Below are 1153433 nucleotides of genomic sequence, written 5' to 3'. Positions count from 1 at the left end.
TGAATTTAAATATTAAAGATAGTGTTCAAATTCAGGAAAATATTTCATATATGAACCAAAATTTGTACTTACCCCCCCCCCCCCAAAAAAATTATAGCTTATGATCATGTGGACTTTCATATCTGGCTTCTTTCACTTAGCAAATTGTTTTCAAGGTTCACCATGTCACAGCATGTATCCGTATGCCATTCCTTTTATTCCCAAATATTATTCCCTTCTATAAGTACCCCACATTTTGTTTATCTGTTTATCAGTCGATGGACATTTGGGTTGTTTCCACTTTTTGGCTATTATGAATAATGCTATGAACACTTATGTACAAGTTATTGTGTTGACATATGTTTTCATTTATCTTGGGTAGATACCTAAGAGTGGAATTGCTGGGTCATATGGTAGTTCCATGTTTAACATTTTGAGGAACTATCAAATTCTTTTCCAAAGCAGCTGTACCATTTTGCATTCCCACCAACAGTGTGTGAGGCTTCCAATTTCTCCATTTCTTTGCCAGCACTTGTTACTGTCTGTCTTTTTTAGTACAGCCATTCTAATGGGTGTGAAGTGGTATCTCATTGTGGTTTTGATTTGCATTTCCTTAATGACTAATGATGTTGAGCACCTTTTTATGTGTTTGTATACCTTCTTTGGAGAAATGTCTATTCAAATCATTTACCCATTTAAAAAGTGGGGCTGTCTTTTTATTATTGATTTGTAAGAGTTCTTTATATATTCTGATCCAAGTCCTTTATCAGATTTATGATTTGTAAATATTTTCTCCTATTCTGTGGGTTGTCATTTCACTTTCCTGATGGTATTGTTTGCAGCACAAAAATTTTAATTTTGATGTAGTCCAATTTATTTTTTTCTTTTGTTATTTGTGTATTTCATGAAATATCTAAGAAATCATCGACTAACCCAAGATCACAAATATTTACTTCCATGTTTTCTTCTAACAGTGTCATACTTTTAGCTCTTACATTTAGGTCTGTGATCCATTTTGATGTAATATTTGTATATGGTGTGAGGTAGGGGTTCAAATTTATTCTCTTTCACCTGGATATCTTTTTGTCCCAACACCATAATTAAAAAGACAATTCTTTCCTCATTGAATTGTCTTGACTCCTTTTGTCAAAAATCAATTGACTATAAATTAGGGTTTATTTTTGGACTCTCAATTTTATTTCATTATCCATATGTCTATCCTTATGCTAGAACCACCACTTCTTGGTTATAGTAGCTTTGTGGTAAGTTTTGAAACTGGGAGGTGTGAGTTTTTCTACTTTGTTTTTCATTTTCAAGAATATTGAAATATTCTTGGATACCCTGGGCCCCTTGGATTTCCATGCGAGTTTTAGGGTCAGCTTGTCAATTTCTGCAAAAAAAAGGAGGAGATTTTGTTAGGAATTGTGTTGAATCTATACATCAGTTTAAGAAGTGAGAACATGGGATGTCTTTCCATTTATTTAGATCTTGTTTAATTTCTTTCAATGATGTTTTTATAGTGTTCAGTGTATAAGTTTTCACTTTTTTGTTAAATTTATCCTTAAGTATTTTATTCCTGTTGATGCTATTGTAAATGAATTGTTTTCTTAATTTTGTTTTCAAATTGTTTATTGCTAGTGCATAAAATTATAATTGGTTTTTATATTGATCCTGTATCTCTCAAACTTGCTGAACTTGATTATTACTTCTAATGTTTTTTTAGTGGATTCCTTGGGATTTTCTATGTACGAGAGCATGTCATCTGCGAATAGAGATAGGTTTACTCTTTTTTTTCCCAATCTGGATGCCTTTCATTTCTTTATTTCTATTTCTTTTTCTTTTTGCCTAATTGCCTTGGCTAGTCCCTCTGATAGAAGTACCCAAGACAAATATCCTTGTCTTGTTCCACAGGAACTTACTTTTAAAATGAGCATGTTGTGTAGCTGGGTTGGTGTGTATTGGGGGCAGACTGAAGAACGAAATTAACTCCCTAGGAGAGTACAATATTTGTTAAAGTTCAAGTAATAAAAATGTGCTAATCTGAAGCTCACATATATATTATTAAAACCCAACATGGGAATGTAAATTGGTGCAGCCAATTTAAGGAGTTTCCTTAAAAAACTAAAAATAGAGCTACCATATGATCCAGCAATCCCACTCCTGGGCATATATCCAGAGAAACCCATAATTCAAAAAGGTACATGCAATCCAATGTTCATTGTAGCACCATTTACAACAGCCAAGACATGGACGCAACCTAAATGTCTATTGACAGATGAATGGACAGAAATACTACTCAGCCCTAAAAAAGAATGAAATAATGCCATTTGCAGCAACATGGTTGGACCTAGAGATTATCATACTAAGTGAAATAAGTCAGATAAAGACAGACAAATATCATATGATATTGCTTATACGTGGGATCTAAAAAAAATGAAAACAAAAACACACAAATGAACTTATTTCTAAAATAGAAAGAGGCTCACAGATGCAGAAAACAAACTTATGGTTACCAAAGGGGAAAGAGGGGTGGAGGGATAACTTAGGAGGCTGGAATTAACATACACACTACTATGTATAAAATAGATAACCAAAAAGGACCTACCGTATAGCACAGGGAACTATACTCAATATTATATAATAACCTATAAGGGAAAAGAATCTGTGCTGTACACCTGAAACTTACATGATATTGTAAATCAATTATACTTCAATAAAAATATCAAAAAAAACCCCAAACACCAACAGTAACCACAGTCATTGTTTAGAACTCAGACCAACCAAAGATACTTTTCGGGGGAGAGCAGTTTATCACTGGTATTGTGTAGAATTATACACAATATAATTGTGGCATTATATTGTGCTGGTGGCACCTTGATAATAGAAACAGACCGACTTTCAGTTGGTTTTCTGTTACTTTACAATTCTCCGCGGAGAACATGCCCCCTACCGCCTGCACCCAGGGCGGACGGCTCCCACTGCCCCACCACTGGCGCACCAGTGCCCGCCCCCCTTAGCGGCAGTCTCTGAACCCTGCTTTGACACAGTTCTGTCTCTGATGTGCCCGGCAGATCACACAGAGGCACGGCTGTGTCTTATCCATTTGTGTCTCCCTCCCCTCCCTGTGCACAGAAGACCCTTCACACTTGCCTGCTGAGTCGACTGAGATGGGCTGGGGACCGGCTGAGTGGCAGTCTCTGTGCTCTCTCAACGCTGCTCTCGGGGGCCTGTGGGCAGAGGGCACGAGATGACAGAGCTGTAGGGGCTGTGTCCGCACCCCCTTGGGGGGAGCAAGGGCACGTGGGAACGACGTGGTTCCGCTGTTACTCACCGTGTGACCCTGGGCCCACAGCTGCAGCTCTTTTGGTTTTTCTTCTGTGAAATGGGGATCAAAGTGCAATCTTGACCTGCTGCCACCACCTTGGCCCCCTCCCCCTTTCGCTGCCCACCTTGGAAGGGAAAGACTGTCAGTGTGGCTAGGTTACTGAGCCTTTTGAAGGAATGAGGCCTTGTGAATAAAAAGGGGGAGAAACAACCTGCTTTTATCATTCCTGCCCTCTAGGCGCTCACAGCCTTGAGCTTGTCAAAATATATTTTAAAACGTGTTTCATTTTTTTGCACAGATTAGGGGGAAATGAGGAGGGTATCGTATCCTTACAGGAACGCACTATTTCTAGGGAGAAAAAGAATTCTTCTGCAAAGAAAGTGCGTGCTCCTGAAGATGCCGTAAAGGAGAGGATGCTAGCAGGGCCCCACTCAAGTCCCCTGGTACTTCGCCACTCCAGGCACAAAGCCCTGCCGTTGTCAGCTGCAAATGCTGCGGAGTCTCACTGACTTACAGGAGCAGCCCCTGGAGCAGCGCTCAGCTAATAACTGGTGGGGCTGGAGGATAGTTACCCCGAGGCACTCCCTGGCTAGTAGGGTAACTCCAAGGTGTGTTCTGTCTCCGGAGGTCCCAGCAGGACCAGCTCCAGCCGCCCACCGTGCTTACCGGATCAATGGCAGACCGTGTACTCCTTGCCTTCCCTTTCCCGTATCATTTCCTCACTGCCCTACTGGGGAGTTTGGGGACCACCTCCCATATAAATGACCTGCCCTCGAATCTTTGTTTCAGGGTCCCATTTTGGGGTCCCCAACCCAAGACAGAATGAAAGGCAAAATGAAGAGGGCTGATGAGGGGCTCTCGGGAACCAGGAGAGGCCAGAGTCACTTCCATTTTTTTTCTTGATAATTCATCATCTGCCAGAGTAGGGGGTCAGCAAACACCAGCCCATGGACCAAATCTGCCCTGCAGTCTGTTTTTGTAAAATCTGTGAACTAAGAGTTGTCTTTACTTGCTTTGTTATGATCTCATGATAGAAGGATGTTTACTCTTAGAGAATCTCACTTAAGTTCTTTTCCCTCGAGTTTTATTGAGATATAATTGACCTATAACATGGTATTAGTTTCAGGTGTACAATGTACTGATTTGATATGTGAATATATAGCAAAGGGTCACCACAATAAGTTTAGTTAACATTCATCACCTCACATAGTTAGAAAAAAATTTTTTTCTTGTGATGAGAACTCTAATTGCGCTTCTTCCAAGTTGATTAGGAGATTTATTTTAAAAAGACATTGATTCGTTCTGCAGGGTGGTGTGTGGGTTGATTTACAGATGAATGAAGAATGTTGTCTTCTTTCTAACATGTCGGTGGACTTCATCTGGGATCTCACAGGTCTGTGTGAGAGGCCCTTTGGGAATGTGTGGTCTCGGTCACGTGTCCTTACACTGAGAAGCCAGTAAATTCGCTTTTGGGAAGCTCTTTTCTGTATCTGTGGAAAGGGGATCATAACTCCTGCCTCACTGGTCTGTTGTGAGAAGTCGGTGGGGATGGTGAGTAAGCCTGTGATGCGTTTCCTTCCCCACCCCAATGCTGGCCTTTGACATCAGGGTGGAGTCAAGCCCAGCTTTGTGTGGCTTCTTTAAAGTTTCAGAGCCTTTGGTGAGTGTCAGACAAGTGTCAGATGAAAGGCGGTTTATAAATATAACATGCTGCTCTGAGGCTAATTAAGCTTTATGCCCAAAGTGATATAAATAACAATAATTATTTAAAAAAAAGAAAAAAGTGTAGTCTAGGTGAAGGAGTCCACCTTTCCTACCTGAACCGTGGACGTGGGGACAATGATAGAGCCACCTTTCCACCGGAAGGACAGAGCTACACAGAACCTGGGGAGCAGGGGCACAGACTCCGAGAAATTAAGTTCATTCCTGCTGAGAATGAGAACTGGAGGAGTATAAAGCTCTCTGTTCCGGGGCGGGTGATGTTGGCCAACCCTTCTACTCTTCTGGTGCCTCTTTCTCCTACCCCTAGGTGGCGCTCTTTCTCCTGCCTCGGCACCACCCTTTGGTGACTTTGTCCACCACCTCCTTTCCACCTGGACCACCTCCAGTGCTCTCCATGGCCGATCTCCCCTCCAAATCCCACCCATCCAAATGTTACGCTTGCACCTGATATTTACTGCACCTTCCTACCTGCCAGCACTGTGCGAGCTCTTTATATAGAAGCTCAGTTAATCCTCATGATAACTTTGCCTCTTGGTTTGGGCTTCCCCAGAAGCTGACACTGAGATGAGGATTTCTGTGTAAGTGGTTTACTGGGGAGGTGATCCCAGGAAACACTGGTAGGGGTGAGGGAAAATGAGGCCAGGAAGGAAAGGCAGTGAACACAGGGTATCTAATGAGCAAGTCACCACTGGGAACAAGAGGACCTTGACCCCATGGGGGATGACTTACAATGGCATCAGGATAATCTCACCTGGGGACAAAGGAGCTGTTCTTGATATTTTTATTTTTATTTTTTGTTATTTTTGGCTGCACCACATGGCTTGTGGAATCTCAGTTCCCCAACCAGGGATTGAACCCGCGCTGTTGGCAATGAAAGCGCAGTCTTAACCACTGGACCGCTGGGGAATTCCCACTGTTCTCTGTATAACAGCTCTTGGAGTGCCTGGAAGACATCCCTTGGGCACAGAGATGGAGGTATAGCTAAGGGGAGCCTGTAGGTGCTCACTAAAATAGTCAGGTCCCAGGGGAGGATGCTGGCTGTGTCTACCTGGTTCTCAGAGTGAGTCAGTCCCCATCTGGCAGATCAGGAAGTCAGCGCTGACTGAAAGAAGCTCAGTCATTAGCCCGTGGCCGCTGACGCGTAGTAGAACTGGACGTTCCCACTGTCCCTCCCACTCCGTGCCCCGTGCCCAGCACCAGGAGGAACCGAGTCATCTAGGAAAAAGCACAGATAACATCCATGACCAAACTGCCGGCTCCTAGGCCCAGGGCCTTGTCTTTTCATCTTTGGGCTCCCACTGCGCCTAGCTCACACCTTTCCTGCCTGTACTTGAAGGTCAAAGCACAGGCCGAATTTGAACTGGCTCCATTTGTGAGGATGGCATGTGAAAGAGGAAAAGTTCACCATCAGAAGGAGAAGATCTATACATGCATAAAATCATGATTCATCCCAGGGGGATGAGCCTCGCAGCTCAATCTTTGCAGAGAGAAGACATTTAAAAGCACGGGTCCACAGTCAAAAGAAATCCAAATGAATTTCATTCCTATGTCATGTTTCTCCAAACATATTACAGGGAGTCCAACCTAAAACCATCACGAGCACTCCTTAAAGCCCCTCCCACTGCCCCCAATCCCCAGCTGCTACCACCATCCACTGATCCTCCCCCCAACAACGTTTCCCCAAGCCCTGGCTCTTGGCCCCCTTTCCCACCCTTCCCAGGCTGTCCTGTAGATCAGATTCTAGCAGGCAAGAATCCCTTCTCTTTAGCTGATGGAAAATGGACCCAGTGACAACAGATTTTTATCAGCTCTAGAGGAGAGAGAATACTTTCTTAATTTGGGCCCCACCAATTGTACTGCGTTGTATAAGAACAAGTTTGGTTGTCTCCAGTTCCTGGGAGGGGGCTTCTAAACCCTTGGAATCTCCCAAGTGACAGGAGTGTCTGTTGTTCATGGTGGGCCCCTCAGATGACCACCAGGAGCTAGGGTAGAGGGGCATGGAGTGGATTCTCCCTCAGAGCCTCCAGAAGGAACCAGCCTTGCCAATGCCTTGATCTCAGACTTCTGGTCTCCAGAACTGGGAGACAGTATTCTTCTGCTGTTTTAAGCCCCCCAGTTTGTGGTAATTTGTTACAGCAGCCTTAGGAAACTGACCTAGTACTCTGTACAGAATTATGGCACAGTAAGTGGAAAGATGGACACAAGTGTTTGATCAAGGCAAACACTCAACCAGCGCTAGTTCTTCTTGCTATTCCAGGCTGTTTTAATAGGTAACATTGGAGCTGTGGGTTGGTATTCAACTTCATCTATCAGCATCCCAATGTATTCACTGAAAAAGGTCTTAGTGCATGTCCAACACTGTGCCCTCGCTTGGGCTTTCACTTTTGAGCTTTTTGTTTATTTTCGTACATGTAGTAGACATTGTCGGTGCCTTACCCACATGTCCCTGACAGTCCTCATTTCTACGCACACTGACGCACCACTGGCTTGTAACTGCAGCAGCTATAGCTCTTTCTGAGAGCTCTCTCTGGCTGCTGGCACCTGCTTGGTTTGCACGTGGGACAGAGAGTGGAGCCTCCCAGGAATGCCTTTTAACCAATGACTGATGAGACTGAATCAGTTACCCAGTTCCTCATCCGCCAGCTGGGATGGCTCTGAGGTGGGATCCACAGTGTCCCGCTGGCCCCGCAGGACTGAGCCCCAGTTGCCCGCAGAAGTAAGCTGCTTGGTGACATGCACAGTATTGGTTTTCTTCCTATATTGGTTTCCTGTGGTTTCCATAACAGATGGCCTCAGACTTGATGACTTAAAAACAACAGACACTGTTTTCTCACAGTTCTGGGGGCCAGACGACTGAAATCAGTATCTTTGTTTTGAAGCCAAGTGTTGGGGGGGGGCTCTGCTGCCTCCAGGGTCTCTAGGAGACGCTCAGTTCCTTGCCTCTTCCAGTTTCTGGTGGCTGTCAGCATCCTCGGCGTTCCCTGACTTATGGCCACATCACTCCAGTCTCTGCCTCTGTCTCCACAAGGCCTTCTCTTCCGTAGTCAGATCTCTGCCTCCCTCCTGTAAGTGTAATAGAGCGCTGCAGTGCGCGGTCCTTAGCCCTCGGCCATTGCTGTGCACCCTTACCACCGCCCCCCACCTCACCCCGTTACCAGGCAACGGTTACCCGGAGACCATTAATGCCTGACGCTTAGAGGATGTTAAAGGTCCTGCTCAGCCGACCCACACGGTCAGAGATGAGGTCCTCACCCTGAGATGAGGAGGTGAGACTCGTTTCCTGGGACGCTGGGACCAGGACCAATGGGTCGGCGCTGCAGTGGGCCCCGCCCCCTAGTGAGCAACTGTCAAGGAGCCACTGTCACAGGGGCACTGAGCCAAAGGTCGGTGGAGTGGTGGTCGTCAGCTGGGGAGTAGAGGTAAGAGGCAGATCCTGGTCTTCTACCCGGGGCCCTCCAGCTCCCCGGCCTCGGGCTGGCAGGTGAGATGGGGGGCCCAGGGAACAGGCTGGGGGTGTGTCCTGCAGAGCTCCAGAGCCCTGGCCAGGACCACCCACTGGCCCGGCCCAGGCCCTGAGGCAGCGGTGACCCTCTCCCCCATCCCTGCCTCTGTGACCTAATGGCAGAGGCAGTCTGCATGGGACACAGTCTGGGGGACCTGGCCCCCACCGTTTAGGCGGCCTGAGGAGCCTGAGGGCCAGCTGGGTCCTGGGCGCCTGGCTCCCTCCGCGAGGACGGCTGGGCAGGGTCTGGGGACCTGGCCCTGAAGGGAGCCGCCAACTGAGATCTGCCTCTTCAGCCAGGCCTGGGCACTGGTGGGAGGAGCCAGCCTGGGTGCCGGACGAGCGCTCTGGGGCAGGGTAACCCTCCCCCCTGCCCCCCACCCACTGCAGGGACCACCTTCTCTCAACCAGGCCTGGACCTCAAAGGGTGAAAGTTGTGCCTTGGGACCTACCCTTTTCTTGTCAGAACAGGGAGTAACATTTATTTTGGTGGAGGGTTACAGGAACATGGTGACCTGACCTCAAGAACAGAGGACCCGACACCAAGAAGTTGGCACCAACGAACCACGCCCCTCCCTCACCGTTCCTATAAAAGGGCTTTGCTGAAAGCTTTCAGGGAGTTTGGGGTTTTTAAGGCATGAGCCACCCATCTCCTTCATGGCCCTGCAATAAACCTTTCTGTGCTCCAAACTCTGGCGTTTTGGTGGTGTTTGGCCTCGCTGTGCGTCCGGTACCATAAGGACACATGTGGTTGTATAAGGGCCCACCCACATGACCCAGGACAATCTCCTTGCCTCAAGAGCCTTAACCACATCTTCAAAGTCCCCTTTTGCTGTACCGGTCGCAGGGGTTAGGACTTGGGTGTCTTGTCGGGGCCGTGGACCACACCTCCCTTCCGCAATGCTTCCTGGAATCAGCATCCCAGGAAACGGGTCTCACCTCCTCATCTCAGGGTGAGGACCTCATCTCTGACCGTGTCATTTACCAGGGAACGAGATTCACTCTTTCAGGGAACCATTTACCGATATTGTTCTCACATTTCACTAACAATTACACTTGCTTGAGTCTGAACAAAGTTGTTACGTTCTTTGACGGTTGTTTGTTAACTCACAACCATCATTCCAAGGTGGAAGGAGTGATTGGCTTGAATAGGTTTTTGGATAGTAATAATCCAAGAAAAAGAAATCAGGGAGAAGTCTAATGGGGACTCTCACTGCCACTTGAAACACTTCTCAGCTTCACTCTCTGCGGTTTAAATTTATAATTTGATATTTCCAGTGGGACAGAAGTTTGGGTGGGAGGGTCATGGGCCAGAGAGAGCCCAAACTCTCATAGCTGTGGATTTTCACTTGCCGTGGGCTGTGGGGATAAGAAGTGAGAGAGGTGAGTGCTTCCTGGCAGGCCCCTCTGGGCGGGCAAGGGTGAGAACACCCCTAGTTCCCTGTGGGTGTTTCCTCGGCACCAAGGCTGAGATCATGAACCCGTGGTTGACACTGCAACTTTCATTGGAGGGGTTGGAGTTACCATACTGTGTTTGGATATGTTTGTTTGTTCCCTTACTTGCTCATTCATTCTTTTTTTTTCAAATTGAAAGATTCTTTAACTTCTATAGAGCTTCACAGTTTTCAAAAGTTTCACACATTATTTCACATAATCCCATAATAACCCTTTTTTCCCCTACCCCCTTCCCTCTTCCCCAGTAACCCCTATTTTGTTCTCTATGTCTGTGAATCTGCTTCTTTTTTGTTTTATTCACTAGTTTTGCATTTTTTAGATTCCACATATAAGCGATATCATACAGTATTTGTCTTTCTCTGTCTGACTTATTTCACTTAGCATAATGCCCTCCAAGTCCACCCCTGTTGCTGTAAATGGCAAAATTTCATTCTTTTTTATGGCTGAGTAGTATTCCATTGTATATATGTACCACATCTTCTTTATCCATTCATCTGTCGATAGACATTTAGGTTGCCTCCATGTCTTGGCTATTGTAAACAGTTCTGCTATGAACATTGGGGGTGCATGTATCTTTTCAAATTAGAGTGTTTGTTTTTTTCGGACATATGCCCAGGAGTGGAATTGCTGGGTCATATGTTAGTTATTCATTTTCTCTTCTGTTGAGCAATCTCTATGTAGTGCCTGTCCCATGCCAGGCAGTGGAAGGGCTTCTTTCAATCAGGAGGAGGGAGGTTCGGAGGGCTTTCCTGCAGAAGTGGTATTTAAATGGAGACTCCAAGGGTGAGTAGGAGTGAGCTCATTAGATGACAAGCAGAGACAAGTGTCTCCTGGCAGAAGGAACAGTACACGCAAATCCCTGAGGCAAAGAAGAAAAGGCCCAGGAGCTCAAGGGGAAGGCACAGAGTACAGGTGTCCTGAGTACAGTGACTGGAGATCAGAGCTGGAGAATGAGGCAGGGGCTGCTCTGGGACCCTGCTGGAGAGCCTGTATTTATTCAAAACACAATGGGAAGCCACCAAAGTCCTGGGGGAATGTCATGATCTGATAGATGTTTTAAGAACATCTCTCACTCTGGCTACTGTGTGCAGAAAGCACTAGGAATGGGGGAGGGTGGGAGCAGGGAGGCCAGGTTCAGCTCTTGGGCATCTGGTGAGACAAGCTGGTGGCTGGCTGGAGGGTCACTGGGGCTTTACACTCCATTATGGTCTGAACTGTGTCCCCCATGAATTCATGTGTTGAAGATCTGACCCCAGGACCTTGGAACATGACTGTGTTTGGAGAATGGGGTCTCTAAAGAGGTAATTAAGGTAAAATGAGATTGTAAGGATGGACCCTAATCTAATCTGACTGTGTCCTTATAGGAAGAGGAGATTAGGACCTAGATGCACACGGCGGGCCAACCACATAAAGATGCGGGGGTTGGGGGGTGGGGAGACAGTTGTCTATAAGCCAAGGAATGGTGCTTCAGGAGAAACCAACCTGGCAGACAGTGCAGTCTTGGACTTCCAGCCTCCAGAATTGTGAGAAAATGAATTTCTGTTGTTTAAGCTGCTCAGACTGTGGTACTTTGTTAAGGTAGCCCCGCCCCGCCGCTCCCTGCAAACTAATACACACGGGGTGTTAGCTAAAACCAGGCCAGGCCAGCCCACGTGGTCCAGGCCCCACCCCTTCCTCTTCTGCTTCCTCCACAGCCTTGCCTTCTCTCTGTCCACAGCTGATTCTCGGGTAGAAGGGTTATATTTCCCATGGACTTGCCTGCTCGCCAGCCGACAAATGCCATCCTCTGGAAAGCCAGGTGGCCTCCTGTCCTCTGCAGCCTGTATCCCAGAATTCTTTTGCACAGTCTATTTCCAGAGAACTCACTCAAAAATTCTGAGCTGCCCCATCCATTGCCCCAAGTCTCCTATACACTTACAGCCTTTCCCCAACAAATGAATGTCACTTCTACATTATAGCGACAGACCAGATTAGCATTTAGCACAGAAAGGGGCTGCTTCTTCCTATTTTTTTTTTTTTTTTCAAATCATATAACTCTAAATTACCTTCAATTTCCTAAATGGAATTTGGCTGGAGATTCACTCTGGTATGGAGTAGTCTGTAGTGAGATATATTATGTTTGGGGAAAACATTCAAATGACCAAGATAATTAATTTTGCATAACAACCAACATATAGCAAGATCCAAAGCCCTAACTCAAAGCCTGCAACCTGCCAGGCCCCCTGGGGCTGATAATGTTTCTTTCAAAATACAGCAACAAAGACATTTCCAGTGACCCGTGAAATGCACAGGTTTTAAAGCTGGAAATGTTGGGTTCTTTCTGTTCCTGCGACAATGGTCATCTTTTCTCAGTAGCTGTCATTTACCGTAGGATCTCTCCTGGGTTTGGGAAGATGAAAGAAATGCCAGACCCAGAGGAGCATCCTGAATGGGTTTTGCTGGGAGGAAGCTTCTGAGAATCAATTCCAAGTATTTAAAATATTTGGTGCTGTTTCAAGAGCTCAGCTTATGATAGGACGGAGCGTGTGTGTGTGAGATTGTGTGTGCGTGTGTGCTCGCGCGCATGTGCTTATCTTTTAAAGGAAAGAATAAGATCAAACCCTCTTTGGTTCTTTGAATCCTCTTCTCCAGGTGGCTTGATCTGTATGATATTAGACTCGTCTGAACATCTGGGAAGGGTCCGACTCGGCAGCAATTTTCTGGTTCTGATTCATTGTTAAAATCACCTCGGAAATAGCCAGAACCTGGCTGCCTGCCCACCTTCATCCTTGTATCTCTTGGCCGTGTCTAAGTCTAACACAGTCCAAGAATATACGTTAGGTTGGGAGCCAGGGAACCTACATGTTTTAAGATCTGCTTCTCTCTGCCTGCATGGCCTCAAAACTAAACTCCTGTACTTAGACACTTGTTTGTGAATGTTCACGGCAGCGCTGTTCACAAGAGCCAAGAAATGGGAACAACCCAAATGTCCGTCAGTGGATGAGTGGATAAGAAAATTGTGGTATATCTATACAACGGAATACTACTCATACTTCCATAAAAAGGAAGGAGGTATTGAAAACATGATGTGAAGTGAGAGAAGCCAGACAAAAGTAGTCACAGGTTTTATGATTCCTTTTATATGAAATGTTCAGGGTAGGCAAATCCATGGAGACAGAAAGCAGATTGGTGGGTGCCAGGGGCTAGGGAGAGAAAGGAATGGGGAGTGACAGCGTAATGGGTACAGGGTTCCTTTTGAGGTGATGGAAATGTTTCGGAACTAGACAGAGGTGATGGTTGCACAACATTGTGAATGTATTAAATGCCAATGAACTGTTCACTTTAAAATGATTAATCTTATGAGAATTTCACCTCAATTTTAAAAAAGTTCCTCCCATCCCTATCCCCCACCAGATCTTGGGGTCTTCCTCTGGGAAAATTAGGTGTTGGACCAGAGATTTCAAACTTGCAGGCTATAGACCCAATCTGGCCAGCTGATGATTAATTGGGCCTTGATAATGGTTTGAAAAATTCTAAATCTGAGTTTTCCATAGTTGAGCCTCCCTCCTCCCTGCAGTGAGCCATGCCTCCTGGTCTTCATGTCCTGTGTAGAGCCTCTCACACTGAATCTGGGCCGACCTGTGATTGGCTCTGACCAACAGGTGCAGCAGAAGGGACACTACGTAACTCCAAGGCTGGACCTTGAACCATCTGCAGTTCCCATATATGGAACGCTCCCTCTCAGAACCCAGATGCCACGTTGTGAGGAAGCCCAAGCTGCATGAGGAGACACAAGGAGGAGCCCCAGGCAGCGGTCAGCAGCGACTGCCAGCCGGTGAGTGAACGATCTTGATGTTCCATCCCAGTCAAGCCTTTAGGTGACACAGCTCTAGCTAACCTCCCCCATGGAGATTGTGTGTAGATGTGGCTCCAGCTACAGCTATAGATACACTGTTTATATACATACCTATATGTGTCTATATCTGAATCTGTATCTATCTAGATATAGATACATGTAGATATAGTCATATACATCTGTCTATCTATCTATCATCTATCTATCTATCAATCTATCTATCTATAATTGGCTCACACAATTATGGAGGCTGACAAGTCCAAAATCTGCAGGGCATGTCATCAGGCTTGAGTCTCAGGAAGAGCTGACGTTGTCCTGAGGCAGTTGACTGGCAGAGTTTCTTCCTCCTTTGGGGATGTCAGTCTTTTTTTGTTTTTTTCTTATAGCCTTCTACTGACTGGATGAGGCCCACCCACGTTATGGAGGATAATCTGCTTTATTTAAAGTCTACTAAGTATTTTTTTAAAAGATTTTTTTTTGATGTGGACCATTTTTTAAAGTCTTTATTGAATTTGTTACAATATTGCTTCTGTTTTATGTTCTGGTTTCTCTGGCCACGAGGCATGTGGGATCTTTGCTCCCCTACCAGGGATCGAACCCACAGCCCCTGCATTGGAAGGCAAAGTCTTTTTTTTTTTTTAATTGGAGTATAATTGCTTTAAAATGTTGGGTGAGTTTCTGCTGTACAACAAAGTGAATCAGCTATATGCATATATATATATCCCCTCCCTCTTAAGCCTCCGTCCCACCCGCCCCATCCCACCCCTCTAGGTCATCACAGAGCACCAAACTGAGTTCCCTGTGCTATGAGGCTGCTTCCCACCAGCTATCGGAAGGCGAAGGCTTAACCACTAGACCACCAGGGAAGTCCCCTGATTTAAGTATTAATCTTGTCTAAAAAATACCTTCACTGTCAACGTCTGGACTGGTGTTTGACCACATATCTGGGTAATGTGGCCCAGCCAAGTTGACACAGAAATTTAACCCTCACAGGGGGGCAGTGAGCCGACTGTGAGGGACCCCCACCCAGCGTGCAGTCGCCCAGATGACACTTCTGTCCGTGAGCCACCCAGACCCCCTTGGGTCCCTTTCCTGTTTCCGGGCAGCTGTCTCCCAGCTCCGATGTGCTGCTGCAGAGGCTGCCCTCGGAGAGAGGGCTGGAGCACCTGGGGGTTTCTGCTGCCGAGCGTGGCCCTTAACCCACGGCTGACCCAAGAGGGGAAGAGTGGGAAGCCCAGCCCCTCGCCTCCAGCCGAGACAACTCGGAGACCCGATCTCTCTCCCGCGTTCCTCGTGGGGTCGGGCAGAAGCCACGCTCCACGGTGCTTCCCCGCGACCCCTCAGCCTCGCTGGGTTCCTTCGCCTTTTCCCTGCCTGCTCCCCACTCAGCCCGCTCACTCCCTCACCAGTTTCTCCTGCGAGCACAAAGGTCCTCATCTCAGGATCTGCTCCGGGGAAACCCAACCTAAGACAGACCCCGTGTGAAGAGAGGAGCAGGGCGTGGTGCGGTCACATGCATTCTGAGAACAAACTTTCCCCGAGCGCCTGCTGGCTGCTAAGCCTTATTTCTAGGCACTGGAGACGGAGCAGTGACGCAAAGAGGCAGAACGCCTCCGCTTGTGGGGATGACATCTTTCCCTCTGGCCTCACTAGGAGGCTTTCCTAGGCTGGGGTGGAATTTATGCATCTGTTCCCGTCGTGCTGGTCCCTGCTTTGTTACCGTCAGTCCAGCCTTATCCCCACGAGGTCTTGGTAGAGACTGGAGAAGGCGACCCTCAGTTTTGATGTGCTTTGTGCCTGGTGTATCTCCCCGTTGCCTCTGGTTTCTTGCTCTTACAGGCAGAAATCAAGCGCACGTTGCACGCAGCTGCCAGCGCGAGGCGGGTCTCAACCTTTACGTAGTGTAGCCAAGCCACAGATGCCATGCTCCTGGTGCCACTGCGGAGGGCCCCAGTCTCGCCTCCCCGCTTGCCCACGGCTCTCCTCTCCTCCTCACACCTTCCTCCTACTGTCCCCACCCCAATCGCGCTCATCAGACCGAGAATACACTCCCCGACGTGAGCCAGAACATTCCTCCCCAGGATCAGAGGTCCCGCGCATCCCAGAGCACCTGGCTGGGGTGATCGCCGACTTTATAGAAGCACGTGAAGGCACGCTGGCGTTTGGTGACAGATATGGAAATTCAATAAAAGGCAAGTTAATTAAAACAGAACAAGCTGTTGCCTGGGGCAGAAAAATGTAACCGCTTATTATGTGACTGAACGTGAGGATACACGGGGCGTATAACGTTTTCTCTCTCTCCCGCTGTGTTTCTTGGAGTCTGTTTCGCAAAGGCAGAGCATGAGTCTGCCGGCCGGGGATGGATGGTTCCAGACTGGGATGTGTGTATGGACGTGTATGTGGTTGGCCCTGGGCACGAGGCTGCAGACGAAGAAAACCCACAGACTGTGAGTTGCTGGGCAGGGCACGAATCCTGTCTTGTGCTTACATATAACCCCAGTGCAAATGCAGGGCCTGGTCCTTACCGAGGGCACCTGTTATGAATTGCTGTAAAAATGCTGTGAAACAAAACATCGTGTAATGGACTGAATTATGTTCCCCCAAATGTATAGGTTGGAGTCCTAGCCTCTAGGACCTCAGAATGCATTTGGTGATGGGGTCTTTAAAGAGGTGGTTAAGGGACTTCCCTGGCGGTCTAGTGGTTAATACTTCGCCTTCCAATGCAGGGGATACAGGTTTGATCCCTGGTCGGGGAGCTAAGATCCCACATGCCTCGCCAAAAAAACCAAAACATAAAACAGAAGCAATATTGTAACAAATTCAATAAAGACTTTAAAAATGGTCCACATCAAAAAAAAACTCAAAAAAAAAATAAAGAGGTGGTTAAGGTAACATGAGGTCAGACGTGGGACCCTAATTCAACATGACCAGTGTCTTTATAGGAAGATGAGATTAGGACACGACGCACACACAGGAAAGACCATGTGAGGACACAGGGAGAAGACAGCTGCCTGCCATCCAAGGAGAGAGGCCTCAGAAGAAACCAACCCTGCCGACAGCTTGATCTTGGACTCCCAGCCTCTGGAATTGTGAGAAGACAAATTTCTGTTATCTAAGCCACCCAGTCTGACCACTTATGGTCGCAGGTGGGCTGGGTGGTTCTCCTGATCCCAGCTGAGCTCACCTGCATCAGGGGTTGGCTGTCGGTGGGTCCTCAGTGGCCCCATCTGGGAGAGCAGCTATGTGGCTGTGCTGCCCTGTGGTCTCTGATGCTGCAGCAGGGGGCCCGGACTTGTAGTCATGGCGACAGCAGGGGAGAGGGAGAGAGAAAGAGATGACAAGTGCACAGGGCCCTTGAGGCCTGGGCTCGCGACAAGCACTCCATCACTTCTGCTACATCCCACTGGCCAAAGCAAATCACGTGACCAGCCCTGCTTCAGGGGGTGGGGAACTAGACCCCTGGGAGATGCTGCAGAGCTGAGAGGCAAAGGGGGTGGGTTTGGGGAGGGGTGGAGAAATGGGGTCATTTTTGCCATCAACTGAGAGGATTACTGAACATTTTATTTTGAGTGTAAAACCTGAACTTCAAGTCTGAGTAATTTGGAGGTGGTTAAGGGGGACAGAAATACTTAGAAATAAAGGGTTGGGGTCCCCACCATGCAGCTATCAATCAGAGATGAAGACGAGCTTCCCTGACATTAAGTCCAATGGAAAAATCAGAATCTATCCACAAAATTTCTAGGGACACCGTTTTCAAGTTTATGCTGCACCCCAGGAAATCTACACATGTTAAATGCCAAAGCTGGCGGGAATCCCTGGTCTGAGTCCAACAGAAAAACTCCAATCTTGGCTGCAAGAGTCAGGATTTTTGGCCTTCGCTGAAATGTCACGTCCTCAGAAAGCCCTCGTCTGGGTCCCCAGCCTGAAGGGGTGTCGCCGCTCTGGTTCCCTAGAGGCTCCTGGCTTCTCCCCACAGCGCTGGCTGCCACGTGCGGCCCTGTGGGTTTCCTCATTTGCCAGGTTGCAAACAGCACGGGGGCAGGGACCTGCCTGGCTTGCTTTCCCAGCGCGCCGCAAGCCCAGCGAAAAGACTGGCTGGTTGACTTCCTGCCCCCGACCCCGGGCGCAGAGCTCTCCTGCTTTCCGGGAAGAAACAGAGAATCACCTTGTTGAGAAAGTACAAAGTCCTTCCGTGGCACCCCCATTCCTTTTGGGTGGCTTTGGAAATAAGCAGAGATTTATTTACAAGGAAATAAAAAGGTTTGCATTTCTAATGGGCTAGGAACCATTAAGTCGATGCCATCCCCAGCCTGCCTGCCAGGGACAGGAGTGAGACAGATGGTAAAACTGTGACCAGCTTTTGCAACTAAAAGAAACGGCACCGCCGGCAGGCCTGTCGTGGCACCAACGGTCCCACTCTCCGGGGTGTCCTAAAGCTAACCATGGTTTGGTTTATGGCTGCGTTTGAACCCAGCTTAGTCCAGCAAGATGTTTCTCAACAGCTCAGAAATACGTGAGCACGTTCTTTGAACACGTGCAATTTAGTTCCAATCGCCACTTGCTGGTGGAACACTGCAAATGAAAATAAACAAGATGCATACTTATTTTCAAGCACGTTGTAATATGAGCGAAATTAACTTTGGTAAATAAGACCCTTCTGAAAAAGGATGGAGTTGGTAGAAACTGCTCTGTCCCCTGAAAACTAATTCTGAGGCTGGAAAGACCCAGCAGTCAAGACAGGAATAGCAAGGCACGGGGCGGCTATGCAGCGGGAAACGGGCTGGTGCCGGGCACGCGGGGGCTGGCTCAGGAGTGACGCACAATATGATGCAACTTATTTCTCTCTAGTATCTTTCAAGTGGAAGTTTAACAAAACGCTCCACAGCTAATTACCGACTTTCTATGCAAATATGGGCAGAGTACATAGTGCACAATTAATCAAACGGATGGAATCAGAAGACATTGTAGGACAATTACAGACACGGGAAGCCCCCCTGGCCAAGCTTCGTTTGGGCCAAGGAGAGGCCCGATGGCACCATTAACTAGGAGCTGAAAGGCCACCAGTGGGGAAGATGTCAGGGCCGGAGGGGTCTGGGTACTCCTGGGAGGCTGGCACAGACAGCCATGATGCCCTGGGAAGGACCAGGCACATAGGGGATTGATCAGGAGGGAGGAAGCAATGCCAGTCCTGTTTGGGGATGTGTGGGACACAGGGGCAATTCAGGGGGCAGGGGTGATGTTTTGATTGAAATTCTGAGGTGGACGAGGAGCCATAAAGGTTTGTGGTGACAGTAGATGGAACACCCATGTGTCCAGCTGAAGATGGAGAGGTGGATGGGCTGGGATGGGGGGCCAGCAGTGGAGACATTCCAGGGAGAGATGACCAAGGCAGGGCTGCACCAAAGAGGCCCCCTGGAAGTGGTAGAGGGTCAGGGTTAGGGGACCCAGCTTTGTGGGAGGCAAGAAAGTCACACCCAAACCTACTCTTCCTATTCTGGGGGTCAGAAGGAGAGGAAGATCGAGGTGGGGGAGTCTTAGTTGACAATATTTGAAGGACACATAAGGGGTGACATTGACTGGATCCTGAAGTCGCCAAGTGCTAGGTGAGGACGGCAAATGGAGCTTCACCGTGTAGGAAGGATTTTGAGTCCCTGGGAAGCAGACACATTGGGGCTCAGGATGGGGGAGACTTGTTGCAAAGACAATTACAAAGCTGCCCTGGGAATCCAGGTCCCCGATTCTAAATCCAGGGTTCTCAAGCTGAAAACTACTTCCAGCATAAGCCTGGTACATGGGTCTGAAATGAGCTCCCTGAAAGCAAAAATAGAAATTAACTTATAAAGCCTCAGTGCATCCAGAACATCCTGGAAATAACAGAGGACATCAGGCAAAATCAGCTGTCAGCATCATAGAGAACAAAAATTAAAAAAAAAAAAAAAAAAAGAAAGAGAACAAACCAAATCAGAAGCCCAATGAGATGAATTTTTTTTTTTTTTTGCGCCTTATATTTTGGTGTTATTTTGTTTTAGATTCTGTCATCCGGCCCACATAGTTTGGACTCCTGTAAGTTTAGCCTGTTTTCATTTCAGAAAATGTGAAGAGGCTCAGAGATTCACAGATGCAAGCCCAGGGGTACCGTCTGCTGACCCGCAGGCTAGCAGAGGGAAGATGCAGGTTTGCAACGGCTGGAAGGCCGGCAGAACCAAAAACACTCCAGACTCCAGGTCAGACTTGGATAATGTCCTCGGGGTGACGCTTCTCACCTTCATAAAGAGAAGAATTACGACGCTGTTTCCCCCCCTTCCCCCCCCCCCCCCCCCGCGTCCTCAGCTGATGGCCAGAGAAGAGAGGTCATATTTACTATTTTGTCCTTACAGGAACACAGATAGGGATGCCGGCTGTATATTTGAAAAGCAGGGACTTAATACTTTGAGATGGGGTGTCAGGCCAGGAAAAGTGGATGATGTCATCTTATTTATTTATTTAACGGTGACAGTGGAATCTTCTCCCAAGGAACTCACTGCCACACCTGCAAGATGCCCAGGCAGGAAACAAGCCATCGTTAACTCCGGAGGGGGTGGGGTGTGTGTGGGGGATTACTTTGGATGTGTTAACAAGGCAAAATCAGGAGAGCTGGGAGCCAATGATAAGCCATCAGCATTAGCTCCTCCTAGGCTGAGTTTAGTCCAAAATGACAGCTTTGCCTGGAGGCTACAAAGCAAGCATTCAGAGAAATTCAGGAGTGCTCTTTCTTTTCTATTTCGCTGAGCCGAAGATTGCCATTTTTCACTCGGTGTTTCGGACGCTCTCCAGTGCACTTTCTCATTAGCTGTGGCAGCTGCCTCTCATCTAAGATGAGGCGTCTTAGATTCCGGGCAGAAGAACCGCTTTCCAAACCCGGGGGGAGGTGGCCATCCGGCTCCTGGGGTGGTACCCAACGGGGCTGCAGGAGATGTTGGTTCCACTCGGTGACCCACGTACCCCCCAAGTAAGCGGCTTTTCCTTATCACAGAGAGCTTGACCTTAAGCCTAATAAGATGGCATCAAAGTCCCCAAAGAACCAGGAGCCATGTCCAGCTCTCGCCACTGCAGGTCACCCCCCCCACCGGGGTACTAAAGACCCTTCTCTTTTCACCTGGAGGAGGAGCGGCTTGGACTCGGAGCTCTCCTCCGTGGAATTCTCTCCACGATGCTGTCATTCTCCTGCCCTGGCAGACCCACCCTGAAACAGGTGTGTGCTTTTAGCTGCAGCGCCTTGCCAGGAGCTCAGGATCCTGCATCCCACTTCCTGGCACTGATGGATGATCCTGTCCGTTGGGGGGGAAAATGCTCCGGTCATGCACTGCTGATGTGTTAGGAAAGAATTTACTGCATAACATTTACTTTCCAGCCCAGGGCTGGGAACAGAAGGCCATGGGAGGCTAGGGGCGCTGCTTCTCCTTGTCAGGTAGCCCCTTGGTTGATCTGCCATTTAGGGTTTGGATGCCAGGAAGACACTCCGGGGTCCAGAGGCATTTCTCTGGGTCCGCAGCTATGCCGGGGCCAAGAACAGCAGCGAGGCGGTTGTCTGGGGTTGGTTTCACGGTTTCCCAGGCCCCAGGGTGGGGCCCACTTCCTCCAAAGGGCTAGTGCGGCAACAACAAAGAATGAAAACAAGGGGATTAGGGGGTGCAGTTGAACTGCCAGAGGTTTCTGGCAGAGGCAGCGAGCCTCGGGCCGGATCACCAAGGACTCAGCGTCTCACGTCTTAGGGCCTTTCCATCCTCCGGGCCCTGCAGAAAGACAAGCATCCCTTCGCCCCAGTCGCAGGCCTGGGAAAGCACGATGGTTGCCGAGGGCAGACGTTGACCACCAATGACCCACCTGTCTCTGCTGTTCTTTAGACCCCCTCCCGGGACCCTCTCCTTCCCGCCAGCTCCCTGCACTCGGCACTTTCCTGTGGACCTTGCAAGGAGCCCGTGGGCTGGGGTAGATCTCAACCTCTGGCAGATGGCTTAACCTCAGCTTCCCCTTCTGTACAATGGGAACCTCACCAGGTTGCTGCCAACAAGCTGATGCATTCGGGAGCTCAGTGCCGGCGCGCCGGGGGCTGCTGGTTTAGAGGAAGATGTGGGGAGGACCCCAGGAAGCAGGAACAATGGGATGTGACAGAAAGGGAAGGATGCTGATGAAAGGGGGTCAAACTGAAACAGAGCAGGACCCTATGGTCCTTCCCACCGCCCCCCCCCATGTCCTCAGCCTGCCTTTTGTCTGTGGAAAAAATTTAGCCAAAGAATAAGTTTAATCAGAGAAGTGAGAAAATGCAGAAACAGAGGAAAACAGTCAAAGGAGACCAAATAATAATAGTTTAGTCATTAAGCAACGTCAAGGACCTTTAGTTCTTCCTTAGGGGCTGTAGGTAATATTCTGAGCCGTATCCTGTGAGCTGTCTTACAGATACTGAAACCCCACCAGGTGGAAGAAGTTAACTACATGATGACCAGGCTGTAGCCATGACATAAGCTGCCACAATTCCGAGAACTGGCCCCAAAGAAATGGAAACAAACCGACCCTGGAACTGAAGATTAACTGTACCTAGAATAATCGAGATGACGCTGGTCAGACCACTGATGGCCAATTTCAGGATGACCGTCAGAGCTGACTGCGCTGTTCCTGCATGCAGTCCCCTCCCTCTGTCTGTAAAAGCTCTTGCCCCCTGATTGTCGGGGGGGTAGAGTCGGCCTTTGGACAGGCGTCCACCCTCCCCCGCCCCCGTTGCTAGCCTCTGAAATAAAGCAACGTTCCCTTTCCTACCAACACTTGTCTCTCGAGAAACTGGCTTTCGAGCGGCGAGCAGCTGGACCTGGGTTCGGTGACAAAACCAGAGGGCAGCTTCTGGACCGCTTGACCGGGTCGTGTCCAACTCCAGTCGCGATACACAAATGGGACTCCGTGTGGATCATTCAAGGTGCAAATATTCCAAGGCCTGTGTGCCACCCTAGTTCCTGTCCTCGCTCCCTCTGGCTCTTGATATATAATCCTAGCCCAGGACCTACATGGCTAGGATTGTAAACCTGTTGGAAAAGAATTCTAGGCAGACAGCCACAGACACCCTCCCCGCCTCCATCAGGGGACCCGCGGAGGGGGTGGGTCAGGCCCAACTTGGGCAAGCGAGTACATGTTCAGTCCACCAGGGGGCCATTTACTAAATCCCCACAGCAGATGAATCGTGCCCTTGTCTGAAAAAACGGCTCCCTTGTGTCTTCCGGGGCCCACTGCTGTTTATTAACCTGTTGGAGAGCCAATCTTTCACCGCCTTCAGGGACCCAAACACGGCCGGTTCTTGCTTTTCTTTGTTTTTGCTTTTTGACAGTGAACATGAATGCCTCCCAGGTTTCCTGTGAAATCCTCCATTGTGGGGAGTTAGGCATTGATGAGTGGACATATATAGTCCTTAATTCATTTATGAATGTTATGAGTACCTACTATGTGCCAGGTTCATGCTAGGCTCTGGGAAAACAATGGTGAAAAAAAAAAACCAGACTTGGTCCCTATCCTCAAGGCACTTACAATCCAGTCCAAAGCAAGATGGTAACCAAATAATCACATAAATGAATGTAAAATTGCAAATTGTGTTCTAGGGAAGTTGCACGGTGCTCTAACAGCCTATAGTAAGAGGATTTGACTTGGTCATGGAGCTGGTGGAGGGCTTTTTGAAGAAGCAACCCTTGAAGGATGAGATGGAGTCAGTTAGGTAGGTGGAAAAGGGAAGAGTGATCGGGTCGAGGGGATAGCCTTTGCAAAGGCCCTGTGGCAGGAGGGCATATGGCAGCAATGAGGTCAGGGTTGAGAGGGATGGGTACACAGTGCTGGATAAGGCTGTGGAGGTGGGCAAGAGCCAAGCTGAGCAGTTCTGATCTTTATCCCAAGAGCAGGGGACCCACTGAAGGATATAAAGAGGAAACATGGGCTTCCCTGGTGGTGCAGTGGTTGAGAATCTGCCTGCCAATGCAGGGCACACGGGTTCAAGCCCTGGTCTGGGAAGATCCCACATGCCGCGGAGCAGCTGGGCCCGTGAGCCACAATTACTGAGCCTGCGCGTCTGGAGCCTGTGCTCCGCAACAAGAGAGGCTGCGATAGTGAGAGGCCCGTGCACCGCGATGAAGAGTGGCCCACGCTCGCCACAACTAGAGAAAGCCCTCGCACAGAAACGAAGACCCAACACAGCCAAAAATAAATAAATAAATAATAAAAATAAAGGAACTCCTTTAAAAAAAAAAAAAGCGTATGTCACTTTATAAAAAAAAAAGAGGAAACATGGTCAAATTTGCTCGTAAGAAGATCACTCGGGCTCCCTGAGGTGGGCTCTGCAATGAGCCATCAGATAGCTCTGCAGAAATAAAGGCCTGTCCCGCAGATGCCAGGAGGGCTGCTGGCAGAAAACCCTCGGCATCTGACCCCTTCAGGATGGCTTCTGCTGGAGAGGGTGCTGGCCCAAGTCACACCCCTTTGCAGGAGAGCCAGCATCTGGTACGTGATCAACCCCAGGACAGCCCAAGGGGTCATCCCATCTCCAGAATTCCCTGTGGGGTCGTTGGAGGCCTTCCTTGAGGCTGGATTGAAGTTGGATAATGTCCTCTGCCTACGCCTGCATCCCACCCTCCCCTTGCACAGGGGATATTCCTAAGACCACTCCCTGACAAATCTCCTGCACATTCATCTCCCTGAGTCTGCTTCCTGGGACACCCAGCCTGAGGCCCTACAGTAGGAGAAGGGGTCAGAGAGGGTGCAGGGTGAGGAGATGAGTTCCCTGCGTCAGGCCAGGGGAGCCGGTGGTCTGCACTGGGGTGGGGAGGGCAGGGAGGTGGGGACTAGTTATGGGTTGAGTCGTGTCCCCCATAAAAGATGTTGCAATCCTAACCCCAGTAACCGTGAAGTTGCCCTTATTTGGAAATAGGGTCTTTGCAGAGGATCCAGTTAAGACGAGGTCACTAGGGTGGGCCCTAATCCAATAGGACTGGGGTCCTTACATAAAGGGGGAATTTGGACACAGAGACTCACACACAGGGAAAACATCATGTGAAGATGAAGGCAGACTTTGGGGTGATGCCCGTACAAGCTGAGGATGCCAGCAAACCCCAGAAGCTCGGGGAGGGTCCTGGGATAGATCCTCCCTCACAGCCTCAGAAGGACCCAACCCTGCCCACACCTTGACCTCAGACTTCTGGCCTCCAGAAGTGGGAGACAGTACATTTCCGCTGTGCGTGGTGATTTGTCACGGTGATTGGGTAAACTGTGTGCCTCTCACCATTACTCAGCTCAAATGACGAACTCACGTGTTCACAGAGAAGCCCCAAACTTTAAACACTGGTAAGTATGAAAAAAACGTGATGCTTAAAAAATAAAAATCTGTTGCTGTGAAAGGAAGAAGGGTAGGCTCCCCACCTCCCCCACGCTGAAGGAGTGAGGCCCCGGGATGCGGCTGCAGGGCTGACTTCCTGCACCGCCTGGGGGTTCTGGGCGTACCTTCCGTGCACACAGCTCAGGAGTCGGCTCACCCGCGGGAGGCCAGCCGGCGAGCAGGGGCTGCGGCAGCGCCCGCCCTTCTGCTGCTCACCTTTGCTCCCCGACTCTGCCTCAGACCCACATCCAGGAGGCAGAGCCCCCAGAAGAGGGGCGGAGGGGGCGGCCGGACTCTGTGTGCTGCTCTCCTTTCCCAGGCACGCCTCAAGCCACATGCAGAGGAGGGAGATGATCGCAAATGAAACATGAAAAGAGAAAAGCTTTTTTAAGCTGGGTGTTGAAGCAGATTTTTCAGTCCCCCCAACTCCAGGATGGATTCTTGTGTGTGTTGTTTGTAACCGTTACTAAAGGTACAAGATCTACCTGTTGGAAGTATTCAGAATGCCACCAGAACATTCTGAAGATAAAGGCCAAAAAAAAACCCCAAAACCTTCAACCCCAAAACAACCCACAACCAACTCTTATGTTTGGAACAGAAGAAGATTAAAAAAAGATGAAAATAATCACAAAGGTATGATTTAATCCTTACAAGGTTATAAATATTAATATGAAACCTCTTTACACTGGGAAACGTTACCATACAGCATAATGTTAATTTTATGAAAATCGATTCATTTAGCGCTCATACATTTTTTACTTCTCTCTCTGGCTTTTGCTGATGATTTAAGAATTGCAGTCTGGGTGAATGTTTCTTACTTCGACAGCTACTGTCTGGCACCAGGGCATAGCACAGGGTTCTGACAACACAATTATTTCTCTGATAATGCGCTGTGATTTCCCCGCAGGTGAGAGCCGGGTGCAGCTAAGGCGGGTTGAGCAGCTGAGCTGCAAGCTGGATGTTTTTCATTATAACTGATTTGACTGACATCACAGCCTTCGGATTCACAAAGACCTCAGACACCAGACCAAAGGGGAAAATACCGAAAGTGTGAAGGGCCGGGAGGTTAGCAGGGATGGAAGCTTGTTGGTGCCCACCCTGCAGGCACAGTGTTTTCATCTCCTTTAAGCCCCCCAACAGCCCTGGAAGGGACGTTTGTGATTATCCCCATTTTACAGATGAAGAGACTGAAGCTCGAGATAGCTAGAAACTCACCTGAGGGCGTGTCACTAGAAAATGACTGGCGTGAGCTGGAAACCCAGGTCCACTCAGCTCCATGGCCCAGCTCCATGTGGACCAAGACATCGTTACTACCTCGGACTGAAACTAGAAATTTCAGGGTGTTCCCCGCCGGGTCCCCTCACTGCATCAGGATCGAGCCCAGCGATGCCCTTCAGTGAAGAGTCACAAATCCTGACCAAAGTGAATTAGATGCATAATCTCGGTGGCCAGAGATGTGTTTAGACGGAATCCAGAGGATTAATGTTTTGAAAGCTCCATTCACTATACAAGATGTCAACACCCTATTGCAATTTCCATGAGATGGGTAACCAGGTGAAGTTCTAATAAAAAAAAAACAACAACAACAAAAAAATGGAGCACCGTGACAGCACTGATGGAAAGGGGGGAAAATATCCAACATGAAGTTACACTTGGAACCAATTTCAGCTCATGCAGAAAGATCCGGAAGCCTGGCGGTGGGACCGTTACAGCAATCAGTGAGAGAGAACGGGGACCGAGCTGCTGGGACCACTGCCCTTCTTCTAATTTGGGAACTAAACGCCGATCATGCAATATTGTTAAGGAGTGAATAGGGGATGAAAACGGGACATGCCGGCATCAAGAGTGACACGCCAGCTCCTTAGCGAAGGTCTAAAGATCAAGCTGAATTAAGTTCTAAGAGACCCTGTGACAGATTCTTGATTATGATCCCCAATTAGGGAAACCTCGGTTTCGTTTTTGTTTAATGTCAGGAAGTTAAGAGGCTGCAGGCCGACGGCTAAGAAAGACGAGGAGGTGGAAGCCTCGCCTCCTTTGAAACGTAAGCAGCCGCGCTGCAGATCCTTTCATGCTCCCTCCGCCGAGGAAGCCGTGAAATCCGTGCGTCTCAATCGATGCCCAACGAGGGAAATGCGGTCATGACAAGAATAAGGGCTTCTCCTCATCTCTGGAGCCCACGGAGGCTAAAAACATCAGACAAGCTTGTTCTGTGAAAAAAGGGAAATGAAAGATTCCGTCTTGGACTAGAGAAACATCCCCGGGTGAAAATGGGCCGCAGAACCAGAAACTCCAGAGAGAAATCTTCTGTTGGGCTTTTCCCAAATCGACAGATGTCTCTGGTTGATGGGACCTAGGATGGCGCTACCTGGAGGGAAGAGGAGGCCTGCTTAGTTATCCTATAGGTTGAAGGAAAGGGGACGAGATGGAAGGGGAGGGCTGGGACCTGGAGGGATGCCCACGTGCTTGGGGACAGGGGACAAATCCAGCCGCAGGTGCAGGTGCTGGGGAGACAGAACCCAGGTTCCAAAAGGTAGAAGCACAAGGACGGGATGGATTAGGGAGACTGACACGGAGCAAGGAGGGCAGGAAATGGGTGAGGAAGCCCAACTCGGGGTGTGCAGGCCGGCAGCACACGGCACACCGTCTAATGGGGGGTGGGGGCAGTGTCCCAGCCAGCATGCCAAGGCTTGGGGACCTGAGGCCTGGGAAGGGACAAGGGGGTTCCTAACCCTGGAAACTTGGGGGTCTTTGAAGTCAGGGCATAGTCAACAAGACTCTCCTCACTTCTGACACCAAGACCACTCTCAGTTTTGATAATTAGCCGCAGAATTCACTGAGAGCTGTCATACTGACAGCTATAGTTTATTACAGTGAAGGATACAGATTAAAATCAGCCAAGGGCACAGAGTCCAGGAGGGTTCCCCATATGGCACTCCCAGTTGTCCCCCCCCTGCCCCGCAGTGGAGGTGTGCACAGAGCTGACCCCTCCCAGCAGTGCTGTGTGACAACGTGCATGGAACGTCGGCCATCGGGGAGGTCCCTGAGCCTTGGTGTCCAGAGTCTGCACTGGGCTCCATCGCATGGTCACAGCTGACTCCCCATGGGGCTGACCTCAGGCTCCAGCCCTTCCTGAGGCTGAGCTGATAAATCACATGGTTAGTCTACCTGGCACGGCCGAAAGGATCCCAGTCCACAAATGTTCTATCAGTCAGGACATTCCAAAGGCCCAGAGATCACCTCCCAGGAGGTTACTGGGACAGAGATGCAGCCTCAGAGCAAAGGATGGAGACTTGGAGCTTTTACACAGGGCGCAGTGAGGAGACCGTGTCCCCCAATAAGGCTACGGCTGGGGATCAGAGCTGCGGTGCCAGGTCCGACCTCGAACCGGCTCCAGGGTACCAGGCAAAGGCACCTGAATCCTCCCCTTTCAGGTGAGGACGGGAGCGCAGGAGTGAATGGGTGGGAAGGGGGAAGGGGGTCCCGAAGCAGACACCCGAAAGCAAGGCAGATTGATCTGGGTCACCGTGCAGGCTGGGGGTGCAGAGCGGGGCGTCACAGGCCCCCAGGGAATGGAAAACCCCGTCCTCAGAGAGGAAGGACTGTTTCCCAGAGAAGGGATAAAATGTGAGCCGGGGAGAGCCACATAAGCCTCTGTACTATCAAAGTAATTTGAGGTAAGTATTAAAAATTCAGACTGCTTATAGCCCCACCCCGGGCCCAGGAAATGAGAGTCTTTGGGGCTGGACCCAGGAATCTGCGTTTTTAAAAACATCTAGCATTAGGCTTAGCAGCGGGGTTTCAGGAGTGTGGGCTGGAACAATCCCGGCCACCTGGGCCGGAGAATCAGCCTCTTAGGCAGTTGTGTCTCAGCTTCTTCAGCTGTAAAGTGGGATTTTAAAAAAATTTTATTGACGTATAATTGATTTACGATGTTGTGTTAATTTCTGCTGTACAGCAAAGTGACTCAGTTATACATATACGTATTCTTTTTCATATTCCTTTCCATTATGGTTTATCACAGGATATTGAATAGAGTTCCCTGTGCTAGACAGTAGGACCTTGCTCTTTATCCAGTCCATAGTAAAGTGGGAATTTTAATACACACCTGAAGGGCTGTTGGGGGGATGAAATGAGACATCCAGTGGGCACTCAACACATATTGCTTTAAAATCCAAGGTGCAGGTATCCTTTTGGGATGAGAAAAAACTTTTGAAACTAGAGAGAGCTGGTGGTTACCAACATTGCGATTGTACTAAATGCCACCGAATTATACACTTTGAAGTGGTGAATTGTATGCTATGTGATTTTCACTTCGATAATTAATAATAATAATAATAATAGTAAATCCAGGGCGCAGAAGGGTCCTCCAGTATACAGCTACCTTTCCAGATAAAGATCCAGGATCTCTTGCGTGTTTTGTACTAAGACATCCTGGCTTCCTCACCTGCCTCCTAGGTCTGCACCTCCCCTCACCCTAATGTCTCAAGTTTGTAGGACTTCCCCGAACTCCAAAGCCTGCCATGTAAGAGTCCTTTTTCCCTTTGGGAAGAAAGATATTTATAAATGTGTGATATTGTTCCCAAGCAAGGTATGCCAAAAGGTTACCTCATTCTCTTCTGTAAAACTTGCAAAGGAGGCAGAGCCCAGGCCTTTGTACAGTAGCCGTCCTGGATGCCCTCACCCGACCCCGACTTAGCATGTTTAGAGGACTTTCGTTGAGGTCTGTTAAGGCTGCCTGGGCACAGAACTGTGCCCGGCGAGGTCTAATGGGATTGCACCACAGAAAGGCGTAAGGGACTCTTACCAGGAAGATAGCACCTCTTCCCACCCAAGTTAGAAACCAGGGTCATGGATCAGAAAGGCCTGAATGGTCCCAGCAGAGGCTGGGCTGTAGGTGCGGGGTGGTGACCCTAGACCGGGGCCTGGGACCCTTGAACACGAGACGCTCCCCAGCCCACCTCCAAACAGGGGCAGGCGGAGGCGCGGTACAACCAGCTTTTTGGGGGCGTTGCATCCCAAGGCGATCAAAAAATAGTGGGGAAGAGATTTTAACCATTTTCAGTCTCTTGGTGTGTCACTGCAATGAAATAAAGTATAGCCGGGTCTAGACAGGGCATCACCTCACTTTGGGGCAGATCACAAAATAAAGTCCAAAACGTGGGCGTCCCTGTGAAAGTCCTGGTTGCGTGAGCAGATCTCCTTGTCAGGGCACAACCCCGCGACAGTGCAAAGTCACATCACTGTGAAACGCCGATCCTTGAAAGATCTGCCCTCCTCGCTCCCCGCCAAACAGATGCTGCCTGGAAAAGAGTCTTCAAGTGTGTGGCGAAAAAAGAACAAATTATCTTCTCATCAAGGTGTTAAAGTTTTACAGAAGAGAAAAGTGAATTACTCTCTACCCAGGAGAAAGGCTTCTCACCACGGAGCAGCGGCGCTTGCAAATGCCACAAGGCTGGTCTCTGCTTTCCTGAATCCCAGACAATCTCCTCACCAGAAGCAGTCTCTCCTGATTATTTTCAAGTCTCTCACCTGAAGCTTCCTCCCTGCTCCACGCCCAGTTTGGGGGTACCCTCCAGGATGGGGTTACAGCCTGGAAAGAGCTGGGAAACCGCCTGAGTTCCCCCCAAGAGTAGCCTATTACCTAGGGGGTCTTGGTTGCTGAGAACCTCAATCTGTCTTTTGTCTCAAAAGATCTCAACAAGGAAGGAGCAGGAATACGATTATTTCCGTTCAGCAACAGGACACATGAGGAACTCTGGAAAACTCATGGATGGTTTAAACCCAGGATTCTCAGGCCCAAGTTCCAGCCAAAAGGACCTTCAGAACTTGGAATCCATAAACACCTTCCAGCAGACTTTGTGACAACTATATTTGCAAATGTTTCTGATGTGAAATGATTTGCCTATAAATTAATACACATCTGAACATCGCTTTTTGTGTGTTATTACAACCAAAACATTTTTCTAGATGAACACGAAAATGACAGAGAATGGAGTGGGGGGGCTGTGAAGTCCTTCGACAACAAAAAGGTCCCCTAAAGAAGTCTGAGAACCACTGCCCCGGACCAGCGTTTCTCAGAGCAAGTGCTGAGTCCGAGCTCTGTCTGTGGAGAAGCTTGCAGGCAGGTTAGTTTCGGAGAGCCATGCTCTTGACCTTGGAATTTCCCATCACTGCCCAGGTCACAACTGTAACTGAATACATAGGTCGTCTCCCCTGATAAATGCAAGATCTCTGAGGGTAAGGACTGTGTCCATTTCATTCATTTTCGTGATCCCAGCATCCATCGTGATGGCTGGCATGAAGTAGGTCATACAGGCAATGCCTATGGCTTGAAAGCTGGAGGTCGGTTTGGGACTGGATAATGAGCTTTCCTCTTTGAGATTCACGAAGCAGCACTGATGAGACACGGATAAAGAAGCACAATGTTTTGACTTTTTATGTTCACCGCACTTTTTATGTTTATCTCAGAACCTTTAATAGGCTGGTGTTCTTTGTGAACCTCCAAGGCGGGGCTCCGGTGTGCTGTGCTTCTCAATATACCATGTCCTCCAAAGTCACCTGATTGTCTAACCACTTTCTGAGATGCCTGTTAACATTCTGATGGACCAACATTCTAGCAGATGCACGTTGCACTGGGCAATAGATGGTAATCAGAAGGACGGCAACTCGATTCTGAGAAGGGGGACTTAGAGGAGCTGGTAGCAATGCCTGGAGAAAGCTGTCCGAGTGACCACTGACTTACAAGTGATGGCTGAGTCAGCCCCAGACAGGGCAGGCTGCTTGGGGGGCGGACACCAGACCCAGGGAATCCCCACTGGCAGCCCAGGAAAGCGACCAGCCCTTCACGCAATCAACAGATGTTTCTATTTCTTTTTAAACAGACTCAGTTCGTTTCCCGATCACAAAAATAACAAGTGTACATGGAAGTTCCAGAGAAGGAGAGACCCACGCCTGTCTTGTTAGGCTTCGTACCCTCAGTTCAACAAATACTTGCTGAGTGAATGAGTATGTAGTAATTGAAATGATAAAGTCGTTTTACAAAGACATTACGTTTCACTGCTAAATCACCTCTGAGAGCTCTCTTCTGAGACTCGGTATGAATAAAAATCCCTTGGGGGAAACGTGTTAAAAATACATATAGGTTCTAGATTCCCAGGCCTCGCTGGAGAGCTACAGAATCGGTACCTGCCTTTTAGCAGCCTCCCCAGGTGATGGAGCTGCAGGAGTCCCTGGTCTGAGAGCCACAGAGATCTGAGTTCAAAACTGAGCTCTTGCATTTATTAGGGGCTGGGGTTGGAGTAGGGAGGTATTGGACGGGCTGGTTATCAGGAGAGGCTTCCTGGAGGGCACAGCTGAGCTGACATCTGCAGGGGAGGAAGCAGTCAGCCAGGGGACAGCTGGGGGCACCCTAGTAAGAGTCCCCTAGAAGCAGACAACGAGACAGAGATTAAAGTACAAGAAGTTTATTTTTGGAGGTGATTCCGGGAAAGACCGTAGAGGGTTGGGGAAGTGAGACGGGGGAGAGAAGCAGCCAATACAGGGAGCGTGTAGAAAGTGCATCCAGACTTATCCCATTCAAGGGCCAGGGAGTTGGGCTGCTGACCCACCAACCCCTGCTCATCTTTGTTAAGAGTAGGGTTGGGGATGGTGCCTCAATTCCTGGCGCTCTGCGGTCTACACTGCCAGCCCGTGGTGGCCAGAGCACGTCGTTGGGATCAACGTGTCCTGGAAGTTTGAAGTTGGGAGGCTCGTGCACTGATGGGGGAAGGGAAGGCGGTACAAGTACGGAAGCCATGGCATCTGCCACAAGGGGCAAGAGCTTTCGATGCCAGGGGGGCTGAAGATGCAAAAGCTCTGAAGGAAAGAGCGCGAGGTTTTCCAGAAGGTTAGTGCGGTCAGAACACTGTGAAGGACGCAGAGAATGGGAGGAGGGAAGGCAGTGGTGGGCTGGTCAATATTTTCAGCCGGCTCTTAAAAAAAAACCCAACCCTCCCCCGCAAAACCCCCAGAGCCCCAATTTTTAGTGTTTGTCAATTTCCACGGTGCAAATATTCACATCCTAGCTGATGTCATCTACCAAGGAGAACCCTGAATGCAGAATTGGAAAGAGATGCGAGTTTGGCTCTCGAGAGTGGGTACCAGCCGGCTCTAGCACACGTAATAAGGAGCAGTGGTAAGGAGTTCGGAAAAGAAGATGAAAACCATTAGAAGGGTTTCAGGCAGAGGACAGAAGAAGAGATGATCTAATTTATGTCTGTCAATGAGCCCTGAGGCTAGAAAAAAATGGGATGAACTGCAGCGTTTAGAAGTAGACCTAGGACCTACCCACTTTAGAACCTTGGCGGGGGGCACCCACACACAGCCTGGTTCTGACACGCACAGTTTCAGAGACAAGAGAGAAAACTCCATCGTTGGACCTTCCCATGCTGTGCCGAGACCCCCTCTTCCATTGAGAAAGCCTTAAACCTCTTTCATAAATTAACAAACATGAGGGGTCGCAAATAAAAACAGCTGCACCCCATCGTTATGGGCAGTGTGCACTTTTCCCCGTGGTTCCCCTTTGCCTGAGTAAGTTAAAGCCTCAACACAAGCTTTGGTGACTTTTGGCAGTTTAAGTTAGACCTTTAATACTCCTTAAACATATTTTCCTGTAAGTGATAGAATCATGGAGGAGAAATGAAGCTATCTGTCATGTAAACACCAACGTGGAAGAAGCAGGAGTGTAACAATGGGGTGGGAGGGTGCCAGGTGACCAGAATACCTGTGCAAATGAAAATTGATTTTCTGGAGAATTCCTCGCCTGGTGAAATAAATTAAATCTACATTTACTTCTATTTGTTTAAAAACCTCTTTGTTAAAATAAGTACAGCAGTATATAGACATAATCTAATAAATTAGCAGAGGATAAATTATACCTAATAACATTCTGCACGGAGAATATACACAGAGGGAACCCACAGGAGGTACGCTCGTGGAAGCCACTTAAAGGTTTGAACTAATTCTATTTGTAATGGTAAAACTGACAGACAGATATGTTTAGGCCTCTTCAATCTTGTTTAATTTTATCTTTTTCCAAATCAGTTTTATTATTATTTTAATTGGGAAAAAATAATCTACCGAGTTTCCACTTAGCCTGAAGAAATACAAGTTTAACTAGATCTTAAAATTTAACGCAGCTTGAATGGTGCACTGCTAGGAAAAAACCATCTTTAATGAGAGGAAACTGCATTACCAGCCTTACATGAAAATGTGTTAAATGAAGTCTCATCTTCCACCCTGAGCATATCCTGCCTCTCAGATTTTCCCTCCCAACAAAAGGGAAATTTAAAAAGCAGCGAGTGTTTATTGAGTGTCTAGGAAGCACCTAGCATCTGCTATTGAGTGCATCCCGAGGTGGTGCTGGGGTGGGTGAGGCAGGGGTTATTACTTACTGGCTGCATTTAGGAATGCACTAGTGTCCCACGACAGGGTTATTGGTTGGTCTGCAGAAAAATGAAGTTGTTGTCACTGTAGCTGCTCTAAGCCCATTGGGGAAAAAGAACACATGGCATGGGGAACTGTATTCAATATCCTGTGATAAACCATAATGGAAAAAAATATTAAAAAAGAATGTATATAGGTGTATAACTGAGTCACTTTGCTGTACAGCAGAGACTGGCACAACATTGTAAATCAACTATAGTTCAAACATAAACACATGAAAGGCGGCTAATTCCACATTCAATTTTTTTTTCTTAATGTAGGTGTTTATGGCTATGAACTTCCCTCTTAGAACTGCTTTTGCTGCATCTCGTATGTTTTGGTAAGTTGTATTTCCATTTTCATTTGTGTCAAGACATTTTTTGATTTCTCTTTTGATTTCTTCTTTGACCCATTAGTTATTCAGGAGCATGTTGTTTAATCTCCACATATTGGTGAATTTTCCAATTTTCTTCTTGTGATTGATTTCTAGTTTAATACCACTGTGGTCAGAAAAGATGTTTATGTTTGGGGTGGTTTTTATACAACAATAGATAACTGGAACAATTGGCTACCAAAACCCATTGCCTGTTCCCTCTCCCTTGGTAAAAGAATTCTGGTTTTGTTTGGATTGGCTATGTGCCTAACTACATACTGGCTCTTCCAGCCCACCTTGGAGCTGGGGTGGTCATGTGGTACAGTTGAGGACCCTGAGAAAGCTTTTGCTTTCCTGTTAAAAGGGAACAGTGAAGTTTGCACTCCCACTGTCTCCCTTTTCTGCTTAGAATGAGAACATGATGGCTGGAGCTGCAGCAGTCATGTTGTGATCCTGAGGGAAAGGCCAATAAACTTGCCAAGATGTGGACTTTGACACTGTTGAGTGGCTGAACCAACACCTACAGCCACCTACCTGGACCTTCTTGTTATGTGGAAAAAATACCTCCTTTTGGTTTGAGCCTCTCTAGCTAGGATTTTGCTCTTTGCAGTGGATGCATTGCTGACTGGTCCCCGTGCTCCTCATCTGTGTTAAGTCGCTTCTACCCTTGGAGCTTGTCTTCCCATCAGACACAAGCTCTGTAAGGGCGGGGACCCCATCTGTCTCTTTCACCATCATATCACTGACTCTGGCATGTTGGAGGTACTCAAATATTTGTTAAATGTTGTTGAATAAGTGAAAGACATTGACGGATTTCCAAGAGGTTAGAGCAGGGTCTCAGAAACATTTCCAGCCTGATGATTTCATGGGCTGGGCAGGGTCTCTGACTAGCATTCCAGCACCCCCCATTCCCAAGGTCGCAGGGAGCCGCACTCCTCTTTGTAGCTGGGGTGGGGTGAGATGGAGGAAACGTCCCGCACCACAGACCTGTGTTGGAAGCTTCCTCTGCTGTGTTTCTTTCCTCTGGTGTTAACAAATGTTAATTTGCCACAATGATCATTGGCCTTTTGAGTGCCCTTTATACTACTATAATTTTGTGACTTCACTAAAAAAAAACAGCCTTGTAATTTTACTTGCCCTTACAGAAAAATCCTTGGAGGATTGTGTTCTAGGGCAGGGAAAAGTCCAGGTAAATTTTTCAATGGTGGGGTTCATTCTGCTTTGCATACAGATTTAGGCCATGCATGTGAAAACATGAACTTATTTTAATGTGAAATAGACGTGCCACCGGTTTTTACAGCTGTCTCGCTCCACTGCATTTCTTTCTGAAGCTCTTTAATCACAAACGGCCAGATACGTATTTGGCCACACACTTTCAGACTAGGTGCCCTTTAGTTTTGATATCAAAACACCCAGTAAAAATCTGCTTTAAAATTTTCCTTTGAGTCATAGAGAAATTCTTTGACAATGTGGCCAAGCTGATGGGACATGTGTATCCCTCAGGTACAGGCTTTCTCCAGCTCTGGGTGCTGATTCATGCCCCCAGGTGTGTGTCACCGGTGCCTCTTTCCCAGGGGGACGAATCATTACCAGATGGCATCATCTATCGTGTCAGATGAAACAGACTCCAGCATGGTCTTTGGTGCTCCCCTGCCTGGATTTGGATTCCAGCTTTGCCTCTCACTAGCTTTGTGACCCTGGGCAATTTCTCGAACCTTTCCGGTGCCTCATCTCCCCCTTCTGAAACATGGGCATATACGTTGCAGTGAGGATTAATTTTGCTAGAACGTGAAAGGCACTGAGAGCAGAGCCTGACACACTACCCGAAAACAGTAGGTGGCAGATAACGTCCTGATCCATCGGAGCCGAGGGACAGGTCTGGAGCAAGCCCTGGAGGTAGGAGCAGTCAGGGACATGAAATGTCACACGTGTCTTGGGGCCTCAGTTTCTCTCCTTGGAAGGGACGTGATAGAGTAGCTTGTGAAACCCTTTGCAACTGTAGATGAAACATGGGACGGGGATGCAGAGTGTTATTGTAACTACGTGATTGCAATCTCTGCAGAGTGGGAAGGTGGAGGCTGGCAGGGCACCCGCTGCCTTAGATTCACACCTAAGGAGTGTGTGTGTGTGTTTGTGTGTGTGTGGTTTCTATTGAAAACAGGCTTCACAAAGGCAAAATAACCGCCAGTCCTGGCCTCGCATAAAAGATAACAAGAAGAAGATAGAGCACGGAATACAAGAGAGGCAATGCAAATAAAGTCGGTTAATAAATCCATCCGAAGCCCTTCCCCAAACACTGAAGTTAAATTTCATCTCCAAATGCTTTACATAACAAACACTTTAAGGTAAGGCGGCCCCTGAGAGCTATAGAACTCTTCAAGGACAGGCAAATATTTCTGTTTGGTTGTTAGGAGGGGTGACTCTTTGAACTCCATTCTCAGAGCCGACAACTTGGAGGAGCTATAAACAGATAAGAACTAATTATTTGCTTTTGCAAGGCTTCCACTGCGTTTTCCTGTGGTTACCGAGTGGCAGGAGATAGCTCTGCGTGATAAAGGGCTAGAAAAGTGGGAGCTGACGGATGCATGCGCAGGACCTGAGCTGCTGTGGAGACTATTGGCTCTGATGAGAGAGCCCTTGTAAGGCCGTGATCCCTATCTGGAGAGGAACGCTGGCACCGGGAATGAACCGTGGGCCGGCATGAATAGAAGACTGCAGTTTTAATATAAAAAACCCGGACTTGAAGTGGTTTGTGTAATCTGGGGAAACCCACAAGAGTTGAAAACCACACCCGTTCTGAGTCAGCTTCTTTGGTCCTCGAGAGGCCCGGAGGAGACCCTCTCCTCCAGTTCTCAGCCTGGACACCAGGACCTGGGAAGCGGGGGCCACACAGCCTCTTTCCAGAGGGACAGAAGGAGGTGCTTTTTGCCAGGAACTCGGGCTGTATCCTTAAGTCTCGCAATCAGCCACATAATTCAAACGATCATTTAAAGAAATCTGTTTGAATGAAACTTGACCTCTGTCTCGCTCCAAACACAAAACTTCATTCAAGATGGATCATAGACCCAAACACAAAACCCAGAACCACAGAAGCTTCTAGAACAGGGGTGGGCAAACTTTTTCTATAAGGAGCTAGATATGAACTATTTTAGGTTTTGAGGACCATCCAATCTCTGTCGCAGTTACTCAGCTGTGCCTCCGTGGTGTAAAAGCAGCCACACACAGCACGTAAAAATGCATGAGGTCGTATTCCAGTAAAACCTTACGCATGTTGAAATTTGAATCGCATGTAGAGTTTTTGCATGTAACAAAATGTTATTCTTCTTTTGATTTTTTTTCTCAGCTATTTCAAAAATGTAAAATCATTCTTAGTTCATAAGCCACACAAGCACAGGTGGCAGGCTGGATCTGGCCTGAGAGCTATCGAAGCATAGGAGAAAATCTGATGACCTTGACAAAGATTTTCTTGTTGGAACACAAAAAGCGCTAACCACAAAATTAAAAATTGGATAACTTAGACATCATTAAAATGAAAAGTTTCTGCTCATCACAAGACAGTGGTAAGAAAATGCTCATCAAAAGACATCATTAAGATAGGCACAGACTGGATAAAATACTGACAGCAAATATATCTGACAAACAATTTGTATCCAGAACATGCAGAGAACTCCTACAAATTAACAATAAAGGGATAACAACCCAATTTTATAAATGAACAAAAGACTTGATCAGGCCCCTTACAAAAGATCTAAGAATGGTCAATACATATATCAAAGGTTCTCAACATCTTAGTCACCAAGGAAATGCAAAGTATAACCACAGGAGATACGAGAGCTAAAATAAAAAGATTAACAGTAGCAAATGTTGGCAAAGATGTGGAGAAAATGTAACTCTCAAATGTTGCTGATGGAAATGTGAAATGGTACAATCCCTTTGGAAAACTTTGTATTATAAAGTTAAATATGTACCTACCATATGACTCGGCAGTTCCTCTTTGGTGTTTATCCAAGAGAAGTGAAAACATATGTTCGTGTAATGACTCATATGAGAATGTGTATGGCAACCTTATCATAATCGTCCCAAACTGAAAACAGCCAAAATGTGCATCAGTAGAAGAATAAATAGTGGTATATTTAGGCAATGGAATGCTACTCAGCAATAAAAAAGAACAAATTACAGGCATCCCTCATTTTATTGCACTTCACATTATTGTAATTTGCAGATGCTGCGTTTTTTACAAATTGAAGGTTTGTGGCAACCCTGCATCGAGCACGTTTACGGGCGCCACATTTCCAACAGCATTTGCTCAGCTCATGTCTCTCTGTCACATTTTGGTAATTCTCACAATATTTCAAACTTCTTCATTATTATGATATTGTTATGATGATCTGTGATCAGTGATCTTTGATGTTACTACTGCAAAAAGATTGTGGCTCGCTGAAGGCACAGACGATGGTTAGAATTTTTTAGGAAGAAAGTATTTTTTTTTTTTTTTTAAAACACTTTTATTATTTATTTATTTATTTATTTATTGGCTGTGTTGGGTCTTCGTTTCTGTGCGAGGGCTTTCCCTAGCCGTGGCAAGCGGGGGCCACTCTCTTCATCGCGGTGCGCGGGTCTCCCACCACCGCGGCCCCTCTTGCTGCGGAGCACAGACTCCAGTCACGCAGGCTCAGCAGTTGTGGCTCACGGGCCCAGCCGCTCTGCGGCATGTGGGATCCTCCCAGATCAGGGCTCGAACCCGTGTGCCCTGCACTGGCAGGCAGACTCTCAACCACTGCGCCACCAGGGAAGCCCAGGAAGAAAGTATTTTTAATTAAGGTATGTATATTGATTTTTAAACATCATGCTATTGCATTATGTAGACTTTATAGACTCCAGTAAGGTGTAAATGTAACTTTTATGTGCACTGGGAAACTGAAAAATTCATGTGACGCACTTCATTGCAATATCTGTTTATCATGGTGACCTGGAACCCAACTCACACTGATTCTGAGGTATACCTGTTCTGATACATGCAACGAAATGGATGATTATTATTTTTTATTAAAGACTAATTTTTTAGAGGAGTTTTAGGTTTACGGTAAAAATAAGAGGAAGGTATAGAGATTTCCTATATACTCTCTACACCTATGTAAGCTTAGCTTCCCCATTATCAACATCACTCACCAGAATGGTGCATTTTTTTTTTTTTTTACTAAGGATGAACCTACATCAAAATCACTTAAGTCTGTAGTTTATATTAGGGTTCCCTCTTGGTGGCGTATATTCTATGGGTTTGGACAAATGTATGATGACCTGCGTCCATTATCATAGTATCAGACAGAGTGTTTTCTACCCTAAGAATCCTCTGTGCTCTGCCTATTCTCCTCTTGCCTCTTCCCGCCTGCCTGACCCCTGTCAACCACTGATCTCTTTACTGTCCCCATAGTTTTGCCTTTTCTAGACTGTCATACAGTAGAGATCATATAGTATCTGGCCTTCTCAGACTGGCTTCTTTCACTTCATATACTCCACTGTCTGAATGGATCACAGTGTATTTATTCATTCACCTACTGAAGGACAACTTGTCTGCTTCTAAGTTTTGGCAACGATGAATAGAGCTGCTGTAAACGTTAGTGTGCAGGTTTTTGTGAGGATGTAAGTTTTCAACTCTTTTGGGTAAATACCAAGGAGTGCAATTGCTGGATCATATGGCAAGAGTGTGTTTAGTTTTGTAAGAAACGCCAAACAGTCTTCCAAAGTGGCTGCATCATTTTGCAACCCCGCCAGGAATGTATGAGAGTTCCTGTTGCTCCACATCCTCACAACATTTGATGTTGTCAGTGGTCCGGATTTTGGCCACTCTAATAGGTGTGTAGTGGTATCTCATTGTTTTAATTTGGATGATTCTTAAAAACAATTACAATGAGCAGAATAACAGGACATAAAACAGTACATACTGTATAATGCCGTTTATATGAAACCCAAGAACAAGTGAAGTAATTTATGATGATAGAAATCAGAAAGTGTTTGCCTGGGTGTGGAGGAAGGAAGTTGACTGACAAGGGAGAAGAGAGAATGTTCTGGGGTGATGGAAATATTCTAATCTTCACTGTCCAGGACAGAGGCCACGAGCCACACGAAATGTGACTTGAATTGTGGCTAGTGCAAGTGAGGAAATGAAGTTTAAATTTTATTTAACTTTAATTTAAAATTTAAAACTGAAGCAGTGCAAAATATTATAACTCTTGTTTTGGTAGGATGTCATTTCACATTAACGGTTAAAAAGTTAGCATCTGAATTGAGATGTGTCATAAGTATAAAATATACACTAAGTTACACAGACTTGTTGCCAAAAAAGGTAAAATTTCTTATTATAATTTTAATCTTCATTATGTGTTGACATGATAATGTTTTTAATGCACTGATCTAAAAATATGGTATTACAATTAATTTCACTTGTTTCCCTTTACTTTTCCTAATGTGGCTACTAGAAAATTTTAAGTGACATGTGCGGCTCTCATTACACTGCTACTGAGCGGCGCTGGGCTGTATCTTGTTCTGGGTGGTGGTGCCTGCGTGTACGCAATTGTCAAAACTCATCAAACCAAACGCCTAAGATCCGTGCATTTTATTGAGTGTTAATTATAGTTCAATTAAAAAATGACACTCCCATGACCTCTGCTTGACTAATTTATGGTATTAGAAATCAGGCGAGGGGAGAGCCAGTGACTCAGGGGAAAGAGAGGAGATTTCTGGGGAGCTGGGATGTTCCTGATCTTGGCGTGGATGCCGATTATACAAGTGAGTTCAGTTGGTGAACAGTCACTGAACTTCGTGTTTGAAGTTCAACATATATTGATATAGGTAAGATATATAGATGATATGTATATACATATATGCATATCATCTATATGTAAATCTTTAATCTCTATAAGATATATAAAATATGATATATGATGTGTATCTTTAATATATACGTATATATACCTATGTATGTCTTTAATATACACGTATATATACATGTGTATATCTTTAATGTATACGTATGTATACCTATGTATATCTTTCTTTAATACAAAGTTAAAAAAAACCTGTTTGATACTCTCTATGCGTCCTTCTTTAAAATTAAACTTTTCTTTACGGTATGTCCAAGGAGTTTGATCTTTTGAATTTAAAAGGTAAATTTATGCTAATTAGTTAGGCGCTGCCCCCAGAGCCCTTGTGTTTTACAAGCAAGACATTGCCACAGCCCAGGACAGGTCTCCCTAAACCGCAGTCTATCCAGCGGGGAGGACTTGCCTTATTTGCAAGAGCCACGATCATGTCCCCCCCCCCGCTCCCTCAGCCTACTTCCTCCCAAAGGAGCCACTGCAACGCCTTCTGCCCAGTCTCCCGTCAGTCCTTGTCCTCGAAGAAACCCCAGCACCAATGTGCTTAGGCTCCAGCACAATTTTCAGGCGAGGCAAAATCTTTTGACCGAGAAGAAGCCATTTCACTTGCTGCGGCCAAGCCTGTGCCTGGTGACACGAGGGACATACACTCTCTGAACCGAAGGTAGTGGGGCTGAGGGGGTGATGGGGCATGGGGGAGGGTTCATCACTCAGATCTGTGTCCTGATCAGAGCGACCACAGCTCTGGGCTGGTTCAGGCGCGAAGGCCAGACGCGTGCTGCGGCTTTCCACCGTGGTGTGGAGGGACGGGAAGTCAGCACTGGGCCAGCGGGGGGGGGGACCCAGACTACGTGACGGGGTGGCCAGCAGCCCGAGGTGACGTGGTCAGCCTCAGCTCCATCCCCATCTTTGGGAGGGTCAGACCTGCAGAACTGTCATGACAGCAGGTGGAGAGAGTGATGGAAGCACAGCCATGATGGAGGTGGACGTGAGTTTCACTCTCTGTGGACGTGGGCTGAGCACGGTCTGTGAGGCGCGCAATGCAAACTTGCTCAAGTTACTTTTTTAACCTAAATCTCTTTTCCTCTCCTGGAAAAGGAGGCAATAATAGCAGATTGTTTGAGACTTACATTAAATGGGTTGCTGTATGCCAAGTGCTTGGTTAACGGTATTGCTGGTTCTAGGGGGCAGTTCCATCAGCGGGACCCCAGCCAGTGACCGGACGAAAGACAAAGGAGAGAATCAAGCCTCCTAAGAGCTGGTCAAGGCCACAGTCAAGGAGAGCGTGGCTCACAGAAGGACTTCGATGCCAGCAGAGAGCCAGGGGCTGGTCAGAAAATGGAGCAGAGCTGGCCGTTGACGGTGCGTGTCTTAGGCTGGGTTCTCTAGAAGCTGAACCTTGGGGAAGATTCACGTGAAAGTGAAAACCCTCTGATACTAAGTATTCCCAGGAAAAATGGATGGGAAAGTGGGGAAGTGGGACCAGGAAGGGAGGAGGCCAAGCGAGGGTGCGAAGACAAACACGGTATCAGGGTGGCACTGCGGTAGCCAAGGATCCACCCCTCCTGGTATTTATGCCCTTGTGTGGCCCCCTCCCACTTTGAATAGGGCAGACCTGTTTAACAATAGGATATTGTGGAAAAGACCCGATGTGACTCCTGAGGTTGGGTCATAAGAGACGCTGCAGCTACCCCCTTGCTCTCCTGGATCACTGGCTCTGGGGGAGGCCATTCAAGCCGCCAGCCAGCACCGACTTGCCAGCTGTGAGGGGAGCCGTCTTAGAAGCAGGGCCTCCAGCTACAGTGCGGCCCTGGCCGATACCTTTACTGCGAACTCACCCGGAGCCCCGAGCACTCAGCCAAGCCACACCCAAATTCCTCACTCACTGAACCTGGGAGATGATAAATGTGTGTTATTATTTAAGCTACAAACTTTGGGGTTCATTTGTCTACTTCATGGCAATAGAGAACTGATAAAGGCATTTTGACTGAATTGCACAAGGGGGTGGGGTCGTCTCTGGTGACATCTCACAGTGTCCCAACCAGTGGGCGCTGGAGAATGTATATCCGCAGACCCATCGGTTCTTGCGTTAGGAGCTTCTGGGGACGGGGTGGGGACAAAACCCTAGGCGCTGCTGGCTCTCCACGCAGACAGGGAAGTGAGCTCCAGCAGCTGGAAGACAGCAGCCCGCAAAGAGACCCAGAGTCTGGCTCCTGGGATCCACAGCACGATGGGGGCTGCGTGCACCTCCCGGCAAAGGGATCTGCGGGAGCGGGATGGGGGCGGAGCCTCAACAACTGCTGCCACGGGGCGAACGTGGCAGCTCCGTGGGCGTGGGGAGGTGGGGAGGGCGCCCACCGTGAGGACTCAGATCTCCCTCACCTGTGGGGACGTGGCCGCAAAGCACGGTGGTTAGGAGCACGAAGGTGGCTTCAGGAAGGCTGGATGTGGATCCAAGCCTGTTGGTCTCTCTGAGTCTCAAGTGCCTCATCTATAAAATGGGGCAGTAACGGGTCCTAGTTCACAGGGCTGCTGTGAAAAGTCAGTGAGATCTCTCGGGCTGGTTGTTAGCCCACGGTAAGCACTGGGGATGTTAGCTGTTATTTGGTATTGTTACCGCTACTGTGAATGGGAACGGGTGGGCCAGCATGAGGTATGGGTGGCACCACTGGGCCAACAATTTGGAGCAGAGCCGGGACAGCTGTACCTTTAGAAAGCAACACCTTCATCCAGTTCTCTGACGCGTGGGCATGAGACGCAGCTTTGCCTGCCTCTCTGTTCATCAGCCACAAGGAAGGACCTACTCCCCCAACTCCCCTGGGAATAAGGCAGGGCTGTGACAGCAAATGAGGAAGGGAAAACGGAGGTGAGCCTGCCCAGCTGGTGTTTAGTTACCCTGCCAGGTACCTGGGAAGCCTGCTTGGAAAGCCCCCTGCCCTTAGACCCTCAGATGTGCCACAGCCCCTGCTTTTTCCTGCATTTTGGGGTCCAAAGAGTCACTCCCAGCCCGCTGGTTCAGAGGGGGTGTGCGGGACTGTGTGATGGGCACCGCTCAACAGTCTGGAGATGAGGATTCATGCAGACATCTGCCCGCTGGGGACCCAGAACCAGGGCTGCCCACGTGCTCCACTCCGGGGGCACCACTGACACTGCGTCCCGCCCTGGTTGCCCTCTTAGCAGCACTAACTTCCAATGTCTATGCATACATTTCCAGGGTCCAGCATGGCCTCACAGAGCTGGTGCTCGGGAACTGGACCGGACTTGGGAGTTGAGAGGTAACACGTCGCCGCATATCACAGACCTGCAGCTTCCTTCATGGGACGTGCTCTATTGATTCCTATTTAATAATGACTGATGGAGCTCTTGGGCCCTTTCTCTGATGAATCCAAGCTGTCTGTCAAATGGGAGAGATGGGGCAGCAGAGAAGCATTATTATTCCAAAGCACAGTCATTAGATTAATAGAAGCTCCAGCAACACCATTAACGTGGAGAGAATCAATGAAGTAACAGAGGTGAGGCTGTCTCTAGATGAGATAGCTGTCTCTCAAGCATGTGTCCTATTTATCGATCATATGTGTTCATTCTACCCACGTAGCCTTCTTCCCTTGAGCTCTCCCAGGCCAGCTGATTTTCATCTTTAAGACTATGTGTCAAGAACATAAACCACCATCCCCATCACTCTTTATCTGAGCCCCATCTTCTTCACCGTGCCCACCAGGAAAATTAGACAAAACTCTGTTGCTTCGTGTCGGAGCAAAGACATTTTTCACGACTTTGCCAAAAGAAATTTTTATCTCACCACGATTGACCTTTTCCTGTAACTTGAGAAAATAAAAACTTTAAGGCCATAAGTAGACAGCAAACTTTAGAAATAATTTCCCCAAATGGATTTCCCCTGTGCCCTTCTATCCTTAAACATTTAGTTTTCCCAAGTCATAGCTTGCCAGCAAGTGAATTTATTTTGATGGCTTTAATTTTTATCTTCTAGATTTATTATTCAGAATGGATAGAGGTGGAAAGGAAGGGAGCATTTCTCAAGAGGATAGTCCTTTCTTTTTTTTTAAATTAATTTTTATTGGAGTATAGTTGATTTACAATGTTGTGTCTGTACAACAAAGTGAATCAGTTATACATATACATATATCTGCTCTTTTTTAGGTCATTACAGAGTATTGAGTATTGAGACCTAGAGGGTATTCCTTTCTAAATGTAAGGAAAAGATTCTCTAGTTCTATATCAGAGAGAGTTGAGGGAGGCTTAAGGTGGTGGTGTTAGGAATGTGAGCAGGGCAGTAGCTGACAGCTGTTTGAGAATGTAAGTGTGGTATGAAATTGGGAATGGACAAAGAAAGGAAATTGATGGATGAAATGTCCATAATCAAAGTGCAATATGACAGGTGGCCAGCCTTGCAGATTCCTTTCAGCCATCACACTCGCCCCTGCATCTTGGACAACACCCTCTCCATTGAAAAGGAACTTCAGCTTTCTCTCCGTGTTCACGGACGACTTGTTCTGAACCACATGCTTCGCCCAGCTCTGCGTCCTGCCCGCCATCTTGTTTTGAATTCTCCCAGCCTCTGAGCTCATTGAGCATCCATGGATTGTGTTTCTGCTTCTAGCCTCACCTTGCCCTTTGGACCTGATGCTTTGATAGAACTCCAGTTTTTGTCTTGGGCTGTTATTGACTCAGATCAACTTCCCTCCTGGAAGCCACAGCATACTCCCTCCCTCCTCAGTGCCACCCACCCTCCCAGCCAGGTGGGATTCTCTTGCCTTTCCATATATCATGAAAGGGACTTAGATGGAGGAACCCTGGGCAGAGTCAGAATAGATTACTGCCACTTTGGCCCAGCAGGCATCTCTTTTCCTAGGACGTGATCGCTCTGTGGTTGTCCCTTGATAACTTCACGTTTGCAAATGTAGTGCTTACTAGTTTTCTCCCACACCCCGATTTTGTATTGGCAACGGTTCCTGTTCAGATGGGATCTGCCCTGCCCCGCCATGTTTTTAAAGTTCCAGATTAGAACTCTGGACTTGCCGTTAATAGCTTATTAAAGTGTATCTTTTCGTGTAAACTGGGCAGTTCATCACCAAACACGCCAAGTCAGGATGTTGCATAAGACGTGGGTACAGAGCTCATAAATTCATAGCTATTAAGACTCCATTCTTCCTTCTCTTTAAGACTTTAAGATGAAAGCCCTTATAAAATTGGACACAATCTAAATGCTCAACCATAGGGGATGGGTAAAGATATGCCCCAGTCCTACTAGACAACAATTGCATTTGCAAAGACTATTTTGTGACTCATGGAAATGACTCCGAATGAAACAGGTGGGGTGAAGACACATCTTCTGTGTGAACCCAATCCCAGCGTGCCCTGCAGCCTCGGCTGGGACACTGGCTCACAAGGCTGGGAACCATCTCTATCCTCCTTCAAGTCCTGCTGGGCAGAGTATCTAAAGCTAGTTGTGGGAGCACAGCCCTGGGTGGATGGGCTCATGGGCCAGGCTGGTTAGCAGGAAATCAGCTGAGTGATAGAGATCAGCTGAGAAAGAGCTGCTGCTTCAAGCCAGGGGCTTAAGATGGAAAAAAGCGTGTGTGTGCAGGGGTTGGGGAGGGGCTTGGAGGACAGAGCAGTGGTGGGGGGCGGGAGTCTACTCGCTGTAATGTGCTCCAACAGTGGTCAGTTTCTTTAGGTGATGGTGTCCCAGGCTTATCTTTATTCTTTGGTACCTGTCTTGATTTTTTTAAAATGTGATTTATACGGAGGCACAGAGTAAACAGAATCATGCCACGCTTACAATTTACAAGGCCGATTTCACGCACTGTTCAGTTTCACATTCTATCATGTTGCAAGTTCATGCTCGTGCACACGCGCGCACACACACACCCACACCCACACACACAGTTACCAATATAGAGATTTGAGAGCTAACACTGGAACTTGAGGGGGTGTGTTGGTGCTGTCATGAAGAAGATGGGGGCAGGCTATGGTCTCGAGAACTGAGGGTCACCAGATTAAATCTGGATTTCAGACAAACAAATTCTTCCTTAGTATAAATATTTTTATTTGCCCTATCTGGCAACCCTTCCTGGACCCCGAAGTATGAGAAGAAAAGCTTAGATGAGAATTTACTGCTTCCCTGGAAAAAGAGAGAGAGAGAGAGATAACGATTGTTTCCTTATGCATCTCTCCCCTGAGCACAAAGCCCTGTTGGGACCGACTTTCTCCAATCAAAGTTTCTCTGCCAATTTGCTTTCCCATCTCTCCCGAAATTTTCCCTTTTTGAGAGAACTCACTCTCACTGTCTCTTACATGCCTGGAATTTACATATAATGAACCTCCTCGCCGTCTCCATAGCAACGGGGGCCTCGCCAGCAACTTTCTCAGCCCCAGACAGAAACCGTGCAGAACACTCTATTCCAGAAGCGGCTGGCATCATTTCCCGCCGAACGTTTTTTAAACGATATTTAAACAAGATTTGGAAACTAGTTCATCACATATTAACTTCTTCCTTTTCATTTTTGGGGAAAAGGCCCACAGACGTTTTTCTTGTACAGAATAGGAGCTAATTTTCAGCTCCGCGTCTCGGGGTGACCTGGTGTGGAGAGAAGTTTCCAGATCTTGTTGAATAGTCACACAAGCCTGGTGCTAAGGACGCAGGGATCTGGGAGTGACAATGTCCACACTGAGGAACAGGGAGACAATGGCCCCCTTTGTCGTGTGCCTCATACACCTTGTACTTCGAATGATTTTGTTTACTAAGTTGCATTTATTAAGAAATAATGAATTCATTAAAAAATTATTATTATTAATCAAAGACATACAACAGGCAATCAGCACTTGTACTGATCCTGAGCTAAGCAGTGTTTCCCATGGAGTGGATATGATTCTATACAAAGGTAAAGATTCTCTGTATTTTAACCAGCCTGAATTCTGTCATGCTCTGAACACATACAGGGTCTTTCCATTAAGCTTTTGGAAATCCAGGAGCAAGATGAAGACGCCCTTACTGCCTGTGTGAACGCTGACCTTGGGATGGACGAAGTCAGTCATCGGGGCGGTGCGGTGGGGGGGCGCTCAGGAAGAAAGATGGAAATGCCACGGTTATTTGTGGAGTGGGGCGGGGGGCGGATTGAAACCTCCACCAATAAGCATTCTATGCAGGTACAACAGAGTGATTATGTTCTAAGGTTTGACATCCAGCCACCTGGGTTCAGATCTCAGCTCTGCCACTTAGTTGTGTAGCGCTGACCTTGCTGAGCCTCAGTGTTCCCATCAGTAAAATGGGGCTGAAAATGGTAACAACTTGCAACAACTTGCAGTGGTAACAACCGAGATGGTACCTTGTTTATTTCCATTTCTGGGCAGTGTCAGCTTCATCATAATTGTAATATGATTGCCAACCCATCCTGGAGCAAGAAATGTGCCCATGGAAAGAGGGCAAGTGTCACAGGAGACTGAAAAAGCTTCTTTCATGGAGCCCTCATTAAAACTCTCCCCGGGGTTCATGGAATTATTTGGATGGTGTGACCATATCTGAACTAATCAGGGTCCTGGGCACGAGATTACATTGGTCAGATCAGGCCTGAGGTCCCTACCCCTTCTCTAGAGCAGAAGTGGAGTAATCCCCAAAGAACACCCCTGCCTGAAGATCAGGATGCTCGTGGGAGACTCGTGAGGATTCAGGAGGATAATACCGTCAAAGTGCCAGGTACACAGTGAGTGCTCAATAATTGTTAACTGTTTACTGGATGCTATTGTTTTCCCAATGAAATCCACTTAACCAGCAGTCTTACGAAAAAGTTTATTCCACTGAAAATGTTTCTGCCCACATCTAGTCACCATCACCACCATCATCATTTTCATCACCATCATCATCACTGACACCAACGCCATCATCATCGTCGTCATCATCACCATCATCATCACCATCACCACCGTCAACACCACCATTACCACCACCATCATCATCATCACCATCATCATCACCACCATCATAACCATCACCATCATTGTCACCATCACCACCATCAACACCACCATTACCACCACCATCATCATCATCACCATCATCATAACCATCACCACCATCAACACCATCACCACCATCATAACCATCACCATCATCACCACCATCACCACCATCATAACCATCACCATCATCATCACCATCACCACCATCATAACCATCACCATCATCATAACCATCACCACCATCAACACCACCATCACCACCACCATCATCATCATCACCACCATCACCACTGCCATCACCACCATCATAACCATCACCATCATCATCACCATCACCACCATCATAACCATCACCATCATCACCACCATCACCACCATCATAACCATCACCATCATTGTCACCATCACCACCATCAACACCACCATTACCACCACCATCATCATCATCACCATCATCATAACCATCACCACCATCAACACCATCACCACCATCATAACCATCACCATCATCACCACCATCACCACCATCATAACCATCACCATCATTGTCACCATCACCACCATCAACACCACCATTACCACCACCATCATCATCATCACCATCATCATAACCATCACCACCATCACCACCATCATAACCATCACCATCATCACCACCATCACCACCATCATAACCATCACCATCATCATCACCATCACCACCATCATAACCATCACCATCATCATAACCATCACCACCATCAACACCATCACCACCATCATAACCATCACCATCATCACCACCATCACCACCATCATAACCATCACCATCATCATCACCATCACCACCATCATAACCATCACCATCATCACCACCATCACCACCATCATAACCATCACCATCATCATCACCATCACCACCATCATAACCATCACCATCATCATCACCATCACCACCATCATAACCATCACCATCATCACCACCATCACCATCATCATAACCATCACCACCATCATAACCATCACCATCATCACCACCATCACCACCATCATAACCATCACCATCATCATCACCATCACCACCATCATAACCATCACCATCATCACCACCATCACCACCATCACCATCACCACCACCATCATCATCACCACCATCATAACCATCACCACCATCATCACCATCACCACCATCATAACCATCACCATCACCACCATCACCACCATCACCACCACCATCACCACCATCATAACCATCACCATCATCATCACCATCACCACCATCATAACCATCACCACCATCATCACCATCACCACCATCATAACCATCGCCATCATCATCACCATCACCACCATCAACACCACCATCACCACCACCATCATCATCATCACCACCATCACCACTGCCATCACCACCATCATCATCACCACCACCATCATCATCGTCACTGACACCATCATTGGCTGAGTGCCTCCTGTGTGCCGGCACTATTTCAGATGCTCCCTACATCAATATCTAATCCCCAGAACAACTTGTGAAGTGGTGTAGCACTAATAATCTGCCTCAAATGCATTCTCCATGCGCCCCCCCCACTTCCTTACTATGCAGAACCGTGATTTTGTTTAGTGTGGCAAGCTACTCAAATTTTAAAAACCTGCATTAATAAAAACAAACAAAATCCACTTTTCCTTCTAGGTGTGATAATCTAAAACAGTGAGACTGTTGGAAAAAGAAGTAAAATGTCCTATGAAATGAGATGCGGTGCTACCTAGTTCATTGTTTGTATGAGACAGACAAACAATGGAATAGGTAGCTCCCCTTACCTGCCCAACCTCCTTTGCAGCTAGACGTGGTCATGTGACACATCTGGCCAATGAGATGTGAGAGGAAGTCTTGGGCAGGCTTTTGGGAAAATTTTGCACTCTTGATACAGGCACCACCCATTCCTCTCCATCGCTGGGTTCCCCTTCTTCCTGCCCATAACATGGACAGGGGGCTGTGGAAGAGTGACCCTCCCATGATTACAAAGATGAAAGTCACGCACTAAGAATGACGGAGCAAAAAGAAGGCATTTAGGACGTCGAGGATATCGTAGAACAAGTTACCTTGGGTGGCCTCCTCCCGATATCTTGTTACATGTTGAGGTGGAGAGAAAGGCACCTTGTTTGCTGGAGCCACTGAAGTGGGGTTTCTGCGACATACAAGTGAACACAACCCCTCACTGGCTGTTGCTACACATTACGACCCACTTTACAGATGAGGAAACTGAGGCCTAGAGAGGTGAGCATTTACCTCAAGTCTAGGATTCAAACAGGCTCCAAAACAATGCTCTCATCTTAAAAAGGAAGGAGATTCTGACACAGGCAACAACATGGATGGACCTTGAACACATTATGCTCAGTGAGATACACCAGAAACGAAAGGACAAACACTGTGTGATTCCAATTCTATGAGGTCCCTGAAGGAGTCAAATTCATACAGACAGAAAGTAGAGGGTGGGTACCAGAGGCTGGGGGAGGGGGAAGGGGTGTCAGTAATGGGGGACAGGGTCTCAGTTTGAGAAGGTGAGAAGGTTCTGCAGATGACAGAGGTGATAGCTGCACAACAGTGTGAATGTGTATAGTGCCACTGAGCTGGACACTTAGAAATGGTTAAAATGGTACAGTTTATGCCAAGTCTATTTTACCACAATGGAAAAAAATTCAATGTGGGAGAATTTTACTAAAAAATAAAAAATAAACAACAATTTTTAAAATGCTCCCTCCAATACCTGCCTCCTAAAAGACATGAATGTTTTGTGCTGCTTGTTGAAGGGATTCCTACATCTCATTTCTGTCCCTGCCCTCTCTCCTAGTTTTTCCAGGTTCTGGTCGACATGGGGGTGATGGCTGAGTGTAGCTGAAGTGGCTTCTGCCCTCGGGGCTGATGCCTCTCTGCCTTCGGCAAGGACCAGGAATGGGCTTGTCCTTCTCCTCACAGCTCTGAAGACAGAAGCTGAATTTCTAGTGTCTCGAGAGATAGAGCGACAGGCCCAAGTTGGAACCTCAGAAGCGGAGACAAAGGGGCAACTCTAAACCAAGAGGGCCAGGGATAACATTTCTCCAGGAACGAGACATTTCCAGCATGCATACATTAACATTCAAGCCTCCCTGAAAAGATTCAGGGTGTCACTGAGGTCCTGATTTGGGGAGGTGCTCTCCTTTTCCCTAAGTGAAATGTCACTGCCCTGCTTCCTGAATGGAGCTCACGGCCCACACCTCCCCTGTCCCAGGACCACCGAGGCATCTTAATTAGGTTAAAGGGTTTACACAGCTTTCCTTCTCGACTTGCATTTGTCACCTCTGTTGATATTTCAGTGTGTGAGGGTTCAAGCTGTGAGTCACTTATTTCCTTTCTCTGTGTGTGTGTGTGTGGGTACTTCTAGAAGGGTCAAAAAAAAAAAAGTCAATTTCACCCTCTGGTGTTTAAAGCAAATCTTTCTTGGATGTGTAGGGAAAGAGACCAGGGTTCTTTTAGGACAGTGGATCCCATGCCCCTTGTCCCTGAGGACACCTTGACAAATGCAGGTGCCCCAGCCACACCCCAGACCAACTAAAGAGACCCTCTCGCGGTGGAACCAGACATCAGCAGTTTTTTAAGTTCCCCAGGTGATTCCAACGAGCAGCCAGATATGAAAACCAGGGCTTTGGAATCCTTGCTACTCAATGCGTGGTCTGTGGCCCAGCAGCACCACCTGGGAACCGGCTAGAAAAACCACCTCAGGTCCCACTCAGGGACCACCCAACCTCAGGCCACGCCTCCCAAACCACCAGGACCACCTGAGTCATGTTGCAGTTTGGGGAGCATTAGGTGTGATCGCCGTTGAGAGGAATCTTGATTATTGCTGACAACTCCAAGCCTCTTTGCCCTCAACTCTAGCTAATTGCTCTCCACCTTCTCCCGCCTTTAGGGAGACATGGACCCGTGATACTGGCCACCCCAGGGGGACCCAAGAGTCAACTCAGACATCTTCACCAGGGCATGACACAGAAGGGTTGGTCGTATACCGAGTTCTACAACCATCCTAGTACCAAATATGACCTCTTGGGCCACTAATGCCAAGATAATAATGATTAGTAACAATAGTTACATTTATTGAAAACCTACTATGTGACAGGTACTCAGCATCCAGTGCCTCATTTCATCCTTCTGGCAAACATGTAAGTCAATGTCATTGTTCCCGATTTATAGACAGGGTAACAGAGGCTCAGAGAAGCAAGTCACTTGTCCAACAAGTTTACCGTAGCTGATAAGCAGTGGGTAGTAAGTGGCTGGTTCCCCTTCACCTGGCTGTACTTAGAAGCCTAATGGTAGGAGGTGAGAATGAACGAGGGAGGGGAAATGGAAAGGACGTGAGGGAAGATGAAGCAGGAGGGAGAGTGCAGAATAGTGAGCCCGGATGAAGTAGAGTTAGGACCGTGTGTGACAAGTGACAGAAACCTTACAGACTCGGATGGAATCACAAAGAGGAATTTGATGACTCAGCTGAAATGTCTAAGAGTGGCTGGACCTCAAGACATAGTGTCTTTTTCTCCTTTCCTCCATCTCGCAGCTCTGCTTTCCTCTGTGATGACCTCTTTGATGGTGGGAAAATTGTCTTCCAGCAGCGGCAATCTTTTACGTTATCTGCTTAGCAACCAGCAGCAATAGCTTCCCAGTAACTCTGCTAAAACCCTTAGGACTGGCATTGGTTGGCTGGGCCCTGGTCACCTGCTTCTCCCTGCAGGCAGGCGTGAGAAATCACACACCCTGGCAGAGCTGGAGGAGCAGTTCTCCCAGGGAAGACTGTAGTGCCGTTACTAAAAGTGGGGGAAAGATGCAGGGCATGTAGAAATCATTTGTGGACTGCGTATTCTACGTTTGCCTCTCCAGATCTGTGCTCCACCCTCTCCGCCAACCCCTCCGCTCCAAGACTGATTTCTAGGAACTGCATCACCAGCCTCCCTTCTCCTCTGGCTCTTCTTTTCTCTTCTTCTTCTTTTTTTTTTTTTTTACAACTTTATTAAGGCATATTTTGCATACCATAAAGTTCATTCTAAGTGTACAATTCAGTGATTCTTAGTAATCTGATCACCACAATCCTGTTCAGTACATTTCCTTTACCCCCTATAATTCACTCCAGTCTGTTTGCTGTAGCTCTATGCAATATTCAGAATTTGCCTTCTCTGGACATTTCGTATAAATGGAATCATACAATGTATAGCCCTCTATGTCCATCATCTTTCACTCAGCATAACGTTTTTGAGGTGCATCCATGTTGTAGCGTGTGCCAGTATTTTGTTCCTTTTTATTCTGCATGGTGTTTCATGGTACAGATACACCACATGTGGTTTATCTATTCACCCGTTGATGGACATTTGTGTTGTTTACAGGTTTGGGCTATTATTAATAAAGCTGTGTTTTCATTTCTCTTGGGTAGATTCTGAGGTGTGGAATTTGCTGGATCACATGGTAAGTCTATGTTTAACTTTTAAAGAAACTGTCAAACTATTTTCCAAAGCTACTATATCATTTTACATTTTTACCAGCAATGAATGAGGGTTCCAATTTCTGCACATTCTCACCTATACTTGGTATTGTTTGATTTTTAACAATTATAGCCATTTATCAGTATTAGGTGTGTCATGGTATCTTATGGTTTAAATTTGCCTTTCCCTAGTAACTAATAATGTTGAGTGACTTTTCATGTGCTTAGTAGGCATTTGTAATGTCATCTTTAGTAAAATGTCCATCAAGTCTTTTGCTCACTTTTAGTTTGGTTAGATCATCTTCTTATTGAGTTGCAGGAGCTCTTTGTATATTCTGGACACAAGTTCTTATCAGATATGTGATTGGCAAATATTTTCTCTCAGACTGTGGCTTGTGTTTTCATTTTCTTAATGGTGTCTTTCAAAGTGCAAAAGTTTTAAATTTTAATGATGTCCAGTTTAACAATTGGCTCATGCTTTTGGTATCATATCTAAGAAATCTTTTGCCTAACCCAAAGTCTGGAAGATTTTGTCCTGTGGTTTCTCCTGGAAGTTTTATAATTGCAGTTCTTACATTTAGGTCTATAATTCACCTTGAGTTCATTTTTATATATGGTATGAGGTAAGGGCCTAAATTAATTTTTTGATATATGAATATCCAACTGTTATAACACCAGCTTTGTAAAGACCACCCTTTCCCCTATTGAATTGCCTTGGAATCTTTGGCAAAAATTAATTGACCTCATCTCAGCTTAGCATTGACATATATACACTACCAAATGTAAAATAGATAGCTAGTGGGAAGCAGCTGCATAGAACAGGGAGATCAGCTCAGGGCTTTGTGACCACCTAGAGGGGTGGGAGGGAGACGCAAGAGGGAGGGGATATGGGGATATATGTATACATATAGCTGATTCACTTTGTTATACAGCTGAAACTAACACAATATTATAAAGCAAATATACTCCAATAAAGATGTCAAAAAAATTAATTGACCATAAATATAAAGGTTTATTTCTGGAGTCTCACTTCTGTTCCATTGGTCAGTATCCTGATCCTGACTGCAAAATCACATAGCCTTGATTACTGTAGCTTTATAATAAGTTTTGAAATTGGGTAGTATAAGTATTCCAACTTTGTTTTTCCTTTTCAAAATTGTTTTGGCAATTCTAGGACTTTTGCATTTTCACATACATCATTTTAGGACCACCGTGTCAGTTTCTTCAGAAAATCCTGCTGGAATTTGAATTGGTGTTGCATGGAATCTATAGATCAATTTGAGGAGATTAACATCTTAACAATATTAAATCTTCCAATCCATGATCTTGGAATATGTCTCCATTTAGTTACATCTTCTTTAGTTTTTCTCAGTAATGTTTTATAGTTTTCAGTGTATAGATCTTACACATTTTTTTGTTAAATTCAAAGTGTTTTATTCTTTTTGATACTATTGCAAATGAACTTTTAAAAAATTTAATGCTCAAATTGTTCGTTACTAATATAGAAAAATACAATTTATTTTTGTATATTGATCTTTTATCCTGAAAACTTGCTAAATTTACTAGTTTTAGGAGGTGTGTGTGTATGTGTGTGTGTATTCATTAGGATTTTCTACATATAGAATGATGCCATCTGTGAATAAAAAGTTTTACTTCTTTCTTTGTAATCTGGATGCCTTTAATTTTGGGGGGCCTTATTTCACTGTTTAGAATCTTCGGCACAATACTGAATACAAGTGGTGAGAAGGGACATCTTTGCCTCACTTCCAATCTTTGGGGAAAGCACTCAGTCTTTCACCATTAAGTATGATGTTATCTGTGGACTTTTTGTAGATGTACTTCATCAGGTAGAGGAAATTCCCTTACATTCCTAGTTTGTTGATGGTTTTTTTTTTCATGAATGGGTGCTGTATTTTGTCAATTGCTTTTTCTGTGTCTTTGAGATGTTTCGCTATCTGAGTGTGCCATCTGTTTCCTGTTAGGATTCTGATTAAAAAATGCTCACTGCAAAATAAAATGGGTATGATGGAGTTGGGTTCCCTATTCCCTGCTCATTGAATAAGTAAACTTATTTGATGCCTCTTCTCTAGCTTTTTGACTTAAAGAGACTTGGTTCTAACATATGTCCACAAATTATTTGATACTCCTCCCTTCAAAGATGAAGCCTAATGCTCCTACCTTTGAGTGTGGACTCGACTTACTGACTCACTTCTGATGAACAGAATATGGCAGAAATGGTGGTGTGTGATTTCTGAGACTAGGTCAGAAAAGGCATTGTGACTTCTGCCTGGCTCTCTCCCTTGGACCACCCACTCTGCAGGAAGCCAGCTGCCATGTTAGGAGGTCACTCAAGCAGCCCTGCAGAGTGAGTCCCCTGTGCGTGAGCCATTTTGGAAGGGGAGCCTCAAGCCTTCAGATCACCAGAGCCCCAGCCAACATCTGATTTGCAAACCCATGAGACACCCTGTGCCAAAACCATCCAGCTAAGCCGCTCCCGAATTCCTTACCCCCAGAAACTGCAAGGTAATAAATGATTATTGTTTTAAGCCATGATGTATTGGAGTGGTTAGCTATGCACCAATTGAAAATACAAGAGACATTGCCACTTTTTCTCGGGATATGTTAAACTCTAAAAATGGTGAAGGTGGGTCTGATGGAACAAGGATTTCTGAACCCCGGAGGTTTGTTTAGAAGTTAGGTCCCGTAAAGATTGGGAATTGCTCTAAGAAGAAGGCTTGGTGAGCAATCTATGTGAAAACATTTTGTAGGTGATAAATACCTCGTAGATGATTATTCCTAGGAGTGTTATTGTGGGATCCAAAATTACACTCAGGGCCGTATTGTCTAGTACCCTTCTTTCCGTTCCAATGTGTCAGGTCTTTGGTAATTTGTGTTCTTCTAAGAAAGCAATCCAGTGTCATGACCTCCCAGGACTGACCTGCTGACCAGGTACCTGGTGCTGACACATGAGGCCGCCCCATTTGGCTTCCATCAGTTGCTCTTTCCAGAACCAGTTGCCAGGAGGGACCCACACACTCTGAATTCTGATCACCTGTGGGAGGGTGACCTTCTTTCTAATTAGACTTCTCTGCCCAGGCACTTCTGCTGAAAGTTTCACCCAGGAGGAAAGATCTGAAATGACTGTGTCAAAGGTTATAGAAGCATTTACATGGCAAGTGAAGTCTTGCTTAATAATCAGCAACAAAAAAAAAAAAAAAAGAGGGAGAAGAAGAAGAAGGAAATATTTGCCTCAGGCTGCCATCCTGCAATGTACCATTTGTATAAAGTGGAAAGTTTCTGTTTTCTAAAAAGAGGGCGAGTTGCTGCTGATGAGCAAGAGGTCACCACCATCCATCTCCATCTGCATACAAATTAAGAACTTTTTCTTTCTTTTTTTTTTTTTTTTTTTGCAAGTGGGAAGAAAAGTTGGTTTACTGTTCTAAGAAGCAGGGAATCTCTTCTCAAGTAGCCGTGTGTGTTTGTCAGAACGTTTTGAATGCAAGTGACAGAAACCCAACCGAAACCTAAGTAGCTTAAGGAAAACAGTAGCTTTGTCTAATGGAACCATAAAAGCAGATAACAATTTAGCTAGAAAAAAAGGGATTCAAATGCCATCTTCTATCTTATTTCCTCTTTTCTCTAAATTAATATCTTTCTTTCCCTACAAGGCTAAACCCATGGCCAGATAGGTATCCCCAAACCTGAACTCCTGCTTCATATACTCAGCCCTCTGCTTGATCTCACCGTTTGGATGTCTGGCAGGGCTGTCAAGCTAAGCACGTTAAAACTCAGTTCCTGGTCCTGCTCCTGGAACCTGTTCCTCCTGCAGCGTTTCCCTCTCGGAGTAGAGTCGACGGCACCACCACCACCTCCGCAGTCAGCTGCACGAGCCAGAAACCTCAGCATCGTCTCTGAAGTCTCCCTCTCGTCCCCTCAGAGTCTATCAGTAAATACCTTTCCACCCCAGGCCCACCCCGGCCGAGCCCTCATCCCTGCGGTGTGGGTTATGGTAATTATCTAATAATGGGTCCATCTCTCATCATTCCTGACTCCGTCTGACTCAGTCTTCACTTGGTCACCATCAAGATCCTTAAAAATAACAGATGGGTCCTGTCAGTACTCTGATGCACACCCTTCTCTTACTATTAGGATAAAACCCCACATCCTTACGAGGGCATGAGCCGCCCCTTCCTCAGCTGGAGCCGTTTTCCTCTTTGCTCTCCAACCACTCTGCTCCTTCCACCCCATGGCCTTTGCACACGTTTTTTCCCTCTGCCCGGAACGTTCCTTCCTCTTTCTTTCCCTAATTAGTTCCCATTCTCACTTCAGAGTTGGTGTGTGGGTTCTAGAATAAGTCTATAAGTCCTCTGATGTTCTTCCCTCCAAAACGGAGCCTCATTCCCTCCCTTTGAGAGTGGACTGGACTTAGCGACTCACTTCTGATGAACAGAATATGGCACAAGTGGTGACGTGTGACTTCTGAGACCAGGTCATAAAAGGCACTGTGGCTTCCTCCTGGTTTCCTCTCTTGGGTGACCTGCTCTGGGAGAAGCCAGCCTCCACAGCGTGAGGACACTCCAGCAGCCCTCCGCGTGGGTCTACACGATAAGGGAGAGCCAGTGAGTGAGTTGGGAAGTGGATCCTGACGCCCGAGTCGAGCCTTCAGATGATGCAGTGCCAGCCAATGTCTTGTCTGCAACCTCATGCAAGACTCAGCCAGACCCACCCAGCTGAGCCACAGAAACGGAGATAACAAATGCTCATTCATTTGAGGCACAAAGTTTTGTGGAAACTTGTTACACAGCAATAGACAATCGATATGGTCATTTCCAACATTATCCTCTTTCATAGCACTTGTGACTTTTATACTTAATGAACTATGGAATTCACGGTTTAGAAATGTCTATTGAGGTCTCTGCTATAGCACCCAGGGTACGTGCTTATAGGACCCAACTTGACAGCACACACCCCACTGGTGGTGGTTCAAGTGTGCTGGGGACAGTAGTATGTGGCGCACGGGCTTAGTTGCTCCGCAGCATGTGGGATGTTCCCGGACCAGGGCTCGAACCTGTATCCCCTGCATCGGCAGGCGGGTTCTTAACCACTGCGCCACCAGGGAAGCCCCTATTGTTTATTTTGAATCAACTGTTTAAACACAGGAACAGGTAGCATCACGGGGGTCGGGGACCTGAACTGCACCCCAAACGAGTCCCCAAAATTCCAAACCCTGGCAAACTTCCTCTTAAAATGGGCACATGCAGCCGAGTTCCTGAGTGTTGGGGGCAAACTGTATAACCCTCCGTGTCGAATATAAAGTTTATCAGAGGATGAGTCAGACAGCTGTGCCGATCTGAAGCTATACCGTTGAAACCCAATGGTAATTGTGTAGAAGTGAAACCAACGAAAGGACTTTGGGGAGGAAGCATGTGTTATCACAGTTCTATCTATTGTGTAGAACTGTCAGTGTCTGGCGATAATAAAAAGCAGATTGACTCTGAATTGGTTTTATTATTGTTTCAAAATTCTCTACAGGTGAGGCGCCCCTTATTGCGGCCCCTGGGGAGGATGGGTCCCTCACCCCTGTACCACTCCCTGGACGACCAAGGAATGATTCATCCAGTTATGAGCTGTGAGCAGGACACCGTGGGGTCACATTTTTTGAATGAGCAGGGCTGGCGTCAGCCGTCTAGCGATTTGCAGGCATTTGTGCACGCCAGTCTTTGGGGATCCTTGCTGTTCCTGCTCCAAGGACGGTGCTCTGGGTGGCGGTCCCCCAGGATAACTCTGGGTGCCCCAGGGACACCCCAGTCGTGGGTGTTGGTCCATCCGTGTCTTCAGCTGCAGGTTCTTATGCAGCTCACACACAGCACTGATGGGGCTTGGGCACTGTCCACAAAGACCCTCCCAGAGAGAGCACGGGCTTGTGAAAGGCACTCTGGATGTTGTCATGTTATAGCTCCATTTCCGAAGCAGAGTCTTTAAAACACTTTTACATATTTCAAATCGTCTCTAAATTTTTTAGAATTCATAAATTTGGAACAGTAACAAGATCATAAAAGAAAAAGCCTGTTCCCGACCACCAGGAGACACAACTGACTTATTTATAGGTTTATCGTTTATTTCCACTTCCCACCTGGATAGTCCCTGGAGATTTGATTTCTCATTTCCTGGAGAATCTAAAGACAGAAAGCAGAAGCTGGGGTTCAATAATCTTTACACCTGTTCAAACTACCTGCAAGACGCTGGTCATTTGTCCTTATGCACAAACATCAATCCAGGGAACATGAAATTTTAACTGTCAATAAATATTCCAACATCTGCACACACGGAGTATCTAACTCCAGCATCAAAATGCAGATAGGCGTGAATAGATATTTGGATTTATGACAAAAGGAATCTCATCGGGAAGCTCCTCCCAGGAAGGTCTGGGGGCTGGGTGTCAAATATTTGGGATGATGCCTGCTTCCCTCAGCCTGTTTCTACCAAGTGGGTCCTGTAATCCTGCTTAATTAATAATAAACATTGCAGGGTTTTTTTTCCTGCATTTAAATTATGTTTGAAATGAGACGGCTGGATGCTTCTTATAAAAATGCCTTGAAAAATAAACCATGTCAGAAATGAGTGATTTATTATCACTCAGAGTGCTGGCAGGGGACATCTCGGAAGAGAAGAGAATTGATATTGCTTCCTGCTGTCATTTCCACTAGCCGGCAGGTCCGATGTGCTTTCCTCCTGGGCCCGTGCGTGAGGCAGCTCTCCCACGAGGGACTCCCCCTTGTCACCTGATGCTTTCTCTCTTCCCTCCACCCAAAACCTGACCAGGCCTTTGGAGGCCAGACCTGCTGTTATGCCACAGAACCAGGCAGGGGTGGAAGGACCACTGGGTCCCTGGGGTGCTTTCCAATGGGCACACCGGCTCTCATCCTGTTGCCAAAGTCAATGGGAAGGAAAACAGAGCTCTCGTAGCCTGGAAGACATTGAATGAGCTGCATGGCACTGTGAAATCTTCATAGTCTGGTGACCTTCCAGGCCAAGGTTCCTGAACAGATTCCGCCCAAATCACAGGGTAGTTCCACTTTTGATAATCTGCTCTGTTAGGAATAGGAGTAATGATTTATTGAGCACTTACTATGGACCATGCACTAAGTCTTTTACGTGAATGATCTCTCTTGATCTTCACAATTGGTATGAATAGCATCCCCAGTCTACAGGTGAGAAAACCAAGGCACACAGCAAGCGAGCAGCCAAGCCAGGAAAGAAACCCAGACAGTGAGTGCCTCCAGAGTCCAGACCCAACCCTTTCAATATACTATTGATTATTAACAATAATAGCTGGCCTTTTCTGGACACCAGAGGCCAAGTGATGTGTTAAGTCCTCTGCAAATATTGTCTCTTTTTGTCCTTGCAGGACCTACGGGATAAGAATTATTGTCCACTTTTGACCATTGATGAAACTGAGGTTCAGAGAGTGAAGTCAGTTGTCTAAAGAAAGTCTTAAGGACCTACTGTAGAGCACAGGTGACTCTGCTCAATATTCTGTAATAACCTAAACAGGAAAAGAATTTGAAAAAGAATAGGTACATATATAGGTATAACTGAATCACTTTGCTGTACACCTGAAACTAACACACAACATTGTTAATCAACTGTACTCCAATATAAAATAAAATTAAAAATAAATAAATAACAAAGGAAAGTCTTAGAGCCAACAGGTGGACCCAGATCTTGCCAATGCCATCCCTCATTCTCAAAATACTTAGATTGTGTTACTCTGCTTTACTGAAATGGCAGATGGGATGGTGGGGACGGCAGTGCTGGTGGTGAGGTCTCTGGAGAGCTGGAACCAGGGAGACCCTCCAGCTTCAGGTCTCTTAAATCTGGTTCCTGCCCTGGTTTTTGTTCCCTGTGCTGCATTTTCATACCTCCAACAGAGACGGCCAAAGAATGACACTATGAAAGCAATCTTGAGGGTCCTCTCCCCTCCCCACCTGTCAGAGTGTTTAAAATAAGGAAGTTGGACACTATTAAACGTCGGAGAGAATGTGTGGGAAAAGCAACTCTCGTGCCCTGTTGATTGAGTGGAAATCCATCCAGCCTTTCTAGAGAGCAGCTTGGCCACACCCAGTAAAGCTGAATACGCATGTGGTCAGGAGTCAGAAATCTCACGTGTGCGTGTACACCGGGGACATGAAAAGAGAAACTCTATCAAAGAGAAACAGCTTAAACGTCCATCCACAGGGGAAAGATGAATAAACCAGGGTGTATTCATACCATAGACTTCTATACGCAACGGTCATCAATAAACAAGACGTAACAGATCAACATGGGTAATTATCACAAACGTAATGTCGAGTGACAGAAAGCAAGTTCTAGGAAACTGAAAACAGCCCAAACGGCAATATTACAGATTGTTCAGGGATACACGGAGAGGAGGGCAGAAGCCCTCACGACGGCCTGGAGACCCCCGTCCCAGTCGAGAGGCGAGAGGGAAGGCCCCGCCAGCGGGGTTGAAAGGGACGGAGCCGGAGCTGTAATCTTTTGTTCATTTCATATTTTGAAAACGCCCCAAAGACAGAAAATGGCATTTGTTATCAATAATTTGGGGTGGTGGGGACCTGGAAGTTTGTTCTATGATCTCTGCACTCTTCTACGTTTTAAACATTTCAAAAAAAATTTAAACCAATGAGAAACTACATACTGAATTTATCTGACCCTCTTCTTCAATTCATAGTGAGTTGTTTTGTAGCAGGTCTGATGGCAGAAGGAGAAGGGACACTCCTAAAATGAGAGCATTTCTCGCTGACACGCCCTCCCTGGCAGCAGTGAGGGGCTGGCTGTCTTTATAGTTGCATCCAGAAGACCTTTAAAAAAAAAATCTGGACGTTGTAGGCAATATTGATCCACATATACCCAGAGACACAGATGCGGATGAGAGGGTACAAAGCAAATCAATAAATAAATGCATTTCTTCTGTTCCTGACCTTAGGTCATGTGTGCTGATTGAGGGCCCTGCCATTTATTCTTAAAAGCCGTGTTAAATATTAATTATTAGTCATATGGCTTGGCCCCAAGTGAGGGCCACCCTCCCCCATCCTCAGGGTTCTCCAGGGGCTCCCATGGGGTCCCCAGCCCCCCTCAGCCACCTGGAAACACGGGCAGCTTTAGATTAGAAATCACCACGACTCTTGCTCTCTCCACCAGCATAACCGTGGACAGGACAATTACGGAAACAAAATTCATTGTTCAAACAGGCTGAGCTCGTAATATTAGTGTGGATTTAAAACAAGCATTTCTTGGCCAGGAGTTAAAAATAGCTCGTTCTCTCCGCTCCCAACCCCCCACCTCTCTCTTTCTCTCTCTTGCCAGATTTAGAATCTGAGAAACCTTGATCGGTCACCCCCTAGTTAGTATTCCTGTAGCACCTCCTATTTGCAACATGCTTGAGAATCGTTTCCTTTAAATACCAGTTCTTTGCAATATTCCTGCGCGGGAGTTCCAAGTTATTAGCTTAGTTTGAAAAGCAAGGAGATGGAAGCAGAGACGCAAGGGACCTACCCAGAGGTCCTAAGGGACTGACTTGGCGATTCCACTGAAACTCGGGACTTTGCCCCCAAATTTGAGAGGAATTTCAGCTCCTTCTCCTCGTTGGTCCCCTTGCAACTGTCCTTGGTGGGTTCTCTGCCACCATAGAATTAAAGAAAGGAATTCTATCCAGGGCTTGATGGCACCTTTTTTTATAGACGTGGAAACCCAGGCCCAGGGAGGGTGCCCAGCCAGGAGAACTCAGGCGCCCAATGCCCATCTGGGGCTCTTGCCCCACTGTCTATCAGCTGCCTTCCTTTCTGTATGGGTTGAAAAGTGTCCCCCCCCAGGGCTTCCCTGGTGGCGCAGTGGTTGAGAATCTGCCTGCCAATGCAGGGGACACGGGTTCGAGCCCTGGTCTGGGAAGATCCCACATGCCGCGGAGCAACTAGGCCCATGAGCCACAACTACTGAGCCTGCGCGTCTGGAGCCCGTGCTCCGCAACAAGAGAGGCCGCGATAGTGAGAGGCCCGCGCACCGCGATGAAGAGTGGCCCCCACTTGCCGCAACTAGAGAAAGCCCTCGCACAGAAACGAAGACCCAACACAGCCAAAAATAAATAAATAAAAAATAAAAATAAAAATAATAAAGGAATTCCTTTAAAAAAAAAAAGTGTCCCCCCCCGAAGTTCATGTCCACCCAGAACCTCGGAAATAACGTCTTTGCAGATGTAATTGTTTAAGTTGGGATGAGGTCACACCGGATTAGTGTGGGCCCTAAATCTAATATCGGGTATCTGACAGGAAAGTCACACGAACAAAGAAGGAAGGTCTTGTGAAGATGAAGGCAGAGATTGGATGGACAAAGACGCCAAGGATTCCCGGGAGCCACCAGATGCTGGAAGAGGCAGGAAGGATCCTCCCCTCGAGCCTTCAGAGGGAGACTCGCCCTGCTGACACCTTGATTTCAGACTCCTAGCCTCCGGAACCGTGAGAGAGTACATTTCTGTTGGTTTGTGGTATTTTGTTACAGGAGCCACAGGACACCAATGCACCCTGGGATCTGACTGTCATCTTCCATAAGCACTTTCATCTCCCAGGTGACACCTGTTCTTGGCTTCTAGCGTAGGCACAGGTCCAGAGCAATGATGGGGAGCAAGCCGACATCCTTCTTCCCAGTTAGAAAAGCAGATTTACAAAGTCCACGACTTGGGACTACCTGCCACTAAATCAGTATTTTAAAAAATAAAAATTCTTGTAAACAAATTATGCTTTCCAACCAGAGACCAGGGTTGGAATGCTTCCCCAAAATAAAAAGCAATTCTTACTTCGATTTTTTTCTTTCTACCTTCCTTCCTTCCTCTTCCTTCCTTTTCTTCTTTCTTTCCTTCTTTCTTGCTTTTTTCTCCCCCTCCCCCTCCTTTCACTACCTCTAATACCAAATTGTGTGAGTAGGCGTTGCATGATTTGGAAATCTAAGCTGACCGGATGTGAGACAGAGAAAGCCACCTGGGCACTTCTTTCAGGTTCATATACACTGCCTGAAAAAATAATTGCTGAAATCCTACTGATTCAAAACCACTGAGTAACACAATTACAGGCAGACCTCAGAGATATCTGGTTTGGTTCCAGACCACCACAAAAAAGCGAACGTGGAAATAAAGCAAGTCACGCAAACTTTTGGTTTCCCTGTGCCTAGAAAAGTGATGTTTACATTTCACTGTAGTCTCTGAAGTGTGCAATAGCAGTATAACTAAAAAAACAACAAACGTACCTTAATTAAAAAATATATTCTTGCTGAAAACTGCTAACCACCATCTGAGCCCTCAGTAAGTCATAGTAACTCAAATAGCACTGATCACCGTAACGAATATAGTAACAATGAAAAAGTTTGAAACATGGTGAGAATTATCAGAACGTGGCACAGAGACATGAAGTGAACAAATGCTGTTGGAAAAATAGCGCCGATAAGACCTGCTGGACGCAGGGTTGCCACAAACCTTGAGTTTGTGGGAAATGCAATGTCTGCAAAATGCAATGAACGAGGTGTGCCTGTATACTTAACTGAAATGTTCCTGAATGTTCAGGGGAGCCCCTGACCTCCTCCTGGGGCCTTGCTGCTTTGACACCCTGAAAACTAGCCAGGACCTAATGGCCCCGGGTCTCCATTTGCACAAGAGCTCCTGCATCTCTCTGGGCTTTACTTTCAAGAAACTTCCCTAAACCAGTGCTTCTCAAGCTTCAGCATCCCTACGGGTCCCCTGTGAGAGTCTTGGTAAATCGCCGCAGGTGTGGTTTCTGACACCTGGCTGGTGGTCTCGGGACCACACTTTGAGTGGTCAGGGTCGCTGTCACCTGTCATCTCTGGCCCATGAATGACTTCCTGGCTCCCCGGCTCACCTCTCTAAAGCCCAGGTTACTGACACCACCTTATGGATGGCCTGGGAGCAAACTACATATTGATGGCATGTGAGGGAGGAAACAAGGCTTGGACAGAGAGGCAGAGCATTTGATCGTTACGCCTTTTGATTCCCTCTGACTTTGGGAGCTGTGGAACTGCATCAGTGACGCGGAGGAAAGTGTGTGCCAGAAGAACTCTTTGGTGCCCCCTCAGACCTTTTGATAAACAAGCATTTTGACGTAATCATAAGGGTACCACCGTAAAGAATCATATTATGATTAGAGGTGATGTGAGCTGCCCCGAACCTTGACAATCACCTGCCTTTGGAAGCTTTTGCTACATGAATAGGTTGGCATCTTTCTTCCAGGGCAGTGCTCACCCTGATTAGACAATGAGTGCTGTTGCTTTATTCCTATAAGATATTTATATAAGTCTGTGCGATTTCACCACTGTCATTCTTTCCTCATTCAGCATGGCTATTGGGGTGTGATGGAAATCTTTACGTTCAAGGGCTGGGGCCACAACATTAGAAGCAATCATAAATTCAGAAATTAAAAGAGGAAATAATAATTACAATAGGGCAGAAATGTCACACTCGTCTATGTTAATGCACTTAACCGTCAAACAAAGATCTTTAAGATGCTTGAGCACGCACCGCATGGGAGAAAAGGCAAAATGCCCCTGTGATTTATTCTGAGTGATCTCTCTCATAGAAGGGGGCACATTCTGCTTCATAATCATTTACTAAGAAAGTCGTTGCAAATTGCGGAGGAAGGATTCAGGTTACGGAAATCAGCGTGAGGCCCGGGGGGCGCGGGGCGGGGGTGGATTTCGGGAGCCCTAGGTCACATCCACTGCGGGGGCAGAGAGTCAGGGGACAAGGAAGACAGAGGCAACAGGGAGGTGCCCCGCTCCGGCGAGGGCTGGCTATTTCATACCTCCAAGGTCAAAAATAAGAGCTGCTTCGAGAAGGAAAAGAATGATTACGCTCACAGGGCGATTTCACTGGGGCCTTGCTGCATGCTATGGGGTAGCTTCTGCTGTATTTTAGAGCCCAGGAAACAGAACCGGGGAGGGTAGATGATCTTCAGAGGCCATTCAGCTCATATCGGCAGACTTGTATGTGTTCTCTACTCACCATCTCACCCTAGTTTCGGATTAAGTGGGTACAGCTTTCTGAATAATTAAGGCAAAACGAGGTATTGCTAATGAGTTTGATGTCACATAGAATCATTGCCAGGTTTCCCTTAATGCCATGTGTAGGCTGCCCAATACCCAGATGCTAAACATGTATTTCAGGGAGGAGGGAAGGGAGACAGAAAAGGAGGAGGCGAGGATAGAGGACTGGAGGGAGGAGGGGCAGTCAGCTGTGAGGCCGACCCGCATTGATGAGCAGCTGAGGAAATGATTTCAGATTTTCACCACTGAGTATGATGTTAGCTGTGGGATTGTCATACATGGCCTTTATTATGTTGAGGTATGTTTCCTCTTATGTCCACCTTCTGGGGAGTTTTTATCATAAATGGATGTTGAATTTTATCAAAAGCTTTTTCTGTATCTATTGAGATGATCATATGGCTTTTATTCTTCAGTTTGTTAATGTGGTGTATCACATTGATTGACTCACGTATATTGAAGAATCCTTGCATCCCTAGGATAAATCCCACTTGATCGTGGTGTCTGATCCTTTTAATGTATTGGATTTGTTTGCTAGTATTTTGTTGAGGAGTTTTGCATCTATGTTCATCAGCGTTATTGGCCTATAGCTCCCAGCAAACAGAAGTCCAGGACCAGATGGCTTCACAGGTGAATTCTACTACACATTTAGAGAAGAGTTAACACCTATCCTTCTGAAACTATTCCCAAAAATTGCAGGGGAAGGAACACTTCCAAACTCATTCTCTGAAGCCAGCATCACCCTGATACCAAGATCAGACAAAGATATCACAAAAAAAGAAAATTACAGTGCAGTGCTTTGGAACAAATGTCTCCTCGACTCCGTTCAGGATGTCTTTCTCGTACGTGTTGGTAACTACTCCCCAGCTCAATGCTGTGCTTGAGTTCTATTCCAGTTAAATACCCGACACTCACCCAGCTGCAAGGGAAACCAGGGAGCTCCCTGCTGGCCTCCCTCTGCCCACTGCTCACCCAACATGCGTGCATTTCCATCAGTTGCCAAGTCCTCGTGCCGCGTCCCAAATATCTCCAGACTGTCCGCTTCCCCTTGCCCCATCCTGCAACGACTCCAGACTGCACCCATCAATTCGGTCACAAAAACTGAGTCAGGCATGGGTGCCCCACAATCCACCCTGGACGGCAGATCAGGTTCACCCGAAACTGGCACCAGCTCTGCTGAATCCTCTTCAGCAGCTCCCTTTGCCCAGCGGGCATCATTCAAACTGCCCAGCACGTCCCAAGAGGACCTGCACACCAAGGCCCAGCTGATCCTAATGGCCCTTCGCCTCTAACTCCCCAGCCCCGCACGTGCCCTGGCCTTCCAGCCTCCAGCCTCCCTCTGAGTCCTGGTCTTCCTCTGCATGTGCCCCCCGCCCCAGCAAGATGCCTCCTCTGCAAGGCCCTCACCTCTCTGTGACCTGCAGCTGTCAGGGCTCCTGATGCAGCCGCAGAGGCCCGGCTGGCACAGCCACGCTGGCCGCGGATGAGGCCGCATCCCGGCTATTTCCCCCGTGCCCACTCCCGCTCCCTCCCCTCCCCTCCCCTCCCCTCCATAGTGTGAGCCCCCTCCTCGGTAAATGTCCTGTGTGCAGCCGGGTCTATCAGGGAATCCTACCTGGCCAGAGGCTGAGGTCACGGGCGCAGCTGGGTGCTGGGGGAGGGGCAGCAGGTGTGAACCAGAAGCGAGGCCGTAGTCCAGTCACGCTGGGACACCAGCGCGCAGGATTCCCTGCCCTGCGCAGAGAAGAGGCCGCGAGCCTTCCTCAGAGGCTGTAGGCGGAGCAATGGGCGGGGAAATTAAGATGTGCACCTGTCTTCCTGTGATTACGCAGCTCCTGCCCACAGGACGCCCTGTCCTCACCTTTGCTCGTTCACCTTACAGGTGTATTCACTTATCTTGTATTGTCTGTGTTCTGAGGTTTTCACATCCGGGGCCTGGCTGACCCCGCTGGGACTGCCCCCCCCCCCCCCAGGGCAGCCGGGTCCTAGAGATAGTAAACAACTCACCTGTGAGCACACCTTTCCAGTGCAAACCAACCAACGCAGAGCCCAGCCCCCGCCGGTTCCTCCATGGGGCTCCCTCACTCCGGGCCACTGTCTCCCTGCCCCCATCACCCAGGGCAGGTACCAGACAACCAGGGACGGACCCTGTGCTCCAGAGCCTGCTGGAATGATCCAGACCAGCCTATCCTAAGCCTGCTTGCCCTGGTCAACCTTGAGGGGCAAGCAGATGTCTGACTGTGCCGGTTAGACCAGCAAGCCAAGGACCCACATGCGGCAGCTGTCCCAGAGAGGGACGTGGCCTTGGGAGACACAGTTCCTGAAGGGCTCACAGCTAAAGGCTATCTGCCCGCAGCACTGCCGGCGGCTGGAGAGACAAGTTCCTCCCTGAAGGGGCGTCTGGGTGGCCCACAGCGCCCGTCACGGCCCCATTCCCCCTCCTCTCAGATGACTCGTCCATCAGTAACCCTCCATTGTTAAAACGTCCCCTTGTTCATTTTATTTTGCTAAATCTTATCTGCATTCACTGCGTACCTTTAACATATTATTTTGCCATTTGCTGATATCGCAGGGTACGTTCATTGCAATAAAGGAGAACAGTACGGTTGAGTGTGCACACACGGCCCCTTGAGTAAGTGCACGGAGTTAAATAATTAGGCTACTGATGGTTTTTTTTTCCGTGTTCACCTTTTATTTATTTTTTTAACATCTTTATTGGAGTATAATTGCTTTACAATGGTCTGTTAGTTTCTGCTGTATAACAAAGTGAATCAGCTGTATGAATACATATATCCCCATATCCCCTCCCTCTTGCGTCTCCCTCCCTATCCCACCCCTCTAGGTGGTCACAAAGCATCAAGCTGATCTCCCTGTGCTATGCGGCTGCTTCCCACTAGCTATTTTACATTTGGTAGTGTATGTATGTCAATGCTACTCTCTCACTTCGTCCCAGCTTACCCTTCCTCCTCCCCGTGTCCTCAAGTCCATTCTCTACATCTGTGTCTTTATTCCTGTCCTGCCCTTAGGTTCATCAGAACCTTTTTTTTTTTTTTAAGATTCCAAATATATGTGTTAGCGTACGGTATTTGTTCTTCTCTTTCTGACTTACTTCACTCTGTACGACAGACTCTAGGTCCATCCACCTCACTACAAATAACTCAATTTCGTTTCTTTTTATGGCTAAGTAATATTCCATTGTGTATATGTGCCACATCTTCCTTATATTGATGGTTTAAATGCCTGATATTATAAATACTCAGTGGATTATTTCATGATTGTTGGAGAGAGTTTTAGTAATTTGGGGGACCTTGGGCTTTTCGAATGGGCTGGGGATGCATTATGATATTACACCACTTAAAATAATGGAATATAGTTTCCTATTAGCTAAAATGTTGCTCTCTGACCCATTTTAAGGAGCAGCTTAGGTTTGTTTCTCACTCAGCAATCCAGCATGTAGAGCTGTAATTTGTTCTTTAAACTGTTGCATGATATTCTGTAATAAGGATTATAAAATTTATTCAGCTCCTCTCTATTGATGAAAATTTAGTTTGTTTCCATTTCCCCCCATTAAAAACAATCCTTTAACATCCTTGAATTGTTTTCCTTTTTTCTCCGTTACAATGTTGTCGGAATCCTTCATTTTCCCTGCCTTGAACAATGCTGCCACAAACAGCCTTGGACACAACTTTCATGCACTGCTGATCTGACTTGTGTAGGCTAGATTCCCCAAAGTGAGGTTGCTTGTTCAAAGGACAAGCATTTTAAATTTTAATAGCTATTGTAAGGTTAATTCCTGTAAAGGTTGCAGCAATTGAACTGTTTCACATGGTACGTAAACACCTGCTTTCCCACAGTCCGCCAGCATTGGAGGTTATTGCCCTCTTAATCACCTGTTAATCTAATTGATGAAGAACGGTATCTCATGATCAATTTAATTTGCCTTTCTTTGGCGGCTTGTGAGTCTGAGCAGCTTTTCCTAAGCTCGATCAGCAATTTTGATTTCCTCCTCTGTGAATTGTCTGTTTCTGTGTTTTTGGACTACTTTTCCCTAAAGTCTCGGTTTCCTCATCCATAAAATGGGGGAGTGATAGTACCTACCTCTTGGGAGCCGAGGAGATTTACTGAGTCAATGCACATGAGGAGCTTGGTGAGGCCCCTTGCAACAGAGGAAGTGCTCTTATTATCACTGCATGGTGGGCACCAAGCCTGGGTGGCTGTTCCATCACTGTTCTGCTCTCCACCTGGTGGGTGGGGCCAGGTTAGGACGAAAGTACATTCGTGGACCGGTGGAAGGCAGGAGCCCGCAGCTCTGGGACCTAGAATAGGAGCCCAGCCTGGAGAACTGGAATGGGGAGCAACATTGGAGGGAAGTTTTGGGGTCAAGAAAAATGGGGGGCTGATCCTGAGCAGTAGCCACGGGGAAGAGTGTGCATGGAGCACCTACCGCAGTCCAAGGACTTTGCCTCAACAGCATCCCAGTGAGATGGGACCAACTGTTTATCCCCATCCTGAGGCTCAGAGGCGCTAAGTGATTTGCCCAAGGTCACACAGCATATGAACGGCAGGGCAGCAACCTGAACCCAAGATTGTCTGGCCCCTGACCCCTGAACTCTCCGGTGTCCCGGCTTAAGAGATTGAGCTGACTGGTTTCCAAGCGACCCTGCTCTTAGGGGAGGGACCCCGACCACCTGGGTCTGGCCATAACACCCCTATGGTTGCCTTTTCTTGCTTTCTTGGCTAGAATTTTAGGAAGAAAATCGAAAGCTCCCAAAATCGTTGTGCAGCTTCTGCATTTCTATATCAAGCAGGCGATGCATTTGTTACCACACTAATTGGAGCAGAAATTAACCGAAGTGCTGAGTTTTAGTAGAGAGTGATTCTGCTGCAGGTGTCAGTAATTAGCGAAGAATGAGTCATTTGATGTTTGTAGACACAGGCTTCTCAACTTTCTGTTCAAAAATAAACTTTGTGGGCATATTGTTCTGAACGGCTCCTGCTAATGCCTGTGTCTATCTGATGCTGTAATTCAGTATAAATATTTTAAATAAATCAATAATGTTGTTCTCCAGTGGCAGTACACAAATGAAAATTTCAGAAATGAAGGTAGAATGAAATATTTTTCAGTGAGAAAAGCAACACCTGCAAGACAGCAGTACAGAAATTACAGTTTTCTTGCTCTTTCTTATTTTCTCTCTCTCTTTCTTTTGGTTTCTTGGGGGTATAAATAATTCATCTCCAATATCCTGTCCTGAGCGGGGGCTGAGCAAATAAAATAAAGAGAATGCCAGTGGAGATCTGCAGACTTTGGAAATGGCAGAAGAAATTCCACTTAGACTAGACATTCACTGGGAAGTCCAGGATGTCACTGATTGGCACAGCCCGAGTTCTGAGATGGGAGGAGAAGAAAAGGAAACTTACATAGACATTGAGGTGCCTTAAAAAGAGAATCTGCCCCTTTATCAAACCAAGTGAGTTGGCCAACTCTGAGATATGAGAGCATCTGTGTTTTCAGCAGGTGGAAACGGAGCCTGGAAAGGATTTTCCCTCATGAGCAGTAGTCCTGTGCATATGCTAGGGTGATGTGTATGCATGTGTATGTGCAGGTGTGGTGTGTGCATTTGCAGGCTTAGAATCAGTGTCTTCATCAAACATAACCCAACCAGGCACACCCCTCACCATGGGCATCTGGGTCCAGGTTTCTCACTCTTGACCATGAATGGTGCCTGGCCCTTCCTACCACCTGGCTGGGTTCTAGAACATTCTCTGCATATAGCTGCTCTGTGAACCATGCATCTGCACATGGGCAGACCGCGGATTGACCAGGTGGGATGCTACAGCCTGTGGCAAGATGAGGGAATCCCATCCTTCCCCAACCCTGTCAACTCTGATGGCTCTTGTGCTAGAAGCTGCCAAAAGCGTAGGGGGAGTTGGTCCAACGGATCCCCTTCAACAATTCAGCATCCTTAAGGATAACTAGCACAATGGATCAAAACACATGGAATATGTTTAAATCCATGAATCCATGATTCCTAAAGAAAAAAATCCCCCACTGACCACCTTTGGAGGATGTTAGTGTACCAACTCATTATTTTTAAAATTGACCCATGAAGCGGGAAAAAAATCAAGCATTTATCCTGCCTTTCCTTAGCAACTATACCTCAGGCCAGGTGGCCAAATGGCGGATGAGAGGAGGGTCCTCACTACAGAAGTATTCCAGCAAATTAATGAAGAAGAAGGTAGAATTCAGATATGACCATTTTGCAGTCTCGAATGAATTAATGGATCTAAGCAATGACCATTAAAGTCCATGAACACTCCCCCACGCCCCCAAAAGAGACACAAACCAAGGATTCTGTGCCCCAGTGGAAGAGCATGGCACTACATAATGAAATATTCTTGCCCCAAACCAAAACCCAAATCTCATTAACCCTCTAGACCCAGCTACCAATTTACATAAAAAACAGAGGACAGAGGAACTCCTTAAATGACACCACGGAGATGCAGTCATCAAAATCTAGACTATGGCAAAGTCTATAGGACAGATGACTCATTTTCATTAAATAAATTAAATAATTATTTAACTAAATAATTGCATGGAAAAGGAGAGGCATATATTGGAAGAGACATAGCAGAAAGATCAACCAATCACAATGGATGGGCCTTATTTAGATACTAATTTACATTTAAAAACAATAAAAGAAAAAGTATCTCAGACAATTAGAGGACTTTGATGATTGGCGGGATTTTTGAGGATATTAAGGAATTATTGTGAGTATTTTTAGCTGTGATAATAGTATTGTGTTTACATTTTTTAAAGATGCATACTGAAATATTTACCAATTAAATGACAGAATGCCTGGGACTGGCCTCAAAAGAATTCAGGGCCCACCGGAAATGGGTTGAAGAGTGGGTGGAACAGGATAAACCGTGAGCTGGAAATTGTTGAAACTGGGTGAGGGGGTCACAGGGCTTCAGCGAGTGTTCTCTGTACCTTTGTGGATGTTTCACATTTTCTATAGTGAAAAGTCTGTCTCTCTGGAAGGTAGTCATTGCTATCATCCAGGACTTCCCCAGGAGGCAGTAATGCACAGTGGTTGGAACATAAGTCTTGGCTTCAGAAAGACTGAAGTGTACCCATCTATAAAATGGGTTGGTAACAGACCCTCTCTCACATAACCGTCGGGAAGATTCTGCAAGATAATGTCGGTCTGTGCTTGGCATAGGGATCAATACATGATTGCTGTATGATCTCTGGATTATTTCACTCCAAAGAGTCCTGTGAAGTTGATCAATTAGGACAGATGTGATGTCTTCCAGCAGCTAGAACAGGCGAGGGGGTGGGTGGAGACAGAGCAGGAAGAAAGCTGCTAAGACGGAACAGAAGGAAGAAGAAAACCATCCTGTTAGTAAAAGAACTACACTTCTTTTCTGGAAACACACACAGGCAGGTATGTTCAATGGATCCCACTAACTGGGAGAAGAGAGAGGAGGGATTTCTGTGGTTTGAGATCATTCTGGGCCTCTGGATGACACTGAGCAGCCCTGAGTGGAACTAGAGATTCAGTGTCTTCTAGCGCAGGGATAGGCAAAGTTTTCTGGTAAAGGACCAGATATTTAAGGATTTGTGAGCCATAACGTCTCCGTGACAACTACTCGACGCTATGCTTGGGGCATGAAAGCAGCCCTAGGCCATGAATAAAGGAATGGGTGTGGCCGTGTTCTGACAAAACACTGTTCACAGAAAACAGTCAGGGACTGCATTTGATTTGAGGGCTGTGGATTGACCAGCCCTGTTCTCCTGTCCTATTGCTGTCCAGCAGGACTTTGTGACCATGAAGTGTTCTTTCTGTTCTGTCCAATATGGTAACCACTCCTTGGAGATGGAGATCCGGACTCTGGTCCTAACCACACTTCCCAGGCTGTGGGACTTTGGGAAAGCCACTGGATCTTATTTGTGTCTTGTTTCTCTATTGGTACAGTGGGGCCCTTCACCTTAAGCTCCTGTTACCAGCCTCTCCCATTCGCCCCTAGGGTTGCCCAGAAGTTCGCAGGAGACAAGGTAAGTAAAGGTCCTTTGAAAACTTCAAAGCGCCCAGGAATCTAAGGATGTTTTGCTTCCATTTATCTCACCCAAGGTAGAAAAGGGAAACGTTGGATATGAAAGGCTGGAGAGGAGCTGGGTGATTCATCACCTCATTGAAACTCTCCCAGGTTAAATCTCTTTTTCAGAGAATTTCCTGGGGAGAATTCAGGGCTGTGTTCCAGCTAACAAATTCATTCCTTTGCTTTGACTCTGAACCAAAGTCTGGGACAGCATCAAAGCCAGCCTCCCAGGAGCCAGCCTGGGAACCATCTGGGCCCCTTGCTCTCCAAGCTGTCCCCAACTTCAGCTCTGCAGATGGTGCAGTTTCCCCCCTCCCCCCGGCAGACCCCCCCTGTACCCTGCTGTGCTCCCCGCAGCTGAGCCTGGCTCGGCTAGGGTGGAAGTCTTGCTCATTAAATCAGGGAAGGGAAGCAAGTCCCTTGCCTCACTCTTTAGCCTGGAGGAGGGTGTAGGGGATGGGGGGTGGAGGGGGCAGAGCAGAGAGGCTGTACCTCCTGTCCTGAATTGGGTCCCCTTTAGAAAGAAGAGAGTCAGAGGGAGGAGGAGATGAACTGGGAGTGGTGAAAACATCCCTAAACTAAACAGGACAGTAAAACCTCAGCAAGCCCCTCAGGCTGACTCTCCCAGTCAATGGTCAGGCCTGAGGAGTATTCTTAAGAAGCAGGCTTTTATTTCCATTTCTCTAGGAGGTGGGTCGAGAAGGATCTTGCTGTGATTTATGTCATAGAGTGTTCTGCCTGTGTTTTCCTCTAAGAGTTCGATAATGTCTGGGCTTACATTTAGGTCTTTAAACCATTTTGAGTTTATTTTTGTGTATGGTGTTAGGGAGTGTTCTAATTTCATTCTTTTACATGTAGCTGTCCAGTTTTCCCAGCACTACTTATTGAAGAGGCTGTCTTTTCTCCATTGTATATTCTTGCCTCCTTTATCAAAGATAAGGTGACCATATGTGCATGGGTTTATCTCTGGGCTTCCTATCCTGTTCCATTGATCTATATTTCTCTTTTTGTGCCAGTACCATATTGTCTTGATTACTGTAGCTTTGTAGTATAGTCTGAAGTGCAGGAGCCTGATTCCTCCAGCTCTGTTTTTCTTTCTCAAGATTGCTTTGGCTATTCGGGGTCTTTTGTATTTCCATGGAAGCAACCTAAGTGTCCATTGACAGATGAATGGATAAAGAAGATGTGGCACATAATACAATGGAATATTACTCAGCCATAAAAAGGAATGAAATTGAGTTATTTGTAATGAGGTGGATGGACCTAGAGTCTGTCATACAGAGAGAAGTAAGTCAGAAAGAGAAAAACAAATACTGTATGCTAACACATATATATGGAATCTAAAAAAAAAAAAGGTCATGAAGAACCTAGGGGCAAGATGGGAATAAAGACGCAGACCTACTAGAGAATGGACTTGAGGACACGGGGAGGGGGAAGGGTAAGCTGGGACAAAGTGAGAGAGTGGTAGTGTATATATGGACATATATACACTACCAAATGTAAAATAGATAGCTAGTGGGAAGCAGTCACATAGCACAGGGAGATCAGCTCAGTGCTTTGTGACCAGCTAGAAGGGTGGGATAGGGAGGGTGGGAGGGAGGGAGATGCAAGAGGGAAGACATATGGGGATATATGTATATGTATAACTAATTCACTTTGTTATAAAGCAGAAACTAACACACCATTGTAAAGCAATTATACTCCAATAAAAACGTTAAAAAAAAAAGAAGCAGGTTGCTTCCCACTAGCTTTCTATTTTACATTTGCTAGTGGGAAGCTGCTGCATAGCACAGGGAGATCAACTCAGTGCTTTGTGACCACCTAGAGGGGTGGGATAGGGAGGGAGGGAGGGAGACGAAAGAGGGAGGGGATATGGAAATATATGTATACATATAGCTGATTCACTTTGTTATACAGCAGAAACTAACACAACATTGTAAAGCAATGATACTCCAATAAAGATGTTAAAAAAAAAAGAAGAAGCAGGCTATGATTCTTCTTTCGAGATGAAGCTGGTTCTGAGGGGAAAGGGGACTTGTTAAATGGAAGTAGCTAACCCCATGGGGACCAACCTGTGCCGTTTATACTCGGTCAAGTTCAGTGCTGGGGATATTTCATTTTTTAGAAGGAAGGAAGCTCTGCGTTCCACCAGGCTGCTCCGCTCCCTGATGTCATTAAATGAGAAAGAATTGGGACTCTTAAAGGGGCCGAATGAGGGCCGTGGTCACAGATGCTGGTCTGGAAATGCTTGGCTAGAAGCCAAGAACCTAATTCAGGTCTAGGCTAGCTTCTAGAGATGATTTGATTAACAAGAGGGGATTAAACTCACCCTGTGGGCAAAGGAATTCTGTCGGATCCCCTGCAGGGAGAGGACTTGGAAATAATGTTGGAGGGATGGGGGGAGCCTCCCGCAAGGGTTTGGGGCTTCTGCGCGAGGACCTTTCTGGATTTTTCCTTCCCTCCTTGCCAACAGGAAGCGGGGATCACCCAGGGGACGGGTCCAGCTCTGACCTCCTTCTTGGGAGCTGCCATTTCGGGGGGTCGCTGGTGGGCATCCATGAGACTGGTCCCATCTCCATAGCCGGCTGCCTGGCTTCCTGCCTCAGAAGCCGAACCCGCCACCTTTGGCTCCAAGACATAGCTGTGGCCAGCGGGCTGTAACAACAGCTCAGACAGGAGAGCAGCTCGGCTTAGAAACGCACCGTGAGCGGGCCACCTGCCACCCGGAGAGGCAGTGGGTGGCCACGGGGCTTCCCGGGTCAGGTGCCAGCGGGAACGGCTCCACGTCCCACCTTCTAGAACTCTCCTGAAGCAACTGGGGCGGCTGCTGTTATTGCCACCAGCCTCTTTTTCATTTGAGGTTCATTTATTTCCAGAAGAGTAAGAATGCTTGTGGGTCACGTTTCTCATTTCACAAAGGTTTTTGGTTTTGGTTTTGGTTTTTTGTGGCCACACTGTGCAGCTTGCAGGATTAGTTCTCCGACCAGGGATGGAACCCGGGCCCTTGGGAGTGAAAAGGTGGGGTCCTAACCACTGGACCGCCAGGGAATTCCCCACAAAGTTTATTTTTTTAAATTATTTTTAGATATCACAATAAACTGCATTTATACTTCGCCATGTCTATTTCCTTGAAGTAAAACACTAAAGGATTTTAGTTTAGTTTATTTTTTTAATTAAAAAAAATTTTTTTTATTCAAGTGTAGTTGATTTACGATGCTGTGCCAGTCTCTGCTGCAAAGTGACTCAGTTACACACCTAGAGATGTTTTTTTCAGATTCTTTTCCATTAGGGTTTATCCCAGGATATTGAATATAGTTCCCTGTGCTCTACAGTTAGTTTAATTTAAATTGGCTAATTACAAAAAGAAAAATACTTAACCCACTGCCTGACGTCCCTAGAGTAGTGAAAGTCATGGCCACAGAAAGTAGAAAATACATCCCCAGGGGCTGGAGGAGGGGGTGGGGAGTTTGCGTTAAATGGGTGCAGAGTTTCGGCTTGGGAAGATGACAAAGCTCCGAAGATGATGTTGGTGATGGTTGTACAACAACGTGTATTAATGCCACTGAACTGTACCCTCAAAATGGTTAAAATGGTAAAGTCTATGCCCCGTGTTTTGAGTTTTACTGCAAGGAAATAGGCACGGTGAACCACAAATGCACGTATTACAATCTTTAAGAGATAATAAAAGTCTCACGGGGGGTTGTGAGAATTAAATGAGTTAGTATATAAAGACCCTAGAATAGTGCCCAGGACTGAGCTGTCCTCAGGAAATGTTGGCTATCATTATCCTGTCTTTGTTATTGAAATAATTAAGGGGTCTGATGGTTGTCCTAATACAGCTCCCAGTTGCACTTCTCATAGAGCCCAGCAGAGGGCGAGAGCTCAAGCTCGTCACAGGCTGGGGCAGGGGGAGTGGTATCCGTACGTGATCAAGGGAGCGTTTGGTTTCGTCTTGTGTTCTCAGGGCTCTCGGTTTCTCTGCTGGGGTCACCATCTCCTCCCAGAGCTGTGGGGTACACCCTGCAAGAAGCCCAGCTCAAAACACAGCTCTTTCTTTTCCATGTGCAAGGGAGGCTGTCTTAGTCCGTTCAAGCTGCTGTAACAAAACACCTTGGACTGGGAGCTTAGAAAGAGCAGACATTTACTTCTCACAGTTCTGGAGGCTGGGAAGCCTGAGATCAAGGGGCCAGCGGATTCAGTGTCTGGTGAGGGCCCTCGTCCTGGTTCATCTTCTCTCTGTGTCCTCACGTGGTGGAAGGGGCGAGGGAGCGCTCCGAAGTCCCTTTTAAAAGGGCACGGATCCCATTATGGGGCTCCACCCTCCCGACCTAATCCCCTCCCCAAAGGCTCCACCTCCCAACACCATCGCACATGAATTGCGGGGGAATACAGACATATTTGATCCATACAGAGGCCATGTCCATGATCGGGTCCTTGTTTTCTGGACTGTTCCTTCAGACTCCATAGACCTGGAGATTTCTTCCCTCCTGCCATCCTGCAGGGGGGCCACGGGTGCCGTCCAGGTTGGAGCGCCTCAGAGAAGTGCTTCTCAAGCTGTGCCCACAGGGCGGCTGAAGACCTGGGTGAAATGACTGACTCAGTGGGCGTGGGTTTCTGCTGGTCCTTGGAACACCCCTCGAAGTAGCAAGTTCAAGACTCTGAGAACGCCATTGGCAACGGCCCCAGGGAATCGAGTGGCCTGGTGGGGAAAAGACTAAAGTGGGGTCTCCCTCCAGACACTATCTGGTCAGTGGAGAGACCTCACTGGCCATGGCAGCCGCATGGCTCTTTTTATGGAGAGAGCGGAGCTGGTGACCAAGGAGGATGGGGTTTAGCTGTCAGTAGTTGGGGAGCAATTAGGAGCTCGCCTCAGATCCCACTGGACTTCACTGCCTGGGGCATCAATAAAGCCCCAGGGAGCACCCGGGGCAGTAGAAAGTTCCAGATGCACCTCCCAAAGACCCTTCTGCATCTCCTTCCGTGGAATGTTTTCCCTCCTAACAAGGAAGAAATAACGACTTGCCCTGTCTCTGCCCAGCCCAAGAATCTAACCAGAACTTTCTTAGGCACACTCCCAAGGGGAGCTGGGCGAGTTCTTATTTTCTGTGGGGAGGGGGAGGTCTGTGTGCTCAAGCCGAGCTCTGTGTGGGCCACACCCCCAGTCCTGTCTCTCAGCCTGTCCCTCCCTGGCCAGAGCGAAATGGTGGATTCACTATGGCAGGTGATCACCACGATGGAGGGTTTGTCTCCCTACCCTTCCTGCACCTCTCAGCGTACTCTCCCTTGGCTCTTCTAAGAAATCTCTGGAATTCACTGGGACCAGAGTCTGGTCACCGGCTCTGTCTGCCCCAGAGCAGAAATCCTGATTCCCTAACATGCAGGGGAGCTGGCTGGAAAGCTGCCGTGGTGCCGTCAGATATTCCACCCCTGCCCAGAGTGAAGGGTTAAACTCCCCAGGTAGTGAGCGAAATCAAAGACCTGCACGCTCTCATTATCTCCTAAGGCACAGAGCAGGGTCACAGCTGTCACCGCCGCTTTACATGCCGTCCTGTATCATTGTGTTTCCCGAACGCTGGCATTGGTGTGCTTTTCTTCCCCCGTATCTGTAACTTGACAGTATAATAGCCGTTTGGTACCAGAAGTTTCTTTAAATGTTTTGCATACTCTCTCCGGTGTGCTGCCTCAAAGGATTTTAATAATTACTGTGTTTAATGGGAAATCATTCCCCTCTTTTAATCCCCTCCTGCAGAAAACTTGGTGGAGGCGCCAGCATGCCTGGGGCTTGTCTGCATCTTGGCAAGGCAGCCCCTTGACTCGTTTATTTACAACAGGAATGAGCGTGGAGCCACCCGAAGAGAGAATCCACGTGACCTGAGTGGGCAGGACACATGGGTGGGTTCCTGGCTCTCCGAGACCACCCCTGCCTCTGCCTTCTCCGGCCTCCTCTCTCTGGTTGGCACCGGGAGCTCCACCCTGCACAGGATGGGCTGCGGTGACAGAGAAAGCCATGGGAGGGTAGGGACTGACCATGGGGGCCCCAAGAAGGCACGTCAGGCCCCCTCTTCTGGACAAACCCTGAGTGATGCCAGGGCGCCTGGGCTGGCGCTCCCGGGCTCAGGACACCGGGAGGGTCTGAGAAAGCCTCTGATCCCGACGTCCTCAGGACACGGCCAGGGGAGAATCCCTTTGGCCTCACTTTGTTCTGCTGGCTGCCGCGGGGCCAGGGGTGAGCAGGGCAGCTGGGGGATCTGGAGGGAGGGGCTGCCGTGCCAGGAAGAATAGCCCTTAAAACCTGCCCCTGGAGATTTGTTCAAACGTGCAGTGAGCCCTGAAATCCCACAAAACACCAGTGACACACGGAGACGGCAGCCTCCAGGAGAGAAGCGCTGAGGCTTGCTGTAGGCTCCGGCTATGCGTGGCCGGCCCCGCCTGCCCCGCCCCGGCTGGCCCCAGGACTGGGACTCTCCTGGAGTCAGAAGCCCCCACATGTAAGACCTAGAATCTCCCCAAACAGCACCGCAGTTAGCCGCCTGGCGCCGAGGTCGGGTCTGGGTTGTAAATCCAGCTGTCACACTTAGCAGCTGTGTGACCTTGCATAAGCTTCCAAATCTCTCCCAGGCCTGGTGATGGTTCAACTCGTGTCCCCAACAAGAGATGCTGAGGTCCTCATCCCGGTCCCTGTGTCTGTGACCTTACTGGAAGGTGAGGTCTTCGCAGAGGTCGTCAAGTCGAGATGAGGTTATTGGGGCAGGCCCTGATCCAGTAGGACGGGTGTCCTTATAAGAGGGGAAATCTGGACTCAGAGACACACAAAGAGGGAAGAGGATGTGAAGACGGATGTGGGGGACACAGTGTGAAGATTGGCCTGAGGCCACCACAAACCAAAGGACATCTGGGGCTTCCTGAAGCCGGGAGAGGCAAGGAAGGGGTTCTCTGCAGGTTTCAGGGCGAGCAGGGCCCTGCAGACCCCTGGACTTCGGCCTTCTGGTCTCCAGAGCTGTGAGGACATCAGCGTTGTTCTAAGCCACCGAGACTGCGGTACCTTGTGACGGCGGCCAGAGGACTGGATCCGTCACGGCTAAGGAGGTGATGATAGCGACTCCGGGGTTGTGGTGGGATCGTGTGAGACTCTGGAAGACACTTGGCAAGCTGCTGGCCAGTGGGGAGGGCTCAGAACTGGCAGCGTCTGTTCCCTGGGGACCCAGGGGTCTTCTTCCCAACCTGCTGAATATGAGCTTGACCTTGGAGTTGCACTACTTCAATTTTATTTCATGATATTTTATTTTGCTGGCTGGGAGTGAGGGAAGGGCAGGCAACTCAGAGACCCTGAATATAAATGTACGTAAACTTCCAAACGCAGTTTAGGCTGTTGAGCCAAGAGCCCTGGACCTCTCGCTCCATCTTGTTCTCAATCTGTCTCCGCCCCTCTCTCTGCCTCCGTCTGTCTGTCTGTCTCTACATGTGCACACACACAGGCATGCACACACACAGGGATGTCTCTCTGGGTGAGAATCTGGCTGCCCGCCAGAGCTCCTAAGAAAAGGCAGAGGGACAGGACCGGGCACGTGGATCTGGCTCCTTTTCTGCCTCTTACCAGGGCAGGAGAGGCTTGCAGATGCCTTTGTAAATGAACGGTCCACTCTCTTTCTGTCGCTTTCCCCGCGTCCCTCTTCCTTCCCTCACCCCATCCACCTTCCCTTCCTAACAGTCCGGACTCCTGTGTACCTCTTGCAGCCTACTAGTTAAATGTTTCAAAGGTTCTTATCCATAGTTAAGTGAAGATAAAATTTTAATGATTTAATTAGCAAGCTCAAGGAAAAAAAAATCATAATGAAGAAAGGCGTTTGCAACAGTCCTGGGCTTTGAGCGTTTCTTACGATGCTGCATTTGAGTTGCAGGAGGCTGGGGCCTGAAACGTTCCCGGCCACCCTGCCCTGACGCAGAGACCCCCGCTCGTCCCCCTGCCAAGGAGGGCTGTTGGGAGCAGGGCTGGCTCTCATCTGTGTCAAAGGGGCCGCCCCCAGGAGAGCTGGGGAGAGGGCGCCCTGGAGAGGAGAGACAGGCAGCCTTGTTGGGCCCGTTAACGTGGAAACCACTGGAAGCACCTGATGCTGTTTTCCAAAGGACACTCTGGAAAACAGTGCATTTTCTCGTGCCCTTATGACTTTTTTCCATTTTCCTTTCGGTGTACTGCTCTGTTATTTTCACCGAGGGACTGATTGACTTCCAGCCACGTTAATGTTCCCAGTTTGCTAAAAGACACCTCTCGTAGTTTGGGGATGGGGGTTGAACAGGAAAACTGATTGCCTTGTCTGAAAATGTTTGATTTCCCTCTCCGGAGGCTCCCATATTTTAATGTGGAATATTATTTTTAATGCAAAGAAGCCGGCAACGAGAGCCCACCTCCTAGAAAGATCTTCCTCCAGGAGGTGCTACCCTGTCCCGCCCACCCCGATGTCCCCCAGGGCACCCTTTATGCCCGCTTTCCCACCTCCCATGCAGACTCCACCGATTCCCCGAATGGCCTTGTAGTGGCCGTTCAGCAGAAAACATCGTGTCCTGAAAAGCCAGCGGATGTGTCTCCCTGGCCTCCTCTGGCAGAGGGAACGGCGGTGTGTGTGCTCAGCCGCTTTGAGAAATGGCTCTGGAAGTGGACCCCCGGTGCCCACTCCCGGCACTGACTAGCTATAGGACCACAGGCGCCCTCCCTGGAGCGGACAATGCCTACACGCACGGGGACTCACGTTCCACCTGCTCTGAGCTGACGTCCCCGTGTCCGCATCATACGCGTGATGGTGGCAGGTACCCAGTGCTTCCTGGAATTCTTCTGCGTTTAGCACAGGTCTTTATACACTGGAGGTTCTCCTAAAAAGTCACTGTCAGTACCTCCTCCCCTTCTGAACCTCTGTTCTTCTTCTCTGGTCTCACCATTTATATTAATCATTTCTTTTATTTTCTGTTCTGATGCTTTGACATCTTGGGGTCTTGCTGACTCCGGAGGGACTGTCCCTCCAGGGCTGGCTAATTCCTAAAGATAACAAACAACTCACCCATGAGCACAACCTTCCAATGCAAACCAGCCAACCCAGAGCCCACACCCCACCCCCTCCTCCATGGGGCTCCCACACTCTGGGCCACTGTCGACCTGCCCTCATCACCCAGGGCAGGTACCAGACAACCAGGGATGGGCCTTGTGGCCCGGAGCCCACTGGAATGATCCAGACCAGCCAGCCCTCAGCCTGCCCACCTGCCTTGTCCACTCCTTCCGCAGAAACCACAGTGAAGTCTCTGGTCCACACTGCCCCTCCCTCTGGCTCCTGGACGACCCTGGTGCTTCCCTGTGTGGCCCTGCCTGGCATAAGCCTCCTCTTTCTGGGGATATGTGAGTATAAAATCTTCCCCTTTCATGACTGTCACTTCCATGTCTGCATGTTTCAAGTGCCTTTGAATCCTTCTCAGGATCCTTTGTACATAAGTACAAAGGATTAAGGATTCCATTGTACATAAGTACCACAACTTCTTTATCCATTTTTCTCTTTCCTGGGATATTTAAGGTGTAACCAAGTCGAGGTTATTGTAAACAGAGCAGCGCTAAACTTTGGGGTGCCTGTGTCCTGTCGATTTTTGGTTTTCCCAAGATATACGCCCATGAGTGAAAGTGCCGTATGCTCTGTAGCTCTGTTTTTTAGATGTTTTAGGAAACACCATACACTTCTCCATACTTTGTGGAGAAATCCTTCCCATACTTTGTGGAGCCCAGCCCTGACTAGCGGTCCTGGGGTTTGCAGAAGAGCTATGAGTACCCAGATCCACCCTCCACTCTTCTTCCCGTCACTCTCAGCCCAGGAGGCTGATCTGTGCAGATGATGTCAACGGACTAACCTGTCCTTGGCTTCCCGTTGGGAGTTCCGAGGGACAGAAGAAGGTAAGGCTGGTGTGTCAATCTCCCCAGTTCCCTCCTGTGTGGTTGCCTTGGGCCCGTTGGGCTCCTCAACCGAAGTTATAAGTCACCTCGAGGTGGCTCTGTAGGTGGCTGTCGCCTCCTTGGTCCCTGTCGTCAGCTCCTCTCTGCCCCTTTGGGCCTGGACGTGGTGGCAACTCCAGTGTTACTAGCCCTGGGATGCTTCATTTCCCCTGTGGTTTCCCAGGAGACTTCTCATCTCTTTCCTCAAGCCTGCCTTGAGTCATCTTAATTGAGTGTGCCGTCTTTGCTGTGAGGGTCCTGTTGGAGTCATTCCTTTTCCTTGAGTTACCCTGTGTGAGCCCCTGTTCCTTGCACCCAAATTGTGTGACTTTGGGGTTCAACAGACAGATGTGTGTCTGCCTCTGAGACCTCACACTCTGAAACAACATTGGTGAAATCCAGGATCTTTCCAGGGGGCATTGGTTCTGTCGTGTCTACTTCACCTCCTCACACAGCCCCATTCCTTCCTTTCAGAGAGGAGGACCCAGGGAGGAGCTCTTTCTGCCAAAAGCCTTTTCCCGTCATTAATATGTTAACAAATGCTGTCAAATAACAGTTGCAGGCGACGGAATTTGCTGTTGGCAGAGATTGCCTGCTGCCAGACAAGGCTGCGTCTGTTCCACAAGAGCCCGGCTTCTTCTGCCAGGAGATCTGGCACCGGAGGTCACCGAGCCTGCTGTGGGGCTTACCTACCCCAATAGCGGCGAAAATATCTCGTGTATGAATAATGCCTGCACAGAGTGTTTCTAAACGCCTTCCTGCAAAGAGGGCAGCAGAGATTCCAGGGAGAAGGTGAGCACCTGCCCAGTGCTAGGAGGCCGGGAGAGATGGGGAGAGCAAGAGGGAAGGGCAGGAATGGAAACCAAGTGCAGGGAGAGGAGGGGACCAGGGCAGGACTAGCCAGCTCCATGTGCCAAAGGTGCTGCAGACCTGAGAAAGATTCAAACATGGAAACATCAATACACGGGAAACAGGTAGACTGGAAAATCAATGGTGGTGCCAAAGGGTCTTAGGGAGTCGATATTAGCACACAAGGTGCAGGGCAGCAACTGGTGTGGGAGGCGTGAAGCCGCAGACAGGCTAAAATGTGCGGAATGGGGAGAACCGAGCAGTTCACGGAAGGGAGTGGGTCAATTAGCTGTTGATATAAAATCGTGGCATAACAAAAACGCCCCCAAGCTCAGTGGCCTAAAACCATCATTATTCCTGCTCACGGGGCTGAGGGTCAGCCGAGGATTGGATGACCCAGACTGGGCTTGGCCAGGTTGGCTGTAACCCACAGGTCTCTCATTCTCCTCTGGAGACAGCAGGCTAGCTAGGCCCGTGCTCTCATGACGCTGGCACAAGGATAAAAGGACAAACGCAAACGTGCAAACACTCGAGCCCCAGGCTGGGAGCTGGCTGGGAAGGAAGCCTCATACACTCCTCGTTCTATTGGGCAAAGCAGGTGCCACGGGTGAACCCATGGACAGGATGTGGGGGAATAGTCTCCCCCGCTTTGATGCCAGGAACTTCAGAGTCCCACAGTGAGGGGCAGGGACACAGTGAGGGGCAGGGACACAGAGAGGGGCAGGGATACAGTGAGGGGCAGGGACACAGTGAGGGGCCGGTGGTGGGTGAGTGGCAGAGAGGCAGGCACGAAATAGGACTTGGGGGCTCCCCACCAGAGCGTGGGTCTGCCTGGTCAGCTCCGTCCCTTCCTTCCTCACCCTCTCTTTCTTTTTCCAGTCACCGGATTGCCAGTTCTCTGAGAGCAGGACTCAGTGATTTCCTCCATCTGGCCGGTTCTGCACTGGGCCACCACCAGCCAGCGGTTCAGGGGGTCTGCAGATATTTACTATGAACCTTCTAGTGTCAGGTCCTGTGGAATGAGAAGACAATTCCTCATTCCTTTATTCACTCAAACATTTGGAATTCCATAAGTTTATAACTGGTCGAAGGAAGAGATGCCTGGAAGACAATTTTTAAATTATTTTAAAATTTGAACAGCAATTTTTAGCTAATCTGATGATGATCTTTCCTCAGTGTCTGAAAAGGACTCTGATTTTAAAAACAAAACAAAAAACTCTCAGTGTCTTTGGACATTAGGAGGTGGAGGATGTGAATCCAATTTCAAATTTAAACCTTCAGAGTTTCCCAGAAGAGGTTTTTAAAGCTTCTGCAATTTCAGTGAGCTCACCTATTACTCTCAGACTCTCCACGTGAAATATCTTGCCCCCAATGTGCATTTTCCCAGAAAGCATGGTTTCTTTTTTAGGGTCCTCTCTGTAATGCCTCTCTGAATTTGCAGTTGTCTTCCAAGAACCAGAATGGCTCGAATCAGATGGGCCTTTAATTCCAGACCTCACAAGTCCAGAAGCCAGGAGGTGAAAACACTCTCTTTGCCCAGGTCCACACTGAGTACGACACATTTTTACCAGAATCCCTATGTGACCCACAAAATGTAACTCAAGTAACCCGCCCCACAAGGCTCTGTTCAGTATAGGGTCATGTTGGCAGAAACAAGCCATCAAATAACACTAATTACAAATAATTCCAATATTGGATCACGTTTCTCTTGAAATATTAAAGGAAATAAAATTGTAAGCAGTAATAGCCTTCTTTAAAAAAAAAAAAAACCCCTTACGAAAATCAATAAACAACTTCCCTATGGGAAACTCTGGCAAATCAAATTCCTCACCTTGGTACATTTATCAGGCACTGGTTGTGAGCCTTGATTGCGTTTGGTGTTTGGGAGGAACCTTGAACCCGCAGCGATACATTCTGCGGTGGGAGGACTTTTCTCTTTGGTCGTCTCTCTGGAGCAGGCAACGTGTTCGGGGGATGACCCCCTGTTTTCTGAGCAGCGTTTGGAAGATTTTCACACGGCTTCCAGCCCCGTGCCGTTCCGGGTGGGAGACTGTCTGGGAGAAGTAAGTCAATAAATCAAGAAATGTGCACAACGTTTGCATTTGCTCCATGTAAGCTGACGTGCGCTGGGGAGGCCACCCCGCTCCTCCATCACAAAGGCGCGTCTTTAAATATCATTTAAATGGAGTCACACACTTAGGATTCTCGTTTGGAGACAGGATAATCGGATGGAGAGGACGGGGGATTTTCCCAAAGCAAATTCCCTCAGTCCATTACCTATTTCTTCCATCAGACGCGGGGTTCTCTACACCTCTGTCAGAGCCCCGGGGAGGCTCTCATTTTTCCTGCCTTTATACTCCCCAAGTCACAGCCATCTTCCTGGATTAGCAAGCAGAGTGGGATGGGGCAGGATTCCCACAACCCTGGCCCTCACTTTCCCTTGACGTGAAGGTGCCGGCAAGGCTGAGGGACCCAGGCTAATCACCAGGGCGCTGGCCCCAGAGAAAATCTTTGTCCCATTGACAGAAAGTGGAAAGAGGGCAGCAGGACTGCCGAGAGGGTCAGAGGCACCCTCTGTGCCCCTGGGGGTCACCAGTCCTCTTCCGGAACATTCATCTTGCTGACAGACTGCAGATGGGGATCCCCTGTTGGCTAAGCCTGTGCTCCAGGCACTAAGCGCTTTTAGATTTTTTCCCTTCAAAGCTCAGCCGAAGGGAAGAGGGAGTCTGTATAGTGCACTTCCTCTCCGGAGGCAGAGTTCAAGGCCTTCCCTGGACGGGAGCATCCTTCCCTGAGGACAGAGAAGAAGCATCCCATCACCCCGTCACGCATAAGGGGGTGACACAAGAGGGGCTCCCAGCTAGACCTTGGCCTCTGTGGACCATTCTGCATTGCCAAACGCAAAGCCAAGCAAAAGTTGGGTAGTGGCTTTTGAACATCTAAGGGGCCTTTCCAAGCATAACTTTGACTACATGTCATTTTTACTTTGCAGAACTTTAGAATTTAAGCTCCAATTAAATGTGACTCCACTGGATCAGGCATCAGTATTGGCGAACCTCCCCAAGCGGTCCCAGGTTTGGGAGATGTGTGGGAACATCGTAGGACAGCACTCCCCATCCCCCCACCCCTCCCACCTCTCTACCCCACCCCACCCATGAACGCGCTTCAGGAGGCCTCTGCTAAAGGCAGACAGAGGACTTCAGGTGTCAATGGCGCTGAAGAGGCAGCCAGTAGGGTTAGGCGGAGCTGCTGACTTGTTGGGATTTCCACCACTGACTTGACTCTTTGCTGTAAAACTTGCTGGGGGTCTCTCGCAGTGTCCAAGATGGAAACATTCCATCATAACTCTGTTGCAGATTGTCCTCCCAAAAGGTACGTTGAAGTCTTAACCCCTGGTACCTGTGGATGAGACCTTATTTGGAAATAGGGCCTTTGCAGATGTAATCAGTTTATGACACGGTCATCCTGGATTAGAGTGGGCTCTAATCCATCAGTTGGTGTTCGTAGAAGACAAGGGAAATTTGGACACGTGACCCGTAGGAGAGAGAGGTCATGTGAAGACAGAAGCAGAGATTGGGGTGATGCATCTACAAGCTACGGCATGTTAGAAATGCCAGCAGCCACCAGAAACTAGGAAAGAGATATGGAACAATTCTCCCTGGGCTTCCAGAAGGAACCAATCCTGCAGACACCTTGAATCTGGACTTCTGGCCCCCAGAACTGTGAGAGAATGCATTTCTATGGTTTTAAGCCACAGCTTACAGTCATTTTTTTTCAGCAGCTCCAGGGAACGGATACAACTTCCATTTGGGGAATGATGGCTCTCATACCCTCGGAGTCGTGGCATAGATACAAACTCTTAGGAAGGCGATTTGGGGAGACCTATCCAAATGCCTAAAGCCCTTACTTCCTGACCCAGCTTTTCCTCTCCTAGGAATTTATCCCACAGATGTATTCACATAGGTACCAGAGCATTTGTACAGCATATTCTTTCCAACATTGTAGAAATTAACCAAAAATGGAAAACAACCCAAGTCAATAGGAGTCCGCTTGACTAAATTATGGTACTTTCACTCTATGAAAAAGAATGTACAAAACGAAACGAGAAAGAATGAGGAAGTTCTTTTTTTTTTTAATAAATTAATTAATTTATTTATTCATTTTTGGCTGCACTGGGTCTTCGTTGCTGCGCACAGGCTTTCTCTAGTTGCGGCGAGCAGGGGCTACTCTTCGTTGCAGTGCGTGGACTTCTCATTGCGGTGGCTTCTCTTGTTGTGGAGCATGGGCTCTAGGTGCATGGGCTTCAGTAGTTGTGGCATGCAGGCTTCAGCAGTTGTGGCTTGCGGGCTCTAGAGCGCAGGCTCAGTAGTTGTGGCACATCGCCTTAGTTGCTCTGCGGCATGTGAGATCTTCCTGGACCAGGGCTTGAACCTGTGTCCCCTGCGTTGGCAGGCCGATTCTTAACCACTGCGCCATCAGGGAAGCCCATGAATGAGGAAGTTCTTTAAGTGCCGAACTGAAACAGTATCCAAGTCGTACTGTTAAGTGAAAAAAATCAAGGTGCCAAAGGAAGTATGATTCACTGTCGATTTTGGAATTAAAGGGATTACATATATGCATGTGCATATAAAAAGCATTTCAAGGCAGAGTTACAGGTATGGCTCTCTCTTGTGGAAGGACACGTGAGCATTGGTAACAGCCTCTGCCTCTGGGGAGGAGGAATGGGTATCAGGAAGGGTGATGACTGACCTCTCCCTGAACCGCGCCCCCCTGCCTTGTACTGATGAAATCTTTCCTTTCTGTGAGTAGTACCTAATTTTTTTAAACTAACTTTTTTGTTTTTAAGTTCTTGCACTCTCTGGTTGGTAATATTATTCTTGGTTCATGAGCTGATTTTCAATTTGCACAATTTGAAGATGAATTTGGTGATTGTTAAGTGAAAAAGAAAAAACTATTTCTTGCAAGTTGCTAGCCACAGGGGTTGGGGGGAGGGTTTAGGGTGCTTTAGGGGGACAGTCCACAGAGAGAACACCACGCAAGCCATCCTACTTGTGAGACCTTCCCTGTTTAGCTTGACAACTCTCCTTGCAGCTCAACTCATGTTCCAGACACAGCCTCATGCGGGGTTACTTCAGATGCTCTGACACCACACCCTGTCTTGGCTCAAGCAAGGAAACATAAGGGCAAGGAGTGTTGGTTTCACTCCTGCCCCCCCCCGCCCCCCCCCCCACCAAGAGCTGAAGAGCATCTTTACTTTCACAGGTTTGCATGTCTGCATTTCTGTAATCTCAGCTCATGCTGGTTACTAGTGAGGTGGGGAGGGCTGCCAGACTGTCCCCATTTGACAGATGGGGAAACTGAGGTAGAGCAATTTAAGTGGCGTGTCCACATCACAGAGTGAGGGCTTCTACCCGGGTCCCCTGACTATGACTTTGTGCTTTCTCTACGGGGTCCAAAATGAAATCGGAAAGTCAAAGACTGATTTTCCAGCAAGAACTCTTTGAGTTCAAAATTTTCTTTTTAAATGTTGCTTTACCCTGTTACAGAATATTCTCCACACGGCAGGCACCGAGGAGGTCAGGTCATGTTGCTGCTTTGCTCTGAACCCCCTCCCCCAAAGGTCCCTCGTCGCCAGGACTGAAAGCCAAGTCCTCCCAGGCTCTGCAGGCACACACGACCTGTCCCCCATAGTTGGTCTGACCTCATCTGTCTTCTCTGAACTTGACTTGCCCGTGTGTCCACCTCTCCTGCCAACTGGCCTCCCTGCCGCTCCTTGACATGCACCTGTGCTCTGCACCTGCGCTCCTGGTCTCTGCAAGGCTGTGTGGCTTGTTCCATTTAGGTGTCGCTTCTCAGCCAGGCCCATATGACCACTTTCATTAAATTTGCAAACACACCCTGCCCTCCCCGCTCCCCTCCCCTGCTTCCTTTTTCTTCATGGCAGTTTCCTTCTAATATTCGATGTAATGGACTTACTCTTTTGTGTGTTTCTCTTCCCCTATTATGGACTAGGTTGTGTCCCCCCTAAAATTTATGTTGAAGCCCTAACCCCCAATGTGACTGTATCTGGAGATGGGGCCTTTCAGGGGGTAATTAAGGTTAAATGAGGTCGTAAGGGTGGGGCCCTGATCCAATAGGACTGGTGGCCTTATAAGAAGAGGAAGAGATGCCAAATCTCTCTCTCTTTCCTTGCCCAGAGGAAAGGGCACCCAGAGGACACAGCAAGAAGGTAGCCGTCTGCAAGCCAGGAAGAGAGGCTTCATCAGAAACCAACCCTGATGCCACCTTGATCTTGCACTCCAAGCCGTGAGAACTGTGAGAAATAAATGTTTGTTGTTTAAGCCGCCAGTCTGTGGTCTCTTGTTATGGCAGCCAGAGCCGACGAATACGTCACTAATAATGCCCATCACCCCATAAGAATGTCAGCTCCGTGAAGACAGGAGTTTGGATCTCCTGTCTCTTTTGTATGAATGACTCCTGCATGGGTGCTTAATAAATATTTCTCTTTGAGGGCACAAGTGAGTTTGTTTCTGGCTCTTACGGGGAAAGTAGGAACGGGTCTTGGGGCTTCTGAGTGTGTCTAGGCACCATGGGGACAGTGAGTCCACACCTGGTTGGTGACAATCACTGCTTTTCCCAATTCCTTCCTGAGCAGTGTTCGAGGTCTGGCCTGTGACCCCACATCTGTCGCCATGAATCTGTCTCCCTGCTTCCACCCGTGGGCAGTGGCTGAGTCTCTGGCTAATTCAGATACTCTAGGTCTGTGTCACCAGATGTACCAGTTACCTTTTTAGCCTTTAGTCACCTTTAGTTTCGACGGTGAAAACTGCCGAGAGCTGCCAGTTACGGAACTGCTGGGTGCCCATTCCCCGGTCTGATTCCAGTGGCCCCACTGTGGGCTCCAGTACGTTCAGATGCAAACCCTGGGGACGCCCCCTCTGAGCTGGGAACCCGCCACATCATGTGAAGTTGAGACAGCAAAGATGCGCAGGTCACCCCCTGCCTGACCCAGGACTGCACACACCGTTTATTTTCTTTGTCTGGGGCCAAAACCTGAGACACACGCCATACGTCCACTAATTTCCGAAGACTCTAGGATTCTAGACACCTGGGCGTGGGGAGGTGTGATCATCGCCAACACACGGAGCCTGTGTGCCAGGAAGCTCCACGATCCTTCGCGGCCACATCAAACAGACACATGTGGTGTTGGAGGTGTCATCATTCTAGACACATAGCATATGTCCTTGGAGCAGACAAGGCGCTGAATTAATTCTAAACACCTCTTGTAAGTTTCTGGCTGAAACGCTCCCTCACTGTATAAATAGCTTTCGCCTTCCACATTTCCTACCGCGGGCTCTCCGGAAGCCCAGATATGCACTTCTGGCTTTATTTTTATAGCGCTGAGCAGTCTTCAAAATAGCCCCATCTCCGTAAAGGGAAATTGGAAAAAAAGAGATTAAACGCTAAGCAAAGGGGCATTTGCTGTATCCAACTTGGAGTCCTTGCCTCCTGCTTCAGCACCTCGGCCCCTGAAGGATGCTCTTCCAAACCTTCTAAGGAGGGACATCTATGTCCTGATTCTTTCCTTCTCTTCTCCAGGAGAGGCTGCGTCCTCACTGAAGCCTGGAGTCTGGCCCAAGTCCTGCCTCCTGCTTCTCTTCTGAGTTGAAGGTTTGCTCCATGTTCATGTTGACCCATTGGTGACATCAGGACCTCCTCCGTGAACTTGAGGTGCACCGGATTTGGGACCAGAACAAAACTAGAATCCTGGCCAGAGGATGCCAAAATAAGATGGAAAATGACTTTCTGGGTGTGTGTGTTTGGGGAAGGGTCGGGGGATGATGGCAGAGGAGCACGGCCCCTGGTCTCAGCCTGGGTCTCTCCTCACCCCTTATTCCAGCCTCTCGTTCTCCTGCTCACCTTCCCCAGGACCCCGGCCGGTCCATATGGTTATCTTATGGGTATTAAGAAAGTGTACCCCTCTGGGTGCACACAACCCGGTGGGTGCTCACCTTAGCAAGTGGACAATGCCCTTGGAAAAGGAAAAGTCTGCCCTTCCTCTGAGCAGATGCAGCTTTGTGCATGAACACAGAGCTCATTGAATGGAGGACCGCGTGGATGTCAGCTCCCACTTGCCCTCTCAGTTGGGCGCCTTTGTGCAGTGCACAACCTGCACGACAGTCCCAGTTGACCCAGGAAACATGTTCCTGGAAACATGTTCCCTTCCCCTTAGTCTAGAGGATACACTTCCTGTTTGCTCTGGCCTTTGTGACAGATTCTATTCCCCCCCAAAATGGCAGCAACGATATCTCCCATTTCACATGATCTTACAATGACACTTCTTTCATCAAGAGGTGGAGTCTATGTTCCATGCCCTTGAATCTGGGAGAGTGTATGACCACGGCAGAGGTGACCATACGTGACTTCTGGGGCTAGGTTGACAAAGGTGATAAAGCTCCCTCTTGGTTCTCTTGGGAGGCTCTCTCTTGGGACCCGGCTGCCGTGCTATGGGGAAGCCCAACTAGCCCATGTAGAGAGACCACAGAGAGGTCCTGGGTCAGTGTTCCAGCTGACAGGACAGCAAGGTCCCAGCCGACAGCCAGCACCGACTGCCAGGCATGTGAGTGAAGACACCTCCAGATGATCCCGATCCCAGCCGTAGAGCCCAGCCTTCACGTATCCCCAGGTGAGGTCCCAGACACTGCGGAGCGGAGATGGCCCACAGATCTGTGAACACAATGAAATGATTCTTTTCTGCCACTAAGTTGGGGTGTTTTTTAAATTACACAGCAGTGGTAACTGGACAGCCTTCAAAACTCAACTCTCTGCTCCCTCCTTCAAGAAGCCCTCCAGGATGCCTAGGCTGGGTCAGATCATCCTTCTTCTGTGCCCCCTCCCCCTTGCCCCAGGCTCCTTGATCACAGTCCTTACACTGTGCATTAATCCTCACAGCGACTCCTCACAGCCAGGTCTCACTAGCCCCATTTTACAGATGAGGAAGCTGAAGCTTGGAAGGTTATGGGACATTATCCAGGTCCACAGCTGCTAAACGGCAGGGCCGGGTCTTACAGCTGGAGGGGCTGTGAAAAATGTGGAAATACGTAAAATAAAATACAGGAGATTACCCGGTACCAGGTTCTGGACCTTCTGACTTGTACCTGTGGAACTCTTGGTTAAGGACCCCGGACAGAGGTGAATGAAGCCCACAGCACCCCCTGAATTCAGCACCCCTCCCACAAGGTAAGATGCCCCCCAGAGCTGTCAGGGGCCTCCAAAAGCAAACCTGACAGTGAGAAGGTGGATTTCCAGCCACGAGGCAGCCAACCAGGAACGTGGCTCAGACACGTGGCTCAGACACGTGGCTGAGGTGGCTGCAGCCTTTGGATCTGGGGCAGCTGGCTCCAGGCTGAGGCCAGAGCTCCATGGGAGACACCAGGTAGGAAGAAATGGGGGGTGGGGGAGTGACTGACGTTTGCTCAGGTGGAGGCCTGGGGGCTGCAGACAATAACTCTGTTTTCAGGCTCCTTCGGGGCCCAGGCTGAGAAATTGGAGGCACTGGCTTTGCTTTGGTGGCCTCGGAGCTGCTGCAGTTTCCTCACTGGCAAGGAAACGCCTGCATCTGTGAAATGGGGTCAAGCATCAGAGGAGTAGGGGGCAGGCAGAACCACCCCTCTTACAATGAAACCCTTTCTTTCCATAACACAACCCTTTTATATATTGATTTTGAACATCATGAGTGTCTTGCATTTTAAAGAAATCACACAATGCAGCAATACACTGTAAAAAATGTTTTTCAAACAGAACATAGAATGAGAAGTTAAAGTTTCTTCTCATTCCCAGCTCTCCACGTTCTCTCTACAGAGGAACCTTTGTTAACCCTGTAGTCTATTCCTTTATGGCCTTTTCTCTATGAATTTGTGTATGTATACACACACATACGTATACACGTTCAGCTACAAGGTTTGACCTAAATGCAACTATATTATTTGCATTATTCTGTGACTTGATTTTCACTGGACTTTTAAAATTGATTGTCTTGGAGGTTTTTCCATGCTTGCACAGTTCGTGGCGAAACTCATTCTTTCTACAGCTGCATAGTTTTCCACAGTGTGACTGTGTCATTATTTATTTAACCAAGTTCTTGGAAGCCATCGGACGGTTTCCTGTTTTTTCTCCTATTACCATTGCTCCAGACCATCTGCTTGTTTCTCCTTACTTCTTTGTGCATTTGTGCTAGCGTTCCTATAAAACAGGTTGGCTTGGCATCATGAGATTAAAGCACAGGTGCATTTAAATTTTTAGTGATACTGCGCACAAGGAACTCTTCTCAATACTCTGTAATGACCTATATGGGAAAAGAATCTAAAAAAAAGAGTGGATATACGTTTATATATAACTGATTGACTTTGCTGTACACCTGAAACTAACACAACGTTGTAAATCAATTATAGTCCAATAAAATTTTTTTAACATCTTTATTGGAGTATAATTGCTTTACAATGGTGTGTTAGTTTCTGCTGTATGACAAAGTGAATCAGCTATACGTATACATATGTCCCCATATCTCCTCCCTCTTGCGTCTCCCTCCCACCCTCCCTATCCCACCCCTCTAGGTGGACACAAAGCACCGAGCTGATCTCCCTGTGCTATGCGGCTGCTTCCCACTAGCTATCTATTCAATAAAATTTTTTAAAAAGATTTTAGTGACACTGAATTGCCCTCCCCAAACGCGGTTCTAGGGGCCACTTCCTCCACTCGTGTATAAGAGCGCCTACACTACAGCATCACCGACGTTACCAAGTATCAATCTTTTTACTCTTTACCAATCTGAAGGGCACAAACTATCGATATATCAGTTATTGCAATTTGCATTTCCTGATGCAACTACTTAGGCCGAGCATATTTTCGTATGTTTATTGGCCAATCATACCTCATCTATAAAAGTACCTGTTTCTATCTGTAGCAATCAGGGTGCTTTGGGGAGCAAGGAACCGAAAACCATGACTCAACTGGCTTGGATGATAAGGAATTTATCTTCTCATATTAAAAGAGCTGGAGATGAGAGAATGTAAAATGGTGCAGCTGCTTTAGAAAACAGTATGTCTGTTCCTCAAAAAAATAAACAGAGAATCACTATATGACGCAGCAACTCCATTTCTGGGTTTATACCCAGAGGAACTGAAGCAAGGATTCAAAGAGATCTTCGTTCACCCACGTTCATAGCAGCATTATTCCCCGCGGCCAAAAGGTGGAAACAACTCACGTGTCCATCGATGGATGAATGGGGAAACACAATGGGGTCCATCCATACAATGGGATGTTATTCAACCTTAAAAAGGAAAGGAGGGACTTCCCTGGTGGTCCAGTGGTAAAGAATCCACCTTGCAATGCAGGGGACGTGGGTTCGATCCCTGGTCAGGGAACTAAGATCCTGCATGCTGTGGGGCAACTAAGCCCGTGCGCCACAACTACAGAACCCACGCACCCTGGAGCCTGTGCACCACAACTAGAGAAGAGAAAACCCGCATGCCACAACTAGAGAGAAGCCGGCGCGCCACAACAAAAGATCCCACTCGCTGCAACTAAGACCTGAAGCAGCCAAATAAATAAATAAATAAGTACATAAAACAAATAATTAAAAAAAAAAAGGAAGGGAATTCTGACACGTGATACAACATGGATGAACCTGGAAGGCATTGTGTTAAGTGACATATGCCAGTTGTAAAGGGACGAATACTGTATGATGTCACTTACACGAGGTCCTTGGAGGGGTCAGATTCATGGAGACAGGAAGTTGGGGAGGGGGAGGGGGTGGGTTGGAGGGGAGTTAGTGTGTGATGGGGGCAGAGTATCCGTTTGGGAAGATGAACAAGTGCTGGAGATGATGGTGAGTGATGATTGCACAACAATGTGAATGTGCTTATCGCCACTGAACTAAACATGTAAAAATGATACACTTAATTACTACAGTACATTTTATGTTACATGCATTTACCACAGTTAAAAATAATTTTTTAAGTAAAAAAAAGTGCAGACTAAAAGTAGCTCCCAGATTGGTGAACTCAGCAGTCCAGTGATATCAGGGTTCTTTCCCTTTTTCTGCTCTGACATCCTCAGAGAAATCCTCGCCTTTAGCCATTTCCTCTCCGAGTCCAAGACCTCTGCAGCCTCTTCAGGATTTACATCTTCACAACAGTGACTGCAAGCGGGAAAGGGGGCTACTCTTTCAGCATCTCTTTTTAAGGTTGAGGAAGACCTTTCCTGGAAGCCCCCTTCCCGTCCTCCCCACGGCGCCCAGCAGATGGGACAGGTGACATCAACTGCCCTTTGCTCCTGTCTGTGGGTCGCAGGCAAGGAGCCTAGCCCAATGCGACTGGCCATGATGAACCCAAATTCCAGGGCACAGGGGATGGGCCCTGCCCCAAGCACATGTCCACGTGCAGGTGGTGACCTGAGCAGACCTGGGGCCCTGGGACGGGGACACAGGGGTGGCTGTCCCAGCAGGCGACCAGCACCGCTTGCAACAATGCTGTCCATTTTTCTACTGGGTCATTTGTCTTTTTTGTTTTTGATTGGTAGGAGCTCTTTATATATTATCAAAAGTAATCCTTTTTGTGTGATGGGTGTTAACAATATTTTTCCTAGTCTGTTGCTTTTCTTTGAGTGGATTGTATATATGTAAGGCCAGAACTCAGCTGGAAGTATTATATGTTTTTTTTCTCCCCAAATCTTGACTTCATTAATGATACAGATGCTTTTCTCTTGCTGAAAATCAAAGTTGGAGGTAGCTGAGGTCGTGAGGTCCTCGTTATTGGCTTTCAGGCTTTAGATGTTTCCCACCAGAGCTGGGCTGAGTCATTTGGGGGCTGCAGGTAGCCTGGCACTCCTGCGTCACCTGCTGATGCGGGAGGACAGTGTGGTGACAGAGCCATTGCAGCCACACGAGGGGGGCAACACTGGAGAGGAAACGGCCCTGTCGGCCACTGTCTTCATCCCAGGGGTTCTCCTAGAAGTGAGGGGCCTTTTCCTTGCATCCTGGGGGCACAGGAGGCTGAACCCTGTCCTGCACCTGCCCCGGGGCAGTGTCTCCTGCCTGAGCCCAAACACAGGACCTGGTGGGGGAGTACGCCCTTGGCCCCTCCTTGTGTTGCCAGTTTATTGATCACAAACAAACCAATTAAATGGAGACCATTAAAGAAATTTAATTGAAAAAGAGAAAAACCAGGTGCAGCTGAGATTGTGTTGCTATATGGGGTCCACGTGGAAGGTTCCGCTGATGAGGTTCACTAGAGGGCAAAGCCAACTCCCAGGGGGTTGGTCACAAATATGCAGACACATCTCAGACCACGGGCGCGACCAGGAGCCACGCAGACCTGTGGCTGGCACAATGGCGCGGAGAGCAGTGCCTGACCATGGCCGAGAGAACTGCCCTTCCCCCATCCCAGCCTCCTGGCCTCCGCACGCCCCGGGGAGGTGGAGGGGCGCACTTTAAGTGCATGAAGAATGAAGGGGATGCTTTTCTCTCTCACTGGTCTCACTCGACTTGTTTAGAGCCCAGGGGAAGGAGGGGCTGTTATTTAACAGGTATTCCCTTGCAACCCCAGGACCCTGTCACCTGATCTCTGTGGACACAGGGGCTGGAGTGACAACAACTCCCGGGTATGTTGTGAGTTCTGTGCTCCAGGTGCTGTTCTCCATGCTTTGCAGGTTAATGACCCTCTGAGGGTAGAATTACCATTGCCCCCATTTTACAGATGGGGAAACCGAGGCACGGGAGGCCAAGTAACCACAAGCAATGCCGCTGCTTTCTCCCCAAGCCCCAGCTCTCTCCTCCTGTTAGTGGAAGGCAGAAGGCCTTTTGCCGAAACCCAAGTGGGGTCTTCCACGTCCTGGCCCCTCTGCAGCTGGTGGCTCATCTTCCTTACCAGTTTTCTGACTCAAGGATGTCGACAACCAAGTTGTAGAATGGAAGGTCATGAGAGAGGGTCTGTGGGAAGAGAAGAGAAGCGGTCGTGTGATACCGAAGAGGAAAGGTACTCTCCCGAGGCTGGGGGGTGACACACAGCCTCGGCCCACAGGGGTTCACCGAGCAAAGGTGAGGCCAGGTCTAACATGGGGTGGGGAGGGGGCACACCTGGAGGTGGGGGAGCAAGCACATGAAACAAACACGTGACTCTCCGATTCCTTGTCCGGGGTCCCCTGTCCTTTGGTCACACTGCTTCCTCTCACAGTGGTCTACCAGCTCTCGAACCACAGGTGTGTCAACATATTACCTTGAAGGTGTTTGCAGTATACCAGGCTGGGGAGAAAGTGCTTCACCTGCAGCCCACAAGCTATACTTCCATCCGGGACACACACAAACACCCTGAAATTGTGGGCGGAACCACGGCATGTGCCTGCCTGCGGGTATGTGCATTTTTCTGCAGAAAGAATGTGCAGCTTTCACCAGCCTCCGGAATGCATCCGCCATGAGGTTAAAGCCATTGTTCTTCGTTAATGGTCATCTCGAAAGTGGGCGATGGGTCTGGAGTGAGATGCCTTAATCTCAAGATCCCAGAGCTGCAGGCTGGGCCTGTCTGTGTAGGACTGCGGCAGGAGAAGGGGCCCTGGCTCAAAATCACCCACCCAAATCCTTTGTGATTCCAGGCTGGTTTCCTACCCCTTCTGAATCTTGCATCCTCATTTGTAAAGATGAGAACCTCCTTCCATTTGTGAAGACTAAATACAAGTATGTACTTAGAGCCTCTGCCCGGGTCTGAACTGCACGTCCGGTTCCTCTCCTGCCTCCAGAAAGTCTCTCTCTTCTCGTCGGCCTCCTCCTCCACCCGGTGTATCACCTCTGTGTCTCCCAGGGCAGGAGAAGGGAGGGGTGAAACCTTCATCATTTTACAACCTCTGGGCAGCTGTAGTTAATATTTGGGAGAGAAAGAAGCTGGAATTATCATCTCGTGCAGATCTGTGCTTTCAAGTATTCCCAATGCGTCTCTCCTCTGCTGACCCCTCCCCGGTCATGAATGTTCGAGAGCCTGACCATGGTCAAGTTGCTTAATGCAACCACTTAAAGCAAACATCTGGGGGAAACTAGCTTATGGGTCCCAGAGACACCACATCCGGAGGATGTCAACAAGACAGGGTGGTAACAGACACACATTTCCTCTTTGCCACATCCCAGCCTAAGCCAGCCGTCCCCAAACGGCCCCCATCTGCTTCTGGCCCACGGAGGTGAGAGCGGGTGAGCTCTCGGGGCCTCGGCCCGTTAATCTCACTCACGGCCCTAATGCCGGAGCACATTTATGGCCCAATCAGTCCTTTGCCCCATCTCCTTGCAGTCTCTGCTTTTTTAACGTTCAGCTTCCATATTTTCTGGTGACAAACTAGGTCATATCCATGGCAAAGGGTACTCTACAATCACATCATGTCATCGTCATTAAATGAAATACATACTGACCTCAGATTGCTGATTCATTCTTAATTTGGAGGGGAAGAGCAAGACCAGAAGTGCAGAGAGTAACACCCCCCCCACCCCCAGGTTTCCCAGCCACACCCCCTGTGCCCAAGTGGCACCATGTGTGTGACTGGCTCTGGCCAATGGGTGGTGAGCAGAGGTGGCCTGTGCCACTTCCGGCAGGAGTAGTTAAGAGCTGGCGTGCAATGTTCCTGCTCTCTTTTCCTTGCCACAGAACGTGGGGGCCGTGTGACGTGGTGAAGTGGTGGAGCTGTATTGGGAGCACCCCAGAAGGCTGGGTCACTGGATGGAAGGCTGTTCTAAAATGTCGCACACTGATAGAAAATTCGAGGTACAGGAAGGTCAGCAGATCAGGAGATGACTGCCTTGGAAAGATCGTTTGTTACTCACAGATCCCAGGAGGAGGGAGTACGTGATGCCGGACAGGGCCACATGGGGAAGCACCAGGGTGGGTCAGGTGTCAGAGGGAGGGGCGGTGTGGACCAGAGACCTCACTGTGGTTTCTGTGGAAGGAGTGGACAAGGCAGGTGGGCAGGCTGAGGACTGGCTAGTCTGGATCATTCCAGCAGGCTCTGGGGCACAGGGGCTGTCCCTGGTTTTCTGGTACCTTCCCTGGGTGATGAGGGCAGGTGGACAGTGGCCCGGAGTGTGGGAGCCCCATGGAGGAGCCGGGGGCGGGGGTGGGCTCTGGGATGGCTGGTTTGCATTGGAAAGGTGTGCTCACGGGTGAGTTGTTTACTATTTCCAGGGACTAGGTAACCGTGGGAGGGACAGTCCCTCGAGAGTCAGCAAGGCCCCAGATGTGACAGCATCAGAACAGAAAATAAAGGACACGGTTAATACAAAGACAACTCACCTTGGGCTTTGTGGGAGGGAATTAACCTGCATTATGTTAAGCCATGGAGATCTGAGGTTGACTTACCACGTCAGCGCACTGTTGTAGGAACGCAAGGAGAAGCACGGGAACGTGGTTGTGGAGCTGAGTCTCAGCGCCAGTGTGACATCTGTGAGGTTTGTTCATTCACTCACTGACTCATTCATATATTTAACCAATGGTCATTGCACACCAGCTGTGTGTCAGGCCCAGTGCTGGGTCTGGACTGACAGAAGTCAAACTGTAGCCCTGCCCTCAGTGGAACTCTCAGCCTTATGAGAAAGTGAGACACATTGAAGGATAGGGTGATAGAGGGTGAAGACTGCCAGGCAGAGGCTGGGTCCGCAGTGAGGAAACAGAGGAGGGAGTGATGATGACTCAGGTGGAGGAATCAGGGAGGGCTTCTCAGAGGAAGTGACGTTTGCGTCTTGATGGAGTTACGTAAGAGTTCCCCTGCGGAGACAATGGGCAAGGATGTTCTAAGTGGTCTAGGAAAAGCATAGATAAAGGCACATCCAGGCTTTGCGAAGAGTTCAGTGGTGCAAAAAAAAAAAACCCCAGTTTAAAGATGGGCAAAGAACCTGAATAGATATTTTTCCAAAGAGACCTACACATGGCCAAGAGGTATGTGAAAAGATGCTCAGCATCACTGATCATTAGGGAAATGCAAATCAAAACCACAATGAGATATCACTTCACACCTGTTAGGATGACTATTATCAAAAAGACAAGAAATAACAGGGTTGGCAAGGATGTGGCAAAAAGGGAACCCTTGTATTCTGTTGATAAGAATGTAAATTGGTACAGTCAATATGGAAAACAGTATGGAGGCTCCTCAAAAAATTCAAAATAGAACTACCATATGATCCAGCAATCCCACTTCTGGGTATACACACCAAAAGGAAATGAAACTAGTATCTTGAAGAGATATCTGCACTCCCATGTTCGTTGCAGCGTTATTCACACCATGGCCAAGATATGGAAATACCCTAAGTGTCCACTGACAGATAAATGTATAAAGAAAGTGTGGACTACCATTTAGCCTTTAAAAAGAAGGAAATCCTGCCATTTGCAACAACATGGAGGAAACTGGAGGACACCGTGCTGAGCGAAATAAGCCAGACAGAGAAAGACAATTACTGTAGGGTCTCACTTACTTATATATAGAATCTGAAAAAGTCAAACTCACAGAACCAGGGGGTAGAACAGTGGTTACCACGGGAAATGGGAGAAGTTGGTCAAAGGGTACAAACTTCTAGTTATAAGATGAGTAGTTTCTGGGGCTCTAATGTACAGCATGGTGAGTATAGTTAATAATACTTGAAAGTTGCTAAGAGAATAGATTTTAAGTGTTCTCACCACCCCACACACAAAATGGTAACTATGTAAGGTGATGGATGCATTAACTTGATTGTGGTAATCAATTCACATTGTATATACATATCAAATCATTGCATTATACACCTTTTAACAATCACATTGTACAGCCTAAATATTTAACAGTTTTGGGTGTGTGTGTCATAATACGTTGAAAAGCTCGGAAAAAAAGAGTTCCATGAGGTTGGAACAGAAAAGCACCAGGAGTATGGTCAAACACATGGCAGGAAGATCAGGTGGGTTGACATCTGAGACAGCTCTGAGAGCAGGGACAGGGCTTTGGGCTTCCAGCTGCAGGTTCTAAGAGCCTGGGGCCATGGACAGACCAGGAGGTGACATGATGAGATTAGCAGTCTCAGCCCTTTCTTCTTACATCCCTCCTCCAGGGACCCCCCCCCCCCATCAGATTTTCAGTGTTTGTCCAGCCCCTCCTGTTACAGCAGGGGAAAAAAATCCCTTAAGCTCCTCTGCCCTAAGGCAGGGAAAGTAAATACTCTCCTCCCTTCTTGCACCCATGGCAGACATAACTAATCAATCGACATTCTTTGCATCAGAGGCCAGATAGAGCCTCAGAGGCTTTCTCAACACAATGCTTCAGGCAACTACTACCCATGGGTGGTAGATTGGCCTGACAGATTGGCATGCATGTCAAATTATGTGTCATTTAAGAGATTAAGGCCATGGTATCCTCTTTCTGCAAGTATTTTCATTTGGGAAAAAAAGAAGAACTGGCCTAGGGAGGGCAACGTTTAATCAGAGGAATAAATCTCTAATGGTAGAATTTTAGTCAGCAGAAGTTTGGGGAAGAGAAGGGATGTCTACACGATACCATCAAATCAGACTTGCCTCTCCCACTCAGAACTTTGTCCTGTGTGGAAACCGAGGATGTCCTTTTTGTTTTCTCACTTTCCTGCCTCCATTGTCACCAAAAAGATTCCTTTTGTTTGTTTTCCTGGCCATGGTGAACACCACAGAGCAGACAGGACACGTTTCCATGGTAAGCTCCTCTCACATTGTCTCCCTTTGTGTCTCCACAATGCCCACGATCTGCAAGCAAACAATAGACTCTCAACAAACATTTATTGATTGGATCTAAATTGCAATTTTGTCTACTGCCCTCAGGGAAGCCGAGTGGAAACAAAATTCACCCCCATACCATGCTGAGATGCATTGATTACCAAGAAACCAACATATGACAGCCCAGACTGCAAGATCGTAGTTTTCAAAAGCCACACGACTCAGGACTCATGAGGCCCCTTGGTCACTCGGGGATTCACACACTTGTTCATCTGTTCCCCAGCGTGAGCCCCGAGAGCAGTAACGGGTCATTTTCCCTGCTCATCGTCCCGTGACCTGACCCAACACAGAGAACGCTCTCAATCAACACTTGTGAATGAATGAGTTAGACAGTTACCAGCACAGCAAGGAATGAGGTGGGGTGCCCACCTCCCACCCTCCTTCCCAGTCAGCAGGCGAGGCAGGGACAGTGCAGCAGGGAGTGGGGGGCGGGGGGGGGCACCTGGAAGGGCAGGGGGGAGGGGTGGGAGGAAGAGGGGGACATGATGAGTTCAGATCTGAGCTCCGTGAACTTGAGTCGTGGGGCCTACTTGGGGAGCTCAGGGTTTGTGGGAACAGACATCGCTATCCTGGGAGCAATAGGGGACCCCCAGGGGTGGAGACTAGCCGGGGAAAGAGCGTAAGGAGAGAGAAGGGAGGTAGCCCCGTCTGTTTCTGCGGCAGAGGAGGAAGCAAAGCTGGGGGGAGAGTCGGGGACGGGACCGCTGGAGGGGAGGAGAACTGGGAGAGGAAAGCAAGGCTTCCAAGGGTACCTTCATCACAGAGCAGCGAGGAGGAGAGATGCCCACAGGGTGTGGACGCCAAGTGTGGACGGCGTGGCCTCTTCACCTGGAGCCCCGTCCAGCCGGTCCTCTCAGGCCAGCCTTCGCAGAGCTGGGCTTCGCACAGTTAAAGTTGCTGAATTTCCACAGAGAGCAAGCGCCTGGAGAACCGAAGACTTTCTTCCACTGACGACCTCTTTCTTGGGGTTGTCCAAGGACCACCCCCTTCCACGTCCCACCCCCCAGCCCTGGGTCAAACCCTCGTGGTGTAATTTTATCAGAGGCTCTGGCGCCATCACAAACCCAGGCCAGCATGTGTGATTTCGGCTCATGCCTTCTCTCCACCCTGCAAGACCAGGTCAGAGGCCCCGCGTGTTTTCACCGACCCAGGGTGGGGAGGTGAATCCTGGACATATTAACTCACAGGCACGGGCCGAGCTGTAGCTGATCCGACAGGCTGGGTGGCGGGGCCTCCGGGCGATGGGACTGGGGTCAGAGAAGGAGCCCCGGACTCTTCAGCGTGTAGAGACGCGGCTGAGGGCGCGGGAGCCTTGACACTGGACATCTTGGGCCAAAAGCTGCTTAATGTTTCCACCCTTTGTGCTGAGAGCGGGCAAGCAGCCTTCCGCTGGGGGCCTGCTTCTCATGCTATCAACGTGGACGGGAACCCGCTCATGGGGGGTTCTGTCCTCCCAGCCCTGCAGGGAGATCTGGGAAATGACGCACAGCACCTGCCTCAGATGGTCCTGGGCATGGAGTGAGGGGCTGGGGTACTTGTACCCCGACGTGGACGTAAAGGCTGCCCCTGGGGGGATATTGATTCCCAGGTAATCCTGGGAATTCGCTGCCATTTTCCAACCACTATCCAACAGCGGTGAGGTTCTGGCCTTTGGAAATCAGGCTGCTGTGCTTGGGACAGATGAGGGTGGTCCAGGGGCTGCTGGAGGTCAGAGAGCGACCCCAAAGCATTGCAAGGGGTCCAGGACAGCTGGGGGTTGAGAGTGGGAAGATGCTGGTAGGAGGCGAGAGAGGCTGGCAAGGGCCGGACCGTGGTGTTGGTGGCAGGCTGGATGCAGAGCTTTGTCCTGTCTGCCTGGGGAGCCGCGGAGGGTGCAAAGGTGGCCTATTTGAAAGCTCATTTCAGGCCGTGGTGGGGAAGGTATGAAGGGAGTGTGGAGAGTTTGCAGTTTCCTGGCGGAACTCTGTAGCCCGTTCCCACCCACCCCACCTGCTGGACTCTGGGCTCCAGTTCTGAGCCTGCTGTTACGTTGTGTGACATCCACCTTCTGACCCCAGGGGTGGGGTGGGTTTGATTGTTTGCAAAACTGTATACACCCTTCTTTGCAATGTGACTTCCAGGCTCTTCCCACCACGGGGGGAATCCATTTCCCCACCCCCTGAATCCTCCGGGACTTGCGTTGGCCAATAGAATTTGGTGGAAGTGACACGTGCTGACTCTAAACCTGGGCCCGTGAGGTCTTGCATGCTTCTGCCCTCAGGGCTCTGCAGCCTCCGTGTGAACAGGCCAGGGCTAGCCCGCTGGATGATAGACATCACCACCTGTATTCGTTATCGCGTGCTGCATGACAAATGGCCCCCAAACTAAGCAAGACGACACACATTTATGATTTCGCAGTTTCTGTGGATGGGGGATCAAGGCTCGGCTGAGCTGGGTCCTTTGGCTTGGAGTCTTGTACAGCTGCACTCAAGGAGTCAGGGAAGCGAAAGTCATCATGAAGTTCACCTGGGGCAGTAGCCGCTGCCAGCTCAGTTAACAGTTAATGGTAGATTCAGTTCCTCTCGGGCTGTTGGCCAGAGCCAGGCCCCAGGTTCTGGCCACGTAACTTTGCCATAGGGTGGTTTCACAGCATGGCAGCTGGCTTTGTCAGAAGGAGAAAGTGAGAGAAAGTGAGAAAAAAGAGAGAGAGGTCAAGATGGCAGTCAGACTTTTGTAACCTCATCTCAGAAGTGACATCCATCACTTTTGCTGTAATCTAGTCATTACAAGTGAGTCAGTGGGTCAAGCCCATTCTTACACTTGTTGAGAACTGCCTCTTCCATGAAGCTTCCTTGGACCTCCTGCCTTGGGGACCTCCCTTTGTCTGACCCCATCGCATCTGGAGCCTGTGCTACCACGTGGCATTTCTCACGTCCCTCCAGGAAGAGCTGATCTTGTGTTTGGCATGGCCCGGTCTCGGTGGCTCCCTCTGCTTCTCGTGAGATCTTCCTCACCGACCAGGCCAGCTCCTCCTTCCCCGTGAAAGACGCTGGAACACAAGTTCTGGGCGTTGTTCCAACTCTGTGTCCGCTGGCTCACCCAGAATCATATCTTCCATTTCGCAAGAACATCAGGAATGACGTAACTTTGGGTTCCCTCTGTGTATTACGCAGGTGTGACCTTATAAAAAAACTTTATTTTGAGGTCATAGTAAATATGCAGATCATTGTAAGAAACAAGCAGAAGGATCCTGTATACCCTTCACTTACTTTCCCCTAATGATACCAACTTGTGTGACTATATTACAATAGCCCAACAGGAAATTGACGTTGGTACGATCCACCAACATTGTTCAGCTTTGCCAGTTTCACAGGCTCTCATTTGGGTGTGTATATGTGTGTATTCAGCTCCATGTGATTTTATAACGTGTGGATTGTGTGACCACTACCAGCCACAGTAGACACAGTTCCATCAAAAGGATCTCTCATGGGACTTCCCTGGCGGTCCAGTGGTTAGGACTCTGCGTTCTCACTCCTGAGGGCCCAGGTTCAATCCCTGGTCAGGGAACTTAAGACGTCACAAGCCACACAGTACAGCCAAAAAAAAAAAAACCTCTGGTGCTGCCTTTTTACAGCCAGAGCTACCTCTCCTTCCCCCCTCCCCTGGAAGTCCCTGGCAACCACTAATCTGTTCTCCACCTCTAATTTTATCATTTCAGGCGGGTTATAAAAATGGAATCGTAAACTATGTAATCTCTTGAGATTTGGCTTTTCTCACTCAGCACAATTCTCTTGAGATCCATCCAAGTTATCGTATGTATCAATAGATTGTTCTTTTTTTTTAATTGCTGAGTCGTATTTCATGGTATAGAGGTATTGCCATTTGTTTAATCATCCACCCTTTGAAGGACACTGGGGTTTTTTCCAATTTGGGACTATTATGAATAAGCCGCTATGACCATTCCTGGATAGATTTTAGTGTGAACATAAGTTTTAATTTCTCTGGGATAAATGCCCAGGAGTACAATAGCTGGGTCGAATGATAAGCACGTGTTTAGTTTTATAAGAAACTGCCATACTCTTTTCCGGAATGGTTGTACTGTTTTACGTTCCCACTGGCATCGTATGAGTGCTTCATCGTCTCCACATCCTCACCAGCACTTCATCTTATCACTACTTTTCGTTCGAGCCATCTGATAGGCATGTAGTGATAGGTCATTGTGGCTTTAACTGCATTTCCCTACTGGCTAATCATGGTGAGCAATTTTTCTGTTCTTATCTGCCTTCTGTGTATCGTCTTTGGTGAAATGTTTGTCCATGCCTTTTGCCAATTTTCTGATTGGATTGTTTATTTCCTGTGAAGTTTGAGAGATGTTTTTATACTCTAGATATGAGTCCTTTGTCAGATACGTGATTTGTAAATATCTGCCCCCCCCCCCCATCCAGAGCTTACCTTTTCACCCTCTTAACAGGGTCTTTCACAGAGCAAAGTTTTTAATTTTGATGAACTCCAATGAACCAATTTTTCCTTCTATTAAATGTGTTTCCGGGGCTTCCCTGGTGGCGCAGTGGTTAAGAATCCGCCTGCCAATGCAGGGGACACGGGTTCGATCCCTGGTCTGGGAAGATCCCACATGCCGTGGAGCAACTAAGCCCGCATGCCACAACTACTGAGCCCACGTGCCACAACTGCCGAGCCCATGCGCCTAGAGCCCGTGCTCCACAACAAGAGAAGCCACCACAATGAGAAGCCCACGCACTGCAACGAAGAGTAGCCCCCCTGGCCGCAACTAGAGAAAGCCTGCACACAGCAACAAAGACCCAATGCAGCCAAAAATAAATAAAAATTACACACAAAAAAGAAGTTTTAAAAAAAACGTGTTTCCAATAAACTCTTTATCTAGCCCTGTATCGCAAAGATTTTCTCCTATTTCTTTTCCTAAGAATTGTATACAGTTGACACTTGGATAACACAGGTTTGAACTGCGTGGGTTCACTTACAAGCAGATTTTTTGAATGGTAAAAACTACAGGACTACGCATCCTCAGTTGGTTGACTCCTCGGATGACAAAACCACAGATGGGGAGGAAACTCCTATACAAAGGGCTGTCTGTAGGTGGATATTCTATACATGGATTTTTAAATACATGGAGGGCTGGTGCCCCTAACTGTCCTCATTGTTCAAGGGTCAACTGTAATTGTAATTTTACATTTAAGTCTGTGGCCCATTATGAGTTAATTTTTGTATAAAGTGTGAGGCTTAGATAGAGGTTCATTTTGTTGTTTTTATTTATGGGTGTCCAGTTGCTCCAGTACTGTTTGCTGAATGAACTGTCTTTTCTTCCATTGGATTGCTTTTCCTCTTTTTTCTAAAATCAGTTGGGCATTTGTGTGAGTCTATTTCTGGGTTCTCTATTCTGTTCCACTGACATATGAGTCTAATCCCTCTGGCAAAACTACACTGTTTTGATGACTGTAACTATATAGTAAGCCTCAATATTAGAGAAATTTCTCCCAATTTAATCTTTTTCAAGAATATTTTTGGCTATTGATATTTGAAGTCCTGTGCTTTTCCATAGAAAGTTTAGAATAAGCTTATCTATAAAAGAAAATCTTGCTGGGACATTAATAGTACTTGCATTAAACCTTTAGATCATTTTGGGAAGAATTGGCATCTTTACTATGTGGAATCTTCCAATACATGGATGTGGTATATTTCTCCATTCATTTAGGTCTTTTTCTATTTATTTTATTAGTATTTTGTAACGGTCAAGATACAGATCCTGTACATGTTTTGTTAGTTTATACCTAAGTATTTCATTTTCTTTGAAGCAATTGTAAATGTTTTCAGTTTCACTTTTCGCAGGTTCATTGTTAGTACATTGAAATGTGATCGATTTTTGTGAATTGATCTTTCATTGTGCGACATTGCTGAACTTCCTTATTAGTTCTGTGAGTTTTTTGATAGACTCCTTAGAATTTTCTATAAAGGCAATCATGCCTTTTGTAAATGGTGACAGTTTTATTTCTTCTCTTCCAAGCTATATATGTTTCCTTTTCTTGCCTTATTGTACTGGCTAGAACTTCCAGTACTAAGCTGAATAAGTGGTGAGAGAAGATATCCTTCTTTTGTTTCCAACCTCAGGGGGAAAGCGTTGAGTATTTCAGCATTGAACATGATGTTAGTTGAAAGCTTTTGGTGGATGCTGTTTATCAAGTTGCGGAAGTTCCCTCTAGTCCTAGTTTTCCAAGAGCTTTTATAATGAATGAGTGTTGGATTTTGCCAAATGTGGTGGGGGTTTTTTGCATAAATTGTTAAGATCATATGATCTTTCTTCCTTAGCTTGTCAATATGGTAGATTACATTGATTTTTGAATATATTGAACCAGCCTTGCATCCCTAGAGTAAAATTCCATTTCATTATGGTGTAAAATTCTTTTTTCTATATTACTGAATTCAATTTGCTAAAATTTTTGTTGAGGAGTTTTGAATCTAAATTCATGAGAGATACAGGCTTGTGTTTTTCTTTCTTTTAACTATCTTTATCTGGTTTTGGTGTCAGGGTACTATTAGCCTCATAAAATGAGCTGAAAGCGTTACTTTCTCTTCTATTTTCTGGGAGAGATTGTGTAAAATTATTGGTTGCTGTAGGGATTACACTATATATAAACAACTTTTTGCAGTCTAGTAGTATTGATGCTTTACCACTAGAGTAAAATGTAACCTTACTTCCACTTAGGTCCCTTTAACCTCCTCATTAAAAAAAAAAAAAAATATATATATATATATATGTATAATATGTGTATATACACATACTCATATATATATTTAATTGCCTTAAGTATATTCTCTGCATACGTGAATATCCCTTTAGATGTTATAATTATGCTTCAATTGTCAAATACAATTTAAGATACTCATGAGAAGTATAGTCATTATATTTATCCCTATTTCTATACATTCCATAGTTCTTTTTTTTAATCCTTTCTGAAGTTCCAAGCTTTCTTGAAACAAATGAAAAAAATAGAAATTCTCAGTAAAGAAACAGAAGTTATATTTTAAAAAGCTTCTGTTTAGACCACTTCTTTTACCCAATCTTTAAGGATATGTTTGCCAACAATAAATTCTCTTGGTTTGCCTTCATTTGAGAATGTCTCTCCCTTCATTTCTGAAGGATATTTTTATCAAATATAGAATTTGCAGTTGATAGTTCTTTTCACAGCACTTGGAAAATGTTGAACCACTTCTTTTTGGCCTCCATAGTTTCAGATGAGAAATCTGCTATCATACCCATATGATGTTTCCCAAATAAGTAGTGTGTTGTTTCTGAATGCTTTCAATATTTTTGCTTTGTCTTAATTGGGACCCAGAAGATATAAACGTTAATTCTTTTCTTTCTGTCTCTGAAAATATTTTCTTTTTTCTTTTTTTTCCAGCTTATTTTTCTGTCTGTTATTGAGATTGGGAAATTCTATTGCTCTATCCTCAAGTTTGCTAATTCTATCCTTTGTCATTGCCACTCTACTGAGCCCATCCTGTGAGGTTTTGGGTTTTTTTCCTGGTTATTGTATTTTTCAGTTTTTAAATTTCCATTTGGTTCTTTTTAATAACTTCTATTTCTTTACTGAGAGTTTCTATTTTATTTGTTACAAAAGAATTCATAATTGCTTGTTGAAGCATTTTTACCACGGCTGCTTTTAAATTCTTGACCATTCCAAGCTCTGATTCATCTCTGTATGATGCCTGTCGACTGTCTTTTTTCATCCAAGTTGTGATTTTCCTGGTTCTTGATATGAGGGGTGATTTTTCCATCCTATCCTGGACATTGGGAGTGTTATATTACGAGACCCTGGATCCTATTCCAGTTTTCTTTTTGAGCAGGCAGTCTCCTTGTTGAGGTGTACTGGGTTGGCCAAAAAGTTCATTTGGGTTTTTCCATAAGATGTTATGGATGAGGGCTGGACGGGTTGCATGATCACTTCCCACTGAGCCCCTGACACCATCCTAGCAGAAGTGAGTGCTGACTCTTCCTCATTGCAGCTGCGTAGGCAGCAGTTAGCTTTCCCCTCGGCTCTGCTGACACCTTTCCAGTGAAAGTGGAGAACCACCTTGCACCATCTTATTGTCTCTGAGCCCCCCTGCTAGGCTCCCCTGACACAGGGACGGGAGAGGTGGAGCTCTGAATCCCACTGCTTTGTTGTTGCAGGGTAGGGGGCAGAAGCCCTGCTGACACCAGGGAAGGGGAGAGGGGAACTCTGTCTTCTGCTTCTTTGTTCTGTCATGTCTAGGGATTTTCAGTTGTAAGGAGGAGGACCTGGGAGGAATGGGCATATGCCATCTCGTCCAGAGCTGGAAGTTCAGGTGTGACATGACCCTTCTATTCTGTTTCTTTATGTGTAAAATGGGTGTAATAATACCTACTCTACCTGCACTGTGGAACTGTTTTGAGAATTAACGAAGATGTACAAGTGTATGAAAGTACACTGGTGAATCTGATGCTAGCAGAGAATGTTATTATAATGATTGTTATTTCTGACTCTAGGTTCTGGTAAAATGTAGCTTGAGAAGAGACAGGATACACAGTAGGGCTTCCTCCATCTCCATCTTTCAATTTAATGTTGGTGAGAGCAAACTTGACAGCCAGAAGTCAGCCTTCTCTTGCCCATTTCCCTGTTTCTTTTGAGTCTGCGACGACCTTTGTCTTGACGATCAATAACCCTGGAGGAAGCTAGAGGAAAAGTGAAGATTAGGGGTGTGGCAAGGAGAGAGCAGCAAAGTAGCTTAAAGAGCCTAATAAACCAGGGTAGCTGCATGTAGTAAGGACCGTGGCTGGGACAAGGGCCATGTCTGCAGCACCGTTACCAGAAAAACAGTCACAAAAGGGAAATAACGCCGGACCTGGGAGGGAAGAAACAAGTCATAAAGGGGACCCAGAGTGGGTAGGGATAGCCATTCAGGATGGCCAGGAATGGCCCTGCCTCACTTAGGGGCATGGGACAGGGGTGGGAGTGGCCGCAATATTATCAACCAGGGTGACCTGGGTCTCGTGTGTCCTTGGTCCCCGTCCCAGGCAGGCGAAGAGCTGTGGACCTCCTGTGTTTGAGTCTCAGCTCTGCCACCTTGTGTCTGTGTGATTTGGGGTAAGTTCCTTAACCTCTCTGAGCCTCAGTTTCTCCTTCCATCAGTGCAAGTTGGCAAAGGTGCCAACTCCACCAGGTTGTGTGAGGGTCAAATGTGAGGGAACGTATGAGTCATCCAACCTGCCCGTAGTAGGGAACCGCCGTATAAGGTAGTTCCCTTCCTGGCTCCAGGCCCAGGAGTTTTGGCCTCAGTCTAGGCTGGGCTCTAGCTCTTGGAGGCACCTCTTCAAGAGCTTACTTGCTCTGCCATTGTTTCTTCCATGGGTGGCCCAGATTTCGGAATGGCAAGCCAAGGTCATCCTTCCCTAATCTCCTCTCCAAAATTCTCTTTGTTCCAGCCTCCTGGTTCCTCTTCCTCCCCTCTCCTGGTGGGTCTCCACTGACCTCACTCTGTGGGGGGCTCTGGAGGCCCGGTCCCTGGGGCTGCACCTGGGGAAGGGGCTTTCCTAGGCCAGAGTGGGCACCAGAGCAAACCAAGGGCCAATTTCATTTCCCACCCTCTGCCTTTAGTCTAAGGGAAGCTGGGTTTAATGAAGCTCAAGATCCCTCACTAAACTGTACGCTCAGAAGATGGGGCCACGTCTGCCCTGTGCGTGGTTAAAACCCCTACCCAGTGCTGCATTGGAACCAACTCCTACCAGCTTGGGAGAGCCAACTGTTACGTTTTAAGGAATATTGTAGGCTGACATTATTAAAAATTAGATTACAAAAACAAATTATGCTGCAAAGATAATGAATACTCAAAACTCATCGCTTTCTAATGATTGTACTATTACCTCTGCTCTTGAGGTCGTTCGCGTCTATTTATCTGTAGAGGGGACACACCGTGTAGTGGTGTGCTGTGTGACATCGTGTTGGCATGGTGGCCACGGTGGGGGTATTTACACTGCAGGAATCAGCAAACACCACAAATCAGAGCTTGATTTACTGTTTGGTTGATTGCCTAGATTAAGACAGGTGGACAACAGGTTAATAATGTAGATTAAATTATGAATGTATGTATGTCATGTTAAGTTGTAAATAGCACAAAGAATTAAAGAGATGTTCTTCCAGTATTTGGTAACTGTTATCGGACTCAGCAAAGAAGTCGCTCAGGTCATTGGTGAAGAAGTAAAGTTTTAGTATGTGCCTTTGTTGTCTTACTTTCATCTTAACACAAATGAAGATACTAGCACCAATCATGATGGAATTCCTCCCCTAGAGCAAGTTGTTAAACATTAACCAGCACACCACTGTGCCCCATGCCTACAATAGTACCTCACTGAAAGGGCACACTCAATAAATACTTTTTGGGTGACTGGAATCAATGAACACCAGCCGCGAAGGACGTGGGGGGCCGTCTCACCCATTCTGCAGTGGTGGCCCTGAATGTTTGGGATGCTGTGTCCCTCCCCATCCTTATTCTCTGCCTCCTTCGCTCGCGTTCAACTGTACTCTGTCCCAGGTTTCTCCAGCTGTAATGTGCGCACAAATCACCCAGGGGTCTTGTGAACGTGCAGGTTCTGACCCAATGGGCCTTTGGCAGGGACCAAGCTCTGCTTTTCAGACAAGCTCACAGGTGATGCCAATGCTGGTCACGACCTCTGCACCTTAAAAACTTCCCCGGCAACACTGCATTTATTAAGTCGTAATCCATCTGTTTTCCTATGTTTTATTTATCAAAGACCTCAGTAACTGTCAAGCAGAACTTCTTATCAGCAGGAACTGACAAATGGGCAAGTGTTACCTCCCGGGCTGATTATAAATCGTGGCGAGCCGGGGAGCCCTGGAGTTTTAATTAGCTGGGACGTTCTTATCAGCAGTCAATCCTGAACGTGGCATTTCCCATTGTTTGTGAACCCCTAATTGGGAATCTCTGATTTGGTCCCTCCAGGGCCACTCCTTCACATGGGCTCCTCCGCGTTATTTCACTCTGGCGGCTGCCTTTATATTATTCAACAGACGTACCGCCGACACCATCAGAGTGAATGGGACCTCCTCCACATCTGTGCATGGTGTAGCATCCTGAGCTGCTGAAGCTAAAAAAAGAAAAAAAGGGGCTTCTGTGTGCTGCTGCAGCACCAGCGAAAAAGAAAAACAGAATTTTTTTTTTTTTTTTTTACGTGAAACAAATAATTACTCCAGACCAAGCAAGCCAGTGGAGAGATTTCCTCTTGTTTGGGCTCATGGTGAAACTGTGGAATTTTGTAGGGGGGGGTCTGTTCCGCGAGAAGTCACTTTCAGTTACTCTTAATGCACCATGTAAAAGAGAAAAGAATGAAACAAGTGATATCCTGCAAAAGTGGAGACATAAACAAATTAAGCAACTGGGGGTTGAGTTCATGCTTGCTTCCAAAGAATAGTCGGTTTTCAGTTGATAAGAGGCCTGTTGGCTTTCTTGAAGCCTCCTTGCGGAGCTGGAGTGGAAATATCCATCATCGCTGGCCCCGCCTGGGCCCCTTTGAAGAGAAACGCCTCCTGCTGCCTGGGGCACGGCTGTCTGAGCATCTGTGGTTTTCATCAGGTGACCTCACCTGGCTTAGCAGGTGGGACCAGAGGTGAGGACTTGACTGCAGGCAGCCAATCCAGAGGGTGACCAGCCATCTGCCAGGTCGTGTAAGTTGATGACAGACCAGAGGGAAGCTGACAGCTGACGAGGGCTCCGCGCTGCAAGGCCGTGGGGCGTGTAGGCGGCCTGGCCATCAGGTTCTGGCTGAAGTTCTGGAGCTGCTGGAGCAGAAAGAGGCAGAGTCGGCGCGAGGCGGGAGGAGAGGATGGAGGAGCCATGCGGGAGAGAGAGACGGGAAGAGCAGCTGCTCACGTCTCAGAAGCCTCCTCCGTGGGGACCTCCCTGGTGGCACAGTGGTTAAGAATCCGCCTGCCAATGCAGGGGACACGGGTTCGAGCCATGGTCCGGGAAGATCCCACATGCCGCGGAGCAACTAAGCTCATGCACCACAACTACTGAGCCTGCACTCTAGAGCCCACGAGCCACAACTACTGAGCCCACGTGCCACAACTACTGAAGCCCGTGCGCCTAGAGCCCGTGCTCCGCAACTAGATAAGCCACCGCAATGAGAAGCCCACACATCGCAAGGAAGAGTAGCCCCCACTCGCTGCAACTAGAGAAAGCCCGCGCACAGCAACAAAGACCCAACACAGCCAAAAATAAATAAATAAATTTATTAAAAAAAAAAAAAAAAGAAGGCTCCTTCGTGGAGACTAGGGGGCGGGAGGGATCCTCTGTTTCTTAAAGATTGAGAAAGCCGCCGGGAGCAGAGAAAGACCTAAGCCTTCTAGAAAACCACGGCTCGGGAGGTCCCACGCAGAGGTTTTCCCCTCTGTCCAATAAGAAACAAATCCAGATTTTGTAAGGCGAGGCTTTATTTGGCAGGATTATTGTGAGCAGGAAGGTGGGGCTCAGGGACCCTTGCAGTTTGCTGAACGCTCTGACCATAGATCTGTGAGTGTTGAAAGGTTAGGCGCAGGGTTCTTCTTTTATGGAAAAGAGTAAACAAGGCTAGGAAGAGTGGGTGTGGGGAAGTCGTCTGAATGGGAGTAGGAGGGAGAGGGTCGGGCAGCAGATCAGAGAACGTCTTACCCCAAGGCCAGCCTGTTCTCAGGAGGCGCTGTCTGCCCGCTCACCTGCGGGTGGGCCAGGGTTCAGGGACCTGAGGAAGGAGAGACGCTTAACCCGAGTTCTGTTAACAGGGGTTCGTTCTGGTTGATCAGTGGGGCGAGCAATCCAGCAAATCATTTATGAAGCAAAAGATGGGAATTTGTGGGGGGAGGGCCTGAGTCTGGCCTTGTGTTCGGCAAATAAGGCAGCGGCATCCTTGAGTCTAATCCAGGTCATATTGGGGGAGGGTGTTTCTTTTCAGTAAGCTGTTTCCGGAACACAAGAGGGTGGGGAATTTCTTAATCATGCTGTTTTCCCAGAACACAGGGCTCAGATAAAATTCAACATTTCCACCCCCAGGGGTTACCTCAAACACTTCATGGCTTATGGATACTTTAGAATACTGTCACCTTTGCCTAAAGCCACATGATGGTCCCCTGGGCCTACCCCTTCTAGAACCTTCCCTTCTACCCCGTCCCACCAAACAAACTGGTCCCTCAAATTGTGGAAGAGTTTGGCAGTAGGAAGCAAGGGCTGAGCAGAGGGGCTGCCCTGGAGTTTGAGGGAGGGTCCTCCTGAAGTCCGTCCATCCCTAACCCCATCTCAGGCCCTGTTGTAAGGAGGGGACCCTCGGTCTCTACCCCTCTCCTAACCTCTTTCATCCTAACCTCCCACCAGCTCTTTCCCCAACAGCAGACTCTGACCCTCCCTGCCAGGTTCTGTTGCAAATCTGAAAGCTTCTTGATTGTGCAGTTCTGCCTGTAAAAATATTGCCAGGAGCTGGGTGGCCACAGAATGGTGGAGAGTTCAATAAAACTAATATTCATTGTTATCATTATTATGACAAATAATATAACTCCTGAAAGTCCCATGGGCGTGACTACGTGCTAGGCGCTGCTGGAAGCACATTACACATGTGAATTGATTCATCAGATCCAAGCAACAGCCCTGCAGAGGTAGGGAGTCTTGTTATTCCCATTTTACAGAGCAGGAGACTGAGGCACAGGGAGGTTGTTACTGAGCTAGGGTTTCAACCCAGGCAGCCTGACCCCACGGTGGGCCTTTCACCACCACCCTCCACCACGCTCAGGGCTCCAAGGCAGCACCATCTGGTTTCCCATAAATGATTATTTTCCACTTCTTGGCAGCTGGAGCGAAAGGATTACCTGCTGTGAAGTTAGGGCCGGTGTTTGCTGCCGAGGCAAGTGGGCGGGTCTGTTCCCTAGAGCTGGCTGATGACAGAAGTGCTTGGTTACCCAATGCACTCTTTCTAGACCAGAGTCGGGAACCTGGGTGCTTTTCCTTTCAAGAGGCTCTCGGATAGAGTTAAAGGAACTTGAGATTTCATTAAGATAGCTATTGTGTAAGGAAACCGGGCAGTCTGGCTGAACAGGTTTTGGTTTTGTTTTGTTTTGTTTAAAAGAAGTACCTATTTTATTTTTTATTTTTTTAAACATCTTTATTGGAGTATAATTGCTTTACAATGGTGTGTTAGTTTCTGCTGTATGACAAAGTGAATCAGCTAGACGTATACATATATCCCCATATCTCTTCCCTCTTGCGTCTCCCTCCCTCCCACCCTCCCCATCCCACCCCTCTAGGTGGTCACAAAGCACTGAGCTGATCTCCCTGTGCTATGCGGCTGCTTCCCACTAGCTATCTATTTTACATTTGGTAGTGTATATATGTCAATGCTACTCTCTCACTTTGTCCCAGCTCGCCCTTCCCCACCCCGCCCGTGTCCTCAAGTTCATTCTCTACGTCTGCGTCTTTATTCCCGTCCTGCCCCTAGGTTCTTCAGAACCATTTTTTTTTAGATTCCATATATATGTGTTAGCGTACTATTTTAAAATAAGATGAGTATCAGTCGGGTGACCCTCTCTCTGCAGGCGATTCACTTCTCCCCTAAACCTGGCTAGGAGGGGGTGTCACTGTGGCTGTTGCCTGCAGTGCCATGATTTGGGGTTCGCCCTGGAGATGAGCAGGACCAGCACGAGGACAGTAATCATAATGGCAGTGTCTACATATTGATGATTGAGTCCTACTATGTGCTGGGCACTGGGTTGAGCCTTCAACATACATTGCATCTAATTTTTACAATAACCCTGGAGATGTATTATGATTAAAAGCCTTGCATTGGAGTTACCCCGAAATTGGTTTAAATCTCTGCTCTGCCACTTAATAAGCTGTGGCCTTTGTAGGTTACAATACCCTCTGTAAATTTCAGTTTCCTCATCTAAAGGTGGGCATCCTGATAGAATCTGCCTAACAGGGCTCTTGTGAGAATTAATGGAATCATGCATATAAAGTCATGACTAAATATATAAACATTATTTTTTAAGTGGGCAGAGCTACCCTCACTGTGCACAGAGGACACCAAAGTTCAGAGAAGGGACATGACATGTCCCCACATTGCAAAGCTAGTCGGTTGTGGAGATGAAATGGGCAGATCTGGATCCGAATCTGGCCGCAGTAAGCAATTCACAAGTGGGAGAGTATTGGTGGTAATGGTGAGTATTATTATTATGACAAGCTGGTGGCTTGGGGTCCCTGGAACCTGAGCTGACACCCCACTGTGACTAATGACCTGGGAGAGTGAGGCTTATGGCTGATGGTAACAACCACCATTGATGCGATGATGCGGATGGGGCTTGCAAGGTGATTATTAAAAACAATTTCCCCTCACGCCTTGCTTTGTTCTCTTTATGTGCCAGTGAACCAGAGGGTAGGCTAAAGCTCACTTGACCCCTCAGAGGTGACGATGCCCTCCCGGCCTGAAATTTAAAAACCCAGCACACGTACTCAGGGATACACGTCAGGAATCCATTAGATCTTCCAGAGATGTTGTGGGACCACTTGTCTTGATAATAATAATAATAATACTAATAACAACAATGACAGAGAGGCAGTGTGTGCACTGGTTACAAGTATAGACTGGGAGAGTCAGCTCCAGTCCTGGGTTCAAAACCTGGCTCCATCATTGGCTAGCTGTGCAACTTTGAGCAAGTTCCTTAACCTCTCTGAGCCTCAGTTTCCCCATCCATAAATGGGGACAATAAAAAGTAACTACCACTCAGAGTTGGGGTGAGGATGGAATGACTTACTGCTTGTTAAGTGTCCAGTACATAACAAAGCCCACGATAAAGTTTAGCCATTATTTGGAAAGACAGGTCCTTCTCGGCTCCCAGGGAGGCTGAGGTCATATTTGTGTGGGGGGGTGGGCTGATTCTGAGGCACTGTGTTCGTGTTGTCTTATCTTCGAGCACAGCATGGTGGCAACTTTGGCCTCACGCCCGATCTCTCAGGAGGAAGTAAATAAACGAAGACCTGGCAGGTCCCACAGACAACCAGCCAAATCCACCACCCCTGCCCTTGCTCTCCCCTGCTTACCTGCCCCCAACACACATTTGACCCCTCTCTTCGGTGTGTCTGAATTCTACTGCATCCCGGGGAGAAAGCCAAGTTCTTAGTTGTGACATTGGCCTCTTTTCCCTTTTGTTTAAAAAAAAATGGTGAGAAATCTTCCCTTCTTGCATTCCTGCACCGTCTCCTCTTTCTCGCCCTCAATTTCTTAGGAATGAAATCACCCAAGATATAAATAAAATGTTCTAAATACATCTCTGCTCTACTGCAGCATAAGACATATCTGCGTATGTATGTGACTGTCAGCCAAGATAAATTAACCTCCAATAAAAGTCATTTTCACGTAATTAATTATTCCTATATCAGCTGAAAGAGACAGGTGCACCACTGGCCTGCTTTGCCTGGACTTCTCAATGAACTTTTAAAGAAGGTTACACTTAAACATGTTAAATGACTGGTATGCAGCTATGGCTTTTGTTCTGATACTGTTTCTTGACTTGGAACCTTCACTTCTCAAATACTGCAAACGAAAAACAGAAGAACTGACATCAGAGGCATTTTTTAAAAAATAAATTTATTTATTTTATTTATTTATTTTTGGCTGCGTTGGGTCTTCGTTGCCGCGCGCGTGCTTTCTCTAGTTGCGGTGAGCGGGGGCTACTCTTCGTTGTGGCACGCAGGCTTCTCATTGTGGTGGCTTCTCTTGTTGCAGAGCATGGGCTCCAGGCGTGCGGGCTTCAGTAGTTGTGGCACGTGGGCTCAGTAGTTGTGGCTCGCGGGCTCTAGAGCACAGGCTCAGTAGTTGTGGTGCATGGGCTTAGTTGCTCCGCAGCATGTGGGATCTTCCCGGGCCAGGGCTTGAACCTGTGTCCCCTGCATTGGCAGGCGGAGTCTCAACCACTGTACCACCAGGGAAGCCCAAGAGACATTTTTGAAGTACAGGATGTGCTAAATTAAGCAGCAGGAATGCAGTATCCTCCATCAGCTGATGTTTTCCTTCTCCACCTTAAGAAAGGGGTTTGAGTTGTTTGGGGTTTTACAGCAAAACAGCTTGTGATGTGGTTAAGTCTGTTATTAGCGAAAGTTTTCTCAGTGTCTTGGTGGTCAAAGCCCTGGCATATTAAGATATCTGGATAAGCTGGGGAAATAGCAGGATGAATGAGAAGATGACCAGGTGACTTTGCAACTTCTAGAATGAAAGTGTCCAAATAAGGACTATTAGGGAGTTGGTATCTCTAGTGGAGTGCCTTAGGGCTTTTTTCTTAGCCTTTTTCTGAAACCATTCAAGGCTGATCAAAGAGGGACATGTTATGAAGCAGGACAGAATCGAACCAATCAACCCCAACAGACTGGAATGATAGGCCTATTGAACAAACTGTTGTTTTCCAAAATAAAATTCTGTGCTGGGGGTAAGAAAAATAAAAGCAACTACAGGGTACAAAGAATTAACTTAACAGCCACCTTATGATCTTAACCTTTCTGAGTCATTTGGTTTTAAGTGTGCCTCTTGTTTACAAGCAGCATATAACCCTATTTTAAATCCAATTTGATATTTAATATGTGAGTTTAACCCAATCACATTTATTGTGATTACTGATACATCAGGATTTAATTCTGTAATCTTATTTTGTATCTTTTCTATTTGCCTTGTTTCTGCCCCTTCCTTTCCTTTCTGCTATGGATTGATAAGTTTTCTTTATTTTCTTTCGTTTCTTTCACTGTGATGGAAATGATAGCTTATATTTCTGTTCTTTCTAAGTTACTCACAAAAATTTCTAACACAGATACTTTGTGTATTTTTCTCAAAAGCCTAAAGGTATACAGTGTCTCTGTTCTTCCCTCAAGCAAGAAAAGGGCTTTAGCAAATTCAACCTCTTCCCTCCCATTTTCCATGTTACTGCTCTATAGAAGTTCATATCTATCTTTTGTAAACACAAAAATATCTTTTCTTAGAGTCAATAGTTAACAAGACTTATCAAATTACTTAATGATGTTTTTGTTTGCTCTTGTTTCCTGTGTCCCACTCCTTCATCAGAATGTCATTTTCTTTCTTCTGAAGTACATCCTTCAGTAGCTTTCTTATGGGAGGGTGGGGCCATCTGTGGAAATAAACTCTTTTAATCATTTTGGTGTGTGAAAATATCTTTGTTTTGCCCTCAGGCTTGAATGATAGCTTATCAGGGTATATTATTCTAAATTGACATGTTTTTCCCTCAGCAGTTTTATGTTTCTTGGTATCTGATGTTGCTGATGAGATGTCTTCCTAACTGTGTTTGCTTTGTGGGCAATAAATATCTTCTCCCTGGCAGCTATGAATCTTTTTCTGTTTATCCTTAATACTCTGCAGTTTCACTAAAATTGTCTGTGTGAATTCGTTTGTATTTATCCTACTCAGCGCAAGATGTGAAATTTCTAATTAAGGATCCAATATCTTTCTGCAAAAATAAACTTGAGCAAATGGAAAGACATTTCTTATTCTTGTACAGGATGGCTCAACATTATGAAGATGTCAATTCTTCATAAAAACACCAAGTATTGTTTTGTTTTCTGCAGCTAGACAAGTTGATTTGAATATTCAAATAGAAAGATAAACATGCAAAAAATAGGAAAACCACAAAAAGGGCAGTAAAGGCTAACTACTCTTCCAGATATTAAAACATTATACAGCCTCTATAACTAAGAATGTAGTGTTGGTGCGTAAACAGGAAGAAAGATCAGTGGGAAATCTGGAAATAGACCCAAGAACATATGAATATTTATTATGTGATAAAAGTGGTATCTCAGATCACTGGGGATAGGAAAGACTTCTTTTTTTTTTTTTTTTTTTTGAAGTATAGTTGCTGTACAATATTTTATAAGTTACAGGTGTACAATATGGTGATTCATAATTTTTAAAGGTTATACTCCACTTATAGTTATTATAAAATATTGGATATATTCCCTGTGTTACACAATATATCCTTGAAGCTTATTTTATACTTAAGCTTTATAGTTTGTACTTTTTATTCCCCTACCTTAATATTATCCCTTCCCCTTTCCCTCTTCCCACTGGTAACCACTAATTTATTCTCTAGATCTATGAGTCTGATTGTTTTTTGTTATATTCACTAGTTTGTTGTATTTTTTAGATTTCACATATAAGTGATATCATACAGTATTTGTCTTTCTCAAGACAGACTTCTAATAATTTTTTTTTAAATTTTTATTTATTATTTATTTATCTATTCATGGCTGTGTTGGGTCTTCGTTTCTGTGCGAGGGCTTTCTCTAGTAGCGGCAAGCAGGGGCAACTCTTCATCACGGTGCATGGGCCTCTCACTATTGCGGCCTCTCTTATTGCGGAGCACAGGCTCCAGACCCGCAGGCTCAGCAATTGTGGCTCACGGGCCCAGCCGCTCCGTGGCATGTGGGATCTTCCCAGACCAGGGCTCAAACCCGCGTCAAGACAGACTTTTTTAAATAAACAGTTTTGTGATAGGTATTTGGACATAGAATCAAAATTCAATCCATTCCTCATACCATAAACTAGAATAAATTCAAAATGGATTAGAAGTCTAATGTAAATAATGAAACCACACAAGTGTTTTTTTTTAAATTATGGATGAATTCCTTTACAACCTGGCTGTGGAGAAACCCTTTCTAACTATGATGTAAAAATCTAGATGTAATAAATAAAAAGACTGGTACATTTGATTGCATGAAAAATATACTTTTTATGGTTAAAAAATCAATGTAAGCCAAGTAAAAAACAAACAACAAAGAGAAACCAGGGAACAGGAGTATAACCTGTATAACAGATGAAGGACTAATATTCCTAATATATAAAAAAGCTTTTTTAAAGGGAGGGGTGAAAGACCACAAACTTGACTGAAAAATGAGCAAAAGTCATAACCACATACTTCATAAAAATCAATACACAACTAGCCCTTTTAGACATATGAAAAGGTATTCAACTTTACCCTCAATAAGAGAAACAGAAATTAAAACTACACTGAGAAATGGTACTGAGGTACCATTTCTTACCTTTCATTTTAACAAAAAGTCAGGAACAACTTAACAACACTCTATGGGAAGATGCAGTGGGGTGCAAAATAACTAAACCCTCCAGAAAGGAATTGGACTATATTCAACCAAATACCAAGCATCTACTCTTTGACCCACCAATCCTACTTCTAGGAATTCACCCTGAAGACACATCTCCACAAATATGAAATGACATATGATTTAAAGCCAGTTATTGCAGCCTTGTTTCTAATATTGGGGACAACCTAATTACCCATCCATAGGAGACTGATTGAATAAATTAGGATACATCCATGCAATAGATTATTAGGCAGCTGGAAAAAACAATGAGGAAAATCCCCAAGAACTGATAGAGTGATTTCCAGAATATGTTGTTATGTAAAAAAAAGCAAAGTGTGAAAGAGTGTTACAATATGCTTAGTTTTGTATGTATGTACGTATTTGATTTTTTTTTCCTGTAAAACAACACAGGAAATATAAACCAGAAATTCATGAAAGCAATTACCTAAAGGGTTTAGGGGACTGGGATAGGAACTGAGACTTCTCTGAGTATAACTTTTTACATTTGGGTTATGTAGCTACCATATTTATAATTTGTCTTCTTTTCACAGCCCTTCTTCATTCCCTCTTTCTTTTTTTTTCTTTTTCTTTTCTTCTTCTTCTTCTTTTTTTTTTGGTCTTTGTTTCTTTTTCTGCCTTCGCTGACTTGAATTAAGCATTTTATGTGATTCAATTTACTCTCCTCTATTAGTATGTCAATGATATTTCTTTTAAGAAATGTTTTAGTGGTTTCAATATATACTTACAATTAGTCCAAGTCCACTTTCAAATAACAGTACGTTGCTTCCTTATAACAAAGTATTCCCAATTTCTGTTATAACGTTGGTGACATGCATGTCACTTATCTATTAGATATAATCACCCAGTACATTTGTTGCTATTATTATCTTGAACAGTTACCTATCAGATCAATTAAAAAAATAATATTTTCAAATTTTATCTTCATTTATTCCTTCTCTACTGTTCTTCCCTTCTTTATGCAGATCTGAGTTTCTGCTCTACATCATTTCCTTTCTCTCTGAAGAATTTCTTTTTAGCATTTTTTTACAAGGCAGGTCTACTGGCAACATGTTCCTCACTTCTTGTTTGTTTGAGAAAGTATTTCTTCTTAACCTTTGAAGGATAACTTTGCTAGATACAATTTCTAGGCTGGAAGTCTTTTTTATTTTTTCCTTTCAACACATTAAACATTCCACTCCACTCTCTTTTTGCTTGCATGGTTTGTGAAGAGAACTCTGATGTAAATTCTCATTCTTGCTCCTCTGTAGGTAAGGTGCTTTCTTCCTCTGTCATCTTTCAAGATTTTTCTCTTTGTCTTTGATTTTCTGCAATTTGAATGTGATTTGCTTAGGTGTAGATGTTTTCGTATTTATCCTCCTTGGTGTTCTCCTAATTGTAGTTTGGTGTATATCATTAATTTTGAAAAATTCTCAGTCATTATTACTTTAAATATTCCTTCTTTTTTTTTCTGTTTCTTTTTCTGTTATTCGCATTACACAAATGCGGTACCTTTTGTAATTGCTCCACAGCTCTTGGGTATTCTGTTCCTCATTTCCCCTCATTCTTCTTTCTCTTTGCATTTCAGTTTGGGAAGTGTCTATTGACATTTTTCAAGCTCAATGGTTCTTTCCTCAACCATGTTCAGTCTACTGATTTGCCCATCAAAAGCATCCTTCATTTCTGTTACAGTTTTTTTTTTATAGCATTTCCTTTTGATTCATTATTAGCATTTTCATCTCTCTGCTTACATTACCCATCTTTTATTACATGTTATTCACTTTTCCCATTAGATCCCTTAGCATATTAATCATAGTTATTTTAAATCGCCAGCCTGATAATTTCAACATCTGTGTCATACCTGAGTTTGATTCTGGCTCTTGTTTTGTCTCTTCAGACTGTGTTTTTTCCTTGCCTTTTTTCATGCCTATAACTTTTTGTTGAAAGTCAGACATGGTGTATCAGGCCATAAGAACAGAAGTGAGTAGGCTTTTATTATGAGTTTTCTGTTTACTGGCTGGAGGTTAGGCTGTGTTAATGCTTGCTGCAGCTTCAGTGTCAGAGGCTTCAATGTCCTCTAGTGTCCTTGTTTTTTTCTCCCTGTTGTCTCTGGGTTTCCCTGGAAACTTCTTTTTAAATAGAGTCTGTGTCTTGCAGATTTCTCAGTTGTAATTCCCTATGATGATGCTGGAGCCCTACTGATGTGGTGGTGAGGTACGGGGGAGGAGAGACATTCTATCATCTTATATTAAATCTCAGGGCTTTTTCAGTTTGGGTTTTGGTTGTTTTTGTTTTTTAGTGGACCTGAGTCCCTGAGCTATGACCTTCTCAGAGTTTCTCAGCCTTTTTTCCCTCAACTTCTGTGAGATAGGGAGGCTAGAATGGGATCCAGTTGTCTAACTGCCTTTCCCCTAGATTGGAGAAGGTTCTGGAAGTTTCTGTTGAGAGCAGGCCTGTGCTGCTGAGAACTGAATGTTCTCGGTGTATTTCAAAGTGGTTACTTTCTGCTTCCTCCTGAAGCATGGGGGCATTTTTCTCCTTTCTTCACTGGGAGAACCTGGTGAGTCTCTTGGAGATAAAACTGTGAAATTGGGGGCCTCCCAAAACTGGGCCCCCAGGAGTTTAAATTCTCCAGTGACTTCTGTTCTCCACAAGCCGTGATTCTCTGTATTCACCCATCTCTCCAAATTTCAAGGCAGAGGTTTGCCCTATGACCTCAGTTCTACGAGGGATCTAAGAAGAGTTGTTGATTTTCAGTTTGTTCAGCTTTTTTTCTTCTTGGGAGGATGGGAGCTGAAAGTTGGAAATCAGATTCCTATTTTCTTTCTCTTGCTTTCTTTTCACCATTTTTTTCTAATGCCATTTCTATTTATTTCCAGTGCCTTTGATGAATACATCTCTTTTATAGATTTGTTAGTTGTTGCTCTAGGTATTACATTAGGGTCTTTGCGAAACATTTAACAGTCTACTGGTGTCCATATTTTAGCAGATTGAGCAAAATGTAAAAACCCTACTTCTTTTTAATGTCCCTTTACCCTCCCCTATTTATAATATAATTACCACTGAGAATCACATCAGACGGTGTTATAATTTGTGCTTTAACCATCAAACATAATTTACAGATTTCAAGAGGAAGAGTCTATTGTGTTCTTTCTTCTTTCCTTGTGTTCCAAGAGTCCTTCTTTTATCATTTCCTTTCTGTTTATAAAACTTCGGTTAGCTATTCTTTTAGCATATTTCTACTGGTGACAAATTCACTGAGCTTCTATTCTTTACAAAAAGTCTTGATTTTTCCTCCATTCCTGAAGGAATTTTCACTGTATATAGAATTCTGGACTGGCAGCTCTTTTAGTTCGGCACTTGAAAAATGTTGTGTCACCTCCTTCAGGCCCCTGTGGTTTCTGATGGGAAACCCACTGTTGTATGAATTGTTTTTCCCCTTTAAATAAGGTCTCATTTCTGTCTGCTTTCAAGATTTTTTTCTTTTTCTATTTTCTTTTTCAACCAAAGGGTTTTCATAAATTTGATTGTGATATGGATTTCTTTTAGTGTATCCTGTTTAGGGTTTACTCAGCTTCTTGAACCTGTAAATTTGGGTCTTTTGCCAAACTTAGGAACTTTTTAGCCATTATTTCTTTGAAGACTTTTTCAGTCCCACCCATTTCCTCCTCTTCTTCTGGAACTCAGATAACATGAATATTAGATATTTTGTTATAGTGCTGCAGATTCCTGAGGCTCTGTTCTTTTTTTTGGGGGGGGGTGTATTTTCTCTCTGTTGTTCAGACGGGGTCATCTTTATTATTCTTTCTTCACATTCACTATTGTTCTTTTCTCTCCATTCTGCTGTTAAGCCCATCCATTGAGATTTTTATTTTGGTTGTTGTATTTTTCAGTTTTTAAATTTTTATTTTATTTTAAAAAATATTTTCTATTTCTGTGCTGAGACTTTCTATACTTTCATTTGTTTCAGGTGTGTTCATAATTGTTCCCTGAAGCATTTTATGTTGAGTGCTTTAAAATCTTTGTCAGATAATTCTAACATCTGTGTCATCTCTGTGTTGGCATCTGTCTTAGCTTTCTAGGACTGCCATAACAAATTACCTTAAACTGGGTGACTTAAAGCAACAATACTTATTCTCTCCCAGTTCTGATGGCTAGAAGGCTCAGATCAAGATGTCAGCAGGGTTGGTTCCTTCTGGAGGTTTGAGGGAGAGTCTGCTCCAGGCCCCCCTCCCAGCTCCTGGGGGCTGCCAGCATGCTTGTCATTCCCTGGCTTGTCTGTGCACCACTCCAATCTCAGCCTCTGGCTTTCTTTTGGTCTATCTATCTGTGTCATTGTTCCTATAAGAATAGGAGAGGAATCACCTAAATCCATGGTGATTTCATCTTGACCTCCTTAACTGATGACACCTGCAAAGACCCTATTTCCAGAAAAGGTCACATTCTGAGGTTCCAGGTGGGCATGGACTTTAGGGGGATGCCCTTCAACACAGTACAGCATCTGCTGATTCACCTTCCTCATTCAAGCTGAGTTTTGTTGGTTCTTCATATGATTAGTAATATTTGATTGAAATGACGTTTTGAGTATTTGTTATGAGATTCTGGATTTTATTTAAACCTTCTGTTTTAACGTTTTTTTCTACACTTCCTCAGCTGAAGGAGGCGATCCTCCCCTTGTTGCTTCCAGGTGTCGGGGTTGGGGGAGGGGATGCAGGTTCCCCACTTGGTCTCCAGGGACATCAGAGAGAGCCATGTTCCTCGTTAGTGCTGAGTGGAGGGGTGGCTTCAGGCTCCCTACCAGCCACCACTGATACCACCCTGGCTGGTGGGCACATGGGTACTTCCTTACTCCTTTCTACATGGTGTCCACTGTCATCATGTGAAGGTTACCTTGTTTCCACTGAACAATGCTGCATGGTCTGATTCTCCACTTGGCTCTTCGGACACACTCCAGCAAGGAGGTGGATGGGCATGTTATCCTACCAGGCATGGGTGGAAGTCTAGCCCCCCCCCCCCTTACCGTGGTCTCCACTGACATCGTCGGGTGGGGCCTCATACCCACTCAGTGGGGATGAAAGTTCTGACTTTCACTCAGCCTTTGCTGGTGGGAGTGTAGGTGGGGTCACAGTATTTTCTGTGATGTTTGCCTGCAGCAGAGCGGCTATTGTCTAAAAGTTTCGTCTTTCTAGGCTGGCGTTTTCTTGGTTCATTAGTTAGAGAAAGCAGGCTTTCCTTGAGACTTTCTTTTTTGTCTGTGCCCCTTGGTGTTTCCAAATTGCTAGCTTTTCTGATGGGATGTATGAGGAATAAATGAGGCAAAAGGAAACTAAAGAACTCAGTTCTGTCTCATTTCTTCTTTCCTAGGAACACTGCCATCTTCTCTGCACCTCTCAACATCTTTTTGAGTTTGTTTTATGTATGATCTCCAGAGTTTTTAGGAAAAAGTACATGAATTCCATCTTTCTGTGAGTGGAATTTCTTATTTCCAGGATTTTTAATTTTTTAAAGTCTTGCTTTTTTGTTCATTCTTATCTGCTTTGTTTTTGTTTGTTATCTTGGTCTTGTTCAAGGGGTATTTTTCCTCCTTTTATCTTTGAGAATTGTAATCATACTTATTTCAAAACTATTTCGCATTACCCTAATGCTTTCATTTCCTTGGGATTGATGAATTTGTTGGTCATCTCATATAACAGCGGTCCCCAACTTTTTGGCACCAGGGACCTGTTTCGTGGAAGAAAATTTTTCCATGGACTTGGGGTGGGGATGGTTTTGGGATGATTCAAGGGCATTACATTTATTGTGCACTTTATTTCTATTATTATTACATTGCAATATATAGTGAAATAATTATACAATTCACAATAATGCCGACAGGAGGCAGAGCTCAGGCGGTAATGCGAGCGATGGGGAGCAGCTGTAGATACAGACGATGCTTCGTTCTCTCACCGCTCACCTCCTGCTGTGTAGCCCGGTTCCTAACAGGCCACGGACTGGTACCTGTCCAGACCCCAGGGTCGGGGAACCCTGTTGTAAAAGATGTGCTTTGGAATTTTAGTTTGAAAACTCATCTTGAATAGAAGTTCTGTGTGTATATGGGTACATTTCCCCTCCCTGGGATCACCCCACTGTGACCAGCAGTTTTGCAGGGGCCTCCACCAAGCCCACTGGGTTTCTGGGTAACAAGAGGGCTTATATTGGGGGCTTGGGGTTTTTGTCCCACAGGGACATTGACAAGGTGTGATTTGACATAAGTTCTGCAGGTGCCTCTGCTGATTCCTGCCACCTCAGGCAATCGCCCTGGGCTACGGTTGCAATGTTTTAGCCTCCATTCATGGGTGGAAGAGTCCTCCCCAGACTGGACCCCATCCTGGGATAGGTGGAGACAATTTGCTGTTTTCTTTACCTTGCAGGATTTAGCTCCCAAAGAATCTATGTGTTTTTCAAAGGACGTTAAGTCTTAAAACATATGTTTACACTTTATTCATTATTTCTGTCATTTTGGAGATGGAAGGGGGAAGCGTTGTGTGAACGCATGTTGCCATTTTTATGGGAGGTAACCTCCTCTCCCCACCTACAGCTTCGAAAAAGCAGCTTGGCTTCATGGAGCATGGATTGTCATGATGTTTCAGTTGCTGTCTTAATTAGCTTGGAGTCAGGCGTTGGCTTGATAACTATATTAAGCCTGAATAATGATAACAATCCTTTCAAAAGATTATTGACTGATACTTTAGCTTTTTCAATCAAAAACCTTAAATTGCAAGATGACATATTTCAGGCATGTATTAACTTGGGTAACAGAAGTAAAGAGGCTACATGGAATCTTTGAACACCACTGAAGTTCCTGCTCTGGTGCACAGTTATAGTATTTTTGTAAAATTACAAAGAAAGTAAGAGGATGTGATATTTCTCTCTGACAGGCACCTTCTTTTTCCGGCACATCCTCAGGCCTGTAATCCCCAAAGCCGGGCAGGGTTTCTGCTCCCTGGTCATCCTGTCTGTTCACCTTCAGTCAAGGTGATCAGCCAAAATGCGTTTGAACAAAAATAGCAATTTTGCCCACCCCCAATCCACTTTCTTTTCTGTCCCCCATCGCCACTCCAATTTGGCCATAATTGTACTGTTCCCATAACAACAGCCAAATAACTGGAGCTTTGTGGAGGGCTTATAACAGGGTTGTACACAAAGCTGCTGGCAATACTGTGCAGACCCTGCGTATCAGCAACTCACAAAAGAGACGGCTATCGGGGCGAACGCTTCTTGGCAGCTCCAAAGCCAACTTGCAGCTGATACTGCTGCTGCATTTCTGAACGGAGGCCCAGCACCCCATCTTTCTCCTACATTCCTCACATGCACAAAGCCTTCAGATCGCCATTCCCTTGTGGCCTGCCTGGGACAGTTAAAAATGCACACACAGAGAGAAACACACAACAAAAACTCCTCTGTATATATTTCACCAAACTGCAGCAAAAATCAAAGAATCACATTCTCCATGAGGTCTCAGGGGTGTGCTTCAGATAATGTGGTAGCACGACACCAGTGCCCAGAATCAAAACACCTTTATGTGCCTCTCTCTACAGATAGATGGAAACACACACACACACGCACACGCGCACACACACACACACACACACAGAGGGAGCTTTCCTTTTTGTTGAGCCACTGTGTGATTTCAGGGAGCAAATTTGTCAATCAAGGTAGAAGAGCTGGCTGAATAGGAACTTTCTTGTCATGGCCTGCAGGTACATAAAGCTAGGTGAGATGTGTCTCTACCATCAGCTATCTCACTCTCTCAGTAATAAACGAGACGACCACTGCTGGTAAACTGGGAGCAGAATCCCACGTTGTCTGAACTTAGGGCTGGGACTTTGCAAATTGACAGCTCCCGTACCCTTGCTGGTGTGTTGCTGACACGGGAATTGGCTCCATCAAAATCTGGGGTGCAGGGGAGCAGCGAGAAGTTGTGAGTCCTGTTCATTTCAACTGCAGACTCTCAGGGTTTGGTTATAATGACGATGGCACACCAGGAGCTGCAGGGGTAAAAGCCATTGGAGGGAAATTAAACAGACCCCGGCGTCTCCCTCCTACAGAACAAGATTGTGGCTGATGGCCTCTGGTGTCCCTGGGAGCTGGGGTGGGCAGGGCCGGGACAGAACCTGACACCTGGCAGCAAGGTGGGCTCTGCGAGCTTCAGGTCTCAGGTTGGACCCTTCAGAGGAGGGTTTCAAATGCGTCACTTTAGATGAAAATGAAGTTTGTAACCTGACCAGGGGCAATGCCAATATTTTCCCTTGGCAGGAACTATCTAACTTTCTAAGCAAGTTCTTGTGTTTTGTTAATGATCCAGTTGATCCCATGTGCATCGAAATATGCTCGGATGTTTGATCACAGATCAGCCGCGTTGGCATCACCTGGAGCTTGTGAGAAATGCAGACGCCCTGGTCCCACCCCAGCTGTCCTGACTCAGCACCTGCATTTTGACAAGGTGCCCAGGTGGTTCACTGCACATTAGGGTTTGGGAAGCACTATTCTGGGTTCATCCTTGGCAAGTCCTTTCCGATGCTCTTGTATTTGCATTTCCTTGGGAGGCATAAATTTGTTCATTGTCTTTTATAAAATGTATTTTGGAATTGCAGTTGAAAGCTTATCTTGAATAAGTGTGTGCACACACACGTGTGTGTATGTGCATGTGTGAGCATCCTATGTGCATGCATATGTGTGTGTTTCTTTTTCTCTTGAGGTCCTGGTGACCTCAGCTGAGAAGAACACAGGGTTCACAATCCACTCTGCTTGAGTGTGGCCCCTGAATGCAGAACTGAGAAGGTATGTGGCCCTGGACAAATGGCCTTATCTCTTTGAGCCTCAGTTTGCTTAGCTGTTCAGTGGGGAGGATGGTACCAAACTCACCCATTTGTTGTGAGGATGAAAATAATGTCTGTGAGGTCCCTATCCTAGTGCCTTACATGGTGAGTGTTTAATCAATGGTCATTCATTGTTACTGTCTTCAGTTTTTACTGAGGTGGAGTGTGAGATAGTAAAGTGGACAAAGCTTCAGAGCAGAGCCCTGTGAATGTTTACACATGTTCACACCTATGTAACCACCGCCCTGATCAAGTGTTGAATGTTGCCAGCCCACCAGAAAGCTCTCTTATGTCATTGTTATTTAAGAGAAATGAAAGATGCAGTCTTTGTCCTCAGGAGGCTTTAAAATTCCTCTGGGACAAGAAATCTGAAATACCTGAAATTGTTAGTGAGCAATCATTAGTGAATGTCTATGCAATACTGTTTTGGGCTGGTGTCTTAGTCCATTCGGGCTGCTAAAACAAAGTTACCGTAGACTGGGCAACTTAAATAACAAATGTTTATTTCTGTTGTGGAGACTGCAAAGTCCAAGGTCAAGGTGCCGGCAGATTCAGGGTCTGGTGAGGACCCAATTCCTGGTTTACAGATGGCTGTCTTCTCCCTGTGTCCTCACATGGTGGAAGGGGTGAGGGAGCTCTGGGGTCTTTTTTATAAGGGCACTGATCCCATTCATGTGGGCTCCACCCTCACGACCTCATCACCTCTCAAATTCTCCACCTTTTCACACCATTGCCTTGGGAGGTGGGATTTCAACATATGAACTTTGGAATGACATAAACATTCAGTTCATTGCAGCTGGGGTTTTTCAATGATGGAAATGGGGGTTATGAGAAGCTAGAATTCAGGAAACTTCGAGGAAGGCTGTACGGGGTGAGAAGCTGAATTCTCTCACTGTCAAGGTGAGGCAGGAATTCTTCCCCTTCTCAGATGAAGGCCCTGAGTGTTAAGTTAGGAAAAGAGGTGAGATTAGATTTTTTCATCTTTCAGTCCTTGTGCATCCTTCTCTGATTTAGGACTAGATAGTCATTAAGCATGGAGGATGGCTCAGAATTTCATGCTTGCTTGTCAGAAGTCCTTTGTAGGATCATCATGAATTTGAGAGGTAGGTAGTTTCACAAATGAGTTCAGGGAAGGCTTCCTGGAGGGGGTGACACTGACTTGCTTCTTGAAGGATGAGGTAGCAAAAGGAGACATGGGAACAGAAACAGTCTTGGTTCCTACAGAGCAGATCCATCATGCCCAACCCTGGTGAAAACCTTGATTTTGATCTCTATGTGTTTACGAGCTATGGGATGCAATACATTTAAACAGTCTGAAACCCTGGATCGCCCTTAGATGGGCATTGAGTATTGTGGGTTTGGTAAGCCCTCAGCGCTGTGTGCTGAGAAGACAACATGCCAGCCCGCTCCGCATTGCCAACTCCTGACAAAGAGATGATGGCTCTGCTGATGGAACAGTTAGTCCAACTCACTCATGCCTCTGGCAGTGTCACTGCTACTGAGTTGGACCAGCCAGACGTACACACTAAGAACAGGGACATCTGTTTGAAGGCAACAGAGGAACTGCCTCTTCCCTCAAGCTTCTCCAAGCCAACCAAGACTGCTGGTTTACTGACAGGGCGCAGACTGAGGAAATGGAGGTCCATTATTTAACGAATGAAATGCCACCAATGCAGACCTGTTCGATTCCATTCCCCAAATACTTGGTGAGGGTCTACCTTGTGGTGGGCGATGTGTCAGGCGGGAATGTCAAAGAGAAGATCTCTGCCCTCACGGACCCTACAGATTTTTCCAATGTTCTTGCTGTAAGAGGCTATCTTGCCAGTGGTTCATTCACCCTCTGGCTTGTAACACCAGTATTTATTGAGCACCAGCTGTGTTCCAGGCATTGCACTGGAGTGTACTGCCAAAGCAAAGAGAGGCTGGGTGACTTATTTAAAGGAGCGTGAGATGCGAAGCCCAGATCTCTCAGAACTTAAAAAAAATTAATTAATTAATTAATTAATTTTTGGCTGCGTTGTGTCTTCGTTGCTGCGCGCAGGCTCTCTCTAGTTGCGGCGAGCAGGGGCTACTCTTCATTGAAGTGTGTGGCTTCTCATTGCGGTGGCTTCTTTTGTTGTGGAGCATGGGCTCTAGGCACGTGGGCTTCAGTAGTTGTGGCACGTGGGCTCAGTATTTGTGGCACACGGGCTTCAGTATTTGTGGCACGTGGGCTCAGTAGTTGTGGCTTGCGGACTCTAGAGCGGAGGCTCAGTAATTGTGGCACACGGGCTTAGTTGCCCCACGGCATGTGGAATCTTCCTGGACCAGCGCTCGAACCCATGTCCCCTACGTTGGCAGGTGGATTCTTAACCACTGTGCCACCCAGGAAGTCCACCCCAGAACTTTTTTCAAGGGCAAAGATAGTAAATGTTGCGGATTTGGGGACTACTCAACTGGGTTGTTTTGGCATGAAAGCCGCCACACACAGTATATAAATGAATGAGCATGGCTGTGTTCCAGTGAAACATTATTTACAAAAACAGGCATCAGGCTGCATTTTGCCTTCTGGCTATAGTTTGCCAACACCTGATTCAAAAAGATCATACCTGCAATACCTAGAACATACAGAATCAGAAGGAACCAGATAAGTCTTCAACTCCCTATAGTAATTGTCTCTAAGTTGCCATATGATCCAACAATCCCACTCCTGGGCATATATCTGGACAAAACTATAATTCAAAAAGATACATGCACCCCTATGTTCATAGCAGCACTGTTTACAATAGCCAAGACATGGAGACAATCTAAATGTCCATCAACAGATGAATGGATAAAGAAGATGTGGTGTATATGTATATGCAATGGAATACTACTCGGCCATAAAAAAGAATGAAATATGCCATTTGCAGCAACATGGATGGACCTAGAGATTATCATACTATGTGAAGTATGTTAGAAAGAGAAAGACAAATATCATATGATATCACTTACGTGTGGAATCTAAAATGTAACACAAATGAACTTATCTACAAAATAGAAACAGACTCATGGACGTAGAGAACAGACTTATGGTTGCCAAGGGGGAAGGGGGTGGGGGAGGGAGGGCTTGGGAGTTTGGGATTAGCAGATGCAAACTATTATATATAGGATGGATAAACAACAAGGTCCTACTGTATAGCACAAGGAACTATATTCAATATCCTGTAATAAACCATAATGTATTCAGTTATATATATATATAGCAGAAATTAGCACAACATGGCAAATCAACTATACTTCAAAAAAATAAATTTTTAAAAATTGTCTCTAAGACATCTCTAAGTAGTAATTGGCCAGCTTCTGCTCAGGCATGGGGTGTGTAGAGTGTATTCCATGTGAAGCAGCCCATCTCATGTCTGGACAGTTCTAGTCATTAGAAAGTCTCTACTGAGTATAATTTGTACCTGAATATAGAGAAACTCTAGTATCTCTGTTCCATGTCTATCCCAACAGAGTTTGCTTAATGAAAACTTGGAAGTAATCTAAATGACCATCAGTACAAGAATAGATAAATAAATTGCAGAATATGCATATAATGGAATATCATAAGCAGTTAATAAATAGATCCATGCTTATCAGAATGATTAGATCTCATAAAACAAATATTTCAGAATGATGTGAAATATATGATGCCATTTGAACAAAATTGTAAGATACACAAAGCAATACCTATATTATTTATGATTGCACATATTTGTAGAAAAATATAAAATCAAGAATTTAATGTATTTATACCAACTTTTTGATGGTGGCTGTCTCCAGAGAGGGGAGGGAAATAATGGAACCAGTAAAGGAGGTAAAGCTAACTTTATTTTCACTTGTAATGCTTTCTTTCTTTATTAAAATTTTGAAGAAAATATAAAAATACAGCTAAGAATGGATTGCTGCTTAATCTCTGTGATCAGCTAAGTACACAGGGATTATAAAAATATTCAGATTCTCCTATTTAGTTGATAAAAATATTCTTTCTTCAAGGGTTGTTTTTAGGAGTGCATCACAATTTAAAGTAATTTTTTACATGCTTTAAGTAGTTGAGTGTTAATATATATAACAAGTCTTTCAGTGGAGATATGAATACAGCAAGGGGACTGAGATATGAGTCTATGACTATTTCGAGCCTGAAATGCAGTATATCATAGCCATTACTTTGTTCCAATTTTAAACCCTCCAACCAACTTCACAACCTGAAAGAGGTAAATGGGACAGTTCCTGGTGAACATAAGGTTCATTCCTTCCTTCCTTCAAGAAATGTTTATTGAGCGGCTCCTCTGGGCTGCCGCTCCCCAGGCTCGGGGGCCCATGTTGGTGACACTCCTGTTACCAATGTGGAGCTTACCTTTTAGGGTGGTGGATGCTTGCTGACCAAACAGTCCCACCAGCAAATGTGAAAGTACACGCACGGCAAACAAAGTAAAGGAGCTGCTCTATGATTCTACAGTGGGAGCATTGAGCTTACCTAGAGCAACATGAACTGAGAGTTACCTGTTCAAAGAGAGGAGGAAACAGCTTTTTGGCTGGAGGCCAGCATGTGGGTCAAGGAAAGATGGCAAGAACAAAAAACTGAAAAGATTGGTTTGGAGCAAAAAGAGAAGCTGATGAGAGATGAAGCTAGAGAGGTAGGCTGGGCCTTGTGTGCTGGGATAAATAACTTGGTTCTCATCTTGAGAGTGGCAGGAAGCCACTGGAGAGTTATAAGTGGGCTCTGGGACATGATCAGATTTTGAAATGATCACTCTGCAGTGGAACAGCTGAACTGGAAGGAGTCAGGGTGGGTGTGGCTAGAACAGTCAGAGGCTACTGTGGGTAACATGAGGGTAGGTTGGACAAATGCAGTGGAGGTGATGGTGGTGATGGAGGTGGTGGTGGTGGAGGTGGTGGTGGTGATGGAGGAGGTGGAGGTGATGGAGGTGATGGTGGTGGAGGTGGTGGTGGTGATGGAGGTGATGGTCGTGGTGGTGATGGAGGTGATGGTGGTGGATGGAGGTGGTGGTGGTGATGGTGGTGTAGGAGATAGAGCTGATGGTGGTGGAGGTGATGGTGGTGGAGCTGGTGGAGGTGATGGTGGTGGTGGTGATGATGGAGATGGTGGTGGTGATGATGGTGGAGGTGACAGTGGTGGTGGAGGTGATGGTGGTGGAGGTGGTGGTGGTGATGGTGATGGTGGTGGAGCTGGGGGAGGTGATGGTGGTGGTGGAGGTGGTGGAGGTGGTGGAGGTGATGGTGGTGGTGATGGTGGTGGTGGAGGTGATGGTGGTGGTGGTGGTGGAGGTGGTGGTGGAGGTGATGGTGGTGGTGGAGGTGATGGTGGTGGAGGTGATGGTGGTGATGGTGGTGGAGGTGATGGTGGTGGTGGTGATGATGGAGATGGTGGTGGTGATGATGGTGGAGGTGACGGTGGTGGAGGTGATGGTGGTGGAGGTGGTGGTGGAGGTGATGGTGGTGGTGGAGGTGATGGTGGTGGAAGTGGTGGTGGTGATGGTGGTGGAGGTGATGGTGGTGGTGGTGGTGATGGAGACGGTGGTGGTGATGATGGTGGAGGTGATGGAGGTGATGGTGGTGATGGTGGTGGAGGTGATGGTGGTGGTGGTGGTGATGGAGACGGTGGTGGTGATGATGGTGGAGGTGATGGAGGTGATGGTGGTGGAGGTGATGGTGGTGGTGGTGGAGGTGATGGTAGTGGAGGTGATGGTGGTGGTGGAGGTGGTGGAGGTGATGGTGGTGGTGATGGTTGTGATGGAGGTGATGGTGGTGGAGGTGGTGGAGGTGATGGTGATGGAGGTGATGGTGGTGGAGCTGGGGGAGGTGATGGTGGTGGTGGTGATGGAGGTGATGGTGGTGGATGGAGATGGTGGTGGTGATGGTGGTGTAGGAGATAGAGCTGATGGTGGTGGAGGTGATGGTGGTGGAGCTGGTGGAGGTGATGGTGGTGGTGGTGATGATGGAGATGGTGGTGGTGATGATGGTGGAGGTGACGGTGGTGGAGGTGATGGTGGAGGTGATGGTGGTGGTGGAGGTGATGGTGGTGGAGGTGGTGGTGGTGATGGTGATGGTGGTGGAGCTGGGGGAGGTGATGGTGGTGGTGGAGGTGGTGGAGGTGATGGTGGTGGTGATGGAGGTGATGGTGATGGAGGTGATGGTAGTGGTGGTGGTGGTGGAGGTGATGGTGGTGGAGGTGGTGGCAGTGATGGTGGTGGAGGTGATGGAGGTGATGATGGTGGTGGTGGAGGTGATGGAGGTGATGGTGATGGAGGTGATGGTGGTGATGGTGGTGGTGGAGGTGGTGGCGGTGATGGTGGTGGTGATGCTGGTGGTGGAGGTGGTGGTTTTGATGGTGATGGTGGTGGTGGTGACAGTGTTTGTGCTGGTGGCGATGGAGAGAAATGGACATGTGCACAATATTTAGAAGGTAAAATGAACAAGATTTAGTGATTCTTGGAAATCACTTAGAAATGGAGAATGAGAAACACGAACAAATCAAATGTATTTTGTAAAAAGTCTGGTAATGACCTTAAGTTGCTCTTGGTTTAGTTGAACATGCGTCTTTTTGTTAACCTGCTTTTCATAGTGCAGTGTGACAATGTGCCTCAAACAGTAACATTCAGTCTCCAAAACAGCCACCACCTTGCATGTGTTCTTGATTGCCATGGGTGGTTAAAGATGGCTGCACATTCTTTGACAATCTTTTCATCGAGAGATGGGGTCTCTTTCCCTTCCCCTGAGATCCAGGCTGGCCTTTGACTGTTCTGACGAACAATTTACGGGAGAAGTGATGTGCATAACTTCCTCCTGCAGCATCTTGCCCCTGAAAAGGAGTCAAGACTCCGGTGATCGATGTTCCATCCGATGGCCTGGTCCCTGAGGGTGCCATGATGCCTTGTCTAGTCACTGAGCTTATTTAAATTACTCAACTTGAACAGTCCTCCCCATGGAAGAGATTAAATCCCAACGAACAGAAAGATACATGAGAAGCAAGGGGCAAGCATCTGTCAACAGTGCTGTTCCTCATCAACCCTCAGCTCATGAGAACAATGCCTCTTAAGTGACTGTTCAGATTGTGAAAGCATGTGCAATTTTAGAACTGCACAAAATGGGTAAAATAAGTTGATGATTTCACGTGGTAGCTCTTAAAAAGTCTGAAGAGTCCAGTTATGTTATTAACATTTTCATTGTAAAATGGCGTTTCTTCCCAGGATAAAAGCCCGTTGAAATGATCCCTTCCTAGGAGCATATGTGCAAAGTTTACACTCTGCTAATTTTATATCCGATTAAAACTTAAATGCATGAAGACATCCTTTGGAATAATTAAAGACACTTCAGTAGAGGCATAGAAATGGGTCCGACTACATCCGAAATCAGCGGAGATGGAGCCAGGGAAATCAATATGGCATTATGTCATTTTGCAGTAATTTAGAAGAAAGCAGAATTTGGCTTTCAAAGGATATACTTTTTCATTTGAGGTAAAATAAGGTGCACTCTCCATTCAGAGTAAGTGCCCTATTTGCGTATAGTTAATGTATGAAGTAAAATTCATCTCCAGGTTGTTGAGAGAAAGCAATCATTTAAGGGGCACTGCTGTTCCCTGGGAAGGGAGACTCCAAGACAGTTTTGATCCATTGATGAGCGCTGTCTAACACGCTCCCCGAGGTACAGTTTCCCTAAATCTATTAGACTTTTACAGTCTTCCAGGATGTGCAGTCTGGAGATGTTCCATCACGCTGTATTAACTTGACAAGGTAATGTACTGCTCTCTTTTTATTTTCATAGGAAGTACTAGGTTTGACCTTGAAACTCTTAACCACACTTTATAATCCTCAGCTCACCCTGGCATAGAGGGCCCCCTAAGAAAGATGCCCTGGCAAGATTTGAGTCTGTAAAACTTTGGATTTGAAGGACTGAAATAGGGGAGGTATGGGAAAGCAGGGGTCCTGGTAGCTTTGTCTGGACGGACAGGGGCACATGAAGTGGGGAATCGAGTCACAGGTAATCTAACAGCTACGGTTGACTGAGCTCTCACCTTGTGCCAGACACTCACTTCCCAGGATTATCCTATTTACTCCTCATGAAGTTGATGTTATTTTTGTTATATGGATGAGGAAACTGAGGCTCAGTTAAGTAACTTACCCAAGGACACCCAGCTGCTAACTGGCAGAGTCTGGATTCAAACTCAGGTCTTTTTTTTTTTTTTTTTTTTCTCATGGAAAGACATTTTATTTTAAATATAGCAGTGTGTACATGTCAATCCCAAACTCCCAATCTATTCCTCCCCCCAACTCTTTCCCCCGGTTAAGCTCATTCTCTAAATCTGTGAAACTCAGGTCTTTTTGACTCAACAGCTGGAGATCGTAAGCATGATGTTGTAAAGGCTCATGCTGGAATAAAATCTCTGCTTTTGAGGAAAGTAAGGTGGCTTGGGCTGTGCTTGTCCACTGAGCGCCTTTGTATATCATCCCTTAATCTTTCCTTCACTTGTCCAAAGCCAATGGCTGAGCATTTCCTTCCCGGGTTCTTCCCTAGGAAGACACAGTCCTTCCCTGGGGGCTGAGGACAGTCTGCCAGGATTTATTTCCTGCGCTGGAGATACCTATATGTCTCCAGAGCAAGAAATTAAAAGGGGCTGAAATGGTACCTCCATGCAAACCTCCAGGATGCTGAGCCCATTCAGGGCCATTGTTTTGCTTCCCTGGACCAATCGGTCCAACTCAAACCCCAGGGGACACCTGAAAGTGCCTGAATGCAGAGAGCAGTGCCTTTGGATGGCTGAACTGAGATCCCAGAGACCACGTCACAGGTGAACCGTCAGCAGCCCGTGGTGGATGTAGTGTTCGGCTGGCAGGAGTATTGCCCAGGCTCGTGGTTGGTGCTCCCGAATTTGCTTCCTTCTGCAAGCCATAAAGGCTTTTAATTATTGAAGAATGATTCCTGCGTCTGGCCAATTTATCAGCCTCTGGCAAGAATAAAGAGTCAAGCAGCTATGAATCCTACCTGATGACTAATAAGAACTACCTAAATGACCCCAGTGCTGAGGAATGTTCTTGGTTGGGCACCAGCCAATGCAGTTGTGGGTTGGATGACCCCAGGTGAAGACAGCTACTGCTTTCCCCGGTGGCGGCCCTAAGTGGGCATGGAAGGCAGAGGCTCCCCAAAGGCGGATGTTCACAGGGCCACGCAGGGCTGGGAAGCAGACAAAGATGGTTTCCAGTGGGTCCCCAAGTGGCCCCTCCCCATCTCAGGAGCAAGCTCACTCCCTCCAGGCAACAAGGGTAACCCTGAAGCCCTTATTCACCCCAAGGACCAAGCCCTGGCATTCTACAGGGGTCCACGGCAGGGACTTGGAGCCAGGACGCCTGGGCTCAAATCACATGATAAATAACCCAAATGCCCAGCAACGGATGAATGGACAAACTAATTGTGGTATATCCACACAACAGAACATTATTCATCACAAAAAGGAATGAAGTTCTGGTACATGCTACTGCGTGGGTGAACCTCAAAAACTTTATGCTAGGTGAAAGATGCAAGATGCAAAAAGTCATGTATTGTGTATGTCCATTTATATGAAATGTGTAGAATAGGGAAATCCATAGAGACAGAAAGCAGACTGGTGTTACCAGGGGCAGGGGGTGGGGCAATGAGGAATGACTGCTTGGTGGGTACGGGGTTTCCTTTTGGGGTGACGAAAATGCTTTGGAACTAGATAGAAGTGAGGGTTGCACAACAGCGGTAATGTACTAAAGGCCACTGAATTTCTCACTTTAAAATGGTTATTTTGTGTTATATGACTTTTAGTCCAAAAAAGAAAAAAGCAAAACAAATCAGATCATAACAATCCATTAAACAAGCTGGGGAAACGTTTTGTCTCCCAGCAATGGCCAGTAAGACACCTTGGTTCAGGTTCAAGACCGGGGCTGGGTTCTAGGGAAGCCATTGCATCCCCGGTCAAAGTTCAGACAGCTGACCTTACATCTGCTCCCTATTTCTTCCTGCCTTGAACATGGCTGCACTGTCTAGAGTCACAGGAGCCATTATACGGTGATGGGGCTCCAGCATGAGGGGAAGCCCAATAGGACCTCGGGGAGGCTGGCCCTGGCTTTGTGCTGCTGAATCAATGCTAGTAAGGACAACTCTTGTCTTTTTGTTGTTGAGAAGAATCAATTCTTATTTGTTTAAGGCACTCTTAAAAAACAACAGAAGCAATCATCTGGAGAGAGCTTGCTGTTGGGCCCTCAAGAAACTCACAATATGGCAGGAGATGGATCTATAAATGAAAACTGACTGAGGTCCCCCCCTTATCCAAGGGGGATATGTTCCAAGACCCCCAGTGATGCCTGAAACTGTGGATAGTACTGAACATTATATAGACTATGTTTTTTCCTATACATACATACCTATGATAAAGTTTAATTTATAAATTAAGCACAGTAAGAGAATATCCAAATTGCCAGCATTGCTACTCTTGCGTTTTGGGGCGATTATTAAATAAAATAAGGGTGACTTGAACACAAGCACCGTGATGCTGTGACGGTAGCTCTGATAACAGAGACGGCTGCTAAGTGACTAACAGCAGGATACGCTGGACAAAGAGATGATTCACGTCCCAGGAGGAACTGAGCAGGACGGCGAGAGATTTCATCACACTACAGAGAACAGGACGCGAATGAAAACTTAGGAATCGTTTATTTCTGGAATTTTCCATTTGGTGTTTTTGTGTTTTTTTCTTTTGTTTTGTTTTTGTTTTTATTTATTTATTTTTGGCTGTGTTGGGTCTTCATTTCTGTGCGAGGGCTTTTTCTAGTTGTGGCGAGCGGGGGCCACTCTTCATCGCGGTGCGTGGGCCTCTCACTATCGCGGCCTCTCTTGTTGCGGAGCACGGGCTCCAGACGCGCAGGCTCAGTAGTTGTGGCTCACGGGCCCAGTTGCTCCGCGGCGTGTGGGATCTTCCCAGACCAGGGCTCGAACCCGTGTCCCCTGCATTGGCAGGCAGATTCTCAACCACTGCGCCACCAGGGAAGCCCCCATTTGGTATTTTTGGATCGTAGTTGACCATGCAGTTGAAGCCAAGGAAAGCGAAACCAAGGAGAAGAAGGGACAGCTGGGTGGCAGTATCGCGTGGTAACCACTATACGTGAGTTATGGTCGGGAATGCTCAGGAGCCCAGAGAAGAGGCCCCTGAGCCTCTCGCCCAGGTGAAAGGGTGGGTCAATAAGGGAAGGCCTCCTCCCTGGGCCTGAGTGGGCAGTAGGGCTTGAGGAGGAGAGTCATGGGAGAAGGAGGCTGTTTGGGGCAGAGAGGACTGCGTGAGAAAAGACCTTAAGTGGCGTGGCCTCTGCAGGGAAGTTATCAGCAGTTCGGCTTTGCTGGAAATGCAGTGTGAATGGGATAAAGAAAAAAACTGTCATCATCCGTGTTTGCAATCTTCAGACCTCCCTCCCCACTGGGCTTTGCCGTGCTAACCCGGCAAGGAGTAGAGAGGACAGGGTAGGACGCCAGGGCTGGCCACACTCTTCCCTGGAGAAAGGAGAGCAGGTGCATTGTAGGGAGAGGAGAATAAGGGGGTGACATTTGAGAATTAATGAGGGAGAAAAGGAAATGAGATGAGCAGCTCCCATAAGGATGAGGGCTTGTGGTGAGAGGAAGGGAAAGTGGGTTTTTAGGACATTCCTCCGTGTGTTAAGACCGTCCATAAGATATTGCCAGTAAAGACTGTCATTAGAGTTCTGTGCTTTTGGGAGGTTGGATTTTCTGTTGGTTGTGCTGCTGGCTGTTGGAGCTTAGGCTCCCTTAAGGCAGGAAAAAGAAGGCTGGATTTGCCTTGGGTTACAGTGAGGTACAAGGTAGGGGATGGAGATGAGGTGGATGGATAGAGGGTCACACCATGACCCTCTTGGGTCATCTTTTGGGTCTTTATCCCGGTGGCAGAGGGGGACTTTTGGGTCTTGGACCAATTGTTTATTTCCCCTAAAGACATTACTTCTTCTGTAAAATGGAGATCATAATGATACCTGTCCTAGAGTTTTGTTTTGGGTACTATACAAAACCACACATAAGAATAGACCTAACAAATTTCCTGGCACATAGTAGGCTCTCTATTAATGCTTATTGAATCTGGACCTTTATCTGCCCTACGTCCTATTCATCTAAGACCAACTCTCTCTCTAGAACTGTTCCAAATCTTAGATCACGGTATCCACATGGTGTGAGTAACGTGGTAATATCGTGTTTCATAGCAGCCTTTGCTCCTTGATCCAAAGGAGGGAGCAAACTGGACATTTTCGCGGGCAGAAGATAAATACACACACGGCCTACTTCATTCCAAGGCTCTGATCCTTGAGCTGGCTCTTTATGAGATCAAGGGCCTGAAACGAGGAACAAAAGGCCCAAGGGACAGAGATTAAATAAAAGAATAGCAAACATGTACTGCATGTTTACGTGTCTCTGCGCAGTATCTCCCTTAATTTTTGCCATAGCCCTATGATGTAGATACTTGTTTCAGCTCCTCTTTACTGATAAAGAAGCAGCCCAGAGAGGTAAAGTAATTTGCCCAAGGTCACACAGCCAAGGAAGCAGCAGGTCCAAGACTTGCTGAGTCCAGACTGTTTGCCATCAGTCTGAGCTCTTGAATCATCTCTCTCAGGAAAGCCAGGAAGGCTCTTTGCAAATCCTGGTGGAGGAGTGAATATCCAAAAGTACCTAAAGCACAGTCATAAACTGACCTTGAAGGGCCCGATGATGAGATTCTATAGCGTCACCATTAAAAAAAAAAAAAGAGGTATTTATATGTTCATCCTCACCCTCATAAGCCATTCTGTTCAGATGAATTAACTGTGCTCAGCAATGCAGAGAGGCAGGGAACAGCCCCAAATCGGACGGCTCTGCGCACGCGCCATTTCTCTTGCGGGATCAGTCTTGGAGGGGCTTCCTGCAGCCAAATAACTTCGAGTGTGACCACTGCAAAGTGCAAACAGGATTAAAAGGAAAACATCTGTGTTTTGCAAGGCTGCTCTAACTCAAGACAAACAAGCTGTGTATATACCCAAATGCTCAGTGACTTTTGCTGAGGAGAGGGTTGATGACCGTCTGGGCTGGGTGTTGATTAGAAGAGATGCAGATAATACTCTGGCATCCTCATGCCTGAGTCTTTTGGGTGGCCCAGGGCATGAAGACATATGTTCAATTCCGTAATGTCAGAGGAACTTGGAGACCATCTTTTTTTTTTTTTTTTTTTTTGGTTAAAGTCAGTGAGTCCTTATTACATTTCCCTCCTGGGATGAAGTCTTTGGGGTTGTAGAAATACTCCAAATATGTACTACTATTTTATTAACGAGCCTAGGATCCCATACAGGGCTCTGAACTTCAAACAAAACTAGCCAGGATTTGATCTTCAAAAGAGGAGAGAGGTCCCTATTAAGAGGCTTAACATGCTTCAAGCTATGTGTTGGGTCCAAAAAAGCCTAATTTTTGTGGGGGAAAAGAAAACTTAATTACCAGTGAATGAAGCAACTCTCAGAACATATGGTTTTCCGTTTTGCCAAGATTCAAAGCCAATTTGTCACTTTATTATTATCATTGTTGTTAACCTTTACTTGAAAGATGTGTTAAGCCACTCAGTAAGTCCCTTTCTCGAGGACGCAGAAGCTGGAGAGTCTCTGCAAGGCAAGGCCTAATGGCGGGCTGCAGATCAAAACAACATTTTTGTCATATATCAACATTAAAGGGTGACTGTCAAGTATGTCCCAGGATGGCTTTTTTCCCTCCTAACAAAGAAATAGCCACTCTCCTTTGTTTGGAAAACCTACTTTGATGCCTCAAAAACCAATTCGCTTTTCTGATTCTGATTTTGTTCTTTTCCTTTGGCAGCTGTGTCCTGCCTGCATCTGCACCACTATTTGGAAGGGGTGTTTTCCTCTGTTTATACTCCCATGTTTCAGAGAAGACGTCATGGCTGAAGGAGACGCAGTTTGAGAAAAGGCCTGTTCGGCGAGCCAAGGAAAACAAGTCTTTAAAATCTCGCTAACACATTAGCTTTGGCGTCTTTAAAACTCATTTTTCTCCTCTTTTTGTCTTTCTCCATGGCTGTCCGTGAACTGTGTGGTCTTAAGAGTGACCGGGGCAGAGATGTGCACTGGAGTCCTGCCACCCGCTGCTAGAGGGTGTCTTTTACAAGATTACTGCCCTCCCATCTAAAGGGGGTGGTTTGAGTGGGACGGGGTGCCGCCTGTGTCTATAGAAACCTCCTGCAGTTGGGACTCTACGTGTGTGAGACCGGACGTTTGAGAATTGTTAGACTTGACCAGAGCGTGGCGAAACACAGCAGCCTACTTGGGTGTGGTGAGCAGGGTTTTAGGGCCGATGAACAGACTAAAGGCTTTATGAATGACCCTCTTACACTGTTGACACACAGGTGACCCCTGCGTCCTCAAATGGTGCAGACCAGGCGTCTTTTCCGAGTCCTAATAGTTCCTTCTATTTTATAAATGGCCAAATCGAAGCGCATTAGGGCTCTCAGGGGGCTAAGTCTTTAAATGCCTCCTGTACCATGGCCTCAAAGGCCCCTACCTCCTTCCTAAATGGGCCTTTCTGCAGAATCCTAGTGCACTGTCCTCACTGACACCACAGCAGCAGCTGCTGAATATTTTATTAGTTGCTGTGCTAGTCCGTGCAGTCTGCATCTGGATGTCATCTTTCCTGGTGTGACACCCTTTTCCTTTAAAGGAGCCACCAGTGATGATGCATTGAAGTCCATTTAGAAAAGAGGACTCAGCCGGACTCCCAGCTAAGCTGGAGAACATTCTCCTTTCTGTGAATAGATCTTTGAAAGTTTGTGCAGATTTGGTAAAAGGGAACACTCCCTTTTGGAGGAGGGCTTCGCTTTCCTGTCTACTCCCAGTTCCCTTGCAGCTAATCCCAGAGAAGAAATTTCAAAAAGAAAATGTGAACCCAGGGGATACCAAAGATTGCCTTTCAAAAGGCACTGATTTCTAAGACTACTGTCCTTAGGCTCTTGTTTTAGAACTAGGGTGAATTCATTTATTCCTTCAACAAATGTTTATTTAGTTACTACTGTGTCAGGCACTAAGCAAGGCACTGGGACTCAGCCCTGAAGAAGAAGACACCCACCTTGCTGTCAGAGAACAGAGGGCCCAGTGAAGGATTCATTCATTCACTCATTCACTCATTGCACACTGTTTATTGAGTGCCTACTATGTGCCTGGCGTTGCTCTAGAGACTAGGATACACGGTGGTGGACAAAACAAACAAAAATCATTCCGGTGGGAGACAGACATTTTTCAAATAATCACACAATGTGTATAATTATAAAATGTAATGAACACAATAAAGAAAGTTTCTTTAAAATGCCTTCCTTGGGATTCTATACCCAGCTAAACTACTATCCAGCAGTCAAGGCTAAACAGAGACATTTTCAGACATACAACAAATAAGAGAGTTTATTATCAGCAGATTCTCAATACCAGAGGAAGCAAACAAAGAAGAAAGGCATGAAAAATGAGAAACAGCATAAAAATTCATGAAATACATTGGAAAATGCAATGAACTACTGCTTTTTTAAAAATGCTATTTTTTTGTTTTAACAGAGAAAAATTAATAAATGTTTTAATGAAAATAAGTGAAATAGAAAACTGGGATCAAGGAGAAAGTATTTTTTTTAAACTGCCTTTATAATCAAACAAAATAGACAAGCCTCTAGCAAGATTTAAAAGTGGATCAAAAAGGCATAAATAAACAGTAGGTATAGAAAGGGTAAACACAGATACAGTTGAGATTTTTTTTTAATCAGGAGGATACAATGAATAACTTATGCCAACAAATTTGAAAACTGAAATGAAGTGAATCATTTTCTAGAAAAATATAGACTACCAAAATTGATTCAAGAAGGTTTAAATACACCAAAACTATTAAAGACATGGAATCGACAATCAAGAATACTCCCACAAACCATACCCCAGGCACCGTACACACAGGCAAAAGGCCTGGATTCTGTTTTACAGGTGAGTTCTAACAAAACTTCAAAGAAGAGAGAGCCCTCATCTCATAAAAGCTATTACAGAGACTAGGAAAAGAAGGTTAGCTGCTGAAACAATTTTATAAACTTAGAGTAATCATGATAGGCAAACAAGATCCTCATGATGCCACAAGCAAAGAAGGTTCAAGCACTTTCGTTCTACCAGCCAGTGCCCTGTTTGTTATCCTATAAAGGGAGGTGTCAGTTACCTGGCATGTAAAAAGAGTCAGGAAAAAAAAGGTGGGTTATCACTGGTTGTCGCTCACGCTAAACCATGTGTTAAAGTGAGAATTGTGTTTACTGCAGAAAGACCGGGATTTCTCAGACGAGATGTAGGCAAGACCATTGCAGAAGCTGGAATTACAAAGATGAGGTCTACCATGTCCATTCTGGTTCATGTAAATGCAATTGCTAATAATATCACATTAAAAATGAGAGACCTGGGACTAATGCTAAACCCAATGGGATCCCAGGACAACAGGTGTAAACCAGAAAACTTAAATCCCATACTAATAAGAGATCAGTAATGTTTGGGATATAAAATCAAAATGCAAAATCAATAGCATTTTTCTATAACAATAGAAACCAGTTAGAAAATGTCATAGAAGGAAAAGACACACAAAATGTAATAGAAGGGACTTCCCTGGTGGCGCAGTGCTTAAGAGTCTGCCTGCCACGGGACACGGGTTTGAGCCCTGGTCCAGGAAAATCCCACATGCCCTGGAGCAACTAAGCCTGTGCACCACAACTACTGAGCCTGTGCTCTAGAGCCCGCGAGCCACAACTACTGAGCCCGTGAGCCACAACTACTGAAGCCCGTGCGCCTAGAGCCCATGCTCTGTAACAAGAGAAGCCACCGCAGTAAGAAGCCCGGGCACCACAACTAAGAGTAGCCTCCGTGCCGCAATTAGAGAAAGCCCACGTGCAGCAACGAAGACCCAAGGCAGCCAAAAATAAATTAATTAATTAAAAAGAAAAGTAATAGAAGGAAAATACAACAGCAAACAAATGACTTACACCAACTGTGAATAGATAAATTTTACAAAAACTTTATGAAGGAAGTACAAAACATGACCAGAGGAAAATTTTTTTTAAAAGCATGGATAAATCATATAAAAGGTTGGGAATATTTAATGTAATAAAGACATTAATTCTCCTCCAATTTAATTTATAAATTGAATTCAATCCAAACAGGAATTCTCAAAGAACTTTCCCAAACTTATTCAAAATGTCATGTGAAGGAGAAAAGGCCAAGAATAGTCTACAAATTTGTTGATGAAAGGAAACAAATAACATGGAACTTGCCCTACTAGGTATCAAACAGAGCTTTGGGGTTTAAAATAGTGCAACAGTAACACAAAAATAAACTGATAGGGCAACAGAATAGAAAGGAAGAATAGAGACAAACCAACATATGTGGAAACTAACTAATGTTCACATCAGTGGGGAAAGAATGCAGGCCAATTGATAATCCACATAAAAATTAGTTGCCTCTCCACAATGTATACAAAAATAAAATCCTGATGGACTAAAGACTGATGTGTAAAAAACAATATTAGAAAACTCTTAATAGAAAATATAGAAAAATATTTTTATGGCCTCCATGTAGGAAAGGATTTCTTAAGCAAGACACAGAAAAGTATAAACTGTAAGGGAAAATATGGATGGATAAATTTGACTACAATAAAACAAAATCTCTGGACAACAAGAGACAAAGTGAAAATATAAGACACGGATGAGGAGAAGTGATAACTGATTAAGATGAGGTTTCCAGAATACATGAAAAATTCCTACAAGAAAACAAAAAACTCAATAGAAGGATGGACAAAGAAAATGAACAGATAATTCACTGACAAGGAAAACTGAATAGCAAATAAATATATGGGGAAGGAAAAGGTCAGTCTCACTAGGAATCAGTGAAATGCAAATTAAACAAGATACTAAAAAATATATATATAAGACAATGTTTCACACCCATTAGATAGGCAAAAATTTTAAAGTTTGACAATACTCAGAGTGTCAAGAATGGAGAGAGACACAAACTCTCATACATGCTGTGCAAATACAACTTGGCACAAGCTTTGAAAGAACATTTGGCGGTGTCTTGTAAAACTGGATACGGGCATGCCCTCCCTCCCTCCAGGTCTGTTTCCAGGTGTGTGCCTGAAATGTTTTCACCAAATGTGTGGTTTTTTCCCTCACACCAATCAGTTCTCCAATTCTCTGATACCAACTGGGTGTCCTACAATTCAATTCAGTTCTGACACCAACTACCCAGCGTTAGTGCAGAACCCCACCGGTAAAGGGCTGAGTCCCTCAGGACGGCCCCCATCCATTTCAGATGCCAGTCACAAGTTCCAGGTTACCACCTGTACTTCTGACCCACTGTCTATAAACCAGGGGTTCCCATGATCCCCTCCAGGTTCAATAATTCACCAGAATGACTCACAGAACTCAGATAACAGCTTTACTTACTGTAACTGTTTGTTATAAAGGATACAACTGAGAACAGCCAGATGGAAGAGATGTACAAGGCAGGGTATGGGGGAAGGGGAGCAGAGCTTCCATGTCCCCTCTCTCTCGGTGCACTACCCTCTTCAATGTGTTCTCCGAAGCTCTCTGAACCCCATCATTTAGGAGTTTTATGGAGGTTTCATTACATAGTCATGACTGATTAAATCATGGCTATTGGTGATTTGACTCAATCTCTAGCCCCTCTTCCCTTCCGGGAGGTCCGTACGTAGGCGTGAGAACTCCAACCCTCTAATTACCTGATTGGTCCCTCTGGCAACCAGCCCCCATCCTGGAGTTATCGAGGGACCCACCCTGAGTCCCCTTATTAGCGTAAACTCAGGTATGGTTGAAAGGGGCTTGTTAGATGCTCCTATCATCCCTGTCACTCAGGAAACTCTAAGGATTTTAGAAGTTCTGCATCAAGAACCTGGAATGAAGACCAAATATGTATTTTTTACTGTATCACAATACCTTACTGAAACTCTCACACAAGAGCACAGTAAGACAGGTCCAAGATCATTCATTGCATTATTGCTTATAATAACCCCCCAAATTCTACCAGTTAGTAACGACAATGAAATGTTCAGCTGGTAGCAATAGAGACCTATCTATGTAAGGGTTTATTTTCTCAGATTGAAAGAAAAGCTCAGGGTTGGGGTGAAGGCTACACAAAGTCACCAGCGACCCAGTTCTCTTGTGTCTTCCTGCTTTGTCAGACTTAGCAAGTGGTTTCAATCCTCACCATCACCACATGGTTTAAGGTGGCTGCTGGAGCTCCGGCTATTAAGTTCACATTCCAAGCAACAAGAAAAGGGAAGAGGAGGAAGAGCAAAAGGGCATGCCCCAGCTTGTCCTTCTTTAAAGGAGTCTTCTCTAAAGTACCACCCAGGAACCTCTGCTTATATTCTAGTAGCCAGACCTGGGAGCAAGAAACGTGGGAAAATCTATCCTTTTAACTGGGCACATTGCTACTCTGAATAAATGTGGGGTCTGTTACTAAGAAAGGAAGAAAGGGTGTTGGGAAGCAACCATCAGCCTTTGTCACTCAAATGTCTATCTTTAGGAGAATGGACAAATACATCGCAGTATATTTTCACAATGGAGTACTATATAGTGGTTAAAATGAAGGAATTAGAGCTACATGAATCCATACGGATAATCCCCCAAACAAAACCTCTTGCCTGAAAAAAAAAAGATTGCAAAATGATTCAAACTATGTGATAACATTTATGTAAAGTTTAAAAGCCTACAGAACAATACAATGCATCTTTTATGGCTATACAAAATACTTATGTTGGGAAGATATAATGAATAACACTACAGGCAGGATGGTGCTTACCTCTGGAGAGGGAGGGAGACAGGGGGATTAGAAACAGACATATCAGGGACTTCAGTTCTACCTGTATTGCTTTATTTCTTCAAAAAGAAAAGAAAAAGATTTGGAGGAAACAACAGAATATTAAGCCTTGTTAAAGTTAAATTGTGAATACACAGCATTTGAGCTATCGTTCCCCATACAATTCTGTATGTGTGACGTTTTTCATTGTATATGAACTAGAAGGAGAGAGAAATTATATAAAGGCATAACTAATGAGGTGTAACTAACATACAGTGAATTAACCCGTCTCAAGTTTACAGCTTAATACATCTTTACAAGGTAAATACATCCAGAGCACAGTATAGAATCCAGCACTGCAGAAGGTCCTCCCAATGATAGACCACCTCAAAGAATAACCACTGTTGTCATTTCCATCACCTTCAGTAAATCGTGTTTGATTTTTTACGTTTGTATCAAGGAATCATGCCGAATCCTACAGGATATTCTCTTTAACGGCTGACTTCATTTTCTCAGCGTTATCTGTGAGGTTCATCCTGAGGCGTTGTTTTCTAAAATTCCTCGGTGCTGATCCAATCAGAAGGCAGGGGCTCCGTGTTAACGTGAGGAAGAACGCCATTGTTCACTTCCTGGGCCCTGCAAAGCAGCTGGAGGTAGATCTAAGTTTGGGGTGGTTTTCAGAATCCTTCTGTACCTGTGGTGTTTAGGGAGCTGGTGTCCCGCCAAAGGCTGTAGGTGGATTTGACCATGCTCCCAAACCCACTCCCGGCCCTCCGTTTCCTGTTCCCCTTGCCTGATGTCTGCTTTAAAGTAACAACCAAGTGTCAAGGACTGAGGGAGAGGCTTGGGAGAGCTTCCCATCTCAGCCTTCAGACAGCTCACCAGGGATGTAAAAATAAATAAAGCTGCAAAGGGAGATGTAGATGTTATTTTTAGACATATGTCCAAGGTTTGCCTCTCTTCAGTGCCCCAATCAGATCCCTCACTCGCAGCCAGAGTTTTTAAACGTTAACCCTTCGCGTCATTTTTGTCAAAAATGTTAACTTACACCACAGAACTCGGAGGTATGTTATTTTAAAAGGGAGAGGCTTCAGATGCATGCTGGTGGGGTCTCACAGCTGGCCTGGAGGGAGGCAGCACTTTGAAGTTTCCTGACACGTGATCTGTTTCCTGGTGTTGCACGTTGGCGGGCTGTGCTCCATCTACCTGCTTCCAGGTGTGCGAGGACCTGGAAGCTCCCACTGACTGTTCAGTTCACTGGAATCTGTCATGGAAATTAATGGACTGATGGAAGTCTCCGCTTAAAACTAGAAAAATAATGGAGGTTGGTGTGAAACACACGTACACACACACACGCGCGCGCGCATGCACGCACTACACAGAGCCCAGCAGAGTTCTACTTCTATTTTAAAGGAGTCATTTTTCACTTCCATATCATCACTTTGCTTTGTCTGCAGCAGGGAGGTTAATCAGAGTTACGTACACTCTGTGTGGTTTCCCTGGGAAGATGGATCGCCACGATGACAGTCTGAATTTGATCACCAGACCTGTTACCTACATGTTTAGACCCCATTCCTAACTCACCTAAAGAATCTATACCATAATGGTTTTGTTTTTGCACCAAACAAGAGCATGGCACTGATTATCTAGGTAAAACAGGGCATCTTCAAGCTCAGAAAACTCTCCCGGTGAGGACAGAATTAAGAGTCTCATCTGTGAGTGGGAAATGCCGAACTGTGATGTGGACCAGGAGAAAAAGGGCAACATTTGCTGCCTTGGTGAAGCCGATTTGCTATCTGTACAGGGGCGATATTGAGCTTATTTCAACAAAGCAAAAATGTGGTAGAGTTCATTCCCCATTCGGTTTAACCCAAACTGGATGGTGTCTATTGGCTTGTTATTCCTCTTCGACTCGAGGGACAGGAAAGAACCAGGACTCTGGAGGAAGGAAGGATGGAGGATCAGCGAGGCGCTGATGAGATGCCAGCTGAATTACGGAGAGTCTGTCCAGAAAAGCGGGGAGTTGGCGTGCTTGAGGATTCAGCCAAGGAGAACAGTGGAAACCAATAAATTATTTTGGCTGCTGAGAATAAAAATCTGTTGGTGGAAAAAGCACAAAACCGAGTGACTGGGAAGGAAGGAAAAGAGTGTCGAGTTAGATTTCACTTTGGTGCCAGCACCTCTAAAGTTGTAGGAGATAGCTGGCGCAGAGGCTGTGCACGAATCCTCGTTGGCAGTTCCCTGGGGCCACCCGATGCAGTCCAGCTTTTGTCTTTGCCACCTGGAGTTCAGAGAGAAAAGCTCCTTGTTAAAACTTGAGCCACTTGTACATTTATCACATCTCGGATCTTCTGGTTTGTGCCCAGACCACGGATTAACAAACAACAAAATGCCATTACAAGCTAAAAAAAAATATTTCTTTTTAAACCCTCGGAGGGATGCAGGCACCTTTGCAGAGTTCCCTCTGAAGGAAGTCCATGGACTTCCAATCTTGTCAAAACCACTACTAATTAATACCGTCTCACTTCCAGCTGAAAGCAAAACAATTCACAATTAAGTCAGGCGGCCTAGGCATAATCACTCTAACACCTTCTATGTATGTTTTGAAACGTGCTCTCACATTTCATGATCCATTTATTTTACAATATGGGTAAACAGCAGACAATTATGGCGATAATATGGCTGAGGTGTTTGGTTTTTATCTCTTTGCAGTAAATTGTGGTTGTTCAAGCCTTCACAGTAACGGTTTCCAGGTCTCTCTCAATTTCTTCCTATCATCTGACAATAAATATGCATTTTTTTTTAAAAAAAAAAGAATGTTAGTTTATTATAATCACATCACCTATTCAAATAGCAATACAATTAAAAAAATTTCTTGGTAGGCACGACTGAATTAAATTAATTATACTAACAAAGATATTCTATGGTATAGGCCTCTGAAAATAGAATATTAAGCATATTAACTCTGTTGTGTATCCTGTTGCTCTGCATAGGCAGAAAGTGCTATCTGAACAACTGTGCAGGCAATTTTGTTTTTGAAAGATGCTATCAAAGGACACAAGGATTTAATTTCAGATATTTTATTAGAAGGCAGTGGTTCCACATGTGATTCTCGGCACAGGATCGGGACCGACAGGCTTCAGAGATTCCCAAGCAGTTGGAATGAACATTAAAAATCAAAGCCAGGGCAATGGGAAGAATTGAACCCACGAAGAGCTTCCGAGCATCTTAGACCTGTTCTCTTTATTGCTCCTTCCCTCTGAAATGTCCTTAGTCTACCTTTGCCAGAGGCATTCTCAGACTTCAGAAAAAGGAGCCTGGTAGGGCTGTTTGCAGAGGTCCAAAAAGGATTAAGATTTGAAGGTGAAAGCCCTGTTAGGATAACCTCCCTCAAAACTCTCTAAACAGTTGACAGTAATATCCTCAAACCTTTTGCCCGTCGGCTCTCTCCTGGGAGTGGTCTCAAAACTTTCTTGAAAAAAAGTGTTTCAAGAAAATAAGCAATCTGTTAGTGTGATTTGGAGATTACTTCCCAAATTCTCCCCTCCGTACAGGGCATAGGGAAACTATGGTGATGTCACAGTGAGCCTTCCTCCACTGTGACACGAGTGGTCTCCCATTAATTAGGTTACAGAAATGCAGAACCAAACTGCCATTTGGGGAGAATAAAACGAAATACTCCATTTTTTCCTACATCCTGTATTTTGAATGCATTGAACATGGCCACAGCCAAAGCCATCCTTTAAGACACTCTGACATTTGAAAGTAAGAAATCTGGGGTTTAACTTTATTCTAAAGCCTGTCTCCCCTGTCCACCAATAGTACTCTAAATTTTACAAAGTGTCTTTGTAAATATTAGCTCATTTGTTTGTGACCAAGATCCTTAGCAGTTGGCAGTGGTGGTGGAGGGTGGGTGGGAGACATGCTGGGCTTGACTTATTTTCCACTGTAACAGAAATTGAAGCAAAGGGAGATCTAATCATTTCACTTTGTAGAACTGTCTCTGCCCATCTCTCACCCTCTCCATGAACTTCAGATCTGTGTCCAGCTTTTCAGACCCTCATCATATTTTATTTGGGTGTTAGTCTTTACGGCTAATGAACTTTCCATAGCAGTTCTGAGAGCCCCCTCAGAATGCCAGGAGTTGACCCCTTCTGCGGCTCCGGGGATCGCCCGTTCTGAAATGTGATCTCCAATCGTTAGCACTGATAGGGGAGCAGATTCACGCTGCAGAGCTAGCACAGCTGTTTTGTGACTCATGGGAATATCATATTTAGCATGTTGTCCCCAGTGAAATGTATTTATTTAGATGACACATAATACTGTTGAAAAGCCCAGCCTGCTTTGCTCTTACACTCAGCCTTATGGAAGAGAACGGAGGAGTGAAAAAGGCAGAAAGAGCTCATTTGGGAGAGCCAGCTGGCTGGAGAGTCCTCTCGGGCCATTCATGCAATGAGCTCACACTGGAGATCTAAACAACAGGAAACTCGACACTGGGTACTGAACTCCAGGGCACAAGCTAGAGGAAGTGGCTTTGTAGCCAGCTTATCCAAAGCATTTGCGGCTCACAAATATTGCCACCGGGCCTGGGAGATCGCTGATCGCACACAAGCATCCTGGAGAGAAAAACACCGTCATCTACCACTTGAGTTGGTAGGGCATTTTGAGGAGTGATCGCAGCATTACGGCCTTTTCCTCTCTGTAGGTCATCCTCTGGAAGGTAACAAGGCTGTTAGCACTTGAACAAGCCAGATGGCCCACTCAGCAGATAGTGGACTCCCCCCTTGACCCAGTCCCCCAGTTCAGCTGTTCCCAGCCTTGGCATTGTTGTGCTGGAGCTCAGAACATCCCCCAAGCATAGGGAATGTGGAGGAAACGTGGATATGAAATTAACGTGTAAGTGACGGGCAACCTTCCCATGCTGTTTGTAAGGTTCCTCTTGGTGATGTCTGAAGCATGGTGACTTTTCCAGAGCAGTCCAAGACCTCCCATTTTATTAAGAGTATCACCTTGAATGTGCTCACGTTCCATCTCACCTCCTTCCTTCCTGCTCACCTGCACAGAGTCTTGAGATCTTCCTGTTTTCCTGCCATCAATTTCCAGCCCTTGTCCTTTTATCTGCTAACCCTGAGCTTTCTCTGCCGTAAACCCTACCCACTTCCTGCAGGCCTTGCAAAAGAATATTAAACACAACTGGGGCTGGGGCTGATCTTTCAGGAGTCTTGCTGCTTACACCTCCCTGTGGAGAAAAGCCTCTGTCCCTTTATTATTGGCATATGTTCCCTACTCTCTATCATTCCCTGACTGTGTCAATATAGCCCCCATCTCAACTGGTCAGTGGCTCAATTATTTCAAAAGGTCTTTAGTGAATAAAATTCCTTGAAGTCTTGAAAGTTTATGTAGGTGTTTTTCGAACCTTTGTAGCAGCAAAATCCTTAATTACCCTACTGTTGTGCCACCACTGGACATCTAGAAGGGTGTGAGTGTATTGATCAAGACCAGAAAAGGCACTCAGTCAATGGGTAGCTGATTATGAATAGTAACAAGGAGCCCAGGGAACGGTGCAACACAGAAAACAGCCCTTTCCTGCCTGGGTCACCTTTCAGTCTTTGCAGAATTGGCCTCAGATATAGGCTATAGGGGAGCCTATCTTTTTCATAGGTTACCCTCCATCTTCCCTTTTCAACCCACTCCCCTGTCCAGAGTCCTGATCTCCAGCTTCTGGCTCCCTGCACAGTCAAAGTCAGGGAATATCTGTGCTATCCTGTAGGGCAAAAGAGAGCATCACAGTTTTCTGTGGGTGTAGTGATGATGGTGGTGATAATGAGGAAGATGAAGGTGATAATGAAGATCAGGATGAAGATGGTGGTGATGGTGATGATGGTGGTGGGGACAGTGATGATGGAGATGCTGGTGCTTGTGATAATGAAGATAACGATGGTGGTGACGATGATGATAATGACGGTGGTGGTGGTGGTGGAGATGATGTTGATGCTGCTGATGATGTGATGATGGCATCAGTAGCTAAGAACGCAAGGCACTGTTCTTAGCAGTTTGCATTTATTAACTCGTTCAATCCTCAGGACACCCGTATGAGCCAAGTATTTTTTATGATTGATCCCATTTTACAGGTGAGGAAATTGAGGCACAGTGTTGTTAAGTAACTTGCTTAAGGTGACAACAGCCAGTAAAGGCAGAGCTAGGATTTAGACCTAGGCAGTCTGCTCCAGAGCTCCTGCTTTCAGCCACTGCACAAAAGGTATAGACGCTTCAGCCTTTGGGGTGGTAAATCTAGAAGCAAATGAACTTGTATTAGTATTATGTTGAGCTATCATTAATTATGTTAAATGACCCCACAAGCAGCGAGGATGGGATGTGAGGAGAGGGAACGAGAATCCCACTATGCCACACATTTTCTCAGAAAGAACCTTAGGTAGAAAATAAATACAAGCAGAGCTGTTTGGGAAGAACAGGAAAGGAGGCCTGGAGTCTTGTTAAAGACCTTCCCAAAGACCCTCCAAAGTGGCTCTGAAGTCTTTGCCCCCAGATATACTACGTGCTGTAGAACTCAGATGAAAAATCCCTTGGTTCCAGGTGTAGTCAATATACTGGCCACTGCTTATTACCTACCTGCTACCTGCCAGGTACTTTTTAAAAAATGCAACGTGTCTTGTAGCACAAATTCAATTCTACGGAAGTTGCAGTAAATTTTCTTTGGATGTTAAAGAAATCAATTTAAATCCTCAACGCCGCTTTTGGAGTGAGGTGTGATTATCCTCATGTTATAGGTAAGGAAACTGAGGCTCAGTGCAACCAGCCCAAGTTCACCTGGTCTAAATTGGTGGCAGAGCTGGGGTTGGAGCCAGGACGACGTGACTCAGAAAACGTACTCTCCCCCCGCTAAGTGGGCTGCTGGCTGTGCATCACCGAATGGAAATGAGAGCCTTCGGCTCTTTTTGCGCATGCGCCAACTCGCCCCCTCGGCCCCGGAGGTCTGCAGCAAAGCCCTCAGGTGTGATTTCTCTGGGCAACACCTGGTTGGCTGCCCTTTCTCCCACACCCCGTTCATTCTTTCCCCTGTGGGTTTCCGAGTCCACAGGCTTCTCTTCTTTATTCCAGTCGCCACCAGCTTGGTCCAGATGGAGGCTGAGGGCTGACTCCTCTGTGCTGTAATTCCCCGGGCCCTGCCGTGCCGCTCGTACGGCCGGGGTCACATCTGTGAGCTGCCATCCTCTCCAGCTCAGCGGTCCCACACTCCTGCCAACCAACCACCCCAATTTCATCCATGAGCTCCCGCAGCTCTCTCAGGTGGATGGCATCTGCTTGCAGTCATTCATCTGCCCTTACTTCCCTCCAATCTGGCTTAGAACTCCTGGTTCAATCCTGGTATTGACCACGGTTTGATCTAGTACCTGTCTGCTGTAGAAGCCATTCTAATAGCCTCTGTCGACCAAGGCTGGAAGTCCATTCAACCCGTTAGTTATTTTCTTTTCATCCTTTCCCCTGTCGAGAACATCCATTAGTCATTCCATCATTTTCAGAAACGAAGCGAGCAACGGGGTTGGTGGTTTGCACCGCCCTCCTAGCAGGGTGCTGTCCTTATCTGTGATCAGGAAGTTGTGTTGCCTAGTGACTGAGAGTATCAACTACGGAGTCATACTGACCGGGGCTGAAGCCCTGGTCCCATCACTTCCCATGTGGGGAGCTTGCCTGGCTAGTACCACTTCTCTCCCTTTAGGGAGATACTCCTCCAGACTCCATCGCGGTGGCTGTGCTGGGGTCGCCAATCACAATACACAGTCTCCTTGGCTGCAGTGATTGGTCCAGGGATGGGTCAACCAGAATCCTTCCCTGAGGTTTTCCAAGTAGAGCCTGCTGGGGAGGCCATTTCTACACATATAATCCAGAGCTGCTAAGGTCCTTCTCTCATTTTCTCCTGTAGGGGTCTGTTTGAAGCAGGTAAGTGTGCTGCCGACAAGCTCAGAGAATGAGAATCAAGAGATGGGGAGGAATTGGGAAACAGGGAGTGAGTAGGAGAGTCTGGCCCCCCTAGAGCTCAGTTTCTGAGGTCTCCAGAGGCAGCAGCATCACCTACCTTTCAGTTACATGAGTCAATGGGTCCTTCTTCCCCTCTTGAGCTGGTATGTGTTGGGGTCCTGCTGATTGCAGCCAATGTGTCCAGACTAATCCAGCCCCCAAATGAGTTTCCTACTGAGTCTCTAGAAGTCTTTCCTCTTTAATATCATTAAAAGGCCACTTTTCATGGGACTGGTATGAGAGTCTATTGCAAACTACACAACAAAATCCTGGAGGCCCAACTGTGCCTGGCTATGCCTCAGGGGATTCTCTACTTCCACCTGGGCAAGCTTTTCTTTCTCTTTCTTCTTTTTCTTTCAGTGATCCAAACTACTTACAAAGCACTTTTGTACCTTATGCCTCCTTAAAGGCTGTCAGCCACTTTTTGAGATAGAAATCTACTCATTAGGTCAACAAACCTACTACGTTCAGTCATTGTTCTTGGCACTGGGAATACACAGGTGGATAAGACAAAGCTCTCACCTTCATGAACTTCCATTCCAGTGGGAGAGACAAACAAGTGAATAAATACACAATATGATTTCAGGTGGCAGTAAGTCCTATGAAGACAAAATAGATCAAGTCAGGGAGCGACTGGGCGCTTGGATGCCATTTTAGACAAGGTGTTCCTGGGTGATTGTAGAAGGCCTTTCTGAAGAGTTGACATTAAACCAAAGACACGAATGAACTCAGGGAGCAAGCCACTGGGAAGAGGATTCCAGGGCAGTGTACAGCATGTCCACCGACCCTGAAGCAGGAATGAGATTCCTAATAATCTAAGAAAGCAAGGCCAATGGTGTGGAAGTGGGGGGCAAGTCTGGGCGTTTATTAGCCCATATAGTACCTTCATGTTAATTAGAAAAATGCATCCTCTTCTGGGTAACCTAACACCAGCCGTCATTGTGTAGGACACAACCTGGACAACTGTACCTGGCAGTCATGAAGAAAGTCTTAGGAGATAAGGTCACAGAGAAACAGGAACCAGATCATGTAGGATATCTCAGTACATTGAATTTTACTCCAAATCGGCACTACTCAAGAGAAATAAAACATGAGCCAGCCACATATGTAATTCAAAACTTTCCCATAACCACATTAAAAAAACAAAAAAGAAACAGGTGAAATCACTTTAATAACATTTTATTTAACCAATCATACAGAATATTAACCTTTCAACATGCAATCAATATAAAAAAATAATGAGCTATTTGAAGTTCTTTTTTCATACTATTTTTAAAAATCCAGTATACGTTTTACACTTATACTTGCACGTCTCAACTCAGGTGCTGAATTTTGATCATAAATACTTGATCAGTGTTCAGATTTCATATGCGTACAGTGAGAAAGTAGATGCACATACCCAGGTTGTCCCAAACACGCTGAAAAGGTCTTCTAATAACTGAATTGGGCATCAGTTTTTAAGCTTAAATTAATTAGATTAAATTAAAAGTTGACTTTCTCAGTTGCATGAACCACACTTCATGTGCTCAACAGCCGCCTGTGGCTAGTGGCTGCCATACTGGACAAGGTAGGTCTAAGTGCTCTGGAAACCACTGTAGGCTGGACAACAGGCAGGGACATGAACTTCCTGACCTTTAAGAAGGATCTTTCTGGAAGCTATGTGAAGAACAGCCTTGTAAAGGGCCTAGAATGGAAACTGGGAGACCAGCTGTAACCGTCCAGGTGGCGGATGAGGGAGCCTTGCTCGAAGGTGGAAAGGTGGTGGTGAGAATGGGCAGGTTTGGAATACATTCCGAAGGTTGGGCTCATAGACATCACAGGGAGAGATGAAGAATGACGGCAGGGCAGACATTCTGGGATATTGATGAAGCTCAGCCTTCAGGAGCCCTCACTTGTGTGGGCTTCTCTCCAAGGTTCAGGTTTTGTGCTGTGTGTGGTATTTGTCAACTTTTTCAAATGTGCTAATTTGTGATGATTTTTTTTTTCTCATTCTAAATAAATATTCACCTTTGTTCCTGATTTTATTAATAATCTTTTTTTTTTTTCTTATTCCAGATTGAATAAGCTTCAAATCCATTAAGACCTGGATCAGCCTCCGCTCTAGGATGTACTAGCCCATTTTGAAGATGAGCAAACTGAGCCTTGAAGAGGTAAAAGTGACTTGACTAAAGCAAATTGATCAGCTCTGATCGCATGTTTTCCTGTAATGAGGCACTTTTCCTCCAGTAAGTTGACTTAAGACAATGCTCTGGATTTATAGAGTTATTCATTCTTTTTAATGTTCCCTTCATGTTTTCTGAAAGCCCACTTTTGACCGTATGATCTGTTATCATCTTTCTGAAAGGAGCAGGTAAGTAGGCAAGCTAATTCTTGGGTATGTGCTCCCCCCACTTTCCCTCAGACAATGAATTTGTTCTATGATTAGGAAGTGGTCTAACCTGATGGCTAAAATGGGATTTGCAGTCAGGTGCCAGGTGTTTGAACCCTGACTCTACTGCTACCTCACTGTGTGACCCTGGGCAAATCACTGTCCCTCTCTGAGCCTCATGATGGTAAAACATGGATGGTGGCACCTACTGTACGGGGTAGTTATGAGGGTTAAATGAGATGCTCCATGTAAAACAGTAGCCATTTGCCTTACAGGCAGTGTACTCAGTAGTTAGTTGCTGCTATTATTATTACTGTTTTTATTAGTCTATTTTTTGGTGCCTTTCCTCCATGGCTTCCTGGTCCAGTCACTGTAATCAAGGCCAGGGTCCTAACCCACCTGTACCAGAAAAGAGCCAGTCAGCCCGTCATCCCTTATAAAAACTTGATCTTTGCACCACCTTAACCAAGTGGTCAAACTTTGCATCACCAGCGGTGGGAGAGCTTGATGTTGTGTGTGCCCTGATGAGATGCACTGAGACACCTATATCATCTGTGTTCTTGTCAGAGTGTTTAACCTGAATGTCATCATGAGGAAACAATCAGCAAACCCAGAAAGTTCTAAAGGACAACCGGCCTGAACTTTTCCAAACAGTTTATGTCATGAGAAACAAACAAAAAGAGGTGGGGGGACTATTCTAAATTGAAAAAGTCTGGAGACACAGAAGAACCACGTACCATAGGCTAACCCTGATTGGTCTAGGTTCAGGTGAAACAAAACAGCTACAAGAAAACATTCAGGGAACAAATGGGGAAATGTACTAGGTAACTGAATTAATGTTAGTTCTTATAGGTGTGAATTGGGATCAGGGCTATTACCAGTAAAACATGGACAGGAATACCTCCTGTACAGGGTGGTGGAGAGGATTAAATGAGATACTCCATGTAAAAAAAAATAGGAGAATGTCTTTATTTTTAAGAGACGCATGATGAAGTAACTGGTGGGGGGCAGGGTGATAGGAATGGTTGCTCAAGGAGAGAGACAGAGATGAGATGGGGAGGGAGAGAGAGAGTGAGAGAAGGAGGGAGGGCAAGGGAGAGAGAGTTAACACAGATAAATCTAGCAGAAAGCTACATGTGTGTGTTCATTGTACTAGTTTTTCAACTTTGCTGTAAATTTGAATTTTTTTCCAAAAAAGTAAAGCCGCTGACCTTCAAAGCCATTGACCTTTACTTTCTGTTCAATAAGATATTTGGCCTACCTATGCAGGACAATGGAAGGTTTCCATCAATACCAGGTCTAAATTGGCTTCTTTGCTAATACTGTTAATGTTGCTCTCTAATCGTGGTCGTCCCCATCCAGGGCATGGCTGTGTGTGGGTGGTGAGTGTCCCAAAGTGTTATCACGTGAGATGGAGTTTCCACTCACTGGGATTCCCTAGCACACCCTTTTCCAGGTGAGTCAAGGGGCCCCGCTGCTATCTGCGTCATCCTTCTCCAAGCAGCTTTTCTCCTCCCCTCTGCTGTCTCTCTCCTTCTTGTATCATTTTTGTCCTGGAAGCCCATCTCATCAATTGTTTCCCTGCCACTGGGTCTCCGAGATGCCAGCTACATTAAGATCTCCATTTTCTGCCAAGGATCCATATGAGCTGTCTTGTTATGTAGGCTCCTGGCATTGGGATATATAATCTGGCTTTGTTTATTTGGCTGCCTTCTGCCTATATAATGTCTCATTCGATGGGTCAGCTTCTGTCTCTTCCATTTATTCTTTTTAAGAAGGTTACAAGGCTTTGCTCCTGGCCTCTATAACAGAAGCCTCGTCAATCTTTATCACTTTCTGGCTTCCTCCCATTTTATTTTCAGTTTGGAAAATCCAGTAAAGGAAATGGTGGACCTTTTAAAACTCCTGAAATAGAACCTGTATTAGTTGAGCTGTGATAGCAGGAGAATCATTTGTATTATAATTAATTGTTTCTCTGTACGTATCCTACTCTAAGCTATAAGTTCCTTGAGGGCAGGGGCTGTGTCTTATTCCCTAACCCCAACCCTCAAATTGTGTCTGGTACATAGTAGGAACTCAACAAATGTCTATTCAATAAAAGAAACATTCCTATAGCTGTAATCATAACCCCTTGTTAACTGGACAGTCATTCAGAAGGAACAAGCCATTTTCCCTTAGGCATCAAAAGGCTAACAATTCAGAAAGACCTCTCTGCCTTTTGAGTCTTCAACGCCATCGTTAAGCAAAGGGAGTGTTTGCAGGGGATTTTTCTGGGCTCAGGGCTTGGGAAAGAAGAGTGAAGGATTCAATACAACGGATATTTATTGACCTGCTACTGCCCAAGGCCTCTGCTTTCATTCAATAAACCCTATTGGGAGCCAGTGTTCCAGGAACTCATGAGGACCAATGAAAAAAAGATGAAGAGCCATTGACTGCTCTTAAGGAGCTCCCAGTATCTTAGGGAAGGAGGACCGAAGTACACAAATGCTAATCAGACAAGACAAAGAGAAATAAGTGCCACGAGAAGAAAGATGAAAACATGACCCAGAGTCCCGCTTCTGAAATGATTTCAAAAGCTCTCGGGATAAGAAATCGGCAAAACAGTAAGGACAACAATATTGGTGGTGGTTGTAATTACAGAGCATTATGACAAGATGTAGATTCTCATCTACCGTGAAGCATGAAACAATTCCTCATTTCGTAGAGGAGGAAACCAAGGCTCACGGAGGGACAGTGACCTGGCCCAGATCTCCCAGCCAGGGGGTGGCCAAGCTTGGACCTCTGCCACTGCTTTTCCTCATTTATCTCTGAGGAACTGGTGTGAGGTGCTGGTTCACAGTAGACTCACCTCTTTCTCCCAAAGTCTGACTCAGTTGGCCTGGGGTCACTGTGTTTCAAAAGCTCCCTGAGTGATACTAATGAGAACCATTGTGTATTAATCACATATTTTATTCTGTCTTTTTGATGCTTTGCTATCTTGGGAGCTTGCAGACCCTGGAGGGACTGCTCTCCCAAGGTTAACCAATTCCTAGCGATGGTAAACAACTCCCCTGTGAGCGTGCCTTTCATGTGCAAACCAGCCAACCCAGAGCCCACACCCCACCCCCTCCTCCATGGGGCTCCCCCACTCTGGACCACCGTCCCCCTGCCCTCATCACCCAGGGCAGGTACCAGACAACCAGGGATGGGCCCTGTGCCCCAGAGCCTGCTGGAATGATCCAGACCAGCCGATCCTAAGCCTGCCCACCCTGCCTCACCTGTTTCTTTCCTAGATAATAACGATAAAGCCCTTTGCTACGTTTTCCCCTTCTCCCTCTGCCTCCTGAGCGGCTCTGGTGCTTCCCTGGGCTCCCCCATCCCCCCTTGGCGTTGGTGTACCCCTTCTCTTGGGAACTGTGAGTATAAAAAACTGTCTCTCCAATAGCAGTTGTCTCTGGATCTGTTAGCCTTGCCATACCTAAATAATAGAAACATCTCCTATATTTTAAGAACGGTGATATAAGGAATGGAACCAATAAGGGCTTTGCAGATCCCCGGGAGCTGGGGATCACCCCATTGAGAGGTCTCTTCTTCCTCTTCCCCCCAGACAGAGTGGCTTCCCTATTATCTAGTTTACAGAGTAACCTTTTCAAACATCATTCAGGTCATGGCTCTCTCTGGGTCAAAACACTGCCACAACTCCCCAGAGCCACAGCTGTTATGGCCCCCTCGCCCTGTGGACCAGCTGACCTCGCCCTGGCTCACTCTCTTCCTCCCTCTTTATAGCAGTTCCCTCTGCCTGGAACACTTTTCCCCAGATAATCCCCACAGCTAAGCCCTCCCTCCCTGTGGTCTTTGCTGAAATGCCATCTTCAGGGGGGATACCCTGTCTTCTCTCTTCTACCTTTTTTCCCCCATCACACTTATTACCCTTGAATATGCGATGTAATTTATTATGCTTCCTGCTTTGTCTCTCCTCTCCTCCCCTCCCTACCCTTCTGCGTGTCAGCCCCGCAGACCAGAACTCTGCTGGCTTCCTTGATATATACCAAGGACTCAGGAAAGGGCATGGCACAGAGAAGGCACTAAAATGATTATTTGTTGAATGAATGCATTTCCACCTAAGATTTTGTTGCACAAACTTCCTTAATTAAAAGAGTTGGCAAATGACTTGCCTAGATCTCTTTGACCATCTCCAGACTGAGAACCCCCTGGATCTGCAGGGCAGGGGTAAAGGGTATTTGTTAAAATGTCAGGGTAGGGGGTGGTCTTCTAGCCAGGACTTTGAGGACGGCCAAGAGAATGTCACTTCTGCTCTGGGCAAGATGGTGTCTCAGTTATAAATAGTAATAATCTTCGAACACCAACCGAAGGAAATGAAAGATCCTGGGGGAAAAGCGTCATTATTTTGATGTAGGAAATCGAGCTGTTGACATCTCGGTTAGGGAGTAAATGAGTCGAAGAGGGTACACGTGGAAATAATATTTTAGATTTTCAAAGAGCCCTTGACAAGTTTCAGCACCAACATCTATTCTTAAATCTTTAGTTAGCGTAGGATGGGGTAGGCAGTGTGGGATGAGAAAGTGACTTAGAGACAGGGAGGAAAGAACAGTAATGAAGAGGCAGCTCTGGCAGGAACAGTGTCACCTGCTGGGACCCCAGCGAGGAGCCCTGGAAATGGTCCCTTGTGGTGTTTTTGCAAACGATCTGGAAGAAGACGTGCCCAGTGAAGTCAGCTCTCGGCACGTGACCCTGGACCTTCCTGGGTGGTAGAATGTCAGGCCAATGGAGTTGAACGGCGGGAGGTCTTCAGGGCTGAGTGCGTGGGCAGGGAAGTGGCAAATGAGCTTCAGCGGGGCAAACCCTGGTCATGCATTCAGGGAAAAGTAACGTGGAGCTGTCAGCCAGGGCCCAGGGAAAGGTCCAGGCAGGCACTGTGCACTATTTCTGCAACACATCAAGCAAGACACAAACAGAATACTGGATCTTCCCAGGAAGGGCATCAGGTCGTTGAAGGACATAGTTCATTATCCCACTGCTTCATGAAACCCCTCATTTCCCGCCGTTCTCCCCCCCGTGCCCTACCCACCTTTGCTGGGGGTTCCTTTTAACTTTCCTTGCTCCTCTTTCATAACTCCATTCTTTGGAACATTGTGTTGCCCTCCGCAGAGAGGGTAACACCATCTTGTGAGTTCCTAGTACCCCTGTAATCCTGACGCAGATGCCTTGAGACCTCCCCCGACTATGGGTCCCCCTGTCACTGCTCAGAGTTAATCTTGCCTTCTCTGTGTTCATTCCATTCTCTGCTCAGACCCCTGTTGAAAGTGTGTAAAGATGATCTGCTGAACGTTGGCCTCTTGCAAGGTGAGCTCCTTACAAGTGAGAAATGTTTTATATAGTAGGTGCTCAGTGACTATTTATGGGGTGCACAAAAGGAGAGCAGACCTATGCTGTGTATCTCAAGACAGACACATGGAGATGGGAGACGTCCCAAGTCAGCCACTCTGACCCTCGGCAGGGAGGGGCCGCGGTAGGGAGGCAGGTGTCTTCAGCCTGGAAAGATGACGGCAAAAGTGGACACCAGTAACACGTCGAAATCCTTGAAAAGTATACAGAAGATCAACAGGGCCCTGCTCACCAGATCACAGAATATTGGAAAGGGGAGGCAACCCTTGATGTTTAAGAAAATCTTAAAAAATTTTTTTCACATAAAAGAAAGCTGCCTTAAATCTTTCTGGCTAACGAAGCAACCTATTTTTAAAAAATCAACTTTGTTTTGGTAAAATTTGCATACAATTAAATACACCCATTGTGATGGCACAGTTCAGTGAGTTTTGACAAATGTATACAACCATGTAACCTATCTGCTTTCTATCACTGTAGACTAGCTTGCCTGTTCTAGAACCTCATATGTATATTTTAGTGTCTAGCTTCTTTCCCCCAGCTGTGTGTTTTTGGGATTCATCCCTGCTGTTGCCTGTATCAGTAGTTGCACATTTTCCATCGCTGTATAGTATTTCATTGTGGGGCTACGGTACAGTTTGTTTATCCATTTAGGTATTGAGGACATTTGAGTTGCTTCTAGTTTGGGTCTATTTTGCACAAAACTGCCGTAAACATTTGTGTCCAAGTCTTTTTGTGGATAAGACACAGCATTCATAAGTAAAATAAAAGAGACAGAATCCCACAGTTGGGAGGGAAACTTGATAGGAATCTTAACTCTTGCTGGATCCAACCCTCTGCCTGCCGCTTTTCCTTCTCTCTCACATTCCTGAAATCCAGCTGCTTGGTCTTCACTTGCTCCATTGACAGGGAACTCACTACCTCTCAAGGCAGCTTATTCAGTGTGGGGAGAGCTCCAATTGCTAGAAAGTCCTCCCTTAACTGAATTTCGACTCACCATTGGATAGGCCCCCCACAACGGGTGCTGAAATTAAGTCCAATAATTTGTCCACACAGTCGGATATTTAAAAACAGCCACCAGATCCACGTCAAGTCCTCCCCATTTTAGTCTACATGTCCTTTGTTCTGCCAACATTTTCACTTGAGATTTATGGCTCCAGCTTGCGGCCATCCCTCTTCAGCTGCATCACCAAGAAATGAACACATTGCTGCAGCCGTGGCCAGGCTGACCCAGCTCTGGCCAGCTCGTCCTGCTCTCTGCACACCACACTGACCCCACGCTAGCCCAGGACCACCACCACATGTTGCACACCTCCCCCATAGTGCTCACAGGCACCCAGAGAGCAGCCTGCAGCCTTGTCTCACACGTGTTGCTGTTAAATCCTTCCTCCCCATCCTCTCCAGTGGGGAGCAGGTTTATGGAAACATACACTTGAAACTACAAATAGCTTTGAAAATGATTCGGACAACTTCATGGCTGAGAGACTCATAATGGCTTATTATGGCAAACTGGGATGTTCTGTTGCACATTTCATGCTTTTCCAGCTGACAACAGGATAAATAACTGTGTTGAACTAGATGGTTTCTGAGGCCACTTCCAGCTCTCAAATTCTGTGATTCTTGGTCCTCCCACCAAACGTTCTTCGGTGCCACTGTTGGCCCCAGAATGAAGCCAACTGGGCCAGGAAGCTGACTCAGTTGTAATGGTTTTTGAACGGAAAAGAAGGGAGAGGAAAGAGAAAAGATGCAGAGGTAGGAAAAAGCAGCATTACTAAAAATTCCAAACATCTCCCAGTGTGAGTTGGACAAATGCTCTCCGCCCCTCATGTGGGAGGAGAGAGCTGCGGGTACCATCTCCACATTAAAACACAACTTATTTTCATTTACTTATTATTTATTATAAAGAGAAATGTATTCAGTCTAGAATTCCTAGCATTTTTAATGAAAAAGTCACCTATAATCCTCTACAGGAATGACCACCATTAATATTTTGGGGCATTTTCTTCCAATCGTTTTTTAGTATTTATCTGTCTTTACAGCCAGCCAGCCATCCGTCCAAAGTATACCCGTGTTTTCCACATTTAAAAAAAAAAAAAAGAAAAAGAAAAATGACATAAAAAATTTCCCCCACTTATCCTGACCATTTTCCCATGTCATTAAATATTCTTTGAAAATATAGATCTAACAATTTCACAGTATCCCACGAAGTAGATAAGCCATAATGTATAATAATTTCTACTTTCAGACATTTAGGGTGCTTCTGATTTTTTTCCCTATTACAAACAATGCCAAGATAAGCATTCTTTGTGCATGAATCTTAGCATTTTCAATTATTTTAAAGATATATTTACTGGAATGTAATCTTGGGCCAAAGAATATGAACTCTCTCAAGGATTTTCATATACATGTATCACCAAAGTACTTTCTGTAATCTCTATGTGATGCTGCAGTCATGCACCTCCTTCATTTAATAACTTTTCAGAATGATGGAGTTGATCAACTCTGAGCTTCACTTCCTAATTGAATAGAACACAGGAGAGTGAAAGGTAAAAACACATAATAAATATCCCATTTGGGGCTGAGATGTCGAGGAGCACAGGTGGTCAATGATGTCCCTGAAGCAAGACTGTGCCCGTAACCATGATACCTAGTCATCCATTGTATCAGTTTGCTAGGACTGCCATAACAAAATACCAGGTTGGGTGGCTTAGACAACAGAATTTAATCTTCTCACAGTTCTGGAGGCCAGAAGTCCAAGATCATGGTGTTGGCATGCTCCTTCTGAAGTCTCTCTCCTTGGCTTGCAAACGGCTGCCCACTTGCTACCTCTTCACGTGGTCTTCCTTCTGTGTGCGCATCCCAGGTTTCTCTTTGTGTGTCCAAATTTCTCCATCTTATAAGGACACCAGTCAGATTGGAATAGGGCCTGCCCTAATGACCTCATTTTAACTTAATTACCTCTTTAAAAGCCTTATTCTCAAGTATGGTCACATTCTAAGGTACTGGATGTTAGGGCTTCACGTATGAATTCTGGGGGGACACATAATGCCTAGTAGTAGAAGGAATGCTTGATGTGGAGGGCTGTGTATTTCTATTCTGAAGCACGGCTTTCTAAGGCAGGACTTCCGGCCCTGCAAAGTACCTGTTTTCCAGGTATCTCCCAGAGTCCTCAGGGATTATCTCTGGCAGACTGTATTGTCCAAAATTGCTACAACAGTATTTCCCATCTTGCCTGCTCTTCTGCAATGTGACTTTGCCCCCTGCCACCGCCATCAAGAGGTAGCATCTAATTCCCCCTCCTCTTGAACCTGGACCGGGCTTAGTGAATCTCAACCAACAGACTGCAAGGAAGTGACGCTGCATGCCTTCCAAGGCTAGGTCATAAGAGGTCATGCAGCTTCCAGACACGTGTTCTCAGATGCTCCCTCTTGGAACCCAGCTGCCATGTTGTGAGGAAGCCCAAGTCCTACGGAGGAGCCACATGTACGCAGTCTGGTTAACAGTCCCAACCGAGCGCAGCCTGCATGTAATCCCGACTCAGGTACCAGACACTGAGTGAAGAAGTTCCAGTCCCCAGCCATTTCCCGGCTGTACCCTGATTAACTTCCTGACCCTCAGAACCTGTGAGCAAAGTGATTTTTTTATACCACATTTTGGGACAATGACACTGAAGCCAAAAGAGGGGCTGTGACATATTCGAAGTTATTCCACTGGTAAATGATGGAACTCGACTAAAATCCAGGCTTCACAATTTTCAGTCCAGAGCTCCTTCCACGATTTACTCTTTAACAAATGTTTATTGTTTACGTGAACCACACACATCTTGGGGCACCAGGGAGAGAAAACAGTGACACTTGCATATAGCTCCTGGGTGCAGAACAAGGACCAGCAGATGGACATCACAGAAAGGCTGATTACAATTCAGTGCAAGTGAGACTAGTAACCAGAGCTTTCTCCAAATGGAATGATCTCGTGGGTTGACAGAGAGGCACTGAGTCCCTTGGGCAGACGACTGGACTTAATATGTGTTAAGGTCAGTTACAACTCTCCCATTCAGCTCTGAGATTCCATCACTTCCATGCCTTGTTCCCAGAGGGATTTAAGAGCTTTCTTTTATTTGACTTAAAACTACCTCTTTTAAACAAGATGCCCTTTAAGGTCCCCTCTAATCAGTTTTCATGATGCTGTCTGTACAGTATTTGTCCTGCCTGCCCCCAAAGCAGGAGACAGCATCAGGACATAGGTTCAAATCCCAGATCTACCACTCATGGCTGGGTACCCCGGGCAAATGATTTAGGTTTACTTGGCCTCAGTAAAGTGCAGAAACACATTTCCTATCACACAGGGATTGTTGTGAGGATTAAATATAGTGCTTATGTGAAAACCAGGTGGAAAGATGTCTATTGAAACTGTTGCTAAAGTCTCTCCCTTTCTCCAAAGTAAATATCTCAAAATTCCTACACTCTATACTCTCAAAGTCGGCCAATTCCCCTCCTCTTTCCATCCCTAAAATAACTAGGTCCCCTGTTGAAGAGAGTGATGAGAGAGAGAGAGAGAGAGAGAGAGAAAATATCAACTGTATCTTCCTTAACTTTCTCCAACTGCTCACCAAGTAGGCTGTGCCCACTGCCCCTGTCCCCAGCCTCCCTTTACAGAGGACTGGATGTCCCTTTCCTGTATAAGATCAAGCCTTCACTTGCCAGGACATTCCCAGGGGTCTTCAGGACCCTGAGCTATTGATTACCACTCTCTCCTCCTGGGTCTCCCTTTCTACAGAAAAGAAACTTCCCCCAAGCCCAAATCTTCTTGCCATCTTCTGCCCGCACCTTCACACTAAACCCGTTGAAAATGTCACCTCCATCTCCCACTCACTCCTCTACCACCTGGGGCTGGCATGGGCTCCCAATGAAACTGCTGTCACAGGTCTGGGAGAACATCCTTGTCAGTAAATCCAGGGATCACTTTTCAGTCCTGAGCTTCTGGACACTCTGTCGTCTTTGCCATTGTTGATTCTGTGAAGTCACACGCCTCCCCATCAGTCGGACACCACCATCTTCTCCTACCTTTCCCTTACCTCTGTTCCCTCCTTCTCAGTTTTACCCCCCAAATCCACATGTCTAGTGATCATATCTGTGTGAAGATGTCCCACAGACATCTCATATCTAACAGATTCAAAACTGAATCAGGTGTTCCTCCCACCTTCATCCCTGCAATTCTGTTCCTCTACCTGTGTTCGTCACTCTCTTAAGAAGCAAAAGGCTGTTTTTCTAGCTGCCAAAGCCAGAAAACAGGTGTCACCTTTGACACCTCCCTTTCTCAAGTACGGATCCTACCTTCTAAATAGCTCCTTAATCTGCCTCTTCTCTCCCATCCCAACTGTCACCGTCACTTCCTATTTCAATTGCTGCAACTGTCTCCTTGCAGGTCTCCTGGCTTCCAATCTTGCCCCACTCCAATCCAACCCGCCACCTGAATGATGTTTCTAAAAATGTGTCTGATTATGTAGTTGCCTGTTAAAAACCTTCAGTAGATGTTCGTTGTTCTCATGCTAAAGTTCACACTCTGGGCTTCTGCATGTGGTACTCCCTCTGCTTGGAACGCCCTTCCTTCTTCTCCTGGTTGTTGATTCAATTCCCACTTATCCTTCAGGTCTACATTTATTTGTTTTGTTTTGTTTTGTCATTTTTTTTTCTTTATCTTTTTTTTCTTCAGGTCTACATTTAGACTTGACTTCCCCTGGAAAATTTTCCCTGATTCTCCAAGGTGGTGAGCTCTTCTTTTCTCAGCTGTTCCCTTAAGTGCTTTCGCTTATCATATCATTACTGTAATTGTTTGTTTCTCTCTTGCCTAGCACTGGGGCTGGCACAAATCAGGAATTTAATAAATACTTGTTGAGAAGTAATAATGGATGGAATTACTTTCCAATGGGTCTCCAACTTGAGCATGCACCAGAATCACCTGGAGAGCTTGTGAAAACACAGCCTGCTAGGCTCACCCCCAGAGATTCTGATTGGAGTTTGATCTTGTAGTCTGGGGTGATGCCCCAGAATTTGCATTTCCAACCAGGTGATGATAATGATGCTGGTTTAGGACCACACATTAAGAACTTCTGCTTCATACAATTTAAAGCAGTCTGAAAGGTGAAGGACAATTACTCTTAAAGAAGGCTGGTAGAAGTTTTTGGAGGCTTGGTCAATTCCCGGTACCTCTCTTCTTTGCTGCTTTCTTAATAGGAGCATTTCATGAGAGAGTTTAGTCTCTGAACAGATTCTCAGGAAACTGGGTAGGCTCTAAGGTAACCAAAGCACACGCCCTGTAGGGATCAAAGGCAGCACCTGGTGGTTTGTTAATGGGTTGCTAGGCAACGGAACAAAGGTGAGGGTGAGGGTAGGATAAGCAGGTGGTGGAGATTTTCCAGTGATACTAAGACATTCAGAGGGTGTCTATCGGAAGACCATGGAAACCAGATGTAAGGAATCCCCTTGATCTTTGCCTTGATTTGCATGTGGATGGGCCCGGTATCCCCGTGCGGAGAAGTTCTTGCTGTATGTTACAGCCTCTAATAGGATCGGGGAATATTTTTCTCAGAAGAGCCACTGAGAACCCATGAGGGACATTTCTTAATGAATGATAGGAAAGAAATGACTTGGGCTCATCACCATCTGCTTTTTAAAAATAAGCTCTTTATTTATTATGAAATATATATTCACATTTGAAATTTTTTTAAGTAGAGAAAATCATATAATTCCATAACCCCTAAAGGAACCTTATTAAAGTTTAGCATTCATCCTTTCAGAAAAAAAATAAAATGAACATAAAAGGGATTATTCTATTTATAGTTGTTTTATAACTTTATAAGAGAACACTTAACTGAATATCGTGGACATTTCTGTACTGATACTTTTCTTTTTTTTAACAGTCACGTGGGATTTTATAGTGTGGATGCACCACATTGTACTTAACCTTCCTGGATGGGGATTAGGTTGCTTTCCAGTTTTGCTATTATTAGCAATGCTGCAATGGACAACCTTAAACACACATTTGTGCATTTGTGAGCTGGAATGTCTAGACTAAAGACAATTCTTATTTAAAGTTTAGCTACAGATTGCAGGTTTCTCTCCAGAAAGACTGTTTAATTTATATTTCCACCCATAACATGAGTACCCATTTTCACATACCTTCACCAACACTTGCCGTTATCAGTCCTTTAACATTTTTATAAGCCCTATTACTTTAATTTTTCATTTCTTTGGGAACTCTTCAAACATTGATTTTCACTTTGTATTTTTTCCCAGACTTGCCTGTTCAAGTGCTTTGCCCGTCTTTATATTAGGAATTGTTCATCAATTTTTCATACTGACTTATAAAAGCCATTTGTATAGAGTTTGTTGCTTGTTTCCCTTGACTTTTTTTTTCACGGTGCCATGAGTGTTTTTTGGTTTTTAATTTGTATACAGTTGAGGCTATTAATGTTCTAGGAAGATGCATATTTTCCTTTTAAAATAAAAAGTAAAATTATAATCCCATCTTTAGAAAAGCCTCCCTTTTATTTCATGGCCCATTATAGGCAAGAGAAGAAGGAAGAGAAAGGACAGAGGAAGCAAAGAAGGAATATAGGGAGGAAGATAAAGAAAAGAGAGCTGTATTCATCATGTTTATTAAATTCCCAAGAGACAGGGAGTGATTCTCAAACTTTAATTTACATGTGAATCACTTGGAGATCTTGTAAAACTGTAGATTCTGATGCAGTAGGTCCAGGAAGGGACTGAGATTCTGCATTTCTCACCAGCTCCCAGGTGAGGCTGATGGACCATGGACCACACCTGGAGGAGCTTTTATTTATGACGAGTGGAAAACATCGGCCATCTCAGTGAACAGTCCTAACTCCACTTAAATTATCATTTGTTTTGAAAACCCCTTCTCTAAGCAAGCAGGGAAAACCCTAACTTCTTGTTCTGGAAAATAGTAAACCACCATAGCTCTTTTTTGAAAGAAAAATAACTCTTTCATGGTGTAACATGCCTCCACTTCATGGTCCTTTAAAATACGTATACGGCTCAAAATTTTTAAACACGTATAAAATGTTCACTTCTTGAGAACTTCTCGTTGGGCTGGATAAAATTAAACTGAGAAATTAATTGGCCCTTTTGGGCAGAAATATTCCAGCTCTGCGCTGGCTACCTCCTCTCCCCAGCATTATAAAGGGGTTTCTCTGTATTATTTTTTTGAGAAAGAATACCTACAGTCTACACATACTCCCTAAGACAGTAACCTAATGGGTCATGTAAGAGGCAACACCATCTGGTGTGGAAGAAGTCTTAGAATTGGACTCAGGAGAGCCGGATTCCTGCTCTGGCTTTTATCACAGCTACTTTGCATCTATTAAACTTCCCTGGCTTGGTTCCTTCAACTGTAAAATGAGACACCATTAGAGCCTCACTTACCCAGGATGATATTGGAATAAAAAATTTCCCAGAGGTGTCTCCAGACCTTTTGGAGTAACGGTGATGTCAATGCTTCTGTGACAACCTACAGCATACCGGCTTGGCTTTCCAATTTCCAAGCAAGTTTCCATAAAGGTTTCTCTGAACTGCAAAATCAATCCCAGCAAAAGAGGCTCTGGGCATTTTTTGAGTGTCCTGATGTCAAGAAGTTGCCTGAGCCATATCCATGCCTATGCTGTAAGGGTATGTGGGCATGGGTTGCCATTTCCAAGGAAAGTAATGGGCATATGTTTCTAGATGAAAGGAAAAGGTTAAATGTGGACTGGACTCAACTGGTGGGCATAGCAAAGGTGGTTTGCTTCATAACAAGGATGGTATGAGGAAAGGGAAACTAGCATCTACTGAGTGTGAATTACCTCACTCCTTTGCAACTACCCTGTGAGATGGGAATTATTCCTAACTTTTTACAGGAACACAGAGCCAGCAATTTGCCCAGATTTCACTACTAGAAAGAGTGGAGCTAAGACGTCAAAACCCTCACCCGCTCCACTGGTGCCTCACCCCCGTCTCTGACAAAAGCAGAGGTGCTCAGCAGTGAAGCCACTTCACCTCTTTTGTCCTGTTTCCCCCACTGCACCTGGGACAGCCCCTTTCACACAGCAGGGGTGGGGTGGGGATGAGTGTGAGGCTACCACACAGGGCTGGCCCACAGGAGGGTTCAACACACCGTAGGCATGGCTCATCTCCTCCTCTAGACTCTCATATAACCCTGCGAGTTAGAAGAGGCCAAGGGCTGCTGCCGTGGAAACTGCAAGAAGACCCCTCCCCCCACCCCCCTCGTCCACATGTCCTTAGGACACCACTGGCCCACAGGGCTCTGCTGTGTTGTTGGAGTTGGTGCAGTACGGTCCCAGAAAACACGCTGGCTTTGGGTTGCATGTCACTTCCCGCCCTCCTGGCATGGTGTGGGAAGCAGGCAGAGGGCAGGCCCTGGGGTCAGATCCAGTTCAGAATCCACCTCCTCCAACTGGCTGCTGTCCTCGGTGCTCAGTTTCCCCATCTTTCCTCATCTTTCCTTCACAGGGTCATTGTTCAGACTTAGCAGAGGTTGGGTAGCGCAGAGTAGGTGCTCTGGAAGCGGGAGCTGGCTCCCACTCAGGAACCTCGGGCCACAGTGACCCGCTGTCCACTCTCCCGCCTGGGGCAATAAACGGAGTAACAGCAAACCGGCACCCAGTGCTTCCTGGGAAGCCAGCACCGAGCGAGGCGCACGCCCTGACCCGCTGCCATCACCACTTAGTGATCTCACTCAATTATCACACGCCCCAGGGTCAGACTGTGTGTCACCTTCCAGGCCCTCCTCCTACAAAAATGCTGCTCCCAGCCTCCAGAGCGCTTAGTTCACCCCATAAACTCCGCTAATGCTTACCACATGCTGCTGAGCTCCGGGGACCGCGCCCACTGCCCTTTGCGGGGGCCCCAGGCCCTGCGCCAGGAGACTCTTCCCACCGGGAGATCCACCCCCTGGAAGACCCTCCCCCAGGGGACCCTCCCCCTTAGGGGGACCCTTCCTCTAGAAGACCCTCCCCCTAGGGGACGCTTCCCCTAGTGGACCCATCCCCTAGGGGACCGGCCCACCCCACGGTATGAAGCGGTCGGCGCTGTGCTCCCCGCAGGCCATCCATGACCTTGGACGCCCCTACAAAGCCTGCGTCCACTCCTCTCAACAGGCTGCGGGTCTGCACCCACAGGTGCCTTTTGTTGTTGGGAATTGAGAACCCGATCAGGCGTGTTTCTCGTTTGCAATCCCCGCAACTTGGCGCGTAAGCACGCGAACACGGAGCCTGCCGGTGGGAGGGGCGGCTCCCGCGGGCGGCGGGGAGGGCGGGCCCGGGCGCCGGGAGGGGCTCGCCCAGTGGTCCCGGCCCGCAGCCTGCCTTCCGCCGGGCCCTCGGCCGCACGTGCGAGCCCACCTGCGCGCAGGCACTGCTGGGCGGGGCGACGCCGGAGCCGCCCCAGCGGGAGCAGCTAGGGGCTCGCGTGCCGAGCCGGCGCCGGCCTGCAGTGCCCTCCGTGCGTCCCTAGGGGGCGCAGCCGGCGCGGGAAGCCGCCCGAGTCGAGGCCGGGGCCCGGCGCGAAATTCCAGGCGGGCGGGCGCGGCGAGTTTGAAAACAGTCGAGGGAGTGGGGGCGGGACGTGGGCCCCGCCGGCCGCCTCCCCTCGGCCAATCAGCGGCGGCGGCGGCGGCGGCGGCGGGCGCGGGCGGGCGGCGCGTGCGGCCGGGCTGTGAATGGGGCGCGGCGGCGGCGGGCGAGCGGCGGCGCGCGGGCGGGAGGGCGCACTTTCTCCTCCGCGCGCGGCGGGGGCGGCGGCGTCTCCTCAGCGCCCGCCCGACCCTTCTTGAGAGGCGGCGCGGCCAGGGCGCTCTGGCCGCGGGGGCGGCGTGACAGGTTGTCATATCCCCGCTGACAACTTCTCCCCCGCCGCTCCCCTCAGCGCCCGGCGCCCCTCGTACCTGGCCGCCCGGCCAGGAGGCCACCGCCCGCCGTCCCGCTCACGGGGCCCGAGGCCGGGGGCGGCGGCTCCTCAGCATGGCCGGGGGCGTGCGGCTGGCGGCCGGCGGCGGCGCGGCGGGCCCGGGGCGGCCGCGGGGGTCCCTGCCTGGCCCCGAGCGGCGGCGGCGGCGGCCCCGGGGAGCCCGCGCGGCGCCCGGGAGCCTCGGCGAGGACGAGGGGGAGCGCGCCGGGAGGCCAGCGACAAAGTTGAGCGCGGGCCGGCGGCGCGGATGGTGGGCGCTCGCGGCGCTGCAGCTGCACTTGCTCCGGGCGCTGGCTCAAGGTAGGCGCGGGCCGGGGAGCGGGGCGGACCGGGGCCGGGAGCTGGGCGGACGCGGGCCGGGGAGCGGGGCGGGGGGCGGACCGGGGCCGGGAGCTGGGCGGACGCGGGCCGGGGAGCGGGGCGGACGGGGCCCGGGAGCTGGGCGAACGCGGGGAGGCGCGCCCGAGTGCCGCTCGCTGGACCTGAGCGGAGCCGGGCGCCGAGCCTCCGAGTTGGGAGCCCGCCGCTCCTCTGCGGGCTCAGTGGCTGACTCTCGTCGGGTTCCAGGTGCCGGGCACCTGGAGCCGCTGTCCCAGACCCCGCATCTCTCCGGTCCGGTGCCTGACCCCAGGGGGAGCCCGGCAGTTGCTAGAGCAGAACTTTGGGTGCCCGCGGCCTCTCCCCTCGGCTTTGCCCCCCCCGCACCCCCCGTGGTTTTTGTTGCGTCGGTGCTGGTCTCTGAGTAGATGCTGTCCGTCTACCGGTGCCAAATGGCCGTTTGAAAAGGGAGGTGGCATCTCTCCCGAGCCGAGCTGTCCCCGAAATCTGGGTTCTTTTAACGACCCGGCACGTACCCCCTGCCTCTGAGCATACCTCCTCGCTGAAGTTTGCTTGTCTGGAAAGAATAAAGGTGAAAGCAAGCAGCGAAAGGTGGAAGTAGCTAGCTCCACGCGTCCTTTTGGTGCGGTCTTTTAAGATCCGTGTACCTGCGTGGACAGCTTCAGGGGAATTGGCTTTGGTGGTCCTTAGCGTCGTGGGATATGGAAGGAGCCAGGTGGACGGCAGATGGGAGCCCTAAACTTAAATTAGCCGTGTTCATTGTCCAGGGAAGGTGATGTGTGTGTAGCGACGGATAATGATTTAAATGGAATCACATCTTAAAGGTCTGAGCTCAGAACTGTCATCGATAGTTTAACAGATAACTCATCCTTCTTTTGTTAGTGTTAACCTAATCGATGTGCACTGAGGTCCTCCCCGCCCTCTCCCAAAGGCTTTCCTAAGTGCCCGCTTTCATGTTTTGCTACATGGAAGCAAATTGCCATATTTCTGGTTAATTTAACTCTCCTCCATTACTTGGAAAATTTTCGTTTCGCTTGTTTGTGCTTTTTTGCTTAATGACAGACTTTGGTAGAAAAGCATTAAGTCGTTTTGTAAAATGGGATCTGTAGATTGCCAGAGAAGCCAGGTTCAAATGAAGAACTCTAAATCACTTAGGGATGACCTTTAAGATAGAAAAGGGTGTTTATTAAGTTTTCCTTTTTTGTTTTTTTCTAAAACAGTGACTTGCACTTTGCAATAAGCCCTGTACATTTATACATCTAAAGATTAGTGCACAAATTAAAATGGTGGGGAAAAAATCTGGCTTTGTTTTGAAGTATATTATGCAGATTTCAACTTTTTATCAGTTTGAAGGCTGTCTGGCGTGTTGCTTTTTACAATTGTGTTAATGAAAATTAATTTTAAAAAGTACTAAGGCAACAAACTTTGTTAGGCAGGAGTATTTTATTCCTCGTTACCAGTATAAAACATGGGTACCTATTTTACATTTACATGGTTTATAGAGTGAACAGATCTTTTAGTGTAAAATTTCAAATAGGTTGCAACAAATTCTAAATTCATTGACAGGTTTCTGTTCTCTGTGCTCTGTGAAATGTGTAATATATCCATCATTTTTTATATTATATTGAAAATTCATATTACAGGGGAGATGTCACCATTTCACAAAAGCTCATGTAACTTGAAAATGAAAATTCTGGTGCTGCTATAGAGATTTCTGATGGGATGATGAGTTGGTCATATGCATGGGGAAGTATTCTCTTGAATCTTATCAGATAAAATGTAACATTCTAAATGGAATACCTACCACTTGGTTGGAACTGGTCATAAGTACTATATTACTATGTAGCTAGGTGAAGCAATTCCTAATTTCTCTTTGTTTCCTTCTAATGGCGTTTCATGTGGCTAGGCTTGGTCATGATATCTTGGGAGAAAATAAGTGCAATATTAACCAGTAAAAGTTACATAGAGTTACATAGCCCAAGTTATAAGCAGAGTGAGTAATTGACCATTATGTGAAACAGGTTCACATCTTCCCAATGTAACTTTAATAGTCCTGGGTTTCTTTCTACATGGTAATGGGAGTTTGAATTATATACTCTGCTTATTAGTGTGTTTGTAACTTTTCTAGATTGTTTTCTAATTGTGAAAGGCAGGTGGCAATGCATGCTTTCGGTATGTTGTCCACTAGGAGCCAGACGTTGAGTGTTGTAGAAGGGTGCCTTTTGAGGCGGAGGATGGCGGGATTGCGAGTGTCATGTGTGTGAGACCTGTGGTGCCTTAGCTTTACTGCTGGACCTTTACAGGTGTATTGATTCTGGTAGTGTTCAGTACAGCCTCATGTTAAGTTGTATTCATCAGGTGCAGAGGGGTAGGAAAGCTCTCAGTTACTGCTTGGGGTGGTTCATAGTTCTTAGTTTCTCCTTTGGAGTTATTTCTAGCCACTTGGAACCATGGTTCTCCAACTTGGGTGTGTATCAGAATTACCTGGGGAATTGGGGGAACCTGTAGAGGGCCAGCTCCTTCTGTTCTTCAGTGAGCCACATGGAAGAAATGAGCTTGCTTCCAGGTGATTCTGATACACACCAGAGTTTGAGAACCACCAACTTGGATTGCCTGGATTTTCCTCATTCCCTTCACCTGATGATTTCCTGGACCCTCTCTTTCCCAGTGTTTCTCAAACATATTTGCACATTCGAATCACCTGGGAGCAATACCGAAGCTTGGATCTCATTCCCAGAATTTGTTTTAATTGACTTGAGGTTTGACCTGGGCATCAGGAGATTTAAAAACTCCTCAGGTGGTTCCAGTGTTCAGCCAAGTTTGAGAACCATTGCTGTAATCCTTTTTACATAAGATCACATGACTTGATTTTTCTTTTAACCTTGTTTCTGGCTGGTCTTGTGGTTCTATAGTGTGTGTACCTCCCCCCCTCCCCCCAATTCCAGTGAGCTTTCTGCACTTTGAGCTGATTTTCACTTGTTCCATGTTCATGATCTCAAACTTTGAAATTTCTTCCAGACTTAATTAGCTTTTCAGTCGCTCATTCTGTTTATTCCTACTGACATTGTTGAGCTCCTGCTTCGTGCTAGTCTGGGGTTTGCATCAGCATCACCAGTGCAATTTAAAAATACACTCATCTGGGCTCTACCTCCAACCTGGAGGTCTTTGGAGGGAGAATTTGTGCATTTAAAAACTCCACATGTGATTCTTGTATCTTTGTGTTACAGTTTTATCCTTGTTGGCCAATCCCATAATCTCACCCAATTCTCTGTCATCCTTAGCCTGACTTGCTGTGACCTGGACTCCTACCTGGATCCTTCTTCTTGGGCCGATCTCAGCCTTGAGTAAGGTCTACTAATCAGGCTTCTCTGCCACTGGTTTGCTGGAGAAATCTCAAAACAGTGCTAATTGGGTTCAGTACAAATCTAGCTTCCTTTTGGGCCCTGGTTGCTTCCCATTCTCCCTGCAGTGGTTTGTTTCCCCTGTTCCTCTTACCCCTGGTCAGACCCCCTTCTCCTCACATCTTTGCAATTTGAGTTTCAAGTGGAACTTGAGTTCCAGGCTGGCAGCTTCACTAGAGAGTCTTCATAGAGAGTACTACACTTAGTAAGTGTTCAGGTACTTACTGATTAAATTTTATTAGACCAGTGCATGTTTAACAGGTGGCAACTGGCCGCTTGGTTGGTAACCGTCTTGTAAATCTGACAATAAGCGATTATCACCCTCTCTGCAGTCTTATGTATGGCCACCTGTACCTCACCTTTACTGAGCCCTTATTACGTGCCACGCACTAAGTGCGTTACAGGTAGGCTCATTTACTCATCACAACAACCCCTGAGAGGCAAGTAGCATTTTGTACTCACTTTACCTGTGAGGAAACTGAGGTACTGAACTGTTAACTAATTTGCTTAAGGCCTCAGGACTAGTGGTGGAAGCAGACTGGAAAGCAGGCTGCCGAATCCACAGTTTATGCTCATAACCGGTGGGCTGGAGTGTCTCCTGTGCTGCAGCCTGTGGCGTCATGTGGGGAGGGAGAGCAGCCTGGTCAATACCAGAGGGAAGATGGCAGCCGATGTTTTCCAAACGCTGTATTGAGTTACATGACCTCAAGGTTCGGGTTACCTAATTTACTGTTACCGTAAAACAATAAAAATTACGTTAAACGATTTGGAAAATACAGAAGAATATGCATAGCCCCCTGTATATAACTATCCCTCCCCCATAAGAAAATGACTTGCCATTTTGGTTTTTCTTTTTGAAGAATTTTTTTTTTCTCATAATGTAAATGTCAAATTCCAATTGAGAATGGGGTTGTGGCAGTCAGTTGGCAGATTTGAACTCCCCAGAATTGACCACTAGGAGCATACTAACCATTTCTTTGAAGAACACTTGGAAAATTCTTTTATTCTCACTCAAGTACATGCATAAGTCCTTTAAATGGAAATAGAGAGGTGGGGTTTATAAGGTACTGATCTTTTGTTAACATGCATTTTATCTAAGGAGAGTTAAGTTTAGCTATATGTTGGGATTATATCTAGCCAGGAAGTTTCCTTTGTCGTCAAATATTGGAGTAAAACAAAGTCATTCTGAAAAGTTAAGTGGGTGATGGAGTGGAATCAAACAAGACATTGTAGTTAAATTCTATCTCCCAGTTGCCTTTATGTTCTATCCTTTCTTAAGAGTCCTTGTATTGTTTTTGTTGGGAGACTCGGGACCTTCCTCCAGGTGTCCCTGAGGTCAGAGACCATAATGTCTGCTGACTAAATCTAGAGGATAGAACAGACAAAGAGTGAAAACTCAGAAGCTGGATTTTGCCTAGGTCATGACTTAAATTTCTGTAAGAAGTAAGAAAAGCAGCAGTTTTAAGAGTACACCGTTTAAGTCCAAATCAATGGAAGTTGAGTAAAACTGAGGGTGGGGAATGAAAATCAGGTTGAAAGGTATAGTATAAAGAGGAGTTAAAGTAGAATTATCTTTAAAAAAAAAAAAAAAAGTAAAGGTGTCGATGTAAGTTTTATGATCTGGTTAATACAGTAAGCGATGGTACATATTTACCTAATGTAACTGATCATTTTAATACGTGTAGTCTCTTTCATTCTAATTAGTAATTTGACTTCATCAGTTCTATAAGGCATTTTCTTAAAATTTCTCCTCAATTTGGAAATCTCTTTTAATAAAACAGATTATAAATATTTGTACCTATGATCCCAAGAGAGAATATATTTTGTCAGTTGGGACTACAGTGATGGCACCTCGTGTCATCCTTTTGTAGTAATGCATAGAAATTAGTCTTTTGTAGTTCAGGGAATCATTAAAAAACATAAGTCTGTCATAGTTTGATAGATACCTACCTGCCAGTTATTGATCCCATACCTGAGACCTGTTCTGGAGAAATACATTATTATTAGTCTTACAGCTTCATTATTTAACACTATTCTTACCATATCCAAATACAAAAATTAAAAATGTAGGGGAGCACTGCTTCAGAAAACTCTTGTTTCTGTTTGCTCTTCTAGTATTCAGGTGGTATGACTTCTGGCAAGCAGCTTCTAAAGCCAGAGATTCACCGCCTTAGCCTGGCTCCAGGCGTCCCATCCCCAGGGTCTCCTGTAGGTGTTGTGGGAATGAGAATGTTTACAAAGCTTTTCTAGAAACAGGGATGAGGTGAATGGAAGAAGCATTGGGATAAGTGTTACTAGACCTGGTTTCGATTTTATTCTGTAACTAACTTGCAATATAAGCAGGTCTGTTAGCTTCTGAGTTGATTTTTCTCACCTGTAAAAGTTGGGGGTTAGCCTAGATCTTCAAAATCGTTCTGCTCTGATTCTTTGATCTGTATTTTGTCATATCCTTTCTGCCCTTCACCAAACTCTCTGTGTCTTCTATTTGGTGATTCTATAACTCCATATGTCTTGGCTCTTAGAACCTGATTCTCTTCATTTTACTTTTACCGTGGTATTTACAATGTCGAAAACAACGAAGATGCAGTATAACATTTCTCCTTAGGGGCTGCCATCTTACACACGATATATTTACTCTAGCCTGAAAGTGGTTCATGCTCAAAATGTTAGGTTCTGTAAAATGAATTAGTGCCGTAATTTAGCAGTGTAAGCCTGAAGTTTGGGGGAATAAATTTCTTTAAAATGCGAGATGCTTATTTATTTAAACGGCTGGAAGGGAAAGGGCAAGGCTAATTGAAATCTAGGAGGTACTTAATGCAGTGAGAAATTTTAGAAGATATGAAATAGTGATATGAGAATGTTTATGTTTACCGGACAGTGACCATCAGCAATCGAAGAGATTAGTAGGTGGTGTTCTCTTGATGTTTCTGGAGGCAACCTAATGTTATGTTGGTTAATTGTCTTCATTAGGGACTTTCAGTAAATCAGAAGGTCCTCAAAATTAACAAAGTAATTACTTTTCACTTTAACAGGCTTAGCTGGCACTCTGTTGATATACAGACAATGTCTAGTGAAGGTAACAACTATCAATTAAATGATCCAATTTCTTGATAACAAATATGTCAGCCAGGTAAATCTATTAACTTACTAATCTTTGGAGATTAGCTTGTTGAACATGAGCTAAGACTGTAGTTTCTGCAGTGTTTTTGGGTTTGGTGTGTGTGTGCGCATGTGTGTGTTTAACTTTGGAGATGTGGACTTTAGAGAATTGGACTTCTGGGCCCATATTATTACATAGATAAATTCAGCCTTTGGTGCAATGTTTTGTTGCTTTTTCTCCCTTTCAGAACTCTACTCTGTATTCTAGACATGATTCTTTATTGTGAGAGTTTTGGAAGCTCTCAAATATGTAAGCTTGATTTTTATGAAGATGAATGATCTCTCCAAGAAAAAGAATACAGGGAGGTAACTAAAGAATGACTATGGCAACTGGAAGAGGAGTATGGCTACTCAGAGTGCCGTTAGTTGCCTTTATTAAGAATTTTACCAAACCAAGCAGGCTAGTAAGGAAGAAGTTAGATTTGGGGTAAGGAGGGATATCATAGCTTATATCACATAGGTATAACCTATTCATATGTAGATAAGGATGATTATATCCACAGGTGTCTGTGGGTTTTTCTCTTTAGTGTGATCCTTAATTTTGTGTGTGTATTTATGGTTTCGTGAAAGAGGGACTATTTTCAAAGCGAAGGTCAGTTCTTTCTTGCCTTCCCCCTAGGTGTTAAACGTGATGCAAAAAGAATAGGAGGTTTTGATTTTGTGGACTGAGCCCTTCTGTACAATGAGTGTCAGTGTTGATATAATACATGAACCACCAGATGGCAACAGAAAAAGTATTTATATAGGATGTAATCTCTAGTTTCCATAGCTATTTTTTCCCCCCTTCCATGGTACACTGCTTTTTGGCACTTCATGCAATGTATAAAATTCTTGTCTATGAGCAAGGTGAGTTTGTAATACCTTACAATGGAAATCACAACCAGGAAATAAAGTAGTGGTAAAGTATTACTAGAAAAAGACATTTTATTTACATCAGTGCATATATAAACTGTTCCCAGAGGGAGTGGGTTTCCAAGGATGCAACTTTATGATTTATATTATCGTACAGTCATGCTTTTACTACTAATTTTTAATTCAGTATTTAGCTCTACAGTAAGCTGTGATGATTTGCAGAACATAAAAGAAAACATGGCTCTTACCCTCCAGCATTTTATGTAACACCTTTAAAAGGAGGAGATACATGAGATTACAAACATTGAACATATTTATATATTTTCTGGCCAAAGGTATTTTTACTTTATGTGGAATTTGTTTTATTTTTGCCGTGTAGGTATGTCCCCTTTTTCTAAGTGTGTCGTCTTGGCTCTTCTAAGGTTTTTTGGTTTTTTTTTTTTTCCCCTTTGCTAAGACTCTCTTGGTTGCAAACTAGAAACTTAGTCTGAATGACGTTTAAAAAAAAAAAAGACTTTATTGGAGGCATCTTGGGGTATCAGTGTAACAAGAAGAATACTTTGAAACTTGGCAGGTGTAGGATTCAGCTCCATCTCAGGGATAACTAGAGCCAAGTATTTGAAACCTCTCAGGTGCTGTCCTCTTTGTCATCATCTCTGCTTCTGTTTCTGTGTTGGGGTCCTTCCTGACTCTCACTGAAATTGCCTTTCTCTTTGTGACTATAATGGGCCTATTGCCAGTCTTTACATTCCTGTTGCTTCAGATCCTGAAATAAAGATTGACTTAAAGCTTTGGTTGTGAAATTTGTGAAATGGTCAGGTTTGCATTTTAAAAGCATTATCTTGAGAAGAAAAGAGCACTTTGGTTGCAAAATCGAGAAGGGGTTGGGAGAAGCCAGAATGACTATAGACAAGTTAAACTGTGTCATCTGTTGAGAGAAAGTAGTAGCTTGAGCCAGGGTGGTAGGGTTGGAGGTGGAGAGAGGAGGGCGGATGGGTAGGGAGAGAGGGGAAAAGATGGACAGGACTTGGCAGTAGGTTGGATATGGAGGGTGAGTGAGAATATGTCACGGGTGGTATCCAGGCTTCTGACCTGCATGACTGGTTGATTAGGGGAGTCATTCACTGAGGTTAGACCACCTCAGTTTGGGCAGCAAGGTCATGATTTTGGTTTTGAATGTATTAATGTGAGGTACCTTTGAGGCATCCAGAGAGACCTGTCAAGAAGATGTTTGGATATATGCATTTTGCAATCTGGGCTTTTGGTATAAATACTTGTGGAGATAGTATAGCATGTTTAAGAGGATGGGCTTGGCATAAAATAAAACTGAGTCATAAAAGCTAGCTGTGCTTCCTTGGGTGGGCTACTTAATCTTCTTTAGGCATTATTTCTCATCCCTGAAGTATAATTGTCCAATTTTACCTTCTTAATAATTGTACCTATTTCATATAGCTATTCTGAGCATCAGTTGATACGATCACAGATAAGGTATGTAGCACCTTGCCACGTACATAGTATGTATCTAGTAAGTGTTAGGTGGTGGTATCGTTGTTTACACTTTTGTGAACAGGAATCATGCCTCATTCATTTCGTCTTTTCTCGTAGTACTAGGTATTAATAAGCCACTAGGACAGAATGGGGAGTGTGAACAGTTGATGTGTAGTCATGTTAATGTGGCAGTGACTTACTGGATAAATTGAAGGAGGAAGAGATTGGATTGATGAGAGTGAATTTGATATGAGGACCAAGGAAAGGCCATTGGATTTGTTGATAAGGTGGTAAATGTTGATCCTTTTTAGTATAATTTCACTAGAGTTGTAGGACTATAAAGCAGATTGAAGTTGATTAGAGAATGAATGGGCAGTGAGAAAATGGAGTCAACAGGCGTTTTTCTCATACTGTTAAATTTCTCAAGAAAAGAACTATGAAGGCATTTGAAGTGTGTAGTGACAAAGTGATCTTGAAATACCTTGGGAATATTTATTTTTTCCAATTTAAAAACTGTTCTCGAGGCTGAAAAAAAATATGGGCTGTTGTCATCTGGCAAAATTGTGAGTAATCATCACGATTCTCTGAAGTGATCATTTCACAGTTTCCTATTCTGCAACTCCTGGAGCATTCTGGTGACACTGCTGCCAGAACTGTTAGAGAGGACTCCCACCCCCTCCCTGCTGCAGACGCATCGAAACTGCGGACAAAACAGAACAAGGAAAAGCAAAAGCATTCCTGAGCCCGGTAAACCAGGAAATCCCCGGTGCCACAGGTGAAAAGAGAATTCAAAGCGAGGCTGTAATTGGGAACTCAAGGCCTGTGGTGGTTTCAGATCTGAGTATAGGCCCCAAGGGCATGGACCTGAGGGTCTCATGGAGAAACAGGAAACATGGTCTTAGGTCTGTGTAAAGAAGGAAGGTGGAGTTGGTGTCCTCCTGTACAAAATCTTGAAGCTGTCCCATCTGTGAAAAGAAGACTAGAAAAGCCTTGCCCACTGGTCTGAGGGAGTGCAAAGAAACGTGCTATCCTCCTGGGGCTGTGCATAATTAGGAATAAGAAAAGAGAAAAGCTGTACCTCACACTGGCGGTAGGTTAAAATTGAACACTTCTTGCAGTGCAACTAACCCTCAAGCTAAGAAGTTAGCACAAAATCTGGTCCAGAACTATGGGAGCTAGTGGAGCCCTCAGACGTAAGTGTACAGCTGTCCTGCAGAGCAGATGAGTCTGGGGGCTCTGATAGAAGAAACAGCTCATGCTGAGGGTGAACTTGCAATAAAACATCGCAACCACACGAGGACATGAATCACTATGGAGGAGCTTTGGCAGATGTTGTAAATAGGAGAAAGGTGCTCCTGGGACATAGGACAGAAATCACTTGGTTAAAATTACTAGAGATAAAAGGGGTAAGACTTCAATGAAAAAACATCACAGGTTGTAAAAAGAACACATGGATTTGGAAAGGAACCAAATAGAATTTCTAGAAACCTCAAGTAACCTCAATGGACAGGTTAAACAGCTGAGTGGATATAAATGAAGAGAAAACTATTGATCTTTGAGGAGTTCCAAGGAAATTGCTTGTAATTCAGTACTGAGAGATAGAGGTGGAAAATGAGTGGATAAGACCCATGAACTTTAGTATGAGAAAGTTCACCATTACCGATTTCTGTGAGCTTCCTGAAAGAGGAAATAGAGTGGGAGAGAAACTCTCCAAAGATATAATGGTTGACAGTTTTCCATAATAAATGCAAGGCTTGAGTTCTTAGGTCCACGAAGCATAGTGAACCCAAGCAGGATAAATAAAAACAAATCCACACCTAGACACATTGTACATGAAACATTAGAAACAAGACAGAAGCAACCCGAAGAAAGTCATTGTCTAAATATCTGGAAGACATTTTGTTGGTAGCAGAAGATGATAGAATAATATCTTCAAAATGCTTTGGGGGAGAAACAAACATCAGCCTGGCATTCTGTATCCATATGAAGTAATATTCAAGAGTAAAAGTGAAATGAAAGCTTTGTAGATAAAGACAAAGTTGATCACTTGTAGACTTTTGCTGATGGAACTACTAAAAGATGTATTTCAAGACGAAAGAAATTGAAAGTCGAAGGAAGGAGTGGAATACAAATAGTGAAGTGCTGACAGAGGGTTCAGAACCTAGGAGATCAGCTTAAACAGAATCCTAGTAGGGCTGCAAGTAGGCAGGCCACGTTAGAGTCTGGGCATTCAGCTTAGCACTTGGGAACACAAAGATGAAGGATTCAGGTAAAAGAAACTAAGCAATAGGAGTGAGGAATTCATTGTCTGGATAATAGCAAGATTCTTGCCAGATAGAACCAAATATCAAGACCTTCATGTTTAGCCAACACATTCCAAAATGACCTCCTTTACATTCCGAATTGGGGTCTTAGCTGTGGAAAAATAGGACTTGGATCTTAGCTATCAGAGATTCAGTGCACAAGGGTAAACTACGTTTAACAACATTTGAGGGAAAGCATACATATTGAGGGAGGACAATGGTTAAGACACGAAAAAGCTCAACGGATGAGGATAAATGGCAGATGAGAATGTAGACGTTTGCCGTTTTGTGTCAAGTTGATATGATTGGCTACTTGTTTTTGACCAACTCCTGGACTTTGAAAATTACTTAAATCTAGTATCACAGTAGTATAGTTAGACAACAGTCATCTGCATCTCTAACTTTGCTGTTCTCTGTGGGATCAAAAGTGTGAAATGTAAGTTGTGGTATGCTTCTATTTAGATGGATACTTTGTAGCAATTTAAAATCTACAGTTTAGCATTTTATTATCTGAAAATACAGCTTAAGAGGGTTTTTTAAAACTACAGTTCTTTGCGTTAAAACTTGCTCTTTCTTGGGTAAATAAACGGAATTTCATCATAGATACTATTGACGATAAAAAACATTAAAAAAACCCACAAACAGCCAAACCCCATTTGCCCTGTGACTTCTCCCAAATCAGCTATTGAGGAAACATTGGGAGTCTTAACCTGCTGTGACTCCCATTCCCCCCTTTTAGGGGGCAAGCTGGTTTGGTTGGAGTCCTCTGCCCTGTGTGTGAGTTAGCGGCAGGTGACGCTGACCAAAATGGTGAGGGTCTGAATTTTTCTGACATCTTTTCTAGTGGCTGATGTAGCACGTGAGAAAACTACCGTACTATGCTGGTGTTAAAAAGATGTTGTAGATAGAAGTGGATCTAATTGACATGGAAGGCTGTTCAGAATATATTAGGTGAGAAATGAGGTTATAGCATGGTTTGTACAGTGTAATAGTGTGTCTTTATTGAGTGCTTCTCATGCGTCAGGCAATGTGCTGGGGTCTTGCTATGCAGCATCTTACAATCTTGTGACAACCCTACTTGATAGATGAGGAAATTGTGGTACAGAGAGTTTAAGGTCACCTACTTAGTCGGTGGTGCAGCTGGGCTCTCAGTGCAGCGCTGGCTGACTCCAGAGCCCCTGCGCTTGGTCCTTACACTGTGCTGCCCATTGTGTGTGACATGAGCACGTGTGGTGGGAAGTTGCTGACATAGGGTCATCCATATATAGGTCAATAGGAAAGGGTCTGGGAGGCAGTGCACCAGGATATTGATAGCAGCCGTTTCTTGGTGACTTTTTTTCCTTTTCCTTTTCTCTAATTTCTGATTTTCTGTAATGGGCTTAGATTGCTTTTGAAAAGTGTAATAGACGAAAAAAGTAATGGGGATATAATTTTAAGTCAGAAATGGATAAGAAATTACTGTTTTATAATATATGCAGCAAGTATGGTTGAAGGAATAGACGAGCCTGCTTAAAGTGCTTATCTCTGTTACGGGAAATTTTTCTTTTTTTCTGGAAGTTCTAAGTTTCAAACAACAAGCATTTATAACTTTAAAAAAATTGTGAAAGCAATTGTTATTTACCATAATGTGATATTAGTGGATTTTAGGAGGAATATGGTATTAAAGTAGTTTAGTGGTTCATGCTGAGATTGCAGTAATGGGGACTTGAGATTTTGGTGGTTTTTTTCTGTTTGAGGAAACTTAAGTTACTGTTTTGGGCCTTATTTTGTTCATCTACTTGGAAAACGGCATGCAGTATCTAAAATACAGGCTGATTGTAAGCACAAAAACTCCTTTGAAAGATGGGTTGATAAACACATTTGTACCATCGATTTTTAGTTAGTGCTGTTTAATCTTTGTTTTATGATTCTGGTGTCACATTCTCCCAATAACAACTCTGATATCAAATAAATTTAATAAGTTCAAGTTTTAATGATATTATGTACAAAAACTTTGAAGCATGTAGTTTATAAATGAAAATTAGTGATTTTAAATTTGTGTTTTACATAAATTATGAATTATTAATAAATTTATATTAAGTATAATGTAAATGCAAATTAGGAGAGTATTATGTATGAATGAATGCAGTAGTGTACAAAAGGTGCCATTTTCTGAGAATGACCCTGGAACACAGCAGGGGCCCCCATTGGCCATTTCTCTGCTGTGTCATCTCTTGACTTGTTTTCGTGGAATTCTACAAATCCTGCAGCCTCAGCGCTTCTCTGGTTCTCGCCGATCCCGAAGTGTGGATGTGCAGCTTTCCTCACGTCTGTTTTCCAGTATGTCTCCCTTTTGCTTAAGCTAGCCAGACTAGCTTTTTCTTTGAGCAAACGATATCCAAACCTTTTAAAATGGGAGGGCTTAATAAGCACTGCCAATAATTTTGAATTGTATTATAAATAAAAAGAAATTGTAGAAGTTCCAAAAGTAAATATTTCAAGACAAGCAAAGAAACATATATTGATTCTGAATGGGAGTATTATTCTTTGAATTAACAACGAAGGGGATTGGTCTCTGCGTGTTTTGATTTTGTTTTCATCTTACCGCTTTCCAGACTGATTGGGAAGTGAGAATGCCTTTCCCTTACCTTGCTTAAGGTGCTTATGTGCCTTTATCTTCTTTGCCCATTTCTGTGGCTTGGCTTCGTTCTCTGGCGGTGCTTCCTTGGGCCCGTCAGGAGTGGGCTTGCCTCTGCCTATTCCTGTCTCTCTTGGCTTACTGTTTTTGAGTGGCCGTTGTTCTTCCCTTCCTCACCAAGGTTTCCTACCTGCAGTCTCTCCTCCCATGTTCACCAGCATTTCTTTCTATGGGTGGCAACATGTGTGGTCCACATTTAGGATGTGAGCAGTGTTAATAGGTACCCTTTGCTTGTGGAAACATCTAGAAAAGATGCTTTATTAAAATCGATGTGCCTTTGTGGTTCTTAAGCCTTTTTATTTTATTTAGCTTTGGTAAACAGGAAGGCTTAAGGTATCCTTTCATGACAGGATTTTAGTCTACAGTTATATTTTATTATGTAGCACTTATTCTCTATGAAAAAATACATGAGTGGGTTAAAAAGTTGTATCATACCAAAGTATATGTATGAAAAGGATCTGCTTTCCTGATCCTCATTCCCCTGGTCCTTTCTACTTGAGGTCATCACTGTTCGCTGTTTGGAGTATTCTTTCAGTGATAAGTGTAATGCAACCATATACGTATATCCTTTAGCTTTATATAGATGGTAGCATACTGTTACATACTTTGGAGACTGGCCTCAGCATAGTTCTTTTTTCACTTAACAATGTATCTTAGATATCATTTTGTATTGGCAAATACAGATATATCTCGTTTTTAAATACGTACATAGAAAATGCGCTTTTAAGCCATTGGCTGTGGTGTATTGGCATTATAACATGATGGTGTCTTGAGTCTTAGAGCTGGATTCAAATCCTGGCTCTGCCATTTATAAGCTGTGTGACCTTGGGCAAGTTACAGAACCTGTCTGTTTCAGTTGCTCATTTATAAAATGAAAAGTTAATATCTCTTCACAAGGTTTTTGTAAGGATTAGAAGAGATAACGTATGTAAAACATTTAGCACAGTGTCTTGCTTAATAAATCATAGCTGCGATTAGGTTCATGAATTTATCAGATCAAATGAACCCCTGATGTGTTTCTCCTTCTTCAGCTAAAATAAAATACACAGAAGGCATTACATGTTTCTTGACCTCATAACTTACGTTGGTTGTCCTTTTCTTCCAGTCTATTGTTTATAGGCTCTCCTCCTTTCCTCCTCACCCTCTCCCCAATAAATAATATTCTTTTACTTTTGAGGTTTCTTGGCTTGTTGATGACTTTACTGACCGATGATATCCTCCTGTCATTGCATTGGGTACCATCAGTTGTGGTTTAGTATAAACCTCAACAGAGAAGGAATATTTCTGTTGATGATACTCTGGAATGAATTGAATATTGGCAATCAAATTTAGTCAAGTCACTAGACAGGATGATTCTTTTTGTGGTTGGGATTTCATCTGGGATAGAAATGAGATCTGGATACAGATGGCAATTGTCAGAGAGTATTAAGTGTGGGCCCAAGATGCCACAGGAGCACTTCAACTGTGGGCCTGTCTGGAAGCGGCCCTAGGAGGCTGGTCCACGGGGCTAATTATGAGGGGGCGTGTGGGTGCATGGGTGGGGGGTGTGCATTGACACATTGTTCATTAAAAACTGTCAGGATAAGTCAGAGGCGGTGGGTCTTCATGGGGAATAGTACGCGGGGTGTGGTGTGTTTAAAAAAAAAATTAAAAAATTTGGTGTGCATAAACTAGATGAGCTCTCTTACTGAGTGGTTTTAATGTTCTGCTTCAGGGTACAAGCAGTCTAGCTGTGGGAAGCCCCACACTTTCCCACAGGGGAGGCGTGAGTCTCACTTGACGCGGTCTGCCAAGCTGTGATGCTTGGAGGACTCAGGGTTGGGGCACCCGGGAATTCTGGTGTAGGGCCTTTCCAGGGGGCTGAGCGTCTGGAAGAGCATCTGGGGGCTTAGCTGGCTACTTGAAGGTTCATGTCAGTGTGATTTCATCTATACCTACTGGCTGGTGTGGCCTAAGCAAGCTGGCTTACATTTGAGAGGTTTCTTTTATCCTCTCTTCAAGATTGTGTTTTCTGGCTTCTTGGCCTTGATAGGTTTTCACTACTTGGATGATACATATGTGTACTGTTTGATCACCTGAATGTTTTCGTCCCTACTGAGTTTCTATCACATGCTGTGGTGATGAGTGAGGATCTGTTACCTTCTCCCAAGGTATCTGGTGATGGTCTGCATGTCCTTGGTCTGTGTATTGCCAACTCAGCCTTTCTGCCATAGAACTGTAATCACTGAAGGAAATATATAGAAATGTGGCACATGAGAATACGTTTGAGATGTTCTGTTCAAGGAGTTCGTTTTTGTTACTGTTTCTTTATATTGAAAATCTGATTTCCTCCATTTGTCTAGATATCTCGCGTTCTTAGAAGTTCTTTTTTTTCTTTTCATTTAATTTTCTGAAAATTTGAACGTTTAGAGAGATGACGGCTCAACTCCGCACCAATGTTTCCTGAGAAAGTGAGGAAATGAATCCCACCTCAGACTCGCTCAGAAGTGGTGGAGGGTGTGATGTGGCAGAGCCACAACTCTTCTGCCTTTTGAGGCAGTTCCTCCGGGTTCATTTTCCCTAACGCCCCATTCTGTTCTGAGATGTGGGCTTAAGAAGCGCCAGAAGGTTCTGTTTCATACACAGTTTCCCCTCTCTCCCTCCTCACCCCTCACCCCTCATAGTTGCACGTGTACACTGGAAGAGGTAGGCGTTCTAGCTCCGGACATCTTTGCCCTCCTTTGCAGTTGGAAGTTTTCTCCTATCCCACCTTCTTACTTTACACACAGTACCTTGGATTCTATATAGAGAAAGCTACAAGTAAAATTGAAAATAGGTATTTTTGGTACACAGAATAAGAACTCATGTTCCTGTAGGTTGCTGCTTAGCATTCAGCGTCAGAGTTCCTTCTTTAAAAAAACTGGCCTTGTTTTTCTGGCCACGTGGTGCGGCATGAGGGATCTTAGCTCCCCGACCGGGGATCGACCCTATGCCCCCTGCATTGGGAGCATGGAGTCTTAACCACTGGACCACCAGGGAAATCCCAAACTGGCCTTGTTTAATATTGATTTTTTTGGGGGGGGGGGGTCTCGGTTGGTGTATGAACACCCTAAAGATAGAGGAAGCCTTTTGACTAATTTTTGTTCTTTACAAGTAAGTCATCAGAAATCTAACCGAATCTGTGGTGCCAGTCTATGGTTTTTGTAGATTTTTGTCAAATATTTTACATATTTTAAGCAATTTCTGTTTAAATAATAATTACAACCATCCCAGAATAAGTCCTTCTTGAGGTACAGAATTTCTTCAACTACTTATCTTTGTTAAGAGAGGAAATAAGACCTTTCATATATCTTTTGCTGCTTATAGAATAAGACCAAACTTTATATATGGTATTGAGCTTGACAAAATATGTTTAAAATAATTTTGATCTCAGGAATTAGAAAAATGAGTACCTTGGTACTGAAGGAACAGTGTGGCTTACAAATATCAGCCAAGGCTAAGCAATCTTACTTTAAACCTTGTACTTGATAAAAATTGAATGTAGCCTATAGACTTTGACAGAGAAGATCACAAAGTTCTTGAAGTTTCTGTATTTTTCTTCTGAAATGTAACTTTTGCTAATGTAACATAGGGTATAGGGATATCTTGCTGTGCTAAAATTTTCAGGTATATCAGAGCATGTCTACTGAAGGCTCTTGAAAACTATTAACTATGGTATAGGGATATCTTGCTGTGCTAAAATTTTCAGGTATATCAGAGCATGTCTACTGAAGGCTCTTGAAAACTATTAAGTATTGTACATAAAAAATCTTTTATAAAACTCAAAAATCTTAAAAAAAAATCCAGAAGAAAGATGATACTACAGAATTTTTTGACAGATTGCTTAGAAGCCTCAAAATCAAAGTCAAAATGAATTAGAAAATCATCTTTGATTTTCCTGGGTCATTTAATTTGTGTTGATTTCTTTGTCACATGTAAGCTTTCTTAGAGTGCAGTTCTAATGATGGGGTCCTGGGTGGTTAGGCTGCAGGCAGGGAGCTTTGGCCTGTTCTGCTACCCCTGGCTCTGGAGGCTCAGCCCAGGAATGTGAACCGATCGGGTGAGGATATCAGAACCTGTTGTTAAGAAGAACTCAAAAAAGCCATTTTTTAAAAAGGTATTATAAAGATCTATGGTATCTGAAGAAGTTTATGCAAAGAAATACTCTTCATGTTGTGACAAAGGTTATTTTTTAAACCTTAGATTTAATACAACGAATGTGGAGTTGTTTTTGACTACTTTGTGAGCATATTTACAGGATTCAAAGGTCAAACCCTGTAGAAGTGTATATAGAGAGGTCTTGCTTATACTCTTGCCCTCCAGCCTGTTTGCCCCCTCCCCCTGTCACAGGAAACCATATTAGCTTCTTTCTTTTAAAGATAATTTTAAAAATTGAGGTAAAATTTACATAACATAAAATTAACCATTTAAAAGTGAACAATTCAGTGGCATTTAGTGCATTCACAGTGTTGGGCAGTCACCAGCTCTACCTAGTTCCGAAACATTTTCATCACCCCCAAAGGAAACCCATACCCGTTAGCAGTAGCAAACCCCCGGGCCCCTCAGCTGTCCCCTCCCCATTAATCCGCATTCTATCTGTATGCATTTATCTATTCTGCGTGTTTCATGTAAATGGAGTCATACAATATGAGAACTTTTACATATGGCTTATTTCTCTTAACAGTGTTTTCAGGGTACTCCATTTCTTTTTATGGCTAAATAGTAATCTGTGGTATGTATGTGCCATAATTTGTTTATCCATTCTTCCATTGATGGATATTTGCATTGTTTCCACCTTTTGGCTATTGTGAATAATGTAGCTATGAAAATGCATGTACATGTGTTTGAGTACTTAACTTTCATTTCTTTTGGGTATATTCCCAGGAGTGGAATTGTTGGATCATGTGATAATCCTATGTTTAACTTTCTGAATATTTGCCAAATTGTTTTCCAGAGTGGCTGAACCATTTTACATTCTCACCAGCAATGTATGAGTTTTCCCACATCCTTGCCAATCCTTATTCTTTCTTTTCTTTGTTCCTTTCCATCTTTGAAGGGTCAACTAAGATGCATTCTCCTTGATGAAATCTTCCCTAATTTACCCAATTTAGAATAGTACCCCAACTTTCATAGCATTTTTGGCAACTTCCCTATAGTACCCATAAGTTCCATCCATCTAGTATTGTAGTTATTGTACACATAAATTCGTATTGTATTATGTAGACTCCTTGAGACTGGAGAGTGTATCTTTCAGAACTTTGAACTTACATCATGCTGAATCAATTGTAACTGAGCATTTTGAGTGAATTAATGTGTAAGGTTTTATGCTGTTTCCTCTCCTTCCTTCTTAACTGCATAAGTGTAGATGTCCCCAGGGTTTCATCTTTGGCTTTTTCTTCCTTTTCATCTTATCTACTCTTTGTCAGCTGTCATTCCTAAACAAATGACTTCATCTGTATCTCCCCATTCCAGCCTCTGATCTGAGCTTTGGGTCTGATTCATCCCACCAGAACCTCAAATACAGTAATCCTTCAAGCCAGAGTTGACATCGCATTATCTAGCACCATATCTGACCTGTATATAGTAAGCATTTGTAGTTTTGGAATAAATGCATAAATGAACACATTTTTTTCATCTTTTCCTGACTTCCTTTTTAAAAATGTTACCCAGACCTTGCTTTGCCTATCTATAAACAAAATAAAAGTGAAAGAGAAATAACAACTGATACCACAGAGATACAAAAAATCATAAGAGAATACTATGAGCAGTTGTATGCCAACAAATTGGACAACCTAGAAATAGACAAATTTCTGGACACATACAACCTTACAAGACTGAATCAGGAAGAAAGACAGTCTGAGCAGACTGATTACTAGCAGTATTAATGAATTTGTAGTTAAAAAAACTCCCAGCAAACAGAAGTCCAGGATTGGATAGCTTCACAAGGGAATTCTACCAGACATATGAAGAAGAGCTAATATCTGCCCTTCTCAAACTATTCCAAAAAATTGAAGAGGCTGGAACACTCGCAAATTCATCCTATGAGGCCACCATACCATGATACCAAAACCAGACAAAGACACTATGAAAAAGAAAATTATAGGCCAATATCTCTGAATATAGATACAAAAATCCTCAAAATGTTAGCAAACAGAATTCAACAATATAGAAAAAGGATCATACACCATGATCAAGTGGGATTTATTCCACAGTTGGAAGGATGGTTCAGTATTCACAAATCAATCAATGTGATACATCACATTAACAAAAGGAAGGATAAAAATCACATGATCATCTTGATAGATTCAGAAAAGCATTTGACAAAACTCAACATCCATTTAAGTTTAAAAACTCTCATTGAATTTGGTATTGAGGGAGCATATCTCAGCATAATAAAGGCCAGTTATGACAAAACCACAGCTAACATCATTCACATTTTCAGTGCTGAAAAGCTGAAAATTTTTCCTCTAAAATCAGGAATAAGGCAAGGATGCCTACTCTTACCACTTCTGTATAACATAATATTGGAATTCATAGCCACAGCAATCAGACAAGAAGAAGAAAGAAAAGGCATCCAAATTGGAAGGGAAGAGTGAAAATTGTCACTCTTTGCAGGTGACATACTATATGTAAAAAACCCTAAAGTTTCCACCAAAAAGCTATTAGAACTAATTAGGTAAAGTTGCAGTATACAAAACTAATATACAGAAATCTGTTGCTTTTTTTTTAAAAAAAAAAAATTTATTTATTTATTTATTTATTTATGGCTGTGTTGGGTCTTTGTTTCTGTGCGAGGGCTTTCTCCAGTTGTGGCAAGCGGGGGCCACTCTTCATCGCGGTGGGCGGGCCTCTCACTGTCGCGGCCTCTCCTGTTGCGGGGCACAGGCTCCAGATGCGCAGGCTCAGTAATTGTGGCTCACGGGCCCAGTTGCTCCGCGGCATGTAGGATCCTCCCAGACCAGGGCTCGAACCCGTGTCTCCCGCATTGGCAGGCAGATTCTCAACCACCGTGCCACCAGGGAAGCCCCTGTTGCTTTTTATATACACTAATAATGAACTATCAGAGGAAACAAAACAATCCCATTTAAGATTGCATTAAAAAAGAATAAAATACCTAGGGATAAACTTAACCAAGGAGGTGAAAGACCTATATTCTGAAAACTGTAAAACATTGAAGGAAATTAAAGATGATAAAAAGAAATGGAAAGATGTTCTTGGATTGGAAGAATTAATATCTACACTACGCAAAGCAATCTACAGATTTAATGCAATCCCTATAAAATATCTATGACATTTTTCACAGAGCTAGAACAAATAATCCTAAAATTTATGTGGACCCATAGAAGACCCCAAATAGCCAAAGCAGTCTTGAGAAAAACAACAAAGCTGGAGGTATGATGCTTCCTGACATCAAACTATACTGCAAAGCTACAGTAATCAAAACAGCATGGTACTGGCACAAAAACATGTAGATCAATGGAACAGAATAGAGAACCCAGAAATAAATCCACGCACTTATGGTCAACTAATCTATGACAGAGGAGGCAAGATTATACAATGGAGAAAAGACAGTCTCTTCAGTAAGTGGTGCTGGGAAAACTATATAACTACATGTAAAAGAGATCGGAATGTTTCCTCACACCATATACAAAAATAATACCACTGTTTCTACATGGAAATATTTCATATACATCCCCTGTTTTTCTACTGCCTCAGCCTGAATGTGGACTCCACCTACTGTCTGGGCTATTATAATGACTAAGAATTTTTTCAGTGAATACCTTGGGGATTACTTTTTAGTCTTCGAAACTTTATTCGGCTCTCCAAAGCTGACCAAGTTGAGCCTAGCATTAAAAGCTCCTCACCTGCCTCTAGATGTCACTAAACACCTTTCCAGCCTGTTCTCTTATTCTTCTGTAACCTAGTCTATGTTTCAGCCAGTATCTTCTGTGTCTTGGTGTCACCATCATCCACTGAGTCACCTCAGCTAGAAACCTGAGACTCATCTTGAGTCTACCTCTAACTTCCTGACCCTTCCCTTGCTATATCCAGTTAGTCAGTTTAGAAATCCTGAGGGTTTTACTTCTCTAATATTTCTAAAATCTTTCATTGTTCTTACTGAATTTTCTGCCCAATTCTTTGTCAAATCCATCCTCCACATAGCTTCCAAAACATGAATCTCACCATGAGTCTCTGCTTACAGTGGCTCTTATTGAGGCATTTGGAGATCATAATCTGAGCCTTGTTTTCCTCTGCTGTGTAATCTCTTCCTGGGTTTCATTTGGCACTCTCAGAGTAGTGAATTGCCAGTAGTTCCACTCCTTTGCTCCCTTCTCCCCAACACACTGTGTTGTTTTTACCTCCTTGCCTTTATTTTGCAAGTCCCTTTAGCCCTGAATGCTGTCCCCTAAGCCCCCTCTCTCATCCCACCTTTGGCCAGGCAAACTTCAGCTTATTCCTTGAGTCTCAGCTCAGGTATCACGGCCTCCTTGTAGCCTTTTGGATTTCTGTGTCCTCCACACAAAGAATCATCTTGATTTCCACAGTATCCTGTGCATCTCCCTATCTTTGTATCTTCCTCATTATAGTTTATTATGTCAGTCTCTTTCACCAGTCTGAGAACCTCAGAAGATATGATTGTTTTATTTTATTCATTGTTATATTCCTTGCACCTGGCACAGTGCCCAATGTATAATAGGAACCTGATAGATACCTGTTGAATGAATGAATACATTGTGTAATTTTTCCTTTATCACCATTTATGCCTGTGCTTATTGAATTTCCAGAGCTTGCTATAAAAGATAAGAAGAAAAAATATGGTTAACATGGGCCAGCATTTGGGTGGCTTATAATATAGTTGGAGATTCTAGAGGAAAACCCACTTCCAAGTTCATTCATCTGTTGATCAGGTTCATGTCCTTGCATTTGTAGGACTGAGGTCCCTTTTCCATGTTGGCTGGGGCCACTCTGCTTCTAGAGGCCTGCCTTCTCACAGAGCCCCTCCATCTTCAAACCAGTAACAGCACCCCACATCCTTCTAATGCTCTGAAAATCTTTGACTACTGTTTTTAGCCAGAGAAACCTCTGTTTTTAAGGGCTCATGTGCCCAGATCACTGCCTCCTTGCAGGGATAGTCTCCCTGTCTGAAGGTTTAAATGTGCCATATGTCACAGTACTCACAGGTTCCAGAGATTGGGGTGGGACATTTTTGGAATTCTGCCTCCTGCAATGCTCAAAGTTTTGTGATGTTTTGACAGATTGGGTAAAGGTTCTGCTTTAGCCAGTAAAATACGTCTTTCCCTGCCTTTTAACTTAAGGGTTTATATGACCTGTTTCCATTTCTTCAAGCCCTTGGTCTCATATTGCTGCATAAGGATTTTAATCATGTGATGTATCTCATAATGTGGAAATAAGCTCGAGAGAAGTGAATTTAAATGGACTGTTGGTCCCCATAATGAAATCTAGTATGTATTGTTCTGGGGAAATGTGATTCATGTTTCTCTCCTTTCTCCAATTGCAGTTTTAGGTTCAGATTGTTTTTCTTGCCTTTCTTCTCCTCTTTTACCTTAGCATTTGAAATCATTGAGGAGATTGTTTTGATTATACGCATAATATTGACTATAAGCATAACACGGTTTTTCTAAAGTAAGCTTCTTATTGAAATAGACATACAGAAATGTACACAGATAATAAATATATCACTTGATAAATTTTCACAAATGGAACACATGTAATTAATACCCATATCAAAGCATTAGAACATGTATCAGTATTCCAATAAGCCTGACTATCCTATGGCCCCTTTGAAAGCAGTGTTTTATTTGCCTATTAGATGAGCTTTTTGTCTATTTAATCCTTTAAAAAAACTTATTAAAGAAGCAGGTATAAAAGATAATACTTAAACTGTTTGGAGCGTGGAATATGAGTAGTTAGGAAGTAGCTCTTGTAAGTTTGTTTGCTACAGAGGATGGGACTTAGTGACCAAAGGTGATGTGGGGCTAGGTTCCTTATCTTCTCAGTAATAGGAAATAAACTCTCATTGTATAACTAACTTTTAGTTATAGAAATGGATTTTGCACTCAAAGCAGTAGTAGGCTATTTTGCTGTTAAAATAGAAACTGGAAAACTGTTCTTTAGGAAAGTCAACATAATGGGGTCAATTTGAAGTGGTGGTTGGTTTTATATTTTATTTTTAAGACCAGAGATTTTAGTTTTTCCCTTCTATAATTTTGTTAAACCTGTGCCCAGAAAATAGTAAAGGGCAAGATTACAGAATTTATACATTTGAAAGTTCTTAGGGGCCAGCGTTCAAAAGGAAGTCCTTTTTCCATTCTTAATTTTTCTATTTTAATATACAGCAAGTTTTCCATGTTGAACTTTTCTTTTTTAAGAGAACAGGCTTTAGGAAGCTGTATTTAAGCCCCATATGATGTGGTAGACTTTGCTAATGGGATACCTATTCGTTTGTGTCCCTAGACACCATTACCAAAAGAATTATCATCACCATTACCAAAAGAATCCTACACCCTTTGGGAAGGACAGCTTCTTAAACTTCTCTACCTATTCACAGTTGGGTGATGCTTGAGTCTTACGGGTCCGTCTTAAAACACAGATTCTGATGTATTCTTATGTAGAAATTTGACAACTTAAAGCAGTAGACCATATCATAAATACTGATACTCGAGGGTTCATGATCTGAGCATCAATAGCCTATTTTTCTAATTACATATATTATAGCACTCCTAATCTTATGTATAATATCCTAACCTTTGTATGTATCATCTTAACCTATTACTCTGTATTTCTCTAACCTCATGAATTATTGCATATATCTATACATAAGTAACTTTACTTATTTTCATTAATATTCAAAGAATACTAACTTTAAAAGAAGAATATGGATACATTTTAAAATGTGAATTTCAACATTACACTTAAAACTCTATATTAATATCATACGAAGAAGCTCTTTTTATGTAATCCTGGTTCCCAGGGACCAAAATGATTTTTATTGTAGATGATAGAATGTGAAAGTAACTATTTCCATCACAAAACCGTCTTAAGAGATTAAAGTGCATGTCAACAAAATAAACCAGCTTCTCGTAAAATTATTAATTTTGCTAAATAATATAGTTTTATATATCTTTGAAAGTGTACTAGAACCATTGCTGAGTAAAGTCTTACACATTTTTTAAAAAAACTACACGAATAGTCTTCAGACTGCTTGAATTTCTCATGTTTTGTTCAACTAATTTTTCGTGAGCAGGAAGATCTTAGAGATTGGTGGTTATAAAAAAAAGTGGCAGGCTTTTAGAAATCATGACTAGATTGCATGAGTCAAGTATATCCCCTTTGAGAGACCTAGGAAAGGCCACCTCACTTGGTTGTATCCGTACACATTCTCATCGTGAGAGAGAGCCAACCAAAGAAAAAGTTACATACTTAGGCATTTATATATGTTGTTAAATGTCTCTTAATATAATTCCAATAAGGTGATTAGTTTTTCCCTCCCGGTGGCTTAGGATTTGTGAAAATGTTACTCGTTCATTAAAAAATGTAGAGTGTAGAAAACTATAAAGAAAGTAAAAACTAAACTGGGAAAGAAATGGGTGGTGATTGGTTCAAGATGGCGTAGAAGAAGGACATGCACTCACTCCCTCTTGCGAGAGCACCGGAATCACAATTAAGTGCTGAACAATCATCGACAGGAAGACACTGGAACTCACCAAAAAAGATACCCCACATCCAAAGACAAAGGAGAAGCCACAATGAGATGGTAGGAGGGGCACAATCACAATAAAATCAATTCCCATAACTGCTGGGTGGGTGACTCACAATCTGGAGAACACTTATACCACAGAAGTCCACCCACTGGAGTGAAGGTTCCGAGCCCCACGTCAGGCTTCCCAACCTGGGGGTCCGGCAATGGGAGGAGGAATTCCTAGAGAATCAGACTTTGAAGGCTAGCGGGATTTGATTGCAGGACTTCGACAGGACTGAGGGAAACAGAGTCTCCACTCTTGGAGGGCACACACAAAGTAGTGTGCACATTTGGACCTAGGGGAAGGAGCAGTGACCCCATAGGAGTCTGAACCAGACCTACCTGCTAGTGTGGGAGGGTCTCCTGCAGAGGCGGGGGATGGCTGTGGCTCACTGTGAGGACAAGGACACTGGCAGCAGAAGTTCTGGGAAGTACTCCTTGGCATGAGCCCTCCCAGAGTCCACCATTAGCCCCACCAAAGAGCCGGGTAGGCTCCAGTGTTGGGTCGCCTCAGGCCAAACAACCAACAGAGAGGGACCCCAGCCCCACCCATCAGCAGTCAAGCGGATTAAAGTTTTACTGAGCTCTGCCCACCAGAGCAACAACCAGCTCTACCCACCACCAGTCCCTCCCATCAGGAAACTTGCACAAGCCTCTTAGATAGCCTTATCCACCAGAGGGCAGACAGCAGAATCAAGAAGAACTACAATCCTGCAGCCTGTTGTGGGGGCGGGGGTGTGGAAACCCCACACATTCACAGAAAGATAGACAAGATGAAAAGGCAGAGGGCTATGTACCAGATGAAGGAGCAAGATAAAACCCAAGAAAAACAACTAAATGAAGTGGAGATAGGAAACCTTCCAGAAAAAGAATTCAGAATGATGATAGTGAAGATGATCCAGGACCTCAGAAAAAGAATGGAGGCAAAGATCAAGAAGATGCAAGAAATGTTTAACAAAGACCTAGAAGAATTAAAGAACAAACAGAGATGAACAATACAATAACTGAAATGAAAACTACACTAGAAGGAATCAATAGCAGAATAACTGAGGCAGAAGAACGGATAAGTGACCTGGAAGACAGAATTGTGGAATTGACTGCTGTGGAACAGAATAAAGAAAAAAGAATGAAAAGAAATGAAGACAGCCTAAGAGACCTCTGGGACAACATTAAACGCAACAATGTTCACATTATAGGGGTCCCAGAAGGAGAAGAGAGAGAGAAAGGACCAGAGAAAATATTTGAAGAGATTATAGTCAAAAACTTCCCTAACATGGGAAAGGAAATAGCCACCCAAGTCCAGGAAGCGCAGAGAGTCCCAGGCTAGAGAAACCCAAGGAGAAACACACCGAGACACATAGTAATCAAATTGGCAGAAATTAAAGACAAAGAAATATTATTGAAAGCAGGAAGGGAAAAACGACAAATAACATATAAGGGAACTCCCATAAGGTTAACAGCTGATTTCTCAGCAGAAACTCTACAAGCCAGAAGGGAGGGCATGACATATTTAAAGTGATGAAAGGGAAGAACCTACAACCAAGATTACTCTACCCAGCAGGGATATCATTCACATTTGACAGAGAAATCAAAAGCTTTACAGACAAGCAAAAGCTAAGGGAATTCAGCACCACCAAACCAGCTCTACAGCAAATACTAAAGGAACTTCTCTAAGTGGGAAACACAAGAGAAGAAAAGGACCTACAAAAACAAACACATAACAATTAAGAAAATGGTAATAGGAACATACATATCGATAATTACCTTAAACATGAATGGATTAAATGCTCCAACCAAAAGACACAGGCTCGCTGAATGGATACAAAAACAAGACCCATATATAAGCTGTCTACAAGAGACCCACTTCAGACCTAGGGACACATATAGGCTGAAAGTGAGGGGATGGAAAAAGATATTCCATGCAAATGGAAATCAAAAGAAAGCTGGAGTAGCAATACTCATGTCAGATAAACTAGACTTTAAAATAAAGAATGTTGCAAGAGACAAGGAAGGACACTACATAATGATCAAGGGATCAATCCAAGAAGAAGATATAATAATTATAAATATATATGTAGGCAACAAAGGAGCACTGCAATACATAAGGCAACTGCTAACAGCTATAAAAGAGGAAATTGACAGTAACACAATAATAGTGGGGGACTTTAACCCCTCACTCACACCAATGGACAGATCATCCAGACAAAATTAATAAGGAAACAATTTTTAAATGACAGAATAGACCAGCTAGATTTAATTGATATTTATAGGACATTCCATCCAAAAACAGCAGATTACACTTTCTTCTCAAGTGCACATGGAACATTCTCCAGGATAGATCACATCTTGGGTAACAAATCACGCCTCAGTAAATTTAATAAAATTGAAATCATATCAAGCATCTTTTCTGACCACAATGCTATGAGATTAGAAATCGATTACAGGGGGAAAAAATGTAAAAAACACAAACACATGGAGGCTAAACAGTATGTTACTAAATAACCAAGAGATGACTGAAGAAATCAAAGAGGAAATCAAAAAATATCTACAGACAAATTACAATGAAAACAAAATGATCCAAAACCTATGGGATGCAGCAAAAGCAGTTCTAAGAGGGAAGTTTATAGCAATACAAGCCTACCTCAAGAAACAAGAAAAATCTCAAACAATCTAACTTTACACCTAAAGGAACTAGAGAAAGAAGAACAAACAAAACCCAAAGTTAGCAGAAGGAAAGAAATCATAAAGGTCAGAGCGGAAATAAATGACATAGAAACAAAGAAAACAATAGCAAAGATGAATAAAACTAAAAGCTGGTTCTTTGAGAAGATAAACAAATTGATAAACCATTAGCCAGACTCATCAAGAAAAAGAGGGAGAGCAGTCAAATCAATAAAATGAAAAAGGAAAAGTTACAGCAGACACTGCAGAAATACAAAGCATTCTACTACAAGCAACTCTATGCCAATAAAATGGACAACCTGGAAGAAATGGACAAATTCTTAGAAAGGTATAACTTTCCAAGACTGAACCAGGAAGAAATAGAAAATATGAACAGACCAATCACAAGTAATGAAATTGAAACTGTGATTAAAAATCTTCCAACAAACAAAAGTCCAGGACCAGATGGCTTCACAGGTGAATTCTATCAAACATTTAGAGAAGAGCTAACACCCATCCTTCTCAAAGTCTTCCAAAAAATTGCACATGAAGGACCACTCCCAAACTCATTCTATGAGGCCACCATCACCCTGATACCAAAACCAGACAAAGATACTACAAAAAAAGAAAATTACAGATCAATATCACTGATGAACATAGATGTAAAAATCCTCAACAAATTACTAGCAAACAGAATCCAACAACACATGAAAAGGATCATACACCACGATCAATTGGCATTTATCCCAGGGATGCAAGGATTCTTCAATATATGCAAATCAATCACTGTGATACACCATATTAACAAATGGAAGAAGAAAAACCATGTGATCATCTCAATAGATGCAGAAAAAGCTTTTGAGAAAATTCAACACCCATTTATGATAAAAACTCTCCAGAAAGTGGGCATAGAGGGAACCTACCTCAACATAATAAAGGCCATATATGACAAACCCACAGCAAACATCATTCTCAATGGTGAAAAACTGAAAGCATTTCCTCTAAGATCAGGAACAGGACAAGGAAGTCCACTCTCGCCACTATTATTCAACATAGTTTGGGAAGTCCTAGCCATGGCAATCAGAGAAGAAAAAGAAATAAAAGGAATACAAATTGGAAAAGAAGAAATAAAATTATCACTGTTTGCAGATGACATGATGGTATACATAGAGAATCCTAAAGATGCCACCAGAAAACCGCTAGAGCTAATCAATGAATTTGGTAAAGTTGCAGGATACAAAATTAATGCACAGAAATCCGTTGCATTCCTATACACTAATGATGGAAAATCTGAAAGAGAAATTAAGGAAAACACTCCCATTTACCATTGCAACAACAAGAATAAAATACCTAGGAATAAACCTACCTAGGGAGACAAAAGACCTGTATGCAAAAAACTATAAGACACTGATGAAAGAAATTAAAGATGATACCAGCAGATGGAGAGATATACCATGTTCTTGGATTGGAATAGTCAATATTGTGAAAATGACTGTACTACCCAAAGCAATCTACAGATTCAATGCAATCCCTATCAAACTACCACTGGAATTTTTTACAGAACTAGAACAAAAAGTCTTAAAATTTGTGTGGAAACACAAAAGACCCCAAATAGCCAAAGTGGTCTTGAGGGAAAACAGTGGAACTGGAGGAATCAGACTCCCTGACTTCAGATTATACTGCAAAGCTACGGTAATCAAGACAATAAGGTACTGGCACAAAAACAGAAATATAGATCAATGGAACAGGATAGAAAGCCCAGAGATAAACCCACGCACCTATGGTCAACTAATCTATGACAAAGGAGGCAAGGATATACAATGGAGAAAAGACAGTCTTTTCAATAAGTGGTGGTGGGAAAACTGGACAGCTACATGTAAAAGAATGAAATTAGAACACTCCCTAACTCCAAACACAAAAATAGATTAGAGACCTAAATGTAAGACCGGACACTATAAAACTCTTAGAGGAAAACATAGGAAGAACACTCTTTGATATAAATCACAGCAAGATCTTTTTTGATCCACCTCCTAGAGTAATGGAAATAAAAACAAAAATAAACAAATGGGACCTAATGAAACTTAAAAGCTTTTGCACAGCAAAGGAAACCATAAACGAGACGAAAAGACAACCCTCAGAATGGGAGAAAATATTTGCAAATGAATCAACAGTCAAAGGATTAATCTCCAAAATATATAAACAGCTCATGCAGCTCAAGGTTAAAAAAACAAACAACCCAATCAAAAAATGGGTAGAAGACCTGAATAGACATTTCTCCAAAGAAGACATACAGATGGCGAAGAAGCACATGAAAAGCTGCTCAACATCACTAATTATTAGAGAAATGCAAATCAAAACTACAGTGAGGTATCACCTCACACCAGTTAGAATGGGCATCATCAGAAAATCTACAAACAACAAATGCTGGAGAGGGTGTGGAGAAAAGGGAACCCTCCTGTACTGTTGGTGGGAATGTAAATTGATGCAGCCAGTATGGAGAGCAGTATGGAGGTTCCTTAAAAAACTAAAAATAGAATTACCATATGACCCAGCAATCCCACTACTGGGCATATACCCAGAGAAAACCATAATTCAAAAAGACACATGCACCCCAATGTTCATTGCAGCACTATTTACAATAGCCAGGTCATGGAAACAACCTAAATGCCCATTGACAGATGAATGGGTAAAGAAGGCGTGGTACATATATACTATGGAATATTGCTCAGCCATAAAAAGGAACGAAATTGGTTCATTTGTAGAGATGTGGATGGATCTAGAGACTGTCATATAGAGTGAAGTAAGTCAGAAAGAGAAAAACAAATATTGTATATTAACGCATATATGTGGAACCTAGAAAATGGTACAGGTGAACCGGTTTGCAGGGCAGAAATAGAGACACAGATGTAGAGAACAAATGTATGGACACCAAGGGGGGAAGTGGCGAGGGGGTGGTGGGATGAACTGGGAGATTGGGATTGACATGTATACACTAATATGTATAAAATGGATAACTAATAAGAACCTGCTGTATAAACAAATAAAATTCTAACATTCAAAAAAAAATAAACTGGGAAAGAAATGAATGTAGACATCAACAGAAATATTCCTCCGCACAGATAATCGTTGTTAACGTTTTGATGAACTGGTTTCTAGAAATCTCTCTGTACTTCCATTCATATGTAAAAGTATACATATCCCCAATGAAGTGGGATCAAGTTGTGTCCTCTTTTGTTACCTTTCACCCATCAATCTATTTTCAAATCTGTAAATATAGATATGCAACCGTTATTTTCAGTGGATGGATGCATACTCTTCCAGTGTGAGTCAGATTTTCCTTAACTCTCTGATTAATAGACATTGAAGTTGTTATAGTTCTTCATTTTAAATCATGATGTGATGAATATGGTTAGGTATACATCTCTTCCTACTCGTCTGGTAATCACCTTACTTAGGGTAAATACCTTGGAGTAGGTTTGCTGCGCCCCAGAATATTTCCATTTTTTTCCCTATCACCTGGTTGCTCTTGAAAAAGGTAGTGTTAATTTATACATCACTAAGTGAAGTCCTCATTTCCACATCTTCTCACCAACACTGCTTTGTGGTCTTTTTTAATTACAAATCAGAAATAGGCAAACTGACGGCTTCTTCTTTTACACGTTTTCTTTCTTTTTTTATTGCTTTAACTTATAATGAAAAATGTAAACATGTGCAACATTAGAATATGCACCCATCACCCGGTTTTTTCACCTAGTGATTTCAGCTCATGGCTAATCTTGTTTCGTCTACATCCCACCTGTTTCCCTTCTGTCCATTCATTTGAAGCAAGTTCCAGACATTATCATTTAATCTGTATCAAATTATTATATAGTACCTCATTTTTATTTACATCTCTCTATTACTGAGAATGAGTATCCTTTTATATACATATTGGGTACAAAGTGTTTATACATTTTAATTTAGTAGTGAATTAGTTGATCTTCTCTCTGATTTTATACCAATTGCATTAGTGTGATTTAGCACTTACGCTTAATAATCTTAAGATGTTAGATGTGACGATAATACTCAGTTCCAGGAAAGTAACTAGATTTTGTGCTGGTCAGATAACACCAGCATTTGGTCCTGGGCGTGACATTTTCAGAAGGATATTGACAAATGAGTATATCCACAGGAGAGTGATCAGTGTGGGAAAATTAAGGAGTAGTGTCACACAGAGGATGGTTGAAGGAGCCTGGTGGGGATCTTTAGTTTGGAGAAGGCAAAACTGAAGAAAGAAGGTGATGAATGGGGGGGCAAGATGTGTCATGTGGAAGGATTTCAGGGAGATAAAGAGGAAGAAGCTGCTAACTAAGTAGCAATAAATTATATCTCCTCTCTGGCTCTCATACTTGGATTTTACTGATTTTGTTTATATACAGCTGATGAAAGCAAGTGATTAGTTATGTGGCGCAAATGATGCTTTTGTGTTTCCCGGAAAACCTGAGATGATCTTTGTCAGGTTTTACTCCACACACCAATCTCTCCAAAAAAGGATTTAACTTTGAGATTTAAAGTGATTTTGCCATACAAGAAAATACACTTGAGTAGAAAAAAATAATTTTCCAGCTAGAAAACTGCCCAGTATAGGCCCAGAATTTAATATCTTATCACTTCAGAATAAAAGTTCTAAAATGTTTTTTATAACTCATTGGAGGCAAAACTTGACCTGCACAGATGTGTCTTTACCCCGCTTGGTGTGAATATTCATACATTTCTTTGCAGAAATAGTAATGTGTTAGAGTATATTGTGCTTTGCCATACCCTAGGGGGTGTTATGTAGTGCTGTAGTATTACTGTTCTAAAACCCAAAGAAGTCTGAATTCTCAAACACTTTTGGCCCAAAGAGTTTTTGTACCTATAATATAATGGTTGTTTTTTTCATATATTGAATGATATACTGTGTATTTTGATACCTGATCACTATGCATATATAAGAAGAGGATAATAGTGTCCCCCATTTATCCCTTTGGAGGCTGTGAAAATAAGGTTAAGATGTAGATAGAACATTCAGAATAGCATTACCTAAAAATAACATGTTATAAATATAGTATTATTATTCTGTATATGTTTAACATTCCTTCTGAAAATGAGAAGAATAAAGTTGAAATGTATAGTTGAAATATTACAGGTGTTGAGCAAAGAGATGTCTTCTAGAGGCAAATGACATATTTCAAAATGTTTTCACTTCGTCTTATTTGATGAGTGCATTATAATGTTATTTTGAATTGTTTGAAGTGAAGTAATGTATCATAAAACAGAATCAGGCCTATTTTAAGGTCTACATTTATGAGCTCTTTGAATTTGCTTTTAGGCATATATATTGAAGTTACTTGTAAATGATGATGATGATTTCATTTTAGATCGTGCTAACATCGTAGTTCAAGTAATCTAGCTTGCTTGTATTGTAAGCCACACCCCAAATGTCACACAGCAAGGCAGTATGGTTTAAAAATTTATTTATAAAAACAACAGCTCACTTGGTAAAAAAAAAATCAAACAGCCAAAAATCGTATTACGTAAAAAAATATCTCCTTACCCTAATCTTTCTACCCAAAGGTAACTGCTACTAAAATATTTTGTGTATTTTTAGCCCCCAAAATCTTTATTCATGTTAGTATATATGTGTATTTTTAAAAAAATGATACAAATAGGATTATATATTCTCTATACTGACCATCGCTTTTTCACATGTGTCTTTTAAGATCTTTCTATAAGTGCACACACTGATCTTGTAGTCACTGTGTAGTGTTCCGTGTATATCATAACTTCCATGACCAGTCCTTGAGGGACCTTTAGGTTGTTTCTTTTTTGTTATTAGACGTGATCATGCACTGGCTATATGTGTAGTTCAACATTTTTTTTTGGCAAGAAAATCCAAAAAGTTGACTCCTACCATGGAAATGCTAGATATGTACATTTAAACATACTGATAGTGTTGAATTACCCAAACAAAATGTTTCACTGATGTATCTTCTTACTGTGTTCATGAATGCTATTTATCCCCTCTCTTGCTGCTGCTAGGTATTTTTTTTTTTTAAGAAAGTACTTGAACTGTGTTTTTTCTTTTTTTTAAAAAATTAATTAATTAATTAATTTATTTTTGGCTGTGTTGGGTCTTCGTTTCTGTGCGAGGGCTTTCTCTAGTTGTGGCAAGTGGGGGCCACTCTTCATCGTGGTGTGCGGGCCTCTCACTATTGTGGCCTCTCTTCTTGCGGAGCACAGGCTCAGTAGTTGTGGCTCACGGGCCTAGTTGCTCCGTGGCATGTGGGATCTTCCCAGACCAGGGCTCGAACCCGTGTCCCCTGCATTAGCAGGCAGACTCTCAACCACTGCGCCACCAGGGAAGCCCCAACTGCTAGGTATTATTTATGTAGGTATGTTTTACTTTTTTCATTTAAATTAATTCATATTAATGCCAATTTGAAAAAATTTACATTAATGAGCCATGTTGCAGACAATGGTTGGTACTCATGTAGGTTCTCAGCTCCCATGCCTTTGGACTACCTTCTTGAGGCACTCTTATGACATTGGGGAGAAACAGATTCTTTGTCCTCTCTTCATTTTGAGCTCCTTGTTCATATACTTCTAAAATTAAACAGCTTTATTGAGATATAATTCACATACCACATAATTCACTCATTTAAAGTGTAAAATTCAACAGCTTTTAGTATATTCAGAGTTGTGCAACCAATCAACAGTCAATCTTAGAACATTTTCATCACCCTTAAAATAAACCTCACACTACTTAGCTATAATCCCTTCATCCTTTGAGTCCTGGGGTGGGGGTGGGGTTAATTATTTTAACCCCAGTCTCATCTAATTAGCAGTTAGATTAGCCACTAATCTACTTTCTGTCTCTAGATTTGCCTATTCTGGACATTTAATATAAAAGGAGTCATGCAGTATGTGTTTGGCCGTTTGTGTTTGGCTTCTTTCATTTAGCATCATATTTTCAAGGTTCACGTACCTTGTAGCCTGTATCAGTACTTTATTCTTTTTTTATAGCTGAATAGTATTCCATTGTATGGATATGTCACATTTTATTTATCCATTCATCAGTTGATGGACAAATATTTGGATTGTTTTTGCCTTTTGGTGGTTATGAATAATGCTGCCATACAACTTTTTGTATGGCTATGTTTTTGTTTCTCTTGGGTGTATACCTAGAAGTGGAATTGCTGGGTCATATGACTCTGAGGAACTGTCAGACTGTTTCCAAAGTGGCTGCATCATTTTATACTCCCGCCAACAGTGTATGAGGGTACTAACTTCTCCAAATCTTTGCTAATACTTGTTATTTTCCATTTTTAAAAAATTAAATTATAGCCATCCTAGTAAGTGGGAAGTGTCTCATTGTGGTTTTGACGTGTGTTTCCTTGATTGCTAATAAGGTTGAGCATCTTTTCATGTGCTTATTGGCCATTTACATATCTTTCGAGGAATGTGTATTCAGATTCTTTGCACATTTTAAAGTTATTTAGTTTTGAATTGTAATGTTTCTTAACTAGTATATGATTTCAAAATATTTTTTCTCATTCTTTGGGTTTGTTTTCACCTTCTTTTTTTAAAAATAAATTTATTTATTTTTGGCTGTGTTGGGTCTTTGTTGCTGTGCACGGGCTTTCTTTAGTTGCAGAGAGTGGGGGCTACTCTTCGTTGTGGTGCGCGGGCTTCTCATTGCGGTGGCTTCTCTTGTTGCGGAGCACAGGCTCTAGGCGTGCGGGCTTCAGTAGTTGTGTCACGTGGGCTCAGTAGTTGTGGTTTGCGGGCTCTAGAGTGCAGGCTCAGTAGCTGTGGCGCATGGGCTTAGTTGCTCTGCGCCATGTGGGATCTTCCTGGACCAGAGCTTGAACCCGAGTCCCCTGCATTGGCAGGTGGATTCTTAACCACTGTGCTGCCACCAGGGAAGTCCTCTTTTCACTTTCTTGATGGTGTTCTTTGAGGCACAAAAGTTTTGCATTTTGATGTCCAATTTCTTTTTCTTTTGTTGCATGTGCTTTTGGTGTCATATCTCAACATACATTTTTAGATGATGAATTTGCTTGATGAAACACCTTTCCTTTGGATACTGGTGCAACGTGTTATCTCAAACATTCCTTGAACATCTCAGGTGCAGGCTATTTTAAGGTGGCATCAACTAAGTTGACTTAGATATTTTACTTGGCAGTATTTTAAAGGCATTTTCGTAAGAAAATTAATCTAGGTTTTATAATATGTGACCTTGCAATGTAGTTCTGCATATTTATGGTAAAACACTTGTTGTTACTTACTTTTATAGGTACTAAAAAAATCTATTTTCAGCTTAAGAATGTGGCTTTCTCACACCTTGTTTTGATTAGCAGTAAGCCTCTTTTTTAAGCTAAGAAGATGGTGATTAATTTATTGCAGATTAAAAACCACTTTATCCAAACTATTATGTTTAAAGTTAATATCTAACTTTTTTGAGTAACACTAATTGATATTGAAATTGTTTGAGATTTTAAGTTGTTATTTTTGGTCATCCACAGAAAGTTAAAAAATTTTTTTCTTTATTGTAGTTTTAAATCTCTTTCTTCTGGATAATTAACGTACAGGGCATGGCTTACTGATAAGTATGACTAAAGTTGTACAAGTTAATGCTAGCAGGGTTCCATCCTTTAATGTCAGTGCTGTAAATTGTTCTCACATTCTTCCTGTTATTCTGGCGTTATATCTTATGTAGATATAAATTCTTATTTTGTGGGTGTAAAGGGATATGGGTCAATAGGATTCAAGAAATTAAAAATTGCCCTCCTTCACATTTCTAATAAGTAATAACTCTTTTAAAGTGAAGTTAGAGTAATTATAAAGGAATGATAATGGCATCTGTTACCTACTTGGAGAAACAAATTTTATAATAAATGTAAATGGCTTACCATTTATTTTAGAAATAATATATTTCTAGGCCCTAGAAAGACTCTGCATTTCATAATTAAAGTTAGTAGAAGCTGAAACAGTTTCTGGGAATGTCATAATATGCTGTAGAGACAGTAATACTTTTAAAGATTCTGACATTTAGCCAATAAGTTGTTTGTATTTCCAAATAACTCCCGCTCCCCTAAATAGGTAAGAAGTATTTTTGGTAAATCTGTGAAGCTTTTTTGTGGTACTCATTATATCATTGAAGGTGCCTAGATAATAATAACATTTTAAGTTAAACAGTTAATTCAGCTTACCACTTTGACATTACCACTGATTAGAACTGAAGGCTAAATTGAGGCTGGGGACTGGGTTTCATTGTCCAGAAAAGGCTCTTATATTTCTCCTTGTCAGTATGTCATAATCTTTTATAAGAAGAAAAGAAGAGGCTGCTACTTCAGGCAGTGTATTTGACTGTGTCATTCTCAGGGGTGGGCTCTCTGTGAATGAGTTCAGATTTCTTGCTTAAGAAATTGGGAGCCTTGGTTCTGTTGCTCTGAGGGTGGCTGATTCCTAATGAAGGTCAAAATGCACTGAGCCGATGGGGCCAGTTACTGGCAGAATCATGATGCTCAGAAACTACTTGTGGGATGTCTGGAATTTCTTACTTTTTAAATCTCTCCTGTCATGCAAATCCCTAACCCAACATAAACTCACGTTATCCGCTCTTCTGGCCACAGTGCTCAGCACTTTGGGGTGAATTAGAACAACTTTGAAGACTGTGTTGGTCAGGGTTCAGTTGTAGAAAATAGAATCTAATTCTTTCTACTTTAAACAGAAAGGGATTTATTACAGGGAATTAAATGTCTTTCTGAATTGTTAGTAAGAAGACTGGAGTAGCTTTGAGTGAGTCAATCTACAGTATTCTCCGTAGGTGTTTGGTTTCTAACCATAGCTGGTTCTTCAAAATTGCTGTACTGTCCTCTCACTTGTCCTTGATTGGGTGATTCTTCTGTTCCTTAAAGTGGCAATTCCTACTCTACTTCACTCTGGTCCCTTTTAATCTTAGCAGATACTACAGCCCAGGCATGAAAGAAAAAGAAGCTGTGGTGTGAACTCTACTTAATCATTCTTATACCTTCTTTTCCTGTCCCTTTCAAATTACTGTGAGTAGCTTGCAGTACTTAAGCAATGTAGGAAAAAGGAAGCAAGAGTCAGCAAAGTTCCTAGGGACACAGAGACTCTTGGAATTGGGGTCCAGGAAGTGAGAAGAGTAAGTATGAGGAGGAAAATAAAAACATTCTAGAGACTCCAAAAACAGCCTCTCAGGAGCATTTGATACCATCAGATTACTCTTTGCTTCTTGAAAACCTGTCTTCAGAGTCTAGGACATTCCATTCTCCTGTCTCACTGACTGAAACCATTTCTCTTCCCTTTGTTGAATCCTCTCCTTGCCTCAGGGCTCAGTCCTTTCTTTCTTTTCTTCTCTCTTTGTGGGTAATCACCTGCCTAATTTGTCTCTAGCCTCAATCTTCCCCAGAGGTCTAGGTTTATAATTTCAGTGGCCTACACCGATCTCCTCTTAGACATTTAATAGGCTTCTCAAATCGGTCTAAGACCAAACTTTTTTTCCTTCTCCAGCTCTGCCCTATACCCAGTGTCCTCTATCTTAGTAAATGACATTATAATTTACCCAGTAACTCAGGCCCAGAACCTTGGCATTATCCTTTGTCTTCTCTTTCACATTCAGTCCATTAACAAATTCTGTTGGCTCTACCTTCAAACTAAATCCTGAAACTGACCACTTGTTTTTTTTTTAAAATTAATTAATTAATTAATTAATTTTTGCTTGCATTGGGTCTTTGTTGCTGCACACGGGCTTTCTCTAGTTGTGGCGAGCGGGGGCTACTCTTTGTTGTGGTGCACAGGCTTCTCATTGTGGTGGCTTCTCTTGTTGCGGAGCATGGGCTCTAGGTGCATGGGCTTCAGTAGCTGTGACACGTGGGCTCAGTAGTTGTGGCTCACGGGCTCTAGAACACAGGCTCAGTAGTTGTGGCGCATGGGCTTAGTTGCTCTGTAGCATGTGGGATCTTCCCAGACCAGGGATCGAACCTGTGTCCCGTGCATTGGCAGGCGGATTCTTAACCACTGTGCCACCAGGGAAGTCCCTGGCCACTTGTAATTGACCCTACTATTGAAACTTTCAAATATGCAATACAGTATCATTAAATATAGTCACCATGCCATACATTACAACTCCAGGACTTTTGACTGGCATTTTGTATCTTTTGACCTCCCTCATGCCTTTCATCTACTCCTTATTCTCATAAATGTGTTTTTTTGGTGTGTGTGTGAGATTCCATATACTGTATTTGTCCTTCTCTGACTTACTTCACTTGGACGTAATGCCCTCAAGGTCCATCCATGCTGTTGCGAACGGCAGGATTTCCTTTTTTTAATGGCTGAGTAGTATTGTATATATACCACATTTTCTTTATCCATTCATCCATTGATGAACACTTAGATTGTTTCCATGTCTTGCCTATTGTAAGTAATGCTGCAGTGAACGTGGGTGTGCAGATATCTTTTTGAGTTAGTGTTTTCATTTCCTTCAGGTAAATATCCAGAAGTGGAATTTGTGGATCATATGATGGTTCTATTTTTAATTTATTGAGGAACCTCTATACTTTTTTCCATAGTGGCTGCACCAATTTACATTCTTGCCAGTAGTGCACAGGGATTCCCCTTTTTCCACATCCCTACCAACATTTATTTTTTATCTTTTTATAATAGCTATTCTAATAGGTGTGAGGTTATATCTCATTGTGGTTTTATTTGCATTTCCCTAATGATAAGTGATGTTGAGCACCTTTTTCATGTACCTGTTGGCTGTCTGGTTGTTTTCTTTGGATATGTCTATTCAAGACTTCTGCCTGTTTTTCAATCTAATTGGTGTTTTTGTTGAGTTAAATGAGTTCTTTATATATTTTGGATATTAATCCCTTGTCAGATACATGATTTGCAGATATTTTCTACCATTCCATAGGTGGCCTTTTCATTTTGTTGATGGTTTCCTTTGCTGTGCAAAAGCTTTTTGGTTTGATGATATCCCACTTACTCATTTTTGCTTTTGTTGCCTTTGCTTTTGGTGTCAAATTTAAAAAGCCATCATTAAGACCAATGTCAAGGAGCTTACCACCTATGTTTTCTAGGAGATTTACAATTTTAGGTCTCATGTTTAAGTCTTTAATCCATTTTGAGTTGATTTTTGTGTATGATGTAAGATAGTGGTCCAGTTTTATTCTTTTGCATATGGCTGTCTAGTTTTCCCAATATCATTTATTGAAGAGACTGTCCTTTCCCCATTGTGTATTCTTGGCTCCTCTGTCGTAAATTAATTGTCCAGATATGTGCAGGTTTACATCTGGGCTTTCTATTCTGTTCCATAGATCTATGTGTCTGTTTTTATGCCAGTACCATACTGTTGTGATTACTGTAGCTTTGTAATATAGTTTGAAATCAGGATTCATGATGCCTCCAGCTTTGTTGTTCTTTCTCAAGATTGCTTTGGTTATTTGGGTTCTTTTGTAGTTCTGTACAACTTTTAGGATTATTCTATTTCAGTGAAAAATGCCACTGGAATTTGGGTAGGGGTTGTGTTGAATCTGTAGATTGCTTTGGGTATTATGGACAGTTTAACAACATCCTTCCAGTCCATAAGCATGGAATACCTTTCCGTTTATTTGTGTCTTCAGTTTCTTTCATCGATATCTTAGAATTGTCAGCATACGTGGCTTTTACCTCCTTGGTTAAATGTATTCATAGGTATTTTATTTTTTTGATGCAATTGTAGATGGGATTGTTTTTTAATTTCTCTTTGTGATACTGTAGTTGATTAGTATATAGAAATGGGACAGAATTTTAATATTTTTGTACCCTGTGACTTTACTGAATTTATTAGTTCTAACAGTTTTTGGTGGAATCTTTAGGATTTTCTGTATATAATGTCATCTGCAAATAGAGACAGTTTTATTTCTCCCTTTCTGATTTGGATGCTTTTTATTTTCCTTGCCTCATTGCTCCATCTGGGACTTCCATTACTATAGTGAATGAAGGAGGTGAGAGTAGGCACTTGTCTCATTCTCCATCTCAGAGGAAAAATCTTTCAGCTTTTCACTGTTGAGTATATTGTTAGCTGTGGGCATGTAATATATGGCTTTTATTATGTTTCCTATATACCCAGTTTGAGAGTTTTTATCATAAGTGGATGCTAAATTTTGTCATATGCTTTTTCTGCATCTATTAGATGATCATGTGATTTTTATCCTTGATTTTGTTAATGTGATGAATCACATTGATTTGCAGATGTTGAACTGTCTTTGCATCCCTGGAATAAACTCCACTTGATCGTTCTTTTAACGTATTGTCGAATTTGGTTTGATAATATTTTGTTGAGTATTTTTACATCTATGCTCATTAGGGATATTGTATAATTTTCTTGTAGTGTCCTTGTCTGATTTTGGTACTGTATTAGGGTAATGCTGGCCTCATGAAATGAATTTGGAAGTGTTCCCGCTTCTTCTGTTTTTTGGAAGAGTTTGAGAAGGATTGGTGTTCTCCTTCAAATGGTAGAAATCTCCAGTGAAGCCATCTGGTCCTGGACTTTTGTTTGTTGGGAGATTTTTTGATTACTGACCCAATTAGCTTTTGAAACCTCAATCAGAATTTAAAAATTAATAATATTAAAATTTGTGGAAGTTCTGCATTTCTAGAGATGGAGCCCGAGGTCACCTTTGAGGACAAAATGCTGCTTTGGGAAATTCACTTAAGTAGGTCTTCTGGTTACGTAGAAGAACACAAGATCTCATACTGGAATGTGGAGCCAAACTGTTTCGCATAGTAAAAGCCAAGGGCTTTCCTCCCAATTCCCCCACTGGAAGAAGTGTTGCCCTTCTAGATTGTTTTCTGTAGGTCTTTAGGGATGTCAGAGTACTGGATTTCTGGAAGATAAACATTCTTAGAGGTTTGGTAAGACTGGGCTTCCCATAACACGTGGAATGTGGACTCTGAGCAATTGCTTGTCCATGGCAGCATTCTGGTCTTTCAATGGGAGTAGAAGAACTAAAAACATGCATTATAGAAGAGCAGTAATATTATTGAAGTAAGAGACTGTCTTCAGAGAAAGAAACCTAAGAATAGTGAGTACTGGTAAAGAACAACCAAGCCATACTAAGTAAGGCTAGTTATATCTTTGTTAGAGATTAGATATGACAAAAATATTAACAGAGAACATTGATAAGAACATCAGAATCAGTAAAAAGAAGAAAGCTGGTGAGACCATACATGGAAAGAATTAGGGGTGAAGCTGAGAGAAATCTTTGTTCTTCTTTACTGAAGAAACTGGAGAAAGTTTCACTTTAGATACCAAAGTCTACAGTTAAATTTTTTACTTGCTACTCCCTGAAAGACTGTCTTCTCATTCTGTTCATTTGCTTGTGCCATTGCTTCAGCTCTCTTTTTGTTATCTCCATCATCTAGATGTTAGCCTGTTTTTTTTTAAGTTTTACTTGTCCTTATAGACCCACTGCCTCCAAGAATTCCTCTCCAGTTGCACAAAACAAAACTGATTTTTTATGTTCTTGCTTTTCTTATAGCTGTTTTGTACTACTCTGATAACATATGAAGTAAGTAGTCTGATGTTCTATATAGTATGTGGAGCAATCACTTTGTAGGTTAAAGAGTGTATTTAATGTGACATTAGTAGTGTTTATTTTGTCTTGAGTATACAGTATATACAGTGAGATTTAAATTGCTGGAGACTTAATGCTGATGTGCTGTTACCATGAGACAGTGACAAGGAGAACTATTGCTGGAAGAGAGACTGTGATAGGTTAGAACCTCCGAATGAGGAAGCTGTGAGAGAGAATGGGAAGATAGTGGTACCAGTTGGAGACCTGGCGATTCTTCCTAAAGCCACTGCTCTCACTCTGTCTCTCCCAAAAGTACCTGATGAAACAGGAGCAAGATAACTTTTTCTGTCATCTGCTCTCTGGTGACTATAGTCAAGTCTAGCCATTGGGCCCAGATACTGTGTCCAAGGTGGTTTCCTATCCAAAAGACATAGATATTTCCAACCTCCCTTTAGTTTCATTTCTGCCAAATTCTTGAGGGCCAGGGGTCAATTCACTAGAACAGTATTTCCCTGTAGCTTGTTTTTTAAATTGTATTCTAAATTTAGCTTATATTTCTAAATGGCTTTACAGGTTTTTTTCTCCCCATACCCTCAGAGGAAGTTATGTTTTTCTGAACCTCTTGGGTACCATTTTAGTAAATTAAGAATTCAGTTCACTGAATGATATGACCTGAAAGAGTTAATACAAGTTTCTTAAGTACTGTATTAATTCCTAGGGAACAATTTATGCATTAGAGTGTAGCTTAGTATCTAGCCAGTTACACACACACTATGGAATTTTTTTCCCGTTTTGGAAAGTAGATTTAAGTCCTTGAAAACAAATGGAGATTGAGTTTAAATCTAGGAATCCTGCTTCATAAGTAGCTAAACATGTGTAATGTTTCAGTGAGAGAAGGGGTATATTATAATAATAAAGATGAAGCAAGTTCATATTCTAGCTCAGCACTGTACTTCTGTGAGACTTTGGTAGATTAACCTGTCTACTTTTTTCTCACCTTTAAAGTGGGGGATGATGCTGGGTCAGGGACAGCATAGGGCAGTTGTTAAGCACTTAGGTTTTAGTGTATAACCCAGGTGCACTGAGTTCAGTTCCTGGCTTTACTACTTGATAACTGTGTGACCTTAGGCAAATTAATCTCCAACTCAGCCTTTTTCACTTATAAACTGGAATAATACTAGTATCTAACTCATAGAGTTGTTATGAAGATTAACAACTCGGTAAATGTGATCTGCTATTTTTATTACTCATCATCATGACTTGGTAAGTGATAAAAAGCGCCGAGTCCTGTGCCTGGGACATGGTAGCAAACACTGAATAGAGGATAGCTTTTGCTGTTAGTATTATTGATTGCAGAAGGTTCATCTGCAGAGAGTTCCAGTTTTAAGGTACAGATGGAGTAAGCCACTCACAGAACAGAACATTTTGATGCTCTGCCCCTTGTTTCTCATGTTGTTAGCCTCTGTCCTATCTCTGGAATGCACTTCTCACAGTTTTGTACACATCACTGTAGAGTTTGTGGCTGGCTTGCTCTTCCACCTCCTTTTTGCCCCCTAGGCAGAAGTAACTTGAAAGTGAACTTTAGTTCTGGCATTTTCTTCATTTCCCTTCTGTATCCTTGTGCCTCCACTACTTCTGCTGCCTCTTTCCTCAGTCTTCAGCTGCCCTGTGATTGCAGTTAAAAAAAAAGAAGATCCCATATGTACGTGTATGACTTTGACTTCATGAGGGCTGTGGTTCTGTGATAAGGGTGTGGGCTCACCCTTATTAGACTGTGGCTCATTATCACTTAAGGGGAAAGTCATTCTTGGAGTTGCTCATCTGAAAAAGAGGCTAGCTTCCCAGACGGGAGAGTGGCACAGGGGCTGGAGAGCAGGGCGGTAGGAAGAACTCTGGGTTTCTGTAGGTTGAAACTCTGCTTGACTCTTGGACCTGAGTGTGACTGACCAAGATGTCCAGGAGGGAGCTGCCCTGGTGTGTGTCTGGAAGGGACCAGCTACGTGGAGGCAGATAGAGGACTAAGAAGTGAGGAATATGGGTACACAGCCTGTGAAGGTTTACCTGCCCTTTGGGATCTTAGAGAGCACCCTGTTGGTAGAGCTCAGGAATTTAATTCTTGAGCATTGCCAGGCTGCTGATAAAGCAGCAGGAAGAGGATGAAGTTCGACTTTTTGTCCTTTATGCCTCGTGTTTATGCCATTTTTTAATGTAGCACAGCAACGTAAGTTCATGATGTTGGTGCTATATGGGTGAGGTGCCCCAATAACAATAAGTTTGGTTTGTGAGGAGTGAACTATTTGAGTCAACCAGTATATAACGGATCAAAGGGGAGCGTGAGAGACCCCCCAGCCTGGCAAATAGCATGATCTAAAAGTAGTAACAGGATGAGTGCACCGTAAAGGGAAGAATGGGCGTTCAGCAGTGGACGCTGAGCCTAGAGACTAAAAGTTGTCAGCATCTGTGCGTAGTTTTCTTAATGTCCAAATTTTTGATAATCCTGTATTCCAGAGATCTCCAGTATTTTTGAAAAATTTCCTTTCCCTAGAGGCTAGTGATCTTCTAAATGGGATTAGGAAGTAAGTCTCTGAGCTAAAGGGGGAAAAGATCATTCCTGCTGGTGGCAGGAGAGTGTACCTTGACCAAGAAATCTGTGGATTTACCAGAAACAGGGTATTTACATGAAGGTTTTAGTTCACAGGCCGTGGTCCCTGTTTTCATTTACTTAGAGCTCTGGAGACCAGCTGAGCCTATAGTGTGACTGTGGGCTGGACATTGAAGGAAATTTGAGGCTCAGACAGGCTGAAGTAGATTATTTCTAGTTCCATATTTAAACGATGGTAGCAGAGGCACCTGTAGGCCTTCACAGATGCACGAGTTTGGGATTTAACCATCCCTTCCCATGTCCATTTCTGAGGATAAGAGAGAAGAGGCATTTCAGATTATTACTGATTGTTGGTGATCTGGAGAAACTCCCCCATCCCTCCTTTTCTTTTTAAAAAGAAAAAGAGTAGCATGAAAAGATTCAGGCATTCACTACTTCTTAAAAGGAAATGAGTTCTGGCCTATGTTTTGAGAGAGTAAGGATCTGAAGTAGGACAGACACCAGGCTGAAGAACTAATTTGTCATGTCATGGATGCAGGAGCACACTATATATGGAAATAGCTTGTTGAAATAGGATTTGCCTTGAAGAACAAGGCATAGAAGGGTAGGTTAAGTGTCAGGTGGATACATGTGTTTTTCCGGTGATCATATCCCATTGGCTCATTAGTTTTTTGTTTTTTAAAAAATTTCCACATTATCCCAATTTACAGTTTCTTTTCCTGAGGCAGTTTCTCTAATTTGGATCCTGTTATTGTTACCTTTTTTGAGTAGAGACTGGATATCTAAGAGATGCAGATGATGGCATGGAAAAATTCAAGACCATGAAGTAGATTACAGTTGATCCTTGAACAACACTGGTTTGAACAGTGCGGGTCCACTTATATGCAGATATTTTTCACTAAATACATACTACAGTACTACACAACCTGTGGTTGGTTGAATCACAGATGCAGAACCACATAGAGGGCCAACTAGACTGTAAAGTTAAATGCAAATTTTCAACTGTTTGGGGTTGGTACCCCTAATCCCTGCATTGTTTAAGGGTCAGCTGTATATCCTCTTTTACTCTTCTTAAGGTGCCTGGCTTAACCTCGGATTGGTGCTTACACATTTTAGTGAATATCTTTCATTTGGGGGTTGTTTTGAAAATTGCTGGCATTTAGAATAAAAACTGATATAAACTTAGACCACATTTGGATTTATAAAATGTACTGACCATGACTCCCAATTTTTGAAATAACCATAATTTAAAAAAAACACAAATTGAGAGAAGTTAAATTTTACTACTACTTGGAATTAACAGCTTAACCCATATTCTGTTTCTACTCCATAAAATTCAAAAAGTATGTAGCTCTAATTAGTTGTGCCCTTTGTGTAGTTTCCTTAATGGTTCACACAAGAATTGGCTATAGTCCATTTCTGAATGCCCAGTGGGGCTGCCCACCACTCCCAGACCTATTGGAGATATTATCACTCTGTCATGAGTAGAAACCACAATAACTAGGTTAGCATACACAGACCATGTGATTTGTAGTTACGGGGGCCATGTTTGTCATTGTTGGGTGAAGGACCATTCACAGTGGACTCCATACAAATGATGAATGGAAGCATCAGTCTAATGTGCTTGAGCAGATCCTGTGTCAGCCTCTGTGCAGAGTGCTTTCCGTAGGGTGGAAAGGGCATAGGGTGCCTTGTGTAGTCCTCACATTGATCCCATGAGGTTGAAGATAGGGAACCAGCCCACAGCGAGGTTGACCAGTTGCCCAAGTAACACATTTTGTGGTGGAATTGGGTTCTGAATCAACATTTTAGACCACCGTCCATTTCACCAAGGTTCAGATTATTTTTTTAAGACAAAAAACCAGAGCTGTGAACAAATCGGGACAGTATGACTTCATTTTAGGTCTTATGTTTATGCCTGCATAAATGAATATAAGGAAGAGATCTTTTAAAACAATGTTTTTCATTGGTAATTATCATTTTAGAAATTAATTTTCTGGGGAAAATGTTGGTAAAAGCAACATCAGAAAAGTTAAATTTAACAGTCCTCACATTTCATTTGCAGGAACATTTTTTGTATCATTTAATGCTTTAAAAGCTCCTGAAAAGAATTAACTCAAATGATCAATCTGTATTTTTTCATGCATATCAAAACCACACATTTATTAAATCACATACAGTTAATTACATTTCATTGGCTTTCATATTGGCTTTGTAAGGCTGGCGTAGACTGTTTAGCTCTGCTAGCTAAGGCATTAACCCTTGCTCTTATGAAAAACATATCCTGAAGGATAAGGGCAAAATATTATTGATTATATTGTGCTTAAATATCTCAGAATGAAATAGAATGAAGCAAAGTTAAATGAAGAAACTGTTGAACTTAACTATATTTAGTTGACTACGTTAAGGAATTCTCTCTGCTATGTAACTATAGATGCTTAAAATAATTAATCAAGCAACACTTAATGTATGTGGTAGTGGTTTACTATCTTGTATCTATTGGGAAGTTCTAATTATATGATTATAACTAAGTTTCAGTTCGTTTATTTCCTCATTTTCTCTGATTTAAATTGGAAGGGACCTATCTGGCCAAATCTAGTCCTTTATCAGTCATGTTATGTGATAAATCCATTGATGCATTTTATTAAGATATAAGGTTTTTAAAAATACTAAGGTAACTGAAGATTTCAGAATATCTCATATCTAAAATTTGATTTTGAATATTCTCTGAAATTAGGGCTAAAAATCTTTGTTAAAATATAAATGAGTCATTCATATCAATAATGGAGTTATTTTTTAATTTTTAATTTAATTTTATTCTTAATTTTCATTGGGGTATAGTTGGTTTACAATGTTGTGTTAGTTTCAGGTGTACAGTAAAGTGAATCTGTTATACATATACATTACTATATATAAAATAGATAACTGATAAGGACCTACTGTATAGCACAGGGAACTCCACTCAATACTCTGTCCTATATGGGAAAAGAATCTCAAAAAAGAGTGGATTTGGAGTTATTTTTAAAATATAGACATCCATTGGTGAAAATGTACTCTTTGCCATTTGCAAATTTAAATCTTAAAATTTCCACTATGTTTCCAGTCAGCTTTCTCTTCCATTCTCTGCGTCAACTTTACCCCATCCTTCTCAGTCCCCTGGTGTCTCCCTCCTCACAGGTGTCCTTCATAGAAGAAATAGAAGCCATTCGTGGAAACACCCTCGACTTCCTACCCATCTCTCCACATGTTTATACTTTTAGGCATGCATCCTTACCATCTGTATTTTAAGGGCTTCTGGTCCTAATTTCAGAAACCATCCCCTGAATTCATCTATCATTCATCTATCATGCCCAAATTCATTATCCGTGAAATCTGCTGTTGTATGCCTTCCATATTCTTACCTACACGTCTTGAGAGGACAGGACATAGACCTTTGCAGCACATCCCAGAGTCCTCCCTCTAGAGTGAATTTGATCCGGTAATTAATTCCCTTTATGTCTGGTTCTTCAAAGTTAGGAAATTACTCAACAGTTCTAACATTCAGGGCACTTCTCCATCTTACCTTCCCCCACTCCCTTACCATGAGGGCTGCACTGTGTGAGTAGGACACCTCGTAGCTCTTACAAGCTATAGTTGCTGACAAGTAACACTGTTGAAAAAGGAGGGTTTCATGGCCTTGTAGTGTATGAATTCCCATGACATCTTCATTAGCTTTTACAAACTATTCTCTTAGTTTGTAAGACTCTTGGTAGGGATTCATATTAATTATATCTAGCTATAGTTCTTGAAACATTTGCCCTTCCCCAGCCATCTGGTACCTCTTAAATTTTTTAACCTTTATTTTGTGTGGAATACAGCACAGAAAATAGTGCATAAAGCTGATGTGTACAGTTCATCCAACTGTAAAATAAACACCTGTGTAGTCACCACTGAGATCGAGAAGTAGGACATTGCCCGCTCCTAGAAGCACTCACATTTGTTACCTCTCTTGAAAGATTAAGGCAGGTATTCCATGAGCTCATCCATAAGTTCCTACGTTGTTAATTCGTGCAAGTTAGGAGGCTGCAGTTTATTTAGAGTATCTAAGATTCACTAATTCACTGTCTTCACCAATCTTTGGATTTTAGTTTACCTTTTTCCAATGTTTAGTTTTCTGTATGTATTCTGAAGATTATTTTCTTTGACCAAGAAAGTATTTGTAGAGTTATGTTTTCTGTAATTGTTAACAGTGTAGTATAACTAAATGGAACTTCATTTTTTACAAACCTCATTTTATTCTGAGATTGTTTCTTGATAATAATTCTAGAGATTCATGCTATTCTTTTATACACGACTTGTCTTTGTCTTTTGAACATTTCTGAGCTTATCAGAAAAATACCTGCTTGATCATGTTAATCTCTTTAAGTATCTCTTCCATTTCTTTCTCCTTGAAATCATGTGTTTGTAGTCAGAATGTAGTCTCTCTTTGAGAGACTCGGGGCACTCTTGTAGTTGATGTATATGTGGATACTCGTGGTCTTAGAAAATGTGATGTTTTTAAGTTTTTTTCTCTTGCTTCACCTCTTTCTCGGGCTCTTTCCTCTTTCTGTTTTTTCCCTGCCTCCATGTCTGTCCACTTTTCTCTCCTACCTCTTTCTTCCTCTTACTTCAACATGATACAGAAACCAGAAAACACAGAACCAATTTTTAAAACATAGTGGCACAGGTGCTCAGATGACATAGGTGTCACATAGCTATGACCTGAGGGACTGAAGAGAAAGCAAACAGATATTAATGAGTTAAGTGTTAGCACATTGAGGATGGTCTGAGAGGTGCACATACTATTATCTGACCCCTGGGCATATCTTCTGTGATGACAGTACCTTCTTAAAAACAAAAAAGATGAGCTGAACTTTCTCTGCTGCTGTATTTATGATTTGTAATTAAGTGTTATCTTTTTTCCTCTTTCACACTCTGTTGTAGTTATGGACAGATGTACTTCTCAATTATATTTGTTTTAAAAAAAACTATATTTAGTAACACAGAATGTAGCTTAATAAAACTTTAACTCATTAGTGATGTTCATAGATTGATGTGTAAGCTGTACCTATTCATTTCTGGTGCTAGAAATGATGATTTTTGACAATGTGTTTCATTAGTAAGTTATTTTAATGAGGGAGGACATTTGGAGCAATTAGCTAATCTGATCATTAAAATGTTCTTTCAGGCTTATGGCATAAGCTAAGGTATGACTCATAAAAAATTTTTCTATAAAAGCAATCTCAAAATGTTGTCTGGAAATACTATGCAGCTAGAATTTTCTGTAGGTTTGAAGGTTTTAGTAACTCTGAGCATTGATATTGATCTTGACAATTAAACCAATTGGCAGTCATCCCTGGAGGACTTGATTTCTGAGACCTTTATATGTGCTTGCACTACAGTAAATAAGAATGCATCCTAGATGGAGCCAAAATGTGGTGGGTTTTCAGCATTTAATAAAATCATTAAACATTTTAACTATTTAATTTCTCTTTGCAATTGCAAATAAGGATTAAATAATGATCGTTATAGAAAGGAATATGGTGCAACATTTCTAAGGCATGGTTTGGGACATTAGTGCAGCTTTTCCCCAAAAACATCTAAATTAGAGCCCTGGTTTTAAGACTGCTCCTCAGAACTCCAGGAGTTACGGGAGTTCCCTCAGGCATCAATTTGGGGGTAAGGGAGGTAGGTAGCGGTGGGGGGAAGACACTGTTCCTCCCCACTTTCCATCCAGCTCTGCTTTTCTCTCTTTGTTTGCCCTCTGTACAAAAATAAAATGTAAGATTTAACTTAAAGGCTTACTTTTGTAAAGATGAAAAGTTGAAAAATTTGGTACAGTGGGCTATGGCAACTCTAGTTTGCTATCTGGAATGGTTTTCCTTGTGTGTAGTTTTTTTGCAAGCCCCCCTTTTTTCCACACTGTGTGCACATGCCGGAACACAGTTCTTCGGGGGAAGCTGTTAGTTGCTGTCCCCTCACCCCGGCCCCCTCTTCCTCCCACAGAACTCTACAGCATCATCTTGGAGAACAGCGTTAGTTCAGGGGATGGGCATGGGATCAACTAGGCCGATTGGCATCCCGTTTGGTACTTTTCTGCAGGACTAGCAAGGCAAGACTGCCTTTTCTTTCTGGGTTGCTGCTTGTGTGTGGGCTGCCTTCTTGGCTCTGTGGGGGAGCTCCTCTGAGGAATGCAGCACTTGGAGGGAGCAGAGCCCAGGGACTCAAGCCCTGATGACACTCTAGGGACCTGGGTCCCTTACAGGTAAAAGCCTTCCACTCCAGGGCTACTTACTTGCATTGTGGGTACATTCTCTTTTTTGTTTAAGCTGTGGGATTTTTTTCCACTTAGAATTGAGAACTATGAGCAGTACTACCTTAAGGAAGATGGCAAATTAGGAATGATACTGTCAGGCCGCTGTTGTTGTCGTTGTTGTTTTCTTGAAGTGTGGTTGATTTTCAAGGTTGTGTTAGTTTTAGGTGCACAGCAAAGTGATTCAGTTATACATATATCTATTTTTTCATGTTCTTTTCCCTTATGGATTATTACAAAATATTGAGTATAGTTCCCTGTGCTATATAGTAGGTCCTTGTTGGTTATCTACTTTATATTTAGTAGTGTGTATATGTTAATCCCAAACTCCTAATTTATCCCACTCCCCCCTTCCCCTTTGGTAACCAGAAGTTTGTTTTCTATATCTGTGAGTCTATTTCTGTTTTGTATATAAGTTCATTTGTATCTTTTTTTTTAGATTCCACATATAAGCGATATCATATGACATTTGTCTTTCTCTGTAGGGCTTACTTCACTTAGTATGATAATCTCTAGATCCATCCGTGTTGCTGCAGATGGCATTATTTCATTGTTTTTTTTTTTTTTACAGGCCATTGTTATTAAAAGAATCATAGTCTAGGCTTTTAGGTTTTAATTTTTAAGTTTATCATTATATTTTTCTTGCTCGTAATGAGTGACTTTACATCTGGCTAGGAATGCATTTAAATAAAACATTTTGGATACCTTCTCAACACAAGATTACTATGTGGTCCCTTAGTGCTGACATTCTACTCCAGAGGATTTGGGGGCTCCCTGTTTGGAATACTGTGAGAACCATAGAGAAGAGACACCAGTTCCACAGCAGTTCCTGCTGTCACTCTTCAGTTTAGGAACCTCACTTTCAGGAGTTTAGCAATTTCAAGACAGTATCTTTAGGCTTCATGGAACTCTTTGGGGGATGCTACTATTCAGGGCATTCTGGAGGTTACTGTAAAAAGGAATAATACTCAGTAATTAAGCCCTGGAGGTAGGAATTTTTACTGCAGCCCTGATTCTTTGGGTCTTAGGGCAAATCGAGGAAGGCTCTTTGGCTGAATGAACTTTGAGGCTCCCACTTTGCCTCTGGAGTTATTGCCCTCATTTAGAGCAATAGATACTTTCATAAAGAAATTTTATAAGCAAGATATTACCACACTTTCTCCGTTTTACTTCTGGCTCTGCCATTCTGCTGTCATCTTTGCAGGCCACATAACATCAGGGGCTGGAGGAGAGGTGTTCCTTCCTCTTTCATGGCCTTCTTAGAACGAAGCACCCTTTAACATTCCCACCACTTGTTAGTTTGTTTCTTCAGTGTTAGAATGTAAACTTCAAGAGGACAGGGGGCCAGTTAGTTTTGTTCCGGATAACATTCTTCACTAGACCCAGTGGAGTGCCCGGCACAGCAGGTGCTCATTATACAATCTGTTGAATAAATGAATGAAGCTCCTCAGTTACCTAAATTTCAGGGGCTGGTGGGGCTGATTCTCATCAGACCAGTGCAGAAAACAGCAGGTACTTCAAAGCAGTTAGACCTTAGAGGAACACTGTCATGCAAGTGTGTAGCTCGGGTAGCCTGCTCAGACGCCGGGCCCGTAATGTTAGGGAATGAAGGCGGGGTGTGTTCCGGGGGCAAAACAGATTTTACTCTCGATTCTTTATCAGTATTAGGTCTCGTTAGGGTTACTGACATTCTTCAGTGGGAATAACTGCTGAAGATTCCTGTTGAAACATAAGCTTGTCTTTGCTATGTCTTTTAGAACATGTCAAGAGTATGTGACAAGTTAGTGTTGGCTTGATTGTCCCAAGTTTTGTAACGCTGGCCCAGTGCTCCCTCCGCAGCCCCAGTCACCTAGGCTGCTCTTCCTGGAGCAGTGGGAGGAGAAGCTGCCAGGTTAGCTACATGAGAAGCCCCCGAGGAAGGGAAGTCTGTCCTCTGCTGTCAAGTTGTGAGCCCACTGGGAGGAGGGGTGAGTTTTACTTTGGGGAATTTCCATACTGGAAATGGTTCTGCCTATGTGTTACTCCATGTACTTACACGGAGTAGCAATTCAGCACATTCGAATAGTAAGGCCTGCAGTTGCCATTTATAGCATGTGTACTGAAGAAACAAAATGATGGGTTGGCAATCATATCTGCCATCTTCTCGCTCTGGTTGAATTTTTTTTTTGTTTTTTTTAAATTATTAGCACCTTTAATTATTATTTATTTATTTGGCTGTGTTGGGTCTTCGTTTCTGTGCGAGGGCTTTCTCTAGCTGCGGCAAGCGGGGGCCACTCTTCATCGCGGTGCGCGGGCCTCTCACTATCGTGGCCTCTCTTGTTGCGGAGCACAGGCTCCAGACACGCAGGCTCAGTAGTTGTGGCTCACGGGCCTAGTTGCTCCGCGGCATGTGGGATCTTCCCAGACCAGGGCTCGAACCCGTGTCCCCTGCATTAGCAGGCAGATTCTCAACCACTGCGCCACCAGGGAAGCCCGCTCTGGTTGAATTTTAAAGTGACAAATGTTAAGAAATTTAATAGGATCAAAAGATAATCTTAAACATATACCAAAGTCTTAGAAAAAATATGTGGTCAGGTATCTCTGATACCGTCGTTATTTCCATAATTACTTAATTAAAAAAACCTTTATTGAAACTAGTACTAATTTTCTGGATGTTTGTGGTAAGAATATTTGTATTTCTCTTGTTGTACCTCTGTGTTACTTATTCTTTGAGTCCATTTTATGTCCCACCTACTAGTAGGTTCTCTTCTCTTTTTTTCTACTTCAATGTCCAGGTCTGGTCTTTTCTCCATTTCCATGTATCTCTTCCTTCCTCAGGTTACTTCTCTCACATCTTCATTTCCTCATCTTCTCTGTTTATCTTTTGCTTTTGATTCACTCCATTTAAATATACAGTTTGACTATCTCTCATTTATTTATTTTTTAAGTTATTCATGAGTGTCAGTAGGAGGTTTCAAATAGGCCAAGAGCTAGCTATGCTTCCTGACCACCTACCCTGTGGTTGCTTCCTTCTTAGAATTAACTGTTGGCTAGAATTCTCCTTTGGTCATGAAAAGTATTTAGGCCTTTACTTAATATTTATTAGAGGAAAGATATGTAGCTGGGCAGGTTTCTAATCTCAATCAATTAAAAATAACTAGTGAATTTTTCAGGGTGATTATTTAAAGTGCTAATACTGATAATAGATACTGAAACTAAGCCATATGCACAACCTGGCATTTTAAAAAATCTGTTTTACGTATTCTAGATCTATCCCTTGGAGCAGATTAATTTTTCAATGGCAGGCCTCATTTTCTCTACATTGAGTTATGACTTGGCACCACGCTTTATTGCAAAACTCTCAGACCTAAAGGATTTAAAGTTTATTATTGTAATTTTAGAGCAGGATAGAAAGGAAAGAAAAATAATTTTCCTGAGTGAAAGGACCTAGTTCTCACAGTAGCATTTTGATCTGAGGACTATACTGTGATAAATAACTCTCACTGTAGAACCTGGATGAAGTTAACCTTGAGAGAACTTATATACCCCTGAGGCATTAGGTGGCTGATTATGACTTTGTATAATCTGTTTTCACACAGCTTAGTACATAAATACGTGTGTGAGCTGAGTGTAAATGCAACCTTCCTTTACCTTTTTTTTTTTTTGACTCTATGGTGACTCCTTTTAGAGAGGATTTATCTAACACTGCTTGAATCTTCTCTTTTTGTCATTGTGGTAATCTTATTTGAGTAGGATTTTGATGACTGTGTTTGAACATAAATATACAGCAGTAGAAAATTTATACACCACCAAATTCAAAATCATTCTTGGATTTATTATATCTAAAGAAATGCCCTTTTTAATATTTTCTGGTATCTTTACAAACTCCATTAGAATACTAAGGTTTAAAAAATTAAGTATAATTACTTTTTTCTTTTCAGACTATTGAAGGAATACACAAGATTTAAAATTCATTAATTTTTAGAAAATAAAAAATTTGCATTTATTTTTTAAACTAACACTCTGCAGTGTAAATTATAGTGTTGAAATATATAATTAAGAAAAACAGTACTTATTAACAATTATATGCATACGCTGGTTTTTCTCCCTGGGAGACTTTTTTTTTTTTTTAACTTTTCATTTTGTATTGGAGTACAGTTGATTAACAATGTTGTGTTAGTTTCAGGTGTACAGCACAGTGATTCAGTTATACATATAAATGTATCTATTCTTTTTCAAATTCTTTTCCCATTTAGGTTGTTACAGAATATTGAACAGAGTTCCCTGTGCTATACTGTAGGTCCTTGTTGGTTATCCATTTTAAATATAGCAGTTTTAAATATAGCAATATGTACATGTCAATCCCAAACTACCTAACTATCCCTCCCCCAACCTCCCACCCTTTCCCACTGGTAAGCATAAGTTCGTTCTCTAAGTCTGTGAGTATTTTTCTGTTTTGTAAATAAGTTCATTTGTATCATTTTTTTTTTAGATTCCGCATAAAAGCAATATCATGATATTTGTCTTTGTCTGACTTACTTCACTCAGTATGGCAGTCTCTAGGTCCATCCATGTTGCTGCAAATGACATTATTTCATTCTTTTTTATGGCTGAATAATATTCCATTGTCTATATATATGCCACATCTTTATCCATTCCTCTGTCAACAGACAAATTTAGTTTGCTTCCATGTCTTGGCTAGTGTAAACAGTGCTGCAATGAACATTAGGGTACATGTATCCTTTCAGACCATGTTTTTCTTCAGATATATGCCCAGGAGTGGGATTGCTGGGTCATATGGTAGCTCTATTTTTAGTTTTTTAAGGAACCTCTGTACTGTTCTCCACAGTGGCTGCACCAATTTACATTCCCATCAACAGTGTAGGAGGGTTCCCTTCCCTCCATGCCTCTCCAGCATGGAAGACATTTTCATGTACTGTCTAAAAGGTACTTTAGGGGATTGTTTATAGTTTATACTTTTCTTTTACAGTTTTCTATGCTTGTTTTACTAGACTTCTGAGAAAAACTTGGGTAATTTTAGGAAATAAACATTTGTGTCTCATTTATTTATTTAATTTTTTATTTTGAGATAATTATAGATTCCTGTGTTGTTCTAAGATATTGTATAAGGGAGATCCTCTGCCCCTTTTACCAGGTTTCCCTCAATTGTAGCATCTTGACAACTATAGAACAATATCATATCCAGGATATTGACATTGATACAGTCAAGATACAGAACATTTTCATCACAAGGATCCCTCTTGTTACCCTTTTATAGCCACACCCATTTTCCTCCTGCTGACCTCAATACTACCCCTGGCAACCACTAATTTGTTCATTTCCATAATTTTATTTCAAGAACTATAGAAATGGAATAATACACTATGTAACTTTCGGGATTGCCTTTTTTCATTCAGCATAATTCTCTGGCTATTCATCCAGATATCACCAATTCATTTTAGAAATGAGTAGATTGTTTGCTAGAGAATGGTGGTAGTAGAAATGCCTCTTGATTTTAAGGACCTTTGAAGACTTTAAATATTTCATTTATTTTCAGTTTGGATATATTCTGTTTTCATCTTGTTCTTTTCCAACACCTAGAGCCAGCCTTCTCTCCAAGAAGCCCTGGTTTCTTTTAGGGGAGAATGATATTTAGAAACCAAGATCTGGGCTCTATTGTGACAGGTGGCCATTGCTTCAAAATAGCTAGAAAAAACAGTGGTCAGAGCTAGGAAATGAAAATAATTATGAGTTCACATTGATATTTCAAAGTCAAATTTAACAGCAGATGGTTTTTAACTTTTTAGCTCCTTTCACTTTAATATTTCTGTCCTTTTTCTCTTACATTGAAAATAATTGTTCCTTAATAATAAGTTATTTGCTTTATCCTACAATATACATAAAACATTTTAAAATTACAGTACCAATATTATTAAGAATAAAACTACTGAATAAAGTTCAAGATTTTTTGCAGGTGTTTTTTTAAGGTTGGAGTCCTTTCAATGTATACTACCAAGGATGTACAGAGAGAGTACTGAGTTGAAAATTTTCTTCAAACAATTCTGTGTGTAGATATTTTACCAATTTGATATAAATGTTGGTTTATTTAATTCCATTTCTTTACATATTATGTGTTTTGATTTAATTCTGTATATATATATCTATATGTATACATATATACCCAAGTACATAGATGTATATGTATTTGTATATATGTATGTATAGATATATACACACGTATATATCAGTACATTAAGTTCAAAAGTCAAAATTAAATAAAAAGCTATCTTTAGAGATGGCTCACTTCCATCTCTAACCCCTTCACCCATTCCCAGTGTCTCCTCCATTTTTATTAATTTTTGTCATAAAAATAAGTACATATTTTCTTATACAAAAGGTAGTATTGTATACTCTCTGTTCTCCATCTTTTTTTAATTTCACAGTATATCCTGCAGATTACTCCATAATAGTACATAAAGATATTCCTTACTCCTTTTTATGGCAGCATAAGTACTGGATAATTTTGCATGTGTAATTTTATTAGATATTGTAGGATTCCCCTTTATAGGGATTTTATTTTGTACTTTTATCAGCAGTGTTTGCCATTTTCAGTTACTTCTCAACCTTGCCAGGAGAGAAGGTTTTTGCCAGGTAGGTGAGAAGTAGTGTTTCAGTGTAGTTTTACTTTACATTTCTCTTATGAGTATAATTGAGCATTTTAAAAATATTTAAGAGCTTTCTTTTCTGTAAACTGTTGGTTCATCTGTTTTGCCTATTTGTCTATGAGATTTTTGGTACTTATTGCTTCTATTTTTGAAGAAAAAGAAAGATTCTCTCTTTGGGAGATGAATTGTGACTATTGTATTCTGGTTTTCCATTTGTTTTAGGATGATTTTTTTTGGATGTATAAGTTTTTTTTAAGGCTTTTTATTTATTTATTTTATTTATTTCGGCTGCGTCGGGTCTTAGTTGCGGCATGTGGGATCTTTGAGGCATGTGGGATCTTTTGTTGTGGTGCGCGGCGTTGCGGTGCATGGGCTTTTCTCTAGTTGTGGCGTGTGGGATTTCTCTTCTTTAGTTGTGGCACGTAGGCTCCAGGGCACGTGGGCTCTGTAGTTGTGGCGCGTGGGTTCCAGAGCACGTGGGCTCTGTAGTTTGTGGCATGCAGCCTCTCTAGTTGAGGCCCGCAAGCTCAGTAGTTGTGGCACGCGGACTTAGTTGCCATACGGCACGTGGGATCTTAGTTCCCTGACCAGGGATCGAACCCATGTCCCCTGCATTGCAAGGCGGATTCTTTACTACTGGACCACCAGGGAAGTCCCATGTGTAAGTTTTGAAAAATATCTTTTTTAAAGTTGTAATTTCATGTGCTCTAGATCTTTATGCATATGTTCTACATAGATGGGATAGAGAAGTTAGAAATTTCATGTCTGCATTCTCTAGCTGCTCACCTTTTGGGGGTATATTTCAAACCACCTTGTCAATAACAATGCATTATTCCAACTCCTTTGTTGATTAATCTTCTCACCATATACCAGAAAACCACAGAAAGCCTCTACTGGCTTTTTTCTATCATAAACTTGTCATTTGTGAAACATTTGCCTAGTGATGTTAATTCTTTTTGTGGAATGACATTCATGCCCTTTTCCCCCTTTATATTTGTTATACATTTCCATAGTGTTGTTCCTTACATCTCTTGCCTAAAACAGGGGTTTACAATACCTTTCTGCAAAGGGCCAGAAGTAAGTGTTTTAGGCTTTGCAGACTATATAGTTTTGGTCACAATTACTCAAATTTGTTTTTGTTATGTAAAGGCAACCTTAGACAATATGTAAATGAATGTCATGGCTGTGTTCTAGCAAATTTTTATTTGCAAAAACAGGTGATGGGGCTTCCCTGGTGGCGCAGTGGTTGAGAATCTGCCTGCTAATGCAGGGGACACGGGTTCGAGCCCTGGTCTGGGAAAATACCACATGCCACGGAGCGACTAGGCCCGTGAGCCACAATTACTGAGCCTGCGCGTCTGGAGCCTGCGCTCCGCAACGGGAGAGGCCGCGATAATGAGAGGCCCGCGCGCCGCGCTGAAGAGTGGCCCCCGCTTGCCACAACTAGAGAAAGCCCTCACACAGAAATGAAGACCCAACACAGCCATAAAAAAAAAAAAAAAAAAAAGGTTTAATAGAATATGTACAAATAGTTACAGCATATAGAATGGTCCAGAATTATATATATAAAAAAAAAAAAAAAAAAAAAGCAGGTGATGGTGGAGGGAGAGGGAGAAGAGTGGGCAGATTTGGCCCATGGATTACATTCTGCTGACCCCTGCTCTAGGCCATTATAATTAAACTCCCCTTCAACGTGTTTAACTGCTCACTTCCTTGCCATCATTTTGAGTAAGTGAAAAGCTATTAAAAAAACTTAACTATAAAATCAGATAGTAGAGTCATCAACCTCCAGGGAATTTGGTATAGTGTTTGGATGATGATGGTGATAAAATTTTATTTATTTTTGATACACTATTATTACAGGACAAATATGCAGAAAAATTTTTAAAGAAAATCAGAATAACTAGAACATGCTTTAATTCCTATTTATTGGACGCTAATGTTGCTGACAGTACTCCCTTTGAGGATGAACTTTGTAGAAAGACAAACAGTGATACCATCACACTGTCAGATCTCTCTGTAGAAGTGATAATTCTAAGAGGAAATGATCTGCGTCGGGAAGGAGTCCTGTCACATTATTGCCAGTGTTATTGTCCTCAACTAAAAGTAAACTTAATAATAATGGCTTCTATGAGTAAAAAAAAAAATCTGAAACAGATAAAATACATAAAAGTTAGTTAACTGTTGAGTCAGTTGTGTAAGTCCTGATCATTTCTAGGTATTACAAAGAAGAAAGTGTTCCCAAGCCTCTCCTTTCCTGAAAGAGTGTCTTGTGTACCTGCTCTTGACAAAGATATTTGTCCTCTTGTTAGGCTAGTGAACATTTAAAATCACCTATTTCCCAACTCACTTTTGTGGGAAACATTTATTCAGTTCCAAGTCTTATCAGAGGGATTGCAAATCCGGTGTCTCTTACTACCATGTTTCCATCCAATTTTCATGGTGTTGCAGAAGCACGGTCAGTAATAGGGTATTAGGGGATTGAGAGAAATTGATAATTTGAGAATTAAAAGCAGTATGTAAGGGTTTGGATCATGGGATGGTAGAGTTGAAGGGATAAAGCAGTAAGGACAGCAGGAGAGAAGACCCACTGGAAACTCTCTAGGACTTTGACAGTCTGTTATTTGAACCCAAAGCATGTGGCATTTGGACCTTGCCATCCCAATCTTCCCTTCCATTCATTTCCACTCCTAGAAGTGAAAAGGAGCCTGGTATGACCTGGCATCTCCTCTATATCATAACACCCTGATTCAAACGTCTTCGTGTTTTTATGAGAACCAAATGAGACAGTTAATGCAAAGCACTTAGAACAGTACTTGACACGTAGTAAGAGCTGAATAAAAGTTAGCTATTACACGTAAAATTTGAATAAATAATAAATAATATAAATATTGCCCCTTGTTTTCTCTATTTTGTATATAAAAGTCAAGAAGTCTGTAATTCTTTGAAATCGTGTTGTCCCACATTTTTATACGTCATTGCACTACCTCCTGCCTCCTTTAATAATGTAAATAGTTTGATTGAAGCACACTGATGCTCATTTATTTATGTATTGTCTACATCTGCTTTCACTGTACAGTGGCAGAGTTGAATAGATGAGACAGAGGTTATGGGTTTGCAAAACAAAAATTATTTACTCTCTGTGCGTTACAGGAAAAGCTTGCCAACACCTGATACATAGGGTATTCTGATCCAAAGTAAGAGTAAATATAAAGAACTCAATTATAGAACAGCTTTCTGAAACCAGCATTTAGTCTTCATTTCTCTTAATCTCATATTGAAACAAATGATGTTGTATAAAAGAGGGTAGCACAAAGTAAGATGTTTATTCAGGTTTTCATTTATGTTGCTATCAAAGAGCTGGTCTTGAATTACTGTAAATTATTGAAACATTACCAATTGCAGTAAACTATGTGAATTAATTTAAATGCTTGAAGTTCCTTTTTTTTCCATAATAGATGAAAACCTGAACCTATAAAATTTGTGGTACATTTCTTTCCACTTACTAAGAATAAATACTTATATTTATGCTGTGTAATAGTTTGCTTTCATAAGAATTAGTATTTCAAGGCAGCACTGAGCCTCATCAGCTCACAGTACCAACTCAAAACATTACTCTAAACATGGGGAGTCAGTGGTATCACCTTCATCCACAGGAGACAGCATGTTGCTACCCATTGAGAAGAACTTTTAAAACCAACCTTTGTTTTAAAATGTGTCATTACTATTACCTGAATCACTTAGATTCAAGCCATAATAAAGAGTATGAACATAGGCCTAAGACAAAATTTGAATTTAGATCTGACTTTAAATTGAAATGTGTATATGACTTTAGAGAGTATGTTTTTGATAGTGTGATCATTAATTTCTCAAAAGTGAATCTGCTTCTTGAGTATGTGGGTTTTCAGAGCAGTCTCCTTACTGGCAGGGGAATATCAGACAAGTGGTGTTTTTCAGACAGCAAGGCAGATGGCTCTTTTTCTTCAGTACAGGGTGTGCCAACCAAAGGAGACAGCTACACGAGTGTTAACCCCTGAGGGAGTGAGAAAACAGTTGCTGTCAGTTGTTCTTTATAAGTCTGTAGCTTGACTTCAGAATGATGTGGGAAAAGAAACCTTTTAAGCAAAGTAGGCATTAGATGCACAAGTGCAGCCTGTAATCTCAGTTCTCACTAAAACAGTGGAAGATGATGTAATTTAAAAAGGAAACAAACTCTTAGGTCTGACGTTTCTGAGATAATGTGGTGGCACACTACTTGGGCCTGATGGATCGCTTCCCAATTCCTGTTAAAACATCCATGCAGATGGCAAACACGGGCAGTGGCACTATAAAGCAAATGCCATATACTAAGATCTGGGTAGAAGCTTCCTAAATGTGGTTGGTGGGATGGATTGAGACTAGTTAGGGATTATATAGCACGTGTTCTGCTTCTGAAGTAGAATAGGGCATATGGCCCCACCCAACGTAGGACACAGTGTAAAGGCTGATTTGCACAGCATGCCTAACTTCAGGAAGCATGTGGGTTACGCTGAGTGGCAAAAGTTTGCCATTGGTAGACTTTTTTTTTTTTTTTTTTTGGACTTAAAAAAGAGAAATTTATTTTCTCACAACTCTGGAGCCTAGAAGTTTAAGATCAAGGTGTTGGCAGGGCAGGTGGCTGTTTTCTCCCTATGCCTTCACACGATCTTCCCTCTGTATGTCTGTGTCCTCATTTCCTTTTCTTACAGGGACACCAATCATACTGGATTAAGGTCCATCTGAATGACCTTATTTAACCTTAGTCTCTTCTTTTTTTTTGTTTGTTTAACGTCTTTATTGGAGTATAATTGCTTTACAATGGTGTTAGTTTCTGCTTTATAACAAAGTGAATCAGCTATACATATACATATGTCCCCATATCTCTTCCCTCTTGCGTCTCCCTCCCTCCCACCCTCCTTATCCCACCCCTCTAGGTGGTCACAAAGCACAGAGCTAATCTCCCTGTGCTATGCAGCTGCTTCCCACTAGCTATCTGTTTTACGTTTGGTAGTGTATATATGTCCATGCCACTCTCTCACTTTGTCCCAGCTTACCCTTCCCCCTCCCCGTGTCCTCAAGTCCATTCTCTAGTAGGTCTGTGTCTTTATTCCCGTCTTGCCCCTAGGTTCTTCATGACCATTTTTTTTTTTTTTTTAGATTCCATATATATGTGTTAGCATATGGTATTTGTTTTTCTCTTTCTGACTTACTTTACTCTGTATGACAGACTCTAGGTCCATCCACCTCACTACAAATAACTCAATTTTGTTTCTTTTTTATGACTGAGTAATATTCCATTGTATATATGTGCCACATCTTCTTTATCCGTTCATCTGTTGATGGACACTTAGGTTGCTTCCATGTCCTGGCTATTGTAAATAGAGCTGCAATGAACATTGTGGTACATGACTCTTTTTGAATTATGGTTTTCTCGGGGTATATGCCCAGTAGTGGGATTGCTGGGTCATATGGTAGTTCTATTTTTAGTTTTTTAAGGAACCTCCATACTGTTCTCCATAGTGGCTGTATCAATTTACATTCCCACCAACAGTGCAAGAGGGTTCCCTTTTCTCCACACCCTCTCCAGCATTTATTGTTTGTAGATTTTTTGAGGATGGCCATTCTGACTGGTGTGAGATGATATCTCATTGTAGTTTTGATTTGCATTTCTCTAATGATTAATGATGTTGAGCATTCTTTCATGTGTCTGTTGGCAGTCTGTATATCTTCTTTGGAGAAATGTCTATTTAGGTCTTCTGCCCATTTTTGGATTGGGTTGTTCGTTTTTTAATATTGAGCTGCATGAGCTGCTTGTAGATTTTGGAGATTAATCCTTTGTCAGTTGCTTCATTTGCAACTATTTTCTCCCATTCTGAGGGTTGTCTTTTCATCTTGTTTATGGTTTCCTTTGCTGTGCAAAAGCTTTTAAGTTTCATTAGGTTCCATTTGTTTATTTTTGTTTTTATTTCCATTTCTCTAGGAGGTGGGTCAAAAAGGATCTTGCTGTGATGTATGTCATAGAGTGTTCTTCCTATGTTTTCCTCGAAGAGTTTGATAGTGTCTGGCCTTACATGTAGGTCTTTAATCCATTTTGAGTTTATTTTTGTGTATGGTGTTAGGGAGTGTTCTCATTTCATTCTTTTACATGTAGCTGTCCAGTTTTCCCAGCACCACTTATTGAAGAGGCTGTCTTTTCTCCACTGTATATGCTTGCCTCCTTTATCAAAGATAAGGTGACCATATGTGCGTGGGTTTATCTCTGGGCTTTCTATCCTGTTCCATTGATCTATATTTCTGTTTTTGTGCCAGTACCATATGGTCTTGATTACTGTAGCTTTGTAATATAGTCTGAAGTCCAGGAGCCTGACTCCTCCAGCTCCGTTTTTCTTTCTCAAGATTGCTTTGGCTATTCGGGGTCTTTTGTGTTTCCATACAAATTGTGAAATTTTTTGTTCTAGTTCTGTGAGAAATGCCAGTGGTAGTTTGATAGGGATTGTATTGAATCTGTAGATTGCTTTGGGTAGTAGAGTCATTTTCACAATATTGATTCTTCCAATCCAAGAACATGGTATATCTCTCCATCTGTTTGTATCATCTTTAATTTCTTTCATCAGTGTCTTATAATTTTCTGCATACAGGTCTTTTGTCTCCTTCAGTATGTTTATTCCTAGGTATTTTATTCTTTTTGTTGCAGTGGTAAATGGGAGTGTTTTCTTAATGTCACTTTCAGATTTTTCATCATTAGTGTATAGGAATGCAAGAGATTTCTGTGCATTAATTTTGTATCCTGCTACTTCATTGGTAGACTTATGAGCCAGTCAATCAGTGTCCTTAACCTGCCCCGTTCTCCATCTCCACTGGTTCATTTCCGTTCGTTGTCCTCTGAAAGCTAACTCGCAATGTGCCACCCAGTAGCAGGAGCTAGAGGGAGATGGCTGAGGGTGCCCTACACCCTTGAATGCATGTCACTTAAAGAAAAGCTTTTTAAGTAGGAAAAGCCGTGGGTGCCCATGTGTTTCATGTATTATGTATGGTGCGTGTGACAGCTGACAGGAGTACCTATCAGAGCAGGCAGAGTTTCTCCACATGCTCACATTAGAAGGAATGTCTGTCACACATCAGCAGTTGAGCTGAGAGTAGAACGCATCTCATTTCAATCTGAGTTTCATTCTGAGAGGGAGAACCTGCCAACATTTAGTGGACATTGAGCAGACTAAAGACAAGTTACCTTGTCTGCAAAAACGTTAGATTTAAATAGCCCTCTCCTCTACAAAACTACGTATAGGGAAGATGTCTATCATGTAGCTTTGAAAAGATTCTCGAAAATAAGGGAAACGAAATAATGACTTTGAAGACACAGTGTGTCTCTCCAAAAATGATTGCATTTAAGAAACACATTTAGTATAAATTTGCAACAAATTTAGTGTAAGTCTCCTGGGATCTTAAAAGATCATGGCCTCGGGCAAAAAGGAAACCAGAGAGCCCTAAGGGGGAACAGGATGAGATGAAAGCAGAAGTGTCAAAGCTGGTTGAAATAAAAGAATGCAAGAAAACCAGAATTGGAATAAAATTTAAAATTAAGGCAATCAAAAGAATACTTGGTATGCCAAAACAAGGAAGTGTATCATGGATGACAGGCTTGAGAACAGAATGCAGAGAAGAAAAGGATAAAGGTATGTAAGTATGAAAAGTAGGTATGGAGGACAGATAACACCTCTTCAACCCAAGAGGTGTTCCATAGCAGGAAACTGAAGCAGTCGGCAGGGAAATCATGAGTGGACTTTCCCATGCGTGTGAGTAGAGATCAGAAGGGTGTCCTGAGAACCAGCCAACAGTAATGACTAAAGGTTCTTACTTAGGCCTATTCTGGCAAACTATTTGAACTTTAAGGATAAAGCAAACCCAGGAAATAAAGCCGGTACCTACAAAGGAACATACTAAGTCTGTGGCTCAGTAATTGTGCTCAGCTGAGTTTATATGTATATAAAATCTTGTTTGTAAATGACTGTTTTCAGATGTAAAACAACAGCATTCATGTTCCATCCCTTAAAGAGCTGCTTAGATACATATTTCATCCATGGAGGAGACCGCTCTTGGGTTTTAGCTTATTTCTCTGACTTTGAAAGGAGAGCATGGAGTTGTATAGCTTCCTGACCTTTTGGGAAGTTGGAATATATTTATGTGTCATGTCCTTTGATTGGAGGTTAGCAGTGCAGGCCGTCAGACTAGTCTAGCTCAACTGGAAACCCACCAACCAAACACAAAACCAAAAACAATTCAGCTGTATTTCCTTTGTAAAAGCTATGTGTCAAAGGCTTTGAGTCATAGCCTATGTGTCAAAGGCTATGACTAAAAGGCTTTAAGGAAAGAACTTGGTAAATGCGAACAAAGAGAATAGAAGTTCTGTTACCCTAAGACAAAGCATTAAAATGGGACAAAAGTAATCATGAAGATGAAAAGTACAAGCCACAATAAAGTAATGACATTAATTTTTATGGGATAAATTACATCACAATAAACATTAATCACTGGGAATGCAAAGGAAAGCAAAGAGTAATGAGACACTAATGTTTCTTTTTGACAGATCGTTAGACAAGAAGTCAGGATGATAGAGGGCATGAATATTCTAAGGGTGATCTAAGATGCATGTTGAGAGCTTTACCCTGAAAATAGAGATGATTCCTTCTTTTCCCAGGGCCCCAGGGAATTTTTTTTTTTTTTAGATCATAAAACCTAAACTTCCAACAAACTGAATATAATAGAAAATGCATTCCCTAACCACAATGAAATTTCAAAAATGTTGTACATGAAAATTTAAAACAAAAAGTGCTGATTTCCCCTCACCCCACTTCAAGCCATCTCGTAAATAACTCTTGATTGGGTCAAAGAGAAAAGCAAAACTAAGATTAAAAAATATCTAGAAAAAAGTATAATGGAAAGTGCATATTAACACTGAGATATGGTCAAAGCAGTACATAGAGGAAAATTAGTGTCCTTAAATAGTGACATTTCTTAGCAAGAGGGAATAAAAAGCATTTCAGCACAGACATAAAAGAAAAAGAAGTTATTAAAAAATATGCGCTAGAAAACAGACAATCGATAAATTTATGTTAGTTCTTTGGGAAAAATGCTCCAGTATACAGGTAAGTCTTTAGGTAACCTAATTGAGACAGAACAAAATATGAAAAAGGGGAAAGATATATATATATATTATGACTATATTCATAAATTTGAAGCCCAAATGAAATGGATGCTTTTCTAGTAAAGTGTAAATTGCCCAAATTGACTAAAGTAGAGGAGAAGAACCATAAGGATAACAATATTAATAGCAGTAAGTGAGGGTTGTTGGAGAGCTAGCCCCATGTGCTCCCAACACAGAAATCTATACTCAAATAGTTCCACTGGTGAATTCTTCCAAACAAATCATACCTATGGTACATAAATTGTTCCTAAACATAAAAAGATGGGAAACTTTTTTTAAACCTCTTTACTGCCCTATTGGTTGCCTTTTCAGCATCTACTTGTCCTTGCTGCCTTTCTAAAAAGTTTTCTGATTTTTGTCAGGGATCCATTCCATCTTCAGCTCCATGGGGTGGTCTGTGATTAGTGTTAGAGCCAATTGATGGGAAAGTAATTGTCCCAGTGCCATTTGTTATAAAGATTGTTCAGTGGGAAAGAAATAGGCTTTTCAACAAGAGGGACGATTGGATATCCACATGCAAAAAGATGAATCCAGAGCTGTGCCTTACACCATACACAAAAGTTAACTCAAAATGTATCACAGACCTAAATGTAAGAGCTCAAATGACAAAACTCTTAGAAGAATACATAGCTAAGAAAGCATTTGCCTAATCCTATGTCATGAAAAGCACAAGAGATAAAAAAAAAAATGATAAATTGAACTCCATAGAAATTGAAAACTTTCATGCTTTGAAACACACCCAGTTGCGTCTTAGTACCATTTTGCAACTGAGTTTTTTTTTTTTTCTGCTGGAAATTTTTTAAAATTTAAAAATTTTATATAATTTTTAAAGATTACTTTCCATTTACAGTTATTACAAAATATTGACTATATTTCCTGTGTTATACAATACATTCTTGAGCCTCTTACACCCTGTGGTTTGTACCTCCCACTCCCCCACCCCTGTATTGCCCCTCCCCCTTCTAACTGGTAACCACTAGTTTGTTTTCTGTATCTGTGAGTGAATCTGTTTTGTTATATTCACTAGTTTTATGTTTTTTAGATTCCACATATAAGTGATATCATACAGTATTTGTCTTTCTCTGTCTGCCTTACTTCACTTAGCATAATGCCCTCCAAGTCCATCCATGTTTCTGCAAATGGCAAAATTTCATTCTTTTTTATGGCTGAGTAGTATTCCATTGTGTGTGTGTGTGTGTGTGTGTGTGTGTGTGTGTGTGTGTGTATGTGTATAATCACATCTTTATCCATTCATATATTGATGCAAACTTAGGTTGTGTGCATATCTTGGCAATTGTAAATAATGCTGCTGTGAACATTGGGGTGCATGTATCTTTTTGAATTATACACCCATATACCCAGGAGTGGAATTGCTGGGTCATATGGTAGTTCTATTTTTAGTTTTCTGAGAAATCTCCATACTGTTTTCCAAGAATCTGAGTTCTTGAGAACGTCATTTGGCTCCTGAACAAAAGAACCCTAAAACTAGCTCTGCCTCTGTAGTGATCATTATAGGAGATGGTCAGTTTACTTTTTGTGAAAGTTTGAGTTGGAGTTTTTGTTACTTGCAGCTGAATACATCCTAAGTGATAAACACTGAAATGAAATAAACTAACCTCCAAAGATAGCACATGATGTAGGATAGTATACGTTGTAGGCTGTATTGGCAGAATTGCAAATGTATTAAGGTGATGGATTTTATTTCAAAATACAGAATTACCTAAATTCTAACATTCTGGAAATGTCCTTTTATGTTTTGGTTACATTCCCAATTTAAAAATACTATAATAAGGAAACACATGAAAAATAAAATTGCAGGATTTTGATGATGAAAATTAAATTTTAGAAACTAGAATTCAGCAGTTAATTTAAAAAATATCAAGTGGAATTTATTGGTATTAAGAATATAATTGAAGTTATGAATAAATCAATGGAGGAAAACCATATGGTCTAAATAGATGTTGTGAAGTTATTTGATAGTTTCACATTTATTCCTTATTTTAAAAAGGAAAATCTTTAGTAATAGGAAAAGAAGGATTGAAGGGTGCTTTCTGATCTTAACTTAGTTAAAGATGTCTCAAAGTAATAGTTTAACATCATTTATTATAGTGGAAATTCTAGAAACACTTATTTAAAAAACCCAGTTAAGGGTGTTATCAATTCCATTAAAAAATGTTTCCTTTTGGAAGTGTGACATAATGTTATTTGACACTGAAAAATAAGTGGTAAATGACAGGAGGAAGCAAAATTATTGTAATTTTGAAGATATGATTAGGAAAAAAAAGGTAAACTGACAAACTATTAGAAGCACTTTACTAAGGTGCTTATTTACAAATTAAGTGTGTAAATTTCAGTAACTTTCTTTTACACCAACAATAACCATTTAGAATAAATAACAGAGAAAACCCCATTCACAGTCACAAACCCCAAAACTTGAAATACACTTGATAAGAATTGTATATGATTTATGTGAAGGAAACCATAAAACTTTTTAAAGGGACAAAAAGACTTGGAAAAAAAAGTCACACCTTGTTTTCACATGAGAATAGCCAACTTTGTAAAATGTCAGTTTTCCCTTGGTCTGTAAATTCAGTGTAACCCCAATTCAAATTGTAGTAGAATTTTTTTTTTAAAACTTGATGTTATGATACCCATGGAAATTGGAATGATGGAAGTCTTTAGATTCATGTCCACTTATTATCGATAACTAGAGGCTGGATGATTGGGGGAGATTATCTGAGTCTGGTATCAAGAATCCACTATTGCCTTAAGTGGTTCACTCTTTAGGAGCAAGGCCACCTATTAACTGGTCTTAAGTTCTCTACTTGGGACTTGTTAACTCTCTGGAAGGTGTATGACCTTTTCCCCCCTAGTTGTGTACAGGACAGATTGTCATCAGCTACTGTGGCTACCCAAAAGATTTTTTTCCACAATTGACTTTCTACCTTCATCCTACTCTCTTTGGGGAGTTTAGCTGCCTTACTTTAATGTCTTAGCCAATCATAGCCCTGGCACCAATACAGTCTAACTCTTTGTCTGAAAGTTGAGGCAGTATGCCTCAACATATTACCTGAGGCAATATATGATCTTCCTCTCGCCTACTTCCTTGGCCACTGTACTTCTCAGGTCACCCCACTCTCCCTACACTATAGCTTTACTGGCCTTTATTTTCAGTGCTTGGAACAAGTCAAGTTCTCTCCTCATCCCAGGCCCTTTACTTACGGTGTTCCCTCTGTCTGGACCAATTCCTGACCATACTCCTCTCACTGTCTCCCCACTCCCCCCACACACATCTGGTCAACTGTAATTCACCCTTCAGGTCTCTGATTAACTCTGCAGAGAGACTTCTCCTGACCTTTTAAAATTGATTAGATCCTGTTGTTATGCTCCCTGTTTCGGCCCCTGAGCTTTTCTTTCATAGCACTTAACACTTAATCATGTGTTTATTTTGTTTATAGTCTGTCACGCTCATCAGAGGACAGAGACTATGTCTGCTTAGTTCACCATTGTAGGTCCAGCACCTAGATGGTACGTGCCATGTAGTAGACATTCAGTACATATTTGGTGAATGAATAAGTGTACAATAACTTAAAACGTGTTTTCTGAGTAGCATAACATGTTTAATGATGCTGTATAGGCATTTTTCTTACACAGCTTCTACAACAACTCTTAACACTATTTATCACAGAGGCCAATCTGTCTCTCATGTCTAATAAAGTAAATTGGAAGTTCATTTTCAAGAATAGATATTTGTGAGTTGTTGAAAAAAATTTTAGAAAATGAACAGTAATGAGGGCAGACTTGCCTTTACATGTAATAAAATTATGATAAGGCTGTGATTATTAAATCACTGCAATATTGGCCCAGGAATAGACAGAAAAATGAAATAAAGTCTAGAAGTAAACCCAAGTATATATGGGGTTTTAGTATAGGTCCAACATATTTCATTTTAAATTAGTGGAAAACTGAAAGGTGGTAACCAGCTTATAAGATGGCCCCCAGTGATCCTTGTCTCCTAGTATTGTCATCCTTCTTAGACCCTCTGACATTGGATAGGGCTGACCTACATAACCTAAAGAACATTATGAAAGTGACAGTGTGTGACTTCCAAGGTTAGGTCATAAAAGACATTGCAACTTCTGTCTTGTGTTCCCTTGGATCATTTGCTCTGGGGGAAGCCAACTACCATGTCATGAGAACACTCAAGCAGTGCTATGGGAGGATCATGTGGAGAGGAGCTGTGACCTTGGTCAACAGCCACCATCAACTTGCCAGCCATATGAGTGGGCTCTCTTGGAAGTGGATCCCACCGCCCCAGTCAAGCCTTTAGATGACTGCAGATCTGGGTGACATCTTGCCCGCAACCTCATGAGGATCACCAAACCAGAACCACAGAGCTAAGCTGCTCCTGAATGCGTGATCTAAAGAAGCCGTGTGAGATAATGTTTATTGTTGTTTTAAGCCACTAAGTATTGGGGTAATTTGTTATACAGCAATAGGTAACTGATCAGATGGATTCTTAAATAAATGGTGTTGGGATAACCAGTCAGCCAGCCAGTATTTGGGGAAAAAGATAAGCTGGATTCTTACTATATTTTTTTTATCAAGAAAATTCCAAGTGGATCAAAGATTTCATTGTAAAAAATGGAACTATTAATGTATTTAGGAGAAAATAAAGCTGAATATTTTTATACTTCTGGGGCAGAAAAGCATTTCCTAATTATGAATATGAAGTTTCCAAACCATAAGATAAAATTCAGAACTTTTTTTTATGACAAAGAAACCTTATAAGCAAGGGTAAAAGGTAAACCATGAATTAGGGAAACATGTTAGCAACCTGTATTATGAAAGTTTTTATCTCTTAAATATTGACAGCTCTTGAAAATCAGCAGTAAGAAGATTCTCTCTGTAGATGGGTTGGCCAATAACATGAATGAGCAATTCACAAAGTAGAAATACTAATTAATGCATGAGCAGTAGTTATCTGAGAAATATAATTAAGAACAATGAACAATCACATTTTACCTATCAGATTGGTAGAGATTAAAAAGATTGAGATTGAAAAGATTCCTTTATCTGCAGGAAGGTTAGAAAATGTGGGTCGGAATATAGATTTGTCTGACTTTTTTGGAGGGCAGCCTGACGTGTCTCAAAATGGAAATACAAAACTTTTCTACTTACATGAGTTTATCCTCAGGTACAGAAGGATGTATATATTATGAAATCCCCAAGCCTGATTCTTGGCCTAGTCAAATTTCCTTCTGCCTTTGTCTCTGTCTTCCACCTCTATGAATTCTGTTTCCTGTTCAGAAATTCCTGTTGAGCCCTCCTGTATCTACTCTCTGTTTCTCAACATTATGCTCTTATTTCTCAAATGTTTCTTCTCTATATTAGTAATTTCCTTAACTTTTAACTTCCATGTTGCCAACTCCTTCTTCTTCCATGTCTATTGTAACTTTCAACCCTGCTTTGAAAATTTTATTTTGGCAATTAGTTTTAACTTCCAAAAATACTTTATTGTGCTTGATAAATTCTTTTTTCTAGGAATCTATTCTATGATGGGTACAATAGTTCTTGAATGTCTCTGAGGATGCCAATTAGAAACTTTTTAAAGTTCTCTTCAGATTTCTTGATTATGGCTGTTTGTTCCAGAGTTAATTGTGTGTATTCATCTTGCTCCTTTCTTCCCATGCTATTAGACTATCTCCAAGTCCTGGTGCTTCTTGGCTAGCTACTTGTACTTATGAGTAAAGGACTAGGTGAATTGGTGCTGGAGCTGCTCCAGGTTTCCTCTTGAGGTGAACAGGTCTGTTTTCCTTTTGAGTGGGAGGGTTTACTGCAGCCGCCACGTGGAGTGGGCACGGTGCTGCTTGGCATGCTTCCCTGTTGGGTGCTGTGTGGGTGGGGAACCAGGCAGCAAGCTGGGTCCCCTCCAAGTTGTCACTGTAGGAAGGGCTTCACTGTGTCATGGGGTGTGTCGGTGTTTATGTTATGAGGCGGAGCTGCTGCTCTCCCTCCCCACTTTTCCTCACCGCCAGTCCCTGTCTTTTCCAGAGGTTCGGAGTTTTCTTTTTCTGTTCTTCTCTCTTACATTGTAACATCCACACTTGGATCTCTCCCCAGGTAAACCATCTACTTTGAGTTTCTCTTTCACTGCCACACGGAGGGCAGGGAGTTATGGGTGGGGTGCTTACGAGTCCAGCTATTCTCAAGTCTCCTTTTTAATCAACTTATTTGTCGAGCTACTCTTGCTTTTCTGTACTTGTTGACTCTGAGCTGGAAACTTCTCCTGGATACTTTGGGAATCCTCTAGTCTTCTGTTTGGGGCCACAATGAACACTGCTCTGTCTTCCGGGAGTCCCTCATATTTTTGGTCCTGCAATTTTTCTGATTTCCAGGCATCCTATAAAATATTTAATCTGATGGCACCATTTTTTGTGTCCAGGATTCTTTAATTTTAAAAACAAAAGTCTTTTCTGTCAGTGCATGAGGCCTTGGGTGGGAGGGGAAGTAGACACTTTTGCTCAGATGCCCTGGTTTTTGGTTTTTTTTATGGGTGTGTTATCTCCTTGAAGTTGTCTGAGTGTGATTATTTAAAAACTTTTTCTGCTTACTGTATTAACAGTTTAGTGAGGGGTTAGGAGTGTGCACGTATCCCTCTTACACATGAGGAGACACTGAAGTCACGGTTAGGATTCAGACCAGGCTGGCTGACTTCAAGGCCCATCCTTGTAACTGCTTCACTGTCTTTTCTGGGTGTTAGTTAGGTGCCTCTTTTTCATGCTATTTGATTACCTCAAACATCCAGTGTTTCTTGTATTTCTGTTCACATCTGTAGGTAAGGATCTATGATGGAGTGTATTTCTTCAGCTCAAGTGAGAATTCCCCCCTCACCACTGGCCAATGTAGGTTTAGTATAGGAGCTTGACTTCAGATGACTTTTCAGGGGCAGGTAGGGTCATGTTTTGGGGCAGGGTATTCACTTAGCTGTCCTGCTGGGTGAGGCGGCTCTGCTCCATTTTGTTTGTCCCTTTGTGCACCTGGCTGTCTTCCCTGTTAGAAAGCTGTGCTCACGCCCACCCACTCCTTCCCTGGAGCAGACGTCAGAGTTCAGCAGTTGAAGTAGGGGGACTAACTCAGCACTCCCACCCTCTAGTTAATTATTTGGCCAATTGTCTGTGGCCAGCTCCCTCTCCTAGCCTGTGCTGTACTGATAATGGGATTATTCTGAGCTTCTGCTGGGGAAACTTGTCAACTGTCACAGGTTCCTTGTATTTCCTTGGATTTGCCACTGTGCTACCATCAATCTTAGTTTTTCCAGAAGTTCACTCATCTATTCCGCAAATGTTTATTGTGGAGGGCAGTGTGCTGAGCGTTAGAAAATAAAGGTGAACAAAAAGAGAAACAGAGCGCATCATGATGGAGTTTATACATAGTCATGTGGGGAACATAGGCATTAAACAACTGCCTCACAGAAAAGGTCGTGTTCTGTGAGGAAAAGTTGCATTGTGCTTTGGGAACATATGGAAGGGCTACTTAGTGGAAGAGGGATTGTCATGGAATTCTACCTGGAGTAAGTGACAGTTGACCTGAGCAATGGGAAGAGAAGGAAGGATAGGAGATGAGATTGAGGACATGTGGAGGGAACAGGAGGGGAGGAGGCCTTACAGATGAAGGGGAACATGGTCTGCTGGGTGTTTACTATTGCTACAGGTTTGTTTTCATTATATATTTATTCTCCTATTTCATGGAGTTTGGGAGGGAGAAGAAGTTAGATCAGCTGTCTTGATTGAACCAAGAAGCCTCAAAGAATAATAACCGGGGAAAAATGTATGATATAAGCAATAAATGAAAAAGCATAAAAAACTTACATATTATATGTGTTATGCCATATATATATAAGTATGAAGGCACTATACCAGTACCAAAAATGTTATCCTTGGGAGGTGGGATGGTATGATTTGATGACCTTTTTTATACTTCTATTTGATGTTCAAATTTTCTATGAGTGTGGGTTGCTTTTATAATCAGAAAAAAATTTTCTTAAAAGAAACCAATGTTTAACTTACGGTTTGGCTTATAATGATATGTAAAAAAAAAAGTGCTGTTTGTGAATAGGTCAAGGGAACATCAACTGCAGTGTCATGAAGATGTTAAGAAGGGATGACTGAGAGTGATCACCTGGTGGGTGTGGTGTTTTCTGAGCCTGAGGAGCGGCAGGAAGACAGTTTATATTGCCCTGTGTGCCGGTGAGTCCAGAATGCCAGGAACTGAGGCAGGGACTTGAGGTGTGGCAAAAGGAAGCCATCGGTGGCCTTGGAGAAAGCAGTTTCAGTGGTGGCCGTGGGCTGTGGAGTGAAGAGGGATTAAGTAGTGACAGTGAAAGTAAATGACACTCAAACAGTTCTAAGTGAAATGGAGGGGCAGGGAAGGGAGAGGAGTGATTGGAGGGAGATGTGCATTCGAGAAGTGATGTGATCCTCGAGCATGGTTAAAGGTCGAAGATATTTAGAAATATTTTCCATGGAAGAATTATATTTCTCAAGGGACATGGAAGGTGTTGAGATCCAGAGCCCAGGGGAAAGGGTAAGCTTTGAAGGAAGGAAAGGTATATGGACACAGAGGGACTTTCATAGTTTGGGGGCAGGGATATGCGAGAGAACCTTCTGATGGCTTCTGTCTTCTCTGGGAAATGAGAAAATACATTATCCTCTGAGTTAGGAGAGAGATGGCAGACGTGGAGACTGAGGAGGAGGGACAAGACCATTGATAAATGTTGTAGAGAATTTGGGAGAGTGAAATGCGGGTAGGTGGGTTGCATTAGGAGCCCAGTCGTGGTTCGGGAACCTGAATTAAATTGAGTTCAGCAGTACCGACCTGTGCAGTGCCGTTATCTTACAGGGAAAGTATTTTTAAAAATCTAGCTGACGTTTCTGACTGATAACCTACAAGCACTTTAGAGGTATAGAACCATAGATTTGTACAAAAAGCTGTTAGAACATGTTTAATAGTTTTCTTTGTCTCTAAGACAAGTAATTTTTAATAATAATAACTAACATTTATTGAGGGCTCCACTCTGTCCCACATGAAAAGGTAAGCACGTTACCTGCATGATTTATGCAAACTTCACAAGAAAAACCTAGGAAGCCGGTATATTATTGTCGCCATTTAAAAGATGACAAAACCTAGACTCAGATAACATGTCCTAGATCACAAGGCTAGTTAGTAGTAACAACAGGGTTTGACCTGCGTCTCATTGACTGCAGAGTGGTGTTATTAACTACTATTGTGTGGATTGAACCACATAAAATTGCCTGTTTTGTAGGTTAAAAAATGACAGAAGACTGGCAATTTTATGGTTCAACCCAGTACTCAGTACTTACCCAAATAATTGCCAAGGTCACTGGACTGCTTTGTTCCAGGCATTGCCCTAAGTATTTTAATTGTCATAGTCTGTAACATTCTGAACTATTTATAATCTTAATTATCCTGATTTTTAAAATCATCACATTAGTGCTAATTTTTGAATAACATCCTTAGTTTTACTTTTTTTTTTTTTTTGGCCATGGCACACGGCTTGTGGGATCTCAGTTACCAGACCAGGGATTGAACCTGGGCCACGGCAGTGAAAACACCAAATCCTGACCACTGGACCACCAGGGAACTCCCGGGACAGTTTGTTTTACTTTAAATGAGTACATTTTGATAGTGATGTTACATAAATGGTATTTGGTGGTGTTGGGGATCTGCTGGGAATATTGGCAAAAATATAGAAGAAAACAAACATTACAAGTTTACTTTCTCACAACATAAAAATTGACTAAATTGGAATAGGTGTAAGCCTGCTTATTTAGTATTCATTTCTATTTATTATCTATATCCATAATTTATATATTGTATATGAATGCATATAAAATCATTATAAGCCAAACCACAGGATAAATATCAGTTTAAGAGTTTTTAATTATAAAAGCAATCCATACTCATATAAAAGTTAAAAATCAAATATAAAAATTATATATAATAAAATACATATAAATTATATATAATCAGGTATTATATATATATAAAATCAAATAATTATATATTTGTGTTCTCCACAACATCTGATTCAGTGAGTGGCAGTCACTCAAGAAATGTGGATTAGTTTTTAATTCAGTAGGTTTCCGACTTACTATGTATTTGTTGACTGATCAACCTGATTCTTTATGAAGCTTGTTTTGGGTAAAGGGAAGGAATTCCTTCCTAACTTCTCGCTTCATCTCCAATTTGCAAACACCCACAGGTACCAATGATACTAATTAAAAGTAAATCACCCACTCTCTCATACTAATAAAATATTATTTCTTAAATTGTATTGTTATACTTCAGTTAAAAATTCCAATTTAAAATTATGAGCTTAGAAATTGGATGATTACTTTTTTCAAATTAAAGTCTTAGTTAAAAGGATAAAAAGTTATGCTTGTGGCAGTGTTTGGTTTACCAAGCCTAGTGGAGGATATTCGACCTCTTTTATCCGCTTCCATACATAATCAGATTGCATGCATATCGAAGCACTTTAAGGTACTATTTGTACTCCATGTTGGAGACCTGATCTTAAACTGTATAGTCTTAGTATTTTCATATAACTTTTAGTTCAGGTACAAGAATTTTTAAAAGATGGCATGGGAATTAATTATGTGACTGAGAAAAATAATTTCCCCCAAGTTAATTGCACAAATTACTGTAGCCATAAAAGGTTAATGATTGTCAAATATCTTTGATGCATGGAACCTATTAAATGCCAGTATCATTTGAATAAGTAGCTAGACTAGTCCTTCTTGGGCAAATGGTCTTAGTCAAAAGGACAACAGTACATAGTGCTTTTTTTTATGTTTTAGAGAAACATTTTTTAAACTCTTCAGGTAGAGAACTTAAGTCAATCTTATGAGCCACAATAGACTTATATTTCAAATTAAAACAGTTTACATATCAAAAGGTAATTATGATCATTTATTATCCACACTGTACTTCATAGAACTACTGAGTTATTACTTGATGTTTATAAATAAATTTATTTTATGCAGACTCAGCATAGGCCTTAAAGAATTAGATAGAATTAATGCACAGTTATTACGGTGGATATCTGAAATGAAACTTCTTTTACAGCTATTTATAGAAGAAAACTTTAATATTATATGGTTAATATTTTAATTTTATTTTAAAATGCCAAACTTCATTATGTGTTTCTTAATCTTTGCCTGTTAATCTTTCCTTTTAACGTATACTTTTTAGTGTTTTGCAGTCATTAGCCAGTTCCAAAGGAGTTAACTGGAATGTATTTTTATTTTCAATAGCAATATATCCTAAAGGACAGTCTGAAGAATACTAATTCCTTTAAGAGATGCTTTTCCGGAAATGATTCCATGCTTTAGTAACTTTGGGAAAGACTGCATACTATATCCTCTCCTTAGAAAGGTCACAGGGTACATTAACATACTGAAAGATCTGAGAAAATCTAGAGTAAATAAATAAATAAATTTAGCACTGTTGAATTAAATGTTTCCTAAACTTGATGACAGAAACTTCTCTTTTGTACAAAAAAAAAAAAAAAAAAAATTTATTGAAGTATAGTTGATTTACAATGTTGTTAGCTTCAGGTGTACAGTAAAGTGATTCAGTTATACATATATATATATATTCTTTTTCAGATTCTTTTCCCTTATAAGTTTGTTTTCTGTGTCTGCGGGTCTATTTCTGTTTTGTATATAAGTTCATTTGTATCATTTTTTTTAGATTCCGCATATAAGTGATGTCATGTGATATTTGTCTTACTACACTTAGTATAATCTCCAAGTCCACCCATGTTGCTGCAAATGGCATTATTTCATTTTTTATGGCGCAGTAATCTTCCATTGTATATATGTACCACATCTTTATCCATCATCTCTCGATGGATACTTAGGTTTATAAATATAGAATTTTTAATAGTATGCATGCTACACATATATTTGTATATCATATAAATATAATGTAATATTTATGGAATATAAATACATAATTAAAGGGAATTCTATTATATATTCATTCAACAAATATTATTGAATACATACTATGTGTCAGGCACCATGCTGGATGCTGGAGTAGAGAATGATAAAGAGAAGGTAACTTGCCCAAATGGAGTTTATGTTCCAGTGGAGAAAGCAGACAATCAACAAGTAAACCAATGAGTAAATAAAATCAGTAGAAGGTGTGATACCTCCTGGGAGACCAATAGCAGCATGCTGTGATAGAGAATCACTGCTGTGGTAGAGATGGGTCAGCTTTTAGATCGAGCAGTGTGGAAAGGCCTCTCAGAGGAAGTGGCATTTCAGCGAAAAGCTAACAGAGGGACGGGGGGAGCCAGCTCTAGGAGAAATGAGGGCAGAGGGAGCGGATCGGGGGAGAAGAGCTAGGTGAGTGCGGAAGGCTGAATAATGGCTCCCAGAGGTATCCCGGTCCTAACCCCTGGAACGTGTGAATATGTGATTAAGTTGAGGATCTTGAAATGGGGAGATCATCCTGGATTATCTGGGTGGGCCCCAAGTATAGTGTCCTTATAAGAGGCAGATTTGACTTCAAAAGAGAAAAAGGCCACGTGACAGAAGCAGAGGGAAGTAGAATCAGAGAGAGAAGATGGTACACCCCTAGCTCTGAAGATGAGTAAGGGGGCGGGGAGCCAAAGAATGCAGATCTAGAAGCTGGAAAAGGCAGGGAAATGGATCCTCCCCAAGAGGCTCCAGAGAGAGTGAGGCTCTGGCTGACTTTTGCCCTTTTTAAAAAAATTTATTTTATTATTTTATTTTATTTTTTATTTTTTGGCTGTGTTGGGTCTTCGTTGCAGTGCACAGGCTTCTCGTTGCGGTGGCTTCTCTTGTTGCGGAGCACAGGCTATAGGCGCCAGGGCTTCAGTAGTTGTGGCACGCAGGCTCAGTAGTTGTGGCACGTGGGCTCAGTAGTTGTGGCTCGCGGGCTCTAGAGCGCAGGCTCATTAGTTGTGGCGCATGGGCTTAGTTGCTCCGTGGCATGTGGGATCTTCCTGGACCAGGGCTCGAACCCGTGTCCCCTGCATTGGCAGGCGGATTCTTAACCACTGTGCCACCAGGGAAGCCCGACTTTTGCCCTTTTATACTCATATTTTGGACTTCTGGCCTCCAGGACTGTTAAGAGAATAAATTGCTGTTGTTTTAAGCCATCAGTTTGTGATAGTATTCCACTGCTGCTATAACAAATTAATACAGATTTGGGTACCTGAAAGAGGGGTGCTGCTGTAACATATACTTAAAAATGTAAACGTGACTTTGGAAATGGTCAGTGGCTAGAGGATTGAATTTTGATGTGCATGATTGAAGAAACCTAGGTTGCCTTGAACAGGCTGTTGGTAGAAATACGGATGTTCAAGGCTCTGCTGCTGAGTGCACAGAAGGAAGTGAGAAGCTTGTTCTTGGAAACTGGGGGAGGCAGATTCTGGTTATACAGTGGCAGAAAGCTCAGCTGAATTAAGTCCTGCAGTTTTATGGAAAGCAGAACTTGTGATGAACTTGAATATCTAGCTGAGGACATTTCCAAGCGAAGTGTTGGAAGTGCTGTTTGGTTTTTTCTTGCTGCTTATGGTAAAAATACGAGAAGAAATTCTGCCTGTGGACTGCAGCTTCAGTGCATGCCCTAGAGTTCCAGCCTGCCCTTTCTGACAGCCTGCCCTAACGACCACACTTTGAATAGCAAGGTTGTGGAGAACCATGTTTGTTTATTTAGAGTGTCAAACGTGTCATATGTACAAGAGTTTGAATTTGCTCATCAGTTTTCAAAATGTTTACCACTGACAGTAACTTAACTGATCTAATTGCAGTGATCTAAGCCAGTATATAAAAACTATGCCTTCTCTTATTTTGAGAAGCTTTTTGGCGTCTCTCCTGTACTAGGTTGAATAGCGCTCTTCCCCCCACCCCCCAATTCATGTTTACCCTGGAACCTGTGAATGTGACCTTATTTGGAAATAGGGTCTTTGCAAATATAATGAGGTTGAGATGAGGTCATACAGGATTAGGTGGGCCCCAATCTAGTGACATTCCCTTATACAATGAGGGGAATTTGGACCCCAGGGACACACAGGGAGAATACCACATGAAGACAGAAGCAGAGATAGAAGTTATGCTGTCACAAGCCAAGGAACACCAAGGATTGTTGGCAACCACCAGGAGCTAGGAGAGAGGCATGGAGCAGATTCTTCTTCTGAGTCCCCAAGAAGGAACTGACCCTGCCAACAGTCTTGAGCTTGGACTTCTGGTGTCCAGAATTGTGAGAGAATAAATTTCTGTTGTTTTAAGCCATCCAGTTTGTGGTATTTTGTTATGGCAGCTCTAGGGAACAAACTCATCATCTAACAAATAAAAATTAGATAAGGGACTCTAGCAAATTAATTTAAAAACCCAATAGAAAATGTTACTCTTCCACAGAGCCAGTGCCTACGATGGCTGTTTTCCAAATTTGGAATTCTGGAGGTTTAAGTTAGCTATGATAGCTCCTTGGGTACTTCTTAAACCTTTTGTACCAGGTGAGATTTAGAATGGAGTGAAAAGACCTTGAACACAAAATCAAACTTAATATCAAACTGAGAAAGGGACAAGAAAGAACTAGAAGGAAGGTTGCATAAAGTGGCACCATGTCTTTTGCAATTTGTTTCTTGTAATTTTTGCCCTGGGCTGGCCAGGGAAATAACAGGCTCTACGGAAGTCAGCTCTTAAAATGTCTTTCCTGTCATTCTTTTCCTCTGTCCTGTCAACTCCCGCATGACCTTTATTCCTTGTGCAGGACTTAGAAATGCACTTTGAATATAAGCAGTTTGCTTATAGCAATGTTGGAACTAAAAGGATGCCTCATTTTGTGGAATAGAGTTGTCCCTTGAAATTCTGCTTTAAAGTACATTCTATGAAGTGAAGCTATGTTTTCTTCTTTTTAGTTTTTCTATTGTAGAGTAAAAGATTTCTTCCCACAAGGAAATAATTGCACCCAATATGTATTAAAAAAATATTTAAAAGCAGATATGTCTCCAATAAACAAACAATAGAAATATTTTGTAAAGAATATTCTATATTCAAGATAACATAATATATGTATTACCTAAGGCTAAATTAAAAAGAAAAACTTGCAAAGCCTTCACAAAGATATAAAAGGAGACATCAGTAAGTGCACTGATGTACCATATTCACCATGGAAAGTATCAATATTACAAAGATGGTAGTTGTCCCCACATTAACCCCTAAATTCAGTTCTAATCGATAACTGAGCAGTTACAACATTTTTCATAGCAGACATTTTCAAACTTCACAGAAGAGAACAGTATAGTGAACCCCCATGTACCTATCATCCAGCCTTGATAGTTACCAGCATTTTGGCAATATTGTTATAATTGCAGGAATTTGAGGGTAAGAGTGTGTTTTATTTTCCTGGAGAATTTTAAAGCAGGACTAGAAATCATCATGCCATTTTGCCTGTAATTACTTCAGTTTTCATCACTAAGTACTTATTTTTTAAAAAACATAACTACTATTCCATTATCATACCAAAAGAAATGAATAGTAACTCCTTAATATCATCTAATTTTCCATCCACATTCAGACGTCTCAGGTTGTATCCAAAGATGGCTTTTCCCACTTGGCTTATTTGAATTAGCATGTAAACAAAAGTCCTTACATTGTATTCGATTATGTCCTTTAAGCCTCTTTGGTTGTATAATGGCTTCCCACTTTTTATTTCCTGCAGTTTATCTGTTGTGTGTGCTTTTGTGTGTGGGGTCGTGGGGATGTGTTTGGCGGGTGTGCGTGTTCTGGTGGTATGTGCCTAATCCTTCTCTTAAAAACCTTCCACCTGAGGTTTTATAGTCCGATTATTGCCTAGAACCATGATTTCCTCAGGGGTTGAAAAACAGTGCATTTCTAATGATATCATTCTTTATGCTTTCATTAGCTAGAATTCTTCCCTCATCAGCTATATAGTTACCCTGAAATAGTTATACTAGAAGGGCAGGTAAATGCTTGATTTTTTTCCTTTATCAATTTTCAGAGTAATAAGCTGATACCTCCTTGGTTATCTGCTGCTGCATAACAAATTACCCCAAAACTCAAGGGGCATAAAACAACAACTGTTTTATTAAACATCGCTATTTGATAGGTCAGGTATTTTGGAGGGCTTGGCTGGCAGTACTGTTATATGTGGAAGAAGGTGGATGGGCTGATCTGGAGGGTCCAAGACCGATTCACTCACATGTCTGGCACCTTGGAGGGGATAGTTAGAGGGGTAGGCTCACCTGGGACTACTTATCAGAGAGCCTAAACATGTCCCCTTAGGCATGATGGTCCCAGGGTAGTGTTGGGCTTTTTCCATGGTAGCTCAGAGTTCCCAGAGGGAATGTTCCAAGAGTCCCCTGTGTAAGCTGCAAAGCTTCTTATGTTTTAACCTTGAAGTCTCAGAGTTTTACTTCTATTGCATTCTGTCAGTCAAGTAAGTCACTAAGGCCAGTCTGGATTTAAGGGTAGGAGCAGGAAAGAATTTGCAGCCATCTTAATCTACCACAATACCCTAGCAAATTCTACTGGTGACCAATGATTTTAAAAAATCTAATAAGATTATTGATTCATGAATTTTTATGTACTTGGTGTTTAGTCCATGGTCACTCATTAGTTTTTACTGACACTCAAATTGTCACATTTTTGGCTAGTTGGGCCCCTTTAAGTTGGATCTTGTGATCCAACTTTTGGCAAGACTCAATTAGTTTTTTAAAAAATTATCTTATGGTTTAAAGAACATATATAAAATATAAAATTTGACATCTTAACCATTTTTAAGTGTGTAATTCAGTGGCATTAATTTATATTCACAATGTTGTGCAACCATCACCACTATTTCCAAAACTTTTTCATCACTCCAAACAGAAACTCTATAGCCAGTAAGCACTAACTCACCATTCCCTCCTTCTTCAACTTCTGGCAATCTCTTATCTATTTCCTGTCTCTGTAAATTTGCCTATTCTAGATATTTCATGTAAGTGGAATCATACAGTATTTGTCCTTTTGTGATTGGACATAGCATAATGTTTTCAAGGTTCATCCATATTGTAGCATATGTCAAAATTTTGTTCCTTCTTTGGCTGAATAATATTCCATTGAATGGATATACCACATTTTGTGTATTCATTCATCTGTTGATGGATAATTGGGTTGTTATCGCCTTTTGACTATTGTGAATAATTCTGTGAATGAATATTGGTGTACAAATATGAGTCTGTTTTCAGTTCTTTTGAGTATACACCTAGAATTGAAATTGCTCAGTCATATTTTAATTTTATGTTTAGTTTTATGAAGAACTGCCAAAACTGTTCTCCACAGTGGCTGCACCATGGTAGTACACTCCTACTAGCAATTTTTCCACATCCTCTCCGCTTGTTAATTTTCTTTCTTTTGTTTTAAACTATAGCCATTCTAGTAGGTGAAGTGATATCTCATTGTGGTTTTTGACTTGCAGTTCCCTAATGACTAATGATATTGAGTATCATTTCATGTGCTTATCAGCCATTTGCATATCTTCTTTGGAGAAAAGTCTATTCAAGTCCTTTGCCCACTTTTAGATTAGGTTGTTTGTCATTTTGTTTAGGAGTTGTTTAGATATTGTGGATATTAAACCCTAATCAGATAGTGTATTTGCAAATATTTTTTCCCATTCTGTAGGCGGTTTTTTCGCTTTCTTGATAATATCTTTTGAAGCACAAATTTAAAAATTTTTGATCAAGTCCAGTTTTTTCTTTTGTTGTTTGTGCTTTTGGTGTCGTGTTTAAGAATCCATTGTCAAATCTAAGGTCATGAGGATTTACCCTTATGTTTTCTTCTAAGAGTTTTATGGTTTTAGCTCCTATACAGTATTTAGGTTGTTGATCCATTTGAGTTAATTTTTGTATGTTATGAGAGAGAGAGGTCTAACTTCATTCTTTTGCATGTGGACATCCATTTGTGCCAGCACCATTCTTTGGAGAGACAGTTCTTTTCCCATTGAACAGGATGTGGAAACCTTGTCAAAACTAACTTGGCTGTGGAGGTATGGATTTATTTCTGGACTCTCAATTCTATCCCATTGGTCTATATGTCTGTTCTCATGCCATTACCACACTGTTTTAATTGTTGTTGTGTTGTAGTAAGTTTTAAAATTAGGAGTGTGAGTCCTCCAACTTAGTTCTTCTTTTTCAAGATTGTTTTGCTATTTTGGGCCCCTTGCAATTCCTTATGAATTTGAGGATTGACTTTTCCATTTCTATAAAAGACTCCTGGCATTTAATAGAGATTGCATTGACTCTCCAGATCACTTCAGGTAGTCTTGATATCTTAACAATATTAAACTTTTTGATCCATGAATATGAGATGTCTTTCCTGTTATTTAAGCCTACTTTAATTTATTTCAGCAATATTTTATAGTTTTTAGTGTACAATTCTTGCACTTTCTAGATGAAACTTATTCCTAGGTATTTTATTCTTTTAGATGCTATTGTAAATGGAATTGGTTTCTTAATTTCCTTTTCAGATAGGTTATTGCAGATGTATAGGAATGTAACTGATTTTTCCATGTTGATTTTGTACTCTACAACTTTCCCAAATTAATTTATTAAGTTCCAGTAACTTTCTTATGTATTCTTTGGGATTTTCTGTATACAGGATCATGTCATCTTTGAATAGAGAGAGTTTACTTCTTCCTTTCCAATTTGGATCCCTTTTTTCTTGTCTAAGTGCCCTGGCTAGAACTTCCAGTAGAATGTTGAATAACTGTGGTGAGAGTGGGTATCCTTTTCTTATTCCTGATCTTACGGGGAAAGCTTTCAGTCTTTCACCATCGGGAATGATGTTAGCTGTGGGTTTTTTGTAAATGCCCTTCATTATTTTGAGGACGTTTCCTTCTATTCCTACCTTTTAAAGTGTTTTTTATCATGAAAGGATATTGAATTTTGTCAAATGCCTTTTCTTGTCAATTGTGATGATCATGTGGTTTTATTCCTTTGTTCTATTAATGTGGTGTTACATTGATTTTCTTGCGTTGAAGCACCCTTGCATTCCTGGATAAATCCAATTTGATGATGGTGTGTAATCTTAATATGCTGTTGGGTTCGGTTTGCTAGTGTTCATTTTGAGACTCCCATTAGTTTTTGGTAGTTTTGTGGATCGCTGGAATAACAAGTGTCTTAGTCTCATGTACATTTCGTCACCTCACTGTGGAATCAATCATTTTGGAAAGTAGCCCTTGTTCTCTTTAGTGGAAACAATATTTAGAAACCACAGTTTGGGTTATTGCTTTTTGGTGTTTACAGTGGTTAGAGCTAGGAAATACACACAGATATACACATACCTATCTCTGAGGTCATATATACACACATACATATTTGTAGTAATATGATAAGCATATATTTATTTTAAAGTGAAAAACTTATGCTTCTAAATCAAACGCAAGAGTACTAGCTCTTCTTTGATTTTATATTGGAAAGTCTGATACTACTCATTTGATTTATCCTATGATATAACTATGATAGTTAAAAAACGATGATACCACAGTATTTCTATTTACAAAAAGACTATAGAATGCTATTTGATATTTCTTTGCAGTTCTCTTCTTCCCCACACCCGCTCCTTCTCCTCCATCCACCCCCCACCCCGCCACCCCCCACCCCACCACTGCCTTAGGCTGTATCCCTCTGGAGAAATGTGTAGTCAACATTCAGCAATTTTTTTGGCTGCATCACACTGCTTGCAATCGCGTGGCTTGCAGGATCTCAGTTCCCTGACCAGGGATTGAAACTGGGCCACGGCACTAAAAGTGCCGCATCCTAGGCACTAGACCACAAGGGAACTCCCCAAATTCAGCATTTTAAAGTAACTTGAAGGAATTATTTTCTCTGTGTGGTTATGCCACCAACCTGTTGTGCAGTTTAGTTCATTTTCTATTCGGTGACTGCCTTTTGCTTGTTTTTGTTTAATTTTGTTTTTAAATTACATAATAGGATTACATGGTTTCAGTGTCAACATTGTAAAACAAGACATATCCAAAGAGATCAGCCCATGTTCTCTTCCTGTTTGTATTATTTTTACTTTCTCATCTAAGTTGTTGCATTTGTTGGCATAAAGTTGTTCATAGTATTTCTTCATAATTCTTTTAATTTCTGAAGGGTCAGAGGTAATCTTTCATTCCTGAATTTTGTGGTCTGTATTTTCTCTCCTTTTTCTTGCTAAGGGTTTGTATACTTAAGGGTTTGTCAATTTTGTTGATATTTTTAAAGAACTTACTTTTGGTTCTTTAAATTTCTTAGAAAATTTATTTTTCTCTTTTATAGTTCTTTAATTTCCACTCTCATCTTTATTATTTCCTTCTTTATGATTGCCTTCAATGTGTTTTCCTTTTTTTCCCTACATTTTTTTTTTTAAACATCTTTATTGGAGTATAATTGCTTTATCCCCTACATTTTTAAGGGGAGTGCTTAGATTATTGATTTGAGGTCATCTTCTTTACTAATATAGGCATTTAACACTATATAAAGTTTCCCTTAAATCTTGCATTAGCTGTGTCCCATGCATTTTGACCTGATGTGTTTTTATTTCTGCTGATATCAAAATCCTTGCTAATTACCATTGTAATTTTTTTCTTTGACCTATTGTTATTTAGAAATGTGTTGTTTAATTTCCAAATATTTGTGGAGTTTTCTAAATTTTCTTTTATTGTTTATATCTAATTTAACTCCATTATGGTTGGTGAATATACTTTGTATAATTTCAATCCTTTTAAATTTATTAATGCTTTTTTTTTTAATTGGCCTAGCATGTGGCTTATCTTGGATAATGTTCTATGTGTACTTGAGAAGAATGTCTCTTTTTTTGTTGTTGAGTGGAGTGTGCTATAGATGTTTGTTAAAGTTAAGTTGGTTGGTAGTGTTTTTCAAGTCTTCCATTTCCTTGTTGATCTTTCTGCTTGTTTCTATCCACTGTTGAAAGTGGAGTATTGACATGTTCCACTATTATTGTTGAATTGTCTATTTCTCTCTTTAGTTTTAGTTTCGTGTATTTTGGGGCTCTGTCATTAGGTTCATAAACATTTATAATTGTTATCTTTCCTTCTGAATTGACCCTTTTATCACAAAATTTCCCTCTTTTTTTCTAGTAACATTTTTGCCTTGAAGTCTATTTTGTCTGATATTAGTATAGCTCTACTTTGCTTACTGTTAGCGTGATTCATTGTTATCCTTTTGTTTTCGACTTACTTGTGTCTTTCAATCTAATCTGAGTCTCTTTTGATAGCATATAGTTGAGTCATTTTTTAAAAAAATCCATACTGTTAATCTGTTTTTTGATTTTAGTATTTAATCCATTTACATTTATTATAATTACTGATAAGGTAAGATAAATGTCTGCCATTTTATTTGTTTTCTACATGTCATCTTGTTGGTTCATCCATTGCTCTCTCATGCCTTTTGTGTTAGATTTTTTTTTCTCCCATATATATGTTATTTTCTTAGTTGTTATCTTGGGGATTACAATTAACATCTTAATTTAAAACAATCCAGTTCATATTAATCCTCACATAATTTCAGTAGTACAGAATCTTGCTCTAGTGTAGCTCTAACCCTTTCTCCCAACTTTATGCTATTTTTATTTTACAAATTACATCTTTATACATTGTAAGCCCATTAAAGTCTTTATAATTGTTGTTTTATACAGTTGCCTTTCAAATCAAATAGAAGAAAGTCATTACACCTTCTATCCCCCAAAATATAATTATCACCTTTTATATTTACCTTTGTAGTTTCCTTTACTGGTTGTTCTTTGCTTGGATTTGAGTTTTCATTTAGTTTCATCAATGAAACTGCCATTCCTCCCCCACCTGCCATATGGGTGAATTTTAATAGCAAGTGAAACAATAAGTCCATGAATATTACATATATCATGTACCCATTTTATAAACTTAGAAACAACTAAAAGAACATAAATGCACATAATATACGTAATACACACACACACACACACACATATATATATATATTTATATATATATATATATATATATATATATATATGTATATATATAAAATATTTGCATCACCCAGAAATACATGAGTAGTTCCAGATAGTGGTCTCCTAAGGTGGAGGCAGGCCTAGGAATGGGATGGGGGTACATAAGAATATGTATGTTATAAATAAGGGCCAGTTTTATTTTGGAGTAATGGGTTCATGGGGTTTTATTACATTATTAAAAACATGTACACAAACAAAAAATTTTATGGTTGTGGTTACTTTCACACTAACACATGAGATGGGGAATCTATCAATATTATGTAATAGAGTTTTATGAAAGAGTTTGACCTCAGCTTTCAAAGCCATTTTTATGACCAGAGGAATTACTTAGGGAGGATATCTCTGCCCAGTCCCACATGGGGCTGCCTCAGCTTGCCCAGACTCCATTATCAGGACAAGATGGGGTAATGATGAAAGAATTGATGACCATACTGCTGCTTTGAGACAAATGGTTGTCTCACACTGCCCCTCCCTATGTCCCTGCCACCATCTGCAATCTCACAGCCCTCATCTCCATAATGTGCTCTTAGGGGTTTAATAAATATACAGGAGCTGTCAGCAAGAGTCCGATAAATATACAGGAAATTCTGCCCTCACTAAATCCATATTTAAAGCATGATGTTCTCCAGTTGCTCAAGCATTCAAGAGATTTTTTAGAATAATCAAGTGGAGACTTTGGGAGAATACCCAAAACTGCCATCAAGATGACTTGAGCATAATAATATCATGCAGACAGGATCAGAAGGGAAAGGAAACTAAGAAAATGAAAATTTAAGCAGTTGTAGTTTTTCTATTTTAAAGAATGACTTTTTAAAATAGAAGTGTCAGCACAAAGTGTTGATAATGGGAGTACCACCGCTGGGTAATTTATATTACTGGAAAACTTTTTTGAGAGGCAGTATAGGTAGAGTCAGATGGTACTCCCAAACCTTTTCATGTGGGATGCATAGAAAATGGCAATTTTATGGTTTGTTGGGAAAAATAGCAAGGCTGCTCATGGCCACAATAGCTTGAACCAGCCACAGTTCACTGGTTGTGAAGACCCAACTTTGATTTCTGGATTTACTTCTTATACTTTGGACAGTTACATTACTCCTCTGAGCCTTAGTTTACCTGTCTGAACTATGGGAATAGTTCTGCCAATTTGTAATGATTTTGTATCTACTAGTTTTAGAATATAAAAATTACCCCTTAGTTTCTCAGATACTTAAAATGTAAAATAACATTTGAATATTGACCAAAGTCAGAGCAAATGGCATTTGTACAAATGCATAGCCATTCAATTTTTATTTAACTATCTGGATTTGAAAACCAGTACATGGTATTTGCTAGGAATTGTTATTGATGCTCTCATATATTTGTGTGGCTGTCTTTACCGCTTTTGTCAATTAGGAGGTATGAACACCTGCTGTACGTGTACCTTGTACCAGCTATTGTGGGAGATATAAAGAAACAGAAAACTGGGTCCTACCCTCATGGACCTCAGTCTGGCTCATGATCTATTGCTTTTATGTGAATCATAAATGACAAAGTTGTGTCATTTACAGAAAATAATATTCAGAAAATAAATGTAAAAAGACCTTAAAGAAGGGAAAGCTCCATGTGGCTTAGTGTCTTGCACTCAGTAGGATATGCAAGGGATATGTGTAAGGTCTAACTGAGATTCTTAGGAAAGGATTTAATGAGGACTGAAGAACTGAATGATCAGACATAAAGGATGGTGAAGTCTGCCTATGCAGAGAGTTTTTATTGTGTCTTCCCAAGAAATTTACTTGGAAGCACAATATTCATTTCTGAAGAGACAAAGACTAAGTTTTAGAAAAGAAATTTCTCCTAGATACTATTATAAAGTTTGAGTATTTCTATTATGATTTTATTACTTCCCATCTGTGGTAGATGTTTTATGGAAATTATTTGGATGTTATCAAGCTGTGACAATGATGCTTTAAAGGTCATACATGAAACACAATTAAATTTTCCAAGTGAAATAAGAATATGCATTGTGAAAGGCAAACAATTTGAAGTAGTTTTTTTTTTTTTATATGGGCCATTTTATGATGACATTTTGAGGTGTTTAAATAGATCACTATGTTGTTTTCTTCTTGATTGCAATTTTCCCTTCACTATTTGTGTAGCTTAAAAATAGAAACCAATGTGTTTAAGTTTCAACATTATTGAGTCTTATAGTTAATATAAACTTTATTCTAAATTCAATACTAGATTTTATTATAACTCTGTGTGGAAACTTACTAAAATTATTTTGTTCTTATGTAAATGTGATGGCTTCTGATTGATAGAGATTTAATTATGTACACTTCGGTTTATTATAAATTAGGTAAACCAACATTTCTGTATCTCTGTCATTAACTTACTCATTAGGAGATCCCTAAGATTCCCTCTGTCTAAAATTTTGTGATTTTATTTTATTTTACTTTTTTCCCCATAATAGTAATGAATGATTGTTTCTTTCAAATGTTTGGAAATTAATACTGGAAAATTTTTAGTTATTATTGCCTACTGTAGGTTATTTTAATATTATGACTATTTGACAGTGTTTTCTGTTTGATTTGTGGTGCTGACTCATAAATGCCACTGGAAAAAAGGTATTTTGGTTCTAATATAAGGAGGAATTATTTAGGTAACAGCAAAATGACTTAGGTAAACAAAAATTTCTTTGTACTTATGAGCAAAATGACAGATGACACCTAACTCTCTGAGTAAAGTGTGAAAAGAGCACAGGTATATTAAAAAAGGGAGACTCAATATTATATCAGTTTTTTGATGTAAAATAGCCCAGTGGTTACTATCTGTTAAAATAGTCTGATACTGTTGTGTGTTTCCATGTGGAATGCTCCCTGGTGTGCTCTTTCTGAGAGAGCAGGAGTACTGCACATCTGTGTGGGTTCTGGAGGAGTATATTTCAGCTTGAATTAAGGCGATATATATATGTGTGTGTGTGTGTGTGTGTGTGTGTGTGTATCTAAATCTACCTGTTTATCTCAGGTAATAGAGAATTGATAGCATTACTGTTAACAGAGTCTGTTGACTTTTCTTTGTTTATCTAAACAACTGATTAGGCTGCTCTTAGGCTTGGCATTATTACAGGGATACAGTAATATTCAGTGGAAAAGGAGTTTGAAATGATTAAAATTATTAAATACTTCTGAACTGGTTTTGAAAGCTTCTCTGGGCTGAAAGCCAGTTGATTCTTGTCAGCGTTTTTACATGACTGAGTTCAGTTACTTCAGAGCTAGAACAATTGCAGCCTTGGTAAATGGTTTAATTCTGCCTGGTGGTACAATATAGGATCCTTTTAAATGCTGCTGTAATTGGTGTTTAAATAATGTGTTTTGACTGGACAAGAATGGAAGAGCTATTTTGGAGTATTTTCAAAGGTAGAAATTTAAAATAAAGTAACTTGTTAATTTAGTGTTCCGTAATGTATATAATAAGATTGAGGTTTCAATGTTTGTCTTAAGTAAATGAAAATATTCAAATGAGCCTTTTATATAAGAGGAATTGCCTGTATGTGAAAGATTCTGAGCAAAAACAGTTGGATTTAAAAAATTGAACTAGTTGATAAAAAAGGCTTGGGTTCTGGTCATGGCCTACCTATAAGCAACCTTTATGACTTTGGGAAGTTTTAATATCCTCACTGTTAAAGAGGATCTGTTCCAACTCTCTCATTTGTAAAACTTTCCTTAGTCCTGGAATTTCTTTTTGAAAGAAATAAGTGTGGTATTAGTGGCTGTATGAGTATTCTGCTATCACGGGAGCTTGAAGTTTGAGGGAGAGGGTAGAGTAATTGGGAATAAAACTTGGACATGCCACATCCAGAGGACCCAGAGCCTTATTGCTAGACAAGGCTGTACAGATTTTATACCATAAGTGCACAAATTAGAAACAAGTAGCCAGTTTTAATGCTTATCCTGAACATTGTGTATCAAAACACCCTTGCAGGTGTATACCCTCTCCATTCCCCACGACTTCTACCTTTTCTTAGTCTCATACTAGACTGTCGTACCTGCCTTTTGCCTTTGAAATATTTTGAGTTTATCCCATGTTGGGGTAATATGTAGACATAGAAGGGTTTTGAGAGGAGAATGACATCATCAGATATGCTTATAGGAAAGCTTACTTTAGCGGAACAGTGCAGGGTTGGTAGAGCAGACTCAAGGGTAGTGGCTGGGTAGCCAACCCTGTAAGAAAGTTAATGGCAGTATTTTTGATTTTGTTTCATTACTGTTTTCCTCAGAATAGTTTTGAATGTTAAAAATTTTAAACAAACTATAGAACAACTTAATCCAAAATTTTTTTGCTCTCATTTAAAAGCTGATGCATTGAAATACGAACTCAGTCAATTACCATCTCACTTTGCTTATCTTGGCATAGAACTTGGATGTGTGTATTACACTGGACTCTTGGCTTAAATCTCTATTAGATATAGATATATGTATAGATATATCTATATAGATATATCTGTGGGAAAGCTTTTCAGATAGCCCAGACAATATAAATAACACTAGATTTGTACTTAAGTAGCAAACGTGTTTCTCTCTCTCTGTACTGCTTGTCTCTGAGGAGAACTTGCTAGGTTATTTTTTCCTCTCCTACTGCACTGCCTTGGTGTATTATTGTCAAGTCAAGATCAGATACTCTGGAGTCAGACAGACCTTGTTCAAATCTTACCTCTCTTTCTTCTTTGGGCCAGTTCATTAACGTACCTAAGTTTTGGTTTCTTACTTGATTTGGTTTCTTACTTGATAGATCGTTTTGTGGACGTCGTACTAAAAACATTCAGCTTTACCATCCGGCCTAGGGTACTAAACAAGGATATAAGCCAATCTCCTAGTGTATGCATGTGTTTCATAAGGAGGAATATTTAAGGGAAAGTCATCAAAGACTTTTTGAATGATTGAGAAACCACACACAACATCCACATATAAACACACACACAGAAACATAAGGAGATTTATGTGTGCATGAATACAAACATTGATATAAACACAAAAAGAATTTAGAAAGTTAATGAATGGAGGAGTTTCCATTTTGTAGAATAAGAGCAAACAGTATATTTGTAATGTTAATACTAACACAGAAAAGCAGAAAATACCCTCTTCTAATTTTACCTCTTTGTGGGCAAGATTGAGTAAACTGCAGAGTTGGTGAGGCACAGAGAATTGGTTGCCAACAGGATCAAGAATCCTAGAGGAAAGGGCAGAGATTATCCTTTCACCTGAAATTGCTCTCTCTCTCTCCATATGGGTAGAAAAAAACAAAAACAAAACACACAATGAACAGAGACAGGGATACTGTCTGCACTAATGACACTCAGGGTGAAAGAAGTCCTTACAAGTTGGCTTTTGTTTCTCCCTTAGTTTTTGACCTACTCAGAATTCACTGGGCTTCCCGGAACTTCATATTAAAATTTTCGTAGATCACAGAAGGAATTTTCAAACAGCATAATCTTTGCTGATAGCCATTACCAAACACTTGTTCTTTCAATGACTGATTGAAAACAAAGCTTCTTTGAGCCCTCTTGCACGGTGCCAGTCTTCACAGATTTTTGCATCCTGCTAAGTGGTATTTTTTGTGACCAGTGCCATGGTTGATTGGCTTCAGCAACCTGCTTAAGTATCTGTGATTAAAAGATGCGAATGAAAGAACAGATAAATGGAAGAAAAAATAAACATAGCAACAGTATGATTACATACAGAAATAAGTTTATCCCAGTGTGTGACATTGGTCAGTCAGTCTCCTTTAATAAAGGAGATTTATTTTCAGGAAACCAGCTTTATGTGAGTGATGTATATCATAATAATTTATTTACCTATATTATAAAATTTCAAGCTGGATATAAATTGAAAATGAAGATTCTTCATTTAGCAAACATTTCTTGGGTGTTTATATGTCAGGCACTGTTCTAGCATTGGGTATACAGGGATCTGTAAGAATTGGTTCTTCCCTTCAAGGAGCTCCTACTTTTGTGGCATAATTGTAACAAATCCTACAACTAGTCCTTATTGAGTGACTACCATGGGCCAAGCATGGTACCAGGCTCTGGAGAAAGAGGCAGACATAGTCGTGCTCTCAGCCAACACTATCAATGTTCTGAGAAAGGTAGAGGCAAGGGGATGGGAAGCACAGACAGAACCTACAAAGAATCAGCTAAAGGCCAGTGTACTGTGATGACTTGGAGAATGCAGTAGTTCATGTTTTGGCTCAAATAAATTCACTTTATGACTAAAATGTTACTTTTCCTCTATTTAATATTATTACTTATCAATCCTCAGTCTTTAATTATGAGCATTGGCTTTATTGATTTTTTAAAAATATTTACACTCTGGTTATTATTTCTAAAGGAATTTATGAACAAATTCCATACAGCATGCCATTTGACAAATTACTGAAAAAATAATATTTAAATAATATATTTGAGTATCTCATTAATCTTGGTATTCAAGGAGGTTTTAGCCAATTACTGTTTCCTATATGTTGAATTGATCATTCTTTTTAATCACCTGTTTGTATAAGCTTATTAATTTGACCTGTACTTGAATTAACTGCTTACATTTAATATGTTGGACAGACAGTACTATGGATTGCTCTATTTATGAATTGTAAGTTGTTTTATTTTAATATGCATTTCTAAATTCTGCTTTTAGAACTTTATTTGCTTTTGCATACTCAACTATATTCACTAACATTTGATAATAGTAATGCATTATAAAACGGCAGTGCCATTTATTTACGAAGGCTTTACAATATTTATTTTGCAGTTTCGAGTTTTGAAATAATTAAGCAGTGCTGATGTACAGTTCCCATTGCATTTCCAAGACCTAGCTAGTTAATTAGCTTAAGTGATTCTGTCAGCCCTAGTGGCAGTTGGAGGCACATAGTGCTGGCTTGTCAGGCTGCTAAAATGGAACCTGTAAGAATGGAATTACCGTGGTTAGCTCCGTTCCCTCCCTACCCTGGAGAGATGAGTTGGCTTTCCTTTTCACGACATAAAAACAGAACCAGATAATGTAAACTGACACTTTTGCTCATGATTAACATGGGCCTTTTCATTCAATGTGGGTTGGTAGTTTTCCAGTTCTTTGCCTGGCTGAGGTTTCACCAAACCTCATGTCCTTCATCCCACCTTTCCCATATGATGGTCTCTTTTAAGATTTTATTATGTGTTTGTTTTGGATGCATTCAAGGCCATTTGAATAATACTCATGGTTACTCCGAGAGCATGAGTGTTATAATAATATTCAAGGTTGTAGTCTGATCACATATTTGCCCTGCGTGTGCCGTCTGGTCGCCTGTACAGTCGGGTGGGTGGTCTCGTTCTGCTCCTTCTCCTGCCGTTGCCTTTCAGGCATCCTTTGTGGGTGGGATTTGAGGTGTTGCTGCGTCCTGTTTTCATCAAACTTTGTATAAATTATGGAATTCCACAGCATACATTTAGTGCAGTTTGATTGGCTTCAGAATCTAGCACTTTGGCAGGATAGAGGTGAAGGAAGTAGGAATGGAGGGGAGAGGAGGAGTACAAGTAGGGAGAAACCCAGACTGGCGCTGGACTGAGACAGAGCAGGACAGCAGAGCGTCAGGGTGACTGTGAGTTGAGCCCCGGCAGCTGCCGACGTGACAGGAGAAGCAGGCTTTATGTGGGGCTGGGCCGGGAGGAGGGGAGTGGAATGTGGAGTTTGATTCTTGATATTCTTAGGTATATGTTGGTGAGACACCGTGTGGAAGTCCCCTAGCAGAGTTTAAGTGAATGAAGGTATATATTTGGTGGGACGTGTGTTAGAGAGTCACAGCCTAAAGGTAATCATAATAGCAGCCCCTGTTTATTGAATGCTTGTTAGCTACTGTGATAAGGGCTATGTGAACATGCTCTCTGAGCCTAAATTTTCTCATCTGTAAAAGGGGTACAATAGCATTCTTGTGAGGTTTAAATGAGTTAATATGTGTAAAGTGCTTAACAGTGTCCAGCACATAATGACTCATATTTAAATGCTAGTTATCATCGTCATCACAAGTTAATCCATCATTTGTTTGGAAAGGTATTTTTATCTAGTTGACGCTTGAACAATGCAGAGGTTAGGGGAACTGAACCCCTGCTCAGTCAAAAATCTGCGTATAACTTTTGACACCTCCCCCAAATTAACTACTGATAGGCCACTACTGACCGGAAGGCTTACCGATAACATAAACAGTCGATTAACATATATTTTGTGTATGTATTAAATATTGTATTCTTACAATAAAGTGAGCTAGAGAAAAGAAAATGTTTTAAGAAAATCATAAGAGGAAATACATTTACAGTACATATATGTACTTACCGAAAAAGAAATCTGTGTATAAGTGTACCCATGCAGCTCAATCCCATGTTTAAGGGTCAGCTGTACATATTGTATAGAAGAGGGATCTGTGGCTCAAGCAACTTAACTACTTAACTGCTCTGCTAGAGGTCACATAATTGGTAAGTGGTAGAAGAATTTGAACCCAGGTCAAACCGTATTCCTAACTTCGCTTGTCTCTCTCCTTCCTTTGTGAAAATAAACTCTTCAACAGAGGCTGTATGGTGTAGAGAAAAGATAGAGGACAAAATACCTAATGCACAGAAAGTTGTTTTGAGTATTAAATGGGCAATGCCCTTCCAAAACACTATAAGGAGAGCTTTTTAATAACAGTTATTGTAAGGGAGAAAATCTTACAGAAAGATGCAAATGAAGCTTGGCATTTGAGAACTGCTGGGGAAGAATGAAAGGGGAAAAGGGAGAAGATCGTGTAGGACAAAGCAAAGTCAGAGAGAACGAGAGAGTAGAGAAAGTTCATGTAGTTTCTGCATTTAGGGACAAGAGAGCTTAAAAAGTACCTGTTGGTTGACATTGTCAAGTGCTGCATGGAGGTCAAGGAGAATGAGACCTGAGAAAAGGCAGTCTGAATCACTCTTTGGTGTTAACAGATTAAATTTATTTCCCTTTGAGCTATAAACAATTGACTAAAAATACAGTGATAAGAAACAGAAATATAGGATCCAATGATGTAGATGAATCAGCTAAAATTGGGAGTTAGATTTATTCTTTTGACCCCCCCGTTTCCAGTTCATAAGTTTTATCAATAAAATATTCTAGTAGCATGCATTGTCTGACATGTATCAGCTTAATTAGAGTTCTAGTTGGAAAACTCAGCTATCTCATGCATCTGTGATGCTTCTCCACAAATCTGAAATGCAATAGATACACTGCCATGAAATGATGAACATTGTGCTAATGGTAACCTGGAGAAGCTCCCTTTTAATGCAGTGATTACTCTTATTCATACTAATTCTTCCCATTTTTTCTTAATTCTTTGTGTCTGCTTTCTCCACAATCAAAAAATTGTGAGATGACTTGACCATGTTTTGAGAGCAACAAGCTATGAACTCTGCAGTTTGACTTGTCTAACATCTGTGAGGGATGGATGGGGCTGGAGCTTTGCTCACCGTGTATGAACCCATTGCCTAGAATAGTGCCCGGAGCATAGTAGGTCCTTAATCAATGTAATTTAAATAAGGAATAAATGAACTCTCCTTGGAGCTTCATAGTCACAAAATTTACAAAAAATTTATGACACAATATAATGATGTACATAATTGGTGTGCTTCAAAATTAACCAAAAATAGAAAACAGACTATGTAATTTGCCAGTAAGTATAATTTCTTTTAATATAATAAAATCAGGCTTTTCTACAGTTGAGATCGTGCGTGTGCATGGGTGGTATGTGGGAGGGTCATGGAGCCAAGCCCAGGACCCTGGGCAGGGCAGGGATTGTAGACCCCCAGCCTGACTGAGCTCCCTGAGATCCGTTCTTTGCAGATTTTTCAGACACTGTTCCTCAAGTATTATAATTTGGCACACTGTGACCATTCACTTGACTTATGATAGCATGGCCTCCACCCTCTTTAATAAGAACTACATGTCATCTTACTGAAAGGCAAAGATTAGATAAGAATTGGTATAGTCTAGGGATGAAGTTTCCAATGAACTTCGAGTGATGAGTGCCTGTAATATTCCTGTTGCCCATAATATTGATGTAGCAAATATAACTTGAGAAACTACTGTATACAAAATATTTTGGGGAATGCAGAGATGTGTAATGCACATTATGTATCCTGGGGAAGTTTATAGCTTTGAACTTTTTTTGAGATATAATTAAAATACCGTAAAATTCACCATTTTAAAGTACACAGTTCAGTAATTTTTAACATATTCACAAGGTTATGCCAACACCACCGCTATCTAATTCCATAAGATTTGCATTACCTCAGAAAGAAATCCCATACTGATTAGAAATTACTCTCCATTTTCCCTCCACCCCCCTCACCCAGTCCCTGGGAATTACAAGTGTTCTTCCTGTCTTTATGAATTTGCCTATTCTGGATATTTCATATAAATGGAATCATACAATGTGTGGCATTTTGTGACTGGCTTTTTTCACTTAACATAATATTTTCAAGTTTCATCAATGTTGCAACATCTTTTGCTACTTTCTCTCATTTTCATTGCTGAATAATATTCCATTGTATGGATATACCATTCCACATTTTATTTATTCATTAGTTGATGGACATTTGGGTTGTTCCTACTTTTTGGACATTATCAATTATACTGCTGTGAATATTCGTGTACCTGTTTTTGTGTGAACGTGTTTTCACTTCTCTTCGTTATGTATCTAGGAGCGGAATTGCTGGGTCATATGGTAACCTGTGTTAACTTTTTGAGGTTATGTAGAACTTTACAAAGTGCTTTGTATCCTTTATTTATCACAGTGACTGAGAAAGGAAACTGAAGATCTGAAAGATTAGGTGGGCTAGAGAAAAGCTTGCATGTGTCACAAAAATATATTTAAAATGAGGTTCATCGATGTATTGGCTACTTTAGGGTGGAACTGAAACCTAAATATTGGTCAGGAAGGGTAAATAAAATGTGTGCTATTCACATAGTAGCAGACGGTTGCAGCTAGGTTTGTGTGTACAGCATTTATGTACATAGCAGAAGAAGAACATATGCACACATAACGGCTCAACAGGAATAGATTTAAAACCATAGAAGAACATAATGCCCAGTGAAAAAATGAGTTGCAGAGTAATAGATACAGTATAACATCATTTACTAAGGTAAGGAAACCATAGAGAAATACTATACATTGTTACCCACATGCAAAAGTATAAAAATGGGTATGGAGGACATTCATCAGTCTATGTAGTGGTTGCTTTGTGTCCCTACTTCTGAGCTTTAAAATTCCTGCCATTACTCCTTCCTATATATTTAACAAATTATTTCCATTGCAAGACTGTCGATTTCTTTAGAATAGGGGCCATATTTTCTTCACTTTTTTATTTCCATTGTCTAGCACAATGTGCCTAGCACATGGGTGTAAAAACAATTTTGAATGGCTAAGCAAATGAATATGAAGCCACTTAAATTATTTTGGGAAGAAGGTAGGGCAAGACAAATTAAATTCGTCCTTCTCCCTTTCTGCTTATTGTCTCTTCTTTACCTTCATATTCCCCTAGTGTTATAAAATGAGGCCTGCAATTACAAGAGTAGTTCTTTGTAACATGACATGCTAATAAAGCAGATGGTGTGTGCAAATAAGCAGGATAAAAGATATCTTTGTTGCAAAAGTCATTGCTGTCTCCTTTAAAGTATGGAGTATTTTATGATATCTCAGTAGATTTTATCTTCCTTGTCAAGGTAGTGATTATGTATCCTGTAAATCTTGATGGCTTTGTTGTATCAAGTATCAGGTTACACAGCTTAGTCAGGTAGTTGTAGAAAGAAAGATGTCTATGATCAGACTTGGATGTGGTATTACTAATATTTTTGCCTTTCAGGAATATGTTGGTTTCACGTCTTTGTGTTTATATGGAGGAAGAGAACTCCGCTTCCACTTAGGGTCTGTACCTCCTTCTCTTTATTATCTTCTCCCCACGGGAAAAAGAAGGACAAACTGTAAAGTTGGGAGCTTGACAACAATATGGGTGAAGTTTGTGGTCTCCATGTCTCTGTTCTGACTCTCTTTCACCGAGTGCTTCATGGTGGTAAAGATGTTCTCTTCTCCCTGCCTGCTTCACAGTACTGAAAGCAGAACAAGGGGTCGGCCCTGTGAGGCCTAGCCTGATCTGCACATGTCCGGTCCTGTCTCAGCCTTCCCTGGGTGAGTAAACCCATTAAGGCTCTCTCTGTGAATCAGGTCAGGAGCAAGGACAATAGGGAGCCTCGTTTTGACCTTAGGCTCAAGCTACGTTCTCCAGCACGGTTCACCCGAAGCGGTGAGGGTACTGGAGGTAGCTGTCGCTGACGCTCATGCTTTGATCCCCATCTGTCTATCTGTGGTTATGCTCAGTTGTTTAGAACCAGGAAAGGTGGTAGAAGTGAGCCACATGTTTCCTATGTATACCCCCTCCCCCTACCCCCGTAATGATGGTAGTCTTGATTTTCTCCATTCTTTACAATTGTTGAAACTTTTTTCTTTATGTCTCACAGAACCTTCAGCCAGCATCTTGGCATTATAGGAATTTACTCAGCTTTTTAGAAGCAATTTGACTTTTCCGAACCCATAAAAGCAGTTAAAATCCTAAGGGATCCTGACAGAGCACATTGTTGATAGTTGCTTTTATAGGTGGTGAAACCTTTTATTTTTACTTGTGAAAGTACCAAAACAGTCTATCTTCCTTCAGACAAATACCTACTTAGCACAGGAATATTTTGCTTAAAAAATGTAGCTTTTATGTTTAATTAAATCTAAGATGCCAATGATTAAAAAAATGCACTGTTTTATGTCTCACTAAAAAAGATGCAGACAATTAACGGTATGACGCCGCTGGGTGTAAGATGCTCCCCCCACTCCACAGTTACTACACTACGAAAGAAAAAAGGGGTATGGGATAAATGATTTAAAAATGAGTGACTCTTCATTTGCAGAATAGTTCCGTAGGGGCAGGTTGGTGTGAAGAAACATTGAATGGTGAGCTGAATGTTTGGAGACCGAGATTCTAGTTTTGGCTACAGGAGAAAATGTGTATAATTTTACTTTTAAAAGGATAGAGCTCACAGAGTTTGGAACAAGTCTGGCCTCTCCCTGCCTCCCCAGCGTCTTCTCGTGACACTTAGTTTGACCTTCTTTTAGTTTCTCAGGCTCACCAACCTTCTTTCAGCCTGTATCCTTCGCATATGCTGTTTTCTCTGCCTAAACCCTTTCTTGCTCCTTCCTCTGGTCAAGTCCTACTAACTCTTCAAGCTTACCCTTAAATATTACCTTTTCTGACCCTCCAGGCTAGGTTTTCCTGCTTTAATATACAAAGGCAAATATACTGAGTATAGGTACTAACTGCCCCTTGTATTTCTTGTTAGTCACATTTGTCACGTTTGTAATAAAATATCTATGCAGTTATTTTCTTGTTGCCTTTCTGCCTTTCAGGATAGTCTTGCTCATGCTGTATCCCCCATGTGTTTTCAATGCCTGGCACATATTCCCGTGCCTAACAGAGATACCTGGAGTGAATAAAATGGCAGCGTCCAACAGTGACATATACTGCTGAGGATGGCAAGTCAAAGTCTGAAAGGTGTCCATTGGGTTTGGCAAGTAGAGGTCACTAGATATTTTAGAAGGCATAGTTTTAGTAGAATGTGGGGGGGGGGGTGGACAGAAGCAAGATTGCAGAATATGTTAAAAAGAAAAGCAAGACTATTCACTATAAAACATTGGAACACTTGCAAATAATTTCTCTACTGATAGCACCTTTTCTTGAGTTTTTCTATTTCAGTAAACACTGTCAGAATCCTCCAAATTATAATAAGATAAAAAATAAATCCCAAGACATCCTACTATGATTTCCTTTCTCAGTGGATAATGGATAGGATGGAATATTCACTTCAGTGCAGATCATCACAGGCGGGCAGTTCAGAGCATTCTGCTCCAGAGAGCAAGGAGTAACCCAGATGTTTCTCATCCCCTCTGCTTTATCACTGAGCCAAAAGTACAGTCTTTTTTTTTTTTTTTTTTTTTCCAGTACCACTGGCATTAAAAAATATGTACTCTTTCATTGCTGTGCTCAATAGAACTTGAAACAGAACCTTAGAAGACCAACTCTTCACATAAGCATGAAGTAATTTGAAAATCCTTGTATGATGGAAGTGGCCTTGTGAAGACATTTGTTGTGAAGGTCTTGCAGACTGTACTGTGCAGGGTGCTGTGGACAGACCCGTGGGCAGTGCTGTGCACAGTCCTGGTGTGTTCTACTTTGAAAAGTAATAAGAGTAACAAATACATGCAACACTTTGGGCAGGTCACCTGTTCTAAGCACTTAACATATATTTACTCATTTAATCTTCACAACAAATCCTATGAGGAAGCTGCCCTTATTCCTTTTTTTTTCTTTTATCCGTCAGGAAACTGAAGCTCAGAGAGCTTCAGTAGCTTGCCCAGGAGGTCAGAATTGGCATTTGAACCCAGGCATTCTGGCTTCCGAATCCACGTTCTCCCCTATTGTAATGTGCCTCTGAGGGCACTAATTATGAAGTCAGGACCTAGAGTTGACTGCCCTTCCCTTTTCTGCCTCCGTCCTGCCCTCTTGCTGAGCACATGTTCCTTCTTCACTTCTAGTGTGAGTGTCTAGAGAAACAGCAATGCCATGCTCTCCCACCAGGGCAGTCGCTGTTTTGGAACGTATCAGGCTCCCTGGACACCGTCACTGACTCTGTATGATTCTTTTGCAGTAGGAGCTTCATTGTGGATTCAGTTGATTTTTGAATGCTGGTCACGAATCCTAGTCAACCTTCACAATGTTGATCATATGGGAAAGTATATTCCTAGTTCTGTTTCTAGTTTTACATGTACACTTTTGGAACATAATCTGTTTTGAAGTTGATAACTACCTGTGTATCCATTAAGTACTGAAGTTCCCAGTGTTCAAGAAATGTACTACGCTATTAAAAAAGAATTAACAGCTTTCTCTAAAGAACAGAACTAAGCTCAGTGTGGTCTGGTATTAATCCCTGCCTAGAAGTTCCACAGTCAAAAGGGCAAAATGTGCAAAAGCAAAGATAAATAAATAAAATTGGAAAATATGCAAAGCTGTTAGAGATGTGCCAGTGACTCAGAAGTAGATAATACAGAGAAATGCATCCAACCCCTGGGCTGTGAACGTGCCACCAAAGCATTGGGTGTTTGAAGTATTTCTGTGACATTCAGACCTCTTTGTCAGTGGCAAACTGTAGAGCCTTCCAGAGGCTCTATTATTGCAAAGAAAAACAATGCCCTAGAGTGAAAACAAAACAGAATGCTATTTAATATTCAATTTGGTGTTCTTTACATTTAAAAGTGTTAGTAGTAATATTATAGCTGGATTAACAGTATTGTCATATTAGTGTTAAAATTTTCCCATTTTTTTTTGGCTTGGTGAATTTGAAAGTATTGTTTAACCTAAGAGGTTTTTAAAGGTTAGATGAAACAGCATTTACTTTGCACAGTTTGATGGATTGCCAGCAGCAGGGAAGGCTTTACAGCTCAGATGTTTTCAACACCCTTTGGATCCTCTTTTTGCGTTCTTCCTTTCTCATTAATTTTTCTTTCAGAGCAGTGACCATATTTTACTTTATGTAGAAGAGATGCTTAAGTAGTTAGGTGTTAATGAACTTCTGTGCATTTTTGCTTTATCATAGCTCTTAATAGCCTTGCTAATGTTTTGAGGAGGGATGGGGGAGGTTTTGCTTAATTTTGTGATACACTTTGCCTTTTACATAGAGTTTGGTATATGGCTCAACAATAAGTAGGATTATAATAAATTACTGTTTTAGAGAATCTGCATGTTATCTCATTGTATTTGTTTTAATATAAAGAGAATCTTTATGGAAGAATTTACCACATCTCAGGAACAATTATTTTTTAAGCATAATACTTGGATTGCTTTACTGCATTGTTGCTTAAGTGGTAGTCCAAAGGAGAAAGAGTAAAACCTTTTACCAATGATTTTTTTTTTTTTTTGCAACAAATTTCCTTCTCTGTACTCCCACCTTTAGTTGTTACAATGTTAAATTTACTGTTTGTCACTAAATAATTGTGATGTTCACAATTACTAAAGCTCTTAAAATTGCATTTTCATATTTGCTACTTTATGATAGAAAACCTTTTGACCTAAATATTTTACGAATACTTAAAAATTTCATATTATTGATTTTAGTTTAGATGTGTAAAGTTTTAATTTTTAGTATTGAGCTACCATATGTAAATTGATTATATTGTGAAATGAAATCAATGGTGAATTAACATCTTCTGCTTTACGTGAATGTCCAAAGCTAAAGAACACCTCTAGGCAATGAGGTGTAGCTTTCCATGTCTACACCTCATTTAAATGTCACCTTGAAATTAGGGGAAGGGAGTTGTCTTTTGGTATAACATCCATTGTCAAGTTGTGAGAACCTGCTCTCAACCTTAAATAATAGAACTGCTCCAGGAGCTGCATCTTTCCTTTCTGATTTCTGGGTACTTGAGACTATTTTGGAAAGTGAGCAAAGTTTTTCTTAAGGTAAGTTGACTGAATTGATAAGTTAAGATCCCTAGGGTAGTGGAGCTTCTCCTGTAGAATCTAAGTACTACTTACTTGCCTCCATAGAGCTTCCCTAGTTTTTTTATGACTCGCCTGAAATAAAAACTAGATAGCTTAGGTCTTAGTATACAATGTAGATCTAAACTACAGGAATAACATTTAAGCTGAAACCTGATAACTAAGTTTTTAATGAAATTTTCAATGTGCTAAATCTACAAGAGACTGATATGAAAAATCATCTGAGCATGGAAGAGAATTCTTGGAGATGTAAAGCGTGGTTGCTGATTAGAGGAATTAAATAGACTGCATGGTGCTCAAAATCAAATAGCAAATCAGAAGACATAATGCCTGATTAACAATGGTAACAGGGATATAATGAGATATATGTATATATCTATATTGAGATTTCTGAATTTCAAAACAGAAAATTCTACAAGTATCTAATCAGTATAAAACATGTTAACTTCAAGTGGAAGACAGTCAGACAGACCCAAGGATTCTATACCCAGGCAAACTACTATTATTTAAGTGGTTAAAGGATCAATATTGGCAGACATGCTGTTGTTTTAACTATGAATCCTTTCAGAAAAAATTAAGAAAATATTGAAGGCAGTGGCAAAATCAAGGGTGAAAACTGCACACACCATTGTAGAAAAGAAACAGTGGCTTGTATGCAAAGAATTGAACTTGATTTGAATCTAAATAATTGTTAATAGGTTGTGAAGCTAAGTGGATTCATTGCATGGAAAATACTGTAGAACATAGCCAGTTTTATTTTCTTAATAACACTGGAGTTCTTTTACAAAAGTCAAATTATTCCTTTCTATAGCTCTGAGTTCACATGCATTTCTAATTAATTGACTGAAAAATCTACTCTGGCAAAACCTGGGACCAAGGGGTTGAAAGATGGGGGTAAAATGGGGATATTTAGAATGTGGGAGAGGAAATGATACAAATATGATAGACTGTCAATTCCAGGGAAAAATACCAGAAACGATCTGATTTTCAAAAGTAATCATAAAAATAGATAGCATTTATTAAGTGTTGCAGGGTCTTGTTTTAAGTACTTCATTTTGTTATCTCATTTTACCCTGCATATTATCAGGGTTATTAATGGACAGGCCAATCTTATATACCTGCTAAAGTGTAAAAAACATTCATTAATATTATAGACACCTTAATTTTAAAGTCTTTTTTTTTTTTTTTTTTTTACTATTTCCCCTTTACTTTTTTTCAATTAATTCTTTTTATTGGAAAAAATACATAAAATATACCATCTTAATCATTTTTAAGTACACAGTTCAGCAGTGTTAGCTATATTTACATTGTTGTGAAACAGATCTCCAGAATTTTTTCACCTTGGCGGAACTAAAATTCTGTACCCATTAAACAACAGTTCTTTTGCTCCCTCCCCCCAGCCCCTGGTAAGCACATTTTAATTTTATTTCTATGAATTTGACTACTTTAGATACCACATATAAGTGCAATCATGGAATCATACAGTATTTGTCCTTTTGTGACTCAATTCTTTCTCTTTTTTTAAACTGTCAAGAGCTAATCATAATCAATGAGGAATTGAAGGAAACTATTGTAGGTGCAGCATGTAAAGAGAAAATAAATTGGTTGGTGAGAGCTGCCATCCTTTCCGTGAGAAAATTTAAGCACAGACGATGCCAGTAATTTACATTTTTTATTATGGCACTATGGTTGGCTTGGTTTACATCAGATGGCAGAGAAGAGTAAACTTTTTATTGAGGAACCAAGACCCGAGTTTTCTGCCTTAGGAAAAAAAGAATATGTAGTTAATCTTCGTGATCCCTATCAAAAGAACAATGAACTTTTGAACAGAATGGCTGAGCAAAGGGAGTACAGAGCAAGGCTAATTGAATCTTCAACAGGGAGAATTTCTGGAGATAAGTAGGTTTCTGTGATTTCATATGATGGGTTTTTTTGGGCAATGAGAACATAAAAACAGTAAATTCCGGAATGAAAAGTCAATCGATAAAGACCCTGAATTGTGTTTTAATCATGGAGTCAATTGCTTTCTATACTTTTTTGCTTTTATTTTCCATACAGAGAATCCCAAATACAAAGGAAATATATTTCTAGGTGGTATTGTATTATAGAACTCAGTAACTTGAATTGAATTTACTTTTGCTTTTGATATCTGAATGGATTAGGAAAATTCATTTCGAGCAACCAGGGACCAGATGATCAGACACCATATCGTCTTCTTCGCTATGAAAATTATAATTCAACCTTGTGAAATTTTTCTAATGTTATATTTTCTGTAAGTAATATAGAGAGTAAAAGTAAGTAAAACCATCACTCTGTTTTTCTCCCTACACATTCTGAACAATAAGCAACTGGTTCTTGGCAAATACATATTAATTTAATTTTAAGGATGTTATTTTATAGTTCATTTTGATCAAAGGTGTAAAAAGATTCATTATTTTACGCTCAAACGTGTGCTAACCGAGGTTTCATTTATGCATCAAAATTTAATTTTTCTTTTTGCTGATAGTCTGACTGATAAGCAGTTTAGTTAACCTTTCTAAGAATTTCCCTTCAAAATTAATCAAACCTAAAATATTTAAGATGAACAGCCAAATATTTTTCACTGTTTGAAATGGCCATGGCTGATTAAAACTATTTCTAGCTAAATCAACTGTATATTAATTAATATAGTTATTACATCCTCTATATGGAAAAAGTATCAAAACCTTGAGGTCTTTGATTTTCCATTCTTGTCAGTTGTAAAATTGTCAGCTTTTTGCAAGTGGTAGAAGAGTTGTAGGAACTACGGAACTAAGAATTACCTTTTCTTTTTACACATAAGCTGCTGCTCAACAGCCGAGTGACCTTAGGGAGGCTGGCCTGTGTTATCTTCGCATGGCAATGATGTACACTTTCATAGAGAGCAAATTTATGGCCTTTTTCTGTGGAAGACTTTTATGAATGACTGGTGTAAATCAAGAATTGAATGACTATTTTTCTCTTTGAGCATAAATCTATGATTTGGAGATTGATTTCTGAGTAACTTTTTTGTAACCCATTTGAATTACCATTTTCGACCAATTTTCTATATTTTGGCATAAACTGAAAATCTAAAATATAACTTAATACCAGTGACAGGTCTGTTTTTTTTGTTTGTTTTTTTTTTTCTGTTAGGTATGTGTTTTCTCATATAACTCAATAAATAATCTCAGCTAATAGAGTGGAAAACAAATTTATAATATGAAGTGGGAACCCCATGCATGGGATTGACCAAAGCAACCATATCCACCGTTTAGGTGGGAGAGGGAAAATGAAATGTATGTTTAATTTTAAAGGTACTTATGATAAAATGTGCCATTAATTAGGGAAAATAAGTAGAAAGAAAAAGTCATTTCTGGGACATTTGCAGAGTAAATAACTTCTATTGAAAGTCCTAGAAAAGTGTAAAAATATGTTAGCCCACCATCTTTTGAACACACTTTCCCAAGCGGCTTTCCTTCAGGAAGATGAGTCTTTCTAAAAACAAGCTGGGAGACGTAGGAGCTCACATGGAAGGGAAAGCTAGAAATCAGGTGGATTAAAAAACGGTTTCATGAACACTATTGTCCTCACAAAAAATTTTGATCTGTAGATGGTAACCTGTAGATGGAGGGATTACAAACTTTGTGAAATTATATTATTTTCTTCTCAGATAAATGGCCCTTTCTTTATCTTCCTCTTGTTCCATGCAGTTGTATGACTTAAACAGTTAACAACATGGAAGAAATGGTTGGTCAGGAGATAAGCAGTTGATCTTGGCTGTTTTAAAGGGAACTTTCGCTACAGTAAGAAGAGAAGGGCAGTGCTAGTCACACAGTGGGTGCTTAATAAGTATTTGATGAAGGACAGAAGGAAGAGAAGCAGCCTGGTGGGAGGGATGACACCAAGAGAGGGCTCTAAGTGCAGTGACAGCGCCCTGGATGAAAAGATGACCCACGGGGTGAGTGGGTTGAGGATATGTTCAGATTGGCTCTGGAGTTGGACAGCCTGGCCCCAGATCCAGCCACATCACTTATTACCTGTGTGATCCTAGGCAAGTTACCTTCTCCATACCTCATCTTCCTTTCTCTAAATAATGGTAATAAGAGAACTTACCTCCTGAATTTGTTAGGAGGATTGACTGAGTTAATATGTAGTTGTAAAGCCCCTGGGATAGTACCTGGCACATGGCATTCAACAAATGGCAGCAAGTATTACCTTGCTTAGACCTGTGCAGCCATCCTCAATTCCTGTCTCTAGTTAGTCATCACCTTTGGTCAGGTCTACATTTAAATATTTCTTAAAGATGGGTTCTCCATCCAAGGGCCATAGTCTTAGAGACTCTTAATCTCTCATATTAATTCAGTTACTTTTTTTAGTGAAAATTTCCTAAAATCCATCCTGCTCAACATGGCCAGTTAAATGCAGATCTTGCCCTAACAATTCCCTCAACCCTTTCAGTGGTCCCTTGTCATACTTAAGGAATTTATAATTAATCTTTAGCATGCAAGATTCTTCAGAATTTGCTTTGTTTGCCTTTCCAACCTCATCTCCCAGCAGATACTTTATGAATGCCATATGATTTAATTTTACTACAACCTCCCAAAGGTTGTGCAGGCATCGTCACTTTGCAGGGCAGTGCAGGGCTGTAACAACAGCAGTGCAAGCTGGACCCATGCAAAGCAATCTTAATAACCAATGGGAGTGTATATATGTCCATTATACACTGCCAAATGTAAAATAGATGGCTAGTGGGAAGCAGCTGCATAGCACAGGGAGATCAGCTCGGTGCTTTGTGACCATCTAGAGGGGTGGGATAGGGAGGGTGGGAGGGAGACGCAAGAGGGAGGGGATATGGGGATATATGTATACGTATAGCTGATTCACTTTGTTATACAGCAGAAACTAACACAACATTGTAAAGCAATTATACTCCAATAAAGATGTTAAAAAAAAAACCAATGGGAAAACTTACAGTGGTTTCAGGACCTTTAAAACTTTTTGTTAAAGCACTGAAAACTCTTACTCTCTGTTATAAATGTGTAGGGAACGTTAGAAACATTGAGAAATAAAAACTTATCAAGAGCAGTGTGAACAGTTTCTCCCTCCTTCATCTTGTTGTGTGACATATGGAGTACCTTTTCTGTGCCTTGGTGAATTGTCATACTCCTTTCTAAGTTTGGATCAGCTTCCAATATTTTATCCTTTGTGCTTTCGTGGTTGTGAAGTATCTCCTGGAGTTCCTTCAACCTGAAGTTTTTCACTGGTATTACTTCCTCTTGGGCATCTTCATCCTTTTGCTTGTTTACCTTGATAAGTTGCCTCCCCAACTCCCTGTGGCTGCACATCCAGAATCTTTCAAACAGCAGTGGTGCCAGTACTTCCATGGTCAGCAGCCTATCTATAACCCCCATTTATGCTAGATTTAAATTTCACTTCCAGCTTTACCACAGTTTGTTTCTTTGCTGCACTTTCATCTTTGTTTTGACCAATACCCTCGTTGGGTTACCAATTTTTGTAAGATGTCCAGCGCATTTATCATTGGGAGACAAGGAGGCAAAACAGCGACACACTTTGCTGTCTGTGTGTGAACGAACAGATGCACAGTGACCAATCACTGACAGGCTTTGAAGGAAGCGACCTAATTGGTCATGGACCATGATACCCATCTGTTACTTACTTGACGATTTGTGGACTGAAGAGCTAGTGCAGAAGTTTGTGCTGTATGTAATTATTCATGGTTAACATGGTATGGTAACTGACATTTGAACCCTGTTATTAAGGAAATGGTGTTATTTAACTAAAATGTGGTAACTGAAATGTATGCATCTTAGAACCGTGCAAAGCAAGGGCTGTCTGTATGTTATAATCATTCTGCAAGCAAAGAAACTGAGTTTTGGAAAGATTAGGTAACTGCCTAAGGTCACATAGCTAAGAAGTGTCAGAAACCCATTAACAAAACTCTTTAATGTCTCTGGATTTTAATGCTATAAGGATGCACAGCCTGTCTATTGATGTTTCTGTCGACATACTGATGGAGCTTGTATTACTAATGGATTGTCTTCAAAAACTCATCTGCACATCTAATCAGGCCTGCAGCCCTCTAGGGCCTCTGTCCCTGCTTAGCTGGGCTGACCATGTAATATTGCCAGGGCTCGCCTGAAAAATGAAGTATTATACAGTGATTGTGCAAAGCTTCTGCAAGCTAGTGACACACTTGACCCTACATGAGATTGTTTCTTGGAATGAATCAAGAGTCCTTAGTCTTAGAATGAAGGAGAGACCAGCCTAGAACAAATGAAAAATCCCTGAGAAGGAAAGGAACATCCCAGTAACTGAGTGGAGAAAAGTGGGCTAAATAGTTAGCAGTTGAGATCCCTGGTTAGGTTGGGAGATAAGCAGGGTGGGTAGGGATGTTAAGTGACCGACCTCACCTTCAGCTCCTGGGATTCAGGGATGGCTTCAGCATAGTCTCTGCTTCATTCATCGGCCCAGCTGGTAGTAGGAGTTCACACTGAGTAGTTAAATCTGAGTGAGTCTGATTCTGAGATACAGTCCAGCTTCTAAAACTGAGGAGGTCCCGTTTGGAGCATTTAAAATTTTTCAGGGTAGAGGAGAACTATGATACAGAGATGGACTAAAAGGATTAATACTAGGCCTGGAAAGATGAAGGCTGAGAAAAAATTTGATTAAAGAAAAAAAGTGACATTATTTAGTGCCTCTAAAATGCCAGGTCTTGTGCATGGCTTTTACTTATTAATTACATAATTATAAAAATCCTGTTAGCAGGCATTGCAGAGATAAGGAAGCTGAGACTCAAAAAAGTTAAGTAACTTAAGTACTAGAGCTAGTAAGTGGTAAAGCTGAGGTTTCCTTTTTAAACCCAGACCCATTTTAATATATCACATAGTTCTTAAGTAAAAGATACCAGACTAAAACATTATTAAAAGTAAGTAAGACATTTAGGGAGTATATGTCTCATCTTTGATCTTTTTTTTTCTAACATCTTTATTAGAATATAATTGCTTTACAATGTTGTGTTTCTGCTGTATAACGAAGTGAGTCAGCTATATATATACATATATCCCCATGTCCCGTCCCTCTTGCGTCTCCCTCCCACCCTCCCTATCCCACCCTTCTAGGTGGTCACAAAGCACCGAGCTGATCTCCCCATGAGATGCAGCTGCTTCCCACTAGCCATCTATTTTGCATTTGGTAGTGTATATATGTCAATGCTACTCTCTCACTTCGTCCCAGCTTACCCTTTCCCCTTGCCGTGTCGTCACGTCCCTTCTCTATGTCTGCATCTTTATTCCTGTCCTGCCCCTAGGTTCATCAGAACCAATTTTTTTTTTTAAGATTCCATATATATGTGTTTCATCTTTGATCTTGAATGAAGCCTGTTGTAGGGACCTCAGAATTCATGTTTCTGTAGAAATAATGTTTTAAATTGTGATTTGTTACGTGGGCCATACTGCAAAAAATTATTTTATATGCATATCTCTATGTTTCTGTGTCTCAGTATGTATATTTCTTTAAATATAGCTTTCTGTACTATTTAAAATACATGTAATTATTATATAAAACAGTACATTTTTGAGGTACAACTTAGGAACCCTGGGAACTCGGCCCCTCGCCCGGAGGGCAGCCCTGCCTGTCAGCAGCACTGTTGAGGCACAGGAGCACTGGTGACTTGTCAGGTGTTCACACCTGTGCAGGAGCGGCAGCTGTCTTCAGTGCTGTGTTCATAAGAGAAGCAGCATTTCCAGGGAATCACTTCTCAGGTGTTCTGAACTTGAGAATAAACGGCACTTGATACATTCTATGTTCCCTTTTCTTATCATGGGCATGTTCTTAATAAATTGTTTTTGTGTATTGGGACTTGTCTTAATTAGTAATTAAAGTTCTTTTGATAGCAAGTAACAAAAACAGACTCTAGCCTACTAAGAAAGACACTAATTCTAAGGCTGCAGTGGGTATTTTCACATTTGGAATCACAGGGTCCCCAAGGACCAGCGACTGGAACTCAGTCACGGAGGAGCTTCTCCCCTTCGTCTGGCTCTGCTCTGTCTCTGCCTTCGCCTCTCTGGCTTTAACGTCACTTGAAGCAGCCTTTCCTTTGCGTGTTGACTTCCTTCTCTCTCCGTTCACTGGCTTGCTGAAGGCCTCTGAGCACACGGTCCTACGTGATTGCCTCCCTGCTCATGGTCTTATATCTCCTCAGTTTCAGTGATGAGTAGATTCTAACCAGTCTCTGAGACCTGATTCCAGAATCCCAAAGACAGAGTGACTTTGATTGGCCCACCCTAAGTTAGGTATCCATCACTAGATAGGTGATGTCCATGTGATGTCCACGGTCTGGGGGGCCGAGTCCTGCCCTCCCCAAGTGCTGCTGTGGCTCGGGCCTCTACTGGACACGAGCAGAGGGCGATTGGGAGGTGCCTCATATGGTGCGTGACTCATTAATTGTATTTGGCTTTTTTGCTTCTGGCTTTCTGTAGTTTACTACTTTGAAACTAAGGAAACAGTTATCACCACACATTCTGTATTTTCAAATTAAAATTCACATCCAAAGTATGCCCAGTAATAAAGGCCTCCCAAAGAACTGTGATAGAAGAAGGACCAGGAGCAGACTTATTCCGAAAACTAGGGAAGATACTTTAAAGCAAACTTGTCTGTTTTACTTCATCAGAAACCTACTAGCCTGCTGATTGTTTAGATGAGTAATCTGAAGACACATTCAGTGGTTTGGTCTGTGAGTAAGACTATGCCTTTTAGTCACATTCTTTACTGCTTCATTGCAATGAAAAATACCAAAGGTGAATGCCAAATCACCTTTTCAGTATTGTACTTGCAAAGGCAGTCCATGAAGTGGTCAACGGAAGAATCAAACTTTTATGGTAATCTTTTATTGTAATCTATTTTCAGTTCAGTCAGAGAAGCAGCATGGCCCAGTGGACAAAGGGGAGGCTGGGGAATTTGGAGCTCTGAGATATAATCTGTTTTGCAACTGACTAGCTTTGTGACCTTGAAAAAAAAGCACATTAACCTCTGTCTATTTCCTCATATGTAAAATGGGATCTACCTGATAGAATAGATCAGAATATAGGTACATTCTGATTTGAGCAAACTGAATAATAAGAAAGATTTTATAAAAATCAGGAGTGATTTTTTCATATCAGAAGACTGTGTTTTTTAAAAAGATTCTCCCTAGAATTCATTTAAGATCCAGCCTTTTCTCAGTCTTTTAAATTGTGATTAACTGACAAAAGTTAAGTTTATATATATGAGTTTAAAAAAAAACACCGATTGGATAGAGTGAGAAAAAAAATTCTGGTAGGGTTATGATAAAAACTCAGTAAATCTATGTGAAATACTTCAAAAAAAATGTTTTGCAGGCAGCAGTAAACAAAGAATATTCTCATAGCTTAGATTTCAGGGTGATTTTTTTTCAGTATGAGAATGACATTAGTGCCAGTTCTGCCATGTTTTTGCTAACTGGTTGACATGGGCATCATCGTGTTGGTCTTGGCATTATGATGCCGGTGCTGAGTCGACATTCACACTGGCACCATGTCATCTTGCTCTAGTTGGGAATGGCTGTAGGCAGTTTCAGTTTATCTGCTGCTACGAGAATTTTGTTGTAGCAGGGCTGGAGGTTTGATTTGTACTGTGGCAGTCTTATGCCTGCTTGTGAATTTATTCTCCAGAGGGCAAAGTATCCTAAAAGGTAACATGTAAAACAAGCTCAAAGGATTAAAGTAGTAGGAAGAAATAAATAACAGATTTTTATATATTTACGTGAATTTACATAACAGTCTTAGTTATTTAGAAGTATATTTTGTAAACACTTAGTTTGTAGTATCACAAAAGCTTGTATATACTTATCTAAAAGTATATTTTGCCGGGTTTCACATAGAGAAACTCCTGAAGTTGAGAGATTCAGTGGCTAGAGACACAGTATCCGAATCTTATTAAGAACCCAGGTTTGTTACCTTTCCAGTCCAGACTGCACCCTGAACTGTCTGTCACAGAAGGGTGCTGGTGGATTGGTGTGTGAAACAGAATGATGTTTGCATTTGAGTTGCTTTGGAAGGGGTCGCCTCCCCATAGGGTAACAAAATTTGCTTATAACTCCCAAATAAAATTGTTTCCTCCAGCTAAAAGAGACTCTCCCAAACCAGCCTGAAGATGAATACTGTGCTGCCACCTTTTCCAGAAAGAATTTCATGGCTGAGCCTCACTGTTGTATGGATTCATAGCATGTTATCGCCAAGGTGTAAATATTCATTTACAGGAAATAGTGACTAGAATCTTGGAGTTCTTTTATACTGTTGTTGAGATTTCTGAGTTAAAACTAGTTTTCCATTCATTTTAGAGGAAGGTTTTCCGCAAAGTTTCATCTTGTTGCAAAACATATCCCCAGAGATTCCAGTCGACATAACTCATGCTGACTGGTTGATTCCAAGTGTGACAGCACAGTATTCAGCAAGTCCAAGTGAAACCAGGTGGAGGCCAGAGAATATGTCTGCTTTTGCCTAAATTATCTGGTTAGCTGCTTTGATTCTCAATTTCAGCTGGTCTCAGATGAATGGTAAACCAGAGATAAATTTTGTAGCCTTTTGTGATACTACAAATGTTTTGCCATTGCAGTTATTGGTTCATAGTCCCACTTCAAAAGGTGCGTGCCAGTTGATGTTTGGTTTAGTCTTTTTAATACATGGGAGAAAGGGTTAGTTGGATTAGATTTCTGTTATTTATTTTCTCTTGAGAAAGGTGAGGTAGGTTCTCAGATTATTGTATTCGATTAATAAACTCCCCTCTCCCAAGAATCCCATCACCATCTCTGTCTCTGTTTCCATCTCTGCCTTCATTTTTATTTTTTTAATTTATTTTTATTTTATTTAATTTTTAAATTTTTGGCTGCATTGGTTCTTCAGTGTTGCATGCGGCCTTTCTCTAGCTGTGGCAAGCAGGGGCTACTCTTTGTTGTGGTGCGTGGACTTCTCATTGCAGTGGCTTCTCTTGTTGCAGAGCACGGGCTCTAGGTGCGTGGGCTTCAGTAGTTGTGGCATGCGGGCTCAGTAGTTGTGGCTCACGGGCTCTAGAGTGCAGGCTCAGTAGTTGTGGTGCACGGGCTTAGTTGCTCCGCGGCATGTGGGATCTTCTTGGACCAGGGCTCTAACCCGTGTCCCCTGCATTAACAGGCGTATTCTTAACCACTGCGCCAGCAGGGAAGTCCCAAATATGGAAAGACTTTGAATTGCATCCAAAAAATAAGACAGATAGATGAAAGGATAGAAGAATGTGTAGATGAATAGAGATGTGTTAAAGCAAATATAGTAAAATGTCAGCTGTAGAATTTTAGGTAGGGAAGCCCTCTGTCTTCATTTTTATCTTCATTGCTTCTTTTTATCTCTTCTTCCCTATTTCTTCTCCCTTTTCTTTAGGTGTATATTAAACAGAAAAAAAAATTTCCGGCACAATGACTGAGCGAATTGCAACATTAAAGATGGCTTGGCCAAGAAACTATTACTCTTTGTATGAAAGCCTTTAGGGACCAACATCAAATACAAACATACTAGAAATCTTTTGCCATTCCAGCTCAACTGACCCAGAAAAATTTTAAGAGCAATAGTCAGTGCTTAGCAGAAAAAAAGAGATACTATTGTAAATTTGAAAAACTCTCATCTTTAACACGGCTTTTAGGTATCACAAGCTTGATAACCTTATAGATTACATGCATGCTCCAGTTGACTTCAAAAATTTATGTTTTAAACACAATTTTACATCAAAGTTTTCTGTGTACTTAGTGATTTATTACTAAGTTTAACTTTTGCTAAATAGGTTACTTTATATATAAATACTACAATGCATTAAGGAAGAGTTAAGAATTGTTACTCCACATATCTGACAATTTAAAGCAGTGTTCCTTTTAAGCAGTCAATTGAAGGAAGTTTAATAAAGGAATAATAACAGAAAAGAAGCAAAAACCATAGATGTGGGTCCATCTTATAATTTGTTTTTGCTGGTAATTTTGGCCTATTTCGTGATGGACTGTTTTTTTCACTTTGAAGACCTAGAGTTAGAAACTATGCATGCTGTGCTACTCAGCTTACCAGGAGAGAAACAGCATAATGGAGAGAAGATTAGGAAATCACGTTTTCAAAGACTCATTTAATGAAGATTAGTATGTTAATTTGATTTTTCTTTTATCAAGGATCTGTAAGAGAATTTGCACTTTGTTCCCCTTGATTTTGGTGTATGAGGTGGAATTTTTACTCAAGTCCTCTTTTTGTTAATTTTCTTGAGGGATGAGTGGCCTGGCTGTGCCACCTTGCACTTACCTTGAGGAAGTTTGCTTAGCCATGAGTGCCACCCAGTTCTCTTGGAGAGGATGGTGTGCTGTAACTAGAGCTACCGTTTATTGAAGATCACGTTTCCCCATTTTAATTCTTAAAACAACAAAAGTATTTCCATTTCATAGATGGTGAGTAGCTTATCCAAGGTCATTTTTCCAGTCAAGTGACCAAGCTGGGATTCCATCCTGAGTCAGCTGACCCAACACAGATGGTCCTCCCCATGAGGACCATCACCAACCCAAACTGACTGCTTTGGGGTTCTGAATTGCAACTCCTTCTGGGTGGTAGTGCTGGCAGCAGAGTAGATGGGAATCAAGCACATCCTGGTGGAGCCTCCCATTGCTTCCATGTTGACCCTCAGCAAACTCAGATACAGGTTAGAATTGACCCATTTCATAGCACTGATTATTTTATGTTCTCTTGTTTCATAGCTGATTTTTCTGTAAAGATGATGGGCTAAAATTCTAGATCAGTTTTTGAAGACTTTTCCTAATTGTTAAGTCTCCACCTAGATCCCACTAATAAGATACAAAGTTATATCCCAAAGAATAAAATACCAAATTATATAATTCTTACTCTGATCAGTTAATTGCAATCTATTTGGCTTCACGTGAATTAAAGATTTCTAACTTATAATCAGTTTATTTTTGTGATTCTTAATATTTTTACAAAAGCTTCTGTATTATTATTGACATAAATATTTTGTTTTTCTCACTATTTTATGGAAGACAATCACTGGGAGAAAACCAAAGCATTACATTAAGAATCTTTTCCAGTTTGAGTTCCAATTCCACATACTTTGACACTTACTAAGGGGGATACTGTTCAAAGAGGGACTAAAGGGTAACTGATCTCTGTGCTATTCTACATGCTCCCCACCCTCATACTTGTCTCTTCTGTAGGTGTTTTCTGACTAGTTCTCTGTTTCTCTGTTTGTTCCCTCCCCTCCCTTAACCTCCCCTCTCTCTCTATTCATTCTCTGGGGACCTCATCCTTTCTCATGCATTTATGGTGATTACTCCCAAACTTAGATTTCTAGGCTGTCTCCCCTCTATTTACTTGTTAGCCACAAGATTGTATAGTGAAATTGACAGAGTTTTCTCTCCACTAGAAATATGAAAACTGGACTGTTGCTCTTGACTAAATGTTAGCTTTGGAAATTAGGTCTGAATTTTGTTTCAGGTCGTAAATGAGGTTAGCATCATGTGGCTTGCACGCTAAGTTATTTTAAAGAGTTAGTCCCGAAGGAATTATAGATGGTGGAGTAGAAGGACGTGCTCTCACTCCCTCTGGTGAGAGCACCGGAATCACAACTAACTGCTGAACAGTCATCGACAGGAAGACACTGGAACTCACCAAAAAAGATACCCCACATCCAAAGACAAAGGAAAAGCCACAATGAGACGGTAGGAAGGGTGCAATCACAATAAAATCAAATCCCATAACTGCTGGGTGGGTGACCCACAAACTGGAGAAGACTTATACCATAGAAGTCCACCCACTGGAGTGAAGGTTCTGAGCCCCACATCAGGCTTCCCAACCTGGGGGTCCGGCAATGGGAGGAGGAATTCCTAGAGAATCAGACTTTGAAGGCTAGTGGGGTTTGATTATAGGACTTCGACAGGACTAGGGGAAACAGAGACTCCACTCTTGGAGGGCACACACAAAGTAGTGTGTGCATCAGGAGCCAGGGGAAGGAGCAGTGACCCCATAGGAGACTAAACCAGATCTACCTGCTAGTGTTGGAGGATCTCCTGCAGAGGCGGGGGGTGGCTGTGGCTCACCATGGGGACAAGGACACTGGCAGCAGAAGTTCTGGGAAGTACTCCTTGGCTTGAGCCCTCCCAGAGTCCGCCATTAGCCCCACCAAAGAGCTTGGGTAGGCTCCAGTGTTGGGTCTCAGGCCAAACAACCAACAGGGAGGGAACCCAGCCCCACCCATCAGCAGTCAAGCGGATTAAAGTTTTACTGAGCTCTGCCCACCAGAGCAACAGCCAGTTCAGCCCACCACCAGTCCCTCCCATCAGGAAACTTGCATAAGCCTCTTAGATAGCCTCATCCACCATAGAGCAGACAGCAGAAGCAAGAAGAACAACAATCCTGCAGCCTGTGGAACAAAAAGCACATTCACAGAAAGACAAGATGAAAAGGGAGAGGGCTATGTACCAGATGAAGGAACAAGATAAAACCCCAGAAAAACAACTAAATGAAGTGGAGATAGGAAACCTTCCAGAAAATGAATTCAGAATAATGATAGTGAAGATAATCCAGGACCTCAGAAAAAGAATGGAGGCAAAGATTGAGAAGATGCCAGAAATGTTTAACAAAGACCTAGAAGAATTAAAGAACAAACAAACAGAGATGAACAATACAATAACTGAAATGAAAACTACACTAGAAGGAATCAATAGCAGAATAACTGAGGCAGAAGAACGGATAAGTGACCTGGAAGACAGAATGGTGGAATTCACTGCTGTGGAACAGAATAAAGAAAAAAGAATGAAAAGAAATGAAGACAACCTAAGAGACCTCTGGGACAACATTAAACGCAACAACATTCGCATTATAGGGGCCCCAGAAGGAGAAGAGAGAGAGAAAGGACCAGAGAAAATATTTGAAGAGATTATAGTCAAAAACTTCCCTAACATGGGAAAGGAAATAGCCACCCAAGTCCAGGAAGCGCAGAGAGCCCCATACAGGATAAACCCAAGGAGAAACACGCCGAGACACATAGTAATCAAATTGGCAAAAATTAAAGACAAAGAAATATTATTGAAAGCAGGAAGGGAAGAACGACAAATAACATATAAGGGAACTCCCATAAGGTTAACAGCTGAATTCTCAGCACAAACTCTACAAGCCAGAAGGGAGGGCATGACATATTTAAAGTGATGAAAGGGTAAAATAGATAGCTACTGGGAAGCAGCCGCATAGCACAGGGAGATCAGCTTGGTGCTTTGTGACCACCTAGAGGGGTGGGATAGGGAGGGTGGGAGGGAGGGAGACGCAACAGGGAAGAGATGTGGGAACATATGTATATGTATAACTGATTCACTTTGTTATAAAGCAGAAACGAACACACTATTGGAAAGCAATTATACTCCAATAAAGATGTTTAAAAATAAATAAATAAATAAAGTGATGAAAGGGAAGAACCTACAACCAAGATTACTCTACCCAGCAAGGATCTCATTCAGATTCGATGGAGAAATCAAAAGCTTTACAGACAAGCAAAAGCTAAGAGAATTCAGCACCACCAAACCAGCTCTACAACAAATGCTACAGGAACTTCTCTAAGTGGGAAACACAAAAGAAGAAAAGGACCTACAAAAACAAACCCATAACAATTAAGAAAATGGTCATAGGAACATACATATCAATAATTACCTTAAATGTGAATGGATTAAATGCTCCAACCAAAATACACAGGCTTGCTGAAAGGATACAAAAACAAGACCCATATATATGCTGTCTACGAGAGACCCACTTCAGACCTAGGGACACATTCAGACTGAAAGTGAGGAGATGGAAAAATACTCCATGCAAATGGAAATCAAAAGAAAGCTGGAGTAGCAATATTCATATCAGATAAAATAGACTGTAAAATAATGTTACAAGAGACAAGGAAGGACACTACATAATGATCAAGTGCTCAATCCAAGAAGAAGATATAACAATTATAAATATATATGCACCCAACATAGGAGCACCCCAATACATAAGGCAACTGCTAACAGCTATAAAAGAGGAAATCTACAGTAACACAGTAATAGTGGGGGACTTTAACACCTCACTTACACCGATGGACAGATCATCCAGACAGAAAGTTAATAAGGAAACACAAGCTTTAAATGACACAATAGAGCAGATAGATTTAATTGATATTTATAGGACATTGCATCCCAAAACAGATTACACTTTCTTCTCAAGTGCACATGGCACATTCTCCAGGATAGATCACATCCTGGGTCACAAATCATGCCTCAGTAAATTTAATAAACTTGAAATCATATCAAGCATCTTTTCTGACCACAATGCTATGAGATTAGAAATCAATTACAGGGAAAAAAAACATAAAAAACACAAATACATGGAGGCTAAACAATACGTTACTAAATAACCAAGAGATCACTGAAGAAATCAAAGAGGAAGTCAAAAATACCTAGAGACAAATTACAATGAAAACACGATGATCCAAAACCTATGGGATGCAGCAAAAGCAGTTCTAAGAGGGAAGTTTATAGCAATACAAGCCTACCTCAAGAAACAAGAAAAATCTCAAACAATCTAACCTTATACCTAAAGGAACTAGAGAAAGAAGAACAAACAAAACCCAAAGTTAGCAGAAGGAAAGAAATCATAAAGATCAGAGCATAAATAGATGAAATAGAAACAAAGAAAACAATACCAAAGATCAATAAAACTAATAGCTGGTTCTTTGAGAAGATAAACAAAATAGATAAAGCATTAGCTAAACACATCAAGAAAAAGAGGGAGGGACTCAAATCAACAAAATTAGAAATGAAAAAGGAGAAGTTATAACAGACACTGCAGAAATACAAAGCATCCTAAGAGACTACTACAAGCAACTCTATGCCAATAAAATGGACAACCTGGAAGAAATGGACAAATTCTTAGAAAGGTATAACCTTCCAAGACTGAACCAGGAAGAAATAGAAAATATGAACAGACCAATCACGGTAATGAAATTGAAACTGTGATTAAAAATCTTCCAACAAACAAAAGTCCAGGACCCGATGGCTTCACAGGTGAATTCTATCAAACATTTAGAGAAGAGCTAACACCCATCCTTCTCAAAGTCTTCCAAAAAATTGCACATGAAGGAACACTCCCAAACTCATTCTATGAGGCCACCATCACCCTGATACCAAAACCAGACAAAGATAGTATAAAAAAAGAAAATTACAGACCAATATCACTGATGAATATAGATGTAAAAATCCTCAACCAAATACTAGCAAACAGAATCCAACAACACGTTAAAAGGATCATACACTATGATCAAGTGGGATTTATCCCAGGGATGCAAGGATTCTTCAATATATGCAAATCAATCAGTGTGATACATCATATTAACAAATTGAAGAATAAAAACCATAGGATCATCTCAGTAGATGCAGAAAAAGCTTTTGACAAAATTCAACACTGATTTATGATAAAAACTCTCCAGAAAGTGGGCATAGAGGGAACCTACCTGAACATAATAAAGGCCATAGAGGACAAACCCACAGCAAACATCATTCTCAATGGTGAAAAACTGAAAGCATTTCCTCTAATATCAGGAATAAGACAAGGATGTCCACTCTCACCACTGTTATTCAGCATAGTTTTGGAAGTCCTAGCCACGGCAATCAGAGAAGAAAAAGAAAGAAAAGGAATACAAATTGGAAAAGAAGAAATAAAACTGTCACTGTTTGCAGATGACATGATAGTATACATAGAGAATCCTAAAGATGCCACCTGAAAACCACTAGAGCTAATCAATGAATTTGGTAAAGTTTCAGGATACATAATTAATGCACAGAAATCTCTTGCGTTCCTATACACTAATGATGAAAAATCTGAAAGAGAAATTCAGGAAACACTCCCATTTACCATTGCAACACAAAGAATAAAATGCCTAGGAATAAACCTACCTAGGGAGACAAAAGACCTGTGTGCAGAAAACTATAAGACACTGATGAAAGAAATTAAAGATGGTACAAACAGATGGAGAGATATACCATGTTCTTAGATTGGAAGAATCAATATTGTGAAAATGACTATACTACCCAAAGCAATCTACAGATTCAATGCAATCCCTATCAAATTACCAATGGCAGTTTTTACAGAACTAGAACAAAAAGTCTTAAAATCTTTATGGAGACACAAAAGACCCCAAATAGCCAAAGCAGTCTTGAGGGAAAACAATGGAGCTGGAGGAATCAGACTCCCTGCCTTCAGACTCTACTACAGAGCTACAGTAATCAAGACAATATATTACTGGCACAAAAACAGAAATATAGTTCAGTGGAACAGGATAGAAAGCCCAGAGATAAACCCACACACCTATGGTCAACTAATGTATGACAGAGGAGGCAAGGATATACAATGGAGAAAAGACAGTCTCTTCAATAAGTGGTGCTGGGAAAACTGGACAGCTATATGTAAAAGAATGAAATTAGAACACTCCCTAACTCCATACACAAAAATAAACTTAAAATGAATTAGAGACCTAAATGTAAGACTGGACACTATAAAACTCTTAGAGGAAAACATAGGAAGAACACTCTTTGACATAAATCACAGCAAGATCTTTTTTGATCCACCTCCTAGAGTAATGGAAATAAAAACAAAAATAAACAAATGGGACCTAATGAAACTTAAAAGCTTTTGCAAAGTAAAGGAAACTACAAAGAAGACGAAAAGACAACCCTCAGATTGGGAGTAAATATTTGCAAATGAATCAACGGACAAAGGATTAATCTCCAAAATATATAAACAGCTCATGCAGCTCAATGTTAGAAGAACAAACAACCCAATCAAAAAATGAGCAGAAGACCTGAATAGACATTTCTCCAAAGAAGACATACAGATAGATGGCCAAGAAGCACATGAAAAGCTGCTGAACATCACTAATTATTAGAGAAATGCAAATCAAAACTACAGTGATGTATCACCTCACACCAGTCAGAATGGGCATCATCAGAAAATCTACGAACAACAAATGCTGGAGAGGGTGTGGAGAAAAGGGAACCCTCCTGTACTGTTGGTGGGAATGTAAATTGATGCAGCCACTATGGAGAGCAGTATGGAGGTTCCTTAAAAAACTAAAAATAGAATTACCATATGACCCAGCAATCCCACTACTGGGCATACACCCAGAGAAAACCATAATTCAAAAAGACACATGCACCCCAATGTGCATTGCAGCACTATTTACAATAGCCAGGTCATGGAAACAACCTAAATGCTCATTGACAGATGAATGGGTAAAGAAGGCGTGGTACATATATACAATGGAATATTACTCAGCCATAAAAAGGAACGAAATTGGGTCAGTTGTAGAGGCGTGGATGAATCTAGAGACTGTCATATAGAGTGAAGGAAGTCAGAAAGAGAAAAATATTGTACATTAACGCATATATGTGGAACCTAGAAAAATGGTACAGATGAACCAGTTTGCAGGGCAGAAACTGAGACACAGATGTAGAGTACAAACGTATGGACACCAAGGGGGGAAAGCGGCAGGGGGCGTGGTGGTGTGATGAATTGGGAGATTGGGATTGACATATATACACTAATATGTATAAAATGGATAACTAATAAGAACCTGCTGTATAAAAATAAAAATTCAGAAAATAAAAATAAATTAAATATAGAGTTAGTCCCATAATGGTTCCAAGTGATTACATCATTTTATTTTCTGTATTATATGGATTTTAATTGTAACACTATTGAGCACTGAGGACACTTAGCATTCACTCACGTAAAGTGATCTGATGAGTTGAAGTGAGGTGACATTTGATGGATTCATTGGAAGTTTAGATCAATTTGCATGTCAGTTGTATTTTATGGCTGACTTTAGAAAACTTTTTTAGATAGGATTTCTTGGTAAGTTAAAGGATTTAGGGGGATGATTATGAAGTAATTGATTAAAAAGTATGCATTATTAGTTTTCACTGAACTTAAGATTGTATGAGTTCAATTTTAAACCTAATTCAGTACTTTTAAGGTTTTATATTTCCCTGAACTTCTTTTGAAGTATTAATTTTGTCATGCTTGTCATTCTAACCTAATGATGATTTAATGTTTGCAAACCTGAATTAATTTGTATGCAAGGAGTTCTGTGGTTTTAATCAATGAAGATTAAAATTTGGCAACTGAGATGATAAAAAATGAAAAATTTTAAATAGAAAATGAAAATAATGATTTTACCTTAGAAATTATTTTATTAATATTCTTGTCTATGACCCACATAATACCTTTCTCTTCTTTTAATTGAGTAACATTTAGAAGGTGATTGAACCTTAAAAGAAGTAATTACTTCTAAATTGCGAAGAATATTTAAATTAGAACAGAATCTTTGTGCTCACATTCTTCCCCCTTTCCCTGAAACCTATAATCTAGAGTTGCAAATAAAAACCAGGAAAATGCTAGACTACTTTTAAAAAGTCATCTACCCCCCCCCCCCAAGGAACCTGCACAGACAATAGAATGTTCTCTAAGGAAAGTATATCTTTACTTCATTATTACTTATTGATAAAAAATGTAGAGCTTAGAATGTCTATTAGATCAGTTACATGAAAAAGTCCTGGGTTAGATATCCAAGGGGCAGCAGCCCCTCTTCCAGGAGAATCCAGGAAGAGAATCCCCTCTTCCGCAGCAATCCAGGAGAGCCCAGTCTGGTTTAACATTGCTTTTCTTTCTCAAAGATCTCATGACACTAAAAGACAATTAATACAATCCTTAAAAATGCATATAAGACATTTTATTGTAGTCCTTCACCTTTATTGCTCAGTGCCCTTCGGGGGTGAAAATAGATATTCCAATGCAAAAAACAGATCTAAAAACCTAACTGAATAATAAGTAATAAATGATTCTTTAAAAAAAAAAACTTCTAACATTGTTATTTCTCAGAATTGAGAGGTGGCTTTTGAGGTGGAATAAAAGATGAATGTGATATTTTCAAGGCTAAAATTTGACTTTTTAAAAAGGATGATTTAGCATAAAAACACAAATGTTTAATAGTATATGAAAAGTAAAACTTAAAAAAATATGGAAATCTATGAAACCTGAAGTTCCCTATCAGATGTCAGCAGTTAAAATTACATATGATTAATTCAAAAAGAGACGTGTACCACAGTGTTCATTGCAGCACTATTTACAATAGCCAGGGCATGGAAGCAACCTAAATGTCTATCAATAGAAGAAGATGGAATATTACTCAGATGGACTATTACAATGGAATATTACTCAGCCATAAAAAGAAATGAAATTGAGTTATTTGTAGTGAGGTGGATGGACCTAGAATCTGTTATACAGAGTGAAGTAAGTCAGAAAGAGAAAAACAAATATCGTATGCTAACACATATATATGGAATCTAAAAAAAAAAAAAAAAGATACTGATGAACCTAGTGGCAGGGCAGGCATAAAGACGTAGACATAGAGAATGGACTTGAGGACCCAGGTGGGGAGGGGGAAGCTGGGGTAAAGTAAGAGTAGCATCGACATATATACACTACCGAATGTAAAATAGATAGCTAGTGGGAAGCAGCAGCATAGTACAGGGAGATCAGCTCCATGCTTTGCGATGACCTAGAGACGTGTGATAGGGAGAGTGGAAGGGAGGCTTAAGAGGGAGGGGATATGGGGACATATGTATGCATATGACTGATCCACTTTGTTGTACAACAGAAATTAACAGTATTTTGAAGCAATTATACTCCAATAAAGATCTATTTTTTAAAAAAAGTAAAAATTGGATATGATTAAGCAGAACCAAAAGTTATTCACATAGGTTTGAGAAGCTTTGGCTGAATAGAAGCTTCATCTTTTGTAGTACTGGAAGTTACTAGTGAAGAAACCACATAGTTGACACCCCTGAAAGAGGTAATGTGTTGACAGTTGAGAATACCCCCTTACAAATGTGTGAGAGACTTGACAGTTTTCTTTATCATCTCATTTGATCTTCTCAATCCTGAGATATTGTTAGGGCAGGTGGAATTATTCTACATTTTACAGATGAAGAAATAGACTTAGAATAATTGTTATCCAAAGCTACATGGTCAACATTTGCAACTAACCTTCCCTCCAGATCTTTTGAAACCCTCCTTTTCCCCACAGTGCTTTTAAGGTGCTGCATTGTATAGTCTTTTGATTCCTTTGATTTATGCATCATTAACACGAAGCCAAAAATTTGCTACTGAGATCTATATGGCATTGTTATTTCATTTTCTCAATGAATAATGACTTCTGCCTAAAACATGTAACGAGGGTTATCATTTTATAGTTATCTGTCTTCCAGCTAAATTGGACGCCTTCATTAAAAGACAGAAGATAGAATGTGCCACGTATTCTGAATAATTTCTTTCTTTAGTCATAGCATATTCTAGACCCTCAGGTTTCTATATGAAAGAAGCCTCGTAAATGTGTGTGTTTCCTATTGTTGCTGAGTGTGTCCTTGCTGCCTGTGCCATCTGTACAATGTGGTCAGCTACAGAGACAGCGCCAGCCTCATGAAATGTCTGTTGGGAAGGCTGCTAGCCCATATGTTGGTTTAGTGTCGTGATCAAGAGTCTGGCTCTGGAGCAGGCTGTGTCTAGGTTCCACTCCTAGCCTGTCATTTGGTTGGTGTGGGGCCTCTCATCTTCACTGCCAACACTCATCTTTGATTCTTTATTTCCCCCCTCAAATTCTTAATCTTCCTCTCCAAAGAATCTTCTCCTCTCCCCTCAGACAACCATCATATCCCCGTTCTGAAAAGTTTATTCTTCACTGATTCCCGCATCGGCAGCAGTCCTGTTTCCCCTTTGCAGTAATTGTTGAGCCTTTTGAATGTGTAGTTTTCAGTTGAGCCTCAACTGGTTACATACAATATAGTGAACCCATTTTTTCAAAAGATAAATAACGTTAAATTTCCCCTGAGTAAACATTCCATCCAAAACATATGCCACTTTCTTGCTTAAAAAACGGTAAAACCAATGTTTCTGCAGCCATGATTATACGTGAGGAACATGCAAGCTCCGGATGCAGCTTTACGCTAGAGACCACTATTACACTCCTTACAAACCTGTGGAGAAAGTCATGAATAATACCAGATTGTTTGGGGGTGTAGTCAGTCTTTCCCAGGACTGACTCCGTGGACAGAAATCAGTTATGTGCCAAGATATGTAAGCGAAATCCAAAATTCCACATGTCAGTACTCATACTGAATCTGTACAGGAATGCTACTGTGAGTCAGTGTGGCCAGGAATGTCCTGTATTGGCTTAGTTAATACTTTCCAGTGGGGTAAAAAAAAATAGTTTATCCTACTTTTTAATTTGTTTCTTAATGATCTGATACACTTTTGGATGAGTTATCACAGTTTGCTTTATAGAACAGAAAAAAAAATTTCATTCATACATTATTTTTATTATCATGACTTAAACCTGTCAGTTTCTTGAGAAGAAGACTGTCAGAATGGCCAGCACAGCTCTAACTACACACATGAAGACCTCCTTCCCCACCAGACGGCCCTTTTCTTGTGCCAGAAGCATCTGAGGTGGATCAGAATGGGACATGAATTAAAATAACTCCCAAACCTATAGTGTACATTTTTTTAAGTTACAGCTCTATTGAGGTGTAATTGGCATACAGCAAGCTGAAAGTATTTAAAGTATACAATTTGGTAAGTTTTGATGTGTATGCATCATGAAATCATCACCACAATCAAGGTGGTGAACATATATATCCCTCCCTTCAAGTTTCATTGAGCTGAGTTGTAATCCCTCGAGCAGGTTCTTTGCACATTCCCCCATCATCAGACAATCACTGATCTGCTTTTAGTCACTATAGTTTGCATTTTGTAGAGTTTTATTTAAAATGAAAGCATGTGATATGTCTTCCTTTTGTCTAGCCTGATTATTTTTAGATTCATCTCTCTTGTGTGTATCAACTGTTCATTGTTCATTTTTATTGCCGTGTAAATATTACACTGTGTGGGTATACCACAGTTTATTGGTTCATCTGTTGATGGATATTTGGAGTATTTCCAGGTCTGGGCTATTATAAATAAAGCTGGTATGAACATTTTTGTATAAGTGTTTATTTGGACTTAGGTTTACATTTTTCTTGGGCAAAACATAGGAATGGGTGGTGGGATCATATGATAAGTATACTTTTTAAGGACACTGTTTCCGAAGTCTAGTTTCTTCACATCCATGCCAACACTTCATATGGGCAGTCTTTTTAATTTTAGCAATTATAATAAATGTGTAGAGGTATCTCGTTATGGTCTTAATTTGAATTTCCCTAATGACTAGTGATTTTGAGCATCTTTTCATGTGCTTGTTTGCCATACATATATCTTCTTTGGTGAAGTATCTGTTCAAATCCTTTGTCCAGTTGAAATTGGGTTGTTTTCTTTGTTGAATTTTGGAAGTTATTTATTTTGAAAGCAAGTATATCAGGTATGTACTTTGCAGAAATTTTTTTCCAGCCTGCACCTTTTCATGTTCTTATATTGTCTTTTGAGGAGTAGAAGTTTTTAATTTTGATGTGGTCCAGTTTTCCAGTTTGTCCTTTATAGATTGTGCATTTGGTATCATATCTAAGAAACCTTTGTCTAACCCAAGATCACAGATATTTTCCCCTAAGTTTTATTTTAGGATTTTTTTAGTTTTCGGCTTATGATCCGTTTTGAATTAATTTTTGTATACGGTGTGAGGGCTAGATCTCCTTCCTTCCTCCCTCCCTTCCTCCCTTCCTCCCTTCTTTCCGTCCTTCCATGGCTATCTTCTCGTTCCAGCACCATTTGTTGAAAAGGCTCTCTTTTTCTCCACTGAATTGCCTTTGTACTTTCTGAAAACCATTTGTCCATGTGTGTATGGGTTTATTTTGGGACTCTCTATTTTGTTCCATTGATCTATTTGTCTCTCTGTATACCAGTACTACAGTGTTTTGATGACAGTAGTTTTACAATAATTCTTGAAGTTAGGTAGCGTTAGCCTTCTGGCTTTGTTCTTCTTTTGTACTCCTTTTCCAGAGTTGTTTTGGCTATTCCATATGAATTTTAGAACCAGCTTGTCATTTTCTACCTAAAGTTCTGCTAAGATTTTGATTGAGATTACACTGAATTTATAAATCAGTTTGGGGAGGATTGACATCTTAACAAATATTGAGTCTTTCAAACGATGAACAGGGTCTCTGGATCTCTGAAATTTAAAACAGGTATCTGAGTTTAAAATGTAAAACACTCAGGATCACTGATCAGGAGACAAAGCAAAGGGATACCTCGGGTGCCTCATAGTTAGCTTAAACAGGACATTGGGAATTGGTCTTTTTTCACCTTAGTTTTGTTCAGATATAATTGACATATAGCACTGTATAAGTTTAAGGTGCATAGTATAATGACTTGACTTACATCATGAAATGATTACCACAATAAATTTAGTGAACATCTATCATTGCATATAGATACAAAATTTAAATAATAGAAAAATATATTTTTTTCCTTTTGATGAGAACTCTTAGTATTTACTCTTAACAACTTTCATATGTAACATATAGTAGTGTTACTTATATTTATCATGTTGTACATTATATCCCTGGTACTTATTTATCTTATAACTGGAAGTTCATACCTTTTGACCACCTTCATCCAATTCCTCCTCCCCACCAGCTTCTGGTAACCACAGATCTGATCTCTTTTTCTATGAATTTGTTTGTTTGTTTTTTGAAGTATAATTGACCTACCTCACTATGTTAGTTCCTGGTACATAACACAGTGATTTGACATTTCTGTACATTTCAAAATGATCACCATGATTAGTCTAGTTACCACCTGTCACTATACAGAGATATTACATAATTGACTGTGTTCCCCGCACTGTGTATTTCATACCCATGACTCATTTATTTTATAACTGGAAGTTTGTACTTTTTAATCTCCCTCTCCTCTGGCAACCACCTGTTTGTTCTCTGTATCTGTGACTCCTTCTGTTATGTTATGTTTGTTCATTTGTTTTATTTTTTTAGATTTCACATGTAAAGACATGTAAAGTGAAATCATATAGTATTAGTCTTTCTCTGATTTATTTCACTTAGCATAATGACCTCTAGGTCCATCCGTGTTGTCACAAATGACAAAATTTTGTTCTTTTTTATGGCTGAGTAATATTCCATTCTTTATCCTTTCATCTATTGATGGGCACTTAGGTTGCTTCCATATCTTGGCTATTGTAAATAATGCTGCAGTGAACATGAGGGTGCAGATATCTTTTCAAATTAGTGTTTTCATTTTCTTTGGATAAATGCCAGGAATGCAATTGCTGGATCACATGGTAGTTCTGTTTTTAATTTTTTGAGGAATCGACATACTGTTTTCCTTAGTGGCTGCACCAATTTACGTTCATTTATATTTACATTCCCATCAACAGTGCATGAGGGTTCCCTTTTTCCACATCTTCACCAACACTTGTTATTTGTTGTCTTTTTGATAATAGCTGCTCTGACAGGTGTGAGGTGATATCTCATTTTGGTTTTGATTTATATGGGAATTGGTCTTTTTGCTTGATTTGCTTGACCAATTCTCCACAGAATTTTCATTTAATATGAAATGTCTAAATATTCGATGTCTTACTCAATAGAAATCTCAAGCCCTTCACAAGCATCCTTGTCCCATAGATGCCAGTCGACCATAAATAGGTATACTCAACTAGCCTGCTGATACCACACCAGATGGTGAGCATTTTGGGTGAGATTAAGAGGGATTTAAGCCAGAGATCCAAGAATATTCAAATCCTCCCTTGATCAACTACCTCTCTTGGGAATTTCCTGCAGGAAAGGCAAAGGAATACATGCAACAAAGATTAAGCCATTATTAATAACAGCAACATAATTCTGGTTATGAAAGAAAGAGGTCAGATACCACAAGTATTTAGATAACCGTGCCTTTTATAGAATATAGCTTTTCATATTGGGGCTTCACATTTTTCTGAAGGAGTGTTGATTATAGTATGAGGCTAAGGTGTGACTCAGGTAGTGGGATTGTTTATCACCACCATAACTGGTACCCACAATCCTGCTTAGTCAGTTATATAAAGATAACAAATGGAATGGTGACTGGTCATTGCAGATTAACCACAAGTTCTTCAAGGACAAGTCAGAACCTATTTGTCGTTGAATATGTGCCTATGCTGTCCTCTTACATGTAGAATACATCTTTTCGAACTAAGGTAGTGTTGTGGTTGAGGGCATGAAGTTAGCTTGCCTGGGTTCAAATTACCATTCTGCCTTTGCGCATTTGGGGAGTCAGTTTCTCTATGCCTCTTTTCTTTAAAGGATACAGAAAATTGTAATCATAGAGTGGAGAGTTTAAAAGTGAATATTTGGGTTTAGTGTGCTTGGTACATTTTGTGTTTTTAGCAAAATATATTTTTTCAACTTTTTATCTTTCATTTTGTATGTTCTTGTTGCCACTGACTACCTGTGAAAATGTGAACTGCGTGTTCCGTGAACGGCTTTTACTTTCTGTAAATTATTTGTTCTACTCACCCTGTCTCACCTCTTATATTCCCTCTTACTTTTTTGATCTTTTCTTTTCACCTCAGTCAGCCTTCTCTTTCACTTCAAAACTAATTTCTTCCAGGAAGCCTGCCCTCCCGCACCACAAATGACTTATAGATTAGAGTCTATGCTGTTACTTACATAGCCACACGAACAACCTATCCATATCTAACCTGTAAAAATAAAAAGCCAAATGCTTTTTTCTACTGCAAAGCAAAGAGAAAAGTTTTAGGGTTCTATCCTTAACATGTAACTTAGAGTTCAAAATATTTTTTGTCCTATATAGTAATGCTGAGAGTATTTAATAAACATTGACAAAAAATTAGCCATGTGGTAGATAGCTTTCTGCCAATTAATAATTTATTTAGCTGCAGAATGAACTGTCAGTTTAAGAGCTAACAGTACTTATTTCTGACAATTTTAAAATAGGAATAAGACAAAATACTAAACAGAGATAAGAGTAGCTTGAAAACCCTTGATGTCAAATATGTTAAATTTGAAATAGTTGAAGGCTAGAATCCAAATTCAGAAGTAATTAACCAAAATAGTTGACAGATAATCAGCCATACTAATAAAATTTGTATACCTTAAATATTTTCCAGCTTGTAATTAACTGTACAGATGATGTGATCTGATTTTGTCACTAACTGCTTATTAATGAAGGAGATAGTGACTAGTTACAAAATCCATAGTGCTAAGATGAATACCAAGTTTAAATATTTCCCATACAGCTGGCATAAATAAGAGCCTTGATACTAGTTTGATTTGTGCTTACTTTCTTCCTCTGTGATTGTCAAGGGGAAAACTGAATTTGTTAAATTCAGCTTTGAGTGACCCTGAAGATAGTAAATCTACTTCTGTTTTTTGCTCAGCAAGCATAATGACTTTTATTTTTAGATTCTTTGTTATAAATTTAATGTCATCAGGCTAGGGATATCACCATTGGGAGTTTAAAAGAAAGTGCAAACAGATAACATCAAGTTCAATTAAAGCTAAGCAGAACATGATCTGCCAATATGACTTGAAGACCTGAATGTAGAATGCTATTAGCATAAATAGTTTAATAACAAAAGAGCATTATTCATTATCTTCATATAATGTGGCATTTACTTTTAACACAGAAGAGAAATACTATTCAGATGGTGAGTGAAATTCTAAGCATAAACAAAAGGCTGTATTAGGTGTTTCACTTCAGGGCATGTACTCGCTAGCCATCATGAGCCCTTGCTTTGGGTGTCATTCATCTCTTCTATCAACCAGTGCTTATTGAGAGCTCACTGTATGCCAGGCACAAAACTAAGTGCTGGGGATACAGTAGTGAGCCAGAGGGTTCCGTATCTCTAAGCAGCTAATACTCTAGAGGGAGGTAGGGAAATAGTCACTCCAGAGATGCTAACTGTGGGGGGTGTTGTGAAGGGCTGGAACATTTTATCGTCATTGCTGCTGGAGATCAAGAAAGGGTTTCTTGAGGATGAACTGCTTAAATTGCAATCTGAAGTGGACCAGGTGAAAAGGGAGGGAAGAGTGTGCAGGAGAGGGAACAGCTCACGTGGAGTCCTGTGGTGGGAGAGAACAGCCAGTGCACTTAGTATCCGAGGCACTTCTTTGAGGCCCTTAGAGAAGACCCGTGAAGCTCGGAGCAGAGAGCAGGTCAGGTGCAGATGGTTCTGGGGGGTTCGGTAAGACCCTCAGCCTGCAGGGCCCAGGTAAGACCCTCAGCCTGCAGGGCCCAGAAGGCCAGTTTCAGGAGATGTGTCTTTATGCTCTAAGAAGAGCAAAGGGAATCCATTGGAAGGGTTAAGCAAAGGAGGGAACATGATCAAACTTCAGTTTTGATAAAGATCTCTATGGCTGCAATTGGAAAGTGGATTGAAATGAGCTAAAGTAGATGTGGACCAGAGCAGTCAGGAAGCAATTACAGTTGTTTTGGCAACAAGCATGGAAGCCTGGCAAGAAGCAAAAAGGTTCAGGAGATACCCTGGTGCAGCCTTCCCATCCGTGTCCTCTGTCTCTCTCATAGGCTGCTATAGCGCTCTCACCTCTGCAGAAATCTGTACCCTGCACTGCTATTCTCCTACGTACTTTTTCCCCCTGGAAAGGACAACTTAGTCTAGTTCTGTCCTGATGTATAAGATGGAGATGATTGATATCTCCTGGGCCCAGGCCCCAGCTCTTTGCTTTTTCCCTTGGGTGGGCTCTCTCTGTCTCTGCAATAGAGTAGTCCCTCCAGTAGTTATGCTTGTCTGCCAGCGAGTTTTGCCTGTTTGACATCTCCACGTGGAGGTCTCCCTGACCTCTCCAACTTCACATGTGCTTAGTGCCCCTTTGATTTTCCTTTTTCCAAACTGGTTTCTCTACCTCCTCCTCACCTTTTCTCTCTTACTCATTTTTGTATCCCTGTGTTTAGGGTAATACATATTTGTTGAATGAGTGGCTGAATTCAACATATAATTTCAGTAGTAGGTAGTTCTAAGAAGAGGGAAGGCTCTTTCCTTACTCCATCCAAGAATTAGAAAACCCCATTCATTTTATAAGAAAACTGTAGTTTTTCAAAGTTCTTTAAAAAGTGTGCCACTCCGAACTGGGCACACTCTTATTGTCCCCTGCTAGTTCTCCACTGCCATGCTCCTCTCCGTAGCTGTGTATATTTCTATTCTACAGTCAGTTGTTAGATTGCTATCCTTGATTGATATTCCATTTTTTGATAGGCCAGTATCCAGCTTGATTGGGGGGAGGTGCCTTATGTAAAGCAATGATCCCCATTTGCACAGATGACTCATTGAGGGGAGGCTGGAACTTGTTACTGCTGAATGGTGATGAAAGTCTTTTGTCTTCTCTGAGATCACCCCAGAGGGATGGGAGGAATGGTACCATGGTACAGGGCAAGGGTGGCAATCTAGGCAGCCCACTTGGCTTCTGCTTACAGGAATGTGGTTTGTGAGGGTTTTTTTTCCTGAGGTATTTTGCTAGAGTAGAGTGGTTATTGTCTAAATGTTTTCTGTATTATTAGGTTGTGTCCTTCCTTGTGCTTTGGTTATTAGAGATAAGATTTTCTTGGAGACTTTTTTGTCTACTCCCATTGGTTTTTCTAGGTTACCATCTTCAGCGTCTGATCTGGGATGAGGAGAAAAGAAAACCAAAAGAATATACTGCTGTGTCATTCTTTGGGTCCTGGAGTCCCGAGCCAATCTTACTTGTTCTTTCCACCTTTCTGAGGCTTTTATGATTGTTTTCTATATAAGGTTCAGAGTTTTTAGCTGCACTTAGCAGGAGGAATAGGGAAAAGTATGTGTACTCCATCTTGGTTTGGAGCTGGAAGTCAGGAAGCTTTCCTTGATGATTGTATTCCTTTTAAGTAAAGTTTGCACATTAAATCAGAATATACTCTTAGGGTAAAGGAATGTTCAGCCAGTTTAACTTCTATATGTTTTATGCATATTTGTGTGTATTTTGTTTTGTTTTTGGAATTTTTAATAGCCTTGGTATAAATCTGAAATTTTGCTAATAATCACAGTATCAGTTACTATAATTCATGGTGCACCTGCTATGTGCTTGACATGCTGTGTGCTATCTCTAATCTTCTCTAGACCTCCATGCATTAGGTTGTATTATCTTTGTTTTGTGCATGAAGAGCTGAGGCTCATGGAAGTAGATTAACTTAGCCGAGGTCACAAAATGAAGAAATGGTTGCATTAGGTATGGACCAAAGTTTGTCTAATTCTAAAATATTTGCCCATTGCCTTTATCATACAGTTGCAGAAAATTGGATTAAAATCTTAGAGTTAGCAAAATTTCCACTAGCCTTCCTCCCCCTCGAAATTAAAATTACTTTCTCAGTGCTTTGTTTGACTTACAATAAAGTAGGATTTAAAAAGGAGTAAAAAAGAGAGTATGAGTGAGAACAACCAACTTTCAGAAACTTTATCAAGTTAAATATTTTGGATCCATTCAACTCTATCAAGTCTCTGCTTTTAATTTTCTCTAGTAGATTCCTGACATTGTATTGTAAAATAGCATTTGTAGAACAAGTTAACACTGACTTTAAGCAATACCTGTTTTCAAACAAGATTAAACTGTATTTGAATTCAATCCTTGAGGAATAAATAATATTAAGTCAGTGGCACTGTGTAGGATTAGGTTAATATCCCAGGGTATTGTTTTAGCTACAAGTACAATATTTTTGGATGTTAAACTCTACCGTCAAGTGCATTTGCTTATGAGATTATTGCTTTACCATGAATTTATTCTCTTCAAATTCTTTTTCAGACTTTCAGAAAGTCTTTATGTGGCTCATCTTTTTAGAGACCATGTAATCAATAGAACAGCTTTCAAGAAGAAAGTTGAGAAAAAGATGAATTTCTTGAAGGGACAGTTAATGAAGTGATGTGAAATATGAATAAATCTGGTGTGCTGGGTTTTAGGTCCCTTTTTTGTGCAAGTGACAGGTTACAGAGCTCTGAACTTGAAATCTTATTTAAATCTTAGAGGATGGAGATAGACTCAATCTCATTTTAAAAGTGTTCTCAGCAGGTTTGTAATTCACTATTAGTTATATCTGTTTTAATATATTAAATATTATACATAAAACTACATTAGAGGAAACAATTTTTATACTTAATATTTTCTTTAATTGCAAGAGTAAAATAATTGTAACATTTGAAGCGATTAACATATAATGAAGGAAAAGTTACTTTTCCCCAGCAGCCTCCTCTTCATCCTCTCTCCCTCTCCCCAGCTAATGTTAACATTGGAGGGTTTATCTTTCCATATCTTTCTCCACGTTCAAGTACACACACACACATACTTACCTTCATATACCCATATACATTTCAAATGTACTAGACTTCATTAATAGTAATATGTGATCCATAAATGGGATCGTTCTCTATACATGAGTCTTTAAATTGCCTTTTTCCTCTCCTTCTTCCAGGACAATAGCTATTCATCAAAGTTATTTAAAATTAACTACAGTATGTAGTGTCTGTGGTATGGATGGCCAGTTTATGCAGGCATTCCCTATCGTTGGGCATTTCAGTAGTTTCCTGTGAGATTTTCATTTTTGCTTTAAGTGACATTTTCTGACTGTTGGTCATGTTGAACATCTTCATTTTTTATTGGCCACTTTAGTTTGGTCTTCTGTGAATTTCCTCTTTATGTTATTTGCCTATTTTTACATTGAGTTGTCTTTTTCTTTTCAGTTTGTGGGAGTGCTTTCTGTATCAGGTATTAACTCTTTGATCATTTATTTTGGAAGTATTTTTTACCAGTCTGTAAATTTTTGAAGTGGTTTGTTATTATTTTGCTATAGAATAAATACAAAAAATATGTTATCACAGTTATCTATCTGTATTGTGGAGAGTTTCCTATCTTCCCTAGTTCTACAGATATGCTCCTAAATTCTCCTAGTCTGAACGTTACTGTCTTATTTTTTTGGTATGGAAATCTTTAAGTCATCTGGAATTTACTTTTTTAAAAAAAATTAATGTATTTTTGGCTGTGTTGGGCCTTTGCTGCTGCGTGCAGGCTTTCTCTAGTTGTGGCGAGTGGGGGCTACTCTTGTAGAGGTGCATGGGCTTCTCATTGCAGTGGCTTCTCTTGTTGTAGAACACAGGCTCTAGGCACACAAGCTTCAGTAGTTGTGGCACGCAGGCTTCAGTAGTTGTGGCTCATGGGCTCTAGAGCACAGGCTCAGTAGCTGTGGTGCACGGGCTTAGTTGCTCCACGGCATGTGGGGTCTTCCCGGGCCAGGGCTCGAACCCATGTGCCCTGCATTGGCAGGCGGATTCTTAACCACTGTGCCACCAGGGAAGTCCTGGAATTTACTTCTATGTATGGTGAGATACAAGGGCCAAGCTTTGCCTTTTTCTTGATAGCTAGCCATTTATTATGCTAATGGCTTTTAGTAAATAAACCATCCTTTCCCCCTCTAAATTTAAATGCCATCAGTATTCTTTTAAAATACTTAAATGATTACATTTCTTCTCTAGCTTAACCCATTTTCAGAAAGGTAATGACTTTTTAAAAGCAGGATTTAGTAAATTGGAAAGGTTATTTCTCTGTGCTCAAATGTCAAATGCTACCTGATAACTCTTTATTGTTGCTGACTAAAATTGCAAGCACAAGAAGGATTACTGCTGTGAACAAATCCACCAATCAGGATGTAACTTAACAATTTTAGGACCCTGGATAACAAAGGGAAAATTTGAGATACTCATTCAGTGCCTCTACAAAAGCAGTAACATATAAGCACTGTAAAGAAAATAATTTATTAATTATAAGAATGAAATCTCTTTTTTTCTTTTCACACATACACAGAGAAGTTAGGTTCACAGAAGCCTTTCTCTTCCTTCATGGCGTAAGCTACGTAGGGATGGCTCTCCAAGAAAGACGGTTGTGGTTTGGGCTCGGGGCACCTCAAAGCTGCTCCTCCAGAGGGTTCTGAAGGCAAACCCTCTACCCCCAGTTCTATTTGGGCTCATCTTTTAAGTGTGCGCTGCACAGAGAGGTCAGATCCGGGCATCTGTTACATTTATTCATTGTGGAAATAAGTCCTTGGGCTTGGTGCTACAACATCATGCTTTCTAAAATCTTCCTGCTGAGGAATGCTGATTGGATTTATCCACCATCATACAAGGAATGAAAGAGAGGCGAAGGTGACTTCAGTATCTCTAATCAGGAGGCAGCAGCAAGAATCATATCAATTACAGATTTGAGAAGATTTGGTCATATATTACATTGTTGTGATGATAGATCATCTTTAATTAGATATAGGCTATTGAAGTCTGTTCAGAACACTTTACTGAACAGCTTAACTATCTGACAGGACCTAAGTAAATAGAATACGCTATATTCCTAGGATGGAACAGTATGTAAGTATTAAATATTATATTTTTGATGAATATTTATAGTCGATAAATATTCTCACATTATGTTTTATGATAAATTAGTATCTACAGTAGATATCCAGCATTTAAACTCAAAAGATACCAAGTAGCAAAGAGACTTGTGTGACTAATTTGTTCATTTTCATTTACTAAATAAAACTGACTGAAATGGAATAGTCAGAAAGGTAAGAAAACAGGAGGAGAGCAGTTTTGTGGAAGCCAAAGGAGGAGAAAGTTTTCTAAGGGAAGCAGTAGTTAGTGTGGTCAGTTGGCACAGGAGTTCACGTCAGCTCAGTCCTTAAAGCTGTCTGTTGGATTTGGCAACAAAGAGGTTATCAGTGGTGTAGGCCAGACCAGGTTCCTGAAGTGGCACTGAAAGATGGTAGCTTAAAGGGACTGAATAGAGGATGGGAGACGAAGTGGAGACAAATACACTGGTATTTTATTTCAGTAGGTTGGCTATAAGAAAAGTAGACAATACAATAGCTAGAAGGAGATGATGTAGGGCTGAGGGAGGGGTGTGTGTGTATGTGTGTGTGTGTGTGTGTGTGTGTGTGTGTGTGTGTGAGAAAGATGAACAAGACTTGAGCAATGTCCTAAGTTTCGGGAATAGAGAGTGAAAATAAAGGAGATGACGGAGGTAACTGACACAAGGTCCCTAAAGACATGAGGGAGCATGGAGCTCTATTAAAAAATAGGGGCCCCTTTCCCACTGTGTCTGGAGAGACGGATGAAAAGATGAGCACGTAAGGTGCAGGCAAGTTTGAGTCAGAGGCGAAGTAGGCAGGAGGAAGAATGAGGACAGCTGCATTTTCTGTTGTGAATTAAGAGATGCCATCTGAGGACAGAGAGCGGAGAGATGGAGGGCTTGGGGACTCTGGGGCAGCGAGGGGAGCTGCCTGGCAAACGCGCCTCAGCACAAGATCGGTCTCCTCGCTCCTGTTGCTGTATTGACCTGGAATCGGAATTAAGTAGATCTAATTTAATTTCCATTATCTTTCACTGCATAAGATGTTTGATACTGAGAATTTATGTTTAATGTAGGACTGAGTAATTTACTGAAATTTAAGCTAAAGTAAATATTTGATGAACAAAACACATAAAATTAAATAGTTCCATCAGAGTTCAGGAACTCTGCTCTACCTGATTACTTTCCGTTTTCCAATATTAACAGTTTTTCTCTCTAACTATGAACCAACTGTATATGGCCAGTCAGACCAGTGCAGTAGGGAAGAGACTTGGGGCAGTATATGAAGGCATTGCTTTGGGCAGTTGCCAAGAAAATGGGCCCCAAGTAGGGGTGTTAACACAGTGTATAGGTGTCTCTGCTTATGAGCTGTGAATAATATTGATTTTTTCGTATATAGTAAAAATAATTTGTTCAAAACTCATTAACATTAGTAAACTGGTGTCTTAGAACCAGGAACAGAGGACTAAACTTTTTATTGAGTTAAATTGTGTAAATTTGTCAAGGGTCATTGAAACAGACTCACATGATTAAAATTAATTAAGTTACAGACATTTTTGTATCTTATCTGTTTAACATATTTGGGGCCTTTGTCATGTCAGCTTTCTTTAGAACAGGTAGAATGTCATCTAAGCTCTTCAGAATAAGTAGTTACTTTCCTAAGGATTCTAGAATGATGTTGCCATCTCAAATTCTTAGATGCTGGCTGTACATTGCCTTTGCTAGGCATCTGGTTTCTTTCTGCCACTCTCTAGAAGCAGGTGATTGATACTACAAACTGGCAGGTTGGGAGTTATGTACCTACGTATCAATGGATTTACGTAACATGGATTTATTAATTCATTGTGAATCATAGGGAAATTCTTACAATAAACATTCCTGGAATAAAGTTAACCTTGTGATTGTTGTATCAAAAGTAAAAAGCAAGAAAGTTATTTGGAAAAGGCATAAATAACAAAATAAAACATTTACTGCTAAAATGTCACATTACGAAAACTCTTAATTTTGTGTATATTTGCTTCAATACTTAGAGCTCATAATGCTGTCTTGCAAATATTAAAATAATGAAAATATTTGCCAGCCTGCTGTGTTATATTAGAGAAACACTTCCTACAGTATTGTCCTATTTATGGTGACATTTAGAATTCAAAGGAATACATGTAGTTATGTGAATTATCCTTCTTGTGGGAATTTCCCTTTCTTCATCCATCACCCTGTTAGAACTTCCCATTGTTTACTTTTTCCAAAAGTCTTGTAAGCTTTTTGATGAATCAGATTTCTGTTGCTATTCCTGCTGAGATATCCCTTTCTTCTCTCCCTGTTTTTGTTTTCTGGCTCTTTCTGTTTTTGTTTTTTCCCAGCACAGAGCACGTTCCATTGTGAAGCCCTTATTGATGTCAGTTGCCCCATTCCACCTCATTCAACCATGAGAAAACTACACGCGACTGTTATTTTTAATGCCACCACTCCCTTTGTCGCAGCATTGCTTCCTCAGCTCCATCCTGACCCCATGATACAACTGACCCTGCATCACTGCCCCTCTGTCCACATCCTACTACTGGTGTCTGGACCTGTGGCAGAGCTTAGACCCAGTGTACTCTGCCCACTTCTTCCAAACTTGCTGAAGCCCCTGTACCAGCGCCTGAGTAGGGTGAGTGCCTTGGCGCTGTGGGAGTCCCCTTTCCTAGTACTTAGGACAGTGGCTCTGAAACTTGACTATGCATGAGATTTGCTGGCATGTAAAGAATGCAGACCCCTGTTCCCCACAGCCAGAGATCCTGATTCAGTAGCTGTGATAGGCTGAAAAATGTCCCCCCCCCAAGATATCCCACATCAAATCCCCAGAATCTGTGAATTTTACCTTATTTGGAAAAAGGGTTTTTGCAAATGTGAATAAATTCAGGATCTAGAGATGAGGAGATCACTCTGGATTATGTAGGTGGGCCCTAAATGCCATCACAAGGTACTAATAAGAGAGACATACAGAGAAGACAGAAGAGGGGGGTAGTGTGACCAGGCAAAGGTTAGAATGATGCTACCACGTGTAAAGGGCTGAGAGCCTCCAGAAGCTGGAAAGGGCAAGGAGCAAAATTTCCCTTAGAGCCTCCAGACGGAGGGCAGCCCAGCCAACACTGTGATTTCAGACTTCTGGCCTCCAGAAATCTAAAAGGGTGCATTTCTGTTGTCTTAAGTACCCAGTTTGCGGTCTTTGTTACGGTAGCCACAGGAACTGATATGATAGCTCTGGGTAGAGCCCAGGAATATGCATTTTTAAGCAAACACCTGGGTAATTTCAGTGCAGGTGTTCATCTCACTACACTTGACACATGTTGGCTTAGGAAGGGCTATCAGCTTGTGTTCTTTGACCTTCAGCCAGTGTAAGATGATGCCTCGCATCTCAGGTGGACATTGGGACTGTGGTATTTCTTAATAGAGCTGAGAGACAGTGGTATACTCTACAGTTCTAGAACTGTAATTCAGGTACATTTGGATTAACTTATTTTGGATTAATCTAGATCTATAAAGTAATTTCATTCATTATTCAATTTTGCTACAAAGCATGGCTGTGAGATAGAGGAAGAAAGGGAAAATTTAAGAATTTTAGGTTATGTGGCTTTTTTATGTTGAGAACTTCATCATTTTCATTAAAATGCTAACTTTTTCATTGTAATTTACTTCCTATTTGTAGTAATTAACAACTGCTTTCTTTTTTCTTATATAAACCTGGAGCCAAGGTTGGTTGGTTGTCAATTTATTTATACATGTTTTTCTGCAAAACTTTGAGGCAGTGTGCAATAAGAATGTGTAAATACAATATGCATAAGAGAAAACCAAGTCCCAAGATAAAATTGATATAGCCAGATCATAAAAATCAACTCACTTTCTGGAGTTTCATCTTTACCATGCTTTTTAATGTTACATTTTATTTTTTCTTTTAATTTTCCCTTTAAAAATGAACTTTTATTGGTATTAATAAATGTATTTAGATTTTTTCAAGTTACCCCAGATTTACTTGTCATTTGTGCTGTGTGTGTGTGTGTGTGTGTGTGCACACACATGCGCACGTTCTATGCAGTTTTATCACAGATGTAGGTTTGTGTTTCTGTAGTCAAGATACAGAGTAGTTCTACTACTACAAGGGTCCCTTGTTGTGCTTTCATAACCATCCCCTCCCCAATCCCTAATCCACGGCAATGATGAATTTGTTTTCCATTTCTCTAAGTTGTCATTTCAAAAATGTTATAGTATGTAACCTTTTAGGATTTTCTTTTTCAGTCAGCATAATTTTCTTGGAAGTCATCTAAGTTGTTGTGTTTATCAATAGTTCATTCCTTTTTATTGCTGAGGAGTATCCCGTGATATTGATCTGCTATGGTATGTTTAACCATTTGCCTGTTGGAGGACATCTGGGTTATTTCTAGTTTTTGGCTATTGCCAGTAAAGCTACTGTGAACATTTATGTGCAGGTTTTTGTGTGGACGTAATTTTTCATTTCTCTGGGGCAATGCCCAAATGTGCAGTTGCTGTGTTGTATAGTAATTGCATATTTAGTTTTATAAGACACTATCAAACTATTTTCCAGAGTGGCTGTGCCACTTTAGTATTCCACCAGCAATGTATGAATGGCACAGTTTCTCTGCATTCTTGCCAGTACTTGGTATAATCATTTTTTAAATTTAGACATTCTGATAAGTATGTAGTAATATCTTATTGTGATTTCACAGTGCTCTAATGGTTATTGATGTTGAACATCTTTTGATGTCTGTTCATGTTGTTTGCCCATTTTATGATCGGGTTGGCTTTTTTTCCTTTTTATTGTTGAGGTTTTTTTTGATTTTTTGGTTTTTTTGGCCCCACCGTTCAGCTTGCAGGATCTTAGTTTCCTGACCAGGGATTGAACCTGAGCCCTCGGCAGTGAAAGCGCAGAGCCCTAACCACTGTGCTGCCAGGGAATTCCCTACTGTTGAGTTTTGATAGTTCTTTATATATTCAGACACTTGTTCTTTATTGGATATGTGGGTTTGCAAATATTTTCTCCCAGTCTGTAGTTTTTTTCATCCTCTTAACAGGGTCTTTACAGAGCAAAAGTTTTAAATTTTGATGAAGTCCAATTTACCGGTTTTTCCTGTATGGATTTATGTGTTTAATTTAGAGTCAAGTCTAAGAATTATTTTCTTACCATTAGTTCCGGAAGATTTTTCCCCTAAACTTACAGAGTTTTAAGCTTTATACTTACATCTGTGATCCATTTTGAGTTAATTTTAGCATAAGAGGTGACACTTTAGGTTGAGGTTCTTTTTTTTTTTTTTTTAAACCCATGGTTGCCCAGTTGTTCCAGCTCTATGTGTTGAAAAGACTGTTCGTTCTTTCATTGAGTTGTTTTTGCATCTTTGTCAAAAGTAAGTTGGGCATAGTTATGTGTATATATTTCTGGGTTCTCTATTTTGTTCCATTGATCTGTGTATCTGTCCTGCTGCCAATATCACACAGTTTTGATTAATGTAGTATTATAGTAGGGCTTAATATTGGGTAATGTGATTCCTTTCATTTTGTTCTTCTCTGTCAAGATTGTTGTAGTTATTCGCCTTTTCATGTAACTTTTTGAATAATCTTGTCTATGTCTGCAATGTCTGTTTGTACTGGGATTGTGATAGAAGTCATGTCAGACCAATAGATCAATTTGGGGGAATGATTGACATTCTTCAAGAAAAGGTTTATTAGTCATGAATTCTTTCAGTTTTCCTTTGTCTCGGAATGTTTTTATTTTTTCTTCATTTCTCAAGGATAATTTTGTTGATATAGAAGTTATGGTTGACAGTTTTTTTCTTTCAGCACTTGAAAAATGTGTCACTTCCTTCTGGCCTTCATGGTTTCTGCTGAGAAATTTGTCATTTGAGTTGTTATCCCTCTGTAAGTAAGGTGTTGTTTCTCTCTCACTGATTTCAGTAATTTTTAAGTTTTCATTAATTTGTCTTGATACGGATTTTTTGGCATTTATCCTTTTTGAGATTCATTCAGCTTCTTGAATCTGTAGGTTTTATGTTTTTTTGGCTAAATTTGGAAAATAGTCATTATTTCTTCATATACTCTTTCTGCCCCACTAGCTTTCACCTCTCCTTCTGGGATTCCAGTGATACAAATTTTGTATCTTTTGTTATTTCACTACAGGTCCTGAGTCTCTGTCATATTTTTCCCCTGGTGTATTTTTTTCTCGTTCTGATTGGTAAATTGTACTGTTTTATTTTCAAGTTCACCAGTTCTATCCTGTGATCTACACTGTCCTATTAAGCACTTGCAGCAAGTTTCTTTTTTCATTTCTATTACTGTGTTTTTCAATTCTGTAAATTTTGTTCAGTTTCTTTTTTATAACTTCTATTTTATTTTTTGCTGAGATTATCTTTTCAAAAATTTGTTCCAAGAGAATTTGTAATTGCTTATTGATGCATCTTTATGATGGCTACTTAAAAGCTCTTGTTAGGTAATTCTAACCAGTGCATCTTAGTGTTGGCATCAGTCAATAGTCTTTTCTCATTCAAGTTGTGATTTTCCTGGTGTTTGGTGTGATGTATGATTTTTAATTGTGTCTTAGACATTTTGCCTATCATGGTGGGAGACTCTTGGTCTTGCTTAAACCTTTTATTTTAGCCAACAGTCACCTTGTTTAGGTTCAGCATTCGGATTCTAGTCTACTTTTTTTAGTGGTTCCAGTGACACCTTACTTTTTAGAGCCTTGGTCTTGCTGTTTCGATCTGTTTTGTTCTTCTGGTGCCTGCAGGACTTGCACTGATTCCTGCTGGTGCCTACTGAGGGTACAGAAGGTGTTTCCCCAGTCTGGGCTGCATGGTTGCTTTGGGGAAATTGAGTCTCAGACCTGGTAGGGAAGAGGAGCATTGCTTCTGGCTGCTTATTCTCAGTGAGGTTCTTAGTTGAACCCTCTTTCTGGTGTTGCTGTGCTTGCCTGGTGTCATTGCTGAGATTCTTACCGACCAAGGGAAGGAATGAGCCCACCTTAGCTGCCTCCTTTACTAGTTTAGAGATTGGGAAACACCAGGCCTGGTTTGTTTTTATCTGTTAGGTGGGTGTTCATAACATGTACTGACATTTTGCTGTTCCTCCAATCCTGGCATCCCTAACCAATTCATTTCTTCTTTTTATCTTTCACAGTTCTTGTGGGGTGAGGATTTAACTCTTATAGCTGATTCTTGTGCCTTTCCCCAGCCTATTGCCACCCATATTATACACGTTGTCCTCTCCCCTCCTTTCATCCTCCCAATTTCACAACTTTTGGTTGAATCTGAACATGGTGCTTACATTGTTATGACTATAATTATTGTCCATAGCTGGCCCACACAGTGTACTATGGAGGATATTTCTTTTCTTCACAGGTTTTCTATATACCTGTTACTGGTTTATCCTTGAACTCTGTGAAATTCAGCTTAATACGGTCAAACACATCAGGTGGCTTACCGGCTCCTTTTTCATCTTAGAGGTGCCCCCCCCCCCCCCCCCGAGAGCCAGACTTCAACCTGAGCTGCTCGTTTTCTGGGCCTTCCGTGCAGCCCCCATCTTCGAACTCCACGTCGCCACCACGCCACCCGCTTCCTTCACTGGTCTCCTTTGTTGTCTCTAGTTCGCGGGATTCCACGTCTCCTTTGTTATTTTGCTTCTTGCTTGTTGAAACATACCCTCTAGGAGTTCCCTGAGAATGCACGTGTGAGATGTTCATTCTTAGACCCTTTTGATCTTTGGAAATCCCTGTTTTACTCTTACACTTGTCTAGGTATGAACTTCTTAATTGAGAATTATTTTCCTTCAGAATTTTCAAAGTGTTGCCACTGCCTTCCAGCCTCCAGTGATTCTCTTGGGAGATCAAATGGTGTTCTGATTCTTGTATTTGACATATAAGAAGATTAATACTTTAAGATGTCTCTTTATCTTTGATGTTTTGAAATTTTTCATTGATATACCTCAGTGTGGTGTTGTGGCATTGGGCTGGGTCTTGGTGGGCTACTTTAATCTGGAAACTGTTTTTCTTCCCTGGGAAAATGTCTAATATTATCTCTTTGGTAATATCTTTCCTCTTGTGTCTCTCTTCTTACTTTATACAACTCTGCCAGAATATAAGCTCTAAAACTAGAGAGAGTTTTATCTCTTTTTTTCATTGTTTTATCCCAAGTGCCTAGAACACTGTCTTTACAGTATAAGTACTCTGTACAATAAATATTTGTTGAATGAAGGAATAAATGAACTTCTTCTATATTTCAGTTAAATCTGGATTTATCTTCTAGCTGTTTTTCCCCTTCTTTTGTACAAGTCTTTTCCTTTTTGTTCTGTATACAGGGAGGTTTTCTTAATCGATCTTCCCACTTACCTGTTCTTTTGTCTGCTAATATAGTATTATTTTCAAGAGCCCTCCCTCCTGTTTTCTTCATTTTTTTTTTTTGTTTTGTTTTTGTTTTAAATCACCTTTATGGTCAGAGTACTGATGGGAAATAGAATAATCTACAAGTATACGGTCTGTCTAAAATTTGTTTTTATATATGGTATGAGATAGAGTACAAGATTTGTTTTTTTCCACATGTATGTCTGTTTGGCGCATCATCATTACGATCGTCTTGTCTCCAGTGCACTGCAGTGTCACGTTTGTCCTAAATCAAACGACTGTATATGTGTAGGACTCTTTCTTTTTGCTCAAGCAAATAGGGATTCTGTTTCATTGTTCTCTTTTGTCTGTCGTTGCACTGTTACCACACTATTTTAATTACTCTAGTTTAATAAATAGGATTTACACTTGAAAATGAAAGTCTCTAAATTTGTTCTTTAATTCTTTTTTGATCATTATTGACCTTTCTGTATTTTCATATAAGTTTGTAGAATCAGTGTGTCAAATCACACACACAGAGACATACACACACACACACACACACAAATACTCTGCAAAGATTTTGAACGGGACTATATTGTCTACAGATCAACTTGGGGACAACTGACATCTCTACAGTACTGTATCTTTTAATCCATGACTTTTGTGTATTATTCTTTCTATTGTAATTTTTGCATTTAATGGTGACTTAGAAACCTGAACTTTGACATATTCCAGGTATGTGGGCCCCATAGTTCCTCTTTTATACCACTCCAGGCATCTGAAAACTCAGGGCCATTTTCCCCATCTTTGGAGCTTTTGGACTCAGAGGGCCATGCAGATGTAAAATGTTCCTCTCTTTTTCTGGTAGCTTTAATCTAAAAACAAACAAATGCCTTTTAGTATGTTTTAACTATGACTTTTTTTTTTTTTTTTTTTTACCAATTGTAAAAGTCATTTAAAAATATTTTATGTACTTATTTCTGTGTACTGTTACACTGATACATTTTTCTCTGAGTGAAATACGTAAGTGCACATTTCATGTATATAAAGCAATTTTTGGGATAGAGAAACTGTTTTCCTATGTTAAAGCAAGATAGAAAAGTTAAAACTTGAAATGTCTTTTCCTTCTGTCAATTACTTTTTTTAAGAAAAGTTGTTTTTTAAGACAACATTTAGAATATGATAATAAGTATTTGCTTAATACCTGCTTCATAGTACATTTTTAACATTCATTGTATGTGTACATATAAGTATACTTATACACATAAAGTATTCTGGCTGAAATATATTTCAATTTTACGACATATTTCTCAGTTCAAGTTTTTTTTTAAAATTTTATTTATTTATTTATTTATTTATTTATTTATTTATTTATTTATTTATTTATTTATGGCTGTGTTGGGTCTTCGTTTCTGTGCGAGGGCTTTCTCTGGTTGTGGCAAGCGGGGGCCTCTCACTGTCGCGGCCTCTCTTGTTGCGGAGCACAGGCTCCAGACGCACAGGCTCAGTAATTGTGGCTCACAGGCCTAGTTGCTCCGCGGCATGTGGGATCTTCCCAGACCAGGGCTCGAACCCATGTCCCCTGCATTAGCAGGCAGATTCTCAACCACTGCGCCACCAGGGAAGCCCTCAGTTCAAGTTTTTAATAGCAGATTATTACAAGGTAAGTCTTGACTTTATATTGTACATTAAATTAGTCCTTATCTGGAGAAAATATACATTTATATGATTTTCCTTTAGTATTTGACACTGAACTATAGTATCTGTTGAGTATTTTAAAAATAATATACTTTGTGTCGCCAAGTCTAACATTATTACTAACTGAAGGTACACTTAGAGGAAGACTTTGGAAAGGAAGGGCACAAACTCCTACAGAAATCGAGTCAGAAAATTTGAGTGCGGTGGAGACAACTGTATAAGTGAGGCTACAAGTAGGGAGCTCCCCAAAGCAAATTGGAGTTGGGCCTCCAGTTCAAAGTGATTAGTGGAATTCTAAGGATGAACTCTGCAGTGGACTTTTTGATTTGTGATATGGTTCGGCTTCTGAGATGAAGCAGAGGCCCTCATGTCCAGTTTGTCACTAGTGACAATGGATGGCATTCTCTAGAGATTATCATAATTTTTTCCAACATTTTTATAACACATGCAAATTCAACTATGAATAAAACTATTTAAACCAAAAATGAAAATTAGGAGAAGTAGGTACATAAAACATAATGAGTAACCTCAGCATAATTTGAGATCTCAGCAATTGAAGCCTAAGTTTGAAAGGAGATATTTCTAGTAGAGATACTCTGGTGTCCCTGACCATTGTTTTTCCTGTCATAGGTATTACTATGAACAGTTTCCTTTCTTCTTTGAATGGCTTTTCATCGCTCTAATTGCAGAAGTTTGTATACTGTTAGGTTGTTGGTGGAATCAAGCCCCCGCATACACTGAGAACATACTCTTCCTGTTTAACCATTTAATGGAGGATGGGAAAGACCCACAAAGGGAGGTGGACCCATTTTTTCTTATCATTCACTTATCTGACCATTCAGGCACAGGACTTGGAAGGTCTGGAAGGAGTGCCTGGTGAGCCAGCTTAGAGCACGGTGTTGGTGGTTACTGAAGCATTTTACATCCTACGACGGAGCATTTCAGGGGGTCAACACTGAGTTAGCCATAGGTCTAAATACCCAACCAACCATAGGGACATGTTGAGGAGAATTTTGTATTAACCACACCTGAGACATGTTCACATGGACCAAGTCCTTCCTGAATAAAAGTTGTTGCAGTAATTTTCCGTCACTCTTTTTTTCTTGGACTGATAGTAAAGCATAGACATGGATCCCTTTGAATGAATTCCACTTTCAGGAGGTGTGCTGGCTTTTCTCTCCTCAAATGGACAACTGTGTTAGAAGGTGAGGTTTTGCTACCGGCTATGCCTTGACTTCTGCCTCATAGAACGGGACTGTTGGACACGTTGGCAGTCATGATTTGACACATGGAAACTCATGGGAAACTAACTTTTGTTCAGTTCTTGGGATACGGAGAGAGCCTGAGGGTCCTCAGGCGGATTCTTCGCTTTATATGCCAGTTCTGAGAGCTGCGTTCTGCAGGGTATGAAACAGACAATGAGATGTTCCATCATAGATGCTTCTTCCCAAAAGAGGGAATAATGGGAAGCACGGCAGTATCACAGTACACTTTCTCTCTGATAGTGGGTAAATTCTGGGTGCTCACCCGCAGAACAAAGTGAATGTTTTTCTTTCACAGACAGGATTCTTATCTAGCTTGTGTCCTAACCTCAAGAATTCAGTTGGGTTGTGTCTTGTCAGTTGGATTCTTTAGCCTGGGCCATGAGCTCAGCCTTGCACTGTTTCTGGCAGGTTTACCCATCTTCATCCACTCTTATCTCAGAATGAGTATATCTGTTTTTTGAGCCATGTTCCATATCCACAGTTCATATGAAATTGCTTGTCATTCTTGCTTATTACATAAAATAATAACTGGCTCCTTTTCTATTGTAGCATTTGTAGTAATGGCAGAACTATCCAAATGATTATGATAATCTGTCAAGAGGATTACACAAAGTATTCCCCCACCCCCGTTCTCCATAGCAGAGTTGAATTGAACAACATAAAGGGAATTTTCATAGCTTAGGATTTTGACTAATGATTTACTGTGTCTTTAAATTGATGTGAAATGACTGGAGGCGTTGAGTTTTTTAAGTTGGAAATACTCAGGAATCATCCATGGTAAACATTACGTACCATTAGTGTCTTTAGTTCCTTTGATAAATATGCTGGTAAAAATCTGTCTCTTTCTCTCTCTCTCTCCATATGTATGTCTGTGTGTGTGTGTGTGTGTGTGTTTGTGTGTGTGTGTGTAGTCAACTATGTGAAAACAACAATACGTGTAGTTAGTAAGGAAAGGCACAAAATATCTCTTTCTGTCTCTTTCTGTCTCTCTCTCTCTGTAAAATCTGTCTCTCTCTCTCTCTCTCCATATATCTGTCTGTGTGTGTGTGTGTGTGTGTGTGTGTGTATAGTCAACTATGTGAAAACAGCAATACATGTAGTTAGTAAGGAAAGGCACAAAATGTTGATAAATGTGTTTATACCTGGGTGGCAGAATTTAGGCTACTTTTTACTTCTTTATACTTTGATCTGTGCTTCATGGAGACAATGTGTTATTTTGAGTGAAATCAGTAAAAAAAATTTTTCTATAAGCACATGTTACTTTCACGGTAGAAAAAAAATACTTTTAAAAATTGCCAAGCTTTCTAGCCGTGATGAGAGAACGAGGGGCTTGAGGAGTTTCCTTTAGTGTTTCTCCGTGCAGATCTCTTGATGGGAGCCTATATGCAAACATATCAGCATTATCGCTTAGTAACAGCTACCATCTGGATAGCACTTTTCCATTTACAAAGTGATTCATCTGTGTTATCCTATTTACCTTCCTTTGGTCACAATCCTATGACCAAAGGGTCTCTTTCGATTCTTATTAAGAAAAAACTCAGAGGTAGGGGCAAGATGGCGGAAGAGTAAGACGCGGAGATCACCTTCCTTCCCACAGATACAGTAGAAATACATCTACACGTGGAACTGCTCCTACAGAACACCCAATGAACGCTGGCAGAAAACGTCAGACCTCCCAAAAGGCAAGAAAATCCCCACGTACTTGGGTAGGGTAAAAGAAAAAAGAAATAACAGAGACAAAAGAATAGGGACGGGACCTGCGCCAGTGGGAGGGAGCCGTGAAGGAGGAAAGGTTTCCAGGCACTAGGAAGCCCCTTTGCGGGCAGAGACTGCGGGTGGCAGAGGGGGGAAGCTTTGGAGCCGCGGAGGAGAGCGCAGCCACAGGGGTGCGGAGGGCAAAGCGGAGAGACTCCCGCACAGAGGCTCAGCGCCAACCAGCACTCACCAGCCCGAGAGGCTTGTCTGCTCACCCGCCGGGGCGGGCGGGGGCTGGGAGCTGAGGCTCGGGCTTTGGTGCTAGCCGGGAGGGAGTCCGGGAAAAAGTCTGCAGCTGCCGAAGAGGCAAGAGACTTTTTCTTGCCTCTTTGTTTCGCGGCGCGCAAGGAGAGGGGATTCAGAGCGCTGCCTGAACGAAATCCAGAGACGGGTGCGAGCTGCGGCTATCAGCGCGGATCCCACAGCAACAGGGGCGCAGAGGGAAAAACGGAGAGATTCCCGCACAGAGGCTCAGCGCCAAGCAGAGCAGCGCTCACCAGCCCGAGAGGCTTGTCTGCTCACCCGCCGGGGTGGGCGGGGCTGGGAGCTGAGGCGCGGGCTTCGGTTGGATCGCAGGGAGAGGACTGGGGTTGGCGGCGTGAACACAGCCTGAAGGGGTTGGCGTGCCGCAGCGAGCCGGGAGGGAGCCGGAGAGGAGGTCTGCAGCCGCCGAAGAGGCAAGAGGCTTTTTCTTGCCTCTTTGTTTCACGGCGCGCAAGGAGAGGGGATTCAGAGCGCCGCCTAGACGAACTCCAGAGGCGGGCGCGAGCCGCGGCTAACAGCGCGGACCCCAGAGATGGGCGCGAGCTGCGGCCATCAGCGCAGACCCCAGAGACTGGTAGGAGACGCTAAGGCTGCTGCTGCCGCCACCAAGAAGCCTGTGTGCGAGCACAGGTCACTCTCCACACCGCCCCTCCCGGGAGCCGGTGCAGCTCGCCACTGCCAGGCTCCCGTGATCCGGGGACAACTTCCCCGGGAGAACACACTGCGCGCCTCAGGCTGCTGCAACGTCATGACGCCTCTGACTCCGCAGGCTCGCCCCGCCTCCACCATACCGCTCCCTCCCCCGGCCTGAGTGAGCCAGAGCCCCCGAAGCAGCTGCTCCTTTAACCCCGTTCTTTCTGGGCGGGGAACGGACGCCCTCAGGCGACGTACATGCAGAGGTGGGTCCAAATCCAAAGCTGAACCCCGGGAGCTGTGCGAACAAGGAAGAGAAAGGGAAATCTCTCCCAGCAGCCTCAGAAGCAGTGGATTAAAGCTCCACAAACAACTTGATGTGCCTGCATCTGTTGAATACCTGAATAGACAACGAATCATCCCAAATTCAAAAGGTGGACTTTAGGAGCAGGATATATTAATTTCCCCTTTTCCTTTTTTTTTGTGAGTGTATATGTGTATGCTTCTGGGTGAGATTTTGTCTGAATAGCTTTGCTTTCACCATTAGACCTAGGGTTAGGTCTGTCCATTTTTTTTTTTTTTTTTTTTTTTTACTTAAAAATTTTTTTTTTCCCTAATATATGTTTTCTTAATACTTTTTTCCATACTTTCTATTTTTAGAAATTAAAAAATTTTTAATAAGTTTTTTCATATTTTTTATTTTAAAAAATTAAAATTTTTTTTTCTTAATTTTTCTTAAAAATTTTTTTCTTATTTTTTACTATAAAAAATTAATAAATCTATTTTTAAAAATTAAAAAAAATTTTTTTTCTGAATACATTTACTCTTAATAATTTTTTTTCTTATTTTTTATTATAATAGCTTTATTTTATTTTATTTTATCCTCTTTCTTTCTTTCTATTTTTTTCTCCCTTATATTCTGAGCTGTGTGGATGAAAGGCTCTTGGTGCTCCAGCCAGGCATCAGGGCTGTGCCTCTGAGGTGGGAGAGCCAACTTCAGGACACTGGTCCACAAGAGACCTACCAGCTCCACGTAATACCAAATGGCAAAAATCTCTCAGAGATCTCCATCTCAACATCAAGACCCAGCTTCACTCAACGACCAGCAAGCTACAGTGCTGGACACCCTATGCCAAACAACTAGCAAGACAGGAACACAGCCCCATCCATTAGCAGAGAGGCTGCCTAAAATCATAAGGACACAGACACCCCAAAACACACCACCAGACGTGGACGTGCCCACCAGAAAGACAAGATTCAACCTCATCCACCAGAACACAGGCAATAGTCCCCTCCACCAGGAAGCCTACACAACCCACTGAACCAACCTTACCCACTGGGGACAGGTACCAAAAACAACGGGAACTACGAACCTGCAGCCTGTGAAAAGGAGACCCCAAACACAGTAAGATAAGCAAAATGAGACGACAGAAAAACACACAGCAGATGAAGGAGCAGGGTCAAAACACACCAGACCTAACAAATGAAGAGGAAATAGGTAGTCTACCTGAAAAAGAATTCAGAATAATGATAGTAAGGATGATCCAAAATCTTGGAAATAGAATAGACAAAATGCAAGAAACATTTAACAAGGACGTAGAAGAACTAAAGAGGAACCAAGCAACGATGAAAAACACAATAAATGAAATTAAAAATACTCTAGATGGGATCAATAGCAGAATAACTGAGGCAGAAGAAAGGATAAGTGACCTGGAAGATAAAATGGTGGAAATAACTACTGCAGAGCAGGATAAAGAAAAAAGAATGAAAAGAACTGAGGACAGTCTCAGAGACCTCTGGGACAACATTAAACGCACCAACATTCGAATTATAGGGGTCCCAGAAGAAGAAGAGAAAAAGAAAGGGACTGAGAAAATATTTGAAGAGATTATAGTTGAAAACTTCCCTAATATGGGAAAGGAAATAGTTAATCAAGTCCAGGAAGCACAGAGAGTCCCATACAGGATAAACCCAAGGAGAAACACGCCAAGACACATATTAATCAAACTGTCAAAAATTAAATATAAAGAAAACATATTAAAAGCAGCAAGGGAAAAACAACAAATAACACACAAGGGAATCCCCATAAGGTTAACATCTGATCTTTCAGCAGAAACTCTGCAAGCCAGAAGGGAGTGGCAGGATATACTTAAAGTGATGAAGGAGAAAAACCTACAACCGAGATTACTCTACCCAGCAAGGATCTCATTCAGATGTGATGGAGAAATTAAAACCTTTACAGACAAGCAAAAGCTGAGAGAGTTCAGCACCACCAAACCAGCTTTACAACAGATGCTAAAGGAACTTCTCTAGGCAAGAAACACAAGAGAAGGAAAACACCTACAATAACAAACCCAAAACGTTTAAGAAAATGGGAATAGGAACATACATATCGATAATTACCTTGAATGTAAATGGATTAAATGCTCCCACCAAAAGACACAGACTGGCTGAATGGATACAAAAACAAGACCCATATATATGCTGTCTACAAGAGACCCACTTCAGACCTAGAGACACATACAGACTGAAAGTGAGGGGATGGAAAAAGATATTCCATGCAAATGGAAATCAGAAGAAAGCTGGAGTAGCAATTCTCATATCAGACAAAATAGACTTTAAAATAAAGAATATTATAAGAGACAAAGAAGGACACTATATAATGATCAAGGGATTGATCCAAGAGGAAGGTATAACAATTGTAAATATTTATGCACCCAACATAGGAGCACCTCAATACATAAGGTAAATACTAACAGCCATAAAAGGGGAAATCGACAGCAACACAATCATAGTAGGGGACTTTAACACCCCACTTTCACCAATGGACAGATCATCCAAAATGTAAATAAATAAGGAAACACAAGCTTTAAATGATACATTAAACAAGATGGACTTAATTGATATTTATAGGACATTCCACCCAAAAACAACAGAATACACATTTTTCTCAAGTGCGCATGGAACATTCTCCAGGATAGATCATATCTTGGGTCACAAATCAAGCCTTGGTAAATTTAAGAAAATTGAAATCCTATCAAGTATCTTTTCCAACCACAATGCTATGAGACTAGATATCAATTACAGGAAAAGATCTGTAAAAAATACAAACACATGGAGGCTACACAATACACTACTTAATAATTAAGTGATCACTGAAGAAATCAAAGGGGAAATCAAAAAATACCTAGAAACAAATGACAATGGAGATACGACGACCCAAAACGTATGGGACGCAGCAAAAGCAGTGCTAAGAGGGAATTTTATAGCAATACAAGCCTACCTCAAGAAACAGGAAACATCTCGAATAAACAACCTAACCTTGCACCTAAAGCAATTAGAGAAAGAAGAACAAAAAAACCCCAAAGCTAGCAGAAGGAAAGAAATCATAAAGATCAGGTCAGAAATAAATGAAAAAGAAATGAAGGAAACAATAGCAAAAATCAAACTAAAAGCTGGTTCTTTGAGAAGATAAACAAAGTTGATAAACCATTAGCCAGACTCATCAAGAGAAAAAGGGAGAAGACTCAAATCAATAGAATTAGAAATGAAAAAGGAGAAGTAACCACTGACACTGCAGAAATACAAACGATCATGAGAGATTACTACAAGCAACTCTATGCCAATAAAATGGACAACCTGGAAGAAATGGACAGATTCTTAGAAATGCACAAACTGCCGAGACTGAACCAGGAAGAAATAGAAAATATGAACAGACCAATCACAAGCACTGGAATTGAAACTGTGATTAAAAACCTTCCAACAAACAAAAGCCCAGGACCAGATGGCTTCACAGGTGAATTCTATCAAACATTTAGAGAAGAGCTAACACCCATCCTTCTCAAACTCTTCCAAAATATTGCAGAGGGAGGAACACTCCCAAACTCATTCTACGAGGCCACCATCACCCTGATACCAAAACCAGACAAAGATGTCACAAAGAAAGAAAACTACAGGCCAATATCACTGATGAACATAGATGCAAAAATCCTCAACAAAATACTAGCAAACAGAATCCAACAGCACATTAAAAGGATCATACACCATGATCCAGTGGGGTTTATCCCAGGAATGCAAGGATTCTTCAATACACGCAAATCAGTCAGTGTGATAAACCATATAACAAATTGAAGGAGAAAAACCACATGATCATCTCAATAGATGCAGAGAAAGCTTTCGACAAAATTCAACACCCATTTATGATAAAAGCCCTGCAGAAAGTAGGCATGGGGGGAACTTTCCTCAACATAATAAAGGCCATATATGACAAACCCACAGCCAACATCGTCCTCAATGGTGAAAAACTGAAACCATTTCCACTAAGATCAGGAACAAGACAAGGTTGCCCACTGTCACCACTATAATTCAACATAGTTTTGGAAGTGTTAGCCACAGCAATCAGAGAAGACAAAGAAATAAAAGGAATACAAATTGGAAAAGAAGAAGTAAAACTGTCACTGTTTGCAGATGACATGATACTATACATAGAGAATCCTAAAGATGCTACCAGAAAACTCCTAGAGCTAATCAATGAATTTGGTAAAGTAGCAGGATACAAAATTAATGCACAGAAATCTCTTGCATTTCTATACACTAATGACGAAAAATCTGAAAGTGAAATTAAGAAAACACTCCCGTTTACCATTGCAACAAAAAGAATAAAATATCTAGGAATAAATCTACCTAAGGAGACAAAAGACCTGTATGCAGAAAATTATAAGACACTGATGAAAGAAATTAAAGATGATACAAATAGATGGAGAGATATACCATGTTCCTGGATTGGAAGAATCAACATCGTGAAAATGACTCTACTACCCAAAGCAATCTACAGATTCAATGCAATCCCTATCAAACTACCACTGGCATTTTTCACAGAACTAGAACAAAAAATTTCACAATTTGTATGGAAACACAAAAGACCCCGAATAGCCAAAGCAATCTTGAGAACGAAAAGTGGAGCTGGGGGAATCAGGCTCCCTGACTTCAGACTATATTACAAAGCTACAGTAATCAAGACAGTTTGGTACTGGCACAAAAACAGAAATATAGATCAATGGAACAGGATAGAAAGCCCAGAGATAAACCCACGCACATATGGTCACCTTATCTTTGATAAAGGAGGCAAGCATATACAGGGGAGAAAAGACAGCCTCTTCAATAAGTGGTGCTGGGAAAATTGGACAGATACATGTAAAAGTATGAAATTAGAACACTCCCTGACACCATGCACAAAAATAAACTCAAAATGGATTAAAGACCTAAGTGTAAGACCAGACACTATCAAACTCTTAGAGGAAAACATAGGCAGAACACTCTATGACATACATCACAGCAAGATTCTTTTTGACCCAGCTCCCAGAGAAATGGAAATAAGAACACAAATAAACAAATGGGACCTAATGAAACTTAAAAGCTTTTGCACAGCAAAGGAAACCATAAACAAGAGCAAAAGACAACCATCAGAATGGGAGAAAATATTTGCAAATGAAGCAACTGACAAAGGATTAATCTCCAAGATTTACAAGCAGCTCATGCAGCTCAATAACAAAAAAATGAACAACCCAATCCAAAAATGGGCAGAAGACCTAAATAGACATTTCTCCAAAGAAGATATACAGATGGCCTACAGACACATGAAAGAATGCTCAACATCATTAATCATTAGAGAAATGCAAATCAAAACGACAATGAGATATCATCTCACACCGGTCAGAATGGCCATCATCAAAAAATCTAGAAACAATAAATGCTGGAGAGGGTGTGGAGGAAAGGGAACTCTCTTGCACTGTTGGTGGGAATGTAAATTGATACAGCCACTATGGAGAACAGTATGGAGGTTCCCTAAAAAACTACAAATAGAACTACCATATGACCCAGCAATCCCACTACTGGGCATATACCCTGAGAAAACCATAGTTCAAAAAGAGTCATGTACCAAAATGTTCATTGCAGCTCTATTTACAATAGCCAGGACATGGAAGCAACCTAAATGTCCATCGACAGATGAATGGATAAAGAAGATGTGGCACATGTATACAATGGAATATTACTCAGCCATAAAAAGAAATGAAATGGAGGTATTTGTAATGAGGTGGATGGAGTTAGAGTCTGTCATACAGAGTGAAGTAAGTCAGAAAGAGAAAAACAAATACAGTATGCTAACACATATATACGGAATCTAAGGGAAAAAAAAAAAAAAAAGGCCATGAAGAACCTAGTGGCAAGATGGGAATAAAGACACACACCTACTAGAGAATGGACTTGAGGATATGGGGAGGGGGTGGGGTGAGATGTGACAGGGTGAGAGAGTGTCATGGACATATATACACTACCAAATGTAAAATAGATAGCTAGTGGGAAGCAGCCGCATAGCACAGGGAGATCAGCTCGGTGCTTTGTGACCACCTAGAGGGGTGGGATAGGGAGGGTGGAAGGGAGACGCAAGAGGGAGGAGATATGGGAACATATTGTATATGTATAACTGATTAACTTTGTTATAAAGCAGAAGCTAACACACCATTGTAAGGCAATTATACTTCAATAAAGATGTTTAAAAAAAAAAAAAAGGAAAGAAAAAACTCAAAAAAAAAAATTGCCAATAACTGAAAACAGTAAAATTTGTATATTGAGCAACATTTGAATTGAAGCTAAATACCACTTACATTCTGTTAAAAAGGAGAATATTTTTACTCATGAATTTAAGAGCCATATTCACAGGCATTTAAGAATTGTTGCCCACTGTACTTTTGGTATAGATAAAAACTATACCTGGCAAAACAACAGTCTTATTGGTGTTTGGAGAGATGGGCTAGATGTTCCTTTCCTTGAGTGAGTTTATTTGCTTTTAGGTAATTCTTTATTTTAGTAAGTTTTAAAAAAATTGTTATCTTTACTAAAATACAATGGAAATCATAGTGCATGTTTTGTAGCTATCAAAGAACAAAGAACAAAATTTGTTGAAACCTTTAAGAATTTGTCTTATAACCAGTTTCCTTATTAGTGATTTTTTCTACTTTTTTTGGATTTGTAAATAGAGGTAGGATTAAAGATACATCTAATTTTACAGTAAAATTAATTGGACAGTGTTTAATTAAAACTTATTCTCCAAATGAAAATTTAGTTACTTTTCCTTAGTATTAGATTTTGTTTATTAGCTTATGCACTGAAACAGTGCTTGGAAAAATCTGAAAATGCATCACAGGTTTATTAGAGATCTTGCTTTTGCATAATTTTTAGGCTTCCTGGCTTTCTAATTGTTATACATAGATGACATTATCATTACTGTTACTGTATTTGTTGAGGATTTTAAGCAGTTCTTTGCCTCAGACATTTATAATGATGTATATCCAAGAAATGAATAATTATCTTAATATTTTAGAATGGAAAAAATAAAGCATAGAGAATCGTTGTTCAAGTTGTGAAAAAGTTCAGATAAATGTTCAACATTTCTTTATTCTTAACCTCATGTGATATTCATGTTGTCCAAGAGAAGAATGTTTTCCTTTAGTACTAGTGAAATATGATTTTCTCATGCCCAATGATGTGTTTTCTGGAAGGATATAAACAGAAATTAGTTTCTGGAATTTTGGGGGCTGTTTACACAATTTGGGCTTTTCTCTAATTACATGAAGTTATGAAATAGTAACAATATGTTGTCAGGTTTAAAGACTGATTTTTCTGATTATGTGATTATGTATAGGCTGATTTTAAATTTGGAATTTTGTGTCAATTAAGTGATTCCATCAGAAATTCTTTAGAAATTAAGACTTTCGGTAAATAGCATCAGGTTACTGTATGTAACTGTATGTATGTAACTGTTACTGTATGTATGTTACTGTATGTATACTTCTTTAGTATTTTTAAATATTTATGAAGAGCTCGTCTACTTAATTGTGACTAGTTTCCCAGGTAGGGCTTATTTCTAGGTTGGTTTTCCAAGGAAAGTTTTTCGTGTGTGTGTGAATGCCATGCTTTTCCTTATCCATTGACATTTCTGAAGAGCTTGTATTCTCTATTTAATGCCTAATTGTTTAAGGATTCTCTGAGCAGTTTGCTTAAAGTCTGTTTTTCCCCCATAGCCATTGAGAGCAAAACACATCTGCCTGAGTGAGGCCCCTTTGATCTTCAGAGAGCTTTATCTAAAGGGAGATTAAAAAGAAGTCTGTCAGGCATATTCCCAAGGAAATTGGAAGTGCTTTCTAAGATTTCAGATCAGGTGAAGCTTCATCTCTGAATTAAGACCTAGGAAAATAACTGTGCTGATCAGTGGTTTAATCATTGGTTAGAGATTTCAGAGATTTGCTTGACTTGGTATGAGAGAATATTTTAAATTTCACCTCAGGCACAAAATTCATGCAATAATATTGACGGCCAGAAGCAACTTCTTTTCATTAATTTTACCATATTTAACACTACTCACGTCCATGGGGAAGAGACTAGCAAGGTTGCGTTTGTTTTCAGCCTTGTCGGGGCCTGGTGTCTTTGGAAGAATTTGCAACTGGGCTTTTCTGAATCTCGTTGATAATTTTCAAAAATGTGTATGCCAGCCCCCCTCCCTCCTTTTAAACAAATATATAGAGAGTGCTTATTTTGTGCCAGACTCTGGGTTTGTACTATTTACCAGGATCTATAGGATCTAACAGGCAATGGGCTTCAGAGAGAGTCAAATTACTGTCCTCAAAACACTGTGTACGACTATTTAAAGATCTCTTGACGGGCCTCAGTTTTAGTAAAGAAATATAAAGTCCGTAATCAAACTAAATTTAATTTCTGACTTACTATTAATTTAGCCTTTTAAAAAGTTAGAGCTAGGGACAGCTAATGAGCTGTTAATTTATAATATAAAACATGTCCGTAAAAAGAAGTCTGCTTTGAGGCTCTCATTCAGTCAGTAAGAAAACCTTGGGGAGGAAGCTATAACTGTGTATAATGGAAACTTTTTTATTGAGTTTAGGATTGTGGAAGGAGAAGAAACAATATGAAAGTCTAACGAACGGTTACAGTCTGATTTCTGAAATGAATGGTTGAAAGGACATGGAAAATAAGGGACTGACAGGAGAAACAAGCTTTCCAAATTTCTTTTCAGAAATTCCAGGCTTTTTATGAACTTTTGAGAAAATGGCTTAGCCTTATGTTCTTCCATTTTGAGCTGCTTGGAAGAAAGTGTCATATAAATGCAAATTTCTACTATAATAATTTGTTCACCTTGTATTATGTGCCTAAAGAGTTGGGAGAGTCCAGAAGCTGTTTAATATACAAAGCATTGCCTATAAAATATTCCTTTATCACATAAATAGTTTGCTGTATTTGATAAGCAACTACCTCTGCTTCCTTCTCCTCATTTACACCCCAGGTTAGTCTCTGAGTTGACCAAAAAGAACCTGTCAACCTCTGGCAGCTATTATATCTGTTTGAGGACTATTGGTATATGGGACTTTAGTTGGTATTAGTTGATAACATTTTGATGTCCTTCATTTCATTAATCAGTTTAGGAAAACAATACGGATTTCATATTCAAGTGCATGCTAATTACTTGAGTCATGAGAAGACTGAGAGAGGTCCAAGTGTCCTATTAATTCCTTTGAGTCCAAAAATTTCTCATAATTGGTTTGGCAAGAAGAGTAAGTGAGATTAGTTGCTAATGAGACAAGTATGTAATTTTAGCATGATGTAAAGCTGTGATTGTCAGTAAGTGGTATTAGGAATCTAGATTATTTTTATTAGACCTTGTTTCTCTCTACAAAATCATTATCATCTCCTGATATTGTAAATTGGGTTATTTCACACTGTTATTTTTAATATGTGTTAATCCTCAAACTATAGGTACTTAAAACCTTGCTAATTGAGTCATTAATAAAGTTAACAATATGAGCAGTCAATTTAGATTCTCCAACTAATTCAGATGAAATTCAATTTTACATATTTACACTTTGTTTTCAATTTGCCTGAAATGTTTGAAGTAAGTCAAGAATAAGAAATGTTGTCAACTTACTTACATAGACCAATTTAGTTTCTGTTCAAGTGAAGGACTGGTAACATTGCTAAGAATCAGATAAAATACTACTTTTACTAAGTAGTACTAAGAACAAAATGAGTGTTGTGTGGTTTTACTTTTTATAGTCCCTTTGACTTTCTGTTTTTAATATAAAACTTCCTGATTATATTATACTAGTTTAAAACACTCTGGGACTTTATACTTCAATTATAACATGAAATGTCTCTGAAACAAACATTGAAGTGTTTTGCATGTGATTTGTGAAAAAGGCTTTTTTTCCTCTTAAAAAATATCAAGCTCTTCAAATTATTCATAACCACAATCACTTTTACTTGAAGCATGTGTTGTAGTCTTGAGCATTTTTTCAGTTTTTCACTTTTGTAATCTTTATATCCTTCTTTTGTATTTCGGCTTATGTAAAAGTAGTGTTACAGCGAACATGAGTGCTTTCTTATCCTTTATCCATATCTCCTTCTCTACTGTGTTTTGAGTTAGTAAATTCATACTTCCCTCCACTACTTTTTGTTGGCAAAAAGGATTGTAAAAATATTTGTATCTCTTGTTTTTTAGATATACACAGAATTCCATTTTTAGCTATTATGTTTTCACAATTTTGAGACACCTTTTGCTGAGGGAGGAAGGATTGTAAAGAACAGTTGAGTTTCTACATGTTACACATTTTGCATAAATTTTACTGAGTGTCTGGCATATGCCCAGTGTGTTACTAGGTACTGTGAAGGACATGAGAAGAATTAATAATCTTTCTTGCCTGAAGAGCTTTTTATTATGTAGTTAGAGGGACAAGGCTAATAAGTTAGAAAACAATACAAGCTAAAGATAAGATATAAGTATGTTTTAAAGAACAAATAAATAAGATTATTTTTATATCTTAGCAGGATAATTGTAATTGATAATGACTAGTTCTTTATTTAGTTAAAAATGGTTACTTCCCCATCACAGGGCCTTGAAATGAACAGGATACTACCATTTGAATTTTAAAGAAAATGAATCACTACCTTATTGAAGTGAAGTTTGTGGAGAACCAGAAAGCTTTGAAAACTTAGAACTTTAGCTTAAATTACTCAATTAACATTTGAAGAAATTAAGACCAGTGACTTGCCTAAGTTACACAGCTACCTAATAGTAGTGTCAGCATTAGAACGTGGGGTAACATATGAGTTTGAGTTGTTGGCCATACTTAAGGAAGAAACTCTCATAAGCATTACTGATGTGATAAATGAAAGGTCATTATATTTGACCCTTTCCCTCCCTCCTTTTCTTCTCCTTCTTCATCTTGCTACTGTTCTTTCTCCATCATTATCAACATCAGTGTCATTATGCCTTCTATTTGAATGGCTCCTTATGGTTTAAAAAATACTTTTATATATACCAGTTTACCTGAGCATAACAGAAACCTGTGAGGTATGTCAAGATTGACTGATCTAAGGTGAGAAAACACACCTGCAAATCAGTGAAATAATTTGCTGAAGCAAGTGAAACAAGACCTCAAACTCAAATGTCCTTCTGCAAGCCTTTCCCACTGCTTCTCAGAAAGCTGGTTCCATCCCAAATCCTTTCCCAAACCAGGGAATCATTTAGAACATGTGGAAAATGAGGAGTGAAATTGTGATTAAATGCTTATTGTAATTACTTGGCTTGTGCCTTTTAAAAATGCTTTATAAATTTACTTCTTTAATAATCCTTGTAGATTTGTGTTACATGTACTATTAGTAGTTAGATAGTATAAACAAAAATCTACGGGGCTTCCCTGGTGGCGCAGTGGTTGGGAGTCTGCCTGCCGGTGCGGGGGACACGGGTTCGAGCCCTGGTCTGGGAGGATCCCGCGTGCCGCGGAGCAGCTGGGCCCATGAGCCACAATTACTGAGCCTGCGCGTCTGGAGCCTGTGCTCCGCAACGAGAGAGGCCGCGATGGTGAGAGGCCCGCGCACCGCGATGAAGAGTAGTCCCCGCTTGCCGCAGCTGGAGAGGGCCCTCGCACAGAAACGAAGACCCAACACAGTCATAAATAAATAAATATATAAATAAATAAAAGAACGTGAATTTCTTAAAAAAAAAAAAAAAAAATACCAGTGCCTGGGCCATACCCCCAGAAAACAGATTTAACTACTTAGGATAAGGGCAGAGCATCTGGTGTTTATATAAAAAAAAAAAAAAAAAAAGAAATCTAGGCTGGTTTGAAGAATAGCTTTGTGGAGTTTTTAAACCCGAGGGACCATGTATCTCTAGATGGGATTCTTGCATGAAGTGGGATGTTTGCAGTCCTAAATGACTAGAAAAGCCTTTTGAATTCAACCGTGTGCTTCCATGTGCTTATTGATTACTACATTTTTCCTCTAGGTTCAGCTGCTAATATATCTTCAATTATTGCTTTTTTTTTCATTTTATCTTTTTTATTTTTAAATTAATTAATTAATTTATTTGTGGCTGCATTAGGTCTTCGTTATTGCGTGGGCTTTCTCTAGTTGTGGCGAGCGGGGGCTACTCTTCGTTGTGGTGCGCAGGCTTCTCATTGCGGTGGCTTCTCTTGTTGTGGAGCACGGACTCTAGGCTCACAGGCTTCAGTAGTTGTGGCACATGGGCTTCAGTAGTTGTGGGTCGCGGGCTCTAGAGCGCATGCTCAGTAGTTGTGGTGCACGGGCTTCAGTAGTTGTGGCTCGTGGGCTCTAGAGCGCAGGCTGAGTAGTTGTGGCGCATGGGCTTAGTTGCTCTGCAGCATGTGGGACCTTCCCGGACCAGGGCTCAAACCAGTGTCCCCTGCATTGGCAGGCGGATTCTTAACCACTGTGCCACCAGGGAAGTCCCTCATTTTATCTTTCTAGTTACCTTCATTCTACTTCTAGCTTCTTCTTCCTAAACCCTAGCTCCCAAAATAAGGTGCTAACTTATAATGTTTAAGTGTGTGATAGAAACTAGGTGATCATTTTAGACCATTGTATTGTCTTCATTTATTTTTCTTAGGCTATTTTTCCAAATTCGTATATGTTCTGAGCTAGCACAGCAGTGAAGGGTATTGGAAGGATCTGGTCTTTCAAGTTAGACTGGTTTGGGTTGAAAGATTCTCTCCACCACTTGCTAGCCATGTCATGTAGTCACAGGGTCCCTTGAATGTTGGGGTAGGGAGGCAGGAGGAGAGGTCAGAGTGGTGTGGCATGGGAAACACTCCATCAGCTTTGCTGGCTTTGAAGATGGAAGCAGACGTGAGTCAAAGGAGGCAGGCAGCCTCTAGAAGCTTAAAAAGGCAAGGAAATATCTCTTCCTACAGCCTCCAGGAAGGATGCAGCTCTGCTGATTGTAGCCCAGTGAGACTTGCATCAGGCTTCTGGTTAGTATTTCCCCGGTGTATCTTTTTTCTTTATCTTTCTACATTTCACTATGTTTGTGTTTTGTGTCTCTTGTAAGCATTATGTATGTGGATTTTGAATTTTTTACCTAGTTAGACAATATTTGTTTTTAGTTGGAGAACTCAACAATTATACTTACTATTTACTATACATTCGGAACCATTTTTACCACTGTATTTCTATCATTTTATTTTGTCCCCATTTTGATTTAAAAACCTTCTCCTTTTCATATTTTCCTCCACTACTTAAGATTTAATAAATTATATTTATTAAACATGTATTAAACATGTATTAAACATATTATTACATGTATAAACATATAAAGGTTTAACACACATATTTAAAGTCTAAAAACTTTGCCCTAACAATCCAAGGACCTCTAAATGACCTCCTAATTCTGGTCATTTCTCTTCCACATTCTTATTTTCCAGTATATTTAGTTCTGTCTCTTCTTTCTTAATCCCAAATGCAGTATCCTTATTGTTATTTTATATGGTAATATGTGTTTGGGATTAACCACATGTTTACTCTTTCCTGTGGCCAGCTTTTCATCTTGCATTCTCAGACCATCCTTCTGGGTTTGCTTTCTTTTTCAAGTATATATCATTCAGAAGTTCCTTTTCACATTGTTTGGTTTTGTTTGCCTGAAAAAATATTTTTATTTTTGCATTGCATTTGAAAGACAGTTTTATTTGCTATAGAATTCTAGGTTAACAGTTATTTTCTTTCTGCATCATAGAATATTCTGTTGTCTTCTGTCTTCCCAATATTGCTGTTGAGAATTCTGTGTAAATTGACATGCTGTTGCTGAGATGGTCTGTCTTTGATGGTTTGTAGTTTCATGGTAATGTGCCAAAGTATGAATTCTTTGTAATTATCCCAATTGAATTGGGATTCATTGTGCTTCCTGAATCTGAGGATTTATGTCTATCATCAACTCTGGAAGATTTTTAGTCATTATTTCTTCCCTCTTATCATTTTCTTTGGGAATTCCTATTACATGTGTTTTAATACTTCTCTATCTGTGTCTCTTCACCTTTTTTTTTTTTTTTCCTATTTGCCTTACGCCGCATTCTAGTAACTTTTCTATCTCCTACTTCAAAAGTTCTCTTTTCAGCTATATCTAATTGTCTGTTTAGTTAATTCTATTTATTTTTAGAAGGTGTATTTTTTACTTTGTAAAATACACTTGTTCATACTTTCATTGTCTCTTGGTGCTTTCCTGTGACTTTAATTGCCTATTATTTTTCAAAACGTATTGAGTACCTTACTTTGTTTTCTATATCTCAATGTTATGTGTATCTTAAGTTTTTTAATGAGTCTCATCACATTTGCTCTTTCTATTGACCCTCACTATGATGCTTTCTTTTCTTATATGTTATCATTTTTATTATGAGCTCATGTGTATGGAGATTTTAATTGTAAAAATTCTGTGAGGGTTGTGTCATGGGGAGACTTTCTCTAGAGGCAATTATGTTTTCTCTTTCTTTGGAACAGCTACCAAGATGGGACTACTTCAAATTAATTTCTCTATTTGGAGTGCTTTGGACTGTACAGATAGGGTAAAATTAAATTTCAATCATTCATTAAGGTCAATTTGTGATTAGAATTCAGACTTTTTCCCCCTCCTTTATCCAGGATTAAGACCAAAAAACGACAAGCTTTTTTTATCTTTTCACAGTAAATGTAGGGACCTTTAATGGCTCTGTCTTTATTTTAGTTTCCCACCCTATATAGACCTGAGGTCTTGTCCTTGTTTTTTGTGCAGTCATTGAAAACATAAGCTCTAGTTTCTGGGACCACCAATTTAAGCTGCTTGGGGTCTGTGCTCCATCTTTATGTTTCATATTTATTTGTTCTATCCTTTGAAAAGGAGTTTCCTCTCTTCTTTGCAAGCTAAGCTATGCACATAAAAGGAGTTCAAATATTCATCTTTCTTTGTGTATTTCATTGCAACAAAAAGCTTTTGAGGGGTCTAGATTAGTTTATTTTCTATTTTTTATATATACACAGTTTTAGAATGTGAACATTTATGAACAGTGTTTGCTACTTTTTGAATGTGTTATTTAAAAAAATATATAAACAATATAGTATGTTCTTAAATGCTGTTTTACTAATCATATTTTTTAGATTTATCCATGTAAATACATACAGATATAGTATATACCTTTTAACTGCTACATGACATTCTGTCTTATGAATAAGCAGTGATGTGTTAGTTATCCATTCCCTATCAATAAGCATTTGGGTTGTTTTCACTTTTTTGCTGTTATAAACAAAAATATTCTCATGCATTTAGTTCTTTGTGCATATTTGGGAGAGTTTCTTTAAGGTATGTAATTAAAAGTGGAAATGAAATCAGTTAAGTTGGTAAGGTGAGCCATTCCATATTTCAACTGGTTTGGTCTCTTCATCAAGTCTGTCATGAAAAAAAATGTTGGTGACTACTTGAGATTAAAATGAGATTAGCTCACATGTAAGAGTGAGCTAATGACTGAATGCATTCTGTTGCCTTTGACTGGATCCTGATTTGAACTAACCAGCTGTAAAAGTAATTTTTTTTAGGCCTCTGTAGAAATTTGAATGTGGACAGAGGGTAAGATGAAATTAAGGGATTATTGTTAATTTTGTTAGCTGTGACAATAGTGTGATTATGTAGGAAAATATTTTTTAAAATGCATGCTGGAATATGCATGAGGCTATGTCATGATTTCTAGTATTTACTCAAAAGTAATTCAACAAGATATTGATAAGACAAATATACCAAAATGTTCATATTAAACCTGGATGGTGGGTATATAGATATTCATTAAACTGTTTTTATAAATACTTTATATTTGAAACTTTCACAATAGGTAAACAAATGAACAAACAAAAACAAATTATTCTTCGTTCTGTATTAGGGGTTGACAAACATAGCCATACTCATTTATGTGTGGTCTGTGGCGGCTTTTGTGCTGCACGGGTTGAGTTGAGTTCAGCACACCTCAGAGATATTGCAGGTTCAGTTCCAGACCACTGCAATAAAGCGAATATTGCATTAAAGCGAGTCACATGAAATTTTTTGGGTTCCCACTGCTTGGAATAGTTGTTTACACTATCGTCTATTAAGTGTGCAATGATATTATGTCTAAAAAGTGTACATACCTTGATTAAAAATGCTTTATTTTTAAAAAATGCTAATCATCTGAGCCTTCAGAGAGTCATTATCTTTTTGCTGGTTGAAGGTCTTGCCTCAGTGTTGTTGGCTACTGATTAATAAGGGTGGTGGTTGCTAAAGTTTGGGGCGGCCGTGGCAGTTTCTTAAAATAAGACCATAATGAAATTTGCTGCATCGATTGACTCTTCCTTTCACAAATGATTTCTCTGTAGTGTACAATGCTGTTTGGATAGCATTTTATCCACAGTAGAACTTTTTTCAAAATTTGAGTCAATCCTCAAATCCTGCCACTCCTTTGTCAGCTAAATTTATGTACTATTCTAAGTCCTTTGCTGTCATTTCAACAATCTTCACAGCGTCTTCACTAGGAGTAGATTCCATCTCAGCAAACCACTTTCTTTGCTCATCCATAAGAAGCAACTTCTCATCCTTCAAGTTTTATCATGAGATCGCAGCAATTCAGTCACATCTTCAGATTCCACTTCTAAATCTAATTCTCTTGCTGTTTCTGCCAGATCTGCAGTTACTTCCTCCAATGAAGTCTTGAACCTCTCAAAGTTACTCATGAGGATCGGAATCGACTTCTTCTGGACTCCTGTTAATATTGATTATTTTGACCTCTTCCCATGAATCAGAGATGTTCTTAGTGATATCTAGAATGGTGAATCCTTACCGGAAGGTTTTTGATTGACTTTGCCCAGATCCATGAAAGAATCACTATCTCTGGCAGCTATAGCCTTATGAAATATATTTCTTAAATAGTAAAATTAGTTGAAATTACTCCTTGATCTGTGGGCTGCAGAATACATGTTGTGTTAGCAGCCATGAAACTACATTAATCTCATTGTCCATCTTCATCAGAGCTCTTGGGTGATCAGGAGCATTGTCAGTGAGCTGTAATGTTTTGAAAGGAATCCTTTTTTTCCAAGCAGTAGATCTCAACAATGGACTTAAAATATTTAGTAAACCATGTTGTAAACAGATACGCTGTCATCTAGGCTTTGTTGTTGCATTAACAGAGCACAGACAGAATAGATTTAGCATAATTCTGAAAAGCCCTAGGATTTTTGGAATGGTAAATGAGCACTGGCTTCCACTTAAAGTCACCAGCTGCTAACAAGAGGGTCTGCCTGTCCTTTGAAGCTTTGAAGCCAGATATTGACTTCTCCTTTCTTGCCAAGAAAGTCCTGGATGGCATCTTCTTCAAATGTAAGGCTGTTTCATCTACCTTGAAAACCTGTTGTTTAGTGCGGCCACCTTCATGAATTATCTTTTCTGGACCTTCTGGATTACCTGCTGCAGCTTCTACATCGGCACTTGCTGCTTCACCTTGCACTTTAATGTTATGGAGATGACATCTTTCCTTAAACCTCATGAACGAACTTCTGTTAGCTTCAGTCTTTTCTTCCGCATCTTCCTCATCTCTCTCAGCCTTTATAGAATTGAACAGAGTTGAGGCCTCATTCACTGGAGTAGCACTTATAATTTTCTTCAAGAACTTATAGTTTGAGCTCACAACTTGGCTAACTGAGGCCTAGCTTTTGGCTTATCTCAGTGTTTGACATGCCTTCCTCACTAAGCTTAATCACTTCTAGCTTTTAATTTAAAATGAGAGAGGTGCCACTCTTCCTTTCACTTGAACTCTTAGAGGCCATTGTAGTGTTATTAATTGGCCTAATTTCAACATTGTTGTGTCTCAGAATAGGGAGCCTCGAAGAGAGGGAGAGGGACGGGGAAATGGCTGGTCACTGGAGCAGTCGGAACACAATGGGCGTTTATAGATGAAGTTTACTGTCTTATATGGGCATGGTTTGTGGCACCCCAAAAGAATTACAGTAGTAACATCAAAGATCACTAATCACAGATCACCCTAACAAATATAATAATGATGAAAATGTTTGAAATAGTGTGAGAATTATACCAAAATGTGACACAGAGACACAAAGTGAGCAAATGCTGTTGGAAAATGGTGTAGATAGACTTGCTTGACTCAGGGTTGCCACGGAGATTCAATTGTAAAAAATACAGTATCTGTGAAGCGCAATAAAGTGAAGAGCAATAAAATGAGGAATGCCAGTAGTTTCGACTGAGGCTGTTTGTCCTGTACATCCTAAAATATTTACTATCTGACCTTTTACAGAAAAAATTTGCAGACCTCTGCTCTATATATTTACCCTAATTTATTTTTCTTTATAACCCTTAAATCTCTGCCCTTCCCTCTCCCCTTAACATATAATTGTTTATTACTTGGCTCTGGTCACTATAATATAAGCTTCAAAACAGACTTTATGTTTTCACCAAAATAATACCAGGTATATTTAGGAGCTCAATAAATATTTTGTTGAATAATGAATGAGTTAGCAACATGTGAGAGTTCAGTTTTCCCACATCCTTGTTAGCACCTAATATTATGAGATTTATAAATTTTGCCAATCAAGTGGGTGTGGTGGTATCGTGTTGTTGTTTTTATTTGCGTATCTCTTGCACCTGGTGAGATGATGCATCTTTTTCTGTGTTCTCTGTTTATTGACTATGTACACTTTATCTTGTGTGAATTGCTTGCTAATACTTTACCTGTTTTTCTGTTTGCTGCCTTCAGTAATGCTTTGAATCCTGGGTTAAAGCTGCTTGCCTCCAGAGAGGATTTGTATTTGCTTTTGCCAGTTGCCTGGGGGCACAGCTACCTGAAGGGTACATTTAAAAATTGTTAGCTTAAGGTTGTTTTGGCCTTCCTGGTAGTGTAGTGGGAATTTGGACCTCAGACCTGCATGAGGCCCCCTGGTGGTTAGAAATTCTCGGGGAAGAGCTTTCCCTTCTAAACCAGTAAGTCAGACCTGTCTTTGCCTTTTTCTTCTATACAGGGGTTTATTCCTCATTCACCTTTACACTGTGGGTGAAGGACTTTGTGATTCCCACTTTATTCAGAAGTCTCTTTTGAGCTTCCCACCTTGTAGAGACCATAGGCTTTATTGCTTACCTCTGATGCCCCATGCGGTCCTCAAATCAGAGGCTCCCGGCCACCAGAGTTCAGAGAGATGGTGAAATCTCACTGCCGTCCTAGAGTACAGCTTTCACTTTTTTTCCCTGACAATTTCTTACCCTCTTGCCTGATCAGAGATACATTTTGCAATACCTTTTAAAAAATATTTCATCTAACATTTTAAATTGCTGTCAGTAGGTACATAGTTTAGGGCATCTGATCTGTCATAATACTGTAAAATAAAACCTGTCTCTTTTTTACATTTTATTGCTGTAGTTTTACAATATGTCTGGTAGAATATGTTCTTTCACTTTACTGTTGTGTGGCTCATCATTTTTATGGGTGTTTTGACATCCTTTTTATGCCTTAATAATCTTTTCTTATAAGTTCTGACTGCCAAATCTGTTGCTTTTTTTGGTCACACAAAAATTTTAATTTTGATGTCATTAAATTCATTAAGTTTTTCTCTTATGTGTTTTGAGTTTTTTGTCTTTTTAAAGAAGGAATTCTTACCCAGGGTTATAAAATATTTATTTTCCTGTACCTTCTATTAATATTTATATAGTTTATTTTGAATATATTGATCTTCAGTTTGTCTATAATTTTTTTGTGTGACTGATATGAGGTAGGCTTTAACCATTATTCCCCCCAAAGATTAGCTGATTTGATTAACTGATCCTTTCTCAGTGTATCAGTCAGGGTCCTGGCAGAAAACAGACGGGTCAAGTAAACAGGGATAGTTTTTGAAGAGTTTAATAAAAAGACTTTCACAAATGTGTGGCAGTTGAGGGAAACCGAAAGGAATTCTGCCATACTCTGGAGCAAGTGACAACTGCTTTTTCCACCTTAGGCCTTTAGGGATAATGTCAATGGAAGTGGAAAATAGATGTTGAGAGGGCTGAGTGGAGAGGCCACCTGATAGGAGCTGTGACATTTTCCCGAGGGATGTAGTGAGCTTTGTGGCAACCCTATGGAAAGGGAGCTGATGTGTATGTGTGTGTGGCCGGGGGGGGGGGGGCAGTTGGGGCTCAGGGGCCAGAATAAATATCTTGACCTAATTATTTACCCTTATTCCCCATTGGGTGAAACCAACTGGAAGTCATAGGAGCCCACTAATGTAGTCCAAACAGGCCAGCGTCTTGTGCACAGAGCAGGGTGCAGAAGGGCGCATCTAGAGAGGTATGTGGAAGATGTTAAGCGTGTCCGATGATTGGAAATTTTACCTTTTAAAATTCTCAACCTCCATAAACTATATGGCACTGTACCAGGATAATATGGTGGTTACTGTAGTCGGATATGCTGGATTTGAATCCCAGTCTGCCAAGCATTAGTTGTGGGACCTTAGACAACTTACTTAACCTCTCTGAGTCTTAGTTTCCTCAGCTATAAAGTGGGAATAATAAAAGTATACCTGCCTACAAGGATTGTTGTAAGAAATGAACTAATCTATGCAATAAATTTAGAACCATGTGTGGCACTTAATAAGTGCCAAGTAAATGTTAGCTATGATGATGATGACGACGATGGCAGCAATGAAGACATTCATGATCTCAAGGCTTTTTAATTCTCTTCATTGCTTCCTCTCTTCCTGTATTACTGTCACACTCTTTAACTAAATACAGCGCTGTTTTGTTTTGTTTATTATTTCATATAGCTCAAACTCTTTCATTGTTCTTTCTAAAAATTTTCTTCCATATTTTTAAATTTAATGTAAGTTTTAGGATTAACTTGTCAAGTTCCTGGAAAATCATGTTTGAATTTTGATAGGGATAGGGATTACATTTATCAATGAATTTGTTAAAAAGTGACATTTTTATAATGTTGAGTCTCACCATTTCTTGAACAGAGTGTGTCTTTTCATTTATTCAGGCTTCGTTTATGTCCTTTAGTAAAGTTTTACAGTTGTCTTCATAAAGATCTTGCACATTTCTTTTAGTTTTATACCTACTTTAGTGTTTATGTTGCTTTTTTCTATTAGATTCTTAAACTGGCTGTTTTGGAGGTGGAAGAAAGCTATTGATTTCTGTGTTGACCTTGTATGTGGTACACTTGCCAAAATTTCTTATTTTTCTATTGCGTCTGATTTTCTAGGTGAATAATCATACTGTTTATGCATTATGATAATCTTATCTTTCCCTTTCCAGTATTTATAGTTCTAAATTTTTGTTTCTTATTGCAATACCCCAATCAGGTATTGAGATGTGGAATATTAGCAGGTAGAACCCAGCTCCTTGTTTTACTTTTCCTTTAATGGATGCTTCTAATATTTTACCATTACATATAAAATTTTTCTCTAAATTTCTGGTATATACCCTTTATCCGAATTTGCTAAGCATTTTTATTAGGAATTAGAGTTGGATATCATCAAATGATATTGCAGCGTCTATTTGATAATTACATGATTTTTTCCCCCTTTAATACATTACTACAGTAAATTCATTGGGGCTCTTTATTTCTTTTCCTTTTTTTTATATTATTGAAACATATTTATATACCTTGGAGAAACGCCACATGGTCACAACACTTGCCTAACTTTTATACTTTAAGATAATAATACATTATTTTAAAAATGTTACATCTATGTTCATAAATGTTATTTCCATCTAAGTTTCTGTTCTCATATTTATTGTGTTTATGAATTCAATTATGTTGGCCTCTTAAAATATGTTATGTAGCTCTTTAAAAAATCTTTTTCTTTGTCCTAAGACATTTTATATAACATGGGAACTATCTGTTCCTTGAAGATTTGGGAAACTCTTCCAAAAACCATCTGAGCTTAGTGCCTTCAAGGAACTCTTGGTTTAGTTTTCCAATTCAGCTCTTTCCCATATTCATCTATTTATATCTTTCATCTTTATTTTGCTTGTTTTTCTTTGCTTTCATATTATCCCTAATTGAATGATTACTTTGTTTTCTACTTCCCCTCCCCCTAGTTTTATGCTGTATCTTTTTTTCTGATATAAATCTGGTTATATTTCTTTTTTTCCCCATCTTTTCTTTCTCTTTTTGGTATGCAGTATTATTGAATTATTTTCTAAAGTTTTTATAATTGCATCTTTAGCTTCTCGTTTGTTTGAGAAATGATTTAGTATTTGAGGAGAATTTAAAAATTTTTCTTTTCCTTATTTAGCTGTTTTTGTTTTATATTTTTGTCATGAATTTCAGTTTTTATTACATCATCTTCAGAGAATGTGATCTCTGTAATTTATGTGCTTTTGAACTGAGGCTTAGTTTGTGGCATAATATGTAATCAAGTTTTATAAGGGTTCTATGATCACAAAATGATTTTTGAAGTCTATCACAATGATCATCAGTTAGGGTGCTTTCAGCTACAGGTAATGGAAAACCAGCTGAAAATGGAAAACCAGCTGAAAATGGCTTAAGCAGAAAGGAAATTTATTATCTACGTCGGGGTCCCTAACCCCTGGGCCACGGACTGGTACCAGTCCGTGGCCTGATAGGAACTGGCCGCACAGCAGGAGGTGAGCGGCAGGCGAGTGAGAGAAGCTCCATCGGTATTTACAGCCACTCCCCATCACGCGCATTACCGCCTGAGCTCCGCCTCCTGTCAGAGCAGTGGCGGCATTAGATTCTTATAGTAGCACGAACCCTACTGTGAACTGCACATGCGAGGGATCTAGGTTCACGCTCTTTACGAGAATCTGATGCCTGATGATCTGAGGTGGAGCTGAGGTGGTGATGGTGATGCTAGCGCTGGGGAGTGGCCGCAAATACAGATGATCATTAGCAGAGAGGTGTGACTGCCCAGAGACTATATAAATCAATTGCTTGCAAACTCACATCAAAACCCTATTAGTGAGCAGCAAGTGACAATTAAGCTGCATCTGCAGGCTTTATAGTGGCAAGTGAGTTGATGTACTTCAATTGTATAGCTGCATCTGGTGCAGGCTTTAAGTCAGAATCCAAAACTTATTTTAGTCCACGAGTGGCCCACCCATTATTTTATTTACCACTTCCATCCATGCCTCTTTCCCACACTGCACACTTGTCTCAATCACAGTTTTGGTAAGCCCACAAGCTAACCCTAGACAAAATGAGTAAAAAGCAAATGTCGCTGGAGAGCTTCTTTGAAAAAGGGAGAAAGACCCAATGATGAGACAGCAGAAGACTCTAAGACTGCCAACAAAAAGAAAGCTGCATTTAAAAGAAGACACCAAGAGTCCTACTTAATTACGGGTTCATTGCAACAGGTGATTCACATTCTCCAAGTCCGCTTTGTGTAACATGTGGCGACCGGCTATCCAACGAAGCCAGGAAACCTTCCAAACAGCTTCGCCACATGGAGACCAAGCACTCTGCATCAAAAGACAAGCCCTTGGAGTTTTTCAAAAGAAAGAAACGTGACCATGAAGAACAGAAGCAATTATTGAGGGCCACCACTTCATCACATGTGTTTGCACTGAGAGCATTGTTCTTAGTGGCTAACTGCATTGCTAAAGCTAAGAAGCCCTTTACTGTTGGTGAAGAGTTGATCCTGCCTGCTGCTAAGGACATTTGTCATGAGCTTTTAGGAGAGGCTGCAGTTCAAAAGGTGGCATGTGTTCCTCTTTCGGCTGGCACCATAACCAGACGATTTGATGAAATAGCAGAGGATATTGAGGCACAATTGTTAGGATTACTGAGTCACCATGGTACGCAATCCAGGGTGGTGAGTCTGCAGATGTTGACAACAAAGCAACAATGCTTGTTTTTGTGTGATATATTTTTCAGGAGGATGTGCATGAGGATATGTTATGTGCACTTTTGTTGCCAACCAACACCACAGTGGCAGAACTATTCAAGCCTTTGAATGATACGTATCAGAAAAAATGAATTGGTCGTTTGTGTTGGTGTATGCACGATGCAGCGGCTGCCGTGTCTGGACGGCTTTCTGGTTTCACTACTCGGGTCAAAGGTCGCTTCTGAATGTGAGTCCACGCACTGTGTCATCCAGAGAGAAATGCTGGCTAGCCGAAAAACGTCACCTGAGGTTAACGTTTTGCAGGATGTGATTAAAATGCTCAACTGCATTAAAGTACATGCCCTTAACTCACGTCTGTTCGCGCAGCTCTGTGAGGAGGTGGACGCAGAGCACACACGTCCTCTCTTATACACAGAAGTGAGACGGCTTTCCAAAGGGAGATCACTGGCCAGAGGTTTTGAGTTACGACAGCCGCTCCAGAGATTTCTTTTAGAAAAACAGTCACAGCACATTTCAGTGACACAGAATGGGTTGCAAAACTTGCTTACTTGTATGACATATTCAACCTGCTCAGTGAACTCAATCTGTCACTTCAGGGGAGAATGACAACTGTGTTCAAGTTGGCAGATAAAGTGGCTGTATTCAAAGCCAAACTGGAATTATGGGGGCAACGAGTGACCATTGGGATTTTTGTCGTGTTTCAAACATTAGCAGAGATTTTGAAAGAGACTGAGCTAGGGCCTTCTTTCTCCCAGCTGGCGCATGATCACCTATCTCAGCTTTCGGAAGAGTTTGAGCGTTACTTCCCAACCACAAAAGACCCCCGAACTGGGAAGGAATGGATCTGCGACCCATTTGTGAATAAGCCAGGTGAATCGACTTTGTCCGTGCTAGAAGAGGATCAACTGCTTGAGACTGCAAATGAAGGTGGCCTTAAAAGTATGTTTGAGACAACTTCAGATCTCCATACGTTCTGGATTAAAGTCAAGGCGGAATATCCTGAGACTGCCACAAAAGCACTGAAAAGCCTGCTTCCATTTCCGGCATCCTGTCTTTGTGAAGCAGGGTTTTCTGCAGTGACAGCAACCAAAGCGAGATCACGGAGTAGACGGGACATAAAGCAACACACCTCGGGGGTCACTGTCTCCCATCACCCCCAGATGGACCTTCTGGTTGCAGGAAAACAAGCTCAGGGCTCCCACTGATTCTGCATTATGGTGAGTTGTGTAAGTATTTCATTATATATCACCATGTAATAATAGTAGAAATAAAGTGCACAATAAATGTAATGCGCTTGAATCATCCCAAAACCATCCCCCCCCCGCGCCCAGTCTGTGGAAAAATTGTCTTCCACAAAACCGGTCCCTGGTGCTGGAAAGGTTGGGCACCGCTGATCTATATAATAAGAAGCCCTGAAGTAGGGTAATTCTAGGGCTTGTTAACTGCGGGCTTCAATAGCATCATCAAAAACCTGAGTTCTTTCCATTTTTCCATTCTCCCCTTCTCAGCTTAGGTTTATCCTCTTGGGCTGGTTCTCCCCATGGTTTCAGGATGACTCTCACAGATAACGACCAGAGAAAGAATAAATGCCCTCATTTCAGTGCCTGTGGTGTGTGGGTGGGTGGGGGGAAGGCCTTCCCAGAAGCTTCCTGTAGCTCCAGCAGGCTCTTTGAACGACCGGAATTGTGTTACAGGCCCATTCCTAAAGCAGTCATCGGGAACAAGACCACCATGGGTAGTAAGTGCAGTAATAATTTGCTGCTTGAGGGTAAGTCCGGATTGGAGGCACGAAAGGACAGCTGCCTTTCCCAAAGAACCTGAGCCAGAGTGAACAAAATCAGGGTTCCACAAGGAAGTTTAAAGGCAGGTGTGGCAGGGAGAGCAGGGAAGGTGGCTGGGCGGGAAACCAGTATCATGGGCCCCGCAGTGCCGCCTCCATCAGCCGTAAGGTGCACAAGCAACCGTGCGCTTCATTCGGAGTGTTCTTTCGGGTGTAACTTAAGCATCTGTTTGGCTATAAATAATTGAGTTTATCCTGGAAAGTTTGGTGTGATTTTGTTCTTTAATAAGTAACTGCTGCCCCCGAAAAATGATTACTATGAAATTCTCTTTCTATTACTATGAGTATGTCAGATACATATATATATATATATATTTTGCTATTTTGTTTATAATTCAGAATCTTAGGATTTTGAGCAGACATTGTGTCTTCTTTATTGTTCATTCAGCAGTGAGCACTGGATTTCCAGAAACTCATTATTAGTAATAATAAAAGGTACATATCTGGAGATGGATTGAAATGTAACCCAGGATGTGATTAGCTACCTAGTTTGTTATTATTAAAATGTTATTTTTTTCCTGCATATTTGTAATCCAGGGAAAGCTTCTAATATGAAAAATAAAGTAGATTTATTTTAAGGCAACATAAAAAATAATTGGTTTAACAACATTGTGTGAATACAGATGAGATAGTCCTATTAAAATTTGGTCACAAAGTGTATATGGTAATGCAGCAAGATTCATGCCAAATAATTACTAGTTCAAGTTTGTTGTAAAATGCTGAATTGATGTGAAGTTGTAGTGTCACTAAATGAGTCCTGTCATAAAGAAGTGATGTTGCCAATTACACATAAAGTAGTCAAAGGCTAATATATTTGAATAACTAAATGTCAGGATGAGCTTTTTTACCCCCCTTGTGCTTACTGTTCATTTGTTTATTTTCAGTTTTGTTGAGAGGATACAAAAAATGATATATTGTCACTTGCCTTCAACCTGGAATTATTTCTCTTGATGTTTAGATGTAGGTACCAATTAAGTAAAAAGAAATCTGTCTTTAGTAAAAATTATTACAACTAGTATAGGTATCTTGTAACTGTTTAGTTTAATCTTGTAACTGCTAGGTTCTTTACTTTGCATCAAAGTATCTTGTAACTGTTTAATCTTGTAACTGCTAGGTTCTTTACTTTGCATCCAGGTAATTTAATATGAATGATGGATTATTAAATTCTTTTTATAGGAAATAGGCATACTTTAAGTTAATAGTCCTTATCACTGATACTGATTAGGAAAAGAGAAATGAATTCCGAGGATTTATATTTCGTAATAGCTCTTTCAGGATTGTTTTGTTACTCTTGGGGAAGGTGTATGAAATTTGGCCTAGGAATCATATCTGGCATAGAATAAATTTATGTATTAATTCAACAGTATTTATTGAGTATCTGTGATTGCCAGTCATTCATGTGTTCTGTACATCATTTTATAGGTTGCTATTCCTTGTCTTCTTGTATTTCTTTAGAGATCTTATTTTGTGTTAAGAATTTACCACGTAGAAAGCTAGGACTTCCCGTCACCTCCATTTAACTCTCTGTCAGGAATACAGTTCAGTGTGAACACATGCACGAAGCCCTACCTGCTCAGACACTCAACTACGTGGAACGGCTGGTGAGGGGAGAACACTGCCTGAGCCCACATGCCTGACTCGGGGGTTCTGTGATCACGCCTTCTTCAAACAGCTTCAGGATATTGCAGGAACACTTGTTCCCTGCAATTTGAGGGCAGTCTCCCAGATTTTTGCGAGGCACGGAGCTTCCTTTAGGCTTTGATGAAGTGCATTCTCCCTAACTTCTTGGGGCATTCTTGGAACTTCAGGAGAAGACTAGGTGAGTAGTGGACTCCCCCTGTCCCTCGCTCCCACAGGCAAATTTTCTTCTCTTTGGCATTTACTCCTGTGCAGCATTCATCCTGGGGCCACAAATTGCAGATGTGAGAATAGCCACCATCACCAGGTTGATCAGCTTCTGCACACCTTGTGCTCTATGCACTCTCGCTCTCAGCCGCACATTACCCCCCTTTATAGATTGCAGGACAGAAAGGACGAGGATCTTGTTTGGATTGCCTCATAGAAGTTCAAGCATATGCTCATGAACTTCATTTTACAGGCATATGTAGCCTTAAGTGAGCAGGACGTCTCCCTGGTTGCTAAGGGGCCCACATTGGCTTCTGTTCATGTTGACACCGTACAATGAGACTGGTGGGTCAGTATATCTTCACATCATAATACCACAGTATGGAGTGCTGTATGTAGATCCCTGTCAGAGCCTCTGGGGTGGAACCCAGGCCATCAGGATTTTGAAAGTGTCCAGATGATTTCAGTATGCAGCCAAATATGAGAACCACTGGTTTAGAGCTTTGAATAATGCAGTTGTTGCAGTTTTAGGGTAGATGTTACTGAAAAATGTTGAGTTGTCTATAAAATGAATTAAAGATTAAAGCATTTCTTTTCCCCCATTCATAAACCATTGTGATAACAGTCTTCTGCAGAATTACCCAGTTTTGCCTGATGAGATTTACTTAGAAAAAGAAATAAACATATAGCTGTATCTCTCCTGAAGTCTTTTTGCAGCAACTAATTAAGGCAATAATTAGTAATAATTAGGCATTCTTAGCTGAGGTAGAACTTTAGGTATTGTCTCATTGTTCTACTGAAAGTTACCTGAGCGTTATGGCTTTTTAAATGGATCAGAGCAATAAATCCAACATTGTTGGCAAGCCAACTACTATGTGCCAACAATTATGTAATCAAAGCATAAAGTAGCCATTTAAAGAGTTCTTACTCTTGAACAGAATTTAAATTTAAGAATGAGAAATAGTAATTAGCATAGATAAAAGTATCTTATTGACCACCACTTAGTTGATGCAGTGAATACAGGTCCTCTTATGAAACATATAGGCATTTAAAATCCTCTATCCATATGGAACACATTACCTTTTGTTCCATTTTACATTGACTCCCTGTTGGTTTCTGGATACAGCTCAAGGTGTTGATTTCATTTTCAAAGCCAAATGTGATTTGGACATTTGGCGGGATAAAACTTAAATTTTCTCTAATAGGGGCTTTTTAGGAACTTAAGACATGAGGAGAGTATAATAACTGCTTATTTAAATCCTGAGCATTTCCAAGAGTCTTTTCTGTTCATCTCAGACTTTCTTCCCTGCTAAAATTTATCATGTGTGAGGGCAGATTTGTGAGTTAAAGGGTAATGTCTCTAATTAGAAAGCTTGTGTCTGACAGATGTCTGTGAAACCGGGTGATCTTACCAAAGGGATGGGTGGACAGCAGGCGTGCATTGAGTAGTTCTTCATCAGCGCTCCTCCTCCTCCTCCTCAACACGGCACTTCATCCTGTATCTCAACAGTTCACATTTAACAAGCGCCCTGTTGCTTTCTGGTTGACTGATGTTCTGTTAGTTACGTAACATCCTGACATCCTATTAGGACTGTAATTATAAAACAAAGTTCCAACTCATTGACAGAAAGATGCAGCTGTTTAGCCTGCTCTTCTTGATTGAACATAGAACTTAATTCGGCCTTTAGTTGCCTAATGACTAAAATTTTTATATTTTAGATGAGCCAGGAAAACACTGGGAATTTAATGGGATTCAAATAATAAGTAGTTTATGCATGTACTGTGTTCCAAGAGAAGATTTAAATATGTGTCTGTCTACCTGCCTACTTAATATCTATTTATCCATCCTTGACATTACTTGAGAGCTAAAACTGAGTTTTTAGTCTTCAAGTCTAGAGCTCTGTTCTTTCAGTTAGTGTAATAATCGTATTTTAATGATGCTTATGGATTTTGTTCTCAAAAAAGAAAAATATTTCTTGGGTAGTGTGCTGTTCTCACTACAGAATATTGTTTCCTTTATTTCTAATTCATACATATTTACAAGGAAGTGCCACACAGATAAAATAGTCATAATTAATCAAGAAATTTGATTTTCTTGGGATAATTCTTTTATTTAACTAAAGACAAGGAGGGATTATAGGAAGAATTTTATGAATTCCATCTTCATGAATCAGGGCTTTTGTATTGTTAGGGCTTTTCAGTTTGTTTCTCTCTTGCAAGGTTAAGAGAATTATTCTTGTGTTAGCTCACAAATCATGCATTTGATCATCCTTTCTCACTTATGACATAGCCTCTGGCTTATGGAACATTATTTCCTATAGTAGATCAGTCTGAATCTGTCTGTACACGGAATGACCAGATTGAATTGGCACCAAAGTTCCATTACAAATCTTTCATCCAGCCTTCTAGTTTGAATTGGAAGTATCAATTCAAGCTTCGGTATTATCCTTAGGTGAGTTTTGAAAAGTTAGATTTTTTACTAAACTTTAATCCCATTTACTTAGAATTCAGATATATTTCAAGGACCTAGGAGAAAGCAAATAAACACCTCCTTCTCACTTCAACATTCAAAATAGCTATTATAAAATCTTTTTTTCTTATTGCATAAGGAAGACTTTTATGCTCTTTTATCTTGAATCAGTATACTTACCTTATATACGATTTTAACGAGCTTTGCTATATGTTATTCTATTATAGTCCAGATTAAAGATAGGAATTTGGAGGGAGGTGATAAGTAGTGCAAGATGGAGCAATGAGAAATGATGGGGGAATCATATCTGGAAGAGAGGGGAGGAGTTATAATAGTCTGGGGATATTTAGGGTGGTGCTAAATAACTCCGAGCCAATAATAACTTATAAGAATATCATAACATTATGTTATAGTAAGAATATTAGTGTTAGAAATTATAAATTTATGAAAAAGGGTTAAGTTTTATGTACTTTATTAAAGACGACAATATATTGGGAAGGCCACCAAAGTCATTAAAATGTTAACCTAATGTTTAAAACGATAAGAGCAAATGTTTGTACAGTTCACCTATTTGGATTACCTCATTCACTGATTATGCTGCATAATTCAGAGATTACTCCATATACTTTATTTGGGAAACATTTATCATATGCAGGAAGTCATGTGGGGATTTCTCCTCTCACCAGGTGCCCACTCCTTGGTCCTGTGGTTTCATGTGTGTCTCTCTCTCTCCATCTGCAACCCAACCTCTTGCTTGAGTTCCAGACTATTGTTTCTTGTAGGTTAATGTTTAGCGATGTTTCTCTCTTGTGAGAACCTGAAACCTTAATGTCACTCAAACACATTTGTGTAAAAAGAGATAGAGAATAATAGTAGTATGTATGGGGAGAATACCAAGGGCCAGTGGGACAGAAAAACTCAGTATCACCTCGGGTGGAAAACTTGGGGACTGATACAGGAGTGTCTTTTGGAAATAGTTTTTTCCTGTTGAACCATATAAATTTTATCCTTCCTTGTTAAGTGTAGGAATTAGCCTGTAAATTCTGGATGGTGAGGCAGGCTTACTAGCTTTGGTACTGTGCACTGCCTAGTAGAAGTTGGACTGATGGCTGTGAGTGTCAGCTTTTACCTATTCATAAACGATGTTTTAAAATACAGAACTTGCTCTGCTGTCTCTATTTATGAACTCTCTGGGTGGGAAAAAGGACTTCCCCAGATTTAAAATTTGTAATAAAGGCACTTAAAACAAAGAACACAAACTTCTCTCTGTCTCCCTGAAGTGCTACTACTCAGGGGTGTTTCGTGATTTGGTTAATGGGGACACCACCATCGGTCTCTCAAGTTTGAAGCTTTAGGGTCTCTCAATGCTTTTCTTACTATCCACAGCCTGTTGATCACAACATTATGTTTTCCTCAGAACTGTCATCTCAGTGAGACCCCTTTCTCCCTTTCTGTTGCCTTAGTTCAGGCCAACAGCTGGAACATGTAACAGTTGTAAATGTTTTCCCTTTGTTTCGGCTTTCCACAGTGTTGACATAACTATTCCCTTTAAAATGATAGTGATGATGTCCTGCTTCCCACAGAGACCCCCCACTAACTACTCTGTCGTCTGGTTCCTGCATCCCTCTTTCGCTCTGGCTCCCTCCACTGCCTTCCCCTGCCGTGCACCACCTTGGTCTCCGCAGTGGGCTGTGTCCTACCACAAACGTGTGCCTTGGCACCTTCTGTTCTCAGTGCCTGGAGGCTCTTTTACATACTGAAGCCAAGGAAGTAACAGACCACTGTCTCTCGAGTTAACATCTTCTTCTAGTGTGGATGTAGTAAGCTATACTTCTCAAAATTTCAATTCATACATTCCAGGAAATTTTTCTACACAATTAGAACATACTTATCATATTTTCTCAGTGGACTGTTGCTGTGAAGATCAAATAGGATCTCAACTGTAAAATAAACTTATTGATAAACTTTTCCCAAGGAATAGAGACAGTATAACATAGTGGTTAAGAGCTTGGACTCTGGAGTCACACGGCTTGGTTTTCAATTCCTGCTCTAGCACAGAGTAAGTAGCTGCATGACTTCAACCTGTGTTAGACCTGCTTCCTCGTCACTAAAGTGGGGGTGATATGGTACGTATCTCACAGGGCTGCTGCAGGAACAAACAAGTTAGCATTTCTGGAGCTTCAAAGATAATGTCTGGTATGCAGTCATGTGCTGTATATTTTAGCTGCTGCTGTTACTGTTTTCATGGTTGTAGCTGTGTTTGTAATCCCCACAGTTTATTTATGGGAATTCCAAATAAAGCTGTTCTATCTTTTTTCAAACCGACACTTATACATACATACTTTTTAAAAGTTAAAAGTTTCTATAACTTGTCAGAGTATCAAGTCCTATTTTTAACATTATATTTTCAGCATTATAGAAGGAAGCTGTCTTACCTACTTTATCTTGTTTTGCTTCCTAATTATAATATATATGGAAAATAATACTGTTTTACATTAATGAATGAGTTAATTGGATATAGGTTGCATGGTGAAGGTGAAAATTTAAAATAGTGAGGATTCAGGTCAAGTATAATACATTGGTTTATGCTCAATAAATTTCAAAACAGTGAATTTTCACATGTTGAATTTCTCTGTTTTGCGAAGAATATCTGTGCTTCAAATATTTTGCTTTTCGATTCCGTTTCATTTGTTACATTCTGAGAGCTTAAAGAGTGGCCCGTTGGTTAATTCATTTCGTGTAGTGAAGGTATACAGATCCAAGCTAAATGTGGCTGATTTCTTCTACAGGCTGGAAGATAAAAATCCTTTTCCTCTCACAGTTAGCTCAGTAGTGCCTGACCAGGCTCCTCTTCAGAGGTCACCTGATCTAACTGCGGGTGTGAAGCAGCCAAGCGATCTGAGTACCCGTATTCGTAGTTCTGTCCTTTATGTTCTCAGCATGGAATAATTAAATAATTATTGGTGTTCGTCATGCCATTTTTCCAGTGAAAAATGTCCACAACAAATATGTGAGAGTTGAGATCATTCTAGATAAGAATGTTTATTAACAGACAAGACAGCGCTTATTCTTGAGGCTTTATTTTAATCTATGACTTAAAAGAGAGATCCTGAATAATGCTCCTGTAAGCACGTTACCTCTACATGAGCGCAGTGGTTACTCTTTTATTTTTTAGATTGTTTTGCCCCGAAGATAGGCATCCCTAGGGCGGAAATTGTGAAATAGAAACGAACACAAGGGGACTGGGGCTATAGATCTGTGTGAAAAAATACAGTATTTGTGGGAAACGTCAAGCTACCTACTCTTCTTTACATGTTATTTTCTGATAGACGATGTTTAACACTCTATTTGTGACCCTCTGCTACAGACATCATTGCACCTTTATTATGAAAGTGCTGAAGCTTTCCAGTCATTGCTATTCCAGAGAGAGTTTCTGAAGCAGCAGGAGTGAGATGATTTTGCAAATTGCAATATAATAATACTACATATGATCTTGTCTCAACCTGTAACACACATATCCTCACAGAAATAACGTTTAATTATGGTAATACCCTTCCTGATATCAGACACAGTGTGGCACCTGTTAAGATTATATTGTTTGTAGTAAGATGGAGTAAAAAGTGGCTTAAAGATGAAGGAATAAAATCGCATACCTTGATAAACCCCTTAGATGCTATTTAGGCTGTGGAGAGCTTTTGATTTTGTTTCCTTTCTTTACTCCCCAAATAAAAATGCAAACAATAATTTGACAGACAAACACTGTCAAACGCTGTAACCTCATCTAATCCCCTCACTGCACATCTTAATCCCTGATGGACTTTTCTCAGATATATGGGCTGTGAGGTTTTTGAGTTTCTGGATGTGACACTTTTTCCAAAGTCTCCCAGTGACAGATGCAGTGACCTTATCATGCAGACAGCTCTATCCAGTTTGACAGTCCAGCCATCTGGTTTATATCGATCATAATTGATTTAAAGGAACCAGCTCTCTGAAAGTTGGTCATTTGAAACCCTGAGGCTAAACTGGCCTACATTTAATTTGAATTTTTAAGTCATTATTCTTGAAACTTGTTTTGAACTGATTTGTAAAATTAAGCCTGTTTCTTGTCTGTGTGAGGTTTGGGGGTGAAAATACTTGTGGCCGGCCTTGAAAAACGTCAGCTTTTGTGAATAATAGTTTATACTCTGCAGACTGTATATGAACGTGCACTTATAGTTTGAATTTATGTCTCTTTTTAGATTTTGCAAGAGCTGAAAACATACGTGGAGTTTGGTGTTAGGGTCGGCTTCCTTATTTACCAGCTTTCTAGATTTGAGCTCATTACTTAACCTCCCTGAGTCTCTTCAGTCTAGAACGTGGGGTGATGATAGTACCCATTTCATTGCATCGTTGGGAGAATTAAGTGAAGTAATATGTCGTGTGCTTGACGTACTGCATAGCACAGTGTGAGGAAAACATTTACTTTCCTGCTGATTACCATTACCGATTACTCCTTCCTTTCTTGAGCTTCTCTCCTCTGTTGCTTCTGAAACCTTCCTCTTACCTTGTTTTCCTCCAGTATCACTGACACGGTGGCTCAGTCTTTTACCTGCCTCTTCATCTATCTGCCTGCTCAGTACTGGAATTTCTCCTGTACGCATTATCTTTTGTTTACTTTACATGCTCTTGATAACCTGAGCCACAGCCAAGACCTCAGCTGTCACTTGTTTGTGTGCTGGCAGCTTCCACAATGGTTATCTCCAACCCAGACCTCTCTTTTGGGCTCCTCTGAAGGGCACTTCTTATCCTGCTTCCAGGGCATATCAGGGGACCCAGTGGCCATAAGGGCAGGTAGAGATCAATTGGGGAATGAATACCATTGATCTGGAGCCAACTCTTATTGGTTAATTAAAAATATGTGGAAATTCAAAGTTTAATTAAAATGCAGGTGTTCTGTACTTTGTTTTTTAAAATCTGATGTTGCGTGTCACACCATAAAATAAGTAAAATTTAGTCAAGTGTTCCATTTCTACAGTTCCTGGTTACGATGATGCCTCTGCAATTATTTTGGAAAAACTGGTTTTCTGAATTGCTGAAATTGTACCCAGTGCAGCACTAAATTGGTTCTTTAAGATGGACATCTTTTCAAATTTATCTTAGGCCTTGATTTAATTCAACAGTCATATATACAACATTAACTTGGATAAATGCCTTGTCAAGCTACCTACTCTTTTTTACATTTTGTTTTTCATTTTTTTGATAGATATTTATCACTCTTTTTGTAACTCTCTGCTACAGACATCATTGCACCTTTTTATGAAAGTGCTCTAGCTTTCCAGTCATCGTAGCTTTTCAGTCATTTTAATAAAGCACTAACTTGCTTTGTTAAAATGGGGTTTATTAACCAATTATTCTTTAATGTCTTAGCCTTTTTTTCTATTTTTACTTTCTTTTTTTTTGTGTAAGACGTATACTATATGAGGAAGCACGTGTAAAATGTATATTATAGTTTAAAGAGTAATAGTAAAATGAACACCTAAGTAATCAACTTCCAGTTTAAGCAAATAAGATTGTCAATGTCTTAGAAGCCCCCTGTGGACTCATTCCCTGTTGTTTCCCTTTCCCTCACACCCAGAAGTAAACCCAAGCTGTTTCCTTGCTCTTCTTTACAGGTTAACCACCATATTGTTATTTTGCGTAAAACAATTTATTGTTGTTTTGAAAAATTGAGTAACTTTTGTACATCCAGCTGTGTAAGGGAAAGGCAATGTTGCCGCTGTGGTCTCCATAATTAGAGAAACTGAACTGAGTCTCTGGGTCATAGCTGCGCTTCATTTTTCCTGGGAGTTTACAGAGCCCCTTCTGGGGAAGTTAATGCTCAAGGTCATGAACGAGTTCTGGGAAACATAAGGTTTACCATAATCAGAAAAATTGGCAGGGCTGATGTGCGAGTCATGTGTCAGATGCCTGGCAGAAATATGGTAAGAGAGGATGCGTGCTTCTCTATTTTCTGTTTCTAAGTTCACTATGGCCACCACGGCTCTCCAGAGTAGATGAAAGTAGCCATCATAGGGTGAAAAGAAAGTCCTCAGTGGATAAAGGCTTCAAGGTGGGATTGGGAGTTGGTGGGAAATTGAGTAGGAACTTCATTAACATGTGGTTAGGATGAGCCAAAGTACAGATAAGAGTCTGGGTCTGGCTCACCTGGGCATTTTGTATTCAGGTTGAAAAGGTAGTTAAAAACAGGGGGGGGTGGGGGTGGGGAGGGAGTGGGGTTTGTGGTGATAGCCCTCAGCATGTCTATCGCATTAGTCACGTTGCTGAAATTGGATTAATTCTCTGTGTATTTGTCTCACGGTTCTGATCCAGTGATCATTCTTCACTGTGTTTTGATGTTTCCGTTTGCTTCTTCTCTGTGCTAGATCTTGTGCTTCCTGAATCCCACATTTCCCTCTTCTTTAGATTACTTTCTTTTGGTGGAACATATCCTCCAGTATTTTTTGAGATAAAGCTGCATGGGAGATGACTTTTTTGAGATCTTATATATCTTAAAAACGTCGCTATTCTACCCTCATTCTTAGATCGAAGGATAGAGAATTCTCAGTTGGAAATAATTTTTGTCAGTAGCATGAAAGTGTTGCTCCGTTGTCTTCCCGCTTCCATTGTTACTGTTGAGAAGTTAAAAGCCATTCGGTTTCTTAATTCTTTTGATGTGATCCTGTGGTTTTTCGTAGGCTATTTGTAAGAACTTCTCTTTTCCCCCAATGAATTGAGATTTCACGATGATATACCTAGGTGGAATCAGTTCTGAGTTTTCTTGAAAAATTTCATTAATGATTTTCTCTCCATTTTTTTTTCTTTCCTGTTCTTTCTTTCTGGGATTCCTGTTATTTGGATGCTGCACCTCCTGGACTGGCCCTCTATTTCTTTTCTTTAATTTTGCATTTCTTTGACTTTTTGCTCTACTTTCTGGGAGATTTCTTTAACTTCATTCTCCAGCTCTTCCTTTTTTCCTGCTATCATGCTGTTAATTTTTAAGAGTTCTTTTTTTGTTCTTTTCCTTTTTATAGCATCCTGTTCTTATTGGTTAGATGCAATATTTTTTTCATATCTCTGAGAATTTTAATGATAGATTTTTAAAGACGTTTTCTTCTTTCTCCATAGCCTTTACTTTCCAAAAGTTGCTTTTCTTTTTTTAATGATTGTTTTGATTCCTAACTTCTCTGTTGAAGTCTTTCCTTAGATGACTGTTAATCCTATATATGTGTTTATAATGCCAAATAGCAGGCTAAAAAAGTTGATTGAAAGTGCTAAGCATGTGGGTGGGACATCTTAACTTGAAGTTTCATTGCAGGGTGATCTACTTGAGCTCTTTTTGGGTCACCTTTGACATTAGTATCTTTAGAGAATTCCTGTTGGACTGATTAGATTCCCTAGAGAAGATTACTTCAATCACTTGCTTGGAGTTTAGCTGTTGTCACTTTTTCTTCCTTTCCCTTTCTCTAATTTGCTGTTTGCAATTTTCTATAAGCTAGGGAGTCAGGGGGAAGAACCTGATTGTTTGAAATTATAACAATTAAATCCTGAGTGACAGCCTAAGGGACTGGCCTGTGCATAAAATGCTTTAAATGTGTGGATTTTTTGGCATCTATTTTGGTAACCTAGAAACATGTTTTTGTTTATTTTGTGTTCTTGGATGTATTCTGGAAACATGATGTATTCATGTAACAGAATTCTAAGTAGATGAAGTATTAATGCAAATTGTTCTGGAGTAATTTGTTTTTTCTTAACCATTTCAGTTGATCCAGTATGTGTACTTTTCTAGCTGATTATAAAATGATTTATTTATTAATGTGTTCTCTAATCTTCCTAGTTACTGAAGTAAATACTACTGGTCCATAATTATCATAATCTTCCTTTTATTTTTGTTGAAGTAGAACAGTCATTTGACTTTTTGCAATTATAAACTATCTACAAGTTCTCAAAAGTAATGGGAGGCTGTGTTTGAGAAATACTTCTTACTTTTGATGTTCTCTAAGGTTCATATTATGATTTCCTTTTGATTTACAGACTTTTGGAAATTTCAAGTATTCTGTAACCATTTTAACTTATCCTTATTCTTGCTTGTTGTTTTGCCCTCCCAGGCCAGAGATGTTTTTTCTTTATAACTTTATATGTTTTTATATAGTTGGATTTCTAGTGATAGAAAAACCTTTAGTAAAAATTCCATTTATGCATAAGCTCATTGTCATTTGGTTACTATGAATTAACCAATTAATGTTAAAATTATGGTTTAGTCACTGCCATTAAAACAAAACTATGAAATGAAAATTCAGGTGTACACAAGGATCATTAATTGGAGATTGCTGCTTCAGAATTTTAACGTTCATTGTTTTAATAAATTTTTTTAACAAAATGTTTCATAAGATGATTTATTTTAATAGTATCTTTAATACATTTAAATCCTGATTATATATACAAAATTTGGACTCACATGCATTTTCAGGACAGCATATGTTGCATGAGCATACACCTATATTTTTTGACAAATGAAGGGGCTTTTTAATAGAAATCAGCTCCAGCTTCTGATTTTCTGAGAGGCCTTGAACAAATTGTTTATTTGTTCTATAACACACTTTTCTAGGCTATAAAGCTGAGATGAAGATGTTAATCCTGATTCTACCAAATCATTGCAGTATTGTAGGGATTCATGAACTAATGTTTGTGAAATATTTTGTTCTTCTTAGAATTGGAATTACCTAAATAGATGATACTATCATTAATATTATGTATTATGTTCAGTACAGTGGACTAGATAATTGTATCATCCAATGTTTTGGATTTCTTTTCATTAAAATTACATGGAGATAGTGGCATGCTTGCCGCAATCTTGTCCTCTGCAAATGGCAAGTGAATATTAACATAAAATATTTAAATTATACATAATTACAAGGTTCTGAAGAATTTATCAGCTCTAGGGAAAAACAGGGCGTAAGAAAATGTTAATTAAGATTCAGGAATTGCAGCAATTGTATTTGGAAAAATTGGATTATTTGGCCTATGGTATTCATAATATTTCAGTACATTCATTTTCAGCCAGTGATGATTCAATCTTGTCAAACACAGTATACAGCAGTGAATAATCCACAAATGAAGTTAAGAAAACAATTACATTTATGATAGCAATAAAGAGTGAAGTACTTAAGAATAAATATAAAGAAGTGTAAGACTAGTACACTGAAAATTATAAAGCATTGTTAAAAAGCAATTAAAGAACATCTAAATAAATGGAAAGGCATGACATGTTTATAGATCAGAAGACTTAATATTATTAAAGTGACATTATTTCCCAAATTGATCTACAGATTAAACACATTCATATCAAAATTCCAGCTGAATCTTTCTGTCAGTGTTGCAGAATTCACAGGCTGATCCTAAAATCACATAGAAATACAAGGGATCCAGAATAACCAAATAATATTGAAAAAAAAAAAGTTGGAGGATTTGCACTTCCCAGTTTCAAACACTGCAAAGCTACAGTGATCAAGACAGTGTGGGATTGGCATAAAGAAAGACATGTAGATCAATGGAATAGAGTTGAAAGTCTAGAAATAAACCTTTCCATTTATAGTCAATTTATTTTTTAAAAAATAAATTTATTTATTTGTTTGTTTATTTATTTTTGGCTGCGTTGGGTCTTCGTTGCTGTGTGCGGGCTTTCTCTAGTTGCGGCGAGCAGGGGCTACTCTTCATTGCGGTGTGCAGGCTTCTCATTGCAGTGGTGTCTCTTGTTGCAGAGCATGGGCTCTAGGTGCACAGGCTTCAGTAGCTGTAGCTCAAAGGCTCTAGAGCACAGGCTCAGTAGTTGTGGCGCACGGGCTTAGTTGCTCCGCGGCATGTGTGATCTTACCGGACCAGGGCTTGAACCCGTGTCTCCTGCATTGGCAGATGCATTCTTAACCACTGCGCCACCAGGGAAGCCCTAGCCAACTGATTTTTAACCAAAGTTCTAAGACAATTAAATGGAGGAAAAAATAGTCTTTTCAGGAAATTGTGCTGAGACAGCTGTATACACATGTGTAAAGAATGTTCAGATCCCTACCTCACACCTGTACAAAAAATAATTCAATATTTTTCTTATAGCTATAAAACTCTTAGAAGAAAACATAGGAGTAAATCTTGAGACCTTGGGTTAGGCAGTAGTTTCTGAAAGCAAAGGAAACAAAAGAAAAACAATCTCTCATGCATTGCTTGTGGGAATGTCACTTTGGAAAACAGTTTGACAGTTCTTCAAAATGTCAAAGATACAATTAGCGTATAACCCAGCAATTGTACTCCTAGATGTGTACCCAAGAAAAATGAAAGTATACATCCATTCAAAAATCTGTGCACAGATGTTCCTAGCAGCGTTATTCATAATGGCTTGAAAGTGGAATCAATCCTAATGTCCATCCACTGATGAATTGGTAAATAAAATGTGGTATATCCATACTGTTGAATATTACTCAGCAATAATAAGGAATGAAATACTGGTACATTTTATAACATGGAAGAACCTTGAAAACTTTATACTATGTGTAGAAAATAGACACAAAGACCACATATTGTTTGATTCCATCTATATAAAAGGTCCAGAACAGGCAAATCTATATAGAGAGAAAGATGCTAGTTGCCTAGGGGTGGGAGTGAGGTGGGGAATGGGAATTAATTGTTAATAGAATTGAAGTTTCTTTTGAGGTGATGAAATATCCTAAAATTGCATTGTGATAGTGATACAACTCAGAGAATTTACTAAAATCCATTAAATTGTACCCTTTAAACAGCTAAAATTTATGGTATATGACATATCTCAATAGTACTTTCTTAAAACCCGGCTATTTCGTAGTTGTCAGTAAAATGATGTAAAACAGAAGTTTTTGGACTGTGCTTCATGGGCCAGTTTTGTTTCACAGAGATGTATTTGGGGTTGCCATGGGTGATAGGGAAGATAAGTGACAGGGACCTCAGGTGCCCCCAGGCCTTCTTCCAACTTCTAACGAAGTCCCTCTTCTTTTATTTATTATATAGTTTGTAGTTCCACATATGATTTTGTTTGGAAAATGTATTGTACTGCTTTAAAAAATAAATTAATGGGGAGTAGATATTTAGGGCATGAACCACCATTTACAAGAATTTGATTTATTTGTTCAACTAGTATTAATTGAGCACCTCTTATATGCCTCACATAATAATATAAGTAAATAAATAAACAAGTAAAATATATAACATTTCAAGGGGTGATACACCTCTAGATGTTTAATTTGGCTCTTTTTCTATATGGTAAGACCTTTGACCATTAGAATAATTTTCTTTAAAAAGCACAGGTTATACGTAGTTGAAAAAAATAAAGTAGAAATTTTCCTTTTTGCTTACCTTCCTTTGGTTTCAGAATTTTAAAGTATTACCTGTTCTCTTTTGCCTTATTAACTAATGCTCTTTAATTTTTACTGGTTAATCTAGGGTTTACAGTACACATATTTAATTTATTGTCTATCTTTAAATATTATATCCCTTCATGTAAAAGATAATAAACCAAAGCAGTATACTTTTATTTCCCCCTTCCTGCCCTTTATGCTATTACCATCACGTATTTTTTACATATGTATAAGCTCTGCAATTATTTTTTATTTTTGCTTTTAACTCTGTCTGTTTAAAGAAATTGAAAGAATAAGAAAAATTCAATTTAAATTTATCCATATTTACCATTTACAGTGCTTTTTATTCCTTTTTGTAGTTCCAAGCTTTTATTTTATAACATTTTTCTTTTACCTGAAGAACTTCTTTTAGCTTTTCTTGCAGTTCAGGTCTTTTGAAATCAAATTATCTCAACATTTTTTTGGTTCTATTTTTGAATGACATTTTCATTGGATTTAGAATCCCAAGGTCATGGTTTTCTTTATTTATTTTTCTGAAAGAGAAGGATTTTCTTCCATTGTCTCTGACTTGTGTTGTCTCTTATGAAAAGTCAGTAATATCTCTTATCTATTTTCTCTTTTTTTCTTCTGGCTGCTTTGTAAGAGTTTATCTGTCACTAGTTTTCAGAAATATAATTATTAATGCCTTGGTGTGTTTTCTTGGTTTTTATTCTGTTTGGGGTTTATAGGCATTTTGGATATGTGGATTTATGTTTTTAATTTCCCAAATTTAAATACTTCACCTTCTTCCAGGACTCCAATGACAGGTAGAGCATATTGCTTGATTACTGTGACTATGTCTTTCATTCAGGCTCTTTTTCTCCCCGTGCTTCAGTCTGTACAGTTTTTAATGCCCTGTCTTCAAATCTACTGTTCTTTTCTTCTCCTAGGTTTATGTGCTTTTAAGCGCATTCAGTCACTTTTTCATTTCAGGTGTTGTATTTTTCAACTCTTTTCCCCAATATTTTCATATAAATTAATTATGTTTGTTTTCCTTTAAATCCTCATTTGAAGTCCTTGTCTATTAATTTCATCCTCTCTGTCATTGCTGCATCTGTTTATACTGTTTGATTTTTCTGGTTAATTACATTTTCCTTTAAAAGCATTTATGTATTTCTGGTGGCAAGCTAAATTACACGTGTGTCAACTTGACCTCTTCAAGTCTGGCTTTTGAGTTTTGATTGGTGGGTGAACAGTGGTCTGTACTATAGCAGTGTTTTAGACCTAATTCTAGTTCATGGTCTTCAGAGGTCTCTACTTAATGCCTCTGGTGTTTAAGGGAGGTTCCAGTGGGACTCTGATGTCGTCCGACCCTGTGTGCACTCCAGTGGTGTCCAGCTTACTCCTCCCCAGTTTTTGTTTTTTGCCTTGTCTCTTCTAACCTCGCCCTACACATGCACAGTTTAGTATTCAGACATGGAGTCAGGGGGATCGTAGGCAGATTTCTGGACTTTTCTTTCTCTGTAAATCTCCTCCTTCTTAGTGTTCTGCTCCACAGACTCCTCTCACCTCTGTCTCCTCAGCTGACAAGACCAGCTTCTTGGGCTCCCATCCGCCATAACGTAGTCCAATAAATGTCTCCAGGCAGAAACCTAAGGTGACTATAGGGCTCACTTCATTTGTTTCCTTTTTCTGGGGCATCATAGTCTGCGACAGAAAACAGTCATTTCTCGTATTTTGTTTTGTTTTCTAGTTTTTTTTACTCCAAGAAGACTGGTCCAATGCTAGTTATTTTGAAATGTTTAGCAGTCCCTTTATTATTACTATTTAACTTGCTAATATCTTGTCACCTTGATTAATGCAGAGACTTTCTCCTGTCTTTCTTGTATCATTGAGTCCGGAACAAAGCCTAATACACAGTAAGTGCTTAATAAATATTTGCTGAATGTTTTATTGAATAGATGATCTCTCCCTTTCTCCCGTATGTTCTATTTCTCCTACAGGGCTGATGTCCTCCAATTAGCATTTAGATATGCTTTAATCTCCCCTTGTCTTAAACAGCCATATCTGGACCTGCTCTCACTTAATTCTCAACCTATTTCATTCTTGCATTCATCTAGTAGTTCTCCTGCAGTAAGCATTTCGCAGGGTTACTCATGGCTCCCCTATTGCTTAAACGAGCAGACTGTCTCAGTACTAATCTCACTTAATTTCTGGTGGCATTTGACACTTCTTGAAATTCTTTCTTCCCTTTTTTTGATATCATAAGTTCCTACTTTTCTTCTTCCCTTTAAGGCTATCCCTGTCTTGTCTGATTTACTTTTTCAGGCATAAAATGATGGTGATTATTGGAGTATTGTCCATGGTCTTTGTCTTTTCTAATTCTGCACACTCCTCCTTAGCAATGTCACATAGTTCCATAACTTGAATTATCATCCATAAGCTGGTGTTCTCCAAATATTTTTTTTCTGGCCATACTTTTTTCTGAGCTTAACTGGCTGTTGCCTTCCCTGTCCATCAGACTTTCAAACTTAGTGTACCCCAAATTGAACTAATCATTGCTCTTGCCCCTCTGACATTATCATTCTTGAGATTGCAACTTAGATATCTAATTCCAAGAATCCTTTCTTAATTCTCTGAAGCATTCTGTACTTTTTCTATCTTAACACATAGAGGTTTTGTATGGGAATTGCCTTGTATTGCATTGGCCTTTCCCCAAACTTGTTTGTTTCCCAAATTATGTTGTAAGTAAGAACTGATTCTATAAGTAGGTACTTAGTGAGTATATATTCGGTGAACAAAGGAAGAAATAAGATTTATAGGAAGTGATTCTTTCTTTTATTGAATGTGGCATGTAGTTTATTCTTTTGCTCTTAAAGAGTAAACACATCTAAAATGTTTTAGTCAATCGAATGTTCTAGTAATAGCTGTAGCAGTGATAGCAGGCCAGGAGCAGTGATGAACTCAAAATTTTATGGTAGCCTAAGGAATGAGGTCTGTGTGCATGTGTGTACATTGTGTTTGTGTGCATGCTTGTGAGATAATGTGCACACATACATACACAGTCCATCCTAAAGGAGCAGTCAGTATATTAAGTAAGATTAAGTCGTATTAAGTAATGGAATTGTGCCCAATGACTTGACCCCCAAGGTATCAGCACTGGCACATATGCTTGGGGATAGATTCTCAGGCTTTCCTAATTGTGCTATATTTCTAATATTAGTGATGGGAGCTTCTCAGGCTGACCCTGGAGCCAGAGCTACTTGGGTTTGAATCCCAGCTCTGCCAAGATGTGACCTAAGGCATTTCTTCACCTTTTCGTGTTCAGTTTCCTCACATGTAAAAATGGGAATGATGATTTGTAAAGCACTTAAGGGTGCCTGGCACATAATCATTGCTGTTTAAGGGTTTATTAAATAAATGCTTAAACCCACAATATTAGGGGTTATTCTGTCATCTCTGTTTTACAGATCCAAAACTATGGGCCAGTCAGCCGAGTGTTCCAAGGGTTCCTCAAGGAGCAGAGCTGATCTGTCTCCAAGTTCTTTTCCCCACATCATGCCTGCTTCTTCACTCACCATGTGACCCTCCATTTAACAGTGCGGGCAGGCTCCCACAGCAACCGTCACACAGGGCATGTGTCCTCTGCCGTTGGCCCTGGGTAGGATTTCTGTAAGAAAAGCAACAGGACGGGTAGAGAGTGCCCCCAGTACAACTGGGGAGTGAGCATGTAGAGTCTAAATCTTAGAGAGTAGAAGGAGTTAGATCAGCGCAGGCTGCACGTGAGGATCAGGACCTCCCGCACTTGTCACAGCTCCCCAGGTGGCCCCGCGGTGCAGGCATGGTTGAGAAGAGCCACTGATGTAGGCTGGGGGGCGGGGGGGCTCAGTTACAGCTTGTGCCTCCAGGGTTTTCAGGAGACAGCCTTATCAGAAGTAGATCTCACAGTGTTTTTGCAGTGTTTGGACCTGGGGATTTTTTTTTTTTTTAACTGCAGCTTGAATTCAAGTTTGTAGACCACTATGTGCTGCTAGTCACGAGGTGAGAGAAGAGCAGTGTGTGAGGTGGAGAGGAAGCCAGTGTATCAAGGAGTGTAAAATTTCACAAGGAAGCAGGGCCTGAATGCTCAAAGTGTAATCGATTTGCACCGAAGACTCTGTTGCACCGTAGGTGTCACTGGTCACGTCTTGGCTGCTTGAAGTTTTCACTTCACCTGTGTTTGCTGACCATGCAGTGCTTGGTTTTTTATGTCCTGTGACAGTATTGAAACTGGGTACTGATATTCTGATGTTTTGCTTAAAAAAAAAGAATTAACATGGTAGATGGAGGATTAAGTGAAAAACTGAATGATTTCCATGCTTATTTGTATGAGTAGTTGAGATTTGGGGTAAATATAATTTTGTGACTATTTTTTTCCCCACTTAGCATCACAATAAAAGCTTCTTTTCCTGTGTTGTTGAAAATGCATCATGTCATTGTAAGAGCTGTGTGATTGTAATGAGATTTAATATTCACCTCTTTTTAGAAATCTTGGTTATCTTCACCTTTTAAAAATTATAAATAGCATTGCCATTAAAATAATTGTGCATAAAAACCTTTCCTGTATTTTGGATTATTTTCTTAGAGTACATTCCCAGAAATAAAGTAACTGGTTTGGAGAATAGGAACATTTTTGAGGGTCTACATACACATTATGAGGTTGCTTTTCAATAGTTATACTAATAAAAATGATAGCAGTTAACATTGAGCCCTTTTATTCCTAGTTTTTCTGATGTTTTATCTCATTAAATCCTCTTAAACACCCTGTGTGTGTGGGGGGTACCTGTGATAACCCTGTTTTATCCCTGGGGAAACTGGAGCCCAGAAAGATGGCAGAAGCAGAGCCAGGATTCACGCCCAGGCGGCCTTTCTCCTCCAGAGCCCTTGCTTTTGCGTCCTCTTAGCTGTACTGCTTTGCACGGCAAGAAAACACTGCACTGCTTTTCAACCCTAGATTGCTAATGTTATAAAGTTTCTGTTTTTAATATCTCACTAATTTTATAGCTGAGACATGGCTTCTTGTTTTGGTGTACTTTGAAAAATTAATGGAGAATTATTCAAATATGTATTATCCATTTGTATTTCTTGTTTTCTTCCTTGTCTTTTCATGTCCTTAAATTGTTATTAACTTGCTATGAAATTAACCTATCTATATTGTGTCATATTTGTTACAGATATTTTGTCTAGGTTTGTGATTTGCTTTTGGATTTTAAGTTGACTTTGCAAATTTTCAGTTTTAAAAAATATGGTCTGAGTATAAACAAGATAAACTTGTTTCTTTTATGGTTTCTTCTATTTCTTTGAAACGTAGAAACATCATCCAGAAAGCTGGTAAATATTTACATCTACATTTTCCCTTAATTCTGGGATTTTGTTTGGAATTGTGCTAATCTTATAAATCAATTTGGGTCTGACATTTAAAAAATAGTCTTCCTATACATAGCAAATCTCTTTATTTAAATCTTTGTCATGTTTAATGTCTCTTAATGAAGACTTAAGACTCATGTGACTGAAACATGAAATTATGGTGTACAATATAAAGAAAACAGTATTTTAGAAATAAGGAAAGAGAAGAAGGACAAGATAGGTTTCAGAGCAAATGTTTACAGACTTACTGTATGGAGATTTTTACCAAGTGTGATTTTTTTTCTGCAAGAGATTTACAATTGACATTTCTGCATTTTATAAGTTGAATATGTTGTATAATCTTCTATTGTTTCTTGGTCATGTTTTTACGTGTTAATGTGTATTTTCTGCTAATGCAACAAGGAAACAAATACGTGGTTGAAACTCACAAATATATTTGTAGAAAATTTACATATCAGGTAGATTACCTTTGGTTGCTTTCAATAGACAATCCATGTGGCTTAAACAAGAGAGAGGTTAATTTTCTCTTAACACTGTGAGAGGTAGGTAGTCCAGGGCTGGTGTGGTGGGTCCACAGTCATTAGGACTCAGGCTCCATGTGACTCACCACTCTGCCACGAATAGCATATCGTTGTCATAGATGGATGCTCTCATCCAGCTCTCATGCATTTCTGCTTGCAGGAAGGAAGAGAGCCAAGGAAAACAGAGCAAATGGTATAGGCTTAGCTTTCTGTTAAAGAGGTGTCTGGAAGTTGCTGTACAGTACTTGCACTCTTTCTCACTGGCTAAATGTTAGGCCTGTGGAACAAGATATGCTGTTTTGTGCCCAGCTGAAAATCAGGTGCCTGTTATTACTAAAGAGGAATGGAAGAATGGATATTGGGCTAGATAAGTAGCCATCTCTGTTCCACCTTATTTACATTTCTTTTCTTGCATACATACAAAGAAGCATTTATTTCATGTGTAATAAGAGCAAAGGAAACATTTCTAATCCTAATAAGAAAAATAATCCCTTAGGCCATTTTCACCAGTGAATGTAAAGATTCAGGATGAGACATTATCAGGCTTGGAAGGTACCTTTAACACTGTTGTTCCCTTGACATCTCTGTATATCTGAGGGTTCAGGGGGCAGGTGAGAGAAGGGGCACACTGGACTGGCCAGGAGGAGACTGGAACTAGAGGTGTAGCAACTTCTCGTTCTGCTGTGTTATTGAATGATCTTGGGAAGTTGAGCACATCTTGGACTGAGAGCTGACTCTTAACTCTTGGGACCATCCTGAGAAATAGTCCCATAGGAGGAAAGACTTCTGTATTTTAGGAAAAGAAGAAAATTTACTATTTTTTTGTTGTGTCTAAATTTAATTCAGAAGGAGAGGTACCCCTAATCAGCAAAATTCTGGAAGGCAAAAATTGCATCCTTATGAATTGCTTAGCACAGGTCCATGTGCATAAGGCCCAAATTACCAATTACTTTAAATTACAAATGCATTATTAAGAAATCCCAATAGTATAGTCTCAAAGCTATAAATCACAGTATTTTGATCAATTTTTAAAGATTGAAACAAAACTAATGAAAAATAGTCTTCACTAAGTATAAGAAACTTAGCTGAAATTTTTCATTTTTGACCTTTGGAAATATTCATGTAGTGTAATTGAAGGGCTTTCTGCACATGTAATTATTTCATTACTCATTGTTATTTTATACCTGTAATTCATTAGATGAGAACTAAAGTATTAAGTCTTCAGTGATAAACGTTGGAAAAATGTAAGAAAATTTTAGAACTCTCCTTTGTTCTTACCCTTTCCTTAAAAAAATATTTATTTATTTATTATTTATTTTTGGCTGCGTCAGGTCTTAGTTGCGGCACACAGGATCTTTCGTTGCAGCACACAGGCTTCTCTCTAGTTGTGGTGTGTGGGCCCCAGAGCGTGCAGGCTCAGCAGTTGTGGCGCGAGGGCCTAGTTGCCCTGCGTCATGTGGGATCTTAGTTCCCTGACCAGGGATCGAACCTGTGTCCTCTGCCCTGGAAGATGGATTCCCAACCACTGGACCACCAGGGAAGTCCCTGTTCTTACCCTTTAACTCAAAAGATATATTCTTGTTTTTTGGTCCACTTTCAAAATAGGTATGTGTGTGTATAATGCTTAAGATACATATGCAAACTCTCTCTCTATGTACATATACACCTATATGATATATTTATGTACCTATATACTAAAGTTATATAGCTTATACATATTATATGTGTACATATTATGTATACTGTAAATTATTTATATATATAATGTTTATACATACATGAACCTATAAATAATCTCTCTCTCTCACACACACACACACACACACACACAATGTATGTCAAACCATCCTACTGGATGATTCTATATTCTTTTAACCAAAAACTGACTTTTATATGTTGGCATTATTTGCCACAGGCTAATAATTGAAAGTACAATAAGGAATTTTAAAGTATTTTACTTAAAAAAGCTATTTTATATTTTAAGAAATAATTTGACAAACGTATTTGTCAAACCTTTAATGAAAACATTCTCCTGATTTCTGAATGAAGTATTTTTAGAGCTTCCCTGACCTCTTAAGGAATTCATTTTTTAGTGTACCAGTAGCAATACTTTTGCAAAGTGTTCTAAAAGTATATTAATTAGGGTGTAATGGCCTTTCAAGTGAATTATTGTGGGTTGGGTTTGTATAAACGATAATTTGGGAAAGTCCGTGGAAGACTTTTGTGAAAAACTCTGGTTATCTTCTGACAGTTAACAATTTGAAATATATACAGTATTATATAGTTTTACTTTAAAAGAAATGGATACAAAAATCATTCAAAGAAAAGTGCTTACTTTCTTAAGAATTCATTAATTTTAACAGACTTCATTACCCATAATTTGGGGACATGAAGAAGTACTCACTTAAAGAGCTGTGAAATGCTGTGTTGGGTCAGATCAGCCTGCTAGTAGCTCTCTGATGTTGAGAACCAGACACTGTTTTTTGGTATGTTTGCCAAAAACAAACATATGGATTATGTCATCTCAGAAGATTAGGGTTATAAGCAAACAGCCCTGATATTTCTCTGTGACCTGTATTGTATACATCATTCATAAATGTATGAAAACTCTTATTGAGCCTACTTACATTTTTAGTCTGAACCATTTCTAGAAGAAACTTATTCCTAAGCAATTGCTTCTGAAAGAATATCAGCAGTTGCTCTGGTGATCGGGAAATTACAACTTTTAGGTTTATGAGAGTGCCCCATAATTCAAGCATCTTTACATAAAAACTTCCATTATGCACAATTTACTCTTCCATTTTGTAGAGCACTAACGTTTTTAGTCTATCTTTATGTGCGTCTCTTTTGCCCTCTTTATTATTTTAGCTTACTTTTGTTTTATTTCCTACGTCTCCTCTTGAATTGTACCCATGCAAATTCAGTGCAGTGTCAGAGGCAGAAATGCATCATGGTTCCACAGAAGAGGAAGTCAAGTGATGTTCTGTGTCTCAGATACTCTTCCTGATGATACTTGTCACGTCACTTGTACATGCTTTCTGCAGGAACTTACTGAGCCCTTTTCATTATAGGAAATGCCCAGGACAACTTAGGGAGCCACGAATATGTCACCCTCCATGATTCCTAGCTCAGAGCCTATCATCTCTGGAGTAGGTTGTTATTATCTGGACTGTGTTACCTGCAAGTTGTCCATGTTGATACCCACCACTCTTCTGATAAAGCTGTCAGCTTTTTTGTGTTGCATGATCTATTAGCCTGGAACTTTACTACCACCCAGTGCTTTCTCTTCCTAGCTCATCTAGAGAATTTCTTGTGCATTTCTTCTCCTAGGTCATCATTAAATAAGACCACTTTTCTAGCACCTGACACTACAGTTGAGATTGCTCTTTCCAGAAAACAAATTTCTTGTTATTGTGCTACCTTTACCCAGTGACTAAATATTTTTTCTTAATCTAATGGGTAATTCATTTTGTATTTTGTTAGTCTGTTTTAGTGCCCTCACTCTTTTTGGTGCAGAAGCCTACCAGGGTATTTAAAGAGCCAAATTAAAGTTATAGTTTTAGGCCTTTGCTTTGTCAAAGCATAATTAATATTTCAAAGTGTTTTGGTGAGGTGTTTATGCTTATACTTAGAGTATTGTTTTTGCCTAGAAGATGGGCTGAGTTTATATAGTTTTGATATGAGGCAAGAGAATATATTTCTTTAGGTGAATAATTTATTTCATACTATCCTTTCTGGGAAAAAATTAGTAATACATATTAAGAATTCTTAAAGTGTGAGCCTGTCTACCCAATAATTATACTTCTTGGAATTTATTGTAGGAAATAATAACAATAAGAGCTAACATCTCTCTACCACTTGCTGTGTTTTAGATGCTGTTTTAAAGCATTTTACATATATTAACTTATCTAACTCACCATAACCCTAGGAGGTAGGAACTGTTGTCATTTCCATTTTTTAGATTAAAAAATTGAGGTACAGAAAGTTAAGTAACTTGTCCAGTATCACTTAGATAGTGAATGGTGAAGCCACTGTTTTATTTTGCCTCTATTACTCTCAGAGGTGTGCATTAAAGTATGTGTAGAAGATGAAAAATTTTGAATCCACTTGTATTTCCACAAATAGAGGTTATTATTGAATAAAAGAATCATACAGTAGAATTCTATGAGGAGATTAAAAATTCAGTTTGTGGAAAATGCCTTCCATAATGCTAAACCTTAAAGTATGATACTATTTTTATAAAAAGGGTATTAATACACATAAATTTGAATAAAGATATTGTATAAATAAACTGGGAAATCATCTAACAGAATATTAATAATATTGACTACCTCTAGATATTGGGATTATTGATGATTTTATTTGTGCATGTAGTTTTTCTGTTTCCCAAGTTTTTTCCATTGAGCATGTTATTCTGCATTTGGAGAAAAAAAATGGTTACTTAAAATTAAAAAGGTTTTTATTAGATTAAAAGTTACTACCTTTGATTATATTTTTGCCATTGTGCCAGTTAACTTGATACTTAGCATTTTTATTTAGTTATCAGACTCTTCTCTAGAGCTCGCCTGTGGGGGTTACATGCACAGTCTACCTGCATTTGACACAGTGACCTTGTAAGTTACACGCTGTCAGGATTTGACCACCAGGTTCATAGTTTCACTGTCTGTTCCTCTAGGGCTTCTAGATAAATGCTTTGTGGTTCCATTGATTTATCTATATCTATATCCAGTTTGTGTGTTAAGAACATCAGGTGCAGTTATCTGTTTGCTCCATTGAGCCTTTGGATGGTTATCTCGTTAGTATAGGATTTATAATAACAAAGCTGTGTGAACAATCTCTCTGCAGGCTATTTAACTTTGCTGTTTTGTGTTACAGACTGTACTCCTAATCCTGTCAGAGAAAAGGGTTTTTGCCTTTTCTTTGAAACATTTTGCCTGAATGTTTAGAAATTTTGTATAAACTTCTCACTTTATTTCAAAAGCAATTGGAGCAAATAGCCTTATCATATACTATAGTTCTAATATATTTGACCCAATTATTTTAAAACCCAGTTTGACTACGGGGATCTCTCCAAGTTTTCCTTAATAAAAACTGAAATACTGTCTGCTCTTTACTTTTAGCTCTGTTCAAGTGGGCATGTTTATCTTTAATCAACTTACCAGCATTTAGCTTCTGTTTGGATAGCTTGTCTGAATTTGCATTTTGGCCTGTGTTTGACCTTGAGCTGCCATATTTGTTTGACCTTGCGCTGCCATATTTGTGAGCAGATTAGTTTCTTATTGCTGCCATAATAAATTACCACACATTTAACAACTTGAAACAATGCTCATTTATTATTTCACAGTTGTGTAGATCAGAAGTCTGAGTACATCGTGGTTCGACTTATTCTTCTGCTTAGAGTCTCACAAGGTCAAAATCAAGGTGTCAGCAGAGCTATGTTTCTTTCTGCATGCTCTGAGGATGAATCTGCTTCCAAGCTCATTCAGGTGTTCCCTGAAATCAATTCCTTGCGGTTGTGGGACCGAAGACCCCGTTTCCTGGCTGGCTCTCAGCCAGGGGCTGATCTCTGCTCCGAGAGAGGCCACCCACATTCCTTCTCTTGTTTTCCATGTGCCTCTCTCCTGGGACAGCAGCTTGAATCTCCTTCCAGGGAATGTTCTACTTCCGTTCTGCTACACCTCTCTGCTTTAGGAGCTCATGTGATTAGATTGGACCCATCCAGATTATAATCCAGGATAATCTTCCCATTAGATCTGCAGAGTCCCTTTTGCCTTGTATAGTAACATAAAGGTTCTAGGGATTTAGGGCGTGAACGTGTTTTGCGGGCTGATCTGTTTTCCACAGTGAGCCTGTTTGTTTTCATGGCTGTAAACACATTCCTTCTATGTGTTAACCGTTGTTATCCAGAGTAGTGAGCACCCAGAAAATAAGAGATAGAGTCCTAACACGTGAGTTGGTAAAAACTAGTTGAGGATTTGTGATAAACACTTATACTGGTATTTTAGGATTTTAAAGGAAAGTAAATTCAGTGAAGATGGAAATAAGGAAGGCTTTATAGAGGAGCAAGCCGCTGAGTGAGGCTTTAAGACCGTTTGAATGTTCACGCTCTAAGGACTGTGGAGTTGTAGAAGACGGGAAGAACTTGATCAGCTTGAACAAATATGATGTCGGATTGGACATGGTGTATTTATGCGACAGCAAAGAGGCTCCATTGACTATGTTAGAAATACTGGTAAATAATATGTACAAATTGTATAAAGTTTGGAGAGTCATGCAGTGGAATTTAGGTATGATTTCTTAAAATGGGAAGCCACTTTGTTTTGAGTGAGAGAGTAGTATAAGGAAATGAGTTTCCGAAAGATTATTCTGGCAGCAATATGCAGGATGGACTTGACGGTGGAGGAGGTGGAGTTCGGACAAGTGGGGCACAGGATCTGGACCATCGTCATCAAGCACCTTGCTTACTCAGCATAGTCTTGAATACTGACATCGTAGGACTTGTTATGATTTTAAAGCTTTAAGAGGCAACTTCATTAACTCCTTCACTAATGATGCTATCTTTTGGTTTTACTGTATACAGTAAATCTCCCTATCCCTTTGGCTGCTTTGATGTCAGTAAGAGTGATAAACTTTTCTCCTGTGTCAGACCTTTAGTGCTTCACATACTTTTCTGATAATAGTCTTCAGAACGCATTTGGGATAGGAAGAATTGCTTTTTCTATTTGAATATGAAGAGGTGAAATTCAGAAATCTGAGGTTACTTTATCAAGATCATTCAGCATGTCAGTGTCATAAGTAGAAGTAAAATTCTGGGCTTTAATTCTGATCCAGTGCCCTATCCTGGCAGCTGTTCTTGGAGATAAGTTGAGAGAATCTTCAGATACGCAGTTTGAACTAAACTGAATAATTTTCCTGCTAAATAAATATATGTATTTAGTCACTGGTTTTTAAGCAGATATCTTAGATGAGGCATATGATAAATACTTAGGAGCTGGCTGGATGCAGAGACTTGATCGTTTTGTTGCTTCAGGGCTTATTATGGGGCCTGGCTCATAGAAGGAGCCCTGAGATGCTTATTAAATTAATGATTGATAATTGGGATCACCTCGGCTCACCTTTGAAAAGCTTCTTATTTCTTTTCTTCCACATTTCCAGAGGCCTGAAGGCCAGCTGACACCCTGGCCAGATCCAAACCCTGAGTGCTCGATGCATGGGCTGCAGCTCTGAGGCTCACAGCACCCTTTGAAAAACACAATCTCGTTTTAAAATCATTTCCATGTTGATCCTTTTGATGGGAAGGGAATTCACAAGTATTCACATCAGAGAGTATGACTAGCCTTTTCTAAGGAGATCTCATTAGTTTGTTAAATTCAAACTAGCATTTTCGACATGACTTCAGTAAAGGTTACAGGCACTCTTTGGCTCTAAAATTTCATTTCAAAGTAAGAGGTCCCTAAGGGCTAGTTTGACTTATTTAATTATACCGTATAAGACTTGGGTAATAGTTTTATAAAAACCCTCTTCAAGGCAAATTTGTAATTTAATACAAAGTGGTAAATTGGTATACCTTTAACATTTGTATCATGAGACAGGTGATGTAGGTCAGGATTAAATAAAGGGGAAAAATTTAGGTATCACATTTGAATTAGAAATTATAATATTTGTATATTTTTGAGAAAACTTGGAGTGAAATCTCCTGAAAAACACTAAATGCAATTGACCTGAATGCTGTAATTGTTAAAGAGCCACCGAAACAAAATTTTGTTATAAAGGCACTCCTTATAGTGGTGCTTCTCAAACTATCTGTGGTGAAGGAGCATGTTTTCTTTTTTAAAAAGTTCTAATCCATTGCAGACTAATGAATGGCCTTTCTGCACATGAGTAGGATGTCGCTCACACCACATGGAACCCAAACGATGTGTACCTTGATCACATTCATCGACAAATCACAGCCAAGTCAAGTTGCCTCAAAGTTGAAGCGCTTGCTCTTTCTGTCCTGACAGTGTGCAGACCGGCAGTGCTGGGTCACGTTTGAGCAGCAATTCTACAGTGTGACTGGATGATTAATTTTGCCTGTATTCTACTAGATAATTTAAGTCTCTTTGTTGTAATGTTATCATCACCAAGCAGTCTTGTGGTTGTTTGTTTGGTTTTCTACTTACCTTAGTGGCAAAATACTGCTGTGATTGTGGGTCCAGACCCCTCTGTTGGCTGACGACTTGGTGTCTATACAAACCTGTCTCCTTTGGGTCTGGATTCTCACCCATGGCCTGTGAGTCCATCACTGGGATTAGAATCCTGTAGTTCGTGGCCTGAGTCAGCACATCAGCTTTGTGAACAGCATTCATTCATTCATTCATTCAGTAAATATTGCCTGAGAAGATGACATTTGAGCAAAGGCCTGCAGGAAGGAAGGGAGTGAACTAACCGAATATGTGAGGGAGAGGCTTTCCAGAAGGAAGGAACAGCAAAAGTAATTGCTACAAGATACGAGAGATGAGGTCAGAGGCACCGGATCGTACATGATCCTCCAGGGCTTTCTGGAGTATTTTAAAGATTTTGGCTTTTATTTGCAGTGAGTTGGCAAACCATTGGAGAACTTTGAGTAAAGGTAGAAATGACAAGATTCTACTTACATTTTAACGAAGTTACTCTGGTTGCTGTGTTGAGAACAGTTGAAGGGGGCAAGAATGGCAGCAGGGGGACCAATTGGGAGGTGATTTAAATGATCAAACAAAGGTAATGAGATAACTGGACTAAGTGGTAGCAGGAGAGATGGTGGGGAGTGTAGGATTTTTGTATATATTTTAAAGGTTGTGCCAGCAAGGTTTGCTGACAGATTGGATATGGAGAGTGTGTGAGTGTGTGTGTGTGTGTGTGTCTACGCCCACACGTGCATGCGTATATGTGCCCATAAAAGAAAGGAAAAACAGAAAACAGAGCCAAGGATGACCTCAAAGTCTTTGACCTGAGAAATTATGTTTCTCTCCACTGAGATGGGGTCACTGAGGGCAGCAGGTTGGAGGATGAATTTCAGGAGCTTAGTTTCAGGCATGTTCACTTTGAGACGTCAATTAGATGTCCACGTGGAGTTGTCGGATAGGCAGCTGGATGTACAAAGCCGGAATTGTGCTCTGGAGAGGTCCAGGTTAGAAGTAAAAATGGGGGTTTATAAAGGCCTGAAAGTCACGGGATTGGATGAGATCACTAAGGGAGAAAGTGTAAGTAGAAAAGAGAAGAGGTTGTTTGAACTGAACCCTGGGTTCTCCGACATTCAGAGATCTAGGCAATAAAGAGGAAACAAGCAGAGCAGCAGGAGGAGACCAGGGACCATGGCGTCCTGGAAGCTGAGGGAAGAAAGGAGGTCAGCCGTGCCAGCTGCTGCTGCTGAGTCCAACAAGAGGACACTGACACTTGAACACTGGGTTCAGCCACTTGGATGTTATTGGAGACCTTAGAAGAACAGTTTCGATGAAGTGATACTGATGAAAACCTAACTGGATATTGATGAAAACCTAACTCTCTCTCCAGAGAGTCATTGGGAAAAAAGAAATTGGAGAAAGTGAAGATGGAGTTTGTTGTAAAGGAGAGGAGAGAAAAGAGGAGGAGAGGGAAAAGAGGAGGGAAAAGTTAGTGACAGGGAGAGACAGGGCAGGATTGCTGGAATGAGGTCCTTGATCTAGTGTGCAAATGCAGGTTTGGTCTTAGATGGGAGTATGGCCCATAGTAATAGGTGACAGGGCAGACTATACAGGTACAGAGACAGGTGGGAGGGTAGATGAGGTGGTGGTGTTTATGCAGAGCTCTTCTGATCACATATGTTCTTAGAGAAGCAGGAGCAAGCTGAAAATGAGGAAGAAGGAGGTGATGTGGGAGGTCTGGGGAAAGGTGTATGAAATTGTCGTGTAGGGGATTGGGAGAGGGAACGGAGCAGACAGTGGGACTGCCAGATGGCAAGAAGGGCCCCGCTTGAGGCTTGCGATCTTGAGTTTAAAGGGGGCCCAGTCCATATGATTGTGTGTCTGTGTCCAAACACAGTCGGTTGCCTGGGAGTAGACGTGGAGTTCACACATGCAGGAGAGTGGACTGCTTCTGTAGCGATGGCGGGCCTCTCTCCGTGGGGTCAAGCCATGAGGAGGGGGTTCTGGGTACAGCGGGGCACTTTCTGCCTCCTGCCCTTTCCTTATCTAGTGAGTTTATATCAGGCAGTTTGTTCACTTGTACTTGGGGAAATGACTTTTCGCTCCTAATTTTGTTTAGACCCCACGTCTCCCTTTTCTTATCTTCTGGAAGGTTGATGGCACAGTACGTTCACTGTGAGTGTGGCTGGTTAGTAAGAGAGCAGAACCAACTCAGTAGTGTCCCCTGCACCCCAACCTGGAAAATGCTTTTGTAGCTGTTGTGTGTACAATATACTTCTGATTGCAAAAGCCTCTATCCTTGTATTGGGTCAGGCTTTATTCCTGTCACCTCTGTTTCTCTTAGAGGAACGTTTCTGATGAAGGGATGGCTTGTGGACAGGTGATATCAACATGGAAGCCATATTTACAGTTGGTCTTCCAAATGGCTTTCCCCACATGCCCTGTTATTTTCTGTCTCAGTTGCTTTGTAGATTTCTTCTGCCTGAAATTCCCTAACTCCCTATTCCCTGACCAATAAAAAACTATCACATTTAAAGTAATAACTTGTCGTATGTAATTTTGTTCACTTAAATAAAATTCAGATTTTACCAAGGACTTAAGATGGGGTTGGGATAGAGATTAATGAGATAATATATCCCTGCTATCAAATAATTCACGTTTTGGCCTTTATAGGATTTGTTATTTTTACCATCCAATTTTCCATTGTAGGATTTACCATGGATTTTTATTATGGTACCTATTTCACTGAAATTGGCAGTATTTTTCATACATTGGAGAAAATTTTTAAAGTCAGTGTTTTCCCCTATGATTTTGATATAACTTCTATTTAATAATCATTGTTTTTAGATTAAAATTTCTCAGCCACCTTTTATATTATATATTTTCCTTATATGTTGTCATGTGAGTGTATGTATTCCATATATATGTATATATATATGGAATTTTTTTCATTGTCTGCAGATAGTTTTTAGGTTGAATTTTTCTTTTTAGTTGTTATACTTTCCTCTATCACTTTGCTTGGGAATGCTGGATGAAATGGTTGCTTTCATTTCTCTTTTTCACTATCATGATTGTTTCCTGCAGTCCCATTTATTTTCGTCAAGTTCTCCTTCATGCCATCAGTCTGCCTCATTTGTGTACCGGTTCAGTTTCTTTTCCTTTTTTCACTGCCATGCAGAGCTATGGATGGTCTTTATTTGCTTGATTTTCATTCTTGATGCATATACAAACCACTGGAGTATGCAGTTTTGAATCCTATATATGTCTTCCAGATTTAACTTTATATTATTATGAAGATATTTGTCATTTGGGCAGCTCTGAAAGGCTTCTTCCTTGAGCCTCTCTCTACTTACCTTTTCTAGTGTTCACATGGCAGGTTGTCAGTTGAATTGCTATAAATCTATCTTCAGTTTCAGGATTCTATAAGTACGTAAATTCTGTTAGGAACGGCACATCTCTGGTTTGGTGGTCTGTCCCTGATGTTGCTAGTGGGTAGTGTCACTAACCCTGTTATTTTCCCATTTATAGTGAATCCACATCTTCAGATGATTGTATTTCTCTTTCGTAAACGTTTGTTATACATACATTTCTGTTAATGTGTCAGTTTAGCAAATATTTATTAAACGCCCACCACGTGTTAGGCACGTAAGTAATGGGGATACCATGATGCGTAGGATGCCCTTGTAAGAATTACACCCTCACGTAGGAGGCAGACAGTAAGCAAGTAAATACAAACCTTATGGAGCAACAGGTAGCGTTAAGTGCTTCAAAGAAAACAGAGCAGGGTGCAGGGGTGGAGCTGAAGACATTTGGTGTGGTCAGGGAAGGCCCCTTGGGAAAGGTGACATTCAAGCCGAGTCCTGACAGATATGATGGAATGAGGGCAGTTTAGAGAAGGGAGCAGCACATGGAAAGGCCCTGAGCAGAACTAGCTTGGGTGTCCTAGGGAAGTGGATGGTAGTAGCTGGGGTGAACGGTTGGAGCTGAGGTTGGAGAGGCAGCAGGGGTGATCCAGAGGCTTTAAGGGGCAAAGTAGAGAGTTTGGACTTCAAGTGGAGGCTCTGTCCTCCTTAAGTAATGGAGGATTTTTTTGTAGGGAAGGGCGGTGAGCTTGCATTTGTTAAAAACAACAACAACAACAAAAACCTGAAACAAAAAACAGGAACACTCACCTACATCAGCACAATATAACCATGTGAATCAGGAAGTCAGTGTTAACATAACAGTGTCAGTCCTGTCTACAGAACCTATGTACATTTGACCAACCATCCTACCGTCTCTTTCTGCTTCCTGCTCCAGTATCCATGTTACCTTTAGTTGCTATGTCTCCTGTCTTTTAGTCTTTATTGGTTTTTTAGTCTTTTCCCATCTTCATAATATTGACATTTCTAAAGAGTTCACGTTTATCATTCTCCAGGATGTCCCTCAACCTGAGTCTGTCCGGTGTTTCCTCATATCCAGTCCAGGGCTGGAATTTTGGCAGCAATATCACCTAATTGATACTATTCTCTCTTCAGTACTGCTCATCAGGAGGCACGTGATGTCACCATATCCCACCACTGCCAATGTTTGCCTTGATCACTTGGTCACCAGTTTTCCCTTTGTAATTTAAGTATTTTGTCAGGAGATAAGCCAAGACTACTCCAATATTCTGTTTCTCATCAAACCTCCCCCACCAACGTTAGCATCCATTGATGACTCCCACCTCAATCTATCACCACTACAGTGGTTGCCAAGTGGTGGTGTTTTTTTTTTTTTTTACTTCGTTATCCCTTCCTCATTTATTAACAGGCATTCTGCTGTAAGGAAGAACTTTCCTTCTCTCCCATTTATTTCTATGTTTATTTGTATCTATTACCATCATTATTTATTTTGATGATCAAATTGCCCAAGATTTGGACAGTGAGAGCCCCTTCAGGCTGGGTCCTGTAGCTTTTGGACATGCCCCAATCATTCTGAGTACTTTCTTGCTATCTGACACCAATACATTTTCCAGGATCATCTTATGTTTATGCTGGAATCAACTATTCCTTCAAGGAGCCGTGGTTTTCTTTTAGTGGAAGATGGAATTTAGAAAATAAAACCTAAGCACTTGGTGTACTCATTGCATTTAGGAATCTAGATTTCTAGAAATTATGGCTGGAAATAATTTTAGGATTTATCATTGCAAAGATGGCATTTAAAGTGAGATTGAGCCAGCCTGGTTTTGTGTTTTTCACAAACCATGTTCAGCTGTTTGTGTGCAGGTGAGGAGGGGGTAGAGCATTTGGTTTAATTGGTATTGGGGGTTTCCAGCTGTCTGGGATACAGGGCGAGAGGACAGGGAAGTTAGGAGTGCTTATTAGGGCATGATTATAGTGACGGACAGTGGGATCTAAACTGTGTAGGGCTGAGGTAGGACATGAACAGAGGAATGACCAGTAAAGATGTTCTAGAGGTCAATGGCTTGAAGGTCTTGATGGAGGTCAGTTGTTTGGCAGTGTATGAGCAGGACTGCCTTATTGCACAGCTCCAGTTGTACTACAAGGAAGAACTCTCAGGGGCCCTGATAATGAGAAAGTGAGCCTGGGACATAGCAGGATACTTGAGGTTGAGATTTTGTCAAGGTCTCTAGAGTATAATCATGGAAGGAGGTGATCAAGTTGGGATGGAGGAAAAGTTCTTCAGATATGATGACAGCAAAGAAATGGGAGATGAGTGTGAAGGGTGGGTCACCTGTGTGCACGCTGAGTGATGACAGAGACTGTGACAGTGTGCAAAAGACACTTCCTCAGTGCTAACATTGTCATCGTGGAGAGGAAGGGGTGGCCAGGAGGTAAAGTCAGAGAAGGAGATGTGATGATGGGGGCAGAGTCTGGGAGGTTGAAGATGCTGTGCTGCTGGCTCTGAAGATGAAGGAAGGGGCCCCCAGCCAGGAGCACAAGAGGCCTCTAGGAGCTGGAAAGGCAAGGAAGTAGATGGGCTGCAGCCCTGCCGACAATCTGATCTTAGCCCAGTGAAACCCTTTTTGAACTTCTAACATCCATAATGGTGAGATAATAAATTTGTGTTGTTTTAAGCCACTGATTTTGTGGTAATTTGTTATAACAGGAATAGGAAAATAATACAAATGATTTAAGGCTAATTCTTTAAATTGGCTGAAAGTTTGAGTGAGGAAAAACATCTGGAACCAGCCATGGCATATTGTCTTCAGGGCAATGGCATATGGGGTGTGGAGAAAAAAACGGCTGCCACCTACAAGGGGCTTCTGGGGACAGCCTGGTTTCAGTTAAAGGAAGAGGTGATGGGGCTATTCAGAGAAGAAGTTGAGGGTGTAGAGGCATGGCAGATGGTGAATTCCAGAGGGCATAGTGGTAGGGTATGGAGGGCAGGGCAGGTAGAATTCGAATACATTTACTGCATGGAGAGGGTTACATGGGGTTAGGAACTTGCATAATGTCAGATAACTAGAGTGCTTGAAGTTCTTTTGTGGGTGGAAGTTTGCAACGAAATAAGCAAACCAACCAAACTAGTAATTTAGGGCATAATGGGATCACTCCAGAGAAATGTAGGTAATCAGTGCTTAATCTGACCCCTGTGTTGGGATTGGTCTGTCGGGCAGTGCATGGTGGTGAGCACCTCATCAAGGCCCAGGGCAGCAGCAAGCCCTCCTCCAGCAGTGCTTCATTTGCTCTGACCTGGGGTCTTCACCTTACAGACCTGGAAGGCACTTCAGCGGTTACAGACGCATGGAGGTACTTTTCCTACTCACAGCCATTCAGGTACTCTGTTACACCACCAAAATAGAAAATAAAGGTCACGAATTTTTTAGCAATTATCTTTATTTTTTCCCCTAAGTTTAAAAGAAACCTTATAGAGATTATAGTAACATATGAAGAAGAAAAGAGTGATTCACTCACATAATCAGCATTCCATTTTGGTATACTTCTTTACTTTTTATTTGTAGTTTTACATAGTTGAAATCATGCTATATATACAACTGTATGTCCTGCTTTTTAAACATAATTTACCTCATAGCTATTTTACCTTCTTTTAAACATTATTTATAAGCAGCTGTTTAATGTCAAGACATAGTATTCCATCATATAAATGAGTCATAATTCAACATTGTATAGTTTGAGTTTTAACTTTTCACTATGTGATGAACACTTTTATGGGTAGAATTCTATACCTAAGAGTATTCCTTGGGATAGAGTTCTGAGAATGTAATAACTAGAAGAAAGAATAAGAACTTTTAAAGACTCTTAAAAAGTATTATTAAATTATATTCCCAAACCTAGCATCAGTTTATGCTCTCACTAGTGATTTGTTTGTAAGTACCAATTATATCAGCTCAAAATGGCAATGAGTTTATTTGCATGCATTTGAAAATAATAGTACAATAAACCATAGTCTTTTTTTTTAGATTTATTTTTTAAAATTAATTTATTTATTTTGGCTGCACCGGATCTTAGTTGCGGCATGTGGACTCTTAGTTGCAGCATGCATGTGAGATCTAGTTCCCTGACCAGGGATCGAACCCGGGCCCCCTGCATTCGGAATGTGGAGTCCTACCCACTGGACCACCAGGGAAGTCCCTAAAAATAATAATACAATAAACCATAGTCTTAGAATGACCATTTTGACTTGCCTAAGAGCAAGGATTAGATCTTTCTGTTTAAAAACATTTTCTATAGTATCCCTTACAGATGTTCATCACCCTCCTGCTTAAACACTTCCAATGAAATTTCATGGATTTTGTTTCTTTTAAGGCTAAATGCTTATTAAAATTTTAGGCCTTTTCAAGTTACTAAGAGGAAATTTGTCTTTTACCATATTATTAACCTATATTGTAGCTTATAGAAGACATCTACTAATGACTAGTTCTTAGAATGACTGTGACCCATGAGAGAAATAAGAAAACCAAGTCAGAAAGAATAAAGAAGGGATAGATAAAACATGAGTGAATCTTTAAGTTCTACAAAGGAAAATAAATGGATAGAATGAACAATAGAGGGAAATAGTATTTCTGTTGTTTATTTGTGATATTATTGACAGTGTATTACCTGTTTTCAAATAGACAGATATATAAGGTCAATCATCTATTTCAAAATTACCTCGAATATGAAGTTAGCATATGTGCATGAATGAGAAATAAAAATGTAAACTATGGTAGCTAAATTCATACATGGAATATTAGGATTCATTTACTTCATGAGGAGTACTAGTGAGTCTGTGAAATTACATCTATGAACAAATTTGTGTGATAACATAATTTCTGGAAGAATTATTTGCTTGCCTTATTATTTCTCTATGTATAAAAACATAGACAACTATCCAGAAGGTCAAATCTAAATATTATTAAAATTTGTTTCTCAATGAAAAACCTTATTGTACAGTTGATCATCTCTGTTGGAAATATATGGCTGGTATTTGGAGTTATGCCGTTAGAATGTTTTACCAAGATAGCACTGCTTCATGCACCAGTGAATGAGTGATTCATTTAAGAGTCTAACAAGATTTGACTAATGTGAACTCGACTCTGAATAGTGGATCTGCTCCTGACTGTCAGACCGAAGTGCTTACCCTCAAACTACATGGTTTTCAGTTGATATTAAATGTGGATCTTTTGATAAGCCCACGTTTTTACATGAATAATTCAAGGGCACATTTTGGAGTGATCTTAATCCATTCCCTATTTTAGTGCTTTGTGTAAGACCTTTATTTACCCTTAATTTTGTATTGAAATGTTCATGATTATTTTGACTTCAGTTACTTAACGGTAGTGAGAAATGGGATGGAGATTTAGTCTTTATTTGAATAATGGTTATTTGGGAAGGCTAAATTGAGGATAAATTTAACGTTTGCTTTCTTAAAATTAAAAAAAAAAGAATTTACCAGCTATTTGAGCATTAATCTGTCTTTTGAATTTTTTTCATAGAGACTCAAATTTTCCTGGCCATGTTCTGAGTCTAGCCAAAAGGGAATGTAGGTTAGTTAAAACATACTTAGTGTGTAAGTAATTAAATTTGTCATTATCTGAGTTTGTCTCAGTCAAATATAAGTGATTTTAATATATTTAAAATTATTTGGATCACCCATACTATTTTATCCCTGTTAGTGTAGATAATTAAATTAATTTCATTATTTTGATTCTTCCATTTGTACTGAGTATTGACATTTGTTAGAAGTGATACATGGCAGAGTTTACTCTTGAAAAAGAAATGATTTTGGCTTACTACTTACGATGCTTATCTGAACAATGCAAATTGTTACACATTAATATTTTAAACATATAAGGAATTCACAGGAAATACTTTTCAGTCCAGGTAAAATAAGCTGTCTAGAAATTAAGTAGGCTTTTGTTTTAAACTTGATTCATTTATTTGTACTGAAGTAGCACATTCAGTAACACCCCATTTATCTGGTCATTTTCCAGAATAAGATGGAATTTTCCAGGTAACTGAACATAAATTAGTTTTCCAGGTAACTGAATCTTACACCTTCAAGGACTAAAATCTTTTAAATTTAACCATTTTTGATGGAAATCTTTATAAAATTTATTATACACTTTCTACCTTCTTGCTTTCCTATGTTTTCTTAGTCAGAGGATACTCAGTGTAATTCAATCTTTTTTTCTAATGACTCAGGACCACTATTTAATTTAATTAATTAATTTATTATTATTTTTAAAATCTTTATTGTTGTATACTTGCTTTACAATGGTGTGTAAGTTTCTGCTTTATAACAAAGTAATTCAGCTATACATATACATATATCCCCATATCTCTTCCCTCTTGCATCTCCCGCCCTCCCACCCTTCCTATCCCACCCCTCTAGGTGGTCACAAAGCACTGAGCTGATTGCCCTGTGCTATGCGGCTGCTTCCCACTAGCTATCGGTTTTACATTTGGTAGTGTACATATGTCCATGCCACTCTCTCACTTTGTCCCAGCTTACCCTTCCCCCTCCCCGTGTCCTCAAGTGCATTCTCTAGTACGTCTGCATCTTTATTCCCGTCCTGCCCCTAGGTTCTTCATGACCTTTTTTTTTTTAGATTCCATATATATGTGTTAGCATACGGTATTTGTTTTTCTCTTTCTGACTTACTTCACTCTGTATGACAGACTCTAGGTCCATCCACCTCACTACAAATAGTTCAATTTTGTTTCTTTTTTATGGCTGAGTCATATTCCATTGTATATATGTGCCACATCTTCTTTATCCATTCATCTGTCAATGGACACTTAGGTTGCTTCCATGTCCTGACTATTGTAAATAGTGCTGCAATGAACATTGTGGTACATGACTCTTTTTGAATTATGGTTTTCTCAGGGTATATGCCCAGTAGTGGGGTGGCTGGGTCGTATGGTAGTTCTATTTTTAGTTTTTTAAGGAACCTCCATACTGTTCTCCATAGTGACTATATCAATTTACATTCCCACCAACAGTGCAAGAGGGTTCCCTTTTCTCCACACCCTCTCCAGCATTTATTGTTTGTAGATTTTTTGAGGATGGCCATTCTGACTGGTGTGAGATGACATCTCTTTGTAGTTTTGATTTGCATTTCTCTAATGATTAATGATGTTGAGCATTCTTTCATGTGTCTGTTGGCAATCTGTATATCTTCTTTGGAGAAATGTCTATTTAGGTCTTCTGCCCGTTTTTGGATTGGATTGTTTTTTTTGATATTGAGCTGCTTGTAAATTTTGGAGATTAATCCTTTGTCAGTTGCTTCATTTGCAAATATTTTCTCGCATTCTGAGGGTTGTCTTTTCATCTTGTTTATGGTTTCCTTTGCTGTGCAAAAGCTTTTAAGTTTCATTAGGTCCCATTTGTTTATTTTTGTTTTTATTTCCATTTCTCTAGGAGGTGGGTCAAAAAGGATCTTTTGTGTGATTTATGTGATTTATGTCCTAGAGTGTTCTTCCAATGTTTTCCTCTAAGAGTTTGATGGTGTCTGGCCTTACATTTAGGTCCTTAATCCATTTTGAGTTTATTTTTGTGGGTGGTGTTAGGGAGTGTTCTAATTTCATTCTTTTACATGTAGCTGTCCAGTTTTCCCAGCACCACTTATTGAAGAGGCTGTCTTTTCTCCATTGTATATTCTTGCCTCCTTTATCAAAAATAAGGTGACCATATGTGTGTGGGTTTATCTCTGGGCTTTCTATCCTGTTCCATTGATTTATATTTCTGTTTTTGTGCCAGTACCATACTGTCTTGATTACTGTAGCTTTGTAGTGTAGTGTGAAGTCAGGGAGCTTGATTCCACCAGCTCCGTTCTTCTTTCTCAAGATTGCTTTGGCTATTCGGGGTCTTTTGTGTTTCCATACAAATTGTGAAATTTTTTGTTCTAGTTCTGTGAAAAATGCCAGTGGTAGTTTGACAGGGATTGCATTGAATGTGTAGATTGCTTTGGGTAGTAGAGTTATTTTCACAATGTTGATTCTTCCAATCCAAGAACATGGTATATCTCTCCATCTGTTTGTATCATCTTTAATTTCTTTCATCAGTGTCTTATAGTTTTCTGCATACAGGTCTTTTGTCTCCTTAGGTAGGTTTATTCCTAGGTATTTTATTCTTTTTGTTGCAATGGTAAATGGGAGTGTTTCCTTAATTTCACTTTCAGATTTTTCATCATTAGTGTATAGGAATGCAAGAGATTTCTGTGCATTAATTTTGTATCCTGCAACTTTACCAAATTCATTGATTAGCCCTAGTAGTTTTCTGGTAGCATCTTTAGGATTCTCTATGTATAGTATCATGTCATCTGCAAACAGTGACAGCTTTACTTCTTCTTTCCCAATTTGTATTCCTTTTATTTCTTTTTCATCTCTGGTTGCTGTGGCTAAAACTTCCAAAACTACATTGAATAATAGTGGTGAGAGTGGGCAACCTTGTCTTGTTCCTGATCTTACTGGAAATGGTTTCAGTTTTTCACCATTGAGGATGATGTTGGCTGTGGGTTTGTCATATATGGCCTTTATTATGTTGAGGTAAGTTCCCTCTGTGCCTACTTTCTGGAGGGTTTTTATCATAAATGGGTGTTGAATTTTGTCGAAAGCTTTCTCTGCATCTATTGAGATGATCATATGGTTTTTCTCCTTCAATTTGTTAATATGGTGTATCACATTGATTTGCGTATATTGAAGGATCCTTACATTCCTGGGATAACCCCCACTTGATCATGGTGGATGATCCGTTTAATATGCTGTTGGATTCTGTTTGCTAATATTTTGTTGAGGATTTTTGCATCTATGTTCATCAGTGATATTGGCCTGTAGCTTTCTTTGAGGACCACTATTTTAAAGAGATGAGGTTGTTGAGTGTTACGCCTACTTTTAAGTGTTTTCTTCTTGGTTAGATTATTAATAAGCCGCCATTTCCTCTGCTCTTGTATAACATCTAATAACTTTTCTTTTTCTCTTAGTGGTTTTGTGTTTTGTTCTCCATGGCTTGTGAAACCAAAGTTGTTAGGAATTACTGTTGATGGTAAATCAGAATCCAGGAGGATCAGGGTGAGGACCTCAGCTGGTCAGGCATTCACACTTCCGCAGCGCTTCTGGACTTGGAGCTCTGTCCTGAAAGGTTGATTACTGAGAGGTCACTGACTCATGGTATGTTAGGTCCTACCTGGTACCTTCACCTTCCCTTAGAGGTGAGTAAACTGAGCCCTAAGTGAGTATCCTGGGAATCACCCCAGCTTACACACACTAAATAGTAACAGAACCCTGGGTTTAAGTCTCAGACTCTTGTCTCCAAGCTCAGTGCTTATCTACTGTAACTACGACCTTAACTCCAGGTAATTAAGAGCATTGTCATCAGTCTTGATAAATAAAAAAGTCTGTGTTCTTTCTTGAAGGGACTCATATTGCTCACCCTCTTACATACACTAGAAACCAGAGAATCATCCTAGACTTTTCTGCACTCTCCATTGCAAGAGTTACTGAAACCTTGTTTGGTTTAAATCTCACTGGAATCTTCCCTCCTCTCCATCTCTGTTACATAGGCCTGGTCCATGCCTTGTCATCTTTTGTCTTTTTTTTCTCTTTGTTCTGCACCCTGCTTCTGGAGCCATTGTCCTCAAAAGCACCATCCATTCAGCCAGTATAAACAGTCAATAAACGGAGAAAATGTGGGAGAAGGAGGGAGATGGAGAGACTCTGAACAGACATAGGCTGAGGACACCTGGAGGGCAGAGAATGAGTTCCAATGGGTGGAAAAATAGAAATACCCAAATGCAGGTAGAAAGTAATTGAACTGTGTATATAGAGGTGTGAGAGGAAATGATTCGCATGTCCCAGCCAACCGGAACTTTGTGGTAAATGTGGGGTAAGACACCATGAAAACCCTGGCTGCATAGTGGCACGTAACATTGACCTCTTGCTTATCAAATACAGTACTTAGAAATTAAAGTTACTGCTGTTCAGGCTCTGATTAGAATCCCATTTCCAGTACAGGGTAATGCTAAATAAAAAGTGTAGATAGGCCTGAAGAATGTGAGCTCTAGTAACTGAATCGAAAAGTAGAATAAAAACACCCATTGGTAAAGACTTAAGGAAACGGAATTACTATGACTTGAAAAGGAAACGTTAAGGGGTGACTTATATGTGACTTAAATATATAAACTTTGTTATTCTGAGGGTGATGCCAAAATAAATTCTATATATTCCCCAGACAGTAAGGGATTATGGTATAAGCAGTGTTTTGAATTTAAATATTTTTATTTTTATCAGCCTAACACATGTACTACATAAAACCAATTAGCACTGTAAGTCTGTAATGAAAACTAATGGTATCAGGTACTCTGTTTATCCTTAAAATGTGGAAATTCATGTTCTGGGAATTTTTTTTACTTTCGGTATTATTTCTTGGATAGTTTCTCTCTTTTTGTCTTTTATTTCTTTTTAGAACTCTTGCTAGTTTCCTGTTGGACTTGCCACGGTAATTATCCTATTTTCATTATTGTCCATCTCTTTGGCTCCGCACCCCCCTCTGCCCTGTTTCATAGTAGTTTTTTCTTAGCTATCTGAGGATATTCATTTTTTCCTTTTGCTTTCTTCATTGCTTCTGCTGCTACTTGTGTCCTTTTTTACATTTGTTTGTCTTGGTCTCTGTCCTTCGTGTTGGAGGCTTTCCTCAGATGCCTGTTGGTCATAAATTCCTTGCACATGGATGGGACCCAAATGCTTTTTTATAAGGTGATCTATCTTACCTCAGTGGAGTTCTCCAGGTGTCAGTGTACATAGTTCTCTTATATAAAGTTCTCCACATTTAACTAGCAAACCTAGAAAGCTATTTGAATTAAGAATAAGAAAAACTTAAATTCTAGGGATATTAGATATTGCATTGAATTATTATGGAAGGCTTTATAAGTTCTGAAAGCTTATTGTTTTGGTTTTTAAATATTAATGTTATCTGTTTGCAGTGTGTTTAGTGTGGGAGATTTTGTTGGGGGAATCAGGAGCAGGGTCCTCGTCTTTTTGTGGGTGAGGAGGGTGTTGTTTGCAGGAACATTACAATTCTACTTCCCCAAAGTCCACTGTAATTCAGTAGTAAAATTGGGTTTACACTAACAAATTACAACACACACTTCTTCTTCTGGTAGAATTGCTAGCCACTTATGTGGTTCAGAACTCCTCCTAAGTGATACTTCATTACTATGATCCTGAATTAGGATAAGATAATGGTTTTTTTTTCATTCTTAAATACTTAGTTGTTGAGAAATTATTTCATGTAAAAATAATTTAAATATTTTAAACCGCTATAAAGAAAAATAGGCAGATATCACAGAGAAAGTTCAGTGTTTTCATAGAAAGAGCAGTGATAGATATTGTCGCAAAATCATTTTACTAATAGTTGCTAAGGGTCTTGTAAAGTGAGAAAAAATGCATTTAGCCTTACAGTTTAAATTAATAAAATGCACCAGTTTATTTCAGATCTATCAAAGCTAATAAAATGTAAAAGCTTGGACATTAATTTTCATTAGTATGAGTGGGTTTAAGTGTGGGTAGTTCTTTTATTATGTTAAACTATGGTAGGCTATAAAGAGTCCCTTTGCTTATCTCTTGGTTTAATTTAAAAGAAAAACATATATTATTCTAATTATATGCATTAGTGTTGAATGTTACGTTCATAAATTCATGACTCTCATTCTTAATTTTAAGAACATTTGATTACTTTATGCCCTATGGCTACAGTATGGAAAGAAATCTGGCCTGGGAACCAAGAGAACTGTTCTCCAAGTTGAGTTTGACTACTTATTTAGCTGTGTGACCTTATGCAAGTTACTTAACTTCTCTGCCTTAAAGTTTTCTCAGCTGTGAAATGAGAGCCCTTGGGTTTCCTCTATTTGTAATACTCCCTTATTATATGACAAATTATATCATTATAGGTCTTTCTTATTAAATTAATCTATAATCAACTAATGTAAACAACATTTTTTATATACATACACACACACGTACATATATATGTATGTATGTGTATCATGGTGAAAAATTCGGACATTATCAAAGTCTGTAAAACAAAAAGTGAAAGTCTGCTCCCACCCCCACTCAAAACAAAACAGATTAAAAGTCTACAGTGACAGAGCTAATAATTGCTAACAGTCTCTGTACGTTATTGAAGAAATTTTTCATGTGTTTGTCAGTGTATGTACATATAAATCATAATACAGGTACTATTTAGTACCTTACTTTTTTCCCCATTATATCTTGGAAATGATCTAATGTAAACATATTCCTGTACATATTTATCTTTAGTCACTATCTGGTAGCTATAATTCATAATTTAATAAGAAATTTAATTTTTAATTCTTTACCTTTTTTCTTAAATCTTAATTTTCCCCCTGCATGTTTGAATTGTAATAGCAGAATCATTTTTAAAAACCTGTATATAGAAAAATGTCTGGAGATAGGAACCAAGATGGCGGAGTAGAAGGATGTGCTCTCACTCCCTCTTGCGAGAACACCAGAATCACAAGTAGCTGCTGGACAATCATCGACAGGAAGACACTGGAACTCACCAAAAAAGATACCCCACATCCAAAGACAAAGGAGAAGCCACAATGAGATGGTAGGAGGGGCACAATCAGAGTAAAATCAAATCCCATAACTGGTGGGTGGGTGACTCACAGACTGGCGAACACTTATACCACAGAAGTCCACCCACTGGAGTGAAGGTTCTGAGCCCCACGCAGGCTTCCCAACCTGGGGGTCTGGCAACGGGAGGAGGAATTCCTAGAGAATCAGACTTTGAAGGCTAGTGGGATTTGATTGCAGGACTTCGACAGGACTAGGGGAAACAGAGACTCCACTCTTGGAGGTCACACACAAAGTAGTGTGTGCATCAGGACCCAGGGGAAGGAGCAGTGACCCCATAGGAGACTAAACCAGACCTACCTGCTAGTGTTGGAGGATCTCCTGCAGTGGCGGGGGGCGGCTGTGGCTCACCATGGGGACAAGGACACTGGCAGCAGAAGTTCTGGGAAGTACTCCTTGGCATGAGCCCTCCCAGAGTCTGCCATTAGCCCAATCAAAGAGCCCAGGTAGGCACCAATGTTGGGTTGCCTCAGGCCAAACAACCAACAGGGAGGGAACCCAGCCCCACCCATCAGCAGTCAAGCGGATTAAAGTTTTACTGAGCTCTGCCCACCAGAGCAACAGCCAGCTCTACCCACCACCATTCCCTCCCATCAGGAAACTTGCATAAGCCTCTTAGATAGCCTCATCCACCAGAGAGCAGAGAGCAGAAGCAAGAAGAACTACAATCCTGCAGCCTGTGTGTGTGGGGGAACCCCACACATTCACAGAAAGATAGACAAGATGAAAAGGCAGAGGGCTATGTACCAGATGAAGGAACAAGATAAAACCCCAGAAAAACAACTAAATGAAGTGGAGATAGGAAACCTTCCAGAAAAAGAATTCAGAATAATGATAGTGAAGATGATCCAGGACCTCAGAAAAAGAATGGAGGCAAAGATTGAGAAGATGCAAGAAATGTTTAACAAAGACCTAGAAGAATTAAAGAACAAACAAACAGAGATGAACAATACAATAACTGAAATGAAAACTACACTAGAAGGAATCAATAGCAGAATAACTGAGGCAGAAGAACGGATAAATGACCTGGAAGACAGAATGGTGGAATTGACTGCTGTGGAACAGACTAAAGAAAAAAGAATGAAAAGAAATGAAGACAGACTACGAGACCTCTGGGACAACATTAAATGCAACAACATTCACATTATAGGGGCCTCAGAAGGAGAAGAGAGAGAGAAAGGACCAGAGAAAATATTTGAAGAGATCATAGTCGAAAACTTCCTTAACATGGGAAAAGAAGTAGCCACCCAAGTCCAGGAAGTGCAGAGAGTCCCATACAGGATAAACCCAAGGAGAAACATGCCGAGACACATAGTAATCAAATTGGCAAAAATTAAAGACAAAGAAAAATTACTGAGAACAGCAAGGGAAAAACGACAAATAACATACAAGGGAACTCCCATAAGGTTAACAGCTGATTTCTCAGCAGAAATGCTACAAGCCAGAAGGGAGTGGCATGATATACTTAAAGTGATGAAAGGGAAGAACCTACAACCAAGATTACTCTACCCAGCAAGGATCTCCTTCAGATTCAATGGAGAAATCAAAAGCTTTACAGACAAGCAAAAGCTAAGAGAATTCAGAACCACCAAACCAGCTCTACAACAAATGCTAAAGGAACTTCTCTAAGTGGGAAACACAAGAGAAGAAAAGGACCTACAAAAACAAACCCAAAACAATTAAGAAAATGGTCATAGGAACATACATATCAATAATTACCTTAAACGTGAATGGATTAAATGCTCCAACCAAAAGACACAGGCTCGCTGAATGGATACAAAAACAAGACCCATATATATGCTGTCTACAAGAGACCCACTTCAGACCTAGGGACACATTCAGACTGAAAGTGAGGGGATGGAAAAAGATATTCCATGCAAATGGAAATCAAAAGAACACTGGAGTAGCAATACTCATATCAGATAAAATAGACTTTTAAAGTAAAGAATGTTAAAAGAGACAAGGAAGGACACTACATAATGATCAAGGGATCAATCCAAGAGGAAGGTATAACAATTATAAATATATGTGCACCCAACATAGGAGCACCTCAATACATAAGGCAACTGCTAACAGCTATAAAAGAGGAAATCGACAGTAACACAATAATAGTGGGGGACTTTAACACCTCACTTACACCAATGGACAGATCATCCAAAATGAAAATAAATAAGGAAACACAAGCTTTAAATGACACAATAGAGCAGATAGATTTAATTGATATTTATAGGACATTCCATCCCCAAACAGCAGATACACTTTCTTCTCAAGTGTGCACAGAACATTCTCCAGGATAGATCACCTCTTGGGTCACAAATCAAGCCTCAGTAAATTTAAGAAAAATGAAATCATATCAAGCATCTTTTCTGACCACAACACTATGAGATTAGAAATGAATTACAGGGGAAAAAAACATAAAAAACACAAATATATGGAGGCTAAACAATATGTTACTAAGTAACCAAGAGATCACTGAAGAAATCAAAGAGGAAATCAAAAAATACCTAGAGACAAATGACAATGAAAACATGACGATCCAAAACCTGTGGGATGCAGCAAAAGCAGTTCTAAGAGGGAAGTTTATAGCTATACAAGCCTACCTCAAGAAACAAGAAAAATCTCAAATAAACAATCTAACCTTACACCTAAAGGAACTAGAGAAAGAAGAACACACAAAACCCAAAGTTAGCAGAAGGAAAGAAATCATAAAGATAAGAGCATAAATAGATGAAATAGAAACAAAAGAAAACAGTAGCAAGATGAATAAAACTAAAAGCTGGTTCTTTGAGAAGATAAACAAAATTGAAAAACCATTAGCCAGACTCATCAAGTAAAAGAGGGAGAGGACTCAAATCAATAAAATTAGAAATGAAAAGGGAGAAGTTACAACAGACACCACAGAAATACAAAGCATCCTTAGAGACTACTAGAAGCAACTCCATGCCAATAAAATGGACAACGTGGAAGAAATGGACAAATTCTTAGAAAGGTATAACCTTCCAATACTGAACCAGGAAGAAACAGAAAATATGTACAGACCGATCACAAGTAATGAAATTGAAACTGTGCTTAAAAATCTTCCAACAAACAAAAGTCCAGGACCAGATGGCTTCACAGGTGAATTCTATCAAACATTTAGAGAAGAGCTAACACCGATCCTTCTCAAAGTCTTCCAAAAAATTGCACATGAAGGAACACTTCCAAACACATTCTATGAGGCCACCATCACCCTGATACCAAAACCAGACAAAGATACTACAAAAAAAGAAAATTACAGACCAATATCACTGATGAATATAGATGCAAAAATCCTCAACCAAATACTAGCAAACAGAATCCAACAGCACATTAAAAGGATCATGCACCATGTTCAAGTGGGATTTATCCTAGGAATGCAAGGATTCTTCAATATACGCAAATCAATCAATGTGATACACCATGTTAAGCAATTGAAGAATAAAAACCATATAATCATCTCAATAGATGCAGAAAAAGCTTTTGACAAAATTCAACACCCATTTATGATAAAAACAGTCCAGAAAGTGGGCACAGAGGGAACCTACCTCAACATAATAAAGGCCATATACGACAAAACCACAGCAAACATCATTCTCAATGGTGAAAAACTGAAAGCATTTCCTCTAAGATCAGGAATAAGACAAGGATGTCCACTCTCACTACTGTTATTCAACATAGTTTTGGAAGCCCTAGCCACGGCAATCAGAGAAGAAAAAGAAATAAAAGGAATACAAATTGGAAAAGAAGAAGTAAAACTGTCACTGTCTGCAGACGACATGATACTATACATAGAGAATCCTAAAGATGCCACCAGAAAACTACTAGAGCTAATCAATGAATTTGGTAATGTTGCAGGATACAAAATTAATGCACAGAAATCTCTTGCATTCCTATACACTAATGATGAAAAATCTGAAAGAGAAATTAAGGAAACACTCCCATTTACCATTGCAACAAAAAGAATAAAATACCTAGGAATAAACCTACCTAAGGAGACAAAAGACCTGTATGCAGAAAACTATAAGACACTGATGAAAGAAATTAAAGATGGTACAAACAGATGGAGAGATATACCATGTTCTTGGATTGGAAGACTCAACATTGTGAAAATGACTGTACTACCCACAGCAATCTACAGATTCAGTGCAATCCCTATCAAATTACCAATGGCATTTTTTACAAAAGTAGAACAAAAAATCTTAAAATTTGTATGGAGTCACAGAAGACCCCAAATAGCCAAAGCAGTCTTGAGGGAAAAAAATGGAGCTGCAGGAATCAGACTCCCTGACTTCAAACTATACTACAAAGCTACAGTAATGAAGACAATACGATACTGGCACAAAAACAGAAACATAGATCAATGGAACAAGATAGAAAGCCCAGAGATAAACCCACACACCTATGGTCAACTAATCTATGACAAAGGAGGCAAGGATATACAATGGAGAAAAGACAGTCTCTTCAATAAGTGGTGCTGGGAAAACTGGACAGCTACCTGTAAAAGAATGAAATTAGAACACTCCCTAACTCCAAACACAAAAATAAACTCAAAATGGATTAGAGACCTAAATGTAAGACCAGACACTATAAAACTCTTAGAGGAAAACATAGGAAGAACACTCTTTGACATAAATCACAGCAAGATCTTTTTTGATCTACCTCCTAGAGTAATGGAATTAAAAACAAAAACAAATGGGACCTAATGAAACTTTAAAGCTTTTGCACAGCAAAGGAAACCATAAACAAGACGAAAAGACAACCCTCAGAATGGTAGAAAATATTTGCAAACGAATCAACGGACAAAGGATTATTCTCCAAAATATATAAACAGCTCATACAGCTCAATATTAAAAAATCCACCCAATTCAAAAATCGGGAGAAGACCTAAATAGACATTTCTCCAAAGAAGACATACAGATGGCTAAGAAGCACATGAAAAGCTGCTCAACATGACTAATTATTAGAGAAATGCAAATCAAAACTACAATGAGGTATCGCCTCACACCAGTTAGAATGGGCATCAGCAGAAAATCTACAAACAATAAATGCTGGTGAGGGTGTAGAGAAAAGGGAACCCTCTTGCCCTGTTGGTGGGAATGTAAATTGATACAGCGACTATGGGGAACAGTATGGAGGTTCCTTAATAAACTAAAAATAGAGCTACCATATGACCCAGCAATTCCACTACTGGGCATACGTGCAGAGAAAACCATATTTCAAAAAGAGACATGCACCCCAATGTTCATTGCAGCACTATTTATAATAGCCAGGGCATGGAAGCAACCTAAATGCCCATTGACAGACGAGTGGATAGAGAAGAAGTGGTACATATATACAGTGGAGTATTACTCAGCCATAAAAAGCAATGGAAGTGCGTCATTTGTTGAGACGTGGATGGATCTAGAGACTGTCATACAGAGTGAAGTAAGTCAGAAAGAGAAAAACAAATATCGTATATTAACGCATATACGTGGAACCTAGAAAAATGGTACAGATGAACCAGTTTGCAGGGCAGAAATTGAGGCACAGATGTAGAAAACAAATGTATGGACACCAAGCGCGGAAAGTGGCGGGGAGATGGAGGTGGTGGTGTGATGAATTGGGTGATTGGGATTGACATGTATACACTGATGTGTATAAAATTGATTACTAATAAAAACAAATGAAAGTAAATAAAGCTGATGTTAACAGTGCTTATGTTGTGTGCTAAATTTGAAGTAATTTTTTCCTTTATGCTTTTCTGTATATTTCATATTTTTCACAATTGACATTTTATTGTGGGAAAAATCTATTTTAATAAAAAGTACCATGCTATTATGAAGTAATTATCAATCAGTAGTTGTTTATTTGAATTATAAAACCATATTCTTTATTGACTATTAAATAGCACCTCATTAGAATATTTTATTGTCATTCTTCCTATTTTTATTTTTTAATTGAAGTATAACTTAGATATAATAAAATGCATAGATTTTAACTGTACATTTTGATGAGTTTTTTACCCACTGCACTTAAAATATAAAACATTCCAACAATCCCATAAAAGTCCCTTGAATCCCTTTAAAATCAACCTCTCTCCTCCATCCAGGCAATCACTGGTCTGGCATCTATCACTATGGATTAGTTTTTTTCTGTTTTGAGCATCATTTGAATGAAATCCCACTCTCTGTACTCTTTTGTGTCTGACTATTATGTTATACATCATATCTTTATGTATCTTCATCACTATTTTAAAACACCTATTCTTTTTCTCAGTGTTCAAGTAACTGGGCTAAAGTTGCAGAGCTAGGAAGTGTTGGAACCAGGGCTTGGTCTCAGGTTTGTGTGACCCCAGAGCTCTTTTCTCTGACCCTATGCTTGTGACTTTCCTAGGCTTGTGATAGGAAATAAAGTTGGAAAGGAGGATGGTGTCAAATTGTGAAGTAACTTGAATGTTTTGCTAAGGAATGTGCATTTTATTCCTTATAATGAGTTCTCCACTACAATACCATGATGCTTTGGGATTGTGAAGTACAACAAACTGCATTCATTTCATATGTATATAAATATATATATATATATATATATATATATATATATATATATATATATATATATATATAATGTATTTTATATATATATAAAATTCCAGTTTTCCTTCAGTAAGGATTCATTGAGTCACTATTGTTCTAAGTAGCTTGCTGACCCCAAGCCCTGGCTGTGGGGTGACCTGGTGACCTGCTGAGTCAGGGAAGTTGATTTTAGATGTTGGCATTTTTGTTTCCCCCTTGAGCAGATTAGTTTCTCCAGGGAAGATTCTATTTGTCGCCTGCCTGTAGGGTGATAGCCTGGCTGCAGCATTCAGGAAGGTGGGTTGGGGCAGATATGCATAAAATCAGATTGTCTCCCTGATTTCAGGAAGGTACTCGGCTACATCTGTCCCAGAGTCTGAGTCCATGTACCCTTGTGTTACCCTCTCCAGAGAATAAACCTCCAGTGCTTGCCCAGAATGGCAGAGGGTGGCACCTGGTTATGCATAGTGGGAAAGAGCATCGAGATACTGGTTGTTTTTAACTACCTTTCATGTAATCTTCCTTGCCTAGCTCCTTTTCACTCCTTTATGGCGTAGCTCAGGCTACCCAAAATCCTTTGGGGATTTTGCATTATAAATCATCATCTCTGCTGTTAGTTTCCCTTTTGCCAATTTTGGATTCAGGCTTCTTGCATCATCTATAGCATTTCCCACTGCTATAACATTTTCCAGCTGTCCGAATTTTGTATTCTCTCCTGTGTTCCCTTTACTTCTAGAAGAAAATCCTTTTACTGTCATTTCATGAAGTTTCAGAAGAGAGTTAACTATGTACTTTCAATCGGCCATCTTTACCTTGGAAATCCCTTTTTAAAAAAATCAGTCTAGGAACAGATCTTTTTTCATTAATTTTTTAATTAATGTTTCCTTCTGTTAATTCTGAGGCACGTTCAGAAATACTGAATTTTTGTTTTTTTCCAAAAATCAATGTAATTTTGACTCCAAGCACCTTCCTGTTGCCCTGTCAGCAAGTTATCTTTATTCATTCTTAAGGTACATGCCCCCTTACCTGGAAAGGAAGATGGTGTTGGACTGTGAAATACTTTGGATGGCATGCTAAAGAATTTCTGCTTTATTCCTTTTATGTGGGAATCGACTAAGTCCCCATGGTCCCCTCATATCTGCCAGCCCAGCTACTTCTGTGCTAGGCTGAGGACACAGAATTTTAAGACACTTCTCACCCCAGAACGTGATGAACTTGGAGGAGGGCAAAAAGGCTCATTCGAGCCCTGATCGAGAGGAAATTACTTTGGTGGCTGGATAATGTTTTAAGGAACACAAGACAGGGGGAAAAAGAGAGACCCAGAGTGCATTATCCTGCTGGCATGATTTTATGGTTGTAGGAACCAAGAGACAGAAGGGATTCCTCTAGAGGTGTTTTTGCTGGATTCTTTTTCCTGTTTCTGTCCTGTCTCCCAAATTGGTATCATCTCCCTCTGCCTTTTCAACCTGGTTGCTAAGTGGTGTGTCTCAGCTTGTAAGAAATGGCTCTGGGTTTGTTGTTTGTGAGTTGAATACTCCCCACCACCATTAGGGGGACAAGAAGACCCAAGGGAGAGGTTTTTCAGTAGGTCCTTTCTCTTTGTTCAAGTCACCTACTTCCCAGGTTGGTAAGCATCTTTCCACAAGTTAGGGCCTGTGTGGGAGGGGGCCGCTAGGGCATCCTGTTACTTATACTTACCAAGAAGTTGGAGCTTGGCTATGAAGACCTTCTCCAGTTGGTGTTTCATCTTTAGAAATTGCTTCCAAGACTTGATATATACATGATTTAAAACATTATTTGAGTGTTTATATGGAATTTTAATGGGAAAGTGAAAGAGGAATTTTGGGCCTTTGCCCTTGCCGCCTGCAATGCTCAGAAGAGGGCTTCTTGTGGGAGTTTTAGGCGGGACAAGCCGAGTTCGTGCTGGCTTTGGAGCATCCACGTGAGAGGTCCCTGGGGTCTAGAGACTGTGGGCTGGAGCTCAGCAGAGACTGATTTACTTGCCTGGCTCCCCACCTTGGACGGCAGGCTCATTTGGAGCAGGACCGCATCTCATTTGTTGTTGAACTCCTGAGAACTGGCATAGTTCATGGCATGTAATAGGTGCTCAATAAATTATTGTGGGCTGATTGATTAGATGAGGCCGTTACCATCACGGTGATCATCCACACCAAGATGAGTCCTAGGAATGCGCTAGGTTACAAAGAATTATTGCATACGTCTCCATCACAGGACTCGTCAGCTCTGTGCGCGCAGTGTCCAGACGAATGAGTGCAGGGCGGCCACTCTAGGATGATCGGCTGCAGCTCCGCCTCAGCTCAGTGTCGGTAGGCAGTGGCCGGCTGGAGAGCACACACCTTATCTGATGGGGGCAGTTGCTGCTCAGCTGTAGCCGGTAGATATGATGACAAACCTCCCAGTTTTTCAGAAGGCAACATGAACTATTCTGATTTTTAAATTTAAATTTGTAGTATTTTGAGGAACAAATAAAACACACATATAGGTCAGATTTGGTCTGTAGGCTTTCACATTGCGCTCTCCAGAAAACCAAACAAGAAGAGGGCAGGGCGCCAGGAACCCTTAAGGGGCAGGCGGAAAGAAAGGAATTCCCAGCAAGCTTGAGAAAGGGCGATTAAAGAGCTAGAGGAGAGCAGTGAACTTGAATCTTAAGAAGGGAAGACTCTCAAGAAATCTGGGCAAGGTTGATGGATATCTGCAATGATATACGCTATGGAGAAGTCAAGTAATTAGAGAACACAGTGAATCATTCATGAATGCAGGGAGAATGCATATTAATATTATGCAGCTATTTTTGGTCTGCATAAATATGGTCCAGACTGTGACTTAGGTATCAATTTGACCAAAGTTGTTTTTAAAGTGATTTCCTTAAAGCTTTAACAAAAAATGAGTCCAAGTTCATATAAATTGATATTTTGAAAACCATTATTCATGTATCCATAATATAATACTTTAATGGAGTATTTAAAATATTTCAGTCAATTTACATGAAACTGTCAAAGGAAGCATTCTTTTTATATCTTCACCATGATAGGATGGGCCTTCGTCTTGTCTGTCTGGGTAAAGTTATGACAGTAGATCCTATTCCAGGAGGTTTTATTTTATTGGAGGGAAGCCCAGTTAAAATCTCAGTATTAATTTTGTGTCATGTTATCTACCAAAGAACAGATTTCCAAAGTCTCTCAAATATTTGACACAATCATTTCCATTTGTTGAACTTCAGCAATGTTCTTCAAGTGATATATGCATTTTAAATCAAAATTGAACAAGGTACATCCGTGAATATAACAAAGTGTATCCTATCTAAGGTATTGGACTAATAGAAGATGTTTTCATTTTTATTTGTTGAAATAGAAAGTTTATAATTAATTATAAATTACTCTAATGAGTGCTTTGTGCAAGTTGGAAGTTGTCTCACGGAACAAACAAAACCCGTTTACTGAGCTCCCTCCATGTACTCCCATATGCTCAAAGCCATGCAGGTTGATCTGTTAGCATAATGCTAAAGAGGGTGTGGTCTAAGCCACACGCTGATGATTCTCTGTACTTCCTTACCTCCATGGCTTTTTCTGATGTGTTGCCCTCTGCCTGGAATGTGCCATCCATTTCCAGTCTCCTGTCCTAATCTTTTTTGTGAATTCCTACTTATGCAGCAGGGACAGTTTAAAATGTCAGTTACTCTAGAGCTATCCTTGACGCCTCCTTATCATTATTCCCATAACACTTTGTGTAAACTATTTCTGCATCTAGGCATGTATCTGACATGGGGGTACTTTTCAACAAATGATTGTTGACTTGGATTGAATCCATTTGTTAGGACAGGTATCACTCCAGTGCATGACTCAGGCAAATAAACCATTAACCCAATGTGTTATTAAATATTTAGCTTAACAGTGTGATGAACTAAATGATCTCACATATTATTATTATGTAATTCAAACAAAGGAACAAAAATAAGAATTTTCAAGGGAAGAAGGGCTAGGTATATGTTTAAGCCTTCGTAAACTAACTCAAAAATCCGGCCCTATTTTATTTTAAGATGGTTCACATTGATTTAAACATTTAATTGTTGGTTAAGAAGTCAGTGACAAAGCAAACTCTAGAATTTTCATTCAGAATGATAGAGATTTCTCTAATAATCTGCAATATATTTCTATTATATCATAGCTTGATATTACATAGTTTAGATATGCCACAAGTAAACTCATTCAGAAATCTAATGATTGTGAAGATCTCACATAAGACAACTTAGAACATTATTTTTCTCCCAATACCAGTGTTGGAAAGGTGACCCAATATATCAGAATGATCCTTTTTAACCTCTGCTTTATGTAGAGGTCATGAACATGACTCGTTTTATAGAGACCTGTATAACCAGCATGGCCCTAGCTCCCATGCTCCAGGGCAGAGCACTGGGTCTGTAAGAGAGAAGGATCAGTGTATAGGGGCCGTGCTGGGAAACATCTGGGAATACCCAGCTCATATTGTTACCCAGCCTGGCGTATATATAGTAGGTTAGCATTTAATAAGTGTTTATGCAGTATTGCTTGATTAAAATGGCATTGATATGGTAGTCAATAAAAATATTTGAAATATTTAAGGTTTTAAAGTAAAAGATATTTTAATTTATAAAAACACCTTGCAGTAGCTATTGGCAATGTGAAATTGTTTCTCTTTAAACCTCTCTTAGAAATGACATGGTAGGCTTAGTTTTATTCTTTGTTTATGAGGGGAGTACCTTCAGAGAAGGCATAGAGCTCTGAAAGGGGCCTTTTTTAAGAGTAAACGGAGAAATGAAGAAAAAACATCAAGGACAAAGGAAAATTTCTAAGGAGAGTAAAAATGGATTTACCCTTGCTTCAGAAGCTTCCCAAAAGGGGGGAGCAAGAAAAAAGGGGGGCAGACCTTGCTGAGGGCATCCTTCATTCCCTCTGTTGCTTGTCTTGTTCCCTGACGCCGAGAGCCTCTCTGGGGGAGGTTAACCTTCATGGTTAAGTTTGCTGCAGTTGCTCTCATCCCCCCATGCTGGGCAAACCTAGACGTAGTTCCTATTTGTGTTTCACAGTTCTCTGCCAAAGCATCTATGTCTCCAAGCTAACTGAGCTTATGCTTCATTTTTATTTTATTTTTTTAAATTGACAGACTAATGTTTCTACCACTAGCAAGAAAAAAACTGAGATATCACCATAGAGGAATTGTCATTGAGATGGCATTTGTGATAAGATTTGACCTTTTGAAGAAATAGATCCCATTTCCCTTGGCCTCCTGTTCTACCCTGAGTGTTTAATTTGATCATTATCTGTTGTGATTGTGAGGGTAAAGCCACAAGGCCAGACTCCTACCCTGTAGGTGCAGCCATTTTACTGACGAGATGAGCTCTCCAGTGTGAAAGGAGTCTGGGCAGAAGGGGCCCCAGGCAGGTCAGGTGGGAGGCTACTGCACTTGACTGATATGCTTTCCAGGGGCCACTTCTAATAAGATGACACATAGTCACATAAAGGCAGGTCTGGAAACATATAAGATGGTCATTTGCTTACTTCTCAGAAAAAGGTTTGGCATGGCATTCAGTATGTTTCTGTGTGTTATGCATGTTTATAGACACGGGCAGGAATTATAAGGACTTCATTGTTATAATGTGTTTTAAATTCTATTGATGTTTATTTATATGGTTTGAATTTCATTTTTGGCTTATTCTGTATAAGAGGATGATTTTTTTCAGAACATTTAATAAATATTAGCATCTATATTACCTCAAAATATTCAATTATTGGTTACCTGATAATAAAAACACCAATAACAATCTGAGTTTTATAAACTTTTAGTTTTTATCATTAAGATCGGCTTGATTTTATTTTTGAAAAATGGTCATTTTTTGAATGAAATAATGCCATTTGCAGCAACATGGATGGACCTAGAGGTAGTCATACTGAGTGAAGTTAAGTCAGACAGAGAAAGAGAAATATCATATGATATCATTTATATTCGGAATCTAAAAAAAACGGATACAGATGAACTTATTTACAAAACAGAAACAGACTCACAGGCTTAGAGAATGAACTTATGGTTACGGGGGCGGGGAAGCCTGTGTGTGGGGGGAGGGATAGTTAGGGAGTTGGGGATTGACATGTAGACGCTGCTATATTTAAAATGGATAACCAACAAGGACCTACTGTATAGCACAGGGTACTCTGCTCAATATTCTGTAACAACCTAAATGGAAAAGAATTGGAAAAAGAATAGATACATGTATATATATAACTGAATCACTTTGCTGTACACATGAAACTAACACAACATTGTTAATCAACTATACTCCAGTATAAAATAAAAAGTTAAAATCGTTTTTTGCTCATAGATTGTTACTACTAGCCATCTGTGCTGCTGTTCAACTTGTTTAATTCCTTTCTCAACCATAACAATTGTATGGTTTTTATGTTTGCATTATTTTCCTCATAAATTATGTTATCCTTGGCTAAAGGCTTTTCTCTTTAGTAAATGCTTTTGACTATCTGGCCTTTATAGCATCAGTTTCATTTTTAAATGCCTACAGAGACATGCTTGACTGCTTATAAATTTTCTAGTGTAGTTCTGTAAGAATTCTTCACTTTCCAAGGACCATATGTATCCATCTTGGTTCCCAACAGTTTGACTGCCAGAATAATTTAAAAGACATTTTTCCTTTGCAACTTAATTTAGAGTAGAGTGCATTTTGTCAGCAAAGGCAGTGCAGGAGATGGCGTGGATCAAGCAGCACTGGACCTCGAGCAGCCTCAAAGGCAGGGTGGGGCGTCCAGGGAATGTTGCACTGGGAGTCTGGCTTTTTAAATTTCAGTTTATTTCATGCTTAGGCTACCCGTCCAGTGTGGGTAGGCTGGGGAACTACTGTTCTGCACGGTCCTAGGCTGGTGGAGGAGCCACCCTCTCAAATGCCGACACCTGCCGGAATGGGAAGGCAGTGTGGCCCGTGTGTGTATACAGCTCACTGGGTGCTAAGCGTCTGCCTGGAGGTGAGCCTCCTGACTTCTGCTTGCATTTCATTGGCTGAAGCAAAGTGCCATACCCGATTCAGGGGGCAGGGAAATGCAGACCCACCAGGGCCTGGGGGAACTGGGCATGTTTGCTGGGCAGCAGGATTAACACCCCACTTTACAGAGGCGAACTTCCAACCAAAGCCAACTTCAGGAGAGAATTTTGATAGGCAACAGATCTTTGCTCAAGACATTTCCACATTGTACAGAGTGAGGATGATGGCTGGTGAAAAAGGCATTAGACAGGAAGTAGAGACGTGTCATGAGATTGATGAAGGGTTAGAAAAATAGTTGTGGTGCACCAAATAAACAGAATGCCAAAAGGGAGGGGCTAGTGTTAACAATCAATTTTAGGCCTACATGACATTGCACATTTGGGGGAAGAAAGATGAATATGGAGTTGTTTCCAGAAAGGTAGGGCTGTAGCCTTCTTCATAGCTCTTTGCTTCAGAAACTCTCAGCATCCTTTACTCCTCATCCTACATGGCTTCATTCAAATATTAGTCATTTATTTGCGTATATTTTTTCCGCACTCAAATACGAATTCCTCAGGGACAAGGGGCCATTTTTGTATACTGTGTTCCTAGCACATGGTTTACAGGCACTGCGAGATTATTGAATGAATGAATTAGAACCATCTGGCAACCCTCTCCCACGGTGCCAGGTACCTGCAATCCCTTTTGGCTGGCTCAGCCTTTCACACGCCTACACCGGGGTTGCCGCTGGTGGGAGCGGCTAGGGCAGGATGGCATTTCTGAGCATTCTGGCCTCCGCCCTGTTCATCTTGGTAGGGCCAGTGCAAGTAGGAGGGGTAATAAAGTAGTATTTGGGGAGCTGAAAAGTGAAAGGGAAAAAGTAAATTTGTACCTAATACGTAATTTTTGTTTCGTTTTTGTTTCCTACTTTTGAGTGTATCAAAATGTATTAAAAGGAGGAAAACCTAAATTAATATGATCTAGTCATTTAAAGACTTTATAACTTGTGGTATTCTTGGCTTCACATTCTTTTATTATTACAAAATTACTAAACATAGTTAGACATATAATTTAACTTTTAATCCTTGTGATATAGAACAGCAGTTCTCCAGCTTGAGTGCATCAGGGTCACCTGAAGGGCTTGCTAATACCCAGATTGCAGAGCGCCAGCTCCCAGAGTTTCTGGTCCAGTTAGTCTGGGCTGGGGCCTGAGAATCTGTAGTTCCCAGGAGGTGCTGAGACTGCTGCTCTGGGGACCACAAGTTGATAAGCAGTGATGTTGAGGAAAATGGAGTAAAAAAATGTATGCGCTTGAGTCTCTGTGATGCTACTTAACAAATGTTTGGCTCTGTGTAAGTTACTCAGCCCTGTATTTCGGTTTCCTTCTTGTGGAAAATGAAGGTCATAATTGACCTCACAGAGGATCAGATAAGATTGTATAACACAACCTTTTTTTTTTTTTTTTAAAGTAAGGCTCTGTGGAAATACCGCCTTAGAATATCCTATATATTATGAACCATAGACATTTAATTTACAGTCAAATGTATACAGGGCACACTATGCAAGGCAGTAGAGAGTAGGACATAGAAAGAAAAAGAGAACAGCAGAAGTGTGAGCTATCCCACATGCTAAATATGTGAAGTGGCTGTTAAGAATTCAGAGAAGGAGCGGTTGCAGTGGGCTGTTGCGGGTGACCTTTGCCCATCGTTTGCTGTGCAAAGACCATCATTTCACAGGAAAACACTGGGTGTTCTTTGCTGGAGAACTGTCTTATCACAGAGGTAATGTCCCAAAGCCTGGAAATCTGTAATGTTGGCACATTTTGAGTAAAGTTTATCCTTTCAAGGACTCAATCTCAGGTTACCTACTTCTTAGAGTCTGGTGAAATTAAGAGTATAAAATTATTTGTTTTGCCTGCCTTTAAAACTCTTCTTAGTAAGATAGTTGTAAATATAAATATCAGAAGATATATAATGTCATTTTCTTAGCCCGTTCAGGCCGCTGTAACAAAATACTGTGCACTGTGTGGCTTACAGACAACAGGCATTTATTTCTCACAGTTCTGAGGCTGACAAGTCCAAGATCGAGGCACTGGCAGATCCGGTGTCTGGTGAGGGACCCAGTTCTGGTTCATGGGTAGCCACCCTTTTGCCGCTGTGACCTCACATGATGGAGGGTACAAGGGAGTTCTCTGATGTCTCTTTTATAAGGGCACTAAAACCTCCACCCTTGTCACCTGTAACCTCCTAAAGCCCCCACCTTCTAATACTGTCACACTGAGGCTTAGATTGCAACGGGTAAATTTTAGGGGGATGCACACATTTAGTCTGTAGCAGTCTACCGAAACTTTTGATTTAGCCAAATGGGGTGGGTGAGGAAAATCCCTGAAAATCTCAATTTAAAAAATGTAGCTCATAATAGTTGATCAGCACTAGCATTTTTCTTTTATGATGTGTGACCTCGTCCATTCTTAGGGTTTTAGATATTTTTATTATGGTTTAACTCTAATTTTTAAACTTATACTTAATAGTAGGTTTAGAAATTAATATTGAATACAGAATATTAATGTATTTACTTTAAGTGGTTTAATAGCCTGATATTTAAGTTTAAAGTGATAATTTATCATTAATAATATTGATTTGAGTAGAAAATATGGACTAATTTTATAGGTCAGAGCAATTTATCTGGTAAATGAAAATTATTTTTGACAGTAAAATTGAGATTTTAAAGCTTATCTTGGGCAAAGACAGTATCTGAGCAGTAGATTGAGCTCTAGACAGTGAAGCGTAACTATATATGCTGGCTACCATTATGATTAATATGTTTATGTAAAAGCTTGACTGCAATTGTAATAGATTTTATTACGTATTTTTCAACCAGTGGATACCAAAAGGCCAGTTACTACCATATGGGTTCTGTTTAAATTCTTGGCATTAAAAGGGGGATCCTCATACCAGAAAAAGATTGGGAATCCCTGACCCAGTCCATGATACTATTCTGGCCCTTCATCTTGACTTGCTGTTTGGATCACCTTGTAACATATGTTTCTTACATATTTCTTAGCCTTTTGGCTAGAACTATATCTTCTCTAAAGGAAGCAAGGATGGAAAACCAAGAATATTAACTTAGGATGCGAAGATACTTCAATACTCTCTTAAGACTCAGATACACCTCAGCCTTAGACGATGGCTTTTTGCTTCCCTCCTTTCCCTCTGCCTGGCTGTCTCCTCTCAGAACCTTTTCTGATCATGTCAACCCACATATTCTTGTTGAAGAACGTATTAGAAAGTGTAACCAATTTTTCCCGCCGTCCTCTTTCCTTTTATTCTTTTAAAGATAACTTTTATTTCTAAAGTACCAATGGAAGAATAGATCCAAGAATTTGCCCCCCAAATTCTTAAAACATTTCAGTGTGGGGCAACTATAAACCATGTACTATGTACTATGAATTTCTCACAATTAAATTAGTATAAATTGGGCTTCCCTGGTGGCGCAGTGGTTGAGAGTCTGCCTGCCAATGCAGGGGACACGGGTTCGAGCCCTGGTCTGGGAGGATCCCACATGCCGCGGAGCAACTGGGCCCGTGAGCCACAATTACTGAGCCTGCGCGTCTGGAGCCTGTGCTCCGCAACAAGAGAGGCCGCGATGGTGAGAGGCCCGCGCACCGCGATGAAGAGTGGTCCCCACTTGCCGCAACTAGAGAAAGCCCTCACACAGAAACGAAGAGTCAACACAGTCATAAATAAATAAATAAAAGAACGTGAATTTCTTTAAAAAAAAAAAAATTAGTATAAATTAACATTGAAATAGATCTGTAGAATAGATTAGAGGTCCAAGTATATATAAAGATCTGATATATGATAGAGCTGTAAAAATCAGTTCAGAAAATATGGTTTATTTAATAAATGTCATTGACACAACTGACCATACTTCCGGAAGAAAATAATTTTAGACATCCTTCTCTACTGTGTGCAAAAATAAATTTCAGTTACATTATTATTCTAAACATTCCAGATATAGAAGTTGTAGAGGCAGGATTTGAACCCAGGTCTGTCTCATGCTTGTGTGCTACATCTTTAATATTGACAGATGTTGTCCTGTTACATTCCCTGAAGGAGAGACACGGGAGAGAAATGTTTTCTGTTGCTCTTCATTTGTTTTTATAAATAATGCTTATAAATTGTCTAAATTGATAAGTGGATCCATGATTATTTTCTTAGAACCATTTCCTAGATGTGAAGTAGTTGAGTCAAAGGATACTCAGATTTTTGAAGGCTTTTGAAATGAATTTCCAAATTGCTCTTCAGAAAGACCATGCCAATTTAATGATTCAGCTCTTGTGTTATATTTAATATCTTACTATTTTTCTATTCCTAGACCATCATTTGTTATAGAGACGTACTTTTCCCCCATCTTCTTTTTATATTGGCAAGTTTTTAATTAACTTAGGGCTTCCTGTGAAATCTGGAGTTAATATTCTTTTATCCTTTTTATCATCTATTGCAGAGTAACATATCAATAAGGTCAGGAAGAAAATATCACTTCTTTGACCCCAAATATCTTCTCTAGCATTAATCAGAGACCTCTGTTATGATTCAGTCACATAGAACAGCAGTAGTAGGGTTTACTTTGCATAGTATCAATATATAAACGGTGTGGTGGCCAGAAGCCCCTCCTCCTCACACTGTCAGTGAATTACATCCCTGGTAGAGCTTGCTGCTACACGATTTCTGTCACTCTCCATTATCTATTCAGTGGAAGTGCAGTATATTTCCGAACTGTATAAAAACATGTGCTGTATTAAGACTTACTCCTATGTTTAGTTATCTTTCATGCATACACTTCTTTTTCATGGAATCTAGAATTTACAGAGTTAATTCTGAAGGCCATGAAATGTGACTGGTATGAGTTCTGGTCTTCCTGTGTGGATGCATTCTCTTTGTGGAAGCTGCTACAGGGTTGATACAGTATTATTTATTTTTCTTCCATACACTTTTTGTACTTTTTGTACAAAGTAATGACATCTCACCAATTATTTGATGACATAAGAATTCCTTGTGTGTTGCCATTTTACTTAAAAATTTTAAATAATATATTGTGCTAAATATTACCCCTTATGCCGAAGGAAAATAAAGTTCTTTTCAGAGCAGGGAGTTTTATGTCTTGCAGTATTCAGTGTGAAATAGGATGGAGATGTGTCATCAATCACAGTGCATCAGGGTGAATTTAGAGCGTTTGTGTCCTGTGATCAGAGTTACCGGGTCTCCATGCAGGTAAGAGGGGGTTTTGGTTTTGGTTTTACTTTTTAGCACAGACTTAGACTGTTATAGTATAAATAAGGTGAAAATTATAGGAATTGTTTAAATTGACCCTGCAGAGTACCACTGACATCTTTCTGTAAATGGCTTTACTAACGCACACAGAGGCACTGCTCTTTGCTCTTGCCCTTCTTCTTACTGCAAATCATTTAATATGTAAGCGGAGATCTGAGTCATGACTCATTTTTCTTTGCATAGTCCAGTTCTTTCCTCAAGCCAAGTTTAGCCAGAAAGGAAAAAAATCCTATTTTGGTGCATGCAACACTGAAATAAAACAATGAGGCTTCATTTACAGTCTCCTTAAATCTGCATCTAAAAACATATATTTAGATATATGGGGTATATATGTTTATTAAACATTAGCACAATTATCACAATGATATTTGTAAACTCAAGGTGAATTTTTAGCTTTACATATATATACATATGCATTCATACGTATATATCTCAATATATTTATGTATTTTGTATATCTCAACATATATATGTATATCTTAGTATATCTGCATATATATTGAGATAACACAAATAACAAATGATTTATCAAGGGGGTTACAAATTTTAGGTATCTTGTGATGTTTAAATAAACTCACAGTATTTCAGTGCCTGGAATTTTTTTAACCTTTACATTTTAGTAATTTGCACTTTCTTCCCTTTTCTCAAGTACTCTTCAGATGAATTAATATACTCAAAATCGAAGTATTACGGCAAAGTGAAAATGATGGATATTGCACACAGTACCAGGGATTGGCTCAGAGTAGTCCTGACGACCACTTAAAACATCTCATCTCCCCTCTACCTTTAAAACCTCCCCTTAGTTATTATTGGATACTTATCGTTATTCCTTCTCTGATTTTATTGGAGTAGTATAAATTGGAATACTTCTTTGCCTGTCTATCATATATTAGTTTGGTTTTTCTCCATCCTTAACACTTGATGGATGACTCCTAAAAGTGGACTTCTGGACATGTAGAAAACAAGTCAGGAATTTTCTTGTGCTGACTATATCCACTTGACAGATGTATTCTGAAACTTTCTTGTAGTCATTAAAATATGAAGTAAAATTTGAAACGCTTTGTGTGATATATTAGTGCTGTGACAAATAAGAGTTTAAGAAGGAAAATATTCCTCATAAGAGCGCTCATCGTATTTCCTTCTCTCTTCATGTTTTGGTATTTCTAGGAAATGTTTTCCTCTATTAACGAGATATAAGTACTTGTAATTTTTGTGCAGTACTGCTCTGGAGCCTAGTTGAAATGCACATATTAGCTTATTTTAAACCTTCCTTTATCATTTGTGATTGTTAAAAGAAGTAAAGGTTAAAATAAGTTGTGTAAGTGTTGGGTAAACTCAACCAGCTTTTGATACTTTTTTTTAGCAGGATAGCAAGAAAGAACAACCTATTTAAGGGCCTCACCTACTTTTAAATCACGCACACTAAATTTTCTTTTTTTTTATTGGTTTAAAAATCTTTTTCCCTTTTATTCTTTTGCATTTTATTAATATTTATTGTAACGGTAGTTTGCCAGGAGTAGATGTTTTTAGGGGGTACAACCCAGTCAAAAAAAAACCACATCTGTGTTTATAATGCAATATTTATTAATATAGGTCATATTACTTTAATACATCAGTACCTGATGGATATGTGAATTATTTAAAATGAGCATCTGTGTACTATTTTATGGTATTTGAAATAAAATGAATTTTTAATGCTCCTGTGTAATAAGATCTGCCAAGATTATTCCGGTAAAAGTTTTCAAATCCATACGGGGAATCAGCCTCAGTGTTGCTCCCTCACTTTGTAGCAAGCCTAAAGTTGGACTCAACCTTCAGTGACGTTTTCCTACTTTAAAATGGGCTAATTATGTATATATGTATACACTATTATGTTAATAATTTTTGAGTCAGTTAAACTTCAAGCTCGCTTGCCTGCCTTTTCAGTCTTTTTTTTTTTTTTTTTCTGGAATTAAAGCTATCCAAAAATAAAAACAGAAATATCAGTTTAGCTGATCTCACTTTGCCCCTGAATTTAGTAGTTTTATATAACAGACAACCTTAAAGGTTTTCTTAAAGAAAATTTTTCTCAAGGGAATTATTTAGACCTAGAAATGCTGATTCATGTTATCAATCTTTAAAAAACTCTTACTGTAATCGAGAGCATTAAGTGCTGGTTTCACTGAGGTTTCAGTTTGGCAGAGCTCCTAAACGTGAGATCTTGCGCTTTCGGACCCCCTGGTTACTGAAGTCAGGGTCCCAAGCACTCAGCTGATGTCTTTTGAAGGAACGCTCACTGAGCAGCTCCATCCTCCAGAGGCTGCTAGCTTTTTACCTACCTATGCTCCCCCTACATCGAGGCTGACGTAGTCCGAAAGGAAGGCAGAATTTGCTGCTGTGTTAGTTTGTGGTACCTATTTTTACTTTGGAAGAAATTATTTTCATTTGGGTGGGTCACACTGTAGAGAGCTCCTTGCAGTGAAGTGGATTCCGAGCAAGGTTTCTGAGCTGGACTAGCCACAGAGAAGGATCTTACATTACTCGTGGCTGCGAATCATGTTAAGCCACTTATCTTAGCTGTCATGCAGTTTGCTAATTAAGTCATTCTAGGGGTTAAGGGAAGTGGAAGACTTTGAAGTAATGATTACATTCTCAGAACAAAGCAGCAGCGGTCAGTGCTCTTGCCCAGTCATTTTATTCTGATGTCTCATAAACCCAGAAATGAAAGATAAGTTTGGATCTTATTGTTGTATTCATCATCTTCCTCACTTTATCTGAAGATTGTGCAGAAGATATTTAAACAAGAAGTGATAAAGTATAGATTTAGGTTATAGTTATTTTAAAATTTTTATCATCAAACGAAAACCTGTTAATTGTAGAACACTTAGAAAATACAGAGAAATATAAAAGAAGGAAATTTAAAAATACCCATGATCCTACCATCTAGAGGTATAATTATTTAATGGATTTCACTCTGGCCCTTTCTATTCATATCTTTTCACAAACTTTAATTATTGCTTTATATTTTGTAACAATAGCTGACATTTTCTGAACGCTTATTTCATAGAAGGCGTTGAGCTGAGAGCTTTATGTGTGTTATCTATTTAATGTTCACCACAGACTATTAGACAGTTAGTTTTTAGGAATGAATCTGAGACTTAGAGAGATTTTACTCAATGTCAAAAAATTAGAAATTTGAGATTCCCAGTCTGTACAAGATGGCATAGATCTGTTTCTCCCTCCTCCTCCCCACTAAGTGCAACTATAAACCTTAGAACTAGTGCAAGGGGCCAAAAAGGAGAACTCTGAAAGGTGGTAAGAAGCAGGCCAGCTGGTTTGGGACCTCTGGAACGGAGGAACCGTGTACTGGTAGGACCTGTTATTCACACATTCCCCAGCCAACACAAGAGCTGGCGAGGCCTGGCGTCTTCTGACTCCCCGCACTAGCAACATAAGCAGCTCCAGTAGGCCCTTTCCTTCCCTGGATCAAACAGGAGCAAGCCTGGCATCAGCAGCAAGCGGGATCAGTAGAAGCCCCTCCAACAATTGTTGGCCAGGGTAGGCACTCTCCTTCCCTGACGGGGCTGGAGAGATACCTGGGCATTTAGTAGTTCCTGCTACAGGGGTCCTGCCACAACAAATGGCCCAGCCAAGTAGCTCCTTTGTCACTATGGGTCTGAGACTACCCTCCCCTATCCAGAGACACAAGGTAGCCAGGACACAGGTAAGGGGGATTCTGCCACAGTAAGTGCTAGGCCTGGGAATCCTCTTCCAGCCTGTAGGCATTCTCCCTCTTCCTCTGAGAGACAGCAGGCAGCCATACTTGGGGAAACCCCTTCCATCCTCTCAGCACCACTGGGAACCTCACTGGCACCAGATAAATGAAGCAGACCAAAAGAACACTGCAAAGCCTCTGAAAATTAGACTGTCATTGAAGCCACAGGCCGTAAAGGTAGACCATGACCTGTATGCTGAACCTAGACAGGGTGACTGCCTAGAGAGAAGATCAATAAGGGTATAGAAAGGCTGGACAACACAATCAGCCAATGACCCGATTGGCATTTCTAGAACATGTCACCTAACAGTGACAGAATGCAGACTTCTCAAGAGTTCACAGAACATTTGCCAGGATGGGAGCTATCCCAGGTCTTAGAGCAGACCTCAGCACGTTTAAAACAATTGAACTCATGCAGAGTGTGTTCTCTGACCACAGTGGAGTAAAACAAGGACTCAGTAGCAGAAAGACAACAGGAAAACCTCCAGGCAGGTGAAAATGAGACAGCACACTTCTAAGCAATATGTGGATCAAAGACATCTTAGAGGAAATAATAATATGTAGAATTGAATGGAAATGAAAACAAACATTTCAAAATATGTAGGATGCAGCTAATGCAGTTCTGAGAGGGAAATGTATAGCACTAAATTTTACATCAAAAATGAGGAAGAGTCTCAAATCAATAACCTAAGTTCCTACCTCAAGATATTAGAAAAAGAAGAGGAAAAAAACCCCGAAAGCCACAGAAAGAAGGAACATTAAAGAGCAGAAGTCAATGAAATTGAAAATAGGAAAATAATAGAGAAAATCAGTGAAGCAAGAAGCCAGTTCTTTGTTAAAAGAAAAAAAAAGAATAAAATTGATAAACCATTAGCAAGACTGAGAAAGAAAAAAAGAAGACACAAATCACTAATATCAGGAATGAAATGGGATAACACTACAGATCCTGAAGCCATTAAAAGATGTAAAGGACAACTTTATGCTCATACATTTGCCAACTAAGAAGAAATGGACCAATTTGTCAAAAACTACAAACTACCAAAACTCAATCAAGTTGAAGTAGATAATTTGAAGAGTTTTATAATCATTAAGGAAATTGATGCAGGGTAGTGGTTGTGGTTACAAAAGGGCAACACCAGGGATCCGTGTGGTGATGGAAATACTCAGTATATTGGCTGTACTGATGGACACACAAACCTACACATGTGCTGACATTGTAGAATTACACACACACACACACACATACACACACACACACACACACACACAAGAACAGGTTAAACTGGGGAAATCTGAGAAAGAGCGGTGGATTATATACATGTCAAATCCTGGTCCCAGTATTCTATAGTTTTGGAAAATATTACTGTTGCAGAAAACTGAGTGAAAGGTACTAAAAATATAATTTCTTACAAATGTGTGTGAATGTATAATTATCTCAATATAATTTTCAATTGAAAAAAAAGCTAAGAACTTGTTACTTTGAGTTGACCCCTGGCAGTGTAAGTCCAGAACGTGTCCCCAGTGACACATTTACACTGCCACGTGATTTGAGACATTGCATTACTAGTAGTTTTATGCAATCACATGGATTCATACTATGTGTAAATTTAAAAACGTGTGTGTATATGTATAGATGTATATATGTATTTGCATATATATCTTTATCTTTACTAGCAATGGTTAATACTAGATAATGTAGTTTTTTTTTTTTTTTTTCTATCACGTAGTTTGAAAATTCCATTCAATATTGGCAGCTGTGGTCACCAAAGACTCTTTAAGTTCCAAGTGGCATAAATTTGACATGACCTTTTAGGCAGATCCAATTGAAATTGCAAATATGGTTGTCAAATTAGACAATTTTGATTTACAGAAATGGCAGTTTCATATGGTTCAAAGAAATTGCTGGAGCACAGAGGATTTCTTGGAAGGATCTTGTAGTAGGTAATAGGATCACAGGAATTGTGGAGGGGACAGGAGAGCTCTGGGGGTCTCAGACTGGAACCTGGGGCACAATCTCTTTACCCATTTCTTATCTTTTCTTCTTAAATATTGAGTTCTACTGCAGATGAGCATTCTCCATACCGCCTGCAGTGGGATCATTTGTAGCCTCTAGGGTCTTATCCTAACAGTCCTTCAGTCAGAAGGAAAGGGAACCTCCCTCTTTGAGGATTTCTTTGAAAAGATCCCAGGGAAGATTGAGATTAGCCTGGTTTGGGTCATTCCCAACCTTCTCCAATCACTGGGGAAGGGGCAGTGATTGGCGAAGCAGCATGGGCAGCGTGGACCAGGAGATAGAGATTGTTGCTGTATGAAGGGGGTGGGAGAAGGGAGGGCACTTGAGGGGCAGCCCAGACATGACCACTGGGAACCAGGAGCTGCTGCAGTCCATGGCGGTAGTTATCAGGGCAAGATATCTAAATGATAGTTAAATCGTGACTGTAAAAATAATTTCTAAAATATGCTTAATTGTAATAGCTTTTGAGTTCAGTAGACATTTCCCCTTCTGTTAATGACAAACCAATCTATATTAGGGATTATCAAAAATATTTTTAAAGTAGCATTTAAACAAGGAATATTGGTATGTTTTTAATATGCATTTTTATTAGGCAAATGTATATTCCACTCTAAATTCATATAATCACTTTTTCCTACTGTACTTGAAGTCACATATCTAAGATTGTTTGAAAGCAGGCTTTTGACTAATGGGTATGAGAAGCAACAGCTGAATGTTTTAAATTTTCCTGTTACATACAGGATGTATGTTTTTGAAAACTTAAGAATGAAAATAGAAAGCATGCCCTCTCCAACTGAAGGTGTTTTCTTTGAAGCTTTCAGTCTGTAATTGAGATGCTGAACCTAACTATGATATATAAATAGTTATTTTTAGTAACATTACAAAAGTCAAATGTGTACTTGGAAACAAAACCCCAAACAGTACAGAATAATGACTCTTGCAAGGATAATTTACTATTACGAAGTCTGACTTTATAACTCATCAGCACAGGAAGCATCAATTTGAACAATGCTGTTGTCTCCTTTGTAAAATGGTAGTGGACAGTCTTCTCGTCCACTCTGTTGTCCAGTATGGCTTACATGAAGACCCACGTGAACCCCGCTGCAGTCTATTTCCAGGAAAAATATTTTCTCTGCCAGTGAATTTTTATGTTTCTTTTGCCAGAAAACGAAAAGATACATGCTTTAAGTTTTTCTTTAGTGCCAGGGCACTTAGGGGACCGATTCAGTGCCCAGATGTAGTAATTGGCATCCTCAGATGTAAGTCATTCATTTGTACTCCATTCTGATTCATTCCTAAGTGTCTTGGCAATAGCTTTTACTTTATTTGTCTGAAGCCCTGTTGTAAAAGAAGTGTCGATTCAATTTACCTGCATGTCTGTTTACAATTTCTAAACTATTTTCACAATCATAAATATTTGAACCTCCAAAATAACCCTGCATAGTTTAAGTAGAGATGACACTGTGTTTTCCTTTAAAAACTCACCAAAACAAAAACAAGCACAGATGAACTTAGTATCAACATAGACTATAGACGTCACAAGGGCAGGGACTCTTGCCTTCGCTGCTGTATCCCTAGTTCCCAGTATAGTGTTTGACACTCAATAAATGTTTCAAGATGATTGATGTTGAATAAACTTAAAAACTACTGAGCTCCTCAGAACTTGAAAGAACACAGAAAAACCTGTATTGGCAGAAGAGAGAAATGCACAGCCCCAGGAGACCAGAGCATAGCTCAAAACAACCTGTCACAAGTACATTTCTTTGAAGTCTGTGTTTTATCTTAAAAACTCATACACATTTAAAATTCTACTTCATATTAGGAATGTTTGCTCTATTGCAAAAATTATTTTAAATGTTACTATCATAAAATAATATCATGCTTCTGGAAAATGCACTGTGTGTGTCCGAATACCCCTAACTAACACATCTCTGTTGCTTTTGAGAAATACAAATGTCCACTTAATTACATTCTGTTTGAGCACTATCTGTATGCAGATGACATTCAAATGTATGTCTTTTGTCTTTACCCCTCAGTTCATCTTAGTTAATGGCAACTGTCTTTCCAGTTCATTGGACAAAAAAATTGTTGAGTCATCATGACTTGCTTCTTTCTCTCACCGTCTACATCCAGTCTATTTGGAATTACTTTTTTCTCTGCCTTGAGACTATATTCTGAATTAGATCACTTGTAACCACCCCTACTACTACCGTCATCTGGCACCATTATCTCTTAAATTAATTGAACAAGGAATCCATTAGACTGAAGTGGCTCTAATGCTGGTGGCCTTTGTAAGCAAACCAAAACCTAAGCTTGTAAATGCCTCAAGGTTACAAAATCAAAACACTAAGGACATCTGATCACAAACAACCAGCTTGGCTTTACTGTAGCCAATCAAATGATTTCCTTTGCTTCCGCACTTTCTTTGTATAAGTTTTTACCCTGGCTCCTTTGGGGTGGCGTGCTTCTAACCACTTCCTGTTTGGGCTGCCTAATTCAAATTGATTTTTGCTCAAATAAACTTAACATTTTAAATATTGTCTCAGTTTGTCTTAGCATCTCTCACCTGGGTTTGTGCAGGAGCCTTGTAACTGGTCTTGCCATGTCTACCCCCCAGCTCCCCGCCCGCCTTTCTGCCCAGTGTCCATATGGGAACCGTGTGACCCTATAAACACACAGGTCAGGTCATGGCCACACTTGACACAGCACTCTCCGGTGGCCGCCCCCTGTCTGGCGTGACCCTGCACCTCCTCTGTAACCTACCTCCTACAGCCTCCCCATCCTCCTGGCTCTCTGCCTAAGCCAGTCTGGCCTCCTTGCTGTTCCTCCAGCATGCCTGAGTTGGTGCTTCTTCAAGGCTTTGCAGTTGCTTTCCCTCTGCCGGACCAGCTCTCCCCCAGATATCCAGATGGCTGGCTCCTACTCTTCAGTTAGGTCTATACTCAAAAGTCACATTTGCAGTGAGGTCATCCCATCCATCCTGTCTAAAATTTCACAGCTACCACCAAGCATATCCCCCTTTCCCACTTTATTTTTTTATACTTATCATATCAGCATACTATATATATGTTACACGTTGAAGGTACTTATTATCTCTTCTTCCCTCTGCTTCCCTCCCCTGCAAAATACAGTCCTGGACTGTAAACTTGGTGAGGGTAGGATAAGATGGTACCTGCTACATATAACAGGCATGCCAGGAAATCTTCATTTAATCCTGATCTGCCTCCAGAGTTAGCAGAATGCTCCCTTTTAACTCTCTCTCACTCATTTCTTGAGTCAGATCCCTAACACTCACCCTCAAAGTCTAAAGCCTACATCATGTCTTTAGGATATTAGGCCAGCTTTGTGTCAGAAATACTTCCGAGCCAGCTGTCTAATTGTGCTTGCTGCTTTCTTCAGGCATCAGGGACAGAGCTTCTAGTGGAGAAAAGAAAGACTCTGTCTCCTTTCTGGTCACTTCTTTATTCCCACATGCATATCCCAGTGTGGTTCTATATGTTAGAAACAGTAAGCGTGGTTGTGGAAGTTGGAAGTCCCCGAGAGGATAAACGTTCTTCTGATGACTTGTTTCCTAAAGAGACTTGCTCCTCAGGATGTGTATGTGTTTTCCTAAATGGTAGTTATTGGTCAGACATAATGTCCAGCACATAGTAAGTGCTCAGTAAATCATTTATAAATCAAGACAGGGCCCCTAAATGTGAATTTGATGATTTTAGTTTGTCCCTATATAGCTTACACGTGGTCTTCACATATTTATATTCTGAAGCTCCAGGAGATATTATCAGAGGCCAGGCTACAAAGAGCATGTTTCCTTCCAGAATGCACTGTTTCTAACAAGCAAACTAAATAGGTTTTTCTGAATATGGATATAAACGAGATTCATTGTAGGGCTGGCCTTGCACTGGGAACTTATTTTTATAAGGAACCTGTAAGTTATGAATATTTCACTCTCTTTTCAAAGTTTTCTTCTTAAATTCACATTTGCTTTCATTTTCTTGTTAAAATGGATTGAGAAAGATTAATTTTAACAAAAAATGCCAGTGGGGGGAAATACAGAAAAAATATGCAGTCATAATAAATATTTTAGGTCTCTGTCTTTTACCAACCCACGGCTACGTTTACATAGTTGATCTAGGACAGAATGCAATGCCATATCTCTACAATATGCTGCCTCAGAGCCAGCTTTCACCTGGGGAATATAATTTTATGTTTGGGAAGCTGCATAGTGCCCTAGTGAAAAATGATTCCAAGTGCGAGGCAGATCCTATCGCTCAGGGTTTCAGACCATCGTGTAAAGTTTCCAAAAATAACTTGCCATTATCAGCTTTGACCCTTACCTTTAAAATAACATTTTCTGTTTGTTCAAGTAAAATACGCTCATTGTAGAAAATACTTTGGCATAATCTTCTTTAGGTTTGACATCCAAGAAGCGGTGTATGGGCTTTTAGTGCCAGCCACAGGGTAAACTAGCATAGACTACCGACTTCCTCTTCCCACAGTAACTTCTGAGAAAGCACAGAAACTCAGGGAAATCCCGGCGCTGAGAACTAACAACAGAACATGAGGACCCCCTTGCGGAGACCGAAGGCTGCTTGAACTTTTGCGTAGCTGGGGAGCTTGTGACTGCAGCCTGTGTGGGAGGCAGCCGGAGGTGTCATGGAGGAAAGCTTTCTTAGCTACTCTTTCTAACTGTGGTAAAATATACATAACATAACATTTACCATTTTAACTGTTTTTCAGTGTATGGTTCAGTGGCATTAAGTACGTTCACGGTTAAGTTTTGCTTTCACCTTTCCCACTGCCTTGAATTATATTTTCAGCCAAATTGTCATGCAAATATGAGGGCATAATAAGTACCTTCCGCTGTACAAGGCCTTATAAAACTTTCCATATGAAGACCCACATTGAAATATTTTGGGAGAAGTATCTAAATATGTGGGGTAACAAACACATGAGCAGCTCCAAGAGATAAGGGAAGTGAGGAGGAATCAGATGCCCTGGGAGAGTTTATTGAAGCTGTAAATGACAAAAAATGATACAATTTAATAGTGAGTTGGATGTGCTTTATTCAAGGAAAGACAGTCCTTGGAGTCAGGGAATACAGTGCCCCACAAGCAGGGGAGCGTCGTTGCTGAGGGATACAGGGTAAGAACGAGGTTTTATGGAGCGTTAGAAGCAGCAAAACAGGAACAGGACAGAGTGGGCTAGGAGGCCGCCGAGTTCCTGGTAAGGCTAGCAGGCCCTGTTTTCTAGGGTCAGGGGAGCTAGCCAAACCAAGCTGGAGGATTGTGCTTGGTGTGCGTTAGGTTCCTTGACAGGTGTTTCCTGTAAGTTCAGGCTGATGTACGTTTTGATTTGTGACGTGGGCTGGACCAAAGTGAAGGACCAAAATTAAAAGAGAGAGAAACAGGCAAAATAACCCAGGACTAAAATTCTAGACATTATCTGCATTATTTGGTCGAGGGGAAACCTAAGGAACTTGACAGTAGGGGTAAATACACATAAGAATGGATCTTAAAAGCAGCCACTGTGCATACAGAAAACAGAAGGTGCAGCTTTTAAACCAGCAGAAGAAAACTTGATTTTTCTAATCAGAAATAGGAAAGGGAGGTGGAGTGGGGGAAGAAGACAAAAAGAAAGAACATTAAGTGGAAAATGTGAAAAAAGTGATCAGAATCTAATATGACATTAATCACAATATATGTTACTGGCTTATTCATTATAAAGAGAAATCCTTAGACTGAATAGAAAAACAAGATGCAAAAATAAGTTATCTACAAGAAACATACTTCAAAAAAAAGGCAGAGAAAGGTTGAAAATGAAAGGATAGAAAAGAGATATACTACACAAATATGATCCAAGAGAAAGTAGCAGTAACTTAAAGTAAATATAAGGGAGAAAGGAATGTTATACGCTGATGGAAGGAGCATTGGAACATCAAGACTACAAGAAGGTATAATCATCAAAAGCACAGGTATCTAACAATACAGTCTGCAAATATACCAAGCAGAAATGGACAGAACTGCTGAGAGAGAGAGAGAGAAAATCAACAATTGTATTTGAAGATTTTTAACACACTGCTGTCAGAAACTTAAATCCTGAAGTTAGAAAATAAGCAGACATGGAGAGGTCCTGAACAACACAATTAATAGGCTTGAGCTATTAGAAATATGCCTAAAACTGTATGCCTAACAGAGAAATGTGATTTTTTTTGGGGGGGGGGGTCTCATGTGGAATGGGTATATATTATGCTATAAAGGAAGCTCAATAATTTCCAAGAATGGAAGTGATACAAATTAGGTTCCCTCAATATGTGCAATGTAATAAGAAATTACTCACAAAATGATAGCCCTCCCCCCCAATTAAAAAATCCCTTATGATTACAAATTAAATAGCATATTTCTAAATAACCCTTGGGTTAAAAAGGAAATAAAAATGAAATTATGGTATATTTATAATTGAAAGGTAGTGAAAACATTAAATGTCAGAATTGTGGGCTATAGTTCAAGCCGTGCTTAAAGGGATTTTATAGTCTTTAATACCTTTATCAGTAAACAAGAATGGTTAAAAAATAAGTGAGTCAAGCATTCAACTCAAAAGTTGGTATGTAAAAAAAAAAAGAACAAAGTTCAGGGAAACTAGAAGGAAGGAAATAAAATACCGAAGGCAATAAAATACAGAACAATGATAATAATAAATGATAGAGAAGGTTAAGAAAATACAAAAATGGATCTTTGAAAGATAGACCTCTAAGAGACTAAACATGAAGAAAATAAAATGCAAACAGAAGATTAGGCTATAGACCAAAGACATTTTCAGATGAAAAAAGTATTGAAACAAATATATGCTAATAAATTTGGAGGGGGGAAATTAAGTTAAATTAATAAATTTTCAGAAAAAATATAAAAGGTCAAAGTTGTCATGAGAAGAATTAGAGAACATGGTTTGACCAATGTATGATTAAACCAGGCAAGGAAATAGTAGTCAAAGGCCTTTTCTCCCAAAATCTCTAGGGGAAATTTTACAGGTGATTTCTGTTAAACTTTTTTTTTTTTTTTTTTTTTAAGATTTATTTATTTTATTGATTGATTACTATGTTGGGTCTTCGTTTCTGTGCTAGGGCTTTCTCTAGTTGTGGCAAGTGGGGGCCACTCTTCATCGCGGTGCGCGGGCCTCTCACTATCGCGGCCTCTCTTGTTGTGGAGCACAGGCTCCAGACGCGCAGGCTCAGCAGTTGTGGCTCACGGGCCCACTTGCTCCGCGGCATGTGGGATCCTCCCAGACCAGGGCTCGAACCCGTGTCCCCTGCCTTAGCAGGCAGATTCTCAACCACTGCGCCACCAGGGAAGCCCTGTTAAACTTTTAAGAAACAGTCCCTTTTTCTCAGTTGTCCCAGAAAGTAGAAGGTAAAGAAAAAAATGCTCAGCTCATTTTATGAAGCTACTGTAATCATTATCAGAAAATCTAGGAATGTAATACTGCACGTTTAAAAGAATGGAGAAAAAAAAATATTATCTCAGTGCAGCAAAAACATTTGATAAATTTCAACATCTATTTATGATTTTAAAAACACACATGCACGTAACAAATTGGTAGTGAAAGGGAACTTCTTTAAGGTTACATACCAAAAACTATATCAAAGATTGCACTTAATGGAGAAATATTAGATACGTTCCCTCTGATATTGGGAACAGGACAAGTATACTGCTGTAAGTCACAGTTCAGCGTAGGAAATAATGTGTCGTTCCAGGTTGTCAAGTGGAAGGAGAGGTAGTATTCTGGGTGAGATACTTAAAGTTGCTGGAAGGGCTCGGAGGAGCAGGTTTGGGGGAAAGAGTTCAAGCTCACATCACTGCGTCTACACTCAAAGGACAGAGGACAGGAAGGTGCTCTGCTGCCACCGTCATTACGTTTGCTCCTGGGCGAGTGTGGGGAACGGGTGGAGGAGGGAGTCTGTACATAAATCAACCCATACATATAAACGGTGGTTATATGACACTCCCCTCATGAATGTGGTACAGTTTGTGAAAGCTGCCCCTGACTGTTAGGTATTTAGATTGTCTTAGGGTTTTAAAAAAGCAGTGTAATGAACATTGTTGCAAATATGTATTTGGTCACATTTGAGGTTATCTGCTTAGAAAGAACAGTGCTCTGGCATTTACTAACTGTAACCTCAGCCAAGATATTTCTCCCCTTTGCCTTACTTTCTTCGTGGGTTATTGTGAGACCTGTAACAGGATTAGAAGAGTGTCTGACACATAATAAATGCTTGGTAAATGGTAGCCTATTACCGTGGTGTTGTTCCTAGAAGCAGAAGCACTGGGTTAATTGGTGTTAACTTTCTTTTTTTAAGACTCATCATTCATTTGTTCATTCAATAAATATTTATTAAGTGCCCACAATATGTCTTGGTACTTAGACGAAAGTGGAACTAAATTACCACGGTAATAACAAAAATAAATAAATAAAATATAGCATATATTACATGGTAATAAGTGTCACAGATGACGATAAAGCTGTGGTTAGTTTTCATGGTACTCTGATTCAAGTGGGCTCAGCACTTGGGTCATCTACTCATCACTTCATTCTTCATTTTGTCATTCCACAAGTATCAGCAAGAGATGGTAACCCCCTGAGGTTTTCCTCTTATTCATCATTGGTTCCTAGTCAAGGTGGGGGTTAAAATGCTTGGCCACCTGCTACCTGCTATCACATCCTCCATGGTTCTCAAGCAGGTAAGAGATTTGCTGTTTGAACCAGTGTCGTAAATGGCAGCATATGGGCCATTTATTTACTATGTTAATCTTTGTTAGTCAGCGACTTTAGACAGCTCTGATAGACCATTCCTAATTTCTGGCTTCTTTCCAGAAGGAAGTGCATTCCTTCGTGGTGCTTCCATAACTCTTTGTACCTCTGTTAAAGCGATAATCACCATTCTTCTTTGTATGTAGTGTACATATTTTTTTTCCCTCACTAGATTTCAGATTCTTCTGGTCAGGGACTATGGGTGGTTCATCACTGATTCCCTAAAGTGGTTAACATTCAAGGAGTTTTTGTTGAATTGAATTTTGACCTTCCCCCTTGGTATCCTTTGGACTTCTTTCTGGTAAATATTCAGCATGTCCCCCAAGGTTATTCATTACCACATTCCAAAGGACCTCAGAAATGATTTGCACCGACAGTTTATGATAAAGAGCAGACCCTTGGCAGACAGAGCCTTTATGATTTATGACTCCACCTCTGGTGACACATAGATGTGGCCTTTGGCAGGCTCCCTGATATGAAATGACATTTTCCTAAATTTACCTCATCTTGGAGTATCTTTGATGCGTACTGTTGGTCACCATGTCCCTTCAAACACCATATTCCAACAGGTTTTGCTCCTACATAGGAGCATATATCCATTTTATGTTGTTAATAAAATAGAAAATATTTTCCAAAAGAAAATATAGACAGGGCTTCCCTGGTGGCACAGTGGTTAAGAATCTGCCTGCCAATGCAGGGGACACGGGTTCGAGCCCTGGGCTGGGAAGATCCCACATGCCACGGAGCAACTAGGCCCGTGAGCCACAGCTGCTGAGCCTGCGCGTCTGGAGCCCGTGCTCCGCAACAAGAGAGGCCGCGACAGTGAAAGGCCCGCGCACCGCAATGAAGAGTGGCCCCCACTTGCCACAACTAGAGAAAGCCCTCGCACAGAAACGAAGACCCAACACAGCTAAAAATAAATAAATAAATAAATAATTAAAAAAAAAAAAAAAAGAATCTGCCTGCCAATGCAGGGGACACGGGTTCAAGCCCTGGTGCGGGAAGATCCCACATGCCACGGAGCAACTAAGCCCGTGTGCCACAACTACTGAGCCTACTCTCTGGAGCCTGCGAGCCACAACTACTGAGCCCACGTGCCACAACTACTGAAGCCAGCGTGCCTAGAGCCTGTGCTCCGCATCAAGAGAAGCCACTGCAATGAGAACCCTGTGCACCGCAACGAAGAGTAGCCCCTGCTCACCACAACTGGAGAAAGCCCGCACACAGCAACAAAGACCCAACTCAGCCATAAATAAATAAATAGGTAAATAAATAAATTTATATAAAAGAAATTACAGACAAATTGATTTATTATCTTTTTTCACTATACAAACAGTTTACCTTCTCTAATTCATTACTGAATATTTTAGCATGGCATATGTTTTTTCTAGTACACATTACTGTTGGCAGTTCTTTAGACCTTAATTTTCTTACTGGAAAAATTAATGTTTGTATTTTTTATACTTATTTACTCATTTAAAATTTATATCTTGTTTAGTTCTAAAATGCATTTAAAGTTGGTGAAAAGGATACAGAGAGTACAAAAACAAATGTATCAGTTAGAAGTGAAGAAGAACAAGGAAAAAGAAAAGTAGGCCCTCAAACTAGACCCAGATGTGAGGCTGATAGAAGCACGCGCAGAGCCTGGGTCGTTCGCCATGACTGTGCCTGATTTTAGTGATATGCTGTGTTGCAGCCAACGGGAAAAGGGAATCCTAGCCAGTTGCCTGGTTCCCAAGGCTCATCAGATAAAGCAAGTTCTTTGTTTCAAAGAAGCACAGATACTCAGGATGCTAGGACCCGAGGCTGTGTTTCTTGAGAAGCTGGAAGTGGAGGACACGGAGGCTTAATGAGCAGTGTCTCAGTGGCGCCCTTGTACAGCCTCGTGAAGGGTCCCAAGGGCATCCAGTGCAGCCTCCCTCCACGTGGGCAGTGAGGTCCCCCTGACACGGGAGCCAGGATGAGGAGTGAGGGCTCTTCACTGGATGGTCTCTCAGGCCCGGCAGTTCTCGGAGATCCTCTGCCAGAGAGGCCAGGGTGCCTGTGCACCCAGGAATCATTGGCTTCTGCTTTGCACTTACAGAAGGAAATTTTCACTCTGTCAGCATGCATTACAAATTTGTTATTTTCAGAGGAACAGTTTTACCTTAGACTTGTTAGGGTCTCTTCTGTTCTTTGTGCCATACAGTTGACTCTTGGTTTACTGTTTTAGTGGGAACTGTGTCCCCTTGTGCGTCTTATGTGCGATATGCCACCATCTTCCTTTGCTGCTGCCTCCTTGGGGCTCAGAGTCCTTCTCTGCCTTTGGCCTTAGGACTATTATTTTCTTATCACTGTCTTCTTCACAATTCTAAATCATGGACAACAGCTCCATCATTTGAGAGAGGTGGGGACGGAAACCATTGGCTCTTCATTTTCTGTGTAGCACTAGCATCCAGTTGGTTTGGGAGAAGCCTTAGGCTGCTTCTTCCCTGTTTTGTTTTGTTTTTCCCCCAGTATCACTTAATTAATGGTTCCGTTTCCCCAGACTACTCTCTGCCTCTCACTGGATGGTGAGGATTCCCATTTAATCCATCGCTCTCGTGAGGATCTCTCAAATTGTCTCTTATCTGGGGATAGTTCTTGTTTTCTAATGATGGTTTTATTTATAACAACATGGTCATTAACTTATGTCACAGTCACAGATGGCAGTGGCCTGGCCGTATCCTGCAGCATGTCGTGCTGTGGCATGTGAGAGCGGTGTGATTTACTGCGTCAGTGGGTCCCTAAAGGCATTTAAAGCTTTGCTCCACAAAGTGCTGTGTTTTAACACAAATTAATGTTATTTATTTTGTTCAGTGGTTTTTGTTAATACATAAATGCTTAGAATTCATTATAATCGCAGTTTGCTTGCTTTTCTTTCATGCTTCTTTAATCTATGGTGATTTATGTGTTTACCATCTGTAGTATGAATTTCTCTGTCAGAATGTGTACTGAGATATTTGTACTTACAGTACACTCATTTGTTTTACATTTCCCCAGGGAGCTAATATATTTTTCTCAAATATATTTATTTAATGAAATTAGGATCTTCCCATTGAAATATTTATTTTAAAAATTCCAGTTAAGTATTCTATGTTATGCAATTTAATTTAGAGTTGGATTATTGAAGTTGATTATTTACTTAAAAGTAATTTCTGGAGTATCTTTATCTCTCTGTCTCTATATATAGAGAGATATATAAACTTAGATATTTTATATTACTGATCTACAAAATATTGGTTTTGATGGTATTGTTCTTATTATAGGCTATCTTTGTTGTTAATGAAGTAGCTTTTTGTTTTAGAGTTTGTTATAAGGGAATTCCCAAATTCACATCTTTTAAAAAGTATTAGCTCATTAAGACCCCTTTTTAAAATCAGCTTTGAGGAGTGTATGGAGCTCACTGAATACAGCATTCTTGGTATAGTCAGAGAAAAGGGCCAAATTTTTAGCTTGGACAAGCAATTCCAGCATGAGTTATGAGGAAGTGTAAATTGACCTGTTTTCTTAATGTTGAGTTAAATCTGCTGTCTGTGTTTTTTAAAGCTAATCGGTAAACCTCTACCTAGCCCTTAAAAAGTCATCATTCTCTCTTCTCATCCTATTATTCCCTCCTCTTACCCAAGTTACTCCCTTGCTATTCTGTTAGGAAAATCTTCAAAATCTACTTGTTGAACATCTAAGTACATAGGATTTACTGGCTAGCTACCAATGCCTTAACCATCAAAGAAAGGGCACTCGACCCATTAAACTAAACCTTTAGATCAGCAAGAAGTGACTAATTTTTTTTTATTCAATTCAACAACCATTTACTAGGTACTTACTATGTTCAAAATACTGTGGATAATAGGACTAATAAGTCAGTACTTTCTAGTTTCAAGTAACTTTCATTCTTGCTTTTTTCTATTCCTTTGCTAGAACTTGTTGACCTAAAACAATAAAACAGCCACTTATTTTTACCAGCAAAATGGGTTCATTCAGAAACAGCAAAGAATTGCAATCGAGGACACGTGATCTCTGGGGAGGCACAGGCAATTCCAGAGACAAAGGAGAGGAACAGTCTTTTATAGAGGAGCAGGGGGAGTTGGGAGGGGCTGTTACAAACAAAAAGGCGGAATTGGAGGAAACTGGGAATTTTCATTGGCTGAGTTGTGACAGTCTCTCATTGGCTGGGCTGTTGCTGGGCGGGGAGAAATGCTTCCTCTTGCTGAGTGGTAAAGTCTTCCTGTTGGAGATGCAAATGTACGTCTCTTCCTGTTGTTTCTACAACGGATGTTGAGTAGTAGGGTGTGGCAGCTCTCCCTTATGGTCTCCTGACTCCAATTTAAAGAAGTTTCTGGGGCTTCCCTGGTGGCGCAGTGGTTGAGAATCTGCTTGCCAGTGCAGGGGACACGGGTTCGAGCTCTGGTCTGGGAAGATCCCACATGCCACGGAGCGACTGGGCCCATGAGCCACAGTTGCTGAGCCTGCGCGTCTGGAGCCTGTGCTCCGCGGCGGGAGAGGCCACGATAGTGAGAGGCCCGCGCACCGTGATGAAGAGTGGCCTCCGCTTGCCGCATCTAGAGAAAGCCCTCGCGCAGAAACGAGGACCCAACACAGCCATAAATAAATAAATAAATAAATAAAAATAAATTAAAAAAAAAAACAATAGAGCTGAACACAGATTTTAAAAAAAAAGTTTCTGTTTATTGTTTAATGGTATTTAATGTATTTTTGTAAAGAAGTTTTTTTTTTACTGACAATCGTGGGCAAAAATGCCTCATTGGAGAGGATGTGGAGCTTATTTTGGATTAGGATCCTCTAGACCCTCAGAGGGCAAGATTATGGGCATAGTGGGTGAGCATCAAGACCTGGGCTTGGTGTAGACATCAGGTCTGACCAGACTGGAGTAATGTCTCCATGTGCTCTATAAGGTGCATGGACCACTGAATGAGCATAGGAGAGACAGCTGGAATGTGCCAGAAAGAGCACAGATTAAATGAAACACACATATAAAAGGGCCTAGCACATTGCCTCACAGCTCAATAAATGGTGGCTCCTATTATTATTGTTATTATTATTTTTTATTCTGATGAATATTCTTCAGTGAAGATAGGCAGCCATTCATTAATGGCTGCTTATTGAGCGCCTGTTATGTGATAGGCACGGTACCAGGTAAAGAGGATTTCATTGCGAAGTAGACAGACCGACTCATTGCCCCCATAGAACTTGTAGTTCTGTGGGGCATTCAGACGAGTGCACGGGCTAAACAGCATGTGTGTGATGGTGGCAAAATACACGGTGCCATTTGGAATGTGTTCTCCTGAAGAGGGGGTACGGGAAGAATTCCCATTGGAAGGGGTGTTTCAGCTGGAAGGTGGGTAGCAGTTGGTGAGGGGAGCACTGTTCCAGCGGGGGCAGCATCCAGCGTGACCACCCAGAAGTGAGGGAGAGCACAGAGCACCCCGGAACTCGTGTGCAGCCCAGGTCAGGGGCCAGGCGGGCCCTGCGCGGGCAGTGCCTCTAGCTTGCTCCGAAGGAGCCTGCACTTTATCCCAGAGCAGTGCGGGAGCTATAGATTAAATATTGCTGGGATCTGACAAAATACTTAGAAAAACTTCTCTGGTCTCAGGGTGGAGAATGGTTTGGGCTGGTGGAGGAGCTGCTGCAGAACCAGAGGCAGTGGCAGAACTAGGGCTGGAACTGGGCCAGGGGCCGACACTGAGCAGCGGTGACCAGGAGGGGCAGAAGCGTGCACATTGTCCCACAGAGGTGTGGACAGTGGGAGAGTCAGACTCAGAAGAGACTGAGCAGAGGGCCCTTCTCGGGTGGGCCAGTCCTGGGCTTCTGTATAGTCTTCGGCAGTGGGAAATGGGGTGGATCTGTTTGCTCGAGGGCCCAGGGAAGAACTGGCATTAGGGAGCCAGTGTCACTGGACAACAGAAGATCAGCTGTCCACGGCAGAACGGAAGAGGTGCAGTCACAGGGCGTCTTTCAGTCCCACCCAGCACCTGGTGAATGAGCGCTTCCTCCAAAGCCAGCCTTTGAATAGGAAGAACAATAATCAAGTGCTCCTCTCCCCGGGGGATGGTGCGTTATCACGATTAGCTTAGGGCCAAAGCTAAACCAAAAACCAAGGGCTCTCTGGGAACGCAGCTGCCTGTGGTTGCTGCGGCCACGGGCACTGTGATCTCTGCTCTTCCGTTTCTCTAAGGCGGCCGGGCACCGGCCGGGCACCCGTCAAGCCCCTGCAGTTCTTCCCATTTGCCACTCCTTGTTCCCGTGCTCATTAAGGAGAAAAAGAGAGACAGAAGAAGAGAGAAAGGAAAGGAGAAGAAACCTGAATGTGTGACCAGGTCAAACCTAGACGCTGCGTTTTTTATCTTTTTTTTTTTTTTCCTGATGGCTTCATCAATTCTACATGCATTTATTGAGTATTTACTAAAGACAGGCTGTATTTTAGGTGCCATTCTTTGCGGAGTTGGTGTTCTGAAGATAGGGTGTGTTGCAGGATTCCTAATAGTTTACGTTGAAGAGTGGACAGACTTGGCTTCACAGTGAGGGCTCAGCGGTCCTTCCAAAGCAGACTCTGTGGTCCCTGAATTGACCTGGTTTGTGAATTTCTGCCGTGAACTGTTGCCAGAACCTGGGTTTAAGGAACCGGTGGGGCCAGTGTGCTGTTGCTGAGAGTAGATGAACCTGGGAAGGTTCCCGGCCTCCTCCCCGCAGCCTTGACCCTCACCAGCGCTGGCTTCAGGGTCCTACCATTTGCAAAGCGCGACCTCCATTCCCCTCCGTACCATCTCCCTCCACGCACACATTCCACGCAGCTTATAAAGTAGTTAGTGCAACACAGTACTGCCTGGTTTCATGAAAATCAGGAGGAAGACATTTCACTTAAAGTTACGAAGCAAACCAATTACTAAACCAAATAAAGGAATAAAGAAGGAACATGTGACAAAAGGTGAAAGAAAGCTGGAAAGAAAGTCTACTGAGATGAATAAGTTAGACTTCTAGGATTGAGAAAAGAAGCAGTTATCAGGCTCACAAATTAATAATGTGAAAGACACTTTCTCTGGATTATAGAGAACGTCTGAGTGGAAGCTGTCATGTTGGAGCCACTTGGTATCTCAAAGTGCAGGAGGGTGATTTTCTGAGTTGCTCCTCCAGCCCCCTCCAGGTTGTTTGAATTATCACTGCTTTACATTCATGAGGAGCCCAAAGAACGCCCCTTTGCCTCTCAGAAGACAAATCCTTAAGTTTGGATTGACATTTGTCTTAGCTCTAGCTCCATGACACAATACCATAGATTGGGAGGCTTAAACAACAAATTTCTCACAGTTCTGGAGGCTCGAAATCCAAGATCAATTTTCTGGCCAGTATGGTTCCTAGTGAGAGTTCTCTTCCTGGCTTGCAGACGGTCACCTTCTTGCTGTGTCCTAACATGGTGGGGAAGGAGAGAGAGTAGAGAAAGCACAGGCTCTCAGCTGTCTCTCACGAGGACTCCACTCTCATGACTTAATCTAATCGTAATTACCTCCCAAAGGCCTCATCCCCAAATGCCATTGCATTGTGGGTTAGGACTTCAACATACGAATTTTGAGGGGACAGAAACATTTAGTCCATAGCAACATCTCATTTAATATGTTTATTTAAGCTAAAAGAATACATTTATACATTTTTTGGAGGAATAAAAAACACCACATAGGCTATAAATAGTGGTTTCAGCTGGCTTTTGATATTTCAAGATCAAGAAAAATCTAGAGAGAAACAATAACATTCCATTAAGTAGGAGCTTCAAAGGGACCGTCTTAGTAAAGGCAATAACTCTGTTTAGAGAAAATTTGGGGGATCAGCTTATTAATAGCATTCAAACCCATCAAGCTTTCTTTGTTCTTTAAAGTTACGGGAATGAATTAAAAACAAACTTCCCAGTCTATCATGTATCATTGAAACCCAAAACACAATAGCATTTGTCTTGTTACAAACCAGGAGGCTGTAAATCTATTACTTATTTTTTATTAAAGGTGCAAGCTCCAGAGCTAGGCCTGTGAATAGCCAAGAGAAATAGGAGATGAAGCCTTTCATCTCTGCTCAGTTGCACCCCATGTGACCCAGGTCAGCAGTGATTCAGTGTTCCTGCTCCTCTTATGACTGTGTTTGTTTACCTGGATTATGTTCAAAGGTAAAGAAACAAGAAAGGGAAAAATGAGGAAAATCACAAATCTGACTTTACACTTCAGAAGAGAGTTAAAATTGTAATTAGAGACAGGTACCCTACCATTTCCAACTCTCAGCAAAATTTTTTATCAAACCAGTTGTGCTTTGGATCGCTCACGGATCATTGTGAATAATGTAGAACGGTAATGCTGCGCTATTCAGACTTCTCTTTTATGTCCATCATCCCCAAGTAGGTAGGTCTCTTGGGGTCACCACTGTTTACAGAGTAGGTGGTGTCCTGCCCCAGGTGAAGGCTTCTGAAATTACACCAGACACCTGGGTCTGACTCTGAGCTAGCTGGGGGCATCTGGAGCAGGTAGGCAGCATGTTGCCTGGTTAGAGAAAGCCTGCATCCTCCTTGGGGGACCAGTGAGCAAGCACAGAAAACATCGAGCAGAGGATCCCCACTGGGCAGCCGGGTGGCAGTGGTGACAACAGGGGATTCCTGGTGTCTTAATATGGTGGCCTTTGAGGGAACTGATCCAGTTAATGGATACCATGCCCTCAGCTATCCAGCAAATAACTTCTTTACTTGGATACTAGGGTTGCACTGTAGTAAAGCAGTCAGTAGCTTTTAACTTGCTAGAAAAGAGCAAGTCATAATCAATTCTACCAGTTTCTCCAGTGTAGGAGACGTTACTTACACCTGTGTGAATTATGCACAGTCATGTATGTGGCTGTGTTTTGTCTGCTTTAAGCCCATGTGAACAAACTAAAAACTGTTTCTTTATTGCCCTGGAAACTAGAGCTTTACATTTTGTTCCTGATGCTTCCTTGATTCAGGTGGAAGGTGTGTACTTAAGTTATATACATAGGATCTGCAAAGCTGAAGTCAGCTGCTGTTTGTTGGGACTGTCTAAACCTGCCTCTGGGGAAGGGCACATGAATTGCCCAGGTGGCTGGTGGGCATCTGAGCAGAGGGTAGACTTGGTGTGCATCTGTCTGCACGCACCCGCCGCGGACAGACTTCCTCGTCTTCCCTTGGTGCCTCTGTAGCCACCTCCTGACTTGAGTCCTCTGTCCAGCGCACCTCAGAGACGGGGCCGCATGTCAGTGTCCCCGGAGACTGGCCATGCGGGAGGGTTTCACCCGCCCCGAGCCCATTCCACACCAAGTCCAGAGGCTCCTGCGTCTGGAATCCTAGATCCCCTGCAACACCCACAGACCGGCTTGGCATTTGCTTTCCTTACGCTTCTCTACAAATCATCATCTAGTCCTAGTAGCAATCACGGCAGTAATAACAGAGCTCCAAGGCTGGTGCTGTTACTTGCACATTTTACACACAAGGAGGAGGAGGCTGGGAGAGAAGGGTGCCCAGCCCAGGGTCCCCGACCAGCAGGTCCTGGTGTCAGCCTGATCCAGGCTGTCTGACTGCAGAGCTCTTCGCTGAGGCACGGCGCAGTCCCTCGGGCTCCTGGGGGTTGGCGTGCGGGGTAGGGTCCTTCATGCTCTCCCGGCTCCCACACTGCAGCCGCTCGCGCCTCAAGTGTAACCTTCTGTGCACCAGGTCCTCTTGGAGGTTTCCGTCCCTCTGCGTAACCCCCATGGAAGTCTTTCATTTTCCTGCTATTTACTGATCTCTCTCTGTGTCAGACCCCGTGCTAAGAGCTTTCCATGTCTGTTAAGTTAAATTGAAGTAAACTGAGCATTTCATTCTTGCAGCAGCAAGGAAAGCATTCCCTATTTTACTAATGAGAGACCTGGCTCACGTTAAATTTTCATTTGGTTGTATCGTCCCACAATCATGTTACAAGCTTCTTGAGGGCAGAGTCGATAATTTCCTCATTGTCCGTGTTCCCAGGCAACCCCTAATATGTCCATACAACAAAGAGACTTGCAGTGAGTGCCTTGATTAATTCAGTTTAAAGGAAATCTCAGGCTATAGAGAAATGATCAGAGGACGAAAGAGCAAGAGAAGTGGTCAGATGGATCCTTTTGACTCACCTTACACCGACCCGGGAGGTGGTGCGGTGCCTTTTCTTCTCCTTCCCCTCCCTTTTTCTTGATTTCATCTTGTTTTCTTTCCCTGTAGTTTGCATTCTTTTCCGCTAGAAGGGAGGCTGTATGAAGGTAGTCTCAAGGCTGGTCCTTCCGTTCTGGTCGTTGTTCTGATTGTGCAGTGAAGGAAGCAGAGTCCCTTCCATCTCTCGTAGGCCTTTAGCCGTGCCCAGCCCAGCCCTCCCTCCCGTTTTCCCAGCGTCCTCTTTCTCATTTAGCTCTGTGGCCTGAGCGTGGCAAGGACTTTATTATCCAGGACCTCCGCCGCGCTGGGGAGGAAGACACACATGGCAGGTCGTGGCAGGTAATAAGGGACTTGCGCGGGTAGTGGGTGTGCGTTCAGGAATCCAGGAGCCTGAGGGAGACTGTACTCCGAGGCCCCGCTTCTGTTACTCAGGCCTGAGGAGGGCGTGCGGGTGGGAGTGGGGGATCAAAAGCATTTTGATAAAGAAACTCAAATTGGAGGCTGTGGACAAATGGGTGTATATGTTCTCCAAGCCTCTGGTTGTTTCTTCCATTTAGGCCTTGGCCGTAGCCATGTGGGCCCTACATCAGCATGACCTTGTTTATAGCTCTCAGTCTAATGAGGATTATCACTTATGCTTGAGGGTGTGTAAATCTGGCAGTTCTTGCTCTAAAATAACATTCTCCGTCTTTCGAGGAGTAAACTGCTTTCTCAGTAAACAAATTTTCAGTTCATTATGTTACCATTTAGAAACTTTCCTCTTCTTGCTCCAAATTGCTCTTAAAGGCGACTGATTCATAAAGGATATTTTATTTACCTTGAAATAAGATTCTGTTTAGAACAGTTTTAAAACACAAGGAGAGTCGGCAATCCCTGGCTAGAAGTATGCGAGGAGCTTAAAACACTGGAATCCACCTCTGTATCTGTCTTTGAGAGGTTGTTTCTATCCAGATCATGACACTTCTTTCTGATTCATTCACTGAGTCGCTATTATGTGCAAGACCCTCCACTTGGGGGTCTCCTTAAGATACAGAAATGAATAACATACAACCATTCTCTGTCCCTTGAACCTCTACACTTTGAAAGGGGAAATAAAACAAGTACTAAAATGAGAGGCGGAGAGTCCTCAGTGCCCTCTGAGAGGTATGGTGTGCAGAGGAAGGCACAGGTGGGAAGGCCACATCTACCTGCAAGATCAGAGGAAATGGCACAGAGAAGGTGGCGTCTGGGACAGCACATTTATTCGGCAGTAGATAGAAGGTGGGGCAGGCATTTCCGGTGGAGGGGCTGTTAGGGACAGAGGAAAGCATGGGGCCTGTGGAGCCCTGGGAAGTCTAGTCTGGTTGTAGTGAAGGTTAAATGCCAGCCGTCTATTAAGTAACAGGCTGGAACCCTGGTTTGGGGTCAGATACCAGCCACCCTTCACCATCCCGGGAGGAACCAAATGGTGGTCTGAAGTGGTTGATGGTGGAGAAGTTTCTAAATTTTATAGAGCAAGTAAAGTAAATTGATTTGAATAATTTTTCCAAAGGATGTTTTTTGAACGTAGTTTGGAGTGTTGTGAGGAAAAAAGGGTTCTGTGCTTTAATTGTGTGTGGGAAATAAGCAGGTCTTTATTATAAGATTGCTTAGTGCCTTCAATATGCTTTGTGACTTTCTGGATGGAGGATGTATTTTGTGCCGTTTCAAATGTCTTGGACCATAACCCTAAGTGGGACACAAGCCAGGAGCACCTTGTCGGTTTCCCTTGGCCCCTCCTTCTGTCTTCTGCCAGGCACTCCCTGCCCCAGCCCCGCCTGGCCCTCTGTCTGGGCTGCATTCTGATTCAGTTGCCCCTCCACTCCTGGGTAAAATGCTTCATGACAGTGTTCCTGATGGGGCGACCAAGGGGTGGGGGTGATGCAACCTGGACTTTCTGGGGGAGTTAGCTTCCCAAGAGGTGACTCTTGATCAATAGGCGTTGGGAGGGAGCTGGGCTGGTAGAGTTCCTGTCCTTTGTCTCTTCACAGTCTGTTCCGTGGTACGCTTCTCCTGAGAACTTTTCAGAGAAGTCACACGTACCTGGACATGTCTGCCAGGTGAGCTGATGTGTCTTTGAGTCTGTGCCATCACAGCCTCTGGGGCGACCCAGTACTTTACATCTCTCCTTGCCTCAGGTCCTCTGACCTAGCTTGCACTTTGCAAATAAAATGTCAGCACTTAATCCTTGCCTCAGGCTCTGCTTTCTGGAGGACCTGGGCAAAGGCAGAATCCTGATTCTGTTGCGCATTCGAGACCAGCGTTTCACAGGGCTCACTTTGGGAAACAGTGTGATGGCTGGCTGCGTGGCTGGGCTGGGGCGCCGCGCACCGAGGATGACCAGCCTCACGGTAGTCTAGACCAACAGAGCACCGGGAGGAGAGAGGAGGAGAGGGTATGCCCAGCAGGTAGGTGATGAGGTAGCTCAGAACTGGGACTAGAGGAGCCAGAGGAAAGGACTGGGGGGAGGTCTCTCAGGGACGACTAATAAAAAGATGGTGGTGTAGACTGCATACGGGGGTGGGGCGAGCAGAAAACGGTGAGAGATGGGACTGTCTTGGCATGGAAAGGGAGAGGATGAGACGCTCCTGAGAGAAAGAGGATGGCCGCAGAGCAGGAGTGGGGTGTGGAGCCCCTGAGAACACTGAAGAGCACGTGTCCTGACGACAGAGGGGACCAGGGCCCTGGACTCTGGGGGTCACACAGCGGTGGAATCACGGTTCCTGGCGGGTGCAGTGGGTGCTGCCAGGGGTGGCATTAAGACTGGAAGTTGGGTAGTGGAGGGGAGGAGGGTGGTAGCTAGAAGGTACATCTGGGTTGAGGAAAGGGAAGATAGATGAAACAGGGGAAAAAACAAACTAAAAGCAAAACAGATTATAGCCACTTTTGCCTCTAAAGATGTGGTATAATTTTCGTCATTGGAGAAGTCTATTTTTCTCTACCTTTAGAGACTGGTGGCTAAGGGATTAGAGGGAAGGCTGCCATTGCAGGGCCTCTGCCATTTCCTGAAGGAAATTGCTGAACTGTTGCTAAAGGAAACAGAGTTTGTGGCTCTTTGTTTTAGAAGAAACAAGAATGAGCTTTTGGATATGCAGATATGGGCTCCACAACTGATTGGGTGGAAGAGAGCTATATTGCTGTGCTAAAGAAAGTGGGGGGAATTGACTTTGGAGGTGGGACTGGCCTGGAAGAGAGGCCTGAGTAAAATGGAAGCAGAGTCATTAGGGAGGGAGAGGGCAGAGCCACTGCTCTGTTGCCCTAACTTTCAGTGATGTGTGCCATGCACAGAACACCTTGGGCCAGTGTCTTGGGCAGGATGGAGCAGAGAGAGGAAGAATTTAAGTCATACCGGAAAAAAAGGGCTGCTTTCTACTGGGTCAGCATGGGTCAGCAGAAGAACCCAGCGGCGGGCCAGCAGCTGTGAGCAGGCGCAAGTGTGCCCAGCCGACGTGACCTCGAGAGCCTGACTTTTAGAGATTAGCTGCAAAATCGAGGAGGGATTTGGACTTCCCACAGTACGTGGGGGAGGCCAGCAGAGGCACTTTTATTACAGTGTCCGAGGACAGAGTAACCTTAGCTGTCATCTGGATGTCACGGGGGATTTCTTGCTGTTTGTGTAGGCAACGGGGAGGCACTTGGTGGAGGCAGCCACGCTGCCACTTCTGCAGAGAGGGCACACGTGCTGGAGAAGCTGCTGGACAGTCAGTGTGATAAGGGTTCCATAGGAGATTTGTTTTTTTAAAGCAGTGAGGGTCCAAGTAGGGTTAGCTGCCCTTGTGGCGAAGCAGTCGGCATAACTGCTAGGTGTCGTAGAGGAAGGACGAGGAGGAGGAGAGGATGGGGGGCCCAGTGCAGAGGTTTGGGGATTGGCACGGTGGGCGTGGACTGAGGTTCCATCAAGGGGGGATTCTTGGGTGTGTGTGAAATCGTGTCGAAAGGGCTGGTTATGGGTCCAGACCCAATAGCTAAGTCCTAACACACGCTCTGCTCGTGGACCTAGGTAAGAGGAAGTGATTGAGAATTTAGCAGTCAGACTGATGCCAAACTTAGAGAAGAAGGGAGGGAGCAGAGGAAGGAGATGACAAGGAATGGGTGTCAGAGGGGGTTTAGAGGGCTTGAGACTTTCAGCATTTGCTGCTTGTATTAGAGCTCTTCATAGAAACAGAACCAATGGGATATAACAATAGGAGAGAGAGAGAGAGAGACGTGAATACAGAGGCTGAGAAGTCCCACAGTGTGCCATCTGCAGGCTGGAGACCCAGGAAAGCTGGTGGCAGTTTGAAAGCCTGAGGGCTGATGGTGTAGATTCCAGTCTGAGTCTTAAGGCCTGAGAACTAGGAGTGCAGAGGACAGACGATCAATGTCCTGGCTCAGCAGTCTGGCAGAGCGAGGGTGAATCCAACCTTCCTCTTCCTCTTTGTTCTATTCAGGCCCGCCATGGATTGGATGATCTCCGCCCACAGCAGGAGAGGCCATCTTTACTCAGTCTACCGATCCAAATGCTCATCTCTTCCCAAAAGACCCTTACAGACACACCCAGAAATAATGTTTAACCACCTATCTGGGCATCCTTTGGCCCAGTCAAGTTGACACATGAAATTAACCGTCACATTGCTCCATGACCTTCCTTGGATGGTGACCTAGCTTTCCATGTGTGCACATCAGGTCTCCACATTCCAGTTATGAGTGAGCTCCTCCAAAGCAGGGTCCCTGTCTTCTCCTCTGTGTTCTCTGTAGCTGACACAATGCTTTCCATGTACGAAATGCTCAATAAAAATGTGTTGGGTGGTTCATTGATCCAGTAAACTTATGTCTATGCCAATGTAGAATTGCTCTTAAAAAGCTGTGGGTAAATCAATTCTTTGTAAATTGAATCTTATTTCAAATGTACAAGGGATCTTCAGCATTTAAAGGAAGCTTAAGTCAATTTTTAGGAATCCAAGGGTCCTTTACTCTGTTATTCTCATTTTACAGATAAGGAAGCTGATTTGCAGAGAAATTAAGTGACTTGTCCCAATGTGATTTGCTGGCCAAATATAAGGTTCCTTCAAGCAAAGCATACCTGTTATTTAGGTAGAGACTCGGTGAAAAGTCCAACTATGGGATTTATAGCATTAGATTAGTAACATCATGTTTCCAGCAGTATTTATCTTTAGTCTTCAGATACTTAGTAGATTTGTTTAAGGTAAAACATTATTTCAGTAATACACTAATGAGTGAAATCTATATTGAACAGTTTTGTATTTTATGGCAGGTTAATTAGAAAAAAAAACACACAGGAAAAGCTTCTAGCCAAGAAAATTCACTTATAAAAGGTCCCTGACTCAACGCACTGAGTTTTTCTTTGGTGACTTGTGTGAGGAGGTGGACGTGCTGGGCAGGTGCATGGCCTGGGTCATGAGCGTGTGTTCCTGGGTTCCCTGTTGAGGTGATGAAAGTCCTTGCAGCCATGACTTCATGCTAAGTGTGAGAAAGATGTTGAAAAAGGTTTAGTGAAACGTTTTGGACACCTCACTGATTGAATTATTCATTTAAAATTGATCAGGTTTTATCAACATCTGTGTTGCATTGATTTAGTTTCTTCTTGCTGTGTTCTAGAATAAAGTAATTTATTAGATGAGAGAAACTTGAGAAAAAAGCAGAGGTACTGTGGATCGCTCTTTTGGATGATCCAAGCCAAAGAAATAAAGGAATCAAAGCATGCATTTGATTTGCTCTCCTTTCTCTTCATGGTCATTTTCCCATGGCTTCTGCTTGTCAAAAATGATTTTGAAGTTGTCACTTAACTACAAAAGAAGCTTCCTCTTCATTTGGGGTTTTAGTTTCCTGACACGGAACAGTGAATCAGATGTGAAGGACAGGAGTTACTTTGTACTGATATTCGATAGCAGTTGTTGTGCAGATATCACCTCACTTAATTCTCACAACTCTGCCGGGTGGAAGTTGTTAGCCCCGTTTTGCAGATCCAGAGACTCAGGGATGAACAGACTTGCTCACCCAGTTAGCGTGGCCTTTGGACATCAGTGCCTGGACTCTTCTTGGTCATTAACACTGTCTCCACAGCCAGAATGTCTTCTTCCAGTTTTTACATATACTGTTAGTGTCAGGTGCTATGACCACTGTTTTTGGAAGACAATGTGGTATTATTTGCATCAAAGTCTCTTGAATAACTGCACTGTTTGGGCAATACAGAAAGTGTGGATAAATGGAATCCTTTGATTTTCCACACTTGCAGTCTTTGTGCCCATCACAGTCTCCACTTAACCAGAATTGGATGCTTCTGGAACTAGTTATACGGTGCTAGGCCAGGATGTGCACAAAAGTGATAGGGAGTGGAAATTTTGTTTTCATGTTGGCGTAAATACATTATGGGATAGAGGGTAAATAAACTATGCATGCGTTTATAAAATCGAAGACTAAGGCTGACGTGTAGAGAGCTTGTGGCAGGTAGCTTCAGGCTCTGCTCCCAGAACATTGAGGGCCCTTGTTCAGTTTCTTCACCTGTTATGGGTACTCCTGAGTAAAACTTGAACTTCAGTGGATTTGAAGTAGAAACAAATCCTGTTTCTTGAATTCTGAATTCTGGTTGGTTTGAAGTAAAAAAAAAAGAAAGGATCGATTTAGACTTTTTTACCTCCTTCCCTGTTTCTATTTCCTTTGCCTTTCTTTTGAATAAAGATTTATATTTTTAAATTATATAACAAATTTAATGAAATTTAATGAAACAAATTTAATGAAAAAGTGAATTGATAATTTAAACTATTCTGTTTAGCTTCTAAAAAATGAATATTAATAAGTTTGAAATCACTAAATCACAGTGATTTCTTGCTTTGAGCAACGGAGTTCTATTAGTTAAAATTGAAAGTCTAAACATATTTTGGGGAAGACCGCTAGTGTCAAATAATGGTGTGTGATATCCTTCACTTCCTTTAAACTGTTCTCAGCCTCAGCTGCACAATAAAATCACAAGGGAAGCTTGGAAAATGCTGATGCCTGGGCCCCACTCCCAGACATTCAGATTTAATTGGTCTGGGGTGTGGCCTGGGTATGGGCATTTTTTTTAAAACTCCCCAGGTGATTATAATGTACTTCCAAAGTTGAGAACCATGGTTGTATTATAATCATTCTTTAATCACATTTGGTTATTTTTTTAAAGTTAGAGCTCTGTATTTTAATATTTTGACTTTAGGGTTGTACAGTTCTGAGGAAGGCAGCTCAGACCAACTTACAGGCAATTCAAAGTCTTGACCTTTATCCGTAAGGTTTTTATATTTTAGTTGGCAATTACCGTAAAGATTACCCTTTTCCTTTTGCAGCGTCATAATACTGAGTGCCAGGACCTAAGTTTTTGAAACCTCCCAGTAGACCCTTTTTAAACTGTTCTGAGCCTGCCGGGTATGGCAGGACCTGGCTGTTAATTCAGTGCTTTCATCTGATTGACATGGGGAGGATCCCTGACCACCTAGGGGAAGCCTTACCATTATTAATTCCTTTCTGGACGTCCTTTATGTGTTTGCCCAGAGGCCTTGGCATTGGGCACGTTGTGAAAGTCATAAAATTAAAGAAGTATTTTGCACTGGCTGCTCGTACTGACATTCAGAAAAACAAGTCACAGTAATGGCTGGGGCTTCCTCTGTTGAAAGAACATGCACTGAATGCCTTTTTGGTGTATGTATATTTCTTGGTAGAATTTGCAGTGGGCCTACTGTGCGCTGATGGATAAAAAAGGGTGCATGTTCATGATGAGGCCACAGCGCTGGAAGCTATTTGTAATCTCTGCATCCATCTGGGTGGGGTGGGGGGTGGGGTGGGGTGTGTGTGTGTGTGTGTGTGTGTGTGTGTGTGTGTCCGTGCGCATGCGCACATGGGCATGCTGGGATGTATGTATATTGCTGGGTTTTTTAAAAATTTGAAACATGAAGCTCAATTTTTAAATGTTTGCAAGATTTGTGCAAAGGGAGAGAAACCTTTAAATGGTTGATTCTCAAACTTTTGTAGGCATATCAGGATCAGATTTAGTATCAGATTTGGGGTCCAAAGTTTGAGAGGCAACGATTTAAATGAATTTCCCCCCAAAGCTATTTTTCTTAGATGGCCCTGACACAGATTACAAACAAGTCTATTGATGGTTTCATATAGAAACAAGTGAGTGTATTTTTACCATTTGTGGAAATTATAGTGTTGAAACTGGGAAGGCCTGTGTATCACTATCTGCTCTATTTTTGGAAGTAATGGAGGAAGTATTTCAACCTGATTACTGCCTGTGGAGTGAGGAACTTAGTATTTGACTGACCACCTGCTGATACTTTATTTCCTTAGAGCTCCTCAAGTCATTATAAGAATCACCCAACAGTTTGAAATCAAAATGATGTCTCACTATAAAATGTCAGCTATCTGTTGTAAAAAGATTACATGCCATTTTAAATATAATTGCCACCCCCCGTCCCCTCCCCCTTACATGCAAACATTTGAGAATAACAGAATCCTTGCAAAATGAGGAGGAGCGTTCAAGGTTCAAGCTTTGCAAATCTGAGAAACTGCCTTCTATTTTAAGGCTGTTAATAGTCCAGATAATTATAACTCCACTTACTCTCCTTTTCTTTCTCTCTACCTCCTGGTCATTCTTGAGCCATTTTCATGATGCTGTTTGTATACTGCTGCTGATGAATTCTGCCCAGTGAAGGTTATTTATTTTTTCCTAAGCTGGATTTTATCCTCTGTTTACTTATCTTGGTATTCTGTTTCCTTTCTGAACTGCTACCAGACGTTCCTTTCCATGCCATTGTGTAATGCATAGCAGGCTGGTGGAGCTTGGGGACTCCTGCTGTGGAAGCCCTGTTTAGGTAAATGTCACTGCTTTAGACAAAGAAGAACTTGGCTAAATCGCACCTCTAGAAACAGCTTAGGTTGCCACCATTTAGATGTTTTATCTGGCAGTTTGAAAGCATCTGCTTACTGTGTACTTTGAAACACTAGCTGGTTTGGCACGGGGTTTTTAACTCATTGCTTATCAATATCCTTGGGGTGAAGGTGAAAAGTAGCCAGTGGGGGTGAGCAATCTAGAGTCTGTTCCCTCCTGCCTGCCTTCCGTCCACAGGCAGTTGGGGAGTTGAGACAGGCACCTAGGGAGAGAGAACTCGTCTGTAAAACATTGCTGGAAAGCAGTGTTGCAGCTGGAACTTTGTGAGGCTGCAGTAGAGAGTCCTACCTCGGTCTTACTGTTGGGGAGGGTAGTTTAGTTGATTCAGCATCTGTGACAGCAGGCTAGGGTCTAGGTACTATTTTGAGAAGTCTTACTCATCTTAAGGCTTATTTCTTGACATTAAGAACATGCTTGTGTAGTAATGCTTTTTTTCTCAGCACCTCAGGGCTTTCGAAAGGGGCATTTGCCTTCAGTTATTTCTACCTGACAGCCGTTGCCCCTGGGCCTCCCTGTTGAGTGTAGAGGACCCGGGGACAGTGTAGACCGTCTCCACCAGGCCATGCCTCCCTTCTTTTGCCCTTCAGGTCTGGGAATGGCACGTGTTCCCAGTGGGCAATGGCCATGGGTCTGCTGCCCCTTTCCTTGAATCTTGCTTTGTTTACTCAGGGACCTTGGAGGCTCTGAAAGTACTCAGCTCATTTTTTCATAATTCTGCTTGTTTAGAACATGATTATTTTGAAGAAAACTTTGAAGACACCTTCTCACGATGGTTTTCCTTCTTATTCTCAAATTGAATCCATCAGCCTTGCCCAAGATCTTCTTGCAAAGAGGTCCCCCTGTCTACAGGGGAGATCCTTCTGGTTTTCAAGAATGTATGTACAAACTTAAGCCAACTGTCCTTCCATCCTTCTCTTGTTGTCCTCTCCTGTGTCCCCTCCAGTTTCCCTCCCCCTCCTTCTGCGCACTGACCACTGCTGACACCCACAGACAGAAACTGGCTCTTTTTAGGAGACTGTAAGGCAGAGTGGGTGAGAGCACAAACTTTGCATGAAGTTCCCTGGGCACAAGCCCTGCCTCTGCCACTTCCCAGCTGTGTACCTTGGGCACATCCTTGCCCTTTCTGTGCCTCAGTTTCCTCATCTGTAAAGCAGTGAAAATAATAGTACTTAACATGGTTAGCACAAATAGCTATTATTGTTATTTCCTAAACATGCTACTTTAACAGCTTCGTTCAGGTAATTTAAGGCCATAAAATCCACTTATCTGTTGGGGTTGTTGTGGGAATACCTGAGGTATTATTTATTAAAACATGTCTTCCTTGGTATGCAGTAAATACTCAATAATTGGTAGGTAGTAGTCCTAGTAGTAGAAATAGAACTATAATCTTGTTGACTCATCCATCTGACTGGGAGATAAGATACACCTGAAGAGTTAAATGGCAATAGAATCAAAAGTTCAGTAACACATGGGCAATCTTATTAGCATAATAGTAGAGGAGAGTGTGTCTTAAAGTGCCAGTGACCATGCGGGTAGACGCCAGTAATTGATCTAAAGCAGCTGGAGGCTGTGACTGACAAAGGAGTGTCTCTGTTTCTGAGACAGTGGGCACATGTATGCCTTAAGGACTTTTGGTTGAGGTAAAATTTGTAAACTGTGAAATTCACAGATGTTAAGTGTACAATTCAATGAGTTTTGACAACTGTATAAACTCATGCAACTACCACCTCGGTCTGGAAATGGAACATTTCTGTCACTCCATCAAATTTCTTCATGTCCATTCCAGTCAATCTCTATCCCTGCAGGCAACCATTTTTCTGATTTCTTTTCACATAGATTAGGTTTGCCTGTGTTAAATTTCACATAAAGGGAATCACATAATATGGGCAAAGTTTCTTTCACCCAGCCTAATGTCTGCGAAATTCCTCCACGGTGTTGAGTTCATCAGTTCATTTTTATTGATGTCATCTCTGTTGTTTTCAGTTTAGGGTATTATAATTAATGCCACTGTGACTATTCATGTAAAATTATTTGCGTAGACATTTCCTTTCTTTTCTCTCAAAGAAATATCTAGGCCTGGAATTTCTGGGTCATTGAGTAGGTGTTTAATTTTATAAGAAATTGCCAAACCTTATTCTCAGGTGGCTGTACTATTTTTACACCCTTACCGGTGATGGAGGAGGATGGTTGCAGTTGCAACACATATTTGCCCACATTCAGTGTTGTCTGTCTTTTTCAATTTAGCCATTATAGTCCCTAATGTCAGATGATATTAGCACTTTGCTGTGTGCTTGTTAGCTGTTGGTATTTCTTCCTTTGTGAAGTGCATGTTCAAGTCTTTTGCTCATTTTGTTTGTTTTCTTTGTCTTATCATTGAGTAGTAGGCATTCTTTCTATAATCTGACGTCAAATCTTTTCAAGATACATGTAACCAGAATATTTTCTCCCACTTTGTGGCTTTCATATTCATTATCAGTGCATTTGTTTTAATGAAACTTTTTGAGATAATTTCATTATTTTGTTGATGAGGAAGCTCAAGCGTAGGCGGTTGAGTTACCCAAGCTCACGGAGCTGGTCAGGGTAGAGCTGGGGCTTGAGCCTGAGCAGTCTGGCTCCTGAGCCCTTCCTCTAAGCTGCTGTGATGAACGAGTGCTTCTCTTTGAGAAACCTTTATGGTTTGTAACTTCGCTGAAATCAATAGGCCTTATCTATTTGAATTTAGATATTCTTAAGAAGTTATTTTCCCATGCAATTTTCCTGGTCTAAAATTAAACCTTCACCATTTAGGTATCTTTTGAGTCTCAGTTTTTATGTCAGTACACATGTGACAAACTCAGCAGTCTGCATTAATCAGGGAAAGATAAATCTCATCTGCGTTTCTTTTCTTGGACCTTTTGGCCTTTTTATTTAACCTGAGTTGGAGTTTCAGGGTTATTTGAAAGAGTATTTGAGAGAAATATTGTACCATATTCAAGAAAAATGTTGGTTACTTCTGATAACTCTTCTCCTTATTTTGGTTGGTCATACTTTTTAACGGCAAACCATAGAAATGACGATTCAGTGTGATTGTACTTTGAAATAAAATATTGGAGAGCTGGAAGCTTATTGCAGTCTGGAGAAATAGGGGAATTGCTTTTATTCCACTGCCTCTTATTATTAATTTATATGCTGAAATAGATTAGCACAGTGCAGGATCAAACCAGTACATAAATACAACCATTTATGTTTCTACCATCAGCTTCACTGTAGATTAATCTCACTGAAAGCTTGAATGGTTTCTTAGGGGAAAATATGGGAAGGGTAGTTTCACCCCATGAGTTCCCTTAAATATGCTGTTAATTCACATTGATTTTAGAGAAAACAGAGATAATCAGTTTGACTTCCCCCTGACTAAATGCATTGGCAAGCTGTTCACAGTACTGTTAGTGGAAATCTTAGGGACCCCTCTTGCTTTCCTCTTTTCACACACACAGATCCAAATACCAAGAGAACACTGCAGACCAGCTACTTTCCCACACTTTCTAGATGAACTTTTGAATAGAAAATGATGACTTTACCATGAGATCTAGGAAGATGCGGTGCATGGTTTGATCTTCTTTCTCCCTCTGATTACGGTGCCCCCAGAGGACAGTGGGACAGACACTTGGAAGAGGGATGAGCAGTTAGTCTTCTCCTTCCTCTCACAGGGTACTCAGGTGTCCTGTCCCCTGGCTTCCCAAGCTCTGTCCCTAAGCAAGCTTAGTCGCCGCTGCCACTCCACCAGGCCGTTCCTCATCCGCAGAGGCCCCTCCAGGCGGGCGAGGACGGCCTGCAGCGCTGCTCGCCTTTCACAGCGGGGGCCCAGGCGCAAACAAGCAAGTGACTCATAAAAGTTCCCTTCTGAGTTGGGATGGAGGAGTGCATTTATCTAAAACAATTCTCAGTTGTCATAAGGGATGAGACAGTTCCTTAACAAGCCTTCAGAAACCTTGGGAAGCCACTGTGTAGCTGCAGCAGCACGCAGAGGTACCTGAGCCCTCGTGGTTCCGTACGGCCTTGGGGCCTCAGCCCCTGTGAAGCCCGAGGCTGTCAGGTTGCTCTGGGCACTGGCGCCCCTTCCGCTTCTGTCCTGGCTGATATGCGGACCCTCAGCCGGGGAGGTCTTCGGCCCTGAACCTCATCAAGGGCCCTCTCAGGCAATGGCTTCCTGCCTCTGTGCTCTCACCTCCTGCATTGCCCCGGCTCGTTGACTAGCCCCTTGCTCCCTGGGCTGTGACTCCTCAGGGCAGGGACGAGCTGTACCCGCAGAGCAGCCAGGAGGCGCTCAGCAGGTGCTTGAGGGAGGGCGGTGAACCTCGGTGATGTGGGGCAGGGGCCTCCGTGGGCCTCAGGCTTGTGCCTCCTCTCCGGTGCGAAGCTCCGCCGGCTGGGAAGGGGTGAGGGTCTGGCTGCTCGTTGCTCAGAGGTGCTGCAGCGCAGAGTGGAAACCGGGCGTACACCCCGGCCTCCTGCCCTGCCCCGTCGGAAGTGCTTAAGAGAGCGCGGGGACTGCGGAGCACCCGGTCCCTGGGCCTCGCGGTCACCGCAGTAGGTTATGACGCTTGAAATCGGGCCTGTGTGTATTTGTTCAGTTGTAGCTACCTTTAGCCCTGAAATGTCTGATTCTCATTCATTTCACAGGGCAGTAGCAGAAATGTATGAAGTGGCATACAGAGAAGTTGGCCAACTTTTTTAGCCCCAGAATGTGATGGTACATCCTACTATATTTGACAGTCCAGCACTGGAAAATATTTACAAATATTTCTGATAAGCTAGAAGAATGAAGCTTGAGAATTAGCTGGGATGATAGAGCCACCGTCTCTTCCTCTTCCTCCTCTGTCTCCTCCTTTCCTTCTTCATTTCAGCTTAACCACCGAAGGGTTTACATTAGGTGGTCACAGGAAGTGCAGGTTGAAACGGCTTGTCCTAAAGCACGTAGAGGACTTTGTCCTGAGACTGTTATCTTCTAGGATCATCTTTCTGCATTGTACTGAGACCTTTCCATATTTGCATATTTAACTATAAGAGAATATATCTAATCATACATTAAAATTTACCTCAGAAATACATTTACAATGCACAACAGTTGTTTTAAAAAGATTAACACTACTATTATGAAAAAAGCACAACATACTGTGAGATTAAATTCCTGGCTTCGATGGGTGTACATTATGACCTGCCGGCAGCTGAGATTTGAATGACTGTATTTACCAGAAAAGAATCTTCTACCCATATTTTTCAGAATAGCTGTTCACAAATGATGCATTATGCCCTGTGCTTTTGTTTTTCACTGGGGTTTGAAAAATTAAACTTTCTGCTAGTGGTAAATTCATAAGCTTGGGGCATGAAAATGTTTGAATTTGATATAAAAGAAGTTTTGAAGGGAAGATTAGTGGTTCAAACCAAAAGATTAGTTGCCCTGGGAGATTCAGTTGTCAAGAAAGCAGAGTTCAGTAACACAGGGCCCTGCTCCAGCTGACTGCACCCCACGTGCTGTGACTCCTAATCCTGCCCGCTGGACCCTCACCTGACTGACGGCGCCGATGATGATTGCTTAATAAATCTTACTGTCACCAGAACATGTGGGGCTCCTCTGCTTTAGACCCCCCCTTGTTTGTGGTAGGTTGATTCCTCTACTAAGTGGAAGTGATTATTATTATTTCTTTACTCGTTATCACTTTAAAATGGAGGGGAAGTTACGGAACAGATTGCAGTTATCGACTGTCATGGCTGAAGTTCTCTCATTGGCAGCCTCGCCAGAATCGCTTGAAGTTTGACTTTCCTGGCACCGACTAGTTGATTCCTATCCATTCTGCCATGAAGGAGTATCTGGTATAATAAATCCTCCATATTCCACTGGGAGCAGATAATTGAAACGCATGGCAAGGCCACTCTTCCTCATGGCAGGAAGGCCTGGAACCCCAGGGCGTGGTCCTGCTTCAGAACGTCTTGTCCTCTGGCTTCCCCGTGGAAATGACTTTTCCTGTGGCAAATGGGTCATGGTTCCTTTCTGGATGAGCAGAAGACTATCTTCATATTGGACAGGTAAAGTTAAGTCCATTTACACTATATCTGAAAACCTTAAAAATCCATTTAGGGGAGTGACTTATACATCATAAAATTATGATGTTGTCTTGAGAAAACATGAAGTCCATTCCTCTCCTTTGGATGGACCTTAAATCTGTATTATCCAGACAGACGAGACTCATTCTTTCATAAATGATTTATGTTCTATTTAATTGTATGTGAAAATGGAAATTTCACAGTTTTTCTTAGTAGTTCATTCAGGGTTCTATGAATGTTCATAATAAGAATACAGAAGCATACTTAATCTCTGCTCATTTTTCCTATTAGTTATTATTTGGGAAAACCACACACACATACACCTCAAAGAGCATCAGGTGGACCACTGACATGTCCCCAAGTCAGAGTCTCATAATCTTATCTCAGAGTTACCTCAATCATTTTTGTCTTTATGGATCTTTTCAAACTCTTTTCTGTTCCATTTAAGATATGTAAAGATCACATGCTTTTGTAGGGGTCTGTGCAGACCCGAATACTATTCCTTCTGTTTCTCTTTCTCTCCCCAGAGCTTTTATGTTTTGCTACCTTTAAGCCCTCTTAATTTCATGATCTACTCTGTATATTTCAGTGGTAAATAGTTCTGGGCTCAGAGAGCTAACTATGTTATTCTGCACACTGGCTAATCTATGTTAAAATACTTGTGGCAGTAATTTTAACTTAGACCCTTAGCATTCCAGAACATTGACATAGTTACCTCCCTCCTTCCTATAATGAACATCAGAGTCAGTGCCAACCGTGACTCTACACTATGGCAAGGTATTGGCTTGCCAGCCCTATGAAACTACTTTTTTTGAAAATAGTTTTTCCTGCTAGATCACAATACCCAGCATAATTTGTACACGGTATAGGCATGTTTAGTAAACTATGAAGTCTAGGAAAAATTGAATTATTATGGTATTATTTACATTCGGAACCATCATGTATTAAATCGGTGATGCTCTGTCAACTATAAAACCGAATTCAAATTCTTTAGCATCTATCTTGAAGCCTTTTTCTTTCAAAAAGATCTATTTTTTTAGTGACTCACTCTTGTAGAACACTGGAGCCATATGAAGGCATTTCTTTTTCTGTTGTTGAATACAGTGCAAATGGCAGGGCATTAATAAAGCCAGTAGCTCAGTCAGTCCCAAGGTGTCAAAGCCGTATCCATCACAGTTCAGCTTTATTAGACTGCTTGGGTCATGAGAGTGCGTGATTTTAGCACATAGCAAAAAGGGAAATTGGATACACAGTTGACAATCAAAATCGAGGAATTCACTTCAATTGTAACTTAGAGTAGGTGACGTGTGGCAGAAGCGTTTGGAACTTTTGAGGCAGGACAGGGGGTGACTACTTCCTGCCTTTGCGTCAGGGTTGGGGTCACCGCACCTGACACTTTACCGTTTCTATTCCTGTGCCAGACTTAGACTCTAACCTTTAAAGGGACAGAAACTATGTCTTACTCTTGCTGTATTCCCCATGCTGATTACAGAATCAAGGTGTGTTTCTTGAACAGAAAGTTGTGCATGTCAGAGATCTAAGAATCCTTCTTGAACCTCTCAGTTCTTTACCCCCGTATTCGGTCCATCATTAAGTCTTTTTTGCCCCCTAGATCTTGTTTTAGAGCCATCCTTTTCTCTCTGTCTCCACCACCACGGTCACTACTCTTACCTTGACCCAACCCACTGTCACCTTTCAGAGCATTTTCTTGGGTTACTGCAGTGACCTCCTAACTGGTCTGTTCCCACTACTCTGGCCCCTCTTAATTCCTTCTCCATGTTGCAGCCAAAATGAGCGTTTAACTACATAGCCCCTTCAAAGCCTTTCTGCCGTCCTTTTATAATAATAGCTAATCATCATCATAATTATACTGACAGTACTTTTGACCAAGGCCTAGAAATAAGGTGGTCATATAATTTATCATTCACATGAGAAGAACGCTTTTGAATGTGAAGTGGGCACCATTGAAAATCACACAGGGATGATGTGGAAAGAAGACTTGTGTTTGCCTTGCCTGCGAGGCCCTGCTTCCAGTCATTCTCTCTGAACCTACAGAACTGCTTGTGTTTCAGTCTTTTGTGCTTTCCAAGGTTATTCGCCATGTTTGCTACCACCACAGGGCCTTTGCACGTGGTATTGTTGGAGTATTGACAACTACTGATCTTTTAGCTCTCAGCTCCTGCCCGGCATCTCATTGAGGTGGTTAAATCTCCTTATTATAGGCTCTTACTACACTCACAGATACAATTTAACATTTATTTATTTGGATAAATACTAGTAAGAGACTGGTAACATTGTATTACCAATATTACCAATTATGGAATACAGTGATCAGCACAATGGCAAAATAAACTCTATATTTAAATTCTATATATTCAGTACAGAAGAAACCAGCTATACGTACAATTTAATGTAAAAACATAGTCTCAATTTTGGCACTGTTAATATGCTATTTGATTAATTTGAAAAATACATAATTTAAAAGTCCAGTTTAGTAATTCTACAAATTTATCAAAAATTTGAAGTTAAGATAAGGATTCTTTTTTTTTTTTAATTTTTATTTATTGATTTATTTATTTTTGGCTGTGCTGGGTCTTCGTTTCTGTGCAAGGGCTTTCTCTAGTTGCGGCGAGCGGGGGCCACTCTTCATCACAGTGCGCGGGCCTCTCACTATCGCGGCCTCTCTTGTTGCGGAGCACAGGCTCCAGACATGCAGGCTCAGTAGTTGTGGCTCACGGGCCCAGTTGCTCCGTGGCATGTGGGATCTTCCCGGACCAGGGCTCGAACCCGTGTCCCCTGCATTGGCAGGCAGATTCTCAACCACTGTGCCACCAGGGAAGCCCAAGGATTCTTTTATTCATTCATTCATTCCTTCTGTGCTGGGTCTTAGTTGCGACACATGGGATCTTCGTTGCTTCATGTGAGATCTTCATTGCCGCATACAGGATCTAGTTCCCTGACTAGGGATCGAACCCGGGCCCCTGCATTGGGAGCGTGAAGTCTTAACCACTGGACCACCAGGGAAGTCCCATTAAGATAGGGATTCTTGAGAAGAAAATTTCTCTATTGAGAAACCTGTGACATTTAGAGTCATATAGGATATCTGGATTCTGGAACAGATTATCTGGGGTTTAAATCATGATTGTACCACATACTGTCTCGGTGGCCTTGAACAAGTTAGTTTCCCTATGCCTCTCTTTACCCATTTGTAAAATGGGTATAATAATGGCATCTATTTTGTAGGGCTTTCGTGAAAATTAAATCAAGTAATACATATAAAGCACTTGGAACAGTTTCCGGCATAGTAGATACTCAGTGAACACTAGCTATTACTGTTAATTTTGTTATTATTATATTTATTCATTGAGTGAATACTTATTCAGTATCTACTTTGTTCCTGGCATTGGTTTAGAAATTCAGAAGTGGTTGAGATCGTGCATGGGAATCCACTGGGTATAAGTCACGGTTGTTAGGGCGTGTTGGTGGGAGGAGCTTGGTGAACCTGAAGGACGGGAATGCCTCAGCTTGCAGGGGGCTGGGGAGGAGCGCCCAGGGTGGGGGAGGAGCACAGGCAAGGCCCCCCACCCCACCAGGGAGAAAGGGCTTAGCCTGGCTTAAGAGTGAAAAGCAGAGTGTGCTGGAGTTTTTATTCCTGAGTCGAGAGGGTAGGAGGCCTGAAGGATAGACAGACCGGTTTATGCGGGTGTGCCCTGGGGATTTTATTAGAAACATGATAGCGCTAGAATTGGAAGTGTCTCCTATGTTCATATACTTTTTAAAAATTAAGGAAGCATCATACAAAAATTGCACAAGTCAGATACAGAATGATTTTCTATGAATTTTCACAAAGTGAATGGCCCCGTGTAACCATATTGAGAAATGGATCTTGACGTGCTCTCCACAAGCTGCCCTGTTACACACCCGCCCCCATCCCCATCCCCCAGAGGTAACAACGCTCACCCTGACTGACCTCTAACACCACAGACTAGTTTCGCCTGGTTTTGAACTTTTCTGAACTTTTGCATGGAAGCATATGCTGTAATTTTTTCCTGTCTGGCTTCTCTCACTACACATACGTCTGTCTGTGAGATCCATCCGTGGTGTTGTGTGTAGCAATAGTTGGTTCGTTCCCATTGCTGCAAGCTGTTCCACTGTATGAATACACATGGGTTTCCAGTGTGATAGCCCCCTGGATGTCACCGAAAGAGGCAGTGTGTGTGTGAGATGAAAGCTGGATTGTGATTCATGTCGTTTATATGTATATGTTAATCTTGCTTATCCTAGTTACCTTTTTTTTTTTTTAACTAAGTGAAGGTTATATTTTTCTTTTAGAGCCAAGGTATATACCCTTGATTGTTACTTTAAGAATATAATGCCTAGTTAAAACCAAGGCTTGCATCAGCAGAGATTGCCCAGTATGCGATAAATAAGTATTAATCACAAATGCAAATAACTTGGATGAACTTGTCAGGTGCTTTTACATGGTGCTGTCATAGAGCATTCAGCCTTTTGAAATATTGTCTAGGGTATTGCAGGTTTCTAGGGGGTCAAGGATAATTTGCTACTTAATTGGGCCAAATAACCATCATTTCTGCTTTTTAAAATTAGGTCTGTTTAAGTAAGTGATTGATTAATTGGATGAATGACATTTTCATGTGCACTTCATTCAGTTTTTTTCCTCTCTCTTTTTTCTTTCATATTTCAGATGACGTTGTGCCATATTTTAAAACAGAGCCGGGCCTTCCACAGCTGCACCTGGAGGGGAACCGCCTCGTTCTCACTTGCCTCGCTGAAGGGAGCTGGCCCTTGGAATTCAAGTGGATGCACGATGACAGTGAGCTCACCACCTACACCAGCGAATATAAGTAATTAATTGCTCGAAAATAAGATTCTGTTTCAGCTTGATGTGTTTAGAATATTTGCCTCTTGGCCATAATAGCGCAAGCGGGGGGAAATATCGGATTTAATTTGTCATGCGTTAAGGATTAAAGGCATAGATTTGAACATATAATCAGAATGTGATTTACTATTCTGATACAGGTTGTATTCACACTTAGGAAGTTTGTAGTTATATTTGTAAAAGGAAGCCCGTTAGTGAAATCACCAGACCAAAGGAGCTATAGTTACAGAGGAATGCAAGTAACAGCTTTAGCCTGATAGATTTGATTTCTTGTGGCAGCCGCCCCACCCACCAGTATTGTTCCTGTCTGAGGAGCGTAAATGCTTAAACAGATACCTTTAGGTCATAGCTTCTGGAGCTCTGATTAGTCAACAAACACCTTCCTGGCTAACTTTCAGAGTTGGGATGGGAAAAAGTGGAACTATGGGAGGATGGGCATGAGTACAGCATCTACACTGAGCAGCAAACATGAGTATTTATTGAACACCTGCCATGTGCTAGGTACTGGGGGCTGAGTACAGAGGACTGAGATGGGGGAAACGGGAGGTCGGGTCACGTCTGAGGTGCAGCTTCGCCCAGGAGGCATCAGGATCAGCTTCCCAGCCTCATCACCTCCTTGCAGTGCTTGATGCTTTTCTGGTTTTGTATCTTTTTACCTCCTGTTCTATGGGAGGATTATGCTGGATGCTCCAGTTCTGAGTGGGATGGAGAATTAGCAACTGCCTAAACCAGTCCCAGAGGCCCCCAAATCAGCAGAAACCAGCAATACCATGCTCTTATTTAAATGAAATAAGAAAGAGAATTGGCTGTCTAGAGAGATTTTATTTTTATTTATTTATTTATTTATTTAAACATAATCTTCACTCTTGATTTATTTTTGGCTGCGTGGCATGAGGGATCTTAGTTCCCCAACCAGGGATCGAACCCGTGCCCCCTGCAGTGGAAGGGCAGAGTCTTAACCACTGGACCACCAGGGAGGTCTCTAGAGGTGTTTTATAGAGAGTAATGATCTTCTCAACCTGGGGCATAGCCCACCATGCACTCTGTACCTCCGAAGTTATAATATGGTGGTCCATGAACCACATTCAGCCTGCCTGGAACATGGTGTGGGTATTTTAAAAATCAGTTTAAAAATATGTGTGGATATATGCACAGTAGATATTTCTTAATTGATTGCCAGCATTTAACGCTTGTAAGACTTCACATAAAAATCTGCTCTTCGGTCCCTCTTGAAGAGTCAGCAGGCATGGCTTCCTGGGTTTGCAGCCCCACACAGAAGCTGGCCCTGGCAGTGCTGCCCTGGGGTACAGGCCTGGACGCCCAGTTCTCAGCACTCTCTGGTCCCTGCCTTGTGCCCCACTTGCTTTGCCCAGTCCCATTATCCACCTGCCCTGTTTAGTCAGAGGAGTTTGTGTCCTCCTCTTTCATCATTAGGCCTGTACTGTCAGAGGATCTGCTGCTGTGAGAACAATTTACCCTAATAGTTAAGAGCATGTTGAAATCCAACAGACCTAGGTTTGAATCTCAGCTCACCACCAATTAGTGTTAGCGGTATGACCTCGGGCAAGCAGCCTGTTAGCCCCACTTTCAGTATCTGCAAAATGGGGGTGATCAAACCTCATTTGTGGTGGTGTGAGCATTAAAAGGCTCTAATGTATGTAAAACAGCATATTTTCTGGCCCACCAGCAATCAGTTAATAAATTCTATTAAATTCTATTTTATCATAATATGACATGGGGATTGGTTTGTTAGAAGGGGTATTAGAAAGCAAAAAAAAAAAAAAGTGAGCTTAGAAATGAGAACCATTATGAGCAGTGGGCTTTGATGGCAGATGACTTGAGTTCAGATACTTCTATTCAACTTATTATCTGTTTGACTTTGGACAAGTTATCTAACCAGCTTGATCTTACTTCTCCCATCTGTAAAATGGGTATAATAAAACCCACCTTAGAGGGTTCTCATAAAAATTAAATGATACCATGTTTCATATGCCCCAGGAGAAAGGAAGTGAGGTTTCAAAAGAATCCATATTTTTTTTCCTCATAAAAAGAAGTAGTGATGTGGGTGATCTATAACAGTGGTCTTAAAACTGGGGTATATGCTATGGAGAGTGGCAAAGGAATAGTTTTCTAGATCTTCAGTTTCTACATGCATGTTTTCTGAAATTGAGCTACCTGAGAACGTGCCTCTGTGTTGGCACCTGCCAGTTCCCCTTTCATACCTGCTTTGCGTTATTTCTTCCACTTCACAAAAGAAGGACACACCTTTCCCAGTGAGTCTTCTGTGAAACCACACCTTCAGGGTGCAAGACAAGCACAGTTTAAAATACTGGGCTCGAAGAAGCCTCTTTTAAACATCCCATAGAAGAGCTCCTTGCCTTCACTCTATATGTACTACTTTTAAGGACAGAGTATGACACTAGAAATGGGATCTTTTGACCAATCTTGGGGTTTTCTTAATTCAGATGTATAGGTGGTCAGCAAGAGCTGTACCATTTTTTTGTGAACAAGCTTCCCTTTTCCATTCTCCATCCACCATCAAAGTATATATTGTGCCTCAAGGAACGTTTATGAGAACAAAGCAGAGAAACATCTGCAGGAATTACCGCAGGCAAGGCAACTTGTTTTATCCAGGCTGCAAGCTTAGTGTAACGCTCTGTGGTGTACGCACTTACACATAATAGAATTAGAATTTTCAAGATTTGTTAGAAATAAAAAGCCCTTTGAGAAATACTCTTCTCTGAAACACACTTGTCTTCGTTTCACCTACCCAGAAGTGAAAAGAGCTCGGGGAGGCTTCAGTGATAGATCTCAACGAGGAGGGGGTGAAAAGTTCTGTTTACTTTCATCAGATCAATGTGCCCTCCTGATGTAGAAGGACCATGCACTATAGGAAAGTTTGTGCTTTATATTTTCTCATTCATTCGGAAGACACTTTCGTTAACTTTTGCAAAAAGATATCATTTGATATTCTAAATCCATATTCATTTTTATTACTTCAGTGTGTTTTGCTTGCTGGTACACATCAGCCTCTTCTCTACTTGTCTATGTCTTCGTGTACTCATTAGATTTAAATTAACTGTATGCAAATATGTGGTCAATACCTTCTTTTCTTTTTGTAGTAAATTTCTATCCAATTCTGTTCATTCTGATAGTAAATAACTTTCCATTCAATAAAGTGTGAAGTAATTGAATAAACAGCCACTTTCAAGAGACATATCTCCTTTCTAAGTTTTTAATGTTTAATAATTATTTTTCAAAATTCGTAATACATTGATGTTGTTTTCATTAGCTGTGTGGTAATAATAATTACAATCCACAAGTAATCCAGATGAAATTTTTTTTAAGTGCTTAGACTATTTTGACAAAAGGAAATTCTTTTTAAATTACCATTTATTTGTATATTTTTATTTCAGAGAAGTATGTTGGGTAATAAATAATAAGTATCTTTCAGGCATAGAAAAATGTTACATTAGAATAAAATTCTGTGGGATAAATGGATTTAATACTCAAGTTCAAAGAGTAAAAAGAAACAGTATGGAAGCTCTGTCAGTTCATTTTTAAGCAATAGAAAGTGTGGATATCAAAATCATTATATTAACTTCCATTAGATACATTTAAAACAGTGTGTGACAGTTTTATTTTAAAATGCCAAAACATATACTATGCCATTATTGTATATGCAACTATTTAAACTTCTATATGACAGAAAATTTTGGTGTCAACTTAAAAATATGCGAGGAGATTGAGCTCTTTTTTGCATTGATCTTCGCACCAGCTAATTTACCTGTTAACCTGACACACCCTGGATAGTCCTCAAGAAGACAAAGCATTGTTGCTTGATTGAAGCAGGATTGAGAAGGTGGTTCATTATATATGCACCATTAAAACAGGGTAGATGCTTCACTACCATTTCACCAGAAACTCGTTAGGAAGATATGGGTTATTCTGAAGCAAAATCGGTTTAGGTTAGACGTGATAAATTATATTCTGTTCACTGAGGGCTTCATACACTGAGATGGGTTATCAAGGATCCATTGTATTTTGTCATCATTTTTTTCAAGATATAAAACCTGTCTAAAAATCTTACGCTATTTTTTCAAATTACTCTTTCATCTGCTTCCTTCCAATAAGCACCTTCAGCTGTCATATGTTAACCTTCACGAAGCTGCTATAAGTCTCAAATTGGAAAACATACTCTATAAAAACGGTAGCTGTTTCCTAACTCCACCCTTTGGTGTCAGTTATGAAAGTGCTAACCCTAAAAAAAGCAAATATTTAATATAAATTCAGCTTTTCCATCTTTGACTAAAAATAACATTTTCTTTGCTGCTTGTGTTATAAACTGAACAATGAGTTTTAGTAAGTTTCAAATGTTATATTGTTCATAATGATGCTTATATCCATGTTTAGGCACAGATGGCTACACTGGGAAAATGAGAGTAGTTCAGTAATTAAACAAAGTTACTTAAGTGTCATAGGCAGATTTGTCTCCATTTTTTTTTCCCCAGAAAATATTTACTGTAAATTATTTTTTCTACTATGGGATAAAAAATATTTTGTAATTATATTCAAAATATATATATGCCCAAAATTTCTAGTGCTAGGCACAATACTCATTCCAGCAGGAGGAATAATTGGATACTCTAAATAGTCTCCTTACATGATCTGCCTCTGGTTCAATTTCTGTTACAGTATAAACAGTAGAAATTTGATGGATCTTTATCTTTTTATTTCAGTAAAAAAATAGGAATGGTTAAGGGAAAATTTACTTTTTCTTATGTCCTATAAAAGAACGAAAATTCTACAATATCAGTAAAATTTATTAAATACCTGGGAATAACCTTTATAAGAAATGAGTAGAACATGCAGAAAAATAGAAAACCTCACTGAGAGAGTTGAAGGAGAATTCTAGATAGGCAATCTAAACAACCATAACACTGGACGAAGTATATGGAATAATTGTTTTCAAGATACTGGACATCAGGCAGCCGAAGGTGTGATGGCTGAGAGATGGAAAACCAACAAGGTGAGCCCTGTGATTGCTCGGCTCACTGCCCTGAGAGAATTTCCAGGCTGTGGTACAGAGAGGGAGAACACAGGTGAAACCTGGAGGGATCCCTGCGGTGTAGGGAGCTGAGAGTTCAGAGAGATCAAGGCAGAGTACTGGAGAGGAGAGAGCTGTGTAGAGGGTGAACTCTGGAGATCCTCAGAGGTTCTTTGTCTAGTATTTAGCAGATTACTCACCGGCACATTCATGTAAGGAGACTGCCCAGGGACCCAAAGAGTGGAGGCAGTAGTTCCCCAGGTTCGCACAGCGTGGGGTTCAGTGCCTCTTCTCAGCAGCCGGACTGAAAAACCTTGTAATCCATGGGGTTATTGGACAGGGTACACAGAAGTGTCCTGGGTCTGTAGTGGAGGTTACTAACCCCGGACCGAACACAGCTCTGGTCCTGCCTAAGAAATCTTAAAAGCAAGACCAGAAAGGATCAAACCATTTCCAGGTATCTTTGCAGCACTGGAGAAGAAAGCTCGGGAATATTTATAGGAGTACAAAAATATCCAGCACCAAAATTTTACAATGTCTAGAATCCAATCAGAGATTATCAGGCATGTAAAGAAGAAGGAAAGCGTGACCCAAAATGAGAAAAATCAATCCATTGAAACCAAACCAAAGCTGACACGGATGTTAGAATTAGCAGAGAAGTGCGTTGAAACATCGTAACTGTATTCCATGTGATCAGATGAAACCTATAATGTCTGAGATGAAAAACACATTGGATGGGACTAGCAGATTAGACATTGCAGAAGAAAATATTAGTAAACTTTAAAATATAACAATATAACTCTTCAAAATAAAAGGCGGATAGGAAAAAAAAGAAATCAAACACAATGAAAAGACCATTAGTGAATTACAGGACAGCGTCAAATGGCCTAATATATGTATAACTGGAATCCCAAAGGAGGCAGGGGTGGAAAATTATTTGAATAAATAATACTGAAAAAGTTTTACATTTGATGAAAATTACAAATTCATCAATGCAAGAAGCTCAACAGATCCCAATAATGGAGTTACCAGCCAGTGCAATAAGAAAAAGAAATAAAAAGCTTCTAGATTGTAAGAGAAGATGTAAAAATGTATTTTATTGAGGGTTACATGATTGCAGAAAATGTGATATTATCTTTAAAAAGCTGCTAAAATTTATGTGTTTAGCAGTGTTACAGGATGCAAGATGAGCATACAAAAATCCGTTATATTTCTGTATACTAGGAAAGAATAATCTGCAATTTATTAAAATTTATATTAAAACTATCTTATAAATATATTTTTAAAATATCTTCAAAAATCTTAGAGATAAATCTGACATGGAATTTGCAACATTTTTACACTAAAAACTATAAAGCGTTGCCTAAGGAAATAAAAGAAGACCTAAATAAATGGACATGTTCGTATGTCTGAAAACTCAGTATTACTGCCATGTCAAACTTTCCCAGATTGATCCCTTGGCCGTATCCTTTAGGCTTGAGACCCTGAGACAGAACTTCATCACTAAGCCATGAGTTAGACTCCTATACCTGTTTTTATATTTTGTTTTGTTTTGAATCTGCTGAGTCCCCTACTCATCAGGCAAGGTCCGTTTAATTGAGAACCCTTTTCTTAAGTGAAACGTAACCAGTTGGTTTCTTCATCAGCCAGCCAAACTGAGTGCGACTCCCACCTACAGCTTCCCACAAAGGGCTGAGTTCCCCAGGTTGTTGAGCTTCAGTTTTCCTAACCTTGTTTACAGTCATTCTTTTCTCCTGGTTCACTTTTCATTGGTCCTGTCCTCTGGGAGCTGCCCAGCTCACAACAACAACAGATTGTATTTTGGTTCAAATGAACTCGTCTTGCCCATTTTGACTAAAATAAGTATTGGGTTGGCCAAAAAGTGCCTTCAGTTTTTAAGTAAAAATAAAAGACACATTTTTCATTTTCACCAAGAACTTTATTGAACAACATATTCACGCATTTGTTCTACTACCTTCTGCCATTTTTCAGGCAACTTCATCATTCCATCTTCCCAAAACTTTCTATCTTTTTGAGCAAAGAACTGTTCCAGGTGCCTTTTATAGTCTTCCAGGGAATTGAAATTTTTTCCATTAAGAGAATTTTGTAAAGACCTAAATAAATGGAAATCCAAAGGTGCAATGTCTGCTGAATACGGCAGATGAATGAGAACTTCCCAGCCAAGCTTTGACAGTTTTTGCCTGGTCATCAAAGAAACAAGCAGTCTTGCATTACCCTGACGGAAGATTATGCGTTTTCTGTTGACTGATTCTGGACGCTTTTCGTCAAGCGCCGCTTTCAGTTGGTCTAATTGGGATCAGCCCTTGTTGGCATTAATCGTTTGGTTTTCCGGAATGAGCTCGTAATAGAGGACTCCCGTACCCACTTTTCATCGCTCGTCACAATTTGTTTTGAAAATGGAATGTTTTCATTACATTTAAGTAGAGAATCGCATGTGGAAATACAGTCAAGAAGGTTTTTTTTCGCTTAACTTATGTGGAACCCAAACATCAAAGCGATTAACATAACCAAACTGGTGCAAATGATTTTCAACGCTTCATTTGGATATTTTGAGTATGTCGGCTGTCTCCCACATGGTATAGTGTTGCTTGTTCTCAATTAATGTCTCAATTTGATTGCTATCAACTTCAACTGGTCTACCGGACCGTGGAGCATCTTCCAGCGAGAAATCTCCAGCACGAAACTTCACAAACCACTTTTGATATGTTCAGTCAGTTACAGCACTTTCTCCATACACTGCACAAATCTTTTTTTTGCATTTCAGTTGCACTTTTACCTTTCTTGAAGTAATAAAGCATAATATGCCAAAAATGTTGCTTTTTTCTTCTATCTTCAATATTAAAATGGCTACACAAAAATTCACCAATTTTGATGTCTTTTTTTTTACTGCATGCTGATATGACAGCTGTCACATACAGTCTAACAAAATTGTTTCAAATGAAGTTAAAGACAACTAAGTGCTAGTAGAGCCATCTTGCGGAAAAGACCAAATGAACCTTTTGGCCAACCCAACCCAGTAGAACCCCTTATAGTTCCAGGCTGCTTAAGGCTTGGGGTAACTTTCTTATTTCCTAGTGCCCAAGATGTGAATGGTTGGGCACTTAGTGTAAAGCTTTCAACCTAATTTTGGCCTTTCTTCTATATCACATGGTTATATTTAGGAGCCCTGGAATTAACAAATGAATTTTTCATTCCTAAGGCATCCAGTCCTTTTGTCTATTTGTTTGTAAGGAAGGGGAAGATAAACTTTGGCAGGTAAAAGTGGGTGGACTATTCTCATCTCATTCCTAGTCGAAGTATCTGACATTGATTTCCAAGGCTTAATTAAAGTGGTATGAGTCTGCTCTGTCTTGTTCGATTTTGATCTCTAATATTAATATGGTGTGTCCCAATGCTTATATCTCTCCCACAAAGTTGTGTATCGTTTGTTTCTGATTTTAATTGACCGTCTTTTCAACTCCATGTGGTCATAGCAGATATGATTGTTTCCGGAGAATTTCTGAAGCGGAGTAGCAATGAACTTTTAAAAGTTCTTACTGGAGATGACTTGGATTTGAAGAAGTGATTCCATTTGACTCATTCATCTCAGGATCATTGTGGGTTCTAAGTGGAGAACTTTAGCCAGCGTGACCAAACAAGTCTGTAACATGATTGTTGACAAGTGCTTCCATGAGACAAGTGAAAGCTTTTTCATTTACGTTTCTAATTCACTTGTGCTAATATTGCAACGCTTAATAGCTTAGGTCTTCTTTCCATTGTGTTTTGGTGTGGATCATTTTGACTGTGTAGAAACTAACATTTCCCCTCATATTTTAGCCCTTCATATAACGGTTCTAGATTTTTAAAAAAAAATATCTCTAGAGAACCTGGCAATATAAAGAATTAAGTAAACAGAGATGAATAAAGGACTTTTAGCTCTAAAAAATCTCTGTCTTTCACAAAGATTTTCTGAAACTCCATTCTTACTGACTTGAGAGAGCATTGTCTCCTAATGACAGATCTGACAGACTAGTTCCGGTCATGTGTCCATGTTTACCAAAATGTGAATTTCTCCTTGACTGTCCCTGGTTTGATAATAGAAGGTAGGAATGGATGAAGAATGAATGATCCCAAAACATTGTTACTGTTAGAGAAAATCACATAAACCACAATCCCAGAAGAAGATTCCTGGGAACTTTTCAATGTTAACTCTAGAAATTTTGAATTGGCGTCTATAAGTGAATATAAAATTTAAATGCAGTTATTCCTGGTATGTGGATACTCAGCAGCCACTTGGTCCCTGGAGGGCTTACGGTCCCCAGATTTATATTCCCAGACAGATTCCGTAGATGCTTCCTTAGCCCATCCCCAGCAGGGACCTGTTCATTGCCTCTTTCAACTTAATGCAGAATTTTCAGTAAATGAAATAGAGATTAAAGAACTTCTGCGAGTATAATGTTCCTGTCGGCTAACCTCCATCTTTATTATGCTGTTTACTTTAACTTCATACTGATTACTGTAACTCTTTTGAAAGGATTCAAAACATAACCCTCAATTTGCTTGACGTCTAAGACCTATTAGTGAGCTGGACACGCCTTCAAAATTTTGTGTCCGTCTCTTTGTTAACAAGTTTCAGTCTGGATTTTTCATTTCACTCTTTGCTTGTGGCGAAAGTCAGCTATGGACTCATTCCACTTTTGACTGTTGCTGTATTTTAAATGTTCATATAGGAAATTTATAAAAATAAAATTGAAAATACAATTATTTGTAATCTTGTTTCCACAAATAGAATGGAATTAGTTCCAAGAAAGATATAAATGGCTTAGTTTTGTTTTTGTTTTTTTTTTTCTTAAACCTTTTTTCACTTTAAAGATAATAATGGGCTTTGGGCCAAGATATGAAAGTTTATTATAGAACTTGGTTGTTTATTTTCATGCAGAATAGATACTTTCATACCAGATACTTTCATACCAGAATAGATATTTTCATACTTTAATTTTTAAAAAATTAAAGCTATGGGGAATAGTCTTGTCTGGAGTGGCATAAAATGAATGTAGACCCCCCCAAAAAGAAAAAAAACCTTGTATCTAATTTTAATGGGTATGAAAATTCTTTCTCATGGATCGAGTTGTGTCCGCTGACCTTAGAGGGAGAAGTATGGGTTTTCTCTTCTATATCAAAGATGTGGTTTCGTTATTCTGAACTGTGATAGGTCTCTGTAGACCTGTGTGCTTAGAGCATTTAACTCTTGTTGGGAAGAACTGCTCAACAGTAACTGTTCCAAAGCAGATAGTATTTTGTCAGACATTTTCTAAGATTTTAGTGGCTCATGGCAGGAATACTCCTTATAAAAGATTAATTAGTCTCAGTTTTGGGGGGACTATTTACCACTTAATGATTCTTAGTGGTTAGCTGGGAAGCCATGATTTTTTAAAAAGAGACGATTCAGTGAGGCATTATTTAGGTTTTTCTGTGACCATGGTGAGTACCTAGTAACTTCAGAAGCCTTTTCAACCAAAATTATTTTGGCTACATTCTGGGGAGTTCTAGGACAAGCCAAACAAACCCTCTCTCGTTGAAACAAAAAAGGAAGTTGTCACCTGGACATTCGGTTGCTCTTTCAGTCACTGGACTGACTGGACATTGGGCAGGAACAGAGGGAGGCGAGCCCATCAGAGCCAAATTGCCCCAAGAGCCAGTCCCATAGGGTCCTGCTGCTGGTACTGCTGCACCCTGGTTGCCACTGCTTGAGCCACTGCCCCTATGGGCACTGGACACTTGCACTGCTCCCCTGATCCGGGGCTCTATTGTGCCCCACGGCTGCTGCTGTTGGACAGGTTCTCCTTTAGCCCTGCTCCTGTGCATCGCCAGCCCCAGATCTGAAAGCCCAGAGCGTGTGTGTGCAGTGGTCCTGTGGTACCTCATTCCTGTGCCCTGCTGATGTAGGGGTCCGCCTCCACCAGGACTCATGGTGGAGAATTCTCCAAATGTAAGAACACGGTGCAGACCCTAGGCACACAAAAAATGTCAGATATCCTCTCCAGGCAGGGCTAGTCAAGCAATTGTTCACGGATGGAAATGGACCTAAAACTGCTTCTTAGAGAAATTCTAGGGTTGCTCTTGTCACCCATTCCGAGTGGCAGTTTGGAGCTGAGGTATTCTCCTACGTAGCAGAAGTGAATGTTTAAACCCTGGGGTTTGTTGTGGTTTTGTGTTTGATTTTCTTTAATTTGCTCTTCCTGATAATGAACTAGCCCTGGAAAAGGTTCTGTTAGTCTAGTAGATTCTGCCCTGAAACAGTGAATACAAACATTCCCAGCTGTGCTTATTTGAAATAGGAGCAGTCATTTTCTATATGTTAGTGGCATATGGTGCTAGGATTTTATCATACTTTCTTATAAGGAGCCAGGAAACTTTCTCTGCTTAAAAATGTGTGTTTATAAACAATAGGCTTGCAATGAATATTCCCATCTGTTGGGTAAACATAATTTGTGTAGGAATTCCTGTAATAGGTGGAGTACTTTGCCACTTTTTTGTGTATCTTTTTCCTGGTGAGACATTAGACTAAAGAGACAGTACAAAACAGCATATGCCTAATATTCAGTTTTGTATCTGGTTCTCCCAGTTGTTTGAAAGCAGTGCTGTTTTTGTGCATTAGTACACAAGATCACTATAGAAATTTATAAGAATATAAAATCTATTCAGGATACTGCAAAAAAGGAAAAATGAAATAAATAACAATCATATAAATGTGGTTAGCTTGCAATGATGAAACTGCTCTTGTAGTTTTTCAAATATGTACTCAATAACTTGTGTTATTTCTTTTCCGAAAACTTTTATTGACTTTGTTTTAACCTAATCTCAAAACCCCTCCTAATTATAATCATAGTGTATAATAATCAAAGCTGCTCATCCATCTAGTCTTGATTTGTAATTTAAATAGATGGCGTGGACTCTTTGTGTTCAGTTTGGTATTGTTCTGATTGTCTTCACTAATTAATTTTTTGTTTGAGATAAACCATTCCTCAGAATAGAATAAAATTTTGAAGACTGAGATTCAGCAGTATTTTTTCATAAAATATTTTATTAATCTTGCTGTAAGATCTCAAGATAGTTATCAGAGGGTAAACACACTCTGATTAATATTTGCTTAATACTGAATTACCTGTATTGTCCAAATGTTTCATTCACTTAAAAATTATGCCTATCAGTTCCTTTTTCCAGTTGACTAATTGGACATACTTGAATAAAAAGATGAGCAATTAGTTGAATATAAGTGATTTTAAGGTATGTGTAAGAGCTGAGCAAATAAAGCATACCATACTTGGTGCCTTTTACCTGATTTTTTTTTTTTTTTTTTTTTTTTTAGGTTTCTCTGATTATACTTTATAAGAGGAAGTATTTTTAAATTGAAGATAACTATTACCAGAACATGTTTTTAGAAAGGATAGCATCACTGTGTTTTCTCTTTTTTTGGAAAGTAGGCTCCTATTTGATTGGGTTTTAGCTCTCTTATTCTTTCTTAGGATAGGCACCCTCCCATGTGTGAAAATCAAGCCTTATTCTTGATTTTTAGTGAACATGGCTTAGAAACCAATTAAATGCACTCTTCTAGGTAGCATGAAAGGTTTGAGCTCCGGAGCTGCAGAACTCACATGAAGTGGTCCTCAGTTGTACCTCCTGCTTGTTCGTGGATTTAAAAATATCCTGAATTATAAAACTAACCATAAACCTAAACCAGGACTTTTATGGAAACCGTATCTTCTAGCTACTTTTTCCCCCCTATAAAATTTACTGACGTTGTTAGAAAGGCATTGATTTGAGGGATGGTTACTTATAGTCGCAGGAATGGAAAATACAAATGAAATAACCTCTCAGCCAATCAAGAAAGTTTTAAAAGTTAGTGTCAAGCCATATGTGAACTAAGGAAAGTGTGTAAATGGTGTTGGGAGATGTCTGCTCGCTGTGGGGACTGGAGAGGGGAGTTGTGCCGTGATGTCACTGCTTGCTTTGCCTGAATGCCACCTGTGTCTCATCCTGCATTGTTTGAACTTTGATGCGGAATGACACAACACATTATGTTAAGACCATTGCCAGTTGTAGAAATAATTTTTAGAAATTCTGAGAGACAGAATTATAAAAAAACATTGAAAGGTCTGGTTTACGTGTAATGATTTTTAGCTATTTAATAGTTCTTATTCATTCAGGCAGCTTTGAGTGATATCTATTGATACTACGTGATGGCAGAGGGGTACAATGGTGAACAAGACAGTTCCAGAACTAGCTTCATGTGATATTTACAGCCTAGTTGGAGAGACAAATAGCAATTAAATAATCTCACAAATAAATTGCAGTTGCAGTAAGTGTGTAGGTCAGGGAAGGCTTGCATAGATATTAGTTTATCAAAAATTAAATATTTTTGATACTAGATACCAAAATATACTAGATGAGATGCCAAGGCTGGCTGCCTAGGTACGGAACCATTAACACTGCTTTTTGGTGTTTGGCAGGTATGTTATTCCATCTTTACAGAGGCTGGATGCTGGGTTTTACCGCTGTGTGGTTCGAAACAGAATGGGAGCCCTCTTGCAAAGAAGATCAGAAGTTCAAGTCGCATGTATGTGAACACTGAAAAGATCTACAAATGTTAAATAACAAAACACTAATCAAAATCACCTTTAACCATGGTGGGAGTTGAGTTTCTATCTTGGGTTCTATTTGGAATAGTATAATTTCTAAGATCAGTTGAGAGAGAAGTAAATAGCTAATGCAGCTGGTCTGACGATGTTCTGGGGCTAATGAGGTAAATGCCACTGTTTTCAATTCAATAGATAAGGCTCTGTTGAGGATTTAAAAAATGAGCAAGATGCCTTCTGTTTTATGAGTTAGCTGCTCTTAGCTTTTATCATATCCAGGTTCAGATATTTTTAAAATAAAAGATTAAACCCAATTAGTTAAAATTTTATCAATTCATACTCAGTTCTTTCCAGTGATTTGTTTAGAAATCCTTCAGCTGCACAACAAAAAGTACGTGGATAGCATGTATTAGTGCTGTAGTGAATTAATTAATTCTCTATTGGGCAGGCCATTTTGGAGAATGAAACCTTTAAAAGTAACTGGAGGGGATATCAGAATGCAGGGGCCTTGAATTTTGGTGTAGTCTTTAGGAGGATGTGGAGAGGGAAGTTGGCTGATGCAAAACATTTAATACTTTCCTAGTCCAAAATCTGTGATGGGTGGGGTCCATCTAAAATGGCATGTAGGCTTTATTATATTTTGAATTTACTACCAAAATGTCTCTTCATTTAAAAGAAAGCAAAAAGTGTTAAGAAATTTTAAATTACATATAAATATGTTATAATAGATTTAGAGAACTCTAAAAAGCTCCTAAATTGGGCTGTGTCAACCAGTGATGACAATATTTTCTCATATGTCATTCTGACCCCAGTTAAGGCTTGTGGTTTTCAGTGTTACTGTATAAAATAAAATAATTTCTAGTTATTCTAATTTTCTACGGTAATTACTAGTGACTGGGTAAGGTGCTGTTGCTATACATGTTTAGTTATAGTTTTAATTACTAGGGAGGCTTACATTTTTCTGAACTGTGGTGGTGAAGTCACTCAACTAAACCTGTCTGCAGAATAATTCAGAACTTTTATTCAATTGAATAATTGAAAACATAATTCATAAATAAAAAATTAAGGTCAATACCCAAAACATATTTGAATAAGCTTAGAATTTATTATATTTAATAAATTGTTTAATGTAATATCCTTGTTTCTATTCTTTACCTCTAGCGCTAGATTTTATCTCTTTTCTCCTTCTCTTTGATAACAAATTTCACTTTACTTTAAAATAACCGTGCATATTTTCCTAATCTGTTTCATTTGTTTCATCTTTTCCTAGACATTAAACACTGCTTGTAACATAGTCAATAATTTCTTCTGAATCACAAATCCGTTGATAATAGAGATCTTTTATGGACTGTTCCAAATTTATATGCATTCAGACAAAATTGTAGTATATATGCCATATCAGTGTGTGTATACATATATCTGTAGCTAATCATAATGTGGAAATTTTTAAAAACTTTTAAATGGTACTGATTTAAAAATTGGCCACATATACCCACATTCTAAAGGCTGGGTTTTTTCCTGTGATCTCATTTTTTAAATGTTGTAAACCAGTAGCACAAAGACTGGAACAAAACCTACCTGCCCCAAATTAAGTCAGTAGTATGGGGTTTGGAGAACCCTCTAAAAATGAATCAATGGTTAAATATTTCTCCCAGAAGATCTTTTAGGGAGCATTCACCCCAGAAACAAAGAGAAGGAGAAACTGAGCAGGACAGCAGCGGGTGCCTGGGTAGAACCAGCTGGAGAGATCCGGGAGCCGGGGGATGTCTGAAATCATTTTATTATCGTTTCTGGGAAAATGCTTCGTGTGGCATGAGGATGCTTTTCCACAGTTTATTTCAATATTAAAATTGGTTGCAAACATTTCATTGTATTGTTGCAGCGACACAAAGACCCTGAAGTTCTGCTGACTCATGCACTTCGTGGGTACTTTGGAGGCACATGGCTTTGTCTCATGCTCCGCTTTACCCCCCAGTCTGCACTCATCAGCATTACTGCGCGTCTCTGGTCTTACTGCTTAATTATAGCAACATTGGTGACTTTGCAATAAAATATAGTTATTTCCATCTTTGACCTCCCGCCCCCTCAAAAAAGAATTTTCTGAAACTTAAAAGGTCTGATTTTTCTTTGCAGATATGGGAAATTTCATGGATACAGATCAGAGAAAAATGGTCTCTCAAGGACATGCAGCTGTACTCAACTTACTGCCCATCACCAGCTGCCCCAGACCTCAAGTGACCTGGTTCAGAGAAGGGCACAAGATTATTCCAAGCAACAGAATGTAAGTTGTTCCAAACTTTAAAGTTTAAAATACATCTCATTACACTTGTTGGTACCATTTACATATTAAGTGTACCAATTAAACTTTGAAAAGACTAACCTGGTCTAGTAGACCTACCTCAATCCTTAGTAAACAGCTATTTTAAGACTGGCGTGGAAATTTTTAAGCAGTTTAAGAAAACTGTCATGTAATGTTATTCTTTAATATGCCGCATACCCTAACTAAAGCACCTTTACATACTCTTTATGGTATTTTTTTTTTCCGTTTTTGAATGCACTTTTTGAGATGTCATTTTCATCCTGAGTTGTGTTTAGCTCCAAGTACTAATTTAATGAGTGCTCGTATTTACTTATAGAGCTGTGGGGTTTTTTCCCTCTTCACTGAGCCGTGTTTTGATGCTACTTTCTCTGATGATAAAACAGTAATTACTGCTTATTTCTCTTTATCCTTTTATCCTACCATGACAGTTTTATTTCCTTTTGACTAATTAGTGGTTCACCCATCTATTGCAGAGTAGTTGCTTTGTGATTAGTTAAGCATTATTTCAAGGTGTTCTTGCCTATTTCACATTTAAGATGTTTATCTAATGCCAAACAGTTTCTGCATTTGGAGCTTTAAGTGATTAACATTTGGTATATATTTTATAAGTGGGCATTTTGCAATGTAATTTAAAGATAATATACCAAATATAAAGGCTTTGAGGATGGACATTTCTGAAAGAATTGTGAAATGCTATAAGCTTGGGCTGAACGTCAAATATTTATGCCATCAGATGGTTGCACTCAGACAAAAAAAAATTGTGAGAAGAAAATGCGCTTTTTTTCCCCCAAAAAGGATATGTAAAGGCAACTTGCTGAACAATTTTCAGATGTGCCTTCTCCCCACCTGAGCGTCCATGCAGCCCCTTCTCTAAGCCCAGCGTCCCCGCTCTTCCACTTGGGCGTCAGAGCTCTGCGTGAGCCTACACAATTCTTAAGCTTATTTAGCAAATGTTTCTGTTTTGGTTATTGGGAACAGGAAAAATATTGAAATATGTAAAATCCATATTTTAAGATTCTAGTAAAAATATGAATTACCTTGGAAAATGGGATAACTTCTATCCTTTTTCTTTATTTTATTAAAAGTTGCTTAGGTATCCACCTTTATATTCATTCCAACTATAACAAATGCCTCTGGAGTTGGGGTGAAACAAAGACGAGGATCAATTTCTCATTCTCTTAGAAGACTGTTAGGCTGAAAAAAAAGGCAGCTGAGAGAGAGTCTTGTGAAATATTCTGGAAGGTCCTAGTGTTGATCAAGCACAGTGTGGCTGGGCAAAGGTGGGGTGAGTGCTGGGGAAGAGTTGGTACAAGGAGGGGTGGGTAGATTGAATTAGGCTTCCTCTCAAACACTGGAGCTTCTAACATGTCAATGGTGGAAGGATTATTTTAACTCAGTAGCAAACAACTACAGAGTAATTCATTTGTTAACCTATGGTTTAGCTATGTTCGTGAAACAACATTTACTCAAGAAGTATAAAAGGATACAGAATGAAATAACTCTTAATTTTATAAGCTTGTTTTTTTTTAACCTGCAAGTTCTTGCTAAAGACTGTTTAATTCCTGGTGAGCTAATAAGGCAAAGACGCTAGTAGGGCTTTAACTTAGTGTCATAGCAAACAACTGGTCTGCTTACAACCATGAAGCTACTGATGAATCTCCAGTCTCAGTGGAATAATATGCCTGTATAGCTTTTTTCTTAAGAGATGAGATGAGGCTGATTATGGGTATTTACACTTTCTCAAGGCCCTTTAGTTTCTTATTTTCCACCTCGTCATCACCCCCATATGTATTAAGTACCTGCTGTGCAAGATACCATAAATCAGCACTTGCATGGTTTTCTCCACAAGTTTATGCATCATTCAAAGATGTATTACTTTACACATCTCATAAAGTTCAGCTTGGACATCAGATGGAAGGGCATGTATGCATTGCCTCTGCCCAGACGGTTGGCAGACAGAACTCAGATGGCATTAGATCTGTGCCACCAGGTATCATTTCAAAATGGAACGTCTGGCTCAAAGTGTTTCGCACCTGTTGAAACAGGTCAAGCCTCTCCTCCTGCTTTTAGCCTGGCTGTCTGAGGTCAGCTCCGTAACACAGGGGAGAGACGTACCTTTGTCATGGGGAGGGAGAGCCTCATCTTGCCACCCCGCCCCTGTATTTTTTAATATTATCTCGTGACCTTAAAACTGTGAGCTTTAGGCTTTTTCTTTCATTTTCAAGGGAAACAGTAAGTTTAATGTTCCTCAACTTGAAAAATTAGTTGAATAGTCTATTAATAATTTTAACAGCAGCTATTATTTATTGAGTACTACTTTAAACATATCTTCTGTAATCCTCACATTTGCCTTCTGAGGCAGGTATAATTAGCTATCAGAACTGAAGATTGGAGATGTTAAATGACCCACCCAAGGGCACACAGCTGACAAATGGCAGAGCTGCGACTCAAACCCAGGCCTTTCTGGCTCTAAATCTCATGCTCTCTTCTACATCAGGCTAATTCTTCTTTTCACTTTATTTTGCTGAACCTTCTTCGTGCTTTTGATTTATTTTCTCCTTACACTGCTTTCAACTTTTTTTCTCCTTTTTTAGAACACCAGGTTTCAATTTGAAATGCTGTAGGATAACCTGCGTTTGCCATGAGCCACAGACCCACACACACACACACACACACACCCTCATCAACAGTGAGCATCCCTGCGTGTGCATTGTTTATCCTTTCTGTATTAGGTCTGTTGGTCCCTATCTTCAGAAATTTTTGACAAAGAGAAGGCAAATGTGGCCTTCCAATTAAGGCATGGACTTTATTAAATTCAGAGGTCTAGTGGGAGATGGAGACAGACATTATCTCGATCCAGGGATCATCAGGTACCTTAGCGCAGGGCGGATGGCAATAGGAGACGCAGGGGTGATGACCACGTGCGGAACCTGGCACCCTGTCCGGGGTGGCCTCCTTGTTCTTCAGCTACATATTGTTGAACGAAGAATAGACTGTGTAGGAAAAACAGCAGAAATTCATCATCATTTCCAGAAGAGTAGTGGTACCTGCTGGTGGTACCTGAGCTGCTTCACATTCACATGAGACAGGCTGAATGAAAAACTAACACAGTTCTGACTGCAATTGGGGCACTTTTTTTCATTCATTCACCAAGTCCTTGTGCAGGGCGTACTCTGAATAGACAGCAGTAAACAAAAGAAAGATCCTGTCCTCAGGGAACCTACATCCAACTGGAAGGAAACAGATGTCAACCTGATGAGTGTATGATATGCCAGCTCATGATACGTAGTAAGGAGAAAACAGAGCAGGGTGACAGAGTAGGGGTGCAGGATGGGGTGGTGGCCATTTCAGACATGAAATCAGAGAAGGCCTCTCGGGTACTAAACTATGAGCAGAGCCCTGAATGAATCCAGGGAGTGAGGCATGGGGGTGTATTGGTGAGAAGAGCACGTGTGAAAGCTCTGAGGGAGGACCGTGCCGGGGTGTTTGAGCAGCAGCAGGGAGGCCAGTGGGGCTGGTGTGGAGCCAGGGAGAGGGCTGGAGATGAGGTGATCAGGGCCATGGGGCCAGATTCCAGAACCAGATTACTTAGCCATAGTGAGGGGTTGGGCGTTTGCTCTGAGGATCTGAGCAGAGGAGTGATGCAATCTCACTTAGGGTTCTTCTATTAAGAATTATGTTGAGAACAGGGACTTCCCTGGGGGCACAGTGGTTAAGAATCCGCCTGCCAATGCAAGGGACACAGGTCCGATCCCTGGTCCAGGAAGATCCCACATGCCGCGGAGCAGCTAAGCCCGTGCGCCACAACTACTGAGCCCACGAGCCACAACTACTGGAACCCATGTGCCTAGATCCCATGCTCCGCAACAAGAGAAGCCACCGCAATGAGAAGCCTGTGCACCACAACGAAGAGTAGCCCCCGCTTGCCGCAACTAGAGAAAGCCCGCATGCAGCAACAAAGACCCAACACAGCCAGAAATAAATAAATAAATTTATTAAAAAAAAAAATTATGTTAAGAACAGGCTGTAGGGTGACAGAATCAGAAGCCAGGAGGCCTGTGAGGGGTTTCTGCAGTAATTCAGGTGGCTCGGATCAGGGTGGTGAGAAGTGTCAGATGCTGATATATTTTGAAAGTTAGAAACAATGGGATTTCCCATTGGATTGGATGAGAGGAGAGAAGCCATGGGTAACTCTTAAGAATTTTGACCTCAGCAACTGATAGGATGGAGTTACCATTTTCTGAAATGGGGAGGTGATTTGGGGTGAAACAGTGTTGTGTCTGTGGGGGGGGGGGGTTGGTGGTGGTGTCTGAAATTCGTGTCGGACATGTTAAGTGTGATGTGCTAGTAGGCGGCCAAGGGGGTCCAGTCGTTAGATAGTTGTATATATCAGACTCAAGGTCAGCAAAGAGATCTTGGTTAAACTTGGGGGTTGTTGCTGTATTGATATTTATAGGTCTTTAAAGCTGTGTATGGACTACATAAGCCAGTTAGCGAAGCCCAAAGAGTTCCATCGTTTCACGTAAGATGCCCTTGGCTGCAAGTTACAAAGGATGGCTCTGGCTAAGCAAAAAGAAAATATGTTGGAGTATTTAGAGAACTACAGAACCAGACCACCAGAAGGAGAGGACAGGGTGGAAACCAGGGCTGCTCCCGAGGCCCAAGGAGCAGGGAGCAGGGCGGCACTTCCATGGCCTCCCAAGGACATCCAGGTCCTAATGCCTGGAACAGTTGAATTTGTTAGGCAACATGGCAAAGGGTGAAGGTAGCAGACTCCATAGGGAACTAATAAGGTGGGGAGGTGGGACAAAGGCACCGTCTCAGGCCAGGAGCTTAACAGTTAAGCTGAGGGTCTACACCCATGACCTGCACATGCCAGGCTCGGCAGCTCTTTCTCTCAACATCTCACCTTGAGGCTAGCTAGTGAGAGTCATGAATCCCGTACTGTATACGTAGGTCCTGTCTCCGCCAAGTGATTTCCACCTCCCCTGGGTATTGACCCTCTAAAACGTCTTTGTTTTTATAACTCTTGTCTGGCCTGGTGTTATGCAGAGCAGAAATGCAATATTGGAAAGTCTGAATGAATGAATGAAGAAATGTGAAGAAAAATCATGTAATATATCTATAAACATCCTCACCAAAAAAGGGAAAAAAATGGCACAACAAACCTCAGGAGAAAACGGTGCTGATGAAGGAGAAATATATCTTGGGAAAGCAAACAGTATTTTGAAAGAATTGAGAATAAGTTATACTCAGAATTATGAATTGGTAATTATAGGTTTTATGTATCTGAGAAGATGAAAAATGTGCATGTTTATTTTTCTGGTTTACTGAATCCGAACAGTTAGTTTGCTGTCTTTGGGTATCAAAGATGATTATAGCCTTGTCTTACAAATATAGTCTAATTTGATAATAAAATTGTTCTGTTATTTCAGCTTAGATATATGTTCTTTGTTTCCTTATATTTCTCAGAATATGAAATGTGAATGTTGATGTCGTGCAGTATTTCTCTGACCTCCGGGAGGTAATTTATGTCGGCAGTTATCAGATTGGGACGCAGAAACTTGTCCTGTGCAATTCCATTCTTCTGCCTAATTGCAGGCTCTTGTGCTCAAACTGCATCCTGTAGCCTACCTGACAGGAATGTGTAAGCACAAGTGTCCTGGCATGTGTTTTCCTAGGAATGCGTGGTTTATAGATTAAATATTTCAAACCTCCAGTCAGCTTTGTGAGATGACTTGCCAGGAGTGATCTGAATTGTGAAGTATGGGCAGCAAACAGCATCCCAGGTGACTTAGAAACGGTCTGACTCATGATTGTCCATGCTTAAATACTTGAACATCCATTAACCTACTACCATTTCATTTCAGTTGCTGCAAGAAAGATTTGTTTAAATTAGCACTTGTATTGGAAGTCACCACTTAATGCTTGAATGAAGTAGATCTGGTTGTAATAATATTTTTATAGTTAACTGGGTTTTCAAAATAATATGCTTTTAAAATTTTTATATTATGTTTTGTAGGCATTTTGTGAATGTTTATAGAGTATGTCTTTACGTGTGAATTGAGCCATATTTGGTATAAGTAAAAAAGACTAGGAGATGACGGGCTCCAGACCTGCTTCCACCATTAATTCTGACCTTGGGAAACTTACTTACTCTCCTTTGCCTCCATTTTCTCATGTCAGAAATGAGGAAGGTGACATGAAAGACCTCTGAGGTCCTTTCTGGTGTTCACACCAGCGATGCTCATGGGAGGGTGCTCAGGGCCAGGCCTGCCTCCCCCTCCTTCCTCCTTCCTCCTTCCTGCACTCAGTAGGTACTTACTGAGCACTTGTTTTGTGCCAGGCACTGTGGTAGCTGCTCGGGACAGGACGGGGCCTGAGGACATCGAAGCTTCTGCCTTCACTGAGTTACGGCCCAGTGTGGAAACAGCTTAATAACCAGGGCTCTTTTGGGGGTGATGAAATCTATGAGGGGAATGGAGGGCGGGACAGGAGAGAACTGAGCGGGAGGGGAGGGAGGTGGACACCCTGCCTCGAGTGGTCAAGGACGCCTCTCTATGCAGGTGACATTTTAAGGTGACACTTTATTGTGTTGTCATTTACATACAACACAATGTACAGATTTTAAACACACAGGTTGATGAATTTTAACAAATGTGTACGCGGATGTAATCACCATCCTAAGCAAGTTTCCTAGGGCAGTTCTTACCCCTGGTCCCTGCCCCGCCCCACCTGCTAATCTCATTCTATTACCGTAGGTTAGTTTGCTTATGCTAGAATTGCTTATAGATAGAATCATGGCATATGAACTCTTTTGTTTCTGCCTTCTTTCATTCGACATAATTTCTGTGATATTCTCGAGGTGGTATTAATAATGATTGTTATTAAATATTTTTTGAGTACCAGGCACTGTTTTAAGTGTTTTCTCTATAATGATTCATTGAATCCTCACAGCAGCCCCATGGGTTGTACTGTTATTATCGTCACTTTGCTGAAAGGAACAATGACAGAGAGAGGCCGGCAGCTGGTTAGTGTTAGAGCCTTTGATTCTTGAGCCCACACTTTGCCTCTGTGCTGCACTGCTCTCTCGGGCTCATGTCTGAAAGATGCAGCCGTGCACACATCTAGAGGACCAATATTCTGAGCACTGGGGCCACATACATGCAAAGGCAAATACAAAGCCTGTTGTACTTGCTAAACTGTTGTCTGGTGCTTAGGGCCTTGTGAACAGCGGGCAAAGAGAGTGGATAGAGAAGGGGCCCAGAAAGGAAATGGGATCCTGGAGGTGCCAGAATCTGGAAAGAAATCTGAGTTTTATTCCATATACAGTGGGACGTCTTTGGAAGAGTTGTGGTTTTATTCTTCGGAAAATTTTTCGAAGTTGTGCTAAGATATATATAACATGAAATTTACCATCTTAACTATTTTTCACTGTAAATTCAGTGGCATTAAATATATTCACATTGTTGCGCGGCCATCACCACCACCAATCTTTGGAACTCTTTCATCTTGTGAAACTGCAGCTCTGTCCCCATTAAAGGATAACTCTCCACTCCCCCCTCCCCCCGCTCTTGGCACCCACCCTTCTACTTTCTGTCTCTCTGAATTCGACTCCAGTGGGTCCCTCATATAAGTAAAATCATACAGTGTTTGTTTTTTCCTCATTTTTAATTAAACTTAGCATTTTGAGCTAATTGTAGATTCACATACAGTTGTTAAGAAGTAATACAGGGAGATCCCATATGCCCTTTAAACAGTTCCCCTACCTGGTGAGGTCTTGTAGAGCCCTAGTACAGCATCACAGCCAGGTGAGACCTCGTAGAGCTGTGGTGCAGCATCACAGCCAGGTGAGGCCTCGCAGAGCTGTAGTAGAGCATCACAGCCAGGTGAGACCTCGTAGAGCTGTGGTGCAGCATCACAGCCAGGTGAGACCTCGTAGAGCTGTAGTAGAGCATCACAGCCAGGTGAGACCTCGTAGAGCTGTGGTGCAGCATCACAGCCAGGTGAGGCCTCGTAGAGCTATAGTACAGCATCACAGCCAGGTGAGGCCTCGTAGAGCTGTAGTACAGCATCACAGCCAGGTGAGACCCTGTAGAGCTGTGGTGCAGCATCACAGCCAGGTGAGACCTCGTAGAGCTGTGGTGCAGCATCACAGCCAGGTGAGACCTCGTAGAGCTGTAGTAGAGCATCACAGCCAGGTGAGACCTCGTAGAGCTGTGGTGCAGCATCACAGCCAGGTGAGACCCTGTAGAGCTGTGGTGCAGCATCACAGCCAGGTGAGACCCTGTAGAGCTGTGGTGCAGCATCACAGCCAGGTGAGACCCTGTAGAGCTGTGGTGCAGCATCACAGCCAGGTGAGACCTCGTAGAGCTGTGGTGCAGCATCACAGCCAGGTGAGACCTCGTAGAGCTGTAGTAGAGCATCACAGCCAGGTGAGACCTCGTAGAGCTGTGGTGCAGCATCACAGCCAGGTGAGACCCTGTAGAGCTGTGGTGCAGCATCACAGCCAGGTGAGACCCTGTAGAGCTGTGGTGCAGCATCACAGCCAGGTGAGACCCTGTAGAGCTGTAGTAGAGCATCACAGCCAGGTGAGACCTCGTAGAGCTGTGGTGCAGCATCACAGCCAGGTGAGGCCTCGTAGAGCTGTAGTAGAGCATCACAGCCAGGTGAGACCTCGTAGAGCTGTGGTGCAGCATCACAGCCAGGTGAGGCCTCGTAGAGCTATAGTACAGCATCACAGCCAGGTGAGGCCTCGTAGAGCTGTAGTACAGCATCACAGCCAGGTGAGACCCTGTAGAGCTGTGGTGCAGCATCACAGCCAGGTGAGACCTCGTAGAGCTGTGGTGCAGCATCACAGCCAGGTGAGACCTCGTAGAGCTGTAGTAGAGCATCACAGCCAGGTGAGACCTCGTAGAGCTGTGGTGCAGCATCACAGCCAGGTGAGACCCTGTAGAGCTGTGGTGCAGCATCACAGCCAGGTGAGACCCTGTAGAGCTGTGGTGCAGCATCACAGCCAGGTGAGACCTCGTAGAGCTGTAGTACAGCATCACAGCCAGGTGAGACCTCGTAGAGCTGTAGTACAGCATCACAGCCAGGTGAGACCTCGTAGAGCTGTAGTAGAGCATCACAGCCAGGTGAGACCTCGTAGAGCTGTGGTGCAGCATCACAGCCAGGTGAGACCTCGTAGAGCTGTGGTGCAGCATCACAGCCAGGTGAGACCCTGTAGAGCTGTAGTAGAGCATCACAGCCAGGTGAGACCCTGTAGAGCTGTGGTGCAGCATCACAGCCAGGTGAGACCTCGTAGAGCTGTGGTGCAGCATCACAGCCAGGTGAGACCTCGTAGAGCTGTGGTGCAGCATCACAGCCAGGTGAGGCCTCGTAGAGCTGTAGTAGAGCATCACAGCCAGGTGAGACCTCGTAGAGCTGTAGTAGAGCATCACAGCCAGGTGAGACCCTGTAGAGCTGTGGTGCAGCATCACAGCCAGGATATTGATGTTGATACACTCAAAACACAGAACAGTCCCATCACCACAGGACCCCTCACGTTGCCTGTTTATACCAATAGCTACTTTCCGCCAGCCTTTGTCCCCACCCTAAATCCTGGCAGTCATGAATCTGTTCTCCATTTCTATAATTTTATCATTTAGAGAATGTTCTATAAATGGAATTGTGCAGTCTGTAACCTTTTAGGATTGGTGTTTTTCACTCGGCATAATTCTCTGTTTAGTTCAGGTTACTGCATGTGTGAGTGCTGGGTTCCTTTTTATTGTGTAGTTTTCCATGGTGTGGACATACCACAGCTTGTGTAACCCTTCACCAGGTGAAGGACATTTGGGCTGTGTACAGTTTTTCACCCTTATGAATACAGCTGCTGTAAATATTCTTGTACATGTTTTGTGTGAACATGTCTTCATTTCTCTGGGATAAATGCCCAGGAGTTCAGTGGCTGGTTATATGGTATTTGCATGTTTAGTTTTTTTAAGAAAATGCCAAATTGTTTCCAGAGTTACTGTACCTATTTATAATCCCACCAACGATGTACAAATGATCCAGTTTCTTTGCTTCCTCACTAGCATTCAATGTTGTCACTATTTTTTTATTTTAGCCATCTCGATGGATATTTAATTACAACTCATTGTGTTTTTAATTTGCATTTCCCTAATGGCTAATGATGTCGAACATCATTTAATGTGCTGATTTTAAAAAGAACCAAATAGGGAAAAACTAAACTTCTTGAAGTGAAAACTACAATCATTTATTTATAAAACCAATTGAATGGGTGAAAGAGCAGACAGTATTGCAGCTAAAGTGAGAAATATTGTTCTGGTAGGTCTGAGGAAAATACTCAGAGTCAGGCACAGAGATAAAAAGATGGAGAGTACAGAAGACAGGCAAAGAGATATAGAGGATAATCAGTAGAAACCTAAGACGGGTCCCAGAAAGAAAGAATGGAGAGAATAGGGGCTAGATAATGTTCAAAGGGATAATTGTTACAATATTTCCTAACATGAGGAATCCTCAGAGTCAAGAAGCAGAAAAAGCTGCAAATAGGATAAATAAAACTAAATCCAAATCTATGCTTATTATAGTGTAACTGTAGAACCTCAAAGACAAAGAAGAAACCTTAAAAGCAACAATACATGTAATTCAGATTTCCTCAGTGGAACAGCAATTAGATGACAGTTGACAGCAATAATAGGGAAGATGATAGTACCTGAGGATATAACTGTCATCACAGAATTTCATATCCAGCCAAACTAATATCCAAAAGTAAGGGAGAAAGTAAGACATTTTCAGACTGAGAATTTACATTTCTGAGAACTTGCTGGAAGATCTACTAAGAATGGGCTTGAGGAAAAAGAATATTGAACCTAGGAGGAAATAGAATGTTAGAAATGTTGGTCTTCATTTTATTATTTTTCTCTAGTTAGGAATTGTTGGTCTTCATTTTATTGTTTTTCTCTAGTTAGGAAATGTTTGGTAATTGCAATTTTAATACATTTAAATAAGAGAGAAGAAAGTAAAGACAGCAAGATGAGAACTCTTTGGGAATTTTTATTGAGAATGGCTGCAGAGAAATGGTGAGGATCCGTGAGGTCAGGGGGTTGGGTTTTCTCCTCAGCGTGGGAAATAACAGAGAATATTCCTGTGCTAATGGAAATTCTCTCCTAGAGAAGGAGAGTGTGAGGACGCAGTAGAGTGTGAGTGAGGGGCAGAGCCCCGGAGAAGGTAGAGGCTGGGTGGCATGGGTACCCACATCACCAGCACGTGCACGAGGGCCCCGGTGTGGTGTGGCCCACGGGCTTCATCACTCTGTATGACAGCCCATCAAGGGACAGCCTTTGATAGAGTCCAGGGCAGCTTCCACTACAGAACAGGGCCTGATATCGGTTTGGACGCATGTTGTCTGGCAGACATGCTTGTGGAAAACTGAGGGTTTTCTTGTGGATTTTTATTTCCTCTGTGAATATTGGGACGAGGTTATAAGTTTAGAGTGAAGTGTGACACAAGAAGAGAGGTGAAGGTATTCAGTAATTATCTGGAGAGTCGAAAGCAAATTGAGCAACACGCTAGACTTAGGGGACCATTTGAGTACAGTGGCACCTTTGCGGTTTGTGGTCATGGATTGTCGCAGTAAAGTTGTAGAGAAGGCAGCTGTACAATGAAGGATGAGGTGTAGCCTGTCACGTGGGACCAAGAAGCAAGCACGTGGAGGGTTTGCAAATGGGAGGTGGCTCTTGGTTGTCTGGGAGTCGCGTAAGGGAGGAGGTGATGGGTGGTCCAGTTCGGCAGAGGCAGGAGACTGCAGCCTGTGAAGTGGAAGAATACTTGAGTGGGGCACTGAGAGGAAGTGGGTGCTCTGGGCCCCTCAGATCCTCCGATCCCCACCATGACTGCTCTAGCCAGTCTCTTCCATTGGAAGGACCAGGTGATGCCGTCCAGGAGGGTGGCCAAGTTAAATTCCTGGGGGTAGACTTTGGCCCTTAGTGAGTCAGCATGGGTGTATGCAGGTGAGGGGTGCGGACCAGCAGATGGACCTCTCCCAGCTGGACTCTTGAGGGACACAGCTTCATGCAGCTTCTTGGAAGTCCTCCTGAGGGTCAAGCACAGCTACACAGCTGGAGTCAGTGGGATCAAGCCCTCCTTGGTCTGTGCTCTCTCCTCCTGCCCCTCCTTCCTGCCTACCTGGGATGACACACACATCAGGAAGGGCTCTGTTTCCCAGGAAAACTGGGCTGAGACATGGGGCATTTGAGGGCTAGACTTCAGAATGGAATTTCTGTAGGGGCTGGCAAGGTTTAGGGGGTGACCGTGAGCACGGGGCTGAGACGGTGTGGAGGAAATGTCAGTGGAGGACTGAGGCCACAGTGTGAGAGTGGACGGAGACGTGGATGCTGAGCCATGCAGGATGGCGGCAGGAGAAGGAGCTGGGGGAGATGGAAAGCCAGGAGCCTCCTTCCTCAGTCAGCGGGCGGAGGAAGGGGACACATCGGGAATAAGCAGCGCGGCAGCTGGGCCACCTGGGCTGCAGAGGAGCTGGGGTTTGGAAGGAGGAAGAGAAGACATGGTGAGACAGTGCCTGCTGGTGGCACGGAAGGGGCTTGCTCTGGGTAGACCAGCACAGCGAAGACCCCTTGGACTGCTTCTCTGGGCGTTTGGCTCCAACATCTGCAGCTTGGAATCCCACCGCTGTAGACGGAGCGTCTGTGTCCCCTCAGATTCCTGTGTTGAAACCCGATCCTCACTGTGATGGTGTTAGGATGTGGGTCCTTTGGGAGGCGCTTAGGTCATGACGGTGGAGCCCCATATTGCGATGAATGCCCTATAAAAGAGACCCCAGAGAGCTCCTCGCCCCTTCCACCACATGAGGACACAGAGAGAAGGCGGCTGTCTGTGAACTGGGAAGTGGGTTCTCACCAGCCCCTTGATCTTGGACTTCCCAGCCTCTAGAACTGTGAGAAATAATGTTTTTGCTTATGAATGACTTAATCTATGGTATTTTGTTATAGTGGCCTGAATGGACTAAGACGCCCACCCAGGGGCATCTCTCTATCCTGGGGGCAGGTCACGTGACCTCACAGCGCCTCTGCTTCCTTTAGGAGCGGGAGAATGGTCTCTTCCTCCTGGAGTTGTCAGGAGATTTAACCAGAGATAATGGAGTGAGAAGTAATTTACCACCTAATGTTCAAGGATGTGAAGACAGTACATGCTACATGTCACCCGCATGACATTGCATGTAGCGATCATGTCCTGATGCTTGCTTCAAAAAAGCCCTGTATAGATGCGGCTGAGTTCATGGCTGTGCCTGTAGGCGTCTTCCGGGAGTTAGAGCCCGCTGGGAAGGAGGGACCCAGGGGAAGAGAACGTGCTGGAGCCCTGGGGCGCAGCACCTCTGCCTTAGCTCCTATACATGCTCCATGGGCTTTTCCAAGTGCTGATTTCTAAAGCCTAGAAAGTTCTTTTTGTTGTGGTCGTTCTAACCACACCAGGAGGAGTCCCATCCTCTGAGCTGGTATTATCCTGGAGACTAGTATTAATGTCCATAGAAGCAGTTAAAAGGTTGGAAGCACTGCATCTCTTTGTTGAATGGTGTACAGAATGCCGACCAAGGCTCCATCCAGCTCATTGTGCTTTATCCTGGAACCTCACTGTGCATAGTGAGAGGAGGGCTAAGGTCGTTCTGAGAATTTCACATTTTCTTTCAGGTTGTTAGTCATTGTGACACTGTTGTATGAAGGGTTACCTTATAAACACTAGGAGACCAGGTTATGGGCTACACCTGGCAGCAGCCGGGTATTTAAGTGTGAGGCCTGCATCATGATGCCGTGCAGATGGACGTAATGAAGGTCACTGGGCATGTGCAGGCAGCTGACACTGCACCTGCTGCTTTGGCATTCAGGGTACATCACAGCCAGAGGACCATTCCCGTGCAAGGGAACAGCCTGAGGGATGGGCAAGGGCATCTTACAATTACTTGGTTCCATTTGAGTTGGCAATGTAGTGTTTAACTTTAATGACAAGAGTTTAATATTCTATGTACCAATTTTTCATTTGAAAATAAAATACCACTTCATTTTACATGAGCAGATCTAGTGACAATAATGAATTTCTTTACAAATATTAGCCTATTATACATCTTAAGTCAGTTGCACATAATTGCATCTCACCAACTCTACATAATACTTTAATTAAAACTAGGATAATGGGCTTCCCTGGTGGCGCAGTGGTTGAGAATCTGCCTGCTAATGCAGGGGACACGGGTTCGAGCCCTGGTCTGGGAAGATCCCACATGCCACAGAGCAACTGGGCCCGTGAGCCACAATTACTGAGCCTGCACGTCTGGAGCCTGTTCTCCGCAACAAGAGAGGCCGCGATAGTGTAAGACCCGCGCACCGCGATGAAGAGTGGCCCCCGCTTGCCGCAACTAGAGAAAGCCCTCACACAGAAACGAAGACCCAACACATACAAAAATAAATAAATAAAATTAAATTAAATTAAAAAAAAAAACTAGGATAATGAAAATACAGTTTCTTTTTAATAAATTTATTTATTTTATTTATTTATTTTTGGCTGCATTGGGTCCCTGCCGCTGTGCGCAGGCCCCCTCTAATTGCGGTGAGTGGGGGCCACTCTTCGCCACAGTGCATGGGCTTCCCACTGCAGTGGCCTCTCTTGTTGCGGAGCACAGGCTCCACGTGTGCGGGCTTCAGTAGTTGTGGCTTGCGGGCTCCAGAGCGCAGGCTCAGCAGCTGCGGTGCACGGGCCCAGCTGCTCCGTGGCACGTGGGAACCTCCCCGACCAGGGCTCGAACCCGCACTGGCAGGCGGACTCTCAACCACTGTGCCACCAGGGAAGCCCAAAAATGCAGTTTTAATGAACAGTAAATGCTGAAGTTGCCAAGCCTGGAATGTGTTAATTCGAATCATACCTCACTCTTTAGCTCTTAAATCTGTATCCACATTATGTTTTGAAATGGCAACAATTATGAGCAAGAGGCATTTTTTTTGAATTTTATTTTATTTATACAGCAGGTTCTTATTAGTTATCCATTTTATACATATCAGTGTATATACGTCAATCCCAATCTCCCAATTCATCCCACCCCCGCCCCCCCACCCCACCACTTTCCCCCCTTGGTGTCCATACATTTGTTCTCTACATCTGTGTCTCTATTTATGCCTTGCAAACTGGTTCGTCTGTACCATTTTTCTAGATTCCACATGTATGCGTTAATATGCGATATTTGTTCCTCTCTTTCTGACTTAACTTCACTCTGTATGACATGACAGTCTCTAGGTCCATCCACATCTCTACAAATGACCCAAATTCGTTCACTTTTATGGCTGAGTAATATTCCATTGTATATATGTACCACGTCTTCTTTATCCATTCGTCTGTCGATGGGTATTTAGGTTGCTTCCATGACCTGGCTGTTGTAAATAGTGCTGCAATGAACATTGGGGTGCATGTGTCTTTCTGAATTATGGTTTTCTCTGGGTATATGCCCAGTAGTGGGATTGCTGGGTCATTTGGTAATTCTATTTTTAGTTTTTTAAGGAGCCTCCATACTGTTCTCCATAGTGACTGTATCAATTTACATTCCCACCAACAGTGCAAGAGGGTTCCCTTTTCTCCACACCCTCTCCAGCATTTGCTGTTTGTAGATTTTCTGATGATGCCCATTCTAATCTGTGTGAGGTGATGCCTCATTGTAGTTTTGATTTACATTTCTCTAGTGATTAGTGATGTTGAGCAGCTTTTCATGTGCCTCTTAGCCATCTGCATGTCTTCTTTGGAGAAATGTCTATTTAGGTCTTCAGCCCATTTTTTGATTGGGTTTGTTTTTTTAATATTGAGTTGCATGAGCTGTTTATATATTTTGGAGATTAATCCTTTGTCCGTTGATTCATTGGCAAATATTTTCTCCCATTCTGAGGGTTATCTTTTCATCTTGTTTATAGTTTCCTTTGCTGTGCAAAAGGTTTTAAGTTTCATTAGGTCCCATTTGTTTATTTTTGTTTTTATTTCTGTTACTCTAGGAGGTAGGTCAAAAAAGATCTTGCTGTGATTTATGTCAAAGAGTGTTCTTCCTATGTTTTCCTCTAAGAGTTTTATAGTGTCCAGGAGGCATTTTAAAATACGTTTATTAGTATGTACTACTAAATAATATGCTTCTTTACGGCTGTCATATATCTGTCTATCCCCCTTGCATATATAGTTGGTTGTTTGCTGCTAATTATAATCTGTAGAAGCAGATTAAGGTTTTCTATGTCTTTTTTCTCCCAGTTTTATTGAGATATAATTGACATACAACACTATTATTTTAAGATGCACAACATCATGATTTAATATATATACATATATATATATATATATATATATATATATATATATATATATATATATATATATATTACAAGAAGTTTAGCGAATACTCCTCAGAGCACAGTTAAAGTGTTTTTCTTGTGATGAGAACTTTTGGGATCTACTCTCTTAACAACTTTCCAATACACAATATAGTACTGTTAACTGTAGTCCCCATGCTGTACATCACATGCTTGGCACTTATTTGTCTTATAACTGGAAGTTCATACCTTTGGACCACCTTCACCCCTTGCCTCCCACTGCCCCACTCTGGTAACTAACAAAATACTAGCAAACAGAATCTAACAATACCTTTGCCCATTTTGTATTGGATTATTTCTTTGTCTTTGAAGGCCCAGCAACTTAGCACAGTGCTTGGCCATACTTACTTAATGTTTACTGGATGAATGGATAAGTATTTCTTGGGTGAATAAATAAATAGTAGTACTTGGCTCATTCTGGGGAGATGGTGTGGGACTGCGTACACTTGGCTGAGACTCAGAAAATGAAGCTCTGAGTCTCGGCTTTGTCCCTTAGTAGCTGTGTGACCTTGGGCAAGTCTTTTGACTATTGCCGACAAAGATGATGTAATGGGATATCTCAAATGGAAATAAGGCTGCCTACCCCACCACGCTCTTGGAATTATTACGGGGAGCATTTATTTGATGGATAGAATTACAGACGTGAGAACACTTGCTGACCTGTAAGTAAATGTAATGCAGTGGTGTAACGATCATCCTCTCTTCTGCTCATTATCCTCTCTTATTATATAAATGAACATGCATTAGTATTCACAGGCAACTAACTCATCATCACCTCATTGGAACTATGGATTTTTTAGGGTTTTTTTTTTTAATATAAATTTATTTATTTATTTATGTATTTTTGGCTGCGTTGGGTCTTTGTTGCTGCGTGCAGGCTTTCTCTCGTTTCGGCGAGCGGGGGCTACTCTTCATTGTGGTACGCGGGCTTCTCATTGCGGTGGCTTGTTGCGGAGCATGGGCTCTAGGCGCACAGGCTTCAGTAGTTGTGGCATGCGGGCTTCAGTAGTTGTGGCTCGCGGGCTCTAGAGCGCAGGCTCAGTGGCACACGGGCTTAGTTGCTCCACGGCATGTGGGATCTTCCCAGACCAGGGCTCGAACCCATGTCCCCTGCCTTGGCAGGCGGATTCTTAACCACTGCGCCACCAGGGAAGCCCCCTTTAGGTTGTTTTGCAGTGAATTTTCAGTCCTTGGTTAGCGGCACCTGTAGTATAGAATACAAGGAGATATGCCCCTTCCATCTTCCCTTCCTTCCTTCCTCAGTTAAAATGTCCTTGGGAAATTTAAGCCAGTCTTAATATTGGCTGGGTAATTAGGGAGGCATTTCTACCTGTGCATGTAATGTATAGTTTATTACACAGTCAAATATAAGTGACTTTTATTAGCTTCTCTTTTAGATTAGCAATATCAGTGTTACTCTTCCTAAATACAGGTCATTTATTCATTCACTTATCTGTTCACTGAACAAGTACCGAATTGCACTGGTGTCATCCATGGAAGCTACTCCTGAAGCACCAAATTCCCTGTGAAGGAAGTACGCTCTGGGCTCTGGCCAAGGGGTACTGCCGGAGTAAGTCAAGAAGACTTTGTAACACTGTCCCATTCGTAACGTAGAGGCAGGGCCTGGCCCGTGAGGGCAGCGTCTGGTGATGCTCCAGGACATACCTCGCCTGCACACCCGTGGAGAGCCAGCCGTCACAGTGTGATTCAACTTTCACGTGCACCTGGGCACTCTGTATCCCGGCGAGCCTGCTCCCATCTGGTCTTATCCCTGGGTCTTTAGGCAGAAATATTGGATACCAACGTGAAGTTCTCCCACACAAAGAAGGAGGGGAAAGGTACCCCAGGAAGGAAGGGATGTTCTTAGAGCTCAGAGAAAGTCGCAGGATGTGTGTCCCACTCCAGGGCCTTCGTGCACCTCAGGCCTGGGGCCGTAAGGAGCTGAGAACTGGAGAGATCAAGGCAGTGGGGGCCTGGGGAGGGTCAGAGGTCACACAGATGGGCAGTGCCAGCTGAACTTGGCAGAAGGTGCTGGTACGGTTGGCAGCCTGCGTCCACTGGGTGCCCTCTTTGTGGGAGGAGAGGCAGCATTTGCGGAGATCATGGGTATGGAAGTGGTCGAGGAACATAAACAGAAGCAGGAGCGGTTCTGTGTGGGTGTAAGGTGTTTGAGGAGCAGGATGGGCTTTGGAAAGCACTCTGGGTTTAAGCGAGAAGAGCTGACTTTGAGAACCAGCTATACTCTTTGATCATTTTCTGATTCTGGGCGGGCCTAACTTAACGTTTGGGGGACTCAGCTTTTTCACACATAAAATGGGGTAAAGCCAATCCTGTGAATGTCTGATGTGAAAACGTTTTGCCTCCCCATCTGTTGGCTGGGGTTCTGACGGGGAGAGGAAGGAGCTGACTGTCCTTGGGGATGAAGGTCTGCGGGGCAGGGTAGCTGAAGTACAGCCAGTGCAGATGCTGCAAAGGGTCCTGCATATCTCTTTTCTTTCTGCAAGACTGCTCTAAATCTTCATGGCATCCAGTAAAGAAAGCAGAGGAAGTCTTATCACACCAATTTTGTGGATGACTGCATGGGGGAAGAAAGTGGCTACGTGATTTAAGGTCAAATCTACTTTAGTGATGGAGCCAAGGAAGGAGTTGAGCACCTGAATGATGCCTTTCTGGTTATTTTTGTGAATGTTGATGGCAGAGTTGATCTCAGCTTGCCCAGAAGGGCAGTGGTTTGCAAAAGGGGCCTGCACTGGGCATTTGCCACCCGTTCTTTGACTCCACGATGCCACGTGTAGCCAGGTGTCCTAGGGCAAGTCTCTGACTTCTTTGAGGCTCCCTTTGTTCTTCTGGAAAATACAAGTGATGATATAGCAGCCTGCCCACCTCACAGGACTTTTATTTTTGTGTGTGATATTCAAATATGGTAACAGATATAATAGCCTTTTGTGAATTACAAAGTGTCATGTCTGTGTAATGTGGAATCATTTTCTCATGAGGGCTCATTCTTCGCTGTCATCAGATCTGGCCAAAGCCTAGTTAGATCTAATTGCTGGAGTATTTGCATCCAGATGACAGTCCCTAATGTCAAGGTCATCATTCATCCATTCAGTCTGTCCACCAGTCAGCACTGTGCTAGGATCTGGGGATAAAAAGATCAATACAATGATTCTGGCTCAAAAGGGCTCACACTCTAGTGAATGGATTGTAGCATTTGATTGTAGTTCACCCTGTATAGTCTTTTTAAAAAAAAAAAAAAGCTGTATTGAGATGTAACTCACTTATCATTAATTCTTTTTAAAAAATATCTTTTGGGACTTCCCTGGCGGTCCAGTGGTTAAAACTCCACGCTTCCACTTCAGGGTGTGCGGGTTCGATCCCTGGTCAGGGAACTAAGATTCTATGTGCTGCGCAGCGTGGCCAAAAGGGAAAAATTAGAAAAAAGTTGTTTTAAAAGAAAGAATATATCTTTTGAACTGTATAATCAGTGGTCTTTAGGGTACATTCGACCCTCCGTACACCTGCTTCCTCTGTATCCATAGTCAACTGACCACGGACCCCGCGTAGTACTGTAGTGTTTACTATTGAATAATATCCACGTATAGGTGGACCTGTGCAATTCAAACCTGTGTTGTTCACGGGTCAACTGTATTCACAGAGTTGGACAGTCATCACCACTGACAGAATATTTCCATCACCCCGAAAGAAAGCCCCGTACCCAGTAGCTGTCGCTCACCATCCCCCTGCTGCCCCCAGACCCTGGCAGCCACTAATCTACTTTCTGTCTCTATGCATTTGTCTGTTCTGGACATTTCATATAAAAGGAATCATATACTCTGTGGCTTTTTGACACCTGACACCATGTATAGTCTTTACTCAGTTGTTTCTTTTCTTTTTTTCCCCCTTTTTTCTTTTTTGACGTTTCACTGATAATCATTAAATATTTCATTGAATCTTCTTTTTTACTTTCACTGATCATCATTAAATATTTCATTGGATCTTTTTTTTTCCCGTAACTTTCTTGAGCTAAGTTCTATGTGGGTAAAGGAAAGGCATTCCTTCATGTCTTTAAGAAATATTTACCAAATGCTTCCTTTGTGTCAGACACTCTGGCAGGTTATGATGCCACATGGGTCCCTATTCTCACAGAATTTACAGTCTGGTAAGGGTAAACAGATGCAAAATGGGCAAACGAACAAACACATCAAGAGAATCAACCCTATCCAAGGACATAACATTGAGACCAAAATTTGAAGAGAGAGAAGGAGCCAGTGACATGAAGAAATGGGGCTGGATGTTCTGGGTGCAGCATTGGCAAAGAAGCTGAAGTGGGAAAGAGCCTGGTGGTCTAAGACCTGAAAGGAATCCATCCACGTGGCAACAGTGGGTGGAATACCCCAGATGACATTAGGGCCCCAGTCATGTGGCTATGGAAAAGGGTTTGGGTTTTATTCTAAGTGCAGTGGAGGGACATGGAGGGTGTCATGATCTGATTTGCTTTAAGAAAAATCTGGGTGCTTTGTGAAGACTTGATGGTAACAGTGGAAGTGGAATCCTTTGGAAGTTTTTGCAAACATCTTATTTTGCAAATGAGGTACTGGTAGCTTGGAGTAGGACAGGGCAGAGGAAATGGAGAAAGTGGACAAAATAGAGCTATCGGTCAAAAGTATAATCAACAGTTATATTCAACAGTGTGAATAAGTCATAACAAAATACGGATTAAAAAAGTAGAATCAGTAGGGCTTACAGATGAATTGGGTATGCAGTGGAGTCAGGCTTTTTGTTTCTGATTTGCGCCTTGGTTATATATTTACTGAAATAATGACAACTGGATAAGAATGCTTTTGGGTCATGATAAGTTTGAGAGAGATGCTTATGAAGAATCAGCATAGAAAGATCAACTTTTGGATCAACAATTGGATGTACACAAGTGTGGAGCTCAAAGGAAAGATCTAAGCTTGAGATACAAAATTGGGAATCATCAGTATACAGGTGGTATTCAAAACCATGAGAAGGATGAGCTCTTCTGGGGAGAGAGATACTAGACTGAAAAGAAGAGAAGCCAGCTCTGAGAACATTATTTCTCAACATTTAGAGAAATAAAATGCCCACAGAAAGATAGAGACAGCAGGAAGGGAAGAGGCAACCAGGAGTGTCTGATGTCATGGAATCACCAAGAAAAGAATATTTTACCTGAATCCAGCCCACACATAGTCTGAGTCAAGAGAACTTGAATTCCAGGACAAACAAAATAAGGAGGGGCAGTGGGGGAGGAGGAGAAGAGGAGGAGGGGAAGAGGAGATCACAGGAAAAGCTCTAGCAAAGCAGAGGAGGAGAAAAGGCAGTGTGAGGCAGAAAAGGGAAAAGCAGAGAAAGAGGGAAAGGCCTATCATTTTATAGCTTTCATCACCTTTCGGGTAAAACCCGTACATAATGGACTCAGTTCTGCAGTCTGGTTGGGAAGAGGTCCAGTTTTCCTCTCTGCCATAGCCGTAAATTAGAAGGCCCTCTGGAAAAAATGTGTCGTGGACAGAATAGAAAGTTTGGGATCAAAACAACCATAACAGCCTAGTTCATGCTTCACCCAGGATGATTTTTCTTGGTGTTTTAGTTCTCGGTCTTTATCATCGCTGACGGAATTGTACTGTTTTTCCTTGGAAGATTATAAATGGGGAGGAATCCTTAGAACTTATTTATCTTTGAAAGCATGAATCTTTCCTTCTTCAGTCTAGACATGCCCATTCATTATTAGGCAAGGTAAAGTATTATATCCAAGACATAAATTATGTCCTTTGGCTATATGTACAATGTGTATACTTTGTTTTTGTAGTGAGAGTCTATAGTTTAATGCATGAAACAATTTTGTGTATTACCTATGCTGAGTAATCTTGGGTATTTAGAAATTGCCTATGTGAAGTCTACCCATTTTAACACATGCCTTTCATTCAGTAAAATCATTGGGAAATCATTATTGCCTACTCCGAAGGTCTAGATCACTATTTACCTGTGCTCTGTGGAGCTTAGTATTCTGTCTGAAACCTGTGTCACGCCAAGTACTTTACACAACTAATTTACTATCAGTAGTCTTAATAACTTTTTCTTATTTTAAAACTAGATATATATGGAGAAATCATAGTCTGTTTTGAAGCTGCTGTGTATGGGTTAATATTATTGAATTAAATTCTAGTTAAATTTAAGAATTTTGTCTGTGGAAATGGATGTAAAACAGTACTTGTGTTAATTAAAGTTGGAGAGGAAGGAGGAATTGGCAACCTGCCGATGGCTTATCTCTGGTCTTTAGTTGTGAGTGGAACATCTAGCTGTTTAGCGCCTGGCTTTCATCTAACACACTCTATATGAATTTAAATAAATTGTAAATGCCCCAGATAAATTTTAGTCATTTCTTTGATCTCATGATGAAATAAGGAATTGTGGCAATGATGGAAAATTTGAAAAGCATCTAATGATAAAAGTTTTTTAAAAATACTGCTTCTGGAGGTCGGGGCAAGATGGCGGAAGAGTAAGACGCGGAGATCACCTTCCTTCCCACAGATACAGTAGAAATACATCTACACGTGGAACTGCTCCTACAGAACACCCACTGAACGCTGGCAGAAGACGTCAGACCTGCCAAAAGGCAAGAAACTCCCCACGTTCTTGGCTGTGTGGATGAAAGGCTCTTGGTGCTCCAGCCAGGCATCAGGGCTGTGCCTCTGAGGTGGGAGAGCCAACTTCAGGACACTGGTCCACAAGAGACCTACCAGCTCCACGTAATACCAAACGGCAAAAATCTCTCAGAGATCTCCATCTCAACATCAAGAACCAGCTTCACTCAACGACCAGCAAGCTACAGTGCTGGACACCCTATGCCAAACAACTAGCAAGACAGGAACACAGCCCCATCCATTAGCAGGGAGGCTGCCTAAAATCATAAGGCCACAGACACTCCAAAACACACCACCAGACATGGAAGTGCCCACCAGAAAGACAAGATTCAACCTCATCCACCAGAACACAGGCAATAGTCCCCTCCACCAGGAAGCCTACACAACCCACTGAACCAACCTTAACCACTGGGGACAGATACTAAAAACAACGGGAACTACGAACCTGCAGCCTGTGAAAAGGAGACCCCAAACACAGTAAGATAAGCAAAATGAGACGACAGAAAAACACACAGCAGATGAAGGAGCAGGGTCAAAACACACCAGACCTAACAAATGAAGAGGAAATAGGTAGTCTACCTGAAAAAGAATTCAGAATAATGATAGTAAGGATGATCCAAAATCTTGGAAATAGAATAGACAAAATGCAAGAAACATTTAACAAGGACGTAGAAGAACTAAAGAGGAACCAAGCAACGATGAAAAACACAATAAATGAAATTAAAAATACCCTAGATGGGATCAATAGCAGAATAACTGAGGCAGAAGAAAGGATAAGTGACCTGGAAGATAAAATGGTGGAAATAACTACTGCAGAGCAGGATAAAGAAAAAAGAATGAAAAGAATTGAGGACAGTCTCAGAGACCGCTGGGACAACATTAAACGCATGAACATTCGAATTATAGGGGTCCCAGAAGAAGAAGAGAAAAAGAAAGGGACTGAGAAAATATTTGAAGAGATTATAGTTGAAAACTTCCCTAATATGGGAAAGGAAATAGTTAATCAAGTCCAGGAAGCACAGAGAGTTCCATACAGGATAAACCCAAGGAGAAACACACCAAGACACATATTAATCAAACTGTCAAAAATTAAATATAAAGAAAACATATTAAAAGCAGCAAGGGAAAAACAACAAATAACACACAAGGGAATCCCCATAAGGTTAACATCTGATCTTTCAGCAGAAACTCTGCAAGCCAGAAGGGAGTGGCAGGATATACTTAAAGTGATGAAGGAGAAAAACCTACAACCAAGATTACTCTACCCAGCAAGGATCTCATTCAGATGTGATGGAGAAATTAAAACCTTTACAGACAAGCAAAAGCTGAGAGAGTTCAGCACCACCAAACCAGCTTTACAACAGATGCTAAAGGAACTTCTCTAGGCAAGAAACACAAGAGAAGGAAAACACCTACAATAACAAACCCAAAACATTTAAGAAAATGGGAATAGGAACATACATATCGATAATTACCTTGAATGTAAATGGATTAAATGCTCCCACCAAAAGACACAGACTGGCTGAATGGATACAAAAACAAGACCCATATATATGCTGTCTACAAGAGACCCACTTCAGACCTAGAGACACATACAGACTGAAAGTCAGGGGATGGAAAAAGATATTCCATGCAAATGGAAATCAAAAGAAAGCTGGAGTAGCAATTCTCATATCAGACAACATAGACTTTAAAATAAAGAATATTATAAGAGACAAAGAAGGATACTATATAATGATCAAGGGATCGATCCAAGAGGAAGGTATAACAATTGTAAATATTTATGCACCCAACATAGGAGCACCTCAATATATAAGGCAAATACTAACAGCCATAAAAGGGGAAATCGACAGCAACACAATCATAGTAGGGGACTTTAACACCCCACTTTCACCAATGGACAGATCATCCAAAATGAAAATAAATAAGGAAACACAAGCTTTAAATGATACATTAAACAAGATGGACTTAATTGATATTTATAGGACATTCCACCCAAAAACAACAGAATACACATTTTTCTCAAGTGCGCATGGAACATTCTCCAGGATAGATCATATCTTGGGTCACAAATCAAGCCTTGGTAAATTTAAGAAAATTGAAATCGTATCAAGTATCTTTTCCGACCACAACGCTATGAGACTAGATATCAATTACAGGAAAAGATGTGTAAAAAATACAAACACATGGAGGCTACACAATACACTACTTAATAACGAAGTGATCACTGAAGAAATCAAAGGGGAAATCAAAAAATACCTAGAATCAAATGACAATGGAGATACGACGACCCAAAACCTATGGGACGCAGCAAAAGCAGTGCTAAGAGGGAAGTTTATAGCAATACAAGCCTACCTCAAGAAACAGGAAACATCTCGAATAAACAACCTAACCTTGCACCTAAAGCAATTAGATAAAGAAGAACAAAAAAACCCCAAAGCTAGCAGAAGGAAAGAAATCATAAAGATCAGGTCAGAAATAAATGAAAAAGAAATGAAGGAAACAATAGCAAAAATCAATGAAACTAAAAGCTGGTTCTTTGAGAAGATAAACAAAATTGATAAACCATTAGCCAGACTCATCAAGAGAAAAAGGGAGAAGACTCAAATCAATAGAATTAGAAATGAAAAAGGAGAAGTAACCACTGACACTGCAGAAATACAAAAGATCATGAGAGATTACTACAAGCAACTCTACGCCAATAAAATGGACAATCTGGAAGAAATGGACAGATTCTTAGAAATGCACAAACTGCCGAGACTGAACCAGGAAGAAATAGAAAATATGAACAGACCAGTCACAAGCACTGAAATTGAAACTGTGATTAAAAACCTTCCAACAAACAAAAGCCCAGGACCAGATGGCTTCACAGGTGAATTCTATCAAACATTTAGAGAAGAGTTAACACCTATCCTTCTCAAACTCTTCCAAAATATTGCAGAGGGAGGAACACTCCCAAACTCATTCTACGAAGCCACCATCACCCTGATACCAAAACCAGACAAAGATGTCACAAAGAAAGAAAACTGCAGGCCAATATCACTGATGAACATAGATGCAAAAATCCTCAACAAAATACTCGCAAACAGAATCCAACAGCACATTAAAAGGATCATACTCCATGATCAAGTGGGGTTTATCCCAGGAATGCAAGGATTCTTCAATATACGCAAATCAATCAATGTGATACACCATATCAACCGGCTGAAGGAGAAAAACCATATGATCATCTCAATAGATGCAGAGAAAGCTTTCGACAAAATTCAACACTCATTTATGATAAAAGCCCTGCAGAAAGTAGGCATAGAGGGAACTTTCCTCAACATAATAAAGGCCATATATGACAAACCCACAGCCAACATTGTCTTCAATGGTGAAAAACTGAAACCATTTCCACTAAGATCAGGAACAAGACAAGGTTGCCCACTCTCACCACTATTATTCAACATAGTTTTGGAAGTGTTAGCCACCGCAATCAGAGAAGACAAAGAAATAAAAGGAATCCAAATCGGAAAAGAAGAAGTAAAGCTGTCACTGTTTGCAGATGACATGATACTATACATAGAGAATCCTAAAGATGCTACCAGAAAACTCCTAGAGCTAATCAATGAATCTGGTAAAGTAGCAGGATACAAAATTAATGCACAGAAATCTCTTGCATTTCTATACACAAATGATGAAAAATCTGAAAGTGACATTAAGAAAATACTCCCGTTTACCATTGCAACAAAAAGAATAAAATATCTAGGAATAAACCTACCTAAGGAGACAAAAGACCTGTATGCAGAAAATTATAAGACACTGATGAAAGAAATTAAAGATGATACAAATAGATGGAAAGATATACCATGTTCCTGGATTGGAAGAATCAACATTGTGAAAATGACTCTACTACCCAAAGCAATCTACAGATTCAATGCAATCCCTATCAAACTACCACTGGCATTTTTCACAGAACTAGAACAAAAAATTTCACAATTTGTATGGAAACACAAAAGACCCCGAATAGCCAAAGCAATCTTGAGAACGAAAAATGGAGCTGGGGGAATCAGGCTCCCTGACTTCAGACTATATTACAAAGCTACAGTAATCAAGACAGTTTGGTACTGGCACAAAAACAGAAATATAGATCAATGGAACAGGATAGAAAGCCCAGAGATAAACCCACGCACATACGGTCACCTTATCTTTGATAAAGGAGGCAAGCATATACAGTGGAGAAAAGACAGCCTCTTCAATAAGTGGTGCTGGGAAAATTGGACAGATACACGTAAAAGTATGAAATTAGAACACTCCCTGACACCATGCACAAAAATAAACTCAAAATGGATTAAAGACCTAAGTGTAAGGCCAGACACTATCAAACTCTTAGAGGAAAACATAGGCAGAACACTCTATGACATACATCACAGCAAGATTCTTTTTGACCCAGCTGCCAGAGAAATGGAAATAAGAACACAAATAAACAAATGGGACCTAATGAAACTTAAAAGCTTTTGCACAGCAAAGGAAACCATAAACAAGACCAAAAGACAACCATCAGAATGGGAGAAAATATTTGCAAATGAAGCAACTGACAAAGGATTAATCTCCAAGATTTACAAGCAGCTCATGCAGCTCAATAACAAAAAAACGAACAACCCAATCCAAAAATGGGCAGAAGACCTAAATAGACATTTCTCCAAAGAAGATATACAGATGGCCTACAGACCCATGAAAGAATGCTCAACATCATTAATCATTAGAGAAATGCAAATCAAAACTACAATGAGATATCATCTCACACCGGTCAGAATGGCCATCATCAAAAAATCTAGAAACAATAAATGCTGGAGAGGGTGTGGAGGAAAGGGAACTCTCTTGCACTGTTGGTGGGAATGTAAATTGATACAGCCACTATGGAGAACAGTATGGAGGTTCCTTAAAAAACTACAAATAGAACTACCATACGATCCAGCAATCCCACTACTGGGCATATACCCTGAGAAAACCATAGTTCAAAAAGAGTCATGTACCAAAATGTTCATTGCAGCTCTATTTACAATAGCCAGGACATGGAAGCAACCTAAATGTCCATCGACAGATGAATGGATAAAGAAGATGTGGCACATATATACAATGGAATATTACTCAGCCATAAAAAGAAATGAAATGGAGGTATTTGTAATGAGGTGGATGGAGTTAGAGTCTGTCATACAGAGTGAAGTAAGTCAGAAAGAGAAAAACAAATACAGTATGCTAACACATATATACGGAATCTAAGGAAGAAAAAAAAAAAAAAGGCCATGAAGAACCTAGTGGCAAGACGGGAATAAAGACACAGACCTACTAGAGAATGGACTTGAGGATATGGGGAGGGGGTGGGGTGAGATGTGACAGGGTGAGAGAGTGTCATGGACATATATACACTACCAAATGTAAAATAGATAGCTAGTGGGAAGCAGCTGCATAGCACAGGGAGATCAGCTCGGTGCTTTGTGACCACCTAGAGGGGTGGGATGGGGAGGGTGGGAGGGAGGGAGATGCAAGAGGGAAGAGATATGGGAACATATTGTATATGTATAACTGATTAACTTTCTTGTAAAGCAGAAGCTAACACACCATTGTAAGGCAATTATACTTCAATAAAGATGTTAAAAAAAAAAAATACTGCTTCTAAATATTTAGTGGAAAATGTCCTTAGCATTTTCTGTTATCTTCCTGTTCTTCTTAACATGGTTAGGAAGGATAAGAGCTGCAACTTGAAAAGAAAAAATGTAAAATGGTGGCTAAGAATATGAACTCTGAAATCACATGGCCTGAGTTCAAACCCTGGTTCTGCCGTTTAATGGTATGTGACCTTGGGTGCATACTCAGCTGTTTCCTCTTCTGTGTGGCTGGAATAACAACAATCCCTGCCTCACAGGACTGTGCAAGCACCTGTCCATTTAGAGGGCTTGGACCAGCTCCTGGATCATGTAAGAGCATCGTAACTGTTAGTGGTTCTTATTTCTCTCATTATTATTACTTAATTGAGGGTTTCAAATAGAGGAGGAGGCAATGGTTGTATTATTCTCTTGGTGTTAATTCCCTTCAAGTAAATCTTGCAAAGCAAAATTGCATTTTGTATTTCTGATTACTTTCATCCATCTAGAGGCGTGAAAATCATTTCCTTAATCCTTCATGTGAACAAACGTCCAAGTTCTCAATAGCAATAGGCAAGATGGAACTGATGAAGCAGTAGTGAGGTAGATCCTGTGGGGTTAGCTGTAACGAAGTAGTGCAGGTTTTAGGGGTGTGATCCGATGTGTCACAGTATCTCCAAGAAGATAGCCTCTTCGGTTACAGGAAATAGCCCCAGAACGTTTCGCAGGGTGAGACTTGGAGCAAGGGACACATCTCTTCCTAGCCCCCTTGCCATGCCTTGCAGCTTAGTCCTGAAAGGAGCAAAGCCATCGCTGCGGTCAGCTCTCTAAGATTCCATTTGTCCGTGGAAAGACCCTATTTTAGCACGGCAGTGGTGCTGCCAGGAAGTACACGTGTCCTGGGCCCTGAGAACAGGGGTGCTGATGTGGACACTTGAGGTCAGGAGCCCGCAGGCTCAGGGTCGGGGCTGGCGCATTCGTGGAGAGACAGCAGAGCAGAAGCCAATGTTTAGGGTCTTGTGTCCTCCAGGTGTGTCTCACAGGTGTAAAGGAGTACATGCCTGCATCCACACACACATGCATGCTCACACACGCATATTTAGAGAGACATGCATGTATAAAATAAATATATAACACGTATAAACATATCTGTGCATGGTGGTCGAGATATGCATGTGTGTATAACATATACCTTATATGTATCAGACAGCTAGTACTATGCGTATTTGATTTCATTTTGGACTTTGAAGGAATGCCTAATTAGATTATTTTAAGTTAGTATTAATTAATATACTCAGACTAAATATAGTTGAGTCAAATGTTTCCATATTTTTAAATCTATTACAGTGGTAAAAAGATTTGACTTGTCCATATTTGAACTGAGTAAGACTGTGATACTGACATTTAGAGTAAGATTTGTAATGATAATAAAACATCCTAGAGCAGAGAAATGAACATCCATGTTTCTGTCCTCGAATGGGGTGATTTTAGGGGGATTATACGTGCATTATAACTTTCATTGTACAAAATGAAAGTTTATTTCCTGCATGGTATTTTTTTCTCTTTTGAGTGTTCAAATAAATAAAACATTTAGGGAAGTTGAATTTACGCTTGTAACATCTCTACTTGATTTGGGGCTTGTTCTCATGGTTTCGTTTGTTTATTTTCTGTGATGTTCTCTTCTTAGAGGTTTATGCTGGAATTGAGGGATTTGTACAACAAAACATTGGGTAAGTTGAGAAAATAAACATACTCTTTAGACCACAAGTCTGGTGGAAGGGTGTGTGTGTGACATGTAGGGTAACCAGCTCGTGCTGGTTTGCCCAGGTCTGTTCTGGTTTTAGCACCGAGAGTCCGCAGGTCCCCGGGCAAACTCAGATGGTTGGCCACCCGACCTGTTGTTTGTGGCTACTGTGGTTATAAAATTTGCCATATTATAATTATGTGTTTTCCCGACTAGTGCCAAAGGCTCCACATCTATAAAGAAGCATGGGCAGTAGAAAAAGAAATCTAATGTTAGCTAACTATCCTGTAAATGCTAAGCAAGGCTTATTTTCATGAACGGAACTTGCTTTGAAATATGCTTTGAAAATAAATTAAGAGATCATTGTCACCATGGGAAGAAGTTGATATGCTTCCACAGTATGTTAGGCATTGTCAACTGAGAAAAATGAACCATAAGATACTCCCTGACCCCAGCATCTCATTTGAGTCTCACAGAATGACTAAATGACTAGTCATACCTTTTAACAAGCATTTTGGTTTACTTCCCCCTTTGTTCTCTGTCTGAACAACATCAATGCTTACAGAAACGTACCTGTCAAAATTAGCTTGGTGAGCATTTCCCAGTTTGCCACAGGGAGACATTTTTCCTTCTTCTTGGTGGAATGCTTGTCAAAAACACACGTGCCTTGAAGGGGACGTAAACTACAAGGCGAGTAGGAGGGGTGCCAACCAGCTGCGTCACTGGGACACCCTGAGTCATGGCAATTGTTATGATGAGAAATGCCAGGCTGTTAATTGCTCCCACAACTCAGGGCAACTCCAGCTAAAATGCAGTCGTGTTGTGAGAAAGTATAATGAGGAAATCTAATATGTGTACTCTTTTCTCCTAGGCACATTTCATTCTGGTCATCTTAACGCCTTTGCTGTTGTGCTCATAAATTTGAAAAATAGAAATGGTATAATCTAGCTTCTGGTGTGCTTAAATCTCTTTCTAGGGAAACTTCCTTTTTTTTTTTTTGCTCTCTTGAGGAAGTAGATGACGTCTGCAAGAGTTCTAACAACTTGGCATCTTGCTCATGGCTCTCAGACAAAGGAACACTGCCTCCAAGAAATACAAAATGTTACCTTCATATCTTCATGTTTGAAAAATAGCAGTGATTTTCAAGGGCAGTTTATCATTTTCAGGAAGAATAGATATGAGCCATATCAACAGTGGAATGATTAAGACCTTTGTAACTTTGAGTAGATTCTTTTGACTAACTTGGAGATCTTTGAATTTACATGAAAGTAGAGAAGTAAATCAATGATATAAATCTCTGAGAAAGAATGGACTTAATGCCCTTCCCCTGACTGGCTTTTGCTTTGGGCTTTAGATTTCATCTTTCTCTGAGAACACCTCCCCGGCCACTTTCTTCAGCCCAGCTGCCCACTGAGACCCGGTGCAGTGAGGTCTGTGTGGTCCTGTGTCTCCTGTGTTTAGTTTGTGGTCGGTCCTGGCAGCTCTGAGCTGTGATGGCCTGATGGTTGGTTTCTCTCTGCACTGTGAGTGCCTTGACGATGGGCACCATGTATCAGTCACTTGTGTATCCCTGGCCCAAAAGCAGTACCTGGTGCGTAGCAAGCAGTTGGATTTGTTTGGGTGAATTGGTTGATTTATGACTAATATTAATTTTCTTTTCATACTTATCTGTCTATTAAAGTACATTTGTGGAGATAAAAAGATCAAAGAGTGACAGTGTAGTTTAACGATGTCAGTGAGTAGGTAAGTTGGTTTATTCTTTCCTGTCTCAGGTCTTGTAGGATGAAATGAGGGATAGATGCTCACATTTACTCTTATCTGGTGGTGCTGGCCGACGTAATCACATCACTCTCTTTTTGAACTTGGAATTGAACTTTTCTCTTTAAGGACTTGTGCTTTGTTACTTTGGGTGCTCTTATAGTTTGGGAAATTGTGTGGTAAGGATTTGTTTTTTCCATTAAGTGCTCTTAGAAGAAAAGTAAATGATAGGAGAGACCTTCAAAATGGCAGAGGAGTGAGACGTGGAGATCACCTTCCTCCCCACAAATACATCAGAAATACATCTACATGTGGAACAACTCCTACAGAACACCTATTGAATGCGCAGAAGACCTTAGACTTCCCAAAAGGCAAGAAACTCCCCACATACCTGGGTAGGGCAAAAGAAAAAAGGAAAAACAGAGACAAAAGAATAGGGACGGGACCTGCCCCTCTGGGAGGGAGCTGTGAAGGAGGAAAAGTTTCCACACACTAGGAAGGCCCTTCGTGGGCAGAGACGGAGGTGAGCCGGGGGGGAAGCTTCGGAGCCACGGAGGAGAGCGCAGCAACAGGGGTGCAGAGGGCAAAGTGGAGAGATTCCCTCACAGAGGATGGGTGCCGACCAGCACTCACCACCCCGAGAGGCTTGTCTGCTCACCCACTGGGGCGGGTGGGGCTGGGAGCTGAGGCTCGGGCTGCGGAGGTCAGACCCCAGGGAGAGGACTGGGGTTGGCGGCGTGAACACAGCCTGAAGGGGCTAGTGCGCCACAGCTAGCCGGGAGGGAGTCTGGGAAAAAGTCTGGACCTGCCTAAGAGGCAAGAGACCATTGTTTCGGGCTGCGTGAGGAGAGGGGGTTCAGAGCACCGCCTAAACGAGCTCCAGAGACGGGCGTGAGCCGCGGCTATCAGCGTGGACCCCAGAGACGGGCATGAGACGCTAAGGCTGCTGCCGCCGCCACCAAGAAGACTGTGTGCGAGCACAGGTCACTCTCCACACCGCCCCTCCCGGGAGCCTGTGCAGCCCGCCATGGCCAGGGTCCCGTGATCCGGGGACAACTTCCCCGGGAGAACACACAGCACACCTCAGGCTGCTGCAACGTCATGTTGGCCTCTGCCACCACAGGCTCACTCCGCATTCCGTACCCATTCCTCCCTCCACGCCTGAGAGAGCCAGAGCCCCGGAATCAGCTGCTGATCTAACCCCCTCCTGTCTGGGTGGGGGAACAGATGCCCTCAGGCGACCTACATGCAGAGGCGGGGCCAATCCAAAGCTGAACCCCAGGAGCTGTGTGAACAAAGAGGAGAAAGGGAAATCTCTCCCAGCAGCCGCAGGAGCAGCGGATTAAATCTCCACAATCAACTTGATGTACACTGCATCTGTGGAATACCTGAATAGACAACGAATCATCCCAAAAATTGAGACGGTGGACTTTGGGAGCAACTGTAGACTTGGGTTTTGCTTTCGGCATCTAATTAGTTTCTGGTTTTATGTTAATCTTAGTTTAATATTTAGAGCTTATTATCATTGGTAGATTTCTTTATTGATTTGGTTGCTCTCTTCCTTTTTTTTATGTATATATATTTTCCTTTTTCTCTTTTTCTGAGTGTGTATGTGTATGCTTCTTTGTGTGATTTTGTCTGTATAGCTTTGCTTTTGCCATTTGTCCTAGGGTTCTGTCTGCCCATTTTTTGTTTTTTGTTTTTAGTATAGTTTTTAGTGCTTCTTATCATTGGTGGATTTGTTTTCTGGTTTTGTTGCTCACTTCTTTCTTCCTTTCTTTTCTTTTTCCTTTTTTAAAATTACTTTTAGATTTTTTTAATTTTTAATAATTTTTTTTATTTTAATGACTTTATTTTATTTTATTTTTTCTTTCTTTCTTTCTGTTTTTCTCCCTTTTCTTCTGAGCCACGTGGCTGACAGGGTCTTCATGCTCTGGCCAGATATCAGGCCTGTGCCTCTGAGGTGGGAAAGCTGAGTTCAGGACATTTGTCCACCAGAGACCTCCTGGCTCCACATAATATAAAATGGCAAAAGCTCTCCCAGAGATCTCCATATCAACTCTAAGACCCAGCTCCACTCAATGAGCAGCAAGCTACAGTGCTGGACGCCCTATGCCAAACAACTAGCAAGACAGGAACACAACCCCACCCATTAGCAGAGAGGCTGCCTAAAATCATAATAAGGTCACAGACACCCCAAAACACACCACCGGAAGCGGTCCTGCCCACCAGAAAGACAAGATCCAGCCTCATCCTCCAGAACACAGGCACCAGTCCCCTCCACCAGGAAGCCTACACAACCCACTGAACCAACCTTAGCCCCTGGGGGCAGACACCAAAAACAACAGGAACTATGAACCTGCAGCCTGTGAAAAGGAGACCCCAACACAGTAAGTTAAGCAAAATGAGAAGACAGAGAAACACAGAGCAGATGAAGGAGCAAGGGAAAAACCCACCAGACCAAACAAATGAAGAGGAAATAGGCAGTCTTCCTGGAAAAGAATTCAGAGTAATGATAGTAAAGACGATCCAAAATCTTGGAAAAAGAATGGAGAAAATACAAGAAACGTTTAACAAGGACCTAGAAGAACTAAAGAGCAAACAAACAATGATGAGCAACACAATAAATGAAATTAAAAATTCTCTAGAAGGAATCAATAGCAGAATAACTGAGGCAGAAGAATGGATAAGTGACCTGGAAGATAAAATAGTGGAAATAACTGCTGCAGAGCAGAATAAAGAAAAAAGAATGAAAAGAATTGAGGACAGTCTCAGAGACCTCTGGGACAACATTAAATGCAACAACATTCGAATTATAGGGGTCCCAGAAAAAGAACAGAAAAAGAAAGGGGCTGAGAAAATATTTGAAGAGACTATAGTTGAAAACTTCCCTAATATGGGAAAGGAAATAGTCAATCAAGTCCAGGAAGCACAGAGAGTCCCATACAGGATAAATCCAAGGAGAAACATGCCAAGACACATATTAATCAAACTATCAAAAATTAAATACAAAGAAAATATTAAAAGCAGCAAGGGAAAAACAACAAATAACATACAAGGGAATCCCCATAAGGTTAACACCTGATCTTTCAGCAGAAACTCTGCAAGCCAGAAGGGAGTTGCAGGACATACTTAAGGTGATGAAAGGGAAAAACCTACAACCAAGATTGCTCTACCCAGCAAGGATCTTTTTCAGATTCGACGATGCAGAAAAAGCTTCTAACAAAATTCAACACCCATTTATGATAAAAAACCCTCCAGAAAGTAGGCACAGAGGGAACTTACCTCAACATAATAAAGGCCATATATGACAAAACCACAGCCAACATCGTTCTCAGTGGTGAAAAACTGAAACCATTTCCTCTAAGATCAAGAACAAGACAAGGTTGCTCACTCTCACCACTATTATTCAACATAGTTTTGGAAGTTTTAGCCACAACAATCAGAGAAGAAAAAGAAATACAAGGAATACAAATTGGAAAAGAAGTAAAACTGTCACTGTTTACAGATGACATGATACTATACATAGAGAATCCTAAAGATGCTACCAGAAAACTACTGGAGCTAATCAATGAATTAGGTAAAGTAGCAGGATACAAAATTAATGCACAGAAATCTCTTCCATTCCTATACACTAATGATGAAAAATCTGAAAGAGAAATTAAGGAAACACTCCCATTTACCATTGCAACAAAAAGAATAAAATACCTAGGAATAAACATACTGAAGGAGACAAAAGACCTATATGCAGAAAATTATAAGACACTAATGAAAGAAATTAAAGATGATACAAACAGATGGAGAGATATACCATGTTCTTGGATTGAAAGAATCAACATTGTGAAAATGACTATACTACCCAGAGCAATCTACAGATTCAATGCAATCCCTATCAAACTACCAATGACATTTTTCACAGAACTAGAACAAAAAATTTCACAATTTGTATGGAAACACAAAAGACCCCGAATAGCCAAAGCAATCTTGAGAAAGAAAAACGGAGCTGGAGGAATCAAGCTCCCTGACTTCAGACTATGCTACAAAGCTACAGTAATCAAGACCATATGGTACTGGCACAAAAACAGAAATATAGATCAATGGAACAGGATAGAAAGCCCAGAGATAAACCCATGCACATATGGCCACCTTATCTTCGGTAAAGGAGGCAATAGTATACAATGGAGAAAAGACAGCCTCTTCAATAAGTGGTGTTGGGAAAACTGGATAGCTACATGTAAAAAAATGAAATTAGAACACCCCCCAACACCATGCACAAAAATAAACTCACAGTGGATTAAAGACCTAAATGTAAGGCCAGACACTATCAAACTCTTAGAGGAAAACATAGGAAGAACACTCTGTGACATAAATCACAGCAAGATCCTTTTTGACCCACCTCCTAGAGAAATGGAAATAAAAACAAAAATAAACAAATGGGACCTAGTGAAAATTAAAAGCTTTTGTGCACCACAAAGGAAAAACATAAACTAAATGAAAAGACAACCCTCAGAATGGGAGAAAATATTTGCAAATGAAGCAACTGAGAAAGGATTAATCTCCAATATTTACAAGCAGTTCATGCAGCTCAATATCAAAAAAAACAAACAACCCAATCCAAAAATGGGCAGAAGACCTAAATAGACATTCCTCCAAAGAAGATATACAGATAGCCAACAAACACATGAAAGGATGGTCAACATCACTAATCATTGGAGAAATGCAAATCAGAACTACAATGAGGTATCACCTCACACCAGTCAGAATGGCCATCATCAAAAAATCTCCAAATAATAAATGCTGGAGAGGGTGTGGAGAAAAGGGAACCCTCCAGCACTGTTGGTGGGAATGTAAATTGATACAGCCACTATGGAGAACAGTATGGAGGTTCCTTAAAAAACTAAAAATAGAACTACCATACCACCCAGCCATCCCACTACTTGGCATATACCCTGAGAAAACCATAATTCAAAAAGAGTCATATACCACAGTGTTCATTGCAGCTCTGTTTACAATAGCCAGCACATGGAAGCAACCTAAGTGTCCATCGACAGATGAATGGATAAAGAAGATGTGGCACATATATACAGTAGAATATAATGCAGCCATAAAAAGAAACGAAATTGAACTATTTGTAGTGAGGTGGATGGACCTAGAGTCTGTCATACAGAGTGTGAGGTAAGTCAGGAAGAGAAAAACAAATACCGTATGCTAACACATATATATGGAATCTAAAAAAAAAATGGTTCTGATGAACCTAGGGGCTGGACAGGCATAAAGATGCAAATGCAGAGAATGGACTTGAGGACACGGGGAGAGGGAAGGGTAAGCTGTGACAAAGTGAGAGAGTGGCATACACTACCAAGTGTAAAATAGATAGCTAGTGGGAAGCAGCAGCATAGCACAGGGAGATCAGCTTGGTACTTTGTGACCACCTAGAGGGGTGGGATAGGGAAGGTGAGAGGGAGACACAAGAGGGAGGAGATATGGGGGTATATGTATACATACAGCTGATCGACTTTGTTATACAGCAGAAAGTAACACACCACTGTAAAGCAATTACACTCCAATAAAGATGTTTAAAAAAATGATAAAAGAAAAAAAATCTCAATGAATTATGACACATGTGATTTCTTGTGCATATCTGTACAGCCTGCCAGGTTATTCTGACCTCACCATGGGTAAATTCTCATTTGAGAAATGTATATCCATGAAGTTTATATAGTTGTTCAAATGTAATTTTATTATAACTATATTATTATCAAAAATGCATACTTGGGACTCTGCAGCTTCTATTTATTCCATTATTAAAATGATAACATCATTTATTTCTTTTTCATATAAGTAATATGTAGAACAACATTTTGGCCTATAATGATCTTTTAAAGCTAGTTTTTGAAAAATTGGGGCTAAGTGACAATTTGTCAATAGCTGACTCACAGGAATTGGTAATTCTGGTTACACAGATAGAGGCAAATGGAAGTGTCACTGACTGACAGTGTAGCAGTCACATACCCTGCATTAACTTTGGGGGGTTCCATGTAAGTAAAAGAAGTTTAAGTTTTAATGTTCCAACAAGATTTAATCCGTTACTCTCATTATTGCTTTTTCAGTTCAGATATAAAGGCACATTGCACTGAGATGTTAACAATCAACATATGTAAAGTGTCACTTACCTGCTTAATTTTATATAAACTAATTTATTTTGGAAAACCACCCCTGTGGAATTAAGATAAACACAATACAGCAATATTAAGAGAAAAAATTAAACGTGCATAATTTCTAGTGGAACTCCCATATCTACATCTTTGTTTTTCCTTCAACGTTTCTAAATATCAACAAGTATTTTACAAAATAAATCACTGTCATCTTGAACTTGTTACTTTGAAATCTACCTTCTTCCGCAGGCCAGCTATACTATTAATGTCCCTCTTCAACTGATGCCACCATATTTAATTATGAAATATACAGAAATGTGGGAAAGTGCATAAATGGTAAATGTACAGAATAAAACATGATTATAAAGCAAACACCCTTGTGCCCACCTCTCATTCCAACATTGAACACAACCTGTAACCCTCCCGTGGGCCCCCTTCCAATTCATTTCCCCTCCATTCCTCCCTCAGAAGACTTGACCTTTATGGTAATACTTTTTTGTTGTTCTTAGTTGTACTGCTTATATCTTTTGCTTCTTTGGGGTTTTTTTATACAAATGGAATCAAACAGAATGTATTATTTTGTGTCTTGCTTCTTGAATTCAATGCTATGTGTTTTTTTTAATTGAGAATTGATTTAATGGTTATTGCAAGGTCTTCCTAAAAACATTATCATCATTATCGCCATTGCTTGCTTTTTTTTTCTTTTTCTTCTTATTAGTCAACTATTTTATCCACATCAGTGTATACATGTCAATCCTAATCTCCCAATTCATCACACCACCCCCCCACCCCCCCACCACTTCCCCCCTTGGTGTCCATACGTTTGTTCTCTACATCTGTGTCTCAATTTCTGCCCTGCAAACCTGTTCATCTGTACCGTTTTCTAGGTTCCACATATATGCGTTAATATACGATATTTGTTTTTTTCTTTCTGACTTACTTCACTCTGTATCACAGTCTCTAGATGCATCCACATATCTACAAATGACTCAATTTCATTCCTTTTTATGGATGAGTAATATTCCATTGTATATATGTACCACATCTTCTTTATACATTCATCTGTCGATAGGCATTTAGGTTGCTTCCATGTCCTGGCTGTTGTAAATAGTGCTGCAATGAACATTGGGGTGCATGTGTCTTTTTGAAGTAAGGTTTTCTCTAGGTATATGCCCTGTAGTGGGATTGCTGGGTCATATCGTAATTCTATTTTTAGTTTTTTAATGAACTTCCATACTGTTCTCCATAGTGGCTGTATCAATTTACATTCCCACCAACAGTGCAAGAGGGTTCTTTTTTCTCCATACCCTCTCCAGCATTTATCGTTTGTAGATTTTCTGATGATGCCCATTCTAACGGGTGTGAGGTGATACCTCATTGTAGTTTTGATTTGCATTTCTCTAATAATTAGTCATGTTGAGCAGCTTTTCATGTGCTTCGTGGCCATCTATATGTCTTCTTTGGAGAAATGTCTATTTAGGTCTTGTGCCCATTTTTGGATTGGGTTGTTTGTTTTTTTGATATTGAGCTACATGAGCTGTTTATATATTTTGGAGATTAATACTTTGTCCGTTGATTTGTTGGCAAATATTTTCTCCCATTCTGAGTGTTGTCTTTTCGTCCTGTTTGTAGATTCCTTTGCTTTACAAAAGCTTTTAAGTTTCATTAGGTCCCATTCGTTTATTTTTGTTTTTATTTCCATTACTGTAGAAGGTGGATCAAAAAAGATCTTGCTGTGATTTATGTCAAAGAGCGTTCTTCCTATGTTTTCCTCTAAGAGTTTTATACTGTCCGGTCTTACATTTAGGTCTCTAATCCATTTTGAGTTTATTTTTGTGTATGGTGTTGGGGAGTGTTCTAATTTCATTCTTTTACATGTAGCTGTCCAGTTTTCCCAGCACCACTTATTGAAGAGACTGTCTTTTCTCCATTGTATATCCTTGCCTCCTTTGTCATAAATTAGTTGACCATAGGTGCTTGGGTTTATCTCTGGGCTTTCTATCCTGTTCCATTGATCTGTATCTCTGTTTTTGTGCCAGTACCATATTGTCTTGATTACCGTAGCTTTGTAGTATAATCTGAAGTCAGGGAGTCTGATTCCTCCAGCTCCGTTTTTTTCCCTCAGGACTGCTGTGGCTATTTGGGGTCTTTTGTGTCCCCATACAAATTTTAAGATTTTTTGTTCTAGTTCTGTAAAAAATGCCATTGGTAATTTGATAGTCATTGCATTGAATCTGTAGATTGCTTTGGGTAGTATAGTCATTTTCACAATGTTGATTCTTCCAATCCAAGAACATGGTATATCTCTCCATCTGTTGGTATCATTTTTAATTTCTTTCATCAGTGTCTTACAGTTTTTTGCATACAGATCTTTTGTCTCCCTAGGTAGGTTTATTCCTAGGTATTTTATTCTTTTAGTTGCAATGGTAAATGGGAGTGTTTCCTTAATTTCTCTTTCAGATTTTTCATCATTAGTATATAGGAATGCAAGAGATTTCTGTGCATTAATTTTGTATCCTGCAACTTTACCAAATTCATTGATTAGCTCTAGTAGTTTTCTGGTAGCATCTTTAGGATTCTCTATGTATAGTATCATGTCCTCTGCAAACAGTGACAGTTTTACTTCTTCTTTTCCAATTTGTATTCCTTGTATTTCTTTTTCTTCTCTGATTGCCGTGGCTCAGACTTCCAAAACTATGCTGAATAATAGTGGTGAGAGTGGACTTCCTTGTCTTGTTCCTGATCTTAGAGGAAATGCTTTCAGTTTTTCACCTTTGAGAATGATGTTTGCTCTGGTTTTGTCATATATGGCCTTCATTATGTTGAGGTAAGTTCCCTCTATCCCTACTTTCTGGAGGGTTTTCATCATAAATGGGTGTTGAATTTTGTCAAAAGCTTTTTCTGCATCTATTGAGATGATCATATGGTTTTTATTCTTCAATTTGTTAATATGGTGTGTCACATTGATTGATTTGCGTATATTGAAGAATCCTTGCATTCCTAGGATAAATCCCACTTGATCATGGTGTATGATCCTTTTAATGTGTTGTTGGATTCTGTTTGCTAGTATTTTGTTGAGGATTTTTGCATCTATATTCATCAGTGATATTGGTCTGAAATTTTCTTTTTTTGTAGTATCTTTGTCTGGTTTTAGTATCAGGGTGATGGTGGCCTCATAGAATGAGTTTGGGAGTATTCCTTCCTCTGCAGTTTTTTGGAAGAGTTTGAGAAAGATGGATGTTAGCTCTTCTCTAAATGTTTGATAGAATTCACCTGTGAAGCCATCTGGTCCTGGACTTTTGTTTGTTGGAAGATTTTTAATCACAGTTTCAGTTTCATTACTTGTGATTGGTCTGTTCATATTTTCCATTTCTTCGTGGTTCAGTCTTGGAAGGTTATACCTTTCTAAGAATTTGTCCATTTCTTCCAGGTTGTCCATTTTATTGGCATAGAGTTGCTTGTAGTAGTCTCTAAGGATGCTTTGTATTTCTGTGGTGTCTGTTGTAACTTCTTCTTTTTCATTTGGAATTTTATTGATTTAATCCTCTCCCTCTTTTTCTTGATGAGTCTGGCTAATCGTTTATTAATTTTGTTTGTCTTCTCAAAGAACCAGCTTTTAGTTTTATTGATCTTTGCTATTGTTTTCTTTGTTTCTATTTCATTTATTACTGCTCTGATCTTTATGATTTCTTTCCTTCTACTAACTTTGGGTTTTGTTTGTTCTTCTTTCTCTAGTTCCTTTAGGTGTAAGGTTAGATTGTTTGAGATTTTTCTTGTTTCTTGAGGTAAGCTTGTATAGCTATAAACTTCCCTCTTAGAACTGCTTTTGCTGCATCCCAGAGGTTTTGGATCGTCGTGTTTTCATTGTCATTTGTCTCTAGGTATTTTTTGATTTCCTCTTTGATTTCTTCAGTGATCTCTTGGTTATTTAGTAACGTATTGTTTAGCCTCCATGTGTTTGTGATTTTTATGTTTTTATTCCCTGCAATTGATTTCTAATCTCACAGTATTGTGGTCAGAAAAGATGCTTGATATGATTTCAATTTTCTTAAATTTACTGAGGCTTGATTTGTGACCCAAGATGTGATCTATCCTGGAGAATGTTCCCTGCGCACTTGAGAAGAAAGTGTAATCTGCTGTTTTTGGATGGAATGTCCTATAAATATCAATTAAATCTGTCTGGTCCATTGTGTCATTTAAAGCTTGTGTTTCCTTAGTAATTTTCTTTTTGGGTGATCTGTCTATTGGTTTAAGTGAGGTGTTAAACTCCCCCACTATTATTGTGTTTCTGTCAATTTCCTCTTTTATAGCTGTTAGCAGTTGCCTTATGTATTGGGGTGCTCCTGTATTGGGAGCATATCTATTTATAATTGTTATATCTTCTTCTTGGATTGATCCCTTGGTCATTATGTAGTGTCCTTCCTTGTCTTTTGTAACATTCTTTATTTTAAAGTCTATTTTATCTGATATGAGTATTGCTACTCCAGCGTTCTTTTGATTTCCATTTGCATGGAATATCTTTTTCCATCCCCTCACTTTCAGTCTGAATGCGTCCCTAGGTCTGAAGTGGGTCTCTCGTAGATAGCATATATATGGGTCTTGTTTTTGTATCCATTCAGCGAACCTGTGTCTTTTGTTTGGAGCGTTTAATCTATTGATGTTTAAGGTAATTATCGATATGTATGTTCCTATGACCATTTTCTTAATTGTTTTGTGTTTGTTTTTGTAGGTCCTTGTCTTCTCTTGTGTTTCCCACTTAGACACGTTCCTTTAGCATTTGTTGTAGAGCTGGTTTGGTGGTGCTGAATTCTCTTAGCTTTTGCTTGTCTGTAAAGCTTTTGATTTCTCCATCAAATCTGAATGAGATCCCTGCCGGTTAGAGTAATCTTGGTTGTAGGTTCTTCCCTTTCATCACTTTAAATACGTCATGGCCTCCCTTCTGGCTTGTAGAGTTTCTGCTGAGAAATCAGCTGTTAACCTTATGGGAGTTCCCTTGTATGTTATTTGTCGTTTTTCCCTTGCTGCTTTCAATAATTTTTCTTTGTCTTTAATTTTTGCCAATTTGATTACTGTGTGACTTGGCGTGTTTCTCCTTGGGTTTATACTGTATGGGACTCTCTGCGCTTCCTGGACTTGGGTGGCTATTTCCTTTCCCATGTTAGGGAAGTTTTCGACTATGATCTCTTCAAATATTTTCTCTGGTCCTTTCTCTCTCTCTTCTCCTTCTGCGGCCCACATAATGTGAATGTTGTTGCATTTAATGTTGTCCCAGAGGTCTCTTAGGCTGTCTTCATTTCTTTTCATTCTTTTTTCTTTATTCTGTTCCACAGCAGTGAATTCCACCATTCTGTCTTCCAGGTCACTTATGCGTTCTTCTGCCTCAGTTATTCTGCTATTGATTCCTTCTAGTGTAGTTTTCATTTCAATGATTGTATTGTTCATCTCTGTTTGTTTTTTAATTCTTCTAGGTCTTTGTTAAACATTCTTGCATCTTCTTGATCTTTGCCTCCATTCTTTTTGCAAGGTCCTGGATCATCTTCACTATCATTATTCTGAATTCTTTTTCTGGAAGGTTGCCTATCTCCACTTCTTTTGGGTTTTTTCTGGGGTTTTGTCTTGTTCCTTCATCTGGTACATAGCCCTCTGGCTTTTTATGTTGTCTGTGTTTCTGTGAATGTGGTTTTTGTTCCACAGGCTGCAGGATTGTAGTTCTTCTTGCTTCTACTGTCTGCCCTCTGGTGGATGAGGCTATCTAAAGCCCCAATTGTTATCCTTTTCCTTATTGTGGACTCCTAATGTGTAAAATGTGATGTTCTCCCTTTTTTCTCAATATATATGAGAAAAATATATAGTCTATATGAATGTGCTTATAGCTAATAGAAAAAAAAAGTTTTTTTTTTAAAAAATTTATTTATTTATTCATTTATTTTTGGCTGTGTTGGGTCTTCGTTTCTGTGCAAGGGCTTTCTCTAGTTGTGGCAAGCGGGGGCCACTCTTCATCGCGGTGCACGGGCCTCTCACTATCGCGGCCTCTCTTGTTGCGGAGCACAGGCTCCAGATGCGCAGGCTCAGTAGTTGTGGCTCACGGGCCTAGCTGCTCCGCGGCATGTGGGATCTTCCCAGACCAGGGCTCGAACCCGTGTCCCCTGCATTGGCAGGCAGATTCTCAACCACTGCGCCACCAGGGAAGCCCCAAGTTATTTTTATTTAAAGTAAACTTGTCTTTCTCCACGTGGTTAGCCAATCAGAAACCCTTTTTTGTTGCCGTTGTCCTTCAGAAAAAAATAATCCTTGAGGAAACAGTGTTGTGGAAAATCTAAAGCATTTTCACTGAATTTTATAATGAAATTAAGTAGAAATTAAGAGCAGAAAATAAAATCCATAGTGGGAAATCTTGAAACTATTTTATAAGGTTTTTTCTTTTAATTTGATTAGGTCTCACAGTATGTCTGTGAGGTTGTTAAACTTTTTGTTTGCTTGACTTCTTGCTTGTTATTTGTATTTAATAATATGAGGAAATCAGCTGATTGTAACTGCTCCCTTTCCAACTCATAATGTCATACATAGCAATTGCTTAGAGCCTAAACCTGGAAGACCCGGAAAACTGAGAAATAGCTAACCTGAAGTCACTTTGGCTTCTGGGAGGATTTAACAATGCTTTAGGACCTATGGTCTTCTGAGATCTTCAAGAGTTTTCTTGGTAACTGAGGAATGGTAGGTCATGGTTCAGTGACTTTTTCTCTGACCTGTAAGATTGAGGGGCAGGGAGAATTATACAGAGGGGGTCTGTCTATGAGTGTTGGTGAGAATGGAAGCATCCCCCAAGTGGTTTCCACACCGGTCCTGTTTCCACAGTGCTGTGCTGTCGTGAACACCTACCCTGCATTATTCTATCATAACAAAGTAGTTCATCTACTCCACCCAACCCTCAAAACCTCGACATACCCTTCTATTTCTTGGCCTTATTGGAGATAGGCCAACATGAAAAACTAAATCTAAACTTATCCTTCTACAGAGAACTCTTGAGGAGAAAAACTGAGGTATCATCTAAAGAGATAGGATATACAGATGAAGAGAGATGAACTGGAAACCAGTGCCTAGATAAGTCCAGAAGTAATCCCATTTATAGGCTCTAGAACTGCCTCAAAGAAGGAGATGATGTGGAGACGAGAGAATGATTGAGAAAGCTCTAAGTGTATAGAGTGTACTTGTGTCCAAACAGGCCCCATCCTGAGGCCCTGCCTTTGAGTGTGTGCAGTGGTGGGGGTAAGAGCTCTATTCCAGCTCTTGAAACAATTGAACGTATTTTCTAGGGGCATCTTTCAACATCCCTTTGAAGGATTCCAAATGATTTCCTCTTATTCCTCTTATTTGCTTTTTTTCCTATCATTTTTAAAGGATAAATATCTTTTTTGTTTCCTTCTTTTGGCTCTGGGGCAGCTTTTACTGATAGTAAACAAATGCTTAATGTACTAAGATAGTTTTTTCTAGCATGTGACCAATTTGAAAGGTAGTGGTTTCTACATTTCAATGATACACCAAGCTTTTCAGAAAATGAGTTCCAAAGGGAATCGTTTTTATCTGCAAAACTCTCATCCTATGGACAGAATATTGACTACACTTGATAGAATGGACGTGTGAAACTAGAATGAAGCATTGCAGTAACAAATCTTGCGGGAGCAGTTCATGATCAACAGGATCACTCATTAGATGGAAATAGCCGAGGGCTAGACAGTATCGGTAGAGAAAGAAAGATGAAATGAAAGCATTCGTTTTCCGAAGGAAGCCTTAGCCTTCTCCCTGGTTTCATATGCTGTCATGTGGCTCTTCTTTACGGGATGCTCTCCTTTCCTAGTTGCTCATCAGCTCATAGGAGAATGTTAAACTCCTAATAATTTATAACCAAATATTTCAACATGTCAAAATAAAACTACTGGCATACCACTGTCCTGCCGGCATGTTACCACATCTGAGTTGATTCACATCATTTGTGAGATGCCTTGGGATAGTCTTACTCTTTTATCTCTGTCTCCTGTGATTTTGAATATTATGTTTTCCTAATGCATCAAGGTAGTTTTGTCTTACTGTGGGAAGACAAAAAGTCTATCGTCAACACCGAGCTTCTCTTCAGGCCCACATTCTCTACTGTCGGCGTAGTCACTGCTTTACATCGTGGACGATAGTTTTCACTCCAAGGGAGGAAAACATAAATGTTGGTTTCATTTGAGAATTATATCATAAAACTGGGTTCTAAGTACCTCTTCTCAAATACTGATATCATTAACAATAAAATGATTATAAATTATTCTTAGAAACAAGAACAAAGCAAGTTTAATCTCATTAAAACTCACAGTAGAAATGTTATAAAGAATAAGGGATTATTTCAAGGAGGTTTTTTAATAGGTAACAATTGGGAGATTTGTTTGATCATGGAATTTTTAAGTACTGTTGAAGGTTTGAAATCCATTAAGGCACAGAAGAGAGAATGAGGAAATATCTCTGTATAGCACAGACTGATCATATGTTGATTGGAACACTGTCAGTGTACATATGGGAATTTGTGAATCAAGAGATATATCATCAAAAGTAAGGGACGGACAGCATCAGAAGTTCACTACAATGATGAAGGGATAGTGGGAAATAAAGTCGGATGACATGAGATTCAAAATTAGGGATGGAGGCAGTTGGAGAAGAAGGAGGTGGAGTGGACTGGCTGTGGCAGTGAGAAGCTAGGAGGACACCTGCTCCAGCTCCAAGCCCAGTGGTGGGAGAGGTCTGGGGGGTCTAGAGAGAGCTGCAAGGGTCAGAGTGCCAACAGGGGCGAGCCAGGTTTCCAGTGGAGCAAGATGAAGAAAGAAATATTCAGGGAAGAGGTTAACAATACAGGGGCTTTCGCTGAGGCTGGGTTGTGATTCTCAAAGGCACAGTAAGAGTGGTTAAGGAGTTTGGGATTCCTGAGGGATGCAGTGAAGCAGGAAATGTTCAGAGATGTCTGGGGATTGAGTATGAGAGATGAGAGATGAATTGAGATTCTGGGACTTTACCCATAAACAGGAATAAAGACAGTGATGTGCTGTTAAATGTTTAGTTAAGTGGCTCTTTCAGGAAAAGTCTTCATTTGTGGCATTTGAATTTCTATGTTGTAAATACGCCCATCAAAGCAGATTTCAACTACCAACATGGCATCATTTTATAAGAATTTGGACAGAAAAGCACAAAATTGGTTCCTGTGAGTCAACAGGCACCAACTTTGGCCCACACTGGGTAAAGGGCATGCTAGAATTAGTCCTGGTGGACAAGGCAGGTAATCGGGCAAGACTGTGAAAGTATAGGGAGCGTTTGGTATTCCCTCTTGACTAGTGTGGATAGATGCATGGTGACCTCAGTGTTCTTAGCTCGTGGGCCATATAAAAACAGGCTTGGGCTGGATTTGGCCCACAGGCCATAATTTGCCAGTCACTGCTATAGACTTTATCATGCCTATGAAACAGCTCCAGTTGGAAATCTAATATATAACTCACATTCAATTGAATTGGATAAGTGATTAATATCCAGGATATATATTTTAAAAAATTCCTACAACTCAGAAGTGGGTAAAAGATTTGAATAGATATTTCCCCCAAGAAGATGTACAGATGGCCAATAAGCACACGAAAAGATGCTCAACATCATTAGTCATTAGGGAAGTACAAAACTACAGTGACATACCACTTCATACCCATTGGGATGGCTATCATTTAAAAAAAAAATTGATGAAGGAGAAATCGGTGTGATGAAGGAGAAATTGATGTGGAGAAATCAGAGCCCTTGTGTATTGCTGGTGAGAATGTAAAATGGTGCAGCTGCTGTGGAAAACAGTTTGGTGGTTCCTCAAAATGTTAAACATAGAATTACCATGTTATCCAGCAGTTCTACTCCTGGGTATATACCCAAAAGAATTGAAAATAGATACTTTATTTACACACCCACGTTCATGGCAGCATTATTCACAGTAGCCAAAAGGTGGAAACAACCCAAGTGTTTATCAGCAGGTAAATAATCAACAAAATGTGATGTATACATACATTGGAGTACTATTCAACCATAAAAGGAATAAAATTTTGAAAAATGCTACTACATCAATGAACTTTGGAAACGTGCTAAGTAAAAAAAAGCTGAACATGAATATTGTATGATTCCATTTATATCAGGTATTCAGAATAGGCAAATTCATGGAGACAGAAAGTAAAGTAGAATTTATCAGGGGTTAGAGGGAGGAGGGAATCGAGAGTTATTGTTTAATGAGTTCAGAGTTGCTGTTTGGGATGATAAAAAATAGTGGTGATGGTTGTATGACTTTGTGAATGTATTTAATGCTGTTAACCTGTAAACTTAAAAATGGTTCAAATTATAAATTTTAAGTTATATATATAATATAAATATGTATATATAATCACAATTTTAAAGAAAATTCAGTGGAGGAAGAATAATCTTTTCAACAAATGGTGCTTGACCAATTGGACATCTATAGGCAAAAAAAAAAAAGAACAAGAACTTTAACCTGAACCTCACACCAAAACAACAACAAAAACCAAAAACCAGAAACACAAAGCTAAAAGCATACCATAGACTTAACTGTAAAGTAGGAGAAAATCTTCAGGGCCTAGGGAGTAGTGAAGAATTCTTAGACGTGGCACCAAAAGCATGAGTCATAGATGAAAAAAAAAAAATCAATAAATTGGGTTTCTTGAAAACTGAAAACTTTGCACTGTGCATGATGCTGTGAAGAGGATGAAAAGATAATCTACAGATGGGGAGAAAATATTTGAAAATCACATATCTTTTGAAGGATTTGTATCTGGAATATATAAAGAATTTTCAAAACAACAGTTAAAAAATCCAATTACAAAATGAACAAAGGAAATGAATAGACATTTCACCAGAGGATATACAGATGTCAAATAAGCATATAAAAATATTTTCAACATCATTAGCCATTAGGAAAATGCTAATTCAAACCACAGTGAGATTTCATTATACACCTATCAGAACAGCTAAAATTAAAAGTAGTGACAATGCGAAATGCTGTCAAGATGTGAAGTTGAATTGCTCATACATTGCTGGGAGGTGTGCAGACTGGCACAGGCACTCGGCAAACATAAACTTATCAGAGGATCCAGTGATCATTGGTACTTCTTGGCACTTATTCCAGAGAAATGAAGTCCTATGTTCAAGCAAAACTGTGTACACAAACATTAATTGCAGCTTTATTTGTAATAGCCAAATTTTAGACATTTCTTTGAAATCAGCCAAAAATTAGAAACAAAACCAGTTGTTCTTTAGGGGGTGAATGATTAAACCAAGTGTGGTACATCCATAACCGTGGAATATAACTAAGGATTGAGCTATTTATACAGGCAACAACTTGAGTGGATCTCAAGGACATTATGCTGATAGAAAAATATCCAGTCTCAAAAGGTTCTATACTGTATGACTTCATTTATATAACATTCTCAATACGGCACAGTTATGGAGATGGGGAAAAGGCTAGTGGTTGTCTGGAGTTAGACATCCAGGAGAGTTTGGGAGGGCAGAGGACAGGAGAGGGAGGGATGTGCATGCAGAGGGTTAGCACAGGGACCTCTGTGGTGACAGAACAGCTCTGTGTCTTGATTGTGGTGGTTACACAAATGATGTACACGTGCTAAACTTGCATAAGACTCGGGAAGTCTAAATAAGTTCTGGAAATTGTACCAACGGCTATTTTGGTTTTGAAATTGTAGTATAGTTATATAAGACTTTTTTGCATCTTCCTATGAATCTATTATTATTTAAAATCTATGATTGGCTTTAAAACATAGTTGTGAAGCTTAATAAATTATTACAAAGAAAATATTTGCAGAAACAATGTTAATAAATAAAATGTTGCAGCCCCTGAGAAGCCTAGGCTTGCCCTTTCCCAGTCCTACCCCTTCTCTTCCCTTAAAGGGAACAGCTCTCCTGAGTCATAAGTATGTTAACCAGTCCGTAATGCTTTATAATTTATAATAATTAATATAGTTAATAATAAGTGTGCCCCCTAAGTGCTATAATTTAGGTTTTAGACTTTATATAAATGAAATCTTACTGTATATATCCTTTTTGTGTCTGACCTCTTTCACTCAACATTTTATGAAATTCATGCTTGTTCTAAAAAGTAAACATTCATTTTCATTACCTTTTAATTTTCCATTGTCTGCACACGGCACAGTGTGTTTATGCATTCTAGTGTCAATAGACTTTTGAGTTTTCTGCTGATTAGACTGTTATAAACCATCCTTATACATGTTCCCTGCTATATTTGCACACGTTTCTGTTGGTCTTTGCTCAGGAATGGAATTGCCGAGTCACGTTCATGTAGGCATGTTCTCAAATTCACGAAGAAATGCCTATTTTTCAAAATGTTTCTGTCTAGTCCAGTTTTTCCTTTAATGACTTTTAACATAGTTTACTTATTTATAACGTCTAGGTATGACTTTCATCACTAGAATATAAGCTCTCAAGATACTGTTTTGTGGGACTTTCCTGGCAGTCCAGTGCTTAAGACTCCGTGCTTTCAACGCAGGGGATGCAGGTTCAATCCCTGGTCAGGGAACTAAGATCCCACATGCCACACGGCCAAAAAAAAAAAAAAAAAGATACTGTTTTGTTTTGCTTTTTTTATTTTGTATCCCCAGTATCTGTATCAGAGCCGGAGACATGGCAGGCACAGCAAACAGCGGATTGTTTGTCGAATGAATAAATTGAATTCATGGGCGTTGCCCCCCAAGACCGCTTTTCTTCCCTGAGTAACCCTCCCTTCACTTGAAGAAGATTAAAATAGAGGTCCACAGTGTTTTCCCGAACCCTTGAGACCAGACGTATTTTGGAATTCAGAGTTTTAAATTTATCCTTTTGTAGAAACGTAATACAGTTCATACGCTGTATATTACCTAATACCCCAGATAGGCGCTGGGCGCACTGCATAATCAAACATGCTAATGTCTCTGCCGTGAAACTGTGACAGACTAAATGGAATAAGAACAGACTCTAAATAGACTTAGAGCAGTTAAAGTAATTGTTCGATCAGTAGTAGAATTATAAAGGACCTGTCTGTCAGATCACTTGAAGATTACGATGTTAAAAATTATACAACAAAATTTATGAAACTGTTTTACCTTTCACTACAACTCTGTGAGATGATAGGCCACATAAGATTATACTCACCTCCCAGGTGAGATAATTGAGTCACTAGGAAAAAAGGATCTCACCCCAGGGTCTGCTAAACAGCACAGCTGAAACACAAACCTTGTCTTCTGATTCTAATACTTTTTCAACAATGCCACAGCTGCTTCTCATGAAAGTGGCAGTTTTTGTGATTCGTCAATTAACATTTCCAGAGGGGAAAAAGCTTCTTCATAATGAAGCTGTCATAAATCATGCACAGTTGTACTGAGATTTGGAACAGAACTAAGGGCGGTGCTCCCACCGAGGCAGAAGTGTGTGCTGGACCGTCAGGGTCAGCATTCGTTTGTCTGCTGTGGTGAAGGCACTGACCCTCCGTACCGGCCCGGGGCGCTTGCCTTCCTGTGCTCCCTCTTCCCCCTGTGGAGAATTCTTCTCCCACATCAGCTCCACAGTGCCGCCCGTTACACTCCAGCCTGCTCTCCCCTCTCAGAGCAGAGGAGGATCTGAAGTCAGCCATCCAGAATTTATAAATTTAATAGCAAATTTTACTGGGAGTGATTTTCAGACAAGGCTTTGCCTGGTAAGGCATTGACACTGAGTGAGCTGAGTGACCGAATGAGTGGAGATTTCAGTCTTCTTGTGGATTATGTTTATTGTGTTTGTCTACTCCAGTAGCAGGGAAGCTGCGTCAGTGCAAGGCTCTTTGTTATTTTGTTTTCTGATGCTTTTCTAATACCTCTAACAGGACCCAGAACATGCTCTGCACTTGCTAAATATCTACTTATAAGTAAATGATTATTGACCCCTTTCATTTTTAATAGCTATATGCCTTTGAGCTCTGTTAAAAACAATTTCAGGCCGGAAGAAGCAGATAGGAGCATTTCTGTGGAGAGTCGGTAGATTTTGACATGCCCTGTGGGAGCACTCATCATAAATTATCATGATTTTTGTGTAATCTGTCCATTAAGATTTAGGTAGCTTCATGAGGACAGGAAACTCATCTGTGCCTGGCACATAGTAGCAACTCAGAAAGTATTCATTGACTTCAGGTTCTGCCAAGATGGGGTAGCTCCACTGCTCCCAGGGCCTTCCCTTACAACTAAAATTCCCTGGACGTGACACAACAAAAAAGCATAGGATGTCTCTGAAAGGTAGAAAGAAGAGGTAGCCTTCTTGGGGACTTGGCACTCAAGGATCAAGGTGTTGGTAAGTTCCCTGAGTTTCCTCACTGCCACCCGTGTATCCTGGACAAGGAGCTGCAGAAAAAAGATGGTTCCTTCTAGCCAGAGCACTGGGAAAAGTCTCCACAAGGGTTATCCTTGTAACTCTCTCCTACTCTAGCCAAACAGGAATATGAAGGGTGTCCCCCTCCCCCCCCAGCCCCTACTCGTGAGAAAATTGATGTTTCACCGCAACCCCTGCTCCACCCAAATAGGCCGGTGCTCTTTTCCACCCACTGGGTGGTGTTGGCAGGACTGAGCAGGGAGTTGTTCCTCCATCCTGTGCCCAGAAGAAACAGGTGGTGCTCTGATTTCCCCCACCAAGGTGCTGTTAGTGGGCTCTAGGACAGAGCTGAGCATCCCCTTAACTCAGCAGCCAAGAAGCCCTAGGGAGCTGGGGGTGGGGGGGACCAGGCACACTCAACACTTGTTTCATCTGGGCCCAGTGGGAGGGGAGCTTCAGCCCACCCTGCAGAAACAAAGCAGTCAGCCTCGCCTCCCCCTTCCTGGTGGCTATGGGGCCCACCATGGAGCTGATCTTCACTCTCACTCAGGAAATGAGGTAGTGGGAGTTGGTGCCCCACCTGTGCCAGAGTCGTGTTGGAGGGGCCAGTACAAAGCTAAACAGACACAAGTGGTCCTTATGCTACATACCAGCCATGGAACTGCCTGCTCAAAAGATTACGTGTGCTGCGAAGTCTTACGTACCATCCAAAGTGTCCAGGACGTGATTTAAGAGGGCTTATACCAAGAACCAGGAAAATCACAACTTGAGTGAGAACAGCCAGTCAAGAGACACTAATCCAGAGATAAATCAGATGCTAGTATTATCTGAAAAAGATTTTAAAGGAGCCAATCATAAAAGTAATTTAACAAGTAGCTATTAACTCTCCTCAGATAAATGGAAAAAATAGAAAAGTAGAAAAGCTCAGCAAATAAGTTGAAGAAACAGAAAAGAAAATGGAAATTAAAGAACTGAGAAACATGATAACCAAAATAAATAACTCACTGGATGGACTCAGTGGCAGAGATGACAGAAGTGAATCAGTTAACTTGAGGACATCAAGAATTTGCCCAATCTGAGCAACAGAGAAAAAATAGAATGGAAAAAAAAGAACAGACCCATAGGGACTTGTAAACAATGACAAGAGCTAATATTTGTATCATCAAGGCTCAGAAGGAGAGGAGAATGAAAGTGGGGCTGAAAAGTATTTGAAGGTGTAATGTCTGAAAACATCCCAAATTGGGCAAAAAACATAAACCTATGAATTCAAGAAGCTGAGGAAACCCCAAATCACATAAACGTAAAAAAAAAATCACACCCAGCCACATCATAATTAAACTTCTGAACACTAAAGAAAAAGGAAAAGTCTTGAAAGAATCAGAAATGACACATTACTTATAGGGGAACATAAATTCTAATGACAGCAGTCGTCTGAAACCATGGGGCATAGAAGGAATTGGCATAACATTTTTTTTTAACTTTTTTTTTTTAATTAATTAATTTATTTATTTTTGGCTGTGTTGGGTCTTCATTTCTGTGCGAGGGCTTTCTCTAGTTGTGGCAAGCGGGGGCCACTCTTCATCGCGGTGCGCGGGCCTCTCACTATCACGGCCTCTCTTGTTGCGGAGCACAGGCTCCAGACGTGCAGGCTCAGTAGTTGTGGCTCACGGGCCTAGTTGCTCTGCGGCATGTGGGATCTTCCCAGACCAGGGCTCGAACCTGTGTCCCCTGCATTGGCAGGCAGATTCTCAACCGCTGCGCCACCAGGGAAGCCCTGGCATAACATTTTTAAGTACTGAAAGAAAAGCACTGTCAAAAGCAAATTTTATATCTGGTGAAAACATCCATCAGGAAGAAAGGGAAATCAAGACATACTCAAGTGATGGAAAACTAAGATAATTTGTTGCTAGCAAAAGAACAGCTAAAGGAAATTCTCTAAACAGAATATGATAACAGAAAGAAAGCTTAGAACTCCAGAAAGGAAAGAAGAACGTTGGAATGCATAAGAAGAGAGGTGAATGTTACAGACTATTCTACCTCTCTTAAATTTCTTAAGTCATATTTGATGGTTGAAGCAAACACTATAACACCATCTGAAATGGTGTTCAGTATATATAGGGGAAATAATTAAAACAATTCCTTTTTAAAACTGGAGAAGGTAAAGGGATCTAAATGGAAGTAAGGTTTCTAAACTTCATTCAGAATGGTAAGTTTTCTATATACATACAGTACCTACATCAACCTCTAAGAAAACTACACAAGATACTGAAAAACACTAGAAATAAATCATTTAAGAAATGTTTAAATAACCCATAGGGAGATAAGAAAAGTGAAACAGACTAATAATCAGAGGAACCAAACAGAAAAATAAAATGGCAAATTTAAGCCATAACATATCAATAATTAAATGTAAATGATCTAAGACATAGATCTGTAGAGTGAATAATTAAAAGCATGATCCAACTATTTGCTGTCTACAAGAAACTCACTTCAAATGCAATGACGTGGGTGGGCTGAAAGTAAAAGAATAGAAAACCATATATGATGGAACCATTAATTAAAAAAAAATTAGGAGTGTCTGTATTAATATCAAACAAAGCAGTTACGTTAGGTTACAAGGACTCCTGCAAGAAAGTACCACAAACTGGGTGGCTTGAAACAAGAGAAGGTTATTTTCTTATAGTATGGAGACTAAAAGCCTGAAATGAAAGTGTTGGTATGTCCATGCTTTCTCTGAAAATTGTAGGGGAATCTTTCCTTGCTTCTTCCTAACTTCTATAGGTTTTTCTGGTATTCCTTGGCATTCCTTGCCTTGCAGCTACGTAACTCGAATTTGCCTTTGTCCTCACATAACATTCTTCCATTTGTCACTGTATTCATATGGTTATCTTCTTATAAGGACACCAGTCATATTGGAATATCATACCCTACTCCAGTGTGACCTCATCTCAACTAATTACATCTTCAGTGACCCTATTTCCAAATAAGGTTGCATTCTGAGGCACTGGGAGTTAGGACTCCATTATATGTGTGGGGAGGGGTTGGTTGGGGTGGGGACAGTTAACTACATAAGTTAACTACATAAGAGTAGTCTTCAGAGCAAAGAAAATTACTAGAGACAAAAAGGGACATTACATAATGATGAAAGATAAATCCACCAGGAATGAATGATTTTAAATGTGTATGCACCAAACAACAGAGCCTCAACATACATGAGGCAAAAACTGATAGAGTTGAGAGGAGAAATAGACAATCCACCATTATAGTTGTGAATTTAATCCAATCTCAGCAATTGATAGAACAAACTAGACAGAAAATCAGCAATGATACAGAATAACTAAACAATACAACGAACAGAACTTAGTTAAGATGTATAGAACACTTCAACAGAAACAGAATAAACATTCTTCTCAAGCACACATGGAACATTCACAAAGATAGACATTATCTTGGACCATAAAACAAACCTCACCAAATTAAAAAAATTGAAATCATACAGAAATCTTCTTTGACCATAATGGAATCAAAGTAAAAATCAGTAACAGAAAGATAACAGGAAAATCCCCAAACACTTGGAAATTAAACAACACACTTCTAAATAATCTTTGGGTCAAAAAGGAAAACTCAGAGGAAGTTAAAATATACAGAAGTGAATGAAAATAAAATACAACATATCAGAATTTGGGAGATGCAGCTAAATCAGGGCTGAGAGGAAAATTTGTAGCATAAAATGCTTACATTAGAAAAAAAAGTTTCAATCAAGCCAAACTCCCACCTCAAGAAACTAAAAACAGGAAACTAGAAAAAAAAAGCAAAATAAATCCAAAGGAAACAGAAGGAAGGGAATAATAAAGAGCAAAAAACAGTGAAATTGAAAACAGAAAAATGAGGAAAAAGTTGATATTAAAGATGTTTTTCAATAGATTATACTCTGTTTAAAGTTATTATAAAATATTGGCTGTATTCTCTGTTCTGTACATTCCATCCTGTATCTTACTTATTTCATATATAGTAAGAAAAAAGCTAACTTTTAGAATCTTGATACTATTCAAGAGTCTTTGATTAAAGAAAAATAGCTTAGCCACTATGCAGCACGAAACATGCCAAAACGTAAGCCTACTAATTAATATAGGGTCTAAGTGCCAATTTCAAGTTACTCTAAATTCTAACAGAAAATTAATTCACAGCTTTTACTCCTGAAAGAAAGAAAACACTTCTTTTAAAAAAGGTTAATAAAATTGACAAACCTGTAGGAAGACCGACAATGAAGAAAGAAAAGGTACAAATCACCAATGTCAGAAATGAAAAATCTGCAAAAATCAAAATGATAATAAGGAATAATAAGTTTGCGCATATACATTTGATTACTGAAACGAAATGCACCTATTCCTCAAAAGGAAAAAAAACATCAAAACTGAATCAAGATGAAATAGATAACCTGAATAGCCCGATAACCATTAAGGAAATTAAATTTGCAATTAAAAAGTTTCTGAATGCAAACTATTATTTATAGAATGGAGAAACAGCAAGGTCCTACTGTATAGCACAGAGAACTATATTTAACATCCTGTGATAAACCATAATGGAAATGAATTTAAAAAGAATGTATCTGTATATCAATATGTATAACTGAATCACTTTGCTGTACAGCAGAAATTAACACAACATTGTAAATCAACTCTACTTCAGTTAAAAAAGTTTCTGAAAAAGAAATTTCCATGCAATCTCTAATGTCGTTGCATTTGAAGTGAGTTTTATTAGAGAATTTAACCAAACTTTTAAAGAATTAACACCAATTTTACACAGTCTCTTCCAAAGAAATGAAGAGAACACTTCCCAGTTCATTTTATGAGGATAGTATTACTTTGATGAGAACACTTCCCAGTTCATTTTATGAGGATAGTATCTGATACCAAAACCAAATAAAGACATTAAAAAAAAAAACACTGTACACCAATATCTCTCATAATCTTAGTCATAAAAATTCTTCACTAAAATATTAGCAAATCAATTCCAGCAGTGTATAAAAAATTATCATGACTAGGATTTATTCCAAGTATCAACATTTGAAAATCAATCTAAGTAATCCATCTTATCAATAGACTAAAGAAGAAAAATGTATCAATTTATGCAGAAAGAACGTTTGACAGAATTCAACACCTGGTCTATCTATTCCTGGTAAAAACTCTCAGCAAACTAGGAATAGAGGGTGTTGGCCTGCATTTGCCCAGCTTTAAAACCGACGAAAGAGCCCAGAGTCAGTAACAGAGGCATCAGTGGTTTAATAGATGGGGAAGCTTACAGGTCTGAAGCAAGGTCCTGGAGCAACATCCCACCATGTGAGGCGGACTGTGGGCAGGACAGTTATAGGGGAATTGAAATCAGGTGGGCTCACTAGTTACCAGGGAAACCAGCAGAGGGGCACACCCCCTCACCACCCCTTTAAGAACAGTCACCCGCTGAGCCTGGGGCAAGTACTAGGAGGGTCAGTCAGGTGAGCAGACGCAGGTGAAGCAGGCCCTGGTCGGTCAGGGATGTACAGAGAGCGAGAGAACAGCCATCTTGAGTGGCCTGACCATAGGCTCCACCCCTACACACCCTGCAGGACCCTTACAATCTTGGCCCACCCCTCTTCTGCGATATCCCTGGGGTCAGATACGTAGGGGGCACTGCAACCAGATACTACAACTACAGTACAGACAGGCCAACAACCCAGAGCAAACCAAGAGCCACTCCCATGGGGAGCGGTGGGCCCTGGCTCTAAAGGAAACATCCTGTTGGCTTAGCCAGGAGTCAGCAGTCACGGTACAGGTCTGCCACCCCATGTTATGTTGAGTGCCCTTAGGGGTGAACCCATTAGGTCTTTCCAAACAAAACACAGTTCATCCCACTAGCTGGACTTGTGTGTCCAGAAGCCAGCCTATTCTACTCCACACAGCATAGCCCGGGGGGGGGGGGGGGCTCAGGGGCAGTCAGTGGTATAGTTAACATTTCCCGATGGGGTCCTTCTGACCTGTTGGCTTACGGGGCAGGAAGATGGTGAGTCTTTTTCCCCATGGTCAGTAGTCCCCACATAGTCACCGTAGCCCAGCCAATTGTTCATGGAAGTCAGAGGAAGACAACAAGGCCATCTCGCTGGGGACCCAGCAGTTAGACTCATTTCGCAGAGAGGCCAGTGTCGCTGCTCAGTCCTCACACAGGTTTCCTCCCTCAGGCTAGGGATGAAGTGTAAGACACCTAACAGGCACGACACAGCGGAGATCATGACAGCTAAGCAAAATACAAGCAGAGACTGCAATCAGAGACAACACCACACTGACCTGTGGCTTTTATCCTGGTCTGCAATACAGTTCAGAAAACTCAAGTTTTCAGTAATACAAGAGCATGTCCAAAATCACGTCTACAGTGGCCACCTAGTTGTATCTTGGATGTCTGAACCACAGCTACTCCATTTTAACTTTCAAAGGCATTCCCTTCCTCAGTGGACAAAGCAGATGTGCTATGCACGTCTGAAACACCACAAAACAGGCTGCTCTGGTCAGTAAAATTTAAGTTAAACCAGAGATAAGCCAGAATGACTTCCCCATACCTCAATCCATGCAGAGTTTTCCATCATTTCCCCTTCTGGTTGCAAATATTTCAGTAGAAAGCATTGATGATCAAAATGTCCATCCCTCAGTGCTGGGGTGCTGGCTCCTACTGAAACCGCACAGCCTTACAACCCAGATTGGGACTTGAACCCAAGGTCTTTTAATTGAGATCACACACCTGGTCTCAGGACTTAATGAAGCTCAGGTTCTTTATGTCTTGTAGCAGAAAGAGTTCAGTGAGAGAAAAAGTGATATGTAAGAAGTGGATTTATTTAGAGAGAAACACACTGCAAAAACAGAGTGTGGGTCATCTCAGAAGGCAAGAGGCCCTGAAATATGGGGTGGTTAGTTTTTATGGACTGGGTAATTTCATAGGCTAATGAGTGGGAGGATTATTCCAACTATTTTGGGGAAGGTGTGGGGATTTCCAGGAATTGGGCCACTGCCCACTTTTTGACCTTTGATGATTGGCCTGGGAACTGCCATGGTGCTGGGGGGTATACTATTTATTTATTTATTTATTTATTTAAACATCTTTATTGGAGTATAATTGCTTTACAATGGTGTGTTAGTTTCTGCTGTATAACAGAGTTAATCAGTTATATGCATGCATATATCCCCATATCCCCTCCCTCTTCCGTCTCCCTCCCACCCTCCCTATCCCACCCCTCTAGGTGGTCACAAAGCACCGAGCTGAGCTCCCTGTGCTATGCGACTGCTTCCCACTAGCTATCTATTTTGGTAGTATATATAAGTCCATGTTACATCTGCGTCTTTATTCCTGTCCTGCCCCAGGTTCTTCATAACCATTTTTTTTTCTTTAGATTCCATATATATATGTTACCATACGGTATTTGTTTTTCCCATTCTGATTTACTTCACTCTGTATGACAGACTCTAGGTCCATCCACCTCACTACAAATAACTCAATTTCATTTCTTCTTATAGCAGAGTAATATTCTGTTGTATATATGTGCTACATCTTCTTTATCCATTCATCTCTTGATGGACACTTAGGGTGCTTCCATGTCCTGGCTATTGTAAATAGAGCTGCAATGAACACTGTGGTACATGACTCTTTTTGAATTATGGTTTTCTCAGGGTATATGCCCAGTAGTGGGATTGCTGGGTCGTATGGTAGTTCTATTTTTAGTTTTTTAACAAACCTCCATACTGTTCTCCATAGTGGCTGTATCAATTCACATTCCCACCAACAGTGCAAGAAGGTTCCCTTTTCTCCACACCCTACCAGCATTTATTGTTTGTAGATTTTTTGATGATGGCCATTCTGACTGGTTTGAGGTGATACCTCATTGTAGTTTTGATTTACATTTCTCTAATGATTAGTGATGCTGAGCATTCTTTCATGTGTTTGTTGGCAATCTGTATATCTTCTTTGGAGAAATGTCTATTTAGGTCTTCTGCCCATTTTTGGATTGGGTTGTTTGTTTTTTTGATATTAGGCTGCATGAGCTGCTTGTAAATTTTGAAGATTAGTCCTTTGTCAGTTGCTTCATTTGCAAATGTTTTCTCCCATTCTGAGGGTTGTTTTTTCGTCTTGTTTATGGTTTCCTTTGCTGTGCAAAAGCTTTTAAGTTTCATTAGGTCCCATTTGTTTATTTTTGTTTTTATTTCCATTTCTCTAGGAGGTGGGTCGAAAAGGATCTTGCTGTGATTTATGTCATAGAGTGTTCTGCCTGTGTTTTCCTCTAAGAGTTTTATAGTGTCTGGCCTTACGTTTAGGTCTTTAATCCATTTTGAGTTTATTTTTGTGTATGGTGTTAGGGAGTGTTTTAATTTCATTCTTTTACATGTAGCTGTCCAGTTTTCCCAGCACCACTTATTGAAGAGGCCATCTTTTCTCCATTGTATATTCTTGCCTCCTTTATCAAAGATAAGGTGACCATATGTGCATGGGTTTTTCTCTGAGCTTTCTATCCTGTTCCATTGATCTGTATTTCTCTTTTTGTTCCAGTACCATACTGTCTTGATTACTGTAGCTTCGTAGCATAGTCTGAAGTCAGGGAGCTTGATTCCTCCAGCTCCGTTTTTCTTTCTCAAGATTGCTTTGGCTATTCGGGGTCTTTTGTGTTTCCATACAAATTGTGAAATTTTTTGTTCTAGTTCTGTGAAAAATGTCATTGGTAGTTTGATAGGGATTGCATTGAATCTGTAGATTGCTCTGGGTAGTATAGTCATTTTCACAATGTTGATTCTTTCAATCCAAGAACATGGTATATCTCTCCATCTGTTTATATCATCTTTAATTTCTTTCATCAGTGTCTTATTGTTTTCTGCATACAGGTCTTTTGTCTCCTTAGGTAGGTTTATTTCTAGGTGTTTTATTCTTTTTGTTGCAGTGGTAAATGGGAGTGTTTCCTTAATTTCTCTTTCAGATTTTTCATCATCAGTGTATAGGAATGCAAGAGATTTCTGTGCATTAATTTTGTATCCTGCTACTCTACCAAATTCATTGATTAGCTCTAGGAGTTTTCTGGTAGCATCTTTAGGATTCTCTATGTATAGTATCATGCCATCTGCAAACAGTGACAGTTTTACTTTTTCTTTTCTGATTTGTATTCCTCTTATTTCTTTTTCTTCTCTGATTGCTGTGGCTAAAACTTCCAAAACTATGTTGAATAATAGTGGTGAGAGTGGGCAACCTTGTCTTGTTCCTGATCTTAGTGGAAATGGTTTCAGTTGTTCACCATTGAGATCGATGTTTGCTGTGGGTTTGTCATATATGGCCTTTATTATGTTGAGGTAAGTTCCCTCTGTGCCTACTTTCTGGAGGGTTTTCATCATAAATGGGTGTTGAATTTTGTTGAAAGCTTTTTCTGCATCTATTGAGATGATCATATGGTTTTTCTCCTTCAATATGTTAATATGTTGTATCACATTGATTGATTTGCGTATATTGAAGAATCCTTGCATTCCTGGGATAAATCCCACTTAATCATGGTGTATGATCCTTTTCATGTGTTGTTGGATTCTGTTTGCTAGTATTTTGTTGAGGATTTTGGCATTTATGTTCATCAGTGATATTGGCCTGTAGTATTGTTTTTTTGTGACATTTTTGTCTGGTTTTGGTATCAGGGTGATGATGGCCTCCTAGAATGAGTTTGGGTGTGTTCCTCCCTCTGCTATAGTTTGGAAGAGTTTGAGAAGGATAGGTGTTAGCTCTTCTCTAAATGTTTGATAGAATTCACCTGTGAAGCCATCTGGTCCTGGGCTTTTGTTTGTTGGAAGATTCTTAATCACAGTTTCAGTTTCAGTGCTTGTGATTGGTCTGTTTATATTTTCTATTTCTTCCTGGTTCAGTCTTGGAAGGTTGTGCATTTCTAAGAATTTGTCCATTTCTTCCAGGTTGTCCATTTTATTGGCATATAGTTGCTTGTAGTAATCTCTCATGATCCTTTGTATTTCTGCAGTGTCAGTTGTTACTTCTCTTTTTTCATTTCTAATTCTATTGATTTGAGTCTTCTCCCTTTTTTTCTTGATGAGTCTAGGTAATGGTTTATCGATTTTGTTTATCTTCTCAAAGAACCAGCTTTTAGTTTTATTGATCTTTGCTATTCTTTCCTTCATTTCTTTTTCCTTTATTTCTGATCTGATCTTTATGATTTCTTTCCTTCTGCTAACTTTGGGGTTTTTTTGTTCTTCTTTCTCTAATTGCTTTATGTGTAAGGTTAAGTTGTTTATTTGAGATGTTTCTTGTTTCTTGAGGCAGTTGTATTGCTGTAAACTTTCCTCTTAGAACTGCTTTGGCTGCATCCCATAGGTTTTGTGTCATCATGTTTTCATCGTCATTTGTTTCTAGGTATTTTTTGATTTCCTCTTTGGTTTTTTCAGTGATCTCTTGGTTATTAAGTAGTGTATTGTTTAGCCTCCATGTGTTTGTATTTTTTTACAGATTTTTTCCTGTAATTGATATCTAGTCTCATAGTGTTGTGGTCGGAAAAGATACTTGATACGATTTCAATTTTCTTAAATTTACCAAGCCTTGATTTGTGACCTAAGATATCATCTATCCTGGAGAATGTCCCATGAGCACCTGAGAAGAAAGTGTATTCTGTTGTTTTTGAATGGAATGTCCTATAAATTTCAATTAAGTCTATCTTGCTTAATGTATCATTTAAAGCTTGTGTTTCTTTATTTATTTTCATTTTGGATGATCTTTCCATTGGTGAAAGTGGGGTGTTAAAGTCGTCTACTATGATTGTGTTACTTTTGATTTCCCCTTTTATGGCTGTTAACATTGCCTTATGTATTGAAGTGCTCCTGTGTTGGGTGCATAAATATTTACAGTTGTAATATCTTCTTCTTGGATTGATCCCTTGATCATTATGTAGTGTCCTTCTTTGTCTCTTGTAATAGTCTTTAGTTTCAAGTCTGTTTTGTCTGATATGAGAATTGCTACTCCAGCTTTCTTTTGATTTCCATTTGCATGGAATATCTTTTTCCATCCCCTCACTTTTAGTCTGTATGTGTTCCTAGGTCTGAAGTGTGTCTCTTGTAGACAGCATATATACGGGTCTTGTTTTTGTATCCATTCAGCCAATCTGTGTCTTTTGGTGGGAGCATTTAATCCATTTACACTTAAGGTAATTATCGATACGTATGTTCCTATTACCATTTTTTTATTTGTTTTGGGTTTGTTATTGTAGGTCTTTTCCTTCTCTTATGTTTCCCGCCTAGAGAAGTTCCTTTAGCATTTGTTGTAAAGGTGGTTTGATGGTGCTGAATTCTCTTAGTTTTTGCTTGTCTGTAAAGGTTTTAACTTCTCTGTTGAATCTGAATGAGATCGTTGCTGGGTAGAGTAATCTTGGTTGTAGGCTTTTGCCTTTCATCACTTTAAATATGTCCTGCCACTTCCTTCTGGCTTGCAGAGTTTCTGCTGAAAGATCAGCTGTTAACCTTATGGGGATTCCCTTGTTTGTTATTTGTTGTTTTTCCCTTGCTGCTTTTAATATTTTTTCTTTGTATTTAATTTTTGATAGTTTGATTAATATGCGTCTTGTCATGTTTCTCTTTGGATTTATCCTGTATGGGACTCTCTGTGCTTCCTGGACTTGATTGACTATTTCCTTTCCCATATTAGGGAAGTTTTCAACTATAATCTCTTCAAATATTTTCTCAGTCCCTTTCTTTTTCTCTTCTTCTTCTGGGACCCCTATAATTCGAATGTTCATGCGTTTAATGTTGTCCCAGCGGTCTCTGAGACTGTCCTCAATTCTTTTCATTCTTTTTTCTTTATTCTGCTCTGCAGCAGTTATTTCCACTATTTTATCTTCCAGGTCACTTATCCGTTCTTCTGCCTCAGTTATTCTGCTATTGATTCCTTCTAGAGAAATTTTAATTTCATTTATTGTGTTGTTCATCATTGTTTGTTTGCTCTTTAGTACTTCTAGGGCCTTGTTAAACGTTTCTTTTATTTTCTCCACTCTATTTCCAAGATTTGGGATCATCTTTACTATCATGACTCTGAATTCTTTTCCAGGAAGACTGCCTATTTCCTCTTCATTTGTTTGGTCTGGTGGGTTTTTACCTTGCTCCTTCATCTGCTGTGTATTTCTCTGTCTTTTCATTTTGCTTAACTTACTGTGTTTGGGGTCGCCTCTTCACAGGCTGCAGGCCTTCTATCAGGCTCCACCTCTGTGGACTTCCCTCTTCTAGAGGTCCCCAAAGTATCAAGATTCCTGCACAAGGCAGGAGACAGTTTTTCCCATCCCTTAGCCTTCTGCTAAGGCTGCTCAGAACCCAAGTCTCTAATTTCTGGAGGCACCAGTCAGAGAGAAAAGAAAAATGCTTCAGTTCTACCCACAGGTGTAGTTTACCAAATTGCTGTAAGTCATAACTAACTTGGAGGGAAGGGCTTCCCTGTGTCTGGAAAACACAGATCAAAACCAGTAACATTCCAGACAAAACCCATAAACATTATAACCATATTCATTAGTTCACTCAGTAGTCAATCCTTTTGTTAACTTTTTGTGAAGCCATCAGGTTTTCTATTAGGATTCTTTCATTTTTTTACCCATTTTGGCAGTATGATCTGAAATTTATCAGAGGCCTGTACTTGTCACAAAGTGCTTCCTATGAATCAGCTTGAAGATGAAGCACTTTTGCAAAAGCATCAGAGTAAAACAGAAACTGTCTATAAATGACAAAAAACTTAAAAAGTCACAGTTAAACACCTGACCACAATGTAATCGATAAAGAAACTTGGCTACAAGAATAATGACTGATTATAATCTTAACCCTTGAAAACAATCTCTGGCAAAAACCAAGAAGCAAGTAATTGTGCATTTCCTGATTGAAAACTTAATGCTTTAGTCTTCCTCTCTTAAGCAGGAAAAGGTAGATTAACTTAGACCCACCCAGCAATTAATGTTCCAATTTTTTATCCTGTTTGAAATGGCCCATGAATTCTCTTCTTTTGTTACCGAGTCCAAGCTCGTACTGCTTACCACATGACAGGCCAATACTTGAGAGACGAGTTGTTGGGACAAGGAATAATGACTTTATTCAGAAGCCAGCAAACCAAGAAGACGGTGGACTTCCGCCCCACAGACCCATCTTGCCTGAGTTAGAATTCAGGCTCCTTTAATACTAAAAGGGGAGAGGGAGTAAAGTCAAACACTTCCTGGTTCCCGTCAGCCTCGGAGGGGATGTGATAATTTCTTCCTCCCTGCAGTCATTCACAGGTGGGCCTCGTCAGGATGTTTCCCGTGAGCTAAACAAAGGTATTTTAGCTTAATGCTCATTATGTGGGAAGCAGGGTTCCTAGAGATGGGCCATTGTGTATCATTTAAGCTTACAGGCAACATCCCTTTAGTGATGAACTTCTAGTAGAACACAAAAGGTTCTTCCGTATTACACTTTCAATTTTAGTTTCAAGTTACCAAAATCTGGGGAGACTATTTTAGATAGAGATTCCCAAAACATAATTATTTCTATAGAGTTTACCTAAAAGCTCTTTTTTTCTCCTTTACTCTTAGAGATCACATAAGATTAAAGTTCCAGAGAGGCCAGGTAGATCGTTTATATCTCAAAGGCACAAGAGAAATACCATTCCTTCTAGAAAGCTAGCTTAACCAATTACAAAGGCTCCTTTGATACAGCAGTAGAGCCATTAGGGACCACTGTTCTCCAGACCTCTTGGCAGCCCCCATTCATCAAGGACAGTCACCACAGGGCCCCACATACTAGTGGACGGCCACCCTGGGATTACACCTGCAACTAGTGGACAGGCCCCTGAAACTTTGCATTCCCCATCCTGTGTTTCCTGAACTCTCTGTGCTCACGGGATTTTCCTTGGTCTCCTGGCTGCTCCACCAATTGTTGGGCTGCACCCCACAGGCCTACAAGGCTTGCACTTGCCCAGCTTTAAAACCGAAGAAAGAGCCTGGAGTCAGTATCAGATACACCAGTGGTTTAATGGATGGGAGAGCTTACCTGTCTGAAGCAAGGTCCTCGAGCGACACCTCACTGTGTGCGGTGGACAGCACAGGGTGGCAGTCTTCACTCCACAGGGGAGGGGAAGCAGCGATTACCAGTTATAGGGGAATTGACGTCAGGTGGTCTCATTAGTTACCAGGGAAACCAGCAGAGGGGCACGCCCCCTCACCGCCCCTTTAAGAACAGTCACCAGCTGGGCCTGGGGCAAGTACTAGGAAGGTCAGTCAGGTGAGCAGGTGCAGGTGAAGCAGGCCCTGGTCGGGCGGGGGATGGACCAAGAGCGAGAGAACAGCCATCTTGAGTGGCCTGACCATACAGAGGGGAACTTGTAACTTCCTCAAATTGATCAAAGCATCTGGAAAAAAACCCCCAAACCTTCTCCTATCACTAATCCATACATTGCTGGTGGGAATGTAAAATGGTATGGCCACTATGGGAATAGTCTGGTAGTTTTTTTAAAATCTAAATATGCAATTACATACAACCCATCAAACGTACTTTTGGGCTGTTTTATAAGATTCAAAGATTCGATTCATGGCAGGACACAACACACTGACCCTGGGATAGGTGAAAAGCAGAACTCTTTGTTACTTACAGCCCCAAAGGAGAAGGCCACACAGGGAGTTGTAGCCTAGGACGGGGTAGCAGCAAGGGGGAGCTTGAATACAGCAGCTAGGTTTCTTGCCCTCCTTGTGGATTGGTTAATTTGAACAATTTCAGTGAGCTCTGGGGTCTAGGGACCATCCCTGGTGGCTGGTCTTGGAGCGGTTAGGGCTAGTGCAGGGTGGTCTGGCTTGTGCGAACCCCACAAGAGAGGTGATGGGGTGTGGACTTACCACTGCTCAAGGAATGGGAACTGACTGGCCTTTAGCCAGGGCCTCAAAACTAGGTCAAGACAGCATATTTTTAAAAAGAAAACTCTTTCATATGGACGTTTTTTCCATAGAAATGAAAAATTATTTTCACATAAAAATCAGTACATGAATATTCATAATCAACAAAAATTGAAAAACAAAAGTCCCGGGACTGGTTAATGAATAACGAAGCTGTGGTACATCCACAACGTGGAATACTATGCAGCAGTAAAAAGAAACAAACTATCGATATGTGCAGCAACTTGAGTGAATCTTCAGGGAATTAAGGTGAGAAAAAGATTCACTCCTAGGAGGTCACATTTATATGAACATTATTGAAATGACAAAATTATAGGAATGGAGAACAGATTAGAGGTTGCTAGGGGGTCAGGGAAGTAGGGAAGGGAAAGAGGTGGCTGTGATTATAAAAGGGTAACACAAGGGATGGTGGGGCGATGGAAATGCTCTGTATCTGGATGGTGAGGTTGGACTGTAGCTTTGCAAGCTGTCGCCACTGGGGGAAGTTGGGTAAGAGATGCTGCCCGGGTTTTCTCTGTATTATTTCTTACAATTGCATGGGTATCTACTATTATCTCAATATGAAAAGGTTGATTTAGGACACTATTTATTGGATGAATAAAGGAAGGAATGCTCATGGAACGTACCTCACGGTATGTGTTGAATTTAATTTGTATGGAGTGTCTTGCATCGAGGCATCGGAAAGCCACAGGAAGGAATTCTGCCTTCTAGATGACTCTCCCCTTGGCGACAAAAAGGGGCTTTCTACGGCTTCTCGAGGTGTATGGGAAAAAGGAAAAAACAGTAATTAATGTTTCTAGTTTCAAATGCTCTACAGAGACCACCTCTTCTATCCGTGAACTGGGTCAGCACATTCGTAAGCAGAATAAAAGCTCCTAAGAGCTTAGAGTAAGGGAATGAGAGGGGAGCTGTGGCACCTTCAGAGATTGTTAGAAAAGGTCTTACTTGCAAAGGTTAGAAGATTCCCGAAAGGAAACTGCTCTGGAAACTGTTTTTTAACTGCCTTCAGGGCAGCCCGTGTATTAAGAGCTTTAAGACAATCAATGCTTAGTGCAGTCATGATGCGGCCACTTTCTAACTCCTTCCTGAGTGCTGTATACACAAAAGTAGTAGTATTATTACTACTTCAAAACAGCTGAGGCTTTCTAGATGTTTCTTAGGAGCGTTACAAACCTTTCTAAAATCCTGGAGAGCGATGCAGTTCACAGGAGGCTGCAGTCAGTTCAGCCTGGTGGTTTGAGAATCAGACCTGGATTCTTATTCTGGCCCCAGTTCCTGGTTGCGTGACCTTTGGCAAATTGGTTGATCTTTGGGCTTCAGTTCTTACATGTAGAATGAGAACTGAGCAGTGAGAGTTGTATCCCTATTGAAGGGGTCTTTGAAGGATAAATGAGGTACTTAAAGTAAAGCAGTTCTAACTGCTCTGCAGATGTGAGCTTTGCTGCTGCTATTGTTAGTGTTATTAGAAGCAGGAGCAGTAGTGATGGTGCAAAGGAATCAAGAGACAGATTTCTTCTGTGCTTCTAACTAGTGGTGTGACTTCTAGAAAGTCGCTTAACTTTGCAGACCTTAGCTTCCTCTTCTATTTATAGAATCTTTGCAGAGCAGAGTAGATAATATGCAAAGTATCTTCCAGTTTTCACCTTCTTGGATTCCAAGGTGAACTTGTTGGAGATAAAATGATAAAACCAACATAGTGGTTAAAAAAAACACAACATAGTGGTTGAAAGCACTGGCTGTGGAATCTTCTAGGCCTTAGATTTGAGACGTCGCTCTGTTCTGTATGTGCACTGCTCATGGCCAGACATCGGCTTTCCTAACACGACTGTGATCTTGTTTGAGACGGTGCTGTGTGCTTCCCACCCCGACCTGAATCATGATTGCTCTATGACAGGTCAGCAGACTGCAGCCAACCAGGGGCAAATCTCTGTCCCTCCCCCCACCCCAGCCTGTTTTGTGTTTCTGTAAATATGGTTTTATTGGAATATAGTCACCTATTCATTTGTGTATTGTCTGTGGTCGTTTTCCAGCTGTATGGGCAGGGTTGGATAGTCGTGACAGAGACCACATGGCCTGCAAACCCTCAGCTGTTTACTCTCTGGTGCTTTGCAGAAAATGTTTGCCAGCCTCTCCTCTAAGAAAGCGATGGTACTTGCAGCCCGCGGTTTCCTAGCTTCGCTTGCAACTATAGAAAGATGGAAGGGCAGAATTCCTTACAGACTTCGCTGAGCTGCTAGGCTAGTCCTGGACCCTCTTCCCTTTAAAACATTTTTACAGTTGTTGTTGTTCCTGCTTATGACTCAGTGCAATCCAATATTATAGGCTTTTACTATTTGTGAAACTTTGGACAAATTACTTAACTTCTCCAGGGCTCAAATTTCTTACATGTTTCTCACACTTACTAACAGCAAAGATTACATTAGATAATAAGTATAAAGCTCTTGCTCAGTTCCTTCCATGAAATAAGCAAATAATTGGAAGTTATTATTTTTATTTCTGATGAATTTATACATAATTTTAAAGTACTTTGAGTCTGTGTCTACACAGGCGCATATTTGCCAAATTAAATACCTTTTGTAAAAACCATGTTTTATCTAGAAATGTTTTGACAGCCAGAACATGTGTTTCTATTGCAAACAAAAATATTTCCAGTTTAAAAATACTTGTTTTGATCATCTGTGTGGAAATGAATGTTTTGTAATATTTGAGTTAAGCTACAAAATATTTTTGCCAAATGCTATTGCAAATATATTTGTCCATTTCTTAGAATATTGCCTTGGAGAAGCAGCCAGTGGCAATTACGCTCTTAGATGAGATTTGCAGTTTATAACCCATAGCAGATCTAACCTTTTGAAAAAAGTAGGGAATGGCAGCCGGGACAGCTTGGTTACTGTCAATGCAGTGGTTGGCGTTCGCGCCACGGCTCCAGCATTATCCCCAGTGCTAGCTGGATGGACTTCCAGCGATGAGTGCCACGAATCCAGAATTAAGGGATGTGTTATACTTATGTCTCAAGCATCGTACAATATAGATCTGTTTATTGTAACTATAATTTTTTGAGGGCTGTGAGTAAATAACATTTTTTGGGGGGCCACAATTATAGTAATTCACTTGAGGCTTACTGTTACTGTTCAATGATAGTGGCAAACGTTTATTCTTTTATAATTCTCACATTGTGTCTCTTCCAGATTTTGCACGTAGTAAATGAAAAAGTAAGCCCACTGGATAGCCTATGCCTTTTGCTGTCATTTAGGATAAAGAGAAATCCAATAAATCATGCATCGAGCAGTTCTGCCAGTATTGGATTATGAGATCATTGTGTGACTTTTACAGATAAATCACCAAGCAAACGTCACACAGTCAACCTTGTTTAGAAAGTAGGAAAGCACTTCTTCGTTTTAAGATTTCACGTTAGTTTTAACCCCATATAACATTGTACCAATATTTTTTCAAGTTGATTATACTCTCCACTGCAAGGTCAAGATAAACTTTACATTAATACAAGCGACATGACTTGTCTTTGAGTTCCAAGAAAATTTAATTTAAAAGTAATACTTTGCATTTATATAACACCTTTCCTAATGTGTAGTCTCGAAACACTTCAGGAAAAAAACCACACTAATATTTTAGCCTGGATTTACAGGCAATTTACTGGGCTAATGTTTCCTTACAAGACTCTGTGTGACCCACCAGAAATACTCAAATACAGTGGTTTGTCTTTGTCAGATGATTTTGTTCTTCAAGGAAGATTATTTGGAAGAAAATTTCTTCAACTTCTGTTAGAAAAATACTTCCCTTATTTTCTTATCATTTAGCAGGAAGCTCACCAGTTTCTCTCAGACAATTACACCAATGTTTCATACCTTAGAATTACCTTTCAGCACGAATAACTTCAAATGTATTTGAAAACCAATTAGAAATTTCTGAATTTCAGGCTTGCGAGGGACAAAAAACGGCTTGAATTTTCTTAAGGTTTATGATTATCGCAAAGTAGAGTAGAAATGCCGTGGAAGCAGAATGTCTTCAGACGTGAAGAGATCAGGCTACTCCTTGGAATGCAAATGAATCGCAGGCTTAGTTTTGCACTGGAATGGACAGCTTACCCCACTTGGCTGTAGGAACCCACAAACAGCAGCTTCGTAGAACTGCCGCATGTTGGAGATGGCTCAGAAAATAGCCTACCCTCTTCTCTTTTCAGGAACCTATGTAAGGAGGCAGTAGTATTCACAATAAAAAGTAGAAGATAGATGTTCTCTGGTGGTATGATATTTTAAAAAGAAATAAAAAGATTATTATCTGGCATGATCCATGGGAACTGATCTTATTGATTTTCCTATTTTGACCTTGGTCATCCAACACTGACCTAGATGCATATCTATTACTGTCAGGTCTGCTTTCAGTGGTGTTCAGAACGTGTCAGAGAAGAAAAAAAAATAGGGGCTTGTAGTATTTGTTCTTGCCTTAACTAAGCGGTAAATCTTGGTTTGTCTGCTTACTCATTTCCTCAACATGTGTTCGGCATGTGTTGTAAGGCAGGTAACATGCTGTGCGGCGGAGACGTCCTTGAGAAGTTGATGGTTAGAGGGGCTCCTTGTCTGCCAGATTCACCATGACCTGGCTTTCCCTTCCTCTCTTTCCTTCCTTTCATTTATTCGTCCATTCATCAATATTTTTTTCAGTTCCTACAATGTACCAGGCCTTCAGACTACAGCTGTTGAGCACCATGGCTGTAGGTCCTACTCTAACTTAACTGCTAATTCAGTGGGGAGACAGACATTAAATGAGTAAATGTATAAAGAACTTTTGTTGCAATTATAATTCCTGTTCAGAGACCCCAAATAATTTCTGATTTCCTTTTTTTTCTTAAAAAATTATTTCTGATTCTAAAACTTTATAGACAACTTAGAAAATATAAGACTATATCAAGAAAAAATAACCTAAAGTAACCCACCAACCCTAACAAAAGAACAAATAACTGTTCTTAACATTTTGATGTATTTCCTTCCCCTTATTTCTTCTCTTTGTGTGTGTGTGTTCACATGCATATGTGCCCACATGTGTGTGCATTTGGGATCACACTATATACTCAGTTTTGCTATTTGCTTTAAATGATCATTAAGTAGTGAGAATTTCTCATATTATTAAATACTCTTTTAAAAATATATTTTAGTGTTGCTGAATAATTTTTTATTTGTGTACCCTAATTATTTAACTATTTTTCTCTGGATACATTTTGATGATGTCCACTCGGTTTTTGTGTTATGTTAACTGATGTGATGATGAAAGTGTAAATCCTTGTCTCATTTCTTGTTGCTAGCCTAGAATAGAATCTAGAATTGGAATTACTGGGTCAAAGCATATATTTTTGTAATGCAACATATACATATCACATCATCTGTGAAGCATTATAAGAATATTATGCCTTTGGACACAATTTATATAATATATAATGTGACGCACACTCCTATTTTCTAGAATTGTATCAATTTACACACCCCATCAAGGAGTAAGTATCTAGTTTACATGTCCTTGGCATTGAGTATTTTGCAGATTTTAATTATATGTCAATTTGATGGACAAAAGTAGTATCCTAATATTTTACTTTAGTATTTCCAGTTATTTGTCATCCTGTTGTATTTCATGTGTTTGTGTGTGATTTCCCAATTTTCTATTATTTTAGTCTTTTTTATTAAATACATGAACATAGTCTAGATAAAATTATTATAGATGGCATTATATATTACATTAATATGACAGTATATTTCCTATATAGTATATTAATATAGATATATTGTTTCTTAAGGATATTGGCAATGTATTATTTTCAACTAATAACAAAATATCCCACACTAATTTGTAATGCTACTTATAGATCATGCATTTATGCATGCATCAGAATCTGTTTCTTCATCTGTGTTCTTTTATGACCCTGTCTCCCTTTTACTAATTTCCTTTTTCTGCATAAGAAAATGTCTTAATATTTATTATTGCAAGTTACTTCAGTTACTCAATTTTTTTGTATCATAGTGTTGCCTCTTAATTCTTCCAATCAGTTTCAGAATCACAATGGAATGTTCGAAAAATTTTCTGAAAGATTTTGGTTAGAACTACATCAAAAATACAAGCTAAATTTGGGAAGAACTGACATCTTTACAATATTACATCTTCTCCTCCAGAAATATTGTCTGTCTCTCAACTAATTTCTATTGTCCTTTATATCTTCCAATGATGTTTGGTAAAATTTTTTTTTCCTGGGTGCCACACTTTTTAATTTTGCTGGCAATTTTGTAATATTTTTATTGTTAAACAGTTTGTTTTTATTTCTTTCCTGACTATAATTGTTATGTTTCTCTCTTGGAGACCATCTTGAAGTAAGTTGTTCAAGAACGGAACATCCTCTAGATTCCGGCACTGGCCTGTACTTTTCACCAGCCTGGTCTTCACTCCCCCATCCCCGTAGACCCCAGCCAGGCAGCTGAACTGGACAAACACCTGGTTTCTGTGAACACTGCTCTTCCCTTCCCTTCCCTGTCTGTACCTCCTCCTGGTTCCTTCAGTGACCTGCCCCGCCCCCACGTGTGCCTGTCAACACTGTTCATCCCCCACCGCTCGGCTCCGGCTCCCAGGCCGCCCCTTTTGCTTGTCCCGCCTGCACACGATTACTGCTTCCTCTAGACCTTCATCGCATTTTGTTCATACCTCTTTGGAGAGTATTTTTCGTATCTGTGTTTGATGATTTATGTGTATACCTATCCTTTCCCAAAAGTGTGACAGCGTGGAAAGCAGGTTGTGAAAGCCTAAGCTCTGTGACAGTGCACACATCATTTAAATACCCCTTTGCTTCAGTTTTCCGACTTATATGGGAATAGTAAATTATGTCCTGCCTACCTCACAGGATTGTGTGGAAGCACTTTGCTGTCTGGAAAATGCAAACTTAGGAGTTGATAACCATGCCAGTCATTTCCCCTCCTAGATTGGGAGGTCCCTAAGGCAAAGCCTGTTTTTCACACCAGTATTTCTGGGCAGGTTTAGTTTAGCATGATGCTGTCCTCCTATAGACACTCTCAGCTAGACTGACTCAGTGGGTGGCCAACCTTGGCAAATGGGGGATAGCACCTGGGTTCTAGCAGACTTTGGAGTGTGCATAGAAGCTGCCTGGTAAGCAAATTTGAAATTGCAACTAAAGACCTGGGGATTTCTGGTTATTACTGGCTGTTACATTGGTCTGGAAAGGGTGTGTGTATATTGATGAGAATAGTTGCAAAGGGAAAATCTGAATTTGGAAAAGTACACGATTCTTTAGATGCTCTAAAACACTCTCAGGAAAATAATACTTAGTTCTCAGTGTGTTGGTGTCCTGGGAAAGTTTTTTAAAATACAGATTTCTAATCCACATCTCTTGAGATTCTGCTTCTATAGGTTGGGCCCAGGAGCCTACATTTTTACAAACATCCTTGTAAGTCACATCATCAGGCAAGTTTGTGAAACCGTGCGCTAGGAAGAACAACAGGATTCTTGGTAGTGATACTCAGACCTTGTGGAAAGTCATTTCTTCTATGAAACAAAAAGTTAAACACGTGTACAAACGCAAGCACATACCCTAGAATAATAGGCATGTAAGTGCTCTGGTGTATCTCCATGGGTTTTCTTATTGATCCACCAAATTCTGAAATACTTTTAGTATATAAATGCCTTGTTCAAGAAAGCAGATACAGAGGTGGCTCACCGGGAACTGTACATATTAGAGACAAAGGGTTGTTATGTTAACGCAACTTTTCTGTATAACTCACACTTTATTGATTGCTAAAATATTTATCAGCACATGGTCTTAGAGTTCTTATAAGGCAGCTCTCTTAGAAGGCAGTATGGTCTATATTAGCTTCTTCACACAGCAAATTAAACAACTATTTCCCTCCAAGAACTTGAATACTAAACATAATTGTGGGAGGATAGGAAGTTGATTGTCTTTATAACAGGATTTAATTATTGTTTTTCATGATTTTTAAAATTACACAAAACACACACTCGTTGTAACAGATAAGTACAGAAGAGATTGAGCAAGCAGAAAAAATCACCCATAACTTTATTAACTTTATTTTATAGAAAATTACAAGCATTTGTCATGTTTCTACTTTCTTTTATGTACATTTTTCATGATCGAGATCCTACTTGATAAGTTGTTTTATAAACATTTTTAAACTTAGATTATATCATAGATATTTTCCTTTATCAAAAACCTTGTAAAAATCATTTTAATGGTGGTATAATAGTTTGTCATACTTGAGTGTGAGGTACCATACTTTTCTAGGATGTGAATATTCCTAGAAAATCAGAAATACAAAACATGGAGAAATGCATTGCCAATGCATTAAGTGTTTCAGATAAATAATTTAGTTAACTGAGATTTACATCATGTACACACTTTCCTTGTAAAATGTATTTATTCATCTGTGTAGTATAAAGCCCTGAAGGAGAAGCAGATAGGAGGCAGTAGCCAGTGTGTGCTGCGGAGAGCCCTGAAGAAGACGGGCTTAGCCCCCAGGAGACACCAGTGGAATTGCTTTCTCTTGGTTCCGCAGTGACAGCCCGGTTATCCAAGCTGATGGACAATTTCCTCCGTTTACATTATTTTGCTTTTTGCAGGCTTTGGAGCTGTTATGACTTTCAGCTTCCTGACATGCCTCTTTTGCCTTCCTCAATGCTATTCTTTCCTATTTCTTCCTTTGACCGTTCCTCTTAACTACTTTTTCACCTTGTCGCTAAACCGCTGGTGTTTCTGTGCATTCTCTATTTGACGCTCTTTTTTTCCATTCTAAACAATCTCCCTGGGTGGTTTCTTCTTGCTCCTGTGTTTGTAACTGCCTCCGAGGAATGATGGCCCTCCATCCTGCATCCCATCCTCCTCTCTCTGCCTTGGGACTCACTTAACACCTGCCATTCATTGTGGTCCTGGCTCAAGTCCACACTCCTCTATATGACCTCTATATGACCTATATGACCTCTTCTCAGATCTATGTGACCATCTAATGGTGATGAAAATCTCCTCTTTTCTATTTCTACATGCTTCTCCTTTTCTTTACCCAAGATTTGATGATGGAGTTCTCTCTTCCTTTGAATCATCTTCCATATTTAGGGTTATTCAAAAAGCAAAGATGATTACATTTAATGTAATCATTGTCTAAATTTCTAATGCTTTGTAGGTGCTAACTTCTAAAATAACATTAAGAAAATTAATTAAAGAATGAAAGAAATAATATATTTGATTATTTTCTAATTTATTGATTCTCTAATTATTTTATTAAATAGTATATTGAATTTAGAGACTAAAATCTAATTATAGGAAAGTGATTAACTGTAAAGGGAGAGCATTTCATTGCTTCTTATTCCCTAGGGTTTCCAACACTAGTTGCTAGGAGACCTCTAATATTTACCATTGTAATTTCTTAAAGAAAACAGAAGTAACATGGTATGTGTGATAAATTCATTTCACATATAGAATAGCAGTGCTGAGTGAACCTTTAGTCTGAAAATCTTTCGAAGACCTTGAAAGGGATATACACTCTCAGGTTCTTGTGAGAGAATCTTTCGTTTTCTAGATTTTCCTTCTCTAGCTGTTTTGACCAGTTCTTATAATAAAACTAGATGGAGTGAATGAAGGGAATTTAAACCTTTTCTTGCTAGGTTTTTTCTTTTACCTTTGGAAAATAACAATAATGATTCTGTGCAGGGCTCTGGTTTTTAAATTGCTTGTCTGCTAATTATAAGGAAAGCCAAGATATTGAAATTTGTGTAGTGCTAATTACTCATTCCTTTCTCTCCCACTGTAATTTACAGTGTGTCTTTAGGATGTCAGTTGCTGATTTGGAGCTTCTGCCTCTGCTTTTTTTCTCAGCAATTAGGTTTCATCTTCAACTAATGGAATTGAGTGACGTTTGGCTAACATGGAGAATCTCTCTTCAGCTCTGCTTCATTAAAAGTTGACATGAGACATTAAAAAAGGTTTTCTGTTTTTTGTTCCTAAGGCCATGTGTATTAACATAACTTTAATGCTCCCTTTTTTTCTTAAGTTATTATTTTCTTCCTACACTTTGCCCCGCACAGTTTTTGACTGTCCGCATCTCCAAGTCATTATCTTTTGCCATAAAGCAAAACAGATGAGGGCCTTGTTTCTACTTCTAAGGTTTGTGTACAGTTCACAATTTATCCATTTCTTCCTCCCACTTCACTCCTGTGGTAGGTTTTTCTGTTGTTCCTTCGGCATTTCTACGTGCTCATGATCCTTGAATCTTATTTTGCTGATCATCAGTCTGTCTGGAAGGGAAAGAAAGACTGTTAAAAGAATCTTCTCAACTCATGCTTCTGGAAAGAGGGAATAGATGTACTTTTCCCTATTTTTCCTGCTAAGTACAGCTAAAATCTGTAACTTTTATATGTAAGACATAAGAAGAGCCTGAAAGGTGGAAAGCAGAAGGCAGATTGCCTAGGGACCTTGGGACCCAGTGAATAGCAGTGGTGGGTCCCTGAGCTTTCTACTTGCTTCATATATGTTGGACTGGATGCCAGAGAAGGTGGAAACCCAGATTCCAGTGGGCACAGAGAAAAGAGTCCTCAAGAAACCCTGCCCTTTCTAGGTAAAGGACCACAAGAGGGATAGCCTCGCAGGACAGAACACCTTTAACCAGTCTCCATCCAAATGCACGGAAAACACTGTGGCCACCCTCACAAACTCCACCAGCAAAGCCAGTGGGGAGCCTGGACTTCCAACCTTGCCAGGCTGTCACGGGTGGCTCCACTCCCCTACCCCTGACCAGAGTGGTGAGAAAGAAGGCTGAGTGTGTAGCCAAGACTTACATCCCCTCTAAGTAGTCATGAGCTCCCTGCTTGGCTTCAGGGGAGACCTCCTGGGGATCCTGGACTTGTATTTGCACCTAGGGCTGTTGAGGTGCCTTTCTGTCTTCTCACTAGGGCCTAGTGGAGAGTCAGGACTTTTCACTTCCACCAGCGGTAACAGGGCCCCCTCCCCGACAGAGTCAGTGGAGGCTCTGTAAGGAGCAGCAAGAGACCCCCTCCACCTCTCAGCCAGGGAGATGTCAGCAGAGGCCCATGGGGAGCCTGAACTCCCACCCCAACCTAGCAGCAACGAGGAGCCCTCCACTCCAACTCCTGGTATCCCTAGAGGCCGAGTGGGAATCGTGGACTTCTCTCCACAGCTGGCACCAATGAAGGGCACTGCTGCCCTTCCTCTGCAGGAGCAGTGTCGGAAGAGGCCTGCTTAAATAGATCTGCTTAACATCCAGAGTCTCATAGCATGACCCTGAAAATGTCCAGGTTTCAAGTGAAAGTCATTTGTCATAACAAGAGCCAAGAATACCTCAACTTGAACGAGAAGAGACAACGCACACTAACAACAACATAACACAGACGTTAGAAATTGACTAACGTTTTAAAGCAACAGTCATAAAAATGCTTCAGTGAACAATTATGAGCACACTGGAAACAAATAGGGGAAAAAAGAGAACATAAATCTCAGCAAAGAAATTTAAGAGATAAAGCACTATCAAATTGAGATTTTTAGAACTGAAAAATGTAATAGCTGAAATAAAAAATCTCAATGGATGGGCTTAACAGCAGAATGAAGACAGAGAAAAGAATCCATGAACCTGAAGACAGAACAACAGACATTACTTCATCTGAACAATAGAGAAAATAGACGGAAACAAAGCCAAAACCAGAGCCTCAGAGAATTCTGGGACTACAACAAAAGATCTCACAACTGTGTCATCAGAATCCCAGACACGGAAAAGGAAGAAGGCTGGGGTTGGGAAAAGTCTCAGATTTGGCAAAACCCGCAAACCCACAGTTCCAGAGGCTGAGTGCATCCCAAGCAGCGTGAGTCTGAAGACATGCCCACTAAGAAACGCCACTGCCCAGCTGTTGGAACTAAAGACAAAGGAAAAATCTTAAAAGCAGCCAGGCAGAATACACCTTACTTACGAGGGGAAAACAATTCAGATGTCATCCGATTTCTCGTCAGACACCGTGAAGACCACAGGAAGGTTTCAGAACATTTTTCATGTGCTGAAAGAAAAGAACCATCAACCACTAATTCTATATCTGGTGAAACTGTCTTTCAGGAATGAAGGGGAAGTTAAGACATTCTTAGATGAAGGAAAACCATGAGTCTGTGTTGTTATGATACCTACCCTTAAAGAATGGCTATAGGGAGCAGTTCAAAGCCCAGAAATGATAAAGAAAAAAGAAGGAAAGAAAAAAAAGACGAGGGGACTCTTGGAACATCAGGAAGAAAGAACAACAGAAAGAACAAAAATATGGATAAATAAGATAGATTTTTCTTTTCCTTATGAGTTTTCTAAATTATGTTTGATGGTTGAAGTAAAAAGTATAACACTGTAAAATGTTATTCACAGTGAATGTAGAGGAAATATTTAAGATGATTTTATTGTACATGGGGAAGGGGAAGGGATTTAAAGGAGGTGAGATTTCTATACTTCACTCAGACTGTAAAATGTTGGCACTAGCACACCATGATAAATTTATATAGATAAAATGTAATGCCTAAAAAGCTATGCAAAGGGATACACTCAAAAACACTAGATACAGCAGAATAGAATTGCAAAAAAAAAAAAAAAATTCAAATGACAGGAAGGAAGGCAGAAAAAGAAATCACAGAAATTAAAGAAACAAACAGAGAAGACAAACAGCAAATAAAAAATAATAGTAGACTTAAGCCCTCAAATCGTATTTACAGGTAAATGGCTTAAATACACCAGGAATGGCTTAAATACACCAGGAAAAAGACAGAGATTGGTAGAGTAGATAAAAAATCATGACCCAACTGTATGCTGTTTATCAAAAACTAACTTCAAAATAATGATATAGGTACACTGAAAGTAAATGTAAAGTAAAAGAGTAAAAGATATGCCATGCAAACATAAATCAAAAGAATTCAGAACTTCCTATATTAATATCGGATAAAATAGACTTCAGAGCAAAGAAAATTACTAGAGACACAGTGGAACATAATGAAAAAGGGTCTGTCTACCAGGAAGACATGACAATCCTAAAGGATTGAGGTTTTTTCTCTGGGATGAATGCTCAGGAGTGCAATTGCTAAGTCTTCTCATCAGTGTATGTTTAATTTTTTTAAGAATCTGCCAAACTATTTTCCAGGGTGGCTGGACCCTTTAACCTTGCCACCTGCAATATATGAGCAACCCAGCTTCTCCAGATCCTTGCCAGCATTTGGTTAGGGCCACTACTTTTTATTTTAGCAGTTCTCTTAGCTCCTTAGTGATATTTCAACATGGTTTTAATTTGCATTGCTCTCAAGACTAGTGGTGCTGAATATCTTTTCATGTGCTTATTTTCCATCTGCACACCTTCTTTCATAAAATGTCTCCTCTTGTTTTTGCCCATTTTATAATTCAATTTTTTATTGTGGGGACTTAGGAGAATTCTCTGTGTATTCTAGAGAATATTGGCTTTCAAGTATTTTATTACAGTCCATAACTTGTCTTTTCATTCCCTGAACAGGCTCTTTGGCAGAGCAAAAGTTTTAAAAATTTAAGAATTCCACTTTATTGATTTTTATGGACTGTGCCTTTGGTGTCATGCCTAGGAACTCTTCACCAAATACTAAACCCCAGAGATTTCCTTGTATGTTCTCTTCCGAAAGTTTAATAGTTTTAACATTTAATCCAGCACATTTTGAGTGAATTTTTATATAAGGAGTAGGGTTTAGGTCAAGGCTTATTTTTTTTCCTCTGGATGTTTAATCCCTTCAGCACAATTTGTTGAAAAGACTATTCTTCTTCCACTGAATTGCTTTTGTGCCTTTGTCAAAAATCCATTGGCTGTACCTGTGTCGGTCTATTTCGGGGCTCCCTGTTCTGTTCCACTGATCTATGTGTCTTTCCCTGTGCCAATACCACAGAGTTTTTATTACTTTAGCTATGTAATAAGAATTCAAATTGGGTGGAGTGATTCCTCCGATTTTATCCTTCTTTTTTCAAACTTGTTTCAGCTTCTTTGCTTTTCCACATAAGTTTTAGAATAATCTTTTCTAAACCTAAAAAAAATTTTTTCTTAGGATTTTGATAGGAATTGCATTAAACTTATACATCAATTTGAAGAAAATTGACTTCTTTCAATCCATGGAACATATATTTAAATCTTTGATTTCCCTATTATATTGTGTAGTTTTCTGCATCAGGCCCTGAACGTGTTTTGAGTATTTCTTTTTTTAAAGTAATTATAGAAAGTATTGTATTTTAAAATTTTAATTTCCATATGTTCATCACAAATGCAGTTGATATCCGCATGTTGATCTTCTATCCTGTGACCTTGCTAAATTTACTTATTCTATGAGCTCTTTCAAAAATAGATTCCTTGAGACTTTCCAGGTAGATCACCCTGGAAAACAGGAACGGTTACTTTCTTCCTTTCCTATCTGTATTCCTGTTATTCGTCTTCTGCATTATTGAGCTTGCTAGAAATTCCACTACTGTGTTGAAACAGAGTGGTGAGGGTGGACATCCCTGCCTTGTTGCCAAGCCTACAGGAGAACATTCGGTACGTCACCAGGAAGTATGATATCAGCTGTAGGGTTTCTGTATGTGCTACTTACCAAGTTGAGGAAGTTTTGTTCATAGTTTAGTAATAGTTTTGGTCAGGAATGGCTATAGAATTTTGCCAGATAATTTTACCACATTTGTCATTGGCTTCCCAAGTGGTTTGCTTTAGTTGTTGTCTCATGTTATAGTTTTGTTGTTTTTGTTTATTCATTTGCATCAACGAATGGTTTCCTGTTCTTTAGAGTAAATTCTTTGTCATGAAATTGGTCTTTTGCAAAACTTTTCTTAGCTGCTTTGCAGGGTGAACTAAACTTCTAATATCAAAGGAGAATTTACAAAGGTTAGAAACTCCAGGCCCTCTCCTCTTGATGTTTGCCATCAAGGATCTTAGTGACGAGCTCCATCCCAAGCTCAAGGGAGCAAAGCATGTGCCAGATGCCCCAAGACTTAAACATTCTCCTTAGTTTTGTATTTTCTTTATCTTTTGATACATTGTTTTAAAATCATTTGATATATTGAGTATAGAGAAAGAGATTTTATTAAAACTCTTTAAACATTTCTTATTAAACTTTTGATATTGCCTATAATGCCTTTTACATTTTAAATCCTTTCAGGACAGGTAGAGAATTGATATTTCTCTAATTTTTCAGTGGCAGATTCTGTGATGCTTATGGCCAGTAATATGCTGCAATTAGCTGTTCTACTGTTCCACACGTATGCATTTTGCTTTCCGACCTGGCTTTCTTATAGAGGGGTCATATGAAATAGCTCTGCATCCTTCAGAATGACTAGCTTGATGCGAGGTTGTCACATACCGGACACACAGTTAATAACTTGTTTGTTCACTGGTTACTCAATTATGCCATGCTCTTTTAATGAAACAGGAAAAAATCCATTGCCCAAATCTGATTATTTTTTATTAAAGTTCTCATGTTAGAATTATTAAGGGCAGAGATCTGATTGGAGTTGTTTCTAATTTTAATATACGAACAAGCTGTTAGGGAAAATCTTTCTCTTCTGTCTTAGTGCGTCACAGTGTACTTTTTCTTAAACAGAGTCTTTATATACTTACTGTTTTTTCTCACCTCCTAAAACAGAGCAGTAGCATCTAAGGCAAATATTGTGAGAGTGCTTACACACCCCAATTTAACTACAGCTGTGTCACTGCTTGAACTAAAGGGGCTCCCAGGTGATTAGGAAAGCAACAGAGAGGCTAATGTTTCCACAGTCTTAGCAGCCAACCCTCATCTACCTTTTAGAAAATATCCCAGTAATGTTTGCACACTTGATTATTTCTATTTTCAAATTACCGTATACTATTACATAACATAGTGAATACTGCATCATTAATAAGTACCTGGTTGATATCTTTATTACTGTGGCTTCATGTAGTAATACAGACGTTTTCCTCTAAAATATAAAGTGCATTTGAAAACTATTCTTTTACATTTATGTCAGTTTCAAACTTTAAATTTTATTTCCAGGGAACTCTCAGGAAGTGCTTTCGTGAATTCATGACCTATAATTTGATAGCAATTAATATTATTGTTCAGAAGGTAGAATAGCTTTATGTTGAGAAGTCTGAATTATGTAATTTAAGAAAGTTGATATACTTTCTCTTTTATCACAAGAAACAGTATGATTTGAATTTTTAAAACAACACAGATATTTCTATATATCTTTGCAGATTTCCTTTTTTTCTTTAAAATGAGAATAATCTCCATTAGTTTAGGAGACTGTGCTATCCATCATCTTTGCTATTAAGGACTCACTTATTCTGTCATTAAATATTTATTTATTTATTTATTTATTTATTTTTTTAAATTTTATTTATTTATTTATTTATTTGGCTGTGTTGGGTCTTCGTTTCTGTGCGAGGGCTTTCTCTAGTTGCAGCGAGCGGGGGCCACTCTTCATCGCGGTGCGCGGGCCTCTCACTGTCGCGGCCTCTCTTGTTGGGGAGCACAGGCTCCAGATGCGCAGGCTCAGTAGTTGTGGCTCAAGGGCCCAGCTGCTCCGCGGCATGTGGGATCTTCCCGGACCGGGGCACGAACCCGTGTCCCCTGCATTGGCAGGCAGATTCTCAACCACTGCGCCACCAGGGAAGCCCTAAATATTTATTGAATACTGGACTTACACTCCAGGGATACATCAGAGAGTAGACAAATAAGGTCCCTGACCTTGTAAAGTTTACATGGGAGAGACAGGGAGTTAACAAGTAAACAAATGAATAAACAAGATAATTCTAGATAGCTATAAATTATATGAAGGGAATTGAGTGATTTATGTACTAGGGGTGGTGGGTAACTTTGGTTGGTGGTCAAGGAAGTCTGCTGTAAGAAGTTGACATTTGCACTGATTCCTAAAGTATAAGAATGAGCCAGCAAATACCTGTGGTTAGAGCGTTTCTGGCTGTGGAGATGGCGGGCTCAGAGAGCCCGAAGCGGAAAAGCTGGGTGCATTGAAGAAGCAGGAAGAAAATGCACGTGGTGGGAAGAGTCTCAGGATGTGGATGGAGGGTTCAGCAGGGACCAGATCCTGCAGGGCTCTTTAGACCATTTCCGTCCTTGGGAATTTTATTGTGAGCACAGAGGGGCACCTTTGAACTCCTCTGAGCAGGGTGCGACCTGGTCTTCTGTGCATGTGTATGGAAGCCAAGACCGAGGAGAGGAGACCTGCCATGGCTGGCCCTCTAGGAAAGTTCTCCTGGGCTGTTGTCTTGTGTGAGTCTGTCTAAAGTTCAGTTCCCTCATTTGTAAATGAGAGTAATGGTAGTATCTGTGTAATAACGCTATCGTAAGGGTTCTATAAGAAAATGTATGTGAAAAGTCTTACGGTTAAACAATGCCAGTGCTCAGTAATATGGTAGCAGTTGCCATGACGCATTGTTATAAAGATGAGTAAGATATTTCACTGCCTTTGTGAAGCACACAGCAGTGGGAACACAAACAGACAGGTAGAGTACAGTAGTTCCATTGTTCGAAATACATATCCAGGGCATACCTGGACAAAAGGAAAGAAGTTTATTCTGGGGGAAAATTCAGAAAAGACTACATAAAACTGTTGTCTAAACGTGACTAAATACATGGTGACTGGCTCTGTGATTTGGCCCAGGTGCCTTACAACTTCTCCCCCATGGACCTTCCCTGGTACCATTGGATTCCCTCCTTTGGGTTAGAGCACTGTTTCCCAAAAGCCCCTGTGAAGGTGCAAACCCACACACTTGACTGTTAATCTTGAGCTTGTCTTAAGGGGATTGAAGCAACCAAGGGGATACCATGTAGCTGGGGTGAAAGGATGCCATGGCACAGGCTGCGTTCCCTGGGACGGTGGCAGGGGTCCAAGTCTGGAGGAGGAGGAGATCTTGGACTGCCAGAGGGTGCAGGGAACCCTCCAGCAGTCTTGGGAGAGGTGAGTGCCTTCCCGAGATAAACACCTACTTTCAAAGCCGAGTCTGGCTGGTCGACAGACTGATGGTGAAGACGTTGTCTTCCTCTGTTAGGTTAAGAAAGATCATGCTCTTCTTACTTCAGAATCCTCTGGGAACTGAGGTTCTGTGTAAAGTGCAATTGGGGGTGTTTATCTCTCCATGCCTAGAGAAATCCAATTCCTCAATAAAAAGGGTTTCCAAAGAGTTTGAAGTAAGAAAGGACCTGGGTGGGGGATAGATGGACTGTCACACATCTTCTCTTTGCTTCCCCTCAGGAGTTGCTTCATTCATTGCTCTCGTCATCTTAGATATCTCCTATTGGTTTCTTCCTAATGCAGTTTTCTACCATTGAATTGGGCCTCGTCTAGACTTTAGTATTTGTAACAAAAAGGGCAAAAAAGAATCTTTTCAAACATATGTCAACTCCATTAGAATAAGATCCCATCAGTCATCAGAATCTTTCAGCAGCTTTCTGTCCCACTTTTTGGTCATTGATCGTGGAATCTGAACTAGAGCTTTCATCTGGAGAATGTACTAGCTTTGAAAGCAAAGCCAGTCAGCAATTTAATTATTGTATAATTTGTTTATGCTAAGGTATTATAGTCACAACCTATCACTTGTCGACGAGTCATATATCTAGTAACCTTTGTGATTAAGAACTAAACTGAGACCTAGGAATCAGCAAAGCAGGCTTTACACAGTCAAAATAGACATAACGTTAATTCATGGCTGGATTTAAAGGAGAGAGCTCCTCGGACCCTAATTCAAAGGCTGCTTCATTCATCTCAGTCCACAAACATATTTGAAATATCAGATTAGAAACCGTGAGAGGCAGGCGTACAGGCAGCAGCAAAGAGAGAGCCAGCAGCCTAGCAGCCATGGAGGAGGCAGAGGAATGCAAAATGTGGAACCAGAATCACAACACCAGCCATTTGAAGACAAGTCATGAAGGTGTAAAGAGCCCTGCCAACCCGGTGCGTCTGGGATAGCTCTGGACTCAGATTCAGGAGGGCTTTAAAAACCCACGAGCTACAGATAGCACAGGACCCAGAGGCAGAGGCCTTGACTGTGCCATCTGTGAACAGACAGTTGCTTAAAGTCTCTGAGCTGCAGTTTCCTCACTGTGAAGTACGAAGGATAATAATTATCGTTCTTAGGATTAAATGAAATAATATGTGTGAAAAGGGCTTTGGCACTATAAAAGTACAATGTGAAGCTTAGCTTTTTCAAGTCCTTTTTCTTTTGATTAGCCATTTAATTATTGACTAGTCATTCAACCTCCCTGAGACTCAGTTTCCTCCTAAATTGAGAAAATAATTATACTTCACTTACCCATTTCATACCAGCAAAATAATGTCCGTAAAGTGCTTTGCATTCTGTAAGCCATTACAGAATTACAGAATTTTGCAATGCTGTAAGCTTTGCATTCTTATGTAAGTGGCTGATATTGTCATTACTACATTACAGAACAATATACAAATTGTGAAAATGGTCCTGAGGCCTCAAGAAAAGGTTAAATGTCATTCAGTATGCTTTATTTAAGAAGGAAAAGAACTACGGTATAATTAATTTCAGAAAATTTTCTCTAAAATGTGACTGTAAAACAAGTTACCATGCTTGAAGCATTGAGCATCAAATGTCTGGGAAATTTGCTTTTGTAGGATATCTCGTTTCCCAGTTATGCTAGAATGAGTTGTTTTGTGTATGTCTCAAATACGGAGAGGTTCTAATTAAGTGCAAATTACAATGAAATTAATAAATGACACCAAATTTTTAGACTTTAAAATGGGCTTTGAGAGAATGCAGTGCGGGCTTAGATTGATGGTAATTCTAATCTTTTAAGTTGTGAATCAATATTATGTAGCATTAAAAGTCAATCAAATAAAAAATAAAGGAAGAATCGAGTAGAGAGCACTCATCTCTCATTCGGTTCAACCTCTCAAATGATGACTTAAAAATCTGTTAAATGCTAAGATTGTAACTGCCCTTATTGTTCACTATATACCAAAATAATTGCACGTATAATTAGCATCCATTAATATTAAACTACCCTAATCACAAATATACAAGATTGTCATAAATTGTTCAAATATAATTGCAAACTTAAGGTTTTATTTCACTTTTTGCAGATGAACTGCAGACTATAAGTGAATTAATGACATAACTACTTATCAGAAATTTTGTTAAAAAATATTTGATCCAGCATTTTCTTTCTTTTTTTTTTTTTATTAAAAAATACTTCATTGCTGAAAAATGCTGCCCATCCTCTGAGCCTTCAGCGAGTCGTAGTAGTAACATTGAAGGTCACTGATCACAGATCACCATGACAAATATAATAATGAAAAAGTTTAAAATATTGCAGAAATTACCAAAACGTGACATAGAGATGCAAAGTGGGCAAATGCTGTTGGAAAAATGGCGCCGATAGACTTGCTCAACACAGGGTTTCCACAAACCTGCAGTTTGTAAAAAAAACACAGTATCTGCAAAGTACAATAAAAAGAGGTCTGCCTCTTATTCATTGTACCACTATTGACACCCCAAAATCAGCTGAATAAGTCATTCATCCTGATTCCTCAGAAAGTCTGCTGCGGAATATAAGTACGTTGAGGGCAGAGACTAATTCCTGAGGTTTGAAACTCACAGAGAAATTGCTCCATAATCGTTTGCTAATTTATTTAAAGATATTATGTCCCACCCATGGCTTTGCTACTGAGTTCTCACAGGCGTCCTGATTAAAGTCAGCCTTGAGGCACTGAAGTCACATGCTTGAGGGCCTCCAATTTCATTTGTTTGTTTATGGTGTCATGGTCAAGTGCTTGGTCTCAAGCTGTCTGGAGCGTGTTGCTACAAGAAGGAGGAGGGGACTCAGGCTGACTCCACTGTCCAGCCTACTTGTACTAAGGGAAATATTTAAAGAGCTACCCCTCTACTATTTATGTTATTTTGGTTTGGTTTGGTTTTGATCATTCAAACTGTAGCAAGCAAGCCCAGAATGTAACACTTGGAAGCTTGTAAATGGAAAAAGTGGTGACCCAGCATTTTCTGATCCATTCCCAGCATTTTCTGATTTTCTGGTCCTGGAAGATAGACCAGGTGGGTGCTTCCCTCCCTGCATGGTACCAGCCAAGATTGAGCAAGAATCTCACCAGTACCTGATGGCCCAGAGAAACTCTCTCAGTCCAGAGGGCCAGGCATCCCTCACTTCATACCCAGTGACACAGGGAGGCCTGCCTAGGGAAGTGCCTTCTGTCCCCACAGGGTTACAGAGCAAGAGCCCCAGCAGACCCTACAGAACCAGGGAGACCGGAATAGCTCTGAAGAATAAATGGTCATTGGAACCACAGCCCACAAAAGTAGGCTACATCCTATACATGAAATTTATCAGACAACTGCCTGCTAAAATGAAAGATTTAAATAGGGTTAGGAGCCTCAACATAATATCCAAAATATCCAGGATACAATTGAAAATCACTTGCTGTACCTAGAACCAGGAAAATCACCACTTGAATGAGAAAATCAACTGGGACAACATTGCAATGAATCAGGTGTTGGAATTATCTGACAAGGACTTTACAGCAGCCAGTATAAAAGTGCTTCAACAGCACATTCTTATTTCTGTTTAAATGAATGAAGAAATAGAAAATCTCAGCAAAGAAGAAGAAATTTAAAAAAATATATCAAGTGGAAATTAGCCAATTGAAACACACAATAACTGAAACAAGAAGCTAGGTGGACGAGCTCAGTAGTAGAGTGGAGGTGAGAGGTTGGAACCACTGAATATGAGAACAAATCAACAGAATTTACACACTTTGAACAATAAAGAAAAAATGTACTTAAATGAAAAAAAGAGAACAGAGCCTCAGGGACCTGTGAGACTATTACCGAAGATCTAAGATTCATGTCATGGGAATGCCCAGGAGGAGAGGAGAAAGAGAAGAGGGCTGAAAAAGCATTCAAAGAAATAATGGCTGAAAAATTCCCAGATTAGGAAACAAACAAACAGCAACAACAACAACAACAAAAAACCAAACCTGGAGATTCAAGAAGCTGAGTGAATCCCAAATAAGATAAAGAAACCTACTCAAAGATACATCATACTTAAACTTATAAAAAGTAAAGAAAAGTGAAAACTCTTCAAACTAAAATAAAGGAAAGAAAAAAGAACTGTCAGCTGCTAATTCTATATCTGGCAAAAATATCATTCAGGAATGAAGGGGAAAATTTAGAGTAAGGGGAACTGAGAGAATGTGTTGTTACAACACCTACACTTGGAGAATAACCAAAGGAGGCCCTCTGAACAGAAAGAAAGTGATCAGAGAAGAAGGTTCAGAACTACAGAAAGGAAAGAAGAACAAAGAACTGGAAAATGAAAGTAACTAAAATAGACTATCCTTCTCAATGAATTTCTTAAATAATATTTGAAATTTGAAGGAAAAACAACTGTAAGACCATCTGAAGTGGTGCTAGATATGTGTAGAGGGAATACTTAAGACAATTATATTTAAAACATGAGGAAGGGAAAGGGGAATCTCAGGACATCACTTGCAGGAGTAGAATATTGATATTGTGGTAAGTTATAAATGTATATTGTAACGTTAGAGCAACCACTAAGAAAACTATACAAAACAAGTCACTAAACAACACCATAACTAAATCAACATGGAATCCTGAAAACCTTCAAGTAACCCACAAGAAGGCAATAAAAGAGAACAGAAGAACAAGAAACAATAAATTAAAAGAGTCTAAATACACCCATTAAAAGAGAGAGAGATTGGTGGAGTGGATTTAAAAAACTTACAAAACTCACTTCAAACATAATGACATATATAGGTTGAAAGTAGAAGGACAAAAAGTTACATCATACAAGCACTAATTTTTTAAAAAGCAGGACTGGCTACATTAATATCAGATAAAGTAGACTTCAGAGTAAGATAACTACAAGGGGGAAAAATGGCCATTACTTAATGATGAAAGGATTATTCCACTGAGAAGACATAGAAATCCTAAATGTATATGCTCCGAAAAACAGAACTTCAAAATACATGACACAAAAACCGATTGACCTGAGACAAATTCACAGTTATATCTGGGGACTCTCACCAACTGACAGTACCAATTGATAGCAAGGATTTAGAAGAACTGAACAATACCATCAACCAGTAAGAGCTAACTGACGTTTATAGAACAACTTTACCCAACACACGTTGTTTTAAAGCATCCATGAGACAGTATCCAAAATAGAATATATCCTGGGTCATAAACCAAACGTTATTACAAATTTGAAAGAATTGAAATCATACGAAGTATATTCTGTGAACGTAATGGAATCAAATTAGAAATTAATAAGAAAGAAAACAGGAAAATCTCTAAATATGTGAATTTACAACATCTACATAATCCATGAATCAAAGAAAAGATCTTAAAGGAAATAAAAGAAATGCATAGGACTAAATGAAAATGAAAATAAATAAACAACAAAATTTGTAGTATGCTAAGGCTGTACTGAGAGGAAAATTTATAGCCTTATGTTTCTATTAGAAAAGAGGAAAGATCTCAAATCAATAATTAAGAACCTTAGGGACCTAGAGAAAGAAGGAAAAAAAGACACAAAACTCTAATATTAGGAGTGAAACAGGAGATATCACTACAGAACCTGCAGCTAGTAAAAGAATGTTAAGGAAATACTACAGGCAACTTTGTGCTCACAAATTTGAGAACTTAGATTAACGGGACCGAATTCTCAAAAACTGCAAAGTACGAAAACTCAACCTTTGTGAAATAAATAAATGTAGCCGTCTATAGCTATTAGAGAAGTGTAATTTAAAATTAAACCCTCCCCCCTCAATCTCCTAGCCTAGATGATTTTATTAAAGAAATTTACCAAATATTTAAAGAAGAATTAAAACCAATTTTACACAATCTCATCCAGTAAACAGATGAGTAGGAAACACTTCTCAGTTTGTTTTATGAGGCCAGTAAAAGAGCACAAAACAGACACTATTGACCAATATATCTAATGAATATAGATGTAAAAATCCTGAATACAACACAGGCAAATTGAATCTTGCAAAGTATGAAAAGAATTCTATACCATCACCAAGTGGATTTTATTCCAGGTACGCAAGGCTTGTTCAGTATTTGAAAATCAATCCATGTAACCCACCATATCAACAAGCTGAAGGAGAAATCTTTAGAGCATATCCATTGACACAGAGAAAGCATTTGAAAAAAATCCAACACTCATTCATGATAAAAATCCTCAGCAACCTTGTTATAGGGAGTAACTTCAGTTTTATTAACAGCATGTACCAAAACCTACAGTTAACCCTGAACTTAATGGTGAAAGGCTCACTGCTCTCCCCTTAAAGTAGGGAGCACAGCTAGCATGTCTGCTCTCCCACTTGTATTTAACGTTGTATCTAGTATGATAAGGCAAGAAAAAGGACATAACAGTTGGAAAGGAAAAGTAAAACTGTTCTTATTTTCAGGCATTATTGTCTTCATAGGAAATCTAAAGAAATTCACCAAAAAGTCCTAGATGAGTGATTCCAGTAAGATTGCAGGATACAAAATCAACACACAAGAGTCAATCACTTTTCTACATAGTAACAAGCATGTGGAAACCAGAATTAAAAACACAATATTACAATTACAATTGCTCCAAAGAAAATGAAATACTTAGGTATAGATCAAACATGAGGTATATGCTGGAAATTAGAAAATGCTGAGAAGTGAAATAAATCAAAAAATACCTCTCCTCCAGTTGAGAGACTTACTTGTTCATGGATTAGAAAATTCAGTGTAGTAAAGATGTTAGTGTTCTTCAAATTAATCTATTGGGTTAACACAATTCCCATTAAAAAACTAACAATTTTTTGTAGACATAGACAATCTCTTTATAAAATTTGTATGGCATGGCAAAGGACCTAGAATAACTAAAACAATTGTGGGAAAAAAAAAAAAGGATAAAGTGGAAGGAATCACTCCATGCAGTGTGGTCGTACTATATAGAGACAGTGATCGTGATGGGGTGGCATTGGTGGAGGGACAGACACATAGATCAATGGGAAGAAACGGAGAACCCAGAAATAGACCCACACCAATATGTCCACCTGATTTTTGACAAAGGACCAAAGTGATTCAATGAAGGAAATATGGACTTAACAGTAACTGTAGTGAGAATAATTGGACATCCATAGGCAAAAAAACCCACCACCAACAACAACCTTGACCTAAATCTTTTACTTTATTTTAGAAAGTCAATTTGGAATGTATCACAGATTTAAATGTAAAATGTAAAACTTTAAAACTGTTAGAAAAAAGTCATCAGAGAATACCTTTGGAACCTAATACTAGAAGAGTTCTTTTTTTTTTTTTTGCCGTGCCACATGCCACGTGGGATTTTAGTTCCCTGACCAGGTATCAAATCTGTGCCCCCTGCATTGGAGGTGTGAAGTCTTAATCACTGGACCACCAGGGAAGTCCCAGGAGAAGAGTTCTTAAACTTGATGATACCAAAAGTGTGATCCACAAAAGAAAAAAAAAAAAAAAAAAAAGATGAATTAGACCTCATCACAATTAAAAACTTTTACAAATAACCATGTTAGGAGTATGAAAAGACAAATTACAGAGATGGAGAAAATATTTGCAAACCACATATCTGACAAATGACTAGAATATATCTAGAATATACTAGGATATATAGAATAAATAAACTACTCTCGGAACTTGACATTTAAAAAAAACTGCTATTAGAAAATGTGCAAGAGGCATGCATAGACGTTTTACCAAAGAGTACGTCAGATGGCAAACAAGCACATGCAAAGATATTCAGTATCACTAGCCATTAGGGAAATGCAAGTTAAAACCACAATGAGATATTCCTACAAACCTGTCAGAATGGCTAAAATAAAAACTGGTGATAACATCCAATGCTGGTGAGGATGCAGAGAAAGTGGATCACTCATACATTTTGCTGGTGGGAATGTGAACTCGTCTAGTCACTCTGGAAAATAGGTTGGGAGTTTCTTCTAAAACTGAAAATACACTTTCTATGTGACGTACCAATTGCACGCTCGGGCATATCCCAGCGAAACGACAGCTTTGTTCACGCAAAAGCCTATATATGGATGTTCATAGTTGCTTTATTTGTAGTAGCCCCAAACTAGAAACAACCCGAATGTCCTGCAATATGTGAATGGTTTAAAAAAAAAACTGTGCTACCATAGAATACTGCTCAGTAATAAAAAGCGATCGACCATCGATACATACCACTTGGACGGACTTCTAGAGGATTCTGCCTAGTGAAAAGAGCCAGTCTCTAATGGACACGTACTGTAGAATTCCCATTTAGAGAACTTTTTTTTTTTTTTTGCCACACCATGCAGTATGTGGGATCCTGGTTCCCCGACCAGGGACTGAACTTGCGCCCCCTGCAGTGGAAGTGCAAAATCTTAACCACTGGACTGCCAGGGAGGTCCCTAGATAACAGTCTTGAAAGGACACAGTTGTAGAATTGGAGATGAGATTATTGCGTACCAGGAGTTAGGGACTGAGGTGGGGAGCAAAGGGATGGGTGTGGGTGTACAGAAGTGGCTGGAGGGAGTCAGGTGATGGTGGAACAGTTTCGCATCTTGGCTGTGATGGTAGTTACACAAAGCTGCTCATGTGACAAAATTGCAAAGTGTATTTACACACTCAAACAGATGAGTGCATACCATACTGGTAAAATCTGAATAAGCTCTGTGGATTGTACCGTGTCAGTTTCCTGATCTTGATGTTGTGCTGTGGTTATGCTGAAGATGCACAACTTCTGTGAATCTATAATTATTTCGGAATCAAAGTTTTTTAAAAATTAATTAAAAATACAATTAGAATGTGCAAAAATCAAATAATGATCAAGCTTTCAAAGCATAAGCTTCTAAATTTTGGAAAGAGGGTCTTACAGTGATTTGGTAGCACTTCTATTGGTATTCCCTTAAGATGCAAACGACTCTCAGTTGTCTCTTCTGCTCTAACATCTGCCACAAGGGGTGTCTGGTATTTCCAGAGGAAGATAGGACATGGTTTGGGGTGCATTGTGTTCTACCTGAGGGGAAGAATGGGAGGAGAAATAGCCCATAAGGAGAGAGAATCCAGAGCTGGAAGCTACTAGAAACGTATTCTGCTTTGTTTTACTAGGACAGGTGGCACAGTAACATCATGAACTGTCTGCCATCCTTAAACTCTCCCTTCTGTGTCCATTATCTGCTGATTTTCTCATCATTCTTAGCAATAAATCTTGCTAAGAGGATTTACACAAAAAGAACCTCTGGCTGGTAGACTTCCTGGAAGAAGAGGAGGCCCGGGGACCACATCCTATGCCATCGCCACCCTTAGGGAGACAGGGACCCCAAGAACAGAGAAGGTAGCTGAGCTGAAGAGACAAAGCAATCTCTGTCCCCTGGCAAGTCAGCCACAGGAAAGGGGCTCCCTGGGTAGTCCGCCCAGGGCAGAGAAGCACATACAAAGCTTTTAATACAAGGGCCACCTGGCTGTCCAGCTCACTGCAGGGGACAGCACCCGGGGTGGGCACACAGGAGCAGTCGGCCTGTGCATTCCTCCAGGCCTTTATCTCCGTCCACGTGCTCTTTCAGAGTCGGGAACTCCTTATGGGCACACAGTGTACACTCCACAGCACACCACACACTTCTGGACACACAGGAGGTGCTTATAAAGGGCCGAAGTGTGTTCAAGAGCACCCCACCCCAAGATGCCCAGACACATACGTTGTGGTATCAAGTACCCCTCGCCCCTGGTTCAGGGTCCTCGGAGGCAGGGACTGAGCTGTGGTAGGTCAGCACACACCGCTGCCTGTTCTTTGGGCCGTGCCCGACGCTGGAGCAGAGTGGGCTTCTGACCTACAGGGCCACACACACGTTCCCCTCCTGGCCTTTTCCCTTCCACTCTCAGGAGATACTTCCCAAGGTAGAGTGGAAAATCAGCCTAAGTACTTAGTATGGATAAACTCCTTTCACCTTGAAATTGCATTACAAATTTTAAACTTCACATGACTCTATGGGAATAGAAAGAAGTAACATGTAATATTCAATTTCACACTTGGGAAACAAACAGTGAGGTTAAGTAACTTTTGCAAGGCCAGATAGCATATCTGTGTTAGGAAGGAATTTGTGACTATATAATTCCGTTCTCAGACCTTTCTCAAGTAAAAAGCTTCCATACTCAAGATTTAGCTTTGTCCCTACTGAGTAATAAATTAAGAATTCAAAATGAGACAGTACATAAGACCAAATAAATAAGTTACCACTGTGTACCAAGATGTAGATGTAAATTCAGATGATTACTATAGAACTCAGAGAGCGCTTTCCTAAAATATTAGAATAACAGTTTTTATGTCTTAAATACAAGCTTTTGAAAAATATGATATTTGTTGAAAAAAGGAAACTTGTAGGTGCTGCTACATGTCTTGATGATTTAACAAATAGGGAAGTAGAAAGAGGTTACGTCTTCAGTTTTCTTTATTCGCACGTTAGTAACAAAATTAGGAAAATCAGTGAGAGAATTTTATCTGTTTTTTTGACCTAATGATAATACGTTTCATTGTATAACCTGAATTTCAAACATAGATGCTTTTCATGAATGAAATTTGAAGAATTGGAAGAAGACGATTCATGCATTTAGAAAGAAACACGTGGCAAACTAAGTAGTTGTCATTCTACTGCGCCATCTGCTTATTAAGCCTGAGCAATGTTTAGTTGTTGTGTGTTGAGGGGTGAGATTAAGAGAAAACTTTTTTATTGAAGTAGAGTTGATGAACAATATTGCATTAGTTTCAAGTGTAAAGCAAAGTGAATAAGATATATAGATATATATATATATATATAATGTTTTCAGATGCTTTTCCATTATAGGTTATTACAAGATATTGAATATTGTTCCCTCTGTTATATAGTAAATCCTTATTGCTTATTTTATATATAGTAGTGTATAGCTGTTAATCCCATACTCCTAACAAACCGTAAGTTTGTTTTCTATGTCTGTGAGTCTGTTTCTGTTTTGTAAATCAATTCATTGGTATTATTTTTTAGGTTCCACATATAAGAGCTGTCCTACAACATTTGTCTTTTCTGTCTGACTTACTTCACTTGGTATGATAATCTCTAGGTCCATCCATGTTGCTGCAAAAGGTATTATTTCATTTTTTATGGCTGAATAATATTCCACTGTATATGACATCTTCTTTATTCATCTGTCGATGGACACTTAGGTTGCTTCCATGTCTTGGCTATTATAAATCGTGCTGCTCTGAATGTTGGGGTACATGTATCTTTTTGAATTAGAGTTTTCATCCTTTCTGGATATATGCCCAGGAGTGGATTGCTGGATCATACGGTAGCTCTATTTTTAGCTTTTTAAGGAACCTCCATACTGTTTTCCATAGTGGCTGCACCAATTTACATTGTGCAATTTACAGTGCAGGAGGGTTCCCTTTTCTCCACACCCTCTCCAGCATTTTTATTTGTAGACTTTTCTGTGATGGCCATTTGGTTTTGATTTGCATTAAGGGAAAACTTTTTATGTGGCTGTGTTTATACCTTCTGAGGGTCCTAATAGTGCACTGTGTAAGACGAAGCTAGGGTAACAAACAGACTCAAACACAACAGAAGTGGTTTTCATTCCCAGAAGAGCCCAGGATGGGCTCCTGATCCTGGAATTGCTGTCTTCCTTTGGGGATTCAGAGACACAGGCTTTCGCTTTCCTGTCATCCTGCCTTCCACCACTGCTCTGCGTCTGGTCGGAAGGAAGAAAGAGCAAGGAGGAGACACACCTCCCCGGCCAGAGCCTGGCCTGGAAGTAGCACACGTCATTCCTAACAGCGTTCCACTGAGGGAGCTTGGGGCCAGGCCACGCCTGCAGAGGGGTGGGGAATACAGTTCTGGCCGGGGGGCTGCTTCCCAGGCATACCTGTGCATTTTAGAGACAGAAAGTGGATTTTGGTGGACAGTCCACCCGACTGCTGGAAGCTTTCTTTCTTCAGCTGTATTGGCTTAGACGTCCCTCCTTAGCCACATTCCGTTTCCAGATATTTGGGCCTCGACAGGTACTTTTAAGAGAAGGATAGTTCTAGAGAGTTGAATCCATCTTCACTTGATACAGGAATTAATTTTTCTGATTAGGATTTAGTTAAGCAAGAAAAATTTCTGAGCATTCTGAAAACTACAAGAAAATCTACCCTTAGTCTGACTGGAGAGGTGAATGAATGCAGGGTTTAAGGAAGAGAGTCTTTCAGGCATTACTTCTAGGAATTTCGCAAACTGAGATTCAAAGTGTGTATGCCTGGGCCTTGAACAAGAAGGAACTGGCTATCTCAAGTCTCAAGCCCTTATTATATGAGGGAGGGCTGGGGAAGGTCCATAAATGTACTTTCTGTTAAGTAACTCTCTGTTCTTTTCTCCTTGAAATCCAAAGATGACTTAGGTTTTGACAAATTCTGTGTTTAAAAAAAAAAAAGAAGTTTCCTAATCACAATTACAGAAGAAGGTGTAATAAAAGATCCCCTTAAGAGAATATTCATACTGTCATTAAAATTACTGTTATTTCAGAAACTTTAGCTCATCCTTGCTATTCTTTTGCTGTCTACTTTATAATATAAACCATACGTAGAGAGACAGCAGCCCCAAGAAAGGAGAGGATAGCCACACCAAAGAAATAATCAAAGCAGTCTCTGTCCCCGGGGCCTCAGCCATCTGCAGTCAAGCTTCACAGTTGCCCAAAGCCAAGGCCATTAGCGAGAAGAAAATTGCCCGTGCCACTGTGAGAGCATACTGTCTTCTCCTCCTCCGCAAGCATGGTCGTGAATGACATCTGATTTGAAACCACAATTTACTACCGTAATAAAGTTTCTAAGATTACTGCAGTCGGAATTCAATTGTATTGAACAGTCAATTGATTCTGGGCTAAAACATGCTTACATTACAAAATAATGGCTGGTTTGAGAAAAATAAGGTTGTATTCAGGCACCGGTATCTCAGAGCAAGAGGGACACTATTAAAATTCTTTAGGGGAAAATAAATTGCAGATTTGCTAAGTATGCTTGAATTCACATCACCTTACGTTTGCCTGATGCTCAGTCCTCCCAGAATCCCAATGAGATGAGGGGAGCAGGAATTCCCACTTCATAGAGAAAGAGTCTCCAGATCAGAGAAGTCCTTGCCGAAGAGCGTTTTAGCCTAGTGCTAGAACGCAGTTTGTAAGAATCTTCACACTACTCCAGGCAGAATATGATAGCCGCTGAGTTGACAGATACTTTCTTTTTAAAGAGTGGATTTAGAGGCATGCTTACTAAAATCCATTAATTCTAATCAGCATGAAGAACAAAGTTAATGCTTTTGGATATTAAGATAGATGATACATGCAAACAATGAAATCGGGAGCAGTAACTCAACTGTAGGTATTTCTCACTTATAGGAAATTAATTTTTTGTAGCCTTAATGGCGAGTTTTGAGGCCCAACTGTCATCCCTTTACGTGTTTTCCTTTAAGGGAGTAAATGAATTCTTTGTCTTAGTAAGAGCTTTCTAAAATATTTGATTTACGATTTGGTTTTATCCATTGCAATGCAATTGTTTCTGAATTTATTCTTTGTCATTGAATCTGCTCCCAGATTACAAATCAATTTTTTTTTAAATCTGAACCTTTAATGCTTCAAAAACTTCAAAATGTGGATAGTGGGGGCACATCAAACTCTGGGTTCTCTCACATAGTCAGGAGCTGGGGGAAATCACAGCTCACGACAGCAGATTTCAGCAATGACCGCAGAGCCAGCTGACCTTCTGGTTTCCACTTTTCTAGTAAATTTTCTACTACCAGCTCAATTCTTCCCTTTACTCAGTCCACTGTGTAGTCTGTAGGGGTGTAAATCCCACCAAAAGGTTTTTGCTCACCCACTTTGCTAGATATATTGTAAAGAAACAGCATTTATACATGCTAACCAAACTGTAATTGCCTGTCTCCATGATAAATAGATCATGAATAAGGTAGGTCTCTGAGTGACGCTCTGGAGAATGTATCTTTCAGTCTTTACAGGCATGACATGCTTGTGACAAGAAAGCAAGCTTGTGGTTAGAGAGACAACAACGTTTCCCTCTATTAAAGGGAATTAATTTTTTAAATTTCACTTGCATCATAAGTAGGCATTGGAAAGAGTGTCCCTCACTGATTGTTTATATGGTAGATAGAGGAGCAAGTTACTTTTAGTTTTAAAAGCAACCTTGTTGCCATATTGATTTAATCAGAGTTCTGTTTGTTTGTGTCTGCTGATCTAATGTGTAATCAGAATCCCTAAGTAGGAAATGGTTTCATTCCATTGCTCTCTATTCTGGAAAGAAAGTGTGATGTTGGATTTACCACTAATACTTGCCATCAGCTTGTCATCACCAGGCACCATTATTTCTGGGCTCTCATAAGGCCGGTTCTGCCCTACCCATCCTTCTCTTTTTGCCAAGGACAACAGTTAAAAAATGACTCATCAAGAATAAAATGCATTAACTGAAGTTCATACTTTTTTCACATTTCCTTAGTTTTTACTTAGTCTCTTTTCTGTCCCAGGGCCTCATCCGGGGTCCCACATTACCTTAGTCACCATGCATGTCTCCTTTAGGCTTCTGCAATCTGTGACAGTTTCTTAGATTTTCCTTGTTTGTGATGACCTTGACAGTTTTGAAGGGGAGTGCTGGTAAATATTTTGTAGATTTTCCTTCAATTTGGGTTTTCCTGATAGTTTTCTCATCGTTAAACAAGGGTTAGGATTCTTGGGGAGGAGGAGTGCAGAGGTAAAATGCCATTCTCATCACAGCACATCTAGGGTACATGCTATCAACATGATCTGTCACTGTTGATATTGACCTGTTCACCTGGCTGAGGTGTGTTTTCAGGTTTCTCCACTGGAAAGTTAGTCTTTTCTCCCCTTGCCATACTACTTCTATTTTAATTCTGCCTATACCGCAAAGACTGCCTCAGGATTCACCTCCTTCTAGATATCTTCCCTTGAATCTGACCAGTCTTGTGGATTATTAGACCATAGGCTTAGTATTTGAGACAAGACTTATTTGTTGAGAACTGCACTAGGAAGGCAGGTGAGAAGTGCTCACCACCTCTTAGCTGAGCGACCCAACTACAATTCCATAGTATATCAAAATTATAGTTTGTCTTTTATACATGGGTAAAACCTCAGAACTCCTCTAAGAATTGCTTTGCGGTCAACAGTGGAGCAGGGTCTGGTGACACTGAGGTGAGGGGCGAGGAAACCACATAGTCATGAGTTAACAAACTCCAATGGCTGTTTCTAAGAGTGAAAATACATACTTGAAAGGAAGACAGTGTTTCCAGAAAAATATCCTGGATCTGTCACTTTGCTGGGATTTTTGCCTGCTTTTGCCAGCTGGCAGGATACATGAAAGTAGCTCCGTCTGCCATAAAGTTTGACTTCCCTGGAATCCCTCTCCTCACAACTCTGAGCTTTTAATTATTCTTAACCTCTGGTGTTCACTCTTATTTTATCTGAAAAATTTCCCCTGTATTAACTTTCAGTCAGAGACCATGTATTTTATGTCTCCTGTAACTTCCAAGCTTTAGCATAGAGCTGAGCTCTCACGTATGTGTTCCTAAAGCTCTCTCTTCTTTTTCCACCATGTGTCATGTTATATTATCCTTAGTTCTGCCTGTGCATGAAGGACTGAGTATTCTTGATCCCTTGAACCAGCAAAACAGGCATTCTAAACAGAAACAAAAATCCTTATAGCTCATAGAAGAAATTCAGTATAAAACAACCACAAGTTCCCATTGAAATGAATACATTCAGTAATTAGTGTCAGCAAGATACAAAGAAAATTTTGATTTAAAAATTATGAAGGAAAGTGACTTGAGGGAGAGTATAGGGTGCCCCTGGACCTCTTGACCTCAGCCTTTGGGATTAGCTGCTGACAGCGTGGATCCCGCTTGACAACTCAGTTCAGCCTCTGTCGGCACCACTCTCCTTGCCTGGGTGGTGTTTGTACTTATTTTAACATGACATCGCACTACTTGGGGTATTAATGAAAGTTTGGTTGTAAGGTCCAATGAAATTAAGTGTTTTTTATCTTAGTAAATCATTTACTATTTTGTTTTCAATTTTGAAGCAAAATTAACATTTATATATTCAGGTGTAAAATTGTTCATTGACCCAAATGAAAATAGACTTTCACAAAGGAACAGTTTAATGGCTTGACATTGGAAGTGTTCACTCTAGCACTGCCTTCAGATGCTCACAATAGCCTTGATTAGTGGTTCCAGGGTCAGGGGAGGAGTGTATCCCTTGGGATACACCTGACAATGTCTGGGGACATTTATTTATGGTTGTCACAGCTGGGTGGAGGGGTGCTACTGACATCTTGTGGGTGAAGCCAGGGACGCTGCTAAACACCCAGCGATGCACAGATGCCCCCACTGCCCCAGCAAAGAGCTGTCTTACCCGCAGCGCCAGCAGTGCCAGCGTGAGAAACTCCCATGACTGGCTGTGCCGTCTCCAGTTCTTGTCTGCAGCACGCCTCCCTAGACCCTGAGACGTATTGTGTGTTTGGTTTGGTCCGAAAGGTGTTAAATAACCCCAGAGAACGTCTGTGACCCTAGGTCCACCTAAGAATGAGCCTTCTAGAATGTTCTAGAATGACTTCTAGAACAGTGGTTTCCACTCAGCCTGTTTAAATATGAAGACCTTTTTTAATGACCAGAGCTTTCAAGGAGTCTCACATAATTGTCGACCCCGTATTATTCAATAATGGAGAAAACGTATCACAACGCTAGCACACACATTCACACTCACAAAGTGGCTTTGGGTTAGTGAGATATTTACAGTAACTTCTGTCTTGGCAACACGACATTTGAAAAACAATTATACCTGTGTGTCTGTGTGAGACCCATTATTTGTTCAGTCTCCAGCTAGTGCTTGGGTGCATATGGATTTAATGGCCCCTGGAAGGAAACCTTTGTCCTCATAGGGGGAAAATGGCCCACAACCTGGGGAACCATCGTTAATGAGGATTCCTTTGAGACAGAGACGACTTGGAGAATCCTTACATTTGGAACTGAACAAACGGTCAGTCTAGGACAGAGGAGGAGTGTCTTAGCCCCACATACAGTGACCACTCTGTCTGCTAATGATGGGGGGCGCTCTGCCGTACTTTTCATGCCTTATCACCTATCATTAAAGGACTCTGACAGCTGAGGCACCAGGCTGCTTTCTCTAGCCCCAGTGAGGGCAGGAGCCCTGGAATGAAGCCAGTGGATAGAAGAGACTGTTGCCAAGACGCTGAACCTTCTGGGACTGTCTGTGTCCACTTTTTCAAAGAGCCGATTGTGAAATGACGGGAGGGTAGAACCTGGAGTTAACAGAGATGTGAAGGAGACAATTCTAGGAAGGCAGCGAGAGGACTGGTGCCAGTGGGAAGAGCCCCTCCAAAGAGTAGGGTGTGCTGGCAGCAGGTCTGAGAGGATGAGGTGACAAATGTCCTTTTTCTCTGGGAAGGAAGCCAAAGACATGCAAGAGTTGTGGCTTGGTTTCCAGATCTTAGATCACCTTTTCTTACTCACAAAATTAAGGTCCACGTTCCTTCCAGGAGACTAGCTAAAGCAAACACATCAAGAGGTGGCCAGTTGGAAGAGCCTCAGATGTAGTAAGAGGGTGGAGGGGAGGGAGAGGACGCATAATCGGCTACTTTGGCAACTGTACCATACCAAACTCTGGCCTTGAAGATTTTGCTTTGTCTCCCAAACTAGAGGCCTTTTCACGGCTGCCATCAGTCTTTGAAATACAGCATCAGGCTTAAGGTCTTAGGTGAACCTCAGGACAGGTTTTATTTTGATGATTTTGGTTCTCAGTTCATATTCTCTACATTTCCATCATGTAGTGTGTCAGTTAGCTATTGCTGTGTAACAAACCACCTCCAGACTTAGCGGTTTCAAAGAGTAACTTTTTATTATTTCTCACAAGTCTGTGGATTGGCTAGGTGGTTCTGCTGATCTGGGCTCGCTTATGCATCCATGGTCGCGGATGGGGGATGACTGAGAGCGGCTGGTCAGGGGCAGCCTCAGACGGGGGCCTCATTTCTCTCCCACATGTCACCAGCATCCTTCTGTAAGGCTCAAGGGGCACATTTTCCTAGCAGTGTGTCCAGGAGAGAAAGAAATTCACGAGTGCTTTTTCAAGCTGCTGCTTGTATTATGTTTCCTATGGAACCACTGTCAAGCAGGTCACATAGCCAAGCCCAGAGTCAACGTGGGAGGGCGTTACTCCAGAAAGTGGATACAGGCAGGTGGACATGGGACTAGTGATGCCATCATTCTACCCGAACTGGTGACATACAAGTAAGTCAGTTGGTAGGTATCAGGTGTCAGAATGACTTTTCTCCTGCATGTTCTTTTATGTTTGGTATTGCTGCTTTGGAGCTAAACATGTCATGTATTTCAATCTACTTTGTGGTTGAGATCCACCTCGGCAGGCATCTTGACTAGGCGGTTTAAGTAGATAATTTTTCTATCTCTGAGTCATTCTGTCAGCTACACGATGATGATAGAAACCCCGGGAATACAAATACCACTCTAACAGGGCCTGTTCAGAGGAACTAAATAAAAGAAGCGTGTAGATTTAAGGAGAAACAGAATGGAATCCCCATGGAGAAAAACCTCCTGGTAATTTTATTTTTAAGATAAAATGATGAAGGAAGAAGTGTTTGTTAGCTGTGACTACATAAAGCTCCAGTTAGCCTTCTCTTTTTTTTGGAGTAGATGGTGCAGAATAGTGAAGTAGGGCACGCCAGCCATGTGTGAGTTTTGTCAGTAGGGCATGTAACTGCTGGATTTCAAATTGTTATGATCAAATGAATATAGGAATATTTATAAACATATATGAATAATAAGAATACATTTTTGCACTTTGTCAGGAGAGAGCTGCCATATTATTTGGAGCTTATTTAGATAGAATAAAGTGGAACTTTGTAAAATTCCAAGAAAAGATAGGGAAGATTTTTCTAAAACTTTGTACACAAAGTTTTTACTTTATACAGTTCATATTTACAGCATTGCCCTCGGTCTTCTCTCAGTCTTAACTATTTCTATTCATATATTTCCTTTTGTTCAGTGCTCATAATTATACTTTTGTTTTCTTTTTGGCAACACGTTTCTCTGCTTTCTCCATGTGATGCATTCAGAGAGACTAAGTGGCGAACACTAATTAATCTTTGCAATGTGTCTTTTTATTTGATTAATTGAGGCACAGAATGTCTCGGCACACACTCAGTGACATGGAATCTAGTGGCAGACGGGACGGGGAACCTTCGATTCAGGGTCCATAGCTGCTGCAATAAGCATAAGGCAGTGCTCATGAGGCAGTTCAAAGTTTACATTTTACTGGAACGTAGATGTGGGAATTAGTGTATCTCCACGTGATAGTCACCTTTCCTTAAAACGTCTATCCTTATTTGCGTGGGGAATGAGTTTATCTCCATTGGAAGTTTTCCTAGAGTCTAGGGAGGCAACCCAGTTTCCAGCAAGTAATCTCAGGGGTTCCAGGCTTGCATTTTGGTCATTTGTCTGCACATTGGCAAGTGAATCCGTCCCTTGAGCTCTGTGTTTTTTTCCCAATTAATAAAACAGACATTAGGCAGTTCAATGATAAGCATAAAAGAATTTGACAGATTTCTTGAAAAGGGGGTTTATATGACTAGGAACGGCTCCCTGTGTGACGTGTTGGGTCTTTAAGGGATATGCTAATTTATCAGCTTGTGTCTTTCAGTAGGCCACTTGAATCAAATTCAGTTTCCAAGAAGATACTTCCCTTGAAGAACTTTAACAGGTTGACATGAAAATAGTTACTACCTTGGGAAGACATCTAAATGTGTGCAGTTAGACAGCCATTGTAAATTATAGTATTTCATTCAGGAGAGGCTATCTTATGAGTTATTTTTCATGATTGATACATAGAAACTACAAGTAATAGAAGTGCCCTCTTTGCTTTGATTCGATTCACTGGGTCTTCCCTCCAGAGCTGGAGGGTCTCAGTTTCCCTGCTCTGGTGGTCAGAGCGCTGAGCGATGAGTGACTGCGGCTGGCAGGCCTTCCTGAGTGCCTTCTCTAGCTCCTCCCCCTTTAATTTGCTTAAGACCTGTGCTCACCTCTACCGGTGAGTTCCGAAAGCTGCGTCTGTCTCCTGTGCCTCTCAGCCCCTAGTACAGCGACTGGCAGTGAGGTGACCGGTCCATACGGTACTTGGACGGGAAGGAAGGAACGAAGGAAGGCATAGTGGGGGCTGGAGGTGACTTCTCTCTGAGGCATTTCAGAGGCCTGTCATGTCCCTAGCCTTCCCTGGGAGAGGTGTGTTCCATCCCGATTCTCATAACCGGTAGTGACTGTTCTCAGGACAGACGTCTCAAATCTGAATGCACATCGGAATCACCCAGGGCACTTGTTCTGGAGCCCCAGCCCTGAGCTACTGACTCAGGATCTCCAAGGAGTAGCCCCAAGAATTTTCTTTTCTAAAGGTTCCAAGATGTTTCCAATAAAACTGCCCTGAGAATCCATGCCGGGAACTGTTGGTCCAGACCTGCTCAGCCTTGGGTGTGCCCTTACTGAAAGCTCCTTCCTCTTGCCCAGGTTCCCAGTAAGATGAAGGTTCCTACAACCCATTTCATCTTCTTCATGGAAAGTAACTGGAATTAAGGGGCAATAGCTCTCTTCATCACCTATAGTATCATGCTGATATTTAGCTATAGTTGTTTTTAAATTTAGTTGTATCATTGGACACTCTGCTGCTCCTGGAGCAGAGGCCTTAATGCTTAACTGGTGCCCTGTAATCAACAGAGGGAGGATACCCACGTTCTGTGAGCTGTGCAAGAATGACATAAACCTTGGCATAACTAGATCAAAGGAATGTGAAGGTTCTCTCTACACAAATCAGCATGAGGAAACGCATCTATCCACATTAATCACAGGTCATGAAATCTGTATTCAGACTTTGACTCACCTATGGATGATGCTAAAGGTGATAACTCGAATAGACATACATTTTAGAATTTGTCTATAAGCAAGCTTCTCCTTAAGTATTAAGTCAGTAATTTGGTAAGAGGGCTAAACATTTCAGCTAAAGATATTATCTGAGATTAGTTACCATTTGCAGCTTAAATAATGTTTCCCGGGCTTCCCTGGTGGCGCAGTGGTTGAGAATCTGCCTGCTAATGCAGGGGACACGGGTTCGAGCCCTGGTCTGGGAGGGTCCCACATGCCGCAGAGCGGCTGGGCCCGTGAGCCACAACTACTGAGCCTGCACGTCTGGAGCCTGTGCTCTGCAACAAGAGAGGCCACGATAGTGAGAGGCCTGCGCACCGCGATGAGGAGTGGCCCCCACTTGCCGCAACTGGAGAAAACCCTAGCACAGAAACGAAGACCCAATATAGTAATCAATCAATCAATCAATCAATCAATAAAAATCTTTAAAAAAAAAAAACAAATAAATAATCTTTCCCTTCCAAAACTTGATCAGATGAAATAGCCATTAATTAAACACCACTTCCTTTGCAACTGGAGGAAGTGAATGTAAATAGCAAAGACTGGAGGCCAAAGTGTGTTTGAGATGTATGGGGTATTTGTTATGAGTGCAGCTGATGTATATCTAAGCCACTTCATCTCCTACTGCATAGTTTTTTAGTTGAATAGCCTCTCTCTTAAAAACAAATTATCATATCTTTAGGATCAGCCTTATTTGGGGGGACAATATTTCCCATGCCCCGTATTCTTTGTTTTCTGAGTTCAGCATGTAGCAAGCTCTTGCCAGAATTATGAAGTAAGCCATGTGGCTTTAGTGACTGTGTCCCTCATTCTCCTTTTTGTGTGCATGCTGGCTAGGACTCTGGTACTTGCATGACACACTCTCAATCTGGTTTAAGCCCAATGAAAACTTTGTAATTAGACTATTGAGGTATCTTTGGAGTCATAGGGCAGGAGTCCAGCTGGGACTCAGGAGGGCTTGGAATCAGAAACCTCTAGATTTTTCTCTCTTTTCTCTTTGCAGCTCTCTATAAATTTGCTTCATTCATTTCTTTCAGTCAGTATTGGCTTTTGTTTCTTTTTCATTTATTTTTTAAATTGTGGTAAAAACCACATAACATAAAATTTACCATCTTAACCATTTTTAAGTGTATAGTTCACATTGTTGTGTATCCAGTCTCCAGAACTGTTTTGTCTTGCAAAACTGGAACTTAGTATCTGTTAAACAACTACCTGTTTCCCCATCCCATCAGCCCCTGGCACCCACCATTGTACTTTCTGTCTCTATGAATGTGATGCTCTAGGTGCCTCATATAAGTGGAATCCTACAGTAGTTGTCTTTTTGTGACTGGCTTACTTCACTTGGCATGATATTCTAAAGTTTCATCCATGTAATAGCATGTGTCATAGATTCCTTCCTTTTTAAGGATGAATAATATCCCATTGTATGTATATACTACATTTTGTTTATCTATTCGTCAGTCACTGGATACTTGGGTTGCTTCCACCTTTGGGCTACTGTGAATAATGCTGCTATGGACATGAATGTACAAATATTTCTTCAAGACCTTGCTTTCAGTTTTTTGGGGATATATACCCATATTTTTGGGTCATATGATAATTCAATTTTTAATTTTTGAGGAATTGCCATACTGTTTTCCATAATGGCCACACTATTTTACATTCCCATCAACAGTGTACAGGGTTCCAATTTCTTCACATCACCACAACACTTATTTTCTCTTTTTTTGATAGCAGCCATTCTCCTGGGTGTGAAGTGGTCTCACTGTGGTTTTGATTTGCATTTCCCTAATGATTAGTGATGCTGAGCATCTTTTCATATGTTGTTGCCCATTTGTGTATCTTCTTTGGAGAAATGTCTGTTCAAATCCTTTGCCCATTTTTAAATTGGGTTATTTGATTTTTTTTGTTGTTGAGTTCTTTATATATTCTGAATATTAACCCCTTATCAAATATAGATTTGCAAATATTTTTCCCATTCTGTGGGTTGCCTTTTAACCCTATTCATTGTGTCCTTTGGTGCACAGAAACTTTTAATTTTGATGTAGGCCAGTTTATCTATTTTCACTATTTTTGCCTGTGCTTCTTGTGTCATATACAAGAAATAATTACTAAATCCAATTTCATGAGGCATTTCTTCTAAGATTTTTACAGTTTTAGGTCTTACATTTAGGTCTTAGATCCATTTTGAGTTAAATTTTTTATGCGGTATAAGGTAAGGGTCCAACTTCATTCTTTTGCATGTGGATATCTGGTTTTCCCAACACGATTTGTTGAAAAGACTGTCCTTTCCCTATTGAATGGTCTTGGCACCCTTATCAAAAATCATTTGATTACAAATGCAAGGATTTATTTCTGGGCCCTCTGTTATATTCCATTGGTATATATATGTCTGTCTTTACGCCAGTACCAAAGTATTTTGATTATTGCAGTTTTGTAACAAATTTTGAAATCAGGAAGTGTGAGACCTCCAACTTTGTTCTTTCTTTTCAAGATTGTTTTTACTATTTGGGGTGCAGTGAGATTCCATCTGCATTTTAGGATAAATTTTTCTATTTCTGCAGAAACTGCACGGGGAATTTTATAGTGATTGCATTAAATCTGTAGATCACTTTGGGTAGTATTGACATTGTAATAATAAGTCCTCAAATCCATGAACATGGAATATCTTTCCACTTATTTGTGTATTCTTTAATTTCTTTTAGCAGTACTTTGTAGTTTTCAGTGAAGAAGTCTTTCACCTCCTTGGTTAAGTTTACTGCTAAGTATTTTATTCTTTTTTGATTCTATTTTAAACGGAAATGTTTTCTTAATTTCCTTTTCAGATTGTTCATTGTTAGTGTATAGAAATGCAACAGATTTTTGTGTGTTGATTTTCTTTGCAGCCTTGCTGGATTTGTTTATTAGTCCTAACAGTTTTATTTTTGGAATCTTTCAGGTTTTCTACTTATAAGATTATGTTTGCAAATAGAGATCATTTTACTTCTTCTTTTTCTATTTGGATGCCTTCTATTCCTTTTTCTTACCTGATTGCTCTGGCTAGGACTTCCAATACTGTGTTGAATAGAAGTGGCTAATGTGGCCATCCTTGTTCTGTTTCTGGTCATAGAGGAGAAGCTTTCAGCCTATCACCGTTAAGCATGATGTTAGCTGTAGGCTTTTCATATATGGTCTTTATTATGTTGGGACAGCCTCCTTCCATTCCTACTTTGTTGAGTGTTTTCATCATGACTTTCAACACAGAGTGAGCTCTGAGTCAGGTCAAATAAAGGCAAGTACTAAGAATGAAGCTTTTCAAGGGAGCTCCTTGACAGACCAAATAATAACAATCCTGTTTTATCCCACTTAGTGGCTTCAAGGTGACTTGGTTTTCATGGCTACTGTAGTTGCAAGGCTGTTCAAGAATCCTGTGGAATCGAGGAGAGGGATATGGGAATAGGCCAAGTTAAAACACCCAAAGTTTTCTGTTCTTAACAAGAGTCATCTGTTTTTCTTTAATAAACACTCCTTGGATTGTTGCAAGCCTCTAATTCCCAGAGTTCTGAAAAAGTTGACATTACAGTTTTTGCCAATGGTCTCAATTGATTTTATGGAGGAGTTGAATTTCTGAGGTTTTTACTCTGCCATTCCAGAGGTGCTTCTCTCCTCCGGCAACGTCCTGTGGTTCAATCAGATGTGGACACGGGGAGAGGCCCCTTTGTGTAGAAAAGCCGTCAGGGACCAACCTTGCGGTTCGTGTGCCTGTGCTGCTCCGCAGACCTTCCAGAGTGGAACGAGGCTTATGGAAGAACACTGGCTGCTTTGGCCACATCTCCCTGAACACCCACCCCACTCTGCCACCTCCTACACGCCACGTGGATGTCCTAGGTACTTGCTGAGCTGCTGAGGAAGGTGTGACAGAATTTCTGGGACAGTCCTCCCCCCACCAGCCATGGGACTGTCTGCAGGGTTTTAAGTTTATCCAGTCAGAATCTTAGAGCAACCAGAACTCTAGGAAGACCCTGTCAGCCCACCTGCATCACTGGAGCTCTGAAAGGTGCGGCAGAAATGTGCAGCTCCTGGGAGGCTCTCCCTCTTCCCCTGCTTTCCTGCAGTGGTGTGTGTGGGCATTGTACACCCCACTGGCAGTGCCATATGTGTGTGGAGCTTATTTTAGCTGCCTAATCAGGAAATGATTCAAACAACTGTTTTTTTTTAAACTACTCTCTATTTCATCTGTGTTATTCTTGAATATTGGATTTATATTAAATAGTAGTTTGCCCTTATTAACTTTAATATTACAGATTTGTGCCTTTTGAACTCAGCATGCAGATTTATGCAAATTATATGAAGCTTTTAAGCTAGGAGTCCTAACATTTACATTTTATAATCCCATTTATCCAGGACTTCCCTGGTGGTCCAGTGGCGAAGACTCCGTGCTCCCAATGCAGGGGCCCTGGGTTCCATCCCTGGTCAGGGAACTAGATCCCACATACCTCAACAAAGAGTTTGCATGCCACAACTAAAAGATCCCGCATGCCACAGTGAGGATCCCGTGTGCTGCAACTAAGACCCGGCACAGCCAAAAAAAATCCCATTTACGCCATGTCACTATATTACTAACTCACCAAAGAAAGAGATGAACTATTGGGATTGCCATGCTTGATTATTTTAATTTTACTACTGTGTAAACCAGAAAACATACAGTAAATGACTTTCCAAAGGTATATGTATATATAGCTGTTGACTTAGAGAACCAACCAATATCCAGGCCCAATACCCCATCCATTTTCTTGAGCTGTAGTTTGTATACCTGTACTCTAGTGTGTATACATGTATGCTGTATTTATAGTGATTTAAGAATTAGTGCTTTAAATAGCAGGGACAGAACACTAATTTGGGGGCAGTTTTAATTATGTTTTCATATATCTGGTTTCATTAAATCTTCTGACCCTGCCTTCTTTCCCTTTCCTTTTCTTCCTCTTCTTTCCTTCTCAATCTCTTCTGTATTTGTCAAAGTTCATGACATAAAAGATAAATGCCCTTTTGATCAGAGTTCACAGGGATTGGTTAATGGGAAGAGATCCCTGGAGAAATAGTCTAGAAAAAAATTTGTTGCAAACAAACAAAAAAATACCAGCAAACTGTATGTATTAAACTGAGATTGGTTTTCTACAGGATGATTCGTCTTCATCAACATTAGTAATTTGTATTGAGCTTTGGTATGACATGACTTTTACTTATTGAAAGGCATAGATTTGATTGTACAGGATCAGATTGATCCCACATCAGTGCACATGGCTTGTGTCAGGAAAGGCTCTATTCAAGAATAAGAAAAGTCCTGGGTGCCTTGAAGAGGAGAGGAGTACTTAGACACACAGATGGGGAAAGTCTCAATATAAGAGTGAGGGGGGAACTCCTGTGAGGGATAGTTTAAAAGCGGTCCTTTGTTAAGTCTATGCCTGGAGGTGACAGCGGGTACATTTGGAGTTGCAGGCTGTCTGGCCTTCTGGGTGAGCTTTGACTCAGCTTCCGTAGCTGGGCACACCTGACTGATGGAGACCCCGCTCAGGGCTCTCTGAACTCTGAACATTCAGCCTGTTCTCCCTGCCACATTCCCTCCACCTTTTTCCTTTTGTGGCCTTCTGTTTACAGAGCTGGAATTATCAGAGCAATTAGAGTTGACCTTTTTATTTATTTAATTAATGGAGAGGGGCCAAGCAGCCCCAGAGAAGGCAGAAGCCTTCTTAAAACACTCACACCCCCCAGTCTTGCTTTATTTTACTAGAACGGATGTGCTGGGATACAAAATACCCTAATACCTCAAAATAACCTCAACTATAAACAGTTAAAATAGTTAACATTTAAGAAACAATTACCATGCACCAGGAATGTGCTTAGTGCTTGATATGTACTAGGCATTGTAATTAGATGGAGGAGGAGGAGAAGGAAGAGCGGATATATCACCATTGTGTGTCATACAAAGAGATGAAGACAATGGCATGATAAGGAAACCTTCCTGCTTGGATATTATTGTATGTGGTGCAATGTCTGGAACTATAATAGCCATAACTTAGGCGCCATCTGTAGCCATCTGAGTGGATCATAAGATGCATCTCCCAAACAGTGACGTTGTTCAGCAACAGCACCAACCCTGGAATCAGTTCTTCCATATTTATTATTCTGTGTGATTAGTAAAACAGTGACAGTAAAACTATTCATTAAGCACCTTTCTTCAAATATTCTGTAACTTGCATCCAAAAATCATCCTACTGGATATCTTGAATCATTGCCATCTCTTACCTTGTTTATTGCAATGGCCTCCTAATTTGTTGCTGCCTCAGGGTCCTTCTTACTGTTTGTCTGCTTTGAGTGCTGTTCCAAGATTTTTCCATAGCTCAGTCCCTCACTTAATTCAGTTGTTTTCTCAAATGTCGTCTCCTCAGAAAGTTCCTCCTTATCCAAAATAGGTCCCTTTCATTTCTCTAATTGCTGCTAAACCCCTTACCTTACCCTGCTTTGATTTTCTTTGTAGCACTTGTCACTACGTGTCCTTATGTTTGTCTCCAGTATCTGCTCTGTTAGAATGTAAGTCTCATTTGGGCATGGGCTTCACCTGCCAAACATTTAATAGGCATTCAGTACCTCTGCTAAATGAACTAATAGTGTAAATACAATGAAGAATCAGTTTCTTTTTGGTGGTTGTATTCTTTTCTCTTCATGAAGGCGCTAAATCCTCTTGTATGCTTCCATAGCAATCAGTGACAAGGAAGTAGTATCAGGTGTCAAGTTAAGTAATAAGCCTTCTTATTATGATTGTTAGCTTTACTGTTGTCTTAAAAGCAAAAATTTTTATAAATCATTGATTCTACTCTTTGCTCTGAAGTTCCCTGCCATTGCTAAATATAACCTTGGGAATTTTTTTTATCCAGTATATAAATTATATCAGATTAACTTAGATGAAGATCCTGTGGTATCTTGACGTCTCTCAGTTCTGTTTCTCTGTTTTGTTGGAATATTACTCTTTAGGTACATAAATAATATGTATCTTAAACCAAAGTTATGCTATCAGTGAAATCCTAAAGCATTACCGTTTATGTCCAGAATAAGATGAAGATATCTGCTTTTGCCACTACTCTTTATTTTAAGATAGTCATAGACTCACAAGAAGTCGCAAAAATAATACAGAGTCCAGCTTCTCCCATGGTGACATCTTGTATAACTGTAGTAAAATATCAAGACCAAGAAACTGACGTTCATGCAATAGTGTTAACTAGGCTACAAACTTTATTCAGTTTTCACCAGTTTTAACATGCCCTCTTTGTTTTAAAATTTCTAGCCAATGTAATTAGACCTGATAAGTAGTAATAACACTATTGGAAAAGAAAAGAGAAAAGAAAAAACATATCGTTGTTTGGAAATGATATATTTTTCTTTTCAGAAAAATCCAAAGTAAATGGCTGAAAACTATTAATTTGGAATCTGTTAGGTTGTGGTGATTAAGAACATATACTCTGCAGCCTGGCTGTGTGGGTTTGGATCTCAGCTCCACTGCAAACTAGCTGTCATTCTATTAGCAAATTACTTAACCTCTCTGTAAAGGTTCTCTTCATCTGTAGAATAGGAATATAATAGTAGCTACCTCACTGAATTGTTGTGAGGATTAAAGAAAATAATATACGTAAAGCATTTAGAACTATACTCAACATATAATAGGTTAAATTATATGAAATAGCTGTTTCTGTAGATCAGAATGGCTAGATATTGGCAACGTCATATAGTTTGACCTAAAAGTAACGTATAAATGTTTTCTCTTATTAGTGTTATTACCACCATTAAGAGAAGTCAGTAAGGGCAACTAGTCAAAAATTAGATATTAAAAAAATCAGAGGATATCAACTTCTAACATCACAGTATGAAGAGCTCCACTGACCCTCTCCCCAGTGAAACTGATAAAATTTTTATTTTTTTTTTAAATGTAGTTTCTAGAAATGGTCATAAGGGCAAGGGACAAATGTAGAAACATCTATTCAAGAAAATATACAAAAACTCTGTAAGGAAGGTGAGCGTCTGTGGAATTTGAATCAAGATTGCTCCTTCCTCCTCCCTCCCAGCTTAACAAGGTAGAGACTCCATTCGAGACCCCTCAGCCTAGAACAGGGTTCCTTATGCCTCTGCCTCCCCGGTGAAGGGCTTTCTTCCTGTGAGACAGCATCGGCGTTTCTCATCCTGCCTCAACTACCTGTTGCTGAGTCTCAGCTCCAGCAACTGCAGTAGAGAGGTGGAGGCTCCCTTCTTCCACCAGCCTCCACTTGTGGATGGGACGCTCTGCCTTGGATTCAGCACGTGAAGAATACTGGGGTCCTGACCACCTTTGCTTCAGCTCATGAGGCAGTGGTTCCAGGCCAAGAGAGGCAAGCTGAGAGGACCTCAGGCTTCTCCCCTGCCCCCCAGCACAGAGCTCAGCTCCTAGAGGAGCAGGTGGGGTGTGACACTGAGAGAAACTTGCCTTTGTCCCCACCCACAGCTCCAGAGCCCTGGCTCAAAGATTTTTGTCTGGGCGGGGGAGGGGGGAGTCCTCCTGAGGTTAGAACAAGTATCAAACACTGGCCTCAAAAACCATTCCTTCAAAGGAGGCAGGATTTGATTGCATTCACTTGTAGAACAACTTATGCCTCAGAGCATTATTGAAAACAATAGAGCAGTTAGTTGGCAGGTAGTAGAGTTTAACAGCTGGTCATGTTCAGGGAAAGAAAGGAAGAGAGCCCTACCAAAACCACTGTCACCCCAGGTGACTGTGAACATATCCAAAGAGCAACACTGGAGGCTTAGCATTCTGGAGGAGAAATACACTTTACTAAAATAATCCAGCCAGTCAATAAACAAATAAACAAGCGAATAACAGAAGAAGCTCCATAGTTGGGGGAACCAATACCCAGAGTTGTTACAATATATGTCCAGTTTCCAGAAGAAAATTATGAGGCATGAAAAGAAACAGGAAAGTATGAGCCAAACACTGGAGGTGGGGGGGTGTGTGGGGGAAGCAGCCAACAGAAACTGCTTCTGAGGACCAGATGTCAGATTTATCAGGAAAAGTCTCAAAGTAGCTATTAGGAATATAGTCACAGAGCTAATGGAAACCATGATTAAAGGAGTAAAGGAAAGTATGATGAAAATGTTGCATAGAGAATGTCAATAAATAGAAGTTATAAACAAGAACCAAATGGAAACTCTGAAGTTAAAGAGTATAATAATTTAAATTTGAAAACTTACTAGAGAAGCTCAACAGTAGATCTGAACTGGCAGGAGAAGGAATAAGCACACTTGAAACTCTGTTGGTCGGTTTTGGGGTTATGCAAGCTGAAGAACAGAGAGAGTAAAGGAGGAAGAAAATGAAGAGAGCCGAGACATGTCGGACGCCATTAAACACACCAACATAGGCATAACGGGAATACCAGAGAGAAAGAGAGAGGGAGATAGGGGCAGAAAAAGTATTCGAGGAAACAGTGGCTGAAAACACCCCAAATTTATTGAGGAACAATAACCTATCCAGCCAGCGTGCTCAGTGAACTCAAAGTAGGATAATTGCAAAGAAACCCATTATATCTTTATAAACAGATACATCATAGTAAAAATGCTGAAAGTCAAAGACAGGGAGAAAATCTTGAAAGCAGCCAGAAAGAAAAATGGCTCATTACTTGCCAGGGAACCCAAATAAGATGAGCAATTGACTTCTCAACAGAAACAGTAGAGGCCAGAAAGCAGTGGGATAACATGTTCACACTGCTCAGAGGAAAAAACGAAAAACAACCCTGCCAACCAAGAATCCTATATCCCACAAAACCATCTTTCAAAAATGAAGGTGAAGTAAAGACTTTCCCAGATAAAAATTGAGAGAATTTGTTACTAGCAGATCGTTATAAGAAACACGGAAGGAAATTCTTCCAGCCAAAAGTAAATGACTAGGTGAGTTGAATCCACATGAAAAAGCAAAGAACCCTGGTAAAGATCCATCAGAGAATTAAGGTCACAGGGCAAACCTCAATCCCAAAAGTTGGAGAGACAGGTGAATACAGAGAATCATAGCTGAGATCAGCTACCTAAAACAGAAGCCACTGACCCACTAATTCACAGGAACATTTAAATCGTAATTCTGATGAATTGCTGGAGGCTAAGTGTAGACTACCTGAGACTTAAAACTCCTGGATGCCCAGTCTTGGGAGGACTCCCACAGTTTTGTGAGTTTTATCTCCTGGAATCCCACAAGATTCTTACTGTAAAAATGGGGGGGAAATCCTTCTTGTCCTAGGCAGGGAAAAGGAAAGTAACCATTCTGAAAAATATACCCAGAGCATTCTTCATACAAAGGCCAGCCCTCCATGGGAAACTAACTCACCAGAGCCTTATCTGACCTGAGAGCAGGGCAGCTGGCCAGCTTTAGCCCCATCTAGTCTTCCTGTCTCATCTAAGGGAAGGAAAATTGGCCAAGATGTGCTTCTGAAGGTCTCTTCATAATCAGATTTAACTGATTAAATCTGTTTTTTAGGCCCACTAAAAAACTGAAATTTAATCATAAGATTATAGAATGTTTTCCCTCCCAAACACCTTACCACCAGGTCAATAGGGCTCCAGTCTAATAATAGTGGGTGGCAACTGAGAGGGCTGCAGGACACAGACTCTATTTAAGGAGGAGTTCTTAGGGAAACCCAAAGAAAACAGGGGAGGAAAATAAACCAACAACAAGGGAACCGAGGTTTCTGGCACCTGCAGCTACGGTAAACATTAAACACAGCCCAGCTTCTAGCCAAACTAACATAAAACCTCACACTAAATGCCTACTTACATCATTTTCTATTACCCCATGCATCATGCCTGGTTCTCAAAAAAAAAAAAAAAAAAAAAAAAAAATTTACAAGGCACACCAACAGGCAAGAAAAATCAGAGTCAGAACCAGAATCAGGAATGACACAGATTTTGGAATTATCAGGTAGGGAATTTAAAGTAACTATGACTGATATATTAAGGGCTCTACTGAAAAAAAGACAACCTGCAACAGCAGATGGATAATATAAGCAGAGAGATAGAAACTCCAAGAAAGAATCAAAGGGCATAGCAGGAAAAAAAAATTCTTAAAAAAAAAAAGTGTCTTTGATGGGCTCATTAGTAGTCTGGACATGGACAAAGAATAAATCAGTGAGCTTGAAAATATGTCAATAGAAACTTTCCAGACTGAAACGTCAGGAGAAAAAACAATGAAAAAGGTGGAGCAGAATATTCAAGAACTATGGGACAATTACAAAAGATGTAAATATGCATAATAAGTATATGAGAAGGAGAAGAAAGAAAAGAAGAAATATTTGAAGTAATAATGGCTGAGAATTCTCCAAAATTAACTACAAACACCACACTAATCTTCCAGGAAACTCTTAGAACACCAGTGAGGATAAATTATAGAAATCTGCTAGTAGGCAAATCATATTCAAACTGCAGAAAGCCCAAAGACAGGGAGAAAATCTTGGAAAAAAGAAAGAGTAGGGAAAACACCATGCTTAGCAGGAAACTAGAATAAGAAATACATCAGATTTCTTGCTGAAAATCATGCAAGCAAGGAGAGAGTGGAGTGAAATATTTAAAGCATTAAATAAAAAACCCACCAACCTAGAATTTTGTATCCAGTAAAAATTACCCTTGACAACTGAAGGAGAAAAAGTGAGCGAGAAAGACTTTCTCAGCCAAAAACTGAAGAATTTGTTGCCAGTAGACCTGCCTGGCAAGAAGTGTTAAAGGAAGCTCTTCAAAGAGAAGGAAAACGATACAGGTCAGAAACTCTGACCCACATAAGGAAAGGAAGAGCGTTATAGAGGGGACAAAGTAACATGAGATATTTTACTTTTTGTACTCGTAATGTAAAAAATCAGTATCTTAGGATAGTTACTGTGTAATTCCAGTTTTACAAAGTTCAAAATATAGGCAACCTAAATTATGGTGTGTAGAGATGAACACATAGGTGGTAAATGTTCATTGTGGTGTGAAGACAGGTGATGACCCCAGGGGGCGCCAGGCAGGAAAGTTTCCAAGGCTCTGTATTTTGATCTGGGTGATAGTTTATATGAGTATTTCTTTTTGATCCATATATATGTGTGTTATTTCACAATTTAAAAATTCTTTTAAATAGCTTTCCTATATAGTTAGCAGTAACCATATAGAAAACATCATGAAAAGAAATTCTCAAAACAACCTAATATTTGGAACAAATATAACAAGAAGTGTAGAAGACCTTTATGAGACAAACTAAAACTTTACAAACAAATATAAATAACACCTTGACCATGTGATCAGTCATACCTTCTTCCTGAATGGGAAAACTTGACATTGTGAGAATATCATTTCTCTCTAAGTTGATTCACAGGTTGACTTAATGCAATTTCAGTCACATTCCTGGAAGATACATGTGGAACGTTGACAAAATAATACTCAAGTCCTAAAGATGATAAATAAACTAGAAATAGTAAGAAAAAAGTTGAATGTAAAGTAATCACTGGTGTTCAGAGAGGACGATCTAGAGGGATGAGTGCCTTCACTGGAGGATTTCACCTGGACTGGGTGTGCGTGCTTGTGTGTGTGTCGGGGGGACGGTGAATGGGAAGCTTTCCCTGGGGAAGTGGTAGAGGCTAAACGAGTCCACAGTACGCGTCAGGGAGAAGAGGATGGGGGAGTGGCGTGTGCGAAGGCCAGCAGAACTGGTACCAGGGAACAAGACGATGAAACAGAGACACAGGAGAGGAGCTTGTGGTGACGCTGGTAAGGTAGGAAGGGAAACAGCGTGCCAGACCTGTCAGGCAGTTTAAGGTTTGAACCAGGAAAGTGATACAAAAATAATGTTTCCAAAGAAGACAGTGATACAATATTAAATTATATAATTTATGATACAATATTAGTATGTCATAATTATATTGTATATCATGACTATATGATTATACTGTGTAACATTACTTATGCAATCATTAATATTAAATAATATAATTTTAATGACATAATGATACAATATTTAATGATATGAAATTATAAAAACGGGGGCACAAAACAGCATGTACAGTTTAATCTTAATTTTGAAAAAGAAAAACTGTATGTATATACATGCAGAAACTGAGAAATTACTCCAAATTGTTACTCCAGTGGTTTTCTGGGTGGTAGGATGAAGGGTGCTTTTCATATTCTCCTTTATTTTCTAAATTCTCTAAATGAATAGGTGTTACCATTTACTTAGGAAAAATATGTATTATTTCAGAAAAATAGATTCAGTTTTATCTTGGAACACTTAAATGTATAGTCTATATATATTAAAATGGGCTTATGACATGACATGGGAAATACCCATTAAATGGGATGGAGTCAGGGCTAGTGCTGGCTTTGTCCCTTTGAGATCTTCAGTGTACACTTTTCCTCTAAGGACCCTTAAGCTTCAGTGTTTTTTATTGAAATATATTATTCAAACATATGGATCTGGGGGAGAAACTGAAACCAACTAGCCTTGGGCAATTGCTTCCGAAATTCTAATACGTGTTCAGTTTCTTCATGCTTCATGTATTGAGCTGTAAAAATTCTGGTTTTGTTACCATAGAGTATCATAGGGTGAATTAAATCTCATCCCTGTTTTATTTGACTGGGAACAAAAACAAATCTTAAAAATTCAAAAAAGTACTTGGTGCAACCATATAATGACTTTATATAAATTTAGAATCTCAGCTACTATATGCTTTTATTTTCAATATTATCCACAGTATCGCAATTGTTTGGGTATATATGATTTGTCATATCTAGACTATTTTTTCTGTTCTATAGAATTTCATTAATAATAATAATATTCTGGTTTAAAATAAGTTTCAGTATAGCAGGGAACAAAAAAATCAAGCCACAGATAGATGGAAACATACCAGTAATGAGAATATTTTAGCAGATCATATTTTCACTATTTCTGAGAATCTAATCAGATGGTCTGATAGATGAATGCATTAAAGAAGGTTAAGGGGAACACCACCTCTTAAACTGAAATAGGAAAAGAAATAAAAGTCCTTTCCCCTTTCCATGCTTGCTGCTCATAGCTAAACCCTGGTTCCAGCAGAGAAAAAGTACCTTGTATCCTTCTTTCCTCCTTGCTGGACCAGGAGCTGGGGATAAGGTTCCTCTTTGGCTTATGTGTTGGGCGGAGTTCCAGTCTCCCATTTCCCTCCCATTTCCCTCCCATTTCCCTCCCATTTCCCTCCTGGTGGTGGTAACGTACCCTACAGCTCCCAAGGCTGGAGCTATCCTGGTGTGAAATAACAGCAATGCAGATTACTTTGGACCAAGTCAGTACTAGAGAGGACAAACAAAACTGAAAACAGAACCCCGCCTCTCCCAGTTGCACACCAGTGTACAATGGTTTGACTTTCATTCTTGTTGGCATCCAGGCATTTTTCACGCTTTTTAGTACAAAGCTCACGCAGGCTTACAGACCATGGTAATGTGTGTTTAGGGTCCAAGACGTGATTTATTTGCCTACCACAAAATTGACTAAGTTATTGAACAAAATTCGCAAAAATGTTTTACTCTCAAAATACATGGTGATTTTGACTGCTTCAATTAAAAATCACTTAAGAGTATCAGTTTATCATTGCCAAGGGGGACCAGAGATTTAATAAGATCTTACAGCTATCTCTAAAAGAAGGTGCTTGATTCAAGTGATTAGATAGACAACAATGAATGAGAAAGAGGTGTTAATTGCGTCGCAGAAGAGTGAAAAGTAAGGTGAACCACTTAACTTTGACATCTACTATCATGTCAAATCAACAAGTATAAAAATATTTAAATATATAATTTATATGTAGTGCTGTCTATAAATAAATACTAGTGAAACAAAAGATACTCCGTAGAGTCATGTCATGTGGGATAAAAGATTTCAGTTTTTACCCTCTATTCACACCTTTCTCTTCTGTACTTTTTCCTGCTTAACTTGTGGGAAGATGCCTGAATATGGTGATGACAGCAGAGCAGAGGAGATACATGTCAAGGCTGCCCTTCTTTGCATAATAATCTCATGTACCTGCATGTGCAGAGCCTTTCGCTTCTGAGAATTTGCTTCTTCCTTCCAGCGCAGGCCTGCCACCCACAGCAATACCTGAGGATCCACCTCGCAGCTGTGGTTCCAGAGGAAGGCTGGGGGCCCCTCGCTGTCTTGGTCCATGGCCCTCCCTCTGGCCCCTGTGCGGCTACCAGCCTGAGGGCTTGGCTTCTGATATTACGGGGCATGTAGGCTCTCACTAACGTGGAACTTAAATTTCAGCAAGTGGTTTTCATGCACACTTCAGTCTTCTGAAGGTCTGATAGTTCTCAAGGTATCGAATAAGAGGGCTATAAAACTAGGATGATGCCCCTTTTTACTTCCTGTCCCATAAACCTTGAAGTCAGCGCCTGCATTCATAATCCATCACTGCTGCACATTCACTCAGCCCAAGACGCTGCATGTAGCAAACAAAGCGTGAGAGTAGGGCCAGAGATGCCGCTGCAAGAAGGGGGCCATGGGGGCGGGGGTTGTGGTCAAGTGCCTGAAAGCCCGGGTGCTGTTCAGTCATTAATCGTCCAGGTGGACTATTTCCAGAGGACTGAGCCTCAGTCAGTGATGGTTCTCTGGCAGCCGTACAGACTTCCTCTTGAAAGGTCCTTTTTCTCCCAAGAAAGTGTTCAACATTTCCTTGCTGGCAGCGCTGAGCTCTGATCAGACGCAGCTGACAGGCGCTGGGAAGGGGCCAAGGCAGGACACTGACTGTGGCCCCTGAAGCGGCCTTACCCAGTGCTGGGCTTGGGCTCCGGACAGCTCTCCTCCTAAGTTTCCTCTGAGGACCGCTGTCTTCTGAAAGCCCTGGGAAAATTGTTTTCTGCTTCCATTTCCTTTCCTGGTTCAGCTGCTGAATTTGTGTGGTTATGTCTAATTTTCAGAAACATCACTAATGATGGTCTAGAGGCTAAAGGTAGTATTTCATGTGAGGCATATTTCCAATGAGCAGAGAATGAACTGAGCTCTCTACCAGTAGAAAACGTATTTCTTTTGCCTTCTATGATTTACATTTCAAAACAGCCTTTTGGGAGAAAGTTAACTAATAAACACTTTCTAAGTCTCTGCCTACATGATTGAACATATATCACAATTTTTGTTTTCATCTTGCCCAATCTGATGGTTGAGGCTGAAATGGACTCAATATTAACTTGTCTTCCATATGCTCTTATTCACTGTTATTAAGGACTGCAATCTATGTGATGAATTTATTAGATCAATTATTTTCATCTTAATGCATGTTTAGGACTTCAAAGACCCTTTTCTTTTGATTTTCATTCATTTAAATAGTTTCCTGAACATCACAGTTTCCGTGCCTTCACTTTGATATATAATTACTATTCTGCAAGAGCTCCCAATACTTTTAATGTCATTTGACCTTAGGATTTTAATAGAATTAAATGCAAACAAGATGAGAAAACAAGGGTCCTGGAGAAACTTTGTTACTGAGCATTCAAAGAAGTTTTAAATTCTTGGTCAAAGTGTGATTCTGTGTTTAAGAAATCAAAAACATGCTGGGAGATGCCTTCAGAAACATCTACAGAAATTGTTTTGATTTTAGAATTCTAGCATGCATTTATATCATCTGGGACTATAGTCATCCCTCAGTATCCACAGAGGATGGGTTCCAGAACCCCCTCCCTAACCTACCCCTGACCGCACAGATACCAAAATCCAAGGATGCTCGAGCCCCTTGTATAAAATGGCGTAGTATATGCACATAACTTACACGAATCCTCGCTTATGCTTTAAACCGTCTCTAGATCACTTATAATACCTAATACAATGTAAATGCTATGTAAATAGTTGCCAGTGTGTGGCAAATTCAAGTTTTGCTTTTTAGAGCTTTATGAAATGTTTTTCTTCTGATTATTTTTGGTCCACAGTTGGTTGAATCTGTGGGTGCAGAATCAGCAGATATGGAGGGCTGACTGTATGGTTATCCTCTTTTCCTCTCATCCCCAGTTCTTAAAACTCTGTGAATCCATTTCTTTCTTTGCATCTTTATTATTATGAATCATGAGACCCATCTTCCAAGGTCAGAACCTTATTGAGAAACAATGTACGAAAAATTCAGATTTGTAACTTGTAAATAAGTAGTGAGTCAGTTATCTTTGTTGGAAGTCCCAACAATTTTTTTCTATCTAGTTTTTGTTATTATCTCAGCTTTAAATTCTGGCTTTCCCTAATTGCTCTCTCCCCCAGTCTAAAAGGGTAGACAACATTGATGCTATTAGTTCTGTAACCAAATAAAAGGAGAGGCACTGAACTCCCAAGGAGTCTTTGAATTCTGTTGCTTTCAGATCAATAAGATGTCAGGGGTGATGATCAAAAATGGAAAGAATTAGAGGGTGTGGGGCAGTATTTCCAGATATGGTAATTTATAAACTAGTTATGATATCAAGCTTATGAATTACTGTATCTAGAAATATTAGAATTTCAATATTAATTTCATAGTAATTTCTTTACTATTTTTATAATCTGAATTTATGAAAATGAAAAAATCCAAACTCTGTGTCATCTTGTGAACTTGGTTTCTGAATTCTCCTTAGAAACTTCGACTGTTCAAATCATATTTCATTATAGTAAATCATCATCATCAATAAAAAGGAAAAAAAATCACCATCAGTATTAGAGAAACAAGGAATGCAGAGTCAGAGTTGGTGCCACTTAAAGTATCTTTATTGCAAGAGAGAAAGCAGGAATGAACCTGGCCATGTTGCAGTGACCCAAGGCAGGAATATTCTTGCAGGTTATTGCAGTTGGCTCTGGAAAGCTGGGGCATTAAGCGTGAGAGGCCATGCTGTAGACCTGTTTATCACAGGGAAGGTCTGAGAAGCCTGACTGAACGCAGTTTTCTCGTTAATGAAATGCATGAGGTGACACTCATAAGTTGGTGAAGTGGCATTTGGGGGCTGAACAAGGCTGTGATCTGCAAATAAAACATTTAAAAAGGCATGTTTTGAAATAGCTAGAACTGGGCCCTTTGGTATTATTGTCCTTTTTTTTTCTTTTTACTATATTTAATAAAATATGTTGATGAGAATTCAGTATCACCTATAAAATAAAATGTTGAAGGAAAGTAAAATGCAAAAAAAATTAATGATTTGATGAGGAAAATCTTTCTAAAAGAGACTTGATATTTCTAGGCATTGCTCTTGGCTTTCCATTCAAGACTTCTGTCCAAACCATAAACATAAATGACTAGGCCATATGGAAATGGTTGTAAAAGTTGTTTTAAATTAGCCGGTCACTCCAAGAGTCTTGGACGTTATGCTGGCTAATGAAGTTGGCCCTTGGAGAGTTTTTATTCAACCAACCTGAAGTTCTTTTTCTGAGAAATTCATATTACTTTTTAATACAGTTGTCTTGGTTCATACCCCAAGGATTTATTTAAGTTATAATTGAATATTGCATTTTTAAGAAGGTTTCTTAATTTATTAATTCCTTCATCAAATTTTGCTTGGTGTTGTTCTGTCAGAATAATTTAATTTTACACCATCTAATTTAGCCTATATAACATTTCTCCTGAAATTCAAATAGCTTGGCAAGCTGTTACAGGTAGTAAGAAAGAAAACACTTTTATAGGAAGCATTAAAATGTTAAATTGTGGAGTGCAATCATTTTATCAGTCCTTGGAAGCATTCCATTACTAATTCTACTGTACCCTTAAAAGAAAAGTTATCTTTTACTAAAAAAGCCAGTCTTTTCTTAGTTCCCCCTCTTCCCCTGCATTCCCTAACGCCCCTGCTTCCTTCCTGTCTCCCCTTATCCCAGGAAGTTCTTCCAGGATTGCTGACTGGAGTAACAGCAGGACCTGGTTTCTGAATAACCAAGAAAAAAGAAAAGAAAAAAAAAAAAATCCCTTGTCAGTGGTAACAATACGCAGTGAATAATTCAGACATGATGAAAGAAAGTCTCATTTGACAAGATTGTACCTGTTTCACTGAACAGCTAGTGTGCAGTAATGATGGCATTAGCTAGGGGAATCCAAGGGGTTAGAAGTGGTTTGGTGGTTCTGAAAAAGCCTTGCAGCACAGGGAGCCTTCAACAGCTTCCCTTCTGCTGTCCATTTGTTCCGCACAGAGCTTCTTACCTTACTGATTACATAGCACCTGGGCAATGTTTTATCTAATGTCTGGTAAGGCTTTGTTTTATAAAGTAGGTTTGCTTCTGTGGAAATAAACGAAAAGCAAAGGAGAGCGAACAGAAGCTGTGGATTCGGAGCTCACTCTAGTGAGGGAGCCTTGCTTTTGGCAGAGACTCAAAGGCAGGCCGAGGAGTGGGAGAACTTCACAGGGAAAGAAGAGAGGGCTTCGGGTGGGCCCTGATTGGAGGCCCTGATTGGAGGGCCATTGATTGGAGGGTGGGCCCTGATTGGAGGCCACTGCCAGGGCAAGCCGAGGCGGTTCACGAGTCTGGTCCTGCGCTGGGAAGGGTGTGGGAGCCGTCAGTGACCAAGTCTCGGCCTCTCCAGGCCGACGGTGCAGGGGATGTGCGCGGCTTGTCTCCCCAGGCTTCTCCCGCGGGTGGGAGTTCTGTCGTCGCCCATGGTCTCTCTGTGTAGTCAGTCTCTCGTTTTGTACTGAGGGATTTGTCTAGCCATGTGTGAACTGAATATAGTTAAGTGGGAAATTTTAAATTAAGAAGGCTATTGGGATATTTTTTAAATTTACTTTTTAATTTGTATATAGTAAAATTCACTCTTTTGGGAGGACATAGAATCTGATCACCAACACCACAATCAAGATACAGAACGTCACCTCCCAACGTCCTTGTGCTTTCGCTTTGCGGCCAGCCCCTTCCCTCACCCCTGACGCCAAGCAACCACCCATCTATCTTCTGACCCTATGGTTTTGCCTTTTCCAAAATGTCATAGGAATGGATATACACAGTATGGAGCTTTTTGATCTGGCTTTTTTCACGTATCGTAAAGTGTATGACACATTCATATTGTTTTATGTGTATCAGTTGTTTATTCTCTTTAAAAAAACAAAATCTAAACTTTAGGCTTTATCTGCATTCCACCAGCTTTTCCTGATATCCTTTTCCCGCTCCAGGATCCCATCCAGGGTCCCACGTTGCATTTAGACGTCATGTCTTCTCAGTCTCCTCCAATCTGTGATAACTTCTTGGTCTTTCCTTATTTTCTTGACCTTGGCACTTTTGAAGAGTACTGGTCCAATGTTTCGTGGAATGTCCCTCCACGTATGTTTGTCTGTTTCCTTGTGATTAGCCTGGGGTTGTGGATTTGGAGGAAAGCCACAAGAGATGAAGTGCCCCTTCCGTGACATCATACCTGGGGCTACATGATATCAACATGCCTTGTTCCTGATGATGGGGACCTTGATCACTTGGTGCAGGTGGTGCTTGACAAGTTTCTCCAAGGTACAGTTCCTAGTTTTTTTTTTCCTTCACTCTACTCCTGAAAGATTTTTTCACATACTAACCAAATATGTGATGTTTTTCCACACCAGTTCTCCAATTCTCTGACACCAAAAGGGTGTCCAGCAATTCAGTTGGGGGGCCGAGCTTCTATGTCCTCTCTGGGTGCACCACCTCCCAGCACTTGCACGTGTTCACCAACCTGGAAGATCTAAAAAACCCTCAGTTTAGGGTTTTATGGATGTTTCATAACACAAGCACCATTGAGTAAATCCTTGGTCATCAGTGGTTAAGTCAATCCCCAAACCCCTTCCCTCCCCAGAGACTGGGGGAATGGAACTGAACGTTGCAAGTTTCTGATCAAGGCTTGGTCTTTTTGCAACCAGCCCCCATCTCTGAAGCTATATAGGGGCCCACCAACAATCCCATCTTTAGAACAAAAGACACTCCTACCATCCTTATCACTCAGGAAATCCCAGGTGTTTCAGGAACTCTTTTGCCAGGAACCCAGACAGAGACCAAATGTGTATTTGCTATTGGATTCCGGTTCCTTAGAAGTAAGTCAGTCACTCTGTCCAGCCCACACTCGGGAGGGGAATTAAACTCCACTTCCTGAGGGAAAAGTATCAAATAATGTGTGGGCATGTGTTAAAACCACCACAGTAATCCGTTGATATTCTGGGGAAGATACTTTGAAGCTACACAAATACCTGTTTCTCCTTAAATTTTATCATCAGGGGATCTTGCTGTAGCAGTTATTGTGCTGAAGTTCTGTTTCCCTCATTCCTTCTACATTTATTATTTGGAATTCTTCTGTAACAAAGATTTGTCCCTTCTCCCCATGTTTTTTTTTTTTGTTTTTGTTTTTTCTGGTTATACGCCATCTTTTTTTTTTTTAACATCTTTATATCATTATGGACATGGGTATTTATGTCATTTCTTGGGTTATAATCTATTTTTAATTTGTAGCTTAGATTGTTCCAACTTTGGCCTTGGGAGCTTTTTCAGGTTGGCTTCTGTGTATCGCTTTAATTTTTTTGCTTAGCACTTCCTTCCTCCCTGGCACCATGAGATCCTCCAGGCTCATTTTGTATATTACCTGCACTGGGCCCAGAATCGGCCATTTCTTAAAAGATCTCTGGTTTCTTTTATTGGAAATGGGATTAGAAAGATCTGGGAACTGGGTATGCTTGTTGCTGCTAGATTGTCACACTTCTAGGCCTCTCAGTGGACAGAGCTAGGAAATCAACACAAATATTCTAACCCATATATACACCCAAGTCTATATTCCTATATCTGTCTGTCTGTATACATTCTAAAATAAGCATGGGGCTTCCCTGGTGGCACAGTGGTTAAGAATCCGCCTGCTAATGCGGGGGACACGGGTTCGAGCCCTGGTCCAGGAAGATCCCTCATGCCGTGGAGCAACTAGAGTGCCTGCGCTCTAGAGCCCGTGTGCCACAACTACTGAGCCCACGCACCTAGAGCCCGTGCTCCGCAACAAGAGAAGCCACTGCAATGAGAAGCCCGTGCACCGCAACGAAGAGTAGCCCCCGCTCACCACAACTAGAGAAAGCCCGTCTGCAGCAAAGAAAACCTAATGCAGCCAAAAATTAATTAATTAATTAATTAATTTTAAAAAACAGTAATTCTAAAAAATAATAAAATAAGCGTGAGTTCATGCAGGCATCTCTGACCGTAATCCGGGACCGTGGGTTCATTCCATTTTCTTCCGTTCCTTATTTGTAATCTCGCTCTTTCTCTAACAGTGAGAAACCTAACTTCTGTTACCTACAGTTTACTTACTTATTTAACCCCAGTGTACATGTACGCTAGTTTCAGAATTAACTCATGTCCCTGTGAGAAACAAATTCACCAACTGAGCACTGTTTATGTACGGCTCCCTTACCTTTAGCCTTGAAATAACAGTCAAAACACTGTTTTCCAAGGCTAGTCAGGGTGCCTTCTTTTTCCTCACTCCCTTCAGTGAGGTTATGTCACACATTTGTACTTCATTCATCAGTCATTCATTTATCACAGTTTGAACCCCATTCTGGGATCTTCCAGTATCCTGACTGACTTTTTTTTTTTTTTTTTTTTGGCTGCGTTGGGTCTTTGTTGCTGCGTGCGGGCTTTCTCTAGTTGCAGCGAGCGGGGGCTACTCTTTGTTGCAGTGCGCGGGCTGCTCATTGCAGTGGCTTCTCTTTGTTGCAGGCTCTAGGCGCGCGGGCTTCAGTAGCTGTGGCACGTGGGTTCAGTAGTTGTGGCTCGCAGGCTCTAGATTACAGGCTTAGTAGTTGTGGCGCACGGGCTTAGTTGCTCCGTGGCATGTGGGATCTTCCCAGACCAGGGCTCGAACCCGTGTCCCTTGCATTGGCAGACGGATTCTCAACCACTTCCCCACCAGGGAAGTCCCCTGATTTTTGTTTGTTTCTTTTTAGTTTGCAAACGGTGAACCTTTCTGTGGGAGCCACAGAAGCACAGAGCCGTGTATCCACCACCGTAGTACCTGCAGCACAGGTCCCTGTGTGATCCCATTTTGCTCAGACCTTCCCTCCAACCCCTGGCAACCACTGAGCTGTTTCTGACCCCACAGTTTTGCCATTTTCAGTATGTCATGTAAATGGGATCTTTAGGTCTTGCCTAGCAAAATGCATTTAAAATTTATTCATGCTGTTATATGAATCAACAGTTCATTCCTTTTAATGCTGAGGCGTCTTCCATTGTCTGAATGTATCACAATTTGTTTATCCATTCATCTGTTGAAGGATGTTTTGGTTGTTGGGGTGATTACGAATAAAGCTGATATATACATTGCCTACCTAATCTTTTGTAAATATACATTTTCAATTCCCTTGGGTAGATACCTAGGAGTGGGTCAGATAGTACATGTTTAATTTTTATGTGAGTGTTTGCAAAATGTTTGTTTACCTAGAACATAGAGTGAACAGCACCTTTCCTTTGTGAGCATTTTGATTGCCCAATTACATATGGCTTTTTAAAGCTGACTGATTTTTTTCCCCCTTAATTTCTTTGAAAAAATTCAGTATCTATTCTGTTGATCAAGAACATTTTTCTTTCGGTCCATACTTAGTGATCTATTTAATTATGTGGTGACACCTCTTCTAAACAAACAAATTCACGTGTCATTTCATCTTTTCTTGCTTAAAAAAAAATAGGCCTTATCTTTGTACAGGGATGATGGGGAAGAACAAAAAAAAGAAAAAGAGAGAAAGGAGGCGGCGAAGGCAGAAGGACATCTAGGATGCCTGGGAGAATGGGGAGGACAAAGGAAAGCCTCGGGAGCGCTGGTGACACCAGCCTGATTGGGGTAAAAACACACAAGTACTGCAGTGGCCAAGTGACACTTGGAAGTGGAGACAATAAAGCCATGAAGTTACACACCACTGGAACACCGAGCTTGGATAACCTGAAAAATGATTTAAAAATCACAAGAATAATATTTAAGTATGAAGTTTTTGTATTTGCTTCGATTTTTAAATAGCAGAATGTGGAGCTTTTCACTTCTGGCTCAGTGGTTTAAATCCAGCCCTAGGCAGGAATAAGCAAATATTGTTTCCATATGACAAGTCTTTAGCTACTATTTGAAATGCTTTCTTTGTAGTGAAACTATAGCCACAAAACATCAGCAGAGGACTGTGTATCTGAATATATCTCTGGGGGGTTGTGTTATTTTTAACCACAACTTGGCCAGGAATTGTTTAAAGAAATTGAAAGTATTTTTGCATTGACTAGTTTAGGAATGAACACATAAGAGTCTGCTAATTCTGTTTTGGGGAATATGTTTCTGCTGTTAAAATATAAAATGTTCCTCAAACAATCCTTTAATCACCTTAGATCTGTGGCTTCTAGTGGATGTGGGACTGCCTCCTACGGGATGTTTGTGGAGCATTTCTGGTCCCAAGGACGGCAGCCAGTCCCAGAGAGGGCAGGGGCCAGGCTAGACTGCCTGCGGTGCTCGGGGTGGCCCAGCATGAGGAAGAACGGCTCTGTGCCCGCACGTGTCTTTCCCACGCCTCCCTGGATGTTTACATGGGTTAAAAAAAAAAAATGAACATTATGATCTGAGCCTAGTACTCCATTTTTTAAATAAACACATAGTATTTTTGCAGGTTTTAACATACACTGAAATTTTCCACAAATGCAATTACTGAGTAAATTGAGGGAAAATAGTACTTTGTTTTGTTGGGAACTTTACCAAGAGCTGTTCACCATTTCGGCAATGCCCTTGTGGTATCTGAGCTGCTGGTAGGCACGCCTGTATCAGTCTTCATTTGTAGCCATAGCATGCAAATATATAACAGAGGGAATTGGGGATTCATTGCAAGAGACTTAGAACCAAATGTTTTTTAATTAGTAGAGGAACATTAAATGTGAAGCTATCACACTTTAATAATACAAGTTTTCTTTAAATGTCATTTATTGTCATCCTCTCTATATTCTTTATTTTTGTAATATGAACCTACAAAATATAATGTAAAATTACATATTTAATTATTGATTTGGAGGGTCGCCTACTGCTTTTTAGTCTTATTCTGATACTACCCCCAGTGTTCTACAACCTGTGTTACAGCCTCTTGGTTCTTTCCCTCTTAAGTTTCAGAGCCCGGGTCTATCACTTGGCATGTGATGGCGATTTGAGATACAAGGTGTATTTCTGGGATCCTTTGTCAGTACCCTATCCCATGTCAAGGTAGCACATTATTTTGATACAACATTTAAAAATAAGCCTCATTATTCCTAAGAATGTCATATATTTTTTTCTTCACTTTAATCATGTATAATTTGTCTTGAAACTTTATTTCAATAAATATTATTTCCTCTTTCTCTTATCATTTACCAATAAGCCATCTGTTACTATTTAGCCTAAATTGTGTAATAGTTTAAAATTTTTTTTAATTTATTTATTTATTTTTGGCTGCGTTGGGTCTTCGTTTCTGTGCGAGGGCTTTCTCTAGTTGCGGCAAGCGGGGGCCACCCTTCATCGCGGTGCGCGGGCCTCTCACTATCGTGGCCTCTCTTGTTGCGGAGCACAGGCTCCAGACACGCAGGCTCCGTAGTTGTGGCTCACGGGCTCAGTTGCTCCGTGGCATGTGGGATCTTCCCAGACCAGGGCTCGAACCCGTGTCCCCTGCATTGGCAGGCAGATTCTCAACCACTGCGCCACCAGGGAAGCCCAGTTTAAATTTTTTATTGAGGTGTAACTTATATATAGTAAAGTACACAGATCTTAAGTATACAACTCAATGAATTTTTCCAACGTTTTATTATGAACATTTTCAAACGTAGAAAAAATAAAAAGTGAACACCCTTATACCCACTGCTAGTTTCTGCAGTTAATGTCTTGCTGTATTTGCTTCATCATGTGTCTCTCCATTGACCCACCCCTCTCTTTTCCCACCAGTCCATCTTATTGCTTGATGCTTTTTACAAAGTAAGTTGCAGACGTCAGTACACTTACCCCTAAACACTTCACCATGTATATCATTAACTAGACTTCAATATTCCTTTACTTTCTTTATGTAAAACTTGCATACAATCAACTACATAAATTGTAAGTGTACCGTGTGATTCCTTTTTACAAATGCATACATCTGTGTGCAAGCCTGGACACGACGGAAAATCACCATCACCCTGAACAGTTCCCTGGTCACCCTCCCCAGTCAAACCTGACCTCCACCCCTAGAGGAAACCACTCTTCTGGATTTTTTTTGACATAGATTAGCTTAGCCCTGGTCTAGGATTCATGGGTGACCTTGGCAACCTTCAAGGGGGACCATGAGGCCAAAACTGTTTTTGTAAAACTACATAGATCTTATTTGCCCTTTTCCATTTCATTCTCTTAAGAATCTGCTGGGATTTTTCCAGTTCTCCATTAACTTTTTGCATTGTAGTGTTACTGCTGCCCGGTTTCATATTTCAGTGAGGATGATGAGCTAGGAAGGAAAGAATAAATACTTTAAAACATATTTTAAGGCAGTGTTATTCTCAATCCTACTGGACAAAATCACCCTCCCCTTTTCTTTTTTTCTTTTAAACGTCTTTATTGGAGTATAATTGCTTTACAATGGTGTGTTAGTTTCTGCTTTATAACAGTGAATCAGTTATACATATACATATGTCCCCATATCTCTTCCCTCTTGCATCTCCCTCCCTCCCACCCTCCCTATCCCACCCCTCTAGGTGGTCACAAAGCACCGAGCTGATCTCCCTGTGCTGTGCGCTGCTTCCCACTAACCATCTATTTTACATTTGGTAGTGTAGGTATGTCCATGCCACTCTCTGGCTTCGTCCCAGCTTACCCTTCCCCCTCCCCGTATCCTCAAGTCCATTCTCTAGTAAGTGTGTGTTTATTCCCATCTTGCCTCTAGGTTCTTCATGACCATTTTTTTTTTTTTAGATTCCATATATATGTGTTAGCATACTGTATTTGTTTTTCTCTTTCTGACTTACTTCACTCTGTATGACAGACTCTAGGTCCATCCACCTCAATACAAATAACTCAATTTCATTTCTTTTTATGGCTGAGTAATATTCCATTGTATATATGCGCCACATCTTTATCCATTCATCTGTTGATGGACACTTAGGTTGCTTCCATGTCTTGGCTATTGTAAATAGAGCTGCAGTGAACATTTTGGTACATGACTCTTTTTGAATTATGGTTTTCTCAGGGTATATGCCCAGTAGTGGGATTTCTGGGTCGTATGGTAGTTCTATTTTTAGTTTTTTAAGGAACCTCCATACTGTTCTCCATAGTGGCTGTATCAATTTACATTCCACCCTCCCCTTTTATTACAACAAATATTTAATCATGCCCCCTTACTCTTCTGCAGTGCAATTCATAGATTAAAAAACCAGCCTACACATATAATTTCAGAAAATCAATATAATGCCCTAGTGCTGCTATAAAGGAGAAATAAAAGAAAGTAATTCATAATGAATATGTATTTTAATATGAAAATTGAATGCAGAAGTGGCTATTAGAATCCAGCTGTCTTCTATTAAGTCAGACATTAAAGAGATTTTCAAAGATATGAAAACAATGCCATTCTTTTAACATTTTTTTTTCATTTTTGGAAAATATAATTATTTTTCATAAAATATTATGTTATATATGTTAATATGTAAGGCTTGCTATTACCATTTTTAATGAATTAATGAAGTGTCTCAGTTTAAAATTTAATATGAGAAATAGAAATTGATATAATCAACATAAATCAAAGCTTTTGGGGGTTCTCAATAATTATAATTTTAAGATTGTATGAGGTTACTGAGACTAAAATCCTTGTGAACCACAGGTTTAGCCTGTACTAGAACTTCATATAAGTGGAATCATACAGAAGGTGTATTTTTTTGCCTAAGGTTTATTTTACTCAGAATAATGGTTTTGAGATTCATCCATGTTGTTTGGTTTACCGGTAGTTTGTTCCTTTTTATTGATAAATAATAGTCCATCATATGACTATACCACAGTCAGTGAGTTTTTTAATATATGTGCACCCATCCGGATGGGGATATAAAATATTTCCATCATTACTGCCCCCTAAAGGTAACTGTGATTCTGACATCTACAAATCTTATGTAAACAGTCCATTAAGAGTACCCACTTTTATGCCCGGCTGCTTTCACACAACGTTATGCCTGTGAGAGTCTACTGTGTCGTGTGTGATATCAATCTGTTCTTTTTCTTCACTTCTAACACCAGTTCTTGTTCTGGTGTCCACTTATACCTCTACTCTTCCATTTTCCTATATCGTCTGTGGAATGGCGTTTAATCCTATATTTCCACATCCAGACGTGTTGATTAATAAGAAGGTACAAGCATCTAACAACTTCATTATGCCTCCAGTGTAGTCAGGCTTAAGCATCTACGTATTGAAATGCATGTCTTTATAAACTGTTTTCTTTATTTCTCCTCTGTATCGTTGATTTTTTGAAATTGTATGTAAGGTGTGGTTATTTTATCTATGAATTTCACTTCAGAAGAGTGAAGTGGGCATTATTAAATATTTGTTGTTTAAAACGGGCTTAGATCCCAAGGGGTTGAGAATACTTCTTGGCTCATGTTTTAAAGTCTTTATTTTCTTCTTAGCTCATCATTCTTGGTGAAATATAGAACCTAGTAGCAATAATGTTACAATGCAAAGAATTAATCATTTGTTTCGTAAGAACATGTTTTTATTAAGTGTATCATTTACTAAAAAATGGCATTTTTCCAAGAGATGACATTTCTGGCCAGTTGGCCAAGATTTGCAGTGATGGATAGAAACATCGTGTTTAAGGATTGGCATCCTGAATTCTATGCAAGATTCTAATATTGATTTATAGAGGGCATTATTCCTGTTGTATATAATTATATTTATCTCCTTGGTATCTGATTTACATTGGTTAATGTAAAATAAGCAAACTAGCTATTCATTTTTTTCTCAGTCTGAACATTTTATAAATTCATGCCTCAGGAAGATCTTTTATTCCAAGAAAATAACCCAGCCACCATGAATTGCAACGTGTATTATCTTATTTTTCACCTTGGGAAGTAAGTAGAATGGTAGCTACAGGTGAAGTCTCTGCTGAAGTCAGACTACCTTGATTTTAATCCTGGCTCTACCAGGCAAGTCATTTCTCTGTCTGCCTCAGTTTTCTTATCCATTAAATGGGATAAATTATACCTACTATGTAGCAATTGTACCTACTTAATAGGGTTATTGTAATTATTAAATGGAATAATAGAATGTGAAACATTTAGAATACTGCCTGACTTTTAGTAGTGATCAATAAAAAATAACTTTTGGTTATTATTAGTTTTTATTATGAATACTAATAAATGGTGAAATTAGGAATTGTGTTCCTCTGATGAACATTTTGGAATTAGTTTTCTCAGTAGACAACAAATATAGATTAACCTGTTATGTGTAGACACTTGGGAATTAAAGATATGAATGAGGGATGATTACTCCTCAGCAAGCTCATGTCACTGCCTTCACAATAACATACCCAAAGGTGGTTGTATCTAACGCCGCAGAAGACCAGTAGCCATATGAGGAGGGGGCGCCTTGGGTTCCAGTTGCTGTTTGGATTTGGATTCCAGGATCCTTTTAGTAGTCTAAGTAGGAAAACCCAGAGCAGTGCAGGGGTAGAAAGGAAGTAGAAACAGTGTGTATCTTTTTGGGAAAATCTGGATAGGATGGAATAGCAGGGGCATCAGAGAGGTCCCTTCTTAAGGATGGGAGAGGAGGGGCCTGGGCTGCGCAGGCTGGCGGGGTGGCTTGGGGAGATGATGTGGAGAGGAGGGGCCTGGGCTGCGCAGGCTGGCGGGGTGGCTTGGGGAGACGATGTGGAGAGGAGGTTGGGGGGCTTGCTGGTGGCCTCATGGGACCAGTCGTAGCTGCAGATGGACACCTGGGGTTTCCGAGCCTGGCTTCAAGGAGCTGACCTGGGGTCTGGGTGGAGAAGGTTTAAGATTATTGCTGAGAATGAGAACAGCCCAGAAAGATGTTTGAAAGAAAGTGCCGGGTGGTGCTGAGGCCCCTGGGATGGGAGACTGACAAGGGTGAGAATTAAGGCTTTTTCTCTTTTTTATTTTTCATTATTTTATTGCAATTACTTGTTTTAACACAAAATGAAATCCACACTTGCTAGCAGGTACTTAGTGCTAACTGTATGCAGGCTCAGTTCTGGTCTAAATATTTTACATGTACCAACTCACTTCAACGCCTGGCCACCCAGAGAGGCAGGTAACATCCTTCTTGTCACGTTACTGAGATGTGAGGTGACAGACCCAAGGAAACATGGTCAGGAGGAGGGGCTAGGATCTGACCCGGGCAGATTGAGTCTTGACTCTCTGTTCTTAATTATGATGTGTTGCCTCATAAAACAAAACAAAACAAGAAAACAAACTTTAGAATTATCTAGAAGACAACAAAACATAGAGCAAGGCAAAGTTATAGTTTTCCTCCTTTCAGGTCATTGATTGTCATGAATGACTTCTTATCAAAAAAAGGAGAGGTGATTTTATTGAACACTTATTTTGAGCCAGTTACTATTTTAAGGCGTTTGTGTTGCTTGCCCCCTTTTAATCCTCACAACCCTAAAAGGTGGGTATTCTGTGCCTAACTTGCCTGAGGTCACACAGCAAGGAAGAGGGGAAGGCCTGGAGCCATCTCAAGCTCTGGATGGCCATTCTGACTGTCACTGATGCCCCATTTATTCTTCGGGTTGTCAGTTTAACAACCAGCTTTTTAACTGCATTTACTGTTCTCTTTAAAACAGCTGCGAATGTAGTAGAAGCAAAAATTCCTCTCCTCTATCAGCTGTGTTTCAACTGGAAAACTGTAGCTTTGAAGGATATGCAGCAGCACAGATTTACTCTACAGAAAGCAGAGGGTAGAGGCCCCTGAATTCAGGAGGACATTGTACTGGGCAAAGGCAGTTGATTTAGCATGCTGATGACGTATTTCACTATCACTCCTGAACCTTAAATTTCAAGGAAACTACATAAAAATCAATAACTTCAAAGACAGCATTTCATCAACTAGCAAGTCTTTATTATTAGACTCTCAGTACTTCTTGGCCCAGCAGCAGTTTTTGCGGCTGAGTCTAATAATTTGATTAGATCATGCAGGCATGTGCCATACATTTGGAATGTCTAGAGTTGCTTCTTGAAAAATCCAGTGCCACTGGAAGTCTGGAGTGAATTATACACCGATTCTCACATGCTGACAGAAGTTTTCGCACTTTGCATCGCCTAGAGCCTAGAGCTCAGAGCTCTAGCACACAGCTGTAGGAGTACTGAGAAATCGACCAGAAACAGTGACCAGTGCCTGCAAATCCCTCGCAGTCTGTTCTTCCCTCTGCTGTTCTACCCGCTCCGTGACCCAAATGGTCCTTGTCTGCTTTTTCCACTCAATTTTCCCTTCCCCCTCCCTTGGATCCTGTTTGGCTGGCAGAACTGCTGTGGGAATACAGGACAGAATGAAGCACTTTGTCAGGGGCCATACGTTCCTCATGGGTTTGTTATGTCACGACCACAACTGTGTGTATGCTGAGTAACATCTGCAGAATGGTTACAGTAATATTGCTTTCTCTTGGTGCCCTAATGTGGCTTCCATTGAATTTTGAACAGTACAGCTTTTTAAATGAACCTTTTTATTTTGAAATAATGGTAGTTTCACATGCACTTGTAAGAAATAATACAGAGAAATGCCATGTACCATTGACTCGGCTCCCACAGTGGTGAGATCTTGCAGAAGTGCACTGCAGTATCACATCTAGGTTACTGACATTGATTAAAACAACACAGCAACTCGCCCATCTTGTTCAGATTTCCCGGTTTACTTGTACTCATCCTGTGTGTGTGTCTGTGTGTCTGTGTACTTAGATCCATGTAATTTTATCACGTGTAGGTTCATGTATCTCTACCACAGTCAGGATACAGAGTAGTCCCATCACCACAAGGGACCGTCCTGTTGCCCTTCTGTAGCTACGCTCACCTGCATTGACTCTACCTCATCACCCCGACCTCCACCACCTTGACAATCACTAACCTGTTCTCCGTTTCTATGATTATGCCATTTCAAAAAGGTTATATAAATAGAATCATACAGTATATAACCTTTAGATATTAGTTTTGAGATTGGACCTCAGCATAATTCCCTCGAAGTCCGTCCTAGTTGTTGTGTGTATCTGTAGTTCACTCATTTTTATGGCTAAGTAACGTTCCATGGTGTGGACATACCACAGTAAGTTTAATCATTCACCCACTGAAGGACATCTGGGTTATCTACAGCTATTGGCTATTACGAATAAAGCTGCTGTGAACATTTGTGTACAGGTTTTTGTGTGAACTCAAGCTTTCATTTCTCAGAGATAAATACCTGAGTGCAATTGCTGCATTGTATGATAGCTTATGTTTAGTTTTACAAGAAATTGCCAAACTGCTTTACAGAATGGTTGTACTATTTCACTTTCCAACCAGCAGTGTATGAGTGATCCATTTCTCTGCATCCTCATCAGCATTTGGTGTTGTCACTATTTTTTATTTTAGCCATCCTAGGCCTGTAGTGATATCTCATTGTGGTTTTAACTTGCATTTCCCTGATGGCTAATGATGTTGAACATATTTTCATCTGCTTATTTGCCATCTATATATTCCCTTCAAATATCTCTTCACAGCATTCGCCCATCTCCTAACTGAATTTTTGTTGTTGAGTTTTGAGACCTTTTATATATTCTAGATACTAGTCCTTTGTTGGATATGTGGGTTGCAAATATTTTCTCCCAGTCTGTATCTTGTCTTTTCAACCTCCTAACAAGCTTTTCTGCAGACAAAGGTTTTAAATTCTGATGAGTTCTCATTTATCAGTTTTTCCTTTTATGGATCTTGCTATCAGAATCAAGTCTAAAAATGCTTTTTTTTTTTAATTCTAGTCTTGAGGTGGGTTTTTTTTTCTTTTTTTTTTTTTGGCTGCACCTCGGCTTGCGGGATCTTGGTTCCCCAACTAGGGATTGAACCCAGGGCTCCGGCAGTGAAAGTACTGAGTCCTAACCACTGAACTGCCAGAGAATTCCCAAGTCTAAAAACTCTTCAACAAGCCCTAGGTCCCAAAGAATTTTTCCTGTATCTTTTTCTAATAGTTTTGTAGTTTTACATTTTATATTTAAGTCCATGATCATTTGAGTTAATTGTGTATAGATATGAGGATTAGGTCAAGGTTAATTTTCTTTTTCCCTATGAATGTCCAATTGTTAAAAACACTGTCCTTCCTCTATTCAGCTTTTGTGCCTTTGTCAAAAATCAGTTGTTCATATTTCTGTATTTCTGGGTTCTCTTTTCTGTTTCATTGATCTGTGCGTCTGTCCATCTGCCAGTACCATATTGTCTTGATTACTGTAGCTTTATGGTAAATCTTAACATAGGGTAAAGTGATTTCTCTTATTTCAATGTTCTTTTTCAAAATTGTTTTAGCTATCCTAGTGCCATTGCCTTTCCATATAAATTTTATAATAATCTTGTCTCTGTATAGAAAGAATTTTGCTGGGATTTTGATAGGAGTTGCACTAACCCTATAGACCTGTTTGAGAGAACTGACATCTTTACTACGTTGAGTCTTGCAGTCCTTGAACAGTATGTCTCTCCATCTATTTAGGTTGTGTTTGATTTCTTTCATCAACATTTTGTAATTTCAGCATACAGAGTCTATATATGCTAAGTTTTTAGTTTATTATTTCATTTTGTTTGGAGTAAGTATAAATGGTATTATGCTTTTAATTGTCATTCCCACATGTTTGTTAGTACATGGAAATAAATTTTATTTATTTATTTTTTGCATGTGTTTATCTTGTTTTTTTTTTTAATTTTATTTTTGGATGCTTTGGGTCTTCATTGCGTGCGGGCTTTCTCTAGTTGTGGTGAGCAGGGGCTACTCTTCGTTGCAGTGTGCGGGCTTCTCATTGTGGTGGCTTCTCTTGTTGTGGAGCACGGGCTCTAGGCATGTGGGCTTCAGTAGTTGCAGCACGTGGGCTCAGTAGTTGTGGCACATGGGCTTAGTTGCTCTGAGGCATGTGGGATCTTCCCGGACCAGGGATCAAACCTGTGTCCCCTGCACTGGCAGGCGGATTCTTAACCACTGCCCCACCAGGGAAGTCCCTGCATGTGTTTATCTTGTATTCTGTGACTTTACTCAACTCATTTATTGGTTCCAGGAGGTTTTTCTTTGTAGATTCCTTAGATTGTCTACATAGTCAATCATATCACCTGAAAATAGGAACGATTTTACTTCTTCCTTTCCAATTTTTCCTTATTCTTTCCTTATGTGGTGGTTGGAATATCCAGTACTATATTGAATAAAAGTGGTGAGAGCAGATATCCTTGCCTTATTCTGAATCTTAGGGATAAAACATTGGCTTCCATGCTTAACTATGATGTTAGATGAAGGTTTGTTGTAAATATTCCTTATCAAGTTGAGGTAATTGCACTCTATGCTAACTCAGAGTTTTTATCATGAATATTAGACTTTGTCAAATGCGTTTTCTGTATCAATTGATACGATTGTATGATTTTTCTTCTTCAGCCTGTTTATATGATGGATTACATGGAATGATTTTCAAATGTTGAACCAGCTTTGCATACCTGGTATAAATCCTACTTGGTCATAGTGTATATAATTCTTTTTATCCATTGTTGGGCTCAATTTGCTAATATTTTATTGAGGATTTGTACATCTAAGTTTATGAGAGATATTTATCTGTAGTTTACATTTTTGTGCCATCTTTGGTTTTGGTATCAGGGTAATACTGACCTCATAAAGTTAGTTTGGAAGTGTTCCCTTCTCTTCTCTCTTGATGAGATTACATAAAATTGGTGTTAATTACTCTTTAAATGTTTGGTAAAATTCTCCAGCGAAATCACCTCATCTGGGAGCTTTCTATTGGGGAGCATTTTTTTTTATTTTTCAAATTTGATTTCTTTAATGATAGGACTATTCAGGTTATCTATTTCATCTTGGTTGAGTTTTGGCAGTTTGTAATTCAAAGAATTGGGCCATTTCATTTGCATTGTCAAATTTACAACATTGACAATTTTCAGAGGCTCTTTGATGCTATTTAGGCCTGCTCTGTTTATCTGGTGCCGTTGGGTTTCCTTCCAGTCCTCTGTTGCTCTAGAAGGGGGCAGAAGTTTCCCCAGGCAGAGGTGCCTGGTGCCTCCAGGGAGGGAGGGCATCCTCAGGCTTGAGGGGAAGGACAGAGCTTCTGGTACTGGGCTCTTATTTTGGCTGGATTCCCCTGCCTGTGGGGAGTAGAAAGCACGTCCCAGGTTAGTGACACCTGGCTGCCTAGTGAAGTCTCTGGCCTGCAGAAACAGCCTTCCCGGCCTGGGCACTTGTAGAGAGATCCCCTTTGCCACGGCTGCGTGGCATCTCTTGGTGAGGAGAGGAGTCTCAGGCCAGTGGGGAAAGAAAACCCTTCTTCTGGCTGCTTATGTGTGGCGGACCCTGGATTGATGAGCCCCCCTGTCTGTGCTGCCGGGCTCACATCTTGTTGTTCAGTTCAGGTGAGGAAGGAGCCTACCTTGACTCTCCTGCTGCTGTGCTGGGCCCGAGTCGTTCCTTCTGTTGGTTGGGGGTGGTCATGAATACCCCGTGCCGTCTTCCTCCAGTTCTGGGGTCCCTGACCCGTTTGCCTGTTCACCGTAATCAGTTATTATTGCTCATGAGTCTCTGGGTCAGCTAGGTGCTTTTCCTGGTCTTGGGTGGGCTCAGCCATGTGCTTGTGATCAGCTAAGGGTCTCTGTTGAGCCACACGGGGCTCTCTCACATTTGGGGATCAGCTTTCTCTGGGCGACCAAGGATGGCCTCAGCTTGGACCACCGTGCTCTCCTCCATGTGGTCTCTGACCCATCAGCAGGCCAGCCGGGGCTTGTCTGTGTGTCAGTTGCAGTGTTCCAGGAGAGTGGGGAAGGGCACAGGGGCCCCGGGACCTCGGCTTGGAGCTGGTATGCCATCCCTTCCATCAAAGCGAGACATCTGTGGCATTTCTCTTTGCTTCATAGGATGGATTTGGTTTTGAACAAACCCAGCTTAAGCCAACCCCCTTGGAAAGCAATATGCTTTAACTTCTCAGAAATTTGTATCTTTGCCAGAGTATTTCTTGACATTTTCCTGCATTTTCCAAGTTTCCTAAGAAAAGTGTGTATTATTTTTATAATCTAAAAACAATTATAAAATTTGGAGGTTTTTTTCAGGATTTATGATCTTCTTCTGAATTCTACCCTTTGTCTACCTTTTCTAAATTAATTTGTGGTATTAGTCTTCAGGTAACTCTGATTCTCAGAGTCTGACAAACCATGATGGGACTCCTTCTAGATGAGATTGTTAATTACCAAACTCATGCTTTCTTCTCTGAGGGACACCTTTACCTCCGTGGTCCATCCTCTCTGGAGGGTCCACTGGTTGAGGGCTCGTGGAGGCCGGGTGCCCAGGTGCTGGTGGGCAGCGGGGCAGCTCCTCCAGGAGCCCTGTCTATTCCCTTCCACTTTTCTCCTGGAGAAAATCACCTTCACCAATCTTCAGTCGCAGTTGTTTTGGAATCACCTGGGTGTTTGCTCTGCGTGTGCTGGTTTTCAGAAAATACAGGTCAAATAAGAGGTTTAGAAATAGTTCAAGGCGTTTGTTTTCATGATCTCCCCGTAGCCTCTCTTCGCTGTTTTTGCCTTTTTCAGGCCGTCCTGATCTCTGTTAGGTCGAACCGCGTGCCGTTGCCATTTGGTAGGTCCGAGCGGTTCAGCGCTGGCAGCGGCACTCGGCTCGACACCCTGCGTCGCTGTGTCTGCTCAGCGGCCGTCCCTGCTCCCGGGCGGCCTTCCTTCCCGTCCGCAGAGCACACGGCCTGAGGGTCCTGCATCCGTGACACGCACACGTGTGTCCTGTTCATTCAGGCCGATGTTTTTAATTTTCAGCCTTCCATAACATTTTTACTCTTTTCATGTTTTTCCTGTTTAATTCTTGTGCTCAGTCGTTATTACCTCTTTAAATGTTATAATCTTCTGGTTAATGCCTCTGACTCTCCCTTTCCTACAACTTGACTGCTCGTGACCAGTATTTGCACCAGTTCGCTAAGGGAGTTCCCGTTTGATGTCCTACTCAAGTGTGATCTATTTCCCACCCTGTGTCCTCCACAGCGCCCTTCATTCAGCACCTGCTGTGCCCCGGGCTGAGTGCCAGGCCCTCGGGTCATGGGTATGATGGTGGATCCCATAGAATGTGTGTTCAATAAATGTTTGTTGGATGAATACATAGGAGAGAGAGACTGAGAGAGTGAGTGGTATTAGCTTTGGTGGAGCGTCCCGTCTTCGGGAGACAAGAGTTTCAGTGTGCGGAGGACAGTCATGGATGTATGTATGAGGGGCTTTGGGAAAACCAAGGAGACTTTTGTTTTTCATACGTGCTGTGTCCACATTCTGCTTCCCAATTATATCCTGAAAAGATATTCTGTCAGATTTATGTGCGGGCAATTTAGAGCCTGTATCAGTATCACCTGAGCAAATTGTGCCGGTTTTTCCACTTCATCCGACATGTCTCGCTCCGTGTAATGAACCCGGCCAGGCCCGTTGCTATGTAACATTTCTCTGCTGGGTGCTCCCCTCACCCATCTCGCAGAGATGTTGCGAGGCTTAAATGGGAATAATATGTGACTGTATATAAACCACTATTCAAGCAGCATGGATTTTAAACATGCAGTCACCATGTACCATAGTTAATAATCATTGCAAAGTATATGAACGGCCCACAGTAAATTACCTGAGAAACAATCACTAGAAAAGGAGATACTTTGCTAAGATTTTTTCTAGAAGAATTAAAGCAGAGACCTAAATAATGTACCGATAAGATGGTTTCCTGGACAAGGATGAATCTGGAAAGGACATATGACAGAAATTGACCTTGATTTTGTTACAGAGACTTAAGGATGTCAGGCAGTAGCCTTTCCTAATCTGCCATGTAGTGAAACTTCTCGAAGTCTCCATGGTAACCTGCAGAGAGCTATAGCACATAGAGCAGTGAATACGTGCATGAACTCTGATCCAGCAGGAGATCTGCATCCTTCCCCACATCCCACTGGCTGTTTCGCCTCTGTGCTTTCCCAGTGCCTCAGCCACCTGCTTCTTCATTGCTAATCGTGATGATCTTTTCCTCCAAAATCTACTTCATAACTCACCCTTTCTGCTTTTACTCTCTACCCCCCTTGGCACTTATACGGGAGGAGATGAAGGTGTCTCTGTAAGGGGGCAAACTTTGCGTTATGATAAAGACACTCAAGACATAAAATGAATGTTTTAACTGCAGACCTGAACGAAACACGAGTTTGATCTTCAAGTGACTTTTGTCCCACCCTTTATATTCAGATGGCCGTGCACTAATTTGCCCTCATTCCTATGCTGCTTAATAGATATCCCTAAGCCTTTTTACAAATAGTCTAATGTTTGAATAAGACGTTACAGCTGTCAAAGTGTTTACTCATATAATCCAACTTGTTCCTCACCTTGTGAGTTAGTCAAGGCAGGTAGCAAGATTGTCATTTTACAGATGAGGAAACATCCTCTGATGTGATATTTAGCCTGAGCTCAGAGTGGACTTTCTGAGATTTTTGATTGACCACCAGCTTGCAGCTTTTCATGCCATATTACAATGTGCATTTACATGTTATTTTGCACTAATTATCTAAATCTTAGGGACTTTGCAGGAAGTTGCTCTAAAAGCATTGTGGCGATTATGAAAGGAGATGTGGCCTCCTCCCCAGTTCCCACCCCAATTCTAAGCATTAATTCTGTAGCACCAGCTTCCTGGAGAGGAAGGGGATGACGTCATCAGCAGGGGATGACGGACATTGTTATTTGGTAGCTGACATTTCCTAACATGATTTTACTTTACATAAGTAGCGTGAAGTCTTTTTTTGATTATTCTCTCATCTACCTTTAGGCAAAAGAGGTGTTTTTGATTTGTGCATATAGAAATCAAGTGGTGCCATGCATTTTCTGTGCCATTGTTGTTACCATCTTGGTAACAACCAGTGGTGTATAATATGACAGTCTTTCTACTTTTAAGCAAATTTTGTTTTTCCCTATTAAGAACAAAGGTTAATAAGAAGCTGGAATTTTCTGTACTAACATTAGTCCATATTTTTATAGCATTTGCCTAAAGAAAATCATGAAAAAAACAAGGTGATAATATATTTTAGAACAGCCCTCATGACTTAGATTTCTTAAATAATGCCTTGTTAAGTGTTTTGGACTTTGGACAAAAAGTCTCCTTGAGAAACTCCATTTCCCATTGCATCATGGTTCTTTACATGGCTGGGCTACAGTTCACATTTTTATATCTGAAAAATATAGTCAGAGAATGTTTTTGTTTCATCTAACAGTTATTTCTACACATGAGCATATGGCTAGCCTGCGTCTGTGTTTATGCTCTGACGCTGTGAGTGTGTGTTTTGCATTTCATCATAGTCAAGTACATCACGTGTTTTTAGTCGGTTGAAGTGTATTTAGAGCAACCATGAATCTAGCATGATCCATAAACTAAAATACATTTCATCTTAACAGAATAGACTTGGCAGAATGGCTGACGTTAAACGTAAGCTTAAGCAAAATGATGAGTTCATAATCATTTAATGTGAACTGAATAAGGTTGAAGGGCCCTGTGGGGTCCATTACTTCAAAGTGCTTCTATGATTACACATTACAGACTGCCTTCCTGGTAAAACACTGTTCAGGTGGGAGGCAAGCTGGTTTCAGACTAAAGAATCTGTTAGTTTTCTAGGTTTAACATCCTTGACACTTGATAGGATTTGGGATTCCAGTGTAGCTGCAGCTTTTATTGCAGACACTTAATTGAGTGCCTCAGAGCAAAATGAAATTAACAAAGACAGTATTAAATTATGGATGTTCCTTTTTTATCTTTTGGCCAACAGTTGTGCCCAGTTTCTTTTCTAATTATATTATTTCAAATTGGTTGATATAAAAAATAAACACACTGTCTTTAAGACTAGGTATATACCATCTGGTCCAAGAAACTCTGAATAGAATGAATATGGAGTTGAAGTTGCCCAGGCTGCTTCTCCCAAGCTTCAGAAAGGAGTCCCCTTAGGGCTGGGGCAGTTTAATAACGGCCTGCAGTAAATCCGCATTCCTGAGTGGGCAAGGACAGGCAGATCCGTCTTCTGTGTCGCAGCAACCAGAGCTACACATGATTCTAAAGACAGATGGGAGGCACTGAGCAGTAGTTGGTGTTTGCTGGTGAAGTCATGTTCTTTTTTGTGCGGCAAAAACAAGCATCCTGTACATTTTAGAATCACGGGCAGAGTTAGCCGAATCAGACCTGATTTTCTTTTAAACATCTGTGAGTGAAAAATAGTTTTTGAATTTGGTCTTGATACTGCATCTCTTTTTTTTGAAATGCCATTTAAGATGAAAGGAATCTTCTAACTGAAACAGAATCTGGGGGGAACAGTGTATAGTTAAGAAGCTGAGGCCAGTTTGCTTAGAAAATGTGAAAACAGAAAACAAAGCGCAGGAAAACATTACAAATGAAATTATTTTTTTAACAGACTGTTGATATAAATTCTTCATAAAGTAGTTGTCTCCTAGAGGGAAAAGGGAGAAGAAAGCAGAACACATATGGGAAATTACCCAGTAAGTACAGGCATTTAATTTGAAAAATACAATTGCCCATGGTTGTAAATGCCCTTCCAAGCTCTAAGTCTGAAGAGTGTAAGGAAAGAGGAGACGGTCTCTTAAAAATTTCCCAAAGCGTTGCAAACTCAGACGCTGCTGCCCACAGTTGTTGTGTCTTCACCCTGTTAGTCACATCACAACCCTGTTCAGAGCGCCCTTATCTTATTTCCCCACTCAAAATTGTGACATATATACGTATGGAGTAAAGTAAAGGTGTATGTTTCAGATACACACAGTCTTAGAGAATTGCTTACTTGTGTCAGGTCATGGGTCTTGTCATCTGTGTCAGGTGGTACAGTCGTGGTCATGTATGTTATACGCGAATGTGATCTCTTTCGAAACAGGACAAGCTGGCGCCACCGTGGAGCAGAGAAGGCAGATTGTGCTTCTTAAGCACCTCTCGTTTTTGTCTTGTTTCTCTTCCTTTGAGTTCTGTCTGTCTGTTGGCTTCTGTCTCTCTCCTTCCTTCCTTCCCTCCTCCTAGTAAACAGCATTCATGTGCTGGACAGAGCATCTCCAGCTGACCTTAGCACGGTCCTCTTTTACAACTGCCGTCATTATGCATGATCAATAATTGGTGCTGTCGGCTTGCTGCAGGTTGGACAGGCTTTTCCCGTGAGTGCTGTCGTGCTCGGACAGGACGAGACCCCTGAAACAGGCCACCTCTTCCACAGCCACCACTTCGGAGTCTTTCTCCTGTTTCCCACCTAAAAACATACCAGATAGTTTTGGATTCAGGGTCTTAATTCTGGCCTAGTGACAGTCATGTATGTGAAACACAAAAGAAGGAGAGAGGGTTCTATAAGCTTCTCCATATGAAAGAATGCAAATAGAAATGCAAAGGATACCATCAGATGTCTTCCAAGCGGCAAAGCTATTTCCGTGTCACGTTCTGGGGTCCGTGACCATCTATTTGCCCTGATAACAATGAATTTTATACAATAAATACTTTTACTGGTCTTTATCTCTCTTACGTAGTGAATGTTTGCTTGCATTAGGGGTAGAAGGACAGAAGAGGGAAGCTTAATGGTGCCTGAGTGCTTTACAGTTTGCTTTTCCTTAAAAAAAATTTTGTTTTGAACACGTGCGAGTCCTGCTGCCCTACGACTAGTACCTGCAACTCCTGTGGCTCTTTTTGCTCTCCTCCACCCCGACAAGCATGCTAGTTCAGTAGAGGTAACATCGCTGGAACGTCATGTCAACTTATTTAAAAAATAACAAAGACGGTAGAAGAAACAGGACAAACTTTGTTCTCTTCCGTTGCTCAAACCGAATTGGTTGATGCTATTTCCCTTACACTTTAGTGGTGCTTGACATAAACATTGCTTTGTTCGCAGGTTGCAAATAAGAAATGTGACTTCTCTTGACAATATATTCATTATCATTAAAATTCTTTCATCCCAGGAAAGACTTATTATCGAAATCATTTTTTTAAAATCCCATAAGGAGGGCTTCCCTGGTGGCGCAGTGGTTGGGAATCCACCTGCCATTGCAGGGGACACGGGTTCGAGCCCTGGTCCGGGAAGATCCCACGTGCTGCGGAGCACCTAAGCCCGTGCGCCACAGCTACTGAGACTAAGCGCTAGAGCCCGTGAGCCACAACTACTGAGCCTGAGTGCCGCTACTACTGAAGCCCGCGTGCCTAGAGCCCCTGCTCTGCAACAAGAGAAGCCACCGCAATGAGAAGCCCGTGCACCGCAACAAAGAGTAGCCCCCACTCGCCGCAACTGGAGAAAAGCCTACGTGCAGCAACAAAGACCCAAGGCAGCCAAAAATAAAAATACATAAAATAAATAAATTTTTTAAAAAAATCCCATAAAGAAAATTTTCTGCCATACAGTATAGTCCTTAATCTTTGTTCTTCTTTTTCCCACTTAATTTTAATTTTCTGGCATTGTTTGAATGCTAATTATGATTGACAAAATTCCTTTTTCTAAATATAGTCATCTAAATTCTGATTAACTAGGGAAAACACAAAGAAAATAGTTATTTCAGTCGCAGAAGTGAAGTATTTATTTCATTTGTAGAAAGGCAAAGGTGGCAAAGCGCAGCAACAAAGTAAAACTTATCACATTGAAGACAGACCTTGTGCTCCTCCTGCTATTTCACTGGTTTGAAGAGCATCTTCTAACGCGAGAGATGAACCTATGTAAGAAGAAGAAATAAATACCTGTAGAAACTAGTTTTAAAACATTCGTTTTTCTAAGGCATTGTTGCAAAATCTCTTCTAGTTCCCTCAATTTCTGTATCTCAGGGATTCCCGAAGTACCTTTGTATAAATAGTAAGAGTCATTCCTCTAGATGATGACTCCTTTTTTTTTTTTTAAGCCGGCCCAATCCACAGGTGTCCTTTTTTTAGATGTAACACTGGCCAGTTCACCATAATACAGTTCACTCAGAGACGCACTCTTAAAACCCCTGTGTATCTGACCCACTGGCAGAGATGTAACATATCTGCTCTCTCTGCTGTCCCTTGTACATTTAGTAGCTTTGTGAACCACTGCATCAAAGCATTCCTAAACAGAAGAGGTCATTTCATTGGGGCCTGCTACACCTCAGGAGCACTGGAGTTCTTTCTGCCGTCAGTGTCAGAGGCAGGTGGCACAGGGCCTGCTCTCAGCAAGTCTGCAGACACAGGAGCAGAATGTTAGCTGTTGCTCACAGAGCCATCGGGAGGAACGCAGGGCGGCTCCGGACCGAGCTGGGGAATGGCTCCCCGAATAACGCTGAGGAATTGGCCCACTCTCAGGAGCAGGGTCCCTGGTACAAGCAGGAGGGCAGGAGGTGGGCAGTCTCAAAGCTTCACCACCGGTGCTGGCCCCAGACCACACTCCCTCTGCGGGGATCGGAAGCAGGAGGCCACCTGTGTGACTGTTGGCTTCCGGGTAGAGCATCACTCGTGCTATCACAGGCAGCGACATACCCTGCCACTTGACACTCGGGAAGTAGAGAACGTGGTCACCGGAACCCCTGTGATCACTGCTGCCCACACACCAGACACCCCCGTGCCTGTGCTTGACAGGAGGAATGGCAGACACGTGGACCCTCAGCTCTCCCTCCCCTGCCTCAACAGTGCGTGCAGTCAATGTGTGAAACCCCATGCGGGGTCTGCAGACATGGCCTTGAGCTTTCTAGCTTCTGCCGTCCGGGATGGTCTGCCACAAGGGGGTGGACGGAGGTGAGCAAGCCGTGCTGTCTGTGGTGTCAGCCACGCTATCTGCATTTGCATGCAGCTCGCTCCTGCAGGCAAATGTGTCATATTTTGTAATGTTTTCTTTTTTTTAAATTAATTAATTAATTAATTAATTATTTTTTTTTGGCTGCATTGGGTCTTCGTTGCTGTGCGCGAGCTTTCTCTAGTTGCAGTGAGCAGGGGCTAGTCTTCATTGCGGTACGTGGGCTTCTCATTGCGGTGGCTTCTCTTGTTGCCCAGCATGGGCTCTAGGCGCACGGGCTTCAGTAGTTGTGGCACGCGGGCTCAGTAGTTGTGGCTCGCAGGCTGTAGAGCACAGGCTCAGCAGTTGTGGAGCACGGGCTCTAGGTGCGTGGGCCTCAGTAGTTGTGGCACACGGGCTCAGTAGTTGTGGCTCGCGGGTTCTAGAGCGCAGGCTCAGTAGTTGTGACACACGGGCTTAGTTGCTCCATGGCATGTGGGATCTTCCTGGACCAGGGCTCGAACCCGTGTCCCCTGCATTGGCAGGCAGATGCTTAACCACTGCACCACCAGGGAAGTCCCTGTAATGTTTTCTATTAGAATTCTGCGTGCTGCACTGTTCTAATGTCATTATTTCTATACCTTTAGATCAATTATATGGTGTATCAAACAGTCCTCCCCAAGGGTCCCTCAGTAAGCATCGCTTTATTAGGACATGGCATCTCCCAGTGTGAGGTGAGGAGTTGGAACTCAGGCCTGAATCCTTAGGCTGCTTGGGTCTCCTGGTCTGTCCTTGGAACAAGGCCTGGGCTCAGGCGGGGTTTGGAGGTAGAGCGGAGCTATTGCCAGGGCTTCCTCTCTGCTCTCTGAACATGGCTTGTCACCGGTTGTCTATGTACCACGAGGTCTTCTCTGAGGGAGACAGAGCTTGGCCATACACTAGATGTGATAATACCGTTTTGTAGGGACAGATCCTGAAAGAATGAAATTGATTGACCCTTGAGAAGTCTATTGACTGCAGAAGTTAATTCTGCTTCTGGCTGCTTTTACTAGTTTACATACGTGTGAATACGTGTTCTTAGGAAATCCCTTTCAAAACTAATCATTTTAATAGTACTTTTTGTGTTGGGTATTTTAGAAGTGTTGATGAAGCCATTTGTATGTACTTTCTGAATTGAAAAAGAAAGTGATAATGGATTGAAAAAATGTACCATCTAGTTTCTGGTTAAACATGGAACATTAACTTTACACCTTTATCTCTCCTCTTCCTCTTGAAACCCCAAGAAAATGTCAGTGAGAGAATAAGAAAGTATAAACTACAAGGGAAGGAGTGGGAGAGACAGCAGTGTTCCATAGATGTGGGAGCTGCAAAGACCTTTGCAGGATAGAAAGCGTTTGGAGGAGCCGGAGCTGGATTAGCAGAACTGAGGCTGTTACGACAGACTGAGCTCAGTTTGTCCACACACCCTGTAAAGATGCAGGACAGGTCTTGTGGATGCCAGGAGGTGCAGGACGGAAGTGGCAGAATTGGTAGAAAGTTCATAAGTAGGCTTTTTACTAATTTTCCCACCACTGCCCACCCCACTCCCCAGGACCAGTTGTCTTTTCAGGGGGAGGTTGACCTAGAGAGAGACCCGCACATGGGGATACTAGATGTAGCAGAGGGTGGGGTGAGAGGAGATGAAGTGACAATGTGCATGCTGAATGCTGGACCCACTGCCCATTTTCTGCCCTGTTCCCCCAAATACCAGCAACCAGACATTTACATCACAGTCTAGAAGCCAGGGGTGGGAGGGTGGTTGTCTCTGAAGAAGCTAAATGAACTCAGGGGAAAGACTTTCAGATGTTGATATTTGTCAGTCAGGAAAATAGAAGTCATGCCAGGTATTTCAGCAGAGGGGATTTAACACGTGGTATTGATTATTACATAGGTGTTGGAAGGCTGAAAGCAGAAAGGTGGTAACCCAGAGCTGGCAACTGTAGGAGCCGCTGCCACTGCTAGGGCTGGGGGGACACAAGGGACAAGGCTGAGACCATGGAGCCCAGGAGCTGCGAAGACCACCCCTCAGAGCTGGCTCAGAGAGCTGAGGGGGAGGTGCCACCTGGCGGCTTCTGGGGGCTTGGGCCTGCCCTGAGCGTGCAAAGAAGCTGGAGGCTGGAGCAAAGTCTGCTGCTCGGCACACGGCCACAGCCAACAGCCTGGTGTCCTGGCACAGGGTAGGACAGTGGCTTTGGAGCTCGGTGCATGGCCCACGCGAGGCAAAGGTCAGGTGACAAGCCTCAAAGACTTGAAAGTGATTGCGCCTGGGAGTGGGGCTGGGGAGATACGCAGGGGTGGCACAGGGACTGCTGTGCCTTTGGAGAGAAATTTAAGCACAGTAGACGCCCCTCAGCAGTGGCTTCACTTTGCTCAGTTTCAGTTAACCTGTGGTCAGTTGTGGTCTGAAAATATTAAATGGAAAATTCTGGAAATAAATAATTCATAAGTTTTAAATTGAGCGTTCTTCTGAGTAGTATGCTGAAATCTTGTGCTGTCCTACTCTGTCCCACATGAGACATGAATCATTCTTTTGTCCATCATACCCCAACCAATAGTCACTTAGTAGCCATCTTGATTATCACATCAACTGTCATGGTGTCGCAGTGCTTGTGTTCAAGTCACCCTTATTTTATTTAATAATCGCCCCAAAGTGCAAGAGTAGTGATGCTGGCAATTTGGATATTCTCTTGCTGTGCCTAATTTATAAATTAAACTTTATCACAGGTATGTATGTATAGGAAAAAACATAGTATATGTAGGGTTTTGTACTATCCACAGTTTCAGGTATCAGTGGGGGTCTTGGAACATATCCCCCGCAGATAAGGGAGGACCACTGTGTGGGAACGTTAGCTTGAGCTTTCACAGTGGTCAAAAGAGCTTTGATTCTGGAGTCCCCCTGCTTAGGTTTCAATCACAGCTCCACTCTCACTAGCTGTGTGACCTTGGACAAGTTACTTAACCTTTCTGTGCCTCAGTCTCTAATAACAGTGCCTAGCTCCCAGGGTGTTATAAGGATTATTTAGTAGTTGTAAACGGTAAAGTTGAACAGTGTCTGGCCTACAGTAAACATTCGATAAGTGCTTGTTAAACAAAAACACCTGGACTGTGGCTTGTACCATTCATGGCTGAGCTGCTGAGCAAAACCAGAATTCAGTTGAGTAGCAACATAATGTTGTGAGATCAGGCCAGCTAGTGGAACTACAGCTGGTGAAATAGGAGTCCAGAAGCAGATTTAACCCCTGGGAACTGGTTGGGATGGTTTAGATGCCAGAGCTTCAGATATTATAGGGGAACTGTTGCAGAAAGCACGTCATGGGGACCAAGTCATGGTATAGACATAAGGAAGGTCTGACTTGGTGGCAACTGGTTGTTCTAAAGCTTCCCCAAGCCCATTGGTCATGAGCCCAAAGCAGCGCAATGTTCCAGATCCTGCTAGCCAGTGGGAAGAGGCTGCTGGTATGATTCCTGCCTGGTCTTCATTCCTTCAGGACCTAGTCCAAGGCCGAGTGGGATGACGCCAGGAGCTCTCCCGGGTGGGAAGGGAACCTGGGGAAGGGGTGGCTCACACCAAGGGCCCTCTCCGATGCAGGAAGCCTCCAATTCTCTATCTCTGAAAGGGGGATTGATTTTGCAGTAGATCTTAATCAAGGGTGATCAGCCCGGGGTGTGCTCTAGGGACGCAGTTCAATCTGGGATCCTTTGGCCAAACATGGAACAAAGCTTCCAGACACCTGGCATTGCCTGGAAACTTGCATGGACCCTACAGCAGGGTCCAGACCATCCTGGACACCCACTTCCACATCCCTAGTGGCCGTATCCCGACCGGCAGCAGCCTGTGAGCGCGGGAGTCCTCCTCCTCTTAGCCACAGAGCACCTGAGTACTGGCCTGCGTATGTGTTTATTCCTCCCCTTTTTGCTTTCTTTTTTCCTTTCTTCTTCAGTCATTTCTAGTGAACACTGAAGAATTAATTTTTAAATTTTCCTAAGATGTATGTTCTTGAATGTATGCAGTGTATCTTATATGTCTTTATATTCACTGTTCCCCTGCCAAGCAGGCCCCGCAAAGAGCTGACCCTTGTTAGCTGACAAATAAATGAATCACACAAACCAGGCCTTTTATGCTCTCACTTTCTTTCCCACTGCCTCACTGAATGTCTTTCATCAGGGACCTGAATATCTCTTCTCTCTCTCCCATCCATCCACCATTCATTCATCCACCCACTTAGCCATTCATGCATCAGTTTATTCATCCACCTACCCATCCTTCCGTCCATCCGTCCATCCGTCCAACCGTCCATCCGTCCAACCGTCCATCCACCCATCCACCCACCCACCCACCCACCCAACCATCCACCCATCCACCCATCCATCCAACCATCCATCCGTCCATCCATCCATCTATCCAACCATCCATCCAACCATCCATCCATCCATCCATCCATCCATCCAACCATCCATCCAACCATCCATCCATCCATCCATCCATCCATCCATCCAACCATCCATCCAACCATCCATCCAACCATCCATCCATCTAACCATCCATCCAACCATCCATCCATCTAACTATCCATCCATCCATCCATCCAACCATCCATCCATCCATCCACCCATCCATCCATCCACCCATCCAACCATCCATCCATCCATCCATCCATCCATCCAACCATCCATCCATCCATCCATCCAACCATCCATCCATCCATCCATCCATCCATCCATCCATCCAACCAACCATCCATCCATCCAACCATCCGTCCATCCGTCCAACCGTCCATCCACCCATCCACCCACCCACCCACCCACCCAACCATCCACCCATCCACCCATCCATCCAACCATCCATCCGTCCATCCATCCATCCAACCATCCATCCATCCATCCATCCATCCATCCATCCATCCATCCATCCAACCATCCATCCAACCATCCATCCATCCATCCATCCATCCATCCATCCATCCATCCAACCATCCATCCATCCATCCATCCAACCATCCATCCATCCATCCATCCCACCATCCATCCATCCATCCATCCATCCATCCATCCAACCATCCATCCAACCATCCATCCATCCAGCCATCCATCCATCCAACCATCCATCCATCCATCCATCCATCCATCCATCCATCCAACCATCCATCCATCCAACCATCCATCCATCCAACCATCCATCCATCCATCCATCCATCCATCCATCCAACCATCCATCCATCCATCCATCCATCCATCCATCCATCCAACCATCCATCCAACCATCCATCCATCCAACCATCCATCCAACCGTCCGTCCGTCCATCCAACCATCCATCCATCCATCCATCCAACCATCCATCCATCCATCCAACCATCCATCCATCCATCCATCCATCCATCCATCCATCTGTGGGTCTCTATATATCTCACTCTAAGCTCATTTACTTAACATCAGGGCCACTGCTGGCCCCTGCTTAGGATCTGATTCTCTGTAACTTCTAGCACACATACCAGCCTAGCTTTTAACATAGAAAGCTTAATAAATGCATTTATTGTAGCTTCTACACAATGAAATGTTAACATTGTAATAACTCAAGGCTTTTATACATGGAAGGGAAAAAGATTCATTTCACAGGGATACATAGAATTGTGTGGGTGATAATGGGAAGAAAAAAAAAAAAAAGGTCAAAGGATTCCAGAATCCTCCAAATGGGACGATGATAAAATTAGCACCATTAAGAAGAGTGATGTGCTGTTATGAAAAGTACCTACCCAAATGTCCCTTTAAAAAAATTATAGTAACATGTAAGGGTTATAGGTTCAATATTTTGGTCTGTTTCTATAAAAGACAAATAATACATTTCTAAATTTGAAGGCAACCCCCCCCACTATTATAAGGTCCTGTAAATGATTCATTTACTTAGCTTTAAACCATGTCTTCTTATATTCCTCTGAAAAGACATGATCATTATTAATAATGAGCTACACAACAGATGCATTTTCTAATGGACAGAAAAGCTGTGTATTTGAAGATCTTCATGCCCCACAAAGAAAAGCCTGCCCAGTGATCGACATGACTCACCCTGAATATTCCGCACAGTGGTGGTCACGTTAGATCAGGGAAGGCTCCTGGGCCTCGGGTAGTCTTCCGGTCTCTTTCTCTGTGCAGACTTTCAGCAGACCCTCCAGCCTCTGTCTGCCCTCTCCAGCTTTTGCATCCTCTTGTCAGTCAGTTCTATGGCTACTGTCAGCAACTAAGTAATCTTGTTTTTTCTTTAGGTTTGGGAAGCCGTAAATTGCACCTTTTCTAACCTCCCACTCCTCTGCCACTTAGCTATTGGAAGTGAGATTTAAAGACTAAATGGGGTGTCAGCATTCAGCATACCGATTCTTTAATGGCTGTGCAGTGGGGTTATTCTGGAGTCACAGGAAGGGAATGTGCTGAGCCTGGGCGGGGGTTGGGGAGCAGGGGGCAGCATTTTTGCACAATTGCAGTCACCTTGGGAAAGGTAGCTGGGTCTGCCTGAGCCTGATTAGGGTCCGTCCCCGTCTCTTGAAAGGGGTATCTGGGGCCAGGGTCCCCCTTGCCTTCTCTCTGGAGAGTCCTGAAATCCTCTGTCTCCGAAGCCCTCTCGCTCTGAGGGTGTTCCCCCAATCCCTTTGTTTGGGAGTCACGTCCCCCGACTTAGCACAAGCCAAATTTGTCTTATTTTTAATAAACACGCTATCTTTATAAAATTACTCTAATATGTTCTTTGAGTTCATTTGACATCTTATAATTTTTACCTCCTATTTAAAAAAAAGTATAGGGACTTCCCTGGTGGCCCAGTGGTTAAGAATCCGCCTGCCAATGCAGGGGACATGGGTTCAAGCCCTGGTCCGGGAAGATCCCACATGCCGCGGAGCAACTAAGCCCATGCACCACAACTGCTGAGCCTGCGCTCTGGAGCCCGTGAGCCACAACTACTGAGCCTGCACACCACAACTACTGAAGCCCGCGCACCTAGAGCCCATGCTCCACAAGAGAAGCCACTGCAATGAGAAGCCCGCGCCCTGCAATGAAGAGTGGTCCCCACTCGCCGCAACTAGAGAAAGCCCACGTGCAGCAACGAAGACCCAACACAGCCAAGAATAAATGAATGAATAAATTTATTTTAAAAAAGTATAAATTATTTCATATATACAAAAAAGTTTAAAGGAGAGTGTCCTGAATGCCTTAACTACCCAGCTTGCAGCTGAAGGCTTAGCGCATTACCCATGTGCTTGAAGGGCCCTTCCTGCCTATCCCATCCCTCAAGTGTCCTGAATTTTATGTTTCACATTCCTGTTTTAGCTGCTGCTGCTTTTTTTTTTATTTTAGTATGATTTTTCAAAATAAAAAGAAAGATTTTAATATACCAATCAGATGTCAGTAAGGCTGGAAATTTTTAAAAATAAAAACAAAGTAAGTTATCAAAGCAAGAAAATAATACCCAGCAGGGGGACTAGCTTTGGGTGCACCCATGCTATTTCAGAAGTCGACATCATCCTCTCCCCCACTTGACTGGCCAGACATCTGCTTTAGGTCCTCTGTCTATTGCCTACATGAATTCTTGGACACTAAATATGTCCTTTAAGGAAAGATTAATGGGCTTATTATAAAAAATTATGATCGATATTGCCATTGTCGTTACTATTACACCATTAAGAGTGAACTCTGCCAGGGAGTCTGCTAGAAACTTTTCGCGGGTTCCCTCTTTCACTCGCTGCGCCCGTCCTGTAAGGCATCCTTCTGCCTCTTCTCCCATGGGGGATGGAGCTGCCGTTAGGTCAGGGAGCTTGTCCAAGGTTAGTGGCATAGCTGACTGACCCCAGAATCCATCAACCACGCTGTACCGTCCTAGCACACGAGATGGGATTTATTAGCCGGGACTTGGCTAGCTCAGTCCTGCATCGTCCTTCAATGGGGCAATGTCCTCTGGCTGTGATTTTTTTTTTTTTTTTTCTGTACGGGAGTGCTGGATATGGTCATCTTGTAAATTGATGCCACCTCGCATGCCAAGCCAAACAAGACTTGGCTCTCAGTGTACTGCTAGCACCTCCTGTGGTGCTGCCGGAAGGGGTCAAGTCTTACAGATTATTTTGTGAGTTTATGACAGAGAGGGGAATAGAAACAAATATAAAGTGCACAGAACTCCTTCAGAAATGGGACCTGAGAGGAGTGCTGGGGTCTGTAAAGCGCAAACGGAGGAGGGTTGGCTGCACTCGGGACATTTTTCTTTTGTGCCTCACCATATCTGGTTGTTAAATGTCTGTCTCTCAGCTGGCATTCTCTCCCTTCATGAAAAGTTAAATTACATTAAATTGAAAAGTGACACTGATGTGTTACAACCCATAATGTTAGATTGAGAGCTGAGATCTAACCTCACATGTGCCCTTTCTGAAGCATCCACTCTAGAAAGTAGTTGGTGTTCTCTCCATATTGTAGAGTTATAGGATAAAGTCACAGGAATGGGTATGTACCCATTTGTATTCTTCCTTGAGTCAGGCAGTAAAATCTGTGAAATTGACTGATTGTACTCAGAATAATATCAGTGAGAACAATAAATCTAACTTTAGCTCTCATAAAATGTGTTTCTGGGAAGGTGATGATTCATGATCAGATGCACACACCGACATCACGAGAGAGCTAAGAAGTAGAAGTCATAACCTTTGGCTTTAACAATCATGGACTGTCCTGTGAGCTCAACCAGCCTGCTCCGGAAACCAGTAAGCTGGAGCCCTTCCGTGGTGTGCAGTCTTTTTCTTTGCCTCTCTCGATTTTCTTAGAGGTGTAAGTGCTGCTTCTAGTGTTTTGGAGAGGAAATTTAAAACAGAAAAAAAAAAAAAGATAAAAGGGATAGAACATAGTTCTGTAAAATGAAAGGGAGACTTGAGTTTGTACAGGCTAATAGAGGGAAGACTAATGAGGTCTTTAAGGGTGAATGAATGGGATGCCTGAAGAGTTTCTACCAGCGCCCACAGATGGCCAGATGAAAACAGAAGAGGCTTAAATAGAGAGGGGGAGGCTTCCTTGACTGTGAAAAAGAATTTCTTAAACAAGAAGGTAACAGAACGTAGAAGTGGGTCTCAGAGGGAGGCTTGGAGGCTATTTTCCTGTTTGCATGTTGCTGTCCTTCCCTGGAAGCAGAGCTCCCTTTTAAAGACCGCTGCACCTTTATGCCTCCTGTCCTGTGCGGTGCAGGTTCCCTTTATCCTTGACACACAGCACAGAGGTCTCCTGTCAACCCTGCCTGCTGTAAATATCCAGGGTGCAGCCACTTCTCTCTGTCTCCCCGTGACCACCGTGGTCCAAGCGCTTGGGTTACTCTCTGCACCTCTGGCTTTGATAAAAACAGCATTCATTGCTTTTGTTTGTTTTCCTTTGGCTACTGATAATGCTGAGCTTTTTTCAAACGTGCATTTTTCAGTTTTAATTCTTAAATGAATTTTATGGTTTTTTTTTTTTTTTTTTTTACATTTTTGCCAGTTTGCCTTTCAGTTTTCTTGTTTTTTAGGTAAACTAAAATTATAAACGTTATGTAGTCGTTTATTAATCTTTGTTTATTAACCTTTGTTATTTATTACATAGTTTTCACATTTAGGAAAGCACATTTACATTTAGCAATTAGATATATACTGACCTAAATTTTATTTTTGTTTTATAATATTTAATTCTTTTTTTTTTTTAATGATTATCACATAAGTGGTTGTTTCACTGCTTTTGTTTTTTTTTAATTTTATTTATTTATTTATTTATGGCTGTGTTGGGTCTTCGTTTCTGTGCGAGGGCTTTCTCTAGTTGTGGCAAGCGGGGGCCACTCTTCATCGCGGTGCGCGGGCCTCTCACTATTGCGGCCTCTCTTGTTGCGGAGCACAGGCTCCAGACGCGCAGGCTCAGTAGTTGTGGCTCACGGGCCCAGCTGCTCTGCAGCATGTGGGATCTTCCCAGAGCAGGGCTCGAACCTGTGTCCCCTGCATTGGCAGGCAGATTCTCAACCACTGCGCCACCAGGGAAGCCCTATGTTTAATTCTTAAGATTTAATTTCTTTAAACGTATATTCACATTTACTGTCATTTTAAATATGTGTAAATGTGATCATATACATCTTTTTTTAAAGTTCCTCTTTTAAACTTTTTCATTTTGCTTCCTTCTCTTCTCCTTTTTAACTTTTCATCCAACACATGTTAATAGCCTAATATGTATCTTTTCTTATTCTTTTCTGTATAGTCATGTGGCTCCGTGTAGAGAGGTACAGACAAACACACACGCACAGTTTTTATTGCCACCATTTGTAAAAACTGGATCACACTATATGCTTTTCTATATCACTTTTCATATTCAACGATACCTACACAAAACCATTGAACTCAACTTCTTGGCTCTGATTCATTCTTTTAAGCAGTTGTGTGATATCCCATGTGTGTTTGTCATAATTTATAGTCTTTTCCATTGGAGAATCTCATTGGAATTTTATATTGCTGTGTGGCATGCAGTAAGGATCTAAATTTTTTCTTTTTTTTTCTGACAGGCTAACCAATATTTTCCTGATGTTCTGTTGAATTATCCCTTCCTGTCCTATGATTTATAGCTCTCCTTTTATTTCATATTAATCGTATATATTCCATGGTCTGTCTTGAGGCTTTGTGTTCAGTACAGATGTCAACTTCTTGTTGTTGCTTTTGTTCAATTTCTTTTTAAAACACTTGGTATTTAGGAATAACTTTAGAGTTACGAAAGAGTTGTAAGAGTGTGCCAGCGTTCCCGTCACTCAGCTTCCCCAAATGTTAACATCTCGTATGACCACAGTACATTTATCAAAACTAAGAAATGAATATTGCTTCAGCGCTATTTACTAAGCTAGAGACTTTATTCACATTTTCCCAGCTTTTCTCCTAGTGCCCTTTTTCTGCTCCAGGATCCCACATTTCATTTACCTGTCACATCTCCTTAGTCTCCTGCAACCTCTGACAATTTCTCAGTCTTTCCTTGTGTTTCATGACCTCTACACTCTTGAAGAGCACTGGTTACTTGTTTTGTAAAGTGCCCCGAAATTTGGGCTTATCTGATGTTTTCTCATGATTAGGTTGGGGTTATAGATTGGGGGGAAAATATCCCAGGGAGGTGAACTTCTCCTCATCCTATCAGGGCCTCGTCATGTCAACATCAGTCACGAGGTGACATTAGTCTTGGTCAGTTGGTTAAGGTGGTGTCAGCGGGTTTGTCCACTGGGAAGTTAGGATTTTTCCTTTTCCTTGTTCTGTTCTTAGAGGCCAGTTACAGCCTAGCCCACACCCAAGGGAAGAGTAATCTTCACCTACTGGAGAGAAGAGAATCAAAGAATCTGTGGACATAAGTTAAAACCACCACAAAAAATTGATAAGTATTTTGGGTAGACACTTTGAGGTTTTATAAATACCCTGTTTCTTCTTAAGGTTTTGCTCACTAATTTTAGCTATTTTCCATTTTCAGAAGGTTCAATTGGGGTGTTCTTTAGAATTTTGTTAAACTTTACAACTAAACCTGGAAAGAAATGTTATCTTTAGGACCCAGTAATTCTCTTACGTGGAAGTGTGGCATTCCTCTCCATTTTCCTAATCACTGTATTCTCTTGAGACTTCTGGCTTCTCCATGCTAAAGGCATATGAATATGTTAGGTACCATTTATTCTGAAATTGACAGATATGGACCCTAAACTTCTCTCTACCCTTGCCTGAGTTTACATGTTCTTCAAAATGGAAAATTTGGAATTCTTTGCTTTTGGTATTTGTTTTAAAATTTACTAAGTTACTGTAACATGGATGCTTGGTTCTTTTTTTTTTTTTTTTCCTAGTTAATTCTACACTTTCTTCCTTTTCTAGGTTAGGTTTGGTTTCTTGTCTGGATGTGATGGAACAATATACCTTTCCAGAACTATGTAACTATTTAGGTCCTTGCACAGGATTCATTGTAACCTTCAAATATATACAATAAAAACCAGATGTTCCTTGTTTAGCACCCTGTCCCCAACCTTTCAGTTGAGCAGGCCTTCTACTTTATAGCCTAGTGGACTCTATTAGAAAGCTCCTAGCCTGTGTGTCTGATCTTAGAAGGGAATGAAGCAACTCTATTTTCTTATTGCTTTAAATCTCTTGGTATTTGGATAATGACGTGTGTGTGTGTGTGTGTGTGTGTATAAAATTAATCGAGGACAATTTCTAGCTGTATTGACGTGCTCTTCACTAGACTTGTAGTTTTCTTCACATCCCAAATGACTCAAAAAGTACAACAGCATTCAATTTTTCATGTGTATCTTTCCTACATAAACGATCACCCTATTCCTGCATCAAAAGAGAAGAGTCCTTTGTACCATTTGAGTTATCTTACAGACCTGCACAGGCGTGTCAGAAGCCTGGCTATCCCAGCAGGCCAGCCTGGTTCGTTCTTGGTTCGGCAGAGTTGTTACTGTCAGAATTCTTGGTTCTCGTTGAGCTAACTCCCTTTAACTTTCTTTTTCTATCAACTGACCGCTTTGTTCTTAACTAACTGAAATGTCCCAAACTCAGATATTTGCACAATGAAATCTAGTTTTTAGCAAATTCCTTTTATTTTACTATTACATCCCGAAGCACAGTTAAACTAGCCATACCAAGCTGACCGTTTTTGAGCAAAGGAAGACAGAGATGCAGAAGATAATATAAGACACATCACTATTTCATTTATGAGGCATTATTATGTAATTAGCTATTTCATGTAACAGGTTATTTTTTATAGCTTGAAGTAATATTTTATCACCATAACCTTTTTTGTTTGTTTGTTTTTTGCTTTTTACTTTGTGGTAGCTTTAATGAAAACTTTTCTAAAGCGTCTCTACTTGTATTTTAGAGAATAGGGTATATAATTTATTCTCTTCTCAGCATCACTGCAAGGTTATAATTAAAAGCACAACTTCCTGTTCCCTGATCCTTAGAATCCACTGAGTTGTTTCATCCTTCTTTGTAAAATTCCCTGACTGGCCTCAGCTCTGCATTTGAGTTCTTGGAGCTACATTTATAGAGCTTATCTATTCCCACTGCGCATTGTCAATGTGTCGTCAGTAGCCCCTCCTCCTCCTTCCTCCTTCCTCCTCAACCCTGAGGCTCTGGTCACCAAGCTTGACCAAAGGAGGAAGAAGGACCTCAGAGCAATAAACTGCAGGCCCTTCCCACTGGTAAGCTTTCCTGAGTAAGGAAGGTCTGCAGAGTTCCAGACGCCATGGCTGCTTCCATCGCATCTCCTTCCCCGTCTCCCTGCTGTGTCCGCTCCCACCTTCGTGGCTTCCTTCGCCGTGTGGTCACACACCACGCCTGTTCCCTCCCAGGGCCTTTGCACGCGGTGCCCCTGTCTGTAGCCTCTTAATCTATGTGTCTTTTCATCTGTCAGTACCACACTGTTCCGGTAACTGTGTTATGTAGTAAATCTTAACATCAGGTAGAGTGATCCTTCATACTTTTTCAAAATTGTTTTAGCCATTCTAATTTCTTTACCTTCCATATTAATTTTTAAAATATCTCTCCTACATCCACAAAAAATATTTCTGGGATTTTGATAGGAATCATGTTAAATCTATAGACCTGTTTGGAGAACACTAACATCTTTACTTTGTTGAGTTTTCCAGTCTATGAACTCAGTATGTCTTTTCATTTATTTAGAGTTTTGTTTTCTTTCTTCAGTGTTTTTGTAGTTTTTCACATAGGAGTCCTGTTTCTATTTTCACCTGAGTATTTCTGTGGAGCCATTATAAATGGTATTGTATTTTTAATTTCGATTTTTGCATGCTTGTTGCTGCTATATAGAAATACAGTTGGTTTTTGTATACCTATCTTGTATCCTGAAACCTTTGCAGAACTCACTTATTAGTTCCATGAGTTGTTTTGGGGTTTGTTTTTTGTAGATTTCTGGGTATTTTCTGTGGAGACTATGCTATCTGGAGGTTGAGACAGTTTATTTCTTTTTTTCTGATTTGTGTGCTGTCTTATTGATGCCAAATTGTGCCCTTTTAGGGCAGTGGGAGCTTCTTCAGGTTGATTCCTGAGTCCTTTTGATATGACCTTGTCTTTGATTGTTTCCTCCCTATGTGATACCAGATGTTCAAGGCTCATCTTGTACATTTCCTGCCCCAGACCCATAGTTAATCATTTCTCCAAAAGGCCCTGGTTCCTTTTTGTGGAAACAGCATTTAGAGACCACAGTCTGGTGTTAGGGTTGGAGCTAGCACTTTAAGCCATTGTGATAGACGCCCGACCTCACAACCCCTACTGGAGTGTGGAGACTGATGAACCCCTCTTATACTCTCTGATCTGTCAGAACACTTTCCAATAAGGACTCAATAGTTGTTTGTCACATGATTAAATGAATGAATGAGTGAATGAATGAATATGTGAATGAAACAGATCTTGTGCAATCCCTGCTTGATGGCAAAGCAGAAAAAATATAATACAGCCCATCCAAAAAAGAAATATTGTCAAAGCAATTGAAATCACTACCAGTCTCTCCAAGAATTACAAAATTCAGATGAACCGCAATCGTCACTTCACATCCTCTTTCCTCGTAGCCAGCCTGGCCTCTTCGCCCTTCCCCTTCCTCTCTGGGTCAGTTCTGGATTTAAGTTTCTCTTCTCGTTGTGAATCCCCAAGGCCCTCCTCCTTCCTAGATCTCTGCTGTTACCCCAGACTGCTCACTAGGGCCCTAAAGTAAAGGAACAGGAAGATTATAAATGCTTTTGATTAAAAATCTTCTCATTTATTCTTATCACAAATAAATGAATAAATGCTGCCAACAGTCTGTCAGAGGAAGCTCTGAATCAGTTTTGCCGTAAATTTGAATTTGTGTCATATTGGGAAGTACATTGTTGAATATTTATAGTGTCAGGCCCTATGCTTAGCACATATACATACCTTCCACTGATTTTTTCAGTACACACAACTCTGTGAGCTAGGTAGGGAATCTCTCATTTCGGAGGTGAAGAAACTGGAGCCCAGAAAACTGAAGTTTTTCAGGAGTATTAGTTTTCCATTATTGCTATAATATATTACCAGAAACATAGTGACTTAACACAGATTTGCTATCTTACAGTTCTGGCTGGGTGTCAGAAGTCCGAAATTGGTCTCACTAGGCTAAAATCAAGGTGTCAGCAGGGCTGTGTTTTTTGGAAGGTGTGGGGAGAACCTGTTTCCTGGCCTTTTGCAGCCTCCTGGGGCACCTGCACCCCTGGGCTCCGGCCGCTCCTCCACGCCCACCCAGCACCTTCAGCTGTCTCCCTGGTCCTGACTCTCCTGACTCCTCTCCCTTCTAAGAGCCCCTGTGATTACATGGACCCAGCCAGCTGGTCCACGAGCATCTCTCCATATCAAGACCCTTAACTTAGCTGCATCTGCAGAGCCCTTCTGCCGGATGAGGTAATGTGTTCACAGGTTCTGGGGGTTAGGACGTGGCCGTCTTCGGGGGCCACTGTTCTGCCGACCCAAAGAACGTTCATCCACCAAATACGTGGTAAGGGTTAGGCTGCGTGTTCGCCCCTTCTTAACTCTCCTCCCAGCAAAGGTGGCCTCTCCTTCAGGAAATCTCAAAGGTCTTTACCTTTGTGTCAGTTGGGTAAGGGTTGGCCCGGGTCTTTTATTCTGTTCAAAACCTGGTGCCTGGTTCACTAGTGTCGCTCTGAGCTGGGGTGCTTGTGACACACCTGGGAGGCCGTTGAGCAGCGCGGCCGGGCCCGAGAGCGGATGCAACTGCCACCTGCGGAACACAGTGCGGCGCTCTGCAGAGACGGAGGACGCAGTTACGCTCATGCTGCTGTGGTACGTTGGTCATGGAAATGAGCTGCGTGGTCAGTAACAGCGGCAAGAAGTGGGGGCCGCCGGGGAGAGCGGCTGTTGCCTTTTTTCTATTTTTACCCACTTTCCTCGTTTTATTTCCGGTGGGGTGTCTAGGCGCTGTGAGTGATAACTCCCTAAAGAGGCACACTGCCTGTGTCTCACAGGTGCATGTCACGTCATGGTCAATAATGCTTCCAGTACCCTTAGACTTTCCCAAAACGGCCCCCTTAAATTATTCATGGCTTTATTTTGGGCATATCGCCATTTACCCAGGCAAGTCTGAAGTCACCTGCTCATTTTCTCGTTGTAGACACATCCTAATGCCCCCAAACACAGGGTAATATAAGCTTTTCCAGGGAAAGTCCGAAGTTGGTAGTTCTTGAGAAAAAAATATTTCCTCTCTCCAGGGGAGAAACCATTTTTACTCATTGTCATGACCCACCCCCAGTCTCCTGTTCCTGACTCCCGTTTCCAAGACCAACAGCCGGGACCTGGTGGAGACAGGAACCTCTGCAGTGGTAACCAAGAGGGCCTGGCTCTGGGGTTCTGCCGGGGGGGAGAGGGGGCCCGGACCTCCGGCTCGCACACCTCGGAGGTGCGGGGCTCCCCACGGGGGTCTGGCGCGTCGTGGAGCCGCCGTCCTCCCAACAGATGTGGACACACGGGTGTCCTGACACCCAGGCCCACGGCACCGCTCCTTCACCGCGTCTCGGCTCCCACCACCACCGCCACATGCCAGGCGCCGTCTTAGCCACCCTGGGGCCAGACGTGAGTCCTAGAGGAGGGGGGGGGAGACAGAGCGAAAAAGGGGCCCGACGCAATGCTGAGCAGCCCATGGCGCCGTTAGCCCTGAGGACGGTTCCTGCCTCCCGGGGTGGGGGGGGAGGGCGTAGACTAGGTGGTCTAGACTGGCCCGCAGAGAGTACACTAGGGGTGGGCAGTGGGGAGGGGACTGGGCGGGGGCCTTGAGTCTTCCCTTTCTTGGGGAAAGTTCTTTCACCTCTGAGAGCCTCAGTTTCCGTCCGTATAATGGGAACAATAACCATCGTGGAGTGTGAGGTGTGTGCCACGTGTGGTTCTCATGGCTTTTTGTGCGTCGTCTCGCTTGTTTCTCACACCAGCACGAGGAAGTGGGTCGCTTTGTTCTCCCCGTCAGCAGAGGGGGCGTGAGCATGGTGCCACCCGCAGGCGGGCAGCTTGCTCGGTGCCCAGGGGGGGTGTCGGAGGAAGCCCCGCTCTGCACCCACACCCTGGCTCTTCACCCCTGGCTGCTGGGAGGACCCAGAGAGACAGTCCTGCAGGGGCTCAGCACCGCGCCAGGCGCCCAGAAGCTGGCTCTTACCATCCCAGAGCAGGAGATTCAAAGGGGACTTCCGGCTCCTTGCAGGAGCTGCAGACACCCAGGGAGAGGGATGAATGGGGGAGCAGCTCGAGGCTCAGTCCTCGGGGAGATCGCCCCGGACAAGCAGGCTAACCCCTGGACGCGGAGAAACCTGGCAGAGCTCTGAAAATACCAACGTCTGTCTCCCGGCTGCGGCTCGTGGTGCAGCTGGCTCTCTGTCCAGCGCCTTTGGACTCACCCTGGCCCCAGGGCCCCAGCTGGCCTGCGAAGGGGGTGGCGCTTCTCCCTGGAAGGGGGGGTCTGTCTCACATCGGCAAGGGGTGTGGTGACCCTTACGGAGAGTTCGGTTTAGGGGCCCAGGGTTTTAAATAATTTCCAACCTTGCTTATAAATTAGTTTCCCATTTCCCTGTGTGTGTCAGAGCCTGTGTGTAACCACAGATGGCTCGTGGGCTCCCGAGAAGGCAGAGAACCAACAGACATTCTGCTTACACACGAGGGCCATGCCCATAGTAGTTTCCAGAAGGAAAAGAAGTTACAGGAAAATTGTGTTGCTTCTAGATTAATTTTCCCCTTCACTGTCAAGGGAGTCCTGTCCTTGAGCGTGAAGGTCTCTCCCTGGAGTCTGGGGGCCCCGTCGCTGAAGATCCGCTTCAGCACTTGAGGCTCTGCCCTGGTCAGCTCCATGCTCCCAGCTCTGCGGGCACAGCTCTGTCCCTTAACACTCAAAAAGAGATGAACAAAGAGGAGAACCCCTTTGTACTAAGTTCGTTTCTTTCGAAAGGAACTAGTATGGGGACCGACTTGACAGGTGGGTGGAGACCTTTAGAAAAGCCTGGGCCCCACTAGTGACTGTCCTGGATCCCTCGGCCATCGCGGGCTCCTCTTTCATGGCAGCTACTCCGCGCGCTTGGTGCTGCCGTGTAGACATGGTCCCGCACAGGGGACGCCACGCCGAGACAGGGTCAGGCGCTCTGCCCGCTCTGCGTGCCTTCCTCTGAAGAGAGTGGGGTACAGAGAGGAACTGACTTGTCTGGAAGCTTGGATCGCCAGCCTCAGGCTTTGCTGGACCCCACCCTACACGGGAACGGCTGGGTCCACCCCCTCTCCCCACCCTGCCTTGGGAATGACCCAACTCACCGAGGCGCAGGAGGGTCACTACACACCCTGCAGAACCCTTCACCGGACGCATGGACCACTGGGTTGGCCGCCGCCCTGGTCTTGGTGCTCTTTTACTTTGGGGGAAAGTCTTACTTGGCCGTGGAAATACTCATTAATTTTTGGATGAATTCAGTATTGTTTTTATTAGCTCACTGTACAATGTGGACTTAACATCAGCTTTGCCCTCTGTTTTCAGAGGGTCTCAGGGGTGGAGGGACTCATGGAGAGCCCGCCTCCAGAGAGGCTCTCACCGGTGCCCATGTATTTTTAGACGCCTTTCTGCCATCTCTTCAAATGGCTTTTAGTTTGAGTGGATGTTACATTCTGTTCAGAGTGTAAAAATGGGGTTTAGGTCACTCTTTGGACCTAAAGACCTGAAAACACATATTCCACACATTTTATTTATTTAAGTCTTGTTTCTTGTTCTTTTTCAAAATTTTTGTTTGTTTGTTTTAGCAGAGAAAAAAAGCTTGGCTGGAAATTTTTATGCCTCAACCTCAGTGCTGTCGAAACCTTCCTGTTTCACTTCATTCTTTGGTATATGACCACACCAGAAATTTGGCACGGCCGCTTCCTTGTGCCTTATGCTGACAATTAGTTAAATAGCAAAAGGCCCCTGAGTATAAATTGACTAAAGAATAAATTGACTAAAATGCTTTCAAAAACTAGCTAGGAATTTTAAGAAACTGCTATAAATAAATATATTTCTGCTGGGCACAAGTCCCTGATGAAATAAATCCTTCGCCAGTTGTATCAAGCTACCCTGTAATTTCTGCATTTCTTTTCCATCCCTCACATTGTTCGGTATCTTTTCTAGAGGAAAGGGGTCGATTCTATTTGTGACACATCAATACATGTTGAGAAGATGCCAGGGATTTTCCAGCATTAAAGCCTTGTAAAGTGGATTTTGCCATTTGTGTGTTAGATGGGGGATGTATCTGAAAATGAGTTTTTCCTGGGCTTCGTTGCTAAATCATTACACTTCGGCTCCCTGAGCAGATGACTTTTAGGTAGTAGCAGCGTCAGATCATTTATGACTTTAATCTGATAATTCAGTCACCTGGCTGTGTGTGTGTGTACAGAGGTCTGTCAACTAAAACTCTAGAACATACTTGCTGTTTAGCCCCCAAAGAGGACAGTTGTCTACATTCCTTATGTTATTGCTTATTCACATGCACCACACCTCGGAGCCAGATTCAGACCCACCGCCCACTGAATGAATGGCTGTGTGTTGGCCTCAAGTATTTCACTGCCTGATTTGCGCTTTCTTCCTGGTGTGAGTACTGTTATCCTTCTTTCACAGATGAAAAAACCAAGTAAGGAGCCTCAGAGAACAGACTCAGGGCCAGCTCTGGTTCCAGGCCCTGCTCCATCCAGGTCGCACTTGTCTGAACATTTGAAGGGCCTCTCTATATAAACACCGAGCACCAGGATAAGTTCGTCCGCAGTTTATCTGTGGTGTTATTTCCTATCGCTGTAATCACCTTGTTCTGGTAGAAAAAGGAGGTGTATTCTCTGTGGACCCCGCTAGATCCTAACGTGAAGGCAGGCCCTGCTCTGCCCCAGGCTCCAAGAGCGGGGCCTGGAGGAGATGAGTGAACTCTGAGCGCTGGCTCCTGTCTGCTTTTATTCAGAGACGGACACTGTCACTCAGGCGGGGAGTCCCTCTTTGCTTCCTTGTGGTCCACTGTAGTCTCCTCTCTGCCGCTGTCGGCCGCGCTGACCGGGACACACGTCCAGGCCCGGGCCCTTCGAGAGCAGTTGGGGAAGCCCCAGACCAGGCCCACAGGTTGGGAGAGAGTTGGATGTGCTGCCTTCAGGGGAAGCGCTGCCTCAAAGGAGCCCTTGGCCAGAGCCTCGGGTGGAAGTGGGGGCGCGCGGGTAGAAGGGGCCGCAGGAGGGTGCGTGTGTCTCCTCCCGGGTCGCCTCCTGAGCAGCCCTCCGTTCCTGAACAGTCACACCTGCTCTGGGCTAGAGATCCGGCTCTGTCTTTCTGATTTCACGTTCTACTTTCAGGAAGCTGTCACTGGCACGTCAGTGTGGTCAGGCCTGCGCATTTCGTGACCTGTTTGGCTTCTCCCGTCCTCCTCCTAACATTCTGTAAAACACGTGGACAAGTTGCACGCGTTCGGGGCCTCACGCAGCTGCCGCTTGTCTTCTCAGGCCTTCGGGGGTCTTCCTCCCGTGGAGCGAGCTCCGTGGTCCAATGACCACATCTCCCAGCTGCCTTCCCTGGATGGTGTTGTACACGTAGTGGGCGCTCTGTGCACGTTTATTAAAAGGTTCAGTTATTCCTCTCCTTGCCTGGGTTCTGGCGCCAAAATGTAGTTGCAAGCTCAGAAGGGAAGAGAGCAAATATGTGAATATGAGTACTTGGATGTTTTCACCTTTTCATTCCTTCAGCACCTATTTATCAATTGCATACTATTTGTCAGGCTCTGTGCTGAAATACTGGGGTCAGTTGTGTATAAGGCAGAACACGTGTGTATCTGAATATTTTTGAAATCCAGATGATTTTAAGGGAGTTACCATTTTAGAAACTCCACCCTACAACTTAACCCCATTTGTATCTGTTAACCGTCAGTATAGAAGAGTTAGACTGAAGGTTAATTTACATCAATTTAATTGTATGTTTCCATATACTTACCATTATGAGATTAACTGTACCTGCCATAGAACAGGATCCCTGAAGGGACCGAAAGGAGGGAAGTGTTTCACAATCATGCACGGTGGCAGTCGCTGAGCTGGTGGCGGTTTGAACGGCCTCTTCCTGTCTCTAGCATCTTCCCTCTCTGGTCACCATTGGTTTCTCTCCTACCACACGAGGGCCTTACTGCACAACCGTAGCTCTCAAATTTAACAACTGCCTTTCTCCGCAAGCCTGCAGTGCTGGGTGCACTAGCGCTAAATTGAAATCCCATTTACTTCTTGTCATCTCTCCTGGGTGTTCCTGTGTTCTACGAATGAACACGGCTCAACTCAACTCATCACTTCTCTTGGTTTGAAATTTTGAGAAATAGGTTTCCCAAATTCTTCTTCACTTGCTTTTAAAATGTTCCTCTTGGACTTCCCTGGTGGCGCAGTGGTTCAATCCACCTGCCAGTGCAGGGGACATGGGTTCGAGCCCTGGTCCGGGAAGATCTCACATGCCACGGAGCAGCTAAGCCCATGTGCCACAACTACTGAGCCTGCGCTCTAGAGCCTGTGAGCCACAACTACTGAAGCTGACGCGCCTAGAGCCCGTGCTCCGCAACAAGAGAAGCCACCACAATGAGAAGCCCACGCACCTCAATGAAGAGTAGCCCCTGCTGGCCGTAACTAGAGAAAGCCCACGCACAGCAACAAAGACCCAACGCAGCCATAAATAAATAAATAGATAGGTAGATAGACAAATAAATAAAATGTTCTTCTTGCACCGAGAACGAATGCTGAGCAACAAGTGTTTACTTCTTGACTAAGTAAACATGTCATTCCAGTGCCTTAACATTTACTGAGTATCCAGAGACTCATGGCCAAAACTACTGGGAAGCAATTTTAGTTCTTGTAATTACACAAGTAGGGGAAGTTCATCAATTTTAAAGTTGTCTGCTTTGATCTTGCTATTAAACTGTGAGGCCTGAGATCCAGATTATCCTCAGAACACTAAACCTTAGAACCAACCCATTAAAAAGTTGTTTAATTAAAATGGGGAATATTTTAAATGTTTTGTTTTTATTTTTTAAGGGCTTAAAAACTAATGTTCTACATTTTTCTGCACTCTGATTTTTTTAAAGATGTACTCAAATGACAATTGAAACTAATCAAATGCTGCGTTAACATTTGTAATAGTAAAACCACAGACCCAAATTATACTTTTATATTTTATGGGCAAAGTTTTTATTTTACTGAACCCTTTACTTAATTTTCATCATAATGTATGTATCAATGTTTGTATTACCATCCTGCTGTGTGTTAAAAGTGTCAAAGATCGGGACTTCCCTGGTGGCACAGTGGTTAAGAATCCGCCTGCCAGTGCAGGGGACACGGGTTCAAGCCCTGGTCTGAGAAGATCCCACATGCTGCGGAGCAACTAAGCCCGTGCACCACAACTACTGAGACTGCAGCACACTTCACCCACACTGGACTAAGTGCTTTCATTTTTTTTTCTTATTTTCTTTATTATTATTCCATGGAATTAGAAGTTAGAATTATTTTGAAGTTAGATTTCATTTTGAAATGTAGAATTAAGATGGGAAATACTAAGGAAATAATTTTACATAAAACCATACATACAGTTATTTTAATAACGTTAAAAGAAAATCTCTGGCTTAATACTGTAATTTTCCTATATAATCAGTGTAAGTTTTAAATTAGTACTTTGGAATTACATTATAGTAAAAGCCACGTAGTTCATAAATACAGACAAATTATTAAATTTTGCTACCATAATTACTTAGCATACCCTTGCACTCAATTTGAAAATTTTTTGTTGGATAACTAAAGTGATATTTCTTATGGAAAAATTGGAAAAATATTTTAAAAAACAGAAATTGAAAGAAAATAACTTGGAATCTTTCTACTCAGAGCTGGCCACTGTTAACATTTCATGTATTCATATAGATAGACTGATATATGGGATTATTTTCCTATGTACAGAGTATACACGTTTTAGGTTTTCTTTGGGTTTTTTTACTCTAAATTGATGCTATTGTGTATGCTGTTTTGAATCTGTATCAGGATGTATTTCACTTCTAGTAACAGAAGCCCTAACTTAACAAGTTTAAGCACGAGTATAGTACATTACCTTGTGAAATGAGAAGTCCAGAGACAAGAAGGCCTGCAGGACAGTTCACTGATCCCACCAGGTTCTCAAGGTCAAGGACCTGGGTGCTTTCCATTCTCTTTGTCCTGCCACTAACATTGTCAGCTTCATGTTAAGGTTGTTCCCCTCACAGCCATAAAATTGTCACCATGAACATCTGGGGCAACATGCTTCCTTGTTCACATCTAGTGGAGGGAGAAAAAGCCTGAGCCCCAGCCGTGGGATGGAGATCCTGCCCATTGATCTGATGAACTAACTTAGGTGTGGCCACCCCAGACCAATGACAGTCCCCAGGTATATGCCGTAGGCTGATTGGCTTAAGCCTTGTTTCCTGTGTTAGTCACTAGCAGGAGGGATTGGATAACCTTGACCCCCAGGTGGGGTCAGTTCTCACACCACAGTGCTGCTGTCATAGGGTGGGATGTGGGGTAGACGTTGGAAGTCAGCCCCAACGTAGTAACCTAAAGTTATCACTGAATATTTTATGAACAAATATAAGGGTCGTCTTAAAGGATCTCTTAGCTTACTTCTCATCATTACATTCAGGCTGTGGTCTGATTTGTTCTGATTCTCAAAATTCTGTCCTTCCTCCTCCTTTTGTTTACACACTGCCTTCCCTCAGGGTTGTAAAGGTGGCCACCAGCAGCCCACAGGGCAGCATGTGTCCTGACTGGCCCCAAGCACGGTCCTTCCTGTTGGTCTGACTGGGCAACTTGGGTCCCATGGCAGTTCCTCACTGTCTTGAACACTGCTGGGGTAGCAAACCTGGTGCTGGGAACGGGGCCGGCTGACTTCCTCACATCACGTGGCTGCCTGGGGAAGGCATGGGCACCACAGCAAAGTCAGGGTCTCTTGGGAAAGAAGACTGAGAGCACGGATGCTTGGTACCTACTTCATTATCTTTAAACATTGTTCTTCTTAAGCGTTATAACAATCACCAGAATTTTGAATTTGATGAATGTTTTTAGATATTTTAGTTTTCATTAAAAAATCTGGTTCTTTTGTAGAAATGCCCTGTTCAGAAAGAGATGGATAGGAAAAAAGAATAAAGTCTTCTGGGGAATCGATCCTCATTAATCTAATGTTCTCTAAAGTTTGGGCATTTCTGTGGTGTTCTTTTTGGCAATAGATAGGTTTTTCTTCATGACTTTTGACTTTACTACTGACATTTAAAAGAAAAAATGAGCTTAAATCTATAAATCATAACAGATGTAAACTTTAATATTTCTATTCTTTATGTACTTATTAATTTTCAATACCCTTGAAACAACATCATAAATAATACAGAGAATTAATGGACTTTTTGGAGAATAATTCTGAGGAATAATAGGCATATTTGAAATTACTATGGCAAAAATCAGATGTTAAAGAAAAAATTTATGATATATTCAGTTTTTAAATTGTACTATTAAATGTGTAACTTCATGTGTAATAAATATTGATATTTAATTTTAGGTGCCAGTGTAACATATACTAAAATAAAATGGAACAATTTCTATGGTTCTATAAAGGAATCATAAATAATTATAGTAAAGCTTTTTTGAAATATTTTTATGGGACTAAAAATTGAAAACTTCTTAATAGGGAAATTTTCTTAAATGAGAAATGAGGTAAGTTAGTCGTAGAGATCTCAAACTGTAATATATCCTGAGGGAACCCTGAATAAGCAGTAACTTCTTAAGATAATCTTATAAAATGTCTGAAAATCAAGAGGTTTTGAAAAAGGTTTTACAAGGTAGCAGGAAGAAAAAGTTTTATTATGTTAAAATTTCTCATGAGAAGTTATTTATCTTTCATGTTTTTTTAACATCTTTATTGGAGTATAATTGCTTTACATTGTTGTGTTAGTTTCTGCCGTATAACAAAGTTAATCAGCTATATGCATACATATATCCCCATATCGCCTCCCTCTTCCGTCTCCCTCCCACCCTCCTTATCCCACACCTCCAGGTGGTCACAAGCACTGAGCTAATCTCCCTGTGCTATGCAGCTGCTTCCCACTAGCTATCTATTTTACTTTTGGTAGTGTATATATGTCAATGCCACTCTCTCACTTCATCCCAGTTAACCCTTCCCCCTCTCCATGTCCTCAAGTACATTCTCTACGTCTGTGTCTTTATTCCTGTGCTGCCCTTAGGTTCATCAGAACCATTTTTTTCTTTTTTTTAGATTCCATATATATGTGTTAGCATACAGTATTTGTTTTTCTCTTTGTGACTTACTTCACTCTGTATGACAGACTCTAGGTCCATCCACTTCACTACAAATAACTCAATTTCGTTTCTTTTTAGGGGCTGAGTAGTATTACATTGTATGTGTGTGCCACATCTTCTTTATCCATTCACCTGTTGATGGACACTTAGGTTGCTTCCAGGTCCTGGCTATTGTAAATAGAGCTGCAGTGAACACTGTGGTACATGACTCTTTTGGAATTATGGTTTTCTCAGGGTATATGCCCAGTAGTGGGATTGCTGGGTCATATGGTAGCTCTATTTTTAGTTTCTTAAGGAAACTTCATACTGTTCTCCATAATGGCTATATCAATTTACATTCCCACCAACAGGGCAAGAGGGTTCCCTTTTCTCCACACCCTCTCCAGCATTTATTGTTTGTAGATTTTTTGATGTTGGCCATTCTGACTGGTGTGCGGTGTTACCTCATTGTAGTTTTGATTTGCATTTCTCTAATGATTTGTGATGTTGAGCATCTTTTCATGTGTTTGTTGGCCATCTGTATATCTTCTTTGGAGAAATATCAATTTAGGTCTTCTGCCCATTTTTGGATTGAGTTGTTTGTTTTTTAGATATTGAGCTGCATGAGCTGCTTGTATATTTTGGAGATTAATCCTTTGTCACTTGCTTCGTTTGAAAATATTTTTTCCCATTCTGAGGGTTGTCCTTTCATCTTTTTTTATGCTTTCCTTTGTTGTGCAAAAGCTTTTAAGTTTCATTAGGTCCTATTTGTTTATTTTTGTTTTTATTTCCATTTCTCTAGGAGGTGGGTCAAAAAGGATCTTGCTATGATTTATGTCGTAGAGTGTTCTGCCTATGTTTTCCTCTAAGAGTTTGATAGTGTCTGGCCTTACATTTAGGTCTTTAATCCATTTTGAGTTTATTTTTGCGTATGGTGGTAGGAAGTGATCTAATTTCATTCTTTTACATGTAGCTGTGCAGTTTTCCCAGCACCACTTATTGAAGAGGCTGTCTTTTCTCCACTGTATATTCTTGCCTCCTTTATCAAAGATAAGGTGACCATATGTGCGTGGGTTTATCTCTGGGCTTTCTATCCTGTTCCATTGATCTATATTTCTGTTTTTGTGCCAGTACCATACTGTCTTGATTACTGTAGCTTTGTAGTATAGTCTGAAGTCAGGGAGACTGATTCCTCCAGCTCCATTTTTCTTTCTCAAGATTGCTTTGGGTCTTCGGGGTCTTTTGTGTTTCCATACAAATTGTGAATTTTTTTGTTCTAGTTCTGTGAAAAATGCCATTGGTAATTTGATAGGGATTGCATTGAATCTGTAGATTGCTTTGGGTAGCATAGTCATTTTCACAGTGTTGATTCTTCCAATCCAAGAACATGATATATCTCTCTATCTGTCTGTATCTTTAATTTCTTTCATCAGTGTCTTATAGTTTTCTGCATACAGGTCTTTTATCTCCTTAGGTAGGTTCATCCCTAGGTATTTTATTCTTTTTGTTGCAGTGGTAAATGGGAGTGTTTCCTTAATTTCTCTTTCAAATTTTTCATCATTAGTGTATAGGAATGCAAGAGATTTCTGTGCATTAATTTTGTATCCTGCTACTCTACCAAATTCATTGATAAGCTCTAGGAGTTTTCTGGTAGTATCTTTAGGATTCTCTGTGTATAATATCATGTCATCTGCAAACAGTGACAGTTTTACTTCTTCTTTTCTGCTTTGGATTCCTTTTATTTCTTTTTCATCTCTGATTGCTGTGGCTAAAACTTCCAAAACTATGTTGAATAATAGTGGTGAGAGTGGGCAACCTTGTCTTGTTCCTGATCTTAGAGGAAATGGTTTCAGTTTTTCACCATTAAGAATGATGTTGGCTGTGGGTTTATCATATATGGCCTTTATTATGTGGAGGTAGGTTCCCTCCATGCCTACTTTCTGGAGAGTTTTTATCATAAATGGGTGTTGAATTTTGTCAGAAGCTTTTTCTCCATCTATTGAGATGATCATATGGTTTTTATCCTTCGATTTGTTAATATGGTGTATCACATTGATTGATTTGTGTATATTGAAGAATCCTTGTATTTCTGGGATAAACCCCACTTGATCATGGTGTATGATCCTTTTAATGTGCTCTTGGATTCTATTTGCTAGTACTTTGTTGAGGATTTTTGCATCTATGTTCATGAGAGATATTGGCCTATAATTTCTTTTTTTGTGACATCTTTGTCTGGTTTTGGTATCAGGGTGATGGTGGCCTCATAGAATGAGTTTGGCAGTGTTCCTCCCTCTGCTATATTTTGGAAGAGCTTGAGAAGGATAGGTGTTAGCTCTTCTCTGAATGTTTGGTAGAATTCGCCTGTGAAGCCATCTGGTCTTGGGCTTTTGTTTGTTGGAAGATTTTAATCACAGTTTCAATTTCAGCGCTTGTGATTGGTCTGTTTATATTTTCTATTTCTTCCTGGTTCAGTCTCAGAAGGTTGTGCTTTTCTAAGAATTTGTCCATTTCTTCCAGGTTGTCCATTTTTTTGGCATAGAGTTGCTTGTAGTATTCTCTCCTTTGAATTTCTTCAGTGTCAGTTGTTACTTCTCCTTTTTCATTTCTAATTCTGTTGATTTGAGTCTTCTCCATTTTTTTCTTGATGAGTCTGGCTAAAGGTTTATCAATTTTGTTTATCTTCTCAAAGAACAAGCTTTTAGTTTTATTGATCTTTGCTATCATTTCCTTCATTTCTTTTTCATTTATTTCTGATCTGATCTTTATGATTTCTTTCCTTCTGCTAACTTTGGGATTTTTTTGTTGTTCTTTCTCTAATTGCTTTAGGTGTAAGGTTAGGTTGTTTATTTGAGATTTTTCTTATTTCTTGAGGTAGGATTGTATTGCTATAAACTTCCCTCTTAGAACTGCTTTTGCTGCGTCCCATAGGTTTTGGATCATTGTGTTTTCATTGTCATTTGTTTCTAGGTAGTTTTTGATTTTCTCTTTGATTTCTTCAGTGATCTCTTGGTTATGTAGTAGTGTATTGTTTAGCCTCCATGTGTTTGTATTTTTTACAGTTTTTTTTCTGTAATTGATATCTAGTCTCATAGCATTGTGGTCAGAAAAGGTACTGGATACAATTTCAGTTTTCTTAAATTTACCAAGGCTTGATTTGTGACCCAAGATATAGTCTATCCTGGAGAATGTTCCATGAGCACTTGAGAAGAAAGTGTATTCTGTTGTTTTTGGATGGAATGTCCTAAAAATATCAATTAAGTCCATCTTGTTTAATGTGTCATTTACAGCTTGTGTTTCCTTATTTATTTTCATTTTGGATGATCTGTCTATTGGTGGATGTGGGCTGTTAAAGTCTCTGACTATTATTGTGTTACTGTTGATTTCCCCTTTTATGGCTGTTAGCATTTGCCTTATGTATTGAGGTGCTCCTATGTTGGGTGCATAAATATTTACAATTGTTATACCTTCTTCTTGGACAATTGTTATATTTTCTTCTTGGATTGATCCCTTGATCATTATGTAGTGTCCTTCTTTGTCTCTTGTAATAGTCTTTATTTTAAAGTCTATTTTGCCTGATATGAGAATTGCTTCTCCAGCTTTCTTTTGATTTCCATTTGCATGGAATATCTTTTTCCATCCCCTCACTTTCAGTCTGTATGTGTCCCTAGGTCTGAAGTGGGTCTCTTGTAGACAACATATGTACAGGTCTTGTTTTTGTATCCATTCAACCAGTCTATGTCTTTTGGTTGGAGTATTTAATCCATTTACATTTAAGGTAATTATTAATATGTATGTTCCTATTACCATTTTCTTAACTGCTTTGGGTTTGTTTTGTAGGTCTTTTCCTTCTGTTGTGTTTCCTTCCTTTAGCATTTGTTGTAAAGCTGGTTTGGTGGTGTTGAATTCTCTTAATTTTTGCTTATCTGTAAGGTTTTAATTTCTCCATCGAATGTGAATGAGATCCTTGCTGGGTAGAGTAATCTTGGTTGTAGGTTTTTCCCTTTCATCACTTTAAATATGTCCTGCCACTCCCTTCTGGCTTGCAGAGTTTCTGCTAAAAAATCAGCTGTTAACCTTATGTTATTTGTTGCTTTTCCCTTGCTGCTTTTAATATTTTTTCTTTGTATTTAATTTTTGATAGTTTGATTAATATGTGTCTTGGCATGTTTCTCTTTGGGTTTATCCTGTATGGTACTCTCTGTACTTCCTGGACTTGATTGACTGTTTCCTTTCCAGTGTTAGGGAAGTTTTCAACTCTAATCTCTTCAAATATTTTCTCAGACCCTTTCTTTTTCTCTTCTTCTTCTGGGACCCCTATAATTTGAATGTTGGTGTGTTTAATGTCCCAGAGGGTCTGAGGCTGTCCTCAATTCTCTTCATTCTTTTTTCTTTATTCTCCTCCCTGGCAGTTATTTCCACCATTTTATCTTCCAGCTCACTTATCCATTCTTCTGCCTCAGTTATTCTGTTATTGATTCCTTCTAGAGTATTTTTAATTTCAGTAATTGTGTTGTTCATCACTGTTTGTTTGCTCTTTAGTTCTTCTAGATCCTTGCTAAATATTTCTTGTATTTTCTCCATTCTATTTCCGAGATTTTGGATCATGCTTTACTATCATTACTCTGAATTCTTTTTCAGGTAGCTTGCTTGTTTCATCTTCATTTATTTGGTCTTGTAGGTTTTTACCTTGCTCTTTCATCTGTAACATATTTTTTTGTTGTTTCATTTTTTTTTTTTTGATGGATGGTGCTGTATTCCTGTCTTACTGGTTGTTTGGCCTGAGACTTCTAGCAGTGGAGTTTGCAGGCAGTTGGATAGAGCTGGATCTTGGTGCTGAGAGGAGGACCTCTGGGCAGCCTCACTGCAATTGATATTCCCTGGGGTCTGAGGTTCTCTGTTAGTCCAGCAGTTTGGACTTGGAGCTCCCACCACAGGAGCTCGGGCCCGACCTCTGGCCTGGGAACCAAGATCCCACAAGCATGTGGCAGGCGAAGTAATGGTCCCTCAAAGACATGGACATCCAGATCCCTGGAACCACCTAGCTGGTACGTGGCAATGGGGACCCAGAGCTGCCGGAGGGGCAGGGTGGCGGCCTGGTGTCCTCAGGGTCAGAGCCGGGCCATCTGTGCCGCCCGCACCACCCAGCGTGCCAGGGACTCTGCCTGGGCTTGACAGGCGTCTGCACCCCAGATTCACATCCAATCCGAGGTCGCGGATTTACATCATTGACCCCAGTTTTACGTCTGAGGCCCCGAATTTACATCTGAGGCCCCGGTTTTACGTCCTGCATGTTTTTTTATGTTACTAGAGTAGAGATCTTAGTTTAGCTGACTCTGGAAGGGCTATGACTATCTAGCATTAAAAATGAACAAATAAAACTATTCGTCCGTAGAGTGACACAGTTGTGGGACTCCAGGGTCCCAGGAGTTTCCTAGTGTTTTGAAGATGAGAGTGTAGGCTAAATGACATTTTGGTGCTCAGAATGTGTCTGACCCTCAAAGTGCACTTCACCATCCAAGGAAAAGATCACTTACCTTTGTTTTTTTTGTTTTTGTTTTTTTTTTTGTTTTTTAACAGGTTCTACCCCCCAACCTCCTTAACTAGTAAAAAGAATATAGAACTATAACATGAGCAAAGGATACTGGGTCACCCATTTAAGGAAAGGTTATTTGGATTTGTGGAATTTGTGTTTGTTGTTTTTCTTCTTCTTCTTCTTTTAAATAAGTAAGGGTGAGAGTCTGTGTATGGTATGGTTGGCAGAGCACCAGTCTACATGTGAGAAGACCTAGTCCTCCCTCTGGTACTGTTACCTTGCTGTTTTACCTTGGAAAAACAACTTAACCTCTCTGATCCTCCATTTTCTCATTTCTTAAGAGAAGGAGGGTGGGCCAAATGTACGGACGTGGCGCCTGGAGCTCCCAGACCCCTGGCAAGAGCCAGCACGTCATTGGACCTCAGCAGGCTCAGCCACCAACTCATTCCTCAAGTCGGCCTGGGGATTTGTTTTTGTCCTTCCAGATCTTTTTTTAACCTTTAAAACAACAACAACAACAATAACAACTCTGGACATTCCCTTATGGTCGGCCTAGTAAATTAATCTGTCTTACAAATACAAAGTTCCATGGACCGGCCTTGACACTGTCTCTTCTCTTCCCTGATGCAGAGCCATCACGCTGGAGAACCAGCTGGTGATCCTGGCAGCGACGGCCAGCGATGCAGGGGCTTACTACGTGCAGGCCGTCAACGAGAGGAATGGGGAGAACAAGACCAGCCCACTCATTCACCTGAGCATAGCAAGTGAGTGACAAAATCCCACATGGTCATTGTGAAAGCAGTAACTTCTGGATTTAATTAATAACCGCCATCTCAAGGGGCATTTTGCAATAAATCTTACCTCTCTGGGTTAGTGATTATGGTTCAGTATTGATCCAGTGTCTATAGCTGCTTTCTTTGAACTGATAGGCAGAAAATGTGAATCTGACCGGTAATTCTAAATACAGGATCTTATTTGTTTGGGGGAATTTAAAATAACATTTTTGCTTTTGTACTCTGTTAATGTGTATGGTTTTTAACAACAGCAAAACATCTTTTGGCTTATAAGGGGTTGTATCCATGAAACTTGCAACTAGATTAGGCCACAGGTTATGTCCTTTTACTTTAATTTAAAAAAAAATCTTTGAGAAAATATATATACTAAGTTGTGTTAAAATTAGGAGTATATCTTAAGAATAACTAAAAGCCCGGATCATGAAGAAAATACACACACATCCCAGTTAAATGTTCAGTTAATTAAGGATGCTTTAGTTTGAGGCAACTTAGTTTAAATATTTGGCCTTTGAAAGAAGGCTCCAGAAATTCTACTAGGAAGAGTTGGTTGCCGGAGAAGGGGGAAATGACCAGAAGCAAGAACTCGGAGCTAAAAGAGAACAACAGGTGCATCTCAGAGATGCCACCAAATGTCTGCAGCATGAAGCTTCATGGTATGAAATGCAGTGATTATGCTGTTGAGAAAATACAGTTGGGAAATGGTCATGGTAGATTTCAAAATATTATGATCATGTCATACAAGAGTGAGTTAAGTGGATTTGTCTGTATAGTGGTAGATTTCATCTTTTTAAAAACCACCTTGAAGGAATGGCTTTCCCCTTCGGGTAGTTTGAAAAGTTTTGTCTCATACGCGGGATAGACCGTAGTGTTTGCTACTCCTGGTCCTTGAGGAATCCAGTTGCTTTAGGCCTAACAGAGTTTACTGGGTGAACAGCACCACGGTCAGGAGACGGTGGGCATTAACTGCGTGTGCTCCCACGTGCCCCGCACATGCCCATCAAGTGCTCCTAGGTGGCCACCACCCTGCCACCAGCTCCTAATTTCTAGGAATTGAGTCCTCAGCTCCAGACCACAGGCGGTGCAGATCTGGCCATCAGCGGGGCCTTTGTGGTGCTTTGGAGAGTTGTGTCCATTGATTAAGTGTAGGGCTCACAAGGTCCAGTGCATGTTGTACTGCTATTTAAAGGACCCTATGAATCAAGAATCATAGTAGAAAAAGAATGATTTATGGAGATTTTTCAGTATTAATAATAAAAGATGGAAATTTTGTTATTAAATATATTGTGATAATTTTAATGACTTCCAGCTTTTATAATTAGAGCCGTTTATTCTGTTTAGCAAATCTGATTCAGCACTCAATTGTAATATACATACCAGGATAATAATAGGTCAAATTGGTGGAATTCTGAGTCAGAAACAAAAAAATTGACATTAGTCTATTAGAAGAGGGGGAAAAAATTCCACAAATATTCTGGTTAACTTGATGCTAATAACATCACAAAGGTATGAAGTAGTCCGCACCTAGTAGTTTCCTACATGCCCGCTCTACAAAGCCAGTAGAAAATAAAACGAATACAGTAAATTTGTAAGTTGCCGTACTAACGCCATACCATGCGTTAGATAATTGGAATATGTAAATTTTTAAATAATTTCAGTGTCTACTCTAACCAAGAAGCATATTGGAAGCAGCTCATAAATATTATAATTAACTGCCTTGCATTTCGTTCCCTTGTGTAGTTTTATCTTTTCGTTAGCACTGGGTAAAATGTGTAGAAGGTGAGATATAAGGAAGCTGATGGTATGGACGGACTTATTTTAAATCTTAGGAGAAAACCTGCATTCTGTCCCCATCTGTGTTCTTTGCTTTTTATGGGGACCAGGTAAAATGTGACAAGTAAGGAGGTTGAGGAAATGGCCTTATTTTAATTCTTGGGTGAACCTCACTGTTGATGTGTTAGATTTACCTAAAATTTAAAGGGCACCCAATCATGCATTTTCTCACTAAAATTCTATTTTGAAAAGCTCTAAAGATCAGAAGTCTTGATAAATCTGCAGAAAACCCCAGAATTGATTGTTTATTTATTTATTTATTTATTTTTAAATAGTCTCTTTTTTTAAATTCTATTTACTTATTTTTGGCTGCATTGGGTCTTCGTTGCTGTGCGCGGGCTTTCTCTAGTTGCAGCGAGCGGGAGCTGCTCTTTGTTGCGGTGTGCGGGCTTCTCATTGCGGTGGCTTCTCTTGTTGCGGAGCACGGACTCTAGGCGCGCGGGCTTCAGTAGTTGTGGCGCACGGGCTTAGTTGCTCCGCAGCATGTGGGATCTTCCCGGACCAGGGATCGAACCCTGGCGGGCGGATTCTTAACCACTGCGCCACCAGGGAAGTCCCTGTTTATTTATTTTCATTTTTATTTACTTATGTTTTAATCTTTTCGGCTATGCTACTTGGTTTGTGGGATGTTAGTTCCTCCACCAGGGATTGAACCCTTGCACCCTGTAGTGGAAGCTTGGAGTCCTAACCACTGGACTGCTAGGGAATTCCCCAGAACTGATTGTTTAAATTTGCTCCTTTCTGGACTGCAACAAATGCTATAAGGGGAGAAACTGCAGTTCAGGACTTCCCAGGCAGCACCGTGTGAGGCTGTGAAATACAGAGGGTGCACAAGCCCACCGGATTTATTATGGAATTAGATACTCTCAAGACCTATTCATGCAGGTAGTAAGATGCAGTGTGTTCTGCAGGCTTAGACATCTTTTTTCTTTTTCCTAATGTAGGCTTCGTAAAAACACCAAACAAGATTGATGAAAAATTTAAAAAACTTGCCAGCCAGCAATTCTGAAGAATCTGAAGATATTACAGCCAATTATCATTTAACGATGATAAATTTTCCCTTGGCATCAGGAGAATAAAGTAGGGAACCTTTCTGTAGTGAATACGATCAAGGTGGTAGGGTACTGGAAATTAAATTCCTGGTGGATTGCACTGTAATTAATTTAAAAGTGGAAAGTGCTGTGCGGCCCACCTCTTGTTTGCAGTCGTCATAATAAACTGTTCCTCCTGCAGGGACAGCCTAGTGTCGAGGTGGAGTAGCACCCAGGGCCAGCCTTGCCTCGAAACATCAAAATGCGTGATGCGCTCTCCCCCAGCTAACAGGAGGAGGTGACATATTTTCCCAAACAACTGTGTACTTGAGAGTTCAAAACCTCACCACCTTTTCAGTTGCTAAATATTTTGGCTGCACTTGAAGCTTATGGGAAGCAAAAGATAAAGACGGTTGAGATAAAAATAAATAAAATTTTTAAAAAGCATGACAATTAGAAGTGAAATGCAGTCCCGTCATGGTACCGCCTGCTGTTTTGTGCATTATTATCCCTTAACTTCCCCCCCACCCCTGCCCTTTTATATGGTTAAGAGGGTAAGTTACAGCATATTCTGCACAGGTATTTCCTGTTGGGAAGGAGAGGACTTCTCTGAACTATCCATTCTCCTGCTCCCAGTGAAAGCTTGCCACCATCTCAGGGGTGGATTCACTTTGAAGTTTTAATGTGACGTGAAGCCAGCAGATGTTAAGGCCATAGGTGGGACTGCTGAAGCGCCCTGCATGAATTTTTCATCGCTGGCTCCCGTGGCTCAGCTGCACACCAGAAAAAGAATGCGCTGAACTCGCCTGAGAGTGCACATTTCCATTCTGAGGTCAAACTCAGGCAAGCTCTATACACCTGTCAACCTGTTTTTGGTTTTCACTTTGAAGATTTTACATTGAGTTAACTTGTGTGGATCAGGTCTTCCGAACTGAATTAATGTGTAAATGAGAGTTTCTTTTTGAAGATGAGAAGAATTCTGTACAGTGATTAACTAATTGTTTAAATGCCATTGTACATACCTTAGACACATGATCAGCTCTGACCCAATCTTCAGAATGTCCAGCGTAATGAGATTCTCTGCTGGAGATGAAGCTTAGATTAGAAAAGAAATGACTGCCTCTCTCGCCTCTCTCATTTTAATGTCTGCTCCTCAAACAACATTTGCAGGTGGGGTATCATTTCAACTGATCCTCCTTCAGGCTGGCAAACCCTTGCTTTTAATTCTGATGACCACTTAACATTCTTTTGTCCTCTATAATTCTAATTTAACTGCAGACCTCATGTATGGTTAGTAGTTGAAAGTGAATTCCTGAGACTAATGTCTAGGAACAGTCGTCCAAGAGGACTGCCCTGTAAAACATGGCTTTTGTGTGCCCGGATAAAATTCTGTCTTATTTTCTTCATGCTTCTAACATTATAGGGAGAGAAGGGCCAGGCATACGCCTCTCAGTTGTTCTTTGACATGAATTGGATGGCCGAAGCCGTAGGACCGGTTTGAAATGTTATTAAAGAGCAATCCTGAGGCAGTGTCTATATTATAAATGACCGATTTCAGATCCAGCTATGGCTTTATAGGGTAAATGGTACTTGACTGCCAGAATTTTCAGAAACATAAACAGGAAGTATACTTTACAGTAGAATGATGAGTTTAATCGTTTAGCATGTATTGACCTGCTAAGTAGGGTATGTAATGAAGCATACGACATGCTCTGCCCAGACCTCCCGGAGCTGGTTATGGAAGGAGCTAAGTCTAGGCTATGGTCTCTGAAGCCTTTTTATAGGCACACCATCAGTAAGGAAGCCTTGACATTCACCCCTGGTATATGCATACTGAGCTGTTTATAAAGTACGAGTATTTAGCTGTCGTACAAAAAGGTGAAATACTGAAAGGTGAAATAAACGGTATCTTGCTAATCATGAAAGTTTCATTCCATCTTTAGTTCATGTCTCACAGCACAATATACCGTTTGTGAATGAAAATCCATACTTTACTTGGTCTTCCTGATAGTTTGTTCTCTGGACGAGTTCTTCCGACATCTGATTACAGAGGACCGTTTGTCCTGGAACGTGGCTGATGGAGAGCACAGGTGTCATTGTTGCCATTTGTGTCTGTGTCGCTCCTTTGTGCTAGACTTGTGAGTAACTCACATCTGTGATTTCTTCCCAGGTGTACTTTTGTATCCAGTTACCTACCCTGTGAGAGTTAGTTCAGTTAAAACTAAGTACACAAATACGTAAATCCACCTACCGGGCAAAGGTGAAACCACAGCCCACTGGAAAGTTCTGAAAGCAAACAGATATAGGAAGGCATGCTGTGCACCTTGAAAATGAGAGTTTTTGGATCTCCCTTGGGGCAGCTTGCATGCGAAGTGTGACGGAGCCATCCCACTGATTGACCCCATCTGCACAATAGCATTAGGGGTTTGTTTTCTTCTTATGGTTTCAGTTCAAAGACACAAATGAAAATGCCAGTCCTAATAGTTTGTTTCCGAACCCAATGTATGTATAAATGGTGGTGAATGAGGTTTAGAAGAAGCATACAGCTGGGGATTCTCAACCAGACTTGAGAAAAAAAGGACAAAGTGATTAAAAAATAATGAGGCCCTAATTCTCTTCTCACCTCCGCAAGACAAAACTGGGTTATTTTTGTTATCTACTCATGTTCTTTCCATGGAATTCCCATCTCTCTTCATCCCAATCTGTCTTTCTTTTCCCCTTTGTGACTTATTTCAGCCTAATTTCACCCTTGGTAAATCTTAGGGCATTGGGTTAAACGATGAATTATAATTTGCCCTCAACTTTTGAACACGTTTGAGATGCCCAACGTCCTCACTCTCCCAAAGCAACACTCTTCAGATCGGGCTGTGAGTACCTCTCAGGGTGCCCACAGGTCTCCAAGAGGGTGAGCAGGCATGTATAATTCTCAGGACATCTGTTTCCAGGTGCTTTCTTATACACTTTCCAAAAATCAGATAATCCTGGGAATTCCCTGGCGGTCTAGCGGTTAGGACTTGGCGCTCTCACTGCTGAGAGGTCCAGGTTCGATCCCTGGTTGGGGAACTAAGATCCCGCAAGCTGCAGCGAGGCCAAAAATAATAATAATAATAATAAATTAAAAATTAAAAAATTAAAAAAATTAAAATCAGATCATCCTGAGGATGCCTGTGTGTCAGGGGGCTCTTCTCTTATGGGCACGTGTCACATCCATCCCGACTCTTTAGTACAGGCATTATCTGAGGCTACAGACTTGCAGGTGCCAAACAAAGGGATAACTCTAAATATCAGTGTCAGAACTGGGAAAGTGAAGTGCTCTAGTAACTGGGAAATAAATCATTTTATAAATCAGGAGTTTTCAATTCCCTGCTGTCTACAAAGTGAGGCAACACCCAAATGCATTGTCAGCTGACATTTAATTACAAATAATTTCTGGTGATTGATTGCTGAGTGATAGAAAGTCCCCTTGCTCTTAGGACAAGAAGACATTTCCAGCCCACCTGCAGCTTGGAGCCACTGACTAACTCCACTCAGTGTGGAGTAGAAGGGAGTGTGTCACTTCCGGGCCATGTGTTTAAGAACCAGCAAGTCACCTTCATGCTCTGCCTTCCCCCTGGGGCCCACAGTGGCCGGGCCACCCATGGAGATGGTAGAGCCGCCAGGTAGAAGCTGCCCAGAGGCTGAATTAGTGCAGGGAAAGAACAGCCCTGGAGAATCACCCCGGCTGAATGGGACTCGATATAAGTGGGAAGTAAAACTTGGTGTGCTAAGCACTGAGATTTCAGGGTTTATTTGTTATTGGAACAAAAAGTAGTCTATCCTAACTAATAAATCACCCTGTGACTTTTGGTATACTCAGAGGTGTTTAAACAATTGAGAGATATTTCTATAACAAAATTCCCTCCATTCTCATCTACTTTTTTCTATGAGCAAAATTTCCCAGCAGTTATTTTTACAAAAAAGAAAAGAAGGATTAGAATTAGGGTAAACCTTGCATCCATCTCTTGGAGAGATGCATTTCCAGTGATTTTTTTTCTTTTATATATAATATTCATCAAAATTTGTTATACATGTATTTATCTTTCACAGACTGCAAATAATAATTGTAGCAATAACTCAATCCAAGAGGGTTTTTTTAACCCCAGAGGCATATGGTTGCTGGGAATTTTTAATTTATATACATATTTTTTTCAGAGGCTATGATAGGGTGATCAGTAAAATACTTTGAATCATTAAATATAGTAAATTAAGATAAAATTCTGTGGGAGTAGTATAATGGAAATACCAGTTCAGGAAGAAAAATAGAAATGATGTAAACTTCTGATATTAAAAATTAGTGCTTGTTCATGTATTGCTTAAATGGGTGATGCTGTGTATCAAATCCTTAGACCTACTCTATCAAATATTTAGGTTCCTTTGGATACATATAAAAGAGTGCTGCAATAGTTTATATTACTAAAATACACTAGAATATTAAAATATTAAAATACACTGGAAATTATATTCTTTGCAGTTCTTCAAATCTGTATTGAAAACCTTTAGATGTCAACTTGAACTGTGGAAGTGATAGTTTTAGGAGATATAAGAGCAAAGCTGTTCTAAGCTATATCAGATTTGATGAGAATTTACAAATAAGCTGTTAAGTGATTCCCCAAGGGCATAGGTAGAGGAAGGGCACTGGTGCTCCTTGAGCTGCTGACAGGCGTTCATGTGCACCTTCCTTCCATATTAGCCCTGCTCCTTAATGACCAACCTGTTTCAAAGCTGAGGGCACCAAGGCCCTAAGTTAGGTTATTGATGGAAATCACAAGAATAGTAAATGGGGAGTTGAGAATTCAAGTCAAGGTTTGTTTGACTCCCAACGCCCCCCGTTTCTCCTGGAAGGAGGCTGGGCATGCCCTTGGTGCCAACATGTGTACAGATGAGGGAAGCCCAAGGAAAAGGCCAAACTTGGGGAAAGTAGCCGTCCTCCGAGTCAGCCCTCCTTTTGCACTGGAGATTCTCCATCAAGAGCTCTTACACACCCGACCTCAGAGGAGCTTGGCTGTGTTTTAAAAAGCGAGAGCTTCTGTTTTGATGCCAGAACTCAACTTTAATAATTTCTCCAAACCACCTCTCCTCCTGCCCCTTTGTTAACCATACCAATTTAAATGATTATATTCAGATATTTAAACACAGGACTCTTAATTGTGGCAGTTTTAGAACTGTAAATAGAAGTAACCCTAATGACTTTTACCCTTGGCTCTGGATCCAGTGTCTTCAGACACATCCTGAATTTAGGTGACTGAGAATTTAAGATCATTGCACTATAGGCTCATAATATGGAAGCATAACATTTCAAAACTTACATGGAGAGTGACTCAACATTTTCACTTACTCATGCAGTAAGTATCTTCCTAGCTCTCATCACTTCGGATATTACATTCACTGAAGCGCTTTGTCTGATTTCTCTGACACTATAATTGATATGGAAAGATAAGAAATTTTTAGAGGGCACAGACAAAGGGGATAGAAAACTGAATTTTCCTTACAGTCATTTTATGAACTCTAACATCTATTCATTATACATCTTGTTTGGGGAAACCTCAAGCAAAGTAATGGTTATCAGCTGAGATGAGACCACAGAACTAGTTGTTAGTTGTAAATAGAATTTTCTCAGTCATTGAATACAAATGATGCACACTTCCCAGTACTCTTTCCTTTTATGAATGAGTTCAATATTCTGAATCTGTTAATTCAGAAACATCTGGTTAGCTTCTCTTCCTTAAGAGTTTTTGAGGTTTTCAAACTCCAGCTTGTAGATTATTTATATTGCAGAATTGTTTTCAAGTTTTAAAACCATGTTGAAAGTCCTTAACCTGGTTGCTGCTTTGTGTATGCAGCCTAACATTTGGTCACCTTCTGATGACAGCTCAGATCTACCTTTACCACTTAGTCATAATGTTTTCTTACTGATCACAATAAATGATGTTCTTTTGGCTCTTATAGAAGGCAATTACAGCAGGTAAGTAAAACTGTAGATCTTTGCACGGTAGCTGAGAATATTAAATCAAGCCTTAAGAAAACTGGGTAAAGTATTGTTAAAGTGAAAGGCCGCTTAGCTCCTGTGAAGATCATTACCAGATCCAAAGTGCTGGATTCCCCACTTTTCCAAGAACACTTTGATTCTGAGATGTAGAGGGGTGGGATAAGGAGGGTGGGAAGGAGATGCAAGAGGGAAGAGATATGGGGATATATGTATATGTATAGCTGATTCACTTTGTTATAAAGCAGAAACTAACACACCATTGTAAAGCAATTATACTCCAATAAAGATGTTAAAAAAAAGGTGGAATTTATATCAGAAATAATAGAAGCCAGGAATTTATCTTAAGATGTAGACTCTTTCTGTGTTCCGATTAGTGAGTTCTTAGCAATGGTCTCTGCCTGTGAGTCTCTGTTATTTCAGGTAATTATTCTGCCTATGCCCTCTTACCTTTTATGATCTTCAGAAATATCCTCCTTGGCACAAAATCAGTTCCCACTCTCAGAGCCTAGTGTAGCTCTCTATGTGGCAAAGCAGGTCATCAGAGAGTGTAAGAAATGTGACTTCTGATTGTCAGTGTAACTTGCTGTTGGCCCAGGAATATCTGTCAAGTGTAGCTTCTTAAGGTGGATTCTGAGGACTATTATTCTGCATAGTTTTATAAAATCATAAAAAAGTGAGCTGGGGATTTTCTGGTTCACCTTAGTTATAGACATGAATGACCCTCTGGCGAGTCTGAAGGCTGTACTGTGTGATTTTCCGAGGGAACAAGATACAAGCAAAAACCCAGAAGTACAAAAACTCTAGTGAAAGACTTGAAAGAATGACTGTTTTTTTCATTTTGGTCCCCAACTTGGACTTAGGAGTAGGAGTTAGAACTTGAAAAGAAATGTCAGTGGTGGCAACCCATTCAGCTGACCCCATGGAGTGGGCTGTTTGTTTGTTTGTTTGCCTGTTTTACTGATAATGGAGTTTGTTGAGCTGCATCCCATCTGGTATTAAGTGTCCCACACTATGCTTCTCCCTTCACTTTCCTTGAAAGATTGTTGCACACGCTAGTATATCTCCCTGTCAGTGTGTCACTCCATGGCTATATTAATTCAGACAGGGCTGAATCACACAAAGATTTGCTCTCATTTGGGAAGGTTTCCAGCACAGATGTGCTCCAGAATTCAGCCTTCTGCCTTTCCTTTCCTTAAGACTTTGGGAAGCACACTGATTAGTCAGAATGATTTATGTATAAAAGCCATACAAAGAGGTTGACCTTTGGTTATTAGCTCATTTAAGAGAGTTTCAGGGGTTTCACATGTCTTTGGTCTACTCAGAAAGACCAAACCGAATAGAGAAAATGGCCTCAGAAAAAAATTATGCAAAAATATTACTATCATAAAGAAATATAAAATGAATAGGAAATATTTAGAGCCTTTCATTTCTTTGTTCATTTGAGTTACAACATTTTAAAAAATTACGACAGAAAGCATGTTCTTGATGGAAATCAAGTCAGCAGTTCTGCTTCCTTGAACTCTATACTGGCATTGAGATTAGCTGGATTGTATCCACCTCTGAAGTCTGCACCTGAAGGACTGGATATGAAACCATTGTGCCTCCACTGGCTTTGGTGCTAATTGGTTGGTACCACTACCGTGTGGGCATGGTGGTCATTAAGTATTTTGAGTATCACCCTAGCCTGGAAGAACACTCAAGGATGCATAGAAAAGTAGCCTTATCATCATTGTGGGCACAGCTTGCATACTTTGCTCTTCTGGAGTCACCCCTACACCATTTCTGTGTTCGTCCCTGTACGTCTGAGGAAAAGCAGTCAGAAGTGCTGCAGGGTCGTTTCCTTTGACTTTTAGGGTCTTCGTGTCTCATTTTTGTTCCAAAATGTATAACCCCCCCATTTTAAAAAAATCAGATTTCCTTTCTGGTATTTTGTTCAGAAACACTGAGCATCTCATATCTACCAGGCATTATGCTTGACACTGAGGAAACTGAATAAGACACATGGTCCTTGCCTTTCCTGAGCTTGCTTTTTCTTGAGGAGAGGCAGATCCATGAACAAATGACAAGAATACAGTGTGTTAAATGCCAAATGAAACGGACTTCGTTAGAAAATGTGGAAGCACAGGCAAGGGAGCAATTAATTTTGCTTCCGAGGTCAGAAGAGCATTGTTAGCAGAACTTTCACCTTCCCTTTCGTGTATGGAGAGGTGCGGCACCAGTGAGATAATTAAGAAGAGGAGATTTGGGGTAGGACGGTGCTCGGTGTGACTGCGGACCATTGTAACTGCTGTCCTGTTGTCTGGTCCCCTGGTCCCCACTTTGAGTGTCGCCCAGCACGTCGGCATCTCCTACAGCCTCATCTCTTTATGTGTACTGTCTTATCTCCACCAGAACGGAAGTTCCACGAGGCCAGGGATTTTTGTCTGTTTTCCCACGCAGCTAGAAGAATACATGAAAAGTAATAGGGACTCCATAAAGACTCTTTCAGTGAATGAATGAAGCAATTAGGAACCAAATGCATTGCTTTTTCTCCTGTCTTCGTTCTTCGCCCTGTGTAATGGACCACTGTTTGTACTCTCCTTTTCTTGATCTCTCTGCAGCTTTGGCTTCTCAGGTACCTTCTCACGGCCTGTGCTCTTATTCTCCCTCCAGCTCCTTTTCTTTGGGTGTTTCTAGCTCTTTTTGGTTCCCCTTACCCCCACGTGTGCGGACTCTCCATTGTCTAGTCCTTGGGTGCAATGTTTTATTTGTTTTTCTGCTGTTTACTTCTCCTTGGAGGACTCATTGATTCTGTGACTTTAAGTATCACCTTTGGTCAAATGTTCTCTCCAGACATTTCTCAGTGTTCAGTCCTTGCTAGGTGGAAAGTTGGATGAATCATTTTAAGTCCACTATAACTCTAAAATCCTGATTATCTTCTAATTTTTTAACTTCTTTGCCTGATTTAGTAAAGATGCCCTAAAATGGAAGACTTGCCCCTGTGCATCTCTTCAATTATTGACTTTTTTCTGTTTAGTGACTTTGTTTGGTTCACTGGTCTCCGGCTTCCCTCTGTGTCTGTCTCTCCCTCATCCAAGAGATTATGCAGCTCCTGATGACAGGGGACAAAGCTTGCCCGTCTGACCCAGTGATCGGGACGTCGGGCCCTGAGAACAGAATCCGTGGTGTTGCTGGACATTTTCACTTGGAAACTAAATTAGCCTGTGCCCTTGTACTCCCTACCCCAAGGCAGGTTCTTCTTCTCAATTCCATACAAAGTTGTCTCACTCCCAGCTCTCACCTATCCCAAAACATGTACTAAGTCCCGGATTCTTCCAGCATGTTCATCCATCCATCCTCCATTATTTCCTTCACTCAGCATAGACTTATAGAGTACTTGGTAAGTGCCAGCACCATGCTGGGCATTGAGAATATACTGAGGGTCAAGGCAGACTGGGTTCTGCCATCAGAGCCGACTTTGGTGGGAGGAGAAGGCAAGCAAGCACTTTTAATATGGGGAAGTTGGGGAATGGATGTTTTCCCCACACATCCTGAGTTTCTGCCACTTCCATTTCTAATCCTTCGCCTGCTATAAAAATAGGGTTGGTAAAGATAAAGTTAATATATGCAAAATGTGTGTTGAAACCACGCTTTTTTTAAAAAAATAATTTTATTTATTTATTTATTTTTGGCTGCACTGGGTTTTCGTTGCTGTGCACAGGCTTTCTCTAGTTGCGGCGAGCGGGGGCTACTCTTCGTTGGGGTGCGCGGGATTCTCATTGTGGTGGCTTCTCTTGTTGCGGAGCACAGGCTCTAGGCGTGCGGGCTTCAGTAGTTGTGGCATGCGGGCTCTAGAGCGCAGGCTCAGTAGTTGTGGCACACGGGCTTAGTTGCTCCACAGCATGTGGGATCTTCCCGGACCAGGGCTCGAACCCGTGTCCCTGCATTGGCAGGCGGATTCTTAACCACTGCGCCACCAGGGAAGTCCCTGAAGCAACACTTTTTTGAGAAGAGTTCACAATGGTTCTCATTTATATAACTATTAGTGTGGGCTTTTACAGAGAAAATATGGAAAATTTTCAAGAGATGGATTATGTCGGAAATACGTAGAATAAGTCAGTGGAATTATAGCCTTCAAGCCATAGGCGTCATTATTCTCATGAGTGGGGCCCTTCTGCGGGCAAAACTGACTGAGCCGTGTGAAATAATGCAGCGCCCGTGTTCTGCAAGCCCCGTATGTCAGACGGTAATTTAAAAGACGAGTTGCTTTGCAAATGGACTATTAAAATAAGTTCTTCATCTCTAAGCCATTCAATATGTGATTTGTAGAAATTGATTTCCTCACAACTTATGTATAAGTTATATACATATACATAAAGTAACTTAGATATATAAGTTAAGACTCTTGTATTAGCTCGGGCTGCCATAACAAGATACCACAGACAAGGCAGCTTAAATAACTTTTATTTTCTCATAATTCTGGAGGCTGGAACTGCAAGAGCCAGGTGCCGGAGGGTTGCTTTCTGGTGAGACCTCTCTCCCTGCTTGCAGAGGGCCGTGTTCTCTGTGTTCTCTAGGCACCCATGGGGAGAGGGGGAAAGGGAGGAGGGTAGAGAGAGCAAGGGATGGAGAGATGGCTGGCGTCTTTTCCTTCTCAAATAAGGACACCAGTCCTATCAAATTGGGGCCCAACCTTATTACCTCATTGTACCTTAATTACCTCCTTAGAGGCTCTGTCTACAAATCCAGTCACAAGGGGGTTAGGGCTTCCACATATGGATTTTAGGGGGACACAATTCAGTCCGTAACAACTCCCCATTCCTTCTTCCTCTTGTGGCTTCTTTCCTAGGGTGTTACTCTAGATCAGAAGTCCAAACTAGCCATTTGTGAGATATGTTTACTCCTTGACTGTGTTGCCTTTAGCCTGCACAATACCTTAAAAATACATGAGCCGGTATTTAAAAGTGGAGAGAAACTTTTCTGGCTTCGAAAACTATTTGACGATTTGGCCACCTCCCCCGTTTCAGTTGAGCTCCTCCTCCTGAGGCAGAGGCTCTAGTCTTCCTGTGGAGCACACTCATCTTTGTTTTGGGAAAACATTCATTGTGGAACGTTAAATTATTGCAGATTTAGAGCTATGTGAGGGGCAGGTGTTTTAGAGGAGAGATTAAGGTTCTTCGTTCTTGAGGTAACTTGGGTCTTTGTGTTGACAGCCCTCTTCTTTGGAGAGAAATGTTTCTGAATCTTATGTTGGTTCTTTCACATTAGCTACTGAGCTGGGAACATTTGCGCTGTGACCTATGAGCCAGTAGGAGTTTCTGTGATGATGGGGATCTTCTCTATTTGAACTGTACAGTGTGGTGGCCAGTACCTGCATGGGGCTATTGAGTACTTGAAATGTGACTAGTGCGATCGAGAAAGTGGATTTTTAATTTTATTAATTTCAATTTATTTTAATTTTAATACCCCATGTGTCCAGAGACTACCATATTAAACAGGACAGTTCTGTACGAATGCCTAACACTCTGTGTACAAAAAGAACTCCCATTGAAACTACCCACATGACCCACCTTTGATCTCTGCGTGCTCCTGGACTTGTCTAGAAGTGGTGAGGGCTGGTCATGACCAGTAAGACTTTGACTCCAGGCCCCGTTGTTCGTATGAGTGGGATACATACCTAAGGTTCAGTTACCGAAGGTCTGTGGTTGTGCAGCAGTTCGTAGGGGGAGAATTTCCTTTAGCAAATGTAGTTGGTCAGTCATTCCTTTGGGGCAGCTGCACTGCACATCTCCAGGGTCTATAATAATCTATAGTAATGGTGCCCGAAAGACATGGTCAGTGCAAGGCCTGTGTGGTGTACACGGCAAATGCTGATGACCATTCCACAGTGATTTATAGAATATCTCTTATGCACCAAGCCTTGTGCTAGGCAATGGACAGTTAGGGAAGCCGAGGATGAGAGGGTCATCTCATTAAATAAATGATTAAAACAAGCATGTGAGCCATGATAGAGAGAAGCACAGGTCACTATGGAAACCCCAGGGTGGGGCACCCAGCCACGTCTGGGGGAACTGGGAAGGTTTTTCCTGAAGGTCTGGTGCTGAACTGAGACCTACATGTTGAGTAAGACTCAGATGGCTGAAGAGTTGGGGAGGAGGCGGCCCTGAGGGGGGAACAGCAGTGCCTGGAGTCAGCAGACGCTGCTCTGTTCACAGACGGAATATACCAACTTCCACGACAAGAGCAAGGCCCTGAGCTAGCGGAGGCCCAGAGAGGACTGTTCAGGAAATGGGAACAACCTCTCAGAAGCCAGGAGAGTCCATGTAAATGCTGAAGAGCTGGTGGCGCGGGACGCACATCCCCCTCAGGACAGCGGTGAGCTGAAGCTGAGTAGCTGTTGCTCACGCCCTGGGTGCCTTTACTCACCCGCCAGTGTCCCCACTGCCCCGGACTGTGGCCCCAGCAAGGACACCCGCCAGGCACCATTTATTATAGTGTTCGCCCCGTTCTCTTTCTTACAGCAGAGAAATCTTTTGCTATGCCCAGTCTCTACCAAAAAGAAGTGAACGAAAGGCAGACGAAGACGTTGGAGAGCGTCTCACAGCGCTCAGTGAAGTCGGCTTTGCTGCCTGGCTGCCGGGGCCCTGCAGGCATTAGTCTGGGCAAAGGCCCGTCCCCTCCGCTCACCACTCACTGATGGGGTTAATCTAGATCCGGGGTCTTCAGATCAGGGCTCAGTTACTCCAGGGACCCTCAGAGATGGATGCTTTTCCGGGAATCAGTTTCTATCCCCAAACTCACACATGTTCTGTCTCCCAGACTGATCCGCCTGAGGAACGTCAGCAATAGAGGGGCAGACCCTTCACCTTCCTTTCTCAATTGCTTTTCTCCCACCGTGCAAAAGGAGAGCATTCCTCCCACCAAATGCTAACAACCTTTCTTTGGTGCATTGCTCTGGACTATCAAGCCCTCCGACTGCCAGACAAAGGATCATTTCAAACATTGGGGTCAGTGCTGAGAAAGTGGATGACTTTAATAACTGGGTAAGAAATCCTCTTGCAAGTCAGGCGGCTTACAATTCATAACTTTCAATAAAATGGAAGGAGGACCTAATCAAGTTGTCAGCCAGTAGATCATTAAAAAAAATGTTTGATGATAAATTACTATGTGACTTTGGGCATAACCATAGGAATAATGTCAAAGAAGTGACTGACACTGTTACAAAAAAACTTCCATTCCCATCTACTTATTTATGAAAATAAGTTTTCTCAGTGCATACATTTATAAAAACAAAAAATAGAAATAAAATTGATGCTGAACACTTTCTCATTTTAGCTAGAAGTAATATTCATCCATGAATACATGAACTAATTAAAAAGAGAACAGTCTCATTCATCTCATTGAGATGCATTTCCACTAGAATTTTACTTTTATATTCAGTATTTTTCAAAATTTGTAATGATGTATATTGGCTTGATTATTAAGTATTAATAATAATTAGAATGGATAACCAACTCAGGAATTTTTTTAACATTTAGAGTTTTAGGATCACAGGAATTTGAAAAAAATGAAATAGCTATCCTTTCTTATGTAGAGAAGTGTGGTACAGTGATAAAAGACTTCCAAACATAATACATATTACAGTGAAAAACAATTCTGCCGTGGATTGAAGGATGTAAAATTTCTAGATATTAAAAGGAGATTTTTAAATGAATGACGGTAGGTATCATTTCACAGTAGAATCTAGGTCTCTTTAGATTCATTGAAAGTAGTGATCTGAAGTTTTGTTTAAAATACGCTAGTGGGGGGCTTCCCTGGTGGCGCAGTGGTTGAGAATCTGCCTGCCAATGCAGGGGACACGGGTTCGAGCCCTGGTCTGGGAAGATCCCACATGCCGCGGAGCAACTGGGCCTGTGAGCCACAGTTACTGAGCCTGCGTGTCTGGAGCCTGTGCTCCGCAACAAGAGAGGCCGCGATAGTGAGAGGCCCGCGCACCACGATGAAGAGTGGCCCCCGCTCGCCATAACTAGAGAAAGCCCTCGCACGGAAACGAAGACCTGGCACAGCCATAAATAAATAAATAAATAAATTTAAAAATGGTCCACATCAAAAAAAAAAATCTTTAAAATACACTACAGGGCTTCCCTGCTAGCGCAGTGGTTAAGAATCCGCCTGCCAATGCAGGGGACATGGGTTCGAGCCCTGGTCCGGGAAGATCCCACATGCCGCAGAGCAACTAAGCCCGTGGGCCACAACTACTGAACCCGCACGCCTAGAGCCCCTGCTATGCAACAAGAGAAGCCACCACAATGAGAAGCCCGCACACCGCAATGAAGAGTAGCCCCCGCTCGCTGTAATTAGAGAAAAGCCAGTGCACAGCAATGCAGCCAAAAATAAATTTAAAAATTTATAAAATACACTAGAAATTAAATTTACCTATTTAAATGTAAACTTAAAATATGTGAAGGGGATATAGTTTTTCAAAATTCTTTTATGGCTGATATGGGCAAAAATATATAAAGCCCATGTTCAGTGAAAGTGGTAATGAGAGGTCTATGCTTAGTTTGGAAATGAAAGTTGAAATGGGAGGAGGTGGCGGAGGGGTGGAGATGAGGACCCCTGGCTGCCCTACTAAGGGTGCCTGGACAGTGAGAAAATGGGAGATGCACTGACAGAGGGCAAGTAGCATGAAACTCGGAAAAGTGCTGGGCCCGTATACTTAACGTAATCATAGGAAAAGTAACAACATAGAATTAAAATATTTTAAGTATATTTTAAGTATATGACACTGTTTCTTAACCCTAGATGCCCATGAAAATCACCCAGGCTGGTTCAGGACTTTTTTTTAAAGCACCAGATGATGTTACTGTACAGCCATGGCTGCAAATGATTGGGCCAGACGTGAAGTGTGGTCCTTGGTCCAGTAATCGTCACATCATCTTGGGAGCTTGTTAGAAATGCAAAATTTTGAGCTCCATCTCATTGCTACTTTATCAAATTCTGCATCTTAACAAGATACTTAGGTGATTCAGATGCACAGCACAGTTTGAGAAAACCAAGATTTCTAACAAGTTCCAGTTGCTGCTGCGGGTTGAACAGCAGGGTTAGAGAGCAGTGCTCTGCAGAGGCGCTAGAGCACAGCCGCTCAGAGTACGGTCCGGGGACCAGCAGCACCGGCGCCACCGGGGCGCCCGTGAGATGTTCAGAGCCTCAGCGTCTTAACGCTGCCCGACTGACCGGAGTCTCTGGGAATGGGGTCCGTGAGCCTGCGGTTCGGCCGGCTCTCCAGGTGATTCTGATACTAAACTGGCAAAGGACTGCTCTAGAGAGAATCCACATGGACCTCAGCAGCTGTGAGCCTCCAGTTAATTCAGGGAGCCGGCTGGGAGTTTGTGAAGACTCGGAGGTGCAGCTTAATGAGAGACCCGCTGCCGAAACTGGGATCACGAGCTTCACCTGTGATCACAAGCCCGTGGGCACCTGTGCTACCGTGGGCCCTGAGTGTATGTATTATACATAACAAGCAGGGAAAGTCGCCTGAACACTTGGAGGAAGGTCTCGGTTACCCCACCAGCCCAGCAACCCAGTCCAGCTGACGTGCTGGCCACGGGTGCGGAACGCACCCCATCTTCCTCACTCTGCGTCGTTGGAATCGACCCCCTGACAGCCCTTAACCCTGGCTCAGACAGGGTGTCTGAGTCTACATGGCAAAGAGAACGTGGTGTCACCACAGGTACAGCCAAGAAATTACCACGGTGTTTGTGGAGGCCCAACTCAGAAGAGCGCGTGTCAGCAAGGGAGGAAGGTGGCCCAGCTCGCGTACCTACGGGGTGGAGGTGCACTGAGCACCTGCGTGAACCCCTCATCGTCATGGGGGCTTCGGAAAGCAGGGCTCCAACCAGGAGCAGCCTGTGGGGCTTGACAGTGGAGGAACTGGTGCAGCCGGGCCGTCCCGGCTCTTGACCTCTGGGACGCTGGGCTTAGCGTGGGGCGCGGTGCCAACCCAAGAGGGAGAACTGAACCACTTTCCTGCACTTTCTGTTGACTTATATTTACTTCAGAATTCTGCATAGCGTGGGCTCGTCTTGCTTTGTGTTCTGGACCAAGTAGAATACTCTGGCTTCCAATTGTCTTCTTTATGACTACAGATGGGATGTGATTTATTAACATGGTCTCTAGCTATTTTTTTAAAAAGGAGCTTTTATTGTGGAGAAGAAATTGTTAAAATTCTGCAAAATAGAACTTGGCTCTTCTCCGAATTAACTAAAATCGACCTGTTTTCAATTGGTGATATTCCTTCATTAGTTTTAATTCATTTTTCAGCACATCTGATTTTTTTATTCATAATGCTTTTGATGAAAATTAATTAGTTTCTTTTAGAACTGAAACAGTATTATCACAGGCACTCAGACATTGTTATACCAAAAAGGCCTTATTATAAAGCTGGCCTCCGGCCTGAGGACGCGAGTCTGTTTCATAGAGAACGCACCTCACCATGAAGCTGTGTGGGCGTTTTGGCTTTTTGGCTGCTGAGCATCTGGGCCTCAGTTTTTCCATCTGTAAAATGAGGAGGAGTTTGAACCAGGTGAACTCTAAACTTTTGTTTTATGAGCCCAACAAAACTAAGTGAACTTTATTGTAGAATGGATATGGGAGGAATATATACAAAGGTTTATGTAAATATTATGCTGATTAAACATTTTCTTAGTTCAATGTAGAGTACCAATCAAAATTCTAACTAGTACCGCCCTAGGGAAAGGGGGAACTCCTCAAACAGAGGGGGAGGAGATGGGGTGGGGGGAGGGGACCCCGTCAGGTGTCAGGTCCTAGACCTCGGGAGCCTCGCACGTGCTGACCTGGCTCTCGGGACACTGAAGCTTGGCGTCTACACCTCTGCTGATCTTCCGCAGATATTCAGCTTCCTACGCTGACTGTCTTTTGCAACAGAATACCGTGAAACCAAATTTCACCAAACCAAAGAAAACTCCACTTCTTCAACTATAATTTCAACCGTGAAGAATTTGGAGGGAATCACTTTTGAAAGACCACTTACTGCCAACAGCAGCTCCGCAGCATGAGTCCCACACATAGGACATCTCTGTCCGTCTAAAGCCTTAGAGACAGAAGCCAAACCTACTTACCTACCATGTTTCTGATTTGGTCTGATTAAACAAGAGCCTTAATTCGTGTAAAATATGCAGTTGTGTGTTCAAAATCCATTAAGAGTAAAACCTCCTGAATGAATCCAATTATTACTCAACAAATAAGTGTGCTTTTTTTTCCCTCAAGAAAAAGGCTTTTAACGTAATACTTTATTAGCCAGAATACGTGCTTCAGCAGAACATCTGCTGTCACACAAGACACGGAGAATGAACACCTGGGCTTAGCGGCCTGGCCCGGGGTTGCAGGGCAGCTTCAGAGGAGGGAAGTCCGAGAGCCGGGGGGTGGCAAGAGAGATGGCCCATCAGGTTCTCGTGGATGTGCCCAGCTGGGGACAGTGGGGAGGGGGAGCTGGGGGGCAAAGCTACTTCAGGCTGGAGGGTGCGCGAGAGTGAAAACGTCATCTGAGACTGTAAGTTGTCGGCCAGACCCTTCAAAAGGATGGAGGGAAGCTCGAGCTCTGGAGCTGGTCAGATGGCCTGAAATTTGCTTGTGCGGAAAACAGGTCACAAACTTGCCCGACAGGAAACTAGTTCTTGACTCAGTGTCCCCTAGGCAGCAGGCCTCCCTTCAGCACTCAGATGCCATTCTCTCTATGCACAATTTTTTCTTTTTAAATTTTTTTACAAGTGCAGACTAGTCAATTAAAAAGAAATTCCATTTGCAGTGAATATTTATTTAACACTGAACAGGCTGCTTGCTGTACGAGTCCCAAAATAATAAAAGTAAAATAACATATTTGAGTGAATAGGTAAAATAACTGACTATGTTTAGAAAGTGACCAGATCATCAGTATGAACAAATTGAAATTGTGGTTTCTGGAATAAGTTCAGTGGAAATGATATTTTATTTGGCGTGCTCCCGTATATACAACTTTACAGAAATCCAATTTAATAATTTTAGACCATATTCCCAATTACTTGAAGAAAGTTGCGTTTGCATTTCTTGATAACACGTATATATTTCTGTTTGAAGTAAATGAGAGTAACTTGCACATAGCAGGAGGAAAGCAAGCCCCAGAAATTTTATTAACGGTAGGTTTAGGTTGCTGATAAATGACACTTTCTTATTTCCATGAACTGAATAATAAAAGGGCTCATGGGGGACACACACCCAGCCACATGTGTGTGCGTGCGTGCACACACACAGAGGAAACGAAATATGCACTGGCACAACCCTCAGGGTATGCAGTTAATATACTGTTTAAAGGGATCTCAATAAAGATTTCCTATAAATTATGTTTATTGCATAAAGTAAGTAGAGTATAAGGTGTGAATTCTAAATGTGCTCAGGGAATTCTGCCCTCTGATTTTAAAAAGAGAAGGACATTTGTTTAAGGAATTTGATTACCTACTGATAGGTCATTTTGGGAAATTACGTAACGTATTCATCTTGGATCGCGGCTGATGTTTTCACGCGAGCCGCTCTCCCCAAGCCCCAGCTCCCTGCGTGCCTCACTCTCAACACACTCCGGACTCTTTGAGGGAAAGGAAGCCAGCTACCACTCTATAAGTTCCCTCCAAGCCGGTGTATGTCGACTTGCTCTTAGCTTGCCTCCCTCCTGTTCAGAAGGGTCTGCCTGCTTCTGTTCAAGCCTGAAATTCCCCCGCTTCCCGGGGCCCGTCTTCTGCAGAGGCTTGGCCCTATTTTCTCCTTTCCCCCTCGGGGGCCTCTCGTGTCTACTGCCGCTACCACGCCCTGATCAGCTCACCTGGATGGGACTCTGCAAGGGCTTTTGCTACGCTTCCTATGGAAAGAAGTTTAGAAAGCTGGCTACCTCCTTGCATACTTCTTTAAAAGATATTAAAACTTTCATAAGGGTAAACAGTTTCAAGAAATATCTATTATAAACACTGACATTTAAAAATAGAATTGTTACATCATTCTTCTGAATGGATCCACTTGATTATATAAATGCCATAGTGATTTAATATTGTCATCTGTTTCAAAAGTATGTGAAAAATATTTTCTTTGCTATTTGGAGGTAGTGCTGGTACATTTTTGAATTCTGCTTCCCTGCCCCTCCCTGCCACCACACACACACACACACAGAATTTTATCCTAATGTAATATTCTTTTATGCTTCAAAAGTTTTCATGATTACCCTGTCATACTTTCCTGCAACACAGATACATATAGTCATCCATACATGTGCACATGTGTGTACACACATGCACACAAACACGCATGCACACATTTATAAATCGCATTTGAAACTTTTATTTCCAGTGACCGCAAACTTTGTTAAAAAACTAATTCTGTATTGAGTTATTATTATGGTTGGATTATTGGATTATGACTATTATGATTATTTAATTGGAAACACATCTCTTAATGAGATGGATTCAGGGGCATTTATGTTTTGGTGCCCTGATGAAATGAACTCAAACTGTGTTTTCATTTTGATACCAAAAGGGTTTTATCCAGTGTGGAAAGTCCTTAAGATTCAACATGGTGAGAGGTATTCCGTTCTTGTTTAAAGCAGGGGAAGGACGATTGTGAAAGGGAAGACAGGGCAGGGAGGCCTGGAGCTGGGGAGACGTCTCAGGAAGACAGGGTTAGGGAAGAGTATGCGTGGAAACTGAGGGTCTGGAAATTGATCCCTTGCACTGTGCGTGCTCAGAGCAGCCCTCCTGAGGTACCCCTTCCCCAGCGCACAGGTAGCCCCCTCAGGTCTGCTGCAGGGGTCTCCCCTGCAGTCCCTGGCAGGTACCTGAGCCACCACGTCCCCCCCAGGGGACTTTCAGTAATGACAGTAGAGCCCTCCTGCTAAAACGTGCCACTCCCCTTCAGAACTTGAAATCCTCACTGCTTGGCCTCCTATTTAAGACGTTTCACACCTGTCCCAGCCTATGTTTAGAGTTTCAGTTTTCCATCCCAACTTTTCCCCCCACCGCTCCCCCGCTGTCCTAATCTGAACAAATCCCCTGGCCGGGAGTGCCTTCACTGCCCTTACTTCTGCCTCTCCGTCTGCAGGGTGGTTTTCTGAAGCCGTACGGGGCCCTCGGGGCTTTGGGTGCCTCTGCCCTGGTGCCTGGCTCACGCTGTCGGTGCTTCCGCCTCACCGGCAGAGGTTAGAGCCCCTTCCAGATAGCCCCTCCCTCTGACCCTGTATCCTCAGGTCGAGCACAATGCCCGGTACAGAGCTGGGAGTGGAACCCAGAGTTTCAGATGCTGAGAAATTAAACTTCTTGGATGTTTGTAGGAAATTGGCTTATTAGTCTTTAGAAAGATCATTTTTGAGGAAAATTTGTTTTGTTTAGTTTGATATTATATTCACTTATTGAGAGTAAATTTTGACTTCAGAAAATATCACAAGAAAATATGAATTTGGAAGATCTTTTGAATCTTAGGCTGACCGGTGAATTTCAGTTTAAAGCAGGATGCAGAATTCGTTTTGATGGACGATTCTGACAGGGCGGCACGTTTTGATAATAGATAGGAATGTTCTGAAAGCGGCCGTGACCTGTGTTACAACTCACAGGCCTTTGGGTAGCGGGATCGTTTGTTTCTTTCCTTTTCTTGCTATTGTACCGATCTATGTAACTTTCAAATATCATAAATAAATCTTTTTTAAAAGATTTATTTTAAAAATAGGGAGCACATAATAGAAAAGCCGACAGACTTTAGCTATGACTGCAGCACTTGACACCATGGTGACATATTAGCTTTAGTAGAGAGAGAATTCAGACGTTTGGAACGATAATGTGTATTTAATTCACAAGTTGACAAGGGCCTGGAGGCAGAGTAGAATTTCTGGGATGTTGTCTAGCAGGTTAAAATATGGAGGCACGTCCTTCCACATGTGTGTGCTGCTGTCCTGTGACAAAAGCCAGTTAGGAGAGATGGCCCTTGCGGAGTGAGGAGCGCCAGCCTGGGCACGGGCCGCCTGCCTCCGAGTCTGGCTGCGCCGAGGGCTGCGGTGGCCCCGAGCCGGCTCCTGAGCCTCTGCCTGCTCTAAAGGAAGCAGCACGACACCCACCTCGCAGGAACCTTTTCAGTATTAAATAAATACGTGTGAAGTATGTATAAGAGTGCCTGGCATATTGGAAGGTGATACTCATTTTAATTATTATGGTTATTTAATGATTATTGCCTTATTTATTTTATTTTTTATTTTTTATAAATTTATTTATTTTTGGCTGCGTTGGGTCTTTGTTGCTGCGTGCGGTCTTTCTCTAGTTACAGCGAGCGGGGGCTACTCTTCCTTGCGGTGTGCGGGCTTCTCATTGCGGTGGCTTCTCTTGTTGCAGAGCAGGGGCTCTAGGCACACAGGCTTCAGTAGTTGCGGCACACAGGCTCAGTAGTTGTGGCTCGAGGGCTCTAGAGCGCAGGCTCAGTAGTTGTGGCTCACGGCCTTTGTTGCTCTGCAGCATGTGGAATCTTCCTGGACCAGGGCTCGAACCCATGTCCCCTGCATTGGCAGGCGGATTCTTAATCACTGTGCCACCAGGGAAGTCCCTATTGCCTCATTTAATAATTAATTAAGTAAACTGACACATTATATTATTGTCTTGATTATCACATATTTTTATTATTAATAAGAACAAGACATCTTTTTTAATTTCTAAAAAGTGTCTGAGTTCTTGACCAAATCTGATGGACTAACTGAAAAAAATCCCACATGTGCATGATTATAATTCATAGTTATACATCTTGGAATTTTCACTTGTTAGAGTGAAAATTATCATTTTATTAAAATGCATTTAAAGCTTGTTAAAAGCAAAGATACTATCTACCACAAATAATAAGCTTTTAGGAGACAATGTCTCTCTTGAAGACATGATATCGTCTTTTTTTTTAATTGAATTATTTGGTGATATTAACATTTTAATGAAGGAATTATCCTATTTTCATATTTCTTAAGAAATCGATATTTAATTTCTGCTTCATGTTAATAATAAGTATTTAACATATTTTAAATCTCAATTAAAACTAACTTATACTTCATATTTCCATAAAGATAGAAGCATAATATGCTTCATTGTATTATGTGTTTATATTCTTGCTTTGTCACCAGCATTCCCTTTAATGGCGCTGTATTTTGATAATACTAATCCCTAGAGCATAATAATTTAGATAAGTAATATCTTTGATGTAAGAACTTGCTAATCATACAGGTGTCGTGAGGATGTGTGTTTTAAAAAAAGAGCCTCATTCACTAGGTAAGCTTTGCTGTCATTAGGCACTTGGTACAGGTGATTTATGGGAAAGTCTCAGAGTGATTGCCCACAGCCCACCAGTAAACCCTCCTCACAGGGAGCCACTGTGAACCCAGAGGATGTGCCCTTTGGAAAAAAGACTGGACATTGAAGCAAAATGGCTAAATGGCTTTGGACACCCCCTGCAGGAAGAAAAATAGATTTAAAGTATGATTGTTAAAGAATGAGACCTATAAATGAGGTAGCGCATTCTCATATCCCTGACAGATTTTGACAAATAAGAGAAATACGTGTTTCTCATAGGAAGTATGTGTTTGAAGTGTATTTTAAACCATTTAATGCTGCCAGTGCGTTGAGAGGTTGCTTGTGGGGTTGAAGGTGAGTTAACCTGAGTGAACGAAATGAGAAGGAAGGGTTGGATCAGAGTCTGCCTTTTTATAGACCAGGTAGAGGACAGACCCCACTGCTGGTCCCCAGGCCTCATGTTCATGATGAACTGTGTGCAAGGGTGTGGGTCTACTCTTGTTTGTTCTTGGGATCGTTAAGTCATTTTGAAATTTTGATTACAAAAATGGTTCTAGCTAGTGTCCTGTGGAAGCATAGAAAGTTGACCAGCCCCGAGGGCTGGATGGTATAAAGTCTTTGAAGGCCAGCGCATGTGTTTGGAAGATGTGGTTATGGTGCTGTCATCAGCCATCCCAGTTGGAAACACATCCATTTTATGAGTCTGGCAAAATGTGAGAGAGGTGCTATTTGTTTAAAAAATATGTTTCTTGAAATTTACTTTAAAACATGCTATTTAAGGAGAGAAAAACATACATTTTCTTAGTCTTTAAATACCATGTGCCTTTGTCATAGAAGTCACCCACCCCCAGAGGGTCAGCCCTTGTGAAGGCAGAATGTTCACTTGTGGTTACACTGATTGGTTCTATCTTCCTACAAAGCAGCCTGGATGAGGGCGTGTTTCCACTTGGATGATGCCCAATGTGTATGTTGATTTTGCTGATTGGAAAGATGGAAGGAAATCTCTTCTTCAGACTAATCTTGGCAACAGTTTGCAGTTCTGAGTGTAGATTCTGGAGTTTGCTCATTTATTTAACAATTCTGGATGGCATTTATGAAGTGTCAGCTCTTGAGGATATAGCAATAAATATGACTGTCCTTTAGGACCTCACAATCTAGTCTGTCTTATGTTTTACAATCCTTAGATTTTTTTTTTAATCAACTGAATTTAAATATTGAAAGCTATGCTATAAAAATTTTGTAATTAGATTTTGAATATGTGCATGTGCATGTATGCATTCCATTTTTAAAAATAAAGCTTAACAAATTTCTTAATTTGAGAATATGGAATAGGGATTAAAACTCTGAGGAATAAAGTACTGGAGGATGATACAGTAAATCTCACTTTCTTAGAAAACTTGTTGGAGCCAAATATGATGCATGATACATGATGTGCTGGGAGCAGGGGTTCAAATCTCAACTCTGTTCCTTCCTCATCTTGTGTCTGTGGGAAGATTACCTCCAGACTCCTGCTAAGCTAGGAGAAAAGGCAAGAACTCTCTCCAAAGCTTATCTAGGTAAGCATCCCGGTCAGCAGCAGACTCATTCCCTTCTCTCACTGCAGTGAACAGATACAACCTACATTCTAGCATGAATTCTCAGATACTAAGATGAGCACGCCACCAAGAGATCCCTCATCTGTAAAATGTGAATAAACACAACAGTCTATACCTTACAGAGGGTTTGTGCAACTTAAATCAGATAATATAAAAAGAGCTCCTAGAACATGGCAGACACTCAATAAATGTTAATTATTTCCTCTTCTTCTTTCCTTACCCACATTCTCAGTATGTACTTATTACCAGTATCTGTTATTAGCTGCTAGAGATGATCTGATTATTATCGGGAACATAGCGACCATATTCCATAATGCTGACAAGAAGATCTTTCCATGAGAATGGAATGCAAATTCAAGAAATATTTTGCTCATGAAATTTTATAAAGAGTCACACAACTGTACGTGAGGGCCTGTATTTATTAGAATACATAAAAGTGACAACTTGGATTTATTCTACAATATTTTCTTCTGAAAATGTAAGAAGAATATTTGAGTGGTTTCAGGTCAAATGGCAGACTAAGATTCTGCCATAGCCTTTTCCTCGCACTGTAAGTAATAGAAACAAGAACAGAGATGGACAGATGATAGATAGATGGACGCTAGATAGACAAATGCATGATAAGTAGATAGGTAATAGATAAATAAATAGGTAGACAACACAGAAAAGAGGAAAAGGGATAGATTATGAGGAATTCCTAGCAACCGAGAGTGGGTTGACAGGAAACTTACAGAAGGTGGGAGCAGCACTAGAGGTGGGCGACGCTGAGCGCAAGACGGCACCCAGGTGCAAACGGAGGGTGACTGATGGATCTCTAACCGCTCCATCTATGGTATTCTCCACATACGCGGTACTTCCTCACTCCTCCTCTGCTGTGGCAGCAGACGTATTTGCCTACAGGTGAGAGCTATGAGTACTGGGATTCGAGTGAAAGAGAGAGGTCAGTCCTCTAGAAAGCCAGGAGGAAAGGCGAGAACTCACTCCCAGAAGGTTATCTAGATAACCGTCCTGGTCAGTAGCACTTGACTCCCTCCTCTCACTGCAGTGAGTAGATGCTACTGTGGAATCTCAAATACAAAGATGAGCACACCACCAAGAGTCACTAGACAGCCAGGAAACACCATGAAAGAGAGACGCCAGACTCAGCAAAGGATATTTATGCAAGGAAACATTGAAGAGAACAAGTGAAAAAGAAGATAAATGTATTACTTTGGGAAAGATACAAGAAAACTTTCATCAGTAAAAAACTAGAGATCCTGGAAAGTAAAGATTGACTGCTTAAATAAAAATTCAATAGACTGAAGAAAGAAGTGAACACAACTGGAAAACAAGCTTAAGGACCCTCCTAGAATATATCAAAAACAAACTATGAGATACTGGGTGGGGGGTGGGAGTTAATGGTTATAGAAGATAGAGCCAGCATTTATTCAATAACAGGAGTTTTATAATAAGATAATTCGGTGTAGTTATGTGTAAAGAAATCTTAGGGAACTTTCATAACTGTAGAAAGACAAAGGAGTCGTTGGATGCCAATAAAAACAGAAACAGACAAACCTCCCAACACAATATCCTAAAATATCCCATAAAGAAAAATAAAATACTTCTAGTCAAGGTCCTGAGGGAAAATAACTTTGACTTTAGAACTCTATACTGTCTTTTAACTGTCAAAATAAAAAGACATTGCAAACATTCAAGGTCTCAGAAATTCCCCACCTACACAGACTATGAAAGAATTAATAAAGGATATACTCCAGCAGGAAGAAAACTATATACAAATGAAGTAATAATGAATAAAGAATTTCCCAAATCTTAAGTCTAAATAATGTTTATTGTTGATACTATCAACATAGAACTAAGATTCTAAGAGTTATCAACACTAAGAGGTATTGGGAGTTTGGGCCCCAGAAGCGAGATGGTGTCGGGGAGAAATAAAGAAGAAGTATAATAATTCTTTAATCTTGTTCATGAGAAGGAGATTCTTACTAATTTAGTCTAGATATAAGGAAAAAGTAAGTTTAAGTAAATGTTAAAATTTTAAGGACAGTCACTAGAAGAATAGAAATTGAATGCATAGCTTTTCCAGGAGAAAAAAATACTGGAATCAATTGGATAAATCCAGGAAAGGACAGAAAAGAGAACTTTTTTTAAAAAACAAGCAACTAAGAATCATGGCAAAATAAATATGTAAAATATCAGGATTAGTCCAAAGATTAGTAATCTCAGTAAATGTGACTAATTTAAACCCACCTGTTATAAAAGACAGAGCCTTTCAGATTGGGTTTTGAAAAAATAGTTAAATTATATGCTACTTACAGGAAATATTTTCTCAAATAATGTTAAGAAGCTTAAGATAAAAAATATAAAAACATATCAGACAAATGTTAACCATAGTCAATTAGGTTTAGCAATATTAATTAGAATATATGAGATATTAGATAAATTAGAATTCAAGGCAAATTGTATTATAAAGGACAAAGGGGGATATTTCATGTTGAAAAGAGAAGCGTGTACCCAGACATTATGACAATCACAGTTAATATATCATCACCAACTAGTGATGTAAGAATATAAAAATGTAAAGAAGGTTTAGAATTACACTATGAAAAAAATTCAGCTCCCATTCACTGTAAAAAGTATTCTTAGCCAACTGGGAATAGAAAAAGAAAATATTTTTAAATGATTGATATGCAGATTTAAACTTTCTTAATGATCAAAATTACTAAAACCAGAGTTCTTTCTTTAATCAAAAAAATAAAATGTATCTAACAAAAATCTACTAGAAACAACCTACTGGTATATTATGAGAAACTTTGGGTTTAAAGTCTGCATCTGGACAAGGATGCCCACTGTTACATTATATCAATACTAAGGGCACAGTAAATGAAATAAGACCAGAGAGAGAAAGAGATGGAGGGAGAGAGATGAAGGGAGGGAGAAAAGAGTTACAGATATTGGAAAGAGGTCAAAGTATCATTTCAGGCAATGTAATTGCTTACACAGAAAATCTGAGGTAATCAATTGACTATTAGGATTTATAGGAGAGTTCTGAAAGATGGCTGGATACAAGATCAACATGGAAAAAATTAACAGTTTTTCTGTTCATTGGGAGTAACTACGTAGAAAAATATCATAGAAATGTAATAAAAATTAACATATACCATTCGCTATAGCAGGCTAAACTTTTAAATATTTTGAATAAACCCAATAAAAAATACACAAGAATCTGTAGAACTTTACTGAAGATTCTAAAAATAGGAACAAATGGAGTTATGTACCATGTTCATGGATGGAAAGACTCAATTATGTGAAGATACCAACTGTCCTCAAATTTATAAATTCATTACAATCATGAAACATATCAAGTTGATTTTAGAATTAATATGTAAGCCTTCAATGAGGAAATGACTTAATAAATCTTAGTATATTCGTACTGTGGAATGCAATGGATCAGTTAAGGATAATGAGGTAGATTTGTGCATATGAGTATAGCTAGACCCCCAAAACATATTTCTCTGTGGGAAAAAAGAAAGTTTCAGAACAATACATATAGTATGATACCACTTCATTAGAAAACACAAAACAATACTTTATACATTTTATTAGTACACGAATATACAGCTAATTCAATTGAAAAACATACAAAAAAGAATCACATTGAACTGTTTATTAACCATGGCTTTCTCAGGAGAGGGAGGATTGGGACAGAATGTAGAAAAATGTCCTAAGGTTCGTTTCACCCACCTTTCAGAGTCTTATGTTTGCTTTATATATAAAACCCAGAGGGGTTAGTTGTGCTTAAGTGGAGGAACAATGAAAATTATGTCTATGCCATCTTCTGGAAATGGAAGTTCAAAACACAAGTTTTATAAGGACTAAAAAAGAGGAAAATTTTTCCCTGGAGTCTCAAGGCATATCATAAAGATAAAGTAATAAATTTTCAATATTGGAGCAAGAATGAACAAATGTACTATTTTTGGTTATCTAGTTTAACAACTCCCCCCAAATTTACTTGCTAAATACAACCATTTTCTCCTTCTCCCTCCCTCCCTCCCTCCCTCTCTCGCTCTCTCTCTCTCTCCCTCTCTCCCTCTCTCTCTCTCTCTCTCTCTCTCTCTTTTGCTCATGATTTTGTGGCTCATGAACTGGGGAAGGACTCAGCTAGAGGATTTATCTCTGGCCCACCTGTGGTCAGCTAGGTCCTGGGCTAGAAGTCTCCTTCCAAGGTGGCTTTTCCTTGTGGTGACTCATTTTCCAGGACCTTTACTTATGGTGTCTTCAGGGTAGTGGCACTCTTATGTGGTGAAATCCACTAATCAATCAGGTTACTTTGGACTTCAGGGAGCAGAAAAATCTCAGCTCAAACTGGTTTTTAACAGTTAGGTGATTTCTTATCCCATGTGAAGTCCGAAGGCAGAGCAGTGCCCGGTGTGGCCCGTGATGTCATCAGGGCCCCAGATTCCTCCTGCCTTCCTCAGCATCACCTTCATCCCACATCTGGTTTTCCTTGACGTTGCAAGGTGACTGCTGGTGGCAGTTTGGGCTTCGTGCTTCCTTGTTACATTTTCAGGAGAGAAAGAGAGTCACACCATGAAAATTCCTTCCCTTTTGTCTCATTCAGTCAACTGCAATTACAGCCACCAGGGGAGAGCTCATTGGCTTGGACCGATTTCCAGGGGTCGAATCAGCATTGATGAGTCAACCACAGTGGCCATGACACGTCTTACACTGTACTTATCAAAATTCCAAATTGACCAAACACATAGAGGTAAAATATAAAACTGTTAAAGCCTTAGGAAATGTTGGTGTAGGGAAGGCCGTTATAAGAGCCAAAAACTTAAAGCAATAAGAGAACGGATAAAATATTTTATTGCATCAAAATTTAAAATCTCTTTGTAACAAAGGGCCCTATAAACAAAGTTAAGAGACAAGAGACAGACTGGAAGAAAATGTTTGCAACATAGTTAATCTACAAAGGCCTAATATTCTAGAGGTAATCAATATTTTAAAAAAAAGACAACTCTGTGGAAAGAATGGACAAAGCATATGACAAGGCAGTTGGGAGAAAATGAATATATATTGCCAGTAAACTTAGGAAAACATGGGCAAGCTCACTTTTAATTTAGGAAATCCAAATGAAAACAAAATATAAGTTTTCACTCATCAAATTGCCGAACGTTTGAAAAATTTGATAGTATCCAGTGTTGAGCAGGGTGAGGTATAATGGAATTTTACAAATGCTGTTAACTAATGTATAAGTTAAGATAGCCATTTTGGAGAGGAGGGTGCTGATATCTGTCGAAATGACTAAGCCCCTGCTCTGTAACTCTTCTTTTCACTGCTCTGAGAGATACTTGCTCGTGATCACAAGGAAGTACACAGGAGGATGTTTGTACTGGTATAAACTGGAAACAGTCCTGACGGGGCTGGTTAAGCACCCTCTGTGTGTCCAGTGTGCCGTGTTATGCATAAAGGTCAAGGCAGCACCCTGCATAAGGATCAGGAAAGAATACTGATTAAATGTCTTTCCACTAGCTACTTAAGTCATTTTTTGTTTGTTTGTTTAAATGGAATCTACCCATTGTTTTCTTTGATGTCTTTGTAAAATCGGAGCGTCTCCTGTACGTCGTCGTCGTTGCTCCCGTACTTACAGGGGGGTAGTAATACCACACAGGCGTTTTTGGGTTTGGGGAGTGCTTGTGTGCTTCAAGCTGAAGAGTTTTAGTTGGCCCCCTGCCATTTGGGTGCCACCAAAAGAAAGGGAATGAGTAATTTGAACACAAATGGGAGAAAGCAAGACTCATTTCCATCCCATGGAGAACTTGAATGTCTTCACCAGAAGGGCTGTCTGTTAACTTGGTGCTCGTTCAAAACCTTATTTGGGGCTAACGCTTTTTCATAAGGTGCCTTCATGTGCCTGAAATAATTCACAGAGATTGATTTGAAAAACATTCTGAATCAATTAAGGCTTTAATCAGCAAAGAAGCAAACTTCACATGGCTTGTGGACTAATTTTACCGTCTCCCATCAAAGTGAACCTAAGCTGAAAAAAGAAAACAATTACAAGGGTGCAATTATCTGTCCTGATTACTGCATTAGAAGGGTTTGTGTTTATCCGTCCCAGTGTAAAGGTGGGTATCTTCTGTGGAAAACAATCCCAGCAGCTGCTGGGGTATAGGAACCTCACTGTGGTTACAGATGCTCCTTCATGCAGACCTCCTGGGAGTGAGGATTGACTTGGCATCCAGGAGACTCAAACTCTCAGCTTTATTTAGTGACTCAGCACAAAACAAAGGCTCCTGGGTATTGCTTTGTATAAACATTTTTGAGAGCAAGTTTCCAAAAACTCCTTGCCAATGGTGGTGGGAGTTTCCTGCACAGACATCTCATTTGAATGACTACATCTGCAGATCTATCTGCTTATGCAATGATTAGGAAATTGGTTTCCTTTATTTAGACAAGCGCTCAGCTGTCGTCTGCGTATTAGATTAACATGGGGAGCTTTGGAAAGTCCCAGAACCCACCCAGACCTATGCCCTCAGAATGTGAGGGCAGGACGCCAGGCATAGGCACTTTTTAAATCTCCCCAGGTATTTCCAGTCTGCAGCCAAGATCGAGAACCCCTGATTGAGACAGCGTTCGCAGGGTAGTGCAGTCTCAGTCTGTGTTGCTATGATATAGCAGCCGTGTCTTTTTAGAATAGAATAATTTTTGACAATTTATTCTTTTCAGTAAAGGCTATGTGTTAAATATATAACTAAAGGTAACTTTTGTGACCTTATCAGACTTCTTTCCCCCATATTTACGAATCAGAGATTCCTTTCTCAGATACTTCCTAATTCTCGATTTGGAAAATGTGGTCACCTGAATTATTTGTTAGGTAAAGCTTGGATAATCAGCGACTTTCATTTAGTCTCTTCCTTGTATTTACCAGAAATGTCATCCTTTTTCTGACAAAACTAGGATTTGAGATACTGGTGGCTCCTTTGGGGCATCTTCTCTTAGCTCCGTATTCCAGAGCTCCTTGGGGGTGGGGCAGGGAAGTGCTGGTGAGAACGTCCGGCCAATTCATTGTCATTCTCAACCATTCACCTCCGTCTCAAACTGGAATGTTCCCCTTGGCAGTGTGACCCAGACACCTTAGGAGGAACGCAGGGAGTAGATAGTATCACTCCTGCTCGTCTCCAGGGCGCCTTGCCTCTCACATCAGTGCACTTATCAGACAACTTCCTCTGAGAGAAGTTCTGGTAGAAACTTTTCTCAACATTTCCATCGATGTCTTAGTGCCCCTTTCGGCACCCCATGGCCAGCAGGTCCTTTTGTTAAAAATTGTGATAAAGTATGCATAACATAAAATTTACCATTTTAACCAGTTTTGAGTGTGCAATTAGTGGCATTGGGTATATTCACATTGTTGTGCAACCATCACCACTATCCATTTCCAGAACTTTCCCATCTTCCCAAACTGAAACTTTGTACCCATTACACAATAACTCCTGTTATTCCCTCCACCCATAACTTCTCTTCCACTTTCTGTCTCTGTGAACTGGGTTACTTCAGGTACCTCATCTACGTGGAATTATACAATATTTGTCCTTTTGTGTTAGACTTCTTTTGCTTTTTAGCATAATGTTTTCAAGCTTCATCCACGTTGTAGCAGGTGTGAGAATTTCCTTCCTTTTCAAGGCTGATTAACATTCGAGTGTATGGGTGGACCACATTTTGTTTATCCATTCATCCGTCAATGGACACCCGGATTGTTTTCACCTTTTGGCTACTGTGAATAATGCTGCTATCAACATGGATGTGCAAATGTCTGCTCAAGTCTCTGCTTTCAGTTCTTTTGGTCATATACCAAGGAATGGAATTTCTGAATCATATGATAATTCTGTGTTTAACTTTTTGAGGAATGCCATCTTGTCCTCCACAGTGGCTGCACCACATCACATTACCAACAGCAACGCCCAAAGGATGCAGTTTCTCCACATCCTTGCCAACACTTATTTTCTGTTTTGTTTTTTATCCCAGTAGACATTCTAATGGGTGTGAAGCAGTGGGCTGGCCCATTTTTAGTACAACTGTGTCTGGAATGGGCTTACTTCTAATATTTTCACACACAAAAAATGATATTCTTTTTAGGTAAAATTTGGGGAGGGGCTCCAAAAGCTCTGTATAGAGATAGGCAACAATTCTCCATTTGCACCCTTACACTCAACCAAACTTTCTGTGATACCTGCAGCCTCCAGGTCCTACCTCTTTTTCTGGGTTCTACAGTATTCACTTTTTAAAGGTATCTTTTTAAACAGGCACTTGAGTTGTAACTTGCCATCAATTCTTTTCTTCCAAGAATGTGTTGTATCGCCTCTTCTGTTTGCCTTGTACTTAGAGAACAATAATTTTTAAAAAATCTTTTACTGTCATTTTAGAAGCATTTGGGGAGGGAGAGAGAGTAAATAATACGCTAACATCTGTGATGGTTTGAGGAGCCCAATAAACAATAACCCCTCTTTCCTGCCTGAGTTCTCAACCTATGGAATAAGACAAAAGGGGAAGGCAGATAGGAGGTTAAAATAGTATCTTTATGACTAATAAAGCAGATTTTGGAGGCGTGGCTGGGATCTGCAGGAAAGTGGGTTTGCTAACACCAAAACCAGAGTTGAATTTAGCCACTCAGTCCTGGGCGGCCCTGGGCAGCACGCGTGCAGCTCCAGGAGGAGCAGGAAGGAGCAGGGCAGGTGCACCTTCTGTGGGCTGGGTAGCCTGCCTAGGAAAGAAGAAGAGGGGAAACTAAGCTGAGCACACCCTGTCTATGTATTTTTCCCAAATCCACTAATTAGCTAAGTCACACGTCTCCCCAGTGAGGGAAGGAAGGACAGGGCAGAAAGAGACAGAGGAAGAGATCAGGAGTAGACGTCTCTCTACAAACAAGGAAGCGGAAGTGAGCAAGAAGCATTTTCCCCAGGAGGAACCCTCCAAATTTAGCAGTCTCCTTTGCTCCTACTTGAACTTCATCTCCTGCTGCTGGGGTTGCTAGCGTTTTCCAGACATTTATTCAGCTTTCCATCATTCAAACCCCTTCCCCTAGACATCAGGCAGGAATAGAAAGAATATACCCTGGGTGCTGGTCTTGGAGAGTGAAGTATGTCCAAGGAGATGAGATTTACAGGAAGCCATGTTGGAGCCACTGTGAAGCGGGCAGAGTGAGAGGGGAGGAAAAAGAGGGGTGAAAGTGGGTGTTTGGGTAGACAGAGCCTCCTGACAAAGGGAGGCTGGAATTAGCCTTAAGAGAGTGAGTCTGACAAAGAGAGAGAATGGGGAAGGGCAGTTTATCCTTCTCCCTTTGAAGGGATGTTGGAAGGTGGTAGTAGTATGACCACAGGCTCAGAAATTTTTTTTACATGTGATGTGCCATTTACCAAAATTCTGTCTGCATGAAGAAATGATGGAACAGCCCCCAGCTAGAAGCGAGGTGACTAGTCACCTCAGTTCTCAACACATCAGTTTTATGGGTTTTCTTCTGTGTAACCCACATACAGCCCAAGATCCCTACCACTAATGTCTTTCCAGAAAGTATTTTGAGGTTCACAGAGAAAGGAAGCCTTTGCAGTCCTAAGTGAACAAGCTTTAAATATACATTTGGAAAAACAAAGAGAAGAGCATTGAACACGGCACTGTATACACCTGAAAGGAGATTTGATACCTGCCTGAAAGGAAAGGGGACCACAGTAACAGAGCCGAAGGCAAAGGGAATAGAACATCATGATTGTACGTTATTAGTTGAGTCAGATAGTTTACAGTGAATGACGTGAGCCCTTTTGATTATTGGGAAGCTGATTGCCCTCATCTAGCACAGCCACGTCAGAACCTCTGTTAGGTCTCAAACCACTTCGAAAGGCTGATTCACTCACATATTCATTAATTCAGCAAATATCGATTGGTCCTGTCTCTCTCTCTCTGCCTAGACCTGTTCCAGGCTCTGGGAGTTCAGTGGTGACCCTGCTCTGATGAGCCCCATTCCGAGGGGAAGACAGACAGCAAATAGGTGCCTCTCTGCAGCCCTTCAGAGGCTGATGTGTGCTCTGAATGATGAAAGGGGCACAGAACAAGCACAGAAGGTTTAGGAAGGAAGGGATTTGTTAGGTTTAGGAGAAGGAGGCCAGAGTAGCTGGAGCGTCACTGCCAAGGGGGAGTGTAGTGTGAGATGGTGAACGCTGCGGACCAGCTCTCCGAAACAGTGCGCCCACTCACGCAACAGTTCACGCGATCCCAGGGAGCTTATGGACGCCCCGCACCTCCCACCCAGAATCCATGGACCACAGATTAGTGCAGGAGAGAGACCGGGGGCACGCAGAAACCAAGCTGGTTAGAGTGAGGAAGCATACCGTCCCCTGCGTGGGAACCACATGATGCGTTTTAAGGGCAGTGACGATGGAGAAACAGTGTGAGAGAAAGGATTGGGACCCACTGTGAAGGACTCAGTTTCCCAGCTGAAGAGCTGGAATTTGACCCCATTGGTCATGGGAGCTGGGTTGCCAAGAGAGTGAACGGCCTTGAGTCCACAGCGCTCAGCTCAGTGGCCAGTGTGGTGGCGAGGCTGTGGGTTCCCTGAAGGGTTCAGGCTGGAGGACGCAGCCATCCCCTTTCCTCTGCCCTCCTGGCGAATTAACGAGGAACAGTGGGAGATTGTAGAGCTGGCTGTTGTAAGTGGGTTTTCATCCCTGGCACTGATGGAAACGTCCTACTTCTCCAAGTGATGACATGAGAACTAAGGGAAATTAAGGTTCAACCAAACACAGAAAAACCATGTTTGGTGATTTTATTGTGTTGGATTAAGGTGAAATAAGAATTGGTCTTGGTTGATCAGTCTGAGGAGATGAGCTCAAACTGGCTGAAGGGAAAAAAGGGCCTTGAACACAGGAGAGAAAAAAAATTGAACTCTTAATTGAAAACATATTTTCCCCAATCACGTTCAGAAATTAGACTTTTGATTATTTTGGTGTGAAGATATATGAAAACGTAGGTCCTTTTGATTAAAACATGTTAAAGAAAACCCTTAAGATACACTTTTGGATCTCTAGGTTATTTTCCAGCTTTGAGACAGTGGGGTCTTTATAATCAGAATTTTCTTCGGAAATAATGGTGTGTTTTATTTCTTAGCTATCATCTGTTGGCTGTTCATGGTTTTCCACTGCACTGTGTGTTCTCTTTTGTGTTTGTTTTTCTTTCATGGAAGAGATAAATGCTTTCTGGCGACCATTACTTATCCTTTATATCTTCCCAGAGATGATCCAAGTTCACAGATTACATAAAGTGTCTCATAAAAACCCTATTTCATAACTCGAGAGTCATTTTGGTTTGAATGTTTAGCAGAATGTTAATTCTGTCATTAGCTTCCATGACGAAGGATTGCAACTCTGTGGTGTGTGAAGTTTAGAAGAAATGCCCAAACTGATAAGTCATAGGTCAGCCTTATAAATTGGAAGGAAATGTAATCAAGTGACCTGACAATTACCCACTAGGAATGTTATCGTTTATTGTTTATTAATGAACAATAAACAAACCTGTCACCGATCATTGATTCTGAAGAAAATACACTGCTTGGTTTATTTCAGTGACTGGTCTCATCTGAGCAAGGAGATTTGTCTCAGGGAAGCACTGTGGTTATTAAATACCATCAAGAAGGCCCTTGATATAATGAGATTAAAACTGTCTGTACAGAGGAACTAGACTTTATTAAAAAAGAAATAGGAAAAGAAAGCCACCTTATCAAAGTTGGCTTTACAGACTGGGTGACATCTGGTTAATAAATTTGCTCTTTTTGTGGAAAACACAATTTGCATTACTATTAGATGAAATAAAGTATGTGGAAGTCTTCACAACCAGGTGATGTAATATGCTCTGCTACTCTGGTCAAACCCTGTTCTTTCCTCTATACTTTTCTTCCACAAGAATTTACCAGTATTTTAATACTGCATTCTACCATGATAAACAGCTTGGACTTTCATTCTAATTTTAGAATTAGCATGAATATAAATCTATACTCTTGTTTATTCTGTTTCTTCAGAAACTAAGGGCACCTCTAAGGGCACATAAGTTACATGTAGTATAGCATATACCTTTTTCTCCATAACAGAAGTTAAATTGCAAACATTTCTGTTAATGTATGTTCAAGAGCTACTGTTTATAAAAAAGGTATCCTTTTAGCCTTCAGAGTGAGAAACATCTACATTGCTTGCTTTTGTTGCCTAATATCCTGAGATGAATAAATGATGTGTACAGTATCATTGCTCTGTTCAAGAAAATGTAAATTACTGTATTACATTGTCGAAAGGCAGTAATACAGAAGGGAAATATGAGGTTGATTGACATTTCTCGTTGGGGAAAAACAAAGCTAACTCTGGTGGTCCTTATAGGGGATTCTGATTGGCTGCAGAACATTGTCAGTTGAAGATTTCTTTAAAAAACATAAGTGGGAACTAACACTGTGTGCATTTTGGCACAGCTGCATTTTTCATTTCTCTAAGATTTCCACCGGGGGAGCAAAGCCCAGAGGGAAGTGGGGCGGTAGGAAGTCAGCGTCGGCTCTGAGCTTTTCAAAGCCCCATCTCCTCTCCTGGATAACTCCTCCTCCTTCTCCTGCATGCCCCACACTCCACAGGCCAGGTGCGTTTTCCTTGCCTATGAGAAGATGTAGGCACGCTGCTTTTGACTCTTTGAAATTGAGGATTTTGAGACCTCACCAAGAGGAGGACATGGGCTGTCTCGGGCAGTCACCTGGGCGTGGGAGTGCCATGCTGCCCAGTAGAAGGGAGAAGGGCTCACGTGGACAGTTCAGACCAGAAGCTACCATAGCGCATCGCATGCAGCCGTTAACTAATCATACATGGATTCCTTTGGTCCCACGGGGTAGAAGAAGAAAATGCTGTTTAAATAATTTTATTTGAAAGAAATGCCATCTGATATTTAACATTCCCTGAGTATTACAACTTAAGTGTCTCATGGATTTACTCTGGATCATCCATCTGAGTGTAACGTGAAAGCTTCAGTGTAAATGGAGTACATACTGTCGTTGTGTCATTAGAAGTAAAAAAGATCAAAATAATAGAGGGCATTTAAAAATGCATTATTCTTTAATACAGAGCCTTTGTCAGCACTCAGAAAAGTTTATGTAAAGCCGTATAATGCTTTGCTTTGAAGATTCCATAAAGATATTACAATCTAGAGGCCAGAGTTTCTATGAGTTTTTGATATGTTAAACTTAACTCTCTTATTCTAATATATCAATTAATGGCCACTTCTCACTTTTACAACTCTTTGCCCCGCTTAAGCTAAGGCAGCTGACCTTATGTGCCAGTCTCTGGGGGAAGAAGTTGACAGCTATCAGGAACAAAACAAGTGCTCAGTGAGGGCGTAACTGTTACACTGAACAGGTTGGACATAGAAAGATGCAACAGCTTTTAAATAAATATCTTTACTTCTTGTCTCTCACTGTCATTTCAAGACATTCTCCTTAGACCAGTCTTTCCCTGACCCCTTGGGGGAAATCTCCAGCAGGTGCTATTACCTTTTTTTAAAAGAAAGTAAACTTTTAATTTTAAATAATATTAGATTTATAGAGGAATTACATAGTTAGTACAGAAAGTTTTGTATACATTTCATCTAGTTTCCCATAACATTAACATTTTTTGTAACCATAATACATTTATCAAGACTAAGAAATTAACATTAGTACAGTACCATTAACTAACCTACAGAGTTTATTCAGATTTCACCTGTTTTCCCACTTAGGTCCTTTTTCTGTTGCAGTATCCACTCCAGGCTGTCATGTTACATTTAGTTGTTATGTCTCCTTATTCTCCAATCTGTAAAAGTTTCTCATTCTTTCCTTGTTTTTCATGACCTTGACATTTTGGAAGGGTCAGGTATTTTGAAGAGATTATTTGGTATTGAATTGAATCTATAGGTCAAACTTGAGAGAATTCGACATCTTCACCACATTGATCTTCCATGAATATGGTTTACCTCTCCATTTATCTAGGTCTTCTTCGATTTCCTGCATCAGTGTTTTATAGCTTTTAGCATACAGATCCTGCACAAATTTTGTTAGATTTATACCTATGTATTTCTTTTCTTTTTTGTTTGTTTTTGGTACTAGGGTAAATGGTGGGTTCTTTTTTTCCCACAAATTCTCATTGTTTATTGCTAATATACAGGCATACAATTGACTTTCATAAATTGATCTGGTACCTTGTCATCTTGTGAAACTCACTTATTCTAGGAGCTTTTTCATAAATTCTTTAAGAGTTTCCACATAGACAAGTCATCTCATTTGTAAATAGAGACAGTTTTCTCTCCTTCTCTTCAATCTGTATTATGTCCTTTTCTTGCCTTCTTGTATAGGTTAGGATTGAATAGGCTGTTGAATAGGAGTGGTGGAGAAGACATCCCTTCCTTATTCCTGACCTTAAAAGTCCTCAGTCTTTCTCTGTTAAGTATGATGTTAGCTGTAGGTTTTTTGTGGATATCCTATGTTTGGTTAAGAAACTTTCCTTTTTTTTTTTTTTTTTTTTTTTACCATTTGTTGAGAGTTTTATCATGAATGAATGTTGAATTTTATTAAATTCTTTTTTTCTGCATCTATTGAGATGTTCATATGGTTTTTCTTATCTAATCTGTTAATAAGATGAATTACATTGATTGTTTTTTTTCAACATTGAACCCACCTTCCAGTCCTGGGATAAACTCCACTTGGTAATGATGTATGTTTCTTTTGTACACTTTTTATATTCCTGTATTCAAATTTTTTATATTTTGTTGAGAATATATACATCTATATTCATGAAGGGTATTCATCTGTAGTTTTCTTTGCTTGTAATGTGTTTATCTAGCTTTGGTATTAGGGTAATGCTGGCCTCATAAAATGAGTTGAGAAGTATATTCCCTTCTCTTCTGTTTTCTGTAGAGTTGGTGTGTTTGGAAGATTTCACCACTGGTACTATCTGGGACTGGCATTTTGTTTCATTTTATTTTTAAATGTTTCAACTACAAATATAATTTTGTTAATACATATATGACTTTTTTGATGAATTAATACTTTTGTCATCATAAAATGTCCACCTTTATTTGTGATAATATGCCATGCCGTGTTTTGAAGTATGCTTTGTTTTAAGTTTTAAATGAAATTAATATGATAAGCATAAAAAAAATAGATATATATGACTATTCAGGTTATGTTTTTCTTCTTGAGTGAGTTTTGGTAACTTGTTTCTTTCAAGGAGTTAGTCCTTGTCATCTGAGTTATCAAATTTATTGGTGTAGAATTGTTTGTGGTATTTCTTTATTACCTTTTTAGTATATATGGTGTCAATAGTAATGTTCCCTCTCTCTTTTCAGTATTTGTAATTTGTGTCTTCTCTCTTTTCTCAATCATCCTGCCTAGACGTTTATTACTTTTTTTATATATATTTTTTAAAAAACAACTTTTGGTTTCATTGAACTCTGTACCTCTTTTCTGAAAACTCTTATCATGACTGCTATAGAGTTTATAATATACATTTTAAAATAATTTGAATCTACCTTCAAATAGTCTTATACTGTTTCATGTATAGTATAAAGATCTTTTGACAGTATATTGCCAATTCTTCCCTCTCATCTCTTTTACTATTATCATCATAATATTACTTTTAAATATGCTATCAACCCACAATACATTCTTACCATTACAGCTTTAAACAGTCAGTAGTCTTTTACATAATTTAAAAATAAGAAAAGTATTTTAGGACTTCCCTGGTGGCCCAGTGGTTAAGAATCCGCCTGCCAATTCAGGGGACACAGGTTCAAGCCCTGGTCCAGGAAGATCCCACATGCTGTGGAGCAACTTAGCCCGTGAGCCACAACTACTGAGCCTGCACTCTAGAGCCCGCAAGTCACAACCACTGAGCCTGTACTCTAGAGCCCGCAAGCCACAACTACTGAGCCCACGTGCCACAACTACTGAGCCCGTGCTCTAGAACCTGCGAGCCACAACTACTGAAGCCCACATGCCTAGAGCCAGTACTCCACAACAAGAGAAGCCACCGCAATGAGAAGCCCACACACCGCAACAAAGAGTAGCCCCCGCTCGCCCAACTAGAGAAAGCCCATGTGCAGCAATGAAGACCCAACGCAGCCAAAATTATTCAATTAATTAATTAATTTTAAAGAAAGAAAAGTATTTTAATTTACCTTCATTTATTTCTTTGTGTGTATTCAAGTTCCAGAGAACTGAAGCTGCAGGGAAAACAACTAACTCCAAATCTAGAAAGAGATAGGCACCTCCAGGGAGAAACAGGACCTGAGCATTGCATTGCTTACCTGGGACAGACGCCACTGGGCAGGACTGAAGCCCACAGGAAGATTCAGCTGCAAGTTGTAATAAATTGTCTAAGGTCAAGTGTGGGCTGGTGTGACTGTGCAGCCCTAAGGGCCACGGGCGTGCAGGCACTCATAGCCTAGTGCAGAGCTTCCTCCAGAGCCCTACAGGGCGCTCACAGGGAAGGTCGACGGGAGTCTTAAGAAAGCTCCCCTCCTGGGGCTGGCTGGGGGAGAAGAACAGCAGCCGCTGCTGAAACTCTGCCCAGACCCATCTCTTCTGTTCCCTCAGGAACAAAACCCCTCATCTGCAGGGGGAAGGACAGCACAACCGCAGCCTTTAGGCACTGGTGGAAACCTACAGCAGCCGGAAGGGGCAAATGGCAGTCACCATCAATGCTGCCCGTACCCATCTCCTCTAATCCCCCTGAAAAACAAAAGCCTTACGATTCACGATTCACGTGAAAGAGCAACAAAAGTGTAGCAGAACACTGTGGAACCTAGTCGGGTGGGGGGCTCTGCCTCTGGGGGAGAGACAGAAACACATGCCAGGCCAGCATGGCGCATAGGGGAGGAACAGGAACGCCTGTTAGGGCCACAGCCCTGAGCCCGAGGTTCACAGGGCCCTGCAGCTTCCGTTCTCCGGCAGTTCCAAGAAGAGGCATTGGTTTGCGCTTTGTCCGGCATTTTTCTGTTCTAATCGTGGAGGTGATGCTCTCTACAGGTAGAAGCTGACAGCAGAGTTGCACGATATCCCGTCTCTACCGTTTACCTTCCAAGTCACTCTCAGAAAAACAAACACTCCTTCACTCCCTTTAATACCCACATTATCCCCAGTTCAGAAATTGCACTGGCAGAACACACAGGAGAGGCTCTGGAAGCTGTTCGTTCCCCCTGCTCTTTTCAGGCTTGTGTGGAACAGGCAGCCTGCAGCGGGGAAGGGGCTCGTGGCTGGCTTCTCCCGTTTCCCCACTTCTGTTTCTCCTCTCTCTGTCTCCCAGCTAGCTCAACCCTCCCTGTCTGCAGACTTGCGGACAGAGGAAGGAAAGATTGACTAGAGGTTGGGTTGGGGAAGGGATATAAAGAGGATGCAGGAAAGTTCGTATTTGACTAGTACTTTCTTGAACGTGCATAGGTGTTTAAAAGCGAAGTTCTCCCGTGAGAGCCCTTGTGAATCCTGAGACCAATTCATGCTGGGAATCTTCAGCTACAGATCCCTTAATATGGAAGAATGCACCTCCTCCAGCCTGCAGGTCCTTGTGTTCCCTTCCTTAGCCCCTAGGTACCAGGTGCTACCTTCTTTCACTTTCCAGGCAGTTCTCTTGGGCAAGGTCCAAGACGATGCCAAACTGGCTCAAACACGATCCATGGGAAACTTCCACACTGCCATGGGTGGGAGGGTAGTTACATTCCCAGGGGCAGCTCTTGTACTGTAGGCACTTTCTCCAGTCCTTTTGCCTGGTCTGGTGTGAGTTGGACACCAGCTTGTTGTTTACCCTCAAATTGCCAGGGACACATAACCAAACTCTGCCAGGGGTCTGCTGCAGTCCCAGTCGCTTGACTTGAGGTGAACTGGGATAAAGGTTAGATTCCCAGCATTCTGATAACTTTCTCCAAAATTTTTTTCTAATCTCCAGCTTTTTTGGTGCTACTTTCCCCAGTCTCCTTTAGGTTGCAAATTTGCAAAACAGGTTTCTGTAGCTGAAAGTTGCAGAACAGATTTTTTACATCCAATGTTGCAGGTCTGGTTTTGAGATCTTACACTGTGGGTTATGGAAGGAATCATTACTTAAATTTCTTGGGGCCTCAATAGAATTAAGACAGGAAGAATCCAATATTATCATCCTCTTATCAGCACTTATTCTATTTAATAGAATGGATGCTTTCAGTAACTGGTTGCAGGACATTACTTTTTCTCTGGATGTTATTTTTACAATTTTAAAATGTGAAATAGATGACTCATAACATCCTAAGATACTTCAAGTTTAAGATACTAAAGATTACATTTCGGATTTCAAACCTCAAAATACAATGCTATAGTAGATCTTCAGTGGCCAAAGGAAAGATTTTTTTTAAAGGGACATGGATACTTACTTTCTTTTGACATGGTGGCACTTTTAATCAAGATAAGTGACCATGCTTCCATGTGAAGTAGCTAAGGTGGGATATAGATACTGAGCTGCATTCACCAAGCCTTAGCATTTTAATACTTTACTCTGTGTCCCCAAAACAATTTTGGGGGGTTGAAATATATCTTAATATTAACAGGGATTGGTAAAAATAAATTATACATTGTTCTTTCTGTAAAACAAAGACTTATTGGATAAGGTAAATAACCTCTCTCTCTGTCCTCCCATTGGTCTTATGTATAAATTTTAATTCTTAGATCGAGAGGTAGCATGTTCATAGATGAAACGGCACAGTTAAAAGATCCAGCTTCAGAATTAGAACTAGATTCAAATTCCAGCCAGGAGCAGATCCTAACCAATCAGAATGAACTCTGACTAATCAGAATGGTCACCCGACCTATCAGAGCGCCCCTAACCCTGGTCACCCGACCTATCAGAGCGCCCCTAACCCTGGTCACCCGACCTATCAGAGCGCCCCTAACCCTGGTCACCCGACCTATCAGAGAGCCCCTAACCCTGGTCACCCGACCTATCAGAGCGCCCCTAACCCTGGTCACCCGACCTATCAGAGCACCCCTAACCCTGGTCACCCGACCTATCAGAGCGCCCCTAACCCTTACGCTAGTGTGGCCTCAAGCCGCTGGGCATCACCCCTTCTCTACTGTCCCTGCACTCAGCACCTCTGAGCCTTGGTTTCTTCCAGATGTGGGGACAGTCCTCTCTGTCTGGCAGAGCTGTTGTGAGGACTCACTGAGGGAACAGTGGCTCCCTGCACACAGTAGGCCATCAGCAGACGGCAGCTGTTATGACGTTGTGAGATGTCAGGTGTCTCAAAGAGATGAAGAGCCTATGCTCCTCAGCTGCCTCCTACTTCTGAGCCTGCCGAGTCCATGTCATCTGGGGGGTGGTTAATCCATCAGAGATGTGAACTTTATGTGATGGAGGCTTCGCTCTGTTTTCCAGTTAGGAATCTTTACGTGATTTTCCCATTTTAATTATGGCTATAAAAGTATGAAAAAAGGAGAGAATACAGAAAAAGTAAGAAAAAGAAATGTAAAATCACCTGTATGCTATCATAGAGAATTAACCACTGTCAACTTTGGAGGTATAGCCTTCCAAATTTTTTTTGAAAATATACAAATATGTACAGGAATGGTATTATATGAAATATAATGTTCTGTAATCTCCTTTTCACTTAATGCTATATCATAGACAGGTTTCCATGTCAGTATATAACATCATCATAGAATGTCATTATATGGATTTTCCAAATTAAATAAATTTGGAATAATGTCCATCAGTGGACATTTAGCTTACTTCCAGTGAACTGCAGTGATCTCCCTTATACGTATGTCTTTTCATACATATATGGTTATTTTCTTAGAAAACAGTTTTAGAAATGGATTTGCTGGACAGAAGGAAAGCATATTTTAAATGCGACGTATTATCAAATTCACTTGGAAAGGCTGTTGTAAGTTACACCCCATTAAAGCATATATAGCATTCAGATCTCCACATTTGAGAGTTTTAGAATAAAATAAAATATTTCTATATTCTTTGATGAGAGCATTTTCTTCACATTTTCTCCCTAAAATCAAATAGTATATTTAAAAAAATTTTTTTCACATTAAAGTTTTTAAAAATTCACTTATCTAAAAAATAAAAGCTTTTAACTGCAAACCAAATCCTTCGGTCATAGTGACTATTAAAACTGTACTCATCGGAATCATAGTGGGGCCTTCAATTCCATCTTGGAGAAGCGTCTCTCTTTAGAGATGAGCAAAGGGAGGCCTGAAGTCAGAGGGCGGGAGAGTGTCCTAGATCCTCTTTGTCACTTCCCGTCACCTGCCTCCTCATCTTGGAATAGTCATCATTTCTACTCCTAGATGAAATATTATTTTTCTCTTAACCTCAGGGCTGCCCTGTGACATTTAAGTTGTTTTAATAGAAGAGTATAACATGCATACAGAAAAGTATAAAAATCTCAGCTGAATGAATTATTACAGAGTAAACACACCTGTGTAATCACCACCCAGGTCAAGAACAAAAAAATTTTTTATTAACATTTTCTAATACAGGTGACCATAATGAAAAATGTATAATTGTCCTGCATATTCCTTAAACTGTGACCTTTACATCAGACCGTCAATAATTTCTCTTTGAGAGAATGTACCCAATTGGTCTCTCCTCCTCTATGCTTCTCTGGGGGCGATTAATTCTCAGTATTCTGTGTGTAGTAACTTGCCTGGTTTTTAGATTATCCACAGCACTGAAAAAGCTCTCAATATTCTTACTCTTTGACAGTGAAACCAGACCACGAAATTGTAAGGGCAAAACACGGCGGTACGCAAAAGCATGTAATTGAAGGTACATTGCTGTACCTGCTGGCCAGAAACCAGATGTGAACCGTTTAGCACACGTTATTGTTTGGATAAAGGTGGAGGTACAATAAGGAACTGTGCACTTTGCATCAGGGAACGTGGCAGGGAATTAGAAGTGCCTGTGAGATTATATGGTGCGGCAGCCAGCAACACAGGCCTGGGAGCTCAGCCGTTTGCCTGCAGCCGCAGTGCTCGATGGATGCAGAGGCCATAGCCTGCCTCCTGGACCCGGTGCCAGGCTGTGCCTCACAACTGGAGCGGAGAAGATTCGAAGTCGGCCTCACCTCCCAGCTCCTCCAGCCTCCCTTCACCCTTCCCTGCCTGTTCAGGATGGACACCTGCTTTAATCTTGTTGTTCAGTCAGTAGCTTTTGCATTATCTTTCTTTTTTGTGGTGAATGTACCCTTTTTCTTCTCTTTTTTCCTGCACGAACACCACCTTGCCTGCACTGCTTCCCCTGCCTGTAGAAAAGTTACAGCCTGGTCTGTAGCGGAACAGTGCTCTGATTAAAGTGATTAAAACTATATACAGCATGCATAATTAACCTTTGCGCGGCTGTCACCGCGAGCTGATGCACGGAGCTGATACTGTGTCTGTCTGTGGCAGCCGGCGTATGCCACATGACCATTTTTTTTTTTTTCCTGCAGAATTTTAATCACTTGACATAAAGAGCCAGGAGAGAGATCAAGGCTGTATTAATCCTCTCAATGGCTTTATAATTTCCCTTCTATTCTGCTGCTGGTAATCAAGAAAAATAATGCAGCCTTAATCCTAGATGCCAAGGTCAATCATCTCCGTGCCCTTTGATAGCAAGGATGTCATTATGAAAAGATCTTAATGAACGTAACTCTCGCCGTGCTTCGCAGAGAGAAGGGTGTGTTCTGCGACCCCAGGATGGTGAGGTGGGCCTTCACTTCTGGCAAAAATAATTGTTAAGTGTTAGCCCTATTAGAAATGAGTGCCTAATAGCCGGTCAGGGCTGCAGCCCGGCCACACGCAGCAGCGGGCGGGCGAGTGAAGAACTGGGGAGGGAGTGGTGCCGGCCGCTGGGTGGGGAGGGCCTGGCCGGGTGACGAGCTGTCGGCCGCACCGCCGGCTGGCCGCAGGCACAGGGCAGCAGGGACACGGCCCTGCGTGCGCTCGGCCACCTCCCCGGGGGGCTGCCAAGATCCAAATACAAGTGCAGCAGCGCACAGATGTGTGGTGACATCTTAAGACAATGCCCTGTTGTTCTTTTTAAGAACATGCAGACAGGTGAGAAACAGATCCTTTCAGCCCAGAAGCACCTGAGCTAAATTCCCAGACAGCCGCTTGCTGCTCCACCCACACCCCCTCTTATTCAGTTTTCCCCAAAACCCGTCCCCCCGGTGGAGGCGACACGAAGGGAGCTGACACAGCCTTGACAGGAGGTCACAGGGCAGGCGGCTGAGCGCAAGGCCAGCGCGAGGGCTTCAGCTCCGCCGCAGGGGCAGGACGCCTTAGGAAGCCTCCGCGGGGCGGTCGTTCATCCTGCTGGGAAGAGGCGGAGGGAGGCCCCGAGCGCAGACTTCAGACTCGCACGAGGCTCCTGGGAGGGGATCGGAAAGACATGGGTAACTGGCTGCCACTCGCCTTCGAGAACGAAAGAGAGCAGCATGTATACACTACCAAACGTAAAATAGACAGCTAGTGGGGAGCGGCACCTCGGCTCCAGGCGCCGGGATCCCAGCGTGGCTCGGGGAGATAGATGGTGGAGGGCGCCGTCACCTGCGCGGTTGCTGTACACGGCGTTGCAACGCGGCTCTGCAAACGTTCGCTTTGCCTTCTCCTGGGAGGTCGCTGTGCGGTCTCCCTCCACGTTAGGGCTGGGCCGTGGACCCGCCGGCGGCGGAGGGGGCAGTACAAGACCCTTCCTGGGGTGGTGCAGGCAGGTTGACCGGCCAGCGTTAACCAAGAAACGCCGTACCGTCAGGGCTTCGTCTTTCTTCTCTCCTTCGTAATCTGACCGCAAGCTCTGACTCTGTCCTCCTGGAATTTGTGCTGGGACTCCGTAAGCCTCACGTTTAGGGTTTACGATCACCTGGCCTGGGGTTACACTTCCCCTTGCCCCATCTGTGAGACAGAGAGCCAGTTTGGACTGTAGATAGCGTTGCAGGGGCACCTATTGCCTACTTACCCGAACGAACTCTTTTTAAGGGCTTAGGCACCACCGCTGTCACTATTACCACTGAACTTCCTTTTTTTATTAAAGTGGCCTTGGCAGGGCCTCTTTTTGGAACCACTTCGTTAGCAATTCATTTGAGCCGTTAAAATGAATGAAACTAATTTAAAAGAAAATATTCTATAATTTAGACTTTCTCTGCATCCTCTGAGTTACTGTACTGTATTGATGCAGAAAACAATTTAGTCATGCATACCTAAGAGATCGTTCTGGCTTTTGTTCTCTTCAAGTGTAATTTCGGTAATGGAGCTTTTACCCCATTTCCACAGGTCAGTACAGGTGTTGGCTGGAGGGGCCGCACAGATGTGATCCTCGTCTGAGCTAGTGGCATGACTGATGGAGCCCAGGGGCTTTCCTACGGGGTTCTGCAGAGCCCAGGGGTCCTGGGAAGGCGCCAAGAGGCCCCCAGGCATAAAGCAGATTTCCTGGGTGGCATCGGGCGGGGCTTCAGGCGTGTGCAGCACACACTCTTAATCTGGCGTGGCCCCCGTGTTCCTCTGTTTTCTACGTTGAAGTTCCTCCTAAGATTTTTTTAGGAAGAAAAAAAATGTTTCTTAAAAGTTTAAGAGCATGCACAGCCCTTTTTGTAGCGTCCCAAAGGAATTTATAAAGGACAACAGGGTGGTCTCCTTCCTGAGAGCCTTGGGGAAGGGGTGTATCCGAAGGACAGAGTTCTTTGGGCAGACTCCCATAGGTTGATCCAGGGGTGTGTGTGTGTATATGTGGTGTGTGTGTGGGGTGTGTGGGGGTGTGTGTGTGGGGGGGGTGTGTATGTGGGGTGTGTGTGGGGGGGTGTGTGTGAAGCTCTGCTGTCCGAGGCTGTCTCATTGCAAAAGTGAGTTGCAGAAATTCCCCCTGAAGGCTAACCAGGGCTCCTGGGGGCCAGTGGAAGGCTTTGAGGACCCCGGATTATGAAGGCCTTTCATCTCCCTTCTGAGGAATGTAGACTTTACCATGAAGACAGAACCAGCCGCCTGAGAGCTATTCTCCAGACCCCGTTCGCATCGTCAGCCCCGTTAGTAATCACTCTGCCTCGTGATCCAAGATGCTGGGTCTAGAATCTGGTCCCTCCTCTCTGCTCCAGACGCCCTGAATCTCATCTTCCTCAGGATGTGAGCTTCTCATCGTTCTACCGTCCCAGCCTCTTCCCTCTCCTCAAGCTCCACGTGGCCTCAAGAATCCTACTTTTAAAATAGATGCAATCAAGTCACCACCCTTAAAAAGCATATTGCCAGATACTGTCCAAGCCCCTTAACCAGGGGTGCAAAGCTCTTCCCAAGGTACACAGCCTTCTTCTGAGGGCTTCCTTTGTTGACAGCTTTTGTTGGCTGTGCGTCTTTTATATCCCACTAGGCTGAGGCTCCCTGAGGGCCTCCTGCATTTGAATCCCTTGTGCCATACACAGAAAAGGTGTTCAGTATGTTTGAAGGGGATGCACCGCTACTTTGTTGTCGCTGCTGTTTCCTGGCATTCCTGTGTACTGGCCTCTGACGTAGGGACCTGGGCCTCTTTTTAACTCCTCACGAGAACCCTGAGCGGTGGAGTGGCTAACTCCGTCTCTTAGATGAGGGAACATCAATCAGTGCCTACCTGAATTTTTCGTTATTTAACATCCTTTCATTGAGCCATTTGGCAGCACCGATTGTGTGCCAGGCCCGTGCTGGGGACACAGGAGGCTCACAGGCTGGCGGGGGGACAGAGGGAGACACTCTGAGGCAGAGGAAGCACAGGGCACGTGGGGCGGCCGGAACGCTCCCCACTTTACGTGAAGCAAGATGCTTAGTCTCCGAAAGTAAGTGCACCTGTGCTGTGGCTCCTTCAGACTTCCAGAGGAAAAGGCGACCCCACCCCAAGTAGGTCATTACAGATGAGGCTTCCGTACTGATGAGCGGGCCTGGGCTCGAGGCCTGGGTTTGGGCAGGTGAGAGCTGGTCCCCTCTCCTTGCCATTGGCCCCTGTCACTCCAGGCGGGAAAATCAGAAAGGGCGGGAAGGAAGGTGCTCTCCTTGACCTCCTGCTCCCCCAGGCTTCTCTGACAGCAACCCCGGGGGCGGCTCTGGGGGTGGTGGGAGGGGCGGGTCAGGTATACCTGAACCTGACGTACCTGAGCCTGAACCTGCCCGCAGGTGAGACGGCTGCATCTGGCCGGAGCGCAGTGCGTGTGTGGCACAGGGAGCGTGGGTAGGGCGGCCTGACGTGCTGGGGGACAGCTGGGGATGCAAGTGACCGGCAGGTCCTCAGGGCTGGCCGCTTCCTGACTTACCACATGCAAACCGGCCGGTGCCCTTCGGGCTGGTCCCCCAGGGCAGTTAACTGGGGCCGACGGCACCGCTGTGGGGTTGGAACTTACGACACGTCCTCGCATTTTGTAGAGAAAGCAGTGCAGACCTCTGATGGTTGTCCCCTCACGCTGGGTGTTTCTCGTTCACAAGCTTTCTGTGCATGTGTCGCTTACTGAGAACCTGCGACGGCTTTTCTATCAGGTCAGCGCGTGCCTCGCACCCTGGCCGTTCGTCCTGGCAGCCACTCCCAGCCCTCCGTGGACCTGGGGCCTTTTTGTGTGCCCGTTTTCTCTCCTAAGTTGGTGGATCCTATAGCGTGTATTGTCATATCTTCCAATAAACAGGATGGATGCTGCTGAATTATTTAGTTGCTCCTGGCCGACTTCATTCCCCGTCTTTCCACAGTGCCGACCTTCATTGCTTGTACAGTTTTATTGGAGCCTTTCCTCTCTCTTATTCCCTCCCAGAGCTCATAGTAAATAACGATGACAGTGATAAATGCTGGCACCTAGTGAGCACTTTCTGGAGACAGGACACAGGACTGTGCGTTTTGTGTGTTGTTTTATTTTGAATTCTCCCTCTTAACACCCTAAGCTGAGTTCTGAGTTTTAATGTCCCAGAGGCATCCCCTGAGACAAGGATTTCAATGCAAGTGGTTTATCCAAGAGGCAGTCCTAGGACAGGGGTGACATGTGACACAACTAAGGGAAGGCAGCCCGACAGAGGCTTATTATCAGGCACAGTAGCGGGTAGTGCCATAGACGAGCAGAGCTTAATCCCTCTGGGGGACTCTGGAGTCAGTGCAAAACGTGTACAGGGGAGAGGGAGGGGGCCGAGGTGTGTAGACGACTCGTGATCGTCGGTTTGACAGCGGTGCATGGGGGGAGCGAATTCTCTGGCACGTCTGGCCACTGTGGGTGAAGGCAGAGCAGGCTCTGGCCCCCAGAGAAAGCTGGCAGGGATGGATACGGACACTGGCCTTGGGAGGTTGCCAGTGGGCACTGCCCCGGGGGATCCACAGCGTCTGCTGCGTGAGGCCGTCATGTTACTGTCATTTGACAGATACAGTGAGTCCCCTACACACAGTCCTTCAAGTTGCGAACTTTCAAACGTGCGCACGTGCGTTCCATCAACGGCAGGCGTGAGTGACGTTGCAGCTCGCCCTCCGTCTCCCGTTGCTGACGACGCTTCAGCTCTACCCTCTCCCACCTCCTCTCCCCACTCCAGTCAGTAACGCTTCTTGCCTGTTCCCTCGATGCCAGCCCCTGTGTGCCAGCTGTTGTACTGCACTGCTGTACTTGTCAGGGTACTGTACTGTAAGATTAAAAATGTTTATTTTTTGTGTATGTTTTTTATGTACTATTTGTGTGAAAAGTATTATAAGCCTATTGCAGTACAGTACTATGTAGCCGATTTTCTTAGTTGGGTACCTAGGCTAACTTCGTTGGACTTACGAACAAACTGGACTTAACGAACGCGCTCTTGGAACGGAACTCGTTCGTCTGTACGGGACTTACTGTAATAAAACTGAGTCTTAATGGCCTAAGTGACTTGCTTTAGGTGACACTTTAGGTCGTTCATGTCCTTTTCTCTGTGGAAACTCCCCTTCCTTCCTGCCAACCCAAGGATTTAACTAGCAGTTCAGCTCAACAGTGGCTTCATGGGCTTGGTACCTCCTCCATCTGGGTTGGGGATCTTTTCCACCTGACCCTGACCCAAAAGTTGGCTCTTGAGATGCCGAGCCTACTTGCTTCCGTGAAGGAGTGTATCTCACCTACTCTGAAGAGAAACGGGTGAGGCTGGGGAAGTACTTCTGTTGGAGTGATGTGTTTTTAATTTCAACTTCGAGTAGTAAGTAGGCTAGGTTCCACTACTGTCACAGACAACCCCGTGGTCTCAGTGGTTTGACAACAACACTGGTTTATTGCTCACCCACACAGAGTCCACTGCGGGTCCATGTGGTGACTCGGGGAGCTGGGCGGTGTTGATCCTGGGGCTCCCCTGCCCCAAGCTCATGGGGCCTTCGCAGGTCACAGGCATGACTGGACACTCCCACGTGGGCCTCTCACTGATTCAGCCCTGAAATGAAGATGCCGCTTCTAGTTCCATTGTAGTCACCACATCTTGTCACGTGGCCCAACTAGTTACAGGAAGGCTGGGAAGTGCAGTCTTCCGAGTGCCCAGGAAGGGCAGGGGAGGGACTGCTGGGTCTTAGTGAACCCCAGAAACCCAGAAACGTCTTCCCCAGTAAGAGAAGTACCATTAATTAAGCAGTCATGATGGAGGCCTGCCTAGGGCCTTTCCTGGGGATTTCTGAAAGGCTGGAAGAGTTTTGCCCTGGGCTGTGTCAGTGGCTCATTAATTCCTCAGAAATGCCCAGAGGCAAGGTTGCTGTTGCTCATAAGCTATATTTGTTTGGTTATTTAACAAATCAAAAAAAGCATGTTGTTATTTAAAACTTCAAAAGAACATGTTGTCATTTCCCTGGGCCTGATGGTTCTTTAAGCAGATGCGTTCTCTTCATTTTACACATCGTAGTAGTTGTAACATCTTTTTCTCTCCTATCCCTCCAAGTTATGCTTGGAAATAAATCTTCTTGGCATGAAATATCATCGTGGGGTAGTAATCAACAGTTGTTCTCACAGCTCTTTTGAAACCTAAACAACTAAAAAATGCATTTTCTAAAAAAATTTTTATTGGAGTATAGTTGATTTACAATGTTGTTAGTTTCAGGTATACAGCAAAGTGAATCAGTTATACGTATACATGTATCCACTCTTTTTTAGATTCTTTTCCCATATAGGCCATTACAGAGTATTGAGTAGAGTTCCCTGTGCTCTACAGTAGGTCCTTGCTGATTATCTATTTTACATATAGTAGTGTGTATATGTCCATTCCAATCTCCCAGTTTATCCCCATGCCCACCCCCCCACCCCCGGTAACCATAAGTTTGTTTTCTACATCTGTGACTCTACTTCTGTTTTCTGCGGACGTGCACAGATTCTGTCTGCTGAGGGAGGAAACCGTATTTTTACAGCTGTTCCCAGGCTGTCCTCACTCAGCGATTTGTTGTGAAAACTGTGGAAAGAATTCCTTGCTCTGAGTGAGAAGGGCTCCTCACACAGTCTGATGCTGTTTCCATAACTGCGCCCCATCCTACATCCTACAGCCTGGTCTCTGGCCCCTGAGAGCAGGACAGGACAGGAACCACACCCCACTCTGGAGGACTTGTGCTATTACTTGCCCTGCTGTAGAGTGGATTTACAAAGGCTTTTGAGGACCCAAAGAGAAAATGTATCCAATGAATCAATGGTGATGCATTAACAGACTGCTACTGAATTGATTGTTCACAGAATGTAATTCCTTGATAATGGCATTTTGTACAGTATATCATCACAAAACAATGGTAATATCACCACAGTGGAAATGACTCTGATAAATTATACACAAATAGGATCTTAGAATTCTAGTGTAGATCTAATTTGGGGTTATCAGGATTTGTGGAGCAGTAGACTTCATTTTTGCCTTGTACGGAGGCAAAAAAATCTTGCACATATTGTGAGAAGCCAGTGCTTTCCATAATAAGGTATTGGTGCAGAATTGGCAAGGTTTTCATATCTTTTGAATCATTCTCTTCGTATTCTATATGATAAGCTATGTTCACTTTAGTTCTTTCATTTTATCTAAAAATGAATCTGTGAGCACTCCTGATAATTGCAGGAATTTTAAAAGGAACGATGAAATTTGATTTCTTTTAAGTGGAGATATGGGAATAGCATAATCTTGTTGCTCTTAATTTTTTAATGAGATGCATTGATACGACTTCAAGGATCCTGACAAAACTGTCCACAGCCCTGTTGTCCTCTAGGACCTAGAAATTCAAAAACCCACTAAATGATGTCTAATCAATGCCTCCAGGATCCTTGAGGATAGAAAATATGTAATTGAATTTTTGCATACTTCCTCATACTAAGACAAGTGCCTTATGTCCAAAAGCACTTGCGTTGGTGAAGATGGCGGTGAAACCCTGTAGGGACGTGATGCTCCCATCCTGCCACCTGGCACCCGGGAACCCGGCTCTCCCAGGACACGGGATAGCCTGGGTGACACAAAGACAAAGGGAGGGCTGGGTTCCTCTACATAAGGCGCTGTAGCTGCTTTAGAACTCACCGTGGTCGTGTCCAAAGGCGGCAAGTCCTACAGCAGTGCCAGTGACATCCTCGCCAGACCGTTCCCACTAGAAGGTGTTGACTGTATGCTGTCTTAGAGATACCTTAGCTCCTGTTGGTCTGTCTTCTAAGACTGCCTGGCCAGCCTCTTATTCATTTTGTGAACTCCTGAGAACCTTCTTGGAGACCTTCCACCCCTTGCTTTACATAAGTTAGCCTGGGTTGGTTTCTGTCGTTTATAACCAAGAACTCCCGAGTGATTGAGCAGTCAGTATTGGTTTGACATTTCCTAAATGCTCACAGCAGAGAGAAACTTGGGAAATGGTCTAATCTCTCATTTTAACGTGACTCCCAGACATATTCCTTGCTCAGAGTTCTGTAGAGAGTTGGCAGCTGAGCTGGTGCTGGAATTCTCTTCTTTTCACTCGTGGAATTTTAGGAAGAAGAGTCATTCTGGAGACCTGTACTGTTCAGTATGGCAGCCGCTAGCCACATGCGGCTATTGAGCACTTAAAATGTGGCTCATCCAAGTTGTGACATGCTGTACCAAAATGCTATCAGGTTTTGAAGGCTTAGTATCAAAAACAGGAGACTATCTCAAGTTTACATTTTTGTATTGATCACATTTTGAATGATTATATTTTAGACATACTCGATGAGATAAAATATATTTTTAAACTTCTTACCATTTAATTCTTCAGTGTGGCTGCCAGTAAAATTAAAGATACATGTGTGAGTTGGAGTATATTCCTCTTGAACAAAGCTGCTGAATACAACCATGAGAGAAGATGACATGTGATTCTCTGGGGGTAGCCTTGGGTCTGTGGTTATTATGCTTGAATGTTAGTCAGTTTTTGCTGTGGTAGCTAACATTGCACAAATTTCAGGGGCTTATAGCAACACACACTCATTTCCCGCTGTGGGTCTCCCAGCCAGCTGTGGCTTGGTCGGGCCGGGCCAGGCTTGGCTCCTCTAACCCGGGCTGCACGTGCTCCTACTTGGGACCCAGGCTCTGGTGGAGCAGCCGCTCTCTGGGGCACGTTGTCCCCACTGTAGAAGCTCCAGCGCGGGGGCAGAAACACCCAGTGCCTCTTGAAGCCTCTGCTGGGAGCTGGTGCGCTGTCACTTCTCTCATGTTCCCTTGGTCAAAGCGGCTCGCGTGCCCAAGTCCGCAGAAAACGTGGCAGGGGTGTGTACCTGCTCCTGGAAGAACACAGCCAGAGCAGGGAGATCCCGAGCGGTTGTGAGCATGTGATGTGCCGTGCCACATTCCACCCTGTCGGTCACACGTGTTCACTCTCCCCCCACGTGAAAGACTATCACACGTTTATGGCGTCAGGCTGTCAAGGTCCACCCTGTGTCCAATCAGCCCCTCCTGACGTGGGGTCTCGTGAACCGAAAGGCAGGTTCACTGCTTCCCCAGTGGTGGAGCAGAGACCACCACTTTGGAAAGAGGAAGGGCAGGAGACCCACAACAGCCCATGCCGGTCCTGATGTCCTGCTGGGCAGATACTTCAGAGCCGAGGCAGGGGTTCGGGTGTTCCTTGATTAGGAGAACGCCCCAGTCTGCCGTTTGCATGACTCTGGATCACCCTCTGGAAGTTACACTCTTCTCTCATCCTCCCCGGCTCCGAGGAAGGCACTGGAAGAAATGCCCTCCCCGATGGCAAGCAGATTTCTTAACTTGTCTCCCACCCATAGGAAAGATGGGAGCTGAGGATCATTTTAGTTGGCAGATGGTCACAGTCTGTTTGCATTCAGGTTCGAAGTGTGTTTGTTGCTTCGTGAAACCATTGTTTGTTTTTAATCTTTGATCCCAGGTCCTCTCTCTACGCTCAGTCACAAGTACTTTGAGCTTTTGGTTCTTCCAAGAGACCAAATTCCGGGTCTTTCTCCCGGGGCCGTTTTGTGCAACTGAGAAGATTCCACTGGGGGATTTCGACAAAAGGAGTTAACAGTCATACATTTGATTTAGTCTGTACCAGGAGGTCGTGCCTTAATGGCCAACCTTGATTTGGTGAGAAGTATAATAGTTCCATTTGCAAATCCTTCAAGTCCTGGAATTTTTGGATTTTCTATATTCCCTTTCAGTTGCAAAGGAGTGGGTTGGTTTTTTTTGTTTTTGTTTTGGGGTGGGGGGCTTCCTTCCCTGCATAGGATGTAAAGGTATCCTGTAACAATCAATTCACACTGATAACATTCTGAAAACTAGTTTAGTAGGTGCATTTTTTACCTTCTGAGTTATCACAGGTGGTATTTGTTGCCAGATGTTTCAGTGCTGCATACCTTGGGTTGCCGTTTTTCCAACTTCCTGCAAGAGTTTTCTGGCACCCTCTCACCTAGACCCAAAACCAATGCCACCGATTTCGGCTTTCTGTCATGGCAGCCCCTCCTTCTGTGCACCGGTTTCTGCATTAGTCAGCTTTTGCTGCAGTAACTAACAGCCCCCAAATCTCTGTGGCATCCAGCAACCAGCATTTATTTTCCACTTAAGAATCCTGCAAGCCAGCTGCAGCTCTGCTGAGCCTGGCCGTGCTTCGCATGTCTTCTCATGCCAAGACCGGAGAGGAAAGAGCAGCCGCCATCTGGGCTGTGCTCTTCTTCTGGTGGAGGGCGGGACCTCCAGGGGGAAGTGGAAACCCACACTACCTCGTAAAGCCTCTGCTGGGACCTGGCACACTGTCACCTTCTCCCGCAGGTGACATGGGAAGTTCAAAGTTAATGGGGCGGGATGTACCCTTCCCCTTCTGGGAAGTCATGCGAAGGGCACTGGGGGGAGGCAAAAGATTTTGAACAAGTACCACTGTGTCTCACAGGTACAGACTCCGTACAGAAACCCAAGAGTGAATCAGCAAGGACAGCGGTGCTGCATTTTTATAGCGGGAGAAGCATAGGCCTGATATAAACCGCGGGGCCTCCGACTCAGGTGGTCCTCCGGCCATGCACCCGGCTCCAGGCCGCAGAGAGAACCCCGTGGGGAGTTGCGACACCACCACTTATAAGCGTACCTTAGGCCAGAGGCTTTTCCTCTTTGAATCTCAGGTTCCTCTTCACTAGTAACAAAGGTAATAGCTACCTTTTGGATTAGATGATGCCTCGAGTTGCTCTCAGGGATGATGCTTTGATTCTCGGCCGAACCACTCCATCTGGCAGGAGTTATTACATTATGAGGAGTCTGAGCTGTGGTGGGAAGAGCACAGGCTTAGGAATCAGGCTGATTTGAGTTTTAACCCCATTCTGCCATCTACCAGATGTGGAACACGGGCCGTCTTAAACTCCCTGGGTTGATTTCCTTGTCTGTGTAGTGAAGATAATAGCATCCAACTCATAGGGCGTTGTTAGGTTTATTTCAGGTAATTCCTGTTGTGAGAAAATTCTTCATTATATTGAGTCAAAACCCGACGCCCTCACCTGTGAACTTTGGCCCCAGTGCTCCCTCTGTCAGGGGGCAGCGAGGCCGTTAGGAGCACAGGTGCCGGGCTCCCTGGGTCTGAGCCCAGCTCGGCCAGCTCCTCGTCACTGTGGCTTTGGGAAGGATGCTTAGCGCCTCTGTGCCTTAGCGCGCTCGTATCTACGAGAGCCACTCGTCGTATCTGCTCACAGCCTGACCGTGAGAACAGATGAGCTAACGGGTGCAATGCTAGCTGCTATTGTTGCTATTGCAGTTATTGTTTCAAAAGGCAGCTGTTCAGGTACCTGAACCCAGCTTTCATGCCTTCGGTACCCTCCCGCGTTTCTCCAGGCTAAACCACCGGGTCCCCTCGAGCATCCAGTAGGTGTCAGATTTTCTGCACTCCTCACCTGTCCTCTCGGGAATCAGCTTCAGCAGCCGTTGTCACGGGGTGAAGGAACGGCAAGTGCATTCAGAGGTGGAGTCAACGTCCACAGGGCCGATGGCACCCCAGGTGTCTCTAGACACGTCCACGGACACGCAGAGTCCGTCCCAGCCCCCTCCTGGGGCGTCCTGGCCTCCTCACTCAGCTTGGGCCTTGCCCTGCCCTCTCCTGAAGGTGGTGACTTAATGCTTATCTGACCCTGTCTCCAGGACCACCCACTTGCCGCTTGAAATGTTTTGCCTGACTTAGATTTTCCTAGGCCAGCACTAAGGATTTTACAGGTTTGCCTTTGACAGGCCTTCTAATTCTAGCATCATAACCATTTATTTATTCTTTGCTTTAGGGTTCATTTCTTATTCTCCAGCATTCTACTTTAATGGTCTGGAATAGTTATCTTGCTGAGTGGATCTCTGAAAGTGTTAACTTAAACAGCGGGAAAAAAGGTAACAATTTCCTGAATTTCCTGGTCTTTTCAAGTAGAGAATAAGAGGGGAAATATATTATTTTTGCGAAATGTGTGAAATGGTCACTTATTCTTCACTTATATTTAAAGTGGAGGTTGATCCTCTAGCATTTATACCGATAACATCGAGTCAACTAAGACTTCTTAAAAAATTCCTATCTTTAGATATCAAGCACACCATATTAGCATTTGGAATGAAGATAAAATACCCACAGTATTTGAATAAAGCTCAGTTGTCTTATAGGAAGCACAGTCTACCCTAGGAATATAGGGTTTACCTGAGAGAGGGTCGTAAGGGCAAATATTCTCTGAGCACCACCTGGGTCACACCACTGAAGAGGTGAAATCATGGCGCACACCCTGCGTTTCCTTTCCGCACCCCTCTTAGCTTGACTGCAGTGACAGCCCTGCTGGTTTCTCAGTAGCCAGGCATCGTGCTGATGTTTAAGAGTCGGGGATAAGGGACTTCACTGGTGGCGCAGTGGTTAAGAGTCCGCCTGCCGATGCAGGGGACATGGGTTCGAGCCCTGGTCCGGGAAGATCCCACATGCCGCGGAGCGACTAAGCCCGTGCGCCACAACTACTGAGCCCGTGAGCCACAACTACTGAAGCCCACACGCCTAGTGCCTGTGCTCCGCAACAAGAGAGGCCACTGAGGTGAGAGGCCCGCGCACCGCAACAAAGAGTAGCCCCCGCTTGACGCAACTACAGAAGGTCCGCGCACAGCAACAAAGACCCAGTGCAACCAAAAATAAATAAATAAAAATTTTTTAAAAAAAGATTCAGGAATAAATTCACTAAAAGACAGGGGAACTTTCTTAAGCAATGTCTCCTGAGATTCCTCTCTAGATAGCGCCAGGCGTTTTTAAGTACTTTAAGCTGGGAACTTTCCATGCTTTCCACCATTGGAGTTGGACCAGTTTGGGAAAATATGTGCCATAAATAATCTTCAGAACATTTTAATATACTGCCAATAGTATTAAAAGTCAAAGCTTTCATAAAACTTAGTTTACTTCTCCCTGTAACTTAAATCTGGAGCGGTTTAAAAACGTTCATGGCTCCTGCTAAATTACGCATTCCGCTTTAGCCTTCTGGGGCTGGGGGCTGCCCAGCCTGGGCCTGGAAGCTTGCTGGCTCCGGCCCCGTGAAGCTCCGTGCTCCACGCTGTACTGACACCTCCTCACAGCCCTGCAGAGCCAGTAGCTCCCGGCCCCGCCCCGCCCCACTTCCCGCCCTGACCTTAGTGTTCTCTGTTTCTGAATTTGCATAAAGTGGATCTTAGGTCACTGATTTGAGACCTTTCTTCTTCTCTAACATAAACGCTTGATGCTGTGAATAGCTCTCTAAGCACTGATTTAGGTGCATCCCAGATTTTTGATATGTTGGGTTTTCATTTTCATTCATGACAAAATATTTTCTAATAGCCTTTGTAATTTCTCCTTTGACCTGTGGGTTATTTATGTGTGTTGGTAAATTCCAACTGTTTGGAGATTGTCCAGATTATCTTTCTGTTATTGATTTCTGATTTAATTCTGTTGTGGTCAGAGAACATACTTTGCATGATTTCAGTCCTTTTGAATTTATTGACATTTGTTCTATGGCCCACAGTATTTTGGCAAATGTTCTGTGTGCACTTGAAAAGACTTTATATTTTGCTGTTGTTGTGTGGAATGTTCTATAAATATCAATTAGGTCAAGTAGGTTATAATGTTGTTGAAGTCTTCTATATCTTTACTGCTTCTCTAACTTTTCTTTCAAAGAAATTCTTTTAAATGAGAAACAAAAGTCTTTTATATCTACTCACATTCTTACCGTCTCGGGGGTTCTTTATTCTCTTGTGTACATCCAACTTTCTGTCTGGCATCCTTTTCCTTCTCCCTGAGGCATTGCTTTGACCTTTCTGGTGGAGCTGGTCTGCTGGTGATAAAGTCTGTCCAATGCCGGGAGTCGTGGAGCACAAACTCTTTCTGGCCTTGTTGGGCTCCTGGGGGTGTACTGCCTACTCCTCCTTCCCGCCCCACCCTGGCCTGGATGGTCTCCTGACCCGGACCACAGATGCACAGGCCAGCACTCAGCAGAAGATGGGAGGGGACTCCCCTTCAGATCTCTGGACCTTGTGTCTGTGCTCTTACCTCCTCTCTGGGGTTCGGGCCCACAAGCTTTAGCCTCCTTGCCTCCCCAAAGTCTGGAGTCTGTCTTGGCAACTCAGGAGACCCAAAGGGATGTGTTTGGGTCCTTCGCCCTGGGACGGACACGCTGGAGGCGGTGAGCTGGGGCAGCTACACACCGTCTCTCCCTCAGGGATCAGCGCTCTTCGCTGCCTGCGGGCCAACATCTGAAAATCATTGTTTCATACATTTCATTTGGTGTTCTAGCCGTCTAAGGTGAGGAAATAAATTTGATTCTTCTTACTCCTTCACAACTGAAAGCAAAAGTCCTTTCCATCTACTGTTTCAATAGAAGAATTTTAATTGTGGTAAAATACACATAACGTAAAATTTACCATCTTGACCATTTTAAGTATACAGTTCAGTAGTGTTAACTACATTCACATTGTTGTGCAGCTATCACCACCATCATCTCCAGAACTTTTCCATCTTCGAAAATTGAAACTCTGTCCCCGTTAAACACTGACTCCCCATTCCGCCTTCCCCAGGCCCTGCCACCCACCCTTCTACTTTCCGTCTCTATGAATTTGATAACTTCTAGATCCCTCATATAAGTACAGTCGTATAATATGTGTCTAACTCATTTTGCTCAGCATAATGTCCTGAAGGTTCATCCATGTTGTAGCATGTGTTAGATTTACCTTCCTTTTAAAGGCTAAATTTCCATTGTATGGATGGACCACATTTTGTTTATTCACTAATCCGTCAATAAACAATCGGGTTGCTTCCACCTTTTGGCTATTGTGGATAACGCTGCTATTCTCTAGGGACCTGTAATATGCCACAAGCTTGTTAAAACTCTTCGAATATTGACAGCCATCTCACCAGATTGTCCAGTTTGTTTTTACAGGTGCATGTGAGTGTGTATATTTTTTTATATAAAATTCTCATGGGAAGAAGAAGAGATAAATGGATATAGTTCCTTAGCCAACTTTGATCAAATTCCCTTTCCTTGCCATTTTCAGTTTCTTTTTTCTTTCCTTTCCATTTTCTCTTTATCACCTTCTCCCCTTTCTCCCTCCTTTTTCTCTTTCCCTCATTCTTGGCTTTTCCTTTCCTCTTCTGCTCTGCTTAGCCCACCTCTTTCCCCTCTCTCCCTTCAGTGTGGTCGCGGCTACATGAAGCCGCTTTGTGTGCAGAGACCAGTCAACACAGTTGACAGGCCGACGTGCTAACAGGAAGCAGCTCACACGCCAGGAGGGAACAGCGGGCATGAGCATCCGTGACTGCAGCCTGAAATGAAAAGAAGTACAGACGTAGCAGTTCAGTCATTCAGTGAGGGAGGTTATTTTTGGCTTTCGGTGATCCAGGAAGGCTTCACTGAAGTACTGACAGTTGACTTGAGTCCTAAGAATTGGGCACAGTCGGGCTTACCAATGATGGCAAAGCTGTTCTAGGTTGAAGAAATGATGTGAGCAAAAGCTAAAAACCTTCTGCCTTCTCGTACAATGTTCTTGTCACTATGTCATTCAGCTCTCTTACCCCAAGAATTCTTTTCAGCTAACTTTTTAAATTTCAAAGCAATATATGGGAAACTATATATGTATGCTATAATTTAAATTGGGCAATGAAAATTAAGTTGTTTCTTCTTCATGCACTTTGCCCATTTTTTGAATGGTTTTAGATGTTGTGCCTTGCAAATATTTGTTCAGTTTTATCATTTGTCTTTTGCTTTTTACATCCTATTGTTCTTAGGAAAATAATTCTTAAGAAACTAATTGCTCCTGAAACAAAAGAGCAGCCTCGCAGTAATTCTGACTAATGATAAGTCATCTGAATGAGTAAAAAGTTAGAATGACTAATTTAGAGTTTTAGTTTTATTGTTTTGAAGGCATTTTGTCACCCTTGGTTGTCAAACTAAGTCTTAGCAATTAGAGCTCTTCGGGAACATGTTTTAATAAATAGATGGTAATTTTATCACAGCGAACATCTTTCATTTGTAAGTGCAAAGAGGTTATTCCAGACATCTTGTTTATATTGTTGATTTGCTGAGAAAAAGTTTTATCTTTAAACAAATGTCGATTTTTTAACCCAATCCCTACTAAATGAGTTATCATCAATTCTGAATTAACGGTTTTCCAATAATGTAGTGAGATAAAACAGCCCATATGTACCTCATTTTATTATTATATCAGTAGAGTTCTAGGTTTCTTTTTGATTTCAACTTTAATCATGAGAAATTTATTAAAATATATTTCCTGCAATCCTCCCAGATTTACTGTCAATGTCAAGTGGGACAGTGTGTGAAAATTGTCTTGGAAAACAAAGACACTTACCTCCTTGGTCTGGTGTTGAGAGACCTCCAAACTAGCCTGGATTTTTTAACATCTCACCCTCAGTTCCCCTACAGTGATATTCTGCTTTAAAACTTTCACAGGGCTGTTCCCATGGCACATCTGTCCATGCCCTCCTCTGTTTAAGGTTCTCTCATATCTCCCCATCACCTACAGGTTAACATCTTCTTAAGAACAGAGCTCTGAAGTCAAAAAGACCTGTGTGCAAATCCTATGCCTACCCCGTACTATGTGACTTACAGGAATGCTCATCTTCTCGAAGCATCAGTTTCCTTGTCTGTAAAATGGGAGTAACTGAGGTTCCCATAGAGGATCGCTGGGGAGACTGAATGAGAATGCAGGTGAAGCCCTCAGCTCATCTGGTCCAGACACGTTGTCACTGCCTCCACACTCCCCGCCACCTCCCTCACAGGCCGATCGGCAGCGTCCTCCCCTCTGCACCAGCACTTCCGTCACACTCAGCCGTGCCACAGTCCAAACGCCCGGCTCTGTTGCATCTTTGTGTTTCTGCCACCCTGTTTCTCTGTCCTGGACACCCTTGTCTTCAATGTCAATGTCTTCAAGTGGCAGTGCAGGCTGACACTCCTCCAGGGGAAGTTCCCTGACCCCGAGTGCCCCTGCTCCCAGGCCTGTGCACATCTCAGCTGCAGGAGTTGTCACAGCAAATCGCAGTTCTTCCCTTGACTTTTGGTTCCCTTACTCACATGGTGCCTCACCATATAAATTGTTATGTATTCGAATGGATTCTTTTATAAAAAAATTAACTGTAAATATCACTCTCCCCTGCCCCCTCTTCCTCTCTTTGCTGAGGGAACCATTAACTTGAACTTGGTGTTACTCCTTCTAATGCGCGTTTTCCTATTTTCTTACACATTTACTTCCCCCAGATTCTATAGAATATAGAATTTGTGTATTTTTAAATTTACATAAAGATTTCCATTTTATAGTGGTTACCCTCAAATATCTAACAGGCATAACTGACCTAACGGAGATCAGGCAGCATGTTCTAAACAGAAAGGGACCGACTTCAGTACCGGCCAACTTCTCCTCCACATCTCACGTCTGTGTGGCCTCCTGTATGGATTCTGTCTTGTTTTTAATCCCCAAGTAAGTTATAATAATGACACAAAATTCCTTTTCCCGGTTAGTGCTTATTTAGATTACTCATCATTTCTTCTGCCACCCCCTTCCTCCTGGGTTTGGTATCCTTCTTACACAAGTACTGTCTTCAGAAGTCATTTTCTACTGAAAGTCTGAAAATATCTTTATTTCATTTCACTCTTTGGTTCTCCCACTTTTATTTTGGAAAATTGTAACCTGCAGAAATGTAAGATGATAAAATGTGTATCTTACACCCTTCACCTAGATTTACAGATTCTTAGTGTTTTCCACTGATGCTTTCTCTCTCTTTCATACACACACACACTTATGTTAGTCTAAAGCATCTGAAAAATCTGTCGCGCTATTCCCCCTCGATACTCCGACACCTATCAACTGTAAGTAGGAATGTTCTCCTCCACAATCACAGTAGAAATATCGCTCTTTAAATTTTAACATTGATTTAGCACTATTATCTAGTATATAGTTCATATCCAAATGTCCCTTATTATAACCATAAAGAACTTCATAGCTCTTTTCTGTTCTGGCATCCAATTAACGATTATTCATTGCGTTAGTTCTCATGTCCTCTTCATCTCCATATCCTTAATCTAAGAGTTCCTGGACTTTTGTTCAACTCAACATTGACATTTTTGAAAACTCCAGACTAGTTGTTTTGTAGAATGTTCTTCAGTCTTGAGTTTATCTGATTGTTTTATCTTTATTAGATTCAGGTTAAACATTTTGGTGATATTATGCCCTTCTCAGTGCACCACATCAGGGGGCACTGGATGTCTGTTTGTCTCATTATTGATGATTTTTGATTAAGGGATTATTTGGTTAAATGGAGGCCAACAGATTTTTCCACATGTAAAGATGCATTTTTTTTTCCTTTGTAATTAGTTAAAAATCTGTGTGGCAATACTTTGAAACTATGTGACTATTCTGTTTCCCAATGGTTTTAACATTTATTGATGACTCTTGCTTCAGTCAAATGCTAGTGATTTTTTAAGCTTCTACCATTCTATGTTTTTAAAGTTAGCATTCTTCTGTAAAGAACTGCTTTTCCTTCTCCATACCTCCGCCCTTTAAACAAATTTTTAGAACAGACTCATGTGCTCTCTGTATTAATTTAACATGTTATATAATACTTCAGTTATTCATTCTGATGCTCAAATTGTTCCACATTTGGCTGGCGAGGGTCCATTCAAAGTGTGTCCTATATCCTTTCAACATGTTCTCATCTGATTTTGAGAGTTTCTCACCTTCTGGCACAACAGGTGCTCACCTTGTATTTTCCCTGCCCATGGCCCTGGAATCAGCCAAGGTTCCAAGAGGCATGGTACCTTTAAGTAGAGTATGGTATTTAGAAACCAAGACCTGGGAACTAGGTGTGCTCATTACTACTGAGGTATTATTGCTTTTAAGCTCTTTCAGTGGACAGAGCAAGGAGATATATAAGATATATATAATAAGATAATATAAGATATATAATAATATAAGACATGTTATATAAGGGATATATGTATCTCCTTCCTCTATCCACTGAAAAAATATATTTATATTTTTATATATTATATATGTAAGTTATATATAAAATCATGCACTTATACTGGCACTTCTGAATTTCAATTTAGTACTGATATCACAGGGTTCTTTCTCCCCTCCCCGCATTACATATTTGTATCTCCCTTATCCCACAGTGAGAGCACTGATTTCCAACAAAATTAATATATTTATTTATTTTCTCAATTCTATAATTCACACTAAACTGTTTGCCATTGCTATACTAATACCACTACCTACTTTAAAGTCATTAAGTACAATTCAGGATTTCTTTCTAGGTTTTTTTGTGTGTGTGCATAAAAGATATCCCACTGAGGAGGGAGGGATAAATTGGGAGATTGGGATCGACATATACACACTACTGTATATAAAATAGATAACTAATAAGAACCTGCTGCACAGCACAGGGAACCCTACTCAATACTCTGTAATGGCCTCATGGGAAAAGAATCTAATAAAAAAAAAGAGTGAATATATGTATGTGTATAACTGATGCATTTTGCTCTACACCTGAAACTAGCACAACATTGTAAATCAACCACACTCCAATAAAAATTAAAAAAAAAAATAGATATCCCATTGAGAGCTACAATCAGTTACTGGGTTCCAAACTTTCTTGGATTAATTCTTTTTTTTTCTTATGCATATTATAATTATCTATTTGATGTAGAGTTAGGTTGATTAGTTTCTGTCTGAATCAACTGTAGGAAAATTTTCTATCTCTGTTGATTTAGTAATATATTTTTGGATATGTAAATCATTAGCATAGTTCAAAAGTTAAAACTCCATGAAAATATACACTCAGAGAAGCCCAATCCTGTTTCCTAATCTCTACATCGTACTCCATTCTCAGCTATGCCCCATCAACAGCCATTTTTCTAAGTTTCTGTTATATCCTTTCTGTGTTTCTTTTTGCAATAATAAGCATGTACCACAGAATGGGAGAAAATATTTGCAAGTCATATATCTGGTAAAGTCTGTTGTCCAGAATAGGTAAAGAAGTCTTACAATTCAACAATAAAAGTACAAATAACCTAATTTTAAAAGGGACAAAGTGTTTGTTTGTTTGCTTATATCAAAATATAATTGACCTGCAATGGTGTTAGCTCCACGGGCACAACATAGTGATTCGATATTTCTATATGTTACCAAATGATCACCACGATAAGTCTTGTTACTATCCATCACCTTAAAAAGTTCTTACAATATTATGGACTAGATTCCCCATGCTGGACATTTCATCCCCATGACACATTTATTTCGTAACTGGAAGTTTGTTCCTCTTAATCTCCCTCACCTATTTCACTCATGCCCCAAGCCCCTCCCTTCTGGCAACCACCTGTTTGTTCCCTGTATCTGTGAGTTTGTTTCTGTTTTATTTGTTTTATTTTTTTAATTTTACGTCTGAGTGAAATCATATGGTATTTGTCATTCTCTGACTTATTTCACTCAGCATAATACCCTCTGAGTGCATCCACATTGTGGCAAATGGCAGGATTTCACCCCTTTTATGACTAATATTCCATTTTACATAAATAACACATCTTCTTTATCCATTTGTCTATTAGTGGACGCTTAGGTTGTTTTCACATCTTGGCTATTGTAAATAATGTTGCAGTGAACATAGGTGTACATATGTCTTTTCAAATTAGTGGCTTTTTTTCCTCAGAAAAATACCCAGAAGTGGAATTGCTGGATCGTGTGGTAGTTGTATTTTTAATTTTTTGAGGAACCTCCGTACCAATTTCCACAGAGGCTGTACCACTTTATGTTCCCACCAATAGTGCATGACAGATCCCTTTTCTCCACACCTTCTACAACAATTATTATTTGTTGTCTTTTTGGTAATAGCTGTTCTGACAAGTGTGAGGTGATACCTCATTGTGGGTTTTATTTGCATTTCCCTGATGACTAGGGATGTTGAGCATCTTTTCATGTGTCTGTTGGCCATCTGTATGTCTTCTTTGGAAAAATGTCTATTCAGGTCCTCTGCCCATTTTTAAATTGGGTTATTTGTTATTTTGAAGTTGCATCCTCTGAGTTCTTTGCATATTTTGAATATTAACCCCTTATCAGATATATAGTTCACATATACCTTCTCCCATTCGGTAGGTGGCCTTTTCATTTTATTGATAGTTTTCTTCGCTGTACAAAAGCTTTTTAGTAGTTTGATGTAGTCCCATTTGTTTATTTTTGCTTTTGTTTCCCTTGCCTGAGGAGATATATGCAAAATAATATTGCTAAGACCAATGCTGAAGAGCTTACTGCCTATGTTTTCTTCTAGGAGTTTTGTGGTTTCTGGGATTAGGTAGTATTGATTGTTGCAGAACCTTGTGATAAAAAAAACCACTCAATTGTGCACTTTAAAATGGTGACTTTTATGGTATATGAATTATATCAATAAAAATCTAAGCATTTTTTTATATATTAATGAGCACCGTGCTTTGTTTTCAGTTAATATCCTGGAAATCAATTCGTAAAAACCTTCACCATTCCTTTTTTACAGCAGCTACAAATTCATTGTACCATAGTTTATTCTACAGTCTCCTGTATATTGACATTTAAATTATTTTCATTATTTTTCTATTATAAGTAATGCCACAATGAATATTTGTGCATATGTTTGGGTATCGTTGGGGGTGATTTTCCCTTCAGTCTTGAATGAAGTCTGGATGTGAATAAAGTTCTAGGTTGATAGTTTATTTTCTTTCAACCCCTTGATGCTATTATTCCATTTTCTTTAGCCACCTTATTTTTCCGATAAGGAATCTCCTGCCAGTTCAATTATTCTTTTGTGGGTAATCTTTCTCTATGGTTGTTTTTAAGATTTTTCCCATCGCATTTGCTGTCTGCCATTTCACTAGGTAGTTTATTTCCTCCTGCTTAAGATACACTACGTTTCTTAAGTCTGAAGAATCACGTCTTTTATCAATTCCAAAATTCTTAGGGTTTTTTTTTCATGGACATTGTTTTTCTTTTTCTTATTGTAGTCTCTCTTTCTAGAACTCCTATTTAAACATATATTGAACCTTCTTCTTTTACCTTACTTTCTCTTAAGCCTCATTTTCATAGTTTCTATCTCTTCTGTCTTTGCTATATTCTGGGAAATTTTCTTGATCTCTCTTCCATTAGATTATTTTCACTTTAGCTCTGTCTTACTGATATTTATCCTCACCTCTGAATTTTTAATTTCAATGACAATATTTTTCATTTGGAGAAGTTCTATTTGCTACTTTTTAAATCGGCCTTTTCTTTTCATAATATTTTATTATTTTGTTAGAATTTCCATTTTTTCTTTTATGTTTAATAATTTGAAACTTTCTTATTTTATAGGCTCTCTCAAATTACTCTCTTGCCTCACGTTCAGGGGGTGTAAAGCTTATTTTTGAATATACTGACTCTTCCTAATGGTGGCTGTATTTTGTGTGTGTGAGAGCTCATCTTCATTAGTACTTAATTCTCCTATTCATGAATTGTGGAAGTGTTATTATGGAATGTTTTTGCATTGTGTGTGTCATTGTCCCACTGGTTTCATTGTTCTGGAAATGGTTTAAATTAATTTTTCAGATTAAGGAGTCCTACAAAACACAAGTAACTTTTCTTTGTCTTTTTGATATTTCTTATTTTCTGGCATATACTAATTGTCTTCTTTTTTTCTATCAGGCTTAGCTCTGCATTTTAAATTTCTTTCTTATATTTCACCTAGAACGTTATGTGCTTATAGCAGGAATGCGTCCATGATAGCTCACTCTGCCAGGTAGCTAAAATCAGAAATCTTTAAATAGGTATTTTTTTTTAATTTCTATTTTACATTGGAGCATAGTCTATTAACAATGTTGTGTTAGTTTCAGGTGTACAGCAAAGTGATTCAATTATGCATATACATGTATCTATTCTTTTTCAAGTTCTTTTCCCATTTAGATTATTACAAATACTGAACAGAGTTCCCTGTGCTATACAGTAGGACCTTGTTTCTTATATGTTTTAAATACAGCAGCGTGTGCATCATGTCAATCCCCAACTCCCAAGGTATCCCTCTCCCCCACCCTTCCCCCTGGTAACCATAACTTCAGTTCTCTAAGTCTGTGAGTCTGTTTCTGTTTTGTAAATAAGTTCGTTTGTATCCTTTTTGTTTTAAGATTATGCATATAAGCGATATCATATGATATTTGTCTCTCTCTGTCTGACTTACTTCACTTAGTATGATAATCTCCAGGTCTATCCATGTTGCTGCAAATGGCATTATTTCATCCTTTTTTATGGCTGAGTAATATTCCATTGTGTATATGTACCACATCTTCTTTATCCATTCATCTGTTGATGGACATTTAGGTTGCTTCCATGACTTGGCTATTGTAAACAGTGCTGCAGTGAACATTGTGTGCATGTATCTTTTGACACCATGTTTTCCTCTGGATGTATGCCCAGGAGTGGGATTGCTGGATCTTTAAAATAGATCTTAAAAAAAATAGATCTTTAAAAAAAACTTTAAATAGATTTTTTATTGTAGTAAAATATGTATAACATAAAACTTGCTATTTTAACCATTTTTAAGTGTACAATTCAGTGGCATTAATAATATTCCAAAATATTTTCATCACCCCAGACAGACACTCTATACCTATTAAGCATTAACTCCCCATTCCCTCCTCCCCCACCACTCCTGGTAACCTCTAATCTACCTTCTATCTCAATGAATGTGCATATTTTAGATATTTCATCAAAGTGGAATCATACAATATTTGTCATTTTGTATCTGGCTTATTTCACTTAGCATAATGTTTTCAAGGTTCATCCACATTGTAGCATATATCAGAACTTCATTCCTTTTCTTGGCTAAATACTATTTTATTGAATGAACGTCCCACCACTTGTTTATTCATTCACCTGTCAATATGCTTTTGGGTTGTTTCCACCTTTCTGCTGTTGTGAATAGTGCTACAGTGAACACTCACTGTGTGTTTTAGTCCCTGTTTTCGATCCTTTGGGGTTTACACCTAGGAGTGGGCATGCTGCATCATATGGTAATTTTATGTTTTTTAAATATATTCTTAGCAAAATAAAATAAATCACAAAAGATGTAGCACTCAAACAGCAGAGATAGTGAGGGTCTTCTAGCAAGCTTCCTCCGTCCAGGTTAACACTTATGATATTCAGGGTTAAGACCAATACTTTGTAGCTCTGGAATCGCCCAGTTACTGTTACATATTACCATGTGCATCCAATGTGATTTTCTGTGGAACTACAGTAATCTGATTGAGCGAGTGCTTGTGTACATACTGCTCGTTTTTTTATTCTAATTTCAGGAGGGGTGGTTTGTTTGTTTAGGGCTTGGGGTGATGCTGAATTAGCGCTATATTCATTCCTGCTTCACAGTTATCCCCTGGCCTTTCTCATCACTTCTCTGCTGCTTAGCTTTCCTTTACTTAAACATGTATTGAGTGTCTACAATACACTCGATTCTGTGCTATCAGTGAGATAAGACGTGGGTCCTAGTGAGTGAAACAGAGGCAGAGACAGAAGATTACAGTGCAGTGTGGTGAAGGCTGTGATAGAAGAAGCATGGAATGTCCGTGGAACTGGATTTCTAACCCAGATGAAACACTCATTTGGGTTCCAGAGAGTGACAGAGAATTCACTGCTCAGGTCCATGTGGAAATAAGGAAGGCAGGGTTTGAGGGAAGTCACCCAATCCAGATGAAGATCTTCTTGGTCTAGTTCCCCACCGTGACCTCGTGCCCAGGTGACACTGGCAGGTCCCTTCATAGACTGCTGGCCAGATGCCCACCCACGGCCCAGTCAGCTGTGAGCAGAAAGGGTGGGTCACATGGAAACAACATCGTGACTTTAGGGGAACGACCCCTAAAGCGTGTGGTGGACGTGTCAGGGTGTTCTGACCCTTAGTCCGTCTGCTACAACTGGCCATTAACAATCCCTTCCTTCCTTTAAGAACTCTGGCATCTGGTCGTCTCAGCTGCTTATCACCCCTAAGCTTATAGCGATAGTTGTCTTCTCCCTCCAAATCACTTTTAATATATTTTTGATGTCAAAGAGGAAATCATGCTCTTCTGTAAGAGAATACATAGTTGTGTTTTACCTGTGTTTTCCCTGGTCTCTAGAGCAGGGGTAAGGAAAAGGCAACATTCTTTGGGGGATTCAGGAGGAAAAGAAATCATTTTTTGGATGCCTTCGAATAAAGAAGGAATAAGCCATATTTGAAAGGCACGGGTTGAAGTCCCCTACATCTGTAGGTGTTCTTTCCACCAACATAGGTAATCTTGGGGTTCTAGGATGGTCTGTCAGGAGATGAAAGTGAAGCCACATCTAGATGGTCTTTCTCTCCTCAGGTGGACAGGGGGCGGGAAGGAGATTAGGAAGGTGGCCCCTTTGACTGTGCCTCTTGGCCCATTTTCCTCCTGGCTCCCCTGAAGGTTATTTATTCCTGGAACCGGCTGTACAAATGAATAGGGAATTTCTTGGCACAGGTAATGGAGGGGTCCAGGGGCAGACTGTCTTCGGACACAGCTGTACCCGCATGCTTGACTTCTCGGACTGGGTTTCCTTCCATGTCTGCCTCTGCTGTCCTCCAGTTTGGCTGCATTCTCAAGCTCTCAGGTGGTGACCCGACGGCCTCTAGTCTTAATCCTGCTTTGGCCCTGGGCCGGTGCTCCAGCTACTCTGTGGGTGGCGCTGTGGACTGTGTTAGGGGCAGCTGGTGGAGCGGGCACGGGCCTTGATCCTCGTGTTGTGGCCTCCTGAGGGTGGCACGGCCACTGACAGCACTGATTGACCCTTAATACTTCAGTGTGTCCCCAGCCCTCCCGGAGATGATAAGCCTGGGAAACGCCTGGAGGGCAGGGACCATCTGTGTGGTCCCCACAGAGCCTGGTGTAGTGTCTTCCAGGCATCAAGTGTGTGCAGATGGATTTGTTCTGTATGCGCTGTGCAAGGTGAGGTTTCAAACAAATACACACTTTCTAAGCACAAATATTTTAAAATTTACTACAGAGAAGCTCGATGATTAAAGAATCCTCTCTTAATGCACATGATCTTTGGCTTTATCTTTTTGTATACCTCACTTGCTTAAAGTAAAGTCCCCCTTAAAACATAAATCAGCCTCTTTTGGATAAACGTTAAATGCAACAGGCTTGAAACACAGCCTTGAAAACATAAATGAGCACTAAGGATCATTACGCATCGACACCCAGGGGGAAGTAAATCTTTTATAGGAGAAGAAGTAGAGGCCGAGGGTAAGGTTCATTGAAAATGTATAAAAATAATAAAAGCGCCCGTGGATTGAAAGGCCATCTGAAGGGACTGCTAACTTTTTGGTGATGCCGATGTGGAAGCATTGTGTTTCTTTGCAGGGAAAACAATGACACAGTGTACGATGTTTCCCCTCTTGCTGCATCAGCAGACAGTCGCATTATTTTCCGGTGGAATGTGCAGAGCTCAGTACCTCTGTTCTCTCTGCAGCTCACAGAGCCTCAGCAGAGAGACAACCGGAACATTTCAAAGAGAGATGAGACAAAAACATTATTCTGCTGTGCTGCCACATTGCCACAGCACAATACTCTGTTCAAAATTGTCTCTTGTGAGGCACATTTTAAAAGCCGTATTCTGTCTATAAAGGCTCTCTGTGTTGGAGAATTCACATGCAACATTCGCTGCATGTTGCAGAGTATTGCCTCAAGAGGCCAGATTCTTCTGGCCAGGGAATCTGTTTCCTTAGCATTCTGGAAGGTGCCTGAGCTTTCCAAGGTCACGAAAAAGTATTAACTGACTGCACTGTTCCGTCACACTGGTGCTACCATCCTGGTCTGAAGCCTCCCTGGGCCACTATGAAGGTCTGCCCCAACGGTGTTTTCTGCACACACACACACACACACACACACACACACACACACACCTCTTCCTGCACTCAGGGTATATGGTCACCATTGGAAGATGAGAAGATTTAGGGCTCAGGGATTCTGAGCAAAGTCTCAATAAAGCAGAAACAGCTTCTTTTTTAATTCTAGTTTTCTGTTTCAGGGCCCAAGAAACTCAGTTTCATGGGCCTCCTAAGGAATCCGTAGTTTTGTAGGAGTTCCCTTTTAGGCAGAGATCACGGCAATATTTTACTTGACTGGGTCTCAGATCAGCTGCCCCAGGCACTGCCTTCCCAGCCCAATCTCAGGGGATGACTGGGAACCCCAGAAGTAGTGGGGGCCCCTGTGTCCCCCATCTCCACACCATGCTGTCTGGGAACACTCGGGAAGCATCTGTGGGTTACTCAAGTTTGTCTGTAGGAAAGGACATTGGATATCAGTTCTACCGAAAGCCTTCCTTTTTTAGCTGGCCCAATCTATCCTCTAATAATTTTCCACATACGTGGTTTCTCACACCCTTTTTCTCATGAATACATCTGTACCACTTAACAGTGTTATATTCTACTTCTTTTCAGATTGATCTGTTGGCATAGAATTATTCTTCTATCCATTATTATTACAACATTCAGTGCAATCATCATTAGCCCATTAGTTCATAACTATTACTATCAATGCTAATATAATGGCTATTAACTAAATATGAATAATTCAAGCTATCACTAATATAATTACTATTATTAACGATATTCCATCTCACACGATCTGTCTTTGGCGCCTCACCTCCCTCTACTCCCTTTTACCTTCTCCCTGCCTTGCCTAACAAACCAAACAACCCAGGGTTCCTAGCAGATCCTGAGAGTCAACCTTCCCTCCCCGGGACATAATGATGTGTGTCAGTGACCAATGGACGGTTAGTTCATCTGCAGAGAGGCAAGACCTAGGGTGAACGGCTGGTTGTGCGGCCCGTAGGTGTGCACCTTGCCTTCACGTCGGATTTTGTCTTTGCTGAGGCCAGGGGGCCCCCCGGAAGTTGCAGGTCGAGAAGCAGAGACGGGTCACGTGCCCGACCCTCCCCACCCATCCAGTGAGGACAGAACGGAGGGCAGCTGGAGGGGGAGGAGTGGGGGGCAGAGGAGCTAGAGTGGCTTTCTCACTCTTGCTGGTGAACTGAGAGAGTTAGCAGAGAGCACTGATCACGTCAAGGCGTTGACCATCCGCATGTGTTTCTCCCCCATGGAGTCAGCCTCTGAGCACAGCACCGGCTTTCAGAGCACTTAAAGAGTCTGAGTGGTCACCTGATGGCGAGCGTGCTGTCGCGTTGGGCCCTGTGGGGTGGCTAGGGGCTGCTGATTCGACGGAACCTACAGTCTAGTCGAGGACCTCACGGTGTCATTCACTGGGACCCGCTGCACGTCAGAGACTGCACGAGACCCGGGCTGCGCACACGCCTCACATCCCAGACGCAGACTGGACCTCAGAGAGGCCTCAGTCCTCCCGGGAAGAGACCAAGCAGAACCACAGTTAGACAGGTGATCAGCGCTAGTGACCACTAGAGCAAGCCCCAGGGGCTCTGAGGTCACAGGGGGGCCCCTAGTTAGCCTGAGGGGGTGCCAGTTCTGAGGAAGCTTTACCGAGGAGAGGACAGTTCGCTGAGCCTTTCAGGATGAAAAGGAAGCAGTGGGGAGGACCGGGCGAAAGGACGGTGCTGGCAGGGAGCCGCCTGCAGAGGCGGGGAAGACACCCCGGGAATGGCAGTCACTCCGCCGTGGCTGGCGGCCAGTTTGTGTTCAGGGAGGTGATGGAATATGGGCCTGGGGGTCAATGTGGGAAGATCGTGCTGTGCATACTGAGACTTTTGGACTTTACTCCGTGGGTCGTGGTAACTCATTCAGGACTTCAGCGCTGTGAGCGTCTTAAGACCATGCTGGCTGCAGCACGTGGGCAAACTGGAAGAAGGCTTTTGCAGTATGTCGGATGAGATAACACGAGGGCTTGCACTACGAGTGGCAAAGAGGGTAGAGGGAAGGGATCATACTTGTGAGTTTGGGGGAGAATGTAGAGTCAGCAGGATTTATGATACACTAATTTATGGGGCTAAAGAGAGGGAAGTGTCTTGTATGACTTTCTAGCTTGAAACTTTCTCATTATTATTAATGTGTTATGGTGATCTGCGATCAGTGATTTTTGATGTTACTATTGTAATTGCTTGGGGGCACCACGAACCACACCCACATAAGACAACAAACTTAACTGATAAACGCTGTGTGTGTTCTCACCGTTCCACTGATCGGCTGTTCCCCCATCTCTCTCCCTCTCCTCGGGTTTCCCTGTTCCCCGAGACACGACAGTATTGGAATTAGGCCACTTAATAATCCTACAGTCACTTCTAAGAGTTCAAGTGAAAGGAAGAGTGGCACCTCTGTCACTTTAAATCAAAAGCTAGAAGTGATTAAGCTCAGTGAGGAAGGCATGTCAAACACTGAGAAAGGCCAAAAGCTAGGCCTCTTGCACCTCTTGCTTTAATTTTAAAGTCAATTCAAAGTGCTACTCCAGTGAACACACAAATGGTAAGGAAGCAAAACAGCCTTACTGCTGATATGGAGAAAGTTTTAGTCGTCTGGACAGAAGATCAAACCAGCCACGACATTCCCTTAATGCCAAAGCCAAATCCAGAGGAAGGCCCTAACTCTCTTCAATTCTATAAAGGCTGAGAGAGGTAAGGAAGCTGCAGAAGAAAAGTCTGAAAGTTTGGAAGCTGCAGAAGAAAAGTTTGAAGACAGCAGAGGTTGGTTTAATGAGGTTTAAGGAAAGAAGCCACCTCCATAACATAAAAGTGCAAGGTGAAGCAGCAGGTGCTGACGTAGAAGCTGCAGCAAGTTATCCAGAAGGTCCAGGTAAGATAATTCATGAAGGTGGCCGCGGTAAACAACAGGTTTTCAATGTAGGTGAAACAGCCTTACATTGGAAGTAGATGCCATCTAGGACTTTCATAGCAAGAGAGGAAAAGTCATTGCCTGGCTTCAAAGCTTAAAAGGACAGGCTGACTCTCTTGTTAGGGGCTGAAGCAGCTGGTGACTTTAAGTTGAAGACAATTACCATCTGAAAGCCCTAGGGCCCTTAAGAATTATTGGGCTTCCCTGGTGGCGCAGCGGTTGAGAATCTGCCTGCCAATTCAGGGGACACGGGTTCGAGCCCTGGTCTGGGAGGATCCCACATGCCGCAGAGCAACTAGGCCCATGAGCCACAACTACTGAGCCTGCGCGTCTGGAGCCTGTGCTCCACAACAAGAGAGGCCGCGATAGTGAGAGGCCCGCACATCGCGATGAAGAGTGGCCCCCGCTTGCCGCAACTAGAGAAAGCCCTCACACAGAAACGAAGACCCAACACAGCCAAAAATAAATAAATAAATAAATAAATAAGCTCATTTGTATCATTTAAAAAAAAAGAATTATAATTAATCTACTCTGCACGTGCTTTATAAGTGGAAGAACAAAGCTTGGGTGATAGCACATCTGTTTACAGTGTGATGTGCTGAATATCTCAAGCCCACTGTTGAGACCTACTGCTCAGAAAAAAAGAATCCTTTCAAAATATTACTGCTCAGACAACGCACCTGGTCACCCAAGAGCTCTGACGGAGATGTGCAGTGAGATTCATGTTTTCATGCCAGTTTCATGCACAACATCCATTCTGCAGTCCATGGATCAAGGAGGGATTTCAAATTTCAAGTCTTATTATTTAAGAAATACATTTCATAAGGCTGTAGCCGCCACAGATAGTGATTCCTCTGATGGATCTGGGCAAAGTCAATTGAACACCTTCTGGAAAGGAGTCACCATTCTAGATTCCATTAAGAACATTCCTGATTCATGGGACGATGTCAAGATATCAACAGTAACAGGAGTTTAGAAGAAGTTGATACCAACCCTCACGGATGACGTTGAGAGGTTCGAGATTACAGTGGAGGAAATAACTGCAGATGCAGTGGAGGCAGCAAGAGAACCAGAATTAGAAGTGGAGCCTGAAGATGGGACTGAATTGCTGTAATCTCATGACAGAACTTTCACGGATAAGGAGGTGTTTCTTATGGATGAGCAAAGAAAGTGGTTTCTTGAGCTGGAATCTACTCCTGGTGAAGATGTTGTGAAGATTGTTGCAGTGAAACAAAGGATTTAGAATAGTACACAAGCTTAGCTGATAAAGGAGCAACAGGCTTTGAGAGGATTGACTCCAATTTTGAAAGAAGTTCTGCTCTGAGTAAAACGCTGTCAAACAGCACTGCAGGCTACAGAGAAATCCTTCGTGAAAGGAAATCAATCAGTGCGGCAAACTTCTTAGCTGTCTCATTTTAAGAGATCGCCACCCACCTTCAGCAGTCACCACCCTGATCAGTCAGCAGCCATCCACATCGAGGCAGGACCTTCCACCGGCAAAAAGGTTGCAATTTGCTGATGGCTCACGTGATGATTAGCATTTTTAAGCAATAAAGTATTTTCTTATTAAGGTATTACATTGTTTTTAAGACATAATGCTATTGTACACTTAATAGACTGCAGCATAGCATAAACATAACTATGTTTCATATGCTCTGGGAAACCAGAAGATTCATGTGACTTGTTTTATTGTGATAGTCCCTTTATAGTGGTGGTCTGGAACCAAACCAGCAATATCTCCAAGGTCTGCCTGTATATGTTTCATACAAATAAAAAATAGACATTTTTAGTGAAATCAGATCATTATGTACTATTTTATAAACTTGTTCACTTAATATCTTATTACTTATACAATATTAGCTATCTACCTTATCATTTTAAATAGCTGCCTAGTGTTCTTTTTTTAAGTAAGCATCATGATTCATCAACCTAATTCTCAATCATTGGACATTTAGATTGTTTCCAGATTTTCACCATTATAGACAGAATGATGAATATCCTTTTAGCTACATCTATGTGAATATCAAAATTATTTCTTCACCCTAAATTCCTAGAAGTGGAGCTGTTATTTTAAGGGTGTTCTAGTAGAGCTTTTTAATTGCAAGAAATAGAAACCCATAAAAACCTGCTGGCTCCAGTGTGAAAATGGGGTTCTTGTGAACAAAAGGAATGAGGGAATCTCATGGAGCTCAAGAACAAGATACCTCCAGGCCTCCTGAGAAACTGAAAGTACAAACTCCCTGGATCCAAAGCACGTTCCAGCTCCTCAGGAACCGCCGGGCCTCGTCTCTGCTCCTCTGGGCCTCTTGGCTCCCTCCTCTGCTTCACCGGCCTGTTTGGCTTACTTCTTCTGCCAGCAGACTCAATTTTACATCATGACCGCTCAGATTCAGTGGCTGACAGTCATCTCCGTTTCTTTGCTAAAATTCCTGAGAAGGTAAGTCTGATGGCCAGATTCCTACCCATTATAGTCCTGGCCTGTTAACCTGGGGCAGCCTTGGGTCGGGGGCTTGAGGGTGGGGTTTCAGTCAGTCTTGTGCTGGTGAGTGCTGACTGTAGGCGTACATGTAGCCTGAGATATGCCAGGGTGGGAGTCATTGGCGAACACTGCAGATCGGGGCCGGCTGCTAAATGTTTACCAGAAAACCACTGGGTGTGACATGGAATAAAACTGTCAGATTCCTTGAGAAAGGTATGGCCCGTGATTGACATCTTCAGGATATTTGCGATACAATTTGATTCCACTAAAACTCTGTAGATGTCACTTCATCCTCTTCTAGCATTTAATGTTGTAGAGAAGAAGTCTGGAGGTTTTTGGTTTTCGTTTTTGTTTCCTCTGGGTTGATACCTTGCTTTATCTATCTTGACTCTTGTAAGTTTTGTTTCTCCATGAAGCTCCAGCATTCTACTGAGACATGACTGTAGTGGCTCTCTCTTTCCTGGTACTCCGGAAGCCCTTTTTTTTTTTTGAAGATGCAGATCTTCTGTGTTCATGTCAGGGAATTTTTCCACACTGTTAACGTGATTAACATTTTTCTTTCACTGACTCTACTTCTGCCATCTGGAATTTCTATTGTGCTTATAGTGGAGCCCTTGGATCAGTCTTCGTTTTGCTTCTCTTCTCCTCCTAGCTCGTTTAATCTGTCTTCTCTGAATTCTAGGAAGAACTCTCAATCCCAGCCAAATTCACTGATTTGATTTTATGCACTATTTTGATCTGTTCTTCTGGGCTTCTATTGCATTTTTAATTTTGGCAATTGTATTCTCATCTAAAAACAATCTTTCCTGACCTCAGATTATTCCATTTTCAAATTTATAGTATATTATTGACTCTTCTCAATGAGTTTTTTATTCGATTCAGATTTTCTGACTCATCTGAATCAGTGTGGTTCAGAAGTTTCCTGAAGTGTTCCGTTTCATAAAGGAGATGTTCCTCCACATGCTTTAAAATGAAGACTGCTCATTCTGACCTTGGCCACACTTACGTGGTTCCCCAGGGGGTGAGGTGGGAGTCCCTTTGACTTTTCTTCTGCAGATGGGGAATTCAGATCAGTAAGCCTTTGCCCCCTCAGGGCTCATTCATACCACCTTGCAAAAACTCTCCTGTGGATGGAAGCAATCCTGATTTTCAGTATTAATACAGTTATTTCCCTATTTTGTTCCTTTGGAAATTTCTATAGGGATTTAAGAAGCACAAAATGGGTGAGTTCAAATCACCTAGGGGCAGGGGTTTGATTTTTTTTAATGGCAGCATTCAGGGTGACCCAAGGGCGTGTAACCACAGAGACTCACAGGACCCGGGAAGCTGCCGTATCCGCCAGGGGGTCAGTGAGGCCGGCCTGTGCGGCAGTGAGAGATGCCGGTGGCGGGGAGAAGTTGGGCTCCCACGTGTTTCTGAGCCACAGTGACTCAACTTGATGGCAGTGGCCTGTGAGGAGTGTGCGACAGGACGGAGCTGAGGATGGCTACGTGTGCTAGAAAGTGCAGTTTGGCTCCTGGATGATTTCTTGGAAGACACTCAGTTGTACTTGGCTTGGACAGAATGATGCTCTGCATGTGGGAACGGAAAAAGGAGGCCCTTCCTGACCAGGGGCCCACAGCCGGGACAGCAGGATAGGCGTCCGCCGGGCGCGGAGACAGGGTGCAGCCTCCCCGGCCAGCGGTGCCTCCCGGGCCACCCCGGCCACGTGCACAGTCGCTGTCGGGCAGCAAGCGGGAGGCACGCGGACGCAGGCCGATGCCGGCACGTCCCTTTCAGTTCTGTTGCGTGCAGCCTGTTGCTGACGGAGGAGAGCGCGCAGGGCGCTTCTCCAGGGGCGCCGAGGTGACCGAGGCGGGGCGGCGCTTCCCCTTCGGCGCGCGGTCCCCCCGCTCTGTTGATCAGCTTGCAGCGTCCCAGCAGCCATCCCGCAGGGAGCGGCGGCGTGTTAGTTTTCACGTTTACCGAGTGGCACTAAAGATAATAATGAATTTCTTCACCCATCGCCCTCGTCCTGTCTGGCATAACTCTTGCCACTCAAAATGTTTGTTTCCTTGCCGCCGTGTTTGTGACCGTTTATGGGGAAGGGGCCGGCCTTCACCGGAAACAGCCCCCTTGTCCGGGACCCCAGCTCCTGGATCTCACTCCGCATTCCGGCCGTTGTCGTTTCCCCGCTGGTCTTGTGGGGACAGGAGCTGGGGTCTGTCTCTCGCTCCACGACCCGCCGGATCCTGCCTTCCAGGCTGGCCCTCGAGGTCTGGTCCGTCAGCCGCCTTTCCCTGTCGCCCCGTCCCGCTGCAGCTCAGCGGCCGCCCGCCCTCCCTGAGCGTGGGACGGAGCAAAGCGAGCAGCCGGGTGTCGCGGCGCAGGGCCGGGAGCCTTCGGACCCAGGTGAGCACGGGAGGCGCCCCCCGCTTGCCTTGGGGACGGTGACGTCACTGCAGCAGAGGACTGACCCCTCGAGATCGGTTCACGCTCTCTTAACACGGCTGGCACCAGACGTGGGCAAGGGCGCCGCGGGGACGCTGAGCAGGGCCGGATGGCGGCCAGTGATGCTGCAGCAGCGCTCCAAGCGTCGGCGTGTCCCCTGAGCAGAAGCCCCCGCGGCCCGACTCCGGTCGCCGAGGCGGCGGTGCTGATGGGGCGGAGCGGAGGGGGCCTCCCTGCGCCCCGCGGTCCCACCCCGCAGGCCCCGGAAGGGCCGGCCCGCGTTCCTTGCAGGGACTCTTCGGGCACGAGGACCCCGCTCCTCTCTACAGCGAGGGAAGTTGGCCTGAGGGCTGTCGCTGTCTCGGAATAGCAGGTGATCGGGCGGAGCGCCCGCTGGGAGAGGCCGCACGGGGGGTGCCGTACCGGCTGCTCAGGGGACCCCCGCGCGGCCTCCCTGTGCCCGGACACGTCACCCCCGCTTCCTCCCTTCCGGGCCGTCATCGCGCCACCTCTTCCCATTCATGATGTGGAAATTCTTTTAGGAATTGTGTTTACAGCAGTCCTTTGTGTTTCCGCGGTTTTAGAAGTTTTTACGGTAGTAAGCGGTACAAACATCTTACCCCTTTCGGCGCCCTCAAGTACAGTGGCCCGAGACGAGCCTGTGACGAGTATTCGGAGCTTCTGCAGGGGGAGTGGATCAGCTCTACCCTGCACGGTCACGGCGTCTTTTCTGATCCTCCACACCCCGAATAAGCGCCTCCTTAAACACACACGAATGGAGGTCACAGGAGCCCGAGTTCCAGCAGAGGGAACACCGGCCGTGGTGCTCAGCAGCCCGGTCGGCGGCACTCCGTCCTTGCCAGCAGAGGACCCTTCGCTGCTCCCAGGAACCCTCGGAGGCGGGGAATGCGGTTGACGTGACCTCATCAACCTCAGGCTTGATTCGAGCGGTGACTGGGTGATGTGTGAATAGACACGCAGCCTAAGGCCTGGCAAAGAGTAGGCGCTCCACAAATGGTGCTCTGGGGTTGGTTCCAGGGAAATGGCACTAAATTGTTTTGACTTCAGACTCACCCCTTAGAGCACAGGCTGTCACATGCAAGCCATGTGTGTCTCAGGGGCAGTGAGGCGTGGTGGTTAGGGACACGGGCTGGGGAGTCACACAGATCTGGGTTCACCCTCCATCCCAGCCACCTCGTAACTCGGTGGCTAGGCCAACTTGCTTGACTTCTCCCCTTATGTCAAGCAGGAACCATAATCCTTTCAGGATTAATCCGTTTAAGGAGAGAGTAGGCAGAAGCCACATTTCCCACAGGACTTGTGGGGACCTGAACTTAAATAAAGGTCAGTCTCGATAGCCTGGTCATTCCTAGGACTTAAGCGGGGTCCTCAGCCCTGGGCTTCAGGCCACAGACAGGCTCCCGATCCGTCCACCGACGGGTTTCCATCGGCTCACGTTCTGCATGAGGGGCAGGTAGGGGCTGACACCATTTTGTTCCTCAGATTTCATAGTTTGGATTTGGGAGGCTCAGAAATTGAGGTCTTAATGAACCAGGTCTGACTAAACATTATATGGAAAAGGTGATAAACATGTTGGTATTTGAGAATCTTTTAAAAAAATATATGACGTTCTAAAGCAATCACATGACTTAGCGGAAAAAATGTTTTTAATCCAGTAAATGTTGGGCTCTTTAGTTTTTCTCCTGCTTTGTAGTTAGGTATTTTGAGGCACTCGCTTTATTGAGCACCTACCGCGTGCTAGCCGCTGTTACAAGCACCTACATGCGTTCTTTCACCTAGTCCTCACAGCAGTGCAGCCCCATTTCTCCTGTAGTAAGAGGAAGCTGGAGGGGGGAACAAGCTTGCCAGGGTCAGAGAGTGGGCAGCAAAGCCGGAACAAACCACAAGGCCCCTGGAGGCCAAGCGTGAGCTCTTTCCGTGACACCGTCATTCAGCGGGCGTGTGGTGCACCAGGGCTCAGGCTGAAGCTCAGCCACTGGCTGGCACAGGCAGTGCCCCATCTGCGCCATCTTCTGCTGTTCTGTCCAACTTGCTTGTCTGGACGTGCCTTAGGTCACTGTAGAGAGATCTGCTCGGCAGTAAAAACAATACCCTCTAATTTCATAAGTAGATGGGATTTTGAGGTGTATTTCTTTGCAGGAATCTAGCTTCATTTAATGTCTTTAGATGGTGGAAATCGTGGTTGTGACTGAGGCTCTTACCTGAGTTAACAAATGACTGTTCCTCACCGCAGAACTACAGCAACGACCCTTCTAAACGAACACATGCTTTGTGTGTCCTCGATTGCTGACAGCAGCTGCCGTGAGTCCTGAGGAGAAGCGTATCTAGTGACAAAAGCCAGCCTAGTGTTGCAGCAGGGGGAAAAAATAGGAAATTGATGAATTATCTTTCTATTTGCACCTTGAGAAATAGGTTAATTGTTTCAGTGACTGGCTCTGTCTTGATTAGGAAGCATTAATAGCCATTAATGATATAACTTCAAAAAAGGTATAGGAAAATTAGTAGAATTCTCAGCTAACATAAATTATAGTCATTATCTACTGTATCCAGAGCCATTAGGGCTGCTAGGCTAGTTGATTAAAGTGCAAGTGGATTTTTTGGTCTGAATTCGCTAGATAGTTGAACGGATCTTTTCTTTACTTTTTCAGTATAAAATTCCCTGTAGTGAGCTAATACTATTACTTAGTTTAAGATGCCTCAATTCTATGACTTAATTAAAAACCTTTCACAAGTTAATTTTATCAATATATGCACATTTTATCTACATGTGCAAATATTATTTGATTATGATGATGAAACTTTTTTTTAGTAAAAAAAAGAAACTGCTCAAAAGTGGCAAAGAACAGTTCAGGTCCAAAAATATAAAGCTGCAAGACAGTTTTATGTACCTTTGGTTCTACCCAGCAGCAGAAGCAGACACATTTTCTTCGGAAAGACCAGTAATCCAGAGAATGACGGCAGCAGCAACAGCAGTGACAGAAGTGCAGAAACTCACACTGAAAACACCCTCAGTCTGTACCTGCGACTGGATCCCATGCTTCACGTGCCCTTTCATCTTCACATTTACATCAACCTTTGAGGCAGGAGGTATCGTTCCACTTTACAGATGAGGAAACTAGGACTTTGAGACGGTCGGGAACGTGTCCACGTTCGCACAGCTGAGTGGGAAGCCGAGAGTTAGACTCAGGTGGGGTGTCCCCACCTCCCCCTGCGTGCCCTCTCAGCCACTGGGCCAGACTGCCGTGTGGAGGGTGACTTCTTTTTTTTTTTTTTTTTAAGTAATAATAAGTTGCTTTCTTTCTTTTATTTATTTATTTATTTATTTATTTAGGCTGCGTTGGGTCTTCGTTGCTGCGCGCGGGCTTTCCCTAGTTGCGGCGAGCGGGGGCTACTCTTTGTTACGGTGCATGTGCTTCTCATTGCGGTGGCTTCTGTTTGTTGTGGAGCACGGGCTCTAGGCACGCAGACTTCAGTAGTTGTGGCATGTGGGCTCAGTAGTTGTAGCTCGTGGGCTTAGAGCACAGGCTCAGTAGTTGTGGTGCACTGGCTTAGTTGTTCCGCGGCATGTGGGATCTTCCCGGGCCAGGGCTCGAACCTGTGTCCCCTGCATTGGCAGATGGATTCTTAACCACTGCGCCACCAGGGAAGCCCTAACTTCTTTTAAGAAGATAAAATTTGCCTTGCTGGACCCAACTCTCTGTCCCATCTGATGCTCTTTCACAGTGTCATCAGGAGACATTAGATATAGCTGTCCTTTCCAGTGTCAACTCTAGACATATAGGAGTCTTCCTCAAAAGAGTCTAAGCTGCCTTAAAAGTTTATTATGGGCTAGGAACCACTGTGTTTATCTTCACTCTTGGTCAAACTATGATCTGGGCAGAGTTGGCCTCTATTTGCCCTCTTATTTGTCCTTAAAGTCCAGACTTGCCACTGAATTCTGTCACTCGTTACTGAGACTTGATGGTGCCGTCCCTGTTGATCTTGTACACAGGCTTCAGGGTTTTATGGATGGTGACCATCTGCCCAGCCTGCATCTGCCAGATTGAACGCAGTGCCCTTCACAGACCAGACAACCCCGCCTGTGCCATCGCCCTGGCTGTTTTGTGTGTCCTTCTCAAACCTTTCTACCCTTCTTTTCTGGAGACCAGCAACCAGAAGAGCATTCCAGATTTGTGCCTTAACCTATAAGGAACATACAAGCAGTGCCCTGTTTCCCCCACTCCCAGGGATGTTTTGAAGGTTAATCTCAGGATTCTGTTGGCATTTTTAGACAAGGCAGCAGAACTGGTCTTCTAAATTCCTTTGAACAAAAGGTTTATTGAAGTGTTACCTTGTGTAATGTGTTCTGTGAGGGTCTTATGGATTTGGAAGAAGGGGTCAGAGTGATTAGGGAAAATTTCAGAGGTGGGGGAATTTGATCTGGCCCTTGAAGGATGTCTGTGGAACTAGATGGCCTATGAGGTCATTCGTAGATCGGTTGGGAGGGGTGGAGGGTTGGATACGGGCCAGGTGCAGAGCAGCAGACATAGGCCAGGTGCGAGGAAACCAGCATGACCAGAGTTGAGGAGGGAAGTTGGGGAGAAGTGGAGAATACAGTCGGATTATGTGGGAGGAATGGATTAGAGGGGTTCTTGGACGCCAAGTGAATCCGTCAGGGTAGACAGAGGAACACTGCAATAAAGACAACCTGAAGGTCTCAGGGGCCTAAACAACACAGTTTATTTCTCACTCATGTTGCACGTGCAGCAGAGGTTCTGTGTGGGAGAAGAGGCTGCTCACTGCTCAGACCCGGGCTGTCAGGTGTGTCGCTGCTCTAAGATGTGGCGTGTCCGCAGCTTCACTGCAGGGGCACAGGGGGTCGCACAGAGGCGCTTGAATGCATCTGCTTGGAAATGACGTAGATCCCTTCCACTCACATTTCATGGGCCAAAACCAGTTATCGATACATGGCTAACTGGTACCTACACCTAACTCATTGGGAAAAGAGAAGGATCCTCCCCTTATATCTAGAAGGAGCAGAGAGCTCAACATACTGTGAACCATGATAATGTCTCCCACCCAAGGTAGGGGTGTGTAGACTCAAAGCGTCAGGTCCTGGAGCAGTTATCAGCGTCTGCGTGTGACGAGCCTGGGTTCTAGGAAGATTGGCCTGAGTTCAGCATTTGAAATGACCACTCTGGCTGCAGGATTTCTCAGCCTTCTCTCTATGGACTTTTACCTCTGCTGCTTGTGTGTGGCCACACCCGGGACCTCCTCACTGGGGTTAGGATGGGGTAGGAGTTAAGAGCACAGATTCTAGTCATAAAGCCCTGGGTGTATATCCAGCTCTGTGCTGTGACATTGGGCAGGAAAGCTACCTTGTGAGTCTGTTTCCTTATCTGTCAAAATGTGAACAATAGAAATATACATGATAATGGACGCACAGTGAGTCTGGCCCACACTAAGCAGTTAATAAATGTGCTGTAATCCTTATAATCTCTGAAAATGTTCTGCCTTTGGGATCTTTAATTCTGTTCATAGTCATCCTTCCCTTCCACTTTTCCTGCCCTTTGTCCCTGTTACTTCATCAATATCTAGCTCATCTCTCCTGCCCAATTTGTTAGCCCTCTCCTAGCATCCTTTCCTTCCTCCACACCATGGTGTCCGCATTTTAATCCTTCCCTTGTGGTATCAGTCCTGTCTTGACCTTCCAGCATACCCAGCTTGCCGAGGCTCAACCCACCTTCCACCTGCTTCCTCCTCTGCAGGCAGGACTGAAGTTCCACCAGTCTGGTAGCTTCTAGAATCTCTGGAGATGCCAGTGCTGCGCAGAAATCCTCGGACTCAGCCCAAGTTTCCTCCTGCCTCTTTTCCCCTGGTAGTTGCCCCAGACCTTGCGTCCTTCCACCCCCAGCAGGACTACTTCCTGCTGGGTCACATTCATGAAGACAGAGTATTTTTACGTGTTTTCTTTTATGTAATTGATAAACATGTGAAAATAATCCTAATTGAAGAGTAAGATCACCTAGCACAGAGCTTCTCAAATTGAATGAGCTTACACATCACTCAGAGAGTTTAGCATTTAGGTCCTGATTCGGTAGGCCCAGGGTATGGCCCAGACTCTGCCCCTCTAACCAGCTCCCAGAAGAGGTCAGTACTGCAGGTGCCAGCTCCACTCTGAGGAGCAATGAGTTGGTTGATATGTATTGAAAACTCACCATGTGCTGGAAAGCATGATCTTTTCCTTCTAACTAGTGAGAGCTCTGCTGCCAGAGCGCGGGCAGCAGGACAGGCTTCACCTGGGAGCTGAGTGATGTGCAAGCTAGCTCTACCCAGACGTGCTGCTTTAGCATCTGCTTTTGAACAGGCTCCCCAGATGACTTGTGTGCACATGAAGGTTCGAGAAACACCAATTTAGAAGATATAAATAAAAAGGTCTTAAGAATGTTTGTAAAACTGTATGTGGTTTTTCAGTGTTTTGGAAACTGAAAATATTGATGTCAAATTAAGCTAATTAGTGAGTGGGTTGAAATTAATTAATCAGAAAAGACACTCTGAGGAAAATAAATTCTGTACCAGGTTTAGAAGAAGAAAAGTATGTTTATAAATATATTTGATTTGTATTTTTATCATCAGTTAGAAGGTCTTATCTTTAGCCATTTCTTAGAAAAGCCTAGTTGTAAAAGAAAAATGATTCCTGCATCTGTCTTACTGAATTATTTTTTTTATTCCATTATTTTTCTTTATGTAAATAACAGCAAATATGCATGCGTAGTCTTATTTCTTCCTTCTCTCCTACCCCAAAAGGAACATGTCCTATTTGCTGTTCAGTACTTTGCTTTTTCATTTATCAGTACATCTTGGAGGTCTTTCTATATCAGTCTATAAAGAGCTTCCTCAGTGTTTTTTAGTGCTGAGTGGCATCCAACAGTGTGGATGTACCACATGAACATTTTGCTTTTCCAAATGATATTTAAAAGGCCTTTCAGAACAATAACCAACACTTAGAAGTGGGAGCATAATTACTAACCCTATGTTACATTTCCACATCTTTCTGAAAACTGACTCCTTCCAGGTAACCACCACATGTTTCAATTGGGGTTATTTTAGGCTAATGTGTCTTTCCCAAGCAGTACTTAATTTTCAAAACAAAGAAATAAAGGGAGCGTTTGTCATCTGAGAGACTTTTTTTTTTTAAACATCTTTATTGAAGTATAATTGCTTTACAATGGTGTGTTAGTTTCTGCTTTATAACAAAGTGAATCAGTTATACATATACATATGTTCCCATATCTCTTTCCTCTTGCATCTCCCTCCCTCCCACCCTCCCTATCCCACCCCTCTAGGTGGTCGCAAAGCACAGGGCTGATCTCCCTGTGCTATGCGGCTGCTTCCCACTAGCTATCTATTTTACATTTGGTAGTGTATATATGTCGAGAATGGACTTGAGGATATGGGGAGGGGAAGGGGTGCGATGTGACAGGGTGAGAGAGTGTCATGGACATATCTGAGAGACTTTTAAAGGACTCAACCAAAGGCAGCTCCCACTTCGGGGGGAAGTAATTTGGGGGAAGACTCTTGCCTATATTCAGGCATGTGGGGTGGACTCTGAGCTCCTTAAGCTCCCCTCTGCCTTCCTCCGTGAGTTCCGCCCCACGTCTGTGTGCCGGTTGATCCCATGCTGGTTAAAGAGAGCACTGTCCTAGCTCCAGTTCCGTTCTGTCTCCCCCTCTGTGCAAGCTTGTGGGGGCATTTCACTGCCAATAAATGAGTAGTTCCATGGATTGAACACACACTAAGGTAAATTTTTAAATAAATAGATGGATCCTCTTATTGGAAGCTTTGGGAGAGGTTTGGTGGAAGTGCCTATTGTTTAAAGATTTGCCATCATTACTTTTGGATTTCCTGTAAATTCTCTATAAATCTGTTATTCATGCTGTCACGCAGAAAGCTGAGTGCCCATGCTGCTTTAAAACTACAACAGATTGCTAAGTGGGTGAAACACCCTTAGTGCTCATTTGTTTGAAGTGATAGTTTGCACTGTCCAGATTTGCTGAGTAATCATCAACCTTCCACGTTTTAAATAGGCCCACAATGACCAGTTTCTTTCTTAATATATCTGAACAATCACATAAATGGGATTAGGAGTTTATTTTTTATTCACCTGCCTTCCAGGTTATGTGAACAGACGTCTTATGTTTCTACCAGCAGCGCACTCCCCTCTCATAACACCTGCAATAATTAATTTTAAATATATATCTTAGGCGGGATCTTAGCTGTGTTTTGTAGGCTTAATTCTTTATATACACAGCTTCTGCTCTTTATACACTCTCCCTCTTTCTGTCATCAACCTTAGATTTATTGTCGGTGTTGATTTTAGACCAAAATATAAATGAGGTTGTGTTGACATTTAAGAAAAAACAACTCCTTGCTTCCTAGCAGATTGAGTAGAGAACCAGTTGGTTTAAACAGATAACCTTGGGTCATATCAGAAAATGTCTTGTTCTTGCTGAGTACTCTATTCTTGCACTGTGGGACTGACTTTATTCATTTAAAGGAAGCTAGGGCAGACAGGAAAAGAAATATTTTCTTCTCTTAAGATTTCCTGATTTGTTTGTACCTCTGTTGTGACACCCAAGGGTAATTCTGATATAGCAACGCTAACAAAAAGAAAAGAGATAGGAAAACAGAAGGGGAACTTCCTCCACAGTTATGAGCTGTCATCCGTCACTATCAAAGCCTCCCTGTGCCCCGGCTCATTCTGTGGTCTAGTTTGCTGTGCTCCCCATCAAGGACAATGACCCACCTAATTTCCAGAGACGGGGGAGAGAGAGCGCACACACGAGCAGGAGTGAGAGGGAGAGAGAGAGAGACCAAGAAACAAGCCAAGACCCCCGCTCCTGTCTCACCTGTGCGCTCAGACTGTGTGTGGCGCTGCTCTCTAGCTGAATGTCCCCAGCCTGATTATTTATTCTTCTTGGGGCCAGCGCTCTCCGCTCAGGGTGATGAATCTCCAAATAGGCCGAGCCCAGAACCTGCGCTGGTGCGTCGGGAGCAGTCAGCCCCACCACGTTGGTAGAGATACAGCCCTGCCTGGCCCACCTAGAGATGAGCTGGGGTAAAGTCCTCACTCCATCCTCCAGAGAGAAATGCTCCTTGATCCTAATGTCAGGAAACAGAATACGGTTCTATTCCTAGAATTAGCTTGGAATGAATATGGTTGATGGCCATGGTTATCCATCAGGTTGTTTACTTACTGTTCATTGCTTTGGAACATGTCGTACTCTCAGTTGCTCTGTGCTGGTTAGGATACCTGCAAGATTTCCTGCCTCAGAGTTTGCTCTCTTCTAAGATGAAATAAATAAGAAATTGATTACCTAAAAACACAGCAGAGGAAGTGTTCATCAATATATTTGTATGAACATTTGCATTTAAGGTGGGAATACAGAAGAAAACACCACACGATCAATAAAATATTTCTTCAGTTCTGGGTATAACCACCTTTCGGCATTTCAGTTTTATGAAACACTAAATATGTAAGTGAGAGGTTTTATTGGTCTTGGATTTCTCATTTGAGAAGCTCTGGTTTTATTTAGGATATCAGTCTTATATGAAAAAAAAAAAAAAGAAGGTCATCTGTTGGTCTGTGGTGTGCCCCTTCTGGGAAGGAGCTGAAACGTTGAGAAACCTGTTTCTCAAAATATTGGCCCCTCAGCTCTTTGTGTTCTCACATGGCTGGGGGAGCTGTAAAATACAAAGCTTTCAATTTTATGTTGTTCCAGTCAAACAAAGTCTTCCAAAAGTAACAGCCCGGGGAGTTTTCACCTGCGGTATGGCTTCCCAAGCAGGCATCTTTATAACTAGACCATGAATTTACCTTGAGCTTCAATTGCCATAATTTCTAGTCTGTGAGTTGAACAATGGTGTCTGTAGCAGGGAAAATAACTTCAATTTAGTCTGGTTTTCTGAAGATCTTTATTGTATTTTAAGGAGGGGGGCACAACTGTGGTTTTCCTGATATACTCTGCCGAACATACTGTGTGACCCCTTTCTCTCTTATTTATCTCCTTTTTTTCTTTTTTTCTTTCTCTCATGTGCTCACAGCGTTTGTTAAGATAATATTCTGTTTTCTCCAGGGACTCAGGATTGCATTTCTTTGTTCTTGGTTTTATCTGTGAGACACTTTTCTAGTTACAGATTCTGTTTGTGATTCATGCTATGTAAAGACAATCTGATTTTCAGCAGGATTTGAGCCTGACAGAGGGTCATAAACATGTCTCAGGAGCAGGGCTGTGCTGCTCTCCAGAAACTTACGTGCAAAACTCTTGTCTTGGGAAGAGATTTGATTATTTTAGGAACAGATATTGATGTCTATTTGGAAACTGTAAAGTTAGATTTATTCGATTTGGCGAGCATCTGTTAACGCACTGACTGTTTGCCAGAGGCTCTGAAGACTAAGAATCACACACCTTAAGGAGTTTACAGTGGATGGGGCAGATATGCGCTTGTACAGGTGCCCTCGTCTGAAGGAGACCAAGGTTTGTCTCACTTTCCCCCAGAAGCAGAGCGTGTGAGTTCAGTGAAAATGTGGGTGCAGGCGTTTATTTAGAGGTGATCCCAGGAAGTATGGGCAAAGGAGTGGGCAAAGGAGACAGAGAAGGGAAAGACACCAGTGCAGGTGCATCAGTGAGTGAGCCCATCCCCTCAGTGAACATCTGGCCTGGGTCCCCCAGGAGCCTCAGGGAGACTGGATAGAAGCCACTGTAGTGTCGCTAACTGAGGGAGAAAGTGCAAGGATTTATTCATCGGCTCCCATGCTTTATTCCTTGAGAACGACTTCCAGGGACATTAACGTCCAGGCATACAGGCTTATCTCTCCACCTCACCCTTGTAGGCCAGTCATACCCCTGGCCAGAGAATGACCTCAGATAGGAACTGGCAGGTGTTTGCAGAAAGTCATGGGTTTGTAAGTAAGCGGCAAGTGACAGAGACTGTGGGCAGGGCATGGGCAACACCAGCTCCAGAGCGATACTAACCAAGCGTGAAAAGGGCACTGTGTGCCTTACACCGCATACCCCAGGTCCAGGGTCGGAGTGGGTCAAAGGACCTACAGCTAAGACCTAGAACTGTCAAACTCCTTGAAGAAAACATAGGGGGGAAAGCTTGATGGCATTGGATTTGTCAGTGATTTCGTAGATATGACACCAAAATCACAGGCAACAAAAGAAAAAATAGATGAATTGGACTTCATCAAAATTAAACACGTTTGCGCATCAAAGGACGCTATCAACAGAGTGAAAAGGCAACCCATGGAATAGGGGGAAGTACTTGTAAATCCTACACCTGATAAGGGATTAATGTTCAGAAAATATAAAGAACTCCTGCAACTCAACAACCAAACAACCTGATTTAAAAACTGAGCAAAGGACCGGAATAGATGTTTCTCCAAAGATGATATACAAATGGCTAATTAAGCACATGGGAAAATGCTCTACTTCACTAATCAGTAGGGAAGTCAAATCAAATGATACACTACTCCCACCCATTAGGACGGCTACTTTGAAAAAAATCTAAACAAAGAGAAAACAACAGGTGTTGGTGAGGATGTGGAGAAATTGGAACTCTTTTTTGCCTTGCTGGTGGGAATGTATAATTGCACAGCCATTGTGGAAAATGGTATGATGTGTCCTCAAAAACTTAAACGCAGAATTACCATATGATTCAGCAGTTCTACTTCTGGATATATACCTAACAGAATTGAAAACAGAGACTTGGACAGATACTCATACATCCATGTTCATAACAGCATTATTCACAACAGCCAAAAGGCGGAAGCAACAACGTAAGTGTCTATCAGCAGATGAATGGATAAACAAAATGTGGTCCGTCCATACAATGGACCGTTATTCAGCCTTAAAAAAAGAATGAAATTCTGATACGTGTTACCACATATATGAACCTTGAAGACATTATGCTCTGTGAAATAAGCCAGTCACGAAAGAACAAATACTGTATGATTCCATTTACGTGAGGTACCTGGAGTCAAACTCACAGAGACAGAAAGCAGGAGAGGGGGAGGGGGCTGGGGAGAAAGGAATGAGGAGCAGGTGTCTAATGGGGACAGAGTCTCAGTTTGGGGAGATGAAGTTCTGGAAAGGGATACTGGTGATGGTTGCACAACTGTGTAAATTGATGCCACAGTACTGTGCACTTAAAAATGGTTAAAATGGTAAATTTCATGTTATGTATATTTAGCCACAATTTTTAAAAAGCATGCAGCAGGTACCGAGAGGGAAGAGCACTTTAACTGAGGGCCTGGGAAGCCTTCCTGGAGGAGGTGGCATGCTCCCTGGCCCCGATGGATGGGTGGACTTCAGCAGGCAGCAGTGCAGGCGGGGGGTAGGAATGGGGAAAGTTGTTGCAGGCGGAGGCGCTCAGGTCAGAGGAGGGCGGCTGGGATGTTTCAGAGAGCGCCTGCCACGTGGCAGGTGGAGCACAGGAACCCAAGCCCTTCTCTCCGTGTTCAATCAACAGATACTTACTGGATACCTGCTGTGCACGAAGCACTGTTGTAGGCCTCGAGAGAATGGCTAGAACAGAACAGACAAAAGTGCCTGTGCTCCAGGTCTTCTTCCTGTGGGGAGAGACAGACACAAACCAAACAAGCATAGTGAGTGGAGGGTCCCGTGGAGCTCGGAGCTAGGGGAAGAGCACGGCTGGGAGGGATGGGCTCGCCATTGTCAGAGGGGCCCCCAGCCTGCGGAGGCAGAGGCCCCCATCAGTGTAGCTCCGGTCCTCCAGATGATGACTTTATGGTCACTAAAGAAACCAGATGTGGTTTTGATTTCTCTGCTCGAGGTTGCTCAGTGCAGTGGTGTTCTTCCTGCAGATCTGCCAGCCTCTAAATACTTTGTGTCTCATGGGAACTTTGAGAAAAACTTTTTCCTTGGAACTCCTCCAGCTGCGGATGGAAGGGACCAAGGCTTCAGAGGCCCCTGCCAAGGGGTCCTGCAGTTCCCCATTGTCCTTGCTAATAGCCTCAGACGGGCATCAATTGCCCCGGTGGGCTTGGGCTCCACGCCCAGGTTGGCATGTTTGGTAAAATTATTCAAGGGCATTTCTCACTGAAGCTAAAAGTGATCTGCTATTGTGCCTAGGTACCTTCTCAATAATTTCAGAATGCCATTTGGAAAATTGACCTAATTTCCTGAAGAATACCCTCTTACTTCTCTATCCCACCCAAACTACATATGGTCCCAGTTTCTCTGTTGGTTGTGGTTCTTTTGCATTAAACGGTAGGTTATGCATTTATATGCTTAAATGGAAAGCTGTTGTCTGTATATTTGGATCACTCGAGGGTCCAACCGTGCAGTTCCTAAATCCACACTCCTGTTCTGTGGTTTACCAATTTGGGCCCATCCCGAAATAAATAAACAAATGAATAAGCCTGCTGCAGAGTTGCCTTTTATCACCTTCATTTTTCTCTACCGATGAAAATACATTCTTTGTAACATTCCATGGATTTCCAAATGTGCAAGTTTTCAAACATGTTATAAGTGAGAAGAATAGAAACTGCTGGATTGTTTGTCAAGCTGTCACATTATTTTATTTATCCTCTCTTGTCAATAGAAAAGTCCAGAAGTGTATTGAGATAAAAATGGAAGTACACGTAAAGATAAAATTGTAAATGGGATATACGGCTGTATTCCCTCCCATTTTTCTTTCCCTCCCACTGTTGTACAGTAAACAAGAAGTGAGTCGGCCGGTGCGGACCCTCCTCCGGAGGGAGCAGGAGGGCTTCTGTAACTGGGCTTGTCCAGCGGCACTGCCCGCAGCCCCACCTGCCTCCTGCCACACTGCCCAGCACCTTAGCGGCTGTGAGCGCGTTCTCGCTAACGAGCGATTAAGGACACAGCATTTAGAAGGATAGGAGAGTCTTCTTCGGCAGCTCCACACACAATGGATTATTAACGCAGAAATTTACATGCCTGCTTCACCTGTTCAGGAGCTGGGTGGGCAGAACCTAAAAAGTGAGTTTGGGGAAAGTGAAAGGTGGGAGGAACTTTCTATTTAGTGAACAAGATTTTTCCAATCAGGAGAAAATTCATGCTGTTTATTTCAGTTTTCACAATAAAGTGCGTCTTAAAATTGCCCAGGTTCTACCTTGAGAAACTCACCTCTTGGAATCTGAGGGAATGACCTGGTTTGCCTGTTGCCTATACACCTTTTACTGTAGCACATGTTAACAAAAAATAATAATAATAATTTCTATGGGTTCTTGGAGATTATATATATAATATATATATGCACACACACATATATCTCCTAGTCTCTTAAAACGTATGTGCCCTGGAGGGTTCAGCTCTACAGGATTTGAGCTATCAAGACGCCAGCTCCCGTGGTGGCAAGCGATCAGACACGCCTGTTGAGATGCTTCTGCAGGCAGGAGAGCACTTCATCCCTTTGCCAGGCCGTTTTAATAATGCCGAGAAAGATGACAGACTCCGAAGGGTTGCAAAAGCAACTGATGAGCGGAAAAGCCACTTGAGCCCGCCCCCCGCCCCCCGACCCCCCCCCCGCCCCCCCCGCGAAAGCCGGGCTCCCAGGCGCGCACTCGCCCTCCTTGCGCCACGTGCTCGGAGGAGGGCGGTGCCGGGGGCCGAGCCGAAAAGATGTTCCTGCTGCCTCTTCTGGCTGCCGCGGGGTCGCCCGTCCGATATCTGAGCGGGAAGCGCTCCGCTCCTGGGGACCCGGTCCAGCCGCCGCGGACAGGACGAAGGGCCTTGTTTTAGGAATCTGTGGCAAAGAAAAAGAAGATGATGTGCCCCAGTTTACAAGCGCAGGAGAGAATTTTAATAAATTGGTCTCTGGAAAGCTGAGAGAAATCTTGAACGTATCTGGACCACCCCTGAAGGCAGGCAAACCCCAAACCTTTTATGTATGGTCTGCATGAGGACTTCCCCCGCATGGTGGAGGTGGGCCTTGGCAAAACGACGGCCGGAGTTGATGAACAGGAGAACTGGCACGAAGGCAAAGAAAACATCAGAGCCGCTGTTGCAGCGGGGTGCAGACAGGTTCAGGACCCGGAGATCCCGTCCGTGGAGGTGGACCCCTGCGGAGACACCCATGCGCACGGAGCAGTGCTTGGGCTCTACGAGTATGACGATCTGAAGCAGAAAAAGAAGGTGGCCGTGTCAGTGAAGCCCCATGGAAGTGGGGATCAGGAGGCCTGGCAAAGGGGAGTCCTCTTTGCTTCTGGGCAGAACCTGGCGTGCCACTTGATGGAGACGCCCGCCAATGAGATGACGCCAACCAGATTTTCCGGAATTACTGAGAAGAATCTCAGAAGTGCTAGTAGTAAAACAGACGTCCACATCAGACCCAAGCCTTGGATTGAGGAACGGGAAATGGGATCATTCCTCAGTGCGGCCAGAGGGTCCGAAGAGCCTCCAATCTTCCTGGAAATTCACTACAAAGGCAGCCGCAATGCAAGTGAACCTCCCTTGGTGTTTGTTTGGGAAGGGGATTACCTTTGACAGTGGTGGCATCTCCATCAAGGCGGCTGCAAACATGGACCTCATGAGGGCTGACGTGAGAGGAGCCGCCACTATCTGTTCAGCCATCGTGTCTGCTGCCAAGCTCGACCTGCCCATCAGCATCGTAGGTCTGGCCCCTCTTTGTGAAAATATGCCCAGCGGGAAGGCCAACAAGCCTGGGGATGTTGTTAGAGCCAAGGACGGGAAGACCATACAGGTGGAAAACACTGATGCTGAGGGGAGACTCGTCCTGGCCGATGCACTCTGCTACGCGCACACTTTTAACCCAAAGGTCATCATCGATGCCGCCACCCTGACAGGTGCCACGGATGTAGCTTTGGGGTCCGCTGCCACTGGGGTCTTTACCAATTCTTCCTGGCTGTGGAACAAACTGTTTGAGACCAGCATTGAAACAGGAGACCGTGTCTGGAGGATGCCTCTCTTTGAACATTACACAAGACAGGTTGTAGGTTGCCAACTTGCTGATGTTAATAACATTGGAAAATACAGATCTGCAGGAGCACGTACGGCTACAGCGTTTCTGAAAGAATTTGTGACTATCCTAAGTGGGCGCGTTTAGACACAGCAGGTGTGATGACCAACAAGGTGAGGTTCCTTATCTGCGCAAAGGCGTGGCTGGGAGGCCCACGAGGACCCTGATCGCGTTCCTGCTTCGGTTCAGTCAAGACAGCGCTTAGTTCAGATGCTCTAAAATGCCTCCATTCTGTCTTAAACGGGCAGTAGAGCTTCGGAATACTTTTGAATGAATAGATAAAAATCTTTTAAGGGAAACAAAGGATGATATTTAAAAACATAGAACAAAATGAAATTTGTATGCCTTGATCTGTTTTTCATTTTATGCAGAGATTTATAAAGGTAAAGCTAATATCTTGCTTGGCAAAGATTTTTAAGATATTCTATCTTAAATGAATAATGATGATTTTTTAAAAGCTACCTAATCACTTTTCAGAGTGTATGTTTGTAACTGAGGAGCAAAATTGTATTTCGGAGTTGTGATGCTGAGAATAATGAACAAACTAAAAGTCGCTCTGCAGTTGTCAGAAACAATAAATCCAACTTTTTGTGCTCCCTGGTGTGGCTCTGACATTCACTTTATATATTATTATAAACCCAGTGATGCTATAACTTGTCTCTTCTGGCTGTGTTACATGAACTAAGTAATTAAGTTGGGTCTCAATGTTAATAATCACTTTGGGGCACTCAGTGATGAGCTTGAGTTTGTGAGGCAGTACTATTATCCCCACATTACAGATGAGGAAAATGAGGCACAGGAGACGGTTAGTAACATGCCAACAATGTCACCAAGCTAAGAAGTGGGAGAGCAGAAAGCAGTAGAGCTTTCTTCTTTTTTTTTTTTTTTTTTTTAATAAACTTATTTATTAAAAGAAAGAAAAGAAAAGCCACTTGATTTTCTTTAAGTAAAATGTCTTGGAGCTGTTTTCACCCATCCCCCAAAAGGGCACCAATGTACCTGGCTATGCATGGAAGAAGGTCAAGAGTCATAAGAGACGGACCAATTAAATTGTGTTTTTTATCGCCGGAAAGCGGTTGGGAATGGCCCTAGGCAGCCTGTTTGCAGAAGCTGAGCTATAGAACTGAATAGAAGAGTGGCTCGAGCTCTGCAGTGTCTGCTAGTGTGCTCCGTGGCACAGTGAAACGCTTCTTGGGGAAGGTCAGGATTTTCACTTACATATAGCTCCGCCTTCCTTAGCAATTGTCCTACGAGGCGAACTCAGAGATTCATCTTCAGAAACTGAGCAGAGCAGCCTTGACCGCGTGTGAGGATTCCTGTTCATCTGGAAGGAACAACAGCCTCTTTTTCCCTAGTGTCAGCTCGTCTTTCTCCTCCTTCCTCCGCTGCCCCGACCGCCAGCCATCCCGGTCCGCGTGCACGTCCTGTGCCTGCGCCCTAAGACTCCACGCCGCCCGGGGGCTCGTCCAAGTGCTGCCTTCCGCGCTCATCCCCGAGCTCTCGTGCCGCAGACCAGCCGGTGCCCCTGCCCACGTAGACACCCCCAGGCCTCCTTGTCCTCGGCTTCACACACCCACGCCATCACCCCAGCCCGTTCTTGCTCCTGAGCTTTCATTCTTACGAGCTGCTCCGCCATCCATCAAACCACTCAAGCCAGAAGCCGGGAGAGCTTCCGTGCACACACCCAGCTGCCGCCGGCGCCTCTTCTTCCCCCGACGCCCGCAACAGCCCTGCACGGTCTCCGTCACCACTTTCCTCCTCAGGGTCCTTCAGTGGCTCTCCATTCCCTACTGGATAAAGTCCAAACTCGGTAGCATGGCCCTCCTCCCCTGACAGCCTCCTCTGGGGTCACCCCCAGGCCCCAGTTTCCCCTCAACCTTCAAGAACCACTTGACAGTTTTCCCAACAAGCCAACCCGGTTTCCACTTTCTTTTTTCCTGTTACTGGAATGCCTTTCCTTCCCTCCTCTGCCTGGCGAATACTGCCCATCTAACAAGGGCCGGGCTCAAGCCCTTCCTGATTCCCCTGGGAGAATCAATCTCGAGGCACTCCCGACCCCGCATCCTGCCGCGTCCCTCCCCTCGGCTCTCCTGACCCCACCACCAGCTGCTTGTTCTTCCCACGTGACTCTCTTCCTCTGCTGAACCCAGACCTCCTTGACGTCGCTGACCTCTGACCCCGTGCAGTTAACTCTCATATTCCCCACGCTTGCGCAGTGCCTGGAAATAAGAGGTACTTGCTACTGTTCGTATCATCCTATAGCGATAAAGAGCTGATAATAATAACCAGCCGTGCTCTATTTGGACAAGACTTAATTCTTCCTTCAACAAGTGCTCACAGAAGGGCTCTTATAGCCCAGGCACTTTGCTTCATGCAAAGATGAATAACACATCCGCCACTCCTTATTCCAGAAGGTGGACAGACCTCCCCACAAATCGGGACACTGCAGTGAGGTGAGAGCTGGCACCAAAGGTGCCAAAGGAGCCCAGCACCCATGGCCCTGGCTCGAGACGGGTCACTTCTTGCTCTGCCCAGATAGCCAGTTGCCTGAATTGTAAAGCATGTCTATAATTGTTATGTCATCTGGTCAACACAACCAATAAATATTATCATTATTGGATGTTGAAAAAAGCTTTCAAATAACACCGAGGAACCTGTAGCTCAGCACTGAGAGCTTTCCTAAGGCCTTTTACTCCCCGTGTGTGTTCCCAACCTTATTTTTCTCTTTTGTTCCTACAAATTTTAGACCACTTGTTTTGGAGCAGGAAGATTTGGAGGTTTCGAAAGGTCCTGTAGGCCCCATTAGCTGCTGCTTCTGGAGGGGATCTTCTTTTGACCAGCGTGAGAACCCTGTAGATCTGGACCCACTAGGAACTGGAGAGCCGAGGTCCTTTGGAGTCTTGGGGGCCGTGGCCTTTGTCGTCGCCCCGTCTTTCCCGGAACGGGGTCGCCTCTGGTTGAACACGTGTGCCCGTGTGGTCGGCTCATCTTGCATGTTTGTGTGTCTCCGGGCAGATGTGCCTCAACATCTCCCGGTGGAGGTGGCCTTTGAGCTCATTATCTTCTGGGTGGCCAGGGGGACACCCGGCTCCACGGAGGGAACAGAGGGGAGAGCCACAGCCTCGCCAGTTTGGACGCGAAGATCCCCTGAGGCGCGTGGCCGGTAGCGCTCGCCTAGGAAGCAGGACGCGCAAGGTGACGGTTCCGACAGAGGAAGCCCAAACGAGGGATTTGCTTTCTCAGGTGTTCTAGAAAATTCCACTTTTAGGGCATAGGCTCTTTTTTTGAAAGAAAGAGGCTGTGTTCTGAGTGAGCTGTGGAGACCTGCATGAGGAGGCGCGTGGGGACGTGTGGGCCCCCAGCCTGCAGGCGGGCTCGCACCTCCCGGGCCGCGAGCAGGGCTGCGGGCCGCCCCTCGAGGTCCAGCCCCCCGCAGCCTCACAGCCAGGGCGCACAGGCCTTCAGAGCGCCTGCGGGGAGGCCGTCCTGGCAGAGAGACGGGAAACCCCGGGCCAGAGCAGGGACTGAGGGCCTCGGTCTCCCCTTCACCGTGGTGCTACGGCCTCGAGTTCCGTGGCACGTCCTGTGCGCCACACGCCGTCTGACGTGCGAAGTGTACACATACAAACATACGTCGAAAGGGAGAGTGTCAAATGTGTACTCCTGGTTTTAACGGCCCCGTGAAACGGGCATCATTTTACAAATCAGGAAGATTAGGCTCGGAGAAGTTGAGTAACTTGCTTCCCGTTGGGAGCCAGAGTATTTCCACCGGATTCTAAACTCAGTTCTCTTCCTCACAACCCCCAGGCTCCTGCTGTCACCTGGCTGAGCTCCTGTGTCCTCCTTTGCCCACTTCTGTCTCCAGAGTTTGACTCTCTGACTCTGCCCCCAGATGTCCGCGGGGCTGGTTCCTTCCTTCCCGGTCTCGGTCACCACCTCCCACCCCTCCTTGTGCTCCTGACCCCGGGTCCGTGTGACCTGCCCTTTATCCGTACGCTGCTCTCCCACCGCAGGCACTGTCTTGATTGCAGGGAATCAGGCTGTGTGCCCTTCATCCTCCTTTATCTGCAGTAATTCCACAGCTTAGCGGTTCTGGTAGACTTTGAACTTTTTTTTTTTTTCTTCTTCTGTCTGAGAGATTTGATGTTCTTTAAATGTACTGTTTAATTAAATGCGACCTGGCCCGCTCCTCTCTACTCAGCCTCTCCAGTGATTAAGGGGTTCATGTGGGAAACTGACTAGGAGTGGGCCCCATCTCCCTCTGCCAGGAGCCTGTCTTCCCGTAACTACGAAGCATTCGCCCTTCTGCCTTTGAAGCTACCTAGCACCAACTGTTGCTGACCTCGGCAGAAACCCTCTCTTGCTTCGATGCCTTCACCTCCCACCCACCTCAACCAACCTGGGGGACGCTCGGTTGAAAACGCTACAGTAAAGTCTCAATTAAGGAAATGCTCGGGGGAAGGAGTGTTCTAGCTCATTTAATTTTTGGTTAACTGAGCACAACCAGAGTTTTTATTAGGAGGAAACATCGTTATATGAAAGAAAGATTATGAACTTTGGATGAAGACATTCCTCTATTTAAAACCCATTCTCTACCATGTTAGTCATGTGACTTTGGGGCTCAATTTTCTCACCCATAAAAGGGGGATGATAATAGCTATCTTAATAGCTTGTTGTTAGATTAAATTGGGCAACATTTGTAAATGTAAACGCGTAACAGAATGTTGAGCGGCCGTGTGGGAACTTGGTGAAGTACAGTTTCCCTCCCGCTTCCCGTTTTGTTTTCGTTCTTCTTGGCAATAATTCTTAATACATTGGCATATGGTATTTTAAAAATGTTTTTTTAAAATGTGGAACCCTGAAGGAGAGGGTAATTTTCCTGGTGGTGGTAGTAGTGGCTCATTATTGTAGAATATTTATCAAAGATTAACCAATCACTGAGTCTTTGTTGAGTGCTTATTATATCTTAGACACCGTGGGAGTACCAGAAATGAAGAGGTCGTTTTATTCTTTTAAAAATGCCCAGATAGTCTTCTTTGCATTTTTCTTCTAAAAATTGAACGTGGGAAAAAAATTGGTAGAAAAGTCAGCTTGGCAGGTTAAAAATGCACATCCATGACCTCCTCTCACTTAAAAAAGAAGTAAAAACCCGCTAAAATGCAGTACAGGAAGAAGAGACGGAGGCCCACGGGACAAGAAGGCGCTGTTAGTGACTGAGAGATGAAACAGGGGTCTGGATGGAGGAATGATGCCCGTGGGGGTGGGCGGAGAAGGTCTCGGCTTGGGGAGCGGACTTGGCCACCGTGGGGCTAGTTATGACCCAGAGCTAGAGCCAGGGTAGTTAATGGTTTGTGTCTGGGACAGTCTGCTTCCTACTTCCCACTGTAGAGTACTCGGCAGCTAAGGTGAGTAGACAGACAGACAGACAGGTAAGGACCCCCCCGTCTGAGAATGAATGGCCCCAGAGGAAAGAACTCTGCACTCGGGGGTTCAGGGTCCGTTCAGGACAGCACTGAGCCTCCCGCCTGATTGAAGCAAAGTTGCCCATTGACAAGTTAAAAGTCACATTTGGGGGAGGGCTGGGTTGTTACGTTTCGTTTTAAGCCTCTCTCTGTTGTTCTTTTTAATCCACGTGCTCATACGAATTTGACTGAAATTTTAAAACTTTTTTTTTTTTAAATGACGAAAGTGTGCCAGCATCGTGTGCTACAATGAGCACCATCCTTGCTACCGAGAGATGTGGAATCTGGGAGCTTACATGAAAGTTGACTGAAATGTTAAGTTTCAGTAGAAAACGCACAGCCTCCTCAATCACAAGACCTTGCTTTGATCTTTCTGTTGTAGTTTCCATAAGTCAAGGTCGCTTTGCCGGCATGTGTGTTAGAAATGCACTTTTTAGGAACCGTCACGTTTTATCTGCATCTCTGGCACCTACTTCTCCGAGCGTCATGTGTGACTCCCGCATCACCAGACAGAACAAAGAGGCCGGGTTTGAGGGCAGGCTGACATTTACCAGCCCCGAGCCGAGCTGCTCGCTCGCCTCGTCCTGTCGACCCCATGGGTGAGGGCTCTTGAAATCGTGTAATGGTTTGGGCCACGAGAGCCGTACAGATAGAAGTTGCTGTTCCGTGTGAATCACAATTACGGACGACTTCCGCTTTCCCCGGGGCGGCTGGAATCACCGCGGAGCGCGGAGCAGCTCGTGCGTCCTGCCGTTCGCTCGTCCCCTGGGCTGTGAACTCGGGCCTGGCGCTGACCTGTCTGTCGCGTGCGGGTCTCTCGGGGTCAGCGCGCAGGCGAGGCTGAGCCGCCCGCCGGTGGGGGGGTGGAGGGGGGGGGACACTGCCCTCCGGGCGGCGACAAGTGCTGAGCGCGGGCTTCCTCTCCGGTGCCAGGCGGAGCGCTGATTCATGCCAAATTAGCACCTTGCTCGGCGACCTCTGCGCACCCCGCTGCTTTCCTTCACTTCACATGACTGTTTGCAAATACTAGCTGCTCAGGTCATTCCTCCTCATCCGCGGCTTTCACAGATGACAGGCAGGCATTCAGCCTTTGTCACGAACGTGTCTGTACTCCAGCATCCTCGGCGGTCTGATAACCAGCCCCACCATCCCCAGTCTCACAAGCCGAGGGTGTCGGCGGCGGGAAGGTCCCCGGGAGGCCCTGCCGGGCGTGGGGAGGGGAAGGCTGCCGGCACTTGCCAGGAGCCCCGAGGACCTGAAACAGCCTCGCAGTAACTAGTCGATACATAGGGTTAAAAAATTGATTAGTTGGCTCTGCCCGCCTCAAGCTGTTTGTTTTTTTTAATTCACATGAACCTTTAATTCCAGAATCTCATGCTGCTTAGGCAGTGAAAGCAGGACTCAGAGCTGTGGGAAACTGACTAGAGGCCAGTCCTCTTTTCTCCCCCTGTTCTCTCTCAACGCCCTGACCGCATTGCCGGCAGCTGGAACCTTCCACGGCTCTCCTCAGCTGCTCGCAGTGGTGGCGGGTCTCTGCAGCATGAGGTCCTCCAGGAAGCACTGGGCATTTGCTGTGATGTCAATTTATTTTTATTTCCAGCCTCTTCCATCTCCACCCTTTACTGAAAGTCCTGTTCTCAAAATGTTTGATCGGTCTTCATTTTCCCTAAATAAACAGTAGTAATGCGCACGTAGTTTAATTTTGGTATTACTTGTATTTTAGAGAAAAGTGGCAAAAACATCTTGTGTTTTTTTTCTCCCTTGTCACCAGAGATATGAGCTAAATTATTTATAGTTTGATACTCACACAACAGAGATGGAGTCGGAATATTTACTTTTCAGAGAGAAGGGATTAAACATGCACGCCCAGAACTGAGCCCTTGGTTCATGGGATGTCTTTGCTCCGGGGACCATATTCGGGCCCAAGTCAGAGAGCAGCCGCTTTCCAAACACACACGTGCCCAGCGGAGGGCCTGGTGCGTGAGATATTTGTGGAAGTGAACGGATTTGAAAGTAGTGGGTAGACCAGGTAACTCAGTCAGCAAAGTCTAAAATTCATAAAGTCAGCAAGCATTTTGGAAAATGCACAGCAGTCTAAAGCCCTTTATGGGCACGATGTGTGGAGAAGCAGCGGGAGCGCTCGGTGCCCATGGTCCCTGGGCGGGACGTGTGTTTACGGACCAGGACCACACCGAGTGCCCCTCAAGGGCTGGGGTCGGGTCCCGCGGTGCTGGGTGCCCTGTCGGAGCAGCTCGACGAGACTCTCGTGTCACGTTCCAATCCTCACACCTTCTGTACTTCAGAGAGTTCCACGGGCCTCTGCTCTCTCTGCCACAGGAGATGTTGGCACGCCTGAAGCCGTGGCCCCCGTCATCGTGATCCCCCCGAGCAACAGAAGCGTGGTGGCCGGGTCCAGTGAGACCACCTTGGAATGCATAGCCAATGCCAGGTGCGTGCCAATCCCCCACACGGGGAGTAACAACCCATGACAACACCTCCTGCGTGTGGCTGGCTCTCCCAGCAATGGTGGTCTTTTTCATCCAGCTGGGCTGTGGGCACAGTGCGTATGGGAAGATAGGACGTGGGTGTGCTGACCTGTCCCGGGCCTTGTTCTGCAGTATTTATATTGAAGGTAATATTTGTATTGGAAAGCAGCGCTTTTCACTTTAGCTCTGGGTCATGGTAGAGGGTCTCTTCTTAGATTCTGGCTGAGGAGCAGAGAGGAGCTTTGCTCTCCTTTGGGTGCAAAGGAAAGAGTTAATTCTCTTCTCCTCTGTTGTCGTAGGTGTTCTCAGCCCCATTAGTGGTCGCTCCGGAATGGAGTCCCTGTGATCACGCCTCCCATGTAGCATGTCCCCTAGCAGTATTTGTTTTAAACATTCTTTTCCTGAGCAAATGGAATCATTAGCACTTATGGTCCATCGCTGCTGCAATTAGCTATCCTTGCTCAATAGCCCTTGAGCAGCCTGTGTCGCTGACGTGTGCCTTAAGGGAGTAGAGTTATACCTGGATTGATTTTTAAATGTCCACTGTTCAACCCACCATGGTTCCTGGTAGAATGATTATTATTGCCATCTACATGATCCACAGTTACTGTCACTAAAGCCCTTCGTTCTCACAGGCCCGTCGAGGAGCTGAGTGTGACCTGGAAGAGAAACGGGGTGAGAGTCACCAGTGGGCTCCACAGCTTCGGGAGACGCCTCACCATCAGCACCCCGACCTCCTCAGACGTCGGGGAGTACGTCTGCGAGGCGGCGCTGGCAGGGAGCGCTTTCGAGCCCGCCACAGCCAAAGCCTTCCTTTCTATCGTAGGTAAGGCTCAAACTGGAAGTGGTGGCATCGGCATCCTCGGAGGGCATCCTCGGAGAGCGGCAGCACACCCCAGGCCATGGAAACAACGTAGCTAACACCTGTGTTCCACCGACTGTTTTTAACTCAGCACATGGAAGTGAAGTTGAGTTTATCTCCCAGATTCAGCCTATTCTTCTTTCCCAAGAATATCAATGCATTAAGTCCAAAGAGTTGATGTTCTGAATACTCCCAAGAACCGTTCTTCTGAAAACGTCCAATCGTAAAGCTTGGGAAATAGAGTGTCGAAATCCTTGGCATGTTTATCACCTCCCTGTGCTGACCTTTCTGCCATGAGGCTTTTCTATAACTCTTATTTGGCCGTTATGATCAATGTTCAGAGATTAATCTATGACCATTATTTTTTATTTTTTGACCCAGAAGCAAGTCAGAAAGTCTTGGGTGTTACCTTTTGTTAAATTAGAAAGTGAGAACAGAGAGGCTTCCTAGAATCATGTGTTATTCTTAAACCAGGGACAAAGGAGACAAAATTAGGCACATTTGAGCTGCTCTAAACGCTGGGAAATCTCGATGTTTAGGAAGGTGCATTGTACACAGACTAAGGGAATCCTCAGTCTATTTTCAGATTATGATAAGATTACATTAAATTGTGAGGCAAAGGCCTTTATTTCTCTCGTCTCTTCAGCTGCTATAATACGTTTAGGCCTCTGCAGTGGCTGTGGTCACTGTCGCAGTGACCTGTCTAGTGGCCACTGCTGATAAGCGGTGCCTTCAGGGTCCACTCCAGGTGGGAGAATCTCTGCTTCTCTCCTCTCAATCCAAACAAGGCAGATGGAGAACAGGAAGGACCACATAAGCAGAAAGCCCTTTGAGAGCAATCACCCCTCACGTAACATACTTTGCAGTTTGCCACTTTGCAAACTAAGGAAAAATAAAAGCTTGTGTTTTCATAAAAAATTAGCAAGAGTGTGAAGAAATGCTGCATAAAAGGCAGTTTGCCTTGAGTGTGTCACATTCCTTTAAATCATTAGGAAACGGCTCTGTGGCCTGAAAATGACTGCCAAACTCAAGTGATGCAAACCTGTCAGCCCCTCTGAAAGATGTGCACGAATTTTAAAAGCATCAGAGAAGGCAGGTTTTGAGTCACAAATCATTGCTGATTCTCCACTAGGGATCAGAGCTGGTTCTCTGCTCCCTTTCTCATCCACGCTTTAGAGATGTCAATACCCCATCCCCATTCCCGGCGAGGACCTTTCTGTCGGGGGTGATCTACAGCTACATGAGCACAGCGCGTTATAGATTGAACCCAAATCAAAATTGTAAACGTGTAAATCTCCAGCAGACAGGACTATATCGTGTTAAAACATTTCAAGGTAATTTAAGCAAGAGAAGAAATTTATCTCCCTGTAAACTAGAACGTTTGTTTCCATTATAATTCCCTTTTTAAATATTTAAGGGCTTCCCTGGTGGTGCAGTGGTTAAGAATCCAGCTGCTAATGCAGGGGACACGGGTTCGAGCCCTGGGCTGGGAGGATCCCACGTGCCGCGGAGCAACTAAGCCCGTGTGCCACAGCTACTTAGCCTGCGCTCTAGAGCCTGCGCGCCACAACTACTGAGCCTGCGTGCCACAACTACTGAAGCCTGCACGCCTAGAGCCCATGCTCTGCAACAAGAGAAGCCACCGCAATGGGAAGTCCGGTGCACCACAACGAAGAGTAGCCCCTGCTTTCCGCAACTAGAGAAAGCCCGCGTGCAGCAACGAAGACCCAACGCAGCCAAAAATAAATAAATAAATTTATTGAAAAGAAAAATTTTTAAATCTGTCACGTGAACTTGGGTTTTGCACTTCCATCTGGATTCCAGAGCAGGTTGTTTCTGTATTCTCCTGAGTTGCTATCTCTCCGTGTTCTGGCTTTTAAAGGTACACGGACACACTTGTGTACCTTTATGATGTTCATTTGAATCCCGTTTATTCATAAGAATTTGCTGTGACAGGTAGGATTTTGTGGTTGAATCATCCTGGGAAAGCCCTCAAGAGCCTCTGTCAATTCAGAGTGATTTGGGAGATTATAGCCCTGAGCCCAGCGATCATGGAGGGAGGGATCCCCAGGAAACCCTGGTCCCGGTTCCACGGCCCTGTCACTGGTGGGACCGTGCGGGGAACTATCGATATGAACACGCAGATGAAAGAAAGCAGACACAGATTGACTTCCATTTACTCCTGTTTCTTACTGATGAGACAAGACAGGCTGTTCAGCCCACCTGTCAACTCCGCTGCTGCACTGCTTAATTTCTGATGTTTAAACAGGAGCTCGGGTCTGACTGCAGACGGCGTCACACACGCGACTCTGCACACAGCAGGGAAAGCGGCCTCCTGGGTTTGGCGGTCCACGGTCTCCTCCACCTGCCCTGCGGAGGGTCTGCGGCTGTCGCTTCACCGCTCGTTTCCTTACCTGCCCACACACCGCACACCCCACGCAATGAGGCAGACGCCTCAGGGCCCGTTTCCTGACTGCGTCCCCTGGCCACTGGAGCCAGGGCTGCCCCAGGGTGAGGCCAGGGCACCCGCCGTGTGACAGTTTGGAAGTGCTGGCATCCACACCCCCTGGCGTGCGTGAGTCCAGCGCCACGTGGACCGGAGTATCATCGGCCAAGCTTCCTCACCCCTGAGGTGGGGACGTAACTTGGAGGTTGTGGTCTTCACTGGCCTCCAGAGTTTCCCAGCGGCATAAGCTCAGTCACCTACAGCGGGAGCTGCCTTGGTAACATGCTCTTTTTCAGCCGGCCTCCCGCCCTCCTGATGGTGTTCCCATCGCCTCCCAAATAAACCACTGGCAGGGAACCCTGACTCAGGTCTGCTTCTCAGGGAGGCCAACCCAAGACTTGGACCGTCGCCCTTCAGAGCCCCGAGCACCTGTGCTTAGGACGAATGGCCTTTCCCGCCCGGGTCCCACCTTCCCTGCCTTGTGGGTCTGCATGTCCCTCAGGACTCCCTCAGTGGTCGCCGCCTGCCTCTGTGACCTCTCAGACTGTGCACCAGGCAGAGGAGTGACGCTGTGCCAGCTGTTGTCCTGCAGAGAGTGGACACTCTCGGGGTCACTGATGCTCCGTGCGTGATGGGACAGGCTCTGGAGGCGGAACTGCGCCCAGGTCCTCACTGCACCGCTCGCTGGCCTCCGGGGGCCTCAGCGTGCACGTCTGTGAAACGTGGATGCTGCAGAAGATGATTCCGGCTCGTATTGTGAGGATCATGTGAAGTAACGGGCACAGAAGGACTGAAATGGCAGCTTTGGGAGCTGTTGGTAGGACTCCGCGGTGACACACGTCACCCTTAGTGCTTTACCTACAGCGGTGACATGACACATCTTCCACGCTTGCAGCCTCCGAAATCAGGATGTGCCTCACAACCCACGGGAGCATTTCTTCTTTCTTGGGTGTAAACAAAACGATGATGCCTCTTACCAATGCTGCAACGTCTCAACCTCCGTCCAGACTGACGGATCTGGTCCCACGCACAGCACGGCCACGCGTACGCGTGTCCTGCCCGAGCCGCAATGCCTCCTTCAGCCCCCGCTCAGAAACTCGGGTGGGTGGGCATGACAGTTGTACAGAGCTTTCTCTGGATACCTCAGGTCTCTTCTGATTTTTTATACATGCATCATGCAGAAGCCCCAATATCTGAACTACTATTAAAATAACAAGTTACCTGTGACACCTCTCTGCTGATAGCAGCGCCGCAACTGAGAAGTTGCTCTCCTAGAGCTGAGACTGAGCGTCCCTTAGATGTTTGTTTGCAACACAGATTCCTTCCTCCCTTCCTTGTTCTCGTCCTTCCTTCCCTCCGCTCGACACAGAGGTCTTTACTGAGTCGGCCCCCCCGATGCTGTGCTAGTCCCGGCGTCCAGGGTCTTACGCGGAAGGCGGTCCCTTCACGCAGCAGTTATGGTTCCACACAGTGAGTGCTAAGACCCTCGGCAAGGCAGGGGGTGAGGGGGCACCCCTGGGATTGGCAGGGAGGGGCTTTCACGGCAATTCGGGCCGGAAGAGAACCTTGCAGGGGGCCTAGTCCTCTCCTCCCGGAGATCTACAGAGCACCTGCCTGGTAACTCGTCACATCGGTGTAAGAAAAGCCTAAGATGTCTTTTTTATAGTTTTCACATACGACCCATAGTAGAAGCACCGAAATTATTGGCATCCTATCACCAACTGTAGAACTTATCCGTTTGGCATCTTATCACTGATTAAAGCTCAGAAAGGAACTATTAAAGAACTGTTCCTTAAACAAAAGGAAAAGTCGTGTGAGACAAACCTCAAACGATGCTGGGGTGACTTGCTCCTGGATGCAGCATGGGCAGCTCCTGGCACCCCGAGGTGAGCAGGAATTCTGTCTGGGGAGCAGGGTGTGAACTCTTCCACACGCCTCCAATTCCAGGCTCCCCTGCCATCCTCTGCTTCTCCGCTCACCACCTGTCATTCACCAGCGCAGAGCGCGTGCCAGGCACCCAGCGGGAGCACCAGCCTGGGTGGGAGGAAGACGAGTTAAATGTGTCTCCGCCCCTGAAGGAGTTTCGGGGTCCTCAAGTCTGTGGGTGTCTCCTCTGTCTCTTCTCCAGTGAGCGGTTTCTAAGTGTCTTCCCAGAGATGATGGCAGGTGCTAAAACACAGAGATGACTAAGCCACGCCCTTCCCTGAAGCAGCCGCCAGCGTGGTGGCCGCGTCACACAGATGTGCGTCATCGGTCCCAGGGGGTACGTGGGTGGGGCAGACCCAGCCCGAGGAGGGCAGGGAGCCTCTGCTGGAGAAGGAACACGAGGACTGGCCTTGAAGATCGGTCTGAATTTGCCAATGAGGCGACTTGAGAAAGGCTGGTCCACGGGGAGGAGCCAGGACCAGTGATGGCCTTTGTGTTGCTCTTGTGAGGAAGGACCACAAACTCAACAGCTTAAAATAATACAGATGTGTCGCCTCACGGTTCCCGGCCTCCCAAGGCTGCAACCAAGGCTCTGGCTGGGCTGGGTTCTTCTCCGGAGGCCCCGGGAGGATCCACTTCCCGGCTCACCCAGGGGCTGCAGAATCCAGTTCATGCGGCTGTGGGACTGGGCCTGTTTCCTTTCTGGCTGTTGGTGGGTCTTTCTCAGGTTCTGGAGACAACCGGCATCCCTGGCTACGGCCACCTTCGCCTTCAGAACCAGCAGCTGGCCGAGTCCTCCTCACACCGCGGATCTCTGACGTCCCCTCCAGCCGTCGCTCCCGCCGTCGCTCCCGCTGCCAGCTGGAGAAAGTTCTCTGCTCTTAGGGGTCCCTGTGATGAGATTGGGCCCGCCCAGCTGCTCTGAAATCATCTCCCCGTTTTTAGATCGACGACCTCAGTCACATCAGCAGAGTCCCCCTGCCGCGTAGCGTAGCATGTTCACAGGTACCGGTAATTGGGGGTGGACGTCTCCTGGGGGCATTCTGCCCACCCCAGTGGACAAAGGCACCCAAGCGTGGATGACGGTGGCGAGTCAAGGACACACCACGGGCTCTGTCGCTTCCCGAGACGGTCGCTCTGGGAGAAGGGCAGACGGCAGAGGGGGCATCTCCGGGCTGTGCCGTGAGCCGGGGTTGGGGGGTGGATGGTGCAGGAGGCAAAGCCCAGCATCAAGGGCAGGAGAGCCTGAGGGATCCTAATTCGGGGGCTGCCTGGGAGGTAGCCCTGCCTCAAGCCGTGAGGTCGGGGGGCTGGAGGCTTGCTGTGCTGACTGGAGGAGCTGCCCGCGGCCCCCGGGGGATGTGGACGACAGCCTGCATGGCTGGCCTATCCTTAACACGCCAGTGTCGCGCGGGATGAGAGCGTTCTCCTGACGGCTTCGTATTGTTTCAAAAGAGGTCAAAGTGTTAGTTTCAGTCCCCGGTTTTATCGGCTGCAATCGCCATAAATCTTTGAAAGTCTAGTGTGCGCCTGCGTTGGCAGGGTACCCTTTCCAGACAGAGTTGCTGCTGATTAGCTAAGACGCGCACTTGCCCTTTGAAGATTAAGTGGTTGAAAAGTCCACGGCGGGGATGACTCGTCCATAGCAGGTTTTCCCCACCAGTCACCTCAGTCTTTCTTGGCTGGTACGCCCGGTACTTTCCCCCACTGTTCTCCTTATAGACAGCTATTCGCAGAAGTAGCTGGGGGCGCTGTTGAGCTGGGTTGGAATACGGGGTCAGCAGGGAGAGGAGTGGTAACGCGTGCATGTGGGAGAGATGACATTACCGTTGGAAGCCGCGTGGGCCTGTGAGGGCTTCGGCAGCCCCGCGGCTGCTCTGAGCGCTCAGCACCTGGAAGACTTTCTGAAAAACGCAGGAGAATCAATAAATGAGTGAGCAGACCTGGCCTCCCTGCTTTCAGCCACTAAAACTTGCCTGGGTGTCGGCTGCGGAGGAGACAGACAGCGCTTGGCCAGCTCTGGCAGGCCACCCGACGGGACGCGCCAGGGGGCCCCGCGGCCCTGAGCTCAGGGCCACAGAGGGTACGGAGCCGTGAGCCCGTGCCGGGCGCCCCGGGGAACGGGCCGGGCGGGGATGACGGCGCTCGCGGAGGAGCCGCCCTGAGCAGGCCCGGGGGTCCCTAAGGCACCTGCAGTCCCAGAGCCGGGCCTTCAGTCAGCTCGGTCCAGCCTCAGGTCACCATGTGAGGGGGGCCCGTTGTCTCTGGCCCTGGGGGCTTCCCCCCCAGCACTTGGGGAAGACCTGGGCACTGCAGGGCAAGGGAGCACAGCCCCGGGACGTCGGCCAGGGTGCCCGACAGCACCCGCAATCAGCGCCTCGGGAATTGTCTGGTCCTGTAGACGTTGAGCATCTATAGGTATGGATTCTTCCCACCGAAGTGTGACTCCTCTTGGAAGAATCTCAGGGGAAGTATGCTGAGTGGAAAAAGCCAGTTCCAAAGGTTACATACTGTATCATTCCATTTATGTAACGTTCTTGAAAGGACAGAATTATAGAGATGGAGAGCAGATGCGTGGTTGCCAGAGGTTCAGGATGGGACCTTGGGGTGGGCATGGTTACAGAAGGGCAGCGTAGAGGAGGCTGGTGGTGGTGGACCCGTTCTGCATCTTGACCGTGGTGTGGGTGCACAGACCTGCACGAGTCGTACACACGAGAACAACCAAGGCTGGGGGGCGGGGTTGGGGGGGGGGACGTTGAATACAACAGGCTACGCGTTTCACTCTCAGTATCTTGGTTGGACTATAGTTTCTGCAAGATGTCCCCGCTGAGGGAAACTAAGTAAAGGACACAAGAGATCTCTATTATTTATTACAAATGCGTGGGACTCTCCACTGATCTCAAAATAAAATGTGTAAGTTAAGAAAGGAAAACTGTAATCCGTCATAGCAGATGTTGATGCTTTAGCTTAGTTCTTTTCCTTTCCCCTCACATCCCTTTAACCAGACCACAGGGGTAGATATCAACTTCAGCGTTTGCTGATGAAAATGAGGCGTGACCTGCACACCAGGGCCTTGGCAGGGTGCAGCTGCTGTGTAGTTAGAGCATAAGCAACGCTGTTGTCGTTGTTATGGACGCAGGAGACGCGGCTGAATGTGCACGCAGGAGTGTGCACGCAGCAGTGTACGATGAAGACCAGCTTGAAGAGACATGGGCTCTCTGCAGTATTTCTTGAGGCCTGGTCTCTACACACACACAACTAAGTGGAGAATCTGCCTCCGTCTAGTGAATTTGCAGCCGTGGCCTCAGCCAGACTGGTTCCTTCAGCAGATTGTTTCTGCTTGAGCGATGCAGGTAATTGCAGGATTGATACCTGACTGCTTCCAGTGAGGAGCCTTCAGCCTTGTCTCCTTAATCATCTCCTTGAAATGCTAAGTTTTCATTTCTCTTTTTCGTCTTTTAGGTCCCACCCTGTTTTAAAGATATAGTCAATACAAGAGGCAGGCCAAGCTATAGTATCCACATTCGACACAATTACAGTGGAAATAAACCACTCTGGAAGACAGCGCCTGGAAACTATCACACGGAAAGTGAATACAACGGCCCTTTGTTATCATGATAATGAAATCACTACTACCTTAATACTCCTCGAACTTGGCCGTGCCACCGTTGAATTCCTGCTGAATAAACTGAGAAAAATATTGCAGTTTAATCTCCAAGGAAATTCATTGTTTAATACAACCACTGCTTTTTTTTGCTGTTGAACAGGCGGGCGAGCAGGGTGTCTGGAGATATGCAAGTGGTTGGGTTTCCTTTGCTACTGAAGATGGATGAGAGACCCATTTTCTTTCTTCTCTTAGCTATTATTTTGCATTCCACTGAAGTATTAAATCTATATTTTGGAGAAGAAGAACTGCTAAGACTTTAAAAAATATGTTAATAGGCTGCCCTGTTCCCTGAAACAGGCTGGGTGCCTGTCTGTGGTGCTTTATTTGACATGCTTCCTGAGTTGTTGTTTAGTTTAGATACTGAAGCAAACTAGGCTATAAAATACTGTGCTGTAAATATAAACCTTTATGAACCTCATGGGATAGTCCTTCTAAAATGTGAATTAAGATATTCCATTATTCAAGCCCATAAACTGAAAAGTAGCCATTGCCCTGAGTAGTAATTTGCTTTCCAAAACCTTAGACTATAAATTGCCTTTGGCCTCTGTGCACCGAATTCTGAGTCTGTGTGCACGATGGTAACTAATGAAGTTTTCAAAAATAGTTTTTAAAAGGAGCTCAAACTCTTGTAGGCTGTAAGGGTCTTCTGAAATATACCTCTTTGGCTTACGGGCTGTTTCGGTTTTTTCTTGTTTAAAGAGCCACCGTATTTTACCGAGGAACCCGAGAGCCGGATTTTAGTGGAAGTAGAAGAAACCGTGGACATCGTGTGTGGAGCCATGGGTGAGTGCGGGGAGCCACAGGGCAAGCAGCGATGTGGTGGAGGAACAGAAATGGCATCTCCAGGGCAGAGCCGTCCTCTGGATAGCGGCAAGTGGACCGTGACGATTAGAAACGGGGCCGCTGGCGTGCAGTAGAACTCAGTTGCTGGGCATGTAACCTGCAAAGCAGGGGTAATATTTCCCCAAGGGAACAGCAAGGAAGCCTTACCCTGTCCATCCCAACAGAGAGAGACGAAGTCCTGTCCCCTTGACTCCCTTCAAAGGCTCTGATTCTGCAAGCGCGCGACCCCTAAGACTTGGGGCAGGAAGTTCATTCTCATCCACGGGGTGAGCGGGACTGGTGACCACGCCCACTTGAGAGAAGAGAGATTGTTTTAACTTCTTGGATAGGAAATCTTCTGTTTTTCCCCCCTTTCAGCTTTGAGTTGACTTTCCCTTTGTCACTCAGGGAATTCTGCGTCTCGTCCCGAGAGCCTTGACCCCTCGTTGCCCACTGTTCCCATTTCGTGGCCAACATGCAAGTAGTTACGCTAAACGCCCCGACAGAGACAGGCTCTCCACGGCAATTTCATAAACAAAACTTCACGAGTCCTCTGGAGATTGTCAAGTGAGGAAAAGGACCCTTTATGTTAACACCTGTTCATCTTAAGGGTGGGGTTTTTCTTCTAAGAGCTTGGCGGGTGAGGATTCGTAACAGTTCTGTGAATCTTCAGGACAGCTGCGTAAGAGAGAGATCGTTACGTCCCTCTGTACATGGGAAAACGCCCCTTAAGAAGCAAAGCTAAGTAACGCGCTCAAGGCGCAGTCAGGACAATGAAGGAGGCACCTTCTGCTCCGCCCGCGGTCTGGCGCCGGGGCGTTGCTCACTGAGCCCTGGACAGGCGGCCTGCCTCGGGCCACGTGTTGGTGGAGACGGGATCCAAACCCACAGGCACCAGCTCCAAAGCCAGTGCTTCGGCCTGGACCCTGAGAGCCAAGGCCCTGGGACTCGGAACAGATACCACCGATGTGCAGGTCACTTTCCATTTCTGGGAAGGAGTGGGAGTGCCGCTCAGGACCGTGCTGAGGGTCAGCGTAGGGAGGGGCGTCCGGCCAGGAGTCCCCTCCCCTCCCCTCCATCCACGGAGCCTCTGCAACAGCTGCCCCGCCCGGAAGAGTCATTTCCTTAGTGGTTCTGGTTCCCAGTCCCGCCAGCTCCCAGGGTGCAGTCTCCACCCCTGCTCTGCTTCTCTCCTCCGCTGCTCGGGCTCAGGGCGGGAGAAGACAGCAATGAGAAGAGTCCTGTGAATTTCAAGTGGAACTCTTTGCCTTACTGTGGCTGCATTGTTCTCTCTTCTCTATAAACACCCCCGCTTTTTAAGGCCAACAACTCTGTGAAAGTGAAGCTACAAAATATTTAGAGTGCTTATATTTTAGAAACGAGAATCTACAATACTGTGGGGATAAGATTTCTGTGTATGACATTAAATTGCCCCAAAATAGAAATACTCCTAGTTCCCTATACACTAACAATTATTTTTCAATAAATGACAATGTTAGGCTCTCCCCTTGACAAGAGGTTGCTTTTCTGGCATGATTTCTGCAGAGTAAACTGCTTGTTAAGTACATGCTTATAAATATACACTGAACGGGTCTTTCAGCCTTGCCTTGCCATCATATAATTTACTTCTTTCTTTTGACAATGCAACTATAGCAGCATGCGAAGTGGTTATTCTTTATGAAAGCTACATCATGTAATTGCTATTATGAGATTTTACGTGGATTGCTTATGCTTTTACCTTGCAATGGATTTTTTTTAATTTCCTGATTTAATGAAAAGTGACAGGAAGCATAATTTAAGCAAAGAACAGAATCTGAGAATACATTCTCTCGAAATATTCCACGACATTAACTTTATTTATTAAAGAAGACATCTTATACCTACATAGCATCTTAAGTCAAGGGATTTGCGTGTGCCTTTCAACATGAATCACATCAAGATATTTTATTGAAATTCATTTTCTAATTAGGGAAACTGAGGCACAGCGCCATCTGAGATCTAGAAATAAGCCCAGACGTTCTGCACTTCCCTCAGAGCCACAACAAACACACTGTGCCCCGCAGAGCCCAGAACTCTTGTCTTGAGTGCCGTGGTCTCGTTCCTTGGACGGGCTCTCTTGTCTACCCCCCTGGGTAACCTGACCCTGCTCAGGTTTAGGAAGAAGGAGAACGGAAGCAGTCTTCCCTCAGCTGGTTCCCCAAGGCTCCCGGAAAAGCCACCAAGAGGAGGAGCCCGGTGTGTCCCACGCAGCGAGGCCACCAGGAGACAGTGCGTCACCGCCTGGTTACCTGCACTGACCACACCCAGTTGGGGGGCGAGCAGCAGAGGCCCTCGTGCTCCCGGGCTAAGGACAGTCCCTTCGTCGCCAACCTGGGTTCTGCCCCAGTGACCTTGTCTGCCGCCTACGCCCCATCCGACCCCAACCTCAACCTCCTTCCAGGTGGCGAGACCGCGAGCAGCTCCAGTCTCACGGCCTGGAGGCCTGGTTCTTCCCTGTAACATCATCAGGATGAGGAAGGGGCACCCAGGCGGGGCAGCTGGGCACGGAGCCTCCGCGTGACCCTCGCCCTCTTGGTCGAAGTCTTGGCTGTGATCTCGGCTCACTCCGCTCTTGGGTACAGGGTCGGGGGCGCCCTGCACCCTCCTCCTCATCTGCTGCACCCGCGCTGGTCTCAGGGGCCAAGGTGACTTTTCCTGCAGCCACAGCTTGGACCTCTCATGTCTCCTCAGCCTGAACCAGATGCATCTCCTGTGCTTATGCCTTTCCCTAAGCAATCGCTCCCCCAGAACAGCGCACACGCGGGTGGTCAGCGATAGCCCGCTCCTTAGACGGAGGCGTTGCCAAGGCGGCGCGCGTTAGTGCTGTCGTTAGTTGTGATGCGGAGCAGCGAGCGGTGCCGTCCACTGAGCTCGCGTCATGGGCCGGGCCCCATTAGGTACTCATATCCTGACCCAGTTAACCTTCACGGCCACCTTTGAGGTCGCTGTGACCCTTGTTCCCTACAGGGACAAGGAGGGGTTGAGTGCTCTGCCCAATGGCACAGTCGGCGGGGGGAGGGGGCCCACCTGTCTCCGCCTGGTGACCCTTCCCCGAGCCCGAGCGGCAGAGGCAGAGACCTTCCTCCCAGCCCTGTCTGAGGTCAGTCGCAGCCAGAACCGTCTGGGCAAGAGCACGGGCCGTGGGAAGAGCCGGAAGGGTCTGCAGCCGCCCCACGCCGCTCCCTTCGGGCCTCTCCCTCCCCGTCTTCACATACGATGAGAAAAATGACGCCTCACGGGGTGCTTGGAGGGACGACTAGATGAGAAAATGCCCGTTGAAATACCGCCACTTAGTCCTCACGTAAGGAATTCTCGAAACTTAATGATTTTTGTTTCACTTCTACCCAGGGGCCCCTCTTCCCACCCTCCGGTGGTTCAAGGACGCGGTCTCCATCAACAAGCTCCAGAACCCTCGATACCAAGTGCTGTCAAGTGGAGGCCTGCGCGTCCAGAAGCTGCGTCCGGAGGACTCAGGAATCTTCCAGTGCTTCGCCAGTAACGAGGGCGGGGAGGTCCAGACCTACACCTACCTGGACGTCACCAGTGAGTACTACGCCCTGCAGAGCCGGGCTTCCCAGTCCTCGGCCCGTGGACGTGTCAGAAAATGCCAGTGTCTGTTCAGCCCGAGCTCCCGTATCCCGGGCGGTCTCCCTGCCCCTCTGGAGCCTTGATTTCCCCAGCACTTGAACGCGCTGCTTTATTGAGACATAGGGACAAACCCCCACCTTTCTGGACGGAACTAGGAAGACTGTTAGGTGAGCGCCTCGTCCCTAGTCCTTTTCTCTTGACCTTTTTTCCATTTTTTATGTTCATTCTCTATTTTAGTTTTATCGAACAATTATAGTACTTTTGTGACTTTCTTTTATTGTCCCAGTAACAGAAATACTTTGGCACTCTGAAAAATAAAGTAAAGATAAAGGTTTTTATTATATTTGTGGGTTTTCTCTTTAATCTCCCATAGTCGTAATGTTGTTCTTCTAAAACGAAGTAGAGTTTAGTGATTAGGGAACTCTACCTCTCACGTCTGCCCTTTTGGAAGCAAAATGCTGAGAGCCGTCGGAGAAAGCAAACTGGTCAGCGTGTGCGTGGCCACTGGCTCTTGTCAGCCAGAACTAGGAAGGGACCGACCCAATCCTGAAATATTCATGCATATGTTTTGGTGAACTAGGGGTCATTTCCTCCAATCTTGGCCGGGGGTCAGATTCCCCCTGCGTTGTGGAGCATAGGAAACCAGTATCACTTCAAGCAGCAGAAATAATACTGGGGACTTGAGCCAGAAACTGAGTTTTGATCCATTAGCATTATTTAAGCCTGTTTGGAATCGTGGGCCAGGGTGCTGTAGGGCAGGGATGGGCAGGCTTTTTCTGTGAGAAGCCGGGTGGTGCCTGTTTTCGCCTTTGAAGGCCCTGGTTTCTCTTGCTCCTCCTCACCGTGCTGTCGTAGCCTGCAGGCAGCACACACGATTCTGAGCAGACGTGGCTGTTCCACAGAACTCCGTTTACGAAAGCAGGGACGGGCTGGATTTGGCCCGGGCTGGTGGTTCGCGGACCCTGCTCTCGGGAGAGACCCAGGGCAGATCGCCTGATTTCTCTCAGCCTCAGTTTTCTTTTCAAAATGGAACCAACCCAGCCCAGTTCACAGCGTTCTTAGGAGGATCAGTTTGGAAATTTAAATGAAAGTGCTACTTAACCTGGTTACCATGACAACTGGAGGGTGAACAAATAAATACGTGATCATGATAATGCTGCATATCTGTTTTGTAAGTACAGGGTTTGGCAAAATGGATTTTTTTTTTTAATTAAAGTACTTTTAATGAAAGAAAAATAGTGTGTAAAACAATCAGTATTTATTCGTTCACTTAACAAACGTTTATTGAGCATCTGTGTCAGTTACTCCGGGCCCTTGAGGCTCGGGGACAGAGCTAAGAGGACGCCGTGAAGAAGAGGTTCTCGTGCTTCCAGGACGGAGGGTCCTGGGGGAGGGGAGAGATGGCAGAGGGCGGTGAGGGCCCCACAGAGGAAGCCTAGGCGAGGCCCAGAGCGGCCAGGGAAGCCCCTTCAGAGGGCGGGCGGGGCGGGGTGGGTTCTCTGAGTTGAGAGGTTCTTACTGGAGCGAGGCCTGCAGGTGGGGAGGGGCCTACCCTGCGGAGCCTTGGAGAGGCGCGGTGGAGGTGGGCGCTGCAGGTGCCCGACAGACGCGTGGGGGGACAAGGCGGCCCCGGTGTGTGCGGGCACAAGGGCGCTGACGACGAGCACGGGCGAGCGGGGCCTTCGCGGCTCTGAGGTGGACACCGGCCGGGCGTCGTCCGAAGCTTTCACAGGGCCTCCGCACCTGGTGTAGGGGCGACAATGAGGGGACGAGCAGAAGAGACCAGTTGGGGGGCCCCCAGGTCGTCCAGGGGTTCACACCAGAGGTGGACGCCCAGTGGGGAGGGAGGGCAGAGGCGGGCAGCTGCCCCGGGGTCCACTGGGCCTGCCCGCTTCTGCCCCGGGGGCATGGGCCCAGGCACCCCAGGGGCCCCTACACAGGATTTGGGCGATGCGAGTCACAGCTGGGACTCAGGGGTTCCGGCTTAATCTTTCTCAAAGTAGTGCAGAGCCAGCGGAGCCCTCCCCGAAGCCGGCCCGAGCTGCCTCTGTCTTCCTGGCTCTCACTCGGGGCTGCTGGAGCCGGAGGCCCGGGCGGTCCCCCGTGAACAGGAAGACCCAACGCTCCCCCCAGGAATTCTTCCCTGAAGCCCTTGGAATCTGGTTGTTTTAACTTTCAGAACAGATCCTAGGTAGTGTCAAAGTGTCATCTTCAGGGCAATGTAGGATATTCGGAAATGAGCTTTTTCTATTTTTTTTACGTAATGAAAGCAGCTTGTTTGATTTATCTAAATAAACATCTCTCTCCTCTTTAACGTTGGTCAGAAACAGTTCTTCCTGCTCTTCCCCACTTGTGTGTCCATTACATCACGAGACCGTATTTCTCTTTAGGCTGTAAACAAAGATAGGTGCTTCCTGGAGACGGGTAGTGGAGGGCTGTAGTCTTGCTGAAAGGTTTTCATTTTTTATCGCTCAGTTATCTCTGTGATTAGTTCTGTAAAAGCCCAGGTGGCCGACTCCACCAGGCTGGCTTGAGCGTTTCCGAGGGACGACGCACTGAGTATTTCACTGTTAACCTCCTCTGCCTAGATGTCGCCCCAGCCTTCACCCAGCTTCCGGCGGACACCACGGTTACCGACGGGGCGACAGCCGTCCTGAGCTGTGCGGTGTCCGGGGCTCCCAGGCCGGCCATCGCGTGGAGGAGAGGTAGGCGCCCACAGCTGCTGGAGGGCGCGGCCAACGCAGGAAGCGAGCCCAGCGGCCCCGCGTTGTGTTTGTTATTCTCACTCATTCGTTCGGTAAAGAGTAAAATACCATTGACAGAGCACCCACCGGGGCCAGTGCTAGGGGCATGGGGAGGGGTCAGACGAGCAAGACCCCTTATCGTGCAGCTCACAGCCTAGAAGAGGAAGCGCATTTCTGTACACCGTGCGAACGGCGCTTTCCTCCGTCAAGCCCTTCACCGGGTGCCCCGGGCCTGACGGGCTCTGGATTTCAGCTGCAGCTTCCCCTTTGTGAATGAAGGCGTGCTTCCTTGGTAATATTCACAGTTAAGACTACGTCCGCCTTCATTTCTAAGAAAGCTGCTCTAGCACAGGATCGCTTGCATCCTCCGCAGTTTGACGTGTGTGGCGCTCTTAATCCGACTGTAGTGTCAGTTCCTGTGAAGAGTGGTGTCACATCTGTGAAGAGTGGTGTCACATCTCGGGCTCTTTGCAGCTCCCCTGCAGCCCTGTGTACACGTTCCGCACACCTGCCACTAAATGAACAGCACACGTAGTCTGTCCTTAACAAACCCCGGCTGAGTTGGGTTCATCCTCATAGATTAACTGGTCATGCTTAGTGGGCTGTATCTGGGTGAAACTTCAAAACTTACATCTTTTTTCACTCCCAGAAAACCACTCGGTGGCTTCCCAACTCTCAAAGGTATGACTCGTGCACTGGGGCCGTGGCTTGTAGACATAAAGATCTGGGAAGCTACAGATTAATCAGAAAGAAGGGTTCTTTCATTTTATGTATTTTCTTTTTGTCTTTCCTGATTTAGAATGTAATAATGGCTTTGTAGAGAAACTTTTCAAATGCATACACATATAAAGAAAACTCAAAATCAGTCACCCAAAGGAAACAATCACATACATGGATCATAATTTGTCTAACCAAATCTCTCAATATTGGACGATTAGGATGTTCTTGGTTTCTGTTATTCTAGTTAACGCTAAAGCAAACTGCTTTGGTTACTTTTGTGCATAAAGTTTCCACTTTCTTCTGATTATTTCCTCACATTATTTTCTTGGGTGCGGCCAGAGCATTACCTTCTCTCGAACGTTGCAGTCCTCACGTTGCTGTTTTGTCTGTCGTCCTCAGGAAACCGCATTCTGGCCAGCGGCTCCGTGCGGATTCCCAGGTTCACGCTCCTTGAGTCTGGGGGTCTGCAGATCGCCCCTGTCTTACTCCAGGATGCTGGTAACTACACCTGCTTTGCAGCCAACTCCGAGGGTTCCCTGCACGCGTCTGCCACGCTCACCGTGTGGAGTAAGGACCACAGCCCGTGCGGAGCTCTCTGTTAATAACGGTTTAATCAGCGTGTCGTCTGTGCTTGGGGATGTCAATATGCCCTTGGACTCGCTAATCCAATCAAAGGGGAATCATTATGTTTACAACTAATTTGGAGAAATCTGTTGAGTAATTAATTTTTCAGCTTCTAAAAGAATAATTAGAAAATGTATTCAAAGATTTAATGGGGGCGTTTCAGGAGAGATAAAAGATTAACTTTTTAACCTCAGTAGAGTAGGGATATTACCCCAAAAACTAGCTCAAATTAAAAAAACTGATAGGTTGGCTAATCTTATAAGCATCACATAAGAAAAGTGGACCAAGAATGAAAATCCCAGAGAAAGCATTTTTTCTATACTATCATTATAGCCCACTAAAACATTCCTCGTATATTAAATATGGATGTTTCCTGTATGTTAGGAGTGAACTGAAGGATCTTTGTGGTTCCTCCAGCTTTTGTTTCTCTTTATTTTATCTATAACACGGGTTTCTGAAATGCAGAATAAATTGTTTTCCAGAACATAAGGATTGGATTACCAAGTATTTAGCTTCACTGGCTGATAAACTTTTCTCTCTCTGCTTCATCCATATCTATATTACTAAAAAATTATTGTTCAAAAAAGCAAGAGACAGTCAGTGCTCACTAATAGATTTTTGTAAAGCCATCTATATGAGGAGAGAAATTTTTAAATTGCCTGAGTGAATAATTTGTTAAAATACCATCCTTGAGGAAAGACTAAATTGTTGTGCTTTATTTCGTATCTGCTTAGCGTTTCCTATGATATAGTTGGTGTCCGCTTTGATAAATGACCCTTTCTCATTTATTGGGTGTTCTAAAAATATCACAAGTTTAAAAGGAATGAATCCAAATCCTCCCAGTATTGTGAAGCACTAAAAAAGAGGTTTTGTTCCATTTGGTGGTCTATTCTATCAACCACATCTGATTCATCCAGTGTCCCCAAAACTTAACCATAAATTTAAAATCTTGTGGAAAACTGATGTCTGCATCTCTGTAGGTCACTCACCGGAAAATTGTGTGGATCTGCTGAGATTCAGAATTATAATAGCGCTAGACTGGTTGGTGCAGCGCTGTGTGGCCTGCAGGGGTCTTCCCAGGCGTCACCTACGCTGTTCTGTCCCAGCATGAGGGATCGCAGCACCCCCTTTCATAGACAAGAAAACTAATAAGCTCAGAGGCGTGTCTCTGGATGCCCCCCTGGTAAGCCGTCGGGCTGGGCCCTGAACCCAGTCTCGTGGCTCCAAGTTCCGTCTCCTTTCCTGGTGCCAGAGCAGCGCCCTCCTGAGAGGCGTGCAGTGTGGGGACACACACCACAGGGCCGTCTCCGGGGCCTTGGCTCTGGCAGCTGTGGAGTGTCGGGCGGCCGCAGGTCTGGACGATCTTGCAGGCCTGCACGTAGCACCAGGCCCCGCTGCTTACTGGCCCCGTGGCATCAGGCAAGACCCTGTACTTCTGAGTATCGGTTTTCCTTCCTGATCTCTGGGAGAAGGATTATCACAACCCTCACAAGATTGTTGTGAGGATTAAGTAAAACAGAATAAATGAAAGCACTTTGCAAAGTCATGACGTACTGTGTAGACAGTAGAAATTACCAGAATGTTGATAATCTGGGGAAAGAATCCAGACTTGTCCTCAGGATGTAGAACCTGGTAACCATCTGCATACGATCTTCCTTCTTGTTTCCTTCCGGAGTGTCCGAGGTCCGGGGGTGACCTGAGACGGGCTTGGGGAGGCCCGTCTCCCTTAGCTGAGAGGCGAACAGGCTTGCTTTCAATTCCCTGAACGTTTCTGTGTGCTTCCATGTACACTGGTTTTGCCGAGATAAGAGAAAATTAGGAGGTTTTGATGTCAGATGACCGACTCGTCACCCCCTGAGGGAGGAAACGCTCAGGCACGTCATCTTGTCTGAGTCGCGACTTGTGTCTTTCCAGATCGAACGTCCATCGTGAACCCTCCAGAGGACCGCGTGGTGATTAAGGGGACCACGGCCACGCTGCACTGTGGGACCACCCACGACCCCCGCACTTCTCTCCGGTCAGCTCGGTCAATTACAGCGTTTGGGGCTCATTTAGTATTCTGGGAGCTGGGGAACTGAAGTAGAGATGAGAAGGGAGAATTTCAGGAACTTTGATTCCAGCCACAGATCCCTGATTACGGCATCTTACAGTTCTGGGCTCCATCATTAATCACACAAATCCCATTTTCCACTCCAGCCTTATGTATTATTTACAGTGAGCTATGTTCCACTTCATGACTTCAATACAGCTTTTCATGATTTTTCTGCCAAGGTTAATACACTATCTGTAAAATGTACTTGTCAGAGGCTGATACTTAGTGAGAGAAAAATCCAGAGGGATTGAATGGGATTTCAGCAGTGTTTGCGCTGGGGCTGTGCTAGACTCGAGGGACTTTCTCTACTCCAAGGATGGCTCCACTGTGTAATGGAGGGAGGGAGCTCCGCATGGAAGAAAGGCAGCCGCGGTTATCTAACACATTTAGAGGAAACTGCGGGGAACCAAGGGACCCAGAGGACGTGAAGGTCCGCGAAGTGGGTGGTGACACCTGTCTTTGTTTGACTCAGACGGGGACGGTCATGATGAAGAACGTGACAGCCCAGGTAGCCACACGGCAGCAGACACAGCTGGCTGTCGGTGGCGAGCTTCTTCCCAAAGGGCTGCCACTTTCAGAATAGTTTTTAATTTTCAGAACCAGCCTTGAAAATGAATCTAGAAAGAGAGATGCAGTCATCCTAGTATTTTCACTCTGGCCTTAGCCCCAAAGTCATGCAGTTAGCCAAGTGACAGAATCAAGATGCTCTCCTTCTTTCTGGAACATTTCGCGCTGAGCAGAGGGAGGTAGCTGTTGACGTATAGACACGTTACTAACTGGGTTCAGAGACCAAGCTGTGTTCTCACTCTTCTTGGGCAGGTGTTTGACAAATCGTGAATTTCCACATCTCTACCTGTCTCTCTGGAGTTTCCCCAGAGCTCAGAAACCAAGTTTGCTTTTGTTACAAGAATGTTGAATGCAAAACAAAGAAACGAAAGCCAACAAGTTAGAGATTACCTGGAGAATTCTAGGATTCTAGGAAAGAATTCATTCGTTTCTAAAGGACTTGGGAGTGTCACCGAACAAAGGACAAAGGAGCCAGTTTTCTGCTACCCTAAGGGCACACCAGAAACCCCCCTCAGATCTTCGTGGTTTTCTTGTAGCTTCTTTAGTGTGATTAAACAGACAAAATCGGAGCTTCCTTCCTGAGAAGGAGTTAGGCTGCTGACTCTGGGGCACCCCTTGTCCTGGGTCCCTGTGTCCCGAGGAGCACCTGACCCTAAGGGACACTGGCCGCTGAACGCTGCTCCCCAAGTGAGCAGCTGATTCACTTCCTTCTGGTGGAGACAATCCTGCTCTGTCTCGGGGTAATTCCAGAGGAGCAGTTTGTACATGTCTGTGCTCTGTGTGCATTAAGCCTTTAAAGAACTGGGTGCATTCTGGAAATCCAATCCAGTACTTTGGAAAGGAAAGCCAGCACTTTGATCTCATCCAGCCGTGACTAGTGAGGGGCTGGACAGGCTCTTAGTGGAGTCTACATTTGAAAAGAAAAATGTGCTAAAATGTCATAAAGAATTAAAAGAGAAAGAAATGCAGTTTTAAGGGCAGTCTGCCAGAATGGTTGGATTTTTTTTTTAACATTTTTATTTATATTATATTATATTATATTATATTATTTACTTATGGTTGCACCGGCTCTTAGTTGCAGTACGTGTGCTCCTTAGTTGCGGCCGGCAGGCTCCTTAGTTGTGGCATGAGAACTCTTAGTTGCGGCATGTGGGATCTAGTTCCCTGATCAGGGATCGAACTCACGTCCCCTGCATTGGAAGGCGGATTCTTAACCACTCTGCGACCAGGGAAGTCCCCAGAATGGCTGGATTTTAAGAAAACGTGTACGGGGACACCCTGGGGACCTTGCCCCCTGCCCAGGCTACACTCTTGTCCCCCAGGGACCTTCCTGCAGGAGCGGGAGGTACAGTTGCAGTGGTGACACGGGTGGTCAGGACCCCTCAGACTCCCCGTCCTGAACCCGAAGACAGACGAATGTCTGCACTTGTCTTTTTGTCCTGTTTTAACTTCAGCATCTATCTTTGTATTGTGACCAAGACATCTGGTCGCTTTCCTTTTTTCTTTTAAGATGTAATTCACATAGTATTAAATATCACCCTTTTAAGAGCACAGTTTGGCAGTTTTTACTGTACTCACAAGGTCGTCAGTTGCTTGCTTTTTTTTTTTTAATAAATTTATTTATTTATGGCTGTGTTGGGTCTTCGTTGCTGTGTGTGGGCTTTCTCTAGTGGTGGTGATAGGGGCTACTCTTCCTTGTGGTGTGCGGGTTTCTCATTGCAGTGGCTTCTCTTGTTGTGGAGCATGGGCTCTAGGCGTGCGGGCTTCAGTAGTTGTGGCACGTGGGCTCAGTAGTTGTGGCTCACGGACTCTAGAGCGTAGGCTCAGTAGTTGTGGCTCACGGGCTTAGTTGCTCTGCGGCATGTGGGATCTTCCCGGACCAGGGATCGAACCCGTGTCTCCTGCACTGGCAGGCGGATTCTTAACCACTGCGCCACCAGGGAAGTCCCAGTTGCTTGCTTTTTAACAGACAGGGAAGGATCAGCGACCGGGGTCCTAACTCAGGACTCTCTGCTTGACCCACAGCTACGTGTGGAAGAAGGACAACGTGGTCATCACCCCATCTGGCAGCTCCAGGATTGTGGTGGAGAAGGACGGGTCCCTCCTCATTAGCCAGACGTGGTCGGGCGACATTGGAGACTACACCTGTGGAGTCATCTCCGAGGGCGGGAACGACTCCAGGACAGCCCGCCTGGAGGTGATGTGAGTATCGCGCTGCTCCGTGTCCACGGTGTCAACCCTCCCCACGTGAGCATCACGTAACACGCGTGACGGGTCGCAAGCCAGTGGTCAGAGGCCACCACCGTGGGCCTCAGGCACGCACACTTACCGGGTGGGGGTTTCTGTGGTAACCTTAAAATTGCAATGTGTTCAGCCTCGGTTTAGACGGTTTAATTATTGGTTTAATTATTGGTTTTCCTCCTCATTGATCCCTTTTATCCCATTCTCCCCATTGAGCCCATATCGTGATAGACTGTTTACCACACCATGTGTAAGTAACAGTAGGTCCGCCTTTCCACGTGATGCCCCTCAGAACTTCCGGTCAGCGTCAGGTTGCCCCAGTTCCCAGGAAAGCCAGCTGCCGCTCTGTGGGCAAACGCGCACTTTCCGTTACGTCTGCTGAGCTCCTGGGAGCGGGGAGCCGCCGCCCGTTCCCTCCACCTGGGCCTTGCTGGGGGCGGGGGCCGTGGGACCCCTGCTTGCGTCCGCCTCTGTGCTTCGAACGCATCCTCCCACAGCTCCCCCCTCACGGGCAGGAAGCTGAAAAGCCTGCTGACCCAGTGTGTTTTTCCGACATGTATTTACCTGCTTTTTAAAAATGGTGCCCCCCCCCCCAAGATGCTCCCCCAGCCCATACGCACAGAAGTAAAACCCGAAACTAGAGAAGCAGGGCAGGGCTGGCGGGGCAGCAGCTAGCCCTGGTCGACAGGGGCACGCTGGCCGTCAGGAAAGGCCTTGGAGAGGCTTGAGAGGTCTTTCCCACTGGACTCTGCCCACTGCGACCCAGGAAGGCTTCTCTAGGCAAAAATCATTCCCTGAAACAGGCTGTGAACACTCTGAGTACAGGGGCACGTCTCATTTGCCTTTGAATCCCCAGGCCCTGGCTGAGGGAATTCAAAAGGAAAAAGAAAAACACTTGCTTGGTGCTGCACCCAGGGCCCCCATTGTTTGTTGCACACACACCTGCACGAGCGGCTCTCTGCCAGCCCGTGCGCGGGACTTGACGGGTTAGTGACGGGCAGCTGTGAGCCCAGAAAGGCGGCTGCTGGGCCTGCGGAACCTGGGAAAGCGCCCTTCTGCCTCCAGGCTGGCCTCTCCCCAGGACGACCTTGTTCTCCGCAGGGGTTAGTCACCTGTTGTGATCGAAGGTCACCCAGTTGCCTTTCAGCCCTAGAAGATCAGTGGGGGTCTCCCCACCCTGCCTCTCGCCACTGGACCTGCTGACCCTGGGCTCTTCCTGCCCTCCTGGGCCCCCGGACCCCCATCCAGGGCACCTCAGCCTCTGCTGCCTCCGTGGCTTGGCCTGGCTCTTCTGTCACCTCCCCCTGAAGGGCACGCCCGTCCTCTGGGAATCAGCGCAGGATCCCTTCCTGCCCCCCGGGATGCAGGCTGTCTCTCCCGTGCTTCCCCTTCCGTCACCTCCCCCTGAAGGGCGCGCCTGTCCTCTGGGAATCAGCGCAGGATCCCTTCCTGCCCCCCGGGATGCAGGCTGTCTCTCCCCTGCTTCCCAGCACCTGCTCCACCCTCGTCAGCACCAATCACGCGGGCGACTTCTTCCCTCTTGAAGTAGAAGGATGGCACAGCTCTGCATTTTGAGTGCCTGGCAGTGTTTGGCATACCTTAGGCGTTCAATAAATACACATTGGTTGGTTGAATGAATGTGTGTTTGTTGCAGGCCCCCGGCGAGCCTCCCAGACATTCCACTCACGCCCCTCACCTTCCCTTAGATGCTCACGTGCCCTGGGCTCCCCGCACCGTCGAGAGCTGGGCGGCCAACCCTTGCTCAGCTCTGGTCGGCTGGCTTTCCTCCTCCATCCGTAGCTCACGTGGGGATCTTTTTAAAAACTGTTGATGATGTTGGCATCCATGACCAGTGAATTCACATAATGTACTGTGCTATTCACAATTTTTAAACTACCTTTGAGAACTCTTAGATCATCCATCATTGGTACCACATAAATAAGTGTTAGCATTTCATAAAGACTCTGTCAGCAGAAGCCAAATGGTGTGCTTCCAGTATAGCGAACTCTTTCTCTTCTGCACAATGTTTATGTTCTCCTGATTTGCACATCTCCCCTAGTATTTGCTTATTTGATTTCCTCTAAGCGAAATACATTTTTCAGCAAACGTTGCTGTATCTATAAAATAATAGGCTTTGTGTAATGCTAAGACACCTCCTCTCTAAATATAGAAATACTTGCAGATTCGTGATTCAAACCAATTTAGGTACAACTGGTTACAGAGCTGATTTGGAAGACAGTGGTTCCTTGTGAATTGTTGGTGTAATGAGCACTCCACTCTTCCAAATCGGAATGAATGGGGAAGGTTGTAGGTTAGAGCACGGTGTATCTTTACATCCAGTAAGGTCTTAACTCTGAGACATCAGTGATGACGATAGCAATAACGATAATCGCAACTCAGGACTGCAGGGTGTTTTGTGCTTCTCGGAGAACTTACAAATCCAGCCCAGTAACATTTCCCTGACTCACTCAGATGACAACAACAAAAAATCTCCCGTTGCAGGAGTGACTGAGAGGTACTTATGGCTAAACAGTGTCCTTCCGAAGAGCCTGAAAGCCTGCTTCCCCAGCCTCCCCACTTGAGGTAAAAGCTACTTCGTTAAATGTAGAAATTAGGAGCACCCCAAGTGGGCTTTTCAGAAGCAGGCCACCTGCTGGCATCTCTCCTGTTGGTTTGCTTGGTAGTTGGTGCTGTGCCAGCCGGGGGCGGGGGGGCACCGTGCGGGCAGAAGCCACAGTCCACGCAGGGTCACTGGCTGTCCGCAGCGAGGCTGGCCTGGAGATCCCTCCCCAGTTCTCACTGACTGTGTGACTTCGGGCAGGTCACCTCACACCTCAGTCTCAGTATTCTCACCTGTAAACTGGGCACGTTGCCATTTACCTTAAAGGGTGGCGGTGAGGTTTGAGTGGACAGCTGTCTGTAAATCCTGGCCGGGAGCCTAGCTTGGGGGCAGACACTCAATCAGTGACACAGCTCTTACTGTTCCTCACCATCTTATAAAAAATGTTCCTCTTTTCATCCGCGGCACCCTTCCCGTCACCCAGGGCCAGGAAGTTTCTCTCTTTCATCCTCTGACACACTAGGTGTGTCTGTCTGCTGCAGAGCCAGCCCTCTGTGCATGGAATGGCGCCAGGTGCATAGCAGGTGCCCCATCAGTGTCTGAGGAAGCCCTGCTCCACTTACCAGGTTGAAATGGGTTTGGGATTTGGTACCGCCGAGGAGGACTAATTTCTGAGGGGTCTGCCTCATCCCCTCCCCGAGAGGGGAGGCGTCTGCAATTCCAGGGGGTCTCCTGATGCGTCTGGTAAATTAACAACACACAATCATCATTAACGCCGGTCACCAGTTGTGTTAGCTGTGTCTCTCCTACTAGTTTGCTAGGGCCTTAGAGGAAGGAACTGGTTCTGGGATGACTCCGGACCCCCAAAGCTTCTTGCTGTGAGGGACCAGGCGCGAAGGCTTTTTGGATTGATTGTTAATCATTTAAAGACCCAATTAGCATTGCATCTTTCCTTCTGAGATCAGAGACTAATTCTTCTGAGCCCGGAGTGCAGAGAAAAACCTGATTTACAGAGCGACTGGAAGACTCGGACCCCGAGACAGTGGGAGAGGTTTCTTTCAGTAAAACCACTTCCGACAAAGCCATAACAAGGAGCGAACAATTTAATACCATCTCTCGAGAGCTATCAGGCCCCCATCGCCTTCATCCTCAGCATGAAGTCAGAGAAGATGGGTTTGACCAAGGTGTCGTTTGTGCGTTAGAGGGACAGCGCTTTTACGGAGGAAATACTTATCCTACCCTCTCCCACCAGAGCAGCTCCCCACGGCCACCACTGTGCCAACTGCCTTCTCTCGAGCCTCTCCCCAAGCCGTTCCTCTCAAACACACCTCGCTTCATCGCCGTCCCCTGCAGCCCAGGTTTTGTTGTCGTTCATTTCTGACATTATGGCGGTATCATTTTCCTGATGGTGATTCCTCTTTAAATCATGAAGTGACTCAGCACTGGCCTCGTCCCCCGTTGTCCCTGATGTTCTCAGAGCCTTTCCGCTGTCGCCCTGTCTGCAAATCACTGTCTGTGAGTCACTGGCTGATCATTTATCTCCTTTCAGACTTGGCGGAGAAGGTGCCAGGACACAATCTCCCGCTATTAGATGAGCTTCTCTGAGATGGATTCAGAATATATTAAAGCCTCATTTATCGGCTATTGATGGGTTAGTCAAGTATCTCACAAAGCTTAATTTTCCAGATAACCGAAACATCATTTAAAGAAATAGTGTACATTTCCAATGCATATTAAAAAGTTCTTTGCATTGTGAAACAGGTAATATTGGACACGAGGTACGCTAGAGGGAATTTCCATGGAGGGGAGAGGCTGGAACTAGGGGGAAAAAAATCTAAATTTCCTTCCAACTCTGAGTCCTGTGATGTCTGTAAAGAACACACTTGGCGTGGGCCGTCCTCCAGGGGCAACCATGGACTCTTTGGGGGCAGCAGTGGACGAGGGCTCGTTATTTCTAGCTGCATCACGGACAGCGATGTCCTTGGCACCACTGGGCTTTAGATCTCGGTTCCGGTTCTAAATGTCTCAAGGCCACTTTGCCTTTTAAGTTCCGAAGTCTCGTCAATCTTTTTAACAGTCTTTTCTCACCCCTCCACACCAAGCTCAGGGCTGCCGTTGTTGCTGTTCAGTGTGCCTACTTCTGGCACGCCCTGTGGCATTCTCCTTGCTGGCCTTTCAGTGCTGGGAGGGGGGACGTCAGAAACCACTCTTCCCAGACTCACACCCTGGGTGAGCATCAAGCTCGGAGGGCTGGACAGAGGGACTTGCCTAAGCTGGCTCCAAGGACTTCCTGAGCTCAGGCCTGGATGGGGGGCTGCTGTGGAGTGACCTGTAGATACGGAGCAGTGAGCAGCCCACCGTCTACAAAGCTCTCCAGCCCCAGAGAAAGAGCTGTCCACTCACCTGTCGGATCGGTCACTGCTAAGTGAGTGTGCCCTCATGTAGGCTGAGAAGCATGATCTGAAATCGAGTGTAGACCCTGGGTTTTCCTGGCTGTGGGAATTTGACCACTGGATCCCGCGGAGCCCCAGGACAGAGATGTGTGCAGAGGTGCAGAGATCAATAGATGCAGAAAAAGCTTTCAACAAAATTCAACACCCATTTATGAAAAAACTCTCCAGAAAGTAGGCATAGAGGGAACTTACTTCAACATAATAAAGGCCATATATGACAAACGCACAGCCAACATCGTTCTCAATGGTGAACAACAGAAACCATTTCCACTAAGATCAGGAACAAGACAAGGTTGCCCACTCTCACCACTATTATTCAACATAGTTTTGGAAGTTTTAGCCACAGCAATCAGAGAAGAAAAAGAAATAAAAGGAATACAAATTGGAAAAGAAGAAGTGAAACTGTCACTGTTTGCAGATGACATGATACTATACATAGAGAATCCTAAAGATTCTACCAGAAAACTACTAGGTCTAATCAATGAATTTGGTAAAGTAGCAGGATACAAAATTAATGCACAGAAATCTCTTGCATTCCTACACACTAATGATGAAAAATCTGAAAGAGAAATTAAGGAAACACTACCATTTACCATTGCAACTAAAAGAATAAAATACCTAGCAATAAACCTACCTAAGGAGACAAAAGACCTGTATGCAGAAAACTTTATGACACTGATGAAAGAAATTAAAGATGATACAAACAGATGGAGAGATATATCAATGTCTTGGATTGAAAGAATCAACACTGTGAAAATGACTCTACTACCCAAAGCAATCTACTGATTCAATGCAATCCCTATCAAACTACCAATGGCATTTTACACAGAACTAGAACAAAAAAATTTCACAATTTGTATGGAGACACAAAAGACCCCGAATAGCCAGACAGTCTTGGGGGGGAAAAATGGAGCTGGAGGAATCAGACTCCCTGACTTCAGACTATACTACAAAGCTACAGTAATCAAGACAGTATGGTACTGGCACAAAAACGGACATATAGATCAACGGAACAGGATAGAAAGCCCAGAGATAAACCCATGCACATATGGTCACCTTATCTTTGATAAAGGAGGCAAGAATATACAATTGAAAAAAGACAGCCTCTTCAATAAGTGGTGCTGGGAAAACTGGACAGCTACATGTAAAAGAATGAAATTAGAACACTCCCTAACACGATACTCAAAAATAAAACTCAAAATGGATTACAGACCTAAGTGTAAGGCCAGACACTATAAAACTCTTAGAGGAATACATAGGCAGAACACTCTATGACATAAATCACAGCAAGATCTTTTTTGACCCACCTCCTAGAGAAATGGAAATAAAAACAAAAATAAACAAATGGGACCTAATGAAACTTAAAAGCTTTTGCACAGCAAAGGAAACCATAAACAAGACGAAAGGACAACCCTCAGAATGGGAGAAAATATTTGCAAACGAAGCAAGTGACAAAGGATTAATCTCCAAAATATACAAGCAGCTCATGCAGCTCAATATCATAAAAACAAACAACCCAATCCAAAAATGGGCAGAAGACCTAAATAGACACTTCTCCAAAGAAGATATACAGATGGCCAACAGACACATGAAAGGATGCTCAACATCACTAATCATTAGAGAAATGAAAATCAAAACTACAATGAGGTATCACCTCACACCAGTCAGAATGGCCATCATCAAAAAATCTACAGACCATAAATGCTGGAGAGGATGTGGAGGAAAGGGAACACTCTTGCCCTGTTGGTGGGAATGTAAATTGATACAGCCACTATGGGGAACAGTATGGAGGTTCCTTAAAACACTAAAAATAGAACTACCATATGACCCAGCAATCCCACTACTGGGCATATACCCTGAGAAAACCATAATTCAAAAAGAGTCATGGGGCTTCCCTGGTGGCGCAGTGGTTGAGAGTCTGCCTGCCAATGCAGGGGACACGGGTTCGAGCCCTGGTCTGGGAAGATCCCACATGCCACAGAGCAACTGGGCCCGTGAGCCACAATTACTGAGCCTGCGCGTCTGGAGCCTGTGCTCCGCAACAAGAGAGGCCGCGATGGTGAGGGGCCCGCGCACCGCGATGAGGAGTGGTCCCCACTTGCCACAACTAGAGAGGGCCCTCACACAGAAACCAAGACCCAACACAGTCATAAATAAATAAATAAATAAATAAATAAATAAAAGAACGTGAATTTCTTTTAAAAAAAAAGATCTCTTAAGCTCTTTAAAAAAAAAAAAAAAAAAGTCATGTACCACAGTGTTCATTGCAACACTATTTACAATAGCCAGGACATGGAAGCAACCTAAGTGTCCATCGACAGATGAATGGATAAAGAAGATGTGGCACATATATACAATGGAATATTACTCAGCCATAAAAAGAAATGAAATTGAGTTATTTGTAGTGAGGTGGATGGACCTAGAATCTGTTATACAGAGTGAAGTAAGTCAGAAAGAGAAAAACAAATACTGTATGCTAATACATACATATGGAATCTAAAAAAAAAAAAAAATGGTTCTGAAGAACCTAGGGGCAGGACAGGAATAAAGACACAGATGTAGAGAATGGACTTGAGGACACAGGGAGAGGGAAGGGTAAGCTGGGACAAAGTGAGAGAGTGGCATGGACATATATACACTACCAAACGTAAAATAGATAGCTAATGGGAAGCAGCCGCAGAGCACAGGGAGATCAGCTCGGTGATTTGTGACCACCTAGAGGGGTGGGAGGGGATATGGGGATATATGTATACGTTTAGCTGATTCACTTTGTTATACAGCAGCAACTAACACACCATTGTAAAGCAATTATACTCCAATAAAGATGTTAAATAAATAAATAAATAAATAAAGTCGCAGTCTATGTTAGAAATATTAGTTTGCTTACAAACGGTGTGGTGGGTTAGAGAGAGCTGTGTTTCTTAGGTAGCTGCAAGCACATAACAGCTTAATAAATTTCAAAGTGTAATGAGTACATTTTTTAAATTAAAAATATCAAGGATAATTATGGCTTTTTGTGCTGACCTGTGTGGGTTAGCAATCATTGATGTCTAAGAGAGACCAGAAGCTAGTTAGTGGGTGAAGCGGGTGATACCCGGCCTCCCCTTTCCCAGCACTCCTTGTAGGAGGAGAAGCTGTTCTTGATGGCCACAGAACAGGGTCTTGCTCCCAGAGCGTGAGATGTAAAGGTTAAATACGGGCTGGGCCGCTCATGATTGCAAGGTTGCTGACCCCTCGGTGGTAGAAACTATGCAGTTGGATTTTGACGCTTCGTCACCAGTAAATCCCAATGAAGACCCTTTCTGTTAGTAACTTCTTTCCAGAATTTATTTGCTTTGTGTTTCCATTCTATAGCCTTGCTGATGCATTGTTTACTATTTCCGTGGGGTTCCAGTTAGTGTTTGTACCACATTTCCCTTCCAGTGCTTTTCCCAAATCTCCATTATCCAGCAGAAGACAGAACGACAATATAACCTCGCAGGCTCAGTAATGGGGCTGCTCCGTTGTCCAAGAATACATATGGGCATTTTGGCTGGTAACTCCAAATGGCTGGTGTCGGAAACTTCCACAGTAAATTATATTTCCCAGGCCTTTTCCTATCCTATGGCTTGCTGCCTTCCCACTAACAGCCTCTAGCTGTAAAAACAAACTGTTGCCCAAGTTTTCTCAATTAAATAGTCTACTGTATAAAATCGGCGCTCCCCACTCGATTTAAGTGAGAGTCATTAGTTGTTTAATCCCTACTAGAGGGATTAAATCAAATTATGTTTGGAAAATAAAACACACTGTGAATGCTGAAGGGTTTTCTGGGGGCAGGGAGTAGTTAGTATTTGTGTTCGGGGCGTGTTTGATGTTCTCCATTTTCAAAACATCGCACACAAGGACCAGGCAACGTAAGAGCCAGGAGGCTAACCTGCAATTCTGACGTGCGTTTTCTTTTCTTTTCTTTTTTTTGTTCTTTTGTATCCAAGTGAACTGCCTCATTCACCCCAGAACCTCCTGGCCAGCCTGAATTCTTCTCACAGCCATACCGTGATGCTCTCCTGGGTCCGACCCTTTGATGGAAACAGCCCTGTTCTTTATTACATTGTGGAGCTGTCTGAAAACAGTAAGTAACGAAGCAACATTGTCGCCGTGGATGGTAATCAGATTTCTCCCTGTGCTCTTGATGTCCTTAACCTTTACTTCTGGCTCAGACCCAGAACAGCTAGTAAAACCTTACGATGCTCTACGGAGTTTCCAGTGAAAACCACAGCTCGGGCTTTGGGAAAATTAAAGGGCGGCGTGGGAGCCTAGGCGGGCAGCGGGAGGAGTGGCTGGAGGGCCTCCTGCGGGAGCCTGGGTTTGGGCCGAGGCCCCAGATGGCTGTGCCCACGGGGCCGCCCTGAGCAAGGGTACCCGATTCAGCATGGGACGAACTTGGAGACGCATGAACAGTGCCTCCACCTGGGGCTGGTCTGGGGGTCAGCAACAATGATAGTTAACCTGTTTTGGCGGTTTGGGCGCAGACGTCCTGCTGAGGGCTCAGTGGGCCCTCTCCTTCCTCACCTTCCTCGGCCTCTCAGCGGCGGTCGGCACCCTCCTTCACCAGTCTCCTCCTTCATTGGACTTCCCTCCAGCCCCACTGGCCACCTCCCCTCCTCTCCTCTGCTGGTCTCTCCTCTCCGCTCTCCCAGGACCTCTTCCTAGGACATCTCGTGCATCCCTGTGATTTCCAGTGGCGTCTTTTCCTGATCTTTGACCCCCAGGACCACAGATGGAACCCACATAAGCAGTTGGTATCTCTAATCTGGTTGTCTCACAGATGCCTCCACTTAGGTTCTCCAAACTGTGTCTTTTGACATTTTAACCCTAACTGTTCCCGCCTCATCGCTGCAGCCATTCTAATCTCAGTGTCTGCCCCCTTGGTGACTCCTGTATCACTCAAGCCGGAAGCCCAGGAATAGTCCTGGGTTTCTTTTTCCCTTTCCCGACCCCGCGCCCACCCCAGTGCATCAGCAGACCTGCCCATCTGTGTTCTAGGACATAGCAGGAACCTGCTCTCCTCTCTCTGTCTCTCCAGGGCATGGTTCCCTCTCACCAGGACAAGTGCCACAGCCTCTAACTGGTCCCCTCCTTCCACATTTGTTCTCTTCCAAACCGTTCTCACACAGGCCGAAACATCAACCTTCCTAAAATATAACTGGACTATATCCTCCCTCCCCCGTACGAATTCAGCAGGGCCTGGAGCAGAACCCACCCCCCCTCGGCCCCCAGGCAGCCTCCCAGGCCACTGCGTTTTGCTCTGTGCCACCCACCGTGTTTCACGATGTCTCCCTAAGGGCCAGGCTTCCCCTGTCCTGGCCCCTTGCCGGGGTGCTCCACACACCAGCTCCATTGAACTGCTTCCTGCCGAAGCTGGCTTCCTGCCTTTGTCATCCCACCGTTACTCCAGGCTCCTTCCTGGGCCTCCCCCAGGGAGGAGCTGGCCAGACCACAGGTCGCTGGGCTCATGCGATGGTCACCTTCCCTGGGCTGGCAGCTGGTCTCATTGTGACGTTATTATAAGTGGGTCTCTGTTTCAGGACAGCTGGGAGTGCTGCTCTCCCAGTGTCCCCCCAGCCACACCGGCTGTCCTGCTGAGACCCCACAGGGACTCGGCGCTGCTCACCTCCTCAGGCAGAGCAGCCTACGGTTCTGCCACAGCTCTTCCCAAGCTCACTCGACCTGTGCACTCTCCGTCTGGTTGTTGACGGAGCTCACGTGTTTCTCCTGATTATCTTCTGTTCTCCCACCTCCTCTCACACGATGGGTCCCCCTTCTGATCATCACATGCTCAGACCACAGCAGGCCCTGTCACTCAGTGACGTGCGGAGCGTAAACCCCTGGCCCAAGGTCGCAGGCAGTCATAGGTGAGGAGGGGACTCCGCCCAGCTGTCAGCCTCTGGAGCCTGTGCTCTTCCTGACGGCCAGGCCACTGCAGAGAAGTTTTAGGGGGCAGACCCCTCCTTCTTGTGCTTTAGCGGAGACTTTGTGGTGAAAGTGGACCCAGGATGGCACTTTGGTGTCAGTCTCTGCGGGGATTAAAGGAAGCCGCTCTGTGGACCTGCCTTTATTTGAATTGGGCTCCCCCAACCCCTTCAGTATTCTACTTCCATGTCCTGGCTTTCTAAATGTTCACCCTTGACTGCAATGGCTTCGGTTCCAAGCATATCTTAGACTGAGGTGCCCGGGGCCCAGGCCCTCGCTCCCTCTCCATGGTCCTCTGCGTTGCCTGATCTGGTCTCTTTCCTCGAGGAGAGGGTAGGGTGTGAATGGAAATCAGCCAACACCCATCTTAGTTTTAGTTCAACAGCTCTGATCAAAGAGGGGAGGGATTGACCGTATTTATTGACGTAACTTTTCTGGGCGGTTAAGGTTTTCCCGAGGATGTCAGGGCCACGTGGCCTGTAAGCAAAACGGGACCTGACGTGATCTGTACGGAGAGAATTGTCAGGAGCAGGCTCTCCATGAGGGCTCTGGCAGAGGTGACCCCCGCTGGGTGTCATCTCCTTGAGACCAGGACCGTGTTTTACTCGTCTGTCTGTGTGCCCTTCAGAGGCGCTCACCAGATGAACTGGGTCAGTCCCCGGTGGAGTCCCCAGTGATGGACTCAAGTTACAGTTACCATCTGCCAAAAGGGAAGTGCTCTATGGCCCCCAGGTTATGTAAAATAAGGCATTGTTTCAAAATGCCACACCAGCTATTTTCTTAACAACTTGCATGATCGGCTGGTTCTTTGTCAGACATCCTGCCTAAATAAGAAGCAGGTCTTACGTGCAGTCATTTATTCCATCCATCCATCCATCCATCCATCCGTCCATCCGTCCATTCAGCACCAAGTCCTGATTGGGCGTCTGCTCTGCACCAGGCACTCTGCTGGGTGCTGGGGCGCAGAGCTGAAATGGTCAGTCTCAACCCACCGACCGCAGGGACCTGGTCAGACACGTCAACACATCCTGCCACATACGGCGCTCCCGCTGAGGTACGTCCCGAGTTCAGTAGGGGGACGGCGTGTGGAGGCCCCAGCTGGGAGGTGGGCAGCGCCCTCAGAGGGGCAGGCATGCCAGGAGACCGGGGCCAGCAGACGACAAGGGGCAGCGTCAGCAAAGGCCCCAGAGCATAAGCCTCGAGGCGTTTAGAAACAGCCGGCTTTCAAGGTGACGCCAATGTGGGGGACCAGGCCAGGATGCTGAGAAAGTGACCAAGGGCGTCGTTAGTCCCTCATCAGCCTCTGGCTCTCCTGCTGGACCCACCTGGAGCTGGCTGATGCCCAGATGCTTTTCCTTCAGAGGAAAAGTAGTGTAGAAGAATCCGGAGTACTCTACACTATTGTTATGATCGCACCAAGTGTGATTATTACACAAAGAATCTAAAGTGGATGAGATGGTTATCTCCGGACCGATACTGATTTCAATTGTATAAAACATGTCTGCGGCCTTGGCTGCATCACTTGCTATCAGTGGATTAGCCCACGTCTCCCTGATGTGCGGACAGCAAGACCATCACTGTCTTCTGGGCCAATGATCTGGTTTTTATTTTTATTAGGAACCAGTGCCCTTAAGAAGCAGCTGAACATGCTGGCTAATTATGGTCAGAAAAAACAGCTTAGCTGCAAGTACACTAAAATGGAGATGGTATTTGGCCTACACTCAGTGGCGTGCAAGTGGACGGTTCTAAATAGCTCCATCCAACAGCCCACTCATCCAGCTACCCAGGGTACTCGCTGCCGCCGGTGCCTCCTGGCAGGCTGAGTAGGATGCCATTCTCCTGGAAACCGTGGATCCTGCAGGGACCAAACTGGCGGGGATTAGCGGCGGAGGCAGGCGCTTTGTAACACCTGCCTTCACAACGTGCCAGCCATTGCGAAAGGGCTTCTTTAGAGCTTTTATGGAGCAGAACTGTGGAGCTTGTGCCGAGTGTTTGTCCGTGCGCTGGACCGGAGCTGAAGCCCGTTATGGAGAGCGCGGGCCCCTGCAGACATCCTGTAGTTCTCTCTGTGGAGCCGGTAGTTCTCTGGTCCCAGGCGTCTCTGTGGGAGGCCAGGGGCTGGAGAGGGCAGCATTGTCCCAAGGCCTGGCCCGAGGTACAAGCCTGCTGGGCTGAGAGCAGGGGTCAGGCCCAGTGGTGGCCAGAGGAGCCTAGGGGCATCCCTGTGTTAAGAGAGAGCAGGGATTCTTGATGTCTTCATAGCAGGGACCCTGTAAACAGGCTGAAAACTCAGTTGCATAGCAAAAGGATTTGGCCTATTCTCTAAAATATTTGTTGAGTTTAATTAAGAATAATCTTTCTTTAAGATTATTATGATCACAAGGGGGAGATTGCCAGAAAAAACTTGTGATGGACTCTGAAGTGGACCCAAAAGCAGGTCACTGGGTGTCTCATCAAGCAGCCTTCAGGGTTACCTGATGCTTTGGCGGCCTGCACTTTTCATTGTTTTTGAGCTATTTTTACAACTCTAGATTATAGAAAACTTGTAGTGCTGCAAATAATTCTTGTCCATAGAGATGCAAATGAATTGTGTCCTGGTTATAAGTGGTTATTGCAGTAGTTAGTTATTGCTCTGTAGCTATTGGTCAGTTTTGCATCTATTTGTAAATTCATTTTAGCATTCCTCATTGTCGTATGTGTGTGTGTGGTTCAAATTCTCTTTTGATACATTGTAACATCTTACTGGTTCCCTCATTAATTAATGACAACTAAAATCTTTGACACATGCTCATTTTATATTTGGATGAGAACCATGATTTTCCCTTTTTAAAAATGTATCCTTTAACACGAGTGCATCGGCATCCTACAGTGTTAGAAACCCACAGACTCATCTAAGGCAGCACGTGCCACAAGCTTCCATGATAACTGACATTTGGGGAGGGCCATCTCTGTATCTCAGACTAATTCTCAAACCGAGCCCTTCCCTGTTTTCATGAGTTTAACTAAGGCATTTTACTGCTAAAATAGAATAAGCTTGGTCTTTGACCACTTAGAAAAAGTAAGTCTTTTCCCCATTAATTTATTTAAATCTTAGCACGTGACTCCTGTTAAGTCATTGCAGGTAACAAGCATACTTACATGAAAATTTCAGAATATTTCATCTTGTTTAGTTCTACTGTTAGTTTTTAACAGATATGAGTGTTCATAGCTTTATACCTTATAATATTTAAATTTAATTAAAATATTAAAAATACCTTTGTAATTTGTTATTAAAGTTATATATGCTCATTAATAAAAAATTTAGAAATTACTTACAGCACAAAGAATAAAAATACTCCCTATGATCCCACATGTGTGGAAAGCAACCCGCCCCCCGTGTGCTTGGTCCCTCTGCGGCCACATCCTCCAGGATTTGGCTCCATCGCTGAATCCCTTGGCCCTCCGTCTTCAAGCTCCCCCTCTCTCCTGCCTCCTTCTGCCTCAGAGGAGAGTCATCTCCACCCCTCATGCCATCTGCTGCTCTCTGCCAAAGCCGTAGCATCGCTTCCACAGGACAGACCCAGCGGGCGCTTTTCGGTCCCCTCCTCCTGGACGTCTCTGCATCCCATGCTCTCTTCACCCCTCCACTTACAACTCCGCTCCCTGGGCTTGACTTCCATCTCCCTCCTCATTCTTACGTCTCAGTCTTTTGTCTCCTGGACCATTTTCTCTGACTCATCTGACTTCAATTTCCAGTCCTGCCCTTACAGTGTTGGTGTCCCTTGGTTTTCCTTGCTCAGGACACTGGTCTTCTCTCCCCACGTTTCCCCCAGTGATCCCTTCCCCCAGGGTCACCTCCCACCACGGGCTGCAGCTCCCCGTCATGTGCTTCCAACCCAGACCTCAGGTTCATGTAGACGGCTCCACCTAGACGTCCCCACCTAGACGTCCCCAGGTTCACCAAACTCAAACTGTCAAAGTAGACCTCATCACCCTCCCCCGAAGTTTCCCAGGTTAGAGACAGAGACGTCATTCCTGTCTCCTCACCACTCCCCGCCCCCTCGAAGACATCAGTACGTCCCTTTGGGTTGGTTTTACCTCGTAAGTGTCTTGTCTCATCCACTGCCCCTCCGCATTTCAGCACCCCTGTCCCTGACTGGCTCTGGCCCGTCATGCAATCCCCCCCACCTGGCCTCCTCAGACCCTCCGCCCAGGAGTCCCCACGTTCTCTGCACGTCTGTGGAGTGCACACCCCGCTTGAAGCCCTGCAGAGGCCCCCAGAGCAGGCATCGCATCCGGGCTGGGCAGGGAGCCTCGGGTTCCCCCAAATGTGCTTGTGCTTCTAACAGCCCGGAGACTAGTCCCAGGCCACCTTCTAACCAGATTGCCAGCCCTAATTCCTTCTTGCATGGAAACCCTTACTGCTTAGAGAGTAGATTCCAGGCTTATTTGCACACATATAGCGCCATTGATCGCCTGACCCCCGCCTGCCTCTCCAGATTTGTCTCCAGCCACTCGTTGCTGTGCTTTTCGTGCTTCAGCATCAGGGCTCTGCTCGGAGCTCCCTGAGCGCACCCAAGGGCGCCACTGCGCCTTTGCTCGGCTCCCCAGTCCTGCCCTTCCGTCTTCCGCCGGCTCCTGTGTAGCACCTCCTCTGGGAACTGTCCTCGGTCATCTCCAGGAAGTGCTGTCCCCAGACTCCTGCTTCCACATTCAGGGCAACCGTGCTGATTTGCCCAGCAGGCAAAGTGGGCCCTTAGAGAATCAGCACAGGCAGGATACCAAAACTAAGCAAAATATCTGGAAGGAAACTCTTTAATAATTTTTTCCTACTCCAAGTTTGCAAAGATATTTCCCTGTGTTTTCATTGAGAAGATTTATGGCTCTGAGCCTTGAGTTCAGGTCTTACAGTTATTTTACTTTCATTCTTTGATTTCTGGTCCTGCTGAACACATTTTTCCAAGCTGGCTGCTTTTTGTACTTCCCCTGCTATGATCTGTCAGTTTCCTTTCCCCTATTTTTCTATCAAGGCCTTAGGGTTTTTTCCGTCATTTGTGACAAGAATTTTTTCAATTTGTTTTTTTACTCTTAATTTTTGTGTATTACTTTTTGACATACAGAAGGGTTTATTGTGTAGTAAATCTACTGATGTTTTCCTTTATGATTTCTTTCATCACTTTTATGTTTGGATATTTCAACACTATCAAGCATAACATATATTTTTATAAGTTTTCATCTTCTTTGTAAACCTTTAAGGTTTAATACATTTAACTCTTTAATTCATCTGGAATTTAGATGTAAGTAGTCTGACCTTTTATTTTTTCCAAATGACCCCATTTTTTTCAGCATGACTTATCAAATAATCCATTTATTTATGAAGTGCCTTTTTCATATATTAAGGGGACCTGTTTATGTAAAAGTCTGTGGAGTTTGTTTGGACCCATTGATTCATCACCTGATTATCTGCCAGTTCTATAATATTTTGATTGCTTTAGTCCCAAAATATGTTTTAATAACTGATAAAGCATTCCCCTCATCTTTTCAGAATTTTTGTTAGTTCTTGTCACCTGTTTAGTCTTCCAGAAAAAAACTGGAATTATTTTGTCAAATTTTGAAAATCATCACATTGACTTTTTAATCATGTTAAACCTATGATAAGTTTTATGAGAACTGACTTCTTGGTGATTCTGTCTTCCCATCCAGAAAAATAATATGCTTCTCCATTTCTTCAGCTATTTTTTTATATTGCTTAGTGAAGTTTGCAGGTTTATACCCATAGGTTCTATACTTTATTTGTTACAGTTACCCTAAGATTTTGTCTTATTGCTACTGTAAATAGGATTTTCTTTCCATTTCATCTTCTAAAGAGTTATTCATTGTTGAAACATAGGAAAGCTATTGATGGTTTAGGTATTTATTATTATTATAAATATTTTTCAGTTGATCCTTTTAGTTTTCAAGGTAGACAATCGTATCTTCTCCAAATAGTAAAAATGTTTTGTTTCCTTTTGCTTTTTTTTTTTTAATAATTTATGTTAGTCCTCTTATTTATGTACTTTTTTTGGCTGCGTTGGGTCTTCGTTGCTGTGCGTGGGCTTTCTCTAGTTGCGGCGAGCGGTGGCCTACTTTTCGTTGCAGTGTGAGGGCTTCTCATTGCAGTGGCTTCTCTTGTTGCGGAGCGCAGGCTCTAGCCACACGGGCTTCAGTAGTTGTGGCACACGGGCTCAGTAGTTGTGGCTCACGGGTTCTAGAGCACAGGCTCAGTAGTTGTGGCACACAGGCTTTGTTGCTTCACGGCATGTGGGATTTTCCTGGACCAGGGCTCGAACCTGTGTCCCCTGCATTGGCAGGCAGATTCTTAACCACTGCCCCACCAGGGAAGCCCTCCTTTTGCTTTTATATCTTACTGGGTTGGTCAGAATAATTTTAAAAAGTAAAGGTAATTGGCATAGTCGTTGTTTATCTGATCTCAATGGGATGTCTACGAAGATTTTACTGTTATGTATGATATTGATATTTTTGTTGTTTATTGAGTTTTGACAAATATATATACAGCATGTAGCTCATACCTTAAACAAGATGCAAAACATTTTCAACATTTCAGAAAGTTCCCTGTGTCCCTTTCCAGTCTTCCTCCTTCAAAGGCAAGCACTCTTCCGACTTCTATCTGAACTTTATATAAATGAACACGATACTGATTTGAAACAGCCGTTTCTCATCATGTAATACGTTCCTCCCATGCCTGGTTCTTAGGGTTTTTAAAATATATGTAGGGTTGTTTCTTCTTTCTAAGCAAGTTTGTGTTTTTTTTTAATTCCACTTAGCAATACCCTACAATTTATGCAGGAGAATTCACTATATGAATACCCTGTAGGCTCGCAGCTCTGCCGTGAACTCCCAAGGTCCCGCCTCTGGACAGGTTTCCGAGCTGACTCTGAGGGACTTGGCCATCATTATGAGGTTCCCGAGCCTCAGACTTGAAATCAATGTCTTTTTCCTTAGCTTGGAAAGAAACACTGTCTTCCATAAGTTAATACCTTTCTTCGTCCTTTCCAAAGATGTGCGAGGACTGTCAGGTCAGAAGGACGTTTCTGCGTCCTCTGCACCTTGGCTGCCTCTGACACGTGGAGAAGTCCACACCGCAGGCAGCGCGGCTGTCAAGAGGCGGCTGGTTCTCCCGGGCGACTTAGCGGCTTCCTTTCGAAACCCCACATCCAGAGCGTTGCTTTGTTCCCTTAGTCAACAGGGAACCCAAAGCTAAACCGAGCGCTTAGCTGAGCTTCCGAAGTCACCCAGGTGTTAGAACGGCTCTCTGGCTTCTTCTCCTTAGTGATTTTGGATTTATCTTTCATTTTCATTTCGTCATCCAGTTTTATGCATATTTCACTCTAGAAGGTCTTTAACAGCAGGAGGTCTCTCTTTCTGTCTCGCCACACACACACACACATGCACACACACACACACACACACTCACACACTCACACACACACTCACACACACACACTCACTCACACACTCACACACACGCGCGCGCACGCACACACACTCACACTCACACTCACACACACTCACTCACGCAGGACAGAATGCTGCCAGAGCGAGGGGCGAGCGCGGAGGGCCGTGCAGCGCCACTGCAGCACCGCGTGGAAGCGGAGCCCGGCAGCTGGACCCGCGGAGCCGGGCCGGCGGTGCTGCGCGGGCAGCTCTCGTCCTGGCGGCAGAGGGCAGGGGCCCGGGGCCCGGTGCGGGGAGGGCCCTTATTCTGAACCGGAGAGTGAATTTCCGGAAAGGGGGGGCCGAGGACGGCCGGGAACGGGAAGCGCCCTGCCAGGCGGTGGTCCCGGCACTTGCTGAGTCTGAGATGATGTTTGGGGCTTTGGGTAACGACGGCCCAGGGCAGTTTGTCTTTCCTGGAGCGTGGAACGTTCTGGTGCCGACACCCTTCTCGAGCAGGGCTTCTTGTGTCACCTGCTGGTCCAAGACTGGCTTCTGGAGAAGGTTCTCAGAGGCCCCGACGCCTGCGCCCCTCCGGGCATCCTGGGGGAGGTGAGGAGGCCCCCCGCCCCAGGGAGACCCTGCAGCTTGGCTCGCTCTCTTGCCGTCAGCCCGCCAGCCCCCTCCCCAGCGAGCATGTGAGACGCCCTCTCCCGCCTCACCCTTAGGTGCTTCAGAGCTGACGCTGGGCTTTGTGCTGTTTTGCTTGCCAAAGAGGCAAAGAGACTTTGTTCTTTATGCTTCAAATCGTTTTCATCTGTCTTTGAAACACATCTCACGCAGGTACTGGCTAAAAGCCTCAGAGTGTGAGGAAGTGGTTTCGGCCTTCGCTCACTTTTCTGTGGGTTTTTGCATGTTGAACCCCACATTAAAAGCACTTGCTCCCATTTTAAAATCCATCCAGGAAGACAGCGCGCGTCACAGACATTCCCTGTCACGTTGCTGTATCCTGGGCCCAGAGAGGGGCTGAGGCGGGGGGTTTGGGGTCCTGCCCCCTTGGCTCCCTGCCCTCGGGCAAGATGAGGAGGTGGGCGGGGCAGCCGAAGGGCCGCACAGCCCCTGCGGGCCCTTGCCTTCCCAAGCCCGTCCCCCAGACGGACGCGGCTTCCTGCGTGGGGACGCCCAGTGCAGAGCAGAGTGGCCCCTGCCGCGTGTCTTCCCCGAGGCCAGCTCAGCTGCTTCCACCAGGTCGCCGGCCAGCCGAGGTCGGACCTGTCCCCAGCCCACCACGTGGGGCTCCCTGCCACCAAGACTTGTCTCCTGCCCCAGGCTGAGTTGCCCTCCGCTTCTGCAATCGTCCAGTGCCCATGTCCAACCTCTCTGGCCAGTGTCTCCTCTGATGCAAACGGCTTCTCCAGTTCAGGGACCACACTCCTCCCAGGACTGTGTCGCCGCGTGAGCCCACGCCTGGGGCACGTTTGGTGTCTTACCAACAGCTCAGGAGGCCCAGTCCCTTGGGTGTGAACAGCGGAGCCCAGTCCCTTGGATGTGAACAGCGGAGCCCAGTCCCTTGGGTGTGAACAGCGGAGCCCAGTCCCTTGGGTGTGAACAGCAGAGCCCAGTCCCTTGGGTGTGAACAGCGGAGCCCAGTCCCTTGGGTGTGAACAGCGGAGCCCAGTCCCTTGGGTGTGAACAGCCGAAGGTCTCAAAGCCTGTTCTTGGCATCACTCGGGCCACAGTCCTTAGCAGAGAATTTCATTTAGTTCCTTAAATGCTCAACTCTTTTGTTCTTAACTCTTAAGGCAAAACTTGGTACATTGTAACTCTAACCCCACAGACTTTTATTGTTTCTCTAAAGACAGATACAGCAGAGAAAGGAAAGTACCCGCCCACTTCTCCTGCTCCTTCTCCTGGTCCAGTGACGCTGTCTGACTAGTCTGAGTCTCTCACCCCATCCATCCTTAGCGGAGTGGCCTGTCCCTCCTCTGACCTCAGTCTTCTCCCCCATGATTCCATGAGTAGGTCTGGGTCACAACATCCTTTCAAAATTGTGTTTCGATTCGCTCATTTTAGGTATGTTTAATGCCTCAGCAGAACCATGGAAGACCTCATGGTCTTCTCTCAAGAGTACGGTCTATTCTAAAAATGTTATTTCTGCCAGCTCAAGCTTGAAATTCTAAAGTGTCACTACAAATTATATTCCTTTCATTCTTTTAATAATTTTTTATCCAGAATCCTGCAGAAGGATCTCATTTAACCTTGCAGAGCTTGCTATTATCTGGGCTTCTCTTTTTAATGTCCAGATGAGCTATGAATAAGCCAAGAGAGGCTGCTCCATAGCCCTGGGTGTGCTAGCCTCTGGGTTTTCCCGTCCGCGCGGAGCAGATGAGTGGCTGGGAATGGGGACCCAGTCCACAGCCTCCCCCCGAGCGGCCTCACTCTGTGGAGGTCGAGATTATTTGTGTGTCTGGGCTTTGACACTGTGTCTCTGTTGACACGATGACAATAATCTGAGGGTGCTTTAGTATAGAGAAGCGAATGTTATTCATCCCGCCAAACTAATTTCAATAACTCGTTCAGCTGAACACTGAAGTATAGGTCAGAGTCTCTGAAAAACTTGAAAATAATTACACAAAGCACTTGAAAAATCATGAGAATGGTTTAGAACACAACTGTAATATTGACCTGTACTTGTTTTGTTTCATGTTTCTCTCCTACTCTTTATTTGCAACAGAAAATTTTTGTCAATGAACTTATATTACTTTTTTTGTGAAATACATACAGATATATGTGTGTATATGTATAAAAATAATATTTACCTTTTTGTATTACTCTATGGATGTACAGTTCTCAGGACAGACCCAGGTTTTATAGTTTATGTAATTTTGGAGCTTTGGTTAAGAAAAACCATTCAAACCTGAAAGTACCCCTGCTGGGACCTTGGGCAGGGCCAGCGCAGACGGGGGCCAAGAGCTCAAGGTCCCTCTGGAGGGGGCACAGGGTCCACCGGGAGGGCATTGGGTGACCGCTGTTTGCAGCCCGTGGAGGTCCCGGCCCCTTGTTTTCACTCCACCCTAAGGCAGCAGGTCCCCAAACACGAGAGGTTCCCGTGAGCCACGTCTGGGACAGCCCGCCCTCCAGAGCTCCGACCCCAGAAGAATCCCAGTGGCTTAAATCCGGGCTTTCCGTGTCCAGCTGGTGAGCGTCGTGCACGCCTGGTGTCCTCATACACCAGCCCCGATCTCTTCTCGCGCAGGACACCAGGGGACTCCAGTGCAGGCCCCGCCCCGCCCCTCTCCTCCTGGTCCCGCCGACCCATTAACTGACGGGCCTTTTCCCCCCTCGATAAACGTTTTATTTAGAACACTTTTTGGTTTACAGGATAATTGTGGAGATAGAGGGCTCCCTGGACCCCATGCTCAGTTGCCCCTCTTATTAACATCTTGCCTTTGTGGGGGACATTTGTCACAATCAGTGAACTAATATTGGCCTGTGGTTATTACCTGAAGGCCATGCTTTATTCGGGTTTCCTCAGCGTTTCGCAGATGCCTTTCTCTGTCCTAGGCTCCCATCCAGCGCCACATCACATTCAGGGGCGGCGTCTCCTTGGGCTCCTCTTGGCCGGGCAGTTTCTCAGACTTACCCTGGTGTTGATGACGGTGTCAGGTCTGAGGAGGCAGGTCAGGCGTTTTGTAGGATGCCACTCCATTGGGGTTTGTCAGCGCGTTCTCTCATGGCTAGACTGGAGTTTGGGGTTTGGGGGAGGGAGCCCGCTGAGGTGAAGCGCCCTCTCCTCACGTCCCATCCCGCCAGGCGCCTGTTCTCAGCTTGCTGCTGTTGATGTGGGTCAGGCTTGGTAAACGTCGGGGGCTGTGACTGAGTTTGTGCCTAGGGTCGCGTTCTCTGTGGCCCCTGTCCTGAGGGTGCACTATCGGCCTCAGAAACCCAGAGCACTTGCATTCAGCGTCTACACAGCCAGCCCAGGGCGGGAAAGGAAAGTGTCTGATGAGTGTGACCTTGCTGGACCCTCGAAGGCCACGGTCCAAGAGAATAGCTCCTCTTCTGAATCATCTCTGTGACCGAGCCCTCGGCTTCCTTGCTTTAATGCGAAGCAGCTACAAGAAGTCAAAAGAACAACATTGGGCTTATCCAGGAGTTTCCACGAGGTGGAGAGATCAGGCCATAGTCCGTGCCTCCGTTTCTCGGGTGGGAATGGGGAAGCTCGTACCGGCCGCAGGTAACTGTGGAGGTTGGATGCGCCCTGATGGAGGCATGGCCAGTGCCGGGGGCACAGCAGGTGCTTCCCCGGAACAGGGAGAAATCCAGTTCCTACGGTGGGTCACGCACTCTTCTCTGTGCTGAGGATCCAACGGTGAATTAAATGCATTCGAATGGAGTTTGTCTCGTGGGTGGCTATTTAAATGGGTAGCCATTATTATTATAATACTTATGATATTTATATTTCAGGAGACACAATATGCAGACAGTTGTAGCCAAATCAGCAGTGGAATTACAATTAGGAAAATAAATTTGCATCTTAATTTTCCACTTAACTCACTCTGTAACCTGGGGGAAGTTATTTTAATGAAAGAATGTTCATTCTCATCCACGTAAAAAAATACAAGGTACAGCATCAGTGAAATCATATATTTTCATCTGTCAAATGTGCAATTTAAGACAGTTATAATGCTCACTGCTGGCAACGTAGTGACGAAACAGTCACTTTCTAAAAACTTTTTGTTAGGAAAAGTACTAAATACACACAAAGGTACAGAGTATTCTTGTCTTTGGTTTCAAAAACCATTAATATTTTGCCACATTTGTTTCATCAGTTCCCCACCTTTTTTGCTGAAGTATTTTAAAAGAAATCCCAGAGATTTTGTCATTTCATCCTTAAGTGATTCAGTAAATAGCTCAAAAGAGAACATTATACCTAACAAAATTAATGGAATCTTTAATATCATCTTATACTCAGTCCACATTTAAGTGTCCCTCATCGTTTTTTTAAAAAAGTCTTTTCACAGTTGATTTGCTTGAATCAGGATCCAAACAAGGTCCATCTGTTGTGTTGGTGGTTTTGTCTCTTTCGTCTCTTAACCGACTTGCCCTGCTTTTAGCCCCCGCCTGCCTTCCTCCCTGCTCTCGCCTGCGGTACAGGCCAGGGCACTTGCTTGTTGAATGTCCCAAGTCCGGGATTTGGCTATCCGCTTCCTCCTGGTGTCACTTAATTGGTTCCTGCATCTTCTTTATTGCCCAGACACATTCCGCTCTTGGTTTTGTGTGCTTTCTTGGGTTGTGTGCGAGTGTCAGCACTTCCCGGGTGCTTCTGGATACCCCGTACCTCGTCTCACAGGGCGACACTGGAGGCCCGGCTGCTCTGTCCTCAGTGATGTTGGACCATCCAGGAGCCTAGGCGGTGACAGCCCGTAAGGCTTGGGAGAAGTTATTTAAACTTCCTGAGTCTTGATTTCTCCGTCTGTTGAGAGGAGAGATAATACCTCCTTCCCAAGAGGACTCGTGTGGTTACAGATGTGAAAGCACTTCCAGACTTCAAACAGCTGCACAAATGTTAGGTATTAATAATAATAATGGTTCTTCTGGCAATTAAGAAAATTTTCTTTGAAAAGTATTTTCCTTCCTCAAGTACCTTTAATTGAGAAAATGGTGATGCTCTTTTTTTTTTTTTAATGGAAAAGAGCTTCCAGTACATTTGGGAAGATTGAAAGCCACCAGCTTTTTAACCAACAGACAGAGTGGAGGAGTGATTAACGCCTCGTGGTTTCTGGGCGCTGGAAGCCAAGAGGAAGATTAGTGATGCCCATCTGTGGAGCAGAGTTTTGTTTAATAGCCTGGCTGGGGAAGCCTAAAATTCCTTAGTCTTCTAGATTAGAGGAGCAAGGGGCATCCCCGGAGGGGTGCAGAAAAGCTATTGAAACTTTTATGGGATGGGCTCCTTTATCAAAAGATTCTTCTACATTCCAGCCCTAAGACAAGCATCTTGTAATACTCTTTTGTGAGGACTGGGAGAAGAATCTTTTAAAGGGATTTTGCCTGTTGATTGTCAGGAACAGACTCGGTATTTAAATTTTAGCACTTCTCAGCTAGTCTGCAATTCCAAAGCCTGTTAGTGAGCAAATCCTTCCTAAACCACTTTTCTTTTTTTTTTTGGTACAAATCAGAGTGCCCATGAGATGGATTGGGTTCATTTGTATTAGTTTTCAGTTTAATCTCTCTTCCTGCCAAATCTTTTATCTTCTAGTAGGAGAGGAAAAAAAATAAATAAAAAATCCTATAGATACAACCAGAGAACTGAGCAGAGCCCCAGGGTCTAGAGCAGATTCATAGGCCCTGTTGTCAAATCAAACTGGGCAGCAGCTCCTACGACTCGGGCTACACTTTCAGGAGCTGTTTACACTCTGCATGAACAAATGGCTGAGAGTCAGGGAATCGCGCGGGGCTGAGTTTGGGTGGGAGGGAGGGAGGGCGCTTGGGGCGGGAAGGAGGCGTCCGGGGCGCTTCTCTGCCCCTTCCCTGTGCTATTAATCGTTTCAGTCCACGGGCTCGACCACTGTCCTTCTGACTTTGCCTCTTTCTGAAATTGCCACGGTTCACTCTGTACCTGGCGGAGCAGGTGAGCTTACAGACCCTGTAATCTGCAGGAAGAGAGGGATGGGAGACGTGTTTTCTTCAGCACGTGTCAGGCAGGGCCCCCGCAGGAGCAGGCAGCGCTCATGACTTAGAATAATCAAGGGGGAGTTTACGAGGGGAGGTGGCAGAGCCGGGATCACCCGTGGTCACAGGGGCGAGGGGAGCCACAGAGCCGGGGAGAGAGACTGTGCAGGGCTGTGCCGCGAGAAGAGCAGGGACCTTTGGGTGAAGAATGCAGACAGTCTGGGGCAACCTCCGGTGAGTAGGGAAGAGCCCTCCCTGCCAGGCAGGCTCTCCAGGGCACAGGCAGGGTGGGCAGGGTGGAGAGGGGGCCTGGGGTGAAAACAGGAACATCCGGCAGAGTCTCTGCCGGGGCCGGGCCTACGCCAGATGCAGCGGCGCCCTTCCCTTGTTTCACACTCGTCGGTCTCAGGAGTCATGTGTTATCCCCCTTGTGTTACGTGCAATTCCCACCATTTAAACTTTTTAATTGTGGTAAAATGCACATAGCATGAAATTTTCCCTCTCAGCCACTTTGGCGTGTACAGGTCGGTAGCGTTAAGTGCATTCACGCCGTTGTGCAGCCATCACCACCGTCATTTCCAGAAGTCTTTTCATCTCGCAAAACTGAAACTCTGTCCCCATTAAACACTAACTCCCGTCCCCCCGTCCCCCAGCCCCCGGTGTACTCCAGGTGTCTCATTTCAGTGGAATTATATTACATTATCTGTCCTTCGAGGACTGGCTTATTTCACTCAGCATAATGTCCTCAGGGTTCATCCGTGTTGGAGCCTGTGTCAGAATTTCTTTTCTTTTCAAGGCTGAATAATATTTCGTTGTATGGATGGACCATATTCTGTTTGTCCTTTCATCTATCGATGGACACTTGGGTTGCATCACCTTTTGGCTGTTATGAATAATGCTGTTATGTTCATAATGCTTAGCACCACTTCCAAGAAATAAGAAAGACAGTTTGATTTCCTACGAGTCAGTCCACAGCACCCACATTTCACCTCACTGATAACTTGAAATTGTAGTTCAGGGTCATAGCAATTCTGAGTGGAACTGACAGAGGGCACTTGTTCATCCCAGGGCATCACTGCATGAAATGATTGGGCCAAAAAGCCTGTTTAAACTCTATAGAGAAAGTCCCACTAAAGTGTAGGAGCCGACAGAACCTTCTGAAGCCTTGCAGGCAAGAGCCCACTTGGCTGACAGAGTCACTCTTCCACGCCTGCCGGAAAGCTGGGAGCAAAGATATTCTAAACTCGCTGTGAATTTCATTCCATGTCTCTCCAGCCAGAGCCGCTCAGGGGTGTGGCAGTGTAATGAGTTGCCACACAGATGGGTTGCAGAATGCACAGCCCATCTGTCTTTATCATGCTCATTTCCTCTTTTATTAAAATGTTAATGAATATAGGTTTTATTTATCATTTGGCGACATGTGCAGCATCCTTTTCTGGGAGACAAATCTGCAATCTGCCATGTGAGCTGACAGAGAACTTCTTCCCGTTACATATTGAGCACGGGAATGAGGAATATTGGGTTCCATTTAAACTGCCATATGCAGGTTGAACCAAAAAATCCCTTTACTTGTTGACAACAGCATGGGGTTAACAGGAGGCACACTGGACCCGGCATGGGAAACCCGAGTTCAGAGCCGGGCTCGCTGGTTGCTCACCCCGGGACCATGAGCCTCGGTTTGCCCATCTGTTCAGTGGAGGCAACCACTCCATCTGCCTTGGTAAGCAAATGAGCTAATCCATGGGAACGCACTTTGCATTCGCTTGTTGTCATTCAGATACGCGCGCGTAGAGGCTTGACCTTGTTTTGCTCCTTCTTTCAGACTCTCCGTGGAAAGTGCATCTGTCACACGTCGGCCCCGAGATGACAGGCGTCACCGTGCGTGGCCTGACCCCGGCTCGTACCTATCAATTCAGGGTGTGCGCCGTGAACCAAGTGGGCAAAGGCCAGTACAGCGCAGAGACGAGCAGGTGTGTGACACGCTCCCCTTGGAGAGGCACGGGGAGCCCAGGAAGCACCGAGTTAGGTCATCAGTCACCACCCCTTAGTCACATTGGGGGAGACAGAGAGGAAGCACGGTGGCTCGCCGGGCTAGCCAGCAGGTCCTTAATTGCCGAGGGGAGTTTCTAAGGCTTCTGTGGTGCTCTGGCTGTGCCAACATAAATCATTGCCCACCGCACGGCCCTCTGTATACATGAGATTAAGAGCTTGCAGTGTTTCCATGCCCTTTGTGTACCTGGCTGCCAGCAAGGTGGGAGCTGGTGCCACCGTCTTGACAGGTAAACACTGAGCAGGTGTCGGCAGGAAGCCACGTGAGCTCTGGCGTTTCCCTGGTGGTCCTGATGCTGTCCCCCCCACCAACCCCACCTCCCCAGGCCAGGCGGCTGCTTTCAAGCCTGTTCAGATGTGACGTGGGGAAAGGGCTTCATCCCGTTTCAGTGTGCCCTCCCCAGCCAACCTGAGCTCTCAGTGGGCTTGTGCTATAGAAGAGTTGAGAGATCTAAATGACTTTCTTCAAAATGTGGGAGTTGGATATGAGAAATATTGAAAGCGCCGAAGGAAACAGTTGGGAAGGAGCCTCGGCCTGTGAGCTGCCTCACTCACACTTGTGATCCTCTAAAGAGCAGAGGTACCACGGGCCGTTCAAACAGAAAAAGGTCATCTCCCACGTCTTTCTTGTTGCTTGCTGAACTGATTTTCTATTATGTTGATTTTTTGTAACTATTTCATGCGTGTCCTTTCAGTTTGATCGGCTGTGCGTTTTGCTTTATTCATTGCTCGATTTGAGTAAACAGTTAGGCTCAAGATTCAGCAGGCTAGAGAATGCGGGCGAGGACCCTTGGCTGCTGGGGCTGACCTGTCTTCCCCTCCCTGGCTTCTTCTTCTTAGGCTGGTGCTCCCTGAAGAGCCGCCCGGGGCTCCCCCGAAAAACATAGTGGCCAGTGGGCGCACCAATCAGTCCATCATGGTCCAGTGGCAGCCGCCCCCCGAAACAGAGCACAATGGGCTGCTGCGTGGGTACATCCTCAGGCAAGTAGCCAGTGGTTGGCCGTGTTTAGACTGTCCTTATAAAGAGTCAAGTGTCTGTTTTGCTCAGGTCGCAAACTCACATGTCTGTAGGAGCCCATCAGTAATCGAGACACTCAGGCCAGCAGCGAGACTCTAGGGAGTGGTGGAGACTGCGGCAGACCAGTGAGAACAGGCGCCTGTGGGCAGCCTCACGGGACAGGCTCTGCAGTCCAGCCGTGGGGCGCACATGCAAGAAACCGCTCTCAGGGGTCGCATTTTGGCAGAAGGATGGAGGGGAATATTATGGGTTGGGAGCAAGGTGTGCTTATTCATTGTAAATCCTTTCACTCTTAAGTTTTTACCAAGGGTTAGTATAATAATTTTTAATTAGTAATAATGTGGTTGATTTAATTATAAGCCAGTTTTTTACCATGCTAGTATGTTGTTCAGAATTGCCAGGTTTTCCACTGTTTCAAAGAAATTTTAAAATCCAGCTTTTTACACACATTCTCAGTTTTTAAAAATTGGGAATGAAATCAATATATTTTGAAACACAGGGCAGGCCTGACCCTCACAGCTACAGAACAAATGTGGCCCAAGAGTGGCCGGTTTGCCATCTCTGTCCCCGTGGGGAGGGGTGTTAGGCTTCTGAGCACATTGAGTGAACTGTACCAGCCCTGGCTATAGGTTGACAGAAGGAACCTGCTTTGCCAAAACTACTGCTGATTTTAAGATTGCAGCAAAAGTGATCATCTGAGTGGTTTGTTGACATAAGTAAAAAGAAAAAAGTAAAGCAGTATTAAAAGGATAACTATTAAACCTCGTCTAAAGGACCATGCAGCTGTGGCCGTATCTGTTACCAGCCTTATGGGGCAGGGACCGTGGGTGTCCATCATTACCGTCCTCCAGGTGCCCAGCCCGTGCCCTTTCTAAAAGTGTGATCAGAAAATGCCGGGTTAACAAAGGTCTTAAGTGGAGAAATATAGTCTCTTAGATCAATGTAAGAAATTATGGAAGAGTTGCTTCTTTAACTCCGTATCTTTGCCTATGGGAGATAGCTCATTCCCTATGTATTTATGTAATCACCCACTCATGGTTTCATACATGTTTATCTTTATGCGTGTAACGTTTACCTGTCACAACCATTTCACCGCTATTTTGGAGTTTTTCCTCGAGCATATGAATTATCCTCTGAACACAAGCCAGATCATTATCTGCCTGAAGAGGTTCAAGTGCGGCCATCCCCAGGGGTGCACGAGGGCTGGGGGTCTGATCAGCGCTCAGGGCCCCCTTGGTCTCTGCGCTCCTGGCCCCGTCCTTCCCCGTTTCACAGGGGACACTGTGGATCTGTCCCCTGCGGGCGGGGGCGCCTGTGGACTCTGGTCCTGTGGATGCTTCCAGACAAGCCCATTTCCCTGGGGAAAGCAGCCTGGTGCTTCCCCCTGCTAGAGGCTGGGGTTTTCTGTCGCGTTCCTGCCCCTCGCTGCTCACCCCAGCTGTCGCCCTCGTTCCGTGCTTATCAACTAATGAAAATAATTGGCCTCCCCTCCCGGACCAGCCCTTCCTCCACGTGTTGTCATCCAGGCCGCCTCCGTCTTTTTCTGAGCACATGGAGGAAAAGTTTCCTCGGGCTCCGGCTGCCAAGTAAGGACTTCAAAAGTCAGCCCACAGAACCAGGCCCGGGGCATGGAGTTTAAGAATAAAATCTCTGTGATGTTACGAGGCCCCGTCAGGGACCGCACATTTCTCTATTTTGTGGAATTACGACTGTTAAAAGGACTTTCTGTGATGGCATCAGTAGAGTCGAGCACTGGAAAAGAGGGCATCTGTGTCTGCAGGGGCTTAAATCAAGAAAGCCCTAAGATGAGGGTGCACTACCCAAGGCCTGTGAATATCCAAGTTTTCAGAAATTGAAGACCCGTGCCGAAATGAATTTGCTTGGAAACATTTCCGAATAATCCTCCCATCTGCAAATCAGCTCTCTTTGCAAGTGTGTACCCTCTGGGGCACAAGTCTCCGTGTCAGATAAACAGCACAATCCACGGAAGAACAAAATGGAAATAAATCACTGTTGTGGCTCCGGCCATAAGAATTAGAGTGCGTGCACAGTAATTAAGTATTTATAATAATGGGCAGGGTGTTGCTTTGAGAGGAGCATAGGGGTTACGTCCTTTAAAAACCTTCTCCTGTTTATTTCTGTGTAAAAAATCATCTCGTTCTCTCTGAGACAGTCTCCTGGGCAACGTATCCGGCCAGTCAAAGGACGATGCCCTGCATTTCTGTTGTTAATTACGACCTTCCCAGACATCCCATGAATATTACAAAAGCACCCTGAGCCGCTGGTCGGAGTGGACCAAGCTGCCTGCCTCGAAGGGAGAGCCGCCGTCTCCAAGATGGGGATTCTGCAGCTTGTCACACAACCTCATACAGAGGGGCCTGGGAGAAGGTGTGCAGCAGCCTTGGTCTCTCATAACTCAGTGTTCTCTCTTAGGATACTTCCTACAAGAGCAGTGTTTCCAAAAGAGAAATGTTTAGGGGGTGCTTTACACTGTCACGCCTCCTGTGCACCCAATGTTTCATTTTATTCTTACAACAAGCCTGTGAGATGCCATCATTATTATGTCAGTTTAGGGAGGAGGGAAGCAAGGCTCAGGGACGTTCAGAATTTGCTTGAGGCCACCCAGCTCGTAAGTCTTCTTCCCAACCTAAATCTTCTGAGCTGATTGCTTTGCTTTTCCCTGGAATGTGTATCAGATAGTGGAGTGAGCTCTTCAGCAGCCGTGCCCGGCTTGTGCCATGTTGGTTACCCATGATCCTGGGCACCGGTCACGTGCCAGGTTACTCTGGGGTCCGGTGTGGGTGTGAAGCCAATATTTACCTGTTTCAAAATGGCTGTCTGATTGTCTCAGTGCCATTTATTTTCAAAGTTTATGTTCCGTAGATGGGAAGTATCTGGTACGCGGGTTATTCCACACCAAGCCTCCCTCCCGTTGTCCCCTGCCTGGAAGACAGGCCGCCCTGTTATGTGATGAACTTCACAGGCTGTGAATGGCACCTACACTTGGTGCAGGTAGTTCAGAAAAGGAGTGCCAGCTGGGTAGGCTCAGAAGTCGATGGGCTGTGAAGCACACTCGGGGTTTGATACGTTCCTTCCATTCTGGCCCGTCGCAGAGCGCCGCCGACCGTCGCCGGGGCCACTGCAGGGCCCGCGTTCTGCTGTTCCTTTCAGGCGAGAGTCGGGGAGGCCTTGGGCCTTTGTGCTGTTCACAGCTGGCCTGCTCTCCGGCATTTCTGCTATCTCTCCACGGACCTCACCGCGTACAAGTGGCCTGTAGGAGGAAGGGACAAAAGACTAGTCTCAGGAAATCCTGATTTTCATGGCGTGCCTTTTCAGCCATTGTTCTCTTGGGAGGGCTGTTCTCCATTCCAGGCCTGAACCTCGGGGTTCCTTCTTTCCTCGGAGGGCGGCAGCCTTGCTGGTGCGCTGGTCCGCCTGCACCCAGACGCTCTGGCCTGGGGACAGCGCAGATGACCGAGCGGGACTCCGCAGGGTTGCTTAGCGTCCGGGCGGGGCCTGAAGACCCCAGCCTGCTGCGGAGGGTGCGCAACCTCCTGCTGCCACTCTGCGTTCGTGTTCTCCTCCTTCTCTTCCCTCCCCCACTGAGCGTCAGAGCCGTGTCTTCCTGAGGCAAGAACCAGCTCTTGGATAGAAATCCGTGCTTTTGGAAGCTGCCCGATGACTGAGGAAGTTACGCCCACTGCACGTGCCCCTCGGTTTACCCAGGGGAACTGATTCACTTCTACACACGCAATCGTGGAAAACACTCGCCACTCAAAATAACACGACAACAGTCCTTTCATTGTACAAATAGCAATGTCCTAGCTAATACGTTGTCTGTGTCCAGAGCCGTGTATGTCGCTGTTTTGAATAAACACAACTTTAAATCTCTGCCTTTAGTGCTCTAAGTAGCGTGCACACCACGCTCTTCCAGGTCCCCTAAAAAGCCATTTGTCATACTTAGCGCTGGCCTAGTATTTTCGGCACGTGAATGCCTTTGAAAAGCACCCATTCTGACTCCGGGACTTCGTGAGCAAGCCCAGCGGGGAGCTCAGCCCTGGGCACCGAGGGACAGTGCACTGCTCACTTCCTCCCCTCCCTCGTCTCAGAGTCACAGGAGGACGGGGCCGCTCAGGCTGACTTATAGCCACGCCCGCTAGAAATCATGTCTGGGATTCTGGGCCTTAAGTCCCTGTACTCCTTGGACAACTGGCACTGAAAAAGCCATCATCTTCCCTGAACCCTAACATAGTTGAAACGTCAGTTCTTTTGGCCCAGAGCTTATAATCGCTGTGAGATTAGGTTATACCTTTTCAGTGGTTGAAGTAGAAGCAGTGTCTTCTGGGGCCGACCTCTTGGCTTTACTCTTGTGTTTACTTCCGCTTTCCTCTAACCATGTGGAGTGGCTTCAGGTAAACCCGGTTCCTTGCTCGAGTCGTGTCCCCTGGGCCCGCTGCAGGTACCGCCTGGCTGGCCTGCCCGGAGAGTACCAGCAGAGGAACATCACGAGCCCCGAGGTCAGCTACTGCCTGGTGACGGAGCTTATCATCTGGACGCAGTACGAGATACAGGTGGCCGCCTACAATGGGGCTGGCCTGGGCGTCTTCAGCAGGGCGGTGACCGAGTACACCTTACAAGGAGGTAAGCTTGCTTGCCCCCGAGGCTGCAGGATCTTCGCTGGGGGGCAGGATTTGCAAAGTTCAACCGGAGCATGTTCGAAATAAAAATAGAGTGTCCGGTCCTCTAGGGAGTAGTTAGAAGGAGAGTAATCACATATCGAATTTAATCTCTCTGTCCATTCCAAAACTATAGCAAAACCACAGAAGGGAAACAGATACGGTTCTAACTGCTTTTCTCTGGTTACTGAGGGCAGGATGTGTCTACACACCTCCTTTAACTGATTCTGTGAAAGGTCTGTGGGGTCGGCTTTTCCTAAATGGAATAACAGTACATTCTGCAGTAAAGCTGGCGGTGGAGTCCTGTGTGAGACTGTGAATGTTTTTCAAAGAGGATGAGTGTTTAGTATTTTGCTTTTAATGATGTAATACAATTATTAGTAATGGAATTTGCAACTTGGTGCTCTCCACCCACACCCCCCCCCCCGCTTTGGTTTACTTTTTCAGTTACACAAGCAAACAATTTACTAAATCAATAAAAACTCTTCCCCACACCCACCCCCCCACAAATGACCAGGCAGAATGTCATAAAGCCAGTGGGTCTTACATTTATGTGCTAAGACCCAACCCCGTTATTTTCAGTTATTTCCACTGGTTTTCTGGAGGATCCGGGTCTCGGCGCCAGGAAGGGCTGGGCACTCAGAAACCTTCTCCACGTCTGCACTTCACTTTCAGAGCTCTTAGCGGGAATAAATAGACCCTCTCTCAACACAACCACATGTGCCCCAGAGCAGCCCAGAGCCTGGCCCAGGGAAGCAGTTTTCCCGCAAAATCTGAAACCCTTTTTCGTTCAGCAGTTTTACCCTCTCCTGACTCACAGGTGTGATTTTATTTGCTTAGGCATTTTTATTGCTACCAGGCCTTGACCTTTTTCAAATGATAAGCTTTCTAACTGCCCACTTCTCTCCCCAAATCATGCCTGGGACCTAATGTTCCTTGATATTACATGCTGTTATTACCGTCCCTTATTGATCGGCTGTCTGTTGTCATCCGTAAGTCCATAAATCCTCCTTTATAAATTAAGTGCTGTCACCTCTGCGTTCACAGTGACTAGGAGAAATATTTAACATGCAGGACGACCAGGAAGGGGCTGTTTATCTGCTGGTGATTCTTGATCACGCATTGAAAAATGAAAATAGCTGAAACCCTGCACAGTTCATGCTTGCTTTAATTAGTCTATTTCATAAAATAACAATAAATTTGGAAACACTTAAAATGACACATATTGCTGTTAGTAATCCTCATGGCTATTTACTGTGACTGCTTCCTCGGGTTACCGGTGCGTTTGCATTCTGTGCGGCCGCAGGCTCCGCTGGGTGGAGAAGGGCTGGGAGGCTGCAGAGTCTGCCCTGGGGACCCGTGGAAGGTTTAGGGCTGTGAGTGACGTGATCAAAGCGCCGTATCAGAAGAGGGGCCTGTCGGTGGGTGCGGGCGAGGCGGAGGGGAGCTGAGGATGAGGCGGCAGCTCCGGAGACAAAAGAGCGATAGTGTGGCTGTGAAGTGATGAATTCCCCCATCTCTGGCGCTGGCCGTGAGAGGGGCGAGGGACGCGTTCGGGTGCTGCTTCATGGTTTTCAGAGCAGCTCCACACGCCTCCCCTCTGCAGCGCCCCCGGAACCCCACCCAGACTGCAGGGGGCCCCGCGAGCCCTCCCCCAAGCCACCTGTCCGGTGGGACCGGGGCCAGCCCCTCCCTCAGCTTGCCTGCAGTTTATGGCATAGAACAGGACACGTTCTGCTCGAGCTGAGCTGGTCTGAGGTCGCTCGGCTAACACACGGCGGAGCAGCACTAACGCTGGGTCTTCTGAGTCAAGAGCTCTGTTTTCTGGGCGCCGTCGACAGCCTCTGCTGTCAGTGGGACCCACGCTCACGCGGGGCTCGTCGTCCATGCTCCTTGTGGCCTCCCGGGCACCCACAGCGCAGCAAAAGGGAGCAAGCGCGTTAACTCTGTCCTTGAATCCCTGCTCCCGCCCAGGACAGGACAGTCAGAGGAGAGCTTCAGACACAAGGCCGGGAAGAATGGGGGCAAGTGCGGGGGGACGGGCGGCTGCCTGGCTCTGGAGCAGATGACCTGGTAAGCCGATGAAGAGCCGTCTGACTAGAAGGTGGGATGTCGGGAAGAAAATGGCACGAGCGAGGGGCCTTGAGTAACTTAGGGAGATGGAGATGAGGCTGGGGTGCTTGTGAGATGTCTGCACACGCACGCACACACAGGCACGTGCACCACATGCACGCATACTCGCACGCACGCACGCACGCACAGGCACGCACACATAGGCACGCGCACACACAGGCACACACATGCATACACACACACGCAAGCTCGCGCACAGACATGCAAACACACACACACAAGCTCACACACACACCCCTTTCTGTACACGTGGCCCCAGAAACCGCCCTTTCCTGGAGTCTGTAAGGCCTGATTCTTACTATTTACTCCTTATCTGCCTTCGAGAAGCACAATAACTTTTCTGAGCCTCTGCTGTTTTCATTTGTAAAGTTGTGACGTGTCTATCTGCCCTGACTGCTTGAAGGGCAGTTGTGAAGCGAAAACAAGGCAATGCACGTGAAAAGGCTTTGAAAACGCTGAGCTATGATACAGACTCCCATGTTGTTGTCTGTATTCCTCCTTCCACCGTGGCAATGACCAGTATCTACTGCGGTATTTGAATGTTTCTGTACTGGTAGTTGTACAGAAAGAAATTTGGGGTTATTCTCTCTGCCAGTAGTAAAATCGAGAACACACATTCAGGAATTGATGTGAGCGCCTACTGTGTGCTCAAGGTTGTGCGATGGGCCAGGGCAACGAGAGTGGAGGGGACACCTGTCTCGTTGTCAAACCTGCGGGCTTGCCGCCTCGCCCGGGAGCAAAGACTGACATTATTGTGAGACAAGATCAAGAACTAGAACAGAATCCGGCCTCATTCACAGGCAGTCACTCCCCATTTGCCCACAAGATAGGCATTACTAACGTGCTGTAAAGGCTTTCCAGCCGAGATGCCCCGAGGAGTATGCCATTGGTGGGAAGGCATCCCTGAGAAGGGGCTTTACTGGGACTGCACCAGGGAAGTAAATGCAGCCGTCTGATTTGGTTAGGAATGGAGTCCAGCTGCTAGAAACAGACCCAAGAGAACAGTAGCTTAAATGAGGTGGAGGTGTGTTTTTATCTCTCTCATACCAAAAGAGTGGGCAGTGGGGTCTACAGAGTCATAGTGGCAGCTTTATGGTCACCAGAGAGTCAGGCTCCTTCTTTTTGCTTTGCCATCTTTAGCATTTGCCTCATGGTTACAAGCTGACTACTGTGATGCCAGCTATCACGTCCACATCCTAGTAGGAGGAAGGCATGGGGTGTGCCTTGTGGCCTAGTAATCAAGTGTGCCCACCTCTGAAGAGCTTTCTTAGAAGTCCCATCTGCCGCAGACGTATGCTTACAATTCATGGACCATCTCTGTGCCAGAGAGCCTGGAAAGGGTCTTTCAGCTGGGTACATTTCTGTCCATTATGAAGGAAGGAAGGGGGAGGGGAAAGTGGAGAGCAGCTAGCAGTTCCTGCCCCACTTTGTATGGCGACTCCTGCTGAGGGGTCAAACCCAGAGGATGTATTTACAATTTCTAGATATAAAATTGTGGGACAACCTGTCTCATGGCTGCTGCATGAAGAGCACCTCATGATCCTGCATAATCGCCCACATTGGAATTAGCAGAAACTGCAAACCCACAGCCCCTCCGCACCCCTCAGCCTCAGCTCTAAGCTCGGTGGGTCTGCTCGGGCAACAGCCGAACACGTGTATGTGCCACCGGGGACCCTTCCCAGCGCCTTGCGTGTTCCAGCGCTCTTAGCAGCCATTGCTGAGAAAGCCTGGGGGCTGAGTTGTCCCTTGAAGCTGAAAAGGGAATCATTAAAATGCTTGTATATTAAGGAGGAAAAATTAACTCCTAAGATTGTCAGCCTAATTTGGGAAATTATTGGAATGTATAGAAACGTAATTCTGGAGTCAATCAGGAGACCGTGGAGGAGCAGGAGGTACTGGGCCGTGGGAAGAGGGAGGCTGCGGTCCAGCCAGCCTGATTTTCCCTCTCCCTTCAGCCGCGTGGCAAGCTTGAGCCATCAGGCGAAAGGAGATGTAATTTATCTTGACTTTAATGAGGCTCCTCTCGAGAAGGTATGGGAATGCCAGGAGAGCTGGTGCGGCTCCCCCTGCCATTAGGGGGGCGTGTGGCGTGTTAGACCATCACTTGCAAAGAGAACTTATAACTAATGCAGGGTCGGCCCGGGTGCAGGCACGCAGCGGCAGGAACACGGGGACGGGAAGGCTGCTGCCCAGGAGACGCGGTGGCCTCCTGCTCCTGGAGCGCATGGGCTTGGTCTCAGGGGCACTTTCTTCCAGGAAGCTCCTAAAGGAAGATAAGTGAGTTATTCCTCCCCTGAGTTCAGCCGAGTGTGATATTGATCCCTGAAGTGATTTGAACCCACTGTTCCGCCTGTCACACACCCCGGGTTTCTCTTCAGTCCCATTCATTATTAAGATACAATAAAAACGTCTGGTTTGTCTGCTTTCGTCCTTTAAGGTTTGGACACACAGGGATTATTTCGCACAAACTTTCTCACCTCCCAACTTTTCATATCCCCCCTCATCCCCCGCCCGCCATGATCTTGCCTGCCAATCCCATTTGATAGATTTTATTAGCAGGGCCTCATGACCTTCTCTGCTCTAGAGAAGAATTTTAAAATGTGAGAGATTAACTTACACATGGAGCCGCAAAACTCTAATACAGCTGCAGCCACGCGAACTTTCCGGGTGGGGTCAGGGGAAGACGGGGCGTGGTTCATTCGTCACAGTGGCCGTGGCCTAAAGTTCCACAATACGGGGAACCCACTTGTCAAACTTCCATTGTGATTACCCAAAATGAATGAAAAACAACTTAAGTTTTCTCGAGAATTTCTTTCAAAACCCTTCCAGAAATCAATATGCTTTTAGTTTCAAGTAGAAAAAGCCATAGAGTCTAAGTTCTGCATGACTAAACGCGCAGTCTAATTACAAGCATTTTTCTTATTGCCAATGTCTACTTCAGCAACTTCCTAATCATCTGGTATGGGACAAAAGCACTGTAGTCATCTGACGCGATCAGTGGTTCAGATCTGATGCTGATGCAGTGTTTGGTTCCAGTCAGTTTCTGTTAAAAATTGTTTGACTAATGGTGAAAGACACATGAAGAAGTAAGGTGACCACAGAGGTCTGAGGTGAGCCTCAGTGTGGAATCCTACACAGTGTTAGGATATGGATGTAATAGGTGATGGTTCCCTCCTAAAATAAGCCAGTGAGGTTAGCAAACTCCTATCCCTTCCTTAAATGTATCCATTAAGATGCAGATGTTGCCTTTTCTAGAAAGGGTCCAAAGACAAATTATACTATAAATCATCATTTTTGAGCATGCCAAGGTTTTAATTTTTTCTGGTTTTATTTCTTTATCATTTTTCTTCTTGTAACAGGTATTTTTGTACTGTAATGATTTATTCTGGTTTCAGAACATTACCTTCTAATGAAAGAGAAATATTTCATATTTAAAGAGAAATGGAAAAAAACATTTGGTTATCCACATTTCTAAAACATTAGTAAAAGCCCTTAAATGTTCACTTGGGCTTTGCAAGGTTTTCTAAAGTAAGGATTATAAATGAACACTCCGTTTGCAAGCTCCATTCTTATCTCCTCTTGGGAAATTCTCAATGTGGCATAAATGACATTGCACAAAAGATTTGTGCAATCCTTAAGACTTTCTAGACCTCAAGCTGCGCCTACAGAACAGGATAATGTTCAGAATCTCCCAGCATCACCTAAAACACTAAGTAGGAACTGAACAAAGTGATATGGGATATTCCATTAGGTATGGGCTTCATTTGGTCTTTTAGAACTTTCAGGAAAGGAAAGGATAGGAAATGAGCATTTTAGGTGAAGCCACTCTATGCCAGTTTCGCTGTGGTGTGCTCTCCACTTGCACTCATTATCATTTCGTCGGTCATCCCCCAGCCATCACGTGAGAAAGGCACCACTGTCCCTATTTTACAGAGAAAAAATGGAAGCTCAGAGAGGTAACTAACTTTCCAAAGGTCACATAGCTCGAAAATGCTGGAAAATGCTAGAATTTATGCTTTTGCTTTTCATTCTGCATTTACCAAACATGGACATAAATTACTTCCAGATTTTTGGTGCTTATGTTCACATGGCAAGTGGGTTTGCAGTAGCTCGTGGACATTTTTTACTGCAATCCATAATAAGAAGTCTGTTTTACATGGACACCCAGGACACACACACACACACACACACACACACACACACACACACACACCCCTGAAACAAAAGGCTCGTAGAACAATAGTCGCCCTGACGGTGTGTGATGTTCTTTAATATTTTCTGTTCTATTCCATTCTGTTTCACTCTCTTCTCCTTTAACAGATGCAGGCTGTGATCACTAAATTGACTTCCTGGGCTGCTGCTAATGCATTTGTAACCTGCAGTTTTGAAAAACACTGAATTCAAGCAATACAGGATGTTTGGTTCAGCTGATCTTGAATCCCTTTCAGAATAGGCTTCTACTGGCCTGTAGGACACATCAGGGTCAGGGCTGAAGAAGGCTTCCCAAGGGAGATACTGCTAAAACCAACACTGAAAGACCAAACAGGGGTCTGAGTGGGGCTTTGAGCAGGGGTGACAGGCCTGGGCACAGAGCTGAGATTTGGGGGCTGGAGGAGGCTGAGTCCAGCACCTGTATCTGTGCAGACGACCTCATGGGAGGGAAGGGGTTTCTGGGGTAAGACTTGACCTTCAGCTGCTGCTGGAAGATACAAGGAACGATCAAACCCATCTTAAATTACTGTGACCAGCACATTATTTTGTGATGTACAGACTGGGCTTCCCTACAAGCCTGTGAACGCTTCAAGGGCAGCGGCTGCGTCTGATTTGTCTTATTTATATCTGTATCCTTAAATCCAAGCACAATGCCTGATGCGTAAATAAACAGAATGTAAATAGCTATCTGATTACAGACAGACCCTTGCTGTTCCTATTTCAGTTTCCAACACCGCCCCGATGGAATCTCCGTGTGCAGCACCATGCCCGGCCTTCTCTCCCGAGTCTCAGAAGGAGAGCCGGGTCCCTGCTTGCCTTGCCCCACACATTGTACCTCCCCAGCCTAAAAGCTGGTCCCAAATGCTTTCTCCTCAATGCCTGGCGCATGAAGAATTGGGAAAAATAAGTTCAGAAAAGGACGCACAAAACTTTTTAAGTGTTAAGATATTTTCTTACGCTGGCCGTTGAAAAAAGATTCTTGAGCTTCTTTGTCCAAGATTTGTTATCCTAATAATGTGTTAAGAATGTTTAATGCAGTTAGGACATTCAGGTGTATCAAAACCGCAAGAACCGTCACAACACAAGAACTCAGCCGTAGCCTATAACGATCTGGAATTAACAATAACGCCCAACGCACAAATTGTAATATATTCGTCCCCACAGCAAAGTGTAGCCCGTGATTCTTCCACATAATGATCTGCTTCTCCCCTCTCTGAGAGGCATTTAATTCTGTGGGATCACCTGGAGAGGGAGATGCCTGTGAATTCTGGGTAGACACCTCAGTCCCTGGTACTAGCGATCATATGCTTTTAGGATAAGGAAAATCAGGGTGTGTGGTTGTGGTGGAGACCTGAGGACCCAGGCTCCCTTCTGTGGTGTGGACGTTGCTGGGAGCAGCTGTCCTGCCAGCGGCTCCATCCCCAGGGAATGGAATACGTGCAGAAGTGAGGAGATGCTCTTCTAGGTAGGGGGCTGGGGGTGCCCTGAACGCTCACATGCCAGGCTCCTCACAACCAGGAAAACTGACCTTGCCCTGTAGGGCGATGAGAGATGAACTGCTATTGTGTAGACACTGAGATTCCACAGTTTATCTGTAACAGATAAGGTAGATAAGGTATCTCAGAGAGATACAGCCGAGCATGTTAGCATATAGAAATTTTGTCGGGCAATGCACTGTAATTTCGTTCTGTGCTAAATTCAGCTAATTTTACAGCATTATCAGTGGGCCGTTAGCATCTTTAGGCTGGGTTTGCACCCGTTGATACCGGGAACAAGCAGGAAGCAGAAGTCAATCACTTTCCTACTACAGAGGCCATGCCCACCTGTCCCATGAGACGTTGTAAATTCCCTGCTGGCACGTCACAGCCTCAGTTTATTAATTTTATTTGACATGTTGTGAATCTCCCAAACACCAGGTAGCTCCATGGTCAGTGTAGGTTTCTTTCGATTAACTGTTACTTTAAACTGATTCTGCCGTTTACGTAGATTACAGAGAAGATGAATTTTAATGATCGACTAGAATTTACTTGGGGATCCTGCAAATAAGCTTTACATAATCTGCATGATATAGTTTGAGTACTTGAATGAAAGAGCAAACGTGAAAACCACTGGTGTCTCTCTTTTCAGCTGCAGAGACTGGTTCAGGAAAAGTACTGGCCTGGCAGAGTCTCAAATTCTGTGCACTGTAAATAGCAGTAGACGGTCCTGGAAGAAAAGGTGGAAAAGAGTCACTAGGAGTCACCTTTGGTCACTCAGAAGGGGCCACATGCTACCAACCTCATTTCCTTTTGGGGGAGGGTTACCGAGTCGATGGATCCAAATAGTATATTCATTCTGTGGCTTGATTTCCACTCGTTCATTCATTCATTTATTCACTGAGTCAGCACCCCGTGGCTAAGATGGGGAATGTGGATTGGGTGATAAAGTAATTAGGTGGACTCCAAGGGCTCAGCTTTGCCCGAAGAGTGTCATTCACTTGATGGACCACCGCTGTGAGGGTGACTCCAGTTGCAAAGCCCGTCACTCTTCTGGGCTTTTCTTCGTCAGCACTTCTGTCAGTGACTCGGAGGGGGTGGAGATGACATGCCTATCAAACATGCAGGTGTCACAGCTGAGACGGGTCATGCAGATATTCTGTCCCCGAATCAGAAATAAAAATAAACTGCTGTGTTAGATTGATGGCTGAAATCAGGCTGAAACATAAAAGGGATAAGCCAGACACTGCATTTACATACACACAACCAGCCATGTGACAGACGGAGGGAAGACGGGACTTGCCAACAGTTACCATAAAAAGAGTCGGTGAGGTGAGTTGAGCACAGATTCAGGGAGAGCGGTGACCATAATCTTGTAGATGACACACTTCCAAATCAAGGCAGATCATAATGCCACAGAATCCTGTTTGGGCTGGATGCCACCCTGAGGGATGGTGAGAAATCGGGGCCTCTGCAGAGGGGGATGACCAGTGTGGGCAGTGCTCTGTCAATCAGGTTGTGTGGGAAGCGGGAGAGAAGCGGGGTGTTTACTTGGCCCATGGGAGCAAAGCCCAGCTGGATATTTTTGTGATTTTCATATAGTCTAACAGCTCTGTGGACAAGGAGACAGACAGGCAGCAATTGTGGAAGGAAGGGTTTTAGTTCCGTGTAAGGAAGGTCCCTTTACAGCGTACGGCCAGGGCGCAAGTTGACTGAAGAGCAGCGAAGGCGTCTCAGAAGCTGTGCGGGCAGCAGCTGAGTGGCTGCCTGTGGGAGGAGTGGCGGGTGGGCTCCCGCAAGGACAGGTGAGTGAACCCCGGGACCTCACGGTGCTGGAACTACACCTACAGGAAAAGGCGGGTACAGAAATAGAAATTAGGCTTCTCATTGACTTTGAAACCATGTAAATATTGGGTTGGCCAAAAAGTTCATTCAGGCTTTTCCATAAGATGTTACTAAATTATTTTAAAACATTTATAAAAGAAATTCTGAAAAACTGAAGGCAAAATGAAACAAATGATCATAGCGGTATTTTGAATTGGTGACTTAGCCAAATGGAAAGTAACTATTTCAAGTAACTTTAAAACATGATAATTTGATTGACAATCGCTAGCACAAAACCAAAATCAAAAGCTGGAGGAAAAAGAAAAAGGTCCAAAATCAAAAGCTGGAGGAAAAAGAAAAAGGTCAAAAGCCGTTTTCAGCAGTCATGTTGGTAATGGTAGTGCTGGGTTTGGTTTTTTAAGGTGCAACTGTATGAGTATTGTGACATAAAGCAAATAAGGATTATGTGGATGTTAGGAACTGAGATTTTTGGCAAAGTTGAAGCCCTAAATTGGAATTGGCAGTACGATGATTTTATCTTCAGAGAAAAAAAGAATTTCTTGTGAAAAGGCCTGGAAATAAGAACCAACCTAGTAGCACTGAGCTTCCCAGTAACCCCCCAAAATAAACAGGCTTTCTTGGGTAAATGGATGATTCCAAGTCAGGGACAGGCAATAAATAACATATAATATAATATATAATTCCAAAAAGTAAAGAAGTTTATCAAACACTAATGAGGGCTTGTCACGAAGACTCCTGTGCCACCTTGAAGAGGCTCCCACTCGTTAAAGGTGGGATAATGTGAAAATCAATAACAATGACTGCAATGAATTGAAGTGTTCCAAATATATTTCAGTCCATGGATTCATAACAGTATATATGTTAAAAGCCTCATTAGTCATCTTTGGAGAATGCTAGGGAAACTATTACATACTGAATTTGTATAAAACTTTCCAATCAAAATCTCAAAATTTTTAGTGAGAAACTTGACCTTGATGGGTGAACATAACTTACTCACTGTCTGGTTTTATTCTTGAGATGGTCCCATTCAGATACCATCAAGACTTTTCATGATAACCTCTTCAAATATTTGAAAGTAACCATTGACAAGAAAGTATTTGCACAGGTGGTCACAAATGCCTGAAGATTATTTATTGCATTTTCCCCAGTTGAGAGAAACTTCTTTCTTGCCATTAACCAGAATGTAGATAATTCAGCCTCTTTAAATTATACTTTAAGGGTGGTGTTTCTTTAAGTTAACAGTTCTTCCTTTGATTCCTTTGACAGATGTAATGTCAAACGGTTTTGTGATAATGTGAATGGATTTGGAATCTGATCAAATGTTTTTCATATCAAGTATTTAAAAATAATGAGCATTTCTGTATATCTACACAGATAACTGCTGCCAGTCTTAATAATTTTTCTTTAGAGTTCAAACACTGATTCCTTTAGAATTATAAAACTGATTATATGTCGTTAGTGAACAATTTTTAACCCTGTAAGGAAGTTGAAGTTTTGCTTTGGGTCTGTACATTTTACACATACATGTTAGTATACAGTCACTAGGTCTGGGGAGTTCTCTGTTGTGTCCATTCAGGTGCTGAAAATGTCACTTAATGGCCATTTTTGGTACCAGTAACTTTTCCTTCAACAAACCTTCAAAGTGAGACCCATTCACTAAAAACACTAACAACAATGATAATAATAATACTTTGTTCAGTTCACAGACTCTTGCAAAAACGCTTGTAGACTTCAATTTGAAACTGAAATCGGAAATAGGAAAGTTCCATTTATGAATAATACTGTTAGAAGATAAATGGTTGGCATGGCAGATGACCCAGAGACAGACCCAGTTCAGATCATTAAATCAACATTTCCATGGCAGGCCGATGAGTACTGACTGATGTACAGCACCAGCTGGAATCCCTCAAGAGAAGTTCTTTTGTCAAAGTGGTATTCTGATTCCATTTCTTTCACAAAGCGAAAAACAGGTGGGACTACAGTGTCTTGGACTTTGTTAGATTTACCTCCTGATAACGTCATTTAATGAGGAGTTCAGGTGAACAGGCTACCTCTTACAGACGAGAACTTCTCTGTGAATAAAACAATGGATTTCTTCAATCTCAGGCTTTTCAGATTGAATTTTGCCATAAAGTCTTTTTTTTTAATCCTTTGCATTTTTTAATGTAACTATAATTGATTTACAGTATTGTGTTAGCTTCAGGTGTATAGCTTCAGATTCTTTTCTATTATAGGTCAAAAAGCATAATCACACATGCCCTGTATATATGACTAGGTGAAAATACTAACCAAATTAATTGAAAAAAATACCCACACACAACAACAACAACAACGATTCACTAATGAGAAGCAACTTGCAGCTAAAGTAAAGCTCACTAGATATACTCTGATAGTGCAGGCGTCATTAAAAAGGAAAAGAAAGAGCTTGAGATGCTCATTAACTCTCTATGTTTTAAGGAAGCAGGATTTTTGACCAAGTAGCTTAAAAGCCAGCAAAACAGGCATCCAGTGATGGCAACTGTAGTGTATGAAGTATGAAATGACAAACTTACAGGATACCTGTATTGAATATAGTTCCCTGTGCTATACAATAAATCCTTGTTGTTTATCAATTTTATGTATAGTGGGGTGTTTCTGTTAATCCCATACTCCTAATTTATCCCTCTTCCCCACCTTTCCCCTTTGGTAACCATAAGTTTGTTTTCTATGTCTGTGAGTCTGTTTCTGTTTTGTAAAGAAGTTGACTTGTATTATTTTTTTAGATTCCACATATGAGTAATATCATATGATATTTGTCTTTGTCTGATTTACTTAATACGATAATCTCTAGGTCCATCCATGTTGCTGCAAGTGGCGTTATTTCATTCTTTTTTATGGCTGAGTAATATTCCATTGTGTATATGTACCACATTTTCTTTATCCATCGATGGACACTTAGGTTGCTTCTGTCTTGGCTATTGTGAATACTGCTGCAGTGAACACTGGGGTTCCTGTATCTTTTTGAATTAGCATTTTCTTCTTTTCAGGATATATGCCCAGGAATGAGATTGCTAGATCATATGGTAATTCTATTTTTAGGTTTTTAAGGAATCTCCAGACTGTTCCACAGTGGCTGCACCAATTTACATTCTCACCAACAGTGTAGAGGGTTCCCTTTTCTCCACACCCTCTCCAGCATTGATTATTTGTAGACTTTCATCATGGCCATTCTGAATGGTTTGAGGTGATATCTCATTGTAGTTTGATTTGCATTTCTCTAACAATTAGTGATGTTAAGCATCTTTTCATGTGCCTGTTGGCCATCTACATGACTTCTTTGGAGAAATGCCTATTTAGGTCTTCTGCCCATTTTTTGATTGGATTGTTTGTGTTTTTTTGATATTGAGTTGCATGAGCTGTTTGTATATTTTGGAAATTAAGCCTTTGTTGGCTGCATCATTTGTGAATATTTTCTCTCCATAGGTTGTCTTTTCATTCTGTTTATGGTTTCCTTTGCTGTGAAAAGCTTATGGGTTTGGAGTTTGGGGTTTTTTGGAGCATGAGCCACCCATCTCCTCGTGTAGCCCTGCACCTTGCGTGGCCCTGCACCTTGCGTGGCCCTGCAATAAACCTTACTCTGCTCCAAAAAAAAAAAAAAAAAAAAAGCTTAAGGGTTTATTAGGTCCCATTTGTTTATTTCTGCTTTTATTTCTTTTGACTTGGGAGACTAATCGAAGAAAATATTACTACAATTTATGTGCGCAAATGTTTCACCTATGTTCTCTTCTAGGAGTTTTATGGTGTCATGTCTTATGTTTAGGTCTCTAAGCCATTTTGAGTTTAATTTTGTGTATGGTGTTAGGGAGTGTTCTAATTTCATTGATTTACATGAGACTGTCCAGCTTTTCTCCATTGTATATTCTTGCCTCCTTTGTTGAAAATTAATTGACCGTAGGTGCGTAGGTATATTTCTAGGCTGTCTATTCTGTTCCATTGATCCATATGTCTGGTTTTGTGCCAGTACCATGCTATTTTGATTACTGTAGCTTTGTAGTATTGTCTGAAGTCTGGGAGGATTATGCCTCCTGCTTTGTTCTTTTTCCTCAGGATTGCTTTGGCACTTCTGGGTCTTTTGTGGCTCCATATAAATTTCAGGATTATTTGTTCTAGCTCTGTGAAAAATGTCATGGGTAATTTGATAAGGATCACATTAAATTGGTAAATTGCTTTGGGTAGCATGGCCACTTTAGCAATATTAATTCTTCCAACCCAAGTCTTTATACCTTTCTGTCAGCATTGGTATACAGAACTTATAAATTTGTTCTCTAGTATCTTGTTTATTCCCAGTGTCTATTTAGCTTTGACGATTTCATCCTTAGCAGCCTGTCTGGTATAGGATACACTGTGGTGCCCCCATCCAGAACAGTTCCTCTAGGTGACACACCCATCCCCAATGCCAACACCTGGTTGTCGAGGCTCAGAGCTGTGGCCCTCCTGGGCACTGCTACTGCCAAGGGGACGTGCCCCTCCCAAGGGAACCCCCTCCCATGGGTCAGTCTATGACCAATGGCTGGTTGCTGTGGGCACAGAAAAGTCCAGTCCCCTGGCCTCAGTTTAGGACAACTCGAAGAGGCATCCCTGCTCTGGAACTCCCTGTGGGATCAATGAGGCATCACTGGAAGCCTCTCCTTCTGCCCAGCCCTGGCCTCTTCTCTTCCTTGGCAGTGTGTCTACGGAGGACCCATAAAGCTTATACAGAAAACTCTTCATGGCCAGAGTCTGTTTCCAGGGCACTCAGTCTAATACACATACGTTTTTGAAACATAATGTTGTACGCATTTCTTCTGAGGCAGTCAAACTACTACTACATATCAAGTGCAGTTACTAACATCAGTACCCATCAGTTGGCAATGGAAGCTTTTCTGATTTCATAATCTTCCAGACTGAGTGTGTCTCCGGGTCATCTGACATGTCATCCGTGCAGCTTCTAACCGTGTTCTTCAGAAATGGGACCTTGCCTGTTTCCTGTGCTTCATTGGTCTCAGACTCATTGCTGACAGTTTCTACACAGCCTGGCAATGTGAGTGATTCTACAATTGCAGGAGGAGTTTGGCTTTAGCTATTAAATGCAGGACTTTGTAACTAGCTTCTTGTACTCAGACTGGTACAGTTGTAACCAGACTCATAAATACTTGTCCTTCTTACTTTGTACCTGCAGACAATTTTCCCAGTTCTAATATTTTTGTGTAAGAGTGATGTTTTGGGGAAAGGTGCTGGCATAATTTCCCTGGTATCTTTGCCTCCATCAAATACTACATTTAGGCTGAAGAGGAAGATTATTGAAACACACAAGTCTGCATTCTAGATCAGCCTCATTATAGTCCCTGATTAGAAAATGTTTCTACTATTCTGACTTGGTATCCCTGATGATGTTCCTTTAACCAAAAAGTTGTTCATTAAGGTGCGAAAATATGTCTTTATAAATATAAAATAGTATTAATAATATTGACCTAATAATTTTAATAAATATTTACATATTTAAATATCAAGTACAATAAAGTAGACTATATGTATGTATGTAGTAACTTCAGAAATCAACTTTTCAAAAAGTTTTGGTTGAACAAATTCTTAAGAAAGTTTTCAATTAAATTGGGTTGGAAAATCCAAAAAGAATGCATGCAGTAAGCAATATTGATACATTCCTTTTTTATTTAATTAAAGGATTAAAATTCTGAAATATTCATGACATATATAAATTGTGTAATCTCTTATCCAAAATATTTCAAAAAGTAAATTATTTGAAGCTGTAAAGCCCTGTAGTCCTTTCTAGTGAGTTGATTTAATTAAGTAGGATATTTTTGTTTCCTTTTTTATAATTTGAAGTATAGCTGATTTACAATGCTGTGTTAGTTTCAGATGTATAGCAAAATGATTCAGTTACGCATATATATACACATATATAGATAATCTTTTACAGACTCTTTTCCATTATGGGTTATTACAAGATATAGAATATAGTTCCCTGTGCTATATAGTAGGTCCTTGTTGTTTATCTGTTTTATATACAGTAGTGTGTATCTGACACCAAGTTCTTAAAGGATAATCTTAAAGGTGAGAAAAAGTGGCTCATGGGATTGACAAGGTATATCATACAGAAATCTTCCTAGAATCCTCTTTAGACTCTCTCTTTATCAGATCTTTTTCACTATCAGCAACTGCCAAAAATCATTCTCTTTCCCTCTCTCTCCTCACACATACACATGTACACACACACACATGCACATGTGTACATATGCACACACACAGTTCCCTACCTCCCTGCCACACCACTTTCTCTGCCCTTCCTCCTCCATCACTGGCTGTCACCTCTGTGGCCAGTGACCCTCACTGCCTTCCAAAGCCCCCTGGGAAGCATACCCTTGCATCCTTCTCTGATTCCTCTTCTTCCGTGGGAAGCAGACGCTTGGAATTCGGATGGACCCATTCATTCTCTGCTTCATTACTTACTAAGCCATGATGGCCACCCTTGCCAAGACCAGTACCATGTACTTTCACATATTTGCTTTCTTTTCTTCAGATTCTACAGTTGAGCACCAAGGAATCCTTTTTTTTGTTTTTTAATAGATCTTTATTGGAGTATAATTGCTTCACAATACTGCGTTAGTTTCTGTTGCACAACAAAGCGAATCAGCCATATGCATACACATGTCCCCATATCCCCTCCCTCTTGCGTCTCCCTCCCACCGTCCCTATCCCACCCCTCTAGGTCATCGCAAAGCACCAAGCCGATCTCCCTGTGCTATGCGGCTGCTTCCCACCAGCTAACTGTTTTACGTTCAGTAGTGTATGTATGTCGATGCTACTGTCACTTCACCCTCCCACCCCATGTCCTCGAGTCCATTTTCTATGTCTTCTGTAGGTTGTTATTTTTAAACATGTTTTTAAATTTCTAAAAAATGATTCATTTTGAAATTTCATCAAGAATCAGATCTTGCTGAGTTTACATCACTATCCAAGATGAAAGGAAGGGAATGAGGGAGAAGAACAGATTTTAAATCATTCATGTGTTATCGGGGAACACTTAATACCAGAAAATAATCGTAAGCATTATCACACATGCCCTGTATATATGACTAGGGGAAAATACTAACCAAATTAATTGAAAAAAATACCCACACACACTGAACAACAACAACAACGATTCACTGATGAGAAGCAACTTACAGCTAAAGTAAAGCTCAGCTTGACAAGCTGGACCAGTGGGCACCAGGGAAGGCGTGGCTTAGCCACTCCCAGCACCCCTGGCCGCAGATACTATGTATAGTAGAAAGTGCAAAATAGTGACGGATTCAGGAGGTTTACAGAACAAGTCTATGTATAGTTTCACTTTTCAAATAGACTTTAGAGGAATTTTAGGTTCACAGCGAATTTGAACAGCGGTGCAGGATTTCCCATCTCCCCCTGCCCTTCCCGCAGCGTCCCTCACTGTCAGCCCATCTCCCCCTGCCCTTCCCGCAGCGTCCCTCACTGTCAGCCCATCTCCCCCTGCCCTTCCCGCAGCGTCCCTCACTGTCAGCCCATCTCCCCCTGCCCTTCCCGCAGCGTCCCTCACTGTCAGCCCATCTCCCCCTGCCCTTCCCGCAGCGTCCCTCACTGTCAGCGTTCCCCTCCAGATGGTAACTCTGTTATCGCCGATGAACCTATTCTGACGCCTGTTTATCACCCAGAATCCACAGTTTGCTTCAGGATTTACTCTTGGTGTTGGACATTCTATGGGCTTGGACAAATGTAGAATGACATGTGTCCACCATTACAGTATCACACAGAATCGTTTCCTCGCCCTAGAAATCCCCTGTGTTCCATCTATTCATCCCTCCCTCCCCACCCCTGACAACCACTGATCTTTTTCTGTCTTCAGTTTTGCCTTTCTCAGAATGTCATATAGTTGGACTCTTAAGGTATGTAGCCTTTTCGGATTGCCTTTTTTCGGTTAGCAATGTATGTAATGCACACGTATGGTTTTCAAATGTAATTTCAACAGTTGTAAATTTTTGAGTGGCTGTAAACAATGGTTTACTACTGTGAAAAGTTGACAGACATCAGTACCTCCCAGCCCAGGTGCACCCCGTGGGCGGCACCCTGACGGGACCACTCTACCCTGCAGTGCCCCCTACTCGCCACTCTCCAAGAAATCCATTCTCAGCTCCCAGAAATGGCCCTTCTTTTAGGTTGCAAACGGTTTTCCAAAAGGAAAAAGACTCCTGTATCTGAAACCACTCCTGTGGTTTTCCTTTCACATTACCTGGTCGTTAGGTGTCCTCGAGCGCTGGGTGCTTCACCACAGAGCTCCTTGTCCTCGGCTGTGAGAATTGAGACAGTATCCAGTGAGCTAACGCTGTATCCAACTTAAGACCGAGGACACACTGGGATCTATGCTGGGGGAATTATCTGGTGAAAATGAATTTTTTTTTGAGCAATGAAAATCACAGAAAAGCATAACACCTGTCACTTTACCAGGCCTCTTCAAGGCCTGCAGTTAGAGGCTTGGAAAGAATGGCACTTCAAATGCTAATTATCTGGGGAGAAAACATCCCTGGAGGCCTTACTCCCAGCAGCAGGAGGGCACAGCTTCCAGCTGGGATCCTGGTGAAGACGGAACCCAGCTCTGGACACATGGGCCTCCACCTTTCTGCAGACCGGTGGCAGCTCAGAGCCTAAGCCCGGCCTTTCCCAGAAGGGCAGGGTTACGTAACCGTCGCTAATTAAGACCTTTCAGCCATAGTGACGTGTTTGTTTGAAGCACTGTCGAGAGGATTTATGGGCTGTAGGTCTTCTTCTCACTTGAGGGAATTTTTAATCCTGTTGTCCGCAAATCTATGAGTCACTTTTGATGACAGTAATTAGGAAAAAGAGAAGCTGAAGGATCTGAGAGAGAAGAGGGCTGAGAAAAATTGGCGATTTTTGGAGTAAAACCCAGGATGGGTAAGAGAAAGGAATCTGAGGCTTCAGAACCTCTATCCTGTGACTTTGGGGTGGAGAGTGTGTGCAAAAGGGCCAGACCCTGGGAGATTTGATGCGAGGATGGCACAGGCAGAGTGGTTCTCGAGTCTCATGGTTGTGTGCCATCTTGGGTAATGAGAAGGACGGGGGAATTGCCTTCTTAACCGGGTCAGCCAGGGCTGGAGGGCTGGAGGCCTGGGTCCTGGGTCCTGGGGTGGGGTGAGGGGCACTGACTTTAGGGTGAAGGGCCAGAAGAACCAGGCCAGTGAGTGCCTCTCAGCATGGCTGATACGTGACACCAAAGCAAAGCAAAGCCAAGAACAGCAGGAGATTATTGCTCATTTAGTTTATGCAAAATGCCATTTTATTAAAGTGTTTGATCCGTATGGTCTTAGTTTAGAGAATATAACAACATTTGACTGGAAAGTTGTATGGAATTTCAGAGTCACTGATTGGAAATGAAATCCCAGAACTAAGCCTGCAAAGAATGAGAGCGTGGGTTCTAAGAGGAAAAGTTACGGCTCTTTTCAGTCCTTTCCCAACGACTCTTGATATTTTTCCTTCCCCTTCCCTTTCCCTCTTTTTCTCCTTCCTCCCCTTTCCCTCCCCTTTTCCTTCTTTCTTCCGGGGGAGATTGTCCCGGTTACCCATTGCTGTAGAATAAACTTAGAGGCTGAAGGCAGCGCCGTCGCATCATATCTCGTGGTTGGGTGGGCTGGGAATTCGAGCCCGGAGGGGCAGTGCCTTGTGTCCGGTCAGTTGGCAGATGGGCTGGGCTGGCGGTTGGGTGTCGGGGGAGGGGAGATGGGTTCACTCACGTGTTGGTGCCTTAGCAGGGAAGGCTGTGAGGCCGGGCACCCTGGGGCTGTCCACCTGGGCCCCTGCACACAGCCTCTCCAGCATGGTAGCTGCAGGGTCGCCAGACTCCCGCCATGGCCTCTCGGGGCTCCCAGAAAGGACCGTTCTAGAGATAAGGAGTAGAAGCTTCTAGTTCATTAAGGCCTGGGTTGTATTCTCTCGGTCAAAATAGTCACAGAGCCTGCATTCAGGGGGTCCAAACACAGACACCACCTCTAGATGAGAAAAAGCATCAAAGAATCTGCAGCATTTTTAAAGTCAGATTTATTGCGGTATAACTGACATACAGTAGAATTCTACCTCGAGGGTACAGCTCTGCCCCTACCCTTAGCCCGTGGCAGCCATGCGTGTTTTCCCTCCTTTAGCTTTTCCTTTTACAGAATATCATAAACATGGGAACACCCGGCATGTAGCCCTTTGAGTCGGGCCCCTTTCCCTAGTGTAATGCATTCGAGGCCCACCTACGTTGTTGGTGAGAGTGAGGCGCTCCTTCCCGCTCACTGCTGAACAGTGTTCCATCCCGTGGACGGACCATAGTTCGTTTTCCTCTCCACCAGCTGAAGGGCTTTGGGATGTTTCCAGTTTAGGGCGGTTATTACTAAAACTGCTATAAACATGGCATACGGATTTTTACGTGAACTTAAGTTTTCACTTCTGTTGCATAAATACTTAGGAGCAGGATTGCTGGATTGTATGGCTAGAGCATGTTTAACTCCGTAAGAAACTACCAAACTGTTCTCCAAGTAACTATTACCCTTCTGCATTCCCATTAAAAGTATGAGAGTTTCAGTTGCTTTGCATCTTCACTAAAATCTGGTCATTGTTTTATTTTAACTCTTCTAGTAGGTATATAGTGGTATCACATCACGATTTAATTTCCCTGGTGGCCGGTGATGTCGATTGAGGGCCTTTTCATGTGCTTATTTCTATCGTTATATTTTCTTTGTTGAAGTAACTATTTAATTATTTTTGACAATTTTTTGAGTTTTTGGTTTTCTTATTATTGAGTTTTGAAAGTTTTTTGTGTATATTCTGAATAAAAGTCCTTTATTGGATATGTGTCTTACGAGTATTTTCTCCCAATCTGAGACCTCTCCTTTCATTTTCTCAACAGGTGTCTTTCATAGATCAGAAGTTGACTATTTTGATGAAGTCAGATTTATCAGTTTTCTTCTTTCGTGGGTTGTACCCTTGCTGTCATATCCAGAAATCTTTGCCTAACCCAACATCACAACTATTTTTTCCTAGATTAACTATTATTTAGATTAACTAACTATTATTTTTTATAATTATAGATTTACATTTAAGCATGTGATCCATATCCATTTTGAGTTAGTTCTCATATACGGTGTAAGGTACGGATCCAGATTGGTTTTTGTGAGTTTTTTTGGCATATGAATGTCCAGTTTGTTCCAGCACCATTTGTTGAAAAAACTATCTTTTTCCACAGTTGGCCTTTGTGCTTTTGTCAAAAACCAACTGATATGTATGTGAATAATTTCTGAACTCTGTTTTATTGATCGATGTGTTCCTCCTTTCTCCAGTAACACTTTGTTTTAATTACTATAGATTTATAGTTAGTTTTGATATCATGTAGTAAAGGTTGTCCAATTTTGTTCTTCTTTTTTGAAATTGATTTTGCTATTCTAATTTCTTTGTTTTTCCATATAAATTTTAAAGTCAACTTTTCAATTTCTAAAAAATGCTAGCTGCAATTTTGATTGGGATTACATTCAACCTGTAGATCAATTGGGGGAGAATTGACATCTTTGTTATGTTGTCTTCCAATCCATTAATATACGACTCTTCATTTACTTGGGACTTTGATTTCTTTCATCAGTTTTCAGCATACAGATCTTGCATACAGTTTGTTAAATTTATATCTATTTCATGTTTTAACTGCCATATAAATGGTACTGAATTTATTTTATTTTATTTTATTTTATTTATTTATTTTTGGCTGCGTTGGGTCTTCGTTGCTGCTCGTGGGCTTTCTCTAGTTGCGGCGAGCAGGGGCTACTCTTCACTGTGATGTGCGGGCTTTTCATTGTGGTGGCTTCTCTTGTTGCAGAGCATGGGCTCTAGGCACGCGGGTTTCAGTAGCTGCAGCACGTGGGCTCAGTAGTTGTGGCTCGCGGGCTCTAGAGCGCAGGCTCAGTAGTTGTGACGCGCAAGTTTTTAGGGCTTAGTTGCTCCGCAGCATGTGGGATCTTCCCGGACCAGGGCTCGAACCCGTGTCCCCTGCATTGGCAGGCAGATTCTTAACAACTGCACCACCAGGGAAGCCCCAGTACTGAATTTTTAATTTCAATTTCTAGTTGTCCATTGCTCATGTTTCAAAATATAATTGACTTCTGTGTTTTGATCTTGTATCCTATAATCTTGCTAATTTCAGTTCTAGGAGTATATAGTTGGTAGACTGAGGAATTTTCTACATGGATGATCATATTGTCCGTGAATAGAGAGAGTTTTTTTGTTTTGTTTTGTTTTGTTTTCCTTTTCTATCTGTATGCCTTTTATTTCTTTTTCTTGGATTACTGCACCAGCTTGCCCTTCCAGAATAGGAATGGTAAGAAAGACACCTTTGCTTTGTTGCTGATCTTAGGGGAAAGCATTCAGTTTTTCATCTTAAATAAGTTGTTGGTTATAGGTGTTTTACAGATGCCCCTTAGCAAGTTTAGTAAGTTCCTTTGAATTCCTACTTTGAGAGGTTTTTTTTAATCACTATTGGAGGTTGAATTTTGTCAAATTCTTTTTCTAAATCTATTAAGATGATGATATTTTTTAAATTCTATTGATAATGTTGAATTACCCTGATTGATACTCAAATACTGAGCCAGCCTTATGTTTATAAGATAAACCCCACTTGATTAGGATAAATTGTGATTTTTACATATTGCTGAATTTGACTTTCTAATATTTTATTAAGGATTTTTGTACCTGTGTTCTCAGGGATATTTGGCCTGTAGTTTTCTTTTTTTTTTTTTTCAACATCTGTTTCTTATTTTGGTGTCAGGATAATGCTTTAGAATGTCTTTTATTTCATTCTTCTTCAAATGCTTGGTAGAATTAGCCAGTGAACCTTATGTGCTTAGAGGTTTTTTTGTTGGAAGGGTTTAATTTTGTATTCAAATATTTGATAGCTGTTTGACTATTCAGGTCATCTATTTCTTCTTGAGTAGATTGGAAGTGTGTTTCTTTTAAAGAATTTGTTCATTTCGTCTAAGTTGTTGAATTAATGAGCATAAAGATACTCAAAATGTTCCTTTATTCTTTTACTCTCAGTAGGGTTTATAGAGGTGTCTCCTGATATTGGTGATGTTGGTAATTTGTGATTTCTGTCTATTCTTGATCAGTCTGGCTAAGAGTTTATTGATACTTAAAAGAACCAGCTTTTGCATTCATTGATTTTCTCAATTATTGTTTATTTTTATTTCATTGATTTCTGCTCTTTTTCTTTACTGTTTCTTTCCATAGGTTTAATTTACTCTCATAGATTCTTAAAGTAGAAGTTTAGATTCTAATGTAAACATCTAAATGCTATAAATTCCCCTCTAACACTTCTACATCCCCAAATTTTGATATGTTGTGTTTTTCACTTTCATTAAACTGAAAATGCTTTCTAACTTTCCATGTGATTTCCTCTTTAACTCATGGGTTATTTTGAAATGTGCTCCTTAATTTTGAAGTTTTTAGGGATTTTCCACGTATCTTTCTATCGTTACTTTCAAGTTTAATTCTGTTGGGTCATAAAACATACTTTTTGTGATTTCAGTTATTTTTAACTTGTTTAAGTTTGTTTTATATGACATGTATATTTCAAATATGTCCGTCTCCGTTAAGTTCCATGTGTGCTTGAAAAGAATGTGTTTTATGTTGTTACTGGGTAGATTTCGAAAGAAATATTATGTAGGTCAAGTTACTTGATGATGTGGTTCTAGTCTTGTAGATCCTTACTGATATTCTTTGTCTACCTTTTTTTTTTTTTTTTAAATAAAGGAGTGTTGAAGTCACCAACTATACTAATAGATTTGTCTAGTTTTTACGTTCAGTTTTTTCAGTTTTGCCTTTCGTATTTTGAAGCTCTGTTGCATCCACATTTAGAATTGCTGAGTCTTCTTGGTGAATAGATCACATCATCATTATATAATATCCCTCTTTATCATTGGTTTTATTCCTTGGTCGGGTATTTACTTTGACTGATATTAATATAACCACTCCAGGTTCATTTTAATTAGTGTTTCATGTATTTTTTTTCCATTCTCTTACTTTTAAGCTATTTGTGTCCTCATATTCAAAGTGGGGTTGTTTTAAACACCGTGTAGTTGGGTCTTGCTCTTCATCCAACTGATAATCTCTCTTTTATTGGTATAGACAATAAAATATATTGATAATATATTACATTATATATTTGATGTAACTGTTGATAGGATGGGATTAAAACCTGCCATCTTGTTAATTGTTTTCTATTTGTTCTCGCTCTTATTTTTTTCCTTTTCTCTTCCTTTTGCCTGCCTGCTTTCTGATTCATTAGATATTTTTACAATTACATTATTTTTCCTACTCTTGCCTTATTTATATCTCTTTTTCAAATCTGTTTAGTGATTACTCTGGAGTTTAAAATATATATCATTCATTAATTACAATGTCTTGAAATCCACTGTGTGTATAATGTAGGGACCTTGTAACAGTATACTTTCAGTCCCTTCTTCCCACCTTTTGTGCTATTGTGGTCAGTCATTTTATTCTTACCTATGTTATAAGCCCACAATAAATTGCTACTATTTTTTGAGAGTGAGCCAAAATAAGAAAAAAATACATTATATTTACTTCATGTTAACCATTTCCAGAAGTCATCAATTCTTTGCATAGATCTAAAGTTTTGGTGTCTGATATCATATTCCTTTAACATTTGTCATAGTGCATGCAGGTCTGCCAGTAATGAATTCTCTCAGTTTTTGTCTTTCTGAAAATGTCTTTATTTTGCTTTCATATTTAGAAGATATTTTCGCAGAATATAGAATTCCAGGGTGATAGATTTTTCTATCAGTACTTTAAAGATATCACCCCATTACCTTCTGGCTCACATAGTTTCTGATGAGAAAGGCTGTTATTCTTGTTTTTGTGTCTTACATGCATTGTACCTTTTTGTGTATCTGCAGCACAGACTTTCTATACTCCCTTGCTAGCCTACATTCAGCCTTTAACAACTCATTAAGAATTTCAGCTGAATTTTCCCAATTGTGTGGTGTCCATTGCTCTTTCTCTCACGCTCTGTCACAAGCGAGCCCATGTTCACATTCCTACTCCTTGGGGAGGTCCATCTTTTCTTATATTTCAGACACTTCGTTGCCCTGTGACCTCAGCTTCCTTACGGGCTCAAGAAAAGTTAGGACTCTATCGTTTGTTCAGCTTTTTCTCATGCTTAATGGCTGCGATGTTCTTTCCAACTTTCTACAGCCTAGGCAAAGCAATCCCCGTGGCCATTTTTAGTCCACAAATGTTGGATGGGTGCTGAGTGAGAAGTGGAACAGTCTTCTTGGTGACTTACTGAGGGAGGGACCCAGAGATAGCACAGCCAGAGCAGATGGGAAAAGACAGGTGGCTTGGAGCATGACTGAAGGGGCTTGGATGAATTCTATGTTTTTCACCTCTGCCTAATGAGATGAGCTTCTGAAGAAGAGCGTAATGAAAGGTGTAGTAATTTTTAACAGGAACGTGCTCTGTCCTCACGTGTTTTGTGCTAAGAGACTCTTGTCTTTGTTTCTGTACCTTAAGCCAAAGGATCCTTTGGGATTCAGTGTCTTTCTTTTGGAACAAGCTCCTAAAGAACCAGGACCTTCCTTTGCATCCTGCAAAACGTTGTATGGCACAGCCAGTGGACTAGTGCCCTCTCCAGAGGCCACTGAGGTTATCGTCCTAAAAAGCTGCCCATGTCACGTCTCTGCTGTTTTCCAAGGCTTTTGATTCCCCACTGCCTACCGTATACACTGTTGCCCACTGTGTTTGGCATGTGAGGCCATCCCCACAGTGACCTGTCTACTTCCTCCGCCCCCTCACCCCCTGGACCCCACGTCCAGCCATGCTCACTGTTTTCTCACCGTTCACCAGGTTTTTCATAATACCACGCCTTTGCTCACTCCATTTTCTCAGGTGCGAATGCCTTTCTCAAGGCCTTTCCCTCCTCAAAGTTCTATCCCAGACCTAGTGCAAGTGTCTTCTGATGTGAGGCCTACCATGCTTTCCTAGGGCAGAGGCTCTGCCCTGTGTGTTTTCTAGAGTCACTTGCCTATTTCAGTTGTATGAGTGCCTCCCCTAGAATATGACTTCTTTGAAGACAGGCCACTGGGCAGGTATATGATTGGGTTCAGTAGCTGTTCAATAAAAGAAGTGGAAAGTGGAAATTTTTTAAATGGTAATTTCTATGGCAGACAAAGAGAAATTTAGCCTACAAATGAATAAATAACAATACCTATGAAAAGGGATTTTTTTTTTCATGTGAAGGATAATTGGGCTTGAAACAATGTGATATATAACAGGGAAGGCAGATTTCTGGATGAAACCTTGCCTTGATCTCAAATATCGGGTAACTGAAAAAAAAATCAGAGAAGGCTTTTGTTTGCTATCCGTCCTGGGATCCCTAGGAAAGGCTCGCCCGTGGGGCTAAGGTGATCCGGTCCACTTTTCTGCGTGTGCCTTAAAGAATTCCCCAGCAGAAAATGAGAAGTCGCCCAGTTCTTCTTCTTTGTAACGTCACGATTAGCTTCCCCAAAGGTCCATCACCCTCCCCGTTCTCAGTGCTGCGATCGCCGGTGAATCGTGAGCAGCAGCTAAGAGTCTCTTCTCCTCCCCCTGCCCCGCGTGTCCTGCTCTCTCCCTCGGCTGCCCTGGAGCAGTGCCGACCTCGCCCCCGCAGAACGTGCAGGCGGAAGCCGTGAACTCCACGACCGTCCAGCTCCTGTGGAACCCTCCACCCCAGCAGTTCATCAATGGCATCAACCAGGGCTATAAGGTAGGCGCCTTGGGCCACAGCCTCCGGGCGGCTGTCGTGGTGTGTCACGGTCTTGTGATGAGTGAGGGGGCTGCCCGCCCCTCATTTCATCAGGAACCCACGGCATCCGGTTACAGAGCGTGTCGACCTGCTGGGGTCACCTTGTATCCAGGGTCTTTTCATCAGCTATACTGGTTCAGAAACTCAAATTATCGGTTATCAAGAGGATGGTGCACGGGCATTCCCTGGCAGTGCAGTGGTTAGGACTCGGTGCTTTCACTGCCGAGGGTGCAGGTTCAGTCCCTGGTGGGGGAACTAAGATCCCGCAAGCCGGGCAGTGTGGCCAAAAACCAAAAAGAAAGAAAAAAGAGGATGGTTCATATAGAACTGAGCAATGTTATGAGAAAAGCCGTCCATTTTAAAATGACCAGTGGGAGACTTATCCCTGTTGATTGGAATCAGCACGTGTACAAACCACTTCTTCCTGGAAGGGCATCCTCTCAAAGCGCACTGGGTGCAAATGAGTGATGTTTCTACCAAGTAAGGATAAGTAGGTCCCCCTCTCGCTACTTTAGGGAAAGTTCTGTTTGTAGAATTGGGACCAGCTGACTCGGGGCACCTATCCGGACTGAATTAGAGACAAGGACAGACTCCTATCTGCCCTTTGTCTGAGTACCAGAATATGTTACCTTCAGAGATGTACCTGGATGCAGTTTCCAAAAGTACAGTTACCTTTCCTTTTAGATCAGCATCTCCTGGCTGGACTGGGAGACCACCTGAATGTTACCTGCAGTATGTTCGCAAATCTTCTGTGACAGCAGGTGAACTCAGGGAATGTCTTTATAGAGAGTTTGCTTGAAAACTTGGTCATTTCAGATTCACAGAGTGTTATTTCCTCAGACACACAGTTAATTTTTTTTTCCATTTGGATTCAACTTACTAAAACACTTGTTTTTCTCTAGAAAGGCAGACGTAGCTAGAAATTTGTCCTGCCTTTTTTTTCCCCCCCAGAGGTATCTACAGTCAGAAGCTTCTTAGAAAAGAAATCATATTGATCAACGAAGTTGATTCTGCCTTCTTGACTCTCCTGTCAGGTCTTATTGGCAAGACTGGAGTGTTCATTCAATGGCTTGGTTGTCAGCCTAATCGATATAAATATGCTCCTTGTCGTGCAGAGTGTCAATTTTCAGACCTAATTAACCCTAGAAATGTTTGGTGTCAGACGAATTAAAAGTCACACTCATACATAATGTTGCCAAAACATTAAAACAACTTCCCTTGGAATGTGTATATATACTATATTTCTTTAATGTTATAATCAGTCTCCTAAAATCCTTTTTAGAAAACTGGTGTCATATAAATTATAAATAATTAACATTGTTCCCATTGAACCAGGGGCTTCTTTTTGAATCAGCATAGGTGCCTAACTAGAAAAATATTTGTATTGATGTTCGATTGTACTGATGCAGTTGAATAACAGTAATGTCATACTTATTTCTAAATGTTAAAAAGTAAATATGTTCTGTAACATGTTTAAGTGAACAGAAGGTGAAGGTTTGAGGAGGTGCATTTTCCCAACATGAGTTAGAGTAGATATTTTATTTATATACACATGTATAAAATATATATATAAATATACATATTTGTACTCAATAATCTATGAGATATCTTTTAAACTCAATATTTTTCAGTGAGATTATAAGATGTAGGATGTATGGGGCTTCTTAATTACAACTTCGCTTTCTTTGAAGACATTTTAATTGTGAAATAAAATTCTGGTGCAGACTTGAGGGTGAAGACATGCAATTACAAGGATCTCGTTTTCACCCTGTTCCATCCCAGCTTCTGGCGTGGCCAGCCGATGTCCCCGAGGCCGTCACTGTCGTCACCATTGCTCCAGATTTCCATGGAGTCCACCATGGGTACATAACGAACTTGAAGAAGTTTACTGCTTACTTCACATCAGTTCTGTGTTTCACCACGCCGGGGGACGGGCCTCCAAGCACGCCTCAGCTCATACGGACACATGAAGACAGTGAGTACTCCTTTCCAGGTGTCTTATCAATAGCCTTTGGTCAGTTGTCAAAGAGGTTTGGGCCACTGTCGTATCCAGCACAGGGCAAGAGCAAAGGTGGGTCACTAGGAAACTCCATGTTCTCAGTGTGTTCACAGTCTGCTCGCCCTGGAGAGATAAGTCATTGAAAGTAGTAATAATGTTTGTTAGAGGTGGTCTGTGGAGTATGGAAGGAAGCCTGGCTAGAGGAAGGAGCTGTGAGGACAAGAGGGACAGTCCAGTCCCAGCTGTACAGTCAGCCTTTGGTCTTGTCTTGCTAGACTTCTCTTCACTCAGATTTCAACTTCTAATCCCCTTACCTTCTTCTTGAATCTCCCCTTAAAGCCTCCCAGCCCATGTCTTCCCTGACCTTCCCCAGGGGAATATCACCTGCGCCTCTCTAAGACCCTGGACTTTCCATTGTCTCCAGCTGGTCCATTCAGATCAGCTGCTTCTCTGCTCCTAGGCCAACTGGTGCTTCTGGAAAACATTTTCTGAGAAAATGATCACAGATGTGCACAAAGATTTATATGCAATGAGGTTAATTACAATTATTAGTAATTGGAAAAAAAACGAAAAACATTCAAATGTTCCAAAGGGGGATAATTGAAAAACTATGGAATGACAATATACTAAATATTTTGTAGTTATTAAAAAGAAGTTTTGCGAGGAAATGGTCTTGATCTAATGTTACGTGGGAAAAAAAAACAGTATACAAAACTATATGAGTTACAAATTTGATACAGATACACTTGTATAAGACCATATTAGCTGAGGAAAGACCTTGAAGGAAATATATCACAATTCCGACAGTTGTTATCTCCATGTGACATGATTATGGGTATCTTTTACTATTTTCTTCTTATTTCTCTGCATATTCTCTTTGCAACAATGAGTATGTACTCTTTTATAAGGAGAATTAAAACTTAAATAAGTCGAAAAGGGCTGCCACTTGTCTCTCCTCCAGCTTCCTCCTCTCCCATCTCAGCTGGGCTCTGGCTGTGGTCCGACCTTCTGTACTTACCTCTGCTCGGTGCTGTCATCCACTGCTCCGCTCTGCCCTGCCCCCTGAGACCCAGCTTCACTGTCCTCCCAGCAGATGACATTTACAGAGGTCAAGGCCGTGCAGGATGAGCTTCCTCGCTTTCCCACTTCCGTCTGAGTTTCCCTATGTTCTCACTCTTGGTCCTCTTCCCTCCTCTCTCAGAGGATGAAGACTCTGACCTTTCCTCAGCCCACAAATATGCTCAGGTCTCCCTCACCCAGAAGTGCCAACTCCCTGACCGTGCTGCCCACTGAGTCACCCAGCTCTCAGTATAAACAATTACTCTGACTCCTAACCTCTCCCGCTCCCCATAACCCATAGCCACCTGGCTTTCACTCCACTACTCTGCTGTAACCGCCTTGAATTGACTCAAGGTCTGTGTCAAAGTAGTGACACAGGAAGAATAGAAATGGATTTCTTGACCCTCTGAGACCACTGATATTCCTTCCATTAAAAAGATAAAAAGTAACTCTGCCACTATTAACTGATCCCTGATGTTCTTCCCATACTCTGACTTTGATCTGCTACCTGCTTTTTGTTTAACTGAAATTTTATTGAGATAGTTATAGATTCACATGAACTTGTAAGAAATAATACTAAGATCCCATGTACACTTTGCCCAGTTTCCCTCAATGGTAACACTTGCGAAAGTATAGTACATCACAACCAGGATATTTACATTGATGCAACCCATCAATCCAATTTAGATCTCTGCAGTTTTATTTGTTCTCGTGTGTGCGCGCGCACGTGCGCACATGCATGCGTGTATGTGTGTTTAGTTCTATGCAACTTACGACATGTATAGATTTGTGTATCTACCATCACAATCAAGATACTGCATGGTTCCAATACCACAAAGATTCTTCTTTTATAGGCATATCCATGTCCTACCCTTTCTTCCTGTCTAATCTATATGTCCTTTATTTCTTTTTCTTGCCATGTTGCAATGGCTAGAATTTCTAGTACTATGTTGAATAAGGGTGGTGAGAGCAGACATTCTTGCCTTGTTCTTGATCTTAGAGAGAAAACATTTGGTCTTCCACTGTTAAGTATGATATTTCTTATAGCTGTTCTTTATCAAGTTTAGGTAATTTCCCTCTGATATTAACTTGCTGAGAGTTTTTGTCATGAATAAATGTTGAATTTTTTCAATTGCTTTTACAGCATCAATTGATATGACCGTATCATTTTTCTGTTTAGTTTGTTAATTGATAAAGTGGATTGATTTTCAAATGTTGAACAAAGCTTGCATGCTTGGAATAAATCCCACTTGGTCATGGTATATAATTATTGTCCATGTTGTGGGATTCAGTTTGCTAATACCTTATGGAAGATGTTTTACATCTAAGTTCATGAGAGATATTGGTCTGAAATTTTACTTTACTGTATTTATCGTCTTTGTCTGGTTTTGGTATCAGCATAATACTGGCCTCATAAAATAAGTTCGTACTCTTCTGTTTTCTGGAAGAGGATGTGTAAAATTGGTATTAATTCTTCTTTAAATGTTTGGTAGAATTTTTCAGTGAAATCCTCTGTTCCTGGAGAGTTCGTTTTTGAGACTTTTTAAATTATAAATTCAGTTTCTTTAATGGTTCTAGTACTGTTCAGTCATCTATTTCATTTTGGTAGTTTGTGATTTTCAAGGAATCAATCCACTAAGTTGTTGAATTTCTGAGTGTAAAGTTGTTGGTAGTACTTCCTTATTGTTTTTCTAGTGGCTGCAAAATATGTAGTCATAGTCTCTATTTCATTCTTTCTTCTGTTTTTTTGTGGAGGTTTTTGGTCATTCTTCCTAGAAATTTATCAATTTTATTGATTTTTTTGAAGAACCGCTATCTTGTTTCATTAATTTTTCTCTATCGTTTTCTTATTTTCAATTTCATGGATTTCTGCTCTTATTATTTCCTTCCTTCTGCTTGATTTGGGTTTATTTTGCTTTTCTGTTTTTAATTTCTTGGGGTAAGCACTTAGATCATTGATTTGAGGTCTGTCCTCATTTCTGATGTAAGCACTTAGTGTTATAAATTTTCCTCTTCACACTGCTCTAGCTGCATCCCACATATTTTGATATGTTCTGTTTCATCTTCACTGAGCTCTATATATTTTTATTTCCTTTGAGACTTCCTCTTTGACCCATGGATTATTTAGAAGTGTGCCATTTAATTTCCATGTGTTGGAGATTTTCCTGTTGTCTTTCTGCCATTGACTTCTAGCTTGGCTCCATTACAGTCAAAGAACACACTTTGCATAATTTCACTTCTTTTAAATTTATTGAGGTTTGTTTTATGGCCCAGAATATGATCAATCTCAGTTAAGGTTTCATGAGTTCTTGAAAATATAATGTGTATTCTGCTTTGGAATCTGCCTTATAATTATGCACTTTATATAGCCCTCATCAGATTTTAGGATTAAAGGAGACAATTGGTCAGATTGTAGCCTTCTCTTTTTAAAAAAAAATATTAAGGCTACCTCGTCAAGTTCTGTGTGTACTGGGCCTGTCATAATTACAGGGGATTCATTCATCCATCTATCCGACATACAAACATGTATGTGTACTTCCATTCCGAGGTTTGTAGAATTCCTATTATGTGAGAGGTAGCCAGCTGCGTGTTGAAGGGGGAGCAGAGATGAGTAAGCACAGCCTCTGCCTTTAGAGCTCCCAGCCTAATCAGATCTGACGTGGACAGGACTGAGGTCAGTGCCGCTGAGGAAGGAGGTCGTTAGCAGTGGCTGTGGCAGCCCAGTGAGGAGTGACAGAAAATACCTGGGAGGGTCAGGTCAGTCTTGTGGAGGAGCTGAGAACTGAGGTCAGCCCTGATGGATGAGCTTTTGATGCCGAGAATGGTTGAGAAGAAATAGAACCCGTAAAGGCAAAGAGAGTAGAAGAGAGTGTGAGAGGGTATGAGGTATTTAGCTCAGCTTCAGTGTAGCCTGTGGTGGGGGGGGTGACCCTAGAGAACAAGTTGGGAGCCGACCCAGAAGGGTCTTAACTGCTAAGTTAAGATGTTTGGACAGAGATAGTCTAGGCATTGGGGAACCACAGAGGGATTTCCCTTAGGGCTATGACTTGAGTGTTTCAACAGCTCTGTCTGGAGGTTTTGTGATGATGGGCTAGAGATAAAGGTGATGCAATCTGGGAAGAAGGCAAATAATTATGTGCACCTCTACACCAGCGGTGGAGCCAGCAGTAGGGGAGACGCTAGAGGCATGTCACAGAGAACTGGGGGCTGGTTAGACTTAGGGGGTGGGAAGAAGGGGTTCTCCAGGATCACTCCACATACTTCGGCGTAGGTGACAGGGCAGATGGTGATGCCCGTGACTGAAAGGTGGGAAACAGGTCCAGGGTTAGGACGCTGGGTTTAGTCGGATCACACTCACATGGAGGCAGGTGTGGCCAATGGGCAGCAGAGAGTCTGAAGACATAGATTTGGGAGTCCTAGCAATTAGCGATCGTGACCTTATTTTCCGAGGAAAATAATTGAGGGAATATAATTGAGCACGTGATCTAACCACAGATGGAAATATCTGAAATCAGTGCCATCCACCTAAGTGGATGCAGTCGCTTTGGGAATCAGGCGGGCGTAAGAGAAACGGGAGACTCACTGGCCTCTGGCACCGTCGTGTGAGGGGAGGCTGGTCCGGGGACAGTGCAGGGGGTGGCGAGCAGAGGGGCCTCTGGAAGAAGAAGGGAAGCTCTGCTTGCTCGGAGGGTCCGTGCTCCACTCCTGTGTAGGAAAACACAGCCTAACAGCTTTACGTTTGCAAGCAGAGTGGGAAGGGAGAGTCCCCATAACTAAGGAAGGTGGTAGTGAATTCTAGGAGCGGCTGTCAAACACCCCTCATGGCTCTTCATCATTTGGACGTTTTCCTCTCTTTCATTATTGAAAGACGAGGCCAGGACCGCATCTCAGCTCCAACCACAGCCAGGTCCAACTGGATATCAGGTTTTATTTTCCAGAGGACATTTGTTAAAAATAAAAAGTGGCAAAAGCAGAGAACTTCTTCAGATAAATGAGAGAAGACTCCTGGCTGAATTCCTTTCTAGAAAAGCCCTGTTGTTGCCAGTTAAACAGACAGACACAAACTATGGGGAAACATCCCATAATGCTGTGCAGCCAGGAAACAGAACCTTAAAGGCAGCCAGGCCCACCATTAGTAAGGAAAAGAGAAACAGGAATGGCTTGGGAATTGAGAACAATGGCAGTGATGTCATCTTTTTAGAATTTTCTAACTGAGCCACCATTGTTTTGATAGGCAGGGAGCCTGTTCATCCTACTTAGAAGGATAGAGCATCCTTGTAAATAGGGACGAGCTCACTGAAACGGGGTAGGTAGGGCTGCTGTCAGCTCTGGGGGGGGCGGCCTTTAAAAGAGGACATGGGACTCTGGGTGCTGGAGAAATGGCCCCCGTCGCTCTGTAGTGAAAGCGCGGATGGCGCCAGGTTGGCTCCACGTCCAGCTGGCCTCCTCCTCCAAAGCGCTGATGAAATAAGAACTTGGGGCCAGGGTGTGGGAGGCAGGAGGCACAGTAGAGAGGAAACAGAATAGAAATTTAAGCCTAGACATTGCCAGCTGGTTCCAGCAGAGCTAGAGGACAAGGATATTTGGGAAGGAATCCAGGAAGCAGAAACACTGAGAATAGAAAAGGAACAAAAAGCTTTCTTTGCTGCTCTATCGGTAGAAAAAAGAACAAGTCATTTCAAAAATCCATCAGAATGTCTTTCTGGAAACTCAGAATTGGGGGAGGATGAGATGGTCTTGACAGCCGTTCTATTTTACCATGTTCCACACTCAAAGAGTGAAATGTGGGCTTCCCCGGTGGCGCGGCGGTTAAGAATCCAGCTGCCAATGCAGGGGACACGGGTTCGAGCCCTGGCCCGGGAAGATCCCACATGCCGCGGAGCAACTAAGCCCGTGTGCCACAACTGCTGAGCCCCCGGACAGCCCTGCGGTCCCTCCAGAGCAAGCAGGAGGCCCCCGTGCGAGGCCCAGCTCTGGGCTTGGTGACTCTGCATCCTCGGGCAGTTGCTTCACTGCCCTGGGCCTGGCGTTGAATTTCACGGCCGCAAAGTCGGGGAGGGATCCGAGCAGATTCGTAATGTCCCTCCGGCTCTGAGAATCCGTGATCTTGGATCTGTTGAACTCCTGTTTTGGCCTCTCAGCCCTGTTCTCTCCGTTGCTCTTCAAAGTGACAGCAAGCTCATCTTAGAAATGGCTTTATATTCTGATGGTACGATAACGTACAACTAGTAACAATAGCAGCCAACGTCGATCAGCATTTCTGTGGTGCCAGGACACGCTAGGCGCTTCCGTGTTTTATTCCATTTCTTCTCACGATTACCTTGCAGAATGAGTTATTTTTATTTGCCCTATTTCACAGATGAGCAAACTAAGGCTTAGAGAGCTTAAGTAACGCACGGCCAGCAAGCAGAGGGGCCAGGCTTGAACCCCGCTGAGCCCAGCGTTAAATCGCAGCTCCGCCACTCTGCCCTCCTGCACTAGGAGGGGCTACGGTCAGGGAAACTCCAGGGAAACATGCCAGTTTTGCTGGAAATTTCTCGCGCCCGCCCTGCCCCTGGGGCCCCTGGGGAGAGTAAGGGTGCGGCCTGGAATTCTGGATCAGGTCGGCAGGCATCGCTCTGCAGCCAGGTGTGGCCGGGACACAGCTGCAGAGGCCTCTGGGGACGCCGGTGCACGCGGTTGCTTTCGGGATCCAGCCACCTGGTTGTTCCAATTACATCAGATCAGGGGAAAGACAGAGAAGGGATTGTGTCTACCTCTCCTGCCGCCGGTCTCTGCAGTTCTTGGCGAGGCCGGCATGAGGCCGAGTGAGATAATCTATGTGACCGTAGCCGGGTCACCTTCAACACCTCGGACTCCCTGTCCCTTCTGGGTTTTCTCTGACATTTCCCGCGGGCTCTGGCCCAGCTCCCTGCCCCCTTCCACAGTGAGAACGTTCCACACAAATCTGACCAGAGAGTATTGGGCTATCGTGCTAACAGGTGTCTTTGTGTTTAATTGCTAGAACCGGGACCTGTGGGACACCTGAGTTTCACGGAGATCCTGGACACGTCTCTCAAGGTCAGCTGGCAGGAGCCCCTGGAGAAAAACGGCATCGTTACAGGTAAGGGTCTCCGTCTTCAGGTAGAGGAGGAACACGTTTGCCCCAACACAGAGCGATGGACCCAGCCCCAAACACCGCGGCTGGCAGCGCACGGGTGCCTGCGGCCCCTGCAGGGTGACTGGCCGCAGGGCCGAGGGCAGAGGGCTCGCTTGTCCCCTCCACCCAGGCGGTGCCACCGAGAGCCCCTTCCCCTGCTGGGCTGCAGCCTCGGAGTTTGGAGGTTTGGTCTCCTTGCCTTATCTGAACAAGCCTCTGGCGCCTCCGATCAGCCGGAATCCGTGTTTCTGGTGCGCCTCTCGTGGGCCTTTCTCTCCCTTAGTTCTCACGGCAACTCGGTGAGGCGACTGCTGAGATTACGACCGTTTCACAGCTGAGGAGACTGAGGCTCAGGCGGGTGGGGTGACCTTTCCTCGGCAGCTGTGTCCTGGGCGCCTGCATGTGCGGGAAACGCTGCCGCCACCACCGCGCGGCGGCCCCGGTGCCCCGGCCTGCGAGTGGCCAGGCCACACCTGTCGCCTGCCCCCGATGCCAGTGCCAGGCCGCCGGCCCCCTCGGGACCCTCGGGGGACCTCGGGGTGAGCAGCGCCCGGGAGCCAGGGGCGCGGCGCTGGGCGCCGGCCGCCTCTCCTCTCCTGCGGCGGGGTCTCTGGGGAACAGTTCACCTTTGTAGGGCTTTTCATGATTTTTTGTTGTAGAAGAGGTTTCTGAAAAACCTTTCAGGTTAAAGCTGAATTTAAATCTTAGTTTGGGGAAGAAAATTGCAGACTTGATAAAATCCGCACGGGCTTCGGCCTCAGGGGAAGCTGGGGAAGACCGCGTCCCAGCGGGTTCAGGGCTCCCCTCGCAGACCCCTCCCCCTCCCCACACACAGGCATCGAGACACCCTCACGGGGCTGCGGGCGACCCCGGCGCTGCCTGGCGTGGTCTGCCCCGGGCGGCCCTTTCCTTTCAGCAGACGGCACTTGGAACGTCCCGCCGGCCGCGAAGCGTTCTCACGGCGCGGGCCCCCTGCTCTGGCAGCCCTCTCTGGGCACCTCACGTCCGTCCGCCGGTGAGCCCGCGGGAGCCGGAGCTGTGCCGCCCCTCAGCGAGTGGCCAGGTGGTCCAGCCGACCACCGAAGCCCCTGGGGTCCCTCGTGAGCCCCGTGGCCCAGGAAGCGTGCTCGCGCCAGCTCCGCGGTCAAGAAGACTGTCCAGGAGTGAGCCGCGTGGACCAGGAGCGATCGGCTGTCCCCAGCCTGGCCGCAGGGTCAGGGTCCCCTTCCTCCCGCCCTGTGTCCTGGGTGGCAGCACCCCCCGCGTGCCGGCTCTTGTTTAGTTTCCGAACAGCCAGGCAAGGTGTGTCTCATGACCCCGTCTGAGACCTTGGGCGCTCATGTCCCAGGGTCACGCGGCCAGCAGGTGGCCAAGCCAGGGCAGGGACGCCGCGTCCTCTCCTCCACATCATCAGCCCCCGGACGCGGGTCCGACCCGCGCTCCTCACCCCAGCCCAGGGCGTCCCTGTCTCGGGGCCTTGCTCTCCGTGACTCGCTGGATTCCTCGCCGTGCCGCCGGCCAGAGACACACCTGACCATTCTGCTTACCAGGTGGTCAGGTGCGAACAACTTAGTGAGTATTTCTATCCTAGCACCTTAATAGCCGTTTGAAAAGAGAAGACACATTAATTGAAAGAAAAGAATATTCGCATTTCCTTCTCAAATAACCAGTTAGTTCATGAGGGGACGTGTGCGCCCCCAGGTACTGCCCAGCTCTCCAACTTGGAATCAGAGCGGATCTGCCTCCCGAATCTCCTGTTCCGTGTCGGTTTTCACATTGTTCCTGTGTCCTTATCACAGCAACCACCAGAAACTCAGCTTTGCAAAGACAGGGGGTGCATCCAAAGGAGCGCGGTGCGCTCTGATCCGGAATTGTGACGCGCTCAAGCTGGAGGGTTGCGGAGTCCCACAGACACAGGCGGAGGGCCGGCCCCACTGTCTCCCTGCAGCGCCCCGGGGGACCATGTTCCTACACTAAACGCCCCCTTTCTCTCCCGTTACTCAGAAAACCTCCCGGCGTCAGCCCCGCCCACTACTTACCTGCTGGGTGCCCTCTACTCACCTGGACTCGACCAGACCCCCTCACAGCGTGGAGTCCTCGGGTCCAGATGGTACCTGAGAACTGATGCCGCCTCTAACCCTCACTGTTAAATAAAGTAAATTTACGAATCTAGTTCTGCCCTCAAGAAGCTGATGTTTTGAAATACCCCCTTTAAATAATGTTAAGCCCAGGAATGGGGAAAAGTCACTATTGAAACTGGACCTCAAAACCCCAATCTGCTGCACGTTCTGAGGTCTTCTTGGTAGAGGATTGCAGTGCTGAGTATGTAATGAAGAAGCCCTCCTGTGGCCAGGAACGGAAGGCATTAAACCAGGTGGGTGCAGGGGCGGAGGAGGGAGGTTGCAGGCGGCAGGATGTCACCTTAAGGTGCGCAAAGGGAGGAAAAACAGACTAGCGAGAGGGAAAGCAAACCCAGAGGCACCGAATGCGTAGCGGGAGGCTGCGCCCCTTGGAAGAAAATGGCTTCCTAGCTCAGGCCCCTTGGGGACCATCTGTGGCTGAGTCAGAGTGAATTAGAGCCGTACCTACTGCTGATTTCAGAGGGGGCTGAGGTGGGGAGAGGCAGACCATTCGCCTCCGTCAGCTCAGCCTTTAGGATTCACCTAAGTGTGCTGCGTTTCAGAAAGCTGGCCAGGACCCCTTGGTGGACAGACCCCCCAGGCAGGCAGGCAGGCAGGCCTTGCCCCCTCGCAGACGCACCCTCAGCCCCACCCTGCCCTTTGGGAGCACCGAGGTCTCCCCTCCAGTTTCCAGTCTTGAAGGAGACCCACGGGCGTCATCGCCCGAGTGGAGCCGACATCCCCAGGCTGAGCGGCGGGCACCAGTACTCCCGACTGATGGTCACCCGTCGCACCAGCTAATAGAGCTTAATGAACCCAATTTCGTGTTTCATTAAACAAATACCTGTAGTTACAGGCAACAGCTATTGTTTATTGTGGAACTCGGCCTTCGCGGCTCGGGCTTTTCAGAGCCGGGTCGCCCTGGCCCTGGGCTGGGAGCGAGTCCGCGGTGGCAGCTCCGAGGGTCTGGGTCAGAGTTGCAGGCAGACGCTCCGCTCTCCTCTCTCGGGGCCGCGTTGTCCCACCACGTCTGGCCTGTGCTGTCGCCTTTGCCGCCCACCCTGTAAGATGGGCTGCGGGGGAAGAGGGCCTCCCCAGAGGCGGGAGCCCGGCGGCGGTGTCCCTGCAGTCACCTGCTGCCACCTGCCAGGGACCCCCGCCCTCCGTGGGGCTCGCCCTGCCCTGGGCGCTGTGCCCGGGCACGCAGGGCGGCGCTCCGCAGGTTGACTTGGTTTCCTGTGGGGCACGCCGGCAGCACCCCAGAGGCCTTTTCCAGGCTGGAGGGAGAGAATTTTACCAAGTACAGCAAAAGAAAAACCGTGTTTGTGGGCACACCTGGCCTCCAAAAGCCCCTTTCAGGAAACGTCCGCAGGGCGCCAGCGACCGTCCCTCTGAAGCCGCTCCATCAGCGCCAGCCGGCACCATGACGTCGGTCCCGCGTGCGGGCCGCTCTGGTGCAGACGGCCCTCGGGAAACTGGGTGCCGGCAGCTTCCCTGTGCCGCCGGAAGGAGAGGCGAGCGGCAGGGGCGCCGGGCGCCCGCGCGAGCTGCCCACGGGTGCTCCCTGTGAATTCCAGCGTCCTCCTCTCTCCCTGCGGGAGCTCTGGTCTCTGAGGGCCGGGATGCGGGCAGACGGCTTGGGATTGGATGCACCGCCCTCTCGCAGACAGTTCACGCCGGATCCACAGAGAATTAGTTCTGAAGCTCCTCCGGTCGCTAGTCTCAGCTGGGCAGCTGTTTGGAGCAGGTAGGGCGCCAGCTGGAGGCCCCCGCTTCCTGCACCGGAGCCAGAGGGACGCTCACGGCCAGGAGCGCCCGCTCGGGGCCTTGCCCACCGCACGCCCCCGCTTGGCCCCTCTGTGCGCGGCCTCCCGGCCGGCTCCCTCTCTCTGCTGGTGTTTGTCACAGCCTTTCCTGCGCGCACGAGCGTCTTCAGTTGCCCGCTTGGTGGTGTTTGTATCCACAGCGGCAGCACACCGGACTGTCAGTCTTGATGCCAGGAGATCCTAGTAGTTCTCTTCCGCTAAAAGTGCTGGAATTGCTGTGCTTGGGCTCCAGGTTGCCATGCAGAACAAAAGGCTATATTTTAGTAAATCTTGATGAAGAACAGCTTTTAAACAAATAAAATTGTCCGACAGACAAGGTTGTAACATGAACCACATACGTAACAGCAAGCGTGTGTAACAACATTACGACAGCCTTCTCCTCCTGCGCGTTCAGGGAAGACCCCGAGTGTCACCACTCCACGTAGAGGTTTGTCAGGCTAACCCACCAAGGCCAGGGCTGGCTTCCAGGTTTACCTCTGCACGGCAAGACTTCCGAGGGCGGGTCGTGTGGAAGGAGGCCCCATGGGGGATGCGGAGCCTGGGCCGTTTCTCGCCAGCTCAGGAGCCTCTGGTGGCCCTGGCTTCCTCCTCTGTGAGGCAGGGGTCGTGACGGCTCCAGCCTCAGAGCGCTGTCACGAGGCTGAGTGAATTAATGCAGGTGAAGTGCTCAGAGCACCACAGGAACATCGTAAATACTCCATGGATTTGAAGTTATTCATCCTCACTGCCGTGAAGGTTTCTCTTTTTTTAATTGTACAATCAGTTCCAAAAATCTGAATTGGCAAAAAAGACAGAACGGGTTGATTTTAGGACATCGTGGTGTTGGTGGCGGCCCACCGAGAATGCGGGAAGCCAGAGGTCAGGACGGCCCCTGGGAGGAGGGAGGGTCTAAGGTCCGGAGTCGGGAGATGGTGCGTGGCTGGCCCCCCGAGAGGCAGCCGGAGCCGCGGGCCTAGTGGGCTTTAGCGGTCCCCGTGGGCCAGGAGCGCAGCTAGGGGCTTCCGACGTGTGGCAGGGCCCCCCGCTTCCTCCACTGCCGGGTGCCCCGCCCGCCCCACCCTAGCACAGGAGCCCCCCAGCACACAGAGGTCGCCAGGCTGTGGGGCAGCAGACGGGCAGCGGCTTCTGACATTAAAATTTTATTGTTTTCAAAACACTGAGGTCCCGAGACGCTCTCCTCTAAATCCTTGTTTACCCGCGAGTGCGAGTTTCTCACTCTGTTTATTGCTTTCATCAGAGTGAGAGGAACGAGAAGACACCCCCCAGTGCTTTTGTCTCCCCAGTTTATCGGCCGGGAAGACGGAAGAACAAGCATTTTCAGCGCTCTGCCTTTGGCCCCGGGAGCGCCCTCCGTCACCACCTCCCTCTTTAGGAGACACTCTTAAATGTTCTCTAATCACATAAGCCCCCTCCAAGGGGGCTGACCCAGGGGCTGGCAGGGTCTTTTTTCGCTGAGCCCCAAACTGCCATGGCTGAATAAATTGTGATCATGAGGCCCCGCCGGACGATCTGAGTACAGAGGAGATCAGATGTCGCTCGGAAAACAGGCTCGAAGGGGAAGGCAGAGCTGGAAGCGACACTCGTGCCCTGGGGGAGAGAAACTTTAAGGCAAAAAGTGTTTTATCCATCCTTTTGTAAAGGGAAAAGTGGCAGCGTTTCCACAAATTAGTTGCAAGCCAGGAGCAAGCTGCTGATTTAGGGTGCCATGTAATGAAAATATGAGCTTCTAAAAATGGAAATACGGATGAAGCGCGTCTATCATTTGACGAGAGAAGGTTGCACCGAGCGCCGCAGGCTGCCAGTCCTCCCTCGGCCCCTCCGTCCACGCGCCGGGGACCGAGCTTGCCGAGATCCCAGCCCCGTCCTCCTGCCGCCCCTGTGGGTCCAGCGGCCGGATGGAGGGGCCCAGCCCGGGGTCTCGTCTCCGTGGGCTGTGGACCTCAGTGGGCCCAGCTGAGCTCCCTGCCGTTGCTCAGATCCTCCGAGATAACGCGGTGGCCCAGCCCCTGTCCCCAGGACCCCGGGACTAACCCTGTGCCCTCGCTTGCCTTCCAGGCTACCAGATCTCCTGGGAGGTGTACGGGAAGAGCGACTCACGGCTGGAACTCACTCTCAACAGCTCGACGCACGAGTATAAGATCCAAGGGCTGTCCTCTCTCACCACCTACACCATCGACGTGGCGGCCCTCACCGCCGTGGGCGCTGGCCCGGCCACCTCGTCCACCATCTCTTCTGGGGTGCCCCCAGGTCAGTGCGCTCGGGCCCTGGCGTCCCCGCTGCCGCGTTTCCCTGGGCCGTTTCTCACACTTGGAGTTGATGGGCATCTTTTGTGCAGAAGTCCCTGGGGGCCTTTAAAAGAGGGGTGTCAGCTCCTGGCTCGGATGGTCGGGGGTCAAGGAACATTACAGTTAAGACCACCAGGAAGCACAAAACTGTATTCACTTAACACAACAGTGAAAACGTGGGTTTGAGGGAAGCAGTGAGGAGAAGGTGGGTGGGGAGAGAAGGTACAGAGGGGGAGGAGAGCGAGGAAAGGGCGTGAAGGGTGAAGAGTGCATCCGCACACGGCTCGGCCGAGGTGACCCTGCTCTCGGGCTTTCTGGAAGTCAGGAGTGTCCTCCTAAACGTTCACCCTCATCCAGCTTTGGAAATTGCACTCAACTTTTTCTCTCCAAAGTTTATGTTTAAAATGAAAGTGTTTTTCCAGGGAATTCACAGAATACATGTGGGTGTGAGAGGATGTCATGGGGCCATCAGTTCAGTTCTGTAATTAAAGCCAGAGGTCTCTGGCTCTTTAAAAATGTCAGTTGGCCTCGTTCTGGTCTTTGAGAAAAGCACAACGGCTTTGTTCATCAGGCCCCGAAAACCTGAAGCCAGCATTTACCCCCAAAGCGCCCTCCACACCCAGTTAGGGTTTTGTAACCTAATTATTTTCTTGGAAGCGTGGCACACGGGACCTGAAGAGAATACAAAACAAATAAAATGTATACAGTTTTTAAAACTCCCCAGAGGAATAAGCGCCTCTCCGCACAGGGACCGTGTTTCGTGGGAAGCCGTGGGGTGGCAGAGAAGGAGGAGTTTTTCCTGTCCTCTGAGCACTGTGACCCCACGGGGCACTTCCTACCTTCCTGGCCGTCAGGGGGGCCTTGAGCCCCCAGGGTCCCGAAGCAAGGCTTTCTGTCTACCGATAAGCAGTCAGCACTGCCCTGCCTCTCAGGCAGTGGTTCTAACGCTGTCGCGAGCATCAGAATCATGAGGCCTTCCCCCCAGATCAGTGCTGGGCCCGCTCCCGCGTGGCCGACCCCTGGGTCTGGGGTGAGGCTGGAGAGCTTGCAGCGGAACAAGCCCCAGGTGGCACCCGCGCTGCTGGTCGGGGACCACACTGGAGGCAATCCGATGTTTTTTTAAAGATGTTTTCAAAATACATGTATCCTTTCCTAAGAAAGAAGTCTTTGGCTTCCAGAGAGATTCATTTATTCTACGTGAACAGCCAGCTCCCAAAGCACACATTTAAAATGTTGTTAGTACTTTAATAGCTAGTCATGATGAGATGATGGCAGCCCATGATCTGATCTGTTAGACTCAGCTGACGCACAGCGACCGGGGTGGCGCTGGGGGCACGTCCCTGGGCGTGACCAGGTCGTTCCCTGGACGGTTTGGACACCGTCCAGCCGGGGCTGGGAAGTGGGCGAGCTGACCTCACCTCCGCCCCCAGCGTGACTGTGACCAGCTCCGCCCTGGACGCAGAGAGGCGCTGGAGGGGACACGGGCCCGGCTGTGCCGAGTGAACCTGATACCCGGGCTCGGGGGAGCCCGCGGGGCTGCTGTTGCTTCCCTGACGGTTCAGGTCACCTGTAGCCGGGGTCCATCCTGGGGCAGGCCGCGCAGAATCACGTGATGACGATCGCTTTGGGGGCTGTGTCCCGTTTGCCGTGCTTAAAGTTTACGTCCATCAGTGACTGAAGAACCAGCTGAAGAATCCAGAGAGCTGAGAAATATGCAAAAAAGAGTCACTTGTCCTTCGATTTAAATATTTTCCTCTTCAAATTCATTAGACGTGATGTGGAAAGGACCCTTGAGAGCCTAGCGACGCTGCCTGTGCAAATACTGAATCGATCACCAAAGAGGTCTTACTGTCCCTGCGCGAGACCTGGTCTTAAATACCCCAAACACGGGCGAGTTCAGAAGCTGTTCCTCAGATACGGCGCGGCCTGAGAGCCTTTCTACTGCTCGCGTTGCATCTTTTTCGCCTTCATTTCATCCTGCTGTCTTTCTCTAGAGTTTTTGCATCGCCCGATAACGTAAGCGCTCTCATTTTGAACTCACAGTATCTCACTTCTGAGTGGGACAGGCTCCTTGGGGGGTGTGGGCAACCTGCCCAAGGGCCTGTGTTCAGCAAGGAAGCTTAGCCGCAGGCAGCCTGAGAGGGGGGAGCCTCGTGCAGAACCCACCCGCCCCTCGTTTAGCTGCCAGAGCAACTGAGCGCCGGCAGAGCGGGAAGAGTTCCGCGCTCTCACCTGAATCCAGTTGTCTTGGAAACCAGAGCCAGGAAGCCTACGGCTCAGAACCTGCACACCTCCCCACGTCAAGCTGCCTGGAGACGCACGGGGTGCACGCTCCCCCCGCCTCTTTCGAAGGCATCAAGGTCATTGTCAGAGGGAGGAGGGACAGTCTGTCCTTTGGGTTCTTTGAGGATCCTGGAAGAACTACCTTCGTCCATCCTTTCTTCACTCAACAAGTTCTACTGATCACCTGCTGTTCAGGGAGACGATGGGTGAGACATGCCCCGACCTTCATGGTTTGTCATCTGGGAGCCACGTTCACAGGTCTCCAGTGACACGGCACGTGGCCTGGAGCCTCACGGGCCACCCCCTTGGAGTGGCAGTCATGCTGTGAGCACGTTCCTGGAAAGCTGTGCTTCTCACCTTCGTGGTTGTGAAAACAAACCCTGTTCTGATATTAAGGCATTTTGGAACTGTTTACTTGCTGACATGTTGCTACCTCTCCTAAGCTGTGACAGAATTTAAATCTCCACCTTTCCCCTCTCATTTATCCCCAGAGCTCCCTGGTGCCCCGTCCAACCTGGTCATTTCCAACATCAGCCCTCGCTCAGCCACCCTGCAGTTCCGACCCGGCTACGACGGGAAGACATCCATCTCCAGGTGGATCGTGGAGGGACAGGTACGGTCTCCTTGAAGCCGAGAGTTGCAGTTGCCACAGAGTAACACTGGGGCCTGAAGTTGAGAGACGGTTGACTGCTGCCTTTGCAGAGTGATGAATCCGTAGCTGGAGCTGCCTCTGGGTGGTTTGGGAGGTGGCGATGTTTGGAAGAGGAGAACCAGATACTGGAGGCGGCTGGGATGCCGGGGTTAGGGTGTGGAAAGACGGGGGGAAACGGGATGTTAGGCTGGGCTCTTACTGGAGGGTGGAAGAGGTGATCATGGGGTGAACATTCAAGTTGTGGTTCAATATATAGTAAGTTCCCCCAATTTGATGGCGTCATTGGTTGAGATTCTTCTTTTAATTCTATATCACCATTAGCAACCGAACAGACTAAGAGGATTGTTTGGTACAACTTTTCTCTCAGATGAATGAATGAATATGCATTTACTCAGCAATGTTTGTAGAGCGTGTTTATTTCCAGGCACTATTCTAGGCATGACGGGCACAGTGGTAAACAAAAACAGACAAAGTCTGTGCCGTAAAGGAGGAAAGTCCTCTCTCAGGAGAAGGACCCTCAGGTTGCTGGGAGAGGAACATGCACTTTACCTGTGAGGACGGCAGGGGTGCCGGTGGCTGGAGTGAGGGGGTGTAGGGAAGAGCCGGGGGCAGGTCATGGGGATCCTGAGGGTCGACCTTAGGGAGAACTTTGCCTCTGACTCAAAGCACCATAGCAAGATAGCAAGCCCCACAGCGCTCGTGCGTCAGAGGGAGGGTCACAGGGGCCTCGGGGAATCCCACCCACCCAGAAGCGCCTTGTTCTAAGAGCCGAGAAAACAGACGAAGAGCCGCACGACGGGGGTGGTAACGTTTCCAAACAGTTATTGTCTGTAGCAAAACCCTCGTGATTTTCGTGACTGTGCTTGTGCTCTATCTCAAGACAATTCGCTCTCGGAAATTAGCCATAAATCAGGGCACGAATTCCATCTACATCTTCGAAACTTTCATTAAGCAACTGTTTCCAGAAAACTCTGCAGGATTCTGACAATGGGAACCAGCTAGTTGGAACTGATCAATCAATGGGGCTGGAACAATTATTTACGTAGAAAAAAATCACCGTATGCCCCTACCTCCCATCAAACTGAAAAAATAAATCCCCTGGAAACGAAAACCAAAAGAATAAAAGCGAACTTTAAAACGCATCGAAGAAAATCAAGGAGAAAAATTGTGGTATCTCCTGGAAACCAATCCTGGCGTCTCAGAGTCTGCCAGATGGAGCTGGGCGAGTGCTCGGAGGGACACAGGAGCCGAGAGTCTGTCCTTGGTGTCACTGGACAGCAGTACAGCTGGGCACGGTGAACGCCAAGGACACAGACTCCGAAGGCTTCCGAGTGGGAGTCAGGCCAGGCGGGGCCACAGGGGTGGAGACGCCCACCCCTCCGTGGCTCACCTCGAGGTCTGCGTCTTGTGCTTCCAGAGCCAGACCTGGGAGCGTCCACACTCCTTCTGCCGGGGTTCTGTTCGCCAGGACAGTCACGGGCTCCAGGCAGCCGCAGGGGGTCTGGGAAGGGTCCTTCCGTCTGTCTGTCCGAGGAGAGGAAGTGATGGGGGAACACATAGCGCTTCTCTCCACACTACGTTTGCTTCGTGCTTCTGTTCCACAACTGATCTATTTATATTTTTAATCTAAAACATTTTAAACGTACCCAAAAGGAAGCAGCATGATCTAATGAGCTCCCACACACCCATCACCCAGGTTCGTCTCTTCTCTTATCTAGATCCATCTAGTCCTACTTTTTATTGTCGCTGGAGTGTTTTGGGGTTTTTTTTTCAATTAAAAAAAATTTTACTGAAGTATTCTTTATTCATACTATTACATTATTTTCAATTGTACAGCATAGTGATTCAATATTTTTATAGATTATACTCCATTTAAAGTTATTATAAAATATTGGTTATATTCACCGTGCTATACATTAAATCCTTATATCTTATTTATCTCATGCCTATTAGTTTGCACCTTTTCTTTTTAAATTGAAGTATAGTTGCTGTACAATATCATATAAGTTACAGGTGTACAGCATGGTCATTCACAGTCTTTAAAGGTTGTCCTCCATTTATAGTTATTACAAAATATTGGCTCTCTTCCCCGTGTGGAACAACACATCCTGTGGCTTAGTTTGTGCCTCGTACTTCCCCGCCCCGTATGCCCCCCCTTCCCTCTCTCCACTGGTGACCACTGCGTATCTCAGACCACACGTCATTTTATTCCCACGTATTCAGCACTGAATAAGCACAAATTTCACAGCACAATGTTGAGCAGGAGAAGCCAGACTCGTGATTGGAGTCCACAGGTACAGAGTCCCAGAGGAGAAAACAGGATCTTTGGTGTTAGGGCACTGGTCCCCTCTGGGGTCTTGTAGGAAACAGTGCAGTCGGCAGGAAGGCTCTGGAATGTTAGGAATGTTGTCTCTCGGTCTGGATCTGGGTTGCACATGTGTTCTCATCTTGTGCACTTGTCTTCCTTCGATAACTTTACGTTAAACTATGGATGCTTTTTCTCATAATGAGAATGCCATTATCACACCTGACAAAATTAATAAACAATCCTCAATATCATCTAATAATCAGCACACATTCAAATTTCCCCAGATTTTCCAAAAACGTCTTTTTACTGTGGCTTTGATGAGAACAGGGTCCACACAAAGTTCACATTATGCATTTGGATGTCATGCCTCTTAAATCATTTTTTTAAAAATTTTAACAGCTTTTTCAAGGTATAGTTGGCATATAATAAACTTGACATTTCTAGAGTATACAGTTTGTTAAGTTTGGACCCAGATGTGCATGTCTGTAAGGCCCTCGCCACAGTCTAGATAGTGAGCGAGCCCATCGCCCCCAGAAGCTCCCTTGTGCTCTGTGCAATCCTCCCTAGCCCCCCTCAAGCCCGCCCTATCCCCGCCCACCACTCAGCTGCCTTCTGCCGCTAGAGATGATGCCCTTCTCACCCAGAGCCCCTTCTGTTCCCCTGCCACCACCTTGTTACAAACCCCAGTCCCCTGTCCCGTGGAATGCCCTCCATCGGAGAAGTCCCATCTGCATCCTTGTAGCGTCACTTCACATGTCCCCCTGCCCCCATGTTTCCTGTAAACAGGAAGTTCATTCTAAAACCTCCATTGGATCGTTCCCACCTTGTCGTGGTCACTGTGGTGGAGAGTAATTCCTGGGCGGGGCTGGGGGCTTCATACAGTGGCCCATCAGGACACGTGGGGTCTCGGGGTCCCACCCTAGGGGACGTAGGGACACCGCACGATCGGTGCAGTCTGGTCCCTGCCTTGTCCTCCCGTCAGCTTTGTATCCAGTGGTCTCACCCATCGGTGACCTTTGCCTGAATTCAGTATTATCTTCAGATACTCAAAATGGCAACTTTCTATCAGTCTTTCCGCACTGAGTAGCTGGAACTCTGAGAAGCAGCACTTCTCTCCTCCCTCAGGTCAGGTCGTTGCCCTGAACACAGGACGGCAGGGCATTGCAGAGTGAGGAACCGCTTCCCAGTCACGCCCAACGTTAACAGGTTTTTCTTTCTTCCTTTTCTGCCCTGCTCTCTCTTTTCCTGAGTGTCAGTAGGACAGGACAGGTTTTTTGTGTATTCAGTCTGTTTCAGTCACCTACAGTCATCCTTTCTGAACCTAACACTGACCCGTCTTGGCCAGTGGACAACCCTTCATGTTCTAGGTGTTTTGACTTCACGATAACTAATCTTGGATGATTTCCTTGCTTCCTGATGCAGTGGGGGATTTCCCGGGAGCATCTTGTGCCTTCGAGCGCCAAGCTCAAGCTCAAATTGACCCGCTGCTACCTGGTTTCGTTTAGTGTCTGATCGTATTTAAAGGCCATAATATGGGCACTAAGGGGAGGGGGGAGGGTGCTCGTTGCTGCCGACTGGTCATTGTTTCTAGACTTTTCCAGCGGATAGAGGGAGGAAATGCGTATTTTTGGAAACATCGTGAGTTTGTACTGATATTTCCAATTCAAATTTAAGATTACTACATTTTCAGTAACTTTTATAGTAAAAGTGTGCTTTCTAGAAATATTAACAAAATTACTTATTTTCTTTATCCTATTATTCTATAAAGAGTTTCAAAATTGCAATGTCCATGATACTGCTAACGAGCCTGCTGAATGCAACTTATTTGTCCTTAGACCGTATTACACTGTGGATGTACAGTCAAAATACTGAGTCTAAATTCTTCTCTGTGTGTTTCTATCACCAACCTAATACAGATTAGCTTCATCCATTTCAGTGTCTTTGTTTTGTTCTTTTGCTTCAATTTTTAGAGATTGCTTTCTTTAAATATCATTTTTACTTCTTAAAAAACTGTTCAAACATTTAAAATTTAATTTATTTTTGGGCACGTAACTCATTTGCATGATCTCAAAGTCAAAACTACTAGTTATATTCAGGGAAGCTTGTGTTCATCTTTCTCCCTTTACTCTGTTGCCTCTCTCCCCAGAAGCCCCACAGTAGGTTTCTGGCTGGTCCTCTTTTGTCTTTTGCAGCATTAGCAATACACGTACCTGTGTCCCCCTTCCGTATGCGGAAGGTGCTTTGCTTTCTTCAGTTGAGGACATGTGAACATCACATGCCTGGCGTGTGGTCTTCCCTTGTGTGGACGTGCAAGCTTGTGTGTTCATCTGGTCCTCTGGACACCTGGGGTGTGCGTTCCTCTCCTGCTGCTGCCACAACAAGCAGCCAAAACCCAGTGGCTGGAACAACACAAGTGTGGTATCTCACAGCTTTGGGCTCCACGGGCTGAAGTCCGGGTGTGGGCAGGTTGCGTTCCTGTCCGGAGGCTCTGGAAGACCACCGTCTCCTGCTCAGTCAGGCTGTTGCCGGTGGTCCTAGGACCAAGCTGGCTGTCACCATCCCCAGCTTCTACGGCCACCACGTCCCTCCCTCCACCTTCAGAGCCAGCTGTGGCGGGTAGGTCCTTCCCAGGCTTCAACTGTCTCCTTCTGTCTCATCCCTCTGACCCACTCTCCCGCCCCACTCTCTCACACTTTTCAGGACCCACCCATATAATCCAGGATAATCTCCCTATTTCAAGGCTCTTAACCTTAGTCAGGTCTGCAAAATCCCTTCTGTGTGGAGTAAGGTACCCACAGGTCCCAGGGATTAGGGTGTGGACACCTGGGGGAGGTGGTTGGGAGGATACCTGAAGGGGCATTATTCTACCTAAAGGTGTTTTCAGCCTTTTGCATACTCATTTTGTACTTTTGCCACTGAATCTTTGGAATAGATTCCTAGGAACGGCATTTCGAGATCAAGCAATGAATGTATACGTAAATTTCCTAGACATTACCAAATCCCTCTGCTATAGGTTGTACATCTTGCATTTCCATCAACAATATATATAATTTGTTGCCATGCCAAAAAATATTGAAGTCTAATTTATCAATCTTTTCTTGCAAGGTTTTGCACTTCAAGTCTTAGATGGAAAGGTTTTCCTCCTTCTCAGGTTAAAAAGGAATTCACCCAATTTTTTTACTACCAGTTCTGTAGTTTCATGTTTGCATTTAGGTCTCCATCCATTTGGAATTTGTTCTTTTATATGGAGTGAGGTATGAGTCCATTTTTTATAACTTTGCAAATAGCTATGCAGTTGTCCCCAAAACATCTATTAAAAAGTCCGTTTTTTCCTCCTCCTGATTTGTAGTATTAAATTCCCATATGCACTTGGGTCTGTTTCTGAACTGTTTATTTTGTTCTATTAGTCTGGCTGTTCATGCACTAACTCTACACTGTTTAATTATAGAGGCTTTAAAATTTGTTTTAATGTCTGGTAAGGTCTTCCCAATCCCCACCAACACACACGCATGCACACACACACACAGACACACACACACACACACACACACGCACGCATGCACGCACACTGCTTTACTCTCCTTGCTGTTGTCTTATGATGTCTAGTCTTTCTATCCAAGAACATGATACGTCTTTGCATTTGTTTAAATCCACTTTTGTCAGCTCTTTTCTTCCTGGCAAAAGCACTGGGCTATCTATTCCTACCTTCACTCTGCTCCCAAAAAGGCAGGCAAACTGAGGGGCCATCAGCGTGCCTCAAAAACTGTGATTGGAAAAGTATGGACTGTGCACCAGCGGCCCTGGCCCCCCTTCTTCTTGCCCCCCTTTCCTAGCTCTGTGGTCCTGGACATATTTAACTTCTGCGCAAGCCCCAGCGTCCTCGTCTGTAAAACAGGGTCAGTAGTGCTGTGGCAAGATGGTCGGGAGGATTAATCAATGTATGTACATTTTGTTACGTTTTCTGACTCTGTTGCTAGCATATAAGGTCACAGTTGATTTTTGAATTTTTTTTTTAATTTAATGAACTCTCCTGTGTTCTAAGTGCTTTTACAAACATTAACTCATTTAATCCTCTTACTGACCGTGAGGAGGCTGCTGGGACCCACTCCTGCAGGCAAGACCTGAGGGACTCAGTGACGTCCCCGGACCACACGGCTCAGCCCGGGAGGGGATGCGGCTTCAGCGGCCTGGCCCCTGGTCCACACCTGAGGCTGCAGCGGTGTCACCACCCAGCCTGGTGTGAGCGCCTCCCGGACAGAAGCCTGGAGAATCTCTTGTTAGTCTGTTAATTCTTCTGTAGTTTTCTGTAAAGAAGTCACATCACCTGCTGCTAGTGACAGTTTTATTTCTTGCTTTGAAACCTTTCTTTCTCTTTTCTGTTTCTTTTTATTTATTGTTCTTAATGGGAGGGCTAGATCATCCTGTATCATGTTGAATTGGAGCAGCGTTAGAACAACCTTTGTTTTATTACTAACTTTAAAGAAATTCTTTTAAGATTTTATTATCAAGTGTGACATTTACAACACTTACGGGAGGTTTTGTGTGGGATTCTTGAGGCTTTGTTTTTGCTGCTAGCTTGTATTGGGTTCAGACGATGCTTTTCTAATCCTCGTTTGCTAGGAGGGTTTTTTTTGCGTTTTTTTAGGATTAAAAAAATCATAAAGAAGTTTAATTTTGTCAAACTGTTTTTTGCATCTACTGAGTCGTTCATGGTTATTCTTCTTTCATCTGTTGGTGAGATGATTTATGTTGATATTCTAACGTTCGCCCATCCCCATGTTCCTGAGATAAACACAATTTGATGTTTATTTCGTTTGGTTTGGTTTGGGTTTAAGATTTTTGTATTCATGTTCATAAGTGAACTTGGCTTTTCTGGTTGTTGGTTTGGCTTTTAAGACCAAGAGTTCACTTTCTCACCAGTTTTCGTAAATAAAGCTGTGATTGCTCTGAGGGGAGCTGAGAGAGAGGGGTGCTGACGCCCTGGCCTTGCTGGCACAGACAGGAGCCTCGTGACCACCTTCCTAAGGTAGCCGGCATTCTTCATCCCAGCCGCGGGTCAGTGCAGATTCCGGGACACACCAGCGCTCGGACCCAACCTCAAATCAATTCGTCGGCATTTCCGGGCGTGGGGTCCGTCCTGTTTGTATGTAACTTCCCAGGTGACACAGAGGGTTGAAAAGGTACCATGTCTGCTGCTCTGGTCCTGCCTCGGGGGCCCCGTGCATGGGGCCTGGAGTAGAACGTGTCAGTGATCCGGCCTCTGCCCACGTCTCTTTCCAGAGGTTCCGAGGCTCCGTTCCCCGGGGAGGACGATCTGGGCAGGCTCCGTGCCTTTCCCCAGAGGTGGCCGTGCCCCTTCCCCAGGCCTGCATCTGGTGTCTCAGAGCGGCCAGGACACTGCAGGTCCCTGGCACGGGGCCCGCGGGCGATGGCAGAGACTCCCCCGGGGGTGCAGCTCCTGGGCTGCCGTGCTCACAGCTAAGCTCACCGCCAGCCTGTAGCCATTTCTTAAAAGTTTGAGATTGCCCTGAAGTTCATTTTTACCTTTTACCTTGAAAGTATTTCAAAACCACAGAAAAGCTGCAAGAATACTACAAAGAATGACCCTTCACCCAGACACCCTATCCAAGTTTTGTCAGTTGTCTCCAAATGTCCTCGGTAGCAAAAGGATCCAGTCCAGGACCACACATTGCACCTGGCTGTCTTGTCTCTCCATCCCCCTCACCTGGATTAGTTCCTCGGCCATTCCGGTCATTTCATGACCTTGACAGTTTCAGAGATCACAGGCCATTCATCTCCTAGGATATCCCTCAATTTGGATGTGTATATTTCTTCATGATTAGACCCAGATTATGCGTTTTTGGTCAGAATGTCACAGAAGTGATGCTGAGTTCTTCACACTGTGTCTTGTTGGGTTTAACATGATATAGAAATGCCCCATCTTCGGTGGAGTTAATTTTGCTCACTCGATTAAAATGGAGTCCACCAGGTTTTGTCCACTGTAAAGTTACTTTTCTCCCTTTCACGATGAATAAGTATTTTGTGGGGAGATACTTCAAGATTATGTGAAAATCTCATTCTCCTTTCCACTCACATCCCTAGTTTGTCATTCACCGATTATGTTTTGCCAGAATTAAGTAGTATAATGAGGCACCCACTTGTGACCTTTCTAATTCAATCATTTCTTCTACATTTATTGATTGGACTTTTATTGTTAAAAAACAAAAGAGCTTTCTCTTCTCACTTATTTATTCATGTATTTGTTTATATCAGTGTGGACTCATGGATTCCTATTTTAAGTAACAGATTGTAATCCATTGCTGTCATTATTTATGTTGATGATCAAACTTTCTTACATTTGACCAGTGGGAGGCCCTCCAGCCAGCATCTGTGTTCTCTTCACATGTTCCAGTTACTGGGAGTACCTCCTTACTTTCTGGCACAAGATGTTGTTGGATTATCTTATTCTTTTACCTTCCTTCCCAGCCATTCTCCAAGGAAACTTGGATCCTTTCAGTGGAGAGTGGTATTTAGAAACCAAGATCTGGGCACTAGATGTGCTCCTTGCTCCTAGGGTGTCATTGCTCCCAGGCCCTCTCAGTGCACAGAGCTAGGAGACACACGTGCTCGCGTGCATGCGGGTCTGCATCCAGGTCTGTCTGTATATCTGTCTGCATACACTGAGAAGCATTAGTTGACACCAGCACCTCCAAATACAATTCAGTACCATCCATTTACTCAGGCTACCCCCTTTCCACATTTATACTAGCCCTACTTTGCTCCCAGTATCCTCATTCTGTTTACTTACTTGCTGAATCCCCCATATGTGGCCAGTCCTTTGAGCTGAGTAGACACCTTTGCACAGGTCCTGACTAAGCTCCTTTGCCTTGAGCTTCTGGAAGGAAGGATGAAGGCTGCCCTAAAACTTTTAAATTGCAAACTTAAGTTATCAAAATCTAAAGTTAATCATTATCTCTATCTTCCTCCCAGTGGTACAGGATTCTAAAATTCCTTAATTCCAAGTCATGCTTGTTATTGTGTCCAGTATTCACTTCTGCCTTGTTTCCTATATCCTCAAAGGCTACAATGACAATTACTATCTTTTCTTATAGTCAGTGCTTGCTTAGATTTCATGACGAGTTTGGCTGCGGCTTCACTTCCCACTCTGTTGGCCTCCAGGCGTGGACCTTGCTTCCCCATGCGCCCAGCCATGCATCTGTTATGCGTCTGTTACACTCTGTCCAGCTCTGCTCTGGCTTTGGGGTCTGAGGCTTTTCGGGTTAGCTAGTCTGCCATATCTCCAGAACTGGAAGTCCCTTTAAAATAGTCTTTCTAAAATATCTTAACGTTAACTCAGCAAGTCTAAAAATTCTGGTAGTGGTGCAGACAGTTGGAACTTCAAAACCAAAAAGGTAATTTTTTCTCCTGAAACTCGTTATTTGAACCATTTGTGTTTCAATATTCCTGGAGAGTAAATGTTCATCTATAAAAAGCAGCTTAGTTCCAAACCCCAGGGGTGAGGGTTACAGACGTTTCCTGGCCAAGAGGAGACTAGAGGATGTGTCGAGCATTTCGTCACTCGGCGGGTAGGGGCCCGAGCCGATCCCGTGCCAGAGCTGACACGCACGCGGCCCCTGTAACGACTCCTCCTGCCACGTGGACGAGGTGCCCCTTTCCTCCATCCTCTGCCCTGACTCCACCGACAGACTGCTACCTGGTTTATGTTGTACTAATCCATTCTCTCGGTCAAACTCGCTGGAACTGGTTTTCAATCATATACTAAGTTATCCCAAGGAAATATCACGATGATGTGGCAAAGGTTAGCATGAATATCCATTCTGGGGCAAACGAATCCTGCTTTTATTTGTGAACAGTTCCTACTAACCTCGAAGGCGTATTACAGCAGGGTGTCCATTCAAAAATCAATGAATGGGCATCTCTTTAAAGGCCTTGAAAGGCACTTCATTGCTAGGCCAGTGTTCAGTTATCTGCAGACTCAAGGCAGAACATACTCCGACCCGCCCCCATCATCTCCTAAAACACACGTGGCCCTGTCCAGGTAGAGAACAGACCTGTGGCCTCTAAGAGAGATCTTTCCTTGTGCCACCCTCCTGGCCTTCATTCACGTTCCATGCATCGCCCTCTGACTCACCCCCAGGAGGGGCCACGGACAAGGTCCCTGAGGACATGTGGTACGAAGAACGACACTGTCAGTGACACAGAGACAGCACAGGCTTTGGGGCCAGAAAGACCCGACCTTGAACCCCAGCTCTGCCCCTCCCATTCAGGTCCTTCAGCTGTAGAACAGGAATGATGGCACCTGTCCTGCAGGCTGCCGGAGCACTAGAACATTTGGTTATATGTATGTATCTAAGATGTGCATGGCTCTGCGTTCTGTAGGCACGAGGTACTTTACAAGTAAAATCTCCTCTGAGAAGCGCGTCAGCCCCTCAGGGCAGTGGGAGGCCATGTTCATGTCATGTCGTCCCCCAGGAAGCCTCAGTGCACCACCGCTACTTCTCTGAGGGTGTCATGGCACATTGCTGGTCCAGACAGGCTCCAACCTTCCTAGACTCAACACGATGGGGCCCTAGAGACCGTGAGTGGCATAGGTGACGTCTTCTGGAATATTCCACACCTAATTCCCTTCACATGGATGCAAGCCACGCCCAGGCAGGCACTCTGTGCTGCAGTGCGGTCGCTCACCCAGCGTCTCGCCCAAGAAGTGGTTGTGGCCTCCTGCCCCGTGCCTGGCCGCGGGCTGGGATCCTCGGGGGAGTGGCTCGGGGGCACCCAGGCCGGCAGGAAGTCGGCCGCTTAGCGATTAATCACGTAGAAAGTGGGGAGGTGATTATAGAGGTTTGCTCGGGGTGCTGGCGGACGCTGAGGAAGGGGGGACGGAGTCCTTCAGGTGGCCGTAGAGGCCCACGAAGGGGGTGACATCTGAGCCCCATCCCCAGGGACCTCGACAGTTAGCCAGGGCAGGGGACAGCTGAGCGGCCCCCGCGAGCGAGGATTGGGCTCCTGCCGAAACGTTCTGTGGCGGGACGGCGTTTGCTTTCCTCCCCTCTGAGCCACGTCTTTGCAGAAAAGTTTCCTTTGAATCCTGACCGTTTGTTGAAGTGCGCTGAGGAGGCTGTGTTCCTGCAGTTGTCGTCAGTGGATTATGGAATCAAAGACCCTCATCACTGGAGGGGCCCCTTGAAAGGCCCTGTGATAAGCTGATGCTCAGACGGGGGTTAAAATTTTAAATAGTGGCTTTTACGGGTATTTCTGGTTCCGTAATGCTTTGCTTAATTAGTGACCTTTGACTGTAGAGTGAGCAAAACCTCTCCTCCCACACTTTCATGGCGTGCCGTAAAGGGGGAGATCACACATGTGCCGTGTTTTCCTTCGCTCCTGCTTGCCGGCCCGGTGCATCTGGGAGCCCCGCCGTTCGCAGCTGTTGGCTGTGTCTAATAGCCAAGATAGCACCCGGGCTTCTCCAAAGGCTGCTCTGAGCAAGGTTTTCTGTAATGAAGATGCTGGTGGTAGCACTTGGGTGCAGATAAAACTGGTTCCATCCGAAAATGGAACGAAAAAAGAAAAAGCCCATTTAGTGCTTATTTGTGCATAATAGCAGCCATTTTCTTAACAGGCACTGTTTCAGGGAGTGTTATGGGCTAATAACACGCAGCGCGGGCTGCTGAGTGCTGGTCTCTAGGTAACTACAGAGCCGCGGAGGTGGCCGGCCAGTGCCCAGGAGCCGCGGGCGAGGCGCTCACAGATGCCCGAGGTGGCCCAGCAGTGTCTGCGGCGGTGGCGTTTGGAGACACACCTTCCGCGGAGAACGTGGGGTGCGGGGTGGAGTGACGCTCTGTCTCCCAAGTACACGTCCCCCCAAGGGACCGGATCAGGGGCTGAAGAGTGGAAGGCCGGGCCTTGCTTCCTTTTCTTTTTGCTGACGTGCTCCCCCGAGAGAAAGCTTTCGGGGTGTATGGGGCCCCGTGTTTCCCCATCAGCCCCTGGTCCAGGCCTCTCCCGGTAAATCTCTCCTGGCGCTGAGTTCTCGGGAAAACATGGTCCTGGCAGGTGTGTGTCCACTTCCTTTTGTCACGGTTGAGGCCCAGCCTGCTGGGGGTTCCGGGCTGGGAGCCCTTCCTGCCCCTCCGAGGCCTCATCTGCTCCATCCACGCCTGCACCTGCTCCCCACGTGCCGAGGGCCGGGGGGTTCCAGCCCTGAGCTGACCTCTGGGTGCCCCCGTCTCCCGCGCGGAGGGAAGAGGGCCTCACGGAAGAAACAGGGCACCGGCACCTCACGGCAAGTGAGGGAGAAGCCGACAGCCGCGGGCCTCCGGGGAAGCTCCGTTCACGACCCTCCTTTAGAACGAGGGCGGGAGGTGCCCACGTCGGGGGAGCAGCTCTCTGAAATGTTGCTCTCAGCGGTCCGCTTGGCTGTGTGTGCGTTCCCAGGGGTTTTTTTCTCTTTAACAGTCCACGAAAATGTTAAATAGCGAGTTGGGAAACATCGAGGCTTAGGAAGATCGGAGGTTCCCCCGAATAAGGTACTCAGATGCCCGGCTCTGCCCGGGATCGTCCAGTGTTCTGTCCTCAGCTGGGCCCGGCTGTTCGCAGGATGGGACCCGCTGGGACCTGCGGGAAGTGCGTGGCCCCAGGAAGGCGGGGGAGGGACAGGCTGACCAGCGAAGACGGTGCCAGAGCGGAAACCGGGCACACCAGGGAGGAGCCGTCCTCAGCACGAGGCTGCCAAGGGCACAGGGGCGGGGACCTGGCACACAGAACGAGTCCTGCGGCCTCTCCTGGCCTCGCTCCCTCGGGAGGACATTGGGAGAGGAACAACGCCTTGGGAGCCTCAGCGCCGGACTCACACTTATTAAGCACTTAATAAACACAGCACGTAATAAAAATATTGAAGTCAAGGCAAATGTCTGGACTCAAAGAGAGCTGCTTGAGTAGCTGTGGCTCCGAGGAAGGACTGTCCTTGCACTGGGAGTGTTCCTGGGACAGGCCTGTGGAGACAGCGCAGGGTCCAGCCCCGGGAAATACTGCAGAGTCAAGCCGACCGCCAGGCCCGCCCCAGGCTGGGCCCGCCAAGGTCAGCGACCTGCTGGTGCTCAGGACACCAGCCCCAGGCTGGGCCCGCCAAGGTCAGCGACCTGCTGGTGCTCAGGACACCAAGCCCCAGGCTGGGCCCACCAAGGTCAGCGACCTGCTGGTGCTCAGGACCCCAGCCCCAGGCTGGGCCCGCCAAGGTCAGCGACCTGCTGGTGCTCAGGACACCAAGCCCCAGGCTGGGCCCGCCAAGGTCAGCGACCCGCTGGTGCTCAGGACAGGAGGTGCTGGGGTTCCATGCGGGTCTCCGGTCAGGACCAAGGTGGGCCGCGTCCCCGGTGGGGGCAGTGTGGGGGCAGCTCGGGAGGAGCAGCTCGTGCAGCCAGAAGCCAGCTGGGCGTCCAGCTGCTGGCGGGAGAGCTTAGTCACACGGAACCGAAACCATCCCGCAGCCAGCCGTCCCTGGTCCCCTTTCCCAGTAGAGACTTTTCCATCCTTTGTTTATGTATCTTCTACCTCTGACGGTGTGCTCCGTCTCTGGCAGGGTCGCAGGCCAGGTGCTTTTTATCTCATCACTTCGAGGTCTGGAGTTGGGGATTTCTGATTGCTAATTATCTCTCCTCCTTCCCTCATTATGGGTGGATATTAGGGCTGTTTGTGGCCCTTTTAGTAAGTGTCTGTCAGCATTTCAATTGTAATAAGCCTTGACTGTGGTTGAATTTCTTTTTCATAATAGGAAGAAAAAGAGTGACATTTTTTCTGAACAGTCTGTCACGGATGCATAAGAGGGCTGTCACTTCTCTGATGGCTCCTTCAGCAATGGCCCAGCCATCTGGGTAAATCTGCCGAGACGGGCTTCAGCTCTGTTCTGGTGTAATGCCTCTGCCTGAGCGCTTAGGTACTGAGGGGATAGGTGACAGTGAAATATACACCTGGATATTTCAAAATGTTTATTGTTTGCTTGATTGTCCATAATAACACCCTTACAATGACTTTTCTCTTTTATTTCTCAACTTGCATAGGAAATCTGTACAAGATGAACTGTTTGAAGTGGCTTTTTTGTTCATTAGTCTGTCAGATCCTTTTAGGTCCTATTATGGGACTTTTAAAAATAACACAGAAGAAAATACTGCAGAAGAAAATACTGCAGTGTAAGTGACAACTCAAGTACAACCGAGGGACGCATTTTACTACAAATGTCATTTTCAAGAAATAGAGGTCAATGCACATATAAATCACAACTGTCAAAGTAAATTAAATTTTACGAGAGTAATATTTTCCTGTTCTTTTTGAGGACCGCTCAAATTCTTCCATCCTAATTCTCTTGTTGGAATTTTAGATTTGCCTGTATGTTTCATTTTTCCAGTCATTAGGTTTTATACTTGTTTCATTTAGTCATACATTCATCCAGCAAACATTTATTAAGCATCTACTGTCGTATAGGTTTCAGGATTCATGGTACATACTAGATTACAAAGATGGAAAACTTTTAGTCCCCACCTCCAGAAACTCACAATTTGGGGGGAAATGTGGGAGGAACGATTGAGATGTAATGTAATAATCAATAAAAATGAGGCTTGTGAGAATTGTTATAAAAGGTGTTGCTAAGACAGTATCAGAAAGAAAATGGGTAACAGAATAGGGTAATCAAGGAGGGCTCCATGTAGGAGGTGAACTTTAAGTTGGGCCTTGAAGGCTGCATAGTATTTTGATGGGGAGCAGGACATTCCAAGCAGAGAGAATAGCAGAGTGAAAGGCATGGCACCGGCTGTTTTAAAATGTGAATTTCATTTCTATTCAGGTAGAGTGAGGCCAATGGATCAGGAGACAACTCCCTGAAAAGATCATTTATTACTCACAGATCCCGAGAGGAGGGAGCACATGATGCCAGGCAGGGCCACACAAGGAAGCACCAGGGTCTTCCAGGAGGCAGAGGGGGGCAGTGTGGACCAGAGACTTCACTGCAGTTTCCATGGAAGGAGTGGACAAGGCAAGGTGGTCAGGCTGAGGACTGGCTAGTCTGGATCATTCCAGCAGGCTGTGGGGCACAGGGCCCTTCCCTGGTTGTCTGGTACCTGCTCTGGGTGATGAGGGCAGGGAGACAGTGGTCCGGAGTGTGGGAGCCCCATGGAGGAAGGGGTGGGGTGAGGGCTCTGGGTTGGTTGGTTTGCATTGGAAAAGTGTGCTCATGGGTGAGTTGTTTGCTATCTCTAGGACCCGGCTGCCCTGGGAGGGAGGGGGGGCAGTCCCAGCGGGGTCAGCCAGGCCCCGGATGTCAGGGCACGAAATACAGAAGCTAGAACTGTGGTTGATACAGGCGTGGTGAGGGCTGAGCAGCTGCGTGGCCGGGCCACGTGTGAGCAGGTGGTGATGGGAGCCGAGACCGGAGGGGAGGCAGGAGCCGGTGTGAGCAGCCTGCAGCGCCTTTACTAAGGGTGGAGTTTGTTTCTGTCTGAAAACGTCAGCGAGAACCTGCATCTCCTGGTCTCCGAGCATGTGCCAGGGTGTCTCGGCACTCCCCACGCTTCACCCCAGCACAGTCTCCCGACGGGCCTTCACTTCGAGCCCCAAGGCCAGGTCCCCGCATCACGCGAGCATGTGTCGGGCCGGTTCTGGTGTTCCAGTCCCTTTCCCGACCCTCCACGCACACCCCACTCCGTGAGTGATGGGGCCCAATCCTCGCCGGCACTGCAGGATCTTAGAAAGTGGCACGAAATCCCGCCACAGGGTGCAGGAAGGCGTGGGCAGTCCTGTTTGTCCTTGAGAGGGTTCGTGTCTGACGGGAGAGAAGGGACAGACACAAATGCAGTCCCCCCGACACTTGTGACAGACACGGAGGAGGCCAGCTTCGCTTTCGAGGTGAGCAGGGGCTGGGGGTCTGGGGTCCCGTGGTAGGACTGGGAGATCGCGGCTGGAGGGCGGGCAGGGTGCCGAGACCGGCCCCGAGCCGCCGGTGTCGTGGAGCAGCTCTTGGGTGCGGGGCTTGGGCCAGGCACAGTGGGCCCACAGACTCGAGGAAGGCAGGCCCCCAGGGGCCCCCAGTGCAGGGACAGTCGTGCGTCCACAGGTGGCTTCCAGGAGAAGCCTCTTCTTGGGTGGGGGAGGACTTTATGGAAAAACTGGTTCCTAGAAGGATATTTCAGGGGGGATGTGAATAAGGTGGCAAAAACCCAGGCGCGCGTCGGGGGAGGTAAGACTGGGGGGTCGGCCTCGAGTCTGCGGACAGTGAGGGCCGTTCAGTGGAGCCTGGGCCGACGGGTAAAGCCGTGTGCCATCTGAACTGGATGATGACCCGGTCTCTCACTTATGGCCGCAGCAGGTGAGGCCCAGAAATTCCAGAGGCCTGTGTGTTGTGGGCATGGTGGGCTGGGCTGTGTAGGGTGACCGATGGGGAAGGGAGTCCTTCCTGAGGTCCACAGCCGGGGGCTCCATTTGACCTGTGACTTTCTAGCTGCTCATCAGGGAAGCGGACTCGCTAGGCCGGCGGCCACGACTGGACCCGAGGGCAGGCTAGCCGACAGCCCTGAACCTTTGGTCTGTTTTAAGGAAGAGAGGCTTTTCCAAGAGGTGTCATTCTTTTCTTTTAAGTCACTGAGCTTGACTATCCAGATAGTTCAAGCGACCGGTCAGGAGCTTCTAAACTGGGGTCCCGTCAGTGAAATCAAGGGAAGGTAGAGAGGCCGAGGCCGAGGGGCCTCCCAGCATCGGGCAGGGGGAGGGAGGGGGAGCGGGCGTCGGGGGTGAGGCCCTGGCTCAGGGGCTGGAAGCAGGAACGTCCTGCCGGCGGTCAGGAGGCACCAAGGCCGCGCCGGGGTCTGAGACGTCCTCATGGAGGGGCCCCAAATGCCAGGAGGAAGGAGAACACTGTCGAGGGGAGAAAGGAGGGGCCGGGACAGACGCGGGAGAGACGTCGTTTAGGGGTCACTGCGGGCAAAGGAGGAAGCAGAGGACAGGTGGCTGGAAAGCCAGAGGGGACCAGGAGTACCCAGGGTCACAGACCCAGGAGAGCAGCATTTGAGATCGAGGGAGACCAAATGGTCATTTCACATCCTCCTGCTTCTGAAGATAAGAAGAGTGTTAAATAGTTAAAAAGTAAATGAATAAGCAACTGGCAAGGTGCTGAGGAGGAGCGGGGAGGGCGGGGATCCGGCTTCCCGCTGTTCCGGAGCAGGAAGCCTCCTCACGAGCTGACGCCAGTCAGTGCCAGGGGCGCCCCGCCCCGCCGGCTCATGAGGGTCGCAGGCTGTCCGGACCCTTCGGGAACTGGCCCCCAGCCCTGTCCACCCTGAGTCCCCTCGTGGCCCCATGTGTCCGGGGCTCCCTGGGAGGCTGCACCGGCTCAGGCGAGGGGACACGGCTCGGAACCCGAGGGGACACGGCTCGGAACCCGAGGGGACACGGCTCGGAACCCGAGGGGACTCGGGAGCCGTGCGGGTTGCTCGGCAGGCGGGTTTTCCTGCTGACACCAGGGTTTGGCAGGTTTCCGTAGGGTGGATTCTCGGAGCATCTTTTCCCCCCTCCTTAGCTCTGGATGAAAGGCGAGCTGCTGCCTCCCGCCCTCCCCCGCCTGCTGCACCTCTCCCTGCGCAGCTGCGGGGCCGCACGCTTCCTCTCCGCTTGCAGTTACCTTGTGCACGAGGCTAACGCCTGGCCTCCGGCTGCTGAGCTCAGCGTGGCAACGGCGGCCGTGGCAACTCGGGCCCTGATGGAGAAACCACTTGGCAAGGCTGGCGGGGTCTGGGACCCCAGGAATTAAAGGAGCAGGCGTGTCCGAAGGCGCCAAGTGCAGGCCGGCCGTGGGAGCAGCGGCCCAGAGCCCTGCCGTGGAGGTGGGCAGGGGGCAGCCTCCCCTGGGCTTGAGCAGAGGACAGCGGGCTCCCCGGCGGGTCCTAATGACCACCCCCCGCTGAGTGACATTTGAAATGTGTGGCATTTCTGCTCTTGTAGTAAGTATTGTGAAGTGCTGTTGGTTAGCTTTAAAAGAAAGAGAAGGAAAAAAATGTGTTAAAATCCCAGCCTCCCCACGGAGCTCTGGTTTGTTTTATCTTTAAAGAATCCTGCCACGCTCTCTGCCCAGCGCATCGTTAGGGAGCGGCCGCTGGCTTCTAGAAAGTCCGTCGTGGTGATGGTCTTGAAATCCAACCAGAGAGCCCCGAGGAGCCCAGCAGGGATCAGAGGACTCCTCTTCCTCACTGAGAAGGATCCTGTCTCTTCAGATCCAAATGTAAACCTTTTATTACAGAAATGTGACCCCGCCGCCGCCGAGGTCTAGGACTACAGTCGTGTTTTCAGTAGTGATTTGTTTCTGGACCTCAGCGCCAGGCAGCCCGTTTGCAATACTGCCTTGGAAGTCACACACGTGTTTGTCTGTGTGTTCATTCGTGTATTAAACCAACGGGTCGGGCCCCGAGTCTGGGCTGGACCCTGGGGGAGGTGCTGGGGCTTCAGTGGCGAGTCAGACCCTGAACCCACCTCGGGGGCTCGTGGGACAAGTGACAGCAAGCGTGGAAGACGCCTCGGGAGGAGGCGGAAGACACACCGCGTGCCCTGTGGCGGGACGCGGGCAGGGTGGGTCGCGTGGTAAGCACGTAGGTTTGGGGGCCAGGGGGTCTCTGCTGCAGCTTCGCGACTGCACTGTGAGAGCATGAACGTGGGGCCGGCCGTACACAAACCGGTGAGCGAGGCCGTGTGCCAGTGAAACTTTATTTACGAAGCAGGAGGTGGGCCGGGTTCGGCCCGCGGGCCGGAGGTTGCAGGCGCCAGCCAGAGCTAGAGCCTTGCTGAATAAGTCTGCCTAAGGCTCCTCTGCCTTAAGGAGTCTGACTGACTGTGTTTGACTTACTGTTAGGGTTTGGCCCAGACCCTGTAAAGTGAGGCGCAAGCCTGTAGAAGCCGCAGACCCACAGGTTGCCGCTGTGCTGCCCTTCTAACCGGTTTCACGTCTCGTGTCGCTGTCTCCTTGCGGCCTCCTTCCTTGCGCTGACTCAGACTCCGCCTCGGGTGCTCTCCTCTGACCCACCTTCGCACCTGCTGGTTCCCTCGTCCGTGAGCAATGTAAACCTTCGACACGCACTGTGTGTTTGCGTGAGAACTGGGCGTGATCAGCCCTGCGCTGGGGCACGTGGAAGGTGCCGGCACAGCACAGAACTAGAACGTCGCCTCTGGCGGCCGGGGTGGGGAGGCGGGATAGTGGGGGGTGAGGGGGTCCCGTTCATGGAGGCTCCCCAAGGGCCTGGTGCTGCCCAGACCCGGAGGAGCTTGCCAGCTGCGTGGAGAAGGAGCAGAGGCCTGGGTGCATTTTGCGGAGGTTCGGGCGTCTGGGACTGTATGATGCCATGAGGTCATGACGGCTGGGCCCGCAGGGAGAGTGGCAGGCGGGGTCCGCGGAGCCGTGCGGCACCCACCTGAGCCCCCAGAATGTGGCCTCCCTTCAAATCCAGGTCTTTTAAAAAGGAGCCAGAGCACTGCTGGGGGCAGGGGGGGTGTGACCTCAGGTGTCCTCGCCCTACACTTGTAGGTTACACTCGTCAGAGCAAAAGCCCCACAGCCAACCCGCAGCCCCTTCTGTGGGGTCCCGCGCTGAGGACGCGGAGAGCTGGCCCCCTCGGTGCAGGGCGCTGGACTCGGGCCGCCTCCTCCCGATGTCACTTCAACGGCTCGCTGCTTTGCTGACTCCCGGGCTCATTAGCCGCTCGGACCTCCTGCCATATGTTTTTGGCTGGTCATCCCATATTTTATTTTGATGCTTTCTAACCGAGGTGAAATCCTGATAAACATAAAGTGAACCGTGTTAGCGTGTACGGTTCACGAGTTGGCGCCTCTGCAACATGCACCCACCACCTCCGTCTAGTTCTGAAACCTTTCCCGGGCTCCCCCCACCCCCCGTGACCGTCAGGCTGCCACTCCCCTTCCCCACCTCCCCCAGCCCCTGGCGCCCACCAGTCTGCATTCTGTGTCTATGGGTTTACCTATTCTGCATATTTCATGAAATGGAATCATACAATACGTGGCCTTTGGGGTCTGGCCTCTCTCTCAGCACCACGCTTTCGAGGCCCGCCCACGCTGTAGCGGGTGTCAGTGCCCCCCTCCTTTCCTGGGCTGAGTAGTGCCATCCTGTGTCTGCACCGCGGTTTGCTTCTCCATCATCCCTTGATGGGCACTCGTGCTGCTTCTTCCCTTGGCTGCTGTGAGCAGAGCGGCCGTGAACGTGTGTGTCCAAGGACTTGTGAGAGAACCAGTTTGCACTTCTTCTGGGTGGAGACGCAGCGGTGAAGCTGCCGGGTCATGTGGTGATTCTAGGTTTTTGAGGAGCTGCCAAGCCATTTTCACGTGTTTAGTCAAGGGTATTTGGAGTTTTGCGTTCAGTTTCTTGGGGACTCATGCCGCCCGGCCCCGTGTTTGCCGTCCCCCTCTCGTCCTCCGCGTCCGTTTCTCCAGTTTACCAAGGTCATTTGAATTCTCGCGCCGCCCTCCCATGACCACCTGCCAGCCTGCCTGGGACAGGGATACAGGGACCTGCCGAGGACTCAGAGGCTTCCCTGGCTGGTGGTGACTCGCGTCCCCCGTTGTTCTCTCGCTGGGACAGGCCCCGGGGCTCTGCAAGGCGGCGTGAGTGGGACGGAGAGGCTGGGGCAGGCAGAATTAGAAGCTGCCTCAGGAGGTGGCGAGAATCACGAGAGGTGTGGCTCGGGGGCAGGCTGGGTGGTCCTGGAAGGGTCAGAGCCACGTGAAAATACCTCCAGGGCAGCCGACTGGACGGGAGGTTCATGGACGGGAATGAAATCAGCAGGAGGCGGATCACTGGGCAGGGCCAGAGGGCAGGCAGGGCGCCCCACGTGGAAAGGGGTCAGCCGTGCCCCGAGGCAGGTCTTTACCACCTCAGCTGGTTCCCAGGGCAGCGGCGAGTCCCCTGCGGAAGGGCCTCCAGTGTCCCGGCCAGCGGCGGTGTCTTCGGTGTGTGTTTGGGCAGAAGGCCAGCGGCGGTGTCTTTGGTGCGTGTTTGGGCAGAAAGGGTCAGGGTGGGGGCGGGAGAGGCGGAGCCCCCTGCTCGGCCGCAGTGGAAACGGCTCTGAACCCTCCGTGAGGACACCCGGCCACCCAGGTCCCGTGGGGTCCTGGGCAGGTCTTCTCTGACGAGTTATCCCCTCAGCAGGAATGAAGGCCCCGATGGCCAGGTCCTCTCCTGCACCCGCGGTCTCAGAGCGCTCGGGCAGTTGTGCCCAGGTCCTGACTGTGAGCTGGTGACTGAAACCCCCCCAGACCCAGTGGCAGGGACAGAGGAGCCCACGTCTCCGAGGCACACGTTGGGGGTGTGCACACACAGGACTCAACTCGCCCCACTCGTGGGGGACACTGGGCGGCCGCACGTACATGAACGGCAGCCTCCGCCCTGTGTCGTCCAGCCGGTCCCAAGACCTCCCTTCCCCAGGTTGGAGCCATCGGCGACGAGGAGGAGTGGGTCACCCTCTACGAGGAGGAGAATGAGCCTGACGCCCAGACGCTGGAGATCCCAAACCTCACGCCCTACACTCATTACAGGTGAGAGCGGCAGGCCATGAACCCCACATGAGGAAGGGGGCGCCCCCCACAGGTGGCCCCTGTCTGCGGTAGTGAAACCTAGCTGCATGAGGGTAAGCGAGACACTTCCAGGTGGCCATAACAGTAAATTGAACCTTTCAGGGCACGAGACACGGTCGAGTGTTATTCCAGGAGGATGGTACCCGATGCGAGGTCAGCCACGTCCCTGCCACCAACGTCGCTGGCCAGGCAGCCGGCAGCATGGCTGGCATATTAGGCTTAGTAGCCAAGACCCACATGGTTGGAGATGTGGTGCTTTTCTTTACAAAACTCCACGACCTCTGTGTACACAAAGCAGACGTCCTCAGAATACCCTTCTGCCTCCCCCTCCCCGCCCAGGACTAGCACAAATCAAGCACTTAATGTGCCGTTTAACCTTTGCTTCTTGATCCTGAAACGTCTCCAGACAGTAAATCCTTGGCCTAAACAAAGAGTAGGGTGATCATGGGCTCTTAGAGACATCGTGACTTCCCATAAGGTCACTGAAGGAGGTGGAATTTCCAGTCATCACCAGATGCTGAGTTTGATAAAGTCACTGTTCTGCCAGGATGGATACATTTCGTAAGATCGGGGAACAAAAGACTAAGAATGACTAATTCAGGGAGTAAAAGGTGAAATTACATCTTTGCAAAGAACACTTTCTCAGTACAATACCAAACTTAGGGTTTTTTTAAAAAAACCTAATGAGAGATGCTGTTTAACTTATATTCATTTTAACATCCTTCCTAAGATTAGAGCAGATGAATCAAGATACACTTGTTTTTAGAGAAAAACATTCAGCATAAAATGACCTGTTGGGATGCAAGACTTGCCATATGAAATTAGTATAAGCTGTATAGTTATTTCAAAGATCAGAAAGTATGATTAGAGATCAGTATCCCTGTCTTAAAATCACGTAAATTTAGGAAGCCCCCATAATTAATATGTGTGTCTACTTAGGGTATTTTTCTGGTGTATAAGTTCAATTCACATAGTTGTACATATTAATAAAGAAGAGATAAAAACTGAGAACATTAACATCGACTTTAAAGAACATCTAGTTCCACCCTGGTTTTATAGATAAGGAAAAAGGCAAGTCAACGATGGGGTGAGAGTCGCAGGGTGTGGATTCTGGGACCGTTGCTCCTCTCCTGAACCAACAGAGAATGGGTTGCAGGGCACCCTTGGTCATGAAGAGACGCTGGAATTTCAAAGCTGTCACCCGGTAGCGACATTCTGACATTCCACTTCCGTTAAAGAGCTACTTGAGCTCTAATCCCCTGGTCTCGCCCTAAACTTGAACCAGCCAAGGGCATCTGATGGCACAGATCCTGGCCACGTAACCCATCCAGTCATGCTTCCCTTGGAACGGGAAATTGCTGAGTTGCGGTGCATTTACCATTCTGTGGAGGCTTTTAGGGAAAGAGGCCATATATGTAATTCACATTTTTAATGAAACCAGGTGGAAAGAGCGCGGCCTTGAGCAATGGCCTCTGTGACACGGGCAGACACATATCTGCCCCCGCCCACCCCATACACCTGGAAGTTGTGGGCAGGTTTCCATCCTTCCACATAACCTCTTGTGCAGAGTAACTCCGGTCGTCGGCTTTGCTTCCAGGTTCCGAATGAGGCAGGAGAACGTCGTCGGTGCCAGCCCCTTCAGTCAGTCCTCCCGGGTCATCCAGACCCTGCAGGCCCCCCCGGACGTGGCCCCCACCAGCGTCACCGTCCGAACTGCAAGCGAGACCAGCCTGCGGCTCCGCTGGGTGGTGAGTTGGGAGGCGGGGGGCCTGCGTGGGAGCCCAGAGCTTAGTCATTTCCTACTCTTGCCTTGTCCTGGTCAAAACTAATCTCATCATTAAACCAGGAAGTATTGCGTTTTACATTCGGTGTTGGATCTCAGACCAGCCCCGGCTGTCTTATTAATTAGTAGCATGACTCACTGGCTTCTTGGAACTGAGGAATATTCTTTGGGGAGGAAAGCCGATGGCCCTACAGGCTGAACCTGTTAAGTCCTTAAGCCAGGATGACACGGAACCAATACTCAGTATTTGTAAGAGAGCCAGGTTGATATTGAATCAGAACATTTCCCCACAAAATTAAGCTGAAATGTATTAAAAGAAATTATGTACAGCCAAAGTTACTGACAGGACTCCATTTAATTAACAGAAGAAAAGTTCCAGGGGAAAGTAGAATAAAGGTCCTAAGACTATTCACCCCAGAATATCTTTTCCGTGGACTTGGCCCCCTAAGACAGGCCCGTGCATGGGGACCCTCGCGGGGGGCGGCTCCGAGACCTTGGCTCACCACGGACTGTTGTCCACTTCCAGCCGCTGCCCGACTCACAGTACAATGGGAACCCCGAGTCCGTGGGCTACAGAGTTACGTGCTGGCGCCCCGACCTCCCGTCCACTGTGCTGGCCCAAGTCATCAGCGACCGGCTGGAGAGGGAGCTCACGGTCGAGGGGCTGGAGGAATGGACAGAGTACGAGCTGCAGATGCAGGCCTTCAACGCCATCGGGGCCGGGCCCTGGAGCGAGGCCGTCCGGGGCCGGACACGGGAGTCAGGTGAGACGAGGGCTGGCCAGGCCCTCCCCGTGTCTCCCTGGAGACCGAGCTGAGCGTCCGCAGTGTCACTGGCATCTCACTGGCTCGACCCCCACTCCCTTGCCATGTCTGTGTTGACACTTTCCTGAGTAATTAGGTCCAACTGCATTAGAGCCCATGACGCTGCTTTGAAATTGATGATGAATTCTACCAGGGGCTAGACTCGCATTATTATCTTTTTAATTAGGGGTAATTCTCACCACCAATGATGAAAAGTAGGAGTGTACAGAGACTCTAAGGAGATCTTTATAATGAAAGGTGTTCGGGACCTCCTCCTGATAAAGTCATGCGTGTGATATGTTGAGTCTCCCCTGCGCTAGAAAATAGACCCTCAAAAGTTTGATTGCTTTAGCACAATGGTAGTTTATTTCTCTCTCATTACAGCCTAAGATGGGTGTTCTTGTTGTTGGGTGGCTCTCGTCCATGAGGTGATTCAAGGACCCAGGCTCTGCTGTCCTGTAAATTAACTGTCATCTGCATGCAGCTGCCAGAGGGGAAGAATGAGCAAAGGGTGGGCGCACCTGTGTCTTAACACCTGCCCAGAAGTGGCACACATCCTCTGCTCACGTCCACCGGGCTTGGGGTACCGCTCATGGTCAGGAAGGAAAGGAAAACTTTCAGTGGTCTCTCTACAGAATGCTCATCTTCTAGGCTTTGTGGTCAACAGTGGTTTGCAGGACCCTTACTGGCCTGGTTCGAGTTTGTAGAAACACAGAAAAGAGTGTTGCTAACACTCTTTAAGGACGCACAGGCCAGCTCTTTCCACTAGTCTGAAATAGTGAGGTTTTCTCCTGAAAAGGAAGAACGTCTCTGCTCCTCTCACCATCCCCTTACCCCGTGACACTCTCCCAGTGCTTGATGTATCCGGTGGGGGGGAGGGGCAGGGGGGCACTGTTCAATACCTTCCTGACCTCTGCCCAACGAGGGTTGAGAAGAAGGTAGAAAGTCTGAGACGATGAACTAGCTCCATCGTGACTTAGCTGTTTCCTCGGAGGCTTCCTGAGCCCAGGGCGTGTCCTGTATTCTCAAGGCTCCACAGGTACAAAAGCTGAGAGGTCACCCTGGAAGCCCGTGTGGGACGGGAGGGCAGCCAGGGGAAGCCAGCTCCTCCCAGCAGCTGTTTCCACGCTGGACACCTCAAAATGTAATAAGTACATTTAAAATTATTAAAGACTTTCAGTAGGAAGATGAATAAGTTCTGAGTAACCTTATGTACAGCATAGTGATTATAGAAAGTTGTTAAGAACTGAATCACTGTGTTGTACAACTGGAACCAGTATAATACTGTATGTCAGTTATAATTCAAAACAAAAAAGAGAGAGAGACAGAGAGTCACTAAGAGAGTAGATCTTAAACATTGTCACCACAAAAAAGAAAAATAAACAGTAATTATGTGACCTAATGGAGGCGTTAGCAAATGCTATGGTGGTAATCATCTTGCAGTATATGAGATTAAAATGTGCAACATGTTGTATGTTGTACACCTCAATCTTACACAATGTTATATACAAATCATATCTCAATAAAACTGGAAATAAATATTAAAGTCTTTAATTATTAAAGGAAAGCATGAAAACTTTAAGTAGAGATTAAAGTACCATTTTAAACAGTTTTTTTTTTTTTTTAAGGAAAAACAAATAAAACACAGTCATTGAATAAACCACTCTGATTGAGGTAAAAAGTAGGTTAGACACTGATAAAGAGGGAATTACCAAACTGGAAGCTGGAAATGAGTAAAAAAAAAAACTCAAAATACAGTGCAAAGACATCATGATTGAAAGTATGATAGAGAGGTTAAAAGACATAAAGAATAGAATGAGAAGGTCCAACATACACTTAATAAGACTCAGAAGAGCAAGGGGAAGGAAATGAGAGGGAGGAAATATGTGGAGATTATGGCTGAGAAATTCCAGAACTGATATAAGACATTATGTATCAGACTGAAGACATGAATCCTGAACAGAATAAATAAAAATAAATCTGCACCAAAATGCACTTCACTACAACTGCAAATACAAAAGCCAAAGAGCAATCTTAAAAACATCTGGAGCAAAGGCATCTTACCTACAAAGACCATTTGAAGCCAACTTCTTAAGAACAAGAGAGGCCAGAGGACAATGGAATCATAATCTTGAAGGAGCTGAAAGAAAATAACTGTCAACCTCAAATTGTACACCTAGCTACACTTTTCAAGGATATTGTTCAGAAAACAACAAACTAAATGTTACGTAAAGATGAAGAAAATGTCATTAAAAACAGAAAATAATATTTTGGGGTAAGTTTTCAAAGAACAAAGTAAACCAGTGGCAAAATTGCTGCACTGAGACTATATTTTTGTAAAAATCTTTCCAGCTGCTGAACAGCCATCTTTACAGTGGTCAGAGGCCATCACTCTATGTGTGAACTCACTCCAGTGTTTTCTTCTACCTCTGCTCTCCTCAGACAATCTTGGATCGTCTCTTACGCAGACTCTGAAAAGACTTTGCTGAGCAGTGTCGTGGTCTGAGGTATAGATTTTGCACCCGGAAAAGCACTGTGGGCTTGCTTTTGTCTCGGTTGGCGAATGGGTGTACGTGTGGCCGGAAGAGGGCCGTGTGCAGAGGCCAGCGGAGCTGACGGTGGCCGTGCTCATAGTTCACTTGCTGAGAAAGCCTCCGATCTCGAGTGAGAATTGTTCCTACAGCTTACACTTTGCCAGCTATCCCGTTCTTTCTTCTTTTGAGGGTTATGGCTTGCAGAAAATTATCTTTCGTTTTCAACTGAATGTTTGTTCAGTGAGAAATTTTGGTTCAACACATATCTCTTGGAGAAGAAGAGAACAGTTTTGGTTCAACAGGTGTTTCCATTACAACTTGATAATAGGGTTATTGATCTTCATTTCAAGATATGGGTGGTTCAGATTTCAGATATTTTTAATACCAGAAGAGTGGGCTCCTTGGGACCCCTCATGGGCTGTTCTCTCCTCTAGGGAAACTGGTGCTGTCATGTTGGCCCCTCCATCTGGGGCTGGTCCTGGAGGGGTTCAGTACCCCCACCTCCAAATGGAGCTTGCAGAACCTTCTGCTGCAGGAAGCTTCTCACCTCTGACCCACAAGCCCCTCCCAGCTGTGGCAGCTTTGATGTCATGTCTTCCCTGGTGCTGCCGAGGTTGGACAGGTGGCCTCCCCAGCAGAGAAATCAGCCCCTTCAGCGGACTGGTCCTGCCGATCACCGCTCAGCATTTGGCAAAGAGCATGAAGGGGCTACACGGGCCCACTGGCGGAGTGCTGCCACCACCGCTGATGGGGACGGGGAGGGGTCGGAGAGAGCTGGGGAGGAGAGGAGAACTGCAGACCCACCTCTGGAACCCAGCATCACCTCAGTGAAGATAGCCGTCCATCGGTGCTTAGAAACAGCACGGTGCGCAGACGTGCTGAAAGCCAGTGATGGAGGCACCGAGCAGAACATCTTGAACCACATTTAAATGAGGTTTCCCGTTTTGAAATGCGATCGAGCTGGTTTCATGACACCTTATGATATATTATGATATATTATAAGGGTAAATGAAGCCCTAAAAATCAAAGAGACTACGTGAGGAGTAGCTGTGAGCTGAGGAGTGAGAAACCCTGTAGAGGAGAGAGAACAACTGAAGGAAAAACGCATTTTAAATGGTATTGTTTTTAATGAAAGGGGAGATTCTAGGATGGTCTCAAAACTCAAGATTTCAGGTTGGGAAAGAAGTTGAATCTCCTTCAAGTTAGGTAATGAATAAGATTTTTTTTTCAAATCTTAAAAACATGAATACTTTGTAATTAGATGGCAGAGTTTATCCTGGTGGGACTCGAATCAGCTGAAATGTTCATCCTGAACACTGCGATTTTCTCTGCCTGTCTTCTCGTTAGGAAACCAGCTGTGTTCTAGGCGCCAGGGCTGAGTTGCTGTGATCACGGGGTTGCCCTCATTCTCTGGAGATGTGGATGGCCTGCCAGTAAATGGATGCACATGTCACTGCATCTTAGAAAATCAGCTATTATTTGTAGATCTACAGTGAGAATTGGGCACTTACGGTTTCAAAGATTAACCCAAAGGAAACAGTTAAGGATTGAGAGGTTGACCATTTGTGTTGCTATGACAATGGCTTCTCTCTTCACAGACAGGGACAGGAGTTTAGAACATAGCACTAGCATCTTGGGCATAGAGTATATTTTCTGCTCTCACCTGATTCTAAATAAAGTCAGAAAACGAAGTCAGATAAATGGTAGGCTTACCTTCTCTTTGAATGATAATGACTCCTTTAATTCACAGTTGATTCCAGGTGCCAGCTTATCACTCGATTTTTTATAAAATAAGCATGGGTGTAAACAATGTCCTGGTAACTGCCTCGGAAGTTACGACACCCGGTGGGAGCCCCCAAGGCACAGAGAGCACAGGTGGCGCCATGGAAGCCACCGCCAGAGGCAGGGGGACACAGGGTGGCATGTGTGGCAGGCATGCTCCCCTTCAGGGGGCTGAGTTAACCGGAAACCATGAAGATTCTTTTCCTGTGACACTTATCTGCTCTAATAAATTAATATTATTTTGTTGAATGACTGAATAATGGAATGAATGACTCTCAACTGACATATTTGGGAAGAAAAAGTTTTTATCGACCCGGTGGGCTGACTGGCATCTTCTCCCTCCAGAAATGTCAGGAGGGCCCCTGTGCTTGGGACTAACAGGCAGCAACAGCGGCATCTCTGTTTTGTGGGCGCGTCGGCCAAGCCCGCACTGGCAGCCGGTCTGGTGCCTGAGCTCTGAGGACAGTCAGTCAGTGTAGCAAGTGGGCAAGGGGAGGGGGGCCACTGTCTCCTGGGCATCAAGCCAGGGAAGTCACCCTCTCCTGGGGCTGGCAGCCCTCCCAGGACAGAGGTGGCCGAGCCCAGGTTCAGTGTCCCCCAGAAGCTCGCCCTGTGAGGTGGCGGCCTGTTGCTGGGCCTCCTCTTCTCTCCATCCCAGACCTGCCAGTTGTGGGAACGACCAGGTCAAGCTTGCAGACAACGGAGCAGCACCTCTTCCAGGCCCAGCATGAATCCTGGCATTTTTTCTTAAAGCCTGTGTTCATTTCCTGGGGCTGCGGTAACAAAGGACCCAAACTGGTGGCTTCAAACAACAGAAATATATTCTCTCGTAGCTCTGGAGGCCAGAAGATGGAGAGCGAGGTGTCAGCAGAGCCGTACTCCCCCTCTGGAGGGGCCGGGAGGGTCTGTCACAGCCAGCCCCCAGCTTCCAGAAGCTCCTGGGCTGTGGCAGCGCAAGCCCGGTCCTGCCAGGGGGTTCTCCCCACGTGCACATCTGTTTCTTCTCATACGGACACCAGTCCTATTGGATTAGGACCTACACTACCCCCGTGTGACCTCATGTTATTAATTACGTCTGCAACGACCCTGTTTCCAAATAAGGTCACATTCTGGGTCGTGGGGTCAGGACTCCAGCACAGGAACTTGAGGGGACACAATTCAATCCATAACAAAGACCAAATCACTTCAGTGTAGGAACTCTAGGAATCATAGGTTGGGAGCACTGTCGTCGTGCAAACACACGTTACTTTCCGGATTCAGACTAACTGACTAACAAAGTCACCTTCACAGTGGCTGTGCCATGAGGAGGAAGTACTTATGCGTGAGTGAGCAAATGGATGGATGAGTGAATGGATGAGTGAGCAAATGGATGGATGAGTGAGCGAATGGATGGATGAGTGAGCGAATGGATGGATGAGTGAGCAAGTGAATGAATCAGTGAGTGAACGAATGAATGAGTGAACCAGCCCACAGGGCGGTCCTGAGGGGTGACTGAGAAGATGCCAAAGCCCCATCATGTGTTATGTACCCATGAGATGCGTGAACTTGACGTGTTCTACTTTTTGACCGTGGAGGCTCTGGGGGGTGCTGAGAGCTGCCCTTTTCTTGGTGCCTGTTACCCCCACACAGGGATGTGCACTTGGTAAACCTCCCCTCCCCTCCCTCCCCTCCCCTGCCCTCCCCTCCCCTCCCCTGCCCTCCCCTCCCCTCCCCTCCCCTCCCCTCCTCTGCCTTCCCCTCCCTTCCCCTCCCCTCCCCTCCCCTCCCCTGCCCTCCCCTCCCTTGGTGCAGATCAGAACCTCACCTCCTCCCCTCTCCACCCACCTGCCCCCCACAAAGTGCCCCATTTAGAGATGTCAGTAAACAGGTGTCTGAAAGTGAGGATTTCCATCTAAGATGAAAGTCACAGTTCTCACAAGTTAATAGAAGAATCAGACGAAGCTTATTTTCTTGCTGGGTGGACTCAGGTAAAACTGAGCTCCTAAATACCCAGGATTTATGGAATTTGTTGCTAATATTAAAGAGATTTACATTTCTGTGCAGGTTTAATCTGATCACTGCAGGTTTAATCTGATCACTGCGAAATGTTCAGAATACATTGCTGTCTCAAGGACAACTTGATTATGTGGGTAAAAATTAGACCTTTATTTGTAGAAGCCTTTAGACTTTGGGTGCCAATCTATTTAACTCATTCTCTGCAGTTCCTTCAGCCGCCCCCGAAAATGTGTCAGCCGAGGCCGTCAGCTCCACCCAGATTTTACTGACGTGGGCTTCGGTGCCCGAACAGGACCAGAATGGGCTCATATTGGGCTACAAGGTATGTGCTCAGGTGACCTTCCTCTGCTCACGCTGTGAAGGTGCTGGCACCTGTCTCCCCAAACCCGTGAGCTCATGTTTTCCTGCCGATCTCCAGCTCTGGCCTGTTTCCTGATTCCACATCACTTGCCTCATCTACCTTCATCACGGCCTGGAGATGAGACATCAGTGTACCGTCTTCACGTGGGCCAAGACAAGGCACTGAAAGCTCCGAGCCTGTTTCCTCACTTGTAAAGTGGGAGGGATGATGGTAGCTCCCTCCCAAGGTTGGTGTGAGAAGTGGCTTATTCTGTAAAATGCTAAGGACGTATCATTAGATCCCTGCACGTGTGTCTGCACGTGTGTCATCAGCGGTGAGGGTTGGACACCTTCCAGCTTCTCTGGAAGACGTTTCTGGGTTTAGCCTTGTGTGTGTTTACCCAGACCCTTAAAAACCTACTCTGTTTTTGTTCCGTCCCCTCCCCCAAGAAGCAGGACAGATCTTCCTGGATTTGGCCACAAGGCCACGCTTGTCTTATGCGCTGCTGCCTTCTCCTCCCTGCTTTCCATCATTTAGATCCTATTCTCTGTTTCCGCCACCTGTTCTCATGCCCTCCCCCAACCCCGGCATTCTGATGGCTCCCTTCTGGCCCCCTTAGACATGGCGATCCCACTGAGTGGGTTCAGTGACCAGCACTCCACACCCCCTACCTGGACCCTGGAGAAAAGCGCTCGCCAAGCCCTTTTCAAAGTCCTCCCTGATGACCCCCTCTTTTACGGCTTTCTGGTCACTGATCTTAGGGACCAGTTCCGAGAGGGTGAGCTTAGGGAATAAGGAGGAACAGGCGGGCCGTGGAGGGGGCATCTCAGGGTGCCGTGTCTGCGGCGTGGGCAGTAAATAGCCCCGGGGCGGGGCCTCGGGTTCAGGGGGAGAGCACAGGTCTCCTGAGGCAGGAGCCTAATCTCCCAATAAGCCGGGCAAGCGAGTGGCTGCTGGCTGCTTGTACAGGAAGCAGAATGTCTCTGTGTTCCTAGCGAGCCCTGGTTCTAGTGGCTGCCGTTGGGCACCTGAAACCCTGTGAATTACAGCGGGGCGTCTGGCTCTCCCAGTCCGGCCGTGGCTGGGGTACATCTCCAGCTGCCTTCCAGTCTGGAGTCCGGTTGCTTCATCTCCATCTTTCCCCCAAAATGCCAGCGGATAGGAATTAGATCCCTAAGCCCTCAACACAGCTGCCCAGGGAGAGGACCCTCAGTTGCCTGGTCCTTGCCGCGTGGTCCTGAGACCCAGGCCCACCGAGGCCCCTCCTTGCACACCGTCCTCCTGACCGCCCCCCTTGTGTGTCATGCTCAGATCCTGTTCCGCGCCAGAGATCTGGATCCTGAGCCCAGGAGCCACGTGGTCCGAGGGAACCACACGCAGTCCGCGCTCCTGGCCGGTCTGGGCAAGTTCGTGCTGTACGAGCTCCAGGTGCTGGCCTTCACCCGCATCGGGAACGGGGTCCCCAGCTCGCCCCCCATCCTGGAGCGGACCAAAGATGACGGTACGTCGATGGCTGCGCCTTTGCCCGTCTCCCAGGTTTGCTGTCGCCATCCAAACCCCTTGTATGGTTGTCATTTTTAACTTAATTTTCAAAACACTCTTTTTTCTTCGTCTCAGCACAAGAAAACAAAACAAAGTTGTTTTCTGGTCGCTGAGCGCTTCTATGGCCAGTTTCAGCCGGAGTGAATGTTCACGGCCTAATTATCAGCCTGAGCACAATTTCATCGTAGCTCTGCTGTAGGCAGTGCAGTAAAGGCCGGGCAGGCTGGGCCAGAAAAACCGAAGGCCTGGTGGTGTTGGCAAAAACCTGGCTGAAAAACCCCACTGCAGACCCCGTGCCTCGATTCTAGATTCTCTGGGCTTCCCGCTCTCGTTTGCATAGTAAGGGATCATTAGAGGCCCCACAGAGTGCGGTGTGCGACGGGCTCCCAGGGTACCCGGGGTTCGCAGCCGCAGTAACAAGTACACCTTGACGGCATTGTCTAAATCATCAGGAAATACGTTTCTCCACTTTGCAGATGTCAAACACTTAAAGGTTAGCTCCTTTACATGATCTTTGTTAAATAGACTGTGATGAATATTCTGGGGGAGAATGCCAATCTCCCCCCAAAAAACCCAGGCTTAGAAGCAGCTGACAGAAGTGAAACACCCATAGATTTTCTTAAGCATCTTTACTGAAGTAATTAAATCAACCCCCCAACGCACTCTGACCGCTGAGTTGACAACATTCTCTCCGTGTTCCTGGGGGACACCCGTAGCTGGGCCTCCCCTGGGTCAGAAGAAGGGGCGCCTTGAACCTGGTCCTTCCCTGGGAGCTGGTCTCAGGGCAGCTGGGGTCTGAGAGGGACCGTGTGACCTCAAGGTCATGTCTTTGCAAAACTGTGTGGTCTGTCGAGGGCCACACACATAAAAAGTAACGGGCTTTTAGTAACTGTTCCTCAGACTCGGGCAGTTATCATGGTTTCTTCCCAAAGTATAGGCTGGGGCGTCATGGACTGATTTCTCTTTTTCTCTCACAATCCCGATATAAATGTGTTTCTCCTTCCCCTCATTTCGTTGTGATGCAAATGATCAGCCTGGGGGACAGCGAGGGGGCAGAAACCACAGAAGACAGACGTCAGAGTTCCCTATTCGTGAATTGGTCCCGGTGTGTGAGCCCGTGGCCTCCTTCTTTCATTTATTTCACCCGAACACAGGGGTCATAACACGTGTTTATAATTTAAAATACTGTTCTCAACTTAATAGCTCGAGGCGGAATTCAACAGCCCTGGAATGCCTGTAACGCACGTCATTTTATTTTTGTATTGATTGCTGCATGCTCATTTCCTCCTACCTGGGAACCAGTCAGTTCTTAAGTTCCAACGAGAAGTTCCCATGCTGGCCACACACTTACTCGCCTCTCCATTTAAGTAAATATATTTTATGATGGCCATGACCCTATTATTCAATGGTGCCGGGATACGTAGCAGGTTTTTGAATTACTGGTGCACCAGACCACACAGAAGCACTATTACGTGTGTTTGTGGACATTAGCTCTTAATTTTCTGGGACAATGCAGGAGAGGGGTCGTGTGCCTAAGAGAAAAATCACTGGTTATAGCCATGTTACTTGGTCAATAATTGTAACCTCCATTTGGAGGTGGGAGGGACCTTCGGCCACCTTATTTATCTGACACCTGCTTGGTGGATGTCCAGCCCAGGAGAGGAATCAGCTCAGATTGGTGAAGTCTCTCCTGTGACTTGACGTACCCTCTACGATGCTGTTTAACAACTGGGCAGCTAGCCTTAGGTGACACGCTCACAGGACTCGCAGCATAGCTCATGGGCACTGCTTACGCTGCTTGGAAAGCAGATGAGCTGGATTCAAAATGAGGCGTTTCCTCAGAATCGTTAGGGAGACACACAGAGATTCCAAAAGTCACTCTCCCAGAACTTAGAGGAATTCACCCATGAATGGTGTCATCTGCAGTCATGCCTGCCCTCGGCCAGCCCGCAGAATCCTCCCCCATGAGGCCCCGTCGTGTTCCCACATGACATCCCAGCGGTGCCTGGATCTCCGGTCTTTTTTTCCCTTCAGCCCCAGGCCCACCCGTGAGGCTTGTGTTCCCAGAGGTGAGACTCACGTCTGTGCGGATCGTGTGGCAGCCGCCGGAGGAGCCCAACGGCGTTATTCTGGGTAAGGGCGCGGCAGTGACTAAAGGGATCACAGCTTAGAGAGAGAGAACAAATAGATCGATTTCGTCTATTTTTATTAGATGTCTAAGAGGTTAAAGAAAAAAATCCTGTCTACAGCAGCCTGGCATCTTCTGAACTGAGAGACTGCAGCCCTCTAAATGTGTCCTGCGCTAAGGTTTCTTTGCAGAATGAAGTTTACATTTTGTTAGCCCAGAATTTCGTGTTCGTTCATGGTTCGTGGCAGTACCATTTGCAGTTGACTTTCCGTCCGCTCTGAAATAACCCAGCTATTTTGATGTGTGTTTGGAAAACCACGGGCTTGTTTTTCATAGAAGATTCACTCCCGGGCTTTGCTCCGAAGTCCCAGAAACGTCTGTCTTCTGCTGCAGGGCCTGCACCTAACCCTTTGAGGAAGTTTCCCAAGTGATCTGCATGCTTAGGTCTCAGGGAAATGGTTTACTCTGAACTTTTCATTCAGAGCGCCAGCTCTGATAACTTTGATGAAAAGCCTTAATTTGTCCTAGTTTCCCAAAGGCAGCAAATTTTATTTTAAAAAATCATCAGCCCCTTTTTTTGTTCACCCTTTCACCAGGACAAATTAAGGGCCTCGGATATGCCAGGGCTCGTGCTCAGAGTGGTAGGTAAGGAGTGAATAAGATGCAGGTGGGCCGTCCTCGCAGGGTAGACACCAGCGACACTACCACGTGGTCGCGATGCGGTAGGGGTTCCAGGAAATGCCTGCAAGCCGCGCCTCCTGGGCCAGGGGGCTCAGTGGGCGGAAGGCATGGTCGGGCTTTATCTTGAGGATGAGTCGTAGCAAACCACAACTTGGGTCCGCTAGCCCGCGCCCACTAAAGCCAATCTACTGACATTGGGTTGCGGTGAAGGAAAGCGCGACCTTCATTGCAGGGCAACAAGCAAGGCGTCCAGGGCAGCTGGTGCTCAAAACACCCAACTCCCCGAAGCGTTTCAGCAAAGCAGTGTTAAAGGCCAGGCGACGGAGAGGGGTCGCGGGGTGTGTGATCGGCTCACGCGCAGCTCTCTGAGTGGTTGATGGTGAGGTCACAGGGCAGTGTCGCAGGGGTTCACGTGATCAATCCTCAGCCTCCAGGAGGTCTGGGGGCTACGTTATGTGCTGAGGGTCATCGAGTAGTTAACGTCTTCCACGTGGTGGAGGTTTGAGCGTCTGTAAAACAACTCGGGGTAAGCGCATCAGATACTGTTATCTGGGTGCCTCAGAGAGGAGCTGCAGCAGAGGGTACGGGGAGGGTCCATGCTGGGAAGGCCCCGTAGGGTCCCGCTCGGTTGCATAAGTGGTTTCCAAATCCTTGAACGGAGCGCTGCCTTTTGCCTGTGGGAGCACAGACCTCCCAGAGGGAGACGTGGGCTGGGCCGGGCTGTGAACCGCTGGGAAGGCCGTGCTTCGCGTGCAGGAGGGGCCAGAGGCCCAGACCTTGCAAAGTGGGCCTTTAAAGGCCAGGCACGAGGCCCGGCGTACGCGCCAGACGCAGGCCAGCCCTGAAATGCGGTATTAACCTCCTGCCCACCCACGGCAGACCCCACGTACGCCTGCTTGGGTACCGGGGATTGACAGTAGGACCACAATCACGGCTTACAAACAGCAGTAAAATGCACCACTGAGACCTGCTTTTGAGCTGAGGATTATAAGATTTGGTTTAGAAAAGGGTTTCACTTCATTTTTTTAAAAAAATTTGCAAATCTGTGCTGAGGACCATTGGGAGTCACCCAAGGACCTTGAGCAGCGAAGTGACACGATCGGATATGTCTTTTGGATAATATCTGGCAGCCGTGAAAAGGGTGAACAGAAAGGCAGATATTTATTGAGTTCTGGCTTCATTAAGACGGCGCCTGGGGCTCCCAAGTCATCTGCACAGCAGGCCAGGGGCCCTTCGGCTCCACTCTTTCCTTCTGCAGTTCCTGCAGCCACTTTGCTGTGACGACAGTGTTTCTGAACTAGGTGACCTCTGGAACTGCAGGTTCTTGCTATTAAAATCACGATAAACAGCCGGAGAAGGCTCTGTTGCAGTGTGCATTTCGGCTCCCGCCAGCTGGGGGACCATTGCAGGCCGGTCTCGGGCCCTGGGGCGGGAGTGCTCTGCGGAGCGGCTACTCGCCGGGTTTCCTGGAGCCCGCGCGCCGGCAGGGCCTGCCCCCGGCTCAGCACCCAGCCTGCAGCCTTCCCTGGAGCAAGCAGGGCGAGCCGCCTGTTTACCCAGGGGATGCCCCACCACGCTGTGGAGCAGGAAGCATTTTCAGAGCACAAGATGTGAAATTCCACCTGTCACTTCCAGCCCTAGGAGCCTTCCAGAGCGGGGTTCTCTGTGAGGAGCGGGGGCCCCGGCTGCTGGAGAAGGAGTCCCTGCTGCCCCAGGTCCCCGCCACCGCCTCTGCTGACACCCCGGCTCGTCCCGATTCTGGGATCATCTCTGTGCTCTCCGCAGCTTTCCTGGGCCGATAAGAATTAGTTCTGACAGCAGGACTCCACGGGGATGTGCAGAAGGAAAGTGTGCCCTTGACGTGGGATTCCCTCTTCGCACAGACAGCCGTGTGCTCTGGTTTTGTTGCTGTGGCTTTGAAGTGCTCATCCGAGGGCTTCCCTGCCGACACGGCGAGGTTCTGGCCCCAACCAGCTCTGAGCCGTGGTACTCGCCTGGCTCCTTGCCAGGAGAGACCCCCTTCCCCGGGCCGCTGCTCTTCCTCTGGCAGTCGCATCAGATGGCATCTCTGCCTGCGGCCTACCCCCTCGCCCATCCCGACCTGGGCTGGGCTCTTCTCCTCTTTGCTCCCAAAGCACCTGCGCTCACAGTCACAGCACGAATCCTCCGTCCACAGGAGACCGGCGGCTCACTTTAGAATCGTGTCACCTACTTTTAAGGGTGTCTTCAACATCAGTTTTTCTGACCATAAAAGCACGTGTACAATGCAGATAATTTAGATAGCGTTTCACATTCATCCAGTTTAGAACCACAGAAAGTCTGGCGATCCCCAGCAGAGGGGAGGGTTTGGGGACGCAGCGTCACACACTCTTGTTGGGAGCGTGACCTGGCACAGCTGCGGTGGGGCGATCCGGGCATGGGTGCACCCCGTACCCCAGCTGCTCTCCCTCTGGGTCTTAACCCTGGAGAAATCCTCACACCTGTTCACAGGAAGAAACGCACAAGGAGATCCACTGCAGAGCTGCTTTAAAGAACAGAAAATTTTAAAAAAGAAGGAACTGGAAACAATCCAAATGTCCATCAGTAAGGCAATGAAAAGGTAAATTGCAGGCTATTCATTACAGCAGAAATCACGGTAGCAATTAAAGTAATGAACAAGACCTACATGTGTCAACATGAATAAGTCTCACAAACATCTGTTGAGTGAAGAAAAGCAAGTTGCAGAAGAATATATCCAGCTTAAGAATGTCTCTGTACATTTAAGCACTCCACAGACATTACCATGTATCATTTATGGCTACACGTATATAGTAAAAGTATAAAAACTTGGCAGGAATTTGCAGTAAGTTGAGAATAGGGGTTACCTTTGAGGAAGAGGATCCAATAAGACCACCAGGATAGCTTCAACTTTTTTCTGTCATATTTTCTCTCTTATAAAAACAAAAACAAAACATAAAAATTTGGCAAAATCTCAAGATTTGTTCAGTGTGTGATGAATACATGGGTGTGTGATCTATATTATTCCAAGTATTTTTCTGCATGTTTGAAATATTTTATAATTTAAAAAGGGCAACTATAAAATAAAAATAGCATATTCACTAAAAAATTCTTAAATAAAATTCACAAAAGTAACAAGAAGAAAATGGAAATCACCCACAATTCCACCACCTAAAAATGTCAACTTTTTTTCTCCCAGTCATTTTCTAGTATTTGAACTGTAAAATAGTTCATACTTACAAAGGAGTCTCTTCATGCTAGTGTATTTATGTTATAGTGAATAATAAAAAGATACAGATGTCCCTGCTCCCAGTTGAAGACGTAGAACGCCACCAGTACCGTTGAAACCCCAACAAGAGGTAGACACGCCCCTGAATTTTGTGTTTGTCATTGCTTTCTTTTCCTTTATGATTGTACTAGTGTTATGTTGAAGCCCAAACAACTTAATATTAGCATTGCACGCTATACACTTTGTATAAGTTCCCGTTACATATTCTTCTGTGACTTGCTTTTTCTTTCCACCTTGTGAATCTTGGCTTGTCTCTATGGCGGCATCAACGTGCTCCCGGGTGGTCCAATCCTGCGTACAGCAGGTCACCCCTCTGTTCTCTGACATGGACATTCGGAGGCTCCCCTTCTGGTGCACCTGTGCCCACCTAGGCACAGCCTCCTTGGGTCATAGAGTCTGCACATTTTCCACTTTACACAGTGACGCCAGACTGTTTTCCTAAGTGGTAACCCCAGTTTACCCTCCCATCAGCAGGCACGTGGGTCCCCATCGCTTGATACACCTTTGCCAACACTGGGTAGACTCAAGACTTTAATTTTTTGTGCCATCCTGGAAGGCTCAGTGGTGTCTCCTTGTGGTTTTATGCTGGATTTCCCCGTCAGCAGATGAGCCGGGCCTTCCTTGTTCATTTGTCCCTGGGCTGCCCTGGGCATCTTAATGTCTCTGAAATGCTGTTCCCGTTTCCTCTCCAATCCGTACCATTTCTCCTTCCCTCTTGCCAGTTCAACGGTGCACTTAGAAGGTTTCCTTTACTTAATATCATGTTTATTTTTTTTTCCTTTCTATTATGGTTTATTACAGGATATTGAATATAGTTTCCTGTGCTGTACAATAGGACCTTGTTGTTCATCCATTCTATATGTGATAGTTTACTCATATTTATTATTTTTAAATGACAGGAAGGCTTTTCATCTGAGACTACCATCCTTAGAGGTAAATGTTTGTAGCATTTCTGGTGATTTCCTCAGGATATAGTCCTAGGAGTAGAATAACTCAGAGCAGGTGTTAGGACATTTTTAAGGATCTTCACACACATTTCAAATTTTCAGAAACACTGTGTTAATTAGCCCATGTCACCCCACCCTCACCAGCACTGGGTGTTAGCTTGGCCAGTTTGATAGGTAAAGTATACTATTTATATTTTGAGGGGATATTTTCAAAGTTTCTTGGCCACAAGTATTTTTTTTCCTCTTGGGAATTTCCAGTTTATGTCCAGTATTAGTTTGCTAGGACTGCATGAAATACCACAAGGTGGGCGGTGTAAACAACAGAAATTTATTTTCTGTCACTTCTGGAGGCCGGAAATCCAAGATCCAGGTGTTGGTAGGGTTGGTTCCTCCTGAGGCCTCCCTCCCTGGCATGTAGACGGCCGTCTTCTCCCTGTGTCCTCACATGGTCTGCCCTCTGCGTGTGTCTGTGTCCTGACCTCCTTTCCCTAACACCAGTCCTATTGGATTAGGGCCCACCCACATGACCTCACGTTACCTTAATCACCTCTGTAAAGACCCCGGCTCCACATACAATCATATTCTCAGGTGCTCATGGTTAGAACTTTAACATATGAATCTGGGGAGGGGACACAGTTTGGCCCATAACATTGGCCCTTTGACCATTGTTTCTTGGGGACTCACCCTTTCCTTGTTGATTTTCACATACTCTTTACACACTGGCAGCAACATAAAGACCCAGTGGCTGAGCGGCCTGGCCCTGAGGTCGCATCTGGGCTGGAGGCCTGGCTCTGGGGTCAGGACCTTCAGTTCAGTAAATATTAGCCCATATGATCACTAAGAATATTAAGTGTCACATCTGTTGCCAAAGTTTTCCCTCTTAGTTTCGGTTATAGTGCTTTTCACATAAACTTTAAAAGCTCACATCATCGAATCTGTTTGTTTGGCTTTTTCCTGGTGGGTCGAGCGGTCACTCTCACGTGCAGACAGGCCTCCTCTGCTGGGGTTCAGAGTGCACCAGGGTCCCTCCGTTCTTTGCTCTAAAGTGACAGTCCTCAGGAGTTCCCTGGTGGTGCAGTGGTTAAGAATCCGCCTGCCAATGCAGGGGACACGGGTTCGAGCCCTGGTCCGGGAAGATCCCACATGCCGTGGAGTGACTAAACCCGTGTACCACAAATACTGAGCCTGCGCTCTAGAGCCCACAAGCACAACTACTGAACCCACGTGCCACAACTACTGAGCCTGTGAGCCGCAACTACTGAACCCACGTGCCACAACTACTGAAGCCCGCGAGCCTAGATCCCGTGCTCCCCAACAAGAGAAGCTACTGCAACGAGAAGCCCGCGCACTGCAACGAAGAGTAGCCCCTGCTCACCGCAACTACAGGAAGCCCGCGCAGCAACGAGGACCCAACGCAGCCAAAGATTAATTAATTAATTAATTATTTTAAAAAGTGACGGCCCTCCCCTCTCCTCCCCACCCCGGACTCGCAGTGACATGGCCTGAAGCCCCACCACGGGCACTGGCCGGGCGTCGTGTCCACGGGGACCTCAGGGCAGGTGTGGCACGACAGAGGGTCGCACGCGGCCCAGCCTCTTCGGGCTGCAGCGGGTGAGACGCAGCACGGGCTGCCCCCTTTGAGCCTCCCCTGTGTTTTAAACCCTGCGTGGCGGACAGGCTGGGTGGAGGGGGCAACCCCGCAGCCACGTGGCCGGGCGCCGACCTCGGCGAGTGAATTCACACCAGTCACTTAGTCTCCGTGTGCCTGGGCTTCCCCACCCTCAAGGGGGGCGGCGTGTACCTCCCTGGTAGGGCCAGTACGCGGTGCACAGAGAAGCCAGAACAGGGCCCGCCTCCTAGCAAGTGCCTGGCCAGCGCCAGCTGGAACGCTGTGGCCGTTCGGCGTCTCACCCCTTCTCTCGGACCGGGGAGTGTTCTACATCGCTGTGTATTTACACTCAGTACTTACTCCGCACCCACCAAGGGCGGGTGGCACGGCTTTGCTCTCCGCCACCCTGGCGGCTGGAACGGAGGGTTTATGCTGGAAGGCAGCATGGGGCCAGGTTACAGGACGCCCCTGAGGCACTGAGAAGTTTGGGTGTGGATCTGTAGTCCCTGGGGGTCACTGAAAAATCACAAAACTCCAGGTAAGGAGGGGGTCGTACTTTAATCCTTTGACGGTTCCAACCGTGGCCAAACAGAGGCTAAATGAAAGAGTGCTCCGCGTCCCTCCAAAGTGGGAGACATCACACTTGAGCCTGCGTGGCTGTAACGGCGTTGAGTGGTCATCGTAACGAACGCTGTCTTGGGTAACCTGTCACCTGGATATCATTACAGCCAGCGCACTAAATGGTAGATGCTGTAGGAAAGACGGGAAAACAATTTCTAAAGGTTCAGACTGGTGTCCACAGGGGACAAAGGAAAACATCTTTCTTCGAGACTCACTTTGCATCCAGGGGCCTTGAATCAGTGTTCCCGCTCCGGCGGCGTGGCCTTCTGAGTACATAACCACCTCTGCAGCGAGTGCTTTTGTAATCTATACCAAAGCGTGTTCTTGCATTTCCAAAAGAGATTAACAGCGTGAAACACTGGGGGCGCCTAGAAGGAAAAACACTTGCTTATTTGTGTCAGTATTTTACCCGGGAGAGCTGGCGGCATTTAGAGCCTTGCTTTGGGGGGCGTGGTGGGAGCCACCTGAGAGCGGCCATCCCTCCCCCACTTGCCAGCTGCCCCACAGTCCCTCAAATGCTGTTACGCTCAAGTGATGCACGTGCTCTTCAAACCCACGCGGGTCCGCCCTGCCAGACACGCCAGACCCTCCCCCTCTGCCCGGTTAGAAGTCAGCTTGCCCAAGACGGCTGCACCTTGACCTTCAGCTTATCACACGAGGGTGAGTGAGAACTCTGCTGGGAATTAGGGGCTCGACTGAGTACGATCCGAGTTCGCAAATGCATCATTTCCTCCACTGTTGCATCTGTCTGCCCCCAGCCCTCAAACGGATAAGCCATAAAACCAGCGAGCCGGGTGGCATCTGGGCTAGGCTGACGCTTGCCCGCAGGGAGACTCAGCTGCTGTGGGTTCTGCGAACCAGGAATGGGCGTTGGTGGGGCTGTCACCAGCCACACCCCACAACAGTGCCTGCAGAGGGGCCGGCAGCACCGGACCCCACTCGTGGCCTTGGCCTCGAGGCCCCGGGGATGGTCACCGCACAGGTGACTCTCAGATCGACGCCTTTTGTTTGCCCAGGAAGCATCCAGTCTTTATAAAAGCCTGCCACCACCTAAAATGTCTACATGATTCTCTCAAAATAATTCTGGGGCCCTTCGACAGCCAGCTCATTGAACCAAGGCGGCCGAGACCCCCCACAAAGGCCTCCCGTCCTCAGCAGCGTGTCTCAGACTCTCCTGCTTGCGCCTCCCCCGCGGGCGGCCCGGAACCTGCCTCCTGCTTGGAGCCTCGTCCCCTCTGGGTCCTGATTTTCTAGACGAGCCACGTTTCCTCATCTCCCGGGCACTTCCGAGCTGCTCAGGCTTCTCTTGCCCGCGGTTTTCATCTTCGCCTTGGGGCCCCGCGGCTCGTACGTGGCCTTGCTTCTCCAAATGCCTGTGTCAGCACGATTCACCATGACCTTCAACAGCAGGCTGTTCTGGGCGCCTCTCCTCCCGCCGTGGGTCCCTCTCCCTGTTCCTTCCTCGCGTGGCCGTGGCCTCTGACCTCACGTCGCTGACATTCAGCTCGTGTTTCTGTGCTTCCTGGACCCAGAATCACATGACGAGCCTTGTCCCCCAAACGCCCTCATCCCTCTGCTCTCCCCTCCTTGCTCCTGACCTGCGAGCCAGCGCTCGGCTGTTTCTCTTGGCCGTTTCTGTGTAGAAGCCTCTCCGTTGTTCATCACGTCCGTGTCAAGGTGAGGTGCGGGTATTCATCTCTATCGACACACCACAGAACGGGGACAGTAGGGATATTGTCTCTCTTTTAGGGCAAATAACAGGAAGATACAAATATATCCCTCGGGCCGAGGAATTTTCTCCCAGTGGCTCCATGTGGGACCCGGATCAGGTAGAACAGCCCAGATGTCATGCAGTTCTCTGGGTAGACTGGAGCCCTCGGGGCTCAGGCAGAAATACCCATCGAATGGGAAGCATCCCGTGTGGGGCAGAGCCCCAGCCTCTCTACCCCTGCCACCCTGCTGTGCAGCTCAGTGCTCATCTCCCGGCAGCTTGGCCACGGTGACCCACAGCAGGCCTGTGGACTGGACAGGCAGGGCGTGCATCCTTTGTGTCACTGTGCTGTCCCGCTGCACACTTTACTGTCCTCGTGTCCTGCCTTTACAGCCGGCACGGCGCCCTGGCTGCGGCCGGGCCGAAGGCTGGTCTCTGCAGCCGTGGGTGAGCCCGCCCGCTCCTCGCCGCCTGTCTGTCCCCCGCTCAGACGTGGCAGCTTTGGCTCCAGGCCCTGCCGCGGGGGACCTGACCCGCCCCTCGCCTGAGCCCCTCCCTGCACAGGCACCCCAAGGCTCTTCCAGGCACCCCATTTCTTCGGCTGCTTTCTGAAACAACGTGTCCCCTCCAGAAGGGACGTCGCCCACGGGGGTTCGTGCTGGAGTGCAGCCTCTGGCCGGGCGACGTGCTTCTTGCTGCATCTGAAAGCTCTCTGATTTCTCCCGCTCTTCCACAGTCACCTTGAAAATATCCCGTTGGGTGGCCAAGTTGTTTTCTATTTTGTCCCCCTTTCCCTGACATCATCAGGATCCTATCATTTTAGAGCAGGAGGGAGCTCTGTCCTGTTTACTGGGTGCCCCGCGCCCCCGTCCTCGGGTGTGACATGGAGACGCTGTCATGTGCCCCGTGGACCGTGGACCATAGACCACTGCGAGGTCTGCACGTGGCAGGGGTGACGCGCCTGGAGTACAGGGGCCCTGATGAGCGGGGGCTGATGTTTTTCTTTATTCGTAGCTAGAAACAAAAAGTCGAGAGTTGACACTTGCCCGAGGTGAGAAAAGCTAGGCTGGGTTAGGACCCGGGTCTCCTGACGACATCCTGCTACGTGGTCAGGGGCTTCTGAGAGACAGACAGACAGACAGACAAGAGACCATCTAGAAGCATTACAACACACCATCCAATGCCAGGATGGCGAGGAGGCCGGCAAGAGAAAGGACAAGGAGTGAGCGAGGGACCATGGGAAGGCACCGCCCAGGTGGAGGTGAGGTCAAGGGTCACCCTAGGGTCGTGCTCTGGGGGCGGGGGAGGGCAGAGGTGGAGCCTTTGATGGAGAGCAGACCTGAGCCAGCCCAGGAAGGGGAGGGGAGGGGAGGACCTTCAGGGAGACCGGTTCCCATTTCGTTCCCAAATCCCAGCTCACAAAGATGTGCCTTTGAACAAAATCTGAGTTTCATCCCAGGATTTTTAACTCCAGTGGCAGATAATCTGAGAAGAGATGAAACCTCATAAAGAATAAAGGGTAAAGAAAGCACATCTGTAATCATGTCCTGTTCCTAAAAGTGTATGCATCCTCATTAATTCAGGCTTACTAGGTGAAAGGTGATTTGAATTAATGAGGAGTCTTAATGACACACACATGACTCTCCGAAATACGAAGGGACAAGTTAAGGGACCGAACGCTGGCTGGTGGGGATCATGCGGGGAGCTCCCTGACGGGTGTCGGGGGCCCCCGGGACGCCGAGTGTTAACTGCACGGCAGCGGCCGCCCCGGTGTTCCCGGTGCCTGGGCGTGCTGGTCGGGTGGTTTCTGCTTGTCCCGCCGTCTCAGGTGTAGACATGCTGTCTCACACTCTGAAAAAGAAACATGGTCAGCTCAGTCCTACGCAGAAATTCAGTGTGTACGCAGACAGGGCCCGGGTCTCAGACATACATACATTCATCTGTTTTTAACGGAAAGTTACTTCTTTGTTCTTTGGGGAGGGTTGGTATCTCTTCATCACTAAGAGTGGTATTCGAATGGCCGTACTCACTCACCCTGGGCCACGCCTCCCTCTTGAGGTTTTTAAAGTATTGTGTTTGATCATGTTCTTATTGGGGGTCTTTGCTGCCTGTGTAGTCTTTGTGCTGGATTGTAAAGTTCGGTTTGCCTGTGCAAAATACCTTTCCTTAGTTCCTTGCTTTAGTTTGGGAATGTGCGTGTGATAATGACGTTGGTCAGTTGCTTTCGTACCTGTACGAAAGGCACAGACAGACTTTCCTCCAGTGGCCAGGGAGACATAGAGGTCCCCAGTCCCCTGTGAGGCTTGCTGCAGACTCTGTGGATGAACCACATGCCCACGCGGACCGTGCCACCCTCGGACAGAGGCTGCCTCCATGCCGTCTGGTCTCCTCCTGTGCCCCTCGAAATCTGCCGATCGTGGGCGTCGCTTTTCACCTGCAAATCCTGACAATATAAAAATAATAATACGACACCTAAAAGCCGGCGTAGATGTACTGAGGTCAGAGCTGGTGTAAAAACATGGATTTATATCACTCTCGTAGCAGTGGGTGAGCTTCAGAAGAGAGCTGGGGGTTAATACCTCAAATAACAGAGAGATAAATGGATCTAAAGTGTAAAGGCCCAGGCCAGGGAAGAATACAAGCAATAATGTAACTAATCAGGATGGATGGTGTGAGAGACAAGGGGGAGGTGAGCGCTTCCACCACGGGTCACGGTGAGGAGCCAGCGGGTGCTGTCGAAAGTCGGAGGACCGAGTTCATCACGTCACCTGGGACTCTCAGGGGTGAGGAGCCAGCGGGTGCTGTCGAAAGTCAGAGGACCGAGTTCATTGCATCACCTGGGACTCTCAGGGGTGAGGACCAGAAGGACCAAAACAGACACAAACCCCCTGGAGGATCGGAAGGGAAACCGACTCTGACAAAGCAAATGCCGACCGCAGAGGTGTTAACGGTGAAGCGGAAATGAGTAGTAGCAGGACCTACAACGGGCTACAGGGAGTGGCACGTTCTCCCGGACCCTGGAGCGCAGCCCGGGCACATGCTCCCACATCTTGTGGCTCCCGGGGCACCGTCGTCCCTGGGAGACACGCTCTTCTCGTGGGGCAGGACACCAAGGGCCCCACTCCCTTTGCTGGGAGCCTGGGGCGGATGCTTTCGCTTCTCGGGACAGTGTGACTCGGTGGAGAGTGAAGGCTTTGGAGCCGGACGGATGCAGGGCTCAGGCCAGCTCTGCTGGTGACTTTCTGTGTGACCTCAGGCAGACTGCTTACCTCTCTGAGCTCTGCTGCTCCCTGGCAGGACCACCGGAGGCTCGGGGGGCGAGGACCGTCAGGCGTGCAACAGGAGGGCTCTGCCGCGGTGGCCACGCTGACCACATTGCCCTCGTTCTCAGGACGCTAGGTGTCCGGGAGTCTCAGAGCTTGGGCTTGGGCTCCCGATGCACCCGACCTCCAGACGCCCCCTCCCCCAGGACCAGGCAGGGGCGAGGGAGGTGCTAGGGGAGGTCCAGGAGAAGAGCCCCCGGTCGTCGGTCAGTGGATGGGAAAGGACAGGTGTCCAGCAGGACACCCCGGGACAGCTGGCCGCCACGGCGGGGAGGATGGCCATCGGAGGCAGAACAGAGCTGTAAGAGCCTGTCCAGGGTCCTGCAAACATGCTGTGACGGTGCTCACTGTGGACAGGGCTGGGCTGCCGGCCCCCGTCTGTGTGGCCGTGGTAGTGACCCGCAGTGGTTAGGGGCTGAGTGCTAGAGCACACTCTGCGTCTGACACCACAGGATCGTCCTCCTGGCCCCCCACGTGGCGGGCGGGCTGAGGCTCCTTACGCAGGTGGGCAGGTGCCGGGAAGCTTGGCCACTGATGGGGCCAAAGGCTGTGTGAGTGGGAGGACCGCAGGAGCAGGGATGCCCACCCGGGGCAGGAGGCCACGGAGACGCAAGCTGCTTGAGGCCCGGAGGCCCTGTCCCGAGGGCCAGCAGCCCATCTCCACAGGGGCCGTCACACCCACGGGACGCCCTGCGAAGGCAGAGCTGGGTTCAGCGCTGCTGGCCTGGTCCCCTGAGGGTCCCTGTTGAACTGAGTGGCTTGGCTGTCATTAGCGGTGTGGAGGTCGCGGCACCGCCACTTCTGGTCTTAGCGCAGGACTCAGAGGCTGGACCGCAGTTGTCTGGGAGCCCAGGAGACTCGGGCCGGGTCTGCAAGCCCGCTCTGCCTCTTCAGATGCGGGCCGAGGGGCCCCAGCAGGGCCTGGTGGGGGAGGCCTGGTCCTTAATGAAGTCCGATCAATCATGAACCCTTGATGATCAGGGGACTTTGAGAGACGGTCAGAGCCGGGGGCCTGCCCCGAGCTGATGTACTCCCTTCTGCTTCCTCGACAGTGGGGAGAGCTGTTTCAGGGGAGCCCCCGGCTCAGAGCCGCAGGGGTGGGGCTTCTGGGAGGGGCGGGAGTGCTGGGCTGGCGGGAGGAAGCGGGGTGTGCAGACAGATAGACGTGGTCTGAGCACAGGTGTGAGAGCCTCCGGGGCAGCCCTGGAGAAGGGCGCTCCAGGCAAGAAGACCCTTGGGGGTTGAGGGCAGGGCCCCTGGAAGGCGGGCGGGGGACAGGGACAGAGAAAGCCCCCGCCGTCCGCACTGCTCCCTGGGTCCTCCAGGCGCCGAGGACCGCAGGGAAGAGGAAGCTGTTTTCACATCCAGTTCCGTGAAGGAAGAAGAGGGGGCCTGGCACCCCGAGGCCCTCCCTTCATCACTGAGCCTGGCTTCTCCCCCAAGAGCCCCAGGCTGCAGCTCAGATGCTGGCCTGGGAGAGGGAAACGGCGCAGAAACACGTGGCTCTGTGGGGTTTCCCGGGTGGCGGGACTGGGGGCTTCCCCGTGAGTGAGGGCACAGCTGACCAGCCGCCCTCGTGCCCCCCCCGCCAGGGTACCAGATCGCCTACCGCCTGGCCAGCAGCAGCCCTAACACGTTCACCACCGTGGAGGTCGGCGCCACCGTGAGGCAGTTCACGGCCACTGAGCTGGCCCCGGAGTCCGCGTACGTCTTCCGGCTGTCGGCCAAGACCAGGCAGGGCTGGGGGGAGCCGCTGGAGGCCACCGTCATCACCACCGAGAAGAGAGGTAAGACCGTGAGGCCCAATTCCCAGCCGGGCCGGGGGAGGGGAGGTCCCACGTGCCTGGGGCGGGTGGCTGCATGAACTGCGCGTTCTTTAGGCACCGCTGAGCCTACCTGGAGCTGGACGCACAGCGGGTCTCACGGCCCAACCCTCGCCCAGGCTGGGCTCTCAGGCCTGATCCTCCCAGGTTCAAAGATAGAGAGCTCTCCCCCTCCCCCTCCCCCTCCCCCTCCCCCTCCCCCGCGATACCGGAGCTTCCTGCAGGTTCCCCCCACCGGAACTCGGTCAGGCCAGCGCTTTCAGTGTGCGGGGAGCAGCCAGGGCTGAGTTTCTCCCCCAGGCAGCTCAGAGCCGCAGGCCTTGTTTCTTGCCATCCTCCTTAGGGTCCGTGCAGCCCCTCTGAAGGAGGGGGAAAGAGTTTTGCTCACGGTTTGATGTGACTTAAACCAAACCCGAGTGCAAGTACTGACGTGAACTCCCTTAAGGAGGCAGCCCTGTCCCCTGCCCGCCACGTGCCCCCGCCTGCACCCTGTCCCACAGCTGGAACACCTGCACCGCCAGGGCCTGCAGGGCCTCGGTCCGCATGGCTCAGGGAGAGGGGGCCCAGGAGAGCTTTGTCCCTTCCAGTGGGTCCGGGAGGGGCCTGAGAAGCGGGGGCAGGACTCAGGCTGCTCGGGGTGAGAAGAAACCGCCCGGCCGAGTGTGTGCTTCAGCAAAGGACGCTGATTAAGTTAGATGCAAGGGCCCCTGGCAGCCCATCACCTGGGGCCGGCAATCAATTGCTGCTTTACTTCACGCCGCACCTTCTAATCAGAATCGATACTCTTCATGATAAACAGTTAAAGAATGACTCCTCCCTCTGTGGGGCTTCTCTGTTGAAATCAATGGGGTGAGGAGACAGGGCGACGACGGGCGAGTGACCCCCACTCAGAAGCCAGGTCCCGGCCCCGCTCCCCGCATCCCAGTCCCCATTCCTGCAGGCACGGAGTGGCCAGTGACAGCCCCCAGGCACCCCTGCTCCACACGCCTTTACAGTTTCAGGCCCAGGTCGACTTCCAGGGAGAGGAGATCAGTGTTAAAGATGCACTCATCCCAAAATCAGAAAGCGGGAGAGAGTCCAAAGGAACCTGGAGATGCTCGGGGCGCCCAGGTGTCATTGAAGATGCCTTATATGGCGGTGCCGTCGGGGAGCATGGGTGGGTTCACCTCCTGTCTGTCTGTCTGTCTGTCTGTCTTTCTCTGCTCTGAGGATGGAACATTCCAAGAGCAAGCAGGGGTCTCCAGTCAGATCCAAGCTGGGGGCCGGCCGAAGTCAAAGACCCTCACATCCCTGCGGAACCAGGAACAGTCTGCAGATCATCTAATCCATGCAGCCGACTCTCTGGGCAGCCACAGTGCCTCCCCCTGCTTAATTTCACTGCGAGCCTCTCACGTGCCCCTGATCTGTCCTCTTTTGGTTGCAGAGCGGCCGGCGCCCCCCAGGGAGCTCCTGGTGCCCCAAGCGGAAGTGACCGCGCGCAGCCTGTGGCTCCAGTGGGTCCCGGGCAGCGATGGGGCCTCCCCCATCCGGTACTTCACGGTGCAGCTGCGCGAGCTGCCCCGGGGACAGTGGCAGACCTACTCCTCGTCCATCAGCCACGAGGCCACAGCCTGTGCCATTGAAAGGTACCCAGAGGGCCAGGAGGACCCTCCCCCGGGGTACGGGGGCCCTGCCCTCCCCAGCCAGCTCCTGCCCACTGTGTAGGGAGTCTGTGCAGGACGCGGGACGCGCCACGGAAAGCCCAGGTCTCCTCTTCTAGTCGGCGCTCCCGTGCCAGGACCCGGTAGTCCTTGCACCCTGCGTCCGCTTCCAGACGCCCACCCGGGCCGCTTCCCCGCCCGTCCTTCCGAGCAGCCGGGCACAGATGGTCTGCCCACACCAGGCCCCGGGGACTGACGAGGCACAGACGGACAGGCGGTGGGGCCCTGAGCCCGGGAGTGGGACTGACGCTCCCCAGTGCCCGAGAGGCAGAAGTCGGGAGGGACGGAGTGGGGGGCGGCGGGGAGGGCAGCCCAGCCTGCCACTGTCACCGTGTCACAGGCCGCAGAGAGGCCCTTCTCTGTGCTGTCTCTGCGTCAGCAAGGTGAACAGATCCCGCCTGGGGGCCGCCGTTCCTTAGTGATGGCTGATGGGGCAGGAGCAGCGCCCCGCACCCGAGCCAGCTGTTTGGTGAACTGCTGGGCAGGAGGGAGGGGCTGCACCGCCGGCCGCAGCTGGACCCGCTGTGTCGTGATCCCACCTGGGCCTCTTCTCTCGGCCGCCCCCCTCCTATGGTGAAGGAGCCTAGGGCTGGGAGGGGTTACGTCACCCGCCAGAATCCTACAGATGGAACAGTCTAGACGGGCAGGTCTACGAAGTGGCCTCGGGCCCTGCGTCCTCACGTCCGCCCGCGTGGAAGCCCCCCGCCTGGGAGGGTGATGGTGGCAGCCCGGGGAGACACCTTGGCATCTTCACTGTACTTCCCGCCCGGCCCTGGCGTTGCCACTTTCTGCCAGGCTCATGCTCCGGGGCTGGGGAGGGGCTACTAAGTAGTGGGTCCCACTGTCCCCCGTGGGTGCTAGAACCCTTGCCAGGACCTCCTAGGAGGACGGAGGAGGCCAGGACCATGGTTTCCTAGGTGGACCAAGGTCCCCTCATCGTTCAGAACGAGCCGCGTGCCGGGTACCGTGCCGCATTCACGTCCACCTCCTCGTGGAATCCCCGCGACAGCTCCGGGCACTGCCGTCCCAGTTCCACGGGTGAGGAACAGGGTCAGAGGTCGGTTTGGTACCTTGCCTGCAGCCCTGCCCAGCCAGCAGGGAGCACGTGTGGGCCCCCCTGGGCACCCCGCCCTCCCCCTCGCAAGGCCGCCAGTCTGCTGTCCGCTGAGCAGAGACCATGAGCTGTGCCATCCTCAGAGACCCCCGGAGGCACAGCTCAGGGCTGGGCTTGGAGCGTGGCGCTGTCACTCTTTCCTACATGTGCCAGCAGCGGAGCTGAAGGAGAAGGGGACCACCCCCCTGGTCCAAGGAGCCGGCACCGACAGGGGTGAAGCTGGTGCCCACGGCGGGTGCTGTCGGCTCCGGGCGGTGGTGGCCACTGTCACTGCCCGCCCGGGAGGCTGTGTGGCCAGCCTGCATCCTGACGGGATGACCATGAGCAGCCCGGGTGGCTCACAGGGACCTGCCGGCAGCTCTGCTTTGGCGCACGGAACGGGCGCCCCCTTTGGAGGTGACCTTCAGCGGCAGCCACAGGCCAGGAAGGAAGGCAACTCACCACTTATAGCTGCGGCCTCCTGGGACCCCAAGTGGTATACCTGGTCTGAGTGACTCCCTCATCCCACGATCGAAAAAGCTGTCAGCTCTGTCTGAAGATGAGGGATGGACGGTCCCCATGCACACGTTCTGCTTCCGGAAGAGCCGAGGTCACTGCCTGCTACTTAAAGGCGACATTTGTTCAGGTCCGTCTGCTGGCGCGGAGGGGTTTAGAACACTAGTGACAGTCACGGCAGCTGTAAGCGCCCTCCTCGTGGTGGGAAGATGAGGCTGGAACGGCATCAGTGTGGACGCGCGCCTCCGAGACGCTCCCCACGGCGACCTGGTGGTGAAGCCTCCCGCGCCATCTTCCCTGCCGTCAACGTCATCGCCACCATCACTGCCTCAGCATCACGCAGCCCTCCGTCAGTTCCAGAGCAATTCCCACGTGTTGTCCCACAGCTCGTCCACGTGGAGAGAGAGGCCTGTGGGGTACAGACCAGACTTTTTATTATTCTGTCGTGCAGATGAGGGCGTGGGGCAGCAGACGCGTCTTAAGCAGCGAAGGGGCCTCAGCTTCTCTGAATGGGGGAGGGGATCCCTTTGTGGTTCGGACATTCCCTGGGCCTGTAGCTCAGAGCCTCACGGATGCAAACCAGCACCCAGCTAATTAACGCGGGTCCAGATGTAGCGGGCAGTGCTTTTCATCTACACCCCAAGCTCTCAGCAGTCCGTCTACCCCTGAGTGGCCACGGGGCCTTGGAGGAGTGAAACACGGGGCTGGAGGAACCATCCTGGGGTTCCTCTCAGCTCCGGGTCGAAGATTTGCCTCAGTGACTGACAGCAGTGAACGGACGGCCAAGTAACAAGGCCCCCGGAGTAGTCAAAGCCTGTCCCCGCGGAGCCCGCCAGCCTTACGACAGCCGTGGGACCCGCAAGGCACAGCTCCCCCTGCAGAGGAAGGCACTCTGCTGCGGACACACCCCCCGGGCCAGGATTCTCCTGTGCCGGGCGAGCGTGGCCAGGATGCCGAGCTTACTTCGTACAGCACACTCCAGTGCGCTGGGCGCCCGGCTTGGTTAGAACGTGCCCTCGGCCGTAAGTAACCCCACCTCCTCGTGTAACCATGTGAAAGAAAGAAGAGCAATAAAATCCAACTGCCTCTCCTGTCAAGGAGCCTCCAACCGACCAATGGTGTGCTTGGGACTTCGCGTTGGAAAGGAGAGGTCCATGTTTCAGGACAGACAGTTTAATTTGGTGCAGGAGAGACTGTTGTCAGTTTCCTAATGGGCCAGAACCAGGACGCATGGTTCCTCCCGTATCAGTAGGAAACATGTCGCGGGCAGGATCCCGGCAAAGCGATGTCTTGCACACTACCACCGTGTCATCTCCCTTCCTGCTTCATAGTCCTGACAGCTACATTCTCCTTTTTTTTTAAACATTCTTTTTACATTTTACTTCTGCCAGTTGCATGAAGTCTGCTAGCGGCCAAAAAAACATAAAACGTTTAAACAAAAGTTTAAAACAAAAAGTTTAACGATCCACATCTCGTGCCTGTACCTACCTCTGGTGAATGTGGGTCCAGGGCACTGGGAGGGGTTGGGTCTGAGGGACCTATTTCAGCATCACCGGTTTCTGGTTGATGGTTGCATCCCATAGAAATGCAGTGTGGCTGAAGAGAAGAGGTCTGAGCACAGAGCCACGTGGGCATTCTGGATGTCCCTTTAGGACAGAGCAGTGATGGTGTGGGCTCCGGTGACGACTGTGTGTCCAGTAACCGTGGGCCCTGCTGTTCCTCTGAACCTGCCCTCTCCGGCAGCCTTTGGGAAGACAGGAAAGAGAAAGTAACATTTATTAAGCGCCTACTCTGTGACAGATTGCCAGACTTCATGAGGTGGGTTGTGTCATTTAACTTCCCCTGGAAGCGTGGGTATCGTTACCTCTGTTTTCGTAGATGAACTGAGTGAGACTCAGAGAAATTAAACGGCGTGCCCCAGTTAGGAGTGGCGGGACCAGAATTTAAATTCCTGCTTGGCCGACTCCAAAGTAGAGGCTCAAGGAGGCCTGGAAGAGTGAACAGAGGGCAGAACTGGGGGAAATCGGAGGGCTTGTTCCTTATTCATTTGTCAAGTAGTCATGGACTCCTGTTGTGCCCAGGGGCGAGCCCGGAGGGAGCGAGGGGCTGGGGTGGATGGGACGTTGAGGGTGTGCTCAGGGTAGAAGCTAGACCAGTAATCCAAAGGAGCAGCTCCTGCAGAGGATGGAGACCAGGAGGCGGACACGGTAACCGTGGTCACCTCTCCAGGGCGATGAGCTGGCCGCTCCCTTCACGGCCTCCGAGTCGCTCTTTGCCTGTTTTCAGGCGCCTGGCAGGGCTTCCTACTGAGAGGGTAAGTCCTGCAGCTCAGACTCCCAGGGACAGTCATCGGTCCTGTGAAAGGGGAGAGTCTGCACAGCGCAGGTCTGATGCGGGGGGCTCTGCTTCCCAGTCTCCTCGTCCCAGCCCATCTGTCACAGACCTGTCATCAGATGTCATCCAGCCATCAGCCATCCTTTACTGCTCCCCTGCTGTGCCCCCGACTCCTGGAGACCCCGGAGGTCAGGAAAGAAAGGGTGGTCTTCAAATAGCTTGACCTTCGGCCTCAGATTCCGAAATCATTAGAGAACAGTGAAGTACTGAATATAATGTAATAAGTCATGGGCACTACTATGTTCTAAATGGCAGTGTACTAGATAATAAAAGTGCTACATATAAAGACAAGGGTCATTTCCGGGGCACCTACCATGTGCCGGACCTGTGCTGATATTCACGTGTCCTCTTATTCAACCCTCCCAAGAAACTTCAGAGACAGATAATGTCACCCCAGCCATTCATCCCTTATGCGGGTATTCACTGAGCACCTCCTGGGCACCAGGCACTGCCATTGGTGCTGGGGACAAGGCAATAAATGAGGCCTTTGTCCCTGTCCCCAGGGAGTCCTGAGTCTTGTAAATAAGACAGTCGTCAAGGAAACAGTTAATGACAAATTGTGTTGGAGGAGACGAGGAAATGAACGGGGTGTAGGGGACAGTGGGCAGGGGACAGGTGTCGCCTGGGGCTGGTGAAGCTGACACCTGCAGGGCAAGAGCACTACGGCCCCTGCTCTGTCCCGAGCGCCGGCTGTGGGCCAGACTCCCGTCCGCCCGTCTGCTGAACTCATCCCGGCAACAGCCTCACGGTGTGGGCGCTGCTGTTCAGCCCAGATGGGGAGACGGGGTGAGATGGAGGCCGGGGGAGGAAAGACGTGGTCACCTCCACCGTTCATGAAATCCCTCCTAGGAAGCTGGGGACAGATGGGAACTTACTTGTCTGTTTTAACTGAATAACGGGTGTCGCCCAAAAACCAGACCGTCCTTCAGGGTGGGCCTTTGGAAGCGTCTCCCCTAAAGCCAGGGCCGAGACGGGGTTGCCCGTCACCGCTTTTCCTGGCTGTGGCATCGGGGCGCGGACGGACCAGCGAGCAGCAGGGTGCGGTCGGCTCTGGGGGGCTGTGAAGCGGGAGCAGCCCTTGCGGTGTCAGCTCACAGAGAACTGCTGCCATCGGCCTTACGCAGGAGGCGATGTGAAAACAGAGGTAGAGAAAACTTTTCTGATCATGGTTTCCAGAAATGGTTGTCAGTGTTTCAAAAAGCAGAATCCTTTCTCTAACAAAGTGTTACCCAGAACCAATTACAGACCAGATGGAAGTGGAGCTGCTGTTGGTTGATGCAGTGGGAACGGAGGCCCTGGAAGCCCAGAGGGTTCCTCGGAGTCTCAGGGGTTCCTCAGTGCTCAGTTTGAAAACCACTGGTCTACAGGCTGGATCAGAGCCAGGGTAAGGGTTGGTTTGAGGCAGGGAGGGCTGTGCTTAGACCGAGTTGAGGAAACTTGGAGATGGTTTGGACTCGAGGGACGGGGAGGGAGCGTCTAGAATCACGTCGGATCTTCGGGTCCGGGAAACCGAGAGGACAGCGGGGCCGCTGCCTGAGACACAGCCGCTGCTGGGAGGGAAGGGAGGACGCAGGGCCCTCCTCTGCTCCTCTGGAAGTAAAACCCGAAGGGCGGTGACCGCGGTCGGCCGGCCAGCCGGCTGCTGAACGGGGCTGAGTAGGGAAGCGCTGCCGGGAAAGTGGGTGAAAGTCTGTGTGTCGTGCACACAGCGGAGTTTGTCTGAAGCCTCAGTCGTCGGTGCGGCTCTGCGCTGGGCACACGGACCGTCTGGCGGGGGGGGGGGGGGGGGGGGATGGATGGATGGAAGGGAGGGAGGAAGGACGGAAGGGAGAGGGGAAGCCTGCAGTGGTGGCACCAAGGAGTGCATTAATGTCCCGAAAACCTCATCCGTGGGCCGAGGGGGACATCTTTTCACGTGGACAGCCAACATTGTCTTGGCCTTGCTTAAGGTGGGAGGCAGTGTTACTTCAAGACGAGACCCCTCTTCCAACGTCCGCCCCCCAGCCATTGACCCGTCCTCCGGTGGAGGGCGAGGGCCTCTGCCCCCTCACCGTGAAACGGGAATCGTGACGGCTCTACCCTGCAGAGCCGCCCTGCGGCTTAGATGGGCTGTGCTGCTCGGCGCTGGCACCGCGTCTGGCTCGGTCAGCGGGAGGGGGGGTGAGGGGGGCAGGGGCAGCCCCTGGAGCCGGGCCCCGCCTGGCACGGAGCTCCGCGAGGGAGCGCTCGGGCCGAGGGAGGAGGTGGGCCGGGCGAGCGCCTGCCCTCCGCGCTCCGGATGCTGCGTGCCGCGCCGGCGGGATTAGCGCCTGCTGAGAGGTTCTCCGAGCTGCTGGAGAGCAGCGATGTGCTGTGCACGGGTGTCTCTGACTACGGGAAGTGGTCGTCCCTCCCCCAGGAGCCCCAGGCGAGAGCTCCATCCCCCCGCTGGGAAGTTCTGGGCTCCCCCCGCCCCGGGAATCTCCTGTCTCCCAGAGCGGCCAGTGAGCCGGGGCCGGGTGTTGGGGAGCTGCTCCCCAGACAGTCCCGGGGGCCCGGCTCGCTGCTGCCCGGAGGGATTCAGCCCCGGCCCCAGAATGCCCGCTCCTCGCCGCCGCCCGGGCCCGCGGGCAGGCGGAGGTCTCCGCGGTCACTGGTCTCTTCCGTGTTTCAGGCTGAGGCCCTTCACCTCCTACAAGCTGCGCCTGAAGGCCACCAATGACATTGGGGACAGCGCCTTCAGCGCCGAGACAGAGGCGGTAACCACACTGCAGGACGGTGAGCAAGGGGGCCCACTTCCCACTGCCGCCTCTGCGCCCCGAAACCCTGGCTCCTGGACAGACCCACTCTCGTCTTGAGCCGGGAAGGGGTCACCCCGGGGAGTGGGGGGAGTGGCCGTGGGCAGTGGAATTCAATCAGCAGCAGAAGCTGGGCGCTCCTGCACAGCCCAGGGCCGTAAATCAAGACTTCAAGGGCTTCCACATGGAGGGAGATTTCTTTGATTGGCTTCCAAACCCCGACCGTCCATTAGCATCCCTGAGATTGAATAACTTATAGGGTCATTAAAGATAGATGTCGTGGGGTACCTGCGTTTTAAGAGGTTTTCCCCATTTTTCTCATTCACGAGCCACCCAGCTTTGTCACTTGACAGAAGCACAGTTAAGTGATGGAAGTGAGACCCCCTCACAGCTCCAGGTGGCTTTTCACCGGCCCTGTCCTGCTCAGAGGAATTGGGCCCGAAGGTCCATTGTGAGGTTGTTTGGCAATCGATAATCAAACCAGGCTCGGAGGGAGCCCGGAGACGGTGTCCTCAAGTCCACCCAGCGGACAGGCAGGTGCTTAGCTTGGAAAGGAATGCTGCTGCGTAACAGTGCTGGGCTCTGATCCCGGACTGCAGACCCCAACCCTTAGCTGGCCCAGCAGTGCTTTATGATAATCCGCAGACCCGCCCAGAGCACCCGCTCCCCCATTGAACACAGCAGGGGACCAGGCTCAAGCCAGCCCATCTCCGCCTGCTCGCCCTGGGACCCCCCCCCCCCCCACCTTCAGCTCTGCTCTTTCTGTAACCTGGAAGGGCAGCTTCTCCAACACCAGGCCACCAGTGACCTGAAGGACCGGCTCAGGGGTTCTGGGGACCCTTCTAGCTCTTCAGGAGCACGCAGAGGTTATTTGCAACAGAGCAGAAGCCACCAGGGCCGGGTCTCAGGATGTCACAGTGGGGCAGCCGAAAGGAGGCCAATCCGTCTGCTGAGACAGGGCCGCCCAGGCCCAGCGGGAGCAGAGGTGGGGGAGGGCTGTCGGGGAGGCCTGCTGAGCATGGCAGACACTCCAGAGGGCAGGGGTCAAACCGACCTTGTCCCCCAGGGAGCAGAGCAGAGCTGCCGCCGAGACCCAGCCCAGGGCAGACGTCCCTCCAGCCCCCGGAAGTCAGCCTCCGTCGCTGGCAGTCACGTCCGTGTGTAAAGCCAGGGGCGCTGTGGCCTGGCTTGATCATCTGTCCTGTTCAGAAGTCGCTCCGACCGGAGCACCTCAAAAAAAATGATGCCCCTCCTCTGGGGGAGGGGTGGCCCCCGGGGAGACCTGGGAAGCGCAGGGGCTCTCCGGGCACCTCCTCTGGTGTGAGCAGCTCCCCGTGGAGAGATCCAGACTCGCGTGTCTGTCTTGGGGGTCTGTCTTGGGGGTCCGCCTCGGGGGGAAGGTCAGGGACGTGAGCTGTGATCGCCCGACCAGGATGAGGTTCCTTCTCTCCTGGACACAGGCTGGCGGGTGGGGGAAGGGCATCCCCAGGGAAGAGGGAGGCTGGACGCTGGCTGGCCAGCTTCCCCGGGGGCTGGACCTGGCCCTGCCTCCTGACCGGGACCGGGAGAGAGCTGGCCCAAGCGGCCGCCGAGCACAGGCAGGACCGCCTAATCCTTGCCTTCTTCTTTCTCGTGTTTCAGTTCCGGGAGAGCCTCCAAGCTCTGTCTCTGTGACGCCACACACCACCTCGTCTGTTCTGATCCAGTGGCAGGTAAGGGCCCCAGAATCCCACGGTGTTTGGTAAAACCGTTCATGCGACCGCGTGGTCAGCTGGCACCTGCCGGGCCCCAGGTCGGGGTGGAGTGGGACAAAGGGGACACGCCAGTCTGGCTTAAACGCTGTGCGGGGAAATGGTGAGTGTAACTTCCAAGACGGGAGAGGCAGGACTGTCGTGGCATGCATGATGGACTCGTGCTCAGCGCCCTGAGGGGACCAGCAGGACGGCAAGGGGGGTGCCCAGAGCACAGACGGACTGAGCTTTGGAGAAGGATGCACACAGAGCAAGGCTTCTGTGGCAAGACTGGTTCACGTCCTGCTGGGTTGTCGTTTGTACAGAAATTGTTTCCAACCAGACAGAACATCAACAGGATGACACGTATCTTTGTTAGTTCCAAGTCTTTAGTCAAACCAAGGAACCTTCTCCTAAATAATCAGATAATCCCGTGAGCTGTTAACAGTGCTCTAATACAGCATCGAAAGGACCTGCTGCCCTCTCTTTGCCTTATTTCCACTTCTGGATCATTTTTGCTAACAGTGAGGTGCCTTGAGGACAGAAGTAACGAGGGGCAGAACCGCCAAGGACGGCTGCCCTGCCCGAGGGCGAGCCCAGCGGAAGGCGAGGGATCCAGCCAGGGCCTGGGGGGCTAATTCAGGAGCAGGGCTGGAGCTGGGCCGGGCAGGCACACAGACCAGTGGGCAGGGGCCACGGGCAGGGATGAGCATGGGCACAGCATCTGACCAACAAGGGAAGTTCCTGAGTCCAGAAGGGGGACTGCCGCCCTGGGCGGGGGCAGTGCCTATAGCCGGCAGGCCGTAGGGAGGGCAGACAGAGGGCAGGCGCTGTGGTCTGGGTTCAGAGCCACGGGGAGCTGAGGTCTGCCTAGGAGTGGCCGCTGTGGGCTGGGGGTCCAGAGCGTGGTCTGTGTGGGCATGACAGTCTTCTTCCGGGTTGATGATAATCGTCTAGATAATGCCAGAATCACAGCCAGAATCAGCGGGAACCAAGCACAAATAATGGTCTGGACGTGGCCTTGGAGAGTGGAGAGGGCTTCTCTTGGCCGGGTGCACTGCGCTGGCACAGGAAGGGCAGGACGGGAAGGGACAGGGAGCCCCAGGAGAGGTCCAGGGCCTGGGCTCGGTCTGCGGGCCCCAGTTTGCCATCGCGTGACTCTGATCCCCAGAGGCCTCTCTGGCCCCAGCTTCCTCCTCCGTACAGATAGGAGGTCAAAGGTGACCTCTGACGTCACTGCAAGGTCGCTGATCCAAGGCCCGTTAGACCTCTACAGCCCTGACTTCCATCAGGGTCTCTGACGGGAGGTGGGAAACATTCAAAATGGAAATTCAAGGTCCCAAGCCCTTCTGTTTCCCACCCTCCACTAACATGATCAACCAAAAGCAGGTAGGTCCTTCGGGCTGTGCTGAATTCTGCCAGGTTTGTGCTTTGTTTGCAGGCTTGGCGTCTGGCTTCCCGGTAACTAGGTGAGCTCCTTTTGTGTGAAGGCAGCGGCTCAGGGCTATGTCACCTCACTGCCTCCGGACACAGGGCTGTGGACGAGGTGCTGGCTGTCAGCCCGGCCATCCCGCCTCTGGCCACTGGGCTGCAAGCCCTCAGTTGCGGTTAGAACACTCTGTGAAGTGGCGAGAGCCGCACCAAAGGTGCTTGGCCTGTGTGTCCGTCAGCTGTCCCCCTTCAGACCCCAGCAGAACAAACTAATTCCAGGAAGCCTGAGCAGGAGGTGGTCAGTATGATGCATTGTGGAAATAAATGCCTGTCAACTGCCAGGCAATGGAAGTATAATTAAAATTACGAGTAATTTACTAAATCAGAGTGAGCAGAACAAAGGAACTACGTTTAAATATAGATTTGCATTCCAAATGAAATGTTTCACCTGTAAACTTTTTTTTTTTTTGTAATTTGTTTAAAAATGCAAACACTGCCTGTAACTTCAAGGCCGTTGACCCATTTGAATGGTCTGTCTGTCAGATTTGATTCCTCTTAGTAGGATGATCAATCTGTGCCTTTCGCGGGTCCAGTGCTGTTTGGAATCTAAGGATTTGCGTGTGTGTTCTAGGCAGCGGCGGCTCTGTGTCCACACTGAGCGCAGCTCATACTGCGCATTCACATCTCTGAATTGATCACAACATTTAAGCTGGCTGTTCTGAAACCTCCAGCGGGTCACACAGTCTGTCACTCAAATGCATTTCCCCTCGTGTGGCTGCAGTGGATTTTGAGGCTGTTTTCTATCAAAGAAAACGTCCTAAGGGACAGATCACATCACGCACGATGGACTCGGGGGAGGGGGGGACTCAGTGCCGTATAGGGCGCCTTCCTAAGAGGAGTGTTGCAGCTGCCTGGGCAGAGGGGACGGGGCGGTGGGGCCTCTTCAGGACAGCTCTTGGCCTTCGTTCCTTTCCTCACCACGTGCTCTGTTGTCTGCAGAGGACCAGCTCCGGCGTGGGGTGCTGAGCACCTTGAGGTGAACGGGACAGATTCCAGACCTTGAAGAGCTTCCGTTTAGTGCGTTGAGCTCTACACGCATTAGTGCGAAGCCAGCGGAGGGGAACAGCTGACTCTGACTGGAGGGAGGCGGGAGGTGACAGGATGAATGGTCCTCCTGATCTCGGGTGGCCTCGGCCTGCGGCGGCCTGAAGCAGCAGTTCAGTTCCCCGGCCAGAGATTGAAGTCACATTGCAGCTGTGAGAGTCCTGAATCCTGGTCACTAGACCAGTGGCCAGGGACACGGCCCTGGCCCATCAGCTTTGTAGAAGTGAATTCCCACAAAGAGACGGAAAGTTGTGAAACAAGTAAAGTGTTTATTAGGAGGAAAAAGGATATGTGTGAATAGACTCACACGGCTGGACTCAGAGAGAGTTGCACCCTTGTGGTAGTTTGAATCACTTACATGGGGCATTTCTTCCGGGTTCCCTTCGGCCAGTCATCTTGCTTTGCCTGGTTCTGAGTCCGTATTTGGTTTATCTCAGGGTCCTCCCATGTGTGCTCGCGCATCTCTTAGCCAAGATGGATTCTAGCGAAGAGGCCTATGGGTGGGTTGACATCACCTACTATAGGGTGGCACCCCCTCCCTTTTGACCTCCGAGGGGCCTTTCTGCACATGTGTAGTCGGGGCAGGTCTCCTTGACCTCACGAATGAGAAATACGTGGTCTCTTTATCTTTTATCTGGGCGGGGCTCAGCTTCTCTCTGCCCTTGTCGCCCCACAGGGGACAAACTCCAGCTGCTCTGCCTGGGGCCCATCTATCTCCTGCCTCACTCCCCCCAGTAAAGGGCAGGGAGACGGCTATCCAAACATCACGTACAGCCAGAGCAAAGGCTCGGAGGTGTGACGGCTACTGGGCTTCGGTGCTGTGCTTCCAGGGAAGGCACGCTGGAGCCGGGTTCTCTAGGGCCTCCTGTGCTCCGCTGAACCATCGGGACTTAATCCCACAGGCGTCAGAGGGAATCCCTGTTCTGTGCTCCAGGAAACGGAAGTCATGGGAAGTCATGGGCTCAGGCCTCAGGACGACAGCAGCTGAGTTCCAGCTCTGTCTCATACTCGCCGTGAGGCCTCAGACTCCATGTGGACCCTCCCCAAGCACAGGTCCCCCCAGACCTGCCCGGTCTGGGAAAGCCCGCTGCACCAGCCCCAGCCCGTCCCTGAGCGCTCGGCCAGGACTGAGGCTCGTGGTGGGAGTCCTGCCCCCTCCCCGCCCGGGACCTTCCCTCCGCTCAACCCTGCCGCCTACGAGACGCCGGCCCTCATCCTCCCGGCCGTCCCCAGCTCTCGGTTCCCTTGCCGCCTGCTGGAGCGGGCCATCAAGGCCAGTGCATTCTGACCAGCTCATCTGCATTTAACGGGGGCTTCGAAAACTGAAAAACCGCTCTGGCCCCCCAGAGAGCCTGCTGGTAGAATTTCTGACGTGCAGAAGGCAGAGTGAAGGTGTTTTTAGAGGGGACCCCAGTCCCTTCAAGCGTCTGCCCGTACAGATGGCTGATCCAGGATGAAGTCAGCCAGAGGTGGTGCTGCCTTGACTTGAGCAAACCCGGCGCACCTCCGCAAGCACTGACTAAGCACCTGCTGTGTCCCAGGCCTGGCAGAGGAGCTGTGGGAAGATAGAAACGAGCATGACACCAACCAGGCCCGGCCTCCACGGGCACGTGCTAGATCAGAAACCACAGGAACGGCGTCGCCAGGGCCAAGGGCTGGGAGAAAGGTCTGCACGTGCGAAGGGAGACTTCTGTTCAGAAGCCCCCTAGAGACCACCTAGGCCGGCTGCACATGTAGCAGGTACAAGGTTGAGCTCCGGAGGTTGTGCACCGGCCTGAGCCTGCCCTGCAAGGCCATCGCACAGCCAGGACTTGAACTGGGCCCACTGCTTCTGGAACTCTCTGTGTGTCACATGGAGCTGCCCTACTGGGACCTCCCAGGACACCCGGAGTCGTAGAGGCCTCTCACAAATGACAGATGGTTTATTCCAAGCTCGAGGGATAGAAAGTGTGGTTGAACCCTGTGCAGGACCCCGCGCAGGCAGGCAGGCCTTGTGCGTCGCCGTGGGTCATGAGATCCTCACTGAGTGAGACCTTCAGAGAGCCTGCCCTCCGGGCTGTGCGACCACCTGCCCCTCCTCCCCGGGGCTGGTACGGCTCCTGCTGGGAGGGCATCGCGGGGCGCACGGCGGTTTCTGGTGGGGCCAGATGTGGACCTGCCCGCAGCGGCAGCAGGTGTGCCTCGGGACGTGGGGCTCGGCCTCTCCTCACACCCCTGCAGGATCCTCTCCTCCTCGGCTGCAAGGGTTTGCGCCCGGGATCGGCAGCCTCCGCCCCTTCCCCCGGCCCCCGCACCCCAGCCCCCCTAGGTGTGGACACAGGCTGGGGACCGGGTGTTTGCCGCTGGTTCCAGAGCCACATTTGGTCCCCAGGGAGGACGTTGTTATTTTCGCAAACTCCCAGCATCCTGCCTATTTGATATTTTGGGTGAGTTGAATCCAGTCCTTCCCATTCCTCCCAAGCTCCCCACTCCCTGAAAGTCAAGTTCTCTCACTGTCATCCCTTCTCAGGCCTGTGTGTCTGTAGGGTCAGGCCTGGGCCTTTGCAGGCTCCCTGCTGGGGTCTGGGTGCCTGCAGCTGCCATGACCATAATCTGGGCCTGTGTAGAGGCCTGGAAGGTGACCAGGGTGACATTGCTGGGCTGGGACTTGAGACGGCTCTGCCCACCTGCCTGTCTTCAGCTCAGACCCCAGAGAGGGAAGCCTGGGATTTCTCATCGTCACCGCCTCTCCCTTCTCACCTCCTCTGCAGCAACGATGCCCCGGGACCCTCAGGCAGGATGCTGGCGTCATGTGGGTGGCCCGGGGCTCCCCGGGTGCACAGCCGGTGCCGCACATGAGCCTGAATGCGGGGCACAGTCTCCCAGGAGAGGGGAAGCAAAAGCCCCCGGGTCCTGTCTCTCGTACCCGGGCATCTTCCCAACCCCTGATCAACAGGCTCCTGTGGACTTGAGGACTCTCCGTTCAGGCCCGTCTCCTGGAGATCAGCTCCAGATGGGCCTGGGAGGGCCGCCCACGTGGGGAACGGCACAGGACCCAGCCTGTCCTGGCTCAGTGCCGATCGATGCCCTGGCCGGCTGCTCCTAGTGAACCCCCCTGCCGCCTGAGCCCCGCCCATCCCTGCACCTCCACTAGATGGGCTGCCTTTTCTCCCCCATCAAACCCCTCCTCCCGCGAGGGCCAGCTCCACGGTTGCGTGCCCTGTCTGTTTCTCTCTGATGCTCCAGTCTGCGGCGAGCCCTCCCTTTCTGGCACTGCGTGTGTCATAACTCAGGACATGTCATCGACCTGCTGAGCGGGTCAGCGCTAGAAGACGGGGCTGGGGCGTGCGCTGTGCTCCCCGGCAGTGGCTCAGGGCTCGGCGGTGCAGGCGGGTCCCCCCTGCAGCAGAGGAGCTCTGCTGACCTCCTGGTGGGCCTCAGCCTAGTGCCTCCACTGCGGGGACTTGTGGGGTCCAGGCCTCCCCCCTCCATCAGGGGCCGCATCTGTGAGCAAGCTGGGGTCCCCAGGGTCAGAGGCCCTGGAATTGCTTGGCCTTAGTCGGCAAAGGGCCGTGGAGAATGCATCGCCGTGCCCTGGACCTTCTCTGTACATCTTAGGTGTTGGGTGGAGAAACGTCTCTCCTTTTATTCTCACACGTAGACTTTTCCAACTTTTCCATCCGTTGCATTTTTTAAAGAAGGGGGTGAAATAAACGTCCTGTCACATGTTATAAGAGTTGTGTTTGAAGGGAGCCCTACAGAATAAGGATTGTAATTTGTCTCCACTGTAGCCAATAAGAAAACAGGACTAGAGTTGACGTGGCAGATTGCCGCCTTCCATCCTTATGAATAGATGCGTGTGTGTTGTACACACACACACACACACACACACACACACGATTTGCGTCTCAGCCTCTGTTGTGATGCATTAGCACCGACCCTGTCTCTGGCATCAGTTAGCGTTAAACGCTGAATGATGTCTGCCTTTACCACACGGAACCAATTTTTAAATAGGGGAGGGTGGTACAAAATAAAAACCCTAAAAGCGATTCTGAAAACAATTCTGTGAACTCTAAAGGGAGAAATCTGGGGAAAAAAACAAACAAACAACACGTCAGCAACGCCCCGTATTAAGGGAAGGATCTGCAACGCTGCAGTCCTCAGTGTGGGCCAGCAAGCAGAACAGGAGCCCGGAGGCTGGGCCGGCTGGAGAGAAAGCGGAGGGACGTCCCAGGGCGCCCGGTGACGGGCCCTTTCACAGGGATGCTTCCGCATCTCCAACACTGAGGTTTTGTCCATCAGAATTGGTAAGAAAGAAAAGGACAAAATTTAGTAAAATAAAATAAAATCAAAACCGTAACAAGAAACAGAGCCTCTCTCCTGCCCCCCAGTCAGACCCCCGGGCTTCACCCCTGTTCTCACCTCCCTCCCTGAGAGCACTCAGCTTCCCGAGTTCCTCGCTCTCTGTCGGTTTGGGCTTCGTTTTGGGAACTGCTGAGGGAGAGGACAGAGGGCCCAGTGCTGGAGAAAGTGGTCAAGGTCGTGGTTCAGCCACCGGGGCCGGACGGACAGGCGTGTGTCCCGGGGACCCTGTGTGCCCTGCTGGTCACCCGTCCACACACGCCATCCAGGAGACACCAGGTCTGTGCTGGTCCACCTTGCCTTTCATGTCATTAACTCTATGACTGTGAGTTGATTTTAAAGACATTTGCACCTGTGGGTGTCAGTGGCCGGCACTCAGGCAAAGGGGCGGCAGTGGTCACACCTTGGAAATGTTGGGGGTCTGGTTCCAGACCATCACAATGAAGAGATTCTGGCGATAAAGCGAATCACACGCCTTTTTTGGTTTCCCAGTGCATGTAAAAGTGATGTTTACACTATACTGTAGTCTGTTAGGTGTGCAATAGCAGTATGTCAAAACAAGACAGTGTACTTGATTGAATGAAAAATACTTCATTGCTAGAAAATGCTAACCATCATCTGAACCTTCAGTGAGTCATAGGAGTGACACCAAAGATCACCCTAACAAATACAACGATAGTGAAAAAGCTTTAGCTATTGTGAGAATTGCCACAGTGTGCCGCAGAGACACGAAGTGAGCAAACGCTATGGGAAAATGGCGCTGATAGACTTGCTCGGCTCAGGGCTGCCACAGACCTTCAATTTGTAAAACACACAGTGTCTGTGAAGTGCAGTACGGCGAGGTGTGCCTGTAGCCCGCCCGTGTCCCGCTAACGTAAACTTCACGTCGATGATGGTTCTGAGATTCAAATTCAACTGGGTGCCCGGTGTTTGCCTTGGCTACATCTGGCAACCCTGCGAGGGAAAAGCAAAACAGGGGAGACTCACCTGACCTGGCAGTCCCTGGGCTCTGGTTTTGCGGTTCTGGCCTGACAGTCCGCAGTGTTCAGAGGGGGCCCCAGGGTCCTGCTAAGGCGGCCAGAACCAGAAGGGAAGAGGCTGGAGGCGAGCCAGCCCCCGGGTCCTCTGTGCTGGGTGTGGTGGCTGAGAAAGGTTGGGAGGGAAACGGAAACAGAACCGTCCTGCCCCGGAGACCAGCTCCCCGTGCAGCCACGGAGGGTCCAGAGCCAAGGCCCCCACGTGCCCAGCAGCACAGCCCCGCCGGCCCCCCGGTGGGCAGAGCCTGGACCGGCTCCTCAAGGAGACATGCTCGGGGCCATTGGCGGCCCCGACGCGGCCCTCCTGGTGGCTCTCTGCCCCTGAGCTCACGCTGGGGTCTGTCGCCCCTCAGCCAGGAGCAGTGTCGTTCGATTGGATTTGCTGGGCTCCTCCAGCAAGATGGACACGCGTGGATCGTCCACGTGGCGAGTGCACTCAAGTTTCCCAGGCACGCGTGTCTGCGTCTGATGGGGAAAATGACCTGCCGAGGTGCTTGTCACGAGGTGAGGGCGTCACCGAGGACCCGGGAAGCCCCGCGAGGACGTCAGGGCTGCAGCAGAGCCGCAGCGCAGCGCCCGGGCTCGAGCGAGCACGCGGCAGCTCTCGCTGGTGAAAACGTGGTGACTCTGGCACGTGTGCGCGTGTGTGCAGGGCCCGCTGTGTCTCGGGAATCTCCCTTGCTGTCTGTGCTGTCCTGCTGGAGAGTTTGGGGCGCAGAGGATCCTGCACTGTCCACATCCGCTTGGTTCCTGGGTTTGGGACCGAGTAGCAAGAAGTCACAGAGAAGGGGCTCATCTGAACAGCCAGATCCTCGTGGCGCCTGGGTTCAGGGACTAGGGTTGAAGGGTGAGAGCTTGGACAGCAAAGCACGCGGGTGTCCCGGGGCTGCCGTAACAGGTCACCGCCAACTGGGCGCCTAGCACAGCAGGGACCTACTCTCCCACGGTTCTGAAGGCCAGAGTCCAAGATCAAGGTGTCGGTCAGCTCTGAAGACACGGGGAGGCATCCTCCCTGCCTCTCCGCAGCTGCCGGCGGCCACGGCAGTCCTCGGTGCTCCGTGGCTTCTAGACGCATCCCTCCCACCTCTGCCTCTGCCTTCACATGACGTCCTCCCTGTGTCCAAATGTCCTCATCTTATAAGAATCTTTGGGCCTCTTTATAGTCTCAGCATTTGTCAAATAATTGCTAGATTGTATGTTACCTCTTAAAATGTGCTTTGTCTTCATGGATCCATCACGTTGAACATTTAGGTGCCCGTGTGAATTAACTATTATAATACCTGATGGCGTTCACGAGTCCAAAGTCTGTGATTATGTTTGCAAGCGATTTTGCTGTCAGTGCCCTTCAAGCTGGAAGGCCGTCCTGTTGTCTTCGTGTCACTGGAAAGACCCAGAGAGGATTGGTTTTGATGTTGTTGTTTTTTTTTGGCAGAGGGGTGGGCGGTGTTTAGTCCCGAGCTTGTATTTGTAGGACTCAGGCCTGCACACCTGCAAATGTTTGTGTAGCATCGATTTCCAGACGTGTAATTGCTGGATTAAAAGGCAAGTGCGTTAAAGACTTAGACAAATAAAATGGATTTGCCCTCCAAGAAGAAGCCAGTCATTGCCTTAGGGCCCTCCCTACCACTGTGTGACCTCTTCCTAACTTGATTACATCTGCAGAGACCCTGTTTCCAGACGAGGTCTCACATCCACAGGTACCGGGGGTTAAGACGTCAGTGTATCTCTTGGGAGGACACAGTTCAACCAACAACAGAGGGGCTTTCCTACCAAAGCTGTGGCCTCCGTTCAGGCACCAGGACGCTGTGTACCAAGGCGCAGTGGCATCACTTAGGCAGTGGCCTTGTAGAGTCACAGGAATCCAGGGGCCTCGTGACCCCTCCAGCCAGGGGTCACGGGCATGCTCTTGGTCCGTCTGTCTGGTCACAGTTTGGGAGGTTTGATCCTTTACTCGCTGAGGATCCCAGAGGGGAAACTGGAGCCCGAAGCCCCTAAGACCGGGGTCGGTGCTGCGGCCTCACTGGGATTCCGTGTGGAATGAGACGACCTTTCTTCTCCTGACAGATCTGTCAGCCACAGGGAAAGGGATGGTTGGCTGGGCCCTGCCTGACCAGCCCCTGCACCCAGTGTGGGTGTGCACGGGTCCTGGGCTCACATTCTCCCTCGAGCTGACCTCATCACTGAGCTACCCGTCACCTGGCTTCCACCGGGTTCTTAAGAGTCAGACGAGCTCCGCCGTCACGCGCTGACATGGAAGAGGGAGGTGTGGGTTCCAGCCCTGCGCCTGAGTCGGGCAGAGTGGGGGTGACCGGGCACGCGGAGGGGTCAGTGAGGGTCCCAGGGAGACGGCCACGGCCTGGGTGGACAGAAGGGACAGGGGCTGAGGGGACGGGGTGAGGCCAGCGGCGGACGAGGCGGAGCCAGGCCACATCCACGGTTCCCTTCAGGTCCTGGGTTGGCCCGCTACGGGCAGCTTCCTCGCCCGTCTGTGACCTGGGCCACGGTCTCCAGCCTCAGCCCTGGGGCTCGGGGGTTTGGGCCGGACGTGGATGAGACGCCCGTGCCCGCACTCAGGCGCCAGGAGCCCCAGGCTGCGGGGAAGCAGCCACACAGCAGGCTCTGTCCCCGAGTTCCCCGCGCTCCTCATCCGTGTGACACCTGCCTCTTTGCTTGCAAACAGCTGAGGGCCCTCCATGTGGACTGGTGAATCCCTCCTAGCCAGGCGGCCACATGAGAATCCAGGTCCCCTGACTGTGGTGTCTTTGCAGCCCCCGAGGGACGAGAGCCTGAACGGCCTCCTGCAGGGATACAGGATCTACTACCGGGAGCTGGAGAACGAGGCGGCCTCGGCCACTGAGTCCAAGACGCTCAAGACCCCCTCCGCTCTGCGGGCCGAGCTCACAGGTGAGCCCTCTCCTCGCCCTGCACGGGCCCGTCAGCAGGGAGGTTCCTGTGACCACGGCGCATCTGCTCCCGCCAGGCCTGGGCCTCAGGGGCTGCAGGAGGTGCGGCTCTGCCCCCTCCCGCCGATGGTGCGCACGGCCCAGGGCACAGCGAGGTGCCGTGAGCAGAGGCCCCCAGCCGGTGGGGGACCAGGGAGGCTGCCTGGAGGAGGAGCCATCTGCGGTGATTGTCGGGGTACAAGGATGTCACCGAGGATGTGACGGGAAGCGGGGGATGCAGGGCCCAGCGCAGCTCGGTGCGGGTAGGCAAGCAGAGCGGCAGGGGCGCAGGCGGGGCAGGGGTCAGCCGGCCAGCGCAGGGCGTGTGCCGCGTGGGGCCTCTGGGCCTCAGGAGGAGGCGCAGCCGGGGCTGCCCCAAGCGGAGCAGGTTTGGGGCGCGCGGGGCAGCTGCAGGGAGCCCCGGCTTCTCTCCCGGCTCATCTGCCTGCCCGCCTGCACCCCGCCAGGCCCCTCCGCGGGCTCTGACAGTCCTTCCAGCGGCCGTCGAGGGCGCTCTGGAGCTGCTGGCGAGGCCGCCGCGCTCCCGCCTCCTCTCTCTTCCTGGCGACCCACACACCGTCAGAGGAGATACTTGAGCCTTAACGCCTGCGCGCCGGGGTCGGGGGAGGCCGGCCGGGAAGCCAGGTCCTGCTCGGGCCTCGCGTCTCGGCGAGGGTCACACGTGCTGCGGGCGGCTCCTTGTGCCCCCTCCCCAGCCCGCCCTTGGGGTCTCGGGGCTGCAGCTCGGCCCCGGCCCCGCCAGGAGGAGGACTGGCTCAGTCGTGACCCCCAGTCTCAGCGTCACCCCGGGTGTCCCTTGCTGACGTCCAGACCGCAGCGCGCGTCTCCCTGGGCTGTGTCACAAAATCAGATCCGTGGAGTAAGAGGGCGCGGTGGGGTCTGTGCCCCTGGTCCCTGTGTGTCGCCTCCTCGTCCGCTTCAGCCCGGGGCCCCACCTGAGCACAGGTAGCCCGACGAGGTGCCTGTGAAGACGTTGCCCGGGAGACGCCGCCCTCCGCCTCCCCCGCGCTGCGTACGCTGCCTCGCGCCACGTGCGCGCTTGACCCGTTTAACCTGAGGGGTGAGCACACGCCACCCCTCGCGGGCCGGGGGGCCTGGCTGGTTCGCCAGGCGGCACGGGGGCCCCGCCACGCGGGGGGCGCAGAGGCTTCCCGGCCCGGCCCCTGCTCCGCGCCTGCGGCCCGTCATGGCAAGAGCTGTTCCCTGCGTGCTGACCGCCTTTCTGCTCTGCTTGCCCCTAATAGCCCAGAGCAGCTTCCAGACCGTGAACAGCAGCTCCACGTTAACGACATACGAGTTAACGCGTAAGTGACGCCGCCCTCAGCGGGAGCCGTGTGCCCGCGTGACCGGGAGCAGCCGCGCCGCGCGGCCTCTCTGGGGTCCGAGTGGAAGCCAGCTTGGACTCGTGGCTCTCGTGTCTGGAATTCCCCCTCCAACACTGCCTCGCAATATGCCGGAACCGCCAGGGAGACAGGAAAGGAAACTTCTAGAAGCAGAGGCTGGGAGTGGGGGTACCGGCAGCTGGTCTTCGAGTTTGGGACAGGAGGAAAGGCAGAGCGGGCAGATCTCCTCTCTGGCTCCTTCGACGTATTTTTTAAGCCCCTTTATTATTGTGGTAAAATACACATAACACACGATTTACCATCTTCACCATTTTTCAGTGGCATTAAGCACATTCACACTGTTGGGCAACCATCCCCACCATCCGTCTCCAGAACTTCCTCACCTTCCCAGACTGGGACTCTGCCCCCATGAAAGACGGAGGCCCCTCCCCCTCCCCCAGCCCCTGGTCCCCACCCCCTGCTTTCCATCTCTGTGACCCTGGCTCCTCCAGGGACCTCACAGAAGTGGGATCACACAGTGTCGGTCCCTCTGTGTCTGCTGGGTTCACTTCTAGTTTCATCCGTGCTGTAGCGTCAGGGTTTCCTTCCTTCTCGAGGCTGGGGGACAGTCCACCGCATGCACACACCCCATTAATTTATCCATCCGTGCGCCGTTCCTCTTTAACCAAACCGCTTCCCCTTGGATTCCTGGCTGGGGATGGGTTTCAGCAACCGAGTGCAAGGCTAAGGGGCCCCGATGCGATTCACTTCAGCACAGAGAAGTGGCTGGATTAGAAAGAGGATAAATGGGGGAGGGGGAGCCGGCCCTCCCCCGGCCCCAGGTGTGCAGGCCAGCTGACCAGCCCATGCCCTTTCATCCCGCCACCACCTGGGCCAGCTGACCAGCCTGGCAGCCGGGGCGGGGCTCACGGAGCTGTCCCACCTCCCCAAGCATCACCTCGTCCATCCGTCGTGTGCTCGCTCACCCCCCACCCATCGCTCCCTGGTTGTTTCCTTGTCTCTCCGCCAAGTCCCTCCTGGGCCGGGCACTCCCCCAGACGTGACCTCCCTGAGGACCCAGGTGAAGAGTCCAGTGCGGGCCCGGCCCCAGTGAGGAGGGCTCCGTCCCGGGGTCTCATCCAGGCCCTCCAATCGTGGTTATGAAGTACGGGGCCGGGGGGAGGCCCCGACCACGCAGCAGCGTCCACTCTGGCGTGTCTCCGTGGATTCCCGGGCCACACGAGCCCCGGGGTTGAGACGAAGCCTGGTTGTTTGTCTGCCAGCACAGCTGGACCATATGGACAGAACCTTGACCATGAAATGTACACGTATCGGCAGACCGAGGCCTTTGAGGTTTTAATGGCCGTGTCCTGGGAAGAAAATGGCATGTGAATCCGGACACCTTGCCCAGGCCAGGTAGCCAGGCACGAGCTCTGTACTAGCCAACATGGTGAGAGCAGCTGACCTCTAAGCCAAAACATTCTGGAAGGTTCTCTCCATTGTGTGGCTTTCCCGAGGCCCCAGGTGCATGCCGGACCACCTGGGTGCGTGGTTCCTGCAGATCGTGCCTCCCAGCGAGCGGCTAGCTCAGCAGAGGTGCAGCGGATCTGACCCCCAGGCCCTCCCTTGAAGGTGGTCAAGGTTCTGCCTGCCCTGCGGGACCAGGGTCTCACTCCGTCTGTCCCTACGCTTATGGAGAGATTCTGGACCAAAAGGCAAGCCCGGGCCAGGCCCTGTGTCCTAGCTTCTTTCCCTCAGAAGAGGAGCCTGCCGTCGCCTTTCCCTGAGTGCAGGATGGGTTGCGTCTTTGCCTCACGAGTGTCACTAGTGCCGGGACAGAGGGTGGCAGGCCCCTCGCAGACCTCTCTCTGCAAGAAAGAGCTCTTCCCCCGCGTCTCCTCAAGGGGCACTGGTCCCCCAGCGTGGCTCACGGAGGGAGTTTTCTAAGAAAGGGAGGGGGTCCCACCAGCTGACCCCTGTCCCCTGGCCCTTGCAGATCTGAAGAAATACCGGCGCTATGAAGTGGTCATGACAGCCTACAACGTCATCGGCGAGAGCCCGGCCAGCGCACCCGTGGAGGTCTTCGTCGGCGAGGCCGGTAGGTCCCGTGCCCACCCCCAGCCCGGAGCTCAGGTGCCAGGAGCGTCCGCCTCGATGAAGGTCACTTTGCTGGCGGGGGCAGGAGGCCTCCGGTCATGGCTGGAAAGAGGCCAAGGGCTGGGTGTCCCGACGGGGGGAGCGGCCAAGTCTTGCTTTTGAGATTCAGGGGTGTTTGACGTCTGGATTTATCAGGACCTGCTCTAGGGGAGCGATGCCGTCACCTCCGTGGGAACCTAGGTGTGTGGGAACCTCGGTGTGTGGAGGGGGGACGTTTGTCACCTGCCGTCTCTGGCTGGGCCCGGGCAGTGGCCCCAGCGCTGAGTCAGCCTGACCATCTGTAGCAGCCCCTTCCCAGGTCTCGAAAAGCCACGTGGATCCATGTTTGTACCCCTTTTAGGGAAGAGGTGGCCCCTGGGTTTGTTTCAAGGACCGTCCCTTCTGTGGGGCTAACCCACAGGGAGACGTCGTGCCCTGTGTGGAGGCCAGAGTGCGCCTGCCCCCAGCTGCCCTGCAGCGAGCTGTGCCACCTGCCCTCTGGCCCACAGAGCGACCCCGCCCCTGACGCCCACCGCCCCGCCGACGGCCGTCTCCTCAGAGCTTGGCAGATAGCCTGGGGGTTCTGCTCAGATCTGCTGGTGCGGAGTTGGGAGGGTGAAGGATGGTTGGAATCCCTCTGAGGACAGAGACCCAGGCTTGCAGGAAGACAGAGGTTCTGGTCACTCGGCCGGCGCACAGAACACATCAGGTGACCTTTTGCAATTTGGAGAGGTTATCATTGTGAACCAATCAGCACTGAGGGCCTAGCTTCGCAGGACTTTTCTGGAACGGTCCCACAGTATTTTCGTGTAAGCGAGGATAAACCAAGTGAGCCACCAGGAGGTCGCATTGGCCTCTACACAGAAGTCTGTCTGGGGGCAGGTGGAGGTTCCTTGGAGCAGGTGGGGCAGGGGCCAGGCGTCCCAGGAGGACGTGGGCCTGGCCACAGAAGAGCCCACGCGGGCAGAGGGGGGACGTGGCAGGGAGGGGACATTTCAGGGAGGGGACGTGGCGCGTGCCATCCGTCAGAGCAGGCACTCTGGGCCCTCGCTGGGCATCAGTGGGGGCCTTCGTGCCACTGGGTTGAGGGGCACACGGCCGGCCAGCTGGGACCTGCAGAGCTGCCCTGCGCACCGCCAGCCTGCACTCCAGGGAAAGGACCCAACCTGCGGGGGCCCGGGCGCTCCGGACAGGGCCTCAGGCCCAGGACCAGGGCAGACGTCCAGAGAACAGGGCTGGAGCCTGGGCGGGAGACCCGGCCGGCACTGGGGCCGCAGCCAGCCAGCGGGCGACCGTGGGGTGTGCCCAGTTCATGGATCTCCTTCTGCGTTTGCTTGTTTGTTGTTTGTTTGTTTTGTGGTAAAGCACAGTTAACGTGAAATGTGCCGACCTCATCACTGGCAAGCGTCCAGCTCAGGGGCATGAAGCACATTCCCCTGTTGTGTGGCCACTGCCCACTCCCCCGTCTCCCCTAGGCTCCTTCATCTTCCCAAACAGGAGCCCCTCGCCCGTCGGCCGACCCTTCCCTCTCCCCTCCCCCGCCCCAGACGGCCTCTCGTTTACTTTCTGTCTGTGAGTTTGCCTAGTCTAGGTACCTCCTAGGCGTGGACTCACCGCATTTGTCCTTTGCACCCGCCTTCTCTCGCTCAGCGTGTTTTCTGGGTTCATCCGTGTTGTAGCAGGTGTCAGACTCTGTTCCTTCTCGTGCAGTAGGCATGTCCACCGTGCGCAGACACCACATTTTCTTTACCTGTGGTCCCGTCAGTGGACGCCTGGGTGGTTTCCACCTCTCGGGTTTGTGGTGGAGCTGCTGTGAACTCGGGGGGACCAGATGTTTTTCCCAAGTGCTGAGCTGAGGCTGAGCCCGTGTGGCCTGGCCCTGATGCAGGGCACCGGCCGCTCCCGCCCCCTCCATGGGGGCCCCTCCCCCAACACACACCTGCCCCCGTGCTGACTCCCCCCGGGGGGGGGGGGAAGGGGGGCTGCGGAGAGGGATGGAAGGAGGTTGTCCATTGCTCTGCCACCGCGGCGTGGGCGACAGACTCCATCAGGGACACGGAAGGCGGGGCCGGGGCACAGAGGCGGGTGTTCGGCCCTCAGCGCATTGCTCTGCCGTCTGTGTTTACGCTGCAGAGAATGTTCTGAAAGGAGGATGGCAGTGCCTCCAGCGTGGCTGCCACGTACCCTTTGCCCTCCCGGTCTCCGCCTCTCACAGCCCAAGGGCCCCTGTAACGGTTTCGTTCTGCTGCTGAGCGGTGCGGCTAACCAGGCCTGCAGAAGATGAAGTTCAACGGGACCAATTCCCACCCACTTGGCCAGACGCTTCATGATGTCACACACTGGTCGGCATGAAACGCTCAGACTTATGTGAAAACAGCCTGGAAACAACACGGTTTCCCGAGTTAGACCGCCCTGAGCGTCTGAGTGTCGGCTCGGCCGGTTTCCGGCTGTGTGATGCTGGGCCAGTTACTTCACCTCTCTGAGCCCTGGCCCTGAGGACCGTGGTGCAGAGGGGAAAGCTGCGGGCTAGGAGTGAGGAGACTGGGGTCCTTGTCCCAGCTCTGCCCCCAGCTTGCCTGTCCCACCTGTGGGATAAATGTCCAGGACATGCCTGGACTGGTCAGTCAGTAAGTGGTGAGTGAGTGACTGAGACCCTGTGTGGTTACTGGATTGGTCTGGCCCATCTACAGAACAATGAGAGGTTGAGAGTTAATGATCTTTGGGTCCCCTCCAGCCCAAATATGTAATATTTAAATCCTTTTAACCTCAGAGAGAAAGCGTAGTCTTTAGGAGATTTCTCATTGAGATTGATTTCTGAGTCCAGGCATTTCAAATTGGTAAAAATAATACATTAGTGAGGACTCCAGTTTGCAAGAGATAGAAACCCAAACAGGCTTAAGCTGAAAGAATCAATTATCAATTCACATAACAGAAAAGTTGAAGAGCCTGGGTACAGCTTCAGGCATGGCTGGATCCAGCACCCTAACAGGCTGGTCCCGTGTTCCCCCCTTGGTTTCACTCCCCTCTCAGCTCACTTCTGTCTGGGGTGGGCTCTTCATCCAGGTGGCCCTGTAGCTTCAGGCAGCAGAAAGAGAGCCTCCTTTTTCTACGGTGCCTACAGTGGCAATCCACTGGCCCCCGTTAGCCTGCCTTACACGCCCATCTGCTGTAGCCAATGGCCTGAGGTTCCAAAGCCAGGGGATTATGTCATCTCTACCTGGACCACAGGGACCGCATGGGAGGAGGGATCCCCAGATCCCCAGGGGAGATCTGGATGTGCTGCCAGAAGGGGACTGGGTGTTTGCTCTAGCTGTCGGTGCGGCACTCGTGGCAGAGTTTTCCAAGGGGCCAGAGCTGCTTCTGGGAGATGTGTCTGTGGGTTCCTCAGCAGGACTGCTGTGCCAGCCACCCCCGCCCCCGCCCCTGTGAAATCTCCAGGCCCAGCTCTGTGTTCTCGGGGTTCTACAGCGGAAAGGAGCCCATATCCTGGCCTTCAGGACACTTACTACTGGAGGACAGGCCCCACCTTCAGGATAAGACTGCCCTCCTGCCTGGGACGCATCTGTGTTTCCAGACCTCCCAGGCTTCTCCCCCGGACATATGCCATCCCACCCACACTGCGCCGCATCTGCCGGGAACCCCTGCTTTTCCCCCAGTCCCTGGGAAGACCCCCCCAATCTTCCGCTCAGCCCAACTTCAAGGCCAGCCCCTCAAGGCCTGGCCGCCCTGACCCCGGCCTGGGCAGAACTAGGGACCCCTCTGCTCCGGAACACGCCACCCGCTCTGCTCTCTGCACCTCCTGTCTGTGATGCAAAGACCCGTCTCATTCACCCCAGTGTCCAGGGTCCTCGGGGCTCCGTGGTTGCCTGGAGCACAGCAAACACTCTGAAATGTTGGGGGAGTGAAGGAGGAAAAGAACAGATTTAGACAGAAAGGAAGGAGGGAAGCAACGCAGCCTTGTCGACACCAGAATCACACAAGACAGCAAGGCCAGAGCTCTTAGTGCCCCAGAGGGAGGAGACCCCCCGGGGCCCAGGGAGATGAGGGGAGACCCCAGAGGGAGGAGACCCCCAAGGCCTGGGGAGATGAGGGGAGACCCCAGAGGGAGGAGACCCCAGAGGGAGGAGACCCCCCGGGGCCCGGGGAGGTGAGGGGAGACCCCAGAGGGAGGAGACCCCCGGGGCCCGGGGAGGTGAGGGGAGACCCCAGAGGGAGGAGACCCCCGGGGCCCGGGGAGGTGAGGGGAGACCCCAGAGGGAGGAGACCCCCGGGGCCCGGGGAGGTGAGGGGAGACCCCAGAGGGAGGAGACCCCCGGGGCCCGGGGAGGTGAGGGGAGACCCCAGAGGGAGGAGACCCCCGGGGCCCGGGGAGGTGAGGGGAGACCCCAGAGGGAGGAGACCCCCGGGGCCCGGGGAGGTGAGGGGAGACCCCAGAGGGAGGAGACCCCCGGGGCCCGGGGAGGTGAGGGGAGACCCCAGAGGGAGGAGACCCCCAAGGCCTGGGGAGATGAGGGGAGACCCCAGAGGGAGGAGACCCCAGAGGGAGGAGACCCCCCGGGGCCCGGGGAGGTGAGGGGAGACCCCAGAGGGAGGAGACCCCCGGGGCCCGGGGAGGTGAGGGGAGACCCCAGAGGGAGGAGACCCCCGGGGCCCGGGGAGGTGAGGGGAGACCCCAGAGGGAGGAGACCCCCGGGGCCCGGGGAGGTGAGGGGAGACCCCAGAGGGAGGGCTCCTGCCCGAGGCACCTACAGCCCCAGCTCCCGCCTGCCCTGCAGCCTCTGCCCTTTCGGGGGGCGTGGTGGCTGAGAATCCCCAGGGACTCTGACCCCACGAGGGACCCCGACAGCAGCAGAGCAGACCCAGCCCCTCCTAACAAAGCCTGAGGCTTCCATCTGGGCTCTTGTTCCAATTGGGTCAAAAACGGATCCTTCCCTGAGCGCCTTGTAGGGAACCATGAGGGCAGAGCATGTGTTGCCGGCTCTGGGGGTGGGGACCGTGGAAGCAGACAGGGGCCACCTCCCACCCTGCTGGCGTCTTCTTCACCCGGGAAAGGGGGTGACAGCACCCCTCCTCGTAGAGCAGGGACCCCCTCCCGGACCCCGTCAGCGGCTGCCCTGACCCGCACATCCCAGCCGCTGCGGAGGACCAGCAGCCCCGGGCTGCACCCTGCGCTCGCCTGTCTGCTGCTCGCGGCCCCTGCTCCGGCCACGTGCGCGGTCCCTGGAGGTGCCGCTACAGCCCCCGTGAGTTGGGGTTGATTCCCTGAGGCGCGGGACCCGGGGCCCCCTGTCACAGGTCACGGCGAAGATTGTTAGTGGATTCCCTTCCCGGCCACCTGACCTAAGAGGGCCGGGGTGGAGGCCAAGGTGAGAGGTCCCTGGCCCCGTTCATCCCGCTTCCCCCTGAACCTCGGCCCAGTTTTAAAGCCAGAGCGGATGGACTCTGTCCACATTCAAACCATGCCACCTGCAGAGCTGAGACGCACACGATCCAGGCGGAGGAGAAGGAACCCAGGGCGAACCCAAGGTGGGTCTGGCCAGACAGGTTGCCGTCGGGCAGGAGCAGTTCCGGGCCAGAGAGCGACTGAGTCAGCCAAGTGCTGGGCCTGGGCCGGACCTGACTCCCCGACACACCTGATGTTCACAGACTGTCGTGGGACCAGGACTGCGGGTCTGGGGTGTAGGGTGAGGGAACTCCGCACAGCCCAGCAAAACGCGCGTGGGCTCTGCGGCCCGGTGTGCGGCCGCGTGGCTGTGTCGGGCTCCAGCTCTCACTGGACACACGGGAAGAGGGGGGCCGGGGCCCCAGCGGGCTGCTAGTGGGGGTACCTGTGCGCGAGCCTCACAGGGGAACAGCCTCGCTCCAGAGGGGGAGACCCAGGCCAGTGTCGGCCATCACCTTCCTGCCGTGGATGTCACCATCACGAAGGTCCCCGTGCAGGGCCTTCGGCATGGCACTGGCCTGTCTCTCCCTTCGCATCTCTTGCTGGAGTTGGTGGGTCCCTCGGTGCAGTCTGAGCCCCAGCCCGCAGTTTCCTTGTGTTGTTCTGTGATCCCAGATGTCCCAGCGGCTCGTCCCTGATTAGACCCGGGGCCGAGGTCTGCCCTGTCCCTGAGACCTAGCAGGAGGGAGGACGTTGTCGGTTCTTCAGCGAAGGAGCCAGGACTCGCTCTGCGTCTGGTGGGATGTGCCCGCGGAAGCTCAGGTTGGCAGTGGAACGTCCGGACTGTGTCGCTGGGTCCACGATTTTCGGGAAAACAGGCAAACATGCAAACTCAGTATTTATGACCCTTCAGTCATTTCAGAGCGGCGTCCGGGTTGCCTTTGGTGTACGCGCTGCTTCGGAAGACAGGAAAGTATCTTGAAACTCTTGGTTTGGTTGTCGTTAAAGACTCAAAAAACTGCTCGAGGCTTGCGGGTTCTACCTGTCTTGTACGGGCTCCAGGTGTGTGATTACCGTCGGTTGGGACGAGGGGAAAATCCCACGTGTTTCTGACCCCCTTTGTGGTAAGCGAGGGCAGCCCTCGAGCCTCGGGGGACAGAAAGGGTGTTGGAGGCGCGCTGGCCTGAGACTGCGTGTGACGCACCGTGAGCAGCGCTTGTCTGAGAGGCGTGAGCGCGTCTTCCCTTCCCGCAGTGCACGGGGCCCTGTCCCCGGGGGTCCCCCGGGCACTGCTCGTGGAGCACAGGCCACGAAGGGATGAAACGCGCGGGCAGGTGCTCTCCGTTTCAGTGGCCAGCCTCACCTGCGGGCTCAGCGGCGGTGCTGCGTGCGGGTAGGGGCGTGGACTCGTACCCGGGCCATCGCCGGGTGGGGCGGCCAGGGGACAGCCTGCCGTGTGCCGGGCGTGTGTCGGCACCACCACTTAGGCGGGAGTCGCTGTCGCCATCTCCCAGAGGAACAGGGGACGCTCCGAGATCATCACCCAGTCTCCCTGGGGCTCTGCCCCCTCGGCGCGCACACCCAGGAGCCAGTGCCTGGAGCGCAGCCCGGGGCTCCCGCGGAGGGGGCGTCTCCAGCACCCGAGGTGCTGTCTCCAGCGGGGCCCGGAGGTGGAGGATGGGTGCAGAGTTTGCCCGTCCCCTCGCCGTGCTGGGGAGAATAGCAAGATACCGCTTGGGCCTTTGCCGCCTCTCCGGGCTCTCTCCCCTGCACCCCTGACCCCAGGACGCCTGCTCTGGGGCCCGCGTGGGGAAGGAGACAAGGAGCCCAGTGTCCGCGCTGGTTTTCAAGCGCTCTGCAAGCGCAGTGGGGGCGGGGTACCAGGAGCAGATGCGCCGAGAACTCGGGGTGCCCCCGGGACTAGGCCAGTAGAGCAGTCAGACGCGGCCCCGGAGGTGGGCAGGAGGGAAAGCGACTGGCCCTGGCAGGGCCTCATTAGTGCTGGGACAGAGGGCGGGGCAGGGCCCCCCGGGGGTGAGCTGGCCCCCAGGCCCCTCCCGCGGGAGCCCGAGGGGCCTCTGGAGCCGCCCTCCACCCGTCCTCCACGCCCCGCTGGACTGATCTTTCCTGGGCCCAAACCCCATCCCGTCGCTTCTCCGGTTCCTCCCCTCCGTGCATCCCCGTGTCTGTAGGGAAGCACGATGTGCTCCCGTGAGTGGCCCATGGGAGCCCCCGGCCCCGCCCCAGTCTGCCCCCCCGGCAGCACCTCGGCTGCACCAGGCCCCCCCTGCGTTCTTCCCGCCACGGTGGGGTCAGCCGCTCCCCCAAACCCGGGCATCCCTCTCACGCCCCCTGGGCTCCCCACGCCGCCCTGCCTGGGTTCCGGCCTTTCCTAGCCGACACGGGAGCCCAGGAAGCAGTGGTAGAGAAATGACATTATTCCTAACTTTATTTCCATCGATGTAGGAAGGTTATAGGGAATATTCTAACGCGTAGCACTTTGTTTGGAAAGGATCGCAAACGCCGCAAAATTCAGAGTCCGTGTCCTCGGCCAGAGTCTCCAGAGAACCCCGCGGTTCACCCGACCGGTGGCTCGCAGCGCACCCCTCGCTAGGCCCCTGAAGGCGGGGAGACCCCAGTCCTGCCCTGGACGAGGGCGCCCTCTGGGCAGAAGGGAAATGGCCTCCCGTGGGTCCTGGAAGGGGCTGAGGCCATCCAGGGTCAAGCCACACAGGGTGGGCCTCTGAGTGTCACAGAGCTCGGGGTGAACAGGAGCGGGGCTGCAGCTGAGCTTTGCAGGCAGAGTGGACACTGGATCGTCCACCCCAAGGAGGCACCGTCTCCATGTGGGCGGCTGGGGAGACGGCCACCCGGAGTCGGGTGTTCACACCGCCCGCTGGGCTCCCAGCAGCACGGACGGAGCCGGGGATCCAGACGTGCCATGACCCCGTGTCCCACCCGAGCCCAGGTCTCACCCCAGACGCTGGACAGCTCTTGCCTCTCCTTCCCAGTCCAGCTCTTCGTGAAAGAACCTGCTTGCTTTCATTTGTCTTATGTTGTTTAATGTGGGGAAATGAAGGAAGTTTGAAGTAGATGGACTAGGAGACAGAAGGCTGTGCGCTCCCAGGCACCGTGACCATCTTCCCCCATCTCGCCACCCACCTGCCTCCTGCTCCCCTGTTCTCAGACATCATGTCCTTTTTTGTAAACCTTGTATCGTTTTATTCAAAAATACCTTAATGTGTCTCTAAAAGAACTCTTTCAAAAATATGTGTATATAACCACAAAGCCATTATCACACCCAGAAAAATTAATAACAGTTTCTCAATATAATCCGTATCCAGTCAGCACTCAGACCCCCAGGGAGCTGCCTACTCCTCCCAACCCCAGCTCTCTCCTCCACGGCCACCCTGCCGCTCCCGCCCCTCTGCCCTTGGAGCTTCTTATCACCAAGTCGAGTGGGTGCTTCTCAGCCCTGGTCTCGGTCTGACCTCTGACCCTGGCCGACTCCAGCTCGGCCTCCATGGCACCTGGACGTGGGAATTGGAGGGAGACCCCCTCCACCTCCGCTTGTGTCCTTTGCCTTGGCTCACAGACCCACCACACCTGAGGTGTGGGGCTTAAAGGTCACCTTTGTTTTACAGATGAGAAAAACAAGCACCAGAGTTTCCAGAGGGTTCTCCAGGAATGCTTAGCTGGTCAGGGGTCCTGGGATGCACCGGTGTGGCCACTGTATCCAAGGCAGCTGTTTTTCTCTTAGAGAGCAAGGCCCCTCTGGAATCAGCATCAGAGCGGAGAGACACGGGGTTCAAAAATGTGGAAAATCAACGGGTTAACCCGTCTGTACCCTAGTAGAGCAGGGTTCAGACCAGGCCCTCAGGCCAAACCTAGCCAGTGCCTGTTTTTGTAAATAAAGTTTTATTGAGACGCCCATTCCCTTACATACAAAGGCAGAGTTGAGTTCTTGCAACAGAAACCTTCTGTCTCTTGAAGCTTAAAATGCTGCCTGGCCCTTTATGGAAAGCTTCCCAACTCTGCCCTGGGGAAGTAGCTTGGGCCCTAGAGTCGGCAGACCCAAGTTCAAATCCAATCCGTCCTGGGACAAGTGACTTAACTCCTCTAGGCCTCAGTTTTCTAAGGGGGAAAATGAGAATAAGATCCTTTCCCTACAGCATGGGATGCAACTGGTTAATTAGGGACCGTGAATTGTGTTATGCGGGCCAGGTCGGCTACAATACAGTCATGGTTTGTCAGGACCTGGATCTTGCTGTGATGGGAAACTCACTCTACAGGCAAAGAGGGAAAAAAAGAAAACCCACAACAGTCACGAGCAATGTAGCTGGTTTGCTTGAATGGCTTCTAACTTTGCGTCTCGTAACGGTGGTAGCAGTGATTAAGCTGATAAGATGGTGTGAGCAGTGGTGATGATGGGAAAACAAAGGTCACTGCTGGATGAAACCAAATGCTGGATTTGTTTGGCACTAACCTTTATCACGGAAGTATCTGTAAGAAAAATATGCTTGTTCTTATGAGTCTGGAACTCTCTGGCCTCCACCTCCTTTCATATTGAAACCACTGTTTTTAAAATACAGTCTTTGGACGCTCGGCGTCCTAGGGCTGCTGCTGCCTGGTCCACAGCTGGAGCACCCCTAATTCTGTCCACATGTGTGAACGTGCTCTGTCAGAGCTAAGAGTCCTCGTTAACTCACCCCGTCCTTGGTCCGAGGCACCTGTAATCAGAACCACTCAAGCTCCTGCACTGCTCCAGAATTCTGTAATTCTGCCAGGACATCCACCAGTGAAAAGGCAAGGAGTTTATCCTAGATTTCCTGTGCAAACTCATGGGGCCAAGGCCACAGCTGGGTCTGGGCTGGTTAAGAGGACATGTTGACCTTAACAGAGGGTGTTTCGCTGGAACACCATGAAATCCTGCATTTGCAACAGGGGCCACACCGAATTCCAGCCAGCCTCTGGCAGCGCAGAGCGTGCAGTCTGGCCTTGGGCTGGGTGCTTTCCCTGAGGAGCTCACACTGGTCGGGGTGTATTAGTTATCTGCTGCTGCGTAACAAATTGTCCCAACGTAGCTGCTCAGACAGCACACACCTGCAACCTCGCAGAGTCTGTGGGTCAGGAATCCAGGCTCAACTTAGCTGGGTCCTCTACCTTGGGTCTCTCACAAGGTGTCGCCAGGCCTGCAGCGCTGTCCAAGGGCTCGACCAGGGAGGGCCCCTTTCTGAGCTCACAGGTGGTTGTGCGCAGGACCCCGTTTCCTGGGCTGATGGGCAGAGGCCTCCCCGAGGTCCTCGCCTGGCCACCTCTCTGTGACGCATCACCATACAGGCTGGTTTCCTTAGAGGGAGCTGGTGGGGGTGAGAGGAGCCAGGAGGGGGCACCAGCAGGAGGGGCGGCTCAGGCGCCCTGACCTGCCTCCAGGAGACTGCCCACCCCACCACGTCTGCCATATCCTACGTGTCAGAAGGATCGCGTGAGGCTGTGAGCACCGGGAGTGGGGTCCCTGGAGCTGTAACCAGGATCCATGGTGACACACCTGGGCTGCTCTCGGTTCATACGGGAACCACCAGGGAGACGGACATCTAGATGTGTCAGCGCATGGTGACTCGATTACCTACCGTCTCTACAGGGACAGAGCCCACATAGGAGCAGTGCCCTATGTGCCCAGTGCCCAGATAAACCCTCGGGCGATTATCTGGACAGAGAGGTCACCTCGGGGACGAGCTTGAGGGCACCACGCGCCCCTGGCCGGGCCTTGCTCTGCGCTCACACCACCCATTTCATTTCAGCTCGAAAACCCTTTACGTCTGATATTTTCTCCAATCTTACGAACAATGGAACTGCGGCTCAGAGATTGAACAGAGTCCCAAGTCCCACCAGCTGAGCCCAGACCTTAAACTCGCCAGCCAGGGCTTCTTCCACAGCCTCCCAGCTATGGTTTCTATAGCCTGGAGTACATGGCATTGATTTTTTTGAAAATAGTTTTTGTGACCAGTTTCCGGATTCTTCTTGCTAAGCTTCCTGGGAGTTGTTTTTGCTTCTGGCTCAGCAGTGAGGTGATGGAGGACAGGCTGGGGATTGGAGCTCGGAGGGGAGGACGGCAGCTGGGGTGAGATGTGCTGGTCCGAGGGGGCTGCTCCAGGAACCCAGGCACGTGGGGCTGAATTCCCTGCCCCCCCTACCCACCCACCCCACTCACTACCCCTGCCCCGGCCCCAGGAATTCCCCTGGGAGGGAGGGAGGGAGGCTCAGAGCCAAGCTGCCTGGGTTTGTACGAGGCCGAATCCACACGCTTGCTGAGTGTGTGACCTCGGGCAGGTTACCGGATCTCTCTGGGCCTTAGTCTTCCCGTCCGTGTAATGGGCAGTGACTTGTACCCACCACCCCAGGTTATGAGGATGAAGTGAGCCCAGATGAAGGGTTTGGAAGAGGTGCCTGATCCCCTGGTATGAAGGGATCACCATCGGTATCGGCGTCAGCGCCGTTCACATCCCACTGACGGATCCCTACGTTAACCAGGAGTTACAGCAGACGTTAGCACCACTGTGTTTGTCTTCACAAGTCCTGGGGGTTCTGGAGAGATGGGGGCTGTCGGTTGAGAGAAGGGTGGTGTGTGTCCCTCATGTTCGTTACAGATTTATCAGATATGATCTCACTTTTGTCTGTTGTAAGCTCTGTTAAAAATTACTTTGTAATGTCAACGGAAATGCTCATTTTCGGACCTGAGTTCCTGTGGGCGGGGCTCACAGCTGCCTGGCGTCCTGGTGACCGGGCGTTGGACGTCCCGTTTGGTGGCAGCAGTGACTCACAGCCTTCTTCCGGAGGAGGAGGGGGCTGCACGCCTGCCCAGACGTGGCTTCTTCCTGGGTCCTTGCGATCTGCCCCCTCCTTCCTTCCTGGGCCGAGTCGCTGCTTGTGCCTCGGGGCCGAAGCCCCGCCACCCACGTAAACCTCCTTTATGGACCGAGGGGACTCAGAGGGCACACAGTTACCCAGACCTGGAGTCCCTCCCCGCCGGTTATCCCCGCTTAGGGGAACAGATGTGTTGGCAAAGTTTGCTGAGAAGGTGAATTACATTCGAGAATTCTGTTTCCTACTCACTTTGACAGGAGATCAGAAAGAGTGTTTGACCAGAGAAGTGTTGGTGTAATTAAAGTGAACTGATGAATGTACAGTTTTTTAAAAATCACATAAAGAAATACTTATTTCATTATATTAAAACATTAACAATGATCCTCAGATTATCAGTTAAAATCTTGCTCTACCCAAGTAATAAATCAATGGCTTACAAAGAGTGAAAGTCAAAACCGAGCACGGTCTGGCCTGGTCCCTCAACAGCAGTTCCAGCCCCCGGACGCCCGTCTGTCGAGTCGCCGGCAGACGCCCTGCCCCCCAGCTCTCCACTGCTCCTCCATCCCCGCCTCCCCGGCCCACAGTCCCATGGTAGAACCCCCCTATTCCTGAAGAGCCAGCTGGATGTTCTGTTTCCAGGAACAACCCCACGTCCCCCAGCCAGAGGTGACCCCTCATGGCCCTTTGACCCTGTCCTCACATTCTACCTGGTACTATGACTGCTGTGAATGATGTCTCCTGTTGAACCTGTCTTCTGCATCCTTGTGTCCACCCGCTCCTCCGAGCTAAGCCGAGGGCCTGGTTGATATACAGGAAAACGTCAGCGAAGTTGCTCTGTGGCGACAAATCACCCCCAAGTCTCAGCGCCTGAAACACCACCCGTGTGTTTTCTCTCTCGCGTCCCTGTCCTTCACGGTCAGCTACGTCTCTCGTGCTCCCAGACACAGATGGGGATCAGCCCCTCTGGGGGCCCCGCTGGTCTGGGTGTGGGGAGAGGTCGGCGCCATGGAACGGTCTAGAAGCTCCTGCTGGGAAGGGCCGGACCTGCATGTAACTACTGCTCCCCTGTCGTCGGCCAGACCAGTGTCAGAGGGAGGCGTGCAGCTCCCTCGGGGAGGACTGTCTGCAGGGTGGGTGGGCGCCCCCCGCCGCGCCATGGGGGCAGAGTGAGCGGGCGAGCGGGGGCCGGATGGTGAACGGTCCCACCCGAGCAGCTGACAAGCCCCTGCCCTCCCAGCCTCGGCTGTTTACCGAATGCCTTTGAGGTGTCGTTTCCTCTCCTTGCCGTGGTCTGAGCCCACGGCTGCCTGCGCAGCTGCCTCCCTGGAGCAGAGGTTCTGAAAGCTTGACGTGGGCGCCCCGATGAGCCCAGGGCCGCCCAGGGTCTGCGGGACGCAGAGCCAGGAGCCCGTGAGCCAGCGCCCCCCTGTCAGCAGCAAGCCTACACCGGGTCAGGGCAGCCGCCGTGTGTCCCTGACGCCTGATGGCCACGTCGGGGCCAGAGAAGCCCGCCCAGGGCCCGAGCGAGCTAGACAAAGTGCTGCCCTCCCTGCTCCGTGGGACCCGCCCGCCGAGTCCAGCCCACAGCACCCAGCTTTGCAGGGCCTCTCCCAGCGCTCAGCCAGAATCCCAGAAGATTCCAGAAATCGCTGGGATTCCACTACTGTGTCAGGTGCATGGAGCCCCCAGAAGTCCAGGAAGCTTCTCTATCACCGCCCTGCCCGGCCCTCTCTCTGGGGCCGCGGTGGCAGGAGCGATCGCTCAAGGCCGGTGGGTGACAGCTGTGGGACAGCGTCGTCTGCCTGGGCCGAGACACCGGATGGAGAGAATCTCCGATCTGCGCCCTAACCCTGCACCCGCCTTCCAGTGCTGTCTGTGGGCAATCTGCGTATCAGCAAACGCCAGGGACTGCCAGGCCGGGCCAGCGTGCTTTTAAAAACTAATTTCATGCCTTTTAACACAGCATTCTGAGCTGATGTTCGTGGGCGCCGTACTCCACAGATGCTGAGGGTGGAGAACAACAGGATCACGACCCATCAGACACGCCATCGGTTTCCAAACTGAGCACCTTCATGACAGAAGAGGGTTGCACTGGGGGTGTAGACAGACGGCCTTCCTGCAAGTCAGGGTCTCCCGTCAGGGTAGAGACCCCGAGGATCTCAGGAGCCAAAAAATTAAGTCTTGAAACCGGCGTGCTTTGCTCTGTGTTCACGTGGGTTTCTCCCTCCCCTGCTGTGTTAGCATCACAAAAGTCCTTGTCACCTGCAGCATTTTTGTTACCGGAAGGGGCTGTGCTGTAGGACAGCTGGGGGGCATGGAGACAGCGCGTGGGGCTCAGCCGCCCAGGACGGGACCAGGGGTGGCGGTGGAGGGAGGCTTTGTCCAGCCCGTGTCGACCCCAGAGCCGTCGTGCGCCCTGGGTTTGGCTGTGCTTCGAGAGGGAAACTTGGGGCACTGGGGCGACCACACACAGATGGTCCTAACCCACCACCAGGGTAATGGCTGTGCTCAATTTTGCCTTTCACATTTTAATCGTACAACAGTAATTTTGTGATCGAGTCGCCCATGGCAAACAGGCAGAAGACATTAACTTTATTTATGTTGTGGATTATTAATGTGGCTGTTAAAATTCCTCCAGTTAGTTTTGATTGAATTGTTTTTTTGTGTGATTCTGTTGTTTAATGGAGCGGTAAATAAGAATTTCTGATAATGAGGCCAAGCATCTGTCACAACAACCTGGTGTGGGTTATTAACATTTCCATTAACGGCAGGGTGGGTAGCGATAATACAGGAGCCACACAGTTAGAACAAAATAAATAGTTGGTGTCAGGCTGAGTGGGTGTTAATTACTATTTTATTCTACACTGGTGGGGGGGGGGGGAAGCAGGGAGGGGAAGACGCGGGGGAGGGGTGCCTCAAGGAGGTCATCCTCTCTCCAGAGAGACTGTGAGCTGGGCTGCCTCCCTCCGACGCTGACGTGTGGTCCTTTCCATTCATGGCCCTAAATAGACTTGAGGCAAGAGGCAGCGCCCGGGCCGCAGGCGGGGCCGCGGAAGGCAAGGGTGCTGGGTTGGTGCCCTGCCCCTGCAGCTATGTCCCCGACAGCTCCGTGGAGCGCCCCAGGGTCCAGCCCAGCGTGGAGTTCACCGGGGGAGGGGTGACCCAGGTGGGAGGAAGGAGTAGCTCCTGGGAGGCAGAGGACAGACCGGCCGGCGGGGAGAAATGTCCCCAAATGTACACGTGCGTCCTCTGCGTCGTTCCCAACCTACCCACGGCTGCCTGCAAGGCCACGGCCACGGCGTCCTGTCAGTCACCTTTCACCTTTGACCTGCACAGTGTGGCCCTGCTGACACCCACACAGCACCCGGGGGCCCTCGGGGTTGGGAGGGAAGGAGTGGGACTGGGTTCTCCTGCGGGGCGCGGAGCTGTGGCCTCTGTGCTCCGTGCCCGAGGAGGGGCAGCCCCGGGTCTGCAGCCGTCAGCTCCACCTGGAGCAGGGCTTCGTACCCCAGGATCCGGGACTCGTGGTGGGAACACAGATGCCTTTCTTTATTTATTTTTGGCCGCGAGGCCTGTGGGATCGTAGTTCCCTGACCGGGGATCGAGCCCAGGCCCTCGGCAGTGAAAGCGCAGAATCCTAACCACTGGGCCGCCAGGTGACTCCCACAAATGCCTTTATTTTCTCCGAGTTCCACCTGAAACTTAGCATCTCCCTCGGTTATGAATGTGGCGACGCACCAGTGCCGCATCAGTGGGGCCTGGGACTCTCTCAGCGGCAGGGCCCCGGGTGTGCCCCCGTCGCGGCGAGGTTGGCTGTTACTGCGCCGTCCCCGCTCATCCCGCTTGACCTCAGAGCCGTCGCTAGAGCAGCTCTAAGCCTGACTTCAGGGCTCAGTCACAAGCACGTGGGTTACTGTATCACACCTTTGTTTTCCAAAGCTCTGCCGTGTCTCGATATAATCGGTTTTCTTTGGGATTCTCCAGATTTCATTTCCTGCATTTAAAAGCGTGGTTCTGAGAAGGGTTTGCGGTCATGCTGGCATACAAGCTGGGTGGTCCAGGGCAGGGTCTCGGGACTTCTCAGCGGACCCCGCTGCTCTCTCCGCAGCCCCGGCCACAGCTCCGCAGCACGTGCAGGTGAACCCACTCACGGCCAGCCAGCTGGAGGTCACGTGGGACCCGCCGCCGCCCGAGAGCCAGAACGGGAACATCCAGGGCTACAAGGCAAGGCGCTCTCTCGCTTGGTTTGGCTCTTCCTTCCAGGTCACTTGTGGGCCAGGGTCAGCGGCCTGAATCCCCAGATCTCCCAAGGGCTCCGCTGGGACCCTGGCCGCCCTCGGCTCACCCTGCCCTTCTGCTTCCCGTCCTGACTCGCGCCGACGGACCCTCGGCCCCCAGAGCCCCGGGCATCGCCGAGCGGCTGGAATGGGCTCAGCCTGACCTTGCCTCTGGCCTGGGAGAGCGGGGCCCAGTTCCCCGCGCAGACCTCCCCCTGCACCCCCTCTGGGAGTCTCCACTGCCTTTGCTGACAGTAAAAGGGAAGCATTCAAGAGAGTTCCCCCCACCCCAGCCCTGCCCTGGGTCTGAGTCTCTTGTTCGGTAGGTCCAGGATGGGGCCCAAGGATTTGCGTGCTCCTGGGAACCTCACTTTGAGAACCCTTACACTGACCTGTCATGATTCCCCATTAAATATCCCAGAGGTGGGATCCAAGAAAGGCAGCAGCCCGTTGCAGTCCGAGCATCTGGTGATGAACAGTGACACAGAGTTGGTGGGGCAGGAAGCCCCCCGCAGTGTTCTACCTCCAGCATCACCCCTGCGTAGGGGGCTCGGACCCCGTGAGACCAGCTAAAACCGTCCTGAAGTGCCGTCCCTTGAAAATTCCCCACCTTCCTCCAGAGTGAATTTCCTTGTCTGGTCTGTTGAGCCCAAGTTGATCATTCATCAGACTCCATGGGCTAGCCTACCCTGAAGACTATTGGACCAATTAAATGTCCCTTTAAAAATGACATTTGTAGGTGTTTTGTGAAAATAAATACCATCCTCCACGGGAGGGCACCTGCAGTGATTAATGAGGTAACGGAAAGTCCCCTGAGCCCAGAGGCAAGGTGCTATTTATGTATGTCCAAAACATGTTTCCTAATTTCCTAATGATAGAGACGTTGAACTTGGATATTGATCTCAAGTTAGTAAGGCCTGTTCAAGCAGAGCATCTCATCTGGTCAGTTCAGAGAGCAGAAGCCGAACTGCGTCTTGCAGGTGGATATAGCGAGGCTCACCCGCCAGTTCCGCTCCGGCCTGGCCAGGCTTGCGGGCGTGGGAAAGCAGGCCCCGGGCCCCGCGCAGCCTGGCAGCCTCAGCTGCTCTGTGCGTGGGCCAGCGGCTCTCACGGCCTGGCCTGTTGTAGGCCCACAGAGCCGAGGTGGATCCGTGGATTGGGGCTGTCTTTGGGTGGCCTGGCTGGCACTGGCTTGGGCAGTGGTTCTCGGCCAGCTGTCTAGGGGAGCAGTTCTGATGACCTGGCCAGCTGTCTAGGGGAGCAGTTCTGATGACCTGGCCAGCTGTCTAGGGGAGCAGGTCTGATGACCTGGCCAGCTGTCTAGGGGAGCAGGTCTGATGACCCGAGCCAACCTTTGTGCGCGGCATCATGTTCGCCCACGAGCGCATTAAAAACTAGACGAGGAGAAACGGAACCCAGGAGAAACAAGGGCTGCTCCAACAGGGCTGAGCCCTACGTGGTTCTTCTCCACGTTAGTTTTGGCTGTTTTAACATCCGGAGTATTGGGTCACATTGATCCAAGCCTTCGATCTCAGCCTTAAAAGAAAATGTGGGAGCGTAGGGTAGAAGCTGGGGGCTTGTTCTACCCACAGGCTGGAGCAGGGGGTAGATGGGTCTCCCTGCTGTCCAGAAGCTTGGGGGGAAGGGGCAGGGCCCCCACAGCCAGCCCTGTGAGAGAAAAGGCACTTTCCTGGCAGCCGAAGGAGATGCCACCGAAATGCCACCTCCATCCTCAGGCCCCGTCCACCCTGGCCTGGCCTCAGCCACCCCCGACTCTGCAGAGCACAGCTCGGCCCCCGGGAGCACTCAGGTCCCCTCTGGCTCAGTGGCCACCTGTCCCCAGGCTGAGAAACAGAGGGGGCGCCACCCCTCCCCCCCCACGCTAGCCTCCAGCCTCTGGCTCTTTCTGGCAGATCTACTACTGGGAGGCGGACAGCCAGAACGGGACGGAGAAGATGCGGGTGCTGTTCCGGCCCGAGACCACGGCGAAGCTGAAGAACCTCACCAGCCATACCCAGTACCTGGTCAGCATCTCGGCCTTCAACGCCGCTGGAGACGGGCCCAGGAGTGACCCCCGGCAGGGCCGTACCCACCAGGCCGGTAGGAGGACAGTGTGTTTCCTTTCAGCAGCCTGGGTCACCCCCCTGGCCTGCAGCTGTTCCCCGACCCGCCCTCTCCATTCCCTCGGCGCTCCGCTCTGCCTGTCCTGTGAGCCAGATCCCGCGTAGCTGGGAATTTCTGGGTCCGATTCACGTGGTGTCCCCAGCGCCCAGCCCAGGCCTGCTGCGTGGAGCTCTCCCGTAAGCGTTCACCAGTGTGAGCAGCGTGCGGCGGTGGGGGGCCGGCCTTCCATCTGCACAGGGCCTCGTCTGTCACCGGCAGGACTTGCTCCAGGCCCCCGGGGGGTTCTCTCAGGGTCCAGAGCGCGGGGCAGGGGGAGCTCCTTGTGTGCTGACGTGCTGAGCCCAGGCCGCAGTGTCGGCCCCCCGGGCCTCTGGGCCACAGAGACCCCTGGAAGCAGCTGGCAGGCTGTCTCTCAGACACACGCCCCGCGCGGGTCCTAGGGCGGGTCCGGGCTGCCCTGCCGGGGGTCACACTGCCTGTGGCCCCCTCTCCCCATCTGGGGTGCGTTCTGAGCCGCTCACTCACTCTCCTGGTGACTCTCAGAGTCCCTGGCGGTTTGGGGCGCTTCCTGAGGCTGACCAGGCTTCCCGAGGGAACGGCGGCTGGGCCCTGGGTCCCGGGAGCTCTGGGGCCTTCTTGAGATGCAGGGAGTGGAAGGCTGGCAATGTAAGTTAGGGAGCCCTTGGGGCACAGACCCACCGGCTCAGGGCTCCCCAGACTTCTGTGGGTTCAGCCTTCCCGGGAACAGGGCCTGCTGCGCGTCAGGCCCCCTGTGAGATGCCCATGACCGGATTGCAGGGGCTGCGTCCTCGGGGCCCGTCCAGCAGCCCGGGAGGGGCCGTCTGTGGCCTCTGAGCGGGAAGGGTCTGGGCGGACCTGTGGGGCCGAGGGTAGGAGGTGGAGGCCCTCGGACGCTGCGGGCCTGGCGGGTCACAGGGCCAAAGGGCCCCCAAGGACAGGGGAGGACGGAAGGGGGCAAGTGGGGGCCGATTCAGTGGGCATTTCTGAGCACGGAGGGGAACCCAGCTAGGGGGGCGTCAGTGCCCACCGGGGCAGGGGCAGCTCTGGGTGCCAGCACCCACCCGGCCCTCCCACGGGGCCCAGGCAGACGGGAGCCGCGGGCGGGGTCGGCGTCCTCCCTGGCCCCACAGCCTGCCTCTGCATCTGCCAGGAGCTTCTTCCAGCTCAGGGTGGCGTGTGAGCTCCCCCACCTCCAGACCAAGGGGGACAGTGAGGTGGCCGGGCGCCTGTGGGCTGTCAGATGAGGACCAGCGTGCGGGGGTGTCCTCGGAGGCCCCCCAGGAGGGGAGGGGAGAGCCCACCCCTCCCCAGAGGAGCAGGACTGGAGCCCGTGGAAGCCTCCAGCAGGTGCTAGAAGATGGCGCTGTCTGCACTTCATTTTCTGTTTCCATCCATTATTCGTTTTTATGCCTTTGCCATTGCATCTCTCAGGCTCCTTTGTGTTTAAACACTGCCGTTTTCTCTCCTCTTCTTGGGAGGGTGTGAGTTTCTGATTGACCCTGGGAAGTTCGGAGATGATCGATAAATCTCCTCTTCATCCACGGCATTGTGACTGCACTAAGTTGAAGACACCGTCTAATAAGATCTGTATTCCGCGCGGAGGCGCAGACACGTACGTAGGTGACGTAAAGGGGCTTCGGCGAGCGTCCTCTCTGTCCTGTCCTCCAGCTCCCGGGACCCCCAGCTTTCTGGCATTCTCGGAAGTAACCTCCACCACGCTGAACGTTTCGTGGGGGGAGCCCACGGCAGCCAATGGCGTCCTGCAGGGCTACCGAGTGGTGTACGAGCCCTTAGCGCCTGTCCAAGGTAAGCCTCCCGGCTGCGTGACACCCACTGTCTACCCGGCGCGGCGCCGGGAGGGGCGGGTGAACCGGCTGAGCGCGTCCAGGGTTCCACACGGCCCTCTCCGCCGGGCCCCTGACCCGGCCTCTTTATCACCCAAGACCCGCCTCTCCTGCTGCGCCTGGGATCTCAGTGCTCGTCCCACCCTGGGTGCCACGAGCTGGAGCCACGTGGGCAACGGGGCCCGGACGCTTCCCTCGGGTGCTCCCCTGGGGCCGCCTTCATTCTTCCGTTTACTCAGTGAGGTTTTTGTTTGTTTATCGTGTCGGGGCGGGGCAGGGATTGGCCCGCACCTTGCGGGATGTTTCCCCACCAGGGATTGAACCCGGGTCACCGCAGTGAAAGTGCCGCGTCCTAACCACTAGACTGCCAGGGCACTCCGCTCAGCAAGTCTGTTTTAAGCACCTGCTGTGTGCCGGGTGCCGTTCTAGATGCTGGAGTCTGTGGATCCAGGGAAGCTGGGATCTGAGCTGACCCGTTCAACGAGATCCTTGCTTTCCTGAGTGCAGTGAGCTGTGCACCAGGGAGGAGAGAGCAACACACAAACAGACACACACACACACAAAGTCTGGTAGTGATCAGCGCCATGAAAAAGAGAGCGGAGCCGCGTGAGAGCGTCGGGCGTGGAGCGGGGGCAGGCGCTGAGAGACAGGAAGGGCCCAGGCGCCCAGCGTCCGAGGCGAGACTGGCCCACAGAGGCTCGGTCACGCGGGGCCTGCAGGGAGGGGGCGATGCCAGTCGTCCGGGCGGCCGCAGGGCCAGTGACATGGGACCGAGGTGGAGCCAGGGGCACCGGGTCTGAGTTACAGGAGACCGGGATCCCCGGCTGAATAAACCCCAGCGCCACCAGGGGGGCTGGCAGGGGGCTCCGGGCAGGGATGATGGACGGGAGAGGAGAGGACAGGGGCAGGGGTGGACAGGGCAGGCGGGAAGGAGCTGGGCCGTGACGGCATGGCTCTGTCCCTGCGCCCCTGCTGTAGCTGGTGCCGCCAGCTCTGTGCTGATTTGATTTCTTATCCCCTCGTCTCTGCCCGCTGCCCCACTCCCGGAGCGCACACTGAGGGCCGAGTGGGCATTTCTTTCTGTCCCCACCGTGTGCCTGGCACTGTGGTGCAGAGGAGGGAGGTGAGGCCCTGGTCATAGACACAGACAGACTGTAGAAATTATAGATTATTTAATGTCTGGGAGGAAAAGATATCACCAACACATCAAATGATATTGGCTCTCCATTTAAAGCCGTGATAAAAGTTTCCTTTTAAGACAAGCACATTCAAGTAAAACAGGGAGTTGATTTGAAGAAGAAAAGTTAAGCCCTAGATTTTATTTCATCGAATCTACACTGCCATGGCCTGTGAGATTCATTGTTATTTTATGAAGTGCTGAGAAAGAAAAAAATGCTTCCACTAAACCACGGCCCGGTCCTCTTGAAGCATCAGTTCCGAGCTGCATCCCAGATCAGAGATGTAGAAATGCGAGGGGGAAAATGTGCGTCTCAGAAAATCGATGAACTTAAGTAAGTAACAGTAGAGATGACAGAGGGTCCTTCCTGTCTCGCAGTGAACTTAGGTAAATAACAGTAGAGGCGACGTGTGGATACGGTTTGTAAAACAGCCAAGAGGCTGGGGACCAGCACTGATTTAGCGTGCTCTGCTGTATCCTTTCAGGACCCAGCACCTGTCTGGGGCAGGCGGCCTGGGCGTGGCTTGGGTCGAGGTCCAGAAGGAGACGGGCCACGTTCTTGCTCGTTCAGTAGGGAGCGAGGGCCGAGAATTACTGGAGACTCTCATTTTGCTCACCAGCGTTCCCTGCACACGCATGCACACACACGCACGCACACAGATTCCACGAGCCCAGGTCCCAAACACCTTTTCAAGGGTACTAACCCACTAGTGTCGTTCAGACGAGAAGGGGTTGCCAAGAATGGTGCCTGACAGGCCTCCGCCTCCTTCCTCACCCCAGACCGTGAGTGAGGCTTCCCACGCTTCCGCAAGTAAGCGACTGACCGCTGAGCAGAGCATCTGTGTGGGTAGGTTTGCACAGTCTTTCCAGAAACCCCACGGCCCACACCTGTCTCCTTGGCCTCCAGGCAAGGCCATCGCCCGGCCGGATTCCGCCGCGGGGCCTGGCTGTGCCCCCCGTTACCCTCCTCCGCACGGTCAGGCGTTCGAATCGCTGCCGGGTTGCCGCAAGGCTTCCCCACGCCTGCTCCCCGCCCCCCCCACCCCGCCTCATCGCCGGGGGGCGCAGCAGCTCCGGTTTCCCCGTGTCCTCGGGCTTGAGCTTGCTTGTTTGTTCCACGTTGTTTGGACACTCAGGGTCACCACGAGCAGCTCACAGGGTTCTCCCTGTGCGCCCGTCAACGCGACCCCACCGAGCACGCCGACCAGCAGGGGCTGTCCCTCCGGCACTGACTACGCACCAGGCCGCACCCACCGCTCTCGTGTGTTCTCCCCTCGGCCTCACCACAGCCCTGCGGGGCGGGCCACATCTATCCTCAGGCTACAGACAAAGCAGTCGGGCTTCGGGCCCTTAAGACGTCCGCGGCCTACGGTGGGGGGCTGGGGGGAGAGGAGGGATTCGAACCCAGGTGGGCGGGTTCAAGAGCCGAGGTCTTATCTGTCACATGACGGGGAACGTCTGGAGCACTTGTGTCTCCGAACGTGGACGTGATGGTGAGCGGAGCCCGAGGGGCAGTCAGGAAAGCATTTTGCTTCGCGGCCGCGGGTGGGGCTTGCCGTTCCCTGGGGTGACAGCAGGTGGAGTCACTTCGGTCACAGCCGTCTTCGCCTCGTTTCACAAGCACTGAGACGCCCGCCGTCCGCAGCAGCGCCCCTTGTCTGTGGGGAGGGCCGCTGCTCTCAGCCTGGGTCTCCGGCCAGCGTGCCAGCCGTGCCGTCGGAGCAGGGACGGGGGCTCAGCCCTGCGCTCACCCAGCCGCCGCCCCGGCTCCTGCGCCCTCAGCAGCAAACTGCCCAGATGCCAGGTTCTGACCCACTGACGCCTGCTTGCCTGTCAGGTGGCCGGTCCAGGACTGGGGCTACCCCACGTGACAGTGACGGCGACAGGAAGCGTCCAGTCCTGCCTGAGGCGTCGCAGGGCTGCCTCCAGCACCAGGCCTGCACTAAGCCAGGCTCCCAACCGCAGACCACCCCGCCCCCCCGACAGCTCCGGCCCTGCTCCCGCTGGGGTGAGGCTGGCCACAGGCCTCGAGCCTCCCCCGGCCCCCCTGGCAACCAGCAAACACCCCTTCCCCAGGAGCAGAGCTCACTGACCCACTGCCCTGGTGCCGCCCTGGTAACCCTGTCACCTTCCCGAAGGGCCCCACTCACCGCCAACCCGGCATCACGTCCCAGGATCCCACCACGAGCCCGCCTGGACCACGGCCTCTGCCAGAACCCCTGACTTAGCCAGATGTACACTAGTCCTGAGCCCTTGCAGCGGCCACGGCTGCAGCCTCACAGGCCAGAGAGGAGCACGGCCCGGCCAAAGTGGGGCCGTAAGGAGGCCGTCACGCAGGGCATGGGCAGTGGCTGCCGGTGGCGGTGCCCCTGGTGGTGGGTGTCACGGGTCGAGCACAGGAAGGCCCCAGATCGAGCCCCATTGCGTCCCTCCGGACTTGGCCACGTGACTCGCAGTGGCCACGGGAGCAGAAACCGCCGTGGGGCGGGCAGAGGCGTGGAAAGCATTTGCACGCGGGAGGCACCCTGTCCTCTCGCTGCTCCGGCAGCCCTGCCGCCTCGTGGACACGCCTGAGCCGGCCCTCGGGGCGATGACAGGGACGTGACCCCTCCGTCCTCTTGCCTTGGTGGACATCCGGCCACCTGCCGGGCACGTGAGGACCAGCCACAGCTGCACGCAGGAGCCCGGCCGCGATCGGCCACGCCAGCCGCCTCCCAAGGCCTGCCCAGCAGGATCGCGGGCTGAGCTCCACGGTGGCCGCCACGAGCCCCTGGGTGCTGGGGCAGCGTGGCCACCCGGAGTGGGAGACGTGCAGCCGCGGACCCAGGTGGATTGCAGCGCCCGGAGTTTAATGTGCTTTCCAACAGTCACTGCAGGGTCTGGGATCCGGCCCTCCTGACACTGCTGTGAGGTGGGCACTGCCCACTCAGGACCGACGGGAAACGGAGGCCTGCAGAGGTCAAGTGCGTCGCCCGGCATCACACAGGGAAGAAGTAACAGGCCTGGGACAGGCTCCAAATCCCGGGGCGTCCGCACTCCCCGTCCCGCTGGCCGACCCCGCGAGTTTCAGAGGGAACCCGCCCTCGGCCGATCCTGGAGCAGCGGCACTCGCCCTAGGCGCCTCTCTGCCAGGGCTGTTTGGGGCATTCTACCTAAGACCGCGCCGTGGCCTAGCGGAGCAGGCCCGACACCGTGGACAGAGTTGTGGGTGAGAACAGAGAGGCTGAACACCAGGCCGCGGCTGTGAAAGCACCACACAGCTTCCCGGACCCGCTGAGGGCAGGCAGACCGGCTCCTCGGGCCCTGGTCCAGCCCTGGCTGCCCTACGTCCCCACAGCTGGGCCCGTCCCTCCCCAGCGGCCCCCAGGTCCCCGATCCTGTGTCTCCTCCCCTTAGGGCGGCTGGCTGATGTGATGCGTGTGCAGGCCTCCTGGAGGGCGTCTCCTGGAGAAGCCTGGCCCTCACCCCCTTCGCTGTTGGATCTGGGAGTTACGCAGGGAACCATGAAAGTAGTAAGCGGGACTCCGAACCATTTCAGTACTCTCGTATGCCTCTGAGGACCCGTGCATCTCCCAGAGATATGGCTGCAAACGTACGGAGAACCTCAAGCATCTTTATTTTATATGAACTCTCTGTGGTAACGCCGGTTCCCTTGTGAAGATCACCGAAGATATGATATTTTTGTTGATGTACACATACACAAGTTTGTGGTAAAGACAGTAAAAAAGCAGTTGTAAGGCAGTGACCTCACCCTGCGGTGACCCTTCTTCGTGCCCCCTCCCCCAGGCCCGGGCAGCGTCTGGAGGGACACCTGCAGACCCCGGTCAGGCAGCCTGCAGCCCAGGCCCCGGGAACAGGGGCGTCGATGTGGTACTGCAGTGCTCTGGACGCCGGGTCCCCCAACCAGGAAAGTAGGCCTGGCTGCGTGGGGAGCCCCCAGACCCTCGGAACACTGATTCGTGTTCTTGGGAATCTGATTCCGTAGAAGAGCTATTTTTATGTTTTCTTACATGTTTGAAATGGAAGTATTTCAGGCGATTGCACCCCGAGGTTTGGAGTGCAGGGCATGGTTTTAAAATTGACTAAATAAATAAGATGCTGACGTGCTTGGGATGGGGTGGAGGGAGGGGAGCAGACTAGCTCTTCCTCCTGGTGGGACAGAATTCACAAAATCTGTGCACGGGGGCTTCCCTGGTGGCGCAGTGGTTGAGAATCTGCCTGCCAATGCAGGCGACACGGGTTCGAGCCCTGGTCTGGGAAGATCCCACATGCCGCGGAGCAACTAGGCCCGTGAGCCACAATTACTGAGCCAGCGCGTCTGGAGCCTGTGCTCTGCAACAGGAGAGCCTGCGATAGTGAGAGCCCCGCGCACCGCGATGAAGAGTGGTCCCCGCTTGCCACAACTAGAGAAAGCCCTCGCACAGAAACGAAGACCCAACACAGCCATAAATAAATAAATAAATAAATAAAAAATAATAAAAAAAAAATAAAAATAAAAAAAATAAAAATTAAAATTAAAAAAAATCTGTGCACGGGGTTGGTTTTGCTCCGAGGAGAAGGAGGGCATTTTTTTAACAAAAACGGGGCTGCTCTCCAGAAAAACTTTATATCTGGCAGGATCCCGTGTGTTCACTGCTGACAGTCAACCACGTGTGCAGATTGTCATCCCTGAAACCCCGTTCTGGAGCGAAGCAGCTGAGGGGCGGCCTCTCTGTGCAGAAATGGCCCTGCTTCTCTACCGAAAAGCTCCAATCACGCAAGAGCAGCCCAAGTTGCTCCAAAATAACTTGGAAGAGAATCATTGAGCTGAACAAATGTTTTATAAAAGGCTCAATATGAAGACAGTAAACCAACTAGAAGGGGTTCTGGAGACCTGTAGGATCTGAGGAATTTGCTTTGATGACTTTGAAAGCTGGACCCACTTTGTAGCGAGGACGCACGTTGTTGGTCTCTTCTGAGGTCAAGGCCACCCTAGGGTTCAAGGTGCCGATAACACCGGCCGGTCGCAGCGAGGGCAGGTGGCCCCTTGGTCTTAGGAAGGACGGCCGTTCTCTGTGTGTGGGACACGGTGGCGCGGACGCTGGACCCAGGACAGCAGGCACCCGGCGTGGCTCTTCCACACGACCTCTGCTGACTAACAAGTCCTGGAATTGCCCCAGCCTGACATCCTCCTCCAAGAGGTGCCCGACAGACACCGGTGTGTTGAAGGCTCTGAGAAGTCCCGCAGTCTAGAGCTTATGTAGCTTTTTTTGTTTGAATGCTTCATTTTCAGACTTGTTTTACCAGAGAACCCTATTCTCCCTTCTGGAAAATGCTGCGTTTGTGTAATTTTCAGTCTGTATCCCCCTGCCAAAGTGTCCCACCTCTATTTTCTAATTAAACCTAGTACACCCAGCATCACATGTGCTCGGTGTCTGTGTTTGTGCGGGAAGCGTCTCTGTGCTGGCACAGGTCTGTGGAGCTGTGTCACCACCGCTCTCTGGTGACAGGCTCGCCATGTTTCAGGGTCTGTGGATGAAGTTGTCATGCGTCGCCAAAGCCTTTAGGCCGCAGGGTGGTCCCCGCGGGGGGGCCGCCTTCAGCCCACGCAGAGCCTTGCTCTGTCTCCTCCTCCATGTTCTCCCCCCCGACTAAGTTGGGAAGCCCGAGGTCGCCTCCGACGTGACACAGGGCTTTGTGCAGCTCCGAGCCAAGTGGGGAGGGACCCTCCAGACATCGGGGGCCTGCCCCCCCCTTGGTGCCGGTCGCCGGGGTTCTCTCACCCCGACGTGGCCAGTGAACCGGGACCGCCTCCCGCGTGCTGTGAGGGGGGCTCTTCCCTGTGTCGGCACCCGCTTATCAAGCTTAGACTCTAATTGCACTTATCTGTGTTGGAAACCGGCCATTACCACCACTTAACGTCCCAGTGGTGAGAAATGCTTCCTCAGCAAACCTCGCGGCCCCCTCGGTGCTCAGGGCCCCTCTCGCCCTTCCCGGTGGCTCTAGGGGTGAGCAAGGTGGTGACGGTGGACGTGAAGGGGAACTGGCAACGCTGGCTGAAGGTGCGCGACCTCACCAAGGGGGTGACCTACTTCTTCCGAGTGCAAGCGCGGACCATCGCCTACGGGCCCGAGCTGCGGGCCAGCATCACGGCCGGCCCGGCCGAGGGTGAGTATCAGGCCTCCTTTGTCCGGTCAGGGGTCTCAGGACTCTTTTGGCCCCGCCTTCCAAGGTGTGTGTTAACTGAACGTCTGCACGTGGACGCATTCAGTACGGGCGAGCAAGTGCTTAGGTGTTAAGCGTGTCCAGTTTGTGTTTGTTTTCTGGAAAAAAAGTAAGAGAAAAGAAGTGCATTCAATTTTTGAAATAAGATACATGAGAAAAATTTAAAGTTTTCCTGTCATGAAGAGGAGCCACGCGGTTCCCACTGCACGAATGCCCTTGGCCTCTGTTTAAGGGCTTTCGGAGGAGAGGGCAGTGGATCGAGCGGGCACCTCCACGCCTCAGCTCTCTTGATGCTCTGACAGACCCTGTGAGGCCAGTGTCAGCCCCACTCCGACTTTCAAGATGAGGGACTGACCCCACCTGGAGACCTAGCAGCAGAGGTGGCCCCTCTGTGGGCCCAGGAGTCCCGGGCCAAAGCCCACCCGCTCTTTTCTCCTCTGTCCACAGGTTCCCCGGGCTCCCCTCGAGACGTCTCGGTCACCAGATCCGCCTCTGAGCTCACACTGCAGTGGACGGAGGGCCGCGCGGGCAGGACGCCCACCACGGGCTACGTCATCGAGGCCAGGCCCTCAGGTAGGGCGGGCGAAACCCCGAGACAGTGTCTCTGCATCTGTAAAAGAGGGGACATGTCAGAGCTTGGGGCCTCCCCGGCCCAGCATTTCCCTGATGACGTGGAGACGGAGGGCATTGACTTGAAATGAGAGGCTCCCTCCCACTCCCCCACCCCCCGTTGTTGTTTTTCTTTTAATATTTATTTATTTTGGCCGCGCTGGGTCTCAGATGCGGCACGCGAGATCTTTGTTGCGGCCTGCGGACTCTTAGTTGCGGCCTGCGGGAGCTAGTTCCCTGAGCAAGGATGGAACCCCATTGGGAGCGCGGAGCCCTACCCACTGGAGCACCGGGGAAGCCCCCATCCCCCCGTTTTCATAACCACGGCTGCGCTAGCGGCCTCACGGGCGTCAGACCCATGGCGTTCTGGCCACGTTACCCAGGCTTAGGGGGAGGATGAGTGTCACTCGGATACACGTGCGTGAGAACTTAGGGCCCCTTAAGGACGTCCTCAGCTCACCGGTGAGACCCACGCGTGTTTTCAGAGGCTCCGCTCAAGATCTCGGTGGAGGGCGACCTGCTCATTTCGGATCATTATGAACCTTCCTGTTAGCAGTGAAACCCACACGCCATCCGCTGAGAGCGGGTTGAGATCCGCCCCGACCCCATCTGCCCTAAGAGGGCTTCCGCCTTCTCTCTGTTCAAGTAATACCTAAGGGCGGACATCACTGGAAAGTGAACGATGGTTTGAGTCGGATGTTACAGCTGGAGCTGGGGGGGTATCATCCTCGCAGGAGCCCCGGGCACGTTCACCGCGACCTTCAGACGGCCGTACGTCTCAGCGTGAACATCCGAGCGTGAAAATACGTGCCAGGGACACACTTGGAAAGCGAATCGCCAGGCCCCGCTGCCAGCTGGACTGCGGCACCGTGAGCATGTCAGTGTGGTGTTTAAAGAAGCTATTAGACCAAGAGGGAAGGTCCCCAGAGCTGCAGACGCCACTGTGTCACAGGCCTCCCTCCTCCCACCAAATGGCTTTTGAAAGATTACTGGTTAGAAGTGCCTTCTAGAAACTTCCAAGGAGAAACCTAGTACATAAAACCGAAACAGTTTCTACGTCAAGGCGATGTGAATACTTCTTTGGCTCAAGAATGCCCACGTTCAGCCCCGGGCCTGGGGCATCCCGGAAGTTTCTGATAAGCAGGGCATTTGGCCTTTTCTGGAAATGGAGGGTCCCAAATCCGTGACGGGGCTGGACTCGCCAGAGGCCTCTGTGGTCACGTGTTCCCCCCGTACCTCTGAAAGCAGTGGCCCCCAGAAGAGCCAGCCAGCTCTCTGCTGGTGACATCTGACCCGGGGCACTTTCGGAGATCAACAAGTGCCGTGGCTGAAAGGCCCTGTGAGGTCTGGGCCCAGACTGAGGCAGTGGAGGCTGCACTGACCTGAGGAGGCAAAGCCATTTGCTCCCCAAATGCAGGGAGAGCGTTTATTGCAGAGGTTGCCTTGCTCAGGCGCACCAAGGGGCTCCATCAGCTTCAACGGGAAGAAATACGTTTTTATCTTCACTAGCCCTCTAACTGAAATTTAGCTTTCCCTTCACTTATAAACACGTGTTAGTTTGCTCAGCTACTATAACCGAGTACCAAACACTGGGTGGCTTAGATAATAGAAACGTGTTCTCTCTCAGTTCTGGAGGCTGGAACCCCAGATCGAGGTGTCGGCAGGGTTGGTTCCCTCCGGGGGCCATCGGGGAGGATCTGGTCCGGGCCTCTCCCCTGGCTTCTGGCGTGTCGCTAACAACCTTTGCGGGTCCTTGGCTTGTAGCAGAATCATCAGCCAGACCCCTACCTCCCTCTTCACGTGGCTTCCTCCCTGTGTTCCTGTCTGTGTCCAAACTTCCCCCTTTTAGAAGAACCCCAGTCATACTCGTTTAGGGCCCACCCTCATGACCTCATCTTAACTAATTACGTCTGCAAAGACCCTGTTTCCAAATAAGGTCGCATTCTGAGATACTAAGGATTAGGCCTTGAAGGTATGAATGATGAGGGGACCCAGTTCAACCCATAACCGTAGGTGAGAAACCATGTAAGTAATTGCAGTACCTGTGAAACCGCCAGCAGTAGAAATCACAGCTACGTTCACATCACATGCCAGCTGTGCAGAAATTTCCCAAGATCGTTCACACTCATCACGGCGTTGAAATTACGGTCGTCTGCAGACCCTGCTGGACCTTCTTATCGAAAGCGTTCATGAGGAAGCGAAGACTTCTGAGTTCCCTGGGCTAAGGGTGTCACCTCAATGCACGTCTCTCCACCACATCTTCCAAAGACCGCGTAGCTTAACAAGGGTGCAAAGAAAACCCACGTGATCCAGACCTTCCGCGTAACCAGGAGACGGACGTGACTGTGAACTTGCGGTTACTGCTAGGCATTTAGGTGCATCACCCATATAACTGGTTTCCTTTTCAGTTTTATTTTATGCATGAAAACCATTCTGAGATGGGGTCCTTCAGAGTCAGCAGGTTGCCAGAGGGTCCACGGCACCAAGAAAAGATTAGGACGCCTCGCTCTAGAGGACACGCACCCAAGACTCCCGCCGAGTCGTTTGCTTCTACCTGAAAGCTTGTCTCCCCGACAAGAGTTAAAGATCCCAGTGGACATGTGGCTATAAAAGGGCCACACGAGGCACCCTTGGGGCGATGGAAACGCTCTGGATCAGTGTTACCGACCAGGGTTCTTGGCCTCCTTCCTCGATAGAAATTGATCAGAGGCCAGACAGGAAAATCAGGCAAGGCTTTATTGGGGCCCCTGCTGCAGCAGGGGGTGCGAGAACAAACAACAGCTTCCCTTGCTTGCTCACGCCCTGATGGGGGCGGGGCGGGGGGGGGAGTGAGCTTGTTCCTTATACGGGGTGAGGGTAGGGGTGTGTCCAGGAGTCGGGCCAGAGGGGAGGCTTAGGTGCTTTGCCCACCTCTTAGGTGGTGTTGTGTGCAGGGGGCATGCTCAGTACCCTGCTTTTGCTCCAGTGTCTTCAGAAGTGGCAGTTGGGTTTTTGGGTCTCTGTATCTTTTGGGTCCAGAATTTGTCCCAACTGGGCATGCATGTAGTTATTTTTAGTCTCATACAGTTTCTTTGGTTTTTGTTTCTCGAGGAGAGACGTGTCCAGGTGCAAGCATTGCAGCAAAGGGTCCCATCAGGACTGTGTCAACATCAGTTTCCCTGTTGCGCTGTACTGTAGTTTCCCAACATGACACCCTTGCGGGGGAACGGGGGGGTTGGAATGCTGGATAAAGGACACATGGGATGCCTGTGCTATTTCCCACCGCTGCATGGGAATCTACAATTATCTCAAAATAAAAAGCTTAAATTTTTTTTTAAATCTCCACGGATGGTCTGCTCACCGTGGTCAGTCGAGCGCACCGTCTCTCTGAAACGAGCACCTTCGCGTCAAGGATGGGCCTGCGGGGAACGGACCTCCCCGCCAGCCAGACGCAGGCGCGTGGGCCTGGGATCTTAACCGTGGTGAGCACCCGGGGCCGTCCCGGGGTGCGGAGGGCGGGCTCTCAGGCTTCCTGGGGAGCTGGTCAATCTCCCCTCGTGCCGCCTTCACTCATCCGTCTGCTGTGATGAAGGAAACGGGGAGCTCGGTGGTGACAAGTGCAGCTCCAGGGCGTCTGGAAGGTGGTGCAGCACTGATGGGGTGTCGCCCCACACCCGAGGGCCTCACCCGGACGCGAGCCTTCGGCGGCCAGCCGGCGGTCTGACTCACCGGCTCACTACCAGAAGGTGGAAGGAAGCTGACCCACGGGGACCAAGACATGCCAGGAAACTGACCTGGAGGACGCTGTCATTTTCAGTGAGCCCCGAAGATTCTGCTTCACTTTCTCAACATTGGAAAGCAGGTTGCCAGCGATTTCGACTGGACCAGAGCAGGCTGCCGGACTCACCGTCCAGCCACTGAAAGTTGAGAGAGACGCCCTCTCCCCCCGGCCCTCCCCGCTTAACGGAGGCCTGCGGCTGCTCGGAGTCAGATGAAATGCACTTACGGATTGTCAATATTTAAACACCGTGCCGGTACCGTGGGCCTTGGATCTCAGCTGTCATCTATTACAGGCCTCATTACACAGCACAGTAAATGCTGCATCATCTTACTCTCGCCCCGAAGCTCTTTGGCGACACTCTCTCCGGGCAGGGCAGTGGTGTCTGCAGGGAGCTTGGTAGTGGTGTGGGGCCCTGGGAGGGGTAGTTTTTAATAGGGGGCCACCCAGGTTCCCATCACCGCGGGCGTCTGGAAAGACTGAGCCACTTCGTTGGGTGGCCCTGGGGGCCCCAGGCTGCCTGCCATCTCCCCACCAGGCCTCACCTCCGTCTTGCCCTTGGAAGGCACGGAGCTCGTCCGCTTGGCTGGCGCGGGGCGGGTGGCCAGCGGGCTCCAGCAGCCCGGGCAGGTGGCCCTGCAGCCTTGTGCATCTTCGCTTGAACCCCTGCAAATTCTGCTGATGCCCTAACGTGAGAACACCGAACTGAACAGCAGCTGGTGAAATTCACATCGGACTGGGACACCCCCCCCCCCCCCACTCCTGGAGAAGGGCGGTCAGCGAGTGTGGACGCGGCCCCAGACGCCGTAGGACAGCCTTGCCGAAGGTTCATTTCTCGGGTTGGGCGAAGGTTTGTTTCCTCCCGGTCGGTGTTGCTAAGCTCCCAGGAAGGCGGTGGAAACTATGCAGTGGGCATATGCAGATGATTTATTTGCACAAATTGTCCCGAGGCATTTTACTGTATAGATCAGGGAACCTAATTTACATATTTACACAATAGACCAGCATGGCACTAAAGGAACTATAAATATATTTTCCTCCCCACAGCAGCCGTGAAATACATATTTAGGATGTACCCAACGCAAGGCAGACATCGTGTTGCTTTTTTCACGAGTAGTGTATTTAGCCCAGAGAGGAGAGCAGGTGAGATGGAGCAGGGCCCCTGACCCCGTGGGCCCCTCCCTGCCCACTTGCAGTCCTCCTGGGGGCCCCCCAGGCCCCTCCCCGCTCATTCTGTCCACTTCCGATCTTTGCCTGCGGGACTTTTCAACTGAACAAAGGAAAAAAATCCGTGCTTTTCGGAAGGTTTAACATCCACGGAAGTTGCCAAGTCAGCGTCCTCTGCCCGAGGGCTGCGGCTGCAGTTCTGACTCTGTCACGGGCCTGTGTTCACTGCTTCTCTCCTTCACGACCCCGAGTCAACAGCCTGTCGGGCTCTGCAGCCCTTTCTCTCTGGGCTGGGTCCTGGTCCCAGGCCATCCTTTGCGTTTCGACGTTCATCTCATTGTGCGTCCTGCCTTCAACAAGGATCGGATAACATACAGTTATTTTATCATCAGATGTATTTAGCCTCGGGTGTAAGCCCCACCTGTTTCAGTTCAATTTCCGACCCAGCCCAGTTACACCAAGAGAAGTGGCAGCATTTAAGACATAAGCAGCTGCCAGGCTCAGAGCTGCAAGCCGACGTCATGGCGCTGGTTATGTGAGTTAGTGGAACCAGAACCCTTGGGCCGTGAGTGACAGTTTCACTCAGCGTGGAGACCCTGCTGGACTGTCCACGAGGTCAAACATCTTTCTTGGCCTCTGCCTTGAAACCTGCCACAGACACACGCTTCTGGGCGTCGGCAGGGTAAGTGGAGCGCGGACCCTGGGATTCGGGAGGGCGGTGTCCCTGCTCGCTGGTTACGAGGGCACGGCTGGGAGCAGGTGTGCCTGGGCAGCGAGGTGCTGGCCCCGCGGGAGAGAAGCTGCCTTGCGCCAAGTGCCAGAAACAAGTGCGGTCGGGGCAGCGACCCGTGTGGATTGGAGGCACTTGCTCTCCTCGAGGATATTCAGTATTAGCCGTTCTCCTTTTTTAGTGAACAAATGCTGCCATAGGGCAGCCAGGACCGAGAGCTCCTATCTTTAAAGGAAACCCAGCCAGTGGGACGCACGAGCGTGTGTGGACCCTCACGCAGCTTTCCTTCCGAGCCCGGCAGGGATGGAGGTGTGTGACCGGAGTGCGGCCTATCGAGCAGCATTCTGCCACGTTTATTTCTCCACGGTTCCCCCACCTTCATACCTCGAGGTGGCATCTTCCCAGCAGTGTCACAGGAAGGAGAGGCCAGGAAGGCGCTGGGCGTCCAAGAAGGGGAACCAAGCCCAGCAAGATGCCACGGACACCCCGCCACAGACATCAAGAGGCCCGGGCCTGAAGGTCGACGTGACTCCCAGGAAGGTGGAAGTCCTGGCACCGCCCGCAGGGCTGGTCTTCAGGCCTCTGGCATCGGCCACCCAGGGATGTGGCTTTGGGAAACACGAGCAACCGCTCTCCTCGGGCCAATCACGAGGTCCCCACGCGAGGGTGATGTAGGAGTAGGAGCGCCCCCAGTGGGGAGGGAAGGCAGGCTGGGGTCTGCTGAGCACCCGGTGGGGTGACCTCGCCTGGAGTCTGACAGCCGGTTCAATGCATCCCCAGAAAAGCACAAGGGCCCGCACTCCCCTCAAGTATTGATTGAGAATGTAAATCCAGGCCCGGGGATTATCCTGGTGCGTGGAAAATCAGTTGCACAAATCTCATTATGCTTAATAGTTCTGTAATGTTATTTTCCCCCCTAATTTGTAGACATACTTTTCTCCATCATTGATTTATTGAGATATTTAACAACATAATACAAGCGAGGAGAACAGTCCACAGTGGAGAGACAGAGTGGAGGCTTCGGCAGCCGCCAGGCTTTTCTGCCCGCCGTGATCGCAGTGTGAATATTAGAGTGGATAAATAGCCCAGGGAATCACAAGCGGAGCCTGAAATGCTGAGTATGCTAATTTTGGAAAGGCGGAATTAAGCAGAATAAAAGTGCGAACTTCCTTCAGAAGGAAATTCTCGTGGTATGACTCCTCCCCTCCCAGCGTTTTTCAATGTAAAGTAAATCGTGTGTTGAGATTCTGTATCAATATTTTAAAATGTTTTTATGAAAAATGCAAATAGTTCCTGGAGCTATGACAGAGCGCTTAAAGTAAAATGTGGACTTTAGGTGACAGTCGAGGAAGGGGAAGTAACTCTTTTCCTTCAGTAGCGGGAAAGCATTACAGAAAGCTTAGTGTAAAAGACGTCCAGAGAACCCACTGCAACAGTGTTCAGGGCTGCTGCAGATGGTCTGGGAGTGCCTTTCACACTCTTAAGTCCCTTAATTTCAATGGTTTCAAGCAGTATCCAGTTTACAAGAGTCTGTACTTTTTCTTCAGTCTCTTTCACAGCATAAAATTATCTGTCGTTTTAGAGGGAAAACATTGCACAATTTATTCAATGTTTAAAGCCCTTAGCACAGTGACTTGCTCATAGTAAGTGCTAAATAAAATGGTGGTGGTTATTATTTACTGAAAGCTTGCCTGTGCCAGGCCCTGTGAAAGGCTATGGGGGCACAAAGATGAATGGATGGAAGGACAGATGGAGGGATGGAGGGATGGATGGATGATGGATGGATGGGTAGATGGAAGGAGGAAAGGAAAGGGAAGGGAAGGGAAGGAAAGGAGTAAGGAAGGGGAGATGAATCATGTCAACTGATATTTATTGAACTCTTGAAAAATTCAAGAGCCCAGTGGTGCAAACAGACAGGTAAATATAAAGAAGTGTTCTGGAGACCCATTGGCAGAAGCTGCCATCTCTTCCTGGAGTGTAGGAGTGGGTCAAGGCTGGCCTCAAAAAGATGAATCTGAAAGGGTGCAATGACCTTGTTGATTTTCCTCCATCCCCCCCTCCCCCATAGACTTATAAATAGCTCACCGAGAGCAGAAATCTCATCTGATCCCCTGTTGGCTGGAACAGGGCCTGACCGAAGAGGGAGCACTTAAGTATTTGTGGATCGAATGCGTGGATGGGTGAGAGGGGGAGGACGCCCGCCACCGCACCGGGGTCTCCAGGCAGAGGGAGTGGCACGTGCAGAGAAAGCGCACCCTCCGTGCCTATTATTCCCCGATCATTCTTGCCAAAGCAGAAATAAATCACTTATGACAGTCATGAGTGTAAACCTTCATATTTTTAGAAGGAAAAGAAAGGCTTAAGCTATGACTTGCCATTTGGACATTATTAGTGGTAATGGGTAACTTGGTGAGAAACTACTATAAATGGGAATATTTAGAAATAAATAATCATCATACTCCATTTTTGCCTGTACAGAGATTTATGCCTTTACGTTCTCATTCACATCTATTCCTTCATTAACCTGTGACTACAAGGGCTTAATCGGTGCAAACTCTAAACCCTATGCAAATACAACTTACACACTAGCGGTCTCTTTCTGTTTACTGTGTCCTCTCAAACATATCTGGTGTTCCAAGGTGTGTGATAAGGTTGGTTTCCAGATAACCCCCGCCCCAGTAAAGCTGTCAGCATGTATGCATGCATACTCAAATGTGCATGGAGATTCCTCTCCAGATCTCCTGCTGTTTTTAAAAGATCACAAACCTGTGCCTATAAAAGAATTTCTAATTCATGAAGGATCACTATTTCAAATGAACATTTTGGGCCCTGAGCCCACTTTTTACTGAACAACCTCCTTAGAAATTGGATTTATATTTTATTTTGCAAACACTCACGGAGTGTACTGCTTACTAAGAACTTTATCAGTATTAACTTGTTTAACCCTTGCAACACACCTGTGATGTAGATGCCCTTTGTTGTCACCGTTTTACAGATGAGGCACAGAGAGGCTAAGTACTCTCCCTAAGGTCACACAGCTAATGTGTGGTGAGGCAGCCTTCGCACCAACGCTGTCTAGCTTCTTCCTTTATCTCTGCACCTGATTTTCTGGCTTTAATTTCAATTTTATTAATGTTTTCCTACACGTCAGGGCTTAAAGAAATTCAATATGTATTTTTATTGTGGTAAAATACATAACATAAAATTTACCATTTTAACCATTTTTAGGTGTACAGTTCAGTAGCATTAAGTATATCCACGTTGTTGCACAACCATCACCACCATCCACCTCCAGAACTTGTCCATCTTCCCAAACTGAGACTCTGTCCCCATCAAACCCTAACTCCCCCTCCCCCTCCCTCGGCCCCTGGCGCCCACCCTGCTACTTTCTGTCTCTATGAATTTGCTCTAGGGACCTCCTATAAGTGGAATCATACAGTATTTATCTTTTTTGTTTCTGACTTACTTGACTGAACATCCTGTCCTTGGGTTCACCCATGTTGTAGCAGGTGTCAGAGTTTCCTTCCTTTTTAAGGTTGAATCATATTTCATTGTATGGATGGACCACCTTTTCTCTATCCATTCCTCTGTTGATGGACATTTGGGTTGCCTCAACCTTTTGGCTACTGTGAATAATGCTCTATGAACCTAGGTGTGTTGGTGTCTGTTCAAAATTCAGTATATTTTTTAAAATTTATACTTGTATTCGGTAGCACCTGGGCATAGATTAAATACCTGCTGGTCTTAGGGCAGGTTAGATGCTGCAGACCTTCCAAAGGATGCTCAGACTCGAGGTTGGCACTTGGGGAGTTCGGTTTGCAGGTTAAGGCCGGGTCCCCAGGTGAGGGAACTAGGCCCCGGCAGGGCTGTCCCAGAGCACGTGCACCTCCATGCCAGCTGCCACTCGGCGCCTTCACCCCACGAGAGCACACGACCCGTTATCGATTATGGAAAATTGCGCCGAGCCCACTGCAGCGACCGCCCCAGGCGGCGGGGACAGCGTGACGGCATCACCGCAAGGCTGGCAGCTGGCTGGCAAAAGAGGCGTTGTTCAAAGTTTTCTCTTTGACCCGCCGGCTGGGTGTCCTCGGAGAGCCTGGAAGGTGGGGTTAGGGACACGCGGCCGGAGGTCTGTAGGGAGCCGGAACCCTACACCGAAGGCGAGATCCAGTGAGAAACCAGAGGCCCGGAGAGCACTGGGGAAAATGCCTCCGCCAGCTTGCAGCCTTAGCGGAGTCTGGTCACCAGGGGGAGGCTCCTCTCCCGCCTGTGCCCCCGCCCCCGGCAGCTCACCCAGCCTCCGCTGCTCACATCCGCCCCCCGGGGAGGGAGCCGGGAGCTGAGGGCGGGGTGGGCATCCACGCGCGGGCGCCCTGACCTCTGCTCTCGCCGCCCTGCAGATGAAGGCCTGTGGGACATGTTTGTGAAGGACATTCCGCGGGGTGCCACATCCTACACCGCCAGCCTGGACAAGCTCAGGCAAGGAGTGACCTACGAGTTCCGGGTGGTGGCCGTGAACCAGGTGGGCTACGGGGAGCCCAGCAGCCCCCCTGCTGCCGTGTCAGGTAGGAGCCCCGCCCGGGAATCCCGGGGCGATGCCCCTCCTTCGGGCACAGGGAGGGTGACCTGGAGCCACGGGGACGGAAGGAGAACCGGCGCGCGTCTCCCGCGCGCTCCGCGCTCCCGACCACGCTGTGCTCCAGCCGTTCTGAGTTCTCGTCTCTCCCTGAGCGCCGGAGCCACCAGCTCCGGCCGGGCAGGGTCCCCCCGGGGAGGAGGCTTCCCCGGCAAAGTGGAGCCCAGGACCCTCCATGAGGGGACGCGTCCTCACGTGGAGCCACGGGCCGGTTTTGAAAAGCAGAGATCGCCCCCAGCAGCCACCGGGGAGTGTGGTAGCCCTTGACACGCGGTCGTGTCCGACGGGGGCCCCGCTGAGCCCTGCGCCTGAAGTTGGAGGTGCCCCCCCCACCCTGCTCTGGGTGGAGCCGTAGACACGGGGAGGCCAGGCTGCCTTTCCCAGAGCTCGAGTGTCAGTGGCGACGGACTCTGTCCTCACCAGTGACGTGGCAAGCGGTGTAACAGCTGGGGGACAAAGTGACCGCCTGAAAATCAGGAAGGGCTTCTCGGAGGAGGGAGCCCGGGTCTGGGTCTGGAAGGGTGCAGGGGGGCAGCTGCAGGGAAGGGAGAGCCTGGGGCGAGGCAGAGGAAGTAGCCGGTGAGGAACCCGGTGAGGACCAGCCGGTGGGGAGGGGAGGGCAGGTGAGGCTGGTCCCAGGCGCGGGTGGGAAGCGGGTCTCCACCCCACCTGCACCTTAGGGTCACCCCTCGGGAATGCTTAGAAAACAGCAGGGCACCACCCTGGACAGCAATTGCATCGCCGGGGGCGCGGGTCTGGGCTTGATGATCGTCTAGCTCCGCAGCGGTCCTTACGTGCAGCCAAGATTGCGAGCTGGGCTCTAGAGGGGTTGAGTGAGGGCTGACCGCTGGAGGTGATCTGGAGAAGGGAGCAGGCCGAGTCCGGGCCAGAAGCCACGAGAGCCTTCCTTCCAATCAAGACAAATATGTTTCCCTTCCCTGCAGTCACATTTGTTCAAGCTGCTGACTGCACTTGTTTAAATTGAAGGCATCCTTCATCCTTTCCTTGCCGTGAGTCTAGAGGAAGGGTAGCGTCTTGGGCGCTCAGGCCCCTGGTCTAGGAGCAACATGAATCCCAGGGGCGCTCAGTGAGAGGGGCTGCGGGAAGGACCCTGGCACCACTCGCTTGTTTAATGAACAGTGCATAGAAAAGTCAAATTTTCCTCGCTTCCTTCATCTTTATTAAGAAAATTGTAAACATACCCCAAAGTAGAGAGAATAGAATAAGGAACCCCCATCACCCATCGCCCCAGTTCAGCAATTCAAGATATGCCTCCCTTCGTTCATGAACAAGAAATCATTAGAAAGCAATTCCAAATGCACAGAGCTTTTAATTCCGCACACGCGTAGCCGGTGGCAAAGGCTAGTTCCTACGTAAGCACGCGGCTCCCGGCCCTTGAGGTCATGGGGCACCGTGGCTGGACCGTTCCTCTGAAATCCGTTGCATCCCCGCGCTGGCCTTGGCTGCCAGCTGGTCGCCAGTCCGCTCATCTCATGGTTTCGAGAGGCCAGCAGGCCGTCACCTGCCAGCACCCCTCAGGCTCCGCTGTGCAGACCGGGGGCGGGGAGCCCTACCCGGGGCCAGAGTCCTGTAGCCCAGCCCAGGCCTTTCTGCCCAGGCCTTTCTGCCCAGGCCCGCTCTGCGCCACTGTCCAGCGGTCAGCTTGGATGTGTTGGCCTTATTAGATGGAAGACTTAACGTACAGCCTGAAATCCAGCTCATGTATTTTGGATTTAAAGTGCTGTCATCTGTCAAGCCTCCCTGTGCTGTTACATGATCCAGAGCAGACGTCCCCCTCGTTCCCAGGGTGCACACGCTTCGCATCCATCCAGTGAGGTCTTTAGCATAAGGGAGAGGTCTTTTCTGCGGGTTTCTGCTCCTGGGAGCCAGACCTTGGGCTCCACCTGTAATGGGCTTCCTGTTCCGTCCCTCACGTCCGATGCCCCGAAACAGGGTAGCTCGTGGAAGGCACGAGTGGGACCCCAGGGCCATCCGACACCTACCGAGAAACAATTCCCATTTTTCTCCTCTTAGTAAACAGAATAAAACATGAGGAAGACAATCCTTCAAAGCAACTTTCAAGTGAAACCTTTTCTGTTCGTTCTGGGAAAACGTATCTAAGGGGGGCCCGTTGTTCGGCTCAGTTTTGCTGGAGGATCGAAATAAATAAAACACGGCCCAGCCTCCGGGGTCGGGGGCCCTGATGCAGCGGAGGAGGCCGACAGGTAGTCAGGCTGGCCCACCCAGCCGGAGGGTGCGAGCAGAGGTTTCTGGGCAGGTGTGGAAGGGTCCAGCGCTCGGCACGGGCAGGGCTCGGGTCACGGGGTTCCCAGGTTTAGACTGACCGCACCCCGAGGCCAGTAGGGGCAGCACTGAGGGCTTTTAGGAGGGGCTGACTTCCCACCTGAGAACGCTCTCTGTGACGTCAAGGGTTTGAGCACAACGGGAAGAGGCGACACAATTGAGCAGTGGTTCCGGTGGCCCGGGCGGCGGTAGTGGCCCGGGGGGTGGCAGCGGGGATGGAGGTGGCCAGGGGACTTGGGGGCTGTCTGGGAGGGAAGCCCTGGCCCTGGGAGAAAGGAGCAAATCCAGGCGGTTTTGTTCCTCCCCCCCTTTAACCCAGACAGCATTTGTAAGCAGGTGAAATTGAGGGAATATAAGCACGATGGCCAGGGTCCAGGACATCGAAGTCTCTGGGGTGGGAGCAGGGGGGGGTGGTGGGGACAGGACCCTGGGCCCAAAAGAGCCGGTGGAACCAGAGCCTTGTCTCTGGGTCGGTCAGCCCGCAACAACCCAGACCAGGCAGGGGTTTCACCCTCCCCGTGCCCGGGGCTGCCCCTCGAGCCCTCCCCTCCCCCATTCACGGCAGGGACTGAGTTTCTGCCCCACGTGACGGCGTCCGTGTGCCGTGTCGCCCTTCAGCTCAGGTGGAGACCCCGTTCTACGAGCAGTGGTGGTTCCTCCTGGTGGTGGCGCTGTCCAGCCTGCTCGTCGTCCTCCTGGTGGTGTTCGCCCTGGTCCTGCATGGCCAGAACAAGAAGTACGGGAGCTGCGGCCCAGGTGGGACGGCGCCTGCCTTTCCCTGTCTCCCCACGGGGGAGCTCTGGAGCTGAAACGTCTGGGGTTTCGCTCCTGGATCCGGGGTGCCCACATCCACATTCCATTTCATTTGATAAAACACGCACAACAGACATCCCTTCGGAGGCAGCAGGTGCAGGGAAACAGGAGCTCTTTACCTCGGCCACCAGATTCTGTCCCAGCTCTGCCCTCAAGTGGGCCGTGTGTCCTTTGGGTCATTTGGCCTCTGTGAGTCTGTTTCCTCATCTGCACTGTTGCTCAAATGCAGGAGTATTTTGTTAAGTGATGATTAAAAAGTGGAAAGCGTTAAACAGATGAAAAATCACACTCGTCAGTGTCATGAGAACAGTGAATGGGGCACGTCTCAGGCATTCCGGCGTGGCTCGGGGATGGTGCAGAATCGTGTCTGTGGCCCAGCCCTTCTCACTAACAGGGTGAGCACCTGCCTTAGGTCCCGCGTCGCAGCTCTGAGCCCTCTGTGGGCCGGGTCCCCGGTGTTCCCAGCACAGCCTGGCCTGGTGTGTAGTAGGTGCTTAGTAAGCATCCTTTGCTAGAGGAATCACCATCATTAGAGAAATGGACAAACTTGGGCAAAGCTGACCACAAAAGGGCACATACAGTGTGACTCCGTTTACAGGAAGGTCAGGAACAACCTAATGAATGGATGTTTCTAGAAGGCAGGATGGTGGGTGTTCTCAGTGGAGAAGTATAAGCAGCGAAGGTCCGTGAGGGAACCTTACGGGGTGCTGGAAACACTCTGATACCTCTGTGAAACGGGGGCCAGCGGATTCCCCGACCCCAGCCCCCGGCACCATTGTCACGGCGCCAAAAGTGTTCATAAAACCAGGCACCTAAAGTGCCTGCCATTTGCTTTTGTAACATTAAGCCATTCATCCCTCCAAGAAAGGATTTATTTTTTTCTGTATAAATTCACTTCTAACAAGTGTTCTTAAATCAGATTTTATTCCTACGGGATTTACAGTGTATGAATGGCATGTCATTTTACTGAGTTAATGCTATTACAGAATCCGATGTCTGGCGCAGAGAAAATCTCCCCGCTTTCGCTCTCCTTCTCCATCTGGGAAACAGGCCTGAAAAGTCCGATCTGACCTGCAGTTTCTGATACTCAGCCTCACCCTGGAGCATTAATTTAACGTCATCGTTGAAGCCCAGGGGAAAAAAAAAAGAGAAAAGAAACACTTGTCTACCAGAATGTCTCCCTGCCTGCCCAGGAGACACACACAACCTAAACCTTTGCTGCTGCAGTCTCGTTCTCACCCTCCCGCTCGCGCTCCCATGTACGCCGTCAGATTCCCCTTCTGACAACAGTTTCCACCTGCCCTCCTCCCATCAACCCAAATCCCTCCTCGCAAGCAACTTCATCTTTCATTCACCACTCTCTGTGTTCTGCTGGCTTTTTCCCGTTGCACACGAGTAGAACATTAAGGTGAGCTGAGGGCTGTGGGATCCCCAGCAGAGAGGACCCTTGCGGTCTAGAAAGGCTGATGAATTTTACAAACACACACGGAGCCCCTGGTGTGTGCTCGGGCAGTGTCCCGGGGGCTGGGATGTAACTACGAGCGTAATTGTGTGAGCGTAACCGTGTCTGTGCTCCAAGAGCTTATGGTCTGGTAGGGAAGACAGACAGACGACCACGGGGAAGAAGCCAGCACAGGAAAAAGGCAGACATGGTGACGGCACCACGGAGAGAAAAAGCACAGGGCGAAGACTTCAGGGTCCGAAAGTTCTCTCTGGTCTCATGACCCTTGAGCTGTGATCTGAAGGAAGGGGTGAGTGATAAGTCAGGAAGGTGGCTGGGGGAGGGGCTCCCAAGGCGGGGGAGGGAAAAGGGGGGGAGACCAGCCCGAGCAGAGGGGCAGCTGTGAGGACACCAGCTCTCGTGCCGAACGAGGTCGGAGCCACCAGGACCTCTTCGTGTCCTCGGGTTACTTGTAACTGTGGCCGGCTAATGTATTTTAGAATATGTTTTGATGTGTATTTATAGACTTATTTTAAGTGGTTTTCAGTTACGTTCACAGACACGTGTGACCGTCACCACAGTCAGTTTTGGAGCGTTTTCATCACCGCAGAAAGAAGCGCTGCACCCTGTAGCTGTCACTCTTATGCAGTTAGTCTCCACTTACTGTTTCGTTCTATGACTGTGAGGCTTTTATTCTGAAATCTGTTGAATATTTAATTTCCTCAATGGTTTAAAAAGTTCACGTATTCTGAGTACTCTTCAATAAAATACTGATCAAAATACTCGTATTTTGGTGTCAAGCAACATGAACTCCAAAAGCCTAACGTTGTCATTTTGCTGCAAGGTTGATGTGCACCCTTCCTCCCCAGCCTGACTCTGCCTGCCTGGCTGGCTGACGCGGGCCGGCCCGGCCCTGGGCTCCGTCCAGCAGGCCGTCGGGGAGCAACTTCCTGAAGCATCTGTGCTCGTTTCCCCGCCCGGCTTTAGGTAAGAGCATCTCCAACGTGGAGGAGTCCGTGACCCTGGACAACGGGGGATTTGCCACCTTGGAGCTCAGCACCCGCCACCTCAACGTCAAGAACACCTTCTCGAAGAAGAACGGGACCAGGTAGGGCTGCAAGAGCTCCAGCGCCCGGTGCCGCCTCCACCTGAGGACCCGCTCGGCCGGGCCCACGCCCACGGGCCCCCCAGTGGGGCGGCGCCGAGCCGGGGGTGGGGGCAGGGTGGGGGGGAGTTAAGGATGTTTGAAAGACATTTCCAGAGACAGAAGAAGAGGGCAGGTCTCAGGGGCAGGGACGTGGTCTCGGGAGAGCTCCCGGCCCCAGATGGGGCAGGCGTCACGCGAAGCTGCAGGGGGACTGCAAATTGTTCGCACTGGGGGCCGAAATGGTGCCGGAGGCGGCGGATCTCTCCCACTCAGCCTCGAAGCAGGCCAGAGGGGGGGTCGGGAGGCCTCGAAGCAGGCCAGAGGGGGGGCCGGGAGGCCTCAAAGCAGGCCAGAGGGGGGGTCGGGAGGCCTCAGTGGGGGGTAACTGGTGTCCCCGTCCCACCCAGGTCCCCGCCTCGGCCGAGCCCCGGCGGGCTACACTACTCAGATGAAGACATCTGCAACAAGTACAACGGTGCCGCGCTGACCGAGGGCGGGACCCTCCAGGAGAAGTCGGGGGACGCCACGGAGTCTGAGGTGGGTGCCTGTTACGCGGGGGCCCCGCCCTCCCCAGGGGCCCCGCGACCGCACGGGGCAGGCAGAGCCGGGGACAAGCGGCTCCCCTTCCCGGACGAGGAAGGTCCTCGCTCGTCTCTGGCCCCCAGGTCCCTGGCTCGAGGCTGGCTCCTAGGTCAGTCACTCGCCCAAAGTGGACGTCGGATCCGCAAACCATCCTCGTTCCATTTTGTTTTCAGAAAGAGACCCGGAGTTTTCTGGAGGTCACCGTGGAACTTGGTGGCCTCTAGACCCCGGCTGGGTAAGGGGGGCCCCCGAGCCTGCCCGACTGGTACAACCTGGGACCCCCGCCCCAGGCGTCGGCTTCCCCTCCCGCCAGCCTCCCTTCTTGCGTCCTTGTGCTTAAGAGGGGACTTCGGTCACAGCGTCGCTGGGTCAGTTAACAGGGTCAGGTGAGCAGGACAGGAGCCCTGGGACCAGGGAGACCCTGCCCCGAGGGGCTGTCAGACTCCCGCCAAGACCCCCAGGACTCTGCCCTGCACGTCTCAGGCCTCCTTCGCACCTGGGCACTCTCCGTGGAGCTGAGCGAGTCCTGGGTGAGGCCTCCGTCGGGGGTGGGTGAGGGGGGCATTCCCTGGAGGCAGCCGTGGCCGCGTCTCCGGGAGGGGCTCCGCTTCCCCCACAAGCGCCCTAGTCAGTCTCTCACGTTCACGAACAAAACCGGTCGAAGCAGCCGGTAGAGAGCTGGGCCCCGGTCAGTCCTAGACTGTTCAGTTTCAGAGGTGCTGAGCCTTGACAGGGATGAAATTCACCAAGCTCTTTGATGGACACGCAGGCCCGCCGCACCCCTTGGCATTCACACTCTAAATCAATGTTTAATCTAAAATAAGTCTCACCTTCATTCTGATCTGAATTCAGGCCTTATTGAGCCCTGAGGCTCACTAAAATGGCTTCTTTTAAATTGTGGCTTGCGTATGAGCTCACAGTGGGACCGAGACAGCAGGGGGATGGCAGGGTGGCACCAGCTTGCTCGGCCTCACATGCTCTGTTGACAAGGACGCCGGGCCCCCCGTCTGTACCGTAGCCGTGGGCATGGGGAAAACAGCAGGCAGCACTGCAGATGTTCAGAAGGAACATTTGTCTAAAGTTGAGGGGCTTTAGATTTTCAAGTGAAAAGCTGCAGACACTGACCTGCCTCCTCCTGATAAGGAAGCCGCAGCTTGTACCAAAAGCAGCACATTGGGAAGGGGCAGGCCCACCGTCCAGTGCGTTCTGGGTCAGCAGTTAGAGACAGTCACCAGCACCTGCCTTGATCTGTCCTTGATTCCTGGGCTTGCTGCTCTTAGAGCGTCAGGCCTCATGGGTGGTGTTCACGGCGACCGGGCATTAGCTCTGCGGGCTGCGCTCTTCACGGTTCCGCGTGTGCTGAGTGCTGATTGAGCGCCTGCTCTGGGCCTGGCACGCTCGTTCAACGCTCACACCAGCCGTGCGAGGTAGAGCAGTTCTCGTCCTTGTTCACACAACAAGCCTGAGGCCAAGGCCGTCCCACATGCAGGTGCTGAGGCTGGACGCACCCCTCCCCCAGCCAAATGTGTCCAGAGCTTACTGGCCCCCGCCCTCACCATCTCCTGCAGCCCAACTCCCAGGTGCCTGTGGCCATTCCCAGCGCTGCCAGGACTGGATTCATCAATTCTGGACCCTTTGTTCATGAAAGCATTCTCAGAATGGGTTGATAGGAGGCATTCAGTCTGTTTCTCCTCTCACACAGGCGGGTGTTTTGAGATCCAGATTCAGCTGATTTGCATGGAGGATTATTAAATGCATGCAGGCACTGAGCTAGGCATATACACACATGCCTACGTGCACACGTACACGCATTCCTAAGTACATACACGTGTACACATGTGGAGGAAGAAGGCAGGGAGGGAGGAAGGGAGGAGGGCGGGGGGAGGAGGAGAGAGGGACGTGGAATCCACGGTACCTCCTGCAAGGAGGTTGTTCGGATCCTCCCGTAATAGATGAGAGAGCCGAGGCTTGACAGACACACCCTGATGGGCCTCGGGCTCGCAGTTCCATCCCTCCTGCCAGACCTGCTGTGCAGAGCTGAGCTGTCATAGCCCCGGGACATGTGGCTGAGTGAAGGAGGGGCCTTGGCCAGCCCTGTGCCTGGAGGAAGGGGTTCCTTCTGTGATTCCCACAGATGCTTTTTGGGTCCTAATGCTTTTTGGTTCAAGAAAGTTGATCAAAGGTGTGGGTGCTCTCTCCACCCAGGAGTTTCACCTTGAATCTGGGGCTCCAGGCCCCCCTGAAGCCTGTGGTAGTCACCTCCAGCGAAGGCCCCGTGGAGTCCAGGCTAAGAACTCGCATGTCTGGGCTCTCTGTCTGCTCCTGCGTTCTCAGGTAGATAGGGTGAGGCCCATCTTTCTTCCAGAATTCTGTGCGCTATAATCTTGCTGGGTCCCGACGTTGACCCTTACGATTTGGGAGAATTGTAGGCAGATGCATGGGATCCCAACACAGGGATCTTGGAAGTGCCAGCTCCAATGGGGACATTTCCTTTGAACCACATCTTTTAAACAACCAGATTGAGTTGTAATTCACACACCGCACAAGTCACCCATTCGCCATATTGGTTATTTAGGTGTGTGTGTCTTAGTTTCCTCAGGTTTATGAGCTTCTCAAATCTTCTTCTGTTACTGATTTTTAATTTTATTCCATTGTGGTCAAAGAACATACTTCGTATATTTTCAATCCTTTCAAATTTACTGAGTCTTGTTTTATGGCATAGCATCTGGTCTGTGCTGCAAGAATTCACTTGAAAAGGGTGCGTTGCTCTGCTGTTGCTGTGTGGTGAGTTCCGTGTGTGTCTATCATGTCTGGTTGATTTATAGTGCTGTTCAAGTCTTCCACACTCTTGATCTTCTGCCATCTGCTGTATTGAAGTCTCCAACTATTATTGTTAACATTGTCTATTTCTCGCTTCATTTCTGTCAGTTTTAATTCCATGTATTTGCAGGCTCTGTTTTTAGGTGCATATATGTTTATAACTGTTGTATCTTCGTGATGGATAGACCCTTTTCATTAGTACAGAGTGTCCCTCTTTGTCTCTAGTAACAATTTTGTCTTAAAGTCTATTTGGTCTGATATTAGTACCGCCAACTCCAATTCTCTTTTGGTTTCCGTTCACATAGTGTATCATTTCCATCCTTTCACTTTCAACCTATTTGAATCTTTGGATCTAAAATGTGTCTCTTGCACACAGCATATAGTTGGATCATGTTATTTTATTCATTCTGCCAATCTCTACCTGTTCACCAGGTTGTTTAATCCATTCACATCTAATGTAATTGCTGCTAAGGCAGAATTTACATCTGCCATTTTGGTGTTTGCCTTCTATAAGTCTCATATCTCTATTTCTCTATTTTTCCTTCGCTGTCGTCTTCTCTGTTGAGTGGATATTTTCTAGTGTACCATTTTAACTCCCTTGTTTTGCTTTTGCTATATATTTTTTCAGTTATTTTTTATAGTGATTGCCCTAGTATCGGTATTTGCTTCAGATTTATCCTAAATCTCTATATTTCTGTATAGATCTATTCCCTCCTCCCCTCTTTGTGCTATTATTATACATATTACGTCCATATATGTGGCAAACCCAAGAATGCATTTTTATAGGTATCATTTGATAGAATTTTGTGTCTTTTAAAGAAGTTGAGAGAAGAAAGGCGAGCAAGTATCTATTTAGAGTTTATCATTTTAACCTTTTTATTTACTATTTCTGGTTTTCTTCATTTCTTTCTGCCTCTTTGCACAGCTATTGTTAAGTATGTTACATTTCTATATATTATAGGCCCAACGATACAATTATATACATATTATTTTATGAAATTGCTATTTAAATCAGATAAGAGAAGAAAGGAGAACAAATAGGTAATTATACTATTTTTATAATTCCCTATGTAATTACCTTTGTTGGTACTTTTTGTTTTTTCATGTGGATTTGAATTACTCTCTGGTGTCACTTGCTTTCAACCTGACAATCTTCCTTTAGTATTTCCTGTGAGGCAGGTCAGCTAGCAATGAATTTTTCTGTTTTTGTTTATCTCAGAATGTCTTTATTTCACCTTCATTTTGAAAATAGTTTGTTGAATATAAGATTCTTGGTTGACAGTTTTCTTTCAACATTTTGAATGTGTGACCCCATTGTCTTCTGTCCTCCATTTTTTCTGATTAGAAGTCAGCTGTTAATATTATTTGAGTTCTGTTGTACTGGGTGAGTCATTTTTCTCTTGCTGACTTCAAGAGTTTCTTTTTGTCTTTGTCTTTCAGGATTTTAACTATGATGTGTCTGGGTGTGAATCTTGTTCCATTTATCTTACTTGTGGTTTATTGAGCTTGTCAGGGCTGTAGACTTTTTTTTACCAAATTTGGGATGTTTTAAGTCATTATTACTTCCAGTATTTTCTCTGCTTCTTTCTTTCTCTTCTCATCCTGGTACTCTCACTATGCTTATGTTGGTACACTCGGTGCGTTCTCACATTTGTTGGGTGCTGTGTTTTTTTTTCCTTTCTCATTCTTTTTTCTCTTTGTTTTTCAGATTGCATAATCTCTATCATTTCTATCTTCAAGTGCACTGAGTCTTTCCTCTGTCAGCTCAAATCTACCACTGAGTCCCCCTAGTGAATTTTTTATTTTAGTTATGGTATTTTTCAACTCCAGAACTTCTCATTAGGTTCTTTTTAAATCATTGCTGTCTCTTTATTGACATTCTCTACTTGGTGTGGTAGTGTCAGCATACTTTAATTCTTTACACATGGTCTCCTTCAGTTCTTTGAACATATTATAATAGCTACTTTCAAAGTCTTTGTCTGCCAATATTTGGGGCTCCCCAGAGGCTGCCTGCTTTTTTTCCTCTGTATGGGTCACACTTTCCTGTTTTTTGGAAACAGCTCATTTTCGATAATATGTTGTATCAATTTAGAATACTGATATTCAACCCCCGCTGGTTGTTGTCATTGTGGTTTGCTTATCTGCTTATTTGTTTAGTGACTTGCCTGGACTAGTTCAGGGAAGTCTGTTTCTTCAGCAATGTATACCCTCCAATGTCACCCCTCAGAGGGGCAGCCTTGGGCACACGTGCAGTTTCCCTGACAACCAGGGATGACCGGTCTTAGCCAGGGTCCCCTTGTCTCTTGTTCTTGCCTCCCCATTAAGATTCCGGATTGTCTACCACCACGGGTATCACACCCAGCTGTTAACTTCCACTACCTGCTAGCTCTATTATTTTTGACAATGCTCCAGGGTATAAATTACTCCATAGGTTGATCCAATTACAGTCCAGCCCTTTTGCAGTGGCAGGATGTTGTTAACCTTTGAATTTTTCTCTAACCCCCAAGAGGGCTCTCCTTAGCTGTCTCTTTGCCTGGTTCTCGCTGCTAAACTTCCGGCCGGTTTATTATTACTTCACTTGTTGCTATCATGGAGCTGCCAGCTTCCTCTCAATTTCTCACCCCTGAGGTCGCCATGGTTTCCAACAATGCCCTTAGGCCTGCTCTGGTCCAAATACAGCCATTCCCCTCGGGCAGAGCAGGGGAGCTCTCTCTTCTTAAGGACTGACTCTGCCCCTATCAGGACCTCTGTGTCACAGCACCAAAGCTGGAGTGGGGACAACATCTTCTCCATAGTGATGCACCTGCTGAACCAGTGGGGCGCTGGGTGGAGACGGTAGCCCCTGGTCTTCTGGGCAGGGTGGAACTTCTTCCGTACTAGCCAGCTGGGGTGGGGGCAATCAAGGCTCAGTATTCTCGACCTGCTGTGCCTGGTGCATATCATCCAGCCTCCCAGCAAAGACTGGGTGAGGAAAGGAAGCCCAGTTCTCTTGGCCATACCTGCCTGGAATAGAGTTCTGTCCTGTGGAGCTGGGGGTGGGCAGTTGGATGAGAGATGCCGGCAGCTTCCTGCTCCAGGTCAAACCAAATTGCTGGACTAGGAGCTGGGTCTTCTTGGCCACATGTGCTCAGAGTGGAGCTTCTGTCACCCTGGGCTGAGGGGCAGGGGGAGCAGGTCATAGGTCAAGTGGCTCAGACTCTTGCTATTCTTAGTGATTTTAGATTTTCTGGAATAAGTCTTCCCCCCTTTGCTGTATGCCCTTGGCACCAATTCCAGGGACTCTAAACGTTTATAAGATAATTTTCCCCAGTTAAATCATTGTTTCACTAGGGAGAGGACCTGCTGGCTCCTCCAGCCATTCTGGAAGGATCTTTGTATTGATGATTGGCCGACTGGGGCGGGGTCTCCTGACCTCCCGTCCTGCCCACCCGCTCCTCCAGAGCCAGAAACCCTATGAGGTCTTGGCCGGAAGAGCTCTTTTGCAAAGCTAATATCTCACTAAAAAAAAATAGTGATGCCATCCTTTTCTCCCAATTTTCAGAAATATTGCTCAAGTGAAAATTCTAAGAATCCATTCACAGGTGCACAACAACCTGCCTGATGAGAGTTGCTCTGAATTAGGCCATCAGCGTCACATGACACGTGCTGTGGCTCTTTATGTCCCTCTGTTTAGAAATAAGAGGCTTTGTCTCTGTTTTATCGCACAGATGCTTATGAATTACATCAGGGCTACTGTTCAAATCGCATCTTAAAAATTGTTTTCAAAATCCAAAGAAACAGTTTTCAAGATCTCTCCTGCTCCAACCAACTTAGACCAACCCCCTCATGCTTAACTAATTCCCTAATAACATTTGAGTCTTTCGTCTTGCCAATATAGTACCAAAAGCGCTGAGATTATCTCTATTAGCTGCTTGCCAGGTGTCCATGCACCTGTAGAAACTCTCACAGTCCGTCTGCCAGCACATCCAATCACAGGCTGGCCTTCTACAGTTTCCTGGGAAACCAACACACGTCGCTATTTCATATCACACAGGAAACTTAAAAAAAAAGACCCTGCAGTGTTTCCTTTTTGTCAACAATTCTAAATCACTAAAATACATCCTCATTAAAAAATAATGTCATCTAAACAATAAGCAGGGCAGGCAGCAGAAGGACGAATGGCATTTTAATTCGGTGCTTTCTTGTGAAGGCAAAGGCAAGACCTGAGCAGGAGCCAGGAGGCCCTCGCCCTCACACTCACCCTCGTGTGTCATGAGACCTGCGTACGCTCTCACTCTCCCTAAATGAACAGCAAGAAGCTAAAGGAGCAGCTCTTAGTCTCTCCTCTCCTTTCTGCATGATGGTTTTGTTCTCTCACAGTGGCTTTTGGGACCACTTGGCTGGCCCTGCAGCCCTGCCACTCAAGGCTGACAGCCGCCCAGCTTGGTCCCCACATGAAGCACTCTGCTCTTCCAGATGCAGTGGGAAAATCCCAGGGAAGGTTCTGACTGGCTCAGCTTAAGCCACATGCCCACCCATTAGCCAATCACTGCTTTCTGAGGGTCAAACCCTTCAGCCCATGTCACAGGGAAAGGTGGGACAAGGGTCACTTCCTTCAAAGGGTCACAGTTCAGACACAAACACTGGGACATCACTGTGAGCTGGACAGCCAACCCCGACTGTCTCCTGCCAGGCCCTCTTCTTAGTGCCCACATTTGTCACAGGCCTAGAGGACACTGAGATGTGTGGTTGAGAAAGTGCATAAGGACACATAGCTATTAAGAGGTCTCCAGTGAAACTACGTTTTGTTAATCACGTGAACACACACATGAGTGTGGGACACGTGATGTGTTCATTCTCGAAGCAGTGCTGGACATACTCTGAGAAGTGCTGGCTCCTGCGAGAACTCAGAGCCCCCTTCCAGGCTGCCCCTCAGTCCCATCTGGTGACTGCGAACCCGGCTTCCCCGCAGCCTGAACAGCTGCAGGAGGGGGGACAAGGGTAGAAAGAGGCGAGAGAAGTGCCCCGGGCCACCCCCTGGGTGTGGGACGTGTTTATAAAACGAGTGACCGCCGCATATGATGGCCTCTCCATCACCGGAGAGACCTGGTGTGAGACCCGCCCACTGAAGTGTCTCTAATCTTTTATACAGCTGGGGTTGAAGGCGGCCCCGAAGGGTTACTGGGAAGCCTCTGTCTCTGCCACCTGGGCTGCGATGCCAGAGCTGGGTCTGCCCCCACTCTGTCCCCAGCCAGTACGACCCTGAGATGGTCACTCGCTTCTGTGGGCCTCCATTCTCTCCAACACAAAATGAGATGGAATCCAATCACGACTTCTCACATTCGTCCTCACGTGGTTGGGACGGTGGGTGGGGAGGACCCCGAACACTGAAGGGTGAAATCTTGAATCCTAACGTTCAGTCTTCAGATCATCATAAACCCTGACCCCGTCTGTGAAACCAGGAACCATATTGCTGTCATCCAATCCTGAACGTTCCGTGAATTTCTCATGAGGAAAGAGGGCTTCAGTGTCTTCCTTCCCCTGAGCTTCAGGAAATTTAGAACCAAAATCAGTGTCTGAAGAAGTGACAGACCCAACTCAGGGACTGATAACAGATTCCTCGGCTTCCCTCCATGACCTCTGTCCTCCTTTCTCTGAGTTTACACGGAGCTTGGCCTCGTAAGCCCCTCAAGGCCTCTAGAAAATGGGTGAAGGATAAATCTTAACCACCAGCCGCAGAGGCAGGCGCCTGATCTCTTATCTGAAAAAGATACACTTTCAAGAACTGGGCGTTTCTCAGGTTGGGGCTGAGTCCTGTATCGGGTCACATCCCCAGCAGGGCCGGGGGGCACTCTCGTGGAACCCACTTGTGTTTCTGCAGCAACCCCCGAGGATGTCCACACCAGCTGGCCTCCCAGCAGTTCAGCTCGGGGTCCGCGGCACCTTAGCTCAACGCAGGTCAGGCTCTGCCTCCAAACGAGTTGCAAAAACAGCTTTTGGTTTTCAGAGCATCATGGGCTTGGGACTGACGACTAGGGGGTGGTGAGCCCCTTCAGCTGCCGTGGAGGAGGGGCTTGGAGCCGGGAGCCGCCGAGGCCTGGGTGGCCGGGCTCAGGGGAGGCTCCCGCGCCGCCCGGGGCCTACACAGCCCTCTTTCATCCATAAACTGGGAATCCAAACTCCCACCTCCCAGGGTCACGGTGCAGCGACAGAGGTGGCACGAGGCTACTCTGTCGTGAGCAGTGTCCACAGGAAAGAAGCCTGGGCTGCCTCTCAGCATCGCTGTCCGATGATGGAGAAGCTGTCCTCCGCCTCTGGGATGCGTTGGGAGGGCACGTTTGTCAGCCCCCGTTTCCAGGAGCTCTGCCTCAGCCATGCACAATGGCACAACATGAACGGTTTACATTTAACGTCCTGAGGATTCTCAGATCTGTGACTCACCGTCATTACTTTATGTAAATATTCCATTTAGAGCAAGGGTTTCAGCCTGTGTCCAAAAAATCCCAGAAGTCTCTGGCTCCACCGTATGTACACGAGGGGTGTCTGCACAGCCAAGAGGCCGTCGCTCTCACAGCACGAAATGCTGCTCCCCGGGTGCGGGACAGCGTGAGCTCTCGGGTCCGAGCTGCCTTCGGGGGCGGCCGTCACCCCCAGACCGCCAGGTGAAGGCCGAAGGCGACTGTCCCCTCCTCCCCTGCCCCCACCCCAGCCTGGCCGCTGCTCAGAATCTTCCCAGAGCCTCCAGGGAATACACGTTCCCAGGCCCCATCCCGGACCCACTGAGTCAGGAGAGCAGAGCGGGAGCTGCCGCCCAGGAAGCTGTGCTCTTCCAAGAACTCTCTGGAGATTCTGAGCCAGCATTCGCGGGACACTCAGTCCTTTATACCACCCAGGCCTCCGCCACCCTCCGGGGAGAGGGGGAAGGGCAGGTGTGGCTGGCCCCTTGCCGGCTCGGCCCTGGCACCCAGCGAGGAGGCGCCGCGCCCGTGGGCGGCTGGAGTGTGACGGACCAGCCAGTCACCCGCCCGCGGCCCACGGTGACCTTCACCTGGCAGGGTGCCCCGCAAGGGGAGGGGCTTTACTCGGCCACGATTCCTGTGCCCTCCTTGAACTTGAAAGGCCGAAAGCCACCGTGCCTGCAGACCCATTTTCGGCACATGGAAGGTGGCCTCTGTGAGGTCCGGGGTAGCGGGCGCAGGGAGGACCCCCTGTGCTTTCAGGGTCTGGGGAGCGTCTTGGGTGCGGGTCCTCACAGCAGAGCCCGGGCAGCCTGGGTGCCATCCCCACCCACCAGGGAGCAGGAAGCTCCTAGCATTCGGGGAGGGGCCCCGGGACCACCTGGCAGGTCTGGGACAGGGGAACCGGGAGCCCCCCCCCGCTCTGGGAAAGCACTCCGGCCTCCACTATCCAGATCTGCAGACCCTCCAGCACTGAAATCCTGCCGCCAAGACCGCACAACACACGGCATGGAGTTTTACTTCAAGAAAATGAACGTAGAAACTGTGCAGGCTAAGTGCTCTTACTAGAAACTGCTGCTTTGTTTTGTAGAAAGAAAGGGGGGAAAGAGCCTCAGAGGGACTGATCTTGAACCATCAATGGGCGGCCCACTTCCTCCACCAGCTGCTCTGGCGCCGCATGGTGAGGGGTCAGGTCCCTCAGAGGGAGGGGCCCGTAGCACTTTAGACACCACGACACCGCGCTCATTTAGGGTGTCCTTTCTTGGCAACCTCCCCTCAGAGATCGGCATGGATGTGACATTCCCCGGGAATGTGTGTCCCATGAAGGACAAGCCTCCTCCTCACCCCTCTCACGCTCAGGATCGGATCCCATTGGTCTGTGGGAGCCTGCGTCATAGTCTTGGGCAGGCTACGGCCCCTAGGCCTTCCACACCCCCGTGCTCTTCTGTGTTCTGCACTGCGAGGATACACACCATCCCCTTGAGGCTGTGTAGACCTCTCCTGGGTGGGAGATGGGGTGTAGACCTCTCCTGGGTGGGAGTGCTGTGTAGACCTCTCCTGGGTGGGAGATGAAGTGTAGACCTCTCCTGGGTGGGAGTGCTGTGTAGACCTCTCCTTGGGTGGGAGTGCTGTGTAGACCTCTCCGGGGTGGGAGTGCTGTGTAGACCTCTCCTTGGGTGGGAGTGCTGTGTAGACCTCTCCTGGGTGGGAGATGAAGTGTAGACCTCTCCTGGGTGGGAGTGCTGTGTAGACCTCTCCTGGGTGGGAGTGCTGTGTAGACCTCTCCTGGGTGGGAGATGAAGTGTAGACCTCTCCTTGGGTGGGAGTGCTGTGTAGACCTCTCTGGGGTGGGAGTGCTGTGTAGACCTCTCCTTGGGTGGGAGTGCTGTGTAGACCTCTCCTGGGTGGGAGATGAAGTGTAGACCTCTCCTGGGTGGGAGTGCTGTGTAGACCTCTCCTGGGTGGGAGATGAAGTGTAGACCTCTCCTGGGTGGGAGTGCTGTGTAGACCTCTCCTTGGGTGGGAGTGCTGTGTAGACCTCTCCGGGGTGGGAGTGCTGTGTAGACCTCTCCTTGGGTGGGAGTGCTGTGTAGACCTCTCCGGGGTGGGAGTGCTGTGTAGACCTCTCCTGGGTGGGAGATGGAGTGTAGACCTCTCCTGGGTGGGAGTGCAGTGTAGACCCTCCTGACACTGGCCCAGGCACAGTGATGGGCTGGGGAGCAGAGACTCAAGGGCAGTGAGACAGCACGGTGCCCGGCTTGGTGCAGCTCAGCCCGGTCTCCTGGGGGGAGGTCTGGGGGGTCCTTGCGTGCTTGTGTGGAGTGTAGGAGGTCTGAGGCGGGGCAAGCGGGAGGAAACAGTTGACCTGCACCATCCCACCGTGGGCGGCCAGTGCTGGTCCCCTTCCTGGCCCTTCCTGTTCCCCTCTCAGCCCTGCTGCCCACGGCCGCCCTCCCGCATAGCTCCCCCCATCCGTGGCCGCCCCCCGTGTCCACGGCCCCCCTAAGCTCCCCCCCGCCCGCCTGGCTGACGCCTCGCTGTCCATCCGTCTGTCCGCAGGGCACCGAGTCCGAGTCCGAGGACGCGCTCCCCCAGCACTCCTTCGTCAACCACTACCTGAGCGACCCCACCTACTACAACTCGTGGAAGCGGCGCGCGGGCGCGGCCCCGCACAGGTACGAGGCGGTGGCGGGGGCCGAGGCCGGGCCGGCCCCGCGCGCGGTGGTCACCACGCAGAGCGCCGTGTTCGCGCCCGCCGCCCACGGCGCCCGGACTCCGCTCACCGGCTTCTCGTCCTTCGTGTGAGCGGCGGCGACCCTTGTTAAGACAATCAGCTCCGGGAACTGGGCTCCAGCTTGGGTTTAAGAGGATCTGACGCCTGATGATTGATTTTACCCACTTGTGAACGCGAGATTTCAATTAGGAAAGTTTTTTTTCACTGGCTTTTTGTAACATCGCTGCAGGAAGCGGGTTTCTTTGTTTTCCTTTTCTTTTTACGAGAAGGTGTGTTTCACTGGTGCAAGGGCTCATCACCCCGACCTGGGAAGAGAAGACCTGAGCCCTCGGTCCCGGGCTTCTCCATCCTGCGCCGACTAGGAAGGCTGGCGGGGAGGGAGACGGGGGTCCAGGGAGGCCGTGCCTCTTGCAGGCCGTGCCCTTCTCTTCTCTAACCCCTGCCCGAGAACCAGCGGCCCGCGCGGGGCTCCATCCCACCGTCTCCGTCTCCGGGGTGCGAAGAGCATGTGTGTGACCCAGGCTCAGGGCCTGCGGACCCAAGGGCGTCCATCTCTGAAATGTCCTCACTCGGCAGTTTGTAGGCGAGGAATCGGCTTTAAGGTTCCTGGCCGCGGGGCCACAGATTCCAAGGTTCCTTTCGGCGTCCTTCCAGGGGTGAAATATTCGGGGCTCCCCCTTCCTTCCTTTCGACCTCGCAGCGCAGGAGCAGGAAGCACCGCTGCCGGGAGCCACCCCCGTGGCCCTCGGCGAGCTCGCTCCTTCCCTGACCGCACAGCACACGGCCAGCCCGCCAACCCGAGCGAACGAGGCAGCGGCTGCAGAATCGCTCGCTGTGTAAGAGGTGTGCATTGTTAACCAGAGTATTTTTTAAATCTTTTTATCTTTTTTTAAAATGTGTCACATGAAATGAATGAGTCTCAGCTGTCTCCAGGTGCCTTTTTATTAATTGTTTAGCTTTGTACGTGGGAAAGACGAAGAGCGACAGTGTCTCCAAGTATAGCAAAACGGCTCTGAGAAGACGGGGTCCCCAGCCCCTCCCCCCGTCCCCGTGCCTGCCAGGCCCCGCCATGCGTGTGGCCCGCGGCTTTCCTTGGAGCGCGCGCGGCCTGGGGCCTCCGGGTTCCCGCCGCTGCCGTGACTGTGGTGTGGCTCTCCCTTCCCCTGACCCCAGGCCAGCTCTTAGCCTTAATGGGTTTTCTGGAAACCGTTTTTTACTTTGTTACTGTTTTGTTTTCGTTTTTTAGCTAAATGGTAATAGCATGAACTATTTTGAAACTCCAAACCGTAGCTCTGCCTCTAGCCCATCACATCATTTTTTGCAAAAGGTGTGTGAGGTACAGGTGGTCAAGCCGTGGTTCCAGGGCCAGATGTGCCGGGAGTGCTGCTGCTGTCAGCGGGGTGTGCCCCGCCTCCCCCTGGGGGAGGGGCACTGCAGAAGGACCCCGCCGGCTGCCCGGTCAACCGGAGCCTGTCCACACCCCCCAGGGCACAGGACCGGCCTGCAGGTCCCCAAGGGCGGAAGGGCTGGGCCACCCACGCCACGGGGAGCCGGTCTCGTGGCCACCCGTGGGTCACGTGGTCTGTGGGGTCCCTTCTTCCCACGCCTCCTCCGGGCAGAGGGCCGTCTTAACCCTCTGATTTCAGAGTTGCTGGGTGCGGTCTCCCCAGGAGACCAAGGAGAGTTTTGTGTTGCTGAAAAAAGGCCTCTTCTGTTTGAGAGTTTTGTGTTGGGTAAAAAAAAAACCCTTTCAGTTTCTCTAAAAGTAGAGGTAGGAGGTGTGGAAAGGTTCCTTTCTCTCTCCTCCTCCTCCTTCCTTCTCTCTTTCCTTCTTTCCTTCCTTCCTTCCTCCCTCCCTCCGTTCCTTCCTTCCTTCCTTCCTTTTCTGTGTAAAGGGGAAACGTTCTAAACCAAAAATCCTAGACGCTCTGCCCAAAGCCTCTCCTGCGTGAGAATCGCTCCCTGGTCAGGACCCGCCCAGGGCACGGGACCAGCCACCTCTGTCCTCTCGGCCCCAGACGGGGAAGTGGACAGAAAGCCCCAAGGCTGCCCCTCGAGTTTCTCGGAAGACAAGCGATCGACAGAGAACGTGGACAAACACTGGCTTCCGCGCTCTGCTCTCTGAGCCGCACGTCCGCTGCTTTATATGTGCGAAAGTGCTGAGACGTCCTAGCGTGGGGACGGCTTGGTTTGAGGCGTGTTTCTGGCTTTTGGGCTTTTGTGACAACATGACGCCTTTTTCCCCAGGCTCGTTATACTTCCTGTGTTCTCTCTGCTTTGAGCGAACTTCTTTGGGACGGAACAGGCGGTCCGAGGCGGCGATGGGCGTTGGCGTCCGCGCTCCGCCCGGTGGCACCGGCGCTGTGAGCCGTGGGAGCTACTGGACCAGAGGAAGAGCGGGGGGTCTCTGGTTAGGTTTCAGCCTCCAGGTAGTGTGGGCGTTGAGAAGCGTCGATTCCTAACCTCTCGTCTTTAGGGAGGAAAAAAGAAAATCACAGGATAGGAAAATGGATACTGGATTTTAATCTCGGTTCTGAAAAAAAGGACGAGCACCGTTTCTCTCACCGAGGCAAGGAGGAGTGTTCCATCCTGCCGCCTTCTGAGCCATGATGCCCGTCAGGTGTCTTGCGCTCAGCTGTCGCTGAGTCCCCCATCGAAGGCCCCGTGATGGGCAGGCGAGCCGCCCCTTCCGCGTGAGGACCCACAGCGAAGCAGCCGCTGGGCCGCGCTCTCTGTCTGAGCGGCAGGGATGGGTTTGCGCGGGGCTCCCGTCCCCACTGGGGACTCCGGGCACAGGTTTCCAGCCGAGTGAGCGGCAGGGCGGGGCTGTGGGCAGTCCCTGTGGTTAGCGGGCCGTGGAGCACATCTCCTTGATCTACTGCACCTCCTCCCTCTGAATAAATCGGTCCAAACCAAGGCCTCCCCTTCCCGGCCATGCTTTTAAGGAGCACTCGGTAAATGTCGTCGCGGAAGAGACGTGATGTGGGGCAGCTTTGGGGGAGACCGCAGAGGGTGGCGCGCGCTCCGTAAGCCCCTTGTGACGCTGTGCCTGCCCTGGGCCGCGACGGGACTGAAGCATGGTGTTTGCGTAATGTTGCTAATGGTTTGTAGCATGGTTTTCGGTTTTTACGAATTCCTGGCACACTGTAGCTCTTCCCCCAGTGAGCAGTCAGGTCCACGTATCCAGATGCGGCTCTTTGATTCAGCATCCCTATAGCTCCGAAAGGTGGGAGCAGGTGGAAATCCAGGAACTGAGCTGGTCTGCTGTGCGTGCCTCATTTCCTGTCAGCCTCGCCTGCTGGTTTATCAGGGGCTTAGGTCAGTCCTGGAGTCTTCCCGGCAATTTTCTGGAATTGTGCAGAAAACTAGATCTCCTTTAAGAAAAAAAGAAAAAAAATGTAGGAAGACAGAGAGGTGCTATGGGTACGATTTTTAATAAAAGCATCATTTTGTTCCTTATGCGCCTGTGATTTTCTTCAGCAAGTGTTGATGAAGTGACTCATGAATTCTAGGGCTGTAGGATCGAACACTGAAATGTCAGCCCAGTGCTGTGCTGGCCCCTCCTGGAAATGCAGGTGTGGACGCACAGCGGAGGTGAGGTCAGAGGGGTTCAGTTTTAGATCTCCCGGGGAGAGGCACGCCCGGGGAGCAGCCCGGCCGGGTGGCCAGGGGCCTGAGGCGAGCAGCCTGGGGCCCGCACACCCCGGAGTGGCCAGCAGCCATCCTCAGTACCAGCCCCCCACCACCTGGAGTACCCCACAAAGACTCCACAGGTGCCTGGAGGGGAGACTGCTCATTGCCAAACTTAGCCTTGACTGGGGGGAGACTGCCCGCTCCGATGGACCCTCCCCTCCCCTCTCCACAAGGGCCCAGCAGGTTCTGGGAGCTTGAGGCCCTTCCCGCCCCTTCCAGCTGGGCCCGTGTGCCCTGGGGCCAAGTTGCCGTGGGTGCCAGGGTCCACCAGGAGGGGCTCGGCTTTGCCCTCAGCCTCAGGTCCTCCCAGCCTCAGAGCGTAGCTCTCCACGTGGTGCTTAAAAATCCCAGTGCCCGGCCACACCCAGGCCCAGGAAGACAGAACCTCTGGGGGTTGGGCCCAGGCATCCAATTTTCGGGGGAAAAGCTGCCCGAGTGATTCCAGGTGCCACAAAGGAGGACATGCGCTGCGAGGACAGGGCCCGGGGGCTGGGTCGAAGGAAGGAGAAGGGGGCCTGTGCTTCCGACTTGGCCCTTTTGCTCCGGAAGCAAATACTGACAAGCCAGAGGTGAGAGCATTTCATTTTCTCTCTTTTCCCCACATTGTCTGCCTACATTCCGCCCCCATAAATATGCACTTAAGGTCGGCCCACGTTCCAGTGTTTTGGACACCGCAGCTGCCGTGTGAAGGGTACCATTTCCGGGTGGCGCTGTGTGCTCTGCTTTCGTCCATCCGCAGGGTCCACCATGCCCTGTGGGTCTGTCAGGGTCCCGTTTTGCAGGCGAGGAAACATGCCCAAGGTGAAGCCATTTGCCCCAGGTGGACACAGGGCAGAGACAGGGTCCAGACCAAGCAGTCAGGGGCTGCAGAGCAGGTAGAACCACTGCACGGCCCGCCTTCCCGGAGGCCACCTGCCTTCCCCAAGCTTTCCTCCCGTCGGGGACAGCTGGCCTCGGGAAGGCAGGGGCCCTGCGCACAGCGCAGGGTCCAGCGTGGCGACCGCACCTGCACAGAAAGGCACCTGGAGCTCAGGATTTATTCTCCCCGGCATGGTTCTCTCCTTTGTTAGTAAAGAGAAAATGCAGGAGTTCACTTGCACAATCTGGCCTGTTCTAGGCAAAGCCTGGCCGTTGTTACTGTTACTGTTGTTATTACTGAAAAGTTAATGTAAAAACTTTAGACATGCAACCAGTGGTCACAGAGAACAGAAAGCTCCGTTACCTTGTTGGGTGACGGTTAGATGGACCCCCCATTCGGAAAAATGACTCGGGAGGAGCCCTCACTGCACCCAGCTGGCTGGGGTCTCCAGAGCTCAGTGTGACCTCTCCACTCCCTGCAGGAGGCGAGGGGGCCGTCACCTTGGCGGCTACACCTTCCTGGGAGAAGCACGTTGTTCCCGGGCTTTGAGTCCCACGGAGCCCAGCCCAGACTGTGGAAGGCGGGCGTCACGGGCTGGTGGGCCCTGCGTCTCCGCGAGGTCGGGTTTCTTCCGGAAGGAACTGGGGGTCTGGGTCCTCTCCTCCACAGAGAGCCCAGTCCGTGAGCAGGTGAAGACCCGGGCATTGCCCTCAGCAGGGCACCTCTGAGACGAGCTGGGCCCCCAGGGCAAGCTCGGGGGTGAGGGGGCCCTAGGACGTGTCTCTCCTGCCCCACGCACCCTCGCTGCCCCTGGGGCGTTGCCTGTCCCCCGAGTGATACTGTTGGGGCAGGACGACCTCCCAGGAGACAGGTGAGCCAGGTGGGGCTGAGGGGGCAGGTGGGTGCCCCTCCTGGGAATGAGGCCCCCAAGCGGGGGGAGAAGCAGAGGCGCCTCCGAGGTTCCTCCCGGCTGCAAGAGCAGCCCTGCTTCCTGCCAATTCCGGGGCTCCCAGCAGCCTCTCAGTAAGTTCCCCTGTTTAGCTTAGCTGGAGACCACGTCCCTACTGGCAGCTGGAGGGGTCCTGGTCCCCAGGCCGAGCTCTGGGCGCCTGTAAGGCCACCCTGGGGGCTCTGGCGGCAACGCCTGGGGGCCCTCAGCCCCAGGGGAGCAGTCACATCCTCGGCTGCCTGGACTCAGGAGCAAATCAGAACGGCCTGGTTTCCAGCTGGGACAAAGGGACGGTCCACGTTATAGACAGGATGCACCAAGCGGGCAAGGGCTAGTGCACACCTAGCTGTGGGTGTTGCCTTACGTGTGTTTTCCACAAAACCAGGCATTTCTGGGGGGGAAGAAAACACTCTGTGAAAATCATGAACTATATTTTATCTTGTTTTTTTTTGATTGATTGATGTTATTTTTTTTTTACATTCCTTTTTTTTAATATTGTTTTCCATTATGGTGTATCAAAGGATATCGAATATAGTTCTCTGTGCTATATAGTAGGACCTTGTCAGTTATCCATCCTATATATAAAAGCTTCCATCTGCTAACCCCAACCTCCCAATCCATCCCTCCCCTAACCCCCTCCCCCTTGGCAACCATAAGTCTGTTCTCTATGTCCGTGATTCTGTTTCTGTTTCATAGATAGGTTCATTTGTGTCGTATTTTAGATTCCACATATAAGTGATATTATATGGTATTTGTCTTTCTCTGACTTACTTCACTTAGTATGGTAATCTCTCATTGCATCCATGTTGCTGCGAATGGCATTATTTCATTCTTTTTTATGGCTGAGTAGTATTCCATTGTATATATGTACCACATCTTCTTTATCCGTTCCTCTGTTGATGGACATTTAGGTTGCTTCCATGTCTTGGCTATTGTGAATAGGGCTGCTGTGAACATAGAGGTGCATGTCTCTTTTGAATTAGAGTTTTGTCTGGATGTATGGCCAGGAGTGGGATTGCTGGGTCCTATGGTAGCTCTGTTTTTAGTTTTCATGAACTATTTTTAAATGGCCCAGCCCGAAGTGTCCTCTAAGTCAGCATCACTGTGCCCACCCCCCCAGAACATCAGGTAAATGGTAACAGGGACCAGTTGCCCCCTGTGTACACGTGCCCCCTCCTCCACCACAGCCGAACCCTTCTCCCCCGACAGAGGCAGTGATTCTCTCTGCCTCCACCAGTGATATCTCCCAGAGCACCCGCCTGTGGGCACCGGAGACCCCCCAGCACCAAGAACAGGCAGAGCGACGAGGGGCTCTGAGGTTGGTGAGGAGGCCTCCCCGGATGTCCCGGGAGAAAAGTGAAGTTTGACATGGTTGTTGCCAATTTCTGTGACATTGGCACGTAAATTTTAGAGGTTTGGTTTTGTCATGAAGTGAAACCATTTTCAGATACTTTATTCGGGAGCCGCAGAAGCTTTTGCAAACCTTCTGATCAACCGGCCTGTTTTCCGAACACGATCGGTTCACCAGACGCCTATTTTAAAATGATTTGAACATGTCCATGGCTTTGCTTGTACAAGGACCTTAGGGTGTGCCAAAATCTCTTTCCCTTTAATAGCTGGAGTCAATTAACAGCCAGCATGGGCGAAAATTCCAAGCTGTTAATTTTGGGCTCTGCGGTCTTAAAAATGTCCTGCTTCTCCTCAGATAAGACAATATTCTCCAGTCATTAAGCAAATAGCGACATTATGGGGTTGAATCTAATCCAGACTCAAATATTTTAATTAAAAAATGCATATTTCCAAGGCATCCTGAAAATGTTTCTGTGGGGTTCTCCAACCAGCAAACAGTATAATTGGCCTGCTGACTTGGGGGTCCAGACAGCCCCATGGGGCCCCCAAAGGGAGCCCAAGAAGAAACCTGATGGAGCCCCGGAGTCTGTGGGGGACAGTCCTGTGCCCCTCTTGGTCTTCAGGAACATTTTTTCGAGAACGTCGAGGGCAGGAAGATTGGGGACTTGCAGCTCCAGAGATGAGGGGTGACAGAAACCCAGCAAGCCCTCCAGGGGCGTCTGTGATGGAGAGAGGGGGCCACACAGCCTCCTGGGGACCCCAGCGAGGGGGACCTCATCTGCATCTCAGGGAGCCCCCCTTTCGTCATCCGCCTCAGTGGCGCCCACTCACCCAAGCAGGAAATGAATCCTGCTACGTCCACACATTGGAGCCTATGCAGCTGTTTCAACAAGATGAAATTACACACACAGGTGCAAAGCAATCTCCAAGTTATACCATGCTGTGCAAAAATAAGTATGCTCCCACTTGAGTGTGTGTGTTTGCACACGTGCAGACGTGCACATACGCCGGTGCAGAATGTGGAAAGACTGTCTCTGGAAAGATGGACAGGCACTTGGTAACAGTTACCTCTAGAGACGGGACGAAAACAGGGGGGGGACCAGGGTGGAGCGGGGCTAACCTTGGCACCCTCTGTATTTTTCACCAGGTACATGTATTATCTTTTCATGTAAAAAAAGAGAAAACTGGAGCAGTGCTGGAGCTCTGAGTTGACTGGGCCCCTCCCCATCCCCGCTCCCCAGAGCCCATCCTCTCTTTCAGTGTCCAGGGCACCGGACGTCAACAGGCATTGAGAACAACGGGCCACTTCCTAGCTGTGTGCTCTTGGGAAACTCACTAATCCTCTCTGGTTTTTTGTTTTTGCTTTTGTTTTTTTCCTAATATAACTAGGTTATTTTGAGGCTTAAGTGAAGAATGGGTGGGAAGATGGTTTGCGGACTCCAGAGATATGTTAGTGTCGGTTTATTCCTGTGGTCACCACCGCCACCATCTCAGGGCACCTTGAGTGAGAAATGGAGGCCAACCCCAGGGCGTGCGAGCCGTCCCGGCCTGGCCGCCCAGTGTTCACAGGGGGCCGAAGCAGAAGACAGGCCCAGGCTCCCCACCTCAACCACGCCATTCCTGCTCGTAGGTTTTAGAGAAAAGTAGCCCCATTCAAAACAGAATTCACTACACCGGTTTCAGCCAGTTCACACTGAAACTGAACCGTGGTCAATGTTTCATTTCGGGGCAACTTACAGTCTTTTGGCTGAGAAATTGTGCCTTGGGTCAGTCCCATCTTCCATTCAGAATCCTGTCTGTACTGGGAAGTGTCATACATTTTTAAAAATTATTTTTGAAGTTCTGGAAATACATACTTATCTAACTCGTGAGTTGAAAACTAACTCGTGAGTTGAGAACTTAAGGGGCTAAGCCCCTGTCTCTTCTTTTGCCCCATCACTTCCTCCTTGTCCTGGCTTCCTGAGTAGCCTTTCAATTCTGATTGTCTTTCATCATGTCAAGGACAATCAGCACTGAATTTGGTGTCTGAATTTTCTGTTGCCTTCGAGTGAATCAGAATCCAGCTCGTACTAACACTGGAATCACAATGAGACTACGGAGAGTCCGGGTGGCTGTCAGCAGAGATGACCGGAAAGCAGGAAGATGAATGTCGGGCGGGAGGAAGCCCATGTTCGATGAGGTCACGGTCATTGCAGCTCCCGATGCCCGTGTCTGCTCCCGGAAAGGCGGCTGTTTTGCCAGATCTACCACCCGCCAGTGTGTCTGCCCTCTTTGACGTGCTGCTTCCATCCAGCCGACGGGAAGAGAGACTGAGCGCCGTGCCAGGGCTTAGGAAAGAGACAGCTGAGCAGGAGGTAGCTAAACAGAGGACAGTGGCACGGCAGGTGGTGTGGGATAGTCTGTGTCCCTGAGAGGCACGGGCTTTGCATGGCTGTCTTCCCAGTTTACGGATCTCCTGGAGCTAAAATCCCACATCAGATGCTATCAGAACCCCCCAGGCTTGCACCAGATGATTATGAGGGTAGACTGTGAGCATGTAGATGATCTGTTTACATTTCTCTAAATCGAAATGCACCTGCATGTTAAGCTCTGTTTTCCGCAGCCATATACTCTCACCTTCCAGCAGAGCTTCTGGAAGCTCTACTCACCAGTCTGACCAGGGGTCCAAAGAGGTACCATGAGGGGATTTCGCAAGATATTTTCAATATTTCAATATGCCCGACAAAAAGTCATCTATTTTCCCTAACTTCGGCTGTACAGTCTCTCTGCTTTCCACTGAAATAACATCGGCGTGAAATTACAGCCCCGAGTTGGGGCCACTGCCTTGGGGCCTGCAGAGGCCACTGCAGAGGATTCACACCCAGGACCCATCCTTACTGGCTGCGTGACCTGGGGTCAGTTCTCCCATCTGTAAAACACTTATAATACTCAAGAAATGGTAGCTATTGTTATTGTACCTGATTCTTAAAATATTAATGAAAGGAAAGCTAAGTATTTCTTAGTAATCATTCATTCATTCAAGAGATCAGTGCTGAGCCCTTTACCATGGTCCATGTACTTGGGATCCATCGGTGAACAAACAAGACCAACCCGCCCCCCTCTTGGAATTGACTTTGAAGTAAGGGGAGCCAAGAATAAGCAGTAGATGTAATTAAAAGTGAAGCGTGTAGGCTGCTCGGTGGTGATAAGCAGAAGTAGAAGTAGAGCGGGAGAGGGGAGATGGGGGGCAGGCGGGGGCAGCTGTAAGGTGGTGAGCGTAGGCCTCAGTGAAAGAGTGCTTTCCCACCAACAATTTGAAGGAGCTAAGCCTGCTGTTATTTGAGGAAAGGTAAATGAATCCGCTATATAGATACAGTCTTCCAAAATACAGAGTTCAGGAGTCGGGAAAAGATAAATATGGCTCTTTAGAGAAAACCTTTGAAAATCCAGGGCATAGTTCATTGTGCTATTTGGTTCGTACAACAAACCCTCCCTGAGAATTTGAGAGACAGGGGTTTCTTCCGGGAAGAATGGAACACAGGCTGGACCACTGCCCAGTGGGGTCAGGGTGGTCCCAGGAGTGTGCAGTCAGCAGCCACGGGCCACATGCTGCCCACTGCCACTTAATGTTTTTCTAAGGGCTTTACTGAGACATCATTCACGTGGGTTTAAAGTGTGGAAGTCAGCGATTCTGACTTGTGCCTTTACTGAGCCACAGCTATCACCTTACTCAAATTTTAGAATGTTTGCCTCATCCCCAAAGGAAATCTCACGCCATTAGCAGTCAGTCGTCATTTTCCCCGAGCCTGCCCCGCTTCCAGCCTGGGCCACCACAGATCTATTTTCTGTCTCCACAGATTTGCCTGTTCTGGACATTTCATGTAAGTGAAATCATACCCTGCATGGAATTTTGTGGCCAGTTTCTTTTGCTGAGCAAAATGTCTTCAGGATCCCATGCTATAGCGTGTATTAGTGCTTCATTCCCTTTCTTTGGCCAAATAACATTCCACTCTATGTATATCCACATTTTGTTTCTCCACTCAGCAGTTAAGAGGCAATTGGATTGTTTCGGGTTTTGTCCATTATGAATAATGCTGCTGTGACCATTTGTTTGCAAGGTTTTGTGTGGACATAGGTTTTCACTTCTTTTGAGTATATACCCAGAGGTAGAATTGCTGGGTGATATGGTACCTCTACATTTAACATTTTGAGGAACTGCCAGACTGTTTTCCAATGTGGCTGCACCATTTTACCTTCCCGTCACCAAAATATGAGTGTTCCAATTTCTCCACATCCTTGTCAACACTTATGATTGTATGTCTTTTTTATTCTGGCCATCTTAATGGGTATAACGTGGTATCCTGTGGTTTTAACTTGCATTTCTCTAAAGACTGATGGTTGAACACCTTTTCATGTGCTTATTAGACACTCATACATCTTCTTTTGAGAAATGGTTATTGAAATACTTTGCCCAACTCTAAATTCAGCAATTTCTCCTTTTATCACTGAGGTTTAAGGGTTCTCCTTTTATCACTGAGTTTTAAGGGTTGTTTTCTGGATACAAGTCCCTTATTAGATATAGGATTTATAAATATTTTCTCCCAGTCTGAGGTTGTATTTTCACTTTCTTGATGGTGTCCTTTGAAGCACAAAAATTTTTAGTTTTGATAAAGTCCAATTACCTATCTTCCCTTTATCATTTGTGGTTTCGGTGTCTTATATAAGAACTCGTTGCCCAGGGACTTCCCTGGTGGCGCAGGGGTTAAGAACCCGCCTGCCAATGCAAGGGACACGGGTTCGAGCCCTGGTCCGGGAATATCCCACATGCCGCAGAGCAACTAAGCCCGTGCGCCACAACTACTGAGCCCACACGCCACAACTACTGAGCCCGCACGCCACAAGTACTGAAGCCCATGCGCCTAGAGGCCCTGCTCCGCAACAAGAGAAGCCACCGCAATGAGAAGCCCATGCACCGCAACGAAGAGTAGCCCCTGCTACCGCAACTAGAGAAAGCCCGCGCACAGCAACGAAGACCTGATGCAGCCAAAAATAAATAAATAAATGAATTTAAAATTTTTTTAAAAACTTGTTGCCCAGCCCCAGATCACAAAGTTTCTGAGAAAGAGTGAACAAGAAGAGCAAGTTTAGGTGTCTTCAAGACATTATATAGCTGCAGTAATCAAGATGGCATGCTACCCTGGTGGTCCAGTGGTCAGGACTCTGCACTCTCACTGCCGAGGACCCGGGTTCAATCCCTGGTAGGGGAACTAAGATCCTGCAAGCTACACAGGCGTGGCCAAAAAAAAAAAAAAAAAAAAAAAGGCGGTGTGCTATTGGCAGAGGTTTAGATACATAGTAGATTCATGGCACCAAATAACCCGTAAATAGCTCCACATTAGTGTGGCCAACTGATTTTTCACAAAGTGCAAAAGCAATTCAATGGAGAAAGGAAATTCTTTTCAAGAAACGGTGCTGGAGCAATTAGACATCCACATGGCAAAGTGAACTTCAACCTCCCTCATCCCCACTCTCGCCTTCCTTCCCTCCCTGGGGGTGTCCCCTTGGCATTAGCATGGGTCTTAAAAAGTTACACATACACTTACAGTGTAATTTAGCTCTTACACTTGAGGTATTTACCCCAGAGAAATGAAAGGTGGTGTCTATACAAAGACATATATAAATGTTAATCATGGCTTTATTTGCAATTGCCAAAGTAGGAAACAACCTGAATGTCCATCGCAGGTGAATTGATAAAGCAAATTATGGTCCATTCATACAGTGGAAGACTACACAGCAACAACAAAAACAACAAAATGGACTGCTGATACAGGTGACCTCACAAACGAATCTCAAAAGCACCGTGCTAAATGAAGAAGCCAGACAAAGCAAGGAACATACCATATGATTTCATTTTATATAAAATTCTAGGAAATGCAAGCGAGTGACAGAGGCAGGTCCTTGGTTGTGGAGGGCAGGTATGAGACACTTCGTGGCGGGCAGAAGGGAGTGATCAGAGAAAAGTTTTGGGGGCAACAGATAGGCTCCTTATTTTGATTGTGGTGATGGTTTCATGTGTATGTGTATATATCTCTCACATTGTCCTCTTTAAATACATGCAGTTTATTGTCTGTCAGTTATACCTCAATAAAGCTGCTAAATATTGAAAAAAAGAAAATATATTTATGGATTATATGTGTCATGGTAAAAAGTGGGGGAAGGAGATATGTTTTAGGGAGAATTGATGCTAGATCAGAGTTCAGGGTGACATCCACCTACCCCCCTGCTCCCACCCAGGCTGCCCACCACAATTCTGTGGCCCGAGGCATGGCCCTGAGGTCACTGTCAAATTGTAAATTGGGTAGAGGTTTGAACTTCACAGTGGCAGCTGCAAAGGACGGCGCCACAGTGGAACTTTATTCTCTGTAACTGAATGGAACCCTCAGCACCATTCCTCCTAATGACGGGGTGGGTGGCCACCCCCGTGTGAGCTCTGCCTGTTACGGGCCACTTCCACAGCTCTCGGGTCCTTGGTGCATCTCTCTCCCCTGTTTTCCGGGAGCCAGTCCCATGTGGCCAGACCCCTGATCCCTCTTCAAACCTCCCCACCTCTGAGAGCCACTCTCCCTACGGACATTCTGCCCACCCAGCTCTTGTGTCACGATTGGCAGCCGCTGTGAAAACGGGAGAAGATGCAAGGTGAGGAGGGCGCATTTACGTGTAAGAACATCACTCTTACCGCACAGACCCGCGCTGATGCCCAGGGGACACCCCCAGGGAGGGAAGGAAGGTGAGAGTGGGAACGAGGGAGGTGGGTACCACGCTGCCCACGAGATGCTGTACATGGTCCTGTTAGCAGGGAACCAGCGACAGCGGGTCTGTGCAAAGCCTGGTCTTCAGGGCCCTGTGACCTGCGGGCCGGCAGGAGGCGCGTGGTCCTCACGGGACTCGGGGGTGTCCCTGGGGTGGGCTGTTGTCATCGAGCGCTTCCTGGCTCGGGGACAAGCCCAGCATATTGAAACCAGAGCACACATCCCGCCTGTGAGAGGGTGCAAACCCTCCCCGTCTTCTTGTTTGGCAGGGAGATTGTGCAAGAGATGCCTTTTTTCATGGTTTGTTCTTTTGTCGTCCCAGCGTTCACATTTTTAAGTGATGTGGCTGAAGTCCATCTCGCTCCCCAGCCCTAGATCGTGTCAAGAAGTTGGCAACTTCCAGCGCATTGGGGAGTTTTCACTCCTACCATATTCTCAATTCACGGTCCAGGCCTCGGCAGACCCCAGCCCTTCCTTCCGGCTCCCGGCCCCGGGGGAACCACAGCGGTCACGGGGTCCTGATTTTCAGAGCCCGTGACCCACCTCCAGAGAAGTGGACCGACTCGCTCCCTGGGAATGGTTACCCGCCCGGGAGGAAGGAGGACGGCCGAGCCCAGGAGACCTCGAGGGACGCGCCTCTCTTTCAACACACAAGTAATTTCCCAGTTTCTCATCTATGGGGCGGAAAACACAGATGAAGGCGGAACGCCTCTTTCTTCAAAGGACGTCTGAGAGGCAGTTTCAGTTGAAAGACGGGACACATTCTGTCTTTGAAATAGAAAAGATGACCAAACTTTGAATGTGGCTTTAGATGTGCGAGAGACCACCGTTCTCAGGGGACGACACACCTGAGAACATTCACCTGCCTCTGCGTCCCGTGCCTCCTGGGCACCAGCTCGACAGCAGCACGTCTTCACCTCCACATTCATCTTTCTAATGTGACGTCTTAGGGGTTTTTCTCTGTCAGGTGAACGTGGGCTTCGCTGAGGGCTGAGAAAACCCTCCTCGTCGTGGGCAGGCTGATGAGTTTCGACAACTGGCCACACCCCTCCCTACTTTTGGTTTCATGCCCCTTCCCCACGCACCCCCCCGCTAGACAGAACTGGCTTTCCTTCCTCAAATCCCACTCTCTCTCTGCGTCCATATGACACTACCATGTCCACAAGTCCCCCTGATTCCTCACTGCTGAGGAAGAAAGGGGGCAGATGGACGGGGAGGGGGGGGGGTGTGTGCCTTGACTCATTTCACTCTTTCACTAGCCCTTAAATGCATTCAGGCTGGAGCTGTGCTCTCCAGTACAGAAGCCACCAGTCACATGTGGCTACTTATATTTAAATTCATTAGAATTTAAAATGTACTTCCTCGGTCACACTAGTCACTGTTCGAGGGTTCAGTATCACATGTGGGAAAAGGCCACCGTATTAGCACAGATGATGGCACATTTCCATCATTGGGGAAATTCTGTTGGATGGAGCACCTTTTTAACAGCCTCTCTCTCCATCATAGGTGTGGGATATGGGCGAATAATTTGTTTAAGAAACTGGGCATTCCTGGACGCAGGCCTCTATCGTTCACTGGGACATTTTTGGAACATTGAAAGGTGAATGTGTTTCAGAGTCATTTTCCCCCGGTGGTTGGGACCCTTTGGCCTGTGCACCTAATTCTAATGGGGAGGTGGGGTTAGGAAGGCAAAGAGGAAAGAAGGCCATAACTGGGACCCGAGGCAGTTACTGGGTCTCCGCAGGGGAAGAAGATTTGACCAGCTGGAGATGGAAACATGATGCCTTTCCAAGCCCTTGGCCCAGGTGGATTCACACCCTGGAATTCCAGGATTTGTCTTTGCTAATTTTCTGAAAGCAATGTCTGTCCTCTGTGCTCTGGGGAGACAGCATTTTGTTTCCATCCAAAGCTGTCTCAGCACCAAGAACGCAGAGGCACAGCCAGGAGCGTGGAGATTGTTTCTAAGATAAATCCATCCACTGCAGCTCAGTTCCACTTCTTGGACTAGTTTGCAAATGCAGATGCCAACTGGTGCTAATTTTTCAGGTTGAAAAGTGAAATATCCCAGGAATATTCTGGATACAGTAAAAACTAAAGATTTCAACACGACTGGAGACATGATGCCTGATAAAGCACTGGGGAGGTGAGTGGAGGTAAGATCATGGAAGAAACCCTATCAGGCTGTGCCCTTAAAATTTGTGAGCTGGCAACTTCCTTTCCCTCCCTCTAGACCCGAGACAGGAATTAACCATCAGCTAATAGGCTTAAAGCCCTTTTTCATATTCATTGTTCATGTCATACTCAGATGGCTTTGAAAAATACGGTTTGGCTTGTTGCGATCATGCCAGCATCTAAGATGTGGAAAATTTGCCTGTGAATTGGCGATCATTTTTGGAAAGTAAAGGCAAGTTAATGTGGAAATGACTGCACCCAGTGGTGGCACCCAAAGTAACACGATTTATCTCTTTGCTGAAGTTAAAATAGTCATATGTCAAGGCAGCTAGGATCTGAGTGGGTTCCATGTGTAAGATTACAGGCCTTCACCAGCTGGCAGCCTCCTATACAGGGGATGTGAGAGGTCCCAGGCAGACCTCTCTCCAAACTCTCTCTCCTGTCCACTGGTCATGATAACTACATTTCTACCTTTGGCTATTAACTTGTCCCATTTCCCACCCACCCCCCAGCAGGGACGTGGGGAAGTAGCGTCTTGGGAACCCTGCCGGCGGGTCCCAGTGACACGGAGCCTGGCAGCCTGGAGGACCCACGTGGGACCTTCTCATCCCTCAATTTTTCACCTGCACTTGCCTTTTAGGCAAAAGGGGCCAGAAGATAGCAGAATAAACACATAGCTGAAATTTTTTAAAAGTAAAACTAAAAGGTCTCCTGGGAGTGTAACCGCTGGCTTGTACCCCCTGTCAGAGCCAATTGTGCCAAACTCGCCCCCATGTCACATTCAGGGATGTCACACTGCAGCCTGAGGTCATCCCCGAGGGAGGACTCACACCGTGGAAACTGGTGAACACCCCAAACCAGAGCTTGTTCCCTGGAGAGTTAGTACCTGCCCAGCAACAATATCCCTCCACCTAGAATTCAAGCCAGTCTCCTCTCCTGCACGGCGATGACTTCAACCAGCATGATCTTTAAGTCCTGGAAAGATTTATATTCAGAGGCCAGACCTGCAAAAACGGGAAAGTCAATTCAAGCTTCAGAAACATTTTTAGAACCATCGTGAAATGAAAGTCCTTTTCTTGCTCCATTTAAGTGATCAGAGTATCTCCTGCCTCTTTCAGTTCACCCGAACCCCAGCCCCTACCCCAGCCCCCACCCCCCGTGCTTCAGCAATTCTGGTCGACAGAGGTTTTGTACTAGATGCACCCAAATGTTTTTGGGCACTGGTTGCAGCAACGGCTAAACGCTGAATGGCCGTGACTGTGCTTCAGACGTTTCCCCTTGTCCAACGCCAGGGAGACTTTCTGCTGCAAAACGTTGGGAAGGAAGGGGCTTGGAAAGAGTTGGAGAGGGTGAAGGGTCGTGTGACCGCTGGGGAGGAGAGAGGCAGCATCTGGGTCTTTCCAGCGTCCTGGAGCTGGAGCACGTGGATGGAAGGGGCTCTGGTCCAGGAGCCAGGGCATTAATGGTCACGATTTTCTCTTCCTCTTTTTATAGACTATCATGGGAAGCCAGATGAGCCCCATTTGCCTCTTCCCAGTCCTGCACATTATTAGGATGGCCTAAAAGGCCCAGACCCCACGTGAATTGAGAACTGGTATGAAAATATGGAGCTGGAAGTTACGACCCGAGGCCTCGGTCATCTGCGGCTCCGTGCACCTGCAGGCCAGGCCGTGAAGCGTGGCGACACGTCCCGCTGTGCAGATGGGCATCGTGGGCGACTGCGGGAAAACTGGGGGGGTCAGGGCTGGGAGACCCCGGGGGATCACGTCACAAGGCTGGATCCCGCTCCGGCTGCCACACCGCACTAGGGGTCTCCTGATCGTGGCCTTTTTCCATTCCTTCTGGGGCGTTCCCTTGCCTTGTGCCGCCATTGGTCCAGCGGCGGACAAGCAGGACGAGGGCTGTGGCCTCAGGATGCTCACCTTCCAGGTGTGATGGGCGGAGACGGGCTGGCTTCCAGGGGGAAGGCCTGAGCAGGCACACGGGGCCACACGCTTGATTTGCTGTTTTGCTTAAAATTCTTATTAATTTTTGAACAAGGGGACCTGCGTTTCCATTTTGCCCTGAGCCTTGCAAATTGTGTAAGTGCTCCTGGCTGGGGAGGTGGCAGAAGGGCAGCAAACAAGTTGACCAACAAAGCAGCAAGATAAACGCAAACGGTGAGACGTTCGGTGAAGGCAGCACGCAGGACCGCAGGTTAGGGACTGGGGGCTGGGGAGGAGATGGGGACGGGCTTGGCCGGAGGTTACACTTGGGGTCAGGTGTTCTGGGAGGCGTCTCCGAGGAGGCAGCCTTAGGATAGAGGGTCCCGGGTGGAGGGGCAGGAGGTCCAGAGGCCTTGGGGCAGCAATGGGCTCCGTGAACCCAGGGTGAAGGCCAGGGTGGCTGGAGTGTAGGAAATTCAGGGGAGGCCAGGGAGGAGGGCAGGGTCCAGATCCTATAGGGCTTTGTAGATGGGATAGAGCTGGGCTTTTGATCTCTCTGCAGTGGGAAACCACCGAGCGGTGGGGGGGATGGGATGGGATACATGCACGGGGCAAAAATGGAGGCAGGGAGGCCAGTGAGGATGTTGAGGTCCAGGTGGAAAAGAGGACAGCAGTGGACACTGAGAAGTTGATTGGATTTGAGAGATTTGGGAGGTGACATGGATGAGATTTGTTGTTGGACTGGACAGGGTGTGTTTAAAAATAAAGAATCAAGGGCACGTTTAGGGTTTGTGTCTGAGCAAGTGCGTGGAGGGCAGGACCATTGACAGAAAGACAGGAGGGGAGTCGGGAGGAACCGTCTGGTGGGGAAAGAGAATTTTGTTTGGCCACCTTGAGTTAGCCATCCCAGGGAGACACTGAGTAGACTTCGGATATCCGTACACATATAGGCACAGTCTATTCTGCGAAAGGAAAGGTTACACCAACCCTAAAAGAAGCCTAAAAGTAACCACCCCTAACCCAGTGCAAGAGACACGATGGTAAATACATGATGACAGCCAATGACATACGGGACGGTCCAGCCCGATCTCACTGCAGCTCACAGCGTCTTCTCTCGTGACAGTCGTTCCATTGGCTCTGAGCAAGCAGAGGTGCCTAGTAGAATTCTGAAAGAGTTATTTTTCTTAGCATCCAGCCTTGGACGCATTCCGTAACCACTTAATAAACACCTTTCTTTCCAGCAGGTGGACCCCTGAAGGTGAATGAGTCCTTCAGGCTCTACTCCTCAGCGGATGTCTCAAGAGGGTCTGTAAGAAAACTCCAGAGATCCATGGGGTGACCTTCTCCAAGGGAACACTTGTTGATGATCCCCCATCTGCGTTCTGCACCCCGATCCCAAGCACTGGCCAGAGCCTGAGGAGTTCCATTCTGAAAGGTAAGCGGGCTGGACACTCAAATTTCTGGTAATTCTCGGGGGTGTATCATCTTGGAACTTTTTTTGATTATGAGATAACACTTACATACAGTGAAATGCCCAGGCCATAAGCGCAAACTAGGATGCACTTTGATAAACATATATACCAATGGGACCACCGCACCACTCAAGATATGGAATATTTTCATCACCCTGGAAAGTTCCCTTGTGCTACTTCCAAGCCAGGCTGCACACCCCCGTGAGGAACCACTGTTCTGATTTCTGTGACGATAGATTAGTCTTGCTGGCCGTTGAATGTCAAAAAATGGAATCATCCAGTCTGTACTTTTCGTGTCGTTTGTTCCCTTTTACTATTGAGCAAGAGTCCCTTGTATGGACGTAACACAGTGTGCGTATCCAGGCTCCTGTGGGCAGACGCTCGAGTTGTCTCCTGTTTGGGACTAAACCCAATGATGCTGCTGTCCTCATTCTTGAAAAAGCCTTTTGTGGACCTATGTCTCCATTTCTCTTGCGTTGATCTCTAAAAGTGGACACATCGTAGAATTTTTTTAAAGGAACGTACAAGCACCACTTTCCACCCAACCCCAGATGGCCTCTGCCCACTCTGTGTTGACACCATTGTAAAAAGATAATTCGAACGTTCGCCCAGATGCATCCAGCCCACTCTCTCCAGCCGAGGAGTTTTATCATCTCCATTTGCACGCTGTGCTCGCAATTGAATTAGCTGTGTTGAGGAAGGTGACACCAGGACCGGCTTAGAGCGGCTGTAACACTGAGGGGTTTATCGCCACATATTAAAACCAAAGCCATGGGGAGATTGGCTCGGAGCCAGACAGATCAGCAGCAAGAAGGGTAAAGATGTGTCGAAAATAAAATTTAAATTTCCAGCTGTGGTTATGAGCAAGCCATTTTCCGGATTCCCTGTGGGGTCACAGCCTAACGAATGAGGCCGGCCTGGAGGATGCGTCAGAGCGGGGAGGACTCAGCAGCCCCCGCGTGGCTGGATCTGTACCGAGCGCAGCCCCCAAGAAGTCTGCGTCCTTTGCCTAAATCCTCACGGGCACAATCAAGGGAATCAGAATCACCTGGAACCCATTTAACTAGATGGCTTTTCACCACAGCTCGGGCACAGCAGGAGTTAATCCTGTGTCCACCTGGAGTAAGGATGGGGCAGAGCCTGTCCCTGGTCAGAGCAGACATGCAGTCGAGCACGTGGCCCCTGCAGGACGCAGCGTGACCCCGCTCCAGCCTGTTCCTGGACGCGTACCCCCTTCTGTCAGCTCCGTGGCCCAGGCAAGTCTACACATGAGCTCTGCCTCGTTTGTAGTTGAGGCCAAGACTCATGGTAAAGGCAGAATTGCTAAGTGTGGTCTTTGGCAAACATGGCTCTCCTCCCTCTGTGCTCCTGGGCAGTAACGGGTCATGACAGGTAGGGAGATATCCCTCCTCTCTACCTTGAACCCCAGGATGAGGTGACTTCTCTTTACAGCTCTAATGAAAAGAGGACAGGCCCAGGAATTCCCGGGTCGTCCAGTGATTAGGACTCCGGGCTTTCACTGCCAAGGGCCCGGGTTCAATCCCTGGTCGGGGAACTAACATCCCGCAGGCCACACGGCGTGCCCAAAAAGAACAGAATAAAAAAAAATAAAAAGCACATTTAAAAAAAAAAGAAAAGAAAAGAGGACAGGCCCAGAAATCTTGAGTATATACCTAGGAGTGGAATGACTGGGTCACATGGTAACTCTATGTTTAATTGTCTGACGAACTGCCAGACTCTTTTCCACAGTGTCTGCACCATTCCCACCAGCAGTGTATGACGGTTCTGATTTCTCCACATCTTTGCCAACTCTTGTTTTTTAGGATCTGCCTTTCTGATCCTAGCCATCCTACCTGGTGTGAAGTGCTGTCTCATTGTGGTTTTGATTTGCATTTCCCTGATGGCCAATAATGTTGGTTTCTAAAGTTCTTCCCAAATTCCAAAGTCCTACGATTAGGGGCATGATGTATCCAGATTCTAGACCGTATTTTGTAACAGGTTTACCTTGCCATGTGGGGTATGAAACAGGAGTCTTCCAGGTTAATTTCTAGGAGATCTGTACGGGTCCCTCACTGTGTCATAAAGACTTTAACCTTGCCCTCAAAGAAGTCTGGCCCTTGCCCTCAGCTTTGGGAAGTGATCTCAAAGCCCTTGGAATGTCATGGCTGATAGAAGTGTTTGTTTTGCCGGGGGTCTTGGGTCACAGCAAGTAGTCAAAATGTGAATTAGGCCTGGGGCTTTGGGGTTTGCGACATTAGTCCAAGCTCCAGAGGGGCCGGAGGCTGAGGTTGGCCACACGGGGAGTCGGAGGCCCACGTGCTGGTGCCCAGTGAAAACCCTGGCTCAGAGGAGCCTCCCGGGCTGGCAGTGCTCTGTGTGTGTTGTCACAAGAAAGTAATGCTGGCATTCCCCGAAGGGCCATGTTGGAACTTTCCTGGCCTCTGCCCTGGGCACCTCTTCCCTTGGCTGATTTCATCCGTATCCTGTCACTGCTACACCATGACCATAACCAGAGCTCAGCTTTCATTGAGTCCTAGAGAATCATGGAACCCGAAGGTGGTCTTAGAGACTCCTGAACTTGCAACTGATGTCAAAAGTGAGGGTGTCTTAGGGACTCTTCCCTAACCTGCATCTCCAAAGTGGCTGGCTTCTTGCAGACACAACCCGAAGACCATGGTTCTTTTGAATCAAACTGGGTTGAAACTGGAGAGAATGCTTCTCCCCAGAGCACTCAAAACATATGCCCACACAAAAATTGTCAGGAATGTTCACAGCAGCATAATTTACAAGAGCCAAAAAGTCAGAACAACTCAAAGGTCCATCAGCTGGTGAATAGATAAATGAAATGTGGTCTGTCCATGAAATGAAATGTTACTCAGCCGTGAAAAGGAATGAAATACTGATACATGCCAGAACCTGCACGAACCTTGAAAACATGCTTAGTAAAGAAACTAATCAAAAAGACCACCTCCTGTGTGATTCCATCTAACTCTCCACAACAGGCAATGCTATAGAGACAGAAAGTAGGTTAGTGGTTGCCTAAGGGGTGTAGGGTTTCTTTTTGGGGTGATAGAAATGTTCATGACGTTGGATGTACAGCAATGTGAATATACTAAAACACCGTTGAATGCTGTGCTTTAAGTCAGGGAATTACAGGCATGTGAATTACATCTGAAAGTAGAACTGTTTAAAAATAGTAATTTAATGCTTAAAACAAGTTTACTATTCTCTGCATTTTAGAGGTTGGGAGACCAAAGCACAGAGAAGTTTCAGGAGATGAAGCCCAGATTCTGTTTCATAATTTCTGTTTCTCCAAGAGCATTTCACACCACCTGCTCCTCATTGAGGAATGAAGCAAGATTATTAACTAACTGAATAAAAAGAGTTTCCTTCCTTGCATTATATATTTTTAAAAATTGCGTGCTTTAAAGAGTTAAATCTAAAAACCAAGCCAACGACTAGAAAGAAATACAAGGAGTCTCAAGGTAGAAAGGACTTTCTAGGCATAAAAACATGAAAGAAATGGCAACAGAGATGAATGAAATTATACTAATATACTGAAAATAGTAAAAAGAAACCTCACGAGCAAAATTAAAAGTGAAAAGGCAGAGTAGGAAAAATATTTGCAATGTGTACGAAAAACTGGCTTTGAAAGCAAGTACTGACACTAGAAAAATAAATAGCTATCAAACATACACAGTATCTGACTTATTAGTCAAAAATTTAAAACATTGCAAAATAAGGTATTAAAAATCCAATTTTTGAGCCCCCCCCGCCCCACGCAAATAGCATACAGTGTTGGTATAAGAACTATGAACTAGACATTTCCATTCAACTTTTCATAGAAGAGAAAATCTCCCAATATTTCTGGAGCACCATTTAGAAATAAGCAGCCAAAACTTACACAATATTTATACCTTTGACTACAAATCTTACTTAGCAATTCATTCTCAAAGAGCAATTAAATAAACACACAAAGAATTATATACAGATATTAATTTATAACAGCCAGAAACTTCCTAAATATGTACAAATAAGTAAACAGTTAAATAAACCATGATAAATTTGTATAACAAATTATATGTGCCAGTTAAAAAGCTACTGAATGGCATGGGGAAATGCAAGAACTAAAACATTAGGTAACAAAAGCAAGATACAAAATTAAAAGTGCAGTACGTCTTAATTCTGAAATAAGTAAATACAGAGACATATAATCACAGAAAAAAATACTGAAAGGAACAGTGCTTGACATATGGTCAGCTCTCAGTAATACAGTGGAAATGTTTGAAAATTCTAATGAAACAAATACATCGAGATACGATGCCTGGCTTTTGGGAGGTTTGATTTGGGGTAGTATTTGTTTTGGCCATGATTTTTGTGCATTTCCCAAAGTTACTACAATCCACATGAATCAACCTTATAATCAGAAAATAACAGTAATTCAAGTACAAAAGTCTGTAGAGATGTCAAGTAAAATATTTAACAGCGAGTTTAACAAGGAGGTGAAAACAGTCAAAAATCCAAACGAAACAAAAGCAGAACAGAGAGAGGATGGGGCGGAGGAAGGAAACTCGCTCTTTGTATCTTTACCCTTTAGATTTATAACAAATTAGTTTCGAGTTAATTTTCAGTCCATTGTCCCTGTGTGTAATAAAAGCCAAAACTGTTACCCACAACAAAAACATTTTAGTGGGTTTTCTTTACTGTTTGAGGCCCAGCCCATAATTGACTGTCCCTTTCATCAGAACAAGTTGTCACTACTGGCTCATAAGAGGTGAGAAATTGCAGTTGCTTTGTCAGAAATCACAGGAGTGTTTCAGATGCAGGTGTGCCCCTGTGTAAAACACGGCGCAGGTGCTGGCCCTCCGAGGCCAATTGCCTTCGACAGAGCCCTCTTCCTCCACCTGTGAATTTGGCTGGATTCCTTTGACCACCAGCATAATCACAGCAAATGAACACGGACAGTGAAAGTCCTTAGTAATGCACAAAATGACCCAAATTTCCAGGGAGTAGAGTTATAAAAATGTAACAGTGAAATCCTAAAACCCTCTTAGGTAGGAGAGCCAGGCTCTCATAATCTGTGTATAAGAGCAGCTAAAATGTTTCTGGAGAGCAGCTGAGGCACAGATAATAAAGAAGATCTGGGATCATTTGTGAGCCAAACAAAATAATGTGATTCATATTAACTAGCTGCTTTATGAACCCAGAGTCATTCTGTCTCGTTTATCCCAATACCTACTCCAGAAGATTATTTTTTCCACTCAGATTTACATTCACGGTCCTAAAACTACGGTTTCAAAGTCTAGATATTTGGGGAAATGTAAAACAGCATAGCAACGGCAGCCTTCTTCCTAGGGGGTGACAAATCAGGGTCATTCGCTAGACCCACCCTGGGGGAGGGCTGTGTCAGAATTAAACTTCAAAGACATGGTTGATAGACCACTGGCGTCTCACCTCTTTGTAGCTCCCAGTGAGGCTTGCTGGTGGGTTACAATCTCTTTGCAAGGTGGCGTTTTTCCTTCTCTTCCAGGTGTTTGTTTGCGCCCCTGAAGATCAGGACCTTGAACCAGATGTGACACAAATACTGGTGCTGAAGTAGGGGTTCCCTACGTCCCTTTGTGCACGTCCCCCCGGGAGGAGCCCCATATGACATCCGGAGCAGGGCATTGCAAACTGGCCACCCAAATTCCCCTGGGCCTTGGTCTTCCGTCTGCCTGCTTCCCATGTTCACACACTCGGTCCAGCCCCGAAGGCTTTGGTGAGATACCTGGTGGGGACTGGGGCGCCCCCAGAGGGAGATGCACTCAGTACATTTCATGCTGTCCATTCTTTGTACAGATGAGGACCTTTCACGGAGGAGCCCCCAGCACTGCGGGGCGACGGCAATCTGAGGAATCGTCCTCGGGAATCGTCCATTTGGAGAGGTTCCATGAGCATTCATATAGTCTCCCGTCTTCCTTTTTTCAGTGTGGAATGGCCACCAGAATATCAGGAATAAGTAAGTGTCCCCCATTGTTGGCTGTGAGAATTCATGGAGAGTGTGTAAGAGCACGGCTCGTGTGCTTCTGTGCCTTGCACCACTCCAGGGGGAATTATTCACACAAGAGGGCACCCTCTGCATAGATCACACTGTGAACACTGCCCCCTGGAGTTGTGCACCAGGACAGCCCAAAGATGTGACTCCTATATTTCAGCTGGCGTCGGTTCTCATGTCCATCTCCAGGGGTGGCACGTCAAACCAGGGTAGGGTTTGGGGTTGTTTGGGGCTTGACTCTGGCTCTCAAATTGATTGAGGCTTCCACGCTGATGAGTACATTAGGCCAAAGCCAACATCACACACACCAAAATACTAGCTGACCGAGAAGAACTTACCCCAGAATATCACAGTCTTTCAACACTCACAAACAACAATGTCAAAGATGACAGCAGTAGAGTGATCGTGTGAATCAGCCAGAATCATGTGCTGAGTCTTTTTTTTTTTTTTTTAGGAGCCTTATTGAGATATAATTTATGTGCTATATAATTTACCATTTAAAGTGCACAATTCAATGGGTTTTTTTTAACATTTTTATTGAAATATTGTTGACTCACTATGTTGTGTTAGTTTCAGGTGTACAGCAAAGTGATTCAGTTATACATATATATATTCTTTTTTTACATTCTCTGCCATTGTAGGTTATCACAAGATATTGAGTATAGTTCCCTGTGCTATACAGTAGGTCCTTGTTGGTTATGTATTTTATGTATAGTAGTGTGTATATTTTAATCCCAAACTCCTAATTTATCCCTCTCCTCTCCGCTTTCAGTGGTTTTGAATATAGCCACAGTTTTGCAACCATCAACAGATCTAACTATAGAACAGTCGAATCACCTCCAAAAGCAACACTGTGCCTGTCGGCAGTCACCCCCATTTCCCTTCCAATCCCACCCCTAGGCAAACACTAATCTACTTTCCGACTCCATAGATTTGCCTGTTCTGGGCCTTTCATATAAATGGAATCACAATATGTGGTATTTTGTGACTGAATTCTTTCATTTATTATAATGTTTTCAAGGTTCATCCATACTGTAGCACGCTTCAGTAATTCACTCCATTATATTGCTGAAAAATATTCCACTGCATGACTATAGCACACATTGTTTAATACATCATCCGTTGATGTACATTTGGGTTGTGTTCACTTATTAGCTATTACAAATGATTCTCCTATTAGCGTTTATGTACTAGTTTTTATGTTTTCATTTCTATTGGGACTGTATCTAGGAGTAGAACGTCTGAGCTATATGATAGTCATACATTTAGCATTTTGAGGATATGCCAGGGTGTTTTCCAAAGTGGTGGGACTATTTTATGTTCCCACCAGCAATGCAAGAGGCTTCCAGTTTCTCCACATCTTCACCAACACTTGTTATTGTCGGTCTTTTTGATCATCGCCATCGTAGAGGGTGAGAACTGGTATCTTGTCGTGGTTATGAATTGCATTTCCCTGATGGTAAGCGTCATCATGTCATGTGTTTTTTGGCCATTTATATATCTTCTTTGGAGAAATGTCTATTCGGATTCTTTGTGCACTTTTTCAAACTGTGTTTTTTTTTAAAGCATTATTACTGAGTTGTAAGAGGTTTGCATATTTGGGATACAAGTTCTTTTTCAGATGTAGATTTACAAAGATTTTCTCTCAGCCTACGGGTTGTCTTTTCACTTTCTTGATGGTTTCATTTAAAGCACAAAGGTTTCTAATTTTGATGAAGTCACATTTATCTCTTTTTCCTTTTATTGTTTGTGCTTTTGGTGTCATGTCTAAGAAACCATTGCCTAACCAAAGGTCATGAAGATTTACTCCTGTGCCTTCCTCCAAGATTTCTATAATTTTAGCTCTTACATTTAGGTTTATAATCCGTTTGGTTTAATATTTATGTATGATGGTGAGCAAGGGTCCACTTCATTCTTCTGCTTGTGGCTATTTAGTTCTCCCAGCATTGTTCATTGAAAAGACTATTATTTCCCACTGAAATCATGGGGCACCCTTTTCAAACATCAAGTGATCATAAATGTAAGGATTTGTTTCTGTACTCTCAATTCTATTCCATTGAGTTATATGTCTATCCTTATGCCAATACATTATCTTGATTACTGTAACTTTATAGTAAGCTTTGAGATGAAAAAGTGTTACTACTCATTTTTATTCTTTTTCTTCAAGAGTGTTTTGACTATTTGGGATCCCTTGAATTTCCATATGAATTTTAGGATTAGTGTGTTTATTTCTGCAAAACAGAGTAACTGGGATTTCAATAGGGATTGCACTGAACGTGTAAATCAGTTGGGGGAGTACTGCCATCATAACAACATGTCTTCCAGTCCATGAATATGGGATGTCTCTCTATTTATTTAGATCTTTTAAAATTTTTTCAACAATGTTTTATAGTTTAAAGTGTACACGTTTTGCACTTCTTTTACTAAATTTATTCATAAGTATTTTATTCTTTTTGTGCTATTGTAAACGTAAATGTTTTCTTAATTTTATTTTAGAATTGTTCATTGCTAGTATATAGAAATACAAGTGAGAAAGTGGAATAGGGCAGAAAACTCATTCAGGTGATTATTGCAGTAATTGGAGGAAAGTGGTAAGAATATGAACTAAGGCTGAAGTAACACTAATAAAGAACAATAGACTTTGACATATTTAGAAAGTGGCCAGTTCTATGATGGAAATTTTAAAAAATGAAATGATTCAGAGGCTTGTTTGGGCAACTGAAGGAATAGTCACAACATAGAAGTACAAGTGATTTTTTGTGTGTTGATTTTTATCCTGAATCCTTGCTAACCTCATCATTCATTCTAATAGGCCTCTCTTTTTTTTTAAGTGCATTCTTTGAGATTTTGTAAATACAAGATTATATCTCTGCAAATAGAGATACTTTAACTTCTTACTTTCCAACATGAATGCTTTTGGTATCTTTTTGTTGCTTAATTGCCCTGCCTAAAACTTCTGGTACAAAATGGTACAAAAGTGGTACAAAAGTGAAAGCAGGCATCCATGTCTTGTTACTGATCTTAGTGGGAAATCATTCAATTTTCACCATTAATTATGATGTCACTTGCAGGTTTTTCATAGATGTTCTGCATCAGATTGAGGAAGTTCCCTTCTATTCCTAGTTTGTTGAGTTTTTTCATCATGAAAGGGTGTTGGATTTTGTCAAATGCTTTTTCTGTGTCTATTGAGATAATCATATGGTTTATGTCCTTGAGTCTATTAATATTTTTATTATGTTGATTTATTTTCACTTATTAAACTACCTTGCATTCCTGGGGGTAAATCCCAGTTGGTGAAGGTATATAATCTTCTTCATATGTTATTAGACTTTATTTACTAATATTTTGTTAAGGACTTTCACATCCCTACCCATAAAGAATATTGGTCTGTAGTGTTGGTCTCCTTTTGTGATGTCTTTGTCTGGTTTGGGTATCAGGGTAATACTGGCCTCACAGAATTAGTAAGTGTCCTTCCTCTTCTGTTTTTTGGAAGAGCTTGTTAAGCATTAGTGTAAATTCTTCTTTAAGTGTTTGATAGAGTTAATCAGTGAAGCTCTTTGGTTAGGAGCTTTTCTTCATGGGAAATGTTTTTATTGCTAATTCAATCTCTTTACTTGTTATACGTCTATTCAAATTTTCTATTTCTTCCTGAGTCAGTTTTGGTAGTTTGTGTCTTTCTAGGAATTTTCTATTTCATCTGTTATCTAGGTTATTTACATAATTATTCATAGAATTCCCTGTAATCCTTTTTATTTCTGTGAGGAACTAATTATATCCCTTTCTTCATTCCTGATTTTAGGAATTTGACTTCTTTTTTTTCTTGGTCAGCCTAGCTAAAGTTTTGTCAATTTTGTTGATCTTTTCAAAGAACCCACTTTTGTTCCATTGATAATCTGTATTGATGTCTAGTCTTTATCATATTTCTACTCTAATCTTTATAGTTTCCTTCTTTCTATTCACCTTGGGTTTTGTTTGCTTTTCTTTTTCTTGTTTCTTAAGGTGGAAAAGCTAGTGATTGATTTGAATCTTTCTTTTCCCCCCGACCCGCCCACTACTGTAAATTTCCTTAAACACTGTTTTAGCTGCATTTCATACATTTTGGCTGGTTGTATTTTTTTCTCATTCATGTTAAAGTATTTTCTAATTTTGCTTTTAATTTCTTCTTTCACCCATTGGTTATTTAGGAGTATGTTTTTAATTTCTAAGTCTTTGTGAGTTTCCCAAATTTTCTTCTGCTATTGATTTCTAGTTTGATTCTATTGTTGTTGGAAAGTGTACTCTGTATGAGTTCAACTTTTAAATGTATTGGGGTTTGTTTTATGCCCTAGAATGGGGTCTGTCCTGGATACTGCTCCATGTGTACTTGGGAAGAATGTCTATTCTGCTGCTATTGGGTGCAGTGTTCTATAGATATCTGTCAAGTCTTGTTGATTTATGGTGTTTTTCAAGTCTTAGAGATCCTTGATCTTCTGTCTAGTTTTCTATCCATTTTTGAAAGCAGAGTATTGAAATCTCCAACTATTATTGTTGAATTATCTATTTCTCCCTTCAATTCTTTTTTTTTTTTTGGCTGTGTTGGATCTTCATTGCTGCACGCAGGGGCTACTCTTCATTTCGGTGCGTGGGCTTCTCATTGCAGTGGCTTCTCTTGTTGTGGAGCACAGGCTCTAAGTGTGCTGGCTTCAGTAGTTGTGGCGCACAGGCTCTAGAGTGCAGGCTGTAGAGCGCAGGCTCAGTAGTTGTGGCACATGGGCTTAGTTGCTCCACGGCATGTGGGATCTTACCAGACCAGGGTTCGAACCCATGTCCCCTGCATTGGCAGGCGGATCCTTAACCACTGTGCCACCAGGGAAGTCCCTCTCCCTTCAATTCTGTCATTTTTTGCTTCATATATTTTAGGACTCTGTCTTGTTAGAAGCATATATGTTTATAATTATATATATCTTTCTAATGGATTGATCATTTTATCGTTATAATATGTCCCTATTTATCTTTAGTAACATTTTTGGTTTTAAAGTCTATTTTATCTATTAGGATAGCCACTCCAGCTCTCGTGCTTGCTGTTTGCATGGTATTACTATTTCTATCCTTTTATTCTCATTCTACTCACATCTTTGGACTTGGAATATGTCTCCTGTAGAGAACATAGCTTGTTGTTTGTTTGTTTGTATATTAGTCTGACAAGCTCTGCCTTTTGACTGGATTGCTTCATCCATTAACAGTCAACATTATCATTGATATGATTGGGATACATCTGCCATTTTGATTTTTGTTTTCTATATATCTGTTTTTTTGTTCCACTAAACTCCTTTACTCCTCCCCCTTTTTTTTGGCGTTAAGTGAATATTTTCAAAAATAATATTTTAATTCCTTTGACAAATTTTTACCCAATTTTTTTAGTTATTTTCGTATTGGTTTCTCATGGGCTTACATCTTAACCTATCAGAATCTACTTCAGATTTATACTAACAATTCCACTGAGATACAGAAATGTTACTCTTATGCAGTTCTAATCTCTCTCCCCTCTTTTTGCGCTATTATTATATACACTATGTCTATATGCGTTATAAACTCCACAAAACATTGTCATAATTTTTACTTTCTGTGGTTGTATGTCTTTTAAAGAAACTTAGAGAATCAATAATATATTTATGGAGTTTGTGATAGTAACCTCCTTATTTATCACTTCTGAGTCTTCATTTCTTCTGCAGTCTCATAGTGTCACCTGATGTCATTTCCTTACCCCAGTACAGCATGGTTCCCACTGCTTCCCCTGTGCTGCTATTGTTAAATACACCATATTCATATATATTGTAGGCTCAGCAATACGCCTTAAAGGTGTTGGACCTTTCTCCTAGCCTCCATGTTTTCTTATGAGAAATCTGTAATCATTCAAATCCTTCTTCCTCTATAGGTATTGCATTGTTTTATTGTTGGCTTTCCTGGCTACTTTCAACATGTCTTCTTGTTTTCAGTTTTCAGGGGTTTTTTAATTATGATGTGTCTGAATTCCTTCAGGTTAATCCTGTTTGGGGCTCACATAGCCTTTGAATCTGTAGGTGTTTGTCTTTCTCCAAAATTAGGAAATTTTCAACCATTCTTTAAATATTTTTTCAGCACCAACCACCCTCTTTCTCCTTCCTTCTGAGACTCTGATGACATGAATGTTAAACATGTTACTATCCCAGAGGTCCCTGAGGCTGTATTCATTTTTTTCAACCCTTTATTTTGTTCATTGTTGGGATTAGATTATTTCTGTTGATCTATCTTCAGTTCATTAAGCCCTCTGTCATCTCCATTCTGCCACTGAGTTCACCCAGTGAAATTATTTCAATGATTGTAACTTTTTCATTTCTAAAATTTCCATTTTTAAAAATATCTTCTATCTCTTTACTGAGACCTTCTATTTCAATATATATTCCAAGAATACTTGTGATTGTTCATTTGATGATCATGAGAGTTGAACTTTCTGTGGTTCTTCATACTCTAAATAACTCTGGATTATATCCCAGACATTTTTAACCGTAAGCTGTGAGACTCTGGCTTTGTTCAAATCCTATGGAGAATGTTGATATTTTCGCTCAGTGAACAACCAGCCTCACGAGGTTCAAGCTGCAAGTTCCGGGGGCCACAGCTCCAATGTCGTTCAGCTTTCAAAGCCTTCACCATGCTCTTCACGTCGTCTGTCTGTCCTGGGTGTGTTCCCCCTGGGTGGTGAGTCTGGGGCCTGAAAGGTGGCTTATCCACCAGTTCACGTCTCAGGTTTGGGGGTATGCTAATTAGGACCCGACATGCCCCCACAGACCCCGAGGGGAGACCGGGGCTCGCAGTGTACTGGAGACACTTTCCCAGCTCCTCCATCTGCCTGCTGCCGCCTTTGTAGGTCCTCTGTCCAGAGCTTAAGGCTCCAGGCACAACCATCTGCTGGGCACTTCTGTGACCAGGTCTGCATCTGGGCCCCAGTGGGGAGGACAGAGAGAGAAACACATAATCTTGGTTGGTTCCTCCTCTTAGGATCACACCTCCGTGAATGTAGAGGAAAGTGAAGCTGTGAGTAATCATTAGCCAAATCCATCTCACCCGCCTCCACCAATCAAGGTCTTCACGATGCACGTCCTCCAAACAGCACGGAGCCTAAACGATAAGGCGTTTGCCCGAGTTGTGGTCCAGGAACTTGAAGTCAGCTGTGTCTGCTTCTAGCTGAGCAGGTTGAGACTGGATAGGACCACCGACCCTCCAACTGGGCATGCGCGAGTGTCCGCTCCGTGACCCTTTGACGTTAGCGGGCCGAAAACTCCACCCTCAGGTCGTGCTGAGGGCCTTGGCTTAGTTACGCCTGCGCAGAACGAGCTGGACCACACCTTTTCCCATCACCTCTCCCCAGGCTGCCCACGCCTCCACTGCCCTGTTGCTTCATTCTTCATCCCACAAACACCCCAGCCGCTCACCTTTGGGGCGCTGATCTGAGACCTGTTCTGTCCCCTCGCTTGGCTGCCTTGCCAAGAACCCGTCTCTTTGCTGCAAACCTGGGCATCTTGGCATTGGGCAAAACGAAGCTGGTTCTGTAACAAGCTCGCCTCTCCGGGAGTCTTGGCTCCCGCTGGGGCTGTCTGAGAGCTGGGGTGTGAGAGGATGGAGAAAACAAGAGAGAAGGAAGAAAAGGAAACCCAGGGGATTTATGTTCTCTCTCTGTCTGAGGATAGGAGTTCCTGTTTTGTCTTTGAGCTGGAATTGGCCGCTTTCCCTGGGTTTGCGTGCTCTCTCTCGTCTCCCTCTCCCTCTCCCTCCCCCCATCCCCCTCTCCCTCCCCCCATCCCCCTCTCCCTCCCCCCATCCCCCTCACCCTCCCCCCATCCCCCTCTCCCTCCCCCCATCCCCCTCTCCCTCCCCCATCCCCCTCTCCCTCCCCCATCCCCCTCTCCCTCCCCATCCCTCCCCATCCCCCTCTCCCTCCCCCATCCCCCCTCCCTCCCCCATCCCCCTCTCCCTCCCCCATCCCCCTCTCCCTCCCCCACCCCCGTCTCCCTCCCCCCCACCCCCCTCTCCCTCCCCCCATCCCCCTCTCCCCACAGCTCACTTCTGGGTTTCCAGCTGCATTAAATTCAGGCTGGGGACACTGGAGAGGGAAAATGGTAAATCCACCACCCCTTTGGTGGTACTTTAAATTCTGGTCTTCTTCCCCAATCTGACCGCTACTGCTTTCTCTTCAAAGTCCTCCAGTAGCTGCTCTGTGCATTCTGTCCACGTTTTATAATTACATACAGTGGGAAATAGGGGTGAGATATTATTCCATCTTATCCAGACTGGAATCCGAATTGGATTTTAGAAACCAAAACTAAAAAAACACAGATTAGCACAAATCCACTGTTTTTACTAGAAAGATAATTAAGCGCATTGTTTCCTGGTGGTAGGTTAACAACGTCATCTTCACCTGCAAAGGACAGCTTCGTTACCATCTAAATCTTATGCCCCAAGTATATCTTCATCTATTTTTGCTTTATTTGAAAGAATATTCAAATTCATTGAAATTTCCAGCTGCTCCTAGACTAGGTTGAATAAATGAATAAATGACTCTTGGAGACTTTCTTTTAAAAGATATTTCATAGCCCACATACTCTAGGATTCTTCTAATTTCTACGGCTGGGATTCTTCAGGGATTATCTCAACCCACTGTCTTAAATATTGAGCTCCATGATTGATAAAGTTCATGGCAAGGCTAACTCCAAACACATGAATTAAAACACTAAATCACATTGATTAGAGGCATATGGGTGATACTCCCTATTGATTCTTTAAGAGTGGCCTAGCAAGACACAAGGAGAGGTTGCTCACCTCACTCAGCCCTCACCTCGGTGAAATGCAGAATTCATATGGCGGAGACCATAGTTCCCCCAGTCAAACATCAGAGAATATTGTTTAAAATACTGATTTGCTCCCCTTATTGATGCTATCAGCATCGGAAGATTTGGGGCAGGGAGGGAGACAGGAGGTGTTTGCCAGATACTTTCTTTCTGTTCCTGGTTTAGTTTCAAAAGCTTAAGCTCATTGATAGTATAGTTTGAAGAGAGAAGTGAGTTTCTGGGGGAAACACAGAAGCAGAGGGAGAGTTTCTCTCAGATAAAAAAGCAGCATCTCCTGGGCATGTGCAGGAGTGACTACAGTTCCCCTCAACAGCGGGGGCCTGTGTCAACCTTTATACCCCAAATGGTGCCCAGACCCCAGAGGCATGGCCTCATGATATCCCTGGGGTGTGGATCTCAGCCTGAACCCCCAGCTTCTCCAAACCTGGTTCAGAGGCAGCAAAGAGAGCTCCAGACTTGGAGGGTCCATAGGAGCTGGTACTTGAGGGTCTCTCTTCTCACCCATCTCTAACCCAAGCAACACCCCAGCTGTCTTTGCCCCACCTGGAACTCCAAATCCTAGGCTCAATTTCCAGAAGAAGCCAGGGTGGGAGCGTGTCATCAAAGCGCCTCTTGTATTCCCACCCAGCCAAGCAGGACGGGAACTCAGAGACAAAATTAAGTTGATGTAAAGACCCTGAAGGCATAGACATTTCTGGCACACCTGAGTGGTGGACGGAGATTCCCCTCCACCAGGCTCCCACTCCCAGCCCCACCTGCACAATAATAGATAGTAAACAGAGACATAACCTTTGTGGAAAGAAGAATTTTTAGCAGATGTACAAGGCTGCCAAAGCCAGGGAGCCTTATTCAGCCAAATGATTACAGCCTGGGTTTTATTTCTAAGCGTCTTTTTAGCATTATGCTGTCACCTATAATAAGTGGCTTTGCTTGAGCAAACAGTGGAGGATCCTAATTGGCCCCGGCGAAGGGATTTTTCATACGTTTCAGGAGGGGAAGGAGGAGCGACATATGCAGTTACACTAATGGTTTCATTTTTTAAGACACTGAGTATTGTTTATGTGTGGTTCTTATCTTATTGTGTGCAGATGAACAATTGCTCATCCCAGGTGGAGGGCCGCGTACGGGGGGCTGGGAGGGTCCCTGCATTCACTGGCTGCCACCAGCCCCCCTGATTGTTTTTTCTCTCCCCTGCTGAGGTCAGTAACCAGCTCCGATTTCTGCTGAATCAGTTTGCTGTGATCTGTCTTGTCCTCCCTCCCCACGTTAATTATGTCTCCAGATGAGTGCGGGACTAAAATACAGAGCTGATTCCAATAGCGGAAAAATGTATTTCTCCTTCTTGGACCTTCCTTCATTTTGACTTTCAGCTCTCTCCCCGTCTGGCCAAGGTCTGTAATCAGTAGTCACGTGGCTCCCGGTCCTTTATCTGGGAGAGATGGGGAGACCTTGGCGGTACTTTCTTTTCAGACTAAAGAATCTAGAGTAAATGTAAGGATAAAAGGACTTTATTCTCCATCCCTTTTCAGTGAAACGCCCTCCTCGTTTTAAAATAGCCCTCCCTTCCGGAAATCTGCTACATGTCTTCTATCTTCTGGGAATTTATATGGTTCATCTTATGGAAATAGAACGTTGCCCAAAAGTACGAGTAAAGTTCAAACAAATAACTTCCCCCCAAAACCCCGTTTCTTAAAGACAAAATAATTTTTTGTCCAATTTAGAAAGAGAATAGATGTCAGGTGCCTCCACTTTCCCAGAACTTCAGGTGTTTATTCCCCAAATGTACTATGTGGTGCCGTGGGTTCGTGGCCACCTGAAAATGAAGACGTGCCCACCTCCAGCCTGGCACAAGAGTCTTCCTCCACTAATGGTCATTAAGAGAAAATGAAGGCCACTAGGTAAGCCCAAAATGTTGATCATGGGACTTAAGACTCCATGGGGAGGAAGGGGAAGTTACCATCTCTGTTGTCCGTGGCCGTGAAGAAAGGGTGGTTGATGAAATCAGCACAGGGAGTCGAGAGATGCCCCTTGATCTCTCTTCTAATCCTATCTCCACCTTTTGAGGCCCAACTCCCTAAAAACCATTAAGTAGAAGCACCCCCAAGGTGCCCCTCAAACCCTTGCCCCGTTAGCACCTTACCAACTTAGCCTAGAAGCATCTATAGCTGATTCTCATCATTCCCAGTAATTATGTCCTGTAAAGTCTCCGCCAGTATGGAACCGTCGCTCCCAGGGGAAATACACCGTCCCCAGGGAGCCTCTGGGCACAGCATATGCAAAACAGATCAATGCAAAACCTAGTGTAGGTGCGTTTCCGTTTAAAGACACGTTATTTAATCCATGTATATTGTTTATTCATTAACACTGAATAGAGGGCCAACAGCCCTCTATCTCATGCCTGGACGAAGCTCACCTAATATATGCATCTTGCATTTAGGAACACGGGACAAGCACTAAGGTTGGGGCCATTTTATGACCCCATGAATGTGCCGCAAGTGTTGACTTTGGGGTTACAAATAAATTATAAGGAGTCGGTGAATTTGTAACTGTGGAATCCGTGAATAACGAGGAGGAATTCTATATCCTAAACCTCTTTATACCTTTCTTATCCAAATCTCTCCATCTTGAGTCTCCGTATTGGTTTGCTGGGGACACCATAACAAAGCACCACAAACTGGGTGGCTTAACGACAGAAATCTATATTCTCACAGTTCTGGAGGCTAGAAATCTATGATCAAGGTACCGGCAGGGCTGATTCATTCCGAAGCCATCCTCCTTGGCTTGTAGACGACTGTCGTCAACCTGAGTCTGCGCGCCATCTTCTCTCTGTGTGTATCTGTGTCCTAATCTTCTCTTCTAAGGACACCCATGTTACTGGATTAGGGCCCTCCCAATGACTTCATTTTACCTTAATGACCTCTTTTAAGGCCTTATCTCCAAATACCAGTGCATTCTGTGATACTGGGGGATTCAGACTATAAAATGTGAATTTGGGGAGGACAAAGTTAAACCCATAACAGTCCCTTCCCTCAAGTCCCTGCTAAGCCACATGGATTTACCATCTCAATTTAAGATGTCAGGATCTTAATATTCCCCCTCTCAGAGCTACTGTGTTGAATTTTAAGTGTGAGCAGAACAGACTTCCTTCTAATCAGAGTTGGGATCAGGGTACCAGGTTTGGGCCCATAATGAAGATGAAGATCTCAAGCAAAGCAGACAAAACAAACCTCCAAGCAAAGTGTTGGGCATCTTCTCCCGTGCAAGTCAGTCACTGGGGAGACCAGGAAAAGCAGCCTCACCCCAGGCTGGACCAGAACAAGGCCATGTCCACTCGGAAGACCTGGACCCCGAGTCCTTGGGCGGCCCTGCAGGTGATGGATATTGACCTTGATAGGCCCGATCTGCTCACAGGAGCCTCGTAACCTCAGCCTGGGGGTGAGGGCGCCATGGGGATGCCCACAGCCTAGGGCAGGGACTCCGCCCACCTCTGGGCCTCAGACCCTGGAGGAAGGGAGGAGAACTTTCTCCATGAACTCAGTCAGTAGTTCTGCCTTCCACTCTTGGTCCCAAACTCACCTACCAGGCAGCCCCAATGTTACAGGTTGAATTGTGACTTCTTCCTCAAAAGATGTTACAGTCCTAACCCCGGTGCATTTCCTCATTTGGAAATGGGTTCTTTGCAGAGGATCCAGTTAAGATGAAGTCATTAGGGTGGGCCCCAATCCAATATGACTGGTATCCTCATAAAATGGGGAAATTTGGACTCAGATTCACACACAAGGAGAATTCCATGTGAAGATGAAGGCGGAGAGCAGGGTGATGCTTCTACAGGAACACCACAGACTGCCAGCAAAATCCCAGAAGCTCAGGGAGGGGCCTGCAACAGATGGTCCCTCAGGGTCCCTCCGCCCCGCCCACACCTTGATCTTGGACTTGTAGCCTCCAGAACTGGGGGAGATTAAATTTCTGTTACTAAGCCACGCAATTTGTGGTATTTTGTTACAGCAGCCCTAGCAAACTAATACACCCAGAGAAACGGTTTTTAAATCAGATCCCTTCTCCCTGCCGCTTCATACTTACCATTTTACTTAGGAATTAACTCACCCTCCCTACAAAGGCAGACAAGCCCCGCAAAGCCTGCCCTTTGCTGACATCTACCCCATTTTATGTCTCTCCCTGAAATTCAGTACACTCCAGTCTCACCAGACGCCCTATTCATCCACAGCCATACCAGATCCTTTGCTACCTCAGGGCCTTTGCACCAGCTCACACCTTCCTCTGGACCGCTCTTTCCCCAAGTCCTTTGCCATTTTGGTTTCAGTAAAAACATCACCCCCTCTGGGAGTCCTCTCTGACAACCCCATCTAAGCCAGTGCATCCCAAGACCCCAGGCCTGTTCTAGCCCTTATCCTGTTCCATTTCTTGCATAGAACTAAGTGTGATCTGAAACTAAAAGAACTGAAATACAACCACTGGTAACATGGTGGCTTATCTCTGATGAGATGATATATGGCATGATTTCAAGTTTGTCTCTGCTTTCCAGAGCTCCTACCATTAACATGTATTATTTTCTAATCAGCAAAGAGGCAATAGCTGCTCAAAAAATGGTCAACAATTTACTGGCATCTGTGCCTTCAACACAGCACTGGTGGCTGGCAGAACGCTGCCCTTCTAGGTGGTTCTCTAGCAGGATTTCCTTCCAGATGATTGTGGTGGTTTTAAAACACTTCATTAGAATTCTTTGATTCTTGTCCCTCCAGTAAGAACGAGGCTGACCTTGGTGAGTTCTTTGTGATGGAACAGAAGTGATGCTGGGTGACTTCCAAGGTCAGGGCAGAAAAAGACCATTCTCTTCGAACGTTTGCTCTGGAGGCATCTAGAGGAAACCAGATGCCATGTTAGGACAAACTCCACCAGGCTGGAGAGGCCACTGGCCCCGACGACCACCAGCCCATGGGCGAGCTGCTTGGGTGCGCCATCTTGGAAGTCCATCCCAGTCCAGGTCCAGACAACTGAACATCCCCACCGTCTGATGGCAACACATGAGCAGAAAGGGCTCAGATAACTCTCGCCCAGCGAGGTGAGACTCAGCATCATGCATGTGAATCCTTGTGCCCGACCTCATTGCGTGACATGTTTGCCATATTCCATTGGATTTGGGAAACCTGTTTCAGAGTCTTTTGCCAAGGAGCTTCCATGGTAAAGTGACAACCACAGGACTTTGGAGGCACACAGCTCTGAAAACATTTTAGCTCTCCTCTGCTACTTTATCAGGCATGCATTTTGGCTGCAGTTAAGAGAAAATTTGAATAACCAGGGTTTTTAAAAGAGGGAATTCTTTTTCTCACAGAAATCTGGAGGTAGGCTTTTGCTGGCATTGCTTCAGCTGCTTTAATAACGTCATCAGGGGCTCAGGCTATGTTAGCTCCAAGACTCGTGATTTTTTTTTTTTTTTGCCTCAGGGTCACAAAATGGCTGCAGTAGCACCAGATATCACTTCTGCTAACAAGGCAGTGAGAAGGGAGGAAGCATGACAAGTCATGCTAGCCACATCTTTCCTTTTTTTTTTTCTCTTTAACACAAAAGCAAAAGGTTTCCCAGATGTCTATGTAGCAGTCCTCTCCTTAGGCTTCATGGGTCAGAACTGGATCACGTGGCTTCCCCTAGCTGCAGGAGAGGCTGGGGAATTGGGAAACAGCTGATTCCCATGATTGTCTTAGCTAATCATAAGTCTCATAAGTCATCACTTGGGGCTGGGTGCATTGCAGTATTAAGCTGAAGTTCCTCTTAGCAAGGAAGCAGGGGATGACGAGCTTTAGGTGTCCAGTGAGCAGTGTCCACTCGAGCCACCTGACCAGGTTATGGCTTAGTGACGTAGAACAAGACCCTTGAGCCCTGTGAGCCTGTTCTTTGTCCATGAAACGGAACAACACCATGTCCTCAGCCCCCAGCAGGGTGGCTGGGTTTCGAAGGATGTCCTAAATGAAGGCATCCCTGGAAGAAAGCCTGGCTGTGTCCTCTGTCCAAGTACATCACACACCATCCAGAATTAACCTGGTGATGGGTTACATTGTGGGGACACAGAAATGTTCACAGTTCTGGCTCTGAGACCAGCAATCTGCTTCAAAAGGGAAAAAACAACAACAAAATTGGATGCTCCAGAGAAACCTTAGTGCTGCAAGTCACAATCATGTAAGGAGATGAAGTGAGCTGCACTTTCTCTGTCTTTATCGGGCTGGAGACCCCAGATGGAGGCAGACTTACAGCCCTAACAGCACTTCTGTCAGCTCTCTGTGCTCCGTTCATTTACATCCCGCGGTTACGATGCCCAGCAGGGGACAGCGGTGCCCACCGACATCCCTTTTTCCATTTACTCAGTGGCACTTGCACATTGATTTCCTTGGAGTTTTTCCTTTTTTTGTAGAATCATTACCTACCTCCAAAGTGCATCTCGGCCATTGTCTGTGGAGAGCCCAGGCTTATATTTTGCCCAGGGCAATATTATCAAGGCTGTCCCCAGGGCTGGCAGTCAGGAAGGCATGAACCTAGACTCATCCTCTCCTCCTCATCTGCTCTTGTTGTCGTCAATCAAGCTGATTTTCAGTCACCGGCCTAAATTGCTACTCGCCACCGTCTCTTTGCCCTCCAGAGAAATCCCTTCTACTGCTGTTTCTCAAGAGGCCAAGACCTTGGCTCCTTTTAACCAGAATAAAGTGACTCGTTAAACTATCCCATCGCCTTTCAGAATGAACATGGCTGCATAAGAACATTTTTCTACGTCTCCTCCTGGAAATCATGCATAAGGAGCAAGGAGAATTAAAAAACCCCATAAACTCCATTTTCGGAGAAACCAGAAAATAGATATAGTCCACAGACTTCAAAGTACGTGTACAGACTGACAAAGCAGCCGGGGTTGAGCAGGACCTGACAGGAGGGAAGGAAGTGAAGAAGTGCAGGGGCACCAGTGGCAGTGGAGGAATGCACCAGTTGTTCAGAATGCACCCCTAAGATGAGGGGTTCACCCTGAAACACAACAGCTGCACCGATGTCGGCAACAGTGAGCGTGGGGGCTGGGGCAGGAGGCGGTGGAGGAAGCTCCCTCAGCCCCAGTTTGGTTCAGAGAAGCAGAGGAGGCAGGGCTGTAAAGGATGGGTGAGAAGCAGGGAAATGCAAACCAAAACCACAGCGAGACAGGATCTCCCACCCGTCAGAATGGCCATCATCAAAAAGAACACAAATAACAAATGCTGGAGAGGATGCAGAAAAAAGAGAACCCTCTTGCACTGTCGGTGGGAATGTAAACTGGTGCAGCCACTGTGGAAAACAGTATGGAGGGTCCTCAAAAAACTAAAAATAGAGCTACCATATGACCCAGCAATTCCACTCCTGGGTATATATCCGAAAACAAAAACAAAAACTCTAATTTGAAAAGATACGTGCACCCCAACGTTCACTGTAGCATTATTCACAATTGCCAAGGTATGGAAACAACCTAAGTGTCCATCAACAGATGAATGGATAAAGAAGGTGTGGGACATACACACAATGGATTATTAGTCATAAAAAAGAATGAAATGTTGCTATTTGCAGCAACATGGATGGACTTGGAGGGCATTATACTTAGTGAAATATGTCAGACAGAGAAAGACAAATACTGTATGATCTCGCTCATAGGTGGAATCTAAAAAATACAACAAACCAGTGAATAAAACAAAAAAGAAACAGACTCACAGATAGAGACAAAAAACTAGTGGTTACTAGTGAGGAGAGGGAAGGGGGAGGAGCAATATAGGGGTAGAAGGAAAAAGGGGTTATTATGAGATTATATGAAATCATCTGGGTGAAACTTTTGAAAATTGTAAAGCACTGTAGAATTTAAAGAATCTTTAGTTCAATTAAAAAAAAAAAAAAAGAATGGATGAGAAGTAGCCTCACTCTGGCAGGAGAGAAGAGACACCTGCCTGGGGCTGACATCGTTCAGCCATCCCTCAAGGACTTCCTGCAAAGACCGCTGCCTTTCTCCCCAAATTCTCTCTCCTTTTCCCCAGTAAACGGAGCTTTAGCCATGAGCACATGGCCACCCACGGAGACTACATCTCCCAGCCTCCCTTTCAGCTCCACGTGGTCATGTGACTCTGAGGGGCCAATGGGGTGTGAGCAGAAGGGGCGTGCAGGGCTCCGGCCTAAGGCAAGGCACCTGTTTCTGAGGTCGGCGTTTTTCCTTCTTCTCCAAAGGCAGGAAGGCAGACGTGGGAGCAGTGCCGCTTCCACGGTATTGGAAGTGGACGGAATCTGAGGGGAAGGGAGCAACAGAACGGAAGGACCCTGGGTCCCGAGTGACGTCGTGGACCATGGAGACGCCTCCCACCCCCCAGCAGCAGCGAGGAGTGAGAGCCACGGACCGCTGTGTAAGAGAGACCCTCACAGGAGCCATGCTTCCTGTATCCTCAGCCCACACCCTACGTGATACATGCTTGATATAAATGTGCACCCAGAAGTGGGGTGTGGCCATGGCAAAAACCTCGGAGAGTGCCTGGGAGGGGCCCCAGGGGAGTGGGGCGAGCCGGGGCCTCCTTCCGGCCCTTCTGCATGGAATCCCCCCTTCCAGGGGCCACGGAAGCCCAGCGTCTCCGGGTCCTGGAGCCCACCTCTTCCCCCTGCACGATTAGGGGAATCTCTCACCCTCTACACAGTTGCCAGTTAACTTCCAAAGCTTGTTCTTATTCAGGATCCCACGTTTCAGAGATGTTTGCCCAGAAAGCCTCAACATTGTTTTGAAACGCGCAAGTGTTTTCTCTGCGACACCCCCGCTGTGAACACTGCACTGTCAGCTGCCTCTAATCTCCCCGCCTTTCCTATCTCACAGCTCCGGGAGGGCTCCTCAGGCTTCCAGAATGTTCCGCGAGACATGAGATCTCTGAGCAGGACGAGTGCAGCTCGCCGGAGACAAGCGGCAATGTTCCGGGCAAGCGGCGTCTCTAGCCGGACCGCGGCCCCTGCAGGTACAGCCTTGTGCTGGGGTCTGGGGGACCTTCCGCTGAGTCTCACGGGCTTCTGCGCCCACGCTGGGCGGCCAAACGTTTGTTCATTGATTTTCTAAAATCTCAAGCTCTTGATTGTGAAATGGTTTCTAGCTGGAGGATGTGCTTGGTTCAGAGAAAAAGAGCTGACCTGACATTTCTAGTCCGTGTTTCTCAAATGATGTTCTGGAGAAGAAACTTTTCTTTTTCTCCCGAAACACAGTCTTAGCCAAAGCGTCACTGTGTAAAAAGAGACGAAAGTGGGTCTGATTGTAATGGGTTTGGAGGGCACAAGGGCCCCCATCCCCCGTTCCTCAGCCAGTCTCCGGGATCAGAAAAATCCTTGTTCAAAGCAGTGAATTTCCCAGCCTCTCTGTGGGTCCATTATGGACCCCTTGATCCTGTCGCAGTGAGTAGAAGTCACAGACGAGTTGCTAATGATCACAGCAGCAGGGATGAATCTCACTTACGTCTTGCTAAGTGACAGAAGCTAGGCACCAAAAGTACATGCTGTTGCATCCACTGATGTGAGATTCTGGAACAGGCAAAACAAATCCTGAGCGACAGAAGTAAATCAGTAGTTGCTTCTGGGGGTGGATGGAGATGGGGAGGGACCTGAGAGAATGACCGGGTGATGGAAAGTTCTATGTCTTGAGAGAGGTTTGGCTCACACAGGTGTGTGCACTTGTCAGTGCTCCTCAAATCCTAACACTTAAGACCTGTGCGTTTCACTGGATGTAAATTTTACCTAAAAAAACAAGCAGCATCAGCAAACAGGGAGCGTGAGGGCTGAGGGTGGGCAGAGCAAGTGGCCTGTTGTAGCCAAACAGAGTGAGGGTGGGAGGTGACAGTGAGAGCTGAGCCCCGACAGACCGGCTGGAGCCCACCACCAAGCCGTCACCAGGTGACGGGACTCTGGTTTGCATGACACGGGATGCACTGAGTTTTAGTGTAAGAGCGTGACGCCACCGACGCTGCACAGGCACACCCCGTCCTATTGGGCTTTGCTTCGTTGCACTTTGCAGATACTGTGGGTTTTTACACACTGAAGGTCTGTGGCCACCCCAAGTCCCGGAAGTCTGTTGGTGCCACTTCTCCAGTGGCATGGGCTCACTGTGTGTCTCTGCGTCGCATGGTGGTAAATCTGGCAGTATTTCAAACTTTTTAGTATTATTATACTTATGGTGATCTGTGGTCAGTCTTTGATGTTACTATTGTCATAGTTTCGGGGCGCCAGGAACTGTGCCCGTGTAAGATGCTGAACTTAATCCATTGTTGAGATGACAACTAAGGATTTAGAATATTACATAAACTTAGTTGATAAGGCAGCAGCGGGGTTTGAGAGGACTGAATTTTGAAAGTAGTTCTGCTGTGGGTAAAATGCTCTCAAACGGCACTGCAGGCTACAGAGAAATGGTTCGTAAACGGAAGAGTCAATCTATGAGGCAAAATTCATTGTTGTCCTATTTTAAGAAATTTCGGCAGCCACCCCGGCCTCCAGCAACCCCCCGACCCCGATCAGTCAGCAGCCACCAACGCAGAGGCAAGACCCCCCCACCAGCAAAAACTTTAGGACTCGCTGAAAGCTCAGATGATGGCTGGCATTTTTTAGCAGTGTTTTTTTTTGTTTTTTTTTTAAGTTTGTTTGTTTGTTTGTTTATTTATTTATGGCTGTGTTGGGTCTTCGTTTCTGTGCGAGGGCTTTCTCTAGTTGTGGCAAGCGGGGGCCACTCTTCATTGCGGTGCGTGGGCTTCTCATTGCGGTGGCTTCTCTTGTTGCAGAGCACGGGCTCTAGGTGTGCGGGCTTCAGTAGTTGTGGCACACAGGCTCAGTAGTTGTGGTGCACAGGGTTAGTTGCTCCGTGACATGTGGGATCTTCCCGGACCAGGACTCGAGCCCGTGTCCCCTGCATTGGCAGGTGGATTCTTAACCACTGCGCCACCAGGGAAGCCCTGTTTTTTTTTTTTTAATTGAAGTAGAGTTGATTTACAATGTTGTGTTAGTTTCAAGTGTACAGCAAAGTGATTCAGTTATATATATGTATATTCTTTCTCAGAGTCATTTCCATTATAGGTTCTTACATGATATTGAATATAGTTCCCTATGCTGTCAGGAGGTCCTTGCTGTTTAGAGTTTAGGGTGTTGTTATCAGCAAAGCAGCCTCCAGGGTGTGAACCAGATTCCGTCTCTGTTGCTTGTAAGTCAGACCCCTCACCCAGAACACTCTTCTGCTTTGAGGGTTGGTCCCTTGGGTTTGAAGGTAGCCGTGGCACAGATGTCAAGAAGAGGTAGAGGTTGGGATTTGAAACCCAGCTCCCTCCTTCGCACAGGGTCTAACCGTAACGAGATCCTTGTTTTTACGTCTCTGGGCCTCCTCACCTAAGAATGCGGGAGTTCTAGCAAGTGATCTGAAGGTCTCATCTGGCATCACAGACGTGAAAGTCATTCCTAATAGTACTTGATGCCTCCACTTGGATGGCTGCACTGGGTTGAATGGTGATGTCATTGTCCCCCTGCTGCAGGGCGCCTGCACTGAGGGGGTGGGGGGCCCCTGGGAGAAGCAGTATCCCCGAGGGTCCCAACAGCAGTGCCACAAAGGCTATCTGTCACCAGCCTTCTCTTTGTCTAACATGCCCACTTCCATGCCCCGCCAAGACTTTGGCCCAGAGAAGGGAGGTCGGGATGCCCATCTTGCCCCTTTGAGGGCGGAGTCCATCTCTAGGCCCTTGGCTGAAGTATCAGAACTAAGAACTGGGACTTCTTGCTCAGCCGTATGGCTGTGATGCAGTAAAGGACCTCACCACTTGCTTCAGGAACTTCTTCAAAATCGACTTATCCAAACCACAGATTTCCCAAACCCCCTGGAAGGGGTCTTCCAGGACACGCGATTGCTCAAGTGGGCAGAGCATTTGCCCACCAAACAACTGTGTCTTTATCAAAACTCCTCCTAGATCCTTGCCTTACTGTGCCCGTCAAACCTGTGCTGTTACAGTGAGAGCTTTGCCCGATCCCAGTATGATCTCCCTGTTGAAAGACCCACCTTAAACCACTGGTGACACGTAGTGGGCTGAAGGGTGCCCCCCCCCACAAAGATAGGTCCATGTCCTAATCCCTGGACTCTGTGAGTGTGACCTTATTTGGAAAAAAGGGCTTGGTAGGTGTTATTAAGGATCTTGAGATGAGGAGATCATCCCGGATTATCCCGATGGGCCCCAAATCCAATGACGAGTGTCCTTACAAGACACACAAAGGAGAGACACACAGACAGAAGAAGAGGAAGCAATGTGACCACAGAGGCAGAGACAGGTGTGGGACCGGCACCAGCCGAGAAACGCTGGTGCCACCAGAGTCAGAAGGGGCCTGGAACGGATCCACCCCCAGAGGGAGCGTGGCCCCACCGGACTTGGACTTCCGGTCCCCAGGACTGTGAGAGAAGAAATCTCTGTTGTCTTCAACCTCCTAGTTTGTGGAAATTTGTTAGGGCAGCCACAAGAGGCAAGTATAACAGCTAATGGTCAACTCACGTTGACGTGTCCAAAACTGAGCCCCAGGTCTTCCTCTGAGGCCCCGGCACCCAGAACCTTCCCCTCTGCGTTCATGTTGCCTCCTCTTTGCAGCTGCTCAGGATGAAACCTTGGAGACGCTCTTGACTCTTTCTCTAAGATTTCACAGCCAAACCATCAGGAAATCTTGTAGCTCCCACTTGGAAAGTATGAACCCAGAATCTGAGAGACAGAATCTCCACCTCCACATGCTGGATTACCAGGTCCGCCCGCTGGTCTGTCTCTCTCTCTCTGCCCTTTTTCTCCCATGTGCTCTCATTCATCCCATTCCAGCCTCTTCGCTGTCCCTCTAACACCCCAGGGCCTTTGCACAGACCACTTCATCTCCCTAGAACACACTTCCTTGACAGCTGGATGGCTCGGCATCTCTCCCCCTTCAAATCTTTGCTCAAATGTCACCTCTCTCAATAAATTCTCTCTTGACCACTCATTCCAAATATCAGCCCTGCCGCCAGCGTTCCCCGTCATTTTTATCCTGCCCTATTTTCCCCATAGCCCTTAACACCTTCCGTCATGCTCTGCCCTTTATTTATGTGCTGTGTTTGTTTATTGTCTGTGTCTCCCCTGCTAGAATGTAAACTCAAGACCAGCAGGAATTTTTACTTTCTTTATTCTCCCATCTATCACCCGGAAGTGTGCCAGACTCAATAAATATTTGTTGAATAAATAAGTGGGGGGAAACAGTGTCACCTATTTCTTTCGTAATAGAGTGCATTTGTGGGGATCACAAAATAAATGGAAATCGTGTGGTCATCAAAACGAATTGTCTGTGGTGTATTTGAAATATGAAGATCTTCAGCGTTGCTTACCTGGTTGTCATTTTTTCCCTCTTATCAGCTACATTGAGAAGCCTCCCCAGTTTGTAGAACAGCAGCATTTTTCTCCCGAGTGTGGGCCAAGATAACCATTGTCAAAGGCAAGAACGTCTGTAGCCCCTGCACACACTTCCGAGGATAGGCCAGGTTAGGCTGCGGCAACAAACAGCCCCAAAACTTCGGTGGCTGAAGATGGAAAGGGCTGGTGTCTTGGTTGCCCCAAAGTGCCTGGGGGACCTCGGTGACCGTCCAGGCAGCTGCCCTCCGTGTGATGGCTCATTCTTGTGCCTCCGTAGTAAGTGTGCTGCCACGTTCACATGGGTGGGGAAGAGGGCCCTGGAGCCCCTCCTACAGGCATTTAAATGCTGCCACCTGCAAGTGACATGTTTCACTTCTGCCAGAGCCTGTCCCGTGACCTCAAAGGCACCAGGGCCAGAAAGGAGGGGACCCACAAAGGCCGACAAGCAGCATCGCCCATCCCACGGCGAGTGAGGCTGAGTGTCATGTAAACGATGTTTTAACTCTTTCTTCGTATAGTTTGTCAGTTTTTCTAATAAACAGCTGCTCTGTTTCTTACTAATCTGGAAGAACTCTTTATACAATCAGTCAGCCCTTTGCTTCTGATACAAGTTGCCAACATGGTGTCACAGTCTGACTTTGACGTTTGACTTGCATGGTGTTTTATGCCATGCAGATTTCAACATTTTTATTGTAATATAAAACATGGGCGCAGGGCTTCCCTGGTGGCGCAGTGGTTGAGAATCTGCCTGCCAATGCAGGGGACATGGGTTCGAGCCCTGGTCTGGGAAGATCCCACATGCCACGGAGCAACTGGGCCCGTGAGCCACAATTACTGAGCCTGCGCGTCTGGAGCCTGTGAGCCTGTGCTCCGCAACAAGAGAGGCCGCGATGGTGAGAGGCCCACGCACCGCGATGAGGAGTGGTCCCCACTTGCCGCAACTAGAGAAAGCCCTCGCACAGAAACGAAGACTCAACACAGTCATAAATAAATAAATAAATAAATAAAAAAGAACGTGAATTTCTAAAAAAAAAAAAAAAACATGGGCGCAGAAGAACACACAAAAGAGCTGCACAGCTTCGTGAGTGACTTTAAGGCCAAGGCCCTTGTGTGGAACACCCAGGTCAGGAGGAGCCTCCTTAGAAACCCCCCATCTACATGGGCTGCAGGTCCTCTCTCTCCCCACAAAGCGACCACCCTCCTGGCTCGTATGGCCATCACTTCCTTGCATTCCTTCTTTTTTTTTTTTTTTTTTTTTTTGATCTCTGTCAAATCCTTTTTGCTGTGTATATTTCAGGTCTTTTCATTTTTAAACAGAGAACATCGTATGCCTGTAACCAAAGCCCCCCACATCTTCCCCCTGACCCTTCTCCCTTCCCCTCCCCATAGGCGGACACTCTCAGAAATTGGTATGCATCATTCGGGGGCCTGTTTTTATGTTTTTTTGCTATTAGTACACAGAGATATTTGCATGACTTTTATAGGGTATCCTTTTCCATTTTTACAACCCCATCTATTGAAGGTAGCCTTCTGTACAAACCTTTCTGCACGTTTTTTCATTCTGTACTGTTTCTGAGATTTATCCATATTGACACGTGTGGCTCTAGTTCCTCTGTTGAATTGCTACGTAATATTCCACTGGGTGAAGAAGCTGCAATCCGTTTATCGGTTCTCCCATTGATGGGCATTTAGCTCATTCGCAGTTTGAGGCACTTACCGGCAACGCGGCAGGGAGTACCCCCATACACGTCTGTCTCCTGGGCTCGTGGGCAGGGGTTTCTTGGGCGTGTTCCTAGGGCTTCCTTGCATTTCTGGAAAAGACTGATTCATCCAGAGTGCATCCCCAGGACCCTATAACTCAGTCTTGTCCACTTTAAAAATTATGTTTAAGTCTCATTTAACCTCGGGATTTCCCTTCCCTCCCTTTTTCTTGCAGTTTCACTGCGGGAAGCTCCAGGGTATTTTTGGCCGATTGCATTCCTGCAGTGCCCTTCAGCAGGACGCTCTGGTCTCTGTATTTCCCTCAAAGTGGCAGCTGGATCCAGAGGCTTGATCAGACCCACATTTGATCTCTTTGGCAAGACTCTAGGTGCTGTCTCCCCCTCTACTTGCATGGGCTAGAATCTCCAGTGCATTGTGAAATCACAGTAACAGTGGAAGCAGCCATCATTAATATGTTACTGACTTTAGTGAAAATGCTTCTGGGGGATTGCTGTTAAGAATGACCCTGGAAAAACTAAAAATAGAACTACCATACGACCCAGCAGTCCCACTACTGGGCATATATCCTGAGAAAACCATAATTCAGAAAGAGACAATGTTCATTGCAGCACTATTTACAATAGCCAGGACGTGGAAGCAACCTAGGCGTCCATCGACAGATGAATGGATAAAGAAGATGTGGCACATATATACAATGGAATAACACTCAGCCATAGAAAGAAACAAAATTGAGTTATTTGTAGTGAAGTGGATGGACCTAGAGTCTGTCATACAGAGTGAAGTAAATCAGAGAAAGACAAATACCGTATGCTAAGACATATATACGGAATCTAAAAAAATAAAAGTGGTTCTGAAGAACCTAGGGGCAGGACAGGAATAAAGACACAGATGTAGAGAATGGACTTGAGGACACGGGGAGGGGGAAGGGTAAGCTGGGACGAAGCGAGAGAGTGGCATGGACATATATACACTACCAAATGTAAAATAGATAGCTAGTGGGAAGCAGCCACATAGCACAGGGAGATCAGCTCGGTGCTTTGTGACCACCTAGAGGGGTGGGATAGGGAGGGTGGGAGGAAGGGAGATGCAAGAGGAAAGAGATATGGGAACATATGTATATGTATAACTGATTCACTTTGTTATACAGCAGAAACTAACACACCACTGTAAAGCAATTATACTCCAATAAAGATGTTTAAAAAAAAAAAAAAGTATAACTCCCAGCATACATGTTTCAAAAAAAAAAATTCTGCTTTTCTAGCGCAGGGGTTGGCAAACTTGTATAACAAGCCAGAGAGTAAATATTTTAGATTTGCCATACGATCTCTATGGTATCTACTCAGCTCAGTCATTGTAGCCAAAAAGCAGCCGCAGTAAACTGTAAATAAAGGAGTATAACTGTGTTTCAATAAAACATTATTTATAGACAAGGGAAAAAATAAAAATAAAAAATAAATAAAATTTAAAAATCTTGCTATTAAAAAAAAGAAAGAATGATCCTGGATTTTTTTTTTTTTTTTAAATTTTTGGGTGCGTTGGGTCTTCGTTGCGTGTGGGCTTTCTCTAGTTGCGGCGAGCAGAGGCTACTCTTCGTTCTGGTGTACGGGCTTCTCATTGCAGTGGCTTCTCTTGTTGCAGAGCACGGGCTCTAGGCATGCGGGCTTCAGTAGTTGTGGCTCGTGGGCTCTAGGCACGCGGGCTTCAGTAGTTGTGGCGCACGGGCTTAGTTGCTCCGCGGCATGTGGGATCTTCCCAGACCAGGGCTCGAACCTGTGTCCCCTGCATTGGCAGGCGGATTCTTAATGACTGCGCCACCAGGGAAGTCCCTGACCCTGGATTTTGAGCTGGGGTAAATATGTTTTATTAGGTGTTTGCGGTGGATAAGGTAGTATCCAGCTATCCCTATTTCTTTGGATGCCTTTTATAAAATTAGAATGGATGTTGAAAATTTTTAAATACCCTTTTAGCATAAAATGAAGTTGATCTTTTCCTTTCTCTTTAAATTATTTTGTTAGATTTCTTCAAATTGGATTGTTTTTATATTCCATAATAAAGTACTTGGTCATGATGTATTTGAAAATGTTACTAGATTCATTCACTAGTATGATGTTTTATTTAGAAATTTTGCATCTACATTCATGAGTGAGAGTAGCTGATAGTTTATTATTGTCGTTACTATTATCATTCGTGGTAACTAGTGATGGTTGTATCATGTCTGCTACTATTGCAGTCTGTTGGGTATTAATATCAAGCTTATGCTCTTTTCCTGAAAAGAATTTGAAACATTTCCTTCTTTTTCTGGTCACAAGCTGCTTGGCTAAAGTAGATCTGCTAGTAATTGCCCCAAGAAGGACTCATAGAATGATATTTTCTTAGCGAAAAGCATTTTTGTGGCTAGTCTTTACACTTCAAGGATAGTTTGGCTGGATGTAAAATCATGGCTCACACCCTCTTGCCATGAGAATATTGTAAGGATTCCTCCCCCTCCCCCTCCCCCTCTCCCCTCCCCTCCCCCTCTCCCCTCCCCTCCCCTCCCCCTCTCCCCTCCCCTCCCCTCCCCCTCCCCTCCCCCTCCCTCTCCCTCTCCCTCTCCCTCTTTTGCTTTGAGTGTTACTGTGAAGACATCTGAGACCTACTTGGACTTTTTCCTTCTAAGAGTCTTCCTTTACTTGCATGGCTGCCCAAAGGAATTGTTTCTTTATCTTTGAAGTTTAGTAACAAACTAGAAATGTTTCAGTGTTGACTGCTTTGAGTCATGTAGTGTGTTCTTTCATTACATACATTCAAGTCTCCTTTTATTTCAAAGAAGTTTTCTTGAATTGTATCTTCTAATAGTTCTTCTATTCCTTTCTGGGTTTCTTCCTCAGGGACTCCAGTTACCTGGATGTAGGGGTCACCTTACATAGCTTGTGCGTCATTCCCTCCATACTCTATTTTAAAATGGTCTCTTTTTGGTTTTTCCTTTTTTTTTTTTTTTCTTTCTGCTTCTGTATGTCAGCTGTAGACTACAACTTTATTACTTTTTATTATCTTTATTTTGGGAAGTATTTATTTTGGCAGTCTCCCCTTTCTCCTTCCAACTCCATCTACATTTCCAAGATGGTTTTACTCTTTTCTTCTACTTCTTTCCCAAGTGCTGTCAGCTTTTGCTTTATCCCTCTTTCTCTCTCACTTGAGATTTTGAATATTTTACTTATCGTCTTCCTTAGTTGCAGTTGTTTCATGAATTTTTTGAAAAAAAATGCCTGGTGAAATGTTTGTTTGCAGTTTTCATCTGTATACTCTGGTGTGGTCCGCAGGATAATGACCCCAGCCCCCACCAAAGATAGTCACGTCCTAATTAGTGGAAACTGTGCATACGTTATGTTATATAATAAAGGGGAATGAATGTTGCAAATGGATTAATGTTGCTAATCAGATGACCTTAAAATGGGGAGATTACCCTAGATTATCTGGTTGGGCTTAATGTACTCACAGGGGTCCTTAAATGTGGAAGCAGGAGGTAGAAGAGGAGGTCAGGGTGATGCAACATGATAAAAAACTCAACTGGCCATTGCTGGCTTTAAATGTGGAGAAAGAGGCCATGAACTAAGGAAAGCAGGCAGCCTCAAGAAGCTGGAAAAGACAAGAAAACAGTTCTCCCCTCAACCTTCCAGAAAGGAACACAGCCATACTGGCATCTCAATTTTAGCCCATTTTGTGACTTCTGGCCTTCAAAATAAGCCACTTATTTTGTGGTAATTTGTTACAGCAGCAATAGGAAACTAATACACATTGCAAAATATCTGAGTACTCTTTGTAAAAAGTTTTGCTGCTGTTTTTCTCACTTTTTCCTCTTAGTACATTTATGTAGATGTTGTGCTGCTTATATATATTTTTATTACTCATTACCAAATGAGTTAGGGCTTTGTACCAACCACTGTCAAGACAATCCTGTAGGTGGGAAGGGAAGTTCAGGTAGCAGTCTAGCCTTGCAGGGTTTCATGATGCAAAGTCTTGCTTTTTGTCAACTGCAGCAAGAACGGATTTCTTCCTTTCTCATGGCTTGTCTTCATGATCCTTTGTGTAGACTTCTCTAAATTGGAATGGTTCCAGTGGGAGCGTTTGTCACCCTCCATTTCTCTGTCCACATTGCAGCAGCAGGTGAAAAGCTTTTGCTCATTCGTTCTCTTACCTTACAGAACTGCATTTTTGCTGGTATTTCCTGAGATTGGCAGCACCTGCGCTGTCACCATTTGGATCTCTCCTCAGCGTCTGCATTTCCTTCTGCCAGCTCTAGGAGGAGCTCAGTTGCTTTTGGCAGCATTTACCTATATGCTAGAGTTTATCTTCATTGGCTGAAATTGAAGTGTGCATTTTTTACTTTTTTTTTTTTTTGGAGTATGGGGGAAATTGAGTTTCATAGATATGTTCATAAGATAATTCTCATCTGAATTTTTAACAAGTGTCTCAATTGACTGAAAGAAATCTTTGGGCCACACTTTGAGAAACATCTAGAAATTTTTCATCATTGAAGGGAGAGACTTGATCTGGAATCAAAGATAAGTTCCAGCCAAGCCAGCACCTTGCACCATGCTTGGCAAACACAAATGGCTCCATAAACTGAGTGGACCAAATGGGGTTTTTTTCTAGTTCTTCTGCTAAGGAAAATCCTACAGGCAAAATTTTTGTTTGTTTGTTAAATCAAAAACTAACAACAGGACTTCCCTGGTGGCGCAGTGGTTACGAATGGGACATGGGTTCGAGCCCTGGTCCGGGAAGATCCCACATGCCGCGGAGCAACTAAGCCCATGCGCCACAACTACTGAGCCTGCGCTCTAGAGCCCGCGAGCCACAACTACTGAAGCCTGCGCACCTAGAGCCCATGCTCCATGACAAGAGAAGCCACCGCAGTGAGAAGCCCACGCACCGCAACGAAGAGTAGCCCCCGCTCGCCACAACTAGAGAAAGCCCGCGTGCAGCAACAAAGACCCAATGCAGCCAAAAATAAAATTAATTAATTTTTTAAAAAAAGAACAATTATTATTAAAAAAATAACAACATGTCAAGTAAGATAGTTTAGCCCCAGCCACTAGCCAGATGAAGCGCTATTTATGAAGGCAGCTCTTAGGATCCTGGTGAGAAAAAATCAAAGGCAAGTCCAATGGCCCTGTTTGCCCAAAAATCTGTCTTAGTCAATCTTCAGGGCTTGAAAACTCTCACCACTCAGTGGGCTGAAAAGTAAGGGGGGGAGGAATTGTCTCCAAAAGTACATGAGGATGCCTGATCAAAAAGAACAGGACTGCATCAAGCCCTACCATAAGATGAGAAGCAGTCTTTGTTTATAATAGCATGAAACAACTGCTGATGAAAAACATCTTTGATTAATTCATTAAAGGACCAAAGACTGAAATGTAAGACTTGATACCATAAAGCTCCTAGAAGAAAATGTAGGCAAGAGCTCATCAATATTGGTCTTGGGAATGATTTTCTTTAACATGATTCCAAAAGCACAAGCAGCAAAAGCAAAAATCAACACATGGGACTACATCCAATGCAAAAACTTCTGCCCAGCAGAAGAAACAATTAACAAAATGAAAAGAGAGCTTACAGAATGGGAAATTTTTGCAAACCATATATCAGATAAGGAGTTAATAGATAACTATATCCAAAATAGATAAAGAACTTACAGAACAATAACAAAAAACAAAGTCTGATTAAAAATGGGCAGAAGGGGCTTCCCTGGTGGCACAGTGGTTAAGAATCCGCCTGCCAGTGCAGGGGACACGGGTTCAAGCCCTGGTCCGGGAAGATCCCACATGCCGCAGAACAACTAAGCCCGTGCGCCACAACTACTGAGCCCATGAGCCACAACTACTGAGCCTGTGCTCTAGAGCCTGTGAGCCACAACTACTGAACCCACGTGCCACAACTACTGAAGCCCGCACACCTGGAGCCCATGCTCCGCAACAAGCGAAGCCACTGCAATGAGAAGGCCGCGCACCTCAGCAAAGAGTAACCCCCGCTCGCCACAACTAGAGAAAGCCTGTGTGCAGCCAAAAATAAATAAATAAATAAATAAATTTTTTAAATTTTAAATTAAAAAAAAAATGGGTAGGAGAATGAAATAGACGTTTTTTCAAAGAGGACATCCCGATGGCCATCAGGCATATTAGAAGATGCTCAGCATCACTAATCATCAGGGAAATGCGATGAGGTATCACCTCACACCTGTTGGAATGGCTGTCATCACTAAGCATCTATGTTGTACCAGGACTGTGTGGTCAGATTTATCAAAACTGTGAGAGCTAGTCTCAAATTTGTTTAGACAATAAGTAAACGTGATACTGATAAGAGAGCGTGTGCCTTGTGAGTAATGGTGGTTTTTCTGTACTTTTGATCAAAATATCATTCATGGAATATCTAATGTTGGCATTACTACTCTGGAAAGAGTTACAAATGCTGAGTCCTCCTGAACTTGTCCTTTATTCACATGGATGGTGTGATGGGCTGAATTGTGTTCCACTCCCACCTCAAAATTAATATGTTGGCGTCCTAACCCCCAGTTCCTTAGAATATGACTGTATTTGGAGACAGGGTCTCTAGAGAGGCAATGATTGTACAATTAGGTCACTAGGATGGGCCCTAACCCATTATGACTGGTTATAAGAAGAGATTAGGACACAGACACAAAGAGGGGTGACCATGTGAGGACACAAGGAAAAGACGGCCATCTGCAAGCCAAGGACAGAGGCCTCAGAAGGAACCAACCCTGCTGACACCTTGACCCTGGACTTCCAGGCTCCCGAACTGTAAGGAAATGAATTTCTGTTGGCTCAGCCACCCAGTCTGAGCCCGAACAAACAGGCGTGGACCCCGTCACAGAACATCATTGATAAGCATCACCTGACTTCATCCTTGGAAAATCTTGTTCTCCTCACATCAGTCTCCCACTGTCATGCTTTTCTTTGACCTTCTTGTAACAAACCCCTAAAGAAATAATAAATATCTTGAAACCCAAGACTGACATGAGCGGACAACTTGGATAAATTTATGTCAAGATACCGACAGAGGCCTGCCTTTCAGACAGGATAATGAAGGTGGATATTCCCAAGTTCTGTCTGGGTTTCTACGAAGCTTCTGACTTAATCCTCCCCCTCCCCCCAACAGCAGGGGTTTATAGACGAAAGGTCAGCTGGGATTATGGGCTTTTTAACCTATGCAATCAATGGCAGCGACCTCTCCAAGTTTACTTCCAACTCAAAAAAGATGGGCAATTATACGAAATTTATGCTCAGCTAAGAAGAAAAGCAATTATAATGATTTTTGCATGCATTTGAAGAATATTGATGCATTCCCCACAGGTGTATGGAAGCTAATTAGCATTTCCATTAATATTAGTTAACGTGATTAATATTTACTTCTCCACGCCAGGCACCGTGCTCGGTGCTGCAGACAGAAGAGATCTGGTGCGGGGCGTAGTGGAGCTTAGGGTCTCGTGAGAGAACCAGATGCTGATGAAACAAAAGCAAAGATGCTTCACAAACTGTGATAAGCGTGATGAAGGAAAAGGCAGGGCACCCTGAGAGAGCGGGGCTGGTCGGGGGAGGGGCAGACCCGAGCAGAGACCCACGTGAGCTGCATCTGAGAAAAAGTATGAGCACAGAAAAGCATCGCAGTGGGGAGACAGCCTCCCCTGGGTCACTCTGTAGCCATTCAGGGTTCCGTAGCCTGCTGGAAAGACTCCTAACTTGATAGTAAAAGCAATGGGATGGGGTGTGTGTGTGTTTATATAAATTCATCTATTTATTTATTTTTGGCTGAGCTGGGTCTTCGTAGCTGTGCGCGGGCTTTCTCTAGTTGTGGCGAGCGGGGGCTACTCTTCATTGCGGTGCGCGGGCTTCTCATTGTGGTGGCTTCTCATTGTGGAGCCCGGGCTCTAGGCGCATGGGCTTCAGTAGTTGTGGCTCGCGGGCTCTAGAGTGCAGGCTCAGTAGTTGTGGCGCATGGGCTTAGTTGCTCCACGGCATGTGGGATCTTCCTGGACCAGGGCTCAAACCCGTGTCCTCTGCATTGGCAGGCGGATTCTTAACCACTGCGCCACCAGGGAAGCCCTGTGTGTTTTTTTAAAGCAGCTTTATTGGGCTACAGTTCATCCATTTAAAGTGTACAGGATCAGTGGCTCTCTGGATATTTCCAGACATGTGCATCCATCACCACGGTCAATTTTAGAACGTTTTTATCATCTCAAGAAGAAGTCCCATACATGTAGTCATCAGCCCACTATTCCCCACCCCCATCATAGCCCCTGGCAACCACTAATCTACTTGCCATCTCTATGGGTTTGCTTATTCTGGACATTACATGCAAATGAAGTCGTACAGCGTGTGGTCCTTTATGACTAGTTTCTTTCAGTGAGCATCATGTTTTCAAGGTTCATCCATGTTGTAGCACGTGTGTCAGTTCTTCATTCCTTTTTATGGCTGAATAATATTCCATCATATGAATAGACCACATTTTGTTTATCCTTTCATCCATCAGTGGACACTTGGGTTGCTTCTACCTTTAGGCCACTGTGAATAATGCTGCTGTGAACACAGGTGTGCAAGTTTTCGTGTGGATGTACATTTTCATTTCTCATGGGCATCTAGGAGTGGAGCTGCTGGGTCCTACGGTAACTGTGGTCAGTCCTACAGCCACCAGACTGTTTCCCTCAGCGGCTGCACCGTGTTACGTTCCCACCAGCAGTGGATGAGGGTTCCAGTCTCTTCGCCTCCTCGTGGACACTTGTTGTTGTCAGACTGATCTACGTGTTCTGGAGGGTGTGAGGAGGTATCCCACTGTCTTTGAGTGCTTTTAAGCTCAGAGATGCCAGGACCGTCCAGGGCTGTGGTTTAGTGCTACAGTTCTCAAACTTGAACGTTCATCAGCATCACGCAGGGAGATTAAAATGCAGAAGACGGGCCCCGCTCCACTGTCCGACTCGGCGGGTCCGGGGTGGCCGGGAATCGCATTTCTAATGAGTTCTCAGGTGACAGCTGCTGCTCCAGAGACCACACTTTGCTGAACTACTGACGCTGTGGGTAATCATCACTCAAATCCATTTCCCCCGCCTTCACTAATTAAGGTCGTCTACCGAAGACTTGCACGTCCTCCCAGCAGCACGGAGCCTAAACAATAAGGTGTTCGCAGGAGTTGTGGTCCGGGAGCTTGGAGTCAGCTGTGTCTGGTTCCAGCTGAGCCGGATAAGGCCCTCCAACTGGGCATGCGCGAGTGTCCGCTCCGTGACCTTTTGACGTCAGCGGGCCGAAAACTCCACCCTCAGGTCGTGCTGAGGGCCGTGGCTTAGTTACGCCTGCGCAGAACGACCTCGACCGCACCTTTTCCCATCACCTGTCCCCAGGCTGCCCACGCCTCCACTGACCTGCTGCTTCATTCTTCGTCCCACAAACACCCCAGCGCCTCACCTTCGGGGCGCGGACCTGAGACCTGTTCTGTCCCCTCGCTTGGCTGCCTTGCCAAGAACCCGTCTCTTTGCTGCAAACCCGGGCACCGCAGCGTTTGGGCTTGATGTGCGCGGGCAAAACAGACCTGGTTGGGTAACAGCTCTGAGAAAGGAAGCAAGAGTGGGTTGAGTTGAGAAGCGAGTGGGAGGTGAGGGAAGAAAGGCGGAGACAAGGAAGGAAATGGAGAAGGAGCCATAGGGAACGGAACGAGGCGTCGAGACTTGCCCGTGTTAAATGCAAAGACCTGCCCCTGGATGCTCGCAGCAGCTTCACCGAAGTCGCCAGGAACTGGAAGCAGCCAAGGTGCCCTCGGCAGGTGCATGGAGGCACATGGTTCATCCAATCAACGGATTGTTATTCAGCACAGACGAGAAATGAGCTGTCACGCCGTGGACAGGCATGGCGGAACCTTCAATGCGTATCACTGAGCGAAAGCAACCAGACTGAAAGGGCCATAGACTGTGAGGCCAAGCGCATGACATTCTGGAAAAAGGGAAACTATGTAGACAGTCGAAAGTTCAGCGGTTGCCGGGGGCTGGGAGAAGGAAGGAGGGAGGGATGAATAAGTGAGCACAGAGGATTTTCAGGGCGGTGAGAGGACTCTGTCTGATGCAGGCACGGTGGATGCATTTGTCAAAACCCATGGATTGTTTGATGCAGAGTGAAACTGTGAGCTCGGTTAATGACGAGACAGCAATATTGGTCCATCGGTTGCAGCAAACGTCTCGCACAGCTAAGATGTAAACAACAGGGGGGAATGAAGGAGGGGCTCAAGGGCACAGGGTGGGGGTCAGGCCCTGATCTGGGCACCCCCCACACCCCCGAGCAGCAGGTGGGAAGGAGGAGGCAGCCCAGGCGTCGGGGCCTTGTGGGCACAGCCTGGGAAGGTGACGGAGTCTCACACTGGCGGCTTCCGTTTTCTAGGTGGAGAAGGATGCGAAGTCATTGTCTTAAAATGGGGCGGGGCGGGGGGCGGGAAGGATGCGGGGTTTGAGAGTCAAAGCAAACATGGGATCACAGCCGTGGGAGCTGATGAGAGGACCTGGTGGGCGTGCTGGGGGCACGGAGGGCCTGGCCCTTAGCCGGTCATGCTGGCCGCCTGCAGACGCAGGAAGTCTGTTCCTCACCCTCTCGAAACGGGCATTTTTATCTGCATCTTTTTTTTTGTTGTTTTTTGGCCGTGCCGTGTGACATGTGGGATCTTAGTTTCCCGACCAGGGATCGAACCCAGGCCCCCTGCATTAGGAGTGCAGAGTCTTAACCACTGGACCACCCGAGAAACCCTTTATCTGCCTCTTAAAGGTGCCTTTAGGCTCTTTCCTTCTGAGCTCCCCTCCCTTGTCGGGGGGGGGGGGTGGCCTGAAAGACCCACCATCTCAGGGATGTGCTTCTTTTCGACGTTTCCCAGGAAGGTAGTCCTTCCCTTCTTTGTGTTTTCCCAAAATGGTAAGCATCCTTCTGGCACTGATTTACCACATATTAATGATTTGTTTTGGGGACTGTTTCAACTCCGAGAGGCCCTGAAGGCCAAGTCAGTGCCTTCATGTTTTTCTACCAAGTGTCTGGCAGAGCTGAGTTGTTACCTTAGCGTTGTGTCTCAAATCCAAGTATTCGACTTTTGTCAATTAGGAGTGAACATTTTCCCGCATCCTTGACAGCAAACATGCACTTCGTCAAGGGGTCGTCCTGACCCTGGTGTCATGATGAAGAGTCGTTTCTGGAGGAGCAGATGTGGGCACTTGTGCTCACGGTTGATTCCGCCTGGTTCTCAGAATAAGTGCTGCCCTACTTTTTTAAAATTTATTTTTTATTGAGGTGAAATTCATATCACATAAAATTGCCCACTTTAAAATGAACAGTTCAGTGGTATTTAGTACATCCGCCGGGTTGTGCAGCCACTACCTCTAATTCTAGAACTTACTCATCTCAAAAGGAGACCCTGTACCCTTAAGCAGTCACTCCCCATTCCCCCCTGACCCCTCCACCCGCAGATCATGACAAATGCTAATCTGCTTTCTGTCGCTATGGATTTGCCAATTCTGGACCTTTCATATAAACGGAATCATATAATATGTGGCCTTTCGTGTCTGGCTTCTCTCACTTAACATGTTTTCAAGGTTCATCCATGCTGTACTGTGAATCAGTATTTTTTTTTTGCTATGAATGAATAGTATTCCTTTGGGTGTGTAACTATACCATCCATTCATCTGTTGGACACTTGGGTTTATCTCCCTTTTGGGTTGTAAATAGCGATGCTGTGAACACATGTGTAGATGCCCTACTTTTGAACAAACACTGGCCTGTGCCACCTCTCCACTCACCCCCGCCCTGTCCTTCTATCCCCTCCAGACTCCCAGCCCGGTTACCAGCAAAGCCCTCGCCAAGCCCTGAGGAAGGGGAGAATGGAGGCACAGTGGCCCTGCCGCTCGCAGAGAGTGTTTCCAGACCTTTTTCTATGTTCTTCTATTTACATACACAAACATGCAAGTGAAGGAAACACTGTGTTTATATGAGAGAGAGGGAGTGAGAGGGAAACATCAATGAAATTATTCTGGACCTTTCATCTGGTAATTTGCTTTTTATTTTCCTAACGCTTTGTCTCAGTGGTCTGTCCACAGTAGTACACACAGATGCACCTAATTATTTTTAGCTGCTGCAAAATAGCCCCGCGTCGCAGTCACTGCTGCTTAACGAGCTCGTCTCCTGTTGATGGGCACATAGGAGGTTTTCCGCTTTTCACTCTACCAAGTCATTTTGCTACAGACATCGTTTAAACGCTTCCTCTTATAAAAGTGCCACGATTTCTGCTGGGTTGATACTGAAAGAGGTCTCGGTCACTGGAAATGTGCATTTTTAGTTTGAATAGAATCTAACAATTGCCCCGCTCCTCCCCAGTACTTGTCCGAACACTCCACTAGGAGAACCTGTCTCCCTGTTCTTTTGCCACCACCCTGCGTTCTCCAACTTGATGCTATTGCAAAGCTCGTGAGGAAAACAGTACTGAATTGTTGTTTTCATCTCCATTTCCCTGGATGACAACCACATAATTGTTTGTGGACTGGATGAAGGCAGTGGTTCTCAACCAGGGGCGATTGTATCCCCTCCAGCAACAATGTAGCAAAGTCTGGAAACATATTCGGTTGTCATGCTGCGTGAGCAGTGCTCCTGGCATCTAGTGGGTAGAGACCAGGGATGCAGCTGAACATCCTACCGTGTACGGGACACCCCACAACAAAGAAGGTCAGTGGGGCCGAAGCTGAGAAACCAGGGAGAAGGCAAATATAGTGTACAAAACCTATCACTGTAACTGAGCGCGGCCTAGAACAACGCATGTGGTTTTTGTAGAAGATGATGATGAGACATTTCTCAGCAAAACCTCATCTCCATACACGAGCGTTGGAGAGCTGCCCTCTAGTATGAAGTACACAAGCCACAATGGCAGTGAGGACTTCCTATCAACGGTGATTAGCAGTACGATTGCCCGCATGTAATTCAGCATCTCCAACCTCAAGTGGTAAGAACCAGGTCAATGGGATTTGCAGACCACAGCCCCTCACTGACCCACAGCGCCCTTCTGTCATTTCCTGTCCCTCTCCTATCCCCTCTGTGCTGGGCACATGTCCCCTGAACGATTCCAAGCATCCCTTCACTTTTTGTGCCTTGCCTTTATTTCACAGGCAGGTGTTCGAAAATGCCCATTAAATTATTCAACATTTTCTGCTACATAATGAAAATTTATTCCCCTCCACTTTCCCAAATCATCTTAAGGGAAAGAATTAACTGTTTAGGAAACATATTTATGCATATTATTCCTGACCTCTGCCTCTCTTCAAATGTTAAAGGAAAATTCTGCACCAACCTGACAAAGACGAACCTTAAAAACAAATTTCACTGCATAAAAATCCCCAGGATTAACTTCCATGGGCAAGAGCTTGGAAAGGGCCCATCTCCCTCGGGTTTCTGTAATGAAATTCAGCAAATAATCAAAAGAACAAACATTAGGAACAATAATGGGCCAAAATATTTTCTCCTTCATAAGCTTTGTTAATAATTCCCGTATATACGCCCACACTCACCCTACAGTGCTGGTTTAATAAAACATGACGGTTGACAAGAATTTCATAAGGTTTCAGCCTTTTGCTCCCTTTTGACGCGTGAGTGAATGTTAGTACAGCAGACGGAGATGGGGACCAGAGGTGGGTTCACCCAGATGGCCCCGTGTTGCCTCAGTTCACAAGGGAACCAAACATCCCAGTCAAGGCTGCTGTCCATTTATGACATGGACCCTCCAGGTGGATTTGAAACAGTCAGTGCTGCTTTTAAAAATGGGTGGGGTGATGTAGAGGCACATTTGGGAAACAGCCTCCCAAAGTTCGTTCTCCCATGTGGGTAAATGTGCAGTTGCTAAATTCTACACAGTTAATGAGGAATCTTTCATAATTTCTTGAATAGACCATCTTTGCTGATTCCACAAATATTTACGTACCCTGGGGTAGACTGAATTACTGGGCAGAGTACTTCCCCACCACTGTACACTGGCCTTGGCCGTATGTCATGCTTTGGCTAATGGGGTGTTAGCAGGCGAGATGCTAAGGCTTAAAATGTGCTCATCCAGTTGGGCTACACGCTTTATGCCTCTGGTGTCCCACTAATCCCAGAATAAGAAGCACAGAGCAGGCAAGCTCTGACCGAGCAGAGCCAAACCCAGCCTAGATCAGCCAAATCCCCACCAACTGGCAGACATGTGAGCCAGAAATAAGTGCTTGTTATTGTTAAATGCTTGCCATTGTTCACCAGTGAGTTTGGGGTTGATTTGTTACACAGCGTTATTGTGGCAATAGCTGACCAATACACTCCCATAGTACTCTGAAACTCAGGGTGCAAAGATGAAAAAAGTTTTATAAAAGAAGATCCCAGTGTTTAAGGGGCTTGAAGTCGAGTGAGGGGTGCAGACTTGTAAACTGATGCAAAACTGACAGAGGTGCTGTTACAGATGTATGAGCCAGGGTCGTAGGAACCTAGAGGCAGGGCAGGGTGCTGTGCTCCTTCTAAGAGATCATGTTACCGTGTCCAAGCTTGTACTACTCACCACACGACAGGCCAGTAAGTCAAGATACGAGTTGCTGGGGTGAGGAAGAGCGACTTTCTCTGGAAAGCCAGCAGACCGAGGAGATGGTGGGCTAGTGTCCCAAAGAGCCATCTTAGCCAAGTCAGAATTCAGGCTCCTTTTATACTAAAAAGGGAAGGTGATGTGGCTGGTCGAGGCAGACTTCTTGGTGTCAAGAACCCTTTGTTCCTGTAGCTGTGCACGTAGGTCAGGTCACCGTGTTCCTGTAAACCTCCAACAGGACAAATGTCTTTCTCTGTTCTGCAACTTTTTATCTCTATCTAAATGGAAAAGTGTTATACCCTTAAAGGTCAGAGCCTTGAGAATAGGCTCTCCTGTGTATTTCAGGCTATAGGCAACATTCTTAACTGGAAGCTAAAGCAATAGGGTACAAAGGTTAAAGTAAAAGAAAGAGATCCAGTATGGAGTCAGATTTATTGTTCCCTGTTACAATCAGGGTACCCTTCCTTGGGAAGGCAGCGCAAACTGAGATTTATCAGGCAACTAAGGGAGGGGAAAGAGCTTTTAAGCAAAGAGAAAAAGTGGGTGCAGTGTCCGTGGGTCTGCTGGCATTCAGTCTGGCCAGAGTATGGGATGTTAGGGGCAGGTAGATTGACAAATGGGGCCAGAACTGGGGCCCTGTACCCCACTGCACCCCACTGCAACCAGACCAGTAGCCGCTTCTAAAGTCCTGTGGAAAAAATCTGATGTAAAAACCTGAAAATGATTAAAAAGAGACTTTGAAATAGTGAAAGAAAAGTTCAATGTGAAATGAGTATAAGAATAAATGAAATAGCAACCTTAGACAATGCTGGCATCTCCAGATCAGACTTGATTTTTCAGCTATGCCTGATAATGGACAAACTGAGGGTCATGGAAGCAGAAAATATCATCCAGACTGACAGGCTGTGAAAGTCAACAAAGAATTGGAGAAAAACACCCAAAGGATAAAAAGCTTATAAGTGGGCTGAAATCTCCCAGACAGAAAAAGTGTCAGTTGACTGAAATGTAAGCTTCTGCACGCTGGGTGCAATGTCCCCTGCTCACCCTATCTCGTCTGTGACAGCAGTAAGTATCTGGAGAGCTCCCAGGGCTGGTGGCAGGATAGTGTGTTGAAGGATCCTGCAGCCCAAGAAGAGCACCTTGCAGCTCACTACCTCCAGGGTCAGTGCCTGGAAAGGTGTCCATGGGAAGGACCGAGGCACAGACTCACCACCCAACAGGGGAGCCTGGCAGCCAGAATAAATGCAGGCAGCAGGCTCAGGGCAGGACAGTAGGGGTTGGTGGGGAGTGGGGCTCACAGCCCAGAAGGGCAGCTGCTGCTCAGCCCCACCCACCTGTGGGCAGGCAGGTTTGAGGACCCTGTAATGCTGCATCTTCTGATTGTTTTCGGAGGGGTCAGAAATCAAGACTTTTGGAGGAGTCAGAAATCAAGATTCACTTAACGTGTAAAAGCTGTTAACAATTCAAATTAAAAAAACAAACAAACAAACGAAAAACAGATAAGTACTGCATGTGTCAATTTAAAAACCCGAAAAGATTAAGTCCCAACTGCTGGCCAGCAGTTGAAAGTTTTCATTTAAATCCCAAGGGGAATGGAAGGGCTCGCTACCAGCATAGGATTTCAAAAAGAGCCAGATTTTACCTGGAATCCAAAAGCCTCCTTTGCATTAAGAGTCAGACTAGGAAAGGCTTTGTAAAACCTTGGGCGGAAGAACACAAAAGGCAAGAGCAGAAAATATCAGCTGGCTTCAAAGTATTTGTGAAGCATCTGTGCCAGGTCTTGAGAATAAAATACAGATACAGTGACCATGTTTTCCTCCAAATATGGCTTTGTGGGATCTGGGGGGCAGGGGAGTTGTTGGTTTGGGGTTTGTAGAAGTATCATACAAAGGAATAAAAACAAAATCGCATTTAGTTATGAATTTACCTGAGGGTTTCCCTACATATTCTGAATACCAGCCTTTTTCACAGTATTATGTCATCGTGAGAACCATTGCAGGGGTCTTAACCATTTCATAACTTTTTCTTGGTGTATCTGTCAGGGTTCAATCAGGGAAGCAGGGCCACTATGAGAATTTTGGAACTAGGGGTTTATTCTAGACATTGGACCTTTACACACCCGGGAAGTGAAGGCTTGGAAGGTGCTTCTGGGAGATAACAGAAAAGTCATTCAGCAGTTTCCGCGGAACACGGAGCAGTGGGCAAGGTGGGTCCTTGGGGGAAATAAAAGAAGTCAAGCACACGCGGCAACTTTAGCGGACTTGGCTGGGAATTCCATGGAGAGGATGGTGGGACACACACCTGGGTGGCTACTGTCCCTCTGGACCACGGCCAAGGGTCTGCAGGTGAAAAGAGTAGAGGGTGCTGTGACGTGGAGCCCAGAGGATGTCCGCACCCGCCCCGGGCAGAGTGGAGAGGGTGAGGACCACTGGCCCCAGGGGCACCTTGCGTCTGCGCATTCTGACGTCCGACCAGGATGTACTGGGAACGGCAGCCGCTGCTCGTCCCTCCCTCAAATCTCCCATAAATTCCTCTTCCCACCAACTCTAACCAGAAGCTTATAGGGCGGAGACTGGGAAGTGTAGTTCTCAGCCTCCACCAAGGTGGTCAGGTAATTCTGCACGCATGGTGAATGATAAAGTGAAGTTAAAACACTTTATCTAGGTCAGTATAATTTTGAAAGCATATTTAACACAAGTTACTATATAAACATTTATTTCATAAAATATAGGGAAATAGGTGGGGTTTTCCAATAAGCTATACAAAAAGCTTGATTTGTTTACTTAAAATTTTTAAATAAAAAATGAATATTGGGGCTTCCCTGGTGGCGCAGTGGTTGAGAATCTGCCTGCCAATGCAGGGGACACGGGTTCGAGCCCTGGTCTGGGAAGATCCCACATGCCACGGAGCAACTAGGCCTGTAAGCCACAACTACTGAGCCTGCGCGTCTGGAGCCTGTGCTCCGCAACAAGAGAGGCCGCGACAGTGAGAGGCCCGCGCACTGCGATGAAGAGTGGTCCCCGCTCGCCGCAACTAGAGAAAGCCCTCGCACAGAAACGAAGACCCAACACAGCCAAAAATAAATAAATAAATAAATAATTTTTTTAAAAAAATGAATATTGAAATCTACATTGAATTTCAACTACCTGTTACATCCTAAAAATGGACAAAAGTTGGCTAGATGTTTGAAATTCTTGAATCTTGGATTTCAGAATCATTAATGGTTTTAAAAACAAGTTTCGTGTTTTATTTTTAAGTGAAAAGATGAGAGAGGTGGTTTCAAGTGCTTGCTGCTGGCATCTCTTCGCAAAGAGCACAGCGGAGAGAGATGGGTAAAGACTCTCCCGGGAAGAGTCAAGTCAGGCGGGACTGTTGCTTCACTCTTTGTGACACGTTTTTAAAAGAGAAAGGAATCTCAATGTGTCATTTTCGATACAAAGACAGCAATTTATGGCTCTTGTATAGAGCTACTGAGTGTCATCTAGAGACAAATCTGAAGTCTCCCTATTTCTTTTTTATTCTCCTATTTAACTTGTATTTAAAATTCAGCATTTAGTATGCTTCCCATCTTTGAACAGTGGTCTGGTCCATGTATGCTCTAAGCTGTGGCTAAGGATGACAGCCATGTAAAACTACACAATTAAAACTTTTAAAACTATTTAAAACTTTATAGTGGTCAAGCCTGCCTTGGTGGCCTGAGTCATTCCACGACTGACAAAGCAGACGGAGGAGAGATGGCCACAGTCATTCAAGCTCCGGTTGCCCGTCAGGGGACCTGAGGGGCCAGTTTCTACCTTGCCTCATACGGGGCACTGGCCAAGCTGGCAGTCAGACACCAGCCAGAACGAGAGATTATAGGCTCCCCCGCCTCAAAAAAAAGACGGGACATCTGGGCAGTGAGGAACAAAGGCCCAGATCTCTACCAGGCTGACTGGTAAAGGTCTTTCCAGTCAAAGCCAGTCCATAACACCTGAGGTAGGCGGCTGTTTCTTCAAACACGCAGACACCAATGCAAAGCTACAAGCAACACAAAGAATCAGGAAAACAAGAGAACAAAATAAATCTCCGGTATCTGACCGTGGATGTCCATGGGCCGTGACACGTGCCCATCATGAAGTGGCACTCAGTGAATGGTGACTGAGAGGATAGAGAGGGGTCATTCCCCGAGTCATGGGGGAAGATTTGGGGCCAGATGACTCAAGCCAAACTGGTTTCTTACAAAACAGTATTTATTGCTTTGTATAACCAAAAAATCCAAGGGGAGACCTCACCTTGATCCAGGGTTGGTGTCATCAGGCCCAGCCCAGCTCCATTGCTAAGCTGTACTTTCACCATGTTATCTTCTGTATAGACGAGAATCGTCTTTGACTGCAAATAACAAAAGACGTCTGAGCAACAGCAACTGCATAGCACAGGAGGAGCCTCCAAGCACGCTTCTGGCAAAAGCGGGGCCTTCCCTTGTTTGTGGCAACATAAATCAGATACCTGCCCTGGAGACAGAGGTCCCCCTGAAAGGGAAGGTTGAACGCGAGAAGCAGGGCAGGTGGGACAAAGTGGAAATCACAAATAGAAGAGAGACTTTTGCTTTGTATAAAACTGCAGGCAAAAAGAAAAGAAAAAATATTAATACATAAAAAATGTCTTAACATATAAAACAACTAATTAGAATATATAACAGAAGAAGTAATTCCCTAAAAAAAGGCAGGAACATCAACAGCAAAGATAAAATACCTAAGAATAAAATATGCAAGGTCATTATGAAGAAAACTTTAATATGCTCCTGAGGGGCACAAAATAAGCCTAGAATAAATGGGAAAATATATCACATTTTTACATTGGAAGATACATAATAAGATGCCCATACTTCCAAAATTAGTGTGTAAATCTACCATAACCCCAATAACAATACCAAGAAGGTGTGTGTGTGTCCAATATACACAGCTGATGTCAAGTTGATGTGGAAAACCAGTTAAAAACTGACAGGAACATCTGAAAAAGAAGGGAAAAATCAGTCCTACCAGATATTAAAATATATTTTTAAACTTACCTTCCCTAAAACAGTGTGGCACTAACATGTGAATGGACAGAAAAATCAATGGAACAGAATAGAAAGTCCAGAAATAGACTCAAACATTTATGAGAATTTCATTTATGACAAGGTTGGCATCTCGATCAATGGCTTTAGAACAACTGGGCAGCCATTCTCACATCCACGTAAATAATAAGTTAGAACAAAGGTTTAAATTATTTTTTAAAAGGAAACCACAAAAGTAATAAAGAATAATACATTGGGTTTAAAAAATAATCTTGGATTTGGGGAGCTGTATATCTATGATACAAACTCAGAAACTGTAAGAGAAAAAAACAGATTTGATCACATAATAACAATAATAATCACAACTTCTGTATGACAATCCACCCTAAGCAGACCCATGAGACAAACAACAAACTTAGAAATATATTTGCAAGTTGTATCACAAAGGTCTAAATTCCGTAATAAGAAGACACTAGTCACAAAAACTTTAAAAGGACAAAGGCTATGAAGAGACAGTTCAAAGAGGAAATTTAGTGCAAAGAAACCAGTAGACGCTTTTGCCATTCTGCCTGGAAATCTTAGCCGGATCCATCCGTTCATTACAGACATTTCCTGTTTCCCATGTTACCATAGCAACCATTCAGCTAAGCTTTCTGCCACCCCGGAACCAGGGTCTCCTTCCCACCAGCTCCCACCAGCATGTGGCAGCCCATCCCCTCAATGGCAGCCCATCCCCTCTGCCCACCACTATATGCACACGTGTGTGCATGTGTATATATATCTCCATGCACATACGTGGATACACACATATATACGTATACACATATATACACACACATACACCTGGTTGGTTGTACATAGAAAATATGTCTGGAAATATATACAGTTGTCCCTCAGTATCCACGGGGCATGGGTTCCAGGACCCCCGGAGGTTACCAAAATCCACGGATGTTCAAGTCCCTTGTATAAATGATGTTGTACAGTCAGCCCCCTGTATCTGTAGTTCTGCATCTGCAGATACGGAGAGCTGACCATACACGTGTATGATGACAAATAAGATCAGTTGCATCTGGAGAAAAGAACTAAGTAGCATGAGACAGGGGTAGAAGGAAGATTTTCACCATGTCCTATTTTGCGGCTTGTGAATTTTGAACCACGTAAATGTATTATCTATTCAAAAAGCTGTTATCAACTTTGAAGAGGAAAAAGTTTTAACTTTAAAATATATATTTAAGGTTGTTGTATCTCCATGATTGTAAAACAGTTGTTCATAATGATTTCCATAAAAGAGACCCTCACTAAATGGATGAGAATTCATGAACTTCCCTGAAATGCACAATAATCAATTAAAACATTAGGTACCATTCTATCAAAAATTGGTGTTAAGAGGTGTTGTCAGGAGGAATAAAGGAAAAGCCTCTTCACTTTCTTGGGACATGTAATGGTCAGTTTTTGTTAAGGAGGGATTCTGTCTGGGCCACACCCTTGGTTTTACAGCATGCTGCTAATGAGGCCAGTGTCATGAGGTCAGTATTTCGGGGAGTTGTAAGAAGGACTGCTCACCCCTTCCAGCCATCCTTTAAATCCCAGCCAGTGATCCAAGGGGTTGCCCGTTGAGAGGGCAAGTGTCTCAGTGTAAATCGTTGGTCATTACTGGCAAAAGAACAGAGGCTCCGGGTCCCACTGATGTGGGTCAGTGGTGTCATGGTTTTAATGGGCTTTGCTTCATCCTGCGATGGCACCACTGGTCTATCACAGGGCACCAGTTCACACAGCGAGGCAGCAAAGCCCGGGCAGCCCCAGTGGGTTCCGGTCATCCTCTCTGCTTCCGTCAGCCTCTGCAACGTGTTCAGCGCTAAAACCAGGAGTCAGTGAAACTTGTGTAAGGGATTTGAGATACAACTGAGTTGAGAAAAAATCGGCCCACAGAGCATGAACAGAGCCGGGTTCTTGGTGAGACATCTCTCTCCTCCGTCTCTGTTTTACCCACTTATGCCTCTGAGATCCAGGGCCTGTTCTCTGCAGGGTGGGGCTGTGATTCGATCAAAATCTGGATGTTTGATTGTAGACATGAGGAATAGACCAGACGCTGGGCTTGGTGACAGTCTCGTCACCCTACGCTTCATGGATTCAGTATTTGCGAATTTGCCTGCTCGCTAAGATGCGTGTGAAACCCCAGGCCAGTACTGGCAGTGCTTTCCCAGCCATCGTGGACACACGCAGAGCAGCAAAAATTTGAGTCTCTGTATTAGTTTACTAGGGCTGCCAGAACCAAATACCGTAGACTGGGGGCTGAAGCGACAGAAGTCTGTTGTCTCACAGTCCTGGAGGCTGAAAATCCAAGATCAAGGTGTTGGCAGGGTTGTTTTGTCCTGAGGCCTCTCTCCCTGGCTTGCAGACGGCCACCTTCTCCCTGTGTCCTCACATGGGCTTTCCTCTGGGCACAAGTGCCCCTGGAGTCTCTCTGCGTACTAATCTCCTCTTCTTATAAGGACACCAGTCCTGTTGGATTAGGGCCACCCTAATGACCTCATTTTAACTGGGTCACCTCTTTAGAGACCCCATCTCAAAATACAGTCACGCTCTGAGGTCCCAGGGGTTAGAGCTTCAACACGTGAATTGGAGAGGACACAGTTCAGCCCAGGCTGGTTACCTGGTGACACGTTTCCAGCTGAGGTTGAACAGGTGATGCTCTGCCTTCTCAGTTCAGCTCATACTTCAAACAAGCATGCTTCCCACGGTCTACCCAGTGAAGCTTGTTCACATTTCTGTGCTTTCTGGTGGTGATTTTGCTGTTGAAAAAGGCCCCAAGCCTGATGCTGAAGGGCTGGCTGGTATTCCCAAGTCCAGGAAGGCTGTGATGGGCCCCATGGAGGAAACACACGTGTTACATGAGCTATGTTCAGGTGCACGTTACAGCACTGCTGGTCGTGAGTCCGATGTTAATGAATCAAAAATGTCACTGAATTAGGTGTCCTGAAAGAGAAACACACATAAAACAAAGGAACGTGTTGATTGTTTGGCAAGAGTGTTGTGACCAGAGGTTCACAGGAACCTGACCCTGTATTTCCCCTGTGAGAAATGGTTCCAATTCACTAATTCCACGTTCGCGGCGAGTTTATAGGATGTAACTACCATGAGTAACTAGAATCAACCGAAGCTTGATCCCAGTTTGGTCTGAAGGAGATGCGTTGGCCTGTCTTCAGCTTATTTATTCTGTTAGTTGTTTCCTCCCCTGCCCCCTGAGGTAATTCTCCTCACCATGGGGTGGCCTGGATGTCCAGATGTTTTCATAACTTTCTTCATGGAGTTTACAAAGCCTTCTCTACAGTCATTCGGGTGCAGGTTGTTTCTTCAGAAGAGGGACCACCAAGGAAAGATGGGGCTTTAATTCTAGATATTTTAGAATCTGTCTATTGAGCTCATGGTAATTATGCATCAAATTGTCATTCAGATTGGAAGATCTATATGTACTATTTCTTCCATAGAAAAGAAAGAAAAAGTACATGATGTATTTGAAAAGAAAGAGAAAGAAAGAAAAAGGAAGAAGGGGAGGGAGGGAGGGAGGAAAAAGGAAGGAAGGAAAGAAGGAAGGAGGACTGTCCAACAAATAATCCATAACTAAGCCTCCTATGGATGAAGCACCTCTGAATGCGGTATTTCAACCAAGTTCTCATTGCGAGTCTCCTGGAAAAGGAGGCCCCTCAGTGCATCAGGATGACCATCCAGAAGCCTACTTAGTTAATATTATCCCTGTCTTAGTTTGGATTGTCCCTAAAGCAGACCTTGAGACTAGGACGTGGGTACAAGCATCCTCCTTGAGAGCAGTCCCAAGGAGCACAGTGAGGGAGTGGGGGGATGAGACAGGGAAGGGAGGAAGGGGAATGAAGGGTATCACCACGAGAGACTGTGTAGGATACTCAGAACTGCCCTCTTACATGGGCGCGGGAGCTGGGGTATCTGTCCTTCTAGCCCCTTTCTGCACTGGTGGGGGGTCTCTCCTGGGGTATCAACTCCTTGGCGCTTCCAGCCTGGCCTCCACGCACGGGCCAGGGATGCTCCCGTGGCCAGATAATGGACTCTGGCAGGAGACATGGGGAGCTGCTGGTGTGTATTAGACCCCCTTTCAGGGACCTCTGGAAGAATCAAGGGGATGGGAGTGGGCAATGACTGCCCAGTCCCCGTCTTACAGATGAAAAACGGGAAGCAAGGTGCCCAAGGTTACCGAACAGAACCTGGGAGAGGTGGTGTAGTAGTCACGTAGCAAATTATCCCCAAATCTTGAAGCTTTAAGCATCGTGCATTGATTATCTCACACAGTTTCTAAGGATCAGAAATCTGGGAGTGACTCAGCTGGTTGGTTCTTGCTTGGGTGGGGGGGGGTCTCATGAGATGCAGTCAAGCTGTCGGCTAGGGCTGAAGTTGTCTGAAGGCTTGACTGGGTTGGAAGATGGGCTTCCAAGTTCTTGGTCATGGCTTTTGGCAGGAGGCCTCAGCTTCTCACCAGGTGGGACCCTCCAAAGGGCTGCTCAAGACAAGGCAGCTGGCTTCCCCCAGCATGTGGGATCTGAGAGGGGCAGGTCAGGATGGAAAAGGCAGTGTCTTCTATAACCTGATCTAGACAGTGACAAGCCATCACTTCTGCTGTGTTCTAATCCCCCAGGCCAGCTTGGTGCAGTATCTCTCTACTGTAGATAGAATTTGAGCCCGAATTTTCCTGACTGCAATGACCATATTCTTTTTGTTATATGTGGTCAGTGTTTCCGCGGTGGGGTGAGGTAAGCCCTTTGAAAACGCAATATCTAAAATTCAAATCTCCGTGCTCTGAGGGAGTTTTTAATAAGATGTGATGGTGTGTCCTCTTTCTTTGCTGAGCTCACACGTGCAGACCCTCCGCCCACTTCCTGCAACCTTCACCTGGTGGGAGGCAGAGGGCAGGAATCTCGCCAGCATCTAAACTTCTGCTGTCTTTCCACGTGTCTCCTCCTCCACAAATGCAGGGAAGATTTATTTCCTCTGGAGTGACATGAAGTTTGGGGGTGTTGATACCACAGTGCTTATGCCAGATCTCTCTGTCTTATATCTAAGCCTTGGTTCTTTCAAACTTAAAATTCAGTGATTTGATTTGATGTTCCTGCCCCCCCCTCCTTGGATTGAGGGCTGCAAGGGAAGCCCTCTAGTTACAAGTGACAACATTGAGGGTTTAACAGAAGAAGTAAAAGAACATGGTAAATTCTTCACAATATCGCCCCCAAACTTGGATGATCTCCTTTCCTCCCTACTAGTTACCATCCTAACTTTACAGGTGAAGAAATGGGTGCAGAGATTGGTGAAGTGACTTTCCCAAGGCCACGGGCAGTGTGGTACCTGAGTCCGAAATCTGTGATTTTCCACTTTGTGTCACTCAGCTGTTTCTTGAATAGATGAACAGATAGTTTTCATGGTTAACTGGGCTTGTTCCTGTATCTCAATGCTCAAATTACAACACAGAATCTGAGCAGAAAACAGAATATTTGAAATCGGAGCTGTCATGTAAACTCTGGGGCATGTAGGTGCCATGCTGAGCTTTATCAATACTAATACAATTGCATCCATGTTGAGTACTATTAAATGTGATTTTTCTTCCTTTTCTATGTATTTTTAAGCATGCTGTAATTCTTTTATTGTTTGGAGTGACTGCTGTTAGCAGGAACTGACTCCATCCTGGGTAAAGCATCAATACGAATACAGTAGTGGGGCAGTAAACACTCATAATACACATTTTAGATGTGTATTTTCTTCCCACTTAATCTATTTTATTTCAGTATTCCCCACTCTACGCGCTAGCAACAATTTTTCTGCACTAACTCATTTCCCAAGGACCTTGGTAAAAATATTATGTAAACAAAAAAAATACAGTAAATGCATAAAGAACGAACAAATGAATTAATTCATCCGTTTTCTGGACCAAGATGCCACAGAACAAATGCAACATATTCCCAGAAGAGAATCCTTATGAAAAAGTGTGACCCTAAGGCATTCATGCTTGCTCGAGAGAGAGAGATGAAGAAAGATAGAGAGACAGAGACAGAGAAGGAGGAAGAGAGAGAGAGAGCCCTTCACACCACTATTGGGTATTTTCTTTGCAGAATCTGGGGAGACACTATAACACAGTGCTGAAGAGAAAGAGTCTGACATAAGAGCAGAGAGGTATTGACTATCAGCTCCCCGGAAGACGACTTACCCATTGGCCAAGCAGAGCTGGGTTTCTCACCCACAGCAGTTACGTCTGACCCCAGCTCATCGGAGTCTTAGTGCTTCTCAGGGGAGAGGGTCAAGGGTTGACGTGTGTACGGTTTTGAGGTCTAGGCTTGTATCGGTTTCCTGTGGGTGCTGTAAACGAACCACCACATACTGAGCAGCTCAAAACAACAGAAATTTCTCCGCTGACGGTTCTGGAGGCCAGAAGCCCAAAGTTAAATGTTGGTAGGATCACACTCCCTCCGAAGGCGCCAGGGGAGCGTCCATACGTTGCCTCTGCCAGCCTCCGGTGGCTGCCGGTGCTCCTTGGCTTATGGCCACATCACTCCTGTCTCGTCCTCTTGTCACACTGCTCCCGCCTCTTCTGTCTCTGTGTCTCTTGGATTTGGGGGGCCACCGAGATAACCCGGGATGATCTCCTCATCTCAAGATCCTTAATAACATCTATGAAGACCTTTCTTCCGAAAAAGGCCACACTCACAGAGTCCAGGGATTAGGACGTGGACATATCTTTGGGGGCGGCCACCCTTCAGCCCACTACGTGTCACCAGTGGTTTAAGGTGGGTCTTTCAACGGGGAGATCATACCGGGATCGGACAAAGCTCTCACTATAACAGCTTAGGTTTGACGGGGCCACTAAGGCAAGGATCTAGGAGGAGTTTTGATAAAGACACAGTTGTTTGGTGGGCAAATGCTCTGCCCACTTGAGCAGTCGCGTGTCCTGGAAGGGGTCTGTTTGGGAAATCCATGGTTCGGATAAGTTGATGTTGAAGAAGTTCTTGGAGCAAGTGATGTCAAAGGGGGATGCTGTTAGGATCCAACATCTGGTGAGGGGTCTCGGCCACACGTCTGGGGTCCTCAGCACCAACACCACCAAGGCGGGACCCTGCTAGTAATGGCCAAGCTTCCTGGGGACAAGAAGACAAACCATGCTTGTCCTAATAGGAAGGAGCTTCACACACCCACGAATGGGACGAGGAACCCCACTTCTCAGTGGACGGCAGCTAGAGGACCCACAAAGGACAAAGCAGCCCCTCTTCTTGGAGACCGGCTGGTATGAGGCCAGGGGCTCTCCCGGACCCAGTGCCCTGAGGACGCGGATGCCCCCGGACACACAGCTGCCTCCTTGGGGAGGAGACTGAATGCTGGGAGATTGAATGTTTGCCCCAAAGATGGTATTTGGGGTGGCAGAGGCTGACTGGACAAATCTGTCTCCCTCCCACCCTTCCATCCTCCAGGGGGGCACCTAATAAGGAAAATGACACCCGTGGTAGGAAACAAAGAAGCTGCATCTCATTTCCACATCTGAGAGGGGTCACACCTGAGACACTGCAGGTTTTACATGGTAACAGCCCATCTGAAAGGGGTGAGAGGAAGGGATGGGGGCAGCCAGAGTCAGGGACAGGGGACTGTCCGAGTGACCACTGGTCTTGGCGGGTCAGCTAAGCAGCTTTGACCCAATGGTTCCTTGAAGGCTGCTTCCAGGGGGCACTCAGCGTTCGTACTGCAGATGGAGGTCTGCCGGGGAAACTGGCTTTACAGCGTGTAACTGTTCCCACCTACGTTCATTTCCCCTCGGATTTTTTTCTTTTGTTGTGGGATAACCAAGGTTGGGGGATACCACATAACCAGAGCAAGAAGAAAAGAGATCCGAGCCCCAAGCCCTGGGCAACACCGATGTCTAAGGGATGCACTGCAGAGGAGGGACGGGCAAAGGCACAGAGATGCAGTGGGAGATGCAGTGGAAGATGCTGCTGAGAAGCCAACAGACAAGGAAGCTTCCAGGAGAAAGCGTCTCTGTTGTTCGACCACGGTTGCCATCGCTCCAAGGAGCACTTCTGCAGGAGGGTTGGAAACAACTGTGCTCTGTTGAGGGGTCGGTGGGTCAGCGTGCCCTCTGTGCTCATAGGCACCGGCCCCGGCCCCCAGCATCCGTCCTCTGCCACCTCCCACGAAGGACTCTCTGTCTTCGTCCTCTCGGATGTTCAAGACCCAGCTCACGACGCCTCTGTCTTCCGAGGCTCAGAGCTTCCCTGGCCTTTCCAAGTCCACTTCCGCCGGCTCATCAGCAAAGGGGTTTCTTCTTGGAAATGCAGGATGGCATTACCACTGCCCACTGAGCTCTCTCTTGAGAAGTGGATGGTGGTGTCGCCCTGGCTGCTCCTGGAAACCAGAGGGCAGAAGGGCAGGGCTGGCAACATCCTTTGCCCACCGTGTCTGAAGCTGGAGTGGTCCTGCGCATCTCATCAGACTGTGCTCCCAGATGAGGCGGCACGCTCAGCCCCGGGGTAGGGGGTGTCCTCGCTGGTCTCCCCGACGGCTGCACCGCCTCCTCTCTCCATGTCTCTCTCGTCCAGCAGGTGGAGGGGCCACGCAGAGTCTCGACAGCGTCACTTGGGTTCCTACCTCGGAGGTAGGATTCCAACACCTGAAAGAGAAGTCAGCGACCAGTAGATTCATCTCTTCACCCGAAGCAACTAAAAGTTTCCACCTAGACTCACACCTCCTGACGCTGCCAGTCTCTCGACAAGGATTAATTTACCTCGATGGGGCTTTGTTCACAGTAACGAATTTTCCTGCAGAGGCAGCTAAAGGAGCAAGGCTGGGTATCCAAGCATCAGATTCTGTCAGGATTGAAAGAACAGTTACCTTGTCAGTGGGAGGGCTCTAACGGGAACTGTGTTTCAAATGCATCGCTTCCTCGTAAGCCTAAACGTTCAAAGCAGCGTGAGTCACAATAGACAAAAGGTTGAAACAACCCAAGTAACCAAGCCGCAGATGAACGGATAACCAAAATGTGGTCTATATGTTTATATATGGTATTTTATTAATAGTGTATTCCATTTACACATAAAGGTATACATAAATGGAATATTACTCAGCCTTAAAAAGCAGTGAAATTCTGACACCTGCTACAGCATGGCTGAACCATGAGGACCTGATGCTCAGTGAAATAAGCCAGACACAAAAGACAAATCTTGCAGGATTCCACTTCTGTGAGGTCCCTAGAGGAGTCAAATTCATAGAGACAGAAAGTAGAAGGGTGGGTGCCAGGGGCTGGGAGGGCAGGGGCAGTCAGTGTTTAATGGGGGGCAGAGTCTCAGTTTGGGAAGATGAAATGAGTTCTGGAGATGGACGGTGGTGATGGTTACACAACAGTGTGAAAGTGCTTAATGCCACAGAACTGTTCACTTAAAAATGGTTAAAATGATACATTTTATGGTGCATATATTTTACCCACATTAAAAAAAAGTTAAAAGCAGTTATCTGTGAAGAATAGGACTTGGGGATGGGAGGACTGATTTTTCCTTATAAGCCTTGTGATACTATTTGATTTTTTAATACATGCACATGATACTTTGATAAATATTTTTAATTAAAAAATCAAACACAGGGGCTTCCCTGGTGGCGCAGTGGTTGAGAATCTGCCTGCCAATGCAGGGGACACGGGTTCGAGCCCTGGTCTGGGAAGATCCCACATGCCACGGAGCAACTGGGCCCGTGAGCCACAATTACTGAGCCTGCGCGTCTGGAGCCTGTGCTCCGCGGCAGGAGGGGCCGCGATGGTGGGAGGCCCGCGCACCGCGATGAGGAGTGGTCCCCACTTGCCACAACTAGAGAAAGCCCTCGCACAGAAACGAAGACCCAACACAGTCATAAATAAATAAATAAATAAATAAATAAATAAATAAATAACGTAAATTTCTAAAAAAAAAAAAAAAAAAAAAAAAAAAAAAAAAAATCAAACACAATAAGTGACATCTTTTAGTTGGAAGAAAAGAAAATCTGTATAAGAATATAAACTGTCATCGCTATTCTATGTCTTTTATCTCGCCAGAAGAAGAAATAACATATTTTTCTTCCCTGATGGAACTGGTAGAAACATGGAAGCAGTTTGGGATGACTTGAGTTTTACATCAGAGATCCTTCTCTAATGAAAAGACAATGCTTTTAGTTCACATTTTTCAAAGTGTGCTCCCAGATACCACCTTATTCAATACCACATGTTTGTATTATGAGCCAGAAGTGCTTGTTATTCTCATTTTTAAAATAAGGAAACTAAAACTTAGATTAATTCTAAGTTCCTAGAGTAGAAGGCTTCTCAGTACACAGTCAAACCACACTGCGCTTAACATTTCACAAAATAGTAAATTTGCCAAATATTAGTGGTCAGATTGAGCACAGTTGGCTCTAAAATTCATTGACAATTATCAAAACAATCAGTCTATCATCATCTATCATCTATCTACCTGTCATCTATCACTTAACTATCATCTGTCTATTGTCTGTATCTATGTGTCATCTATGAATCATGTATTTATCATCTATCATCTATGTGTTATCTATCATTTATTTACCTATCGTCTATCATTATTTTTCATCTCTCTATATCTACCTATCATCTATCTATCTATCTATCTATCTATCTATCTATCTATCTATCTATTATTTATCTATGTATCATTGTTGTTGAACCCAAGTTCAAGTGCCTGATGCACAGTGAGGTCAAACAAACTGAAACATCAGAATTTGGAGCAGAGAAAGGTTTATTGCAGGACCAAGCAAGGAGAATGGGTAGCTCATGCTCAAAAGACTCGAAATCCCTGATGGGTTCAGGGAAGAAGTTTTTATAGACAAAATTTGGGGGGGAGGTCTACAGGGTGTGTAACCCTCCTCTGATTGCTTGGTGGTGAGGTAACAAGGATCTCAATCATCAGCCTTCTGGTTCCAGCCAGGCTGGGGTCCCCGTCTTTGTGCTCAGCCTGAAGCGACGTCCTCCACCTGGGTGAGGGCCTTCGTTGCTGTGTAAGAGCTCAGAGACACGTATCAGATTGGTATGCATATGCCCACAGGAGGAACCAGGAAGTGCCTCTTTCTGCATTTCCCTAATTGGTAACTGAATCTGCCCTTTGGAGCTCAGAGAAGGTCTAGGAGGCTGAAAGTCTGTTCCCTACAAACAAGAAACGGGGGTTGTGGAAAGGTTTTTATGCCAGGGAGGGCCCAACAGGGTCCTGCTCAATTTCAGTCCCCCGTTTTCTTTGATTCTCCTCTATCTAGAGGGGAACAGGTGTTGGACAAGAAAGGGAATAACATTTTGGATAGAGAGGTTAATCACAACCTCGGCAGAGGAGCTCGGCTTTAGGGGGACTTGGTTTCATTACCTGTCATCTGTGTATCTATCATCTATCACTTATCTATTTATCATAGATAGAGATAGAGATACAGATATAGATCAGTCTCTTACCTATCATCACTAGAGTGACCCAACTTCCCGATTTGCCTGAAATATTATCAGTTTATGCCTGTGTTCCAGGTCAGCACTTGTCTAGATTTCTCATTTCTGAGCACCCGGGGCTGTAATCGCCACATTAACATAAGCCCAGATGGAAAGCACTCTTTGTGTACGTAGAGCTTCAGCCCTCACCTCGTCTGGTGGTGTGTGCGACATACATGCAGGAGATGGAGTTTTCACTCTCACCTGTGATGAAATCTGAAAGCTGAAGTGAGATCATCCATCCCTTGTTTCCCCATATTTCCAACAGAAACTGATACCTGTCTTTCAAGGAGAGCATGTAGGGGACCCACTGAGAAAACAGGGCAGGCTTGCTGATCAATGGAGTGAAGTCAGGAGAGGCTGGACACGGCTAACTCCTTCCAGTTTGGGGATGAGGGGGAAGTATTCAGTATAGCTGCCTGTGCTTTGACCTGCAAAATGTATGAAACTACCAGGCCAGCGGTTGGTGAGGCTGGTAAGCGACGGGGGAAAATATATATAGGTGCGTGTGGAATTTACGTGGGAAGTAGAGACTGAGCCCCTGCTGGTGAGTGTGTTAGAACCATCTGAACACTCTTGCTGTAGTAGTACGGACATTTATTGCATGGAGTAAATCAACAACTAGTTATGTATTTTATGGCTGGGTAATGCCTTTTTATTTCACAACAAACTCCTACAGTAATAATAAACTGGAAATGAAAAGCAAAAGTGCATGTTTAATAAAAACTAAGGACTGAATTTCCATTTCTCCAGAAAATTGATGACAAATGCATAATTGACACAAAATGCTTGTTGACATTTACCACTCACCCCGGGGGCCATGGGGATAGCACTCCCCCCAGCGAAAACCAGAAAAAGGCCAACCTGCTGAAGATGCTTCAGTATCTACTTCAAAAGTTAATTAAGGGACTTCCCTGGTGGTCCAGCGGTTAAGACTCCGTGCTCCCAATGCAGGGGGCCCAGGTTTGATCCCTGGTCAGGGAACTAGATCCCGCATGCCACAACTAAGAGCCCGCATGCTGCAACTGAGAGCCCACACAACACACATAAAGATTCCACATGCCACGACGAAGATCCTGGGTGCTGCACCTAAGACCTGACACAGCCAAATAATAAAATTTTTTTTAAAGTTAATTGAGGGACTTCCCTGGTGGCGCAGTGTTTGGGAATCCGCCTGCCAATGCAGGGGACACGGGTTCGAGCCCTGGTCCGGGAAGATCCCACATGCCACGGAGCAACTCCGTGCGCTGCAACTACTGAACCTGCGCTCTAGATCCCGTGAGCCACAACTACTGAGCCCACGTGCCACAACTACTGAAGCCCGCGTGCCTAGAGCCCATGCTCTGCAACAAGAGAAGCCACCACAATGAGAAGCCCGCGCACCACAACGAAGAGTAGCCCCCGCTCTCCGCAACTAGAGAAAAGCCCGTGTACAGCAACAAAGACCCAACACAGCCAAAAATAAATAAAAATGAAAATGGCCATGATTTTTTAAAAAAATTTTTTAATAAATAAAGTTAATTGAGCACAGCCTTCTTAAAATGACAGAGATGACAGTGAAACATGCAGCTGCAGAAGGTCCATTTCTATGGCACTCCATGGAGCATGACTTTTCATTTAGATCAAATGACTGTTCTTCTAAATCGGTGTTGCTAATTTTACTCCCAGATTTTACTGCATATATATAAAAAGTGAAGGAATAGCTGTTAAGTTGTCAACTTCATTGGCAGAAGAATTTCACAGTTAAATGATGCCAGTATTGTATCAACATCATGAGATGTTTCTAGTAGAAAATCAGTTCATTCCAGTAATAGTGTGATCTTTTTCATCCAATTCACATTATCAAAGTAAAGCCTTTGAAAATTCATCTATTTGAAGGTGAAACCTCTAAAAGTATTATAAATACTATTGAAAATTCAGTTTAAAAGTTCAGCATTGAAGATAAAATAATTTAGGGGACTGTAATCTTACAGTACAAAATTTTATGAAGAAAAATGTTGAGGTAAAAATAGCATTCTTACTAAATTATTAAAATCTGTGGAGCAAAAACATACTTGGAACTGGTTGTGGTGCCCACATAATTGTTTCCAAGTATGAAGTAAGATTCTAGCGATAGAAAACAGAAACTGTGCCTGTCACCATTTACAGATAGTTTTTTTATGCACAGAGTAACTGAACTACAAAATTATTTAAATGATGTTGATGCTAAATTTAAAAGAAAAAATTTCAACACTTTCTATCTTTGCTTCCCATCATCAATGCATTTTAAAAATGTTTCCACTGTTAGAGAAAACTGTTTCATTTAAGCATCCTACAATGGTAGTGATTTTTTTTTTTTTTTTGCCTTTTTATAAATGAATCTTCCAAATTTGGGACCCATTTTTTTCCAAATACGTTGGAAATTTTAAAGTAATCATGGAGTGCCAAGAGATCTTCAGCACTTGAAGATCTTAGCCAAATGCAATTATTGAAAATAAAGTCTGCAATCAGGAAAGTATTGAAATTTGTTCCCGCAAAAGTAAGCGAGGAAATAAATTAAATGATGTGAGAGTTCAAACTATGTACAGGATTTAATTTTAAAATTCTAAAATTGTGATTGGGAATATCTAGACTTGCAGAAAGAATCTTCTGATGGAGCTATTTTTCATTTGATAAAGTGACACTCAGTACTTACAATTTCTCAACATTTTTGATTAGTGACACACTTAAGAGAGTCATAAATAGAATAAACTTACTTCACAGAAATTTTTTAAATTTTTATTTTATATTAGAGTAGAGTTGATTTACAATGTTGTGTTAGTTTTTGGTGTACAGCAAAGTGATTCCATTATACACATACATATATCCATTCTTTTTCAGATTCTTATCCCATATAAGTTATTACAGATTATTGGGTAGAGTTCCCTGTGCTATACAGTAGGACCTTGTTGAATATCTATTTTATATATATTAGTGTATATATGTTGATCTCAAACTCCTAATTTATCCCTCCACCAGCCTTTCCCCTTTGGTAACCGTAAGTTTTCTATGTCTGTGAGTCTGTTTCTGTTTTATAATTAAGTTCATTTCTGTCTGTTTTTAGATTCCACATATAAGTGATATATGATATTTGTCTTTGTCTGACTTAGTTCACTTAGTATGATAATCTCTAGGCCCATTTATGTTGCTGCAAATGGCATTGTTTCATTCTTTTTTATGGCTGAGTAATATTCCATTGTATCTATACAGCACATCTTCTTTATCCATTCATCTGTCGATGGGCATTTAGGTTGCTTCCATGTCTTGGCTATTGTAAATAGTGCTGCAGTGAACATTGTGGTGCATGTATCTTTTTGAAGAATGGTTTTCTCTGGATGTATGCTCAGGAGTGGGATTGCTGGATCGTATGTTAACTCTGTTTTTAGTTTTTTAAGGAACCTCCATACTGTCTTCATAACGGTTGTACCAATTTACATTCCCACCAACAGTATAGGAGGGTTCCCATTTCTCCACACCCTCTCCAGTATTTATTGTTTGTAGACATTTTGATGATGGCTATTCTGACTGGTGTGAGGTGATACCTCATTGTAGTTTTGAGTTTCTTTTCTCTAATAATTAGCCATGCTGAGCATCTTTTCATGTGCCGTTTGGCCATCTGTATGTTTTCTTTGGAGAAATGTCTATTTAGATCTTCTACCCATTTTTTGATTGGGTTGTCTTTTTTTTTTTAATTTATTTATTTATTTATTTATTTATGGCTGTGTTGGGTCTTCGTTTCTGTGCGAGGGCTTTCTCCAGTTGTGGCAAGCGGGGGGCCACTCTTCATCGCGGTGCGCGGGCCTCTCACTATTGCGGCCTCTCTTGTTGCAGAGCACAGGCTCCAGACGCGCAGGCTCAGTAATTGTGGCTCATGGGCCCAGCTGCTCCGCGGCATGTGGGATCTTCCCAGACCAGGGCTCGAACCTGTGTCCCCTGCATTGGCAGGCAGGCGCTCAACCACTGCGCCACCAGGGAAGCCCCTGTCTGTTTGTTTGTTTGTTTTTTATTGAGCTGCATGAGCTGTTTGTATATTTTGGAGATTAATTTCTTGTTGGTTGCATAGTTTGCAAATATTTGCTCCCATTCTGTGTGTTGTCTTTTCATTTTGTTTATGGTTTGGTTTTCTTTGCTGTGCAAAAGCTTTTATGCTTAATTAGGTCCCATTTGTTTATTTTTGCTTTTATTTTTATTCCTCTAGGAGTGGATCCAAGAAGATATTGCCGTGATCTATGTCAAAGAGTGTCATGCCAGTATTTTCCTCTAAGAGTTTTATAGTATCTGGTCTTACATTTAGGTCTTTAATCCACTTCAAGTTTATTTTCGTGTATGTTTTTAGAGAATGTTCTAATTTAATTCTTTTACATGTAACTATCCAGTTTTCCCAGCACCGCTTATTGAAGAGACTGTCTTTTCTCCACTGTACATTCTTGCCTCCTTTGTTGTAGATTAATTGACCATAGGTGCATGGGTTTATTTCTAGGCTTTCTATCCTGGTCCATTGATCTATAAGTCTGTCTTTGTGCGAGTACCATATTGTTTTGATTACTGTAGTTTTGTAGTATAGTCAGGGCAGGGAGCCTGATTCCTCCAGCTCTGTTTTTCTTTCTCAGGATTGCTTTGGCTATTCAGGGTCTTTTGTGTTTCCATACAAATTTTAAGATTTTTTGTTCTAGATCTGCAAAAAAAAAAAAAGTGCCGTTGGTAATTTGATAGGGATTGCATTGAATCTGTAGATTGCCTTGGGTAAAATAGTCATTTGACAATATTGATTCTTCCAATCCAAGAACATGGTATATCTCTCCATCTGTGTCATCTTTGATTTCTTTCATCAGCGTCTTATAGTTTTCAGGGTATAGGTTTTTGCCTCCTTAGGTAGGTTTATATCTAGGTCTTTTATTCTTCTTGATGTAATGGTAAATGGGATTGTTTCCTTAATTTCTCCTTCTGATCTTTTGTTGTTAGTGTATAGAGATGCAACAGCTTTCTCTGTATTAATTTTGTATCCTGCAACTTTACCAAATTCATTGAAAACTCTAGTAGTTTTCTGGTAGTGTCTTTAGGATTTTCTATGTATAGTATCATGTCATCTGCAAACAGTGACAATTTTACTTCTTCTTTTCCAATTTGGATTCCTTTTATTTCCTTTTCTTCTCTGATTGCCATGACTAGGACTTCCAAAACTAGGTTGCAGACAAGTGGTGAGGGTGGTCATCCTTGTCTTGTTCCTGATCTTAGAGGAAATGCTTTCAGCTTTTCACTGGTCAATAACAGAAGGTATTCTGAATGGAAGCAAAAAAGACAGGCTCTGTAAAATTTTGGACTGAAGTATTTACACATTTTAACACAAAAATAATAAAATTGATAATAACCTCCATTTATCAGAATTGTTCTGAGCCTACCAGATACCTCAGCACCTGTAGAGAGGAATGTTTTTGTAACTTAAAATATTATGATTGACTGAGAAAAATCGATGGAAGGTGTCAGCGATTTCAAATGCGTTAGTCATAAAAACCACTCTGAGGAAGATTGCAGGCAATTTTGTAAAAAATTAAATAGAAAAAAAAATTAAATAGAACAACATTGAAAAACTTTCTTTTTCAGAAAAATACCAATGAGATGGTGTTAGAAGTAGAGATAGCTAAAAAAACTGAGGAAATACGTGAATAGCTGCCAAGAATAATTATGCTTCCCATGTTATTATCTAGTGTTCAGATGATTAATATAAACATTTTTAAATTCTTTTTCCTTTAATGCATGTAGATTTTGGTTACTTTTTAAAAATATTTATTTTTGAAAGAACTACTTTAGAGCTGCACCAATATCATGAAACCAATTTGTAAGTCAATAAATAAATAATTTTAAAATTATTTATATTTTAGCATCACTTTTTAGCTTCAAAATTTTTCCAGTCGGGACAAAAAAAAAACTATATGGTAACCCCATCTTGTAACCTTTCTTGTTCTGGAAGAGATTTAAGGCAACATAAAAAGATATGGAACATCCCAGCTTTTAACTTTAGTAAATCACTAAATCTCACTAGAGATTTTGGGAACTTAAAGTTCTTTTCAGGATTTATCCTGCTTTTAGTTAAAGTAACCAGTTTCAAGCTAGAATAATTTTACCTTGATTAGCTTTTATGGTAAATAAAATTAGGGTGACTAAATAGTTTTTATGTTATTTTGTATTTAATCATTTATCTGACTACTCCTTCCTACCAAGAAGCAAATTACAAATATGGCATAGAGAACGTCCATCTTCAGGTGCCATTCAGGTAGCTTACTTTATACATTTTTAACTTGAAAATCAATCAACCCAGCAGTTATCAATCAACCCTGCCCCGATTTGTGGGGTAGCATGACCTTCCAGAATACGATGATGGCGGAGACAAGTGTATAACAAAGTCCTTTATCAAAATGGTTGGGTAGAATTGTGTGATTTTGTTCAGAAACAAGTCCAATTTGTTCTAAGGTATCTCAGAGTCTGAGAGTGGGAAAGGGAATCTTGTCTCTCATTGTCCTCTGGCATGAGTTGTGTGAGAAGGACAGCAGGAGCTCCTGAGATTTAGCAGAGGCATTTTATGGGGATAAACTTTGTTCAGCATGGTCAGTGAGAGTTAGCCAAGCCATTGGGAAACCGATGAGAACGAATCCTAGAGATCAGAGCCTTTCTTTCTTTCCCATGAGCCACAGAGAAGAGGGTACAGGGAGTCAGCTGAGAGAAATGAGTGAATTAAAGGGATAATTCATGCTTCTTGCTACCGCTGGAGGGATGGCAAGCCTGCTGGGGCACTTACAAAGAATTTGGGGAATGTTCCCAAAGATAGCTTGTTTCAAGCCAAGTCTTAGAGTTGGTTTCCCCCAAAGCCTAGCCCTGAGGCAAGGACTGGGGCACACATCATTTTCCTGGAAGGAAATGTGAAAATAATCATAATAGTAGATAATAAATATTAAATAATAATAAATATCCCTTTGCTTCTTTGGGCCACCTCCAAATAAACAGTGGAAAGGAAAACAGCTTACATCGTGGACCCCGGGGCTCCATCCCACTGGAGGACTGTGGGAGACTGCCTGGAGGGGGAGTGTCCTCTCCTCCTGGCTCTGGGAGAGGCCTCGGAGGGATCATGGAGCCAGAGTGAGTTACCCACCAACTTCCACCAGTCATTGTTTGAAGATGGCTCTCAGGGGCTGGGGGCCGTTAACACCCCAGAACTTCCAGCCTTGCTGGACAAGGGTTGATTAGGCTCCCGTCACAGGTTCAGTTGGAAGCTGGGCGTCCATGCCCACAAGAACCACCTGACGGCATCCGTTGTGTGGCATAGTGCATTCATCTGGTCTCCTGGTGACAGATGTTTATGTTATTCCCATCATTTTGTCTTTATAGACACTGCTGCTATGAACATTCTCAACCAAGTCCTTGTGAATATCTGTGCAAAGTTTTCTCTAGGATCTGTACCTGGGATTGGAATTGCTCTCTGGCAGAGTGTGGGTGTCATTAACAGCACCAGATATTGCCAGATCGCTTTCCAGGATCGTTGTATCTTACTGTCATCGTCTTGGCAGTATACGAGTATTCCTACTGATTCACATTCTCACCAACGTTTCCTAGAGTCAACCTTTCTAAGTACTGCTAACCTGGTTAACTGTGGCTTTCATTTGCATTTCCATGATTACTAATGAGGTTGATCATGTTTTCATATGCTTTTTGTCTAGCAGATGCCTTTTTTTTTTTTAAAGTCTGGTGTTGACAAAAATAAACTCAAAATGGATTAAAGACCTAAATGTAAGGCCAGACAGTATAAAATTCTTAGAGGAAAACATAGGAAAAACACTCTTTGACATAAATCACAGCACGATCCTTTTTGACCCACCTCCTAGAGAAATGGAAATAAAAACAAAAATAAACAAATGGGACCTAATGAAACTTAAAAGCTTTTGCACAGCAAAGGAAACCATAAACAAGACGAAAAGACAACCCTCAGAATGGGAGGAAATATTTGCAAATGAAGCAACTGACAAAGGATTAATCTCCAAAATATACAAGGAGCTCATGCAGCTCAATATCAAAAAACCAAACAACCCAATCCAAAAATGGGCAGAAGACCTAAATAGACATTTCTCCAAAGAAGATATACAGATGGCCAACAAACACATGAAAGGATGCTCAACATAACTAATCATTAGAGAAATGCAAACCAAAACTACAGTGAGGTATGTCACCTCACGACGGTCAGAATGGCCATTATCAAAAAATCAACAAACAATAAATGCTGGAGAGGGTGTGGAGAAAAGGGAACCCTCTTGCACTGTTAGTGGGAATGTACATTGATACAGCCACTATGGAGAACAGTATGGAGGTTCCTTAAAAAACTAAAAATAGAACTACCATATGACCCAGCAATCCCACTACTGGGCATATACCCCGAGAAAACCATAATTCAAAAAGAGTCATGTACCACAATGTTCATTGCAGCACTATTTACAATATCCAGGATATGGAAGCAACCTAAGTGTCCATCAACAGATGAATGGATAAAGAAGATGTGACACATATATACAATGGAATATTACTCAGCCATAAAAAGAAACGAAATTGAGTTATTTGTAGTGAGGTGGATGGACCTAGAGTCTGTCATATGGAGTGAAGTAAGTCAGAAAGAGAAAAACAAATACCGTATGCTACACATATATATATATATATGGAATCTAAAAAAAAATGGTTCTCATGAACCTAGGGGCAGGACAGGAATAAAGATGCAGACGTAGAGAATGGAGTTGAGGACACGGGGTTGGGGAAGGGTAAGCTGGGACGAAGTGAGAGAGTAGCATTGACATATATACACTACCAAATGTAAAATAGATAGCTAGTGGGAAGCAGCTGCATTGCACGGGGAGATCAATTCAGTGCTTTATGACCACCTAGAGGGGTGGGATACGGAGGGGTGGGAGGGAGACACAAGAGGGAGGGGACATGGGGATATATGTATATATATAGCTGACTCACTTCGTTATACAGCAGAAACTAACACAACATTGTAAAGCAATTAAACTCCAATAAAGATGTTTAAAAAATAAAGTCTGGTGTTGAATGCCTAATTCCTTAAGCCCGTGTGTCCATGTGTGTGGTCTAGGAAGGTGTGTGTTGGTTTGGGGGAGTCTTTGTTCACTCTCAGGATTTTTGTCAAGCAAAATTCTTCAAGCTCCCTAGGGAATATATTTGTGACAGTTATTAAATAGTGTTTTTATGGAGAACCTCATAATGACTTGAGCCACTGTAATACTAAAGTTATAAATAATAACATCCTGATAAAAATAGTCACATCCCCCAATACCACCATCACAATTCCTTCACATTTACTGAAATTTCATTGTTATTAAATATTATCCTACTTTTGTATTCGTTAAACCATGCAATTACCTAGGGAGTCTAAACAGTACCGGTTCTACATGGTTCCATCAGATTCTGAATGGTTACCTTATACTTTGATCACAATCCAAGATTTTTCTTGTCATCCGTAGCTAGCATTCCCTTTTAATCCATCTCTTTTTCCACTGTCAACGTATCAGGAAGAACATCACCACCTGTCATAAATAAACCCCTTCTTAGTTTCTTAGTTAGATTTAAGAGCAAGATAGGAGAAGCAGCTGAGCAGGAGGGAATCCAGGTAAGGACATTCTTTGTCATCTCAGCCCCAGAATGAACTTCAGATCAAGGGCACAGATGGCACAGCAGAGTCTAAATCACAGTTTAAATGAATAGGTAACTGTTGGTGAAAGGGAGTCTGGGCAGCAAAGGGTTAAATCAGCAGGTCCAAGTTGTTCAAACCTGCACATTAAAGGTTTGGCTCTTGATTGGCTCCTGGGATGTGGTCTAAGCCCTTAGCATGTTCTAGCTGATATGAGTGCCTTTGTTTATCTGGAGCCTTAAACTGTGCCGGAGAGTCTATGCTAGTGATGCGATTTAGGGTGGGGCCTCAGGCCGCACAGTATCAGCTTGACCACTGGAAGGACTGGAGACCAGGTTCAGCCACATGCGTGGTCAGCCACACCTCTGCAACTGACCCCCAGTGAGAATCCTGGACACCAAGGCGTGGGTGAGCTTCCCTGGTTGGCAGTGCTCCATATGTATTGTCACACGTCCTTGCCGCCTCCACGGGGATGGAGCTCTACCCCACACACCTCTTCCCTTTGCTCACTCCAACCTGTATTTTTTTTTTTTTTTTTGCTATAATAAACCGTAACTGTGAGCATAACATCTTTTCTAGTTCGTGAGCCCTTCTAGTGAGTCACTGGACCCGAGGATGGTCTGGCAGAAACCTGCACTGGACCTCACACCATGCAGTGCACACATACGAAGCATGAATGCAGGGTACAGATGCACTGAGGTCCTGTTACTCCTACATAACCTTTGTTACCACCGTCTTAGTCAGTTCAGGCTGCTGTAACAAAAATACCATAGACTGGATGGCTTAAACAACAAACATTGGTTTCTCACTGTCCTCGAGGCTGAAGTCAGAGATTGGGGTGCCAGCATGGTTGGGTTCTTGGGGAGAGCCCTCTCCTTGGTTTGCAGATGGCTGCCTTCCTGGTGTGTCCTTACATGGCAGAGAGAGAGGGGGGATTGAGGAAACAGATTATCTCCTGTTCTTCTTATAAGGGCACTAATCCCATTCATGAGGGTTCCACCCCATGACCTACTCACCTCCCAAAGACACCATCTCCAAATTCCATCACATTCCGGACTTCAGCATATGAATTGGGAGGAACACATATTCAATCCATAGGAACCACTAATCATGGATGTCCCTCACCCCCATCCCCAAATGCCAGGGTCTAAACCCCATGGGAGCCAGCCAAAATTTCCTAAATTGCAATAAAGAGATCCTGGAGATAACATTTACTATAAATAGACTGCCTTTTGCTTCCATCAGCTAAATTCATGACTCTTGGTTAATTTCAAAGAGTCGTTTTAGAATTGGCCCAGCCTCGCAGATAACATCCTTCAGAGACACATATTGTCAATTCTTTCTCTTGCTTAACCTATTTAAATCCTCTGATTAACAACACCTTTTCAGGCAATAGGTTTGTATCCTGTGACGCTCACCTAAGAGGCCATAAATTCAAAAATTTCAAATAAACATAAATTACACTGATAATTCATCCTCTTTTCTTCAGCTCAGGTTAGAAAGTTCATTTGAATTAGAAGAAAATTGCCTGGAAAGTAGAATATATATTTAAGTGAGAGAAACAGATCACAGAACTAGATATGGAGTATAATCCTAATTTTGTAAATATTTGCACCTAAATATTTGCATGGAAATAAGCGTGGAAGGAAAAACCTTCAGATGTTAACTGTGGGCATATGTGGCCTTTGAGAACTTGAGATGGGGCTAATGCAACTGAGGAGCTGAATTTTGAACTTTATTTAATTCCAGTTAATTTCAGTGTAAATGGCCACCTATGGCTAGTGGCTACCCTATTGGATAGCACAGATAAAGAGTCGCCTTTGCTCATGCGTCTGGCAGTTGGTGCTGGCTGTCAGCTGGAACCTCAGCTGGGCTGGTGGCTGGAATGCCTGTGTGACCTCTCCATGGGGTCTCTCTGCATGGGCTAGTTGGGCTTCCTCATGGCATGGCAGCAGGGTTCCAAGACTGAACACCCCCAGAAGACCAACAGGAAGCTGTGTCACTTTTCAGGACTTAGGCTCAGGAGTCACATAGTGTCACTTATGCCGTAGTCACAAGCAGACCCAGATTCAAGGGGAGGGAACATAGATCCTGTGACTTGATGGAAGAGCCTCAATGTCAAACTGTAAGACGAGGACATGGAATGAGAGATGATGTTGTAGCAAGAGAGAGGTTAATTTCCAAGTCAGTTATCTAAAACTGCCCCACAAACCACCCCACGCTTAGCACCTTAACAATTATTTATTTTGCTCACAATCCACAGGGTTCAGAGGAGACAGCTCATCTCTGCTCCAAATAGCTTCAGCTAGGGCAGCTCAGCTGGGGACCACAGGATCCACTTTCAAGATGGCGCAGTCACATGGCTGTCAAGTTGGTGCTGGCTGGCGGCTGGCAGGGAGCTCAGCCAGAGCTGTTGTTGGGGAGTCGGGGGGGTGGTCCTGGTTCCTCTCCATGTGTGCTCTCTTCCCCTCTCCCTCTCCCCTTCCCTCTCCCACTCCCTCTCTCTGTAGGCTACTTGGGCTTCCTTAAGCATGGTGGCTGGGTTCCAAGATTGAGGTTCCAGGACAGGAAGGCATTGTTATGAACCGGCCCTGGGAGTCACAGAGCATCACTTCCATTGTACTCCGTTGGTGGAGGCTGTACCAGGAGCCGCCCAGGTTCTAGAGGAGGGGACACAGATCCTTCCACTTGGTCACAAGAGTGGTAAGGGGAGCACGTAGGGTGGGAAGCACTGCAGCAGGCATCTTTGGAAAATGGGAAGGTGAGAGTCTAGAGTACCCTGCTCATCCTGTGCCTGGAAGTCTTCTGGAGGATGCACCAGGTGCCATCTATGGTTGTTGCCTTTCCCAGTAAACATTCACCTCTGTTCTTGGTGGACTCTGTGTGTACTTCCCATCAGCATCCTGCGAGGTACGGTGCCTGTTTCCCTTTGCATCACCTGTTCATGACCTGCGTCCAGTGTTGGCTAACTGTTCGCTTTCCCCTCAAGGAGTATAAATATTTCTCTCTCCTAAGCAGAAGAACTTGGCCCATTTAGCCTGCTGCCAGAGGTGCTAAAGAGGCAAACTGGTAAAGATTTTCATATACAGGTCCAAGACAAAAAGAGAGTGGCAGTTTGCACCAACTAGGAAAAAACTGTGATTTTTAAATTTGAGCTATTTCCGGTCACTGCCCATTTCCCTATCTGGACAGAAATCTGTGGCAGCTTTTTTTTTTTTTTAATTTTTATTAGAGTATAGTTGCTTTACAATGTTGTGTTAGTTTCTACTGTACAGCAAAGTGAATCAGCTATACGTATACATATATCCCCTCTTTTTTGGATTTCCTTCCCATTTAGGTCACCAGAGCATTCAGTAGAGTTCCCTGTGCTATACAGTAGGTTCTCGTTATCTATTTTATACGTAGTTTCAATAGTGTATATATGTCAATCCCAATCTCCCAATTCATCCCCCCTCCCCTTTCCCCCTTGATATCCATACGTTTGTTCTCTACGTCTGTGTCTCTATTTCTGCTTTGTAAACAAAATCGTCTATACCAATTTTTTCAGATTCCACATATATGAGTTAATATTACAATATTTGTTTTTCTCTTTCTGACTTAGTTCACTCTGTGTGACAGACTCTAGGTCCATCCACATCTCTACAAATGACCCAATTTCATTCCTTTTTATGGCTGAGTAATATTCTATTGTATATATGTACCACGTGTTTTTTATCCATTCTTCTGTTGATGGACATTTAGGTTGCTTCCATGTCCTGGCTATTGTAAATAGTGCTGCAATAAATATTGGGGTGCATGTGTCTTTTGGAATTATGGTTTTCTCTGGGTGTATGCCCAGTAGTGGGATTGCTGGGTCATATGGTAATTCTATTTTTAGTTTTTTAAGGAACCTCCATACTGTTCTCCATAGTGGCTGTATCAATTTACATTCCCACCAACAGTGCAGGAGGGTTCTGTGGCAGCTTTTAAGAAGCACCACTTCCTGGCAGCTTCTGGAACATTCCAGGAGCCTGTGCGTGTGCATTTACCTCTACCTGGAATTGGAATGTCTGTCCTTTTCCTCCACCTCACACCTGTTCACATCAGTCCTCTTCTGAAGCATCTCTCTCCCCGCGTGCCAGGCTGAGATGGGTGCCCCTCTATGTGCGACTTGTCACAGGGCAGGAACTGTCATTGCTGTCATTGTTCACTGGGGACAAAGATGCGTGAGAATGATTCAGGGTTGCAGTATGTTAATTTAGTCCCTGAAGTAGCTCCTCAGAGGACTGGGTTTGACGTTTGATAAAATGAGTTCTCTGACACGTATTCTTTTAGAAGTTGACGTTCTCTGTAATAAGCTCAAGGGACATTCTCAGCAAAGCCCACCAGAAGATTCCAGGCTGTAGGATGTAGGGAGCACTGCTTCCCACGTCTTCCCAGTTCCTCACTGGGGAGGAGCTTGGGCTGGTGGCAATGAGGGGCTGCCTGTCCAGGGTGTGGTCCCACGGGTCATGGGATTTCCTGGGTGGGGGGCTCTCCATGCCTCACAGACACCCAACTCTGTTACCCTGAGACCGCAGCGTAAATGCCTTGTGCACTTTCCCTGGACTTGCTCCTTGGTCACCGTAACATTTCAGAACCCAACCCGTGCCTGTGACTGGGTAGAAACTCAATAGATGGCTGAGACCAAATAGATTGGGAAACAGCGTAATTGCATCCTACACACGCTTGCCTTCGTACCGTATGTGTAGCCAACTATGAGAGGGTGTGATTCTCACTTTTAAAGATTCTTATTTTTTTTTAGCCTGCACACTCTAACTAACCACTCTGTGTATACATGAAACCATGGATACTATGTTATCAATTATGGGTATATTACTATATGTACATTATATATGATCTACAATATAATTAATATAGTTAGTATAATTTTATAAATAATATATTGAATATTATATTTACATATATGCATTGATTATGCAAATTACAGTTATATAAGATACACTGATTTTTATATTTATTTTAAAGAATTGGCTCGCACAATTGTGGGGACTGGTGAGTTCAAAATCTGTAGGAGAGGCCAGCAGGCTGGCAGCTCAAGTAGGAATTGACACTACAATTTTGAGGCAGAAGTTCTTCTTCTCCAAGAAATCTCAGTTTGTGCTCCTAAGGCCTTTAGCTGATTGGAGAGGGCTGACTAAATGATGGAGGATAATCTCCTTTACTTAAAGTCAGCTGACTGTTAGATATTAACCACAACTACCCAAACCTCTGTGACAACACCTGGATTAGTGTTTGATTATATACCTGGGTCCTGTAGCCCCGCCAGGCTGACACATCAAACTCACCCTTACATAGGACATTTCCAAGCATACTATTGACTGAACCACACTTACCGACTTTAAAATCAAACTCCGAGAGAGACTTCCCTGGTGGTGCAGTGGTTAAGAATCTGCCTGCCAATGCAGGGGACACGAGTTCGAGCCCTGGTCCGGGAAGATCCCACATGCCTCAGAGCAACTAAGCCCGTGCCCCACAGCTACTGAGTCCACGTGCCACAATTACTGGAGCCCGTGCACCGCAACGAAGAGTAGCCCCTGCTCGCCACAACTAGAGAAGGCCCGCGCACAGCAACGAAGACCCAACGCAGCCAAAAATAAATAAATAAAAATTAAAAAAAAAAAATCAAACTCCGAGAAAAGGGAACCCTCCTACAGTGCTGGTAGGAATGTAAGTTGGTGCAGCCACTGTGGAAGACAGTATGGAGGTTCCTCAGAAAACTAAAAATAGAGCTACCATATGATCCAGCAATCCCACTCCTGGGCATATATCCAGACAAAACTCTAATTCAAAAAGAGACATGCACCGCTATGTCATAGCAGCCCTATTCACAATAGCCAAGACATGGAAACAGCCTAAATGTCCATCAACAAATGAATGGATAAAGAAGATATGGTACATATATACAATGGAATACTACTCAGCCATAAAAAAAGAACGAAATAATGCCATTTGCAACAACATGGATGCAACTAGAGATTATCATACTAAGTGAAGTAAGTCAGAAAGACAAATACCATATGATATCACTTATATGTAGAATCTAAAATATGACACAAATGAAACTATCTATGAGACAGAAACAGAATCACGGACATAGAGAACAGATTGGTGGTTGCCAAGGGGGAGGGGGGTTGGGGGAGGGATGGAGTGGGAGGTTGGTGTTAGCAAATGTAAGCTTTTATATATAGGATGGATAAACAACAGGGTCCTACTGTATAGCACAGAGAACAATATTCAATATCCTATGATAAGCCATAATGGAAAAGAATATTTAAAAAGAATGTATATATGTATAACTGAATCACTTTGCTGTACAGCAGAAATTAACATTGTAAATTAACTATACTTCAATAAAAATCAAGTCCGATATATACACAACTACCTTGCATACCTAAGCATTATAATAAAGGTCCAAGATTAGGATGTCAGTATTGTTTGGGGGAGGCCATTATTCAGCCTACTGAATAAATCAGCAAGTGGTTAAGAGCAAAGAGGCAGAATGTATAGTTCTTGTGGGTTTAAGAAGCAATATGTGTCTATAACATCTATACCTCACTTAGCAATCTTCATTTACTTCTGAAAAACCCTACACCTGAGTGAAGGGCTATTAAGTGAAGAAAATGTTTCCATTATTCAAAGTAAAAATTGTGATGTGTTCCATCCCGACCTAAAATATCCAAACAATTTTCACAGATAAAATACAAATTGAACAAGGAAAACAAGGTTATAAACAGTAACACTCTTAAAGTAAATAGATACAGTTTGTCCATAAAATAAAATGTAATAAAGTTTTATTGCATTTGCTCTTTTGTCTTCAGCACTTTCTTCACCAATTTTTCAACCTTTTGGCGGGGGGGGTGCCTGGTGACTCAAAGCGAACTTAAAAATAATGACGCATAAAATTGCTTTGAGGGCAAAATAAAGGCAAAACAGAGAAGTGTTCAGAGCTAAAATGTGGAAATAGGGCATCCACAAAACAGACTGAAGGCTTGTTAAAAATACCACCTCTCAGCTGGCGTACATAGGAAAGCAAAATATGCTGGCGTGAAATTAAAGTGGTTTTTAAATATTTATGTATGTATGTATGGCTGCGTTGGGTCTTCTCTGCTGCGCGCGGGCTTTCTCTAGTTGCGGCGAGCGGGGGGCTGCTCTTCGTTGCAGTGTGCGGGGCTCCTCACTGCGGTGGCTTCTCGTCGCAGAACACGGGCTCTAGGCGTGCGGGCTTCAGTAGTTGTGGCACACGGGCTCAGTAGTTGTGGCTCATGGGCTCTCGAGCACAGGCTCAGTAGTTGTGGCGCACGGGCTTAGTTGCTCGGCGGCATGTGGGGTCTTCCCGGACCAGGGTTGGAGGCTCTTCTGAAATAGCGTCTGATGGACATGCTGGCTTCAGGGCCCGGCTGGGCGGGCTGAGGCTTGGTTGGCCTCTTGGGCAGCTTCGCTTTTTCCTGCTTCCTCCCGTTCTGTTCTCCGGAACTGGTCCCTAATGAGCATCGCCTCCCATGTCTCCATCTCCGACTCAGCTTCCAGAGAACCCAAGCCGCTCGCCTGGGTGCTGGGATGGAGTGTTTGTCCTCTTAAATGGTTCATCAGGGCCCAAGAGTCTAACCAGTAGTTCGTGACGTCTTTTAGGTCTGAGACCCTCGCCAAATGACAAGAATAAACCAATTTAGTAGCGAGTTCAATGTTCTTTAATTCAAGGGAAAACAGCCCATGGACTCAGGGGGTAAAGTGCCTCACAAGCAGGGGAGCACGTTCCCGAGGGATTTGGGGCAAGGGTGAGGTTTATGGAGCAATAGAAAGAGCAAAGTGGGAACAGGCAGGGGTGGCCGGGAGGCGGGATTTCCTTCCTCGTAAGGCTGGATGCTCAGTCAGGGAATAAGGCAAGAGTACTTGGCTTGAGCTCGATGGGCTCGGGTTGCACATTTGAACTTATTTAAAGCAAGGAAATCATGACATTTTCTTGGCGTTTGTGGATTGGCGTTTCAGGTAAAGGGGAGCATTTACAGGGACACAAAAGTTACCTAAGTTTCCATTTGCTGACACAGCATCTGGGGGCAGGAATGGCTCTGTCTTGGGCCTAGAAACTTCAAAACCCTTTCGAAAAAACGATGCCTACATTTCCCCCCAGAAAAATGTACATAAACACTTAAAATTTGGCCTGCAGTTTCGTGGAATTCGGAGCACCTCCAAAACCCTGCGAGACACAGCCCCCAGTGTTAAAATCCCCACCCAGTCCTCCCGTGAGCAAAGCTCTCAAAAATTCCTTGGACTCTGGGCATTACTAGGCATATGGAGTGGTAAAAGTTTGCCTTTCAAGGTAGATGTTTGAGGAGTTGAGATAAGCCATGAAAGTGATGGTGACTCTTGAATTAGGAAAATGAAGTATTGACTTGGCTTAAGCTTTCCTTTCCTGTGAGAAAAACCCACGTAAGAGATTTATCAACAGAGCTGGCCTCTGAGTAGCAAACAAATCACCTTTAACGTTGCGTCAGATCCGTCTCTGGCAACCGTTTATATAGTGTATTTATCGATCACTTCACCACCGTGGTACATGATGTCATTAGTTAAATGAAATTCTCCACCCAGCGCGGTGTTTGATTTCTGACACCTCCAAAGTTTTCTGTGATCGAATTTATTAACAACGAAGCAGCAGTTTGCAGTCAGCCTAGCAAATAGCCTGCGACAGCGGATGCTTTATTTTCACAGGCCTCGGATTCAGAAAACATTATCATTGTAATTATTTACTTATTTATTTACATCCTACAATGTTCCTAAAAGGGTTTTAGGTAACTAAGGGTACTGTAACCTCATAAATTAATGAAGTCGTTATAAACGGGTGATGTTAAATCTTTATAAACCGTAAGGCCTGGGGCATGCTCCTGCGGGGTTATTAACTTGATTTCTTTCTCTTTCCAACACTTAAACAAGAAAAATCATTCACCCATGGGAAAAGCCAAAGGTGGGCCTGGCAGCCTTCCAAGCCATGGCCTCAAGTTTCTGAGAAGGTGTTGACAATTCCCTTCCACGAACATTTCCTCATCGCCACCTTGTGTTCTCCCTGCTATGGCAAATTATTTGAGAAATTCCAAAAAATTACTGGACCCAACCCTTATGCTCAGGAAACTTACAACCACAGAAGAAATGAGCTCCAGATGAATCCAGCACTTAAGAAATGTCAATGTGGCCATATTTGCTTGTCTTCAGCTTTTAGAACACATCCAGCAGTGACCTGCCTCAGGACCTTTGCACCTGCCTTTTCTCCTGCTCAGAACAATCTGTTCTTTACAGAATGGGCTCCTTCTCATCCTCCAGGTCTTGGCTTGAGAGATCTGCCCTGAGCAACTATGTAAGGTATTTTCGTTTTGTTGGTCTGTTTCACCAAATTCTGTTTCCTTCGTAGCCCTGTTCACAATCTGTATTGACGTGATGCACACTCATGGTTACATCCTTATCTGTCTCCTCCTCCAAACTGGAAGCTTCAAGGGGATCACGTCTGCTTGCTTGCTCACCACTGTTTCCCCGGCACATTGCACAGGGCCTAGCACATAGTAGATGCTCAATAAATAGATAAGGAATAAACACGTGATTGAGTGAATGAATGGAGATGAGCAGGGAGGGGACCACGTTAGGGGGCTTCAGCCCCCCTCCCTCACCCCAGCCCCAGACACAGCAGGTCAAGTCTTGCTAGATTCACATGTGGGCGTTCACAGAATTTTCTGTTTTGATTTCTAAAAGCAAAAGCAATGAGGCAAACCAACAAAAAGAGAAGAAGTTGGCCTTGCTAAACCAGAGAGACCCTACCTCCCTCCCTGCCTCCCCTCCCCTCCCTCCCCTCCCCTCCCCTCCCTCCCCTCCCCTCCCCTCCCTCCCCTCCCTCCCCTCCCTCCTTCCCCTCCTCTCCCTCCCTCCCTCCCCTCCTCTCCCTCCCTCCCTCCCTCCCCTCCTCTCCCTCCCCCCCGCTCCCTCCCCCCTCCCCCCTCCCCCCTCCCCCCTCCCCCTCCCCTCCCTCCCCCCCTCCCTTCCTTCTGCAATGCCTTCCTGGGTTCTTTTTTTTTTAGAAGTTCACGTTCTTTTATTTATTTATTTATTTATTTATGACTATGTTGAGTCTTTGTTTCTGTGTGAGGGCTTTCTCCAGTTGCGGCAAGTGGGGACCACTCTTCATCACGGTGCACGGGCCTCTCACCATCGCGGCCTCTCTTGTTGCAGAGCACAGGCTCCAGACGCGCAGGCTCAGCAATTGTGGCTCACGGGCCCAGTTGCTCCATGGCATGTGGGATCCTCCCAGACCAGGGCTCGAACCCGTGTCCCCTGCATTGGCAGGCAGACTCTCAACCACTGGGCCACCAGGGAAGCCCCTTTCCTGGGTTCTTTTCTCCTGCATCCCATTTATCAAAGTCGTCACATCTGGGAAAAGTTGTGTGTTTCCTAGACACCCCCACCTCAATTTGTTCTGAATTCCCTTCATTCACACTGAACAAAGACACAAACATTAAACACACACACACACATACACACAGTTAATGGATTGGGGAATACATTTACCCTTCTGTACCAGCCTAGAGATGGGCGGAAAGGTCGTCTCAAGTAATTATCGCCCTGATAATTGAGCAGATGGCAATCACCAAATCCAGCCGCCCCGCCCGCCAGCGCCTCTGCAGCTAATTCACCTTCACGCCCGGGCAGTTTATTCCAACTGGATTCCACTTCATGATTGCAACTTGTGTCACTGCTTTTCAGGGTGCCCCAGAAACTGAATTTGCAAAGGGTTTGTATGTCACAAGAAGCTATTCCTACAGAAAGTAGGAAAATTGGCACGGGTGCAGAGACCTGATGTTAGCCACTTGAGACATCAGAATTAGACCCAATCCTGCCTTTTCTCATCGCTGCCTGTGTCTTTGCCGAGCCGTGCCTCTCCCCTGTGTTGTCCTCTTCCCTAAGCCGCAGAGGTCTTTCCTAAAAGCTTCTGCAGAAGTGCTCCACACAGAAAAGGTGTTCAGCCTCTCCCGCGTTTTAATGACTCAAATCCAAAGATGAGAAAAGCAACTCAATCACAGTCACCATTCTTCTTAATTTGTCATCGTGGAGACCAACTGTTTCCCTTATTTTTTTCTACCTTTTCCTTTTCGTTTAGCTCTTTTTATAAGAATTCTAAGGGGGTTGCCTGCCAGAGAAAATTCACCTCTCCCCAGGAAACCAATCACCCACCATGGCAGGTGCTCCCTCTGTGAATGGGTTATTACTTTTCGGCAGGGATGTGAATACTCCATTTACTCCGAAGAAATTAGAGAGAGTGTGGCAGCAACAACATATAATCACTTAATTTGGAGCAGATCCAGGACTGAATATAAGCACCTTTGATATAAAGGGAAAAAATCAATTAAAGGCAGTTAGCAGAAAGTTCTTTCAGCCAATGAAGTCATTCAGTCGGTCCATAAAAAATGACTAGTTTTTGAAAGCATAATTTGATTTCAAGTGAGAAGAGAAGGGCGGGAAGCAAAGATTGGCATCCATGAGAAGGGAAAAAAACTAAAACCAAATGATAGACGATTTAGGAATTTCCATGATCTCATTGGTTTTCTACTTCCATTTTGTTTTCCGGTCAAGGGTCCCTTCTTGGTGTGTGTTTGGGGCGGGGGTGTGTGGAAGTGACAGCTCTCGAGACCAGGGCTGAAGATGCCAGACACTCACTTTCCCAGCCTCCCTTGCAGCTCAAAATCAGACAATTGTTGCAGGAAGAGGGACCCCTTCCAGGGCCTGAGAGCGGGCTCTTGTCTAACACTCGGAAATGAATTGTCCGAGGAGACACACATGCTCACAAAGCAAAAGAGTTTATTGGGAAGGGGCGGCCGGGGGGAGAGCAGCAGGGTGAGGGAACCCAGGAGATCTGCTCTGCCACGTGGCTCGCAGCCTCGGGTTTTATGCTAACAGGGCTAATTTCCAGGTTATCTCTGGCCAGTCATCCTGCATGGCCCATGTTTGGCCTGACTCAGGGTCCTTCCGGTGGCACACGCATCTGTCAGTCAAGATGGATCCCAGAGTGGAGGATTCTGGGAGGTTGGTAGGATATATTATGGGCTGGCGTATCCTCCCTCCTTTGGCCCCTCCCGAACTCTCCTGGGTAGTTTTCGGGGGCAGCACCACGTTCCTTATCAGGACGTCCTGTTGTGAGACAGCTCATGCAAGTGGTTGTCACCGTGCCTGCCCAAGGCAGGCAGTTTCGGTCAACAGTTCCTTAACAACTGGACCTGCACCCCCAGTCAGCACAGCCTGGTTTTGACTCCTGAGCTAGTGACACCAGATGCGAGGGGCGGGGAGCTCTCCATCCTCCTATCTGTCCTCATCAGGACCAGTTCTGAAGCGTGGACAGGGAATTTCCCCAACTTGAGATGACGCGTTATCTGGGAGAGGGAGCATCTGTGAGAAAGAGGACGGGGGGAAGAGGGGCAGACAGAAAACCAAGAGACTAGATATGGCACAGTTTTGGTTTTTTGGCCACGTGTTATGTGGGATCTTAGCTCCCCCGACCAGGGATCGAACCCGTGCCCCCTGCAGTGGAGGCACAGAGCCCTAACCACTGGACCTCCAGGGAATTCCCTATGGCACAGTTTCGCTTGGAGGTGAATGAGTTCCACTTGTAGCAGAAGGAGCCTCAGGTGGAGTCCGTCCTGGGAAAAATTAGAAATTTGCTTGCAGCAGAACTCTCCCATCATTCCTTTCTCTCTCCCCAGACTGCGCCGAGTGCCTCATGGATGTCCGTGGCCCCGGCTTTGCTACCAGATACCCACGAAGCGCTGCCCGCCTGAGTCCCCCAGCCCTTCACCTTCCCCCGCCCAAAGTCGAGCACTCTGCTTGTAGGCTGAACTGTAGCTGTGTCCTATCACCATTAGAGGCCAACGCGCCTTATCCAGCACCCCTGGGGCCGTACGTGCTTTCGCACTGAGAGCTTTGCAGCTTTCCAAAGAATGCACGGCCGAGGCTTTCTATTACATTTTTTTTTTTTTTGCATTTTTTAAAAGAAATTCCTTTATTTTAATTTTATTTATTTATTTATTTATTTTTGGCTGTGTTGGGTCTTCGTTTCTGTGCGGGGGCTTTCTCTAGTTGCGGCAAGTGGGGGCCACTCTTCATCGCGGTGCGCAGGCCTCTCACTATCGCGGCCTCTCTTGTTGCGGAGCACAGGCTCCAGACGTGCAGGCTCAGTAGTTGTGGCTCACGGGCCTAGTTGCTCCGCAGCATGTGGGATCTTCCCAGACCAGGGCTCGAACCCGTGTCCCCTGCATTGGCAGGCAGATTCTCAACCACTGTGCCACCAGGGAAGCCCTCTATTACCTTAAAGACACAGAAGGATCCAGGGACGGCAACCTGTAATCAAACCCATTAATATTTCTGAGGGAAAGCACATGAATAGTCAGACTGAGCGGGGAAAATAATGATTATAAATAGCCTCTCATCAGGTCAGGTCAGGTTTTGAAGAACTTTTGAACTTTGGAGTGGCGTGTAAGGGTTATGCACCTGTGTTTCCATACCTTTCTACCCCACCAGCCTGAACAGAGGAAGGGAGACACTGGCTCCCCAGCCATCCATAAAATTTGAAGCCTCAGCACAATGTGTGACTAAGAAAATGCTGAATGAAAAGGTAGTGCTGAGGAATCAAAGGATGTCCTTCCCTGCTCCGAAGTGCTGCCCTCCTCTGGGCAACTGGTAAACTGACAACCTGATCCAGAGCTGGATAAACCTTTTCTGTCAAGGGCCACAGAGTAAATGGTTTTCAGCTTTTCAGGCCAGATGGTTTCATTTGCAGCTACTTGACTCTGCCATTATAATGCAAAAGCAGCCTTAGACAATATGTAAATAAACAGGTGGGTCTGTGTCCCAATAAAACTTTATTTATAATAATGGGCTGAGGGCCTCATTGGCCCAGAGACCACATTTGCTGACTCTTGAACACATCCATACAATTGTCTTATTTGATGATTCACTCAGCAAACACAGGACTTCTGTCATGTGCTAGGCACCTTTCTCGTGCTAGAAATGTAGCAGTGATTAGAAACACAAGTTGATGGCCTCATTGAGTTTACGTTCTAGCTGATTCCAGTAATTAGATTAGCATCTTCAGATCATCTCAGCTCTGTGCTTCACTTTGTCTCTATAAGAGTGGACCATGGCCAAAGATATTAACAGACACCTCACCAAAGAGGATATACAGATGTCAAATAATAGTATAGAAGATGCTCCACATTATATGTCATTAGAGAAATGCACATTAAAACAGTGAGATACCACTACACACCTATTAGGACAGACAAAGTCCTGAACACTGACAACACCGAATGCTGGTGAGGATGTAGGTCCTCTCATTCACTGCTGGAGGGAATGCAAAATGGTGCAGCCACTTTGGAAGACAGTGTGATGACTTCTCACAAAATTTAACTATACTTTTACCATAGTACCATGGGATCCAGCAATGGCGCTTCTTGGTTTTACCCAAAGTGAAACCGTGGGTGAGCTTTAGTTAAATCCATTTCACCTGTAACCTGCCTTCACTAATCAAGGTCGTTTTAATTGTTGTTGCAAAAGACTTGCACGTCCTCCAAGCCGCACGAAGCCTAAACAACAAGGTGTCTGCCTGAGTTGTTTTCCAGGAACTTGGAGTCAGCTGTGTCTAATTCGAGCTGAGCTGGTTAAGACTGGATAGGGCCACCCACCCTGCAGTTAGGCATGTGCGAGTGTCAGGTGAACTTTGCTGCAAACCTAGGCTTCTCAGCGTTGTGGCTTGCTGCGCGTCAGGCAAAATGAACCTGGTTTGCAAACAAAAGGAGTGGAAAACGTCTGTACACACAAAAACCTACACGTGGATGTTTATAACAGCTTTATTCATAACTTGGACGTAACCAGGATATCCTTCAGTAGGTGAGTGGATAAATAAATTGTGGTCCATCCTGACAATGGAATATTACTCAGTGCTAAAAAGAAATGAGTTATCAACTCATGAAAAGAGGACATACTGTGTGATTCCAACTATATGACATTCTGGAAAAGGCAAAACTATGGAGACAGTAAAAAAGCAGTGGTTTCTAGGGTGAGGGAGAGATGAATAAACGGAGTGCAGAAGATTTTTAGGGCAGTGAAAATACTCTTTATGATATTATAATGGTGTATACATGTCATTACACATTTGTCCAAACCCGTAGAATGTACAGCACCCAGAGTGAACAGTAATGTGAACTGTGGTCTTTGGGTGATGATGAAGTGTCAGTGTAGGTTCATCCTTGGTAAAAAATGGACCATCTGGTGGGAATGTTGATAATGGGGGAGGCTGTGTGAGGGGTAGGGGACATGGGAAATCTGCGCACCTACCCCTCAATTTTGTTATAAACCTAAAACTGCTTTTTAAAAAAATCAAGTCTTAAAAAAACAAACCATCGGCACCTGCAATTGATGCTTTTTATTCGCGGGTTCCATAATTCTGAATGTGCCTTCACCCTAAACCTTATTGGTAATCCCCAAATCAGCACTTGCAGGGCTGCTGTGCAAAGCAGAGAAAAACTTGATACACCCGATGCGACCCCTTGCCCTCGTGTTTCAGTTCTTGTGCTGTAAACAAGCAATCTTCCTGCGGTCTATTTATGCCATGTTTTGCATTTTTATGCTCTTGCTGTTGAAAATACCCCCTAAGCATGGTGCTGAAGTGTTGTCTAGGGTTCCTAAGGGCATAAAGGCTGTGATGTGCGTTTCAGAGAAAACACGTGTGTTAGATGAGCTTCATGGATGCCTAAGTTGCAGCGCCGTTGGCTGTGAGTTCAATATTAATGAACCAACAATATAAAATAAGGTGTCTTTTAACAGAAAGACACATAAAACAAAGTTATGTACTGATCCGTTGATGAAAATGCTGGAACCAGAGGCTGGCGGGAACTTAACCCCAAACTTCCTGGGAGCAACCATTCATTAATTCAGAGTTTGTGGTGACTTTATAAAACACAGATGCCAGGAGTAACAAAAATCAACTGTATTTGGTAACAGTGTTCTCTTATCTTTTAAATCTCGACCTTATCCATAAGTATGACTCTTTCTTCCTTTATAGCATTATTTATCTGCGCCTTCTCTCTTTTTCCTCGATTGGTCTTGCTAGAACTTTGTCTATATGGGTTTGTTTGGTTTGGGGTTTTTTTTTGTTTGTTTAAGAATCAAGTTTCGGCTTTTTAAGATTTCTTCTCTAACCCACAAATTGTTTAGCAGCATGCTTTAAAATTCCCAACTACTGAGCATTTTTTGATTGTCTTTTCACATTAGCTTCTAACTTAATAATATGTGATCAGAGAACAAGGGCTGTATGTAAACTATCCTGTGAGATTTATAGAGGACGCTGTGTGGCCTGGTAATGACGCCGCTAACATTGGTGGGTGCCCGAGGGTCCTGTCCATCTTTAGCACTGAATGCAGGATTCCACGTGGGTCCACTCAGACAATGTGATTTGTGCAGCTCTCCCAAATCCTTGTTCATTTTTTGTGTGATTACCTTATCGATAACTAAAACAACTGTAAGGGTGGATTTATCCATTTCCCCTGCAGTTCTAACCATTTTTAGCTTCCTCCGTATAGGGCTATTTTGTTGGGTGCATTCATGATTAGAACAGCCATGTCTTCTCACCAAATGGAACCTCTTACCATTTTGCAGAGACCAGCGCCATGCCTTATCATGCTTTATGTCTTAAAGACTAATTTGTCTAATATGTAAGAGCAGCGGTCTTTGGGGTAGTATATTACTGATGGGTCTTTTACTCCATCCTTTTATTTTTGACCTCTGTGTGCCTTTTGCTTAGATGTACCTCTTAAAAACAAGAGACGGGGGTAGAAGAGAATAGTTGGGGTCATAGCAACGTCTCCCCTCTCCCAGAGCATATTATAAAATCCCTGACTTCTGCAGACACTGCTTAGATTGAAGGAAGGGGTTCACTTCCTGCCCCAGCCTGCCCTCTGGCTTCCCAGATGGAATCATAGGGGCGGCTGGGGAAGAGCCAGCTTCATGTGCACCATTGGAAGGACCAGGGGAGCCCATTTGTCACACAAAGGGTGGAGACCGCAGCTCAATCTCTTTCCTTTTCCTATGTTTTGACTTGTTTTAGTTGCCTTCATTTTCCATCAGGTCAGACATGGGACTTGGGGACCAGAGGCAGAAGGGGACCCACAGACAAAAGAACCAAGCGAGCCAGTGGGAAGCCCCCCCCCATCAGGGCAGAAAGTGCCCCCTTCCCAGGTCCATTCGTTCTACAAAGCTCTGTGAAATAGAGTTCACGTGAGGTCACTTCACAAGTTCCTTATTTGCACGTGAGACCCTTTTCTTCTAAACCAGAACAGAAGAGATTTAGAACAAAATTCATAGATAGTGTAGCCAGAATTTGGCCTCCATACACCAGTTCCGAACTGAATCTCAGAGACAGAGTTTGGGGTGAAGTAGAAGAGAATAGCTTCATTGCTTTGCCAGGCCAAGGGGGCCATAGCAGCCTAACCACTCAAAACTGTGTGTCCCGACCTGGAGGGGGCAGTGAGGAGTTTTATAGAAATGGTTCAAGGAGGAGGGCATGGTCAGCTCGTGGACATTCTTCTGATTGGTCGGTGGTGAGGTAATTGGGAGTCGGCATCATCAACCTTCTGGTTCCAGCTGGGCTGGGGTCTCCATGCTTGTGGGCAGCATGCAGTTAACTTCTTCCACCTGCTGGGGGTTTCAGCCTCTGCAGAACAGCTCAGAGATATTATGTGTGTCCCTTGAGGGGAACAGGACCCTGCCCCAAGGCTGCACTATTGTTTCTCCACTGCTCCTTCCTTGTCTCCGCATCCCCTCCCTTCCCTGATTAGCCACTGTTTGAACCTGCCCTTCGGAACTCAGGGAAGGTCCTGGAGGCTGAATGAAGCTTCTTTCCTAAAAACAAGAAACGGGGGACACAGAAAGGCTTTTGTGCCCAAGAGCCCCACAGGGTCCTGCTCCAATAGGGCCATAGAAACAAGGAAGGGAAAGTAAGTGAAGCAACCAGGCTTAATCATTGGGGAACAGTGGGGACTATGTGAGCAGATGTATTGGTCCCGCCTAGAAGCTGCCAGTTTCCAACCTGTGGAATTTCCCAGCCGTTGGGCGGTGTCTAGTGACTGGAGATCGGTACTGGTTTGTTGGAAGCAATTATTGATGTAGGGGTGCTGAGCTGGGAGGGGGTGAGTAAGGTACGCAGAGCATGTGAGAGCTGAGTCTCAGGAGAGATGCAGTAGCACCGTCTGTCTCTCTTTTTTTTTTCCTGCATATGTGTAGATGTTCCCCTCTAATGAACATTGAGTTGAAAGGACCAAAATTCAAAGTTTTTGATTGAGTCACAAGGACATCAAGCTTTTAGAACCAACTTACAAACTTGAAAATAATAGCCTTTAACATCAAGAGGGAGACTCAGATACAGTATATGTTTCAATGGTGACATGATCATCTTATCAAAATAATTAAAGTTTTAGAGAAGACATTTAAAATTGAAACTGTGGGGGCTTCCCTGGTGGCGCAGTGGTTGAGAATCTGCCTGCCAATGCAGGGGACACGGGTTCGAGCCCTGGTCTGGGAAGATCCCACATGCCACGGAGCAATTAGGCCCGTGAGCCACAATTACTGAGCCTGCGTGTCTGGAGCCTGTGCTCCGCAAAAAGAGAGGCCACGTTAGTGAGAGGCCCGCGCACCGCGATGAAGAGTGGCCCGCGCTTGCCGCAATTAGAGAAAGCCCTCGCACAGAAACGAAGGCCCAACACAGCCATAAATAAATAAATAAATAAATAAAAAACAATTAAAACTGAAACTCTGGAAGTCAGTTTACCTGAATATATCAAGTGCTTTATTCAAAAAGCATACATTCAACCTGCAAATTCCACACATAGGAACCTGTCTTAAGGTCAAAAGGGGACCGTTGGACATAGGTGAATATATGATATTATTAACTGCATTACTCTTTTTTTTTTAATGTTACATCGTATTTTTTTTCTTTATTTTTGGGGGGCCATGTTGGGTCTTCATTGCTGTGCACGGGCTTTCTCTCGTTGTGGCAAACGGGCTACTCTTCGTTGCGGTGCGCGGGCTTCTCATTGCAGTGGCTTCTCTTGTTAGGGAGCACGGGCTCTAGGGCACAGGCGTAGTAGTTGTGGCGCACAGGCTTAGTAGCTCTGCGGCATGTGGGATCTTCCTGGACCAGGGGTCAAACCTGTGTCCCCTGCATTGGCAGGCAGATTCTTAACCACTGTGCCACCAGGGAAGTCCCTGCATTACTCTTTATATTAGAGAAAATAAGAAAATAACCTAAAAGACTATTGATAGAAAATTGATTAAGCAAGTCATGGCACAGCCATGCAAAGAATACTTTTCAGCTATAAAATTATGCTGCAGTTCAATAATCACTGACATGGAAAGATGGCCACGTAATATTAAGTGAAAAAAGCAATACGATATTATTTTTCTTTGAAAAAGAAATATGTGTACGAAAATACATGTGCCTTGGGACTTTCCTGGTGGTCCAGTGGTTAAGCCTTCGCCTTCCAATGCAGAGGGTGTGGGTTCGATCCCTGGTCAGGGAGCTAAGATCCCACATGCTTCACGGCCAAAAAACCAAAACATAAAACAGAAGCAATATTGTAACAAATTTAATAAAGACTTAAAAAATGGTCCACATCAAAAAAAAATCTTTAAAAAAAGAAAATACATGTGTCTTGAAAAAATGTCTGAAAGGTTATTGATCAAAATGTTAAGAATGGTTATTTGAAAGTTAGGATTACTGGCAATCTATTTTTTTCTTTGTTTCTTATATTTTGTAAAGTATTTGAAGTAAACACAAATGATTATAATAACTTACAAAAGTAAAGTTACTAAGAGTGCGTTGATAAATTTCTCTCAGCATTTAAATGAATAATTGATCTATTTAGTGGCTCACTAAATAACTAATTATAACTCTAAGTTATAAATTCCCAAAGCGTGGGAGAGTGTTTTTCTTCTCTTCTCCCAGCAGCTCCATACACAGCCCTGCAGGTAACAAGAACTCCATTATGGCTGTTGATTGACTGGGTATTTAGATGTCAAGGGTTGAGGCGATATTAGTGAAAATAGCTAAGAACTGAATTGCACAGCTGAGACTTTGGCACTCGAACTTTCATAATTGAAAACTAAAACCTTCAAGTCATTTCATTTTATTATAAATGAACCCACCCCACAACTCTCCTTCAGCTTTGAAATCTTGCCAAAGTGTTGGTTATAATCCCATCCCTCTACTAATGGAAGAGTTTTTAAAGCTGTTTAATGACATCGTTTTCTGCAAATCATAACGAGGGAGACAAAAGTGAATCAGGTGTTTGAAAAAGCCATGCATGGACCTGTGATTTCTGATACAGGAGCAGGGCCTGGCTGGGCAGCTTTGAGGTGAGAAAAGTGTATTTTGCATCCCTAGCTTCCTCACCATTGTCGTTGCCTTCTGTGTCAGTCAACTATCACTGCATAAGGAATAATCACAAAAATCTCGGCGGCCAAAAAAAAAAAAAAAAAATTGCATGTGTTTGTTCATCTAGTCTGGGCTCATCTGGGGGGTTTCTACTGCTTCAGGCTACGAGTCTAGCTGGCCTTTCCCCCTTCCCCATCTAGGAGTAAGACTCTAGTCTGTGCCATGTGGATTCACTTTGGATCCAGGTTAAAGACGCAGAAGCTATTCAGGGGAAGCTCCTCTTTTGTCAGTGATAGAAGGTCAAGAGTACATGCCCAACCTTGCAAGCACACTTTGAATCCCTGCCCGTGTCATCCCACTGGCCAAAGCCAATGCCCAACAACCGTGGGCAGGAAAGACCACAGCAAGGGTGCATTATAGGAAATCATAACCAGTTATTCAACTGACCAAGCCCTTATTCTCTTAGAAGGTTCTTTGGGGGGGAAGGGCACGCCCCAAGCTGATGTAGGCATGGCTTTTCTCATCTCTTGGTTGTAGGGGCACAAAGGGATTCCCCAGCGTGTACAGGGAACATCCTGGGGGCGGAGGGGGGACTAGAGTGCATTTCCCCTCCAAGTGAGATGCAGCAAGAGGCAGGAGGCCCCGAGTGTGCAGCTCTGGATGGGTACCGGCTGAGGAGCATTTCCATTTCCCTCGAATCGCTGGGTAGCAACAGCATTCACACTAATAACTCCTTGCTTTAAACCTCCAAGAAAAGCGTGTTCAGTGTTACTCTCTGAAGTCTTAACTTAGGCTGGGTTCTTGGGGACTGTGGCGAGGTACGTCGGGATGTACACAAACGCGGACGATGTTAGGAAAGTTGAAAGGAAAGAAGGTGTGAGCGACAGGGTACTTCTGCAGCCTTCGGTGACTCACAAACGTCAGGGAGGCTTTCTGCCTTTTCCTCCCAAGTCTAGACACCAGTTGGCAATTGGCATGTCTGTTGTGTCCTAAACGAGGAGGGGCACACAGAACTCCCCGAGGCTTAAGTGTGGCCGGGATGAGAGGAAAACAGGAAAGTCTAAAAAACAATACAAAGCAGTGAACGGGAAGATCTAGAGCCTCTCAGGGAGGCTTGGAAACAGGACGGATCAGAGCAGGGGGTCCTCACACCACCAGCCTCAGCGTCACCTGGGAACTTAGAAATGCAGGTTCTCGGGCTTCACCCCAGACCTGCTGAATCAGAAACCCTGGGGATGGGGCCCAGCTACACATGTGTTTACAAGCCCCCCCCCCCGCCCCAGGTGATTGAAACTGGAGAATCACTGGAGAAGGACAGTCTGTAGAGGAGAGAAGGAAGGGCATTCCCGGGGTGATGGGTGGGGTGAGCTGGGGGGAGGGAACAGCATAAACAGAGACAGATGGGCACTGCGTGACCCTGGGGCGCTGGTTTGCTAGGGCTGCCATCACCAAGTGATGAGTGTGCAGCTGAAATAACAGAAATTTGTGGTTTCCCGGTTCTGGAGGCCAGAAGTCCGTGATCGAGGTGCGGGCAGCGCGGGTTCCTTCCGAGGCCGCGATGGACGGTCCTTTCCGCGCTCCTCTCCGCGCTGCAGGTGGTTTGCCGTCCGTCTTCGGCGTTCTGTGGCTCGTCGATGCATCACCCCAATCTCTTCCTTCTCCCTGTGTGCCTTTCTGTTCCTGTGTCCAAATGTCCTCTTTTAATGAGGATATAGATCATCGTGGATTAGGGCCCGCCCTAATGACGTCATCTTAACCTGAGCCTCTGCAAAGACGCTATTTCCAAATAAGGTCTCATCATGGGTGCTGGGGTTAGCACTGTAGCATCTCTGGGGGAAACACAGTTCGACTGCAATTCAATCGCTGGCAGTAGTGACTAATGCAGGGGTGAGCATGTGACCCAGTAGGAGCCAGTCGGATGCAGTGAGATTACAGCTAAGAATTCTGGATTTGACCTTGAGGGGACATGAGGTCTGGAGGCGCCCCAGCCTTCTCCGGCCTGTCAGGGAGAATAGGAGTCCAAGAATATGAGGGAACCCCCCTCCCCTTGGCGGTGAGTGGGACCAGAGAATATAGGAAAACAGTGGGTCCAGGTGATATCATTTGAGTCATTAACGCCAGGACTCTTCCTAGACTTTCCCAGTACATGAACCAATACATCTACTTTTTGTCAAAGTCATTTTGGATTGCGGGTTTTCGTCCCCAGAAATCTAAAGAATCTGAACAGATACAGATAGTTCAGGGTCTATAAAGTCAAAGCTAGTTCGTACCCCATGCTGGTAAGTGTAGAAAAAAAAAACCAAAACCACTGGAGTAAAAGTATGAAGCTGTTCTTGGCTAGAGGGAACCAGTCCAGAGATTCAGGCCGCCCCAGGCCCTACCCGTCTGCAGAGAGCGCCGTCTTAACCCCTGGGGCCCATGCCTGGCAGACTGTGTCTCCACTGTCTACCCCGCTGCTCAGACTGGGGTCCACCGGGCCAGCAGCGGCTGCATCCCCTGGGAGCTGGTCAGAAATGCAGGTTCCCAGGTCCCGCCCTGGAATTTCTGAATCGGACTCGGCATTTTAACAGGATCCCCACTGATTCACATGCACAGTAAACTCAAGAAGCACTGGTCCAACCTAATTAGCAGGGAAAGTCATGGTGGATTGAATCCTAGCTCTTTTAACAATCAAATTGAATTTCTGCTTAATGTGATCGAAAGCTATACCTCCAAGGACTGAGATCCAGACTGAGATCCGACAACCAAGTCATCCTATGACATAATAATATCATACTATATTATACTATATTGTATTTATATATGACATAATACCTCAGTAGTAATTTACATTATAGTGTAGTATCGTATATGGATTCCACTTGGAAGAATACAAGGCATCAGACAGTATTTTGTTTGTACATGTTATGTCTTTATTGAATTGCATCATTAATTCTGTTAACCGTGATTGTCAGCTTCCTGAACAAAAGCTGCTGAGCGATGGCTCAGCTCTTACTTTCATACATTTCCATTCACTGAGTGTCCAGAGCAGCCCACTGGACACTTGATCAGCGCCAAAATAACCCTCCTTAGAAACCTAGACAGCCAAAAGGGCAGGAGACATCTCCAGCAATTCACCTGCTAGGGCAAGTAAATTCCGTCTTGCTTCCTGAATTTCAAAGTGATTTTTTTCCCTGCCCTTCCACTGCGTTAAAGCCTCTGGGAGTGAGTTTCTACCTGCTGTCATTGTTCATGGCACAATTTCAGGGTAAGGGCACCAAAGGTGTAAGGGTCCCTGGGTGCCACATTTCCGGGGTATCAGCAACAGTCCATAGACAGCAAATAAACCAAAGTTAAACTTATCCTCACCGGCCTTTTCACATCTCTGACTCTTTATATACTTATTTTATTTTGATCAGAGTGGATGCCGTCAAAGAATAAAGATGATCAGAGCTTAGACAAAACATGCAAAGCCGAGTCCATTCCAATGCAGACAAAGGGGCATGTGTCCCTGAAGAAAAGTGTTGAGCAGAAATGCAGGGTTTAGATTGCAGAGGGGACCCTGGTAGTTGTGCTAACTAAAGAGTGACGGCTACCATTGTAAACAGAACAAGTCCAGAGGTGTGTGCACAGTGGGTTAACACGAGTCCTGTCATTCACTGGTCCTGCAAACATCTTCAGTTTGGGCCAGTCGGGGTCAGGGGTCAGTCCGCATGCGTGGTCCTTCATCAGCAGCAGCAGCCTAGGGCCAGTTGTATGATCTGGCCAAGCGGTGCCGTGAGTGGAAATTTTTTATATACAACATCAATTCACTTAGTCAACATTTATCGATCCCCTGATACGGATTGCTTCATTCTGATCTCGGCTCAAATGTCATCGCATTGGAGAGGCTTTTCCTTATCATCTGGCCCCGCCCACTCCCCACCCCCTGCTCTGCAGCCCCTGCCTGTTAACCCTGTTCTGTGTGTGCCTGTCGGCTGGGCTGCGGTCTCTTCCACTCCAAGCTGCAGCCATGGGGAAGGGGCTTTGTTTTGCTTCTGGCTGTGTTCTCACACCTAGAACAGAGAGTGGGTGCCCCGTATGTGTTTCCCAGTGAAAAGCCTCAGGTGCTAGACAAAACTAGAGCTTCTGAAGCAAAAACAGTATGATAAACAAAGCCAGATGCTCTGTATTTTAGTAAAATATTTTTTTAAACTCTGTATTAAAAGCAGAGGGAAATGAGAACACTTGTCACTTGTATCCTGCTTTGGAAGGCAATCTGCCAGCCTCCGTAAACATTTTAAATTCTCACACCCTCCGACGCGAGAGTTCTGTCTCCCTGGACCTCCACCTGCCCCCACCTGTCTCGTGTACAAGAAAGGATGTGCCTGGATGTCCGTAGCGACTTTGTGAAAAATTGAAAACACGTCTCGGGCCCCATCAGCCACGTGCTTCCCCTGGGTCCCCTCAGAGGACAGGGCAGGCATCCAGTGACTGCAGCGCTCGTTACCCATGGCCTTACCCCGCCCTTGTCACGCCACGTGCGTGACCGTGGCCAGTCCACTCAGTCAGCAGCCGTGATCGGTTTCCACACCTCATGGCCCCAAAGCGGGGTGCCCTTGACCTTCCCTGGGCTGAGGGTCTGCACGCCCCCCGCTGAGCAGGCTGTCCGGTCTCAGCCCTGTATGCTGGACGGCCAGGGCAGACGGCACCGGTGTCAGCTCGGCCGGGCCCACGCGTTTAGGGGAACTTTTGTGAAGGAAGGACCCTTAAGAGCCAGTAACTCATGCTTTGCCACTTTCTCCCATAAAGCCGAGCTGCTCCGGGGCCAGGTTGACTACAGTCCTCAAGACGCCAGGCCCACCGGACACGTAAGGCTCTTGGGCCCTTCCCACCAGTCCGTCATAGAGTCCAATACACCCACTCCCCCCAAATGGGAAGATCACGCAGACGACCCCAGGCCTCTGTTTCACCAAGAGCCCAGTAGCAAGCTAGTACCTGCTTTTTGAAAGTCACGTTATCTAACAGCTGTGTCGAAACAAGTCCAAAACCCCAAAGGGGCCTCCTGGTGGAGGCTGCCTCGCTATGGAGCCCGGAGGCTCCAGTTCAGCAAGATCCTCGTGCCTGTTCGGACACCAGTATCTAGAGAGGTCGCCAGGGTGCTGGGCCCCCGCGCAAAGTCCTGACCCATCATCAGTGGTAGCAAGTGGCAGGGAAGCCCACCCCCTCCGGCTCTCCGCATGCAGCCCCGACAGTGTGGAGGGCAATCTGCTAACTCTGAGTTCACCAACTTAAACGTTTATCTCACTCCAAAACAGCCTCCAAGGTGACACACAAAATAAACCCTCGCAGTACATTTACCCCTCCCCCCGCTGCGCCCAGCGTCCCATCCCCCGCAGGACCAGGTAGGATGGGCCCTTAGGTACCTGTATCCAATGGGGAAATCGACGTTTGAGGTCCTTCCTCCCAACGTATTTAGACAGTCGTCTGGGGTGCTCAGTCCTCCTCTGGAACAGGGAGACTCGGCCTCACCCTGAATCCTGAAAGCTGCAGAGCGGGACCCAGAGACAGTGTGTCTGTGCCAGCAGGTGAGTCACATTGACGCGCAGGTCTCAGCAGCGTGACAACCTCTCCTCGTGGTCCAGTGAACGACATTCCAACGTCACGAGTCCACCCCAAGCCCTCTGCCAGCTCTGGGGACTCAGAACCCTTTCTTCTCCCACCTGGAGGAGAGAGCAAAACCCAAAAGCACCATTTGGGCTACTTGTTTCGACCGTACAGCCTACTCCCCAAACCACCCCACTAATGGGCGACCGAGTGGAGAACCCCGTACGGCCCGGCTGATCGTGGAATTTGGCCAACATGTCAAGTACCGATTCCCATGACCTTCCCTCAGGTCCCATTACTTGGTCTTTGGGCCCCTCGTCTGCCTTGTCCAGGAGGCCAGGTCAGGACCCCAGCCTCATTACCAAAAGGGTTAATGAGAATCTGGGAAGGGCCTGGGCTTTTTCCCCACCAGCGCACTAAGGACTTAGCTGGCCACCATTTCATATACCATTTTTTTTTTTTAATAAATTTTTTTGTTTTTCTATTTTTGGCTGCGTTGGGTCTTCGTTGCTGTGCGCAGGCTTTCTCTAGTTGTGGCGAGCGGGGGCTACTCTTCGTCGAGGTGCGCGGGCTTCTCATTGCGGTGGCTTCTCTTGTTGCGGAGCTCCGGCTCTAGGTGCGCGGGCTTCAGTAGTTGTGGCACATGGGCTTCAGTAGTTGTGGCTTGCGGGCTCTGGAGTGCAGGCTCAGTAGTTGTGGCGCACGGGCTTAGTTGCTCCGCGGCATGTGGGATCTTCCCAGACCAGGGCTCAAACCCATGTCCCCTGCATTGGCAGGTGGATTCTTAACCACTGTGCCACCAGGGAAGTCCCTCATATACCATTTTATATCCGTAGACATGGGTCAGAGACACGACTGATGTATCACTCATGGCACAAACAGTAGATAGAGTGGCATCTCATGTGTTCTCCCACACCCGAAACCCCACAGCGCCATGCGTGAAGGGCCAGATGTCACCTGTACAGGCAGTGGGGTGCACCCCAGGACCCTAAAATGGGGAGATTCTGCACTCTTATGGGATTTCTGGCATATCTGCTAGCCTTCCCCTCTGGAGAGGAAGATTAATCACTCCCTGGGATGCAAGCAGATATTTCCAGGAGAGGAAGGAGATTTTATCTTGATGACCCTGGGACATATCTAGGAAGGTACTTCTCTAAATTTCTCTGGTGGAATATTCTAGCTCTACGTTTCAATACAGGCTTGCTGTTGAAATGTGTTCTTTGCTCAGAAGGCCTGTACCGTGCAAGCATACAAGAAATCCCTGGAGAATTGTCTTCCAACAGTATCATCTTTTGTGAATTGTCCTTTCAAATATTTGGCCCATTTTTTATTTGGCCATTCATCTTATTATTATCTACATATATATGATACAAGTCCTTTGCAAAATATGTGTATTACAGATATTGCAAACAAAAAAAATCCAGTTATGTGACTTGCCCTGTTGTTTACTTAATGATGTTTTCAGTAAGATGTTTTCAACATCTTGTAAAGTCCAGTTTATCAATTTAAAAAATTTTGTAATTTGCTTTTTGTATCCTATTTAAGAAATTCTTGGTTTTTTAATTGAAGTATAGTTGATTTACAATATTGTGTTACTTTCAGGTGTACAGCAAAGTGATTCAGTTAAATATATATTTGTATTTTTTTAGATTCTTTTCCATTATAGGTTATTATAAGCTATTGAATACAGTTCCCCGTGCTATACAGTAAATCCTTGTTACTTATCTATTTTATACTTAATAGTGTGTATATGTTAATCCCATACTCTTAATTTTTTCCCAGCCCGCCTCCCTTCCCCTTTGGTAACCATAAATTTGTTTTCTACGTCTGTGAGTCTGTTTCTGGTTTTTTGGGGGGTTTTTTGTTGGTTTTTTTTTTAAATTTATTTATTTTATTTATTGTTTATTTTTGGCTGTGTTGGGTCTTTGTTGCTGCACACAGGCTTTCTCTAGTTGCGGTGAGCGGGGGATACTCTTCGTTGCGGTGTGCGGGCTTCTCATTGCGGTAGCTTCTCTTGTTGCGGAGCACAGGCTCTAGGCGTGCAGGCTTCAGTAGTTGTGGCACACAGGCTCAGTAGTTGTGGCTCATGGGCTCTAGGGCTCAGGCTCAGTAGTTGTGGCACATGGGCTTAGCTGCTCCGCGGCATGTGGGATCTTCCTGGACCAGGGCTCGAACCCATGTCCCTGCATTGGCAGGCGGATTCTTAACCACTGCGCCATCAGGGAAGTCCCTCTGTTTCTGTTTTGTAAATAAATTTGTTTGGCTTGCGGGATCTCAGTTCCCCAACCAAGGATTGAACCCAGGCCACAGCAGTGAAAGCCCAGAATCCTAACCATTCGGCCACCAGGGAACTCCCTGTATTAATTTTTAGATTCCACATGTAAGTTATATAATATTTGTCTTTCTCTGTCTGACTTATTTCACTTAGTATGATAATCTCTAGGTCCATCTGTGTTACTGCAAATGGCATTATTTCATTCCTCTTTATGGCTTAGTAATATTGCACTGTATATATATATACCACATCTTCTTAAACCAGTCATTTCTTGATGGACAGTTAGGTTGCTTCCATGTCTTGGGTACTGTAAACAGTGCTGCTGTGGACATTGGGGTGCGTGTATCTTTTCAAATTAGAGTTTTCATCTTTTCCGGATATATGTCCAGGAGTGAGATTGCTGGATCATATAGTAGTTCTATTTTTAGTTTTTTAAGGAACCTCCATACTGTTTTCCATAGCGGCTGCACCAATTTACATTCCCACCAACAGTGTACGAGGGTTCCCTTTTCTCCACACCCTCTCCTGCATTTATTGTTTGTAGATTTTTTGATGATGGCCTCTCTGACTGGTGTGAGGTGACACATTGGTTTGCATTTCTCTAATAATTAGCAATGTTGAGCATCTATTCACGTGCCTCTTGGCCATCTGTATGTCTTCTTTGGAAAAAAATAAAAAATAAAAGGAAATTCACATCTAAAATTCACTCCCATTTTATGACCATTTATTGGCTAATAAATGATTGACTATTGAATGAAAAAAAATTGGTAGCTCAAAGGTGGCAGCATGATATGGTGATAGGACTTGGCTACAGACTGGGTTTATATTCCAGATTCACGTCTTATGGTTAAATGATGTGGGCAGGTCACTCCGTTTTCTTGTCTGTCTTCTCTATAAAGCAGAGACGATCCTTCCCACCATGCAGGGGTGCTGTGAGGCTGGGATGATGTCACAGATGTAAAGTGCAGCCAGCAAGGACCTGGTACATTGCATGGGAAACTCCCTGGTGGTGCAGTGGTTAGGACTCCGCGCTATCACTGCGAGGGCGCAGGTTTGACCCCTGGTCAGGGAACTAAGATCCCGCAAGCCACGCAGCATGGCAGCATGGCCAAAAAAAAAAGGACCTGGTACATTGCTGCCTCTCAGTATATTATTTGCCTCCTTATCTGTTTGATGAAATTTATGTATCTAAAACTCCCCATTCTCCATGAGGTCTCACTGCATTGCTATTTCTCTGACTGGAAATTATAATACACATCTCAAAAAAGAAAAAACCATTGCATGCCCTAAGTTGCAAATATTTTTTTCCTGTGCATTCTTCTAGGAGCTTTGTTTGAGCTTTCACAGTTAGGTGTATGTTCCATTCTAAGTTAATATTGTGTGTGGTCTGGTGTAAGGGCTGATGCTTATTTTTTTTCCACATGGATATCCAGTTATTCTAGCACCATTTTTTCTTCAACTTTTTTTTGGAAGTATAGTTGATTTACAGTGTCGTGTTAGGTTCAGGTGTACGGCACAGTGATTCAGATATAGATATATATGTATACATACATATTGTTTTTCAGATTCTTTTCCCTTATAGGTTATTTACAGAATATTGAATATAGTTCCCTGTCCTTTACAGTAGGTCCTTATTTGTTACCTATCTAATATACAGTAGTGTGTATCTGTTAATCCCAGCCTCCTAATGTATCCCTCCCCCGCTTTCTTTTTTTTTTTTTTCACACACACACACTGTATTTTATTTTTACAAGAGATAGACTGACACCAAGCATTGTACATGGATGACCACAACAAAAGCAACAATGATTGCAATTACCAAACATGAAACACACTCATACTATGTCATAATATTGACATTCAGTCCAGTAATCCTCCACTGTAACAGCTCCTTTACTTTGCAGTGAAAATTGATTTGTATATTCTTTGCCTCTGAGTCCTTGTGGGATTTTTTTTTTTAATTCAGACAGAAAGTCACAAAAATTATACTCATCCTCATCAGTTCACTCAGTCCCATGTAATTAATTTTTTTTCATCTTGATCTTTTGTTAGCACTTTTATAAGTTTATCAGTTTTTCATTAGAGTTCTGAAAATGCTTATTCATTCAGTTCAGCAGTACAGTCAGTTACCAGAAACCTGTACTTGTCAGAGTCTTTTCCATGAATTTCTTGAAGATGAAAGCCTTTTATAGGAACATATTTGCAAAAGCATCAGAGTACACCCAGAACTGTCTGTAAATGACAAAAGACTTAAAAATGACCACGGTTAAAGATTTGATGAAAGTTCATAATAATGCAGTTGACAAGAAAATTAGTTATTTCTGAGATATACATTTTAAAGTAATAACTAGGATTATTACTTATAACATTATACCAGAACATATAAGATTTTTAGAAATTTCATGTAATGTCTGAAACATTTATATTAACATATTTCCATACATATTTCCATACAAATACAAATATAAGATTTTTAGAAATTTCATGTAATGTCTGAAACATTTATATTAACATATTTCCATACAAATAACCCAATGAAAGTTTAGTATTAGTTGTTTTGTTTGTTTTTTTATACTGCAGGTTCTTATTAGGCATCAATTTTATACACATCAGTGTATACATGTCAATCCCAATCGCCCAATTCAGCACACCACCATCCCCACCCCACCGCAGATTTCCCCTCTTGGTGTCCATATGTCCATTCTCTACATCTGTGTCTCAACTTCTGCCCTGCAAACTGGCTCATCTGTACCATTTTTCTAGGTTCCACATACATGCATTAATATATGATATTTGTTTTTCTCTTTCTGACTTACTTCACTCTGTATGACAGTCTCTAGATCCATCCACGTCTCAACAAATGACTCAATTTTGTTCCTTTTTATGGCTGAGTAATATTCCATTGTATATATGTACGACAACTTCTTTATCCATTCGTCTGTTGATGGGCATTTAGGTTGCTTTCATGACCTGGCTATTGTAAATAGTGCTGCAATGAACATTCGGGTGCATGTGTCTTTTTGAATTACGGTTTTCTCTGGGTATATGCCCAGCAGTGGGATTGCTGGGTCATATGGTAATTCTATTTTTACTTTTTTAAGGAACCTCCATACTGTTCTCCATAGTGGCTGTATCAATTTACATTCCCACCAACAGTGCAAGAGGGTTCCCTTTTCACCACACCCTCTCCAGCATTTGTTGTTTGTAGATTTTCTGATGATGCCCATTCTAACAGGAGTGAGGTGATACCACATTGTAGTTTTGATTTGCATTTCTCTAATAATTAGTGATGTTGAGCATCTTTTCATGTGCTTCGTGGCCGTCTGTATGTCTTCTTTCGAGAAATGTCTATTTAGGTCTTCTGCCCATTTTTGGATTGGGGTGTTTGTTTCTTTAATATTGAGCTGAATGAGCTGTTTATATATTTTGGAGATTAATCCTTTGTCCGTTGATTCATTTGCAAATATTTTCTCCCATTCTGAGGGTTGTCTTTTCGTCTTGTTTATGGTTTCCTTTGCTGTGCAAAAGCTTTGAAGTTTCATTAGGTCCCATTTGTTTATTTTTGTTTTTATTTCCATTACACTAGGAGGTGGATCAAAAAAGATCTTGCTGTGATTTATGTCAAAGAGTGTTCTTCCTATGTTTTCCTCTAAGAGTTTTATAGTGTCCAGTCTTATATTTAGGTCTCTAATCCATTTTGAGTTTATTTTTGTGTATGGTGTTAGGGAGTATTCTAATTTCATTCTTTTACATGTAGCTGTCCAGTTTTCCCAGCACCACTTATTGAAGAGACTGTCTTTTCTCCATTGTATATCTTTGCCTCCTTTGTCATAGATTAGTTGACCATAGGTGCGTGGGTTAATCTCTGGGCTTTCTATCTTGTTCCATTGATCTATGTTTCTGTTTTTGTGCCAGTACCATATTGTCTTGATTACTGTAGCTTTGTAGTATAGTCTGAAGTCAGGGAGTCTGATTCCTCCAGCTCCATTTTTTTCCCTCAAGACTGCTTTGGCTATTCGGGGTCTTTTGTGTCTCCATACAAATTTTAAGATGATTTGTTCTAGTTCTGTAAAAAATGCCATTGGTAATTTGATAGGGATTGCATTGAATCTGTAGATTGCTTTGGGTAGTAGAGTCATTTTCACAATGTTGATTCTTCCAATCCAAGAACATGGTATATCTCTCCATCTGTTGGTATCATCTTTAATTTCTTTCATCAGTGTCTTATAGTTTTCTGCATACAGGTCTTTTGTCTCCCTAGGTAGGTTTATTCCTAGGTATTTTATTCTTTTTGTTGCAATGGTAAATGGGAGTGTTTCCATAATTTCTCTTTCAGATTTTTCATCATTAGTGTATAGGAATGCAAGAGATTTCTGTGCATTAATTTTGTATCCTGCAACTTTACCATATTCATTAATTAGCTCTAGCAGTTTTCTGGTGGCAGTTTTAGGATTCTCTATGTATAGTATCATGTCATCCGCAAACAGTGACAGTTTTACTTCTTCTTTTCCAATTTGTATTCCTTTTATTTCTTTTTCTTCTCTGATTGCTGCGGCTAGGACTTCCAGAACTATGTTGAATAATAGTGGTGAGAGTGGACATCCTTGTCTCGTTCCTGATCTTAGAGGAAATGCTTTCAGTTTTTCACCATTGAGAATGATGTTTGCTGTGGGTTTGTCATATATGGCCTTTATTATGTTGAGGTAGGTTCCCTCTACGCCCACTTTCTGGAGAGTTTTTATCAGAAATGGGTGTTGAATTTTGTCAAAAGCTTTTTCTGCATCTATTGAGATGATCATATGGTTTTTATTCTTCAATTTGTTAATATGGTGTATCACATTGATTGATTTGCGTATATTGAAGAATCCTTGCATCCCTGGGATAAATCCCACTTGATCGTGGTGTATGATCCTTTTAATGTGTTGTTGGATTTTGTTTGCTAGTATTTTGTTGAGGATTTTTGCATCTATATTCATCAGTGATATTGGTCTGTAATTTTCTTTTTTTGTAGTGTCTTTGTCTGGTTTTGGTATCAGGGTGATGGTGGCCTCATAGAATGAGTTTGGGAGTGTTCCTTCCTCTGCAATTTTTTGGAAGAGTTTGAGAAGGATGGGTGTTAGCTCTTCTCTAAATGTTTGATAGAATTCACCTGTGAAGCCATCTGGTCCTGGACTTTTGTTTGTTGGAAGATTTTTAATCACAGTTTCAATTTCATTACTTGTGATTGGTCTGTTCATATTTTCTGTTTCTTCCTGGTTCAGTCTTGGAAGGTTATACCTTTCTAAAAATTTGTCCATTTCTTCCAGGTTGTCCATTTTGTTGTCATAGAGTTGCTTGTAGTAGTCTCTTAGGATGCTTTGTATTTCTGTGGTGTCTGTTGTAACTTCTCCTTTTTCATTTCTGATTTTATTGATTGGAGTCCTCTCCCTCTTCTTCTTGATGAGTCTGGCTAATGGCTTATCAATTTTGTTTATCTTCTCAAAGAACTAACTTTTAGTTTTTTTGATCTTTGCTATTGTTTTCTTTGTTTCTATTTCATTTATTTCTGCTCTGATCTTTATGATTTCTTTCCTTCTGCTAACTTTGGGTTTTGTTTGTTCTTCTTTCTCTAGTTTCTTTAGGTGTAAGGTTAGATTGTTTACTTGAGATTTTTCTTGTTTCTTTAGGTAGGCTTGTATAGCTATAAACTTCCCTCTTAGAACTGCTTTCGCTGCATCCCATAGGTTTTGGGTCGTCATGTTTTCATTGTCATTTGTCTCTAGGTATTTTTTGATTTCCTCTTTGATTTCTTCAGTGATCTCTTGGTTATTTAGTAACGTATTGTTTAGCCTCCATGTGTTTGTCTTTTTTACATTTTTTTCCCTGTAATTCATTTCTAATCTCATAGCGTTGTGGTCAGAAAAGATGCTTGATATGATTTCAATTTTCTTAAATTTACTGAGGCTTGATTTGTGACCCAAGATGTGATCTATCCTGGAGAATGTTCCGTGCGCACTTGAGAAGAACGTGTAATCTGCTGTTTTTGGATGGAATGTCCTATATATATCAATTAAATCTATCTGGTCTATTGTGTCATTTAAAGCTTCTGTTTCCTTATTTATTTTCATTTTGGATGATCTGTCCATTGGTGTAAGTGAGGTGTTAAAGTCCCCCACTATGATTGTGTTACTGTCAATTTCCTCTTTTATAGCTGTTAGCAGTTGCCTTATGTATTGAGGTGCTCCTATGTTGGGTGCATATATATTTATAATTGTTATATCTTCTTCTTGGATTGATCCCTTGATCATTATGTAGTGTCCTTCCTTGTCTCTTGTAACATTCTTTATTTTAAAGTCTATTTTATCTGATATGAGTATAGCTACTCCAGCTTTCTTTTGATTTCCATTTGCATGGAATATCTTTTTCCATCCCCTCACTTTCAGTCTGTATGTGTCCCTAGGTCTAAAGTGGGTCTCTTGTAGACAGCATATATATGGGTCTTGTTTTTGTATCCATTCAGCCAGTCTATGTCTTTTGGTTGGGGCATTTAATCCATTCACGTTTAAGGTAATTATCGATATGTATGTTCCTATGACCATTTTCTTAATTGTTTTGGGTTTGTTTTTGTAGGTCCTTTTCTTCTCTTGTGTTTCCCACTTAGAGAAGTTCCTTTAGCATTTGTTGTAGAGCTGGTTTGGTGGTGCTGAATTCTCTTAGCTTTTGCTTGTCTGTAAAGCTTTTGATTTCTCCATCAAATCTAAATGAGATCCTTGCCGGGTAGAGTAATCTTGGTTGTAGGTTCTTCCCTTTCATCACTTTAAGTATATCATGCCACTCCCTTCTGGCTTGCAGAGTTTCTGCTGAGAAATCAGCTGTTAACCTTATGGGAGTTCCCTTGTATGTTATTTGTCGTTTTTCCCTTGCTGCTTTCAATAATTTTTCTTTGTCTTTGATTTTTGCCACTTTGATTACTATGTGTCTCGGCGTGTTTCTCCTTGGGTTTATCCTGTATGGGACTCTCTGCGCTTCCTGGACTTGGGTGGCTATTTCCTTTCCCATGTTAGGGAAGTTTTCGACTATAATCTCTTCAAATATTTTCTCTGGTCCTTTCTCTCTCTCTTCTCCTTCTGGGACCCCTATAATGCGAATGTTGTTGCATTTAATGTTGTCCCAGAGGTCTCTTAGGCTGTCTTCATTTCTTTTCATTCTTTTTTCTTTAGTCTGTTCTGCAGCAGTGAATTCCACCATTCTGTCTTCCAGGTCACTTATCCGTTGTTCTGCCTCAGTTATTCTGCTATTGATTCCTTCTAGTGTAGTTTTCATTTCAGTTATTGTATTGGTCATCTCTGTTTGTTTGTTCTTTAATTCTTCTAGGTCTTTGTTAATCATTTCTTGCATCTTCTCAATCTTTGCCTCCATTCTTATTCCGAGGTCCTGGATCATCTTCACTATCATTATTCTGAATTCTTTCTCTGGAAGGTTGCCTATCTCCACTTCATTTAGTTGTTTTTCTGGGATTTTATCTTGTTCCTTCATCTGGTACATAGCCCTCTGCCTTTTCATCTTGTCTATCTTTCTGTAACTGTGGTTTTTGGTCCACAGGCTGCAGGATTGTAGTTTTTCTTGCTTCTGCTGTCTGCCCTCTGGTGGTTGAGGCTAAGGGGCTTGATGGGAGGCTCTGGTGGCGGGTAGAGCTGACTGTTGCTGTGGCGGTCAGAGCTCAGTAAAACTTTAATCCACTTGATTGTTGATGGGTGGGGCTGGGTTCCCTCCCTGTTGGTTGTTTTGCCTGAGGCAACCCAATACTGGAGCCTACCTGGGCTCTTTGGTGGGGTTAATGGCAGACTCTGGGAGGGCTCACGCCAAGGAGCACTTCCCAGAACTTCCGCTGCCAGAGTCCTTGTCCCCACAGTGAAACAGAGCCACCCCCCGCCTCTGCAGGAGACCCCCCAACACCAGCAGGTAGGTCTGGTTCAGTCTCCCCCAGGGTCACTGCTCCTTCCCCTGGGTCCCGATGCACACACTACTTTGTGTGTGCCCTCCAAGAGTGGGGTCTTTGTTTCCCCCAGTCCTGTCGGAGTCCTGCAATCAATTCCCACTAGGCTTCAAAGTCTGATTCTCTAGGAATTCCTCCTCCCGTTGCCGGACCCCCAGGTTGGGAAGCCTGACGTGGGGCTCAGAACCTTCACTCCAGTGGGTGGACTTCTGTGGTATAAGTGTTCGCCAGTCTGTGAGTCACCCATCCAGCAGTTATGGGATTAGATTTTACTCTGATTGCGCCCCTCCTACCGTCTCACTGTGGCTTCTCCTCTGTCCTTGGACGTGGGGTATCCTCCTTGGTGAAGTCCAGGGTCTTCCTGTCAATGATTGTCCAGCAGCCAGTTGTGATTCTGGTGCTCTCGCAAGAGGGAGTGATAGCACGTCCTTCTACTCCGCCATCTTGGTTAATCCCCCCTCCCCCGCTTTCTGCTTTGGTAATCATAGGTTTGTTTTCTGTGTCTGTAGGTCTAACATCATTTGTTGAAAAGACTTTCCCCCCATTGATTTGCTCCAGCATCTTTGTCAAAAATTAATCATATATGCATGGATCTATTTCTAGACTCTATTTCAGCATAGCCCAGTAGAAATATAACACAAGCTATAAGTGTAAGCTATGTGTGTAATTTTAAATTTTCTAGTAGCCACATTTTAAAAGGCAGGCAGCTATTGGGATGCCATCTTAATAACCCGTAGTTTAGTCAACCAGGAATACCTACCCACAGGTACTGTTTTATGAACAGATCCAGGCTGGCCAGCACAGGTGATGGTGCATAATGAAATATGTATCAAGTAAAATAAAACAGATTCAGTTGGTCCATAACCTGGAGCCTCAGCTGAAAGCAGAGCCCATGAGTTGTGACTTTCAGTGCGATGTTATATAATCAACGCTAAACATTTCCTCCCAACCAAGCTCAACAGAGCAAAGAGCAAGGTGAGAGATCCGTAATCAATACCGTGAGTAATATGAAGTTTATTGAACTCCAAGAGGCAAGAAATTGTTAAAGACTGAAATAAATCTTAAAGGTTAGTCAGAACTAACATACGATATTCTGGGCCAGCCTCATGGGTTAAGTTTCTAGAAACAACTGGATGAGACTTACTGGTTAACAAACAAAGATTTAAGGGAGAAGTAACATTAGGAGAACAAAGATTGTGAATAAGCATGTCTTTAGAATTATTGATTAGTTAACAAAAGATAAACAACAGAGACATAACAAAATGCTGGACTAAGCATCACTTTCCTCTGACTGCAACTCCTGTAAAATGGCAGAAAATATAATTTTAATGAGAATAAATACATAATAGTACTAGACTGTAGGAGAGTTTTTTAAATTTTATTGAAGTATAGTTGATTTATAATGTGTTAATTTCTGCTGTACAGCAAAGTGATTCAGTTATATAGTACATATATACATTCTTTTTAATATTCTTTTCCATTATGGTTTGTCACAAAATATTGAATCTAGTTCCCTGGGCTATACAGTAGGACCTTGTTGTTTATCCATCCTATATATTATAGTTTGCATCTGCTAATCCCAATCTTTCCCTCCCCAACTAGAAGATTTTTTGAAGTATGGAAAGTATACAGGATATGATCTGTGGAGGGAGAAAAGACAACAAAAATAATAGCCCAAAAGCAACAGAAAAGCTGATGTTGTTCAAGGACGCCCCAAGCCCAGAGCAGAGCTGTGATTAGAACCCAGGACTCCTGGCTCCGTCCACTGATCTCTCCAGCACATTCCCTATCTCTGCCAAATGTTGTCCTAAATAATTTAATATTTTAAAAGTAATCTCAAGTTATGAAACTTTGGCTTTAAAAAACAAACAGAAAAATTGCCCCATAAAAAAGCATCCCATAAACAACAAGGTCCTACTCTATAGCACAGGGAACTATATTCAATATCCTGTAACAAACCATAATGGAAAATAATAATAATAAATAACAATAAAAACTAAGTAAAATTACAACAAAAAGAAAAAAGCATCCCAGTTCATTACCACAAATAACATTTCTTTTATGTTTTCCTATTTTCAAGTATATTTTACATATGCATAATTGTAAGAGGAATATACATACAATTTTGTCCTGTTTTTCATTTAACCTTATATAACGTATTTCCCATCTTGCCACTGAATCTTCATAGCTATCGTTTTTAATGTCTACATAATATACTTTGATTATGATTTATTTTTTTCCTTCTTTTTGACCTTTTGGGTTGTTTCCAATTTGTGCTATTATAAATAATACTGTAATTAACATCTTTATTTCCTCAGCTGAATTTAAATCTGTTTCATGAATTAAAAGCAGCTGAATTGACTTCTGTTTCATTCCTTTTTGAACAAAGATGGAATGTCCTGGTTTCATAACAAAGAATGGTCTAAATTTAGGGTTACAGATCGGGCTTTGTGACAAGTTAGAATCGCAGTGGCAGAGTTCTTAAAGCGTTTCAGACAGTGTCTGTTCAGCTTGCTTGTCCCTCTTTGGGGAATACAGTAAGTCCGTGTTGCTCTGGTTTAAAATGAATCTCAAGATTTTTAACTTTACCCTTGACAGGAGTAATTTTGTATTTAACAGTATGACTTCTGGATGTGTTACTTTCTTCAGATCTTTCTGCACATGACCAAGGTTAAGGTCAACTATGAATGCATAGTTCTCAAGCCATCTGAAATACTGGGTAACACTGACAAGGTTTCTGTTTTTTCATGAAGTATTTTATTTCCCCAGATGAAGCAATGCCTAGTGAGATTACAGCAGATTGGGGGGAGGGGGGGCACGACTTTTTTTTTTAAAGAACCAATTAGGAGTCTTAGAAATATTGAATATGATACTGAAAATTTTAAACTCAGCAGATCAAATGAATAGTAGATTGATGGAGCTAAAAACTGATTATTTCCTGAATAATCGAACCATTCCAAAATGAATTTCCTAAGTAGAGAATGAAAGAATGGAGGAGAGGAAAAAATTTAATAATAAACTTATCCAGAGTTAAAGAAAGACACAAGGATTGTGTTTGAACAGGTTCACTGAAAGTTGATCAGAATGAATGAAACAGATAAGCAAAACAACAGGAGGAAGGGGAAGTCCTAAAAGAAGGAAGGGGAAGTCCTAAAAGATTACAAAGCAGGCAGGAAAGAGAGAGAGAGAGAGAGAGAGAAGAAAACAGATTGCCCACAAAGGAACAAAAATGAAACTGGGCTCTGCCTTCTTGTTGGCAACAGTGGATGCTAGAAGACAAAGGAGCAGCAACCTCAAAACTCTAAGGATAAAAATTACTTTGAATCCAGCATCTTATACACCATCCAAAACTAATATTTAAATGTGAGATCAAAATCAAGACACTTTCAGACATACTAGGACTCAAAGCATTTACCACTCAATAAATCTTTTTTGAACAAATAGTTAAGGATTTGCTCCACCAAAACAAACAAAAATAATGAATTTAAGTAGGCGACATAAGATGCAAGTAACCAAAATGAGAAAAAAAATAAAATCACTCTAACAGTCATCTCATGAGTTTCATGTGTAGACAACTGAGAAAATGGAGGGGAGAAAAAAGTTATCTGTCGACAATTCAGGATGCATAATATTTTAAAACGTGTTATTGAAAACATTAAGCTGAAAACATTCCAAAAGAATTCAACTTGGGAAAGGTGTGTTAGCAAGAAGAGGGGGAAGCCTGGTAGGAAAATAGGGGAGTAAAATTATATGAAAGGTCTTGTCTTACTTAGGAGAAAATAAAAATCCTGATTAACTCTAGACATTTTTTAAATTTAAGAACAATTAGTAGAAAAATAGAAATATACTATAACTCGATTTCAAACTGCCAGAGGAATAATAATAAAACAATAATATGATCAATCCTCGAAAGACAGGAAATAAAACATAAAATAAGGTAGGGGAATGTATTAAAACGTATTGGTAATCACAACAAGTAAAAAACCAGTTAAGTTCTCCTGTTAAGAGACAAACATTTTCAGAATGTATCAAATAATAGTCAGCTACATATAGTTAAAACAAATCACCTGAAACAAATGACACAGAAAGTTTGAAAATAAAGAGATGACAAGAAGATGGCTTCTAGTTAACCTTAAGAAAACAGGTAATTACTGTGTTATTTAAGCTATATGTGGAGTAAGATGGAAATATTTCTAATTCATAACTTAACTTTAAAACCTGTTCATGTTAGTCCAAAATTAAAAAGGAAGACCAAGGGGCTTCCCTGGTGGCGCAGTGGTTGAGAGTCTGCCTGCCAATGCAGGGGACACGGGTTTGAGCCCTGGTCTGGGAGGATCCCACGTACCGTGGAGCAACTGGGCCCGTGAGCCACACTGCTGAGCCTGCACGTCTGGAGCCTGTACTCCGCAACAAGAGAGGCTGCGATAGTGAGAGGCCCGCACACCGCGATGAAGAGTGGACCCCACTTGCCGCAACTAGAGAAAGCCCACGCACAGAAACGAAGACCCAACACAGCCAAAAATAAATAAATAGTGTAAAATTTAAAAAAAAAAAGGAAGACCAAAAATCATCTAATCATCTCAAGAACTTAAAAAAAATTAAACTGCAAATAAACTAAAGAAAGTAGATAAGAAGGAAATATTAAAGAGCAGAAATTTAAAAACAAATATACAACAGGCAGGATGAAAAAGCCGAAAGTTGTATCTTTGAAAAGACTAATAAAATCAGTGGTTCTCTGGCAAGAAAAAGAGAAGGAATAAATAGATATTAGGAATGAAAAAGGTAACATTTCTACAGATATTTAGATGTTAAAATAAAAATAAGAGCAAATTTGCTAATGTGAGCAAAGTTATAAACTTCAAAATTTAGATGTTTACAAACACCTAGAAAAACACAACTGATACAAGAAGAAATCAAAAATCTGCATAGTTCTATAACTATTAAATGAATTAAATCTATAATTTAAAAACTCACCACAAAGTAAACTCTAGGCCCAGATTGTTTTTTTTTTTTTAAGATAATCTTTAAAGACTGTTGCTTTTTTTTTTTTTAATTTTTATTTATTTATTTATTTATTTATGGCTGTGTTGGGTCTTAGTTTCTGTGCGAGGGCTTTCTCCAGTTGCGGCAAGCGGGGGCCACTCTTCATCGCGGTGCGCGGGCCTCTCACTATCGCAGCCTCTCCTGTTGGGGAGCACAGGCTCCAGACGCGCAGGCTCAGTAATTGTGGCTCACGGGCCCAGCTGCTCTGCGGCATGTGGGATCTTCCCAGACCAAGGCTCGAACCCATGTCCCCTGCATTGGCAGGCAGATTCTCAACCACTGCGCCACCAGGGAAGCCCCGGCCCAGATTGTTTTCACTGAGAAGTTCTATGAAATGTTTAGAGAATAAATAATGCAAATCTTATACAAACTTTAATAGAGAATAGAATAAAGAAGGAACACTCCAAAACTCATTTTATGAGGTTAGTATACCAGATCCTGACAAAACCAATTACAATTCATGAATCTGAATGCAAAATTCTGAAGCAAAATACCTAAATTGATCCCAGTGGTAAATAAAAAGAAAAACAAAAACATAAAGAATAACAGTTAATGACCAAGCTGGGTTTATTCCAGGAATGCAATGTGGATCTACTACTCAAAAATCAATGAATGATACTATAGTATCTGCTCAATAGATGCAGAAAGTTTTATAAAATTTATCATCTATTTGTGATTTTAAAAACTTTTAGCAAACTAGGAACAGAAGGGAACTCCCTCAATATGATAATGGATATATTTCTTTAAAAAAATTACAGCAATACCAAACTACGTGAAATACTTAATGAAATTTTGAAAAAAAAGTTTTAAGGACAGGAACAAGAATACCAGCTGTCACTTCAATTCAACATTGTAATGAAGATCCTGTGAGATAAGAATAAGGCAAGAAACAAAATACATAACACTTAGAAAAGAAGAAATAAAAAGGGCATTATTCACAGATTAATGGTTTGTAGAAATCCAGAAGAATCTACAGAAAATAATTACAATTAGTAAATGAGTTTAACGAGATTGCTGGAAACAAGGCCAATACATAAAAATCTATTCACCCATACCAGCAACAAAAAGAAAATAAAGCCTGTAAAAAGATAACATCTTAATAACACAAAAAATTCAGATACCTAGAAATGTATCTTATAAATGTTATACAGGTTATCTCTAAAGAAAACTGAAAAGCATTACTGAGAAAAAGTAAAGAAAACCTAAATACTATGTTCATGGAGTGGAAAATTCAGTATTGTAAAGCTGTTACAATCGCCTACAATCGCCTTTGTTCAATAGAAAGATGTTAGTTAAATCTACAGATTCAAATTCCAATCAAAATTATAATTTTTGTAGAAATTAACAATGTTTCTAAATTTATGTGGAAATGCAGAGGGCCAATATTAGCCAAGACAGTCTTTGGGAAAAAAAATTAAAAACGAGGAAATCCCCTGGGGGAGGTGAGTCCAACAATTCTCATGACTATGGTGTGTCCTAACTCTCCAGCTGGTTGACTTATGTGCTGGAGAATCTGAAGAACCAGGTCATCTGGATCTCTGGACTTGAGCACTGGTTCCTGGACACCCCTCTCTGAGCCCAGCCCTGGTGCAGTCTGAGCCCAGGCACCTTGAAGGGTCACCTGGGGGCACTCTGATCCACAGACCCAGCTGAGCTCCAGCTGTGTGAGTGCGCCATCTTGGATGTCCATCCTGGTCCATCCTGGAGATGATGCAGCCCCAGCACCATATGACGGCAACCCTGTGAAAGGCTCCAGGGAATACCGCCCATCCCAACCTTCCCTCAATTCCTGACCCACAGAATCACCAGCAAAATAAAATGATGGTTCTAAGCAGCTAAGTTCGGGGTTAATTTGTTAACTAACAACAGATGACTGGAACAGCCACCCAAAGGAAACATGCATTCTGTGTGGACCTAGAGAACAGGCTTAGAGAGGACAGAGTTGGCTTACAATAGCACCAGCTCTCGCCTTTTTCCTCTCGTCTCTCTCCAAGCTACAGGTAGCTTGTTGTGAGAAGCAGGACAGGGAACAGATGAGACCAATCGGGTCTCCACGTCAGGCTTCCAGCCTGAAGCAGGTCCAAACCAGAATGGAGGTTTAATGCTAAAACAGGCTTGGAGTTTTGATGAATATCTCAAGTCGGATATGTTGATCTGAGATTGCTTTTGCTTCTTAAACTGACCTGGGAATGTCTGTCATGTAAGAATGAACCAAAACCTCATGGGCTAGCCACATTTTTACTGGGAGACAGAGGAAAGTTACCAAAATAACAAAAATTTTAAAAGGTATGTTTTGATTTTTGTCTGGAATCAGGTTTTTTTTTTTTTTTTTTTTTTTTTTAATTTTTGGCTGTGTTGGGCCTTCGTTTCTGTGCGGGGGCTTTCTCTAGTTGCGGCAAGCGGGGACCACTCTTCACTGCGGTGCGCGGGCCTCTCACTATCGCGGCCTCTCTTGTTGCAGAGCACAGGCTCCAGACGCGCAGGCTCAGTAGTTGTGGCTCACGGGCCTAGTTGCTCCGTGGCATGTGGGATCTTCCCAGACCAGGGCTCGAACCCATGTCCCCTGCATTGGCAGGCAGATTCTTAACCACTGCGCCACCAGGGAAGCCCCTGGAATCAGGTTTTATTCAACACACTGGGTAAAGATTTTAAAAAATTTTTTCCAGCATTACTGACATAATTGACATATAACATTATGTAAGTTTAAGGTGTTGTACAATGTGATTTTTTTTTTAGTTTATTTATTTATTTTTGACTGCGTTGGGTCTTCGTTGCTGCGTGCAGGCTTTCTCTAGTTGTGGCGAGTGGGGGCTACTCTTCGTGGTGGTGTGCGGGCTTCTCATTGCAGTGGCTTCTTTTGTTGTGGAGCACGGGCTCTAGGCACGCGGGCTTCAGTAGTTGTGGCGCACGGGCTCAGTAGTTGTGGCTCGTGGGCTCTAGAGCACAGGCTCAGTAGTTGTGGCGCATGGGCTTCGTTGCTTCGCAGCATGTGGGATCTTCCCGGACAAGGGATCAAACCCATGTCCCCTGCATTGGCAGGCAGATTCTTAACCACTGAGCCACCAGGGAAGCCCTACAATGTGATGTTTTATAGAAGTATATATTGTGAAATGATTTCCACAATAGAGTTAGTTAACACATTCATCAATTGCATAATTATGATTTTATTTTGGGGTGAGAATACTTAAGATTGACTCTCTTCGCAACTTTCAAGTGTGTAATACAGTTTTCTTAACTACAGTTGCCATGCTGAATACTAGATTCCCCAGAACTTATCCATCTTATAATTGGAAGTTTGTACCCTTTGGCCAACATATCCCTGCTTCTCCCACCCCCAGCCCCTGACAACCACCACTCTACTTTCTGTTTCTATGAATTTGGCTTTTTTTTTTTTAATTTCACATATAAGTGAGGTCATACAATATTTGTCTTTCTCTGTCCGACTTATTTCACTTAGCATAATGCCTTCCAAGTCCATCCATGTTTCTGCAAACGATAAAATTTCGGTTTTTTTTATGGCTGAGTAATACTCTGGGGTGTTTGTGTGTGTGTGTGTGTGTGTGTATACACATCTTCTTTATCCATTTATCCATTGATGGACACTTGTTTCCATGTCTTGGCTATTGTGAATAATGCTGCAGTGAACATGAGGGTAGAGATATCTCTTTGAGACAGTGATTTCATTTCCTTCAGATATATACCCAGAAGTAGGATTGCTGGATCATGTGGTACTTCTACTGTTATTTTTTTGAGGAACTGCCATACTGCTTCCCATAGTGGCTGCACCAATTTACATTCTCACCACAGGGCTTTCGGGTTCTCTTTTCTCCACATCCTGTAGACACTTGTTATCTCTTGTCTTTTGAAGCCCTTCTAACAGGTGTGAGGTGGTATCTCATTGTGGTTTTGATTTGTATTTCACTGATAATTAGTGATGTTGAGCACCTTTTCATGTACCTGTTGGACATTTGTATGTCTTTTTTGGAGAAATGTCTATTCAAGTCCTTCATCCACTTTTTTAATCAGATTATTTGGGTTTTTTGCTATTGAGTTTTTTGAGTTCTTTATATTTTTTTGCATATTAACCTCTAAACAGGTGGTTTGCAGATATTTTCTCCCATTCCATAGGTTGCCTCTTCATTTTGTTGATTGTTTCTTTTGCCGTGCAGAAGCTTTTTAGTTTGTTGTAGGCCCCACTTGCTTATTTTTCCTTTTGTTGCTTATGCTTCTGGTGTCATATCCAAAAAAATCATTGCCAAAGCCAATGTCAAGGACTATTTTCTCTGTTTTCCTCTAGGAGTTTTACAGTTTCAGGTCTTATATTTAAGTCTTTGATTCATTTTCAGTTAATTTTTGTGAGTGGTGTAAGATAGGGGTCCAGTTTCATTCTTTTGCATGTGAATATCCAGGTTTCCCAACACTGTTTATTGAAAATACTTTCTTTTCCCCATTGAGTATTCTTGTCTCCCTCGTCAAATATTAGTTGACCATATATGTGTGGGTTTATTTCTGAGCTCTTGATTCTGCTCCATAGTCTACGTGGCTGTTTTTATGCCAGTGCCATACTGTTTGACCTACTACAGATTTGTAGTATAGTTTTAAATCAGGAAGTGTGAGGCCTCCACCTTTGTTCTTCTTTCTCAAGATTTTTTTGGCTCTTCAGGATCTTTCATGCTTCTATATGAATTTTAGGATTTTTTTTTTTTTTTTCTATTTCTGGAGCCCAGTTACAGGGCCCTGTCAGAACCTACAGTCTGACTTAGTTTGGAGGACTCACCACCACGGGCTCCTGGACCACAGCCAAGAGGGGCTGGAGCCAGTTCACGGGCCACTTCAGGGTCCACGGCCAGGACCAAGGTCTGTACACCTAACACCCGACCTATGGGTGGGCCTGGTTCCTCCCTTGGCATGTGGTGCTGATGGCAGAACCAAGCCAAACGGGGCTGCAGCCGAGTTCTCAGGGGGTACCGAGCTGTCTCTGGGTCTCTAGCTGGGACCGTGGTCAGCAAATCTGCTGCCGGGGTGTGAGCCTTCCTTCTCAAAATCCTCTCCTTCGTCAAGGACTGCATTGAGCTTTTACAGTCTCATACCTGGATCCCAGAGCTCCTACAAGAGCATTTCTGTAGGTGGATGGACCCCAAATTGTTGTTGAGGTGGGAGGATACATGTGAGGAACGTCTTATTCAGCCATCTTGCTGACGGCACCCCGGGATTTTTCATTTCATAGATTGGTTCTAGATCCTCTCATCATGCTGGATCTTTTTATCTGATTACGCTTCACGTTCGTCTCGGATGTTTTCATCCTAAAACAGAACACATGTAGGCTTACACTTAGAATCGCAGTTTTTCAAAGTCTCCCTGTCTTTTTTTTTTTTTAATAAATTTATTTATGTATTTATTTATTATTTTTAGCTGTGTTGGGTCTTCGTTTCTATGCGAGGGCTTTCTCTAGTTGTGGCGAGCGGGGGCCACTCTTCAACGCGGTGCGCAGGCCTCTCACTATCGTGGCCTCTCTTGTCACGGAGCACAGGCTCCAGACGCGCAGGCAGGCTCAGTAGTTGTGGCTCACGGGCCCAGTTGCTCCGCAGCATGTGGGATCTTCCCAGACCAGGGCTTGAACCTGCGTCCCCTGCATTGGCAGGCAGATTCTCAACACTGCGCCACCAGGGAAGCCCAAGTCTCCCTGTCTTGATACTGTTATCCACCCATGGACTCTCCTGCCCGGCTTCGTGGAGGGATTTAATTCACCAGAAGGTGGGGAGGATGACCACATCACGGGGCGATGGTTTTACAGGCCCCGGGAAGGACACAGACACACCCCAAAATCCAACATTCTCCAAATCCGTTCACTGTTACTCACGAATTCCCAGAGGAGAGCGTTGGTGCATTTGATTCCTGCCATCCTCACACCAGGTTACGCGGTCACATCAGAGCTGCAGTTCAGATCCCTAGAGCGAGTCAGGCAGGTGGGGAAAGGACCCTTGTTAGCAGGTAGAAAGGTATTCCCAGAGTAGCCAAGTCTTTTAACTTTTCCCCAAGTCAGAAACCTGAATTCTTGTTCTTCCTGATTTCTGTACATTGCCCACAAAATAAAAATAATTCTTAAACCTTCTATGAGCCAAGCAAAAGTAATATACGCACCTGATTCAGAACAGACGTGGAACCCCTGATGTACGGAGAGGGCTAATCAGTGGTAAATCACAAGGGTGATGAAATTTCCAGGGCCAGGACTTTGGATCCAGCAGAGAAAGGGAGGAGAGGGGCCGGGCAGATGAGAGGCACAGCCATCTCTTTGCCGTGGAAACCCCACGGGAGAAGGGTTAGTTGTTTTTTCTGTTCTTTTTTTTTTCCCTGTATTAAGAGATCAATGGAAGATTAATAGTAATCCTGTACATTGATGGAGCACTTCAGACTTGAGTGCTTTCTCATCTCTAATCTCATCTGATCCTTATAACAGCCCATGAGCTTGTCAAGAACATCCAGCACTCCAACCCGATGAGAGGGAGATAAGGACACACACCATTGCACTCACGGAAAGAAAGAGGAGAGACAGAAAGGGAACAGGACCCAGATTTCAGTGGAAACCTCAGAAACAAGTTCATTTTCCCCAACTTTCACTGCTCCCGCTTATCCTCCCTTTGTTTGACAGGCTGTCCTGGTCTGTGGCTGCAGGAGACCAGGGGGTGGGGGCGGGAGGCGCGGGTCCGTACAGTGAGGCGCACGGCAGGGCAGCAGTCCGGACGCTGGCCAGGGAAAGAGAACACATCTGGTGAGATCTGTAACGAAAATACCACCTGATAGTTCCGGATCCGGAGATGATCCTCACTGACTTGTTGATAGCCAAAGAATCAAACCCTGACAGACGTCAGTCAAGTCCATACTCATTAAAAAAAAAAAAAAATCATTACCAGGAGCCAGTCTTTATACTCTGGTGGCTCAGAGGTAAATGAGTCTCCTAACAAAAGTGGGGTGAATCTACCCATTAGGATGGCGACTGTCCCAAAAAAGCAGAAAATAGCACAAGGGTTGGCCAGGATGGGGGGAAATTGGAAACCTTGTGTGCTGTAGATCAGGATGTAAAATGGTGCAGCTGGGCTTTCCTAGTGGCGCAGTGGTTAAGAATCCTCCTGCCAATGCAGGGGACACGGGTTCAAGCCCTGGTCTGGGAAGATCCCACATGCTGCTGAGCAACTAAGCCCGTGCGCCACAACTACTGAGCCTGCGCTCTAGAGCCCGCGAGCCACACCCACTGAGCCCACGCGCCACAACTACTGAAGCCTGCATGCCTAGAGCCCATGCTCCACAATGAGAGAAGCCACCGCAATGAGAAGCCCGCGCACCGCAACAAAGAGTAGCCCCCGCTCACCGCAACTAGAGAAAGCCCGCGCGCAGCAATAAAGACCCAACGCAGCCAAAATTAAATAAATAAATTTATTAAAAAATACAATTAAATGGTGCAGCTGCTATGGAAAACAGTATGGTGGTTCCGCAAAATATTAAAAATAGAATTACCATAGGATCCAGCAATTCCACTTCTGGGTCTACACCCCCCAAAAATTGAAATCAGGGTCTCAAAGGGATGTTTGTACACCCATGTTCATAGCAGCATTATTCCCAGTAGCCAAAAGGTAAAAGGAAGCAATTCAGTGTTCATTGGAAGATGCACAGATACGAAAATATAGCATATACATACAATAAAATAATACTCAGCCTTGAAAGGGAAGGAAATTCTAATGAAACCGTAGGTTAGATCCATTTCACCCGCGCCTACTAATCAAGGTCGGTTTAAGACTTGCACATCCTCCAGGCATCACGGAGCCTAAACGATAAGGTGTTTGCCTGAGTTATTTTCCAGAAACTTGGAGTCAGCTGTGTCTAGTTTGAGCTGAGCTGGTTGTGACTGGATAGGACCACCGACCCTCCAACTGGGCATGCGCGAGTGTCGCCAGGTGACCTTGTAACATCGGAGGGCTGAAAACTCCACCCTCGATGGTGCCGAGGCCCGGGAATTAGCTACGCCTGCGCAGAACGACCAGGACCACACCTTTTCCCATCACCTCTCCCCATGCCTCCGACCCCCCTACCTCTGTATTCTACTCCGTCAGTGTATCCCATACACACCCCAGCCCCTTGCCCTGGGAGAGGCGGATTTGAGATTTGTTTTCCATCTCTTCGATTGGCTGCCTTGCGAATAACCCTTCTCGGTACTGCAAACCTCGGTGCCTGGTGGTTTGACCTGCTGCAAGCGGGCAGAACCAAAGCAGGTTCAGTAACACATGCTACGACATGGATGAACCTGAGGGCAGCTCTGCTAAGTGAGCTGTCAGTCATGAGAAGACAAGTGCTGTGTGATTCTATGATAGAGCAGAATCTTCTAGAGAAGAATGGTGATGATGGTTGCATGATAATGTGAATGCACGTAACACTGCTGACCCTTACTCTTAAAAATGGTCAAGATATATGTGTATTTTACCACAATTGTAAAAGCTTTTAAGTGGGGTAAAGTCACAGAACTAATGTGATCCCTCTGGCCTCCGCCTCCCTCTGGTCCCATGTTAGGCTTCACAGTTCGACCCTAATTCCTAACCCGCTGGCGATCCTCTGCTGGTCTACACCTGGGTAGGTTTGCCAACTCTGTTTCCTCTCCCTGGAATTCTCTTGCCTGCTTTTATCCTGTTGTTTGACCGACCCCACCTCAAATGTCAGCCTGCTGAAGCCTTTCTCCATCCGACCCCCCACAGCCTGTTCCAAGGGTTACTGGTCTCTTTCTGGGCCTCCTCTTTGTCATGTCTGTATTCCTGTAGCTGTCCTTTCACATAATATTTTGGCTATGCGTTTGCTGGTCTACACTGTCTCCCCAGTAGACGTGGGCTGTGTTGGGGAGGGCGCCTGATGACATGAGGGTAACGGCATTTTCTCAGCCATTCAGGGCTGAGAGTGAAGACCCAAATATTTGGAGATAGAATGTAATTTAAATGGGATTATAATGGCCATAAACACACATACTTTGTGACTTTGTGGTGACTCTCCTACATCTCTGTATTGTGAGCAGAGCAGAAGGTCCTAGGCTGGTGTCACTGCAATTCTGGGCATCCCTAGGGGCCATCAGGGTCTCTGGTGGGTCCATGGAGAGATGAAACCCGTGGGAGATGAATGGGTTCCTGGCCTGGCCCAGGTTTAAGATTCCTAGTAAACTGTGTCCAGTGGGGCAGGAACCCATACTTAAAGAAGAGTTCCTGGTATATACATGAGGCCTGGGAAACTGGGATGGGGCGGGGAGGGGGAGAATAATTAAAATACTTGCAAAGGACATCCCTGGACACCCTTGTGCACCTCACCTGACCCAACCCTTAAAGATACTTGGGCCAGATTCCCAAGAAAAAGAGATTCTATAGGAAGCAGCCAAAGAAATCAATTTTTTTTAAAGTGATATCCCCAGGAATACTTAAGAACCTATTGAAAGGATAGAACTATAGATAGAAAGAGGAAACAAATTCAGAAATAGACCCACAGGACTTCCCTGGCAGTCCAGTGGTTAAGACTCTGCACTTCCACTGCGGGGGGTGCAGGTTCGATCCCTGGTCAGGGAAGTTCTGCATGCTATGTGTTGTGGAGAAAGGAAAGAAAAGAAAAGAAAAGAAAAGAAAAGAAAAGAAAAGAAAAGGAAAGAAAGAAAGGAAGGAAGGAAGGAAGAGAGAGAGAGAAAGAAAGAAAGGAAGGAAGGAAGGAAGGAAGAAAGAAAGAAAGAAAGAAAGAAAGAAAGAAAAAGAAAAAGAAAGAAAGAAAGGAGAGGAGAGGAGAGGAGAGAAGAGAAGAGAAGGAAAGAGAGAGAGAGAAAGAAAGAAAGAAAGAAAGGAGGGAGGGAGGGAGGAAGGAAGGAAGGAAGGAAGGAAAGAAAGAAAGAAAGAAATAGACCCACATATGCACAGTTCATTGATTCATTACAAAGGTGCCAAGGCAACCCAAAGGGAAAGAGACTGCCTTTTCAATAAGTAGTGTTGGAACAATTGAACATCCATACAAGGAAAAAAAAGAAGTTAATCCTTGCCTCACACTGTATATAAACACTAACCCAAAATGGATCAGAGATCTAAGTGTAAGAGCTAAATCTATGAAACATCTAGAAGAAAAACATTAAAGAAAATTTGTGTGACTTTGGATTAGGCAAAAATTTTCTTAGATATGACAACAAAAGCATAATCCTTAAAAAAAAAGTGATAAATTACACTTCATCAAAGTTAAAAACGTTTGCTCTTCAAAAGACACCATTAAGAAAGCAAAAAGACAAGCCACAGACTGAGAGAAGATATTTGCAAATCATGTATCTAACTTGTAACATCTTATAACAGAATATTTAAGGACCTTCTATAACCCAACTGAAAATGAGTAAAAGAGTTGAATAGACATTTTGCCCAAAAGTTATACAAATAGAATGTATTAATGTATTTAAATACCTGTTTGCATACCCTCTCAATAAAGAAACCATTGAAGTTCACAGATGTTTTTTAAATTTGCTTACAGGAGGGCCTCTTGCCTGGTGCCCCCTTCAGTCTGGAGCAGCTAAGACCATGTTAAATTCCATGACAACAACAGTCGCCTCAACTATCCTGTGTGAGACTTACAGCCACAAACGGTAAGAATCGCATCCATCTGGTAACCTGGGGAGTCTGTGAGATGAATTCAGGGGAGGAAGGTGGACCTCAGGGGTGCTGTAAGCAGGGGTGTGCCTGTAAATGCTTAACACCTGCTCTACAGGGGACAATCCTGATTTGTCGTGTTTGCCACTTTCCATGGTGTAAATACTCCCATCCTGGCTAATTTCAAGCTAATGTCATGACATCACCAAACCCAGAGTTGGGAAGAGATCCATGTGATCAGCTCTCCTGAGCAGCCCAAACCAACTCCAGCACGTGCCTGGCAATGAGATGCCACTTCACGCAACTAACTGGCACATCAACAAGCCTGACAATACTGAGTGTTTCATATAAAGATGCATTAAATGGTGGTGGGAGTGAAAATTGGTACATCCGCTTTGGTGAGCAAGGTGGCTTTATCTGGTGATGCTTGTAGTCTACAGTCCAAAAATGTTTGCAGTTTTGTACCAGATGTGTACACAGGGCTTCTTGCAGCATTGCTGGAAAGAGCAAAAAAGTGGAAACAACCTAAATGTTCATCAGTAGGAAAATGTATAAATAAATCATGGAATAGTCATTCAGTAGAAGAATGCCCTACAGCATTTAAAATTAATAAGCTAATATATGTTATCAGGACGGCTATATCTTGGAAAACATAATGTTGAATAAAAAATCAAGCTTTAGGATGTTATGTGATACATAACATAGAACTTCTGTAGAAGTTTTAAATGCATAAAATGCTACCCTGCAATATGGTATAGAAATATATATTCATTGAAACGTGATGAAATCATTTTAAATAGACTAGACAAATACATACCAAATTTATGATAATATTGCCTCTGGGGAGAGAAAAAGGAGATGGAAGCTGGGGATGGATACAAAGGGTACTTCATCTTTATTATATTATTCTAGCTCCTTTAAATGTTAAAAAATAGTGATTTGAAATAAAAACGACAACGTATTAATGGTTTAAATTCTGGATTCTGAGAAATAAGGCATAGTGCTGGTTACCTTTTTGTTTTTTTGATATTTCAAAAACTCCTTCAAAACATCAAGCCACAATCTTTTATGACATGAGATTGTTAATTCTATCCCTGTTCACTGGCAAATCCCACAAACCAAAATACTCAGGTGGAGAAGTGCCATTAGCACATGACCATGTGGGTCCTTTCCTCTCAAGTGGATGGGACCAGAGGGGAACAGTTTATGTCCCCTTCACCGGGAAGCCCCTCTTGACTTCCTCCTCTGAGCTCCTGGTGGCATTTCATGAATGTACCTCTGGTGACTTTCGTCGCACTAATTGTACAATAATTAACATTTCCATCTCTCTCTCATTAAACGTGAGATCCTCCTGGGTGGGAACCACAGTGTATTCATTTCTACATTCCTGGGGTCTTGCATGTGCCCCAGCAGGCGATGTGATTTTGAATGAAATCAGGAATGAAGGAATCATCTCCATTTTACAAGACCACCTTCTAAATTTAGTAAGACGGTGCTATGGTCTGAATGTTTGTGTCCCCCAAAAATGTGTATATTGAGATCCTCACCCCAAGAGGAGCAAGGTGGAAGCATCAGTGTCTCTTCTGACTTAGCCCCAGTGGTCACAGACCACCATGTCCACAGGATCCCTGTGGCTTCACAGCTAAGCCCTAACCATGTGGGAAGAGACCACACAAGGGTGTGAATGTGTCACCAAGTCCAAGCTTGTACTGCTCACCACACGACAGACCAGTAAATCAAGAGACAAGCTGTTGGGGTGAGGAATAGTGACTTTATCTGGAAAGCCAGCAGACCGAGAAGATGGTGGATGCATGTCCCAAAGACCCATCTTGCCTGAGTTAGAATTCAGGCTCCTTTTATACTAAAAGGGGAGAGGGCGTAAAGTCAAACACTTCCTGGTTCCCGTCAGCCTCGGAGGGGATGTGTTAATTTCTTCCTCCCTGCAGTCGTTCTCAGGTGGGCCTGGTCAGGATGTTTCCCGTGAGCTAAACAAAGGTATTTTAGCTTAATGCTCATTACCTGGGAAGCAGGGTTCCTAGAGATGGGCCATTGTGTATCGTTTAAGCTTATAGGCAACATCCCTTTGGTGATTAACCTGGAATGGAATACAAAGGTTCTTCCCTGTTACAAATGCCAGGAGGAGAGAGTCCCTGGGGTGCCCTTGAAAGCTGGCTGCCACAGTGTTGCCCTACTGGAAGGCCTGCTAGGGGTAGAAGGGTTGGGGTCAAGGACCCTAACACATGATAGGTACTCAGTAAAGTCAGTACCGTCTCTTTCCCTTTCGTCCTGACCATGTGATCCTCAAGGGTCATCCCTGCTTAGACCTTATCACTCCTTCCTCCGAGCTGACCCACCACCCCACTGCTGCCTCCATCAGGTGATAAACATGAAGGTTTATCACTTCCTCCAGTCCCCTCTGTTCTCCTCTCTCTTCTGGGCCCTACACGTCTTACTCTGAAGTGAAGGGGGAGTCTTCCAATTGCC

General features: G+C 44.4%; 1 protein-coding gene, 2 non-coding genes and 1 pseudogene across 3 annotated transcripts; 2 read left to right on the top strand and 2 right to left on the bottom strand.

The window, feature by feature from the left end:
* Nucleotides 1–400384: 400384 nt before the first annotated feature.
* TRNAR-CCG (transfer RNA arginine (anticodon CCG)) lies at nucleotides 400385–400457 on the bottom strand. Its single transcript has one exon. It is a non-coding gene; the product is annotated as a tRNA-Arg (tRNA).
* Nucleotides 400458–472398: 71941 nt separating this feature from the next.
* Nucleotides 472399–1012308, top strand: SDK1 (sidekick cell adhesion molecule 1). The gene is made up of 43 exons (XM_059896610.1): nucleotides 472399–472530; nucleotides 486123–486229; nucleotides 488382–488529; nucleotides 670776–670909; nucleotides 778220–778331; nucleotides 779004–779194; nucleotides 787969–788052; nucleotides 791479–791673; nucleotides 794307–794423; nucleotides 795582–795749; nucleotides 797721–797823; nucleotides 800491–800667; nucleotides 809691–809827; nucleotides 827576–827723; nucleotides 828643–828783; nucleotides 833280–833461; nucleotides 859895–860010; nucleotides 861832–862024; nucleotides 869112–869210; nucleotides 875248–875439; nucleotides 878252–878373; nucleotides 900201–900310; nucleotides 901947–902097; nucleotides 902659–902896; nucleotides 909453–909568; nucleotides 910898–911087; nucleotides 913163–913261; nucleotides 927027–927221; nucleotides 928681–928882; nucleotides 935614–935717; nucleotides 937379–937449; nucleotides 948149–948284; nucleotides 951662–951763; nucleotides 968157–968272; nucleotides 970239–970425; nucleotides 972139–972276; nucleotides 979477–979638; nucleotides 980143–980268; nucleotides 990359–990523; nucleotides 993517–993654; nucleotides 996140–996260; nucleotides 996707–996836; nucleotides 1008698–1012308. The coding sequence occupies exons 1-43, from the start codon at nucleotides 472487–472489 to the stop codon at nucleotides 1008941–1008943; spliced, it is 6153 nt and encodes a 2050-aa protein (XP_059752593.1). The 5' UTR covers nucleotides 472399–472486; the 3' UTR covers nucleotides 1008944–1012308.
* On the top strand, nucleotides 769064–770625 carry LOC132348884 (cytosol aminopeptidase-like; annotated as a pseudogene).
* A 56498-nt stretch (nucleotides 1012309–1068806) lies between the features above and the next one.
* Nucleotides 1068807–1068880, bottom strand: TRNAR-CCU (transfer RNA arginine (anticodon CCU)). The gene has a single exon. It is a non-coding gene; the product is annotated as a tRNA-Arg (tRNA).
* Nucleotides 1068881–1153433: the final 84553 nt, after the last annotated feature.

Source organism: Balaenoptera ricei, chromosome 15 (genome assembly GCF_028023285.1).
Source record: "Balaenoptera ricei isolate mBalRic1 chromosome 15, mBalRic1.hap2, whole genome shotgun sequence".
Lineage (NCBI taxonomy): Eukaryota > Metazoa > Chordata > Mammalia > Artiodactyla > Balaenopteridae > Balaenoptera > Balaenoptera ricei.
The sequence above is the reverse complement of the archived record's forward strand: the minus strand, read 5'-3'. Positions and strand labels throughout refer to the sequence as shown.

Coding starts and splice junctions, on each gene's coding strand:
- SDK1 (XM_059896610.1), top strand. CDS start 472,487: ATGCACGATGACAGTGAGCTCACCACCTACACCAGCGAATATAA. Junction 935,718..937,378: donor GGTAACCACACTGCAGGACG/GTGAGCAAGGGG, acceptor CTCGTGTTTCAG/TTCCGGGAGAGCCTCCAAGC. Junction 972,277..979,476: donor GCCCTTAGCGCCTGTCCAAG/GTAAGCCTCCCG, acceptor CGGTGGCTCTAG/GGGTGAGCAAGGTGGTGACG.